At 47.8% G+C, this 1153433-nt stretch overlaps 11 protein-coding genes and 2 non-coding genes across 51 annotated transcripts in view; 5 read left to right on the forward strand and 8 right to left on the reverse strand.

Annotated features, from left to right (window-relative positions):
- Positions 1–14254: 14254 nt before the first annotated feature.
- TEX36 (testis expressed 36) lies at positions 14255–33089 on the reverse strand. 2 transcript variants are annotated; one of them, XR_007145386.1, is made up of 7 exons: positions 32914–33089; positions 28276–28407; positions 27485–27565; positions 21624–21872; positions 21045–21117; positions 19875–19913; positions 17350–17507 (listed from the first exon to the last, which is right to left on the reverse strand). XR_007145386.1 is itself a non-coding variant. In XM_047825639.1 (6 exons), the coding sequence occupies exons 1-5, from the start codon at positions 32962–32964 to the stop codon at positions 21082–21084; spliced, it is 549 nt and encodes a 182-aa protein (XP_047681595.1). In that variant the 5' UTR covers positions 32965–33089; the 3' UTR covers positions 14255–14342; positions 21045–21081. The 2 variants fall into 2 exon arrangements, 1 of the variants encoding a protein (XP_047681595.1); XM_047825639.1 differs by lacking the exons at positions 17350–17507; positions 19875–19913 and adding an exon at positions 14255–14342.
- A 32627-nt stretch (positions 33090–65716) lies between these two features.
- EDRF1 (erythroid differentiation regulatory factor 1) lies at positions 65717–105489 on the forward strand. Of its 2 annotated transcripts, XM_047825026.1 has the most exons (25): positions 65717–65955; positions 67016–67224; positions 69079–69145; positions 69799–69924; positions 71108–71232; positions 71477–71633; positions 75427–75528; positions 75782–75903; positions 76578–76689; positions 79450–79597; positions 79669–79777; positions 80067–80178; positions 81624–81884; positions 84030–84101; positions 84287–84437; positions 86455–86643; positions 86972–87172; positions 88598–88816; positions 90898–91121; positions 93059–93217; positions 93368–93517; positions 94829–94982; positions 96410–96525; positions 97623–97774; positions 104684–105489. In XM_047825026.1, the coding sequence occupies exons 1-25, from the start codon at positions 65848–65850 to the stop codon at positions 104838–104840; spliced, it is 3702 nt and encodes a 1233-aa protein (XP_047680982.1). In that variant the 5' UTR covers positions 65717–65847; the 3' UTR covers positions 104841–105489. The 2 variants fall into 2 exon arrangements, with proteins under 2 accessions (XP_047680982.1, XP_047680983.1); XM_047825027.1 differs by lacking the exon at positions 75427–75528 and having other exon boundaries at positions 65718–65955.
- A 1079-nt stretch (positions 105490–106568) lies between these two features.
- Positions 106569–114248, reverse strand: MMP21 (matrix metallopeptidase 21). Its single transcript, XM_047825028.1, has 7 exons — positions 114087–114248; positions 113091–113601; positions 112195–112334; positions 111853–111994; positions 110413–110670; positions 107815–107987; positions 106569–107559 (listed from the first exon to the last, which is right to left on the reverse strand). Exons 1-7 carry the CDS (start codon positions 114246–114248, stop codon positions 107260–107262), a joined length of 1686 nt encoding a protein of 561 aa, XP_047680984.1. The 3' UTR covers positions 106569–107259.
- Positions 114249–122554: 8306 nt separating this feature from the next.
- On the reverse strand, positions 122555–157702 carry UROS (uroporphyrinogen III synthase). 6 transcript variants are annotated; one of them, XM_047824724.1, is made up of 11 exons: positions 157459–157702; positions 152882–153031; positions 147439–147527; positions 147169–147252; positions 145426–145522; positions 142267–142341; positions 132611–132685; positions 127301–127381; positions 126290–126375; positions 125330–125428; positions 122555–122951 (listed from the first exon to the last, which is right to left on the reverse strand). In XM_047824724.1, the coding sequence occupies exons 3-11, from the start codon at positions 147499–147501 to the stop codon at positions 122817–122819; spliced, it is 795 nt and encodes a 264-aa protein (XP_047680680.1). In that variant the 5' UTR covers positions 147502–147527; positions 152882–153031; positions 157459–157702; the 3' UTR covers positions 122555–122816. The 6 variants fall into 6 exon arrangements, with proteins under 6 accessions (XP_047680680.1, XP_047680679.1, XP_047680681.1 ...); XM_047824723.1 differs by lacking the exons at positions 152882–153031; positions 157459–157702 and adding exons at positions 148384–148439; positions 152307–152812; XM_047824725.1 differs by lacking the exon at positions 152882–153031 and having other exon boundaries at positions 126320–126375.
- Positions 157703–157925: 223 nt separating this feature from the next.
- On the forward strand, positions 157926–171697 carry BCCIP (BRCA2 and CDKN1A interacting protein). Of its 5 annotated transcripts, none has more exons than XM_047824713.1 (8): positions 157948–158168; positions 162594–162668; positions 163555–163635; positions 164784–164891; positions 167615–167704; positions 168344–168531; positions 169832–170006; positions 171245–171697. In XM_047824713.1, the coding sequence occupies exons 1-8, from the start codon at positions 158001–158003 to the stop codon at positions 171410–171412; spliced, it is 1053 nt and encodes a 350-aa protein (XP_047680669.1). In that variant the 5' UTR covers positions 157948–158000; the 3' UTR covers positions 171413–171697. The 5 variants fall into 5 exon arrangements, with proteins under 5 accessions (XP_047680672.1, XP_047680669.1, XP_047680668.1 ...); XM_047824712.1 differs by having other exon boundaries at positions 157957–158168; positions 171242–171697; XM_047824716.1 differs by lacking the exon at positions 171245–171697 and having other exon boundaries at positions 157926–158168; positions 169810–169920.
- On the reverse strand, positions 171479–230311 carry DHX32 (DEAH-box helicase 32 (putative)). 7 transcript variants are annotated; one of them, XM_047824707.1, is made up of 15 exons: positions 230168–230305; positions 228396–228550; positions 215410–215496; positions 213177–213408; positions 209839–210362; positions 198557–198750; positions 194502–194874; positions 188392–188637; positions 186977–187076; positions 186731–186889; positions 177680–177871; positions 176854–177003; positions 175110–175297; positions 173099–173280; positions 171479–172025 (listed from the first exon to the last, which is right to left on the reverse strand). In XM_047824707.1, the coding sequence occupies exons 5-15, from the start codon at positions 210118–210120 to the stop codon at positions 171854–171856; spliced, it is 2238 nt and encodes a 745-aa protein (XP_047680663.1). In that variant the 5' UTR covers positions 210121–210362; positions 213177–213408; positions 215410–215496; positions 228396–228550; positions 230168–230305; the 3' UTR covers positions 171479–171853. The 7 variants fall into 7 exon arrangements, with proteins under 7 accessions (XP_047680663.1, XP_047680664.1, XP_047680662.1 ...); XM_047824708.1 differs by lacking the exons at positions 228396–228550; positions 230168–230305 and adding exons at positions 216281–216468; positions 224364–224667; XM_047824706.1 differs by lacking the exon at positions 228396–228550 and having other exon boundaries at positions 230168–230311.
- On the forward strand, positions 218053–318893 carry FANK1 (fibronectin type III and ankyrin repeat domains 1). Of its 6 annotated transcripts, none has more exons than XM_047824719.1 (11): positions 218053–218106; positions 292481–292645; positions 298854–298978; positions 306299–306380; positions 307384–307458; positions 308605–308670; positions 314673–314838; positions 317562–317705; positions 318232–318309; positions 318500–318544; positions 318647–318893. In XM_047824719.1, exons 2-11 carry the CDS (start codon positions 292596–292598, stop codon positions 318710–318712), a joined length of 897 nt encoding a protein of 298 aa, XP_047680675.1. In that variant the 5' UTR covers positions 218053–218106; positions 292481–292595; the 3' UTR covers positions 318713–318893. The 6 variants fall into 6 exon arrangements, 5 of the variants coding, with proteins under 5 accessions (XP_047680675.1, XP_047680676.1, XP_047680673.1 ...); XM_047824720.1 differs by lacking the exon at positions 218053–218106 and adding an exon at positions 224744–224845; XM_047824717.1 differs by lacking the exon at positions 218053–218106 and adding an exon at positions 224750–224845 and having other exon boundaries at positions 292481–292658.
- A 3072-nt stretch (positions 318894–321965) lies between these two features.
- Positions 321966–672110, reverse strand: ADAM12 (ADAM metallopeptidase domain 12). 2 transcript variants are annotated; one of them, XM_047824703.1, is made up of 23 exons: positions 671605–672110; positions 624828–624964; positions 580238–580311; positions 458680–458758; positions 441337–441413; positions 425832–426018; positions 418035–418100; positions 416898–416969; positions 411973–412142; positions 409131–409215; positions 402795–402943; positions 381925–382102; positions 377448–377537; positions 375284–375479; positions 359982–360090; positions 359677–359875; positions 356942–357019; positions 354157–354265; positions 351185–351320; positions 350447–350555; positions 348261–348440; positions 329083–329213; positions 321966–326911 (listed from the first exon to the last, which is right to left on the reverse strand). In XM_047824703.1, exons 1-23 carry the CDS (start codon positions 671690–671692, stop codon positions 326851–326853), a joined length of 2760 nt encoding a protein of 919 aa, XP_047680659.1. In that variant the 5' UTR covers positions 671693–672110; the 3' UTR covers positions 321966–326850. The 2 variants fall into 2 exon arrangements, with proteins under 2 accessions (XP_047680659.1, XP_047680660.1); XM_047824704.1 differs by lacking the exons at positions 441337–441413; positions 458680–458758; positions 580238–580311; positions 624828–624964; positions 671605–672110 and adding an exon at positions 431875–432166.
- A 2307-nt stretch (positions 672111–674417) lies between these two features.
- On the reverse strand, positions 674418–692187 carry LOC125147459 (uncharacterized). Of its 5 annotated transcripts, XM_047824425.1 has the most exons (6): positions 691765–692187; positions 691215–691679; positions 687281–687383; positions 678325–678457; positions 676365–676539; positions 674418–674960 (listed from the first exon to the last, which is right to left on the reverse strand). In XM_047824425.1, exons 1-4 carry the CDS (start codon positions 692157–692159, stop codon positions 678428–678430), a joined length of 993 nt encoding a protein of 330 aa, XP_047680381.1. In that variant the 5' UTR covers positions 692160–692187; the 3' UTR covers positions 674418–674960; positions 676365–676539; positions 678325–678427. The 5 variants fall into 5 exon arrangements, 4 of the variants coding, with proteins under 4 accessions (XP_047680381.1, XP_047680382.1, XP_047680384.1 ...); XM_047824426.1 differs by lacking the exon at positions 676365–676539; XM_047824428.1 differs by lacking the exons at positions 674418–674960; positions 676365–676539; positions 678325–678457; positions 687281–687383 and adding an exon at positions 690804–690942 and having other exon boundaries at positions 691765–692170.
- A 13600-nt stretch (positions 692188–705787) lies between these two features.
- On the reverse strand, positions 705788–968039 carry CD2H10orf90 (chromosome D2 C10orf90 homolog). 10 transcript variants are annotated; one of them, XM_047826460.1, is made up of 10 exons: positions 799143–799361; positions 787819–787885; positions 780359–780450; positions 770632–771754; positions 728750–729040; positions 725544–725728; positions 723110–723287; positions 709624–709687; positions 706219–706318; positions 705788–706130 (listed from the first exon to the last, which is right to left on the reverse strand). In XM_047826460.1, the coding sequence occupies exons 4-10, from the start codon at positions 771725–771727 to the stop codon at positions 706092–706094; spliced, it is 1953 nt and encodes a 650-aa protein (XP_047682416.1). In that variant the 5' UTR covers positions 771728–771754; positions 780359–780450; positions 787819–787885; positions 799143–799361; the 3' UTR covers positions 705788–706091. The 10 variants fall into 10 exon arrangements, with proteins under 10 accessions (XP_047682416.1, XP_047682415.1, XP_047682412.1 ...); XM_047826459.1 differs by having other exon boundaries at positions 787819–787910; XM_047826456.1 differs by lacking the exons at positions 780359–780450; positions 787819–787885; positions 799143–799361 and adding exons at positions 966828–966919; positions 967793–968039 and having other exon boundaries at positions 728750–729037.
- TRNAQ-UUG (transfer RNA glutamine (anticodon UUG)) lies at positions 895354–895438 on the reverse strand. Its single transcript has one exon. It is a non-coding gene; the product is annotated as a tRNA-Gln (tRNA).
- Positions 968040–1086695: 118656 nt separating the features above from the next.
- On the forward strand, positions 1086696–1086802 carry LOC125148499 (U6 spliceosomal RNA). The gene has a single exon (XR_007145582.1). It is a non-coding gene; the product is annotated as a U6 spliceosomal RNA (small nuclear RNA).
- Positions 1086803–1107035: 20233 nt separating this feature from the next.
- Positions 1107036–1153433, forward strand: part of DOCK1 (dedicator of cytokinesis 1) — a 531871-nt gene continuing 485473 nt past the window's right edge. For 2 of the 3 annotated variants that reach the window (XM_047826036.1, XM_047826038.1), the window contains exon 1: positions 1107036–1107301. In XM_047826036.1, the coding sequence (XP_047681992.1) occupies positions 1107256–1107301 (46 nt within the window). In that variant the 5' untranslated portion in view covers positions 1107036–1107255. The remainder of the gene's footprint in view (positions 1107302–1153433) is intronic. The other variant, XM_047826037.1, reaches the window with a different exon arrangement.

The following is a 1153433-nucleotide window of genomic DNA, read 5'->3' on the forward strand; positions in this document are numbered from 1 at the left end:
CACCGTCTACCTTGTTACTGGGGTGCTAATCTTAGTTGGAAGTTTTAAAGGAGCGGGATAGGGAATGAACTTCTGCGGGAGGACCTGATACTCAGGAGATGTGCAGTCCTGTGGTTAAATAAATAAATAAATAAATAAAGGGGCGCCTGGGTGGCTCAGTCAGTTAAGCGTCTGACTTCGGCTCAGGCCATGATCTCGCGGTTCGTGAGTTCGAGCCCCGCGTCGGGCTCTGTGCTGACAGCCCAGAGCCTGGAGCCTGCTTCGGATTCTGTGTCTCCCTCTCTCTCTGCCCCTCCTCTGCTCATGCTCTGTCTCTCTCTGTCTCAAAAATAAATAAACATTTTAAAAAATTTTAATAAAATAACAAAATAAAGAGGCAAGAAAGCAGTAACTGACACCGTATGAATTTAATGGAGCAGCCTCCAGGGGACCCAGGCAAACGGGGCTTTGTGACAGGAGGCTCAGGCTCAGAGGATGCTGGGAAAGCCTCTGTCCCTCCAACAGCAAGCTCAGGGATCTGAGAGCAAGCCACCTTGTTGCAGAGAAAGATAAGGCACCAGTATGAATACAGAAAGGCAAGAGCCTCAAACATAGGGGCCGTGCCACGAGAAGGCCGGGCTGGCCTGGCCTGTGGAAGGAAACGAACACAAGCAAAATGAGGTTTCCAGGCGATGCGCCGGGGCGGTTAGATGGCGATCTCTCCAAATCTGGCAAGGGGGCACCCGTTCCAGAAAGTTCATGCTGATCCTCGCCCTGTGCGTCCGGCTCAGCCACTGACTTCGCTCTTAAGTGTGCATCAGCCTCCCACCAGACTGAGTCCCCTCGTCAGCAGGGCCCGCGCCTCCTTCGACCCGGACACAGTCCCTGGCGGAGCAGGTGCACCATGAGGGCGCGCTGGGAGGGACTGAAAATGGTGCAGGCTCCGCCCCCCCCCATAAAAGTGTTTAAATGTTCCTTCGAGTGAAATGCAAGCTAATAATGGGCTAACGCGGAGAACGGAGAGGTGTCCACACGTAGAGTGAAGATCAGGTTCGTTCCAGAGAGAATTTTGATGTTCTGGCTCAGTTCATAGTTTCGTGTTAAAATAATTTGTTCCCATCTGGGGGCTGGCAGAATCGTGTCGTAAAACCCCACTGATGTTTTCTCTTCTGAAAGGAGAAACGGGAGGCAGACTGGAAGGTTAACCCTGACACATTTGTTACAAACATTTAAAATAATTTGAACAGCAGTATTGAGATGTAATTTACATAATGTATATAGAGAAGTCAGCGTGTCACAAGAGCGCAACCCAGGGTAACCCCTACACCCAGAGCAAGAGACAGAACGTTGCCAGCACCCCAGAGGCCCTGCCCCGGTGTTTGAGGGTCTTGGCATCTGGCCCAGTCTTTGCCGGCACTTTGGCGGCCGACTCTCGTGGATACGCTAGGCTGTGTTTTCCTAACTGAAGCCTGTCTTCGCTGCCGGCGAAGGATTTGGCAAGCCCAGCCTCCTCGGCTCTCAACAGGCTCCCTTGGGTCGTGGACCCCCTAAGAGCTGGTGTAGTGGACACTATGGTGGGCTGCCCAGACCCCAAAAGCACACACCTCCGCTCAAGTTCATGCCCCTTCCTGGGGCAACCCACACCCAACGTCTGACCAGGGCAGCGGATAAAGGCCAAGCTGTCGCGACCCAAGTCGGGACCGGTCCGAAGGGCCGTCCTAGCTCAGGGCTCCCCATAGGGACAGCCAAAACCGTCATCGGGCCCCCGCTTCGCAGCTCTCCTCCTCTGGCGGGTGCCACGTCCTCCCCAGGCCCTCGGGTTCTCCCTAGTCTAGCGTCTTGCGTTCTATAGTCCTCCTGAGTCTGCTTCCTGGGCACCCGGCCTGCAGCCATGGCTCCCCCAGCCTTCCAGCCTTCGTTTCTGGGCGCCGGCTGTGACCCGGGCTGAGGCGCTGAATCTGATGACTAAAAAGAAAATGGTCATCACCGATGACTGCACTTCACTGTTCGTCTGCCGCTCTGCTGATGACAAAGCTCTTCCGTGCACACTGCCCACGTGCTTTCTGCTCATCCATCCATTCATACATTCATTCACTCATTCAGCCCGCTGATCGGCGACGTCCCTGCCCCATGCCAGGAGCGACGATACAGTGAGGACTAAGGCCTCTCCCTCCCCATGAGAAGTCAAAGGCCAGCGCAGAAAGCAGATGTCCTGGTGGGATTCTCCGGGTGCTGAGGGCCACGACAGGACAAGCCACGGAGAGGGGAGAAGAGGGGCGACGGGGGAGGCAGGGCCTCCGGGGGAGTGAGGCTGCCGGGGCCCGGGGCCTGCGGCAACAGTGAGACCACAGAGTGCCAGGGGAGACTCACGGCCGGGCCCCGACAGCTACAGAGCCCGCACACCGACCCCGGGCGCCCTGGGGTCCCCACGGGCTGAACCCCGGTGGCCCGGAGCCCGAGAGACCCAGCAGGCTCTGGCTTCCCCCTCACGCGCACACCGCTGGTTGGGGCCCAGGCAGCCGCAGGACAGAGAGCGGAAGCAAGGAGTCTGGAGGCACCGAGCGCCAGGTGGTGGGATTCCAAATAAAAGAATCGTGTGATCTTGGCACGTTGTCCCCGGTCCGACATCAAGCACTAAATTAACTTCAGTCCTTCTTTGCTACTTTCCGGAGTCGACAGGGTTTGTTGAGTTTTGTATCTCTAGTAGGAGAAGAAGCTTGAGAGAACGAGACCAAAAAAAAAACAAACACAAAAACAAAAAAAAAACAAAGAAAACCAATGACAACAACAAAAAAACATGTAAGAGACGTTTTGCACTGATCTGAATTTGCAGCCTATTGACACTTGCCACAAAATTGAAATGCTTAATCGTGGGGCCAGACACGCGTCTTTGGAACATCACTGCTTAGAAGAACAACGAACATCAGATCGTGCTTTTAGATGTTACAAAGATGAAAATATAGCTTGCCTCTTTGTGTAATTAATCACCCTAAAATCCAAAGACAAATGGGATTCCTAGGGCAGTATGCAGCCAGTAATTTAATACCCAAGTTTTTCTGATCAATAAGCCATTGGCCTGTTAGAATATTTAAGTCATGCTTAAAGTCACTCAGGAAAGAAAAAAAGATCTATCAACTTAAGTTCTTTGAAAGCATGTCTTTAATTGAAAATGCCATTTTTTTAATTTATGCATTGCCTTTTGCATTATTATAAAACGGTAATAAAAAATGGTTAATAAAAATACTTAAAATTTTTTTGCATCAGAGATGTCACGATTTATCATGTCTTTTATTTCACCAGTGTTTGCGCGCCAAAATTGTGTGTCGCTGCGTCGTACAACTCCAGGGGGCGCCATCCTGTTGCGATCTCAGGAAATGGGAGGCTCTTGAGATACTGTTATGGACAGCATGTTTGTGTCCTCCCCAAATTCTTATGTTGAAACCCTAATCCCCAACGTGATACTGTTTGGAGATGAGACCTTTGGGAGGTCATGAGGGCGGAGCCCCATGATGGAGTCCGTGCCCTTAAAGAAGAGTCCAGACCTTCCTCATGCTGACCATGGGTTAAAGGTTATGCAAGTTATTGGTGCCTTAAAAAAAAAAACAACCACCTTGTACTACTATGTATTTCAGACCGTGTAATGGTAAGAAACATTTGGCACCTGGAAGGGAAAGAAGTTCAAGTGTGCCGTTGTAGAACTCTACCCGATGAAGACATCTGACCTGGGGTGTTTGACCTTGGAGGAAGCAGAGTTTGAAAGGACTTCATGTGGACTCAGAGTTGAAAGCGGAAGATGGGCCGCTTTAGAAACCGCCGCCTCTTGTAATAGACCGTCTCCGCCAACGCCGAGCGGGAAAACGGGAGGGAAGGCTTCCTTCATGTGGAATTTTTCCCGAATGATAGCTGGACCTTCAGATGCAGTAGAGACGCACGGAAAGGAGCACCTGTTCCGGAGGAAGCTTCTGGAAGCATTTAGGGAGGTCATGCGTGGCACACAGCTAGGAAGAGAGACATAGCACTTTTCTAGCATCTTTGTTTTCAAAGTCATCTGTAAAGGTTGTTATAGGGGCGCCCGGGTGGCTCAGTTGGTTGAGCGTCCGACTTCGGCTCAGGTCACGATCTCACCGTTGGTGGGTTCGAGCCCCGTGTCGGGCTCTGTGCTGACAGCTCGGAGCCTGCAGCCTGCTTCGGATTCTGTGTCTCCCTCTCGCTCTGTCTGTACCCCCAACTCACGCTCTGTTTCTTTCTCTCAAAAATAAACATTAAAAAAATTATAAATCAAATAATCAATCAATCAATAAAGGTTGTTACAGAACCAAAAGCAGGGCAGTAAAAAGTAATACTAGCTGGCTGTCTGCCCCGCGTCTGCTGTCCCAGGCAGCATGTACACGTCCCCAGGTGCAGAGCTGTGGCCCATTCTCTCAGTCCCTGCAGCGTCCCCTGGAGAGAAACAGAAGCATGCGTCCATCTTACAGAAGGGAAACCTGAGGTTCAGAGAGGCTGCTGAGGTGCCCGGGGTCACACGACTTTACGCATCCAAACTGGCAGCCTGTTGAGCTCCCTGGCCGCATCCGGTGGCTCCGCAGGGGCACACTGCGGGGGGCGAGGGGGTGCCGATGAGCCTTGGATGATTCAACACTATGGGCTCCGGAGGTGCGGTTGAACAGCCTGCAGAGACAGGTGCTGACCAGACTCCAAGAGCACTGTCCGCATAGCCGGTGAGATGCACTCTGAGGGGCGAGGCTACCTGCAGTTTATAAGAAGTGTTTTGAGGAGACGATTTGTAATCAGAAAAACCCCAGGGTCTGAGACGCCCGTTTCCTCATCTTTCCCGGAGAAATTGAGCCGACTTTAAATTACCCAACAAATTAGTTCATTTTAATGTCAGAATGCATGGAGGGGGGGAAGGGGTTCCGAGGTGAAGGAAAAGTAAGTGTAATTGCTTCTTTTTTTTTCGAGATCACAATATTACTTTGTTCATTATGAAATAATGAAGCATTATTTAATCCCATTATGAAATAAATGAGATTGAGTAAATAGCACATCTGCGTTCACGCAGTGATATAAAGTCAGGAAATGTTTATCCCACTGACATTTAAAAATAGCAGCTCAATTTTTCTTCGTAATGAAATCGTAGGTGTTGTCATTACAGAAATATATTTTATAAGAAATACAAATACGGCATTGTTAAATTAACTGTTAGGGAGCCTCTCCGACCACACTCCTTCCCGGATCAGGTTGGGTTCTGAAACGTAGATTCACTTCTTCAAAATGGAGCTGATCCGTGGGCAGCGATCGATATCAAACAAAATCATCAGTGAAATGCAAAAGGGGGGGAAACAAGGCAGTATGAGAGAAGGTGAAGTCCACGAAACCCTAGTTCAGCATCTACACCTGCCCTCTTGTGGTATTCGTCTGTATGGCCGCCCACCGTGCACGTTCAAGACTTTCGGAAATGGGGTGCGCCAGCCAGCGTCCTGAATGGCCGTGTATACTCACCACTGAGCCCTGTCCCCGGATCGTCCCGATTCCTTCCAACGAGCCCTTGCTGGACACCACGTCTGCTAGGGCGTAGAGCCCTCAAGGGGCGCTCACGTTTGGTGACGGCGACATTGGAGCTCAATCCATTTCACTGTCCTGCTGCAGCTGCTAGGACTGCCTCACGAGTGACCCCCCAAAATGTGATGATACAAAACAAGCGACCTGTGAGCCGGGAATTCAGACAGGGACTGCTTTGGCCGGGGCTTCGCGGGGACTATTGAAAGGCCGTGGGGTGGAAACATCTGAAGGCTCGTTCGCTGTCCGGGGGGTTGGGGCTGGCCGGACGCCGGGGAGTTTCTTCTGCGCGTGGCTCTTCGTGAGGGCCCGTGGGCTTCTTCAGAGTATGGTGGCTGTGTTCCAAGGGTGAGTGTCCCCAGGAGAAAGAATGCCAGGCAGAAGCTCTGCCCGTTTTTATGACCCAGCGTCAGAAGTCAGATAGGGTCGCCTCCACCAGATTCTGTTGACCACAAGGGACCAGCCCCGATGCGGTATGTTAGGGAACATGAACACAAGGAGGCGTAGATCACTGGGGTCATCTTGAAGACTGCCCACATTTTAATAATGAACCTATACTGTGCTTTATTTTTCAGTAAGGTGTGACTGCCTTCACTTCCATGCACTGGGCCCTGGCATGCTCTCCGTCCGGCCAGCATGTGGCACTGAAGTCCCCTCTCCTTCCTGCGTGAGTGTGTCCGGGAGAATGATTAAGGGAGATGTCCCAAATAGAGTGAATCATCCGAGGAAAGAGGCGAGATCTTCCGGGATCTAGCTCTGGAAGGAAAAAGGGAGGGCAGAGGAGGGATGCCAGCACAGATGGGTAGGAGGTGGTCAGGGTGGGGGGTGGGGGGTAGGGAGGAATGGGGACTTCTCTCTTCTCTTCTGAGGCGTCTCCCTCCCAGACCCCCATTCTCCACCCCCGCCTCCACCTGCAATTTAAGAGATTCCATCAAGGACTTCTGGGCGAAATAAGAATGACTAATAAACATTAAAGAAAAAAAAAACATCTCAAAGAAAAAAAAAAAACTAGTAACCCTGGAAACAGACATTGAAGCCATAATCAGATACCCTGAAGGAAGGGTGGGGTCAGAATGCTTTCTCAACGAATGGAACCTCCTTTAATCTGAAAATTGACTGCTGCCTATAATTATCTGAATGTCACTCAAGTCTTAATTCAGGTTTTCCATTTTTAAAAATATAAGTGTTTTGGTTCTGAAAAAAAAAAAAAATAGCCTCGTATTCAGGAAGACCACACGCTGGTATTGGCTCACTGTGGTAGTTGATGGGCATGGCAGGGAGGCTGAACTCGATCCATTGAGATGAGTCTTCAGCGTTTTCAAGCAAGGGCACCAGCACCTGGGTAAATTTTAGAAGAATCCCTCTGTGTTTGGTGGCCATCCAAGAAGCAAGAGGTATGCCAAAAGATGACAGCCGGAAGCTGAAAAGCAGGGGTGGCTGGGGCAGTGCCGGTGGGAACGGAAGGGAGGAAAGTACTGGAGAGACCTTTCCGAAGCAGGCTGGCATTCCAAGAGGGACGCGACTCTTCGTGTCGTATCTCTGATGCCTCGCGTGGGACCTCCGAATCCATGGCTGTCTGCGTAAGTGATTGGCCAACAAAACGCATGCAGGGGAGAGGGGAGGGAAGAGGCGGAAAAGGGGGAAGGGCCGGGGAGGCATGTTGAGGACCCCCATTTGAGAAACGGTTGAAAAAATTCAGGGTAAGAGAACCAGCCCCGCTGATGTTCTGTCCCCAGCTCTTCCCGCGTCAGCAGACCCCGCAGCAGCCCAGCGGTGAGACCCTCAGACGTGGTCCTGGGATGAGATCATGCTGGCTTGCTCAGCCCGACGGTGTGGGCTGAAACGGGTCAGAATCGGTTCTGTCCATTTTCGTGCACAGTCTGCTCTCTCTAGACAGTTCATGTGAATAGCCTGGCTAGTTTCTCCCCATTTTCTTCCTAGACCTGGAATCACACCCCCAGTTCACTGCCTCATCTTCCCATATCATACTTACAGAGGGGAAAGTTTCCCAAATATCATTAATTACCTTAAGGAATTCCGTAACTGGCTGGGGCGCCTGGGTGGCTCAGTTAGTTCAATGGCCAACTCTTGATTTTGGCTCAGGCCATGTCGTCACGGGTCATGAGATCGAGCCCCGTGTTGGGCTCGGCGCTGACAGTCCAGAGCCTGCTTGAGATTTTCTCTCTTCCCCCCTCTCTCTCAAAATAAATAAACATTAAAATAAAAAAAAAAAAAAGAATTCAATAAGAACAAAGACCTAAGTAGGGGCGCCTGGGTGGCTTGGTGGGTTAGGCGTCCGACTTTGGCTCAGGTCATGATCTCACGGCCCCTGAGTTCGAGCCCCGCATCGGGCTCTGTGCTGACCGCTCAGAGCCTGGAGCCTGCTTCCGATTCTGTGTCTCCCTCTCTCTCTGCCCCTCCCCTGTTCATGCTCTGTCTCTCTCTGTCTCAAAAATAAATAAACGTTGAAAAAAAAATTTTTTTTAAAGGAACAAAGACCTAAGGAAGGATTACTTTTTGTTAGTGATAGGAACTTCAGATACCTGTTCAGGAGTCAACAGCCCCCCAGACGAAAGCTAAGAAACGGAATCCGAGGATACCTGAATGGATTTCTCAGTTTTCCGTTGGTTTGCTTCACATCGGAGCCCTCATGTGATGAGCTGGTCCTGAGTACTAGCACCTGATAAACAACTCACTAATTATTTTGCTGATCACTTTCAATTTGGGGGCTTGCTGTAAAACTAAGCAGAAAATTTCGAAAACAGGGGAAGCCATCTCCCGGGATCCTGCACCCATCACGAAGGTCTGACAACGATTGTAGGGTAGGGTTCCAGTCCTTGGCCCAAAGCGGATAGTTTCTTAGCTGTAAACACAGTGCACTTCGTGTCCTGCTTTTTTTCACTTAGCGTTATCTGATTCCTTTTTATGAGCAATGAAATGTGAGACGAGGTGGCTGGTCACACGGTGTTTTGAGAGACATTGTTGGAAGGATTGGGGAGTACTTTCTAAGCCCCATCGACTTCAGGGAATCAGGAAATTAAACTTTTTATTTATTGGTCTTTGACTTGCCCATAAATGGACACAGTTCCACCTTGTTTGGCTGCATTGTTAAAGCAGACACTGGCGAAGCAAAGGAATGCCAGTGAATAATTAGGCATTAGGAGAAGGCCGGGCAGTGCTTTATGGGGCCATTAGCAGTCAGTCGCTCAGCTGCCTTTAAGGTTCGAGTCTGCTCCTTGGACATCAGTTACCATGAGTTTCTTTGATTTCCAAAAACTGGGGCGGGGGGAGGGAGGTGTGGTGCAGACGTTTAAAAACAATAAACTGGCTTTTGTCCAGTCTTTTAAGGAAAGGATAAAAGATGTCTGTTACATACGTGCTTTTTTTGAAAAAAACATTTTCTGAGTCTGATCAATGTTGTGTAGCACCTGAGGGCTTGGGGACTTAAACTATAGACGGTTCCAGCCACCGCGCAGATGGTTCCGGCCACTGCGCAGAGCCCGAGGAAGCCGGCTCCCTGCTCTCCCAGCCCAGCAGAGGAGGGGGCTTGTGAAATGCGTCTCTGCATATATTTAGTTCAGAGCAAAAGTTGTTATCACAGTGATTAAATAAATAACTAAAGAGTACCTATCTTCAGAGGGGAAGAACCGGAGCATTCTTTTCCCTAAATGTGGCCTCGGTGAAACGTTGTCCTCTTTGTAAAGCCGTTTTTTTTGTTTTTTTTTTTTAACGTTTATTTATTTTTGAGACAGAGAGAGACAGAGCATGAACGGGGAAAGGGCAGAGAGAGAGGGAGACACAGAATCGGAAACAGGCTCCAGGCTCCGAGCCATCAGCCCAGAGCCCGACGCGGGGCTCGAACTCACCGACCGCGAGATCGTGACCTGGCTGAAGTCGGACGCTCAACCGACTGAGCCCCCCAGGCGCCCCTCTAGAGCCATCTTTACTCACCTGCCACAGCTTTGTAAAGCAAAATGATCGCTGCCATTTCTAGAATGGAAAAAGCCCGTTTTGTTAAAAATCATTAGGTTCGGGGCACCAGCTCAGCTGGTTAAGCGTCGGACTTCGGCTCAGGTCATGATCTCGCACTTCGTGGGTTCGAGGCCCACGTCAGGCTCTGTGCCGACAGCTCAGAGCCTGGAGCTTGCTTCGGATTCGGGGTCTCCCTCTCTCTCTGCCCCTCCCTTGCTCTCACTCTGTCTCTCTCTCTCTCTCTCTCAAAAATGAATAAACATTTAAAAAATATTTAAAAATCATAAGGTTAAGGGGCACCTGGCTGGCTCAGTTGGTTAAGCAGCCAATGCCAGCTCAGGTCAGGATCTCGCAGTTCGTGGGTTCGCACCCCACGTCGGGCTCTGTGCTGGCAGGCCAGAGCCTAGAGTCTGCTTCCGATTCTGTGTCTCCTTCTCTCTCTGCCCCTCCCCTGCTCACGCTCGGTCTCTGTCTCTCAAAAATAAATAAACGCTAAAAAAAAATTTTGTTTTTAAATCGTAAGGCTAAAAAAAGCACCAGTTTTAACGGTTGGCTGTTTGGAGTCACTCCCTCATTCATTAGTGTCCTGAACGGTGAGTGAGCGTCAGAGGATGAGCTAAGCAAGTGCCAAGGTAAAGGTGAAAAGCAAGGGTGTGTGCCTGTCCACCAGGTGCCAGTAGCCTGGGAGGATGGGGGAGCAGATACTTAACGTACCCTCGCACTCAGGGCTGCGAGGAAGCTCAGAGGAGAAAGAAGAAACATTGCTTCCAGCCAGGGCAGTGCGGGGGGGGGGGGGGGGGCGGTGTTGGAATGGCCAGGTCTTCCCGTCACAAGGCAGGATGAGGGGTCAAGGCCACATCAGACCCATCGCCAACCCAATACTGTTTGGTTCTCTAGGAATCGATGCAATCCACTGTTGTTGCCGGAGAATCGTAACTAGGGACCCAGTTTTGTGAATGGCAAATGGCAAAGAGTCTTGACAGAAGGGGGCACCGTCCCAATGCTCCACTCATCCAAGAGAAGGGACCCAGAGGGGTCAGCCTGCAGGCCTCACTGGCCATCGGGGTCTTCCAGGGACGCGAGTGGGGAAGGGGCAGAGAGAGAGAGAGGGAGAGAGAGAATCCCAAGCAGGCTCTGGGCTCAGCGAGGAGCCCAATGCGGGGTTTCATCTCGTGACCGTGAGATCACGACCTGAGCCAAAATCAAGAGTCGAAAGCTCAAGCGACTGAGCCTCCCAGGCGCCCCGCCTCGCACTTTGAAGAACGCTTTGCGTGCACCTGTTCCTGTAATCCTTAATTCTAGGAGGTGGGGCCCCTAATTAGACCCCGTAAAAGGATATGAAAACCAAGAGTTAGGAGTGATGTGATCAGCCCACAAAGGTAACAATTGAGCTGGGTCCCAGAGCTACACTCTCACCCAGTAAGCTAGGACCACCCTTCACAAATGGCCCCTGCAGAGACTTTCCAGAATGTTCTTTTGGCAGTCTCCTTGCACCCATGTTCTGTATGCCAGGCAGATGTTGGGTCCTAGGGAATGGGGGTATGGCAGACAGGGGAAGTGCGCAGTCTTCTGCTGTCCCCAAACACTGCCATCATCCAGGCCTGAGAAGCTGGCAGCGTCCTGGTATCACCTTGTGCGCTCAAGGTCCTGCCAGGCCCCGCACGTTGGCTCCTGTTTTCCACACACACTGGCCATTGCTGCACCTTCACTGCGTGAACGAGCTTCCGGGCTGGGGGTTCCATCGCAGCCCAGACTGGACCCCAGTCCCCAGAGACTCTTCTCTCTCTCTCTCTCTCTCTCTCTCTCTCTCTCTGGTGACCGGGCAGCCTGAATTTCTAGGACACCTCAAATCTCAACACATCCTGTACTGCTCAACCATGTTATAAAGGTGACGCATTAAATGAATAACCAAATGAGACTCAGTTTTGATACCTTTGCAAAAGTTCTAAATAAGTTCACAGATATGACTCGTTGAAAGCCCGTGTTCCAGCTCTACAGATGTGCCCCACACCTGCGCCCCACCGTGGCACCGTGGCAGTGCCCACGCCTATGCCCCACGGCCTGCTCAGTGCCATTCCCTCATCCCCATACTCTTCCAGCTTCTCCAGAAGCCCGGGTGTATTGACAGTATGTGTCCTTCTGTCCCTCCAGCAGCTCTCAGCCTCACTGGCCCTGCAATCATCTGGGAGCTTTTTAAAAATACCAAACTCTGGGGCGCTTGGTGGCTCAGTCAGTTAAGCGTCCGACTTCGGCTCAGGTCATGATCTCATGGTTCGTGAGTTCGAGCCCCGCGACGGGCTCTGTGCTGACAGCTCAGAGCCTGGAGCCTGCTTCGGATTCTGTGTCTCCCTCTCTCTCTAACCCTCCCCTGCTCACATGTGCACGCGCTCTCTCTCTCTCTCTCTCAATAATAAATAAACATTAAAAAACTAATAAAAGTAAAAATACCAAACCCGACCCCAGCACAGGGACCCAATGTAACTGAGCTGGGTGGGGCCCCGGCCTCAGCTGGTTTCAGGTCCCAGGAGGTCAAGGGTGCAGCCAGCCTCAAAAGCCTTGCCCTAGGCCTTCTCCTGGCATCCACCTGCTGGGAAATCCCAAAGCAGGACCAAGCCCTGTGTCCATCCAGACCATCTCCCCGTGGCTGGCTTTCCGGCCATCACCCGAAAGGACAACTCTACCCACCCCCACCTTCCACAAGGTTCTGCTTCAGGCACCTGGTTCTGAGCTGCAGCCCTACCCTTCTTCTCCCTAGGACCATGGTCACTCCAGAGGGACCGAAGTCCTCCCTCGCCCGTGAAGGTTGCTCTCCTCTCTTCCTCCCCATGCCTGCCCCCTGAGCCTCGCCCGGAGGCCGGCCCCCGCTGGGTGCGCACCCACCCAGCACTGCTCTGGCCTCACCTACCTCCCCCTCCTCCCCAGGCTGTCTCAGTCCATCCACGTTCTTCCCTTCTTTGCCTCGTACACGCTACTCTTTCCTTGGTTTAAAAAAAGAAAAAGGCTGAGAGGGAATATGACGACAGAACCGGGCCACGTGGGTAGGACTTGGAGCCACTCTGCTTTTGAGAATGGAGGAAGAGGCTGCCAACCAAGGTGGCCCCAGAAACCGAAAAGGGAAAGGAATTGGACTCTCTCCATTAGAACCTCTGGGAAGGGATGTGGCCCTGCCCACACCTCGATTTCTGTCCTTTGAGACCTATTTTGACTCTGGGTTCCAAAACTGTAATGAATTTGGGTTGTTTTAAGCCAAAACAAACGAACAAACAAAAAAATCCTTCTGTCGACCCCCCCTTCCCCGCATCAAGCTGTCATCCTGTCTCCTCCTTGCAGATCTGGTGTTCTTCCTGAGCTGAACGCCGGCGCCCAGCTGCCCGCTGGAAGTTTCCTCTGCTGCCCCTGGCACCTCGAGCCCGACTCTGCTCCCTCCACTCTCTCATCACCTCTCGAACAACCCAGTGCGTCTGCTGTCTCCCCGCACAGCCCTCGCCGCGTGAACGGGGGAGGGGGGAGCACCTCGACTTCACATCCCAGCCATCGGTGGGAACACGGACCTCACCCCCTCAGCTGAGCAAACCCACAGTCCCTCCCCATTACCCCACTCGTAATTTCACCTGTCATTAGGCTTTCCGTGGGTAAATAAATGACACCCAGATAACTGCTTATATCCATAGGTAATCAAAATGTATTTAGTGCTGTAGCAAATAGTTTGTTTTTCTAATTTTCCTTTAATTAGCAGGGAAAGAATTAAAATCAATTTCTCATCCAGCAGATAAAAAATTAGGCTCTGCTTCCGCCCGCCCTTACACAAATCCAAATTTTCATGTACACCAGAAACACAAATTCATAACTGTTCTTTAATATCGTATGTATCCAATATTAAACACATTTCTATGACATTTATCTTATCTCCCTGATCACAGCTTAATAAAATTATAATTACGACCTTTGAAAGTATTATTGCCCGATCCACATTTAATCGGCATTCTTAGCTTGAAACCTGGACTCTCGCAAGGGGGTGGCTGCATTTCCTCGGCTGACAGGGAGTCTGGACGGCACGCTCTGAGAGGGAGGGCGAGTCTGTCCCTGCTCAGCCTTGTTCCCCAGTGCCCAAGGCAGAGGCTCGAAAAACAGTCGTTGAGTGATGAGTCAACACGTGAGGTGTTTGGGCATGTCTTACATTTATTCAGTTGGTGCCCGTGAGAATGTGGCTCACGAGGCCCAAAGGGAAGGGGGCGGAGCCCTGTTAGGAAGGAGCTAGAAATTAGGCCAGGTTGAGTTGGCAAACATATCTGCTTTGATCAGAACTGTCCTGAATGGCTAAAGACGCTGAGCTCTCCAGTGACTGTGGACGCACAGAGCCAAATCCCTCCTTTTAAAGATCCCGAATGTGACAGATGTCAGGCATTGGTTTGCTCAGGCCTGGGTGCCTGTCTGTTCTCAGGGGAACAATCTGATTTCTCCCATGGGGTGTTGTTGAGACTTGCCCGTCCTTTCTGGGGACCGCCATGGCGTGTGCGGGAGGACTGCACACGTCACTCGTGGCTGACGAGGGTCCTGGGTGCTTTGACCAAGGTTATAAACGGCGGGAGGATATTTACGACGGCTTCAACGTTTCTCCTTCAGGCCTAAGGAACAGCAATGTGTTCTAGGGCGGGGAAGGCCAGATGCTACCGCGGTCACTTACGATCCCGCGAACAACCCTGTGACCCTGGGTCGCGAGCACCCTCGTTCTTTCCCCTGGGAACCAGCTCCACGGCTCCAAGCGACGCGACCAGACCAGCGCCCAGGTGGAGCCGGAACAAAGCTTCTCGGATCTGACTTTCTGACGCTGCCTCCTGTTTGGGCGGGGGGAGGGAAAGAAGGGAAGAAAATGTGATGTGTGCTCTCGTGCCGGTATGGCCCAATTTGGAAACCTGCAGATCTGTTTGATTTCGACTGGGGGAGAGAAGACCGCGTTTGAAGTTATTTTGGTTCTTCTGTGCAGAAATCACACGCTACACCTCACAAATTCGACAATTTCATAGAGCCGTAGTCAAGCGTGTGAGTTACAATTTTATTCATTCCATTTATTCAGTGAGTCAGGCTCTGACAGGGGGTTGATTTGTTGTTTAATATTTGGGGGGGATTATTTTGGTATATTTGCAACGTGTTTACTTAAATACTGGGTGTTAAATGAGATGTTTTCGTTTGTTTTGATAGGTACTTATAAAGGCAACGTACAGCATTTCACACTTACACAGCGCTTTCCGAGTCCTCCGCACGGCACGGGCACTCGAGAATGACTACCCTGTGTGTTTGGGAAGTGCCAGCCTCACTCCGCCCAGAGAAAAGCAGGACTTGAGCCGTGGTGTTAAGCCACCAAGCCCAGACCCGAGCTAAAGGGGCTCGACCCACATCTTGGGCTCCGGATATCGCACTAGGACCCAAGATTGTGGGCAGCAGCAAAGAGCCCAGAGGAGGAAATGGATTCTTCTTGCTTGTTTTATGGTCCTCAGGGTGTTACCATAACAGCATGGATTCTTTCATGAACTCAGCGGAACATATGGGGAACCTATACTTAGCTTGTCATTTCAAGCCCTTCCTCCCCCACACACAGCTCCCCCCCCCCCCAGGAGTCCTCAATATGGTACCAGTTCTGTAGATTTAAAAAAAAAAAAAAATGCTCCATTGGGTGAAGCGTCCTTTTGTCTTGGCCCACGGGACAGCGGCGATGTGTCCTGAACTTTGATTCGAGTTGCAGTTGACCGCAAAAGTGCCAAGTGGACCCTGTTCCGGGGATGGCTAGCCTATCAGCCACGGCAGGAACAGCCAGCCACCGCGTCTGAACCTGGTGCGCAGCCACCAGAACAGGGATGGCTTTGGCCGAAGACGGCGACAAAATGTGCAAAACAAAGAGACGGCACAAGGCAGTCTTTAAAAATAGTCCTAAGTGTCAAAACAGACCAAACGAGAATGTGCTTCTCTGCCTAAAAATAGACCAGTGTTCAAGGGTGGGCTTCAAATAGGAGATCATCTCTCTGCTCTTTTAACTCTGATCTTTAAGGGCCTGAGATCTGATTTGTATAAACGAGAAAGCCAGTCGCTAGGCACATGCTTCCAACATGCACAGTAAGTGACGGAAGCTCCCCGGTGTGGCTCCGGGAGGGATATTAGGCAGCATCGCTCTGAAAGAGTATTGCCAAACCATCAGCTGTTCTTTTAGCATCTAAGTCATTTCTAGGATGGCACAAGTCCAAGTCTCATTCGTTAAGACAGCAGAAATCTATAAACACCTGCATGTAATTGATTAGTAAGTTGGGGTTTCTTTAACTGGCTGTTTATTCCTCTGTTCAAAACAACGCACTAAAACAAAGAACCAACAATGGCAAGTCATTGACATTGTGCCAAGTTATTAGAGACTTTTATTTCGGTAAAGTGGGTTATTGTACTTGGGGAGTTCACCTGAGTCCCTGAGGGCTCCCCTTCCATTAAAGTGCTGTGTCCTTTGTTCTTGGTTCACCGGATTGAGACCTTAAGGTGAGGTCGTGGGACGGTGGTATTTACATTTTGTGTAGAAAACAATTAAATGAGAAAAGACTGGGTTTAAGGGCCAGTTCTCTAATTTGTGTTTTTGTCGATGGTAAACATACCGCCCATTCTTCAATTCCCAAGAGCAGAGGCTGATCTTCCCCCATCGCTGTGTCCCTCCTTCACCCAATCGCAGATAGGGTTCTGCAAACCTTTTTCGTGAGTTTGTGAATTTCATCCCTAGCACACTGAGTTTGGGGTAACTCCTGTTGGCGATTGTTGGTGTTTGGGCAGAGAGAGGCGAGGCGAGGCAGGAGTGAGGCAAGTGAGGGTTTGTGGGGGCACCTGGGAGTAGGGGTGGGGGGAGAGGAAATGGGAGGAAATTCATCCCACATCAGGCTCCTTGTTGACAGCATGGAGCCTGCTTCGGATTCTCTGTCTCCCTCTCTCTGCTCTTCCCTCACCCCCTCAAACACTTAAAAAAAACCCACAACTTCGTACAGCTCTATACTGCTTTCAAAATAAAAATTTTAAGGGGCAGTTACACATCCTTTTCTTTTTTAAAAAAAATTTTTTTTTCAACGTTTTTTATTTATTTTTGGGACAGAGAGAGACAGAGCATGAACAGGGGAGGGGCAGAGAGAGAGGGAGACACAGAATCGGAAACAGGCTCCAGGCTCCGAGCCATCCGCCCAGAGCCTGACGCGGGGCTCGAACTCACGGACCGCGAGATCGTGACCTGGCTGAAGTCGGACGCTTAACCGACTGCGCCACCCAGGCGCCCCTACACATCCTTTTCAAACACATAAAACAGTTACAAAAACTGACCAATGTGTTAAGCCACAACACTTTCAACCTTTCCGTAAGCAAAAATTATACAGATCTTAATTACTGACCACAACGCAAAAATTAATCAGTTAATAAAATATAGACCATGAAAAATAACAAAAGAATTAACGGAAAAATATAGTCCTTTTTAAAAAGTTTTTATTTATTTATTTTGAGAGAGAGCATGCTTGTGCGTAAGCAAGCGGGAGAGGGGCAGGGAGAAAGAGAATCCCAAGCAGGCTCAAAGCCTGACTCCGGCCTTGAACTCACGAACTGTGACATCGTGATTGGAGCCAAAATCAAGAGTTGAATGCTCAACCAACTGAGCCACCCAGGCACCCCACAGAAAACATACTTCGTACTAATTCTTGGGCATAAAAAGAAAATGACAAGCTACTTGAAAATGGATGTACTTTCGTGCTTTGTCGAAGATTAATTGACCACAGAGTTGTGGGTTCATTTCTGGGTTTTCTATTCTGTTCCATTGATCTGTGTGTCTGAGAGGCAAACCAAGAAACAGACTCTTAACTCTAGAGAACAAAGTGGTGGTTACCAGGGGGAGGCGAGCAGGGGGAATGGTGGAATGGTGATGGGGTCTAAGGACCGCACTTGCTGTGATGAGCACCGGGTGTCGTACAGGAGCGTTGAACCACCACGCTGTACGTCTGAAACCAATATTACCCTGTATATTAACTGGAATGTAAATAAAAACTTTTTTAACAAGGAGGAAACAAGGTAAAAAAATAATAAAAATAAAATTAACAATAAGTAGAGGAGCATGATGCGTCCACCAAGTGGCATTGGAAAGAAATTGCCTTGCCTACATTTACAAGAAAACAGGAAAGGCTGCAAATAACTGAGTTATGCTTTCACCTGGAGAAGCTAGGAAAAATAAAAATAATCCCAAGAACAGAATACATAAACAGGAAAGCATAAATTAGTAAGATCAAAAGCAAACAGCAGCGGCGAAAATGTAGATTCGGTAAACAGAGCAAAGACATGTGACCAACATTTAACGTGTCAAAGGACAGGATGTAACTTTGAAGCATTAGAGAGGATAACTAGATTAAATACCCAAAATTCAAAAATCCATATGAAACAGATGATTTCCTCTACAAATAACAGCAACCAAATTTAGATGGGGACCCCTGGCTGGCTTAGTTGGAGGGGTGGGCAACTCTTGATCTCGGGGTCGTGAGTTTGAGTCCCATGTTGAGTGTGGAGATTACTAAAAACAAATAAATAAGCTTTTTAAAAAAGTGGCCACAATTAGAGAAAAAGAAAAAAAGGCAGAGAAGATACAGACTAATTTCTATAAAATAAGTTGCAAAGATGTTCAAGGATCAGGATCTGTACCTGAAAACTGCACCAGGTCTAGGAGATTTAGTAGCAAATTCTATAGACACTTGCAATTTGTACAAGCAGTGTCAGGGCATAGTAAAAATAGATTTTAAAATCCTTTTAAAAATGGCATATCAAATCCTCAATTCATCAAAAGAATAACACATCATATCAGAAACAACTAACTACAGTTTGTCTCTAGGAATGCTAGAGCGGTTCACCATTAGAAAATCCATGGATATACTTTATTACACTCACAGATTAATATAGAAAATGTATATGATCATCTCAATAGGTGCCAAAACGTCATTTGCTAAAACGTCACCCCATATATTAACAAGAAGAATCATAACAAAGTTGGGGCGCCTGGGTGGTTCAGTTGGTTAAGCATCCAACTCCTCATTTCTGCTCAGGTCATGATATCTCACGGTCGTGAGATCGAGCCCTGCGTGGGGCTCGGCGCTGAGCTTGCTCGGGATTCTCTCTCTTCCTCTCTCTCTCAAAATGAATGAATGAATGAATGAATGAACAGACATTAAAAAAAAAACTACAACAAGCTCTTAGAATTATTTCATAGTCTCAAAGGAGGTCCTAAGCAAGGCATGAAATCCAGAAGCCATTACATAGAGGTTCATACATCCTATCACATGAAAATATATGCAGAACTAAAAATATAGTGCATACCACACCTGTGCAAGATGTTAACCATAGGAGAAACCGTAGTAGGTGAGGAAGGGGGGAGGGTGGGTGTATGGGAACTGCATACTCCCCATCCGATTTTCCTGTAAAGCCTAAAACTGCTCAGACAAAGTCTATTAATTAAAAATACATACAGTAACCACGAGGGAATAACCAACACACTAGATAAAACACTCGCAACACATTTGATACAAAAGCCTCCATATCTTAATACATCACGAACCAGGAGTGCCTGGGTGGCTCAGGCGGTTAAGTGTCGCGGTCCGTGAGTTCAAGCCCTGCATCAGGGCTGCATGGAGCCTGTTTGGGATTCTCTCTCTCCTCTCTCTGCACCATCCCTGCCTGCTCTCTCTCTCTCTCTCTCTCTCTCTCTCTCTTTCAAAATAAATAAACTTAAAAAAAAAGAAATCATACAAATAATTAAAGAATAAGACAAAAGAACCAATAGGAAAACTAGTGAAAGATGCAGAAAAGCAGTTCACAGCAAAGGAAACACCAATGGCTTTTCAATAGCCACACACACACAACGAAAGAGATGCAAATCAAAATACAATGCCAGGTTTTTTTTTGTTGTTTTTTTTTTGTTTTTTTTTTTTAGCTAACAAATGGGTAAATATCGAAAAAAAACTTTGGCTGTGCAAGCGTGTGGGAAACAGAAGCGCCCGTATCTTGTATCTTGTTAGGGAAGTTGTAAGCTGGAGCATAGCCCCTTTTAGAAAATTTGATCTTAAGATTTTTTAAATGTAACGTAAACTAAAATTTAAAATCCATGTGTTCTTCGGTGGAAAGAGTTTATTTTTATGAATTTTACCATGTAGAAGTGCTTGGAGATGGCTGCAAATATCTACCTATCGAGGTGTTTATAGGAGGAAAAGACAGAAAACTGCATAAATGCCCATCAAAAGATTCCGGGAGCACGACGCACCCGTGTAATGAAACGCCAGGCGGCCGCGCTTAACAAAAGAAGTAGGTTTGTAGGTACTGATACTTACTTTGAAACTTCAAAGACACATTCGTAAGTGCAGTTGTTACTGGAACAGCAGAAACCAACAGTGGAACGGTGTGTGCCATTGATGTTTGTTAAAGGGTGTGAGAGAGAGAGAGAGAGGGAGAGGGAGGGGGAGAGAGGGAGAGGGAGGGAGAGAGAGGATCTATACAGGCTGCCTGGAAACATAGGCACCTAAAAAAAGTGTCAGTAGGGCTGACACTGGGAGGAAAAATGGAGACTGAAGTCAAGGATATCAGGGAAACCGTATTTCATTGTTTGATTCTCTTTTTCCCATGTACATACTTTACATGGACTTAAAAAAATATATCTTAGGGGGAAAAAAAACCAGGAAATAAAGAATAAGAGATCATTCTGGGTGGCTCCGTCAGTTAAGTGTTGGACTCTCGATTTGGGCTCAGGTCATGATCTCACCGTTCGTGAGATCAAGGCCCGCATCGGGCTCTGTGCTGACCCTGCAGAGCTTGCTTGGGATTCTCTCTCCCTCTCTCTCTCTGCCCTTCCCTCATTCACAGGCATGTGAATGCACTCTCTCTCTCTCTCTCTCTCAAAATAAATAATAAACTTAAGAAAAATGAGATGATTCTTAACTAGATAGAGATTATCTATCTAAAACCTACAGCAATAGTCAGACTTCAGAGTGGCACATTAGAAGCAGCCTGGTTAAGTTCAAAATAAGGACTATCTGTGCTAATATTCAAATTGTGCCTGATGCAAAACCAGGGGGCGGGGGGAAATGTATAAACGGTATCAATGACATAAATTACCATTTTCACGAGCGATATAATTGTCTGCATAGAAAATCCAAGAAAATAAAAAAAAAAAAAAAAAAAAAAAAGGGTGCCTGGGTGGCTCAGTCGGTTAAACGGCCGACTTCGGCTCAGGTCATGATCTCGTGGTCTGTGAGTTCGAGCTTTGGGCTCTGTGGTGACAGCTCAGAGCCCGGAGCCTGCTTCAGATTCTGTGTCTCCCTCTCTCTCTGCCCCTCCTCCCTCACGCTCTGTCTCTCTCTCCTTCAAAAATAAATAAACATCAGAAAAAATTAAAAAAAAAAGAAAGTTATAGAGCATTATGGGCTGTATAACAGTTTATGTTCAAAATGTATATGTAGTCATACATTATAAGTGCACAGAATAAAAACAAATGGTTAACTTACTTCTGGGGACAGGACAAGGATCGGAGATGTGATGAAATCAAGGGGGACTTCTGGTTCCTCTGTATTGTTTGAACTTTCAAAAGAAAAATAGAATCATATATTAATTACATAATTTTTAAAACTTCACCCAAAGGTAATGTGGCAATTTTAAAGTTCATTCAAATACATTTTTTGTTCAAAATCCTTCCATTTACAGTGTGTGTATCTTCGCATATCTTTATTTTATAAGGACTTGAATGTTTTTCAACCTTATTAAAAAACAGAAATATTTTCAAGGTGGGGAGTGATAACATAACAACATAATGATATGATGATAACGTAATCTGTAGCTTTTCTCGTTTCTCAACATAAGGACTTTAGTCTCTGTTTATCACTGCAAGAGTACTTCACCTCCGAGTACGGCATATATAGTCTCTAACCTCTAATGTAAATCCTATTTCAACTAGTGGTGCTGGACCGGAAAACACATGCTTTTAGGATGTCCAGGGCAATACCAATATTACAAAACTCATCCACAATCTTCTGGAAGGATTTAGGGCTCCCGTGAAGAACCAAAAATTTGTCAATAGTGAAACTTACTTTGGGATTCTTTTTCATAAACTCTGTATAGCTTCTCTGAGGAATAAATTTAAAAGAGTTCCATATCTCATTATAATGCTTTGGGAAGCGTCTGAAAATTGGGACCACCACGATTTCTTGACAGACATAAGATATTTGGTTATTTGAAAAGCCATCAAGATAAGATGGGACATAGTCACATGCCCACAGATTGAAATTTCTTGAAACGTGTTGCCTTTTCTCTGGGGAGATCTTCCTACGTCCCAGGCCCTGGAGAAGAATTATAAGAAGATTAGGAGAAAAATATTCAAAGTCAAAGAGTTCTGAAGTCTTTAATAAAACCAGCTACATGATAGCCTATGTCTTAATATACGACATGGCAACGGCTAAGAGAGGTATCCTTTACCAACCTATAAATCAACACCGAAAGCATGCTGGTGGTGTTTCGTTATTGTTCTTGTAACCTTCCACTTCCACCAATGGATTTACTTGCCAAGGGGATTGGTCTTCTAGAGACATAGAGGGCAGAACCAGAGAGACCACAGCTGGAAACAGCCTATTAGCCAGCCTAGACTCCCAGGCACCCCAGCCAGGTTCTCTGCACCCAGGTGGCACCTCAGTGAATCTGCCTCTGGCTGCATCCCAGCATTCAATGGGGTAGATGGTTCTCACTCCGAGGGAAGCTGAACTCTTTCCCACTCAGGAAGCAACACCCTTGGGGGTCTGCCCACAGGATTCCTCATTAACTCTCAGGACCTCACATGCGAACCTGAGAATTACTCTGTATTCAGAACTGTGCTTTCGATCTGACCCATAACTAGAAGAAAACACTATGCTTCGACAAAAGACTAGAAGGAAACGGACATGAGATCACCCAGACTTTATATTATAGATCGTCCTGGACTCATGATGGAGTGACATCCGATAAACCCACGGGAAGCTGAAAAAAATCACACAAGGACCCTCTGTAGCAAAGTGAGTTTGTTGTTTCATAAGGACCAGTGTCATTCAGAGTGACAGCAGGTGGCACCCTCAACTTAGGGTAATTGGAAGAGAGTTTAGTAACCGGACTATTTGTGGGGAACCTCACGGGGACAGTGTAGAGGCTCCAGATCCAAGGGGTTTGAGGAGGAATGTAGTCCCCATAGATGTGTCCCTGGTGCTGGGGCAGAGAGAACGGGAGAGGCTGGTTCCAGAGACACGAAGGGAAGACGCTGCCCGAGCACCTTTCTAACAAGGTACTTGCCGATAGTCCAGGAAAAAAAGTGAAGTAAAATAAAAGAAAGAGACAAAATGAATAGGGGAAAGAGGTACAAGGACAACAACAAGTAAACCTTGTAATTAAGTCTAACTACTTGCCGGGAATAACAACGGGAGCCCTAATCCTTCCAGAAGATTGTTGAGGTGTCGGTTAAGCATCTGACTCTTGATCTCGGCTCAGGTCATGATCTCACGGTCTGTGAGTTCAAGCCCCACGTCGGCCTCTGTGCTGACAGCACAGAGCCTGCTTGGGATTCTCTCTCACCCTCTCTCTCTCCGCCCCTCCCTGCTCTCTCTCTCTAAAAAATTAAAAAAAAAAAAATGAAAAAATGAAAAAAAAATGTAAACACGTCTAAATACTTGCTGATAATGTAACTATGAAAAATTGAAATATATTGAAACTTCAGGTAAGAATCCACAAAAAGGAAGGAATGGAGGGGGAAGGAAGGCGGGGAGAGAGAAACAAATCTGGAACTGAAATCTGCAGGATTTCAATTTGATAGCTGTGAAACCCAGGAGGTGCCACTTAACATTATCCCATGAAAATGGCACCTCCGTGAGTTGGGACAGCACAGTCTGGCCACTCAAGTGAGGAAGGTCAGTACGTTGAAGAACTTGCCATACCCTTGGGGGCTGGGAGTTAGGGGGTAACTATAGATATTACATTTTATATTCATAGGGTAATATAATATCAACGTATTTCTTAAACATTTATAGTTAAGGGTAGCCACTGGTAGACAATAGAAGCCAGTGAGCAAATAAATTCAATCTAGCTAAGTCAGGAGAGGGACAAATTAAAAGAAACAAAGTGCAAACATGGTAAATAGGAAACAGACAATGAAACAACAGAAATAAAACCCAAAACATAAATTATCATAACAATTGGAATGGATGGAATTCTTATACAAAGAAACAATGACTCTTAGATTTAAAAAAAATGCTCTATTCTATTTATAATTTAAAAAAATACAAGGGCGCCTGGGTGGCTCAGTCGGTTAAGCGTCCGACTTCGGCTCAGGTCATGATCTCACGGTTCGTGAGTTCGAGCCCCGCGTCGGGCTCTGTGCTGACAGCTCAGAGCCTGGAGCCTGCTTGGATTCTGTGTCTCCCTCTCTCTCTGCCCCTCCTCTGCTCTTGCTCTGTCTCTCTCTGTCCTTCAAAAATGAATAAACATAAAAAAAAACTTTTTTAAAAAATACAAATTGACTAAAAAGTAAAAGACAAAGAAATAAACCATAATGTAAGTAATGAATGTTAGCAATAGGAAAGTAATAGTGTTTGCTAGGAATTTACCCAAGGGATACAGGAGTTCTGATGCATAGGGGCACTTGTACCCCAATGTTTGTAGCAGCGCTTTCAACAATAACCAAATTATGGAAAGAGCCTAAATGTCCATCGACTGACGAATGGATAGAGAAGATGTGGTTTATATATACAATGGAATACTACTTGGCAATGAGAAAGAAGGAAATCTGGCCATTTGTAGCAACGTGGATGGAACTGGAGGGTGTTATGCCAAGTGAAATAAGTCAGGCAGAGAAAGACAGATACCATGTTTTCACTCATAAGTGGATCCCGAGAAACTCAACAGAAGACCAGGGGAGAGAGGAAGGGGGAAAAAAAGGTTACAGAGAGGGAAGGAGGCAAACCATAAGAGACTCTTAAATACTGAGAATAAACAGGATTGATGGGGGGGTGGGGAAGAGGGGAAACTGAGGATTGATGGGGGGTGGGCATGGAGGAGGGCACCTGTTGGGATGAGCACAGGGTGTTGTATGGAAACCAATTTGACAATAAATTATTTAAAAAAAAAAAAAGGAAAGTAATAGTGGCAAACCTAATATTACAATTCAGAATTCATGCCTAAAAACATTAAAGTATGTAAAAGATGCTTCGTATTGATAAATAATAAGAGCCACCAAGAACATAAAATATTCATGAATTATTATGCAGAAAAATATGATATTAAACTATATAAGGTTGAAAGAATTACATAAGCTTAAAAAAATTTAGAAACTCAAGAATAATCTTAGAAGGAAAAATTGACAAATGAAGACAAAAATTAAGAACAGGTTATGAAGGATTTGAATAACATAATTAATGGCCTTAATAAAATTAAGAATTTTGCAACCAACTTTGTAAACACCCATGAAATTTTTGTTAAAATCAATCATGTACAAGATAACAAAGATAATCTTTATAATTCAAAATTCATATTCTATAGAACTTATATAAACCATAGAACTAGATATTAGCAACAGAAGTTGATCTGAAAAAATTCTAGCTACATAGAAAATTCAAAACATTCTTCTAAATTATTTTTAGAGTTAAAAATTAAATCATAGACTATTTGGAAGCAAATAATAATGAAACTCTAGTTTAAAAACATGTTCAGATGTAGCCAAAGCAATAATCTAAGGAAAATTCCTAGTTTTAGTAGGTTTACTAACAAAAACAGTTGTAAGTATATGAATTAAACACGCAACCAAAACAGATATAAAAGAACAGCAAACTAAGAGTATTTTAGGAGATGTTACACCAACAGATTTGGAAACAAATACATTTTAGACACATGTCAACAAAATCTACTCAAGAAGAAATAGAAAGTTGGGGAGCACCTGGCTGAGTCGGTTGGTAGAGTGTGTGACTTTGACCTCGGGGTTGTGAGTTCAAGCCCTACATTGGGTGTAAAGATTACTTAAAAATAAAATCTTGGGGCGCCTGGGTGGCGCAGTCGGTTAAGCGTCCGACTTCAGCCAGGTCACGATCTCGCGGTCCGTGAGTTCGAGCCCCGCGTCGGGCTCTGGGCTGATGGCTCAGAGCCTGGAGCTTGTTTCCGATTCTGTGTCTCCCTCTCTCTCTGCCCCTCCCCCGTTCATGCTCTGTCTCTCTCTGTCCCAAAAATAAATAAATGTTGAAAAATAAAATCTTGACAATGCACCTGGGTGGCTCAGTCGGTTCAGTATTCGACTTTTGATTTTGGCTCAGGTCATGACCTCACAGTCATGAGAGGTTGTGAGATTGAATCAGGGATTCTCTCCCTCTCCCTCTGCCACTCCCCTACTCAAATGCTCTCTAAATAAATAAATAAATAAACCCTTAAAAATAAAAAAAAAAAAATAGACAGTTTTAATAGATTAATAATCAATGGAGAAATTAAAAAGGGAAAACAGTACAAAAAAACAAAAACTAAAAACGTTCTCAAACTCAAATAATTTTATGGGCAAATTCTACCTAAACCTCGTTAAACTGAAATTCCACACTTTATATAAACCATCCCAGAATGTAGAGGAAGTTGGAAAGCTTCCAGTGTTTTCTATGAGACTAACATAGCTCTGATAGAATATATGTGGTACAATCCTGTTTATATCATTAACAGCATATACGCTTATATGTGTATATTTGCATGTGAATTGCAAAAAATTCTCAAATTTTGCCCACCAAACCATTATCTGTGAGTCCTCAAGGTAGGATTGTGAGGAGGGAAAGTAAGAGTGCAAATTTTTAAGAACATTTATTTAATTCTGTGTTCTTTGAAAGTTGTAAAGGACATCTGTTACTTTGATAATTTAAAAAATGATGTTAAACATTCCATTTAGAGAGTCAGGCAGAGTGGGTATTCTCGCTCTGTGTTCAACACTCTGCCAGGGAAAACCAGATTCTTTTTTAGGTTAAACCACTTCAATTTAGCTTAAAGATGGTAGCCTGGAGGAAAGAGTAATTTCGGGCAAGCTTTTTAGCATCACTGTTCTCAGGTTCCTCATCTCTAAATCGGGGATGATAAGAGTAATTAGCCAGCAATGTGGTCGTGATGGTTCAATGAGATCGTAGGAGATGCTAGCACAGGGCAGATGCTTTACAAATGGTGGGTATTATTAACGTCGGCGTCGTCATCATCATGGACTTTCAGAGTTGGTAAAGAGTCTCAGAGATCACGTGATCCAACCCTCTCCTTCAGCTGTGTTAACCCTCCCCTGCCTACTTTGACAGCCCCGTGGCCACATGAGCACTGCAAATGTGGGTCTTCTAAACTCAGAGGTGCCACAAGAATAAAACACAAAGCTGGATTTTAAAGACTTCGCTTGGGGAATGTAAAATATCTCATGAGTAATGTTTACATTGATTACATGTCGAACGGATCACTTGGGGAATTATCGAGTTAAATAAAATACATTAGTAAAAGTAACGTCACCTCTTTTTTACTCCACGGGGCTACTAGAACCTTTCCAGTCGCGTGTGCCGCTCACAACATATAGGTTTCCACGGCACGGTGCTGTGTTAACCACCACTACGTGCTCTCAGACTTTATTTTCTCCGCTGAGGGCAACTCACCCCCTCTAGGGGAAAGACAACTCCAGTTATGGGAAGTCCTTTGTACTTTGTAAGCTCGCCTCCCCCTGACCTGTCCCGGGGGGGGGCTTGGTTCTGTCCACCAGAGACACACCTGGGAAACCCCTCTTTCCCGTTACAGACCTTCCCACGAAAGCTCGCGAATGGGCAGTTCATACTTTGAGAAGTGTGAGGTGCACACATGACCTTGTTCCCGAGTTGGGGAAAGTTGTCTAGCATCACGTGCTAGAGGTGCTCCCAGTTTTGCTAGTACTCCGGAGGGAAATACTCACAGAGTCAAGGTAGCATCCAGAGCTCTGAAAGCTGTAGCGGTTGTCGTGTACGGAGAAGGGGAAGTTGTTATCTACCGCTTGCTAGAAGAGATTGGGAAGGAGTTGGAAAAAAAACACATCAGAACCCCAGCGTGCTGGCAGAACCTGCAGACAGAACTAAATCCATCACCGGAGAGGAGCAGACGGCGAGGGACAGGAGGTCACGGGTGTGCCTGTCAACTCAAGGCTTTAAAAGTCAACCTCATTGGTGACCTTGCGGAAAATCATAAAAATTCTCTTTCAAAACACCCTCTTTGGAGGCAAAGAAGGAAAAGTGTATAAGCTCGTGGAATTGAAAGCTGGAAAGGGACTTTGGAGGCCGTCAAGACCAAAGTTCTTCCTCTGACCAATAAGGATCCTGGCCCAAGTTGGCTGCGTGAGTTAGCTAAGGGCGAAGTCCACACTGGCTTCTCCCTGAGGCCACTTCGTGCCCCTGAAGTCGCCGGTGAACTGGCCAGGGAGGCAGAACGGGCACGTTAACGATCTGCGAGCTGTAACCAAAGATGGTGTTTTCCTGTCCACAGAGGAGCCTAACTTGATTGTCTGAGCCAGGAGGCAGTTCGTTCTAGGAAGTATTTGGGGTGTCAGAGTGACCAGGATAGGAGGTGGGATGCTACCGGCATTTAAGGACCCAAAGATGACGAAAGAGTAGTTCCTTCCGAGGAAGAATTGACGGGCCAGGAGTGCCCGTGGGTGCCGCCCCCTTGGAGAGCCACAGGGACGCGTGGCCCGGGCCAGCACTCGGGACTCACCTTCTCTCGAACCTTGTAGATTGGGGGCAGCCTCCCCTCCACTTGCTGAGACACACGTGGGCTGTGGGGTTCTTTCAACATAGCACTTGTGATGGATTCTGGTGTCTTCTGCGCTAGTCCAATCTGAGGGAACTAGAAAACCAGCACAGGCCGTGATTAAAACCAGACACATCTGAACCTCAAAGCCAAGTATCGGGGCTTCCTCTGTAACGTGATCAAAATGCAATTTGGGTGCTTCTGGTGGGCGAAGGAAATGGCGTAATTTTCGTAATTTGCAAGTATTCTTTCCAAGACCAAAAAATATTGTAATGGCCCAAGGCCATCACTGCAGGCTGTTTCAAGTTACTGGGCCCACCCCTGCTGTGCTGGAGCCTGGAAATGTTTCTGTGGCCCGGTGAAGGGGGGTGTGACCTGTGAGCAAAAGCTGATGTGCTCTGAGAAGACAGAAATGGGTTGAGCTCTTTCTTCCTGTCAGCGCGCTCCCCGTACTGGGGCTGAGGACCCAGCCCACGTTCACAGGGGTGAGCCAACCTCCCCCGGTAGGAGGTGGAGGAGAAACATAGCTGACTCTGCCCTGAGAAGGTAGAACGGTAGAGGGGAGAGGGAAAAAATAGGGGATAGGATACAAAGCAAAAGAGTAATAATAAAGATTATCTGGGGAGGCTGTTGGCATCTCCCTATGAACAGGAAGGAAGGAAATAGGACGGGGCAGAGGGAAGGCGTCCCAAGAGAGGCCTTGATCCACCCCACAGAGAGTTCTGGGCGCGTGATGGCCTCTCAGAATCATCCTGAGTTAGGGCGACGGGACCGGGCTTTTCTGCACCCTCATCGATCAGTCACCAGGTGTGGGTTGATCTAGGAAGAGGGGGTGATTTTTGAGGAGGCAGCTCTCTTCAGCCAGGGGTTATCCCTAGGGTCAGAGCACCGAGGCCTTCCAACAAAGGGAGGAAGCAGAATTTGGTGGCTGGGTCACAGACTGTGGATTCAAAGTTCCCGAGTCCAATCCTGGCTCTCTCTCCTATGAGGTCAGCCCTATGCAAGAGACTTGACTTCTCCACGCCCCAGTTTCCTTGCCTGTAAATTGGAATAATAACACTTCTTTGACAGCGTGGGTGCGATTAAAAGAGAAAGTGCACGCACCAGAGAGTGCTCGATGACCGTTAGCAGGTTGTATCTTTGCTCACAGCTGTCCCCTCCTTGGTCCCCAAACCTACCGCCAGGCCTCAGGCCAGTCCTCCTTGCTTTCTGCCGGATTATAAGGAACTTGACCAACACTGCCATTCTCCCTCATGCCTTCTCACGTCACAGCGTACCTGTATACTCAGGTGGCTCCTGTTCCCTGCCTGCGCAAGTGCATTCAGTACGTGACTGTTTACGTCAAAAGGGGGGGAGATTACGTCCTACATGATGTGTACTTGGTGGGCTGTTCTCGGCAGCACTGGGCTAGGTGACACACGGCGGCCGAGCGGCCTTTGAAACACAGTGCTGAGTGGGAAAAAGAAAGAAGCAGAATGAGATCTATAGCCCAACGCCATCTATGTGAAAAAAATAATCCATGCACGCAAGACCACAAGGCCTAACTTAACAGAACACAACGCCTAACTTACAGAACACAATGCCTAGCTTACAGAACACATCCGAATCAAAGAACTCTCAGGAAACACTTTGGAATGACTGCACGTGGAGCGAGGAGAGATGGGATGGGGATCAGAGCAGTGCCCGGCCAGTGCCCGCCTTGCCAGCCGGGAGCTAGGGCCCGGCCAGCCAGCAGCCAGCAGCAAGGCTCTCTGAAGGAGGAGGAATGGAGGAAGGAACCAGGAAGGAGGATGACTTTTTTCCCCTATTATGTTCCACTATTTAAACATTTCTTAACCAAATGCATCCATTACATTCTCTTTTTTCCCACGACAAAGATAATCGTATTTGTTTCCGTTTACCGTTGTAACACATACTCATGGTTTAAGAAGATGTGAACACAAAAACGTAAAGCAATCAAATTCCCCTGAACTCAGAGGTGACCACCTTTTTTTTTTTTTTTAAATGTTTATTTATTTAAATGTTTATTTTCGAGAGAGACAGAGAGACAGAGCACGATCAGGGGAGGGGCAGAGAGAGAGAGAGACAGAATCTGAAGCAGGCTCCAGGCTCTGAGCTGTCAGCACAGAGCTTGACGTGGGGCTCGAACTCACGAACCGTGAGATCGTGACCTGAGCCGAAGTCGGACGCTTAGCCGACTGAGCCACCCAGGCGCCCCAGATGGTGACCTTCCTTGGCCTACATCCCCATTACATGCACGTGCAGCCACGGACGTGCAGATGTGTGTGTGTACCTGTGTATAATGTGGCATATCTAGGATCATAGTATACATGCGGTTTCTAAACACCACGAACGCCTCCTTATTGAACAGTCATTTTTGGTGACTTTCTCCCCACCTTTCTGTCACCCCGGATCACAATATTCAATATTCGCGGCTGCGCGCTCACAGACGCAGACACGGCCACCTGCAGAGGAGGTTTCCGTCACTCCACAAACATCAGACCGTGCGATACGTACTGTTCTGCTCTTTGCTTTCCCACTTAGCAAGATACCCTAGACATTTGCCAAAGTCAACCTATAGGCTTCTAACTCCTTGTTACATTTTTTTCATGTCTTAAAACAATTCTTTTTCCAAAGTAAATACAAATAATACAGAGGGCCTCCAGACTCGTAACCTTTCCTTTGTCTCTTCCTCCGGTCTGGCTGTGTCAACATTCCTGTCTGGGCAGCTATGGAAAATCAGGGGTGGGGCTGGGAGGGTGGGAGTTTCTGCAGCATCAGGAACCATCGCTCTCCCCAGCTAAGTGACAACTGATTTGAGTTCATTTGTATTCCGGAAGTCTACGGACTAAATCACTGAGGGGGGGAAAAGAAACACGGCTCTAGCATTTTAATTTTACTCTTTTAAAATATATATTGAATGGGGACAACATGATAGCTGTGACATAAACCCTTCTGTTAGATATTGTCACCGTGAAATACAGCTTTTTAACTAGTTGGCGGTGAAATTTGTGCTGCATTCAATCACGCAGCGATTGCAATATTAAACAGGAAGGTGAAAGTGTACGGAGAAAGCCTCTCCTACCCGGCGACAGCCACATTTCAACCAGCAAGGTCAACTGCAAAATGACGGTCACCTCTAACGTGGCAATTACTGTCCTCCCAAATGGGCCGCTGCTGACTCAAAGCCAACGATTTCTTTCATTTCTCCGACTTGTCTGCAAGTTACTTTGGGAAGCTTCAGGATCAGCACTATTCTGTTCATGCTCTTGGGTGCTGGCTGCAGAAGGGCCCCACAGCAAGTGCTCGAGTCAGACCTCGGGAGGCAATGCCTCTAGACCCGAGACCGGGCTCTGGGAAGCCGTGGGATCGCAAGAGGAAACGAAACGCTCTCTCTTGCTTTCCCCCATAGAGCAGAACCCTGACTTTGTTTGAGGTGGCGTATAAAAAATACCTCCCCAAACTCCCGTGCAGCAAGCTCGGCCACGTGACCCAAAGAGACGCTAGCGGGGGTCTGCGGGGCGGGGCCCCTGGGATAACTTTGTTTTCCCCCACCAAAGAGACAGACTTAGAGGACAGGTGCCAGGGGTCGTTTTGTTCCTTGACCGTCCCCCCTCATTTACCTGCCTGACTTGAACAGCCCCACTCCAAGGATAACAGAACAGAGGACCGAAAAAGTCCCGATGACCCCCACGGACGTGTGTACCAGCCCTGAGCTGCCTACTTCTGGATTTGTTGTTGCTCGAGAAATACAAACCCTTATTTATAAGGTGACGACGCTGTAGTCAGCTTTTTATGATAGCCAGGCCAACACAATCCTCATGGGTATTGTAGCTGATAGAAAGAAGGGAAGCTAGTCTGAGAAACTTGTATTCTTCTCTTGGAGACTGATTGGTGTTATGTAGTTCACGCTCTTTACCATTTTACTTTGGCTGCCAGGAATCTCAGTGTCAAATCTGATGATATCATATAAATAGCTGTCATGTAGGCCATATGGCCTGTATGTGTTCTGTATTTTCCCGGTCTCAGCCTCTTCTTCTAAAATATATTCAAACTGATTCTGAATTTTTATTTTTTTATACTTTCCTATTTTATTTTGAATATTTTCCATATATTACTGTAAATCTTCGAAGAATGAAGCAGGGTGTATAAGGAGTAAAAAATATATATGTATATGTATATACATTAATATATATAATAGTTAACAAGTAATGAATGGTTACTCTGTTTCCATGAATCCTACTAACCGCTCCATATGAATTGTGTCATTAATCCACACGATAACCCTCTAACCCTGGTGTATACTATGATCCCATTGAACAGACAGAGACTGGTTTAGAAGGACTAAGCACACAGCAGCGACTGCCTAATGGACGTTCACGAGTGTGCTGAGTGTTTTACACACCAGATTTATTTCATTTAGTCCCCCCGAGAACGCTATGAGAGTCCCATTCGACAGGTGAAGGAACCGAGGCTAGGTGAGGCGATTCCTCAAAAGGGATGCCAGGAGAAGCAGCAGAAGAGGGATCTAGACTCAGTTCTGCGAGCTTGGCCACACCCACGTGACCTGAGGAAGGCGAGAGGAGTCCCCATCTTTCTTACCCATCTTCCGTCCTTGTCTAAAGGTGGGTTGAAGCGTCGTCCTCTGACCATTTTCTGCGGGAAGCGGAAGGTGGCTGAGGTTGGCTCCCTTATGTCCCCATTGCCTCGTAAACTCTCTGCATCTGGAAGACGTCCCTCCTCCTGCTCCTGACCCTTGGCCTCTCCTAGAAGGGGAGGTCCAGGGGGACCCACTGTTGCCATAGAATTCCGATGCCCCCATCACAATGGGGGAGGGCTGTGGGTCTTCTAAGCCCTCTGAGGGTTCCTGCACAGGCTACCTGCGGCTGCTCCCCCCAGGCTCCCGGCTGAGGAAGCCCCATTGATGTGTCAGACAAGTGAGGACAACACAGCCTTAAGGAAAAGGCAGGAAGAGCTCGGACAAGGCGAGGCCTGCTGGTCAATGCTTGATGACCAGGTCTCTGGAAGACAGTCCGATTTGTAGTGCTGTTGGCCAATTTCCATGGTGTAAATACTTGTACCGTGATTTTTTAAGCTAACACTGACGAATATGTCGGAAGTCGGGAAGAGATGTGCGCACAGGCTCCAGGCCCCCTCCCTGGGTCAAAGGATTGATCTCCCAGGCTCCCTCCCTCCCAGGCCAGACTTTGGAAGGAGCTGTGTTGTCCTACCTACATCCACTGCTCCCATCAGTCTGGCGGCCCCTGGCCCACGGCTCCCGCCCCTGCTGTTAACAGCGACCTCTCCCAACCCTTTAGGCCTAGGGGTGGGCAAGGCTTTTGGCTCTCGCTGGGCCTTGTCAGCCCCCGAACCCTGCCCACATCTCTCCAAGGACACTCTTCGTTAGACCGTCTTCTGTCTTGGAATGGGCCACCTGGTTCCTCCTGGGAGGCAGACCAAGGCCAACACGGGCATTGGCCACCACCTCCACTTACAGAAGAGGAGACCGAGTCTCAGACAAGCAGAGGGACTCTGCACGGTCACACAGCCAATACTGAGCCTGAACTAGACCCCCCAGGTACTGAGACCAAGTTCAATGCCAGCAGGAAACAGAGCTCACTTCCTCGACCCTGCCGAATTATTGGGCAGGGCTGATTTGCATAAAACAGGGCCCATCTAAGTGCCTGTCTCTAGGCCACCTTCCCTCTGCCACGCACGTGACGGGGTGGGAGGTGGGGGGAGAGGGGGCACAAGCCCAGAACGTGCCCCTCTGACACCCCACAACCGAGAGGAAAGCAAGAAGGACAGAGGAAGCCAAAGACTTCGAGCTTAAAAGTGCCATTTCCAACAGGGTATTTCGTGTGCCTTCACTTGGTCTCCACCAACAGGGCCGAACAGTTTTTAGAACGGAAATCTCATGTTTAAATATGTTTTGCATCTCCTCTCCAGTTAGTCATTCGCTCTGTTAAACAAGGAATATGATCACTGGCTAAGGTGTGTCCCAATTTCACCCCTCTGAGTGATTGTTCAAAATTCTTAACAAATTTGTCCAAGGAAATCAAAACTGAATAAAGGACACCCGGCCAGGAAAAATAAAATACAATTTTTCTTCAGCTAGGATTTCTCGGCCCCAGATGGGGGTCGGGCTGTTCATTGTTGATGTTATTATTTGCAGAGGTTTGAATTACTGGGCTGAACTTGGCGACGCCTCAGTCTGCACACAAGTCCTGGAGCACTCAGAGCGCTTGAGTCCCTGGCGCTGAGGTCAGCGGAGATTCATGCTTCATCCTGCCTCGTGCTTTGCACACGAGGGGCCCCTGCTTGGAGTGCAGTGGCCCAAGACGGCTCGTTACAGACTGTCCATGAAGATAATGGTGTGAGCTTGTGTCAGAATCTATTCATTCGGTCAACAAATATTTACCCAACACCCACTGTAGGCCGGTACTGTTTTCAAACAGTACTAAGGCATCGCCAAAATTAGTCTTCATGAATAACGAATTATGACTTTACCAATACATCCAATGATCAGTACCCCAAATTACTGATGAACCAAAAATTATCTTCAGTGAACTATCTACATTTGCAGCAAATAGTTTTGCCCAATATACATATTTTTTAATGTTTATTTATTTGAAACAGCACGCGTGTGAGCACGCATGCATGGGAGCGAGTGTGGGAGGGCAGAGTGAGGGAGAATCTCAAGCAGACCCCATGCTATCAGCTCAGAGCCCAATGCGGGGCTCGATCTCACCAATTGTGAGACCATGACCTGAGCCAAAATCAAGAGTTGGATGCTTGGGGCGCCTGGGTGGCTCAGTCGGTTGAGCGTCTGACTTCGGCTCAGGTCATGATCTTGCAGTTGACGGGTTCGAGCCCTGCGTCGGGCTGTGTGCTGACAGCTCAGAGCTTGAAGCCTGCTTTGGATTCCGTGTGTCTCTCTCTCTGCCCCTCCCCCGCTCGTGATCTGTTTCTGTCTCAAAAATAAAATAAACATTATTTTTTTTTTAAAGAGTTGGATGCTTAACCAACCGAGCCACCCAGGCGCCCCACCCCATATATTTTTTTGACTTAACAGTTGTGTGTACTTCGACTTTTAGACCTTGCACATCTTAAGTGTTAAGGAGTTTATGAAGGATAGATGTGTCTGTCTCTTCTATGCGTTTCCAGTGTGGTCTGCCAGCCATTCCTTGTTTACTTAATGATGGGTATCTTTCCTAGGAGAGAAAGCGGTGGGACCATGGGCACTCTGGAGGAATGCTCTCACTCATGTGTGTGCCCATGCCCACCTGTGATGCCCCCACAAACACTCAGACCTGCACACATAGGCGTTATCCCATTTGTCATTCCACCAAATGAATGTTCCATCTTCACGTTCACGTTCATGCACCCTGGACAACTTAACCTGCACGTGGAGAAAGCCCATCCATCTGAGAAATTCTCAGGCATCTGAATTGTAAAACACATTTTATCTATCTGAACTCTTTCTGCAAATAGCAGCCGAATCAAGGTGACTCAGCTGCACTTTTTATTAGAATTCCTAATTCATATGGTACTAATGGAAAGTTTAATGGGTGCGCAACAGGTTTGCACACCCTCTTGGAAAGCACTCTGGCACCTGTAACGGGAGCACATTTCTCGTTGTATCTTACGTTGCAAACTGTTTGGAAAGTTAACTCCATCTTTTTCCTTTCCGCTCAAGAAAACAATTCAGTGGATCCAGACAAGTAAGACTAAAGTGAAAGAGAAGAAGCAGGGGCACCCAGGTGGCTCAGCAGGTTAAGCATCTGGCTCTTGATTTCAGCTCAGGTCATGATCCCAGGGTCACGGGATCGAGACTCATATCGGCCCAGCATGGAGCCTGCTTGGGATTCTCTCTCGCCCTCCGCCCTCTTGTATTCCCCCTCTCTCTCTGTCCCATTAAAAAAAAAAAAAGACAAAGGAAATCTATTGAATTGAAAGAAACTAACTCACCGGGACATTTACAAAAACCCTTGACTTTGCTGACGTACACATGATACTCCAAATTCAAATTACGTGCACTGTCATTGTAATGACTGAATTTTTGATAACCCTGCTGAAACATGAATTGCTCTAAGCCTTTCAAATTGTTTCCAGAGAAGCTTTTGGTAATTGATAATTTGGCGAATTGGTCACCCAAGTGAGGCAATCTGGCAAAATGTGCCGGGGACAGCGAAAGACACAGTAAATCCTGCCTCTGTCCTCGTGGTGCAGACCCTCCTGGCGACAGAGACATCGCCACACAAACAAAGGGTAGTAACAGAGAGGCACAGGTGCTCCAAGGCCACATGACAGAGGGACCTGAATGAATCAGAAAGGTGACCAGGGCGATAGGGAGAAGATGAAGCCAAGAAAGGCTGCACAGAGCCAGGGAGGGCATGCCAGGCAGCAGAGAGCCTGTCACAGGCCCTGGCAGTGGGCTCAGTGTGGCTCACTCAAGAAATGAAGGGTGGCCGGGGCGCCTGGGGGGCTCAGTCGGTTGAGCGTCCGACTTCGGCTCAGGTCATGATCTCACGGCTCGTGGGTTCTAGCCCTGCGTCAGGCTCTGTGCTGACAGCTCAGAGCCCGGAGCCTGCTTTGGATTCCATGTCTCCCTCTCTCTCTGCCCCCACCCCCAGCTTGCGCTCTGTCTCTCAAATATGAACATTAAAAAAATTTTTTTTAATAAAAAAAAAAAAAAGAAGGGTAGCCGACATGGCTTCAATGTGGTCCGAGGGGAGGAGCAGAAGGCAGGCCACTCGGGGCGTCCAGGCGGTCCAGAGAGTGCACAGGCACTTGCCCTCTGTGACCTCGACCCGACAGCCAATGCCCGAAGGAGGTAGGGACACAGGGAGCGGGCCGAAACCACAAGAAAGGCTCCTGAGAGCTTTGGCGTTTTAAAGAAAAGCACCTTAGAAATAAGACGCCCCCATGGGGCGCCTGGGTGGCGCAGTCGGTTAAGCGTCCGACTTCAGCCAGGTCACGATCTCGAGGTCCGTGAGTTCGAGCCCCGCGTCAGGCTCTGGGCTGATGGCTCGGAGCCTGGAGCCTGTTTCCGATTCTCTGTCTCCCTCTCTCTATGCCCCTCCCCCGTTCATGCTCTGTCTCTCTCTGTCCCAAAAATAAATAAAAACGTTGAAAAAAAATTAATAAAAAAAAAAAAAAGAAAGAAAGAAATAAGACGCCCCCAAGATGCACCACCTGGGTTGAGTCTGTCCTCTCTCCAAATGCTGAAAAAGACAAGCGGGAGCATTTAGTTGGGCGCCCGCTTCTCCGCTCGTTGGGATTTCGATTCCTGCTTCCACTTGTGTGTTTGCACGCTTGTAGAGGTTGTCGCGAAGGCTTGACGCTTTGTTTTCGCCCCCCTGGAACGACGGCTGCTCTGGTCCCCTCTCGCGGTTTGAATGGGAGCGTCCTCCAAAAACACAGAATAAAAGACAGTGGTAATTACATGTGTGGTTCAAAACGGAGAGCACTAAAATGGAAAATGCCGGCCTCCAGAATCGTAGAGCAAACCGGCAAAATAAATATATATTTTTCAGCTGAAGAGAAAATGAGCAGCGTCTCAGAATGTGACAGAAAGTTCATCTCTACGCCACCGGGCGGGAGCAGCGGCGGAGGCAGGGTCCTCAAACGAAGGAGAGAGCCATAGGCCCTTTAAAATCTCCTTTATCCTCTTATTTTGTACTATAAACCATAATGGAGATTTCATCAACTTGGCAGGAAATTGCAAGCTAATAAAAGAGCCTTGTTACAAAGATAAGAAGAGAACGTCGTAAAAGACAGACATGGGCTGAGTTCTGGCTTTAGGCCCTTCTTCAGCTCTACAGGGACCTGAGGTTCATCAACTCAGTTAATGGTGTGGATGACCACCAACTTGTCCTTTCCTCCTCCTGTCCTTTCTTCATATTCCAGGGCGTTTCTGCCCATCGGGGGTGCCTTGCAAAGGCCAATCGGAAATGCATACAGCATTAAGACTTGCAACGCTGCCTGTTCATTGGCTCCGTAAACGATACCCTGACGGAGGAATCAGACAGGACATGGCTTTAAAGCCAGCGTGGATATACCCCTTCACCCAAGGGAGGACCGGCTTGTTCCTCGTATCCTTCTGCCTCCCACTCTGGCTTCCAACTTACCTTATCACCGAAACATCGGCTCTATTTTTTTTTTTCCCCTCCTCCCCTCTCAACGTTTGAGTTGGCTGTAAAGTAAGGAACCCGCCCATCAGGGCCACGCTGTTCCAAGTGTGGTCCTTGGACCAGCAGCCCCCGGGGACCGCTTTTGAATTTATTAGAAACGCCGATTCTCGGGCCCCTGCCCAGACCTACGGAATCAGGATGTGCACTTTCACAAGACTCCCAGATGATTCACGTGCACGTAAAGTCCGACAGGTGCACCGTGGAGAATCGGGAAACACGCGAGACCTCTCTCGGCCATGCTGGCATTGGATGCTCAATCCTTCTGTGAAAGGAAAGTGGGGTCCGAAAGCCCCGTGGGCACGTTTGCTGTTGCACCTGCAGAGAGGCACTAATCCTTGGACCGTGATCACTGTCGTACTAGACTTTTAAAGATTCAGAAACCATATAGGAGGCTAGAAGGTCTTCCGTCAGGTGCTCAAACCCTTTCTAGACGGTACCACACAAACCTTCAGTGTGCTTGATATGGAAGTAGGGAAGTAAATAACGTTTCCCCCTAGAGGACCCCGAGACACACGCTGTTTCTTTGCACAGTTACATAAACATACTGCAGTGTGCTTGTCTTAATGTTTAATTTAGATTGCTGCCCCATTGATTCCACTGTGGCTCGGCAGATGAGAGCAAACCAGATTCATGGTGCTGCCGTGCCACGGTCCAGTCGTCTTGAGTGTAGGAGAATGGCCACATCAGGGTTGTGCGCCTAATTAAGCACTTAGTCAATAACCCACTCCCCCTGGACTGAGCCATTTGCTTTATCCATTGCGGGAACGAGATCAAGCTGGGCAGTGAACGTGGGTAATTCATGCAGCAAGAACTCGTTTTAGGTGAGGCTGGATTGATGGGAGTTGGTTGCTTCGGAGTCAGAGACGGCGGAGAGAAAGCGCTGTCTCTCCCCGGGCGATTCCAGCATTCCTCCACGAAGGCGAGGTGGGGACTGGGTCCACCCGCCAGGGGCGCGTGCGTGGGGCCCCCGGAGGGCCGGTGGGCACCTTGCCACGGTGGCCCCAGAGGTCTGGGAAGAGGCTCCATCGTTGGCGTGCACACAGCTCGCTGCCGGGTGATGCCTGTAATTGTTCTGCGGTGAGATAAGAACTCTGCGTTTTATCTGAGGTCTCAAGACAGCTTATTGACTGCACTGTCTTACTGCGCAGCACATAATAACGTTGTTAGGGGAAATGTCAGCGAAGGCACTGAAGGGTGGAAAAACATGAAATCAAATTTCTCCTATGACAATGGCTTGAATATTTGTTGGGTTTTCGCCTCCACCGAACGAGGCTGAGGATTCTTTTCAGGCTGATTGGCTCGGCCCCTGCACGGGGTTTGTCCAGCCAGCCTACCCAGCAGTCAACACGTTTTAACAAGCCCTCCACTCTTCCTGCCCTCAGAAAGGGGTCTGGAACAGGCGGATGCTGTCCCCGGCTCTTCACAGAGAAATCATTTCCATAACATCCCGAGCGTCCTAAGACTTCGTGTCGTATTTTTCCATCAGCCATCTGCTAGGGTGGATGTATCCACAAGACATCTTCCTTCGCTGGCGTAATTAAAAGAGATTCTCCTCTGCCGAACGTTGCGTTACATTTACATTCGAAGTTATTTTGCTCTTTCTTTGCCCTTGCCCTGCAGGAATTGTGGGACTTCAAGTTAATAGGCTTTTAATGGTTCTGTGATAACTGTGATTATAAACTGTGAATCAGATCCGGGGAGCATCCGAGTTTCAGCTGCAGCTCAGGCAAAGATACCTCTGTTGCTTCTGATCCTTGGTTGAAATTTGGTTTTCCCTGTTTAGACACCACCGTCCTTTAAAAAAAAATAAAGTAAAAAATACCTCGTTTGTTTCGCAATCGCAAAGCCTTTACCGACATCTTCCTTTTGATATATTAGCAGCATTCAGAAACACATCCTGTTGCTAAAAATTAAGTCTACACTTGCGTTTCCTGCTTCCTTTTTGAGGGGAGATGCTGGATTTATTTAAAACACATGCAACACGTTGGACACACACGCACGCACGCACGCACACACCGCCTTCAACTTTTCGCTGCCAAATATTTAGAAATAAATTTTTACTGTGTTCTCTGAACATATAATTACTGCTTTGAGGCTAGTTAATGAAAATATATTTTTCTTTGAAACGTGTTGGCTCTACTAAATGAGCCTTTCCTTGGGAGTCCACAGATGAATTGATTGTGAGCCTCCTTGAAAAAAAAAGGCATTCTGATCATTGTTGCCAGATGTCTCAAGCAAGCCTTCCAAGCTGGGGCTAGAGACACAGCCTTAAAATAGAAGGCACGGAGTTGCACCATCGGCCAATGAGCCCTTAGAGCAAATGAGCTCTCGCTTCTCATTGGCCGGAACATCTGTGACCTGTGCATGGACGGCCCAGGGTCGCGAGCACCTCTTGCTCTGGCCAATTACTGCTGGCATCTGAAAAGGCCACAAATAACAGCCCACAGTTTTTGCAACACTGCCTTGCAGAACACCTCAGCTCACTTCCTAGGAAAATCGCCCAGGGCATCACCCAGGCCAAATAATCCCTGTGGTGGGAATAGTTCCACCAGGCAAAACCCTGGCTAGAGTTGGGCTCTAGAGAGAAGGTCTTCTTCTCAGGCCAGGGGGCCCTTACCTACAGGCCCTCCCTGGGGGAGAAATCAACTGGATTTGCTTACTGGGAAATCCACAGGAAGGAAAGCTGAGTGATTGAGCAGCAGGCAGCACCTCACCGCCTTCCCAAATAACCACGATCTCAAGTTGGAGGTTACGATCACCATCAATTTTAAAAGAGGCATTTCGGGGGGCGCCTGGGTGGCGCAGTCGGTTAAGCGTCCGACTTCAGCCAGGTCACGATCTCGCGGTCTGTGAGTTCGAGCCCCGCGTCAGGCTCTGGGCTGATGGCTCAGAGCCTGGAGCCTGTTTCCCATTCTGTGTCTCCCTCTCTCTCTGCCCCTCCCCCGTTCATGCTCTGTCTCTCTCTGTCCCAAAAATAAATAAATAAAAAACGTTGAAAAAAATTAAAAATAAAATAAAATAAAAGAGGCATCTCGGGGCGCCTGGGTGGCTCAGTCGGTTAAGCGTCCGACTTCAGCTCAGGTCATGATCTCACGGTGTCAGTTCAAGCCCCACATCAGGCTCTATGCTGACAGCTCAGAGCCTGGAGCCTGTTTCGGATTCTGTGTCTCCCTCTCTCTCTGACCCTCCCCTGTTCATGCTCTGTCTCTCTCTGTCTCAAAAATAAATAAATGTTAAAAAAATTTTTTTTAATAAATAAAAGAGGCATTTCAACAAGAGGCCATGGGAAACGTGGAGCCCTAAAGGCCCGTTCATCTGTAAGGAACAAAGAAACGCCCTAGGCGGAAGTCTCATCGACAAAGGTCAGCTCATGGCAACATAGGCCGGACTGGGCAGCCAGGAGCACTTTAGACACTGCTCAACGGTGCTGCGGGACCGGCATCGGGACCAGAATTAAGAAATTACTATTGGCATCAAAGAGTAATTTGGTAGCAATAGCTCCCAAAGAGCCTTAAACATATCCATATTTTATGATCCTGCAATGTTACTGCCGAGAATTCACCCCAAGAAAATACCCATATATTTGCACAAAGATTTATCCCCAAGCATGCTTATTATACTATTTGTTAGAGAAAAAAAAAAATTGAATCATAAAGTTGAACCCAATGGAGTCATCGAAAAACATAGAACGACACAAAAATGTTCACGTTATATTGTTCATTAGAAAAGAAAGGTAGGGGCGCCTCGGTGGCTGAGTCGGTTAAGGGTCTAACTTCAACTCAGGTCATGATCTTGCGGTTCGTGGGTTTGAGCCCTGCATCGCGCTCTGTGCTGACAGCTGGGAGCCTGGAGCCTGCTTCGGATTCTGTGTCTCCCTCTCTCTCTCTGCCCTCCCCGGCTTGTGCTCTGTCTCTGTCTCTCTCTCAAAAATAAATAAACATTAAAAAAAAAAAGGTAAATGCATATATAGAATGATCTTCTTTTGTAAAAAAAAAATATATATTCATACTTATAGGAAAACAGAAGGTTACACGAAAAGTTTTAGGATTACTTGAATTTCTTTTTTTTTTTTTTTTTCCTTCACTGGGCTTTTCCAAATGCACATGTATCGCTATTGTGGTGAGAAACAAAATTAGAAGATTTTTTAAGAGAAGGCATGGGAAGGCAAGTAATTTATGATGAATGTCTTGGAACAGGTCAAGACCCAGCCAAGCAGAGGGCACAAAAATTAAGCTATAAAACACAGTGATGCATGTGATGGTCTACTAAGAACAAAGCTCGACTGGCTGTGGTCAAGTCATGAATTTGCATGTATTCCAGAAAGAGTGTTTTGCAGGCAACGCTCCATATCGCGCTAGGTGCTGAAGATACCACGGTGCATAATCGGTGGTCCCTACTCTGAGGGCTTCCAGCCTGTCTGAGGAACGCATCCACGTTTCCATGGAAGCATTTCCATCCCACCCTTGTAGCAGGTGGAGAAATTCCCCCATCGATCTCTGTGAAATCTGCCTCAGTAAGCCTTCGCATTATGGGAAGTAAAATCAAATAAAGCTTAAAGCCTGCTAAAGCATGACACTTGGCCTTAACCTAGACTCTTAAACCAAGAGTGAGACCTTGAAGTCAGACAATGAGGATTAACGAAGTTCCAAGCTCCAGCAGCAACCCTGCTGAGATCTTGAAGCAGGAAGGCTAGAACCTGCTAAAAGGTCTCCATGGGCCCCTCTGAACACAACCGTGAACGTTCAAAGCTTCCATTCTTGGGAATCAGACCCCAAAAGATAGACTGTGTTGATTTAAGATATTATCCTTCTGCTATGAAAAAGCTTTTGGCATATGAGTGCCTCAATACCAGTGTTCATTTTTACACTAAATAGACCACCTGATATATTCTTCCTCAAAGGGGTTAGGGAAGGCCCCAAGGGCACCAGCCAAGTGGTCAGGCCGCGGTTCAGTCCTAGGGAACAGATCTTAATTTAAAGGGGTAGTGATGGGAGACTTGGAGACAGGAGGAACTGGGGGGTAAAAAGGACATTTGTGGGGCATCTGGGTGGCTCAGTTGGTTAAGCATCTGACTCTTGATTTCAGCTCAGGTCATGATCTCATGGTTTGTGAGTTTGAGACCCACATCGGTGCTGAAGGGACAGAGCCTGTTGGGATTCTCTCTCTTTCCTTCTCTCTGCCCCTCCCCTGCTTGCTCTCTCTCTGTCTCTTAAAAAAAAAAAAAAGACATTTGGGGCTTCCCTCTCCAGCATCTATCATCGCCCTTCTTCCAGTAATAACCTCCATTGCTGCTTGTCACCACCATCGGTCCACCCAGGTTAGGTGGAGTTGATTCTGTCCTTCCCTCCAGCACTAGCCAATCAGAGCATCGTTCCCCTGGTGATACTCTTTGGGTCTGGGTGGGCACGTGAGGAAAGCAGGCCAATCAAAGTAAAGTAAATTCAGTTCTAAGACAGAGAAAGAATCTCCACGTTTCCTGACAAATTTGAACCCAAAAGCATGTGGGCGGGCATCTCTGCTGCCACCTTCCCACCTCCCGACCTCGACAATGAAGCCAACCACAGACAGGACCCGCCTGGAGGGGCCGTGGGACTGTGGCTCCTCATTACACCCGCTGAACCTGCACCTGAAGCCAGGAATACCCTTGAACGAGCCAGTGCCTGAGCCAATAAGTGTCCTTCTTTCGGTGCAAAAGGAGTGATGATTGAGGGAGAAGTGGAGAAAGAGAGAAGACTTGACCTTGTAGGCATAGGGGGAGGGGAGGGCCCATGGGAAAGAAAGGTGGTGGACAAAAAAAAAGCACAGAATGCACTTCCTCTGAGATGAGGGAACCCTACCTGGGACCCGGCTAATGCCTTCGAAGCCCCAGAGTCTGCTGCCCAGACAGGGGCCACTCCACCTGCTTCCTCCTCATCCAAGTTCCTGGCCAGTCCCCTGCTGTCACCACCGCTGAGCACGCCTCAGACACCTGTCACCCTTATCTCCTGCAGGTTGGACCTCTTGGTATGGATTTTGCCCAAGAATGACACTGTAGGAGCTGAGCCCCAACTGGGGAGGGGAGGGAAGGAAGAATTCCTACTCCCGGGTCCCCTTGGTACCTGGTCTCCGTGCGCTCGACTCCAATCCCGGCCACCGGACACACACGCTGGATTTGAACTCACCCCAAAACACCAACTGCCCCTCCCTGAAAAGGCCTTCTTTTGGCAAATTCCAGGACTTCCACAATGGCCCCACTGTTCAATCTATAATTTCTGCTCCCCCTGTGGCTGTCACAGATGGCCGCCGTAGACACAAATCTTAAGGTTGGGGTGATGTCTTCTGGCCCTAAGTGTGGCTTCCTTCTTGTTAACAAGACCTGCTCATTCGTTACCCACAGGGCCCAGTCTCTGTGTTTGGGGTTACGACAGGCAGGGTAACGAAGCTCAAACTTCTTTAAAAACTCTTTTAAAGAGCAAATGGCAGAAGGGCCGCCAATTCGACGTCATTGACAGAGTTGATTAAGTTCCATATTTATTTCCCTATTAGTCATCGTATCAATATCATCAGTGTAAAGTTATATCTTTTTCTGTTCAAAATAGACATTCTTGGGGTGCCTGGCGGGCTCAGTCAGAAGAGATTGTGACTCTCAAGAGATTGATCTCAGGGTTGCTGGGTTGGAAGTGCAAGCCCCACGTTCAGTGTAGAGACGACTTAAATAAATAAACTTAAAAAAAAAAAGGCATTCTCATCCTGCATCTTTGTTGACCGTGTTGTTGGGATTGTGGCGCAAGGGAACTCTTGGGTCTGAAAAAATTGCCAACCTCTCTTCTAACCTAGTCCAGTGGAGTAAAATAGAACTTGAAAAAGCACATCCAGAGTTACCTGTCGTCTGTTCCCTAAGTCATCCTGGAAAGCAAAAGCCGCCCGAATGGCAGTATTGCCTGTGGTAAGAACGCAGCTTAGGTGTGGGAGGCTGGCTTGCGCCCCAGCACTGCCGTTTCCCAGGTGTGTGATCTCAGGCACCTTACTTCACCCCTCTGTGCCTCAGCTTTCTCATCTGCAACATGGGGATAGCTTTTTAAAGTTTATTTATTTTGAGAGAGAGAGAGAGAGACAGCACGTACACACACGGTGGAGGGGCAGAGAGAGAGAGGGAGAGGGAGAGAATCCCGAGAAGGCTCTGTGCTATGAACACAGAGCCTGACATGGGGCTCAATCCCATAAACCTCAAGATCATGACCTGAGCCGAAAAGATGTAGGTATTTAGAAACTCACCTCCATTTGGGGGCACCTGGGCGGCTCATTCGGTTAAGTGTCTGACCCTTGATTTCGGCTCACATCATGACCTTACCGTCCATGGGTTCGAATTCTCAAAATAAATAAATAAACTTTAAAAAGTAATAAATAACTAATTTAACAAATAGCGAAGTACCTGCCTGTTTGGGCTGTTGTCAGGATTAAAGTCACGGATACGGGTGAAAAGCCCAGAAAAGCTCCTGATCCGTAATTAGGCGTAAATAAACGCTAGCACGTTTTACCATATATCGCTGATTGTTCAAAGTGCACGGATCCTGTCAAGAAACCCATGGGAACACAGCGGTGGCTGAGGACCGAAGGAAGAAGCGGCCTAGAAAGTCAGAGGTGGGCGGGGCCAGAGCTGGGGGCTCCGCCCCGGGTCTGGGTCTCCGGAAGACTGTCCACAGGGCCAGAGCTCTCAGATGTAAAGGAGGCTGTGGCAGACGCAGAGGCAGCGACTTTCCACGCCAATCTGGGGGTCCCCCCAAAAGATGTCCTGGTTCCCAAGGGCTCTCCCAGGCCCTGACCTTAGATACCGTCTCTTATTCTCCTCTCCGCTCTGACCCGAGATCTCCTACCGCTGTTTTGGCCATCCACCCTTTCTAAGACTTGAAGATGGTGGGGTGAAGCGGGTGGCACGTAAGCAGGGTAGGGGTGAGGAGGGGCGCTGTGCAAGAGAGGACCCCCAAGCACCGAATGGGAAGTCTGGAAGTTCCAAGGCAAATGGGGATTCTGTACAGACTTGCTGATGGAAAGCCTTGCTTCAGTCTGAATTCGGGTCTTCCAGAAAAATCACCAGCAATGACAGGCTCTTCGGTGTGGGTTCCAGCCACAGGCCAATGATTGAGCTTCGCGGAACCGGGGTAAGGGAAAGAATGACAGTCCAACATCTTCTTTTTCCGCATGCAGACTGTAATCAGCTCCCTTCAAGGTCATCCTGGAACACCAAGGACAGTCCAGACCCCTCCTGGCTCTCCTCAGTAATGGACAGAAGCAATGGTGCAAATAATCTGGCCAAATGGTGGGTAATCCAAAAGCCATTTCAATTTGGCCCTGGGAGAAGTCTCCACGTTCATTCTGAGCGTGGGTGCATGCGATCCTCCCTGCCAGATCTGGGGTGTGCAGTGGGGTCTGGGCATACGTATCCTGAGATCAGGCTGCACACAGAGGAAGGCGTCTTCAAGCCACAGTGGCACAGGCTGTGGTCACTGCAGAGTTCAGACGACAGTGTGGCACGCTCCAGAAGGGATCTGTGCAGGGGTTCTCCATGTGCCCCTGGCCCATTACCCGTGCTTCTCAGGCCCTGCTGACAGCATCCCCTTTGCTGTCTGGCTTCCTGGCAGGTTCTAGTGACAGGAGATGGGACCAAGGAAAGGAGAGGAAGCACAGGCATCCCCTCCTGCTTCCTTCCTGCTCTGGCAGTTTCTCCAGTAATCTTTGCTTCCCCCCACCTCCTCCCTGGCTCCAGTTCTCACTGGGCTCCAGGAACACCATTCTCTCTCTCTTCACTCTTTCAGCCCCGGGGAGGTGACAGAGTCTTGCCATCCCATGTGGGACCTTTGCCTGCCCATACCTCCCTGAGTGGTGCCTTCATTAAACTGTTTTCGTTAGGGGCTCCTGGATGGCTCAGTCGGTTAAGCATCTGACTTCGGCTCGGGTCAATGACCTTGTGGTTCAAGAGTTTGAGCCCTGCATCAGGCTTTGTGCTGACAGCTCAGAGCCTGGAGCCTGCTTTGGATTCTGTGTCTCCCTCTCTCTCGGTCCCTCCCCCATTCACTCTCTGTCTCCCTCTCTCTCTCCAAAATGAATAAACATTAAGAAAAAATAAAGTGTTTTCATTAAACCATCTGGGGCAAGCTGTTTCCCACCGACCCCTGATGGATAGACGGTGGTAGCAGAAAGGGCTGTAGTTGGGCTTGGGGACCTGGGAGGGTTTACTAGAGAGGCAGCTAAGTGCCCACCTGGAGCACAGCCCCTCACTAGACCTCACAGAAGCTCCCCACCCTTTTAGGTTCAGAGGCCACCTGACTCTGCTTGGCCCGCTCCTCATTTCAGTCAGTTGGTACCAGGTACAACCCACGTGGATCTCCATCCAGTGTCGGAGGCCAATTTGTCTCTTCCTTGCGGTCATCTGGGATGATGGGGTCCTCCAGAGATGACTGACCTCCCTTGGAAATGGATATATCAAATTACAAAAGGAGCAACTTAGCCAACCTCCTTGACTTTTCCTCCTCCTGAGACACTTCTCCAATTCTGTCTTCTCAAAACTGGGATTGGGATTTTATAAGAAGGATTTTTTTGGGGGGGGGGGGGTCAATCACTGGATCCATGATTTGACCCAGACCTTATTGTCTAGAATCATGGTCCAAATTCTTCCTTGTTAGCCTGTTCAGCTTTCTGGTTTTCTGTTGGTCAACACCATGGGCTGCTGCCACTTTGCCTCTGTAATGCTCTATTTGATTGTTATTTTGTTGATGGACAATCCGGTTGTTTCCAACAGTTCTTCTTCTTCTTTTTTTTAATGTTTATTTATTTTTGAGAGAGAGAGAGACAGAGTCTGAGCAGGGGAGGGGCAGAGAGAGAGGGAGACACAGACTCCGAAGCAGGCTCTGGGCTCCGAGCTGTCAGCACAGAGCCCGACGTGGGGCTCAAACTCACGAACTGTGAGATCATGACCGGAGCCAAGGTTGGCCACTTAACCAACTGAGTCACCCAGGCACCCCTGTTTCTGATAGTTCTTAAATCTAGTTATTTTCCAGAGTTCCCTGCCCCTGTGAATGGTATCACCATCCCTCTAGTTCCATACATCAAAGACTTAGGAGTCATCAACATACCTTTCTCTCCTCTGCTCCCCAAATCCAAGCCATCCCCAAGTCCTCGCATATCTCTCAAATCCATCCATCTCCTTCTTTCCAGTTGGTCTTCCAACAACCTGGTTGAAGCAATCACTGTTTCTCAAGTGGGTGCCTGCCTCATTCCAGGAATCCCTGTATCTACACTGCCCTCTGCACCCAAGCCATTCTGCACCCCATAGGTTGGAAATGTGAATCAGACCATGTCAACTGTTAAAATCACTTTGGTGATTGATAGATACATAGATGGATAGATAGATAAAATCCCATCAGTGGCCACCCTCACACAGCATAAAGACAATGTCCCTCGCAGGGTCCACAAACTCCTGACTGCTCTGGTCCCTGCTTTTGTCTTTGGCTGCATCTCATACCATCTTCCCCCTCCCTTTCTGCACCCCCCTCCACAAACCACATCCTGTGACACCACATGGCCTTTGTGCACTGCTCTGCCCCACACCCACCTCGCCCCTATGTCTACCCAATGCCTGTCCATCCTCCAGATCTTAAACATCACTTCCTCCAGGTCAAGTTAGTTCCCCCAGTTTCATGTAGAAACCTGAACTTTTCTGCAATGCACCTGTCACAGTTTGTAATATGTCATGTATTCATGCCTCCCCTGTAGACTATTTGCTCCATAAACCCAGGAATTATCCCTGGTTTTGCTCTTTCTACCACATCCCTAACTCCTCTAACATGACAGGTGCCCCATAGTTTGAATGAACCATGTTTTCTCTATTAAAAACGCTACAGGGGGAAGTTTTGAGTCAACGTGGCAAATTTATCACACGTTTCTTCTGGAGACCCTCCAATGAAGGGATTTTTCAAAAATGTAGACCCATAAGAACAGGAACAAAGAGAACTAAAGAGGAGACAATAAGAAAAGAAAGACCTCAGCAAGTTTTTGGTGTGTAGAAAGCAGGTGGAGAAGTAGTAGCTGCTGTAACAAAGAGCAGCCGCTATATCCCAGGTGCCGATGGAAAGGTAGCCAGGTGATAGAGAGCCTGGGACCCAGAGTCCTGGGGACACAAATATTGTGGAATATGGGGGGCAGGGCAAGGCAGGGGCTGAAAATACTCATTGAAAATCTGTAGCCAGAGGGCTAAAATCTCACCCCCTTCCCACCCTAGGTAGCCAAGCAAGGGCTTTTTCCATTTCTACTCAGATACCAGCACCTGCAGAAGAGCAGAGGCTTCTCCTCTGGAGAAAGCCAACGGAGGGTCTCCACAGGGGGGAGATGAGGCATGGGGGTAAGGGAGGCACAGGACTAAAACGGGGCAGTTCAGTGAACGTCTGATAATCTGCGGGTCCGTGGAAAAGCCCTCAGGCACAGAGGTTGCGGCTTTTCACAGCTGGAAGTCAGCCTGAGCACAATGATTGGTCCCAGGACATAGGCAGGGACAGACAGTAGGGACAGACGGTGTCCACTACAATAAACAAATGCCATGTGGGAGCCTCGATTCCATCCTGGGTCAGAGAAGGAAGAAAGGCATCTCTAAAGGGTGAGTGTAGAATGTTGGAGAAATTCAAATACAGACTCTGTATTGGGCTTTGTTACACCAATGTTACATATCTTTCGGTGATAAAAGTATTGTGCAAATATAGGCAAATGTCCTTGTTCCTGTAAGCCATGCTGAAGTATTTAGAAGAGCTGCACCTTTCAAATAGCCATCAAAGGAATTATACACATACAGATATATATGTGTGTGAATGTACCCATAGATGGATGGATGGATACTCCACACATACATACATACATACACACATAGACAGATGGGCAGAGAAAAGGAGGGAGAAGAAATCAGAGGGAGCCAGTGTGGCAAAATGTTAACAATAATGAGACTAGGTATGGGGTATTCACTATCCCATTCTTTAGTTTTTATACTAGGTTTGAAATTTTTCAAAATAAAACAATAGAAATAATCCCAGAATAAGATCCCTCAACAGCAACAGTAAAAGGGAAAACCAGTAACAAAGGTACTTTATAGGATATTGAGTACAAGTGCTTCCCAATCCAGATTTTTATTCCCAGCCAAACCATCTACCAAAGTAGTCGGGGCAGGAAAAAATATTTCTAACACGCTCTCTCAAAAATAAATAAACGTTTGGGGCGCCTGGGTGGCGCAGTCGGTTAAGCGTCCGACTTCAGCCAGGTCACGATCTCGCGGTCCGTGAGTTCGAGCCCCGCGTCGGGCTCTGGGCTGATGGCTCAGAGCCTGGAGCCTGTTTCCGATTCTGTGTCTCCCTCTCTCTCTCTGCCCCTCCCCCGTTCATGCTCTGTCTCTCTCTGTCCCAAAAATAAAATAAAATAAACATTAAAAAAATTTAAAAAAATAAAAAAATAAAAAATAAATAAATAAATAAACGTTTAAAAAAAATTTTTTTAAGTGGGGGTGCCTGGGTGGCTCAGTCAGTTAAGCGTCTGACTTCGCCTCAGGTCATGATCTCACAGTTCGTGGGTTTGAGCCCCGCATTGGGCTCTGTGCTGACGGCTCAGAGCCTGGAGCCTGCTTTGATTCCGTGTCTCCCTCTCTCTGCCCCTCTCCTGCTCATGCTCTCTCTCTGTCTCTCTTTCTCTCTCTCCCCTCTCAAAAATAAACATTAAAAATTTATATTTATATTTATATAAATATATTTATATATATTAAATATATATTATATATTTAAAATATTATATATTATATATATTATATATAATATATATATTTTTATATATTTATATATATAAATATATATATTTATATTATATATTTAATATCTATAAATATATATAAATATATATATTTATATTATATATTTAATATCTATAAATATATATATTTATATATATAAATATATATTTATATTATATATTTAATATCTATAAATATACATTATATATTTAATATATTTAATATTACATAATATTATAATATATATTTAAATAATATTTAAATATTATTTAATAATATTTACATAATAATATACATATAAATATATATTAAATATATATATTTATATAAATATATTATATTTATATATAATATATTTATATTTATATTTCTAACGTATGAAGGAGGTCAACATTTTTATCTCCCCATGTACCTTTTCTCAGAAAGTTAGCAGAAGATATGCTTCAGACAACAAAGATGGGATGCAGGAAGGAGGAAGGGAAAGAAAAGGAGGCCCAGGATGGTGGAAACGGGAAGCCACGGATGCAGAGGTGCAAGAAAACCCCCCACGCAGGCTTGAGCGGGAGGGCGCTGTGCTTTTGGGAAAAGACGGAAAACAGGAAAGACTGAAACAAAACAAAATAAAACTCTCCCCGGCCTGCTCAGATGGGACTCCTCATCGGGAAACACGTAGCAGAGCTTTAAGGGAAATGTAATGACGACCCATAGAAAACCCGGAAAATGTAAAATCGATGCTGTTGTTATTTCCAGAAGAAAATGACGAGTGTTCCAGAAGAGAGACGAGGAACAAGAACATGTCTGCCTCAGCAGTTAACAATATTTGTAATGTTATAATAAAGGAAACACTGGTTTTTTTTATTTATTTATTCAAAACTGTGTGGGCGTGGTGATGGGGAGTGTGTGCGTGGAAAGGTAGGGAGTTGTTTATAATTACGTCCTCACCTGTCCGATTTACCATGCCTGAAATTCAAAAGATCACGTAAAAAAGTGGCGAAATCAAGAAACGGCTGCCAAAATTAATTGCAAACAGAGGCTCAAACGGGAATGCGTGCATTAGTGTTCATAGCATTACTCACAGTGGCCAAGAGGTGGAAACGGCCCAAATGCCTGTAGATAGGTGCATGAGTAAGCAACATGTGGCATATACATGCAGTGGAATATTTTTCAGCCTCTAAAATGGAAGGACATTCTAACACCTGCTACATGGGTGAAACTTGAAGACACTATGCTAAGTGGCATAAGCCAGGGACAAAAGGACAGATAATGTGATTCCCCTTGTCGGACATACCTACGTTGGACAAATTCATAGCTTACCAGGTGCTAGGAGGGAAGAGGGGAGTGGGGAGTCACTGTTTGATGGGTACAGAATTGCCTTTTGGGGCAGGCAAAAACTTCTAGATGGTGGAGATGGTTGCACAACATTATGGGTGCGCTTAGTGCCACGAAAGAAAATGGTTACAGAGTAATAGCTGTGTGAGAATAGTATTCAAAGTTACGGTGGCAAAGAGCAGGAGAAACAGCCGAGTCGCGGGCGCTTTTGCCACTAGGAGGTGAGGCGCGGGGAAGAAGGGAGGGGTGTGGCAAGAGACAGCTGCTGGTCATGAAAGCCCTTGTGCTGTTTTACTTTTAAGTTGGTCGTGTTAACATTATACGGGGCTTACTGCCAGCCGCCTGTGTTTTAGATACTTTGTTTCTATGTTCTTTAACGCTCTACCACCAAGAGGCAGGTGTCTGCCGGGTCCCGCTCTCAGTCCTCGCTGCCTCTCCCTGCACATCTCTCACAGTGATCCAAGTCAAAACTAATTTGAAAAAGATGCTGCGGTGAATATCCTTGTATACATATTTTATGTGCTGGTATGAGAACATCAGATTCCTAGGAGTGAAGTATCCCTAATTTTTATAAAAGACAAAACAGGGTGTCCAGCCAGTGAATGGAGACATAAAAGTTAAGAATGTTGCTGATGCGGATGTTATGTTCCTTGTAGAACTGAGCACTGAAGCAGATGACTCGCCTCTGTATTCACGATTTTTAACAGGTCTCCCCAGTTTTTGTAGCGCCCCCCCCCATTTCCCCTCCACCTCTCCTATGACAGTGATCATTATAATGGTACCTGGGGAATGAAATAAATATAAAGACAATGAGCATCGAAAGGGTAAATCGAGCTTCCATTAGAAAGAGAGACAAATAATTTTGCAGTTGAGAAAACATGTTGAAATATTATTTCTATAGTGAAAATAGTTACATCACAATTCTAAATTACATTTCCATTTGAAACAGAGTCGGTTTGCACCACCTACTGGAATACATAGCTCTATATAGTCCAAGGTTTCAAAATTGGGAATCCGTTTTTGAGAATTTAGAGTTACGTTCTTGGTTATCTTTAAGAGACCAGTCCCTTTGATATGTTGGAAATGCCAAGTGCTAATTTACTTCAGGGACCATTTTCTAAAACAAACTCTCTTTAGAAGCCAAATTTAATCATCCGGCTAAATTAACAAATTGTACAACTGCTTATAAAAATAAAATGATTAAGCCAAATACATCCACCAAAGAGATAAAAATGTAAATTAGAAGCAACACTGAAATCGATACACATTATCAGTTGCTAACTCACTATTAAAAAACAAGATTCAAGCAGACAACTGGAAAATGACAGAAACAGAAGCAAACAGGATAATAAACAGAACATAACTCAACATTAATTAAAAAAGAACTCGCCCAATGAAAATTTGATAGTGTTTATACCCAAAGTAATAATCATTGTCAAGGCTTAATTATGGCTGAACGTCAACACACAAAGTATTCATCTTTAAGCTCTTTGACGCTGTAAAGGAAGCCCCAACAAGAAAAAATTCCTTTTTCATGACAAACTACTTCAAGCAAAACATTTCTGAATATACAGTAGCAAGATTCACTGTCGTGTAATTGACAGAGATTCAGGAAAAAAATACCTCTACAATATCTACTATCTAGATGAAATTGCTTTAGAATAGAAGGCTACGTTTATTACATTTTAATTTCTTAAAACTTATGATAGCATTTCACTTGTTTTATGGGTATTTTGTCTGAAAATTGATTTTGTTTTTAGATGTCAACTAACTGAAGCCTCAAACATGCTGGCAAGATACAGTTACAAATACATCCCCCCAAATGGTGTGCAAGTAACCACCTGATGTAAACCCTAAGCACAGAAAGACCTTGTGTGATAGCAACCGACTCATCCATAATCCTCTGCCATTGCAGGTGATGTGTGCGCGACCAGCCTGTTTGCGGTGATAAACGTCCTGTGCAAGGTTGCCGGAAGGTGTTTCTTTTCGTTTAGTTCACCGCCGGTGCGATTTCATTTCTGGAGGTTCTCATCTGCATTGGAAGGCTCGGTTGTCTAATTTCTGTAGCTAAGCTCAAAGCCGTTCACTGAGGATACAGAGAAAATTCTTACCAAGCCAACAGAGGCCTTTCCTGGTCAGAAAGCACCTGTCTCTCCAGTCCCACCTGCCATCTCGAGCTCCTGGGGCTTCTGCCCTAGCCTCAGCCCTGCCTTTCCTTCTGTGCCCAGCCCTGGCGCTTCTCCCCACTGCCACCAGGGCTTTGCCTCTGCTTTTCCCTGTGCCCGGAATTCTCTTCTCTCCCCTCATTGGCTTAGTTACTTCTTCCCTGACTTTCCCGACTGGGTCAGTTCATAGGGGCAAATGTGCATTTTGGGGATACTTACCTGCATTTTCTGCATGCCCCCACTAGACTGTTTTCACTTACCTGTGCATACCACCTGCACGTAGGAAATATGGAATGACTCACTCCGATCAGGGCCAGAGAGTCACCTGCTCTGGCCCTTCTCTGGCTACATACCTCACCAGAGAGAGATGAACCCACCCGGAGCTCCCGGCAGCCTGCTATAACAGCTCCAAGCCTGCTCTAGGGCCCATGCAGGCTGTTCCCCAAGCCTGTCCCCCAAAGGACCTGGTGTATCCACTCCTATGCCCAAGGGGTGGGTGAGGGGCATACTGTTAGGTCAGAGGATAGAAGGTAGTTTAATAGTTGCCAAGGGGTGGCTGTGATGAAGGTGTATTAGTCAAGGAAAGAGGGTAGAATCTGTTTTATTTAATAATTTGTTGGCTTAACACATAACTTGAGATATTTGGCTGTATGCTATGCAGACCTCCGTTTGTAATTTTCCCTACACCCTGTCAACCACCTCCCCCCCGCAAAAAAAAAAACCCAGACACAGGACTATTTCGTGCATATCTGAGAATAAACTTTACCTCTCACTTAATATCAGGATGATCCCCTTTATCCCATCTGAAATCTGAGTTCAAAGGAGAAGTGACTCTTAAAGTCAACAGAGAGATAAATATGTAATGCCAAAACTCCTTGATAAGCATAATGAATGGGGACGGGGGTGGAGGGGGGCAGGGATAAACAACTGAAATCATTCGGTTTGAAAACATGCTCCAAAATCATTATGTGATGCTAAAATATTAAAAACTATGTTCTTTGGGTCACAGGGCAATGCATTTTCTTGCCTTTTTGCATTTTACTGTTTGACTTTTCTAACGTAACAGTGCTTACATTTGTAATGAAAACCTTCTTTTGAAAAATCAAGTTACTACTCTATTGCATTTACAAAATGTGAACATTTCACCAAAGCTCACCATCTTCTTTGCTATCCTTCACATGGAGGAAACAGTAGGAATTTTCTGCCCACGTTATTAATTGCAGAGTCAAAACCCCTATCTTCTCAGAACTCGGTGGGAAAGGACTGTGGCTTATCTGATATTGGATGAAGCACAGAGTCACATACAAGCTTCGTTTCTAGGTTTAAAAAATGTGTCGCCTGGGGGCGTCTGGGTGGCTCAGGCGGCCGAGTGTCCGACTTAGGCGAGGGTCCCGGTCTCACGGGTTCGTGAGTTCGAGTCCCCTGCTGTCAGCACAGGGCCTGCTTCAGATCCTCTGTCCCCCTCTCTCTCTGTCCCTCCCTGCTCACACTCTCCCTCTCAAAAATAAAAACATTAAAAAAGAAGAATGGTTTAGTTAACAACCTAGGAAGAACTAATCACCTCCCTTCCCATGCCCCACCCCTCCCACCAAGTCCCTCGCACCGTGCATACCTGTCAGTGGGGTGACACTCCTGTCCCTGCCCCCTCGCCTGGGCTGCTCCCGCCTCCACCCTTTGGCAAGCATTTTTCCTTCACCGTCCCACGCTCTGCCCAACCTTCCAAATCCCCCCGAGCGCCTCAGGCTCCAGAGCCCTTCCTGACCACCCTCCACCCTCACCCCTCCCAGCCAAGTGGAATGATCACATCCTGGAAATTCTACCACACCTGGGAACTTCTCCTTTTTCAGGGCTCACAGTTTTGCCTGCGACTCCTGAGTACTTGCTACGGCCCTTATCCTCTCCCCAGAACTAGATCAGAGGCCCGTGTTGCGTTACTGTCTTCAGCCCAGCACTGTACCTAGGACTCAGTGAGTGTCTGAAATTAACGAAGCATGCCTTGTTTGATCAACCCCAGCGTTTCTTTCAGAACTGCTCAGGGTTCTCTTGAGAAATGTGTCTTTTCAGAGCCAACTCAGCAGACTGACTTAAGACAGTGACTGACGGGAGACAACGGCCAGAAAAATGCAACAGGGAAGATTAAATTAAAAATGGATTCTAAATAAAAATTAACTAAAAAAAATAAAAATTAAATTAAGAGTGAACCAATTTCAATAATAATTGGAGGCAGGGGAGGGTCGGGGGCAGGAGGCAGACGGGATGTGTGTTGACAACTGTTCAAGGCGGGTGATGGTGATGGGTGAAAAGGGAGAGCCTTCCCATTCTCTCTACTTCGGTGTATCTTTGAAATTTTTGTGATGGAAAGATCTGAAGAAGAAGGCAAAGGAGGAAAAGCAGCAGCAGCTGGCTTGCAGACTCAGAGGAGGCCCCAGGCACAGGTATGAGAGACAGGATTGGGATACAGGTCTCTCTTCCTCCGGGTACCATCCTTCGCTGTGGCTGCACTTCTGTCCTCCAAGCTCCTGTCCCCCCGCCGAATCTACACTCGCCTCCACTCATTTACATGGTCTTCACGCTCAGACCTTTGAGCCAAGTAACACCATCCCAGGCCCTGCCTCTTGAGTAATGTCCCATGTTCTAGAACATTCCCCGGGTGAGAATGGGGGCCCCTCAGAGCTGGGCTCAACTTCAACTAACCCGGTTGGCAAACCCTAACCCGTGTGTGTGATAAGCCGCACACTGAGCTCTTCAGGGACATAAAGTCCTTGATGTTTCTTAAATCACACCAAGTAGAGTCCCCTGTGAGGAAGGATTTGCCACAGGTCCCAGGAGACATCTCAGTGGAAATGTCTCTGCTCCGGAAGCCTTCCTGTGGCAGGTGGAGGCCAATGCAGATCACCCTCTGCCCAGAAAGATTGGTTCCATTCTAAATGACCCCTCTGAGGATTTTCCCCGTGGCTGCGATCCTCCCATGAGTCACTGCAATTGCATATAAACATTCATCGCACACAAAGCATTGTAGCACTTCCATACCCCAGTCTTTCCGAAACAATTCACAGCATCCACACTGGTGATGTGCACCCAGTTTTAGGCATAAACAAGCCTAGATCCTCCAACAGGAGACCTCAAGTTTCTCCGCCCCCTCCCTTCTTGTGCTGTCTCTTTCCTACTTGCAGACCATTAAAAGAATGATATTTGTAATGTAGATGAGGCCAGTCTTTTTGTACAATGTTGACAGACAAGAGGAAGATTCCAGAGAGAAATGCCACAGCAGCAAATGAATATAAATGATGCTTTTCCACTTTGTGCTTATAAAATGCCTTTTGTACCAGAATCTCAAAGCTCTCCAGGAAGCAAAGCTTTCACTGGCACTTTCACTCCGGGTAAACGTGAATGGTCAGAGCCACTCAAGTCATTTGTGATAAGAACAAAAGTCCAGACCCTCTTAAAATGCAATATCCTTGCCTTCTGGGTAGTAAACACATGTATGTAGATGGATAATGACATCTGTGGATTCTGGCTTCATTTCCTAGAGAGGAAAAATGTAAATAAATATGTAAAAAAATTGTCATATGTGGCTAACACCCATGGTTCATCTGGTGGTTTATCATTCAGCCCGACCTTTACATGCAGTGGATTCTATTACTGGGTGCCTGGTGACTGCACGACACCGAGAAAGTAAAATGCCCATGCGAAGACAAATACAGAAATGCTTAGTAAAAATGTCTGTCCCGTCGGTGGCTTTGACATCTGACACTTTGGCACCTTTTGTTGTCTCCACTGGAAGGCTCCTTGTAAATGCTTAATAGCTCAGCGATTCATTAATTAGGGTCTGCAAAGGCCAAGCCCTTAACTAGAAAGGCAGAGAGGGGGACCCACAGGCAGAGCCTGATTGAGGGATTGATTTGAAGATTCATTTGAGAATTCCTTCCTTCTCACTCTTAGCCGAGGGTACGTGCACAGCGGGGACCACCACTTGGGCTCCAGCCACCGAGTTGCCTGAACAGCAGATGTTCAGTGACTTCGAAACTGTTCCTGGGGTTCATTTAGGGTGACGATCAGCTTCGGAGGATAAAATTCACAAAGACTAAGAACGTTCTTGCTGTGAAGGTAATACCTAGCAGAGACAACCTGCCCCTACAATCACTTGCATTGTATTCTGAAAGTCAAAACTAATAGCTTACAAAAGAATTTGAGTTCTTCCAGTATCTAGAAAAGAACTCCTTCAAGTGCCATCAAAATGGTTTCCAAAGAGTTTCAAATAATTTGCTTAAATGTTATTAGTCTACAGAACAGCACTTAAATAATTATCACCTAAATTAAATAAGGTATCTTGTAGTTTTTTTTTTAATTTTTTTTTCAATGTTTGTTTATTTTTGGGACAGAGAGAGACAGAGCATGAACGGGGGAGGGGCAGAGAGACAGGGAGACACAGAATCGGAAACAGGCTCCAGGCTCTGAGCCATCAGCCCAGAGCCCGACACGGAGCTCAAACTCACGGACCGCGAGATCGTGACCTGGCTGAAGTCGGACGCTTAACCGACTGCGCCACCCAGGCGCCCCGGTATCGTGTAGTTTTAACCAAGAGGATCTTCTTATATTACGCTGGTAAATTGAACATCAAAGTTTGCATTGTCTTATACTTTAAAATTCTTCTACTCTTGTTAAAGCATAAAGGAAAATACTGCATAGATCATTAACTTGATAACTTTTTTGACGTAAAGAATAGCTGGCAAGTGGTGTTAGGTACCATGGTGTGCCTAAACAGTCTTTCTAAAAACAGCGGTCTATAAACTTTCTTATCACACATTATTATTGCTTCAAAAAATGTTCTGGACGTGCAGCCTCAATGTCTGTGTATTTACTTACTTGTAAATGACCCAGCCACAGTAGCACATTAACATGAAAACACAAAAGTAGAAAACAATATTTAAAATATTTGTGTTTTACGTGTTGGCTTCAAACTGGTTCTGTTCCACTAACGTTCTTTAAACGAGAGTGAAGTGGTCACACGATTTTATTTTTGTGGCTCTTGGTGGAAAACTTTGTGATAGAACAACTTGAGGTGTCCTTCTAAGTTCAGTTTATTTTAAAACTCATTTCAAATGGCTGCCGTTACTTAAAATATCTCAAAAGGCAAGTAAATAGGACTGAATCACGTGGTTTCAGAGCTTACCAAGTCCAACTGCTCATTTGACTTGTAGCCTTAGAGGATGCAAACATTGTAGCTAAAATTTGGTTACACTTCCTACTTCTTTGACCCCGTCAGTCTTTTGCAAACCAATTGCATGGTGTCAAGGAATAATTCAGATCTATTAAGTTAGTGGTTTTGCATGCAATTCGTTTACCCCCGAGGTGAGGAAGAAAGGTCAACAGACTGTTGTCAAGGAGCAAAATTTAAAACAGGATGTATAAGAGAAAGCAGAAAGGAAGACACCTGCTGGCAGCTGGGAATAGTGAACTTTGCAGGCGCATGTTTGGGGTAAACAAATCAGTTGGTGGCTGACAAAGAGGTCAGTCTGGGCATTCTAAGAATGCCAATGAGTGGTGCTGAAGAAAACAATTACCACGTGGATAGGGTTTTCACAAGCCTTCAGGGTGTGCAGGGCAGGCTTGCCGGTCTCTGTGGTCTCTGTGTGTCGTCCGCTCTGCTGTCTCCCTTCCCTCCCACACCACCTTAGGTAAAACAGATCCAAACCACTGTCCTCCTTAGAAGTCCTCAATACACTTGTTTCCTTTTTAAAAAAATTTTTAGCGTTTATTTTTTAGAGAGGGAGAGAGAGGGAGGGAAAGAGAGAGAGTCAGCGGGGAAGGGGCAGAGAGAGGGAGACAGAATCTGAAGCAGGCTCCAGGCTCTAAGCTGTCAGCACAGAGCGGGACGCAGGGCTGTACCTTGTGAATCACGAGATCATGACCTGAGCTGAAGTCGGACTGAGCCACCCAGGCGCCCCCCCTCAATAAATTTAAAACAAACTCCATTTGGAAGAGTTTTAAAGGAGGTGAGAAATTTCAGCTCTCAAGTTGACTGTGTGGAAATGAGTTTTTTTAGACACAGTATAGGTCAGTTTTAGCAACGAAATCACAGAATGTTGGAAAGATTTGTAAACATTTATTTTCCAAAATGCTCTCTAAGGTTTTTTTTTTTTTTTTTTTTTTTAAACCAATGACTTTTCTCACTCGCTGTTCAGACACCACCTTTATCTCGGAGGAATAGATTAAGTCTGTTTATTTTTGTGAAATTTTCTCCAAAAACATCCTAATGACAGCTATGTGCCATCACAGAAAAGGTGAGGAAATGTGGGACACTTTTTATAAAATATTGTAACTCATTCTTTAAGCTGGACAATTCTTTTTTTCTTTAATTTTTTTTTCTTAACGTTTATTTATTTTTTTGAGACAGAGAATGAGCGGGGGAGGGTCAGAGAGAGAGGGAGACACAGAATCCGAAACAGGCTCCCAGGTGTCGGCACAGAGCCCCACGCGGGGCTCCAACTCACGGACCCCGAGATCACGACCTGAGCCGGAGTCGGACGCTCAACCGACTGAGCCACCCAGGCGCCCCTCGACAATTCTTCTAAGTGTTGCAAGATGATCTGCGAACTGTGTTTGGTCCGTGAGATTTTCGAGATCACCCCTCATCACAGAATTCTGAAAAGATTCTCCTAATGGCCTTGTTTTGTCATGCTGCACCACTATTCAACTGGCAATGCCCCGGGTTGAGGTGGTCTCTCGCAGACTAAACGTTATGTGGATTAGTGCAAGGAGGTCTCAAACTGCACAGGACACACTTCCAATAAACATTCGGGACATTCTTACCCTTAAAAATGTTTTCACGGTTTACCGGAAATTCACATGTAACTTAGCATCCCGCATGTCGCTTGGGAACCCTGCTTGTAAGTCACTACGCTCGGGGATCATTGGTTTTGGCTGCAGGACCCAATCTTACCTGACTGATACGTGGCCCAAGGAAGGGTGCCTGTGTCAATCTGCATATTCACCATCAGCAAGGCTTAATTTTGCCCTTACTTTCAGATTAAAGGTGTACCAGTTCTTCCTGTGCCCCAGCAGGGTGTCTGTGGTCCTAGGCCACGGGGGTCAAGAGACCGTAATGGTGCTGAAAATGCAGATTCTTGGCACCAGCCTAGAATATGGATTTTGAATCTGGAGATGGCCGGAGACGTTTCACAATTTCCTCTGGAGATTCTGAGACAAATTAAAGGTCCAGGGGCCCGAGATTGCAATTCAACTTTCTCTAAGTTTTCGTGGGTCGGAGACTCATCCTGCCTTTGCTGTTAAACTGGCTTGGTCTGATGTGCAACAAGTCAATTCCATTCTCCTGTCCAGACTGCGCTGCTCACATCTGCAGAGGGATGGGGTGGCCTCAGATAATCTCAAATCTCTCTTCCAGCTCTGAGAGTCCAGGACCAGGAGTCAGTAACCCAGGGCCTTCCAAGGTCCAGCAAGCAAAGTAAACGAGCGAGGGCGGGTAGGTGGAAGACACTGGGTCATGGAGGGACTGTGGCAAATTGAAGTGGTCTCTGTATGTTCTCCTCTCTGCAGGTGGAACTCGGAGGGCCCTAGGCACATCGGCCATACCGAGAACTGTAAACGTTTCTGGCAAGGTTTCTAATTTTGCTTCGGAAAATACTGTGTGCCGTGAGTCACTAAGCAAATTTATGATTGGCATTTCTCTGAAGTCATCATGTGTGCCGGGAGGATATTTTAAGTGCAGCCTAACCTACAAATTGGAATTTGTCTTAGAATGGAACGGACTGCGTGTGAATATGAACTTTAACAATTAATGGCTGACGCAGCAATAGTCTGGAGATACTTCATTAAACATTTGTAGCTTTGGTTTTGCAGATTAAAAAACATAAAACTGGAGCCAACAACATTATTTCAATGTCTCAAACACTCTGATAAGCATTTTAAAAGCCTGTCATACTAGTGATTGTACCTCTGTGGCCTAAAAGCTAAAACAGTTTAGTGTGCTGGTGCTATGCCTGGTGTTGGTAAAAACAGATGATCAGATGGGACACTAGCCCCGGAGGAGCTCACAGGAGGCAGGAGGTGTCAGGAGAGACTTATTAGGGATGATACCTGAGATGAGTCTTGAGGAATAAGCCAAGTGAGGAAGGGAAAGGTATTCTAAGCAGAGGAAAAGCACCAGTAAACACAGGCTTCTGGAACAGCTTGTTGAACAACCGTAAGCGGTTCATTCATTCAACAAACACTTCCTAAGTGGGGAAAGCATCAGGTACTGGGGAGCCAAGTAAACACCCGAGAGCGCTGATTGGTTACAAGAACTGATACCGACAAGGCAGAGCAATCCATAGATGATGAAGTACACCCCGAGCTGGGCTGGGAGCTGGGGGATAGGGAAGGAGGAGGAAGGCCGACACTGATACAATACAAAACCAAATATAAATAAGCTTCTTAAAGTGTGAAATTCTGGAAGTAATGATCCATGTCACCCACAACATTAAATTTCAATCACTTACATCAGAAACACTAACACAAACACACACGAGATCACTTAAAAATGTCTGAACAGAGGAAAGAAAGCAATTAACAAGCACTCAGAGCTGGAAGAATGGATCCACCTTCTGTAACTCACATGGGCCCAATGTCTCCTGCCCTGAGGAGTCCCCCTCCCTGACTGCCCACTTCTCTAGGGTTCTAACCCTGGGAGTGGCCTCAGGAAATCCAGTCCCTCCTCCAGTTTCACTCCACAAACGGTGCTGAAAGTCACCGGTCCCCTCACAGCCTGAAGACCCCTTCTGCTCCCGGGACCCTTTTGGCAGCTGACCTCTCTATGCGGAATTTCTGGGTCTCTCTGTATCATTCCTCTCTACCTTTTCATAGGCCATTTCCAGCACATTTTTCTACTGAGCAACATCACCAAGGGTTCAGGAACCTACTTCTCAAGAAGACTACAATATATTTGAGTCCTGAAAAAAGAATTACTGCTGCCTCAGAAAAATCCCTTCTTATGAAGAATTATACAGACTTAAAGATTATACAGAATTTAAAGATTACTGGAAGCTAAACTCTAAATGTGTTTAAAAGCTTAATAAAAATGGTATTTTATAAAATAATGCATATTCAGAAAGAAAATTGGAAAATAAAACTTTAAAGAATAAATTTTAAATCTCTTCATCTGATCTCTCAGACGTGTGTTTATGGACACACAGAAAAAGACATGTTTTAAAAATTAGGATCATAATGTATATTTGCTTTTTAAAATGTTATCATTTACCATATCATGCACAATTTACATGTTCTTGAACATTCCTGAAAAAGAATAGTTAAGCATAAATTAGTGGTATTATATACCAAAAGAGTCACCAATCTTCCTAATGCTAGATAAGTTAAATTGTATCCAATTAAAAAATTTTTTTTAATTTTTTAATGTTTTTATTTGAGAGAGAGAGAGAAAGAGAGAGAGACAGAGAGAGAGAGAGAGAGAGAGAGAGAGAGAGATAGCATGAGTGGGAGAGGGACAGAGAGACAGGGAGACACAGAATCTGAGGCAGGTTCCAGGCTCTGAGCTGTTAGCACAGAGCCTGATGCAGGGCTCCAACTCATGAACTGCGAGATCATAACCTGAGCCGAAGTCAGACGCTTAACTGAGCCACCCAGGCGCCCCAATTGTGTCCAATTTTTTACTGTAACAAATAACATATTACCCTGCAAAATGGGACTACAAATACAAAAAACGATAGCGAAATCAATACAATGCCTACAAAATGTACTATAATATCTAATTCATTGTTAAATATAATTTGTAAGAATGTTTTCTTACATTTGAAAACTGTAAGTGGAGCTTCCTCAGTCAAGGACGTGTGAATATGCACATAACGGGTTATCAGAGCCTAATGTGAGCTACAAGTTAAGAGAGCCAAATAACCAGCAGGTGAAATTAATTTTTCAAAAAGCTCCCAATATTTTACAGCAATTGCGAAGGATGTGGCCATATTTAACTACGCTTGATAGGACATTAGATGCAGAGTTTGAGCGTAAAAGAGCCTAGCGTCTCCCAACCTTTCACACGGCCCTAGCTATTTCTCTACCTCCTTGCTACTCAAACCACTGGCATCGTCTCCTGTTAGTCCGTTAGAAATGCAGAATCTCGGGCCCATCCCAGACCTATTGAATCAGAACCTGCGTGTCTACAAGAACCCCAAGTTGTTTCCTATGCACGTTAACGCTGGACAAACCTTTGATCACCCCAGAACGCCCTTTGCTAGCTCCCTGGGGCCTGACAAATAGCATGCATTCCGCAGATGCTCCACGAGTCACTAAGCAAACGAGGGACCTTGCAAAACACTGGGGAGGTGCCATCGCCTTTGAAATGCATCCCTTTAGCAAAGGCGGAGTGTCGTCCTCCCCACGGAGCCCCGCCGCTGCTACACTTGGGGCTGCACCCACACCAGCATTGTGATGCTGGGGCAGGACGCCGAGCCCCTCACCTGGGCACCGGGTCTCTGCCTCACTGGGCCTGTCTGCCCCTCGCCTGGGCACCTGCTCTCTCCTTCCCTGGGGCTGTCAGCCAGTTTGTAAGCTGAGGGGTCACTGACGGCTGGAAAGGCGGGAGTGCTAACACTTGGCCACTTTATTTCACGGGAGCCGGGGTTAAACGGCCACCCTCACCTCCCCGCCCACGCAAGGACGACCTCGGCGAAACTGACATCCCAAAGCCCACGTCCCGAGAGCTGTTGGCCAACAAAGATGAAAAGCGTGCAAGGGGTGGAGCCTGAGAATCAGATACCGCGAGAAGTGGTCTCCTGAAGAGGCTCCGACAAGCGCAGGCGCACTACAGCTCCCGCCCGTGCCGCAAAGGTGGCTGCCACTGGAGAAGGCGGAGCCGGGCCGCTAGCATAAAGCTCGCGAGATTTGGACGCGTCACCGCACCTCCTTCCGGTCAGGAACCGGAAGTGCAGTGAGCGGGGCGTCTCTGGCGCTGGCTCGGCTGTGGCACCGCGCCGCTGGGCCCGGTTGCTGCCGCGGCTCCTCGGGTCCCGTTTTGCCTCGCCTACTCTGGGCCGAGGAGATGGGGGACTCCAAGGAGGCTGGGGCCGAGTCGCCGCCGGCCGGGGCCGCTGCTCGGGGAGGGCTCAGCCTCCTGTCCCAGGGAGAATCCGAGGAACCTTCAGCACAGGTGAGTCCGCCCTGGGGCGGGACCTGCCGGGCTCCGGGAGCTTCGGGCCCGCTTCGCCGGGGAGGGATGACACGGTTCCCGGCGGCTTCGGGTGCCTTCTCCGCGTCTCCCGGGCAGTCCCCCAAACGGAGTGGAAGCCCGCGTGTCTGTCGTCAGGTATTCGGGTTTTTGCGGGCAAGTTACTCCTATCGCAAGCAGTTCTGGCTTTCCACTCGGTTGTAACCGAGAAGTGAGTTAGAGACGATCTCCGCTCTCAAGGAGCGAACCCGTAAATACGTGGTTCCAGAATGTGACACAGTCATGCAAAGCTGGAGGGCAAAGAGAGGGTGTCGGGGGCTGGGGGGAGCTCGCCGACATGGGAAGGAGATAATCCTGGAAGGGTTGCAGAGTGTCTGCCGGGCCGAAAAGGGAGCGCGTGAAAGGTTAGTGAAATCGGACACTGAGCTTGCTTGGGGGTGTGCGAGTGAAGAGTGTGAGGAATCCCCAGCGCCTTCCCATGAAGTTAAAGGTTGAGAGAGTGTGTGTAATGAACTGACGACTCAGTTACCAAACGTTTGCTTGAAAACAAACAAAAAAAGCCCCAGAGATGCCTGGCTGGTTCAGTCCGTAGAGCATTTGACTCTTGATCTCTGGATCCTGAGTTCAAGCCCCACGTTGGGCGTAGAGCTTACTTAAAAAAAATGAAAACAAAAAAGCCCCAGATACCGTGTAACAAGCTACTTTCTAAATGATATTCAAGTGAAAGTAATACATCTTGAATAATGAGCAGAGATTTTATCCAATCTCACATTTCATTACTGTGACGCTATTGACTCTTCCTTGGTTCCTGCTTGACCACTGTCTTAGCTGATAACCGTAAACATTATACTCATTGATTCTTGTTTTTCTTTGAAATTATGTGAAAAACAGCTAAGTAAATGCTTGCGTTTCTTGCCGTTAGAAACATGTAGCACATAGTCTTGTGAAGCCTGACGTGGTGGGATTTCTTTTTCTTTTTTTTAAAGGTGGCATTTTAAATTCCTAGTAGTGTCATTAAAGTTTCGTCCAATGTGTTAATTAGGGATCAGCTTTATTTCTTGGAGGCAATGAAGTGAAGAGCCGAGCTGTGGTGAAATACTCTTCTGCCCCTCCTCGAACAGCATTTGCACGCCTTGAAGAGAAAACAGACTTGAAACTCCCACCTGCCAACTGGTTGCGAGAGAGTGCCAAACTAGGGCCGGCAGGAACTACCATTCTTGGCAATAGTAAGAAAAGCAAGCCATTTTCAAGGTAAATATTAATCAGTGGCGTTTTTACCTGTCTCCCAGCAGCACCACCCCCCCACCCCCCCGTCCCGAACTCTGATATTTGCTTTTTCAGTTTAATTTGTAACGCTCATCATCTTGGTGAGATTTCCCTTTAGGAAAAGGTTGTATTTGACTTTCAAAGTCCTCTTCCCCCTCCTAGAGGGCTTATGTTCCAGTCTGAAGATATCAGTTGCGAATACTTCTTTCGGGTCTGCATCATGTTCTCAACAGATCTCAGTTTTAGCCACTAAAATTCAATCAGCTGTTTTATTTTTAGCCAATCTGCCTACCTTTTGACTATGTGGATACCAAGCATCAGGGGTGGCACCTGAGGAGGAAAACCCTTAACACTACCTAATCTGTCCTGGGGAGTTTTCATTAAATGGTGCTGGATTATTTGGTCTGAAAAAGCCTGATGTAGAAACCCAGCATGTTGGGTGACCTACACTCTGACACTTGCTGAGTCAGTTGCTGGAAATTCTGCTGATGGTATTTAAGGGAGAGAGTGGCCTGGATTCTTACAGAGAAACCTCTACTAACATGTAGACTATTTAATGTGTAGGATTCTCTTATTTTTCCTCTCTGTGATTGAACCTAAAATATGTCCATATAACATACAGCAAGAGCCATAAATGCGTTAATACCTAATGAGTTCTGGAGCGCCTGGGTGCCTCGGTCAGTTAAGAATCTGACTTCTTGATTTTGGCTCAGGTTATGATTCCCTGGTTAATGGGATTGAGCCCTGGCTCCACACCCAGCCCAGGGGAGTGTAACATCCTGTCTCCCTCCCCCGCCCCCTTCTGGATTTCTTTCTCTCTCTCTCTCTCTCTCTCAAAAAAAAAAAAAAAAAAAAAAGAAAACCTAATGAGTTAGTAGTTTAGAAATCATCCTAATGCCTCAGAAGGTAAAAGTTACGTTCGCAAAGTGTTGCAGCATTATTTGTACTAGCAAAAATTTGGGAGTAGTCCAAATACCTTCCTCTAGGAGAACGACTTAATAAATTCTATGTCAACACAATTAAATATTATGAAGTAATTTAAATTTTAGTTACATCGATTGTGTGCAAACAGTGCGTTGAGTACTTTATATGTTTATCTCTTAATTCTCAAAACAGCCCTTTGAGTTAGGTTCTGTTAACTGATTTTTAAATGGAAAAACTGAAGCTTAGAAAGGTTAAGTACTTGCCAAGCCTGCATGGTAAATCATCAGCATGTGAAATGAGGTGGTCCTAGGTAAGTATTCTGAACCTCTGCCGCTTACTAACTGAAATGTGGCGACCTCAGCTGCTGTTCAGACTTAGAGATTATAGATGTGCCTCACGTGGTACCTGACACAACATTTTTTTTCTTTTCTCCTTCTGGCTGAATTAGTGTCAGGTTCTGGGTTTTTTTGTTGTTGTTTTGAAAAAGTAGTATTGATTGTATATCCCTAGCAACACAATCCTAGAGACTAAATCCTGATAAATGTTTCTGTTTATATTTTTCTTATCTCCCCACCTAAAAAAGAATGGTATCTTAAGGTGTTTTTGTTTGGAGGTTTTTTGGGGATTTGTAATTACAAAAAAAAAAAAATTGTTAATTTTTTTCTAGATGTTTCCTATTGCTTCTAACAATTATTACTATATTCTATCAAATCTGAGATGTGATTAAGTCACATCATTGTTCTGTGTACCACTAAGAAGGAAAGGCTACTCCACTCTAATGGCTGTAGGCAGACTGATTTCAGAGATGGTAAAATGTGGAAAATGTGTATCCTGGGAGTGATGAAATACTGTATTATAAACTCCTACTTATGTTGTCATGGACATGACGGTTGTGGCCTTTGTTCCCCCCATTAGCTTTGGAATGGCGTACGACTTTATTGATTCTGTGGGAAATGATGTGGACGTCGTTTCTGACTCTGAAGTAAGTGTCTTTATTGGGGACTGTAGTTGGGATGTTTTTGCCTGGGATTTGTAGCATGCTGTGTTCTGTAGCCTTGAAAAGTTACTGGTGAAATAAGGTACAGTTATCTGATTATCGAATATCTCTTTTGTTAATAAAGTCATGCTCGGCCACCTCTCCTTTCAAAAAGGAAGGAGCAGCGCCCAAAACACTGGTAGTGGCAATATAGTGATATTGGTGGTTGTATTTTTATAGTAGCAAGTATAGGTGATTATAACGTTTGGGATGATTTATATAATGTTACCAATTGAGAATTAAAAATGGTACTTAGAATCTCCCACTCCTTAGTTGGGCGGTTTTATTTGATATGCTGAAAGCCTAGGTCCTTGCGAAAGTGTGACCTACACCCTTAACTTTAGGAAATTCTTTTGTGTAAGAATAAATCTTTGACTGTCATTTACATTAACGTAGCATGACTGGTAAAGTGTAGGTGATTGTGTTTGTAAAGCTCTGTCTTCTGTATGTTTGTATTTAGCTCTTCGTGTCCAGTACAGTTTGTTTAACCTTAGGGGAATGAAGTTTATTGTGCTTTCAAACCATGAAGATTTGAAAGAGCTCAAGTCACACTCATAAGGTCTTTTTCTTAAACTATGTCTTCTCTTAATTTTTCAAAGAACATAAAAAAGCTCCTGAAGATTCCCTACAGCAAATCCCACGTGAGCATGGCCGTACATCGCATCGGAAGGACTCTCTTATTAGACGAGTTAGATATTCAAGAGCTCTTTATGAGATCGTCTCAGGTAATACTTTTTTGTGGAAAAACAACCATTAAAGCATTATTTTAATCCAAAGAAAGGCTTGGGTGGGCACGCAGTCCAGCACTTCGGCAGCTAAGAAGTAAGATGTTGCACAGAAGGTAAAGAAGCTTTACTAAAGAAAAAGATAGAAAAGAGAGTGAACGAAGAAGAAACTTCCTGGTAACCAACAGCCAGGAATCTTCCAAGGAAAAGGGAGGAAGCCAGTGAAGAAAGTTGTGGAAAAAAATGGAAATTTAAGGGAATGGTTAAAATTTTTGAAAGATCCTTTGATGTCTCCATTGAAGAGACTCTCATGAAACATGACTGCCAGGAAATGTGAAAAAGGTTAGAAGTTCTTCCAATGAAGACATAGTTATTGGAATTAATTGGCTTGCTGAAAGCAGAGCTTCTCAAACTGTACCTTGATAAATGCCTATTCCCAAACTCCCCATGTGTTGATGGTGGATACTTTTTTTTTTTTTTTTTAATTTTTTTTTTTTCAACGTTTATTTTATTTTTGGGACAGAGAGAGACAGAGCATGAACGGGGGAGGGGCAGAGAGAGAGGGAGACACAGAATCGGAAACAGGCTCCAGGCTCTAGGCTCTGAGCCGTCAGCCCAGAGCCTGACGCGGGGCTCGAACTCAGGGACCGCGAGATCGTGACCTGGCTGAAGTCGGGCGCTTAACCGACTGCGCCACCCAGGCGCCCCAGATGGTGGATACTTTTTATGTAAAGCGTAATAGCAGTGTTTCAGTTTCTCAAGGCTTGCGGTCCGTTTCTGTACTCGGACTGTTGGCCGTTCAGCCTGTACGTGTACGCTTGCCGCTGGTCAAGCTCTCGGGACATGACAGTAAATCACAGTGGTCGTTTGCTGGCAGCTTAGAGTTTTGGTGTTGCAGACATATACACAGATAATTTCAGTGTGGTATACACACTGGGGCTTATTCCAGGTACCGAGGAACGTGTTACAAAGAAGAATCACTTGTCTTAGCCTGGCTCACAGAGAAGAGAAAGACAGATATCCCAAAAGAGGTGATAGACGTTGAGTCTAGAGAGATAGTTGTTTGAGTATGTGTTTAGGAAGTAGCATTCAAGAAATAGAGTATTTCCTGCAAAAGAGTAGCGGGTGACAAGTTGTTCTGACTACAGGTTTGCTGTATTTATCGTTTTCTCTTGTCACTCAGACTGGTGACTGGACGTGGCTGAAGGAGTTTTATCAGAGACTTATCGATCAGAAGTGGCAGAGGAAGAAAAAGAGCAAAGAGCACTGGTATCAGAAGGCTATTCTTTCCAAGTTTTTATATTACAGGTACTTGGCGACTTGTTTGCATTTCCCTTAAGGAAGGGGAAACTGATCCGAAATTTAATTTTAAGCTCGTAAAAGTAATAATTGAAGTTTTGCAACTGGGGTATTGTTGACATTGCAATGTCTTGTCTTCCTTTTTGTAACGGGATTTATACTTGATCGTGGACTTTGGGTTTTAAAAGCTGGTAGACTGTTCCGTGAGGTTAACTTTAGTAACCGAGCGATACTTTTCTTTCTGACTGGCCAGTATCAATGGCGATGGAGCTGCTCAGCCCGTCCCCTCTGCTGCGGAACAGCAGGGACCGTCCAGTTCACATCAGGCCACTGACTCCGATGGGGCTTCCTGGCCCGCCCCCTTTGAAATGCCTTCTTCAGTCTCTGAGGATCCCAGTGCTTCCAGTCAGGTTAGTTAGTCCTTAGATGTTAATTCGGTAAACTCGTTTAAGAAGACAAAACCGGTGATCTTGTTAATAAAAATAGATGAATGGGAGTAAAAAAAAAAAAAAAAAAAATGCTCTAGTTTATGGCCTAAAATTAGGAAAAATACTTTTTTTAGACTCTCAAGACAGAATCTACAAAAAATACTATGAATGGCTAGATCAAATTTTTTAATTCAAAAGATTTAAAAATTTTTGCCAGCATTTAAAGTAGCTTGCCAGTATGTTTATCAGTACCAATTATCTCCTGGAAGTCCTGAGAGTAGTATGTAATCTGGTATATCTTACACTTTAGATATATCATAAATGCCTGTCAAATATTGAGACTCACAGGCCTGTTTGTAAGTGAATACTGACCTTCTTTCTTATCTTAACTTGTAGATTGTTTTTTTTAAAATTTTTTTTTTTTTTTCAACGTTTATTTATTTTTGGGACAGAGAGAGACAGAGCATGAACGGGGGAGGGGCAGAGAGAGAGGGAGACACAGAATCGGAAATAGGCTCCTGGCTCTGAGCCATCAGCCCAGAGCCTGACGCGGGGCTCGAACTCGTGGACCGCGAGATCGTGACCTGGCTGAAGTCGGACGCTTAACCGACTGCACCACCCAGGCGCCCCGTAACTTGTAGATTGTTAAGCGTCAAACTGCCCTTAGGATTTCCTGGATGAAGTTCCTGAGACTTAACCTGCGTTAACGTTGTAAAGCTTTTAGAAGGAAGAGAGAGTAGGGTGTCTGTTTTGTGTCTTATTTTCTGGGATTTTTCTTATTTCTTGTTTAGTCTTTTTTACTGTGTCTATCAAAGAATAAGGTAACTGCAGAGATGTAAACTGTGCATGTCTGTTTTTAGGAAACAGAAAACTAGCAAGGTTTATGTACTCACAAAGGAAAATGTACTCACAAAGTTGAAGAAGATAAAGTAGGATTTTTAACGTGGTAAATTGTGTTTTTTCTCTTGTTCTATACTGTCAGGTATTGAACGTTATTTGTCCAGATTGGTGCTATCCTCCCAAACTAGAGGGTACAGGAGGCAAATAGATTTAACTTGATGTGAGTTTTAGTAGGTTTTAAGATGGAGAAAGCTAATTAAGTTATGTAATGTATTTAAGTTTTTTCCAAAGGCAGGCAAGCTCTAATAAAAAGGAAGGAAATCATTACCGTGCAAGTTCACATGGTGCTGACCTCCAGGAGGTGAGGGTGTCGTGTACATGAGAAGGGGCTGGGTGCTTCGTGCCAGCAGGGTCCCATGTTCTGACCTGGATAATGATATTATCTGACATGGATATTTTGTCTGATAGTTAGTCCTACCATCGGATTTCGTTTATGCACTTTCTTGTACGTGACTGTATTACACTGACAGAGTCTTTAAAAACTCATCGAATGTTCCTTGACTTCAAACCCCACACGTTACAAAAGGACCATATAACGGAAATACCTAATCTGCCACCCATCTGCTCGTCTCCCAGCCGCCTCATTCTGTCCTTCCCTTGTTTAAGGCTCACTGTGAAAAGTCAGGGAAGCTTTTCAGAATCTATACACTTGTATGTGGAGGAGGCGAACTGGCATCTGCTTAATGCCTTTTACGCCACGTACTCTGTGCCGTGTGTATCCGTATGTGTGTACGTGCACATTTTTTTCATCCTTGGAGCTTTGTGTGTATTAAGCGTTGGTGGTATCGTCTTACAAATAAGTAAACCAAAGTTTGTACAAGAGGATGTTCGCCCGCGGTCACAGCTGGTGAAATCTGAGTGAGGATCTAAACCCTGAACTTTCTGGGGCGCCTGGGTGGCGCAGTCGGTTAAGCATCCGACTTCAGCCAGGTCACGATCTCGCGGTCCGTGAGTTCGAGCCCCGCGTCAGGCTCTGGGCTGATGGCTCGGAGCCTGGAGCCTGTTTCCGATGCTGTGTCTCCCTCTCTCTCTGCCCCTCCCCCGTTCATGCTCTGTCTCTCTCTGTCCCAAAAATAAATAAACGTTGAAAAAAAAAAAATTTTAAACCCTGAACTTTCTGAGTTCAACCTTGCAGCAGCACCCCACACAGCATCCGTGTGCTCCACGCGTGTTTAGAAGGGCCCTGGGAGCAGTAGGATTATCCAATTATCCTGGCAGTGGCGTGGTCCTGAGCACTGCTAGCCTGCCATAAAGATATTCTTTGACAGAATATTTGATACAATATTACACTGCCTAAATTTCAAATTTAGAGATTTTTGTTTGTGAATTCTTGTTCCCAAAACGAACCTTGCTAGTTTGAGGCCTGTGTTAAGCAAGGATGGAGTTAAATAGGTGTCTGGGTGGCCTTGGAGCCAAACTTTGATTGAGAACGTTATAACCTAGAGCCCGGACTCCCACTAAAGCTACTACCTGACGAGTACAATTTGGGGATTTGGTCCAGAGGTTGATAACTTGTATGGATAAACAATAAAGTTTTGAAGTTCTTTTGGGACTCTTGAAAGAGATTACAAGACACAGCAAAATCAGTGGAGGTTCTCCCCCACTCCCACCCCACCCCACCCCAACTTCACTGCGCTTGTAGTCGAGTATACGCACTTCACAGGCAGGTGCTGAGCCGATGAGCACACACGTAGGTCAAGAGGTAAATTCATAGAACAAGCAGTGCACGTGGCACGTAAGCTTTCCGATCTTGGGATCTGTTGCGGCATTGACGTTAATGCTTGAGGCAGTTGTCCCCAGTGGTTGAAATTTGAGTGGTGGACTGAGTTGCCAAAGATTCCTCTGCCTTAAATTTTTTTTTTTTTTAGAATATGTTCCACAGATTGTATTAAGAATAAAACATATTCAGAGATTAAAGAAGTTTGAGAACATTGGGTTTTATAGAGGGGAAGTTGATTTTTCTACTACAGAATCTCTTAGAGGCTTTTTTTTACATAATAGGCATTGTTATTCTCCAAAATCAAGCCTGTAGTGAGCGGCAGGCTTCAAAGCATCCTCTGGAAGTTCTTCACCGAGTATCCTAGGGACTCGTATTCTGTGAGGCACACATTAGACAGCAAAACTAGAGGCTGTTCTGATGACGATGTCTCCAGGATAATACGGCTGAGGGTCGCCTGGCTGGCTCAGTCAGTAGAGCATGCACCTCTTCATCACGGGGTTGTAAGTTCAATCCCCATGTTGGGTGGAAAGATTACTTAAAAATAAAAAAAAAAAATATATATATATATATATGGCTGAGGGTGTTTTTTGTTTTTTTTTTTTTTAATTTTTTTTTTAACATTTATTTTCGAGAGACAGAGTGAGAGCAAGGGTGGGGCAGAAAGAGAGGAAGACCCAGAATCCAAAGCAGGCTTTAGGCTCTGAGCTGTCAGCACCAAACCTGACACAGGACTCGAACTCACAAACCATGAGATTATGACCTGAGCTGAAGTCAGATGCTTAACCAACTGAGCCACCCAGGCGTCCCATATGGCTGAGGTTTCTTAAATACTTCAAATTCAGTAGAGATGGGGTGGGCTGAAAGAGCAGTGGTATTCAAATTTATCCAAAAAAGAGAAAAATGTTAAACCTTTGAAAGCTGCAAACAATCTTTAATCTTTGAGATCTAAGTGTGATTGGCTTATTAGAATAGCTGTAATACCTAAGAGCTGAAGCAAGCCACCCAGTGGTGAGAGTTAATGATTTGTAGTAGCTTTAATTCACAAAAATAGATTTGAGGTTTATGTTTTGAATGTTTAGGTAATACTCTTTAAAAGTAGGCCGTTTGTAAGAAATGATGGCAGCGGAGTCACTCCTATCCTTGCACTTTTCACAGGGAAGTGAGCCTCTTGAACCCTCATACATAGTGGGGCATGTGGCCTCAGCACCCAAAGAACAAAACCTGACTACTTTATTCAATGACGGGGAGAACAGTCAGGTATGCTTTCCATGGTGTCCGAATCGAGACACCTAATCCCCAGTCTACTTTGCCATTTAAAAACTAGTCTGAATTGGAATTTGTAGGGGGAAGAAATCCACTCGATCCTGAAAATTGCTTTCTAAACATCTCTGTGACTTTAATTTACTTTGTCTCCTTTATCTTTTTCTAGTCTTTCTGTGACTCATGGGGGGAAATTATGGATCTCTTGTTTACTATGTAATAGTCTTTCCCATTTTGTTTCAAATCAAAGGGTCTTAAAAACGATTTCGTTCGGAACATCTTATGGACATTTGAAGATATACATATGTTAGTTGGCTCCAACATGCCTATATTTGGAGGAGGCAGATACCCAGCAGTCAGCCTACGTCTCAGGTAAACCAAAATGATACTCCTTGAGAGTCTGTGTTTCATCTGCTTTCACTAAATCTCTTTGGGCATCATCACCTTTCTCTGGGTTTTTTACCTTCCTCCTGGGCCCCATGAATTGAGATGGGCACGGTAAGGAAGAGGGGTGCTATCATCAGCAAATGCTGAAAGCCCTGTAGCTGGGTTTTCATTTCAGTCCTTAATGAGTGGAGCCGGAGATCTGTTGCACAGGCTTAGTCTTCTGTCTGAATGTGTCACTTGTAAGAATAGGCTATCGTCAGTTAAGGGGATAGTTTACCAGCTTCCTACTAACTGATGGTGAACACTTGAGTTCGTACTCCGGAGATACTTTGGCCAGTGTGAATTATAACGTGAGCATTATTATACACGGGTGGTTGGTCTCTCACCTCAGGCTGTATGAGGAGCATGCTGTAGGCTCACAGTCATCTGCTATCGAATTTACTTCTACTCTTAATGAAAACGTGTATGGATTCCTGTTAGAAACTCAAGCGAAGCTTCTGGAAAGATGTTAATACGCCACGTGAGCTACATGTGTGTATCTCATCAGAAAAGAAAGCGTATGTGGCATTTTTCATCTGGGGAGAAATGGTGGAAGTCAGTCTCAGATGGTTTTATTATGGAACATCTCAAACTGAATAATTGGAATTGTGTATTTCTAGGGACAACAACAAGCCGATCAATGTGCTAACTGGAATTGACTATTGGTTGGACAACTTGATCTGCAACGTACCAGAGCTTGTGATGTGTTTCCATGTAAATGGAATTGTACAGGTAAGTAAGACACAGTGTGACTTTTCTAATTTTCTCTCAAATGCAAATGGGTGTGGAGAGTACCTCGCCAAATTTCCCGAGGCCCTTAAATACCAGGCTGTCTTTTCAGCAAGGAAGATGGCTGTAAATAAATGAATGAGCGTTTTCACATTTGAGTGGGTGATAACAGAATTCCAGATATTACAGGAGTATAATTTTACAGGTAATTTGTGGGAACCTACATCTGTAATCATAGATCTCTGATTTTAACGCCAGGCGCTCGTAGTAGTTAATTACCTAAAAGTGTCTGTACAGTGGAGATATTTGTACACTGAACAGCTATCTACTCCGTATACGTGGAGTTTTAAGGAAAGACTACAGCAATAGTGTGTAAAATCAATTGCTTCTATAGCAGATTGTTAGGGAGCTGGTGGTATTTATGAGGCACTTTATCCCCATTGCAAATGTTGGGGGAAAACCACTACCCAGAAAGGTAAAATACTAATGGGAAATAGCAGGGTGCAAAGGAAAAGATAGGAGACCATCGATTATGTGTTCGAAGTGCAGTACACACACAGAAGCCTGGGTGATCGGGGAAGGTGAGATTGCTTCTGTTTTGGTCTAAAAGAAGGACTTCCTGGAAGAAGTGGCCTCTCAACTGGGTCTTGAATGATAGCGTCTCGGAAAAGAAGAGATGAATGTTCTAAAAGACTAATGTAAGGTGTAAGTAAAGGAAGGGATTGATGATAAATACAGCTGGGGGACACAGGATTCACGTAGCAGAATGGCAAATAGATTAGAAAAGCTGGGGTCAAATGATGGAGAGTCCCGGATTCTGAGTTAAGTGTGGGCTTGGTTCACTTAATAATCTGGAATCTGTGAAGGCTTTGTGTCTGGGAGGTGAAATTCGTTGTGTTGGAATCATAATTTGGAGAAGGCACGAGAAACAGACACAGAGGACTTGGAGACAAGACTGGGGAGCCTCGCGTTATCGTGAGCACCAGGATGGACTTCTACTACAGAGGGAATACTCAGAAGTGACAGCAAGAATGGCTAGCATTTACTGAGTACTTGTTTTGTTCCAGATACCTTGTTAAATGCTTTACCTGCATTACTTAGGTGCTCGAATACCATTATTCCCTCTTGATGATCTTAGGTGCTCGAATACCATTATTCCCTCTTGATGAAGAGGGAGACTTGAGGATCAGGGCGCTCAAATGAGTCGCCCAGGGCCACATTGCTAGTAAGCGGTGGTGCCAGTATTTGAACCTGTGTCTGGCTGAGGCCATCCTTTTAACCATTGTGCTCCAACCCAGGGGCCTGTTAACACACTTGCTTGGGTCCCTTAGTGTATCGGGATAGGTGGGATCTGTGTATCTGTCAAAGAAAGGAGAAGAAAGGGGGCGCCTGGGTGGCCTAGTCGGTTCAGCGTCCGACTTCGGCTTAGGTCATGATCTCACGGTTCGTGAGTTCGAGCCCTGCCTCGGGCTCTATGCTGACAGCTTAGAGCCTGGAGCCTGCTTCAGATTCTGTGTCTCCCTCTCTCTGCCCCTTCCCCGCTCATGCTCTGTCTCTCTCTCTCTCTCTCAAAAATGAATAAACGTTAAAAAAAAAAAAAAAAAAGGAAAAGAAAAGAAAGCAAGCTTGTATATGATTCTGATCTGCACCCTGGGTTGGGAAACACTGTATCGTTACCCTAAATGGCAGCCTTTAAGGAGAGGCTGGGGCAGGAGGGGAGGTGCGTCAGAGGGAATCCCAGAGCCTGGGGACTAGAATAATGGTGGTATCCTTGCCTGAGATGGGACATTGAATTGGTTTAGGTGAGGAAGGGGGTCTCTCTGCGATCGTGTGTTCTTCTTGAGGAAAGCATCGAAATGTCTGTGAGCATTTTGAAGTCGCAGGCTTTAGAGAAGGTGGGGCTAGAAAGAGAATCTGAGGCGCCATCTGCTTGGATACTGTTGAACTTCATCACCATGGGAATCTTCACCTCCAGTGTTGGAGCCTTTCCCCATGTGGGTGAAAGGGAAGGGGGCATTCAGAGGGAACGAGATCCCCAGTAGCACGGTGTGCAATCCAGGAGAAGAGCATCTTAAGGAAGGAAATTACAACTTGGGGCTTTAGGTGAACGAGAGGGATGAAAACCAACCTTGGGAGACTGTTGGTCTTATTTTCCAATTGCTTTGGAGTTTCTTCAAGTGTGGTAAGAGGCATTTGGGGAAGTGGGAACAGAAGAGAAGCTAGAAAAATGGAGATCCTTTAAAAGTCGTGGTAGTCGTGTCCACGCAGCCTGTGCTCTCACTGCTGCCTCCCAGCCCTGTCTCCCTGTCTGCAAAGGGGTAGAGTCTGTAGCCTCAGGGAAGAGGACGGTCTACCGGGGAGACTTTCCAGGTGAGTCTAGTGTCTGGGGGGGAAGAGCTTGCTGGGTGAAGTCCGCCTTGTCTACCACCCTCCCAGGTGAAAACCACTAGGTGGAGAGAAGAAAGGGTGTGCTATGAGCTGCTGCACGTGAGGACCGGAATAGGATCACGCCTAAATCTGTGGTTCTAAATCGGTGGTGATTCTCGCTTGAGACTCACTCCTGTGGCAACCGACAGCATTGCCGACAGGTGGGTCCCATTTCCTTCAGAATGCTGGAGCCATAAAAAGATTGAGAACCAGCGGTTGAAATTCTTCCAGGCTGCAGAGATCTCTGACTGCAGGATCTATGTATTTGGTTCCTTTTTAGTAAGAGAAGTGTTGCCGTCTAGGTGTTTTTCTGAAAATGTATTCTGTGTTTTGCAGAAGTATGAAATGATAAAAACAGAAGAGATTCCCAATTTGGAAAACTCGAACTTCTCTACGAAGGTCATAAAAGACATTGCACAGAATATTTTATCGTTTCTGAAATCTAATTGTACCAAAGAAGGACATACCTATTGGCTGTTTAAAGGTAAACGAATTCTTGAATGACCAATAATGATTGAGCGACTCCAGTAAACTGAGGTTTGTTTTCCTTTTCAGCAAGTGGGAGTGATATAGTGAAGCTCTATGATCTCACTACTCTTTGTGAAGAAACTGAAGACAAGTACCAAAATCCGTTCACCATGCCGGTGGCTATTCTCTTATATAAGTGAGTGCTTGGAGAAGTAAACGTCATTGAATTTTAAGGTGTATGGCCACACTATCTAGGTTAAATCTTTTAAATACCCTTTCGGTTTTTGTGGCTTAAGAGACGAAGTATGTATATGTGTATACAGACTCTGTCAGTGTCCACTTGTAGGGGATGAATGCCGTATTCAAAAGATACGGTAATGGTTTCTTGTATTTCTCTTACTATTAGAAGGTAGGAGGAGTATGCTTATACTTGAGTCTTGCAGAGAATGAGGAATGGGTGTGAAATGATACAAATGTTTTTCTAGGGTTGCTTGCAACATGATGATGAAGAAGAATCAAAATAAGAAACACTACGGAACTATTAGAACATTGCTTCTTAATTGTGTTAAGTTGTTGGACAAAAGCAGACATCCTCAAGTAAGATTAACATTTACGTGTTCTTTGAAAACAGTCTAGCATTCTGATAGAGAATTGTTGCCTACACATTAAAGCTGCTTAACGCATAGTCTGAACTGCCCCATTACGGCAGCCAGTAACCACATGTGGCTGCTGAGCACTGAAAATGTGCTTCATCTGAATTGGGATGTGTTTTAAGTGTAAAATACACACTGAATTCCGCATGTTGTGTGTACGCGTTGCATGTTGAAATGATCATGCTTTGTGCAGTGGAACAAATACATTAAAATTAATTTCCCCAGATTTGATTTTTTTTATAATTTAGGCACTAGAAATTTAAAACTTCCTATGTGGCTGGCTTCCAGTACATTTCTCTTGGATAGCCCTGTTCTCTAAATTTAGGACTCCGGTAATTTTCACTGAGTAGTGCTGTTTTTTCCTTTTGTCTTACCGCGTCTAGAAGGTAGAGAAACTATTTTACGGTATTTACGGTATCTTTTAAAAGATCCATTTACACACGTGGGCCTTGTTATCACTTTGTTGTGTAAATTAGGTTCGCACTCCATACTTAAATGTACAAAGCCTCTCTCAAAACAATCCTTGAGCCGTGTGCCCCACGATTTCCCATTCTCCTTACCCTCCGGTGTCTGAATCCGACAGCGGCTTTGTGGTTTACTGCTAGTTGTATCCCATTTACATTAGAAAAAGTTGTGTCATGTGCACTTTTTTTAAAGGCCCAAGTTAATTTTAATTGTCGCCACATCCAGTTTGACTATAAAAGTTTATCCTAGAGACTAAACCAAGAGAAAACTTTTTTTTGAAGAAAAGTGGCAAAATAATTTCTGACTTAAATATTTAATTGATGGAGGTGGTGATATTTTGTGGAAATTGGATAGTTTATGTGAAAGTTGGAAACTGGTGTTAAAATTATTGAATGTGATCAAGAATTAATAACAAATAATAGAGTGGAATAATAACGGTAATACATAAACACTGATTTTACAAGATGCCCGGATGGACTTTTCCTTCATTAAGCTAGTGGAGGTTTTTTCCCCCTAGAACCAAGGATCCTGTAACATGTATTAGTTGCTTATTAAAACCCTTATTAATTCATAGCTTATAAAGAGAAATTCTGGTTTCTCAGTTAATATGGAATGTTCTCTTGCTAATACTTCAGTTAAAACACTACACACGTGAAAACTTTTGTCACCAGTTGCCCCCTTTTTTTAAGACGGTGGGCTGGGGATGGAATAATTTCAGGAAATAAACATACCAACCCAGGAAGATTTTATGGCATACCTTTGACTTGGGACCAGTTCTTTCTGAGTGTAACAGTCTGGTGGAAAAAGCCTGTTGCAGATCTCCAGAAATCTATTAGTACAGTAGTAACATTCATTCTGCTTTAGAATGCTCGGTTCTGATGACAGTCACACACATTTCCTTTTGTTTTTTTTTCTTTTTGTAAGATTATTGCTTCAGCCAATTACATGCTTTCAGAACTTTTTCAATTAGATGAACCTAAAAAAGAAGAAAGTTCAGAATCTCCTTTAAATGAAAATTCTGATGAAAGTTACAGTGAAGAGGAGGAAGAGCTGGCAGACAGCGATGAAAATGGATCCTATGGCACCGGTTCTGATCCATCAGATGATAACAAAGCAGTAGCTATCATTAAGTCTGTTGGAGAATTGTCAGTTCCGGAGAAATACAAATCCATTCATCAAATCCGAGTAAGCGTTTTTGTTAAAGTTTTACCAGTGGTTAATTGAATATAGCTAGCCTCTCAAAAGAAGGCATTACTTCGGGAGATCCTTTATGGTCCAGGGTCAAATTTGTAATTGCCCCAGGGTCACTGATCCAACATGCAGACCGATGGCGGGCAACGTGCAAATCGCACATCAGTGTACTAATTTTTACGTAGGAGACTTTCCTTTGCAGTGACCAGCAGGTAGTCATGTCTCCTCACTAGGGTCTTCCTTCTCCGTTTCTGGGTTGCTGGGAAACTGCATATATTGCTTGGTGAACGTAGAATAAGTAGACAGGAGGTGGCTCATTGGTCCATTTGCGAGGAACCCGGTACCTTATCCCAGGGCTACAGGACAGGACTTTTTCAGTGACTGGACCATGTCAGCTCGATTGAACGTATCTCTGTCCTGGTCAAGGTCTGGTAGACTCAGTGACTGGGCCATGTCAACTAGGTTGGACATATCTCTGTCCTGGTCAAGGTCAGATAGACCCTAACAACTTCCCACCCTTCGATTTCTGGTGATGTGGATTGCATTGACTATTCTTCTACCGTCAGTCTTTCTCCTGACATTAGAATGAAGTTTCTGTTTTCTGAATCATAACTACCTTCCAGTCCACCCTGTGATCAGATCCAAGTCAGCCTTAAAAGACACTGGCTATTCGCTGAACTGAGATATGGTCCTATTTACAGATCATCTCTTAATGGAAGCTCAGAGTTTAAACTTTCAGGTGGAAACTTTATATCCGGGGAAGCTTTTAGAGGACCTCGCTGTCCCCATAAAACATTGCCTAGCTTTTTGACTTCCTGCACTCTCCCTCTCCTTTACCTTCCCCTCTCCGCCTTTTTTCCTGCCTCAAGCTCGTCAGGATCATGCCCAGTGGAGGCATCTGCCGTTGCTTGTGCTCAGCACGTGGAAGTTTGCGTGGTTGCCTTTTTCTAAGCCTTAAATCCTGATGAAAGTGTCGCTCCTTTCAGAGACCTAGACCACTCTAGCTAAAACCATGCTGTATTTTTCTGTCCTTCATGGAGGTAGTGATCTGTCCCTGAGGTTTGTGTCTGTTTCCTCTCACTAAAACAGAAGCTCCCTGTAGGTATGGACATTCTTGTGTCTCCTGTGTCTAGAACACATAATAGGTGCTCCGTAAATACTTGATTAAATGACTGTGGGAAAAGTTACTGTCCATCCGAGTTTTCGTGCACTTTCAGCTTGAACTCCGCAGTAGAATTGAAAAAACTGTTTTCTCTGATTATGAACAGAACTTCTGCAATCAATAATTTTATGTATTTGGGGAACTGCATTGTAAAGACCCTGGATTTATGGGTCTTTTAATTAAAAGATTTTAAGTAGATGATAATTAAAGACGTAGTGATACGTTAGTTGACTTTTTTTTTTTTATACATAGACCGTGAATTTTATTGCTATCCGAGGCACTCAAAAATACAGTCATGGTATTCCTGTAAACGTGTCTTTAGTGAGCCTTGCCTTATAAAACGTACTGTTTGAAGTACAGTCAGCATGACTTCCACGCCTCCGTTTCAGCCTCCTGTGTCTGTGGACAGATTACTTCACATCTGTGCTCGCCGTAAAATGAGAACAGTGATTCCAGCCTTGCAGGAGTCCCCAAAAGTGACCTGCCTCGCAGAGGCCCCTACACGTACTATCACTTAGCAGATGTAGGTCATTAACTGCTTCTGCTCCTACTTAAGCACGTAAATTACACGCCGAGACCACTGGCGATCCTCGTTAACTTAACTGCCAAATTGGGGTACTGTTAACTGCGTGTTGCCAAGTAGCGGTGCTGACCAGGGGCCACATTGCCCTCTGAGATGGGGTACGCGTTTACCTAGAACATTACATTCTTGCTGTGTCATAACAGAATTATGTTTAAAACTTTAAGAATTGAAAGTCACGTACACTTGGAAAGATCTTTTCATCAGGCAAGATTTTTGTTGATGCTTGTATCAATTTAATGTGCAGTTAAGGCGGCACGTTACCTCACGAAGCTGAATGCGTAAGCAAATGTTGAAGTTATTGACGTGTGGAGTTTTAGTAATTCCCAGGAGCCGAGAGCTGTGGAATTTGTCATGGGGGCGGCCTACTAATCCCTTGAAATGTCTGTTTCTGAAGCCCAGTTGCACCTTTCCGGTTTGCCATGACACCGAGGAGCGCTGTAGACTTGTGCTCAGCTATGTTCTGGAGGTAGGCCTTCGTTTGGTCTTCACTGTTACGATGAACTTGCACTTGGTATGCACATAGCACTTGTTTGTTGGTGACTAAAGTCTATTTTCAGAGTGTAAATTTTCCTACATGTGTTCAGTGCCTTGTATCTCGTTTATAGTTGACCTTTCATTATGTGTGTGATAACTGTTTCTCCTTGCTTAAAGGGGCTAAAATCTGTGGATAGCAGCATTAAAAAAGAAAGCGACCTTCCTGCAGCTGACCCCAACACCCCGATCCCATTAAAATATGAAGATGAGTCCACAAGGGGGGGTCCTGAGGGTCTGGAGAAGCAGATGGCCTTGTTTTTGGACAAAAGTAAGTTGGATTGATGTGCAAATAAGGACTCTTCTATAGAATGGTGTACTAGTCCTTTATCAGTGGCAGACTTCTGTCAATTAAGGCATTCATTGAAAGGAGTTCAGGAAAAGGATGCCATGTGAATGGAAAGTAGGGGGAAATACCGTTTCATTGAAAGTATAAAACAGAGGATAATTTTGATCCTTAATAGCTACTCCTAATAAGTTCTGCTCCTTCCCCCTGCAGCAGAGAGCTGATGCCTTCGGCCCAGTAGGGATCTCCTAAGAAATGACTTCAGTGAAAGCAGCTGAGTGTTGAAGAGCAGACTTAGGAACCAAACTGCCTCGCTTCAAATCTTGGCTTTGCTAGAGCAAGTTCCACTTCTTTGAGCCTTGTTTTCTCTCCAACTGGAGACAATGGTGCCTGGTTTAGAGGGTTTTATAGGGATCAAATGAATTAATACATGTCAAGTGCTTAGAGCCGTGGCACATGTAAGCCCCATAGAGTTGTTGGCTGTTGTTACCCCGTGGTTCTTGAATAAACCAGAAAGGTCACTTACACGTTGTCTGGTTGGTTCCTCAGGAAAGTCACTTCATGAAGAGTATGTGGACTTTTGAAAAGTCTGTTTTGTTTAAAAAATGTTTTGGAAGCCTGTGTGTATGAAATACCAAATGCTTTCCTGACTTTTCTGCTCTTCACGAACATAAGTTGTAGGTGGGGAAGTAAATGCATTTCCCTAGCGTTGATGTAGTGCTTGCTGTGTGCCAGGCTTGAGCCCCTCTGCAGTGAGAACACCAGGACTTGAGACATCGCTGCCTTTTTTATGGTATTTTTTTTTTTTTTTTGAAATGCCTTTTCTTCCTTCCTTTCTCCCCAACTCGGCTGTTGAAAATCCTGTTGATGTACGTTCAAGATCTTTACGCTCCCGTCTCTAGTCAGAATTGATTCTCTTAACCACTTTGTCCTTGAGCACTTAATTTTGTCTTCTGCTATAGTTAGTTGTGCCGAATGGTTTTCTGCGCGCACACCAATATGGTTGTGAGCAAAAATTGTGTCTTCTTCATCTCTGGTGTTCTCACAATACCTCAGATGCAGAAAGTTCATGCAGTAGCAGAGGGAAAAGAAATCCATGCATTAAAAAAAACCATAATAGAGATTGTGCCTTCATTGCTTTGAAAGACTTGTGTCGTTGCTGATCGAAAAAAGAGAAATCTTGAGGCTGAGAGACTGGGGAGGGAGGGTTCCTGCAGCCATTTTGTTTTCATCTCTGTACTTGAACTTAATCGATTTTGCTGTGGTTTATGTTAGCACCCTGTCTGCACCTCTACTGTGGGAGATCTTCAAGGAAGGAGGCCATACAACAGCATGTCACTGTTTCTGGTGCCTAGGACAGTGCTTGGCACAAAAAATGACCATTTGTTAGATGAAGAAGATAGTAATAGGCTGGACTTTAAGTAAAGAATGTTCCTGGGAGAGGAAATAGTCCACTGCGGGGGGGGGGGAGGGGGGGTGTGGAAAAAATAGGCCTCTGTGTAGGCAACAAGCAGTAACTTGACTTTGGCCGATGGGTAGTAGGGGTGGAATACTGCGGAGGAAGACAAAAACGTCCTGTAGGAAGTGGGGCTAAGGTGCATAGACAGGATTTAGTAAGTGGTGAGAAACCATTTCAGTGTTCTAGAACAGGGGGTCCACCGCAATTAAAGTTTGTTTTAGAAGGGTAAACTTTCTGGCCGGTTGGCATGTAGACTGGAGAAAGGACAGGCCAGTCATGAGTTTAGTTACATGTGACCCTGAAAGAGAATGACAGAGTTAACGGCTGCAGGGAGCAGAAAGCCTTCAGAAATCCCAATGAGGGTCCATTGAAACACTGCCATTATACTCTATTGTTAAGTAGTAAAGCACAGTATTTACCGGTCTTGTTGTAGTTATGGTACCTAAGCCTGGACCGTTTCTGTCAAGAAACAAATTATTTTTTTATGGTGAGACTTAGGTTCAAATAAAACGTGCTGCCTTCTCTCCCCCTCTCCTGTCATAGTGGGCTCCCTTCAGAAGGGTAATTATTCCAGTCAATCTGGAATGATCCCTGGTTCTTGGCAACATAAAATGAAACTCCAGCTGATTCTCAAGTCATCAAAGGCCTATTATGTTTTGTCTGATGCTGCCATGAGTCTTCAGAAATACGGAAGAGCGTTACGATACATTAAATTAGCTTTGCAGAGCCACGGTAAGTCACTGTAAATTAATATGTTTAATAGGCATTGGGAGGGAGAACAGAAAAGGCATCTGAATCACAATGGAATTTCACTCCTGTTTCTGTTGTAAAACTTAATTTTGAAATAACTTTCTGTTCTTGAGTCTGTTACTCAGGATTTTATTTTCTGCTCTGAGTGGTTAATTATCCCTTCCTTTTGACACCCAGGAAGCCATATGTAACGTAAGAAACTTGGGTACAGTGGTGCAAAGCTTTCAGCTAGTAACAGATTTTCTTAATATTCATTATATTAATTTTTCACGCACCAGTGTCTTTTCTCTTTCCCGTCCTTTCTGCCTAGATACTTACTGCTGCCTCTGCACCAATATGCTTTCTGAAGTGCTGCTGTTTCTTTCTCAATATTTGACGCTCTGCGGTGATATCCAACTAATGCTGGCCCAGAACGCAAACAACAGAGCCGCACATCTTGAGGAGTTTAATTATCAAACAAAAGAAGACCAGGAGATCCTGCACAGCCTCCACAGGGAGTCCCCGTGTCAAGGTGCGCCGGCCAGGCCTGTGACGCGCACCGGGCTCTTTCTTGGGTCCAGCATAGGTGACCGGGGTGTGTCCGGAGAAGTGGCGGAAATGTTAGCGTTTCAATATTGCAGTTCTGTTGTTCTGCTCTCTTTAAAATCGAGTGTGATTCCGTGTGTATTTGTACGTAAAGTGTTTCGAAATCGTTCTAGTTGTAAAATTAGAAATTCTCAAATAACGATAAAATAAGCTCTAAGACAGTTGTGTTGACCTTTTACTCCTCTTTCCATCGAGGTTTTTCTAGGTGACCTTGCATTCCACTAACCAAGCCATGATTTTCTTTTGAAAAGGAATTAACAGTTGGTAAAAGTGAATGAATACCTTCTGAATGATTTCCAGGGGCTCAGATACAGAGATCATTTTTTAAACTCCGTTCATAGCTGACTATCTTAGTGAATATATATCTATTTCTTTGTTCTGGAGTTGTCACATACTAAAACTCTGAAATCGGAGTATTATTCCTAGCGGCTGTATCCCTGCCTCTTTCGGTACAGTCGTCAGCACACTGCAGTTAGGGCAGCAAGTGAGCCAAGAGAGCGGTCCTTTTACTTACCATGGGATTGTCTTCTTTTGCTCCTGAAATGTTTACTTGATATCCACCTCCCAAAAACTTTTGGACATGTAATATCTAGAGAAGTACATTGGGGAGAAATGTAGTGTTTCTTCATTTTTTTGCCCTCTCTCTTCCCCTTCTTTCCTTCTGAGTTTCTCAGATGATCATTTTATTTTCATAGACACAGTGAGAAAACCTTCAGTGTGTTTTTACCACTCCCATCAAATTAATTTCATTGAAAACACTTGTTTGTGAGCGTGGCATTCTCTCATGTTCCAGTGTTAATGGCAGTAGCACTCCCTTTTCCCCTCTTGAATTTTGAGCCCTGCACTTAAGTTTATTGCATTCCCACTCCATAGCAGGTTTAAGTCTTTGAGCTTAAGTCTTTGAGCTAGTAGCTTCTTCAATGAGTTAAACTTACATTGCAAGCCATCATGTACTTAAATAGCCTCTGGTAGCAATCAGAGCTTTATTTCAAGAACTATTTCCATTGATTAAAAAGAAAAAAAAAAGACTTACTCTGTATCCACAAACAACTTTAGGCTTGTACCAGTAAGCAGGTGTACTTGGTAAAATCCAGGTCTTGGGAAGTTTTTGGTATTTTTAGGAAAATATTTCTTTATTCAAACATTAATATCCCAGGAAAATATGGTTTTTTAAATAAAGGATCTTTACTTTGAAACTTAAAATTTTAGTTGCATTGATTGAATCTTAGGTTTATACAGTATTAGATTTATTTTGTGGTCTTAAAAATGTGAGATTATGTAGATACTAAGGAAGAAGGGTTCATGTGACTCACGGTGATTTTTTTTTTTTTTTTTTTTTTTTTTTTTTTAGGATTTGCATGGGCAACTGATTTGTCTACAGACTTAGAGAGTCAGCTTTCAGTTAGTTGTAAGTGTTATGAAGCTGCTAATGAAATCTTGCAATTTAGTGACTTAAAAAGCCAAAACCCAGAACACTATGTACAAGTATTGAAGAGAATGGGTAATATCAGAAATGAAATCGGTGTGTTTTACATGAATCAGGCAGCTGCACTGCAGAGTGAGAGAGTAGGTGAGTATCTCTTTGGAGTCCTCTCTTTATTGCCTATTCTGGTAGAAAATCATGCTGGTGTTGTGGTTTGGGCAAAGAATTATGGCATTTGATTTTATGTATAAAGGGGTGCTCTCTTAAAGAATCTTTTATTCTTAAGTTCTCGAGAAATAAACAAAAAGCCATTGCCCTTTGAGAGTCCTCATTTCCATGTCCTCCATTCTGCATCTGATCCGTTCAAAAGTGAAGCGCACAACCAGCCGGTGCTAGGCGCTCTGCTGGGTATGTAACTGAAACCTAGTTTCTCTTCCGTGTCAGGAAGCCAGATAGAAATGTAAATCTTGGGAAAATGCCACGAGCACAAGTGCAGTCCAGAAGAGTGGGGACAGAGGTTCACTGAAGGTGTGAGGTTCTTGGAGGGCTTTTGGGGAGAAGGTGTGGTTCGAGCAGGGTGGTACGTGATACACAGGATGTCGGCAGGCAGATCTGGGAAAGGGGGTGCTGTCCACACTGAGTAGGCAGCCTAGAGAAGGAGCCAGAGGTGGCACGGTCCAGTGGGTGGTGAGAGTAAGTAACGCAGGGGCCTTGTGTGATTCAGGCACAGGATAGTGGATTCAGCTGGGCCCATATCGAGTTGGAGATTCCAGCGGACATGTGAGCAGAAGGTCTCGCTCAGTTGTTGGTTAGAAACCTGGACTTAGAGCTATTTGGGATAGCAAGACGCAGGTTGGGGAAGCGCTCAGATGGAAGGTGGGGGGATAGTTGGAGCCATGAGAATGATGGAAATGTAAGGACTGGACCCGGCGTGAGGAGGCAAAGAGCTGAGAGGAATGAGGACAGCAGGTAATCCGAGAGCGAGAGGGAGTGTGAGTGTGTGTGTGCGCACGCTGTGCGGTGGTCTGTGGACTGTGCTTGGCACTAGAGGTACAAAGGGTTCATGCTTTTCACGGTGTTGCCGTATTGGGAGGTTTGGGTGGCTCAGTTGGTTAAGCGTCCAACTCTTGATTTCAGCTCAGGTCATGACCTCATGGTTCATGAGTTCAAGCCCTGTGTTGCTGTTAGTGCGGAGTCTGTTTGGGATTCCTTCCCCCCCCCCACATCCCCCAACTTGCACTTGTAAAAATAACTTTGAAATTTTTAAAAGAAAATGTTATTATATATATATTTTTTAATGTTTATTTTGAGAGAGAGCTAGCAGGGGGAGGGGCAGAGAGAGAGGGAAAGAGAATCCCAAGCAGGCTCCCAGCTGTCCGTGCAGAGCTGACACAGGGCTTATCCCAGGAGCCGTAGGATCATGACCTGAGCCGAAATCAGCAGTCTTAACTGATCGAGCCACCCAGGAACCCACATGCGTATTTTTGATTGAGAAGTAAGAACCTGTGCTTTTAAGGTGCGTTTGGAGGAGGAAGTTGGTGGTGAAGGAGCATCAAAGCGATAGAAACCTAGGAGGGTTGGATACAACACAGATTACACCTCTCATAACTCCATGGGACCATGTGTTTTGAATCTTCATAACATCGTGCTTTGTCAGATAATTTTATTGGCTTGTTTTATTAAGAGTGAAGAAGGGCCACGTTTTCATATTGTGTTAGTCTGCTCAGGCTGCCATAACAAAATAGCATAGATTGGGTGGCTTAAACAACAGAAATTGTATTTCTCACAAGCTGGAAGCTGGAAGTTCATTATCAAGGTGCCGGCAAGGTTGGGTTTTTCTGAGGCCCCTCTCTGTGGCCTGCAGATGGCCACCTTTTAGCCATGTGCTTAGTTGGTCTTCTCTCTGTGCAAGCCCTGGTGTCTGTCTCTCCTCGAAAACCACCAGTCATGTTGGATTAGGGCCCATCCTGTCCTCCTTGAGCTGTAGTTGCCTCTTTAAAGGCCCCGTCTCCCAATACAGCCACACTGGGGGGTAGGGCCTCGCCATGAATTTGAGGCGAGTGAGGACAACGATAGCAGCTCAGCAGCTCGCTGTGGTGACTCCACTTGGCTGCTTCCTTAGCCGTCCTGTCCCTGCCCTCCTCCCCTCCTCCCCTCATCCTTCCCTGGGACACACGGGGTTTACACTGATGTCCGCTTACGTGTGGTTTTTTCTTTTTTGTGTGAAGTGAGCAAGAGTGTGTCTACTGCGGAGCAGCAGCTGTGGAAAAAAAGCTTTTCTTGTTTTGAAAAAGGAATTCACAACTTCGAGTCAATCGATGATGCCACAAACGCTGCCCTTTTGTTGTGCAACACGGGGAGACTCATGCGAATTTGTGCGCAGGCGCACTGCGGTGCCGGTGATGAATTTAAGCGGGAGTTTTCACCGGAAGAAGGCTTGTATTATAATAAGGTAACACACCTGCTTCCATGTCGGACGTCATCCACTTCCACCGAATCGGCCCTCAGCTTTGCCGTGGCTCCAGGAAAATACCATACATCTAATGAGAGCTGTGGCGATGGTGTGTGACGAGACAGTTACAACGCTTAGAAACCGACCCTAGGATGTGGAGAATTTAGTATAGAAGCTGGCGTGTTGAAAAGACGATCGGTGGGTTGTGTTGGCATAAGCAGAGAAGACATCAGGTGGCAGGCGGGGTAAAGGCTGACATGAAGGGAAACTGGGAAAGTGCCAGGAGAAGATGAAGGAAGAGCCTTTGTGAGGAGACGGGACGGGACTTGCCTCCCACGATACAATAAGCAGGAAACACAGAGTAAACGATGGACACGTGTAAACGTGTAAAAAGAATGGTTTTTAAATGTATAACAGAAAGCAAAATTGAAAAGCACACCACAGTCTAGTAAAAATATTTGTAACCTACGACAGATCAGAGGTTAATAAATCCTTCATATATAGGGAAGAGTTAAGAACCGTTGAAAGGGGCGCCTGACCGGCTAAGTCGGTAAAGCACACTACTCTTGATGTTGGGGCTGTGAGTTCGAGCCCCACACTGGGCATGGTACTTACTTCAAAAATAAGATAATCCTTGAGAATGAACTGCCCCGATAGAAAAAAAGGCAAGTAATCTTGGCCAAAAAATTGGTGCACGTTAAAAAAAAATGGTTAAGATGTAAGAAATTTCAAATTTTACATTTTTATGAAATTTAAAAATTGAGTTTGTCTATCAAATTACCTGCAGCGTAGGAGAGGGGGAAGGAACAGGCGCGCTCCCTTAACAAGTACTTCAGAGCTCTCAGAGCATGCTAGTGAAACATGGTCATGGCATGCGAGGTTGTAAAGGGAAAGTGACTACTTCAGGGTTTTTTTTTCCCCACTTTACAGATACACAGAGAGTAGATAGTTACAAGACATGCAGAAATTATTGCTGGGCGGTGGAATTAAATGTGGTTTTATTTGCTTAAATGTAATGAGCATGCCTTTCAGGCAGGGAGTATGGGGAGTTGCTTTTTTATAGTCAGGTAGCAGTGATTTTTTATCCTTAGACTCTTCTAGTTAGTTTTTCTCGTTTACTAGTTAAACAAACAAATTTTCGTTTAAGAAGGAGAAAAACCAGGGGCACCTGGGTGGCTTAGCCGGTTGAGCGTCCGACTTCAGCTCAGGTCATAATCTCTTGGTTCGGGAGTTCGAGCCCCGTCGGGCTCTGTGCTGACACCTCAGAGCCTGGAGCCTGCTTCGGGTTTTGTGTCTCCCCCTCTCTCTGCCCCTCCCCTGCTGATGCTCTGTCTCTCTCTCTCTCTCTGTCTGTCTCGAAAATACACAAACGTTTAAAAAAAAAAAACTATAGAAAAAAAAAAAGAAAAACCAAAGGAAGAAAATGCATCCTCATGCATGAGCAGAAGTCAGAAAGCACCAAGGCTTAGGGACTTGCCATGGAAACGTGGACTGGCATGCGGCCAGCCACTTTAAGTGGCTTTTCTTCATTGAAACTGTTTCATAGATCGTTTTTTCCTTTCATAATATTGCCCTTTTGTAAATTGTCCCCAGATCAAATCAACATCTGGGTGACTTTAAAGGATGTTTTATTTGATTTTATTTTTTTAATTTTTTTTTTTTTAACGCTTATTTATTTTTGAGACAGAGACAGAGCATGAATGGGGGAGGGTCAGAGAGAGGGAGACAAAGAATCTGAAACAGGCTCCAGGCTCCAAGCTGTCAGCACAGAGCCCGACACGGGGCTCGAACTCCCGGACTGCGAGATCATGACCTGAGCCGAAGTCGGCCGCCCAACCGACTGAGCCACCCAGGCGCCCCAAGGATGTTTTATTTTTAATATGCTGTTGGCATAGATTTAAACTGAGTAAGAACTGTGTCTTTCCCTCCCTGCACAGGCTGTTGATTACTATTTGAAAGCTCTAAGGTCCCTGGGAACGCGAGACATACACCCAGCTGTTTGGGATTCAGTGAATTGGGAACTGTCCACTACTTACTTTACTATGGCAACTCTACAGCAAGACTACGCGCCATTATCTAGAAAAGCTCAAGAGCAGGTAATAATACTTGCTGGGCTATAAAAGAAGCCTGCAACTTTCAGCCTTTAACAGATACTGAACATATTTTCCTTAAAAAGCAGTATTTAAATACTTTTAAGATTACAGGCTTGTCATTGTTTTCTCCTCCCCCTTAAAAAAAAAACCCAGATCGAAAAAGAAGTCAGTGAGGCTATGATGAAGTCCCTGAAACACTGTGATGTGGACTCCGTTTCTGCTCGACAGCCTCTTTGTCAGTATCGAGCTGCGACCATCCATCACAGGCTGGCGTCCATGTACCACAGTTGTCTGAGAAATCAGGTACTGCCTTTCCAACCTCAGTTCGACGCCAAGTCCATTTAGAAGCGTTCTGGGTGTTGGTCTTACATTTCAGTGTGTGTGTGTAATGCCATGTGTTCTGTTAGCTGCTTTAAAATAATTTGGAGTGTAGGTAATTTTTCCCTCTTGCCTGCGCTGCATTTTTTCCTCTTATAAGTTGAGTGGGTATTAGTTGACCCAGTTAGGTCTCCTCTGTGTGCTCCCCCTCCCTGCTGAGTCTCCCTCCACACCCACCCAGAGTAACTGCCGTCCTGGACTTTTCCGTTATGTACCCTGTTGGACCACTTAAAACAGTGTGTTTACATTTTACCTGGTTGTGAACTTTATAGATCAAATCATACTGTACACAGTCTTCTGTGGTTTATTGCCTTTCCCTGGACACTGTGTTAGTGAGATTCCTTCTGGTCAGTGCCATTTTCTAGTTCAGTAGCGCTCATTTAATGACTGTACCTCAGTTTGTTTATCCTCTCTGTGATTCCTGAACTTTTGGGTCGTTTCAGTTTGAGGCTATTAGGAATAATCTGTGATTGTTAATTATTTATTATTTTTCATTAATTATTGATAGCTGTGAACAGCCTGGTACATGAATCCCGGTACTCAGATGCATGTGTGTCTTAAGAATCCGTTGCAGCCCAGGTTGATGGTGCATTCCTCCAGAGAGGTTGTGTGGCTTCTACCAGGAGTCTTGTGTTGGAAGTTTCTCAGGGATGTTTTTTGTTTGGTTGTTTCCCCTCCCCCCCCCCCCTTTTTTTAAATGTGTTTGTTTTGTGTTTTTTTTTTTTTGCTCAGGACCAAGATAATTTATCTTGCAGTCCCTTGGGCATAGGCTGCGTTCTGGGTACCCTCAGCCTGAGAATATTGTCCTTTTGAGGTCCAGCTTAACCACAGAGGATTTCTCTTCATGTTCCACTGTCCCTGGACTCTCTAGCCCTTGCCCCGGGAGGTCCTAATCAAAATTCAGGCGTGTCCAGGTGGCCTAATATCCCCAAGGCAGAAGCAAGCCTTAGCGTTCCAAGACCACGTGATGGGGAAAGAATTTTCTTTTCAGCACATGGTGCTGGCACAGCTGGATGTCCACATGCCAGAAGAATGAACTTGGACTCCTACCTCACATCGTGTACAAAAATTAACCAAAAGCGAATTAAACACCTAAACGTAAGAGCTAACACCGTTGAAGACTTCTAGAGAAACAACACTAACGTTTAGTGATCCAGAGACTTAGTTAAGTAGTTATTGTGAAATAACTGAAATACTGTGAAATAACTCAAGGCTTAGGATTGTTTTTGATTCTAGGTTGGTGATGAACATCTTAGGAAGCAGCACCGGGTGCTCGCAGATCTTCATTATAGCAAAGCTGTTAAGCTTTTTCAGCTTCTGAAAGATGCTCCTTGTGAACTACTTAGAGTGCAGTTAGAAAGAGTGGCGTTTGCAGAGTTTCAGATGACCAGTAAGTCTTACGTTTTCATTTCTCGTGTTTGTGGGCATCGACTTAGTGTGGGATCCTCTTAGAGTGAGGCAGACCCGGAGATCTCTCTTGATTATAAATAACGTTTTCTTTTTAATTTGCCATAGTTGATGACTTTGGGTAGGGGCCAGAAGTCTCTGCACTTTTTGAAGTTTAGAAAATGGATTTGATTACGTTCAGTGACCTATTTATTTCGTAGAAATAGGGAAACGTAGCCCCCGCTCCCTTATTTGAAAAAATGGGGCAAGTCAGTTGAGACCATCAGAGATTAAATCATCACGAATGACTTAGGAAGGGAGAAGCGGTGGTAACGGAGCAGTAAACCCCTTGAAACACGGTGGGTACGGGCAGCGGTGGATTGTGGCAGCAGAACCGTAGGCCCGCGCAGGGCACAGATCCGTGGGAAGGGAAGGGCTGGACGAAAGCGAGCGCACCCGCTCTGTCCGGGCTCAGCCACTGCAGGGAGGAAGCTGCTGCCGCACACAGAGGGTGTTTGCCGCGTTCTCTCACTCGCGCCCACCTGCTCCCTTGTGCAGAGGGGTCCCTGGAGACCTAGCTCTCGTGCGGTAGAGACACACGTTCATTTGAAGTACGGCTGCTCATTTGGTTTTCTTTCAGTTGTTTTCTTGTATAAAGTTAAAACAAACGTGCTACTTACCCACGTGGAGGACTCTTCCAGTGGCGTGTCCCCCGAAGGATGCACAAGGAAGTCGCGGCACTGCGGGCGGGGCGCGGGTGGCCGGGAGGAAGTCTCTCACCCGGCTCTGATTTAGACTTGGCGCATCTGTGAAAGCATGGCCTGTTCAAAGCCGGTTTTAAAAATCCTGTTTACTGAGAGTACGTCTGTTAACATTTTGCCATCCTACGGCAGGGTTAACCGCCACACTCTCTGGGAGTGGGTTTTGGGTGACCTTTCTTGATTTACATCTTTGAATTTTCTGCCATGTTTGAATTCCTTCGAGAGAGCAGGCATCAGTTTCATAAAAGCAGTAGGTAGTGGGAACAAATTTGCTGAGATAGGATAAGTATGGTTAATTTCCCTTTAAAAATTGAGTACCAAAAAATATATATATATAGAGAGAGAGAGAGAGCGCGCGCACGAGAGGGAGAGAGAGAGAGAGAATAGAATAGAAACATTTGCTTCCAGCTGGTTTCTTTGCCTTAACACTCAGGTCTTTCAGGGAGGTTGGGTTGTCACCCTCACAGAACCAAATGGTGCAGCAGGGAGACCGTTGTGATTTTTGCTTTGTCTAGGGATAATTACTAAAAGCTGAATTGAGAAAACCTGTTGAGATTCTCATGAGCTACCTTTACGGGATTCGAAAATCAACGTTCAGTAATACATTGACATTGGAATGGTTTCTAGATTTATATTGAAAGGGATGATCATTTTGTGCTTCATACTGTAGGTCAGAATAGCAACGTTGGAAAATTGAAAACACTATCTGGGGCTCTTGATATAATGGTGAGAACTAAACACGCATTCCAGCTCATCAGAAAGGAGCTTGTAGAGGAATTTGACCAGGTAAATGGAGAAGTATTTATCTTTGGTTTTTGTGTGCCTTAAGCTAAATGGTGAATGTATATAGTGGGCGTATGGTGGGGGTGAGGTATGTATATTGTGTGTGTATATGCATATATAAACGTATGCATACATATATGTGCTTTGCATAAAAACACATTAACAGTGATGTATTATATTTTCTTGGTGGAATTATTAAACTCTTTAAGTTGGAACTATAGCTTTGTGTTAAATACTTTTTTCTTTAACCACGTAGACCTTAGTAAGGCTCTGATAGTGTAACGTCTCTGTTTTCTTTTATGGTTTTTTTTTTTTGTGTGTGTGTGTTGTCTTTTTTATCATTGTTCTGGTTTTGTTTTGTTTTTTTAAAGGAAGTTACTGGTTGTTGGTTTTTTTAAAGTTTTTTTTGAGAGAGAGAACAAATGCCAGAGGGGCAGGGAGAGAGTGAATTCAGAGCATCCCGATGCGGGGCTCGAACTCACAAACCGTGAGATGGTGTGAGTCCAAGTCAAGAGTCCGACACTGAACCGACTGAGCCGCCCAGGCGCCCCTGTTGTGTTTGTTTTTTAAGAAAGAGGCACGTAGCTCTTTTATAACTTCCGGTAAACTGCCAGGGAGCAGTTGAACGATGAATGGGCTTCAGCAAGCTCCTTGGAAAGCATCTCTGGTTTGCCTGGCTTTCCAGCATTCATGCCACCTTCTGCTGGGGCGAAAAGCTTCCCCGAGTCCCCATCGCACGCCAGCCTGTCCAGCCCCGTTCTGTCACACCCCGTCGAGCATCCGTTTTCTTCCTGCTCCGTCAGTGTGCACTCGGGGGAAGTAGGTTTCCATTCAGGATTAATTCCTACATAAGTGCCTGTTAGGTGTGAGACATTTTTCTCCGCTTTTAGTCTGTCGGATGATCTCCAGGATGAGGGGCTCGTCAGGGCCCCTGCCACCGACGGGCTGTGCCTGGGGGAAAATGACCTCGGGTCTGCTTTTGGTTTGTTTTGTTTTTTGGCTAAAACGTTTACTGGGTGGACAGCACCGCAGCCCCATCCCTGGGTGCGGAGCCGTAATCGTCCGCTAGCTGAGGTGAAGTGACCTTTTGTCGTTGGTAGCCGAAGAGTGACGAGAGCGCTCCAGCCGCTGATCCTTCGCCTGGTCTCAGTCGAGAAGAAGTGATCAAGCTCCTCAGTATATTTGAATCTCGGTTGTCATTCCTTCTCCTTCAGTCCATCAAACTGCTGTCTTCAACTAAGAAGAAAATGAGGTAAATGGAATTGTTCTCTGGAAGTTTCTTCTCTAGCACCTTACTTTGTAGAGACGTAATTTCTACCGACCCCGGGAAAGGATAGGTTGTATTTGTTCTTGTTTTGTATGTGGGCGACTAGGGATTTAAGTGGTGCTGTGATCTGTTAAACCAGATGAGACTCCTCGCAGTGTGGCCTATGATACAGCGAAACTGTAGAAACAGATCTTGCTTCCAAGAGTAAATACCCTATTGGTTTTAATATTTGCCCTGAGAGAGATGAATGACCCTGGAATGAAGACCTCGACTGTTTCTAGTAACCCTTCTGAGCATTGTCTTTAAACGGGAAGTCAGGACTACAGTTTTGATACCCGGCACCAAATGCACCAGTAGAAAGGAAGCAGCAGATGACAGAATGTCAGAATCCTTGTAATGCCCACGAACTTGGTGAAAAGAGTGAACGTCTCGGCAAAAAATGTTCTTCTACACCTGTATCAGCTTATACAATTCCGTTGTTTTACCAGACTTCTTATATTGGCATTATTAATTTAACTTGGAATTCTAGCAGTGAGTACTGGATCAGGAAGGTAACATAAATAATGTCTTTTTTTATTAATTTTTTTTTTAATGTTCATTTATCTTTGAGTGAGAGAGACAGAGTACGAGCAGGGGAGGGGCAGAGAGAGAGGGAGACACAGAACCCGAAGCAGGCTCCAGGCTCTGAGCTGTCAGCACGGAGCCCCGACGCGGGGCTGAAATCCACAGACTGGACTGTGAGATCATGACCTGAGCCGATGTCGGACACTTAACCGACTGAGCCACTCAGGAGTCCCAATAATGTCTTTCCTTTTAAAATATACGTACAACCTGGCTATATTACAAAATTCGGAAAATAAGGGAAAAAAAATCATTCATCTTAACACATACATTGTCAGTTACCCATGCATATTTTACCAATTTATAATCTTCAGATACAGGTAATTTTTGTCTCTATATTTACTTTATCTTTTTTTATTATTATTTTTTTAATGTTTATTTATCTTTGAGAGAGAGGCAGCAGGTGAACAGGGGAGGGGCAGAGAGAAAGGGAGACAGGGAATCTGAAGCAGGCTCCAGGCTCTGAGCTGTCAGCACAGAGCCCGATCTATATTTGTTTTAATTTATACATAGTAAAATTTACTTTTTGTGGCATACAGTTCTTCAGGCTTTAACAAACACTTAGGGAACTGTGTCTCCTGCCAAAATCACCATCCGGAACGGCTCTGTCACTTCAAGAATTCTCTTTTGCTGCCTCTTTGTGGTCAGCCCCAGGATTTCAGGGAGAAAGCGTGCTGTCTTTTACCATTAAGTGTAGCATCACCTGTGGGTTTTTTATAAATGCCCTTAATCAGGTTGAGAATGTTCTGGGGTGCCTGGATGGTTCAATGAATTAAGCGTCTGACCCTTGGTTTCAGCTCAGGTCATGTGATCTCACAGTTTTGTGAGTTTGAGCCCCGTGTCGGGCTCTGCTCTAGCTGGTGGCACCGAGCCTGCTTGGGATTCTCTCTCACTGCCCCCCACCCCGCCCTTTGCCCCTCCCCCACTCACACTGTCTCTGTCTCAAATAAACTTAAAAAAATTTTTTTTAAGTTGAGAATGTTCCTCTCTGTTCCTAACTTTTATCATTAGTGGATGTTGAATTTTTGTTAGATGCTTCTGGTCTAAGCATTGAAATGACCACATTGTTTTCCTTCTTCAGTGTGTTAATGTGGGGCTCATTGAGAGTTTTTGTGTTTTTTTTTTTTTTTTTTTTTTTTTAAGGTTAAAGCAGCTTTGCATCCCTGATATACACCACACTTGGTTGGGATTCATCATTCTTCTTAATATCCCTGGGGTTTCGTGTACTAATACTTGATTTTTGTGTGTGTTTGTGGGATGATTCTCTCCTGTTAGTGGTTTTGTCTGCTTTTGGGAGTAGAGCCTGCTGGCCTCATGAAATCAGTGTGCCCGTGTTTCCTCATCTGATTTTTAGAAGTGTAGAACTATTTCTTCCCTAAAGCTTTGTTAGAATTTACCAGTGAAAGTATCTTAACCTAGAGTTGGCTTTATTGAAAATTTTTCACAAAGAGTTTAGCTTCTTTTCATAGGTAAAATTTTCTGAGGGAATGAAAGTCTTTTTGTCTATTGTCAGATGTATAGGTTCACAGTATTCACTTATTATCCTGCTAATGTCTAAAGGTGTTTGTAGTGCTAGCTTTTTTTCATTCCTGATATTGGCAACTTTGATCCCCGCCCCCCCCCCGCCCCCCCCCCTTGGTCAGTTTGGTTAGGAATTCATCGGTTGTATTGATTTTTTTTTTTTAATTTTTTTCTAATGTTTATTTATTTTTGATAGAGCATGAGCAGGGGAGGGGCAGAGAGAGAGGGAGACACAGAAACAGAAGCAGGCTCCAGACTCTGAGCTGTCAGCACACAGCCCAATGCCGGGCTCAAACTCACAGACGGTGAGATCATGACCTGAGCCGAAGTTGGACGCTCAACTGACTGAGCCACCCAGGCGCCCCTCCCCCAGCAGTTTGAACCTGTCGTTCCTGGGTGCCTTGTGATGGTTTCTTCCCTCTTCGGTGTTCTTATTTCTCCTGCTCCATTGTCTCCTGTTTCTCCGTGGTTCCAGCTGTTCCTGTGCTAGACTGATCTTCTGCATAGCTGTTATGTGTTCCCTTGCCTTTGCACCCTTTTTCAGGGCAGCAAGGGTTCAGTGTGATTTCTATTAACCTATCTTTCAGGTTCGCTGATTCTTGATTTTAGTCACTTACAGTTGAACTTGATGAAGGCATTCTGTTTACTGTGCTCATTTCTGCTATTCTTACTGGGTTCTTTGTGTGGGTTCCACCTCTCTGCTGAAGTTAGCCAGTCTCTTCTTACGTATTGTTTTCCATTTGAGCCTTTTGACATAGTGATCCCTGTCCTTCTAAATCCCCTGTCGGAGAGCTCCAGCATCCGTGTCGTCTGAGTCTGGTTCTGCTGTCTTACACGTGTGGTTTCCTTACCTTTCTCCATCTCTTAATTGTGGGAAACTGGACATCTCAGACTGAGGGGCATCATTTTCATCTCTCAGGAGTTTTTACACCTTTAGGAAGGGGGGTTGAGTTCAGTTTCCTAGTCTGGAGCTGAGCTGTGATTGAGATTTTTTTTTGTCACCACGGTTACTTTTTCACGAATCACAGGCTTCAAGTTCTCGAGCAGTGCCTGGGCTTAGTGTGGAGCGGGTCTCCTGACGTCTTTCTTACCGTCTACTCCACCTTTCGTTTTAGCGTTTTCATGAGGAAGGTGTGTGGTACTTCAGAGAGGCTCTGTCTGCACCCTCTTAGCTCTAGTCCGGAGTCCGTGTTCCGTTCCTACTTGGCCTTCGGTGCGTCTAGTCTGTTGCGGCGGGAAGGGCGTTGGCCAGGCCTTCTCCTTTAGTTTGGGTAAACCTCTCTTAGGCAGAAACTGGGTCTCTGAGTCTCAGCGTTGGGCCTCACACTGCCCCTGCCCCAGGGGAAGAGTGTGCCCACCTCCCCCCCACCATTCACTGCTCTGTCTGCATCGACTCTCCCCAGTGCCCGAAGGCTGACGTGCCTTGTTGCCCTCCTCGCCCTCCTACCCGCTCCGACTCCACCCTGCAGATTAAGGCTTGCTTTTTTTAAATTTTTTTTTTTTAACGTTTCTTTATTTTTGAGACAGAGACAGAGCATGAACGGGGGAGGGTCAGAGAGAGAGGGAGACACAGAATCTGAAACAGGCTCCAGGCTCTGAGCGGTCAGCACAGAGCCCGACGCGGGGCTCCAGCTCACGGACCGTGAGATCGTGACCTGAGCTGAAGTCGGCCGCTTAACCGACTGAGCCACCCAGGCGCCCCTATTTTTATTTTTTTAATACAGTTTATTGTCCGATTGGTTTCCATATAACACCCAGTGCTCATCCCAACAAGTGACCTCCTCAATGCCCATCACCCATTTTCCCCTCTCCCCCATCCCCCATCAACCCTGTTTGTTCTCTGTATTTAAGAGTCTCTTATGGTTTGCCTCCCTCCCTCTCTGTAACTTTTTTTTTCCCCTTTCCCTCCCCCATGGTCTTCTCTTAATTTTCTCAGGATCCATATATGAGTGAAAACATACGGTATCTGTCTTTCTCTGCCTGACTTATTTCACTTAGCCTAATACCCTCCAGGTCCCTCCACGTTGCTACAAATGGCCAGATTTCCTTCTTTCTCATTGCCAAGTAGTATTCCGTTGTGTATATAAACCACAGCTTCTCTCTCCATTCATCAGTTGATGGGCATTTGGGCTCTTTCCATAATTTGGCTATCGTTGGGAGTGCTGCTATAAACATTGACCATTCCCTGGAGAGGAGGATCTGGGTGGGGTTGCCTGCCCGTCTTGTAGCCGTAGCTGGTCCCGTTGCCCGGCCCACACGAAGGGCCTTTTTTTAGGACTCTCACCAGGTTTTTTATGTGAGCATCTGGTGGGGTCCTTGAAGAAAAGCCTACAAGGTCAGGTGACCTCATCCTATACCTGCAGCTCCCAGGGGCCCCACGCTCCCTCACTCGGCCTCTCCCGGCTCGTTCACTGTTGTAGCTAAATCCCTAGCAGTTTCGGCGTCTGCCGCAGGCCAGGAAGTACTTCTCCCTCTCCCTGCCTGTCCTTAGTCTGCAGCCTCGGTGGCCCAGCAGCCCCAACCCTTTGATAGATTCCAGCAGTCCCGAACTCCTGAAGTGGTAGTTTGTCCTGCTTTGTGCTGTTGGGTTTGTCCTAAGGGTGGGAATGATGCTCTAGCGGTCTCCGTCTGAGCAGAAACGCCTCCAGTAAATGCTTCCAAACAATCCTCTGTGGCCTTAAGGAGAGCGTTTGTGGGGCGGAGCACTCAGCGTCGGGCGCCCTCTCCGCCCTGTCCCTGCTTCTCAGCAGGGGGTGGTGGTCTGGGCAGCGGTTGGCAGACACCCCACCTTCTGAAGAACCAGAGGAGGAGAAGGCGGAGGGGACCGTGACACACGCAGTTGAAAAAGTTAGCGCTTTTCCTGTTTAATGGCAGTGGGTAAATTTTGAAATGTTTTATTGGTTTCCACAAGGTGGCGACATAAATATGTGTGAGAACCACCAGCTCTTTGTGGGTTTTTGCAAATTGGTGGTCTGAGTAATTGGCCAACGGGTGACAGTTCCGTCCTATGGTACCTTTTGTAAACATACCTGTCCTCTCTTCTGTGTGTGGCCTAAGTAGTTTTATTTTAATGGAGGGTCTTCTGACCCGTCTTCTCAGGTTATTAATATCCTGTCAAAAAAAACTGCTTAAAGTTTTTGGGTAGGATGCATGAAGTCCTCTTGCTCTAATTTGTGTTAATTTTTTCAAAATTTATTGAAGACTGTTAAATGTGGTATTTGTGTGCATACAGTTACTATGTTGATAGGGCTCCAAAACAGACTGGTTCCTAAGTCAGTGTGTCTCTTGTGTGTCACTGGCCGGCACAGGAGATACACGTGAGCTTATCGCTAGGAGGGAGACCTGTGCTGTGGCCCTGGTACCTCACCAGGAGTCCGGGAGCGTTTCTGTCTGCAGTAAAAGGAGATCAGAGCTAGACTTGAAAAGAAAGGAAATGCTAGTAGGTTTCTGTTTGTTGATTATTTTCTACCCACCCCACCTGTGCTTTAAAAAAAGAAAAAGAAAAACTGAGCTTAGTAGTTAAAAATCTTAATTTTTTCAGGTGTCTGGGTGGCTCAGTTGGTTAAGCGTCGACTCTTGGTTTCGGCTCAGGTCATGATCTCGTGGTTTCATGCCCCACATTGGTCCCACATTGGCTATACACGGGCAGCACGGAGCCTGCTCGAGATTCTCTCCCTCTCTCTCTGCCCCTCCCTCGCTTGCACTGTAGCTCTCTCTCAAAATAAATTTAAAACTCTTTTTAAATAAAAAATTTTAATTTTCTTTGAATCCTTTTATGACAATTTCCTCTTATGACAACCATGTGGTTCTGTTAGAAATGGTTTTTTGGCGGGGGGAGTGGGGCTGGGGCCTGGGTGGCTCAGTCGGTTAAGCGTCCGACTTTGGCTCAGGTCATGATCTCATCCCGACGAGGGGCTCGAACTCACGGACTGAGAGACCATGACCTGACCCGAAGTCGGACGCTTAACTGACTGAGCCACCCGGGAGCCCCCAGAAAGGAGTTTAAATTTCTTGTGAGATTATCAGAGGTTTTGCAAATGTCAACCCCAGCCCAGAACTAAAACCTAGCCATCTTAGGCCCAAACTGTACATAGTGAATGCATTTTAAACCATCACTTTACTGTGCCGTGGGTGGTTTTGAGAGGAAGAGAGATTTGCCTGATTAAAGAAGTTGGAATAAGAGGGAGAAGAGAAATGAGGTTCTACAGAGGGTTCTCCAGGGAAGACCTCCCCACAGTCACGTTACATGTGTGCTCGTTAACAGGGCTGAGGGGTGTCAGGCTCAGCACGGAGGAGGGAGGAAATCCTGGGTAGCTTTCCAGGCCCCAGGCTGCCCCAGGCTGGATTTTCATCGTAGCATATCATCGGACATGCCGTTTTCTTCTTGTTTAATGCACTCCCCCCTCCACCCCCCCCCCGCCCACTGCTACCTCAGTAGCCCGCAGATGCCGTGAGCACAGGGACTCTGCCTGGTGTGTTTTGTTCACGGCCACGAGCAGTTCCCAGTACATAGTAGGCACTCAGATATTTGTGAAGAGAACGAACCTTGGTTTTAATTGACATATTGAAGTAAGTATCTAAAAACGGGCCTGGGAACAGTGACTGCGAGAAGGTAAGCACGGAATAGGCCTTAACGGACCACCCGCTTCCCTGTGGGCAGAGACGGTCTGGGACTGCTTATTTGGGTTTCTTTCTGGGTCGTCGGTGGACCTCACTGTGCGCTTCTGTTTTGTTTTTGTTTTAACGCGGCAGTAATACTGAAGAGGATGTAGTCCTCAAAACCAACAAGCAGATTTACTCCCAGCTTTTGAGAGCTACCGCTAACAGAAACTCCACTCTTTTGGAAAGGATCGACGTCCTCATCCAGTTGCTGGATCAGCTTGCTCGCGGCGGCAGTGGCGGCCAGTGACTTGGGCCCGAAGCTCCGTCCGCAGAGACGCTGTCAGTGCCTTCTGCTCTTGGGGGCCGGTTTGTCCATTCGGTGCTTCGTGTCATTAAATAGGAGGGAAAGACTCTCCTGTCACTAAAGACAGGCACAGCAGTGGAAACACAGTTCTCTTTTCCCGTCACGGACACATCGTGGTTGAGTTCCTTGCTTCATTTGAAGTGAAGGCAGAACCAGACTGAAAGCCCCTGGCGTTGGTTTTTCAGAGACACACGTGGTGCCTCTGTGTTCACACCCTTGCTGTGATGCAGGTGCACTTGTAAACCGGTTTCAAGTCTGTTGGGCTCCATGGGTTTAAGATAGAATTATTTTGGATGATGTTACCGTGGTCAGGGGAACTTGGATCCAGATGCCTTTAGTGGTTCAGGTGGGTTCAAGAAACATCCCGCGTCTACGGCGCTTCCCGGTCGCACGGAAGGCGGCCCGCCCTCCCCCCGTGTCGCGGGCCCCGCGGTGTTGAGTTCGGGGCGCGCTCTGAGAGCGCCCGCTTCTCTCTGACTGGCTAGGACGGCTGATCGAGGATAGGTACTGCTCCCTCTTTCTTTCATTGTAAACTGGAAACTGTGAATAAGGTAAGAAAACTATTTTGAATAAATAAATTATTTATTTAAAATGTCTGTTATTTTTCCTGAATTTCACATTCTGCACTTTGAGTTTTGATTTGAACTGGTTTAATCAATCTTCCAAAGTGAAGATTAAAACATTAAAAATCTCTGCCATTCAACGGGACGCTGCTTGCAACTGTCACGCACGGCTCTCATCTGGGCACCCGCGCGAGCTCTGCTTTCTCCGTGCCCACCTCGCGCTGCCTACCTGCCCTGGCACCACAGCCTCCGTTTCACGGAAATGGAACAGAAATCGGGCATGCCGTCTCCCGTCGGGTTGACGGCTGGGACGTGTAGACGGGAGCCTGCTCTGCCGCCACGTCCGTCGGCCTGGCCCTGAGTGCGGGCTCACCCCCGACCTTCAGCGCCTCCCGCAGCCCCTGCGCCTGGGCCAGTAGCCCCTCCGCTCAGTGGCCGTGCCCTCTGGAGGAATCTGAACCGTACCGGAAAGTTGTCTGGAATAAAGCTGGCCCTTTACAAAGTGCTTTCTCGAAAGCGTGCCGAGATTTTCAGGTGTTTTCCTTGGCGGTGAGTTGACACCTGTCCCAGCTTGACGGGACTGTCGCTGGCCCTGTCCTTTGTCTACTTCTTTGTTATCTGGTTTGCGTTTCCTTGGGACAGATGTGCATCCGTTCTCAAAAACCACTGAGGCATTTAAAGTTTTAACTAAGTCGTGAAACAGATGTACAAAAGCAGACATCGTCCGTCGGGACAGCCGTCCCTCCGCTTCCCCTGCGGCGAGTGCTGTCCTCACTGGTCCAGCCCGCACACTTCCCCCGAGAAGATCCAGTTTTGAAGTAAGCTGGCATCAGGATGTCGCGTTCCTGGTCTTGTCTTCCGGCCTCTCCTTGGCTGAACAGCCTTTTGGTCGAGGAATACTCGTTTCTAAGCAAGAAGATGGCAATTCTAGCCGTCTTCACTTGTCGAAACAATAATATGAACGTTCCCTACAGGGGGAGAAAAAAAGTCTGTCTAAATGTTGTAATTTGCTGATTGTAAATGAGTGCTTCTTAAAGTGCTTGAGCTTTGGCTGGTAGGTGGGCAGAATTGTGCTATTCGTGGCCTGGTCATTGAGACGACTTGTTTTTCAGTTAATTTCAGGGCAGGGATGGAGAGAAGGTGCCAGGGCCCTGGGGCTGGAGTCAGAGGCAGGGGTCGCCAGCAGCCACCGCGTTGACCCTGCTGGGAAGGACACAACGGTGAACTTCAGTTTCTAGGACTAGAAATGTGCAAAGTAGTGTGGGCCTTGGCACTCCGACGGAGTTGTGAAGATGGAGAGAAATGCGTGGGGAAACCTTCCATATGCTGTCCGTGAGGGAAACGTAAGTTGCCACGCCAGCAAGTGTGGAGCGCCGTAGTGGAGCTTTTCCGATGAATCCCTATGTTTTCAGGGCAGTAACACCGCTTCTGTGTTCAGGGAGCCGTATCTCCTTCCGTGATTGGATCCTTTGGCCACGGCTACGTTCCCATCCAGCCATGAAATCGGTACAGGGGTGACGGGTGGCAGAAGGACAGGGATGTGTCAGGATTTTTTTTTTTAACCTTTCCTAAAAATGTCCTCAAATCATTTGGTAATTTTTTTTTTTTTCTTTTTTTTTTTTTTTGGCCTGTAAAACGGACTTCTAAACCACGTATTTGAAAAGTTCAGGTAATAGCTTTTTCCACTGGGTTTTAGCCCTATTTGTTTCGGTTACTAAAGATCTGGTTTATTTTCTTTGTAAAAGACCCGACTTTCTCTCAGAAGAGAAATCCCTTTCTCCACTTGCCTGTTTTTCTCCTTACATGTTCAGGGTGGAGGCATGGACGTCACAAATGTCAAACCACCTCCCTGAGATGGGCTGCTTTGGAAATAAGCCATTTGAAGGAAGCCAAGGCTGGTGCTGTTTGTCCTTGGCATTAACCACTTTCCAGTACGCATTGCCTTTGAGCAAGAAAATGGAGTTGTGTGCGTAGGAGTAATAGGCTGAATCTATATTTCTGAAAGGATGGTTTTGTGGCTCTATTCCTGGAAATACCTCAGTAATCTTCATTGGGTAAGAATCAAGTACTTGATTTCTGTTGACATCAAATGCAAACACCTGCAAAGCAAGTAAGAAAGTGAGACCGGCATTTCTGAAAACCATTGATTTTTAGATTAATTTTAGGAATGAGCTAAGTAAATCTGTAGCTTTGCACCAAATTCTCTGGGCTTGAATTTCTTAATTTTCCACATGATGGGACCCACCATGGTCATACAGGGCCGAGGCAATTGAGAACAGCTTTTAACAACTCGGCCCTCTGACAAACCTCAGGGGGTGATAGAAGCCACACCAAGCTGGAAAGCCTCTACTTACGAGGGACTCTTTGAAGAAGTAAATTAACTGTTTTCTTCGGTCATAAAAGGCAGTGTCCAGAGGACTTGGAATGCCAGGAAATCCTTCCGAAATCAATCTGGGGTAGCTTCTCCCTTGTTCATCTTCTGTGTAGGCCTGATCCTTGTCGCTGTCGTATCTCCAGTACTGATTTCCTGAGAGCCAAACAAAGCATGCTTATATGGCTTATTACCATTTAATTATGGACGACAAAGAGGCCCACTTTCATTCTAGGTCTCCGCCAACCGTGATGTTTCGCCATGACCCCAGAAGAAGGCAGGACCTCAGCATCTGAGTGAAGCCTCCACTCAAGTGAATGATTCTCCAGGTCTTGAATTACTTCTAGATCGGTTCTGACAATCATTGCCGCTATTAAGATGTTGGTTGCCTTTTGCAGGGCACGCCGGCCCCCTGGTGCTCATCAAAAGCAAAAACAAAATGACAAATCGTACGGTCTTTTTCACATAAGCATCTTCTGTTTTTTTCCCTTCTTCCTATGTAGTCTCATGATCTTCCTTTTACGTGTTAGGATCCCAGGGGTTGCCGTGAATCGTTTTCCCACCGTAATAAATATAAGCCCTCTTTTTACAGAAAACAATCATGATGCTTATGATCAGGTCTTTTAAAGATTTTGTTTAAGTAATCTCTACACCCAGGGGGGGATTAAACTCAACCCCGCGATCAAGAGTCACATGCTCTACCAACTAAGCCAGCCAGGCACCCCAGCTTTTTGTCAGGGTTGTAGAATTCTGCAGTTCGACTACCAACTCGGTTGTACAAATGAGGACACCAGAGAAGCGCTGAAGCACTTCATCCGGATTCGCGGCCCAGGTGGGACCGGTGCGGCCCGAGACTCCCTTATCCCACCCCAGCGACTCTACCCTCTGTCCTGTGAAGGCACAGCTTGTAATGTTGCTCTGTTTTCAGTTCACGATCCAGATGCCTATTTCGTGCTCTGAAACAGCACAGGACTCTTCTGGACTCTCCTTATTAGTTGCTCATCCCGAACCCTGGCATATGGTCAGCATAAAATAGAATAAATCCACTGAGCTAGAGGTTTTTGTGTTCACAACCTACGTCACATCACAATCAGTTCCGTTCCGTAGCAGCCGCCCACGCGAGCTCCCTCTCGCCCTCGGCCCCTGCTTCTACCCCCGTCCCCAAAAGGTTTGCCTTTGACAGAAAACAGTGACGTTTGTCCAGCCAGTGGCACAGTTCACTCTAACTGGAAAATCTGAATTTAAAGTATTCTCGGCCAGTTAAACTTAAGAGGTTTTTTACAGCTCCGAGACTAAAATACACGTGTTATTACAGCAGTCCCCCACGATGACCTAATTCTGTAACGAAGAGTCTTTGTTGCCCGTGGAAGCTCTCGTCCAGGACTTCTTAGGACCCTGAGAGATGTGCTTCCAACTCTGAGAGCCCTGAACTAGACAAGTCCGCCCTGGGCAATTTGTTTCTGTAACTGCACTCCATTCTTCCTTTGTGCGATGTAAAGAAAATTAAGGCCAGATTCATGCACTGGTTTCTTGCGGCAAAATCTGCACACAGCTTCCTTTGGGTTTGGCTCTTGCCTCTCTGACTCCTGAGCCATTTAAGGCCAGAGGGTCCTATTGCCAGGGCTCAGGCAGACCGAGGGCACACGGCTTACCTCTGGGGCAGTTCTGGGAAGGGAAAGAAAAAGCAACAGAATCTTGCTTGTGCTTAGACTCCGGGCATTTGGTTTGCAAACAGCCAGCCTCCGTGACACGGGCAGAGGCTCCGGGCAAGGCGGCCTGTGAGGGGAGCGGCAGGACGGTCCCGGCCTGTCTTCTCGGCGCGTCCGCCGACCCCAGACCCCCGCCTCGGTCTCTGCCTCCCAGCAACACGCTGATCCTCCCTGCTCAGAAACTGCCACCGACGCCTCACTGCCTGCTGGCTGAAGGCCAGCTCCGGGCCACGGTGCTCGAGGCTCTCGGGGCTCAGGCTGACCCTGTCTTTCCAACCTAATCTCGTCCCGTGTGAGTGCCCTGCCCCTGAACCCCGCGGGTTCAGCTGTCTCAGACATCTTTTCCCCTCCCTCTAAAGCCTTGCTTCCGCTTCCTGTGTCTTACACCCCACCCCCCACCCCCGTCCACACTTCCCCCGTCACATCCCCGCTGTCCCGGCGGGGCTCCCGGGGTCCCACACGGCCTCCGGGTCTGGGTCAAAAGCCCTGACTTCTGGGTGGCTCCAGCCTCTGGTTCCAGGTGGCCGTGGTCACCTTATCTGCTCTCCTTCACCACAGACTTCTAGCGGGGGGCTTCTAAGGCTCCTCCTCTCCAGAGGAAGAGTTAGCTAAAACTGCTGTCGGGGGGCCCCTTTCTTACAGGTCTCGGGCAACCACCTCTGCCTGGCACAGCCGGTTCACTCATTCATTTGTTCATGTGACGCATTCGGCGCCTTCATACCCTGTGCTCAGAACTTACAGTCCGGTGGGACAAGCCAGTCAGGTGAGTCACTGCAAGAGCACTAGAAGATTCCCTGGCACGGGGCTCAAAGCCCTCGTTCCGAGTGCGCCTGTGTGATACAAGAAATCGAGCCATCCGGGAGAACCTCTACCTTTAAAGAAGTAGCGTTCGTCTCTTCTCCACGTCCAGAGGTGGACAAAAGCGTCTATGTTTTGTGTTGGGATTCCGCGCCAGCCACTGAGGATCGGGATGGGGTCCCCGTAGCGTGTCCGGCTGTTGCGATTTTCGTAAAGCCAGTACCAGCCGTTGCGGAAGAAATACGTGCTAAACCTCATCATCACTGCTCCGTATTGGTTTCTCTCTTTGCGAATCCAGTCAAATGCGGTATCAAATGATCCTTCACATGAACCTTCGGAAAAAAAAAGTCCCCTGTCACCTGGGGCAAAAATCACCTGTTGCTACTTTCACGTGTGATTCATATAGAGACCATTGCAAAGCTGGGGTTTTCGATTAAACTTTTTTTTTTTTTAGTGTTTATTTTTGAGAGAGAGAGAGCGCGTGCAAGAGAGGGGGAGGAGCAGAGAGAGCGGAAGACGCAGAACGGGAAGCAGGCTCCAGGCTCCGAGCTGTCAGCACGGAGCCCGACACGGGGCTCGAACCCACGAACCGCGAGATCGTGATCTGAGCTGACGCTGGACGCTTGACTGACTGAGCCAACCAAGCGCCCGTCTCTTCAACGGTCTTAAAGCAAGACGCCACACAAGGCTGGAAGGAGGCCTGCCCGGAGGTGGAGGGGAGGGGGGCCTGCAGCACTGCGGGCTCACGTGGGCTGTCCCGGCTCATCTTGGTTCTCTCAGAGGTTCTCTTAGAGGTTCTCTTAGAGGCGCTCCCGGGCCTCTAAGTGTCTCCATGCGGATGCTGGTCATGTGATCACCTTCACCACAGCTGATGCCTCCTGACGGCTGGCCTGACCTCATTAGAGGCAAGAAGCTTGGTTCTGGGCACACACCAGAGTAAGACCGCCTCCGAGGGAAACACGTGCCGTCCTGGCACCGCTTACTCTCCCGAGAGGCCCAGGGCCAAGAACACAGGGCCCGAGTGGAACAGAAGGGGGGTGGTCTCTGTGTTCGGTGGAAAAGGGGAGGGCAGCTCGCTTTCCCTTCAGCCTCCAGGCTAAGCCATTAGTCACTTCAGTTAACTAACCACTCACACCTTAGCCTGAACAATTAGAGGTGAAAGTTGATCCTCCCTGCTCTTTGCTTTGGGACGGCAGGAACCTTCTCCCTGGGGCACCTTCTCCCTGGGGCCTCCGGGATCTATAGCTCCCAGGGGGAGGGGGGAGGCCACCCCTTGGGCGGCCCAGTGCTGTTTGGAAAACCGCCAAGCCCTGCTCCTTCCTCCCAGAGATGTGATGTAGCACGTGAAGCAGAGGCCACAGGAGGGAATATCCATGCCGGTGGCCACCTGCATCCCCGAGCTAGAAGGCAGCTACTGCTGGGTGCTCTTGGGGGGCCCGGCCTCCCGATAGGGAGCGGGGTCCTGTTGAGTGTCCTCTGGGAGCTCTGAGGAGGATCTCCCAGAACAGTCTTACCGTACAGCTTCTGAATGGCTTTTCTGTCCGACCAGTCCAGCTCAAACGCAGGCTCCTGGGGAGTATAATTCGGCCGCATTACGGATCCTGTCCTGTACGTGTGAGGCAGGCCGAGTACGTGGCCAATTTCATGGACGGCCACCTAGAAGGGGACACAAACCACGGGTGCAGTGCCGACCGTGGGCGTCCGAGCGCCTGCCAGCGGCGGGCCTCGCCAAGGGGAAGGGGGACGATGGTGAAAATCGGGGAACCTTCCCAGAAGGCTGTCCGCTCTTCCCTGAACTCCAGCCCACCCTGCACCGCCCTCTGCCCGGTCACTCCCCGCGGCCCGAGACCACTTACTTTGAGAAGGCTGATGCCCGCATCACTGCTGGGAGGTGTGAAGTGCTCATCATCGTCAAAGTGGATGTCGCCCAGGCGCCAGGCGTGTGCAAACTCCTGCCCGCTGCCATCAAAAACCCGGGGACAGCCCAGGTGCCGGCCTGGCAAGGGGACAGGGAGCACAGACACGTTCCCCAAAACGGTCACGGCCTCGAGGAGCTTGTAGTCCAGGAGCGGAAGCCACAACTCGCCTGCGCCACAGCGTTTTGAAGTCTAAACACTAAACACGCAGACTCTGTGGGAGCCCAGAGAAGGGTGCGGGGCATGGGGGTGCTATCAAAAGACGAGATCTGAGTTGGATCCTAACAGCGGACGGGTCAGGACAGGAAGAAGGTGCAGCCCAATGATCACGTCCCCTTGCAGGACTGCTGGGGACTTCTCACAGCAGGGAGTCAAGGGAGTCAGCAGGGCAGCCCCTAGCACTCCTCGATCCCAGCGGGGGCGCCTGCAGAGAAGTTACTTTGTCCAAACCCACCTGGCTAGGAGGGGTCAGTGCCCTGGCTCGTACCCTGCTGAGCTCGCTCCCTGCTGCAATGCTCACTGGGCTGACCTGCTCCAAGACCAGCAGTGAGGGGCCTTCACTGATATCCCTATGTGACTCCCCCTGCCCCCCGTCCTGTGCAGGGTGGCATGCCCGCACCCCTCCCGGTGAGCTGTACTGAAGCGCCTACACAGGGTTTACGACATGACCACGCCGCCGCCAGGGGCCATCTCGGGACACCCCGGGAGGCAGCGGTCCTGGGACCGTTGGACAGGTGACCAGGGCGGGGCTCCCTATGCTAACCGGGCCCTGCCTGCGGCCGTGGGAGCCGGTGACCGGGAGCCCAGGCTTGGCTCGCCGCCTTCTTCCTTCTCACCTCGTCCGAACCCCAGTTTTATGTCCACCGCGGCCCCGGGGGCGGCGAGGTCCTCCCGGAAGTCCAGCGGTGTCACCTCGCTCCACATCCTGAAGGCCAGTCTGAGGATGTGCCGCTGCTCGTCCACGGACAGCTGGCCGCTGGCGCCCTCCCCCAGCAGCCGCCACGTCAGCGTCCTCTTGGCGAAGGCCCGGGTGTCCCCGCGGGGCGCGGCGTCCTCGGGCCGCGGGCTCCGTGGCCGTAGCGGCCGCGCGAAGCGCTTGGGCCGCACCCGGGGCGGAGGGGACGCCGGCGGCCGCGTGTCGGGGACGCCGCAGCGCGGCCTGTTCATGGCCGCCAGCGTGGCCGCGTCCAGCCGCCCGCTCGCAGGCAGCGCGTTGACCTTCTGGAACCTGCGCATGGCCTCGGCCAGGGCGGCGGCCCGGGGGCCCGCGGGCGGCGCGGCGGGGCCGGGGGTCCGGGAGCCGGGCCCGGGGGGCGCGTCGGCCCAGCCGTACTTGGACAGGAAGCGCTGCGGAGAGAGGCGGCGATCGGTGGGGCGCGGGTGTGTGGGGTTTACGGAATGGGCGGGCGGGGGGCCTGTGTGTCGCTACGCGTGTCTGCAGCCACGGGGCGTGGTCACACGTGTCGTGCAGCACGGCCAGCCCATGGTTACGGGTCGTTTGCGGGAGGCCCCCCGCCCCCGACCTGAGGCGGCGTGGGTGTGCACGGACCTGCGTGTGCGCGTGCCCGCGCATGCATGTGCCCAGCTCTGCACGTGTCCTAGTGTGCACGTGCCTGCGTGTGCGCAGGTTTGCACGTGCACGGGTCCGCCGGCGCACGTGCCCCCGTGTGCACCTGCCGGCGTGTGCACGTGCCTGCGTGTGCCAGGGTTCACCTGTGCGCGTGCCCCCGTGCGCACCTGCCTGCGTGTGCTAGGGTTCACCGTGCACGTGTCCGCCCGCGCACGTGCCCCCGTGTGCACGTGCGTGCCCCTGGTGCCGGGGCTCCTCCTACCTGCGCGGCGAGGACGTCCGCGATGGGCTGGGCCCGGCGCAGCGGGGGCGGCTCCAGGTCCGAGCGGTCCCTGCTGTGGAACAGTGGCTCTGGCCCGGCGCCCCGGGGGGCAGCGAGCCAGCAGAGCAGCAGGCTCCGACGGAGGATGGAGGCGGCCAGCATGGCCCGATCTGCGCGCTGCCCTCCGGCTTCCCTCCCGTCTCCCTCCTGGGGCCCAGGCCCCCGGGGATGCTTTTATAAGCAGCACCCGCGCTCTGGGGAGCCGTGCGTTATCCGAGGCCTTCGCAGCCAGGTCTGAAGTGTGCCCGCCGGGAGGCCCTGGCCCAGCCGCCCTTTGAAGACCCCAGGAGTGCCCTTCTCATTGGGGTGAGAATGTTTGCCCCGTCCTCAGGTAATTACATCCTGCCCTGGCAGCCTCATGTGGATTCCGTTTCTGTGGTGACGCGCTCCCGGGCAGGCTGGCTGCCCCGGTGAGCAGTGGAATGTTCGCGAAGTCCGGGGGTCCTGTCGGTAGAAGTGCAAAACCTGGCCACCAACCACCTGCTGTCGCTCACTGCACCTGTGGCCTAACTACCTGATCATCAGTTTGCTCACAGCGTGGGTCCTTTCTTTTCTTGGCGGGCCCGGGTTGCAGAGCTTGTTTCTCGGATCTCTTCTTGTTCCTTTTTATACAAAGGATGCTTCATCCGTATGGGAAAACGTAAAATTAAAAAGTACTGAGAATCAAGGAGGAGATCCAGTGATTCAGAGGGTGACGTTTGATGAACATTCTTGCAGGTACACGTATTGTGTACGTTCACGGGGAAGTATGTGTGTATAGTTCTACGTAAACCGTGTTCTCCATTAGTTAAAACTCGGTGATTCGAATGTCACGGGCAGCTTCGGTGTTCGTGAACGTAGGCGTGTATCTTCCTAGTCAATGGCTGTGTGGTGTCCTAGCCTGTGGGTCAGGGATTTTTATACGAGGGTAAACTAGGATCCCTGGAGGTTCTAGAACTGGCCCCTCTTGGTTCACCCTCACAAAGGAGTCTTTTGAAGGAGGGGAAGGGGGGGGTGGAGAAGAAAATATTAAGTGGGGCCAGGCTCAGCTGCCTGGACCTTGTAACTAGTCACATCTGGAGAGGCTGGGAGAAGTGAGTAAGGCCCTCCAGGCACTTGGCTGCAGGTGAGAGCTTGGAATGTCAGTGTCAAAGGTCTGAAAACAGCAAGTGTGCAGGTGTGGGGCTGGCCCTTAGCTACTCATTCATCAAATCCTCATGACCGTTTTAGGGACAGGGAACCTGGAAATAAACGTGGTGGACCCATTCTTTGCCATCAGGGAACTTTTTTTTTAATATATATTTTTTAATACTCATTTATTCTTGAAAGCACGAGCAGGGGAGGGGCAGAGAGAGAGGGAGACACAGAATCCGAAGCAGGCTCCGGGCTCCGAGCTGTCGGCACAGAGCCCGACGCGGGGCTCAAACTCAGGAACCATGAGGTCATGACCTGAGCCGAAGTCGGACGTCAGACACTTAACCGACTGAGCCACCCAGGCACCCCCATGGAACTTCTATTCTAAGTGGAGGAGACAGACAATAAACCAAACAACGAATGAAAAATTCAAACAGTGACAGGGGCTAACGGCGTAAATCAGAAAAGCGAATGCTTTGGAGGTTGGGAGTCCATATTAAGATGGGCAGGAGAGACCTCTTGTAAAGATGAAATGGAAGCAGTGAAAGAAAAGAGAGACACTGTCACGTGTGACTAGGGATTCATGTGTGGTGTGGGCAAAGGAAAGAACAAGTGCAAAGGCCCTGAGGCAGGATCCGGTGGAGTAGCAGAGGGCTGGTGGAGGGTCAGTGAGGGGGAAGGGGGAGGGGGAGGTGTCTGATGGCCCTGTAGCCCAAGACCTGTCACGGGGCTCTAGGACATTGGCTTTCCGAGGCAGGGCACAGTACTAGGCTGTGACCCAGCGGGATCCGTTCCTAGTGAGGTCCCAGGAGCGGGTGTTTGGCCTCACACGGGGGCTGCGGCGGCGAGGCCAGCACCTGTGACATCAGGGTGTTGTGCTCAGTCAGCTCCGGTCAGCTCAGAGACCTCTGGGGCTGGCCACGCACCAGGTGGGGACACAAGAGCGAGCAGGGTTGAGGGGGGGACGTGATGAGAAACCCTCCCAGGGCTTCCCGGGTGTAATCGGAAACCCACCGAGGGAGGGTGACGGGGAGAGACGGAAGAAAGAGGCCCCTCCGGGTCGGGAGGTGGCAGTTTTAATAAGCGAAGGGAACGTACATTCCAGGTTCGTCCTGGGCAGCGGGCAGGACTAATGGATCCCTGCACCTGCCCGCTGGATCTTGAAAGCTTATCAAGAGGCTCTACCTGGGCCGAGTGCCGCGTAACCCTGCGGGTGTTTTCAACCCCACGTCACCTTTCAAGGCTGTGTCCTCGGAGCAGCTGCCAGGAGCGGGAAAGGCAAGAGGAACAGAACCCACGTTCCAGGGACTGGGAGGGGGTGAGGGGCCTCCGGGTGCCTGGTCCTGCTCGCGGGTCAGTCGGCAGTCACATCTTTTAGATGACCTTCTCCAGCAGGGCCCTTCTGGTCACTAAGGGTGGCTTACCCTCAGCTGTGTCCACAGATCCCCCCCCCCCCCGACTAAAGCCCTCTCCCCATCTCCTACCAACGTGATCTCCCAGCTCCCTGAACCGGCACCACTGGGGTGAGAGGACTCATGGTCACCCCTCTGGGAGGAGCCTGGCAGAGGGGAGGGAAGCCCGGGTCCGCAGTCAGGAGACAAGTGTGGTTCAGGGTGTGGAATTTCTCCTCATTACCCTCACCCCCACTTCGCACACTCAGAAGCAAGCCCCAGGCACCCTGTATAATTCTGTGCGTGAAGATCCTACTGTGGGTCTGCACAAGATAGACGCGTTGGGAAGCAAAGCAAAGCATCATCCTGCCTTAAGACGGAGCAGCAACCCTCTGTTATCACATTTCCCCGGGCAGCCTCCACGGTTTCAACGCTGGCCTCCTTCTCTGTTAACTTCTAAGTGGCCTTCCGAGCGGAAGGCCCATCCGAAGGCTTCTGTAAAAAGCGAGGAGGGTGAAAGGCAGGCTCGAAATGGCGCCAGGCGGCACGCAGGCCCTTTGCCCTTCCCACGTTGACTGCGGCGGGGGTGGGGGGGCGGGCGGAGCCGGGCGGCTGCGGGTCCCCACGGCCGCGCCCACGAGGTCCGCTCTGCTCCCGTGCGTGATTCCCACGACAGGCCCCGTGAAGCTCCTTTCAACTCGCCTAACTAGACCTGGCCTGGCAGGCGCTCCGTTTCTCGCCATCAGGACCCCTGCCGGAGCCGGCGCCCCACTCCGGTGGCTTCTCACTGCGCGGTGTCCCGCCTGCCAGAGTTTTTGTCAGTTACGTGCGGGTGTGTGTAGAACGTATATAAGCACATACAGTAAACCCTTGGGTCGCAAGGCACTTGTTCGGCACCTGCGTCCGCAAGACGAGCAGACGTTTCGAATCGATTTTACCTTGATGAACGAGCGAGGTCTTGCAGTAGGAGTCCCATGATCGCAACTGAGCCAGTGGTGGTTCTCTCTCGCTCGCTCGCTCGCTGTGGGATTATGGGTGATCATCTCCCACGCTCAGATGCTCGGTCTCAGGCTACAGCTTTTGGCAGAAATCGGTGATTTTTCGGAACGTTGGAAGGTGCCCACAACTGGCGTTAGTGTATCTTTTTGTCACTTCAAAGCACCTCTGGACAGTCCTTTGCTTTTCCAGACCAGAGTGAGCTTAGGCACGCTTTGCCTCACTCTAGGTCATTGGACAGGTTCCCTGTTAAAGTTGCACGAAAACAAAAAGAACCCATTGAGCCAACAGACGGCAGTGATTCCGTTAGAGTGAAAGTCGTCCTACACAATAACCTTGCTCTCTCTTGTCCCTCCCACACCAGCCACGAAGGTTTTCAAAGGGAAGTGCAGGTTAATTTACTTTGCTTTATATTTTGTGTCTTCTTTATTATTTTGTGTTACAGTATCGCAGTCCTTTTTACCTGAATATTTTTGGGTTGTGGAACGAATCATCCGAGTTGCCTTTATTTCTGCTGGGGAAATTCGCTTTGATGTACAAGTGCTTTGGATTACAAGCAGGTTTCCGGAACAAACGAGGCTCGCAAATCAAGGTTTCGCTGCGTGTAACTGTGACACGTCAATCACGTGTCCATTTACACGTGTCCCTCATATTTATCAAAATAGTTCACGTGTCCATATATGGTGGACGGTGAACACACATCTGAATAAATGGCTACACAGTGTTGCCCGTGTGGCCAAAACCAAGTGTAAGGGCACTGTTCACCTTCCCACGTGATTGGGGTTCTTTTCTTTTCTGTTTTTTTTTTTTTTTTTAATTGAAATCTCAAATTGTGTTTTCATTAGAAGATAAATCCTAAATGTTTTCTCTTGGGGAAACAAAAACCTGCGAAGGCACAAGACTTAGACCAAAATGTTTCTAAATATTACGCGTTTCCCGGGAGGCTGACATTCTGAACATGGAACAGAATGGAGAACTCTGTGGATGAGTGAGTGCGGGTGTCCCGAGAGCTGATGTCACACAGCCTGGGTTCTGCGGGGTCAGAGAGACCCGTCGGTGACCGTTCACCCAGCAAGCTGTGGCCGGAGACGGGGCATCGGAATGTCAGGTCTTAAAACGTGCACGACAGCTGTCCGTGAAGATGACAGTGGGATCGTTAGGGCTTTCTGACGCAAGGGTCTTGTTACGGAACATTGTTCTTTTCTGCTGTGGTATGCGGTTGGCCTCATACAGCTCAGGGCCTCGGGACTCAGGGATTGTTGCTTTTTCTCTGGGAGTGTTGGTCTCTCTGATCTTCAAAGCCTTTGAGTAGACTGACTGGCTTCGCGAGGCTCCCAGTGTTTGATGAGCTAAATCGCTTACTCTGGGTAAAGTGGATTTTGAGGAAATCAGTTAGCTTTAGCAGGGAAAATGGCAGAGAAGAGCGTGCGATCTATGGTACAGACAGGGGCGGCGGGCTCCCGGTCGGTGCAGGGCACTCCTTGTCTCTGAGCTGGGGGAAGGGTTTGGCTGGAGGCTTCCAGAATCTTCTGAAATGTTGAGATGTCGTGCTCCGGTTGTCAGTGGGAGGACCGGAAACGTTTTTCCCCCTCAAGTATATGTCATTTACGAAATGGGTTTGCATATTCTCAGCACCTCACCGTGTGGCATTTTGAAAAAAGACCTTCCCTTCATTATTCCCATGGGAGATTAAAAAAAATTTTTTTTCAATGTTTATTTTTGAGAAAGACAGTGCAAGTGGGGGAGGAGCAGAGAGAGAGAGGGAGACACAGAATCAGAAGCAGGCGCCGGCTCTGAGAGCACAGAGCCTGCCTCGGGGCTCGAACTCATGAACCGGGGAGATCACGACCTGAGCTGAGGTCGGACACTTAACTGGCTGAGCCGCCCAGGCGCTCCCTGGGAGATTTTTAAGCCTGATGTACGGTGAGGGGTCAGTTCTGGCTCTGAAAGTGCATACACCTGTCGTGGGCCTGGGTGTTTGGGAAACCAGTTGTGCGAGGATGGGCCTCTTGTGACTTAGCAGCCTGGGAAAAGGAAAGTTCTTCCTGCTCTCTGCACTGGGCATTTCAGTCGATTTCCATCACGAATAAACCTTCTACCCCCATGGCTGCCCCCCTGCCCACCGCCCCACCAAGTTCACGCACGTTTTAAACGCATGGAGGGCTCTGCGGCTTGGGGCTCGTGGTTCCCCGGCCGAAGGGGGCGTGCTGAGGTGGCCGCGTGGGAGGGAGGCCACGTTCACTGCTTGCCTGCGCTTCTCTGCCCAGGTGGGTGTGAGATGCTCCGAGATCATGATGGCTATTGATTTGGAGATGATGATCGCCATCGGCGTCTGCTTACTGATGGCCGCCTGGGTGCTGATGTGCTGTTTCCTCTGTCTTTGCTGCAAAGTGTCCAGATCGCTGGAGTGAGTGGGAGAGGCGGAAGGGCAGAGAGGTATGTGTACTGGATGGTGTGATGTGCCCTGCTGACGGCCTCCAGTTGTAAGAAACGGGCTTTAAAAAAAAAAGACATCTAATCTCACGTTTATCATAAAATCTCCGAAGGGAAATAGGACAGTGGCATCGGCACAAAAGGCAGGTGACTTGGAGAAGGCCATCCGGGGACCCGGCTGTCACCTGGCTCCCTACTGTCCGGTTCCCAGCGACAGAGCCTCAGAGAGCGGTCCTATGGCAGGGGTCCGGAGAGGTGGCCTGGCCCGCGTCTCCCGGCCCCAGCCCCGTTGTGTGAAATACAGGCTGTCTGTGTTGAGCTCGGGTGCCTCTGACTCTGTTCTTTCGAGGGGTCTGCAGGCAGCCGTGCCGTCTCTGATCCCCAGGCGCCTGGGACTCGGGACCAGACGATCACGTCTGCCATCCCGGCACCGCTTCCTACCAGAGACGCCTCTAAACTCAGACGTAGCAGTTAAGTGCTGAGCGGTATTATCTTATTTATGAGGATATGTGACACGCTGCTTATCCACCACCACCGTCAGCTCTCGAGGGAGCTCCGCGGGGTTCCAGAAGCAGTTTTCCGAGCTGCGGGGGACATGGCCGGGGAGGCGGGAGCTCACCCCCTCCCGACAGCTGGGGAATTGCAGCCCAGAAGGCACGAGTGAGTCTCAGGAGGTGGCAGGCAGTTCACGGGTGACGGGGAGATGGGGCTCCGAGAGGGTCACTCCGCCCCCCGGCGGGTGCCGTGCTGCCCCCACCCCGAGCTTCCTGGACCCTTGGGACTGTTAACTTGCTCCCTGTCCCCACAAAGAAGGCCAGGCACGGTCCATCATGGCAGGGCTGGTTCCTGTCCTCACCCGGACACCCTACCTGAGTGGGGGCAACTTTGCAGGAGTGTGGGGGGGACGGGCTCAGGGGCCGTGTGCACACGGGACAAGGGGGCAGGGCAGCAGGTGGGTCAGAGGCGGTGACGTCGTTTTCTGGTGTATCGTGCAGCAATCTGGCGGGCTGTGACCTCCAAGCTCACGGTCAGGGGGCCGCCTCGCCCAGCCCGCACGACAGCCCGGTGTGGCACAAGCCGTGCCCTCCAGTTAAGGCGGGTTTAGCCAGCTTGGTCCAGGGGGTGGCGTTCTGTCCGAGGCTGGCCTCAGGACGTTGCCCCCGCAAGCCCGGCGTGGTTGGCACAGCTTCCTGGCAGCTGCGGGCGCCTGCACGGCCAGGGCAGAGACCTCAGGGAGGCTCAGTAGGCGGGCCTCGGGGCTCCTTGGCCACAGGGGCTCCCGGAGGGCACCACCGCGCTGCCTGGGGCCGGGCTCTTCCCCAGCAGAGAAAAAGGCTCCTTGAGAATGGCAGGGATTCCGAACTCCTGACTCCAGATTTGACTTCCTCATCAGAGAGAAGCGGTGGGACGGATTCTGGCCTGTTTTCAGAGAAATGACTACAGAGGAGAACTACGGGGTCACCGCAGCACCTGCAGGATTCTTGTTCAGGTCACGCCAAGACTTAGAGAACTAGGTATTCCCGGGTTCATACTCTTCTGCTAAGGTGACTTTGACGTGAGGTGGCTTGTGAACACTGCTGGTCTGGGCCTGCGTGCTTACGTACACGAGTCCCCTTCGTCCGCCAGTCGCACGCCAGCCGTGTGACCCTGAGCAAGTCCTGTGATGCCCTGGGTCTCCGTTCCTTCCTCGGAGAAGTGGGAATCATAGTGGTGTCCGCTCCTCAGGGCATTAAGAGGAACGGGGACGAGGGGCAGAGCCCCGTGTGTGGGGCCGTGGCACGCGGGAACCGCTCACTGTCACACGCCTTCCAAAGAGACAGCGTGCGGGTAACGCAGTCCTCTTTCCTGCACCGGCTCCCATTACTGAAAGACAGACGGAGGTTTCATTCAACCCCGCCCAGGTTCCCGGCCAAGATTTTAAAAGCAGAAATAAAGTTGGGGGTAGATTTCTGAAGCCTCTCTGCGGGGCACTGTGCCTGCAGATGAACCCTTCTTAAATTTTTTTTTATATTTATTTTTGAGGTGGGGGGGGTGGGGAGGGGCAGAGAGAGAGGGAGACACAGGATCCCAAGCAGGCTCCAGGCTCCGAGCTGTCGGCACAGAGCCCGACGCGGGGCTCGAACCCACGACTGTGAGATCATGACCTGAGCCGAGGCCGGACGCTTCACCGACTGAGCCCCGCAGGCGCCCCTGGACAAACCCCTTCTAAGTAAACTGAACGCCCCCCGCCTGTCAGATGCCTGGCCTGACCTACGCTGCGTCTGGTTTCCGAGGGAAAGAACCTCTCCCCATACGCGGACTGCAAGTGTCCACGGCCCACACAGCAGGAGCCTGAGGGTCCTTTCTAGAAGATGAATGAAACTACTTCCTACGTGGCAGATTTCATCATTCCCACCAGGGCCGGCGGATCTCAGGACGTGGGCACATCGGTTTCCTTGGCGAACACAGCTTTGCGTGAAAACAACAGGCAGCAAGTGACAACGCAGTCAGCTCGGGGAGCCGGTGCTTTATTTGGTTTCCTTCCTGCTGCCGGAGGAGCCCCGGCCGGGCCTGGGAGCCGGGGGCGCCGGCCAAGCCCGACGCCGGCCCTGGGGCCCACCCCGCTCCCGGTGTCCCCGCGGGTCCGCGGAGGCACGAGGCAGAAGTCCGGGGAGCCCGCCGATGCCTGGCTTCCCCGCAGCAGTGGTGGTGCGATGCCCGGGTCCGGGACAGCCGCACGGCCGGAAGTGCCAGTGACTCAGCAGCCGGGGGCCTGAAGCGCCAACCTGAGGCCCTTGGCCAGGGCTGGTGGCGTGGGGCTCTCGGCCGTGCAGCTCACAGGCAGGCCCTGGGCGGCCAGCGCACGGGCGGTGCTGGGGCCGATGGCGGCGAACTGCAGGGGGAGAGAGAAGGGACTTCAGTGCACCTGCAGGCCGGGCCGGGAGCGGGAGGGCGGTGGGGCAGGGCCTGTGGCCTGTCCGGACGCCACTGCTCACGCGTGAGCTCCTAACGTGTGTGCTCACGCTTCCCGATGGGAATCCAGCCCCACACCCGTGCAATGCCTGGCCTGCACGACCTCCTTACGGCCTCCCCGCCAGCCTGCGGCTCCGGTGCGGGGCCGGGGTGCCAGACCCCGGCACTGGTGCCTGCCGCCTTGGCCACACCTCTGCACGCCTGGGTGGGGCCCAGTGGAGCACAAAGTCTGGAAGGCACCCGGGGCACGCGGGGGCCCCGACGGGACGCCCCCAGGAAAATGGAGCAGTCGAGAGACCAGGCCCTGGAGCCAGAGGGGCAGGTTCCCATCCCAGCTCCGCAGGATCGTGGCCGTAGCAAGTGACCCTCCCTCTCTGGGCCTCTGTCTCTTCGTTTGTGAAACAGCAAGGCGAACAGGCTTCCTCGGCTGCCGTGAGGGTCCCATGGGGCAGCGTGTGTAACCACTGGTGCCCGGCACCAGGAGTGCTCAGTGACCACCAGCGGCTGCTGGGAACCCTGGTGTTGTTCCCGACTAGAAACTCCAACGGCATGAGCCTGTCGGGATGCCGGGTGAGCTGTGAAGCCGCGACGCTAAGTGAAAGAAGGTGGCCCTGAAATCCCACAACAGGCAAGTCCGTAGAGACAGGAAGTCGGCTACTGGCTGCCAGGCCGCCCAGGCATGGCTACCGCGTCTGGGGGCGGGTTGGGGGGGGGGTGGTGGTGCAGGGGTATGAGAACCGGGGCGGCCCGGCACCCCTGCTTATCCCAGCCTCTAAAGCGGTACCCGCTCACTCCGTGCCAGCCGCTAACACTGAGCGCTTGAGGGTCTAATCTTTTTAATCTTCTGTCCCCAAGAGTCAGACGGTGTTCTCTTTCCCCAGCGACCTAAATGCAAGTCCTGGGCCTCCCCGTAACTCACCATACAACTTTGGCAAGTCATTTAACTTCTCTGGGCCTCAGTTTCCTCGCCTGTAATAAGGACAAAAGTCCTGATTCTGCTTGATTTCTACCCCTGGAACGGTGTGAAAATCCTACGAGATATTGCCTAGAAATGTTCCATCAACGGGCCATGGCTCATGTATCACCGAGGCTAACGACGTGGACTCGGGCTTCCTCAGTTCAAACTGCGGCTCTCCCTTCTTCCTGGGAGACCAAGGGCGAGGCGCACAACTCTGAGCCTAACTCCAGCTGCAAAATTGGGAAACGGTGCCGACCCCGCAGGTGTGCTACGAGACATCCTGTGATAAAAGGGAAGAGCCCTCACTCCGCGTGAGTTGGGACAGTGCTGGCGGCCTCTGTCCCGGGGCTCCAGGTCACCTCCGCCCTCTCCTCGGTCCCTCTGCAGCTGGCTCAAGAGCATTCCCATTACCGGCCCCCTAGGCCTGGTGATACGTGTAGACTCCTGACAAGAGTCTCTAAAAAGTGGGACTTTCATCCTTTGAGTTAAAAGACACGAAAAAGGGGAATGGCTTTTTGAATAGATTCCAGGATGAATTCCAAGATGCTTAGATGGGAAAATGGGAAAGGATGCTCACGGGCGTGCCAGGCTCTGGCTAAGGACTGACTTGAATTTTCTCATCGAATCCTGAGACTAATCCATCAGGAAAAGCCCTTACTCGGGGTTTTGCTTTCCGTGGTTTCAGTTACACACGGTCAGCCGCGGTCCAGGACCAGATGACCTTCCGTGTCCCGTGTGGTCAGGTCCGGAGTAACCTCACGCCTCCACCATTCACCCCCCTCTGCTCAGCACGTAGGCCTTTTCTCATCTCTCGTCGTCACAAGAAGGGTGTGGTAGAGGAAGATATTTTGAGAGACCACGCCGATGGAACTTCTGTTACACTGTATTGTTAAACTTTTATTGTTAGGTATTGTTGTTAATCTCTTACTGTGCCTAATTTATAAATTAAACTTTACCACAGGGATGTCTGTGATAGAACAAAACCTAGTACATTATTAGGGTTCGGTACTAACCGCAGTTTCAGACATCTGCTTGAGGGTCCTGGAACGTACCCCCCATGGGGGGGTGGGGACTATTGTATACACCTGTACAGGCCACAGAGGGATAAGCATCATGTTACAAATGAGGAAACAGGCTCTGAGAGGTTAAGTAACTTGTCCAGGAGCACCAGCCAGGAAGCGGTGCTTGGGAATTCTAGAACCCTGCCTTTCCAGTGCTCCAGAGCTGGCATCAGGGTGTCTCCTGGGTCAGGAGTGCTCTGACTTTACACGGAAGCTCTAGGATAATTAGTAAAAATTTTTAAAAATCTGAAAAGACCAAAAGCCCACTGAATACCTCACCTTGATTCGACCAATGTTGTCACCAGATAACTCTTGAATATGCTTGAGGCTGTGGGTGAGGCCAGAGGGGCTGAAAAACGTGATGCTCGCTGGGATGCCCTGCAGGGAGGAAAGATCAGTCTGTTGTCGTAGGCCAAGGGGAGAGAATGTTCCCCTAGTGCCGTAGCTGGGCCCTCGGGCCACATGAGGCAGACCCGAGGATCCACAGCAGGAGGGTCCCTGGGGGACGTGGCCTTCTCTGCTCCCTGGAGGCCGAGTTCACGGGAGGCGCTGTGTAGAGAGCAGGGTGCCATTGGGGAGGCTGGGCGCTGCTCCTCATGGTGCTGCCGGCCGGAGGACAGGGGCACTATGGACGCACATGCCCGGCCCAGTGGACAGTGTGCCTCTGCTCATGTGGCCAAAGTGGCACTGATCAATAAGGCAGCAGTCCAGCCCGGCTCCCTGTCCGCTCTGCACCCCTTCTGAGGACGCAGAAGACAGGCTGGCCGCGTGGCCTTTCGGCTTGCACTAAGGGGACATCCAGAACCAGCAAGGCATCTAGAAGCCTGTCCTAGGAGAGGGACGGGAGGTCTTACTGAAAACAGGAGTGGAAAACCTTGAGTCAAACAGGCGCCGCCCACTCTCCTGTCTGAAGCCTCCAAAGGTCCCTGTGACCTCCCAAATTCAACGTAGACCCCTCCAAGGGCTTTGTGGGCCTTCCCAGTATGGCCCCAGCCTCTGCCCCTATAGCTCCGCCAGCCCCCTGCATGACATCAAGGCCCCCAGCTGCCCAGGCTTTCTATGTCTGGGATGCCATGCATATGGCTTCGTGTAAATTATCTCCTTTAATCCTTACAAAAACCTTAAGAGAGCGGTCCGGTCCCATTTCACAGAGGTGGAGATGAAGTCACACTGCTCGGGATGGGGGAACGACGCGCAGGTGCCCGCCCCGCTGGAGGTCTCCCGGGGAGCACCACGCACCTGCTGAGAATAGTAGCTGTGGAGGTTCACCTGGATTCCCGGGTGTGGGACCTTCTGATAGACGATGATGCTTTCCATGGGAATCCCTGGACACGAGCAGAACCAGGAAACGGGCTTTATTACACGAGGAAGGCAGCGGGGTCCCTGCTCTGCAGGGCGGTCCGTGCAGACGGGACAGCGCAGCACAACTCTCCTGGACAAGCAGCCGGGAGCTGAGGTGCAGACCGCGCCTGGGCGCCCGGCCGGCCCTCGGCAGCCCGTGATCCTGACCCCGCGGCCTAACGTCCTCTGCCATTATTCCCGGTAGCGTTCAGGAGACAGAGGATGACACCAAAGACACACGATCTCTGCTTTAACGCAGGGGGGATCGTTACTGGGCCTAAGATCCTCCTGGGGAATATTCTTTATGTGGGTCATTGGAGATCGAGGACAGAGGGCGGGAAGAGGAGAGCTGTGGTGCCGCGTGTTTCTTGCCTTTGGAGAGCCGGGCCTGGTGCCACCTAGCGTCACAGCGGCCCTGGGTGGCAGGCTCTGTGGTTGTGCCCATTCCGCAGGCGGGGATGTGGACACGTGCACCGCGTGTGACCTGCCCTTGCTCACACAGCTAATGAACAGCAGAGGGAGAGTTCAAACCTGGCTGTCTCTCCTGAAGTCTGCACTCCAACCTGCCGATGACCCTCTGCTCTCAGACCCGCCCGTGACAGAAGGTGTGCGGGCCACACCCCCTCTCCCCTGCCCCCCCGCTGCCCCAGCACTTGAGTGGCTGGGGCTGACGTGCCGCCGGGGCAGAGAGCTGGTCTCTAGACCGTGACAGTGGAGTGGCGAAGGCTCAGTGACACTCCGTGGGCTCCTGAGGGGCAGCCCGCCACTGCCCCCCACCCCTGCCGCGGCCTCCTCTCCCCAGGGGGCTCTACGGGACTGACCACAAACACTGACCACGAAGGCTCCCGGTAGACCCGAGGAGGTGGACAAGGGAGGAGGTGACCACGAGCCCCAGTGCATTCTCATCACCTTTGTCCTTGAGCATCTTCGGCAGGATTTCCCCTTTGACGGTTCCACAGGGAAACAGGAGAGGCAATGCCGGTGACTCCCCTGCAGATAAATAACCGGACTTTGTGAACGCTTTTGAGAAGGGGGTGCGTCTGCACAGGGGTGGGGAGGAGCCGCTCCGGGCCACCCGGCATCTGAGTGGGAAGAAGCGCTGACCTTGCCGTAGGAAGATCACAGGAAGTTTGGCCGAGGCGCTCAGAGAACGGGTGTCCCCACAAGCCGGGAGCCCCCCCCCCCCAGGCCCCTCCGGCCCCCCCGGTGCTGACGGGGCGCCTGAGCAGCAGGCATGAGCTCTGCCTGTCACTGGAGTCAGAAGGCCAGAGGCTGGGTGGTGTCGGCACTGCAGACGCCCCCCAACTCGGGAGGAGCCGTGGAGGCGACAGAGGTGGCTGGAGCCAGGGCTCATGCCCCCGAGGTGGCAGGGTGAGGGCAGCCACCCACGGCCCGGCAAGCACCCCCAAACAGAGACAAGCTGCATGTCTACTGTCCCCGTCAGGACGGCGGCCACCCGGCCAGGGGCCCGAGGGGCTGCTGGGCGGCCATGTAGGGGCCCGGTCTGCTGAGAATGGCCGTGCCTCTCACCTCCGCTCCCCATCTCCGCTCTAGGAAGACCTAAGGGTGTGTTCAGTTCTAAGCTCTCTGCAGAATCGTGAAGATGGCGTGAAATCCAAACACCAACTCGAGATAATACCAGCCAAGAAACCAATAGGCCGTCACATGTTAGAATCCTTCCAAAATGTGAACGTTTTCGTAGAACTAACCATTTCCCCCCTATATCCATCCATCCAGCCATCGTCCATCCATCCAGCCATCAATTGGAAGAAGCTTTAATGGCTGTTGCTTACGCACACTTCTATATCCATAGACCTCCCTGAACACCTCTTTGGAGACTGCAAATACAGGAGGGAGCAAAGCAAGTACTTTCCATCTGGCACCATCTCCATGAACAGCCAGTTAAACAACAGGAATAACTGTAGACTTCTTTTGAGTTATTAAATAACTATATAGTGGTGAATGTTTTCTTTGAACTGTTCTGTAAATATCAGCACTGATATAAAAGAACATAAGGAATGGGGAAAATTTTAAATGTAGATGATAAATGCCCACTGGTTTCTTTGTTCCAGTGTGAAGAAATGTTACATGCATGACACGTCTGATCCATAAAGGCGTATTTTCAAAGCCACGTTCAGGTGCTATTTTCTTAACCAGAGACCAGGCATCCCCTTCAGCGTCGGTATCTCTGTGGGTGTTAGGTGCTGGGGCAGGATTCCAGGGGCCAAAGCTTTCCCACAGACCCCAACCCCCTGTTCTCGGCGGCCTCGAGAATCCGGCAGGGAAACCATGGGCCCGCCTTGTCAGCAAGCCCAGCCCTAGCAGTGTGCAAGGGGCCTTCGGAAGATTCCAGAATCTGCCCTTTGAAGCGTCTCTTCTGAAAGTAGCAGAGTATTGAGCTGCTCATAGGCTTATTCTCTGATTCTTGGCCACGAACAAGGGAGATGGGAGCTTAGCATGTGTGTCCTAGAAGAGGACAGACGCCTGTCTTTTCCTTTTCTCACTGCACCACCAGGGCCTGGAGGGCCAGGCTGCACAGGCCCAGTCAGCCCAGCTGCCTTCACGAAAACCCGAGGCACCATTATCCAGGGAGGAAGACCGCCACTGTCCTGGTCGAATCCTCTCCTGCTGCTGAGCGGAGATCTACCACAACTATCCTTCCTGGGACCTAACCCCCTTCGAACCAGCGGCAAAGAACTCATTCTTTTCGGGGGATAAGTTTATTGCCTGCAGAGTTTTAACACAAATAGGCCAACGCTAAATAGGTTAACGCCGAAGCTGTCTGATTTCGCAGAGGCATGATGCGTTTCCTGGGACGATAAGGAGAGATGGGGCCCGGCACGGGTCTCACCCGACACAGAAGACACAGAATGGGGACTCACACGGCTCCGAGGCTGTCCATCTCTTTAACAGGAAGGAGGCCGGACTGCGGGGCTGTGGGGGCTGAGGACAGCAAGGGTGCTGGAAATCCCAGGAGAGGGTTGTACGGTGGGATGGGGCGGGCGGGGACTCCGTAAGTAGTCGCTGTAGTGATCAAGGTAACAAGGCTGATTTTTTACAAATGCCATTTCACTGGAGGACACATGAGTGACTATAAAGCTCCAACAGTTGCCGGGTGAGCAGGGATTTCAGCCTCCTAGGCGCTGCTGTGAGAAGCAGGCCGTGCGGGCAGAGATGCTCATGGTGCGGAACCCGGACAGTGAGGCTGATGGCGAGGAAGGAAGAGCCGAGCAAGTCTGCGAGGCCGCGGGAGCCGTCTGCCTGCCAGCGCCGAATCCAGAGGACATTTCAAACAACTGCGCTCCCCTCTGACTCAGACGGACCCTCTCTCCTGCAGAATGTTGCAGCTGTCTTCCCCCTTTTGCCATTTTAATTGCTGCTCTCTCTTCCAGTAGAGGAGACACCCTGGGAGGGCAGAGTTTTCTGTCGTAACAGTGAGCTATCTGGTGCGCGTAGGTGGCTCAGTCGGTTGAGCGTCGGACCTGTGGTTTTGGCTCAGGGCATGATCTCACGGTTCCTGGGTTCAAGCCCCACATCAGGGCTCTCCACTCTCAGGGTGGGATTCTCTGCGCCCCCCTCTCCCTGCCCCTTCCTCTCCATCTCTCAAAAAAAACCACACACAACACATGAAATGAGTTCATGGCTTTAGTGCTCACAGTGGTGTCTGTCACAGAGTAGAAGTGTCAACTAAAGTAAATAAGCAATAACTATGAACTGGCCTGTTCACTCTAAATACTGGAAGTAGATTCTTAGCTTTTCAAATCAAGCTTCAGATCTTACTGGGGAAGGAAATCATTAATGCCTTGGTAAAACCAAGGTTAAAGTATTAGCAGTCAAGAAGGATTCTTATGTGGTATTCTAATTGCGAATTAAAAATTTATTAGGACACACAGGCATGCCGGTAATGAATGAGAAGTCACAAAGGCTTTGCAAAGAGTGTGGACCCGTGTCTGCCGAGATAAGGGCAGAGTAGGCTCCTATCTACCCTCACGCCGTGAGGCAGTTAATTGAAACACCAGTGTGATATCTCAGAAGCGACACGGATCCTTCCTGCCTGTGTATGCAGAGCAAGGAACACCAGCTTGATGGCTTTGCACCTGATGATGAAGAATGACTCAATTTCCCTCCGTCTCTTTCCAGAACTAGTGCATCAGCTGTGAGGACGGCCAGATCGTCTGCCCTGGGAGCAGGCGGCAGCCACCTGTTCCATTAAGGAGTAACTGTTGTGCCACCCACAGAACCCATCATGAGTCTTCTTAACCAAGGCACTTGATTCCACGGGGAATGCCAAGAGCTACCGTTCACGGTGATTTCTACATGAGGACATTAGAAGGGCTCGGTTACCACTTAATGGTGACCATTATCCCCTGAAAACATCAGAAATAAAAAGCCTGGAGTTGGATCCTTCTGGAACATATGCACCCACACTATGAGCGGCTGGGGGAAGAACCCAGTCGTGACATTCTTCTCGCCCCAGAAGAGATGAGGCTCAGTGACCCTCGAAACGGTGCCATGGGCCGGAGGACCCCGAGGTGCCCGGGACCGTGCTCACCCTTGGACCCCCGGCATAATTGCCGCTGCTGTCTCAACACCTGGCTGGCCAGCGGTGGGCAGCGGCACGCCCATGCTGATGCTAAAGGGCTTCTCCGCCCCGACAGGCCGGCCGGCACTGGCCAAGCCCTCCCCTGCCTCGCCCTCCACGTGCCCTCCTGTCAAGCTGGAACAGTCCGACAGCATTCGGCAAACGCCGCGTGGGAACGCCTGTGTGCCGGGCCCTTTGCAGGGCTGGGGGTGCACCAGGGAGGAGGCGACACAGACCAGCGACCCTCACAAGGCCGGAGCGGGTTAAACGACAGAGGAGATACGAACGGCCCGGAAGAGGGCCGGGGTCTTTGGGACAGTAATGTGTCGAAGGAGCACGCCTATGGCAGCCCTGTCGTGAGGGGCTGTGCTTAACGGGAACTACACGAGGGACGGGACGTCCGCGGGCAGCGCCGTCGGGGGAGGGGGGGACGGGCAGAGGTGGGAGTGTCGTGCAGGAGGCCGGACGGGACAACGTGCCGGGAGCAGCCGTGGGACCGGCCACTAGAGTCGTGGGCCCTCGACTGTCGTGTCTGAGAGCCCCCGAGGCACCGCGGTTCGGGTGGCGTGGTGGATCCCAGACCCGAGGCAGGAGGCCCCGCGGTGCTGCCCTGGGACCGGGACACAGTGCTGGGTGCCCGGTCCTCCTCCCCGGCCCAGGCCAGCACCTGCTTCGACCAGGCTTGGGCCCAAAGGGCCACTGGCTTAGGGTCATGTCCATTGTCCCCGGGGCTTTTGGAAGTGTCTGGGAAACACACTCCTTTAGTAAGAAGAGTGTTTCTCCAAACTTAGACCTCACCGAACTAAAGGGAAGAGCAGGGCTGGGGTGGCTGCGACCGGAGAGGAAGGGAGCACCCTCGGTCCTGCTGCCCTGCTCCCTGGCCCCCGGGGGGCCACCACGCTGGCATCTGGCACGTGTTGTCTCTGCGTACCTAATACGTCGTCGTGCTGGGCCCGTGACGTGGGGTGCTTATTCGACCCGCTTTTACCGATGGGGAGGGGGCGACAAGGGCGCGAGGGCAGTGTCTGCAGCTGGGTTAGGCTGGGGGGTGGGGGAGATGGCGACGAGGACTGCCCTGCGGGCACCCCTTAACCTTCCCGCCCCTCTCGCTCCAAGTTCCCCAGAAGCTTTACTTCCATCAAGGGTGAACCCCTCACGGAAACGCAACATGTCTGCAACCAGCGACACCTACAAACGGCAGCCACACGCCGTCCGGGGACGTGCTCATGGGGGTGGGGGCCGCTCTGAGGAGGGGAATTCAGAGCAGCCCCTAGGAGAGAGGAGGAGACACAGACACAGGGACGGTGCCCAGTGGCACCTGCCCGCCTCCACTCCCTCTAGAATCACCACAGATGGTCTCCCTGTGCTTGTCGCCAAACATTTTGTTTTGTGTAACGTTCGCATTGTCCCGAGTCCTTTGGTGGAGGGGGCGGAGAGACTCGAATCTCAGACAAGCAGAGACACACATCGGGACCAGGAGCCTGGGGTCCCAGGAGCGGCTTGCACACGGCACACCAACCCCCGTCACCACGGAGGATGCACAGGGGAGACGGGCCCTTCCCAGGGCGACGGTCGCGAGGCCAAGAAGCCAACGTAAATAAATGGCCTTCACTTGGGGGTGAGCTTTTTCTACTTACTGGAACAAATGTATTCTGCGAGCTTTTCTGCATTTCCACAGCTCTCTCCTTCTGTGTCCAGGCCGATTTTATTCACTGGAAAACAACCGAGAAATGCACGTTTTCACATGGTCATCGAAGACCTCTGTTCCCGTGTTGTTAATGTGCGAATACAAAGGCACGTGCTTTACGAATCACAGAGAAAGTCTCTCCTGAAGGCTGGTACCAGAGGCCCACGGGCACTGTCAGAGGTGAGGGTGCTGGGTCCTGGCCCCACCTTTCCTGGACGTGTGACTTTGGGTCACGCCCCCATTCCTCTGCACCCCACTGAGCTCATCTACCAGACAAGACGCCAGCCACGTGGGACCCGCTTTAAGGAATCCAGGAGGTGGTGGGAGCAGACCGCCGGCCACCTAAGGCCTTTCTCATCAGCCAGTAAGCAGGTGGTGAGCATTTGGGGTTTTTTTACTTCTCACAGGGCAGAGACAACCCTCCCGTTGTTAGGGAGACAAGGCCAGCCCCCATCCAGAAAGGTGTCGTGGGCTGACATGGCCAGACTGAAATGAAGGGACGGCGGGAGAGGTTTCATAGTGACCCGCCGACGGGGACCCACGGCACCGCGAATGCGGGTCATCTGGGGTGAGGGGCATCCCAGCTGCTTTGAGAGACCGCTGTCACGAAGGGAGCAGAAGCAGACACCCAGGCTCCCCCCGCCCTTTGCCACGCAGGGAACACTGGCCACCGCGGAGGATGCTGATGTAGGAAGGGCCAAGGGCACAGCTCCGTCAGCTCCCACTACCCGTTCACAGGGTGTGGGCCTTCCTGGACATGGGTGCTGTGGGCTTTCCACTTAGGCCACGAACTGCAGCTTTAACGTAAGCACCATTAGCTTTTAATTTACAGGTCATTTCAAGTGTCCTGAGTCCGGGGGACAAAAGTCACATGCAGCTGTGAACTCTGTTCAGGTAGAGCCCCTCTGCTGCACGGCCAGCCCAGGCTGGGCCACCTCCTCTGATTGAACTGGGGAGGTCTCGGTTCACCAAAAACCCTGAAAACCTCCCAGGAAGTGAACTGGGACATAAGTACTTAGTGTCCACATTCATACGCTTTCTTCCTGAGTTAACTAGACAAGAGGAACCAGACCCAGAACCTGGCCTCTCCCACTGCCGCCTGGCTGTGAGGAGTGAGGCCTGACGCATTTCGTCCCCGCACAACCCTGGGACGTCTGGTCCCGAGAGGAGGCAGCTGGGACCCTGAGCTGTCCAGCGCCTGTCCTCTCTGTCTCTGCGAGCACGGGGACTGGGCTGTGCGGCCTGCCTGCAGCCCGCAGGGGCTCTCAGTAAAGACTGGGTGGGGAGGCGCCTGGGTGGCTCAGTCGGTTAAGTGTCCAACTCCCGATTTCGACTCAGGTCATGATCCCATGGTTTGTGGGTTCGTGAGATTGAGCCCCACATCAGCCACCCTAACCCTACTTGGAATTGTCTCTCTCCCTCTCTCTCTCTGCCCCTCCTGTGCTCTCTTTCCCTCTCTCAAAATGAACTAAAAAAAAAAAAAAAAAAGATTAGGGGAATGAATGTTTGCCAGAAGGTGTCAACCCGAGGCGGCAGGGCTGGCTCAGCTGTCAGGGCTACGAGCGTTACAGCCAGCAGCCGGGCCAGGCAAGGCCACCTTCAGGGCCTCCCCAGGTGACAGGGACAGGGCAGCTTAAGCTTATTCACAGCGGGGGTGGAACAAGCCAGTTTGATCCCGGACAAACCTGCCATCATGTTGTTTACATTTAGGAGGTTGAGGCAAGGACTGCCACAGCGCATCCAGTTGGGGGGGGGGGGGGGGGGCTCTTGTAAACCAGGGGGTGAGCCCCCCCTGCTGGCAGAGGCCTATGGCGAAAGGTACCGTGTGGTTATGTGAAGGTAAGAATTCTTAGTGCGAAAGCACATCCGTAAGAGTCAGCAAATGGGCTTTGAAGACATTTTAACAAGGTTAGGGGTAAGAAGACCTCAGTATTCTCCCAGAATGAGTGGGAAAACAGAGCAATGAAAAATACTAAAAAAACCAGATAGGGTTTAAAAGTGGAAGGACACCTGCGTGCTTAGGCCAGTGGGTCATGGTGGCTTTGGAAAATGCAGTCAGGGATTTGAACGATGTCTGTACCACTTGCTTTTCTTTTTTTTTACACGTTTGTTTTTAAAGTTTATTTATTTTGAGAGAGAGAGAGAGAGCATGAGTGGAGAAGAGGCAGAGAGGGAGACAGAGAATCCCAAGCAGGCCCCGCACTGGTAGCAAAGGGCCCGATGCGGGGCTCAGTCCCACGAACCACGAGAACGTGACCTGAGCCGAGATCAAGAGTCAGATGCTTCATCAACCGGGCCACCCAGGCACCCCATCTGTACCACTTTCGAGGCGTGTGACTGGTAAATCACACCTCCTCTCTTAGGCTTGGTTTTTTTAAGTCAGGAAAATGGGCTTAATACGACCTTCCTTGTGAAAAGACATACATAAAGTGCACGGCACAGTGCCTGACGTGCGACGGGGACGCAGAAATGGCAGTAGGACTTACACGAGTAGGTGTAGACGGTAATTCATTCCGACGGTGCACATACACACCTCAGAGTGAAGTTACACAGCGTCTGTCCGAGTCCTGAGTTGTTCAGTGCTAAGCTGTGTTCCACGGAGGAATTGTTCCGGGTCGACAAGGCCAAGTAATGAGGGCCACTCAGTGGCTCCCAGGTACCAGACTGGCAGATGGGGGAGCTAGGGGACCCCACTTCTGGGCGGCCAGGGAGGCGGCTTCCCCCCAGGGAGGCCGGCTGAGCCGCAGGGGATCAGCCCGCAGCCAACCAACGCTGCTGTTTCGATACAAATGGAAATCTTATTAAGATAAGCAGAAACTTTCCAACCAAAATGACGTTCTCAGAGGTTTTATGCAGACCAACAACAGACTTACAAAATAGTCTCCATCCATTAGTAATTAATAATATCTACAGGACTGTGAGTCAAGTCAGTATTTATGAAGAGACACAGACATGTTTCCCTGATGGACCTTGACTACTTGCTGCTCACCAGACCCGGTTTCCATTTCCACTGTGAGACACATCCCTACCTTTCCGTCTCCTGCCCCGATCCACAGCTTCTGGGGGAGCCAGAGGGGCTCCTGTGAAAAGGCTCCCCGTCACCTCGGTGCTCACACCCCTGTGGCATCCCCTCCCCTTGGGTGTGGGCTGGACTGACTCCATTCACACCAAAGGAAGGTGGCAGAAGGGAGATAGTGTCACCTGCAAGCCTGATTATGGAAAGACTGCCTTCTGGCTTGGATGCTCTCTTTCGCTGGCTCTCGGACTGTCTCACAGCAGGGCCGGGAGGTAGCCCTTTAGAGAGGACCTCGTGAGGCCTGGGGGGTGGATCCACGTGCAGGGTCTTGGAAGCAGAGCCCCCGAGTCAAGCCTCGAGGTGTCTGCGGCCTGGTGACAGACACTGAGCCGGAGGGACCCAACTAAGCCATTCCCAGATTTCTGCCTCAAGGAAACTGTGAGCAATTAGATGCTTGTTGTTTCTAGCCACTACGTCTTGGGGCAATGAGTTACGCAGCAGATGATGACTAACACACGGGCCTGGATTCCTCCGGCTGTCAGTGTTTAACGTCCTCTAACTCTCCAGTCTCTTGGCTGAGCCTCAGGATCAACAGAAACGTCCAGGCGTTCAAGGAAGTCCTCTTCCCTGCACCTGCCAGAGAGAGCTCCTTGTGCACATGGTGTCTGCAAAGTGAACTAGGAAGGTTCCAAAATTGGGTGATTGACTTCCGTGTTAAGACCGATTGGTTTCTCCAAAGAGATTTTTTTTCCTTCTCTTTCAAAGTAATCTCTGCGCCCAGTGTGGGGCCCAACAGAGCCGGCCAGGGTCTCCTCTCCCAGGAGATTTTTTTACAGCTGCGAAATTCGAATTACATCTCTCCTCTGGTCATAATGTTTCTAGCATTTAGAACGCGCCCTTTTCCTTCACAGCTGAACGAACAGGGAGCAGGCTGGGGCCAGCGGGTCCCCATCGGACCAGGCCCTGCCGCCTGGGCCACACGGGATGCTGGCGCACGCCTGCCAGCTCCGTCTCGGCTTTCTCTTCCCGTGTCACCGCTTCCGCTGTGGGGTTTTCTTCTCACTTGACAGAACAGTGAGATGCAAAGCCCGAGACCAGACTGAAGGCAGCACAAGAATCAAAATGGAACAATTTACAAACACACTGTCTTTGATGGTCGGAAATTGCCTCTATGATTTGCTTCCCTCTTCTACTTCAGAAAACAGCGAAAGAAGGTGCAAGCAAAGTCTTAACTGATTTGGGGGGGGAAGTGGGGGCGGTTTCCTTGGCAACCAAGGCCTGACTCCCCCTCTGCTGATCTGCAGGGCTCCCAGGCGCAGGTCGCACTGTACTGAAAAGCTAAGCATCAGCTCTTAATTAGACAGGCAGCTCGCAGCTGGTGTCCGCCTTACGTCATTTTGTTCTCTGGAAAGAGGGCTTTTCATTTTTAAACTACTTTCACTCATGCCGCAACTTCCCCCGGTGTTTCAAAATTCATTTGGACAAACTGAACTGTTTTGCAACAAAGCTGTACATTGATTTACTCATAATTGCTAAGCATTGTTTAATGCTTACTTTAAAAAAAAATTTTTTTTAAACGTTTATTTATTATCGAGAGACAGAAAGACACAGAGCATGAGCAGGGGAGGGGCAGAGAGAGAGAGGGAGACGCAGAATCCGAAGCAGGCTCCAGGCTCTGAGCTGTCAGCACAGAGCCTGACACGGGGCTTGATCTCACGAACCGTGAGATCATGACCTGAGCCGAAGTCGGACGCTTAACCGACTGAGCTACCCGGGCACCCCTAATGCTTACTTGAAAAAAAATTTTTTTAACGTCTATTTATTTTTGAGAGAGAGAGAGAGGGACAGAGAGAGAGGGAGACACAGAATCCGAAGCAGGCTCTAGGCTCTGAGCTGTCAGCACAGAGCTTAATGTGGGGCTCAAACTCTCGACAATGAAATCATGACCTGAGCTGAAGATGTATGCTTAACTGACAGAGCCACCTGGGTGCCCCAAATGCTTAATTTTTATGTTCATTTGTAAGGTTGACTTTTAATGATTCACTGTTTACCTCTGTGCTCTAAAAATAACATATGGGGTACCCGGGCGGCTCAGTCATGATCTCAAGACTCGTGAGTTCGAGCCCTCCGTCGGGCTCCGTGCTGACAGCTTGCAGCCTGGAGCCGATTTCAGATTCTGCGTCTCCCTCTCTCTCTACCCCTCCCCCACTCACACTCTGTCTCTCTCCTTCAAAAATAAACATTAAAAAAATTTTTTAAATAACAATTTCAAGACTGGATAATGTTGAAAGTATTTTAAAAATGATAAAAAAAACATTGTAATACCACCATCTGGAGATAAACACTTTTAATGTTTGGCTATTTCCTTTCAGGTTTTGTTCTTACGGTAGTAAAAATACGTAACATAGAATTTACCATTTTGACCATTTGTAAGTGTATAACTCAGCGGCATTAAGTACATTCACAACCACCACCAGTATCCACTTACAGAACTTCTTCATCCTCCCAAATAGAAACTCTATACCAAATTAAACAATAATTTCCTACTTCCCCTGACTCAGGCCTTGCAAACCTCTACTGTACCTTCGGTCTCTTTGAGTTTGACTGCTCTATGAGCCTCATATAAGTGGAATCGTACGGCATCATTATCTTTTTGCATCTGGCTCATTTCACTTAGTGCAATGTTTTCAAGGTTCTTCCATATTGTAGCATATGTCAGAGTTTCCTTCCTTTTTTTTTTTTTTTTTAATGTTTATTTTTGAGAGAGAGAGAGAGGGCTCGAAAAAGGGAGGGACAGGAAGAGAGGGAGACAGAGGATCCAAAGCCACAGTGTGGGGCTCGAACTCATGAACCATGATCACAACCTGAGCCAATGCCAGACATTTAAACCAACAGAACCACCCAGGCACCCTTCCTTGCTTTTTATGTCTGCGTGATGTTCTATGGCCTGCATATGCCACATTTTATCTCTCCATTTATCTGTCAGTAGATATTTGGGTTGTTTCCACCTTTTGCCTGTTGTGACTGATTTGGTTACGAACATTACATACTCCGGCAAGTATCTCCGTGAGGCCCTGCTCCTTTCAGGCTCCTTGGAGGATAGAGAGGACTCTCTGGTAGAGTATAGTCCCTGCATTTTTTGATTAAAGTGAAATTATATCAGATATCTATCTGTATTGCCTCCTGCTTTTTTCTTAATGTTATATACTGTATCTTTCCTATGCTATAAAAATCCTTCAAAATCATTTAAAAAAGACCCCCTAGCCTCTCTGCTCCCCCCTCTCCTTTTGAACATTTCAGTCCGAAGGCTCTTAGGTGGGGCAGAGTAACGTGAGTGTCATTGTGGAGGAGTGACCGATGTGGGGTGTCAGAAACCCTGTGAGGGTGGGGCCAGGGGAGACTGATTCCTTACAGGGACACCGGTCAAATAGGTAAATGTATTAGGTTTTTCCCTGTCGGAGATGGGGGCCACAAATATAGAAGTGAAAAACCCAGAATAAGCCCTGTGGTGTCGGACTGTAATTGGAGGTGGTGGAATAAACTCATGGTTTCCAATATAAGTGAGTATATGTGAACATTGGGATGTGTGTGTGTGTAAAATTATGTATTCCCTGTCTCTGTGTGCTGAAAATGACTATGAGCAGTGAAGTCCAAGGGTGATGAATACACTGAGCAGCCACATGACAGCTTCTAAATACCCTCTCCACTAATAGGAACCCTGGTTCTTAGGGAAAATGCTTGATTTCAGGGCTGTGACAGGAAAGACAGAACATACCGGGAACATCTTTTTGCACCAGCAAAGGAGGAAGTATTCAAAGAATGATGGGACATGCCAAAAGGACACAGAAGTCACCTTAAAGGGGTTGCCAATGGCCACATCAGGGATAATGTGAGCAATAAAATAAATAGACTTAGTAATGGGTTGTAATCTTTAAACGAGGAAACCACGAATCCATACTGATATAAATAAGTAATTGAATAAATTGAAAGTGTGATGACAATTAATCAGGGGCACCTGACCGGCTCAATAGGTACAGCATGTGGCTCTTCATCTTGGAGTTGTGAGCCCAAGCCCCACATTGGGTGTAGAGACTACTCAAGAAAAAAAGAAAGAATACATTATCATATATTCTCAAAGTACCTCCCCACAAAGCACTTATTAATTTCAAGGGGAAAAACAGTAGCTTCACAGTGGAGAAGCCTCACATCACCTAAATCAAGGGATGACAAAGGACATTCCCAGTAAGAGAGCAAATTGGAATGATGGGTAAGCGTCAAGGAGAAAAACAGCATCGCTTGTGATATTCCTGCCAGACATATATAACCTGAATGAATGTAATGATGAGAAAAATATCAGACAAACCTGAATTGGGGGACCGTCTACAAAACAAATGGTCTGTACTCTGAAAGTGTCAAGGTCACAAAGCCAAAGACAGATGGAGGCATCGTTTCAACCTGCAGGAAACAAGACCTGACGAGATGTATGACGTGATTCTGAACTTAACCCTTCAGCTATGAGAGATGTTAGTGAGAATTAGGAGGTACCAATATATGTGTGTTAATTTCTTAAATTTGATGGTTGTGGCTACACAGAAATGTCTTTGTGGGGAATCTACACTCGAATATTTGCGGGTGATGGGGGCATCATGTTGGCAACTTACTCTCCAGGAGTCCAGGAAAGACTGAGTTCTTTGTATTGTAAGTTTTCTGTAAATTTCCTTCCAAATAAAAAGTATGTAAAAGAAGAAGCTACATAATCATCACATAGATGATTACTGTTTCCCTATTGGGGGCTTTCCTTTTTTCATGACTATAACTAATGCTAGGATATAGTCTCATATAAAAACCACTTCAAGGGTACCTGGGTGGCTCAGTCGGTTGAGCGTCCGACTTCAGCTCAGGTCATGATCTCACATCTCATGAGTTCGAGCTCCACGTTGGTTTCTGTGCTGACAGCTCGGAGCCTGGAGCCTGCTTCAGATTTTGTGTCTCCCTCTCTCTCTGCCCCTCCCACACTCATGCTCTGTCTCTCTCTCTGTCAAAAATAAACATTAAAAAAATAATAATAAAAATAAAAACACTTAATTTCTATTTTGGATTATTACCTTTGTCTAGGTTTATCAGAAAAGGGATTAGTGGGCCAAAGGGTACAAACCTTGTAATAGAGCTTTTAAAATTTTTTCTTATTTCTTAAAGATTTTATTTTATGGGTGGGGGGATGGGCTAAATGGGTGATGGGCATTAAACTTGCTGGGATGAGCACTGGGTGTTATATGTAAGTGATAAATCACTAAATTCTATTCCTGAAATCATTATTGCGTCGTATGTTAAGTAACTTGGGTTTAAATTAAAAAAAAGAAATTTAGTTAAATTGAAAAAAACATGAATTTCAATATGGGGACAAACCCAATGCAGAACGCTGTGTGAATTTATAGGGTCCTGCCCTGAACCCACTACATAAGCCTAGTCAGAGTTTTCTGGAGCCAGGGTACCATGCCTCTTAAGCCGATAACTTAGGCACCAATGAAAAATTCAAAATTTCCATTGTAATAGAACTTAAGAACTACAGTGAATAAATATTTAATAACTGGAAAAAAAAGATTTTACTTCATTTTTTTTAAGTAAGCTCTATGCCCAACATGGGGCTTGAACTTACAACCCTGAGATCAAGAGTCCCATGCTCTACCTACTGAGCCAGCCAGGTGCCAATATAATAGAGCTTTTGATACATACTGATCAAGTATTTCTGAAAACATATGAACCAATTCTTAATGCTACTTAGCAATATTTGAATATATTTGTTTCACTGTACCCTTACCAGTGGCATTCTATACTTAACTAGTTATTTGTAAATTTAATAAGCAAAAAATCGTATTTTGAACTATAGTGTTTTTTGTGTTTCTTCTTTTTTTTTTTTTTTAAAATAAGGCTAAGGCATTGCGGAATGAAAAACCCTTGGTTTTCTCTCCTGTACTCTCTGCTACTACCCTAGTCATGCTTCGGTACTCTGGTTAGCGAATGTGGGTTGGGTTGGATCATTTGCTCACAGAACTCAGGCAAATGGTTTGCTAACTATTGCCTACTTATTACAGAGGATATTTCAAAGGACACAAATGGAAGAGATGCGCAGAGCAAGGGGGGCGGGTGCAGAGTGCTTCCACACTCCCTCCAGGTGCACCACCCTCCCAGCACCTGTCTGGGGCACCATCCTTTTGGGTTTTATGAAGGTTCCATTACACAGGCACGATGAATTACATCACTGGTCGCTGATGATTAACTCAACCTCCAGCCCCACTCTCCTCCTTGGAGGTGGGGGAGACAGGAGACCACCCTCTCTAATCCCAAGGTTGGTTCCCCTGGCAACCAGCCCCCCCATCCTTTGCAGTTTTCCAAAAGCCATCTCATTAATATAAACTCAGGTGTAACTGAAAGAGGTCTGTTATGAATAACTTCATCTTTCTTATCACTTAGCAAATACCATGGGTTAAAACCTCCTAAAGGAGCTTTGTGCCAGGTACTGGGACAAAGACCAACAAATACATAATATCACAATAATTCTGTGGTGTTTCACCTTTACCTGGATTGCTTACCTAGAGAAGAGGTAGCACTTCCAACCACGTACACTGACTTAGCATTCCACTTTTCTTTCAGAGAGTGTTTCCAGACTGTAAAACATGGAATGATATGTGAGCTGCAGATATCATGGTGGCCATTTGCACTGTTGCCCGAGGCTGCCTGTTCATCCTAAGACGCTTGTGAACAAGGCAAACTATTAATGACCAAATATAAAGAGAAGCATCTCAAACTAAAATTCCATTTTTATTCTGTTCGTGTTCAGCAGGCAAATTTTTAGAAATCACCTTGGTAAATGTTTCAGTATGCCTTGAGTAAAATATTAACTCGTTTCCACAGTTGGCACTAGAAGCATTTTTAGTGTGTACCAGAGAACAAATATGACTTGGAGAATTGATTTGAAGGGTGACATTAAAAATTTAAAATCTAGGGGCGCCTGGGTAGCTGGGTAGGTTGGGTGTCTGACTCTTGATTTTGGCTCAGGTCATGATCCCAGGGTCGTGGGATGCTCTCTTTCCCTCCTTCTCCTCCCTTACTCACAGATTCTCTCTCTTTATCTCTCTCTAATAAAAAAATTTTTAATGTAAAAATCTAGACTTACAGTTAATAAAAAAAATTTTTTTTAAGTCACATCTACACCCAACTTGGGGCTCAAACTCATGACCTTGAGATCAAGAGTCGCATGCTCTTCTGAATGAACCAGCCCCTAAAAATTTAGACTTTTAAAGAAAAAGTCACTGGTCATTGAAAGGTGGCAACTTAATATCTAACAAAGCAATACAACTGGTTTTATTTGGGACCTAAATCTAGAAGCAGTCAAGAAGCTGTGATCTCCGAGGAGAGGACTCATGTTTCCATTAGGTCAAAGAAAGATAATAAATTTCAAGTTCATAGCAGACACGCTTTAATGGAGAACACTACCATTTTACGACAAAAACAAACATCTCTAAATGTAGATTAAAGAACTACAAAGAGAAAATGGGTTGTACGAATACATCAGGCCACTGGGGGCTCAATATTGAGCACTGTTCAGTATCGAACACTTTTTTAGAAGACAAGAAAATATGCGCTCTCCCTTCTTGGCATCCAGTTATGAGCAGAACTCTCCCTTATATTTAAGTGTGACACAACCCTTTGCACTCCCATTGGAAATCTCCTTTTATTTACCTTTTTAAAGATTTTTATTTTTTTAAAGTAATCTCTACACCCAGCATGGGGCTTGAATTTATACCCCACTGTCGAGTTGGATGTTCTACCGACTGAGCTGGCCAGGTGCCCTGGGGGTAATTTCTTTTGCAAAAGTAACCGGAGATTGAGTTTCACCTTCTTTCCTCCCCGACCCATGTAAATAATATTTATCTGAAAATTACCTATCGCATGTGAGCAAACCATTCTCCAAGCCTCGTAGCTGATATTTCTCTTTAGCAGGAGGTGAATGTGTATACACCATCAAGAAGGTGATTTTTTAGCTTATAACAGAAGCCTAATTAACTGTAGAGAGCCAATAACCATTCACCACTGCCACTTATTCCCCACTAGCCTGCCATGTGCCAGGGAACATCCTGAATGCTTCTTTTTGGGACTCAGACTGGTAGCTGGAATCACCAGTCTACAACTTACAGACCCTGTGGTCTTGGCAAGCTTCATACCCTCTGCTCTTCAAGCTCTGGTGAGTCATATCTACCTCAGGGGTAAAGCATTTAGTATGGGGTCTGGCACAGAGAAGGCACTTGGTAAGTTTAGCTAGCTAGTAGTTAGAAGTGATCCTGGGGGCACCTGGGTGGCTCAGTCAGTTGAGCATTTGACTTCAGCTCAGGTCATGATCTTGCATTCATGGGTTCAAACCCCACATCAAGCTCTGTGCAGACAGCTTGGAGCCTGGAGCCTACTTTGGATTCTGTGTCTCCCTCTCTCTCTGCCCCTACCCTGCTCGTGCTCTCTCTCTCTCTCTCTGTCTCTCAAAAAATAAAAATAAAACGTTAAAAAATTAAAAAAAATAAAAAAGAAGTGATGATCCTGGGATGGAAGGATTATTTATTATGCCCACTTTACAGACAAGGGAAGCAAGGCTCAGTGAGGTCAAGGAACTCGCCAAGGTCAGAGTGGCCATCTGAACCCAGGCCTAACTTGCCGCAAAGCCATTCTGTAATGACCCCTGACTGCTGCCTCCACTGCTTAGAATAACTAGGGCTGGTCACGCCTGGGTCTGAAGCCTGGCTGTGCACTGACTGGTTCCATGGCCTTGGACAAGCGCTTCCCAAGCCCCAGCTTTGTCATCTGTCAAACAGGACCACCGTACATATGCCTCTGGCCAGCAGTCTAGTGATAAATGAGGTAACAAATGGAAAGTATTTAACAGGGCCTGGTACGCATTAGGCACTCCACAAATGTTGGCCACAAAGTGGTCTGACTGCAAAGACTAATGTGGCTGTTCAGTTTGAAACCTGGGCCCTGTTCACATGTTCTGATGGCGAGAGAAGAAGGTAGGAAGAAGGGTTTAAGGGATGGTCCTGTCATTAAGTGCCTGGCATGCACGGACCATTTTCTCAAAGTTGTTGGGTCTTCTCATCATCCCCTTGAGGAAAGAGACTGCAACCAGTATATGCTGAGGACAGAGAGGTTCACCTGGCAGGTGAACTACCCAGGGACTGGGGACTTCAGGAGCCAGCCCTGTCACCTGTGTCCCAAAGCAGTGTCTGTGACACGGCGCCACTAGGCGTAGTGGTAGAAGGCTACCGGGTTAATGTGTCACTTTGTGTGGGACATTAAGAGTCAGCTTATAAGGAGAAAGGTCATTTTCTGCTTCCTCCAAAGTTTACACGAACGTGAAGTGACTTGGTACCTGAATACTTTTTGAACCAAAAGTCATGGAGATTTTTCAAACCTGAAGGGCAGCTATTTCTGGAATCTGATATCCCCAGTGGGAAGAATCGGAGTAAAGTCCAGTGGAATTCACAACAGTGTCTCCCCTACCTTCAGGTTTTGGGTTTGTTTCTGTTTTGAGAGCGAGAATGCTAGCAGGGGAGGGGGGATGGAGAAGGAAAGAATCCTAAGCAGACTCCACACTCAGCGCTGGAGGCCCATGCAGGACTCGATCCCATGACCTGAGCCAAAATCAAGAGTCAGGTGCTTAACTTAACCACCCAGGTACCCGCCCTCCCCCCACCCCCACTTACCTTCAGTTTTATTGTCTTTCTCCAAACACAGTTCCATTGCTTCCACTGCTCTGGGGCTGGTAAAAATGAGGCCCCCGTAGCCTTCAGGATGAGACAGCTGCACACCAAACAGTAACAAAGGCGTTTTACATAAAGATCAAGTTCAACATTTCCCAGAATTCCAATGTTTTACAAGAATAAATTCCATCCATCCATCCATCCATCCATCCATCCATCCATCCACCCACTGGTCCACTCAGCACCTATTGGGAGCTTACTAAATGCCTGGAACTGTGCACCATTCATGTGAATTCACCATTCATGCACTCAGGCGAATGCAGGTGAATTCACTGTTCGTGGCATTTCCCTTGAGCAGCTCACGGTCTAGGGGAGGGACAGGAAAGAGAACTGTAGGGTGGCAGGTATGACAGGTGCAGAGAGGGACAATCTGACCCAGCCTGGGCTTGGGTGGGGTGCAGGCAGGAGGGCAGATTGGACCTGCGTCTGTAATAAAACTGGAATCTTCAAGGGGCAATCTCCATGCCGAAGCACTGATTTTCAAAGATAATATGATAAAATCTACTAAACATTGCCGTTTTTACCTAGTCTCTCCCTAAAATCTGTGAAAGTACCATGTGAGATGGGTGTGGTTATTGTCATCTCATAGATGAAGACAAAGCCTAAGGAGCTGGCCCAAGGTGAGTGGCAGGGCCAGGGCTCAAGGACATGCCCGTGCCCCTCCTCGCTCTGTAGGGTGCTTCATGAGGGCTCTGGAAGGCCCCCAGGGAGCACGCTGGCTGGTGGAGATGGGCGATGACCGTGTGGAAACTCTGGTATCTGTATGAGCACGAGTCTAAGACGTGATCTCAAGCGATGAGGTCTTTGGTGCCTTTCAGGGCCGCTTATGGAAGAGCATGCCTCTTGGGGCCCCGCTTACATGGTTCCCTCAGCACTCAGCCCAGTGCCTTGGACGGAACAGATGCCAGATGGGTGTTTGCCGGGTAAATTTCTGAATGAATAATTCAGTATTCGGCCCAAATCAAAAGGAAGAAACGTGCTTCCGTACAGAGCTGCTGGCAGGGTTGTGCTGTGCACAGCAGGAGGGGTGACCCTGGCGCTCACACAGGTGTGGGGCCCGGGAGCAGGGCTGGGCACCCCAGTCCCATGGAACCACCCTGGCTGTGGGCCCGCGTGTCTAGAAAGGAGCTCCGGGGGAGGCGCCCCGAAGGCGCTCCGCCCCTGGGGCCGGTTGCACACTGATGAGGTGGCCTGAGCACTGAGTCTTTGATCTGAAATGTTTGCGAGTCTTTCCTGAGGCTTTGTCCAGCAGGATCTACGACGGCATCACCGGCAGCAGAGTGGACGCCCTGCGCAGCAGCCTTCTTACTTGCTGGGGGCCTCGGCCGAGTGGCCCAACCTGGGGCCTGGCTCTAAAACGGGATGGCAACACCCACGTGGCGCGTGGTCAGGGCGGGTGGGTGGGAGGGCAAACTGGAAGGGCCCCACTGCTGAGAGCCCCCTGCAGCCTGCTCTCCCGGCCCCCACAGGCCCCACCTCCGGGACAGGGGGGCTTTCTGGGGGAGCTGGTGGGGACTCACGGGCGGTCCAAGAGCCACCTCCCCTGGGGCCAGGTGAGGCTGGGCCACCCCCGTTTCAAGTTTGCCAGTGAAATGAGGGGATGGTGAAGAAATCCTTCCGGTTTGGGTGGGCAGCGATTCTACAGAGACTCGGAAATTATGGTACTCGGACACTGACAGACCTTACCTTCTCAGAAAAACTGGAAAGAGACAAAAACTCAAATGATAAAACAGGGATCAGAGTGGCTTCAAGTCCATATAATCCTAGTTCCTGCAAATACAAGAATATAGTTCTGCATTGGCCAGGGTTGTGTGGAAAATAAGGAAACGGTCACAGTCACGACTTACTTGGTGTCGGCCCCGTAGAGGGTTAGCAGATACCCTTCCCTCCCCCACCCCTCACCCTCGTAGTAAGACAGTGTTGGGCCTCGCAGGACCAGGAGCCTCAGGCACTTACCCTGATATATGGATCTTGGCCACAGTCATCCTCCTTAGGGTCTTTTAGTAAAAGAACCTTCATTATCGCCTGGCAATCCTTACCGGGTGCTGTGACAGAGCAGGGAGACAGATGGATCCTAATTAGAGCTCAAGGACTCTTCCTGAGCAGTTGTCGATGGGACAGAAGCAGGGGAAGAAGGTAATCAACTGCTGGCTGAGGGGACCTGTCCCTCGCCCACAATGACTTAGCGTTCATGTGCTTGTTCCTTCTGAAGACCCTGTCGCTGATAAGGCCAAGGGACAGCATGCTGGCACTTGATATCACTCGGAAAGGCAGATGAAAGCCATTAGGGAAAGCCAGTGTCCGGGCCACACATTTAAGGCTCATAAAGAGAAGCGATGCAAATTTGGGGTTGTATTGTCAATAATAGAGAAATTATTTTAAGGAAATAAACAATTACTTCTGTTTCAGGGTAAACATACTAAATAGTTCATAAGCTCTTTAGGAAATAATTATATTGACCTTTCTACTTTTCAAATGATGGGTTATAAATGTTGTCAAATATTATGAGACACCTTTCAAAAGTCATCTAATGACCTGGAAAGTAATTCATTGATATGTATCAAAAGCCTTGTATATTTCATACTCTTTCTTCCTATAATTTCGCTTCTAAGAACAAATACGAAGGCACTACTCATAAATGTGTGCAAAAACTAACATGAAGATGTCCATCCTGGTATTCTTTTTTTTTTTTTTTTGAGATATAATTGACATAGGACACTGTGTAAATTTGTAAATGTCCAGTAGTTAGCTGTTCATTTGATACATTTCTATACTGCAGTGCGATGACTACAGTAGTGGCTTTACCGTGCCTCCTAATTATCTTTTTGTGGTGAGAACAGTTGAGGTGAACTCTCCTGGGAACTCTGAGGTTTATAATACAGTATTGTTGACTATAATCACCATGTTGTGCATTAGGTCTCCAAGACTTACTCCTCTTCTAGTGGTAAGATTGTATCCTAGTATTAACAACAGGAAACAAAGTAAATGTCCAACGTTGAGAGAATGGTACATCATTAGATGAAATCATTAGAAGAGTCATTAATAACTTAATTACATGGATCACCAAGTAATGTTAAAAAAATAGGATGCATGAATAGTGTGACTTTATTGATCTCATATATACATATATATGAAAGAATATGCATCAAAATACTACTAATAATTATTCCTGGGGGGCAGGTTAGGGTGATGGTTTTCTTGCTCACCTCTTTCTGTATTATCCACATTTTTTTTTTTTTACAATAGACATTAAATTCTTTTGTATCAAGTCATAGGGTGGGGGTGGAATTTAATATGACCACCCCAAAGGCCTCAAAATAAATGCTGCTGGAGAACTGCGGAATAAATCCTGCCTGAAATGTGGATTACTATCCCGTGAGTAGCATGAGGCCCATCAGTTACTTACTAACTACTATACAAGTGGTTGGTAACAGTCAAACAGCACGTATTGTTTCGAGCAGAAATGTGTTAACTTTGAGAGCCATTACTTGTTATTACTGAATAGGTTCCGGAACATTATAATATCTGCGGGGCGTCTTAAGGAAAATCTGGCTCAAAATGAATTGCTTTGTATCTAAGCAACCAACCCTGGGTGAACAAATAATAATTATGAAATCAAGTTCTAATTACTGCTGCCACTGAGCTGTTAGCTACAGAGACTGAGGAAGTAGGCAGGATTGTTTCTATTGTTTCCTGAGGTCGTTTGGAATGTGTCTGTCTTTTGGGAAACCGGGAACCCGCCTTTCTGAGATGGTCATGCTCACGTGTCAGCCCGGCTAGGATCTAGTCCCCATTTGTTCACGAGCGCTGACCTAGGTATTTTGGAGACACAATAAAGTCTATCATCAGGTGGCTTTTAGCCAGGGAGATTATCCTAGATGATCTGGGAGGGCCTCCTCCAGTCGGTGGAAGGCCTTAAGGGGCACATCCCCACCACAGTTGTAGGCTCTGGGGTATGGAACCCCAAGTTTTCAAAGTGTTGCTTTCAGATTCCAGGAGCCAGTCTCTCACAAAAATGTTTCTATGTTGTTCTCAGGCAGTGACACCTGGAATCTGCCTCAGGGGCATTAGGTCTGCATTATTTACTGGGGAAGGGGGGACACAAGTTCAAGTACTACCAAGTGCTATAAGGTGATGTAGGAGAGTTGACCGGGTGCTGATAGCTGGTTGCCTCCCCAGGGCCACCTCTGAGATGGCGTCTTAGTTGAGATCAGAATGACAATGGCAGTGAGGAAACCTGTTCCAGTGTCAGGAAGGGGCCGGGCATGTCCCCAGGAGAGAAGGGTAAGCGTGGCTCCAGTGCGAAGGACAAGGTGGACTTGGGCCCCACGAGAAATGGGAATCCACAGACGGGTTGCAGCAGGACCAGAAGCGATGACACTGGTTCGCGCTTTAGAAGGGTCTCTGGCTTCCGTGGCGGGGATGACCACCCAGGACACTGGGCAGTGGCGCCGCTAGGAAGCAGCTGGATCGGGGATTCATAGTGAAGACAGAGTTAACAGGGTGCAGCGACGTAATTCAGGGTGAAACCATGTGTCTGTGGCTTGATGGTTGCCGCTAGGCGAAAATGTCTTTCTTCTTTGAATCCCACCTAAGCTTGAGGTGTGTCAGTGTAATTCTATCAATGAGGCAACAAATATTTCTAAACAGTTACTGTGTACTAAGCACTGGGGATACAGTATGATTCCTGCCTCATCTTTACCGGAGGATAAAACCAACATTTTACCCGTAAAGACGATGACAGAGTCGGTGTAATAAGCCCGACAAAGAAAAAGTCAAGATGCCATGGAGGCGCAACTGGCCAAGTCTTACTTGGAGTGGCAGGTGTGGCCAAGGTCGCCACTGGCTCCCAAATACCCAGTCTGCCCTTTTCTCTCATAGAAATGGACTCCCTTGTTAACAGGGCAGGGCACGTGGTTGCCCCAAATGAAAACGTGCCTGGATGTGGCCTGGTGACTAGGTTCTGGCCCTCAGGACACAAGCAGAGGGCGGAGGGCGGGGGGGGGGGGGTGGCGAGGTACACACTTTGTGGGTCCTGCCCTTAGCGGGAAGTGCCACCCCCCTACTCTCTCCCCCTGCCTCCCTGCCGGCTGGAATGTGGATGGGAATGTGCTGGACCTTTCCTTGGTCTGGGAGAAGTTGCAGTAATGCCATTCTCTAAACCCTGATGATTGGAGAAAGAAAGCCATTTGGACAGAAGCCATTCCAGGCACAGAAGTCATCCCCCACGTGTAGGGCAGCTGATGCCATGCACACGAGTGCCTGTGGAAACACCTGCACCTCAGCTGCCCCGTGAGCCAGGCCTCCCCCTGGTGACCATTTCCTGTGCTAAGGGCAGTGTCTGTCACCCAGTCCCCAGGCCTTTGCTGCAGATCCTTTGGCTCTGCAGGACCTTTTGGGACTCCCCCTGTCCACTCCCCTCCACCCCCATGCCCTGTAGACCTTTCTCCGAGCCCTGGGATTCTGCCCTGGGCCGAATGTGCTTAATATATAGTGAATGGTACTAGTCAATTAGTGGGGAATCTATTCTCGAAACATGATCACCTTTAATTCTTAAATGACTAAGAAAATGAGTGATGTGTTAGCAGGACTATCTCTGTGCACTTATCAGGTGATGGGTTTCTCACTGAACTTGATGACACGGGGCGCTAGCCGGGCACAGAATCATCAGCAGTGGTTTCTCCGAATGTTGCATTAGAGGTGCTGTGAGCACGGGCAGAGAAGGAATAAGGGTAATAATCTGATTTTTAGTTCTCAAGGCCAGCAGCACAGCTCACGGAATCTCTTAATGGTTATTATCCCGGAGCCATCAATTTTATTACCCAAGACGACCACAGAGAAGAACCCAGAAGAAATAGTTTCTCTATTTGCGGTGGGTAGATGGGCTTTGCTTTCGCGTGTCTGCGTTATTAATCTAAGCACTCTGTACCAGAGTGATACTTTTTATTTTCTGTTCTCCCAAACACTGGGTGGGGTCTGCGAAGGATAGGAGAGGCAGCACAGCCTAGGCGTTGGGAGCACAGCCTTGAGAGCCAGCCCGCCTGTCTGTGAATGCCACCCGGCTCTGCCACTTGTCAGCTCAGGGACTCTGGAGGAGTTCTGTCCTCTCTACGGCAGCTTCCTCACCCATCAAACGGGCCGACCTCATCGTTTACATACAACTGAAGCATTCAGTCAGTCTTTGGTGTATGGTAGGTGCTCAGTAAACGTGTTAGTGGCCATTGTTATGTCCTCTGAGTCACTTGGCACCCCGACAGCTTGGTAACGCCGAGGTCTGCCCCACTCAACAGAGGAGAAACAAGATCACATCGTGGGCGGTAAAGCTGGCGTCAGATCCCTTGCCCCCCAGTCCTGTGCCTGCTCTGTGCTACCACACTTCCCGCCTCCTGTTACCCTGCAGGAGGAAAGGGCGAGCAGAAATGAGAAAGGGCCAGGAGAAGTAAATCTGTCAATGAGAACCTTCCCACTCCTGTCGAGATCAGATCCAAACTCCCTGATACGACCCAACGAGGCCCGGCAGGGTCCAGCCCCGGGGTCTCCACTCCCGCCTCTGCACTCCGGCCGCCCCAGACTTCTGTCTCTCAGGCTCGCCCTCCTCAGGCCTTCTTGTGCCAACTCCTACCCGCAGGGCCTGGGTAGGCGTTGGCAGGCGAAGTGGGGAGGCGTCCCCTTGGATGCGTTCTGAAGGTGGGGCCAACAGCATTTACTGGGGCTGGTGCAGGGTGGAGGAGAGAGGAGTTGGGTTTATAACCCGAACAGCTGGAGGATGGGAGCCCTGTCGGGGCATGCGAAGGGATGCGGACAAAGATTCATTCGGGACGTACCGTGTTTGAGGATGCCTGTTCCACACCCGTGCGCCTCAGCCCGTTCGTTTGTGTGCTGTGAACGGCCTACAGGCATGCCTGCGGGCTTGGTCCTCTCGGCCCCTGGGGCAGTTGGTGGGGCCCAGGGCAGCCAGAACCACGGCAGCCCCAGCCAGGGCCGGCCGCCTTTACCTGGGAACTGTATACCTCATCTGTTTACCACGATGTGCTGTACGAACGTTAGCATTTACTAGGTCCGCTGCAGTGGTAAACGAGTCGGAGAGTCGTGGCACCAAATGCCCAAATGGAGAAACTGGGTAGGCAATCTGGGCTCAGGGGGGAGTCGGGTCAAAGGACAGGGATCTGGGCGGTGTCAGTGGGTAGAGGGAGTCTTCTGAAGTCCCGGGACCTGGGTGACGGGGGAAGGAGGCCCAGGTCAGAGCCCTCCAGCACCCAGGCAATGCCAGGTCAAGTTGGGCAGTGGGCAGGGGAGACCCTAGCAAAGGAGAAGGAAGACACCTCTGCAGAGTGGAATCCCATCGATACCGGAATTCCAAAGACTCGGGGGGCTAAACAGCAGACATTTATTTGCTCACAGTTCTGGAGGCTGGGAGTCCAAGATCAAGGTGTTCTCATGGTTGGTTCCTGGTGAGAGCTCTCTTCCCCGCTCAGGGGCGAGTGCCTCCTGGCCGTGCTCACGTGGTCTTTCCTCTGTGCACTGAGAGAGACCACTGATGTCTCCTTTTCTGTAAAGGACACCGGACCCACAGGATTAGGCCTCCACCTGGTGGCTATTGTATTAGGGCTTGACCTCCCAGTGACCTCATCTAATCATTACTGCTTTTTTTTTTTTCCTTTTTTGAATAGGCTCCATGCCCCAAATGGGGCTTGTACTCAAGACCCTGAGATCAAGAGTCACATGCTAGACTGACTGAGCCAGCCAGGTGCCCCTCTTCAATACCTCTTTAAAGGCCCTATATCCAAGTAAAGTCACATTGGGGATTAGGGCTGGAACATATGAATTGGCAGGGGCGGGGTGGGGGGGCACAATTCAGTCCATAATAGAGCAAGTGCCAGAATAAAGTGGAGGGAAAGATGTAGGTACAGGAAGGGAAGACGACTCAGTCTTGCTCTGAGGAGGAGAAACAAGGCCATCACTGGCAAGGCAGGCCGTGGGGTGGAGAGTCGTTGCAGGGGTACCTCCCCACCCCAACGCACACATACGGGAGATACCAGAGCCGAGGCAGGCACCGAGCGGGCAGTTTCGGATGATGGGCAAGTCAAAGAGAACCATGCGATGCGCTTGGGGAGCAGGTGCACCCGGTTCTTTGGCAGGACTTACTCTTTGGAGTTCCTGGTGTGCCGCATCCTGCCTTGCTCACCTTGCAGAAGCTCCTGGATTTTATCAACAAGGGGAACTAAGAAAGGACCGGCTGGCCTTCCAGGCCAGAAACGCGGCTCCCATCGAGACAGGGAGGGGCTCTGCAATCCTACTTTCGTTTACCCAAGATACACTGAATCTCTTCTGTGTGATGCTGGGAACTGGGTGCTGGTTAAGGGACAAATAACACTTAACACCCACTCTCAAGATGCTCCAAGGCTGGTGGGGGGAGACTGACAACCACAGAACTGTGAGCTAAGTGTCAACAGAGAGAGAGAGAGAGAGAGAGAGACTGACTTGAGAGAGAGAGACAGACACACACACAAGTACTGCCTACAGCAAACTGCCAGCACTCAGAAGAAAGGCTTTAAAAGTCTGCGTCTGGGCCCAGGGCTCCTCTGACTCAGAATTCATACTCTGCTGTGGCCGATGACCTAGGATGTTGTGTGCACATTCCAGCTACTTTGTATGGAAGGTCTGGTGACATTAAAACAGGAGTCCAGCAGCAGGTTGGTGCCGAACAGGTTGGAGACGGGTGAAGCCAGCTGAGATGCTTTTGTTGACTAGAGCCTGGAGTATTCTAGGGATTGGGGCGGCGGGGGGGGGGGGGGTGGTTCTCAAAAAATGAACGATGCCCTTCTTGGTGACGTGCATCTCCACACAGGCTCCTTCAGTTGTTCCCATCAAGAAGTTCACATACCCGTCATCCGGTCGCTTGCTGTGGAGAGCTAGCAGTGAAATGGTAGATCCCTGCCTGCACTTGGGCTGTTAGGCTTTGAATCCAAGATTTATGTGCCGAAGTCCTAACCCTCATCCCTCAGAATGTGACCTTATTTGGAAACAGGGTCCTTGCCATGTAGTCAAGTTAAAATGAGGTCATTAGGGTGGGCCCTAATCCAATAGGGCTGGTATCCGATGACAAGGGGAGAGGCGGACACACACACACACACACACACACACACACACACACACACGCACTGGAGGAAAGACCTGTGAAGATAAGGCTGAGATCGGGGCGAGGTATTGACAAGCCGAGGGATGTCAGATGGCCAGAAAGCCACCAGAACGGGGGGGAGAGGCACAGAGCAGATGTCTCCTGACAGCCCTCAGAAGGAACCAACCCTAATGACATCTTGGTCGTAGAATTCTAGTCTCTACCACTGACTGAGACAATATATTTCCACCGTATACACCGCCCAGTTTGTGGCACTTGGACACGGCAGCCTGGGGAGCCAGTACAGCCTCAGGAATTCTACTATCCCTGCATTTGTCCCGGACCAAGTTGAAAGCTCCCTGCTTGAAGAAACTCCTGCTAACCTGCCTCGCAGCAGGAATAGGAGGGAACCAGGAACAGGAAACAAGCGGGGCTATTCCCAGGCTTTTAAATAAGGAGGATTGTACCTGAGCCACTCTGGACTTTGGGAAGAGGCTCGGGGGAGGGGAAGGGGTTTGCGCTGGGGGGGCGGAGGCCTGTGTTCTGGTCTAGGCCGCTCTGCTCTTGGTCTCAGGCCCTGCGATCGTGCAGTGGACGGGCCCTCTGGACTGCTGGCTGTTTGACGGACTTCCTTCCCCACAGTGGATGCTCGGTAAATATTAGTTCACACTGAGGGAAAACAACACTTCAGATTTACCCAGCATCTCCGGAGCAGGGGAAATGATCTCTTTTCCTTACACAAACAGAGAAAACGACTTGATCAAGACCACTTCGCTGGTAAGAAAGAGCCAGGTTCTCGAACGCACACTTTCTAGCTGTGTCCTGCTGCTCTCTCAACAGTAACAACAGCTGCCCTTTTATTAAGCACTTACTCTGTGTTATTTACTCTGCATTTTACATGGCAGGATCTCCACCCCCATTTAGACCAGCAAGGTAGGTATTATTATCCGTATTTCACAGAAGAGGAAACCAACACTCTGAAGGACTGAGCAATGTACCCATAGTCACACAGCACAGCGAGTGGCAGTGGTAGAATTTAACCCAGGCCTACCATCTCGGCTCTTTTAAGATACTCTACTCTACACCCAGACCATGACCTCAACCTGGGAGCTAGTCTGAGGGTGCAAGTAAGGCTTTTCCCCCGATCTCTTGTCAAAGCCATGCCTGCTCACTGTGGAAACTTTGCAAAATACCAAAAAGTATAGGTCCTCAAAAAACAGTGAACGCAGAATTATCGTATGATCCCACAGTTCCACTTCTGGGTATATACACCCCAAACTTTAACAGCAGGGACTTCAACAGGTATTTTTATGTCCAAGTTCACAGCATTATTCACAAGAGTCAAAAGGTGGTGGCAACCCACGTGCCCACCAATGGTCAAATGCATAAACAAAATGCGACATATACGTACAGTGGAGTATTATTCAACCCTAAAAAAAAAAAAAGGAAATTCTGACACCTGCTACAACATGGATGAACCCTGAGGACTTTACACTCAGTGAAATGAGCTGCCACAGAAGAATACACATTATATGATTCCACTACAATAGCCCGAATTCATAAAGGCAGAGAACAAAGTGGGGGTTTCCGGAGCCTGTTGTGCGGAGGGTAGGAACTGAGGAATTACAGTTTAATGGACACAGAGTTTGGTTTTTACAAGATAAAGAAGGTCTGGGGATGGATGGTGGTGATTGTTGCACAATAACGCGGATATACCTGGTGCCACTCAACCGTATACTCAAAAATTACCCGTGCTGTCTGAGCGCAACTCTGTTCGTACACTGGCACCATGCCTTCCGAGTCTTTTTTCTAATTTGAGCCTTGTGATAGGTGTTTTTTTTCCCCCTACAGCTTCCTGTCTTGTACGTTACAGGAAGATGTTTTTACACAGTTGTGGGGCCCAAAGGGGTCATTTTAAGCTACCCCATCAGAGGTGAATTCCTGATATGCGGGTCTGCTAACATCCATATGGTGGCCTGGTAGCGGAGACTCTCAGGAAAGGCGAAACTTACAGAAAACAGTCATGGGGACTTGGGCTCTGGCAACCCTTACGTCACCCTGACTCCATTTCCTGCTGTCGAAAGATCACTGAGAAAAAAGGGTCTGCTTAACCCTCTGGGCAGTAGCCACCTCACTACTAGGGGCAGTGCCTTCCATTTTTAGGGTCACAGCTCTCCAACCCACTTTCCTCATTTTACAGAGGAGAGAATCTTAAACCATAGACCTTCTGCTCAGAAAGCTGATGTCTTCTTCAAGGACCTTCTTTCCGAGTCATCTTTACAATGGCTGCATACTGGTGGTCCAGGTGAGAAATCTGATTAGGAGCTGAATTTTGTTTGGCACAGGTGTTAACAATCAGGATGGACCTTGTAAAACTCCAGAACCCCGGGGGCTCTTGCCACGTAAAGATCTGACAGCACTGGGCGGTGAGGTCGACTGGGCCACAACCGGCTGCAGCAGCACCATAGTCCCCTCCACTCTCTATTCTCTCAAAGTAGGCTCTGGTCTGTAATTCAGATTTCCCCACTGGACCCGAAGCATTGAAGGTTAAAGACACTTTCGGGTCCAGAAATGCGCTTCAAGAGCGTTGGCTAGGGGCAGGGCTTAGCGGGGGGATTCGTTCAGTCGCTGACATGGTTATGCCACTGACGGTGTTGGGGTGCCCCCTCGGGGCCGGGCCTGAGCCTGGCGCGCGGGCATCTGTACGCATCCGGCGACCTTCCGTTCGGGGCGACCGCTGCCCCGGAGGCCAGGGACCCCCGCCCAAGCCAGCAGCGGCCTCGGAGCTCCGCTCGCTACTCGTCACGCTCCCGCTAGGCCTCGGTGTCATCGTCGGCACCGTGGGCGGCGACACCTACCTCGCCGGGCTGCAGAGGCCCGAAAGGCTAGGGGCTGGGGCACTCGGCGGGCGCCCCGTCGGGGGCGGTATCTCGCGGTGCCAAGGAGCCGGAGATGCAGCTGTGGGAGCTGGGAGCCGGGTGGGAGGCCCCCTCACCGCGTGGCCTCTGCTGCCATGGAAACGATCTGCGCGCGGCCGCGAGGCACCACCGGCGCGGCCGGGGTCTGGGAGCCAGAGCAGCGCACAGCTGGAGTTCGCGCATGCGCACCGACGCCCAGGCCCGGGGAGGTGGGGCCGAGAAGGGTCGAGCCACTGAGCGAAGGGGGTGGAGAGCGTTGTAGGGAGTAAGGGAGGATGGAGACGGGGGAAGGAAATGCCACAATAGGACCCCAGACTGGACTCGACTCCTAGGTATCAGGGCCGTGGAATCCAGCAGGGGCTCTGAGGTTGACACCGACTCAGCGCCGAGGTTCTTCGTGGTCTCTCACCCCCTCGACTTGCATGGGTGGGTCCGGTAGGGCGGGTTGGAGGGAGTTGCGCAGGCGCAGTGAGGCTGGTATCATGGCGTCCAGGGCCAAGCGGCGTGCCTTGGGTAGTGGGGCTCCGCGGGTTCCAGGTGTTCCGGTCCCGCGAGACGAGGAAGAAGAGGAAGATGAAGTGGAGGACGAGGACGAAGACGATGAAGACAGTGACGAAGAAGAGGATGAAGACGACGAGAGCGTCGACGAGGTGAGAACCACAGTCGACCCCAGCTTGGTTTACGGCTGGGTTCAAACTTTCTGGCCGCCAAAGCCTTGTGCCTGTGAGCTGCTCGGAGTAGCGACCTCCAGTACCTGAGGGTCTCTAAGCAGAAACTGGAGATGATAAACTAAGTCTTTTTGCACATGGCAGACACGGAAATTATTTTCAGAAGTCCTACTCCGCCGGGTCGCCCCCCCGCCCCCACCTCTCGGAGAAAACCCGCCGCGACACTTCTCAGTGGCTTTTTAAAATTTAGTTCCAAAGCTAAAGCCCCAAACCCGTTGTAGACCAACAAGGGCCCGCAGTTTTTTTTCTCTGCCCACCCTGCGGTCACTCCGCCCGGCTCTTGTTCCGTGGCTCACTCACAGCGGCCTTCTTTCCTTGAAGGCCTTGTGTCCGTTCTACCAAGACGCGAATCAGAGGCTGGTCTTCATCCTGCAGTGTTTTCCATCCTTGTTTAGATCTCCCCTAAACAGTGTTTCTGCCTCCGGGGCGCCTGACCTTGTCCCGTTCACCAAGTCCGGGTGATGGGTTCTCCTAGAACTGGGTTCCTGTGTTTCAGAATAGCTCCAACCGTGCTGCTGGACATTATAGGTACTTAATGTCTGTTGAATGAGTAGTTAGGATTGAATGATCCTTAAGAGCACTGAATGCCCGATGGGTACCTAAAACTTAGTAACGCCCAAAGCAGAATTTGCATTTCATGCTCCCGCGTCTAACCTTTGCCCTCTTTCTATAAATGGCCCCCATATTCGCCAGTTGCTCAAACCCAGTAGTTTAATTCCTCCCTTTTGTCATCCTGCGTCCAGTCTATCAGTAGATCCTCTTAGCTTTATCTTTGTATCCAGACGCTTTTCATCATTGATTCTCCAGCATCTTAGTGCACACTTCATCACCGCCTGCCTGGACTCCTTCAGTAGCTTTTTTCCATTCTTGTTCCTGAACCGTCTCTACACCTGAAGCAGGAGAGATCTTTTATTTATTTATTTTTTTACAAGATACTAGGAATGCTAAGTACCATATTTTGAAGTTTATCTTTTTTTTTTTTTTTTAGTAATCTCTAAGGCCACGGGGCTCGAACTTACCACCCTGGATTCAAAAGTCACACGCTTTTCCAATTGAGCCAGCCAGGCACACCCAGGCAGATCTTTTTAAAATGTAGGTCTGTTCCCTCTTCCTTGTTCAGAATATTCCAGTGACTTTCCATTTCATGAATAAGAAAATCAGAAAGGCAGCTTGAGTGGCCACAACAGAATAATCAAGAGTGATGGTAAATCAAGTCAGAGATAAACATGAGTCAGAAGGGTGGATTCAGGGTTAGGGCTGAGACTGGCGTGGGTATATGATAAATCTTGAGTGAACAGAGCTTTCTCTTACGAATTAGCTCTTTGGCCCCTTGCCTTGAATGTGGTCTCACCTTTTTTCACTTAGAGCTTTAATTGGCTATTTTGCTAACTTTGGGTTGTAGAAATCAGTGCTTCTTGCATTAACATGGATAATCTGTTGCACTCTGGTGGTTAAAATCATCAATGTGGTAATCGTCATTGACATAGTATAAGAAAATAGGCATTTTACACATACCGTTGGAGTGTAATTTGTTGCAGTGTCTTTGGAGGACAATTTGACGATATCTATCAAAGTTTAAAATTGTATGTATTCCCTGATTCAGTAATTCTACTTGTAAGAATTTATCTTCTGATAATAATGATAATACATGCTGTTCCAGGAAGTATACGTTGTATTAACTCATTTAACGTTTATGTCAACTCTGAAGTTGGGAATTGTCACCATTTAAGACTGAGGACACACAGAAAGTTTAAGACCGCACGTGTAGTGCAGTCTATGTAGGGGAAAGAAGAAACAGGAAATAAATTTGGTGATGTGTTGAAAACTTCCTGAAAGATTAACTTACTATTGGTAGTGACCTCTCAAGAGTAGGAGTTGGGGGGTGGGTAATAAAAGTTCAAGCCCTAATCTCTGTGGTCTTCGTAGTGTTTACCAATGACCTGTATCACTTTTTTGACTGAAGAAATTGTAAGGCTTTCAGGGCAGTTCTGCACACTTAGTGCATAGAGTCCTTTATTTGGAGGGGGGGTCTTTTAGTTTCTGAGATGTTCACTATCCACAGCTCATTACTGTGATGAAGAAATCCATGGGAATAATTTTGGAAATCCAAAATCTGCCTTAGATCTGTTTAAAAGGAAGGAAGTGTGTGTGTGTGTGTGTGTGTGTGTGTGTGTGTGTGTATGCGTGCACACACTCGTGGGCAATAAGCCCGATTTAAAAAGCAGAGTGATTGGCTTTGAGGCGGCTGGCAGAGATAGAAAGTGGGTATGTGAACTTCAGGAAACGGGTGGGGGTCCCGAAAAGATGAGAAGAGCGCTAGGCACGTTCAGTGCTCCCGGCCGTGTGGTTGGGGCTCTTGTTCGTGCTTATTCGAGACCCTCAGAGGATAGCTTCAGCAGAAAGGGGAGTTTGTGGTAAGGGTGCAAGGGCATCTTAGACCTCCAAGGGCAGGAAGTAGCTGGGCTTCTGGAACCGGCTGGGGAGCCTGGGATGCCGTGGAGAACACGAAAAGTCTTTCACGTTTGTCTTTGCGTTACTGCTCTTTGTTGCATTCAAGATGTTTGGTTCTTTTTCTGTTCCTACTCCATGTAGCAGAGAATAGAAAATCAACAGCGTCTGAGATTTGTCGTATTTCGTCTTAATTCTAAATCCTGTCACTTGGGAGTGAGTGGCAGGGCTCTGTTTTACAAAGATGGCCGTTTGCCCTGAAACCTGGCGGTTGGGGAGGCCGTTCCCAGGGAAAGCGGTGCTGGGCACATAATCCATCGGGTATCTGTAGCAGTGGGGCGGCCAGTAATAGCCTGGGACAGATGTCTGAGGCTTCTGTCCAGACGAGAAAATAGAAAACAACACCGGAAGGGTATTGTTTAGAGAAGTTCTTCCTTTATAAGGAATACCTGACTAGTGATGAATTGTTTCGTGGTTTTGTTTGGAACACCCTCCTTCCCTCCGGGTTTTGCCGCTCACATCTGGCCGAACCTACCTCCGAGGGTCAGGATTTGACGTTTATAAACTGACCTTGATATCCAGCCCTTGGCAAATTTGAACAGCCAAGGGAATGCTTAAATATACGTACAGGCAGGGTGACTAGGCAAAAGCACGTGTGATTTTCCTCCGCGGTCTTCTCCGGCTAAGACCCAAATTCCAGAACCTGCTAAACTTGGAAGTATGTGGGAAAACACTATTTCATCAGAGCCCCCAAGTAAGTGTGTCACTTAGCAGGCAAGGTATGACACAGGACTGACCTTGTGGCAGTTTTAAGTCTAAGCCTTCACACCAAAAACCAGGCCTGATGTTGTCATTGTTTTGCAGAGGATCAAGGAGCCCCGCCACACACAGCTTCCTTTAGTCTCTTGCACTCACTCACCGATTTCCTCCTGCCTTGGGGCCTTGGCGTGTGCGGTTCTTGGTGCCAGGAACTCTTATCCTCATGGTCAGCTCAAGCATCCCTTCTTTTTTTTTTTTAATTTTTTTTAGTGTTTATGTATTTTTGAGACAGAGACAGAGTGCGAGTAGGGGAGGGGCAGAGAGTGAGGGAGACACAGAATCCGAAACAGCCTCCGGGCTCTGAGCTGTCAGCACAGAGCCCGACGCGGGGCTCGAACCCACGAACCGTGAGATCGTGACCTGAGCCGAAGTCGGTCAAGCGTCCCTTCTCTAAGGGAAGACTTTGTTACCTGTTTTCCAAGCTGTTACGGCACTGTGCACCTGTGTTTCATAGTACGTATAGCCGCAACCTCACATTTATTTGCATTAATGTTTTCTTCAAGTCTGTGTTCCCCCGAAACCGTACCCTCCACGAGGGCGGGACCATTCCTGCCTGCTTTGCTTACCTCTCCATCGTGAGTGCCTGGCACGGCGCTTGGTACGTGTGGCACTCGGTCAGTCCCTGCCAAGGAAATGAAGTGTAGCCTCGGAGCCGTGGGCGGAACCAAACCGTAGGTCCTGCCAGGGACTTTTCAAGGGATGGTGCTCTTCCTTCGCCCTTGCAGTCGGGTACATAACTTCGCCTTTGCGGCTGCTGTGGTGGTTTTCTGTGGGGCCGACTTGCTCTACTTTGAAACTAGATCACTCGGTTTTTTGTTTCTCAGGCTTTTGTGTCAAATGAGGAGATAGTGTGAAGTTTGTGACCTGTGCAGATGGCAGTCGTGGCACTTTTCTTGCCTCCTTAAAGCTCAGGCAGTGATAACATTTTCTTTGCGTCCTTTTTCTGGCATGTTCTGTAGATAGACATAGAGCCCAAAAGAATGGAGGGAGCAGGAGAAGAAAAATCTGCCAAGTAGAAAATAATGCCTGAATTATCTTAGGAAGTTATGTGTGATGACCTATTTTGTGTGTTATTTACAGGAAGTGAACGTTGAATTTGAAGCGTATTCCATCTCAGATAATGATTATGACGGAATTAAGAAGTTACTGCAGCAGGTATGGTCTCTGACTCTACACAGAACTTTGCTCTTCTGAGAAAATCCAGGCCATTCAAGCAACGCCAACTAGGTCAAATTCCACCCTTTATTTTAGAATTCCCTTCCTATCCTCTGGACCCTGCAGAGAAGGAAGAATGGTTTCCCTTCTTTTCCAAGGCTAACATACCCTGCTTTTTGCCTCATTAATATGTTAATAAGTATCTGTTGTCGTAAAATCTTTTCCTTTTCGTGTGCTAATTACTTGAACAACTCTTCTGTTTTTCTCTAATTCACATCCAAACTTGGTGAGGTAGAAGTTACGTTTTGTTTTGTTTTTTAAGTTTGTTTATTTTTGAGAGAGACTAAGAAACTAGAGCAGGGGAGGGGCCCGGAGGGAGGGAGGGAGGGAATCCTAGCAGGCTCCACGCTGACAGCAGAGAGCCTGATGCGAGACTAAGACTCCTGAACCTCGAGATCGTGACCTGAGCTGAAGCAGGACGCTTAACCAGCTGACCCACCCAGGCTCCCCGGGGCAGAAGAATTCTTGCGGAAGAGTCTGCCCCGAGTGCACCAGCTGGTGCTACCAAATCCATGCTTGCTTCTGCTTCTAGTCTCCCTTACCCCGTTTAAGGCTCCGGTGTCCTAGTCACATTCTTTGGCCTCATGTCCTCCTCCTCCTCTCTCTTTTCCCCTCTTTTGTCGTCTTCTCTCCCACACCTCCTGTATTACCACTGCCTCTTCCATTTCAGTGCTTTTAGCTTGGATTCTCCTGGGCTTTTCCTTTCCTCCTGGGTTGTCTTTGTGGTCACATCGTGGATATTGCATTATTTGAATGTGGATATTAAAAGTTTTATTAAAATTTTTGCTTTGATTTTCATTTAAAGTAAGTATTTTTCTCCTTTTAGCTTTTCCTGAAGGCTCCTGTGAACATTGCAGAACTAACTGATCTCTTAATTCAACAAAACCACATCGGGAGTGTGATTAAGGTAAGCGGGACAGTTATGTTTGTTCTTATCAAATTAGTTCTTTGGCCTGTTAAGATCCTCCTGGGGTTTAGTTGGCAGGCCAGGGGCTCAAACTGGAAAGAGGTGTAACTTCAGGAAGAGAGACTGGTGAGAAGCCATTCTAGTAATTTCCAAGATTATTGAATGCAGGTACCCAGGAGTGGCAACAGACGGTGAGAGAAGGGGGTGATTCGGAGGGTGTTTGGGAGATGAGATGTGATGGGGTTTCGTGAGTGGTGGGAAAGGAGTCGAGGGTGGCTCCCAAGTGTCCGGCTCGAGTGACCGAGATTGCAAACATGGAGGAGGAGGAGGAGGAGGTCGGGAGGGAACGTGAGCTTGGGAGTGCACATGTCATGTTAGGTTTGCCTGTGACACACGCACATGAGGTGTGAGCCTGAGACTTGGCCCCTCTCAGCAGATGGGCACTTGCCCGGGAGGGCGCGGGCAGACCCTGCTGATGCCACCGTTACTCCCGAGCAACTGGCAGAGCCTGCGGAGGCGCCTCCGGTGGGGGCGGGGGTGGCCTGGGAGGGGGCATTTGGGGGACGCGCAGCGGGAGGGTGAATCCCGCCTGTGCGCCCAGCCCCTGGCGGTGCCTTCGGTTACCTGTAGCTGCCCGAGTGAAGTGTCCGCAGTTTAGCGTCTTAGAATAGTAGGTCGTCTGTGTAGCCCGTTTGGACAGAGTTCAGTGAGGACAGCACACACCTGCTCCGTGTCGCACTAGCCCGAGAGGGTCAGGGGGGCTGGAGGGTTCCCTTTCAGGATGGCCCCCTCACACGACTCGCGGGTTAGTGCCGGCTGTCCACTGGGAGCCCGGCTGGGACTGTGGGCCAGGGGCCTCCCTTCCTCTCCAGGGCGGGCCCTATGGGAGTGGAGATGTGGCCGTTGGTGGGAAACAGTCGCTACAGTGACCTTAGGCTGTTTCCATTTCCATCTCTGAAAACGAGGATGGTGCCGGTCCCTCCTTCGGACGGTGGTGAGAAAGGAGCAGTGGCGTGTGGCAAGTGCTGGAACGTCAGCCGTCACGGTCGCCGACTCTTTACCGTCCAGGTTATGGTGCAAAAGCGGCCACCTGAGTCTGATGTACCCCTAACCACCTCACCTTTCGACATCTCCCTTTGTTTTCAAAGCCAAGGCTCTCGAGAAAGTTGGCACCCACAGCCTCTACTTCCTCTCCTCCCAAGCACCCCCATCTGGCCTTTACCATCAGTGCTCCACTGACGTTCTGGAACTGTCGGGTAGGATCGCTGGCATCTCCATCACTAACCCTCACGGCACTGAACGTAAAGGAAGTGAAAGGAACAGAACCTCCAGTAGCTTCCTTTTCGTAGAGCAGTGGGAAAGGAGACTCCCCACCCACGTGTCCTCCAGCCGAGGGGCGTCTGTAGGCGTGCTGACAATGCTGCCTCCGTCTTTGGTCCTCCCCCTTGTTTGCACCTGCACAATGACCTTTGGGACTGCGTGGTCTAGGCCCCATGGAGGTTAACGTGCCCCCTGGCCGGAGTGCGTGAGGCCTTCTGATCTTCCATCAAGGGGTGCACGGAAGGCCCCGCTTTAGGTCACCACCGTGTGACCTCCCCTCTGTGCCCCGGGTGCCGGACAAGCTGTAGGGTAAGGTCCGGGCTTTGTGGAGAATAGCTTCACAGCGTGAGATTGTTTGTTCACCTGATCCCTCAGACAGGAAGTTACCCAGAGCAAGACTCTATAAGTGGTTTGGAGTGGCTTGCTTCGGTTTTCCGTCTCGTGTGCCTTTTCAGTCTGGGGGATACGTTACTGACCCTCCTCTACCTTTTGACCCTGTCCTGTGACCTTCCAACAAGCAGTCGCTTTTATCCTTGACACCGCTTACTGTCAGTGATGGGATTTAGCCCTCCCCTGGATGATTTCACAAATAGCCCCATGGCTTCCACGGAGATACTTGAGGTGTCCCAGGGACAGAGGTTTGTGTCCTGAGGAGAGGACTGCCCAGAACTTTCAGTGGAGCCTCTGGGACTGGGGAGGTGATTTAGACTTTTCTAGAAAAGACGGTCCATCTGTTGGGCTGTGGAGGGAAAAGGGCGGTGGCGGGGGAGGGCCATGAACTGCACTCGTGGGTTGTGTAGAGAGGCTCCACTTGTGGTGGAGTTGCTCAGGACTTAGGTGCTAAGAATTGTTTTGAACCAGGAGGCTTCAGGGGTGAAGGGAGGCATGGGGGGGGGGTGACTGTGAGCGGGCCAAGCAGATGGGGGGCTCTTGATGGGGGGGGGGGCATGTGGAGGAGACCGAATGGGATTGGGACTCCAGCCCCACGAGAGGCACCCCCGTGTGACGTTAATGGTTGACGGCCTGTCAAGGAGGAACATTGAGCGTGCTCCGGGGAATGCTGACTGCTTATGAGCCCAGTGACCATTTGGGGGTTGTTTTTTTTTTTAAAGTAATTTTTGTGCTCAATCTGGGGCTTGAACTCATGACCCCGAGATCAAGAGTTGCATCCTTCTCCAACTGTGCCAGCCAGGTGCCCCCGTTTTGGGGATTTCTTAGAATTTGACACTGAAGGTTCCTTTTTCGTCCCCTGGTGTTCCTCCGGTCGGTACTGCGTATTTTGCCATGGTAGCAGGGAGACCTTGAAAAACGGTCTCGGGTTGATCTTAAGGGACCAAGGCTGGCATACATACTCTTGCCCTGAGTTACCTTCTCAGTCTCCATTAGTGTATCCACGTGATTACCTGAAACATCTCTCACCTTGGCATATAGTTTTATTTCCTAGGCCTTCGCGGCCTTACCTGAGCCACCACTCCCTTCCTTGTTCCCGCAGGAAGAAACCGGTGGTCATTTACAGCCCGGTTCTGCAGATGTGTGGACCTTAAAGCCTGGTGGCCCCTTTGCCCGTCTCCTCCGCCCCGCTCAGCGTGGCCGGGCCCCTTTCAGTCACTGAGGTGTGACTTCCGGTGCCCACAGAGGCAGGTCCTGCTGTTCTCCACTCTCGCCCGGCGGCACCCTGCCACCGGCGGTGCATCTGCTCCCTCGGCCTCCCCTCCGTGAACCGGTCGTGCTGAAGCGGGTGGCAGAGCCCTGTAAGCCCCTTCCCACGGGACGGTTTCCAGGACAGCGGGCAGCTGTGGGTCCCTGCTGTCCTTCCGGGGGAGAGCAGCAGCCTCCTTCTCATTTTGTTCAGCACATGGTCCCCAAGGACTCAGTCCGTGCCGGACCCCGCGCTCGGTACTGGGGATGCGCGGAGAGTTCGCAGCTTGAACAAGCAAACAAGCAGCGTGAGGCGGTCCGTGTGGAGGGCGCGCTGAGGCCGGCAGGGGAAGGGCCGTCATCGAGCCGGGAAGTGCAGGGTAGAGGCCGGCATTTCATTCTTAGTTCTCGGTTCTTAATTCATTTCCGCTCTGGCCCTTCCTCTCCCGCGCGCGTGGTAGGTGTAAGTGGCACTCGGGCCTTGTCCTCCTTCACCGGGGCTCTGGAGTGTGGCTGTAGGTGAGCCAGTGTCGCTAGGGCTGGCTGCAGCCGGATTGCTTGGAAGACAGAGTGGCTTCTTTCAAGGGGCTTTAATTGTTCTGGGGTTTTTTTTTTTTTCTTTTTTTTAACGTTTATTTTGGGGGGGATGGGGAAGGGGCAGAGAGAGAGGGAGAGAGAGAGAATCCCAAGCAGGCCTCTGTGCCGTCAGCCCAGAGCCTGATGCGGGGCTTCATCTCACGAACTGTGAGACCGTGCCCTGAGCTGAAGTCAAAAGTCAGACGCTTAACCGACTGAGCCACCGTATCTGGCATGAAGAAACCTGGAGCAGGAAGGGATCACCCACAGTGTAAAACGGGAACAAAATCGAGGGAGGCGAGCTGGTAGGGCCGCGGCCGCACGGCGCTTAGCGTGCGATGCTTCCCTGCGGGGACGACAGCCGAGGAAAGTTTGTGAAAACCGAAAGAGGCCTTCGTATTCTGCGTCTTCCCAAACATACAACTCTCATTGCTTTTTCAAACAGCAAACGGATGTTTCAGAAGACAGTGATGACGATGTGGACGAAGATGAGATTTTTGGATTCATAAGTCTTTTAAATTTAACGGAAAGAAAGGTTAGTTTCACTGGATGACTGTTCATTAGACCGAAATCGCTTGTATTTAACACACGATGACAGTTTTTTATATCAGATAGCGATGCTATAAGGGTATGTGCCCTTGTGAAATCTCACTGTAATCTTTTTTTAATACGAAAGTGTCTGTGTTACGAGTAATCTATGCCGCTCAGGGCCTTGAGTCCCTGTGGCGTAGAGAACCATCGGGCACTGGTGGCCTGGTGTCGGTATTGACACGGGAGCCGATGGTGCTGCTGTCCCTGCGGCCCTCGCTTTGACTGTGAGGCTTCGTTGCTTCCTGCCGCGGAGGGCGCTTCGTCACCTTCGCTTGGGTTTCCGTCCGTCTCTTTGTTGACGGGAGTTCTGGCCAAAAAGGGAAAACCGGCTGTTTACGGAATCAGGTGCAGGTTACACTTCACCTTCAGGTTTTAGATGGACTGGAGTTGCCACGCCAGTGTGTGCGTGTCCGTGTGCCCCTCTCTCACTGCTGCTCACGGCCGGTACGCAACCCGGGTGGCGATGCTTCCGCAGTCAGCACTGAGGAAGTATGGGAAAGCGAGGACGTGGCGGGAAACCGCCTTTGCCGTGAGACAGAAGTCACAGCTCTCACTGTCACGTCGCCTCGTCTTTGCTTTGCAGGGTACGCGGTGTGCTGAACAAATTAAAGAGTTGATCCTGAGCTCCTGTGAGAAGAGCTGTGGGAAGAGCTCGGTTGAACAGCTGGACGCGCTTTTCAACGACGCCTCCAAGCCCGTGGGCTTTCTCCTCAGCGAGAGGTTCATTAACGTTCCTCCTCAGATCGCGCTGCCCATGCACCAGCAGCTCCGGTAAGAGACCGGGCCGCGCGCCTCCGCACGTTTTTTCCCCGGTGGGTTCGGCAGAGTGATGCCAACCGTGTGTGTGTGGGGCGGGGGGCAGCTGGAACAGCCAGAGGGGAGGCCGTGTCCCGCCAGCCCTTGATTACTTGTGGCCGTAGTCTGAACGGCCTTACGAGATTGACAGGAGTACAGGAGCAGCTCATGTGGCCTCCTTACCCGTTGGACTAAGGTTTCCCCCCCCTTCCCAGATTTCTGTAGCACGGGTGAGGTGCCAAGCGATACGCCAGTGACGAAAACTGGGTACAATTCCTAGATTCCACAGGGACGTTTTGTAACTAAGGAAGCGGTCCTGACACCGTGTGTCTAGCTTCTCAGGGTTTGTTGCTGTTGTGTTTTTATATTATGGGCAAGGCGGGGGGGCGGGTTATGTTTCCACCATTTTAACCGTAAGCAGGGCTCAGGCTCGGGATTGACCGGACCTTGAGGTAGAGCGGGACGGAAATACAGACCGGCCCCCGTGCCGCGCAGACGCCCCTGCTCCGGGGCCACGGCGCTCGTGCGCTCCCGGCGGTGCTTGGTGGGAAGGGAACTGCCGGCCACGAGGACCCCCGGCTGCCGTGCGACGGGCTTCTGCCGCGTGTCCTTTGTTGCGCTTCGCCTTTTTTCTGATCCGCTGGAGCCCGTGTTTGTTTGGTTTCACGGGAGGGCGATCTCCCTCCTGATCCTCTGTTAAGGAAAGCCAGAGGCTTTCCATCTTTGTTCAGCCAGATGCAGAGGGACATTGTGTAGTTTCCGGAAGGAAAAAAGATTTAGGCTGCGTTGCCACTCCACAGACTACTCTAGAATTTAGGGCACCTGTGTCCTACCGTGCCCTTTGTGCAGCAGGTCAGGAGTGAGTTCCAGACTCTAGTGCCGGGAGCCTAGTAGTCACCTGCTCCGAGGGCTTTGGTTATGGCTCTGTGCCTTTGTGGCTGTTTGTTAAATATCTGTCCTTAAAAACGCACCTTCTTACATGTTGATGTCGAGTGAATTTGAGACTCGTTATTTACCGTGTATCGACAACTCACCATCATCTGACTCATCAGACTACTTACTATAAAACGCTGCTGTAATTAATCGAGTGCAGTGGACTACAGAAATAACACTCGGTGCTTTAGAAGTGTCCAGACCTAATGTCGGTTCTTTAAGCCTGTGTCAGACACGACAGAACCCACCGAAGAGGCCTCACTGCTCTTCTCTGTGCTCTGGTTCGTGGATTTCATTGATTTCACCTGACTCAGCAGGCAGACCTCTGTGTTACACCTTTTAGGAAAGAACTGGCAGAGGCACACAGAACGAACAAGCCGTGTGGAGAGTGTTCCTTCTACCTTCTGATCAGCAAGACGTTTGTGGAAGCTGGAAAAAACAATCCCAAAAAGAAATGGAACAGCCAAGAGAAAGATGAGTTAATGTTTGCAAATGCAGAGGAAGAATTTTTCTATGAGGTAAGACTGGCCTGTTTTCACCTATTCGTTTAGATGTCAGTAAGGATCTTCTTGACAATCAGCAGGATTTGTTGCTCTCCCACTTATGTCAGAGTCCTCTGAGTATGGCCACTCTTCCTCCATACTGGCAGCAGCTGGCAGCTAACACAGGGCCTACACCTAGTAGGTTCTCAACAGGTTAAGTCGCCAGCTCCCCCTGGCCCCGTTGGTGACGAGCCTGGGGAGGAAAAAAGCTATGAACGCTCAGTGGTGGTCAGGCACTTACAATATGCTGACTAGAAGATGTTTAGTTCTAGAACCACTCCGTGAGGTAGACGTTAGTCCTGGTTTACAGATGGGGACGTGGAGTCCAAGGGAGATGGGAGCCATTATCTGAGTCACGCAGCTGGTGGATGTGGAAGCTAGGGCAGGCCCATTCTCCCCCATGATGGCTCACACGCTTCTCCCTGCCCTCAGTCCTGGATGTCCTCCCGCTTTTGGGCTTTCTGGCACTTTCTTCCTGTAAAGGTATATTGTGCTACGATGGACCACCAGACACCAGAGAACATGCTTTCTCACCCTGACCTCGTCTCAATGTTGAATCTGAGGGGTAACTTACTTTCCTGGATTAGAGGATATCTATCGCTATTAAAAAGACACCCACTAAATACTAAAACACTACCAGATTCAGCACTGCCCTGGTTTTTCAGGAATAAATAGTGAAAATGTTTAGGCCTAAGCAGCACCTTAGATAGATTGTTTCAGGGAAGTATGTATGTATGGTTGGTTTAAGATGGCCTGGTTACGCAGACTTCCCTGTCGTCACACGACAGCTTTATGCCAAGGGAGCAGCCAGGACAGTGAGGAAAGACCAGTGTCTGAAGACCATGCGCATTAATTGTCAGATGTTAGGAGTCTTTCTTTCTCTTTGCTGTTGCAAGATTATTTTGAGAATCAAATGAGATCATGAATACGAGCAGAATTATAAATACTGATAAATGATGGTGGCAGGACTCTTCACTTAGCTGCCGTTCCCCTCATCGCGATGGGGCACCACTCTCCTCGCTCCTCCTGTGAGTTAGGAATTTGGTAAGCGTTTTGTAACTTCTGCCTGACTGCCCCGTCTGGGCTATTTCTGTGTTCTGCTTCCATTCGCCGTCATTCTTAAACATGTACCAAATACTATTCCTGGCTGCCACGTAAATGAGTTTTGCCTTTAGGTTGGCTGAATTTTTAACTTAATATATTTGCTTTAGAAGGCAATCTTGAAGTTCAACTACTCGGTGCAGGAAGAGAGCGACACCTGTCTGGGAGGCAGGTGGTCCTTTGACGACGTCCCGATGAAGCCCTTGCGAACTGTGATGTTGATTCCAGGTGACAAGATGGACGAAATCATGGGTAAACTGAAAGAGCATCTCTCTCTCTGACCCGTTTCCCATGGGCAGCAGGGGGCTGGTTTTCGTTTTTGTAAAATTACCAGAAAACAGCTCAGATTTACTGAAAAACTCATCACTTTATTCAGATTAAGGTCCTCTACAAAAAAGTAGGGTTCTGTCACCTGTGTCTGTGACACATTTACAAAATAGCCTTTTTAAAAAAAAAAATTTTTGGTCAAATTACGAACGGTTGATGAAGAGCTTTTCCAGTAAGAAGGAAAATGTGGAGTAGTGATTTAAAGAACTCAATAAAAACTTCCATTTTTTATTTTTAAATAATGTACAAAGTGTAACTCTTTTCGAGACTCTCTTGTGTGGGGTATGATGTCCGTATTCAAGTTGAAGGTCCTCACCTTGCTCCAGTGGATCAGCCGTGCGGCCCGGCTGGGGTACTGGCTACACAGCACGCTCTAAGGGGAAGGCGCAGACGAGTCACTGCAAGGCGCACCTTTGCTCCGCGGTTTCCGGGCACTTCTCACACATGTTCTGTTCCTTCTTCATTGTTGACATGGGTGATAGGTGATCCACCACCTGGTGTAGAATATCCTTACTCTCACTGGGAGGCAGGTTACTGAAATAGTATTGTGGTGCCAGTTGCATAAATCTGTGGAAAACAGAGAAATGAGACTCCTTTCTTCTTTGGTGAGAGATACCAAACGTTACGAGTGGGTCCTCCCCACCCCCGCAGAATCTACTTGTGGAACTGCTATTTAATTGGAACTCCTCAGTCTCAGTCTGCTTTTGGAGAGTAGATACTTCCTGTGGTATGCAGGGAACCAGTCCAGCTGCATTTCTAGAATCTCTTCTCTAGGGTTGTGCCACACAGTGGAAGACGCCCACCGCTAACCACCAGGGGAAACCCGTACTCGCCCTAAGGCCCATCATCACAACACGTCACATCAGGTGTTTGGGGAGCACTCCGGGTGAGTAAGAGAGGCAGTATCTTTGCCTCTTCCTCTTATTAACTGATGCCACTCCGCACCCAGCCACTGGCTACTTTGGGTTCCTGCCTCGCACGTCACTGTGTCCGGGTCCAGGTGTACGTTCAGGTGGACCCAGCATCTGCAGTAGCACCCGGGAGAGGATGCACTCCTGCTTAAAACTCTCTAGTCGGTTCCTACTGCACTTAGGATAAATTCCAAACGCTCGTGTGGCCCGGAAGCCCTCCACCTCTGGGTACCTGCCCGTCTTCCACCTCCCCGCTTCACCCCTTCCTTCCCCACCAGCTCCAGCCTTGGCACATCCGTTCCGAGCGGTGGCTAAGCCGTTCCTCCTCAGGTTTCCGCCTGCAAACACTACTTCTCTGCAGCTTTTTGTTCCTCTTAAGATACTTTATACTTTGTTTTGTACTTCTACACTCTTCTTTTTTACATTTTTTTTCTTAAGTAATCTCCACACCTAACGTGGGGCTCAAACTCATGACCCCAAGATCAAGAGCTGCATACTCCCCCACGGAGCCAGCCAGGCGCCCCTCTGCGCTGCATAGTTTATGCTGTGTTCTCAAAGGCAGGAACGTTTAGATAATCATCCACAGAGACCTGCCATTAGTAAGTAGTCTCCATGGAAATGCAGATTGGTGCCAGCATAAACTTCTACCTGAAAATGTAATAAAAACTAAGTTTGTCATTTACTCAAGTAGGAGTTCAAAAGAACCCCTTTTTTGTCCGTTAAACTTACAGTTCAGGAGAGATTTCTGAGGTAATCCTGATGTAGTTGTTCTCTGCTATGCTGAACTTGTGGAAGAGAACCCACTCTGGCATCTTCTTGGTGATGGAGTAACCGGACCGGGGGTGCAGCTGGGCAACCTGCTTGTGGGTCAGCATCAGGTAGTTACCCGATCCGTCCACGTCCCGAGCAATCTACAAGGCAAAGGTTTTAAGAACGAAGACTTTGTGTTAATATGGAGATTGACAGACAAAAATGTTTTCTTTTAAAGATTCCCGACTATTTTGGGGCGCCTGGGTGACTCGGTCGGTTGAGCATCCGACTCTTGGTTTCAGCTCAGGTCATGGTCTCAGGGTTCATGAGTTCGAGTCCCACATTGGACTCTGTGCTGACAGCATGGAGCCTGCTTGGGATTCATTCATTCTCTCTCTCTCTCTGTCTCTGTCTCTGTCTCCCCGCCTTCCTCTTCTCTCCCTCTCTGCCCCTCCTCCACTTACTCTCTCCCCTTCAAAATAAACTTAAAAAAATCTTTATGGAAACAAATTCCAAAGTCTTTCATATAAAACAGTGAAAACTACAAATCTGCCACCCAAGTTTCCTATTTTCAGATCTAAAAAATAAGCCAAAACTGTGTTTTGCCCAAAATTTTGAGACAGTGACGATACTAACTTTAGTATGGGCAGGGCAGTAGGTGAAAGACAGCAGTGCTACAAATGTTACATGTTTGGGTCAAGGAGTAACCTTGCCACGTGACGGGCAATGTACTCAAACGTCAGGTGTTTTGTCCCGGATGTTCTAGCTCATCTGACACAGTAACGCTGATGTCGGGCCTTTTCCCACACAGGTGAGGAAATCCACATTGAAGTGCTGTGTTTTTTTTCTTTATAAAGAGTAGAGTTTGAGTGGAAATACACAGTATTTCTCTTACTATGATGGGAAGAGCATGCTTACACCTGTAATGTGCTGTAATTTAGGGGAGCTGCATTCGGCAGCCTTCATTTTGGAAAAGAAAGAAATGAGATGTTATCTTTATTTCTTTGTTGAGTATTAGTATCGCCCGTTAAATATGAACTAATTTGTGGGGCGCCTGGTGGCTCAGTCGGTGAAGGGTCTGACTTTGGCTCAGGTCATGATCTCATGGTTTGTGAGTTTTCAAGCCCCACGTCAGGCTCTGTGCTAACAGCTCTGTGCCTGGAGCTTGCTTCCCATTCTGTGTCTCCCTCGCTCTCTGCCCCTCCCCTGCTCACACTCTCAAAAAATGAATAAACGTCAAAAATAAAATATGAAATTTGCAAACCAGTGAAGTGAGGGACTGTGTCTGATGTTCAGCCAAAAAGTGTTTTAATAACTTCCCCTCTGTAATGAAGAAAGACCTTTTGTCCTTTTGGACCAAGTGAACATATTCTGTCTTGGTCCTTCAGTTCCCTCGAGAAAATGTATATTTAAATATTAAATCTTTAGTAACCTAGAGGCTTCTTGGTTTTATTTTACTTTTTTTTTTTTTTTAATGTTTATTATTTGTGAGACAGAGACACAGCATGAATGGGGGAGGGGCAGAGAGAGAGGGAGACACAGAATCCGAAGCAGGCTCCAGGCTCTGAGCTGTCAGCACAGAGCCCGATGCCGGGATTGAACTCACGAACTGTGAGATCATTACCTGAGCCGAAATCGGACGCTCAACCGACTGAGCCACCCAGGTGCCTCTATTTTACTTTTTTAAATAAAATTTTGAGAGAGAGAAAGAGCCTTCATGCATGTGTACGGGGGAGGGGCAAAGAGAGGGAGAGAATCCCAAGCAGGCTCTGTGCTGTTAGTGTAGACCCCAGCGCTGAACCCACGAATGGTGAGGTCATGACCTCCAAATCAAGACTAGTATGTTCAACTGACTGAGCCACCCAGGTGCCCTGGTTTTCGGTTTTAAAGTTAACATCAATCAAAGAATCATCCTAAGTGAGAGATTCCTAACAGAATCATGGGAGATTTTGTAAAGACCCACCCCGAAGACGGCCCTCCCCGTTCTCACCTGCATGAAGTAGCCGGACAGAAGAGCTTTCTTTATGTTCAGAGCGTTTTCCTTGGAGCCAAAAGCAGGTTCTGCGCAGGGAAGCTCGATTCGCTTGACAATTTCTAAGAGTTCAGCTCGGATGACATCCGCCATCCTGAGCGCGCAGCAGTTGAGGAAGTAATCGTGACACCACTTTTCAACACAGTCTGGGAGGGAAAGAGGAGTAGAAGAAATGACTTGTCATAAGCTGTAAGAGCCCAGGCCGGGAACGAGGCATGATCTCCGTGTCCTCTGGACTCCTCCCCTAAAGAGGTGGTCACCTAAGTGACTGGGAGGGAGGCTGCGGTGGTTCTGGGACCCCGGCGAGCTCCACGAATCGCATGCTGCTGGCACTGACCCGTGAGCGGGTCACCCTTCGTCTGCAGCTCTGAAGGGGCACAGGAGGCTGGCCCCGACTGACACCCGTCTTGTGTACACGGCAAGGATGTACGAGGCCCCAACGTTTGATCCAACTAAGGAGAAAAGCATACGGTAGAAGTCCCCTGAGCCGTGAAACTCTCTCTGCATGTTTATAAGGATAAACATGGATAGGATAAGGATAGGATAAGGATAAACTCTGCATGTTTATAAGGATAAGGATCACTACTGGGCCGAGTTGGAAATTGTGGGAAGCTCACCTTCCTGCCCTAGCTGCAAATTTGTATTACAGTTCAGTCACCTGTTCAGTGTGAAGTTCTTTCGTGCCACCTGCAGTCACTTAGGGTGGATCCGGCGTTCTGCCTTGCCCTGGTGGTGCCCCTGGCCTTGGCACAGTGGGCAGAAGAGCCCGGCCGTGCACTCGGGCCCACTCAGCGCGACAAGAGCACGTACTTGGGCAAACAACGGCCACCCACCCCCCTTGCTCTCAAAAGAGGCCACCAAACTGCCTGGATCTTTTCTGGCTCCACTGACAACTTCTTCTTGTCAGCTGTGAAAAATGAGTCCCCCACTCTACAGAATTCTGCCATTTGAGCGGCTGTCCTGTCTTTCAGTTCACTTCCCATCCTATCAGAGCAAAGGAGGGTTAAGATGCTTCATGGAAAACGAAGGTCCCCTTGCAGGAAGGGAACTCACCGGCTGCCTTCGGGGGCCCAGCCTTCACCACGCCGCCCTAGCCTGTCGGCCCCTCGGGCTCCTCTTCCTGTCTTTATTAATGCCGAGCGCTGGAGTCGCCCACGTACGTGCTTCCGGTCCCCTTTCCACTGGGTCCCTCTCCTGGAAACCCACGCACTCGCCCTTTCACATCAGGACTTCTGCCTCCGCTTTCACACGCGCCCTTCTGCTCTTGGCACAACTCCCCTCCCTCCTTGACCGACCTGTGGCCTGGTTCTCTTCTCCGGCCTCCTGCGGCACACCTGTCTACTCTTCCTGTTATCTGGAGCGGGGATCTGTTCGGCTTTGTTCTCCACGTCTGCGTTCTCTCTCCATCTAGTGAGTGTGCGAGTCAGGGAACGCACAAAGCACAGCTCTGACCCAAGGGCACTGAGAGATGGCAGTGCCCTTCTCTCCTCCCTGCACCCTGGAGGACGGGAGCTGTACCGTGCAAGACTCTGGGTCCCCATGTCATCGTGCCCAGGCACAGCAGCCAGTGCGTTTAGGGACTCGGGCGCCGTCTGCTAGGCGACCAGCAGGGCCGGAGAAGGGTGAGTTACCAGCTCGGTTTTATTTGGGGAGGGAAGGGTGGAAACGAATAGGTTTCTCAGAATCGCGAGCATTCACTTACGTTCGCTGGTGGAATTCAGAGCCGTGTCCTGGTAGGCCTTGTAAATGTTGATGAGGGTAAAGTGATCTCCTTCAGGATGTAAAAATGTCTTCCAACAAGTCAAGGCAGCCTCCTCAGCTCCACGCGGCAGATTAGAAAAGCAATTGGGAGCTTTAAGACACAAGAGGTCACGAGGTCAGCAACCCTGGAGCCCACTTCATGACCTTAGCACAACGCAGAGGGAAGGGCTCACCACTGTGTGCAGAACCGCTCCTGTCTGCTTCCCTGAATAAAGGTTATTCTTGCTTACTTAGAAGTCAAAGGGATGTAGGGTGAGTTCTCATGAATGTGTCTCTCCCTTTTCACGTTTGCTTCTCGCAGGTCTGGTTAGCAGAGTTAACAGCCTGCTGGTATTACCATCAGAGCAGGGGCACCCGAGACGCTTCGAGGGCAGTGGCTAGAACAGGATGGGAACTTTGAGGTCTAACGCGGCACGGCCTATGGCCTGTTCTGCCAGTAGAAGAACAAACTAAAACATATAAACCAAGAAGAATGAAGGTGGTAGGAAATAAACACCTAATTCTTTGGAGGAGAACACTCCCAGCAACGCATTTTTACTTCAATGTCTGATTAAGAAATTCACTGGGGTTTGAGGGATTTTTTCATATCAAGATAATCCTTATAACTTTGTACGTTTCAAATCTAGTAAAATACTTCATTATCACTTCAAAAGGTGAAATGGATTACTACCTCCGTTAGGTACTTCATAAAATACTTCAAATGGACCTCATTTAACTCTGTCCCCGGGAAAGCCTCACAACGTGGAAGAACAGCCCTTCAGGGGTACCTGTCACCATGGCGGCGATCGTCAGCATCTCCTCTACGCAGTCGAATTCACAGGACGCTAAGATCGACTTTGAGAGTTGGGGGTCAAGAGGAAACTCCGACATGATGATCCCAAACTCAGAGAGATTCCCGTCATTGTCCAGCGCCGCCAGGTAGTCCAAGTCTTCCAGAGCCTGCATCAGACTTTCCGGCGCTAGCAAAGAAAAAAGCAGCAGCAGCTTACGTCATCTACAGCCAAGAGGGCGTAACGTACTGGACCTCCCTTCCCGCACAAAACAACCCTACGGAGCAAAATATGTGAAACAACCATTTACGAGACAACGGACGTCAGGCCGTGAAGGACAGTGATTCTTGAGAGGGGGACACCAATGAAGTGAGCCCCGTGGCTGCCCAGCTTAAGGCCTGGGGAGAGTTTCCCGCCTGCAGTGCCAGCGGGGACCCAGGTGGGGCCTGCCAGACTCCCTGAGTTATAAAGATGGTGCTGAGCGTGTGGGGAGACTCAGGCGGCCAGGGCCTGCAGGTGGGGGAACACCTGACAGGAGAGAGCCATAGAGAGACAGGAATCAGAAGATCTCTGAAAGGTCCCCTCGATGCATCGGCAGAGCACGCGTAAGAAACTATGTCAGGCCGCAACAAGAACCATCCAGACAATTAGACGGACAGTGCCTGATGCTCACACGGGATCTAGGATACTGTCCACTTCTACCCACTGGGCTGGGAAACCTCACAACTCAGGGGCCCTGGGCAGGAGACACGGAAGGGACGAACTACCCCCTGGACGTGCACCGCTCCACTCCACTGAACAAACAAACCCAGGATCTGGAAGGATCATCCTGCAGCCAGGATAAAGGTCAGGCATATTTATAGGAATACAAAATATCCAATACCCAACACAGCAAAGTGCACAATGTCTAGCATACGATAAAAAATTATGAGGCATGAAGAACAGGAAGCTCCAGTCCCATAATAAAGAGAAAAATTAACCAAATGAAACTGACCCAGGACTCGGATGACAGAAATAGTAGACAAGGATGTTAAGAGCTATTTGCCAGTGCACAGAAGGGCAGAAGGCTGATTTTCTCTGTATCTATGTTTCCCCTTTAAATTTATATGATGTCAGTAATGGTGTGTTCATTATATATGCTTAATCTCCACCAAAAAAGATAATCCACCTATTCAAAACAAGGTATTCTTGCCCTTGTAGAATAAGATTATATTAATAAAAAATACACGTGTGTTTCACCTGTCTAGTAGGTGACAAAGCAATAAAAGCCACAGAAAGAAGCAAATCACACAGTATTAAGCTGCTATCACGTTCTGTCCCCGAAATGGAAGGATTTTTGAGCACGACTGGATAGCTTTCCTTTGTCTGAACTCCAGCATGTGCCCGCTGAGCAGGAGACAGACCGTGGGGACCTGAGAGGCAATTTTAACCTACTGGCATCAGGGAGTTCGAGGTAACAGTAAAAATTTCCTTATTTGTTGTTCAAACACTGCTAAGCTGCTTGTCAGAATTTCAGGCAACTCACGTGACTCAAAAGCCAGTCCGTCACCAACTCGGATTTGATAACGTCCCCTCTTTCCTAACAAGACAACGCTGAAAACACCGGGAGACACCACTGCGGGTTTTGGCAAACAGCTTGCTGTGGCTGCCCGCGATTCAGCGCGTCTCCAGTCCTTTCACTGCAGAGCAGAGCAGGTGACGGGCCTGCTCTCGGCCTGTGCCACCTGGGCTGCAGGCAAAAGCAGTGGCCCTAGTGAACGTGCCCGGACCTGACATAGGTTGGAGCACAGTTTTCATCCCCAGCTGGGAGAAGAGAAGTTGAACTTCCCTGTTGGTTTGGAACTCCGTCACTGAGACTGACTGCGGAGCACAGCAGGGCTGCCCAGGAGGTCCCCCACCCTCCCTGGGCCCTGACGCCTCGGTCCCGCCTGGGTGCCGCACGGAGCCCTGGCGTGCTCCTCATCCGTTCTTGGGGACCCCCAGGCAAAGAGGAGACCTCGAGAAGACGTTCCCGGGAAGGAAACAGATGGGCTGTTGAAGAAACAAGTCCGAGGGTTCTGTCAGTGAGCCGTGAGATGGAGGAACAGCTGACTTGCCGGAGAAGGTACGAGAAGCGGGAAGGGAAACAAGCCTCGCAGATTAAACGCAGCTGGAGGCGTGAGGAGCTCACCTAGTTACAGAAAACGGTGTAGGAACAGTTCCTATAAATCAGCGACACTGGTGCGTTGTACGTTACAGGACCTTCAGCAACTGTCCCTGTAAGCATCTGGCTTCACGACCAGGCTCTGTCCCCAAAAGGCACTGCTTGTCCCCGTTTTTATGCCCTGCGGTGGAGGCTGCACATGGGATTACCGGCAGAAATGACTTCTTAATTCTGCTCCCACCCTCACACCAGAAAAAGGGTGTTCCTGAGGCTTGATCATATTAGAAGCAACAAGTTAACGAATGTAGATTTTACAGGTGAAGGAACTAATAATGAACTGAATAGAATTTGCCGATATTGCATGCCACACTTTAAGACCTGTCCCTAGTGTGGCTCCTAAAATTGTTTTAGCTAAAGATCAGGCTTAGAAGAGGCTCTTTATGGCAGTGTCGCTTAAGTGTGACCCATGGGAAATACTGCTAACAGATGTCTCGGGCAGAACAGGGCAAGGAGCCTCTCCCGGTAAGCGGTCCCCAAAGCCAGGGCTGGTCCCTCTCCTCCCGCCATACTCCTTACCCTGCTTTCTATCCGGTAAGGATATAGCATCAAAGTTCAATCGGAAAGGATTTTCGAGGCAGGGTGGCCTCCACTGGTAAACGGAAGAGACCCATTTTCAATGCCACACCCACTCCTTTCTGGCAGGAGCCGAGGTCCTCTGTACCCAGCCTTGCTGTGGCCGGGGCTTTTGGGGAATGGCAGTGCCCGCCTGGCACCGTCTGCAGCACGAGGCGGGGGCGGCCCGGCCCCTCCAAGCTGACCTAGCTGTGTGTTCAGACTTCTCACACGCCCCCTCTGCCCCTGACCGTGCCGTGGAAGGAGACCCAGACGAGACAGCCACGGGCACCTCCGTCACTGCCACCCCGGCACAAGCCTAGTGAGGGACCACGAGGGGAAGAAAGGAGCCGAGGCTGCTCTGTTGGCTGTTTGCTGATTGACTTACTCCCTTATAAGGATGACACTCAACTCATTCACTCGCTTCCTCCTAAGCCACTCATGGCTTCTTGTGCGGCTGGCACTTGCAAGGCCCTGGGGGCAGGTACACACGTGGACGGGCTCAATCGTGGCCTTCCAGAACTGGCGGTCTGAGGAGGGACATCGACACAGAACCCAACACTCCCTTTCCAATGTGCTGGGAATGCGGTTTTACCTAGGAGCGTGCCTCCACTCCCAGAGAAGAAGCATGTGAGCTGTACCGTGTGACCGCCTCCTACACTGCCACCAACCCCCACACAGGGCTGACCGGTTCAGGGTGGGCCCTTTCTCAAACAGAGCCGATGACTCTATGGTGGGAGTCTTAGGAGTCTGGACCCAGAGAAACCGGGATTTCCAAGGGCTGACTCAGGACATCGTAAGGCTCGAGGCAGAACATGGCCAACTTTCTGCCATGTGGACTGAAAAGAGAGCAAAGGAGAAGAACCACGAGAGAAGGATATGGTTCGTGGGAGCCATGTTGGGCTCTCGCGGAAGTGTGGAGCCTGCTTGGGGTTCTCTCCCTCCTTCCTCCCTCTCTCTGTCCCTCCCTCTCTCGGCCCCTTCCCTGCTCGCACTGTTTCTCCCTCAAAATAAAAGAAACAAGTAAACGTTTTTTAAAACTGTAGCTTCTGGTCCCAAGTGGTTTTAGGACTGGGACTTGGGCATTGCGTATGCTGCAAAGTCCACAGAAGGAAGAGACTGAGGAATCAGATGGCTCTGGGTTGACACCATAGACTCTCAAGTCAGGACTTTTAGGGAATAGGTTAAGAGTTTGATTCTGAAAATAGGAAGGAAACACTTCTGCTTCCCTGAGTTTCAAAGGACATGCTCATAAAGCCTGGCATTTGCCTACTTCCTACCCCCCATACACTATACACGGCACTTTTGCATAATCTCATTTAAATCTCATTTCCCCAAGTTCATTTATTTTGAGACAGAGAGCGAGCGAGCGAGAGCACACAAATGGGGGGGGGGGAGAATCCCAAGCAGGCTCCACACCCCCAGGGTGGACACTGATGCAGGGCTCAGACCCGCGAACCGTGAGATCATGACCTCAGCCCAGATCAAGAGTCGGACACTTAACCGACTGAGCCACCCAGGCGCCCCCTCATTTGAACCTCTTTGTAACCCCCTGACACAAGAGGGCAGACACTGTATCCTCATGCTACAGATGAGGAAAAGGTAAGTGACCTGCCAAAGGCAGGGGCCTGAGCGGCCCAGCTCGGCCAAACGAGGATGTGAGCCCAGGCCTCTGCACCTGCAGCATGCCTCCTGGCTCCACGTCCAAGCTCTGCTGTGACCCACCGCGATTCCTCAGAGGCAGCCTGGTGCTGCCTCCCAACGCCTGTGCTCTGGTATCTGCTCTTCCCACCGTGGAAACTGCGTTGTGTGCGCCCGTCCGCAGCTCGGGGCCCACGTGCCTGTCGCAGAGTGTGGGTAGGAGTCGTGCAGGTGGTGACAGACATAGTATTTACCGTGTGCCTGTGCGTTTCTTTAAATTTTTTTTAATGCTTATTTTTGAGAGAGGCCGAACATGGGCAGAGAGGGAGGGAGACACAGAATCCGAAGCAGGTTCCGGGCTCTGAGCTGTCAGCACAGAGCCCGATGTGGGGCTTGAACCCACAACCCGTGAGATCGTGAGCTGAGCCCAAGTCGGACGCTTAACCGACTGAGCCACCCAGGTGCCCGTGTGCCCATATTTCTAAGTGCCCCACGCATGGTAACTAATTCATCTTGACAATTCTATGAACCAATTACTCTGATTACACTCCCATTCAGATGAAGAAACAGACCCTGAGAAAGTGACATAATGCTGGATGTGACACAGCGAGCCAGGGGGGCGGGACCGGAGCCCTGGCAGTCTGCTCAGGAGCCTGAGCTTTCAGTGTCCCCCCGCCCTGGCTCCCCAGGGACGGCCCGCTCCCTTGTCTCGTCCCAGCTTAATCGTGCACCCTCGAATGCCCCTTTCACCCTCGAACGCCCTGGCCTGGCTAACAAGTCACTTGCTCACAGGACCTATGAAGAGCCTAATGCGGATCAAGAGCTGAAAATGCTTCCTTCCATTCTGCGCCTTACAAAATCTCTCCCATTCTCAGCTTCGCTTTCTGAAAAATTACTTTGTTGCTTCCAGCATCTTCCAAGATCCTCATTCAGCCGCCCCTGGGTTGTCCTACTTTATCTGTACCTCTTTTTCCCATTCCCACCCGGCCACCTGAACACTGCAATAAACTCCGTGTGGCCTCAGACACTCATTCACAAACCCACGCTGGGCCTTCCTGCCGGGATGGCGCCAGACCACCTGCTCACCTCTGGGGCTGTCTGGGGGCGGCGGGCAGCGGACGGAAGCGTCCTTGGCGAGGCTGTGAGTGCCACTGTGAGCGTGGAGTCTGCAGCCCACACTCCCTCTGTTCTCCTCTCAGTACAGACTGTAATGTGTAAAGACCCTTCTGTGAACCCCGAAGCAAAATATCATGTTTCCAGTGACATAGAGACCTGCACGTGTGCTTCTCCAGTGTGCGCACAAACGGCTTTATCGTGGCGGCCAGAGTTCCAGAAGATCCTGATTTCTTGACGCCGGACTCCTCACCGCAGATCAACCCATTGCAGCATCTTTAATCCCTCTTTCTGCCCACACCGATGCTGGCCTCTGCAGCCCCGACTTTATTCTGTCCCTGCGTGCTCTCCCGTTTTCTTGAGCTCTCATCCTGCACATGATGTCTGGCAAGTCTGTGTGTAGGGGTTCATCTCCTAGATCATTCTGAAGCCAGTGGTCTGGCCACCCCCAAAATGGGTTCTGCCTCCTGATACACAGATGACCTCTGATGTAGCCCAGTGCACCGCAGCTAGTTTGTCTCCAGTTGCTGTGCGGGTGCCATCGCCTTCCCGGAGGAGGAGACGTGGTCAGTCCGTCCGACGCCTCCGACGCAGACTGCCAGTGATGGCGTCGCTCATGATGGAGGCCAACAGTCAGCACCAGGCAGGAAAAAACAACTGGTTCTTTTTTTTCTTTTTTAAGAGATCAGTATCAAGGGAGTTCAGTGAATAGCCTGTAGCCTAGTTATGCCAGATTCATTTTCACATGGCTCATGAACCCTGAAAAGGGTAACACGTTTGCTGCATTTGCGTATTTCAATTAGCAGCTGAATTAATGCAGCAGCTGCAAGCGTCATCTTTATTTCCTTCTAAAACGATGAGTCAGACTTCGTCCACAGTTCTCTTTTCCCCGAACACAGCAGAACACGGATGTGTGCACGCTGTCAGGAGACAAAAAGGAGCTGCCCCCCAACCCTCTGTCCCCGGTTCTCAGCTCCAGGCAGTGCAGCGGGAGGCTGGCGGGAAGAAGCGGGGTGTGCCCTGCTGCGGTTTGCCGTCTGCTCTTTGGAATCTTTGACGTTACAAAGCCTGCTTTTCTTCTCCCTTCCTGGCAAGGCCACCAGACACCTACCGTCTGGAATGGGAAGATACCCGGGGACCCGACACGTGGTGACTCTGGGGCCGGAGCGATGAGCGGGGCAACTGGAAGAGTGGGTTTCAGAAACGAAGCGCGTCTCTGCAGAGCTCGGTGCCCGGAAGCTCTCGGCAGGGCTCACTGTGGCCGCCGGCCTCTGACAGAAGCCGAGCCGTCTGAAGCTGAGGTCACCGTGAGAAACCTGAGAAACGGGGGCGCGTGGCCCAGGCCCTCGCTTGCTTCCTCAGCGACCAGAGGAAACGCCGGGAGAAGGATGGGTGGCCGTTTGACGGCCCCGGGGTGGAGGCTACCGGGATATTGTCCCCCGGCCCCGTCGGACTCCCCACGATTCCTGTGACCCCACACTGTCCAGTAAGACAAATGTGCCGAGCCGAGGTCGCCACACACGCTCTACAACCTTACGTCCCCAGAGCTCCTCCTGCCTAGGTCGGTGCACCCAGCAGACACGCATTCCTCGCTTCGGCCGGTGACCCAGAGGCCGGGCCCCAGGAACGCTCTTCTCAGGCAGGGAGGCCGGGAGCCAAGCAAAATCGGCTCACGTCCCCCGAAGCCCGCGGGAGGGTGGCGCCGCGTGGCCGCCACCCAGGTGCGAGCCCATTTTCCCAGGTACGTTTCCTCGACGCACATCCTACTCCGGCTTCTTCTCTGTCCTGTCTGCGTCTCGGCTCCTCTGCTGCTCACCCTGGAGGAGGTCTTCCCGCTGCCCTGTGCTCTGACACCTGCATCCTCTAGGCCCTTAGGGAAGCCAGTCTCCCTCCCAAGGACAGCCTCTCCGGGGGCTCCGTGCCCCCCACCCCAGGTCATGGTGGCTTCCAGGGGCCCCGCACATGGTCCTGCAGACTTGGCACAGTGGCCAGATGGGGCAGGGGCACGGACGCTGCAGAAGAGTTGTCTGCAGTCCTTCTGGAAGGACAGAGAGCTCCCGGGAGGAAATGGCTGCAGAGGAAGTAGACGGATTTCAGAAGGAGCAGCTCGGGTCCCTCTCCCTCCTAGAGATCCCCCTGCTCCTTAGGTGAGAAAGTCTGCACTGAAAATCTAAGACCCCAAAGGGTTCCCCAGAGTAATTGATTTTTCACGTGTTTACTGGGAGAGTTTTGTTGTAAACCTCTGAAAGGCTCCAGGGAAGGACGCAACACTGGTGCAGAGCAAGGTGCACCTGCCGGGCCCTCAGGGTGAGGAAACTTCTGGCGATGCTCCTGGGGCGCCCTGAGGCGGCAGGTGCCGCTGGTCCCACCCACGCCGACTTCTCGCACCCTCCTCACAGGGCCGCGCCACTTAGAAGGAGAAGCTGTCTCCACTGTCGACTTTGCACCTGTCACCTTTAGAGCACCTTCCTCTTAACCCACTCCAAATCCTACCAGTCATTTTCGGAAATATTTGAGAAAGAGTTACTCTAAAATAATGTACTTCTCGGGGCGCCTGGGTGGCTCAGTCAGTTGAGCATCTGACTTTGGCTCAGGTCATGATCTCATGGTTTGTGACATGGGTTTGAGCCCCATGTCGGGCTCTGTGCTGACAGCTCGGAGCCTGGAGCCTGCTTCGGATTCTGTGTCTCCCTCTCTCTCTCTGCCCCTCCCCTGCTCATGCTCTGTCTCTGTCTCTCAGTAATAAATAAACGTTAAAAAATAATTTTAAATAATGTACTTCTCAAGTGCTTGTAAATCCTACCAGCACTGCTGGGCAAAATGACAGAAAAACAGGAACAGAGAGAAAACATCCCAAACAAAGAAGAAATTCCACTGTTTCCAAGTATGCTCTCTGCTTACACGGTCTTTTGTGACTCTCTCGTGTGCATGTGATACAGAACCCAGATCAGTAGGTTGTCATCCACCGCCCACCACCCCGCCCCCCACCTGCCACCGTCTGATACACATACTGAAAATTTCAACCACTGGCCTAAAGTGTGAAAAAAATTAAGGACGTTCTTTTTATCAAAGCACAAGTGAACTAAGTTATCAGTGAAGAGCAACCAATCCTTTCAGTCAGGACCCTCCATGGGGGACTCACGTACCCACTCTGTTTCGGTGAGGTCAAGCTCCTGGTCCGAGAACAAAGCAGCGGTTCCCAAGGTAAAGACGCCTGGACGCGGGCAGGGGGCAGTAGGAAGGGGCTGCCTGTGGAAGAGGCCACTCTCGGGCCGGGACTGGCCACCCTTGCCCAGCCGCCCGGGCTCCAGGGTCCAGATCATTCTCCAGTGTCAGGGCAAGAAGTTCCTACAGGTTTGTCGAAAAATGACCTCAGAGGACAAGTGCCTCTAACGGGGATAATGCTTGTACGACCAAATCTCCGCGCGCCTGCCTGTGCCACCGAGTGCCACCTGCTCTCAGGCCCGGGCCCGGGCAGGGGCACACGTCTCCGCCACGTCTCCGCCACGCGCCCCGAGAACACTCGAGCACACAGCTACCTGGTCTGTTGATGAAGTCACAGTGGCCTAAGCCCGCGATGTCTATTCTCTTCACGAACAGCACCATGCTGGTCAGGTTCGCCTCCTGCATCTCGGCTGGCTTGAGCGGCCGCATGTCTTTGGAGGCGAACTCCTCAGAGTACAGACGGAAGAGTTTTCCTGGAAGAAACCAAGGGACATGGTTACGATGGCTCCCGGTCGCCTGCCTCCGGGGATTTGCAGCCGTGTTCGTGGCCGTGGTGCTACCTGGAGAAGACGAACCGACAATCTGCTTGCGAATCTCCGCTTGGCTTTGGCTGATGGGCTGCGTGACGAGTGAGTTCGCTCTGATTCTAGGGTTGTACACCTGTGAACGGAAAGAGAGCATCTTTTTAGTATCACATCGCTCAAGATTTCGCAGGCTCGCCGGACCGGAGGGGACTGCGTGGCCCAGGGCGCTTTGCGAAATGCCCAACTACAGACTCATTTTCTCGGGATGACATTTGTCATTGTTTCGCTTGCCCTGAGAGAGAAACGGCTAGTGGCTTGATAAATGGATTTAGAGACTGTCTGCTTTCAATGTAGGTTCAATAAACACAGGGCCTCCGCACCATCTCCCGAAATACTGGTGGTGTCGCTTCTCAAAGCACGACCCTGTGAACGATGACGGATCGTCACACGCCACACAGAGGAAAGGATGATCACCCGCCGGTGCTGTGTCTCTTCAAGGTTCTATTCAAGTTGTGATCTCAGCGGTCTGACCTTGACAACATATGCTGAGCCCTCCCAGTGCTAGGGGCTCAGACAAAAACGGCATAAGGCACCAAGCGGGATTTTTCCTACGGGTGGTTTGAGGGGGAAAGTGACAGCCCTGGGTTCTCTGAACGGTGGACGAATTCAGTTAAGAGCCCAAACCAGTTCCCAGGGAGCCTTCAGAACGGCTGGAATTGCTCTGTCACAGTAACATACTGCGGGGGACCCAGTTTCCTAAAGGGGTAAAAGCTACGTAAACCTCTAATGATGTGAAATGGATCAATACCCTGGTACGTTTCTTTTCGAGTTCTTAAATGCTATGATTCCTTAAGTTCCAGTGTCTTTGAGAGTTTGAGATAGCCTACTTCCATTTTCCTAATTTTTTTTTTACTTACAGGTAGTTATAAAAAAGTATTTTTAAAAATTTAGGATAGGATTTCATCCTGTCAACATTAAACCCAAAATCTGATAAAATTAATGCCAGTGTACTCGAAACTAAATTCTGGTAAATCACCAAGATGCTAATTACTTTGAGAAAGGGGGTCCCCCCAAGACACTCAGACGATGTACGTAGGAAAAGACTGGTTCAGGAGTCGGACCCTTTGCCTTGCTAGCACCTTAGCTGAAGAAAAACCACTGACAAGAGGAGCCATCACCTTTCTGCTCTAGTAGCTGTGTCTTTTCTCAAAACGTTTTCCTCTGGCACCTCAGTTAGCATGGGGATTACCGACAAGCTAACGAAAGGCAGTAGTGGGTAGGCAAGACTGGTCACTGGCCGCGATAATCCTCCTGTGTGCGCATGGGCAACTCAGAGACTCATCAGATCGCAGAGTTCATCCTCACTTCCTGCTCGATACGATGGCAGGAACCCGAGAAATGGATTCTCGATGCTCATCAGCAGGCTATTTACGCACGTGACAAGAATTTACCTTTCTCCTTTCCACACCCACGTCGATGACAAATTTGACTGTGTTACTCCAGATCAAAGACTCTCCAGAGCTAGTGGTTAGCACCACTCTCCTCTGATAAACTTGGCATCTTTTTTCTGTTTCCTCATTTGGCTTGAACAATGCACATTTCTCTTCTGGGTACAGAGGAACCACCATCAGCTCCCCTAGATCTGGGTTCAAGTTAGATCCTTCTTGACAGACAATTTCATAGGCCTTTTCAATATCCTAAAGTAAAAAAAATAACATCATCCATGAGAATAAAATATGTTACAACTTCATCACTTTAAAAAAAGATGTCTAAGTTAAACAAAACTACAGGCAAAAGGTACATAATATATGCAGGGAAAGAAATACCTGTGTTGTTGTCTCTGTGAATCATTACATGAAAAGAAGACCCGACTAGATGAGTACATTTCTTTGGGGAAGTTAAATGTAACTTATAAACAATTTCATTGCTTTTCGTCCAAAATGGTCTTCCTCTTGGGAAATGTACTGCCCGTGCCTTTTTATGCATTTATCTTATTTTTCTAGATTGATGCAATTTCTCATATCCATTAACAATGACAGGTAAACAGAAGCTATCCTCATATTGATGGTGACGCATCACTGTGCTTTAATGGTGGAAGAACTAAGAATTCTAAAACAATCTCTGGGTCTGTAATAAAAGCATATACACACCCATTCTGTAACCAGGGTCTCTGGGTCACTCTGACCCATTAGCCTTTAAGATCGTGTAAATGGAATGAAGTCGGCAGGAGACAGTCACTGCTGATTTACACACTGTGGCATGATTCAAGCATGTAGAAATATCCTTTTAAATTGTTTCACTGACAAATGTATTGGGGGAAGAAAAAGTAAGTTATTGCCCCAAAAACTATGCATTAAGTAAGGGGGCAAAATGCTCCAAAGGCATTTTAGATACTATTTTTCTTTTCTTTTTTAACATTTATTCATTTTTGAGAGTGAGAGAGACAGAGTATGAGCAGGGGAGGGGCAGAGAGAGAGACACAGAATCCAAAACAGACTCCAGGCTTCGAGCTGTCTGCACAGAACCCGACGCGGGGCTCAAACTCACGGAGTGCAAGATCATGACCCGAGCCAAAGTCGGATGCTCAACTGACTGAGCCACCCAGGCGCCCCTAGATAGTATTTTTCCATTTCTCAAATACAACTAGATTTTTAGGACCTCAAATAAAAGGGGTGTCATTTAATGTAACTCTTAAACCTTTGGAATTTACATTTCTGAAGTTTCTACTTTCTTCAGGGCCCAGCTAACAAACTACCGAATGGAAGAAGTCTCATTTCGTTCATCAGATTGCACTAAAAATCTACATGAAAAAGATGACTTCTCGTGACCACTAAGAGTTTTGAAGACCTAAGACCTATTCCATTTTCCAGTGTCCAGCTCGTTCTCCTTCCTTCCCTTCATCTGTAGAAGAGGGTTGAGTTGACTCAGGGTTTTGTAGGGGACACATCTGCCTAGAAAGATGGCATCACAGGTCTCTAAGGCCTGGGGAGAGCTGTTGGAAAGTGACTCCCGGGCCTCCAGGAGGCCCCAGGAAGCAGGGCAGAGGCTTCCACGGGAGCAGCTGTCAGGGACACCCTCCCGTGTAGACCCCCCTGTTCCGCACAGAGGTGGCATCCTTGGGGCAGATTTCTACCAAGCCAAGAGAGTACCTGCTGATCATAATAAATGAAAATTTGCCAGTTGGAACACTCAGAACAAAATGATTTCTCCGTATTTCTAATTCTGATCACATCACCATTCCACGTGCGGACAGCCTATTAGAAATTACCAGGAGGAGGACAGAGATGTGAGCTTTGTCTCCTGCCCCTGGCTGCTGCTCGGCCCCCCAGGACAGGCCCCATTCCATCCCTCCCGGATGACCCCCCCCCTCCCTGCCCCGCCGTCCCTGAACAGGCTGCCACAGGCGTTCCTGGAGCCGGAAAAGGAGGCTGATTCCAGCAGCCCACTTGTGGGCAATTATTTTTCAAAATAAACCTTCCAACTGCACTCAAACATTTCTTATTCTCTTTGGATACTCTTTAAAAAGTGATTTGGGCCACTCAGTTTTTATTTGCTTCCCATTGCTAAAGCTTTGTGGTTGTAGGTGGGTTCTAAGGTTGAGTTTTGTTCTGAATGGAGAACGAAAAAAAGAAAAAAAAGAACTCTTCAAAAGGAAAAAAAAAGCAGAGCAAAATAGACACTGACAGTGTGCATAGTGTAGGCGCTTCAGGCTCAGCTAACAAAGGATTTGAGGCCATAACCTTCAGAATTTGAAGGAAAAAGAAAGCTTAAAATACTGTTCACTTTTTTTTTAATTTTTATTTTTGAGAGAGAGAGAGAGACAGAGTGCAAGCAGGGGAGGGACAGAGAGACACAGAATCTGAAGCAGGCTCCAGGCTCTGATCTGTCAGCACAGAGCCCAAAGTGGGGTTCGAACCCATGAACCGCGAGATCATGACCTGAGCTGAAGTCGGACGCTCCACCGACTGAGCCACCCAGCGCCCCAAAATACTGTTTATTCACTTCCTTCTTACTCAATGTGTCTGTGCACTTACCCATGTGGGGCCTTCCTGAGTCACCTGCAAAGCCACGGAAAGCACGGTGACACACGCAGGGAGAGCCCCGGCCCCAAGACGAAAAGGCCCACAGCGACGCAAATACGCAGGGCATTTCCCAGAAAACCTTCCAGGCGACAGTGCCGTCCTGTTTAAAGCAGCACAGCAATCTGGCTCCTGGCACCATAAATCCCAACTTCATTTTCTACTTCACGTATTTCACTTTTTTTTTTTTCAGGCTAAAAGTTAAAGGATAAGGAACTATAAACACTGAGGGCTCAAAGTCTCAATTGAGTGTCAAAACACAGGACAGCCTGTGACGATGGGGATTAATTCACAGCAGGTTGAGGTGCTGAGCGAGCTGTTACAGACAACGGGAGGCACCCAATGGTCACCAACCCAAAATGTGTGAGGGCATTTCTACAATTTCCACTGTATCTCTTTAGGGGCGCCTGGGGGGCTCAGTCGGTGGAGCGTCCGACTTCAGTTAAGTGTCAGTTAAGTGTCCAACTTCGGCTCAGGTCATGATCTCACAGTTCGTGGGTTCAAGCCCCGCGTCAGGCTCTGTGATGACAGCTCGGAGCCTGGAGCTTGTTTTGGATTCTGTGCCTCCCTCTCTCTCTGACCCTCCCCCGTTCCCTCCCCCGTTCATGCTCTCTGTCTCAAAAATAAACATTAAAAAAAATTAAAAACAAAATAAAAATAAAAATAAAACAAAATAAAAATAAAATAAATAAAATAAAATAAAATAAAATAAAATAAAATAAAATAAAATAAAATAAATAAAATGTATCTCTCAAAGGGCACCTGGAGGGCTCAGTTGGTTAAGTGTCTGATTCTTGATTTTGGCTCAGGTCATGATCTCACAGTTTGTAGGATCGAGCCCTGTGTGGGGCGCTGTACTGACAGCACAGAGCCTGCTTGGGATTCTCTCTCTCTCTCTCTCTCTCTCTCTCTCTCTCTCTCTTCCCCCCCCCTCTCTTCCCCTCCCCTGCTTGCACTCTCTCTCAAAATAAACATTCAAAGATTCTTAAAATTAAAAAAAATGTATCTCTTAAAAAATGACAGTGCATTTCTGTTAATGTACTGAACTGCTTGGATTTGCTTTCACGGGACATTTAACTGCTGTGGCAGGTTTTAACGTTTTATATGGAAATCAAGAAAGTTTCAAATAGTATGGGGGGTGGGGGTGTGACCAACAGCGGCTAACATGGATTTCAGAGCAAGGCACATTTGTCGAAGAGAGAAACTGCGAGACCACAGGAGAGGGAGAGGCGTACCTTAATCCTGGCAGACGTGGTAAAGAAGAAAAGGGAAAAGTCCGGCAGGGGACTGAACTGCGTCCAGCCTGTTAGGTGGGACACGGGGACAAGCGAGCCCAATGCCAGCTGTGGAAGGTGGAGCTGGACTGGGAGAGAAAGCTGGTCCCCGCAGAGGTTTGCTGAAGCCAGCGGGACGCTGGCGACCCAGACCTGCCGTGAGCCGGTGCACCAGGAGGAGCCTGGCTCACGGGTTCCAGGGCTGGCCCCAGGTCAGACCCGCGGCACCTGCCCACCATCGTGGCCTCGCTCCCAGAGGCTCGGAACCGTAAGATCTGCACGCGACAAGTTTGTTTTCCTAAAATCCATTTTGGAATTTTTGTCTACTCTGACTTGAAAGACTACTCATTCTATCAGTCTTGATTATCCTTTCTCCCTCCCGCCCAGAAACTCATGTCTTCTTTTTCACCTGGTGACTGACCATTCATTCTGCCAATCTTCCCTTCCTCAGGCTTCGCCCGGTTACACTGAGAACCTGTAACCGTCCTCATGGATCCTTCCCCTGGCCGCCTGTTCATCTTACCACTCTCCTCGGGACTTTCTTGAATCATGCAGGCTTAGGAAATGATCACAGAATAAATCGCTATAATAGGGAGAAGACCTCCTATAGTCCATACATGAAAAATCACTAACTCTATGGTAGTTATATATTTGAGATTCTGAATTACTTTCTTTATGGAAGCAGGTAAAATCTACGTTGTGAGAAGGCTGTCTGAAGTTCCCGAAGCTGGGAGGGCCCGTCGTCCTTTATGCTTTGAACATCAAGCCGCATAAATACTTTACAAGTATTTTTGAAAGAAGTGAGTACTTAAGGCTCTGAGGGAGAGCTGAGACACTTGTCTTTGCTCAGCTGGTGCCTCGGCCAACATCAAACAATCTCCCTTTCCCTTTGTGGTTTCTGCTTAATCACTGGAATCACTACGTATTTGGGTCATGGTCTGCTAAAAAGTAGCACTTTTACTAAGATGATGAGCAGGAAAAAAAGACCAGGAAATTAGTCCTTAAGAAGAAAGAGATAATCCTTGAGATTCTGGGGGCTTCTAGGTTCAGCCAACAGAATACTACAGGGGAAGTAGGGTCGGGGCATAGCCACAAATAAAAACAAAACCCAAATCCACTGCAAGCCTGATGGCACCTTGACCACATAAAAGCAGTAGCAAAGACTCAGTTACACATTTCTTTCTTTTTCTTTTTTTTTTTTTATGGTTTATTTATTTGGGGCACCTGGGTGGCACAGTCGGTTAAGCGTCCGACTTCAGCTCAGGTCATGAGTTTGCAGTCTGTGAGTTCGAGCCCCGCGTCAGGCTCTGTGCCGACAGCTCAGAGCCTGGAGCCTGCTTCCGATTCTGTGTCTCCCTCTCTCTCTCTGCTCCTCCCCCGCTCAAGCTCTGTCTCTTTCTCAAAAATAAATAAACGTTAAAAAAATTTTTTTTAAGTAATAAAGTTTATTTGAGAGACAGGCAGCATGAGTAGGGGAGGGGCAGAGAGAGAAGGAGAGAGAGAGAATCCCAAGCAGCGCAGAGCCCCACGTGGGAGTCGAACTCAAAAAAACCGGGAGATCATAACTTGATCCGAAACGAAGAGTTGGACGCTTCACGGACTGAGCCACGCAGGCGCCCCTCGGTGATACATTTCTAACTACTCTTTTGAAACCACATTTTCCAGAATCCATGTGAGATCTTTGTCATCCTTTTTTAAAAGGACCCCAGTGCAGGGAGAGAGCCCTCTGGGTGGGCTAGACATTATACTTTCCCGCTAACACTGCGGTGACCACTGGAGGGACATCTGTGGGATGGGTAGAGGCCTCGTCTCCGGCACACGCCCCTGGTCACACGGGAGACAGTGAGAGCATGACGAGAGTCGGCGTGCATCTTCCCTCCCGAGACCATCTGGGGCAGACGGACACTCGGCCCGAGGCTGGTGTCAGCGGGTGAGCTCTGGGGACCACGGGCTGGAGATCCCCAAGCCGCCCCCCGGGCCCTCTGTCCTCACCGCCTGGGACTGCAGAAGCACTTCCGTGCTCTCCTTCCAGAACACGTTGTGTTTACCCTGCCTGCGTGTCTTCTCAAGTATTTAAAACAAGCAAGCGTTTCAACGGCGACTCAGCAAACTGAAACCCGTACGTTAATTATTAACAGCCTCGCCACAGGGTCAAAAGGCTCCCCCCTAAGTAACCCAGCTCCGCCCTTAGGTCAGAATATTACTTACTTGTTCACAGGCCAGAAAGACCACAATGTCTCCCTTCTCACCAGACTGGTGAATTTCAAAGATAAGGCGTAAAATGGACTCAAAAGACTCCTTCTGGGCCCCGCTCAGGTACACAACCTCCACGGGGTGCTGCTTCTTCACTTCTATGAGAGGCACGTTTCCGTAGTAAGAAATGAGTCTGCTGATCAGGTGAGGGGAGGAGTTAATTATAAGCTTCAGTTCGGGTCTCGCCATTAAAACGTCCTTAAGAAGGCCAAGTAACACATCCGTGGCAATGCTTCTTTCGTGGACGTCGTCTAAGATGATGACCCCGTAGCTACCCAGAAACGGACTGGACATCATCTCCCTCTGCAACATGCCGTCGGTGCAGTACCTACAAAGAAGAGGCGGTCAAGTTAGCGGCCCTTGGGAGACACCAGACGACTCCTGCCGCCACCACAAACGCCTTTGCCGTCCCCTAACTCACTCAGGAGTTAGTGTGATAGAATCACAAGTTACTACTGACTCTCGTCCAAAAGCAAGTTATTTAAATCTAGGCCTCTCTCATCATGTCAGATGAATTATCCCCTTCTCAGCAAACTCCCTCCTCTAAGCACCGATCTTCTAGGAAGAAATGTTCCCCGCCAGGAGGAGGCAGTGTGTGGGTTTTGTACATAACATCGAGGCTTAAATAAAAAGGGGAAGATGGGGATTTATTTAAAACTCCACTAGACTCAGCAAAGCCTGGCCTTCCAGATTATATAATGCTAAAGGAACACTAAGGCTCAATCCTAAAGCTATACGGACCTTTGATTTTCCCTATAGCACAGAGATCTACTTCCTACCTTGCGTTCATAAGATCGCATATACAGTGCTTAAAAAAGCACTGTTCTGATGACTATGTTAAAAAAAAAAAAAAAAATATATATATATATATATATATATATTTGGACACTGTTAAAGTTTCATCAAATGCAGTTTATATTTAAATTCCTAATACAAAACTCCTGAAGGCTAAAAATGAAATCTAGAAAAGTTTTATTAGTAGTTTCTGAAATTAAATATATTGAATTTGACCTTGAATGAAAATCTGAGTAATTCTTTTAAAACCTGTGTTCTAGAGGGTCCATATTTGAAATTTATGTGTCATTCTACAGAACATCTTCATACATAGTTCAGAAAGACTATTCTAGGTATATAATATTTAGGTATATCTACGGTTTCGAAAAGGGCCACCAAAAAAGCCTAAAGAAGAACTAAATTGTTACATATAACGTGGGGGAGGGGGGAAGACAGTGGTAGGCATAAAGATTGTATTTACTAAGTTGTCTATTACCTACCTAAAAGATTAGATACTAAGGGGTTACAAACAAAGTGGAAAAGACCATACCAAATACAGGACCTTGCCTTCCATAATCGGTAGTTAACCTTAAACCCTCTCATTCAAATAGCCATTCACTCTGAGCTTATTAAAAATTATGGCTATGGGGCGCCTGGGTGGCGCAGTCGGTTAAGCGTCCGACTTCAGCCAGGTCACGATCTCGCGGTCTGTGAGTTCGAGCCCCGCGTCAGGCTCTGGGCTGATGGCTCAGAGCCTGGAGCCTGTTTCTGATTCTGTGTCTCCCTCTCTCTCTGCCCCTCCCCCGTTCATGCTCTGTCTCTCTCTGTCCCAAAAATAAATAAACGTTGAAAAAAAAAAAAAATTATGGCTAGAATTAGATGTCCAAGGAAACGAATCTGGTTCCAATTTACCTTTGTAACGAGAAAGTCGCGAACACGGACAAGGGGCTTACGCGTGTCGGTCACACGCGTGAGCTCGTCTTGCCCCCGCAGCCCACCTGTGAACAGGGAGAGCGGGCACCCCATCTCACGGACGGGGAAGCTTAAGCACAGAGAGGTTCGGTGGCTTGTGCAGGGCTCAGGTAAGCAAGTGGCAGAGACACGCATTTGACAGCCACGTGGCCTCCTTTTCAGAGCGCGGAAAATCGAGGGGGAAGATGGGGGATTGCTTTCTTTGATCAGAGGGGGCTTTGCACTAGCTGTGGCCTCTTTGCTGCCACTCCCGCTCTGTTAGCCACAAATCAGAGTATCTGCTGACACCGCACCGGCTGGGGGCTGGGGGCCGGGGGAGGGGGTGGTCGTCAGGGTGGGAAAGAAAGAGCAGTCTCCCAGCAACAAGAAAAACTGCCAAGTGAGGATAAAAAGGCAATGTAAGGGCCGGGGCCCCCAGCAAAGGCAGCAAAAGGGGGCCAAAGCGGGACCCCAACTCCCATCCACCTCCGGGATACACCTGCAGTTCAGCCCCCCTGCAGCCGAGAGCTACTTTCCAGAAAGAATGCTACATGCACGTTAAGAACGAAACAAATGTCAACATAAGTTGTAGTTCTTCGTGCGGCCGCCAGGATTGAATGCTTGGGGGGCGGGGGCTCTGCCATAAAATAATCCCCTAGAAGCTACGTCCCAACACATAATAGACGTTTAAACGGGGAGATGGGTCTTCCACCTGCTCTGACAACATTGTTCGATTTCTCCAAAATTATTTATCTCCATGGCTTTCTTAAAAAAAAAAAACTTAATTAAATTTACACTTGATCCATAAAAGATAAAAATACTGTAATACTTCATTTTGGAAGTAACTGTCACCGAGAGTCCCTGCCAAAATGTTTCCAGAGTCCAGATGGCATTAAAGATATAAAAATACATACATTAACTTTAGAATATAGTCAGAGCTGTCCTTTAATTACTACTGCGAGCATGTGAAAGGCCACTTCAAAATGTGAAGGGTAAAGAATCAATCTGCCAAGGTCAGGGACCCTTTACTCTTTCGGGGACGTAGGTCCTGCCCTGTCTGCCACCGGCAGGGAGGTTTTTGCCTATTTCATCTGTATCGTTTACAGACCATTTGCATCATAGAGTTTATGCCTAGGTACTCATTTGAGGCCCTGGCTATCAAAGCAGAAGGTGACGAGCCTATCTTCGAGAAGTTCAAGTCATAGCACTGTTGACGGAAAGATCCGTCCTGGTTTAACACTAGCCTGACGCCCCGCGTCCTCTGTTTTTGAAGATAAACACTTGAGGGGAAGCGGCTCAGTACCACGCAAATGAGTCACACGGGCTTTCTGAACGGGAGAAGTCCCCAGACTCTTCCACTGGAGGCTCAGGGCCCTCTGGCTGGCTCGGGGAGGGCACCGCTCCTTCCTTCCACTGGCAAACTTGCTGATGTGAGATGCTGGGGGGTCCGAGGAGGAGCACGCCGGGACCGCTGTCCCATACCACGGCACGGCACAGAGCACCGCGTGTACCCCCTCCCTGCTGGGGCAGATCTTCCCCCACCGTGGGCCCCACAAAGGAGTTACAGGTGTGCAGATACACTGTTCCCAGCACACTGGTCTCCCCGGCCCTCGGAGCGTCCAGGCCGCGCCTGGCTCGGCCCAAGCCCACGGGATGGCCAAGCAGCCTTGACCATGTCCTTGAGGTGCTGCCAACTACTTTCCACGCGGGCTGTGATGCAAAACTCCTTGAGCAACACGGCCTCAGGGGAGGGCTCTCCCCCCACTTATCCTTTCTCTTGTCCCTTTTCCTCTGTGTGCCAAGCCCTTGGAGCCCCCGGGGCAGAGGGTATCTCCCGATAAGTAGAGATAAGGAGAGGTCCCCCTCCCGCAACTTGTGGTGGCTGCTGAGAAGACTCGCCGGGAGAACGCCGGTCGAACCTGCCACGAGGAAGGCTGGAATCGAGGAGAGTCCGGCAAGCACCGAGCTTTCTAACTGACAGTCCAGGAGCGGGAGGGAAGCCTTCCTGGAGGAGGTGACCCTTCGCGGCTGGAGGGAATCCGCCCCGCCCGGAAGAGGCGTGGGCATGCCAAGCGCAGGGCACACAGAGAACCACACGGACTGTGTCAACCCAGGTAACTGGTACCGACCCGTCCCGGGGAGGAGCTCGAGAAGCATACGCCGGATGGTCTCTGGGTCCGAACGAACAAGGTCGTGGCCGTCCCCCGCGGGTTACGGGGCGACGTGGGAGGAGTGGAGGCGGGGGCACAGCAGAGCGACCCCCCACCCCCCACCCCGACACCGACCTCAGGATGGTCTCGCTGGCGCAGCAGTTTTCAAAGGGGATCACGTAGCCGACTTCGTGCCCGATGTTAACGTCCATCTCGTCTGCCACCCGCAGGGCGAGCTGCACGGCGCTCTGGGGGCGGACCTGCGTGCACACCACGCCCCCGTGCTGGTAGCGGACGGACAGGCAGTACTCGGCGCACCACTGGGGAACCTTCAGCGGGGAAAGAGGACACGGGATCAGCCTCCTCCGGGAAGGAACTCGCGCTCTGCTCCGCCAGGGAACCCGCGGGGCGTGCGGCCGGGCTGCCACGCACCCGGGTTAGGGACACTGAGGCACAGGGTGATTCCTGGAAAATCACTGAATAAAGTTAGGACCAAACACGAGGTTGCAGGGGCTGTGAGAGTCTGACCACTTCCAGATGGGGGGAGAAGAGAAAAAAAAAAAAAAAACAACATAAAAATCAAAGGCAAAGTTAAAAAACAAACAAACACATTTTCAACCTCAGCTATGCTTCTGAAAAGACTAATTTTTCTTCCAGTTGCAAGAAAGCTCCATGAGACCTATGGCTTCTGGTATCGACTACTGCGTCTTAAGCAATGGAAATATTAAATAGCACCTCTGTGACCGCAAATTAAAGCATTTACATTTAAACCTAAATGGCCGTAACAAAATAACCAAATAAGCCTCAACATATCCCCGGTAAGAGACGCTAATGTACACTAGCGTTTATCATATACAATGTAAATGAGCCCGGGGGGCTAGTCAACCACTCCATCCAGGTTCGGAAAGAGTCGATTCCGACGCTGCTGCTGAGTCGTTTACACTAAAAATCCATTTACCGTATCAAGTTCGTTTGTGTGAGAATTAGTATACTAGAAAGTACCTGTTTCGGGGCGCCTGGGTGGCTCAGTCAGTTGAGCGTCCGACTTCGGCTCGGCTCATGATCTCGCGGTCTGTGAGTTCGAGCCCCGCGTCGGGCTCTGTGCTGACAGCTCAGAGCCTGGAGCCTGCTTCGGATTCTGTGTCTCCCTCTCTCTCTCTGCCCCTCCCCCGCTCATGCTCGCTCTCTCTCTCTCTCCGTCAAAAACAATAAGCGTTAAAAAAAAATTTTATAAAAAAGAAAGTACGGTTTCATCTGTACGCTATAACCTGAGGTGCTATCAATAAATAATACTTTGTTACGTGTTTTTTTCTTCTTTTTAATGTTTATCTCTTTGAGAGCAAGGGAGCACCAGCAGGGGGAAGGGCGGAGAGAGAATCCCAGGCAGATTCCCCACTGTCAGCACAGAAGTAACACAGGGCTCAAAACTTCTGAACCATGAGATCATGACCAGAGCTGAAAATCAAGAGTTGGATGCTTCACCGACTGAGCCACCCAGGTGCCCCGTGACATGTGTTTTTAAAACAGATCATTCTAAGAGTGTTTTTAAATTTTTTTTTTAACATTTATTTAGTTTTGAGACAGAGAGAGAGAGAGCATGAGCAGGGGAGGGGCAGAGAGAGGGAGACACAGAATCTGAAACAGGCTCCAGGCTCTGAGCCGTCAGCACAGAGCCCAAACGTGGGGCTTGAACTCACGGACCGCAAGATCATGACCCGAGCCGAAGTTGGACGCTCAACTGACTGTCACCCCGGCGCCACTCTGAGAGTGCTTTTAAATAGATCTAAGATCTTTAGAGGTTTTCACATGTTTAATTATTTTGAGGTTTGCTATTTACTAGACCCGTCATAGAACTCTTAGATTGTAATCCTCACTGTAATTTGACACTTAGCCAGAAATCATCAGTAACTCCAAAATGAGCCACTGCTGCGCACTGCAAATCCCTAACCGTCAACACTGCAAGTGTACTTCCCCCATTTAAGATAGGGGTCAGCCTTGTTAACAGGTCGAAAACTAATCAGTAGTTAATGGGTTCAGTGCCCACTCTGTCCTATGGAAGATGAATGTTTAAGGTACCAGCCTCAGGAAATCTAGAATCAAGGCACACGAGGAAACAACAAGGCACTACAGGGGCCAAAGGCCACCATTCCAGGTCTGGTTTGCTACTAGTTTGTTCTGTTTTTGTTTTGTAATCTCTACACCCAGCATGGGACTCAAACTCACGACCTCAAGATCGGGCATCGTGTACTCTTGCAACTGAGCCATCCAGGTGCCCCAGCTAGTTGGTTATTTGTAAATCACAATTTCTCTAAGCTTCAGTTTCCTCTCCATAAAATGGGTTTTGCACAGACGAATTACCCTTCAAGTCTAAGCTCCTGGGACGTTTTCTCCACGATGCTTCCTGTGCCCGTGCCCCCCAGAGGCAGAAGACCCTCTAGGGTGCTACCCAAGACCACACATGGCTCACATGTCCTGCAGCTCCTGGGCTGTTCCTGGTGTCCACCCACCCCGCTAGACCATGAGCCAGCCCTGGGAGACCACAGGCTGTCTCTCTTGGTCACCAAAGAATTGCAAGTCATTTTACTCAATAAATTTTTGATGAATAAACAAATTCCTTATACTTTCCAAAAATGTTTTATTTGTATTTATTAAAAAAAATTCGTGTTTTTTTTTTTTTTTTTTTGAAATAGAGAGAAGGCGAGGGGGGCAGAGGCAGAGAGAGACAAGGAGAGAGAATCCCAAGCTGGCTCCGCGCTGTCATCACAGAGCCCGAGGTGGGGCTCCATCCCATGAACCGTGAGATCGTGACCTGAGCTGAAATCACGAGTCGGATGCTTAACTGACTGAGCCACCCAGGTGCCCCCGAAATATTTCAAAAGCCCACGTTTCTGTATACTCTACCTTGAACTGCTTCACCATCCCAGGTCACCTAAAAGGGAATTCACATACAATTTTCTGTCTCCCTCATTCCCCAGCAAATAATTTTTAAGTCCTTACCAAACCCTTACTTTTTTAAACCTGATTGCCTTCATGTCGGGATCCACTCTCCAGGTCGCTAGCTGAGACTCTACACAGCATTCTTGTGAAAACTGTATTAAAACCAGTTGTTTGAATTTTTGTCTCTCCACCAGACTGGAGAATCCTTAAGCTGGACATGTGTGGTTCATAATTTCCCCAATACTTAGCAGAGGACCTGACACATAATAGACATAATAAATATTTGGATGGATGGCTAGTTAAGGGTATCATCATAATTGAAGGACGGGAAAAGTCCTGGACTCAGAACTCAGCGTGGGAGAGAAGTAATAAAACCAAGGACGTTAACTGCAAAGGAAGCTTGAGCAGTACTCACTAGCAGACGAACTGCATAAGAGGAAACAAATATCCGGGGCGCCTGGGTGGCTCAGTCGGTGAAGCGTCCGACTTCGGCTCAGGTCGTGATCTCACGGTTCGTGAGTTCGAGCCCCGCGTCGGGCTCTGTGCTGATAGCCTGGACTGCTTCGGATTCTGTGTCTCCCTCTCTCTCTGCCCCTCCCCTGCTCATGCTCTGTCTCTCCGTAATAAATATATGTTAAAAACAAACAAACAAACAAACAAAACAATAAAAAAGAGTGCAAGACTGACCACACACACACTGTGCATAATCTAAGGATGTTTGCAGAGACGGCCAAGTGACTAGATGAACACAAGTCGTGGCTAATTGCAGGGAACCCCTTCAAACGTGGCTCTGACCGCGGACCACGCACAGCCCCCTCGGGAACAGCCACACGCAGGGAGCAGCAGTGAGCGACAGACACGCCGAGGGAAAGGAAACAGGGAATCATCTGGCCCGTTGTGTACAATTTCTCTGGTCCTACACACCTTCTGGATCACTCCAAGCCAGCTAGGGCTCATCGATAGGTTTGGTGCCTTAGCAAATTGTGGGCATTTCATGATTTCAAGGGACGCCAAGAAGACCGCTTCACAGGTCACGCCTGCCCGCCGCCCGCACCTACAATAAACCCCGTGCCCTTCCTGCCCGGATTCTGATCCTCGGGAAGTGGCTTTGGCTTTGTCCTAATATACCTTAGCCTCTTACCAGCGAAGTATGCACCTGTTCGAGATTTCGTTTCTCTCTTCTATTGTTTCTCTGTGGGAGAGAGTCCCCCTACCCCCCCCGCCCCCCCCCCCCCCCCCCCCCAGTATTAAGAACGTATCTAAGTTGCAAGTGCCAGAACTCGGAGCACTTAAGTACCTGCACCCTTCCATCCATCATTTGGCTTTACTCCTTCCAGAGAGAAACACTGAGTTCTAGGCCACTGTGTGCCTTAAGTATCCTTTTAGAACTTGGCATAAGCTGTGCAACCTGGTGAACAAAATAGGAAACTGCCCCTCTGACACATGAGTAGAAGAAGAGAAAATAAACCCATCTACAGATTGATCTGGGAGTGCGGGCAGTAGACAACACCCAAATTCATATATTTGCTCTAGAAACTCGCCCTACTAGAAATTATGACTGCAGATAGTTTCATTCCGAACTCACCGCACAACAGTTTCAAACTCCCTCAACCCAGGTTTTGAATGCCATTGCCCGGACCGCGTGACGTGCCACACGTGTGAAAGCCCGAGCCGGGAAGCACGTCTCCGTTCTGTCCCAGAGCCCGGCTGGGCCGCCTCTGGGACGGGCGTGGTGGGCCATCAGTGCCGCAGTGCGCGGTGAGAACGTGCGTCCCCGGCTCTCGTCTCCTGCCCGCAAGGAGACCCCCGGGACGCTGGCCCGTGTGCGGCACGAGACTAGGCGAAAGGAGTCCTCTGGGTAACCAGAGTCTAATCTACCTCAAGGCTCCATCAACGCAAGTTAGTAGCTGGACTTCTATGCTGTACAAAGTCACAAAGGGAAGAAAAGGCACTCTGTTCTCCAGGCAGCAGGCGCGGAGGCCGGTGGCTGGACCTGGGAGAGCCGGGACCCGGGGTCCTCGGGGGGCCCGATCCGGCAGGCCCAGGACAGCAGCGGCAGCGGCATCCGTGTGCGGGCCCACGGCTGCCCCTGTGGCGAGAAGACAGCCACGTGAGTTACATCCGTGGAGCACTTGCTGTCCTTCCATCCACTGGCAGAGGTGGTCTCACCTCATCGAACGGACACATGCAGAAATGAAGTGAGCTGGACACGGCTCTACCCCTGTTAATATAGCCTAGTCCCGAAGGCCTCCGAGCCCTCAGGTTATGTCACTCACCTGTCAGCGACAGCCTGGTTCCCCTTCTGCTCCGCAGGACCACGGAAGGCGCAGCCAGAGCCATGGCTCCGATCGCTCATTCTTATTCCAGTGCCAGAATCATAGGGACCCAGAGTTGAAAGGCACCTAGAGGACCTCCGATTCACCCCAAGGTATGCATCCCTACAGAAACATTCCCGCAAAGTGACCACCCCTGAGCACGCTCCTAAGGCCGCCCCAGGGGACCCACCATGTCGGGACACACTACTGAGGAGTGGGTCCCCCGCTGAATTAAATGTCACACGTCCCTGGATACCATAATTTGTACGTATCTCAACGGTGAGTGAACACAGGTAGAATGTACCAGCAGAAAATGGTGGACAAGTTTGCTCAGTTACTGGGGTGGAGATGTTCTATACCATAGAGTTTCTGAATTTAGGTTAAATCTCAGGTACATCACGCTTACTCCCCTCACTAACTCGTCCACTTCCTGGGAAATTTCAGGACAAAAGCCAGAAAGCGAGAAGCAAAGAGAAGAGACAGTTCTAAAAATATTTCGTTCTCTGTCGGGCTTTCTCATAAAGCTGCCCCCAGAAAAGGCAATAGGAAAAGGTCCTATAAATGTATGAAAGGTCGTCCTATTTTCTCTCGGGCAGTCACAAAACGCCAGCCGCACCGGAGAGAGATGGAATTTTTTGGGCCCTGCAAAATGTCTGTGGTCCTCTTTAGAAGGCTTGGGTCTAAAGACAAACTCTTGTTTGAAAGGCTGAAACTCTGAGGAACCAGAAAATCATCTTGGAAGCTAACAAAAATAACCGGGCTGTTTCCAGAACCGAGAAAACAACCGATGCTCCCGATACGTAATTTGGTTTAGAACAGGCCCACTTTCCCATCTATTTAGATTTCTCTCACCCCAAGATACATAACGACTTCCCGATGAACAGAAAACAAGCATTATTTGTGAAAACGGTTGAGAAGTCGAAGACAGCACGAGAGACCATTGCTAGCTATCGACGTACCATATTCCACGGTGTAGGGTGACAAGTCTTGCCTTTAGCGGTCGCAAATTCTAAAAGAAAACTCAGCGGGTATATATTTGGTGTTTTCCTAACCAAAAGAGCGGGCTAAAGCAATTCTGAAACTACACGGAGCGTGCATTCCAGGACTGAACAAGTAACGATACCACGTATCGTGATCACGTGGCAGGTTCCTCAAGGTTAGAGAAGGGAGTTATTCAGAGGCAGCAAGACGGGCCACAGCGAGCCCTGTGCTTTTGGAACTGGCATCAGAGGCACCGGCACAAATTCATGGTTTTGGAGACTCAGAGAGACAGAAATAAAGACGGAAATAGAGAGAAATGCAGAGAAATAGAGCTACAGACAGAGAAACAGTTACAGGGGGAGACGGGGAGGTGGCACACATACCCACACACCTGCCTCCTAGCTCTGTTACCTGATGGGGCCTGGAAGCAACGACGAGCTGATGGCAATGCCACTTGGTGCTCAGATCTTGATTTCTAAGTACAGTTCTCCACCTAAAGGGACCAGGGCTCCCTGAGGAAAATGGCTGTTTCTTTTTTTTTTTTTTTAATGTTTATTTATTTTTGAGAGAGAGACAGAGCATGAGTGGGGGAGAGACAGAGAGAGAGGGAGACACAGAATCCGAAGCGGGCTCCGGGCTCCGAACCGTCGGCACAGAGCCCGACGCGGGGCTCGAACTCGTGGACCGCGAGATCGTGACCTGAGCCGAAGTCGGACGCTCAACCGACGGAGCCACCCAGGCGCCCCGAAAATGGCTATTTCTAAGACTGGAACAGAAAACACACTAGATGGGCCTGTCACGTGTTACGGGGCCAGAGAGCAAAGAAACGCGCCAAGAATGATGGGGACCGTCAGAAGGACGCAGAAGTCATCCCGCAGGCCATGTCGGGGACAATCTGCGCAACAAAATAAATGGGCTCGGTACTGAATAAGGAAAGAATATTTGAGCCCACATTGAAATGAATAAATGAGCAGATAAACAACGAAGAGGAAGTTTAGCTGTACAGAAGAATTCCGAATACTAAACGTAGAAGGAATGTCAGAATTAGAAAAGTCACCACTTTGGTTGGCACCTGGCACCAGTGTCCCACTGTCAAAGAGTGATCTGTGGATAGTAACACCAGCAGGTGCACGTGTGACAAGAAGCGTACTTTACGTGGTCTCAAATTGCCTCCTGTATCTTTTACTTCCATATTTTTAAATGTTTTTATTTATTTTTGAGACAGAGAGAGACAGAGCATGAGCAGGGGAGGGGCAGAGAGAGAGGGAGACACAGAATCCGAAGCGGGCTCCAGGCTCCGAGCTGTCCGCACAGAGCCTGACGCGGGGCTCGAACCCATGGACTGTGAGATCATGACCTGAGCCGAAGTTGGCCGCTCAACCAACTGAGCCACCCGGGCGCCCCACTTTCATTTTTTTAAGTGAAACACTGACTTTTTAAAAATTCCATTGTGTAAAAACTCTTGAAAATATCTCACAGAAGACTTATGCAAAATGCTCATCACAACACTTGGGAAAAGCAAAACCCCGGAAGCAACCCAAATGCCCATCATCAGGAGAAAGGATATATAAACTGCAGTAGATTCAGGCAAGGGGCAACCCTCAAAGGGAAAAACAAATGAAGCCCAGCCATAAAGCATCAGGATCATTTGTGGTTCTCAAAGCTCGGTTTCGAGACCGCCAACATCACCCGCAGGTTTGCTAACTGTGCCAGCTCCCCTCCCCCCACCTATTGGACTAGAAACTGAGGCGGGGCAGGAGGGTGGGAAATGGCAGGTGGGTTTTAGGGAGCCTCCAGATGAGTCTGATAGGCTCAAGTTAGAGAGCCACTGTTGTGGATGAATGTCAGTAACACCTGGGCAGGACGGGCTGGTGTCAGAGCACAATAATATGTCCCTTTACAAGTGAAACCTGGGGACACCTGGGTGGCTCAGTCGGTTAAGCGTCCGACTTCGGCTCAGGTCACGATCTCGCGGTCCGTGAGTTCGAGCCCCGCGTCGGGCTCTGTGCCGATGGCTCGGAGCCTGGAGCCCGCTTCGGATTCTGTGTCTCCCTCTCTCTCTGCCCCTCCCCCACCTGTGCTCTGTCTCTATCAAAAATAAATAAATCTAAAAAAAAGTGAAAACTGGCTAACCAGGATAACAGTGCTCATAACCAAAAAATATGGTAAGTCTATAAAAAGAAAAGCAAGAAATAATGAATCCAAGTTACTCCGTGGAGGAAAGAGGGTAAAATATGGGGAAGGCAGCCTCTGAGAACGATGGTGTTTTACTTCTTCAATTAGGCAGTGGGTACGAGAACCTCCTCACAGCTCTTTTTTTTTCTGTTTTATTTATTTTTGAGAGAGCGAGCAAGCAGGGGAGGGGCAGAGCGAGCAGAGGACAGAGGATCGGAAGCAGGCTCCGTGCTGACAGCAGAGAGCTCGATGCGGGGCTCAAACTCACCAACTGTGAGACCATCACCTGAGCTGCAGTCAGACGCTCAACCGACAGAGCCCCCCAGGCGCCCCGCATCTCCCCACCTCCTCAAGGATGGGGAATGATGGTGACTTTACAGCGAAGCACAAGACAGCCACCACCCTACCGAGGCACCAAACTTCATTAGCATCAGGGACAGAACCGTTATGCCTCCGCAGAGGCTGCATCGAGGAGGCTGCCACAGCACCTCCACGGTCTTCTTGCCGCAAACGCACAACTGGAATTTAATCCTAAGGAAACGTCAGACAGACGCCGGCTGCGGGATGTCCTACAAGACACTCTTCCAAAATGTCAAGGTCAGGAAGGACAAGGAAAACCTGAGCCCTTTCAGACTATAGGTGGTTAAAGAGAAACGACCATTGAGTGCAATGTACTTTGGATTCTAGACTGGAAAAATGTTTTTTTTTTTCTATAAAGGACATTAAAAAAAAAGGAGGTGAGAGAGGGAGGGAGCCAAACCATGAGAGACTCTTAAAAACTGAGAACAAACTGAGGGTTGATGGGGGGTGGGGGGAGGGGAGGGCGGGTGATGGGCATCGAGGAGGGCACCTGTTGGGATGAGCCCTGGGTGTTGTATGGAAACCAATTTGACAATAAATTTCATATTTAAAAAAACAAATAAATAAAAATAAAGGACATTAGTGGGAAAATCGATGAGATTTGAAAGTCTGTAAACTAGAGAATCATGAAATGTCAATTTTACATTCCTGACTTGGATCATTACAGTGCGGCTGTGCTCTGTTTTTGGTAAATATTTGCTGAAAGATTTGGAGGCAAAGGGCCTCGTATCATCAACGTTGGAAGCGTTCAGAATAAAAACTGCGTGTCTGTAGGTGTGTATGTGTGTGTGAGCGTGTGTGTAGGTGTGGGTGTGTATGGGGAGAGAGAGAATGGTAAAGCAAATGTGGTGAAATATTAACATCTGGGGAAGCTAGGTAAACAACATGTGGAAAATCCTTGTCCTATTTTTGCAAACTTATTCTAAAAATCTGAACTATTGAAAAATAACAACTTTAAATCATTTTTCAATTTTTTTAACGTTTATTTCTTTTGTGAGAGAGAGAGAGAGAGAGAAAGAGGGAGACAGAGGATCAGAAGCAGGCTCTGTGCAGAGCCCGATGCGGGGCTTGAACTCACCCTGAGAACTGTGAGATCATGACCTGAGCCGAAACCAAGAGTCAGCCGCTTAACCAACTGAGCCACCCAGGTGCCCCCAATTTTAAATAATGTTCAACTTGCCATTTGTCCACAGTAACCTGGAATATTACACCCACTCAGTTTTCAGCAGGAGCTTCTTGCCGACATGCCAAAAGCATTCATTGGAACAACAACTCACCCTAACGAGTAACAGTTCGTAGCAAACCCTTGACATTGGCAGCTAGGTTAAAGAAAAACCACCTATTGTCCAGCCTTCCTCCCTTCAAGTTAGAACAAGTAAGCCCCAAAGGTAACAAACAACCTGAATGTGGCAATGTACTGTAGAAAGTCCTCTTATAATTCCAACTCAGAAAAGTATGTGACATTAGTTAGACAAATTATCCAATCCCTCTGGGCCACTGTCAGATCGTCTTTATGGTCTATTTTAATTCTCATTTTTCATAAGAATCCATGCATGAATTTTATAACAGAAATACTGCTTGCTTTATAATTTAAAGGTAAAATATAGATACCACTAAAATCAAATCTAGAAGTTCAAGCAGAACAGCGGCCTGGACAATATACATTTTTCATGAACTATTTACCCTAATAGATCCCGAAATGTATGACCTCAGGCCAGGATGATATGTGACCACTTCCTTATTTCTCATAGTCTGGAAAATAAAAATTTTCTTGTGCTGTTGGATTTCTGGAGCTTAACCTGCTTCACCAATAAGCATGTCCAAATGCCTCGATCATCAGACTGCTGGACATGGAAACAGAGCAATTAACCCCCAAGTCTATGACAAGCAAATAACATTGATCACATCTTTTAAGATATGTAATGAAACAATTTGAATGGATTTTTATCTACCATTCTAGAGAAAATGTTGTGGTATGCTAAACACAATCAACACCTATATATAATTAACTGTTATTCAGCTGGCTTTAATAAATAAAACTAGGTAAGTCACAACTGCTGTGTCTGAATTGCTAATGCTTTGTTTTGTTTTGTTTTGTTCTGTTTTGTTTTGTTTTGTTTACATTGCAATCCAGGCCTATCTCAAGAAACAAGAAAAATCCCAAATACAAAATCTAACAGCACACCTACAGGAACTAGAAGCAGAACAACAAAGAAACCCCAAACCCGGCAGAAGAAGAGAAATAATGATGATCAGAGCAGAAATTAACAACACAGAATTCAAAAGAGCAGGAGATCAATGACACGAAGAGTTGGTTTGTTGAAAAAAGAAACAAAATTGATAAGCCTCTAGCCAGGCTTCTCAAAAAGAAAAGAGAGAGGAAACAGATAGAATAGAGAAATCACAAATAGATAAAATCTCAAACGAAAATGGACTTGTCACAACCAATCCCTCAGAACTACAAGCAATTATCAGAGGATACTGTGAAAAATTGTATGCCAACAAACTGGACAACCTGGAAGAAACGGACAAATTCCTAGACGACCAGATTATTATTAAAAGTGAACACCGTGCTGTGACACTATAATTACTTAAGTGACACAAAAGTACCCCACATAAGGCAAACGGTATTTCGTAGCGGCTACTCACCTGAGAGCTCTTGCCGCATTTAGCATCTCCTGAAACGATCACAATTTGATTTTGAAGCAGGTTCTCCATAAAGGAGTATTTTTCTTTCCATATTGGCAGATCCTCTCTTTCTTTTAGCAGTTTGTAATAACGTGACGAATAAGGCAATCCATCAAAAGGGTTAAGTTCCAAGTCCTCGCAGGCCAAAACCCCCTCCTCATCCCCATCGCTGGAATCAAGGGATTCTGGGAAATAGCGCTTCTCGGACGCAGAGTTGGGACCTTCCAGCTCTTTTTCTTCCATCTCGTCCGAGAGGGAGCTCAAGCAGCTGGCATCCTACATGGGCTTCCCCCGACGATCACCCACCGCCAACAGGGTTCAAAGTCCACGGACACAGACTCCGGTGTCCTAACTGCCAAGACTTCAGTCCGCGGTCTGGAAAGTTGCGTGCCTCAAGTCTGCATCCGGTCGCCTCCGCTGGGTCCCCTACGGTCCCGGCTCACGAAGCACTCTTGAGCACGTTAAATGACAGTCAGTAAACCACGCTACCGACAGACAAACAAAGAAGGAAAATCAGACACAAGGTGTTCAGGAGAAAAAGCACCGGTGTTCAAAACAAAAGCGTTAACTGGTTTTTTGTTCTTCTTTCCTGGGAACTGGCTACTGTCTGTCATTTCCGTGGCCTAGTTGAAAGCTGGGGAATAATTCAAGGCTCGCTCTTCAAGTTGGGGTAGCTGCGGTTTCCTCCCCGCCGGCCTGGAGACGGTGCCACGTGAGCTGGACCTCGTGCTCTCGGCCTGACCTCGATCGCAGGCCCTGACAGCAAAAGCAGCAACCAGGGGATGCGGTGGCCGTTAGGCCCCACCACAGGGTCTCTAACGCCACTACGAGAGACGCTGGGCCCTGCGACAGGGAAGACTGTCAGGGCCCAGGGGGTGTTCCCCTAACACTGGTTACCAGTCTCTATTTTTTTTTTTTTTTTAATTAAGAAACCTTCTAGTTTAGGGGCGCCTGGGTGGCTCAGTCGGTTGAGCGTCCGACTTCGGCTCAGGTCACGATCTCACGGTCCGTGAGTTCGAGCCCCGCGTCGGGCTCTGGGCTGATGGCTCGGAGCCTGGAGCCTGCTTCCGATTCTGTGTCTCCTCCTCTCTCTGCCCCTCCCCCATTCATGCTCTGTCTCTCTCTGTGTCAAAAATAAATAAAAATGTTAAAAAAAAAATTTAAAAAAAAGAAAAGAAACTTTCTAGTTTAAAAGAGAGTATTTTTTTAAAACTTCATTTTCCATTTGCCTGTGCCAGTTGACAATGTCAGGCGAGGGAGGTGGATTTCTTTTGTTTTTTTTTTCCATTTGAGGCTATCACTAGCTTTTATTAGTAAGGTCGTGTCTGTGGAAGCGAACCAGAAATCTCAAGCCTGTTTCCTGAGGTTCCAGGGTCTGCAGCCCAAAATGTCAGACTCAAGAGGCAATAAAAAGAAAACATTTATTTTAAACAAAGAAGAGAAACTCCCCCGGCCAGGACAAATCGACACCAGTAACGTATTCCCTACCTGTCAGGTAAGTGATCTTCCAGTCAGGAGTGATTTTTAAAAAAATCCAAATCAACATTGCTGCAAATAAGCGTCTTTTCACATTAAGCAGGTGAACACACGAAAAAGTCAGAAAAACTCAAGTAAAAAAAGAGCAGAGCATAAAATGCCGTTCATGATACTGTCAGTGAAATTACTCTATTTACAGCACTCCATTTATCCTCACTATTGCTTTAGACTGTTGGGGCTCAAAGGGCCAACTCCTCAACCTACATAATAAAAAAGGCTTCCCCACTGGTCAAGCCAGGCTCCAGGGAAACAGTCAAACACTCCACAAGCCCCTGCTGACTGCCTTCTCAGGGCCTCCATTAATAAACCAGCCATGAGACACACACATAAGGATACGTTTGGGGTCAGGACCAAGAGTTTTAAAACTCACACAAAAATAGGCCAAAAGAGGGAGAAACTAATAACCAGAGGTGGGGGGGGGAGGGGAAGGATGTTGGAGCTCCTCAAAGGTAGAGTTCTTCAAAATTCATTCTGGAAGCCATTGTTTCCAAATTAAACTGGAGTTACAACGATGTAATAACACAAATGTAACATGGATTAACGGCCCAGCTCTTTGCCACCCCCCCATGGGTGGCACAGAATAGATCCAAGAAACACGATGGCTTGAGATCACAGGACAAGCTAACGTTGAGAAGGTATCCAAGAATCAGAAAATCCCAATGCTTAAGGGAAGTTAACATTTAGTTTTATGTTCAACTTTTGCTTTATTCTGATTAGAATCCCTTCTAGGGGGTTCTCATTTGACAGGTAAGTTAAATTGTTGCCATGACCGATGATTGTTGGAGGTACTATTTCTGAACTGTTTCACTTCAAAAAAGAAAAAAAGCACAGCTATTATTTTTACCAGATATACACCCCTGAAATGCTTCTCTTAGTTTTACAATACTCCTTAAAGATGAAATTATCTTGCACTGAGAGTCACATTTATAAAGGATCGAGCGCTTCGAACCCCCAGGGAACAGTCCAGTTTTCTGAAGAGTCATCTTTCTAGAGATCTCAGGGTCCCCTCGCCCCTTCACCACACATACGCTGTACAGCTCTATCACCCACTTCTCTGTCACGGGGGATTCAAGATGGCGGCAGATGCTCTGCCCCTGCTCCCCTGGAGAGGTGGACTCGATTTCCTCTCCCTTTACTCTGAGCTGGCCCCGTGAATCTCTGCCGTCACAAGAAGGCAGTCAAGTGATGCTGAACCACTTCCAAGGTATTCACATGCCTGAATCACCCCCGTTGGAGCCGGCTGTTATTGGCTGAGACGCCCAAGCCACGTGAAAAGGCCACCGGGAAGAGACCAAAACTGGGCTTCTGCTGACAGAAAGCACAGGCATGTCATGTGGGTAAGCCACGGACAGTGCTCCAGCCCAGTCAGGTCTCCAGATGCCCACAGGCCCAGCCAACACAACAGCCAGCAAAAGCAGCACCCACAGGAACCCAGTCCACCCAAAGAATTGTGAGAGGGAACACAGGGTCACCGCTCCTGGAAGCTACTACGTTCCAGGGTAGTTTGTCGTCTTGCAGCAACAGATAACCAAAGCTCTGCCTACTAAAACGATCTAACTTTCTCTTCATGACTCAGGGTCACCATTACGTCAGTTCCTAAACAGAATGATGTCCTCAGACTTCCCTTAAGCGTCCACGGGTCAAAGGCCAGACTACTGGTCTGAAGAGCCACTTTTCTGCAGAGATTCAGTCCCCACGTCCCACTTTGGTCAGTGAGCTTGCCCCGTGAGCCCCCCCTCTGCTTTTCTAACCTGCTCTCCTACCTGGCATGTTAGAAACCAGTTAGTCTTGTTTGACAGGAAGACCTGTAAGGTCGAGTCCTCAAAGGGTTCTATGTTGACTCCAGTAAGTCTGAGCAAAGCTATGAAGTCTGTGACATCTATTTTCACTGCTCAGATGCACTTCTCGCCGCTCTGTAGTTCGGAGTTCGGGATTTCGACGGGGCAGTGGCTGAGTCTTCCAGAGGGAGGACACCTCTCTGCATTTATCCTGCAACTGACATGAGCCGTGTCAATATTTTCTGGGATATAATTAAATACACATACAAGAGATCCATGTTTTGGCCTTTGGCAAATTTAGTAATACCATCCTAAGTAAGGGAAAACAAATATGGTAGGTTACGTGCCACTCAAAATAAAATTTAGTAAAAATTGTTCTGTTGCCAGTAGCAACTATGTTGCACTCCAAAGAATCTGAAAGATTGGTAGTTTGCTCCTTTTCAAAGCTATCTTACCTATAAACTGGGGACTGCATAATCTGTCAAGGACCGCCCTTTGAAGTGAGTCTATTACAACTTTTAAACGAGTACTTATTAAAATACTACAGACCTAACGTAACACGAAACCACCTCAACAACAAAGAATCAGAAGTTGATGTAAGAGGAGCTACATCTTAGTCATTCAGATGCTTGGCTCTGGTGCAGTAATTCTAGAAATACAGTTCACAGAAACGGAAAGATAAAGTTTGCAAGGGGCTAAGTAAAACAAGGTCGTGAAACCTGTCCGGAGAAACTCTGGTTTAGGTCTCACAGTTCAATGCTCCTCTTCTGCATTTTTCTCCGTGTTCAATTTACTATAAATATATATTCCTCACACCGATCAAATTCTCAAATGTACAACTTTAGGACTTCACGGAGATCTAAAAGGGCCAGTGTGGTCTCATCCGGTCTCACGGCTTCAGTGCCATCCACACGTGGGGGACTCTCACTTATAGGTCCTGTTAATCCTGGCTCTTAAACTTCAGTCTCCTGTGCTCAACCACCGACTGGTCACCTCCACCTTGGATATCTGACAGGCATTTCAACACGTCCTAAACCGAGCTCCTGATGTTCACCCCAGAGCCACAAACCGGGTCCTGCCCTTCTCGATGACTTCCTCCCTTTCAATGGCTCAGACCCAAAATGCTGAAGTTATTCTCGATTTCTCTTTATCTCAAATTCCCCTGCCTGCAAAGATGTGCACATCCTAATCCCTAATCCCTGGAACCTGTAAATCCGTACTTTGCATGCCGTCTTCGTGAAGACGTCATGAAGTTACAGACTCGAGACAGGGAGCCCATCCTGGTGAATCCAGGGTCACCTTGAGTCCTGAAATCAGACGACCTCTCCCAGTTACAGTCAGAGGGAGACAGGACTATGGAAGAAGGGCCAGAGGGATGCCGTGTTGCTGGCTTTGAAGATGGAGGGAGGGCCACGAGCCAAGGAGTGACGTGGGTGGCCTCTGAAAGCTCACAAGGAAGTGGATTCTCTCCGAGAGTCTCCAGAAAGGAACACAGCCCTGCTGGTCCCTCGGCCTTAGCCCAGTGAGGACCTTGATGGACTTCTAACCCACACAACTGTCAGCTCGTAAGTTACCACTAACTGCGGCGACTTGCCCAACCGCCCGATCCCGTCAGTGCTACTTCCAAAACGCCTCAAGCACTGTGAGCGGCTGGTCACCTGGGCCTCTACAGCAGCCTCGTGACTGGCCTTCTGGCTGCACCCTTGGCCCCGCTGTCACTCCTCAACCCAGTCGCAGCGACCCCGTTCAAGTCAGCACGTGGTTCCTCTGCTCAAAGTCTCTACCGGCTTCCCAGCTCCTCTGACTCCAAGGAGAACCCCAAACACTTAACAGGACTGATGGGCCTGGTGGCTCCGGTGGCTCCGGATGGGCCTGGTGGCTCCGCCCTCATCTCCGACCATCCCCCTCGCTCCCCCCACTTCTAGCCCCGTGGCCCCCTCCGTGTTCCTCGGACACCCTGACGTGTGCGGGCCTGGGGACGTCGTGGCTGCTCCTCTCTCTGAAAGGCCCTTTCCGCAGGTGTCCCCACGGCTACCACCCTTTCTTCGTGAAGGTTTTCTCACACGCCCACCCGGCGAGGGCTCACCGGCCACCCTAAACTTTGACCCACCCCCCCCCCCCATGACCCAGACCCACTTCCTAGCCTCTCTTCCTGCTTTGTTTTTTGCCCCTTCATGCTCACCACCGTCTAACAAGGTATGTATTTGTACCTGTTTACCTCGTTTCTGGTGGAAGGCCAGCACCACTCAGCAGAGCTGTGTCTCTCTTGCTCACGGCCGTCTACAGCAGAGTCCGCATGCTAAGCCTGTGTAAATATTGGTTGAGTGAATCATGTTAGCACTTCAGAGATATTTTTGTTCAGCTTCCCAAGTTGCCCCACGTTGTGTCAGGGACAAAGTCCTTCAAAGCGCCTCAGGATCTGGTTCCTCCCATGTGCCTGGGCCTTCATTTCACGCCGAGATGCTGGTGACAAGCGATTGTCACTAGGCTTCCGGGTTTCTAAAAGCTCTGGCCCGAAATGCTGGTGAATTCCCAGGTTCCAAAACTGAAACGTTTGTACGGGCTCTTGGTTTTCCCTTGAATCACACACCCAAGCCACAGTTAACTCTTGTTTCCACACCGAAGGTGGGTTTCTCTCGAGCCTTTCCGAAGAGTCGCCAAGCTGCCCTGAGTGGTGATGGAGGTGCACACCATGCTTGGGGCAGGCCCCTGACCGTCAGAGCTCCCGGAGATGACCAGTACTGGGGAGCAACGTCCTTCTGGATTAGGAAACTACTCAACCATCTGTGCTTATTATCCTTTCCCCACGTTTTGAGTCTCTCTACTCAGACTGTTATCGGAGCGCTACCTACCCTCTCGGGTAATTTCCACAGTCTGAGCCCACATACAGTGGGTGCTCAGTTAGCGATTAGAGGCTGAGCAGATAATGACCGAATCGCTTTCTGTTCTTCAGGGATCTTCCACTTTTAAGACTAACATCTGTTTTATTACAGGTACTATTCATGATCTAAAAGGTTCGCCCTGTCCTCAGGTTTTCTCATCCTCCACGCCTAGATTTTTGGTCTTTCGTTCACTTATTCGGCCAGTACCTGGGGGCCCAAGTGTCTGTCCTGTAGACACAGTGGTGCCACAGAGACAACAGGCAGGTGTGGGTCCTGTCCTCAGGGAGCTCACCGTCCCTCGAGGCAGAGCACGGGGTGTGAAACACGGATGGTCTGGGACACGCGGACTTAGTCTTATGGTCAAGGAACTAAAACAAGGAGGATGTGGCTGGTACCTGAAAGGAGAGAGAAGGTTCTGGTACAGATGCGCTCACAGAGGAGACGTGGCCACGTCACCAGAGACCCGATGTGCTACAGAGATGGCGTTTTATTTTAAGTGCCACGGGCCAGACTCACCCGGTCATTTCTTAACCCAAACTTTTATGTTTTACACTTCTGGCTTTCTTTATAATTCTCCTCCTAAATTGGATATGTTACTCTATTTGTTAATACTAAAAATTATAATTTTCTTAAAGTCGTTAGTGAATCAAGTCGTAGGAGAGCTGGTGCCAGTTGAAGGCAAAGGGCAGAATGGAACGGAGAGTGGGGTTGTGATCTGGCTTAGCAAGCAGGGCAATAAATCATTTTCACGTAAAAAAAAATCTTAAGATTAAAAACTAAATAACATCTCTTGAGCATTTTAAATCATTTTCCCATAGTCTATGAAAATAGTCTGTTCTGTGTGATCTAATTTACAGCCAGTCCCTTTCACGTCCACTCTTTAGAAAAAGGGTTGTGGGGGAAAAGGGAATACACACACACACACACACACACACACACACACCCCTTACCTTTCAAAAAATTATTCTTTGTATAGGACTCCCAAATCTGTTGTGACCCTATTTGACCCATGAATTTTTCTTGAAGAATCACTGTTAGTTTGTATCGAAACCTTAAAAATAGTTGAGTATCTATTTAATGTCTCTTCGTATTCTGTACAGCAGTAAATGTTTTATTACTAATATATTTGCATATAGGATCAAACAGAACCAGTCATAAAAAGAAAAAAGAAAAAAACCCTAAGGATGAATCTTCTATAAATACTAAGCTTCATAAGTTGTGCTTTTGTCATTTGTATCCCCAAACTCAGATATTCCCCAGTGTCCCAGATTTCGGGATCTCCTAGGAGAAACACTACCCTTGATGAAGTGAGCTCTGATCTCTATTATGATAGTCTAAGGGCTGAAAAATAAAAAGTATGAATTCTGGCCATTGACGGGAGCAGCGTAGGAAAAGGAGACCTCTGTCTATGCGGAATCTTTGGAACCAAGCTGTAACACTAATGCAAACACTCAGAACACGCACTCAACACGTTTACTCGGATTTTCATTTTGCCCTCTTGCTCTAGGTTCACGGCAGACTTCCTAAAGTCAAGATCCATTTCCAAGCCCTCTCTACAATTCTATGAAATAAGACAGAAGGCTTTGTACAGACGTGATCAATAAATATCTGCCGAACTAATAAACAATATCCTTGTAACCCATAATTATAATGTTTAGAACACAGAAGGTTAATGAGGCATTACGAGTGACTAATAACTGTCTTCAGGATAAAAGGCTATTATTTTTTAGAGAACAGGATCACTGATCCAACATTCCATGCCAATTCTATTCAGAATGCTTATTTGTGGCAACATAAAGAGCTGGCACCGCATGTAAATCAACCCATTGCTTCCTTCATTGAAGAAGTCTTGCTATTAAAAATGTCAGCTCAGCAGAACAGTATGATTAGTGCCACAGTCTACTGACATCTGGCACAGGCCCCTTATCTCACTGCAGACCAGTAACAGTCTGTGGACGGACACCGGTTCGCAGACCACACTTTGAGAAGCACGGTTCGATACTGCTACTAAAGTTGGACCAGTAACAATAACGGTAATGACGATAATTCTATCAATTAGCCTTTATAGAGGGTGCTTATTGGGTGCCAGATGCTCTAGGTACTTAAACACTTTGTATGGATTATTTCATTTACACTCTTAAAGACCCCATGAGGGTTCACTTTATTATTTCCATTTTTCAAGTGGGGACATTTAAGCCATCAGAGCTTTTGTTAATTTCTCCGGCTTCTAAGAGCTCGTCTGTGGCAGAGCAGGTGTGTGAAGTCGGGAAGTCTGATCTCAGCTTAACCTCAGTTAAGTGTAGAGCGGGTGCCTGACCGCATTGTGCCACACTGCTTCCGGACTGCACACAAGAACACGGGCTCACGCCGGAACACTGTGGGCTGAAGAAACACTTGACGCTATGGGGGATGTCAGGCAGGGTGGTCTGGAAGAAATACCATACAACAGAAAATGTGTAGTTCCCTTATGGAAAGAAAAACGTTGAAGATGTTTGAAAACCATGGTTGTAATCACCCACGTGGAGTTACAAATATTTAATATGTAAACTTTATCTCCCAGGCCTGTTATACTTTAATTGACACAATGGGCTTATCATTACTAGGACTTTTAGAAGGTTACCCCGTTGTTTGCTTTTGTTTTAATTGGCTCGGAGCTCCCCAAAGCACATCCCTTTGGTTTCTAGCATCTACTTGAAACCTTTCTTGGACGAGATAAAAGCTAAACATTTATTAAAAAAAAAACAAACAAAAAAAACTTTACTGCCAGACTTCTAACAAGTTGACTTTGTTTTGATCTTAAGTAAGCAAATTAAATCAACTGACTTTAAAAACACGCCAATTTCAAAAATGATTCACTTCTAACTCAATATTGGTTCATTCCAAATACTGCTTGGGGGCGCCTGGGTGGCTCAGTCGGTGAAGCATCCGACTTCGGCTCAGGTTCATGATCTCGCTGTTCGTGAGTTTGAGCCCCGCCTCGGGCTCTGTGCTGACAGCTCGGAGCCTGGAGCCTGCTTTGGATTCTGTGTCTCCCTTTCTCTCTGCTCCTCCCCTGCTTGTACTCTGTCTCTGTCTCTCTCAAAACTAAGTAAACATTAAACAAAAATTTTTTTAAGTTAAAAAAAAATACACCTTGAATAACCAGTCCTGCGCAATTAATATAAGAATCCTATGTTCCACTGGTAATTTAAGTTTTTTTAGACTTATATACAGGAAGATCTCCCAAGCGCAATCAATACTTAACGTATCATAACAACCCATCACTTCTCATATGCAAATTCAGAAAGGGTTTCATTAGATTCTCAAATGACTGGGCCATTTCATGCTTTCAATATGGCTTTGTTTTGCTGAATAATACTCTAGAAACTAATATCTGAGTAAAGGTCTGCTAAAATATTAATTTGGCTTATTTATGCAGTCTAGTTAGATATCTGAGCAAACGGGTGAGATCTAGTAAAAGCTGAAATCTTAAGAACAGGTTACTGCAGCCTTCACTAGGAAGTTAACATTGTTATTTTACCACCAACAAATACAAAAGGAACTTACACCCACCTTTTTGTAAAGACGGGATTTGTTTGGGGCATCACCATAACTCCTGAAGCTACGTTTTGCTTGAATTATTCCAAATGGAGATTGTGAAAAACCACAAATATCAGGAAATTGTCTTTTCTTCACAAAGTAATGGATAGTCACTTTTCAGTAACTTGAATAAACCAATAATAGTTTGATAAACTGTGTCATGCATTCTATGGCAGGTGGAAGAGAAGAGAATTATTCCAGGCGATGCCAATGCACGAACCCCTCAAGAGTAGGGATTCTGTTTTATTCATCCTCCCACATTTTGAGCTTCCTTTTTGGCCACGCCTCTTTCGTCCCCTTGGGTTCTTCCACTGCACCCACCGCATGTCAAATAACCGTGCACCCCAGGGTTCCATCCTCCACTCTCTCTTCTCGTTCCACATCCTCTCCCGGGGGAAAAATCGTTCATATTTTTGCTTCGATGACTGAATGCTTCATCTCAAGTTCTACCTTAATCTCAGACTTCTTTCGTTAGGTCCTGACCTACATGTCCAACTACTAGTTAAGGGACATCCCCATTTAGAAGATGGGCATTCAAAGGAACTGAACTCATCCCGTCTGCACTTCTCACACTCCTTAAAAATAGGAAAGCCCTCTTTCCTTCTTTTGTGTTCTGGATTTCAACAATTAGCAGAACAGTTCCCCCCATCACCTGGGCATCATCCCTCTCCACATGGCTTCTGCCTCTTCGCATCCTACAGCCCCAAACTGGCTGTTCGGACCTCTCTCCCTATTCACGGCCCTCCCAACCGCCACTGTGATTTGATCATTTCTTCATGGGATTACTACAAAGCCTCCAACTTTGTTTTTTTCTGCCTCTAGTTCTGGCTCTCCACCAATCTGTCCTTCACATGCAGCCAGTGGCCCCTTTCAAATGGAGAAGTGATCACGTCACTGACCCAAATCCTTCTCATTACCTTCACGATAAAAATCTCACTCTTTGGGTTCTTTCTGATTTAATGCCTATCTGCCCCTCAGCTCCACTTCCTTCTGTGCTCTTCTAGTAAGTTCTCTCTGCTCCAGCCACAATGAACTCCTGCTTAGAGTTGCTTTCCTGTGCCTCTGTGCCTTTGCCCAAGCTGTTCCTCTGCTTAGGAAGCCCTCACACAATCCGTCAGTCATTTCCTAGTCCCTTTAAGAAGGGCGATCCCCAGGGGGTACCTAACACGTCACGGATGTTCCATAAACGTTTGCTACACTCCTGCAATGACAACCATTTATGTTTAAGGAGTTCTTTACAATATAGGAGATATTTTCACTCACATCTATAATCACATTTAATTGACTTTGATTTTCAAAACTGGACCGTGAAGACAATCACTGCAGGTCTCACTCTCCCCAGTTATCCACGAGGAAATAGGGCTCCTAACTTTCCAAAGTGGCATAGCTCAAAATTAACGCGATCATCCCTGACTAAAAGCTTGTCCTTTTTAATTATTATCCTAAATTATGAGCTGAAAACCCACGATGAGCTAAAAGGGGGTACTGGACTTAGCTCCCCAAATGTTTAATCAGAGGCACAGCCCCAGGCACATCAAATGACAGAAAACTCTACAAGGGCCTATAGTACAGGGCCGGGTGCCAAACTGGCTAGTGCCCCCAGTAGGCGAGAGAGAAGTGCATTTTGTGAGCATTAGCCTAATCCTGGAAGACTTTCCAGATGCGGGGGCAGCAGCATGGGCCTGATGCCCAATTACACTAAGAATGAGTCAATGCTGAAAGAGCATTCCTTGAATCCAACTATTTGAGTGCGGACCTCTACAGGTCTGAAGGACAAAGAGGAAACAAGCAGACTCGAATCTGTTTTCCTTGACTGAACTTGTGTTAAGTTTCAGAAACGAGTGGAGATGGGGGCACCTGCACAGCTCAGTCGGTTGAGCATCCAACTTGGGCTCAGGTCATAATCCCGACTGTGTGTTGATTTTAGGGGATAGTGTGCTTAGGGGAGAAATAACTGGCTGAGGGGGTGAAAGTGGGGGAGGGAAAGGTATAAACACATCTAAAGACGCTTCGTGGGTTGGAGCCCTGTGTCAGACTGTGTGCTGACAGCTCGGAGCCTGCTTCACATTCTGTGCCTCCCTCTCTCTCTGCCCCTCCCCAGCTCGCAGTCTGTGTGTGTGTGTCTCTCTCTCCCCCAAATAAATAGATGTTAAAACAACTAAGACAAAAAAAAAAAAAAGTGGAGAAAAAAGTACCCTCCCTCTGGCAAAACAAAAAACAAACAAAAATCCAGTAACAAAAAATGAAAACTTCCTCTGACTTATGATCCTAAGGCTAGGAAACAGCAGTAATTTGCTTTTCTTTCTTTTAAAAAAAAAATCATCCTATTTGCGTTAAATAACATTAACTTCCTATGACAATTATGCTTACTTTGAATTGCTGCAGCTAAGAGATTGGAGTAAGAAAAAGAGAGGCTATGTCTGCCCCTTCACTGCCACCTTATTCCCTGGTGACAGTGCTTTGGTTTGCTATGTTTAGTTAAGCCATCAGCAAAGAACATAATGTAACTATTCTATCTAATTTGATGAGCTTGGCAATTTCATTAAAAATCAGGACTTTATTGTTTTTCGCCTGGCCACCAATTACATCCTGAGCAGGCCAATGAAAGAAATAGAAAACATGTGGCCGGAAATCCCCAAAAGGGGCAACCAATACCTTTACCGTTCATCTCAACCCCTATCCCCTTAGCAACTTTCTGACCTCAGGATAATGAAACATATCCCTTTATCTAAAGCAATTTCTCTAAAACGCTCTTTTCACTCGTTGGACAAACACAAGGACACCGTACCAGGTGCTGGAGGGAGAAAGAGAAATGAATGTTGTCTTTAGATGTGTTTATACCTTTCCCTCCCCCACTTTCACCCCCTCAAACAGTTATTTCTTCCCTAAACACACTATCCCCTAAAATCAAATGTGGCTTTTCACAGTTGCCAACTATTACCTGAAATATTTCAACGCAAGATTTCCTCAATGTCAAGTTCGTAGCTACTGATAAAATCATCTTTTCCATACCGCCAAGCAAAAAGTACTTTCCCAACACACATTTCCATTTTTCCAACCTTAAAATCTGCACGCAACCACCAAACTCTTGAGTCCTTGTTACTTCAGCATGGAGATCTACAATATTGTTTCTTCGTTCTTTTTAAATGCAAATAGCAAATCCTTTCCTGTTTGAGAAAATACAACCCTACCTCTTTTATGTGTTCATAAAGACCAGGTTTTTATCACTCTCTTGTCACTTTGATTATGATATTACTAATGGACACCGCTATGTTGGTTTCTTGGATGAAAAGACCAATTCACAATGTTGCTAATGGTTTGAAAACTAGCGTTTGCAAACACGGGTACTCCAGAAGCGCTGTTGACCTTAGATGCCGTTCGTCTGAAAATGCATCCCCTGTCTCTAAGTTTCAGGGAACAGGTAATTAAGGTGCCATGAAGTGTTTACTTTCCAATCTGAATTTATTACTTCAATGTTTTAGTTCATGAGTTATGGGTTCTGTAGAGATCACACTGCTTGTCAATATCCACGCATAAACCTTCTTGCTTTGACAATTAATCTGAAGAAGGCCCAATACAGTCCGAGAGAGGAACAGCCTAGTTTGGTGGAACATAATAAACGTCCACTCCCATCATAGAATATATGCTTCTCAGGTTCAATTAACCTCTGAACGATTCTCTTTCTAAGAGGAAAGCAATTTACCTTGGCGTCCTTGTCATCTACGGAGTGGAAATCTCTCTAGTGGCAAAGAATGAGTAATGGCTTACACGACCCAAAAAGGGCTCTCTTCATTTCCCTCCGGTGCTGTCTAGAGCAGCGGTAGGAACTGGCAGAGGAGCCATAATCGGCAGATACGAGCACGAAATCAATCATGCAGTTTCCACCCGCCCGCACTTGCCTTCTCAATCTTTTTCCTGCCTCTCCTCCATTTTTCTTCCCTCTTTAAGGCTGCTCGTTTTTCTTAATCTTTGACTCTCCCTCCTGGTTGTTTGCATTTTTACAACCTACCAGACACAATCTCCTGTGATCCTCAAAGCTTCCTTAACAGCACAACGGGCACCAGGACTTCAAAACCCACTTATTAGGATACTATTGTGTGGGATAACGTTACGTTTGTTTAACAGCCCTCTAAAGTTTTGGTACAAAATATGTGGACTCCGCAGCTCAACCGAAAACGGGGAGGATTGAAATCACACACACACACACACACACACACACACACACACACACACACACACACACGATCCAACCGGAATGATCCAACCCCAGGCCCACTGCCTGAAATGTGATACTTGGGATGACAGTGCAATGTGGGGCACCGGAATTCTCCTGGGTTTCATGATTCCAGGGACACACTTGGCCCACCGCCGACCACAGAAAAGGCTCTCATTGGCTTTACGCTTCCCATAAATGCGGCCCCGGGGGACCACCCTCCCCGGGCCCGGCCGACGCCCCGGCTGCCCAAGGAGCCCCTGTTAGGAGGGCTGGGGTGCCAGGGTTCGCTCCTGCCGCTGACACGCGGGCTGCGGGAGGCAGCAGCGGGGACGCGGCCCCCACCCGGGCGGTTCCGGGAGTGGGGGCGGGGTCGTCCGGGGCCAACGGGCGGGCAGGGGGCCCCCGGGGCGGCGGGGGGCGCGCGGAGCCCCGGCGGCCGCAACAGGTGCGCCGCGGCCGCCCACCCGCCCCTCCCGCCGCCCGGCCGGCCTTTACCTGCAGCGGCGGCTCCCGAGTCCGGGGAGGGAGGCCCGGGCCCGGCCGCCCTTCCCAGCCGGGCAGGCCGAGCTCGCCGGACGCACGGACCGACGGACCGACGGACACCTCGGGAAGGAGACTGGGGGCCGGAGGCCCCCGCCCCGAAGGCCCGGGCACAGACCCCGCCGAGAGCGCGAGGGCTACTGGGGGCGGGGGGGGGCGCGACCGCCCGACCGGGCCTCAGGGGCAGAGTCTCCAGCCGACGACCGGGTCGTCACCCTCGCTCGGTGCCCCCGGCGACGCGCGGGCCCTCGCGCTCGCCCGCGTTTCTGGGCGGTTTTGGTCCCTCCCTCTCGCCGTCCTTCTGGCCCCTCCTCCCCGCCCTCCGGGTTGTCAAGGCAACCCGAGCGACGCCGGCCGCGGCGGAGAGGCGTTAGGAGGGGCGGCGCCGGGGGCTCGGCCCTTGGGGGCCCGGGAGCGGCTGACCATGGAGCCCCAGAGTAAGGGGGCCCGGCGGGGCGGGCCGGGGCCTCTCGGGGGCGAGGGTGGGCGCCCCGGGCGCGGTCCGCCGGCTTTTGACACGGAAACAACGGTTCTCCCCCGTCGCGCTTTTCTCTCCCGGAGGGAGCAGAGGGGCTAAAGCCGCGGCGGGAGGCCCGCGGGGTCGGGAGCGCCGAGGGAGGGCGCTGGGAGCCGGAGGGACGCGAGAGCTGGGGAGTGTGGCCCGGGGGAGGCAGCGCCCCCGCGGCGTGCTTTCCTGAAATTGCAACCGAGCAAATCCGTGCACTCTCAGGACCACGCTCATTGTTGTCATTTTAGTTTAGTCCGTTTCGCTGTAAAGAGCCGTCCTGCTTCTAAACGTCAGCAACTGAGCAGGCAGCGAGGCTGGGTCTTGCATTTACGACGGAGACCCCGTCCTCCCCCGCCCCCTCCATAGTCGCTGATTTAAAGGAGAAAAAAATGGGGCTTTTGTCCAAACTTATTCGATTCATCGCTAGGGGTCCTACGAGGTAGGACTCTCCAAAACCAAACAAAACAAGAATCCTTTTCCCGTTTCCCACATTGTTTGGCAAAAGGTGGGCAGTCTGGAGTGGCGAGATCTAATACGAGCTCCAACTTATCTGGGCTCCCCAGCCCCCAAACCTCTCTAGGGCCGTTGTGCTCTGTCCTCCTTTTCCAAGCTAATGCCTTGTTGCTCCTTTTGCTCTTAAAACAAGAACAGTGTTTTCTACGGACACTTGGAAGGCCTTAAACCTTTATAGAAGGATACATCCCGTTTGACTCTCAAAACCAAGTCGTCTTTTCTTGGACAATCTGAGAAATGGAAGTAATCAGACCAAATCCATTCTCTGGGAGAAAGGCTGGCATTTAAAAAAGTCATTAGTTTCCAGCAAGAAGGTTTTAAAGGTTGGTTTCCTTTCTTTTCACTCATTTGCTGGGGCAAAGCTTACAAGTTGTGAGTTACAGTTGCTTGAGTTGAATTCATACACTATTTCTGCCATTTGCATGTATCTCACTGGATGCTACGTCTTTAACGCAACTTGTTGAAAGATGCTGAATGTGCAACAGTGCTAAAATGTTTGCGGTCAAACTGATGCTGGGCTGTGTTCTCTGTTTAGGGAAGAGATGAAATGAAATCTATCTTTTAGAAACAGCCCCTCTATTCCTTCAGATATATGTTATTGTTTAAATGTGTGAAGTTTACATTTCACTTATTTCAGTGCTCACTGTCTTTATCCACTCACTCATTCATAGTATCTATTATGTTCCAGACACTGCTCTGGAGATCGGGAGTGGGACGATGAACAGGGCAGTGGTTGGGTCATCCCAGGAAAACCCGGGAGAGACCCGGGGAACAAACCTCGCCTCTCTGAGGTCTGAGACTGGGGGAGAGGAGATGGACAGAAAGCTTCTGGGAGGAAGTGATAGGAGGCCTGCAGAACGACCCAGTGAAGAGTAAGGGAAAAGGGTGGACGCAGAGGGAACCCCTGATATGTAGGCCCTGAGACTTGAAGGGCGGTGTGGGTTTGAAACTCAAGAGTAGGAAGATGAGTAAAGCTGTAGCTAGGAAGACTCGGGCGTTACAGTGGCGTAGAAAAAAGACAAGTCTGGAAAAGCCAACAGGAGCCAGATCATGAAGGCTTTATAAAACTATGTAGTAAATGTATTATGTGTATGAATTATACACTTATATCCCGTCGCATTGGGTTTTGAGGTGGGTGGAAAATTTTTGTTAACTAATTCGTGCCTGGGGAACAACTGTACGTTTATTCCTTTCCACATATTCTTAAATGCTTTTGTCAGTTTAATGCTTTTATCAATTTAATGTTATAATCCAAACAATCACCATTTACCTTAGGAAATTCTTTTTTTTTCTTTTAAGATTTTCTTTTGTTTTTTAATTTTTTTTAATGTTTATTCGTTTTTGAAAGACAGAGAGAGGCAGAGCACAAGCAGGGGTGGGGTAGAGAGAGAGGGGGACGCAGAATCTGAAGCAGGCTCCAGGCTCTGAGCTGTCAGCAGAGCCCGACGCACGGCTTGAACTCGGGAACCGCGAGATCATGACCTGAGCTGAAGTCAGATGCTCAACTGACTGAGCCACCCAGGCGCCCCAAGATTTTATTTTTAAGTAATCTCTACAAGTTGGGGCTCTGACTTATAACCCCAAAATCAAGAGTCACATGTTCCACTGACTGAGCCAGTCAGATGTCCCAGGAAATTCTTTCACAGTCTAATGAGCACCATTTTGGATAAATATTTACTAAATCATTTGCTGTTAGTTAATATTTAAAGGACACCATTAAATGAATTTTGTTTTTTAAGTTTATTTATTTTGAGAGAGAGAGAGAGGAAGGGGCAGAGAGACAGAACACAAATGGAGGAGGGGCAGAGACAGAGGGAAAGAGAGAATTCCTGACAGTGCAGAGCCTGATGCGGGGCTCGAACCCACGAACCTGTGAGATCATGACCTAAGCCGAAATCAAGAGTTGGACACTTCACTGATTAAGCCACCCAGGCACCCCACCATTAAATGATTTTTAAGGTTCCTTTTAACTTCAAAATTCATACCTAACTTTCAAAATTCAGATTTTACCTGAAACTCACAATATTTCATCCTCTCAAAGATATTGGAGAGCACTGAAGATACACTATTAAGTACTGTAATTATCTATAACTACAATTAAACTATTGTCAGTATGATATTAACAATATGGTGTCATTATCTAAGAAATTGTAAGCCTTGTGTTTACATGACACCTTTTGTTAGTGATGGGTTTCAAAGAACATTTTACAGCTACAGTTGAATGTACCATCAGTAAATTGATTGAAAGGAAGGATCCTTCTTAATTGCTTTAAGGATCAGACATATACCCAAGGACACCCCAAGGAACTACGAGAGTCAGTCTTATCCATTCTGTTTCCACACACTTAGGTTTCTATTACTCTTCAGAATGACCTTTATTAACTGAATCATTAAAATCCAATAAACATAAACTCTTCAGACCTCACAACTGGTTCATACTCTGGCCATGGGCAGAGGAGGACAGGGGCTACACTATTATACAGAATAATAATAAATCAATGAGCCGAGAAATGACTCCCCAGGGTAATGGCAAATTAAGTTCACAACCTTGGGCTGTTCAGAGTGGTTTTGGCTCTTGGCTTACACATTTATATCTTTAATTATTTTCTTCCTAAACTAACTACACTGTTGGAAAGATAACCCACATATGAAATAACATGGGAAATATACATCAAATTTTTTTCTTGATTTGTTTTTAGAAAATATTGAAGTTCAACAGTACTGTCTCTTTCCTAATTTCCTAGTGAGTGACAATACCAAAAGGTAGCTTTGGGGTCTTTACCCTGGCTTTCATGATTTTTCCTAACCCCACCCAATCACCCTAAGCAGACACACAATCGGTGTTTATCAAATGCAACATCAAGATAAGCCCCCAGCTCCCACTTAGGACCCTGTTGAACTGCCTACTCTCTGTATAAAAAAATCGGGGTCCAGTTTAGACCAGGCAGCAGCTGACTGACACATACCTGCCCTTTAAAAGAAGTGCTCAATGGGGATCTAGGTTCTTCCAATGACTAAGAGACTGAGGCATTCGCTGAAAGGACTGAAGCCTTCTCCAAACCTGTTTTTCCACTGGTCTATCATCTTTGATGGGATGACACCATCTTACCAGTCATTCCAGCTGGAAATGCAAGAGTCGTCCTTTACTCCTCCATTCCAATCACTACCCCTCGCACCGCCCCACCCACCAGCGTGCCTGTTTATTGCACCTTTAAAATACACCCAAACGTGCACCTTCCCCTCCCTGTTGGAATCACCGGGATTCCAAGCCACCGTCTTGCCAAAGCCATGAACGGAGGCTTCCCTGCTATCTGCAGCTCCTCTCCTCTGCCCCGTCTGTGCTCTACCTGGAAGCCAGAGTGACCGCTTCAAAATAACATATTACCTTGTGCCACTCTTCTGCCAAAAGCCCTCTAGAGTTGTTGTAACGATCTAGTTGCTTCTTCAAACTCACCAGGTGTATGATAGATAATTATGCTTCAAGCCTATGGGTGTTTTGCTCCCTTAAACATAACAAGCTCCTTTCAGGGCGGTGAGTCTTTGCACAAACTTTTCTCCCCTCCTGTTCTGAGGGTGTTCCGACAGGTCTGACTCAGCATCCTCTGGTCTAAGCTTAGCCATCTCCTCCTTTTCTTCTTCTTTCTTTTTTTTTTTTTTTTTAAGATTTCTTTTTAAGTAATCTTTATACCCAACGCAGGGCTCGAACTCAAAATCCTGAGCTCAAGAGTCACAGGCTTTACTGACTGAGCCAGCCAGACGCTCTATAGCCGTCCCCTCATTGAATCCCTCCCTTACACCCTAAAGTAGGTAGTGCCCCCTTCCTCATGTTATTCCTACCTTTGCGGTTTTTTTTCTCTTCCTGATCGCAATTGTAATTCTTGTGTTAATTTAAAAAAAAAAAAAATCTGTTTTCTCCACCAGATTGTAGGGTTGTGGAAAAGGGCCCTGCCTGCCATTCTGGCCCTGGTGCCTGACGGGAAGTAAGCCCCGAAGAAGCATTTATTGAATGGCTGGCACGGCTGTTAACAGCTGAATGCCTTATCTAACTTTATTTCCTCGAGAACGAGGTGTAGTTAAAACCAAAAGCCATTTTGCTCTGCCACAGAAAGGGCGGTGCTCCAGAGGAATCTGAAGTGGAGATTGTTTCAGGTCAAGTTCATTCAACTCAGGCGCTTGTAAATGTTAGCTTGGTTACACACACGGCCTTCCTTTTCACCAGCCTCAAGGAGACGTTTCGAGAATCTCATTTTATCCAATAAAATTAAGGAAATGGGCAAGCCATCTTATTTTTGAGACCAAAGGCTCCCCAGATCATCCACCCAGCAAAATCTGCTCACTGCCATGAGATACTGGTGTGTTCATTACCTAAGAGACTGGTACAAGTTTAACAGTAATTACATAAGCCCAGGATGGTTTTTTTTTAAAAATCTGTTTAGCAGGGTTTTTTTTTTCCTCAAGTAGTCTTGACCCCTAAAGAATATTAATTCTATCAATTAGGTTATAATTTAAATATTATCATTAAGAAATGCACATATCCCTCTCTCTCTGCCCCTCCCCCTCTCATGCTCTGTCTCTCCAAAAGAAATAAATGTTAAAAATTTTTTTTAAAAAAAGAAAGAAATGCTTATATAAACCAAGTTCAAAACTTAGGAAAAAAAAAACAATTTCAAAGCAACATCTTTTAAATAGCTGTAGTTTCAAATCCCCATCAAAAGGCTAAAATCATGGCAATCCTGACCTCCAGATGCTCACCCAGCCCCGGAAAGGGGGCAGATCGACTTGATGGTTGCCGCTGGGTCGCACCAGGAGCTCCGGTTCACCTCAGCATTATTCCTCGGCCAAGTCTATTCCTGCTAACTTGGATTTTACCTCCTCTGGACGGGAAAAGGGAGCGCTGTTTGGACGCGCCTCCTCACCTCCTCTCCGGAGGACCCGCCCGGTCACGCCCAGGAGCGGGGCGAGCCAATCAGGCTCCAGGAGGGGTTTGTGCACACCCGCATCAACCCGGAATGGCCTGAATGACTCATGGAGGACCCAAGGTGGTGCGAACTCCTCACCCAGTAAACAACTCACAACCCTGTTCTTGCATTTTTGTGCTCGCAGGGCTGGTGACGAGCCAGGGGCGTAGATGCTTATGGTTGGGAGCCTCCAGCTGCATTGGGGGGTTGGGGGGGGGGGGGGCATTTCTCTCCTGGGAGGTTGAAGGAAGGGAGGAGGCATTCCCTTCTCCTAGACCCCAGGTGCCAGTTCTTGTAGCTGTGCCCTGTCCCCTTTCAGGTTGTCAGGGACCCTTCTCTGGTCTTGTGTCTCAGGAACACGGTCTCTCGTTCTCCTCTCCTGCCTCCCAGTCTCAGTCTGGAAGGCACTCACTGCCCACCCACCTGTCTATTGGTTAAAAGCAAGTCTTGGGGCTCCTGGGTGGCTCAGTCCGTTGAGCGTGGGACTTAGCTCAGGTCATCCTCTCACGGGTTCGTGAGTTCGAGCCCCACGTTGGGCTCCGTGTTGACAGCTCAGAGCCTGGAGCAGGTTTCGGATTCTGTGTCTCCCTCTCTCTCTGCCTCTCCCCCACTCACGCTCCGTCTCTCTCTCTCTCTCTCAAAAATAAATGCTTAAAATTAAAAAAAAAACAACAGTGTTTATAAAAAAAAAACCAAACAAGTCTTGCAGGGGCCTGGGTGGCTCAGTTGGTTAAGCATCCAACTTGCAGCTCAGGTCATGATCTCATGGTTTGTGAGTTTGAGCCCCCCCACCCCCACCCCCACCCCCGCATTGGGCTCTCTGTTTCTTAGCACACAGCCCGCTTTGGATCCTTTGGCCCCCTCTCTCTACCCCTCCCCCCCCCCAAAATAAACATTAAAAAGAAAATTTTAAAAACGTAAAACAAGTCTTGCACTTCACTGTCTCTTGGAAACTTTGCCTATTTTCCATCTCCCAACCTAAATCAGAGTGACTTTCTCCCTCTTGGGTTCTGGGTCTGGATTTTATTAATACTTTTATTATTCTAACATGTTGTAACCGATATATATTTATCTGTTCAACTCTCCCATTAGAAGTTAACTTGAAATGGATCGAGAGATCAAACATAAGACCTGAAATTTTAAAATTCCTGGAAGAGTGGTGCTGGGTGGCTCGTTGGTTAAGTGTCCAACTTCGGCTCAGGTCATGATCTCATGGTTCGTGAATTTGAGCCCCGTGTCAGGTTCTGTGCTGACAGCTCAGAGCCTGGAGCCTGCTTCAGATCCTGTCTGTGTCTCTCTGCCCCTCTCCTGCTTGCTAACTTGCATGCGTGCTCTCTCTCTCTCAAATATAAATAAACATGTATTTATTTATTTTACATTTATTCATTTTTGAGAGACAGAGCACAAGTGGGGGACAGGCAGAGAGAGAGAGAGACACAGAAGCAGAAGCAGGCTCCAGGCTCCGAGCTGTCAGCACAGAGCCTGACGCGGGGCTCGGAATCACGAACCGTGAGATCATGACCTGAGCCGAAGTCGGACGCTTAACCGACTGAGCCACCCAGGTGCCCCAAGTTTTCTGTTCCTTTTTAAAAAGTTTTTGACGGGTGCCTGGGTGGGTCAGTCAGGTAAGTGTCTGGCTTCAGTTCACCTCATGATCTCATGGTTTCTGAGTTCAAGTCCTGCTCAGTGTAGAGCCTGCTTCAGATCCTCTGTCTCCCTCTCTCTACTCCTCCCCCACTCTCTCTCTCTCTCTCTCAAAAATAAACATTAAAAACATTTTTTGAGATAGATACTAACCTTATTGTTTTTCAGCCTACTTTTTCAAATATGTGCACTGAAGACTGTGAATTTCCCTCCAAGCCCAGATTTAACCAAAGTCCCCACGTTTTTATTTTTTGTGAAGTTGTATTAAAGCATGACACGTGTGCAAGAAAGTGCCCGGTATTAAATATACAGGTTGATGAATTATCCCAAAGTAAACACACCTGTAACCAGCTGATAACCACACTTGTAACCCAAATCAAGAAACAGCTATTAGTTATTTCAAAGCTTGAGTCTCATAATATTGCCTGTTCCTTTAAAGTTCATGCCAGATCATTCCAACACCTGAATCACTTATAGGTTCGTCTCTCTTTTCTGTTTTTCAGTTGTTTGGTCACATATCTTGGCATTCCTGTTTCTTTTTTTTTTTTTATTTATTGAACACTCAACACTCTTTGTGAAAATCGTAGAGGTCTTGGTAGTCGTTATCCATAGAGGATTTCATTTACTTTCGTCATCAGTTAATTTAGCTGAGGGTGGTCTATTTTCAGTTTGCATTTATTCTTAGGATGTAGCCATTTCAGGGATCTGAGCTGAAAACTCGGGGTCTTTACTAGTGCCCTTCCCTTTCAGCAGGACTTCTGATTCATTTTGGCTCCCAGCACCTAACACCGCCCAGACTTCTGCTCTTCTGTGGTCGGCAAGTTCCTCAAGTGGGTCTCAGGGGGCTCAATGTCTGTGCTCCCTTTTCTCTAGGGAGAAACCACCCCTTAAGCCTTGGTTGTTTGGGGGGAATTCAACCCAGTGTTTTTGTCTCCCAGCTCAGCGCGCCCGTTCAAAGCTCTATGATATTGCTTTGTGTTTGTCATCCACGACCCAGTGATGATTCAGCAAATGCCAAAGGTCCAATGTAGGGGGATGTACAGCCAACTTCACTATGAGTTAACAGTGCAGAGCCCGCTTGGGGTTCTCTCTCTCTCCCTCTCTCTCTGCCCCTCCCCTGCTCGAATGCCCCTCTCTGTCTCTCTGTCTCTCAAAATAAATCAACTTAAAAGATGGGGCGCCTGGGGACTCAGTGAGTTGGGTGTCCGACTTCGGCTCAGGTCATGATCTCATGGTCTGTGGGTTCGAGCCCCACGTCGGGCCCTGTGCTGACAGCTTGGAGCCTGGAGCCTGCTTCAGATTCTGTGTCTCCGTCTCTCTCTGCCCCTCCCCAATTCCCACTCTGCCTCTCTCTCAAAAATAAACTTCCAACAAAATTTAAAAAGAAATGAAAAGATCTACGTCCTGATTTCAGTGGCTCGGATAGTTGTAATGATAGGATATTTCAGGGTTAGCTTGTCCCCTCTGTGAATTGTGAGGTGGGCTTTTCAGATTGGATGTAGTCTCTTGGGCACTATAGCTACATGAATATGCACCTTGTCCTAACTTATGCATTCTGTTCTGTGTGTGTGTGTGTGTGTGTGTGTGTGTGTGTATTTTTTGAAAATGTTCAGAGCCAGAGAACAGTTCAAAGTCATACAATGAACACTTCCATACTCTTCACATGGATTTGACTGTTTACATTATGCCAGAGTTGATTTTTCTCTTTCTCTTCCTTCCCAGATACACACACACACACACACACATGCACACTTTTTGAACCATTTGAAAGATGCACACACCATAATACTTCAGTCCTCAACACTTTAGCATGTTTTTCCTAAGAACCAGGACATTTTCTTCCGTAACCACAATACCACAATAATACACCCCCAAATTTAACATTGATACAATAATATTATCTAATGTTCCGTCCCTATTAGTATTTTCCCAGTTGTCTTAATAATGTGCTTTATGGTTGCTGTTGGGTTTTTTCTTTTTAAATGATTGGGACCCTTTTCAGGATTACACTTGGCATTTAATTGTCTTAGTCCTTCAGTCTTCTTTAGTGTAGAGCAGTCTCCGTATTTTTTTGTTTCTTTCGCGACACTGATGTTTTTGAAGTGGCCGGGCCGGTTACCTTATAGAAGGTTCCATGCTGGATTTGTCTGATTGTCGCCTCGTGGTGTTTTGAGTCAAATATTTGTACCAGGAATGTAATGTTACACAGACGATGCTCTGTCTCTTTCGTTGCGTCTTATCAGGAGGTCCATGATGTCAGTTCTGTATCCTGATACAATGTCACTGCTGCCACTGAAACAGAAGAGACGAATGTTCTGGAATGAAATGTACTTAGGAGTTGGGGAATCCGTTGAGAAGACAAAGACTCGTTTCTCAAGGCTGCCAGGACTGATGCTACAGGAGCCGGTCAATTTGTATTGCTTAAGCCACAGCTTGGCTCTTCTTACGGGTAGAGGGTGGCAGATAGTATGAAAATGAAGGACATGCCCCTCCTCCCTAAGGCACCTCCTAGCACAAGAGAGACGCTAACACGTATGAAAGAATTTTCCAGTGTGATGGGAGAGAATATTTTTCAGCTTGGGACTAGAACCCAGATGTGAGCATGGCAAGAATAGTGACTCAGGGGGTTCGTAATTGGCACAGACCCCACTCTCCGTGTTTTTATTTTCACTGCTTCCCAGTATGTACTTACGATTCTAATTACGTCTGTTTCCTCCTTGCCTTCCACATTCACTGTAGTCATTCACATTTCTATTCCCTCCCTCATGTTGACTCACCGGAGCCCTACCCTGCACTGCCCCGCAGGACCTGTGGTAGCCTGCCTCCAAGATGGCTCCCTGTGAGCCTTCCTGCCTCCTGGTGTTCTCACCTGTACCTTGCCTCACTGTGCCAGAGCCGGTCTGTGTGACCAATGACATATGGCAGAAGTGGTGTGTCACTTCCAAGATTAGATTATAAAAGGCTGGGGCTTCTGTCTTGGGCTGGTCTTCAATCTCTCTCTTCCTCCCTCCCTGCCTCTCTCTCTCTCTCTCTCTCTCTCTCTCTGTCTGTCTCTCTTTCTTCTTCTTCTTCTTCTTCTTCTTCTTCTTCTTCTTCTTCTTCTTCGATCACCTACCAATTGCCATGTCATGAACACACTCAAGCATTCTATGGAGAGACCTACATGGCGAGGAACGGGGCCAAGTATCAGAGAGGACTGACTCCTGCCAAGAGCTCAGCGAGTGAGCTGGTGGGCAGATTCTCCAGTCTCAGCCAAGCCGGGAGAGGACAGCAGCCCCAGCTGTCAACTTCACCGTAATCTCTGAAGAGACTGAGCCAGACCCACCCAGCTGAGGCATCCCAGACTCCAGACCCTCAAACACTGTGAGACCGTTATTTATATATGTATATGTGTGTGTGTGTGTGTATAATATATATATAATATATCATATATATATAATCATATATACGAGCATATTATCTATACTACATTCCTCTCTGTTCTGTACTTTCCTTTTTTTCACCTAACGTTATATTTTGCCTTCTTTTTATTACCATGGTTTCTCATACTTGAAACAACTATATAATATTCCATTGTATAAATTTGCCATAATTTATTTAACCAGTCCACCACTGATAGGCAGTTTGTCTTTAGTCTTTTGCTACCGTGATAGGGTGAGTAAAAACATGTCAACAGCTTAATCCCCTGAACCTGTGAATGTGTCCCCTTTCATGGCCAAATGGGCTCTGCAGCTGTGATTAAGTTAAGGGTGGTGAAAAGGGGAGAGTAGCCTGTATTATCCAGGTGGCCCCCACGTAACCAATCACAAGAGTCCTTTTTTTTAAAAGGGAGGCAGGAGCTCTAGAGTCAGGATGAAGGTGTGAGCGCTTCGGGTGATAGAAGGTTGGAACCAGAGAATGTGGGTATCCCCCAGAAGCTGGAAAAGGCTCGGAGATGTACCCTCCCCTAGAACCTCCGGAAAGAATAAGCCTTTGATTTTAGCTGGGCGAGACCCATTGTGGACTAACTGTAAGGTAACGAACTTGTGTTGTTTTAAGCAGCTATGTTTATGGGAGACGGTTACAGCAGCCGCAGGAAATGCACAGCTACTATTACGATTATAAACAGAGTTGCATTGAATTATCTCGTACATTGCACATTTTGCATTTTGTGCAAGCATACTTGCAAAAGAAACGCCTAGATGTAGGATTGCCCAAAGGCAGTGTTAGTTTGGTTCAGTCCCACTTCCAACGGTAATTTTTGTGAGAACGTCTTCCACAGCCTCTCCAATGAGTGCATAAACTTTTGGATTTTTACCGTTCAGCAATTGAAAAACCCTAATTTCTTTGAACGAGCTAATTATTACTACGTACTCCTCATCTGCACACCATATTTAGAATCTCCGTCAGAGGTAGGACTAAGTCCTTGTTTCTATTTTATTCCATGCTGTTTGCCTGTGTCCCTCCTATTACCTTACGTAGAGCGGGCTCTCCTCATAGAGTGATAAAAAGATGTATATCCAAAGGTATCCATTCTACAATAGTGGGCAAGAAACGTTATATAGAATTCATTTTACCCATCTTTCTATCCAACAAATACCACGTATAAAAACATTTCCTCTGTTTTGGACAAAAACATCCTTCATGGCAACCGTTGCTGAGTGCAGAGTTAAGGAACGGTTGCCTGCCCTCATCGTGTCCCCCGCCCCCCTTTTTTTGTTGCTGTTTGACTGATGGATGGAAGGTGGGATCACCAACGGGTGGCCTCCCCCTGCCTCTGTGCCCCAGACGGCTACCGCAGACCTTTCCCCTTTAACAGCAACACGATTGCCGCTCCTGGAGGTAGCCCATCTTATTGATTATTTGCACAACAGCTAAAACTTGTTTGTGCCCTATTTAAGGATGCACAGCTGCGCCGCAGACTGTAACCTTCTGCTTTTCCGGTGAAGAATGAAACCTCTAGAAACTTCCACCTCCTTCCTTCTCTTAGCTTGGGAACGGTTCCTTAGGGTTCTCCCTGTCTATCTACACTGCCAGTGTCTTTCCTGTGTGTGAGATCTTAAAACTTCACAGAACAAAAAAGCTGTCCCTTTCCCTAAAAAACGTTGGAGACTTTTCGTTGTTTTAAATTAGTTTCTTTTGTTTATGATGTAACCCGGTTGGTTTGAAATTTAATTAAAAACGTTGTTTGGCAAAAGTTCTGACCCGAGAAATCTCCTGGGTCATCACCTAAGCTGTTAGCTAAAACTTAACTACATAGCGCTTAGCCTCAATGCGCATCAGTGTGCACATTCAGAATTTTCAAAACTTGCAAGAGACCACAAAGCTTAAGTATTTTTTTTTTAATGTTTATTTTTGAGAGAGCTAGGGGGACAGCGTGAGAGTGGGGGAGGGGCAGAGAGAGAGGGAGATAGAATCTGAGGCGGGTTCCAGGCTCTGAGCTGTCAGCACCGAGCCCCACGCGGGGCTCCAACTCCTGGACTGTGAGGTCATGACCTGAGCCGAAGCCAGACACTTAACGACTGGGCCACCCAGGTGCCCCACGACCTAAGTATAGTAAGTCCTGGAAAGACAAAACAAATCTATTGGCAATGAGCCTAATTATGAAACTTCTTTGGTTACGGACAGGGGTACAACAGGATGAAGCCTTTTAAGAGAAACCCATGACTTCTGTCCTCTTGTCATTCTGAATCGGTGGAGTTAATACCCCACGAAGACTCTGAAGATAGACTGGCGCTTCTCCATCCTTTTCTGATCGCGTGTGCCCACTTTCTGATGGTCTCTTATTCCACACAAGACCTAACCGTGAGTCGTTTCGTGGTCCCCCAACAGGAGGGCGCATTTGTGACGCACGCTGTCCGAGGGCCCGGCGCTTCATGTGCCGATTTGTTGATCATCGTGGGGTCGTGACTGGATGACCCACGACTGTAACCTGAGGGACACACGATGGGAACGTGGTTACGCAGGAGAACGTGATGACGCAGGAGCACTGAGGCTGTTAGCGCGAGAGTCGGGTCTGTTTGTCCCAGCTGTTTGTGCTAGAGCTTTCTCCCGGTGATCGTGCTGGCCACCGCTGCTTCCAAATGGCATCTCTTCAGCTTGAGTTAATTTTAGATAAAGATGAACTAATATCGGGATAAGCCCTGGGTGTTGTATGTAAGCCAGCTTGACCATCAATTATATTAAACAATAATAAAAAGGAAAAAAAAATGAACTAATGTACAGACATGTGGTCGTCCCAAGGACATTTAAATTAGCATTAGAACTAGTATTTCTAAACTCCCTACCTCTCCACTACAGTGTGGGACACTTCTCTTCTCCCTTAGGAAATCAGTTTCCTATGGACAGTATTTTTTTCCCCCAACACAGAATGTATAACAGCCCTCATTCTTCTGTGATGTAACAATCTAAATTTCCATTGCTTTTTCGTTGTCCAAAGCTCCACTGTGCCTATTTTTATGCCTTAAAAAAAAAAATCTCTGTAATCTCTTATGTGGTAATTTCCGCACCCCACTCCCTGCCTCAGCTAGGTGGTAAGCCCCAGGAGTACAGGAATCACACCTGTCTGTTTGCTGTGTCACCAGCATTTTCTCAGTGTGGACACTTGGTTAGGGCCTTAAGGATTGAATAAGTAAATGGAAGTGTGGGCAGGATTGAAAACGTCCAAGATTAGAGAAAACTTCTAGTGCTATGGATAAAGAAACATTGACCCAGGGCAGTGTTTCTTTACCATATTTTCATCATTTTTCCTCAGGGAGAAAAATTCTAAGAAAAATCAAATACATTGAAGGGAATTAAATATTCATAATGTTGAGATAATGTTGAGCTTTGAAAGGCCACTGTAATAGCTAAGATTCCCCCCCCCCCCCCCTCCAGGAATTAATTTGGGACCTATTGTTCAAGTGGAAGGTCTATGATTTGAGGTCTGGTCTCCTATTTCTCTGTGGGCTTCCTTTTACTTCCTGAAGATTTGATTGACCATAGAAGGGTAGGGGAGGAGGGTGGTTGTCCTCAGAAGTGTGGTTTGCGAGCTCCTGGGTTGGGTGAGGCATGGAGGTGAAATGAGAGAATTTCTGGCAATGCACTTGTATCCCATCTGCGGGAGGTTTGGTGAGTAGGAGCCAGGGAGACTGGAAGTGGTTGGCAGAACCTTGGGAAAGACTGGTGGATCCAGTTCTACCAGGAATCAATCCAGGAATATTAAACTTGACAACGATGCAAAAGTGGCTTTGCCCTGTGTGGGGAGAATTGCCCCTCTGGGGGACAGATCCATCTACATCCCCTGTTACCACTGGTTCTGTTCAACTTGGTGTGAACCAGGCTGTGCAAGACAAGACTGGAAGACCCGAAAGGGCGTGATGTGAACGTTGCATATTTTTTCCCACTGAAGCACAGATTTTTTTTTTTCCCCTATAATTTATAAGTGACTGGCATTTTCAAATTTTAGATTGCTCTCTATTAACTTCACAGTTTGTAATAACTGTGATTAGCTGTTCGCTTCTTTCCTCACGGTTATACTGTTTTGTTCCTCTGGGTATGAAAAAGGAATGAGAGGTTTTTAAATAGGATTTTTATCAACGGAAAGTAGGAGCTGTGTGCATTTCCCTCACCGAGGTTCGTGGAGAAGGTAGTCTAAAGGACAACCTTTATGGACCCGGGGCAAGCTATATTGACTGTGTAATGTGTATATTTGGGCGGGGGGGAATCTATAGTTAAAAAAAGCTTGCCACTTCATTATAACAGCCAAAAGATGAACAACTCCGGTGTCCATCATCAGATGAACAGATAAGCAAAGGGTTTATACATAACACGGGATACGTTTCAGCCTTAAAAAGGCAAGCAGGCTACGGCCTGGATGGACCTTGAAGACCATACGCCAAGTGAAATAAGCCAGTCACAAAAGGATAAATGCTGTCTGATTCTACTGTCAAAGGGCAAAAATAATTTAGGGATGCTTGTCCTTTGTTTAAGAGCAAATAAGCCACCGAGGGGGGACTATAGTGTCTCTCAAGCAGTGGGATACTCTTCCTGAGGGATTTTGGGCGAGAGTGAGTTTTATAGAGCTTTAGAGGAACCATGCAGAGCAGGGCGTGATTGGCTGGGGTGCATATGTGACCTTATTTAGAAAGCTCTAGGAGGAAATCCGTAGAGCCCAGAGCTGGCTCAGCATTTGGCATTTCTGGTCAAGTGGGAGCAGTTACTGGAACACAGAAGTTTGGTTTGCTGATCTGGCACCTGGGGCTGGAGTGCCTCTAACGTGGGCCTGGAAGTTTAGTTCTCCTCTTCCCTAGAGCAGGCAAATCCATAGACCTAGAATGTAGAGTAGAGCTTGCCAGCAGCTAGGGAAAAGGAGGGGGTGCTGTTTGGTGGCTAAGCATAGGATTTTAGCTCAAGATTAAAAAGGAAAGTTGTGGAGATGGGTAGAAGTGATAGTTGTACAGTAACGTGAGCGTCCAAAACACCGCTAAGCTGTATACATACAACGGTTACAGCGGGGGCGCTCGGCTGGCTGAGTCGGTTGAGCGTCCGGCTCTCGATTTCAGCCGAAGTCATGATCCCAGGGTCATGGGCTCGAGCCTCGGGTCAGGTTCCACACGGAGCACAGAACCTGCTTAAGATCCTCTCGCTCATGACATGAGCCGAAACCGAGAGTTGGATGACTAACCCACCAAGCCACCCAAGTGCCCCGACGGTGACTAGAGTTTAGATTTCTCAACCGATCCGGTCAACAGACAGAGGACGTTGAGACCATGTCTCAAAGTGCAGGGGAAGCATATAGACTCGGGCGGTAACTGCTGCCTCTTGCACAGAACTGTGCTTTAAAAAAAAAAAAAATTCCCTTTTTTTATAGAAAATCAGGAAAATATGCGTAAAAAACTTTTGCCACTTAATGGGAGAAACTTAAGCTAAATAATGTTTGGCATCTTCATCCTTAAATGAAAAGATGATTTAAAAATCTCTAAGATCACTACTTTGTAACTGACCAGCACAGAACCATTGAAACTTTGGATGTTCAAGAAAAACATTTTTAAACTTTTTTTTTTTTTTCAACGTTTATTTATTTTTGGGACAGAGAGAGACAGAGCATGAACAGGGGAGGGGCAGAGAGAGAAGGAGACACAGAATCGGAAACAGGCTCCAGGCTCTGAGCCATCAGGCCAGAGCCCGATGCGGGGCTCGAACTCACGGACCGCGAGATCGTGACCTGGCTGAAGTCGGACGCCCAACCGACTGCGCCACCCAGGCGCCCCAAGAAAAACATTTTTAACTCCCTGTGTTTTGTCCCCTTGCCGAGCGGCGCTGGCGAACATAACAAGTAATTTCAGACACTGAACAGACTCGGTACAGGATGCAGGAGAAGAAAGCCTTACATTTAGTCTGTACGTTTTGCCTTTTATTTTTCTGGAATTCAAGTGCAACCTGAACCTTGAAGTCTCTGGCCTCTGAGTCTCTCAGAACCGCGGTGGTACGTTAGCTCAGTGGTAAAAGTGAGATGTGACTTTGGTGAAAAAGTGAAATGTGTCCTGATAGCCATTTTCATGAGACACCTGGATGAATTGTTTTTCAGCCCTCCCTATTCGGTAGATTTATTAAGTAGAAAATTTCAGGAAGGTTTTGTTTGTTTTTTTCTGAAAATGTTTTCTGGGGTAAAACTTTGTAATCTTTTTTTCTGTCTCCTGGAGTAGTCCTAGTAATAAATGCAGATACTAGGGAATGATTGTTTTTGGGCAGAGGGCCATATAAATACTTCGGGTTTTCTATGTGACTTATGTACAGGGTCAACAGACACTGTGAAGACCATCATCCTAAATAGCAAATGTGTCCGAGTTGGGCTCGGCCACTGTGGTTGCTGTTGGCCCAGAGCGAGCCCTGGGAAGCAGGTACGCCAGGGAGCAGTGGAGCAAAGCTTCTAGCAATGGTTTTGCACACTGCTTTCCAGAACTCCAGTCTATCAGCAGATTAAGGCTTTGATATTAGATGAGGCTTTTTGGTTAAGGCTTGTATGGGTTTATATCCAATTAAAAATCAGCTTTCAAGGTATTAAAGAACCCTGTTTATTTCAAAGCAAACTTGGGGGATGCTTCCTTACATATGTCCACTTTTGTTCTTTCGTGGTGCTACGTACTAATTTCATGGCCCATCTGATTATTTCCTCCATGAATCAGAAAATCCTTGTGTCCATCTCCCTGCTTCCCCTCTCTTGATCTTGGCTGCCCTTGGCCTCTTGCACTTGACTGCGAAGTCGATTCTAAAATTTGTATTTTCACAAAAGTTGTTGAGATTTCCATTGGGATTAAATCGATAGGTCATTCTGCGGAGAGCTTTACGGTAGCGAATTTTCCAATCTCCGAGCTTCATTTAGTTCCTCATTTCTTATGTCTGTGGTACATTCTAAAATGCTATGATTTTCTCCATTAAGGCCTGACACGTTTCATAGATGGATTACTAGTTTCATTGCATTTTCAGTGCTATTGTAAATTGTTCGAATTGTTAACGTTTAATTTTTAAAAAACGTGCATTGGGGCGCCTGGGTGGCGCAGTCGGTTAAGCGTCCGACTTCAGCCAGGTCACGATCTCGCGGTCCGTGAGTTCGAGCCCCGCGTCGGGCTCTGGGCTGATGGCTCAGAGCCTGGAGCCTGTTTCCGATTCTGTCTCCCCCTCTCTCTCTGCCCCTCCCCCGTTCATGCTCTGTCTCTCTCTGTCCCAAAAATAAATAAACGTTGAAAAAAAAATAAAAAAAAAATTAAAAAAAAAAGTGCATTATTTTGAGAGTGAGCATGCGTGTGCACGCAAGCTAGGGAGGGGCAGAGAGAGAGAGGGAGAGAGAGAATCCCAAGCAGGCTTGCATGGTCAGCACAGAGACCGACATAGGGCTCAGTCTCGTGAACCATGAGGTCATGACCTGAGCCGAAATCAAGAGCCAGATGCTCAACTGACCGAGCCACCCAGGCGCGCCCAGTAATTTGTCTTTCAAGGGGCTGATCCATTTCATCTAGTCTGTAGGCTTTCTAAACAAAGTTCTTTTTAGTAGTATCTTTTATTAGTCTAATGTCTGTAGGGCCTGGAACATGCCCCCTTTCTTTATTCTGGGTGTTGGTAATCTGTGTTTCTCCCTTTTTCTTGGTCAGTCTGCCTAGAGCTTTAACCATTTTATTTCTTCAAACAACCAGCTTTGGATCTCGTTGACTTTTCCAATTTTCTGTTTTAAATTTTACTGATTTGTCTTCTATATAGTCTTCTGCTTGACTTGGGGTTTATTCTGCTTTTCTCTGCTTGAAGTAGATACTTAGATGATACTTTTCTGATGTAATAACTTAGTGCTATAAATTTTCCTCTTAGCACAAATTTGGATAAGTTGATTATGTTTGTTCAGTTCAAAATATTTTCTAGTTCTCCTTGAGATCTCCTCTTTGACCCACACAGCCTTTACAAGAACATTGTTTAGGTGTGCCTGGGTGGCTCAGTCGGTTAAGTGTCTGACTTTTCCCACCCCCCCCCCCAAATTTTAATTTAAATTCTAGTTAGTCAACATACAGTGCAATATTGGTTTCAGTAGTAGAATTTAGGGACTCATCACTTGCATACAACACCCAGGGGTCATCACAACAAGTGGCCTCCTTAATACCCATCGCCCATCTAGCCCATCCCCTGCCCACTTCCCTCCATCAACCCTCAGTTTATCTCCATGGTTCAGAGTCTCTTGTGGTCTGTTTCCATGCCCCCCCACCCCGCCCTTTTACACTATATACAAAATCCTAGAGGAGAACACAGGCAGCAACCTCTTTGACCTTGGCTGCAGAAACTTCTTACTAGACGTGTCTCTAGAGGTAAGGGAAACAAAAGCAAAAATGAACTACTAGGACCTCATCCAGGTAAAAAGCTTCTGAACAGAAAAGGGAACCATCAACTAAACTAAAAGGTGGCCTACAGAATGGGAGAAGATATTGCAAATGGCATATTGGATAAAGGGTTAGTTATCCAAAATCTATGAAGAACTTAACACACTCAATACCCCCAAAACGAATAATCCAGTTAAGAAATGGGCAGAAGACATGAATAGATGCTTTTCCAAAGAAGACTTCTGGGAGACACATGAAAAGATGTTCAACGTCAGTGATCATCAGGGAAATACAAAACCACAATGAGATACTACCTCAGACTTGTCATAACGACTAAAATTAACACGAGAGGCAACAGGTGTTGGTGAGGATGCAGAGAAAGGGGAACCCTCTCTTGCGCTGTTGGTGGGGATGCAAACTGGTGTAGCCGCTCTGGAAAACGGTATGGAGTTTGCCCAGAAAGTTAAAAATAGAGCTACCCTATGATTCAGCAATTGCACTAGTAGGTATTTATCCAAAGGATACAAAAATACAGATTTGAAGGGATACATGCACCCAGTGGTTATAGCAGTATCATGTACAATAGCCAAAGTATGGAAAGAGCCCAAACGTCTATCGACTGATGAATGGATAAAGAAGATGTTGTGTACACACACACACACACACGCTGGAATATTACTCAGCAATCAAAAAAATTTTTTTGCCATTTGCGATGATGTCGATGGAGCTAAAGCGTATTAGGCTAAGTGAAAGAAGTTAGAGAAAGACCAATCCCACATAATTTCACTCAAACGGAATTTAACCAACAGAAAAGATGAGCATATGTGAGGGGAGGAAGCGTCTGACTCTTGAATTCAGCTGAGGCCTTGATCTCAGGGTTGTGAGTTCAAGCCCTGTTTTGGGCTCCCTGCTGGGAGGGAAGCCTACCTTAAAAAAGAGAACAAAAAGGGGGCACCTGAGTGGTTTAGTCAGTTAGGCATCCGGCTCCTGATTGGTTAGATTGAGATCACATTGGGCTCTGTACGGACAGCATGGAGCCTGCTTGGGGTTCTCTCTCTCTACCCCTCTACCCTGCTTGTGTGTTTTCCCTCTCTCAAATGAACAAACATTAAAAAAATTTTAATGTTTCTTTTTTAAATTTCTTTCTTCTTTTTTTCTTTTTTTGAGAGAGGGTAAGTAGGAGTGAGTCAGACACAGAATCTGAAGCAGGTTCCAGGCCCTGATCTCTCAGTTGTCAGCACAGAGCCTGACATGGGGCTCGAACTCACGAACTGCAAGATCGTGACCCCAGCCGAAGTCGGACACTCAACCGACTGAGCCACCCAGGTGCCCCTGAATAGACACTTAAAAAAAAGAAAGAAAAGGTCCATTGTTTAATTTCCATGTACTTGGCAATGTTCCAGAAATATTTGTTGGTTTCTGGTTTAATTCTGTTATCAGAAAATGTACTTGGCTTGATTTCAATTGTTTAACATTGTTGGGGTTGGTTTTATGACCTAGAATAGAGTCTGTTGGTTGCATCCTGCCCCAGTGGTAATTCTTCCACGTTTTGACTTTGTCTCCGTTTGCTTGCTACTTAATTTGCTTGCTATTTCCTTTTTAGGTCCTTGAGCCATTGCCGCTCATATTTTGTCTAGAGTTTCTCATTGTAATCAGGGAGAAGGATGGGCTGTCACATGAATCCCGCATCTTGGCCAGCACCATAAACTCTCAACACACTTTATTTTTTTTTTTTAATTTTTTTAATGTTTTATTTATTTTTGAGACAGAGACAGAGCATGAGCAGGGGAGGGGCAGAGAGAGAGGGAGACACAGAATCGGAAGCAGGCTCCGGGCTCCGAGCTGTCGGCACAAAGCCCAAGGCAACACTGGAACCCACGAACTGTGAGATCGTGACCTGAGCCGAAGTCGGACACTCAACCGACTGAGTCACCCAAGCGCCCCAACGCATTTTAAAAATACCTTTTCATCCACACTGAATAACAGCAGGCCTATAAGTATCTTTTCTTACACTTCCCTTGTTGGGTTTTGGTATCAAGGTTATTTTTATTTTAACCTGATAAAATGAACTGGGGAGTGTTTCTTCTTTTTCTATTCTCTGAGAGTTTGTTCGTTCTTTTTTTTTTTTTTTTATACTTGTATGTTTCATGGACCATTTTGGTGAAGCCATAGGAATATGGAAATGTTAAGGGAAGATTTTGACTACGGATACAGTGTGTTTGCTATGTAGAAAATTTGTCAGTTTTTCTACCTTTGTATAGATGAAAAACAATTTCTCCAGAAAAAATCTATTGGCATAAGATTATAATTGCATATTATCTGTTGGAAGTCTTCAGATCTAGAGTATGATCCTCTTTGTGTGCTGTTAATTTTTTTTTCCTTGCTAACTCTTGCTAAAGGTTTGTGAATTTTATTCTTCTTAACCGATATTTAGCTTGGTTGGTTCTATTATGGGTTTCTTTTGTATTTTGTTCATTTCTGTTGTGTCTTTCCTGTTTCTTTGGGAGTTTATCTTGTACTCATTTACTGACTGATGCTTAGTTCATTGATTCTACTTTTCAGTGTTTTTCTAAAGTACATGTTTAAGACTATAAATTTACTTTTAAGAATGGGTTTGGCTGCGGGGCGCCTGGGTGGCGCAGTTGGTTAAGCGTCCAACTTCAGCCAGGTCACGATCTCGCGGTCCGTGAGTTCGAGCCCTGCGTCGGGCTCTGGGCTGATGGCTCAGAGCCTGGAGCCTGTTTCCGATTCTGTGTCTCCCTCTCTCTCTGCCCCTCCCCCGTTCATGCTCTGTCTCTGTCCCAAAAAAATAAATAAACGTTGAAAAAAAAATTTAAAAATGGATTTGGCTGTATCCCACAATTTTTAAATTTTTAAAAATGTTTTCATTTATTTTTGAGACAGAGACAGAGCATGAGCAGGGGAGGGGCAGAGAGAGAGGGAGACACAGAATCCAAAGCAGGCTCCAGGCTCTGAGCCGTCAGCACAGAGCCCGACGTGGGGCTCGAACTCACGGACTGTGAGATTATGACCTGAGCTGAAGTCGGATGCTTAACTGACTGAGCCACCCAGGTGCCCCTTGAATTTCTATTTAAATGTTTTCCTTATTGATGTATCCTGTCAACTGTCCAAATGATTAAAATAGCTACAGTGGCTTCAGCTAAGCTCTACTGTGTGTATGTTACATGTATATTACAATATTCTTCAATCCTCCTTTATCTTTATATTTTAATGTTTACTTATATTTGAGAGAGAGAGACACCAAACGCAAGTGGCAGGGGGGCAGAGAGAGAGGAAGACAGAATCCCAAGCAGGCTCCGGGCTCCGAGCTGTCCGCACAGAGCCCAACATGGGGCTCGAACTCCCAAGCTGTGAGATCATGACCTGTGCTGAAGTCAGACGCTTAACCAACTGAGCCACTCAGGCGCCCCATGTATCTCTACATTTTAGATCAGACTCTTGTAAACAGTATGGGATTGGATTTAACAATTTTTAACTGAATCAGTCAGTTTGCATTTATTACCTATCCTGCTGTTTTTGGATCCTGTCTATGTGGTTGTGTGTTTGATGTGTATGGTACGTGTTTGATCATCTTGTCTTATGTTTTCTACTTGTTTTCCCTCTCCCCTGATTTCCTACCCTCTTTGGACTGGGGGGATGTTTTTTCTTCTCTAGTCATTTGGAAGTCCTCTGTTTTTTAATTTTTCAGTGGTTATCCTACTAATCTTAAACATGCATATTTAAGTCCTGAAAGTCTCAAGTTTACCTCCTGGGTGATACAACAACTTTAGAATACTTTAATTCCTCTGGAGTTATGCTATTGTAGCCTATCTAAATTTATTTCTTCGCTTTCCTCTCATTTTGAGACAATGTAGATTCACATTCAATTGTAAACAAATAATACAAAGAGATTCCTGCACTCTTCACTCAGTTTCTCCCAATGGTAACATCTTTCAAAACTCAAATACAATATCAGAGCCAGGAAACAGACAGACATGAATGCGATCACTGATTTTGTTCAGGTTTTACCAGGTTTACATGCACAGGTGTGTGGGTGTACTTTGTTCTCTGCTCTATCACATATAGGGCTATCGTCCAGATCGAGAACCGTTTCATCAGAAAGATCCTTTGTGCTGTCCTTGTTTAGCCACAGACCCTTGCTTCTCTAACTCCTGACAACCACTAACCTATTCTTCACTTCTAATTTTGTGTTTTCAAGAACTTGATACAAATGAAACCATGTAGTATCTAATCTTTTGAAATTGACTGTTTTCATTCAGCCTAATTTTCTTGAGATTCCTTCAAGTTGTTTTGATCTATTTTAATTTTGCCATTGTTGTTTTTATATTTCGTGGGAAATTACTTTTATTGTTTTACACCCTTCATATTTACTTTTAGCCACACATTCACTGTTCTGTTACCCTGTTGCTCATTTCTTATATCACTCGGGGTCTCTTTCTTCCTGCGTGAAATACATCCCTTAGTATTTGGTTTCTTAATGGTCTCCTGGGGCAAACTGCATAAGCTTCTGTGCCTTGTAAGGGGTTTTTATTTCATTCGTGTAATTTTTTTTTAAAGGAACTTTTTAATTGAAATATAAGCTACATATAGGCAAGTGCATACAGTTATAAGAAACATACAATTAAGATGATGAAAGTACAACTGGGTGAATTTTTACATAGTTAATATAAAAGAAATGGAGTATTACCAGCACCCCCTCAAGCCTCTTTTATGTTCCCTTCCAGTTGCTACCTTCCTCTCTCCCCCGCCCCAAATTCCCATCCCATCCCTATAGAATAGTTCTGACCATTTTTGCTTTTTATAAATGGAACTGTACTTTTTTTTGTCTGTCTTCTTTCTGTCAGCATTAGCTTTGTGAGGCCCATTCATGGTGGTGTTCATAGCAATGGCTCGTTCATGTTGTATACATTCATGTTCATTGTTGTATAAATTCCATTTTAGTAATATTCCATAATTACTCTGCTGGTGGTAGAGATTTGGTTGTTTCCACTTTGGGTCTATTATAATCAATACTGCTGTGAACTTTCTTGTACATCTCTTTTGGTGCACACGTGTATACTTCTGTTGGCTACATGCCTGGGAGTGGAAGTGTTGTTTTGGAGAGTACATTTAGGAGATCTTGCTAAATTTTTCCCACACTGGTTATGTCAGTTTATACTTCCACACGTGGTGTATGAATGCATCAGTTGTTTCCCATACGTCCCAATAACTCCTATTGTGTCAGCTTTAAATATGGTTTTAATTTAGTCATTCTGTTGGGTATGTAGTAGTGTCTCATTGACTTAGAATTTCCATGATGCCTGTTTAGGTTGAGCATCTTTTCATATATTTTAATATTGGCCACTTGGATATTCTCTTTGAGGAAGAGTCTGCTCATGTGTCTTGTCTCAGTTTCTCTTGAGTTGCTGGTATTTTTAAGTTTTTTTTTTTAAATTAATTATTTATTTTAATTATTTAATTAATTATTTATTTTAATTAATAATTTATTTATTTATTTTTGAGCCAGAGAGAGAGCAAGCAGGGGAGGGGCAGAGAGACAGGGAGAGAGAGTCCCAACCAGGCTCTGTGCTGTCAGTGTAGAGGCCGACGTGGGACTCGAACCTACAAACTGTGAGATCGTGACCTGAGCCAAAACCAAGAGTGAGATGCTTAACCAACTGAGCCACCCAGGCACTCCTCTTTTTATTATTGATGTGTGGGAATTCTTAAATCTACCCTAAATCAAAGTCTGTTGGTTAGATTTTCTTAGTGCTTTTTCATTCTCCTAACAGGTACTTTTTCATAGAAATAGTTTTAATGTAGTCGAATTTATCAGTCGTTTCCTTTATGGTTAATGTTTTTGGCGTTCTTTATAAATTTCTTTTGCCTCCCTGTTTTTACATTATTTTTGTTTCCCTTCCCTTATGTTCATCTGTTTTGTCTCTTAAATTCCTCATATGAGTGAAGTCATACGATTTTTTTCTTTCTCTAATTTCACTTAGCATGATACCCTCCAGTTCCATCCATGTAGTTGCAAATGGAAAGATTTCATTCTTTTTGATTGCCTTGTACCCATGAATACAGAGAACAAACTAAGGGTTGCTGGAGGGTTTGTCAGAGGGGGATGGGCTAAATAGGTAAGGGGCACTAAGGAATCTACTCCTGAAATCATTGTTGCACTATATGCTAACTAATTTGGGTGTAAATTTAAAAAATAAAATTAAAAAAATTTATTTTGCCTAATCTAAAATTATGAATATATTCTGTTAGGCTTTAGAAGCTTTTTCACATTTACATATATAACCTGGATTTTCATATAGGGTACACATTTTTTTTTTTTTTCAATCTGGCCATTCAGTTGACTTAGCGCTGTTGTATTAAAATGACATCCTTTCTTTACCATTCTTCAATGTCCCCTTTATTATAAATCAGGCACCATAGACAGAGATGGGTGCTTTTATGGCCTCTGAGACCTTTACTTGATTTGTCTGTAATTTGTTGTTGTTGTTTGTTTTTGTCCTGGGAACAAGAAGCATAAAACACAGGCCCTGCTCTTAAACTGCTTACAGTCTAAGGTAGGAATCCCTTAAATTACTAATTTCAACATGATGTGGTGTGGAAGCAAACCATGTTAAAACTGTGCTCATGTTTATGTTTTTAGAATTAATCTGTTAAGATTCACTTGAGTGAAGAAATTCTATAGGAAGACTGTTCTCATAACTGAAAGGTATTTAGCATGTCATTACTTGGATTGTCTTTCTAGTGCACCGTACATGAATATATCCCTAAACATACATTGTTTAGTTTTACCTGCTTGGTTTTACTATGAAATGGCATTAGTCCACATGTATTCTGTACTGGTTTTGTTACGGTTCAATTTAAGCTTTTAAGACTAATTACATTTTAGTGATAGAATTTCCAGCAGTCGGAAACATTTTGTGCCAGATGGTTTCCATTAAATCGGTAGTTCCTAAGATCTCGTATACGGCATCATTTTAGATGGTATTAAGGCCAACATTTGAAAATGATCACTCTATATTTTAATAGTGTCTGTTGGTTAAAAGCATAGTGTTGGCTTTCCAATTACTTCTAGCCCCAAATTTCAAGTCAGTGTAAGAACATTTAGGTCAATTTTACAGGCGGTAGATACTTTGTTCTTCTTTGTAGCGTGGCAGAAATGTGAAGTGGTGTGGGATACGCTTGGATAACCGTGCCGCCTACAGTGCCTTTCCTGGCCCAGGGAATGAGGGAGAAGGATTCATCATTGCCTCCTTTTGGTCAGGGCCACTCTGCAGTCAAGGCGACGTTGCTTCCTAAAAGAAAGTTACCGTTGGCTGGGACAGCAGCAGCACCCTGGGCAACACCATGGAAGAGGTGAAGTCTGTCTCGGGTTTACTGCTCTTCTTCGGCTGCGAATGCCTAGTTGCCAACTCAGCATCTTGGGGATGCACGTAATTCAGTGTCAACAAATCTAGGATTTCTCGGATTATAAGGTGAAGTCCCACCCGTGTCTGGTGGTACCACCCATCTTCTCTGACAAATGGAAAGATAAAGGGTGGTATCAGGCGTGCTTGTCGGGGCTTTGGATTGAGAGGCTGGCGATCATACTATGCGCCGTGTCCTGAGAAGGGCTTCAGTTCCAGAAAGAGTATGTAGCCAGGAGGGTGGGTTTCCAAGGACAGAAGAGCAGCAAAAGGCAAGGCGTAGAGCCAGAGTTGGGGGTGGAGGGAGGCGAGTGAGCCTGGGGAATATTCCTCATCCAGAGCAAAAGCGCCAGGCCGTAGTACATTTTATGGTGGTAAGTGGGGCAGATTTTATCAAGTCACACAGTCCTCTGTCTCTGGGGAAGAAGCAGGAATCCACAAGACCTGGCCGTGCCTGTGGGAGAAGAAGAAGCACCGATAGTCCGGGAGAGTTCCACAGGAGTTCAAGTGTGGAGGGTATGAGGATGAACTATCCGTGACAGCCAAGGACCAGGCTAGAGGAGAGTTGATCTGGAGAAAAAGAAAAGTTCATTTTTTAACCTGTTAAGTTTGAGGCGACTGGGGCCCATGCAGGAGGCTGGGATGAACAACAACAGAAAAGCTAAGTGACCGTGCCAGGGGCATGGGGCCTTACCAGGCTGGGGACAACAGCCCAGAGCTGTCGGGGAGAGCGTGGGAGAGAGACAGAATGGCTGATTCTGCACATAGCTAAGGAGAAGGGCAGAGGCCACAGTTAGTGACGTTGTCTGGTACAATATGGTCTTGTACGTAGCATTTCGTAAATATCTGTTGAAATATTTTTGAAATACCGGTGCAGACACTGGATGGCAGAAATTTAAAAGGTGTAGTGACATTTGAACTTCAGGAGGTGGCGCTTCTGGTACACTTCACCTTGGAATAGGGTTTTATACGCGGAGGTAAAGGAAAAACTTGCAGCAGTCAGTCGACTTGAACTAGAGCCCAGCTCTTCACTTCTCAGCCTCCTACCTTGTATGGCTGCTGCTTAGTATATAATTTTTTTTTTAATTTTTTTTTTCAACGTTTTTTTTTTGGGGACAGAGAGAGACAGAGCATGAACGGGGGAGGGGCAGAGAGAGAGGGAGACACAGAATCGGAAGCAGGCTCCAGGCTCCGAGCCATCAGCCCAGAGCCCGACGCGGGGCTCGAACTCACGGACCGCGAGATCGTGACCTGGCTGAAGTCGGACGCTTAACCGACTGCGCCACCCAGGCGCCCCAGTATATAATTTTTAATAAGCATGGCTTGAGTTCCCGCTCCCACCGTAAATTAGAAATCAGCAATGGCTGTTTAAAGGCTTATCAGTGCAACTGGAGGCAATAGCTGGCAAGCTGGCTTGGAGGGAGGAGACTGGAAACAAACTAAGTTGGTGCTGGAGTACCGTATGTTGCGAAAGAAACAGGCATCTTTCAGACTGTGTGTGTGGCGGGGGGGGGCAGGTTATATGGTTATATGTCCAGTCGCAGGATGAACAGCGGGCCAGGTCATAGCTGGTGCCGCATCTTTCCCACAGTGTTGAGTAAAGGCTGAGAGAAACCTAGCCCTGAGGGAATCTAGCCATAGGCAGGAAGTATGGCGGTGGTGGGCAGGCAGCTGAAGGCCTCAGGGATGCCCGGCTGTTCATGGGGATGGAGTTGTGGGCAGAATTCTAGTCTCGGATGAATCAAGGCTGATCCTAGAACTCAGTGGATGGAACAAAACTGACTAGAGGAGAAGAGTGGGGGAAGGGCCACAGGAGGGCAGCTAGTATTGATTTAGCACTTGTGTACTGAGCTCCGTGCAGAGCACCCAGTAGCTGGAAGGTGGGAGAACCAGGATTCCATCCCAGTCTGTCTCCGGAACTCCGGCTCTTCACCCCCAGGCCACAACAGTGGCTGGAACTGCCCGCTGTTGCAGCTTGGGTACAGCTGATGCTGGCCCTGCAGACACACTGCCATGGGTCTTACTGAGCTGTGGATCCCAGCACCATGCAGCTTCCCCCTCTGGGGCAGCTCAGTGCTGGAGTCCAGCTGGGCCGAGACCATTTGCCCAGATCCCAGGGCTCCTCTGCATGGGCGTGTGTGGGCAGAGCTTCTCTCGTCTTGTTTCACCAAAGACCACTTCTCTTCTAATGGAGATAACCTGTCACGGGGCATCCCCCTTCCCCCACCCCCCACCCCCAATTCGTGCCTTTGCTAAAAGTCCTCCTACTTTGTGATTATCTTCTCTGTAATCTTCCTTTATTGCATATGTCCTCATTTTTAAGGGGGGGATTATCCAATTCTTCCCTCCCTGCCCCATAGAACTCTAAGCTTCATGAAGGCAGAGGCTGCAAATCCCAATTATACAAAGAATTGACACAATTCCACTGAAAGAAAAAAAACCTGATTAAAAAATGGGCATTGCAACTGACTAGGACTTTTCTTAAAGAAAATATACCAGTGGCCGACAGTTATAGGCCTACCTCGGAGATATTGTGGGTTTGGTTCCAGACCACCACAATGAAGCAAATATTGTAATAAAACAAATCAAAATAATTTGGGGGGTTTCCAGCGCATATAAAAGTTATTTTTACCCTATATTGGAGTCTATTAATTGCAATAGCATTGTGCCTAAAAAAAAAAAAAAAAAAACCAACAACGTACATAATTCAATTTAAAAAATACGATTGCTAAAAAACGCTAACCATCATCTGAGCTTTCAGTGAGTCTCAGTCTTTTTTTTTTTTTTTTTTTTCTGGTGCAGGTCTTGCCTCAGTGTTTCTGGCTGCTGACTGATCAGGGTGGTGGTTGCCTGGGGTGGCCGTCACAGTTTCTTAAAATAGGACGATGAAGTTGGCCGCATTGGTTGACTCCTCTTCCTTTTATAAACAATCTCTGTTGCATGCGGTGCTATTGGACGACATCTTACCCACAGGAGAACTTCTTTCAAAATTAGAGTCCGTCCTCTCCAACCCTGTTGCTGCTTTATCAATTAAGTTTATGTTCTATTCTAAATCTTCTGTTGTCCTTTCAACAGTCTTCACAGCATCTTCACCAGGATCAGACTCTACCTCAAAAAACCACTTTCTTTGCTCCTCCATGAGAAGCAACTCTTCACCTGTTAAAGTTGTGTCACGAGATGGGAGCCGTGTAGTCCTGTCTCCAGGCCCCACTTCTAGTTCTGGTTCTCTTGTTATTTCCACCACATCCTCAGTCACTTCCTCCGCTCAAGTCTTGAACCCCTCAAAGTCATCCAGAGGGTTTGAATCAACGCCTTCTAAACTCCTCTTGTGACATTTTGACCTCTTCCCATGAAGCGCCAATGTGTTTAATGTCCTCTAGATTGGCCATGCCTTTCCAGGAGGTTTTCAACTACCGTTGCCCAAATTCATCTGAAGAATCAATGTCTATGGCAGCTGTAGCCTCATGAAATGTATTTCTCAAATAACGAGACTCGAAAGTCAAAATTACTCCTTGACTGATGGGCTGCAGCATGGATGTTGTGTTCACAGGCATAAAAACATTAATATTGTCCATTTCCAGCAGAGCTCTTGGGTGACCTGGTGCATTGTCGAGGAGCAGTAATGTTAGGAAAGGAATCTATTGGTCTGTTTTTTTGAGCAGTAGGTCTCAATAGTGGGCTTAAAATATTCAGTAAACCGTGTGGTGAACATGTGCTATCATCCAGACCTTGTTCCATTTATAGAGCACAGGGAGGAGATGTAGCACCATTCTGAAGGGCCCTAAGATTTTTGGAATAGTCAATGGGCATTGGCTTCAACTGAAAGTCACCAGCTGCATCAGCCCTTAACAAGAGAGTCAGCCTTTCCTTTATTTTTTTTAATTTTAATTTTGTTAATGTTGATTAGAGAGAGAGAGAGAGAGAGAGAGAGACAGCGTGAGTTGGGGAGGGGCAGAGAGAGAGGGAGACACAAAATCTGAAGGAAGCAAGCTCCAGGCTCCGAGCCATCAGCACAGAGCCTGATGCAGGACTCGAACCCACAAACCGTGAGATCATGACCTGAACCAAAGTCGGACACCTAACTGACTGAGCTACCCAGGCACCTAGCGAGTCAGCCTTTCCTTTGAAGGCTTTCCATTGACTTCTCTCCAGCTCTAACACAAACAGTCCAAGATGGCATTTTTCTCCAATAGAATGCTGTTTTGTCTGCACTGAAATTTGTTCAGTGTGGCCACCTTCGTTATTGTAGCTAGACCGTCAGATGAGTTGCTACATCAGCACTCACTCTTCACCTTGTACTTTGATGTTATGGAGACCGCTTCTTTCTTAAACCTCATGAACCGACTTCTGCTAGCTTCGAACTTTTCTTCGGCTTCCTCAGCTCCTTGTTCTGGATTAGGCTTTGGCTTAGGGCGATGTTGTGGCTGGTTTGATCTTCTGTTACCACTAAAACTTTCTCCATGCGGGCAATGAGGCTGTTTTGCCTTCTTATTATTCATGTATTCATCAGAGTAGCACTTTTCATTTCCTTGAAGAACCTTACCTTTGCATGCACAACTTGGGCGTTAGGCTGAAAGCTAGCACTCTTGTGCCAATCTTGGCTTTCAACCTGCCTTCCTCATTAGGCTTAATAATTCTAGCTGTTTTTTTTTTTTTCAAGTTTTATTTGAGTAATCTTTACACCCAATGTGGGGCTCGAACTCACAACCCCAAGATCACACATTACATGCTCTACTCACTGAGCCAACCAGGTGCTCTGGTCATTTTAGTTTTTGATTAAAAGTGAGAGATGTGGGGCACCTGGGTGGCTCAGTCAGTTGGGTGTCTGACTCTTGATTTCAGCTCAGGTCATGATCTTGCTGTTCGTGGGTTTGAGCCCCCCGTCGGACTCCACACCGACAGTGCTGAGCCTGCTTGGGATTCTCTCCCTCTCTCTCTCTGCCCCTCCCCTGTGCATGCATATATGTTCTGTTTCTCAAACCGGTTTTTTTTTTTTTTTTAAATTTTTTTTTTCAACGTTTATTTATTTTTGGGACAGAGAGAGACAGAGCATGAACGGGGGAGGGGCAGAGAGAGAGGGAGACACAGAATCGGAAACAGGCTCCAGGCTCTGAGCCATCAGCCCAGAGCCCGACGCGGGGCTCGAACTCACGGACCGCGAGATCGTGACCTGGCTGAAGTCGGATGCTTAACCGACTGCGCCACCCAGGCGCCCCTCAAACCGGTTTTTAAAAGTGAGAGATCTGTGGCCCTTCCCTTCACTTGAACACTTATAGAGACTTTTGTAGAGTCGGGCATTAATTAGCCCAGTTTCAGTATTGCTGTGTCTCTGGGACTAGGGAGGCCCAAGGTGGGGGGGGGGGGTGGTAGAGAGAGAGAGAGACAGGAACAGCCAGTCATTGGAGCAGTCAGAACACACACAACATTCAGTTAACCTCAGTTAAGTTTGCAGTGTTAGATGGGCGTGGTTTGTCATGCCCCAAAATAAGTGTAATAGTAATACCAAAGATCACTGATCACAGATCGCCATAACCAATGTAATAATCATGAAAAAGCCTTAAGTATGGTAAGAATCCCCAAGAAGTGAGACACGGAGACGTGAAGTAAGCAAATGCTGTTGGAAGAATGGCGCTGATAGACTTGCCTGACACAGCCTTGCCACAAACCTTACATTTGGAAAGACCACCGCCTCCCCCACATCCCCCACCCAAACCCTCAGTATCTGCAAAGCACAATCAAATGAGATGCGCTTGTATGTGGAAAGGTGCTCAAAGTCACTACTCCTCAGGGACATGCAAATCGAAACCGCAGTGAGACAGCACCTCAGACCTGATAGATTGGCTGTTATCAAAAAAGACCAGAGCGAGCAAGCATTGGCGAGCATGTGGAGGAAAGGGAACCCTGTGCCCGGTTGGTGAGGACATAAACTGGTGCAGCGACGATGGGAAACAGGATGGAGGTTCCTCAGGTTAAAGGGGCCCCTGGGTGGTTCAGCTGGTTAAGCATCTGACTTCAGCTCAGGTCAGGATTGCACAGCTTGTGAGTTCGAGCCCCACGTCGGGCTCTGTGCTGACCGCTTAGCCTGGAGCCTGCTTTGGATTCTGTGCCTTCCCCTCTGCCCTTCCCCTGCTTGAGTGCTTGTGCTCGCTTGCTCTCTCTCTCTCAAATAAATGTTGAAAAAAAATTAAAGGAAAAAAAAAAAAGAAACAGCAGGGCACCTGGCTGGCTCAGTTAGTAGAGTGTGTGGCCCTCGGGGTTGTATGTTCAATCCCCACGTTTGGTGTAGAGATTACTTAAAAATAAAATCTTAAAAAAAAAAAAATCCAGCAATTTCACTGTTGTGTACATATCAGAAGGACACAATATCACTGTCTGGAAGAAATGTCTGCACCCCCATGTTCATTAGAACATTATGATAGCCAGACACGAAACGACATAAGCTTCCATTAACAGATGAGTGGATAAAGAAAATGTGCTATATTTAGACCTACAGTGGAATATTCAGCCATGATAAAGAAGGAAATCCTATCCTTTGTGACCCCATGACTAGACCTTGAGAGCATTTTGTGAAGTGGCATAAGATCCTGACCTGAGCTGAAGTCGGAGGTTTAACTGACTGAGCCACCCAGGCGCCCCTATCTGATGTCTGGTTTTGATTTCTCAGTTCATTTTGTTCAAGTTTTCCCTTATTTTGATTTTTCGTGAGCTGTTGTGGATAAATAAGTCAGTGTTGTCCTTTCATTCTGACAGTTTTCCAAGCACTCGTGTGAAAATGGATCAACTCTAGCAGTTTGAGGATTTCCCCTTATTCTGAAGGGCGTCACTTGTTACTGTCTCTGATGGGTAGTCCTCTTTGATGTAACAATTTAATACCCTCAACTACTCCTTTTAGTATGTCAGAGTAATATCATGTGTTCTTTCTTGTCTGTTCTTCAAGGCAATGGTAAAGCACATTTTAATTTATGTGTAATCCAAGGAAACATAGCCTCCTTGTGTTCTGTGACATCTGACTTCTGAGAGTTCTTAATATATGTAATTCTGACAACTTACCTGGTGTAGGTAATGGGTGTCTTTAAAAATATTTAATCTCAATTAAAAAACCCCTAATACATACATTCATCTGTTGTGGAACAGACTAGCCAAGATCTCATAACCATTTCATCTTTAAATTTGTTTTAGAATACCTATTTGAGAAGCATTTTAACAGATTTCTTGTTTTGATTCTCTGTAAATTGAGATCAGGATTTGGCAGGCGAAAAGCTGGCATGCAGAGTATATATAGCAGAGGCTGAGAGTTCACGCTGCTCAAGAAGTCAACACATTTATTCACGTGAGGCTGTGCTGACACATTGTTTTCTCTTTGGAAATTCTGTTTTGTGTTTGGTTCTCCTAATCTTATCTATTCTGTTGTTCTTTTTATTATCAGGATTTTCTGGACTATTATGATTCTTTTTGAAATAACTTAAATGGGAGAGGTTGTTTTTTCTAGCATTTTGAACATCCTGCCAATTTTTTGTTAATGTTTGTTTCCTTTTGATAGAGACAGAGCACGAGTAGGGGAGGGGCAGAGAGAGAGGGAGGCACAGAATCCGAGGCAGGCTCCAGGCTCCGAGCTGTCAGCACAGAGCCCGATGCAGGGCTCAAACTCACAAACCATGAGATCATGACCTGAGCCGAAGTCGGATGCTTAACTGACTGAGCCACCCAGGTGCCCCCAAGGTCCTGCCTATTTTTATTCTTTCAGTCCTGTCTTTAGTTTCCAGTAGGATCCTTACTCTCCAGTGTATTTGAATTTTGGAATGATCAATAATCGTAGAAAATAGAAAATGTATCTGAAATTAAGGCAAACACAGGAGCAATACAAATGCACTTAAAAATTGCCCACCGTGTTCAATCGAACCCCATAATTATGTAATCAAATTATTCTCCTGCAAATAGTGAATTATTGATGGGATGTGTGTAGGAGTTTTTCACTGGAACATTTGTTTCTTCAGGCTACTTTGCTGTATTGGTGGCAATTTTGCATGCTGTTTTATCTGGAACTGTCAGACTCTGCGGGCGAGATGCCTCGGATAAGTGGAGGTGTGCATAGCCATGCACGCAGCCTCCTGTTCATTTCTCCTTGCTATTTGAAGTAAGGCTTTGTGCTTGTGTCCCACAAGCCAAGAATGCTGACGTTTCGTTTCATGTGATCTACTGCAAAAAGAGAAAAGTATGGTGTGTTTATAATTTGTACACATGGCTTATTGGGTATATTTCTGCCAGGCGAAAACTTTGGTTTTAATTAGTTATCAACAAGATCCACATCCCCAGCTTCAGATTTTAAATGTGGGATGTTTGGGAGAGTTTTCTGCAGACTAGCTTCTGGCTCTCTCCACCTCACCCTCTTTCCCTGAAGGGCCCATTCATAGGGTAGCAGACCTGCTCACCCTGAACTGTGTGATGGGGGGTGAGTCCCGTAAGAGCATCCCCGGAAGTGACCGTTCTGGGGGGTGGGGGGCTAACATTACCACCTCACTGGTCCACAAGAGTGACTTTGAGCTGCATAAACACCTTCCCAAACCAAATGTGTTTCCAGCTCAAGGCCCCTTTGCTAGAAGGAATACCGGTCCCTGCAATACCACCAGACCTAGGGTAGGTGGGCGGAGGGGAAGTCAGAGTAGGAAGAGGGCGCTCTCCTAACAATTTGGAGTTCTGACGCCATTTGCAGATTTTACCAGAAAACGTCTTGCCATGTGAACACATTGCTAAGACCCCTTGCAAGGGGCACATGTGCGTACGAGACCCCAAAGATTTAGGCTTCGTGAGCTTTGTAGTAAACATCCCTCTGGGTCTAATTATTTCATGGCTTTGGGACCCCCTCCTAAGTATTTAATAAATATGGGTTCATTTGGACAATGTCTGTTGGGCCCACACCATGTGCAGAATCGCCAGTGCGAGCGTTTTGTGGGGGCCGCCTCTGTGCCAGGGAGGCTCTTTCCTTTATGCTGCCCAGGCCGCTGCAGTAGCCATCTGAGTCTGCCCCAGTGTTGGTGCGGTCAAGGTGCCTTAGCCCAGCCTGGGGAGCAAAGGAAAACCATTTTCTGTAGCCGGGGAAGCCCCTTCGATGACCAGATTCCTGGGTGCTGTGATTGTACTGGGTATAGCTGTGCCCCGCTCTTGCATCTTGGTGGAAATCTATCACCTCATGAGGACAAAGGTCCACATCAAGAGTATTGGAATTTGGGGGCAGACGTTCTTTGGTCCTTTTTCCCACTGGATCCAAACTACGGCTGATGACACACGCGTTTACGAAGGTCTTGCTCAGCTAAGAGCACTTTCCTGAAGCTTTCTGTACCAATCTAGGTAAACGGTCAGGCCCACTGGCCAGTGAGTAGGCCGAGAGTCGACCCTTCTGGCCCAAGGGCCCCACTGCTAACTCAAAAGCTGCTTTAAAAGAGGTTTGAGGGGCGCCTGGGTGGCTCGGTCAGTTAAGCATCCGACTTCGGCTCAGGTCATGATCTCACGGTCAGTGAGTTCGAGCCCCGCGTTGGGCTCTGTGCTGACAGATCAGAGCCTGGAACCTGCTTCAGATTCTGGGTCTCCCTCTCTCTCTGACCCTCTCCCCTTCATGCTCTGTCTCTCTCTGTCTCAAAAATAAATAAATGTTAAAAAAAATTAAAGAGGTTTGAAATGTTTATACTCTGTGAATACACTGAAAACCTCTGAACTGTATGCTTTAGATAAATGAATTTTATGGTATATCAATTCAATCTCAATAAAGCTGTTTAAAAAAAGTTTAACAAAAAGTTCAGTCAGGCTGCTGAGTCATGAGATAGTAACAGCAGAGACCAGAGGAGATGTCCACACGTCTCCAGAGTAAGTGCCTGATGAAGTGGACTTGGCAAAGGGTAGGGTGATGGCCCTGTGGGATATTGGGCAACTTTACCTCCACAGAGATGTCTGTAGAAAATGCCAGGTTCTCTTCTTCTCAGCTGCTGTTTCAGGGCGTATCTTACCATCTATTTCTAGGGTGGTTCTGAGACTTGGGTATATGCTGGAATCACCTGAAGTCTGTAAAACTCTTGAGGCCTCAAGAGTTTCTGCTTCAGTAGGTCTGGGTCAGAACGGAGAATCTGCATTTCTCACAAGTTTCCAGTGATGAGCTGGGAACCACACTGGGAACCACTTGGCCTATGGCTGCCAGAGCTCACTGTCCTGAGGTGGGGGGTGGGTGGCTGCTAAGTCTGGCCTCTGCTGGGGCAGCTCATGGTTTGCATCAGGCTCTTGGTTGAGGTGGAATCTCCAAGAGGCCCCCCGGATCCAGCGGACTGGTGGGAGCTGAGGGCTATCGAGTGATTTTCAAACGGCTCTTCATGCCCATTAGTAGAAAGGAGCTGCCTCGGGGCGCCTGGGAGATCTGGGAGGCTGTGTGAGTGGTCTTCAGACCCCTCCCTGCCTACTTTTCCACCAGATGAGCTCTGTTCTTATGCCAAATGTACTGGGATCCTATAGATGAATTTGTTTGAAGAATGAGTTCCATTGCATGGTAGCAATCTGGATTCTGGGCTCTGGAAGAGGAGGGCTCCGGAAGATTCCTCTGAGGGCTGGGTTCCAGGGAGCCAGCAGGACCGGGATGCCCCTTGGTTGCCGACTTGTACGCACTTTTCCGTTCCACGTAGAGTCACGCCTCCAGATCCAACACAGCTTTGTGATTAAGAGCTCGAGTCGGACAGAGGAGGGTCCAGCCACTCCCGGTCGAGTGTCCTCCTACCTCCGGGAGGTCTCTGTGCCGGATCTAGTCTTTCTTTTGGGCAAGGATTCTGCCATCATCCACGGGTGTTTGTGAGCCTGGGATGAGACTTGCTCTAAAGCATAGCATCTGGCTCAATGGCAACGCTCACACAAGTATGAGTATTGCCATACTGGTTTGGTTCTGTGGTGAAAAGTATAACGTTATTCTAGAATCAAATAGTTACACATAAAATCAATATGGATTCCACATCACAGAAGAATTTCAATAGTTAAGGGATTTTTTTTCTCCTGTAGTGGGAAAAAATGGGTTTTTAGTTTTAAAAAATAGGAAAACTAATTAGAGCAACGGGTAAAAAATAGTTGAAAAGGAATAATTGCTTGAAACGATAACATTAGCAGAAATCACTCTGGTACTTTTTGTCACTTGCTCTGCTTGACAAAGGATTTCTGTGAAACACTTGTAATACTCCTATTTGCTATAAGTATCTTATTTTTTTAATGATGTTTTAATAAAAACTCATGCTTCATCTCGAGTGATTATTCAGCTCCCAGACAAAATCAAGTTCATTCCAAGTAAGAAAGAATATATGTTCTACAGCAAGGCAACGCTGGGGCTTGGGGACAGTTACTCAAGGAATATTCAAGGAATTTAAGTCTTGAGTTTTTTATTTAAAGGAAGTATGATCAATTATCCTGTCTCTGGAAGAGTGCCATGTGAGGCCACATTCTTATTTCTTCACATTTGAAGTTCAAATCAGGAGGAAAATGGAGATACAGTAAAACCTTGGTTTGCGAGCATAATTCGTTCCAGAAACACGCTTGTAATCCATAGCACTCGTGTGTCAAAGTGAATTTCAAGAACCGTTGGCTCAGTTGTGATCATGTAGGGTTCAGTGTGACGTCCTAGTCATATTGTGAGACATCACCTATTAAGTTAAAATGTATATCAATTTTGGGGCGCCTGGGTGGCACAGTCGGTTAAGCGTCCAACTTCAGCCAGGTCACGATCTCGCGGTCCATGAGTTCGAGCCCCGCGTCAGGCTCTGGGCTGATGGCTCAGAGCCTGGAGCCTGTTTCCGATTCTGTGTCTCCCTCTCTCTCTGCCCCTCCCCCGTTCATGCTCTGTCTCTCTCTGTCCCCAAAAAAATAAATGTTGAAAAAAAAAAGTGTATCAATTTTATATTTATATATGTAATAAATATATATAAATATAAAATAAATATATATAAATATAAAATGTAAATATAAAATAAATATATAAATATAAAATATAAATATAAAAAATATATAAATATAATATATAAATATATATAAATATAAAAATATATATTATATACTGATATATATTGTATATATATATTATATATATATAAGTACTGGTTTTAAAATGTTTGTACTTTTTAAAAATGTTTATTTTTGACAGAAAAACACAAGCGGTGGAGGGGCAGAGAGAGAGAGAGACAGACACACACACACACACACACACACACACACACACACACACACAGAATCCGAAGTAGGCTCCAGGCTCTGAGCCATCAGCACAGAGCCTGATGCGGGGCTTGAACTCACGAACCTGTGAGATAGTGACCTGAGCTGAAGTCGAATGCTTCAGCAACTGAGCCACCCAGGTGCCCCTAAACCAGCAGTTCCATAGTACTTTTGTGGGTTTGGAGGAGGGACATCAGCCAGGGTGAGGATTGAATATATTTGAAAGGGGATTCAAAGTGTTATTCTGTTGAGGATTTCACTGTAGAAAAGTGAAAAAAAAAATCAGAGGCTTTCTTTAAGTTTGTACAGAAAAGAAGATTCTTTGGAGATTTCTCTCGCCTGCTCTACTGTTGAGCCATCATCTATAATGCAGGTTATACTAGCATAGAAAATGGGAACGAGTGGTCAGGTTGACTGTTATGTATGAGCATGAATAATCTTCAGTTTTCTTTCTTTCCCACTTCAGGTCAAGTTGAAATTTTTTACTCTAGACCGAAGGCCTTTGTTGGGTTTGCAGAAAATATAGCACAGGTGCATGGGCTGTGATATACTTACTGTATCTGCTTGTAATGGTCTGAAGTAATTATAGCAATTTTCGTGTTTCACACTTATGGTCAGGCCTTTTGAATAAATTTAAAGTGGTAATAATCACAAGGGCGAAATGATTGCTAACCTGTGGGTGTGTTCATTTAGCAATTTTTTTGTGCCAAAAAACTGGAGGGACTCGCTCAGGCTCCTTAAGAAAATGTATGGCACACTAGAGGGAAGATGGTTCTAGCAAACCATTATGAAGGAGAAACGGGAACGCATCGTGAACTTGTGTATCTGGGTGGCATAGAACTCCCCAAAATCTTCAGGTCGCGCTACGTGACATTATGGGTGGGAACCTTATGAGCTGTACTTCTGCCCCTGCCCTCTGTGCCGTCACAGCATAGCTTTGTTCTTCATGTACTGTCAACCCCACGAGACCCTGTTGCTCGCTTTAGGCAGATGGTACCTTTACCCACATGTGTGCCGTTTTTAGCACGCTTTATTCCTTTGCGTAGACCCAGATTTTTGTCTTGTATGATTTCTCTTCTGCCTGAGAAATTTCCTTTAGTGGTTTTTATAGTTCAGGGTTGCCGGTGATGAATTCTTTCAGCGTTTGTTAGTCTAAAATAACCTTGATTTTGCTCTTATTTGATAAAAAATTTATTTTTATGTTTATTTTTGAGAGAGAGAGAGCGAGTGAGTGAATGTGAGCGGGGGAGGGGCAGAAAGAAAGGGAGACATGGAATCCGAAGCCGGCTCCAGGCTCCGAGCTGTCAGCACAGAGCCCCACCCTGGGCTCAAACTCACGAACCACGAGATCATGACCTGGGCTGAAATTCGGATGCTCAACTGACTGAGCCACCCAGGCACCCCTTCCTTGGATACTTTCTATTTTGTGATTGCCTAGATCATTTCTGAGGAAAGGTCCTCTGTCCTTGTTTGTTCCTCTGGGTTGGTCCCCCACCCCCACCTCCACCTATGGCTGCTTTTAAGATTTTTCACTAAATTGCTGGGTACCTGGGTGGCTCAGTTGGTTAAGCGTCAGACTTCGGCTCAAGTCATGATCTCACAGCTCATGAGTTCGAGCCCTGTGTCCGCCCCTGTGCTGACAGCTCAGAGCCTGGAGCCTGTTTTGGAATCTGTGTCTCCCTCTCTCTCTTCCCCTCTCCCACTTGCGCTGTCTCAAAAATGAACAAACATTAAAAAAAAAAGATTTTTCACTGAATTTCAACCATTGGGTTAAAATCTACTTGGCACGGTTTTCTTAAGTTTATTCTTCTAGGGGCTCTTGAAATTCTGGATCTGTGGGTTTATGTGGGAGATCTTTGGCTATTATTTCTTCAAATAATTTTCTGCTTATTTTCTTTCCCTCTCCTTCTTGAACTGCAATTACCTGTAAGTTAGATGCTTGATGTTTTCCTTCAGTTCACTGATACCCTGTTAATTCTCAGGGTTTTTTCTGTCTATACTTCATTTTACCATTAAAAAAAAGTTTTTATTATTTAAGTAATCTCTATACCCAGCATGGGGCTCACAGCATGGGGTTCAAACTCGTGACCCCAAGATCAAGAGTCTCACACTCCATTGACTGAGCCAGCCAGGTTGCCCCATTTTCCAAATTGCTACGTCTCCTAATTTATTGATCTATTTTTCTGCCAAGTACAATCCGCTGTAAATTGTATTCAGTTTATTTTTCATTTCATATTGTATCTTGAATTTCAAACAAGTCCAGTTAGGCATTTTTTTTTGTCTTGTTTCTTCATCACGCTCGTGTTTTTATTTTCTTGAACACCTAGAGCATACTTCTAGGTCAATGTACTGCTTATGAATTCTATTATTTATGTCATTTCTGGGTTCATTCCTATTGATTCTTCTCCCTCATTATAAGTAATAATTTCTGCTTTTCATATTGGTGATGCGTTTTTCTAAAATAACTTATTTTTTATAATCTCGATTTACAAAAAAAAAATCACAAAGCTAGTACGTGGTTTCTACATAACCCACACCCAGTTTTCGCTATTAAAGTCTACACTTTATTTATCTTTCCTTAGTTTTTACCAGATGCCTTTTTTTCCTCCCATGGTTCCATCCAGGATACCACGTTATATTTAGTCGTCTGTCTCCTTGCCTCTTTAAGTGGTGGTGGTTTTTCCAGACTTCTCTTGTTGTGGATGACCTCGGCACTTTTGAGGAGCTCGGTGTTCTGTAGAATGTCCCTCGATGGGATTTATCCAACGTTTTTCTCAAGATTAGGTTGAGTTTATGGGTTTGGGGGCAGAAGACCAGGTAAAAATGCCATTTTTATTGCACTGATGTCTCACTGTTGATGTTAATTGTAACCACCTGGGTGGGGTAATGCTTCTCGGGTTTTTCCATTAGAGTCCCCTTCGCCCCTCCTGTCCCCCTGAACTTCACAGATCACCAGGAACGAGCAGTTATATTCACCTCCTCCAGGGCGGATCTTTCACATAAGTTATCTGGAGTCCTTCCGCATGGGAGAACTGTTGCTTCTTTCGCATTTGTTGATCCATTCGAGTCAGAATGGACTCATGGGTATCTCTACTTTGGGTTATGGACCGTACTTCCCTAGTGTTGCTCAAATGTTCCAGCTTGAGTCATTGGGAGGTTTTCAGTTGATGCCTAGGTCTCTATGGCATATCCTCACCATTGTGGGCTCTTTGTTGGTTTTTAACCCTTAATTTAATTTCTGGCGCTATAAGATGCTGCTGTAAGACTCATCTTGTATGCTTCCTGCCCCGTTTCTAGAACCAGCCCTTTCTCCAAGGGGTCCTGGTTTCCTTAATTGGAGAATGGCATTAGAAACCAACATCTAGGTAGTGCTCGTCTGTGGTTTCTTTTCTCTTTTGATTTGAGACTCTGCATATTTCCAAGTTACCTAGGGTGGAACCCTTTCCCCCTACCCATCAATGAGGTGGTTTCATACATTTGTAACAGAATTAAAGACTGTTTTGTCATATTCTGCATTCCACCTTGGGAATCTCCAACTATCTAAATGATTAAAAGTTCATACAGGTGCATGTGGGTGGCTGGGTGGGTTGAGCATCCGACTCTTGATTTTGGCTCAGGACATGAACCTAGGGTCATGGGATCGAGCCTCAGGTCTGCCTCTACCCTGAGTGAGCCTGCTTAAGATATTCTCTCTCTCTCTCTCTCTCTCTCTCTCTCTCTCTCTCTCTCTCTCTCTCTCTCCCCCCCCCCCGTCTCCCCCACTCGCACGTTCTCTCTCTCTCAAAAAAATTTTAAAAGTAGAATGTGCATACGTTAAGCTTTGCTGTTCAGTAAAGTCCTACAGTTTTTGACAAGTGCGTAATATCATCCATCCACCTTTACAGATTCACAAAGAATAGTTTCACTATCCTAAAAAATCCCCTGTGTTTTTACCTATTCATCCCTCCTTCCCTCCCCTGACCCCCCTGGCAACATCCTATGGGTGTATCCTTTTGGGACTGGCTTCTTTCTCTTAGCAATATACATTTGATATTCTTTCCATGGCTTGACGGGTCATTTCTTGCCTTGTTGAATAACATTCCCCCGTAGGGCTGTACCATAGTTCTTTATCCATTCCCCTATTGAAGGACCTATAGCTTCCAGTTTTGAGCACCAGTATACCTGTTATAAAGATTCTCACACACGTTTTTACGTTGACATAGGTTTTCAAATCAACTGGGCAATTACTTAGGCTCTTGATTGGTATGTCAGATGGTAAGACTATGTTCAATTTTGAAAAACCCAAGAAGCCCACCCACCCCCACCCCGGCCCCCAAAAGCGCTGCCAAATTGTTTTCCAAAATGGCTGTACCAACAGCAGTGAATGAGCATTTCTGTTGCTCTAGGCTTGTGTGTAGTATTGTCAGGGTTTTGGATTTCATCTATTCCTGTAGGTGTGTAGTGGTTCTTTTTAATTTTCAGTGTCCTATTGAGTGATGTGGAGCATCCTTCCGTATGCTTATTGCCATCTGTATGTCATTTTGGTGAGATATTTTTAGATCTTTTGCCAATTTCGGAATTGTTTTCTTAATGTTGAGCTTTAAGAAGTCTTACTATATTTTGGATACGAGTCCTTTATCTGATAGGTTTTGCAAATATTTCCAAATGCCTTCATTTTTTATTATTTAAAAAAAATTTTTTTTAACCTTTATTTATTTTTGAGACCAAGAGAGACAGAGCATGAACGGGGGAGGGTCAGAGAGAGAGGGAGACACAGAATCTGAAATAGGCTCCAGGCTCTGAGCCATCAGCACAGAGCCCCACGCGGGGTTTGAACTCACGAACCGCGAGATCATGACCTGAGCCGAAGTTGGATGCTCAACCGACTGAGCCACCCAGGCGCCCCCCAAATGCCTTCATTTTTTAAAAAAAATATGTAATTTATTGTCAGATTGGCTAACATACAGTGTGAGAAGTGTACTCTTGGTTTTGGGGGTAGATTCCCATGGTTCATCGCTTACCTACAACACCCAGTGCTCATCTCAACAAGTGCCCTCCTCAACGCCCATCCCCCATTTTCCCCTCCCTGCCGCACCCCCGCCCCTGCCATCAGCCCTCACTTTGTTCTCTGTATTTAAGAGTCTCTTACTGTTTGCCTTCCAACATCTCTGTTTGTAACTATTTTTTCCCCTTCCCTTCCCCCATGGTCTTCTGTTAAGTTTCTCAGGGTCCACATAAGAGTGAACACATATGGTATCTGTCTTTCTCTGTATGACTTATTTCACTTAGCATAACACTCTCCAGTTCTGTCCACGTTGCTGCAAATGGCCAGATTTCATTCTTATTGCCAAGTAGTAGTCCATTGTATACATAAACCTTTGTATGTATAAAGAAGATAAAATCTTCTTTATCCATTCATCAGTTGATGGGCATTTAGGCTCTTTCCACAATTTGCTATTGTTGAAAGCACTGCTGTAAACATTGGGGTACATGTGCCCCTGTGCATCAGCACTCCTGTATCCTTTGGATAAATTCCTAGTAGTGCTATTGCTGGGTTTTTGGGTAGTTCTATTTTTTTTTTAATTTTTTAAGAAATTTATTTTCAAGAGACAGACACAGTGTGAGTGGGGGAGGGGCAGATAACAAGGGAGACACAGAATCCGAAGCAGGCTCTAGGCTCTGAGCTGTCAGTACAGAGCCCGATGCGGGGCTCGAACCCACGGATGACGAGATCATGACCTGAGCCGAAGTCGGATGCCCGACCGACTGAGCCACCCAGGTGCCCCAGGGTAGTTCAATCTTTAATTTTTTGAGGAACCTCTGCACTGTTTTCCAGAGCGGCTGCACCAGTCGGCATTCCCACCAACAGTGCAAGAGGGTTTCCGTTTTTCCACATTCTTGCCAGCATCTGTTGTTTCCTGAGTTGTTTATTTTAGCCACTCTGACCGGTGTGAGGTGGTATCTCAGTGTGGTTTTGATTTGTATTTCCCTGATGATGAGTGACGTTGAACATCTTTTCATGTGCCTGTTGGCCATCTGGATATCTTCTTTGGAAAAGTGTCTATGCATGTCTTCTGACCAATTTCTTCACTGGATAATTTGTTTTTCGGGTGTTGAGTTTGGATACTAACTCTTTATTGGATATGTCATTTGCAAATATCTTTCCCCATTCTGTCAGTTGCCTGTTAGCTTTGTTGATTGTTTCCCTTGCAGTGCAGAAGCTTTTTACCTTGATGAGGTCCCAATAGTTCATGTTTGCTTTTAATTCCCTTGCCTTTGGAGATATGTCAAGCAAGAAATTACTGCAGCTGAGGTCAAAAGGGTTGTTGCCTGCTTTCTCCTCTAGGGTTTTGATGGTTTCCTGTCTCACAGGTCTTTTATCCATTTTGAGTTTATTTTTGTGTATGGTGTAAGAAAGTGGTCTAGTTTTACTCTTCTGCATGTTGCTGTCCAGTTCTCCCAGCACCATTTGCTAAAGAGACTGTCTTTTTTCCATTGTATGCTTTTTCCTGCTTTGTCAAAGATTAGTTGGCCATACATTTGTGGGTCCGAGTCTGGGTTCTCTATTCCATTGGGCTATGTGTCTGTTTTTGTGCTGATACCATAGTGTCTTGATGATTACAGCTTTGTAGTAGAGGCTAAAGTCTGGGATTGTGATGCCTCCCGTTTTGGTTTTCTTATTTCCATATTACTTTGGCTACTTGGGGTCTTTTGTGGTTCCATACAAATTTTAGGATTGTTTGTTCTAGCTTTGAGAAGAATACAGGTACAATTTTGATTGGGATTGCATTGAATGTGTAGATTGCTTTGGGTAGTATTGACATTTAACAATACTCTCCTAATCCATGAGCGTGGAATGTTTTTCCATTTCTTTGTGTCTTCTTCAAGTTCTTCCTAAGTTTTCTATAGTTTTTAGCATACAGGTATTTTACACCTTTGGCTAGGTTTATTCCTGGTATTTTATGGTTCTTGGTGCAATTGTAAATGGGATCAATTTCTTGATTTCTGTCTCTGTTGCTTCATTATTGGTGTATAGAAATGCAACTGATTTCTGTACATTGATTTTGTACCTTGCGATTTTGCTGAATTCATGTATCAGTTCTAGCAGCCTTTTGGTGGAGTCTGTTGGGTTTTCCATGTAGAGCATCATGTCATCTGTGAAAAGTGAAAGTGTGACTTCTTCTTTGCCTATTTTGATGCCTTTTATTTCATTTTGTTGTCTGATTGCTGATACGAGGACTTCCAGCACTATGTTAAACAACAGCGGTGAGAGTGGACATCCCTGTCGTGTTCCTGATCTCAGGGGGAAACCACTCAGTTTTTCCCCATTGAGGATGATATTAGCTGTGGGCTTTTCATAAATGGCTTTTATGATGTTTAAGTATGTTCCTTCTATCCTGCCTTTCTTGAGGGTTTTTATTAAGAAAGGATGCTGTATTTTGTTATGCTTTTTCTGCATATATTGACAGGATCATATGGTTCTTATCCTTTATTACTGTGATGTGTCACATTGATTGATTTGTGAATATCGAACCAGCCCTGCAGCCCAGGAGTGAATCTCACTTGATCATGGTGAATAATTCTTTTTATATGCTGTTGAATTTGATTTGCTAGTATCTTGTTGAGAATTTTTGTATCCATATTCATCAGGGATATTGGCCTGTAGTTCTCTTTTTTTGCTGTCTGTCTGTCTGGTTTTGGAATCAAAGTAATGCTGGCTTCATAGAATGAGTCTGGAAGTTTTCATTCTGTTTCTTTTTTTTTTTCTTTCTTTTTTTTTCTTTTTTTTTTTTTTTTTTTGGAACAGCTTGAGGAACTGCTTTAAATGTCTGGTGGAATTCTCCTGGGAAGCCATCTGGTCCAGGACTCTTATTTGTTGGGAGACTTTTGATAACTAATTCAATGTCTTCACTAGTTATGGGTCTGTTCAAATTTTCTCTTTCTTCCTGTTTGAGTTTTGGTAATGTGTGGGTGTCGAGGAATTTGTCCATTTCTTCCAGTTTGTCCAGTTTGTTGGCATATAATTTTTCATTGTATTCCCTGAAGATTGCTTCTATTTCTGAGGGATTGGTTGTGATAAGTCCATTTTCATTCCTGATTTTATCTGTTTGGGTCCTCTCTCTTTTATTTTTGAGAAGTCTGGCTAGGGGTTTTAAAATTTTATTTATTTTTTCAGAAAACACTCTTAGTTTCATTGATCTATTCCACTGTTTTTTTTTTTTTTTGGATTCTATATAATTTATTTCTGCTCTGATCTTTATTATTTCTCTTCTTCTACTACTGGCCTTGGGGTTTCTTTGTTTTTCTGCTTCTAGTTCCTTTAGGTGTGCTGTTGGATGTTGTATTGGGGATTTTTCTTGTTTCTTGAGATAGGCCTGGATTGCCATGTATTTTCCTTTTAGGACTACCTTTGCAGCATCCCAAAGGGTTTGGACTATCCTGTTTTCATTTTCATTTGTTTCCATATGTTTTTAAATTTCTTTTTTAGTTGCCTGGTTGACCCATTCATGCTTTAGTAGGATGTTCTTTAACCTCCATGCATTTGCAGGTTTTCCAAACTTTTTCCTGTGGCTGATTTTAAGTTTCATAGCATTGTGATCTGAAAATATGCATGGTATGATCTCAATTCTTTTCTATTTATTGAGGGCTGTTTTGTGACCCAGCATGTGATCTATCTTGGAGAATGTTCCATGTGCGCTTAAGAAGAATGTATATTCTGATTTAGGATAAAAGGTTCTGAATATATCATCAAGTCCTTCTGGTCCAGTGTATCATTCAGGGCCATTGTTTCTTTATTGATTTTCTGTCTGGATGATCTGACCGTTGATGTACATGGAGTATTAAAGTCTCCTGCTATTACCATATTCTTATCAATAAGGTTGCTTATGTTTGTGATTGTTGTACATTTGGGTGCTTCTGTATTGGGTGCATAAACATTTATAATTGTTAGCTCTTCTTGATGGACAAACCCAGTAATTATGAGATAATGTCCTTTTTCTTTTTTTTTTTTTTTTTAAATTTTTTTTTTCAACGTTTATTTATTTTTTGGGACAGAGAGAGACAGAGCATGAACAGGGGAGGGGCAGAGAGAGAGGGAGACACAGAATCGGAAACAGGCTCCAGGCTCTGAGCCATCAGCCCAGAGCCCGACGCGGGGCTCGAACTCACGGACCGCGAGATCGTGACCTGGCTGAAGTCGGACGCTTAACCGACTGCGCCACCCAGGCGCCCCGATAATGTCCTTTTTCATCTCTTGTTGTAGCCTTTAGTTTAAAGTCTAGTTTGTCTGATAAAAGTTGGGCTACTCCAGCTTTCTTGTGACTTCCAGTAGCATGATAGATAGTTCTCCATCCCTCACTTTCAATATGAAGGTGTCCTCAGGTCTAAAGTGAGTCTCTTGTAGACAGCAAATAGATGGGTCTTGTTTTTTTATCCATTCTGATACCCTATGTCTTTTGGTTGGAGCATTTAGTCCATTTACATTCAGTGTTATTATTGAAAGATATGGGTTTAGAGTCATTATGTTATCTGTAGGTTTCATGCTTGTAATGATGTCTCTGGTACTTTGTGGTCCTTGCGACATTTCACTCACAGAATCCCCTTAGGATCTCTTGTAGGGTTGGTTTCTTGGTGATGAATTCCTTCAGTTTTTATCTGGGAAAACCTCTATCTCTCCTATTCTGAATGACAGGCTTGCTGGGTAAAGGATGCTTGGCTGCATATTTTTCCTCTTCAGCACATTGAATATTTCCTGCCATTCCCTTCTGGCCTGCCAAGTTTCGGTAGATAGGTCTGCTACTACCCTTATGTATCTACCCTTGTAGATTAAGGCCCCTTTGCCCCTAGCTGCTTTCAGAATTCTCTCTTTATCTTTGTATTTTGCCAGTGTCACTATGATGTGTCGTGCAGAAGATCGATTCAAGTGGCATCTGAAGGGAGTTCTCTGTGCCTCCTGGATTTCAATGTCTGTTTCCTTCCTCAGATCGGGGAAGTTCTCCGCTATGATTTGTCCCAGTACACCTTCAGCCCCTTTCTCTCTTCTTCTTCTGGAACTCCTATGATATGGATATTACTAGGTTTCATTGAATCACTTACTTCTCTAACTCTCTCCTTGTGGTCCAGAATTTTTTTCTCTCTCCTTTTCTCAGCTTCATCTTTTTCCATAATTTTTATCTTCTAATTCACCTATTCTCTCCTCTGCCTCTTCAATCCGTGCTATTGCCACTTCCATTTTGTTTTACACCTCACTGATAGCGTTTTTGAGCTCCTCATGACTATTTCTTAGTCCCTTGATCTCTGTAGCAATAGATTCTCTGCTGTCCTCTATGCTTTTTTCAAGCCCAGGGATTAATTTTATGACTATGATTCTAAATTCTTGTTTAGTTACATTGCTTATATCTGTTTTGATCAATTCTTTAGCTGTCATTTCTTCTTGGAATTTCTTTTGCAGAGAATTCTTCTGTGTTGTCATTTTGGCGAGTTTTCTGTCCTTTATGTGTTTTAAAAGCTTGTTATGCACCCTGCACCTGTGAGCACTGCTATATTAAAGAGGGGTCCTACACTGTCCAGGGCCTGGCCCTTCAGGAGGTGTTTTTGGAATGTGTTACTTGCTCTCTGTTCTTGTGACTCTGATTGCTTTATCTCCCTACTTGTAGTGATGTTTTGGACCCTCCACCCCGTGTGCTTTGATTTGTTCCTTGAAGTAGCCCTGGAAAGGAAAACAAACCAACCAGAAAAAAAACCCAAAAACACCAGCTGCGGCAAAATAACAGGGTGGGGCGTTGTTGATGGAAGAGGCCTTATCCCAAACAAAAAGAGAAATGACAGGGGCAGGGGAAAACGAAAAGAAAATTGACCAGGCAGAGACACTACAGGACTTCATCCAGAGAGAGACAGAGAGAAGGGAAAATAAAGGAGATCTAGAACAGGTATAAAGAGAATAGATTAAATATGTCTGCTTACACAAACCAACAGCCAGAGTAACCAGGCTAGAGGAGGGAAGAGATAAGAAGAAGAAAAGGAAGGGAGAATACATACACATAATAAGAATTGTCTGAGAATTAAATCGGGCAATGCGGCGGCGCTGGTCTGGTGGAGGGGCCTCTGGTTTGTCAGCATCAATTCCGCTCCTGTAGATACGCAGTTAGCAGGTGCCCAGGGGTGTGGTTTGGTGTGGGCGGGGCCCGCCTCTGCTGTGGGCCCTGCTGTCGGTTCTCTGAAGTCCCCCCTTGTTGGTGATGGGGATTAAAATGGGGACACCCCAGTCTCTCCTCCACGGACTGGGTGTCCCAAACCACTCTGTTCAGGCCGTCCTCTCAGTGCCGCGGGGGCAAAGGAGGCGGTTTGTCCTGCTCCACTGACTCCTGTGCCCTCCTGGCGCTCAGCTGGGATTTAAACCCGGATGCCTTAAAGGGTCCCGCTCCATGCACCCCGGTTCCGGGGAAGTGCCACTCCGTGCCACAGATACGTGGCCTCTGGTTGGCGGGTGCAGGCAGTCTTTGTCCTTTGAACGGTTATATACCTTCTTCCCACAGCACTCCAGGGAGGGGACTGCCCTCTCCCACTGGGGACTGTGCCTCTGAACAAGTTACCCCCCTCCTCCGCAGGTACCCGAACTGGGCAGCTGGCCTGGTCCAGAGAAAGCCCCACAGTTAGAGATGGGATTTTTGTCCATCTCGGTCCGGGGTTTTTCCCTTGTCCAGATACAGTCCTATGCTTCCCTCTCTTTTTCTTCCCTTTGTCTCTGCAGAAGGGGATCCCTCCCATCCATGCCTACGAAGCTCGGTTTCTCTCTCCCAGTTCAGAAGTATGCACTTATGGCTCACCAGGTTCTCCCTGTGAGCCCCTGGAGATGTCTTTGTCGCTCTGCAGACTGGACTCTTGGAATTCAAAGTCCTTTGGTCTCAACACTGCTGTGTTTGAGGGACGAGGGAACTTTGCCCCCCCCCCCCAGTTCTCTGTCATGTTGGATCTTGTGCCTTCATTTTTTTTTTAATGTTTATTTATTTTTGAGAGACAGACAGAGTGCAAGCATGGGAGGGGAAGAGAGAGAGGGAGACACAGAATCCAAAGCAGGCTCCAGGCTCAGAGCTGTCAGCACAGACCCTGACACGGGGCTCGAACCCATGAACTGTGAGATCGTGACCTGAGCTGAAGTTGGACGCTTAACTGACTGAGCCACCGAGGTGTCCCACGGTATTTTTAATTATAGGTGGGGCACACAGGGAAGTGCCAGGTCAGTCAGGAGGCAGAGGGAGTGAGAAGGACCCTGGGAAAGAGCCTTTATTGTGGTCTCTGTGGAGGAGGCAAGACAAGGCAGAACCAATGGGTTAAGATGGCTGCTTTGAAGAATTCGCATGGACTCTGGGGCGTAGGGGCTGACCCTGGGTGGCTGGTATCTGACAGGTGGTTCGGGCAGGTGGATATTGGCCTAGAGGTTAAGAGTCTAGAGGAGGAGGGAGGAAGTGTGTGTTCTGGGATGACTAGTTTTCATATGAAAGGTGCCCTGGGAGGGACCGTCTCCCTGGGGTCAGTGAGGGCCCCCCCACCCCCCAAGTCAAAACCTCAGAATGAAATAGGCGTGCCTACTGCGAGGGTCCATATCCCCCCCTGGGTGGTGGCTTGCCTTCCTTTGAGTTTGCTGATCTTTGTTGGATCTTAAACTGCACGGCTAATAACTTGGGGAGTCTTTCCTTCAGAGAGCATTTGCTTCTGCCCTCAACATAGTTGAGGGGCTAAAAGGAACCAGGGCCCCTTGGGATCCCCTGGAGAGACTCCTTTAGAGCTGGAGAGTCCGGCCCCACCGCTGCTTTCTTGCTTCTCGCTGAGTCCAGTGCCCCAGCATATGGCGGCTGTATTCCTCTGGCCTGCAGGCGACTTCATGCGCCGCTGGCTGCAGATGAGGCCAACTCGGGTTCTGCCCAGTGCTCGGACTCCCTGCTTCTCTGCCTCTGTAGGTTCCTTCCTTCCTGATTCCTGGATATTTCTATGTTGGCTTTGGGACAATGAAGCACAGGTCTCTGTTCCTGTTGGTTCCTGATAGATCTGAGCCCTGTGCCCATTTTATGTTCTTTTTAAATTGGGCTGGGGCGAAGCAGGGGGCTGTCTCTGGATAACTCTACCTCTGGTGAGGCCAGCAGTGCCTCAAAGGGTGTGTCCCATCCTAGCTGCAATGATGGTGGAGTGGAGGGTCCTTCGGAGAGTCACGTGGGTTTTCTTGCTTCATGACCGGCCCCTTACCTCCCTGGCGCTCACCTCCATCACAGCCCCACCTGGATTTCTGCAGTTGTCTCCTGACGGGTCTCCCTGCTCCTTCCCTTACCCCACATTGGTCTGTTTCCAATATGGTAGCCAGAGGGATCCTGTGAAAACATAGATCAGATTGTGTCACGCCTATACTCAGAACTCTTGAGTCACTTCCCATCTCATGCAGAACAAAAGTCAAAGGTTTTGCAGTGACCCAAAGACCCTGGAGATACTCTCTCCTGTCGACCCCCTCACCCGCACCGACTTCTCTCCCCTCATGCCTCTTATTCTTGCCTGTGATCCTGTAACAGACTGGCTTCCTTGCAGGTGAGGAAGCAGGCTGGGCTTGCTCCTGACCGAAAGGTTTTGCATTCGTTATGCCTGCAGACTGGAGCACCCTTCTTCCAGATGTTTCCACGACTCTGCTCTCAGCCCTCTGGGTTCTTGATCCTTGCTCAAAAGTCACATACTTAGTGGAATCTTCCTTGGAAACCCCAATCCTTAGCTTTATTTTCTTCCTTAGCACTTAGGATCACCTTACATACCATATATATTTTTTTAAATATCAACTTTACTGAGATGTAGTATATATGTAATACAGTAAGTATACAGTTAGGTGTGTTTCAACAAATGTACTCACATGTGTAACCACCACATCAGTCAAGATCTAGAAGCCAATTTGACAATACATTATATTAAAAAAAAAAAACAAAACCAAAACCTCTAGAGCATTTCTGTCACCAGAAAATCCCCCCAGGTGCCTGTGTTTTCTTGCAGGCACGTTTCTAGGCCATCACTGATCTGAATACTGTCACTGTAGGTCTTTGCCTCTCCTAGAACTTCATACTCAATAGAACTTCACTCAATATGAACACATACATCCGGGTTCTTTGACTCAGAATAATGGTGTTGAGTTTCATCGGCTACTGCGTGTATCGATAGTACAATAACTATTCGGGGGCTCTTATGAATTAACTATTCCCTTTTATTGCTGAGTGATATTTCATTGTATGGACCTATCACAGTGTCTCCATTTACCCACTGGTTGGCATTTGGTATGTTTTTCAGTTTTGTTGGTTGTGAATAAGGGTTCCCTGCACGTTCATGTACACATCTGTGTGTGGACAGAAGTTTCATTCTCTTTGGATAGATACCTAAGGGTGGAACCGGCGTTTCATTGTGTAGTTTCTGTATTTCACTTGATCAGAAATTGCTGAACAGTTACACAAGGTGATCGTACGGTTTTAGATTTCCACCAGTAATGTAGGAGCGACAGTTCTGCATCCTCGTCAACACTTGGAAGCCTCAGGATCTTTTATTGTTTGTCATTCTGGGCATTTCGTCGTTTTACCGAATAGCCAAAACAATCTTGAAAAACCAGGGGCACCTGGGTGGCTCCAGTTGGTTGAGCGTCCGACTTCAGCTCAGGTCATGATCAGTTCGTGAGTTCGAGCCCCACGTTGGGCTCTGTGCTTACAGCTCAGAGCCTGGAGCCTGCTTTGGATTCCGTGTCTCCCTCTCTCTCTGCCCCTCCCCCTCTCATGCTCTGTCTCTCTCTCTCTCTCTCTGTCTCTCTGTCTCAAAAATAAAAAATAAAAAATAAAAAAACTGGAGGCATCACAATTCCAGACTATATATATATCTATATATATCTATACCATATCTATCTATCTATCTATCTATCTATCTATCTATCTATATATCTATCTATCTAAACAAAGCTGTAGTCATCAAAACAGTATAATACTATAGACACGTAGGTCAATAGAACAGAATAGAAACAGAATAGATAAACCCAGCAATAAACTCCCAATTATATGGTCTTTGACCAAGAAGGAAAGACTAACCTTTGGGAAAGAGAGAGTCTCTTCAACAAATGGTGTTGGGAAAACATGCAAAAGAGTAAATGTTTTTAAATCTTATATATCCATACTAAAGAAATCTTTGAATTGCTAGTGGTCATCTGTGGGGAGGAGATGATAGGAATAATTTTATTTCCTTTTTCAATATTTCCGTATTGCTTTTTTTTTTAAACAATGAGTAAGTATTGCTTTTATATCAGAAAGAAATGCTATCACCATTTTTGGAAAAAATGTGCTTAATCCAGAGAATTCTTTTCAAAAATTTCCAATATCTGAATAACTATCTTTTTCTTTTTGTTGTTTTGAAGGCAGTATGGCATACTTTATAAAACTCATTTGACTGGATGTTACTTTGCCTTTAAAAAAATGTTTTATTGGGGCACCTGGGTAGTTCAGTCGATTAAGTGTCTGACTTCAGCCCAGGTCATGATCTCGTCGAGGTCTATGGGTTTGAGCCCCGTGTCTGGCTCTGTGCTGATAGCTCAGAGAGCCCGCTTCGGATTCTGTGTCTCCCTTTCTCTCTGCCTCTCCCATGCCCATACTCTTTCTGTCTCTCAAAAATAAACATTGAAAAAAAGTTCATTCTTAAAAAAATGTTTTATTTATTAATTTTTGAAAAATGTTTATTAAAGAGAGAGTGCAGGTGGGGAGGGGCAGAGAGAGAGGGGGACAGAGGATCTGAAGTGGGCTTTGCACTGACAGGCTGATAGCAGCAAGCCGGATGTGGGGCTCGAACTCATGAACCCTGAGATCATGACCTGAGCGGAAGTGGGACACTCACCCAGCTGAGCCACTCAGGCGCTCCTTTATTTATATTTTAAAAGTCTGCTTATTTATTTAGAGAGAACACACAAGCAGGGGAGGGGCAGTGAGAGAGAGTCCTAAGCAGGCTCTGCGTTATCAGTGCAGAGCCCAGTGCAGGGCTCCAGCTCACAAACCGTGAGATCATGACCCGAGCAGAGATCAGGCGTCAGATGCTTAACCCACTGAGCCACGCAGGCGCCCCTATTTTGCCTTTGAATTGAGGTTATGCTTGAATGCTTACACGTACTAGTTTTCATTGGCAGGGTTAATTTTGTAATCTCTGTTTAGAAAGGGGATCTACATTTACATACTCTAGTAAGATGGTGTGAATGAAAGCAAAAGCTTGTGGTTGAAGGATAATTTCAAGTCAAGATCTTCTAAGCATTTTTTTTGAAATTTAAGGGAAGAGTCGGGGTGGGGTGGGGTGTGTGAAGAAGGAAAGATGTTGAGGAAGGGAGCTGGCGAGGGTAGAAGGGGGAAGCTACGCTGGAGGCTGGCCAAGAGGATGCAAGAAATTTATTTGCCTTCAAGCTGAGATCAAAGCTGTACATTTGTAACAAGTGAAGGGAGGGGAAGGAAATCTATTTCAAGCTGTTTCTTACACATCGGAGGAGAGAGACTCTTTGGAAGGACAACCATGGCAGCAGCTGCTTCTGAATTTTGTTTGCTGAACAGTGAACAGACTTAGTTACCGTTTACAGTGAAGTGTCTGATTATGAATCTTGGCCATGGGCACCTGGTGGGAGCCAAGAAACTGGTGATCTGAAGAACCAGAATCACAAATCAGGCATTAATTACAATAACGGTCACTGTTCCTTGCATTTGTCAGAATAACGTCCCGAGGTAGAAATCCCTTTCCCATTTCCCTCGTCTGCGATCAGCAGATTTCAATTTCCAATTTTCAGAAATTCGATTGCTGTGAAATCTTTTAATTGCTCTCTCTGTTTGTCGGGGGGGGGGGGGGTGGATAGACTTCATTGGCATTCTACGCCTGCTCTCTGAAAGCACGTAAGCTAAGCAGATGCGTGGGAACGATTTTTCTACTGCTACTATTAAAATATCCCGCCATTTGAAAAATATCCTGCCATCGCACTCTAAATGTATCTGAGACTTCAGGGGCATGCTCTGCGCCCAAAGAACGTAAACAGCAAGTTGACTTCTCATACTGGGTTTGGGAAGACTGTGATTTTACAAGGATTCATTATTCGTCTCCACCGGAAAGCTCTGGAGCGCCACACGGTCCCGCATGTGGGGAGGAGCACAGACTTCGGAGTTAGAGACCTGGGCTGAGACTCCTCCCCAGATCCCAGGTTCGTGGCTTTCAATAAGCTGCTTTACCTCTTAGATCCTGTCTTTTCCTCTCTGTTCCTCACCTGTGCAGAGGGAGCATCGGGTCGTGGTGACGTTTAGACCCACCGTAGCTCGGGCGTCTGGTTCAGTGCCTTGCGCAGAGCAAGCCTGCAGTAAACCGTAGTCATCATATCAGGCCAAAGAAATAGTTCTCCTATTTAGTCTATTACTTGTGACCCATCTGGGATCCAAGCAAGGTTTCCGCTTAGCAAAAAGTACAAAGTAAGTGAACGTTTTCAGAAGCGTTCCCTCTGTCTCACGTGGAAGCCCCTTCTACATTTTCAATCACTTTTCGGTATTTCATGTTGTTTTTCTCTTCGTAGGAAACCCGAGAGGGAGGCAGGTGGGCATCCGTCTCTAGCCCCCTTCTCCTGAGGAGGGACACCTGTGGTGGAGCCGGGACGCGAAGCCGTGGTTCCTGATTCTTACTCTGGGAGGTCTTGTTGTTTAGTTTTTTTTTTTTTTTTTTTTTTTAATTTTTTTTTCAACGATTATTTTATTTTTGGGACAGAGAGACAGAGCATGAACGGGGGAGGGGCAGAGAGAGAGGGAGACACAGAATCGGAAACAGGCTCCAGGCTCCGAGCCATCAGCCCAGAGCCCGACGCGGGGCTCGAACTCACGGACCGCGAGATCGTGACCTGGCTGAAGTCGGACGCTTAACCGACTGCGCCACCCAGGCGCCCCTCGTTGTTTAGTTTTGATTTTTGTTTGGTTTCTCTTTTGCCCTCTGAAAGCTTATGAGCAAAGTGGAGAGAAGCAGCTTTAAGCAGTTTGCATTTCGTATTATTGATCTTTTTTTTTTTTTTTTTTTTTTTGAGACCGCGAGCAGGGGAGGGGCAGAGAGAGAATCTCAAGCAGGCTCTGCACTGTCGGCACAGAGCCCAGTGTGAGGCTTGAACTCACGAACCATGACATCATGACCTGAGCCGAAGCCAAGAGTCACACACTTAACCGACGGGGCCACCCAGGTGCCCCTACATTATTTTCTCTTAGTACATGGTGTCTTCTCTGCCCACAGCCTCTGCTCTATTCCCCCCCCCCCCCCCGACCCTTCACACACCTCACTCGAGAGCATTTTACTCCCTCTCCCCCACCCCCCGGTTGCACCTGCCACCTATGGTTTGTGTGTGCTTGGCGTCCCTCCTCTCAGCGTCCTCCCCGCTCCGTCAGGGTTAGGCTTGTGCTATTGGGGTGTAGAAGGTGTCCCACAAGTATGCTGAATGAATGGATGTAAAGTAAACTTATTCCTTAGAAGTAAGTGCAATCCAGAAAATGTGCCGGGCTCTAAAATGGTCAATAAATTGAGCCGGAGTGTAATTGAAATGTCTCAGGCTGTGAAGCATCTGCATTGACTTACTGGCTTACTTTTATCAGGCTTGTTTCTTCATATACATGTAAGCTCACGGACAGAGAATCGAGGCTGATAGTTGATCTTAACTGAATTTTGTTTTCATTAAGAGTAAGTGAAAATGTGCAATAGCATTTTGTGGTTTTTTTTTCCACATTCAGTGCTGTAACGACAATAAAACTTACCCCCCAAATCAGCCATAATTCTGCTCTGGTTGCCTTTCATTTTTCTAAGTTTTTCTGTATATGTATCTGTATATTTTATATCATGAAAATCCTTGTCTTTGCAAATCTGTATTCTTCCCTGAGCGTAGCAAACATACTGACATTAGTCATATTCTCCCATGTGGCTTTTTAGTGGCTGAGTTTTCTTGCATGTAAATGATGTACCACGGCGTATACAACGCATTTCATATTCTTGAACATTTAGATAATGTTTGCGGTTCTTACGGCTATCGATGATGCTAAGGTGATTCTCTTGGTTTTTGTGTTCTCATTTGGGTATGTGTGTGTATATTTAAATGTAGGGAGGGGGCGCCTGGGTGGCTCAGTCGGTTAAGCGTCCGACTTCGGCTCAGGTCACGATCTCGCGGTTCGTGGGTTCAAGCCCCGCATCGGGCTCTGTGCTGACAGCTCGAGCCTGGAGCTGCTTCGGATTCTGTGTCCCCCTCTCTCTCCACCCCACCCCTGCTTGTGCTCTGTCTCTCTCTCTCTCTCAAAAATAAATAAACATGAAAAAAGTATTTAAAAAAATGTAGGGAGGTAGTAGATGGTTCTAGAGAGGTTAAGGGCGTGGCTCTGGTGTCGTGTGGCCTGGGTTCAAAACCTGCCTCTGCTGCTTCCTGGATGCCCTTCCTGGCAAGTTATGTGACCTCCAGCCACAGTCCATTTGTAAACTGGGGGAAATTCTAGGATTTCAAAGGGTTGTTATGAAGAATAAGTAATAGGCAGTATCCTCGATCCAGGAGATGAGATGCGATCTATAAACTGCTTAGAACACGGTCTGATACAGAGTGAGGGCTCATTAAATTGTAGCTGTTAAGTAATCCAGGTGTAGGGCAGGGATGGAGAGAGGTGGGAGCACACACGAAATAAGACCGGCCACGGTCGTGCTGATAATTGACGAAGCTGGGTGCCAGGTGCGAGGGCACTGGGCTCTCTTTCCACTCTTGTATGTGTTTGAATGTATTTTTTTATTATATTTTTACAACATAAAGCAAAAAGCACGCACGATACAAAAACACTTGAGGTTTCAAATAGATTTTTTGGTTTTGGATTATTTTCTTTGCACATGTTTCTAGGAGAGGGGTCACCGCGGGGGGTGGGGGTGTTTTATAATCCTTGTTGAATATGGCCAAATTGCTTTACTGAAAGCATCGTTTACAGGACCATCCACGATCTGTAAGTAAACCAATTTTGTCACAGTCTTAAAGACTGCAGGGGTATTAACACTTCATTTTTTTAAGTCAAATTTTATAAATAAAATGGTACCTTCGTTATTGTAACATCTCCCCCCCCCCCTTCTTTTTTTAATGGAAGGTATCGTTGACCCACAATGTTACCTTAGTTGCGGGCGGACAGCCTAGTGATGGGACAAGTTGATACATTATGCTGTGCTCATCAGGAGTGTAGCTCCCAGCTGTCACCACAAATGCCATTGCAGCGTCATTGGCTATATTCCCTCTGCTGTGCCTTTTATTCCTGTGACTTATCCTTTCCATAACTGGAAGCCTGGATCTCTCCCCTTCACCCACTCGGCCCGTCTACCCCCTCGCCTCCGGCAGCCGGCAGTTTGTCCTCTGGACCCATGGGTCTGTTTTTGCTTTTTTTAACCTTCCCTTTTTTGATTAGTAGTAACTTTTTGAACATTTTCATAACTGTGTTTGCTGGTGGTTATAATTTTTAAAATTTCTCTGCTTCTGTCCTTGGTCCTTTCATCTATTAGGGTTTTGTAAGATTCCATTTTATGAAAGTAATATGATAGTTTGGTAGAACTAAGCTCATTTGGGCCGTCACAGTTCATTTTTAAGTTAAAGGAGAAACAGTCATCACTACGTGGCTATGGTGATATTTGATTGAAAATTCCTTCTTTGGTACGTAGTCACGGCACACATTTTTGAAACTTCCAAAATCCAGGGTGTAGAAATGACTACGATCTCCTTGTCGTATTGATTTGGGATATGTTTTTGATTCATGGTTGCCATAAATATATGGTCAAGCCATGATGAATTGCTTCGAGGTGACAGCCTCCACAGTCGTTCTTTATATAGTGTCCCCCTCAGTGTGCTGTCATCTTCATTACAAGCCATCTGCCACCGGAGACCAGGCTGCAGATGTCCCTTGTCAATGAAACTTGACCTCCGTAAATTTGCAGGTGTCTTTGGAAGGACAGGGAAATGACCGTTCCGTTTTTATGGTATTCTGTATTTACCGTGAATATACTCCTGTCTGTTTTCTCCACCATTTTCTGCTGCCCATCCCACTAATCACAATTTGCCGATTCCAGTATGGACCCTGATCACTGGTTTTCTCTGCAGCCTTTTATTTATTCATTTTAATGTTCATTTATTTTCGAGAGAGAGAGTAAGAGCACGAACTGGGGGAGGGGCAGGGAGAGGATCCGAAGTAGATTCCGCACTGACAGCAGAGAGCCCGATGCAGGGCTTCAACTCCTGACCCACGAGACCATGACCTGAGCCGAAGCTAGACGCTTGGTTGACTGAGCCACCCAGGTGCACCCCCTCCCCCGCTACCTTTTAAAACACTACCGTGTGCCTCTCGTTGGGATACTAGATAATGTGATGTTTTTACTAATTCATCTTGTGAGTTTCTTTTTATAGGGCTGGCACATTTCTGTCGCATTATATGACTAAAAGCTTTTTTTAAATGTTTATTTTTGAGAGAGAGGGAGAAAGACCTTGAGGGGGGGAGGGGCAGAGAGAGAGGGAGACACAGCATCCGAAGCAGGCTCCAGGCTCCAGGCTCCGAGCTGTCAGCACAGAGTCTGACGCGGGGCTCCAACTCGTGAACCGTGAGATCGTGACCTGAGCCGAAATCGGGCGCTAAAGCACTTGAGCTACCCAGGCGCCTCATGTTGTGTTGTATTGTTACAACCCATATCTAAAAAAAATTAGGATCCCAAGGCCTAATACTGTGCAGCGGTTTACTTAAACTTGACAGTGTTCTGTGTTAAAACCTATAATTTGTAAATGATACCTTTTAAAAATGGATTTCTGGTGTGCTCGAGAGCCGTATTTTATGCCATCATTGTAACCATAGGGACTGAATGGTGACAGCATATGAAGGCCTCTATGTTTTATGTTCATATTATTTATTACTTGACAAATGGCAGGAGGGGCATAAAATTGTTTTATTTGTCAGATTTGCATAAGAACTTTCTTACGAAGAGCATTTATGGCACACGACGCATACCTAGATCCTCATACAATTGTCCTTTGGCGGTCTGCCTTGTTTTTTTCCCTTTTCATATTTCGGAAAACCTTTTTTTTTTCCTCTTTTGTTTTTTCATCGAGGTGTAATTGACCTATAACATTAGTTTCGGGTGTACAACATACTGATTTAATATTTGTGATCCCCACAGTGAGTCTAGTTAACATCCGTCCCCGTACGTAGGTAAAGATCATTTTTTTTTTTCCTCCTGGGATAAGGACTTTTAAGATCTACTCTTAGCAACTTGGAAGTTGCAGCACGGTCTTGCTTCCTGGGGTCGCGGTGTGGTGCGTTATATTTCCATGACTTCTAGCTGCAAGTTTGTCCTCTCCTCCCCTTTACCCCCCCCCCCCCCCCCCCCCCCATGACCTCTGGCAACCACCAGCCTGTTCCCTGTCGGGAAGCTTCTCAGGTGAGATAAGTTTGCCATGATGGAAAGAACCTACCAGCTGTTGAAGGGAACCTCGCAAAGTCGAAGGTAGGGTTTTTTCTTTCCTTCTTTGTTGGTATCTTTAGGAAAGTTAAAGTTTAAGCCTGAGCTTGTGACGTGAGATTACATGATCGGTTAGATTTTGACCCTGGCGGGTGCCTGGGTGGCTCAGTTGGTTAAGCGTCCGGCTTTGGCTCAGGTCATGATCTCATGGTTCGGGGGGTTCGAGCCCCACACTGGGCTCTGTGCTGACAGCTCGGAGCCTGGAGCCTGCTTCAGATTCTGTGTCTCCCTCTCTTTCTGCCCCTCCCGGGCTCACCTCTGTCTCTGTCTCTCTCTCTCAAAAGTAAATATTAAAAAAATGTAAAAAATGTTTGACACTCTTTATCAGACTTAAACAAGCAAAAACACCTTCTAAAAGATCTGATACTCTTAATCAGGAAAAAGAGTTCTCTCTCTTTTTTTTTAATGTTTACTTATTTTGAGAGAGAGTGCGAGCAGGGGAGGGGCAGAGATAGAGAATCCCAACCGTGCTCTATGCTGTCAGCGCAGTGCCTGATGTGGGGCTCGAACTCACAAACTGTGAGATCATGACCTGAGCTGGAACTGAGAGTTGGATGCTTAACCAACTGAGCCCCCCGCCAGGCGCCCCCGGAAAAAGAGAGTCCTAAAAGTTCTGTATAAAAAGTAGCATCTGACACTGTATCCCAACTATGCTGGAATTAAAATAATAAAAAAGTAGCATCTACCTTGTGTCTCTTAATGTGTGTGTGTTCGTTTTATAAAATTTATAAAGAACAGTTCCCCAAGTAGTGTTTCTTATGGTAGAAGAGAAATACAAATGTGGACAGGAACATCCCGGTTAAATAAACCGCAAAAAGGTGAGCTTTTGAGGTTTTCAAAAATGTTGATTTTAGTCACCTTCAGAAAGATGATTACTTATCATACCACCGGTAGGTTAATCCTGGAGTAGAGTGAGCCGGGCCTGTGGTCCTAGGTCTGCTTCCCTCCCTGTGCAATTCTCGGTTCCCTGTAAAGCGTGGGGTGACAAAATGTAAACCTAGAGGAACTTGTTCACGTACTGGTAGTGAACTCAGGTCAGCACGTTTCTCCAGCAGGATGTGTGCACCCTGCCCTGATATGAGCATTCATATAGGGTCGTCTCACTGTTTAACCTGTGTTCTATAACCTCTTCTTCACCTGTTACTGCCCTCCTCCCACCCCACCCCCACATCTCGTGCTGGACGGAAAGAGGCCCCTGGCCGGCTTCCTTCCCACACGTGTGGTGTCACGGTGGACCGCAGCCAAACCTCTCTCTCGTCTTGGTGCCCACTCCTGGTCCTGTGCTCTTCTTAGACCACGTTCTTTTTCGTGGACCGAGTTCCCGACCCCGGTGCCGCGAGGGGGTTGGCCTACTTCTCCCTCCTCCGTGCGTCCTCCCTGCGCCGCGTTGAGACAATGGTCGCCTGCCCTCGTCCACTCTTCTTACTAATCTTGAAATTTCCTGGGGGTTCAAGTTGGTTCACAAGTGAAACCTTATTTAAAAAGAATGGTTTGACCCAAACACACTTGTTTTTTTTGTAAAGTTGATTTATTTATTTTGAGAGAGAGATGCGGGAGGGGCAGAGAGAGAATCCCAAGCAGGCTGGGCACCATCAGCCCAGAGCCCGATGCGGGGCTTGAACTTGAGTCAGAAGCTAACCGACTGAGCTGCCCAGACGCGCCCAAAATAGACTCTTATCTAGAGAGAACAAAATGGTGGTCACCGGAGGGGAAGTGGGTGGGGGATGGGTGAGATAGGTGAAGGGGACTGAGAGCACACTTCTGATGAGCCCTGAATGATCTCTGGAATTGTTGAACCATTACGTTGTACGCCTGAAACTAATAGAACGCTGTTTGTCAATTACACTGGTGTTAACATAAAAATAAAAGAATGGTTTGAAGAAATCTGTAGCTCTAACGAATAGATTATTCACCCAGCTCTACATTTTATGTCTCTGCTCCCAAGTGGCAGTATGGTATAGGGTTGAGAGCTAGGGACCCTTGGGTGCCCGGGTGGCTCAGCCGATTAAGCAGCCTCTTGATTTCAGCTCAGGTCATGATCTCACAGCTCGTGAATTCAAGCCTCACATCAGGCTCTGCACTGACAGCTCCAATCCTGCTTGGTACTTTCTCTGCCCCTCCCCCGTATGCATTCTCTCTGTCTCTCAAAATAAATAAATAAAGTAAGTAAGTAAGGGACTCCTGAGCCAGACCGCCTGATTCTGCCGATTACTACTGTGGGAACGTGGGCAAGTTTTTTAACTTCTCTGTGCTCAGATACTTAAAAACAATTTTTTTAAATGTTTATTTATTTTTGAGAGAAAGAGAGAGAGGGAGGGAGGGGCAGAGAGACAGGGAGACACAGAATCCGAAGCAGGCTCCAGGCTCCGAGATGCCGGCACAGAGCCCGACGCGGGGCTCGAACTCACAAACCGCGACATCATGACCTGAGCCGAAGTCGGATGCTTAACTGAGCCACCCAGGCGCCCCTGTGCTCAGATACTTTATAATGAGAATACTAAAATTCCTTGCACCATGTATAGCTGTAGTGAAGTTTAAACAGATAAGTATGTGGAAAGCATCTATGAGAGTGCCTGGCACAGAATGAGCACTATATAATTTTTGCTGTTCTCCCGGCCACCAGGCCTGTCACTTGCCATTTCTGACAGTTCTCATGCAGGCTCAGTGCTGACCCAGGCCTCTGTTCCCTTGGCATGCTGATGGTTTGCACTTGGGCTAGTGACGTGTTCATATACATATTTTAGGATCCTAAAGCCAACATCCTAAAATATGTGTACGATCAGGTCACGACAAAAATACCAGAGTCTTTATCAAAGAGAAAATACAGGGGCGCCTGGGTGGCGCAGTCGGTTAAGCGTCCGACTTCAGCCAGGTCACGATCTCACGGTCCGTGAGTTCGAGCCCCGCGTCGGGCTCTGGGCTGATGGCTCGGAGCCTGGAACCTGTTTCCGATTCTGTGTCTCCTTGTCTCTCTGCCCCTCCCCCGTTCATGCTCTGTCTCTCTCTGTCCCAAAAATAAATTAAAAAACGTTGAAAAAAAATTAAAAAAAAAAAAGAAAATACAAACTACATAGTATGTATATTAATATATATGTATAAATGTGTAAGTATATATAATGTTGTAAGTCACTTGTCAAATGACTGTAGGTTGTTCAAAGACCAAAACGAGCTTGCTCTCATCCGCTGTTTATTTTTGGGTCGCCTGAAAAACCCTCAGGTTTTACCTGGCGAGAACACTCATTCGTACCCTGACCATCCGAGTTCTGTTTGGCATTAATCGCTTTCTGCCAAAAGCATCTCTTACCCAGGTTGAGATTTGCATCGTGGGAAGTTTTATTGTTAAGCGAGGAAGACGTAGAATATCCCCACTGGTCGGTGCACGGATCTTCCCTGTTCTGGTAACTAAAGCAGGTGTGAAGTGGCGTCTCTATCACAGCCCGTTGCTGCTACGACGGCCGTGCATTCGTGTGGGGGCAGTGAAGTCTGGATCGCTCCCCCCCCGCCCCCAAAAGGGGGGCAGCCCCTCAACTTTTCCAAACACCACACCTTTTCCGCTGAGCCAGATCAGGGGGAGGGCTGGCGAATAGTAGGGGGTCCTGTCTGTGCTGAGACTGTAGCCGGATGGGGACATGTTGCCAGGTCTGGTGGCCCTGGGGCCGAGCTCAGGGATAGAGGTCTGACCATCTGTGGCCAGCGCTAAGCTCTCGGATGGAGGTCTCTGGTTATTTGCCTGTGTCAACGATTCGCTTGCGTAACTGGGAATATTCTCTTTTTATTCCTCCTGTCGATTTGTGGCGAGCCATTTGGTTTTTCCATTTCGAAATTTGGTGTTCATTTAGGGTTTCTCACCCAAAAATCTTGATTTTTAGTGGGATTCTAAGCCGGGCTTCTTTGGAATAGAAGTATTATGTGGCTTCTACTTATTTGGGGGGTTATCCATAACAGCCTGTCAGTCCTGGTCTTTGGATGGTTTTAGAAGGTTCTGGAAAGAAAAAAAAAAGAGTTACTCAACAATGGTGTCCTAACCTCAGGTGTGAGTCTTCAGGATATGTCAGGCAGTGTTGCTGGGATTAAATGAGATGCTAATACGGAAGGGCCATTGGCTGGCATGTGGAGGGTGTGTGTTCCTTTCCCCACAGATACTAACATACTAGTTAGTATGTTAACATTGACATAGATTTTTCTAAGGAAGCCCGGAGCCCCGTAAGAGTAACGTTTATCGTTTTTATACTTCTTAATATTGCAAATATTTCAAAGTTATTGAAAATTGTACCCCCCATATACCATATAGGTTTAAAACGCAAGCATTTTGCCAAATATGTCTTAGATTCTCAAAGAACTGAAACCCTACAAATGTAGAGGTAAGTGTCCCCTCCCCATCACAGCTCTGTCCCTTCCCCAGCTTCGAGGTAACTCTACCCAGGTGGTAGGCATTCTTCCCATCCATGTATTTAACTTTTATGCACATGTGCGTATTCATAAATAATATCTAGTGTTGTGTTCCAAACACTAACATAAGCGGTACAACGTAGTGTGTCCTTTAAGCTTGTGTTTTCCACTCACTGAGGTTTACGTGTGTCACATGTAGCACTAGTTTCTTTCAGGTGCCATGTAGGATTTCATTGTACGAAGTACGCTGGAATTCATATAGCCACTTCCCTTTTTTAAAAAAATGTTTATTTTTGAGAGAGTAACCGAGCAAGCGGGGGAGGGGAAGAGGGCGTGGGGGACAGAGGGTCTGAAGCGGGCTCCGCACTGACAGCAGTGAGCCTGATGGGGGGCTCGAACTCACGAACAGTGAGATCATGACCTGGGCCAAAGTCGGATGCTTAACCGACTGAGCCACCCAGGTGCCCCTCTTGAGCTGCTTACTGTGTTATTTAGTCATCACAAAAACACTGTGTTTTTGACTGTTTCAGAGCATGAATTTAAACCCAGGTTTATCCCATTCCACCATGCCATGCTTTTAATAAATATTAGGAAAATGAAGTCGAGAAACGTGAGCTTGCAGGCTGCCCCGGAGAGTATCTCTGGGAAGTAAAGGAAAGTGGTGTTGTCTTCCTGGCCGGGAGCAGGCAAGGCCAGGGCAGCCCTGCCTTCCTCAGCGAGGGCCACGCTGCCAGGAGGCCCCCCGGGTCTGCGGAGCCGGTAGTGGGCCAGCTACCCCAGGACTGGCTTAAGGGAAGCAAAAATCCTTTCTTAATAACAAGTGGGCGAAATCAGTGATACTTTGGAGGCCCGAAAGGCCCTGCAGGATGGGCAGAGGTCTTAGAAGGAGTTTAAGAACCCAGCCCTCCAAGAATTTAACAGTCTCGCCCGAGTGGGTGAAGCTAACACGAAACACAACCACCAAGCCCTGGCCAACCTGGTGTGTGCTGGGCCCCTTGTCATCTTTCGTAGCAATGGGATAGTCTGTGTTTTTCTCTGCCTCTTGCTTTCTCATTCGGGAATACCTTCTGGAAATCGTCTCAAGGCGTGTAGTATAGAACTAGCTCCTTTTGTAAAGGCCATATTATATTCCACGCTATGGACACGTCATCATTTATTTGTTCCCTTAGTGATGGGTCATCTCTCTCTGTCTCTCTTTTGCTGTAAGCTGCTAAAAACTGTAGCCCTTAATGCCCTTGAATAGGTGTCCCTCTGTGCTTTGATTTCTGCAGGCGTGGGATGGCTGGAGAGAAGGCTTACATGTCTTTTTAATTTTAATACATGCTGCCATATTGCTTCCTAAAAAGACTAGAATTCCTATTTCTCAACCACCAATGTGTGAGAGTGTCCCCTCCCTGCATTGTCACCGCCAGTAGTTATGATAGGTCTTCTTGAGTGTCTGACTGGATCTAAAGTTATACACCATTGTCATGTGGCCAGTAGGGAATATGAATGTCTGTTTGGACATTATGCTGGCTGTTTGTTTTTGACATTTTTTTGGTGCACAGCTCATCTTTTGCCTGGTTCGTTATTAGCGGTTGGGTTTTCCCTTTGGCTCGTTTGTAAGAGCTGTTTGTATAGAATAGATACCAATCCTTTGTATCTGTGCTACAGATTCTTGAACCAGGTATATTTTTCTATCGGCTCTGTTAACCGGCCATTTCACCGATGGATTATAGCGGCATACTGAGTTTCATTCGCTCAAAAGCAACCTAATTAGTCTGGTATGTTAACCATCATCGTGGAAAGGTCCATAAGTGAAATATGGTGTTGATGGGTAACGGTACTATCTACTCGTTCAGGTGTGGGGTAGCTCACTAACATCACCTGAATTTTGTGTCGCTTAAGCTTTTCAGATGTTCTCCAAGCAGGGCAGGGGGGCGGGGTGGGGGGGAGATACTCACACGTGTGCTTGATGTGTGGGAAAACAGTCTGATCTCTGAGCAGCTATAACGCACTCAGAGGATCTCTGGTCCTTCCGGAAATGGAGTCCTGAAATTCTGTATCATTCTTTTTTTAGAAATCACACCATCCTCAAAGCCTCATCCACCTGTTGTGGGCAGAGTGACTCATCACAGCATTGAATTATACTGGGATCTGGAAAAGAGAGCAAAACGGCAGGGACCTCAAGAGCAATGGTTCAGGTTCTCGATCGAGGAAGAAGACCCCAAAACGCACGCTTACGGTATCATTTACACGTAGGTGCAGTGTTAAATTGCTTAACGTTTTGTTATGATTTCCGGATGAGCTGGAATGGTTTCTATCATTTCTAAAAGGACTTGTTTTGGGGCGCCTGGGTGGCTCAGTTGGTTAAGCGTCTGACTTAGGCTCGGGTCATGATCTCACGGTTCGTGAGTTCGAGCCCCACGTCGGGTTCTCTGCTGTCAGCACAGAGCCTGCTTTGGATCCTCTGTCTCCCTCTCTCTGCCCCTCCCCTGCTTGTGCGCCTCTGTCTTAAAAAAGTAAATAAAAACAGAGAGGCTTGATTCTACCCCTATTTTAAAAGGACTCATTTTCAAATGAAAGAAAAGAACGAGTCACACCATCTGCACGACTTTTGCGAATTACAGAAGCACGAATTTGTGCTTTTGCGAATTACAATTTTTGGAAGGTAAGTGTTAGCACCAACTTTGAAATTAAACCTCCTATACCTTTGAGAGCTTCTCCGGCCTCTGTAACATCCTAATGGTATATTTTAAAATTCTGAAATGTAGAGATGGAATCAAGAGAATCTGAGAGGAGTTTCCGTCAGGCTGCTGGGTTTGGAGATGGCGGCTGGGCCCCCAGGTCTGCCCCGGATGCCTTCTGGACCACCTGTCACACCGCTGTCCTTTGTTCGCTCTTTCCAGGCCATGCCAGTTCCCGGGTCAGGGCCTTTCTCGTTACCTTTTCTTTGAAGGCATTTCCTTCTGTTCTTGTATGGCTGGTTCCTTCACACCACGAAAACGTCAGGTCAAGTGTCCTCTCCCCAAAGGTCATCCAAAGTGGCGGTCCTTCCACCCAGGCATCCCCTCTGTCAGGACTTGATTGCTTGTGTCTTACGACATTTGGCTCTGCTGGCTTTGTCCAGTTTGCATGTTCATTTCGTCTCCCCACCAGTATTTAAACTCCATGAGAGGCAGGAAAGATTTCTGCTTGCTTAACACCCTGTCCCCCAGTTCCTAGGCAGTGGAGCCCTGACACACAGTGGGTGCTCTAAATATCTGTCGCACGAGTTAGTCAATGAACATCGCTTGGGGGCAATCAGGAAGTCCTTTTTTTCTTAGTCTGCATTTCAACTCTTATTCCTTTGACAGCTTTGCCACTTGCAAAATGACTATGTTAGGTATACCAAACATGAGATAATAATAGGGTTTGGAACGGAAATGAATTTTGAGGTCATTGTAGATTTCGTATCCGGTCGTAAGCAGTAACACAGGAAGATCCTGTGTATCTCTGGCCCGTTTCCCCGGGGCTAACGCTATGGGAAACTTTAGCACAGCCTCACAGCCAGGACAGACACACACAGGGACAGACTGGCTCCAGCGTGTTGCTAGCCTTTCCTCAAGGTGGCATCATGAGCAGGCGAGGTATTCACAGAGCCTTCCACTGCCCTGACTGATGACAGCCCTGAGATTTGATGAACAATTCTTTGTATCTAAAACAAAAATAAAACAACCCCCCCAAAAAACCAACCAAAAAAACATCCCAGAAAACAACCCCCAGACGCATTTTTCTGAAATGCAGTTAATCTGAAAATAATTCCTCTCCCGACTACTTAAAAATGTTCTTTTAATTACGTCAGGTCGTGTGTTATTCTCTATCAGGTAGTTTCCATCTAAAAGCATGAATTCTTTTTTTAATGTTTATTTTTGAGGGCAACACAGAGTGCGAGTCGGGGAGGGGCAGGGAGAGAGGGAGACACAGAATCCGAAGCAGGCTCCAGGCTCCGAGCTGTCATCACAGAGCCCAATGCAGGGCTCGAACTCACAAACCATGAGATCATGACCTGAGCTGAAGTCGGACGCGTCACCGACTGAGCTACCCAGGCGCCCCTAAAAGCATGAATTCTGATATTAGAAGTGATTTGTATGGAGAAGGGAAAAGACTTCATCCCCTCCCCCCCCCCCCCCCCCCCCCCCCGTTTCCCTCACACACACACTTGCACTTGGGCAAGTGGGGCCCTGCTGGATATGCCTCTACTTGCTCTGGTCTCCCTTGCGGGGTGGCCAGGTAGAGAATGTCCCCAGCGAGACCGCAGCCACGCGCCCTGGTTTCCAGGCGGAGCTGTCTGCTTCCCCCGGGGACCTGAGTGCTGTCTGGCTGCGGGATTCACCCGGACGAGGTCCTGACATTGCGGAGCTCACAGCGAGGCCTTCCAACCGCCACCCCCAAGAGCCTTCTGAAATGCTTGCCTTCCCTCGGAGAACTGATGCCAAAGCCTGACACTAGGTGGCAGAATCAGACTGTGTTAATCTTGACCTCTTTTGCTCCATTATACCTTCTCTCGGTGTCCTTAAAGCTGGCAAGGCCGGACTTTGAAAAAGCGGTTTCGAATATCTGACCTTGGAATGATGGATTTGAGAACTTCTTTTTGACTTGTCAGTGTCCGTTCCCGTTCACGGCCAGCCAATGCTGGTGTCCTCTTTGACGTGGGCTGTCCTCACAGCCAGTTACCCAGTTTTGTGAGATTTCCCTTTGCAGATGCTCCCCCCCCACCCCGCCCCTGCTTCCCCTGATGATACTGTGGCACTTCCCCGCCATGACGGTGCCAGCTCTATCTCCTGGACCATTCGTCTCCAGGTCCTACGACCATCTAGCACATTTGCTGACGGCATTGGCCTCTTGCCCTTTCTTCTGGCCTTTTATCCTTCCCTTCTGTCTTGCTAGGTTAGCTTTGTTAATCTTCCTTTTTTCAAATTCCCTTCCGTGGAGTGTCCATTTCTGGAAGGATGAAGGTCCAGCTCTTCAGACGATGCCTTTCGCAGTTGGCCCGAACCTGCCTTTCTGGTTGTCTCTCGTTTCTGAGCACGAATCTTCCAGTGAGATCTGTTTACTGTCCTTTGAATAGGCCTTGACTTCTCCTGCATGCGTGGTCAGCCGTTTTCCCTGATCGGACCAACCTCCCTGCCCCTTCCTTTCTTCCTCGCAGTCAGACTCAACCTGGACTGAACAACTCTTTACTAGCCTATTGTCTACCCCTCTAAATTCCTATGGCAACTGTGCATTTTGTTCATGAATCATTCATTCATGGTTATCATGCATTTCATTCAGTCAGTCAGCATGTATTAATGAGTATCTACTGTGGGCCAGACATCGTTCTGGATGCTGGGGATGTGCACCGAACAGAGACACCCTTTCCTCCCTCATGCTCAGAAAAACAATAAATAAGAGACAGAAGTGAAAATAGAGGGTAGGTCAGATGGTGATAAGTGCAAGGAGGAAAAGCATAGGGGAAGTTGGGGGTTTGGAGCAGAGGTAAAGAAGGCTTCCCTGAGAAGGTAACATCTGGGTAAGAAGGGAGGGATGTCCGGAGCCTTGCGAGGATCTGAAAGAACATTCCAGGCAAAGGAAACAGCAAATGAGATGGGCCTGTGCCTGGTATGCATGTTCCAGGAACCCTGAGGAGCGGAGTGAGTGAGGAGAGCCACGTAGCATGAGGTCAGCGAGACGATGGCAGGTAGTCACCGGGGTCCGTGGGCCGGACAGAGCTGTGGCTTTTACCCCGAGAGACGGGAAAGCCAGTGGAGACCATTAATCTGAGGAGGGGCGGCCTGGCAGATGCTTTCTGACGATCACCCTGGCTGCTGAGGCGGGAACAGGCTTCAGGGAGGTGCTCTTGCCCTAAGTGAGGTGGGGGGATGATGGAACAGAGTGTGAGAAGTGGTTGAACTCGGGATGGTTCTAAAGACAGACTGGAAGACTTTGCTGGTGGCTCAGATACGACACGGGAAGGAAGGAGCGGCTTCAAGGGGGCTGAAGCTGTGTCTGCGCCTCCGGGACAGGAGCGCTGTGCGGCGTGAAACCTCAGAACCTCTGTGCTTTGGACGACAGTTTATTTCCCCGCACGAAATCCCCACTGTGTCGGCCGTGGCTCCCTTCCACGCTGTCCTCCTCCCACATCCGCCTGGGCTGACGGAGCCGCCTCTGCCTGACTGTTGACAGTCACTGTGGCGGCGGGCAGAGGCCAGGGCACGCTGTTTCTGGAAGCTTCCATCCAGAATGACAGGTTTCACTCCTGCTTCTGCTTCATTGCTCGAAGCAGATCCTACAGCTATGTCTGGGTTCAGCAGGACAGGGTTACGGAACCCTCGGGAGGGCACCGAATACTGGGGAACGGTGATCCAGTCTTCTGGTGGTGGCACCGAAGCAGTTACGGAACCCTCGGGAGGGCACCGAATACTGGGGAACGGTGATCCAGTCTTCTGGTGGTGGCACTTGGGCCCGGGCAACTCAAATAACAAAGATGGGAAGACGGGGAGGAGCAGAGCTCCGTTGGGACATGGGCTGGAGGTGGAGACATCGGAGCAGCTGGGGAGATCGGGCTGCGGGAGGGTCAGGGCTACAGAAATGAATTTCAGAGTCGCCAACAGGAGGCTGGATTGGAGCTGGGGTGGGGTGGGGGGAGCATAGAGAAATGGCAAGTCTGGCAACTGAGTCCTTAGGTGTTCCAGTATTTGGTTTCTTTTCTTTTTTCTTTCCTTTTTTTCTTTTCCTCCCTCCCCTCTCCCTCCCTCCCTCCCTCCCTCCCTCCCTCCCTCCCTTCCTTCCTTCCTTCCTTCCTCCTTTTTTCTTTTCTGTTTTATTTTCCTTTCTCTTTTCTTTTCTTTCTAGACAGAGACAACACGAGTAGGGGAGGGGCAGAGAAAGAGAGGGAGAGGAATCCCAAGCGGGCTCCAGCTCAGTGCAGAGCCCAGCACAGGGCTTGAACCCACAAACCGTGAGATCATGACCTGAGCCGAAATCAAGTCAGATGCTTAACCGACTGAGCCGCCCAGACGCCCCTGGGATCTTGTTCCTCACGTTCCATGTTTGCTGAGCTGCTGTGTCAAATATTTGCTTATTGACTGATAACGAAAATACGGGCGTGCGTTATGCTTTCCTCTAGATTGTTTTGTCTGTTTAGGTACCGCGCCTGGGCCGTGGGAAGTTGTGCTTCTCCCACAGGCTTGCTGTGCGGCCTCTGCTAGTCCCCCCCCATGGCTGGGCTGCGGTCCTTGTGGAGTACGGCCACCGGCAGCGGTGTCCCTGGGCCCCTGTGTGTGTCAGGTGCTCTCCTTGGGGTCCTCTCGATGGAAGCGAGAGCCTCCAGCCTTCCATTAATGTGCTCAGTAACTTCTGCTTTCAGAACAGTTGTGCAATTTCTCTTTCCAGGGGTTACGAAGGAGCTGCTCGCTTCAGGGCGACCTTATGATATTTGGCAACATTGGGTTTTATCGGGGGCACTTTTGGCTTCATTTTGGCTCAACTATGTTGAGTCTTTGACCCTTGACATCGAATTCCACCGAAGCTGGGGTATTATATTCAATTTGAGCTCCTAAAGGTCTTTTCATGTGCCACAAAGCCAGGGTTCATTTTCTGATTCATGTACCTATAGATATGGCTTTACGCTCACCTAATGACAAAATCCACTTAACTCTTGAGACCATGTGCCAGCCTGATACATTTTAGGTGGTGACGACGATGATCTTTGGACCATGCGGTTTTTCTGAATATTTACCTTGGTTTTAGAGCTTTCACTTTGATGGCAAATATATTTATACCGACTTTCAACCCTTCTGTTTTCTTGGATTCTTAATTCAGATTTTTTTTATTAAACAAATTTTTTTTGACGTTTATTTATTTTTGAGAGAAACATGGAGCGTGAGCAGGGGAGGGGCAGAGAGAGGGAGACACAGAATCCAGAGCAGGATCCAGGCTCTGAGCTGTGAGCACAGAGCCCGACACGGGGCTCGAGCTCACGGACCACGAGATCACGACCTGAGCCGAAGTCGGATGTTTCACCGACTGAGCCACCCGGGTCCTCCCCTCCAATGTTTTTTTCTTAATGCTGTTGGTATCATTTCTTCACTGTCTTCCTTACCGTTTCTTCTTTGTTGATGTGTATCAGTTACCCCTTGCTGTGTAACAAACTTCCCCCAAACTTAGTAGTTGTGCTTAAAGCAAAAAAAAAAAATCATGTGTTTGCTCCCGATTCTACGATTTGGGCAGGGTGGGGAAGGATGGATGCGTGACCTGTCCTTTGCCCTCAGGGCCCTCGCGGTCTAGCCTCGGAGACTGACCACAACCAAGATGGGGTCGTAGTAGACGCAGCCCGCGTTCACAAAGCACTTCCGCTTGGTCTTTTAGGGACTCTCAGAGTGTGCCGATTCGATCACCTGGTATCATCATGACGCGTGTCTCCTCTCCTCTAGGGGATATGCGACAAAGCATGTTGTGGAGGGTCTGGAACCACGCACGCTGTACAGATTTCGGCTGAAGGTCACCAGCCCCTCTGGAGAATATGAGTACAGCCCGGTGGTCTCGGTATCTACGACCAGTGAGTACACGCACGCGGAACTCATTTACCTAAAAGTCAGCGAAGACGATAAGCGGTGCGGAGGTAAAAAGATCCTGCCTGTTGCCTGGCCTTCCTGGAAACAGACACGGGTCCACTTTTGAACACCGGGACGACATTGTTTATGGGCCAGGCCTGGCCGCCGCGTTGAGGGAAGTCTGCTTGTGCTTTAACAAACGGGGAGAACCGTGCTGGGGCCGGCACCACCCTGTGAGTGCACATTCAGTACCAAAGGGTGGGGTCCCCTGTCTTGGGAAATGGGCTGCAGGGGTGTGGGCTGAGGGCCGCAGGGGTGTGGGCTGAGAAACAGGCTGCCTGTTTGGGTGTCTTCAGTGGAGGAGGTCTCCAAAGCGGTTTGTCCGTTTTGGACAATTTCAGTTCTACGTCTTGACACACACATCTGATTTCCGGCGATGCCGTGAGTGAGGAAGACTGAAGAGCGTGGCTTCCATAGGTGGGGCGGGCTGTGCCGCCTCTGACCAGCGCGTCCTTTCCCCAGGTCACGTTTGAGGGTGTGAATATTTTTTGTGATCGGTGATTTTTTTTTATTATGAATGAATGAGTGAATGAATGATTTTTTAAATTTATTTTGAGAGAGAGCGAGTGGGGGAGGGGAAGAGTGAGAGGGAGGGAAAGAATCCCAAGCGGGCTCTGCTCTGCTCTGTTAGCGCAGAGCCCCCCACGGGGCCCGAACTCACAAACCACGAGATCGTGACCTGAGCCGAAGTCAAGGGTCGGAGGCTTAACCAACTGAGCCACCCAGGCGCCCCTCTGTGATTGCCACTTTAAAACGTTTTAAAGATGTGTGTGTGTGTGGTAAAGATTAAAATGGTCAGGAATGTTCTTCGTGGCCTGCTCGCTGAAAACACACATCTTTTTTGAGTTGCACAAAGAAAATCTTCCTCTTGTGAGTAAAAGTAATTTAAATGTATTCACTTTGAGAGAGAGAGCATGAGCAGGGAGGGGCAGAGAGAGAGGCGGAGAGAGAGAGAGAGAGAGAGAGAGAGAGAGAGAGAATGAACCCCAAGCAGGCTCCATGCTGTCAGCACAGAGCCTGATGTGGGGCTTGAACTCATGGGCTGGTGAGATCATGACCTGAACTGAAATCAAGAGTCAGATGCTTAACTGACCCACCCAGGTGCCCCTCGTAAAAGTTACTTTAAAGTTTTAGTGAATATTGCATTTGGCATGTTTGTGTGTACATGCACACACACGTACGTATATATTATATATATATCATATCATATATATATATATGATTCAGGTTGTGAGCCTCTAAGATCTTCATTTGCAAACAAGGCACTGGGGAGTTGGGTCTTAGCTCGGCAAACTGAGAATTCAGCGACAGCCGTGAGTCCTATACTTCCCCCAAGGTGCTCCTCTCACTGCGAAGGCCCAGAATTTCAGAGGAGAGTTTGGAAGGGAAATGGTCAGTTACAGAGACACAGGTCCGGAAAGAGGGCTCGTCCTTAACGTGGTGGCCACGGAAGCATTTTCTTCATATGGGGGTCAGGTTGCTCCTGGAGCTTTTAGGGGAAAGAAAGGAGGCAGAGCGTGGCCTCTGCTGTGTTGAGGCAGGCACCGGGAAGGGAGGAGCAGGGACGGGAGGAAGGTTAGCCAAGGAACCTGCTGTTTGAATAGAGTCTCTGTAGGGGATGCTGGGCCAGCATGCTCCCCGCCGTCCTCTCTCCCCAGCCGCCCACGGGCCACCCTCACACCCCACTGCCTTCGTCCCTTCTCTCTGGAGCGTTCCCACCTTGGAGCCCCCCGTTCCTGGCACCCCTTCCCCTCCTGCCTGCTGAGCCCGCTCCACAGGTGGAGCCTGGGTGGTTCCTCGTGCTCCCCACCGTCTGCCATGCGCCTCCCTCAGCACACAGCTTCGTCTCACCGCTTCTGATAACACTCTGCATCTTATCTTATGTATTTTTCATCCTCTTTGTCTCCCACCAACTTGTGTGCTTCTGAAAGGAGGCTGGGATGGGACGGTCATCTAGCGTGTAGAGGCCCATCTCGCATCGTGAATTTTTTTTTAATGTTTTTATTTATTTTGGAGACAGAGAAAGACAGAGCGTGAGCAGGGGAGGGGCAGAGAGGGAGGGAGACACAGACTCTGAAACAGGCCCCAGGCTCCGAGCCGTCAGCACAGAGCCCGACGCGGGGCTCGGACTCACGGACCGCGAGATCATGACCCGAGCTGAAGTTGGACGCTTAACCGACTGCGCCACCCAGGCGCCCCCCATCTAGCATATTAAAAGTACCATCTGGAATCTTAGAAGTCCCGTCTACCCATCCAGCATGTAGAAGTCCACAACAAATGGGTGGATGGGCGGTGGGTGGAAAGGCCCAGAGGCAGGATTAGGATGAGGAGAAACACTAATTGTCTCAGTTCACACTCACGTCTCTCGGGAGATGGGCGTGTTTCCCCCCTGGCTGGGGCGAGTCCACGTGAACCGGCAAGGTGAGGGTGAACGGGACGCAGGACCCGCCACGGTGAACCTCGGGTGGCACTGGCATCTTTTGTCATACCACGTCAGGGCAGGGGCTTCTGGGCCTTGTGGCCAGAATTGACGGGGTGTTTGGGTACCATTGGGAGCTCTTTAGGAAGGGCAGAAACCTTAGTCCCTTTCAGCTGACGGGGATTGTGCCGCCTTCTTGCCAAGCTGGCTCCCGAGAGGCGGCCACGGAGAGCTGGTCCAGTAGTCCAGGGCATCTGTCACTGCAGTCCATGGCTTCCATGGGTCATTAGACAAGACCTGCTGCGGGGACCAGGCGTGACGGAGATGTGGTTCCTGGTGATGACCGGGGTACTGGGGCTTGCGGAGCATTTCTCTGTCAGGTCACAGCGCAGTGCTGCAGCCCAGACGCGGCCTCGGGGGCTCTCCTGGGTGACGAGGGTCAGGTACCGCCTTCCTGCTGGCTGCTGCTCTCCTGTACTATTATTATATTTATAACACCCACAGCAGACTCCCTCAAGGAGGGCAGATCATGCTAAACAAAGAATTACAAATGTGAATATTCTACAAAACCAGTAAAAACGCTTCTGTGGGCTGATCATTTGCATTTAGTTTGAAAGTGTTTTAACGAGTCGCAAAAGCATGTACTTTGTTTGAATAAAGGATGCTCAGCTTTTTTTTTTTTTTTTTTGAATTCCAGGTAAAGTACACGAGACTCTTGCTTAAATGAGGCATGCAATTTTAATCAGTTGGGCCCTTAAAAAGAGAAAAACAGCTGCTGCTTGCTAATTGGCAAATATCTCCTCCAATGAGCTCATCATTTATTCACTGCTTCTAATAGAGACTTAAATTCCACCAAGAAAGGTGTTCCCCCGTTGTGATATCTGCTGGCATATGTGTGGCCGAACGACCCTTTTACAGAACAGGGCGATGGCTTTCTGCCTTCTCCTCCTGGGGGGCCCCTCATGTGGTCCTGCCTGATGAGTTCCATCCAGCGTAGGTGAGCATTCCCGGACATCCTCCCCACGGGCAGTATCCATTCTGTGTGTGTGTTTGTCATTGCAACACTCGGGGTAAACATTAGCTAAACAAGCCCACAGAGGCAAAGCCTGCCTTTATAGTCAATTGCACTTGACTGATGGCAGTCCCTTGGGCCAGGCCCACAATGTCTTAAAGGATTCAAGGGTAGGAGGAGTAGAACATTTGGCTCACCTGGAATTTCCTTTTTTTTCGGGGGGGGGGGGGAGGGACTCCCGTTTATGGGGGGAGATAGAAACGCTCTGCACTGCGAACATGAGCCTTTTCATTTCTGTTTCTCTGTCAAGTTCGCATAAACCGGGACTGTTCCATTCCTTGGTTGATTCACGTCTGGTGCGAACCCTCAGAACCTCTTTGCCTTCCTGGCAGTTTTCTGAGACGGGTTAATGAGTTAACGCTGCGGATGATAGTTTTTTATGTCCCGAATGATGGTTCTTGCTTCCTTTTGCTGAATGAAACTCAGCAAGGAATGATGAACAGTTTTGCTGTGTTCCTTCTCTTCCGTGAGACGTCCTTTTGTTTTCAGATCAAGTTACGAGGGCACTGGTTACCTCTTGCAGAAGCCGGACTAGGCGATACGTTCATTTAAATTATGTCCTACTCTCAAAGTACTCCAGTCTGGCTGCACGCAGCACTCAAGCTTCTAAGCCCAAAATGAGCTTCTTCCGTTTCCCGATATTTGCACGCTGCGGGGCTTTGTGGGTAGGACGCACCAGGGGGTGCCCCCTACTGGGACAGCTGTACAGGTCATGTCAGACAGATGATGCGGATTGGAGGCGGTCGGTGCATAAATATGCTGGGATACCACGAGTGCTTTTAGAGCTTTCTTTAAAATCTCAGAAGTTAGCACTTTTCTGGAGCGTTTTAGTCTCTGGCATTCCCTTTCCTCGAACACTTTGTGAGGGGGATCATAGTTGTTTATTTAAGAAGTCTGCTTATATTCAAGGTTTAATACGATTGGAAGCATGCGATGGCTTGGTCAGCTACCTCCCACCCGAGGAAGGAGTGTGGCCTTGTGAAAAGACTCGTTTTGAGGTCCGATGTTGCCCACTCCTACCTGCTGGACCTTGGACAACTCGCTCAGCCTTCCTGGCTCTCCATGTTGTGTTCTGAAGAAGAGTCTAGGAAGCCTTGTGTCGAGTCCTAGGTAGAGCTTACTCAGTAGGATTTAGTTAGGATGCCATATTCTAAAAGTCAGTAGGACTAGGATGAGCTTCCTGTGTTCTTCTGGATGAGTCTATGCAAATTGCTTGTTTTTGTATTTTTAGTGGGGATTGAAGTTTGAGAGTCAGGAGGGGGGCTATTTGGTGGGGTAGCAGACGCACAGTTGCCCTCCCCGCTTCTCCTCCTATCTGAAGAAGAAAGGGAAACCTTCCATGGGTTTGTCAAGTATGGATGGGTCACCTAATAGATCACTTGAAGTCCATATTACCCTAGCCCAGAGTTACTCAACATTGGCACTTTTGACATTTGGGGGCTGGATCATTCTCGTCCTGTGTGCTGTAGGATGTTTGTCGGCCTTCCTGGCCCCTAGCCAACGGATGTGACAACAAAAAAACGTCTCCAGACTTTGCCGAATGCCCTCTGGCGTGGGGAGGGTGTACAAAACCCTGCTCCTTCCCTAGCCCCCAGTGGAACCCCCAGCTAGCCATGATCTTCCTGGGAAGGCCCCTGGGAAGGCCCGGGGACAGTGGTGGGTCCTGTCCCTTGACATTTTATCATGATACTTTTATTTGAAGCTTTTGGCCTAAAAATATGTGGGGAATGATGAAAAGGAAGTACAATGTGGCTAAAAAAATCTTTAGGAGATTGGCAAGCTCTAGCAGACAAAATTGTTATTTCAAAACGGTTTTAACTTGGCTTAACTTTATTTTTACCAGAAGAAAGGGTATCAGTTAAAAGGTCACTCTGATAGCGATCCCTACATTCTTCTGTCCCCGGTTTCCCAGCGAAAATCCTCCAAGGAAACCGGTAGGAAAGTGGCTCCAGTGCCCAGGAGCTGACATCCCACAGAGTTTTTCTACCATAAGGAGCAGGAGCAGGGAGTTTTATTTCCCACCGGGCAGCGATGCGCAGGGGGCCTCTGCAGAGAGGGCGGTGAGGTGGTGGGTGGGCCCCAGGAAGCAGTCTGGGGTGCAGTGTAGGGGGTGGGTATTTTAGGGTTTAGGATACTAAAGGGAGGGGAACGTGCTTGTCTTGTTGTCTCTGGTCAGTGTCGAGACCGGACGTGTGAGTTACTTAATGAACGTTTGTTGAATGAATGAATGAATGAGACCTTTGAGCTGCCGGAACTGGGGATTATCAACTCGGTACCCATCTGGGTCAGGTGCTAAGTGCGTGTAGGGGGCTGGGCGTAGGCAGAAGAGCATGGTGGGGCTGTGCCGCATAAGGGCAGCCGCCACGCCCTAATGCCACCAGCTCGACCACAGACCCGTGTTGGATATTAACCGGGTGCCAGGTGCTGTTCTGAGTGCCTCCCTTGTGTCTCATTTAAGTGTAAGTGTTCACACAATTAGGACGTCCATGTGAAACAAGTCAAGTCGTGGAACAAACGCCTTGAAAGATGGGCTTCCCTCACCTGGTGCTTTTTCCTCCCACTCTGCTCATTTCTGAACTTCAAGCCTTTTCTCCTCTCTGAGGAGTTCCTGTTCTCCGGCACAGAGGGACGCCCTCCCTTCTGCCCCACTTCCCGTTGTGCCTTGAGTATTTTGCAGAACCCTCTTCCTCGCTCTTCTCCACTTGGCAGGCTCTCCCCCACAATCGGGCTTTCTCACGGCAGTCCCCCTCTGTGAATGAGCCCTTCCTGCCCCCGGAAGCTCTGGAGAGACCGGGCCAACCTGAATGTTACATTCTTGGGAAGAACTGAAATTTAGGATTTCAAGTATCAAAGCAATTTAAAGCAGATATTTTTAAAGGTTTTATTTTTTTTTTTAATTTTTTTTCAACGTTTTTATTTATTTTTGGGACAGAAAGAGACAGAGCATGAATGGGGGAGGGGCAGAGAGAGAGGGAGACACAGAGTCGGAAACAGGCTCCAGGGTCTGAGCCATCAGCCCAGAGCCCGACGCGGGGCTCGAACTCACAGACCGCGAGATCGTGACCTGGCTGAAGTCGGACGCTTAACCGACTGCGCCACCCAGGCGCCCCTAAAGGTTTTATTTTTTTAAATTTATTTTTGAGAGAGAGAGAGAGAGAGAGAGAGAGAGAGAGAGAGAACATGGGAGGGGCAGAGAGAGAGGGAGAGAGAATCCCAAGCAGGCTCCGCCCTGTTAGCATAGAGTCGGACGTGAGGCTTGAACTCCCGAATCGTGAGATCACGACCTGAGCTAAACCCAAGAGTCGAACGCTTAACCGACGCAGCCACCCAGGCGCCCCTATATCGAAGCAATTTATTTTTATGGTCTCTTCAAGCAGTTTAGTGACTCTTTGGCAAACAAAACCATATTGTGACGATAGTGGGGCTTTTCCTGGCTCATAGGAGGCGTGTATTAAGTCTTAGGAAATCTGAAAGGATTATTTTCACATACCAAACCACACTCACAAAGTAATACTCTTAGAACTCGAGACTATCCCAGGTCCTTAGGACCATCTAAATGCTCTTCATCTGTGGAAACAAGGTCTTTTTCAGTAAAAGAAGGTCAATAGGAAACCGAAGATCTACTTAACGGAATAGCCAAGTGCCTCCTTGGAGGTGAACGTGTGAGCATCCACTCCAGTCCACTGGGTGGGGGGGCGGGGGGGGGGGGGAGGTAGCCAGGATGAATCTTCTCTCTGTGATTTTGGATGACTGCTTTCCATCTTCTTTGTTCAGGAGAACCCATAAGTAATGAGCACTTTCATCGAGCTGTCAGTGTGAATGATGAAGATTTGCTGGTTCGAATACTTCAAGGAGGGTGAGAGAAATCTGCCTAAATTTTTTTTTTTTTTAATTTTTAATGCCCAGCAAGCACGTAAAATCACACTTAACTTCCCCCGGATTTTCCACGCCTTCGACATTGCTCCAAAATTGATCTCCGGTGACTAGTGTGAGTTCAGCATAGTCAATAAAGATGACCTTTATGCCCCGTGTAAATCCTATATCTTATAATTATCTAATGAAAATTGAAGATGAAAATGAGAAGTCTGGGTGTCCTGTGTTCTTTCCCAGAAATAGTTTCTGACTCTGGCTTCTCTGCCATAGCGTTTAGGCACCTTTCACCCCCAAGGTGCCCATATTTATCTCATTCCTGATGAAATTAAGGAATCATGACATCAGCTGTTTCTTGTTCAAAAGGTTGGTAAAACGCTCAAAGAAAGCTGGCAAATACAGTGGCTACCGGTGGGACGTTGAGGCTGCCTCCTAGTGTGAAGGGGACAATGTAACTTAGATTCTTTTTGAATATCGATAGTTTGGAGTGTGTGAGAAGACCGGTCATTTGCGAGTAGGGCTCGGTATCCCACAAAAAGCCAAGGCTTCTAAACTGGTGGAGTTTAAGAGCTCTGCTTTCCTCCTCCAGTGGCAGCGTTTCTTGTCCGTTAGGTGAGATGGGAGATGCATGTCTCCCCCAGTGTAGGCTCGTGGTGGACCAGCGTCTGAACCGAAGACCGTGTCCCCTGTTACAGGCGGGGGACGTACTCCTCATAGAGCGTTCCAGCTGGCGGCATCATGGTTCTGAGTTGAAGGGATTGCTTAGTCTAAGTGAAATCGCAACACTTTTCTCTCCTTGTGCCTTTGAATCCTTTTAAAATATTAGGCGGGGCAGTTGAAGACCACAGAAACTTAACGGCCCAGAAGAAATTGGAATTTTGGGGAAAGTGAATCATTGTAGCCGCGTGTGCCCTGCGCCAGACAGCAGCGGTGACTCTCCAGGGAGCCATGCCAAGACGTTAATCTCTTTTCTCCGTGTTTTTCCCAAGAAACGTTAAGGTGGATGTTCCCAATAAGTTTGGTTTTACCGCCCTGATGGTCGCTGCCCAGAAAGGATATACCAGGTGGGGCTCCTCCTCTCGTATCTCTGAGTGGTTGAACATTTGTCTTTCCCCAAAGGCTCCGGTCAGAATATGGGCGGGGAGGGAACAGAGCATGCAGGAACCCCACTTCTCCCTTTCCAAAACTGTGCCATGTAAGGGCGGAACAAAAACTAAGCTGTGTTTTTTTCCTTTTTTAACTTTTTATTTATTTATTTTTCTTTTTTTAATGTGTTTTTTTATGCCTTTATGTGTTTTTTCTTTTTGTTTATTTTTGAGAGAGGGAGCATGTGTGTGAGCGAGTGGGGGAGGGGCAGAGAGAGACAGAGAGAGAGAGGGACGGAGGGAGAGAGAGAGAGAGGTGGGGACAGAGGATCCGAAGCGGGCTCTGCGCTGACAACAGAGAGTCCGATGTGGGGCTCGAACTCACGAACCGTGAGATCATGACCTGAGCCGAAGTCAGATGCTCAACCGACTGAGTCACCCAGGTGCCCCTCAGCCGTCTTAATCACGAAGTTCTACAACAAGCAGGAGGCCATGTAAAAATGTATAAATCCTATGGTGAGGAAGAGAGGTAGCCACTTAATTGTACTTTGTAATATATTTTATTTGTCCCAGGAAAACCGGTTAATGGAATTTGAATTTCGTTAGAAAACAATAGAGCGGAAGGGATATCGATTCTGGAAAACCAACTTTCCTGACAGGTTGCTAAGATATAATTTTCACTGACACACTCCATTATCTCTATGCCATGCAGAAGCATAAATACGAATAGCTTATTTTTCAATCATGTTTATATTGAACTACTTAAGTGCCCATTTTGGAAAAAAAGACCTATATTTTATCAAATGCTGCCGTTCGAAAATCTATTTAAAAGGGTCATTAAAGTGACAGTGGATTAGTTTGATAGTACAATGCGTTTCATGTGATATACTTTGTTTCCAATGAATAATTCATGTGAGGGATAGACTCCCCCTCCCCCTTTTTTTGGTGTTGAAGGGGTAGTTTTCTGGTTTAAAAACCTCCTGCCTTCGAAGCCAGCTGGCCTCTGAAGATAAGAAAGTATGGAGATGGGTCTTAAATGTAGTGCTGTTTATGGTTAGTGCATCATCCTGGGTTCCTACCCATCAAAGCTACGGATCTAGTGACATTCAAATTTGTCTCCTTTAGGCTTGTGAAAATCCTCGTTTCTAATGGCACGGATGTGAATCTGAAGAACGGGAGTGGCAAGGACAGGTAGGTGGCTAACGTGCCCTGAAATGTCCCCCGATTTGTGTGACCAGGCTTGTGCCCAGCGGGTTTTTGATCCAACCCAAATATTTGATGCCGCTTCTTTCGACAGGACTGTGTCCCAACTGAAAGATGTCGATGACAAAGGCTGGCTTGTTCACTGGTATACTCATTCCTTCGTTCAGCAGGGTGTTTATGGGCCACAAATTATAATGCACGTACCCTCAGTCAAAGATACGACCCGAGAACTTTGTGCGGCAAAAGCTCGGGGTGCAGTGTGGGAGAAGTTTTCGAAAAGACCGTGCAACTTGGCAACCTATATTTAGAGAGATAAAAGAATGTTCTACAAGGACTTAAAAATAATCACTGTTCTAGCGATTAGGTTTAATTAACTAATTCTAAGCAACCAGTAGTTGTTGGGTAGAATGGCGTGGAAAACGCAAGGGCTTTGCTCAAGGAGCTTAGAGTCACATCAGAGTGCAGCTCAAAGGTGTGTGCCCTACAGACTAGTGTCTAAGGGTGGCTACAAAACACTGGTCACCTTTGGTGGGCCACAAGGGAAAAATAGCAATTCCTAAGCTCAGAAAGCCTAACCCACTACAGGCTATGAACACACACAGTAATGGATTTTAAGGAATGCTTAAAAAAATCCCTTAAAAATTTAACAAGTTTTCTGAGTAACCCTTGGGTTAATTTGGAATTAAGCCTTCAACTCAAGAAGTTTGAAAAAGAATACTACCAACTTAAAATACGGACCTTGAGAGGTAGGAAAGAGGAAAGAAAAGGAAGTTGATTAGAAAACTGAAGGATTGTTTGGGGCACCTGGGTGGCTCAGTCACTTGAGCGTCTGTCTGATTCTTGGTTTCGGCTCAGGTCGTGATCCCAGGGTTGTGAGGTTGAGCCCTGCATTGGGCTCTGCATTGAGTGTGGAGCCTGCTTAAGATTCTCTCTCTCTCTCTCTCTCTCTCTCTCTCTCTGCCCCTCTGTTTCTCTCTCTGCCCCTCCCCTGCTTGTGCCTTCTCTCTAAAAAATAAAGTTAAAAAAAAAGAAAATGGAAAGATTGTTGAATAACGTAAGAGCAAAAAAACGCAAGCTGCTGCATAAAAAAGCTACACAATAAAATGGACCAATTTATTACGAATCTGAGAAAAATTAGAATTTTGAAATGGTACATAGCCATAGTTAGAAGATCTTTTGGAAATTTAAGAAGAATAAATAGAATTTTGGAAGGGCCCGTAATAGTGGCGATAGAGGAAATCTCCATGTAAAAAGAAAATGGTGCACTTGTGTCTATGGTAGTAGAGTTAAAAATTTCATGGAAACTATCTTTTCGATGATACCTTTTCTGAGAAAATTTACAAGACCAAAACCAACCCAAGGCGCAGAAAATCTGCAACAACCAATATCCATGGAAGACATGAGAAAATTACTAAAGGATTACCTCCAGCACAGGTTCTGTGGCTTGACGGTTCTACCCATAAGCTTGCTCAGATTTTAGGTACCGATGACTTTGAACTTTTCCAGAGCAGAGAGGAAGTTGGAACGTTACAGAGGGTAACCCGACTGCTAAAGTCTGATACAAAGAAAGCTGCTCACGTGTTGATATGTACACAGGTATTGATGTGTCTTCCATCCCAACTCAGAGGATGATGCAGGAGGGTAAGGAGGTCTAGATTAGGAAATTTCTTAATATAATGCTTCCTGTTAGTAGACCAAAGGTGAAAACCTGTGTATGTGTAGACACAAAACAAAAATTTGGTGCAACTCGGCCCCTTTAGTAGTTAAAGTATCTTCGTCTTTAAAGTGCAGGATGCTGGGGCGCCTGGGTGGCGCAGTCGGTTAAGCGTCCGACTTCAGCTCAGGTCACGATCTCGCGGTCCGGAAGTTCGAGCCCCGCGTCGGGCTCTGGGCTGATGGCTCAGAGCCTGGAGCCTGCTTCCGATTCTGTGTCTCCCTCTCTCTCTGCCCCTCCCCCGTTCATGCTCTGTCTCTCTCTGTCTCAAAAATAAATAAACGTTAAAAAAATTTTTTAAAGTGCAGGACGCTTTCAGTCCTGTCATAGCGTCTGGTACATGAGAGGACCTGCCTCTGCTGATGAAGTGAGTCCTTTGATTCCATCACACCAAGTTGTGTATCGTGGAAGACGGTCAGCCGGTATCCTTCTCAGTGTTGACAGATTCCTTTTAAAACTTAGTAGTGAAGCCCACGAGAGTGGGTGAGAGCCAGATAGCTTGATGTCAAATCCAGATTCCTCTATGTTCCGGGCGTAGGACGTTGATCAGGTTACTTAACCTCTCTGACCTCAATTTCCCCGTCTACAAGATAAGGGTAACAGAAGTACTTCGAGAATTGTGAGCCCTTAACAAGTCAATATATGAAATGCATAGAACGGTGCTTTGGCATCTGGTAACTACACGTTGTATGTTATTTCGTGATCGGTATTCTGGAACACCGATCAGTCTGGCGAGATATGAAATGGAGTAAGAGTTCTGCACCTTCCTTGCAGTCCCCAAGAGAATCAGCTTTCAAATACTTGGACTTGATAAGGAGGTTCGGTAAAGGGGCCAGCTACAAGATAAAGGAAGAAATCGTCTTAAATAACAGCAATAACCAGTTAATAAATATAATGAGGGAAGCAAAATAGAATAGAAGTATCTAAGGAAAGTGAGAAATTTGTATTCAAAGCCTATAAAAAGTACTGAGAGATCTAAAAGTTTAAAAAACAGGGACATATTCCATATGCTAGGATGGCAAGACTGAATCCTGTAAAATTTTCAGTTTTTCCCAGATTAATAATATATTGACCCAGTATCGCCTCACAAGGAATTATTCTTGGGAGCCCATCAAAATGGTTTTGTGATTCACCTGGAAGAACGAAGGGACGACAACAGCTATTACCTTTGTTGGAGAGAAGTGTGGAAAGACTTTGGACAGTTATTAAAATGCCTTAGAAAGTTATAGTAATTAATGTAGTATGATCCTGGCATAAATACTTGGAAACAAAGATCTATAGTGTGAAATAGAAATAGGTCCCCATGGATGTAAGAAGTTTATGATGATGGGGGCAACACAGCCTAATGAGGAACATGTTAGAGAAAGCTATTTGAAGAAAAATTAAATTCTGGCCTTATATAGCCATGCACCCAAATAAATTCCAGATGAATTAAGAATTAAATGTAAAGGGCACCTGGGTGGCTCAGTCGCTTAAGCGTCCGACTTTGGCTCAGGTCATGATCTCACAGTTCGTGGACTCGAGCCCCGCGTCGGGCTCTGTGCTGACGGCTCAGAGCCTGGAGGCTGCTTTGGATTCTGTGTCTCCTTCTCTCTCTGCCCCTCCCCTGCTTGCACTCTGTCTCTCTCTCTTTCTCTCTCTCTCAAAAATGAATAAACGTTAAAAAAATAATTAAAAAAGAATTAAATGTAAAAAACAGAACCATAGAAAACACAGTATATATCTATCTGATCTTGCAATGGGAAAGGCAAAATCATAGATATGTCACTAAGGAGAAGATTAAAAGCACCTAACACATTTAAAAAAAAAAGCTTAATTACAAACTTAAGGGTAGTCTGGGGGAAAGATTTGCAAACACATTATAGAGGAATGACTGGCATCTTTAATCTAGAGAAAATCCACATACAACCCCCCCCCCCCCCACCAAAGACACACAGTAGAAAAGAGCAGTTTACACAAAACGACAATTCATAGCAGAAAAAATTAAAAAGCTAACATGCAGAACTGCTAGTAATAAAAATTACAAGCGTATTGTCATATTGTTAATTGAAAAATGATAGTAGGGGCACCTGGGTGGCTCAGTCGGTTGAGGTCAGGCCTCAGCTCAGGTCATGATCTCGTGGTCCGTGGGTTCGCGCCCCACATGGGGCTCACTGCCGTCAGCCTGTCAGTGCAGAGCCTGCTTTGGATCCTCTGTCCCCCCTCTCACTGCCCCTCCCTCGCTTATGTGCACATGTGTGCTCTCTCTCTGTCTCTCAAAAAATAAAACGTTAAAAAAATGTTAGTAGTGCTGATGTAGGTGAATAAAATGGGCTCGTGTTACTCAGATGCAGTTGACCAAAGTGTAAGTTGATGTACTCTCTGTGGAAAGCGATGCATCTTAAAGGGAGCCTGAAACAGCTGCATGAAGCATTGGCAGTCTACGTACTCAGCAAGCACCGCACGCCTTGGGCAGGTCAAGGGCCCGCTGGCCCTCTTCCGGGAGTCTCCAAGAAGTGAAGGCCTGCATCAGGATACAGAAGTGTGGACGTCTGGTTCCAGCCCAGCCTAGGCTTGGGTCTCAGAGCTGGACATTGTCTTTATCACTCAGAGACTTTGTAGAATTGCCCTCTTGGGAAGACCTTCCTCCCCCTCAGCCCCGCTCAACTCTTTATTTTGAACAGTCCAAACATTTAGCGAAGTTGCAAGAACAGTACAAATGAATTTCTATATACTCACCACCTAGGTTTGGCAGTTGTTGAATCTTAGCCGTATTTGCTTCTCTGTCTACATTTTTAGTAGCTTTTAACTATTTTAAGGCTGGTAGGCACCATAACCCTCTACCCCTCAATGTTTCAGTTGCCTAAAAACCAGGCCGTCAACCTGCATAACCTAAGACACTTCACACGGATTCCTCGACATCGCTGATGCTCCCGTCACTTATTCAGGTCTCCTGACTTGCCCTCCGAAAGGTCACCATGGCTTTATTAGGGAGGGGGCTATGGGGCAAGACCATGATCCAACTAAGGCTCATACATGACATCTGGTTGTCCTATCTGCTTAATCTCTTTTATTCTAGACTGGTCCTCTGTCCATGTTTTTTTTTTGGTTTAAATATTTAATTTTTCTCCTAGCAATGACATTTTGAGGAGACCAGACCAGTTATCCTATAGAATGCTCTTTGTTCTTGAGTTGCCTAGTTGTCTCCTACTTGCGGAGGCAGCGTTCACCTTGTTCATTTGTCCCTTTATTGCCAACGAAGTTAAAATTAGGTGTAAAGGCTTGACGAGGTGCAGGTTAACTTTCAGAGCTAGTGTTGTGACTATCCATCAGGAAGGCATGTTGGCCCACAGTTGGTGATTCTAGGTTTGCTCATTTGGTTCAAGTGTAATGACTAAACCTCTTCTTTGTAAAAATGTGGTTTCCCACTGAAATCAGCAAATTATCGACAGGCTGATCATTTGGCATGGCGTGAGTGTCCTGTGCTCCCTTAACCTTTTACCCAACAATTTTGCCATCCACTGATGGTCCTTGCCCAAATCAATTATTTAATTTGGAGTTGCAAAAGTGTGACTTCCTAATTCTGTAATTCCTTCCATGTTGATTAGCTGGCAGGCTTCTATGACAAAGGGCTTTCCCTCATCAGCTGAGGATAGTCTACATTTCATTCTACAAAGGCAGACTAAATGTTTAATTATTTTCTTTAAATACCAATATTTAGAGTATGGAATTGGCCAAATAGCCATCTTCAATAATGTCAAAGGAGTTATTTTCTCCCCTCTATTTTTTTTTTAATATCTTCATGGACTCATGGATATTTTTAAATCCAATGTCTTACTCAGTTACAGTGATACTTTATTTTTTTGTAATTGCAATATAATTCACACACTCCTGTAAAATTTGGCACTTAAAGAATGTATTAACAAAGTTGTGCAACCCCTGCCACTGTATAATTCCAGAACATTGTCAATCAGCCCAGAAAGAAGCCCTCTCTACTCCTTGGCAGTCCCTCCCCACTTCTTCTCCCCCAGCCCCTGGAAACAGCTAATGTTCCGGTTCTATCCCTGTGGGTTTGCCTGTTCTGGGCATTTCACGTAAATGGAATCCTAAAATATGCCTTTTGTGTCCAACTTATTTAGTGCAACGTCTGAAGGCTTTTTCAACATTTCACATGAATAACCTTTGGGGCTCTTCTACTCACGTTAGGATTTCTTGGTTTAAGCCATGGAGGGTGAGATGTGGACCTGAGTTTGGCAACTGCACTTACAGCTAATGCTGCTGCCTCTATATGTTGCAGTCTGATGCTTGCGTGCTATGCGGGACACCTGGATGTGGTGAAATATCTCCGAAGACACGGTGCTTCTTGGGAGACTAGAGACCTAGGAGGCTGTACGGCTCTGCACTGGGCCGCGGATGGAGGCCACTGCAACGTGATCGAGTGGATGATAAAAGATGGCTGTGAGGTACGGGATCTTCCTTGTCAACTACACCTGTGTCCTTAAGACCTTGAAACTCTGTTCCACAGGGTTGAGGAGAAGCAGAGTCTTATGTGGATGCCCTTGATTAGTTCAACTTAGAAATGCTGCAGAAAGTTCTCCGACTTCTCAGTGAGAAGGTTCCGGAAGCCTTGGGAAAAGAGATGACCGTAGAATTGATAGGATAGTGAAGCTTCAGATTGTCATGGAGGTTTGTCTTGTGTAGGAAAAAACAAAACAAAACAACTGATGAATCCAGAGCTGGACCTGACTATGCTTCCATTTTGGTTGTTCCTGTGTTCATTCGGTCATTATCTGTTCACTCGGTCTGTCAGCAAAACTTGACTGAGCACCTGCCACGTACCAGAGACTCTCTTAGGTGCCGTAGACACAGGATGTCAAGAACCCTCACAGCCGTAGGGCTCTTTGTTGCCCTTGGAATTAGACTCTCTTTATTCTTGGGTTGCTTTAAAGATTCTTCATCACAAAACCCTTCCAAAGAGCAAAGGGATCATGTCACAAACAGAGCATTTCAGCTCCTAGAGCCTTTATCTTGAAGCAGGCGGGTGGGTATCCTTCTGGTATTTTCATGTTATCAGAAAGTACAAATTTGGTTTAGCAAATAGGATCGGCATTGTTTGGACTTCTGTAGCTGTTTGAAGGTCAAGAAGGAGGATTAGCTCAATCACGGTGATTGCTGGTAACTTTGAGAACTTTAGCGCAAGACTGGAAAGAAGTTAAATAAAAATTTCAAAGCCCAGAAGTAAGGAATCGTGGCAAACAAAATGCTGTCCTCACTGAGATTGCCAGATGGCGGAGAGCACTGAGAACTGAAACCGTTGACCTGGAAAATAAACCCAAACTGGGAAAAGTCATGTCTCTTGGAAGATGTGGGCGGATTTGTTCTAGCTTGTCCCTGAAGCGTCTTTGAGGGAAGCCCAGGCCTAATTGTGGGGTCTCACTGGCCCCTGCTGATGCCTTCAGCGGCCTGAGGAAGGGGCCCCTTGAAGGAAAAACTTCAGTCGTTAAGGTAATTCCTTTTTATTACGTTTCTTGTTATCTTTGTTTTAGAAAGCTGCACAAGAGGTCGGAAGGATTAGCCTGTGGGCCTCGGTGGCAGGGCCGGGCCCCACCCGCCTTGTGTGGTAGTGAGAACCTCAGTCTCCTCGTTTGGTTTGTGATGAACTCTGCTCATGCTTTGGTCCCAGTAAAAGTCTGTAGTTAAAAATGGGGGTTGGGGCGCCTGGGTGGCGCAGTCGGTTGAGCGTCCGACTTCAGCCAGGTCACGATCTCGCAGTCCGTGAGTTCGAGCCCCTCGTCAGGCTCTGGGCTGATGGCTCGGAGCCTGGAGCCTGTTTCCGATTCTGTGTCTCCCTCTCTCTCTGCCCCTCCCCCGTTCATGCTCTGTCTCTCTCTGTCCCAAAAATAAATAAACGTTAAAAAAAAAAAAATTAAAAAAAAAAAAAAAATGGGGGTTGACCTTTGCTGAAAGAAGGGCGTGTCTCCGCCATGATCCTTTAAATACTGTAGTTTTGGAAACACAGACTTTCTGGGCTTCAGATACGAGCACACTTATCGGGGGTAAATTCTCTGTCCGTAGCGCGGGGGGCGGGTAGCTGATGTCAACATGAGTGCCTCCGTGTTTTTGCCAGAGGGGTCACCCATTGTTTGGGTGACTTGGCTATAGGAGGGATCTGGGAGCCAAGCAGGGCATTGGGGCCACCCTTCTGGAATATGATGATTTTATACCAACAGCGGCTGACTTGTGTGGGGAACCATCTCCGCATTTAATGAGCCATGTGACCTCGGGAAAGGCGTTTGACTTCTCGGGGGTTTGGTTTCATCATTTGTAAAGCATCAATAAAAGCACCTACCCCTAGTTAACCCTCAGAACCAAACGAGAAAACGTGGGTCAACGTTCACCGGAAGACGGCATAAAGCACGACGTAAAACAAGGCGGTTATTTTATTATTGAAACATAATGGAGTCTCTTGCTCCAAGGTTATTTGTTATTTGCATGACAAAGAGGTGCAAGTCCTAATGATGTTGCAGAGGATAATCTCATCCATACAAATAACCTGCAGCGTTCCCAGGACTTACTGGCAGTTTCTGGTTATGTTATTCCATTCTAGTGTTTTACTAACATCTTTGTGTAATCCTTCCGTAACACAGTTAGGGGTGTTTGTGCGTGTCTGTACACACACACATTTTTTTTTAATGTTTATTTTTGAGGGGGGGGGGGGAGAGGGTGGGGGAGGGGCAGAGAGAGAAGGAGACACAGAATCCGAAGCAGGCTCCAGGCTCGGAGCGGTCCGCACAGAGCCCCGTGTGGGACTCGAACTCACGGTGAGATCATGACCTGAGCCAAAAAGTCTGACGCTTCACCCACTGAGCCACCCAGGCGCCCCAAGGGCGCTTCATTTTTTCTATTCCGTCTTTCAACCATTTGAACGAAACGTAGATGAAGATACCAGTGGGAGGTCCCGGGGCCTCCCCGCACCCTGTACAGGTGCCTGAACACAGCACCTCACTGCATGTGAGTGTGCGGTCTGTGGGCACGGTCCCCTTGCTCCTCCCCGTGTCTCAGTCCTCACCAGCTCTCCAACTCGGGGGCAGGGGGGTTGGGTCAGTCACCATTCCTTTGTAAGTTTCCGATGAATACTTTTAGGAAAAGAGACTGGACTCAGGGCAGCTCTTCCTCTGGCATAAAGGTAGACGCTGCGGACACGGGCTCGGGATGGACCCCGCTCATGAGGGTGTCTGCGGTCTCAGGAAACCAGAGGGTAGCCTCTCTGCTGATCGAAGCGGGAGCGGACGTGAACATGAAGGATAAAGACGGAAAGACCCCTCTAATGGTATGCCACCCTTCAGAAAACAGCCCGGCTTTGTGTGTGCCATTGGGAGGAGAGCCGCTTCTGTACTTAGCCAATTCTGGTGAATTCGGCCGTGCGCGAGCCCTGGGCCTTGGCTGCCTGTATGTATTCCCCACCAGCCTGTAGTGAAGGCATGACAAGGTCACTACAGTAGTTTTGTTGTCTTCCTACAACTCTTTCCTTAAGGATTACCAGCCCCAGCCCCCTGGGCCTTTGCAGGGTCCCAACAGATCTGTTAAAGCAAAGGACGTGCTGCTTTCTGTGCTGGTCCCGCCTGGCGTTTCTCTCTCGTGTCATCTTCTTGGGGAGAAAGGCAGACTCTGCTTCCGTGTCCCTGGTGCTCACCTTCGCCCCAAAGCCGCGGTGGCCCTGGCTGGCTCTCTGCCTTCTGGAGAAATCGGCTGGCCGATTTTCTGGGCCCGCCTGCACGGGGTCCACCCTGACCACCGGCCGCGTCCTCCGCAGGGAGGGCGGCCTCTCTCACCCCCCGCTGACTTTTGTTTCTCAGGTGGCCGTGTTGAATAATCACGAGGAGTTAGTCCAGTTACTTCTTGATAAAGGGGCAGACGCAAGTGTAAAAAATGAGGTAAATAACTCCTTCTTTATCTAAAGTCTTTCCCTGGAGGAGAAATATATACATATATATGCATATATACCTATATACGTATATGCATATGCATATACGTGCACATATATATATATACGTATATATGTACACGTATATACACACACACACACACATGCATATGTATAATCTTTGTTGTTTTCACTTTCAGTTCGGCAAAGGTGTCCTAGAAATGGCCAGAGTTTTTGACAGACAGGTTGGGATGCTCTTGGTGATTTTCAAGGCTAATTTTGTGGTACTTTTAACATAAAAGAGCCCCGGACCCTTGGATTACCTTCATCTGTTTTTGTTTCTCTAGAACGTGGTCTCCTTATTAGAAGAAAGGAAAAGAAAACAAGTGGCGAAGAAGCCCTCTGTCTGCTGAGCCGGGCCCCACGTAGCCCGACAGCCCCGAGGAAACAACGTCCCACGTTTGACTATTTGATTTTATTTCTTTGATTGGTTTGATTTTTTTTATTTGATTATTTATTTTCGTTGAAGGTTCACCGTGACTTTTGTAACGTACGACTGTTTCCCACTTTGAAATACATCTTTTTACCTATGCACGCGGGCCTGTGGTGTCCTCACTGGGCGTCTCCGGCACGGGGATGTTTTCTTGCACTTGGGCCTTTTGGAGTGAGACACGAAACAAAATATTTATGCACTGGAGCTACACAAACATACATGGATCTCCCACTTTCCGCTCCCCCCCCCCCCCCCCCCCCAAGGCTGTCCTCTGAGCCGCTCCGGGACCTTGTGGAAATTCTTCCCCTCATGTGTTTTCAATTATGACCTCCCCTCCCGACTCCGGGCCTTCCAGGCTGCGTGGTCAGGCTGGTGTTCCCTCCTGGAGGGACAGCTCCTCCCGAAAGCCCAGGAGGCCACGTGCAAAGCTTTCTCCTCAGCTGTTGGCCTCACATCAAAGCACAAGATCCATATTTCAAGACTCCGATTCCGCTCTATTAGAGGTGTTTGGTGGAGGGTCAGTCTGTTTTAGAACAGACCTGTCTGAGAATGCGTTTGCATATACTTCGGCCCTGACAATGAAAGGCCCAGCCTGCTGGCACAGTGACGCCTCTGCCGAAGAGAAGCGTCTTACGTTCCGCCGTCAGAGCAGCAGAAGGGTTTTTGATGACGATCACGCGGTTGGGAGACCAGTAGGAATGAACCAGAGGTAGGTGTGCTGGTTGGGAGCTTAGGCACGCGTGCGTGGGAGCTTGAATGTGGCAGACACACACGCGAAGCGGGCCGAGTGGGCTAGCGGACCGCGTGCGTTTTGTGGCTCGGGGGACAAGCGGGTTAACAGCCCCGTGAGAAGGCCAGCTATGAAGGTCTGCCCAGGAGTGGAATTTTCTCTGTAAGGAAACACCGATGAAAAGGTAATTAAAGCTCTAAAGCTTTGGGGGGAAGGGCACAGAGAAAAAGCGCAGTTTTCTTGATGTTGGCAATGCTCAGCTTTATTCCACACAGTTTCTAGAATATCCACCTCAGGAATTGGATTCGTGGGTCATAGATCGTCCCTCTCCTTACTTCATCAGTGTTTTACCTTTTGTACAAAAGCACATTCCTTTAAATTTGCCAGGTTAACTTTTTATTTTTTAGAGAAATCGTGAGCTGGGGAGAGAGAGGGAGAGAGAAAGGGAGGGGGAGAATCTCACAGGCTTCATGCTCTGTGCAGAGCCTGATGAGGGACTTAGTCCCACGACCCCAGGATTATGACTTGAGCCAAAATTAAGGGTCAGACGCTCAACCGATAAAGCCACCCAGGCGCCCCTGGATTAACTTTTTAAATCTCTCTCAAAAATCAGAGCACAGAGTCACAACTCTCCAAGGCCCCTGCATTTCGCCCCCAGGATCGGTGTTGAAATTCATCTCCATTTCGTTTCTCAGTCTGCCGTAGATCATAGTCACAAGCCCCCTCTGGGGCAAGAGTACGCATCCCTTCTTACTGACAAAACCTTGGCAACATGGTCCCATCTTCCTCACAGAAGCCTTGGCCACATAATGGGGGGACCTTGGTCAATGCGATGTTAACGGAAATGGCTCCTGCCCCTCTGAGCAGAAGTTTAAAGAATCCCCACGTCTCTCTTCTGCCAGGAGACCAGCTGTGACTCACAGGGAGGCTGCACCATCAGCCCAGGGCCCCAAGGAGAGCAGAGCTGGCGCAGAGATGGGCGTGACCCGTGCATAAGCAATAATCCTTGGGGTAAGTCACTGAAACTGACGGGTGGTTTCTTATCCCAGTGTAACTTAGCCGAAAATGACTGCTTCCGGGATCCTGTCGTACACTTGTGAGTTTAATTTTCCACAAATGACATTCGCATCTCTCAAGCCCTATGGTTTCTGGCCTTACTCAGATTCTTAAAAATTCAGGAATAGAAACTAAATCTTCTCAAACGTCTTTTCAGTGTCTCTGGTAACCCTAATAAGGCGTATTTCCCTGAAGTCTGTCGATTTGGTGACTTGATTAGATCTTAAGGGATTGAACCATCCTTCTCTTAAAATAATCTCACTGGAGATTGCAGTGGACTGCTGGATTCTTCTTGCTGGTGCTTTGTGTCTTTGCTTCTTATTTTTTTCTTTAATGAGATTAGTGACTTATCTTGTGTTTTAATTTTCCCAAAGAAGCAACATATGGCTTGTGTTCTGCCATTTGGAATTTGTGGCTTAACGTACAAAATTTCATATATATATATATATATATATATATATGAAATTTAATATATATAACATATGTAATATTATATAATGTATACATAATAGTTTTATGTATGGTTCTGTGTACCTAGTTTTCCAGAAGCACTTTGAAAGAAGGCATATTCCATATGTTTGAAGTATCCCAATTTGATATCAGTTTGATGACATTATTAACTGAGGTCTTCTAGGTACTTATTTTTTGCCTACTGGCTTTGATGTGGGTGAAAGGTGGTAAGAAAGAGAGACCCCTTATTACCATTCTCTAGATCTATTTTTCTTTGTATTTTCTGCAGTTCTTTTTGAAGTTGGATTCTATTTTTCAAAAATTCATAAATTTCCATTAAACTTAGGTTTTCCTTCTGGGTAAGTCTGATGTCCACATTTCTACCCCCGCATGCTTGTGTTTTTGAATTTCTCCCCTTTGTAAATAAGGTGACTTGAAAAAATTATTTTGCTCGGTTATACACTTGACACTGTTCAAAACGAGTGTCTTGTCCTCCTCCCCTCTGTGTCTGTTTAAAGACACCTTTCTTGTGCCATCACCTGACTGGTTCGCGTAGACTGGCAGCACCTGTCCCCTGACCCCCCCCTCCCTCCGCCCACTCATTTTAGTGTCTTATTACTGTTCAGAATTTCCTTGTGCCTCTTTAAGTGGGTGAGATTATAGACACATTTTTTTAAACTTAAACTTTATTTTTGAGAGAGAACAAGAGCAGGGGAGGGGCGGAGAGGGAGAGGGAGAGAGGATCTGAAGCGGGTTCGGCACCGACAGCAGTGAGCCCGATGTGGGGCTCGAACTCACGACCCTTGAGATCAGGACCCGCCCTGACGCTGGACGCTCCCCCAGCTGACCCACGCAGGTGCCCCTAGTCACGTTTTTCCACACGAGGGTTTCCCTTTCCCCATTTTCACCACGTTGTCAGTAACGAATGAGACACATCTTTACGTTTACTGTATACCATTTATTGGATATAATATTCTTAACAAGAACTTTTTCTACGGAAATAGCAGGTTGTCACCTGTAGAGCCCCAGTATGAGAACTGTGTACAAAAGTAACAGACTGTAACATAAAAGGTATGTGAAAAAAGTCAGCAAACCGAAGCATTATAAATGGACGAAGCACTATGAAATTAATGGACTGGTTTGTTGAGAAGCGGTAACTTTGTACTGTGCCGAACAGCCTATAGCCACGAGTTAAAAAGACTTGGACTTAACGGTGTGCCACGGGCCTTCCTGATACCCTCCCATTCTGACCTAAGAGAAGGTCAGAGAACAATCTGCTCTGCCATCGCTTGTCCTGCTGGGACCGTTAGAGGGTTTTCTGTCTTTCTCATTTGATGCTTTTTTTTTCCCCCATCACTGCCCTACTTAAGTACTTGCTTATAGGCCATGAACATAGATGTTTTTCGGTTTCCTTGTAAAACTAAAAAGATCACAAGGTATTTATTATTTTGCCTGGATTTGAACTGTGCTTCAACTGAGGACTAAGTTATTTTATGGAAGGAGACCCACGGTGGGGGGGGGGGGAGCCTAGAAGACATGTGTTTTTGCAGATGATGTGGAAGGTCAGGGTGGGTTCCAGAATATTCAACCTGAAAGAGCTGAATCCACTGAGCATTCCTTTCAGTGTGTGGTAAATCTCCTGGCTGTCACTGCCCACGATGGACTGCTATCGCGATTTTATACGCACCGTTTCTTCTCCTAGGTTTTCCTCACATGCAACACTCTTATGGCTGGACTGGCTGCTGTCGCTGCTGTCCCAAGAGTAAAGAGGGGATTTTCATCCACGTGGAGGTAGATTGCTTCTGGAAGCATCCTCAGTGCCCGGAACTGGTTCTTAGCCCGGGGCTTACCACTCTTTCTTAGTGTTACTCATATCGCTATCAGAGGTTCCAAAGTAGGTTTTAAAGGGACAGATGTCAATAGGGACTGGAGAGGTGCCCAGGGAATTGTGCCATCCGAGACAGATGGATGTTCTGTGGCACGATGTTGCCTGGAAGGGGGACTCTTGCTGGGTTCAGAGCTGGGGGCATAGCTGGTGGGCTTGTGCCGTGCTGACACTCTGGAGAAGGCTGGGCTCGTGGGGGTAGTGACACAGTGTCACGGTCCCCGCTTTGGGCGACCTAAAGTAGCTATGACCACAGCAATCTGTCACCTTGGAGGGTCCTCTGGAAAAGAGGCTTGCCTCTAAGTGATGAGAAGCAAACAGATGGCGTAGCCTCCTCTGCCTTGTGTCCAGATGTGTTCACGGGCCTGCTCCTGAGTCGTGGGGGGAGGAAGTGTGGCAGCCTAGGGCTGGCCTCCGTGGGGTGGGGGGCGGGGGGCCATGAAACAATGGTACCTGCACTGTCCCCCGCCCGCCAGCCATAATGTATGAAGTCTGCAGCTTGAGAATCACGCCTGGGGGTCAGCAACGGGCTGCGTGAGACTTCTGGGGAGGGTCGGTATGACGTTTATCTGGGTCACTTGTGGTTAGCTGGGGTCCTACCGATAGCAGGAGGGATCTCCGCCCTGGGCCGGCTGCTCCCAGAACACCGGAGAGGGAGCCCCGCCCCCCCCAGCACACGTTTAACATGAAATCAGCCTCACGAGGAAAGTGTGCAAAGGGTCGGTTTGCACGAGAAGGCTGCGGCCGCCTGCCCAGGCATCTCGTCCTTTCCATTCTCAGGGTCTCATTGGCTCAGAATGCTAATTTAGTAAACATGAACGGAGAGACGACAGGAGGGGGCCGGGGCCTTCTCAGCTGGCCCAGCACCAGGGGGGATCACAGGCTCCTAAGGACAGCTTGTCACTGATCAGAGCATCAGCTGCTTTTCTTTTAGGGGATGCATTGATGTGTTGTATTGATTTGCCAGAGAACAAGGGCCTATGGGTTCAAGCCTGAGAACTCATACTAAAGTTAAGAAGGCATAAAAATGTCCCCTCGGAGACCAGTCAGGAGTATTTATTCTCATGTAGTTTAATTTGTTGCTTTTGTGGTTTCTGTGACGTCATCCCACATGTGTAAGCTGGAAAAATTCACACTGGGAAGTATAACCTCCGTATGCATATTTTGACAATGGAAAATGTTATGCATTGTTTCTCTTGGTTGCTACCCATCTGATTCCATGTGTCAGGAAAACAAACTGTTACCAAAAAACTCAGGAGATAAACTCTTAAACAGAATGCCTGGAAGATTAGCCATCTATTTTCCAGTAAGTGGGGTCAGAGAACTACACGTATAACGAGACAGGGGAAGAAAAGTGACCACCCTCAGGGCCTACTTCGTGTCTAGACACGTTGAATTTCTCAGTGACAGCCTTATAAACTCAAATCAACTCTCATTCATGCCTATAAAACTTTAAAAACATATTAAAAAAATAGACTGGCACTGAAATAGAAATATTGATTTTTGCTGCCATCATCTGTAAGGCTATAAAAAGGGGGGGGGGGTTCATCTTTCCCCCATCCCCAAAATACCTGGCTCTTTTCCTATGTTCTATTAAAATGGAAGTTATTGCTAAATATAATTCTGCATCTTGGGAATACTGTTCCTTTAATAATATCTGTATATTGTAAGGGGATGTTAGGTTTAAACTAGTATCCAGAAATAACGTGTATGGCTCTATAAAAGCAATTACTACTATAGAGATACAAATGTGTCATCAGCTGCAGCTCCTAAATGGCCATCGATGACATTGTGTAAGATCACAGCGTTAACCTTTTTTAATACCAGGCTATTCCTGGTTCTCTGAAATGGAAGCACAGGAATTACAGTTAAGGACAAAAAAAAAAAAAAAAAAAAAAACCAAAACAAAACCCAAAAAACAAAATTCACACCCTCTTCCTCCCATAGGAGGAGGGGCTAAAATGACAGATCCAAGGGTTTGGGCATCTGTGAAGACAATATAATGCACCATAAAAATTCTGTAAACTTTTCACTAGCATCGGGTTTGGCCTTGATACAATTACTAAGTGTAATATCAGTTACCGTAATTCTGTAGGTACTCATCAGCAGTAACATTTTCTAACATGGCTTTACCTTTTTCAGAAATTAATAATTGATACAGATGCATGCTGTAGGAGTTGGAATGTTTTCGCGCTGGGCTCCCTTTTGTGTTTGTGACATGGCTTTAGTTAGTTTATCCGCGATCGTGATTACCATGTTGCCTAGATACGGTGGGGGAACACGGGGAGAGTTCACCGCAGTCTTGTTTTCTGGAAGGCAAACTGATTCTTGGTATATTTGGTCTCTCTGCTTCAAGGCCTGGAAAAACTGTTGAAATGACCCCAGTTGAAGTCTTCATCACAAAACACTCAGAGTGAATTACAGAACTGTTGTCAATTGCCTTCCAGTGTCAAAACGAGTCACATATGACCCCACTAGAAGACAGAGGCATAATGGCATTTTTCCTTGTCTGAGTATTTTTGTCATTTTCATGCCATTAGACGCAGGCAGCTTCAAGATCGTGTGGAGAAATGACTCCCCAGTCAGACATTTGAAGAGTAAAAGGTTAAAGGGGACGCGGCCCAAGAATGCATTTCATGAATATTTAGGATTAGGAAATTGATTTCCTCATCACATTCTGTGCCGCTCAACAGGTAGGTTGCAAATGTTTATACTAAAAATATCTTTTCGAGATTCCTGCGGCCAAGCTGGGAAGATAGAATGCCCCCCTAAATAACTTACAAGTAACTTAGGATTCTTTGTCCTAGACGAACGGCGGGCGCAGGCTGCCTCATGGCATCCATTCGGTTGTAGTTTTGCAGGCATACGGAGTCTGCCCAATTTTTAATAAGTTTGAACCTTGCAATAAAAGATTTTTATCTACAGGATTGATTCGCTAGATCTCGTTACTGGTTCACAGCTGAAAATAGTTATGGTCCCATGGAAAGCCTCATCCATCCGTCTGAACACAGAATCACTGTATTACGGTTGAGAAGACAAGGTGGTAATTTGCTCAGCGCCAACCCGTACAGGGAGAGATTCATGTTTGTGGTGCCTGGGCAGGAGCCTCCTTGTAGAAACGCCACCTTTCCCCATCTAGATAAGACGCGGAGGCCAGCACCGTGCAGAGGGCAGTGTTTCTGCAAAGCCACCGTCATTGCCTGCTCTCCAAATGTGCTCACGGCTGGTGAGCTCACGGTCAAGTTTCTGCCTGGCCTCCTGTGTTCCGGGCTCTGTCCTGGGGCGGCCACACCTTAAAATTCCTTCCTGCAACTCGGGTTCTCTTCCAAGCTTCCTGGCCCCAAGCCAGATCCTTCCCTGCTCTCCTGGAAGTTCAAGGTGTAGCCGCTGGTGGGCGGGGCCAGACAGCCACACCCAGCCTGGACTGGAAGCCCCTGGCTCTAGCTCGAGATCAGGGGTTCCAGAGAATCACTCAGCATTCATTCTACCTGGGGTCTCCTGGGCTGTGTCTGTGCCATAACCACAGCCACGCATGGCTGGGGAATGGTTCTTCGATAAAGCCTCGATCGGAAAGTGAACCTCCTGTCCAGAAGCCCATAAAGCATGATATTTCAAGTTCACTAAACTACTGAAAGCACACAAGCCTTCCTTCCGTGGAAAACTCAGTGATGGTAAAAATGCCTCCCACAGCGCACCGCACTGTAACAAGCATTTGGCATAAATTAATAATTTACAAGTACCTGAGCAAGTATACAGAGCACCATAGCACAGCACAGCACCGACGGCAGTAGCTCGAAGTTCTCAAAATAATGGTGTTTTAAACATTAAAAAAAAAAAAATTCTAAAAGTTGGTACAAAAACACAGAACTCCCAACTGGAGTTGAAAGATAGTGCAAACTTCTGTCTTCACTGTTGAAAAAAGATGGCGACTTGCTTCTCACTTCACGTAGGCAGCGTGGGTAGGTCTGGGCACTTGACGTGGGTGTTTCGGAGCGGGTCTGCAGCGAGGGAAGAGGAAACGAGAGGGAGGGTGGGTGGAGGCCTTGGAAATGGCTTTTGTGGGTATACAGATGTCTGCAGTTGGGTGTCTTTTCCTGCCCTTCGCTGAGCCTTTGGGAGCAGACCTCCCCCCAGCTATTCCCCCCGCCAAAGAGGGCTGCAGGTCACATCCGGGACCTTGCTCAGGGCTGCAGGGTTGCTGGTGGTTTATGCCAGCTGGCCACCTACGGGAGCCCTCACCGAAGCCATCCCTCCTCTCTGCAAGCAGACTCTAGAACAGTGCGCGTTCAAGAAAAATGGGAGCCACGTACGTAATGGAAAGTTTTCCAGTAATCACACGAAAAAAGTAAAAAGCAAATGAAACAACAGGGCGCCTGGGTGGCTCAGTCGGTTAAGCGTCTGTTTCTCGGTTTCGGTTCAGGTCACGATCTCAGGGTTTCGTGAGTTCGAGCCCCGCATTAGGCTCTGAGCTGTATTAGGCTCTGTGCTGACAGCTCAGAGCCTACTTGGGATTCTGTCTCTCTCCCTCCCACTCTCTGCCCCTCCCCCACACATGCTGTCTCTCTCTAGGAAAAAAAAAAAAGTAGATGAAACAAATTTTAGCAATGAATTTCATTTAACTCCATACATTCCCAGTCGCAGTATTTTGATATGAAAAGGGACGGAGCACGAAGTCGTCCCCGTCCCGTGTCTGCCTGCGGGGACCTGACTGGCCCGTGCATTTCCAGGGAGCAAAGCCGGGCATGAGGGATCCCTCCCAAATGAATGTGCAGGACATTCTTCTCCTTCAAGAGCAAGACCAAGATGGGCTTGCCCTGGGCTCAGCGACTGGCAGAGGTGACGATGGGCCACTGCCGGATGGCCTTTACAAAGAGAGCCCTCCACTCGTCGTGTCCACGTAAAGCCGTGCTTTTCCCTGTTGAGCAAGTAACTTCAAGATGAGCACACGAAACCACAGCCAAATAACTAGGATGGTGTGCAGTCTTTCCGTATTTCTGCCCTCGAGAATTACACCACTGTTCTACCCCCTTTGACCAGAGTTATCTTTGGGATTTATTGGGCAGCTCTCTGAGGCCAACCATTTTTCCCAAGAGCGGTAATGACATCACGAACGTCTTCCCCTTTCGAGACACTGAATTATTGAGCCCAGGGCCTGGCCCACACACGACCTTTGGTTCCTTTGAGCTCATATAGCAAGCTTCCTGCCAAGGCGGGGCAGTGTATGTCCAAGGAGTGTTTTGGCTGTGGGTTCGATCTACCCACTGCAGGGAAAGAGGTCGGGGGGTGGGGGGTGGGGGGCGGCCCATGTGTAGCCTTTGTCTCTTCCCACGAGCACGGAGGAGCTGCCTGGTCGCCACCCTGCGTGGCATTTCCACCATCCAGAAACAGCTGCACGTAACCTCCAGAGCACAGTAAAACGTAAGAAAAAAATTGTGAGCATTTATTACATTTGTTTTCATCTAACTTCTATCATGAGAAGTTATGCATAGCTATTTAAATAGGGGCTCGGTTTAACACCCAGCTCGCAAAATTCCTGGAAATTGATTAGCTCTCAAAAAGCAGTGTGGGTCCGCCGCGGCCCACGGCCCCTTCAACCCCCCTGGGTCAGGAGGCTGCCTTCCCGTCCTCTGGGACAGGGTGAGCGGCGGCCACAGCTGGGGTTTTGTTAGTTGTGTGGAGAAGCTCCCCCTGGGTACCACGTCTTCCGGAGCTAACGCCTCACGCCCTCCTTATTCACCTGGGCCCCTCCAAGCTCACCTCCTTTCTCGGGACCGCAGGGGTCGGGCAGAGTTTGTGCGGGTTGAATACTGTTAGAGGCGTGCTCAGCCTTCGTGGGATCATGCCACTTGGAAGCCGCTAATGTGCATCCCTTTGGGGGACACGGCCTGGCCCCTATCCGGTTCCACTTGATCTTGGTTTAATCTCTTAGGGACACTGGGGCCCTTGCTAGAAGCCGCATGGGGATCCTGGGGAGTAGAAGCTCATGACGGCCTCTGGGTAACGCTCCTCTCTACCTTTGCATCGGTTTCATGCTGTTCCCAGGTACCAGAGGTAGAGAGAGCCCGGCCTATGCCATCAGACCCATGTCCTGACAGGGGGCGGAAAGCACCGGGGGGTGTGGGTGCCCCACACGGTTGTGGGGAGAAAGAGGCCCGGCTGTTACACCAACCTGAGCGGCACCAGGCAGAGCCCAGACTCCGGCTGCCCCAGGGCCCTGGCGGAGGGGCTGGTGAACCGGGAGGTCTTACTCAAAGGATCTGCAGGCAGAGGCTTCTGAGGAGGGTTTGGCTTCCGAGTTCCCTGCAATAAACCACAGAATTATGATATGATCACCCGTCTCTGTGAACTGGGACACGACCTTGACCTCAGAAGTGGGAAACAGAGCGTGTAAGCAGGTGCTAGGCCACACAGTTCTCACGTCCAGAATAAACTTTCTAAACACCTTCTCTCCCCGTACAAGTTGTTGATCTGTGTTAATCTCCTTGCCAACATCTGCTCTGACATTTCAAAGGTTTAGCCACAGCATCGCATAGTTGCACACACTCAAATGAGGGTCTTCGGATGCCACACCAGTCACAGGCCTCGGGGGTGCCGTTGACACTGGCGTTTCTGGGCCAGCGCTACCCGCAGGATGTAAGCTTTCCTGTGTCCTTAAGCTTCCTTTTGACTTGTAAAGGCCTAAAATCAGAGATGGGTGAAAAATCTCGTTTAACGCCATTTGTTTAAATTTCCCAGAATCTTGTAACAGAACTCCTTCAACTCTGGATGAAGTCGCCAACTTTTCATCCGTCACTATGGGGTCTGAATAGCAAATGTTGATCCAGATTGCTGAACGAAATGCACTGAAATTCTACCAAAATCCTTAGTTCAAAGAATCACAAGCTCACATGCAAAGGGATGCTGAGAAGGAAAATCTAAGACCAAGTGTTTTGAGGGACAAGTGTAACTCTATAAGGAAGAGAACAGAAAGGTGTCACATTGATCAGAGCCCAGCGAGGGAGCCAGCAATAGAAGAGCGAGCGTGAACTTGGGCATTACATTGGGTTTTATTCAGAGACAGGTGCTTTGGGACTGTGTCGGCCACTTGCCAACTCGAAACCTATCTCAGAGCATTGTCATGTAGACTAAAAAAAAAAAAAATGCAGGGCACCTGGGTGGCTCAATAGGCTAAGTGTCTGACTTTGGTTCAAGGTCATGATCTTCCAATGCATGAGTTTGAGCCCTGTGTCGGGCTCTGTGCTGACAGCTTGAAGCCTGGAGCCTGCTTCAGAGTCTGTGTCTCCCTTCTCTCTCCGTTCCTTCCCTGCTTGTATTGTACTCTGTCTCTCTCAAAAATACACATTAAAAATTTTTTTTAAACGTAATGCCTAGGAAGCTCCCAGAACATAATTATTAATAACATAATAATGAGCCTTCCCTCAGGCCACAAATTTTAAAATGCTTAAGGGAAATAATCAGAGAAACAAACAGTAAAACCAAGGGTTTTCAGGGGACTCTTTCCCTGGTTACCCTGAGGAAAGGGGGGACAGAGGGATACCTGGGGTGGGAAGTTATTTTACATGTTGACAGTTCCCTCCCCTTGGCCCATGGTGGACACAGGTGCCGAGACACCTTCTTCTCTGGTGTTTGTGGCCTAGAAGCAGTCACAAATGCACCGAAAGCTTACAGGAAACTTTGCTAGGACCCAAGGGAGACGGACATCCTAATAAGATGATCTACCTTACTGTCCTATGCCACCCTTCCAAGACCACTCCAGATGATTTAAAAACCCTCGACTTGAATTTCTCACAGCACCCATCCCATTAAAATGACGTTTCCTCAGCACACGGAGCTCAGTTGAATGCAAACGTATCACCGGCATGTAGCCCATCTTTGTAAGCGAAGGTAGCAACCCCAGAAGCGTGTGTGGAATCACAGCCGTATGGAAAATACGCCAAGTTGAAACAATGGGCAATGGGCCAGTGACCAAGGGAAAGACTTAAAAGTGCCACTTCTATACCAGCTCACGTGAAAAGAAACAAACTAAAGCAAATTCCTTGACTAGGCATAAAGACCGTCTAACGTGCCTGAGAACTGGAGCACTGGAGCCAGGCTGGTGGTTTATTTGGCCAGGCTCTGCAAACGCAGGTGTTACTTAGCCTCTGGAAGTTGTGGAGAGGGGATGCTAGGAGTGTCTTCCTCCTGACATTGATGTGAGGAGTGGGAGACGCTACCTATAAAGCAATTAGCACAGGTGCTACTGCTATAGCCTATTTATTACTGATGGAGTCAATTTACCATCTAAAAGTACCGTCATCTACCGCCAAACTTTGGGTAATGAACTATGGGAATAACGCAAGCCCCGCTTCCTGTAAGATGGCAGAAAACCACGGGCAAGATATTAGTGTGTGACGTACAAGTGAATGCATGCACCTATAAAACGGAAAGGCTCTGAGGTTTAAAGGATTCATTCCTAAGTGATACCAGTTTTGCTGCGAAGAATGAATGAGTATCTGGTCTTGGTAATAAAGATAACGTCGGGTTTTTACGGCAGTGCTGGAGAAAAAGTGAGATCCATGTTCTAATGCATCGTAATGCATTTGGCTCTATCATGGAAACTTAGGACATAATTAGCTTGGCCATTCATCCTGGTTTGTTTGGGACATTCGCAATTTACATTCATGGCCTTGTTTAATTATTAATCGCAACTCTCAGATAGGTCCTGGTTTAGAGGATAAATTGGTTGGTCGCCATAGTGACCAAAGCCCCAACAGTGGAAATGCTGATTGAAATGTTGATCAAACCCTGGGGTCCGCGAGGCTGCAGTCCGCTCTGAAATCGGTCCCGCTCACAGATGCTGTCTAGGTGAGATGCCCACTTGTTACCAGGGCCAAACTGGCACAGGGCAACAGTGGAGTCCGTGCAAGACGAAGGCAGCCTCCCTTTTTAAGGTATCGGAATATCTCTAATATTTGGGGGGAGGCATTAGCTGCACAGGTGGGACCTTGGAGGGAGGGGTAGAATTCCCATGCTGCCTTTTAGGCATTGCTCTTCATGCTGCCTTTACCTGAGCCTAGGCTTTCCAGAAAAGTCCAGTCTGGCCATGAAGCATCATCAGAATGGAGTGGAGAAAGGACTCCAGGCCAGGTTGTACACACTCAGTAAACATTAGGTTTACTAATTGTTTACTAATGTAAACAATAGGTCCCATAGACCTATTCTCATGTCATTTTTAGAATTTTATTTTTAAAAACATTTTAATATTTATTTTGAGAGAGAGAGAGCACGAGCGAGCATGAGCATGCAAGCAGGGGAGGGGAAGAAAGAGAGGGGGAGAGAGAATCCCAAGCAGGCTCCGTGCTGTTAGTGTGGAGCCTGATGCAGGGCTCGGACACACAAACTGTGAGATCGTGACCCGATCCAAAATCAAGAGCTGGATGCTTAACCAACTGAGCCACCCTAGCGCTCCAGGCCTATTTTCCTTTTAAACAAAATCAGGAATTCAGACCCCCATGTCTCTCCCTTTTCAACTTCCAGACACTGGAGGAAAATCTAGATATGCTATAAAGTAGAATCGTCTCATCTCTCCATGTTTGCTCGTGTGTTAGCAGCAGCTACACATTTCAAACTTTTTAGAGGGCTGAGAACAAATTTTTAAATCCAACGGGAGCCCTCTGCCTTGACCATCATCATAAAGAATTCTCAACTGTTATCAACCTCCGTGTAAGCAAGAGTAAATGCATCCTGCATATCCAGAGACCTCTCCACAGGAAGGTCAGATGTTATCACAGGAAGATGAGAGAGACGCCCCTGATGCTGACACGGGGCCAGGGGCAGCATCAACCCCACCATCCATACTCGGGCTCTCCGGCTCTGTGAGGAATATGCTTCAAGATGACTCCAAGGATAGCCGGTTCTCAGGAAAATGTGCAATACCTTTTCTTTCTTCAGAAAAAGCAGGGGTCTTGACAAATCTGCTTTCAACACTTACACCTGTCTGTAAGGTGACCCTTCTTTCTGAAGCTACCTGAGAACAGTCAAGTAAAGGCACATAGAGGGGCAATACTCCATCTCCGAGGAAACCTTACAACCCCAAACAAATACATATGAAAAGGGTGCCAAGTGTCCAGCAGCCTAGGGTGAGCAAAGGCCAAGAGAAAGGAGAGCATGGCCCCCGTGGCCAACCTGATGGAGCATTGAGAAGAAAACCAGCTCCCCCTTGCTTGAGACAGGCGTGGGGAGGAAGCAGACACTGTGAAGTGTCCAGGGTGAATATGCAGCAGTGTAGACAGGCCCAGCCATTGGTGCAAGCCTGCAGCAGGGCCGGGGCCCGCAGAGTCTATGCTGGAAGCAGGGAAGGCCAGACCGCTGTCATCCCGCAAAACCCTGAGCAGTGGCCTAGACTTCCCCTCAGTTGTCCTGCGACTGGTTTTCCAGGAAGAACCCCCCACCTTTCAGGAGTTTGGACACACTAGGAAAAGGAAGACAAGCTAAGTACCCACCCTGCCAAAATGTATCTGCACAGAAATGAAAAGGGAGGTGGTGAAACTCAAAAGAAAAGGGGAAGAGAAAAATAAAACAGTGAAACCCAAGGATGAAGATAGTACTGAGCAAAGGGCTGTGAAGGTCCTGAGGGAAATGAAGAAAAGTTCAAGGGGGTTCAAGAGTAAAATGCAGACCATAGCAAAGGCTACACAGCATATATATAAATGGTGTCACTTAAGGGATCTGAGTAGAGATAGAAAAAAAATACCTAGATTTTGTAAAAACCTTTCTGAAAGAAAGAGTGTCAAATCTATGGATTAGAAGGGCACACCATTTCTCTGGGGGAATTGAATCAGACTCTTCAATATTAAGACACAACCTATTGAAGTTACTGGACAGCCCTGTACAAAATCATATCACTTAAAAGGGCAGAAAAAAGCCAGCTTCTGATTTCTCCAGGGAAGACTGAAGAAGCCCATGTGTAAGAGTTTGGGAAAAACTAAGTGTGATCCATTAATTTTATATGCAAACTATTGCTGAAAAATGAAAGCAACAGTCAAATGTCTTTGAGCATTTGAGCAAAGCTTGAGCAAAGCTTGAGCAAAGCTTGAGCAAAGCTGCTGAGAATACACTTTTCTAGAGCTCTTGTAGAAGGATGTACAACAGACTGGACACCAGCTAGCCAGGAAAGGAATGGATAGGTGGCACAAAAGATCATCACTGAGCACTGAATCCTTTCAGTGTAGACCTGAGTCTAACAAAATCATGGCAATTATGGGTATAGAACAGAATGTCACAAACCAGGATAATGGAGACACTATAGAACTAACCACAGTTGGGAACTGAGTCTCCCATTTCTGGTAACATGGAAGGCTGGTTATTTTGACCTATTCTCTCTCTAAAACCACTGAAGTTGTTGGATGAAATATATTTAATTTTTTTTCTTTAAAGCAACAAAGAGCTACAAGATAGTAAGATATCAGCAGGTCAGCATCTAACTGGAAGCAGCAGCTAGTAGTGGTAAGTATCAGACAGATTCTGAGAAGGCATCTGCCAAGTTAGGAAAACCTAAGTTTTGATTTTGATACCCTTTTACGGTGAGGGATGCAGGAGTCAAAGGTCAGCACCAGCCCAAGTTTAATAGGAAACTATTCCCTTCCCAACCTTTCCACTCTAAAGCCAGGCTCTGCAAAGACTCTACCTCAGGTAAGAATGTTGGAAGGGATATTGCTTATCCCTGGCAGACTGTAAGGAGGGTTCCCTTGGTGCTAGGCAGATCAATGTAGGAAAATAAACCTCTAACCACAAATTGCGCTTGAGGACCCGAAGCTGAAATCACATTACCTGGGTGGTCACTAAGTCCCCAGCCATTTAAAGGGACCTCAAACTGAGAATGCCTCCAGGGCACCAGGCAGAGGCAAAATACATCCTCTCCAGTGGGTCACACCTTCATCCTAGATCTCAAAGAACTCTCAGAGAGTTTTCTGGATAATTTTCCAGAAAAATGAGCAGCTCATAGTAAAAAATTACCACGCACGTGAAGAAGCAAGGAATTGTAAAGGAAACCCCAGGAGTGACACACTCAGAGACTTCAGATTTTGGAGTTATTGGAACAAATTTTCTATGTTTAAGGAAATGAAAAACAAGCCTGAATATATGAATAATAAAGAAAATTTCTAGAAACAAAAAAGTAAAATATAATTGTACCAAAGATAATAAAATACCTAGGAATAAACTTTACCAAGGAGGTAAAAGACTTGTACTCTGAAGACTATAAAACACTGATGAAAGAAACTGAAGATGACACAGACAAATGGAAAGGTATACCATGCTCATGGATTGGGAAGAATACTGTTTATAAAATTTTTTTTCTATTTATTTTTGAGAGAGAGAGAGGCAGAGTGTGAGCAGGGGAGGAGCAGAGAGAGGGAGACACAGAATCCGAAGCAGGCTCCAGGCCCTGAGCTGTCAGCACAGAGCCCGACATGGGGCTCAAACCCACGAACCGCGAGATCACGGCCTGAGCCGAAGTCGGATGCTCAACCGACTGAGCCACCCAGCCGCCCCGAATTAATACTGTTAAAATGCCCATACTACCCCAAACAATCTGCAGATTCAATGCAATTCCTCTAAAATTATCAATAGCATTTTTCACAAACTAGAATAAATAATACTAAACTTTGTATGGAACCACAAAAGACCCTGAATAGCCAAAGCAACCTTGAGAAAGAAGAACAAACCTGGGGGTGCCACAATCAAAGATTTTAAGATATACTACATCAAGCTATAATAATCAAAACCGTGTGGTACTGGTACAAAAATGGACACATTGATCAATGGTATAGAACAGAGAACTCAGAAATAAACCCATGCTTATCTGGCCTATCTATTGACAAAGGAAGCCAGAATAATCAATGGGGAAATGAGTCTCTTTAATAAATGGTGCTAGGAAAACTGGACCACTTTCTTATACTATACACAAAAATAAACTAAAAATGGGTCATAGACCTAAATGTGAGACCTGAGATCATAAAACTCCTAGAAGAGAAAGGCAGTAATCTTTCTGACACTGGTCTTAGCAATATTTTTCTAGATATGTCTTCTCAGGCAAGGGAAGCAAAAGTCAACTATTGGGACTACACTCAAAAAGTTTTTGCACAGCAAAGGAAACCATCAACAAAATGAAAAGGCAACTTACTGAGTGGGGGAAGATATTTGCAAAAGACATATCCAATAAGGAGTTAATATCCAAAACATATAAAGAACTTATACAACTCAAAACCAAAAAAACCTACCAAAACTCGGGCAGACGAGTTATAGACATTTTCCTAAAGAAGACATACAGATGACAAACAGACACATGAAAAGATGTTCAACATCACTGATCACCAGGAAAATGCAAAACAAAACCACAGTGAAAAAAACCCACGATGAGATACCACTGCATGTCAGAATGACTAGTATCCAAAAGATAAGCAATAACAAACATTGGTGAGGATGTGGAGAAAAAGGAATCCTCCTGGACTACTGGTGGGAATGTAAATTGGTGCAGCCACTCTGGAACAGTATGGAGGTTTCTCAAGACATTAAAAATAGAAATACCATACAAGGGGTGCCTGGGTGGCTCCTTCGGTTAAGCATCTGACTCTTGGTTCTGGCTCAGGTCATGATCTCATGGTTCGTGGGATTGAGCCCTACATCAGGCTCTGTCCTGAGAGTGCAGAGCCTGCTTGGGATTCTCTCTCTGCCCCGCCCCTGCTCATGCTCTTTCTCTCAAAATAAATAAACTTAAAAAAACCCCATATGATTCAGTAATTCTACTACTGGGTATTTATTTACCCCCCCCGCCCCAAACCCCAAAACACTAATTTGTAAAGATATATTCACGCCTATGTTTATGGCAGCATTATTTACAATAGCCAAGATAGGGAAGCAACTCTGTGTTCATTGACAGATGAATGGATAAAGAAGATGTGGTATACGTGTACAATGGAATATTACTCAGCCATAAAAGAAGAATGAGATCCTGCCATTTGCAGCAACATGGATGGATCTAGAGGGTATGACGCTAAATGAGATAAGAGAGAGAAAGACATATACCCTGTGATTTCACTTGTGGAATCTAAATGTGTAATCTAAAAAACAAATGACCAAAATATGCAGAAACAGATCCATGAGTACAGAGAACAAAACTGGTGGTTGCCAGTGGGGGGAGGTGGGAAGGGGGTGGGCAAAAATGGGTGAAGGGGAGCGGGAGGTACAGCCTTCCAGTTATGGAATGAATGAATCATGTGGATGAAGGGCACCACACAGGGACTACAATCAATGGTGTAATGGCAGCGTATGGTGACAGATGGGGGCGGCACTAATGAACGTAGCCTAACACAGAGAGTTGTCAAATCACTCTGTGTGCACCTGAAACTAACGTAACATTCTGTCAACTCTACTTCAATGAAAAAGTTAAACACAGTTGAATGTAAGTACAAATTGTGCGAAGCTAACGGTACCGTTTTACCATTTGTGTAAATCAAAAAACATGGCATCCTATATGTTCATTGGATATCCAGGTATGTAAAAATACCTAAAAGGTTCTATAAAAAATCAAGACCAACCTACAAAAGTGATTGCATCTGAGGCCGTCATGGTAACTTTGTACTGCTTTGTTTTTACTTTTTTTAACAAAAGGAAACGGTATGCATGTCATATCTGAGACTTAAGTAGGCGCATGCATAGAAAAATGTAGCGATGACAATGGTTGTTTCTATGTACTATAAACATGGGTGACTCCTAGATTATTTTCACTTTTCTGTATTTTAGACATCTTGAAAATTAATGGCAACAAAAAGAAAAATACGTTCAGCCTCTGGGCCAAAGTAAAAAACGAAAAGCGGAAGGCGTAGGTTATGTGAAAAAGGCAAATATTGAGAATGGTACAAATCGGAACCGATGAGCACAGATAAAAATGCAGTGTTTGGAGGGAAATCCCTAGAATTCTGTGCTTACGTGACAGCGTACGAATAAAATAAACAATAAAGTACGAATAGAAATGGAGTAAGGGTCTAAAGAGTTAGAGAAATAAACCTGAAGAAAGAGGGAAATGATCGAGATAAATGGAGAAAATAATACATTCGAAAAATGGCTAGCTCTCATTTAGCAAAGACGTATTACACAGGCGCACTAATAACATTAGGTATTTTCATGTAACGATCCCAGAGCCCAGGGATCTCCCCTAGCATGTGCTGGGGAGCAGGAGGGAGCGCTACCATGGCCTTGCGGAAGGCACACTGGCCCCGGGAAAGGACGAAGCAGCGAACATATGGGGTTGAGGGTAACTCAGGTGGCCCTCTGGAAAACGGGAGTTGGTTCCTACTTCAGTTTATACACCAAAATCAGGGGCAAATGGATCAAATGTTTCAGTGAGGAAAAAAAAAAAAAAGATCACGAAAGAATAAGAAAGAGACAAAAATGTATTCTTTGGGAGGGCACGCCTTTCTAAACATGACCGTAAGAGATGGCAGAGGAGACGAAAAGACAGTTGACGAAGAAGGAAAATAAACACAAATGGATCTTAAACCAGCAAAAAGAGGCCCGGTCTCATTTATGGGGAGAGAACCGTGGATAGCACTTATTGTTATTATTTTTTTTACCTATCATTTTGGCAAAGAGAAGCAAAATCTCTGAACGCCGCGTTGGTGGGGACTTGGGGAGTAGGAATCAGCGTGACTCCTTTCGAGACTGGTCCACCTCTCAGGTCGCAGGGCCTTTGGACAGCAATCATGTTCCTCAGATGTCACCCCACAGACATCCTTGCTCACCGGGCCCCAGGTCCCGGGGCAAGAGCGTGCCTCTTTGATGCCGCAAATGACCGGAAACAACCCATGTGGACCTCAGCACAGGTTAAATAACTGGAGGGATGGCTCCACAACGAAATTCGCGGTAGCCACTGAAAAGAATGAGGCGGACCCCCGGGTCATCGCCCGGGAACAGGTGAGTGGAGGGAAGGCCAGGCTATGCCACCATTTGAGTTCCAAACAAGAATCTGCAATAAAACAAGACTGACATCAAGCTGGCAGGTGCTGAGGGTGGCTGTCGGGCAGACAAGGTTTCCCTGCGCTCTTTTCTCCCACCTTGCGTGTGTGAAAATTTCCGGATTTTCAATAATCCCTCTCTGCAGAGAGAGAGACAAAGTGGCGGCGAAGCTTTCCTCTGGATCCGAAGTTGTCTAGCGACGACGACTGCTTCTGAGAAAAGCAGCCTGGAGGCAGAGGTGGGAAGGAGACCAAGAGTTTTCCGAGTAACCCTTTGTACCGTTGGAATTTGTAATAATGGCTACACATTACCTATTAACAAATGCAAAGGGTAAAACAGGCATCCGTGGTTGTTTTTTTTTTTTTTTCAGTATAGCTCGCGCGCTTATGGGAACAGAAATGAGTGGGGAACAAACATCCCTTAGAATACTGTTACCGTGTGAATGGCTTCCCTCTCAAGTTACTTCTCTCCAGAGCGAAATGGCTGCTTCTGCGTGCAAGAGATGCTTTGAAAGACATCCAATGGGTTTGTCGCGCGAAGAATTGGCGCGTGATATGAAACCAAAGAAATTTCAGTTAAGATTTCTGGAAGTACTGGGCGGGTGGTGGCAGGGGAGAGGTGAGCAGGAGTCCAAGACCTTGGTAGCTACATTTTAGACTCGCGGGAGGAAGGGACTCAAAGTTTTATTAAGTCATGACTCGTGGAGGATGGCAGGCCCATGGGAATAACGGATACTGTGACGAGGCGTACTTTTTACTATTTAAAATTCGCATCCATTCTGCGTTCTTTCCGACGCACCTACTGTGTTCAGGGGACTGGACGTGGGTGTTTCTGCAGGTGCGTAACTCAGTCCGTGCCTTCTGAAATGGGCCACAGAGAGTATCGAGGGGACTCCAGGCCGAGGCAGCAGGTGAGCGAGGAGACTCCCGGGAAGACTGCAGGAAAGCTCAGGGCAGAGGCGGGGTTGGAGAACATCTGGGCCAAAGGGGGAAATCTGGAAAGCAGCGAGCAGGCATGGGAGGGCTCTTTCCAGCACGTTGGCTCAGCTATTAGCTTTTGGGTTGGGCCTGGTGTAATGAAGGCTTTTTATAAAGATCAGTTTCCTCGTATTTCAGCTCCCTTCCTTGGGAGAACATCTTGACAGACGGATTTCCTTTTCTCATTACACGTTGGCATTTCTGATGAGCAAGGACCTAAATCATCAGACTTCCAGGCCCCGTGAGTGCTGGTTTAAATCTCAGACACCCGCACAGGCCAGAAGGGTACAAGTCCTTATTCATTCGGATGCTGAGTTCATTCCATTGAAGGAGGACTTTGAAAGTCAGGGCTCAAGCTCTAAATTCATTTGTCTCGTGCACATCTGTATCCTGACAAAGCCCCCACGAATGAGTAGCTATTGTTCACCAGCCCGTGTGAACCGTTCAGCACTCTGTTGGTGGCGGTGGGGGGGGGGGGGGGCGGTGGCTGGGGCGGGAGCGCCATTCGGGGCTTCTCGAAACAGGCCTCTCCTCCCTCCGAGGCCACTGGAGCAGAGTTTGGTTGCTTGGCAGCCTTTTCTCCGTCCGGAGAGACTGCACGAGGTTGGCTGTTCGCGTTTTACAAAACACGGCTTGTCGTATGTTCTACGGACACCGACAAGGTGTTAGGGGAGGAGAAGCGTCCTGCCAGAAACACCGAACCAGCAATCTCCACCGCCACCGAAAACGCACGCGGCCTTCATGGTGTTCAACACGCAGCTCCGATGCCATCATGGTCCTGAACAAGGGCTGGTTCCGGGCAAGACCGGCGAGGACAAGAAGGACCGCGTTGGGCAAGCAAAAGGCAAGAGAAACGCGGGGTTCTCTTGTTGCAGACCGAAGCCTCTCCACGCTGCCAGAAGGGTTCCCCCTTCCCCCCCCCCCCCCCCCCATCACCTTGTATCTCCGTGGCAAAGCGGGAGGGATGCTGAATGAAAGATTCCGGAGGGGCTCAGTGTTCCAAACTATGCAAACCAGAGCGGCCCTCGCTGTGTAACCAGAACAGTCTCCGCTTCCTTCCCATCCAGCTACCCTCCGCTTTCAGACCGCAGGGGGCACACGTGTGGCTTGACAACGCACTGGCTTCCCCACCTCTGGGGGCCTCAGTCTGCCCCGTTTCATCCCCTGTAAAATGGGGCCAAGGAAGGCATCAGCTCCTCGGCTCGGAGAGAGGGTCAGAAACGCCCGCAAAATGCTTCACTGGGAGCACCAGCCATACGTTTGGTGTTCAATAGATGTTTGCTATTTTAGAACTTAAAATACAAAGAGAAAGCTCCTTATGCCAAAAAAAAAAGTTAGTAAAATAACACAGACACAGACATGCACACATAAATGCATTTCTACACTATTTGGTTATAGGAATAAAAACTGGGAATGAATGAATCCCGTCACTGCCGTGTGGACGAAATTTGTGTCGTGCCAGAAACAGGGTGGGCAAATATTCTCAGGGGCCTAACAGCCAAAGTCAGTCTGAGATATGGGTCCAAGCGTTCTTTTTTGGTTCCTATTGTTTTCCTAAAGAAGCTGATCTGGCTGGAAAAATAAACTCGACCCGTCAGTTCAGTTATCTAATTCACCGATGAGACTGCACGGAGGACAAGCACTGCCTAGCATTTTCCAGGAAACCAAGGACTTAAAAGAAGCCAAAGTGACCCGAAACCAAATAGGACCACACATCAGCATGTATAGTTCAAAGGCTACTTTAAGGGGCAAACCTTAAAATACAGACGATAACGCTAAGAGAGTGATGCTTTCGTGAAGTTCTCGCTCTCCTGAAAAATGGCCCATCCCTGAATTGAAGGTGCCGCTTCTGCTCTCTTAGAATCCTGGCACGTTTCAGTTTGACAGCAGAAAATTGTGTTTCAATCTGCTGCTACTTAGCACAGCCCTCTCTAGCTGTAATTTTCTGGGAGCAGAAATCTTTTTTTTTTTTTTTCAGAAATATCTATTTCTTAGATGTGACGTTGAACATGTTTTTCTTTAAATGAATTCATTAAACTGATTCATGGGAATAAAGCACAGAAAGGATGTCAGGTGGAAATGTCTAGAAACCTAAGGGAAACCCCGAGGGTTTAAACGTCCCTATTGGCCCATCTTCTCTTCCAGAAGCAAAATCATACACACTGGTGTTTGGCAATTAAGAACAGGCGTGTCCTCATATTTTCTGCTCTTTTGAGGGTCACACTTATCGTTACGTTCAGCTCGAATGGCTGGAGGCCCCGTCTTATGGGACAGCAGGATGCCCCGTCCGCGCCCAGACCCATCTTGGTTCCCGGCCTGGTGTCTCTGTTTCCGGCTGCTGCCTGCCTCCTCCCCCACTGGGCGTCTCCGACCTGACCCTTCAGGGTGCTACTCTCTCCCTGGACATCAGCTTCTCCTTCATTCTCCAGCCTACTGGGGACTGACTCTAGGTCACAGTGGTGATGGTGTGCGTGCTTCCCTGAAGGTTTGAGGACATCATAGGGACCAGCATGCGGAAGAGGAAAACGCAAAACTTGGTGTCAGACGTTTTCGCTCCAGGGGCCCCTAGCTCACCCCGTGTTTCTGGCATCTCCCTGTCTCCTTCCTGGAAGTCAGGTCAGTTGACTTCACGAACAAAGCCTGCAGTCGAGAAAGAGCTTCTCTGGGGCGCGTGGGTGGCTCAGTCGGTTACGCACCCGACTTTGGCTCAGGTCATGATCTCGCGGTTTGCGAGTTTGAGCCCCGCATTGGGCTCCACTGCTGTCAGCATGGAGCCGGCTTTGGATCCTCTGTGCCCTTCTCTCTTTCTGCCCCTCTCCTGCTTGTGTTCTTTCTCTCTCTCTCTCTCTCACAATATTAACGTTAAAAACAATTACCAAAAAAAAAAGAAACTGCTTCTTTCCCTGGATTATTCTGTGCACCCTTCTGCAGCCAAGCGCTGGTCTCTCCTCTCCCGCGGCTGGTGTCTGCTCACGCCTGCCGTCTCAAGCGGCTTCTTCCCCAGAAGGTACTTTCAGACTTCTGCTCAAGACCCACACTTGCTAGGTGCTTCTATCTTCTTCCCTTAGTACACATTACTCTTTGTCTTTAAAAAATTACCATAATGGTAGAATTGACTTTTTGCGGGGGGCCGGGGAAGGGGGCAAAGCGGATTGATTTTTCACACAATTGTAGTCAGAGAAAAACCACATAAAATATCTTCAGAACAACCATCACCAGAAGGTCTCTCAAAGCCTTCTGGGGTCCACCCACAGCCACCTCTGGAACTTCCCCTGTTTTTCTTTCCTCTTTCCTCCCTTCCAGAGTCTGAGATGAACCCTACTGGCAGCAGCAGGCGCAGGAAAAGTCCCTTGCTGCTTTGAAAGATACATGTAATATGCAAATGTATGCCTATTGGTCTGATCCCCTCAAGAATGTGTTTCCTTTAGGGCAGGGCAGACTCAATGCCACTAGAATGAGGGCATTCTAGGATGCTCCCGCCTACACATGCACACAAGGTGATCACACACCTCTGTGACCCCTTTGGTTTTCATTATTTTACCCTGTTCCCAAGCCCACTCTTCGCCTTTCGTGCTGTGGGGGATCGTGGCCGCAGTCAGCTAACAGCTAGATGAACGCCCTGGATTAGTTTCCTCTAAAATAGCTGACAGGAGGAAAAGGAAGCGGAAGTTTGTTTTCTTGATCAAGGCTGAGGAGTAAGGTAGAGAAGCCTGCGTGCCGAGGGCCATCACCCCGCGAAGGAAAGGGACACAGGAAGGGCACGTTCGTGGACAAGAGACGGAGCTGATCCCAGTGTCTTACATTTGTAGAAGTCAAATAGAACATTTGCTGGAGAGATCCAACGTTTTCTATAAAGAACTAATCCTTTCGATGGGACGTACATATTACGTTCGTGATGACGTTTTCCTTCCGGAAAGTTTGGAGGGTAAGTTTGGACACACGAGGCACGGCTAACCACAGTGTGTTGGTCAAGCTGCGTGGGGCAGGGCACGGGGACTCTAAGGTGCTACATGTCAGTCAGTGGATTCAATCTGTGATGCCAAGTAAGAGCCACCTCCAAATATTCGCCACACCTGCATGGAATTAATTTCAGTTTCCTATGTGTGACGGGAGAGAAAGCGTGAGCTTAATGTCTATCATATGTCTCGGAAAAGCTCCAGACACACACCAGCCTGGAGTGAGAAATGTGGATTTTTCAGTTCCTAATGTTTAAAGGATAACATTTCCTTAGTTTCACAAAAACAGAATGGCCTTTTTGGGGGGCCTGTCTTAAAGGAAATCTTGAGGGAGTGACTTCTGTAGGCATTCGCTGCTGTCAGGAAAAAGGGATTCCAGCAAGTAGAAATATCTTGCCTCAGATCCCATGGTCTGTTAAAGACAGTCCTGGTTTGACACGGTGGACTGATAAGTTGCTTGAAGTTACATAAAAAGGCTTTGTATAAGGGACTCTGTGGGGAAGAGGCTTACGGGCTCTGCAGAAATCTGAAATCCGCACACAAAATATTGAGGTGTGGTGCGTTTTCTGAAGGTTCAAAGCTTTCATCAGATCTCGAATAAGTCCATCGCCCAAAAGGTTTAGGACATGCCCACTGCCTTCCACCAACGTAAATCCACGTCAGGTTAGAAAAACAGATGTAAAAGGACTCTCAACAGCCATCGAAACAAACAGAAGAAACCGGAGGTAGATCTTGAGTGGTACTGAAACGGAAGGGGACTTTGCAAGCACAAAGAAATGGGAGAATTCACAAATACTGAATACATTTAATGTTCAAAGCTGGAAGTCCTTTTAGAACCCAAAGTATCATAAATAAAATTCAAAGATGAATTAGGGAAATGTTTATAATAAATTACCGGAAAAGGATACATAGTCCTCATTAAGAAAATAAACTCTTACAAATCAGGAAGAAAAACTCTCTCAAGTAGAAAAACACAGGCAAGGGGTAGGAACAGACAGTTCACAGAACAAATACAGGTGATAAATAGCAGCTGCATGTTGGAGCCGCGGGTACTAGCCCATGTCAGCCAATCCCTGCTCCTCATTTAGTGACATCACGTTGATTGCTTGAAATTAGCCATGGTGGGATTTTTCATTATGGCAGAGAAATCGCCGAAAAATCAAGGCTTTTCGTGTTTTGTTTTGTTGACAGCAATGTAATGGCACACCATTGGTTAAGAGATGTATCAAAAGCAGTTCAAGTGTAGCAGTAATCAGAGAAATACAAAAAGAAATGAGGTCTGGACAAGATGGAATAAGCACACTACAACCTACACCTCCTGCGAATTACCTCCTGTACCTCCTGTGAATTACAACAAACAAGTTTCGAGAAAATCCACAGAGCAACTTACAGAGACTCTGGAAGCTGGAAAAAAGTAAGCGGACTGCCTACAGACCTTAGAACCCACAGAACTACCCAATAGTGAGTTCTTGTTTTTGGTTTTGCCTTTTTTATATCCTGGCCTGGGCTCTGGAGAGACTCCCAATCTGGAAATGCCAATGGCACCAGACCAAAAAGAGGCTCAAGGAAAGCCTGCTGTCTCTAGCCTGAAGATGTGGGAACAGGGTGATCCAGTAAGAGTGAAATGTTTTGACCATACCTGACCTTACTCTCGCTCCAGGTGGGCACACAAAAGCCATCCCCTCTGCCCCCCAGCTGGGCGCCACATCTTGGAGATGGTAGAGCCCTGCCTTCCAATCCTGCTTACGATACGTGGCCACCTCTCTTCCCTGGAACAGAGACTGTGGGAGGAACTTTTCGGTGGACGTCTCATCGCCACAGAGGCCAGAAGGAGGTGGAACAGCGTTTTTCAATTGTGGAGAGAATAGTCAACCCAGAATTCTATATCCAGTGAAAATATCCTTCAGGATTAAAGGCGAGATAGACATTGGATGAAGGAAAAGCAAAAGAACTTGTCGGCAGCAGACCTGCTTTAACAGAATAGCTAAAGAGAAGTTTTTCAGATAGAGAGGAAATGATAGTAGAAAGAAACTCAGAATATCAGGAATGATGGAAGAAGAGAAAGGGTGGATATATAAGTAGACGTAGGAGACCTCTCTTAGGTTTCCAAACTTCTGCTTGACGGTCAAAAGCAAAATTACAGTATCTGAAGTGGTTCTCAATGTACAACACGCAAGACATCGATGTGATAAAGGGAGGAAGGAGGCTAAAGACACCTTGAAGGAGGTAACGTTTTTCCACTCCGCTTGAAGTGATAATGTACTAACACTAGTAGACTATGTTAAATTAGGCACATGTGGTGTAACCTTTAGAACAGCAGTTTTTCAGTGAGATGACTTTGTCCCCTTGGGGACGTCTGGCAATATTTGGAGATATGGTCGCACATGCTACTGCCATCTAGTCGATGGAAACCAAGATGCAGCTAAACATTCTACGACACACAGGACAGTCCCATTCAACAAAGAGGTATCCAACCCCAGATGCCAGCAATGCCGAGGTTGAGAATCCTGCTTTCCGGCAAGTGTAGAGAAAACTATACGAAGACAAATCTCAAAGAAAACTAGAGAAAAATCAGCACAGAATACTAAAAAATGTTCCACTAATCCATAGGAGTTCAGGGAAGTGGAGCACAATAAACAAAAATCAGAGGGAACAATATGAAAGTGGTAGACAAATTCTAACATCAATGATTGCATTAAAAGTAAATGATCTAGACATCTGTTAAAAGGCAGTGACTGATGGAATGGATGACCCAACTGCATGCGGTCTCTGAGAAACTCATTTCCAATAAGATGACACAGGTACATTAAGAGTAGAAAGGTAGGAAAAGATAAACCTTGCAAACACGAATCAAAAGAAAACTGAAGTGGATATATTAGTATGAGATAAAGGAGATTTTGGAACAAAGGTAATTGCCAGAACTAAAGAGGGACATGACATAATGATAAAAGGGTCCATTCACCAAGAAAACACAATTCTAATTGTGTCTACCACAAACACCAGAAGTTCAAAATACATGAAGGAAAAACTGATAGCCTGAGAAGAGACACGTTTATAGTTGAAAATGTTAATATCCCCTTTCAGTAAGTGATGGAACCACTAGACAGAAAAAAAAAGAGATTTTTTTTATATCAAATTGGCAAAGCTTTGAAATGGTAATACTTAGAACTAGCAAAGTCGTGGTCTCTGTAATAATGTGGAAACATAAATATACAAGAGTAGTCCTGAAAAAATATTTAGTTTCTGTATTAAGAGGCTTAAAAGGGTTATAGCATTTTTCCACCCAACATTTTCACTTTTAGGAATCTCTCCTAAAGGAATAATTACAGTTTCCCAAATTTATCTGTCTAGACCTTCACAACAGAGCGATTTATCACAGCAGAACTTAGAGATGTCCAAAATTGCCCACTAATCGGCAAGTGCTTAAAAAAAAAAAGTATTCTTTATACATGTAGAGTGCTATGGTCCAAATAACATTTCTAAGAATTTTTAATGCCATGGCAAATAGGAACGATTTTAAGGCAAAAAAGTAGTATATAAAGCACTGTGCACAGAGCACAATGTAAATTATGTCAAAATACACATCATAGTTCAGTACAGAAATCATAGCAGTATGATGATAGCAAAAACTTGCCAGGGATTATTTCTCTGTGTTTTTCATTTGCTTGTTTTTACTACCTGTTCCCCCTCGAGTTTTCTATTGTTAAATGATGTCTTATTCATGGTTCTAACAAACAGAAACTGTTACTTCCGAAACAGCATAAAAATGAGTTGATATATAGAGGGTCTAATACCATGCTGCATCTGGTATGGAGAAACTCAGTGGGTGAATTCTTGCAAATAGTTTTGAAAATGAAACATGGGGGGCACCTGGGTGGCTCCGTTGGTTAAATGACTGACTCTTGATTTCGACTTAGATTATGATCTCATGGTTCGTGAGATCGAGCCCCGTGCTGTCCATGCGGAGCCTGCTTGCGATTCTCTCTCCCCCTCTCTCTGTCCCTTCCCTGCTCACAATCTCCCACTCCTCTCTCTCTAAATGAATAAATAAACTTAAAAAACAAAAGAAAATGAAAAAGGGTAAGAAGGGATGCCCATTAATATTCCTAAAGTGACCATCTTCATTTCATTGTCCAGGCCTCGCTATTAGCAGTGGCCCCGCCATTCTCAAAAGCGTCACGGTGTAGGTGGTAAGTTGCACGGGGACCCTTACCGTTCTGAACAGAAAAATATTCTAAGGAAACAAGTACGTGTTGCATCATGTCTATGTATCAAGCACTAAATGCTTTATCTCTCAACCATCTGAGGAGCTGAATTATTTCTGATTCATAAGGGCCCCGGCAAGTTAAGCAACTAGACGTGGGCAAGTGGCAGGGTCTGGATTCGAATGGCATCCATCACAGCAGCGGCGGAAGGCATACCTGGGCCTGCCGAAGAGCAGGGTTGGCCGGCAGGGGTCTGGCGGGGACGAGGGGCGCACGGGGAGCCTTCTGGAGAGGCGGGAGCACTCGCTGAGGCGAACTGGGCGGAGGGGCGTCGAGGGCTCTGAGGGGTCCGCTGATGTCAAGATTCTGACACTGTGGCCACCTCCTGGCGTTGTCCTGCAGGGACGGAGCAAAAGCCATGGTGTCACGGGTCTCGCCTCCTTAGGAGACAGGGGGGCTGACTGGTCCGCTATAGCTGAAGGGGCCGGCGGTGCCGCTGCACGAGAGGGAGTCTATCATCATTTGTTTAAACTTCACAATTGTACCAGAAGCACTCCTCCTCCCCAGTGTGGACTAGCAGGATCGATTTCTGCGTGAACTGTAAAAACTGGTTTCATTCATTAACAGACAGGCACAAGGCAACTAACGAGGCGCCAATGAGTTTGAGGACACACACCAGATCTCTTGGAAGTGATGAAGGAGTTGTTCAGCGAGGCGTAAGGATGCCTTCAAAGCTCAGGGAGAACCGAGGAAGCCCCCGGCAAGGAGGATGGAAGCGTCTGGAAGCTGAGGCGAGGGGCCCACACCTGGAGCATCATGTCGTACACGGTGCCCCTGCTTTCAGGGCAGACCCGAGCAGATGCAGTGTGGGCCGTGTGCCTCAGGCCCCGCCTCTTTTCTTCCTTTCTCTCGTTTTAAAAAACGGCTTTTTAAAGGATCCATGGACATAGGGCTAACGGCACATACTGAAACCGGACAGCGTGGAAAACTGTGACACGTGTCCACACCGATGAAACCATCACGATGTGCAGAATAGTGAGCGTAAAGCCGTCCCCCGTCCCCCGCTGCCCTCCCTTGCAACTACTGATATGCTTTCTGTCCTCATAAAATAGTTTGCATTTTCTAGAATGTCTTACAAATGGAGTTAGAGGGTAGGTACTCTTTGTCAGGCTTCTTTTACTTGGCATAATTATCTTGAGATTCATGTTGTGTATATTAATAGTCTGCTCTTTCTTACTGCTGAATAGCATTCCATTGTGTAAATATACCAAAGTTTGTTTATCCTTTTACCTGTTGATGGAAATTTGGGTCGTTTCCTATTTTTGGCTCCTCAAAATTAAGCCGCTTTTTTGGCTCTCTCGGGTAAAGCTAACTGTTCTTGCTCAAGTCCCACATTTGGGGCTGAGAGGTGGTAAAGCCTGTTAGGAATGACAGCCTCCTCTTTGGAGCCCAATCCTCCACACTTGTAGATCAGGTAAGACGTGGGAGATAAGATAGTTTATTTATGGCTTACTGAATGCGTGACGTTAATTAAAAATAAATTTTTTTAACGTTTATTTTTGGCAGAGAGAGAGAGAGACAGACAGACAGAGCATGAGCAGGGGAGGGGCAGAGAGAGAGGGAGACACAGAATCCGAAGCAGGCTCCAGGCTCCGAGGCATCAGCACAGAGCCCAACGCGGGGCTCGAACTCACAGACTGCGAGATAGTGACCTGAGCCAAAGTCCGACGCTCAACCGAGCCACCCGGGTGCCCCACCGTGATGTTAATTTTTAAAATCATTTGTCATCAGAAATACTTGATGGGAAAACTAAATATTGGAATGAAGTCTGGTGGTAATTCATGAGGGAGCCGGCGGGTACTCTGGGTTAAGGAGCCGGTTCTTTGAAACCAGAGGGTCGACAGGGTGTCCACAGCCCAGAGCTGGAGCAAAAGGGGTCTGTCCACAGGCTCAGCATAACTCCTAGAAATGCACCGGGAGGTACAGGGCCAAAGAAGTTCACCCAAACCTCCCCAGCGGCATCTGAAACCGTAGGAAGAGGAGGACCCAGAAAGAGGAAGACTGGGAACCTCCTTGGGAGGCAGACCCGGTGGGCTCGTCTGGGCGATTGGACGGACCATGGCTCACAATGTGGCACACACATCACACAGGGGACCCTGCCCCTAAAGGATCGAGTGGGACATCCATGGGGCACAGCGGGCCTCCTTCCGGCCCTTGACCATCACCTCACCAAGCTTTTGTGGAACTCAGTGTGTGCACACTGCATTTCAGGGAACTGTTCCCGCTGCCGATCTATCTATAGATTCTCTGGGATTGATTCCCGCTCAAGCTCTTGTTGAAACACACTGAGATACAGGTCTCTCGCTGTGTACACCGACCTCTCATGTCTGTTTACAACTTACCTTCGACATGTTGGAATGTGGTGGCTTCCTCATCAGGCCTTTGCTGAGGTGGCTGAGGTGAGCCTGGCCAGGGTTCGAGCCGCGCGACGGCCGAGAAGGGCGCACACACCTGTGAGCAGTCCCGTTAAGCGTAAACCAGAGCTTTTCTCCCTGGGTTGACTTAACTATTTTTCTATTTGGTTCCCAGTCTCAAAAAACAACTTACTTACTTTAACTCAGTGTGGAAAACACGCAAAGGACAAATCATCTAAACGTTCTCGCAGGATTAAAAAATAAATATCGATCCCCGCCCCCCACCCCCCGTCCCCCAAAGCCACTATTCTGTTAAATTAGTTCTTGCAATCCGCACATACGTGGCTTTGTGACACCTGGGAGACATTTTATAGAAAGCTGGCATTTCAGCAATAATGCCTTTGAATATATTTGGGTCAAAAGCTACCCCGGCTGATGAAAATATTTTAACATCCCACGTCTTGTAAAAATTACTGAGGTAAGGGTGGGAAACAATACAGCGGGACTCATTAACACCCTGCTTATTTATATAAAAAGCAGCAAATCATGAAGGCAAAGGAAGGGAGGCAGCTGGTCTGGCAGAGATTTAAAAAAAAACCCTAAACAACAGTTTCACTATCTGAACATCTGACCTCTTCTTTGCTAAGGAAAACAGAGTGCAAAGAAGGTTGGTTCCATGTTCTTTCAAATGCCATTTCTGGAAAAGAGGACCCATTGCCAAGATACCTTAGCTTTTCGATGGTGGTTTTTTTATCTGTAAACAGCAGGCGTATTAGCGTCTTCCTTTTCAGATAAACTACAAATCCAGCAGCGAGAAGACACAGGATCGTCACCAGGACTCCTATGGTCAAACCTTGGTTGTCTGAAACAAAACGCATTGATTGCACTCAGGGAAAGAGGCAGGGAGAATGAGATATGGGAATTGTCAGATCGTGACATTTACGGCAACGCGAGCTTTGAAGGAAGGCACAGCATCGGAGTGAGTCCCTGAATGATGTGCTGATAAATTAGTCTTACTTCAAAGGTCATGCCTGAGGTTCTGTCCGTGTCGCCCTCGTTCATTTCTGACAACAGGAGCCTAGCCTGGCAGGTGGGACCGCAGCCCTGGTCACACAGCCCCGCCCGCCCCCGGCAGGGATGGGGGCCCCAGAGGGGTGGCAGGGAGCCCGCACGTCCCCAACCGTGACCTTCCCAGCCCCCATCACAAATGTGCCCCTCCGGGCTCTCTTCTTCTCTCATTCCTTAGTGCTGAAGTCTGTGTTTTTGTTTTGTTTCCTTTTATTTTTTGTTTTTACACCAAGACTTTATTTCAGGACGTTGTCAAGCTAGAAGGTGAAGACAAGAGGCGCCTGGGTGGCTCAGTCGGCCAAGCATCCGACTTCGGCTCAGGTCGCGATCTCACAGTTTGTGAGTTTGAGGCCCGCGTCGGGCTCTGTGCTGACAACGCAGAGCCCGCTTGGATCCTCTGTCCCCCTCTCTCGCTGTCTCTCTCTCTCACAACTAACTAAGTGACTAAATAAATAAGAAAACACAAACCTCACCCAAACTCCTCGCTGAAAGGAAACGCCCACAGGTTTGGTTTTGTTAGATTTTTGTTTGTGATGTTCGCTAGAGCCTCGAAATACAGCGTTTGGAGGCAACCCTCTCTCTCTCTCCGGGAGTGGCTGCTTATTTTCTCTAAGGAAACATCCCCCTTTCTGTGATTGGCTCCCATTTTGTTCAGTACAAAGACCCCGAGGTCCCTGGAGGGTGCGGGAGAGAAGGAAAAACCAGACTTTGAGGCTGGTTTCTGAGCACAGCCGTGTCGGGGGCTGCCTGGAGAGGGCTCGGCCTGCCAGTGTGGAGAGCAGTCGGGACCTGCGACAGTCGCTTGCCACTCCCACTGCTCTGTGGCTTCCTTGAGAGCCGCAGATGTGGGTTCGTTCGTCCCTGTGTCCCCACCAGCGACAGTCAGGATGTGCTTCCCACAGCAGGCCACAGTCGCCTGAGGCTGCTGGTGATGGCTGCACCGGTGACGTCCCCTGCCCAGGCCCTCCCCCGCCGCCCCCACCCCCTCCCCCCGCCCCAGTCCCCTCATCCAGTGCAAGCACTGTGTCCTCGCGGCCGCCTCCCGCGTCTCCCCGCGTCGGCCCTGAGTCCCACGGTCCCCCTGCCCCTCGCGGCGCTCGCCAGGCCACGCTGGACCCCGGAAGAGCGGCAGGTGCATGGCAGGTATCCCGGAAGCACTTGCCACGTGAACACCGGGCCACGGCAGGCTGGTGGGCCGTGGGGGCAGGGAGGCCTGGGACACAGCGCCCCGCACCTGCCTCTGGGCTGGGTGTTTAGGTGTCCTTTCATGAAGGGACGGCGGCAGTGGGCGGACTCACCGCCCCACCCGTGCCGATGGATCGTTGAGGTTTGCTTACTTGCCACGGGGAAGAGCGGACGGCCGTGAACCCCCAGCTTTCGTGAAACCCCCAGACCCGAGACCCACGGGTCGTGCGTGTTGACACTGCAGACAGACCCAGAACGTTCCGGCCCGTCCTCTGCAACCCCCTCCGGGTGCCATCCGCTGGCCTGCCGTGGGGTGGGGGGCAGTGTCCCGTCGGATGAGAAGACTGGCACCCCGCTGGTTTTGCACGACACACGTCAACGCCACGTTAGAACGTGGACGCGGGGCAGCCGGAACGCCGCGGTCAGGGCGGAGAGGTTCAGCGAGGGCCGGGGATGCGGGGCCGGGCCCCGGTTTCCTGCCCCTGGGAGGGATGCTCACTGGAGGCGAAGACTTTCCGGGCCTTTCTGTAGCTGCTGTAGGGCCGGAGACACACCCATTTTTAAGCCGAAGGAGGACAGGAACTCACGGCCCCTCCTTGCGACACCGTCCCCACAGATGTGCCGACGGCGAGCACCGCACTGGCTGCCCAGGCTGCAGCGCACGGTCCTGTCTGTCGTCCGGGGGACTACGGTGACACCACTGCCGGTCACAGCAGGACTTGAGGACATGTGACGTCCGCTTTCGCCGCATCGGCCACCATCTGGGGGGGCCTGGGGCTCAGACGAGCCCTGAGGTGTCAGCACAAGTGGGCTCGGGGGGTGCGGGCCCTGTGGACCCCCGGTTCCTTTCTCGTCACAAAGGACACCATTCAGACTTGCCTCTTCACTGCCTGACAAGTGCTCAGACAAACAGCAATGCCCCGAAGGCCATTTCCCAAGGTCATCCGGGGAGAAAAGAACTGGGGCGTCGAGCACGGCTGCGATGAACTTTTTAAGGGGGAGACGGACGTGGTCTCTGTGATAGCTGTGTGACGCTGGGTAAGTGACTGCGGGTGAGTGACTCCCCTGAGCCTCAAGTCCTTTATGTGAACTCTGCCCTCAGGGTCAGGCAGGGATTCGAGGAGGTCATGCATGTAAAACGCCCCGCTCCCGGGCTTGCCCCTGACAACTCAATAAATAGAAGCGGTTGCTTTTACTACTGCTGCTGCGGGGACTGGGGACCGGGGACCGTTAGCCTTCACTGAGAGGAGGCGTCTCTCTAGGAAGGGCTTTAAGGGACAGTCTTCTCCACACCGCTTGGCCCCTTCACATCTCTCTTGGGAGGGAGAGGCTGGCCTTGACCAAGCCCTTCCGTCTCAGTCGGGAGGATCCCCGCCTGGCTTTCCACTGCCCCCCCTCTCCACTGGCTCAGCGCCCACTCCCAGGGACGCCCTGGCCCCACTCACCTGCCTGCCGGATGGGGCCGCTGTCTGTGCTTCCCCCAAAGCCAAACTTGTCACAGAAGGGAGGCGCCCAGTGGGCCTCGCAGTGGCAGTTCTTCCTGTTGTTACACACCTGTCCGGGCAGCAGGGGAGAAGGACAGCAAGAGGGAAGCAGCATTAGGACCCACCCGGCACACGGGGCGGCGGTCAGTCTCTGAGCCCTGATCGGCTGCTGCACCGAAGCAAAGGCCCTGTGGTCAGAGTCCCCATCAGCCCCGATACAGCCGGGGGCAGAAATGTCGCTGCGAGCCTAAACCCCAAACGCAGCACAGGTGAGACCAGAGTCCGAGGCTGCAGATAAAACATGACCTGCCTGGTAGGGGGAGGATGGAGGTTATTGGGGTTCATCCGCTACGTCCACCCCTTTCCTTCTCAGTCAATTGCTGTGCCCCTCTTTTGCAGTGCAGCACTCCCCCCTCCTCCCCATCTGACCATGATGAGGAGCCCCCTCTGTGGTGAGGAGTGACCCTGCTGCAGGGGTGCGGAATCTGAGCTCTTGGGCACAGCCCCGCTGCCTTCGGACAGCAGGCTCAGAGAGGCTGGTGACCTGCTTGGACATCTCGTGCCCGAAACGCCCACCTCCCTCTCGCAGGCTCCCAGCGGCCCCTCCTTGGCGCCCGGCCGTGAATGAGCACTGGGCACGGTCTACCAAAAGCTGGTGTCCTCGTGACATGAGAGGGTGGCCCTCGCCCGTCGGGAAAGGGGTGCCCGAGAAAGCAGGAGGGCGGGCGTTGCTCTGGGTGGGGGGCCCCTGAACGAGTAGCCTAGCTTGGAGACCAGAGCACTCCAGGGAGGAGCCAGCTCCGGCTCTCCTGGTTAGCAAGGGTGACCGATGGAGGCTGGTCCCCAACCCACCCTGGCTGTTCGACTTGCTGCTATCACACATGGAACTCACCGAGCCACTGCATGAACCCGCGGAATAGGAGCACGAACCCAAGAGGATACTATTTCTAGAGACTTGGAGTGCATGCTTTGGGAACACGGGATACAGGCAAGGGGCTACAAAGAATTTCTGACCAGTTTGGAACGGGTGGGACAATTGGGAACGGCTGGGAATCACGGCGCAGGCCGGAAGGGTTCTGAGCTCAGATGGCCTCTGAGGGTCCGAGTTTCTCTTCCGCTTAGGGAAACAGACTTTACGTCGTAGATGATGCGCTTTGGGTGGTTTATAGAAGGAGGTCAGTGCGGAGCTACTGGGGTGCACACGCCCCGAAGGCCTCAGTCCTGCATCAAAACACTGCTGGAGGGGCCAAGTGCATACTTTAATATTTTAAGGCAAAAATAAAATGCTTGCAGTGTATGTCTTATTTTTAATGTTTTCCTGCTTTGCACTGATTTTTTTTTTTTTTTTGTGATGAATCAACCACCTGCCCCAATTGCTTAAAATAAGACCGACAGTCAAGATAACCCACGAGAAGCTGGAAAGTATATTCCTGATAAGCTGAAGCCACGCAGAATTAACCACTGAGGGGCACGGCCTGTGCCAGGTCCGAGCAGAGATTACCGAGTCTCGCCTGTTCCTCAGCGATGCCGCTGCTGACGGAACACCCACCAGGATTCAGGCACCGTCCTGGCCACACCGTTTCGCACAGTCTCCCAACGCACACCAGAGTCGTGTGCCCTGTTTGCAGCTTGTGGTAGAGAGACTGCAACCGGGACACCCCACTGGGAGGCGCTGCTGGTGAGCCTGGCCTCACTAGGGGAAGGACCGTAGTCAAGTTATTCGTCACCAAGTCATGGCGGCTACTCCGCCTACCCAGAAAATATGGGCCTTTCCTCTCCAGATGGATGGGCCCCCAGGGCTGTTGCGAAGCGAGGAGTCCAGGGACCCCACCCTGGCATTACTACGAACTGGTCATGTAAGCTTGTAAGTACATGGTCATGTAAGATAACAAGGCTGTACCAGATCATCTCTCACAGCCATTAGAAAGAAATCTCTGATCCCACGAAGACATAAAAGGACTTCCTTTTACACTGACAGTCAGCAAACCCATCTGAGATGGCATCACGATCCTTTCCGGTTCCAACGCAATAGTAATTTCACGAAAACCCCCATAATTCTGTGTTAGGATCACTGGCGAGTGTGTGCAAGTTTTAAAAATAGAACTGGGAGCATGATTTCTGCAGAAAAGGTTTCAGAAAAACAAATGAACCACTGGCGTGGCTAATCAAGATTAATAGGGTTCCCTGGGAAATAATTAAGCCCATCAGGAAAAATAAATTACGTTTGAAACAATTAGCGTCCTCTTCTCTCCTAAAAAACTCTCTGAGCTGAACTAACAGCCTTCTTGAGTTGAAATGCACACTGTACGTGATTTCAAGAACATGTGGTCAGTATGTTCTGTCTTCTTGGTCTTAATTCCTTCTGGAAGTATTTCAGTTCAGACACATATTCTGAATCGTGGTGGAAAGGAGGACAGCTCTGCTTGAAACGTTAAAGCAAAATCCTTCACGAAGGACGGTTAGTTTTAAAATCACTTTGAAGATGACAAAGTCTTTTTTTAAAAAAAAATCACAGGATGTTCATTTAAAAGATCATTACTGCTCAGTCTGATTCTCTTTGTTAAATAAAAGTCACATTTCTTATGCTATGTAAAGGGCAAAGAAAATTAGTATCTTTAGAAGACAAGATTGAGGTGACTGCTGTATTTCTTAGAAGTTAAAAAAATAGGGATTGCAGAGTCCTTTAAAATGAATGACTGAGTGCTTAATGTGGACTGGCTATAAAAAGGCAGTTCAGCCCACTCACCCCTCTGCTGTGGCACTGCTTGGCACATTCATGAACGCCGAAGACACTTATGTTTTGACATCGACGATTGAGGCAGATCTGCAGGAGGAGAAAAACACGGTAAATTTCTCAGCCCTTTTCCGATTACATGCACAGGCACGCATCAGTGATTTAAAAAGAGAAGAGAAGGAAAGCTCGCGGAAGACCCTCTCCTTTCAGTGAACACGGCTGTAGCACAAGGACGGGCTTTCCATTTGACTCTGACCTGGAGTCTGATGCCTGCCTCCAAACTCAGCACGTTTCAAGACTCAGGTCAACGTGACTCAGGGTCAGCGTGGCACTTTCATACGGTTTCAGTCAATTATGAGATTACGATAACTGATTTTCTCAGGGTTTTTGTTTAGGGCTTGCAGTGAGACGTGTGAATTACAGCGTCTGTCGCCTCCCCTCCCCCTCAATGGCCCCTTCCGTTGAAAGATACAGGACGGGAGAAATGCACCAGCCCTTAACCTAGGGCCTGTGCAGACTCAGAGACTCCAAGAAATCCAAGGTCCAAGGACCTTTTGAAGGCGATATCGAAATATGGGAACTTTTCCAAATTACTGACTGACAGGTACTATCATCGATGACATAAACCATCAACAGAAATGCTCAGCAGAGGAAAACAGGCAGTTCCCTTGTGTTTATTAAACTTTGCAGAGGCAGTAATTTGCTGAATGACACTGGGTTGGTTGCAAGAGTTTAGTCTCATTTTAAAGGTGCATAATATACACCAGACTCAAAGGAGCAGGCCCTTTATCTCCCATAAGATGTTACAAATTGGTGGAGTCAGAGGAAGAGAAGTCTAAGTTTTAGATTCCAGAAGCATATTTAATCAAGCACAGCCTTCCTATGGGAAGTTCACCATCTGACCCCAACAGCTTGTGGAAGGCACTCAAGCGACACCCTTTGACAAAAGTGCCAGCTTTAAGCAGCTCCAAAGGCTGGTGGGAAACCTGGCCAAGGGGACGGTCACATTCCAGCCGAGACAAGAAATCGTCTGAGGTTACAAAGGACACAGCAGGACCCTGGTCAAAATCTCCTCCCAACCCATGAGCAAAGGCAAGCGTGGCTTTCAAAGAACCCGTGTTCTGCAGAAATAAAGAGCAAAACACATTTATTCTTGTACATGGAGAAAAACACTCATTGAGGAATTGAGTCCTTGGAATTCCAGGGTTCAGATGCACCTGGCTCGGGCTGTTCAGGCTACAGTTTCAAAAATCAACTTGATCCTATCCAGGGTCAAGGCCAGAATATAAGCTAACGTGTGTGGTTAAGGAGACCCTGGAATGTACGTTGTGTTTCCTGGATCATCCCATTTCCTTAGAGATGAAGCACTTATGGGTCAGAGTAGATGGCGGAAAGGGGGTGAGTACACAGAATTCTTGCCCTAGGGACTCTGCTCAAGGGGCTGAATCCATATCTTTCTATTCTACTATGTGGCCTCTGTGTGAGTGAGTTCATTTCATCATCATTTTGAAGATGGGATCCTTTTTATTTCATATTTTTGTTATTTTCATTTTATTATTAAAAAAATTTTTTTAATATGAAATTTATTGTCAAATTGGTTTCCATACAACACCCAGTGCTCATCCCAACAGGTGCCCTCCTCAATGCCCATCACCCGCCCTCCCCTCCCTCCCACCCCCCCCCCCCCCATCAACCTTCAGTTTATTCTCAGTTTTTAAGAGACTCTTATGGTTTGGCTCTCTCCCTAACTTTTTTTTTTCCTTCCCCTTCCCCATGGTCCCTTAAAAAACTTGTGGGGGTTGGGGCGCCTGGGTGGCGCAGTCGGTTAAGCGTCCGACTTCAGCTCAGGTCACGATCTCACGGTCCGTGAGTTCGAGCCCCGCGTCAGGCTCTGGGCTGATGGCTCAGGGCCTGGAGCCTGCTTCCGATTCTGTGTCTCCTTCTCTCTCTGCCCCTCCCCCCTTCATGCTCTGTCTCTCTCTGTCTCAAAAATAAATAAAAACGTTAAAAAAATTAAAAAAAAATAACTTAAAAAAAAAAGAAAAAAAAAAAAAACAAAAAACAAAAAAAAACTTGTGGGGGTTGATTAATCTCCTTTCCTACCAGGCTGTATTAACTTGCTTTCATTTAGCCTGATGAGAAAGTTTGGTGAGAAAAATCAACATGGCAGCATGTTAAAATCTCAATTTCACTGTTTTTTTTCATTTTTGACTTTATTTCTAACCCCCCAGATATCTCAGTCTACCTTCCCCTTGGTCTCTGAAAGAACTCTCTTTGGCTTCAAGCTGATCCTATCTCTTCCCCTCTCCTAGTCTCTCGTTGGGGGTCTCTGAAAATACATGTGACTTCCCGTTCTGTCCAGGTGAGAACAAGCCCTCGCTGTGCCAGAAACCAAACCCACGTTTCCAAAAACAACGTAATACGCGACTGCATTTCCTTCCAAAGTAATTTCCTGGCTGGAAATACTCATGACACCCAGAGTGCAGAAATGACTTCTTCACACCTAAAGGCTGAGAAACCAGGCTTGATTTTCCCAAATCTGCATCTCCATGGTCTGGCCAGGATCCAGGATTTATTAACGTTTCCTTCTGGGTGCACAGAACTGGATGCCAGAGACAAAGTTGCAGGAAGGAGTGTGGATTTAGGAAAACAAACCAACCTCCTAAGTGGGTTCCTGGACAGGACACTTCTCAACAGGCCCCCCTCCAGACTTATATTTACGATGCAAGAGAGCCCCGGTGTCTTACTTTTCCGTCCGCACACTTTGTGCCTGCAAGCACAAGCCCGGGGTCCGGCATGTCATTGCCCAAGTACACGTGGGTCCCACGGCACAGAATCCGCCCTCCTTCCTGCAGCGGGATATTTGTTTCGATGGAAACGGCATTGGTACCGATGACGGGCCGGCTGGCGCCTCCTTGACACTGGATTTTCCCGCATTTAGCATCTCTGGAAGGGCAAGAACAGAGAGTCCCAAAGAGGGAAAGTTTGGGAGCAGCCCTTGGCGATGGAGGAAGTTCAGAGTGATGGCGTGGTCCGGCCGCAGCTTCCGTACCTCATCTCGCACTTGGCAAAGGAACTCTTGAAGTCTTTGCCACAGTTGCCGTAAGGGTCCCCTGCGGAGTTGACTCTCTCAAAGCAGATCCCAGGGGCCGGTTTAGCACCTGAAACAGAAGCAAAGAAGCAGAAGATGTTATTTCTAGAAACGTCTCTTTTATTTTTTGATTTTTACAAATTTATTTATTTTCAGAGAAACAGAGACAGCGTGAGTGGGGGAGGGGCAGAGAGAGACGGGGTGGGGGGAGAGAGAATCCCAAGCAGGCTCCCCGCTGTCAGCACAGAGCCTGACGCGGGGCTCAAACCCGCGAAACTGCGAGAACATGACCTGAGCCAAAACCGAGAGTCGGATGCTTACCTGACTGAGCCACCCAGGCGCCCCTAAACATGTCTCTTTCTTTAACCTGTAGCTGATTCCTTTTCATCAGCCAAGAGCAGACGTGATTAGCATCTCATTAAAACCCAACAAAACAAAGCAAAGAAACAACGACCCTCGCAATAGCTGCGATCAACACTGGGTTCAGACGTGGACCTCCACAGGAAGCTACCGGAGGAAACGCCCATTTTCCCATTCTCTGTTTTTCAAAAACCGTGTGGAGCGGCCTCTCCAAACTCCCTTTGAAAGGCATTATCCCGAACTGGACACACTTCTCTGTCATGGAACAAGGCAAGGTCTCTGGCTCAACAGTATCACGTTCCTGTTTTTTTTGTTGTTTTTTTTTTTAAAGTTTCTTCATTTTGAGAGAGAGGGGATGTGGGGGAGGGGCAGGAGTGGGGGGGGGTTGAGAGAGAGAGAGAGAGAGAGAGAGAGAGAGAGAGAGAGAGAGAGAGGAGAGAGAATCCCAAGCAGGCTCCATGCTGTTGGCGCAGAGCTGGACGTGGGGCTCAATCTCCTGAACGGTGAGATCATGACCTGAGCTGAAATCGAGTTGGACTTTTGACCGGCTGAGCCACCACATCACGTTGTTGTTCTTACAGCACCCACCCCAGTGGCCCCCTTCCACCCACAGTGTGGTTGCGCCACTGACATACCCAGCCTCTGCCCGCTACGCACCTTCTTCCTTCTTCCTCTTTTTCATCTACTTACTGGAGGTCGGGGGATGGTAAGGATGAGTCTCGGCATTGAGCCCATACTTCGCACTTAAATTAATCCTATTCTGATGGCGCTTTGATCAAAATACCTGGATCTAATTAATCAAAGCAGCTGGGAAAAACCGTCGTCTAAAATATCAACAACTCAACGGTTGTCTGCATATATGCAGTGGGCCCTATCTACTTACTACTTGGCTGTCTGGCTTTGTCTCTCCTTCATTCTTCCCTCCCATCCATCCTACCTGCCTACCAACCCAGCCGTCCGTCTGTCCGTCCAACCGTCCGTCCACCCACCCACCCATCCACCCATCTCCCGTCATGTGGCAGACTTCAATCGTACAGATTTATCCGGTACTTACTATCTGCCAGGCACTGGGGGTACAGTGTTGGCCCCATGAGGACAAGACTTCTGCTTGCTTTCAAATTGCAAGAAGAAAGAAAAGCAAACAAATGAATGCGCCTGAAGTCCAGGGGAGGGCAACGTGATGAAGGAAACGGGAGAGTGAGAGGGGCCAGGGGGCTGTTGTTCTAAGCAGACCGGTCCCTCCTCTGAGAGGGGGAACCAGGAGCCGAACTCCGTAACTCAATCCTACCAGGGATCCTAAGACGGAGGTCTCATTTTCCCATTTTATGGACAAGAAAACCAGGACTGAAGAGGTTACGTATGTTGCCTAAAGCCAGACGGTGGGGCCGTCTGAGGGCAGGGCTCAGCCTGCCCCCTCCGGTGCTCTCAGGTGTATCGAGGCCTCACAGGCACTGGGCCCTGCGTGGGCCTTGAGGACACAGGGCAGAAGAAGACCCCCTCTCCCCCACACTGCTGAGGGGAGTGACAGGCAGGTGCACACGGGTAACAGGGCAAGAGCCATGATACGCACTCACGTGCAGCCCAGGTGATCCCAGACGTAGGTAGATAAGGGGTTCAGTGCTACTGCCGTGTATGGAGAGGGCGATCAAATGAGGTTATGATACGATGGCTTTGTTCTTCTCTCCCTGCCTCAGAACACCAGGATACAGGAGACCAGCAGTTTGCAGCAGATGCTAAGCCCCTGGAACTGGGTAGGCAGGGTTGATATCACTCTGCCATGATGATGTTTTGATGCTATATAGGTTCTGTCGTTCTTACTATTATTAAGTAACTTATCTCCTAAGAAATGCGGCCACGTTAAAAACAAAAACAAAAACAAAAACAAAAAACCAAACACTGTTGCAATTTGAATGTGTAAATTGATGAGTTAGTTTTCCTTATAGGGCAAAAAGATTTCTACACATACTAAAATTTTTTTTAAATGTTTATTAGTTTTGAGAGAGAGAGAGAGACAGAGAGAGCGAGACAGAGAACAAGCAGGAGAGGGGCAGACAGAGAGGGAGACAGAGAACTGGTAGCAGGCTCCAGGCTCTGAGCTGTCAGGACAGAGCCCGAGATGGGGCTCAAACTCACGGACCACGAGATCATGACCTGAGCCGAAGTCGGCTGCTTAACCGACTGAGCCACCTAGGTGCCCCAAAGATTTCTATATGTATATATGGCTGTATGTGTGTGTGTATAAACAGATCTCTGAGCAGTTTCAGACACATGAGCTTGTAAACAGGGTCACAAGGATGAGGGTTAGCCTGGGGTGTACAGAAGGTTAAGAACAAAAAGGGAGGAAGAGAGAGAAAGAGACGGGTGTCCACAATGATTTAAAACAAAGAGGTAAGTTAGATATATGAATACCAAATAAAGTGGGTAAAATAGGACAGGGAATCAAGCAAAGGTATACAAATGGTATTTAAGCAAGTATGAAACATTTTCTAAGAGAGAACCGGATCACTGCTGGGGAATCTGGACCCAGAACACAAAACTGGGTCTTCTAGGGGAGGGTGGGTTTGGGATTTAACGTCCCAAATGCCAATGGGCTGCCTGGCTTAGAAAACCAGGTGTCTGGTCAGCGCAACGACCGTAAAATCACGAGAGGCTATAGAAGCCACCGCACACGTAAGGAGAGCTGCCACTTTCCCAAAGAGAAAATTGCACAGGAAAGGTGATGGCCAATTTGAGTGTGCACATTTGGAGCAACGTGGATGATGGGGTCAAGAGTCATAGAACATATTGTCGGTTAACTTGATGAGAAATATTGAAAAGTCACATTGTAATTAAGAGATATTACTTTTTTCTTTTACTCTCCTATATCGCGAAACAATACTCCCAGCTTGTTTACATTTCTCTTTGGCCTTAAGGTCTTTGGTCAACTGATCTTTGACCAAGGTGCCAAGAATACATAACGGGGTAAGGACAGTCTCTTTAATACATGGCGCTGGGAAAACTGGCCATACACATGCAAAAGAATAAACGGGACCCTTATCTAATAATAGCAGACACAAAAATGAACTCAAAACAGAGGAATGACTTCAGTGTAAGACTTGAAACTATAAAAAGGTAAGAAGAAAACATAGAGGAAAACCTTCCTGACGTGGGTCTTGGCAAAGATCTCTTGGGCAGGATGCCAAAAAGCACAGGCAACAAAAGCAAAAGGAAAGTGGGACCACATCAAACTGAGAGGCTTCTGAATGGTAAAGGAAAAAAAATCAACAAAATGTGAGACGACCTACAGAATGGGAGAAGATATCTGCAACCCATACATCTGACAAAAGGTGAATATATAAAACATATAGGGAACTTCTACAACTCAGTAGCAAAACAATCCCAAATGACCAGATTAAAAGATGGGCAAAGGAACTGAATAGACATTTCTTCAAAGAAGACGTGCAAATAGCCAACAGTTACAGGAAAAGACACTCAACATCACTGACTATCAGGAAAATACAAGTCAAAACCACAATGAGCTATCACCTCGCACCAGTTAGGATGGCTGTTACTAAAAACATGAAAGATAACAAGTGTTGACAAGGATGCTGAGAAAAGGGAACCTCCATACCCTTATACCCTACGTCGTAGGAATGTAAACAGACACAGCCTTTGCAGAAGACAGTGTGCAAATTCCGCAAACAACTAAAAATAGAACCACCATATCGCCAGTAGTCCTGCTCCTAGGTATACATCCAGAGGAGTCGAAATCAGGATCTTGAAGAACTATCTAAACTCCCATGTTCACTGCAACATTATTCACAATGGCCAAGACATGGAACCAACCTGTGTCCGCTGATGGATGAATGGATAAAGAAAATGTGGTATATGCATACAACTGAAGATTACTCAGCCTTAAAAAATAAGGAAATCCTGCCCTTTGAGACAGCCTGGATAAACCTGGAGGACATAATGCTAAGTGAAAGAAGTCAGACACAGAAAGACCAACACGGCGTGATCTCACTTACAGGTGGAATCTAATAAGTCAAACTGACAGAAGCAGAGCGTAGAATGGTGGTTGCCAGGGGCAGGGGGCAGGTGTGGGGAGACGTGAGGAGGTATTAGTCGAAGAGTACAAAGTTTTCGTTGTGAAAAATTAGTCCTAGAAATCTACTATACAGCAGAGTCTCTAGTTAATATAAAATTTTGCCAAGAGGGTAGATCCTAATGCTAAGTGTTCGTTCTCTCTCTCATACACACGCACGCACACACACACACACACACACACACACACACACACGCACACGCACGAAGAGAGGTATGACCTTTTAGAGGCGATGAATGTGTTTATGGCATCAATTGTGGTGACGGATGTACACTCATCTCCAAGCTCGTCAAGTTGTACACATTAAATACCTACAGCTTCGTGTATGTCAACCACACCTCAATAAAGTGATTACAAAAAGTCTGTTTTCTGCAGCCCATCCTCTGTATTTCTAGCTCATGTTGATGCTGACCTTTTTACTCTGTTGTGATGTTGTCACTGGAAATCTTATTCTTAGGTTCAAGTACCCATTCCTCCAACAGTGAGTCTTCTGATTTTACTTTTTTCTATTTGCTCAGAGGGTATATACTCAGGATCTCCAGAAGCTGATCATTTATCCTGTTGCTTGTCAAAGTGATCTTTTCAAGGATCCTTTACCAGAACAACAACAACAACAACAACAACAACAAAAGGTGGAGCCATGAAGTCACACCCTAGGAACAGTAATTAAACATACGACAAACGTCCCGGTCTTTTCATAAACCCAATCTCGTCCATCAGCCTCAACCAGGCTCCTAAACAGCACTGATAGAGGCTCCCGAGGCCCGATGTACCTTTCCGACAGGACTGTGAGAGTCAAAAGACATGATCGAGACATGAATAGGTCAGTAGTCAACCAAGCTTTCTGACGGATAATTTCTGGGGGGGAAACCATGCTTTAAATCTGGGCATGTATGGGATCCGAGAAAAACAGTGACCGTTTATCGAATTTCAATTGCTTTTGGAAGGCTGCCTGCCTTCTCTGGTCTCTCTAAGCAGCCATGCTGCAGAGTTGGAAGGGCAAGAGACTTGGGCCTGAGAATAACGTAGGCTGATCTGGTGTCAACCCTACATACCAAGAGACCCGGTAACATGGGGACAAGTACATCACCTGAGTCAGAGGTGCTGTGAGACTCAGTGAGGCCCCAACACACGGCAGGCTCTCAGTCAAACTGAATTATAATAAGGACAGCCATCGATCGCGGGGAAGGGGAAGTCTGGCTCCTGGACATTAAGAGTGGGAGAATGTGTGAGGGAGAAAGAGAGCTCCTCGTGCCTGGCCAGGTTTGCGACACTTATTTACTTGCAATAGTTCATGGTTCTAACAATAGGGACTTGACATCTGTCTCCTTCACCGAGGATTGTCCCCAGTGCCTCGCACATCAGAGGAAACCAATGAAAAGTGTTGAATGACGGGATAAGTAATTTCTGAACCTACCTTGGGACATGAGGGGGAAGAGAATCTCCGAATCTGAAACACTGGGAAGTTTTGTACATACTCTGTATATTAAATAACAACTCTAGTCGCAGCTCAAGGACTTCAACTTCCCTACACCTCTCCCCTCCTGACTCATTTTAGGGAGTGAAGCTCCCCATGGCTCCAAATCCTGTGGTCGTTCTGGGCACCCTCCCAACCTGCGCTGGGTGAGCCCCTAGAGCGTCACCTCACCACACAGGCACTAAGCACCACCTTGAAAGAGGTAGTAGGAGATCTCAAGTACAGACATTTGGGTCTGAGTCATTTTTATACTCTGGGAACCAAGGTCATCTTCCCTGTAATTCCTTTCCTCGCCCTTAAACAAACCAGCACACACATCTTAAATGAATGAACATATTTTAGATCACCAACATACCATCGGTTGAGTACCCCCACTATTGGGTATTGTGCTGGGTCCGGCACGCAGGATCTTTAATCCTTACAGCCACCCCTGTAAGGTCTACGTACCCCGTTTCACCGATTTAAACACCAAGGCTCAGTGTTCTGGCAACTCGCTGAAGATGATAATGTTGGGGAAGTGGTAAAGCTGGACTTGACTCATGGATCCAATGCCGAAGCCCACGGTCCTTCTATTCAGCTGCAATCTCCCTCTTAGAAACCACGTAACTGGCAACACACTCCTCTCCCTGCGGTTCCTTTCTCTCCAGAACCACCAGATGACTCCTATAATCTGTCCATCCTCAGGCGTGGCTGCATCTCCACCAAATCTTTTTCAGGGAATAACTTGACAGGCCGGGACACTGGCCACCCGTGCTTATTCTCAGGTAATGGTAATGAACGGAGTTGGGTGACATGCCCTTGAGTCTGAGCACACCAGTTGGGGCGGGGGTCTTCCTCCAAGAAGGGGGCAGTGGTGGGAGAGTCAGTAAACATTTTTATGTCTCTTTGGTGAATCTCTACTGACTCAGGAAAAGAAATGAAAATCCCTGACTCTGATAACTTGAAAACTGCTGCAGGCAGAAGTCAGTCCATAAAGAAGCAAAGCTGGGTAGGGCTTGCTCTACTCTGGTATTAATCTGCCCAGTGGCTTGAGAAATGCAGCTTTCTAAAAGTTAACTTTCTGTTTTTCCCAGGAAACCAATAACGGTCTAGATCCAAGACTTACTCATTTCAGTGCTCACCCAGAACTTGAGGGAGCAAGAAATGCCATGTCACACTTTACCACTGGTGTATCATCACTGGGACATGTCAGTGACATGGCTTGCTACAATGTGGCAAAGAAAACTCGCATGTGGAAGAAAATTAGGTCATGCTTTCATCAGCTATGTGAACTTGGGGATGGGATGGATCTCTCTCTGTGACATCAAAGACCAGAACCCATACTCAATCCCTTGTCACGTGGCCTCTTCATCTGTTTGTCTAGAGAATCAATAGAAAGCACATGATCATGTGTACTTCTTGGTCAACCTCCACGGATAAGATCTTTGGCATTCTCCTTCCTCAAGCACTTAGGGGCTGACAGCTTTCGTCAATGCTCAGAAATGGCTGTTCTAATTTGGGTGGGGACATGGTGCCTGGAGGATGGGGCAGAACCCTGCTTCCAGTGCTTGTTCTTGGGGCGCCTGGGTGGCTCAGTCGGTTAAGGGTCTGACTCTTGATTCCCGCTCAGGTCACCATCTCACGGTTGGTGGGTTCGAGCTCTGTATCGGGCTTTGTGCGGACAGCGTGGAGCCTTCTTGGGATTCTCTCTCTGCCCCTCCCCTGCTTGCTCTCTCTCTAGCTCTCTCTCAAAATAAATCAATAAAACAAACTTAAAAAAACAAAAACAAAAAAACAAAAACGACGCTTGTTCTCATCCAGTTGGGCTGGTCTTTCCTGCCCTGGGGTCTCTACCGTTGGGATGAGAAATCGTGGCACGAGAAACACGGAGGTTTAAAGGCCAAGAGGTTTAAAACGACCGAAACTTATTTCAGAAGTACAAAAGCAGTTGGGACTGGATTCAGATCATAACATGCCCGGCCGCCGCCCCACCTGCCATTTCAGGCTGTAGGCGGGGCCGCGCGGGGTTCTGCGTCACCTCCGGGGCCCCGCAAGCTTCCGGCTGGAGGCGGGGCACTGCTCGGCACCGCCCCTTCCAGCACAGCCCGCTGCACTGGGGCCAAACCCCTCCTGGGGAGGAATGTCTCCAGCGTGGGAGAGCCTGTGCCCACAGCACAGGAGGAGACTCCAGTCCGGCCACAGTGCTCCGTCCCCCAGGTCGGAAGATTGGGTCAATGATGGATGATGGACCAAAGCCAAGTAAATCAGCGTTTTCCTTGGAACCTGGCCGCTGGAGCCCGTTGCAGAAGGGTCCCGGGCTGCTGTGTTCCTCCGCATTGCTGACTGTGTCCTTCCAGGCCTTCTCCCACCACCACCTTCCCGTGAGGCTGGACCCGGCCCTCCTTCTCTCAACCGTGCTGTGGGGGCTGTCCCCTCCTTGCATTCACCGCGCTTGCTCTTTTGCCTCCTGTGATGTCCCAAGGCTCCTTCCTCCCACTGTAAAAACCCAGCAGACAGGGACAGTGCCTCAGGCCCGCACAGAGCAGGTGCGTGCCAAGAAGAAGGAGTGCAAAGCCACAGGGAAAGCAATCTGGGGAAGGCACATCATGTCTCAACTGCCTTCCCCAGAGGAAGTCAATTACGATTTCTGCCGAACAAGGCATCTCGGGTAAACGGATGCGGCCTCCTGGCTTATCTTTTCTGTGACTCTGGATTTTCACTTACTCATTTACATCAAAGGAAGTATTACTGTGCGGTCGGACGGGGAAAGAAGATCTAAGGTCATCAAAAGACAGACATCTTACAAATACAGGCGAAGTAAGAAAGCTTATCGGCGGGAAAACCGGAAAGGGGGCTCGGGGCTGACCTTGGGAACAGATACAGCTCTTGCATTAAAAGAAAACATTAAAAGCAGCAGAGTGGAAGACCCAAACCCCAGAGGCAACATCCCGCGCGCCCTGGCTGTGTGCAGACCCAGCAGAGACCAGTTCCGACAGCGGACCAGGACTCAGCCAAGTGACTCTCGTGGCTTTTGTGTGCGAGTGGCCGTCCGGCATTTCTCTCAGAGCCACAATGGTCAGTAATTTCAAAAGTGCAAATGACTTCTACCCACTGGTAAGAGGTTATAAAGGCACAGGTTTGGGTTCAAAGTTGCCACGCTTAAAAACATCTGTCTTCCCGTTTTCACGAAGAGACTTCACGTCTGTCTCTTGAGAAGCAAAATGACAACTGTTTTCTCATCGCCACTCTATCACATCCATCTACAGCCTTTGAATTCTTAATAATGGAACACTTAGAGGTTCTGCCATTATCAAGAGATAAAATTTAGCCTTTCAGAGGGAATTCTGACATCATGCTGTAGTTTACAATGACACAGAAAGTGATGGGTTTTAATTCCCAGTCTTATCTTCAGAGTGATAAAACTTATATTCGTGATTGTAGTTTGGAAGTTTGAATGTCATTATGCCTGTTGAAAGGGAGATGATGACATCTCGCATTAAGCCCACAATTTACTTGATCTAATCTCTTCCTTAAAATGACTTTATTATGCAAATGATCTTCTGCCATTTGGGCGGATGGGCTCCTCCCTCCCTGTCAACTAACTGTCCCAGCCCCCTGCTGCTCACTGCTCCACCCACAGACAAAGGCACTCTTATGAGCAACTGAAGGTCCTGTTGGTCCCCTCGTATTTCTCCCCCTCTCTTCTCCAAATTGACCTTTGCGTTCAATGGAAAATGGAGCCCAAATGAACAAATCTTATTGCTTTCTCACGCAGCGGGACAGAAGGGAGACCTTCCCGACCCTTGGACGCTAGGACTCTTGGCAAGAGCGTCTCTCGCTTCCCGTTGCTCGTCACCAGAGTGGTAGACGATTAGCAAATGTTCCGCTCCAGGTGTATCATCATAATGCAAACTCATTTAAACCAGCCTTGCAGATAAACACTGAATATTTACCAGCCCATAAAAATTGTCTGGCCAGCTCACACTGCATAAATCAAGCGACGCTATTTTCTGGTGAGTGATAAAATAGATAAAACTAACGTATTTCAGGACTCCCCTGATGCAAATTGTTTGTGGCTCTCGACGTGCAGTTATCTGTAAGATTAATTTCCAAGTCACGCTTTCAGTCACCATGGTTCAGATAAACAACACTGGCAAAAGTGAATTTTCGGCCTGAAGAAAAATATCCGGCTTATTTCAGAAGGAATAAAGGTCATCTCACATTGACAGAAAATCTTTGTGGCTATTAAGACCAAACTGGACTAAGTGAGCTAAATACAAGTTACAGTTTGAACTGCAGATAACATTTCTGTGTTTGACACCAACATATAAAGTCTTGAGATGTAACATTTGTGGAAGAAAAATTGGGGACAGGGAAGAATTTAAGCTCCTCGCCAACGAGAACATTACCGACGTTAATTAGGAAAGGAGACAAATGAACAAAGACCCCAAAAGGTATTCTAGAAGTATCTTACATTGGGGGCACCTGGGTGGCTCAGTCCGTTAAGCATCTGACCTCGGCTCAGGTCATGACCTCACAGTGGGGGAGTTCGAGCCCCCCATTGAGGCCCACGTCGGGGCTCTGCCATGACTGTTCGGATGCTGCCTGGGGTTCTCTCTCTCTGCCCCTCTCTCTCTCTCTCTCTCTCTGCCCCTCCCCCATCTTGCACTCTGTCTCTCTCAAAATAAATAAATAAACCTAAAAAAAAAAAAAACAGAAGAAGAAAAGTATCTTACTTTGCTAGTTGGGGTTTGGAGGCATATGTTTTGAATTTTCTATCATTCTATTTGTAGAAAGATTTGGAAGCAGGATGAATTTATTGAAATATGATGCTGCTTTAAGAAATGTCCATTTCAAAAGGGAATAGTTAGCTGGAAGGAAGGGCTTTCTCCGGTCAGCGTTTGGGTAGCCAGGTCTGGAGAGTAATGGACTTCCTGAGCGTAAATGGACACTCCCGGATGGCTCCACAGTTCAGTTGGGTCACTGGGGTATGCGTGGCACAGGCCAGGAGTAGACGCTCAATGAATCCTGGAGCTCTGGGCTACTGGGGCTCGTGGGGAGCCTAAAATGACCCTAATGCAAATATGCTTCAGCTCCCCAAGCATTTGCTAATCATGGTGAAACGAACTACGGCAAATGTGTCCTTGACAGTAAGTTTTACTTTTCTGAATGGTGAAAAGCTGATTCAAACCAACCACTGTTAACACGGCATTAGAATGTTCCCAGCCTGGTCCCTCTAGTTGGCCAGGGGCCTGGCTGAGGAAGTCACCCCCGCCCTGGGATTGTGACGGTCACATCCTGACTCCACTCCGGGTCCAGGAGATAGTGCAGAGGGACTGTGGGAAGTACGTCACTCTGGCAGACTCGGGCTCTTGAGTCAGCATCTTAGACTAGCAGGACATTGATGAATATTTAATAAATGAGAGAACGGGGTGAGAAATGAGGATCTCTGCTCTCCAGGTCACAGACCAAGCTCTGGACAAGCAGGACTGCCTGAAGTTCCCTGGGATGGCCCCTTTGCACCTTGACCGCTGCTATTTCGTATGCAGGAAATACCCTTCCCCTCCCACTCCTGCCAAACGACTTCTCCAAGGCAACCTCATCTAGGACGCCTTCCTGGCTGGCTCCATACCACACTCCGGGTTGAGCCCTCTCTTGACCATGCCTCACCACATCACGGCACTCAGAGAATCTTGCTCACTAGTCCGTGAGCGTCCTGTGAGCTCCATCCCATCTCATTTGCAGAGTTCGGACTTACTAGGAGCCACGCATCTAGCATGCTACTGCATGGGACACCTTACATACGATGGGTAACAGGCTGGGTTAGAGGACGACGACATACCCACAGGGTAGGCATCTGACAAGCCCCATGTTACGGATGAGGCACAAAGGTTGAGTAGACCTGTCAAAGGTCACCTGGCTAGTAAGGGGTCTGTTTAGCACCTGTGGCAGGCAGAAAAAGGGCCCCCCAAAGGGGCCCGCATTCTAATCCTCGGAACTCGTGAATATGTGACCTTACGTGGCAAAGGGACTGTGAAGATGTGATTAAGGATTTGGGGGGGTGGGGAGTCTCTTGAATGGTCTGAATAGGTGCAACGTAATCACGGGGCCCTTAAAAGAGGGAGGCAGGAGGGTCAAACTCGGAGAAGATGTGAGCGAGGAAGGAGAAGCCAGAGAGAGACAGAGCCTGGAAGATACGTGCGTGCTGCCGCCCTCGAAGATGAAGGAGGGGCCACGGGCCAAGGAACGCGGGGGCCTCAGGAAGCTGGCGGAGGCGCAGGGATACGCCTGCAAAAGTAACGTCCCCCTGCCAACGTCTCAGTTTTAGGGTTTCCAACTCGCAGGGCCAGAAGACGACAAATCTGTGTTGTCGTAAGCCGCTAAATTTGTGGTCATTTGTTACAGCAGCCGCAGGAAACTCATACAGCGCCCTTGAACTAGACCACAAGACAGCTGCACTGCCAGGGAAGGGAAGGAACCCGCTGCATTTACCCAGGAGGTGGCCAGAGGCCCTTCTGAGAAGGTCCCCGGTGTGGAGGGCCCCCGCTGGTACTGGCGCGCTCGTCCTCCGCCCTCCTGAGGAAGTTGGTGCAGCGACCTGAAGTCCTGAGAAGGAGTTGGCTGGAGTGCACTGAACCCCTAAAGCCCTGAGCCTGAGGCGGATCCCCAAGCTTGTCATTTCCAGGAACGCTGAGCCTCCCTGATGCCAGGAAGGCTCGGTCCACGTGCACTGACCCTCTCAGGGCGATCGCGCCACCGCCCCGGCACAGGCGTCCTCAGCCCTCAGGGGGGCGGCAGGGGAGAGGGGAGGCGAGCGAGGAGCTCCGGGGGAGCGGCCCTCTTCAGGAGCTGGTGTGGGTCCCCGGGGCCACCAGGCTGCCAGCCTCACCGTCAGCCACGAGGATGCTGAGAATCCACAGGAGGGAACTTCCTATTGCTCTCGCTTTTGAAAAGCTCAGTCTGTGAGTCAGGCTGTCGGTTTGCCTGCCTGTCTGGCTCGCTCGCGTGCGCGCTCGCGCTCTCTCTCTCTCTCTCTCTCTCTCTCTCTCTCTCTCTCTGGTCAGGCAGCTTGAGAAGGCCTGATCCGATGAGATAAATACCCGCCTCGGTCACCAGGAATCTAAGGCGCGCAGCCAGCTGAGTCACACGGTGGCGATGGCTCACAGAGAGCCGCGGAGTTCAAGCTGACCTCACTTTGGAAATGGGGCCAGACGCTGCAATACAGCGGGACATCGGAGAGCACATTGGCCTCCGAAGGCTCCAAGTGCTGTGTGTGCTCTGGCCACAGAAGGCCGTTTTGGAAGGGAGCGTCATGACTCCCCCTGTAACTCGAGAAGCGGGGAGACTGCTGAGTCCGGAGAAAGGCTGGGGAGGAGCGGCCACCAGGGATGCTTCAGGCCACGAGGATGTGGCCTGCAGTGGTAGCCGCTGTCCCAAAGTGACCTCGCTTGACTGAAAGGTGTTTGAAGTCACTGACCTGCTCAGAGCCCAGCCGGGCATCTGACGCGTGTATTGTTTTTTTTAAATTTGTTTTTAAATGTTTATTTATTTTTGAGACAGAGAGAGACAGAGCATGAACGGGGGAGAGTCAGAGAGAGAGAGGGAGACACAGAATCCGAAACAGGTTCCAGCCTCTGAGCCATCGGCACAGAGCCCGACGCGGGGCTCGAACTCACGGACCGCGAGATCGTGACCTGAGCCGAAGTCGGCCGCTTAACCGACTGAGCCACCCGGGCGCCCCTGACGCGTGTATTTTGAGGGCCTCCCGCTTTGTGCCCGAGTGGACCCGCAGAGCCTGAGGAGCCCCGGGAGAGCTCCTCCCAGACATGGTGAACGGGCTGCACCAGCCCCCGGCTGCACCACGCCGCTCCTTCTTGCCCCTCAGGGCCATCCAAGTACAGAGGGCCATCTTCGGCTGGTGGGGCCGCGGGCTCGACGACGGGACCCAACCCTCAGAAACAGCGGTCCTTGCTCTCCCTGCCTGGCCACTGCTTTCACACCCCGCTGAACACCCGAGCTTTGATGACCGGTCACCATTTTCTGTCCTCGTTTACTGCCCTCAGCACCCCTGAAACCGAAACCTCACACGTCAAAGTCTGACGAAGACCCAATATCGGATTTCCCTTCCTCTAGAGCTTGCCTGGCTCTCTGCCTGGCTGACCACGGTGGCCGTGCCACAGCTGGTGTCCCCGGCCAGCACTGAGGTCACCTCCGCAGGCGGCGGGGAGGAGGGAGAAGGACAAGACGGGGCGGGGGCCGCACTCTTGGAAAGCGCTCTCTGGGGGACTGGATTCGCTGCTGGAATCCCGGAGGGGGGGGGCAGAGGCAGCAAACGCTGGGGTGAGGAGTCCTCAGGGTCCCGGCTGCCCCACGGGGGCCCTGGACCCCCGGCCCCAGAAGATGGGCCAACAGAGAGCCACGTCCAGGGGCCCGAGTCTTCCTCCTGTGGCGTCCCAGCATCCACTCCACTGCGGAGCTTCCGTGGAAGTTTTGTTCTAGGCCTGGCTCTTGGGCACAGCCACACAGCGTGCATTACGTATGGCTCTTGGGCCCGTGGGCCTGGGCGCCAATCCCAGCCTTACACCATCAGGAAGCTGACTTCCGGTCTCTGAATTTGAGCTGCACCTTCTCTGAACCGTAGTCATGTCCCCTACCTCTCTCCTGTTGGAGGGCTGGAAGGGATGAGTCATACGGAGCGTCTGGCCCAGCATCCTGCACTCAGGAAGCACGGAGTGGACAGCCCCTAACTGCCCCAGCAGCTGCTTCCTGGCCACCTGCCCGTCTGGGTGCCTTTTTCGGGAACGCACACATCCACCACTCTGCTTTTAGAACCCGGATGCCTCGCGAGGCCCTCCAACACCTGTCTGCACGTTCTTCCTCTGCACCCTGGGGTCCCGGCCTCCCGCCCCGGCAGCCCTTTCCACATGCCAGCTCGCTGCTCCCTGCGTCAGGAGTGACCCCTCCTTGTCCTTCCTGGTCACAGGCTCCTCACGCGGCGAGTCTGCCAGGACTTTCTCTTGCCCGAGCACCAAGAAGCACTTACGTGATCAGAGTGGGTAGGAAGTTCTATCTGTCTGCCCAACGACTGTTAAGCCATCTGAGGGCAGGGGTCACGGCTGGTCCTCCCCGTCGCTCCACAGGGCGCACAGCAGGTGATCACACATCTGTCAGTGGGCCGCGCTCCGGGCAGTGCCCCTTTCTGCACGCCCAGCGCCCGGCACGGCCCCAGGTCTTCCAGGGAGCCAATCGCTCCAGCTGAAGGGAGGGAAGCTTTGCAGACGGCGCGGCGGGAGCGACGCTTACAGGAACCGAGCGAGCTCCCCGAGCCCCACGGCCCCGCGCCCACCGGGGGCGGCCACATACCTGGTCCCCAGAGCGTGACGCACTGCTGCTCGTGGGTCTGACAGATGCCGTTGTAGCAGTAGCCGTCGACTCCCTGACACGGGTGCCCGTCGTGCAGGTACACGTTGGCCGGGCACTGGGGGCTGGCCCCCGTGCAGAACTCGGGGAGGTCACAGGAATTGCTGGAGTCCCTGCATGCCGTTCCCGCAGGCTTTAGCTGGAAGGAGAGGCTGTTTATGGCCCGTGCACCGCAGGAAAGGGAAGCGGCTTCCCGGCAGCGCTCCTGGGCCAGAGCCGGGGCCGGGCCATCCTCCCGAAGCCTCACATCAAGGGGCAAGGATCCCAAGGGAAGAGAGAGACACGGAGAGTCGTTAAATACACAGAATCTTGCTCTGGGCTCTGGGGTTTACCTTTCCACTAGGGAGGGGGGCAATCAAGAGCTGCCTCTTTTTTTTTTCATTTTGTAATGTTTATGTATTTTTGAGAGAGCGTGAGCAAGGGTGGGGCAGAGAGGGAGACACAGAATCTGAAGGAGGCTCCAGGCTCTGAGCTGTCAACACAGAGCCCAATGCGGGGCTCGAACTCATGAGCCATGAGATGGTGACCTGTGCTGAAGTCGGACGCTTAACCAACTGAGCCACCCAGGAGCCCCAAGAGCTGCCTGTTTTTAATTTCGTGCGACATTAGGGTGTTCTGATGAGGAGACAGGCTGCTTGGTGGCACCTGTCACCTCAAAGGAGGCATGGGCAGGGAGTACCGGCCGATGGGCTCCTTAATTCTGAAGATCTCTAGTCGCCACGTGTTTTAAGATGAGGTTTGCTCCTACAGTGTTAGCACTTGTGGCCAAGAGGACAAAAATCATTCCGAGGGCTCGGTGACAATTGTATTTCACTTTGTCATCAAATCATGGACTTGGAAACCTGTCTGTAGGACTTCACGGGGCAGAAGTGAAGCAAGGGAGCCGTAAAAGATGTTAGGAACCATCGGCCAATGCCTCACCTTCCTGTGGTTGAAGAAACCGAGGCTCAGAGTGGCTTGTCAGAGGCTACACGGCCAGCGACCTGCCCCACCCCCGCCCACCCCCTTCCATGGCCAGCAGCTGTGTGCCCGGGGTGGGGGTGGTGGTGGTGTCAGCTTCCTTGAACGTCCCCCCAGAAGTTAATCACGGAGAGAAAGGGCAGGATGGATATTTTAGGCTGAACGTAAGATGCTGTAATGCACTTCTGAATCGCGGGGCTGGGTGGGGAGTGGAGAGGGAGTTTCCTGCAAGCAGAATGCCAAGATCAATCGCTTAATTGAAAAAGAAAGAAAGTCCACCCTTGGAACCTTTGAATCAAAAGCTCAGGCTTCTCCTCAGTCAGATCTCAGCTCTGAATGACGAGACAAACAATGCAATTGCCCAAACAAATGGCAATCTGTCATGGCAGCAGCAATGACCAAAGTATCAAAGGGCCGCCATTGTTCGGGCTGGGTGGGCCAATCCTTGTGTTGGGAGGACATCAAGATCAAGGTGGTTACGTATATTCCCCGGAACGACCCGCATGGCTTCTCAGCCCAGCAGGTAGATGTTCTTGGGATAGAGCGGAGGCTGAGTGACCGGGGTGGAGACTCTCTCTCTAGCTGCTCCCATCATGGTAATAGGACCACACATCTTACCAGCGTCCAGCAGCACAACTGGAGTGTGTCACAGTGAGCCAGAGTTTTGGGGAACAATTCCTTTCCAACCCGTAAATAAATGACTGATCACCGATGACTTAGCATTCAAGTGTGCATTTCACACGAAGATTGGAGGGGGCGCCTGGGGGGCTCAGCGGGCTAAGCATCTGACTCTTGGTTCCGGCTCAGGTCCTGATGGCACAGTTCGTGAGTTCGAGCTCCATGTCGGGCTCTGTGCTGACACTGCAGAACCTGCTTGGGATTCTGTCTCCCTCTCTCTGTGCCCCTCCCCTGCTCATGCTTTCTCTCTCCCCCCCTCTCTCTCTCAAAAAAAAAAAAAAATAGATACATAAATAAAGTGTGCATTTCACACGAAGACTGGACAACAGTGGGGGACACCGGCTTGCACGGTGAGGAGTTACGGTTTTCACAGTAGAGGGGCCGGGAAGCCATCCTGTTGCCTCGCTCGTCCTGTGTCATTGTGGAAGCACCTGAACCTGGGGGTGGCCTCGGGGCCGAGAGAGCTCACCCGACAGTCTTCACAGCACAGCCCATGTGCGCACACAGCGTCCGGCTTCAGGGTACAGGTGGTGGCATTGCAGCAGACGTTTGTACATTCCTGGGGAGGAGAGCGGGACTTGTTTGACAGGGTCTCGTGGGGTAACTACTCATGGAAGGCCCAGGCCATAAAGGGAAGGAGCTGAAAACCAGCCTGAGATTATTTTCACATCTAGCAAAGCCAAGCTTCTGTGAAGCTTGCCAAGGTCTGTGAGTCCCTGGGAAGAGTCAACAGCACTCATTCTGTGCCTTTCACAGAGGGTAAGGGGAGCGTGCATAGGAAGGCGGGCTGCCCGATTCAGTCAAGTGGGCTGTGGCTGGGGGTCTGTGGGAAGGCCTCTGATTCATGAATCATGCAGGTCTTATGGTAGTGAACGGTCTCAGGATCGCCGGAACACTCTGAACTCACTTTAAAAATATACACAGGCGTGTACAAACTCAACCCTTCAAATACTGACCCTTTTAATCTGGAGCACGCCGGCAGGGAATGGGGTCCAATCAATCGTGGAACCACAGTTCCCCGCCCTCCAGCCCAATGCGGTAGCCAAGACTCTTGCTCAGCACAGGTGGCTGCCTCACCCGGACAAGGCACCTCTCAGGTCCGAAACGCACAACAGAATGACCAAGAGGCCGGAAAGGAGGTCTGTGGGATGTGCCCATGGATTTGCAAGGGATTTCAACAGAGAGATCACATATTAGATGGACTGCTCTCTCGGAAAGGATGGAAAATGACCTCCTCTGTTAAGTTGTTCTTCACAAGTGCCCACGCTCTTCTAACAAAAGCCCTACAAGGGATTGGCACCTTTGCTCGGCTCTCCCCAAAAGGTCCATACATATTACCTACTGCATTTATGAAGTCCTTGTACTTTAGAACATCCCAATAACCTAGAGTTTACACATGTTAGAAGAAAATGAATTATCCGAAAGAAGAGTTCATGGGGTCATTAGTATTACCTCGTGTTAATTAATTAATTAATTAATGTCCTTTTGGTATTAACTAATGCCCTTTTATTTAGCATGTGACATGAGCAGAAGAAGATATATACCATTAGAGTGAAACCAATCATGTAGTATTTTAATAGTATAATATTTTACTCCTGAAAACCATGTTCTGTTAATGAAGTTATCATCAGTATTACAAACGCAATGAATAAAATTTTGTGGATAATCCAGAAGATTTAGGACGATCCTGGATCTCTGAACTGTGTCCTGTGTGAGACTCTATGAATCATGCTCTCATTTGGTGTTTACGATTTGCTCCCATTATACATCCATCCAAAGTTACGAAATTTTAAATTCGCTCAAGGACCTTATAAACATCCGGAGCATATAACATACACAGTAAGACGAAAGTGCCAACCAGAAGTCATAGCTGTAACTTTGATGACAGGAAGGGTTTCTAACTCATGGACTTATAGAAGTTTAGGAACTTGCTTTGTTTTTAGAAGGAGTCCACTGATTGATTGCATTCCTGATCAGTGCTGTCAAATACACAGCAGTGTTGTCCGGTTCACTGTGGTCTAAATGGCTCTACTAACGGCATACTAACCAAATTACACATTTCCTTGAGCATCTCTGTTAAATCAGCCATCTGAAAACTAGGTCCTAAGATTCTTTAAGAACTACCTCCTCACCCCCGACCAAATCACTAAAAAATATAAGCAGCAGTTCAAATGGAAATGCAGCCAAGTAGAATGGCTTTGACTTCAAAGGGGCTTGATAATGTGAGAAAGATAACTAAGTTTAAAAGATATTTGCAGGCTACTGTCATTCTATTGACTTTAAACAAGGAGATAAGGCTGCTTTCCCAACCCCGTTAGCTGGATGAATGAGTGAGTTGTCAGGATATCCTTATGGTTGATGTAAATCCAATGCCCTGTACAGAAGGCTCCAGAAATCACTTGCCTTTTTAACTACCCAGAATCTATTCCTTCTGCAGGACTATACGTATCGGAAGAGACAAATTCTTCATCTGTTGATACATATATTATGTTAGTACTCAATGGGAAAGTTCAACAGAGCCAATGAACACTAGTTCTCCAAAGAAAAAAGAATAATGAAGCCGTTAGCGAACTCTCTGCAAAGGCCATGTCATTCTTGGGTTGTGGGCGGTAGATACAAATTCTTAATCACAGTGCACTGAGATTAAGTCTACAATGCATCCTCCTGAAAACAGTGATTATTTCTGAGAGCAAGGGGGCAGAAGAGGAATCCGGTTATGAGCTGGGGAAGTTCTGGTCCCGTCCGCTCCCCGATGTGGTGACACATTGAGTCCCTCTGGGGGCCAGGGAACGCACGGGCTAACACGAAGCAAAGGCGTGAGGACTATTTCCAGGGCCTGAGCGCTGGGCAGGGGCCTAAAGAGCGCAGGTGAATTAAGCCCGGGGCCGACTAAAAGTTTTGGTCAAAGCAGTTTGGAAACTGGATATGGGTTGTTATACTCTTGGACACAATTTGAAAAGCAAAAACTAAAAAACTACAAATTGAGGTAAGAGGCTTGCCTAGAACTTTGAAAGATTGCTCAGACTTTGAAAGAAATGTCGATGGAAAGAATGAGAGTCATCTCTTCGGATATCAAGAACTTGTCCTGTGAAACAAGGACCCAACCACAGAAACATACAGTCGGGAACTATATGCAAGCGGAACATGGCTCTACCTAAGGAAGGAGTTTGACTGAGTCAGTGCTGCCCTGCCATGACGTCCTGCCTGGAGAGATCGCAAGCACCCCGTCAAAGCTGAATGACTCCTCGATGGAGGCGAAGTTGAGGACCATAACATCGGTGGCTGGCAAATTTCAGGTCCTCAAACATTCGTTGACAGGATGGTGGTGGTGTTGGAATATGGAGCCAATGACTGCGGATGATCATCCTACACCTGAGAGTCCGTGACTCTAGGAAGAGCTGTCAAACTTACTCAGAGTAAATAAACAATTACAAGGAGTTCCAATCAAAGAGAAACCATTTTAAGTCCACATGGCCTCTCCTGAGAAATGCGGGCAATGTATCCTAGTTTTGTTTTTCTTCTGCAGGTAATTAACAAAGTCCCCAAGGACTCTCCCCGTTGTACCCCCCATCCCATGACAGTTTCAAGTTTTCCTCCACTAATCTTCAGAAGAGTTTCTGTAACCCCGTGCATGAGGACTGGCTCCTGTACAGCAATCACCCCCAACACACCGTGAGCAAAATTATCGCTGCCGTGGACAGTGCTGGTATCGCTGTTGAATCCCGGATCTGGAAAGGACGCACAAGCATTTGCTGGGACCACCTCTACTAGCCCCATCCCCCAGTACTTATCCACTCCTGAAATGCTTGCAGAGCTGGCCAGACTGAGACCAAGATTGTTCCTGCTGGTATGGGAAAACGCAGAGCCTTGGGAATTACAAATATGAAGAAGGTTCTACAACCGGTTGCCTGTCTGACGAGCACAGGAATCTGACGGATATCCCAGGATCTCTGCACATTTCCTTCCACCCTAGAATCCCCTTTTCGGAGCAGCCCTCCAAAACATGCTCTTCCTAAGCCCTCACCAAGCCTGTCTGTGAATCTAGCCAAGCCCGCCTTGAACCCGTCTACCATTTCCGCTTGCATAAGCTCTCGGGGAGGGAATCCCACATGCAGACTGCTTGCCATACAAACTCCTTGCTTTGATTTATTCTAAACACTGCCTCCTCCAAGCTTCCAGGAGACCCCTGTTTCACCAGGAGATCTCACTGTGTGCTCTCTTTCTCCTTCCTTCTCAAGATCATTCGGAGATTAAAAAGTGGCTGTTAAATAAGTTTTTATGTTGCTGAAGTTTATCTTGGGCCCTACGGAAACAAGACATTTGCCTGACACTGGCTGGAAGACAGGGTTAAATAAGCCCTTTGCTGGATACAAATGTTCCCTGCTTCCGCTTACTGCTTCTGAAAGCTAACAAGAAAGAGGCAGGAGCCCGGAGCCTCGGGTTGTGCATACAGAGAAGGCTGCGGCATCAGGCAGTTTCTCTACTTGGTGGGAGCTCTTGGTTAAAAATGAATGTTGCTTATTCAAATTCCCCTCTGGTTGCTCGCTTTGCAAAGAGAAAGAAATGATGCTTATTAGCCATCTGAAGCTAGCATTCCCCAAGCTTTCTTCTCTGTTAAACTCAAAGCTAAATGCTTTATTTATTGTTCTTTTCCTCAGCTGGCCTCACCTAGACCGTGTCCTTCAATAGAGAAGATTCTTTCTTTTTAAAACCAGTGATACAACTTATTCTGAGATTCAAGAGAAGGCCGCCCTGGCTTGCACAGCTGTTCAAGGCGGGGTGGGGTGGGGGCTCTTTAGGACTTTCCAAGGCGGGGGGGGGGGGGCCTCTTTAGGACTGTCCGTCGTGAGTTTCTAGCACTCTCGTTCTGCCGCATAATTCTGCCAAGTCCCAACTCCTTTGCCAGCCACAGATGCAAGGCGGCGGTCCCAGGGGGTGTCTCTTACCTCCGGCCCTCCGCAGTCACACTCCTCTCCTTGCTCCACATATCCGTTCCCGCACTTCTGGCCCCCGAAAGACTGCTTCACTTCTGGCAGGTTGAAGAGGCACATTCCCATGCCTTTCTCCAGGCTGGCCTCTAGGTCCTCCTTGCTGCAGCTGCTGAACACCATGGGGAACGGGAACCTGCGGAGAAGAGCTGAAACGGTCAGCCGTCGAGGCACAGAGTGGCTTCTCGAGCCTTCTCTCGTACAGAGATTCACGCGGCTCGCGGACGAGCGCTGCCCACATGTCCACCCTCAGTCCCAGTGAACCGAGGCTTAGTTGCCCGGCATAAAACGAGGCGCACTCGGCTACATCCTGAGATCTATCCCCATACAGCACCCACGCTACCAAGGAAGAAGTGCTCTACCAAGAAACAAATCCTCTTCTGACCGTTTTCAAATCCACAAATTTGTACAGCATCTCATGATGGACAATCATGAACAGTTCCGCACGAAACGATACGACAAAAAAAAAAAAAAAAAAAAAAAAGAGTCCTTGGGACCTGCAGCTTGTAATACGAACGCACACCGGTGTCCTCATTGGAAAGCACAAGGAAGAGACAGGTACAAATGACTGTGCGTATCACTTCCTCGGTTCCATGGACACAACCCCACTGTAGGTGAGGGCCGGCTGAGGCTGGCATTCGGGTCTACGAAGGGCAGATCACTGCCTCTGAAAGCAGAGCTGTAAGAAACCGCAGGGGACTGGAAGTGTGGGCCCTGCTCTTGCCTTAAAACACCAGGGCTACAGTGGATGTGGCAAAGTTGGCCAACCTTCCCGGCATAGTTCATGTTCCGCCTTCCATGGTCCAGAGGGGCTGCCCCACCCCCTTGCTCCAGGATGGGCTAGAGGACTAATTCTCGGCAATGGAACGTGAACAGAGGTGAAGTGATGCGGAATGCTTCCAGCTGAAGGTAAAGGGACTGTGGTTCTTCAGGTCCTTTCGTTCCCCTCGGTCAGCTGAGCTCAGGGTATTGCAATGTCCTAGGAGGGGGCGTCTGGTCCTGACTCCCTGCTAGGAGGGAAGCCACCGGAAGCTTAGAGCCTCGGAGTGTCATCTGGGTGGGAAACCCACCTCTGTTATGATAAGCCACTGAAAATTAGGGGCTTGTTTCCTACAGCAGTTCGTGTTGCCCAACACACATAGAGTAGCTCACTCTTTCTTCAGATGCATTTTCTCATATCTTGAGGCAGCGATGGTTATGAGGGGCAAGGATGCCAGAAACTCAGAAGGTTCGGCTATTTAGTGAGGAAGTAGGGCCTGTTGACCGGCAAGCCTGAACACCCTCTTTCCATGTGGACGTTTATGGGGTGACATTATTACCGGATTCTAATCAACTGGCCAAGCCAATGCAAGCTGGATGTATCCCTAAAGATGTCAGACCAGCCACCATTCAATATAATTTGGCAAATTTTGAGATCAGGATCATTTCCTGCTAATAAACTGGTAACACTGTCTTATCCCCCCCTAATGTGTTTTATCCATCTCGGGTGATTAACTCTGGAGTAGAATTCGAATCTACAAATAAATGAGTAAGCGCAGGTCTTGCATTGGATGGAGAGGTAATAATAATAAAGCAAGGCTTACTTTTAGTGCTGTCACAAAGTCCCTTTCGAAATCTTTAGAACCTCCCTCGGCAGACAGATTACTCTTGATATCAAAATGATGCCGAATAGCTTCAAGTGATGATCACCTGAAAATTCTAATTTTATCCATTTAGAAGTGCTTTGTGTTGACAATGGTATGTTGTGCAGGGAATCGAGAGCTGTTCCCTTTGCAACGGAATACGTTTCATCAAGGCAAAGGATCAGACCTCCTTCCGTGTTGACAGTCCTAGGACACTTACGTAGCTCAGGGCCTGATCCAGACACTAAACCTTGTTCTCATGTGCTATGCAGCCAGGTGTTGTGATGAACTCTCATCAGTGCATTCTGGAAAGGAACGGATTTCTAGAATGTTTTCACAGTTAACTAGAAAAGACAGTAGGGTCACCGGTGAAGCTCAGGAAGGGTTGAGAGCAAGAACAACACTAGTTGAGAGAAGATCAGCGAACCACCCTGTTTCACAAATGGGTGGAGAACGTCCACCAGTGTTCGGAGGCTAAAGGCTTAGGGGCCGAGGCCAACCCCAGACCCTCCCGTCTCACTGTCTTGCAAAATGTCAGATGCATATTGGGCTTTGGAGAGATGAGACTAAAGAAGAGGGATAGACAGTAAGAAGATGGATGGGATTAGTGTAAGTCCAGGACTTAAACTTCAGAACGTTTGGGAGAGGAGAATAGATCCTTGTTGGCACAAATGCGTTTGTGTGTCTCCTAGATGCTCTCAGAAGTAGAGTTACCTGCATGATGGTAAGTTTCTATTTCTCTTAGAAATGGTGGGGGGAGGCAGTGAACAAAGCATTGAAAAATCCTGATTATCATGGAGCTTCCATTCCAGCCAGGCAGGTGGGTAATGCAAAAGGTAAGGGGGCCAATGAAGTGTGCTAGAAAGGGATGTTAAAGAGAAAAATTAAACAGGCAAGGAGGAGAGGGTGTGTGTGGGAAGAACTGAACTTTTAGGAAGGGTGGTAGAGAAAGACATCACTGGGTGTGTGGGGGGGTGGCATTTGAAGCTCTCATCTGAAGGAGGTGAGGGACCACACTGTGGGTGCATCTGGAGGAGGAACATTCCAGGCAGAGGGAAGAGCTGCTTCAAAGATAGATGGAGAGACAGGACTGGTCTAGAGGAACGTGCTAAATAGAAGACCTCTCGGCCACCCAAATTCATGCTGATGCTAAGCAGACTACCAAGGAGTATCATTAAATGGCGGGGAGCTTTGCTCTGCACGGACCAGACTGATAATGGCTGAAGGTATTTTTCATAAGAACTCTAAACTCTTATTATTTCCCCCCTTTTCAGGAAACTATTTTTGAATGACAAGCAAAGGTATGCTCATCATCTCCCTTCTGCTGAGGTCCTGTCAGTTGTAAGAATGAGAATATTTAAAAATTATATCTAGGGGCGCCTGGGTGACTCAGTCCCAAGGTTGGGCGTCCGGCTTCGGCACAGGTCACGATCTCCCAGTTGGTGGGTTCAAGCCTCGCGTTGGGCTCTGTGCTGACAGCTCAGAGCCTGGAGCCTCCTTTGGATTGTGTCTCCTTCGCTCTCTGCCCTTCCCCCACTCATACTCTGTCTCTCTCAAAAATAAACAAACATGAAAAATTTTAAAAAAATCGTATCTAACCCAATGGCCCTTCCCCCAATAAACAGAATTTAGTGATGGTAAAGGATTTTAAATCGCAAAAGGGAATTTGATGGCACCAAATATTAGACTCTCCTAATTACAATACAATCCTGATCTATGCATATTTGAAAACGTTTGACGTCCCGAGAACCACTGGTTGCCTAGCGAACCACTGATGTCTTGCTTTAAGAGCCAAAGAAATATATGCCAGTGAACCATGAACAACGTACGGAGTCTACTCCCCAGGACAACATCAAGAATCCATGGGCGGGATCGATCAGCACGGCGATTATTAAGATTGCTGTTTCCTCAATGGAGTCACACGTAAAAGAGGGTCACCAGAAAGTGAGTGTCACCCTCCTTTCTAACTTTGAAGGAGGTTAGGATGACAGAATTAAACCTTTTGTGTAGTGTGGTCACTACTCTTTCCCTTGTCACCCATGTACTTACTTAGGCAAGAAGCAACTTTCAAGCGTCTATTATATTCGAAGCTCTGAGGAGGATCCCAAGATGATTCAAATATGTCTTCCCACTGTTGCCTCATCCGACCTTTGCCCAAGGGACTACCAGACACGCCCATGCCCCACACTGCCTCTCCACCCATAGAAATAAAATATGGACACGTTTACGTATGCATAAAATATACCATGCATACTCATCCATATAAATAATGTAGAAATTATATAAAAATATAAATGATATTTAATTATAACGTATATATTTAGTTGACATATACAGATACATATTTAAAAAATAACTATGTATTGAGAACTAGCTAGGTGGTATGGTGGGTGCTTTCTCACAGTACTATTTTTTTTTAATGCTTTTTTGCTTTTAAATTTAAATGTATACAATGGAATATTACTCAGCGATGAAAAAGAATGAAATCTTGCCATTTGCAACAACGTGGATGGAACTAGAGGGTCTTACGCTAGTTGATTTAAGTCAGTCTGAGAAAGATAAGTACCATATGATTTGTGGAATTTGAGAAACTCAACAGATGAACATAGGGGAAGGGAAGGAAAAAGAAGATAGGAACAGAGGGAGTCAAACCATAAGAGACTCTTAAATACAGAGAATAAACTGAAGGCTGCTGGGGGCGGTGAAGGGGGATGGGTTAAATGGGTGATGGGCATGAGGGAGGGCACTTTTCAGGATGAGCACTTGGTGTCATACACAAGAGATGACACCCTGGGTTCCACTCCTGAAGCCAAGACTACACTGTATGTTAACGAACTTGAATTTAAATTAAAAAAAAATTCAAAGCAGTCTAGAGAGACAGGTATCGCTATGCTCATTGTGCAAACAAGACGAAGGATTGGACTGAGAGTGTACAGTTAGGGGGTGGCAGATGCTAGATTTGATTCCAAGTTCAGTCATTTAAAAACCCCATTTTCGTCATTACTGATGTCAGTTCAGCGTGGCACTACCTGTAGTGAATGGCCAGAACGTGGGCAGTGATCAAGAAACCCTTGATGCACGGATGTAAACACGGAGGACAAATCCCCCCACCCAACACATGCCTGGATGAGTGGTCCTCCGAGTGTGGCCCCTGCATTAGAATCACTTTGCAACTTACCAGAAATGCAAATGCCCAGGCCCCACCCAGACCTACGGAGTCAGAAAACCTCAGGGGTAGGGCCCAGTAATCTGTGTTTTCACAAGCCCTCCAGGTGACTTTTTACACCAAACTCCACACCCGAAAAACAAATGATCCAGGGAAGATATGGGCAGAAAACACGAATAGACGCTTCTCTAAAGAAGATATCCAGATGGCCAACAGGCACATGAAAAGATGTTCAACGTCGCTCTTCATCAGGGAAATACAAATCGAAACCACACTGAGATACCACCTCACGCCGGTCAGAGTGGCTAAAATGAACACATCAGGAGACTATAGATGCTGGAGAGGATGTGGAGAAACGGGAACCCTCTTGCACTGTTGGTGGGAATGCACACTGGTGCAGCCGCTCTGGAAAACAGTGTGGAGGTTCCTCAAAAAATTAAAAATAGATCTACCCTCTGACCCAGCAACAACACTGCTAGGAATCTACCCAAGGGATACAGGAGTGCTGATGCAGAGGGGAACTTGTACCCCAATGTTTATAGCAGCACTTTCAACAATAGCAAAATTATGGAAAGAGCCTAAATGTCCATCAACTGATAAATAGATAAAGAAGCTGTGGTTTATGTATACAATGGAATACTACTCGGCAATGAGAAAGAAGGAAATCTGGCCATGTGTAGCAACGTGGAGGGACCTGGAGGGTATTATGCTAAGTGAACTAAGTCAGGCAGAGAAAGACAGATATCATGTTTTCACTCCTATGTGGATCTTGAGAAACTTAACAGAAGACCATGGAGGAAGGTGGGGGGGGGGGAATCGTTACAGAGAGGGAGGGAGGCAAACCACAAGAGACTCTTACATACATAGAACAAACTGAGGGTGGATGGGGGTTGGGGGGGGAGAGGGGAAAATGGGTGATGGGCTTTGAGGAGGGCACTTGGATGTTGTGAGGAATGTGGATGTTGTGATCATTGAGGATGAGCGTTGGGTGTTGTATGTAAGCCAATATGACAATAAGTTTTATTAAAAAATAAAAATTAAAAAATAAAAAAATTGGGGTGAAACTCACATCATGTAAAATTCTCCATTTAAAAGTATACAGTGTAGCAGCTTTTAGTACATTCATAATGTTGTGCAGCCCTCACCACAATGGAATTCCAGAACATTCTCCTTACACCCCCCCCCCCCAAATGAACCCCATACCCATTAATTAAGTGGTCACTTCTCGTTCCCTCCTCCTTGCAGGACCTGTCAGCCACTCATCTGCTTTCTGTCTCTTTGGAGTTGCCTGTTCTGGGCATTTCATATAAATGCAGTCATACATTACGTGACCTCTTAGGTCTGGCTTTTTTCACTTAGCATAATGTTTCCAAGGGTCATCTGTGTTCTGACACTACCAAAATTAAGGTTTGGGAACAACTGACCTAGATTTAAAACTCAGATGTTGTAAAGATAATATAGGGACAAACCCACACCTACTCATGTTGAAAAATAAGAAACACAATCTAGGTGCCTCATTGGTCACCTGTCATGCACTGTTTTAAATTAGAAACAGTTCTGTTTGGGGCACCCGTGTGGCTCAGTTGGTTGAGCATCCAACTCTTGATTCCGGCTCAGGTCATGATCCCAGGGTTGTGGGATCGGGTCCCATATCAGGCTCCATGCTGAGCACAGAGCCTGCTTGAGATTCTCTCTCCCTCTGCCCCTCCCCCACTCTTGTATGTACTCTAATAAAAGACATTAAAAAAAGAGAAATGGTTCTGTTTTACCCCGTGGTTCCATTTTCCAAGAAAAGCCCTACGTATAGCATTTTGAAAACGTGATGTTAGGCATGTGCTAAAAATTCCATGAGTATCTGTCTTTAAAAAAAAAATTAAGTTTACTTATTTATTTTGAGAGAGACAGAGCCAGTGCAAGTGGGGGAGGGACAGAGAGAGAAAGGGAGAGAGAGAGAATCCCAAGCAGGCTCCGAGCTGCCAGTGCAGAGCCCGACGTGGGGCTGGAACTCACAAAACCATGAGATCACCATGTCAGCCGAAACCAAGAGTCGGAAACTTAACTGACTGAGCCACCAGGCACCCCTTTATTTTTTTAAGTAGGTTTCATGCCCAGTGCAGGGCTTGAACTCATGACCTGGAGATCAGGACCCAGGCTGAGATCAAGAGTTGGATGCCTAACCGACTGAGCCACCCTGGTGGCCCTATCTGTCTCTAAGAGCCAAACTCAAATCACGAATAAATTTTCAAGTACCTATCAGTGTTATCCCAGAAGGACCAACTACTCGTCATATTATATGCTAATTAAGGTGCCACGGAAGGTTCTGGTTGTGAAAAGTGAGGTTTCCGTCCTGAAGCCAGTTCCTTCCTCTTGCTTCAAACTCCAGTGTATGCCTTCCTTTGGTCTATGCTGTTTCCGTCTCATTTTATGGCTGTATTCCCCGGAAGACTGATGGAAAGAACACTAACTGGGCCATACAGTTGCCCACGACATCAAAGATCTTCTGCAGCCCAGGGTCGGTAGCTTTAAAAGACAAGCCTCTGTTTCTCCCATAGCTTTCAGGAAGTTCACCACAACATGCATTTTAATACATCTTGTACATTATCCCAAAAATGCCAGGCCAGCAGCTAATTGAATTGACATATAGCAATGATAGACTGGGGCAAAGCAATAAAACAGGAGAATGAGACGAGAAGCCCTTCTGCAAGATACCTCCCCTCCGCACGAGCACGCTTCCAAATGATTGTATGTAGGACCCAGAAAAAAAATCGCTGCTTCCCGCTCACGGGCAGATGCCACACCAGGGTGATGGGTCCTGCCCAGACGTGACCTCTTCCATTACATTTCCGCCTTTGCCTCTAATATTTAACAACCAAGGGCGCTTGGGGACAAATTTACCATGCAGAATGCAAGGTCAGAAATAAAACGTGGATGAAACGGACAGCTGGGCGATGCTGGAAAAAAACAAAACACAAAACCCCCTTTTCCAAAGAGGAACGCTTCTCACGGTAAATGCAGCCACGGCTTAATATTTTAGCCGTCACAAAGCTGCCAAGTAAAACATTATTAGGGGTTACTTTTATGTTGACAAATCTGTAGTCAGAAAATTCTTTGCTTGCAGAAGTCTATTGTGAGATTCAGTGCTATATTCTTGGGGTGAACCATACTAAGCCAATTTATCAGTCTTGACAGAAGTCGGGAGTTATCTGCCTTGCAAAAGCTCTCTGGGTATTATCTGGGGACAAAGGCCTTTCTTGTGGGAAAGGAGGCAGCCAGGGAAAGCAGGTGTAACCAGGCTGGATTCACGGGGACCACAAGTCACCACGCACCGGGTTTCCTGAGATGCTGTTGCCTCATTAATAAATGTGTGCCGGGTTCCCAGCTCCGCACTCTGGGGGTGACATCAGTCTGTGGTGCTGCCTGCAGGAACGACACTGAAGTGACCCGGGAAAAAGCAGGGGGAAATGGCCTGGGCAGCCGCTGAGAACACCTTGGAGTGGACATATCGGTGTGACAGAAAACAGCCAACGTCGCTGGAAACCAGGATGGATGGGAAGCCATCCAGATTTCTCTGTTTAAATCGATTGGAAAAGAAAAAAACCCCAACGAACAACAAACAGGAGCCTCGCTTCTCCCACAGCTGATAAATGATTAAGGCATAGCTGGTTTTGGAAAATATGTTGTCGACTTTCTGCTTCCCACCGATTTCTCTTTGCAGGTGACAGATTCCCCAGGCCGGCGGGGTGGGGGGTGGGTGAGCTCTTTACCTGGGCGCGTTGCACAGAGCAGGTGGAGAAGAATCGAACGGGGAAGCTGGAATCTGAGCACCCCGTCTATCAAAACTAAAGCCAAGATTTAAAACTAAGCCTCAGTGGTCACATCTACAGATCGGGGTGACAACAACGGCCTCACACTCCACGGGTCAGGATCAGTGAGCTTGTAACAAAAATGGGGAAGTCGCGAGTTAGCATCAAAGCATCGTGGGATGCTCGTTGCCGGTATTCCCAGAAACAAGCTGTGTATTTCTTTCTAAGAGCTGTGTCTTAGTGCCTTGAAATTACTGACTGTCAGTGCCTCGTACGTTCGAGGACTTAGAAGCATTGTCCACAGGGTGCAGAATTCATCATCGATTGGGGCCCGAACGTAGCAATCGTTAAACTGTGAAACCACAAGTACACGGAAGCTGGAGAGGAAAACGATTCAGGAGGCCCGGGAGGATCAGGCAGTTAAGTACAAGGCCTCATTTTGATACATACATGGTGTGAAAGGAGCAGAAAGATGCGCGTCAGGAATGCAAGGGCGGGGCCTCCTGTAGCTCAACCAGAACTTAGGAGCGAAAACAACTAACACAAACAAAAAAGGCATCTGGACGACTCTTACCTGCCACGCGGTCATGGTTGTGATCAGTTCCTGGAAGCTTGTTCCAAGTCTCTCCCAAAGCGCACATCCCGTGAGCACATTCTACGTACCTGTCCAACCTTGGACTCCACAGCCGAGGCCAGGCCCCGAGCTCAGGGTGGAAGAGGACCCCAAACAGAGCCGACCTGGCCTCGGTTCTCTGAGAACGCGATCGAATGGCTCATTCTCCCCATGAATTCCACAACGAGCCCGATGACCTTCTTTCAAAAACAACGCCTTGGGGCACCTGGGTGGCTCAGTCGGTTAGGCCTCCGACTTCAGCTCAGGTCATGATCTCACGGTTCGTGAGTTCGAGCCCCGTGTCGGGCTCTGTGCTGACAGCCAGGAACCTGGAGCCTGTTTCAGATTCTGTGTCTCCCTCTCTCTCTCTCTCTCTCTCTCTCTCTCTGACCCTCCCCCGTTCATGCTCTGGCTCTCTGTGTCTCAAAAATAAACGTTAAAAAAAATTATAAAAAAAACCCCAAAAACCAACAACAACGCCTCAAATTCACCCAGTTCAGAGCTGACGTTCCGTGTTCCTAGTCCCTCCAGGAGCACAAACCCCACACGATCGCCGTCTTCTCTTACCTCCTTGAGCATGAGGCCCATTTACGGCGAGAGAGGATGCCCGAGGTCACCTTGGGGATGGACTTTACTCGGTCAAGTTTCAAAGCCCAAATCCTAGGGCCATCTTTAAACAAACCTTTAGGTTTTCCACAGTTATGCCCAGGAATGAAAACTTTCGATCACCACGCGCAGAACTCAGGGGTGGGGAGGAGGGGGTGCTGTTGGGACCGGCCTGGTCCCCAGCAGCCTGGCAGGACGGAGGAACAGCTCAAGGAGGCCCATTTCGGAGGCTTGGGCTCCATTTTGCCTTGCATGTCGGCGATAATGAGCATAATTATTCACAGCGGTTACCACTGGTGGGTGAGTCCCTGCTGTGGGCCGGGCGCTCGGTGGGCACTCTCACTCACCCAGCCCCCCCCCCCCGCCCCCCGTGGGTCAGAGGACATCATCTCTATTGTGCAGATGAGGAAACGGAGGCTCAGAGAGGTTCGGTACCACGTCATAGTCGTTTCACGTGTGGAAACACTGCTCTCTGACCTGAAGTCCCACGTTCAGTGCAACCACGGTGCCTCCACGACAGTCACGAGGCCTTGAGAAGCGGCTTCCGGGAGGCACCCCCTGGGGAAGGGCCGCAGGGCAGTCTCAGGCTTGACCCGAGTCAAGGACGGGTGGCTGGAGTCAGGTGGAGGCAGAAGCCAACCCGGCCACACGGCACGCACGTTACTCCAAGGAGACCCTCCCGGCCCCTCCCCGAACATCTCCGGTGAGACGGGAAACAAAGGCCAGGTCTGGGGATTTATCCAGCACCTGAGGTCAAGCGAGGGCCAGAAGGCACCCACCTGGGGGAGGTTGTGAGCCTGTTGGGCCCCCAACAAGCTGAGGGCGGAAGACTCCTCGGGGCGGTCGGGCGGTGGGGGGGACCGAAGGAAGCCCGAGTCTGCATTCTGCCCACCCGCGCGTGCACGGGGCGTGACACCAGGAGCACTGGCTCGCGCAGCTTAGCAGGACCCGGGGCGACCGAAAGGAGTTCCTCCCGTCAACTCCGGGAACGGAAGGCGACCCGGCCTTGGGCCCCAGCGCTGACCCAGCGGGCCCCCCAGATGGGCTGCAGAAGGCAAAGGAAAGCGCCAGGCCAGGCCCAACTTGATCAAAACCGTCCTTAGTAGGGCAGTTCCAGCGTTAATAGCAAACACCTGGGATTCAGAAGGACGCCATCTGCGGCCCATTATAATTCATGTTGCTACATGTGAACTTTGACCTCTGTCCCTCCTCCCTGGAAACCAATTAAAGCCCAAATGTAATTTCCCCGAATTCTCAATAAAGAAAGATGCCCGCTGAGCTCTGGTCAGTTGAGGGGTGCGCGGGAGGTCTCTGGACCTTACCAGAGACGAGACCTTTCGCTCCTGTGCGCAGGCAGCTGTTTCCTCCTGAACCCAGTCCTGGAGGGCCCCGGGGAGCGAGGGCGGGGGGCCCCGGCCCATCAGGGGCCGGGTCTTGGTGGAGCTTCTCAGCTTCCTTATGAGAAAAGGCCTCTGGCTCTGCGTGGGGCTCGCCAGGGACCAGGCTCTGGCAGAGGCAGACAGATCCAGAGGTCAATGAGGGACAGGGTGCGCGTCCAAGATAACTCTGTTCTTTCCCCCGACCCTAGCAGACAGACCTGCGAAGATGATGCCAGTTGCTTCTGCTGACTCTGAGTCTGTAACAGGGAAGACACGTTTCATCAAATGTGATAGAGGAAGGTGGTCACGGCCAGCCACCTCCGAGCCACCCAACCAGGACTGAAGTTTGTACGAGCCCTGGTCTCGCCTCGCTGGGCTCCTTGACACGGGAGTCGCCATCAGGGCAAGCCAGAACTCAAGAGGGGTGAAGGACTGGCCCGTGGATGCCCCCCCCCTCCCCCCCGATTGGGAACCAAAGTCCCCTCCGCTCAGAGACACCTGGGGAGGTGTGAAGGAAGGGGCCAAGAACCGGAAGCTGTGGGCTGACATCTAGAGTCCGGTCCTGACCCGCTATGGGGCCACTAGGCTCCTCAAACTTCAGTTTTTTTCATCTGTAAAATGCAGGCGATTGTATTTGCCCTTTCCTCTCAGGCACAATCAAATGAGAAGGAGATATGAAAGTTCTCTGCAGACTGGAGAGTGGCCCATAAAGTCTACAAGGCATTACTCTCACTACTACTTCCATTCATTCATCATTCATTCATTCATATTTTGAGAGAGAGAGAGAGATAACAAGCCACGGAGAGGGGCAGAGAGAGAGAGAGAGGGAGGACCCCAAGCAGGCTCTGCACAGTCAGCGCAGGGCTGAACGTGGGGCTCGAACTCATGAACTGTGACATCATGACCTGAGCCGAAACCAAGAGTTGGACTCTTAACTGACTGAGCCACCTTATCGTGGAAGGCGTCCCTTACCACTACTTGTAGATTTTATATTTTTGTCCCGTCTCTTCTCACTTCTGCTAAATTAAGCAAAGGCTTTCAGGGGAGACGCTTCAGAAAGGACCCCACTGTTTGAAAGCAAATTGCTCTGGTCACTCTGATCTCCATGGAGCATGTACGAGAAAAGCAATGGACCCAGCCACCGATTTGCCACCCATTTCCCTGGGGGTTCTCAGCTCTCATTCTTTTCAATTTTCTTTTTCTTTTTCATTTTGTTTTTGCTTTTCTACTGATTATATCATATCTATTCTTGAACCTATTATAAATCCACTGTAGAATGATGTGGGATATACAACAAATGAAAACGGCAGTGCTGCGAAGGCTGGTTAGTGTAAGAGACCACAGGCTCAGCCTTCACCCCGGAGGTTTAGCCGTTACACGGAAGGTGGAAAGATGGCCTCACTCTGCATACATCTGATTGTGCTGCAACCACTATTCATCCATCCATCCGTCAGTCCACCTGCCGTTCTCCCTTCCCTCCCTCCCTCCTTCCCTTCTTTCCTTCCTTCCTTCCCATCCTTCTTCCCCTCCCTCCCTTCCTTCCATCATTCCATCCATCCATCCATCCATCCATCCATCCATCAGTCCACCCATTCTTCCTTCCTTCCTTCCTTCCTTCCTTCCTTCCTTCCTTCCTTCCCAGCCTTCTTCCCCTCCCTCCCTTCCTTCCATCATTCCATCCATCCATCCATCCATCCATCCATCCATCCATCCACCAGTCCTTCCTTCCTTCCTTCCTTCCTTCCTTCCTTCCTTCCCAGCCTTCTTCCCCTCCCTCCCTTCCTTCCATCATATCATCCATCCATCCATCCGTCAGTCCACCCACTGTTCTCCCTTCCTTCCCTCCCTCTCTTTTTTCCTTCCTTCCTTCCCATCCTCCTTTCCCTCCCTCCCTTCTATCATTCCACCCATCTATCTGTCCACCCACCATTCTTCCTTCCTTCCTTCTTTCCTTCCTTCCCATCCCTCTTCCCCTCCCTTCCTTCCTTCCATCATCCCATCCATCCATCAGTCCACCCACCTTCCTTTCTTCCTTCCTTCCTTCCTTCCTTCCTTCCTTCCTTCCTTCCTTCCTTCCCATCCATCCACCCACACACCCATCTATCATTCCACTCACCATTATCCATTTATCTACTGACCCATTCTTCTATCCATCCATGCTTTGATTCAAGAAGTATTTACTGCACTTCACTATGTGCCAGGCACTGTTTTAGGTGCTGGGGATGAGGATTTAGCAAGAACAAAACAAAATTTCTGACCTGGTGGAGCTTGAAGTGGGTCCTGCTGGATATTGCTGGGTGGCAGAGAGGCCCAAAATTTACCCTTGACCTCATGTCGTGGCCTCCGTGCCATACGCCCGGGGCAGAGGAGGAAGCCACGTGTGCGTGTGTGTGTGTGTGTGTGTGTGTGTGGTGTGTGGGAGGGGGGAGGGAAGCACTGGCAGAATTTCAGCTGTAATGTTTTCGCACATGTTCTACCACAAATAAAATGCTGGATTAACGAGCAATGACAGGAAATAATTCTCTGCTGTTGTAATATAAGTTGAAGGAAGTTTGTAGAACTAAACGGTTTAAAACTGGGGTGGTTTTCCTGCCTCCCAGAAGTCGTGCAGGGACACTGCTCTCTACTGAGAAGGCTTCAGGCCACAGACGAAACCCAAACACGACTGTGGCCACGTCCATGCGGCAAACACACCGGTAGGACTGAACTGCACAGCTCCCGCACTTGTCCTCAGCCTCGATGCGTGGAGCCCAGCTGCGCGGAGCTCCCTCGAAGCCTGCAGCTGGAAGGAAGCCCAGCACTCTTCTCTGACCACCACCTCAGGATAGACGCCCTTCTCCTCTTCCTGAGGCTTAGCTGCTGCAAAGCAGTGGCATTTTGATTTGAGGTAAGTAACAGGAAAGTGGAAAGGCAGGGGCTTGGGACCTGGGGACTCAGCCTTCTGTCCTAGGGCTTCCAGTTGGGTTGTTTTGAAAATGTAGGCAGTACATTTAACTCTCTGAGCCTCAGCTTTCTTATCCTTTAAAATGTGCAATACTCGACAAATGACACCCAGGTGACTGATGAACGAGGACGGTGGAATCCAATCCTTGAGGGTCAAAGTCAAGTTCTCCCATGTGCATTTCCCCCGAATGGGATATTTAAGGAGCAGTGGCCATGCTGACCCATCTCCCCAGCTTGACCTCTCTGTTTTGTGCCCAGCTTAAGAGAGGAGGGTGATTCTACTGGGCTCTTGGGCAGGGACTCTGAGTATTCCAACTAGGCATGAATTGCAGACAAACGTCTGTATTTTACAGTGAGCGACACCCAATTACACAGAGAGGAACGAGAACGTTCTCCATAGTGATGGGCCCTCTTGAACTCTTTTTGAGAATCTCTCCTGCCAGTTCATTTCCCTCTTATGATAATGTCGGGATGCAGCCAACTAAATTACTCTGGCTGGGTAATTAAACTGGTTCTGGGCAGTAGTGTTTTAATGTTACTAGAGTTCTTCATTTTGTCGCTGTTCCCCCTTTGTCCTCTCCTTGAATAAAAATGTCCATGTATCCCCCTATACTTTGAAGAATGACGTGAAGCCTTTCCCAAATTTTCATTGAGGAAACAATAATCACCTTTAAACGAAGACATAATATGGGGAAATGATTTCCCACAATCCCCTTCTTACAAAATCCCCTTCTGATAAATGTGTTTCATGATCTCAGTTCCTCAGGTTTCGGGGGCGGGGGTGAGTTTTAATTACACAGATCCTGCACTATTCTTCAAGAAAGCAACTTCTATACAGAGTAGAGACTTCCCAAATACATCCAATTTCTATCAGTTCCCACCACATCCCCAATTCTGAGGAATCTTTCACTGAGCAGTTCATTTTACTTCCTTGAAACACATTTTCAGAGAGAAGTCTCCTCAAACAGAAATCCAGTTTCCCAGCAATGTGAGCTAGAAATCCCCGGGGGGAGTCCTCCTGACCTCATTTGGTTCTTTAGGGTTCAGACTGGATTGTATCCCAGAATGTGTTCCCTGCCCACCATCCCTTCCAACTTTTTTTAAAAGAATGTTTATTTATTTTTGAGAGAGACAGAGACAGAGAGACAGAGAGAGAGAGAGAGAGAGAGAGAGCAAGTGAGCATGAGCATGGGAGAGAGGGAGACACAGAATCTGAAGCAGGCTCCAGGCTCTGAGCTGTCAGCACAGAGCCTGACGTGGGGCTTGAATTCATGAACTGCGAGATCATGACCTGAGCCAAAGTCGGATGCTCAACCGACTGAGCCACCCAGGCGCCCCAGTCCCTTCCAACTTCTGCTCCCAGTTCACAATGAATTAGTGTTGTTGGTGGTGGTTTTCTGAAAGTGTGAAATGGTCTTATAGTTATGTTTAGACATGCCTCCTTATTTTGTACAGGCATATGCTTCTAGAAGAGGTGCCACGAAACCCAGGACCTTATAAATAGATCAGATCAGGCACCTCTGCGGTGAGCCTTACGGCACCAAAAACGTCCCCCGTCAGAGTCCTGAGGTTCTGTTATGTAATCAGCAGTCTACTTGCCTGTCACGAGTTCTTAGAAGTCAAGGTTCCTTCTGGGTCTGTGCCCCTACTCTGCTCCCTAGGACCTGGCAGGCACACAGGGGCACAGTAAATCCTAGTTGAGTAAATGAGTGGTTTCGCCATGCTTGGTTGCCTCACCCCATTTCCTGGCAGCGGGCTTGTCCTGAGTCAGAGTCACGGGGGGAGGCCGAACCTGGGTGGAGGCCATCCAGATGTGCTACACGTCCAGACAGCTGTATAGCAAGCAGGTATGCGACGAACGCTTACTGAAGTGAATTAAATGGAATCGAAGGAGCCAATTATACAAACTTTTGAGGACACAGAACGGCAGGGCTTTGTGCTTAAACACGGTTATCTGATCCAGTTGTGGACGTTATTCCCGAACGTCCAACCTCAGCTTAATGCAAATCGTTTACACCGCTGGAGAGCAAGGGGTCATGCTCATTTGAGTTTCTTAGCCTGCAGTCTCCTGGGTGCACACCCTGCGGCTCTCCACTCTCTGCTGGCAGCCGGGGAGCATATCCTTTGCTTCGGAGCCATTTGCCAGTCTGGATTAAACAAAACCCAAAGAGCCCCAAACCTCACCCTTAGCATCGGCATGACAACTCTGCAGTAATTCCTTTTGGATACCCACCCACGGAGTGCGAAAGGGCCCTTCTGTGGCTCTTTGAAGTTGAGTCCTCAAAGGATGCTTGGTGTGAGGAAAGCAAAGCGACATCCTAGAGAGAACAGCATTGTGTACATCACGTATGCAAAGCTGGGAGGCGAGAGTGTGGGGCGCGCAGCCTGGGGTGCTGATGTAAGACGCTTCTCATTGAATCCCTCATGCCTATTAACTACAGCAAAATACACCAGACTTTACACCCTGTCGCGCTCACTTAGGTTCTCCAAGAAGCATGTCCTGCCTTTATAAAAATAGACACAAACCGCTTAATTTGGCAAGCCATAATAGCTTGAATGCTAGTGATCTTAAAAGTGAAGAAATCTCGGGCTGCCTGGGTATCTCAGTCAGCTGAGCGTCTGACTCTTGATTTCATTTTGGTTCATGAGCTCCCGGTTCGCGGGATCGAGCCCCACGTCAGGCTCCGTGCTGACAGCGCAGAGCCTGCTTGGGATTCTCTCTTTCCCACTCCCTCTGCCCTCCCCCTGTGCGCTCTCTCTCAAAATAAATAAATAACCTTAAAAAAAGAAGCGAAGAAATCTTAAAAGGGAAGTCAGGTCATAGTTTAGCTTTGCCTAAAACCCTCCAACGTCTTCTCACTGCCCTGGAGACAAAACCACGTCCCTGTCTGGTGGACTGGGCTTTGCTCGCTCGGCCGCCCCCCACCCCCTTCGTCTCCAGCAGGCACCAGCCCCCCAGGCCCCCAGGCCCCACCCCCATCCGGATCCAGCCCCACGAGCCCCTGGTCTCTGGTCCCCTCCACCCAACTGCACGACCTCCCCCCTCTCTGGGGACTCTCCATCCCTCTCTTCCTTTTGCTTTTTGCTTAACTGTCACCGCCAAGAGAGCTTTGCCCCAAGCCCCCTACCAAAAGGGGGGGCCCCTAGCCCACGCGTTTCCTTTCCACCCTCTTCCTGTGTGTCCTTCAAAGCACTCCTTTTAACTTGTGATTTTTAATTTATTGTTTTTCAAGTCTGTCTTCCCCAAGAGAGTGCAAGCTCCAGGAGGCAAGAAGGGGGGTCTGTCCCGTTCACGGTTGTCACCCTGACATCTGAGCATCAGGGCGTGTGATATCCCGCAGGAGCTGGGTCGGTATGAGCCTCAGACTCAGCTACCTTCCCGCCATGAGAGGCTCTCTGACTCCAACTCTTTTTAACAGAAAACTTCCTGCAAAAAATAAAGGAAGCTCTGAGAGTAGGTTTTGAATGCCAATACTGCTTTGGTTTTTTTTTTTTTTTTTTTGGTCCACTCTGGGAAGTGACGTTTACAACGACGCTAAGTAATCTTTTCCAAAAGTGTTCAAACTCTTCACATTTTTCTTCCTCCCATAAATGTGGCATGCTTTGTCCTCAAACCCTTTCAGACCAAATGCTCCACGGAGCTCATTAATGGATGGACTCAATTGAGTTTAAACTCCCACACGAATCCCCAGAGACTGCTTTTGCCAAAGAGTAATTTCCAAGTCAGGTCTTCACGTTAACTATCCACAGACATAAAACACATGCTCGCACACACGGCCGGCCTTGCAGTAATTAATGGTACAACCTGTACGGAACCCCCCCTCCAACTAGCCTGTAAGATGTGACCCAAGTCGTAACACCCCGTTGTGGCAGGACGGCATGCCAGCGTAGTTTTCCCAGGGCTTTGGGTCCCATTTGTCAATGACGGCAGGCGGCGAATGTTTCGGAGCTGGGATTCTGGAATGCCTCGATAAGGAATAAACACGGTACATCAAGGGTTGTGCTTTTCCCCCTCGAAACCATCCGCGATACTTGGTTCTTTGTGATCCGGGAAGACCTGAGTATCATTAAAGCAGTCACCGATTCGTCTGTGTTCGAGGCTCACCTTCGAGGCTACGACTCAAATAACATTTTTTAACGTTTGCTGCCGGTGCCTGAATCAGTGGTGCAGAGGAAGTCAGGAGGAGGGCTGGTGTTTGGACGTGGGCCGGTTGACAACGAGCCATTCACAGAGAAACCGTGGGCGAGTTGCTGAGGGACCTTTAGTGGGAACAAAAGTGCTTTCCAGCAGCTGAGCACAGGGCTTCTGGAAGAGGCCCTCAACGTCTCGATGGTTCCAACACCCCTGTGAGCTAAACAATAATAGCAGTACTACCACCGTGTATTTGTGGAGTGATTTACAATTTACAAAGACACGTGATCTCATTTAATCCACTCTGCTGCTCTCGAGGGGCCCCTGTGAGGTAAGAGAATGACCACTTTGAGATAATACTGCAGATTAAAAGCAGCCTGGAAGGTCTCCGATGGGTGATGGATGGCTGAGGGTTGCCTGGGCGGCTTGACCTCCCCCTCACCGTGGACTTTTGTGATTAATTCACCCACTTGCTTTAGGAAGTTTCTTTCCATCTGAGAAAATTAAAAACACCACTCTCTGGACAGGAATGTGGGATCATAAATGAGAACCAAATAGAAGAGATTTACGCAAAAGCACAAGCTCAGCAAAAGAGAAAACTGAGAAATTGCTAATAAGATATAAATCAAGTAAAGGCTATTAGCAAACCCCTCGTAAGGGGGGAAAAACCCTTTGAAATGATTTGCTGAGCTCTTAACAATAGCATTTCTACCTATGAATTTCGAGTATCTCCAGGGTCATTTGGCTCCTATCCTTAAACACCGCCATGAAGACTTTCTCAGTTGAAGGGGTTTACACAAAATTATAGGGAGTATCCGAAAGTAGGTCTTGCTGTTTGTGCCTCCGGAATCATATAATTTTTAGAGCTGTAGGGTTTCCCTCCTCTGTGTGTTCCCCAGGACAATAGGCCCAGGGGTCAAAAATATTTGTTGACTATGTGAACAAGTAAGTGGAAGGATGGGTGGAGGTATGGATGAGATGATGAAAAGATGGAGAGATGGATGAATATGGATGGATGGATGGATGGATGGAAGGAAGGAAGGAAGGAAGGAAAAAGACTAGCTCACTCATTTTCCTGATGAAGAATGGGAAGACAGAGGGGTTACCCATTTGCCTGTATTACCCAGAACAATTGGTATCAGAACAGGGGCTACTCGGTCTCTTCAATCTCAGTCCAGGGTTCCCAGTCTAGATTTTCCTCTCTTCCGTCTGCCAAGTTTATCAAGAGTTGTAAAACATACACAATATTAGTCACTGGAAACCACTTGTGGGGGGAATAGAGGCTAATGTTTGGTGCCTATTTGATCATCAGGGAAATTAAGGAAACAGAGAATGTTCTGTAGCCACTTGGAGTTCATCAGGAATGAGAAGGCCTGTATGTTAATTTCCTACCAGCTTCCTTGTCTGAGATTCACGCAGCAAGCTGGCCAGCAATGCTGGGGTCTGTCTGGCCAGTATTCCACGGGAAAAAGGAGATTCCTACAGGCCCCTGGCCCAACCTCACATCCTAAGAAGGAATTCTTTGCCCCAAATGCCCAGCAGATAGTTATCTTGCCTCTGCCTGGACTGTTTACATGACAAGAGTCCTACACACTTTCTCAGAGAAGCCTGTGTCCCTCTTGGGGAGCTCCCTTGTTAGTATCTAGGGTTTTGCAATATTTCATTTCCTGTTGCTGTTGGCCTAAGGTACTAGCACTTTGGGCTCAGGTTCTTGGCTTCTGTTATCACAGACTCCGAGCAAGTTCCTCTACAAGGTCTTGGTGACTCCCTTGAATCATGCTGAAGACAGAACCAGAGGCAAAAAGCATGCATCCCCGAAGGCTCCGTGCTAATGGCGGTGAAGAGAAGCAGTAACTTGCTAATAAGGTGACAAGGAGATGCCTCACGAATACTTCTCACGCAGGGACGATGTGCAGCGCCGCCCAGTCTTTGTTTCGGGGGGGAATGTGATGCCCTAGGAGCCAGCTGAGGAGCCCCCAAAGCTGCTGCTTGCCAAAGCATAACTGCATTTTGTAACAATCCATCCCTCTCCTGGGGCCTTTATGCCTCTGGCAGGTGTCCCCCCCTCACGCCAGGCCTCCCCTCCCCGCCCCCGTGCTATCGATGTATTTCAGAGACGTCATTGGGCCAACCCTGAGGGAAGAAACACTCCCCAACTAGCACGTTCTGAAGGACATGTGACCATCTAACCTCGACCCCTTTGCCCAGCGAGTTCCCAGGCCCTAGGATGGCCGGGGCACTGGAGCTGTGGGCTCAAATAGAAAACATGTGCTCAGATTGTAGGATAATGTCTCAATTTCTAAACAAAGACAGTGTCTACCCCTCCCCCACCCCCGCCACTTCTCAGAGAAGTCTATCCTTATGCCATGTGGCATTGCCATCTGGTTGCCTATGACCTTCTCAGAGGAGTGCAGTTCACTCTTGCTACTTAGGAAGGGACTTCTTTCTGGAAGTTTCCATGGGTGCTCTTGCCAGGAAACCAGGGAGATTTTCGCTCAGCAGTTTCCCAATATGCACTTCCACGTCAGGCCCAGCTCTACAAGTAGAGAAATGTCGGTACTTGCCCGGTCGAAGGGTTCATGATACAGCCTCCTTTGTCAGCAGCCACACTGCAGCCACAGCCTCTTTCCAGAGTGTCATGGTTCATCCCGAAATTGTGGCCCAGCTCATGTGCCAGGGTCACAGCTGCGCCAAGGGGGCTGTCTGAATGGTCCTCAAAGCAAACACAAGAACACAATGTATAGTTCACATCTCCTTGGCCTTTTCCCCAGCCCCTGTCTACTTCTCTCCCCTGCCATTGACCACTTGACTGAATTATGTCAACACTTGACTGAATCCAATCCCCTAAAAGGAACAAATATAGAGCCCCATTATTTAGTTCAAACTTAAAAAACAATCTGACCTATTTTATTTTTTTTTTATTTTTTATTTTTTTCTGAAATTTATTGACAAATTGGTTTCCATACAACACCCAGTGCTCATCCCAAAAGGTGCCCTCCTCAATACCCATCACCCACCCTCTCCTCCCTCCCACCCCCCATCAACCCTCAGTTTGTTCTCAGTTTTTAACAGTCTCTTATGCTTTGGCTCTCTCCCTTTCTAACCTCTTTTTTTTTTTTTTTTTCCTTCCCCTCCCCCATGGGTTCCTGTTAAGTTTCTCAGGATCCACATAAGAGTGAGACCATATGGTATCTGTCTTTCTCTGTATGGCTTATTTCACTTAGCATCACACTCTCCAGTTCCATCCACGTTGCTACAAAAGGCCATATTTCATTTTTTCTCATTGCCATGTAATATTCCATTGTGTATATAAACCACAATTTCTTTATCCATTCATCAGTTGATGGACATTTAGGCTCTTTCCATAATTTGGCTATTGTTGAGAGTGCTGCTATGAACATTGGGGTACAAGTGGCCCTATGCATCAGTGCTCCTGTATCCCTTGGATAAATTCCTAGCAGTGCTATTGCTGGGTCATAGGGTAGGTCTATTTTTAATTTTCTGAGGAACCTCCACACTGCTTTCCAGAGCGGCTGCACCAATTTGCATTCCCACCAACAGTGCAAGAGGGTTCCCGTTTCTCCACATCCTCTCCAGCATCTATAGTCTCCTGATTTGTTCATTTTGGCCACTCTGACTGGCGTGAGGTGATACCTGAGTGTGGTTTTGATTTGTATTTCCCTGATAAGGAGCGACGCTGAACATCTTTTCGTGTGTCTGTTGGCCATCCGGATGTCTTCTTTAGAGAAGTGTCTATTCATGTTTTCTGCCCATTTCTTCACTGGGTTATTTGTTTTTCGGGTGTGGAGTTTGGTGAGCTCTTTATAGATTTTGGATACTAGCCCTTTGTCCGATATGTCATTTGCAAATATCTTTTCCCATTCCGTTGGTTGCCTTTTAGTTTTGTTGGTTGTTTCCTTTGCTGTGCAGAAGCTTTTTATCTTCATAAGGTCCCAGTAATTCACTTTTGCTTTTAATTCCCTTGCCTTTGGGGATGTGTCGAGTAAGAGATTGCTACGGCTGAGGTCAGAGAGGTCTTTTCCTGCTTTCTCCTCTAAGGTTTTGATGGTTTCCTGTCTCACATTTAGGTCCTTTATCCATTTTGAGTTTATTTTTGTGAATGGTGTGAGAAAGTGGTCTAGTTTCAACCTTCTGCATGTTGCTGTCCAGTTCTCCCAGCACCATTTGTTAAAGAGGCTGTCTTTTTTCCATTGGATGTTCTTTCCTGCTTTGTCAAAGATGAGTTGGCCATACGTTTGTGGGTCTAGTTCTGGGGTTTCTATTCTATTCCATTGGTCTATGTGTCTGTTTTGGTGCCAATACCATGCTGTCTTGATGATGACAGCTTTGTAGTAGAGGCTAAAGTCTGGGATTGTGATGCCTCCTGCTTTGGTCTTCTTCAAAATTCCTTTGGCTATTCGGGGCCTTTTGTGGTTCCATATGAATTTTAGGATTGCTTGTTCTAGTTTCAAGAAGAATGCTGGTGCAATTTTGATTGGGATTGCATTGAATGTGTAGATAGCTTTGGGTAGTATTGACATTTTGACAATATTTATTTTTCCAATCCATGAGCAGGGAATGTCTTTCCATTTCTTTAAATCTTCTTCAATTTCCTTCAGAAGCTTTCTATAGTTTTCAGCATACAGATCCTTTACATCTTTGGTTAGATTTATTCCTAGGTATTTTATGCTTCTTGGTGCAATTGTGAATGGGATCAGTTTCTTTATTTGTCTTTCTGTTGCTTCATTGTTAGTGTATAAGAATGCAACTGATTTCTGTACATTGATTTTGTAGCCTGCAACTTTGCTGAATTCCTGTATCAGTTCTAGCAGACTTTTGGTGGAGTCTATCGGATTTTCCATGTATAATATCATGCCTGACCTATTTTATTAAACCAGTTTGGGGTCCCTTCTGCAGAGGAATGCCTACATCATGGACACATTTAGGACTCCTTATGTCTTTATGTGAAATACTCAAGGCAATCATCTCCATTCTGTTCCCCACAGTCTCTTATAAAACACCTTTCTTTCTTTTGAAAGTTTATGTATCCATTGGGGGGGGGGGTGCTGCAGGAGGGACCAAAAGGGAGGGAGAGAGGAAATCCCAAGCAGTCTCCGCACTGTCAACACAAGCTCCAACTCCGGGCTCGATCCCACGAACCGCGAGATCATGACCCGAGCTGAAGGCGGACGCTTAAGTGACTGAGCCACCCAGGCGCCCTTATACTTTGTGACATTCTAAATAAGACCTGAGCAGGTGTTACTGAGCACACCCCTCCTGTCTACTTGGTAGAGAAGGATACTTGAGGGGCGCCTGGGTGGTTCAGGTGGTTAAGGGTCCGACTTCAGCTCAGGTCACGATCTCGCAGTTTGTGAGTTCGAGCCCCACATCTGGCCCTGCGCTGGCTGTGAGGAGCCTGCTTGGGATTCTTTTTCTCTCCCTCTCTCTCTGCCCCTCCCGTACACTCTGTCTCTCTCAAAATAAATTAACTTAAAAAATTAAAAAAAAAAAAAAAAGAAGGATACTTGGAAAATTCACAAGAATTCACACAAAAAAAGCTAACCACATTGAATAACCTGAAGATTCACTGAATTAAGATGGTAGACCAGGTATGCCTCTTTCTTGCTGGTCTCTTGCAGACTTTGGAAATGGACCAAAGCAGCCTTATTCTCTCACTCTTGCTTCCAGGGGTTCGTTCCACCCTTTGATGGGTTTTGGAAGGTGGTCTCTCCGTCTAGCAAGCATTGTATGGCCACTCCTATCTTAACGGAGTACGTGGTTGGCTTGGCTAAACAGATACTGGAAATTATTGTTACTTACAGTATCATTACTAAATGATTCAACGCTAATTATTAAAATATTGTTCCTTAACTTGAACACACGAAAACTGTTCATTACTAAATGTGATTTGCAGAAATTGGGCCCATCGGTGGTGTTTCTGAAAAGGGCTGCACATCGCAGAGCAAAGAAGGTCCCTTATTCAAATACTGCTTTGTGCCTCCCAGGAAAGAGATAAGGGGTTTTCCAAGAAACTGCCAGGAAACAGTGACACCAAGCTTTGGAGAAAGCATCATTCCTGACACAGATAACCTTTGCAGGGCCCCCTGTAAAGGCGTGCTCCTAAAAGATTATTATAGGTTCTTGCTTATAGCTGAAGCTGCCCCTTTTCAGCCCTGAGTCTAAGAAGAGAGCAGCATATCACGGAACCAAGTAATTCTTAGAATGGATGAAAATTCCTAATAAATTACTTTGTTTAGATTTTACAGTTTCCTGTTGTAGGAAGCTTCACAAGTATGTTTCAGGAAATCAATTCTCAAGAATAACACAGGTTGGCAAAGGGAAAGTCGTCAACCTAGGAATGTGGAGGGCCACATTTCACATGCTCTGGCACAAAATTCAAGGAATTCGTCCTTTAAAAACGATTATTTGATTCTTTTGTATCACCAAATGGCCTGTTTGTTTTCAATTGCCAAATTGTTTTACACTGTCTCACGGATAGGTGATTATGAACAGAACTGTCTCTCAAGGGACCCTGACAAACAGTTTAGGTTTGTAATAAGAAAAAAAAAAAACTTACTTCTTTTTAAATTAATTATTTTTAAAATATATTTTAAAATATTTTTTCAAGTTTATTTATTTATTTTGAAAGAGAGAGTGAAAGAGTGAGCAGGGAAGGGGCAGAGACAGAGGGAGAGAGAATCCCAAGCAGGCTCCGCACCGTCAGCACAGAGCCCGATGCAGGGCTCGATCCCATGAACCGTGAGATCATGACCTGAGCCAAAATCCAGAGTCAGACGCTTAACTGACTGAACCAACCAGGTGCCCCACCTACCTCTTTATTTACGGCATCATCCCCAAACCTAGATTGTTTTAGTTCAGTTAGATACAAAGGCATGGCTTTAAGTTACTGAATTCATGATTTGCTCTATCTTTAAAAAATAGCGAAACAGGAGTGGAACTCATCTTTTCAATCTGATAGGGATTCTTGCTTCTTCGCTACCTGATTTCCTTCCTCTTAGATTTGTGAGTCCTTGAAGCAGGCATAGTCACATGGAACATCCATGAACTTAATTCCAGAGACATAATAGGAGAATGTGAGTCTAGAAGTTTCAGGTCTGGCCAAAACATTGAGCTCATTTATCTCAGGAATTTTATAGAATTAAAGGGGCTGTGGCCTTCCGTCCCACTTGACGCCTCTCTCCTAAGTGGGGCAGACAAAGGATGTGTCTAAGGATGACCTTCATCGCTGCCATGTAGGTCAAACATATTTCCTGTTGATGAACTTTGATCTCGACCTGATTGCCACTGCCGTCCACATATTTGCTTATATCTGCCACGTTCATTTTCATCCATTTGAAAAAAAAAAAAACCAGGCTTTTCTGTATGCTTTTTAAAGGAGGAATCTTGATCAAGCGCTTGTATGGAAACAGAGTAAGGGATGCAAACCTAAGAAGGCCACTTAAATATGATCAGAATGGTTATAAAAATGTTTAAACACCCCAAATGGCAGAGTCTGCTATGCTTATGAGGAATTCAGTTTCAGCTCTAAAAAATATTTATGCCCATTTTAAGTGGCAAAGTCAGGAGCAACTGACCGTGGAGCCATGAAACAGAAAATTATTCCCTCTTAAAATTTTACAGGCTCCTCTGTAAAAATATAGTCAGGATCTGACTTGAAATTAACCTGGCACCAACAAAAAGCAATCTTTCCAGGGACTTCCATGGTGGAGAGCACACACAGGGCTTGTAAGTTCAAAGAAAACCAGAGGGTAGCTTGTACAAGCCAGAAATCCAGAGTGACCACACTTTTCCCAAAGGCCTCTCCGGCTTATATGTTCAGTGCGTGTTTATAGGAATTAGCAACACTTATCAGAGAAGAGACAACATTTGTTATGTATGTTCGCTAAGAAGATTAGGTCGGGCAGTACGGAAGGAAAATAAGAGTCAGCAGAACATTACTCCTTCTGCTCCTTAATACAATGGAGTATTCAGAAAGATTCTGTTTGGAAAAAGAGTGTGGAGGAAACCATGGTTTCTTAGAAGGGCAAGGTTCTGTTCGTTCAACGGAGATGTCAGACTGGTCTCCGAGCATACGCCCTGGCTGAGGGCTGGTGCAAAGGGGCCGCTATATTTTCGGAAGAGGGACAGCACCAGCATGAGGTGAAACCTTTTCTCTAAGTAACGGATGGAGTGGAACAGGAGTCCCCTGTTGGGTAGCATATCACAGCTCTTTCCCTCTTAAATTCGTAAGAAACAAGCCCCAAATACTCTTCCTGTTTTGCTCCCTTGTATAAACGTATAGAGCCCACATATGACAAAAATATCCTTACAAATCAATAAACCTAAGTATCTTCCTTCCAAGATTAATGTTATTATAAAGACAAATTGGACACTGGCTAGGAGGTGGGTCAAGCATGCGCAGTGGTAAACAGTTAAAAACCTCAGACTTTTGGCTGTTGGGCCTTGGACGCAGAACCATCAGAAAACCGTTCTGGTAGTAATGTTTGGTGAGACCACAGTCTGTCTAAGAAACCGAATGAGGAGGGCAACCCCATGTCCTGGCTCATCCCAATGCTGGGAGGCATCCTGGACTGAAATGCTTGGACCCAGACCCCAGCTGAAACTTCTTCTCCAAAAAAGGGGCCGACGGGCTTCCACTGGGTTATTTTTACACACTCACCTCACGTGTGTGTGACTTGGTGTTTTTAATAAAGAGTCCCTGAAACATTATGGGGTAGGGAAGATCATCAACGGAGCTAGAAAATAAGGTGGAATTACATCTAAAGGCCATTTAAGCCAAAGGCCTCCTTTTGCCGAGTCTGATAAAAGCGGGGCTGTCCCGAGACAGCGGGGGAAGTGTCTGGGGCACCAACATCAGCTCCCCGGTGCCCTTGACTTACCATGACGATTCCTCCGGACTGCTCTGCTGTGCACATGCTCATGATGGGTGCCATGCCAATGGTGGTCCCTTGGAAATAAACCCCACTAGGAAACAGACAAAAAGCCATTCTTAAATTAATACGGGATGAAGTCATTTCCTAACGTTTGAGATTCTGTTGGACATTCCTGCATCCCAGTAAGAGAGCAAGAAGAGGTACCCAAATGAAAACGGCCACATGAGGGGGTGTTTGCAGGCGATTTGGAGCCTCGGTTCCTTTAAAATTGACTTTGCGTCGCCGTCTCATACTCCTTTCAGATTTCTGCTCGCGAGACTCGGCCAACGACCAGCTGTGACCTTTGTTCTTACAAGTCGTATCCTGCCTATTCCCCGTGGACTGGAAGGAGCTGCTCCTTTTTTTTGTTGTTGTTGTTGTTTTTCATGTTTACTTATTTATTTTTGAGACAGAGAGAGAGAGAGAGAAACCCAAGCAGGCTCTGCACAGTCAGCACAGAGCCCGATGTAGGGCTTGACCACAAACCATGAGATCGTGACCTGAGCTGAAACCAAGAGTCAGACTCTGAACCGACAGGGCCATCCAGGCGCCCCAGGAGCTACTCCTTTTGAACAATGCCTGCTAATGAAGCGCTGAGGCCGTCACAGAGAATCACTGGTAACTAAATGAAATGCATGTGGTGGTTCACTAGACTTCCTGCTGTAGCTGAAGTTTGCTTTCCTGTGTGACGTTATGATTAGGCCAGAAACCCGAACTCTTTAAAGCGTGATGCTAACGTAGTTGGCAAAAGGGGAATCAGCAGAGAAATGACTGCTCCTCTGGAGTCAATGTGGAATAAGCAGCCACAAAGCCTTACTACACCAGAAGGAAGTTTCCAGGAGGGGACGTTATGGCTCAGGTACCGGCTCCCCCCCCCCCCCGTGGATTCTTAACCTGATCAGTGAGTCCAATGACATCAAGGCTTGTTTCATGCAAGCGTTGTTCATTCGACCCTCTTGCGTTACAAATTAAACATTGTTTGTATTTGTCAGGGGTGCCTGCGTGGCTCAGTCAGTGAAGTGTCCAAGGTCATTCCCATCTGTTAGAGAGAAATGGCATTGTGGGGCACCTGGGCGGCTCAGCCGGTTAAGCGTCCGACTTCGGCTCAGGTCGTGATCTTGCGGTTTGTGGGTTCAAGCCCCGCGTTGGGCTCTGTGCTGACAGCTCAGAGCCTGGAGCCTGCTTGGGATTCTGGGTCTCTCCCTCTGTCCCTCCCCCACTCACACTCTGTCTCTCAAAAATAAATAAACATTAAAAATTTAAAAAAAACCCACATTGTTTGTATTTGTTGAATCTTCTTTAAGGGAATCTCTTTTAAATCTTTAAATGACTTACTCATGTTATCTTGGCCATGTACATACGTAGGTATACACATACTGTTTGAAAAGTTAGTTATTTTGACAGCATTCAACTGGACAAAAGGGAGTAAGTATATATAAAACCTCATCTGTGTATGTATGCATGTATGTATCCATCCATCTGTCCATCCGTCCGTCCTTCATACTCATATGTACAGCAGTTGGGGTTACAGGTTTTGTATTTACATCCATATAGACCATTTTAACAGATACCATTATATATGCATATAAATAATAAGGTTATATAAGAGGCTAATTTATTTCCAGATGTTCAAGTTGGACAGACTCCGTTTGGGGAAAAAAATCAAAACAAAATACTCTGACTCAGAATATCTAAAATGTACTTTTAGTAGTTCAGGATTAATCAATGCATAAAATATGAGGCGACCACAAATATCCAAGGCGGGAAAAAAAAAACAAACAACCCTGTGAAAATGGCCAAAGTAAATTATCAGGGAATGCCAACAGCCTCGGTTTGTATGCAGGCATTTTCTAAAGTGAGGACGGGGTAAGAATGCTTTTTAGCTTTCTATAAGTTTTTAAGAAACTAGATACAATTTGCCTAAGACAAGTGTCTCTGACCCTGAAGCTTTCAATTCAGGGAAGTGAGCTACATGAGAACGTAAGAATAAGGTTTAAGGGTCTTAAAAAAAGTTTGTCACTTTGGGAAAAACGCACTCCTTACTAATTCAGTTTATGATTACACTTTTTTCCCTTTAAATATAAAGGTGTCCGAATATCTTCCTAATATAGTATGTTACATTATAGCTGTGTTTTCCCTCATGTTATTATCTCCGTGACACTTAGAGCGCTCTGCAATTTCCTTGTTCGTTGTCACCTTCTACCAACGGACTGGGGACTCCTGAGAGCAGGGAGCCTTCCAGTACTGGTCACCGTTATGTTAAAAGCACCTCAAGGGTGCTGGCTTCCTGATGGATGCTCAGTCCACAGCGATCGAAAGAATGCAGACCGCTGGGGTCCTCTGATCTAGAAAACCAGAGTCCTAGAGAAACAGGAGGAGGAATGAACATTTCCTCTCTCCAGGCATCTGGCAATAATCATCCTAATACATCGTCCTCACATCTTGCATAAACATTTTTCAGTAATAATGAAAGAAAATGAGCTTTTTTTTTTTAATCGCCTACTCAGGACAATTTTATATCAAGACAAAGACTAGACAAATTTGCATAGAGGAAAACATCCAGGTGATGGAAAAAGAAAATAAGACGTCTCTTGGAGGGATAGGTTTCCTAGGGGGTTCAAAGGGAGACGTTCCCAACAGACCCACAGTTTGGTCAGGATGGCGTGTGCCCCGCTGCTGTGGGCTGGGAAACACCCTTGTACAAGCCAGCGAGCTCTGTAGAGAGGCGTGCAGCTTCAGCGACTGCCAGGACAGGGGGCTGCTGAGGTCACGCGTTCTTCAAGCAAAGAACAGACCACGAACACCCTACCTGATAAGCTGGGCGTTGTCATGTGATTTTCGAGGTAGAAGCTTCATCTTTCTCCAGTCCAGGAATTCGTGGAGGCTTGTGAACGGGTCCTGACTAATCGAGCATTTGTCGATGTCATTCCATACCTCGACGCCCACCAGCACTATCCGAATGTTCAGTGGTCTGTAAAACTGACCGAGACAGGCATCCTCTGGGGATCACATTCATAAGAACTTCAAACGAAGGCTAGGACATATTTGCATGTTGTGAACCTCACTGACCCGGGTGAGAAAAATCCCTTTCTGCTCCCTTGTTCCTGTGGCATTAGAATTTAAGAAATATTTGCAGTGCCTGATACAAAGTGATGTGTTAACTGGGTTTCCAATGTGGTTGGCCAGTTAGATGCCAAAGTTAATAGGCTTTTTGACGTCTGCCCTTATTGGTATGGAAGCACACGTTCCACACAGTTCACTGGTGATTTAAAATGTGCATATAGATGTGTTACTATTGCTAACATAGTCACATTATGCCTAAAGACAGCCAGTTAATAACTACGGCAAGAAAAACAATGAGGGAATTAGGCTTTTTCAGACACTCTGCCAAGGACAATAATTTGTTCCTTTTAAGCAAAACGTTCTACCTACGAGTTGATGAAAATGAATCTGTATTAATTTTTCAGCAAAGACTCAGACTTGGCTGACACAATCACATTCTGTCACTTGTAACCAACCTAGAAGGTTCTAATCAAATGAACAAATCAATATCTTTCGGAATAATAAAGGGATAAGCAGAACCCTTCTTCGGGAACTTCGTTGACCATTCTCCTCACAGCCAGAAGCTACCTCACCAGAGGTGTCACAGGAAAGATCTTCTAAAGGAAGTTCCTCTTTTACAGCCTTGTGATAGAAAGTCTCGGGTACCCCGCCCAAAGCAAGTATTGTCATCGCTATTCTGTCTCCCGTCTGTACACATCCCTGACTTCAACCTACAGCCCTCCCTCCACAAGCAGATCATCCTGGGTCAGAGGTAGGACGGGCAATTCTTCTAATGGCTAAGGGATAGTTTTATCCAGGGCGAGATGAGTGGCCAGGGCAGAGGGAAGAACTCCGTGTTGCCCCCAACTACTTTCCTGCCCCCTAAGTGCGTTATGCTAAGGAGGTGGCTCTGTGCCCAGGACCCGGGGGTTGAGGACACGGGATCACCTGGCTGGCTGTAAAATCTTCCAACGCCCATGAGGGGTGAGGTGGTACACAATGGGAAGGTCCTCATTTTCTGAGACGCCCGGTAACCAGGCAGAAACAGGTGACTGATGACAGCAGCCAAAGTTAAGCTCCAGGTGTGAGCTCGTCCCATTTTTCCTCTACCAGCATCCGGGCCAACAAGTAACACAAGTCACAGAAGCTCCGCATTTGATGGTTAAGCCCCATTCCAATGTGGTGAGCCAGAGGGCAATCAGCTCCCCAAGTGTGAGCCTCTGACCCTGGTGCTGAACCCGCAGAGGGCAGGCTCGCCGTTTCCCCTGCTCGTCTCCCCGCGGTCATCTGGTGAGCACAAGGGTATGACTGGGACACAAGCTACATCGCAGAACGTCAACTGGGTTTCAAGCAGATGACAATTATGGGCATTACATTAATAAGTTCATGAGACAATGCTTCGACCCAAATGCTGCCCAACAGCTTGTTTTTAATCAAGAATTGCTCGGTCTGTGATATGTGGAATTTAAGAAACAAAACAGATGAACATATGGGAGGGAAGAAAAAAAGAGAGAGGGAAAGAAACCATAAGAGACTCTGAACGACAGAGAACACACTGAGGGTGGATGGAGGGAGGTGGGTGGGAGATGGGCTAGGTGGGGGATGGGCAGGAAGGAGGCCACTTGTGATGAGCCCTAGGTGTTGTATGTTATTGATGAACCACTGAAGTCTACTCCTGAAACCAATACTGCAATTAACCAATAGTTCATTAAAGGAACTAATTAGAACTTAAATTAAGAGAGAGAGAGAGGGAAAAAAAAAAGCATTGCTTGGTCTTGTCTGTGGTATCCACTCGTAAGCTCCCAGCCCAGGCTTCCTGGGCTGAACGAAGTTCCCGGACTCCTCTGGAATCCTGACGGCATGCGTCTTGGCTGCTGCCTTTTGACAGAGGGACCACACTTCCCACTGTGTCAGGCACAAAGGTAACAGTGATCAGGAGGCAGATGGGTAAAGTGTCCAGTGCCGATGCCCACACCGCCTTGCTAAGCGACAACCTCAGAGCCAATGCCCTGTGTGGGCTTCAGGGTTGTCTCCTGTGAAGGGGACACTGTGTTTGCCTCCGGTGAGGGCTGTATGGAAGGGTCACTAAGGTCTGTATGGGACTATGTGTCATTGTTTCTCAGAGCTGACGTCGGTGCTGGCCAACCAAGGAGCTTTTCGGACCATGACGGGCTACCATTTCTGCTGGCTCTCTCGGGTCACATCCTTACAACAGACTTCACACGTCAGCATATCACACACGGTCCTTCCTCTCCAAATCGGCGTCACCGAGCAAGTGTCGTGCGTGCTACTCCTCCTGAGTCATCATACACAATCCTGCCTGCTGGGAGCATTCTTCCCAGGCTGCTGATGGCTGATACCCGTAACCACAGCGGACACTCAGCGAGCACTTACTACGTCCTCGGCGCAGCACTCAGGACTTTCCATGCCGCAGCTCTCTTAGTGCTCACGACAGCCCCATGGACCAAGAGTTAGCATTAACCCCATTTTACACTCAGAGACACCGAGACCTGGAGGGATCAGGCAACCGCTCAAGGCACGACTGACGTGGCCGGGATGTGGACACGAGCAGAGTGGGCCTGTGCGCCCAGATTTAAACCGCTATGTAGCACGGCCACTTCTGTGCGAGTGCTCAGGCTCCCTTCCAAGATGACCCACTGTGACTGCAGGCCTGGGGAGACGCTCGACGGGGGCCTGGCGGCTGTCGGCCTGGCCCACGCAGCCCAGGATGGGGGCGGACAGCATCCGAGAGCGGTGGCATCGATTCGCCCACGAACGCAGCAGCGACAAGGATTTGCTCGGCTCCTGCTGAGTGCCGGGCTCAGCAGGGGCACCAAGAACAAGGACGAGGGTTCCCTTGCCCTTGCTCAGAGGTCAGCAAGAGGCTCAAGGCTGGGGACTCCTGGCCATTAGGACAGTTCACTCCAACAGACTGAACCCCCAAGAGAGGGCAGAAACCAGGGATTCAGAGGGGGCTGTGCTTGAGGGATCAAGGGAGGCTTTCTGGAAGAAACGGATCTGAAAAAAATGGGTGGAATTAAAGGGAAGGCCCTGCGGGGTCTGACACGAGAACTCGCATCCTTCAGGCAACCGGCTCGGGAGAGGGGGAACAAAGACTCCCGTGAGAGGGGAGGTACCTGCAGAAATGAAACGCACGGAAGACCAGCCCTTCCAGAAGTAGGTCACAGAGGGTCAGCGCTAACAGACCTGCGGTTGGTGCTAACTTCTTGAGAAGACGTGGGACAGACTGGAGGTGAGAGGTTAAAGAGGCGAAGCTTGGGCGATCACACGCGTCAGGGCTCTGCCCTGCCCTGCCCTGCCCTGCGGGATCAGGACCTGGGGAACATCCCTCGGCTCCAGCGCCCAGGCCTCGCTCTCGCCTCTGAGCATCAGACCCGCCTCCTGTGTTTTACTTACGGGGGTGGGGGTGGGGGGAGTGGCCTGGAGGTTTCAGAAGGTCACCTTTGCACTAAATCACTGCCTGGTCTTTCGGCCTGGGCTGTCGTTCTCCCCGTTCCCTTCAGGCCAACGCAGCCGGCCGGGCAGCTGTTAACGTGAAGTTGCCCCTGGAGCGGCCGTCGTTTTGGGGCCGAGATGCTGTCACTTGCAACGATGCAAAACTGAACCTTGGAACACTGGGCCAGAGCCCAGCGCTCATCAGTGAGCAGGTTCGGAGGCACAGAGCATCTGGAGGGGCCCGCGGACCCCCAGCAGGGGCCTCGGGGTCTGCTGGGGGCGGCCCGCCTACGGGTGCTCAGCAATTGAACTCTCTCTCGGCCAGAAACACAAGAACAGCCAGGCTGGCAAATTCCATGCAGTCCGTCAGGTCTTTTCCGAGGTATGTTGTTCTCTAATTACCGGTGCAAGTTATTACCAGCCCCCCAGTTGCCAAGGTGCCTGGGCAGTGATGCCTTTGGAAGCTTCCAGGCAACTCCAACGTGCAGGAGGGTGTGAGAAGCCGTTTTAGACCGAGAGCCAGCACCAGACAGCTTGATGGCTCTGTTCTGCGGGGTGCATGGAGAAGGGCAGGTACTCACACAGCTTCGCCCTCTGCTTGTGGACAGGTAGTGTAGGGAGTGTTTCTGAGCACACACTCCCGGGATTAGACCAGGCTTCTGGGGTTTCCTCTAGGTCTGAACCACCTTTGCCAAGGTTGGTTGCCAAAGCTCCCAACCTCTTTGAATGGGGGGAGGGGGAGGGGAGATATTCCAACAGCCGAATGAACCGAAAGCCAATGGCCGTGTCTCCGGACCTTGGAGCCCGTGTGTCCCTTATATACGACAGCCTGCCCTTGGCGGGGGGGGGGGGGGGGGGGGGGGGGGGCCCTGGGAAGCAACTCGGGGAGACCTGGGAGGAGGCGCACTTAGGAGTTCCCCAGAGGGTCGGATGCGTCCTACAGGTTTTCCGGCTCTGATGGAGGAGGGTTCCCCTCACGCTGGGTCTCTGGCCAGAAGGGAGTCTGGAGGGAGATGTAGCCCCAGGCCACCGCGGTCCAGACAGCGTGCATCTCCTGTAGCCGTTCCAGGCCCGGGAATTCTGTGCTCAGAGGAAGGGGAAGTCCGAGTTCCAGCCCAGGACCAGAGGCAGAACCGATGTCACTGCCAAGTCAGACGAGGTGTGCTTCATTCCCTGCAGCTCGTTTCTAAACATTTACGTGATTTGAGTGATTTAATTACCCCAAGAAGAACTTACCTTGTCAACGTGATTAGCGATCTCTATTAATCGCTGCTTAACTTTTTCCAGATCTTTTCCTTGCCTCTGAAACTTAATAATTTTAAATGTCAGCATTAATAACGGCAAGAATATCCATAGAATCTCATCTTCCCAGCTCCTGGAACTGTGAAGTCTTAGGCTTCACACCCCCCCCGGGGCCCCCCCCAGTTTACGGTGAAATGAGTTCCCATCCTGATGAGTAAATTTCCCTGTCTGGGGACTTTCTGAAACTCCCTGAAATTTGCCCAAGCCAAGCGCTCAGGAGACAGCCACTTCTGCGATTTTTCCAGCCTCACAAATGGTGGAGGCTGTGACATGTGTTGGCGGAGAGAACAGACAGCGAGAAGGCAGTCCAAAGCCATTTTTCATATCATCAACTTGATTTTAACATCATCAGAAATTTCCTTTATATGTGTTTTTAAAAAAGAAACAGTAAAAGGAATAGAAGCTCATGGCCACCAGTCAAACAAGGCAGAGGAGGAGGGAGAAAAGTTAATGAGGCCCCCTTCTCCCCTCAAATCTGACCTTCCTGAACGGGAACAGTTTTCTGAGAAACGGTCAAGCCTGTTTCATTCGTAGGTGTCGAGTGAGTTCATGAGAGAAAGTCACCTCACTCAGACCATGTGGCAGAGGTGAGGAAGGAATTCAGAGAAGAGCATCTCAAAACAGCTCACCGGAAACCAATGAAAGGAAGAAAGCTAACGTAGCACCGAAGCACACGTCAGTTTTTCTGCCGTGTCCCTGCAGCCTGAATTCGTTAATTCATTTTGGTTTGGGATGCGTCGGACATTTTTAAGCCCAACTTTCCCCCCAAATGCTGTAGAATACCTTCTCAAGCCATCTGCCATTTCCCCCAAATACTTCTGTTTGGGGACCTTAGCCACAGGGCAGTCCTGCCTTTACTGCAGCCCTTGCCATTATTTTGGAATATCAGGTGCATTTTTAATATTTCATACGTGATAATACTAGGAAACCGCTTCAACGGGTTGTTTCCAATGCTTTTAAGGGCTCATAGAAAATGAGGTTAATCAGGGCGAGGGATAACTTGCTCAATATTTTCTTCTCCCTATTTCTGTTTTTAACCAACTGTACCGAGAAGTTTTATAAAGCTCTTACCTCTCGGTTGTCCGCAACAATAACCAGCTCTACGTACTTGGTCATCTTGAGGGTCTCTCTTTTATGCTGCCAAAAGTAAACATGGACTTTAATTTCCCATAACACCTCTCCGCGGCTTCCAGAACACTGCCTGTATCTCTGGACCCACACCCTTTAACTGAGGCGAGAGAATCCTCACCACCGCCACTGGCCCTACCCCTGTCCCCTCTGAAGTTCACCTCCAACCCCGACAACCTCTGGAAAACCTTCTCCACATGGGTGACCGGCCTCCATTTCTATCTGGGAAATCCTTCAAGAGGAATCCCACCTGCCCTCTGACTCATTGATGGCGGCGGGACGAGAACGAGTCAAGAACGTTATTACACGAAACATGCACGTAGATGAGTCAGACCAAAGCAACTCTCCGGAACCCCAGCCAGCCGATGGCCATTCATTCTGAGCCACCTGCGGCACATTTGAAGATCGCTACAGAAGACGATGCCATCCAGCGTCTCATGTGTGTCGCCTTCCCCTCTATGGCCTACTTTTGGGGGCAACACTGAATAGCACGTTTCAGGCAGCTTACTCCTCGGGGCCGATCATGCGAAAATCTAGTTAGAAGCAAAGGACGAGTGGTCCGGACAATGGGGGACGGCCAGGCTGGAACAGAGTCGGGCAAGAAGGAGGTGCTAAGGGTAAAACCAGAAAGGATCAAGAGCAGCAAGAAACAGTGTCAAGAAAGGAAGAACGGAAAGACTGAACTCCAGGCCCTGGAGAAGGGGTTTTGGGGAGGGTGAAGGAGCGGAGAGGAATAGAGAGACTGTGCACCAAGGGGCAGGCATGGAGGAGGGGGCGATGGCAGACGTATGACTAGTGAAGGCAGCCTCTGAAGTGGGTTACGTTTTAATCAAGCTTCCTCAAAACAACATTTGCACTCTTCCATGAATTACTGGGAGAATCCCAAAGGCACTTTTAGGAGAAAAAGAGCAATTCCTGGAGGGTGGTCTCAAAAGCACACATGAAAAACAAAAAAAAAAAACAAAGCCTTCTGCTTCTGCAATGAAAGGCAGTTGGAGGAAACGGGGGTCGAGCTGGGTTTGGTCCCCGCGACGGACGGGCTGGTGTCTGCGTTAACGATCTTGCTGCCCGGTTAAAGCTCTTGTGCTCTGGCCATGCTTTCAGACAACGGCACAAATGACCGAGGCATGCTTTGAATCAGCTTTCCAGTCACATAAGCCCGAGGGAAACATCTTTTATAAAACAAATCCCCATCAGTCCAGGATCTTCCAAACAGGATTTTTACAAGAAAAATGTTTGTATCATAGCAGTGTTCCTGCTCGCCGCCCAGCTGTGCTGATTCATGAATTTAGGTATCCCTCAAGAAATCTGGAAACCTTCTGGAAGAGGGAAAAGGTATCATTTCTCATATTTTTACCACGTTATAAGAAGTCAAGCTTCATGACCATGTGTTACAGGCAGGCTTTATGGTGATAGCTGTGGACTCAGACGGGAGAAAAGATTAGCCCCGGCCGTACCCGCTCGTGTACCCCCAAATGCGACACCTTTGGAAGGGGTGAAGATCTGGCCCTTTTCCCTTATCGCGGTGTGAAAGACGCAGAAGTCTCCTTTTCTCCCACGACTCTGCGATTAATCACCAACAGATTCAGCGAATCCTCCAGGAAAAAATACAGCTCTATCACAGAAAAAATGAATTAATCTCCTGTTGAAAAACTCGCAGGAAGGGCCTTGGTTGTTCAGGCACTTACACCTTTCAGACCACGAAGGGGTGAAATGAAGGACCAGGGGATTTTTCCAAGTGGCCTTGGATCATCATTTAGAAAATACACAATTCCAGATAATGAAAACAAACACATGAACGCAATTTTCCTGTCTCTGCAGTTTTCAGAGGAGTCCAGATTTTCTCATGAATTCAGAGAATTGCAAGCTCAGAGAGAAGCCTAACCACATAATAATAAAAAGCCATGGGGGAGGGGCCGGCTCATGGCCGCGAACATTCATTCCTCCGTCAGCGGCACACAGAGAGGCTTAAATTACCTCCGCATGATTTCGACCTATCTGGGCCGTCCAGTTCAAAAAAAAAAAAAAATCGTATATAAAATTTTTGATATGCAGAGCAACATTTGAAACTGGTTGCTTGATTGAATTTTCACTGTCGGGGTTATAAACAAAAGCCCTTCCCCAAACAGACAGGAACATAATAATCCCCTGAACGTGGCCCAGCAGTCTCGGTTCCAAGGTGGAGACCGAGGCGTTCTCGGAGTCTTGCTCAAGAGGGAACCAGTTCCTGGGCCTCTTGAAGTTGTCACAGCCAAGTTCCCGGAGACAGAATATCCCCCAACATGCTACAGCAAGAACTTTGGCCCTGGGGACTTAACCCAACCCAAGTCAGAAAAACAAGCTAAGATTAGGGTTTCGATAAACTCTCATCGAACCTCCTTCCCCATAGGGGCCAGACTATTTGTGTATCGTTACTCGCCCCACAAGTATTTACTGCAGCTCTGTGTTCGGCGTGATGTTAGGTGCTAGGGATATGGGGACGGACAAACAACCTAAGTTAAAGTGCTCACGAGGCTCACCTCCCAGGAGGGGCCGGGGGATGGGGTGACAATAAAAAGTTAGCAAAAATACAGCTAAGTCTGTGGAAGGTGCTGTCTCCATGAGGTTAAAGATGGGGGCGTGCGACTAAGGCGGCTGCGACCTAAGGAAGAGAAGTAGGTATGTGTGGAGGAACAGTGTTCAGACAGATGGAACAGCAACAGCAAAAGTCCTGAGGCTGGGAGACCAGGCGGTGTTAGAGCAACAGGCAGGAGGGCTCCATAGTCTAGGGCGGAGGGAGGGTTGCGGATGAGACGTGCATGGGGCAGGGGCCACGGCAAGGAGGCTGAAGGTGACCTGAGAGCAACAGGGAGTCCCTGCATGTGAGGTTCTAAAAATGTCACTCTGGCTGCTGGGAGGACGGATTATTGGAAGACGATGGTGGAAGCCAGGAGTGCAGGTGATGGCTGGCGACCGCTGGGACAGCAACCATGAAGATCAGCGAATGGCCTCCAGCTGACTGGGCTAAAACCACCATCAAGAGACAGTAACAACGGAGCCCGGGCCAGTGTCTCCAAGGGTGGCAAGATCGGCAAATTAAACAGATCAAAAGTTTGGTGTATCTGCCTCTGAGTAGAGAAGGGTCATTGTTGGCTCGCGCGAGGCTCTTGCCTTGACTCCGAGGTCACTTTGTGAGTATTTAGAAGCTGAGCCCTGGTTCCCGCTGTGTGAGGTCTTCTCTTGCATCCTGGCAGTGACTTGCGTGGGGGTGAAGCACACGGACAGCGTGGGGGGACAGCCTCCGGGGCCCGGCCAGGACGCGGGCTGCAGAAACGACCAGCCGAAGAGGCGAGAAGCCAGAAGAACGGGCTCAGTCCGGTGAACTGAATGTTAACGGGACAAGTGGAGTTGAGTTCAAAACGCCAGTGGCACCAGCGAGATCTGTTATGTATTTATCCAGGGTCTTCATCGATTTGGGTCTTAATAAGAATCCACACCTGGAGATTCTGGGGGTTCGGCTCACACTGATGGATGCTCAGGACTCAGGGCCAAAGAAGCAGCTGTGGAACCGCCCCCGTTACCTACCAGCAAGATCTAGGAACGAACGACCAAGGGAGGGATGGATATGCAGATGGTTATGTCAGAGAGGAATTACGTTACGCCTGCTGCAATCAATGAGGTCACGTGGTTCTGGCCACTTCCGGATACTCCACTATCCTTAGGCTCTGCGGAGGACGGGTAGGATTATTGCCACTCCTGTCACCACCGCAACTGTGTCTTCTACCAAACCAATAGGAGAGGCTGTCTAGAAATCAAAAGCGGTAGTCCTGGCCCGTTTCTGAATGGCTACTTTTTTCTTTTTCTTTTTTTAATGTTTATTTATTTTTGAGCGAGAGAAAGAGCGTGAGCAGGGGAGGGGCAGAGAGAGAGGGAGACACAGAGTCCGAAGCAGGCTCCAGGCCCTGAGCTGTCAGCACAGAGCCCGACGCGGGGCTCAAACCCACCAACCCCGAGGTCGTGACCTGAGCCGAAGTCGGACGCTCAACCGACCGAGCCACCCGGGTGCCCCCGAGTGGCTACGTTTGAGGAAACACGGCAGGGTCTCCCCGACCAGCTCAGCAGCCTGAGCAAACACTGTTTGCCAGAGGAACTATCGCCTTTTGCATCTGAGTCATAATTACCCACACTAATGGAGGGGAACCGCAGCACAGATAATCCCCAAAGAGAGGATAATTCAAACACAATTTACATGTGCCTTTGGGCCGTATTATGTGATTTTCCTCCTGTAGCAGATTTACCAAGCCTTCGCCTATAGCTTGCTCAGGCCGGTGTTCAAATGAGCTTGCATTCTCGAATGGCTGGTTGATGGGCAGGGAAGGAGGGCGGTGAGTCTACAGGACAGTCGAGCGGCAGGGGCTCCGTGGGTTGCGGGGGCGCGATCTGACTGCGAAGCTGGAGACGGCAGGCGCCCTGCCAGGAGCAACCTGGGTCCTCACTAACACCGAATGTAGAGCCTTGTAAAAATGACAAACAATACCTCAGGCTCACAGTATAGCCAGTGCAAACCCTGAGCGCTGATTTATTCCTGCTGCTCCGGGCAGGAAAACGCACGTATCTGCAGAAAAATCTCAGCCTGCAAACCAATCTTTGCAACAGTCACCAGAAAATGCTGGGCGAAGCCGAGGGCGGTCACCGTAGTGCATACACAAGAGGAACAAGCCGCAGTGACATTGATTTTGTGGAGCATAAAAGAAGGAGGCTGTAAGTGAGGCAGGTGAGCGGCACGTGACTCGAATGTGCCCCTTTCGTATTTACCCGAGAGGCCATCCCAGACCATCTCGCCTGCCGTTCCAGTTCCCAAGGATTCCCCTTCTTTGAAAATGACGCTTTTGTCTCATTTTCATTATGTAGATGGACTTGAAGTCACAGACATTTTCTCTTCCGTGAAAACAATCGCAGCGACTTCTAGAGCAAAACGTTGAGGACGGAGCCTTCGCTTTTCAATTTAAAGGTTCACTTACACCGCAATACGAACTGTTAACAAAAACGGCGCTGCTGGTCTGGTTTTCTGCCTTCCTCCTGAAGCCAGAAGGACTGGAGATTACGGTGCCAATCGTAGGTCGAGAGAGCCCTGAGCTTAAAGAATGAAAATGTGGCTGGCGGGTGGAGACCCAGGTCGTACTTCCGCACGGAATGGCAAACGTACTTGAGTGTCATTGACGCCGTCAGGTTGTAAATCTCGCAGCACGGGTGCTGGGGTCTCAAAGCAAAGCACCTCCAAAGCCAAATGCAAATGTTCTACTTGTTTATGACTGGAAGAGCTACCGATGCATCACCTCCTCTCTGAGGTCCAGAATGGAAGGCAAGAGTGTCGCAAGAGTGAAAGAAACGTGCCCTGGGGACCACAGAAGCCAGACTTTGTGACTCCAGCTCTTAAATTTGTCACTCTACCGTGCGCGTGGGGGGGGGGGGGAATGCAAAAAAGCAGGATGAAAACTCTCTGTAACTGCCGTAGGCAGGTGTGTGTAGGGGGCAGATTTTTCAAGCTTTGCTCCCTGCGGGGGGGGACGTTCGGTCTCCACCACTGAGTCTCAGTGTCAAGGTGGGCCACAGTCCCAGACGGGGGTTCTTACCCTTTTGCGTGATGCGCAAGAGAAGGAAGAAGAGTGGCAAGCACCTGTCATAGAAAATCTTGTGAGCAGGGGCTCCCGGGAGGCTCAGTCGGTTAAGCGTCCGACTTCAGCCTAGGTCATGATCTCGCCATTCCCGAGTTCGAGCCCCGTGTCGGGCTCTGTGCTGACAGCTCAGAGCCTGGAGCCTGCTTTGGATTCTGGGTCTCCCTCTCTCTCTCTACCCCTCCCCTGCTCATGCTCTGTCTCTCTCTGTCTCAAAAATAAATAAAAACATTAAAAAAATTAAAAAAAATAAACATTAAAAGAAAACCTTTTAAGCATATTAAAATTTTTTTTAATGTTTGTTTATTTTTGAGAGAGAGAGAGAGAGAGAGAGAGAGAGAGAGAGAGAGATGCAGAGAGAGAGGGAGACACAGAATCCGAAGCAGGCTCTGGGCTCCACACTGTTAGCACGGAGCCCAACTTGAGGCTCGAACCCACGAACTGTGAGATCATGATGTGAGCCAAAGTCAGACGCTTCACCAACTGAACCACCACAGCGCCCCTAAAATCTCGTAAGCATATTAAGAAATCGAGGATGTTAGGGTCACACAGGCAGAAGACCAGGATGGAGAGAATCAACGACATCAAAATGAAGGCGAGGGGAACACTCTCTAGTCACAGCTGCGAGGGATATTTTACGAAGAAGAAATCATTTAGGATAATGTTTACTGGTGGAACTCAGACAAATGACTAGGAATGAACGAAGGGGAATGATATGTATGGAATGTTGAATGTTAAGCAGTGTAACATTCAAAGTCAGGAAAGACAAAATGTGCTGTCTGTTAAGTGGGACCCTGAAGAACATGTCCCTGGGCCATCTAATTATCACACATTTGACATCATATTTATGAATTCCTGATTTCTTGTCAAAAGGGGGACAGGAAAGCCAGAGATGAAAAATCAGGAAGTTGTTGACAACTTCCTATCTGGTTGTGCTCATTGAAAGGCAGGGCCCCCAGCCAGATGTGGCTACCCTCCTCCTTTTTTAAGAGAGTTCGCGGGGTGCCTGGGTGGCTCAGTCAGTTAAGCATCTGACTTCAGCTCAGGTCATGATCTCGTGGTTCACGAGTTTGAGCCCCGCGTCGGGCTCTGTGCTGATGGCTCAGAGCCTGGAGCCTGCTTCGGATGCTGTGTCTCCCTCTCTCTCTCTGCCCCTTCCCTACTCACACTCTGTCTCTCTCAAAAAATAAACATTAAAAAAAATGACACCCCAGTAGAAAATGAATAAATTTGTGCATGTTTAAAAAAAAAAAAAGAGTGTCCGCTGTGGCCTGTGGGGCCCACATAATGCTGGACGTAAAAGGGTCAGGCAGTCATTTGGGGTGGAGGTTTCGTGGTATTGCACCACGGGCTGTTGAGGCCTCTGTGTTTCTGTCCACTTAGTAGGGAGGGAGGTTAGCGGCCCAGACTCCATCAGGCAACGACTCTTTCCACTTCTGTAGCAGAGGGAGAGACCTTTGATGAGCAGGCCCAGGAGCAGGTGGCCAGAAAACACAGAGAGCTTGGACGGTCTTGGGAAGGAAGGCCAGGCATTGGCATCACGGACCGGGCTAAGCAAGGCTCCTCAGCAGCCCTGCGTGGCCAGGACTCTGGTCACCTCTGCACGGGCACGCAGGCAAAGACCGGGAATGGTACGCAAATCACAATGAAGACCCTATTTGTAAACAGACTGGTGGATGAAGAAACCTCCAAATTGTCTTTCTCCTGTAGCAGCAGAACTGCTTGGCAAGGGCAGGGGAGGGCCTGTTCTCGCCTTGTTTACGGAGGCGGGTGCAATGGTGGGGGTGCGACCATGGGTCCGGGCCCCTGTCGGTTCAGACACGTAACGAAGGGTGATTTTGTCGGCCTCTGAGCCCGACTTTATCATCGGTTAATGACGCCGAGACTGACATTTGCAAAACAACGATGGAGGTTTCAGCATCTGGGTTCGCTCTGCACAGGTGATGGCAACCGCTCCGGATAAAGCGGGTAACTCCATCCCGCAGACACAACACCCAGACAGCAAAATTCCTCCAGATGCCCTCGCCCTGGGTGCCCCCAGCTGGAGTCCCCACACCCCCAGGAGCACGGCCTTGGTGTCCCCTACCCTTCTTGCCCACGTCTGGGAGGGCGGCGGGAGCCTGGTCTCTGCAGCCGGGGCAGACGTGCCGTGATGTGATCCGCAGGACCCCCAGGTGCCTCTCAGGTTCTCCACCGGGAAGAGCTTGTACTCATTGGTTTCATTTTTCATTGGTTCCAAGAGATACGTGTTATTTTCAAATGTAATAAGTCCCCTGTTGAAAAAGAAAGAAGGAAAAAAGTATATAATTTTTAAAGGTAGCTTCTTGTTTATGGCCAAGGCCCTGTTCTTAACAAGGGAAGGAATGGCAGGAGAAAGGCCAATTTATTTATATCCTCGGGTTTTAAGGCCATTTCTGTGCAACATGTTTGCATGGATTTTCTTCTTGCAAATATTTTGAAAACAATCTGGGAAATTTTTTTGTTCAAATATTTCATGGTAAAGAATAGACTGCATTTAGCCTCTCTCTATTTATTTTTTTTAATTTCAATTTACAATTTTTTTTTTTTTTTTTACTGGCAAAAAGGGTTGAGAGAAACGCTGTTTCCTCTGCCTTGGAAAATAACTCTATCTGAATTAGCAGGTGTGATTCAGGAGGGAAATCTTTTTCTTTAAAGGCAAATTCCTGCATGTGAATTATTCAGTCTGGTCTACTACGTTTCCTAAATATTTGAAAGGATTCTGTTGTAAGGTTGAGCACCCACTTCTACTTATTTGTGGGAGACGTGTCAACAAAGGAAGCAGTGTAAGGGCACAAAGCATTAGGACTGCTTCCTGAAGGCTGAGGTCTGTGACTTGGCTAAAGGTGGATCTCTCTTTATAGGAGAGAGGACTGCTGGGAAACATCCTGGGCCTGAGGTTGACAAGGCGGCCTTAGGGGTCTGGCAGTCTGGGTGTAAGGTCTAGCTCTGCTACTTACTAATAGTGTGAACTTGACTTCTTTGACCTTGGTTTCCTTACCTGGCAAATGGGATAGTAATACCTATTTCTCTGGGCTGCTATGTCATCTAATGGAAACTTTTAGTCCTGTGGACGCCATAGATCAGTGCTTAAATGGTAGCTGTCCTCTTTGTTATTAACAAGGGCAGGTCCAAGGATTAGGCTTCTTTCTATTATTCCAAATCTGGAATAATTCTATCTGTTATTCCAAAGACTGACAATTTCTGGAAGGTCCTGTGCTTTGATAACACATTTGCCCACATACTGGCCATCTGTGACTCCCTGATAGGAAATATAGCATTAATATGATAAATACATTTCTGCGAATGACAGTAACTCCTTAATTACTGAAGTAACTTCAATACTTCAATACAAAGGAACTCTGAAGTAACTTTTCGATCTGGGAATAAAGGTATAAATTCTTTTAAAAAACAGGCAACTTTGTTACACATTCTCTGCCTTGCAGAGAGAGAAGGTGGCATCATGCCAGGGACCACGATGCACGTCTGCCCTTCTGGAGCATGACAGAGCCGAGACAATGTTCCGCTTTCCAGAAATGAGCAGCGCTAGCCTAAGGCGGTCAGCTTCCTTCCGGTGTTAGGGGAACACTGCCCTACATGATGGTTTCTGTTTCTCTCTTTTCCAGTGTGGGACGATAAAGTAATTTAAAAGGCTCTTCTTGGTGTTGAAAGAAGGATTTTCTTTGGAGAAATGGCAATTTGAGTAATAGAAAATTGGCAGCTTTAAGACTCTTCCCACGCAATAACGGAAGCTTCTAGAGACTTCCATTATTTAGCAAGGTAACCACAACCTCTCCGCTAGAGAAATGCCTAACACGTCATGTGAGATTTATCACATTGTAAACAGACACGTCTGACAGAGTGAGCCTTAACCTTTTTGGAGACCTGAACCTGTTTATACCCTTCTCACAAAAATTCACACAGGCACATGTCTACGATATTTTGCAGGTCACGTCAGAAGATTCAGGACTATGGATGAGGTCCACAGGCTCAGGTTTCAGGCAGTAGTTCTAACACACGGTTCACACTGCCTCAACTCAAGGACGCCTCAGTGCTGAAGAAAGAGTTGAAAAAGCGCATTGCTCCATCCCTCTTCTCCAGAAAACCTGAGCCTGTTTCCACAAGAGGGACCTTAGAACATGTTCCTATGTCATTCGTTACTGCTTATTTCGACTCTTCGTTCGTGCTGTGCTTCTCGTTTCAAAATTTTAGCACATGCGCTGTTAAAGCAAGTGCCATCTTATGCTTATGGATGGCCCATTTATGGGTGAATAGTCACTCTTCGAGTTGAATAGAATGACAGTATTTCAGTACTCACATAGGATGGAAGGAAGAGGTCTGAATGAGTCACATACTTATGTTGAACACAACCGGTGAACAAATACACTCTACTCAGTTCATTATTATTCAACTGGTTTACTCTACCAGTCCAATGGAATGAAGTTATGGGCAGTGGGAAAGAGCAAGTTCATGTCTGGATGCTTGTGCCCCAATTAATGTCTTCATGTGTCTCCAGTAGACCGTACAGATAAGACTTTGGCCATCCTCTCTGTTGGGGCGGCTTGTATCTCTCTTCTTAAAAAGTTCCTCGTGAAATAAAACTTAGGTTTTGAAGTTTGGAACGGGTAATGGGGGATTTTTGTTTGTTAAAGTTGACTTTAAAGAACCTAAATTAAGACAGAGTACTTAAAAAATAGGCCAAGGGAATGCGGAAAACAAACACACTTGAAGGGAAAGCATAGATTTGCTAAAATACTGACTTTCTTGCCCCAAAACAAAGATGATCCCAACATTTCACTTCATACACCAACGTCTTCTATTTTGCATTAGATTTAAATGAGCTGAACCCTCACAGTAAAACATGTCACCAAGTTCTAATCACGAGAAACAAATTACTGAAAAAGTTTTTCTACTTTATGGAAAAATTTTAGAAATTGTCTACTTAGTCATAAAAATGTTCTCATATCTCCTTTTATCTTTTAAGTCATCCAAGGGCCAGATGTTGAGAAACTGGGGTGAAGGCTTTCCCTTTGCTCCAAACAACTCGCAGCCTGTAATGCAGCTTAATTAAATAATTGCTTTGGGCTGTCTTGAGTATAATTAATCATTTAGCCCTAGAGGTTGCTGGAAACAACAGTGGACACAAAACTCAAGGATTCAGGGTTTCTGAGATGTAAAATTTTGATGTTCTCACAGCCCTTGCTGGCCCCGAGCTAGATAAGCGAGTGTAATTTAAGCTGAATGTCATAGATATTTAGTTGTAAACTTGGAGCTGGAAGTATCTCGGAGTATGGAATTTAAATCCAGCACACTCTGAAATTGGGGCTTTTTTCCCTGGCCAGAGTCGGGGCAGGAAAATGAAGACCATGGGTACCTTTTCCAGGGAAAGACAGGAGGATCCTGGACCGGCCTCCATGGTGGGGAGCGAGGCTGAGATCTTGGGCAGTGAGTTGAGTATACGAACGGAGGAAAGCGGAACAGAAAGGCATGGTTGGGGGATGATGAGGGCCACCTGATGGCACTCTGGGCTGTGCTCATTGCCTTGATCACCCAATGGATCTGCACCCGGCTGTATCTCTGGCCGTGATCTTGACTGTCAAGGACACGCAGGTGGCTGGAGGCAGAGCTGGGACCCGTGGGCCCAAGCCCTGCGCCTCTCAACCCTCACGCCTTCTTGCTTCCCTCCAGCGCTGTTGTGAGAGGGAGGTGGGGCCTCTCGTGAGAAGCACGAGAAGGAAAAAGAGCCAGAGAAATGGAGTGGCTGCTTTGAATATAGGCAGCCTTCCTTAAAAGTTTAAAATCGTGGTGTTTTTCCTTCAACGGCAACAAAGAGGAATCTATTAAAATTTTAAATTGACTTTGTTAGCTCTCAAAGTGAAAACTCAGGAGGCCTATATTTCCTCCAGATAAGTTTTTGTTTTTCTCAAAATTCAGTTTTTAATCTCCAAAGCAGTGGCGCATCAGGCAATAACACAGCCTCCTGCTGTGGTTCTTAGTATGATCTTTCTTACGACTCCCGGGCAATTCGGAGAGTGGCGCATGGATTTTGACTACCTGTAATAAGGCAACGATTAGAATATGTGAATTATCCGGACCCGGTTCCATGTTCAACTGCTAATTGAATTTTCGTGGGGAAAAAAAGACTTCTGGTCTCAATATCAGGCTGTCAGTCATAAGTTAGAACCGCGGTTGGCATGAAATCTAATTTCAGTCCTTTCCTGGGGGAGCCCATGGGTAAAAGTAATATCCCACCTCACGCACGCTGGATACAGTGATTGCAGCGATGTTACTGAACACGCAAGCCCCGTTGGGCTTATTTCCAACGAGTAATTTCCATGAGAACGACTCATGTACAATCAAAACAAATAGGCAGTGCCCCCTACTGCATGCAAAGCCCGGGCTAGCTAAGGTAGAACACACAAGGATATCTCACCCATGGTTCCCGTTTCAAATGTAATTCACGTCCGGGTTTGGGAGGCATGACAGAAGAGGTAAAACGTTAAACTATTATAAAAGATTTTAATAACAGTTGTGACTGGCACATCGGTAATAATAATAGCAGCTTACGATTTATGAAGAGACCACCCCGTGAGTCAGGCTCCTTTTCAAAAACAACAGCTAAGGTCACTCTTTTAAAGCATGCAACTCGATGACTTTTAGTACGTTCAGTGCGTTGTGCAAACATCACCACTGATTCTAGAATGTTTTCATCACTCCCCAAAAAGCTATGTACCCATCAACAGTCACTCCTTATGCTCTCCCGCCCCATGAGCCAGGCTTTTGAATCCCTCTGTTTTCTCTAATATTTAGAGCAATCTTTTTAGAGCAGGTATCATGAGCCCCTTTCACTAAGAGGAAGCCAATGGTCCAAGGTCACTGTAGTGGGTTGAATAGTGTCCAAGGTCACTGTAGTGGGTTGAATAGTGTTGCCCAAAAAGATATGTCTAAGTTCCAACAAAGGTACCTAGGAATGGAACCCTTGGAAAAAGGGTCTTTTCGGGTGTGATTTTTGTTCACGATCTCAAGGTGAGCTCATCCTGGATTCACGGTGGGCCCTAAATTCAATGACATGTGCCCTTAGAGAAAAAGGAGAAGACAGGGACATGGCGGGGAGGCTACATCAAGGTGGAGGCAGAAACCAGAGTGACACAAGCCAGGACACGCCAAGGGTTGCCAGGAGCTGCCAGGAGCCAGGAGGGACCCACGGTGGATCCTCCCTCCAGCACTGCTGACTCCTTGACTTCAGACGTCCGGCCTCAAGGACTGTGACAGAAGAAATCTCTGTCGCTCTAAGCCCCCAAGTTCGGGGTCGCTCGTCATGGCAGCCAGGCAACTCACCCAGTCACACGGCTGGTCAGCGGCACAGCCAGGAAGACCCAGGTGGACGTGGCTCCCAAGTCCATCCCTCGTCCTTGGCCACACGGGGTGACCGGCCTTCTCGCCTCAGTCACCAAGGACTCGCGCCGGGGAGGCCACAGCGGAGCTCGAGGGCAAAGGCCGCCCACGGGATGGGTGGCCAGCCCGGTGCTGACAGAGGGAGGGGTCACAAATGGCCTGTGTGAGACACGGGGCCTTGAGGGGAGTCTGGGAGGATGGGGAGGGCTTGGAGGGCAGGTGAGTGGCCTCAAAGGAGCAAGAGTCGAGGAGAGAGAAAGGTCAGAGAGCACAGGTGAACACTGAGGACACGGGAGGGCGGGTGCAGACTCACAGTGGGGGCCGCGGAAGGAAGGCGGGACACACGATGCAGGCTTTGCCCTCTGCCTCCCTCCTTCTCCCTGGCTTTGGCCTTGGCTGCACCACGGCCTCGTCACGTACCGGTCCGCACCCTCCGTGCGCACTCCAGTGTGCCTCTGATACAGCTTCGGCCTCCTGGCCGCCAGGACTCTGCTCTTGCTGCGTGTCCCCTCTTTCCTCTGCCTGCCCCGCCCCCACCCCACGACGCGCTCTCAGATTCTGCAGTGTAACCGTTGGCGGCCACCCCTCTGACCTGCTGGGATGCCAGCTGCTTTAAGGCCCGGGCCATGTCCCGTTCCTCAGCGTCCCCACCTGAAGTCCTGTCACCGTTCCCGTGGCTGCCCTTGGCTGCAGTGACCTTCCGGGCTGGCGCTTACCCCTCACGGCCCAGCCCAGCCAGACCTTCAGGATCGCCCGGCATGCTGGTCCCTTCCGTGGTTTCCCCTGCGGTTTTGTGGACGCCCCCACCTCACAGCCCTCGCTGCGTGGCATGCAAATGCCATCTGGCTGCTTTCCACGCCCAGGGAGTATCTTCCTTGTTTGTTTTGGTTTCCCTGGCCCAGCGCGGGGACTGGCATGGCCAGTGGGCCACCAGTACGTGAGCCGGTGAGCAGCGGGCGTGTGCGGGAACCCTGGCACAAGCGCGGGAGGGGCGAGTGGGCCGCAGGGGAGCCGCGTGGCTTTGCGTGCAGCGGGGTGGCAGGACTCGCGTCAGGCTCAAGCCGCGTTTTTGAAACACGACCTTCTGGAATGTGCAAGATGGCTGTGAAGGAAAGGGCGGAGGCAGGAAGCATGGGTGGGAGGCACCGAGACATTTTTGGAGCAAGGGTTGATCCAGGGTGGGGACGGGGAAATGGGAACAGGAGACACTTTATGCGGAAGCGTGGGGGGGGCCGTGAGCACGACGGGGGCGGGGGGGGTCATCAAAGGTCGCCGGGGGCCAAGTTGAGGCGCCAGAGGCGGGCTGGACCTTTCATGGAAAAGAGGCAGGAGGAGAGCCCATCCAGGGACTGAGGAGTTTGGATTTGGAGGTTTTGGAGTTTCGAGGCAGAGTGGAGCAGGGGAGAGCCCACACTTGACCTTGGGTGACGTTCGGGAGGGACACCGGCGCCACCCTGCAGAGGGAGCGGAGGAGCTGTGACCCCAGCACTGGCTGCCACAGATGATCCTGCAGGACTGAGGACTCAATGTCCCCAGGGGAGGAGGAGGCAGGGACACGGAGAGCCCCGACCTGCGATGGTAGGCGTGGCCATGGGGCGGAGGGCAGGCCGCGGAGGCCAGCCCCTAGAAGAAGAGCGAGCAGAGGGTCCCAGTGCAGGGCTCAGGGCCAGGTTGGCTTCACCTCCACTCCCTGCCAATTTCTCCGTTAACATGGCCTACTGCGCTCCAGAGATTTTTTAAAACAATTTTGGACAGGCTAGGACTAAGTGTCACCGACCACTTGATGGCTTGGGGAGAGCACGTTTATGCCACCAAAGGTGACTGGACACCTACAACAGGGCAGGTTCTACGTTGAGCCCAGGGCCCTGCCTGCCTGGAACTCACGGTCCAGCAGACCTGAAAGTAAAGGCAAGATCATCTCCACGCACCTGACTTCCTGGCCCGTTAGACCATTTTGCCGCAGGCCATTTAGGTTGAGCCGTGAGATCTGTAAAAAGCCACATCTGCCCAGGTGAGTGACCAGAGTCAAGCGACGAGGCGCCGGGAAGGGCGGTGAGCACACGGCACCGGACGGGCTAGAGGCCGTGGCTCATTCCCAGGCTGCCTCGCTCCCTCCGTCTGCGTTTCCTCCTAAGATTCCTTTCCCTTCTCACCTCCTCAGCTGAGATTTCCGCTTCCTTTCTTCAAATGGGTCAATTGAACTTGTTTGTTAAGTTGCAAATAATAAAATAATGATTCCTCCATTAAAGCAGAGGGTTTGTTTGTTTTCGTTTTTTACAGTGTCTGTCTTTGCCTTAAATTGCAAATGCTTACTTTCCTTAGAATGGTTATTTCTGATTCCGTGGATCACGACACGGTCAGTGCTGCCCTTTGAAAACTAAGTTGACTTACTATCTTTCGATAGCATGTGGCAAGAAGTGTTTCTGCATTTCGTGCTATATTTGATTTCATTATATAAAATCTAGTGTGACGATTTTATATCACACGGTTTAAAGGAACACAACGATGTGTGCGTTTATTGGGGGTAACACATAGACTTGCATCTGAATATTTCTATGGAATTGGATTTTTGAAAGCATTTTGTACAGTCTCCCCCACTGACGGCCAGTGCTAAGAGCTTCAGGTGCTACAAGCAACGTACCAGAAATGTTCCCCATCCTGAAGGTCCTTACAAGGTATGCAAACGTATAGCGAGATATACCAGCCAACTATCAACGGAGCGAGGAAGGATGGGCGCTTTAACACACAGATGTGAGCAGATATTTATAGTGTCGGCTCGCCCCTGCTCCGCTCTCCCTCAAAAGTCCAAAATGTCCAAATCCAAACTCCTGGGTCCCCGGATGGGCTCTGGGGTCGGGGCGGGGCTTCGTGAAGGAGGCATCATTTGACTTGGTGAAACTTCCAGAGCCAAATGGGAGGTGGGGAGAGAAGCACGTCCCACGCAGAGGGGCAACCAGGGATAAAGATGGCAAGAACTGTGAGGCTTGTTCTGGAAACAGCTAGAAACTAGTGCGGCTGGGAAGGGGGAGCTTCCTCACGGTAGAGGACGACGGGGCTGCAAAAGAAGATAGGCTCCAAACTGTGCAAAAGGCTTAGCAGGACTAATATGGAACGAGGGGTTAGCCAGACTTGGGACTGAGGTGGTTTTGCTGGACGCAGCCGAGCGACCCCGGGACCCCACTTCTGCATCTGTCACCTGAGGAGTGTGACACCCACTGGCTGTGGTGAGCGTCGCACGAAGAATGCAGAGCCCTGCATAAATGCAGGAGATGCCTCCCTCCCTCTCTCCCTCTCCCTCTCTCAACAGAAGCTGGGAGGAGGAAAGCGGGGACAGTGTCGTTTGCTGTGGGATCGGCATCTCCCAGCCGGGCGTCAGGACGGGGCCCCGGATGACGGAGCCTCTCAGCTGCTCCGCACCGTGGTGGTGATAACTCTGGCCTCCCCGTCGTGAAAGCAGAAACTGTAATGATGGACGCAGTCTGGCGTCCCCCGAATGTCACCACCACCCCACGGGATATGTGTGCATGCACGTGTGTTAGTATGTGCGTGTGAGCACGCAAGTGTGAGTGTGCAAGGGCACGGGTATGACGGTGTAAGTGTGCGCGCGTGTGCACGTTGCGCCCCAGGATCCTAAACCCCATGTCGAAGTACAGTTATTCTCATAACCAATGCTCGTCTGCAACTCTAGACGGCAGTTTCCTCATCTGTCAACTGAACGGTGGGCTTGAGTTAGGTTTAAGCCAAATTTCAACCACCACACCTGCAGGCGATGGCAAAACTCTTGGCCGATCCCCAGAGCGTGAGCCCCCAAGACTTGTCGTGCCAGACGCGAGTCGGAACCGAGCGGGCGGAGCGAGGGAACCGGAAATGGTGCCAGACGGTCCCTACCCTCAAGGAGCTCCCGCTGCAGGCAGAGAGCAGGACTGGGATGGGAAGGTGGCATTTACGAATCAAATCAGGACACGGGGGAGTGTGCCAGGGCCGGGTGTCTGTCCCGGCAGCTTAGGGCCTCTCGGGCGGGAGCAGGGTTCTGTCCCCCGCAACGCGACGGCTGGGTCCCCGCGCTCTGCGGCCTGGAGGAGTCTCTGATGCTCACGGGCCCCCTCCCCCCCCCCCCCCCCCCCCGAGGCAGGTGAGGTGAGGGGTGGGGGGCGAGGCACCGAGCAGGGAGAGCAAATGACAGATCAGAACGTCAAAGGAGAATCCCGCATCTTCGCCCTGAAACTGCACCGACGAGGACGGGGCATTTCGGGGCCACGTGCGATGTAGTAGAAAATTAACTTATGCCTGAACTTTGCACTTGGCTTGGAGTCCTTTCGAAGCAGGGACAGACTCCGTGGCCACACTCACTTTTATGGCCCCTTTTCCGCCTTGCACTGCATTCCCCTCGATTAAAGAGCTCTTTTTTATCCTGCTTTCTACCCGGATCTTTAGGCTTCTCTCTCCTTATCGTCCTCCCCACTCAGCTTCAAATGAAGAAGGCTGACTTGGTGGCTTGTCCCCACTCTTCTCTCCTCAGGGACTGAGTTCTCCTGGCCGGCCCAGGTTTGATCGAGCCCTTTGGAAGCAGAGCAGGGTGTTCCTTCTCCGCAAAAGCAATCTGCTGGCCTCCAAGTCATGTGTCCCCTAGGACATTTGAGTTTCCCTCCACAGTCCTCGATCTGAATGTGTTTTGGGGTCACACCACACTGAATTTAATTTTGAATCCCTATTTTCTTTCTCAGAATCCACCGGCTGGGGCCGTGCTAGCTGCCTTTCTCCTTTAGCACCCGTCTCCATTGGTTCTTCCTCCAGTGACAGCAGTTGATGGAACACAGCCTTTTCTCTGGTCTGATTCTCCACTTACGGGATCTCAAGGTTGACTATGTGACTCCGGAATTTCTCTGTCGATGCACGGTCTGCTGCTTTTGTAACAATGGCACAACGATCTGGGAAGTCAAAATTCCCAGGCGCGCCATCTCCACTCGGGGCTCCCCACCGCCGCTCCCACCCCTCTTGGTGGTCGACCCCAGATGGCCCAGTACCTGCTCTTCTGACTTTTCCTGAAACCCCAGCCACAAGTATTTGACAGGGTTCCTCTTGGTCACATGAAGGTCTGTGCCAAGCGCCCGGGAGGGAACACTGTCCAAGTGCCGGAGACGAGGAGGGGTGCAGGCTGGGAATCGGACACCGCACAATCTGGGTAGAGAGGCTGACCTCTCTGTGTGGGAGGACAGTGACCTGCCCCTTTGGGGGGCAGCCCTGGGAAGAAGGATGGGAGTTGTGACCGAGGGGCGTGGCCAAGCACAGAGGGCAGATTTATCCCATTTGAATATCACTCTGGGAAATACTCTCCAATTTTTCCTTTTCGTTTAAGAAAATTAGTTAATGTCACTGGTTAGGAAATAATTTTTATCATAAAAAGGAGCTCTCAGGAATACCTTGGAGATACCCCTGTTTTCTTTACCCATCAAGAGTTTGAGGGACGCCTGGGTGGCTCAATCGGTTGAGCATCCGACTTCGGCTCGGGTCATGATCCCACAGTTCATGGGTTCGAGCCCCGCGTCGGGCTCTGTGCTGATGGCTCGAAGCCTGGAGCCTGCTTCGGGTTCTGTGTCTCCCTCGCTCGCCGCCCCTCCCCCACTCATGCTCTGTCTCTGTCTCTCAAAAATAAACAAACGTTGGGGAAAAAAAAAGATATCCTTAAAAAAAAAAAAGTTTGAGAAGCCTATGAAAAATCACCTGAAAATTATTATCAGACCGATCCAGATACGTCTGGACTTTGACGGTCTGAAACTTCTTCAGCAATGTGTGGAGGGGGCTCATTCATTTCCAAGGATCCTGGCCCTCATTCGTCCTTTCTCTGGCAAAAGCTCACTGGTTTCCCTTGATGCGCGCACTCTTCCCACTTTCCATTCCCAGGGTTGGGGATGGCTCACCCCCAGGTTGGCTCAGGGAGTTAAACCAGAGCGTCATACCTACCACTGGCCACTGTGGCTGCTTCAGGGATGGGCCTGGGACCCAGTTAGGGCCAATCAGCTGTGTTTGGGGGAACTCTGCTGAACTCAAAAGACAGCCCTCTGAGGATGTAAGCCCGCAGCTGCCTGCTGCCCGCAGCCTCTCTGTGACCACAAAGATCAGCTGTGCATGAAAATAAAACCAACACAGAAGACGGTGGAGGCCAGAGTAGAGACGGGGTGGACTCTGGTAGCATTAGTTAGACCCTGGATCCAGCCATGCCTGAAGCCACTCCTGGCCTTTTAAGTAGCATGAGACTACCTCCAACTTTTGCTTGTTTTTTTTTTTTTTTTTTTTTTTAAAGCCAGTTGGAATTAGCTTTCCTATTCTTCATTCACATTGGCCTTTATATTAACTTGAAGCCTTGAAGAAGCACCTGGCCCTCAATAAATGGCCTTTAAACAAACAGATTCATCTTTTAGGCTCCAGAGAGAAGCAACGGTAAGTTTTGGACTTTCCCTTTCCACGTGTGTACTAGAGATTCTCCTTTCAAGCCTACTGGGTACCCCACAGGGCAGGGTGTCTGTGAGTCCCACATGTGATCTTTGCCACTATGGCCTTGCGGGTGTCCAACCCCGTTCCCTCAGGAAGAGTACAGCTTTGCATAGAATGAGCCCAGAGGTACCGCGTGAGCATACCTCCCGCCTGGCCCGGTCCCAGAATCAAAGAACATGAGACAGTCTCGAGAGTCTGATGGTGTTTCCGCCGGCTGCTCGCTCATGGTCAGGCACAGGGCTGGCTCTCCTATAGGTCGCTGCATCTGCTTTCAAAGCCACCATTTCAGCCGGAGGCTGAATCTCTATTTTCACACAAGGAAACTGGGGCTCAGAGAGGCCCGGTGACCTGTCCACTGTTGCACAGCTGGTTCACTGCTCGGGCTGTTGTGTGTGAGGGCAGAGACATCTCGTGGCGGCCCCCGATCATCTGCCTTGAACTGGTCACCCCCCTTCGTTCCAGATGCCATCAGGTCTGACCCCATCCTGTCCTTCACCTCTGCTCACCTCTGTCTCCCCCAGGAGCCTGAGCTCTGGCTTTTGCATGAAGACTGGGCCCTGGCCCCACACAGCTCTTAAATCTCCTGACCCCCAGCCTCATTCTCTTTGCCCCTCGAACCTTCCCACTGTGCTCTTGGGACTCACGGTCCATCCCCAAAGTACCCTTCCCCCGACTCTCTCCTGAATATCCTTTCACCTCCCTGCCCCAGCTGACACCTGGCTGGCACCACTTCCCCCAACAGCCTTTCAAGACAGACTTCACTGTTTGAAGTCCTTCCCTCGGGGACCTCGGTGCCTCCCAGGTGAGCCATTGTCCTCGTTTCTGCATATCGTCACCTGCGACTGAGGTGCTTCGTCACCTCTACTGGTGCCCACCACGCCTGCTGGGCCCGCACGTGTATGGCTGCCCCTGCCTCGTCAGTGACTTCCCCACGGCTTCCTCCGTCATCACTCAGGAGCAGGGGCTTGGTCCTTTCGTGTAGCTGTGCCCCACGCCACCTCGGGGGAGCGAGACTCAGACACAGAGCACTTTCGGTGGAGAAGGCAATGGTCAGAAGTGTGCAGATGCTACAGTCACCAGCCTCTCCAAACCCCTGAAGACGTTTCTGGACGTTTCTGGACGTCTCTGGACCCTCGCACGTCTGCAGGTGCCGGCTCTGTCCAGGCCCCCGTCCAGGCCCCCACTGCTCGTCAGGATTACTGGGAAGGTATCTAGCTGAGCTCTGCTCTTGCATGTACCCCCTACAGCCTGTTTTCAGCGCGGTGGCCACACAGTGACCTGTGGAAACGGTAAGTCAGACCTCAGCACAAGGTTCCCGTGACACCGGTTATACAGAAGAGGGAGGCCAAGGCCCCTCCCGATCCCGCCCTTCCGTTCTTCCTCTGACTTCAGCGTCCGCTGCCTCCTTTTCCTGCTCCACTCCAGCCACACCGGCCCCCGACCTCGGGCATTTTCCGGCTTCGGGGGCTTCGCGCATACTGTTCCCTCTGTCAGCAATGTACTTCCTGCAGGCGTCCGCACGGCTCACCCCTCGCGTCCTTCGGCGCTGGCAAGGGGACGCGCTCAAGGAACGTGTGCCGAAGAACGAGTAACAGCAGAGCAGCAAATCCAACAACAGCAAGATAGCTCTGTTCTCGTATCAGATCGGCGGGCGTTTCTGAGCTCCATAGCGTTACTCGGACGGGATACCAAAAGCGCTTTCTAAAAGCAATCGTGCGCAGAAGTGTGCATGTGTGTATGCCCTCCATGGAGTGAACCAAAGAGAGATTCAAGTCTCTGCCTCCTGACTTGCGGAGACAGAAGGATCAGGGGACAGAGCAAGCCGGAGGGTGAACTGTGTGATGTGACTATTTTTATGAAGATAGACACACACACACACGCACGCGTAGGGCTTTGCATGCACAGGAGGAGGCCACAGCTGGCATTTTACCCAAGTGGGGGGGGGGAGGGTGAGCTTGTTTGTACATATTGTCGGAGTCCAGTGATAAACACTGAGTACAGCAGGTATTTCAGGGATGGGGGAAGATGTCAGGAGAGATGGCGCTCGCCTCCGATGGCCAGAGTGGAAAGTGAGGCGGCCACGTGGAGGAACAGGGTGGCGGGACTGTCACAACAGCACTCGCTCCTCCGGGGCCTGCGCACGGAGGCACAGAGCGTGCGAGGCCCCCCCGTGCAGCGCAGCAGCGTTTGCAACCGAGAAAAGCTGGAAAGCACCTCCGTGCACATCGGGGAGCGTGCGAAGGGACGAGGCGAATTCAAGCGTATTTGTCAAAGGAAGAAGCCAGCCCCACATCAGCCGGAAAGGATGGGTGTCAAAGGAGCCAAACCCAAAAACAAACTGCTGAGCGAGGCAGGATGCTCTCCGGCGACCTTTGTAAATTGTGCAGGTGGCCTGGGTCGAAAAGCGTGGGTGTCGGCTCGGAAGGACGCACGTTGTCCGTTAATGGAGGGCACGTGGGGGCGGGGACGGGACGGAAGAGGGAGGTGGGGTGGAAGGGGCCGCTGGGCTCTGTGCACCTGACACGCGAGTGAGAGTAAGGGGCGGGCAGAGGGGCACCAGGGCGCGCGGCTGGCACCGGGTGCCCCACCGGGCGGGGACAGGCACCTGCCAGCGTGCCCCTGGGCGCGCGCCAGGCCCCGGGTTCTGGGTCGCGCTGGAGAGCTCCTCACCGCTGCCAGTGTGGCCAGGAAGGCACAGGCCACCGCCGCCCTTTATTAGTCCAGGCGTGTTTGTTACATGTGTCGGGGTTAATGGGAGGCACCGCTTCTGAGAACGCGCCCATTTCCCATTAACGTTCACTGAGGCTCTGTCTTCATCTGCGGCTAACACCCTGACGAGGGCCAGTGTGGTCACCACCTCCCTCAGATTTGTGGGAGCTTGACTGACCTGTGTGTGTGTGTGTGTGTGTGTGTGTGTGTGTGTGTGTGTGCAGGCTCCCACATGGGACTCCCAGAGACGTGGCGTTACAGCTGACGCAGGACGCAGCCCTGGTCTCATGGAAGCTGGCACCCAGGCCGTCCTCTCTCTGTCCCCGAAGGCACCCCGGGGCCCAAGCAAAGCAGGGCTTGGGGGGTTCAAGCTGTCGGTTCACAAAGGCAGTGAATAAACACGGGAAAAAGGCTGAGGCAGCTGGAAATTTGTCAGACAGGCTGGTTTTGCCGGGGAGCGCACGAGAGCCAGCTGGTGGCCAGTGAGTGTGGTCTGGAAGGATGAGCTGTACGGGCTCGTCCAGCCACAGAAGAGAACGGTGTCCTGACACGGGCCACAGCCTCGTAGCAGAAGCCCCCACACCCCACGCCTGTATTCAGCTCACCTTGAACTCTGTTAAACTGGTTCCTCTGCTTTGTCTCTTAGCGACAGGAGGCCTGTGCCTGTGTACCAAGCAAGCAGCCCGAACGCCAATACCTGAGGTCCTACCTCTTAACACCGGGAATTACTGAGCACACGGGCCACATAAACGAAAGACAGTCACAAAATCCTAGGGTGGAGTAACTCCACCGGTTCAGTGGCTCTCGACTGACCAGGCCCGTAGAACCTTCTAGAAAGAGTCTGTGGTGGCAGAGAAACTGAAGCTCCTGGGGCACGGTGCTCTTGCGAGCTGTCAGGCAGGGCTTCTCTGCCTTTGCCATTTACTCTCGATGCTCGAGAAGAGGTCGCAGTTGTGGGGCAGACCAGAGCCGCTTACCTGAGGCCAGAGCAAGTGCTGAGGCTGGCTGTGGAACCGGAGGATCCTTGCACGTGTCCGTGGTAGTAACAGTGACCCTGGAAGGAGGAGACAGGAGGCTCAGTCTCGGTGTCTTCTCACCCGCTCACAACCGCCCCCAATCACCTTCACGCGTTGGCAGCTACAGGCGTCTCTTTGGCATGAAATATTGAACCAGCGGTCTCAATATTTATTTATTTTCAATTCTATTTATTTTAGAGAGAGCGAGCATGGGGGAGAGGGGCTGGGTGGGGGAGGGAAGGAGGGGGAGAGAGAGAGAGAGAGAGAGAGAGAGAGAGAGAGAGAGAGAGAGAGAATATCCCAAGCAGGCTCCACACTCAGCACAGAGCCCGATGTGGGGCTCGATCCCACAACCCTGGGATCATGACCCGGGCTGAAATCAAGAGTCGGACGCTCGACCAGTAAGTCACCCAGGTGCCCCTTAATATTTCACGCTGAACCCAGCGTGACCCAGCCAGGATCTCTGGCACGAAGGCCTGATTTACTTCAGGATGATCAGTGGGGTGATAGCTGTGCCCCAGTCCTGCTCTTGTCTCTCTGACACCCTTCGGGAAAGCCCTGACGCGGGGTGCCTCACGAAATCCGGCGGCAGAACAAATCTCACAGGCCCCGCCATTTTTACCCCCCTGTAAATTGTCTTTCGTGACCAGATGGGGAACCGCACGGGGGATTTAAGCACACTGCGAAATGTGATAAAAGGAGACCGAAGCCTAGGGCTTGTGAAAACAGAAAAGCAGATGACAGAGGAGGTGGAGGCCCCCCCCCCCCCCCCCGCACTGCCCAGGCGAGAGCTGGGAGCCTCTCTCAGCAGGAAAGACAAAATAGGAAGGTCTTCTCCATCCGTGACGAAAATCCCCGTGTGACATGCCTGCAGAACCCACGTCTCAAATAATGTCGCCGTTTGCAAAAAAGAGACCGCGGCACGGACGCTTCCTTACTGAGACGATATCCGTCCAGAATCAACAAGGCAAAGGTCATGTTGCAGCCTCAGCTAAGAGGCTGACGGGCAGGAAGTGCGGGGCATACTCAGCTGGCCTCATTCACGGCCTCCACATGCCAGCTGCGGGGCCTGGCAGCCAAGGGCAGTGTCGTGGGTGGAGGAGGAGAGGTGGGCTCGTGGGCTCCAGGCCGTCCCTGCTGAGCCCACCTGGGCACGCGGCCCCTCTCCTCCTGGCAGGTGGCCCGCTCGCTTTCCCCAGGGCACAGTTTGGTGGCCAGTCGTCCTGCCCAACAAAACCCAAAATTCCCAAGACCACCTTGACTTTGCTAAGAAACAGGACCGCAGGGGTTTGAGTGGCCAATGACATCCAATAACACTTCTTCAAAGGGGTCAAGTTTATCTGTCACTGAGGAGAGGACAAAATTCTGAGACTATCTGAAAGGCAATTTAAGACGGGAGATGACAAGGCCAGCCACTTGCTGTCTTGACGTTTGTTATCGATTCTGGAAGTTCTCCAAAATTTCAGGAGGTTCATACTTGGCCTACTATTACTAACTTACGATATCTTTTGTTGTAGGAAACAGAAGTCTCCAATTCTTACAACGTCAAATTTTCCATCTTTCTCTCTCTTTTTTTTTTTTTTAATTTTTTTTTCAACGTTTTTATTTATTTTTGGGACAGAGAGAGACAGAGCATGAACGGGGGAGGGGCAGAGAGAGAGGGAGACACAGAATCGGAAACAGGCTCCAGGCTCTGAGCCATCAGCCCAGAGCCCAACGCGGGGCTCGAACTCACGGACTGCAAGATCGTGACCTGGCTGAAGTTGGACGCTTAACCGACTGCGCCACCCAGGCGCCCCTCCATCTTTCTCTTTATGAAGTTTGTGTATTGCTTAAGGAGACTTTCCTCAAGGTCACGCAGACGTCCTTCTTTATCGTCTATTCCTGTAGTCTTATACTTGGCTCTTTAATCTATCTGGAATTTAGTTTTTGAGGGGTGTGAGGTAAGAATCTAACTTTCCCCCCTAAACTAAGACCCAGTGCTCCTCTCCCACCGTTGGCCCTTTTCTTAGGTTCTGAGCTGCTACCTGCTATATACGGGATGCCCACACATGTACGGAGCCCTGCTTTTGTGTGCCACGAGCTGCTCCACTTGTGACACACCTCCACTTGTCCCTTCCTGTGCCAATACCATGCTGTTTTAGTTCCTATTGTTCCATCAGACATTTCGATGTCAGGGAGAACGAGTTCTCTGTTTTTGAGTAAGATTAAATTCACATACCATAGAATTCACCTTTTAAAAGCATACGGTTGGTGTGTTAGCACATTCACAACGGGCACTCACTTCCCTGGGGCCTCCCTTCCTGTCTCAACTGCTGGCAACCACTAATCGACTTCCTGTCTCTACGGATTTGCTCACTCATTCGTTTTGTGGAAGTGGCTTCATACGACACGTGGCCCTTTGTGCCTGGCCTTCTTTCGCTCAGCATGATGTTTTCAAGGCTCCCTTAGCTGGGAAAGAAATGGGTCATTTCTTTTTATGGCTGAATAACATCACATGGTATGGAAATGCTGGATTTTGCTTATCCATTCATCGGTCAATGGGTATTTGGGTTGTTTCCACTTTTAAGCGAGTGTGAATAGTGCTGCCGTGAACATTTGTACACAACGTTCTGGGTGGACACACGCTTTTGGTTCTCTTGGGTACATGCTATGATCTATGATTTGTAGATATTTTCTCCCATTTTGTGGGCTGCCTTTTCATTTTCTCGAGCAGGTCTTTTTGATTTTTTTGATGAGGTCTGTTCTTCCCTTTGGTTGTTTACGTGTTCGTTGTCATACCTAAGAAACCATGGTCTGACTTAGGGTGCTGAAGGTTCCCACTTATGTTTTCTTTTAGGAGTTCTACAACTTTAGTTCTTAGATTCACAGCTTTGATCCGCTTTGTTTTTTAAAGCTTATTTATTTACTTTGAGAGACAGCAAGGTGGGGAGGGGCAGAGAGAGAGAGAGGGAGGGGGAGAATCCTGAGCAAGCTCTGCACTGTCAGCAGCATAGAGACTGACGTGGGGATTGAATTTGCAAACTGTCAGATCATGACCTGAGCCAGAGTCGAGAGTCAGATGCTTAACCAACCGAGCCCCCTCCAAGGCTGGTTTTTTGTTTTTTGTTTTTTTTGTATATGGCTTGAAGTAGGAGCCCAATTTCCTTTTTCTGCATGTGGAGATCCAGGTGTTCCGGAACCATTTATTCAAGGGCTGTCTCGACAACCTTGTTGAGGGCAGGTTTCCTTTGGTTCTGTTCTTCGCTTCGAATGATTCTAGGATATTATTGCCTATTTTCTCTTCCAAGTGAATTTCAGAATCAAATTTTAAGCTCTGTAGTAATCCATTGAGATGATATTGTTAGTATATTAATAATGTGGTTAAGAATCCATCGAGATCCATGTTTCCTGTTCATGTACATGGTATGTTTCCTTTAATAAGGCTGTTTTAATGTCCTTCAATCTAGTCCTAGATTTTCTTGCATATTGCTGTTGGAAAGTTTTCATTAGGCTTATTCCAAGGTAGTGGGTAGATACCACAAATGGGATCTTTTTTCTATTATGTCTTATACATCTTTCTATAACGTCTTTACATTATTTTTATGTCAAGGAAATGTATTTTTAATAAATAAATTTTTAATTTATTTTCCTTTAAAAATAAAGCAATTATTTTTATAGAAAGGAAAACTTTAGTTTTTTTTTTTAAGTTGTCTTGTGTCAGATCCTCTTACGAGCTTAGCTTACAGTTTGTATGAACCTGTAGCATATCTTGGATTTTTTAATGTTGTTGATGATATTGACTGCAAACAATGAAGGTTCTGTGGCTCTTTTTGGCCCCCAGACAATGTCGAGGGGTGGGGTGGCGAGGTGCCCAGGGGAGAAGGCAGGTGAGGGAGCTACTCACGGAGGGAAAGCACGTGCAAAGACAGGAGGCCATGGAGGAGGGGTTGGCAATTCAGGGACAAGGGTTAGTTCTCCCTGGCTGGAAGATTCCAGGGCAGGAGCACAGCACTCAAGGCTATGGCGAGGCTGACCTCTCCAGTGTGCCCGTGGCTTGGGAAGGAATGCCCAGGGCTGGTGGTGGGGGGACACCTGCCCAGCCTGCCACATCAGGTACCCACCCAGACCTGCTGCCAGCTTGCCTCTTTATTTCCACATGAAATAACTTTTGAAAGGCTCCATGGTCCCCTCTCTCTAGATACCTGGACCTGTTACATGCGGAAGGCATGAGAGCAATTCTGTAAACATGAGGGGGCTGTGTACCTGGATTATAATGCCCCAGGGCACCAGAGGGATCCCAGGGAAGGGATTTCAGTCCTGGGTGCCCAGTGTGCATGTCTGAGTGGAGAAGACTGGGAAGGCAAAAGGGCAGTATATGACGTCCAGTTTAGGTGCCCGGGGCCCCCGGAATCTTGGTTTTTGTCTGTTACCCATCATCCATTACAGAACTTACTTCGCTTTGGAGAATCGTGAAATGTTGCATTGGCAGCTGAGTCTTGGTTAAATAGTGAAAAACCCAATAGTGACAATAATCTTAATTACTGACCTCGGAAATTTCAAACTCATTTGTTCTCAGTCTCCATTTATTTTGTAATAGAGTATTTATCAAACGTACTTTCAAATTAAACACCCAGAAACACAAGCTCATTAAAGCATGAGCTGAGAACAAATTAGTATAAAATTAATTTCCAGTTCACCAATGAGGTTGGAGTACCACTGACAGAAGAGGCAGGGGTGGATCCTCGCTCTCAGAAACTGATCCCCAAACAATCCCGTCTCTCAGTCACTACCAGAGTTAAGAGCTTATTTCTTGGCGCTAAAACTGCTTTCGATTTACCTTGGGACAGCGATCAAGCCTGCTGTTCACTGCTGACTAATCTAAGAAGTAGTTACCTTCCTCGATTACCAGGCATAATTACTAGCACCCCAAGTTCCAGATTCTCTAGGACAATTATAATATCATGAAGTCTTAATTTTTTTCAGCAGGATTCATTACGTGCTCCGACAAATGGGGTATCGTTTTTATCACGCAGTCAGTCATGTGGATAGAATCACAGCTAAGAGAGACGTGCCCATCATACCACGTGCCACGTAATTGGCTGGGAATGTGATTACAAAGAGTAGGAGAGAGGTGCCCTCCTGCTCTCTGGGGGGTTTTGCCCTCGGTGGCCAAGGCTGGGGGGAGCTGGGCCTGCTCAGGTATCTCCAGGGGACTGTTTGCCCCCATATCCATATCCAAGGGCCATGTTGCCTCCCATCGACTGATGCTAAGAGACAGGAATCCCCCAGGTCTCGTGGACTCGCCAACACTTGGCCGGTTGGATGTGAGTGTGGCCACACCAGGGAGAGACCCAGCAGGCGTCCATCATGCCCAGGGAGGTCCTGGGTTCCTCCTGCAGCTACAGGATCCCAACACTTCCCCTTGCAAACATCCCCAAAGCAACCCCTTTCAACAGCCTCAAGAGTGTCAGCGACCGTCTCTTTTTATCACACTCTTGTCTGTAAAGGCGTCACCGAACAAGACATTGTCCCATTAGCACGTCGTCTCTGCCTGTTCTGCTGATCCAATGCATTCTCTTTCTACCGACAAAACATAACATAGAAAACAGTCCCAAACATGCATAACCACAAAATTACATCTTTTCCTTTACAAAACCTCTAACTATGTATTTTATATACTTATTACTTAACCTAATGCGTTTCCCCACTCCAGTAAAATAAATTTTCCTTCTGTTTAATCCTATCAATCAAACGTAATGGTGGGTAAGAGGAAGATCGAATAAGAACCCTTGAGCTCGAAAATAGTAGCCCTCAACTCTCTGCCATATGGGAAGTGAAATACAAATTCTGTTATCCAACTCTCAGTGGACCAGAAAGAAAGGAATTTTATCGGCTAAATTGCTAACAAAAATGGCCTGACCTTGTGATTAAAAAGGATTGTGAGCAGACAGTTAGGGAATATGCTGAGTGAAAATTATTTTCAATGCCTCTTTTCCCTGGGAATTTTATAGCATTCCCCCACCCCTACCCTGCACCATATGCAGTGGGCCAAACTATCTTGATTTAGTGTTTGAATCACACAATGTTCTAGTCGTAAGGGAGCTTCAGGCCGTCTAAGGCCAGTCTTCCTCTTTTAGGCAGCCCCTTTCCCGAGCAGATGTGGACACTGAGGCCCTGACTGGTTAAGTGACTGCCTCAGGCCACAGAGTCGGTCGGTGCCATGACAGGAACTGGAATATAGGCCTCTTAATTCCAGGCCAGACGGCTTCCCCCCCGTGTCCTGTTGCCATGAACATGTGCCCTCGTGAGTCTCTCTTTTGGAAAGGAAAACTACCACCTAAAGCCCAAATGTAGACTCACGGCCTTCTCAAGGTCAGCAGAGGCCACTGCAAAAGGCGTTCAGGGAATCCTAGGAAAGTGAAGTCATTTCCAAACCCGCAGACAGTCCTGCAGACGGAGGGGGTACGAGGGTGAGTGTGTGTGTGTGTGTGTGTGTGTCCAAGTGGAAGCACGTGCACACGTGTGTATGTGTGTGGGCATACGTGTGTGCGCACGTGTGTGTGTCTGCGTGAGTCGTTGGCTCGCATTTCCGCATGGCCGTGGTCTGGGCTTTGCTCTCTCGTGTGGAACATCAGGCCCCCACATACCACACGTTAGCTTGAGACTGAAACAAGGTGACAGTGCGTTCAAGCAAAGGAGAAAGTGATTTTGCAGCCCCGCGTGTTTCTCTGGCTGGGCTACGTTACGCTTAGCCTTGAGAGCGTGCGGGACGGGATCGCAGAGAAATAAGTCACCACACCCACACTCCCAGGGCTACTTCGGCTCTCAGCTCTAACAAGAACCATGTCTGGTTAAACGACTATAAAGGACGGACCTCAGGGGCCATTCACATTATTTTGCTGCGCTGGAATTCTGCATCAGAGAACAGCACATGCTTAAGAAATCATGTTCACGTTCCTCGGGACCTCCCAGCCAACTGGGCCTGGAAACAGCATGTCTGCAACAGAGAGAGCACGAGATGGCTCTTGAGTTGCAAGTCTGGGGATTTGAGACTTAAGAGGCTCAGTTTTTAATCTGCAAAATGGGAGTGACCCTTAACTGCCCAGGGTTTGGGGGGATCAAATACACATTACACAGGGAAGCAGTTTGAAATGGAAGGCACCGTGATAGATCTTGACTACGAAAATACGCATTTGAAACCCATTAGGCCATTAACTCGATTTTCCACTGTGCTAAGCCCGAGCTCTGCGTATTTTTGCTGAATGAACGTATGTGAGAACAACAGGCACAACGGACAGGAGGGGGCTGATTTTCCGCACGGGTTTCTAACTCTCAGCTCCAAATCCGCGTGCATGTTGTGTGGGACTTTACAGAACACATGAAAATGAGCAGAAGGGGCCTGGTGGGAGCCAGGGTGGGGAGATGGAGGGGCCGGTGGCCACTTTTCAGGGACACACGCACCTTAAGATCTGTGCTCAGCACAGCACAGCATGTCCCCCGCCCTTCCTGCCTGCAGCCCGCAGTTCACTTTCTCATCCCGCTATCACGATATAGAGGGACTTCCAAAGGGACATATGGTCCAGGGTGGTTACGAATTGTTGTGGATCCATCGAAACAGAGCAGTGGCTGCAGCTGGCTCGCTTTTCCAAAGGACTGTGTGCCAGGGTCAGTGTCTGTTAAGCGCTACAGCTGGGATTTGAACCTGGGCAGTCTGCCTCCCTGGCTTGTGGTCCTAACCTTGCATCTACCACCTCCAGACAGAAGGCCTGGCTCAGAGCCTTCCCCTTTGGACAGCTTTAGCAAAGGAAAGTCACCCAAACCTGGGATTCCTCTGGGAACTCATTCCAGATTCCACATGGATTTGGCTCTTCCGTTGTTTGGCTCCTGAAGTATCCTTGCCATGAGCCCATCGTGTCATCTGTGGTCAGACTCTGTGCTCCCTGAGGGCAGGGATTGTGTCCTCCTCCCTTCTATAAACTGCCACGAAGCACTGGACCTTCACTGATCTTGGTTCAGTCTGGGCTTTGAAGCGATGCACTTGGCCAACGCCCAGAGGGCTGTTTGGACCCGTCCTTCTCCCACATTCCAGGACTATGGGCCAGCAGGACATCCTCTGCTCTCCCCCAGAAGCCTTTGCTGGGTGTCTCCTTGCAAATGAATGCTAGTCCATTCCCTAATTCACTTGCTACAGCTTTACAGACTGATCCCATTGCAACAGACGTCAGAGCAGGAACGCATACAGAGACCCTCCAACGTTCCAAGTGAATCAGAGGCAGTTGTATCACAGAGGCTGGGAGCTCAGATGCTAGAGTCAGACCACGTGGGCTTGAATCCTTATTAGCCGTGGGCTTGGTCTAGTTACTGAACCCCTGTAGGTCTCAGATTCCTCATCTGGGTATAAAAATAGCCAAAATTGATTTATTGCGAGGATCAAACCACAAAACACATGAAAAGCACTTTATACCATGCCTTGTGTATTGCTGATGCTTCCTCAATGTTAGCTGGCATATCGGACACCCAACACACATTTGTTGTTGAGCAAGCATGTGAATGAATGAATGAATGAATGAATGAACTCACACATGCAGAAGAGGAAGGTATGTCACCATTGATGAATGTGAATACTGGTCTAAGAAGTTTGGCCTTGATTGAAGGAGGATTGGGGAAGCTATTGGCGATTTAGGGTCAAAGTAAGTGCAACAGGGAATGGCATACAGAGAAAGATATCCTAGAAGGACTGGCGAGGCAGGAAGAGGGGCCGGATTGAACCTAGGTGAGACTGGGAGTGAGGGGAAAATGTCGGGTGGCTCTGGTGTCTTCCGGCTGGGCAGAAGGCAGGACCTACATTGGAAGAGCAGGAATGTCCGTGGACAGGGAAAGGGTGGTATATGCAGTGGGGCAGGGTCACCATGGGATGTGGGCAGCACCTCCATCGGTGGGAGAACAGAGCAGCCCTCTGGGAGACAGGCAAGTCGGGAAGAGTGGATGGACGGGATGAGTATAGAGTTCAGTGAAAGCAGGGAAATTAAATCCATTTCAAAGCGTTTCTTGAGAGCCCGGTAACGAGCCTTGCTCACACCTGCTACTCTTACGGGATATGAATGACCTGGGACTTCCCTCCTACATCCAGAATCATCTCTTCATACATGTCTGCTGGCCTCTGTCATGGAATGAGGTTGACTCCTGACATGCTCAGTCCAAGCCAGAGATTCTACTCCTCTTTGAGAGGAAACATTTGCCATGGAAGTGGATGGGACGTCACCCAAATGATCCTTCTGACCAAAATATTGGATTCCACACCTATCTGATGCCCAGCCTCAGTTAACACTGACTGGTCTCCCGTTGGCATCTGCCAAGCAAATGTTTTCATACGTTTTTCCAATGAGAAACACATACAACAAATGGAATCTTTCTGGGTATGGCTCACGAGTATAAGGTCAGACATTTTCTCTTCTCCGTCTCCATGGTCCCGGCCCCAGCAGCCATCTCCTCTCCTCTGGGCTTTAGGCTTTTCCACAAGAACAGCTGCCTGATCTTCCTGGATCCCTGCTCCTGCTTTCTCTGAGGACCTCTTCATGTTGCGGCCAGTGGGTCTCTCAAAGCCTGCACTGGTCATGACACCCCAGGGTTGAGATCTCTTATGGCTTCCCAATGTTCCTCCGTGACAAACAAATATATCACCGTGGCCTCCAAGGCCTCCACAGTCTGGCCCCTGTCGCTTTCTAAACACTTCCCCGCCTGTAAGTAAAGCTCAGCATCACATTGGAATATCCTTCCCTCTCCGGTCCCCCCCTGGTTCGTTCCTCCTCAACCTTCAGATCTTAGTTCACACGCTCCTTCCTCTATGAAGACTTCCATGATCGCTTAAGACCAGATGGAGACCCTCAGCCTTCCCTTCAGCACACTTAGGGAAGATGTCGATTAGGTTTGATATGCTTAGAAAAATATCAGTCTCCTCCCTCCAGCCCCACGTGGGTCCCCTTGTCTATTCTGAACCCTTGCTGTACCCTCAGTGGTGGTCATAGTGCCTGGCCCAGCGGGGGTGCTCGGTTAGCACACGTGCAGCAGCTGGGTGCATTTCTACGGAACATTCAGGAGGCTTCTGGAGGGCTATTCTGGCCTTTCCCAGAGTCTTCTGGGACGCAAGGGCACAAATGTCGTGTGCACAGTCCCTCACAGCCCTTATGAAAAGTAACAATATAAAACATAATCTTCCCTCAGATGTGGTCAACAAAGGATAAAGCCACAAATATTTCATCCTGTCAGGGCAATAGAGAGATAAAAGACAAGCGATTAATTCCAAAATTAAAATCAGCCACTACTCTGCCTGTCAACCAGCTTACACTGATGGTTGAGAGATGAAATCTAAAAAAAAAAAAAAAAAAAAAAAAAAGACGGTACCATGGCTAAGAGTGGTTCTTATTTTATGTATAATCTTAAATTTAGGAAAATTCATTGTGTGCTGACTTTAGGGGATAAGAAGATGAGTCTGCACATTTCTTTTTTTGTTTTGCAGCCTGATTAAAACAACAACAACAACAAAAAAAACCCAAAGCTGTGTCTGTCTCCTCACCATGAAAGACAAGGCAAGGTCATGGACTCTCCTAAAGGGGTTTCTGCTGGAATGACCAGCTGTCTGGGGCTGTGGGTTCTCTTTAGTGGCTAAGGCTGTTCACTCCTTATCTCTACAGTGACGTGGCTGGAGGCTCAGGATGGGATCAAAGGAATGGGAGATAGGAGATGCTCGATTATAAGACAGGCCCCTCTTTTTCTTTTCAAAAAAAATTTTTTTAACATTTATTCATTTCTGAGAGACAGAGTACAAGTGGGGGTTGGGGCAGAGAGAGAGGGAGACACAGAATCCAAAGCAGGCTCTGGGCTCCGAGCTGTCAGCACAGAGCCCGACGAGGGGCTCGAACTCACAAACCACAAGATCATGACCTGAGCCGGAGTCGGACACCCAACCGACGGAGCCACCCAGAAGCCCCAAGTCCTTCTTTGTCTAACTGTAAAAGCAATACTTGCTTGTTGTTTCTGGAAGTCTGGGGTGGGGGTGGGGGGTTGCCAATTAACCTCCGGTTGTGAGATCCAAAGAATCAGATGAAGATCAAAATATACTTCCGGCTTCTTTACCTTCAGCAAAAGGGGTTTCTGGTATATTCTGTCAGAGGATACTGCTTAGGTCTCGGTAGAACTGAGGCATTGTGCGATTTCCAACCTTCATCCCTACCGCTCTGTCCTTGCTAGCCAAGCCTCGGGGCCCATCCTGAGGAGGGTCTGGGTTGCACAATACTGTTGCTGAGAACACTCCATGGAGGAGTGGGCAAGCCTCAGCCACCATGAGGGACTAAGGGAAGACAGCAAGACTAGTCTCATGGCCCTTCCAAGCACGGGCTCCCGTGCTCCCCAGTGAGCAGAGACCAGGGTTCTCAGGCCTGCTTGCTCCTACTGCCCTTTCCTTAAAAAGAGACTTCCAGGGGGGCTCAGTCAAGCGTCTGACTCTCGATTTCAGCTCAGGTCATGATCTCATGATTTGTGGGTCTCAGCGCCGTGTGAGGCTCTGTGCTGATAATGCAGAGCCTGCTTGGGATTCTCTCTCTGCTCCTCTCCCTAAGACCCTCTCCCTCCCACCCTTTCTCTTTCTCAAAATAATAATAAAAAAGGACACTTCCATGCAGAGGAGTGAGGGGTGGGTAGAGGGATGGGGCAGACATTTGCCCATCTATACAGTGACCTTGTAGACAAATGAGAAGAAAGAAAAATACAATCCCTCCCCCATATACACACAACAATCACGGAAAACCGAAAAATGCACTTTCCCCCTAGAGAGACGACTACTGTTAGCATTCTGATACACCACCATCCAGCTAGTCTCTACAATGCCTACATTCCAAGCCTTCTGCTCCCACCCTCCGAGTCCCTAACCAACCCGGCAGCTGTCAGGCCCTTGTTCTTGTTGTTGTTTTTAAATGTTTATTTATTTTTAAGAGACAGAAACAGATCACAAGTGGGGGAGGGACAGAGAGAGAAGGAGATACAGAATCCAAAGCAGGCTCCAGGCTCTGAGCTGTCAGCACAGAGCCCGATGCGGGGCTCGAACTCACAAAGCGCAAGATGATGACCTGAGCCAAGGTCGGACGCTTAACTGACTGAGCCACCCAGGTGTCCCTGTCAGGCCCTTGTTTACCTAGTCCTGTATCTCTCCTTCTCTCATAGCATATTTGCCTTCTCAAATGAGAAGAAAGGGCAAAAAACTGCCTAAGGATAGGAAAATTAGGAAGAGATTGAAACTAAAACCACAAAACTGGTAAAATGATGTTGGAAGCACATCTCACACACTCTGGGCGTGTCCATGTTAGCTGAGTACCGCTCGCCCTCATACACGACGGATGTGTGGAGAACTCAAGCCTATTGCCACGGTATTTCTAAGCTCTCTTCTTCCTGCTTCTATCTGGAACAGCAATTACACTGTGGGGATTGCCTCAGAGATAACTACAAAAGCATATTTTAAATGAGAGCATCCTAGGAGAAAAAAGAGAGAGAATAAAAGAGAAAGTCAAATGTGAAGTTATGGCACTAATTATTACTTATATCTGAGGTCAATCCTCAGGTCTTCTTCATTTTTGACCTCCAGCTTTCTCCTGGACTCCAGATTCATGAACACCTTTACTTGGCTGTCCCACAACCAACTCAACAGGGACAAACCCATCCTCATTGTCCCCTATGCCTTCCCAAGCCAACAAGTGCTCCTTAATGGTGCCAGAGAAAATACATGGTCCAGTGGAGAGCCCAAGCAGAAGGAACCAAGCCCTGGTGGCACCTCCCTTGTTCACTGTCACCGGATCTTGCCTCTTCAAGCTTTCTTGCCTTGACAGCTCCATCCCTCTGTCGGCAAAACCTTCATCAACCACCTTAGGCCCCTAACAGACTTTCTTGCCTTCAGCCTGCCAGTAATTCTGCCAATGTTTCTTCCATTCTGCCATCAGAGAGCCTTTCTAAAGCACAGAACCGAACAATGCCATTCCCCTGTATGAAAACTTCCCATAGCTTCCAATTTTCAGTAAGATAGAGTCAAACCTCTTTAGTACCAAAGGGTTTCACCCAACCTTTCTCTTCTATACTTGTTCTTAGAGAGTTAGATATCATTTCTTTAGTGAAATGGTCTCCAACGAGTTAAAACTAACCATGGCCTTGCCGAGGCTCCAGTGGTATTTTGTACATACCTCCTATGGTAGCAATTATATTAAGGCATAAGTATTTTCACATCTTGTAAACACCCTACCTTTTGAGTAGAATTTATATGCCGAAGAATATGTTTTATTCAACCTATATCCTCATACCCTAACAGTTTCTGCACACAGAAGGTGGTTATAAATGTTTGCTGAGTGAATGAATACATGAATGAATGAATTGTTTTTGGAAAGTCTAGTCTACGTAAGATGATGTGTGAAGCTCTGCGGGGTTAGAAAGGAGATACAAGAAACATTCCCCACCCACGAGAGCTCTTATAATCTACATAATAAATACCATGGACTATATCTGAAGAAATAATATCAAACATAATAATATTTTTCATCTAAAGATAATAATACATAAAACTGTATTATTAGATATACTGATATTGAACTATCTTTGCATTTCTCGGATAAGTACCATTTGGTCATAAAGTATTTTCAAAAATATGTGCTGGACATGATTTGTAAATATTTTACTTAGGATTTTTGCCACTATGTTCATAATTGAAGCTAGTCTATAATATTCATGTTGTGGATGTTCTCTTTCTGATTTTCGTAGTTACTCTCTTTTCCCTTAAATTTTTTTTTTTTTTAATTCTTAGTAACTATTTGTTCTTTATAGGTTTGGTAAAAGTTACCTGAGAAAATATTTGGGCTTGATGTTATTTTGGGGGGTGGGAAGATTTAAAAATCATTTTTCTCTTTTAGAGGGCCAGCGGGTAGGGGAGAAAGAAAAAGGGAGACGGGGAGAAAATCCCAAGCAGTCCCTATGTTCAGCGCGGAGCCCAATGTGGGGCTGGATCCCACAACCCTGGGATCAAGACCTGAGCTGAAATCAAGAGTCAGGTGCTCAACTGACTGAGCCGCCCAGGCACCCCCAGAATTTACATTTTTAAGAAATGGTTAGTATTGTCGATAACATTCTTGTGATTCTCAGAATCTCTGTACGGCAATAGTTACATCCATCCTTGTGTTAATACCGTTGCTTGGGAATTCTTCTTTCTTCTTGATTAGATTTGGGTTTTGTTCGTTTTATTAGTATTTTCAAAGAACCACCTTTTGGCTTAAATGACTCTCTCCATCCTTTCGGCCTTCCTTCTCATTAATTTCTGCTCATCTATTAAAATCTTCATTTCTGAGAGAGGCATATTTAAATCTCCCTCTCTGGTTGTGAATTTGTCAGTTTATTGTAATTGTTTTGATTATTGCTTCACATGTTTTGAGGCTATTTTACTGGTATATGTAGTTTCACAAGTATTTTACCATCCTTTCGAATTGCTCCTTTTATCGTTAAGCAATCAGTCCCTTTATCCATTATAATGTCTTTTTTTGGCCTTATGATCTAGGTTGCCTGATGTTAATACTACGACAGTAGCTTTCTTTGGGTTAATATCTGTCTACTATATATTTTCCATTCCTTTCAGGACCGTGTTGTATTTTGAGTGTGAATCTTGTAAAAATTATGTAGCTGGATTTCATTTTAGGTTCTAAGCAGATAATCTGTTTTTACTTTAACAAACAGATTCAGTCTATTTACATATAATTAGAGTAATATGTTGACTCATTTTTAGCTAATTATTTTGTGTTTTATATTTACTCTGCTTTCCAAATCCTTTTCCTTCTTTCCTGCCCTCCACTGAGCTGATATACTATTTTTGTGACCGTCTGTTGTTTGGAATCCTACATTCTGCTTTCCTATTCTTTTAGTGGCTATACTTAAATTAGCAAGATACATATTTATCAAAATCTCAAGTTGATCAGTGTCTCTATTATTCGCCAGTACAGTACAAATTCTTAAACTGTTTTAAATGTTTGCTCATCTTGTCTTAAAACATCCAAATTTAGTCATTGTTGTTGTAATTATTATCTTAAATAGCTTACTTAGATTTACTCACATGCAGTGGCTTTGTTTCCTATTGCCTCTAACGGCCTATCCGTGGCTCTTGTGTTCTATTTCTTTCTTACTGCAATATCCTTTGTCAGTTTTTCCTTGGTAGATACTCCTGGTGAGAATCTGAGAGCAGCACATTCTCTTTCTTTGTGTGCAAATGTATTTTCCTATGATTTTTGTAATTTTCCCGTGGCTCTCTGAATTCTAATTTTGTAGTTGCTAACGAGAAGTCTGTTGTCGGGGCAATTGTCATTTTGCACAAGTGTCTCTTTTCTCTCAGGTGGTGTTACGATTTCATCTTTAGGGGTCTGCCGTTTCACTGCAAGGCATCCTGGAGTGAGTCTGCTTTTTGTTCTTCCTACTTGGGGTGCATATCTTTCTCCAGTTCCAGAACATTCTCATCACACCGTTTAAACATTACTTCTTTCCCATTTTCTTTCTTTCTTTCTGTATTTTCACTCTGGAATTTCTATCAGGCCTATTCTGTTCTCTTTAAAATATTTACAATTTCCCCTGATTTTTGTATTGTCTTGCATTCCCTGAGGTGCTGATTCCCTTGTTCCCCTTGTCCACTGACGCTCACTCACCGTGGCTTTTCTCACTGTGTGTTTTGCAATTTTTATTTGGGGCTCATTGTTAATATTTTTATTATTCTTTGTTTTTGGCATGGATGTCTCATGTGATCGTGGCTGTAGGCATATCTCTATTTCTACTATTTTGGCTTGGCTTCAGCTTGGGCCCAGGGGATCCAGGATTACTGATTTGGGACCAGTTTGGATGTTAATGTATTGACCGAAATTGCATTTCTATGTAGGCGTCAGACATATAAACACCAGTCAACTCCACTGCAAACATACGCTTATAAGACTAGCTGGGCTCTCAATTCTCTTTTTCTTATGAACTATTTCTTCAATCCAGGATACCCTGAGACAGTTCTCTCTGTTGTCCCTTCTCCAGACTAGACATTCTTGTTCTTTCCCACAGAGGAAGCCGCTTCCTGGGGGCCCAGCTTTTGCAAAACCTCTCAGTTGTAGACACCCACTTCTCTTGTCCCCGGTCCCAAGCACCAGTCCCTCTCTCGGGACCTGAGTAGCCCTTTGAGGTCCCATGACCCCAACTCACCAGTTTACTGCTCTGAGCCTATACCCCTTCTTTGTCGTTGCTTCTTGGGGATTTCTTGGACTCTCCTCTAAACTTGAAGAGGTAGTAACACAAGTTCATACATGGTTATTTTATATCCAGGACTCCTATGTGCTTTCTGCAGGCTGGAAGGTCAGTGTCGGGTCATTCTACCAAATTTCTGGGGGTCTGAAGGCATCAGTTTGTAAGTGCCACATGCACACAAGTGATAAAGAGAGGGGGAAACCTGGCAGGTCGACAACGGCTGCTTGACGACACTTCAACTGCAAATGTAAAGCCTTCCTCTAAGCTAATTCTTGTTAAAACAAATATCCACAGCTTTTTGGAAAAAAAAAAAAACAAACTAGCTTTCCTAGTCCTCAGAGGGCAGCAACTCTTTTTAAATGCCCATGTTCACGTGGGCTGAGCACACAGAAAACACAGCAAACACTTGTTAAAGGAACAAATAAAATTAGCATCTTTTCCAAGATACACATAAAACTTCGAATACCGGGAAAGCTAAAAGTGATAAATGTCATATGATGGTAACCACCATAATATAGGATCATAAGTGTTTATGGTGGATTTATCATTCATATAGATAAACGGCTTATACATTTATTTCTGGTGGACACGCCTATAATAGGTAGGTTACATTTATAATAGGCAGGATACGTTTATAGGTTAAGCAGAGTCAGCTTTACTTCGAATTGTTTTTAAGGGACTTAAAGTATAACACAGCTACATTCAGCCCAGGGACAATTGCTTTCCAAGCCATCTTGAAACGTGGCTAGGTTTTCTAGAAAGGATTTGCCCAACCGAGCATCCCCTAGTGATTGGAAGGTGGTTTCGAGGTCGGCCACATCTCCAAGGACGATCCTGGCACAAAGCTGTCCAAGGCCAAGTTCTCCTGGAGTTATAATGGAATGCTTAAAGCCTAAGTGATGCATAGGTGCCTTATGGTCCCTAAGTAAAGCCTCTGGGCATGTGGCTTCACTTAGGATAAAACAGCTACAAAGTTTAAGCACAGACGTGATGGCGTGCGTGGTGTTGTGGTGGCCTTGCCGCCGGACTTACCGTGTAATTTCGAGTGAGGGAGACATCGGTGCCATCCAGCAGATAATGGGTTTCTGTGAAGCTGTTAGCGATGAGGCCTCTGTGGAAAAAGAAAGACAAACGAGATAAAAGGATGAGTGGAGAAGCGTACGGATATGTTGCGAACAAGGCAGCCAGCAGCTGACCCGCCCTTATGTGACAGGTGACCCCGTGAGGCTCCCAAAGGACCTTCCACCTATTCGGGAAGCAGTCAGGAGGAGACCCAGACAGGCAGGACTCAGACACGTGGGCCTTGAGCAACAGCTCCCACGGTACACGTGGAGCCCTCACCCATCCCCCCTCACCTCCTTCTAGCACATTCCAGGCGTGTGCGCCCAGGGACCCAGGCCCCCACGTGCACGTGCACGTGGGGACACACACACAGGCACACGCTCTTCTACGGACGGCATATGCCGATTTGCAAGCTGGGAGAGTTATCTGCCTGGCAGTCACAAAGGCCCCCGCCATCTAGAAGCAGTGGCGAAGCCACCTGTTGGGACAAGAATTCCGGATCCAGCTATCACCCCTGCGGTACACCCTCAGGTGAGAGAACCAGCTATCAATATTAACATGTCAAAGAAGCGTTTAGGACAACAGCAAACTGTTCAAAGCAGTGGTGCGGGAGGGGAGGAAGATGGGTGAATGGAATGCGGTAATGGAATGCTGTGGCCCCGTCTCCAGTCCAGAGATGAAGCAGGGACCCCAGCAGGCCAACCACAACTCTCCCCTATGGCACGCTGTGAGCTGGGGCTTCCGGGGAAGAAGTCTTGCCTCTCTGTTCTCAAAGCTCCAAGAACATGCTCACAGGGGTTCCCTCAGCCTGGTGCCTTGCTTTAGAGGACACTGCCCAGACACAGCCACCACTCAGCCCTGACAAAGGGGACAAAGGGGGAGACTTTCCATATGTGCTGGGGACCCACTCTGCCTCTCCCCTTCCTCAATAGCCCCCTCTCCTTTGCTTCAGTTGGCTTGAGTTAGGATTTGCATCCAGGGTGCTGACAAATGGGTAGAGTTGAAACGGAAGTGGGAGGCTATTGATGTAACAGGCGAGGAATACTTTCCTCATAATCGATTTCTTTAGCTCCTCTCCCAGCCAAGTCCAGAACTGAAAGCAATTTCCCCGTTTTACATGGACTTCAATATATTTCGGAAACGCCTGGCTTAAATCAGTTAGACCCTCACGGAGGTCTGACTTGTGCTCTCCTCACCAGCGAGGGTGGAAGAAGATTGTGCCAAAACATAAAACAGATGATCTCTCACACTCACTGATTAAGGTACCGGGATCCTCCCGCCCCGCCCCACCCCTCCCTCTGCTCAGGAATACACAGATCATGCTGGAGGGGGCCAGCCTCCGTGTTGCTTTTGGTCTCGAATCCCCATCCTCTGCGTGTCCCTCCTGTGAGCTTTCCCAGGATCCTCTGGGCAGGTTCACCCAGGTTCGCCCTGCCGGGATGGGCAAGGGCAAGGCAGGGAGGTGTGGGAGGCTGGCGGCCTTGACCGGGGCAGCTGCAGGGGAGGCCGAGGGGATGGGGACAGAAATGGTCAGTGCGTCTTTCCAGACGGTGGTTCTAAAGGGAAGCAGGGGGATGGGAGGTGAAATCATGAGGCAGGGGCTTGAGGAAGTGGAGGGGCTGGAGGAAAATGGGGCAGAGAGGGGGTGAGACAACGCGGTGGGGGGAGCAGGCAGAAGGACGCACAGAGCAGGCGAATGGGGAGGAGGAGTGGGAGCCCTGGCTACACGAGGAAGGGCCTGGAACAGCCTCAGTGCTCCTGGGGAGAGAGGGCTTGGTCAGCTTGGAGATCACAGAGGAGAAGAAGATTTAATACAATTCAAGTTATGTTGTTATTACTTATATTATTTACTGTTCATTCATAATTTTATTATTTTGCTTATATTTTGTTAACACTTTAGTAGTTCTGTGCTTAACGGTGCTGGATCCTTATATTTTTTAATGTTTATTTATTCATGAGAAAATGCAAGTGGGGGGAGGGGCAGAGAGAGGGAGAGACACGCAGGATCCGAAGCGGACTCCAGGCTCTGAGCTGTCAGCACAGAGCCGGACGCAGGGCTCAAACTCATGAACTGTGAGATCATGACCTGAGACGCTCCACCGACTGAGGCACCCAGGCGCCCCAGGGATCCTTACTTTGAATGAACCTAATACTAAGAGGAGTAACACACATAGGAATTTGTAGAAATATAATTTGTAACACAAAGCGTAGAGATATAATTTATACCACAAAGAGATAATACTTTAAGGCTTTCTAACTGAAAGCTAGTTTAGATGGATGTCCAAGGAGGAGACTTGCTTCATGTATGGGGGACATGGGAAATCCACTAGGAAAGCCAGGAATTGGACAATGAACTTTTGGTAGAGGACAGTCAGTAAACTTGTGGACAAGAGGAATAAGAGATGGACGAGTGGATGGATGGATGGATGGATGGATAGATGAAGGACTGAATTTCGGGCAAATGCTGTAGGCATATTCTTTTTGTCTAGGACTGTCCCCTCTCAGCTTGGGTAACCCGTGCCCCATGTCTTTCCCAGGGACCACGACTTGTTGAGAAGCCACGGCTGAAACTGAGGATGTGCTCACTTGAGACTTTCTCAGACGTGTGTCTGATTTATTTTTATTTTTTTATGTATATTTATTTTTGACAGAGAGAGAGAGAGAGAGAGAGAGAGACAGAACAGGAGGGGGGAAGGGGCAGAGAGACAGGGAGACACAGAATCCAAAGCAGGCTCCAGGCTCCAAGCTGTCAGCACAGAGCCCAGCACGGGGCTCGAACTCACAGACCGCAAGATCATGACTTGAGACGAAGTCGGACGCTCAACCGACTGAGCCACCCAGGTGCCCCAGACGTGCGTCTAATTTAAAAGGGGCTAGCAGTCAAAGGTCCTGTGAGAAAAGAGCGGAGGTGGACAATGGCCATATTGGAAATGGAACAGCAAGGGACCCATTTCCTTTAGATTTCCCCAAGGAGAAAAATCCAATTAGATGGATGCTCTGTGTCAGCAAATGAAAACAGAAGGTGAATGCATAATTTCATGAGAACATTCTTTTTCTCTGCTTATTAGATTAGCTGATCTAACAAGGAATTCTGTTCCTCCTTACACCAGAAAATGAAACGCCGGGAGTCGATTTTGCTCTTTTCCATATGTTTGGCTATTGTAAGTGACACCTCAGTATTCTCTCATTTAATATTTATTGTGCTGGACACTGGGAATAAGACACCCCCCAGGCTCATCATCTGGTGAAAGACAGACCCCAAGAGTGATGAGAGCGCCATGATACGGAGATGCTCGAAGCACTGCAGGAGTTCAAGGAGAGGCTTCTAATCCAGGAGGCAGCCTGAGGGAGGGGGTACCCAAATGGATTATGAAAGGTGGACAAGAAGAAGTCACGTGTGAAGGGGTGGTGAGGCAGGAGATGGAGAGGAATGAGGAAGAGACGATTCCAGATAGGGGTGCCTCCATTCTCAAAGGCATGGAGTGTACAGGAAGATCATGCTAGTGGGGGCTGGGCACCGGAAATGTGAAGCCCTGCCGAGTTCCAGGTGGTGGGTGCAAAGTTTGAAGCAGGGCGATGCACCGTTGCTCAGAGAGGCATGCCGAGGACTAATCCACCAAGTTGCAAGCATTGCTGACTTTACTCCGTGTAATGGGAGCCATTAGATGTGGCAGTGACCCGAGCAGACACAAGCTTTGGGGCCAAAGGCCGCTCTGACGGCCACGTAGATAAGACTTCGGGGGCAAGAAACAAGTGCGGCAGGAGGGCTAGTTAGAGGAAGCCGGTGTGAGCGTCCAAACAAACGGCCAGACCAAGATATAAGCCTTTGGGATGGGAAATACAGATGCGGGGGGACAGAATTAGGAACCTCAGTTGGCACCCGAGATGGGCGGTTCATCCAGGAGGGAATGGAGACGGTGAGTTCCACCTTGGCCACGTTGAGTGCCGGGTACCTGAGAGACATGCTCCTGGATGTCCGGCAAGCAGCTGACTCCACGAGTCTAAGGTCAAGGAAGTGGCTTGGGGTGAAGACAGAGATGGAAACAGACAGCACACGCTTTCTTTACGGGGGAGTAAGAACATTTACGTCCCCAACTTGGCAGAACCCGAGTATACACACCAAAAAATCACAAACATAAAGTCACTGATAATAACACAATAACAGAAGAAGACTTTAACACCCCACTTACCGCAGTGGGCAGGTCATCCAAGCGGAAAATCAACGAGGAAACAATGGCTTTGAATGACACGCTAGACCGGAGGGACTTAACAGATCTATTCAGAACATTTCGTCCTAAAGCAGCAGGATACGCATTCTTCCTGACTGCAGAACTGATCACATACGAGGTGGCAAATCAGCCCTCAACAAGTACCAAAGGATCAATATCACACTGTGCACATTTTCAGACCACGCTATGAAACGTGAAATCAACCACAGGAAAAAAATTTAGAAAGGCCACAAACACTTGGAGATTAAAGACCACTGTACTCAAGAATGAACGGGTTAACCAAGAAATCAAAAAGGGAATAAAAAAGTACACGGAAGCCAATAGAAATGAAAACACAACAGTCCAAAACCTTCGGGATGCAGCAAAGCGGTCATAAGAGGGAAGTAGACAGTGATCCAGGCCTTCCTAAAGAAGGAAGAAAGGTCTATAGGGCAATAGGGCTCATCCTTTCCAGCCGAGCACTGTATTTCTAATTGCAAAGTCTTTGGGTGTATATGACTAGAAATGATCATTTATGATTTATGTTAAAACACTAGGATGTAGGGGCGCCTGGGTGGCTCAGTCGGTTGAGCGTCCGACTTCGGCTCAGGTCATGATCTCGTGGTCTGTGGGTTCGAGTCCCGTGTCGGACTCTGTGTTGACAGCTCAGAGCCTGGAGCCTGCTTCAGATTCTGTGTCTCCCTCTCTCTCTGCCCCACCCCTGCTCGCTCTCTCTCTCTCTCTCTCTCTCTCTCTCTCTCTCTCTCAAATAAACATTAAAGGGGCGCCTGGGTGGTGCAGTCGGTTGAGCCTCCAACTTCGGCTCAGGTCATGATCTCGCGGTCTGTGGGTTCGAGTCCCGCGTCGGACTCTGTGTTGACAGCTCAGAGCCTGAAGCCTGCTTCGGATTCTGTGTCTCCCTCTCTCTCTGCCCCACCCCTGCTCTCTCTCTCTCTCTCTCTCTCTCTCTCTCTCTCTCTCTCTCAAATAAACATTAAAAAATGTTTTAAAATACTATGATGTAGATAACATTTTTCCTTATAAAATTTCTTACATTTCTGAAATGATTTGTGTTTGAAATAAAAAAATCACCCCCCAATTGCCCTTTTGAGTCAATATTGAAATGACCCCACTCCAAGTTTACTATTATATAATTTAGTTATATTGTTTGAGATGGATTCCATCAAAATGAATATTTTATTCCCCCAAACATAGGAGAGCAGAAAGAAACACCTACTCATTTTCACCTCTGGGACCCCTTTCTCCATCCTCCTTTCGTTAATGTTTCCCTGTGCTGTGCCAGGACTCTGTTACAGGACTTGCGTTCTGCTCTACCTTGTTTCTTGGTGTCTTGTCTTCTCCCACCCTGGGTTGAGCTAAGGGGCAGAAGCTACACCCCTAAGCTAGCAGAATGCCTCGCACACAGGAAGCGCTTAATAAATAAACAGACGACAAACACGGAATCATTATAGAAAAGCAACCCAGATGGGACCGAATGTGTTCCAACAAACTGGATCAATTAAAAATAAAAAAACATGGTTTCAAATTGTGGTCACTGATCCTGGAGGGGGTCTGGGGAGGGGACAGTCACATTCACTCCCTTGTCATTTCAAGAATTCTCAATGCTGTCAGGTCCTCGAGACCAACGCTGACAACTTGTCCTCAATTTCAGAACTGCGTAAAGGAGGGAAATAGGGAAAAGAAAGCTAAGAGTTTGGCATCAATTATTTAGAACATAAAAAACTCATTGATGATATGTCAACTTTTTCCTATTATTTCTTTGAAGAGTATACATGTGGTTTAAGGGTTTAATTCTTCTGTGCAACATATTCATGCAAACGCATCACAAGACGGCTCTTATGTGTCAGTTACACCAGAAGGCATCACGGATACTCTCTGCAATTAAATCACACACGCACTAGTGATCTCTCTAGGAAAGCCATTTGGTATTCAGAGCATCCAACCCAGTTTTCTGCTGAAGATTGACTTCGCTACAAGTTATTATTCCACAAATTACCAAGTCATTCATATATAAATTTGGGTAATGGTTTTCTTTACAAGAAGTTGGAAATACAGCTATGAACACGTTCATATGAGGGATAAACCATCTGGAGCTTCAACAAAACATAACACATAATAAAAAGTGTAATTAAAAATCATGATCAGGATTTTCCTAGTTACTAGAACGAAGATCCTTTATTGAAAATGGTCTATTCCTCAACCGGAGCTAAATAAATACAGAGAAAAAAATCGAGAGGAAAATCAATATGTACCCAGACTGGATGCCTCACACACTGAAAGAACTCCTTGTGGTTTTCAGTGAAAACTACACTGGCTGGAATCATGGGACTCTTCACCCTCGTATCATTGGCTCTTCTGGACTCTTCTACAGAGAGATCAGACAACTGAATAATTCTCTATAAAGACAGTGCACTGAGGTATGAAATGAGAGAAGGAAAATGAAAAATAAGAAAACGAATCCAAGATCTGGCATTTTCTACGGCTCAGCCTTGTTTGGACTACTTTTAGAGCTTAGCCCTTGTAAATATCTATGCTTTTTGTTTTCCCTATGGGGAAAGTTATCCTGGTAAACGGCTTATGCTCTGGGTTCGTGATTTGGGGAGTGAAAGCAACAGCCACTCCCTATCGCCACTACCATTTATGACTTGTCTTCGTGACCCGGATGCCACCTCCCTCCTATTATTTGCCAGGCCCTGGGACACCTGCCTTTCAAGTGCACTTTCAACCTTGATGCCGGTGGAGACCCTGTGGTGTAGGGACTGTTACCATCTATCTGCTTAGAAACGAAGAGGGAAACACTCAGAGAGGTTAAGGGATTTGTCCAGAGCTACACAGCTGAGCCAGTGGAGACTGAACTTGGCTCCATTTGGCTCTAAAATCTACCTCATCCCAACCACTTGGTCCACACTGCCTTGCCAGGAAGAAATGTCAGCACATGGCTCTTAAGGTTTGAAGATAAGTAGCAGCAAATCACATTCCAACTTTCCCCGAAATAACTTTTTCCACCCTGCAAGATGGGGCTTACGCTGTCTCCCATAGCACTCAATTCAACTTGGCTACGAAATTCAAATTATTTTTGGTCGTAATTTCGGTATTTGGGGATCCTAACTATTTAGAACTGCGCATCTGTAAGAACAATGAAGCATTTACATTCAATTTTCTTTTGTTCTCCTCTATTCGCTGAACTACTCGAAATGATTAAATAACTTCCCCCCTCCCTCAAAAAAAAAACAAGTTCCTTCTCCCCAGCTCTTTCTCATTTAGTTTCACAAACTGTAATACGTAAAACCGTTGAGACAGCATCTTGGGAACTATAGGGGACAATTAAGTTTCCCCGCAAAATAATATCTTAATGTACTGCTTTCAAATATGCAGAATTTTGGATCAAATCACGGGCCATTTCCACTGAAATATGTTACCACTGTCGTTTGGGGCTCTTCAGATGACCCCATCCCACCACAGAATGCGCGGATCACATGTGCCACCACAGACAGTTGTAAACTTGCTAGAAATCTGTGTGAACACAGCGGGGCCATGTTTGACAGCCGCATTTTCCAGGTGAGTCGTGAGAGCAGGTGGATAAGGTCGGGTTTCTGCCACTGACACCCCTCAGCTGTCATTCTACGTGGGCTTAAAGCTTTAGGCTACTCTCTCCCCTTTTAAATGACTACCTGTAGTTTCCAAGTCTTTTGAATGTGGGTTTCTAACCGTTTGAGGCGGTTCTCAATGGAATAGTACTGTCTTCCTAGGGATTTACCAAGTTTAATAAATGGAAATGGATTATATCCCGTAAGTAAATGGAAACTCAACACACCATTCATTCCAGAGGTAAATAAAGTCCCAGAGCCACTTTCTGTAGATGCAACTGCACGAATAGAGTTTACAGGTTAGCTAACGCTGTCCTTCCTCTTCGAACATTTCTGCCAACACAGGTAAAACGGCTATGTTTTCTAGGCTTCAGAATTTTCTTTCTTCTTTTTTTTCATCTCTAGGGTTATTTCACTACCTTTATTTTATTTTATTTATTTTTATTTATTATTATTATTTTTTTATTTATTTTTACTATGATTTATTGTCAAATTGGTCTCCGTAAGCAATAGTAGGAGCAGTCGCTAACATTCGTTTGAGCCCCTACTAAGCCAAAGCACTTTACGTGCATTATTTTATTTAACTTTTGCAGTAACCCTAGTGGGCTGGTGCCCATTTGGAGGTGGGGGCGCTGGCATCAGAGGGGTTCAGTACTTGTCTAGGGTCACACGGCCGGTACGGGGCAGACGGTCCGATTTCAGAGCCCAAGATCTCATCGCTAGGCTTACACTTGCCTTTTCTGCTCGTCTCTCCTGCAAGGGACGCTATATTTAGTATGCCAATTCCTGCCTCTGAAGACAATTAGAAAGCAATTGCAGTTTGGGTCGGGTGGGTCTGTTGCCCCTTTATTGCCAGAGGTTCAAAACGGAACGAAGCAATGAGGAGCAGAGTACGAATCAGGTTCTGTTCACCTCTAGTGTGAGGAATGATCACCCAGGAGTAGCTGTTTTACGTGTACTGGTGTAGAAAAGGTTGTCACTGCTCGGCACATAAAGGGGAAAAGGTGAGCAGTGTAAGCGAATGAGGAATGAAACCCACTGAGATGTTTTCACTGGCGCTACACATCACCCGAAAACCATCGGGTGCGTTTGACCCCAGAAGCCAAGTCAGCCTTTATTCATGTTCTAATTACCCACAGCGCCCCACACTGCAAGTGGTGTTTACGTCTGCAGCTCACTGAGCACCTCGAGGTCTACGATGTGGCAGGATGCGGGAGGACGCGTTATAATGGGTGGCTCTTCAAGTCTTCACGACGACCATTTCGTGCAGGTGAGAAACTGAGGCTCAGAGGTGCCAAGTGGCAATAGGGTGAGGTTGTTAGATGCTAAGATGCCTTATCCTCCGCCTTTGCTCATCACCTGTATACGGAAAAACATGCTTCTGTTTCCTCCAGCCCAACAGAATTCTTGGCTGATTGTTTTATTTATTTATTTTTTTAATTTTCATGTTTCTATTTATTTTTGAGAGACAGAGAGAGAAAGAGCATGAGCGGGGGAGGGGCAGAGAGAGAGGGAGACACAGAATCGGAAGCAGGCTCCAGGCTCCGAGCTGTTGGCACAGAGCCCGACGTGGGGCTCGAACCCACGAACCGCGAGACCAGGACCTGAGCCGAAGTCAGACGCTCAACCGACTCAGCCGCCCAGGCGCCCCTCTTGGTTGATTATTTTAACAGATGCAGGTCCTGAGGGACCAACTGAATACGGCGCACAAGGGGATTACAGCCAAGGGAAGTGCCTTCGAGGGCTGCGAGGGTTGGGGTGGGCCCTCCTTCTTCACTTTTGAGGCTCCTTCTCCTGGCCAGTTCCTGGCTCCCAAAAGGCTTCCAGGCAATACCTGCAGAATGCTTGGGCTGACATTTCCAAGTAATAAAAATTCAGACAAGAAGACAAATCTACCTTCGACATAGCTCTGTGGCGGGCAGCGCAGAAGCGGTTGAGAACAAACCCGGTTCCGCTATTTTCTTTTTTGTGACCTTGGGCATGCCATTTGACCTTGTGGGATGAGAGGTTCCCCAACCAAAACAGGGATAATAGTACCTACTTCAGAAAGTTCCTGTGAAGAGAAGATGCGCTAAATGCTGAACGTACGTGCCTGGCCCAGATTACGTGCTCAGTAAATGTGAGCAACCAGGACCGTTAATGAACCCCTCAGCTTCTGTCCCCCCTCGCCCCCCATCTCCCTTTTCCAAGACATCGTTTTCTCCGGCCCGACCTTCTGTGACAGCCTCCACATCCCCATCCAGTTTCTACACGACAGCCAGAGTCAAATTTCTACGACAACAGTCAGACCCTGTCATTCTTCCACTTAAAACCCTACACTCCCTTCCTACAGAGCCAGGAGGGAGAGCAGTTCAAATCCGGGAGTGTGGACCGGCCCCGCCTCCCCCTCCACAGGCCCAGCTAACCTCACTTAGGCTCTGGGGCCCTCTTTTGGTTTCTCTCCTTTCTTATCTCGGTCTGGAACGCTCTTCCCCCTTTTCCTGCCTGGCCAAACAGGGGTAACCCTCACGCTAAATGGCGTTTTCTAGAGCAGCCTTCTCTGCCTGCCCCTTTTTACATCTGGTTCTCCTCGTAGCCTCCGCTGCAGGGTCCCGCCCTGTTCTTGTCATTCTTGCTGCCATTGGTGGCTTATCTGCTCTGTGACTTGTTTGAGGCTACACATCCTCCACCAGGGCAGAGGCCTCATCCGTCTGATTCTCTCTGTATCTTCAGCCCTTCGACTACGGCCTGGGACCTAATAGGTATTCCATAAACACTTTTTGAAGGAATGTAATAATCGAGAACGAGAATAATACATCAAAGGCACTCAGACACAATACACCTTCATTACTGGTTTGCTGCACTTCGGCTGTGTGAGGAGGTTCCTCCTGCTCCAAAAAACAAAGCCCACCACCACCACCCAAAACACACAAAACCCGATAGACAAAAGATGCTTAAAACTTCCGTCACCTTGACCGGATCTGGCCTTTCGTCCACGCTGTGGAGCAAATAAAATGCTTTTTTTTTTTCCTTTCAGTCTTCAAAGAGCAGTTTCTCAATTTTTAGCATTAGAACAAGTCTAGCCAGACTTGGAACCACCAAATCAAAACACCTTTTAATCCTTGGACAAAGGGCTTTAAGTGAAAAATAAAATGACTCCGGTATGCACGTACCGTCCTCACAGCGGCGGATGTTTGAGAGGCTGCTGGTGTTAGCCAGCACTTTCTACGGAGCCCAAGGCTGGGGGTCCAGCAACCCTGCAGGTCTGATGACCTGGTAAAGCTGTTTCACAGAGAGCTGGATGCATTTCAGCCCATTTGCCTCACCCACACCGCTCGATGAAGAACTTTTATTAATTGGTGCTCTGAGGCAAAAGAGGGAATTTTCTTGGCCTCAGCGGAAGCCAGCCAGCTCCCAGGCAGACTTGCAGACTGGCCAGCTGGGCTCTCTTAAAAATTGACCTACATTGAACCAAGCTCGCAGAATGTGTGTTAGATCAAATTTGTTCCCTTCTGCTTACTCAGAGATAGCTCTGCTCTGCAAATTTCCACACCATTGCTGCCAGGAGACAGATGCCAGGAGTGACCTATGATGGCAGGGCAAAAAGACCCCGGCTTTCTCAAGTTTTCTCAGTCAGCCACCAGACTATCCAGACCTTCTTGCTGACACTAACAAGTGATGTGCTGAGGTTTTGAAATGAGTGTGTTGCTCCCTTTTTAAACAAACAAACAAAAACAAGGCCCACTGGCCGTGAACTTGGGTGTGCAGAACTGTGGTCAGCAGAAGCACACCCTCGTGCCCATGATGGCCCGCCGCCATTGCCTGCTCATGTCTCCGAGCCTGGGTCACAGACATCCTCCCCCAAAGCCACAGATTTCTGCCAGCACCAACAGGCACCAACGTCTGCGAGAGATCCGGTTTAAGAGAACGGATCTTTGGGGGGCAATGAAGGGTTGTAACATGTAAAACTGTAAAGTGAAACCATAAGTCCTATCTGAATTCGGGTTGCTGTGTTCTTCATAGGAAGTATTCTGCTTTCCCACTTTTTCTTTTTAAAGAAACCACAATATGAAGTACACGTAATACCCAAGGTGAATGTTTCTGATTCCCAGTAACTGTTCTTTCAACGCTTACCTGGGGCTTTTTTTTTTTTTTTTTTTTTTTTAAATATCTGGAAGGGTTTTGCATTTAAACCCAATGCTTTTGAGAACCCGCAGGGAAGAGCCAAAGAGCAGACACCAGGGACAATGGACCATTGATGGATTTCTCTCCTGGACAAAGGCCATCCTGATCAATATTCCCCCAGCTGGGCCTTTGAACTACCTGCCTCCTCCACATGGGTTCTCCAGGGGTAAATGAGCACTTTCCACGATGCCTTGATCTCTTATGCAATTCCAGCTCCCAGGTTTATGAAGAGCTTGGCTAATTCTAACCGCTAATTTTCCATGAGCACTTAAATGGTTTCGTCTGAACGTGGTTGGGAATATTGGTTACTTCCAGCATTCTTAGGGTGGGGTCATAGGAATTACCTCGCTGATTTCATTAACTGCTACAACACAGGACAAACTATCACCCGGGGTCATGAAAAATCGAGATCTTTGGTAAGCATCGCAGTCTCAAGTTGTAGAACGGGTTAAAAGCCACGGCGGGGGTGCTGAGTTGGTTTCGGATTTGACTGAAGCAGTGACCCACGACATTTATGGAAACTTCGGGGCTCACCTGCCATCAGTATCCCAGTGGATTACTTGCTTGGTGCTATTTGAAAAAGCTGCTGGCATCACAGCCATGACAACGCTTAGAGCACTCAGCTAAGAGAACTCTCCCCCCCCCCCCCCCCCCCGAGATGTACCTTCCGTGCTGCTATGCCATCGAGCTGTCCTGGGCATGGAGCAACAACGGATACCTTCTCTGTGCACCGGACCCAGAACATAACTTCCCCTCTCTGGACAGACTTTGGGCTGAAAAAAGACAAATATGCTTCCAACATTTCTGGCTTCCCAGCCACGAATCTGTTTCTCAGATGACAATATTGTGGTTTCTTAAAAAAAAAAAAAAAAAAAAAAAAAAAAAAAAAAAAAAAAAGGAAAACAGAAGAATACTTCCTATAAAGAACCCAGCAGCTAGAATTCAGATGGGATTTATGGTTTCATTTTTCCACAACAATCTTGCACGCAAAGTTGGGAATTGGGATTACATCATGTATGCTACTAAACTCATATTCTAAAAACATGCTCCAGAAAGGAGTTCTTCATTAAAAGCTGAAACCTTTCCATGTGTCTGGGGAAAAAAATAGCAAACTATATTGAGGAGGAGGAAGGCACAGCTTAATGATTAAAAAATGTCATTTACAGTGATCTGCTTCAGTAATCTTTCCCAAACAGTTTCATGGAAAAAAACAGTACTAGAATCACCTACAAGCTTATTGAATTAATCAACACTTCTCTGGGGTCAAAAAACAATTATGTATCCTGTATGGTAGAAGGCTGTGGAAACGGACCAAACTAGGAAATGGATAACATGTCAAGTCAGTGCTTTCTACTTTTCCCGTAAGGGTGGATATTCCTAAAGTGAAACAATCCCACTGCGGCTCACTGGTGGTCAGAGCATTGTCTGGCCCAGGACATGGGGATCGGGATGGGCTGTTATCTCCCCCAGGCCTGGGGGATTGTTATTCATTTTGCTGGGTGTGACAGTGGCACCGTGGTCACATAAAACCCCACATGTGGATGGGGGAAATGTCACGATATTGGGTGTCGGTTTAAAATGACCTCTGAGAAGGGGCAGTGATATAGAAGAAACAAGTGTGGCAATGTGTTGAAGCTGACTGAATCTGGGTCATGGCCACGAGGGCAAGACTCTCAAGTTTGGCCCTGTTGACAGGTGGCACGAGGTAACTCTGTGGTGAAGGCGGTCCTGTGCCTGTAGGATGTTCAGCAGCATCCCCGGCCCCTACATGCCAGTCACAATCCCGGGTTCTTTCAACCCAAACTGTCTCCAGCCACTGCCCCGCCTTCCCTGCGGGGCAGGGCCCCCTCAGTCGAGACCAACTGATATGTGGGGGGATAAATACGCTATTTTCTCTCCTCTTGAATACATTAAAACGGTTTTGGAATAAAAGGTTTATAAAGTTAATGGAAGAATAAAAGTGTGAAAAATCATGGTGCCGGGTCAGCCTCTTGGGCTGTTTGGAGAACATTCCTGAGAAATGTGACCACAGAAGTCTGGGGCCCAGACACCAGGGAACTTCTGACTCTGGTCCTGGGCCTCAGCCTCAGAACCCACCAGGGGCATGGGCCCATCTCAGGCCAGAGAGTCAGATGCTGGGGGTGGGGGGGAACCTGGGCCCAGGAATGTGCATGTTAAAAAAAGCAGCTTTAGTCTATTGTTACGTTTTATTCCATTTTCTTTATCCTTTGTGCATGTGCTTGCTGGGGCTCACTATCTCCACCCTCCAACCCCTTATGTATATATTTTTATACCATCCGAGGGAAAATCACACACATCATCACCTTTCACCCCGTGTACTTTCAGGGTGTATTTCCTGTGAACAGGCATGTCCCCCATGGATGACGATGCAGCTGTCTGCTGTGATGTCACCAATGCGATGCCCTCGTCCGCTCTTCCATTCATGTCCTCCCAGTCACAGCTCGCTCCGCGATGCTCTTTGCTCCGGGACGGGCTCCAGTCTAGGATCAGGTGTTGGACTAGGTGGTCATGTGTCTCTGCCTCTTCTTACTTCTTATTAACAACGCTGAGAAATAACTCACACACCGAACGACTTACCCACTCAAAGTGCGATTTTTAGCATACTTCCAGAGCTGGGCCACCACCTGCCACAATCTGATTTCGGGACGTTCTCCTTCTCCCTCTGTCCTTGGCCCTGTCCTCATCACCCCTAGCCTCTTTGGATTTAGAACACTTCTACTGCTTTCCTTTTAGTGTTGTGATGTTTTAATAAAATGCCCCTCGCTGGCGGTTTGTCTGATATTTCCTTGGGATTCCATGAGGTTCTCGCAATAAAATCCGTCCCACGTGATGCGATGTCTGTCTCAGGGTAGCCCATGTGGAGACCCGTGGTGGCCATCTGTCCCCCCCGTGCTGATCATCCGGTCAAGGTGCTGTGTGATGTCCACGCTGTATAGTTAACCAACGGGTGCTAATCTAGGGGGAGATTTGGAGGAGGAACAAGATAACCTGTGTGGTCTTTAAGCACCTCTACACGGACAGCTTCTGATGTGCAAGGAGAGAAAACCAAAGGCTCCAAAACTTCCCCGGAAGGCCCTTCACACGTGGGAATGAGGACCTAGCAGGCCGGCCTGGGCTCACGACCGATGTCCCTGAAATGCTCAGCTCACCTGTGTGGAGCCCGGGCCCCCCGCCTCCGGTGGCTTCCGCTTCTCGTTTGCTTTGCTTCAGGCCTTTCGCCACATTCCTGAAATGTCCACAGCAGAAGTGGAGGCCCGCGGCGGGACGACTGGCTGTCTTCTCTTCCAAAGTGAGAAGGTGGCCGCAGGGAAGGTGGTACCGAATCAGCCCTGGGTGGACTAACGGGGGGCAGGAAACCGGCTGTGGAGGAAGGGTCTCGGATGCTTCCTCTGTTACGGCTTTCTCTCGGGGCCGAGGCAAACCCAGTCCCCACTGTTTGTTGTGCTTGATGCAGACGAGCTCCACGGAAGGGGGGCCTGGCCCAGGCGGGCAGGGTACCTCTGCTCAAGAAGGGTGGTTGTGGGGGGACGGGGCAGGGCGGCAGGCAGGGGTGGGGGCCGCCTTCAGTGCCAGAGTCCTGTGAGAAGAGTCGGGAACATGATGGCATGGCCATCTCGTCACAAGGAACCACGCAAAGTAAACAGAATGGCACACACGAGGGACGGCGTGTTTACAAATGGGAAGGGACACCAACCAAATGGCAAACACGACCTTCGGGAGACCAGCTGACATAGAGGCCATCGGGCCACACAGCCAGGTGCCGAGCATTTCAACTCTCCTCGGCCCTGGCCTGCTGCTCGTGGGGCAGTGTTAAAGATATTACTATTATTTCATTGTAACGATAACAATTGCTCAGAAAATAAAAACCGAAACAGGCAAACCATTAGAACACCAAGAAGAGATTTCTAACGCTTTTTTATTTTATTTTATTTTTATTTTTTTTTTTTTTCAACGTTTATTTATTTTTGGGACAGAGAGAGACAGAGCATGAACGGGGGAGGGGCAGAGAGAGAGGGAGACACAGAATCGGAAACAGGCTCCAGGCTCTGAGCCATCAGCCCAGAGCCTGACGCGGGGCTCGAACTCCCGGACCGCGAGATCGTGACCTGGCTGAAGTCGGACGCTTAACCGACTGCGCCACCCAGGCGCCCCAGCTTTTTTATTTTAAACATATGTTCCTAAAGCCGTCGGCGGAGAGTGCCAAAAACACAGTATCGAGTCTATTTTCCTTTTTCTGTGTACAGGATTGGCTTTGGAAACCGCCTATAAGTGCCCTAAAACGTCTTCCCTCATCAAAAACAACTGAGGGACAGTACAAGGAGTTCTGAAGCATTATCTACTTACTTCGCTCGTGGGGAGTGAGGGAGAAGTGACGTTTGCGCGGCCTGGACCTAAGTTGTAGTGGGGAGACGTCGGGACACGGCTTTGCTCATCCCCTTGGATGGCACAGGTGAGGCACCTTGTACCGCGTCTTGGAAAACCAGCCCCACCCACTTGGCTACCCTGAAGGTTGGTTGTGGAGGGAGAGGAAAGGCTCTCCCTTCCCATCCCAGAATTCCACAGGGGCCATGGCTTCTTGCAAGGGACCCCAGCTGGCATTCCCCAGAGGCCGGCGGCAGATTCTAGTCCCTTCTTTTGGCATATGGGCCCTGGAAGGTCTCTCCCCAAAGCTGTGTGATGAGAATCCCCATGCCCTGTGTCAAGCTGATGGGAATCCACACACTCCCTGGGTCAAGCTAAGAAAATGAAACAGACCATGCACTGAGTTAACTCAGTGATGCCATCAAGCATTCGTAACCATTGCCGAACAATCCTGAGAAAGCAAAGAGTATTCTTGGGGACTCCGTCTGAAAGCATCATGAATTAATGTGCATTCAGGGCCTCCGTGGGCCCCCCCACCCTTTGCTTCAAAGATTCACAACCCAAGTGAGAAGGGTAGACAGTGCTCTCTGCCCAAAGCCACGATTCAAAATTTGGCTTTGTTATCCTTCAGTGTGGGATTAATTATCACAAGGCCTTGTAGGGGACTCATTTATATATGATATAAAGTAGAGTTTACTGTCATTTTAAATAAAGACACTAGATGAAGTTGAAGCTATATAGAGAGACTATAAAACCAGAAACAGCAAGGCAGCACAATTCTGAGGAGACCTGTGACTTGTGGTCTAGGACATATTATGTCTGGTGTTCAGAATAAGTAAATAGCTGTTAAGTACGTCCCATATTATTTTATTTCAGAGTAATACAGTTCTTTTGTTTCTGCCGTATAGGAAGCAGTTGTGTAACTAAAATACAATAATCATCTTTTGGTCTAAATAATGATGACCTTATAGACAATAAACTGGAATAAAAACTGAATTCATAAGGGCTTTTAACAAAATCTCTCACTGTCTCCTAAAGTATGGAGATTTACATGGGTACACATAGGTGGCTCGTCAGTGTGATGTCAACGGACCATAGAATCTTTCCTCCAAAGGTTTACCACCAAAGCCCCAGAGAGGAGAAAGTATAGAAAGAAATCTGCAGTTGTGGCTCCTAATATTTCAGAAAGGGGCTCCCTTCATTTAAGTAAGAGCCACCATATTTGTGTAATGCTATAGCGAGTCTGTCATTGTATCATAGTTTTAAAGTAGGGGTGTGCTAAGCCGAGAGAGAAAGAGAGGTACAGAGGTTGACGGGGGGAGAGGGGAGAGAGGAGAGAGAGAGAGAGAGAGAGTGAAGGAGGGAGGGAGGGGGAGAGAGAGAGAAGGTAGCTTGGTTGAACGCACAGATGCATTGGCTCTTCATTTAAGGCTGTACGTTTCTGCCATTGCATTATGGGAAATGTTTATGAGAGACTTTTATGAAAGGGCAGGACAGGTTGTTAAGAAACATGAAGAAACATGTAGAATTACTTTACCTGGGAGGAAAATTTTTAAATAACATTAGGTTTATTAGAAATTTCTTCTTAGAAAGAAAAGGATCAGAAGGTAGGAGATTTGATGCTAGTGAGGTGTGGAACATTGGTAATTACTGATTATTAAAATATTGTATAATGATACTGGACACTATTCACTGAACTCCTATTACGTGTTATGAAGGGTGCTAAGCACGCTCGTGTTTACTACTTAAAGGGCCTCATAAGGCCCCATAATTCTGCCCATTTTACAGAAGAGATAACCAATGTACAAAGAGTTACATAGTTTGTTTGTAGTGAACAGCAGACAGAGGATTGGGAACCAAATTAATCTTTAAATTTTTTTTATGTTTATTCATTTTTTGAAAGACAGAGAGAGACAGAGCACAAGCAGGGGTGGGGCGGGGAGAGGCGGGGCGGAAACACAGAATCTGAAGCAGGCTCCAGGCTCCAAGCTGTTAGCACAGAGCCTGACGCGGGGCTCGAACCCATGAACCGTGAGATCATGACCTGAGCTGAAGTCGGACGCTTAACCAACTGAGTCACCCGGACACCCCGGGAACCAAATTAATCTGACTCTAGACCCCATTTCAAGATTTTCTATGAAGATTTGAGACTCCAATAGGAATAGGGTTTCTTTTTTTTCCAACTGATTATTTAAAAGACAAAAGTAAATAACATTTTGGCTTAAGACTACAGGAAGGAAGTCTGGAGAGAACCTAGATACAAATCTATGAACAAACAAAGCGTAAATACAATACAACAAATGAAATAAAATCTCAAAACCAAGAGCTCCTCGTGCTGGATTATATTGCAACAGAGGGTGGGATTCCGTTGCTGCATTAATTCTTCTTCAGCACCAGGCTTTTGGCCAAGAAGGAAGGAATGTTTTGCACTTAGTGGGAGGTACTAGGCTTCAAGCAATGTGCCAATCAAGTCTTTGGTATTTTTTTTTAATTTTTAAAAATGTTTTTATTTATTTTTGAAGGAGAGAGAGACAGAGCATGAGCAGGGGAGGGGCAGAGAGAGAGGCAGACACAGAATCCGAAGCAGGCTCCAGGCTCTGAACTGTCAGCACAGAGCCCATCGTGGGGCTCGAACTCATGAACTGTGAGATCATGACCTGAGCCGAAGTTGGACGCTCAACCGACTGAGCCACCCAGGTGCCCCAAGTCTTTGGTATTTTAATTCAGATTCATTGAATAAGAATCTCTGTGTTCATTCAATTTATTAACCTTCATTTGAATAAAATTTTAGTCTTTAATTTTGGTAAGTGTTTTTGCTGACAATAATTGGGTAAACTTTTGTGCTCTATGGTTATCACTGAGATGAAAAATGGCTTTGTTAATATCTCAGCATCTATGCTAGACAAAGTCAAACATTACAGACATATCAAAAATCTTTTCTATATAAATGGGATCTACTCTCTTATGTAGAGAATAAGCATAGTTTCAAACATCAAGAAACTCCTTATCAGAGGGTTTTTGTTCATGATAAGATAGTACTGTTATCAATTCGTGTTTTCAAATTCAAATTAATCAAACAGTTTAGAAAACCTGAGAAATACTCCTTATGGTTCTCTTTTGGCTTCAGTCAGTCCTTATTGAAAGACAATTTTTTTCCCTCTATAAACATCTTCAAGATGTTTCTGTAAACAGCAATTGAAAACTTACACAAGTGTCAGAGTCTCTTTTATGTACCAGAACAATAAAAAAAAAAAAGCAACACATTTCTCTGTCTGCTCATAAAAGTAATTGTTTATTTCTTACTCTTTTTTTACGGCATCAAAAGTGCTGGAGCACAACAAAACCAGGGGACAGGCAGAAAAAAGAAATTAAAGGACATAAGAAGGTGAAGTCAGAAATTTTACAAAGCATGTTCCTTTAGGTACCTTGTAGAAAAGCAAAAGCAAAAATGTGTCCATTGCATGTGGACTGGAAAATGTGACCTGCGACTGTCCACATCCACTCAGGCGGCACCCAATCAACACGACTGGATATAAGTGGACTTATTTCATGGATGTAAGTGGAGTGTGTGGGAACCTTTCATTGTCCCCGCCAAAAATTCTCATAGATACCCATTAAAAATGTAGCAGTTCTGAGAGGGAAGTGTAGAGTGATAAATGCATATACTAAGAAAATACACCTAAAATAAACAATGGAACTTTACACCTCAAGGAACTAGAAAAAGAATAAACTAGCCCAAAGTCAGCAGAAGGAATGAAATAGCAAAAACCGGAGTGGAAATAGACAAAATAGAGACCAGAAAAACAATAGAAAAGATCAACAAAACCAGGAGCTTGTTTTCTTTTTTAAAAAAATTATTTTTAACATTTATTCATTTTTGAGAGACAGGGAGACAGAATGCAAGTGGGGAGAGGGAGAGAGAGGGAGACACAGAATCCAAAGCAGGCTCTGGACTCTGAGCCATCAGCACAGAGCCCGATGCGGGGCTCGAACTCATGTGAGATCATGACCAGAGCTGAGGCTGGGCGCTCTACTGACTGAGCCACTCAGGTGCCCCCCAAGAGCTCATTTTCACAGAGACAAACAGGCACCTGGGTGACTCAGTCGGCTGAGCGTCCAACTTTGGCTCAGGTCATGATCTCACGGCTCATGAGTTCCAGCCCCACATCAGGCTCTGTGCTGACGGCTCAGAGCCTGGAGCCTGCTTCGGATTCTGTGTCTCCCTCTCTCTCTGCCCCACCCCCGCTTGTGCTCTGTCTCTCTCTGTCTCTAAAAATGAATAAACATTAACAAAAATTTTAAAAAACGACATAGAAAATTGATAAAACTTGAACTAGACTAAGAAAAAAAGAGAGAAGCCTCAAATAAATAAAGTCAGATATGAAAGAGGAGACTTGACAACTAAAATACACAGAAATACACAGGAAATACACAGAAATACACAGGAAATACACAGAAATATACAGGAGCATAAGACACTGCTATGAACAATTATATGCCAACAAATTAGACAAGCCAGAAGAAAAAGATAGATTTCTAGAAACCTACAACCTACCAAGACTAACTCAGGAAGAACCAGAAATTCTGAATAGACCAAGAATGAATAAAAGAGATTAAGTCAGTAATAAAAAAATCTCCCAATACAGAAAAGCCTAGGACCAGATGGCTTCACTGGTGAATTCTCCCAAACGTTTAAGGAAAAATTAACACCAATCATTCTCAAGTTCTTCCAAAAAATTGAAGAGGAGGGTACACTTCCAAACTCATTTTACAAAACCAGCATTACCCTGATACCAGAGCTAAAGCCAAATACCAGCTAAGGACACTGCAAGACAACTATAGACCAAAATTCCTGATGAATATAGAAACAAAAATTTTTGACAGAATATTAGCAAGCTGAATTAAACAGCATATTAAAAGATTCTACCATAACCAAGTGGGACCTATCCCTGAAATGCAAGGGTTGTTCAACACATGCAAATCAATAAATGTGATATACCTCACTCACTACTAGAATAAAATGAAAAACCATATGGTCATCGCAATAGATGCAAAAAAGCATTGGACGAAACACAATGTCCTTTCATGATAAAAACCCTCAGCAAATTGGGTATAAAAGAACATACCTCAACATAGTAAAGGTCATATACAACAAGCCCACAGCTAATATCACACCTGGCAGTGAAAGTTTGAAAGCTTTTCCCCTAAGGAACAAGATAATGACGCCCAGTGTGACTACTCTTATTCAATGTGTCCTGGAAGTCCCAGTGAGAGCGATCAGACTAGACACAGAAACAAGGCATCCAAACCAGAAAGGAAGAAGTAAAACTTGTAGGTTATATGATCTCACATGTAGAAAATCCTAAAGATTTAACCAAAACATTGTTGGCTGAATCCAACAATTGTAAAGTTGCGGGATATAAAATCAACATTTGGAAACTAGTGATGTTCTATACACTACCAATGAAATATCTGAAAAACATTAAGAAAACTATCATATTTACAATCCCGTTAAAAACAATAAAATACCTAGCAACAAATTTAACCAGGAAGTAAAAGATCTATGCAATGAAAACTACAAGACTTTGATGAAGATATTTAAGAAGTCACAGACAAATGGAAAGATGTTCTGTGGTCATGGATTGAAAGAATTAGTATAGTTACAATATCCATACTTCCCAGAGCTATCTATAGATTCAGTGCAACCCCTGTCCAAATTTCAATGGCATTTTTCACAGAAGTAGAAAAAGTGATCCCCAAATTTGCATGGAACCACAATCAACTGAAACCTGATTGCCAAAGCAGTCCTGAGAAAGAACAAAGCCAAAGATATCTACCTTCTTGATTTCAAACTGTACTACAAAGCTATAGTAATCTAAACAATACAGTACTGGCATAAAAATAGACACATAGACCAATGGAACAGAAGACACAACCCAGAAATAACCCTCCACATATACAGCCAACTAGTATTTGACAAGGGATCCAAGAACGCTCAATGAGGAAAAGATAGTCTCTTTAACGAACTGTAGTGGGAACACTAGGCAACCATGTGCAGAAAAATGAAATTGGACTCTTACCTGATACCACTCACAAAAATTAACTAGAAATGGATTAGCAAGTTTAATGTAAGACTGGATACCATAAAACTCTTACGGGAAAACGGGGAAAAAACTCCTTGACATTGTGGCCTTGGTAATGAATTTTTTTTTTTTTTTTTTTTGCATAGGATACCAAAAGAACAAGCACCAAGCAAAAATCAACCTGGGGGCTGACATCAAACTAAAAAGCTTCTGCACAGCAAAGGAAACAATCACCAAATCAACCTTTAGAACGGGAGAAAGTATTTGCAAACTATGTATCAAAAAAGAGATTAATACCCCTGATACATAAAGAATTCATACAACTCAAAAACCAATCTAGTTTTAAAATGGCAGAGGACCTAAACACACAGTTTCCCAAAAAAGATATCCAAATGGCCAACAGGTACATGAAAAGATGCTCACCATCCCTAACCACCAGGGAAATGCAAATCAAAACCACAATGAGATATAACCTATTGGGATGTCAACCATTTAGAAGACAAGACATAATAAGTGTTAGCAAAGATGTGGAGAAGAGGGAGCCCCCAGGCATCGTTGGGGGGAACGTAAATTGGTGCAGCCACTATGGAAAATAGTATGGATGGTCCTCAAAACATTAAAAATAGAAATACCGTATGATCCAGCAATTCTTTCATTGCAGTATTATCCACAATAACTATAGAAACAATGTAAGTGTCTGTCAGTAAATGGATAAGGAAGATATGGTACACACACACACACACACACACACACACACACACACACACACTGGAACATCACTTAGCCATGAGAAAGCCACAAGAAGGAAATCCTGTCATTTGCGACAACATGCCTTGAGGGCATTATACTAAGCAAAATAAGTCAGAGAGAGAAATACAAATGCCATATGATCTCACTTATATGTGGAATCTAAAAAAGCTGAACTCCTAAAAACAGACCATAGAATGGAGGTTACCAGGTTACCAGGCGCTGGGGGTGGGGAGAATTGGGGAGATGCTGTTTAAGGGTATGACTTGCAGCTAGCAGATGAATAAATCCTAGAAATCTAATGCACGGCATAGTGATTAGAGTCAACAATACTGTGTTGTGAACTTCAAAGTGACTAAGAGACTAGATCTTAATGGTTCTCACTGCAAAAAAGAAATTATAATTATGTGACGTGTCGGACTATAAAAGTAATTGTACTGCGATATGTAAATATATCACATCAACAGGTTGCACACCTTAAACTTACACAATGGTCTATGTCAATTATATCTCAATAAAAAATGTAGTGGGCTTAACGCCGTTCTTCTTTCCTCTTTGCTGCTTTCTTTGGCACGACTGTAGTTATTATAAGGGCCACCGCAAGTCACTGTGCCATCCATCTGTCGTTGCCCAAGTTGTTTCTATTCTGGCCTTTTTGCTGTAATCAAGTCATTCCACAGGATACAATCAATCAGCACTGCCTTCTTTATCCACTAGACTCAAAATGAGCTGGTTGGTTGGGGCGCCTGGGTGGCTCACTTGGTTGAGCGTCCGACTTTGGCTCAGGTCATGATCTCACGTTCTGTGAGTTCGAGCCCCACATCAGGGTCTGTGCTGATGGCTCAGAGCCTGGAGCCTGCTTCGGACTCTGTGTCTCCCTCTCTCTCTGCCCCTCCCCTGCTCATGCTCGCTCTCTCTCTCTCTCTCTCTCTCTCTCAAAAACAAATAAACATTAAAAAAATTTAATAAAAAATGAGCTGGTTGAATTGGTCAGAATCAAATTAAATCTCTGAGTCTTCTATCTATCAAGAGTGGCAAGGACTATGTGATAGAAAAAGAGAAATCACTCCTAGAGAGAAAGCTGAAGTGAACGGGAAATATTTTGACCTTGTGGGAAAGAGTAGATCATAATTTGAACGAACGCTAAAAAACGTTGCGTTGCACGTACACACTCTGTCTTTTGACTACGTTCAACATTAGGTCTGAATTAATTCCACAGATATCAAGTGCCTTCGAACGCCAAGCTGGATGCTGGGGTTACAGAGATACAAAGATGAATCAGACTAGTTCATGTACTCAGGGATGCTTCTAGTCTAGTGGGGGTGACCTAGATGTATACAAATATAAATGAAACGTTGTGGAGGCTGGGCGAGCAATTAATGCATGGCACAGCAAGGCTGGAGGGAGGAAGCAGCATCATGTCACTGGGTAGGACGGGGGCAGGGATGTGAACTTGACAGTGATGCTCCTTCTAAGTCTGACTGTTTGCCTTCAGAGATACTCTTTCAAGATATTCTACAACCCACGTATACAAGTTCTTCTTCAAAGAGAAATATTCTTTAGGTTATAAGGTCCACATGATCTTATATCTATCCATCTAAATAATACAGATGTGATACAGAGAGTATTATTACATATAGGAGAAATTCTTTGGGCTGATTTCCATGTCCTGGGTGCTATATTAAGCATTTTTAAATCCTTACAATAACCCCAGGCACTATTCTTACCCTAATTTACACATGAAAACTCACGCTTGGAAAAGATGAAGAGTGTTCTAAAGGTCATATATCTAGTAAGCGGCTGAAATAAGATGAGAATCTGAGTGTACTGACCCTGGACTTTAAGATCTAAGCCGCAGCAAGGCTTGTGGTAAGGAGAACCTTCCTGAGTGTTCTGCAATCCAAGAACCAGGCTTTTTGAATCTGGAGGGACAAGCCAGCGATCAACCCCAGGCATCGTTACATGGATTTGGCATGTATAGACGTGTATGTATGACTGTACATGGGTGATGTGTAACACTGATCACCATACTCGGGAAAAAGCAAAGATAAATCAATGAAATGTTAAACGGGAAAAGTAGGGCAGATCTGAATATAAAAGGGAAGCTTGATAATTCCTACAATGTGTGTCTTAGTCTGTTTGGGCTGCGATAACACAATACCACAAACTGTGTGGTTTATAAATAGCAGAAATTGACCAAAATCATAGTTCTGAAGGTTCTACGTCCAAGATCAGGCTGCCAGCATGGTCGAGTGAGAGCCTCTTCCCGGGTCATAGCTGGTGATTTTTCATTGTGTCCTCACTTGGTGGAAGGGGCTAGGGAGCGCTCTGTGGTCTCCTTTATAAGGACACTCATCCTGGGGGCGCCTGGGTGGCTCAGTCGGGGAAGCATCCGACTTCGGCTTAGGTCATGATCTCACGGCATGTAAGTTCCAGCCCCCGTTGGGCTCTGTGCTGAGAGCTCAGAGTCTGCAGCCTGCTTCAGATTCTGTCTCTATCTCCCCTGCCCCTCCCTGGCTCATGCTCTGTCTCTCTCTGTCTCTAATATAAATAAACATTAAAAATTAAAAAAAAAAACACATGAATCCTGTTCATGAAGCTTCTACTCTTATAACCTAATCACCTTGTGAAGCCCCCTAACACCATCACCTTTGTGGGTTAGGATTTACACAAATTTGGTGAGGATGCAAATATCCATAGCAATATGTATCAATCTTTTTTTTTTCTTCAAAAAAAGATAAGCCCCAGTATCCATCTGTCTAGCACCTGGTCCAAGAGGATTTAAAACAAAGTAGCAAAGTTCCTCATAGTCTTCATATAAATATTTATGAAGTTTTAATTTGCTTTGGCATTGGAAGTTATCGATCCTTTTCCCTATTCGATTATAAAACCTTATCACGTACAAAGAAGCTTCTCAGAAAGAAAGTTAATGAAGAGTAAGTTTGTTATTTTGTTGGTTTCCATTTCCCAGTGTGGGGCTGAAGTTCTGGAGAGAGGGCCATTGTTACTGTAATCATATTAAGCATGCCTGCATTGCCCAACAATTAGCCAGACACATTCTGGAAGAGGAAGAAGTACAGACACAGTTTGAAGGAGGAAGTTTCAGATGTTACTTTCAGCCCCATTATTTAAATCATGGATGCTACTTTACGAACAAAGCTATGCTAGCTTATGAACATAAGAATAAACAAAGTACCCAATAAACACCAAAGCAGATGATGCCATGTTGGGATTGTAGTCATGGTCTTACTAATTCCTCAAAATAATTCCAGGAGTTATATTGATTTATGTACATGGCACCTATTCCTACTGTTTAATCAGTTTGTATGGTATTTGCATGCCTAGCCATCCATCCGCTTATTTATCCAAGAACCTTTAAATAAGTGCCACTGAGTATCAGGCGTTGCGCTGGAGAGTGAAAGACAAGTCGACTCAGAGAAGAAACAGTCGGAAGTAGAGGAGAGCCAGGAAAGAGATGTATTGTGGAATTTTTAATCCCTATTTCTTATTTGGTTAAAACTGCGGCTTTGTGTTCGTCTTAACTGACAGTTTACTAATTCACCTAGAAATTAGCCGGAAGCTTTTCACAGTCCATAGATATCAGGCCTTGAGCGGCAGTCCTTCCGGCTTCCTGAGTTGTAAGAACGTCTGCTGGTTTGGAAGGAGCTGAGGTCCGTGGGGGACCTTTAATTGCGTCGCCTGGCCAGTGACCATCAATCTGCTGCTCACAGAATGACTTTCTGGAGCAGCGGCAGAGCATAATCCTTCAGAAGGCATTTAGAGAACTTAATTAGGGAAAGAAATCAAGATTGAAATTCAGTCTCACAAGATGCTGACGATGCAATTCATCCCATGAAAGTGATGGCTGGCTGGATGGCACGCATAGGAAATGGCGGCCATATTGGGACTCACTAATCTGCCTGTTGGCTGACGAGTTTCCTTGGACGTGGCTTGTCAGGAACGTTTCCATTTCAAAAAATTGGAGGCAAAGTGCATGAGACAATCACAAATCTGACAGTTAAGTTTGAATTAATATCATAGCAGAGAGTACTTATCAAGCGTCTAGAACATAATAGACATCTAGTAAAAAAAAAAAAACAAAGTCAAAGAGACAGAACCCGCTTTCATATATTCTGGTAGAGACAGAAGATCTTTAAAGGGATTTCTCCAGTAAAATAACAAAAAATGCACTCTACAAATTATTCTCCCACATGTATTCACTAAGTTAATGAGGACTGACTGAACTCTTTGTCTTTCCAAAGTACACCTTTCATGTGGATGGGTAGGAAACAAAAGATGTAAAAAGATCAGATCTTGTCTATGGGAGGTTTAAAATGTCAATAGAGCCGTAAGACCTATCATCACACACATGAGACAAAGAGAGAACCTAAGCAATGAAGAGCCCAAACTTTATGCAAGTTGCGGAGGGGATTCGAGGTCAGTGTTAACCATGGAAGGGCAGAAACCCTCAGAGGCCTCCACAGGGGCTTGGACGAATGCACCAGAGGGATCTTGCCCACACAGCATCTCCTCTACCAGTCTGATTTCTCAGGACAGCGTGGATTTAGGTAATCTCGGGGCAATTCAATCCACTACCCAGTGCTCTAACCCTCATATCGCATGAACATGATGTTCTAGCCTCTGCTAGAACACCACCATATACAATCAGGGCTTTACATGTTCATTTCAGCTGTAACTGAGGTATAACTGACAAAGAAAATTACAAGATATTTAAAGTATATGATGATTTGATACACATATACACTGGGAAAGGCTTCCCCCATCAGTTTAATGAATGTATCCATCATGTCACAGATTTATAAACATCTACTCTCTTTGCAAATTTCAGTGCATGATACGGTGTTATCAACTAGAGTGAACGACGTGTTATACATTAGATCCTCAAATCTTATTTATTTTATAACTGCAAGTTTGGGCCCTTTTACCAACCTCTCCCTATTTCCCCCTCCTCCCCATCCCCAGCTCCTGGAAATCACTTTCCTACTCTCTGTGTCCGAATTTGACCTTTTTTTGTTTGTTTTCAGATTCCACATGTAAGTGATACCATGGCAGTATTTGTCTCTCTCTGGCTTATTTCATTTAGCGTAGTTTTCTCCAGGCTCATCTGTGTTGTTGCAAATGACAGGAATTCCTTCTTTTTAAGACTGAATAATATTTGCTGTTTATACACACCACATCGTCTTGGTCCATCCATCTCCCAAGGGATACTAAAGTTATTTCCGTACTTTGGTTATTATGAATAATGCTGTAATGAACATGGATGCTCAGAGATCTTGTTTGATTGAGAAGAGCCATCCTAACAGCTCTGAGGTGATACATCATCATGGTTTTGATTTGACTTTACATTTCAAAACACCTCACCCCAGTCCCGGGACGTGACTTCAGACAGGATAGTTTGGCTCCTTGCCTTGCCATTTAAACACGCTGTTAGCAAAGCAAAATAAAGGTGAAAAAGGCATTTGAGGGTAAATGCTAAAGCAAGGCTTTCTGAAGATGTATCCAACAAGTACGTGACATTCCCTACACTTACACATTCATTCCAGACTTTTAAGAAGTCTATTTTTATTAACTTACTCAACTATTTCTCGGGATGTCTCCTCTGTTCCCACATACTATCCCAAGTGCTGAGGATGTGACAAAGATAAAGAATAAGATGTGATTTCATCTTCCCTCAAGTGGTAGAAACAATAGTTGTTCTCCCAGAGCCTATAAGACAGGCATCCAGCAAAAGTTCAAAGAATGGATGGATAGGAAAATGAATAAATGATGGCATGTTTTGAAACGCAAATAGAGATGTTAGTTACATCTACAATTTACAGGTAACTGCAGAAGAATCTAGTACTGAGTCTTGTGGCTAACATTGAAACACTTGGCATTACAAAATGTCCCTAAATCCACATTTAAGAAATGACAGGATAACATAATGAATGATCTGATATTCGTTCCTTACATTATTGCTATCCTTATGTTACGCCTCCCTTTTCTCCAAAACGTCCGTGAAATCTTTTTTTTTTTTAATGTTTACCTATTTTTCAGAGAGAGAGAGAGAGAGAGAGAGCGAGCGAGCAGGGGAGGGGAAAAAAGGGAGGGAGACACAGAATCTGAAGCAGACTCCAGGCTCTGAGCTGTCTGCACAGAGCCCTATGCAAGACTCAAACTCAAAAACCATGAGATCACAACCTGAGCCGAAGTTGGACGCTTAACCAACTGAGCCACCCCGGCACCTCGGGGCCATGAAATCTTTATTGAACATCATAATCATGAGCCAGGGAATCTGGATTTAGTCCTACCAAATCTATCCCAGAACCAGAACTCTGTCCCACAGAAGGGACACGTTTCAGCTCTTTCCAAGATTTACCCTCCCCCAGCACTTCCTCAATACCCTCTTGATCCAGGAAGGGCAGACTCGAACTACCAGGTACAAGCAGAGTTGCTCACCTATACTTCCGGGCCATTAAACTGGTTTGTTACATCAGCAACTTTTAGATAGTACCAACAAATTAACCTACCGCAGGCTTTATTATTTTTCCCAAGTATTGAACGGATTCTCTACAGAAAACCCACAGCTCTTGAATGTTACACAAAAGTGGTCTCAAATTTTTAATATGACACAAAGCTTATTAATCCTGCTCGGATTTCATGCTTCAACATTCATCATTACATTAGCCTTCCAAATAGGATTTATTTAGACTTAAGTACACCCAGTTTTTATGAAGAGCTGGAAAATGCTGTATCATATTTCACAAATTACGAGTAGCATTTTCTGGATTAGAATGAACGGGTTCAGCATGGGACTTCAATTTTATAGCACGTGGTTTTGTCAAAAGTACGGTATTCAAAACCCAGTGACCTTTCTGTTGGTCACCGTGCATCAGTTTTGTCTCTCCAGTATCTGTGCCTTTGTTTCTGCAGGAGAAACAAACCCCAGGGCAGCGCTGGGCAGCACAAAGTACAGAAGATCCACCCAGGAAGACCAGAGTTCAAGTCCTGCCCAGCCATCTCCCCTTCCCTCTGCACAATGTACGACAAGGATAACAAGACAGCATCATCCTGGATCCCTCCAGGGCCACGTGAGGATCAAAAACTCCATGTCAGTGACCAACACCATCCTACCTGGTAGGGGGTAGGCAAGGAAAGAAGCCTCCCGAAAGATTTACAGACAAAAGCCAACAGGGCAGCCTGAACAGGATCTTCTATCGGCTTTGATCTCCCCTCATCTAATAAGGCACGACCTGGATTCTCATAGGTTCTCTCTGAGCCCTACATCTTACTCAGGACTGCCTTACACAATGGTCTGGATTTCACAATGCACGGCTGAGTCCCAGCTCACGTCTACGGGTGATGATGTAGGATTGCTTGGGGGTGCTGGTTTATCTGTCCTCTGTGTCATAAAATACCAAGTATTCTGGTGTCCATGAAGAAAGGTGTGACGGCCACACTGCGTTTTCAAACGTACTTCCTTTCTCAACAATGGTGCAAAACGAAAAAAGTCTGAACTTACTCTTGGCCTTTCATTTTTGGAATCTCGGTTTGCCAGACGGTGCTGGATATACCTTGGGGTGTAAATGAAATGGCTCTGATAGAGACGCAAATGATAGCACCCTTTTCTGCACACTCTGCTCCCATGTGGTGAGAGCCAAGGTTTGCTGGAGCATCTAGGTTCTATTCTGGTGTGTTTTGCAGGACAAAGGAAAGGAATTTTTAGAAAATATAGAATGGAGCCCACTGTGCTCTCTTATATGCTTAATGTGAGTACTGCAAGGGGAAATTATCGTGTGGGCCGTCCCAAAAGGTCAGACTGATGCACAGAACATGCTGGGGGGAGAGCGTCTGCTGTAGTGGAAGGATCAGACACCATCTCATGAAGGACAGTGAAAGAAACAGAGAGAATGTAAGTGACAAAGAGCAGAGTCCAAGAGGGTGGGAACTACACTGGCCCCATCAGTTCCCCTTAGGTGATCATTTTATCAGTGTTGCTACTGTCTCATGAAACAGGCCATCTCAAATGAGAGCAAGTTCCCTGTCTCTGGGATGAATGAACCCTTGGAGGGAATGTTTTAAAAGATATCCACAGAGTGACCAGGGGAGTGAACCAGGTCGCTGTCAACATCCCCTGTAATTCTGAAGTTCGATGATGACGTTTTGTTGGGATGCTCTGTCTGGATTTTGCCCCGTAATGGCGAGCCACTGACCTCTGTCTGGAAGGTCGCTGCTCTGGCCCCAGCAGGGAGGAGGAGCCTGGAGACGGCTGGTGTTTCTGCCCTGCCTTCCCACCGATCCCGGGAGGAATGACAGTCTGTTAGCGGACGCCAGCCAGGCCTCTATCGGGAAACTCATCTCTACAACACTGTCTTGTTGTCTACAACATCTCCCTTCCAATGGTCGGTGTGCAGCGTGTGGCTGGTGGATCTTCCTGCTGTAACCCTCTTGAGACCGCAAAATTCTACTCGTGTACTTAGCCACCAGCACCTTTGGGCAGTCATTGTGCCAGTAAGGAGCAAACCAACACCTATGGCTGGAGAGCAGTGACACAGTGCTTTGTCAATGGAGAAGTTAAGTGACGTGTCTGGCTGGGCAGTTAACCGAATGAAGGAGAATTGACTTCCCTAGAACTGGACCTCAAGCTCTTTAAATGGAATCTCGGTAAATGAGCTGACATTTTGATAGGAGTGACCACATCCACGCACTTTCTTCCACATATTATCTTCCTCTCATCTCCAAGACAGCTCCGAGACACAGGCGCCAACATCTTTGTTTTATGGATGGGGAAACTGAGGCTCAGTGGGTAAATATGTTTTCTGAAGGCCACAGTCACCGGGTCTGGGCAGATCAATGCCTGGCTTCGGATCCCAAACTGCATGGTCTTCCCATGGTGCCAATACCTTTTCAGTCATGGTGGCTTCTCCCTGTGCTGTTTTCCAGCTAATTATGTGAGTGATATAATAATCAATTACTTCATTCGTTCTAATGTGTAGGTGCTGTTGACATGTACAAATCTTTTGCATCATGGGAATTGATACATAGGCAAACTTTTTTTAATGTTTATTTTTGAGAGAGAGAGCGAGCAATTAGGGGAGAGGCAGAGAGGGAAGGAAACAAAGGATCTGAAGCAGGCTCTGCACCGAAAGCAGTGAGTTTGACATGGGGCTCAAACTCACAAACCACGAGATCATGACCTGAGCCAAAGTCGGACGCTTGACCGACTGAGCCACCCAGGCACCTGCTACTTAGGTAAACTTTTTGTATTTCATCTCAGTTTGCAGGTATAGCAAAGGGCAGGAATCCCCTGGTAAATGGTTATCTTTGGTGAGATAGTCTCTACATGACTTTATTGTTCTAATTCCTTCTCCTTTTTTTCAGCTCCCCCCAACTGAGAAGGAAATGAAATAAAAAATGAATTTAAGTCTGTAAATGAAATATCAAGTGTCTTTTCGCTGCTTGGGGGCACTTCTGTAAATGATCTTGACCTTCCTTCTAGCTCCTTTGAAAGCCAAGGAAACCAGAAGGCATTCAGGGGCTCAGCCAGTGGCTGTATACCCTTCTGTACACAGAGCCTGTGGCAGGTGCCTGAGGGATCTCCTGCAGGAAGGCCCTGGCCAGAGACTGTACCCCTGAGGCAACCCTCTTCTGGCTCTTGAGGGCAGTGGCAAAGCCACTAGCCCTCAGCCATTTCAAAGTGACTTCAAAGAGACCATCTGTAGGAGGGGAGCTGCTCCATGCACACAAATGAGGGCAGCAGGTGGGAATAAGCCAGATATCGCACACCTACCAGTGTCATGGGTTTTAAGTTCTTGCTGGAGCTAGTTAAAGGTGCTTTGAAAACCCCTCACTTCCTGTTCCTCTAGGCCAGAGTAAATGTTCATGCAGCAGTTGCACTGTACCTGGGTCCAGCTGATAGCGTCCTCAAAGCCTGTCACTCCCCGTAACAGCTGGGGCAGCCAGGTGAGCAGGGCAAGCATCCGAGGAGAAGCATCCATCTGATTTAACTCAGAGACTGCTCAGCTCTGCTTAGGCATCTAAGGAAGGTGGGTCAGGTCTCCACAGAGGAGTTTAAGGTTCTGAGACTGATGTCACTGGACACACCAGACTATGAAGGGGCCAGTGAGTAGAGCTTGGCTGGCCCTATGTAGCAAAAGCTATTAGATAAACACTGTGATCTGTTCTCAGTCTTCTCTGTCCTCTTCTTTCTCCTGACCCAAGTCCCCATATCATGTACCACTTGGTTTCTTTTCCCTGACCAATCTGGCTCATAAGGAAAAATATGTTGGAGTCAGATTCCAAGAGCCAAAAGTGGAATTCTAGTCTAAGTTTACAGCCCAAATCAAGGCCCTCTTCTGTGGACCTTTGTTAGACACCATATATATCACTAAGTGTGCCCAAATTTTCTTGGCTGCACCACTGCTGAAAAAGTCTTCAGGATTCAGGGTGATCTCATATTGCTGCACACAACAAAATGCATATTGAAACTCCTTCTCATCCAAACTTGCTGGGTGGGGCATCAACACGTCAGTATGTCCACCCGTCTGTCATTTAGGGTTACTTTAGATGTATTATGTGTCAGGAATTCTTCTGGGAAGAAGACTGCCCAGGCCTTGCCTGGGTGTGACCTTACAGTTTGGTACTAAAAAACATTCTTATTTTCCAACTTCTATTTCAGGGAGTTTAAGCAGTCATAAGCATCTTCTGTGTATGGAAGTACTTCTCTTATATTTGATCCCACAACATCTCTTTATATACCTTTTAACCTCTCATTCCATCTTTGGGTTCCTTTGTTCAATACTTGAGTTTTCATCTCTATTCCATCCACCACCCATCTATCACCCATCCATCATCTATCCATCCCTCATCTGCCCATCCATCATTCACCCATCCATCTCCTATCTTCCATCCATCCATCCATCCATCCATCCCTCATTCATCCATCCATCCATTCATCTACCCATCCATTCATCCACCCATCCATCCATCCATCTATCCGACCATCCATCCACCATCCAACTATCCATCCATCCATCCCTCATCCATCCATCCATCCCTCATTCATCCATCCATCCATTCATCTACCCATCCATTCATCCACCCATCCATCCATCCATCTATCATCCATCCATCCGTCCCTCATCCATCCATCCATCCATCCATTCAACCATCCATCCACCATCCAACTATCCATCCATCTATCCATCCATCCCTCACCCACCCATCCATCCATCCATCCATCCAACCATCCATCCAGCCATCCATCCAGCCATCCATTTATCTTCTATCCTCCATCCATCCATCCATCCATTCATCCCTCATCCATCCAACCATCCATCTACCATCCAAATATCCATCCACCCATCCCTCATCCATCCATCCAACCATCCATCCATCCATCCATCCATCCATCCCTCATCCAACCATCCATCATCTATCCATTTCTCATCACCCATTCGTACATGTACATGCTCTATGCACCAGGTGCAGCATGAGCCCAGGTTGCACAAAGGTCCCTGTCCTCAAGAAGCCTGCAGTCTACAGCAGGGAGACACACATGAAAATGCAGGGGGTGCTTTAGGAACACTAAGGAGGGAGCCCTGGACTTACTCCAGGAATTTGGGAAGGCTCCACAGACCAAATGCCACAGAGAAGAGTCATGATGGAGAACCCACTAGTGTAGAAGAGTGAGCGGGAATGGCACACACCAAGGAAATGAAGCAGGAAAGAGCACGGAGCATTCAAGGAACGGGGGGTGCTCGGTTGGGATGAAGCACAAGGTCCACAGTGGAAGGTGCAACTGAGGCCAGAAAGACAAGTTGGGGCAGAATCTGAGCAGCCTCAAGAGCCAGAGTCAGTCTGCACCCACGGTCTTCCTTATCCTTTCTGTGATCCTAATCTTCCCATTGTGACATCCACAGCCATAACCACGTCTGTCCTACTCTACTAATACCACCAAATATTATGACTATTTTTCCAGTGCTATGAGCCAGGCATGGGCTAAACATGCGTCACCCATTTGTTCCTCTCAACAGCCTGTGGGGTACACACTATACTCATTCCCCCTTTAGGGTTGACAAAGTGAGGACACATGGGGCTCTCCGTCCTAGGCCACCTGGCTAATGCCCAGTGGCACTGGAATCTACCCATGGCAGGCCTGCTGCAGAGCCCACTGGTTAGGCTGGCACAGCTGCAGAACCTTCCTGAAGGTGACACCATGGTGATTCCCCTCCTCTGACTGCCTACGCTGCGTGGTGGCTCGTTTCACTCTGTATTTCAGGCACATGCTCCCACTCAGCTCTGAGTATCCAAAGGCTTTCCTCTGTCTTCATCAGATGGCCGCTAAAGGCACGGCATTCTGAGTCGGGCTGCCAGCTCCAAAGGGCCTATGAGAGCAGCGGCCATGCCAGGCGGGCACTGAGGACCTGGGTCTCGCCTCCCCCCCCCCCCAGCTGACCCTCACTGGCATGGATGCTCTGCCCACTGAAATGTGGTGTGTCCACTTCCACGTCCTACCCAGCTCATTCACTTAGCAAAAACCACCCACGTGCCCGCTGTGTGATGTATGCTGGGGGAAGGGAGGTGGAGTGGAGGGGGTGGGGGAAGGGAGGTGGAGTGGAGGGGTGGGTGAGGAAGGAGAGGAAGCGCACAAGGGTTCCCGATGTTGATGCTCTGGTGTGAGCAACACTGGAGATAACCTGTTCCTGAGTCGGACAAGACTGAGCTGGGGGCAATGGGGGCCCGCTGCCTGGGTTTAAACCTTGGATCTGCTAACGACAAGCTGTGTGTCTCTGGGAAAGTTGAATAACCTCTCTGTGTCTTGCTTTTTTCATTTTAAAGAGAAAGATAATCTTTTTGTGGTCCCTATGAGGATTACATGAGTTGATATATGCAAGGGACTTAGAAAAGGGCCAGGTACACACGAGAAAGGGCAACCCAATAAATGACAGTTATTATTACTATTAACAGACACAGGATGAGCCCCACTCTGCACGAGGTACCCTGTTCTGGGCGGACACCAGTTTTACCTTCAAGGGGCTTACATCCTATTAAGGTAACAAACACATTTGTGCATCCGATATATCTTCCGTTACTACTTGGTAGAGCCAGTGGCCACTTATCAGAGGCAAAGAAGATTATCAGGATTCCAAGCAAAGCATGACAAGGGAGTCAATGATACTAATCAATAGCTGTCTATTCCCGTCTCATTCACTGGTTACTTTCCTGTCTCAAATCTCCATTTTGCACTTCAATAGATTTGCACTCCTTGGAGGAGTTTTTAAAATGCCCTCCTCCAGCTGTTGATCCTGTGACTTCTGACATGGTCGCGAAGCCTTAAAAAAAAAATCCGATTGAAGCAAGGAGTCCAGCGGCATTTTGCTCCATGTGACAAAGGCCCATTTCAGCACGTGACTATCCGGCCCTGCTCAAACAACGTTAACTTTACTGATCTAGAGCTATGGGTTTGCCCCACGTAGCTCTGCAAGAGGCAAGAACATTCAACCTACTTCCAAAAGGAAACAGTAGGCAAACTTTGCTGAAGGATTTACTGTAATAGTTTACTGTAAAAAAAAAACAAACAAACAAAAGAAAGAAAAGAAAACAAAAGGAAGGCAGAAGATACACTGTCTACATGATCCGGTAAATGATTCCAGGAGGCAAGGAACTCAGGTAACCAGTCTGACGATTTCCGTTCATTTGCAAAGTCGCTGTTACTCTGACAGCAATGAAGGACGTACCTACCTGATTCCTACCATGGCTTCATTTCAGCAGGAAAATGCACTCGCTACATCTATTTACCACGCACGATAAAACTAGATGCTCGGGACAAAACTCGGTCATGAAACCCAGAGAAGGGACAGATTCTTTCAAAAGACGAAGGCACGACAATGGCATTAACATGTCTTAGGCGTGTGGGAGATGCCAGAAATGGGAAGCCAGTGTGGAAGGACTGATCTGGAAGTGGGGGTGGGGTGGGGCATGGGGGGTGGATTCTGCTGTTGCACGGCCTGAGATGCCTTAAAATCAGTGCTCCTCGGGCGCCTGGGTGGCGCAGTCGGTTAAGCGTCCGACTTCAGCCAGGTCACGATCTCGCGGTCCGTGAGTTCGAGCCCCGCGTCGGGCTCTGGGCTGATGGCTCAGAGCCTGGAGCCTGTTTCCGATTCTGTGTCTCCCTCTCTCTCTGCCCCTCCCCCGTTCATGCTCTGTCTCTGTCCCAAAAATAAATAAACGTTGAAAAAAAAAATTAAAAAAAAATCAGTGCTCCTCTTCCTGGAGAATTTACATTTGTGAGAGGAGGAGAATACTATTTCATAAGTGCGCGAGGTCCTTATCAGAAGAAGATTAAAAAAAAAAAAAAGGCTGCGGATACAGAGTGCCATGGGAGCAAATGTTAAACGGGACCTCAGAGTGACCCAGTTTCAAACAAGGAAGAATCCTCTGCCAAAAGTTGCAGACACCTAATAAGAGGCTCGCACGCTCGAGAAAATGCTTTCCGGAGGCTGTCAGCCCATCCGTGTGAAGACTGGAAAGGAGTGCTTTAAGTTTTCAGGGACAAATCAAAGACAAAGGGGTGGGAAGGAGACATACACCTCGCCATTTATTGGGAAAGAGACTCAGGTCATTTTGCTGAGCCAGTGACAGATAAAACACATAGCTGACTGCAGTATTTCTCACACGTAGAGAAAGAGTCTCCAATTTTAAGAGATGAGCCCTGATGTTGACTCACGTTATTTTTACTCTAATGATATTTAAATGCATACAAGCATAAAACAAGGTATAAACGTTTGCTTATAGCTCTTAGCCCAACCAACACAGATTTATAGGTTGAGTAACTTATAAAGTTTCGCTATTACAGTAAATCTTTTGGCAAAGTTTGCCTACTCTTTCGTTTTGGAAGTAGGTTGAATGTTCTGGCCTCATGCAGACCGCCAACCCAAGAATACTCCATTGGACAGTATTGATTCAACCTAATGAATAATGGGGTTTTGTTGAAACAAAACTGCTCCCGCTAAGTTTCAGGAAAAAATCTGACCCTGGTTCTGGTTGTACACGTAACTTTCCGTGTTTGATTTGAGTAACACCCTTGCACACGGCAGTCATTTACATGCTTATGGGATACAGAACGATGTGAAAGTCTTGAGAGCTTCGTTTGTCTGAATAGGATATTCAGGCCTCATCTGTCTCTGAAATTCTGCCAGTAAGTAGTCCTTGAATACTTATGTCGTGGAGGTGGAATCTGATCCCTCTGTTATTTGAAGCTAAGGCTGCATGACTCTAGTGTGGAAAATCTGCATTAAATATGGACCCACCTTACATACTGTTGGACTCCTGGGAAATCCTTCTTCATTTTTTACTACTCTACTGACAACCGATAAACTTCTGGGAACTGGGATCTAAAAAATGGAGGTCCAGGAAAGTGTTAAGAACAATGACCCAAAACTTGGGAATAAGGCAAAAAGCCGGCTATGCGCACTTTCCAAGTCAGAGCAGAGCACCGCCTGGCAAGGCTGCTCGGGACTCATGTGGCTAACTAGGGCAGAGACCAGCAATCTGCCACTCAGGGGCCCGTTTCTGGTAAATAAAGCTTTACAGGGACACAGCCATTTACACGTTCCCGACGGCAGCTCTGTGCTATGCCAGTCGAGTAATAGTGACAGGGGCTGAACGGTCTGCAAAGCCTAAGGTATTTACTCTGTGGCCCTTCATGGAAGATGTCTGCTTGACCCTCATTCAAGGGGATGCTACTGGGTGGATTTACTATTTGCTCTTGATTAGGGACCGGATTCTGTCAAGTCAGATGCCAGCCTGTAGAGAGCTCATAAATTACAAGCAGTTTCATCAGGTACAAGAGATGACCCCCTGAAGTTAGGGGGGGCACTGACCTGCAGGGTAAACGCTGGTTTTGCGTCGAAGCCAGTCTCTCAACCGCCCGTCCCCATCCCTGCCCTGCGGCCTCCCTCCTGAAGGAGCCACACCCCCCTCGGACAGATGCTCGCTGCACATTTCTTTTGAGTCACGTCTTGAACCTCTGGAATGTGTACTTTGACCTCCCTTACGTGTTCACAATTGATCAGTGAGCACACACTTACTGACCAACTCAGGTTGGTTCAACAGCCACCGGAGCCCTTTCTAAGCAGGAGTGTGGTGTTGGGTGCCGTGCGGGATACAAAAGTGAGTGAGGACTGCAGTTGATAGAACAGTGTGAAAACGAACTCATCAATTTCAATAACTACTATACCTCAGACGTGCGTGCTCAGTAAAGACTGTGTGTGGCACAAGCCATGGCTAATTGTCATTGCTCGGTTATAATCAGTTACGAGAGGGTGAGTTATAGGTGCTTAAAGCTTTTCTCTGTGTACCTGTGAGTTTCTGTATGTTCTGGAAAGACCATCTGTTGCTCCTTACAAAGTGTTTTAAAGGGAGAGGGGGGAAGGGGATTTTAATTTTATAAAACTTTCGGTTCAAGGGAAAAACACAAGAAGAAAGTACTAGCAAAACCACAAAGAGTTGGCTTAGTTTCAGTGGGGGAGGGCGGGGAGGTGACTTGTGTTCTTAGACAATCATGGAAGGCTGAGGAGTTTCAGGGGGAGATTAGGAGGGCAGAGGAAAAAATCAGACAGAGCCTGGCAGCCAGACTGTAGAAACCTTGGAAGCCAGGCTGATGAGTTTGACTCAGCATCTTGGGTTAGATGAAACTATAGAAGCCTTAAGATCAGAAGGAAGAGACACGGGTAGAAATGTGTTGTGCTGTCCAGGCCTGAGGTGAAAAGGGCATATTTCTGGGCAGAGGCCCGGGTGCAGGACAGATAAGGATAGTTGAGGAGCTATTTCTTTCTCTTTTTAAAAAAAAAATTTTTTTTAATGTTTATTTATTTTTGAGAGAGAGAGCATGAGCAGGGGAGGGGCAGAGCGAGAGGGAGACAGGGAATCTGAAGCAGGTTCCAGTCTCTGAGCTGTCAGCACAGAGCCCAGCGTGGGGCTCGAACTCACAGACCGTGAGATCAGGACCTGAGCCGAAGTCTGACTCTGAACCGACTGAGCCACCCAGGTGCTCCCCCGAGGACCTATTTCTAAAGACAGACCTAAGAACGGCTGAAGATGCTCTGTTGATGGGCTGGTTGGGAAGGATGCGTATGGGGGATGGGAAGGGACAAGGCGACTCTTGGACACACCGAGTTAGAGATGAAGCCGACACATCCCAGCGGCGCGTCCTCGGGAAGCCAGCAGCATCTCATCCTTTCTCGAATCCCTGAGGCTTAGCTCGGGATCTGGAATGTGACACATGCTCAGGAAGCACGTGCCGGGCGTGGGCAGCAAGAAGGGAAGTAGAGGGTTTGGGTGATGCAGGCTACAGGCCATGTGCTGTGAGGAGGCTCAACACCGGGGAGCGGGGATCCTGGGGGCGATCGCGGTTTTCCTGCTGCTGTTGGGCGAGGGAGGGAAATCAGCCAGGGGTCTGAGGAGAAGCATCAGAAAGATCAGACGAGAACCAGCACAGCGTGGCAAGTGCCTTGCGAAAGGCTGGCCTGTTGAGCACCCGGGACAGAGGTGTCCTGGGTTGGCACGTAGGACCTGCCTGGCTGTATTTGGCATTTACACCCTCCTGGTGCCCAACGCAAGTTCGATCGGTGAGCTTGGACATTTGTTCCTTCATGTAAAAACCATGCGCCGAGCGTCTGCTATGTCCGAGGCACGGGGAATACAGCCGTGAACAAACAAGCGACTGACCGCTCGGTCTGCGTGTCGTTTCCGCTGCAGCTGGGGAGACAGATAATCAGAGGAAGCCTGTCTGTGTCACAAGGTGGTGCGTGTTACAGAGACGAAGAGAGCCAGAAGGGCGAAGGGATCGCGGGCTGGGGTGGGAGAGCGGCTCTTTCATGCAGTGGGATCGGGGACAGCCGCTCTCACGGAGGGACACTGCCCCAGGGACAGGAAGAGTGAGCTACGTGGACCTCCACGACAGGACTCGAGTTTGCTCTGGGCGAGGCGTGGCACCGGGAGTTGTAGATCTGTCTTTCTCAGGCTCGTGCTGGCTGCTGGGCTGGGCAGAGGCCACGGGGGATGGCATCGTGGGTGGTGGAGGGTGTGGTGCCGCAGAGGGGAAGGTTGTGGGTCCCAGTAATAGGATATTTAAGATCGGACTGATAGATTCGCCTTGTGAAGGGAACAGAAAGAACTCAGAGATGTTTCTGGAACGTCTGCTTTGATGACTAAATACATAGACTTGCTTTCCGCCGAGCTGCAGAAGACGCGAGAGATGAGGACTTCTGTTTGGGGCCTTTGAAGGTGGCGATGCCTTTTCCTGGTGCAAACGGGAAGGCCCGGTAGGTCCCTGGACATGAAGACTGAGAGCTACCCACCGGCTTCGAGCTGGGGGTACAAGCTGGTAGCTGAAGGAGGTCACGAGGCAGCCAGGGTACAAAATAGGAGGTTGGGGGCTGCAGACTGAGGTCGGGTGCCCGCGCCTCAGGGGTTCTGGAAGCCAGGAGAACAAGCAGGCATACTGAGGACAGTGACGAGGGCGGATGGTGAGCCAAGAAGCCAAGTGAAGAAAGCGTTTCTGAGTCGTGGTTAAAAAAGGTCAGGACTGAGCACTGACTTTTTCATTTAACTACTCAGAGGTCAGGAGCGACCCGGTTAAGAGCTGATTTGGTAGAATGATGGGGGCAGAAGAGAAGAGGAGGGAAGGAATCATCAAGGATTGAGACAAATCAGGCGTTAGGCTCTAAATGGGAGCCGTGGCTGAGACGGAGGTCAAGTGAAGGGAAGTTTCATTTCTAAGATGATGGGTTTCAGAGCACGAAGAGCTGCTTAGAACAGAACCGACGCCTGGTGACGCTGGAGGGAGTGGGGGGTGGGACGGTAGTCCTGCAGGAGGGAGAGGACAGGTCCCAGCACACGTAGCCTGGCCTTGGACTGTTGCGCAGGTGGCACACAAACCAAGGCAGCAGGGCTTCCAGACAGAGAGACAAGCAGGGCTGAACAAGGAGATGAAGCTTGTAGACACGTGGGGAGGAGACTGACTGGCCCAGGAAGGGGGGGGGGGGCACCTGGAAGGCCCCGACGTTCTCTGCCAAGCATGAGGTGACATCACCTTCCATGAGCTACCGGACGAGGAAGAGAAGACCCTGGGGCCTCGGGGTGCTGGTGCAGCTCACATGTGACCTCACTGGTTCATGAGAAATACAACGATGCAAATGAGATATCCCGGCCCGTGACCGGCCAGCCCTAAAGTAAGACGGAGAGCGGGACGAGGACAGTGGGTTCAGCTCCGGTGGGTCTGCAGCCCTCCCTGACGAGCCCCTGCTCACAGGGCCCACCCACCGGGGACCCGACAGGGCTGAGGCACTACCAGCACAGGCCCCACGATGCCCAGCGACAGACACGTTTCAGAGATTCTCTCTCAGCCCTGCCACAGCTGTGAAGTCACCCTCTCCGGAGCGAGGTCTAATGAAGTGTCAGATGAGAGTCTACACGACCAGGAGAAGGGCCGGAAGGGCCGCTGACTGTTCCCAGCGCCTGTGAGGGAGCCGCCGAGGGGCCAGATGTTCTGGATCTCACCGGCTCTCGCAGTGAAGTGCGTGCCATCTGGTTTGCTGCGGCGAAGTCTGCAGCCGGGACAAGCACAGCCTCTGGGCTGGACATGAATCCCCGTCGCTCGTGTTTCTGGGGCCTGAAGACCAGGGTCCCCCCCCCCCCCACCACACACACACACAGGGCTGCACGCACCTCCGCGTTAGGGCCGAGCGCCTGGCATCCGTCCTCGCAAAGCAAATGAACAACCCATTAGAAACAAACTCGTTTTCTGTCTCAAGGTACGTCTGGGCTTCAACCTGACAATATGCTCTTTCAATTCTATTTTTCTTTAAACCCCACCAAAATTCATGTGTGTTTGTGAATATACTGTGACTGCCAAATTCCTGGCGATTTATTCACATTCAAGACTCCCAGCTGTGGCGAGAAAAGAGGAGCATGTTTTTCAAGAGGGGGAGAAATGACTTTTCCCAGTATATCAAAAATATGTCCCACTTTATTGCCTGAGATCTGATATCAAAGAGCAAAGGAGGCAGGGTGGAGGAGACGGTCTGCAGGTTCCGGAGTTTTCCTTCAGGGGAGCCTGCCCCTTTGCACAGTGAGCTTTTGTCCTTTCCTGCCCGAAGAAGAAGTCTGATCCTGTCTCACCTACAAAACTACCTCCTTGCGGGGCGGAGGACCCCAACATGCTCAGACGGAGTGCAGGAAGGCTTGGTTTGGGGCGGTTAATCTGGACGATTCGATCCAATGTATGAAAATGTGACTTCAAGGACCCGGATGATGTCAGTAAAGTGAGGCAGTCCCATGACACTGGCAAAGCATCCCACTCACCACTGCCGTGCGGACAAGCAGAGAAAACTCTGCAGGTGGAAATGAGCCACGTCAGGGTGACGCCAACCAGCTGGTCTGCTCTCACGGCAGTCGTTTTAGGTGCGAGGGCAGTTGGCCAATCTCTTTAATGACTACAGGTGACTTAACGTACTGTCCGGTTCACAGCCTGTTCTGGCTTCCACTGGACACGTTGGCACACCACTGGATGCGGGGGAGGTGCATTTAAATCCTTTCTGCACCTACCCACCCCCCTTCCCCGCCATAGGGGCCCTTCCCTTCACCACAGGAAACCTCTGGCCCACAGGCTGTTAGCAGCGACACGCGTCACATGTATCATAAGACCCTCTGTCCATGGGAAGGTACCAGCACTTCATATAGTCCCAGCACACGGTACGTTGCATGTGTGTCCGGTAAATCTAAACCGACTCATTTCATTTTTGCACTTCGATGAGTTATTTTTCATTAAATCAGAGAAAACCCAGTATCTTAAATTATAAATGAAATACAAAAAAATTAACATGACGTGTCTCTCTACCTGCCACTAATATTTCCTGGTAACAAAATGATGGGGATGCATTCTTTTTTTTTTTAAGTTTATATTTATTTTAAAGAGAGACAGCACAAGCAGGTTGGGGGCAGAGAGAGTGAGAGGGGGAGAGAGAGAATCCCAAGCAGGCTCCGCACTGTCAGCGCAGACCCGATGCGCGGCTCAAACTCACAAACCGCGAGATGGTGACCTGAGCCGAAACCAAGAGTTGGACACGTAACCAACTGAGCCACCCGGGCACCCCAGGAATGCATCCTTTCAAAATAAAGTGTACTCCCCTTCTTCTAGCGAATGGAGATTGTACATGATATGGAAACAAGAATTAAGGCTTGTTCTGTCAACGAACATAGGCAGTGACCATCTAGGAATACTTTGTGGTCAAACAACTGACTAATAAAAACAGAAGTTCCGCTAACCCTATCCTAGCACTAAATGCAGGCACTTGATGGGGCCACATAGGATATATGGCTCAGGTCTTCACGCACATCACGATCCACACCATCTGCCAACAGCAGGACTTGTAATTGGAACACTGTTGCCTATGAGACACTCCTTAATATTCATTCTTCTATTAATTAAGATATTCTGCTAATTGGCACTTCCACGAGGGGGTCTAAGCTGAGTCACAGTGAGACGGGACAGGTGCAAGGTGTTGGCTGAAAGGAAGGCCAGCTCGCAGGGACTGGATGGGCTGGAGGGGCCGGGAGAGCCCGGACCTCCTGGGTCTTCAGTTAACCCAAAGCTTGTGTCTTTTGAAAAGTCCGAGCAACCTACTAAGAACCATCATGTTGATCCTCAAATAAGATTGGATCCCTTGTGAATCACCAAAGACTTCTGGTGCAGTATCACCACTAGAGAGCTCATGCTCTAATTACAGAAATTAAACCCAGCACATGGGAAGGTCACTGGCACCGGTGGGAGCCGGTGTGAAGGTCAAGAGTGAGGCTTTGGAGTCAGAAAAATTTGGTGGGCCTCCTGGCTCCACCTCTCATGAGTCTGTACGATCTTGGGCAACGTGTTCACCTCTCTAAGCTGCACTGTCTGACATAGACGTACTTTGTGGAACTGTTGCAGGACTCACATGAGATAAAGTGTGCAAAGTGCTCGGTCCATGCCAAGTGAGGTCTCCGAGAACATTAGCTACTTACAGTAAGAGCAACACCAGCATCAATGAAGCACTAAGTGAGAAGCTCTAAATGGTTCAGAAAATTCAGAGAGAAGGATCTCCCAGTGGGTGGCAGTCCTCAAGACCCCAGAGAAAGAGACCCCAGGGCGTGGCTTTGAGACAGACCTTGGAAAGCAGCTGGGACTTAGATGTGGTGGGATGGGGGAGGGGGGCGTTGGAGGTAGTTAATTCAAGGCAGCAGGGAAGGACGCTGTGAGCAAAGACACAGATACTACAAATGCCATGTGCAATGCTCTGGAGACAATCAATAGATCAGCCTGGGCAGGGCATAGGGCTCTCCAATGGGGATGATGGGAAGGAAGACTGGAAAAGTGGGCTTGGCCAGGTTGGGGAAGAGTATGATCACCCAGCTAAAGTAGTCAGAATTTCTCCCATAGGCAAGAAGGTTCTGAACAACAGAGTGATAGGAAGAGGGACATTTGAGAGAGGACAACATGGTAGATGCTGTGGGTTCGGTTGTGTCCCCTGAAAAAGATAGGTTGAAGCCCTAAACCCCAGTATTCGTGATTGTGATCTTATCTGAAAACAGGGTCTCTGTGGATGGGCTCGAGCGAAGATGAGGTCAGGTCAGAGTAGGGTGGTCCCTAACCCAGTGACTGGTGTCCTTCTAAGGAGACAGAGGCAAGCGAAGATGCTTCCCTAGAGCCTTCAGAGGGAGCGAAGCCCTACCAGAAATCAGAAGCCCTTGATTTTAGAGTTCTGGCCTCCAGAGCGATGAGAATAAATTTCTGTTATTTTAAGCAAAGTACCAATTTGTGGTACATGCTCACGCCATCCCTGGGGGATGAATAACCGTAGGGCTGTGCATGTTAGGGCAGACTGAGAGCCTGAGCATGATAACCAGGTATGATGGCGGCAGTAACAATGGACAAGAATGATGGCAAATCAGCAAGACGTCGAGACTTCACAGCCCCGTGCAGAAAAGGAGAGGGAAACAGTAAAGATCCAGAGGGCCAAGGGGACACCATTGATGGGAAGACCAGGAGTGAGGGCACTGCTTCTGTGAGCTGGACCAGCCTTGGACCAGGGCCTTGGGTCCAGCCCTGCCAGGTGGGTGGTGTTACACTGGTTTAGCGACTACGTAATTAACCTAAAGGCCATCTGGGAGAAGGGGTGGGGGGATGGTCCTCTGGATCTGTAAGGACAGAACTCATCCAGTCCAGTGGAAAAGCAAACAATCCGTCTGCTGTCTAAGCATCTCCTGGCCTCCCACATATGTCCCCTCTTGGAATGCGACATGGTAAATCACAACCTCCAAACTTCTTGGTTGAGCTCTTGTTTTGCGGTGGCTAGAGATCTACCCCATGTGGAGAAATCCAGCTCTAAAATGCACTCACGTGGGTTTCCAGTTATTAGTACCTGTGGAGAATTTTGCTTTATTTCAAGAGTTTTAGAAAAATAAACAAGGCCTACCATAATTGTTGGTTAATTTGTTTTCAGTTAATTGATTCCAGATTTGGGGCTTTCTGACTATTGGCACTTTTACCCCTTTTGGCCCACCCTTAAGTTCACTGAACTGTAATTTTGTGTAAATTTAATGACTATCAAATGACATTACGAAGTCTGCAAATCTTCCTTTTGCATTTTGAGGTGTCCCACCCTGTAATCCAAGGGCTTGAAAAAAACCCCAAGTGCTCTATTTCTTCTTCTCTCTTTCTCTTTTTTAACCAGGAGAAATAAAGGTCATTCCCCAGTCCGAATAATTACTAGTATGGAGAGAAGATATTTTTAAAAACTTTCTCTCAAAATTACAGATTTAAGACGACAAGGAGAGTGAAATTGCAGCTGAACTCCAAAGCAAAAGCTTCAACTAAAAACACAAGCCACTCACAACGGTGCAATTTGGCTGGGGCCAACAGGCAAGAAGTACTTTGCTTCCACAGAATTCTCATCATCTTGGAGTGTCTGCAGAATTCAAGTGACTTCAACTTGTATAAGGTCCCCAAATGACTGGGGGTTCGCATACCTGGGTGTCTCTGAAATGTCGTTCTAACGTTTTCCCGAAGGTCAAATTGACAATCTTCAAACCACCCTAAAGAAAAACATGTCTCTGCGCAAGACACTTTCATTCCACGCGCTGCAGATGGCAGAATGCAAGGGAATTATGGGTAAACTTTTGTCTAGGTTCCTTTTAAAGGTGCCATGGTAAATGGCAACTTGAAAACCTCTCAGCCGAACGGTTCTTGCCCTGTGACATCTTTCTTTAAAATTTTGTTCACGTTTATTGCTTTTTGTAAGACAGAGACAGAGCACGAGCAGGGGAGGGGCGGAGAGAGAGGGAGACACAGAATCCAAAGCAGGCTCCAGGCTCTGAGCTGTCAGCACAGAGCTCGACACCGGGCTCGAACTCACAGACCGTGAGATCATGACCTGAGCCGAAGTCAGATGCTCAACCGACTGAGCCACCCAGGCGCCCCAAGCCCTGTGACATCTTTAACTAGACATCTTTTGTGTTAACCGGTACCCAGTGATAATCAGGTAAGGGGTGAGCGAAGAGAATGGGTATATGGAGATAGAGACAGGCGTGCCATTAATGTAGCAAAGAAACCACGCGGAACATTCATTTCTAAGTGTAAAGTTCCTTACCTTAATACCTAACAGGAAAACGAATCTTATTTAATCTGTAGGAATCATAACAGTGGTTTCCTATAAGGAACAGGAAAGCATTCTTTGTTTGATACGTATATTAACGTTAGGTGTAATCCTCCAACATGTACTCAAAAGAATTACAGTTTGAGGGAGGAAAAATACCTCGGTTCAATTGTAACTAAAATCACATTTAAGGTAAATACTGCAACAGACGTTTTAACTTTACTTTATAAAAAGCAAGTATAGTAGAATTCCTGCGTGGAATGTAGACGCTCCGGCCAAGAAAAATTATGTTTTACAGATTTCAGACGTTCTTTTTTGAACAAATATAGAAACATAAACACGCGGAAACGCAGAAGTCAGTGAGAAAAAATGATTTAGGCATAAACTCTATCGAAGCATCAAATACCATTTTACTGAAGAGCCATTCCATTTTTCGATAAGAAATCATTTTTCACAAACATACCCTGAATATCCTTTACTTATCTGACAGGATCTGACCAAATATCTTTCCAGGTATAATTTTCCTTCCCACTCCCACAAATTCCTCAGAAACTATTCAGAAGCACTTACAAAAGTTGCATAATTTGGGCGGCGAGAGGCTCTGCCCCACTGTGCTATGCCCGGCCCCTCTCTTGGGAGCCTGGCCGATCCTGATGGGCCTTCCTGTCTGTGGTAGATGTGTTTCCAGAAAAACTGAGTAAATCAGATTATTTTTTTTTCCTTTGGTGACCCAAGTCATCTTCTCAATGCCCGTCGAGTTTGCTCAGGGACTGAAGGAATTCCAGAATGAGGTCTTTGCAACAGAAGCAGCGACTACACCTCGGCCTGTGATGGACGCCGGGCCGGGCTGTCAAGCTTCCAGCTGCTAGTGTCGGCCTGCCTTCCTCATGGTGGAGCTTCCTCCTGCTCTTGAGGCTGGAGATGGTGGTCTCCCCACCCCTCTGATCTAACCCTGGTCAGCGTTATGCTGTGAGGGGTTCCGGAAAGGCTTTCTCTCCCAATGGAAAGGGCAATGCAAGGGAGGAAACATGGCTTCCTTTTCTTCTCTAACCGTGAGACGCCGCTGGGTGAAGGTGTGATGCTTAGAGCAACAGCATCACCTGTAACTACGAGAAAAATCTCAAGAGAATCACCGAGTGGCCACCCCGGGTGGTGCTGGTGTTCAGTGATTACAAGTGCCCTGTCCGCCCGTTTACATGAGAAAATAAACTCCTCACCAATGGAGCCACTTTGGGTTGGGCCCTCTAGTACACTGGAAGGGACATCCCCACTTTGTGCTCTGTCTTCATGGACGAGGGCTCCCAGAAATCCCTCTCATCCCTCAGGGCTCAGCCAAGGATCCAGTCGAGGGAGCCTCCTCTGACCCTCTGAGGCCGGGCTACTCACTCCTTCCCTGGAAACCTGTGCACACACATGGCTTCGGCTCACGGTGCTGAGATGACATTTTGCTTCCCAGCAGGACTAGCTAGGAACTTGTGTTCTCAGCGCGAAGGGAAACGTGGTGCCCCTGGTTGACAACTTCGTAAGAATTTCAAGACAAGAACAGCAGAACATTAAACCAGGGTGCGGCCCTGGGGGACTGACTACTCGGTTTGCACACCCATGAACTTGGCATTGCTTCTGAGAAATTTTTTTTTTCTCTCTCTCTAAACGTCCAGGCAATAGGTATTTCAGGCTTTGCAGGCCACGCGGTCTTGTCACAACTGCCCAAGTCGGCCCGGGGAAGTGTCAAAGCAGCCACAGGTAATACACAAGCGAAGGGGCAGGGCTGTGTTCCAATAAAACTTTATTGAAAGTTGGCCCAGGGGTCCTTGCTGGCTAACCACCGTTCTAGACCAGAGCCTCCTAAACTTTGATGTGCTCCTGAAGACCACCTAATGTGTCACCTGAGGATCTTGTGAAGACAGATTCAGCAGTACAGAGGGGTTACTGTAGCCTGATTTGCCTTCACGAGCTCCCAGGCGGGGACGATGCTGTAGGCCCTGGCGCCACACCCTGGGATGCACATCAGTGTGTGAGAAACACTGGCTTAGCCCGGAGGGTGGGACCATGCGATTCTCTCTGTGATCAGTGCCCTTCACAGAACGCCTGCCCCCGTCTCAGCGTGGAGCCCAAGTTCCGTGACGGCAGGGACCGGACCTGTTTTGTTCATCACCGCCATGTAAGCAGCACCCAGAACAGCACCCGGCATGGTTAAATATATGTTCGGAAATGCAAATGAACTACAGGAGATCCATAAACATTTGCTGCGTAGATTTACTAGGATGCGAGTTCTCAAGGGGCAGGAATGATTTCTTATATTTCTAGTATCTTCTAGACTTCTATCTTCCTAGGAAAGAGCCTCCTGCATTTCAGATTTTAAATAAATGTTGAATATCTTCTAGCTGTATTTTATCCAGATTCCTTATTTATTTAAACATTTTTAAAATGTTTATTTTTGAGAGACAGAGAGAGAGGGAGAGGGAGAGGGAGAGGGAGAGAGAGAGAGGGAGAGGGGCGGGGCAGAGAGAGAGGGAGAGGGGCGGGGCAGAGAGAGAGGGAGACACAGAATCCGAAGCAGGCTCCAGGCTATGAGCTGCCCGCACAGAGCCCAACGCGGACCTCAAACTTGCAAACTGTGAGATCATGGCCTGAGCTGAAGTCGGACGCTTAACCAACTGAGCCACCCAGGTGCCCCTATCCTATCCAGATTCTATGTCTGCATTGCCACCACTGCTGTTCCTGTCATCCTTTCCCACATCCCCCACCCACCAATTCCTCCCCCTTTGGCTGGCACCATAACCCCCACTCCTGTGGATACTCTATGCTAAGTGGATTAGGTAGGACGCCACCCACAGTCACAGACATGGCATGAAAACCGAGTTCCCACAGAAACCCCCATTTTGAAGCCGCAGTGATTGCTCAGGGGACACGCACATGATGAAAACCAAGCCAAGTGGACACCACCTCAAGATTTTGCCACAGGTTCTTGAGAGCTAGTTTCATTTGCCTGCAGTTCCAAAGCTAAAAGTGTAGGAGTCTGGGGATCCTGGTGGCCTTCTGGACTGTCATAGCAAGAGAGCCTGACCAAGAGACAGTCGCAGAGACACAGCCCTCACGACATTCTGAGCCCTTGGCTCCAGCCATGCCCGAAGCAAGTTGTAGCTTGCTTTCCAGTTGTGCGCTGCAAAAGCTTCTTTACATTTTCAGTAAGCAAACTGACCGGTGTTCTGTCACTTAGAAGCAGAAGAATCCCAAGTATATAGGAAGAAACTCCCTCTGTACTTTGGACCAACTCCATTGCTCTTACGTGAGATTAGTTTAATCACAAGAACCCACTTTACACAGGGTAAAGATTCGATTCAATGTTAGTAATCACTAGACAACTAGAAATAAATGGGACCGCCCACATCCATTGACTTGTTACCGTTTCCCGAAACCCGACTCAATCCATACCGGTTCAGGATCAGTCTACTTGTTAAACATGATCTGGCCTTCATATAGAAAGTCCTTCTGAAAGAGACAGGCTTTCACGGGTCAGGTGGACACTGGCGTCTGATGGGTGAGAAGCACACTCACGCTGTACTTTCCAGAAGGGAAGACAAAGCCCGGGCTAAGACATCTTGTCTCAGACTTTGCAAACTCCTTGAATCTCTGCCCTCCTATCACTGTTGACTATGCATAAATGTTACTGCTTGGGAAATGGCTGTTCAGTATGTTGTGATTTATTTTTATTGTTGGTATTTAAAAAAAATCTGAAATATTCTGGTCACTAGATGATCAGGTTTATGAGTAAAAACATCACTGGTGTCTGGATAAATTCTGACAACACACATCAATACGTACACTCATCTACATTAAAAAAAACCCAGTGCATCATAGTCTAAAAATGTTGGTGGGATGGCTCTAATCTAGACTTCCCAGCAAGATTTCATGTGTCCAGAGAAATGCCCATTTTTTTCCCCCAGCAGCACCTAAACAAATGACCTTGAGTTCAGCCAAACAGGATCTAACTTGAACTCAAGTAACTAAACGTCAGACATCTCTGCCTCTGTGTTGTTGTTAAATTTTCTTTAATGGGGGGAAATAGAAGGCAAAACCAAGGTCATTCTGCAACTTAAGACCACTAGTCTGTAGAACAAGTACATGGACCTTGAATTTCTTTCTCGCCCTTTTGAAAAGTACTTGCCATACATCCTAGCAATGCTGACCTCAAGAGACATCAAGGCCCTAAATCCCAAAACAGCTACGTGCCATTAAATTACACTCAGCGGAGACACTCTCCTACTGGTTTGGGGAGGCAGGCTCATCCATTTTTAACAGTTTCAAATGCAAGCATTAAAGTAGAAGAGTTGACTCGTTAACACGCTGCCAGGGAATTAAGTTAATCGTAACATCTCGTGAACAAAGAGAAACACGGTCTCCTGCCTTCCAGAATGTGAGTATTCCTATCTAACGTTGGCAAACACACCAATTTGTCTGTTATCCAAAAAAAATGTATCTTTTCCTATTACAGGATGTTTGTCTGTATATGCTAAGACGGAATACTGGATAGTTATGAGGTTATCTGGCTAACGCCAACGTTTAAAGAAAGAAACAGCAAGAATCATGTTCTAACTGTGTTCAGTATGTGGGTTTCCTTTCTCCTGAAGGGTTTGCAATTCTCGGCAGACACAGAGGAAGGAAAACGGGGATGAAGAATACAAACCAAAAGTCATTGCAGATGGACATTTTGTGATCTTGGCTCAGAAATCCTGGGAAGGAGGAGGAACGGGGAGAAAGCACCCAGAAAAGGGAGAGGGTTTCTGATGCCTCTTTGTCCGCAGAAAGCTGTCGTGTGGTGCCACAGATCTGAGCGGAGTTGACAGACTTTTGGTTTCATAAGAAATAATGACGCATTAGGGTCTTACAGTCTATGCTGTGTTACAGCAGATTACGTGAATTACTGTAGCGCGGTTTGAGGTTAGATATTGAACATGAAACTACATGGAAATGATAATTTAAGAAATGGTTCTCGAAGAAGAGGTCAACGTGCGTCTGTGTACTTCAGGTACCGTTTTAGCAGATTAGAAATGCCGTCGGCATTTTAAAAAATCTTTAAATCGGTGGTTCTCAGTTGGGGCGATTTTGCCCCGCAGAGGACATTGATAATATGTGGAGACACGTTTGGTGGTCACCATTTAGGGGACAGATTTTGTCTAGGCTCTTGTCTACCAATAACAAACCCAGTATAAACCACGGTTGCTTCCACGCTAATTATACTGGCTCACATGGCAGCTGGTTACTAAAACATAATTTCTTCTGTGGTTCTCTCATATTTTTGTAAACCTCTCCAAGTTTACACTGCTCTAGATTATTTACTGATACTAAGAGGATGAGAGTTGTGGTTACTGAAATGGTTTCTCAGATACTGATATTCTTGTTCCACTCATCTTTTTATCACCGTCCCTCAAAATTTAGAGATTAAATTCCAGAATATGTTGCGAGATAAGGTTACAAAAATATACAAGACCCTTACATAGTTTGCCATGAATAACAGTAAAAGGAAAAACAGTGGACGCTGAGACTTCCATGTGAGTGACAGATTTCAATGACCTCTGCGAGCTTTTTTTTTCCTGGTAATGTATGTTTGATATAAAGACAGGCACAGATTTGCATCTTATGTGTGGGATTACGTGGACCTGCACGCTCTGTGTTTCTTGATGAGAAACACAGAGAAATACCTTCTAGCTGTGGACTGAGACCAGGGAAGAAAACCCATGGAGGCTTTGAAGACGCTGCCTTTAAATCCCTTATTTTACATCATCAGTTCTTGGGGCGCCAGTCAGTTGAGTGTCCGACTTTGGCTCAGGTCATGATCTCGCAGCTCGTGGGTTCGAGCTCCACATCGGGCTCTGTGCTGACAGATCAGAGCCTGGAGCCTGCTTCAGAATCCGTGTCTCCCTCTCTCTCTGCCCCTCCCCTGCTCACACTCTGTCTCCCCCTGCCCCCCCCCCCAAATAAACATTAAAATAATTGTTTTTAAAAATCTTTAAATCGGTGGTTCTCAGTTGGGGTGATTTTGCCCTGCAGAGGACATTGATAATATGTGGAGACATGTTTGGTTGTCATAATTTAGGGGGCAGATTGTGGGCAGAGACCAGGGATGCTGTTAAACATCCCACAATGCACAGGATGCCTCCCTCAACAAAGAGTTACCCCCCTCCTCTGCAAAAGTCATCAGTGCTGAGGTCCAGAAACCTGTCCTTGCATCATCAGGCTCTAGTCCCTGGTCGGCTGGATGGTTCTCAGAGCTTTCAAAGATTCATATGTGGGGGCATCTGGGTGGCTCAGTCAGTTAAGCACCCGACTTCCACTCAGGTCATGATCTTGAGTTTCTTAAGTTCGAGCCCCGTATCAGGCTTTGTGCTGACAGCTCAGAGCCTGGAGCCTGCTTGGGATTCTGTGTCCCTGTCTCTCTCTCTCTGCCCCTCCCTACCTCGCATTCCGTCTCTTTCTCTCTCAAAAATAAACAAACATTAAAAAAAATCAAAAGTGTCTGGTAACAACACACAAGATTAAGGTAACAGGAGAAAATCAAGAAGTAGAAACTGAGACCAAAAACTTGTACCTGGGGCACCTGGGTGGCTCAGTTGGTTAAGCATCCGACTTTGGCTCACGCCATGATCTCGTGGTTCGTAGGTTCGAGCCCTGCATCGGGCTCTGTGCTGACAGCTTGGAACCTGGAGCCTGCTTCAGATTCTGTGTCTCCCTCTCTGCCCCTCCCCTGCTCATACTCGCTCTCTGTCTCTCAAAAGTAAATAAATGTTAAAAAACAATTTAAAAGTGTTCCTTTGTTGCAAGAAAAGTCTACGAGGCCCAGTGGGATGGGTCAACTTCTCTGAATCTCATCCATCTATTAAGCTACACTGCAGCTTAGAAAGAGAAAAGGGAAGAGGTTCTTTTTTCCCTCTGCTCCCTCCCACAACTTTCTCGGCGATCACGTCTGCTAGCCCATACAAATAGAGCTTTTCCTCAATTACGAGCCAACTTTTTGTCATAAGACTATTCTCTGAGAAATGTCAAACGACAGAACGTTTCTTTTCAAGAATTAATGAAACTTTTCTATTACTCATTATGCTGCTGTCAAAAGTGAGAGCAGGGAGAGAGCAATGAAAGCTGGAATTCTGAAGGCAAGAACACTGTCAATCCGCACTCGGGAATTCTGGCACAGAACCCAACTGCTATCAACAGAGGAGGCGCATTTTTCATTCTTTAATTGCCTCTCATGGCTACTTCCAGAAAATGTAGACTGTTCTCACCTTGATGAAGAGAGTGAAAAACGAAGGCAGCTTCTGAAATCTTTATTACGGTAGCAACCCTGGGTGTAAATTTCTTTACACACCTCTATAAAATTCTGCTGGACGTGTGAGAATCGTTCCAAACGGATAGAAGTGAATAGAAATTACCTGATTGACGGTGCTGTTCCTTCCTGGTCTTGGCATAAAAGACAAAACTGTCTTAAGCTGTGACTATTCTTTAGAATACATAAGGACAACTGATGGTGATAAATACTGGGGTGTCCCATTTTCACCTAGAATTTATGAGGACTTGACGTCATGATATGATGATTTGTCACACCTTTGACTGTGACCAATGAAGCAGTCAGAATTTTACAGCTGTAGAGTTTCAGATAGTGGTCATATTATTATCAAAATCATCCAGATAGTTCAACTGTATTCTGTCACAAGCTATTCGAGAAGTTTTCGGGAAGAGGATGACGATACAAGGACGGTCTTGTCACACTAGGTGCAGGCTTTCAGCCAGAGAGGATCCAAAGCACAGATTTGATAAAACAAGAAGCTCTTTCCACTTGCCTTTACGATGGCTTCCAGGCTTCCAGTCCAGTTAGCATGGAGGTCGATAGCAGAACACACGCAATTCAACACATTTTGGGGGCTGGATCCATGACAGTTCAGAGTACAGTTAGTTAGCTATCCTACTGAGCACCCGATGTCACTGGTGGATATTCTAAAATAATGCACGTGTAACTTATTCCTTAATGCTTGTATTAATGCGTAACTACATCTTGGGATTCTCCGGACCCCGACATCATTCAGAGGCTCGATGCTCAGTCTTCCCTGGCTACGATAGAAACGCTTTGTCTTCTCCCCACCTGCCAGGGCTATCCATGCCTGCTGGCCTCCTCCCGGGCTGACCTGCTGTGGGGAAGGTCTTTCCCTTCATCTGTGCCTGGTGAACTCCATTTCATCCTTCCAGAAACAGCACATGACAGAGCTGACATGACAGCAACTGATGCTGACTGACGCTTTCCTCAGAATCAGGGCTGTGCTGGTGCTCTACAAACAATCTTGCCTTTTATCCTCCAGTCCTCGCCCAAGAAAGGGAGCCCGTTCCTTCCTCCCGCTCCTGGGTGCCAGCCCCACTGAGTCACCTCGCACCTGCCCCTGGCAGGTCCCTGTCTAATATTAAGGCAATGACCACACGGCATGCCACATGCTAGACGAGAAAGAGCGAAGTGTGACGGGGGAGGGAGGGGCATGAGGGAGAACATCCTGGAAGGTGTTCTGGTGACAGGATGTATAGGGCGGCTCTCTCTTAAAGGCTGAATAAATGAGTCCGGCGAAGAGGATGATGGAGGAGGTGCATATTAAAAATGACTGGTGTGGGAAACGATGGCTAGGACACGAAGGACACCAGGGACGACATGTGGACATTGGCACGAGGAAGAGAGATTTCTCTCCATTAGTTAACTCTGCGCTTTGGGAGGCGGGGTCGATCCAGAACTAGAGCTTTTCTGAACATCAGGGGTAGGTTGACAGGGAGGGAGGAAAGCCACGAGAGGTCAGACAGCCTGGGGGCTCACGGGAAGGTTACAGCGGGCGTTTGTGGATGACTTCCAGGCACAAGGTACTCTGGCCCCTGTTTTCCGCCAGTGGGTCACTACCGTTTTCCCACTCTCAGTCAGTATGGTTTTGTGGAATCCACTCCACCAACAGTGGATCTTGAGGCACTTTCTCCCCCTGTTGGGGGGCTGTGGTATCACAATGGGAGACATGAAACTGAGGCCGCCATTTGCAACCACATGGGGCTGCCCAAGGAGACGTTTGGACAGAATGGGAGTGGAGCGGATTCCCCAGAAGGCACCCTGGCCAGAGGGAGAGAGTCTACCCCCGTGACATCAGGTCACTGCATCCAAACCTTCAGGAAGTACGTTTCCTCCCAAGCTCCCTTCACAGATGAGGGGGAGGGGGACTCTCGCTGTGGTCTTACTTCCTCTCCACCCCTCTTCGCAGGGTGAGACGAATGGTTAGCTTATCTTCTAGGCAAGGGTTGAGGGACCATATAGGGGTACATGCACACCTAACCCAGGGAAAGTTCCCCAGGCTAGACGTGCAGAACACCCCACTGTCCTGGGCTCAGTGAGGGGTCCTCAAGGGGCGGGTTCTCCACCGATTGTCACAGAAACTGTGAAAGAGAGCTGATATTCTCAAAGGAGAAGGGATCTGAGACCACATGACCCCGGACCTGCCAGCAGCCTTCCGTGCTTTCTGTGGCCAGGTGCACGCTCATGATGAAGCTCCCAGAGAGGGAGGTACGGAGCCAGGGAGGCCATGTGAGCTGAGGAACACGCTTTGCACACAAGCTATTTTGAGTCAGGTTTTCTGTTATTTGAAACAAACTAACCCAAATAACACTCTCGGGCTGGAGCAGTTGTGAAGTCCAATGTGCAATGCAGAATTCAGGAGACAGAAAAGGAACAGGAGTTATCTGGGGCTTTGCCTGTGTCCCTAGGAGATGGACGTTGGCTCCCATGTGCTCCCAACCCCACCCTGACGCAGCTCAAGAGCCTGGCTACGTATCACGATGGCCGGCACCAGGCTGTTGATGAGGATTCAGGCTCGGATTCTTACCTTCCAAACGAGGATTCTCTCCTCCACAGACTTGAATTGTTTTTTTTTCACACACAGCTGTGAAAATTCAGTCTGAGAATATGGTGTCAGTATCAACGTAACACAGCTTTGGGCTCGTTAATTAGAATTTTGAAAAAGCGATTCCTTCTAATAATGGTCAGGATGCTGCATTTTCCGGGTGACTAAATTCTACCAGCCTCACCTTGAACTGAGGAATAAGAGGCGTGTTCTGGATGCACGTGTGCAAAATTAAGGTATACTTGTCTTGATCAAGCATTAGTTTATCTTTCGGTAACAATCCCCAAAAGAAAATAAAATTAATGATGGGAAGTTATGTGGCAGCTCTTCTCACTCTCTCTTTTTTGGGAGGCGGGGTTCGTTTGCTGTTTGGGCCAATATATTCGCTTCCCCTATATATGAAAAAACCTGGGTTTCCTTGGTGTCTTGCTCGGTCCCAGGCTAGTTTTGCTGATCTAACTGTATCCACCTCAGGGACTGATATACCGATCTCCAAAACAAGCATTGGGGGCCTTCTGAACTGAACTGTGGTCTTGATTACGGAGAGATTGATTCTTTTCAATTTTATTGCAATATTAGGCAACAGGCTTTTTTTCTTCGGTCATGACCAAATACTTACAAATGTATTTGGGTCTCTGAGGTCAGTCCTACCATCTGCTTCCTGTGTATTTTCCCTTAAGAACCCAGAGGGATTTTTTTTTTAAATAACAGCATTATTAAAATATAAACTCACACACCATAAAATCCACCTCTTTACAGTACACAGGTGAGTGGTATTTTAGTACAGGGAAGGATCTTTTTTTTTTTTTTTACAACCCATGCCAACTCTCATCCCCAAACTCAGAGCCCCTCAAAGCTCTACAAGATTTCAGGTCTTACCTTTTCCCCCCTGCAATTGTCTAGCACATTGGCAGATAATAGGTGCTCAATAAATACTTGTGGAAGGCATATATCCATTATTTTAGAGGCAGGCTAAGCTCAAAGATATACTACAAACAGAAACTCTTGTGTTCTGGTAATGGTATTATAAGTCAGAATTTTGTAAACAGTAAAATGCCATGGGTTATTCTTTGCCATTTGACAGTATCTTAGATTGGATATGATGTGATGTATACGTGCTTTGTCCTTGAAAAAGAACACACTCCTTTATCCAATTTCAGACTAGGGAATTTCAGAGATGATGCCCGGATGAGGTAGCCAGGGGGAATTAGTTGAATATCACAGATTCTTTTTTTTTTTTAAGATTTTTAATGTTTGTTTTTTTATTTTTGAGAGACAGAGAGACAGAGCGCGAGTGGAGGAAGAGCAGAGAGAGAGGGAGAGACAGAATCCGAAGCCGGTTCCAGGCTCTGAGCTGTCAGCACAGAGTCCTACGTGGGGCTTGAACTCACAAATCCTAAGACCATGACCTGAGCTGAAGTTGGACGCTTAACCGGCTGAGCCACCCAGGCGCCCCAAACATCACAGATTCTTAAGTGAGTGTTTCAGGCACACGGGCAGGAAGACAAAACAAAGCAAAACAACAGCCAATAATTGATGAAACATTTGCTTCAACAGGACTTTGTGGAATAATATGCTGCATGTTGCCAAATAAATAAATAAACTGCCTACTGATTACACTCAAACATTTTTCTCTGAGGGTTGAAAAATAATTGCTAAGTATAAAAATATGCATGGGCTAAATTACCCACCAACACAAAACTGAATATTTGTTCTTAATATTAAATCTCCATGTGACGAAAACTAATTATGGTTATGATTGGTAATCCATATTTTGAAAAGCTCCCAGGACACCAAAAGCACTCGGATGGAGGCAGAGCCCCACGAGGGCGTCTCGACAACGTTCTTAAAAGTTTCCCTGCCAAAACACCAGCAGGAACTCTTGCTGGCTTACCGCTCAAAGGAGAGACCATCTGTTGCCTCTACTTTCCGTGGATATAGTAAAAGCAATTTAGAGCAGGTTCCTTCTTCCAAAAACCAGCTTTCTGCACTGAGGTGACTGTTCGGTTCAGTGGTAAGCAGCTTAACAAACATCTCGTTACGACGCTTAAGAAAATAACGCAGCGACTACAAAAGTCCAAATTTATGACTTGACCCAATGAATCACTGCGAAAATATGATGAAATCAGAAGACTGGAAACAACCTACATGCCCATCAATAATAAAAGGAAGCTGGCTGGGGGAATTTGAGTTCATCCAGCCCGTGGCGTGCCACACAGCACTAAAAACACAAGCACAATCGCGTGGCTGATCACAGGGTGACCGCCAGCAGGTAAGTGCAGGGGGCCAGATGCCAAGGGACCAGCAGCGGGCAGTCCCTTCTCTGCTCTACCCTCCAGCAGCTGCGAAATTCAGGGAAGTCACTCCCTCCTCCGTTTCCCCATGTGTAAAAAGGGGGGACAGTAACAGTTCCTCTCTTAGGGTTGCTAAGAGCTGTTTCGAGAAGACGTTTGCAAAGCACTTAGAATGCCTCTGCCTGACGTAAACAACGCAAGTATTTCAAGCTCTTCTCGTCCCCACACACAGACGTGTTAACAGACGCACGGAGTCTCTCTGGAAATATTTACGAAGGGGTGCAAACAGGGGTTGCCTCTGAGAGAAGGTTCTGGAGGGTCTGGGAGGAGGTGGTCAGAAGAAGATACAGTTATTTCCAGCACCCTTTTTGGAACGAGTTTCTTTTTACTGTGGGCATTTGTGACTTAAATGAAAAGCCTTATGTTTTTAAAAAAGGAAGCAACAGGGCCCGTGACAGGAGCAAATATTTTTGAGATGAGTATCTGACGTTCACGATTCAACTTGGACTCCTACTTGAACGCAGGTGGCCATGCAGAGGCCCCTGGATCAGCCAACTCCCAGGACTGGTGCCCTCAGTCCCACCACGGGCTGTGAGCCACTTTCTGTGGCCACCGCATGGGTGAGGCCATCGCTCTTCAGCCGGCCCGCACTTTCCTACCCCATCCCCTCATCCTGCCAACTCCTGTCTGCCTGAGCGACTTCTCCTGAAACCCTCTACTGGGCCATTTTCCTGCTCAAAACCCTTGTCTCTATCTCCTGTCCCATGGTACCAGGTCCAAACTCCTGAATCCACCTGTGGAGGTCCCCTGGCTTGTCTGACTCCTCTCCATCTGTCTAGCCAGACATGCCTTGACCTTCTGAACAGGCCAGTGCAGGCCAGCCTCACGCGTCTCCTGACCTTACCTTTCCCACCAGCGCCTTCTGTGAGGGACCACGTGGCTCCCAGCTCGGGCACAGGCCACCTGCATCTGAACATTGCCTGGCTGCCGGCAGATGTGGCTGTCCGACCTGGGTAAGTGCCTTCCCCTTTCTGGGCCTCCGCCTCCCCAGAGGGACACAGGGATGCCACCAGCCATGGGCCCCGCTGGCTGGAGGGTGAAGGGCGCTTTTGAATCTCTGGCTTGGGGACAGTCCCGCAGTGTTCCTCTGGCTCCCTCCCTGGCTCTGATCGCCCCTCCTCTTCTCCTGTTGACTCTGGGTTTCAATCTATGCTACACACGTGGGGGAGATCTCAGGACAGGGTCTCCCCCTTGAGGGGTGTGCGGTTCAGTTCAGGTTTAGTGAAGTGATTGACTGAGGAGGCTTAGGTTTTGGGACTGCATGGCAATCACCAGGGAGAGAGGAAGACGAAGGCCCCGGGGTTGGGGAAGGACCGGCTCGTTGCCCACAGCAGCAGGTCGAGCAGGACGGAGCCAGCGGAAGGTCCCCCATCGGCAGGCACTGTGCCGTGCTGTCCCTGGCGGGGTTGGGACTCAACGGGCCAAAGAGAGGACTCAGCTCAGGCATGGAACTCAAGCGCATGACAAAGGTCCAAAGTGCTTGTGTAAACAGTACAGGTTGGGTGTGTCACCCAAGGGCCACGGCCTCCACGAACACACGCATCTTCTGACCGGTGAGGGCTCACGAGCTGCCCTGCTTTTCTGCCTAACGCCCTCCCTCTACTGGTCGTCAGAACACCAGTTCTGGGCAGCCTTGCCCAGAAGGGACCCCACCTGCAGGCGGCAGCAATGACCACATCTCCCAGGTCATTCTATTTCAGCCTTTTGTTGTCCCCTTCCCATGCTTGCTCTGCTGTTTGGTGCTAAAAATATTTGCTCACAGCCTGTTCTTTAAACAGTCTGGATGATTATGAGGGCTCCTGGGTGGCCCAGTCAGTTAAGTGTCTGACTTCGGCCCAGGTCATGATCACACGGTCCATGAGTTCGAACCCTGTGTCGGGCTCTGTGCTGATGCCTCAGAGCCTGGAGCCTGCTTCAAATTCTGTGTCTCCCTCTCTCTCTGCCCCTCTTCTGCTCACGCTCTGCCTCTCTCTCTTTCACAAATATTTTTTTTTAAAAATTTAAATAGTTTGGATGATTAGAGAGAACAGAGCGGCACCCCACCCCCAATCACACACTGATGACTCCTGGGCAGACATGTCTTCATCCGTCCCGCAGAAAATTCCAGTCCTCACTCCACCCCCCACGCCCCACCCCCACCAGTGTTCCAGCACCGATTCCGTGTGAAACATCGGGTGGGGCTGGGGAGCCGAGGCTTGTCTCCTCCCAACGAGGACAAGGCAGCCTTTCCTGAAGTGGCAAATCCCACTCAGAAGTTACAAGGATTCCCACGAAGATGAAAACGCAAACTCTACGCAAGCACAAGTCAGCTTGATGAGGCTGAACCACGGTGTCCCAGCTCTTACACAGCCTCGCCTCTGACAAGATGCGTTCCGTCAGCACTGGCTGCATAAATCACAGCTCGTGGTGGGCCTTTTGCTTCAGCCTCAAGAGCCCGTTAGGCCTGAGCGGCTCCAGGAAAAGGGCTCATCCGCCAGGATTAGAAATCTCCTGATTGTGAAATCTCCTAATGTGAAAGGTATCGCACCGCTGCAACTGTTACCTTCGGGCCCGTCCTTTGTTAACCAGGCCTTTCGTTTCGACCATTCGGAATGTTGAACGTGTAGCAAAAAACCAGAGGGCTCCGTGCGTTGGGGAGGCAGCCTCCCTCCCTTCCTGGAAGCCAGCCGGGCCGCCGGGACGACCCTGGCAGGAGGCCAGAGGGCACTGCCTTGGGCCAGAGAGAGAATTCCAGATTTTGAAAGATGAACCTCGAGATGCCCCCAGAGGAGTTCTGGGTCTCATCCACATCCATACCCTGCAGATTCGAGCCTGCCTTCTCCCTGTGAGTTCCCATGCACTGTGTTGGCACCTGAAATGCAGTGTAACATGAGGGAGAAGATTTGTGTTTCTCCTGTTCTCCTGGGGCTCTCTTTTCAGACTCTGAGCTCAAGAATCAGAGATGCTGGCAAACAAATCTTTGTACCTGAGGGGAGCTTAATTAATAAAATAATGACAGTTAAGTAACAGTATCTTTTACAACAGAGAAGAATGAAGAAGATTGCAGATTTCTGATAACGGCTATCAAAGGCTACATGTTACGTACCTAATCAATGTCCTAAATACATGGGATCTTTCTGGGTGGCTTTAGTAGGTTAAGTGTCCAACTCTTGATTTCAGCTCAGGTCACGATCCCAGGGTCCCACAACAGGCTCTGTGCTGAGTGTGGAGCCTGTTTAGGATTCATTCTCTCTCTCTCTCTCTCTCTCTCTCTCTCTCTCTCTCTCCCCCCCCCCCACCCCTCTGGCCCTCTCCCCTGCTCATGTGTGCATGCACGCACTCTCTCTCTCTAAAATAAATAAAAATCTAAAAATTAAATGCATGTGATCTTTGAAAAGACAGACTAAATTTTACCCAGAAGACTGCATAGCTTCCTAAGAAAAAATAATTAGTACCATTGCTTTCTACAGGAAGAAAACCCAATGCCCCCAATCTACAAAGCTATCCTAGGAAAATAGCAAAAGCTTACGTCTTTGACACATTTTTTGATCCACGCAAATCACCATATTTTCTAATAAGAAAAATTAGAAGCTTTTCATTGCATGGAAGCATAATACAAAAGGACCTTTTTGGGTTTAGCAACATTATTATGATCATAATCATCAGTCATTGCCAATAACCAAAGCAGAATCAATTGTTGGGGTATCCATATAGTTAGGGTAACCGCCATCCAATTTGAGACACCCACAAGAGCGCAAAGGACTATCATTAGGAAACATGACCTGACTATATGCATAAACCGGACCGTCGCAGGCAAACCTGGACATGTAGTCCCCCTGACTGTGTGATCCTCTGACACACTATGTGCATCTTGGTGCTTTGTTCTGCCAAGGCAGAGCACATGAGAAAACTTTCAGGCTTCATGAAAGGGTCCAGGAACACGGGCGATGGGCAGGGGGCACGAAGGCCACTGGGCAAATGGGGTGCCTTGCTGTAGACATCGTTCATTCACCCCATAGCCCTGGGTCTGGATCTGCTTGTTTGCCCTCTGTTCCAACAATACCCTTATCCGACGTTTGACTGGACATAAATCCAACCCCGGATATAAATCCTCTAAAGGGAGTATGTCCTGTTCTATCCTATTTCCCAGGTGTCACTAGGATGATGGCATCCGCCGAATGAGGATCAGCGGAGATGTGGGGGGTGATGAAGAAAAGCAAGTAATTGAGATATTCGCCGTAAATATTGCTATCAACACCTTCCATCAATTACATGCCTGCTCCAGGCCTGGCCTTGAGCCTCACGCTTTATAGACATCATATTCAACCCCCTCAATCGTGCATGGAAATGTTATCACAAATTTACAGGTGAGGAAAGTGAAATGTAGACGTCACAGGGCTAGGATGTGGTAGTGAGGTCTGGAAAATTCTAGAACCTGTGCACTTTCCTCCACAATTGTACCACCCAAAGGGCTCGGCCTGTTTGGGGTTGTCCCTGAATGAGAAAGAAAAAGACGAAAAGCAAACCCATTGCCGCAAGCCTCCAAAAGATTTATCAGTCCAGATGTGATGGCCGGGATGACATTGTCCACGTTTTATAGAGAAAAGGAGTGTCCATAAATCCAATTGTAAGTGGTACTATGGTATTATATTTTAACAACTCAGAGGAGTCTGGTGAAAAATCCTTACAGCCTTGGTCAAATACAAGAGCTTATGATAGAAACAGACACTTGAGATTTTCAGAGTCATCCTTTCTCACGCAGCTCTGGGTTCCAGGAGATAATCAGCAAATATCAGTTAAACCATCAATGTAACAGGCTCGATGTGTCAATTAACCCCACCTATTAACAAAACGTTTTTCGGTAGACTCTCCTTCCTGTCGCTATTACCAGACAGCTCTGGGTAACTGGAGCGTTCTTGTCAGTTTATAGGCAAATCAGAAATAGGGGTTTTGCGTTGACTTGGTTAATCGATGGGAACGGACCCGGATCATATCTGTCAGAACTGGGCCATGGGGAATTGGAGATAAGGTGAACAAATGGAGCGACAGGAGCTTGATAATTCTGGAATTTGCCATGGTAATAAACCATATCGAGCAGGAGGTCTGCAAGCCACGGTGGAGACCAAGCCGAAGACTAAAAGATAGGACGACGCAACACATTTCTATAGAAGCTCTGAAAGGGGCAGATAAAATAACAATTATTATGCTTAGGTTCTTGGCTCATGGGCGATTTTAACATGCACCCGTTTCCACTCTTTTTATAACGTTACCACATGTGGACAAGGTTAAAATACCTGAAATAAACTCTCGCCATCTGTCTTTTCTCTCTCACTGGCGGAAAAGGAATTTGGCTACGAGTGGCTGCTCATTGTTCATATCCAATGCGAGCAGAGAGACAGGTGCCAAAATCCATCGTGGGGGGCGGGGAAGGGGGGGCAGGTCTGAGATTCGAAGACCTGGAACCTCGCCCTTCGCCAGGGAGATCCCACCAAGCACGTGGGCTGAGCCAGGTGCTACGAAACCCTACCAGGTTAAAGAGGTACCCGATCACCGACACCGTCGCCAAGCAAATGTGAGAAGTGGTGGCATCTTTACTCTCCCCCCACGTCAGTGTTTATTTCTGAATTACCAAACACACAGAGATCCTCAGAGCCAGAAAGCCAGACCGGGTCTCAAGAGGTCATCTTGTCCTGGGTGACCCAGTGGACACCCCACCGTCCAGCAGATGTCCCCTCCTCTAAGAGAGGGCTCTCTCTCAAGATCCTTAGCAGCCGTGTTCAGCCTCTTTTGAGCTGGGATGCTGGCTAACCCAGCACCTGCACACAGCTGCATCACGCGGAGTTGTGGGCAGCGCTATTCTTTCAACTAAGTTGGGGGGGGCACTCAGTTACAGGGATGGCTCACAGGCTCCTAGCCCCCAGGATTACGGATTGTATATTCTGGGTTTCTGCACAAAGCTTTAGTTTGTAGAGAGGATGCCAGGTTTGGAAATCTCTGTAGCGCAGCAGTCTCCCTCTTAAAAAACAAAAAACAAAAAACAACACAACACAACAAAACAAAACAAAAAACACTGCATTCAGGATAATTTGCCAGCCAAGTCTTATAAGAAATTGAATTGGCCGGTTCATAAGGAGGGGCCCCAGGCCTGTGTGTCCTTGTGCAAATCCCATAAGCCTCTGTGAGTCTGTGTCCTCATTTGAAAATGCGGACAAGGCTAGCGTTTGTCCCACTGTGTTTTTAGGGGGAGAGCTGAGGACAGCCCCATTCACAGCAAATGCTCAGCACACAGGCTTATGAAGTCTCTTCCAGGCAAAGTGCCATTCCCAGGGTCCCGGCCACAGAATGGGCTGGTGTCCTACAGGCTACAGCCCTGCGGTGGGTCTGTCCCATGTGCTGACCTCGACACTCCCCTGAAGCTTCCATTTGGGAGCTCTCGGCTCGCACTTTTGGGTTGTTTTCTAACCATAAAGAAGACAGGCGTCATGGTAGCGACTTCAAGTTTCAGGAACAGTCATTGAAGGCAGAGGCTGTTGAGAAACTACAATTTCACACCTACAGTGTCGGAGGCAGAACTCTAGCCAGCCTAGTCTTCCCGTCTTCCCGCGTTCACCCTCACAAGGATTTCTGACTCTCCTGAGAGACCTCAGCCTTTATTCCATGCATACTCCAATTCCTTGGGAAATTAGACTGGGAATGGGAAATTTTCCATCATTTCACACAGGGACAAGGGAGAAAAGCCCTTGTCAGCCGATTCATCATGCTTGCTACTTGTCCCTCTGCTTCCTAGGGATTCAGAAACAAACGCTACCAAATCGACCACAAATGCTTTACTCAAATAAAAAACAGCTTTCGTGTTGCCTGTCATTTCTTTACCAATTCACAGTTTATACATTTTCACGAGCCCGTTTATCTATCTCATTTTTTTTGAGGGGTCATTGGCATTAGTTTCAGGCATACAACATAATGATTTCATATTTGCATGCATTGTGAAATGATCACCGCTAAGTCTCCAGAGTTCATATTATTGATTATATTCCCCATTCTGTACATTCTGCCTCCATGACTTATTTATTTTATAACCGGACGTCTGTATTTCTTGATCCCCTTCATTCACTTTGCGCCCTCCCCCAAACCCCATTTCTCCTCTGGCAACCACCAATCTGTTCTCTGTGTCTATGAGTCTGGGCTTTGTTTTGTTTTTTTAGATTCCTCATACAAGGGAAAGCATGCATTATTTGTCTTTCTCTGGGTGATTTATTTCACTTAACTCAAGGCCTGTCCATGCTGTCACAAAATGGCAAGATTTTCATTTATTTTTTTTATAGATGAATAATATTCCATTGAATATGTATGCCACATCTTCTTTATCCATTCATCTGTTGATGGGCACTTAGGTTGTTTCCATATCGTGGCCATTGTAAATAATGCTGCAATGAACGTAAGGCTGAGTATTTCTTTTCACATTAATGTACCCATGTTCTTCAGGTAGATACCCAGTAGTGGAATTACTGGATCGTATGATAATTCTATTTTTAATTTTTTGAGGAATTCATATGGTTTTCCACAGTGACTGAACCAATATCCATTCCCACCATCAGTGCACAAGGGTTCTCTTTTTTTCCACATCCTTGCCAACACTTATTATTTCTTGTCTTTTTGATAATAGTCACTGACTTGATCATATGATTTTTATCATTCATTTTGTTTATGTGGCATATCCCACTGATTGATTTGTAGCTGTTGAGCCATCCTTGCATCCCTGGGACAAATCCCTCTTGGTTATGATGTACCGTCCTTTTAATGCATTATTGAATTTGGTTTGATGATATTTTATTGAGTACTTTTGTATCTATGTTCATCCAGTGTACTGGCCTATAATTTTTTTTTTTTTTTTTTTTGATGGTGGTGTCCTCAGGTTTTGGTTTCAGGGTAATGCTGGGCTCATACGGTGAGTTTGGGAGCATTGCCTCCTCTTTGATTGGAAAAGTTTGAGAAGGATAGGTATTAAATCTTTAAAGGTTTCATAAAATTCACCCACTGAAGCCATCTGGTCCTGGACATTAGTTTGTTGGGAGATTTTTGATTACTGATTCAATCTCCTTACTAGTAATTGGTCTACTCGTATTTTCTATTTCTTCATGATTCAGTCTTGGAAGATTATTTAAGTTTATAGGAATCTATCCATTTCTTCTAGGTTGTTCAGTGTTGGCATATAATTATAGAATGGTCTCTTTTGATCCTTTGTGTTTCTGTGGTATCGGCTGTAACTTTTCTCTTTCATTTCTTATTTTATTTATTTGAGCCCTGTCTCCTTTTTCTTGGTGAGTCCAGCTAACGATTTGTCCATTTTCTTAATCTTTCCAAAGAACCAGGTCTAGTTGCATTGATCTTTTTGATTGTCTTTTAGTTTTTTCATTTATTTCCACTCTGACCTTAATTATTTACTTCCTTCTACTAACGTTGGGCTTCATTTGTTCTTCTTTTTCTAGCTCCTTCAGATGTAAAGTTAAATAGTTTATTTGGGATTTTCTTGTTTCCTATGGTAGGATGTATTGCTATGAACTTCCCTCTACTTTTGCTACATCCCATGGATTTTGATACGTCATATTTCTGTTGTCATTTACCACTAGGAACTTTTTAATTTTTTCTATGACCAAGTAGTTTTCTCGGTATCATGTTGTTTAATCTCTACATATTTTTAGTTTTTAGTTTTCCTCTTGTATTTGACCTCTAGTTTCATACCACTGTGGTTGGAAAAGATGCTTGACACGATTTCAAACTTCTTGAACTTTCTGAGATTTGTTTGGTGGTCTAACATGTGATCTGTTCTGGAGAATGCTCCATGTGCATTTGAGAAGAATGTGTATTCTGCTGCTTCTGGATAGAATATTCTGCATTTAACTTTCAAGTCCATCAGGTCTAATGTGTCATTTAGGGTCAATGTTTTCTTACTGACTTTCTGTCTGGGTGATCTATCCATTGATGTAAGTAGGGTGTTAAAGTCCCCAATTATTATTGTATTACTGTCAACTTTTACCTTTAGATCTGTTAATATTTGCTTTGTTTATATTGGTGCTTCTATGTTGGATGCATATTTATGTATAAATATTATATCTTATTGCTGGATTGATCCCTTTATTATTATGTAATGCTTATCTTTGTCTTTTATTATAGTCTTTGGCTTAAAGTCTATTTCATCTAAGTATAGCTATAATAGCTTTCTGTTTCCATTTGCATGGAATATCTTTTTCCAGCCCTTCCCTTTTAGTGTTTGTGTGTCCTTACTCTGAGATGAGTCTCTTGTAAGCTGTATACAGATGTGTCTTGTTCTTTTATCCATTCAGCCACTCTGTCTTTTGATTGAAGAATTTAGTCCATTTACACTTAAAGTAATTATTTAAAGGTATGTATTTTTTTGGCATCTTGTTAATTGTTTTCTGGGTGCTTTTGCAATTCCTGTTTCTTCCTTCTTTTTCTCCGTTCTCTTGTGGTTGGATGATTTTCTTTAGTACTACATTTACATCCATTTCTCATTTTCTTTTGTGTATTTACTAGAAGTTTTTACTTTGTGGTTATTGTGAGGTTCACATATGTCACCTTTTGTATACAATGGCCTGTTTTAAGTTAATAACAACTTAAATTTGAACACTTTCCAAAACTCTACATTTTTCTCCCCCCTCCTATTTTATGTTTTTGATGTCACATTTCACATCTTTTTATTTTATGTATCCCTCAACTAATTATGGTTTCAGTTAATTTTAGTACTTTTGTCTTTTAACCATAATAATTGCTTTATAAGTGATTAATCCACTACCTTTACTATGTATTTACCTTTACCAGAGAGGTTTTTACTTTTGCGTTTTCTTGCCAATTCTTTTAAGCTTAACCAAGTACCTTTAATATTTCTTTTAAGGCTGGTTTGGTAGTGATGAATTCCTTTACATCCTTTAGCTTTTGCTGGTCTAGAAAACTCTTGATCTTTCCTTTGATTTTGAACAATAACCTACAAAGTTTCTGCTGAGAAATCTGCTGATAGCCTTATGGGGTTTCCCTTGTACATAACAATTTGTGTTTTTCTTTCTACTTTTGAGATTTTTTAACTTCAGACATCTTTAATTATAATGTGTCTTGGTGTGGACCTCATTGAATTCATCTTCTTTGGAACTCTCTGGGCTTCCTGGACATGGATATCTGTTTCTTTCCCTAGGTTAGGGAAGTGTGCAGCCATTAATTCTTCAAATAAGTTTTCTGCTTCTTTCTCTCTCTCTTCTCTTTCTGGGATCCCTATAATGAAAATTATGTTCTCTTCTCCTTCTGGGATTGCTATAATGCAAATGTTATACTGCTTGGTGTTGTCCCATAGTTCTCTTAAGTTATATTCATTTTTTTTAATTCTTTTTTTCTTTTTGTTACTCTGTTTGGGTGAATTCCATTGCTTTGTCTTCCAGCTCATTGGTCTGTTCTTTCACTTCATCCAGTCTGCTGTTGACCCCCTGTAGAGTATTTTTCAGTTCATTATTGTATTCTTCAGCTCCGTGACTTCTGTTTGGCAGTTTCTTATGTCTTTTATGTCTTTGTTGAAGTTCTCACTGTGTTCATCTGTTCTCCTAAATTCAATGAGCATCTTTAGAAACATTATTTGAATTCTTTATCAAGTAGATTACCTATCTCCATACCTCCATTTCTGAGGTCTTGTCTTGTTCTTTCACTGGGAACATATTTCTGTTTCTTTATTTTGCTTGACTCTCTGTGTTTTGTTTCTTTTTTTAAATGTTTATTTATTTTTGAGAGAGAGAGAGAGAATGGGGGAGGGGATGAGAGAGAGGGAGACACAGAATCTGAAGCAGCCTCCAGGATCTGAGCTGTCAGCACAGAGCTCTATGTGGGGCTTGAACTCGTGAGCCCATGAGATAATGACCTGAGCTGAAGTTGGATGCTCAACTGGCTGAGCCACCCAGGTGCCCCTCTGTGTTTTATTTCTGATAGGTGAAACAGCCACCTCTCTCACTCTTGAAACAGTGGCCCTGTGTAGGTGATGAACCTTCTCATTAGACCTCCCCTAGTTCTTGGTTGTCTCTCTAACCTTTGTGATTGTCTGCACTTATTCTTAGTAGGTCCCCACTATTGACGATGTGCCCAGACCTGTCCATGTTCCAAGGGGAGGAATCTCATTTAGCACCTAGTTTCAGGTGGACTGGAAGCCAGACCCTAGAGCAGCAGCTTTTAATACATGCAAATATATACACCCAGTGAGATCATAATCCCTGCTGGCCTCCATACTGGGAGATCTAGAGGTGTACACTGAGCGACAGTTATAAAAACCGGGACTCCACATGAGTGTATAAACTCCTTTCTGGGAGGTCTTGTCAAGCTGTATTCAGGCCAAGGCAGTGAGAAAGGATGGTGTCTCTTGCTTATGTTCTCTGCCTCCTTAGCCTGAAGATACGTGGGAAACCTGAAGCCTGTCCCTCAGGAAGCTCCTGGCTAAGTAAATATACTTTTTTTTCACAGGAAGACCAGGGTTGTGTTTCAGTCTGTTGTCTGTGCAGTGTCCTGGCGGTGGAGATCTGTTGAGCACTATCTTTCTAATTGTTACTTTCCCAGGGGAGCTCAGGAATGCCAGCCTTCTTGGTCACCAGGGCCAGGAGATCAAGGGGCATCCTCTGTGTGGACTGCACGTACATGGAGGCTTTAGCTGGGCAGCAGGAGAATGTAGAAGGTGGGGCACACTCCCTGGCTTCAGAAAGGTGGTGGGAAAATAAATTCCCTGATGGCACGTGTGCCCATAGGCTTTAGGAATGCAGTGGGAGAGTGGTTTGTCTGTGAGATGAGACAGAAGGATGCTACCACCACTGCTTATACCCGTCAGCCTAAGCCCAGGGATCGAGGGAAGTGTCACACGTACCCAAACTGGCCGACTTTAGCTAGCTGACGGGAGGTTGCACCAACCCTTGGTACTAACCTGGCTTTGGAAAGGCAGTGGGACGGTACCACAGCCACCTGCCCATGCTTCACTCAGCAAGGTGGCGGGAGGGTGCCACTTCCAAGCTCGCCAGCCTCTCCATCTCCAGGGAAAGTTTCAACTATTCCCTGACCCTGCAGCGGATGCTTTTGGATTAGCAAATGACTTTTCCTTCACACATAATCCAGGTGCTCTCCCATCTGCAATTTTTTCCGCTGGGTCTTTGGGCAAGTGAGACCACCGGCAAGCACTTTAAAAGGGGAATCTCAGTGTCCTGTAGCACTTTGGGTCTCTTGGACAACAGCCCCATTGGTTTTCTTTTTTTGTTTTTTAATGTTTATTTATTTTTGAGACAGAGACACAACATGAACAGGGAAGGGGCAGAGAGAGAGGGAGACACAGAGTCTGAAGCAGGCTCCAGGCTCTGAGCTGTCAGCACAGAGCTCAATGCGGGGCTCAAACCCACGACCTGTGAGATCATGACTTGAGCCGAAGTTGGACACCCAACCGACTGAGCCACCCAGGCTGGGGCCCAGCCCCGTTGGTGTTCTAAGCCAGATGTTTTGGGGGCTCATCTGTCTGGTGCAGGTCCCAGGGGTTGGAGATGTGGGGTACCCACCCCTCGCTCTGCTCCTCCGGGAGAGGCACCTGTTCTACCTCCTGGTCTGTGACATCCCTTCTCATTGTACATCTCTATGCTGGGGGTGAGGTTTTGCTGAGACCACATCTCTGCCCTTTCTACCTGTCTTGATGTAGTCTTTTTATCCTTTGTTGTAGAAAAAGAGCTCATCCACTTTTCAGCTCTCTTTCAGAAGGAAATGATCCTTGTGTAGCTGCAGGAATGGTGTGTCCATGGGAGACGGTGAGTTCAGAACCTTCGTAGGCTGCCATCTTGTGGAAATCCCCCAAGTCCCTCCCTTTAGGTAGGATACAGTTTACGGGGGAGGTACTCTGTCTATAATAAGCACAACTCGAAATAACCTCGTATAATTCAATCCAAGTAGTTCTTGCTTCCCTAGTCTAAACTATAACCCTCTGACAGAGTGAAATTTGATTTCAACGAAGTCTTTCTCACCTTTCAGCTTCTGCCTGCCACATTCTTCTGTTCTCCCAAATCAGTCAAGGTTACAAGTACCAGGAATCTGAACACTAATCGAGGATGGGTGTTATTCCTCCACGGAAACCACTCCTCCCTTGTCTACCTTTGCCATACACACCGCGTCCAACAGAATCAAGGACGGCCTTCCATTTTAAACGTCCTCGAATGTTGGAGTTGAGAACCTCTTAGGTAGCTATATAAGATTTTTAAAGGGACGCAACTCAAATCTGAGAAAGAACAATAAAAGCGATTTTAGAAGGGTTTCTCCAGCAGCACCAGAAGACCTGTACCCCACACATACAGAAAAGCAGCCCACAGGTTCCCTTCTTAACTCCGTTACGGTGTCGGCGAGTGGCCATGTCAGGCCCAGGCACAGGTGCTCGCCGGGCAGAAGCAAGGTGGCCTCGCACACGTCCCAGGCAGGCCGCTGCAGCAGGAGAGAGGGAAGCAGCTGTCGGGGAAACTGGGCATCAGGGATGTACCAGAGGCAAGCCAGCCCCCGCCAGCCTCCCTCTTCGCAAGGCTGGCTTTTGTTTCGGGCACAGGTTGGCTTTCCACACCTGTAAGGCAGGCATGGGGGTAAAGAGCAGTCCTTTATAAAGGAAGCACCCCCCGGACGACGTGGGGAGGCATCTCATCTCTCTTCGTTCCCACTGGCTGAGGCAGAAGCTTCTCTGTGGACCAGCAAGCTCCCGGCCGTTCCCATCTCACGCTATCGGCCTCAACCCCCCGGGTAAGGGAGGAAGAGAGCCGGCTGCATTTGGTAAAGCACAACTCCCTTGTTACGTGCCACATCCCGAGGTTACAAAGCATGGGAGTGGAGGTGGAAATAATCGGAATGACTTAAAAATATGTCACATGCTCAAGGACTCCACTCGGGCAGTCACAGAGTTTCAAAGCTGAATTGGTCTCTGCACGGTTTTCCAGTTAAGTGCTTTCGTTTTACAGGTGAGGACGCCCAGAGAGGCAAAGAAACCCATGTAAGGTCACACAGCAAATTCACGTAAGGTCAGCACAAGAGCTTCCTGGGTCCTTGGGTTATCTTGCCTGATGATACGGAGAAGCAGCGGGCTTTTCCTTTTTTCACCTGGGAGCCGGACTTCTCCAAATAACCGGGGGAGGCACGCGTGTTTCACACATGGGGTTGCAAAATGAGCTTGCATTCGGGATGCGGAGTGGGGGTGGGGGAGCCCCCTTCACAGAGCAGGCTGGTCTTGTCTGCCGGCCTGATAACCAGCTGAAACCTCAGGACACGCCATTCTCAGCTTTTAGCACCCAAACGAGCAAAGGCTTTAAGAGGAGCCACGGTTTGTGGAAACGCGGCTGGAAACACCACTCCTCTCTGAGCTCTCTGGAATTGCAGCTGGGAATTCCCAGGGTCCCAGAGCGACTGTTACCATAACCTCCCAACAGGGTGTAAGAGTCCACTGCACGATAATTCTGGCTGCCTCCCAAATGGAACGATATCGAAGCTTTTCCTAACTTTAACAGAAACGGGGGTGTGGAGCGAAGTTCCCCTCGAAACCTGAAATGGTCATCTCGGGTGTGGCCCGAGCACCTTCAGACGAGGGCAGCAGGGATGAGCATCCTGTTGCGTACCAGCCATCGAGCCAGGACCCCGGCACAGACAGTCCCTGCAAGCCAGGATCACCCTCTGCGCACATGCACAGAGGAGTTAGAGATGACGGCTGGATAAGGGAACAATAATCTGTGTGATTCCCGGGGGTCTGAGTCTGAGGCTGTTCTTTCAGCCCCTGGATGTCTGCCTGAACACATCTCTCCAGGACAGAACCAGAACCATGTGGGAAGGAAGGATGAGTTCAGGGACAGGAGCAAAGGGAGGGCAAGGGTGCACGCGGGTGTCGCCGATGAGAACTCTGGTCGGAAGATGCCACGTGAAAGAGGAAAGTCTTCCCGCCTGCTGACCACACGGGCAAAGGTTTTGAGGGTCCCTTGGGCAAGGCTGATGCACACTTGGTGGCAGCCCTCCTCCCAAATCCTTCCGTTATCACGGCAGGACCAGGAGGGCCCGGGGGGAAAGGGTTTGGGCCACAGAATCCGATGGGCCCGAGTTTGAATTCGGCCTTTGCCCCAGCCCATTGAGTGACCTTGGCCAAGACTTAGTTTCCACATCTGTAAAAGGGAATTCACAATCACACCCTCCCAAGCCTGCTGTGAAGGTAAAAGGAGAAAAATGCATGGGGAGTGCTTGGCATAGAGTAAGTGCTCAGCAAATGAAGACAGGAGCCAGCATTTATCGAGAGATTACTATGTGCCAGGCACTTTGGCCAAGGTGCCAGGACACGGGGATAACAAAGACTGGCTCAGCATCTGCCTCTGGAACTTACAGTCTAAAGAACTTGGGCTGGCTTGCAAGCCGTGCTACATTCCTGGGCATCACTATGAACACATCTTTACTGGTCAATATGAATGAATTCCTGCGCTCTGTTTTCCTTGATGCTTGCTCTCGGAAAATAACCCCTTATCCTGTGGCAGAACCGACAATGTTATTTCTATTGAGATAACCGTTTTGTGCTATTAGCCTCATCACCATCATCGCCACAGCTCATCATTAAGCACTTACTACCCACCAGGTCTTTTGCTCAGCCCCTTACATGGATTCGTTCATCCACTTGCAAGAGCATCCTTTGCAAGCAGCACCATAGCTCTTCAAAACATGGGCCAACCAGCACCTGTGCCTCACCTGGGAGCCCGCCAGAAACACAAGTTCTCAGGCCCCACCCCAGCCCTACTGATTCAGTATCTGCATTTCACCTATAATACCCCCAGTGGTTCCTAGTCATGTCCAGGTTTGAAGAAGCACGGATTCATGAAGGAGACCATCTCTTGGCAAAAAGCGGGCTGGTTTGGAGAGATGTCCAATCATCTCTCTCAACTCCTCCTTCCCAGGACGCCACCGTATAATCCTGACATGCTCACAAGGCTAAGAAAAAACCAAAGGGACCGGAAAACAAACATCACAATACTTTTGGGAGACCAAAAGAGAGCTGGAAGCAGGGAAGAGGGTGAGAGGGAAAAGGCCCAGACAGAGGGCTGACAGCCCCCACACGGCCCCACCCTCAGCACGTCCCCGAAGCCTCGAGGTCCCTGGAGGAGGTGTGGGTGGGCGCCTTCCCGTGGTGACATCCCTGAGTCAGGGCTTGTGGTCTGGGAGGAGAAGAGCTTCCACAAGCCAGGGGAGGGAGGCCAAGTCCTCACTCGAAATATAGACAGAAGGATGCCTACCAGGGACTGCCCGCCAGCTGGCCACTTGGGGGCCCCACATGCCCCGACGCTGCCCAAGTCCTCTTGGCAGATCAACATTTACCGCAAGCTCACAACGTCTTGGGAATGCCCCCAGTGCACCAGCAAATAATTGCTGTTAATAAAAGCTTAACACTTAGAATGGGAGAGTTCTTGATACATGAAAGTGTGCCCTAGGGTTTCTCCTCCATTCAGCTTCTATTAAAGGCATGATTCCCAGAGATCATTTCATTGAAGCCCAAGATCTGGCAGCTGTAGGAACAGAAGCGAAACAGATTTTCTGAAAGTAACTTCAAATGTACAATGTTGGGCTCAGATAGAAGGATTTAATTTTTCTAAAACCCTGAGAAGGTTTAGTTATATTTTTTAAACACATGTGTTTTGGAAATACTTAAATGGAAACCATCCTACTCCTAAGTCTATTTCATACTAGATGATTAGAAGTCATGTTTCTGGTAGGTATTTTTACACTCTAGAAATGCAGGACAATTTCATACTAAATGAAATACTTAGTTACACATATTTGTCCTTCCCCAGAGCACTGTCAAGTTCTCATTATCAAGAGGAAGGGTGAACTTTATATTTGTTTTTCCGTCCATAAATAACGATCTACAGTAAAGACAGGTCCCACCCGCACACCATCTACTCTGCTGTGTCCAAGCCTCCTCTGTTCCTTAAATGAAAAAGGCTGCTTTCCTTTCAAGTACATAGTAAATCTATTTGTAAATCCAGTGATTATGTGAAGTGAGATTTTATGGGATATTTTTAGGATACAAAATCTTATTGGCAATGCACACAGGAGTTGTCAGAGGCAATAGAAAAGTGATGGGTGTAGGAGGAAAGAAAATGCAATAACTTTTGGTGATTATCCTGTTTGCCCAGGAAAAAAAAAACAATCGAGGGTGACCACATGCATGGAAACACGGGGCCCAGAGGTTTCCTTATTCAAGTGATTGCACATGTGGATGTCTTTGGCTCATCCCCCTTCCCTGGACGCAGGTAGAGATGGGGTGGAAAGAAAAGTGTGGTGGGCGGGGGGGCAAAAACTATTAACTGATCCATAGGCTCTTAACTTTCCTTTTGAGAAAAGCCTGTGGAAATCAAATCCAAGTCGTTTTTGGTCTCTGTGCCTTCGTGGCCTCAGTTTTGGGTTTGTTAGGTGCTTCTTCATGGCGTAGCAGGCTGAAGAATAAGTTACGTTAGATGCATTAAAGCTTTTACTCATTTTAATGAAGTCCTAAGTAGTACTCGTTAAAAAAATTTTTAAGAGTATAAAATTAATATATACTAAATACAGAAAATTATAAAAGAGACATTTCAAGTTCCTAATAATGTACTCTGGAGAACATTATTTAGCATTTTCATGCCTGTCTTTCCTTCCATTCTTTTTCTATATACGTGCATCTTCTACTTTCCTCCTTCCTCTCCCCCCTCCTCGCTGAACTTCCCTCCCCCCCCCTCACTCTCTCTCCTTCCAGTTGCAAAGCTCACCTTTTCCTTTGGGAGCTACACCCCTTCTCACGCCCAAAACTCTGGGTGAGGTGGAGCTCTACCTTCTGGTCTAGTAAATGTGCTGAGATGCGACTTCTAATCTCTCGCAGGTTTCTTTCTTTTGCTCTAATTACTGAAGGGCAAAAGCAGGCCTTCCACAGCCTTCAGTGTCTGGTTCCCACAATCCCAAGATGCACGGCGCCCCACGGCTTATGGTTCCCCAGCATCGTTTTTACTCCCAACATGGCAGTCTACATCCTTGCCCCTGGCTAATCCCTACCTGTCCTTTATATGCGGCTAATTCTTACTGACCCTTCTCATCTTGACTGAGATGCAACCTCTTCCAGCCTTCTCTGGATGCTCCCTGCTCCTGCTCCACCAAGCCCAGGGCAGGTGTGTGTGAGCTCTGGGTGAGCCTCCAGTCCTCCAAGCGCCTGTGGCACTGGGCTGTCATGGCTGACTGACCTATTGGTACTCAGACACCAGGTGCAGAGGGAGGGAGGGCAAGGGCTGGGTCTGTTTCACCCCCCCCCCCCCATTATCTCCCCTGGACCTAACACTGCTCCCAGCTCTGAGTTGATATGCAATAAATATATCTTCAGTGAATATCATAACCTGACTGCAATGGATATACTTTTGAATACACTTTGGAATACACGAGCCACTCTCCTTAGAATAAACCCCTGCTGTGAAATTGCTCAACGGGTATAAAGATGCTTAATATTGATTGCCAATCTCCCGAAGGGTGAACAAAGTTTCATTCTGCCAAACTGGGTGTTCAGAGTCTACCCGCGTTCCTGTGGCCTCATCAACACCCAAGAGGAGTCTTTTTTATGTTTGCCAATGTGATACATGAAACACCGTCCCTCATTGGAATGCTCATTTTAATACGAATCAGCTTCAGTGTCCACCCTCCTCTTCATTAGTCATTTGTACTCTGTGATCATCTTAAGCCAGTCTTTATTTTAGCGTGAACGTCTTTTGCTTCTGGGTTTAGAAAAGTTCTTTCTACATTGTCTATATTTATGCTGACAATAATTTTTCCAGTGCGTCATCTGCTCTTTGTCCTTGGCTTTTATATGTTAACAGCTCTGAGTATCAAAACTTTATTGAATTCAATGTTACACTCTTACCCTTTAGCGTTGTTTTTTTCCCTTTACTGTTACGTTGAGGAAGGACATCCGTACAATGTTAGTGGATTCTGTCCTATGTAAGTTGCAAAAGATTACATTTTAAAAGACTGCAAGTTGGATTTTAGCAACCAAAATCATTGTATTAAGAACGTAAGGCATCAATTTAAGAGGGATTGTTGGGTGTATTGTTCTGTAAATGGAAGCATTCTTCTGTGAGTCCCTTGTGACTTTTGCCTGCCATATACAGTACATCTGCATATTCTTCTATCTTCATAGCTTTAGCTTAAAAAAATGATTTCTTCCACCTACTAGGGGTTGAGTTTTGCTACGAGAGCACAGTCTCTCCACTAAACTGTGGCCACTGAATGTCTGCAGGACACTTAAGTCACCCCACCTGCTTCCCCCTCTTAGAAAATTTGACCTCCTTCTCTCTGCATTTTATAATAGTGAGGCTTTTTCAGAAACTTAAAAAATCTTTGGAAGGAGGAAAGAGGGGAACAGAAACAGGAGGTCAGTAGTAAAAGGCAACTCGGGGCGCCTGGGTGGCTCAGTCGGTGAAGCGTCAGACGTCGGCTCAGGTCACGATCTCACAGCTCATGAGCTCAAGTCCAGCATCGGGCTCTGTGATGTCAGTGCACAGCGTGCCTTGGATCCTCTGTCTCTCTCTCTCTCTGCTCTTCCCTCGCTCTCTCTCAAACATAAACATTAAAAAAACGAGAGAGAGAAAACTCAACTCCAGCTAATAGGTCCTTCCCCTCATGCACTTGTGCCTTCAAAATACCCACGTTCTAGACGAAAGTCCTCTCCTCCAGCTCTAGCTCCCACTCCATTCACAGGGACTCTGCCCCATTTGCTATACCTGCTTCCTCACCTTTCATTCTCTCCACGCCTGCTGCAATGGGGCGTGGGGGGGAGAGGGGTGCTGCTGCTTCCACTAAAAGGGCACCAAGGTCACCAATTCGCTGCCCAGCCAAATCTGGGGAGCACTTCTCCTTCACCTCCTTGCAACACTGCCTTCCGTCCCGATCTCCTTCCTACTCACTAGCTGCTTCTTTTCCTCCTTTGTGGGACCTTCGTCCTCCTGCCAACCTCATCAGGGTGGGGACACAGAGGGATCTGGGGACTCAGGCCTTGGCCTGCTTCTCTTCCATATCATCTCTCCTTCAGTGCCTTAGTCTAGCCTTCATTTATATTCTTTGGATCCCCAACTGTTTTTGTCCAGCTCTGAATTCCAGATTTACAACCAATTGCCTTTTGACATCTCCACTTGAATGTCTAACAAACACTGGAGACTTCATAGGGGCAAAGGAGCCTCTTGGTATTGGTACCCCTCACCCCCTCACCCCACTATGCCCCGTCATAGGCTGAATCAAGGCCTCTCAAAGATGCCCATGTCCTGATTCCTGGAAACTGTGGATATATTACTTTTCCTGACACAGGGTCTCTGTTGATATGATTAAATTAAGGGCTTTGGGATGGGAGAACCCATCCTGCATCCCCTGGCTGGGCCCAGCATAATCACAAAGGGTCCTTGTAAAAGACTTGCAGGAGAGTCAGAGCCAGAGAGACTGGAAGGTTCTACACTGCTGGCTTTGAAGAAGGAGAAGGGGCCAAGAGCCAAGGAATGTAGGCAGCCTGCACAAGCTGGAAAAAGCAAGGAAAAGGATTCTCCCTTGTAGCCTCCAGAATTAGAAGATAATAAACCTGTGATGTTTCGAGACACTAAATTTAATTCGTTTAAGCTGCAGTAGGAAACTCATATGTCCACCTCCCCCACAAGCAAAACAAAACAAAAATCTGCCCCCTCCTTGGTCCCAACTAGCACCTGCATATTCCCTCGGCCACACAGGCCAACAGCTCAGGTATCAGCTCTCCGCTGCTGATGCACGGCAAAACAGGCTGATCACGTGAGAACCACCTGCACTGTGGTTAGGCAGCTATCAGTGTGGTCCCAGGGAAATCTGCTGAAGGTCACAACTAGGGAAATTGCAGCAGGAGTGAGAAGGAGGGAAAAAATACTTATGATGTAAAATCCATGGGATGTCAGGAAATGAGAGGGTCAGAGGGTCAAGTGGGTGGGTGGGTGCCGGGATCCTTGGTGGAGACACAGAACACAGAGGAGGGTGTCTGCGGGGCAAAGCCGTGGAGTCCAGATATCTTCATGCTGCATTTGCGGTGCATGTGGGAAGCACCGAGGCAGCGACCTCAATGTTCTATTCCAGAGGCCTGGGGCTGAGCTTCCGGGCTGAGCTTCTGGGGGCCCAGAGATGTAGATTTGGGCTCCATCAGCAAAGCGGTGGGGGTTCACATCATGCCAGAGGATGTGTCTCCCCCAGGGGTCATTTCAGACCTGAGAGGAGAAGGAGCAGCCGAGGAAGAGGCAGGAAAGGAGTCCTGTGGGCGACCAGAGGGAACTAGGAAAGCCCAGGGCCATGGAATCAGGTGAGGAGGGCACTGAAGAAGGAGAAAGTGAGGGGCTGTGCCAAACACAGATCACAGAGGTCAGCACCAGAAAATTTCATGGGGGTCGAGTGAACAGAAGTAGCAGAAATAGAGAATAAGGGCCGGTGTGGGTGAGGAGGGAAGAGAGAGGGACGGTAGGACGGAGGAAGGTGAGCTTGCGAGGGGGCACTGCAGGATCCGTGGGTGGGTAGATGGGGGAAGGAGGCATGTTTTCAAGGCTGGTGTATTTTATGGGCTACATAGGAGCTGGCGAGGAGAGAGAGGGTGGAGACACAGGAGGCAGACCCACCACGTGATGAGAGATATCAGAACGTGAAGCTCCACGAGCGTCTAGAAGTCTAGCAGAAAGGAGAGCATCCTGTAGTTACTGAACATTTGTGAGTTCAAGGTTCCCAGCAGGGGGAATCCCTTCACTAGCCTGTTGCACGGTGTACCCCACCTGCATCGGAACTACATGAACGCTGCGGTAAAGCTTTCTTGGATTTACGATCACAGATAAAGTGGCAGCGGCATTCATACATTGTACTTGGTATTCCGTGTCCTTTGTACACACAATTCTGTATCCCAAAGGTTCCATAAAGGAAAACGAGAAGAGATTAAGCCGGGGGCAATATATCATTGTTGTCTTTGCATGCATCAGAAGAGAAAATAAATACACCAACTCTATGGTAAAGAAAGTGTAAGCTGCCGTAGCTATCCCTCCTGCGGGAAATAGTGACGGGGTTGATAACACACAGCAGGCTGAACACAGCAGAAATTCCTCAGCTAATCGGGACGTGCACTAATCCTACCCAAGGAAAACCGCGAGTCAAAAACTCATGCATGTCACGGAAAAAAGACTGGAAGGAAACACACCAAAAAGTGATGAGATTATGTGCCATTTTTTTTTCTTTTTTGCTTATCTGTGTTTTCTGTATTTTATATAGTTCTCATGAGTCGCATTTATAATAACAGCAGTTATGATAAAATGTGCATGTCAGTAGAAACTGAAAACTACTCTTTAAGCAGACGGAAAGCACCTGAGCGATGTTTGTTTCTTTGAAGGCAGTTAGACGGCTGTTGCCAATTCTCAAATATACAAATGCAGAGAACACTTCGTGAAGGCAATCATCTTGACAGATATTTGCATGTATGAAGGAAAAATGCACGCCTGTTTCTCTTTTACTCTCCCACAACTACCACACTCACAACACTCCTGATATGTGGGTTTTTTCCCCCATAGATCAAGCAACCCGCTGGGTGTCCTTCAATTCAATTCAATTCAATTCAATTCAATTCAATTCAATTCTGACAGTAACCACAGTTAATGCAGACCCCACAGGTGATGAGCTCAGGCCCATAAGACTGCCACCCACCTCCGATGCCAATCACGAGCCACAGGTCCCCAGCTTAACCCACAACTTGGGTCCAACTCAGCTACAAATCACAAGTTTCCACAAGCCCCTACCTTTGGATTCATTTGCTAGAACAGGTCACAAAACTCAGGGAAATGCTTACTTATGCTTACCAGTTTACCGTAATAAAGGATGTGATAAAGGGTACTGATGAACAGCCAAATGAAGAGATACACAGGGTGAGGTCCATAGGGTGCCAAGTTCAGGAGCTTCTTCCGTGTAGTTGGGGTGCATCACCCTCCCAGTACATGGATGTGATCACCAACCCAGAAGCTCATACAGTTGAACCCTATACTGTCGGGTTTTTTTTGCAGGGTTCATCATGTACTCATGATCGATCAATAACTCCATTTCTAGCCCCTCTGCCCTGAGGGGTACGGCTAAAAGTTCCAAGCTTCTAATTGTGATTTGGTCTTTCTACTGGCCAGCCCCCATCCCTGAGTCAACACACAGGCCCCTCATTAGAACAAAAGACATTCTGGGACACCTGAGTGGCTCAGTCAGTTAAGCGTCCGACTCTTGGTTTCGACTCAGGTCATGATCTCACGGCTTTGTGGGCTCAAGCCCCACAACGGACTCAGCACTGATTGTGTAGAGCCTGCTTGGGATGCTTTCTCCCTTTCTCTGCCCCTCCCATACTCATGCTGTCTCTGTCTCTCTCAAAATAAATAAATAAACTTAAAAAATAAAAAAAGAACAAAAGATATTCTATCACCCGGGAAATTCAAAGAGATTTGGGAGCTCTGCATCAGGAACCAGAGTCAAAGACCAAGTATTATAACAAACGATGTGTCTAGCACTCTTATCACTTAGGAAATTATAAAGGATTTAAGAGCCCTGTGTAAGGAACTGGGGCAAAGACCAATGTAAATATTTTCTATTATTACACAGCATGTAAGCCACATGATCCAACACACAAACACAGGCTTAGACAACACATCAAATTGCAACATTTATAGTTCAACAATATGATTCTTTCGTTGCTTATGGAATAGCTTAGTCAGTGCCAAATAATGAGCTGAGTGCCACGAAGGATATAAAAACACGCGACAGTATCGAAACTCAAGATGTGCCTGGTCTCGGGGAAACAGAAACACACATAGGTATCTACGCTTCTGTTGGCCCACTTGGGTGGTTAGTCTTCAAAGTATAGATTTGTACGTGCCTCCATCCATGTAAATAAGAAGAGAGATCCAAGATTGGTGGTGAGTCAGCTAGTTCTGGAAAACAGGAATAATCCCCCAAAGAGGAAGGGTTGATGACATCAATGTTCATACCAGGAAACAAGCAGGGATAGTCTGACCACGGGTTACCCGGGAGGAAGGCCCCCGACTCAGGGGTGCAGAGCCGTGTGTCTGGCCCGCTAACTGTAGCGGGACATTAATAAGGCATCATGCTGTGGGTGGGAAATTCAGGCAGGGCTCCTGTGACTGAGGCCAGAAGGACATGGGAGGAGGGGGAAAGGGTCACCAAGGAGTTGGGGGAGGGGGATGGGAAGAGCCAGAGGCTCCATCCATGCTCCATGGGACCACTGAGTCCAGACTAGGCCGCCATTGGTCAGTGGTCACAGACCAAGGGCGAGCCTGAGGAGACTGTCACCGCGAGGGAGCAACATAATGGCAGTGCAAATGCGGTCAAAGGCAAGAGAAAACACACCTGGAGGGAGACAGGACAAGCTCAAGAAGCGAGAAGCATCGGACGAGGGCGAGGAGACCCAACCCAGGGCGAGGGGGTGCCGTGGCTCTGCTCTCCCTACCTCTCCCCTTCCTCAGGTCATCTACGCCCCCCACACAGTGTAGTGTGGTCCTTGTCTGTGAGATGATATCTGCCACCTCACGGGGCTGCGGGGTCCCAGGGGAGCCGAGGTCCAGAGCCCGAGTGGCATAGCGACAAGCTCGGCTCAGGCTCAATAAACATGCAACTGTTTACGAGTTACCTCCTCCCTCTCCTCCTCCAGCGTCTTCCTCAGTTCCTGCTCCCTCCCCACTTTATGCTCTGGGTTTCCCTTGAAGGAAGGGACTCCACTGGTTTAAAAACGTTTAAAAACAACAGGCTCGCATGAAAAGTAATGGAGATGTTCGACCAGGGCGGTGGCACCAGGAATGAGGGAGTGGGATCCTAGGACCCGGATGCTTGCGGGATGGGAGGAGGTACAATGTGGAGGCACGGAGGTTCGCGGGAGCTGAGCGATGCGAGGAGGTGACAGCCACCCTGCATGGTGGCGGGACTTGGCCAGATGAGGGGCCATGGGGAGTGTGGTACAAGCAGGGGCTGCCCAGGGGATGGCCCGAGTTCAGGGTCAGGTAGGGAGGGGAGGGCTGGGGCGCAGGGGCTCAGGCAGGCTCTGAGTGCTGCACCAGAGGAATCAGTGTCATCCTGGGGTGGCACATGGCCTCCCTCAGGGAGGAGGAAGAACACTTTGTGTTCAGGAGAGAACACTTTTGTCCAGGGTGGAGATAACCTGCAGGGTTAACCTGTCCAGCCCCCAGAGGAGGGGGGCGGGTGGGACCAGGCGAGCAGCAGCAGAGGCGAGAAAATCAAAGGAATCGGGAAGGTGTGCCGAAGCCGGCATCGGCACGCCCTGTGCATGCAGGTAGCACACCGGGCGATTCCAGAAACTCTCCAGGGTCTGACTCTGAGCTGCTGGGTGAGTGGCAATGCTGGAGCCTGAGATGTGGAGCCCCAGGGACAATGGGGGTTGAGGAGAGCAAAACTACAGCTTAGTGTTAGATTTACGGAGGCTGAGATCCTGTGGGACAGCTGGGTATGGGCAATCCGGTTTCCAGAAAATACCAGACTGATCTGGAACTCCAGAGAAATCAGAGCTGGAAAAACACCAGTCTGTCTGTAGGGTGGAAGGGTATGTGTGTGTGTGTGTGGGGGAGCACCGGCAAGGAGGAGCCCTGGGAAGGGTCTCAGGAGCGATCAGATCACTGAGGACGGACAAGAGCCCTGGAGGTGGCATCACCCAGGCTGAGGGACGGCCCCTAGAGACAACGGTGGCGGGGGCAGGCAACACGGGGCCTCCTCTGCAGAGAATCTAAAACAATGCAAAACTGAGCACAGCCCGTCTGCATTTTATCACCCATGCGTGTGGGCAACTGCACACGGCATGAGGGACAGCACATGGCCCCCACCTGCGGCTGCATTTATTAACACATTTCCCAGCACTCTTTAAACAAGTACCCTCTTGGGCTATTTAATTTGGAGATTTTCGGGACGCCTGGGTGGCTCAGTCGGTTAAGCGTCTGACTTCGGCTCAGGTCATGATCTCGCAGTTCGTGGGTTCGGGCCCCACATCAGGCTCTGTGCTGACAGCTCGGAACCTGGAGCCTGCTTCAAATTGTGTCTCGCTCTCTCTCTGCCCTTCCCCCACTTGTGCTCAGTCTCTCAAAAATAAAGAAATGTAAAAAAAAAATTTTGGAGATTTTCTTTAAAGCCACTATGCCTCCTTTTCTGGATGATGAGAGATGTGGAACCCACTACCCTATTCCTCGTTCTAGTAAGAACACTAATAGAGAAGTTTTCCCCAGGGTTGTTTGCTGGTCTGCAAGGATGGCCATTGGCCACACAAAAAAATCATCCAAAACAGTCCTCTGAAAAAGTCATTAAAAGGGTTTTCTTTGTAAGAATTCAACTTTCGTTCTTTTTGACGAGCACATAAGTTGTGGAAAACGAGGTCCCCCGAACTCTTGCCACCATGGTATTTTAAGTTAACTCCTGAGAGTTTAAGCGATAAGTCTAAAAATTGGTAGAACGTTCTAGAAATTAACACAACATGGAATATAATCTCTACAATAGGAATTGGTGTGGTGTGATGCTTAAATATCTATGTCAATACTACTTCCAGTCAATAGATCCTAAAAGAAATCCATAGTTATGTGCTAAGAAGCCTCGAGAACCAAAAACTCATTTTCTCTCTCAAAATCTTAGCTTAGCTTCCAAGGGCAAACCTGAAATTTTACCGGCATTTATTCTGGTCTATTACGTACCCTCCCCCCTTTTTCTTTTATAAAGAAGATCTGCTTCAGAGGCTATGCAGACAAATGAATTATTCATTGACAAGGAGATAAAGGAGAAGGTTTCAGGGACTTAAATATTTAGGCCTCAGGTTCTATGAGTTTGATCACATTGACTAAGTGGGCACCTTGGGAGCTGAAATAAACCAAAATTAAGAAGTGAAAACTGTGTCAACATTTTATTCTTTTGTTGTGGGAGTAAGGGAGAACCATTTCCAGCAAAGATGTCAGGGTTAAAGATTAACTTTTGAGGCTGAACTAATTCAAAGAGCCCTGCATGTATCTATCATTTGTCAATGTTTTCTAACTGGAGGTATGAAAATTGCGGAAATAAAAGGTGTATGGGAAAAAAGAAAAACACATCGTTTCCCTGGACCTCTGACGTAATCAGCGGTGCCCTATTGAGAAGGTAGGTGCGGATCCAGCCCTTTCTGTGAGACACGACCTAACAGGGAATCTGCTGGAAATGTCACCAGTGCAAGGTCAGCAGACTTCCCCTCACTGCTTTTGCAAAAATCTCTTTGGACTTCTAACCACCAACCTTCTGAGTAATTGGGGACGTCTAGCCCAAAGCTTTGGTGCACTGAGAACGAATCCTACTTTTCTAAAATAAATGACTGTATGCAATGACATGCACTTTTTAGAAATCAATTTAAAGCGTAGAGTATTTATTCAGCTTTGTATTTCCAACAGGTATGATCTGATTCTGGATTAATGATTCTCTTTTTTTATTTTTTATTTAAAAAAAATTTTTTTTCAACGTTTTATTTATTTTTGGGACAGAGAGAGAGAGAGAGCATGAACGGGGGAGGGGCAGAGAGAGAGGGAGACACAGAATCGGAAACAGGCTCCAGGCTCCGAGCCATCAGCCCAGAGCCCAACGCGGGGCTCGAACTCACGGACCGCGAGATCGTGACCTGGCTGAAGTCGGACGCTTAACCGACTGCGCCACCCAGGCGCCCCTGGACTAATGATTCTCTTATGGGAATGGGTACCAGGGACGTAATGTGCAACAGGATCGACATGACTAACTCTGCTGGATGACATGTAGCAGCGGTGCTCTCTCAGGGGGTCTGGTCGTTTCGTTTCTCAAAGAGGTGTGTCCTTTGTGCCTGAGAGTCCCCACGAGCTCTGTTCTCTGCCTGGAAGGTTCTGCCTGCCAGGACCGTCTGCCTGGCTGCCACCTGTTCGGCCTGAATGTGGAGAGTGCACAGCTGACCAGCCACCCCTCCCTCTTTCCTACCGCTTCCTTCCCTTGTGTTAAAAGTACATTTCTCACTGATAACTGTGTGTTTATTGTAAATGTGTGTGTCCACTCATTTCCTGTGGGTCTCCTCCTCCATCCCGAACCACCATGGACACAGCAAACACACAGCAAGAGGCTGACAGTGGGAAGGTCTCTGTCAGGAGTTTCCATGTTATTTCTCGAACCACAAGAAGCCACTGGAGATCTGGCTGCCGCAGGTGTTGCTAGACGGACGACGGCCCATGTTTGCTAGGGGCGGACTCAAGCTTGCTGGTTTGCTAACCAAACTAACCCTTTGGAACAAAATTTATCGTGGCATCAAAATCATTCAGAAACTGATGAATGGAGGGGCGCCTGGGTGGCTCAGTTGGTTAAGCGTCTTGACTTTGCCTCAGGTCATGACTTCACGGTCCATGGGTTCAACCCAAGGACCCTGCCTCGGAACCCTGGGTTCAAGGCTCAGAGCCCAGAGCCTGCTTTGGATTCTGTGTCTCCCTCTTTCTCTGCCCCTCACCTGCTTGCGCTCGCTCTCTCTCTCTCTCAAAAATAAACATTTAAAAGAAATAATTAAAAAAAAAGAAACTGATGAATGGATAGGCAAAGTGTGGCGTTTCCATACAAGTGGAATATTATTAAGCCAGAAAACGGAACAGGGCACTGGCACCTGCTAAGACGTGGACGGACCCTGAAAACAGGACACTAAGTGAACAAAACCGACACAAAAGGCCACATATTGCATACTTCCATTTATAGGAAATGTCCAGAATAATCGGTAAGTCCGTAGAGACAGAAGGATTAGTGCCTCCCAGGGGGTGGGGGCAGGGAAAACGGGGGCTAGGACGAGACCTTATCAGGTATGGGGTTTCTGGGGATGAAGGAAATGGTCCAAAACTGCAGAGCAGCGATGGCCGCACGACACTGTGAATCTACTCAAAACCACAGCAATTATACACCGTAAAATGGTGAGTTTTAGGGGCGCCTGGGTGGTTCAGTTGGTTAAGCGGCCGACTTCAGCTCAGGTCATGATCTCACGCGGTCCGTGAGTTCGAGCCCCGCGTCAGGCTCTGTGCTGACAGCTCAGAGACTGGAGCCTGTTTCCGATTCTGTGTCTCCCTCTCTCTGACCCTCCCCCGTTCATGCTCTGTCTCTCTCTGTCTCAAAAATAAATAAATGTTAAAAAAAAAATTAAAAAAAAAAACGGTGAGTTTTAGACCAGGTGAATTATACCTCAATTAAAAAAAAAAAAATCACAGCTAGGAAATAACAGCGACTTCTAAAAAAATGTCATTCAGTAAATTGTTTCCTCCAGTCTCTTAGAAAATGTGTCTTTGCTCCGAATCTCTGTCTCGGGCAACAGCTCTCCCTCCTGAAAAGCATAACATGTATGTTGGGCCAAGGTTCCGTCTGCTGTTTGAGGCCGTGGCCAGAACTTGGTCCCTGTGGCCTCTTGCTTGCCTGGGGGACGCTGGGAAGGTGTGGGAGAGCAGGTAGGTTTAAGGCCAGGATAAACTGAGTGACCTCTGCCGCTGTCCCCCATCGGCCGCGGGGCCTGGGCTGAGCTGTGGAAACACTCTGAGAATGCCCCCGTGTATCAAACGGGGGGAAGAACGCTTGTAAGATTACCGTAAGGAGTGGAGACAATATGTGCGCAGGATAAATATAAGCGGCAGATACCTAGTAAATTGTGTTATTAACAGTCTTACTGATACTCTCTACAGCGTCTTGGCAGTCAGTGCATTTTATAAACGCTCACTGGAATCCCCCATGGCAAAGAGAGCCGGTGGGGTATACTTTGTAAAACGCGGTATTTTTTTTTTTTTCAAATCCAATAATCATCTCCTGACATACATGTTTGGAATCTTAGACTGATTTCCCCCCCCCTTACATGAGTCAGTCTGCTTGCCTCGGTTTATGCTTGCAAGGCTATGTTTCTGAGAAGTTGCATGCAAATCAGATTTTTACAATTCTGATAATATTTTCCCATTGTTCCACGTTATACGCTCAGGGGTGATTTATCTTCATTTGTGATTCATTTTCAATTGGCGGCAGCAACGAGCACTTCAGTTTTAAGTCTCTTTTCTCCCCAGACTCTGTCAAGTTGTAAAAACATACTTTAAAATACCCTTGACATTGTAAGGAACCCCCCCACTCACCTATTTTATAAAATCAGACTTGTAGTGCTAAGGCTTTTCTACAAGCAGGGGATAGAGTTGTAGCTCTGGTTCAGCAGTAAATACTGAACAGCCTTGCTCATTCTCCATGGAATCCCCCAAGGGCTTTCAAAATCAAGGCCAAATGATGCAGAATTAAGCACGATGTAAGCAGCCTGGCATTGCATGGGGGACGGGGGAGGGTGAGACCCTGGGAACGCAGCAGTTCACAAGTCATGGGCTCCTCCCCCACCAGCCCACAGCGGGTCCCCACCAACCCTCCGATAACATGCCGAGCAAACCCGTTTGGGGGGATCGGCCCTGCTTCACTTGAGTGGGAATCCGTGCAAAAATTCCCGCTCGCGGTTTTCCACGCACACAACAAAGAAAACCATGGCTGGGGTCCCAGGTGCCTCAGGACGCCTACGTTTGGGAAGAAACAAGTAGATGCAGATCGTCCCAGCTCTGGCCTTAGACACGCGGAGAAGGAGCCTCGCTTTGACATCGGTCACAAAGTGTCGTGGACTGGTATGATCTCACGGAAGGGCCCCTTCCTCTGCTCTCCACATGGAGGCTGCCCACCCCCACCCCCAACCCCCCAGCGAAAGGGGTGGGACCCAGGCCACCCATCCTCCCATGTGGAGCAGGCCATGACGTCATCCTTTTCTTTCTCCCGGTTGACTTTCGTCCCGTCTCCACACTGCAGAATGTCGCAGGAGGAGGCCAGCGTGACCGCGTCACTCAGCCCGCAGCTGCTGAACAGGCAGCATCCTGGCCACCCTCTGTCGCAGAGGAGCCCGGGCCTGAGGTCCCTGCTCCAAGGAACTGCCACCGACAGCCACCAAGTCCTTGTCAGCAGACTTGGGCCCAGCTCTTAGATGTTCAAGCGACATAGAAGGACAACTGGTGACAGTTTCGAACTGCAATCCCGAGTGTGTGATTATAACCCAGCTGAACCTTTATGGATTGTTTTTAACGACTTCTTTTTAGGGGGGATAAAAGAGATACTTTTACAGATACCGGCTTTATGAATAGAAGAATACTAATTTTATTTTATTTAAAAAAATTTTTTTTTCAATGTTTATTTTTTGGGGGACAGAGAGAGACAGAGCATGAACGGGGGAGGGGCAGAGAGAGAGGGAGACACAGAATCGGAAGCAGGCTCCAGGCTCCGAGCCATCAGCCCAGAGCCCGACGCGGGGCTCGAACTCACGGACCGCGAGATCGTGACCTGGCTGAAGTCGGACGCTTAACCGACTGCGCCACCCAGGCGCCCCGAAGAATACTAATTTTAAAAACACTCTGCCTCTTAGACAAACATCTAGGCATTTCTGAGAAGTGGTGAAATGAAAGCAGACTCCAACATCTTTTGTCCTGGCATCAGACTCTCGCTACTCTGCAGAGCTCGGAGGGCTTCTGACGGGCCCAGGACACTGCAGACGTGACATTGCATACATAATTCAAGGCTCAGCGTCAGTGACGGTCCCCTACATGTGAGCTCTTTTCAATTCTAGAGCAAACTGGTTTAGAAGAGATTTGTGGCTCTATTAAAGTCTAGTGAAGGGAACACTACCAACTGAATCAGACTGGGGGCAGGAAGTTTCTCTATTGCTGAAATTCTAGTCATTTCCAGACTCCTACTCATGTTTTGGCAACTCCGATTAGAGCATCAGGGTTCAGCCTTTAAACTGTGACGCTGATGGTCTTGAATACTTGGAAATGAACTATGAGATATCTAAACAACTCATCAAGTATTTGATGTACAGCTATGTGCACGCCATGAATCCAGATTCGGTGGTGTTCAAAAAACCGTCTAGTGTGGCCTCTGCCTTCATTCCGCTCACACACGATTCTGGGAGATAAGACAAATTTAGCGAAAGACAGCTGGAGAACACGTTCAAGTACTTGACCGTGCAGGGTACCGGCCGTATGTGAACGGTAACTGTAGACCGCACGGAGGAGAGGAGGGCAACAGACGGCGAGGGAGACGGACAGGCTCTGGAGGCAGAGAAAAGGGAGGGCACACGCCTCCAGGGTTTTCTGGAGAGCTTGAGCCGACTGTGTGTTGGAAACTCAGGGTAAGTATGGTGCAATGCCTGCCCTTGGATGAGCCAAGTCACAGGGACCCAACCCCGTTTTCTCAGCAGGAAAGTGTCACTTAACGTTTCATTCAGTCGGTATTTATCGGCATCTATTAACTTCTAGGTCTCGTGCTGGGGATTCAGAGAGAAGATGCCATATGTCAGATCCCAAATAGCTCCCACTCCATAAGTATAAGCAGACCGATGGATGGATTTAATGGAACACACACGTGATGACAGAGTTGTAAGGGAATAAAGAGGAAAACTCGCTGAGGCGGGGCAGGGGTTGGGGAGCAGTAGATTGTGAACAGGAAAAGCTTGGAGAAGATGACGCTGGGGTTGTACGTTAGAACACGAGTGGCTGCGAATTCGCTGTACGAGCAGGGACGTGGGGAGGTCAGTGTCCAGGGGTGTCTGAAATGAGGGATAACTACATGTCGGTGAAACCGAGGGTGCGTGATCTGGGAGGGGGCTGCATGGAGGAGGAGGGCGGTAAGCAGCAACAGATACAGACAGGAAGCTGCCGTCATGACATAGGGACTTATGAGCTACCCTGAGGCCCCAGGACTTCCGCTGCTCAGAAGGTGAGTGAACAACAGGGACACGCTCCAGGCTGCTCCGGCAGACACAGCGAGGGACACGACAAGTCCGGTACCTGAGTCTGGCATCTTCATAAGGTGAACTGGTGGCGGGAAATTTCTAGAAGCTCACCTAGGAGACTTGGAACGCCCTACATGTGCACAGATGCGAAATTGGAGCCGGGCAGGGACACGCCCAAGAGAGTCTCTGAAGGAAGACACAAGGACGCAGACCGGATGTGGACAGTGAAGGGAGAACGGGGTCCTGTCACCCCGAGACGGCATGCTGTTGGGAATGGAAGCCGCGGAGGGCAAGGGGGAACCAGGAACTCACATTTGGAGAGGCTGGCGTTAGGGGGACATCCCTGGAGGACTGGACAGTGGGTGAAAGGTCAGGGCCAGAGGCATGCATTTTGGAACCCACAGCAGTGGGAGGTAGGCCTCAGAGAAAGCCTAAAGAAGTAAGGCCCTGGGGCCGAGGACTGCATGCCCTCGCACCCACCCACACTGAGAGGCTCGAGGAGGAAGGGGATGAACAGTGAGATAGTTTGGGACACTAGGGAAACGGGCACCATGGAAGCCAGAGAAGGGCGTCCCTCAAGGTCAGGATGATAACAGTGCCAGAGGGCAAGGAAGATGTGGACTGAGAAAAGAGGCTTTGGATTGGACAAGAAAGTGGCCCTGCCTTGGAGGTCTCTGGAAGAAGAGGGCGGGGAGGCGGGCGTTGGAAGCAGAAGAGGGTGGGCGACAGGACCCCAGTTATACACAGCGTGGCTGCGAGAGGAGAGAGAAAAATGCGACGGGGTGGATGGACAGGTGCATGAGTAGATGGGTGGATGGATATAGACTCTTTAACAATGGAGGGGTCAGGGCGCATTTAGAGGGAAGGGAAGGAGCAAGTGGGGGAGGGCCCAGGAAAGACGGTAAAGGCAAAGAGAATAAACCAGGACACAAAAATCCTGGAGTCCTGGAGGAAAAAGTGATAAATATGATAGGCAAAAAATAAAGTAAAAGAAAACAGAAATAAAATGGCCCCAGGGACAAAATGGTACCTGTTTCTCAGACAGTGGGAGACGGATGAAAAGACATCCACGGGCTGTTGATCTATCAGTGCAAAGTTGAGAGTGATTGCTTATTCGTCGCTTTATATTTTTCTTTAAATTTTTTTGAGAGATAGAAAGAGAAGGGGGGTGCAGAGAGAGAGAGGGAGAGAGAGAATTCCAAGCAGACTTTGCACTGTCAGCTCAGAGCCTGATGTGGAACACGAACCCACGAACTGGGAGATCAGGACCTGAGCCGAAATCAGGAGTCAGCGGCTTGACTTACTGAGCTACCCAGGTGCCCCAACTCCTTGCTTTATCTTGAAGGTATCATAAAATATCCCAGATTTAACCTTTCAGAACGTCCTCAAGAAAATGCCCATGGACAACCCCAGCGTAAACTCTGCTAATATCCGGCCATCCAGGCGGGTACATGTTTAAGATTTTACTTTCCTATGGCAAAGAAGTTTTGCACTTAATATTCCAGGGCAAATCCTTTCAAAAGTGTATAAAATCATTTCTCTTTGGAAAATAACTCCGATCATCCTTTAAAAGATCTGAAAGTGATTCCTAAGAAAGCCCTTTCTGTGTTTAGCCTCAAACTGTCCCTCTCAAACCACACCATGCTGCATACGGAGTCAGAACGGAAGGATGCTTAAGGAGAATCTGGTGTGTGCTCTATCTAAGCATTACCGTCTTTGGAGACGGTTCTAAAATATCACCATCTAAAACGCTTGTGTATAATATTAACTCTTCTCACCCTTTCTCCTAGACAAAATGGCTTTGATTCCACTCAAGTACGATGTCAGCAAAGCCAGCAATGAGAATAATTTCACAGCAACAGAGTTGGCTATCTGAATTTCACTCACGTATCGACAGCAGAAACAGGGACTCGGAAGCCCTCGTCCCCTTGACAGATACTGCGAGATATTCAGGGGAGAGCCTGCCGTCTGTGACACATGGGCAATCCCAGGGTCTGGATCGGTCCTGAGAAACTCACGAGCTTCCTGGCCCTGAGTCATGGTGTTCCATAGCCAAAGAAGAAAGCGAATTACTTAAGACAAAGCCTGGGTGCCGACCTTGAGAATAAGTCACCAAGCAGGAATTCTTTGTGACTATCTAGTTATTGGCACCAATAAAAACGTCAACCATAAATAACGAACGCGTGACTCTAAAAATCCCTCTCAAATCAGTATGGTGGCAACGAAGAGACAAAAGAGTCAGCACACAGTGGCCATAACTTCACCTCCTTTTCTGTCTGGCCATTCAGGAAAATTCCCAGAAATACAAATGGGGCCTGCTTCCGGAGCGCCCACAGTGATCCAGTGACTCAGCGACGGGCTCTTGGAACTCGGTAATCTCTTCAAACCAGAGACTTGAGAATCGGAAGTGTCTCTGAGGGCTGTGAGGTCGGCAGGCCCTGGGAGAGCACGGCAGGAGAAAGCGTCTGACGTGGGTTTGAGTCCCATGCCCTTACCCTCTGCTGGCCCCAGAGTGCATCACTGACGTTACTTGGGCAATGTACCGTGCTCCTTCAGGCTTCATCTCCTCATCTTCAAAATGTGGATGGCAATCACAGATCCTACATGTCATCGGGTTATGGAAAGAATCAAAGCCCAAAATTCAGGCATTCTTTTCGAAATAAGGCCTATTCTATGTGCCAGGTTCTCCTACACACTGGGACTCACACAGATGGGACAAGCCAAGTTCCCCACGCGAGAGCACTCACACAGAGGCCGGCACGCGGTAAGTGATCACTTCTGTCCTTCCTTGTGCTTCTGACTCTCACCTAGCACACACATGCCACTGCATCACCATGGGGCCCTCCCAGATGCCTGCCTTGGCTTCCCCAACTGTACTCCATACCTTCCACCCGCTGGCCCATCGCTGCCCTCTGGGGCCAACTGGCAGACATCTCTGCCCTCTGACCGGCTTGCCAGCATGCAAAGACATGTGAGTGTTTGGGGACGTCATTCAGCACGTTCCACAAGCTAGGTCGTTCCAGGAGTGCTTCTCAGGTGTTCACCTATTTCACTCCCAGAACCACCCACTGAGTACAATTAACTACCACTCCATTTACGGTTTAAGGAAACTGAGACACAGAGCAGTTAAGTAATCTGCCTGAGATCACTCAGCTTCTGTGTCTCCTGAGTCCTGACTCCTGGCCTCCTCTCTTTCCAGTTGGCTCTGGAAGACATTTCTAAATCCTGTCTAAATCCCATTCCTCCTAAAATCTCGCCACGTCTGATGGTTAATAGAGTCAAATGCAAACACCCAGGTCTCTACTGCCTCTAAACCACAAAGTGGGTGTGCCAGCTAGTGGTGGTGGTTGGGGGCACAGCGTGTTTAACTCTACAAGGGGAAACAGAGGTTACGAGTCTGTAGAGGTGCTTGGGAAAACCCACCCCAGTATGTAGCCTTTGCCTACAACATAAGTCAAACTGCAGGAGCTGGAGGTATTTAAATGGCTGCATTAGCTTTTTTCCTCCTGAATTCATCCAGCACTTAGTTGTATGCCCAGGACACACAGACCCACTGCCTTGACTGGTCATACTAGAGCACTTATCGTGACCCTCTATCCGGCTGTAAATTTCTTCAAGTTGGGATCTGGATCTTGGTGTCCATTCTGCTTAGCACAAGGACTCCTGCCCAGTAGATCGCTGATAAATGTCAGCTGGAGGAACCAGAAAGAGAAAGAACGAATGAGCGAGAATCTGGTGCGGGGCCAGATTCCACCGCCACCAGGGCAGGGGCTCCAGTCCATCCAGGAGGACCACAGAAAGCAGGAAGCCAAGCATACGGACCACAGGGCTCTTCAAAGGGCCTGGAGGACGTTCCTTCTTGCAGTATCATTGCAGAATGTGTAAACAGGAATTCAAGGACTCAAGAGACCTAACAGGACCCTCACGAGCCGACACTCGCTGTAAGTGAAGGGGCCCACCTTTACTTAAATAAACTGACATTTTGGAGAAAAGATGGCGGACAAACAGCTCTAAGATAAACCAGTGGGGACAAGCCAGGCTGATGTTTTGTTCACATGTTTATTGGGAGGGCGGTGCGTATGTGTGTGCTCCTCAAATGTCCAACAAGGAGGATTTTTAGCAAGGGAACATTCTGCCCTGGCCTTGCACTTTTGTTATATCCCATGTTTTTCTCAAATGCTTAAAAATAATTTTTAATCCTGTCAAGTGTCTTACATGTAAACAGCTTTTTTCTTCTGGGGGGGGGGGGGTTCTTTTGGTGGGGAAGGAGGGTGTGGATGGGGAATTGAAGAAAAAACTCCAATGGGGACAAAAAACTTCTTAGGATTTGGGAGTAGTTAGCTTTCTTCTTCTTGGTGTTTTTGTTTGTTTTCTTGCTAACTGAAATTTTTATCGAGATCCTTGTAGAAATACACGCAGGTGTCAAAAAGTAAGACGGAGAGGTCCCTCTGTACAACTTGCCCAGTTTCCCCAATTGGTAACATTTTTGCAGACCTCTGGGATGATAAACATCACCACCAGGCTGTTGACATCGATGCAGTCCGCCGGTCTCATTCCGATTTCCAATTTCAATTGTACTCATTTGTGTGTGTGCATCATTAGCTTCTTACTTGGAGTAGCTTGTATTATTGACCTGCTATCCATCATTCCATGCATAATGGTTAATACACAACATCTGATTTTTCAGCTCTTGCCATGTGGCAGGCACAGTGCCAAGGACTTTACATGCATGATGTCCATTAATCCCCATAACATTCCTGCCTCCTTCTTCTGGTAATTGAAGCCCTGCCTCCCCCACCGGCCAAAGTAAGTGCCTTGTTTTCCTCCAGCCAAGAGGTGAAGGCGTGTCTAAATGGACCTACTGGATACTCTCTCCAGGATTTGACCCTGAAAGAGGACACAAGGACTGGCCTTATCAGACCTTGATGAGCTCGTCCGCTGGGCCTTCCAACAAGACTTGAGCGGCCCTCATCCCATCTGAGACCCGGTGCTTCACACTTTCTTCTCTTATCGACTCCACATCCTTCCTGTAGATCCCCTTTCCGAGGTCAGCAGGGTCTGTTCCTGCTGCCTGCGGCCAAGCCCACCCAATGAGTGGGTGCTGGGATCACGAGTCTCTGTTTAGAGCAGGAAGCAGGCTGAAGGAGTCGGGGGACTTGCCCAGGCCATCTGGCTGCAAAGTGGCAGAGCAGGGACACAGAGCAGCTTGCCTGTGTCCAGAGCTGATGGCTTAGCCATTGGGCCACTGCCTCCTGCTGCTCGTAGGGCTGGAGAGAGCTGGCATCTGTCACCCCACGGTCCCTTCTTTGGGACATGTCAAGGTGGTGGGTTCGTCCATGTGCTGAAATGCGTTCTCAGGCCTCAGAGCAGACATTCTGCCCGGGGGCTATTTTCTCAGGACAGGACACGCCTCCCTAGGACTGATCCCCGTTTCTGATGCCATTACCTAAGTACCGTGCCAAAAGGCATCTAGCACTCGCTGATGAAACGCATCCCTCCGGATCCGTCCTTCCCTGAACCTCTCTCCCAAGGGTCCGAGCACAGGAAATGTTGTTTTACCACTCGTGACATTTACTGCAGCAATGTCTTGAAAATAAAAAGGGAGAGAGACAGAGCAAGGGGGAAATGCATACATTAAACTTTTGGGTCACCACCACGCATTTCTTTGGCATTACTCGCGCTTTCACAACTGGTCTTCATCAAAGGGTTTTCATCTGCTCGCCAGTGTGTCATCCGTCCTAATGACTCACGATGAGGGCTCGTTCCTTTCAGCATGATTTATACTAGCTTATCATTCCCTTGTTCTCCAGGGGGAGGCTGCTCACAAGCGAGCTTAGCCCACGTAGGAACAACCAGCCAACTTCTCATGTTAAGGAAACCAGCGAATATGCTGTCCACAAATGAACCCACTGGAAGGCTAGGAGGAGACACCTGTTTGCTGTCACACAGTAGACTGGATAAGCGGGGGACCTCCCGCCCCCAAGACAGAACTCTGGGTCCCCCGAGAGCCCTTGGACTCACTTTCCATTGGAACATCTTTGGAGGAGGGGCGCCTGGGTGGCTCAGTCAGTTAAGCCTCCGACTTCAGCTCAGGACAGGATCTCGCAGTTCGTGGGTTCAAGCCCCACATCAGGTTTTCTGCAGTCAGCCCAGAGCCTGCTATGGATCCTCTGTCCCCCTCTCTCTGTCCCTCCCCCACTCTCTCATTCTCACGCGCTCTCTCTCTCTGCCCCTTCCCCGCTTGTGCACGCCCTCTCTCTCAAAAATAAACATTAAAGAGATTTTTTTAAAAAAGAACACCTTTGAGGGAAGGATGATGGGGGCCTTCACATCCCACCCAGGTCACCCTTGTGGAGGCGCTCCCGGGCATCGGGCACTAGATGGGGGCTGGGCTAAGCCTCAGCCTCCCCCGTTTCTTTCCCCAGCAGGTCCACAAGCCCGCCCCCCCCCCCCATCCTGCCCTTGGAGGTAAGCCATCACAGGGCACAGCCAGAGCTGAGGCCAGTCCCACGGGGGTGAGCCCGACCCAGGGCTCTGCTCAGGGGGAGCTGGGGGGCTGCTTGCCCACGGCTCCCTGGGTCCCTCTGCCACCCTGTCCTGTCTGCAGAAGCGCCGTTCATCGTGTTAGTGTTGTCCCTTCCCCTGGGAGACTCCCGAGGGATGGCCAGGCCTCAGCCATGAACACAAGAGCGGCCAGGGCCCTGCAGGCTGCTGGCCTGGGTCTGGGCACCGGCTCTCTCACTTAATCAGCTGTGTGACCTGGCAGGAGTCATTCAATATTGCTGTGCCTCAGTTTCCACCTCTGTGCAATAGGGACGGTGCCAGCACATGCCTCACGGGGGTGAAGTAAGCACTAAATGAAGGCGAAAGTGCTCAGCGGAAACGACGTGTTCCGGCCATGTTGGCTGCTTCTGTTTTCTTTAAGCCCCAAGGCTGGCCTGCAGGGCCCCCAGCCGTGACCCAGCCACAGCCCCCCACTCCTGACAGTGGCTCCTTCCCTAGATGGGCTCTCAGCCCCTACCCTCCCCTTGCCTGGGGGTCCGCCTTCGAGGGCCCGCTGCCCAGTGTCCATCTCAGACTCGCCCGGGCCCTTCCTGGACTGCTGTCATTCCTTCCCTGGGCTGCAGCCACGCCCCAGGCCACTTGCAGCCACATTCCCAGGCCACCTCTGAGCCGCTGGGTGCACAGTCATCTCAAGGGAGCTGCCCTTCCCTCGCGCATGTTTCCGGACACCGACAGAAAACTGTGTCAACGCAAAAATGTCCCCACTGGGTAAAACCATAATTAGATGCAGCCTCTCCTCCCTGGCTTGGGTCCCCTCTCACAAGGCACAGAGGGCACGCATCTGGCCAAGACTCACCCTGTCCGCCGGCCCTCATGGCGTTTGGAGAGGTGGCTGCCGTATGGGCATTCTTTGGCCACCAGAAGTGGGGATCATCTTGGGCAGCTTCGGGTGCTCCCTCTCTGAGCTCATCTGGGAGCTTCTCCGGCAACACTTCCCTCCGTGGGGCTCCCACCTCGGAGTCCAGGCTCAGAGCGCTTGGCCAGAGGCAACATGGAGGGCAGCGGGTGTGGTTCGTGGTTCACTCCCCGTGGTTCCTTCGTTGGGCTCAGCAAGGGTTTCAGAGGCCCGATACTCGAACAGACTTGGTTCTCACTCGCAAGGAAGTTAGATGTTGCTCGTTTGTATCCCAGGAAGTAACCTCAGGTACGTGACCACTTTGGATGGGGTCTTGAATGCTCTCATCTGCATTCGGTCCCAGTTCCCTGACTCCTACCCTGACCCTCAAATCACACACACCTGCCCTCGAACCTCAGTCCCTTTATGACAGAGGACCCAGAAGGTCCAAAAAGGCTCTTGAAACTTTGATAAGGTGTGGATGGCCATTCGATTCACTTTAAGAAAACAAATAGCAAAGGTGTCCGGGAAAACCGGTTTGGGTACTGTTGGTATTAACAAATACCCAGACGTGGCTTCCCTTGCGTAGTAAGAGCCCCTCAAGATCAGGGCTTCATCTTATCCTTCTCTGGGTCCCCAGCAGCACCTGGCTCCGGAAGGGCTGTGTCTGGGGACAAGGGAGAGACACAGTCTGGAGAAGGATGAAGCTAACTGCCCCCACCTGAAGCTCAGTGAGTGGTCTGCACAAAGGCAGAGCTGAGCTCAGACGGGGCTGAGCACGGTGGCATTGTCTCTGCCACCTCCACCAGGAGCCAAACCCGCACAGCGCGGACTGTCCAAGGGTGTCCTGAGTCAAGGGCACGGTGGGGGGCAGGGTGGGCACTGGCAGGCTCCATCGGCTCTGCCGCCTCATCAAGTCGCCTGAATACTTAAAGAAAACCAAAAACCCACTGATACACAGAGAGAGGTAAACCGAATCAAGCATCTGACCTAGGGATTCTTTTTTTTTTTTTTTAAGGCTTTCCAGGTGATTCTAATGGGCAAGCAAAGTAGAACACCACTGGTCTGGCATAGAGCAATCATATTTTCCAAATGAATGAAGGGAGAGGCATTGAGCACTGAGTCCCACGACCCCGTTAGAGTGGAATCACAATTCCAATGTATTAGTAAACAACAACTCTGGATTTGTCCTCTGGAGCTCTGTGTCAATTTCCAACTTGACCCTCCCCACCCCACCATGTGACCTCGGTGAACTTGGGCGTGTGCCTCTCTGCTCTTCGGGGCTCCATCTGTAAAATGGACGACTTGGACCAGATGACCCTTGAGGTCCTTGCCGCGAATGTGCACTCAAGCATCCAAAGCCATGAGCACCCACTGTGGTACTGGGTGCCGGGGATTCAGCCAGGGAGCCAGGGACCGGGCCGGCACCTTGTCCTCCAGGAGCTTATATTCCAGGAGACATTCTCCCTTCCACCCACTTCCATTTTGGAAACGCTTCAAATCTACGACTCGACTTCATTTATCCGGAGAATAGCCCGGTTCACAGAAGCAGAGATTATACCAAATTAAAAAACAAAAACAAACAAACAAAAAGACTAACTGGAAGCAAGTGTCCCCTTGAGTCCCTGGAAGGCTGACGGAGATGAGGGTAAGTAGGAGCTGCCGGGCATGGGCAGAATGGATTTACCCAGAAGCCTCGTTCCTACTGATACCAACACTGCAAAGGCCAGTTCAGCCTAGCAAGCCCTGCTCCTGTGGCTCTGAGGTTGGAAGGACAACGGGCATAAAGACACTTGTGTGGCTTTGCCCCTTCTGTTTTGCAGAGCCCTCACCGGCTGGCTGTCGGCCGCCGTCCACCGGCTGTCCCGTGGCTCCCAAACTGCTTCCCATCCCTGTCCAACCCCCGGCCCACGGCTCCCATGCTGCCCCTTCTCCCCCCAGCCCGCCCACCTCCCGCGCATGCGTGGCCAGAAGGGATTCTCCTGCACTCGACGGCAGCCACCTAACCCCACAACGTGTCTGCAAAATGCAATGACCCACGACCTGATGGCAGCCTCCGCAGACAGACCAGGAAGGACTAACGTGAGACAGGGTGTCCCTTGCGCCCGCTGCAATGTTCCCACCACCACCTCCTGAGTAAGAAAGCCCGGAGCGTCCTCATCATCCGCGGTTCGGGGATCAAAGCGGACCGTTTTAGGGGCGCCTGGGGGGCTCAGCCGGTTGAGCGTCCGGCTTTGGCTCAGGTCATGATCTCACGGTTTGTGGGTTTGAGCCCCGTGTGGGGCTCCGTGCCGACAGCTCGGAGCCTGGAGCCTGCTTCCGATTCTGTGTCTCCCTCTCTCTGTGCCTCCCTCACTCGCTCTCTCTCTCTCTCTCTCTCAGAAATAAACATTAAAAAAATTATTTTAAAAAAAAGGGCCCTGTGAATTGAGGTGGCCTCTTCGCCGCTGAGAGAAAGCAAGAACCACACCGACATCAGCAGCGGTAACGCTTTCGGACCCAAATAAACCCGGAACCCAGAAGACCTTCATTACGCACACGAGAATCCGTGATTTGAAACCAAGTTTCTCAGGTGCACAGAAGTGGTAACGTACTTCTGTGCTGCATAAAAAGAAATTTTTTTTATCGACTCTTCAAATAAAACTCTATGCACAATAATAAAAGAAAAATGGGGAAATACGGTCTGTCATGGCAATTGCGAAAGAATTTACATCCCGTATAAAATACTAGAACTGCTTCAACGAAATAACTTTCATCCATCCACTGTGGAGATGGGCGGGGAAATAGCACTGTCCTCATTTTATGGAGCTGAGAACAAAGATAAAAAGATGTGAATGCGTAGGTTAGAATAAAAAGGAATCAGTCCTGCCAAGGATTCAGGCAAGACTCAGCTGAGCAAATGATGCCGGACATGGATGAGCAGGCGATTTTTTTTAGCCAAAAGTCATGGATTTCTGGTCAAAGGGAAGTGTCCTTAGGAGTGCCGTGCCTGGGATAGCTAGGAAGTGAGGTATCTGTCATATTTGCTAAAGATAAAGGCAGTCCCAAAGAGAATGGCTTCTCAATTGTCACAGTGAGAAGATACCAGAAGGATCTTTGGCCATATGTCTATACACAACTTATGTAAATATACACACACATTGTGGACGTAGTCAACTGTTGACTTATGATATTTGTTAGTTCGGTTACATATTTAAGATGCATTACAGGGGCGCCTCAGTGGCTCAGTCAGCTAAGCATCCGATTTTTGGTTGCAGCTCAGGTCATGATCTCACGGTTTCATGAGTTCGAACCCCGCATCGGGCTCTGGGCTGACAGTGTGGAGCCTGCATAGGATTCTGTTTCTCTCTCCGCCCCTCCCCCACTTACACTGTTTCTGTCTCAAAATAAACCTAAAATTTTTTTTAAAAAGATGTATTATCAAATTCATTTTTTAATGTACTTCTTTTCATTTTTTTTACGTTTACTTATTTTTGAGGGAGAGAGAGAGACAGTGAGAGCGGGGCGGGGGGGGGGGGTGGTGGGCAGAGACGGGGAGACACAGAATCCAAAGCAGGCTCCAGGCTCTGAGCCATCAGCACAGAGCCCGACGCAGGGCTCGAACTCACAGACCGTGAGATCATGACCTGGGCCGAAGTCGGACGCTCAACCGACTGAGCCACCCGGGCACCCCTCAGGGAGTCATTTTTAAAGCACACATTTCATTCCGTCGGCACCCCACTTCCAGCCTCCCGTGGCTCTGCATGGCGTGCGCGACAGAGCTGGGACCCGTCCGAGGCTTGGTGGGTGTGCTCTCTGTGTGTCCTCAGCTGGTGCCAGGTCAGCCTCCAAGCCTCCTCCTGGCCCTGTAAGCCACCTGGTGCCCCCTGAACCCTTCCCTCCTCTGCACCTGGCTCCTCTCACAGGTGGCCGTGATTCGGGCCTGTCGGCCTCTCCTGGCGGACACCCACTCCCTCCTTCCCCTTGTTCGCACTCTCTTAGGTGCGCCCAACGCTCATCACCGCCTAATTCACTGTTGGTAACCTCCCCTCTTTGACATCTCACGACCCCACTAGGCTGCAAGCTTTCCGGGGCCAGGACTGCATCTCCTCTGTCCCCCACTGGCCCCCAGTGTTTGTACAATGCTCGCTACGTGGTAGGAGGTCAGAGATACCGAATCAATACCAGCAGCACCAGCTGGTGTTTAAGGGACACTCCTTGCGCCCCAGGCTCTACACTGACTCCTTTCGCGGATTATTCATTTAATTCCTAAAACAACAGGATAATCTTGAGGACCCCCATTTTACAGACATCAAGCCAAGGCTTTGAGAGGTTAATTCCTCAATTCATGCTGCACAGCCTGGGCTTCATCAGGATGATCACATCCCAGCCCGAGGCTTCCAATTTATCTAGTAAAATAAATAACCTTCTTGGATATCTGAGCATATGTGACACAGAAGAAAAATACTTTTCACCAAAGCTCGCAGAGGATCTAAGCGGACAAACCAAGCTCTGCAGAGTCGAACAGTAAGTCGTTAAAATGAGCTGAGGTCCATTAGTGGCTGCAAAATCCCTGTTTTCGAGAGTTTTGTAAAGTTTGTTTACTGAGAGAGGTAGCCTGTGCTTTCCTTCACCACAATAGCACTAAGTCGCATATATATATATACATTTTTTTTTTTTGGTGCTGTTCACTTAAAAGTTCTCAGGCACATGATCTGCTCGGAAATAGCTAAATATTGTGCTGTGGGAAAACGCTATTCTAATACTTGACTTTTACAAGCGACTGTGACATCCTGATTTCTTCTCTTGTCCACTGCAGTGGCCCTGAGTGCTCGCTGGGTACCTTCTACACAGAGGTAAGAGGTTGGCGCCTCTTCCCCGGCTCCTGCGGAAATAAAGTCGCCCTCTGAGAAGTGAGCCGGTACAAGTAACCCAGCTGGCTGACGTCTACTTGTAGAAAAGGTTTGGAAACCCTCATAGTATGGCTTGATGGGCCAAACACCTAACTTAAATATTTTTTTTTAATTTTTTTTCAACGTTTTTTATTTATTTTTGGGACAGAGAGAGACAGAGCATGAACAGGGGAGGGGCAGAGAGAGAGGGAGACACAGAATCGGAAACAGGCTCCAGGCTCCGAGCCATCAGCCCAGAGCCTGACACGGGGCTCGAACTCATGGACCGCGAGATCATGACCTGGCTGAAGTTGGACGCTTAACCGACTGCGCCACCCAGGCGTCCCCTAACTTAAATATTTTTTAAAAAATAAAAGTGAGTGTGGGGCGCCCGGGTGGCTCAGTTGGTGAAGCATCCAACTTCGGCTTAGGTCGTGATCTCGTGGTTGGTGCGTTCGGGCCCTACATCAGGCTTTGGCGCTGACAGCTCGGAGTCTGGAGCCTGCTTCGGATTCTGTGTCTCCCCCTCTCTCTGTCCCCCCACCCCTTGCTTGTGCTCTGTATCTCTTTCTCTCGCTCCCTCTCTCAAAAACAAATAAGCATTAAAAACATCAAAAAATAATAATAAAAAAATAAAAGTGAAGGATATAGAGCTGGCCCATTAGCAATGGCAGCAAGTGGGGACATGCCACAGGGAAGGGTCCCCTTAAGAACACAGGTATAAAGGAAATAGACATTCACTCTGCAGGTCAAACTAGCAAACTCTATGGCAAATGTAGACAGTTTGGTGTCTGCTGCATTCCCCCCTAAACAACGAGCTGTCTCCTGGGTCTGAACTGGAAGGTGAGGGTGGAGACCTCAGAAGCTTGGCTAAAATCAAAGGCCAGCAGAAGTCTGGTGGGCATGACCACTGTGGCCCGAGGAGGAGCCTGTGAATAGAAAGGGCTTCTCTAGGGGCGCCTGGGTGCCTCAGTCAGTTAAGCATCCAACCCTGGCTCAGGTCATGATCTCACTGTTCGGGAGTTCGAGTCCCGCATCGGGCTCTGTGCAAACAGCTCGGAGCCTGGAGCCTGCTTCGGATTCTGTGTCTCCCTCTCCCTCTGCCCCTCCCCTGCTCGCACTCTATCTCTGTCTCTCTCGAAAATAAATAAACATTTAAAAGGAAAAAAAAAAGGGCTTCTCTACCCGGAATGCAGAAATGGGATGTCCAGTGAAACAAACAAGGAGTAAGGGGGTTTATCCAACATGGCCGAGAAGAGAAGAACACTGGATGTGGAGGCCACCAAGGTTCTGGTCCCTAGAACAGATGTATTTCTTTTCATTATTTTTTTAAAATAATTATTTCATTTTATAAAAATAATTTTTTTTATATTTAAGCATCGAGACCAATTAGATAATTCCTGTGAGAGCCAAGCTTTCATATTTAGCTGTATTTTAGTGAACCAGGAAACCCTGAGTGAGTAGCTCCTTCCGTGGGGCTCTGAGCTCTGCTCCCTGGAGAACTAAGCATTCTGTTCTGTTGGGAGATTTAAATAGGTAAGGTTAACGTATCTGAGGGAGATAAGTGTGCTCAGGGGAAGCCGATGGCCAACCCAAGAGAACAAGCATGGAATACCACACTGGGATGAAGACACGGCAGGAAGCATCACGGTGGGGCGGGAATGGTTTGTTGGCCTTCTTCCGCCCTGAATTGAGTAAAACTAATACACTGAGCATTGTCGCAGGCCCAGCACTGGGAAAAATCCAATCTACTCAACTTAAGAAGGTATTATCCCCATTTTGTAGGCGAGGAAACTGAGGTGTGGAAAAAGTCAGCGTTTGACTAGCATCTCACAAAGCATAAGTACTGTGGAACCTCAAATCTGATCTTCTCACCTCATGGCTCCTGGACCAGTCAGTGACTGTCCCTCCTAGGCCTCTCTGAACAGGTCACCCTTGCCCTTCCTTCTAGTCTGATTGTGGACATGGCTGTCCACAGCTGTTGAGAATAAAGTTCTGGATGCGATGTCCACCACAGGTGAGTTTGGCCATTGTGATTCAGGCCTCCTGGGTTCCGTCAAGAATAATTTCTGGATATGCAATTACTGGATGACCTCCCTGAGGTCAAGGCCCTGACTTTGGGGCCAGCTGCCACCCTAGGTGACCAGGTGACACCTGGGTCCCACCGTCTACAACAGCACCAGCAGTTCGGAGGTATGCATGTTGTCTCCACACCCCTCTCCAGATCTGTCCTGGGAATGCAGGCCAGATTCCCGGGAGCCAGCGCTCCGAGCTGACTACTCAACCGTCTGCACTCACAGGCAAACCTGGATGCAAATTTGCATTTGAAAAGTTGATCTCTGTTCCTGCCTGGGATTCTCATAAATCAAAAGTGGTCAGTATTTACAGCAGAGTCCAAAGGGAGAACTGCTGGGAGAGCCCCAAACACTTAAAAATTCTATATGGGAACCAAGAAAACTTCATCTGAAGACAGGAGATTGGAAGAACTAACGGGCCTGCTTTTCATCTGCTTCTCATTTAGAAAAATTGGACTACTGGGGAAAGGGGTAAAAATAAAAATTGGAAGCAAAAAAAAAAAAAAAATCTTAAAAGGCAAGCAGATCACCCATTCCAAAACATGTAGAGTTTGATACAACCCTACCCTTTCCCAAAGGCCAGTTAATTGTTCGGGTAACTTATCAGGCCGTGGGAGGATGTGACGCAACACGGGAAGCTGACAGAGGGTTAGTGATGACGGCCACACTGCCCGTGGGAAGCGGTGCCATTCAAAAGCAGAGGCCGTCAGTCTTAAGACAGATTGAGTTTGCTGTTGCAGCACGACAGGGACAATATTTGCCTCTGTCATGGCACCACGGCAGCAACAGACCACCCATAGGCTGCCCTGGGAAATATATAATTACATGACACGTAATGGGAATTTAGTTATATGTTTATGTAGATATAGACACACATGCATATACACATGTATACACAAACGTACTGGTGAGTGTAAACCAATTGGATTATACTTAGAAAAAGGCAAAACAAACAAACAAACAAAGAACCTCAATTCCTTGGAGAAGAAGGCAGGGCAGAGATGGAAAGAGGAAGAAAAGTGTATCACTTACCTAATTTTTCCCATTACGTTAATTGGAGATCTTAATTTACCAATACCCCTTAGGGACTATTTGTCTTAAATCAATTCAGACGAGCCGATCCCTTGCTAATCTATAAAATGGAGGTGGGGGTGAGCACTGTCAAGAATAGGAAACCCGTATGACCTATCTTTGCATCTCGCTTCCCGGCACAGTGTCTGAAACACAGTTTGTTGAATGGATGAACAAATGAACAGACGTGAGCAAGACAGCAGAATGTTTGATGTGGAAATCAAGTCCCTTGATGTCAGGGCGCCCGGGTGGCTCAGTCGGTGGAACGTCCGACTCTTGATTTTGGCTCAGGTCATGATCTCATGGTCGGTGAGTTCAAGCCCCATATCTGGCTCCGCGCTGACAGTGCGGAACCTGCTTCCGATTCTCCCTCTCCCTCTCTGTGCCCCTCCCTTGCTCATGTGCACACCCTCTCTCTTTCTCAAAATAAATAAGTAAAGTTTTTAAAGGGTTTCATATCAAAATGTGAAAAACAAAAATGGCAAGACACATCGCGGATCAAAAGTTCTTTTGTCCAATAAAAAGGACTGGTATTTTTAAATACTCCTCATGGAAACGCTTGAAGGAATTGACATTCAACTGTGACCTTCTAAGGAGCCCTAATTTCTGTGTTTAAATCAAGACCTACAGATTATTTTCAGGGCATCAATCAAGCTTGCACTGCTATAGAATATTTTTTGATAAGTCACTGAACTAATAGTCTGAACTAATAGGTTTTTCTAAACATAGTATATTGGTTACTAGTTCAACCTAACGAAGTCAACTATTGTGTACTATGATGACTGAAACTTACAAAATATTATAACTACATAATACATTAGGAGACATATTTCCATATGTTCATGTCCATATAGAAATTGAATTACAAATACATTCTGGGAAATCCCACTGTTTATACAATATTTGTTTTGGCTTTCACTGTTTCCACTGCTAGGAATACCATGCCAATGATTATTTTAAAATACGATATTGATTCACTGAAATATTTATCCAGCTCCAGTCATTGGCAACAAAAGGTACTCACTTTCCAATGTCATTCCAATGACACAGTCCTCTGCTAATCAATCAGAATTTCTATCCAAGGAGGTCAGAGGGAAGAAGAAAACAAACAATGAGGTTCAAAAGGACTAGTACAATCGCTCTTTGTGGACAAAAGGAAATGGTGTTAGGTTCTGCCACAAAAAAAACAGTGTTTTATTTTTGTGACCTATAGTGCATATACGAAAGGTTGTGAAAAAGGAACACTCACGCCCCCATCCTTTGGTTTAAGAAACAGAACATAACTGCATCTAGAGGTACCTCGGTGCCTTTCTTCTGTCACCACGTTTGTTTTAAAAACTATTTTCAAAGACATGAAGGGGTTAAGGTGATGATCATGCGTCATTGTGTGACAAAGGTTCTCCCACTTCTAACAAACATGGTCTATACCTCAGGCCCAAGGTTGATGCTTCCTGCCGTGTCTTCATCCCAGTGTGGTATTCCATGCTTGTTCTCTTGGGTTGGCCATCGGCTTCCCCTGAGCACACTTATCTCCCTCAGATACATTAACCTTACCTATTTAAATCTCCCAACAGAACAGAATGCTTAGTTCTCCAGGGAGCAGAGCTCAGAGCCCCACGGAAGGAGCTACTCACTCAGGGTTTCCTGGTTCACTAAAATACAGCTAAATATGAAAGCTTGGCTCTCACAGGAATTATCTAATTGGTCTTGATGCTTAAATATAACATGCCGTACATGATTCCTCATCTAGTATCATGAGTACAATTTCTCCCAGTATGGCCAGTTCAAGAATCCCTCTGGGACAAGTAAGAATGCATTCTAATTTAGGAAATTATGGAGGCCATGGATCTTAGAGGGGAAATGTGCCCCTTGGCAACTACCCAACCCAGTTCCCAAGCTGATAAGCCATTATTATTATTATTATTATTATTATTATTATTATTATTTTTAATTTTGGGATATAAGATTTTAAATTTTTAAATTGAAGTACAGTTGACATATAAATTCAAGCGTAGAGCACAGCGATAAAACAATCATATACATTATGAAATGTTCACCATATGTTACAATACTATCAACTCTATTCCCTATGCTGTACTTTACATTCCCGTGAATTACTTAGTTTACAACTAGAAGTTTGACACTACACAACTGGAAGTGTGTATCCCCTTCGCTCGTTTCAGATTACAGATAAGAGAAATCAGGACTAGTGCGGTCAATTCATTTGCTGAAAGTCACGAAGCTTAGAGATCCAGACATTTCATGTTTCCTTCTTGATTCAATGCTTCGCCCCTATACCATACTACACCTCTTTGCTCTTGGCGGGGGGTGTGCAGGGAGAAAAGGAGAACAATGATAGACATACATCCTACTACCCTAAACGCTCATCCTCGTGACTTCTATTGATATGGATTAGAATTGCTGCTCTGGAAATAGAGTGAAACGCAGAAGCATTAGTTGGTTGGTGGTGGGGATATCCTATATATCTAGAGGAAATCAACTGATTAATTTGTCAGCTTTTTTTTTTTTTTTTTTTAGCAAACTTGAATCTTTTCTGGGATACAACAGAGCATAAACTGATTAATTAGCTAATTAATAATATATGGCCATCTACATCGGTGATTGCATTTAAATTTTACATGCAAAGGTTACTTTGGAGAAAGCATCAGTTCTGAATAAGTAACTTTGCAAGCAAAAAGAGGTTTGTGGAATGTCTATGCAGGTAATTTATGGTCCACTGTAAAAATACGGACTTCTGATTGAAGAAGTAATCAGAGCATAAGAAGTAATGTAATCAAGCCATCAACATGGCCCTATTTGGTATGGTAATAAATTCGATCCAAAATTTCAGTGTATTTCATTTTTTACTATGAAATTTATTGTCAGTTTGGTTTCCATGCAACACCCAGTGCTCATCCCAACAGGTGCCCTCCTCAATGCCCATTATCCACTCTCCCCTGAAAATTTAAGTGTATTTCAAATGTATTTCTTAAAGTATAGGGATAATGCTATTAGTAAGTTTCCAAAATCATTTTTTTCATATATACATAAGATGTTTAATATCTATTTTTTCATTTAACCAACTTCATAATATTCTATGTATTTGGTCAATATGAATGTACAATACCATCAGGACTTTACTAAAAATGTAACTAATTCATTACCTTGTGAAAACCATGCATGAAGACCATATCCCACAACTCCTGAGGGAATTTCTGTGGTATTGAGATTTGTCACCTGGGCACTGCTTGGTCACTAACATAGCACAGAGGGAATCTCCATTGGAGAATGTCAGATTTTTAAAGAAAACCAAGAAACTGACCAACAAAACCCTCGGGCCAGTGGAGACTGAAGGGGTAGCCTTAGAAGTGTCATGCAATTAATATGATGCGTAAATAAATTGTCTCCCAGAATAAGTCTCCCGCTGCGAGGGTTGCTCTTACATCATCTTCTACCTGCCCACATATTTTTCGTAAGGAAGAAAATCTTAAAGAAAGAAAGAAAGAAAGAAAGAAAGAAAGAAAGAAAGAAAGAAAGGAAGGAAGGAAGGAAATACATAAATTAATTCTGTTCTCCACTTATGTTTAGCCCACTTCAACCCACAACGAAATCCACCAGTACACTGATGGGAAAGAAGTGCCTGTTTCATAACATATTTAGATAAAAGCCCTTCTTCTATTTCTGTCAGCTGTACTTGCACAAGTGTGGCTGGCGTGTCTTTTTGGGGCTGTGGGTCTTTGAAGAATTTACTGCCACTTCCTTTTTGTCTGACTCAGTCTGCTTGCCGGTGACACAGTTGCCTTAATTTGCCATTGTCGTTGGCATGGAAACCGCCCTTGAGGGACAGGTGAGGTCTGGACTCCAGTTCAGAGCCCTCGTTTTCATGCCAGCAAGGCTCAGACCAGTTCCTGCTCTCCTATTCTGACCCCCAAGTATCTACTGCCATGGAGGATGTAGGGACATGTTCGCTTTAAAAGAAAAGAACATTAAGGTCTCCACAGAGGGGTTTCAGAGTCAGGCTTACAGCCTGTATCCCATCAGCTGCTTTAGGGACAGGTTCTGATATACCTCTGCATCCCCAGGGATCCTGGCATGAATGCAGGTGACCATGGAGTGAAGCCCCAAGTGTGAGGTGCTATACTTGAGGAATACAGTCGCCACCAAGAGGCAAAGGCCAAGCCTTTCCCTCAACTTCAGGGTAACCAACAGTTGATAAGGGAAAGTTCTTCTCTGTAGAAGAATCCCAGGTAACAAATGAAGAAGGAATGATAGAATTAGAACATCACCTAAAGAAAAAACTGATCTAAGAAGTTGTTGGTGATGGCCACTGACCCTGGAGGGTAAAGGCTCAAATTGAGCTTTATGACAGAAGCCTCAGGATGAGCCCTGAACCCAACGTTCAATCCAACATCACAAAATTCCTGATGTGATGCCAGAGAAGGACACGGAACCACCCATGATGTAGTCCTACCAAACCAAACAAAACCAAACACAGAACCTGAGTGTGCTCAAGGCTTTGTGTAACTCCTGGTTAACACAAAACCCAGGGGCCAGAGGAACAGGCTAGATGACACCATGGGGATGAAGTCAGCAAGCTAGCATACGAAAAATTCTACTGGGCAAGCAACCTGCTTTCATTCACAAGGATTGCAAGACTTCAAAGGTAAAAATTAAAAAGAAGGACCAGGAAAAAAGACTGACCATCAAAAAAGCTGCACAAATGCAATGTGGGGGGTGTGTTTATACACTGATTCAAACAATCCAACTGCCAAAAAAGGTTCCGAGCTTTCTGGAGAGTTAGTCTTTTTGCCTTACCCGATCAATGAAGAGTCATTATGTCACGTAAACAGAAGCACTGTGGCCTTCCTATTGAGGATGTGTCAACTAGAAAAGGCAAGGGACCAGCCATGAATACACCAGCCTGCATAGCATCCACGTGTCACCACACCGGCCACACTGCAGGGGAGGGGCGGTCAGATGACAACCACGACAACAACCCTGGGTCACCCCCTAGGCACCAGAGACCACCTGGACATAGCCAAGGCAACTATCCATTTGGGATGTGGTGTTCTGGAAAGGAGCCCTGAAGATGTGCAAGATTCTCGTCAGAAAATCATAAACCTGAGGCACAAGAAGCAAAGGACTGGAAGTGATGTAATTAGACTTGGAAATCCACTTCCATCTCAAATGACCTTGTCAAACCCTTCAAACTTTAAAGAAGTCCATTCAAGGACGCCATACTCTCAAGCTGGAATTGTAGAGGGGCGCCGCTTTGGAAAGGTTGAACTTAACCAGCTCAGGCCCATTAAAGGTTAAGTCAGGCTGGGGAGCCAAAAATTCTAAAAACGGTGGGCTGACCTCTTCCAATGTCTCTATAACTTCAAAGACTGAGATGAGGAAGGAAGTTCAAGGGGATGCAGCTCTTACCCAGCAAACAAAATTTAGCCCAATTAGAAAGAACTCTTAAATGTTAAGAGACTTTAACTTAATTCAGAAGGGGTTGGGTCTAGTTAGAAGACCCCTGAAGTCCATCAACTGCAGGGGTCTACAGTCATGGGCAGAGGATTTTCCACTGTCCTTTCTCCAACTCATCCAAATGCAGAGGCGCCCCATCGGGTACAGCCCGAAGCTGCAAAGCAGGGGATGGAACATGCTGTACCGCAGGAATCAGGTAGCCTGGAGAGGGGTGGTCACTCCCTGTAGGAAAGACCATTCTCATGGGCAATGCATCAGCTAAGACAGGGACCCCAAACTAGGAGGATCTAGTGGGCTGGCATTTCCCTGCCCACCCCAGCACCTCCAGCACAACTTTCAGCCATAACGGAAGTGTTCACACAGCTCTAAGTGGCAATGAGCATGTGAACTGTGGCTGGTGTTACCAACTAACTGAAGTTTGAGTTTTATTTAAATTAATGTCAATAGCTTCCTGTGGCCAGTTATGAAGAGAACTCCTTGTGGAATGTATCCCAAATACAATCCCCAGGCCCTATAACTGGCGATTCTCGTTCAATAGAGAGCCACGGGGCCCGGCATCTGCCTTGGGAACAAGCTCCCCAGGTGATCCTCGTGCTGGTGTTCCCACGAAAATGCCCCAGACAGAGTTGAAGGAGGGTAAGGTTGTCTGTAGGCGCTCCTGGCAGAGGGAGCACCCGCTAGATGGAGACAGACTATAGGAAGGATGTGGAATAGGTCCCGGAGCAGGCCTCGAAGCTACAGGTTCGCCCCACTGTGCTCCCACCCAGATATCACAGGAAACACTGACAGTGCCTTGGGTTGTGACAGCCACTCAGACACTCTCAGGGTCATGGCCAAGGCCTCACGATGTCCCATCCACCGCAGGCTGGTGCACTTCAGCTCACAGCCCCCGGACATTGCTATACTTAGGCCAGCCACAAACATCCACAGATCCCAAAGAAATGTCATGCCCCATTCCACATGATAACCTTCCACAGGTCACCTCCCGAGGGGATTCTGTTAGGCGCAAAAGTCCATGCTTCTGCAAGACTTTAAGGACCGTGCCCACCACGATCCACGTCTTGGTGTCCCCGGCCATTGCCCAAAGGGCAAGTTTTGGGTTCTTTCCTAGGGTTCTCTATTCTGATCACAGATCATCAATGTTCTAGCATTTCCTGTAGAAGAGTCGCCCTTTCCATTCCCCCAGGCAGCCAACTGCTCATCACTTTCTGCCCACTCTCGCCGGTGAACGTCTCTCATCTACTCCTTTCTGCGGACTCTCCGTTGCTTGGAGCCATTACCTGCTCCTTCCTGTGCACCGGCGATAAACAGCCTCCCGTCCAACCCCACTCTTCAGCTTCTCCAACCTCATCTTCACATGTAGCCAGAATGCTATTTTAAAAACTGAATTTTATCACGTCATTGCCCTACTTACAGGCCTTGATTCCACGAGGCACCACTGTCCCTACGAGAAAACACTGAGGTCCTTAACACGGAGCACGAGGTCCCGCACGGGCTGACGTCCACTTCTCTCACCGTCTCCCTCTTGCCCAGTAGCACACCGACTCTTAGTTTCTGAAACGCTTCAAAGCTCCTTCGCCCCTGCCCCACGACGTTTATGCCAGCCCCTCCTTCTCTGGGAACCCTCTACCCTCTGCCCTCCTTTGCCTGGCTTCGTCCGATTCATGTGTAGTTCAAAATGTGCTTCCTCACATGCCTTCCCTCCCTAGGCCATGCTGGGGCCCACACTGTCTTCCTCGGCTCTCAGCCCCACTCGCTGTCTTCCATTACTGTTTTGTGATGACCTGTGTAGCGTTGGGCTCCTTGACTGGCCTCCAAGAGGACAAGGCCTTGACCTTGTTCACTCTATCTCCAGTGCCAACCCCAAGTGTCTGGTACTAAATAAACATTTGTGAACAAACGACTAAGTGAACAAAGAAACGATTTCATTGATTTATTATTAACTCATTATCAATCATTTGAGTTAATAAAGATTTGTGGATGGTGGAAGGGAAGCAGCCGAGAGACAAAACCAGGCAAGTAGACAGAAGACTTTCTGAGATATGGTTTTGTCCCTGGTACTTGAGTCAGTAATTGGACACCCGCCCCCCCCCCGACCCTGGCAAATTAAAGCTGGGGGTTCTAATAGGCAGGCTGGGCTTCCTCTGCAAGAGTAGAAATTTTTTAAAAAAACAGCACTCAGTGTACCAAAACTTAAAAATTTTTAATTCCTAAAGATGTCAAGATTGTGAAATTAAGAGCCAAAAGCTTAGCACGCTAATCCTTTCCAGCTCTTGTCAGAATCAGGCTATTTGGCTATCATCAACTCTCACAGGCAAGATTAGGCATGATCGAATCTCCACTAATTTAAGAAGTATGAAGTAGATCATAGTTTCGGTGAACCCAAAATATACTTAGGTGAAGTAACAAATATCGCTGGGTGCACAGGAATGGGCCACTGAGTCATCCAAACCTGATCTCGAAAACCAACACGAGCTCGAATCTTTTAGCACTGAGCGGGCACAGACTCGTCTTCCTTCTCGCAGATGAGAAAACAGAGAAGGCAAGCTTATGGCTGGAAGCAGAGCTGGGTTTCAAAGCCTGGTTTCTTGACTCCAAGCCCTGTGTCTCCTTGAATAATTCGTTTCTTACACCACCCAAGACAGACCCTTAACCTCCTGGTGACTCACTTCTGGCTTGGTCCAGACTGTCCGCATTCCATCCTTTGCTCACACGGTAAGTGCTTAACAGGTGCCCACTGCCAGCCAGACCCTGGGGACTCAGGTGGAGGGGGCAGCTGAGACCCTGGCCTTAAGGACATCATGGAGCAGCACAGGGGGGGTGTTCGGAGGGTTCAGTGATCCGACAGGGTCACCGTGCGGCAGGACAACAGCCACTCTGGTTTAGGGCCACGGCACCCCTGCACACACACGGGTGGCAATCACCTTAGAGCAGCCACACGGCCTCAGGGGCTCATGTTGAGTTTGTGGGTCTCATTCATGAGAACTACGAGTAAATTTCCTTCTGAACTTACGTTTGTTTTCTGCTAACCCAAGCATAGGACTTTACATTTATCCTCATTAAATCTCACCGTGTTGGTTTTGGCCCATTGAGCCACACTGCTGAAATCTCTATAATCCGGATTCTGTGATGCAGAGCAGTTAGCCCTCCAGCCTGGCGTTGTTAAGAAGTGTGGTCAGTGCACCTCTGATGTCTTCACAGAGATGGCTCAGGAAATTGCAGGCCAGGATGAGGCCTCGGACACAGCCCCGGGGCCACTGACCGCATCTCAGTCCGGCTGTCCAACATGGTTTGGGTCAACATGAACCATGGATTCGTATCCTCTGGGTGACTATTCAGCCCACCCCTAACCTATCCGACGCTATCTCTGCACCGGCCACGTTTCTCCCTCCTGCATCAGGATGCTCCAAGAGATGCTATCAAATAAACACCTGCCCAAATATTTACTCCCATGTCTGACAAATTTAAAATGCCCTTTCTTCTACCGTTTGAGTGAATATTAATTAGATTTGCCCCTTAAGAGAGGTCTGGAATTATTCCAGACGGAATAAAAGCCAATGCCGGAGTTCCCCTAGCGCGAAGACCGGCAGATATAAATTCAGCAGGCCGTGGACCTTCCCGCAGCACCTGCCTCTAGTCAGTGATGGGCCAAGGCCTAAAAAACAGAATGCTCGGTGGATCTGAGAGACGGGGGGAGTGTGATCTCCCGCCATCACTTCTAATTATCCTAAACTGGAAAAACGGATGTCTAAGCTGGCCAGCCTGTCCAATAAAGCATTTTGATCAAAGATGCAGTTGCACAGAGCACCTGTTTGAGGGATGGCCTGAGAGCCCACGGGGACCCAGGAGAGTTATGATAAGTCATAAAGCGGTCCCCGCAGCTCTGTAGGCAGACAGCATCACTGTGAAAAATGCTTCTCCAGGGAAGCTTTGAGTTTCTTTAAACATTCAATTATGGCTATACAAACACAGATTTTAAGTGAACAGCATCCAATCTTTGCACAAATTAGGGATGCTAGGAGGCAAATAAAAGAGACTCCCTGAAACAACTATTGAATACAGATTCCGCCCTGGTTCATGTAGAATTGGTGTACGTGCTGAGTTTTTGAGGAGGGTTAATTGGGTGACCCTCTTTTAGTATTAGCTTTGGGTTATATGGCTCTTATGAGTTGAGACACTGAGGCTACCTTTATTTTAGTTATGATTTCCAAGTCGGTTTTTAATTAAAATAGATTTCTGAATACTTAAAGACCCAGGATTCGATGAACAGAGCTTTGTAACCATTTGAGAGTTGCTGGAGGCCTTTCTAAAACACAGCATTTCCTTTTTATGACTAATAAATACTCCAATATTCTTCTTTTCAACCTTTAAGCTTTTACAAATGTTTTTCCTTCAATATAAAAAGTTTTCCTAATTTTAACGGTAATATTTTCTTGTTGTAAAACATGAATAAAGTAAATTTCTTCCATAATCTTACTGCTCAGAGCTACCTGTGCATGTGTATAATTTTTAAATCAAAACTGAATAATACCATGTAAAAAATTACCTAACATGCTGTTCACATTGATTACATCGTGAGTGCTTTTTACAGTAAGAAAGATCCCCATCACCACCTTTAATTGCTGCACAGTTCTCTATTTCATGGCTGGGTCCTAATTTATTGCATCAATCTTCTCCTATCAATTTAGGTAAAATATTCTGCAGTGAACATCCCTGCACGCAAGGCTGACTCCCAGCCTGCAGGCATGATACAGGGTACTGACAGGTTACCTTCTGGTTAGCCAGGCTCTCTACTGTGCTGGTTAAATATTCACATTTATCTTGCGTGAACATTTACCTTTGAGTTCTTATAGCTTCATGTGGATAAACTCTCTAATTGGATCTATTGGGCCAAAGGCTATGTGAATGAAAAATTCTACTTTATCCTGGACAATGGATTATATTTTGTGTCTAACAGCATCAAGGGCTAGAAAGATGCAAGCATTTCGCTCTGCCTAAAAAATGGCAGATTTTTGGTATTATCTCAAAAATGAAGTCGACATGGAACAGACATGTAATTTTTCTCAAAAAAAAATATTACTCGGAAGTATTTCAGGGAAATGCAACTTTCAAATAGTGATACTGGCATGCTCTAATTATAAAAATGTTATTTTTAGGAGAACAGAATCTCTACGATTGTAGTATTGATAAGTGGTATAATTAAAATAAAGCTGTAGAATGTTGTGGAAACATACCCAACACTCTCCATGTACTTTCTAAAATGCCAGTTGACAGGGAGGGTGGGAAGAGAGATATCAATCAAGAAGCAATCGTTTTGTTTTCAACTTTTCTAATCTTGAGATTATTTTGTGAAGGGCCCAGAATTGGAAGTGAACAAATGAAGGCTCCCTTCAAAATGATCTTTCATACAAACTAGCCACTGTGCCACAGTCACTGCGTATCATACTATCCGCCTTAATAGCCAGTGAATCATTTTCGAAAAGAACCACGAATGAGGCTAGTGAGCCACTTACGGACTCAGAGAACCAGATGGGCACTAAGGACTGCATGTCTATACGGAAACGCCCATCATAAAGCTAAAGGAAGAAGTACACAGACTACGATATCCACCAAGAAGACAAAAAACAAAAAAACCCTAAAGCCTTATTTATAAGGAAAAAAACGTATTTGAACAACCCCTGAAATATTAATCAGGATTGTGTTTGGTAGTAGAAGTATTTTGTTTTTGGCTCTTTGTTCTTTTTTTTCTCCTACAATTTTCAATTTTCTACCGTGGACATGTATCCCTTTTAGAGTAAAAACAAATAAATTAAGGTTTTTATTAAGTGGATTTCCGTTCTCCTATCTGGAGTCCTACCACCATCTGAAGGTCTGGGATGGGCGCCACTCACACTGTTCCCCGCGTCTCCCAAAATTCTGACAAAAGGAGAAGCCACCCAAAGCCAGCAGAAATCCTAAAACCCCACTGAGGACACAATCACCACCAGAAGCCTTACTCTCTTTTGCTCTTTCAGAGAATGCCTAGTTTCGTCCATTGAGATAGTTGGAAACCACCTACGAAGAGCAATTTACAAAACTTAAAATGTCTCATGGCATTCTTACGTGGAAAAAAAAAAAAGACAGGTAACATATTTACTTCGCTAAGAGAAACATAGCAAAGGCAGCACAGTTTTCTGCCCGGCAACCTGCTCATCCAAGACGCGTGCCCGAACCTCTGCTTTAAGGTCACCAAGTCACAAGGAAGGCTAAAAGCACATTATCTACTGCTAACCAAAGCTTTACCTTTCTTAAGTCTATTTCTTTCAATGTTTAATTACTTTTGAGAGAGAGAGAGAGAGAGAGAGAGAGCGTGAATGGAAGAGGGGCAGAGAGAGAGGGAGACAGAGGATCCGAAGCAGGCTCTGCACTGACTGCAAAGAGCCCGATGTGGGGCTCGAACTCACCAACTGTGAGATCATGACCTGAGTGAAGACGCTCAACCAACTGAGCCACCCAGACGCCCCTTTACAAAAGCTTTCACCCCATTTAACGGTGAGGGGTAAACACACAGGAAACATGAAGAGGCAGGGTGCAGGTCCCCACGAACAGCTCATGCTATCCTATTTGCTTGGGACCCTCAAATCAAAGCACGGAGACAGTAAGCGATCTGACCTGCTCACGTGGAGACACAGAGTCAGATTTTTGCGACACGTGTCTCTGGCAGAACTAGTTCCAGGGAGGCTCTCTTATCTACTCTGTCACTGCAGCAAAAAGTCAGCACTTCACTGATACGTGACAAATAGGACCCAGTAATTCTAGAAGACAGAAACTCCTTTTTGAATCGTGCGGCACTTGGTAACTTGATTTACAGCGTTAGCTACAGATTGCTTATTAGGAACACACAGATCTTTCCTGATACTAATCAAATAGCATAGTAAGGGGTCCTTTGGGTCTGAGGAGCCCATGGGGAGAGCCAGGGTATAAAGGATGACAGGAACAGGGCTTGTGTTACTTTATGCCTTGAAGTAGACACAGTTTTCTACTGGGAAGCCATACAAAATATGTAATAATATTCATCTGCTCCAGGAAAAGAAATAGAATACCATTTTTGGAAATTCATATAATTTTGCAAAGAAAAAAAAAGGTCAAATTTTTAAACAAAAAGATAAAATAAATACTTTGTACCACTGGAGACAAGCTCTGAAAGATAAATAAACCCTTGGTATTTCTCAGGGGGAAAAAAAAGAGATTCTATTCATTTGAAGCAATTTCTCCTTATATAAGCCAGGGATTGCCAAAAGCCAACTAATTATGGAATGCTGTTATTTGAACAGAAGATGCTTAAATTCTACCCTTGACAAATCAGGCTCTGAAAAAAAAAAGGAACATCAGAACTCGGAGAAAAACCTGCTGATTCACAGACTTCTTTCTTAGAGTGATACAATTCTTTTGTTTTTCCATTGGAATCATGTCTTCAAGTTAATTCCAGCCTCGGATCCAAACTGGATTATGAACCCATGCATTTCATTCTGTTTCTCTAAATGCCAAGGTGGGTGACGCAGCACGTTGAGCCCACGGCTCCTCACTTTCTCCTGCGGCGCGGCAAACAAGAATTAACGTGACTTACTCGTTTCTTTCCAGGTTTACGATCAGCTCTTTGCTTTCCAGTTGTATTCGAATATTCAACACGTCCGGATGATTCTGAAAGATAAATAAGAGAAGTCAGCCAAGACACGTTTCACATTCACTTGTCAACGTTTGACTGCTCTGAAGGCATATGCCACGGAGGCAGAGAAAAAACACATTTTCTTCTTGGGACCGGTCTGAGACCCCCAAGTGGAGGAGACCAGGTCAACCAGGACCAGAGTCTGGAAGACGCAGTGCCTTCCGGGACAGCGTGAACATGGCCTGCACCCCTTTCCTTTGGCCACATACCCTTGAGACCCTTCTTCACTCTCCCCACCTCCCACGATTAACTCCTTCCTCAGTTTCCCTGTCTCCATAAAGGGCATCTTCATTTCCCCAACTGCTCGTGTCAGAAAGGTGAAGACCCGTCTGAAACCTTCTTCTCTCTCTCTAGTTCCTCCTACTCCATGAAGATCTCCTTCGGGGCTGCCCTCCAAACTGCAACTCCTGTAACACCTTATACACCTCTCCACCCCTCTCCAGGTCAATGTGCAGTCACTCTCACCGGGATTCCTGCAAAGCCGTCCTAACCTGGGTCCGTCCACCTCTGCTTTCTTCCCGTTCATTCTCCAATGGCAACACGAGCGTGTTTTGAAAAACACCTCCTCATCAACCCACCCCCTTTTGCAATGAGCCCGCACTGGCGCTGGGACTTCAGGGTCTGTATGGCTCTCCTCAGCCACCTGGCTGTCACCGCACTGGCCTTGCCAGCTCCTCAGACACACCGAGCTTCTCTGCAGGGCTCATCTTCGTCCATGCTGTTCCCGCCGCTTGGAACGCTTCCCCTTAGCTATTCTACTCAGTTCCGGCTTAAACGTTGGCAAGTTGAGGAAATCTTACCTCACTCCTCAATCTCATTGCAAGCCCATCTTCCCCGGTAGGCTTTCTTCTAGCCTCCTGCCCTTTCCCTCCCCGTAAGGAAGAACTTCCTTCCTCCTTGCGATGACTCAGTATGTTGACTTCCTCTTACTTATTATGTCCACAAAAGCACCAGAGAAATTAAAGAAGCCCAATTAATAGTTGGTGAAGGAAGGAATCAATGAATAGGGCACACATCTCTGCCAACCTCTTCTTCTTATGAGGCAGACACTCTCCTCCTCTAGGCTCCAGGAAACCCAGTTCACGTGTGCCCATCTATCAGTGGGGGACAGGCACCTATGTTCTCTGTTGTGTCCCAGAAATCCCAATGAGTTTCTTGCCCTGCCCTGAGAACGCACCTGTATGACAGTGTCCCTTAACCCATGCCCTGCCAACCCAGGGCGGTCACGTGTGCCACACTCCTACTTTTGAGCCCAACCATTCAAAGCCCTTACCCAAATCAAAATTTATTTGCTAACTCAAAGGTATTCTATGAAGCCCCTCTGTGCTCCGTTTCCTGCTGTGCACCCTTAGAGATTCTGGTACAGTCACTTCCAACTCCCCTTTATCTAGGCCAGCATGTCTCAAATGGGGGGTTTACATAGCCATGGGGCATTTCTCACTGGGAGAATTTAAAATTCTTTAATTTAATTTTATAGAGACAGAGCGAATGGGGAGAGGGGCTGGGGGCGTGAGGGGGAGAGAGAGAGACAGAGAGAGAATGAATGAATGAATGAATCTTAAGCAGGTTCCATGTTCAGCATGGAGCCCTATATAGGTCCCAATCCCACGGCCCTGAGATCATGACTTGAGCCAAAATCAAGAGTCAGACACCCAACCAACTGAGCCAACCAGGTGGCCCATCAATGTTGATTTAAAACTTTTTTTAACATTTATTTATTTTTGAAAGACAGAGAGAGACCGAGCTCACATGGCTGGGGGGGAGGGGGGGGGGGAGGGGCAGAGAGAGAAGGAGACACAGAATCCGAAGCAGGCTCCGGGCTCTGAGCTGTCAGCACAGAGCCCGACGCGGGGCTCAAACCCACAAACCGTGAGACCTGAGCACGAGTTGGACGCTTAACCGACTGAGCCACCCAGGCGCCCTGTCTAATATTCCAGTTTTAAAAGGCCCTATCATAACTCCAGATTTCAAAAGGCTGTTCTTACAACACAGCATTTCATCTACACTGTGGATTAACTAACCACATGTTACTATGTTACAGGAGAAAATGGATTCTAAATTCCAACATCCAACATTAGTCAAAATGAAACAAAACACTCGAGTTTTGGGAAAAGGTTAAAACACGCATTCACCAGTGCCATGTGACTAGGATAGCACCATAAAGGGTGAAACAATACGTAACTTTATTTTCAGGGCTGCCCTTGGCACATGTGGGTAGTTTCCTACTTCGAATATGGTCACCATTAGCCACATATATATTTAAATGTAAATTAATTGAAATAAAATTTAAAAATCAGTTTATCAGTCTCACTGGACTCATTTACATTTTTTAAAAAAAATTTAATGTTTATTTTTGAGCGAGCGAGTGAGAGAGAGAGAGAGAGAGAGAGAGAGAGACAGAACGTGAGCAGGGGAGGGGCGCAGAGAGAGAGGGAGACACAGAACCCGAAGCGGGCTCCAGGCTCCGAGCTGTCAGCACAGAGCCCGACGCGGGGTTCGAACTCGTGAACCACGAGATCATGACCTGAGCTGAAGCCGGACGCTTGATGGACTGAACCACCCAGGCGCCCCTTCACTGGACACGTTTTAGACTTAACAGCAAGATGGCTAATCACTGCCACCACTGGACAGCAGAGCAAGAGAACGTTCCTACCTTGACAAAAAGTCCACGGACATTTCCGTCTTCATTGAGCATCTCTGAGTCAGTAATAAAGACCTAAAATTTGCATCATTCAATTGCTGCCCAAGCAATAGACGATTGTAAATATTGGTGCCTCAGGGGATATAATTAGGTGCAACCCCAAGTGTTTTTGTTTGTTTCAGTGCACATTAAGAAAGCTCTTCTCGATTTTAATTGATGAGTGATACCATTTTTGAAGAAGTTACTTAGGCTTGAGAGTTAAAGTGGTAAATTTCCATGTAAATGAAATGCTTATATATATTTTCTGGGTTTAAACAGACCTTGTTTTGTACAGATTCATTCCAGCCAATGATGAAACAAACATCTAGCGATGTTGTAAAAATTACACGTCTTAACTGATGTGTTTTGACACTATCTGCTGTTCATAAGAATCGTATGGATTTCTGAGTGTTTGCTGGACTTTTAATTTTTTTTAAAATTTATTTTTGAGAGAGAGAGCGAGCGAGCGAGAGAGAGCGCGCACGAGACTAGGGGAGGGGCAGAGAGAGAAGGAGACACAGACTCAGAAGCAGGCTCCAGGCTCCGAGCTGTCAGCCCAGAGCCTGATGCGGAGCTTGAACCTACAAACCCGTGAGGTCAGACCTGAGCTGAAGTCAGACGCTTAACTGACTGAGCCACCCAGGCGCCCCTGTTTGCTGAACTTTTAAAATTAGTATTCCTATTCCAAACTTATGCAACATTAAACACACATCACTTCTTTAGATTTTAATACAGTGTGTAAAAGTGCTTGTAAGTCCTGGATTTGCTTTTGAGTCTGTCATGGGGATTTTTGCCTAAATGCTCCTATATTTTCTGACACTGAGATTTAATTACAAATATGCATAGAATGTGCTCTCCAGGGCTTGCAATGTGTACTTATCTCAGAAAATGGAATTATTAGTTATGTTTACAATAAAATATTAGAACAAAAATACGTCTCAATATTTTGTCAACGTGTCCCCAGCATATGTATGTATGTCTATTGGCATGTATTTAATATATGTGTATGTGTCAATAACTCAGTTACTTTAATTATAAATTGTCTTTGCCTAAGACATTGACACATGCATCATATTTTAAAGGTCAATTCTGACAATTGTATTTGTGAATAAAAAGAATATGTTTGCAGTCCCACTTTTTTCCTTCTCCCAAATTTAACTAGCTTCAACATTAACATTTATACTAATTCCACATGAAGGCTCTACAGGGGCTGTGATAACATTCCTATGTCAACATCTTTCAGATGAATACATTTTTCCCTAGGGAGGCAAAAAAAAAAGATCTTTATGTGTACATTTTAGTTGAGATGATGATACAGGAGAAATCAATGGGGAAAAAGAACAGAGAGCTATATTCATGCAACACCACTAAATGCATTAGATTGCTTAGCTTAAAAGCATGTATTCATTCCATTTTCTTTTGATTTTTATGCACTGGAGATAATGAACTTAGTGCTGGTTACATACAGCATCCCTTTTCTGAAAAATGATATATTGATTACCCTAATGGAACTGTGTCTTTTATTGAATGCTTCGAGAACTGCATTTGCTGAATAAATCAGTTCGATGCTAATCAGTAGGGGCCAGAAATGTTTTGACCGTCCCCGTAATTCTATTTTTCTAATTGGGAAGAGCATATCCAAATGGGTATATAAAATGCACCACTACAATGTTAAAAGAATAAAATAGTTGTTCAGGTGCCTACCCCACAGCTGCAAAGTCAAAATACTGCCAATATCTTAGAAGCCCCCTGTATCAGTTTGTGAAAGTGGCCGTAACAAAGTACCACAGACTGTGTGGCTTAACCGACAGAAATTTATTTTCGCACAGTCCTGGAAGCTTGAGGTCCAAGGTCGAGGTCAAGGTGTCTGCGGGTTTGGTTTCTCTGAGGCCCTTCTTCTTGTAAATTCCTCGCGGAAATTGGGCGGCTTCCCCACACGCTGTGCTCGGGTAGTTCTGCAAAGTAAGGCGCCAGCCAGAACAACACCGCCCTGGTTTTACGTATCCACGGGCATTTCTCACCAGGAGAATTTAAAATGTTCTCGTGGTCCGTGAGTTCGAGCCCCGCGTCGGGCTCTGTGCTGACTGCTCGGAGCCTGGAGCCTGTTTCAGATTCTGTGTCTCCCTCTCTCTGACCCCTCCCCCCTTCACGCTCTCTCTCTGTCTCAAAAATAAATAAACGTTAAAAAAATTTTTTTTAAATAAATAAAATGTTTTTATTTTATTTTTTATTTTATAGAGAGTGGGCGGGGGACGGTTGGGGAGAGGCAGAGGGAGAGAGAGGGAGACAGAGAGAGAGAGAGAGAGAGAGAGAGAGAGAGAGAGAGAGAGAGAAGTCATCTCTTGAACCCTCACTGTTGCCCTATTCTCTGAGGTCAACCACAGTGCGCCTGCCCAGCACACTGTACTTAACTGTTAATATGAACAGATGTCTAAAAGTGACTTGCTGATTAGCTACAGTTTCTTCCTCGTTGGCATTATCCAAGCTGTGCTGCCTTTCTTTTACCTGCGTGATTGGGAGCTCACCCAAACTTGAATTTAAATTATTTCACCCGTGGTGGATACAAAATATCTCAGCAATAAATGTAGCTTTCCATGGATGCAGGGAAGCCACCGACTGCTTTTTCTCTGATGGACGGGGTGATACACAGCATCATCTCCTTGGTGTGTCTATGTCCTTAAAAAATAGCCAATTTTTGGGGCGCCTGGGTGGCGCAGTGGGTTAAGCGTCCGACTTCAGCCAGGTCACGATCTCATGGTCCGTGAGTTCGAGCCCCGCGTCAGGCTCTGGGCTGATGGCTCAGAGCCTGGAGCCTGTTTCCAATTCTGTGTCTCCCTCTCTCTCTGCCCCTCCCCCGTTCATGCTCTGTCTCTCTCTGTCCCAAAAATAAATAAACGTTGAAAAAAAATTAAAAAAAATAGCCAATTTTTAGTGATAAAAAAAAAATAAGATGGCAGTGAGACACTGGAAGGAAGAGAATCGCATGAAAGAAAGTATCCAACGTAGGGTCAATAGCCAAGTCCTCTCCCGTCCTGGTTTCTAGGTTACCCTTTCAAAGAGGATGGTCAGTTCTTTTTTGTTTTTTTAATTGTTTTTTTTTTTTTTTACATTTATTCATTTTTGAGAGACAGAGCGCGAGCAGGGAAGGGGCAGAGACAGATTGGGAGACACGGAATCCGAAGCAGGCTCCAGGCTCCGAGCTGTCAGCACACAGCCCGATGCGGGGCTCAAATCCACACACCGTGAGATCATGACCTGAGCTGAAGTCGGACGCTTCACCCACTGAGCCGCCCAGGTGCCCCGAGGATGGTCGGTTCTGACCCAAACTCACTCATCTCAACCGTTGTTACTGGAGGCACAGAGGGATCTAATTTTTCAAGCAGGATGACAGTATTAAAATACTGCATTTGAGGGACTGTGAAATAACTCAATCCCTCTCCAGCACTAAACAAATGCTTCAGACGACAGCCCTGGCATTCATGGGGCACGAGGGAGTCATTTATTGCTATGAATATTTAGAGGCAATCTTGATTACCACTTTAATATTAGTGGGCTGGTTCCACAGCTGGGAAGATACGCACACCGTGGCCTGCGAGAGGACGGAATCGAATTAACCGCAGAATCGCAGAGGAAGGAGTGAAGGCATTACAGTGCCATAATGGGGCGGGGGGGGGGGTGGTGGTGAGTGGCTTGGGCCTTTTACTTATTACATAAATGATGATAATGTTTACTCATGAGTCATTGATCTTTTTTTTCCCCCTGATGGAAACTGACCTTAGCAAACACCTTGTTAAAATGTGCTGAATGTCGCATATTAATCTCAGGTAAAATCCGCTTTGGAAATACATGTAATGTCATTTTTAAGGTTTTCGTGGGTTAAAATGTTGGATTATTTTTAGCACAGATTCTTCTTAATGTGCGTCTGTGATGTGACGGGGTTTGCAGGTTTGCAGCCTCCTCCTCCCTTCCCGCCACAAAAAGTCACAACCTCACGTGCCTCTGGCGTGGGTGATGCTCAGAGTTCAAGCTCTTTATCCTGTTGCTGTTGGACTGATCACTAATGCTTAAGTTTGCAGCAAACGGTTTCGATTTTCATTTTAGATGACGTCAGCGATACACCCAAACCATCTTACGAGCCTTATTGATCCACTGAAATGATGCCGGTCCCCGCTCCGGGCATCCATACACAAGGGGTCTGTAGTCCCCTGTGCCCGGCGTCTGGCTGAGGACAAGGGCCGATTCTGAAGCAGACGCAATCATCTGCCCCCTCCTGGACCTCACCATTGGGTTGTAAGAGGACAGTGACAACATGACTTGACAGAAAGCAATCTGGAAAACGCCACGATGCAGGTTTCTCGAACTTACCACATCTCAAATTCAATTTTTGTTTTATGGCGCCTCCTTCCATTCCAAAGAGGAAGGTGGGAAAGATCAACGCTCCCTCTCCACCAGGACCAGCCCAGTGACCACACTCTCTCTTAAAACCCTCCAATGGTGGCCCGTTGTACCGAGAATAAAACCATGGCCTTTGCACCATGCGGGATCTGGACTCTGCTCACCACCATTGGGCTGGCCAGCCTCCAGCCAGCTTCCAGGCCTCTCCACCTGCTGACCCTCTTCCTACAGGTCCTCCCTGGGCTCCACTTCCAGGTCTCAGCCTGGACGTCACTGCCTCAGAGATGCCCCCCGCCCCCCATGTCAGTGGGGCTCTGAACTCACAATCCCAGGTCCTGGCCTGCCTCGTGGACTTCCTGTGTTGTGATCACTTATGGGCGTGTTTATTTCACTTGTTGACTGTCTATCATCTCCTAGTAAAACAGAAACTTGGCGGGGCGGGTGGGGAATTTTTCTGCCTTGTTCCCCATTCTATTCCCAGCACCAGAACAGAAGCACCTAGAAACATCTGTGGGATGATGGAATCAGGTACAAAGCCCGTCACAGATGGCAGAAGGAAGGCTGTCTGAGGGGGTAGTGAAGAAACCCCGGAGCCATAAGTGTCAACTCAGGCGGCATGAAAGGGACATCGGGACTCTCCTCCCCAGTTGGATCTGTCCCCGGGCAGAAGGCGACAGTCTGTCCTTCTGCCCTCGACGGGCTGTCTGCCTCAACCCTGGAAGCTGATGTCCACCGTGGACACAAGTGACCACACAGAGGACCCCCTTGACACCGAATTAGGATAATAACTTGTGTTCTGTTCCTTTAAAGAGGGTGGGAAGGGCTTGCCGGAAGCTGAATTCTTCACATCTATTCTTGGGACTGATAAAAACTTCCAGGGACTCCCCGCTCCCAGCCTGGCTCCCAGCATCCCCTGTCCCTCCTGCTCAGTTTCTTTGGACCTCAGTGATAAAGAATCTAAAACAGGGCAGAGAGGTGCAGAGTGGGTGGCAGGAGGAGGAGGGCATGTGGGGGAGGGTAAATCAATGTGAAACACGGGGCAGACCGGCAGGGTGGGGGGTGGTAGGGAGGACCAGAGATCAGAGCCACCTCCGGATGCAGAAGGTCAGGGTAGGAGAAAATTGAGGAAGGCCCATTTTACCGCTTACTGGTTATTAACTGCCCCTGGCTTGGGGAACCATACCCTGGACACATGGTGACATGGTGGCCTGGGGACGGGACTGTATGTTGACACGGTGGCCTGGGGACAAGACGGTGTGGTGGCATGGAGGCCTGGGAGCAGGTGCCATGCTGGTGAGATCACGTTGCTGCAACTGGCCTGTGACCAGGGCCCAGGGGACACCAGGCCCCACCTGGGTGTGGCGCCGCGTCCTCAGGTCTCCGCTGTCTCCCAGCCTCTCTGCCTTCAGACATCGTTATTGGAAGGAAGGAGAGAGAACCTTATCTTTGCGCCTGGCTGCCTGCTGGAGGCTCAGGAGCATCAGGGCGCGGAAGGCAGGAAGCCAATGGCTACGAAGGGACTCTGCCATCAGCCATGTACCCGAACGACTCGCACGACTGTCCCCCACCCCGTGCACAAGGAAATGGCTTCCGGTGAATGTTCAGCGTCGGTGCGGGCTGCACCTCCATAAAACAGGTCTTGGGATGAGGGATGCTGTCGTGTGGACAAGGCCTTGGCTGGGTACCAGGGCCCAGAGTCACGTTAGCATTGTCACACAAGCTCTGGCACCCTGGAAGGACGTCATAGAGCCCTTCTCTGAAGGGCATCCTAAATTGGAAGTTTGTGCACCTGCAACAGTTTCTCCTCTTCTGATTGCAAAGAGATCATTTTAAATAAAAAAAATGAACTACTTAATTTCATCTTGGAAATAAGTGTTTTTCCATTGAGGAGGCTGTGCCCTGGAAGGGGTGTGGGGAACTCAGGCTGGGCATCTGTCCACAGACTGGCTGGATGCCGCCACTCAGATCGCAAAACTGTGGGCCGGAGGCCACTTAACTCTGCTGGGCCTCAGTTTCCTCACCGGGAAAACAGGGCTAACTGCGCTTTTCCTGTCTCTCAGTGTGGTCAGCAGAATAACGTAATGGGTCCTCAAAGATGTCCTTGTACCGATGCCTGGAATCGGTGAACACGCGGCTTTAGTTGGAAGAGGGGACTTTACACGTGTGATTAAAGGCAGGGCTTTGAAACAGGAAGATGATCTTGGATTCTTCAAATGGACTCAATGTAATGATGAGGGTCCTTAAAGCAGAAAATATTTCATCGCTGGGGTCAGAGAGATGTGACACGCAGCGGCCTCTAGAAGCTGGGAATGGCCATCAACTCACAGCCAGCAAGAACACTGCTACCTGGCCCTCCGACCTCAAAGGGCAGAATTCCGTCAACATCTCAAACGAAATGGAAACAGATCCCCCAAAAAAGGCAGCCCTGTGAACACCTTGATTTTACCCTGGTGAGGTCTGAAGCACAGGACACAACCAGAGGCTGTTGGTCACGGCAGCAACACAACACTGATACAATCAGGAGCGATTGCCAGGAGGTTCAAATGGGATAACGTCTGTTTGGAAACCGTCATGCGTGATGAAATGAACACGCATTTCAGTGCTAGAAATCCAATCACAGGTGAAGCCGCCACTTCGCAGCATGACATTGACAAAATAGCAGTCGCTTATTATTTATTGCCACGTACCCAAACAGCTATTCTTTGAGGTTTTCTGTATTTAGATCGAAATAAGCATAATAGTTTTCAAGTTACCAAGTTTCAAAAAAGAAACATCATACATTCATTAACTGGAGGCCTATCTCGGGGAGATGGCTGAAGGCGCCTAGCTCTTCCCTTCCATACGGAAGAAGATCTTACCCCTGTCTGATCAGTACCATAGAAGGAAGGGAAGAGTCTGTGAGACCCACGTGGCTACCGTACAAGATGGCGAATGCGCTTCATTGTGACGTGACATATACTGAAGGAAATACTTCCTGAGGTTTGCTTACTGCTATAATCAGCGGCCGGATATTAGAAAACAGCACAGAGCATTGCTTTTTGGGGAATGACTTGCCTCGTCTTAAAAGACACAGCCGTAAAAAAACACGCACTGTGTTTCTTAACTGGAAAGCTTGGCTTTTCAGTTCAAAGTTCATTTGTCTAACTAATTTGATGTCTGGAAACATTCGTGTACCATATTTGCCTACAACACCATTTCAGAACCGTCAGTCGGAAGAAGCTAATGGCGTGAGTTGCTAGTTTGTTTGCATCCAAGCTGTCTTCCAGAGAGAATATCCCGCTCATATGTTCACTAAGGGCCATTTATAAAGCATCACTGTAATCTCTTCGAAATAAACATTAACAGGATATAATAAGCCCTTTAAAAAGTAATCCTGCTATCGATCGGAGCCACTGTCAAGTCACTGTGTATTAACTGAAGCCCAGCGCAAACACGTTTTTCTAATACAAACAGAATTACAGCTAATTGCCAACTTTTTATGAAACACGCTCTAAATCCTCCATGAAAACTCATGCTAGAAGCTTCACAGAGACGTCAGAGAATTCGTGTTTTGAGCGTGACTGTCATCAGCGCTTCCTGTCATTTGGCCTCTCATGTGGTTTCTTGGGGTGTCTGAGCCTCAGAATCGGGAGGAAAGGGGAGCACCGGAAGGAGCAAGGCTGGAGCAGGAGCTCCTCCCAGTCAGGAGAAGGAAGGCGGGGACAGGCTAGGGGCCCGGATGGTGCAGCCCAGTGACCGAGGACTCAAGGAGAGCGAACCAGGGACTCAGGTGGCCTCCCAGGGCCACCACACAGACCCTCACTTCCCGAGGCAGGCAGGACTTGATACCCCTTGAGGATATCGTTTTCTATCTTCAGCCTGGCTCCGTCTGGGACAAAGAGGGCCTCGACTCGTACCCTTGGCTGAAGGAAAGTTCGAGTCCAACTCTCTTCCTGTTAAAATATTAGGGAAACCGACCAGTCATACATCTAGTGACACGGCAGACTTTGTCCTCTGCGCTGAAGATTCCCGATTACAAATCCCTAACTCCGCTCCCTCTCTTGAGCCTCACATGGGTTGCAAATGCCCCCCAGGTCACGTCCGTCGAATATCTTATCGGCAACCCTAACGTGCAGGTTAAAACTCAACTTACGCCTCGCATCTCCCCTGCCAAGAACACTCCCTCAAGTGACCCCCCCACCCCCCGCTTCGTATCTCTAGTGTCATCGTCAGCCTCAAAAGTCACACCGTCATCTGCCTCCTTCCTTCCTCTCGGCCCCATGTTGAGTTAGTGGTCCATCTCTGGATTCTTCCCCTAGAGCAGCTCTGCGGCTCTGCCTGTGTCTGCTGCGTGGTCCCCACCTGCTCTGCAGGCTCTCACGACAGCCGGTCCCCCTCACTGCTCCCTGGCTGCGGGGCTCAATTATACTTCTCTCCTCCGGCCTGGGCATGACACGGAGGTTCCCCGGCGTCCCCAACTCCCGAGTCTGCCCAGTCCCCCTTCACCCCCCACTCACAGTGTCAGAGCAGGCTGAAATTTTCTGCCAAGGGCCAGATGATAAACAATATATATTTTAGAGAACAAATAGTGTCAGCTATGGCCCCTGTCCTGATGCTCCCACTTTGCCCGTGCAATGCAAGGACAGCCAGAAAGAAAAGGTAAATGAACCAGCACGGCTATGGCCAGGAAAACCTTATTTATGGAAACTGAAATGCGAATCTCATATCATTTTACGTATCATCAAATATCATTCTTCTCTTTTTTTCTCCCCAGCCAATAAAAAATGTAAACAAAACAACATGCTCGAACCTGACTGAGCCCCAAAACCACCTGGAGGGCTTGCTGAAACCCGGACTGTAGGGCCCATCACAGAGTTTCTTACTCAGCAGACCTGGGATGAAGCCCAGGCATCTGTGATTCTAGCAAGTTCCCGGGTGGTGATGATGCAGCTGGTGCGGGGACCACGTTTTCAGCACCGCTGTGCTAGGACGCAGTGTGGTTTCCCAGGGTGGCAATTCGTGAGGCCCCCTCGGCCTGCAACCATCGACGGTTTGGCCCCAAGTGCACGCACCTAGTGCCGTCAGGCTGATTTAGTTGCTAACATGAAGAATCAGGAGAATCCTCAGACAAATCTGGACGCGGAGTTCTCAGCGGGGAAAAACAGGAGGAAACCGGCAACCCTGGGCTTGCCCATCGGGTGGTAACGATCGGCCAAGATGGAACAGAAGCTGCCAGCTCTCCCGGCCCCCACCTAGTGGGTCTGCCCATAGCGGCTGCAGGGCAGAGGTAACGGACCATCTTACGCCCGGCCAGCCTCACTCGTTCATAACACCAGCCTGGCTCCCGGTGGCATTCAAGTTCACCGGAATCTCTTGTCTAAAGTTAAAAAGGATGAGGACAGAAATAGGATGACTGTAAACATACACAGAAGGATGGGATGAGCACACCTTTCCTTCTCTCACCTTCCCTGTTACTTTGTGAGCTGCGCCCCCATCCCTTAGGGTCCCTGAGACGCTCCCCGCTTGGTGGCTTAGGTAGAACTCTCCTCTCTACGCTTGAAGCCATACATCCACATTCTGCCGGGGTAGAGTTGGTCCTGTCCCCTGGCTTTATGATCACAGAACTATAAGCTCCTTGAAGCCTGAGCCAACTTTGAAACCCCATCAAGATGCCTCAGGCACCGCCTTCTTGTAGGTACGAAGCACAAAACCAATGCTTATTGCTTTGATTACCTTGATCGGTACATTTAAAAAATATTGCTCACACATTCCTTCACCAATTATTTACATGACTTAAGTACAGGCCGTCTGTCCTGCTAACCAAATTTTGCCCTTGGCTACAAAGCTCAAATTCATTACCATATCTTGTTTTGCTGAACAAATGAATATATTGGCTATTTTGCCATTGATGCCGTGTTGACAGAGTTAGGCATTTAATCTCATCCTTGATACAGAAAACAGTCTTTGCGGAAGCATCACCAAATCCTTAGCCTGTTTTGGGCCTCCCTGGACTAGCCTGTCTTAAACTAAACCATGGAAGACGGCACTGAAAAGGGCCACTGTGGAAACTGTAGGCTTTCTACAAGGACAATACTGGCTGTCTTCAAGTGGATATGAAACCGAACTTCACAGTCAGTCCTGTGCCTTCACTTCCACCACTGACACTGGCCATGGCTTTGCCTTTGGGATGACAGCCAAGAGCGCACAAGGGACTCGTTCCCGGTCCTGCGGGAAGTGTAAGGAGTGGCTACATTTCTTTGAACAACAACTGTGCAAAACTGGACAAAGAGTCAATTTACCTGGACTGTAAAACTAAGTAGTGTTGACTTGACAAAAAGTAAAAGAGAAAAAAAGAAGACAACTCAGCTAACAGACCAAGCACACGGAGTATGAATAATTTATGATTGACCTACAAGATTTTTAACCAAGGAAAGCCAAAATCCCATTATTTTCTAGAGACAGGATGTCATACAGGGATACCTGAAACCCTGCTGAAAAATCTCTTATTGGTACCCCAGAAAATAGTTCGGAAAAGATTTCAGATGAGTTACTGGTTAGAAGAAATTTGGTACAAACAAAATTGTGTGTGTGTGTGTGTGTGTGTGTGTGTGTGTGTGTGTATTTTTCTTAAGTATAAACCAGTGTCTTACCTTAAGGTGCACTGAAATAAGGAAATATATAACTCGCTGCACGGTCATAAGGTTTAAATTAAGGTTTTCCTGCTAATTCTGATAAATAGGAAATCTACTTAGTGGAAGATAAAGGGAAGCGATCAGTTAAGCCCACCAGCAGCTTCACACTGAACTAGAACTCACTTTTTCATTACAGCCTCCTCAGCTCCCCCAGTAAGCCAGGCTCACACAGACCTGAGGTCAAACCCAAGCCCCATGACTAACTACCTCTGTGACTTAGTCCTAGTTAGCCTCTCCGAGCTCCAGTTTCCTTGCCTGTAAATCATAGTAATACCAGCCGGGAGGATCAAGAGGTATGGTTTATGTCCATATCTGGGCAGGGCTAGCACATGGGAGGCACTTAGCGTGACTGACAGGAGTACACTACACAGACATTCGTACTGAGCCTACCTCCATCTCTTTGGTCTACAAATATATTTTTGCCCTCCAATCCAGCAAAAAATCCCCATTCTTACAATCCAGTTTCCATCTTGTTAACAAAACAGAACATCAAAATACACGGACACACATATATACTGCCATTCTTCTGTTGGAACTGTTAGGAAAAAAAAGAATTATTCACAAGAACCTCATCCAAATGGTCCACCATAGTTTTCCAAGAAAAGAAGGGCTAATAAATCCCTTTGCAAGAATTCTAAAGGAGTCTCTCCCTACTCACAAAAGCATACACATACTCCTGCCCTCATTCCACGTGTACTTTTTTTTTTTTTTTTGCCTATCCAAGAAGGGTGCTGCTTGTAAAGAAAAAATGGGGGCATCTGGATGGCTCAGTCAGTTGAGTGTCCTACTCTCAATTTCAGCTCAGGTCATGATCCCAGGGTCGTGGGATCAAGCTCATGCTGAGCATGGAGCCTGATTACAATTCTTTCTCTCTGCCCCTCTCCCCTGCTCATGCTTTCTCTCTGGAAGGGAGGGAGGGAGGGAGGGAGGGAGGGAGGGAGGGAGGGAGGAAGGAAGGAAGGAAGGAAAGAAAACAAAACGAAAACATGGACTGTGGAGAAGACAGAAGGCAAGCCAATCTCTCTTCGTCTGACAATAAAAGGTAAAAATAAATCACTGTGATGACGCACTGAACAATAGGGACACGTGCACGTGCTCTGTGGAGAAATCAGGCATCTACACACCGTGTCTGCGAGAAACAATTCAAAGTGCTGGCAGGCAGGTTTCACGAGAGGCAGTGGCTGGAGAGAACAGCAGGCTCATATCCATTCCTGTTGATGGGATCTCTCAGGAAATGTGCACCAGAATATTTTTTTAAAATAAAATGCTTGGTAGGTAACCTCTTTCTCCTTGATTTTGAATATGCTGTTGAAAAGAACTACATTTTCAAAGTCATGCAAAGTCATCAGTCCCTCCCCCAAATACATCTTTTGTGGGAACTACACACCCCTGTCCCTTCCACTCCTTTCTTTTTTTTTTTAATTTTTTTTTTAACGTTTATTTATTTTTGAGACAGAGAGAGACAGCATGAACAGGGGAGGGGCAGAGAGAGAGGGAGACACAGAATCTGAAACAGGCTCCAGGCTCCGAGCTGTCAGCACAGAGCCCGACGCGGGGCTCGAACTCACGGACCTTGAGATCATGACCTGAGCCGAAGTCGGATGCTTAACCGACCAAGCCACCCAGGCGCCCCCTTCCACTCCTTTCTACCTGTACGGTTATAGACCATTCACCATTCTGGGACCCTATTCTGGAACCATGTCAAGTGGATCAGGTTCTTAAAACCCAGCTGTGGTTGCATTATTTCAGATACAAGACACCTAATTTAGAGTTCAGTGAGACTCCTTCTCCTCCTTGATCTGTACCTTCAAGGACTATAAATTTGGCCCAGGATTCCATTGGTTTTTCATCTACCAAGATCCCGCCCCCTTTATCCTATCAATGGCTATTATCCTAGACCTGCTTATTATTTTTTTTTGAAACGCAGGCCTTGTTATTTTACTTACCGATTTATTTTTATGACTTTTGACCCATTGTTTCAAATTACTGAGAACTTTAAGAGCCATAACTCTTTGCCTAACCTAGTAGCTATTTGGGGCTGTGCCAGGCTTATTAAAGTAGGATATTCCAGTGTTGGTGAAGTGCCAAGAAATGGGCACTTTCATGCACAGCTGGTACAAGTGTAAATTGGTACAGCCTTCCCTGGAGCAATCTGTAAATAGTTATAATACTTCTCTAAATTATACATATATTTGATTCAATAATTCCTCTCCTAAGAATTAATCTAAATGAAATAACCAGCAAAGTAGGCACAAATAGAAACTGAAAGACACTTCGCATAGTTCATGTCAAAAAGTCGGAAAACACCTACATGTTTACCCCAGGGGAATAGCTACAGAAATGACACCGGAACCACAGGAAATGATATTACAAAGTTATTAAGTTGCTAGAATGAGAATAGGGAGGTTCTGATTCTGATGACGATGCTCTGAATAATTTGGACTCATCCCCCCACTGAAAACAACTAGAAAAGGTGGGCAAAATATATGTAAATTCTATTTAAAGACAACATAGAGTTTCCAAAGTAATGAAGAATTATGGGACCATTACCCAGGTAGAAAAAGGAAACCCATGGTGTGATACCAGAATTGGAGGTTGACTCTTCCACCTTGGGCGTCTGAAGAAGCAGTTGAGAGGTTGAAACCTGAGCAGAATTTCCACCAGATTCACCAGGGTGAAGGGGACAAAGAAAGGATATCAGAGTCTGCTACAAGGTGGTACTGATAAACCCCTTGACTGTGGACTTTGGGTTGGGATTCTGAAATGCTACACTCTAGGAGAAAGGGTGAGTCAGAAGTAGACTAATCCTCACAGAGATCGAAACCAGCTCAGTTCCTGATCACGAGTGCCCCAGCTTAGACATAAGTCATATCCAGTGTCTCAAACTATTTTACACATTCATACACGATTTCTGACACATAAAATAACCAGGCCTAAGTGGACACCAAGAAGAAGACAGCAAAAAGCAGAAGAAACAACAGGAAAGAGAAACTGATGTATAGGAGATTCAGCTAATGGAACCAACAGAAACAGACATTAAAGCTATGATGCTTAATAGGTTCAGAGAATTAAAAAACAAGCCTTTCAGGAAAGAACTAGAGCCCCCTGAATATTCTACAGTTGGAAAGTATAACTCAATGAAAAGGTTCCGCAGCAGTTTCAACACAGCTGTAGAGAGAAATGGTAGAGTGGAAAACAGGTCAGAAGAAAATATGCAGGACTAACGTATAAAGGGACAAAGGGATGAAGCTCTTGAGAAAGGAGCTAAGGAGACACACAAGATCCGGTGAAAGGTCTGTGCGTGTGCAATCAGAGACACAGAAAATGAGACAGGAGGAAACACAGTGGAAGCAATATTTGAATAACATATAATGAGGAATTTCCCAAAATTGGCAAAAGACATCAAGACCCACATTTTAAAAGCACCATGCATCCAAAGCACTACAAATAAAAAGAAACACTGCATCTTAACCTAGTAAAATTTCTGAAAAACTGAGTTGAAGAAAAAATATAGTATTTTAAAAGGAGCAACGATAATTGGCAGATGATATCACAGAAAACAACGGAATATATAATAATGCTTAAAGAAAATAGTTTCCACCCAAAGTTCTATATCTCATGAAATAGCCTTCAAAACTGAAAGTGAAATAAAGATATTTTTAGACAGATAAAAAGTGAGAAAATTCAAACGCAACAGAGTGCATTAAAGGAATACTTGGGGCTTTTCTTCAGGTGAAAGGAAAATTTACCCTTGACGGTTACTTGGAGATGCAGGAAGAAATGAAGAGGTAAGAGTTAAATAAGATTTAGATAAGAGTTAAAGGTGGGAACCTTTAAATGAAAATTAAAGGCAGTTTGCAACAACAAGAGAGAGGGGAAGTATCTATAACCCGGTCAATGAGCACATAGGAGTTTACACGTTGCTCATGTCCACTTCCGATCGCTGTCACTTCTAGTGACATATTATTCAAGTGGAAGAAGCCCCATGACCCCAGCCCTGGGTGTTACTGTTTAGAACAGCATCACTAGAGATAGAGTCCAGACGTCTTTTCGCTGCACCTGTTTCTTTGTTTTCATGTGTTCATTCAACAAATCTACAGAGAGTCTATTATATGCTATGCACTGTGCAGGCACAAGGACCACAGAGATAAAGACGCCCCCTTTATGGATGAAGAAGAAACCCTCCGGGAAATTCGGCAACTTGCTCAAGGTCACCAGGCTCGTTACTGGCAGAGCTGAACTCTGGTTCTATTTCTTTGGCACAAATATATATATATTTTTACAAAACAACCCTGACTATTAATAAAAAATAGCACATAGATGAATGCTACCTGGAATTTATGCATGCTCTTCTTTCTAATATTTTATTGCCGTTAACACACGGCTTTTTTCTCTCCTATCCTTCCATCACTATTACTCTCTTTACCAACTTCAGATTATTCCCTTTAACTCTGTTTCCTATTCTCCAGCCCTCTGTTGTATAAAATATTCTGAATTTATTCGTGAAACATGCAATCTTCTATTTCAGACATCAGCATGCCACATTCCGGGACTGGAGGAATTTTGCTAGGATCTCTAACCATTGAATGCTATGCACCATCTACAGCTGCTGTCCCCTCGCTCTGGCCGAGAGCTGAGGTCAGGTCCAAGGTGGCCTAGAGAAGAAAGAAGGAGACTGCTGCTTCCCTCCGCCTGCCTGACCCCATCCCACCCCATTAACCTTGGCACGGTGTTGTGGAGATACAGCCGAGAAGGTCAGTGCTTCTGCTGTCACTGGGGCCCCTTCCTGCTCCCCGTTACCACTTCAGTAGCTCTGAGCTAAGAGTTACCCCAGTTATTGACCCAGGCAATAACTTCTGCACATATCTGTAGCACAACTTGGAGGGGAAGATCATCTTTATAGAGCAATGATCGATCACATGTTTATATACAATATTTGGTCGACACACACGTTTAGAACACTGAAGTTCCGCTTCAGTGGTTCTACTAATAACATAGACTCTCATTTTAGTTACTACAGAACGTATTAATAAAGCTCCTCACATTTCATTAATAGGAAACACAAAAAAAAATCTGACCTGACTAGAGAATCGAACTCTAAACAGACAAATAAAAATAACTTTTTAAAGCCCTGACCTAACAGTCTCTGCAGGTTGCGCGAACAATTCTTCTCACACATCTGCAGAGGAGGTGCTTGCTGCTCACATACAGAGGCTGCTGGCATATTTCATGAGGGTCCACAACCTCAGCGTGACGAAAAGGGCCAACTTCTGAGGGGGCCCAAAGGTTTCCTGTCAACAAGTCTTTCCCTCTCCATCTGCTGGATAAAAACCCAGTATTCAAAAACAAGCAACTGCTTCAGCAGGTAGGTTGAAATCTGTGGTTACGGACCCGGGGTGATTCTGTCCCCAGAGGACATGTGGCAATGTCTCAGGACAATTTTGGTTGTCATGACTAGGTGAGGGGTGGTAGAAACCAGAGATGCTGCTGAACATCCCAGAAAGCACAGGACAGCACAGCCCCTGCCTCCCATCAAAGACTTCCCCTGTCCAAAATGTTAACGGTGCCACAGTTGAGAAGCCCGGGTATTATATTTTTCTTCAGAAATAGCAGTATTTAACCAGACAGTCTATACCTTAGTAAGTACTAACAAACTCCTCGACTACATAGCACTCTTTCTCATTATTTTATTTAAATATGTAGACAGATGTGTTACGTATTTTTATTAAAAAAAATTTTTTTTTAACGTTTATTTATTTTTGAGACAGAGAGAGACAGAGCATGAACGGGGGAGGGGCAGAGAGAGAGGGAGACACAGAATCGGAAGCAGGCTCCAGGCTCTGAGCCATTAGCCCAGAGCCCGACGCGGGGCTCGAACTCACGGGCCGTGAGATCGTGACCTGAGCTGAAGTCGGAGGCTTAACCGACTGAGCCACCCAGGCGTCCCGTGTGTTACATATTTTTAAGATCACCTTTGAATGGGAGAAAGCTGACCAAAATATAGCTACATTCAATCTACATCAGTGTGAATGTAGTTTCACACGGCCCTAGAAATGACGGTACGTTGGAAAAGAGACTGATACGTATTTAATCCGGGGAGGTTTAGACAGTCTTCAGTTCTCATGAGGGCGTGCTGGGGAGGGAGGAAGGAAAACTTTCATGTTTCTGAGTCAAATGTGCAAATCCTTGGAGACAGTCAAAAGGAAGGGGGGGGGGGTGAGGAGTCGGGTGGTTGATATGGCTGGAACAGTGGATTTTGGGAGGGGAGGTATATTTTTTCCAGATCAAGACTTGTAGGGTGTGACCATTTGGCAGGAAGATTTGAGGGCAATCATCAAAAGTTTGTATTTAATCCTGAGCAACAGAAAGCCGGGGGCCGCCATGGGTTCACTGAGAAACCCTCAGAAGAGGAAAACACATTGGTCGGGTCTCTTCTCATCCAAGTAGATGACATCGCCCTTTGCAAACACCGTGGTCTTTCCTAATTTCAAGGAATAGTTAATACTCTGCCGCTTTAATCCTCGTTCATACTCTGTGACCCGGGCCTAATCACTTAATCTAGTTCAAAATTAAGGAACATACGTGGATGCCACGTATCATGACCATGGGACAGCTTGAGCCACTTAAGAAAAATTTCAAGTACAAATTGTGTGCAAAAACATCCTGGCCTTATCTAAAATTTCAACATTCTCCGGAGAAGCAACAATCTGTAGTGTGTCCTCCAGAGGGATTCTCAGGGTCATCCAATACTGATGCTTAAATCAAATAATCATTTGGCTTAATTCTTTTATTGTTCTTCAAACCCGACCCCCACATGCTTTCATCTTTCCAAACTCTTCATGCTGCCTCACCAGGTTTGTTTCTGTGCCAAACTCGGCAAGCACAGCCTCCAGCCTACGGACTATCTTTCTATAAGATGGGGGCTCAGATGAAATCCTCACTAACTTGTTATTGTGATCACAGATGTGCTTCTGGACCCATCTTCCTTTTGCATGCAATCTCATGGACTTTGGGCTGAAGATAGAAAGTCAGCATTTTTTTAGAAAATAATTGGCCTTTTATGATATTTTGAGGATGACGAATGAGTTTTAGCACAAACAGAAATTATTTTAATGAAAAAGAACACAGATAGATGGGAAGAATTTACCCCTTGCATGAGGACACTTAGGACAATAAGTAGAGAGGCCTGAGGTACAGGAGGGCAGAAGAGGTCTTAAGAGTTTGAAATGATCTCTACCAGTGTAAGTAAAAGCACAGTTGTCTCCTGTCTAAAGTCAGTTTGTATTCAGTTGTTTTTAAAAAGGAAACTACCAATGAAGAGAATCCTGTTATACTCAATTATAAATCACCAATGAAAAGTGACTTTTAGGGGTGCCTGGGTGGCTCGATCGGTTGAGTGTCCGACTTCCACTCGGGTCGTGATCTCGCCATCCGGGAGTTTGGGGCCCCGCGTCGGGCTCTGTGCTGACAGCTCGGAGCCTGGAGCCTGCTTTGGATTCTGTGTCTCCCTCTCTTTCTGCCCCTCCCCCACTCATGCTCTGTCTCTGAAAAATGAATAAACCTTAAAAAATTTTTTTAAAGTGACTTTTAGAAGCAAAGAGAAAGGTTTTTAAATAGGCAACACACACCATTACCAAGGAACAATCTTTCCAGAATTGTAAACGTCTGAACTGTATTTTTGAGTCTCAATGCAGTGAAATCCTCATAACTTCCTAATTCTACTAGTTGAATGCACTGGCTGTGATGCTAGGAAAAGAGTGATCGATACAAGAGAGGAGGGAGGGAGGGGGGGACACACCTGTGGAGCAGGCTGGCGCTTAAGAATAAATGGAGAATATAAGCCAACGACAGGGCAGAGTAGAAAAACTGAGGGCCCGGTTGGGCACTGATGTGTGGCAGACATAGGGGTGTGGGAAGGGGGGCTGATTTGATAATTTCTTGTATTTGATGTGCGAAGCACTTTTACATACGTGAAATTAATGGTTAAGCACAAGGGGACCACTGCTGCATCAGGCAACATAGATACTCCTTTTCACATGTTGCTTGATCAAATCCCCATTCATCACGGTGTGCTTTTCATCCTTTTGGTCTTTCCAGTTGCTCATACTAACCTATATATGTCCCTGACAGAAGAGAAGCTGTTGTCATTGTTTTTGGAAAAGGGCAAACATCTTTGGGCAGCTTTTCTAAGCAAAACTCTCATTTTCCCCCTTATTATATTAGTCTTGATTAGTGGCAACAGTTACATAACTGTAGAAATCTGATTAGAAAGAGTAATGTGACAGCTGATACAAGGGTCCCAGGTCATTTCCCAAGACAGGTCATTAAATTCTTCCCTAAGATGAGAAAATCCACATACAGAACCTTCTGCTTAAGATACTCAGGACAATTAAGAAGGTCTTACCCTATTCGTAGTTTTTGGGAACGTTCTGAGGTAAGGTATAATGGTTTGAGCAAAACCAGGGAACATGGGAAAGGGAGATTATTTCTATCCAGCATGACAAGGAAACAAGAAGTTTGAGTACTGGCCTCTACACACACACACACACTTTGAGACAGACTCATGGTGCTCAGCAAAGCATCTTTACCCGTGGTGGCTGGTGTTCCTTAATTAACTGCAACATAATGCCTCACCTTGCTTCTCCTAACTAGGCGATCACCATTACATATACTTCAAATTGGCTTGTTCACAGGAGGGTGAAGACCCTAGACCAAAGATAGACTTCATTCTCTCACCATGGTATAATATTAGACAACAGACTATAAATACATTAAAGATGTATATTAGTAATTCCACAGGTTTTCTCAATCACACTTCCTCCAGAGATTAAGCTGTAATGCCATCAGATATCCATTATCCGGGATGAATTCACTTCTCTCCCCTACACTGAGAGTGGTGCTGGTTATGCACCATTCTTGGGAGAATTGAGAAAACAGACACTGAACTCATTTTTTGTCTTCTGTGGTTCAGAACTGTGAGAAAGACTCTGTTTCACATAAACGCCAAAAATGAATAAATAAGACAATAAACAAATGAAGACAAAGAACTAAGAAACCAACCGTGTAGAAACATGGAACACACACACACACAAAAACATGCCAAAACTCTACATTAATCTAAAACAAAGTAGGAAAAATAAGCATAAAACCAAATGGAGAAGTAGAAAATAAATAGCAACTGTTACAATAAGAGGCAGAGGTGGTCAGACTGAAAGAAGCAGGACTTAACTAGATGCTGTCAGCAAGAAGTCGACTTTAAATATAAAGATAAAGACAGGTTAAAAGCGAAAGGATGGAAAATGACAGACCATGGAAAGTGAAATACTATTATTTGATAAATTGGGTTTCAATTTTTAACAATTCTTCTCCTTGAAAGACATCATTAAGAAAACAGATTTTCTCACAGGGTGTGAGAAAATACTTGCAATGCAAAGATTTTGTATCCAGGACACATAAAGAACTGTTACCACCCTAGAGGAGTATAAACAACCCAGTTAAAAATGGGCAAAACACTCTGAACAAACATCTACCTAGCATTCCCTCAAAAATATACTTGAACGGCCAACAAGTGTATACAAAAATGGTCAGTTCCATTAGATATTAAGGAACGAAAACCACAATGAGGTACAAATATTCATCCATTAGAATGACTGCAATTAAAAAGACTGAGAATACCAAGTGTTGGTGAGAACTGGATCAACAGAACGCACGCACACCGCTGGTGGGAAAGCAAAATGGTGCAACCACTTTGGAATCCAGTGTGACGACTTCTTAGAAATCGGAATTTCCATTTGAAATGAGAATTTCACTCCTAAATGTTTTCCCAAGAAAATATGTCCACACAACAATTTACATGGGGATAATCATAACAGCTTTTTCCTGATAGCTCACATCTGCCCTTTCAAGATGTCTTCTCATTTTCTTCTTGCTAGCATATTTCCATTCAAAGTCAAATGAAAGTCTTAATTTTGCTCCTTTGAAAGTCTTTTTTTTCCCCTCTGGGTGTTTGAAAGATTTTCTTGCACTTTAATTTCCAACAGTTCTATGGGCTTTACTTTGTATTTATCTTCATTGGAACTAAGCTTGATTGAGCTTCTGGCAAGTATGGGCTGATTCTCATCACTTCTGAAAAATTCTCAGCCATTATTTCTTTAGAGGATGCTTCTGCCCCAACCTCTCTCTCCTTTCCTTGTGGGAAACTTCATACATGCAAGTTGGACTTTTGGCTGTTCCATATGCTAAGGTATTTTCTTTCCATTTGTCTTTATCTGTGTTTTATTTTCTTGTATTGCTCTGTCTTCAAGTCTGTTATTCTTAACTTCTTCTGTTTGCATTCTGCTGTTAAACTTTCCAATGAATACTTTAGATAGTGCTTTATTCAGTCAAAGGATGTCCATTTTTTTTGTATACTCCGAACTGTTGAATCTCTACATATTTTTCTCCATTTTTAGCTCTTCCTTTTTTAAACCATACCAATCCTAATTATTTTTAAGTCCTTCTCAACTAATTCTAGTATCTGGATCATTCATTACACTGCTTTTATTATTTGTTTTTGTTTCCTGATTGTCAGTCGCAATTTATGGCTTCTTTTTGCATGTCTAGTCAATTTTTATTTCATGACAGCTATTGTATATGAAAGTACCACCGAGTCTCCAGATGATATTTTTCACCAGGGAGAGGGCAGGTTGGACCAGTGAAATCAGTCCCTCACCTGCTTGGAAGTTGAGCTGAGTCAAGGCTGGGTTGCACTCTTAATAAGACCCAGCCCACCTCCAGTGAGTGCCTATGCCTTGAGAGTGACTCTCCTAGGCTTCTGATGGAGAGTCTGGAGGTCCTTATAGACCCTGAAAGACTGTAGAAGAGGTTCCTTTCTATCTTTTGGAGTTTTGAAGCTTACTCTTTAGCTTCCCTATGTGTGCAAATTTAAAATCTGGCATGAGAGGGGAAACCAGTCACGTGATCGTTGCAAGCCTCATTCCTCTTGCTGGATCTCATCCCTGAAGCATGGAGGATTTTACCCCACCTTCCCAACCCCTTTTAAACCCTTCCTAAATTTACGTGTAAATTTATATACTGAAGTCAAGGAAACTTGACAGCAACACAGACTTTTTCCTTGACTACTTTAAACACCCCCAGTAGTGAAATCTTACTTTCACTACTGATTGACTTAGCATTTTTAACGGAGAGTATAAAAGTGAGCTTGTATACAGTCATGGTTTAAAATTAATTTGGGTGTTGAGTAAGCGCTATTTTGACTACTTTTTCCAAATGTTAACTTTCTGTGTGAGGAAATGCCCTCAAACTACAGCCTAGAAGTTCAAAAATACCCTCTGCAAAGTGACTGATGCCTGGTGTACTTTATAATGGGGGACACTGGAACATCTCTTCTCAGATAAAAAGAATTGTCATCTCATAGTTAGCAACTGAAAATAACAGCTGTGACATGTTGATGTCCTTTTAACATTATATCCATAGCTGAAGGTCAGACCTCATCACTTATCAGCCCAAGAATGATGCACATCAGCTGTCATGAAGCCTCATCTGGGACAATCGCAGAGATGCATTTCTACAGTTGAGTAGACGCTTGCCATTTTTTCCTGCTTCTCTTCCATTCTCCTCTCACACAGTCCCAGAACCCAGGGTTCTTTTGGGGAATCACCACGCTCCCGTTCAGTCTTTGGGATTATGGTTGACGATCTCCTCCTCCCCATGCCAAAGGTGAACATACGGCCCAGGCTTTATTCGTCACTTATTCCCTGCTTCTGGTTACACTGATCATTCCCAATGTAGACACATAACCCAAATTAGTTCGCAGAGACTCAATCTGAGGACTCATACTTTGCAAAGGATGAGAATGTCTGCAGCTGGCGTTGCAGAGAAGGGGATACAAGACTGGAGTTGTTGGCAGTCATCTTACCACTATGAACTTAAGGTCTCTCTCAAAACAAAGCTAACAGGAAGGCGCTAAGAGATGTAGAGAACAAATGCCAACCTTGAGGACATTGGTCGAGTCCCTGGATGGAGCCTATCATGGCTGAAGCCAGGACATGCCCAAGACTTTTCAGTTAGGGAAATAGAAAAAAAAAAATCGCTGTTCAACATAAGCAGGTTTTAGTTGGTTTTCTGTCACTCATAACCAAGAGTCAGTTTGTTCATCAGGTAATTTGCGACAATGGATTGTCCTTCTCAGCTACAGTCCATTCTAAGCTAGAGGCTAGATGGTGAGCTGGGTTCAGAGGGTGGAGACATAGTTAAAGGGCTCCTACTGTATTACATGAGGTGGGAATCCGTGCTTAGGAATTGGCTGTGTCACAAGCCAAATATGGGCTTCAGCAAGCCACTCAGCTTTCAAGAGGAAACAAACAAACAATTCACTTCTGAGGACTAGCAGCTGGAGAGAATGGCATAATGTCCAGACTGAAATGATCTAAGACAATTGGAAATACGGACCTGAATCTTGCAGAAGATCAGGGCTGGTGGTGAGGACTTTGTCACAATAAAGGTGAGGGTAGCACCCCTCGAGAAGGTGAAGGGTTCTAGAGAGAGAACGTCATGAGAGGAAGTAGGCAAAAGACGGGACCTCGTGAACTGCATAGATTCAGAAGGCTGGTGGGGGGGAGAACAGGAACAGCGAAGGAGGTAGGATGAGAATAAGGGAAAACCAAGAGCCAAGAAATCCAGGGGGCAGCAGTTGGAAGAGACAGAGATCAGCAACTACAAATACCCAAGAAGCTAAAAATCCTACAGACTACGAGAAGGGCAAGGAATTCACCAACACCATTGCCTACCTTGCCAAAAGCTCTTCCAGGCAAGTGGTAGGGTCAAACCAGGCTGCCACAGTTACCCAGAAAATCCAAGGTGAAAAAGCATATTTCAGGAGCCACGAGCTGCTTCTGAAATGGCTGGTGGCTGAGGCCGGGGCAGAAAGGCAGGAACGTAGGGTTAACTCCAAAAAATAGAAATGCCTTGACATTGCCTTTGATTGTAAATCACCACTGGGGATGCCCTGTCTCATTTTCAACAGGAAGCTATAAAAAACTGACTCCATTAATAAACGTGTAAGGCTATAATGCAAAGTAGCACATGCCCAGGAAATTTATCAAGAGCTGAACTATGTCTGTTTGGGAGAAGCGATCAAATATGAAACTGTGGGCTATGACCAGAAGAGCTACTACAATTTTGCTCAGCAGCTACTGTGTATCCTAAAAAGATGAGGTTCCTGCCTTTAGGGGGTGTCCATCCACACTGAGGTTCACTAAAAGAGAAAAAACTGCAGGAAGCCTTCTCCGAGCTGTATCCCTGAAATATTACAATCCCATGTGCACTGGATTTTGGGGTCCTTCTCGTTCTCGCCATGCTGGGTGTGGTTCCAGCACAGTTGTAGAAGTGTTTTCTTTAGGCAGGTTGTCTCTTCCACTGGGCTGACAACCCATGGGGGAGGGATGACATTTTACTCATCTTTATATCACACGGTGTGGCACAGAGTGGACGATAAGGGTTGCCAGATTTAGGGAAAAAAGACAAAATAAACACAATCTAGTTATATATGGATGGCAAATTCAAATACCTCATGGGACATACGTTTAACTCAAAAGCTATTTGTGGCTTATCTGAAATTCACTGGGCACCCTGTGTTTTATGGGGCAAACTTACACATTGTATCCATGTTTGCTGAATGAAGGTAGCAGCGTAACTGGGGAAGGAGAGACGGAGAGAAGGCAGTTCACTCCTTCTGAACCCATTCTCCAAAGACGCTGATTCAAAAAACAGCACAATGCAAGAGGTAATACGCTGGCAGTACAGTTAAGACCACAAGGAGAACTGGGGAGATTGGGTGGCTCAGCCGGTTAAGAGTCCCACTCTTGGGGCATCTGGGTGGCTCGGTAGGTTAAGCATCCGACTCCAGCTCAGGTCATGATCTTGCGGTCCGTGGGTTCAAGCCCTGCGTCGGGCTCTGTGCTGACAGCTCGGAGCCTAGAGCCTGCTTCACATTCTGTGTCTCCTCCTCTCTCTGCCCCTCCACTGCTCATGCTCTGCCTCTCTCTGTCTCTCAATAATAAATAAATGTTAAAAAAAAAAAAAGAGGGGCGCCTGGTGGCTCAGTCGGTTAAGCGTCCAACTTCGGCTCAGGTCATGATCTCACCGTCCGTGAGTTCAGGCCCCACGTCGGGCTCTGTGCTGACTGCTCAGAGCCTGGAGCCTGTTTCGGATTCTGTGTCTTCCTCTCTCTCTGACCCTCCCCCATTCAAGCTCTGTTTCAAAAATAAATAAACGTTAAAAAAAATTAAAAAAAAAAAGAGTCCAACTCTTGATTTTGGCTCAGGTCATGATTTCACCGTTGGTGGGATCGAGCCCCAAGTGGGGTTCTGCACTGACAGTGTGCAGCCTGCTTGAGATTCTCTCTCTCCCTTTCTCTCCGCCCCTCCCACACTCTCTTTCTCAAAATAAATAAATAAACATTAAAAAAAAAAATACCATAGGAAGAAGATGTGAGAGAAGGACCAAGAAACCTGTAGCAGGAACACCAGCTGGGGGACCCCAAGATGCGGGGAAGATGGGTACTTGGGTAGACCTGCCCCCCACCCCTCCACCCCCAGGAGATCACAACTCCTGATGTTAGAACCCGACTGTGCCTCTGATGAATGTGGCCGAATTTAGATCACAGTCTCCCCTCAACACACAAACACTAAAGGAGAAGCACTATGTGCAGCCAGGTGGTCTTGACCACGTGGTTGAGGGATTCAGAGACTGTGGGGTCAGCAGAGCCTGGGTGGTCAGGGAAGGCTTCAGGGAGGAGGCGTGCCTGTGGTGAGGCCCGCGAGAAGGAGGGAAACACACACACACAGAAACCTCTTCTTAGGTTCTAACTCTGAATCCTTTGTAATTAAATCTAAAAAATAAGCCAAACATGAGACCAAGATCGCGGCCGCCTTCCTTAAACACTAGGTTTGTTTGTTACTTTAGCCTTTCCTCTGCCTCAAGAACAAGCGGCTTTCCTGTCTTCTCCCAGGAGACGATAGTTTCGTCCACCCTGTTGGGATCAGCGCGACTTAGTTTCTCACAAACCACGAACCGCGCCCTCTCATTGCCGGCCACGTTCACCCGCACCTGCACCTGCGTGGACGCACCGTCGGGAACGGCGATTTGCAGTCGAGGCTTTGGACTTGGTGTTGGCTTTTTTCCTTTCAGTGGACGCTTTTCCCCCAGTTCCCCACCTCCCTTCTATGTGGGAGGCGACCGCTTTCGTTCAGTTGAAGTCAGCATTCTAGCTTGCTACTTGGCTTACAGTTTCTGTGGGTAGAAACTTGGCTCAGCTCAGCTGAGAGGTTCTATCTTGCGGTGTCTCAGGAGGGTGCAGCCGGAGGCCAGCAGGGGCCGCCGTCACCCGAGGGGCTGGACCGGGGCTGGAGGACCTCCCGCAAGGTGACACGCTCACACACCCGGCTGTTGGTGGTGCCCGTCGGCCGGACGACCCACCCCTCCACAGGGCCGCTTAAGTATCTTCAGGGCGTGGCAGCCGTTCCCCGCCAAGTGAGAGGTCCACGAGACCAAGGTGGAAAGCGTAAAATCATATGCTGTCACTAGCACCTCATTCTATCGGTGACACAGACTAGCGCCGACTCCGTGGGGGAGGGGGCTTCAGAAGGGCAAGGATCATATGGGAGGTTGGCTCTCACAAAACCAGTTCCGGAAATTCAATTTGGAGAATTCAGAAGATGCTAACTGGGGTCAATGTCTCCCTCCCTGGAAATAGGAGGACATTAGGACCTTGTAAGGAAGGGCCAGATGCCCAAGAAGACGATGTAAAAGGGAGGCAGAGAACACAGGGGTCTCATCAACACCATCTGCTTCAAGGGTTGGCCCTAGTCACCCCCACCTATTCACCCTCCACCCGTCTACCCCACCATCCCTCATCTACCCACCCAGATGGCATTGGTACTACTCACACAAGCTTCTGTGGTAGACTCTGGGCAACAGTGGTGAGCAAAAGAGAGAGGTCTCCACCCTCTTGGAAGAGACAGTCTTGTTGGGGAGGCAGACATACAAGCATATGAATAAAATGGCGAGGCACGGTGTGAAAGAAACAGAGAACAAGGACAGCAACTAACTGAGTTTGTACCTACTTACATGAGATGGTCGGGGAAGCCTTCCCTAAGGAGGTAGTTTTGAGGCAGGGCCGAGGAAAGGCTCTCCCGGCAGGGATCAGATGGGTGATGGAGGGCCTCATGCATGGAGGTCAGGAACGGGCACTCACAGAAGGGCTCCTGCGGCTCTTACGGATGGAATCCCAGAGGAGAAGCCAAGTGTGGAAGAGGAGACCATCAACTCTGTCTTAAACAACTTCAAACAGAAGGGCTGGCATTTGTAGCACCTCCTTGGGGCCACTAGAGGAGATGTGGGTAGGGAGGGAGCCACGCTTGGAAGGAGGGGGGGGAACAGAAGTGCCAGGAATATGGAGGGGGGCAAGCTCGTCTGATTGCTGGAGAGGAGGCCGGATGTCCGAGTGGAGGCAAAGCAGAAACCAGGCAAGGGTGGGGTGAGGACAGGATACGGCAGGAGGCGGGCACTCTAAAGGGAGTTTTCAGGCAGACAGAATAGAGCAGGGATAAGCATGAGGGCTGCAGGCCAAAGCCTGGCTCCTGTTTAGAGCATCATCTCAATGAGGCCACACGGGAAAGGGCTCTGCTCTTCATCCTGGACAAACTGGGAGCACCATCCACTTACAAACCGGGGCACGCCTGAATCAACCAAGAGATACGACATACAGATTTCTGGGAAAAGCAGACCTGCCTAAGAGCCCATCGTTTATACCAACATTTTCAAGCATTTGAAAATGCAAGTACCTGAGGGAGATCCTTGACTGTGAACCTATCTACGGAAATGATTTTTTTTTTTAATCTTTTGTAGCCTTCGTCAAACCTAAATGAAAAAGCACTAGACCAAAACAAAAGTCAAGGTAAAAGTGAAATGGAATAATTGAAAAATGAGAGACTCTTATAAATATGAATTCAAACATCTCTGGGAACCTACTATGTGTCAAGTACCAACAGACTCTGAAGATACTGATGTGAGCTGTGCACAGTATCTGCTCTTAAAGGTTTCACACTTTGCCTAGGAAACCAACAAGAAAATCAACTGTTATGTGTGGATAGCGCACACCACGATGGGCATACTGCCCGGGTGCTTGGGTAACATAATCCATGATGGGGGTACTGACTGAGTGCTTGGGTAACATGCACCATGATGGGGGTACTGACTGGGTATCTGGCAGCTAACCAGAGGGTGACAAGGGGTTGTGTATGTGAGTTCAGGAAAACCACTGTCTTGGTCTGCTTTATAGACAGGGGTGCTTAAACAACAGATACCTATTCCCCATTGTTCTGGAGGCTGGAAGTCCAAGATAAGGGTGTCAGCATGGTTGGGGTCTTGGCGAGGGCTCTCCTCCTGGCTTGCGCATGGTCACATTATCACCGCATCCTCACAGGGTGGAGAGAAAGCTCTGGTCTCTTCCTCTTCTTATAAGGACACTAATCCCATCCTTGGGGCCCCAGCTGCATGACCTCATCTAAACCTAATCACCTCCCGCAAAGGCCTACCTCCAAAGACCATCACACTGGGGGTTAGGGCTTTAACATGTAAATTTTGGAGAAACAAACATTCAGTCTGTGACACCAACCAAAAAAGATAACTTCTGAGATCAGTCCAGGAAAATGGAGACAAGACGTGGTAGGGGAGGCAGGGTCCTAGGGCAGGGAAGGAAGGAGGGTGTAGAAATACTGTGCAGAGCAGAGGCGGGAAGCCGAGCCTCTGGGAAGCCGTCAGGGAGTTGGAGGCGAAGCGCAGTGTGAGGAAGACGGAAGGGGCTCAGATCATGGACAGACGCATAGGCCCCCCATTAAAGGTTTGGGTCTTCTGCCGAGAGAAGTGGGGGGTCACTGACGTTTTTTAAACAGTTCGGAGACACAGTCAGATTTGTGTTGAAGAAACACTCATTCTGCAGAGTAAGGGTGGATTTGAGGGGCCAGAGAGTGAAGGATCCACTGATGATGCTACCCTGGCACGTGCCATTAGAAACCAGGTTTCTGAGAACATTTCATGGCACGGGCAGTATAAACAACAAAATGGCCAACACAGCGAGTCTCGGCATGTAGCACATACACACTTAAACACCACCTTTGCAATAGCTGTCTCAACTAGGTAGTTTTTAGGGTTCCTGTTTTTAATGGGGAAGCGGAGGTTCAGAGAGGTCACGTAACTTGCCAAAGTCACAGAGCGAGGACGACCATCCTGTGAGCCGCCAGCTCTGACAGCCTCAGTGCTGTGGACACGGCATGCAGAAGACAAGAGCCCCTAAACCAGCTCTCGCTCTGGTCTCCTCACAGGCCTGGCACACGCTGTCTCTAGCAGAATCTATCTATGGCCTTGCCACCACTTGGCTCCCTAAAACGGATCTTCTATCTCAAATCGCTTCTAAAACGACTGCCCCAAGTGTCACCTGACCACTCAAGATCATAGGCGGCTTCCCACTGCCTTTGGAATGGAGTTCCCACCTTCTTAGCACGGCATTCAAGGCCCTGCTTCATCTGGAAACCCCAATCCAGATAGTGCCTTAACTGTTACAGGTGTTTAGGAGTCATTTGTAGGGCACCTGGGGGGCTCAGTCGGTTAAGCGTCCGACTCCAGCTCAGGTCATGATCTCATGTTTAGTGAGTTCAAGCCCCACATCGGGCTCCCTGCTGTCAGCACGGAGCCCACTTCTGATCCTCTGTCCCCCTCTCTCTCTGCCCTTCCCCTGCTCTCTCTTTCAAAAATAAATAAATATTATTTAAAAAAAATTTTTTTTAAGGAGTAGTTTGCAAAAACAAACAGAAAACTACAATTTGCCACTCAACACGGACGATGCAGAGCAGGTTTCCAAATCGCAACCAGGATCTTCTGGACAGAAGGACGCAGAGTCGCGGAGGGTTTCCACGGGCTGCCTCAGTTTGCACAGAAGCTAGAGCCTGTCACTTCCTGTGTCTTCCCATGTGATTCGGAAATACCAGCAAGGAAATCGCAAGGCAAGCTCCTCCAGCCTCGGCAGCTTCAAATAAAAGAGCTAAATCCATTCGCCGTCCCAGCTGTAGGAATTTCTTGAGAGGCGGTGCCTCCGAGGTTAATGCGTGTGTAACGTCTCCGCGTTCCCGTCCATTGTAACCGACAAAAATACACTCGATGTTCTGTGTGTGACTTCGGGACGCTGTTTCTGTCCTTCTCCACCGACAACCGATGCTGCTTGGGCAACTGGGAGCGAGATGGGAATCTTGGTGTTGCCCTCAGGCCTCAGAGGGCGACGGCCCATTTGTGGTATATGCCCATTGCAGGCATTTTCCCGTGGCAGCTGCCTTCCCAGAAACGCGTCCAGACTGAACGAGACGAGGCCCTGATACCTGCTCATGAAACAGCAGGCTGGAAACACTCGGCTCCGGGACTCCCCCCAAGGCTGCTCTGGAGGTGAATCTTAAAAAGCTCCCTTCTGCCCTTACTTAGGCCGGGAGGCAAGGGGGTCTACGGACCCGGAAAACCTCACTCTCCCCGAACAGCCCAGACGTGAAATCTGCAAGCCCACCAACGCCTGCTCTCCGGGCTCCAGATGAGCAGGGGCACGTACGGAGGCGGCCAGTGCCAGGCCAGCCAACAAGTGCCAGGCCAGCCAACAGGTCCCAGGCCAGCCAACAGGTCCTGGGGATCCGACGGCTTCCCACATAGCCCGCCTAAGACCAAAACCAGCGAGAAATTCTGGCCATGCACACACATTCCCGTCAGCCAAACAGGCACGACCAGAGATCATACATATGCTCAGTGGTCTTGTTCTGAACTCTGAAAGAAGGGACTCGATTTCAAAGGAGCCACGAGAGAATTCTCTACCCCTTCGTGGGCTCTCGACTCTTAACTTATGCTTCACCTCCCAGAGCTCTGCTTGAGCAAGCTTCCCAGTAACTCTGCCAGGAAATTGCCAGTTTTTAACGCATTTTATTTTTTTAAGTATCTCCAGCACCCAGCATGGGGGCCTGGAACGTGAGGGGTTCTCAGTAACTCCTTGCTGATTAAATGAGTATACGGAAAGAACTCAGGAGAAGATGATGTTTAGTCGGTAAAATTTTTCCCCTCAGAAGTGAGATGTCAACAAGTCTTAGATGGAATTCTACTGGATGGTGCTTGCTCCTGGCTGGGCCACCGGGCTCAGCCACCAAGCAGATGGACTTTCACTCCTCAACTCTGGGGATCCGATGGCCCCAGCCCCCCTGCAAGTGAGACAGGGCTTAATTTGCACAGCTGTGCACAGCACCCCTGATGAGGTGCTCAAGGATCATCTATCGGAGGGAGAAAAGGAAGAAACTGTGAGAGGTCTTCAACTGTTTTCAAATGATATAACATCTTCTCCGATGATAGACAGATGCATTTAGAGAGGTACACAGCACACTTTTCATTCACATGCCTTTTATGTGGCTGTGAAAACAATCAGTATATCAAGCATGAATAAACTGTGAAGTGTGGCTGTTTCTACAATTAGGCTGAGATCTTTCATGTAGATCGTGGGTGACTGATGTTTGGGAAACACAGGTGTGAAACATGTCACCTGCATATACAAACGTAGCCCTGGAAACCCAGCAGTGATGGGACACAGCACATGCGTAACATTTTCGAATTTGTGCTGTCTGCCCTCATACCTTCAGGGGTGTCCCCTGTGAGATGCCATGGGGACACACATGCCAGGAAGGCCACGGAATGGAGCCCAGCTAATGGCTCCCATGGGAAGAGGGAATCCTAACAGACATAATCTACAACCCTGGGCTCATTAGCTGTGCTCTCACCAACTCCGTTTGGGTTTATGACCATGTCTTTAAATTACATACTCGGAACATCAGTGGGTTCAAGCAAAAAAAGACCCTTACTACCTTCAGTGAGTAAAACTTGCAAATGAAAACGGTTACGCCTGTTGAATAAAATCTTTTTGTGTGCCACTTTTAGGAAAAGGTCAAATAAATTTCCGATAATTAGCAGAAAGACGGCCTTTGAGGCAGGGATCAACTCAGGGAATCTGAAAAGCCAGAATTAGGTCAACTGCTGGAGAGTCGGGCATTAATTTCTTAAAATAACATTTTAGGGAAAAGAACTTAATGATTAGGTTTGATTCTCAAGAACTGATTGAGGTTACTGAAAACAGTCATTCATCATTTTTGGCTGCATAGGTATAGCCACAAAAAGCCAAACTCCTGGTGTATTTTCTCTTATGTAACTTTTAGAATTAAAACTCGAGCACCTGGGTGGCTCAGTCGGTTGAGCATCTGACTTCAGCTCAGGTCACGATCTCACCATGTGTGAGTTCAAGCCCCACATTGGGCTTGCAGCTGTCAGCCTATCAGCACAGAGCCTGCTTCAGATCCTCTGTCCCCCTCTATCTGCCCCTCTTTCACTTGTGCTCTCCCCCAAAATAAAGAAATATTAAAATATATATATGTGTGTGTGTGTTTGTATATATATATATATACACACATATACGTATGTATATATATATATATACACATATACGTATGTGTATATATATATATATACACACATATACGTATGTATATATATATATATATATACACATATACGTATGTATATATATACATACATATACATACGTATATGTGTATATATATATATATATAGTGTGAAAAGGTATGGTGTGTCCCAGTCTTGACCCAGAATTTGAAGTCTGTTTCCTTAAAATCTAGCAGGAACACACACAACTATTTCCTTACTCTGTCAGCTGAGAAGACCAACAAGTGACACAGCAGTGCGGCTGAGCACACCCAGTGCCCAGATTTTGATGTCTAACACCATTCTCCACGGAGCCAGGGCTCTGTGGGGAAATGGCTGATTTTAGGACTGGGTAGGAAATACAGACCCGGTGCTTCTTGTAGTGACAGAAAGTTGGGGAGTGATAACACACACACACACACACACACACACACACACACACACACTCCACAGGGAGCATGTCAAAGGGACACAGGAGCCAACTGAAAGTGCTCCCAATGGCCAAAGCAGGGATAATTTGAACAATAACATAAAACAGTTTTGGATTACAAACCAGACTATAAATATCCATGAGTCCATCCTGATACAGAAAAATAACTGAATAAATAAGTAAATAGGGAGAGGAGATAAATCTCCCCTGCAGGAGAATTAGAGCTAATTAATGCAGCCACTTCACCCTCTAGGGGGTGGAGCAGAACTGCTTTGAGCATGAGATGTGCACAGTGACGTCCTTCCAAAGAATCCGGTACGTAAAGGAAACACACCTGACAAACATGACCTCAGCCAGACGATCAAGGTCAATAGCAACAGTCATAAGGCCCGTCGATAGCACTTGCTATGGTGTAACAAGAATAGTACTTGACTTCTGGAGTCTCCTCCCCAACCTAGGTAAGCCCAGCTCAATCGTGAGAAAAAGATCAGACAAACCCCAAGTGAGGAATGTTCTACAAAATCCCTGACCAGTACTTCTCAAAGCTATCAATATCGTCAAAAACGTAAAGTCTAAGAGACTGTCAGAACCAAGTGGAAAGATGATGAGTAAACGTAATGTGGTCTCACAGTAAAAGGACATTAGGTAAACAACTAAGACAATGTGAATAGGGTACAGACTTCAGTTAGTAATAATGTACCAATATTGGTTCTTTAATTGTGACAGATGCACTGTAACATGAGATAATAGTGGGGGGAACATCGGGTGACGTATGTGGGACCTCCGTACTCCCTTGGTGATTTTTCTGTAAATCCAAGATTGTTCTCACATGAAACACTTACTTTAGAAAGTCTAGCAAGAACAAGACTTTGAGAGAGGGAGAAATCAACTTTTCTTCTTACCTGCCCCAAATCTCCAATGGGCAGATTGCTGTAAATACATGTAGTCTGGGGAGACACACATTTCCTTTTGCCCATTTACGGATGGTGCCCATCACCTCTTCTCAGTAGGTGGCTATTGCCCTCAAGGGGGCAAAACTTGGTCCTTGGGGTAGGGGGTGAAAATTCGTAGATATTACAACAATTTGCTCCTTCTAAAGCTTACCTCTAGCTAACAGATCTTGTTTCTTAGCATTTCATTTCTCCCAAAAGAGAAATATAATTTAAGGTAAGTTAAACTCAATTAAGATTAATTCAAATTAATTTTTCTCTTTAGTCAGGCAATAACAAAACAGTTATAAAATACTGGTGTATACCACTCAAAAACACATACCTGACCCTTACAAGGAAGCGTGCAAGAAATAGGGGAGTCCAGAGCACGTTAAATCAATACAAGAGGAAAATTTCACACAAGGTCTCTACACAGTTATTATGTTACAATCACATAACAGCACTGTATTCAGTTGTTTTTCACATGATTTTACATACTTGGTTGTAGGCATTCTTGTGATAGGTTTAAAAAAACCTCTCACTTTTTAAAGACAAATGGAATTAAAAAAAAAAATCTGTACTTTATGGGCCGCCTGGGTGGCTCAGTCGGTTAAGCATCTGACTCTTGATTTCGGCTCAGGTCATGATCTCATGGCTTGTGAGTTCGAGCCCCATGTCGGGCTCTGTGCTGATAGTGCAGAGCCTGCTTGGGATTCTCTCTCTTTGTCCCTCCCCCAACGTGCGTGTGCACGCATGTGCACACACACACTCTCTTTCTCTCTCTCTCTCTCTCTCAAAATATATAAGTAAACTTTAAAAAAAAAATCTGAACTTTAAACTTTGGTTGAATGAATCATCATCACCAACATGACTGTTTCCTGAACAATTAGGAAGGAACCACCATCTCATTGGTTAGGTTCTGACTTCTGAGAAATTCCAGAGTAAACGCATAGGTGAGGGCATCTTCAGTCGTCGCATGATGTAAGACCATTAAACACAACATTAAGTCTCTCTCAGGGAGATATGCTCTTTAGTCTAAACTGTGATTTAAACATCATCAGCCTTCCTCTGGGCACCTGGGTGGCTCAGTTGGTTGAGCGTCTGACATTGGCTCAGGTCATGATCTCGTGGTTTGTGAGTTCGAGCCCCGTTATCGGGTTCTCTACCGCCAGCGCAAAGCCTGCTTCAGATCCTCTGTTACCCTCTCTCTCTGCCGCTCTCCCGCTCACGCTTTCTTTCTTTCTATCTCAATCTCTCAAAAATAAACATTATAAACAAACAAGCCATTAAATAAAAATAAATCATTAGCCTTTCTAGACATTTTCTTTTCTTCTAAATGTCCTCCAGCCCCAGAAACTTTCCTTTTAGTGAAAGAGTTCAGGTTAAAAAACTAAAAAGGCCATACATCATGAATTGTTACAGATGTGTCATACCAATATAAATGTGAATCACAGGGAAAGTGGGGTGTGGGGTATATGGGGGTGTCTGTACTATCTTTGCAATGCTTCAGTAAATCTAAAATGACTCTAAAGTCACTTATTTTAAAAAGCACGTATCTCTTATTAGGTACTTATTTAAATTTATTATAACTGGTCACTCATCTGTGAGTTTCTTAAGGGCGGACAGAGGCTCACCCATCCTTTACCACAGGAAGTTGACCTAGGACCTGGAACACAGCAGACACTCACATGTGCTTGGATGAATGCAGAAAAACTGAAAACAGAACTCGTCAGACTCCTTTCCTCCTCATACCAAGCAGCTATCTATATACCCCACCTGTCACTCAAACATGGAGAGTCTTACCCAAGAACCATAAAGCAAAAAGAAATTTGTAACTCTGTTTAAACAATGCAAAGCACTCCATCCCCTAAATTTACCTAAGTTTGTCATTTTCTTTTAAGATTTATTTATTTCTGAGAGAGAGGGAGAGACAGAAAGAGCACGAGCGGGGGTGGGGAAGAGAGAGAAGGTAACACAGAATCGGAAGCAGGCTCCAGGCTCTGAGCTGTCAGCACAGAGCCTGACGTGGGGCTCGAACGCACGAACTGTGAGATCGTGACCTGAGCCGAAGTCAGACGCCTAACCAACTGCGCCACCCAGGCGCCCCATAAATTTGTTATTTTAAAAAAATATTTTCAAACATCCCAGGTCTGTGATGATGCTAGAGGTCTGAGGTGGGGAAGGTGGCGGCGGGGTGGGGGTGGGGGATCGTAGTAACTGTAGGGATACCTGATTCAACAAGCCAATTTTAAAACAAATGACATCAGGGCCTTGCTAAGAGGGCACAGGAAATAAACGAGCTGGCAGTGAGCCACGTGGAAATGTCATCCCAGAGCCCCTCCTTGACTGAGAGGTGTGCTCCCAAAGGTGGTGGTGGGGACATAGGTGAACCAAGCACAATACCCCAGTTTGCTTCGTCCTTGTTCTGTGTCAGCTGCAGGATAAGAGTGCATAAAAATGCCCTGGAGGGTTGGGAATAGCACTCACATCTCGAGAAGGTCAGAGCTTCCTTGGTGGCAAGACAGCCGGGGAGAACACCTGCCCTCCAAGCCATGCTTTCGGAGTCTGGATTTATGAGCCAGTCCCGATACGAAGCACAAGAGGAAAAAAAGCTAAAGATATTCCTGGGCGGGGGGGGGGGGGGGGGGGCAGCAGGGCGCTAAGGAAAGAACACAAGACTTCAGAATCTGACCGACTGGGCTTGGTCGCCAGACGGGCTACTTCCCGTTCCAAGTGCTTCTGCACCCTGGTCTGCAAGCTTACACAACACCCACCCTGCTGGGCCGCTGGAGCACCCGGTGGGAAATATCTATAGTATGGACATCTAGCTCAGGGGTTGCAAGCTACAGCCTGTGGGCCAAATCCAGCCTACTGCCTGTGAGCTAAGAATGGTTTTACGTTTCTAAATGACTTTTTCTTTTTTAAAAAAAGGAGACTATTTCCTGACACGTAAAAATTCTATTAAATCCACATTTCAATGTCCACAGATAAGTTTTATTAGAACTGGCCATGCCCAATTGTTTAGGCATTGTCTAGGGCTGCTTTGAAGCTTCAAGGGCAGAGCTGAGCAGCTGAGACAGACGGCGTGGGACCCACACAGCTAAGTTACTGACCGTCTAGGTCTTCCCAGACAAGGTTTACTAGCCTTTGGTCTAGCTCCATCCGAAGTCAAGGGAAGGTTCTTAGTAACTGTCCTTATCCTTCCTAGTCTTTCCCCCAGTGCAGTGGCTCTTAAGGGGCAGGTGTTCACCACCTCCCCCCCACCCCGCCCCTTCAGGGGACATTTGGAGTCGACATGAATGGAGGGGAAGGCACTACCGGCATCTAGTGGGTAAAGGCCAGGGACGCGAACACCCTATGGCACGCAGGATGGCCCCCTGCCTGTACACACACAACAAAGAGCGACCCAGCCCCACTGGCGACAGTGCCGACTTCGAGAAGCCCTTCCGGAAAGCCCAGAATGAGTTACGAGAAAGGAAAGAGGCAGACACTCAGCGTGCCGAGCGTGCTGGGTCAGGCAGCAAGGGACACGTTCACATCTCGCTTGTAGATAAGGAAACAGAGGCTCAGCCAGGGCTAGTCACTGGTCCATCATGATACGGCAACACAGGAGCCGGAATCCATTGTCCCTCCTCTGCTTGCTCTCTGTCTCTCTCCCTCTCAAAAATACATAAAGATCAAAGAGAGAGAGAGAGAGAGAGAAGGTATAATTCAAGCTGGGGTTTCAGGTGTCAGGGACACAGCATATACCAAGGATGGCACATTTAGGCAGCAGGCTGCCCCGCCCGGATGACCTCGATGGCTGGGAGGTAGAGTGGGGCCTTCGGCATCGGGACAGCCCCGCCTATAAAGCATCTTGGGCATCATCAAGAAACCTGGATTTGGAGTCAGAGATCATGGGGAGCTTCTGAAGGGGCTGGGAAGCAGGAAAGTGACAGGCTAGCTCTGTGTCTTAGACAAATCACTCTGCTTTCATTGTGTATGTCTGTAGCAGTAAAGGACTAATAAGCCATGGTGGGGAAGGGGCATGTGTTAGACATACTGGGCCAGGGGACTCGACAGATGTCTCCAACCTCATGATCTGAGGGGGGCGGGGGGAAGGGGATGACAATGTTATCCTCTAGGGGCTATTAAATAAAATAGAGAAGATTGACAGGGGCTGTGTCCACTTTGGGGCACAGCGCAGTTAAAATAATTGGGAACTTCCAACTGGAGGCTCCTGGAATCCACTGGATGTCAGGCCCACATCTCAGAAATGAAGGCAAGGGGAGTGATGTGGGTTTTAAGTCCATATATGTTAGAGAATACGTACTGGGGTCATCATGTGAAATGTTTTCGGCGGGGCACTTCCCACACAGCAGGAGTTGAGGGGCGGTGGCTAACGTCACTAGAGTCATTCCTGTGAACAGCCCCCCACGCCGCTCTAGGCGGACAGTGAGGCCACAGAAGTGAACGGCACAGCCAGCGGGAGCCCTCAGTCAGAAGAAAGTCAGCGGAAACCAACCGTTAAAGGACAAAGCCAAAAAGAGGAATGAAAAGCAAGAATTAAAGACATATGGGGAGAAACAAGAGAGAACAGGGTCTTGGGAGCCAAAGGAAAGTGAGAATTTCAAAGGAGGGTGAATCACTGTCAAGATAAGTAAGACACAGAGTGAAAGGAAGGGCTGGCTTTGGAAGTTGGGAGGCTACCTATGACCTTGGCAAGAACCGTAGTTGTGAGGAAGTGCTGGGAGGGGGGGCTGCTACTGGGGTGGGGGGTGGGAATGCGGGGGGTGGGGTGAACACCCTGCCCCCCCCCACGTGAGGAGAAGTCTCCCCAGAAGGGCTGACACAGATGGTTATTTGAAGGAGAAGCAAGGCTCCTTTCAATGTATGGAGCGGAATCTACTTCTGCCGTTTTAATTAGTTGCCATTTGATATTTGATATTTGAGACCCACAATATGCAAAGGGAAGCTTCGGTTGCACGTTCTAATCTGCTTGCCTTTCTATTTTCCATTCCACACACTATTTCCATACATTCGTTCTCATGTGAGCAGGCTGGTGGTTGGACATTTCCTGGAGCATTCAAAGGCTGGGCTCAACGCAGGTCATCTCCCGATCTGTCACATCTTGACATGCCTTCCCCGGGCTTCGTTTCTTTCAAGACATGAAATTGGAGATGGGTCCCTAAAACACTTTGTACTTGTAGTATCACCTTCCATTGGTGTAGCGGGTTTTAGTTCCCCATGTGATTTTACAGCCATTGTTTCATCACGCTCATTCCTGTAACAGCCCTGAGACGGAGGGAAAGCAGACAGGCTTATCCTCATGTTATAGACCAAAATAACAGCGAGCAGACAAATAAAATGCCAGAAGCTCTCCAACGCAGGCAAGGTCACGTTCTTTCCCAGCCTCGTCTCTGTCAAGTAAATTATCAGTGGCAATGATGGCTTGGTGCTTCATTTGAAAAGGACCTAATAATATCCCATCCAGATATATTTCAATCACAGCGGGGAGAAGGAGGTGTGGAATGTGACAGTACTTCTGCCTAAATCAGCTCAGTCGGGTTGACCAGCACTCCAGCGCTTTCCAACAGTGCAAGGGTTCTAATCTTGTGTGCTCATGAGAATCCCCTAGGAGCACTTTATAAAAAGGAAGATGCCTGGGCCTTCCCCAAACTAAGCACACTCTCAGGAAAGACACTGGCTGAACAGAAAGATATGGGAGAGCAAAGAATAAAAGAGCAGGGCAGAAAAGCAAGAATCTAAACCCACAACTCCATATTCTCAGGTACGGCAGGCAGAGTTGTGTGGCAAAAATATTCATGAATGTAAGTTTTGCATACCTGAGGATATACTCTGTTAATGTGAAATGAAATGAGAATGAAAATGTCTAACATGAAGATGTGGGCAGTCATATCTGATAACAAGGAAAGACACACACATACACACCATTAGTCAGAATCCCTATTCTCCCAACAGGTACACGCATCTCCCTCGTGGAGAATTATGGCACGCATGTACGAGCGTGTCATAGGCGCCCTTTTTCATGCAGGCCCTTAGTGGTTAACTACCACATATGGGCACACATCGTAATGACAGAGCCATAAGGCTGATTTCACGAGTCCCATGGCATTATGACAAAATGCGGTTCCCCAAATCTCTTAAGTCCCTATTGCCTTAAATAATGTCGGTAAGGCGGAGTCCTTTGAGTGTCCTACGCATGTGTCTACCACCTGCTTGGTTCTAATCTGGAGGTACAATTGCAGAGGAGCTGAGACAGTCATCAAATAATAATGGTTTTCTCCGTTTTCTCTAAAGATGGTGCGGGTGCCCCATAGTCATCGGGTTGTAAGCTTGGCCAGAAGCAGAAGACGCGCTGCCGTGCCTCGGGATGTCCGCCAGATGGCTGGCTGGCAGGAAGGATGAAGCTGGAGGTCAGAAACCAGACCCCACCTGAACTGGTCCATTCCAGTGGCGTGCCAAGAACACTCATCAGGTTTGGCTCTGATACGCGCCCCAGGTAGGGTTGCCAGACAAAGGGCAGGGCACCAGCTAAATGTGTATCTCAATAAACAACAATACCCCAAATACTGCATGGGACAGATTGAAAAAAAAATTCTCTGTTTATCTGAAGTCCAAGTTCACGGGGATATTCTCTACTTTTATTTGCTACATTTGGCCACCCCCACCCCCCAATCAGGGAAAGCTTCCATAACGGCTTCTACCCCCCAAGAAACTTCAGATGGTTCCATATTTTTGTATTATTAATTAGCACCTATAAATATTTTAAAGGCATACTTTCTGGTATAGTGTGCTTCTCTTTTCTGCATCTATCATAACATCTCTAATTTTTCAGATTAATGACACAATGAAATGTTCTTTAACGTCTTAAGTTTTTCTTCCAGGAAACACCATCAATACCACCGCAAGTGACTTATCCGTTGCCTGTTAAATTTGCAACAGTTTCCATGAAACAGAAAAATCCAAAAGACTAGATTTGGCATCTGGATCCTTTAACCAAACCTCCTACCTTTCCGATTGCTCACTTTCAACCAAAAGCTTCTTTAGAAAATAAATTAGTGATGTAAATCATATTATCATTACTCACATTAAGGGGGCCCACTGCAGCCCTTTCAGAAAGCCACAGAGGATTTTCACAATCTCAACTGTTCTTAAAAAAAAATCTGTTTTCTATTATGAAAAATAATCTAAAAATAGTTCCACATAACACAAGGACAAAGCCATCTGTGTGATCTCTCCAAAGAGCTCATATTTCTATAGATTTTTATCACTCTCCAACTGTTCCAACAAGTTCTGAAATTTAAGAAAGTCGCGGAGATTTGGCACCTAAAACTCACTGAAATATCAAACTTAATCACTAATGGTTCAATTTTGTATTATTCTTTTACATCATAGAAGGCTCAAATCAAATATGTATCAAAGTCAACAAAGCACAAAACTGCATTTAAACTCATTACAAACTTTTTAAAAAAGTCACATTAACATGTTTCTACCAATAATCGATAGCATCAAAATGTTGATGAAATGGACATGAATATAGAAAAATACCCAGCCCTCGAGCAACACACACACCGAAACTGTATACCTGGACACGTTATCGCCTGTGTGTGTTTGAAAAGTAACTTTTAGCAGACGTAAATGACGCTGGGCCACTGATCAAGACTGTCCCTCTACAAAATTTCACTCTGTAAGGATAAAGTCAACATTAAAACAAAGGCAAAGCTTGGACCAAAGAAGATGAGTGCAGTTGACGTGATTTTCAAACTTCAGCCATCACACAGTCAAGAAAACGAGAAGAGACAAGACAACTGACCTTAGAGTGGATGCTCTCCGAGGGTTCCCAGAGGGCTCCGTTCAAGACAGAGACCTGAACGATTTCGTAAGCTCCTCCCCGGCCCCTTCTTCCGGCCTGCTGGATGGAAGGTGCTGATTTGCTTCCTGGGTTCACCCCTGCGTCAGAAAGAAAACAGCCCCATTCTTCATTCTTGTCAGGAAGACTTTGGCATCAGAAACTCATGACATAAACAACTCCACGAAAATATCCAGAAGTTGAAGGAGACCAAAGAAACAGCATTCTCTATTAAGTCACGGTCAGTGTTGCAGGTGATGAATTCTCTGTCAATCTGACCAAACGACGTTGTGACTCAAACGAAAGCTCATTTTCCCCTCCAAGTCCTATGGCATGTGCTGGGTGATAATCAAAGTCAAAGTATATATAATTCTGTCCTTCCACAAGCAGCCAAAACACAGCAAGTAGTGACTTTTTAAATGATGAATGAATGCTTTGCTTAAGACCAGCTCTCCATTAAACATCTCAAGGCTTTAGCTGTATTAAGACTAAAGCCATTTACTTAAGTCCCAGTGAATCAGCTCAACCCAATGCCGAGTCTCCTCTCTGTACTTACGGAGGCTAATTTTATATGCTTCAGTGAGTGATTCTATAGACAAAATTAATTTGCCAGTTCAGACTGACGAGACTGGTTTATGTAAAAAAAAAAAATTAAGTCATTCAATAAACTATTATATGATCTTGTTTCTTGGGGTCCTGTCGAACCAGTTAATGTCCCGACACAGGTTCAATTTAGCGCCATATCCATAAACAATCCTAATGGAAAGTATAACATTTTTTCTCTTCTGGAGTGTGTATCACTTTCTTAACAAGTACGGTAATTTCTCTGGGCTCGCTCTCCGATGAGGTCACATTCCTGCTATGTGGTGCAACCACAGTATATCCCTCACGGTAAAGGATGGGAGCAGATTCCCTCACATGTTATTCCCATTTCTTCAACCAGGACTCATAATTTTCAGACCTGAGTCATAATAGCACTGTTTTAAGTTACTAAGGAGTTCACATTTATTGGGCACAAATGGTATTGAAATTTTAATCCTAGACATTTTACAGTTCCCCAAATACTTTTAAATCCACACCATTTTATCATTCTCAATGTGGAAGCCTGCAGTTATATTCAGGTTACAAAAGGATTACTACTTGAGTATTAACTGTCTGACACAGCCGATCGGGAAAATTCTCAAGCTGCTCACAAGGCATTTAAAACTCCCACTGGTTGAGGGACCACAGGAACAGGGATGATTCAAAAGTTGGGGAGATGGCCAGCGGCAGAGGAAGTGAGTGGGCCTCGTGGCCACAAGTGGTGTGTGGAGGGGAGAGGACCATGAGCCACGTGAACAAGGAGAGGAAATCATGTGGTGCTCAGGGCTGAGATGAGCTGAGTTTTTGGGGATGAACCCGCCTTCAAGTGATGAGGGTTCTGGCCATGCACCCAGAGGGGCCCACTCCAGGTGGTGACATCTGTGGACACTGGTGGAGGGCTGGATGGAAGTGGAAAGAATTGCTACCCAAAGGGAAGATTCCAGAATCCCTTCTCCTGACTGCAGAGGGGACAGCCATTGGCAGCATAGAGATCGTGCATAAATGACCCTCGTCCACCAGCTTGATTTCATGCCTTTCGATGTACTCCCTGGTAGTGTCACATCACTACAAGTAGGGGCTTGGGGATGAGACATACCCAAGCACCTGTACTGACCCTTCCATGTTATCAGCTGTGGGTCTCTGGTCCAGTTGTTTGCCCACTTGTTGGCTCGTTCACTCACTCGCTCATTCAACAAGTATTTAATCCCTGCCTACCTTCTGATGGGCACTCTGATGTCTCCCATTCAAAAAGCCCATTGTTTCTGATTTGGCCCAATATGCCCTAATGTCACCTAGAGTCAGTCCCTCTGCCTATCCTGGCGGGACCTTCATTTCATAAATGTAGCTTCACCCCAGAAGACTCAGTTCTCTATCCCGTGCATCTAAGAGAGGGACATGAATACGTGTTCTTGTATTGAAAGCAAGGTGAACAGACAAGACCATTTCAGAGAGCAGGCAGGTCAAAGAAGGCACAGGGCTACAGGGGCTCTGTGTAATCCCTGTGCCACTCCTGCAAATCTGCAATGGTTTCCAAATAGAAGGGAATAAGAAAACACTAGGTGATGGTAGAGCGGTGGGGAGGCCTACTCTTGACGGATAGGCCAGGAAAGATTGTTATTTGTTGGATGCATATAAGCCCAGCCGTGAAGATGAGAATATTCCAGGCCCACACAGAGCCATGGGAAGAACAAGTCCACAGAGGCACAGCAAGTTCTCTCCCTTTCCATAAAATGAGGCAGAGCGTGGCGAGGCTAGAAGGAGAAAATACACGTGAAGCATAGAGAACGTCATCCACTGGTGACATCGACATCACTCTCTAAGCCTTGCCAGGACCCAGGTCTCTTGCTCTGGACCCTCGGTGGGATTCCTGAGTTGGAATTTACTTGAAAGTGTGTGTTAATCTAGTTATACAGCTCCTGCTGAACCAGGCTACAGAGTGCAATTAGCTGAATTTATCTTAAGAGAGAGGTGTATTAATTTGAATTGGACTCAGAAAGCTTTGAAATACCAGCAATTATGGAATAATAATGGGAAATCTGTCTGAACTTTCCCCTAAACTGATGAAAGTCATGCCACATGCCAAGAGTCACTGTGGCCGTTACATTAATCTTTTGAAAACTCAGGCAAAACTGTTAAGAAAGTGATTGCAAGCATCGAAACATTTTCTCTACAAAAGCAAAACAATTTGATTAGAAGCTACTCCAGGCAGTTAAATTTCCAACCCAAGTGAGTGGTTCACTTGAGTAGTCAGTCACAAATCTGGTTGTCCAAGGGCTCGTTAAATCCAAAACAGGAGTTCTGCCTCACCCGACACCCACCACCCAGCCACAGTGGGGAAGACCGGATGCTTTCCAGGGTATTCCAGCCACACTGTACAAAGACCTGGAAGAGATCTTCGCCCAGCCCCAGACACTTGGATGGCAGTCTTTGTGTGTGATAGAACGCACTTGAGAAGCCATACGTCTGGGAAGGAAGGAGACGGCGCCACACAGCCCAGGTCTCCTGGGTGAATCATTCGCGAAAGTTGGCCAGCAGGGGAGCAGGAGGGGACCAAGTCCACACCCTTGATTTGGGGGAAGCTGGGGAACCTTGTGGGGCCTCCTAGTTGGTAATCACGCTGAAGCTGCACAAACCAAACACGGGAACATTCTCAGTCCTCTGCACCTCTTTCCTCTGAGACCCTTGGTAGCAGAGAAAGAGTTATCTACTCTCCTGAAGGCAAAATGTTCCAACCACCAAACATTTCCCTTTTCACCTACATATTCCATCATCTTAATCCAAAAGAAGTCCTTTTTGGCTGAACCGTTTTCGTCTACGACGCTCTATTTCTAAATATTCCGAGGAGAATTTAGAGGCAGGCTCTGCCGGCACTAGGAGAATGTTGTGCAACCTTTTTAAGAAATTGAGTAACGACACTGTTTGCTGTGCACGGTATTTATTGTCTATGCACATGGATAATGAAGCCCTCCCTCCGCTTTTTAATTGGTTGCACAATATCCCCCCAGCAGTATCTGTAGGCAGAAGACCGTTTCTTATGAGCTTTGCTTATGTATTTATACACTGCTCTTTCTTTTAGACGATGCAAATAAAAATTTTATTTGTGCTGCATGGATAGACAGAATAAATTATACACAGCTGTGAGATATCAGAATGTATTTTATGGAGGGATCTTGTTGACAAACCATAAAAGCAGGTCCTGAACGATGCGTACATTCGAGTCCTAGAAACCCAGGGGAAAAAAATAGGACCTTATAAAATAGACAGTTTGCATACATTTTGTTTTTCCTAATATTTAGGCATCAACAAAACTCGGTTGCCTAGATAAAAAAATAGGAATAGCTTACAGTGAGGAGGGACTTCTGGCTTTTTGTCTGTTGGGTGACCAGACACACTGCTGGCCAGGTTGATAAAATGGCCAGTTTTCCTCGGTCTCGTGGTGGAAAAAAGGATATTAGATAGTTTGGTTCCTCACACAATTATCTTCTGCAATAACACGTGTGTTTGCTTTGCTTGTGTCCTCGTCTGAGGTTTTCATCTTCAGACAGGTCAAGAGGGGCCGGAGAAGACCCGATTCGGCCGGCAAGAAAGAAGCTTCACAGGGATGGGTTCTAAGGTCTTGGAAAAAAAACCAGTAATGAAGACCACCTCCCCCTACCCCCCGCCTGCAAAGTGACTTTGGATCCCTCCCCACCATGTGAGTCACCCAGAGCCTGGCTGCCTGTGGCCCAGCCTCCTTTGCCTGCTTTGCTAAGGCAACAACTTTCCGATGGCCAACCAAGGGCTTCAGCTCCGCAGAGGTGGAGACAGAGGCGGAGCTGTGAGACAGAGAACAACAGCCATCTTGGAGCAGCAAAATCCGGCCCTGCGCTTGAGTTCTCACACCTCTGCTCTCCAGGCCTGCCCCTGAAGTCCTGTCTTCCCTCTACAGGATGGGAAGCACATTCTCTCCCTTCTGGATTCTCACAGGGTTGAGGAAGCTCAATGCAGTCAAAGAGCTTTCAAAAAAGCTTATTGCATGAAGTCAGTTTAGGATGTCCAAATCCACGTTTCTAGACTCCCAGATGGTGTCTGACCAAACCACACTGACAGCAGGAAAATGACCATGGGCTATCGATCGTTAGAAAACGCTGGTTTTAGGGACTGGTGGGGATCTGCCCAGGCCGCCCCTGGGCCACTGGGGAAGCAAACTCAGATGAGATTACTAGTCAAGGTAAACCTTAAACATCACACCTGGAGTTCTGCCTTTCCCCTACGTGGACCTAAGAGAGAAGAATGGATCTGAGGCACTAAAAATAGGATTAAGATAAATATTCTTTTGAAAATCTACCCGGGGGTGGGTGGGGTGGGCAGAGAAAGGTCGAGGTGGCCATTGTGAGCTGCATAACAATCTGGGGACATGGGCTTAGGAAACTCATAATGCATTTTCCTTAGCCCCAAATATGTGAGAGTTAAAAAAAATTTATAGACCTGACTGAAGTGCTCCTTGCTGCAGGCAAATACAGTGGCAACATTCTCATAAAGCACAAATATATTTCCTTGGTTCAGATCCCTATCTGCAGCCTTACCGAATAATACTGTCACTCTTGCGTTTCATCTACAGACTCCCTGGATGGAAATTAGGAATGCGATTTTAAACCTTTTTTTCCCTAAGCTTATTTTATTTTTATTTGGGGGGAGGAAGAGAGAGAAGAGAGGGAGAGAGAGGGAATCCCAAGCAGGCTCGATGCTGTCAGCGTGGAGCCCGATGCAGGGCTCAAACCCACAAACCGGGAGATCATGACCCGAGCTAAAACCGAAAGTTGGATGCTTAACTGATTAAGCCATCCAGGTGCCCCAGGAATGTGATTTTAAAACGACAGCCCAGGGATGCTCAAAAGAACCATGGCAAAAGTCAATCTGAAAAGAGTAATTTTAGATTTTAAGAATTTCAGGAAAAACCTGAAAAAGCTACTTTAGCCAGAGGATCAAGGGCAAATAAACAGTCCCGTCATGTTGGTGGCATGTACCTTTCATAAGATGTGATAAAAATGACACTTTACCTCTGTAGTCTTGCTCTCCCAGACCCATGACCCCAGTCTGACCTGAGACACATGCCAAAAAAGGTGCATCCTACAATATATGTAACCAGCACACCCCGAAACTGTTCAGGTCATCAAAGACAAGCACTCTAAGAAACCTTCAGAGCCAAGAGGAGCCCAAGGAGGCAGGACGACTAAATGTCATCTGGGGCCACATGCTGGGTGGGATGGAGAAACAGAAAAGGACGTGAGATAAAAAGTAAGGAAATCTGAAGGAAGTATGAAGTTCAGCTGAAAAGCTATCAATTTTGGTTCATTAGTTGTAACAAAGGTACAATTTTAACATAAGATGTTTATAACAGGGGAACGTGGAGGTGGGGAAGGTGTAAACAATCTACATGATCTTCTCCATTTTCCTACAAATCTAAAACTGTCCTTTAAAATAAAGTCTACTGGGGCGCCTGGGTGGCTCAGTAGGTTGAGCATCCATCCGACTCCTGATTTTGGCTCAGGTCACGATCCTCAGGGTCATGGGATCGAGCCCTTCGTCAGGCTCTGCAGTGAGCGTGGAGCCTGCTTGGGATTCTCTCTCTCTCTCTCTCTCTCTCTCTCTCTCTCTCTCTCTTTTTCTCTCTCTCCCCTTCCGCCCCTCCTCTCCGCTTGCTCTCTCTCTAAACATTAAAAAAAAAATTAGATATGTAAAATAAAATCAAGTCTACTATGTATCATTTTTAAAACTTAATCGGAATCTCGCAGGACTAATGTCCTTCTGGAGAAATTCAGTATCAGAAGTTCAGAGACGCCTGGTCACCACGGAGGGCTCCAAACACCACTGACCAGAGTGCTTGCCCTTGACTGTTACATTGCTCTTCGCTCAGGCGGAAGACGAGGCAGCCACAGTCAAGTGAAAAGCGTCAAGTAATTGACAAGGTCTCCCGGAGTATGAAAAGGCAGAGGGCTGTGCAGAAGTAGTTGATCCTCAAGCAATTGAAAGGCCATCACAGGCCACACACGCATGACCTTGGGCAAGTGTCCCCTGCTCGACACTCAGATTCTTTGTGTGTCCGGGAGGCGATGGGACCATCGCCCACCACAGAAGGCTGGCAAAAGGACCAAGTGAGATCACAGATGCAAAGTGTACATGGGTGTCATTTAGCTTAGTTTTTGTTTGTGTTAAAATCAGTGTTTGGAAAGAAATAAACCAAAATGCTCTTTCAGGTTTTTTTCTGGGTGTTGGGGCTATGAATTTGCTGTTTTTCTTCTTTATGTTTTTGTATGTATCTCTGATTTTTCTGTAGTCAGCACATATTACTTTTATGATGGATAAACTTTTATGATGAATAAAAAATCAACTTAAAAACATCAATCATTCAGACTCATGACAACAAACCGACTGTTTGCACATTTTACTTTCTTACCAGCTTTCCTGGCATCACAGATACACAGACTTAGGCATGCCAGCCTTAGGCAGCAGCCCATTTGGAAATAAAAGCAACCAAGCACTAGGGAACAATTACAATTTTGAAAAGATGTTTTATACGTCATTTCAAAACCCAAAGAAAGCTGGTTATAGCTTCCCATAAATGCTTCAAATGGATTCATACCCAAAGCATCCGTTGTCTCTACTACACAGAAAAATGATTCTTCATGCCCATAGTGTCTCCCTTCTGTGGGGAGCAAAATCATTTACAACATTAACTTCTTTTTATACCCTTTGCTGGTCAGTGGAAGCTAATGGAAGGACCATTTTACAAACGGTCAGGCCGAACGACACGATTATTCTTAATGCTGCCTCACAACAAATGGCAGAATTAATGGCAAAACCCAAGCCCTTTGCATTTCCAATACATTCATTCACTTTGCCCTTCACCCCAGGGACAGATGTGTGCTGCAGGAATTCATTTGATTACTTTTGGGGGCTGGGATGGAGTCAGAATTTTCCCAAATTTACTTTGCAAGAAATGATCTAAACGGAAACAAATGGAACCAAGGGTTACAATCCATACTCTAGAAGCCATTTTTGAAAGTTAACAGCAAAACGGACAAAAGTGAAAATGAGTTTATTCCACCCACTATCGTAAACTTAGCAAACGGAAGTGCGCCACAGTGAGGGAGCGGTCACCTTACATCTCTGCTAAAAGTTCTGTCCCATCTGAGGGCTCTTTCTCATATCCTTGCTGCACCATCGGTCACCGCGGACCATCTTCTGCCAGCATAGACACTGACTCGGCAGCCCCCGAGTGCTCTCTGACCAGGTCTTGCCTTGCTGCACTCATCCCCCATTTCTCCAGCCTTCCTCTCTCCCTGGGGGCCTTGGACAGCCCCCAAGTCACAGCTCTGGGCCATCTTCCCTCTCTACTCTGTCCCCCACAGCACTCATTAATGTTAAGCTGATGTTGCCCAAATCAATATTTTCCCATCCGACCAACTCAGCCAAGTGCAGTCTGTAATTTTAATTCCTGTGTCTGATCGCCATCACCTTCTCAAATTTGGCACGTTTCAAAAGCAAAGCTTTCCTACCCTACGACCCAGCATTTGCTCTACTAGGAACTTACCCACAGGATACAAAAATACTGATTCAAAGGGGCACGTGCACCCCAATGTTTATAGCAGCGCTATCAAAAATAGCCAAATTATGGAAAGAGACCAAATGTCCACCGACTGATAAATGGATAAAGAAGATGTGGTGTATATACATCAGAGTACTACTCGGCTATGAAAAAGAATGAAATCTTGACATCTGCAACAACGTGGATGGAACTAGAACGTGTTATGCTAAGTGAAGTAAGTCATGCAAGAGAGAGACAGTTACCATATGACTTCACTCCTACGTGGAACTGAGAAACTCAACAGATGAACATGGGGAAGGGAAGGAAAAATCAGATAAAAACGGGGGGGGGGGCAAACCCTAAGAGACTCTTAAATATAGAGAACAGACTGAGGGTTGCTGGAGGGGAGGTGGGGAGGGGGATGGGCTAGATGGGGGATGGGCATTAAGGAGGGCACCTGCTGGGATGAGCATTGGGTGTCATATGTAAGAGATGAATTACTGGGTTCTACCACTGAAGCCACAATTACACTGTATGTTAACTAACTTGAATTTAAACTAAAAAAAAAAAAAAAAATCAAAGGTTTAATTCCATTCCCCAGTCAGAAAACAAGGCATTCTGTGTCACACGTCTTGCCAATGCTACCACCATTCAGTGACCCTTAAGTCTCATGGTCACATGGCCGGGTGATCTGACACAGCCCTTTCTTATGACCCTCAGTCAACAACAAATCCAAGGAGCTTCTTTGTGCTTTTTCTCTCTTTGTCTTCTAAAAAACTTTCCCACTTCTTAATTGAATCCTTCTTGGTAGCCTCATCACCTGCAGGTCTCCCTCTTCCAGTCTTAAAGGAGGGGGACACTTGAGAAGAGCAAAAATCTACAGCATGGTCATCCACCAAGAGATATCTGAGCCCAATGGGAAGGCATTTTAGAGTTTTTAAGCAGAGTAAATAATTCGCATCGGAAACATTCGCGACGCGAGAACGGAGAGTATGAGGGCTGGAGAAGAACAGACGACCGAGAACCATTCACAGGACAAAGAGGTGCGTTGAGCTGCAGGTGACAATAAGTACTTATCGATCACAAGGGTGAATGCTAACTGAGCTGCTACGCACCAAGCCCCACACGAACCCTTTAAAGTTTGGCTTGTTTAAACGGCACAACACCCTCTGATGCTTACTGTTGTTTAATACATGAGAAAACAGGCAGAGAGAAATTAAGCCCCACGGTCAAACACATCGTGAAGCCAGGAGGTCACCCGCACAGCCACGTTCTAGGATCTGTGTTCCACACATTAACAATCGCTCCGGCCTAGAAACACTCAGAATGAGTTCAACTCCTTCCTGGGTCCTAAAGCCCCACCCCTGATCCCTGTTGCGACCCTGATCACTCTGTTGCGACCACACTGACCACCTTTCTACCACCCCCATGCGCCCGGCTAAGTGGTACCTTGTGTGTTTTCCATTCGCTGCTCCCTCTGCTGAACACGCCAGCCCTGAAGCCTGTGCATGACCCCAGATCTCATTACTCATGTCTCAGCTCAAACGTTACCACTTCAGAGAGGCTTCCTGCCGACCCAAGATCTTCTCCAGACCATCATTCTATGTTTTCCTTTCCCACAACTGTTAAGTACCTAAACTTGTTTTATTTATTTATCCTTTTGTTCTGCCCTCACCTCCTTGACCCCCAATCTAAAACCTCGAGAGGCTGGGCGCCTGGGTGGCTCAGTCTTAGGTTAAGTGTCTGGCTCTTGGCTTTGGCTCGGGTCACCATCTCACGGTTCACGGGTTCGAGCCCTGCGTCAGGCTCGGTGCTGACAGCAAGGAGGCTGCTTGGAATCCTCTGTTTCCCCCTCCCTCTGCCCTTCCCCTGCTTGTATTCTATCCCTCTCAAAATAAATAAGTAAATATTAAAAAAAAAAACCCTCAAGAGGTAGGTGCCTGGTTTGTCAAATTCACTCCTACATCCATGTGCAGACAGGTATTTATTTCATGGATTATCATCAAACAAATGAAAAGTTCCCACAGCCTTACTGTGATCCTAATGACAAAGGGGAGGGGGCCAGGTCCTGGTTCTAATCTCGGAGGTTCTGACAGGCGGTGTTGAGCTCACCCAGCAATGTCCAGGCCATTGCAGGTCAATGCACAGAACCAAACCCACATATGTCTTATTTATAAGCCAGAATTCCAATTTACTTATTTATAAGGAGAAAGAACTGGCAAGTCAACGCGAATCCCCATCTAAGGCATTTTGCTCATGATCCTCCCAGCAGGAGATCTTCCTTGAAAAGCAAAATTAAGATCAGAACAGAGAACTGAGGGAGGGACCGTAACAGAAACTGTGATCACGAGAGCCTGATGTTTCCTTCTCTCCTCAAGAGTGTGTACCTGCCATCGAGCCAGGGGAGAGCTGTCCCTCAGCAAGCGTGCCGAACACCAAAAATAAGCAAGCACAGGCTGATTATCCGAATGGGACGCTATCGACTCTAGCCGTTCTCGAAGGCTGGCTCTCGAACACTTGCTAACTCATAATGTAGTTGACTCTTCTCCCACCGTTTGAAACACTCCATCTTTTTTCATGAGAAAAAAATAAAAGCACTTTGAGTTTTAACTCAGGTAATGGTTTATAGACCTGAAACCCCACGTGTGTTCATGAGAAAATACGTTCAGAATTCCAAAATGCGACACCGGGGGCACAGCCTATGCCTCGTGCCCCTACTACAGGAACTCTTCCTCCCCCTCCTCTGTCTGCTGGACACTCAACCGTAGGGACTCCTGTGGCTCAGGCAGTTTGGGGGTGGGGAACGCACAAGACTGGGAGTCCTGTGCCTGGAGGAAGTAAGGACAGGAGATGGGTGGGAATCAGCCAAGGAATTCCTGCCCACATCCCAATGACCAAGGCAAAAGTGTGGCTATCGGGAGGCAGGCGCAGACAGTATTTTTACAACTTTTCATCTTCCAGCTGTTGATTTTGCCCGTTGAATTTGAGGGACCCAAATGGGAATCCTAATCTAAATGGTCAAACAGGATAAACAAAACTATTGTAAGACAGGGTCAGAGCCCTGAGTTCGGGCAAGTTTTAATTCCATGCAACTTGATAAATATTTAGTAGGCATACAGAAATGACTTAGGAGCATTTTTAACCGTTTCAATTAGAAACCCTTCTGTTCTCAGTTTTTGAAACTGAACCATGTGCTTAGTTATCTTTAAATCCTGGCCTCATCTTACACAGAGAAAGCCAAAAAAGCAAAGAGAATTGTCCAGTTTAGGAACTTTTAAACAATTTCCTCCCAGTAATACCCATCTTTAGTCTGATCTATTCCCACAAGACGACAGAACCGGCCAGTCTCTCGTAAGGGCCAACAAGTATCTTACCGGAGCAAGTGCCTTTGTGGGTGAGTGCCATTGCGCTGGTTTAAAATTCATACTGATGTTGCATTAATTGTTCTAAATGGACTTTTGCCCTTCTATAAAATCAGCACTTATCCGCCATCCACGTGGCGTATCCTTTCACCACGGGCGTTACTGGAAGCTTGCCTCGTCTTTCCCCCTCCAGGATATCAACAGTGGCATCGACAAGAGGAGACACAATGTTCCGTGGCCTCCCTGCTCAAAGGAATCCTGGAGACAGGGGAGAGCATGTGGGGAGTGGACAAAGGCCCCCCTGGCCTTTGTTGGACATGAAGCATGACTGTTTTCTGTTTATCCAGCAACGACCGGGCACTGGCAGGTTGACAAGTCAGTAGCCAACCATAGCCAAAAATGCTCAGGAGCCAAAAGTTCCGAAAAAGCCCTCTAAAAACCATGCAAGCATTTGAAAACCAACCAACCAACCAACCAACCAAACAAACAAACAAACAAAAACACCTCATAATCTCTTGGTTGTTTTAATGTGCACTTGTCACTGAAGTTAAGCTTTTTCATATTTTTATCAGTTATTTTTCATTTCTTAATTTGGGGATTATGTTTTCACATCTCTTGCCCATTTTTAATTGTTCTAATTTATTTACATGAAACTTTATGTGTTAAGAATATTAAACAGGCTGGGGAGCCTGGGTGGCTCCGTCGGTTGAGTGTCTGACTTCGGCTCAGGTCATGTTCTCACGGTCCGTGGGTTCGAGCCCCACGTCGGGCTCTGTGCTGACAGCTCGGAGCCTGGAGCCTGGTTTGGATTCCGTGTCTCCCTCTCTCTGGCCCTCCTCCACTCACGCTCTGTCTCACTCTCTCTCTCAAAAATAAACATTAAAAATTTTTTAAAGAATATTAAACAGGCTTCTTTCTAAAGCGAACAAGCAAACAACTACCGAGCCAACCAGAATCCTCCCCAGTCACCTCTAGTGAGTGGTGATCTCCTGTCTGTGGCGGGGAGGCGGTGCAGCGTAGCAGCCGAGAGCACTGCATCGGTCCATGTGAGTCCAGACCAAGTTCAACCTCTGCCTCTCTGGGACTTTTCTGATGTACATAACAGAATACACGATGCTTAACCCTTGTCAGAACGGAGAAAATTGTAGAAGAGGCTTCGTGGAGAGAAAGGCTTAACACCTAATCCATGGCAGCGCTCAATCTGAAGCAGCCGTTTTGGAGGGAAGAAAAAAAGTTCTTCTGTCAGTTTCTTGCCAGCTTCCATGCTGTGTGTCCTTCCTCCTATCAGACTTGATTCTGCCTTCATGGAGCACAAGGTCTGCCGAAGACAACTGGAAAGGAAAGCAGCTGTAAGAGTGCTCAGAGTTGAAGGAGGAAACTGACCACAGTAGAGATGGCCCAGGAGTCTTCGCGAAAAGGGTGCCAATTATCCCAGGCTTCGAACAGGTACGATCTGGGCATTCGCATGTGGGGGGAAGCGGGGGTGTAGAGGGAGGAAGGGTGGGAGGGAGAAGGCAGCTTCTCAGACCACATCCCAGGTATGCCTGCACAGCAAGGCACAAACCACAAGGACAGCAACTGTGAGGAAGGGGACGCCCAGAAGGAGACAAAGGTGTTGTCTCGAGTCCAATCGGAAGCGCATCCGACACGCTCTATCGGTCCGCTCTTAGACTTTGTTCTAACAGACATTCGTGTTTATCCTGTGGACCGACACCATCTCCGTCGTCTCCATTCCCCACGGGCTTCCAAACTCACAAAACCTTCATCACTGAGGAATTTTCTTTGACAGCCACTGTTTATGAGAACCGACAATAAATCGAGATCTATGCAAAGTTGCCAGAAGTAGCAAACAAAAACGTGCCGTCCAGTTCGATCTGAATTTTAGATCAACAACCAATGACTTTTTTTTTTGAAATAGAAGTATGTGCCCTGAAATATTGGGGCCATACTTACACTAAAAAATTATGCGACGCTGATCTGAAATTTAGACTGAACGAGGAGTCCTCTGTTTTATCTGGCAGCCCTGAGATCCAGCCTTCTTGAATAGCTAGCTCACTGGCCCCAAAAGCCAAAACATGTCAATCAATTCTTAGGCACACATCCTAGCTTCAGAATTTGAAGTTAACGCAAGAACGCCAGACGTTAATTATTGTCAATCAGTTCAGACTGAATGACTGCATTTACTGGGGCACAAAGTTTGAGACCAAACAACCCAGCGGCATATTTCGAAGGGGAAAGAGGGATTGTAAGCTCCCTCGAAAACACACCTCTTAAGTAACTGGATCTTCTTCATCTCACAGCCTGCCTACCCCAGCTGCTGGAAGACAAAATCTATACACAATAAAGAGTTTCATTCAGGGGTCCACATGACTCCATCCGTCACTGAAGCACATGTTTGGCACGGATTGAAAGCCAAAAGCAGCCTAACAAATATTTCAAAACTGAATTTATATCTTTCTAACACATGGTTTATATACGGATGTAATACCTAGAGAGCTTTCAGTTCTCAAATAATATCCTGGCTAAACTACAAATGATGTCTGTAGCAGACCACAATACCAAAATTATTTGCTCTTTAAATATGTTAAAGAAAGCTAAGTTTATGGGGGGTGGGGGGGGGGCGGCTGCCAGAGATGCCTGCTTTAGTATGCAAGTGTTATAAGGGAGCAGGATCCAGATATATCCACCGTAAGCTAAATATTTGCATCATTCCTTATACAAAGAGGGAGCTCCTCTCTGAAGCCCCAGCTTTAGGATGAAACTAGATGCCTAACTCATATTTTAAAAGTTCTGGGGGCGCCCAGGTAGCTCAGCGGGTTGAGCGTCCGACTCTTGATTTTGGCCCAAGTCATGATCTCACGGTTCATGGGATCGAGCCCCGCATCGGGCTCTGCGCTGACAGCAAGGCGCCTGCTTGGGATTCTCTGTCTCCCTCCCTCCCTCTCTTTCTCTGTCCCTCCCTTGCTCGCGCATTCGCTCTCCTTCTCTCTCAAAATAAACAAACAAACTGAAAAGTTCCGGATATGTCCTCCATCCAGGAAAGCCACCTGACCATCACCGCTGTGACAATGCGCATATGCTGTCTCCTCCTTCTATATCCCAAGGCAGAAAAAGTTAGCATAATGGCTTTCTCTACCTGTGAGTGAGCTCAGGTATACTGGCCCATTCGAAGTGGTTTTCCCTGGAGACACATTTCCAGATGCAAACCAAAAACTACTGAAAGACAAATATTTGGTTTTCAGCCTCAAGAAGCCACATGACCACAGACTTTCTGGTCTTCGTCTTTTTCTTCCCTCACCTACCTGATGGCTGCAGACGCAGACTCAGCCCATCAGAGAGCAGAAGGTACGTGCCACTGGCTGGCCAGCACATCCCTGTAAAGACTTCAGTACCCTCTGTGCTCCCAAGAAGAAAATAGAAAAACTGAGACTAACAGGAAGCAGGGTCCCCACGCTGGCACATGCTGGAATTCTACTAACTTTTCCCGTGTGTCCCCGAAGATTACTTTCCGAGAGGAGGGCTGGGTGGGGAGCAAAGAAATCATCGCATCGATTTTCTGTGGAGATAAAGGAATTTATATTTTTTAACTCGAGAGTATCAGCATAAATCGGAGCCACATGGAGCGAAACTCTCCTCCTGAAAATACACGTGCGCACGTACGCACACACGTGCGCACTTTAGAGCTCTAGAAGGCAGACTTTGAGAAAGGGAGGGGGAGAAGGGACAGGAATTCAGGCCCAAGACAGGGATAGCTGCCTGTGGTGTTGCCCCCCCAGGTGACCGGCACGTGAGGAAGTTCCCGCCACGAGGCCTGACTGTGCACATTTCTTGAAGAACTGTGTATAGTGGCCTCGGTGTAGGAGTGTGTGTGTGTGTGTGTGTGTGTGTGTGTGTGTGTGATAGATGGCGGTCTTGTATCTGATGTCTCCCAGCAGTCGGCACTTTACGGTTCACAAAGTGCCTTCTGTGGGTTACCCTACCCAACTCAAACTGCCGCGGCCAGTTGTGTGCACCCCATTCTCCCGTCATGCACGCGTGGGATGGATGGATGGGAAACGAGCCTTGGGGAGGCCAGGTACCTTGCCAGAGCTCACACCCCTGGCAGGTGGCAGAGGACTGGCTCAAATCCACCTGCCGCGGTCACCTCGGCACCTGAGTCCCTCAGGGCCACAATCCCGCTCCGCAGTGGCATGATCCAATCAGGGGTTCGGTTAGACGGAGCGGGGCTGGAGTCAGGCAGCGGTCAGGCTCTCAGCAGAAGCTGGGCTGTGACAGGTCACATCCTGGGCCCAGCCCCCACTCTCAGCCAAAGTTGGCACCAGGCGACCTGGGCCCACTGACCCTTCGCTCTGCCCCCGGGTCTCCCCTCTAGCTTCAGGTTTCCCATGTGACCTGGACCCCACCAGATGTGGCCCGGTGGTGACCGGAGCTCCCGGCAGCCCTGCCCCACCCAACTCAACAGGGCCTCCAACTGGCTGCACAGCCAGTTCTCTGTGTCACTGGAAGTCCCTCTGCACCCTCCAGGTACAACAGGTCCCTGTCCCACCTGGAGTGCTGCCCAAAACCTCCCACAAGGCCCTCCGGGCACCGTGTGCACTCTTCCTGACGTGGAGCCTTGTGCCATGGCATGTGGTCACTACCTGGCCACCGGGGGCTGGCCTCTTGACAGAGGGGCTGTGTGCTACCCTGAGGCCCCAGCCCTAGCACTGGGGACCTACTACATGCCAAATAATTGTGTTGAATGGATGTGATAGAGGGGATAAAGTCCAGAAGGTGTCACGTGAGATGCGTGAAAATGCCCTCGCTGAACTATCAACAATAGCCAACTTACGGAAGGAGCCCAATGTCCATCGACTGACAGACACATAAAGAAGATGTGGTATATATATGCAATGGAATACTACTCGGTGATCAAAAAGAATGAAATCTTGCCATTGGCAACAACGTGGATGGAACTAGAACGTTTTATGCTAAGCGAGATAAGTCAGTCAGAGAAACATAAATATCATATGGGTTCAGTTGTATGTGGAACTTAAGAAAGAAAAGAGATGAACATAGGAGAAGGGAAGGAAAACTATAAAAACTGGGAGGGAAGCAAACTGTAAGAGACTCTCAAATGCAGAGAACAAACTGAGCATTGCTGGAGAGGAAGTGGGTGGGGGGATGGGTTAAATGGGTGGCGGGCCTTAAGGAGGGCACTTTTCGGGATGAGCACTGGGTGTTGTATGTAAGGGATGAATCACTAAATTCTACTCCTGAAATCATTATTACACTACATGCTCACTAACTTGGATTTAAATAAAATTTTAAAAATATAAAAAAGAAAGAAAACGCCCTGGCTAAAAGTGTGGGTCAAGGGAGAAAATGCCAACCTCCTCATCAACAAGACAACGCCTGCATCTGCACACTGCTTTCCCAGCAGCTTCCCCTCCCCTCCGGGCACTAAACCCCCCAGGGCTGCTACCTGGTTCAGGTATCATTTATGTATCCCCCGATTCAGGCCTTAACCCTCACCTGGCCTTTGGACTCACATCCAGGAGTGCACAGTCAAAAGCACTTCTTGGTCACTGGAAGGCTCTGGGCCTCCTCCCCTCTCCTTGAGATAAAGGGTCACCAAAGCATTCTGGGATCTTCACTGAAGGAATCCAGAGCTTGAGTTTCTCAGGACCCACACACATCAACACCCCTTGACGTCAGACCCAATGCTGGCTGGGAGTGAGATGCTCTAGGACAGGACACTGGTCAGAGGGGACAAGTTATTTCTTAGACCCCTTCCAAGACCTTGAATTAGGGTGATGGGCAATGTCTGTTTGGTGTAATATACCTAACACCTCCTCAGCCACTGGCCACCCTTTTCCACAAAGGGGGCAGGGCTCTAGCTCAGGGACATCAACAGGCACTACTGTCTGGCTGGAATTTAATCACACCGCTTTGGTTTCCTTCCATTTATTTGTATACTGTTTGTGACAAGTGATATTGGCTTTCTACTTATAATATGGAAGCACAATTGCCTCCTTAAATGTAAGTAAAATGTGTATGCATTGACTTAAAGGAAACTTTAAGATAAAGTAAGAAAAGATGCTATTTAAGTAAATGATAGCACAGGTGATACACGTACATAAAAATGTCATGAAGTTCTCAACGCCAAGTTGGGAGACTTGGGAGTTTCCTGGGCTGCTCGGACCACAGCTGGTCTACACTGCTACGTGCTGAATTACTGAAGCTGCTGGATAAATAAGCAGGTCCCCATCCCAGCAGAGATAAGATCCTGATTCGGAGCACAGCAACAGGTGGGGTATGAATCTGTACTCGCAACGAGCCCCATGGATGATTCTAATGCAGGCCACCTGGTAAACCAAGGGGTCTCAGAGACCCTGGCCTTCGAACCAACAATCCCTGAAATCAAAGCACAAAGCCTGCTCCTACCGCAGGCATATCCCTGATGGCTGACTTCTATTGGAGTCAAAGCAGGCTTCACTCTCCTGCTCCGGAACATCCATCGTTTCATCCATGGGACAATCGGGCATCTCCCACATACCACGTACAGCCCACAGATTGGAAGGGAACCACAACTCACTCTCCACGTTCAAACGGATGCAACACCTAACGAGCAGAAACGTATGAGACATAAACTGGTAACAGTAAGCTCACACCATCACGAGGCCATCATCGAACCCACCAGCCTTTACTGAGCACCTGCAATGTTGGCAGGCCCCTTGGGGTTCGAGAGTCAAAGGTCACAAGTTCAATTATGAAAGATTTCAGAGTATAAAGGGGAGAAGACAATGGCGTCAGGACCAAGATGGCCTCCCATTCTCCCAGGGAGAATGCCTCCCACAACTTGGAGAAAGGAACAGAGGGTGGAGGTAAGAGGACAGTGGCCAAGGAGGTGTCCCAAGGGACAGGGGTTCACAGGCACAAAGGGGAGGCACGCAGAACAGCAGCCAGGACTGAGAAAGCGACATATGTAGGAAGTAGCCACATGGGTAAAACCCGGTGGGGGGGGGGGGGAGTGGGGGGGGGGGGGACACTGTGGTTACATTAGCATATCATTGTTTCCATTTCACGTGCAGAAGGTCTCAACCTGTTTATGAAAGAGCTGAAAGTTCTAGGAGGGCCTCTGGTAAGCTAAATGAAGTAAATAAGAGATTGATGAGGTCTAAGCTAACCGCTGCTTGTCAGTGGACAAAGGCAATGGCATCCAGGTCTAGCCTGGCCCTGCTCGTATACCTTTTGAGACATTTCATAAGGAGCCTGGAGTCCCTAAAAAGAATGGGAACCTGCCTTCTGTAACCAACTGACTGCTCTGACACAAACAGCCAGCCCTAGGCTGCCGACCGCTCTGCTTTGGGAAACACACCCCCCTCCCCCAGGGGTAATGTTCCTTTTCAAGCCTACAGAATCTTGACCCCAGCCAGGGGAATCATGCTCACGGCACACTCTGCGTGCCTACACGTAACACCAAAAAAAGGTAGTGCATTTAAATTTAAGTTGACACATTTTAAATACTTCTGATACTGATTCAAAAAAAAAAAAAAGCTGTTTTCAAAGAAAAATATATTTAGGGCACCTGGCTGGCTCAGTTGGTGGAGCATGCGACTCTCGATCTTGGGATTGTGAGTTTGAGCCCCACGTTGTGGGTAGAGATTACTGAACAGACGTTTTAAGAACAAAAGAAAAAAGATATTCACGTGTATTTACTTATTTTTCCATCAATACCCCATCTGTGCCTCCATGAAATCCCTGCCCTTTCACTAGGTTGGTATCTCTCTTTGGACAAGTCACTTGACCTTCTCAGGCCTACCTTCCTTGTCTGAAAAATGACAGACTGATGGGTCGTCACGCTGGCTTTTTGGTGTTCCAGGAATGTAGTATTATGGTTTTAGGAGCAACATCCCCAGAATGTGTCCCATCAGAATGCTGGTATATTGCGCTGGACTCCTACCCTCCATCAACCCTTGGCTTTTAAGTAACTGGCGGCCCTGTGTTCTGGGAGGAGGGTCGAGGGAAGATTCAGGAGTGACCACGCACACACACGTGGTATCAGGCACGCGGTAGGCACTCCGTGAACATCTATCAAGGGGAGGGGGAAGAGGGCAGTAGCCGCACAACTGGGCGGGCTTCTGCATTCTCACGTACCTCTAAAATCCTGTAATCCTTTACTCCCTGTATAACTTACTAGCAATTATACGTGCAAATAACATGTAAGTTTAGCTTGATTTTTTTAAAAAAATTCCTTAATGGAAAAGACGTGTAATGCCGAAAACAAAATTGGTTATTTAAAAAGAAAGCTTTGAGGGAGGAGTCTTTGGGGAGAAAAAGTACTCAGGAATACCTACCCAAGTCTCCCAACACGTCCATTTGCAATGCGAGCACCACGGGACAGTGACAAGATCTCAGGTAACTACTGCTGAGGCATCCTGTTGCTTTTTTTTTTTGAAAAAGGAATACTTAAAAAAGATGATCAGGGATACCTGAGTGACTCAGTCAGTTGAACATCCAGTTCTTGATTTTGGCTCAGGTCACGATCTCACTGTTCGTGAGTTCGAGCCCCACACTGGGCTCTGCGCTGACCACACGGAGCCTGCTTGGGATTCTCTTTCTCTCCCGCTCTCTGCCTCCCCACCACTCACGCCCTCTCTCTCAAAATAAATAAATTAAAAAAAAAAAAAGATGTTGTATCATTGAAATTCTAAAATACCTTTTTAAACTGTATTTATTTATTTTGAGAGGGGGCACAAGAGGGTGAAGGGCAGAGAGAGGGAGAGAGAGAATCTCCAGCAGGCTCCACACTGTCAGCACAGAGCCCAGTGTAGGGCTCAAAGTCATGGATGATGCCCTGAGCCGAAATCAAGAGTCAAATGCCCTGCCCGCTGAGCCACCCAGGCGCCACCCCCCTCCCCCCAAGCAGCTGTATTTCTAAATCTACACTCTTCATTTTGGAATGGTGGCACCATAAGGAGATAGAAGTTTTTCACATATTTATAATAAAACTTGCACTGGTCTTGGAATTCACAGTCTTTCACAGAAAACGTGCACCACAAGAGGTCATATGTCAATCTTCAAACAGCAATCTTCCCCAGACAAAAGAAACATTTTTAAAGTAGAAAATGTTTTAAATTTTGTCTATAGAATACTACCCAACAAAATATATGGGAGGGAGGCAAAAATGTAGTAACAGGAAAATGTACGGTTTTAGATGTGTTTATTACCAAAATATATGAATATAAATGAACTAGAAGAAAAACCAAAGCCAATAATGAAGAGAGGAAGATGTTAAAAAATAAAAAAAATAAAAGGAAAAATTACTACCTTAGAAGCCATAAATACAAGCAATAGATTCGATTAATAAATCCAAGGCTTAATTCTTCAGACAGACCAAATCCATATCTAAAGTTCTGAGAAGTTCCAACAAGGAGAAAGATCAGTTGCAGAGAATGAGAATGGGGCATAATTATGGGTCCAAAATTTAAATTATAATCAAGTACTACACATTCTTTTTACTAATAAATCTGAAAACACGGATAAAAGATTTTCCAGGAAAAGATGTTACTAAAATTGGCTCAGTAAAGAAATAGCAAAACCAATAGCCATGTAAGTCGTTGGAAAATCTGTAAGAGATTTATGTTCCATAGAGATTCTGGGCCCAGATAGTATTAAGGGAAAGTTTTGAAAGCCCCAAAGCTAGATTATTCTCATATTATTTTTACTGTCCCCAAACACACACACACACACACACACACACACACACACAGTCAAAATCAGGACAAAGGGAACTTGAGGACTATGGCTGCTTGCTGAAAGGGCCCTAATATTTCACTCTCCCCCTGTTGGGGCCCCAATCAGCCCCTTTGCTCTAGGGCTGGGATTTAGTATTGCAGCTCCTCTCTCCAATCCCACAAGCCTTGATTCCGGGTTTGGCTACCTGACGTGGTAATGAACACTAGCTGGTCAGACCCAAGCAGAGGCTAGAAATGGGCTTGATTGAGCATTAGGGCTTCTTGGTTCTTGTTATCTTCCCTCCCTACGAGAAGGAGCCTGGGCTAGCCTGCTGGAGAGACAGGAGAGACTCGTGGAGCAAAGTCCAGTCACTAGATCGACACTCAGTGGGCCCGCAAACATATGAGCAGGCCTCACTGAGTTCAGAACTGTCCAGTGTATACCCCTGACTCAAGACTCAATAAATGCTTTATGGTTTTAAGCCACTAAATTTGGGGCCAATTTATTGAGCAGTATAGTGTCAATAAACAACTGAAGACCACTTTGCCTTCTTAATAGGGATGTGAGAAATTGTAGTTACAACACTAGAAAATTAAATTCAGCAGCATATTAAAAATATACACCTTGACAGATGTCCCCCAAATGTAAGGATGTTTTGATACTGGGAAACCCATCAATGAATATTAGGTCCTACCCTCAGCAATCAGACAACACAAAGAAATAAAAGGCATTCAAATCCAGCAAGGAAGAAGTCAAACTTTCACCCTTGGCAGAAGACATGACACTCTACGTAGAAAACCCAAAAGACTCCACCAACAAACTGTTAGAACGGATACACGGATTCAGCAAAGTCACAGGATATAAAATCCAGGTACAGAAATCTGTGGCATTCCCATGCACCAATAATGAAGCAGCAGAAAGGGAAACCAAGCAATCGATCCCATTTACAATTGCACCGAAAACCATAAAATACCTCGGAGTCAACTTAACCAAAGAGATCTATACACTGACAACTACAGAAAGCTTATGAGAGAAACTGAAGAAGACACAAAGAAATGGAGAAAGCTTCCATGCTCATGGATTGGGAGAACAAACACTGTTAAAATGTTGATAGTACCCAAAGCAATCTACATATTCAATGCACTCCCTATGTGAAAACCAGAAATAGACTCTCCCTTAAAAGAACAAACTCGCATCGTAAATCTACAGTCAATATCACGATCAATGATGAAAACACCAGGGGCCTTTCCGCTAAAGTCCACAACATAAAGAGAGATTCCTTCGATTTGCACAAGTTTTTAAAACTTCTTTATGTTTGAGAGACTGCAAGAAAGGAATAAAAAATTTCAGAGAAATAAATGTAAGAGAAATTATTTATAGGTGATGACTAGTTACCTAGGAAACCCAAGAAATCAACTGAACATCTACTAAAACCAGCAAGACATTTTAATAAACAGGCCAGTCCCAGGATGTATATATATAAATCAATACAAAAATACTATTACTAAAATAAAATTGAAAATTGGATCCCATTTATAACGACAAGAAAAGAGAAATAACTAAGGGAAAAATAACATCCAAAAAAGTCCTTAGTAAGAAATGATAATGCTGTTCATCCAAAATTATGGCTCACAACAGGACAGTGTCATAATATATATAAGCAGCTGTTAACAAATCATTAAGAGAAGACAGATACCTCAGTAACAAAGTGACCCAAGGATATGAATGGGCCACACACACACACACACACACACACACACACACACACAGAGAGATTCATAAATTGTTGATAAATATAAGGGGAAAAAATTCAACTGCATTAGTAGGTACTTAAAGAGAGTCTCCTTCCCCAATTCTTCCGCCCCAGTCTCGCCCTTGCTTGTGTGGGGGGGAACTTACTCCTGGCCTCCCTCCGTGCTCAGCTCCCCTAGGGAAGGGAAAGTGACTTCTATGATCCAAGAAACTAGAAAGAGGAACCTGGCTGGTAGGGCTCATTTCCCTCCAGGCTCTCCCTCTCTTCCTGGATCTGACTACGGCACGTGCCTTCTGGCCTGCCCTATGTGCCGTGTCAAGGGTAGTGGCCCCTCGAGGAAGCAGAATCACAGCAAGCCCACTCAGCCACAGGCCAAAAGCTCAATTCTCCCACCAACTTCCCAGTCATAACTGATTGATCCCTAATGTTCACCTTCCTGGGCAATCAATTAGTGAATCTAAGAGGGGAAGAGCGTGTTGCTTATTAGACTTCTAAACCCAGCAATGCGTGAAAATGTGAAAAGCCACCGCCTGGGTGGCTCAGTTGGTTAAGCGTCCAACTCTTGGCTTTGGCTCAGATCATGACCTCGTGGCTCGTGAGTCTGAGCCCCACGTCGGGCTCTGAGCTGCTTGGGATTCTCTCTCTCCCTGGCTCTCTGCCCCTACCCTGCTCATGCTTGCTCGCTCGCTCTCTCTTCCTCTAAAAAATAAATAACTAACTTAAAAAAAGAAAATGTGAAAAGATTGTAATCTAGAAAATTGGCCAAGAAAAGGCGATGGTGGTTGACGACAAGAATGCTGCTGCTCTGGAAAAGGAAGCAGGACACAGCCTTCAGGAAGGCAAACCGCAAAGCTCAGCACCAACTTCGTAAAGTGTCTGCTCCCCTGTGAATGCACCTGCAATTTCGATGCAGTCCAGTTCACATGTACTGTGATACAGAAAGAGTCGGAAAGAATTGCGTAAGGGGCTCCAGATCTACCACACATCAGGATCATCAGGCGGCGGTCACTCAGCACACGGCACTGGTACATGGAAAAGACGGGTCAATAGGAGCGAATACAAGTGAGGAGATCAAACCAAATACACACAGACATTCGGGACATCATCAAGGTAGCGTTTCAAGTCCATTGAAACAAAGTAGCGGCCACCCTGGGCGTCCATCTGAAAAGGAAATGGATCCCTTTTCTCGCTCTCCATCAAAATAAATGCTAGATGGACCAGTGACTTCCATGTAAGAAAAGCAAACCTGCGAAGCTCCCGGATGAAAACACTGGCACGGCGCTAACCTCATGAAGCCTTTCTGGGTCTCAAAGCAGGGGCTATGCTCCTTTCTAGGACCCCCGTGGTAAGTGCAGGAAGTGAAACAGGTATGCTGTTCCTGTAGCAACCTTTAACAACATAACCATAATCCAATTAAGAAATACAGCCTTAAAAATGGACTATGAAAACTACTCCGTCCAAAAGAAAACAGGAAAAGTATGTATGTGTTGGGCCTGTATAAAAGAAATAGAAGGATAATGAATTTAACTCCCATGTGAATAATTAGATTAAAGGTAATTAGATTAAGTGTTCCATTTTAATGGAAGAGGCCTTCCTCCGAATGGATTAAAATGCAACTAGTTACTGTTTACGAGAAATGCACTTTCAATATAAATACTATAGGGGCGCCTGGGTGGCTCAGTCAGTTAAGCGTCTGACTTCAGCTTAGGTCATGACCTTGCAGTTCGTGGGTTTAAGCCCCACGCTGGGCTCTGTGCTGACAGCTCGGAGCCTGAAGCCTGCTTCGGATTCTGTGTCTCCCCCTGTCTCTGCTCCTCCCCCGCTCATGCTCTCTCTCTCAAAGATAAACATTTACTTTAATTTTTTATTTTTTTAAATTCACATCCAAATTAATCAGCATATAGTGGAACAATGATTTCAGGAGTGGATTCCTTAATGCCCCTGACCCATTTAGCCCATCCCTTCTCCCACAACCCCTCCAGTAACCCTCAGTTTGTTCTCCATATTTATGAGTCTCTTCTGTTTTGCCTTCCTCCCTGTTTTTATGTTATTTTTGTTTCTCTTCCCTTATGTTCATCTGTTTTGTCTCTTAAAGTCCTCATATGAGTGAAGTCATATGATTTTTATCTTTCTCTAATTTCACTTAGCATAATAAAATAAAAATTAAAAAAATTTTAATGTAAATACTATAGACAGGTTGAAAGTAATAATAACAATAACAATAATAATAACGGAAAAAGGTAGTCCATGCATACCTATGTATCATTAAGCCTAAGAAAGCTGAGGTGGCTGGCTGAATATCAGAGTGGACCTAAAAGAATTTCTACACAAGATACAGAGGAGATTTTGTAATGATAAAAGGATCTAAGCAGACACAACAAGGTGTAAAACCTACTGAGAGTTTCAACATACATGAAAAAAAAAAAACCCAGATGGAACAAAAGGGAGAAATAGACAAATTGACGACACTAGCTAAGGTCACACTACTCTCGCAGCAACCAACAGAAAGGACGAACAACAAGCCAGTGATCTTCTAGAAGATTCGATCGCACTGTCCACCAACTCTGCCATGTGCAAGAATACTGCTCCATCCAACAGCTGCAGAAAACGCTTTCCTTCCCACCCTGCTTGTGGAACACTGGCTGATACAGACCACGCACAGGGGTACAAAACTCGTCTCAACTGATGTAAAGATCAAAACTGTAAACAATGTGTTATCTGATCACAAAAGGAAACTAGAAACTAAAAACAAAACGATACCTTCTCCGGTTCTCAAACAGATAGAAATTAAGCAATGCATTTCTACATAAGCCATGGGTCAAAGAATTAAATTACAGGGGGAAATGTAAAATATTTTTAGCTAAATGATAATACAAACATAGCCCTTAAAAATTTGTAATATGCAGCTAAAGATGTGCTTCCGGGGATATTTATATTTCTAGACGGTTCTGTGGGAAAAGAAGAAAGGTTTTGTGTCAGTAACCTAAGGATCTGCCACAAGAAGCTAACAAAACAGTAAAATCAAAAACAAAGTAGAAATACAAAAGGGTAGATAGAAGGCTGCCACAGAAGACAAAAGATAGGGGCGCCTGGGTGGCGCAGTCGGTTAAGCGTCCGACTTCAGCCAGGTCACGATCTCGCGGTCCGTGAGTTCGAGCCCCGCGTCGGGCTCTGGGCTGACAGCTCAGAGCCTGGAGCCTGTTTCCGATTCTGTGTCTCCCTCTCTCTCTGCCCCTCTCCCGTTCATGCTCTGTCTCTCTCTGTCCCAAAAATAAATAAACGTTGAAAAAAAAAAAAAAGAAGAAGACAAAAGATCTTTGAAACCAAAGTTGCTTGCAACACGGATAAAATTATTAAACCCTTAGCGAGGTCGAAGAAAAAGCGAAAGAAAACACGACTTAACCAATTTCAGGCATGAAAGAGACTGGCATTACTATAGAGAACAAGGGTGTTATAGTAAGAAAATACTATGAAAAACTGTATGCCAATAAATTGAGCTCAGATGACATGGACAGTTCTTTGGAAGACACAGATGATCCACCTGTCACAGAATGAGAAGTATCTGTTGGGTCCTGTATTTATTATGGAAACAGACTTCACCATGAATGCCCTCCTCCCAACACGCCCACACACCCGCACTCTCCAGGCCCAGAGGACCATGCCAATGGATGCTATCAGACATTTCAAAGGGACATGAAAATAATAATCCTACCTTCTTTCACAAACTACAGGAGGAAAGAAAACCTCCCTAACCCTTATTATAAGGCCAACATAACCCCTACACCAAAAGCAGACAAGAATATAATGAGAAAAATATTATAAACCAATATTCCCTGAACATAGCCTTAAAATCCTTAATAAAGTATTAGGAAATCACAGCCAGTACTTTCTCTACACCTACCCTCACACTCACTCACACACACACACACACACACACACACACACACACACACACAGGAAAAGAATGGGCAGCTCATTTGTGGACCTAAATTGTCCATATTCCCAGGACTATACCTAATTAGGCCACCCTGTTCTTATTTATTTAAAACTCTTCAGCCCACATGGATTTCACTATTCCTTTGATAACCTACTTCAATATTTCGCGGGCTTAGCTCTTAAGCTATTTCTACAAAAGACTGGTGGTGAACCACCAAGAGAAACATGCATTACAAAAATAAATAGGGCACAACCTTAAGAAATGTACTTTTAAAATTACTGTGAGTTTATCACCAGCGAACTTTGATGTTCTCAAACAGTTGTATATAAAACTGCCTTTACCCAAACCGCTGAAATCATCCAGTGTGCACATAAATAAAAGAATACCCAAGGTCAACGTAAGGAGACGATATGCAACAGAGTAAGATCAGCAAATTAGCCTGATGTGAGGCTTTAGGTTTTTTGTTGTTGCTGCTTTTACAGTTGCTGTGGTTACCCTCTGTTTCAGAGTCATTTTATCCTCCAATTGAATTTTCTCTTCAAATCAAAGGTTTAACATGGGGTAGGAGAGCATGAAAAGAGAAATGTGAATATACAGCTGAGATGATCTTCACGAGCTAGTCACTAGGTGCTAGCTAGAAAAAAACCCCAAACCCAATGCAGCACACAGTCATTCTCACCCACCCTTCGATCTGGCTGCTTTCCTAGGGGGTCACAGGAACAAGCTAAAGCAGTAGAGACCTCTTCTGAATTTTACTAACTGATCGGCTCATGTCTTCGTCTTCTGCCCAATACAGAAATAACATTCCAAGTCGAAGTTCATATAGTCTCCAGAGATCTTTCTTTTGCACCAACTATTAGGACACATGGTCTTTTTTTTTTTTTTTTTAAGAGACAGAGCACAAACAGGGGAGGGGGAGGGGGAGACGCAGAATCCGTAGCGGGCTCCAGGCTCTGAGCTGTTAGCGCAGAGCCTGACGCGGGGCTCGAACCCACAGACCGTGAGATCATGGCCTAAGCCGAAGTCGGACGCTCAACTGACTGAGCCACCCGGGCACCCCAGGACACATGTTTTTTTTTAAAAAAGATTTTCCAATTGGGGCGCCTGGGTGGCGCAGTCGGTTAAGCGTCCAACTTCAGCCAGGTCACGATCTCGCGGTCCGGGAGTTCGAGCCCCGCGTCAGGCTCTGGGCTGATGGCTCAGAGCCTGGAGCCTGTTTCTGATTCTGTGTCTCCCTCTCTCTCTGCCCCTCCCCCGTTCATGCTCTGTCTCTCTCTGTCCCAAAAATAAATAAACGTTGAAAAAAAAATTAAAAAAATAAAAAAATAAAATAAAATAAAAAAAAGATTTTCCAAATGTGCTGATTCATTTACATGCAAAGTTGGGCACAGACAAAAAGTCTAAGGAGAGGGTAGAGCTTTAGGGAACCACGTTTGCTGAAAAGAAAAAGCAGCACGTGAAGCGGGGCCATTGGCTCCCTGTGTCAGTATTTACCGAGCAGCTGTGACACATTCGGCACGGGGGACAGTGGCGGGTAAGGTGGACGCGGTCTCTGTCACCCTGGAGCTTAAACACTGACCAGGAAGACAAACAGGTGACACAACGTGATGAGCCCTTGGAAGAAGTGGCACTTGGAGCACACTCGGCAGGGGCGTCGCCCCGACCGCAGGCGGGTGGCAAGGACCGAGGACCGGACATCCTGAGAAGCGATGTTACGGCTGGGTCCCACGGTGCGGAAAGAGCTGTCCGGCAGAGACGGACGGGCGTGGAAGGTCAGAGAACGAAAGGGCAGCAACACAGAACCACTTCCCTAAGGACACGCGGCTACTGATGCTGATGCCCAACATCTCTGCACACAAGCTGCCAGCTGTCAAAGCCACACCAGATTTGAACGATGCTCATTACCATCTAATGACTGTGTCGCAGTCGACAGATGGTTAAGACGGCTCCCCGGACTCACATCCTGGTGCCAGCCCTCCCCTGGAGAGGGGCCTGACCAGGCCTACTTGCTTCTGACCAACAGAATATGGCAACACTTCCACGATTAGATTGCACAACCTGTGGCTTCTGTCTAGCAGTCTCTCTCTCTCGCCTTCTGAGCCCGCTGGCTTGGGTGACGCTAGTTTTCATGCCGGACAGGGAAGGGAGGGAGGCCTCCTGCCAAGGGCCAGCGAGGAACTGACCCCCTCTGTCCAATGGCTCTCGGGGAACCGAAGTCTGCCTGTAGCCATGTGAGCTTGGAGGCCAACGCTCTCCCAGGGCGACCTTCAGATGGGCGCCTGGCCCTTGAGTACGGCCTGTGACAGAAGCAGAAGCGGAGGGCCATGCTGTGTGCCCACGTTCCCGACCCACAGAAACTGTGAGGTCATAAACGCGTGCGACTTGAAACCACTGACCTGTGGCCACTTGTTATGCGGCAACAGGTAACTGATGCAGGTGCACCTATAGTTCAAATAATTTTTACAGCCATCGTGGATAAAAGTGATTAGGGTGAGTCCTACATTTGATTTGTGACAGAGAACAGAGGACAGATAATTATTTTTTTTTACGTTCATTTATTTTGCGAGAGAGCACGAGCAGGAGAGGGGCACAAAGAGTTGGGGGGAGAGAGAGAATCCCAAGCAGGCTCCGCGCGGTCGGTGCAGAGCCCGACGTGGGGCTCGAACTTACAAACCGTGAGCTCATGACCTGAGCCAAAACCAAGAGCCAGACGCTTAACTGACTGAGCCATCCCGGTGCCCCAAGAACAGCTAAATATTAAACAGCAAGCTTCCCTGGCAGAGAAAACATATTTGGGCTGAGTCTACACATGTCCTTTTACTGCAGATATAAAGTGTCAAAAATGCCAGACCCAGAAAATGGGTCCCTAGCCCTATTTCCCTGCCAGTCCCTGAGGGTCAGGACCCACCCCAGGGGCAGTCCCCAGGATCGACACAGTGAACGTCTCAAGCATCACTCTACTCGGCATCTTTCTGGAAAGATGAGCTGCTATCTCCTCAAACTCTGATCCCCCCGGGAGAGCTCTGAAGGGTTCCAAACCTGGAAGGGCACTTGGGAGTCATGGCTCTTTCCAGGGTGGCCACATAGTAAACCACCGTGGGCTCTGAAATCAACCATGTAGTATGGTTGGGGCTGAGCCTCCCAGGAGACAGAGGAGAGGCAAATCGCAGGCGCTCTGTGCTTCAGTCCCTTCCTCTGTAAAATGGAAGTAATTAGAGCACACCCCTCCCAGGACTGTCTCGAGACTTCAATGAGAGAATTCCCATGAAGGGCTTAGCCCAGCAGGTGCTGAATGTTAGGCTCCGTGCCAGGGTCATCACAAGGGCTGGAATTAGCGTGTCAATTTCTTTATTGCCTATTTGGGCAGTATTTCCTGGGTATAATCTTCCTGTGCCACCTGCTAGCTGTGTGACCTTGTACAACTTGAACTTCCTGACCTTGGCTTTCATATGAGGAAAAGAGAGCGGTCAGAGTATCTCCTGCCCAGACCCATGGTGATACACAGAGGATGCGTATACGCTTTTGGCTCAGTGCTGGCACACGGAAGTTACAAAAGCAAATACGCCTCTAAGAAATTCCTTAATTCTGTCTGTCTTCAAAGGTAGAGCAAGGACCCTCAGGAAACAGGACTGCTGTCCAGGTACGCAGGTAAAAGTGGTCCCGTAATGTGTTGAACTAAGACTAAATGAACATATATATATATATTTTTTTTAATTTTTTTTCAACGTTTATTTATTTTTGGGACAGAGAGAGACAGAGCATGAACGGGGGAGGGGCAGAGAGAGGGAGACACAGAATCGGAAACAGGCTCCAGGCTCTGAGCCATCAGCCCAGAGCCTGACGCGGGGCTCGAACTCACGGACCGCGAGATCGTGACCTGAGCCGAAGTCGGACGCTTAACCGACTGCGCCACCCAGGCGCCCCTATATATTTTTTTTTTTGAAAATTCATTTGCTTCTTTGCGACTCAACGGAAAAGGTAGCCAGAACCAACAGTTTAAGATGCAGGAGATAAACAGTCTTGGCAGTGAGGGAAAACATGTCTTTCCATTTACTGAATTTTCTTCTACAAATTGGGGCAATACCGGCCACATTCAGTCTTAGGGTGGAACATTTTTGTCAGAGTCTGGAATGTTCCAAGTTTTAGTGACTAGAAACGCAAGGATGCAGGGCCTCTAACTGGCTGTACTACTGCAATCACATAGTCGAATTGGTAATTAGCACAAAAGTTAAGAGCTTATATGTACGCTTCACCCACAAAATGAGAAAGATTTCTATTTCTACAGAAACGCTACAAGCACCTACCCAAGCACCTTGATAAGCGTTTTGTATTTTGCCTTTATTTTCCTTGTAATTCCACTCTCAGTCCTCCTCCCCAACCCCCTTCTCCACAAGCCAGTGGAAGGTGAGGGCTGGGAACATCATGCCCCTGACCTGGGTCCCTGACATCACTCATGCTTTCTCCAGCTCTGTTGCTGAGCCTGCAGCATGTCCCATGCAGTGGAGAAAGAAACGGGGATGATCGTTTTGTTTGCTATAACCAAATGATATCTGACATTATTAGGACACTCTCAAACGGTCCTCGTTAGCAAAGAGATGCCCCAGCCCAAGACCGGGAAAAACAAAGACTGAACCGGTGCGCCTGGGTGGCTCAGTGCGTTAAGCATCCAACTTGACTTCAGTTCAGGTCATGATCTCGTGTTCGTGGGTTTGAGCCCCCGTCGGACTCTGTGCTGATGGTGCAGAGCCTGCTTGGGATTCTGTCTCCCTCCATCTCTGCCCCTCCCCCACTTGCTCACGCTCGCTCTCTCCCTCTCAAAATAAATAAACATAGGGGCACCTGGGTGGCTCAGTCTGACCTCTGCTCAGTCACGACCTTGTGGTTCATGAGTTCCAGTCTGGCATTGGGCTCTGTGCTGACAGCTCAGAGCCTGGAGCCTGCTTCGGATTCTGTGTCTCCCTCTCTCTCTCTGCCCCTCCCGACTCGTGCTCTGTCTCTCTCTCTCTCAAAAAAAATAAAATAAATAAAAATAAACTTTACTAAAAAAAAAAAAAAGACTGAACCATGAGATTTAAGACTGGAGAAAAAGAAACAGAAGCATCCTGCCCTCCCAAACCTCCGCTGCCCCTGTGTTGACCTCTGGGATTAACCTGCACACACATCTTCCAACAGAGGGAGGGAAGGGGGTGGGGGCCACAGAAGCTGAGCACTTTGTGCCTCCCAAGGCGCGACCCCAAACCTCCATCGCTGAACTGACAGTGGTACCCTGTGCCCCCCAATCTAGAAAAGAACTCAAGTCACAAAACTTTCTGCCCAACCTGCCCATAATCCGATGCTCACAACAACCCAGCAAGGTAGGCTGTGTCCTGATTCTCCCTGGACAAATCAGGAAACTGAGGTTCAGAAAGATTCCCTAGTTTCCCCAGGTCACATGGCTGTAAAGAGGCCAAGCCAGACCTGTGCAGTCCAAGTCCCAGGTCTGGCATGGCCCCGGATACCTGTCAATGTCATCACTGCAGTGTGAGAACACACAGCACCCTCAACGCACTAACCCCGCATGCAAGTGACATCAGGGGAGGGAAGTTAAGATCTCTCTTTACCTGATGGCATTTATGCCCATAAGAGGAGCAGAAGCGTCTATTAGGGATTTTTTTCATGCTACAAGACAGTTGTCTTGACTTGGCCTTTCAAACTCTGTCCTGTCTAGTCCCTCCTGCCACTCCTTTGAAACCACTTTCCTACTCTGTCACCAATGCTGTGGCCCTCAGCTGTGCTAAGAAAGAAGGTTGAAAAGCACTTTTTCGGGGTGGGCAGAGATAAGGAAAAAGAGAGACGCTGAGCCACGTGTCAGGTGACAGGAAGTTTCAGGAGGACACCTACTGCCGCTGAGTAAACTATATGCTCGAAGGAACCGGCTCTCCCTGCTAAGAAACCGGAAGTAAAACTTCATGAATTGAGTACACTAAATCCAAATTTTAGTGACAAACCAGGCATCTGATTTCTCGAGCTAAATCAGTAGAGAAGTCATTCTGCATGGGATCACGTTATTCATTGCAAGAGTTACAAAGACACACAGATGAATGTTTCAATCACTGGCTTACCCCATTATACGATCCGCTCTCGATATGAGAACTTTAAAGTATGGAACAAATTCAATATACGCTCCTGGACGGCTCACATGAATGGAATTCTGTTGACACCTCTTCTGGCAGAGGAGCAGCTTCTGGGAGTGTATTGCGGCCTTGTTTCCCAGCTGTTCGCATTCTGCCTCAGCCAGAGGGAGATGGGAACAGCTGACGGCTTCACCCCCAAAGCTCAGCCTGGCCCCATCATTAGCACATCTCACCCCTGCAGCTGCCAAGGCAAAGACTAACATGCCAGCAGGAAAGCAGCTGACTTGCTTTTCTGACCAAGCTTTGGAGTCTTGGAAGCTGAGAAGCAGGGCGCCAGGTGGGCTCAACTCATTTTCTGCACATCTGTAGGATCCGCTCGCTCTGTGTGCCAGGAGGTGAGCAGCTGTGTCTGTTTTTCTCGCCGCATATCCCCAGTTCCTGGCACAAATCTGAGATCGCTGTAGGCAAATAAATGTGATGACTAAGAAAACCAAAGCCTCAACGTTGGGGATTCCCAGTTCTGAAAGCATGGTGGACTGAGCAGATTCAGAGAGAAAACTTTCTCACTACAAACACAAAACTGTGAAATAAAATGTGGCATGTCTGTAGTATAGACATATCTAAACTGGAATGAAAGGAAAGGAAATTGCCAGGATCCATAAATTAAAAAAAGAATTAAAAAAGAATACCCAGAGCATTCAAACACTGCCAACGCCATTGATGCCACGAAGACTCAGCAGATACAGGTCTTTAGTCTAGGACCTGTCAGGTTAAAGACAGGCAGTATGATTGCATACATAGGACATGGGGAACCAGAGCTGGGACTCCTGTGTAAAGCCAGGATCCTTCGGGACTGCTCTTCCCAAGTTCAAGGGCCTAGAAGAACTCTACCAAGTGCCCTAGGGAAACTACAAAGCGGCACGTCCACCCAGAGAACTCGTGAAGGTTAGGGGGTGTCCCAGGAAAAATCAAAATCTCAAGCCTTCACCGCATGGGTGTAAAAACCAAAAAGACAATCATCGTATGGTACACAATGCCCCAAATGAGAAATTAACATAAAAACTGAGCTCAGATGAGTGAAATCTTGAAATAGCCATCGTAAGTAAATAAACCAGTCCACTAGACCCTTCATAATCCCAGGTGCATTGGACTCTCATGGAAGCAATAGTAGTGGATGTGAAAGACTGAAAAGGAGCTCAAAATCTGAAATTGAAAGGCACTGGAAGAGATAACTCATGACAATACAGATTCAGCACCCTAAGACACAGAAATAATAGAATAATCTAAAAGGGAAGATGGATAAATAAATACGTGTATATACTTTGTACATTTTATAAACACACACACACACACACACACACACACACACACACACACACACACCTAAAATCTCCACCTCTCCAAAACTTTTAAAGACACAGAATACACAGAAACCATAATAGCATAATAGAGATAATGAAAGGACATTATTGAGAAATTATCTGGCAATTAAAAAAAAAACAAAATAAATCTATAAATGAAAAATTAAAGGCATTGGAAAATAAAAGTCAATCCATAGACAGTTTCAACAGTAATATAGACATTGCTTGAAAGAGAACTGGGAAATGAACTTTAGCCCTGGAAACATCACCCGGAGTATAAAGCAGAGCGATAGAAACAAAGAGAAATTAAAAGCAGTATGACTGAATAATAAGGTCCCATTACATATACTAGAAGTCCAAAGAAGGTAATGGAGAAAATAGAGACAAGGCAGTAATTGAAGAGACAATGGTGAAGAATTTTTAATAATTGACTGGATTCAAGACACACATCAAGGGCAGATATACACAAATTAAAAATAAATCTGTATCAAAAATCCTGATCATAAAAACTAAGGAACCACAATACAGACAACCAACCAAACAAACAAAAAACCAAAGAACGATCTTAAGAGCAACCAGAGAAAACCTTAGTGCAAAGGAAAACAATCATTAAAGACTTCTCAACAGTAATAGAGACCAGGATACAATAGGTAATATCTGTTAAAGGACAATAACCATAACCTAGAATTCTATATGTAGCTAACATTCATGAAAAAGAGAAAAAAAAAACATTTTTCAGGCAAACACTCATGGATCTTCAATGAAACACTACTTTCATAAGAAGCAAACTAAATCCGGGAGGCAGAGGAACTCTTAACACTGGACTAATCAAAATAAGTCAGGACTATTAAAAAACAAACAGAAAGCCTACCACCACCCTATGACATTTTTTGATAGTGTGTTTCAATATAGTAGAAAAAATGCTAGGTAAAAACCATCAGTGGGAGAAGAGATGAAAGGCATTAAGCATTCTTAGCCTGTAGTACTATGTGAGAAAAGGCTAGAGTTATTGACCACCTTTACACTTTGGTACCTGAGGTGCAAATGTTAAAAATTTAACAGTACTACTAAAATTGTGGAAATGGAATATATAACCTCTAAATTAACAGAACCAAACAGAAGTAGGTGTAAATAACCCTTCAGTAATATAATATGATACAGGAAAAGAAAAGTATCTAAAAATAGCGATAGTAAATAGAAAAAAAATGGAGGAAGAGTTCAAAATTATCAAAGCTACAATAAATGTAAATGGATAAAATTACTTGGTTAATAGGCAGCCAACTACAAAGTTTTAAAAATCCAGGCATATTTTGTTTATGATAGATACTTGTGAAATATAACATGGAAAATTTTAAAGTAAAGGGATAGAAAAAAATATATCAGAAAAATTTTAACCAAAAGAAAACTGATATAGTAATTTTCTCTTAGACAAATCTGAGGGTGTACACAGTGGAATGGACCAAAAAAAAAAAAAAAAAAAAAACTAACCTCCAAAAGGAATAATGCAAAAATTGACAGAATTACAAGGAGAAAAAAAGAAAACTCATGATTCTATTGGAGTTTCAAAACCTTTCTTGAAAACAGAAATACTGAGCAAAAAAAACCCCTATTTGTCATAGTATGACTTGACATCAGTTAATAAGCTTAATTTAATTGACATTTCTAGAACCCTATACCCAATACATTATTTTCAAACACATATGTAATTTTTCCAGAAATTAACCATGCATGAGCTCATAAAGAAAACTTCAAATGGATGAGAATCGATAAGACACAGATGACTTTTTCTGACACTAGTGTGATAAAATCAGATAAATAACAAAGAAACTACCATTCCTCAAGCATTTGGAAAGTAAAAGACAAACACACCAATCAAAACATATGTCTAAATAACTTAGTAATAAAAAAAATGCAAAAAAAAACCCCATAATGCAAGTTATAGACCATTTTGGGTAGGATGATATCACAAAACTAAAAGCAAAATGTGTGCAGTGGCAAATGCAGCAATCAGAAAGAAAATTTTACCCTTTGTGAATACAACAGAAGAGACAGATGACTGAAAGTGGAAGAGCTAATCTTTCACAGAACAGTGTAAGTTCCAAGAAAGTAGAAGAAAGGGATGAGAATTTAATGAAATGGGAAAAAAGTAAATCTATAAAAGAAAAACACAACAAAGTTATTTAAGACGGAGAAAATGCGAATAGCACTTCATCCATTGAGATTAAACTGTGAAATTTCTCGTAAAAAAAGCACCACACCCTGATATGAAGTGCCAACAACGTTCAAGGAAAAACTAACCTTGTATACCTAACCTCTCCTAGGAATTGAAAAAGAAGCAAGGAAGGCATGCTAATTCCCTTTCTAAGGCCAATGGCAAAATTTTGAAATGAAAATTAAACATATTTACAGAAAGGAAAATTAGAGACTAAAGTTGGTTATGAACATTGCTCTATAAGGAGCTAAAGCCTTAAATAAAATATTAGTAAACAGAATCCAACACTGTATTTTAAAAATGCATCCAAATCATAGAGGACTTATCCTAACCATTCAAGGATGGTTTAACAACATAAAATCTATTAATATAATGCATTACACTAACAATAGAGGAGAGGAGGGAGGAAAAATCAACAACACATAAACAAGTGATCAACAAATGCTGAGGAAAAGTTTGAATAAATTAAGCAACGATTTATATATGTTAAAAGGAAAACATTGTAGCAAACTAGCAGTATAGGGAAATGTACTTAACCTGATAAAATCGTATCTAATAAAAATTCACAATAAATATATTAATGGTAAAAAGCTACAGTTACTTTCACTGAAGTTGAGAAAAAAAAACCCAAGGACATTTGCAATCACCATGTTTGTTTATCATTGTAATGGGCAATGCTAGTCAATGAAAGAAGAAAAATAAAAGAGGTAGAATGTGTAAGAACTGTAAAGAAAAAACAAAATTTACCATCATTTTCAGATAGTAGTTCTTTTAGAATTTTTATGAAATCAACTTACAAACTATTGGAATAAAAATCAAGCAAAGTCTCTGAATTCAAAACCAAAACACAAAAATCAGTAACATTAATTTATACTGAAAAGAAAACATCAATGAGAACTTTTCTGGTGAAGGGGGGAGGGGCAGAGAGAGAGGGAGAGAGAGAATCTTAAGCAGGCTCCACAACCAGTATGGCTCAATTTTACCACCTTGAGACCATGACCTGAGCCAAAATCAAAAGTCAGATGATCAACCAATTTAAGCCACACAGCAACCCATGAACTTTTTAAAAAGAAGTAATTCCACAAACAAAATAAGAATAGTCATAAGCTGGTATTTGTAGAAGCTAAATAATAGAATTAGACATACGTGTGCTCACTATACCAGTCTGTCTACTTTTGTATGTGTTTAACATTTTTCATATCAAAAAGCTAAAACATAAAAATAAAAATAGTGATACCATTCAGAATAACAAATCTATTATGTACCTCAAAATATATCTCACAAAGATATGCAAGAGCTTTAAAGATAAATTAATTAAAACTTACTGAATAACATTAAAAAACACATGAATGAAGAAATGACCACATTCATGAAGTGAAACTTTGATGTCATGAGGTAGTCAATTCTCCCTCAAATTAAGCTGTAAGTCCCCATAGAGCATTTTGCAGAACTTATCAAGAAGATTCTAAAGTTCATATGAAATATTAATGTTTCAAGAATAATCAAAATAATTTTAAAGTAGAGTAGGGAGAGGAGGAGGGGAAATTAATGTTTTCTGAGCACTTAGCAAGAGCTGTCCAAAGCACTTTCCATGTATTATTATCTCATTTACTCCTCTTCACACCCCTTTAAAAGTAGAACATGCTATTATTGTCACCATTTCATAGAGGGAAAGACTGGGGGAAAAAAACTGCACAACTTGTGTGGGGTTTAGGGTGACCAATCTTCATGGTTTGCCCAGCACGAAGGGCTTCCTGCAACACAGGATTCTCAACGTGAAAACTGGGAAACTCCCGACAATACAGGATATTAACCACCTTTCCAAGGTCACAGGTCAGTAACTGGGTGACAGAACTGATATGTAAACACTGGTAAGCTGACCTCTGTGTCTGTCCTCTATACACTCTATGCCAACCAACCTAAACACTTAGGACTGATTACAAAGTACAGAAAATTGAATCCAGGAGGATGCTGGAAATAGGATAAATAAATGTGCAACAGAACAAGGAACTCAGAAGCACATCTGTCTATACTTGGTATTTCACCAAAAGAGAGAAAGGATTCAGTAAATGTTAACTAGGATGATCAGTTATCTATATGGGAAAAAAACAGATGTTGGCTTCATACAATAAATAAAAAATAAAGTCAAGTTATACTAAAAGTGAACAGCAAAAAGTTGAAATTTAGAAGAACTTATTTTTAAATCTCTATAGGAGCTTAGTAAAGAGAAAAAGATTTACTGAACTCAACCTAGAAAAATGGGCAAATGATAAGAATAAATAATTCAAAGAAGAAACACAGAAAACAATATAAAAAGGCTCTCAGAGGGGCACCTGGGTGGCTCAGACGGTTAAGCGTCTGACTTCGGCTCAGGTCATGATCTCGCAGTCCTTGAGTTTGAGCCCCGCGTCGGGCTCTGTGCTGACTGCTCAGAGCCTGGAGCCTGTTTCAGATTCTGTGTCTCCCTCTCTCTCTGACCCTCCCCCGTTCATGCTCTGTCTCTGTCTCAAAAATAAATAAACGTTAAAAAAAATTAAAAAAAAAAAGACTCTCAGAGTCTCTAGTAACCAGGAAATTGACAATTAAAATAATGAGATATTTCACCTCCAGCTTAGCAACATTTAAAAGTCTGAAACTGCCACTTGCAAAACCATAGGTAACCAGAACTTTCTAACAAATAAGCATCTAAACTGGTACAACCAATTTAGAAAGTGACAGAGCAAAACATAGGAAAGTGGAAAATGGGCATACTCTACTACTCAATTCATTTGTAATAGAGTCCCTAGAGCTCATACCTATATAAGGAGATAGGTACAAGTATCTTTGCACCATTGCAATATCAAGAACTGGGAAAAACAGATATTTATCAACAGGAACGCACAATTTATGGCTCATTCAATTAAAAGGAATGAAGCAAGCATATGTACCAACATGAATAAATCTTTAAAATATTGCTTTAAAAAAAGTAAGTTGCAGAAGCCTGTTGTATATAGTTGGGTACTGTTTATGTGATGTTTCAATATAAAAAGTGTGTGTGTATGTGTGTGTGTGTGTATATAAAGTTTTCAGAGTAACAGTTGTTTCTGCAGAAGAAGGAAGAAGTGGATGGGTAGGGAGAACAGGGGACTGATATAAGTAGATCTTGAACATTTTACATCTTTAAATTTTCAAAATTCTGAAGCACATATAGTAAAACCTGTTGGGATGAGCACTGGGTGTTGTATGGAAACCAATGTGACAATAAATTATATTTAATATAAAAAATTAATAAAATAAAATAAAATAAAATAAAATAAATAAGAAAAAACCTGGTTGATAAGAATATGGGTGTATAACTTACTCTGGAACCTTTTCTCAACTTTTGAAACATTTTACATTTTATAAGCGAATGGATGATGGGGACGAAAAGTCTTTTTCAATCATCTTTTTCATGATCACAACTTATACTGAAATTGGCTGAAAAAATGATTTCAGTTTAGAAATTTTACTTAGTAGGTCACACTTCTGGAATGCATCTATCCCATCAACCTGAGTACAGTTGCACTTTAAGATATAACACAGACTCTAAATTCTAATGCAGGATAGGCTCTCACGAACACTACCAAAAAATCCAGGATTTAGAATCAAAAACAAAAAGCCAGAACCAGGTTCTCAGAGACTATTCAGATTCATGTGAACACAGAGTTCATGAGAAACGCTTAAATCCTATTCTGGCTTTAATTACAAACATAGCAAAACAGAAAACAAGGAATCTATTGGTCAAACTACAAGCCAGTGCTCACCGTACCCTGCTGAGCAACCTCAGTAGTTCTAAGAATGGATCCTCCGAACGGATGGGAGAAGCCAAAGCTTCCAGGAGCAGGTGAATGGATGGAAGGTCCAGGGTTGGTCCAATGAGACTGCCCAATTTTTTAAGTAGTTGTCTAGAGCCTGAGCTCTTAACGTAGCCTTGGGAGGACATAAAAGCTTAAAAGATGAAAGATATCAATATGACGCTGAATTATTCAGGTTCTCCATTCCATCATCTGTCAGCTGGAGGCCAGGCATACTGGACGTTAGATAAAGCACAAGGATGCAGAGTGAAAAATGAGCTGGAGGAAGTATGAAGATTGAAATGGCAGCCTGTTGGAGAGCATGACGTTCGATCCAGTTCAAATAAAGTTGATTTGAACTGCATTACCATTCTGCTTAAAACTAAGCTAAATTGCAATCTCATTGCTATAGATGTTATTATTATTCCAAAGACAGAGTACGTAGACTACCAAACGTTCGCCAGGGCTAGGGGAAGACCTCGTCTCCATCACGACACAGCCTAGAGACTGCCCTTGCACCCGCAACTTCGCAGATACTCACCATCGGAAGCCACGGTCTCCTTCTCTGCCGAGTGAGGGTAGCAGCAGGAACGACTGAGAGATTCTCACACGAGAAGGGTATGAGATGGGACATGTAAAGATCTTAGAACTGCTCCCGGCACCAAAGCCCTCAATAAATGCCTTTTTAGGCAACTACGTGCTGGTATAAAAACTTCTGGTTTAATAAAATACTAAATAAACACAGAAAGACATAGCTGCTAAAAATGCACAGTAACGATTTCTTGAAACGTTCGGTCCAGATTATATCAACTTCACTTTCTCAATCCCAGGGAGCTGATAATTGAAGAATTGTACATACTACAGAGTTGTCTAAAACAGCTCCCAGTGGGGACACGGCTAAAGGGCTACAGGGCTAGCCATGTGGTACGGAAGAAACATCTGAAAATGTTTCTCATACCTGTCTTTGTAAATCATAGACGCTGCAGGAACAGTTCAGCTTAAAAAGGCTTCTGGAATGCAAAACAAAAAATTTGTTTTGCAGTTGTAATGAGTTCATTACAGCATCATCCACACCCGGAAGAAATCTGTTTAGCATCTTTACATGATGCAGTTGCATTGCTTGAAAAAAAAAAAATCTTCAGTTTCCACAGCTGTAACATCTACCTAATTAGGTATATACTGACTTCAAGCATTTGTAGACTTTAAAAAGAAAGTTTTAAAACATTTAAAAATGGATGTAATTTTTGTTTCCACAAGGAAGGAACAGAAAGAGCCAAATGACAGTTAAGAGAAAGAAAGCGTGTCTATATGTAGGGTGCAGTAACAGAACCCATGGATGTACATGGCAAACCCACAGGTGTTTATCTGCACTCTCTCCAAAACCCCACAATAAGGAATAATAATACCAGTAATTTAAAAAAAACAATGCATTGGAGACAACAGGTAAGAGAGAGCAACAAAGCTTTGGAAGATGGAAGAGGATAGATGAGTGGTTCTCTACTTGGCAGAGAAGAGAAGGTGGGAAGCCAGCTGCTTAGAGAGGAGGGAAGCCGCTGAGAAGGTGAGATGAATGAGAAAAACCTGTAAGTGCTTGGGAACAGGAGTCATGGGCACCTCTGACAGCCAATACAGGCTGGGCTGAAATACTGTCCAAGGAAAGAGCCCCAGATCCCTTGAGAAGCCGCCGTGGGGAAGGGACGGCCCCTTCCTCTCTGATAGGTGAGGAGATGTATCTTCTGGAGACACCGAAGCAGGGAAGTTCTGTGCTCAATGACCCCAGGCATAGCTGAGGGAGGGAGGGGAAGCAAGGTGTCAAACTGAAAACAAAAGAGTTAAAAAAAAAAAAAAAAAGCAAATCACACTTAAACACCTTAACCCTATCCCCCTTGCTCAGTTCACAGACCCTCTAATCAGGCTTCAATCTCCTCAACAGGAGGGTGCATGGTTCTCCTTCGGAGAAACGGACCAACCTAAGAAAGAAGCATAGTCAGGGATGTGTGAAGGTCCCTGCAATAAAGTTGTGCTTTGGAAGCATGCAGAACTGTCAATCAGCCTCTTAGTGTCTCATTATGAAATGGAAACAACCAAAACTCAGACATTTGAAGAAAGTCAGAGACTGTAACAAATGGGGGTGGGGAAGAATCTCAGAGCTAATGAGGAGAATGAAGTGAGCAAAAGAATGCTCAAAAAATAAAAATTAATACACTCCAAGAGTTTGCCGAAATCTTACATATTTTACAAAATAAAAAGGGACAGAGCACGAAATAACTTGAATAGCGAGGTAAAGAAACTCTCCCAGAAAGCAGAACACAAATGCAGAGATGAAAAATAAATAACAAAATTACAGAATGTTTTTGGGAGGTTGGGAGAGCCAGCTGATAGCAGTTTCATTAAAAGCATGACAAAAACCAGTGATGAAGAAAATAATTGAAGAACACAAGGAAGTCGACTAGAATTTTATAGCTTGAGTGTTCAAACTGAAAGGGTATACAGAGTCCCCAGCACAATTGCTGATAAGAACTTAGTTAAAGCAAGTCACCATGAAATGTAATAATACTAGGGATAAAAACGATGGTAATAGGTTCCAGGAAAAAAAAAAAGTCTACATTTAAAGGATCAACAGAGTGCCATCAAATTCTCAAGCAGCAATGGGCACACAGACAATTAAGATCTGTCTTGTAAAATACCAAGGAAAGAGGATTTTCATCTTGGAATTTTATACCTAAACCAACTAGCAGTCAAGGGTGGAATATACGTACATATTTGTACACAAGGTATGGCAGGCACACATTTCAACCTTCTTTCTTATTCACATGTTTGTGATACCAATGTGTACAGATAAAAATACGTACTTACCTATTTTCCCAGGCAGTTAGCCATGGCCCTGTGTCCTACATCGACAAGAGAAAATCTGCTACGAAGGCGTCTGAAAGTATCCTTATTTTCCTGATAAAAGAGACTTGGCTGGCTCTGCTTTTTCCCTCTTCTGCCCTATCACTGCCTAGAATTCAGATATAATATAAGAGGTAGAGCAGCTATCATGAGACCATGAAGCAGGAAAGGCAAAAATCAACATGTAAGGATGCCAGTGACAAACAAAAGTAAAAGCTTGGGTCACTGGTAGTCTCGCAGACCCACTGTGCCAGCTACTATACTGCTTACTTCAAAAGTGTGTATCATATAAAGAAAAAAAAAAACTAAAGAAAAAAAATTCTGTAGTCAGGTTTTCCGTTATTTCATGCCGAAAATATTCCTAACAAGTTATCAAATGGTTTTGCCTCCCACACACCCTTCCTCAGAAGGTTACTGGAAGGTGTGCTCCACAAAAATAAGGAATAGATTAAGAAAGATGAAGTTATGGTGCTCATAAAACAGGTGATCCAACAGAGGAAGGGTGCAGAAAGAAATGAAAGTATCTTAGTATTACGGGTAGTCTTGCGACACCAGCCGCACTGTAGGCTTAAAAGTAACCAGTTCATATTGGAACAAAAGAATAAAGGGCTCCAAGAGAGAGAACATCAAATAAAAATAAAGAATGGATAGGGTACCTGTACCATCTTGTTGCAAGAAATTTAATAGTTCTTCCAGAAAGTTTGGGAGGTAGAGGTTGGTACACCAGAAATAAAGCAAAAGAACAGGTTTGGGTTTTTTTTTTTTTTTCAAAAAAGCAATTATTAACTCTAGGAAAAACAAAAAGTTGCAAGAGGTATGAAATGCAGTCATAGGACACCGCGTGGCTCAACTGTGAACAGTATTTGCAAAACCTTCAGAGTGCAAATGCTGAATTTTGTTTTTTAAAAAAAATTATGGCAACACTATACTGGAAAGTTGGAAAGAAGGGATGCCAGTGTGGCTGGAATAGAATGAGTAAGGGGGGAATGGGGGTATGGTAAGAAAGGATATCATAGAGGAAAACAGGGATTAGGTTATCCAGAGGTTCGAATTTTCTTTGCTAAGAGCTGTAGAAAGCCACTGGAGAGTTTTAAACAGGAAACCAGCATGATCCAACTCATGATTGAAAATGATGACTTTGGCTGTAGCACTGGGAAGAATACACTGTGCAGGGGCAGGAAGGAGAGCCAGCAGACCCGTCAGGAGGCTACTCTAGCAGGGATAAGAGGCTCCTGCAGAAGACAGAGAAGAAGAAAAGGAGGGCTGGGTTGCGGAAAGCACACCTAGAAAGTGAGGGCAGAGGGTAGACGGAAATACATGTTGGAGGTCGGTGGATTTTAGGGAGAGAGGGATGGCTTTCTATGTGTTAGTGTGAGACATCTGGAAAAGGCAGAAGGTGTTATCACTGAGTCTGGAAGAGTGGGGGACGAGTGGATTCAGGAGTTGGGGGTCTGGGGTCTAGGGTTCTGTGTTGGACGTGTTGGGGGCTAAGATGCCACTAAACAGCACCCAATAGGCAACTCTTCGGGGGCATGGGGTCCACACACAGGGAGACAGCCCCCAGGATATACTCTGCCTTCAACAAGCAGTAATTTCTCCTTTTCTCTTGCCAACGCAAATGAATGTTTTATTACATGCTTGGATTTTTAAGCAACCTCAGTGCTATGATTTGGGGCACGGATTGATTTAAGAATTGATACTGAGAATCCAAAGATAAACAAGCAGTTAACCCTGGGATATCACAACATATAACCCATTCAAAATGTTTAGGTCTAACTGGTTTTCTATCTGAGGCATCTCTATCCCAAGGAAAAATCCCGTATTTGTCTCTAACAAGCCGGCCGTCAGAAAATAATAAAAGTCCCCCATTTCGCGAAATAATTTCCCATTGTTATTTGATTTAGTAAACATTGTCTTCTAAAAAAATGTAATATTATCCACGCTCAGTGGATTTCTGTCTATGCGTATAGAGCATATGCAAGTTAAAGACCACCTCGGGCACACTTTGAGATTCTGTAGGAGTTCTAAAAAGTTCTTTCCCAATAAACATTCAAAGGGACCAATTTGTACAAAAGTCTTTCAAAAACGCTTTTGACTACCATGATTTTGATCTGCAGGTCATAGAGCTCCTTCAACAGTCGGCAGAATTCTGCCTTGGCTTCCACACTGCTTTGTGCAATCCTTCGATTTAATCATTACTTCCCAGATTGGTCTTCATTACTGTGTGGATTTTAACGAGAGCTGGGTTTTAGCCACATTATAGTAGACGTGGTGGGGGTGGAGGATAGCAGTGGCAACTGCAAAATAAAACGTACCATAAAGTGGTAACGGCTCATGATTGAGGCCAGTTGTTGAAAAATAAATGCCTGTTACAGTAGAGAACCATAGACACGGAGAGTTGGAGGCCAAGGCAAGTCTTTCATTGGTAGGCCGACAGCGCCTCTAGCGGCAGAAAGACCAGGGTGGCGGCGTCCAGGGGAAGCTTCCGAATTTGTAACAAGGCACCTGCTGGGTGAGCCCTCATTAGGCAAAAACAAGGGACTCACAGGTGCCCCGCGTTAAGGGGATGCGACTCGAGGACACGCAGGCCTATGAAACAGCCATAATGCCTACGTCTCGGTTTAACTTCGAAGTGAGTTGTCACTTTACACAGGTTGATTGAAGGATTATTTACAGCCCAGAAAGTCATGGAGTGGCGGGAGGAGGAAACATTCTGCTAAAGTTTGGCCGCCACCGACAACTAAGGGAGCGATCCGGAATAAAAAAGAAGGAAAGGAAACTACAGAAGTAGGTGAAGAGGCAATTAAAAAAAAAAAAAAAAAAGAACGCTGTGGCACGCAGCACACCTGCGGAGAAGGGAATGGCTCACCTGTGTGGTTACTGCCACCCTCTAAGTTAAGGGGGGGGGGGCAGGGCTGGAAAGGAAACTTCACGGAGGGTTGACCCAGAACCTGGGAAGGGTGGGGAGTGGATTCGGTAAAGGAAGAGGGTCCGTAAGAGGACGCGACGCATGCACATCATCCCCAGCGACACGTGTAACTGTCAAGACCCACACCTTGGCAAATGACACCCGAAAGAGGAGGGAGGGGAGCGGGCAGCGGCCCCGAGGCTGTGCCGTCCGGGCTAAGCGCTGGCGTCTTCCGGGCCCCGAGCCAAGTGCTCCCTCCCCCCCCCCCCAACCTCCCGGGAATTGGCACCTCGGGCGGCGCGGGAGGGGGGGGTCCCCTCCGCGCCGGGAGCCGGAGCCCCAGGGCTCTGCACAAGCGCCCCCGCGCACCGCCCGGCCGCCAGGCGTCCCACCCCCCCGAACCCCAGTGCCGCGCGAGGTACCCTCCGGGGGCGGGGGCGATCCCCAGCCCGCGGAGGGGAGCGGAGGGCGGGAGCGGAGGGCCGGGGCCCGGCAGGGGGCCGCCCGGGCTCGGCGACTTACCTCGGGCCGCGGGGGGCGCCAGCAGAGCCCCGACCAGGGCGAGCAGGAGGGCGCGGGCGGGGGGCGCGGGCGGCGGGCGCGCTGCCATGGTCGCCGGCCTTCGGTGCAGCAGCTCTCGGGGCCCGGCGGCGAGCGCTGCACCATCCCACGCGGGCGCCGAGCGGGGACCCGGGCGGCGCGACCCGAGGGACTTCCTGCCGCCGGGAGTCAGCGCCGGAGCCCTCGCGCAGCGCCCGCGCCGCCGAGGAGCCGGTCTAGGCTTTCATTTTTTTTTTTTTTTTTCTGAAAGTTTTGCCCCCCCCACCCTCGGTGTGTGCGTGTGTGCGCGCGCGCGCGCTGCGCTGGCACGAGTCAGCCTTGACCGTTGCAGTGAGTGAGCAAACTGTCCGAGTTGGCCCGGGGACGAGGAAGGTCGTTAGGGAGAGGAGGCCGGCCTGTGAAATGGACCCGCGGCCAACAGTCACCGTTCTCATTACCTCGGAACAAATTATCGTCTCCCCCGCACCCCCGCCCGCCGGCGGCGTCCCGCGGGTCCTAGAGACCGCTCAGCGCCCCCCCCCACCCCCCCCACCCCACGCCGGGGTCCCGCCCAGAGCCCGCGCTCGCCCACCCCCGGGGGCGGCTCGGGGCCCGGCGCCTCGCGGGCCGCGCGCCCCGGCGGCACAGACGTGGCTCGGTGGCGGCGCGGGCGCCCGGAGCGCACACGTCCCCGCCCCGGGATGATGTGGCCGCGGGGCCCCGGGCGCCCGGCTGCCAAGAGCACACGCGGCTGCACGGTCCAGCTTTCCAGTCTGAGGCTGGAAATGATGACTCCGCCGCTCGCTTCCCGGCTCGCCGGGAACCCGCGGACCGCCGGTAGCAGGTCTGAAAGGCTGTCTGTCCCGCGCCCGGACGGGCGTCCCCCGGGCCTGTCCCCTAGACCCCCACGCGGACACCTCGTGCCTGGGAAAGTCATCTCGGACTCGTGGGCGCGCCACGTCTGGACAAACATTATTACGCTTTGGGTGTATCACTTTAGGTTTTATGTTGATAGAGGTTGGCTCCCGTGTCTTTTCCTACGGCATGGACCCAGAAAAGGGGGCACTGTGTCGTCTCCCAAACTTTCCTGGGCGTGAGAAGCCTCTGGGTTTGTCTCTTAGAAATGCAGATTCCCCGGCGCCCTTCCATGCCTTTGGCACGAGACTCTCTGGGCCGCAGGAGAGCGCCTGGGGCCCGCGTGCCAAACACCGGTGAAGTCAATGGACGGCCTTACCTCGGGTCCTGGTTCTTGGCGGCCTCACCCCTTCCGCCAGAGAGACGCACAGAGCCTTGATGTCCCTTTTGGTGACCCGGCGTGTTGCCCTCTCAGAGAGGGTGGGGATCCACCTGCGGTGAGCTACACTCGCTGAAGGAGCCGGTGTAGCAAGCATGGTTGCCACCGCTAGGAGAATTCTGTCCTGTGACTCCCCACCAATGCCTGACAGTGTCCGCGTTCCAAGAGGCCTGTGGCTCATGTCGGAGGAAACTCCCTTGACCCTCTTTTGCTACGGGGAAAAGAGGGTGACGGGAGTCTCGCAGCGTTCTCCAGAACCAGGTCAACCCTCTCAACAAAGTACAGGCCTTTTTAAAAAAAACTGAAAGGGAGCGGCAAGGGCCCCTTCTCTGCCCCCGGGGATGGCTCAACGCTCCACCTGGAAACAAGGCCCCTGTGGAAGCCCCAGTTGAAATCCAGCTCCCTTTACTGCTTACCCCTCTGCAGAACCTCTCTGTTCATTCATTCGCTCAAAACGCAATTGGCAACGCTGTGTTAGGGACCTGGGAAGCCAAACTAGTGAGAAATGCCTTTTGCCTTCAAAGACTTTTCTGACTGGTAGGACAAACGGATAACTCGGGACTGTTGAACAGTGTTGACTGGTTACTTAACCTATTTTAACCATCACTGGGTTGTTTGTGAACTACTCCGTTATTTACAGATGCACTTGATGTGATCACAGTATTGTGCGAACGTAATGCGGCCATTCAATTTAAAGTCCCGAATCTATGGAGGAGGAAACTGTCGTGTGTAAAGGTTAAGTGACTTCCGCATGGTCACAGGGCAAGAGGTGGGTCAGAGCCCACACCAGATCTGTTGGCGAATATAGCCTGTGGCTTTAACTCTGACTCCTAAGCTTTGGGTTCAGCATCTGTTAAGTGAAAGTAAAGTACAAATCTCCCAGGTGATAGTGAGCACTAAATAAGCTAATAACAGGGCTTCCCTCGCCCATGGGATTCCTGGTGTTTGTTAAGATTTCAAATCCCCTGGTATTTGCACGGGACGTTGTTATTTGGAAGGTCTGGGAAGTTTTCTCAAGTACTCAAGTGGTTCTGAGTTTCCAGAACTTTCAGAAAACGCTGTGTAAGAGAATTAAAAATTGATTCCTTTGAAGTCAGTGGGACAGCCTAGTTTTAGGATGACTCCAGCTGCTGGCCTCTCGAATCTTTCTGACTGGGCAAATTTTTTATTTATAACGGACCTCATCTGTGCTCTGCACTGGGCTAGGGGCTTTTTTCTCTTCTCATGATTCATTTCTTTTTTGTTCTTTTATATTCAGCTGTTACTCTTGACTGTAGAAATCCTGTGTGTGTGTGTGTGTGTGTGTGTGTGTGTGTGTGTGTTTTAACCTGGAAGTTGCAAAACTCTTTCCAAAGGGCTAAGTGTACCCCCAAGACTGTCCTTGCTTTGTTTTTGACTGAATGAAAGAAAACAGCCAATGCGGGGGGCGGGGGGGGGGGGAGAAAGACAGGAAGGAAAATCCTAGCCACAGCCCTGGTTTCTTAACCATTTAATTTCCCATGTCTGTGAAGCAAGGAGTCTGGACTGACACTCTATCCATAAAGACTCCGTGCCCATCCATAACAGCCAGCTAGGCAGACAGAATCTTACGTCCGGCAGATGGTTGGCCTTTGGATGGGAACTCTGCCTCCTCGTTCACAGGAAATGGAAACCGACGTGGCATCCAGTATTGGATTGTTAGGTCAGGGTACGGGGTCAGAGGCCAGGATCTGCTCATTAAAATTTCAGATAGATGGTTTCTTGTCCCTTCCTTTCCAGAAGAACTGACCTTTGCAATACCGTTTCCTGTGTGCTATTTTTGTTTAACAGCCTGGGCATTCATGAACAGGGCACTTATTCCTTACCCAAGCTCACATTTAGTTCAAACCGCTCTGAGTAAAGCCGATGAGCAATGGAGGCAGATTTTCCTAAGCCAGGATTTTACAGGTCGCCACTCTGACTTCTGTGAAGGGTCAGCCTCCTCGCAGCTCGACCTGTTGATGGAGCTTCAGACACAGGCTTACAGAACAGCTTTTATCTATCCAAGCACAGCTCCCCAGGCTTGCTGCAAAAGTAAACAAACACAGTCACCCCACGATTAAGATTCTTGGAAACCTTTTTAATTCCATCTCGTGGCGGGGGCTTGAAACTCATGACTCTCTGTCTGCGATAACGTGGAGTCTGTTCGCTTTTCATAGGTCTTGCTTCCAGAACCCATGCCCCACCTCAAGAGGCTGCTCCAGTTCTCACTCAAGAGCACTGAACAAAGAATGCTTTGGTGGAGGGGGGGGGGGGATCAGGGACTCGAGAGGGCTCCGGGTCAGAAGGGACATGGAAGGTCATTTGGACCAGCTCTCTCCACCCCCATCTACACTCAACTGCAGTGCCCAACCGACCATCCACGACTTCCTTGTATACCTACTGTGACAGCGAACTCACTCCTCATTACTCAAGAGAGACCATTTTAAGTACCCCAAGTGACTGACAATATCCAGGAGGAACAGAGAGCCACCCCATGGCCAGAATGCCAGCTGCTGAGACGTCCCCCTCCACCCCCACCGCTGTCCCTTCCCACTGTCACTGGGCCAGGGTGAATAAAAAGACGGCACTCAAGAAAAGGTAAACAGAGAATCTCAAAAATAAACACAAACTCACGAGAATGACCAAATATTTGAAGGTCCTCCTTCATTCAAGAAATAAAGCTTAATCTCCTTCTCTTTTCATGTGGGCTGGGCTTGGAGATTCGTTCTAATGAATAAAATACGGCCCAAGTGCCCGTGCAGGACTGAGACTATAGCATGAAAGGCTGGAGTGACTCAGGTCGCTCACTCCGAAGAAAACCAGCTGTCACGAAGACTTTCCAGCAGTCCAACAGGGAAGAACTGAGATAGGAAAGGGAGGTCTCCTGTCATCAGCCACGTGCATGAGCCTTCATGGAAGCCATCTTCCAGCCCAGTCAAATTTTTCAATGATGGCAGGCCCAGGGCAGTATCTGAAGGACCCCACGGCCCAGCCACCCTCAGCCACAGACACTGCACGAGATAATGGACGTTTATTGTTTTGAGCCACTTATTGGGGAGGGGGGCGGGGGGGAGGGTGATTTGCTGAGCAGTAATAGTTAATCGGCGTTTCGCAAAGCAAACATTCCATTTCTACTAGAAAGGATTTCACTATGAAGGGCACCTCCCTTGTTTGAGCTTTGAGTACAAGTTACAGACAGATGGCCCTAGGCCTCAGCTAAATAGCAGCATGACTGTCGAAGTACCTTCCATTTACTGTCACAGGCGACCCGGTTTGTGAACAAATTGTACCGTCATCCCGTCTGTAGATTGACACGCCTTTTATGTGGCGAGAGGGTGCAGGAGGGGGAGGCGAGCGCACAAGCTCGGTTCTACAGCTTGACTCAGTTCCTTCTATGAAGGACGGTTGAACATGTGATTGAAGCCACAGTGACGGACGGTATACCCACCAGGACAGCCATGACCAGCAGAGCACGCCATCCAGGGGTATGGAGTTTCGCCAGCTTCTCGGGGTATTTGCGAATCAGATGGCAGTGATCTGATCTAAACAGCCACTTTCCGGAAGTTGTGATACATTTTTTTACCAGCCGCCTAAGAACCTGCAGGCGTTTGCTGTCGACGTGTCTTGAACACATCAAAGAGAAAATGAGATGAAAAGGTCATGCTTGCTCTTGGATGGAGGGACCCATCAGGAGAAGCACAAAAGGCTCCCACCCGTCAAGGCGGGCCACTCCCTCCTCAGGTTTCTGCTCTGGAAAGATGCATGGGTTCCCAGAAGCCAGGCGAGCTGGGATTGGTGGGGCCTCTGGAGACAAGCCAGGCCCTCCATAATCAGTCTGGCCTAGTCCCCAGTAGGCTTCCTCCCAGGGAGGGGCCGGCCCTTTTTTACAATAACCCCAGGGAAGGCCATTCCAAGACGTGCATATGTTTCTGAAACTCCTCCTTTACCTAATCTCTCTTGTGGCAAATTAGGCCGTTTGCCTCTTAGTCTGTGCTCTTGAAATTGGAAAATAACTGGGCACCGGCCCCCCTCTATGTATTGGAATACAGTCCCCCTTTCGTCTTTACTGTTTTAGGCAAATCAACCCCAATTTCTTTAACTCGCCCCATGGGTCCTATCCTTGCTCTCTTTAATCATGTTTTTTGCTCTGCTTTGGAGCCTCTCCAGTTTCCTGATTTCTCTTAAACTGTGGAGGCAAAATGTGGCCACGGAGCTCCAAGACGGGTCTGCACGAGGCCGCGGGGAGCGGAGGCTGGTTTATTGTGTCGGCTTTATCGGTGGTGGGGTCTCTCCTCTTCGGAGCCGGACTATTTTCTACTTTGGGGGTGAGGAACTATTCCGGGCAGCACCGGGGAGGCCGGCTGCTCTGATGTGGGTGAGGCCGGCCCTCCATCGCATCCACGGCATCCCTTGCTGTGGCAATGCAGCCCTCCTTTTCACTGTATCTACTTCAGCCGGCGCCCTGGATCTCAGTTTTCTATGCTTCTTTGATGGGCCTCCTTCTATGTGGGCCTTTCTCCCATTAACTACTCCTCACCGGACTCATGCAGAAAAGCCAACTCAGACTTCTAGGGCCTGGGGTCCATTGTTCTTCCTCCCGCACTGAGCTCTGGTCTAGGATCTGATGGAGCTTTAATTTTGTAGCAGTTACCCAGCACTTGACATTTGTCATTACCACCGTGTCCTGGTCCAGGAGCAGCCAGCCCCACTGCCCCAAGCGTGCCAACTTAGGTCCGTATCAGTGAGAAAGTGCGCCCCGGCCTCCCTGTATAAACACTGCCAGGGTTCCTTTCCCTGAGTAGGAATATCGCCTAATATTCTTAGGCAATATTCCCGAGGGGGTATTCAGCTGTCTTTGTCCTAGGCTGAGCTGAAGAATAAAAAGTAGTTAAGCAAACATCCCCAGAGCTCCTTCTGTGTCCTGTGCTGGGGGCGAGGGACACAGACAACAGCCCCCACTCTCCTGCCCCACCTAACTGTGTGACAGAATGGCTCTGAGCCTACCTAACATAGTCATAATGGACAGCCTCTGTCCTGCATCTGTCTGCTCTGCCCCCTGGCCCCCAGGATCTCATCAACCCCAGAGTCCTATTCATTACCCTTCTTTTGAAGGAGGAGAGGGAGGCTCTGAGGAGTGACTTGGTCAGATTTAAAAGCAGTGCAGCTGGGATAGGAAGCCGGGTGTGTCAGACTCCAAGGATACTCCATCTCATTTCCTCTCTGCTGAACCCTTTCTTTCTTCCTCTCTCCCTCAACCACACCCTCCCAATTAGTCATAAAGTCCCATCCACTCAGCCCCAGGTATCACTCCTGAGTCTGTCACCACCCCCCCCCCCTCCAGCCCCAGGGCCAGATAACCATGGCGCCTCCCCTGGATGACCCCAGGGCCAGGTAACCATGGCGCTTACCTCTGATGAGGCTCACAGTGCTTCCCCTGGATGACCCCAGGGCCGGGTAACCACAGTGCCTCCCCTGGATGACAGTCTCAGGCCCCTCGAGCTTGATTTGCTCTCATTCCAGCTCCTGCTGTTGCAAAAGCACCTTTAAAATGAAAATCAGACAAAACTTCGCTGAGTCCTCATGGCCTTTAGTAACACATCAAATCTCCTTCGCGGGATACTCAAGGCCATTTGGGATTTGAGAACCGCCAGAGTTCCCGACCTCATCTCTCTCCTCCCCCCATGCCCTCCCCGGCCCCATCCTTTAGCCACGTGGGACCACTGGACGTTTTCAAAGTGTTTAACACTTCATGGCTGTCCATGCTTCTCTTAATGTCTGAATGCCCTTCTGCTCCTTTCTGATCCGCCCTCCAAAGCCCAGAGTGGCGCCATTTCCTCCGCACTGTTTTTTTCTACTACTCCAAGCAAAACGGAGACTTAACTCTCGTTCTGTGTCTCCACTGCTGACATCAGGCTTACCACCTTGTACCATAATTATTGTTATGCGAACCTGCCTGCCTTACTGGATGGGGAGCCCCTCAGAGGTAGGGCCCCTTGACCTGTTACTATTATATCTGATATGCCCATGCCTCGCCCAGGGCCTGGCAAAAAAAAAAAAAAAAAAAAAAGAAGGCCCAGCAATTTCTGGTTCAGTGGATAAATGAACCAATGTGTGACTGTGTTCCCACTTGGGTCTTTAAGACTTTTGCTCTCCATACAGCCTGCCAGGCCAGGCTCAAGGATAGTGATTCCATGTAAGCATATTTATTGCTGAGGTCCAAGAAGATAAGTAGGCAATATTTCATTTCTTTTCCAAGCCATTCCCCCAATAACCTCTGTAATTAGTCCAGTTAAGGCCCATTACCATTGCAAATCAAGTTAGGACTGATTTCCACAGTGCTAGCAGTCTGTATCAGGACATGTTTTATTTTCTCAAATCTTCCACTTTTAACTCAGTCTGTTACTTCTGGTGCTGTTTTTAAATGTAAGAGAAAATCAAACCGTTTTAAAACTCCAAACAACCTCAAACTGTTTTGTGCTAGTAATCAGACAATGGATAAAGATTGTGGTTACGTAGAGCTATTGCCAACAATGGAAAAAATAAATAACAGCATGAGTCAGAATAATTCGAAACCAGAAATGTGTGTTGGTAAGAACTCAGAAAGTCACATGGAAGGGCCGTGGTCACAAAATCAAAGTTGATGTGTTTGTTTTTTGTTTTTCTTCATTATAATCCATTAGAGAGCCCCTTCTACCTGGTAGAGTGCCAAGAAACCTTACGACATCTAGTATTGGGAAATCAAACCCCGGCACCTTCAGGAAAATGCTGTCTGTCTTGGGGGCAGGATGCAGACAGTCTTGTGTGCCATATGGAAAAATGACCCACAGTGATGAGGAAGCAATGTATCATTGAAGAGGGGACCGTTAAAGTCAGGGAAAAGCCATTGCCGCAGCCTAATCCTTCTAGGCACATTTCCAGCAGCACAGGGGGAACGGCAGCCTCACTCTGGGTGGGGGCGATGTGGAACCGGATCCCACGACCAACTGCACTGCATGGGAATACCAGAAGCATTACCAATAGTGCGGTTTTGCTACTCAAAGCCAGCTGCTTATCCACCTTCACGGAGGCAAGAAAGTACCCCGCTTCATCATCCCCCGAAAGAATGTTGTCCCCCGTCCTGTGTTAGGCATCCCGATGACATCAGGCTTCCATCTGCCGGCTTGGTCCCCATGACCCGCGACCACGATCTCCATCCTAGAGGTGGCCATCCCGGAGAAAGAAAGCAATGGGACAACAGAGTGTCAGTGTCACCCTCCCACCCCCTAAAGGGCTGTCCTTCGGGCCTTAAGAGAAACAGGCATCAAGGGTCTAAACATGCACCCTCTCTAGAGCTGAACCCCACCCCCTTCTTCCGCTTCGATTTACGGCAACTGACCTATTTCACTGCTCCTTTACCGACCTACTTTGGAGTTCTATTTTGGAGAGTGACACAAAAGTCCCGTGCATCCCTGCAGAAGAAGAAACGGGCGCACGGGCACACGCGTGCACACAGCCCAGAAATCAAGGCCGGAGCGGTCTGCCACACAGGAGCCTCTGCTTCCTGTCACAAAAACGCTTGCCAGCACTTTAAAAAGGGTCAACGGTGCTTTCAGAAGTGAAAATACATACACGATCATTTATTAGATGCTTACGTTCTGGGAAAATACCTTCGGGGCCATGTCAGTGCGTGTTGGTGGAAAGCCTCCTGGCCCGAACAGAAGCCAGCAACGGATACCTGAGTCATGGCAGATCTGGATGCGAATGCCCTCCCCGAATGCGCCCTGCTGAGTGTCACTTGAATCGGAGGCTGTATATCTGAGCTGTCACCCCGCCGTAACTGGTGGACTAAAATTACGTATCTGTTCTACGAGGGAGAATTATAGTCTGGGTAGCAGATGACCAACATGTGGTTCCCCAAGTGCTAGTTGTGGGTCCGCTGACAACCATCTATGGTAACAGCCATTACCATTTGCTGAGCACTTCTTGTGGTCCACACACCTCACCTGTATTATATATAAACCTCTCTACTACTCTGTGAGGTGTGTTTTAGTGTCCCATTTTTACAGATGAAAGACTAACGCCCAGTGACACTAAATAAGTCATTCCAGACCTCCTAACCACTAAGCAGCAAACCCAAAGAAGGACCCACACCCAGGTCTGCCCCGTACGAACATCTGCATCTTCTTCCCCTAAACCAGATTGCCTCTTCTAAAAGCAGATTCCACCCAGATTTAGAGTTAAATCCTGTGATCATCCCGCGGCCAGTGAGCCATTTGGTTTCTGTCCCTTACCACCTATAAAAATGGGAGGGCTCTTTAACATTGATAGATTTTTAGGTCAATTAAAAATGGAAAGATATTAAATGCCATGTGGTGTCCTGGATCACATTCTGGAAGAGAAAAAGGACATTAGTGGAAAAAACTAGCGAAATCCAAATAAAGGCTGGAGTTTAGTTGATAGTGATGTACCAGTGTTGGTTTCCTGGTTTTGACAAATGTACCATGTTATTTTAGGTGTTTATAACAGGGAAAACTGTGTAAAGAGGACGTGAGAACACTCTGTACTATCTTTGCAGCTTTTCTGTAAGTCTGAAATGATTCCAAAATTTAAACGTTGACTTTTGTAAAAAGGGACATCTAAATAAATAAAAGGAAAAGAAGGGAGAAAATAGTAGTTCTCTTCCGGTGGTTTCTGACTGTCAAGATTTGAACCAAGTATTTATTGCAGGCTGGACAGACGTGTGGAGTGACACTTTCAGCTACACATCAGTACTCTCGGATTAACACAGTTATTTAAATAAATTCATTTAAAAGTGCCACCAAATGCATTGTAGTTTCTTTGCCCTTGTAGATTTTCTTAACAAGTTCCTAAGGTGGAACCGTTTAATATAAAGATTTTTAACATTACAAAGTGATCTCAAAGGCTAAGTGGAACAAAATGTGCATAGCATGTTACCATTTATCCAGGAAGATGTGATATGAAAATATGAGTATGTGTAAAATGTTATGCTATTGTTATATTGTTTTGTAAACAAAAGGATAAACCATAAAATTGTTTAAAACTATTCCACATAAGGGGACAAAGGATCATGACAGAGAAGGAGTAGGTTAGACTTCTCCGAATATACTTTGGTTTGTACATCTGATTTTGAAATCGTGAAAATACTTACACAGTTATAGAACAAATTAAAATATTAAAAATATCAGTCCTCAAAAGTCAAAAGCAAAGTGAAACAAACTTAGCTATATACTGATTTGTGGCCTGACCACAAAGACAGAAACTATTCCACGTGACTTCAAACATGAACTTGACCGCACACCCTTCGTTAGACACAGACTAAGAACAAAAGGATGTACGGAAAGGAAAAACAAAGGGTTTTTACTGATCATGTCGTGGACTATAGGGTTAGGGTTGTTATTCTGAGATTTCCAATTGATGGGATCAAGTGAAATGCCCCTTAAATTCTAATTCAGAGTATTCTTAGAAACTCATTATACATTGTGTTTTAAAAAAACATATCGGGGCGCCTGGGTGGCGTAGTCGGTTAAGCGTCCGACTTCAGCCAGGTCACGATCTCGCGGTCCGTGAGTTCGAGCCCCGCGTCAGGCTCTGGGCTGATGGCTCAGAGCCTGGAGCCTGTTTCCGTTTCTGTGTCTCCCTCTCTCTCTGCCCCTCGTCCGTTCATGCTCTGTCTCTCTCTGTCCCAAAAATAAATAAACGTTGAAAAAAAAAAAACATATCTTCCAGGGGTGCCTGGGTGGCTCAGTCCGTTAAGCGTCGGACTTCAGCTCAGGTCAAGATCTCACAGCCTCTGAGTTCAAGCCCCTCGGGCTCTGTGCTGACAGCACAGCGCCTGGAGCCTGTTTTGGATTCTGTGTCTCCCCGTCTCTCTACCCCTCCCCTGCTTGCTCTCTCTCTCGCTCAAAGATAAAGATTTAAAAAAATTTTTTAAACATACCTTCCAGCTTTATGCACTGAAAAGGTCTGGAAACAATGACCGTCCAATCACTAAAGAACGTGTCCAGTGCCTAGACTACGGTCTCCAAGGGCCACGTGTATTAAATGCCACCAGGGCTCCTTGGAGAAATGGTGGACTCCAGACCTGGGAGAAGGATTATAGGAGGTGAACCTGGAAAATCTTGTCCTATCATAAAAGGAAGCTATCAAACACCACTGGAGTCAAGCCAAAAGGCACCAGGAGCTAACCTGACCAGGCCCCCATTAGTCAAAGATAAAATAATTTGAACATCAAAAATAAAAACTTAGTGGAATGCCTGGGTGGCTCAGATGGTTAAGTGGCTGACTCTTGGTTTTGGCTCAGGTTATGATCTCACAGCCATGGGATCGAGCCCCGCATCGGGTTCTGGGCTAGGTGTGGAGCCTGCTTAAGGTCCTCTCTCTCCCTCTCTCTCTGTCCCTCTCCTCAATGTGTGCATGTGCGTGAGTGTGTGCTCCTGTAGTCTCTCAAAATAAATACATAAACTTTAAAAATAATAATAATTGGGGCACCTGGGTGGCTCAGTTGGTTAAGCAGCCGAGTCTTGATTTTGACTCAGGTCATGATCTCACAGTTGGTGAGTTCAAGCCCCACTTAGGGACCTTCACTGTCAGCACGGAGCCTCCTTGGGATTCTCTCTCCCCCTCTCTTTCTGCCTCTCTACCTCTCTCTCTCTCAAATAAATAAATGTCAAAAAATTAAAAATAAAAGTAATAAAAACTTAGTAAATTGAACATAAAAAACACATTTGTGTTCATGAATTCATTAGAATAGATAAAAACAAACAAAAACCACCTCTTTGTTTGCTCAGGACGCTAGGGAACCAACTCACTATTTTGAAAATAGGTGAATGAAGACAAAGATTATCCTGATTGCTGTATGAACTCTCCCTTTGGGTGTTGAAATAGTTGATGAAGGGAAGTTTGTGTCTAGAGAAGTAGACAAGGTAATCAATGAAAAGGGGACAATACAATTAGAGCGTCACTGGTTTTGCAACCCCCAATGAAATAACAAATCTAGGAACGATCATGGCTGCTAATGTTTCTGAGATGACCAGACATTGTGCCTCCTGATGAAAGGACACAGTACTTTGTCCGAATCCAGCATGGATTTTAAAAAATATAATGAGCAGAATGGCGCCTGGTGGCTCAGTCGGTTAAGGTCCGACTTTGGCTCAGGTTATGATCTCATGGTTCATGGATTCAAGCCCCGCATCGGGCTCTGTGCTGATGGCTCAGAGCCTGGAGCCTGCTTCGGGTTCTGTGTCTCCCTCTCTCTCTGCCCCTTCCCCACTCACGTTCTGTCTCTCTCTGTCTCTCAAAAATAAATAAACATTAAAAAGTTTTTTAAAAATATAATGAGCAGAGAAAAATACTCAAAGACACCCTGGGGATGCAGCTAGCTAAGTCTGTACAGTGGGCAACCAGGGCAGTGTCATCCAGCAAGGGTTCCCAGGCTGGCAATCGGCATCACTGGGGAGCTTGTGAGAAATGCAAATTCTCAGGCCCTACCCCAGAACTACTCAATTAGGAATCTCTGAGGCTGGGCCCAGAGATCTGTATTTTAACAAGCTCTTCATGTTTGTTAATTCTTTTGCATGCTAAAGTGTGAGAAGCACTGATATCCAGGGGAAGCAATCTGATTACTTCAATAAATGAACCGCAAAAAACAAAAACAAACAAACAAAAACAAAAACAAAAACAAAAAAAAAACCAAGAAGGAAACTTCTGGATTTGTAAAGATTTTTTAAAAAATCAGTATGTGAACTTTGTTTGGCTCCTGATTTGTAAACACCGACTTGATATTTGATATTAAGAAGTTATTGTTCATTTTTGAAGGTACGATAGCGGTCTTGTGGTTACATTTCAAAGAGTCCTTTCTTTAAGCAAAAATGTACTCGTATGTTGTGCATGAAATGACGTCAGTATTTGAGATTTGTTTGTAAGTTGATTCTGGGGTGGGAGGAGGGGAAACAGGCAGCGATAGGCCAGAAACAATATTAGCTACGTCTTCGGAACTACTGAGGCTGGGGGTTGGAGGCATGGGAGCTCCCTATACGACTCTCTCTCTCTCCCTTTTTCAATATTTTTCAAGCTTTCTATAATAAGATGGTTTTTCAAAAAAGGACTGGCTCAGGAAAATAATATAGCAAATATAACAAAATGTTACCAATTGTTACCTGGATTGATGGATGTATTAGGGTGGTTATTACATTTTTTTCTGTACTTTTCGACGTGCTTGAAAATGCTCATAAGTCAATAAAAAAAACTTCCCTGGAAAAAAATCTGAAGTAGGTGCTCATGCTTAAAAAGCGGGCATCACTGTAGAAAATTCACATCACCGTGCTGTGTGCGAGACGAGCTCCACTCGGTCTCTGCCCAGTTCTGGGCCCTTCCTGCTCCTCTGCCTTCTGGAACCAGAGCATCTGGGAAGAAAATCTCTGCCCCAGCCGATCTGCTCCTAATTCCAACAAACGTGAGGGTCCTTTACGCGTCCTGGGACGTTAAGTGATAACGTTCTGTTCCGTGTATTTGTTAGTTCGTTTGGTAGCTTTGTCTTTTTTGCTGCATACGATTCCATCGTAGGGATATGCCTCAAATTATTTAATGGAAACTTGGGTTGTGTCCAGTTTTTAAGTGTTGTGAGTAGACCGTCAACAAGCATTCTCGTGAGTGCCACGTGCCGGGCATGTGCACACACCTACCTGGGGTGTCCACCCAGGAGTGGGGTTCCTGCCTCGTGGGAACATCGTGACCCTATATTTACCTTTAGCAGGTACCTGGCAAAGCAGTGCCGAGGTCGTGGCCGCCGCGCCTCCCACCAGCAACGCATGGAAGTCCCAGCTGCTTCCTCTTCGCAGTGACACAACTGCCACCGTATTTTGCCATTCTGTTATCACCCTGGTTTAGAAGCCCCCCTCGAAAGTGTCCCCTGTTCTTCTGCAGAACTGGCGCCCCTCCTCTGGCTCCTCCCTCTGTTGCAGCTCCTAACGTCTCCGCGGAAGCATCTGGTTGCTGAGTGTCACCTGTCATTAGAGTCCAGACCCCTCAAGCGCAGGGCACCGTCTTATTCCTCTCGGCATCCCGGGGAGGTGTCGGCCCGGCGCACAGTCACTGCTCAGTTGTTTGATTCAGTGAGGAAATGAATGGATTCATCGGCCAATCCGTCAACATTCTTAAAGACCTAAAAGCCTATTTACCTGGCAGGACTTGGTACGCATTTCATATAAACAACTAAACTCTTGGGGCCATGTGAACCTGTTTTCCATAGCTATAACACACAGGAAAATTTGGCCTGAAATTCAGAGGAGTCTCAGGGATCGGAAATGTTTTCCCTCTCCAAGGCCTCCCGTGCACCAGGACGGGAGGCACGGAGAAACAGGGCTCACCTGCCAGAAAGGTGCTGCCTTGCTTGGCCCCAAGCTTCGATAGCGTGGATCCCCCTGGCCACCATCCTGCCACGAACACAGAAAACAGCATCCGCACACTCACGTCTTCAGTCCTTGCACCGACCAGCAATCCTCTCTTCGTGGAGGTTTAACGATGCACCAACGCTATCCCGCGCTGACCCCGTCTCTGAGTCCAGGAATTCTCGGAAGCGACCTCATGGTCCAGACGCGCACGCCAGGAGGAGAATGATCGCAGAGACGCCATGTGGGTCATGTCCGACAGACACGTGCACGTAACGGTTGCCATCGGGCGGAGGGGGGTGGAAAATCCACTGCCGGGGGAATACCCCCTGTAGATCGTTGTAACCACCAGCAACGAAATGACAGAGCCCTTCTCCAGGCCACTATCTGGCTTTCGTTGAACTTCTGCAAAACGATTACACCAGTGGGCTGACCCCTGCCACTTGGGTTGTGAGCGTTTCTGTATGTAGAGGGTGCTGCAGAATGGGAAAAACATCACGGAGACCGAGTGCTGACAAAAGCAGAGCCAGGAGAAAGGTTGCGGAGGTCAGAACGTGTTACCTGCATCCCCTCAAGTCACACCAGCCTGGAGGGGAGGGGGGAGGCTGCATCGTTGCATTTATCTGCGTTTCCACTGCATTTGCAATGCCGGCTCTCGCGCCCCTGAAGGCACAAGACTCAGCCCTTTACTTCCAGGTGGCTCCTAAGACTGTCACGTGTGTGATCCGAGCAAATGCCCTTGGCCTCACTGGCCCCCTCCCCTCCCTGGTGTGGTCCCCAGCCCCATCTTCCTGCAGCTGCGCACAAGGAAACACCAGAAGGGCCAGATGCCCGGTGCCGGCATCAGCAGCATGCGTTGCGACAGGTGACCTGTCAGCCCACCTCGTTTGCAAATGTCCCCTGGGGATTGTAGTGTCAGTTCAGGCTGAAAAAAAAAAAAAAAAAAAAAAGATGGCGGTGGGAGTCTCCCCATACTTACCTGCCCTGTTCCCCCAAGGAAAGCAGGCCCTGCATGGCTGGCCCTCGTTTCTCCGGCTTGCTGGGGTAGCTTACTTCTGCCAGGCAGACTCCTGGGCTTCGTGCTACAGGAGGAGAGAATGGGCAGAGGAGAACTGGAGAAAGGCCAGCAAGAGAGGTGACGACTTCACCTGAAGCCTGGGACAGGGACGCTGGGGAACATCTATGTAAGAAAGCTGGGGAGTGGGCGGAGCTAAGGGGTTGGGAGGGTGGAGCAAAGGTGCCTGATTTGGGAGGCAGAGGACAGCTGAATTGGGGGAGGCAAACATGGGGACTCCAGATAACGGGGTGAAAGTTCCTGTTATGATTTAGAGCCCCCAGAAGGACTGGACTTCCTACGGATTCGTTCGTGGCTTTGAAACCATACTCCTTGAGAGTGACGCCAGCTGTGGCCTGAGTAGGGCCCATCCACAAGGCACGTCTCTTCCTAGGACTCAGATGTGAACAAATCTAACCACGGGGCGGCCTGCGTACTCAGCCTGGCCCGTCCTCTCAGATCTAAGCCAAGGCTTCCTAGGAGAGCTGCAGGCTGAAGGACCCTGTCCCCCCACCAAGGATGATTCTGGGCAGGAGGGCTGCCCCTACCCCCGTCTGCCTGCCCAGGTCAGTGTCCCCTCAGTGAGTAAGGCTGGGGGTTAGGCCGGAACAGAAATAAACATCCAAGAAGGGTTTCATCCAGCAGCTTTTCTCGCCCACCTGGGCTGGGCCCTGCAGCCCTGGAAAGAGCCCTTTCCCAGGAAGGCCAGGGTCACAAGAACTGTTCTCTGTCTAGTGACAAATTTGGCCAAAGCTCAAGCCCTAGTCAATTATTCAGATAAATTCGAACAACATCACATGGGCAGTTAGGTTTAGTTTAGTTTTTTTTTTTTTTAATGTTTATTTATTTTTGAGAGAGACAGACAGACAGAGTGTGAGTTCGGGAGGGGCAGAGAGAGAGGGAGACACAGAATCCGAAGCAGGCTCCATCCAGGCTCTGAGCTGTCAGCACACAGCCCTATGCGGGGCTCGAAACCACAAACCGCGGGATCACGACCTGAGCCGAAGTTGGACACTCAACCAACTGAGCCACCCAGGCGCCCCAGAATTAGTTCATTTTAACCCAATTAGGCTGAATATTTATGCTGCTTGGATTCACAGGCACACACACCGATGAAGGAATGTGAATACGTGACTGAAGGGAGACTGTGGTGTTTGAAAGGTGTTTCCAAGTCCACGAATATCTTATTCAATCGCCAGTGACACAAAATGATGCTAGCTAGTAGTGATGGGGGGGAAAAGCAAGACTTAAATTACATATCCATAAATTCTGTGTTTCTATTATTGTCCTATTTCCCTCTTTTTCTTTCTCTCTCTGGAGCCATGTAACTAACTGAATATGAAAACTGAGAGAAAATACACCAAAATATTCACACTGGTTACCTGGGGTTGATGGAATCGTGGGTGACTTTTGCTTCCCTATTAGAATTTTTTACTCTTTCAATTTTTTCTTAAATTATATTCAGTTAGCCTTTGCTATATACCAAACTACTCCAAAATGTAGCTGTTTTAAAACAAGGAACAAGAGGGGCACCTGGGTGGCTCAGTCGGTTGAGCATCTGACTTCGGCTCAGGTCATGATCTCACGTGACGTGAGTTCGAGCCCCGCGTCAGGCTCTGTGCTGACAGCTCAGAGCCCGGAGCCTGCTTTAGATTCTGTGTCCCCCTGTTTCTCCGTCCCACCCCTGCTTGTGCTCTCTTTCAAAAATGAATAAACAATAAAAACATATTTAAAAATAAATAAATAAAACAAGGAATAAGAAATGTTATTCCTCATGATTCTGCGGGCCGGCGGGCTGGTCATTGGGTGCGGGCCAGCTTGGTATGTTTCTGTAGTCACCCATCAATGAGGCTGGGTCAGGGTGGCCTCGTGTGAACAAATTCGAATTTCTGGTGATCGGCAGGTTGGTTGTTTTCAGGGCTTGAGGTGGGTCGGGCATCTCTACATGGAGTCATTGCTCATTTTCCATGGACCAGCCGGGGCTCGTCGTGGGATGGTCTCAGGGGTCCAAAGAGCAGGAGGAAAGGCCAAGTCCTACTGCCAACACTCTTTCCAAGCTTCCGCCTGAGTCACACTTGCTCCTGTCCATTGGCCAAGGTAAGTGACATGCCCACCTAGGATGGCAGGATGAAACAGACCCTGCCCCAGGCAGCAAAGGCCAGGCACACAGCGGGGGGAGGGAAGCCATGGCTGTGTGGCAAGACATGCATGACCTTTGAAATCAGGAAGAAAGAAGCTCATTCTTACAGAAAGGATAGAAGAAATTTTTATCAAGAGATTTGGAATTTTGGTTGAGAGTTCAAGAAGCCAGGGCTTTCTAAGGAAATGAGATGCTCACAGAAGTAGTGAGTCATTTGTAGGCAAGATCAATTACCATTTATTTTCAAATGACATGGCGGATACTCCTTCACCTCGTTTAAAAGGATTCCTTTTTCAAGGACTTCTTCTTCATCAGTTAAAAAGAAATGTTTTTGGGGGGCACCTGTGCGCCTCAGTCGGTTGACTCTTGATTTCGGCTTGGGTCATGATCTTGTGGTTCGTGAGGTTGAGCCCTCGGGCTCTGTGCTGACAGCAGAGAGCCTGCTTGCGGTTCTCTCTCCCTCTCCCTCTGTCTCTGCCCCTTCCCCACTCACTCTCTCTCTCAAAATAAATATACACTTAAAAATAAATAAATAAATTAATTAATTAATTTTAAAAAAATGTTTGTGGGAGGCAGGATTTTGGTCCCCCGTGTTTATGCCTGTGAATAAGTTAAGTCACAAAAGGAGAGAAGTAAGCTTGCAGAAGGAAGTAAGGTTGCTAATTAGCTGACCATGAAATAGTGAGGTTATCCTGAATTTTTTGGGTGGGCAAAAGAGTCCGAGAGATGCGAGGGGAGACGAGGCAGGGGGGATTTGAGGTTTCACGGAGCTCCGACTCACCGTTGCTGGATCTGAAGACAGAGGAGTGGCCATGGGTCAAGGAGAGTGAGTGAGCTCGAGAGCTGTCAGCTGTCAGCTGACAGCCAGCAGGGACGCGGGGACCCCAAGGGAACTCACACGCAAGAAACTGACTTCTGCCAACAGATTGGATGAGCTTGGAAGTGGGTTCATCCCCAGAGCCCCCAGAAAGGAATCCAACCTCGCGGACGCCTTTGTGTTCTCCTGCTGGGACCCATATATCACACTTCCGACTTACGGAACTGCCAAATAATAAATTTGTGTTGCTTTCAGTTTGTGGTAATTTGTCGTAACGGCAGTTCAAAACCAGAGCAAGGTTCAGGATAAAAATTTTAGAAACTATCTAAAAAAGCACAAAGAAAAGGAAAAAAGCAAGACCCCCCAGCTATACTATTGTTACAGTGATCACATTTGACTTGAGATATATTTTTATCTGTTTAGCTATCTTAACCCAGTTTGAGAGCATACTGGACATACATCTTATAGTTGATTTTTTTTTGTTTTTATTTAACAGATATCAATAGTATCCTGTGTCAATAAGTTGCTTTTTCCATCCCTGAAGACAGGATTGTCATCAGATACTAGAAGCATCCATGTGGAGGTCACACAGGATGTGGGAACTTAGCAGTGGCGGCCAGGAGCTGCTTTCTGGAAGAGAGGGGGGTCTTGAAGAGTGAGTAGGAGTTTGGTAGGTGAAGACATTTAGGGTGACTTTCCCAGTAGGAGGAATAGTGTGGACAAAGATTTGGAGGAATGAGCCCAGAGCACGTTGCCTGCAGCTTGCCCTTCTAGTCTAGAGGGTAGAGAAGGGGCTGGGAGGGGCAGGAGGAAGGCTGGGGTCAGACCACCGCCCCCCAGGCCCCTTGACACTGCTGTGCTTAAGCTCTGGGAAAGCAACACCTGAAAGACCATCCTCTTACCTGGGTCCTGTCGCTGTTTCCTTCGGGAGATGCCTTGTGGACAAGTGACTTCGGACTTGCCTGTGTACAAGGGCTGTAGGTGGGGCGTCTGGGAGGCTGTCGGTCAAGCGTCCGACTCTTGACTTCAGCTCAGCTCGTGATCTCACCGTTTGTGGGTTCGAGTTCCCCGCACTGGGGCTCTGTGCTGACAGCATGGAGTCTGCTTGGGAATCTCTCTCTCTCTCTCTCTCTCTCTCTCTCTCTCTCTCTCTCAAAATAAAAATAAACCTTAAAAAACGAAAAAGACCTGCGGCTGTTACTCCAGGGACGATCTGGGCAAACCGGGTTTTCCTAGAACGACAGTCAGACACCAGCAAACTGCATTCAGTGACAGCGGCTTCAATACGGTTCTTACCTTGCAGCCTCTTTGGAAAAAGGGAGAAGATTCGAATCCCTTCGCACCAAGTGACTGCAGAACAGGGATCGCTGCCAGGGACAAAAGCACGTGTGATTACCACCAACTTACAAGCGAGCTTTGGCAGACAGACTTCATCGGGTGCAATGTGCCCACCTGACGCGTTCCGGAAGCGCTGTGGCGGGGTGTGTTTTCTGGTCTGGGGTTTGCTTGTAAAAACTCTCGGCTTCCAAGCAGCTGCTGAAATGGGCAGCAGACGGTTGTGTGGGGAGCCCCCGCGCCCTCCTCGGGGACACAGGGAAGACGGGCAGGGACCCTCCGCAAATGTCCCCTCCCTCCCAGGCCGCCCCTGCCCAGAGCTTGAGCGCTGGAGTTTCACTTCTTGCTTGTTCGCAAGCAGAAGATGGGAAGAACAGGGACCGCTCCCGAAAGTTCCGAGACTTTCTATCCTGGAAGAATGAAGTAATTCCCACTCTTGTCTCCAGCCGGGGCGGGGAGGGGAGGGGAGAGTCATGTGAGCCGCCCCCTCCTGCGTTCCCCCAGCACGGCATCTTCCCAAGCCGGGGAGATGGCTGAGGGTTGCCATGGCCCTGGCTTTCTCAGGGCCCCCAGCGTGTCATCCACGTCCGCGTGTCACAACGTCTGCAGACCCAAGCCTGAAACACAGAACGCGCTCTCCCGGCCTCTTCCCCAAACTCGCCTCCCTCCTAATCCAGCCCTAATTCCACCTGGGCACTCCGTCTGCTGCCCTTGAAAACATCAAAGAACAGCTGCTCGCTGGGACATAATGGTTGTCTTTGTTACCCCTTGAAGGACTGGAACCTTTAAAATGTCACTTCCCCGCAGATTTCACTCGGCCAAAGTGAAACCGATTTTAAAGTTACAACTTGCACTTGGAGGTTTACTTGCTGGGGGTCGCGTCCCTTTCTGCCTTTCAGCTGGCTCACCCCTTGGGGCTGACACAGACGTACGGGGCTCTCTTGGAAACCCTAAAACGCTTGCAGTTTCTAAATCTTTCCTCCCGGAGCTTAAAGAAGGAGGCACCCCCAAGGATGTCCTAGAGCTATGACCGAGCACTTTGGCATTAAGGACATTTGGTATTCTTCCTGACTTCCTTGTCTCTCCAAGCGGCAATTCTGGTTGTGTTCGTCTTAGAAATGACTGCTTTTGTAAGACTGGACGGATCATCGGAGAGAGTAGCCAATTCCTTTCCTGTCCTGGCCTGGCATCTGCTGGCGAGTAGGCCTGCTCTTCGGGGCAATGAGCTCAGGCCGTCGTCTGCTCAGGACATAGAGCCTGCGTTTATTCTGGATGCCGGCAAGAAGGCTGGCAAAGAATCGCATCCTGCTTTTCCAAGTCGAGGCTAGGTCCTGCCCCGCACCACCCCCCCCACCCCAGGCTTAAAAGCCCATGAGCTTCCATCTGCATTTTTTGCCTCCAAGGCTTGGCTCAGGGGGGCCCCTAGGTTTCTTCATAAGGTCACTTCCAGATGGTGCAGTGGCTTCCAGAACGATTCCGAGGGTGCACGTGGGCTTCGTAGGAGAGAAGGCAGCCGTTGGTTACGGAATGGCCTTGGGCATGCATTGGGGAGAAAGTTAAGTCCTCTTTGCAGGCCCCCGAGGAGGCTGTGCTCCCTGTCCCTATTAGAGGCGTCCTCTGGCAAGGAGTGGTTGAGACTCCCGGGGTCTGGGCTCCCTCTTCTCAGCAGGAGAGTGAGCTTGGCCCGCAGACCAGACGGCTTCCCCATTTAGTGGGGCTTCTTTCTCAGGGGATTCATTGACGACCTCCCCCCACCGACACCCCCATACACACATCCCACCCACCTGAACCCTTAGTCTACAACATTGTTGTTCTTTCCCAGCGGTAATGAGTACTTCACACACGACCCCTTGACAGGCGTGTTAAGATTTCTTCAAACGGATGTACGGGTTTCCATAGCCATTTCTCTGTTGTTGGACATTTGACTCATTCACATTTTTTTTCCTCTTAAAAAGAAGACTGTAGTTAAATTTCTTTCATAATGCCCTTTCAAAACTTTCGAAGGTTCTAGAATTCTAGCATAGGATTGTTAGTTCAAAAGCAGCTTAGATATACACGTCTAAGTTGATTTCAAAAGAGTTGTAGCAATGTATTGTCCAGACAGCAATTTTTTTTTATTTGAGAGAGAGAGAGAGAGAGAAAGAGAGAGAGAGAGCGAGCCCGTGTGCGCACACAAGTGGGGGAAGAGCAGAGGCAGAGGGAGAGAGAATCTTAAGCAGGCTCCGTGCTGAGCGTGGGTTCCATCCCCCCATCCTGGGATTACAACCTGATCCGAAATCAAGAGTCTGATGCTCAACCAACTGAGCCACCCAGGCACCCCCAGACAGTAATTTTTAAAATTACTTTCAGAATTTGAGAGGTAAATAGTTGTGATTTAGATCTTAAGATAACATAATTTGTTGTTTTCATCTAATTACAAAGGTAGAAAAATTGGAAAATATAAAAAAAAACCCATAAAAATGTACGAAGGTCACTATTTCCTGGGAGAAGATGAGTTCTGCAACATACTATCAAATCGTTCAGAAAAAATAATATTTAAAGCTTTACATGACGTGTGTGATGCGACAGGTGTACACGTCATGTTATAAATGTGTGTTGTGTGTATAACAGGTATGTTATATAGGTCATACATGTGAAATAGAAGTGTTGCACATTATATATATATCATGTACAATTATATCTAAATTACATAATTCATGTGTATATACTTATTGTGCATAATATAAAATATTTTATAGAGAGAGTCACAATTTGTAGTGTGTGTGTGTGTGTGTGTGTGTGTGTGTGCGTGCGCGTGTGCGTGTGGAGAGGGAGGGAGGGAGAGAACAATAAAGAAAATGTGGCAAGATGTTAACACAGTTGGTGAGTCTGGGTGAAGGTATGTGAGCACCCTTCGTACTATGCTTGGAATTTACCTCTAATTGTGATTCTATTTTAAAATATAATTTATAGCTTTTGGATAATATACTTCCTGGGTTTTTTCCCCTCTGCTTAAGAACACTGTTTTTCTGCCAATTTAGGGTTCATGTTATTTAGCTTTTTTAGCAGCAGCTTCCTCGCCTCACACTCTACCATAAGTATGTTGCCATGACCTCGGTACATCATCTTATGGATGTAAGCAATTTCCTTCCTGTGGAACTTTTAAGTTGTTTCCAATTTTTCACTATTAAAAATAATATTTCAGCAAGTGTCCCTGGACACAAATCTTTAATCACGTCTTTGGTAAACTTCCATGCTGGGAAGGGCTGCTAACACAAATTGCCAAGCGCCGCTGGACGGGTTGCGCTCGTCCGCTCGGCCACTGGACATGCAGGGGCACAGCTTTGTCAGGTGCCAGAAACAGAACCCTGTTCTGAGAAGCTCAGCGGGGAAGCGGGCTCTCCTGTGGGCCTGTGGAGGGTTGCAGGGGCTCCAGATGCAGGAAGCAAAGCCTGGCATTGCGGACCTGCCTGGAGTGTCTCCGTTTTGCAGCCATTTCCCCTGCTTCATCCACTCTCAGCGGGCTGGTGGCTTCTTTGCAAAGCTCTGAGTTCTCACCCTCCTTCCCTTCCACCAAGGGAGACTTTGATTCCTGGGGGCATCGGCTCTGGCTTCAGACCGCGCACTTGAGGGGCTCTCCCCGGTTTAGGCAGGTGGGCTAACGTGTGGTGGGCGCCGTGTGGACAGAGGACAGATGTCCTACAACCGACCGGGACCAGAGAGGCAACGCCCACACTTCGAACTCACACTGTTCCCTGTGCATCTTACTACAGTTTGCTTTCACTCGTACTCTTCAAAAGAAAAAAGAAAAAATGGAAAATTGGATAGATCGAAATGTTTCATGATTTTAAGTGCATTTATTTGAATGCTTGTGCATGTTTGTTCACCATTTATCTTTCTTCTGTGAAACGCTTGCTCATGTCCCGCCGCCCTATTTCTACTGAATTCCTTTCTTCCTTCACTGACCTGTATCGAGCCTTTATAAAAGACGTTTTCCTTTGTCATAGAGTTCAAGTATCTGTCCCACTTTGCTATTCAGCTTTGTACCGTGTTTAGGGTATCTTTTGACATTCAGCAATTTCTCATTTTTGCGTAATCGAATCTAAGTGGGTTTGCTTTGCTTTGTTTTTTGCTACAGCTCAACATTTCTAGAGATGCTTCCTCCTTTGCTTTCGCTAGAAAGGTTTGCCTTCCGCGTGTTATGCGCTGGTGTTCCGCACCACATCTCCTCTCGCTCCAGCCACACGGTACCAAGCACAGCACCCCAAGCAGGTGCCCAATCGATATGTGGTTGCTGTTGACGTGAGTGAAGGGTAACGAAAACTCTTCATGCTCTAACGATTTTGAACATTATTTGCAAGGCTGCAAATGGGAATTCAAGAAGCAATGTCCTAAATGGTACCCTCGTGCCTCTTGGAGGATCTGGCAAATTGAATTCAAACCATATGTGGGGGCTGCCTTTCCCAGGACAATATATTGCTCAGAAGGCAGCAGAGATGAGCTCCCTTTCCATGGCCTGGGAGTCCCATAACAGGACCAAATGAAGGTTGAAATCGACATCTTCCTTCTCTCCCTTCAGAGATTTGGAGGATGATGTGTACCTTCTAACGTGAATGATTTCTGAAAATTCATAGAGCCGGAACACAGGGCTCATCTGCGAAGAGTAACACAAGTGCCTTGTTTTAAAGTGGGAAGCGGTGTCCACAAGCCCGAGGCAACAAACTGACTGTTACCGCAAATCTGTTCATGATGTCTTTAAGCACATACATGGAGACAACAGTAAAATCAATGCGCGGGGCCTCCCGACGGCTCCAGGACTTTGGATCTCATTTTAGAAAGTGCCCACGGAAAACAAAACAAAACAAAACACCACGTAGTACACATTTCTAAAAACAAACCCGCTCCCACAGCGCCCCTGTGCTTTTTCAATTTTGGGGGGCAATCTCTAGTCTGAAATCTTGCGTTTTTGACAGAATTATTGATTCCGTGTTGACCCCTGGACTACAAGATCATGAACTCTCTGGGTCGTAACAAATCAACATCTGTAGAATTGTCTCTTTCACCAACGTCAAGAGAAAGGGAGCCTGGGTTTTCTAAGTAAAGTGTCCGGAGAAAAACGGATATGATTGCACAGATTAGGTCGTTAATAATGCATTTTTAGACGAAGTTAATATTTTATGGGCTGTTAATAATATATGCGTTTGGGGAAATGCAGATATTCTATAGAAGGAAGAGAAAGTAATAAACTTTGAATCTCACATCTTTGTATCACACTGTAGTTGTGACCTATATTTGATGAAAACTTGTCGTGATTTTGTATCGAGAATGAAGTTTGATGTAACCTGGAAGGTCCAGAATGCAGGTTCGTTTCTGCTTCTGGCTGAGATTGCTGTCGACAGCACCCCCCCCTTCCTTACCCATCATGCACTTCAGTCACAGCACTGAGCACAATTGCCAAAACGTGGGCTTTGAGGCATCAAGCTGGGGCACGTGAATGGCACCTACCATGTATATACATAAGAAGTCTTTCTCGCCTCTTAGCATACGATTTACACTTAACGGCAATTCTTGCTCAAAACTGGAAAGGGTCTGTGTCTCCCATTACCTTTGGGTTTGGAGAAGAGATGACTTAGGCGATGTTCGCTTTCCCAGATGGAGCGAGGCACAGGAGGAGGACAAGTAAGGGAAACCTGGTGAGGCCCAGATGTAATGAAAACCTGGCTGGTGACACTGAGATGAGGACATCCTGACACCCGTGGGTGCCAGGCGCCCTGCCAGTTGCTGAGGAGGAGAAGCAGAGCACGGCTGCTGCCCCCCGGGGGTCCTCGGTCTAGCTGGAACATCACATTATCCCATCATTCTCACGTCAGGAGAAACCTACTTCGTTCCTCCTTATTCTGCAGCACCTGACGTCTCGCTGCGAAGGGTGCGAGTATCCACGGCAGTTGTCTTCTGATTTTGTTTCCCTGAAGCTCGGAGCTATCCTGTTCCGTAAGTTAAGTCTGATGGAGCTGAGAACACGCAGTCCCCAAATACGGCGTCCGACCATATTTTAAGCGTACGTTAAGCGGAAGGAATGTGAGAAAAGCAGGTACAGGAAACACTCCCCGACACCCGCCCCCTTCTCCCTGAAACCGTCGTAAGACCCTGGTGGGAGAGGTGCTTCCCGGGACCTGGAAGAAGGAAGCAGCCTTATCTCAGGGGAGGAAGGACACCAGGAGGATTCTGGGTGAGCAGGTCTTGCTAAGTTTCCCGCCCTTTAGTACCCTGAGCTCACACTACCCTTGGTGCCACCATGCTTTCCCATGACAGCGCATCAGAGCTAGGAGAAACACACTCAGGCAACCATTTCTTCAAGCGGTCCTTCCCTGATGACGGCCCCCGTGTCACAGCACATGTATATCAAGTAAATGAGCCTGCTTGTCTCCTGTGAATCCGTTCGTATTGGTTTCCAGGCCCGGCCAAGGGACCCCAAGAGGGTGGAGGACAAAATTTTCCCCCAGGGGGCACAAGTCTCTTTGGTGTCAGTGAAACGACACACAACGTTAGTGAGATTTCATCCGAACGCACGTCTTTGCTCTTTGGTGCATTCACGCACGTGCGGCACGGGCAGCATAGAGGCTTGGGGTGGTTCTGGAAGGCGACAGGTATGGTTTCCACCTCAGCCCCAACCACCCACCCTCCCTGGGACTGCGTTCCCTCACACCAAATGGAGCTTAGTCCGTGGGTCCCGGCACACTGGCACGCTTCTCCCAGTATAGAGAGCGGCTCCAAGACAGGAGCGGCGGGAGGAGAGTCACCAGCATTTGGGGGTGCTCGCCTTTCTGCTCTGAGCACCTGCCCTGCAGGAGGACAAGATGGGAGATGGGAGCCACGATCCCTTGCCTCGCAAAGTACAGCCTTCTCTCTGTGCTGAGCGGGACTCTGGGATTATAAAAGAGCATCCAGGCCCCCAAACAGGCCAGTTTCTTCATCTGATGAAACAGTCGATCTGTTTCAGAGCTGCAGGAAACCGACCTTCACCGAGAGAGGCTAGTCTGCCTCAAGGTGGTACCGAAGGGCTTTCCTCAAGAGTGATTCTGACGTGACAATATTCCATTCTTATCTGACCTAGAAGCTCTTTCTTCTCCTTACACCCACACACTGCAGCCCTAGCTCCCATTAAGAGGAAGCCAGTCCAGAGCCTATCTACCTCCTACCTCCTAGGGCTATTCTGAGGGTAAAGAATGTGAAATGGGCAGGATTTCAAATGGGTAGATTTTTTTTGCCTCAGGAAGAAAAAAAGACAGGGGGAGCTCAGAAAATGAAAAGAGACCACTGAACAGCTTGGAATCGTAAAGCCCGCTCTCTGAACATCTTTCATGAGACAATGGTCTTGAAGCCACGCTTTGTGGGGGAGAAGGAAGTAACTTTCTAAGTTCCTCGAGTCTCACGAGCACATTAAGTCCTCTGCCTAAGGGCCTAGATCCCGCAGATTACATGCCAGGGACAGAGAGAATCCAGGATATGAAATCCACTTCCTCTAGGTTAGACAGAGGAAGGGTTTTCATTTGCTTCTCCGCTATGTTTCTGGGCCTGTCCAGGAGGCATGAGGAAGTGTGAGGAAGTCCTGGTACCCTGTGCCTGAGAACAGGAAAGCAGAGCCCAGGCAGCAGGGAGAACCAGCAGACTCAAGTTCAGAGAGCGCACCTGCTGTAGACCGGGGTAGCTGGTGCCAGCAGCGTGGGCAAGGAATGGTGTGGCTGCAGAGGACGGCAAGGGTCCCGTCTTCGTCTACTTGGGCTGCCACAAATACCACGGGCTGGGAGCCTTACACAACAGAAACGCTGCACAGTCCAGAGGCTGGGAAGTCTAAGATTGAGGGGCCAACAAGCCATGTTTCATTCTGAGGTCTCTGCTCCTGGCTTAGAGGCAGCCACCTCCTGGTTGTGTGCTCAAATGACCTCTTTGTGCACTCTGTGGGATGGAGTGCAAGCTTTCTGGCGTCTCTTCTTACAAGGACGCTAACCCTGCTGGATCGGGGGCCCATCCTCATGACTTCGCTTAGCTCTAATTACTTCCTTAGGTGCTCTATCTACAAATGCAGCCACACAGGAGGTTAGGGCTTCAACATGTGAACCTGGGGGAACACAAACATTCAGTCCGTAACAGGTCCTTTGCGGTCTGAGGACCCGGGAAGCTGATCTGAGACTGGGTCTTACTGCTCCCAGAGCTTGTCTCATGGGCATAGATGAGACATGAGATACACAGATCGATAAACTTCCGTTTGTCTTTCTCTTATTGTCTTACAAGCCTTAGATGAGAACCTAGGACAGAGTGAGGGACTCCTCCCCTACGATATAAAGCACACGGCACGCGTGTGCCATGTGGTTAGCACTCAGAAGAAAAACATTCCAAGCCATTATTTTTAGAGACATTTGAACTGGGTCCCACGCTCAGCAGGTTTCTGTCCAGGTTTCCTTCTGTTCGGAGGCTGCTCATGACCGACCAATCAGAAACCGCTTCGTGTGCCAGGGGGCTGGAAAGTGGGGGAAATCTCACCCAGCCGCTGAGGATAAGGGCTGAAACACCCCACTCTGAAACAAAGACTTCATCACGTTTCACAGATCTGAATCAGTTCCGCCATCTAGAAGTCCCGAGGCCCACACATCCCGGTTTCATCTACGCAAAAATATTTGTTATCGATTGGAGAGGCGCAGGCTCAGCCTTGCTAACGAAATGTCACGGGCTACCAAAATCCCAGCAAGCTATCCTGAAGCATTTTGTCATTTTGATTTCACAAATGCTCCAGCTGAGAGAGCAACACTTGGAATTATAATTATGTCAGCATAGAATAATTAAACCCGCCTAACCAGCCTTCACCGTATACTTTTCAACAAAAACAAGCACAAAACTTCTCTACAGGCACTCAATAGATTTCAGCGTTCAGGACAGATTTGGCAACGCGGAATCGTTCAGTGGACCATCGCCGCACATTCCTTCGGTATCCGTGTAATAACATCGGTCACAAGGAACCACAGTGGATACGACACATACTGTGGTTTTATTTCCTTATAAATCGGCAGCAGTGAAAAGATTTATAATTTCCCTCTCACTGACATCAGTGGGCAAGGAGGCAGGCAGCCTCGTTGGCTTTGATGAAAGGGTATTACACATCGTATGTACTTAACATGGGTGACGGTTGTAATATGTTTTCCCTGATGTCAGTTACAGCTGCTGTCCCATTTCAGGCAGGTCAGGAAAGCCCAGACACCCAGCAAGGGAAGCGTGCTCTGAAAGTCAACCACAGGATGCTTTTTTCCCCTACGTCTTTTACTCTTGGTGCCGTTTCATAAAACAAAAGATTTAAAGAAACGCATGACGGTTTTTCTCAGCTGCAGTTTGGACCATAAACTTCGCTCTCTTCCATTGTAGGCTTGGGTAAGACTAAGCCAGCATTTTTGAAGATCCCAGAGGCAAGAAGGGGCTCTCTCTCTCTCTCTCTGTCTCTCTCTGTCTCTCTCTCTCTCCCCCTCCCCTCCTCCGAGCTCCCGACGTGCTGAGATCTGAGAGAAAGGCCACGGTTAGGCTGCAGCCTGGCAGGTGACAGCAGCATCCAGAATGTGGACGTGAAAACCTTCTGAGGGAAGCGAGAAAAAAAAAATGGCACTTTTTCAACGCCTCCCCCTCTAAGACCCACACCCCAGACAACTACCTCAGACAGTCTCTTGGGGTCTCAGGATCAGAACTGTGCCTGAGGCAGCCGACTGGCTTGAAAAAAAAAAAAACAACCCTTGATTCTAGGGGAGACTTGCCAAAGTTGTTGCTAGGTTCCATGTGGAGAAAACATTTGCGTGAAGGAGCCCGCCGCTCCCGGACGAGCAGCCCGACGGCGAGGAGAAAGGAGGGGGGCCCCCGTGGAATCCCGGGGAATTTTCGGACAGCCTGGCTCTCCCGATGAGCAGGGAGACGTCCTGGCAGCCCGGGACAGACAGAGAAGGAGAGCAATCCGGACGGATTGCCAGAGTGTTTCAGTCCTTGGTGCGCTTCCCAAAGGCTCCCGTTCGTTCGGAGAGACACCGCGGGCAACTCTCAAGCAGCCGCGAAAGTGCGCGCAACATACAAGCGCTGCTGATAGACTCGTTTGAATCACTTCACAGATCATTTCCTTTGCTTTCAAACGGGCACGCCAACGCTCCCACACGAAGCCACCGTGAGTCACTTCTGTGCCGCGTTCTCACTTCCTTAACCCACGACGCCTGTGTCCCCGCCGCCGGGCATCTTCCTGCTCATCTTGTCCTTCTGCATCCGACCTGCCTCCTACGCAGACCGTTGGTCATTTGATACAGTCGGAGACCGGGTCCGCTGCCTGCGATTTTTACCCCTAGCGTCGAAATTGGAGAACTGCCTAAGGAATGGGGTTTTCAACCGCTCTTCAGCAACTGGCGTTTCACAAATAGTTCTTTCAAAGAGCCTCGTTTCATCTGAGCAAGCATTTGCTGACTCACTCGGGGAGCACACAGCTTCCAGGAAGTTTGGTTGGCAATAGATGCTGGCTAAAAAAACCAAGGCAATTGTTTTTCCATTATTCCATTACCAGCTGGCAGAGAGGATAAATACCGAAATAGGAATTTCTCCTTCGACATGAAGTCATGGAGACCACAGTGAGACGGGCTGGTCCTGTTACCGTCTGTCCCTCTCAAGTTATTTCCAATGCAGCTTGGTTCGAGCTCACGGATATCGGCTACGAGTCTTCAGCTCCTGCTCCCTGCTGTATCACTGGAAAGCAGTTCCACGCCAGAACCCAAAGTACGCTCAGCGGTAGAGACATCAGCTCCAGGGGCACCTGGGTGGCTTACTCGGTTGAGCGTCCAATGTTGGCTCAGGTCATGATCTCCCGATTCGTGAGTTCGAGCCCCAGCTCGGAGCCTGGAGCCTGCTTCGGATTCTGTGTCTCCCTCTCTCTCTGGCCCTCCCCTGCCTGCACTCTCTCTCTCTCTCTCCAAAAAATAAATAAACATTAAAAAAAAGAGAAAGAAATCAGCTCCAGAACAGATTTGATCACTGAAGATACAAAGGTAGATGCTACTTAGAATTTCAAAATCATTAAAGTCTTTCCTGAGGTCTGATTTTAATAAGAGAACCCAGAAAGTGAGCAACCCATTCTGAGAGAAATAGAAGGGATGGCTGTTATGATTCAAGCCTTTACGCCCATATTTATTATAACATGATTGTGTTTCCATTATAACCTTATTAGAACAGAAAGGAAATGCTGGATATCTGACATTTACTCATCAGCGTTACAAGACAAACAAAAACAAAAGGAAAAAAAAATTCAGTTCAGCAGAAACCGGGACGTTTTTATGTAGCCTTGTCCTGAGCTGGCTGTCCAGAGAAAAGATCAGCTCCAGCCAGACATTACAAATTCCTCAGAATTACCCAGAACTCCACCTCAGGCTGCTTAGTTAAGAAGTGTCCTCAGAAATACCTCATTCAATGGCATTCGATCCCAAGTTGACTTTTACTTATTGTGTGTATGTATGTGTGTGTGTGTGTGTGTGTGTGTGTGTGTTTATATACATTATATGTTTAAATATATACATATATATTTATTTTTATTTATTTTGAGAGAGAGAGAGAGAGAGAGAGAGAGAGCAAGCAGGGGAGGGGCAGAGAGAGAGAGGGAGACAGAATCCCAAGGAGGCTCTGCACCATCAGCTCAGCGTCGGAGGTGGGGCTCAAGCTTACAAACGTAAGATCATAACCTGAGCCCAAGTCAAGAGCTGGACACTTAACCGACTGAGCCTCCCAGGTGCCCCGAACTTACTGTTTACATTTTAAGACTTGGCATCAGGTTTGCAGAGGAGGTAAGCTCTTTATGGGCAACTTTTGGAAGGTGGATCCATCTAGGAACTCTGAGATACTTGGTTGTTAGGTGACATAAACCCAGTTCTTAGAAAGTGTCGGAGAACAGTCTAGAAGTGGTTGGACCCTGAATTTAAATTTTTGGCTAGGAAAAGCTTGGGAGACTCTCTGAAGATATTAAAGGAAAATAAGAAAAGGTGTGGCAGGATCTTTACCTGAGAAAGACTGTCCTGAACTAATGTAGATTTGACCTAAACTATTTAAAAGAGCACTAAATGTGAATCGAAATTCAGTGTACCATCTTGGAAGTTCAAGGAAGCCGGAATTAACCTCAAGGGTAAGCATCAAACACACTGTTGAAATTGTTTCTAAGGGGGAGAAGAGCTTGAGAGAAAAAGTAAGCTTGCGAAGCATCCTCTTTGTAGGACTGACTGTTGCTGCGGCAACCCACAAAGTTAACGGTCTTTCCGACACACCTTAGCGCCAAGCTGAGGCATGATGGGAAAGAACAACTCACGGCCCCTGCGCCCAAGGTCTCCACTTCTGCATCCGCGTGACAGGACACACTCGGGGTATGCTTGCTTCGGGTCGGGCACGCTTCGCTTCCGAGCACCTTATTCCCACAGATGACTCCGTTCCCATAACGACCGCGAGGAGGTGACGTTTTCTCCGTTTTATAGGTGAGGAAACTGAGGCTGGGCTAAGGAACGTGCTGGGCCAGCGTTCGCCTCTGTCCTCTTGCCCTCGCGAAGCTGCCCTTCTTGCCTGCTCCGTTGAAGTGAATCTGGGCCCTGTGTTTTCCCTCCGCTCGCGGGCACAACGCTAAGCTTTGTCGGTAAAGGAGACTGAGACACTGTGGGAGAGAAGGGTGCCGCCTTCTAGGCCTGGGGCGGTTTGCTCAGCGGGCTCCTGTGGGTCAGGCTGTGGCTGCTTCCCCAGCATCCCCCCCAGGCAGTACCAGAGCAAAGTAACATGGCTCCCTGTGCATCTTAGAGATCCGGCTTCTGGAAAGTTCCAGAGGGAGGATTTTCAACCAGATCCATCAGCAGGGCATCGCAGGAACGCCTGTCACCTGCGGAGCCACAATCATCCCTCTGCATCCTATCTGCTCCTTCCAGGACACTGTCGCTGCCACCTGCACACTTCCGAGTTCCCTTGACGTCTCACTCACCAATCCCTCGTTACTCCAGTCCCGTTATGGTAAACGGTTGTGGACATCATGCTTCCCCATCCGAGTTGCCATGTGGTTTCTCTCTCCTGACTGGATCCAGACCGACACCCTTGCCTAAGGGCACAGACCGGGGAGCAGTGCAGCCAAGACCTGAATCCGGAGTCTTCTCCTGACCATGTTGTTCGATCGTCTCTGGCTGGTGGGTTCTGACACAATGCGCCCAAAGGACAAAGAACCAATTCATCCCGGAGGGCAGGGCAGAGGGGACGGTGTCAGGAGAGAATCTGGGGTTTTTAAGCAGTTTTCTGGCAGATACAGAAATGAAAGGCGTTCCAGAAAAGGGGATAGTCTATGCAATATTGGAGGAGGGATGGGGACAGGGGTGCTGGCAGGGCCTGGCTTCTCCCAAGCCTGCTTTCTGGGGACGACCTTCCTCCCCCGGGCATCAGGAAGCACGGGGCTCCTGACCTGGGTGCTGGGGCGGTTAGAGGAGCAGGTCAGAGGCCATTTCTCACCAAGTGTCATTCATAGAGGCTACTCGGTTTATAAAGCAGGATACACAACAGCAATACTTTAATTTTTGTAATAACTGCATTTATTTCCATCTTTGATAAAAACTAGTTAGGTTCTTAACTCCCCGAACACACATTTATAAATATTGAACAATGTCAATCGTTGGAAGGACAGACAGCAGAGCTGGAGCCATCGGGCCATTTTTGGCGACCCGGCCGGCTTTTGTTTTGGGAGGAGGGGGGCGTTGTGGTAAACACTGAGGTCACCTATAATTTTTTTCCCACCAATTCTGCTCTCCTGGCTTCTGTGGAAACAGAGTCTTTTTCTAGAGGAGGACTCAGAGGGGGTGGGGTAGTGAGGGTGCCCTGGCCACCCCAGGTCACAGAGGAGCAGGCTGCGTGCCCCCTGGCCTCTGGCAGAGTGCCCACTACCTTCCAAGGTCAGCTTCTAGCATTTGTGGCCCACACAGCCAGGGAATTTTGAAGAATAATGGGTGCTAACCTGGAGTTTGCAGAACTGGCAAAAGTTGGGATTGATACTTAAAAAGTGATAGATTTAGGTCCCCAAATTTGATTAAAAAAAAAAAAACAAAACCAATAACCCCCCGGGCCTCCCCTCCCCCCCCACCCCCCCGGTGGGATGTGGCTGAAACTCCAAATCTAAAAGTAAGTCCCAAAGTGGAAAAATGAAGGGGCTGTGTCTAGAGGTTTGCATCCCACCGGTCACCCCTCTAGAGTCTGGGGACCCATTTCCTCAAGGGTTACTGTTCTTGTGTGGTTTGGGTAAGCAATTCAGGAAGCTAGCTTTTCCTTTCTGAAAAAAAAAATCCAAAATAAAATAAGTTTTCATTTCATGAAGATGATGCTACGTTTAATGGTTGATCCAGCGTTTGAAGGCATCTCGGGTCCAGGTAGGGGGTCAGCAGGGCGGCCTGTGTTTAGACCGCGTTCCTTTGAAGCAGCTGGTCCAGTAATTGCTAGGGAAGCAGGAGACAAACACGTTAAGTTCAGGTTCAGCATCTGTGAGCCACGCACACATCACACCTGCTGGGGCCAGGCCATTACCTTTTTGAAGACTTCAGCACGGAGTCTGTTACTCTGTAAGATCACTCTTTTCTTTTGTTCTTCTTTTTTCCTTTTAACTTCCGGCAAGTTATTATAGATTCTGAAACAGATTCAGAAAACCTGTGGAATGGTAGCAAGACAACGTGTGCCTGTGGGGGAGCTGTGTCCTGTCTTGTCGGCAGGCTCTCCCTCGACAAAGAGGAGCCCAGCTGCAGAGGGGCCGTCTCGGAGCTGGGAGGCGCCCGGACCCAGCGCTGCCCTACCGGCTCTGTCTCCAGAGCAGGCGGTGGAAGCTGGGACATCACCAGTGGGCAGCCCCCCGGCCCCCCGACCCGGGGTCAAAGCTGAGAAGCCAGCTGTGGGAGTGACCGTCCCTTCTTTGCCACCTCCCCCTCCCGCTGTCTAAGACATGCTTGTTTAAAGCGAGAGATTCCAAACCTACTGCTTTGCCCCTCCGTGTAAACTTGCCCCAGGTACCATTTTCCTACAATTTTTTTTACCTTCCTGTGGCTTAGAAACAGAGCGCTGAATACATGGAAGTAACAGGAATTGTGCTCGAATAACACACACATAAATGTGTATTTACCTCTTAACCTGATGCCTTCCTAATCAAACTGCTTCCAAATACGTCTCAGGCATACATATTATGCTCTTGTCCTGGTATAAAATGAAGAGTTTTCAAGGGAAGTGGGGCCCAAGAGACCTTCTTCTGGACCCTTCCTTCCTACCTCCTAACGGGAGCTGTTTGCATACTGACACCAAACAATATTTCTGCGAGAATCCACAGACACAGTAGAGCGGCTGCGCCTGGGCTTTTGGGTTTTGCTAGATACATGGCACGTAGGTCAACACCTTTTTGTCACGTTCTTTCATGTCTGAAGCCAGACACAATTTGTTTAATCGGTTCCACTGTTAAAATAGTAATTAACGAAGTATAAAAATATTAATGATGACAAAATTAGCAGGTGACGTTATCTTGGTTTCTGAGCACCGGGCTGACCACCTGACGTGAATGTTCTCAATCGTCACAACAGTCGAGAGAGGCACGCAGTGTCCTGCTTCCACAGGAATGAGGAACTCGAGCCCCAGCGAGGCCGGGAGACTCGTGTAAAGTCCGTCAGCTGGAGGATGGGCTGGGCTTCGAACCTTGGTCTGTCCATCCCCACACAGCACTGTCCCCCGACCAGGTAGCAGAAAACGTCTGGGAAAAGCTTATGCCGTTGACACGGTTTGAATGAATAAATGAACACACAGTTGCCATATCCAGGAACTATTCTAGAAAGGGCCAGGGAGAGGACTGTAAGGAATCAGTAGGCAAGCTGAATGTCCCAAAGTTCCATGGTGGAAATCCCTTCAGATGCACAGAGACCGTCTTCCTGACACCGACCATCTGAATCATGTGGGCAATTTCAGATAAAAATTCCGGGTCTCACTCCTAGGGGCCTGGATGCAGTATTCTGTTAAAAGGACTTTCTAAATAACCCACGGTATATCCATACGATGCACCCCGTGGCAGATATTTAAGTGAATGAGGAAAATCATCCATAACTGTATCTTTTGACACAGAAAGACCCCGCAGACATAAAGTGAAAAAAGGCTATGGAAAAAATATATATAATATGATGCCATTTATGGTTAAAAATTGGACAGCTGTAGGGGCGCCTGGGTGGCTCGGTCAGGTAAGCGTCCGACTTCGGCTCAGGTCATGATCTCGCGGTCTGTGAGTTCCAGCCCCGCGTCGGGCTCTGTGCTGACAGCTCGGAGCCTGGAGCCCGCTTCGGATTCTGGGTCTCCCCCTCTCTCTGCCCCTCCCCCACTTGTGCTCTGTCTCTATCAAAACTAAATAAAATGTAAAAAAAAATTGTAAAAGATGGGTAATTGTAGAGGTACAAATAAAAGTCTATTTTCAGGCACAGAAAGGACACACAGACAGCTGATAAGCGTGGGTCTCTGGAGAAAGGCCTGGGTGCAGGGACGTGATGTGGGGGGAAGACAGTTGGTCATGGGGGACTGTAGTTTCATCTCCACTGTTTGAGTTTTTAAGATAAAAACTACTAACAAAGAAAACAAAAGAAAAGAAAGCTCTGGTGAGACTGAGGACTGAGGGCCAGGGTCAGAGCCCATTCAGGGCACAGAGTGAAAACCCCAGCACTGACTCCTCCCAGGGGAGGCACCTTAACCTGGCTTGTGTGCCCTCTCCGAACCTCAGTTTCCTTTTTAGCAAAACGATAGGACGATCCTGTCCACCATGAGAGCTGCCTTGAGCTCTATTATTTTAATTGCAAGGCTCCATAATAGCAGTTTGGGGTTTGGAGACTGGGAGGGAGAGAGTTGGCTGAATTTTTTCACTGAATTGAAAAAGGAATACTTTTGGCCTGAGGTATACACAGCCCTACACTTCTAAAACGGCAAGTCTGAAAACCCAGTGGCCCTGTAAACCCCCAGCTAGAAGGCGGTGAACGAGGTTGCTAATGGGATGGCCCCCTTTCTCCTCCCTTGCACTTTTTCACTTACAAAGGGGTTCCCTGCAGATGACCGAAGTTGGCGAATTATCACAGAAGCGATACAGTCATGGTAAAAGCAGAAATGCTGTGCCCGGGCCGTGGAGAAACACATTCTTCCTGTTTCCGTAGTTTCTCTCAGCACACTATCAGTTTGGTTTAATTATTACAGCTCCTCCCAGCGCTAGATACTTTATGATAAACTGATGGCATTTTACTGGCACGAACTTGGCCGACACTGCCGAGTTATAACATTTTGGTGACGAGGCCGGGGCTCAGAAAGAACGGCCCCCTTTGTGTGCAGCAGGTGGGTGAGAATTAGTAGGGGTCTAGGGCAGCAACCAGCCACACAGAACAGGGAGAGCTAGCTTGTGGACAGCGAGGCCTCCAAGCCCGCCGGGGATGGAACAGCGGGAACGCCCAGCGCGTGGCCCTCCGTGGCTTTGCGGGCTCCCACACGCCAGCGGCCTCCAAGTTTGGACTCCCTTCGGCAGGCTCCGCCACCGTCCAGGCCCTCAGGAGAAACCACCTCTGTCCTCCTCCCGAAATTACCTTCAAAGGTGCACCGCGACCGACGGCTCCTGCCCACAGAGACGACGAGAGCGTGCAGAAGCGCTCCCATTACGAGCCTGGGGATCTCTCAGAGACCAGTTACCGGATCAGTTCAGAAGCCAAGACCCACCGCTTTCCCAAGGCGTTTCCAAGAACGGCATTAACGTTCCGAGGTGCGATTGGACAAACGCACTTCTTTCAGCCAGCTTCTCAAAATCACGGCCAAGAAGACCTCAGACCTTAGAGGCAGAGCTGACAACAATGGCTGCTCTGGACGGCACTTGGATGCGTCGGCCCCCCCCCTCCGCCATCTTCCCCCACAACTTCTTGACCTCCAACCACCACCAAGTACCTTTTAGATCGCAGGTGCATCTCCTTCTCCGAAATGTACCTTTCTTTGGGTTTGAACAAGTTATCTGGAAAGAAACCGAAAGATTAGTTTCAGAAGCTATGGCTATTGCACATTTCTAGAGAAACATTACAGTGGGCCCAGGACGCACTTGGTTATTGAGCCTCAGTCTAAGCCCCCACCTGTCACAAACACTGCAGGGCTCAGTGGACACTCACATACCACAAAGAGACTGAAACTGACAACCAGCAGGTTGGTCTTGATGACAGTTAAACGCGGGCGTGAAGTGCAAGGTCAGCGTCTAACATACCTTGTAGACAGTGACTCCTTCGTGTGCTTCATCTAGCAACATTCCTAGGGTGCGGGGGGAAGTGCTACGGTGGCCCCAAAACGTGCTTCAGGGTCACCTTGGGTACGGGTGTCTGGTCATTTCACCCACAAAAGATCTCCACACTAGGTTTTTGGTACCTCTGAGGACAAGGAAGTCTCCCAGCTATCACTGGAGCATTTTGAGAGCAGGGGTTGATACTCATAAGTGGGCCCCCACCCCTCAGGGACATTCAGCCTCTGAATCCATTCTCACGGCGGGAATACCCTTTTTCAGAGTCGGAAAGGCAACGGACAACAACATAGTAGGAACGTCCTTTGAGAAAGTGCACAGTGACTGAGAATCACTATGAGTCTGGAATGTTTTCAGTGTAAATACATATTACTAATTACAGTGAGGTTTGTACATTAAAAGTGGTATGTATTTTACAGTTTATTTTATTTTGAGAGAGAGAGAGAGCGCGTGCGCACGCAGGCAGGGCAGAAAAAGAGGGCGAGAGGGAGATCCCCAAGCAGGCTCTGCACTGTCAGCACACAGCCCAACGCAAGGCTCGAACTCACAAACCGTGAGATCGTGACCCGAGCTGAAAGCAAGAGTTGGACGCTTAACTGACTGAGCCACCCAGGCACCCCAAAAGCAGTATGTATGTTTTCAACACAGTGTATATGTACCTTTTTGCAATAACTTAAATCCCCACGATGCTCTCCACCCTATGGATGAACCAAGAGTCGGTCACGCAATAATACTCTTGGGGTACGTGTTACATGGAGTTACAGCTGAGAAGCTGCCATGCTTTCTGAAACACCTAGACAGTGACCAGTTTACCCCTTCCATTGAGCAAAGCAGGCACATGACGCAGCATCCTAGCTAAGTGTCACACAGTTGAAAGGGGCTCCTTGGGATCCCCAGCAAAGACCCCATGTGTCTCTATTAATCTCCATGTGGATCTATCCCCTCACTCAGTAGAGCCACGCAAGACTTCTCGGACTTACAGAATTTTCCATGAATATACACGAAGGGGGGTGGGTAAAGAGAGGGATGCTAACAAATTTGTCCCCTCTGGAGAAAGAAAACACTGGTACTGATTTACAAGTTGGAAACAACACAGTGGCTGAGCTTGTAGTCTGTCTGGTTATTCAACGCAGAAGAAAAAATGGCACCATTGCTAAACTTCAAAGGGAAGACTCAGAGAAGAAATACAAGAGGGGTCAAAACAATCAGAAGAATGTTCCCAGCTAGAGGGAAATGTCCCCAGTGTTTGGAAAGGTATGAGAAAGGAGCAGCCAACATCACCGCGAAGATCTCCAGGGTGCCTCCCAGCAGCCCACACTTGGCCTTCGCTCCAGGTAGGACCAGGCCAGAGTGGAGAGCCTCAGACACAACCTAATCACTTTCCCAAGGAAATGGGGTGGCACCTCAAGGTGGGCACTTATGCGCTTGGGTGAGCACTTGTATGACTGGTTGAAGACTCCCACTCAGGCGAGGAGAAGGAACCTCTACAAAAAATTAGCCTCAAACCTGGATTAGCACTCACTCAGGAGCCGCTCAAGAGTAGAGGGAGGTCAACCCAGACAGACAGACGGACAGACAGACAGTGTTCCAAGGGAATACGAATACAAATTGGAGTTGTGACTTTTTTTTTTTACAATCTTAATCCAATTGTACGCCATCTCCTCTGGGAAATCAGATTTTTTTTTTTTTTAAAGTTTGTTTCTTTAGAGCACCTGATACCACAATGGAGCTTCGGTTTTGTTTCCAAGAGGAAACAAAAGCAAATGCGAGCTCCTTGGCACCTCCACTGTTTTGTTTTCTGGACTCTTCGTGGCCTGCTGTGCCTCAGCGGAAATTTGAATTCGGGGCCCAGCAGCCCCGTTAGGTACAAAAAACAAGCAGGGCTCCGTCCAAGAGGGCGCGCCCCAGCTGGTGGGCTCCACCCACGCTTTGGGAAAGTGTCTGCTCCTCGGCTGCTGACTTGAGTTTTCCTAACAGCACCAAACACCTCGGATGAACGGTGAGACCTTTTGTTCTGGTGGGGAGGGAAGAGAGAGGCGGCAGGTCTATGCCCCGGGAGGAAGTTGTGTGAAATAAAACAAGGGTGTCGCTAATGGCTCCCAACCTCACCGGGGCGAACAGAGCCCGGCCTGGCACTTTGAGAGCCATGTGTCACATCCGAGGGGTCCACGTTGTTATTTATAGCAGGACCGCTAGGGTTCACTGGACGCCTTCCAACCTGATCTCCCCTGACCTGCACACCAACCCTGTGACATGCGCGTGATTTTTTTGTGCTTTAGCGTCCGGGTAATCGGACTTCAAAGAGCTGGGTTTCAGCCCGAATCAGTCCAGCCCCGTCCACACAGGCTCTTGACCTCAGAACACTGCTGCTAATTCGTACTGCAGAATCCATATTTTGGGGCATCCTGATGAGTGCCAGCTCCCTTCCCATGAGATGCACCCAAACTTCGTTTCTCTTATCCTCCTTCCTCCTACATCTAATGAGCAATTCCTACGTCACCAGGGGAGGCTCAGAAGAAAACAAAAGTAGGTAGGATCCTGCCACCATGAATTTCATTTGTGGAGGGGGGAGGCCAGATAATTTACAAACTGGCCACAAAGAATCAGGCAAGTGCTCTGATGGCCACATGGTAGAGGGGGGCCGGGGCGGTCGGGAGGGCCCCTCGGGGGAGGAGGTATTTAAACCACAACCCAAATGACCACAAGACCAGCAGTGGGGAGGCCTGGTGGGAACCAAAGAGGGAGGGAGGAGGGCACGAGGCACGAGGTGATGTCAGGCCAGTGGCTGGCCCAAGATCAAAGACAGCAACATTCTCCCCCCAGGTCACCCTTGACAACCACCAGGGGGCTTTGACCACGATGCCCGTGCATGGGCATTGGAAACGTGAACCCCAAGCTCCAGGTGATGCTAACGTGCACGCAAACTGGGAGGCATCCGTACCGTGCTCTGCAGGCCTGTTTTCAGGAGCTTTTTCTCTACAGTGAGAGAGACAGAGAGCCACGTGGGGTTCACACAGGAGATCCGACGTGTGTTGTTAGGAGACGACCGGTGGCTGTTCATACACAAACCGGGTGGAGGAGGTACAAACAGGCCGAAGGGAGGCAGATCAGGCACCTGGGGGGGTATCCTGGAGACGGCGGTGCTCCCGGGGCCGGGAAGCAGGTGGTCTCCAGCCTCAGGGACACTGCCCATGTGCAAAGTGAGGCGCACAGAGAGGAATCAGGGTGACGCCCAGGCTGTGCGCTGCACTGGCCATTCATATGATGACTGTTAATGCTTTCACCTCTTCGGTGCTCTGGTGAGACACCCGGGGAACTAAGCCCAGGGTGAGAGCCAGATAAATGAGGCCTTTAGGGGCCAGAACCGAGGGTCTGTGTGGGGTCCAGGGCTCTGGGGGAGACTTCCGAGCAGCAGACAGCTAAGCCGAATCTTGAAAAAGGAAGAGCTGCCCCCAACGGTGGAGAGGAATGAGGCAGCCCCACTGGGACCCGCCTGCAGCCAGAGATGGTTTTACAAGGATAGGTGCAGGGGACCTGTCTGGGACCTCATTTCAGGGAATAGAAACCATCCTGCATGAGCTTTGCTCAAAAATACAGCGAAATCGCATCTATCCGTTCTCTTGGAATGAAAATTCTGCCTTTATGAAATTAAAGTGACGGGCGAGAACAATTTTCAGCCTGCTTACTGGTCTTTTATAGATTTTCCTTGAAGCTTTGTTGTTGTAACTCACTGATACAGAGGAAAGAAAACCATGGCTGTAGTCACTTCTCATTAACATTCAAATCGAGGAAGTTTGGGGTTTGTTTTCAGTTTTTTCAATAAAATGACTAAGGTAAATTGCCCATTTCTGTATTTCTAGAAAGTCGCGCCTGCGTCCCCCCCCCCCCCCCCACTCCCAATCTCTTGTGTCTGGCTCATTACCGTAACTGAGCCATAGGGCCTGTGTTGATCATTTAATTTGCAAGGCCAGACATGCTTCAGCCCTTGCCTGTTTCAAAGTCAGCCAATAACCAGCTACCAAGATTTTGGTGCTTCGGAGGCTGCTCTGGGAGAGCAGCTGAGTAAAAGCTGAGTCCCGATACCCCATCAATCTCTATAAATACCTGTGGGTGTTTATTACAGCCCTCACCTCCTACATGTGAACACACACATACACACACACATATACACACACATACACACAGATGGGTGGACTCCACATTCAGGGGGCTGACAGTATTGCCAGGAGGCAGCAAGGATCACCCAGACGCCAGCAGATTGGTTGTTTATGAGGCTGAGGTTCTTTTTCCTGCGCGCACAGAGCCCTTATCTACCGCTCTGATTGCAAAGCTTCATTTTCCCTATTGAACAAGTAATCTAAATGATAATCAAGTTCACACTGGATTTATTACTACAATGCCCTCCCAGAAGCTCATTTTCTGCAGTCACCCTGAGCACTTTGAAGAATCCTTCAGGCACTTGCTTCCCCTATCTTAGAAACACCAAAACCAAGGGATGCCTGTTGGAGAGAATCCAGCAGGGAGCCAACAAACCACTTTGGAGTGTAGACACCAAGTCTACACCTCTCAGAATCTTCTATTAGAGACAGGGCCTCCCAAAAGGAATGAAAATGGGGTGTGTTTGGGGGGAACATCTCTGAGGATGTTCTCTAAAAAAAAGGCCCCCCGAATCTCGTGTTCTGAGATCACAGGGCTGCTCATTTTGCCAGTGAGCTGTTCAGAGCCAATGAGCAGCTGAGCATCCGGCCGCTGGAATAATCACATGGTGGTTTTCAAGAGTTGAATCTCGTTACTTGCGCCTCCTTTCTATTCAGCTCCCTTCAATGGGACCTCTAATCTGCTTGACAGAGGCAACAGCAAAGGGGTCTCGCTTGGACTAATTAGCCCTCCAGAAATTAAATGATACACATCACACCGGACAAAGGCAAGTGGAAAGACTCTTAGGCCGCTTGCTTCCGAAGTGCCCTTGAGATGATGAAGTCTTGGGCTGGATAACCGTTTCCCATTTTTCTCAGATCTGTTCTAGCCTTCGGTGGAATCCTGCTCTGAATGACAGCTCCACACCGTGAACAGCCTGCTCCGGGGGCCCGGAAGGTGGTGGACGCGGCCCAGATGCTGGCACTTAAATGAAAGCGATGCTCGTCCCAATCACCACCCGGCCACACAACAGAGAGGCTGCTATCAAAGTGTGCGAGTGTAGTGAGGCTCTCAGATCCTTCTGGCGAAGGCATACAACGTTCAGAAATGAAAAATAAACCAGAGGTCTCCGGGGATCATCCGTTTCTCTTTGCAGGCTCAGTGTGAGAAGCAGAGTACGAAGCCTCCTGGTTAGAGAAGACTCACTCGTTCTCTTCATGGAGAGCTCAGCTCCTGCACAGAGATTCACCCCCGAGTTCAGAGCCTGAGTGCGGGGATGGCGCGGTGATGGGAAGGGCTCACCAAGAACGCAGGCGGATCTTCGTAACTGAACTCTTTTTTTTTAAGTTTCTTTTCTTTTCTTTCTTTCTTTTTTTTGAAAGAGAGGTAGAAAGTGAGTGGGGGAAAGGACAGAGAGAGAGGGAGACAGAATCCCAAGCAGGATCTGCACAGTGCACAGCCTGATGTGGGGCTCGAACTCACCAACCGGGAGATCGTGACCTGAGTCGAAACCAAGAGTCGGGCACGTAACTGACTGAGCCGCCCAGGCGCCCCGTGATGGGAGAACTCTTGACCCAGCATGGTGCAGACGGGGCCCGGGGACCACAGCTCCAGCTGAAGGAAACAGATCCCCAGGTCAAACATGTCTATTAGGAACAGTTTTGGAGATAAATGGAGTCTTTACGCAATTCCCTGGTTAGATCCTGAACTCGGACCAAAAGCAGCAGCACAAGCCCTCAGGAGCTTTTCCGACGTGGCTCTACACTTGGTTTCCAGCTGTCTGCCAGACCAGCTCTTTCCCCAAGTGGCACGAAACCCCTTGAGGACAAGGGGGGTGGATTTCTTGTACTCTGTTTGCTTTCTCACCCCCCCTCCCCAAACCCCTGCTCCTTTCCATCCACACTCCATCCCTGCGGCCAAAGACAAATTTCCATTTATTACTTAATCACTCCTCAAAGACCCAGCAAAGGATAAAGGGGCCCAAGGCTCTCTGTTGGCTCCCACAAAAGCCACGGGGACCACAGAGGAAGGCGAGCCTGTGTCCGCGAGGTCTCTGCCCTGTATCACTCCTGTCTGAGCTCTTGGTATAGACGAGCCCCCTCCTTCTCCCATTATGTCACACGGTCACGCTTGTGACATACTTTCCAAAGGGACTACCTGGATCCTCTTGTCTGATGGACATCGTGCTGGGTACCAGCATGATGGCATCGGTGCGGATGCCAGGGGAACCCTCACGGTCTAGGCGGGGCCTGTCAACGCACAAGCACCCAGTGGGGCAAAGCCGAACACAGACTGCGAAGCCAGCACCACAGTCTGCTGCCCAGAGGTCCCCACGGCCCTCCACCCTTGCTTCCTGGCATTGCTAGACCAAAAGAATACAAGCAAGGAGGGTAAGGCCTCCTTCCCGCCGTCCCAGGTGGCTGTGGGAAACGGCAGACATACACTCTGGTTGGGGTTTCCTTAGCAAACCATGGTAGATCTTTCTATAAGCAAAGATTCCTAGAACAACATTTCCAAAGTGAACTCTCAAGAAGTAGATCAAAGCATTTCAAGGTAAAAACAAAACAAAAAAAAGTTTAGGGAAAACAAGGTTAAACAAATGTAAGCAGTCTTCATTGTTGCACAACTTCTCAGCGCCTTTAACAGTTGTAATGCTGTTTTCAAAGTTATTATTTGTAGCTAGAGGATTTAAACTCTATTAGAAAGAAAATCTGGTGTACTTGCCCCCATGTTTTCTTTAAAAGGTGTGTGTATTCAAAGGCAAGTTTAAATTACTCATTTATTTATTCTTATTTTTTTAAACATTTATTTATTTTTGAGACAGAGAGAGATAGAGCATGAATGGGGGAGGGTCAGAGAGAGGGAGACACAGAATCTGAAACAGGCTCCAGGCTCTGAGCTGTCAGCACACAGCCCGACGCGGGGCTCGAACTCACGGACCGCGAGATCATGACCTGAGCCGAAGTCGGCCGCTCCACCGACTGAGCCACCCAGGCGCCCCTAAATTACTCATTTAAAGGAACTTTAACAATGGCTCAAATCACACTCTTCCCCATAAAACAGCAACAGTTGGTGAAAGTCCGAAAGATTAACTGTTGATACGAGAGTCATTGTTTGCTCCAATTCCAGGGTTTCCCAGGATTTTTTCGAGAACCACAAAATATGGTGATTTACAGATGATGAATAAACTTTCCTTCTCATTGCCAAGTAGATTTATGTCCTCAGTGTCACTGCAAGGTTTACTACTGCACTGCATTGTGGGATAAGAGGGAAATCATTTGGAAAATAAAATCCAGGCAATCGAGAAAAGGAGTATCTCTGAACCAGGGAGTCTTTTAGCTAATTCAAGCTCCTTGTTTTCTTTGCAGGCTGATGAAGTAACAATTACTTTTATCTGATAAGCGCATTTAAAAACTCCTTTGTGAGTAATGGCGGGAGAACTACCCCCAAATATTTATTCAGATGTCTTATGGAGAAACATTCACGAGATCAGACCAGGCAAGGACGTGGGACAACGGGGCTGGTGCTCAGCTAGCTGCGTGATGAACAGCACATTTTTATTACCGCGGTGACTTCCCCAGCCATCTCGTATCTGCTGGGTCACTTCTCCAGCTCGATGCTCTGGGAATGAAAATTAATTTTAATGCTCGCTCCAGCCAAGAATCATCACTGAAGGCAGATCTGCTGGAGAAGGAATTCTGCAGCGCCTTCCGGAGAATTCTGTCCCTCTGCTGGTCCGTGATTTGAATGGCTCTGACTTGGATCACCTTGGGAAGTGTGGATAATGCAATTCAGATTAATTCGGGTGCGGGAGGGCTGCCCAGAGTGACTCAGGGCGGCAGGCGCGCGCCCACCGGCATTTACAATCTAGGGCGATTTGACTAGCACGCCCGCAGGACCGTAATCCAAAGGGAAGACAGTCAGGAGGGTGGGGATCCCGAGAGGTGCAAGAGCCACGAGGGCTCAAATGGAAGAGGGAGGGGGCGGGGGGGAGTGGATGGGAGTATCAGGGAGAGCTTCATGGAAGAAGGGGCTACTCCTCGTGGGTCTTCTACACATTCACAGGTTGCGGGGACAAGCTGGGAGGGCCACAGCCATAGCGATTCACAAAGAGCTAAGTGTGCATCACCACACAGTCCAGGGAGGGCACGGCAGGAGGCAGAAGGAAGAGCCCTGGGGGCAAGAGATTAAGGAAGAGGCTGGATTTTGTAGGGCAGAGACAAGTAGAGACAGATAAGCCTTCTACCAGCGGGTTTAGGGACCCTGAAGTAAGGAAGGACAGCCAATGAGACCAGCTGAGCAGGGTTGGGTGCAGGGGGACAGAGTCAGGCTAGGAGGGGTCTCGGTCGCAGGGGTGAAATCCAGGAGGCTCTGGGCTGGGTCCACAGAGGATAGTGAGGGTTGCCGCTGACTGAGCACCTACGAGCTACAGGTTCTGTGCTGTCTATGCCTGTGGGTGCCAACCCACCTACCCCACCCTATGTCTGAGGTCGCCATACCTGATGCTTTCGGTTCATCCCGCCCCAGATTCATTCTGCAAGGGGGAAGCAGGGACTAATTCTGAAACATTCCAATTCCCCGGTGAAGGTCGGCCTGTGAACATGACCAACCCCCGGGACCCAGGGAGCTGCATGGGGATGATGGTCCACAGCCTGGGTAACCATGGTGACGTGGGCAAAAGAGCCCTGACGGGGGAAGGGTGGGGGGAGGCCCTTAGACGGGAGAGTCTGTACCCTCAGAGGCTGAGTGCAAAGCCTGATTCCTGCCTTCCTCCTTCGGCTGCTTCTCTCACCTTCTCTCCTCCACACTTCAACAGGCACCGCAGTGTATCCATTCTGCCCAGTTGCCATCATCCCACATCCCACTGCCCTGCCCTGGGACTGCCTACCATGACCCGCCTGGGGCTTCCGACCTCGAAATGAGGTTCAATTTGGAAGCGGCATCTATGGTCACCCCCCTCGATCCGCACCCCCACTTGGCAGTCTAGCCCTAGCCAAACTGACACCCTGACAATTCTTCCTGCTGACGTTATACCCTCACCCACCCCCACCCCGCACCACCGTGCGCGGTCTCTACCTATCCCAGCGCGGCTCCGAGGTCTCCCCATCAGAAGGCACCCCCAGCCCCAAGTATCGCCTGCACCCTTTCTCTACGAGGTGGGGAGGCCCGTGAGACCTGGGACTGTACTGGGCACAAAGCGGGTTCTCGAGAAAGGCTTACTAACAGGTGGATGAAAAGGCTTTTCATGTCACTTGCCACAGCCCGCCCAGAGGTGGCCCAGGAGGCTCCCGGCGAGCAAGCAGACGCGTCCTCACTTTGAGAATTCAAACTCCAGCTGGCGAGACAGTAAAGACAGGCCGGGCTGTAGGCAGGGCCCTTATAATGCCACGTCCTTGTCGCTCTCTAGTCTCAGCTGTCCACGAAAATCCCCGTCTACAAAGAGGGAGCCCCGACAACGCTCACACTTGTGTGCACACACACGCACGTACATGCTTGTCTCCGCCCCGAGGCTGCACAACTGCTCAGAATCCAAGGGTCAACAGGAAGCCGCATTGCCCCCCAGCCCCCCGGCCTTCGCCATAATAGTCCCTGCAGGTCAGGCGCTTCCTGGGGCGGCCCCTGCCGGAGCAGGTGTCTTTCTGCCGGCAGAGCGCCCGCCCACCCGCGCCTCTCCGGCCTGTCCTGGGCAGACCCCGCCGGAGGCAGCGACCCCAGCTCAGAAAGCAAACCCGAGTCATCCTTCTAACCGCCGTCTTGAAGCCGTAGCTGGAGTTCGTGCACGCATATGACCTGTTAACTAATTTCGCCCGGAAGAAAGCCATCTTCGCCTCACTTTTAGCATCTTGCCAGCGGACAGGCGGAAGGCAAGATGTGCAACGGAGACTCGTTTCATGGGGCTTAAACACTTCCTCTCACTTGCCCCAGCTCACACGAGGCTCTGGTTTCAGAAGTTGTCTGATTTCACTGACCCAACACAAACAAACAGGAGCCTGAAGCTCTCATCGACACATAAATACCACAGGGACGGGCAGAACGGCCATAAAATCCATGCCCCAAAGTCCTGCCCACGGCATCATAGCTGCTGGGGCGAGCTCAGAACTGGGGGACTACAAAGGGTGCTTCGGTGATTTAAAGCTGCGGACTGGGTCTGATTACCTTTTATTACACATGATTTTAAAATGTTCATGCGAATATTTAAATATATTCATAAATGTATAGATTTAAAATTATAAATATAGTTTGAATATTTGAATATTTAAGTGATCTAAATATCCTTTAAAGATTTCATTTAGGGGCGCCTGGGTGGCTCAGTAGGCTGAGCGTCCAACTCTTGATTTCTGCTGAGGTCATGATCCCGGGGAATCTCGGGATCAAGCCCCACATTGGGCTCTGAGCTAAGCATAGAGCCTGCTTAAGACACATTCTCTCTCTCTCTCTCTCTCTCTCTCTCTCTCTCTCTCTCTCTCTCCCCCCCCCTTCTGCCCCCTCCCTCACTCGATCTCTCTCTCTCTCTCTAAATGAAAAAGTACGTATATTTCATTTAATGTGACCTTGTAAGGAGACCTGCTCGGGGGAAAACACCACAGTTGGATACCGTAGTGGGTAGAATTACGTCTCCCCAAAAATATATGTTCAAATCTCACCCCCCGCCCAGTCTGTGATTGTGACTTAACTCAGAAATAGGGTCTTTGCAGAAGTATGCAAGTGAAAATGAGGTCATACTGGATTAGGGTGGATCCTGATCCAGTGACTCATGTCTTTCTAAGATGAGGAAATGTGCATGCAAAGACACATAGACAAGGGGAGAAAGCCATGTGAAAATGGAGGCAGAGAAAGCAGTGATGTATCTATAAGCCAAGGATTGCCAGAGGCCGCCAGAAGCCACCAGAAGCCACCAGAAGCGAGAACAGGGGCATAGCCATGAATTCTCCCTCTGAGCCTCCAAAAAAAACCCTAATCATTTTAGACACCTTAATTTCGGACTTTTGGCTTCCAGACTCTGAGAGATTAAATTCCTATTATTTTAGCCAACCAGCCTGTGGTCACTTTTTTAAAGGTTTTTTTTTTTTTAATGTTTATTTATTTTTGACAGAGAGAGCACAAGCAGGGGAGGGGCAGAGAGAAGGGAGACGCAGAATCCCAAGCAGGCTCCAGGCTCTGAGCCATCAGCACGGAGCCCGACGCGGGGCTCGAACTCACGAACCCCGAGATCATGACCTGAGCGGAAGTCGGATGCTTCACCGACTGAGCCGCCCAGGCGCCCCCGGCCTGTGGTCACTTCTTAAAGCAGCCCTAGGGATGACCGACGGGCATCTCCCTAATATTTGAGATGATGGTGGTTCTAGACCATTCGGCACCCACAGTGTGGCACAGCCAGTAGGTAGCTGGCCCCGAGGATGAGAATCCCAGCTCTACTGCTGCTGAACGGCCCCGCCCAGAAGGAGCTCCTGAGCGTCTCTGGCCTTCTATCTCTTCCTACGCAAAGGACGGGACTGATTAAAAAGGAAGCTGATCGGATGGCATCTTTTGTAGGTGGCTCTGTTGGGCTCTACAGTGGCATTGCTCTATGTCTGTCGGCAACATATTTGTTAACTTAACCATTTTGAACAAGCAGGATCTTCAAAACTATCAAGGCCAGCCGGCTCGCACATCATGAGCACCCCTGTAGCCCTTCTCCAGACAAGGGGAGACGTCAAAGTCCCCGGGGCGGGGGGGGGGCTCCCACTGGTGGCTGGTTCCTTGTAGCAACTTGAGAAGTCTGCACTGAACCTAGGTTTCTCTGTCGAGCCAGAGATTCTGGTCCCTGGGGGAACACGCCCAAACGCAGCCTGGATCTGCCAGGCAGCTTGAAAATGTGAGACACATGTTCAAAGAGGGGAACTTTCCGCACATTCATTTTGTCCACTTTTTTTTTCTCTCTTTTTTTAAGCACACTGGGAAACAGCAGCAGGTGTTTTCCTGAATCCTCTGCCACAAGGAGGATGCATCCTTGCCTGGGTCTTAGGACCCGCAGGGCCCCGGGTGGATGAAGGAGATAGCCTGTCCACGGGGACTGCGGAGGTGAGCAGGAATTCTGGGATAACACCCTGTGTCCTCCGTCGCCCAGGCTCCCCCGAAGGATCTCGGTAATGTTTGCGAAGCTGCATTTTATTGAATATGGTTATTTCCCTAGAGGACTTTTATCCAGATTTATATGCATGATTTCACCTCCTGGGGGCCAGAACATTTTCCTAGGAAGAAAGATCTTGTTCCTCTATCCAAAGGAATAAAATGGAGGTTTCCCCAGGCCTCCAGATTTTAAGATTTGAGTTGGCAGGCCATCAGTATGGGCTCCGATGTCTCCACTGTTGCCCTCAAGCCTTCCTGTTATTCTTGCTGGTTTAATAGTCTGTTTATAAGCTCCATGAAGGAAGGACCAAGTCTAGTCTGGCTCACTGTGCTATCCCCACCTCCCAGCATGGTGCCTGGCCCAGAGGAGATTCCGGAGAACCCCCCGTCTAATGAGCGTTCGAGTGCCGCCCCTCACGGGGCCAGCCTGACACTGGCTACACCGTGGGGGGGAAAGCTGGCCATCCGCGCTCTGCGCTCACAGCAGGAAAGGGGGTTTCAGGATGACAAATGTTGATGTAGACAAGCTGGAGTCAACCTCTCACCCCGAGATCTGTTTTGCAATCTACAAAGGGCAAAGGGGGTCTCTCGCAAATGTCTGTTAGGAGCCAAGAATTTGAACTTGCTACCCTGGCTGCTAGAGTTATGTGGCTTCTTTCCCAGCTGTATGGTAAATCTGTGTCCCAAGCTGGCTCTGCTGAATTCAGCACCCTGTATCAGCTCCCGCCACGGGCTGGCTCCCAGGGCAGGCTTCAGGACAACACGGAGGTTTGGATGTGCGGCACAAACCCGCGTCCTGTGTGTGTCAGGGGTATCACGTGCATCATCACCTTGGATGAAGGTCCTGGTCCTCCCAGACACCCCGTCCCACCTGCCCCCCCCCCCAAGCCACCTGCAGCTTACCGCTGAGAGGGTGGGGAACCGTGAACTGCTTCTTGTCGGAGCGGACAGGAAAGACACTCTGCTTCTGCGCTAGGTTCTCCTTCCGCTGGGCTTTTCTCTGCTGTATCATGTGTTCAAGCTTCTTCAGCCGTTCTTGTGAGCGAGAGATGAACTGGGGTTTACGGACCTCCAGCGCTTCCTAATTGCAGCGAGAGAACATCTTATTGTTAAGAGAAGGGACCCAGAACGGCAATATATCCTTCTGATTTGGTCAAGAACCTGATCAAAAGTACAACACTCGGGGCGCGCCTGGGTGGCTCAGTCGGTTAAAGCACCTGACTTCGGCTCGGGTCATGATCTCACGGTTCATAAGCCCAAGCCCCGCATCAGGCTCTGTGCTGACAGTGCAGAGCCCCCTTGGGATTCTTTCTCTCTCTCCCTCTCTCTCTCTGCCCCTTCCCTGCTCTTACTCTCTCGCTCAAAAATAAAGGTAATAAATAAACTTCTTTAAAAAAAAAAAAAGTACAATGCTCAAAGACCGATAGCCCCAGCGTGCGAGCACACCACAACTTTTTTCCGTGGCCTTGCGTAAAGACCATCACAGACGTGTTGATGGTATAGGGCCTGGTGGTCAGTCCTGGCCAGCGTCAAGCATGACTACCAACCGGCAGTGAGGTTGTGAGTGCAAAGGCATTCCTTCTCCCTGTCAACTCATTTGCTTTCCAACAGACCCAGACCTGAGGGCCCTAAACTCCATATTCCATGGGTGGGGAAGGAATGAAGGCATTATGAGTCACTTGCTTCTGCTGGGGGTTGGAAACCTCAGGCACAGACCTAGATCATCCACCCAGCGTGAAATATGTGCCTGTTGAGCAGAAACAGTAATCTTGGCTAACGGGAACGGCGTCTCCTTCCAGGAAGAAAATGTTGGCAAGGTATCTTTGCCTATGCAAAACGGCCCCGCAAGCTCCAGAGACGGGGTCAGCATGCCCACGTTTCCAGCTCAGCCACATCCCTCACTGTCCTCCCACCTCCACGCGTGCACTAAGCCACCTCCCCAGGTCTGCTGGAAAAGAGTGACCACCGCCGCTGCATTCTGATGGTTTATGTGGCTTCACTGTGTCGGGGAATCCCCACATTGCCTCTGAAAGGCAGGGAATATATTCCCATTTGACCGATAGAAAGCCTGAGGCTCACCGGCGGATCCCACGGTGACCCTCAGCTGAGAGACCCCCACGTTTTTCCCACGCTGCCTTTCGTGCTCTTAACTTGCTACCCCTTGATCACCTCGGTTCAGGTGGTTCCTGGGCCTGGAGTAACACGCCAGCCACGCCCGTCAGTCAGAGTTCCAGCCGCTGGGGCTCCCCGTTCACCCTGAGCATCGTGACACTTCACAGACCGCCTCGTACAAGTGATTTGCACACACTGCTGGCCATGCTGGGCCGTGAGCTCCTGGAGGGCGGGGGCCGTGTCTTACCCCCACCCTATCCCTCGCAGCTGCTACCCTGAGCTTTGTACATAGTAGGTTCTCAGCAAAGGCCCTTGGGACGTGCTGCCGTGTCTGACCCGTTCCTCTGCCCGACTCCTCCTCTGCCCGGGTTCCCGGGGGAGGGCAGCTCAGGTTCCATCTGTGTCACGGATGTGGCCCTGGCAGCTGTGCCTGGGAAGGAGTCTTCTCGGCTGGTCGTTCTCTATGACGCACTGGGGCCTGCAGAGATAGCCCCTGGGGACAGCTTAGGGGCCCAGCGTGGCTGCTTTGGGGGCATCCAGAGTCTCCAGCCATGGACGTGCCGAGGGCCCCAGGGGTGCAGGGACCAGCCGATGGCACCATGTCCACATCTGCAGGGAGGTTTATAACGTATCAAGTGCCTGCCTAGAAGGTGTGCCTCACTATGTGACACGCCGTTAACAGAGGCTTTGTCTTATTTGTGTGCCCTTCTCGTGTTCATATCTCTAATTCTGAACTTTAAAAAAAGCATACATATTACGTCGACGACCACAACCCGAAAGAGACACCAAAGGAAAGCTTTCATATCCTTGAGCCTGTGGCCGTGTGATTTAGAGCAACCTCTTTAATCTTTCCAAAGCCGAATGTCCTTACATGCAGACGGGATTGTAGGGACCCCTGCTTCATTAGGGGTGCTGGGAAGATGCCCGCTCAGCGTCACTCAGAACCGCTCAATAAACGCAGTCATTGCTGTGACCATTGTCACTATGGATATTATGCAATCCTCACTCTAGCTCAGCGGAATAGGTATCGTTTCTCCATTACTCACACCGTGAAACGGAGGCCCAGAACGGTTAGGGGACCTGGCCAGAGTCACAGAGCCATTATGAAGGGGTGGGGTCAAGGCTCCAGGGTCACAAGCGGAAGCAAGATCGGGCCCCCCACGCACTCCCCGGGGAAAGGTCTGCCCTTGGTGGGGATCAAGCCGGGGTGCACAGAAGGCCTTACCTGCAAGGTCAAGGAACCTGCAGGTGTTTGCTGATACTCAGAACAGTCTTCTGACAGGTCAGGGGTCTCTGGTCGCACGGGGGGCGCTGGCTCGGGGGGCGCTGGCTCGGGGGGCGCTGGCTCAGGCTCCTCCCTCTTCCTGCACTCCTTTATTTTTACAACCAAGTCACAGCACTTGTAATCTCCTGGGAGAGAAGATTGAGAATTCCATTTAGAGGGGCAGCAGGATTTTTGCCTGGCTTCTCGGTGCCATTAGACACAGAAGACAATTTCGAGAAGAGAGACACCAGTAGGTCACTAATGGGCCTCGTGAAGCTGACGAGATCGTGCATCCCTAGACTCCCCAGCTGCCCTGGTCACAGGGAGGAAGGTCTCTAGGCAGCCAGACTTCACGACCGGTTAATTACCCCATGGAGGTAGTCCCCTGGCTTCCAGGGTTCAAAATGCCTTTGTTCATAAGAAAAAGAAACTTTTCCACTCTGTGCTTCACATTAAGTGTGTACAATTATCACAGCTCAGTCGTTTGGGGGCAGCGTATTAATTTATCTTCTGTTTGCTACACTAATGATGTAAGACGGAAAAGCGGTATTCAATTATTTATCCCTCCCCCTTCATTTGCCAGGGACTACCACTGGCTTCCCATTTATAATTGGAATTATCTCTCTCTCAGTGCTGGATCTGGCCACCTCCTCCGGCCCTTTCGACATCCTCCCTGTGGAAGAGGTCAGGGGAGGCCTTGATTCACAGGGCAGCCTCTGGCGTGGGGAAGGAGGGATTAACGTATGTTCACCGAGCTCTCACTGACCAAGGCCGCTGCCAGGGACACAACGCCCCTTCAGTCTCGTGCTAGCCCGCGCTTCCTGTGTGAGCTCCCCCACCCCCACCACACTGTCCCCATACACAGCCCTCCCCCAGACCTCCCCAATTCTGAAGCTCTGCAGCGTCTTACTCGCTCCTCACCTGCACCCCCTCCTATGGCCACAGAGCCCCTTTGATTCTGCACCCAGTGACCTCCGACCTCCAGGCTGAGCCCCAAGCCTTTCTTTACGAAGGCCTCCTCTTCCCAAGGCAGGTTCCATCCCGCCAACTCTTGTGTTCCCGCGGCAAGAACATACTTCACACAGGGGGGCAGCATGGGTGGCGGGATGGGGTCATGACAGCATGTTTTAACCCCACGAGCCTCTGACTTCCTCAAGGGCTAGACCAGGTCGTCTTCACCCTGTATCTCTCCCCGGGGGCAGCCCAGGTGCCCAGGAGGAGCTGGTTCTGTTGGGAGTGGAGAGGCAGCCATTGGGAGGCTCCCCGTGGCCACAGGAGGCATCTCCATGGGCCCTGGAATCTCTCATCGGAAGCCCCTGTGGCGTCCACCGTTCACGCCTGGATCCTCTCTGGCCTGGACCCGCTGTCCTCCCTCTGCGCGAAATCCACCCGTTCCCTAAAACCCGCACGTCCTGCAGCAGATCAGACTTCAGTAGCTGGCTCCTGGCGGGCATTCCACTTCCAACGATTGCCTTTGATTCTCGACCAACAACACACTACTTAGCGGCCCTCAAATCGTTCTCTCTCTTGATCTTTCTGGAGGATTTCCTTGTTGCAGCCCCCTTCCTGCTTTAGGCCTCGCCGACCAGCCTGGATACCCACCCCACCCCGTGGGAGGTAATTATGCCTTCCACCACGCCGTTCCTATTTCTGGCTGTGAACTTTCTTCTGGCTCACCCCGTCCAGAGGGAAGCCACAGGGCCTTATGCCCGTCCCCACCTGCACCCCACCCACCGGAGCCGGCAACCCGAGGGTGGGCTGGGCAGGCCCATCTTTCTTCCAGAGAGCTCACCAGAGCGTTCTGTCCACTGTATCTTGAAAACCTTCTCCTCCCCAGGGACAGTCTCTGCTCCTCCCTGGTAGGGCCTCAGCGGCCCCAGCCTGGCCCTCTCCCTTCTGCCCCCCAACCCACTGTCCAGGAGAGGGTCTCCTTCAGAGCAAATCTAATTAGATCTCTGCCCCTTCAAGGGCTTGGCCCCGCCCTCAGATCGCACTCCCTGGGTGGGCTTCGAGGACTTTCCAACTTGGGACTCACACTCGGCCCCTCCCCCCTCCCCTGTACTCCGGGCCCCTGGACCCCAAATCGACCATGCTCTTTCCGGCAATCCTTGGCTTGTACGTGACTTGCCCTCAGTCTGCAATGCTCTTTACCCTTAGGTCTGATCTGTAAGCCTCTAATCAGCTTTCACGCCCCTGCTCAGAATCATCTTCCTTGAGGAAGAGGGCTCTGTCCAGGCCCTCCCGGGAGCACCTGTGCCCACCTGCAGCTTCCTGGAAGTTCTGCCACACGTAGGTCTCCAGCACTGGACTGACGGTGCTGGGAGGGCAGGGAGCACCGGGCACAGTGACTGGCACACAGTAGGTGCTTTAATAGATGCTTCTTTAATGTATCAATGAAGAGCTAGGGATTAACTTGGCTCCCAAGTGATATTATTTTCTATCAATTACGAAACCCATTTTAGCCTTCATATCCCAAAGCGATATAACCCAGTGGGTTTCCCTCCGCCCTCCTCCATAGCTGTTCTGGAAAATCTCTAGTGATAGGAAATCTAAATTTTCCCACTGAAAACCGGGCACCACGGATCTCTTTTCTATTCTATTCTATACTTATGTTCTTTTATATTTCAGTGCTCACGGCCACATGAGTAGGGGTCAGCCGCTTGGCCTTTAGAGAAGGGATGGCCTGGTTGGGATTCTAGGTTCCCTCATCTTCGCGAGGCTCACATTGGGAGTTACCTGGTCTCGTGCTTGTTGGGTGCCGGGCACATGGGGGGCCCGCACCCCTCAGACATCATCCTTGTTAGTCAGTCACAGGGGACCACAGGCAGCCTGGGGGACCTCACAGCAGCCACATCAGCATCTCAACCCTTCCTTAGCTAAGCCTGGGAGGCTGCCCCACACCCGGGAGTGGCTCTCTTCCTTACTGACCTCACGCACAGTAGGGCTGGAATGCCTGACCCACACAGGGCTGTCTTCTCCATGCTTAGGAGGGAGAACGCACCCACTGCAGAAACCTGCTGGTTCTGCTTGTTCTCAACTCACATAGTGGAGAAGGGACAGCTTTGTACGGTGAGCTCGCATGAGCCAAGGCTCAGGAAGACGTCATACCATTTTCCATATGCATATCAAGGAGGCATCGTCTCAACCCTACCTCCCTTGCTCCTTACCTTTGGGGAACTCTCTTTCTACCTGAACACCATTGTCTTCCTGTGGAGAGGTGCATACATCTTGTAAGGGGCAAAAAAACCCGGGAAAAAGGATTCTGGATTTCAGGACGATTTGCTGTCGACTCCCTGAGGGCTCAGAGAAGTTGCTAGATTGACAGGTGTTGCTTGGAGAGCTACACCCCTCGGGAAGGAAATCTTTAACCAGCTTCTGTGCCTCCGGGGGAGCAGACAAGGTTGTACGTGCTTCTCCTTGTTGCTTCTTGCTGCTTCCAGAAAATACTTTTGTTTCTACTAAAAATAAAATGAGAGCTGTGTTCAAAACATCTGACGAGGGGCACCTGGGTGGCTCAGTCGGTTGAGCTTCTGACTCTTGGTCTGAGGTCATGATCTCACGGTTTGTGGGATCGAGCCCCGCATCGGGCTCTACGCTAACAGCCCGGAGCCTGCTTGGGATTCTCTCTCCCTCGCTCTCTGCCCCTCCCCCACTTGCAAGCGCGCATGCTCTCTCTCTCTCTCTTAAAATAAATGAATAAACTTAAAAAAAAAATTAAACAACCCACATCTGACAAGTGCACATCAAATGTATTGGCTTCTGCACACCTTCCTCTTCTGGAGACAGGGACATAGGCTGCAGTACTGCCTCGGGAGCCCTGGAGCTGCCGGTGGCCAAACGTGCGTGTGCTTTTGCGGGCACCTAGCACGTGACCACCATTGCGGGTAGGACTACCCCCCAGCTCACTGAAAAGCTCAAGTATATACACCAGCCTCACGCATTTGGTCTAAAGAGACTGCTCGCTAGTGTCCTTCGAAACTCAGATGTCTTTCTCCACAACAGGCACAAGAGTGGGTGTCAGTCCCCTGACTGTGGGGCCAGAGCACCTGGGTTCAAATCCTACCTCTCCTCCGGATAAGGTAGGTGGCCCCATCTATAAAATCGAGGTAATGCTATCATAAGGTATAACACTAAATATGATTTCATCTGTTTTCATAGTAAGTTCATCTATGTATGTTATGAACCACGCATTTATACAATTTACATAATTTTTATAAAATATCATATGAATTAAAATCGAAATTAATTAAAATTAAATAAAATTCATTAAAATTAATTAAAATTGAGGTAATACAAAAAAATAATGATCCATGTAAGGTGTTTAGTGCGATACCTGATTACAGCCAGCACTTAACAAATGGCAGCTCCCATTATGACTATAGAAACACTTATGTAGGTTGTATACTATGGCAGGTACACAGATAGGAGGTAATTGATGAGGTCCCGGGGATACTTCTAATAAGGCAGCGGATGGAAAATGTGTACAACATGGTGCTTGTTGCCACACCGTAACTCCAAAAGTCTGGAAATCACCTCATGCCCCTCAACAGGGGACCGCTGAATCCCCGTGCATCCGGCCTTCGTAGCAAGGGAAAAGAACAGGGTAAATGCTCTTGTCTAGATGTGGAATGGTCTCAGAGATACACAATCAAGTGAGCGAAGCAGAACGCAGGACGGTGCATCAGGCTGCCGCTCGTAAGAGCGTACATACTCAGGACATCCCTGGAAGGACCCAGGTGCTGGAAACCTTGGGAGAAGGCAGTGCAGGACCAGGAACAGTGAGTGGGGGGAGAGACTTTCTTTCCACCGTTTGCCCGGTTTGTCCTCTTGGTTTTTAGTTTACTTTTTTGCTTTTGGAATACCCTATACATTTTTCAAAGGTATTCATCTTACATAAGGCAGTGACTCTTCCGTCAGGCACCAGCTCCTTGCTATGTGAATGCAAGGGGCCTCTGCTGCCAGTAACATGTGTCCAAACCTCCTTATGCACCAGGGAGGGAAAAAAAAAGTTCTAGAAACCACTGGAGTAATAAGGACTCTTAGAAGGTTCTAGCAATATTTTCTCCAACGTCATACACAAAAAGGAAATAAGGCCATGACTACCCGGAACTCATTAGAACGGGGACCTCTCTTAAAATATCTCAGTTGTCTGTAATTTGTTCCAGCCCCTCGGTCCCTGAGTCCTGGTGTCCCTGGCAACGAGAAGAGGTTGAGCGTGGTGATGCGGTGCAGGGCGGCGGGAAGAACACAGGGCACAGAGGGTCCCCTGCGTGTGCTCCCTGGCTCTGGCATCTGAGGCAAGCGAATCAATGGGGGATGAGGCCGGTTTTCCGTGTTCTCACAAACGGAAGGAAGTGAAGCACCCTCCTGGGTCCCAGCACATTGGACATACTAAGAAAATGGCAGTTATCATCGGTCCTGTCGTTTGGAGAAGACATATGGCCTCCTCTGGCAAAGGCTGGGCCTTTTGTAATTTGTGCAGAAAGTATCTTTCTGAATGTTGCCCATTTTGTTTAAGTATGAAATGTCATGAGCAAAGAGTCTCAAAATAGTTACTCCTTTCCACATTGCTTCCTTCCATGCGAAGCTCTCTTAAAGAACCAAGAACTAAATCAACGCTCAGCAGTGTGCTTCCCAATCTGCTCCTTTCATTCTGGCGTCCGGCTCTTTATGGGGGAACGACCTACCTACCCACCTATCAGTTACCTGTCTGTCTGGCTTAACGTAAATTCTTTTTATTTGTGTTTGAGAGACAGTGTGAATGGGGGCAGGGCAGAGAGAGAGGGAGACACAGAATCTGAAGCAGGCGCCAGGCTCCGAGCTGTCAGCACAGAGTCTGATGCGGGGCTCGAACCCATGAGGCTGGAGATCGTGACCTGAGCCAAAGTCGGGCACTTAACAGACTGAGCCCCCCAGTCGCCGCTAATGTAAATTCTTATGTGAACCATTCTGTGCAAGTCAGGTGGTCCACTCGTGACCTGAAAGAGTTAACGCAACTCCCAGAAAATAGAATGTAGTTGGTTTACTGGAGAAGAGAAAACTACGCAGCCAGAGAAGGACCCTCCTGACAACTTACTGATCAGATCTCTTTTTGTGGATTCTGAAAAGTACAATCAATCAGCAGCCATGAAATTGTCCTCCGGTGGGCCTTCACAAAGCAAGGAAGCACACGCCGTCTTTTTTCTGTCTTATGCCCAGAATGTGGGTTGGACTGAGAGCTCTCGATTCACGCCCCAAATTTTAAACTCTATCACCCCAGTGACGACCCACGCACTGCAGACTCTGCCTGTCTGAAGAGTCTTAAGAGAAGCATGAAGAAAGCAGCAGCCTCTGACAGGCATTTCTATTTCTTGGACCCAAACTCAAAGCCTCCTTCCTGAGCCTGAATTTGGAAGAGCTGGGGTATCGCAGGTTCCCTTGAAATAGTAACGTTCCCTCTGTTCCCTTCCCTAAAATGCATTAGCCTGTGGGTTGATCTTCTATAGCTCAAGTATCCCACAAACTCAGCTATCCGGAACCGTGCCATGCTCTAGGAGGTGAACGGAAAGTAACCAAAGATCCCGCCCAGCAGTCACCAAGTCTTGTCTAGGATTTGTCCACCCGTGTCAGTATCCATAAACAGTACATCTCCGATACCAATAGCAGGCTCAAGGCTGGCTGTTTTCAGGTTGTCATAGCACCTGTTACTCAAAAGCTTCCAGGAACAGAGACATCAGCCGGCTGGCTTGGCCACAGCTTCCCTGAGAGCTAATGGGGCAGGATTCTGGGGAAGACAGAGCTAAGCCACGAATGAGTACGGAAGACAAGGGGCTGACCACAGTCTGGGCAGTAGGCAGGGCTGGCCGGCAGGAAGAGGGCCAGGGGAGTGAGCTACTCTGGACTTTGTTTCTGCCCGCCCCCTGTGTCACTGTGGGCCTCAGGGGGAGTTACAGCAGGATGCCTCTCGGATGTGGGCTCTGAGCTGACCCAAGCACAGGGCAGGCAGGGGAGTGGGGGAGCCTCACGGACACACACGGCGTCACGGCCAACCGAGAGACGTGAATTTGGGCCACGGTAAGGGTGCCACCTGCCCACGCAGGTACACTAGCCCATCCTTAGTACAAAGTGAAGAAAAGGTGTCCCTTCCCCAAGACACTTTACCTCCACTGTCCAGAAAATATCACAATGAAGCAATTTGATAGAACAAGACACTCCACTGTTTCTTTCCAAATATTTAGGCAGTACATACTCTTTTATGCTCTTAGATGAGGCCCCATTGAGCCACTGGCCCCCTGTTGCATACAATCCTGTGACAACTGGGCTCACGACAGAAGCTAGAAAGTGGACAGTGGTGGCCAAGGAGAAGAACCAGTATAGCAGCCAGTTTCTATCAGTGAAATTGCAAAGGAAGAGTGAAAAGACACGAAAACACACACATGAGCCAGGGAAGATAGCTGTCCAGGGACCCCGAAGAGCCCAAGGCTGGTAAGTCACACACAGAATACGATTTAGAGTCCTTCATCTCCAAATTAGTTTAGATTTTGTCTGAGGTGTTTTGGGGTGGCTGGTGGAACCCAGCTCCCAGCAAGGTCCTCTTGAAGGGTTACCTCTGCACCCATTTCTGCCTTCTTCAAACAGACTGAACCCGCCAATGAACCAAGGAGACATTTCTGGACAAAGCCGGCTTCCTTGAATCCGAGGCATGCATTTCCTCCCCTGTTTTGACGTTCCTGGTGGTGATATTTCTCCTCTCAAAAGTTGGACCGTATTACAAATGACTCGGTCCTAGAAATGGAGTAACTGAAGCTTGTGTGGATGTTTCTGGGTCACTGACATAAACATGAGTCTCTAAACTCAACGGCCGGGCGGGCCTGAGGGTCTCGTAAAGGACAATGTCATTTGCACTGTAGCCTGGGCCGCCCTCCCCCATCACCACCTTTTTAGAGCCCTTATGTCTGCATTTTAGGTACACTGAGCCAAGCTCACCTTCCTGCCTCACCTGGGGGCTCTCCTCCGGCAAACCCGTGAGGCCGCGTCTCACTGGAAATCAAAGAAGTGAGCTCAACAGGTCTGTGCGTCAAGCAACTGGAAAGCCACCCTGAGTGGCACCGTGGGGTCCATCTCAGACTCTCCTCACTTCAAGGTAGGACACTGCTGTCCCCAGTGTTGGCACGGGGACCCAGGGGGCTGCTGCTGAGGGGAACGACAAGGCATCCTCTGCACTGACGCATGCTAATTTTGGGACACAGAGACTGTTACAGAGAGAGGGAGGCAGTCCCACAGGCACCCAATGGCACACAACTTCTCCAGCGAGTGCTTTGTTCCTTTCACTGGAGAGAGGAAACCTCCCCCTACGTCCAATTACAATGCGCAGAAAGGGAAATGAATGAAAGTCAAGTCACTTGCTGGCCCACAGAGACACTACCAAGGGAGAAAATAAAGAACGTTCTGCAGTGAGCAAGGCTGGTGGATATTTTCTCATTTTTACAGGTCAAGGCTTCACCTTTTGGCTGCAGGTTCAAGTGGCCATGGGTCTCTACGTGGTACCCCGCATCCCACCCAATCCAGACTCGGGTTTCAAAATCAGCGAATCATTGTTTCCGCGAATTTCTGGTAAGTTTCTGTGGGGAGCCCTTGCAGCCCAGGAAGGAAGTCAGGAGGGGGAGGGGGAGGGCAGCAAATGCGATAAACAGCTCCCCCAGCGAGGGCGGGGTGGAGACAGTCCACACCGCAGGAGCCCAGCCAGCGCTGCTGCCTTGGGGAAGAGAAAAGGGAAGGAAAAGGAGAGCCCCGGAGAACAGACAGCAACCTAAGACTCAGGGGGCAAGGGTGAAGGGCGTCCTGAGACAGCTGGGCCAGAGGAAACACACGAGGAGGAACGAGCCCTGTCCTTTGCCGGAAATGAGACTTCCTGCCAAGGCCAGCCCTTCCTAGACAGTCAACAGTCCCCTCTGCTGTACGCATCAAACATCAGAACCCTGTCTCTCCCTAAAGAGGTAGACAGAACGGGGCAGAGGGCTGCAACGGAGAAATGCAACTGACTCCTAAGCCGGAGGCAACAGCTCCCAACTATGACAAGAGCCTCCCCTTTTTGGAACATCCGCCCACAGAGGGGGAGGGGAGAGCTGCTGTTACCTTACGATGTCCATATGATGTCAGAACAAAATATGCCCGCGCAGGCATCTCTGAAGACCTCTGTATTCAGAAAAAAAGGGCAAAACACAGTATATTCATTACGATTGTTCTAAGGTCAAGTTCCAAAATACCACGTGGGGAACTCTGCAGGCAACTCTCACCTGCAGTGAAGGCTCAGATAATCGCTGCAGAGAGAAATGACTGATAGCCCCCCTCTCTCAGAGACTAGCTAGAAAGGACACCGGATAAATAGAGCTGTTTTTCCAATTCTGTCATAATCCTAGAGGTCTTAAGGCTGATGACCAAACGTCTCTCAGTACCTACAAAAAGTATCTGGAAGGCAGAAAGAAAACAGACGTGTGCACACGTGCCTGCACACACGTACGTGTCTGTTATCTGTAACACACAGGTAACACATCGCAAGTGATGACCAAGAGACACAAGTCCCAGGTGATGATTCGACCACACCTTTCTACCCTACACTCAGGAAAGACAGCCCCAGGTTATTGGATTGTCCTTACTCCTTTATCCCAAAGCATGACTCTGGTTCCTGAAACACAGGTAAAGCACATTTTAAGCTTTTTCTTAAAACTTGATGCTAAAGTTCCCCAAAGCAACCGTCTGGGAAGGTAATTTTCTCACCAAGGCCCATTTCCTTTAAACAAGGCTTTTGCCAATTTACAAAAGCAACAAATGATCAAATTTGAAATATAGGAAAGCATATAAAAAATGAAAGTCACTGACAAGCTGTCACTCAAAAATGTTCACAGTGATTTTCTCTGGGAAGTGTGGCACATTTCTAGGGGAGAAATACACTTTTCCCTTTATTTCTTTCATTTCTATTATGGTTCTCACTCATAACCAGACAGGATCACCCACTTCCACACCGGTGCTACATAAAAGCACAGGTTCATTCACACAGTGTCGTTTGGGGGTGCGTGTGGCTGTCGATGCCCACTGTTTCTGTTTCGCTTGTTAATTCTGGCAGCCTTTCATCTCACTTCCTCCTCTTGCTTTTCTCAGGGGCTCTGACAATTACCAAGCAGGTAATGCTGCGTGTTAAAAAATTGATTAGAAACAAAAAAATCTGGCTGATCTGCCAGGTGCCAAAGGGAACCACAGAGGAGAATCTCAGCCAAGGCTCCTGCAGAGAAAATGCCTGCTGGGCGCGTGTGCGCTTGCGTGGGTGGGCACACGTGTGCACGTGCGCGGCGGGGCTGGGGGCTTCTAGGTCAGAGTCTCACCGCATCACCTTCATCCGGGTCTCGAGTACTCCAGGGAGGAGAAAGCAAGGTTTGTTTACAGTCTCTCCTGCTCTCCAGGAAAACGCCCGACCTCTCTCTCTTCAACAACCCTTCACTGAGCACCTGCTACATGCCAGGCACTGTTACAGGGCACTTGGGATGCGGCAGGGAAAACAACAAAATTCCTGCCCTCATGCCAAGGACCATCCGTGTCAGCCCCCCTCCTATAACCAATGACCGTCACCGTCCTCTTCCATAACCAGTGACATCACGTCCATCATAGCCCATCACTTCTGTAACCAATGACCGTCACCCTCCTCTTCCATAACCAGTGACATCACGTCCACTGCAGCCACCCCTGTTACAACCACATTCCAAACCTGGAACGTATCTGCACCCAGAGTGCCCTGCTCTCTGACTGCATCCACTAACTCTCCCAGCTCACGGAGCACTGCTCCCTCCACGCCTTTTATTCTTCGTTACCGAGACCTCAAGTCCCCACCATCTCTGTGGCAGACATGGCTGGCTTCCTACCCAATCTCCATTTGGGTCTTTCTTCTTAGAGAACCCTCATTTTGTTCAAGATGGCAATGAGCCCAGCGAACACCACGATTTTGGTGTCATAGGCTACTGCTCTGGCCAGTGAGATACAAGCCGAGCTCCTTTGTGAGAACTCCTGTAAGGTCTCAAGAGGGGATGCTCAGCTGGCATTTACTGGGGATGTGGATGTGATGCCTGGAGCCTTGGCAACTATCCTGTGAGCGTAATAATGAGGGTCAGAGCTGAAAGAAGGTAGAGCAGAGAACCAGAGGCCTGGGCTTCCGATGACATGGTCAGCCTGCCATACCTGCCCCAGACTGCCCACCTCTGGACTTCCTTTACCACAAAAATAAACCCTTACACTTTAAGCCACAGCTTTATGGACATCTAATTCCTCAAAGCTACACATGAGTCCCAAATGATACCACCCCCATCTCTCAAGTATGGGTCTGGAGTGGCTGGTGACATGCACATGAGCCACGTGGAAGTCTTGCTAAAACCCAGAATCTGGGGCCCGGCTCCAGGGTTTCCAACCCACCAAGCGCAGAAATGTGCATTTCCGAGTTCGCAGGTCATACTCAGGCGGCTCTCCACGAACCACACTTTGAGAGCAACCAGATTAGGTTATACGGAAGTGAAACAAAAAAACACAAAAATTCGTATGGCTCAGCACCTTGCTGCTGCAAATGTGGTCGAGGAACTCCATCACTGCTGACACAGAACCTCCCACCCTGCCTCTAAACCTACTGAATCAGCATCTGCATTTGAATCGATTCTCAGGTGGGTGCAGCACAGTCACAAGCCCAGGGCCAGCCCCGCGGGCGCAGCCCATGGCTGTCTTCTGGAAGGCTGCGGGACCCCTCACCTTGACATCTGCTTCATGGCCACCGAGGCTGGGAGAAAGGAGGGCGGGCGGTCTGCCCTGGCCCATCAGGAATTCTATTCACAAGCCCTCAAATCACTCAGATTTTCAGCCAAAGCATAACGTCCAAGTGGAGGGGCACGTGGTCCTGCCACGTGCCCATAAGAACAAGAATGTGAGAGGGGCGCCTGGGTGGCTCCGTCGGTGGGGCTTCCGACTTCGGCTCAGGTCACGATCTGAGTTCCAACCCCGCGTCGGGCTCTGTGCTGACGGCTCAGAGCCTGGAGCCTGTTTCCAATTCTGTGTCTCCCTCTCTCTCTCTGCCCCTCCCCTGCTCACACTCTGTCTCTCTCCGTCTCAAAAATAAATAAAACATTAAAAAAAAAAAAAGAACAAGAATGTGAAAGCACAGTCTTAAAAGACTCCCACAGTCGGCCTCCTGGTTTCCCGGCCTTTCCTACCCGCCTTCAACTATTCTCAGACCAGGGACTAAGGACATTTTAAAAGGCACAAGTGCAGACGTAACCACCAGGACAAAGATATAAACCTTCTTAAATACTCTCCAAATATTATAAACAAAAGAGCCAAGAGTGTATCTGAGAAAGAAATACCGCAAATATAACAAAATGCAAATTATAAGATTAGGAAATTATGACGGAGAGCCCATCAAACAGCAGTCATATCAATAAATGCAGAAGGGTTCAACTCCTCTATTAAAGGAAAAAGACTTCCAACACAAAGACTTGAAAGATGGGGACTTTAGCAACGCCCAACAGAAGCACGTGCGAACTCAACCTGCGGCCTAGAAATCCCCCAATTGGAAACCGCTCTAGGGGGCTCATGAGACGGGTGTGCAGACTTCTCCTGTGTCGTTGACCCCTTCGCTCTTGTCTGATCGCGGCAAGCAGCCCAGGGCAGGCGGGACAGATCTCAGGGAATAACGGCCCTGCCATGGTAAGGACAGAGACATCGCTTGGATTCGCATTTGGGCGGACCGTGGGCAGATGCCCCGAACAACCAGATCCGATGCGAGCGCTGAGCTGAGGGTGCGATCACCTGTTCTGAGAAGCCCAAACGGACGAACAGCGCACGAGTTCTATATGTGGCAGCTGGGTGAAAGAGCCCCCAGCAGGGTCTTCTAGCGAATGAACATGGTCAAAGTGCTGTGGGAAAAAAGACACTGAAAGCCAAAGGCAGCAACACTCAAAACATCTCTAATGATACTAACACGTCTTAGGCAGTTCGGGGTGGGGGGTCAGATGCCAGTGAGTGAGTGATCTGATGTCAGCCCCTGGCCAGTCCATACACAGGCCGATCTCAACAATCCTACGTTGAAAAATAATTTTTTATAACATTTATTTATGTTTGAGAGACTGAGAGAGACGGAGCACAAGCGGGGGAGGCGGAGAGAGAGGAGACACAGAATCCGAAGCGGGCTCCAGGCTCCGAGCTGTCAGCACAGAGCCCGAAGCGGGGCTTGAACCCACCAACCGTGAGATGATGACCTGAGCCAGAGTCAGATGCTCAACCGACTGAGCCACCCAGGCGCCCCACGATCCTACGCTCTAGAGCCCCCCGTCACAGCTTCCATACTTCGATGCCTAATGCTGGCAAGCAGAAGACCCACATAACCTCCACAATGTGAGGCTGCCATCAGCATTCACAGAACGGTCCATTCCTGTTTGGACTTGCTGTTTTCTGGCCATAATCTGAATACATACCACATTTTCCCCTTCTTTACGAAAAGGCGTAGAAAAGGAACCTGCTTAGGACTCATTTAATACAACGATCATGAATATGGACGCCATCAGGTCCTGGAAGCAGCAAATCTTTAACCCTCACTCTGTGGTCACTGGACTAAAGCCAGCAACGGATTGATTTCGCGCTGAGTTGTAAAGGAAATAAACACAATTAAAGTGCCAATTTGAAGCGCTCCATATATATGATGAAGGACCGGGACGAAAGTGTGGGATCCAGTTAGAGGTCTGCCTGCAGAATCCCCTTCCTCGAGATGCTTTCCAGTTTCTAGACAACTGGCACAGGAACTCTCGGGACACTGGCTGTAAGGAATCCCTGCTTTGCTGCTCCGTGGGGTTGGGGCCAGGAAGGAGCCAGGCTTGCGTGATACACGACACCTCCACTCCCTGCCTCTCCCTGCCAGTCCTGTCCCTCCCTCCAACCCCAGACACTCGTTTCCATTACAAGGTCTGGAAACATCATTTGGGGAAGATATAAATACCTCCAAGGATTCCATGTCAGGAAAGGAAGTGAATTCCAAGACTGCAGGATTCCCATGGAAAAGGCTCTGGGTTCTACTTCTCAGTGCTGGAGGCACTTCCTTGCCTGGCTGACATCATTTTTCTGGTTTTCTCAGACACTCTGTACAAACCTCAATCATGTCAAACCAAGCTCAGTTGGAAACACATGGTCCCGTATGCATCTTCTTCTAAGAATGCTGTGCCCTTTGAAGAACTATTTTTGAAAATCAGAATTGGAGAGACTCCCCAGGGCCTCTGAAGAGAAGCACATGGCACCCGAAAATAGTAACGAAGGATAAATCAAGCAACACAGAGAGCCTGAATCAGAGCCGGCCAGACCGCAGTCAATGCGCAGAGAGGGAGACCCTGATGGCGGCTGGCTCTCTCTGCCTTCCTCTCCCGGGTTCAAGGCTGACGCACTTCACTTTCGGTCCCAGTTCCCTCCCGAATGACCACCATCGCCCAATGAAATAAACAGGTGGTGTCACACCAGACAAATGCTCTGTTTTCCCATTCCTCCCATTTAATGTGGATTTCCTGAGTTATTTATTTCTTGACTCAGAGAGTAATTCATAAGAAACAAAACACAGTTAGCTTATGGGCTTGCCCCAAGAGATCACTTAGGTACAGAAAAATGGAAATATGTTTAACTGTTTCTCAAAGGCTACAGTGAGTATTGGCAGCTAGTAAAAACACATTTTCTTTAGGCCCAAAAAGGGGAGGGATTTTTTTTTTTTTTGGTAAAAAATAAACTTAGCATTGTCTTATTAAAAATTGTCATTTTGGAGCCATCTAGGCAAAATCGCTAAAAATATGCACGCTCTTCTGAGCAATGTCTGACATACGAGCCTGGAGAAAGCAGAGAGACCCCATGGAGTTTCATTCTTTCGGTCTCATGTTGGTGAGGAGAGAAAATAACTTCCTTCTGACCATTTCAAATGTTCAGCTAACACGGCTGGGCATTGATTGTTTCATATAAACTTGCACTGTTGGCAGTGAATTATACTGAATTCGAGTGGGATGCACGCTTCCCCCCCCCCCCCATACCACCTCCTTGCCCTCTCTTTTTGGTCAGGATATTCAACTTATTTTTTATTTCAAAATATGAAGGGAGGAAAAAAAAGATGCACCGATTGGTTCTTGTTGGACTTTTAAACTCCTAAGCATGCAACCAGGCTTTCCAAAGCTTCTCATAGGAAGGGAAGTCTCATTTCCCACGGGTTCCATGCAGTTCCTACAAGCTCTGAGCCATCTTTCTTCTCATCCTGATGCCTTTCGAGGAAATCTTTTGGGTCACGCTTTAAAGTAACTAGTAGCCTTTAAAAAGTGAGTCTTCAGGGCGCCTGGGTAGCTCAGTTCGTTGAGCATCTGACTTAGGTTCAGGTCATGATCTCGCGATTCGTGAGTTCGAACCCCGCGTCGGGCTCTGTGCTGACAGCTCAGAGCCTGGAGCCTGCTTCCGATTTTGTGTCTCCCTCTTTCTCTGCCCCTCCACCACTCACGCTCTGTCTCTCTCTCTCTCTGTCTCTGTGTCTCTCTCTCTCTCTCTCAAAGATAAATAAACATCAAAACAATGATAAAAATTAGAAAATAAAAATAAATTATTTTTAAATAAAAATTTAAAAAATCGTTTTCTAAAATGGTCCTTGTTAACATCTTACCTGTTAGCAGTAGGGGAATCAGGGTGAGCTGTGCAAGGAAACTCTATTCTATCTGTACCGTTCCTGTAAGTCCAAAGTTAGCTTCAACTTAAAATGCTTTCAAAAATGGTCATTTGTGATAGGTTGCAAAACCCTCCAGAGCCGCAGTTTTTCATAGAGTTTAAAGTCATTTCTCACTCCCTCTGTAATGTGACTCCCTATCTATTTGTTGATATACCAGAAGCGGCAGAAGTGTGTTTGTAAAATCCTGTTCTGTATTTATTAAAACATCCTGATGTGTCTCAGCACAGTTTACAGTTGCCAGCGATCTGTTGGTGAGCGGAGACGAGACATCAGCTACTGAGAATCCCCCAAAGGTCAGCTCTGTTAACAGGGCAACTGCACGGTCCCTCGGAGAGAGCATGGCATAAACTCTCCCAGGATGGCCAAGTTGGCAACATGACATCATTTCAGAGAAACAGAAGGCATTTGGAATACAAATGACGGGAACAGGGGTGCCTGGGTGGCTTAGTTGGTTAAGTGTCCAACTTCAGCTCAAGTCATGATCTCACGGCTCATGAGTTTGAGCCCCACATCGGGCTCTATGCTGACAGCTCACAGCCTAAAGCCCGCTTTAGATTCTGTGTCTCCTTCTCTCTCTATGCCTCTCCCCACTTGCGCTGTCTCTCAAAAAATAAACTTGAAAAAAATTAACAAGGGGCGCCTGGGTGGCTCAGTCAGTTGGAAGTCCGACGTCAGCTCAGGTCATGATCTCGCAGTTTGTGGGTTCGAGCCCCGTGTCGGGCTCGGCGCTGACAGCTCAGCCTGTTCCGGATTCTGTGTTTCCCTCTCTCTCTGCCCCTCCCCTACTTGTGCTCTGTCTCTCAAAAATAAATAAATGTAAAAAAAAAAAAAAGTTTTTTCAATATTAACAAATGACAGGAATAATACGGACCATGCACCAAGGATCTGTGATCTATTTTAGCTTGGTTTTGCCTCCCATTAACTGGGTGAATATGCAACAGATCACCCAGTCCTTCTGGCCTCAGGTCGCTCATCTATACAATGGGATAATAACCATCCTGCACCATGAGGAGGAAATGGGACAGTGTGCAAACTCTAAGAGAACAGTGCACTGTGCAAGGGTGAGCTTTGGTTACGGTGTGCCCAGCCCTAAGGTGGCCCATGTCTAAGGCACAAACTTAGCAGTGACATGGATGCACTTTGTCCTTTATCTCAAATCTAGGGGGGGAAATATACACCCAAGAAGACAGAGAGAGGCAGGAAGACAGCTCAATCTTTGACCCATGTCCCACCCTCTTGCCCAGACTGCTATTTCCTGCCCATTGTGCCAAATTCACTAGAAGGCAGCCAGCGAAGGTCAACGTGCATTATGTTTTGTGGTCACTCTATATGCTGGGATAAGAGTTGACCTTGGGTGGGGCAAACTCAGCCATTTTCTTGGGCCTGGAGGGGCTCTGGAGGAAGGGGCTGTGCTCTCCAGCCCCCACTGACCTCGGTCTGTCCCTTGAATGTGCCATTCCCTCTCCTATGCCACATCGGGAGCTTTTCTGCTGGTGAGCAGGTGAGAAGAAAGGATGTGAAGCCACCCGCAGGGGCTGGAGAAGATCTGAGACTCGCAGGCGAGCTTCACATGAAAAGCAGGTGGAAGGAAGGACACCAGCCCCTGTCCCTTCTACACCTTTCCCTTTAATCTTCTCACCTGCATAGATGCCCTGACCACTTCAGTCGGATTCAGCTGGAAACAAACACCTGCACAGAATGGGGAAAGGGGAGAGGAACATGCAGGGTTCGTGCTGAAACCTCTACCCGACCCAGGCACTGAGAAGCAACACACACAGTCTTTCAAGGTCAACCCGTGCATAAAAATATTTGGAATTTTTCAGAAAAGTCTAGGCACAATGGGACTCGCCCTAGGGTCACACAGGTATGCCCTGGAGTTGAGGAAGAGAAAGCAGTGAAAATCAGCAAGGCATGGGCTTTCCCGAAAGATATGGCAGATCCCACCCTGCCCCGATCTGGAGGCTTCAAGGGGGCCCCAGAGGAGGCGTCTCTGAATGCTGAGCTCCCAACAGACCCTGACGGTTCAATCCCAGCTCATCCCAAGTAGGGTCGGACTTGGACAGGACCAGCCCCCAAGGACACAGCCGATGATGTGTGCTGTAGTGAGGCCTTTCCGTGGCCCTGGGCTGGCTGTTATTTATGCACTGTGTGATGATTCTTTTCCTTCATGAAGATGTCTTTCTCCCATCAAAGCTAATGGGAGTCATGTGGCTGAACTGAAGGCATTTCATTCTCCAGATTTTCTAAAAATAAAATGTGGAAAAGGGAAACATATGTATTGTTTCTATTTGGGCTTACAAAAACACAAACAAAAAGGAACCAGAGAGATTCACTGTCCAAGAGATTCAGTTCTTTCTTGATTACAATAGCGAAGAGGTTGTCATCAAATAGGTTTAGATGTGAAATAATCTGAAATCCTGCTCAATTTATTAGATGAGCACAGTGTAACGAATGCCCTTTTTATCGCTTGAAGACTACATCCTGTCTCATCTTGGATGCCCTGAAAGGCCCTTCTTAGCTAGTAGACTACGGAATGGTCCTGTACTATGGTTCAAAGTAAGTTTGCTGTAAAGAAAATTACTAAAAAGGGAATTTTCCTTTCCTAATGAGTTTCATTATTTACTTGTAATTACTTACGGTTAAGGGTGAAAAAAAATACCTCTTGGATATAATAAAATCACACGTAAAAACACAAATATCCTTTTAAAGTTATAGGTTTAAGAAAAAAAAAAGATGGTAATGCTCACAAAACAGCAACACTGAAAATGAACTTCCGGTCTGCCTGGTCTCACTAAGGGTAGGAGTATCTAAAATTGGCTACATTTGCTCAGGCTTCTGTTGGCATGAACATTTCTAATTTTCCATCTAGGACCCCTTCTGTTTGTTTTGCTTTCCCATCACTTGTTTGCAGGCATCTTTAAACATGGCCGCACCTCCACGCACAATTTGGTCCAGTGCTTGGAAACCCCAATGTCTGCCTGGCAATGAAGGTTTTCCCCAAGGGGTGGTGAACGGACAGCAGTTTGCTCACTGTCTCATGTATCTGAAAAGAATCAAGTGGGACCTGAGCCAGCCATCCTGCCACTTAAGTCAGTGAGTTATTTACTCCCAAATCTAGGCATTTCCTTCTTTCCTCCTTCTTCCCTCCCTCCCTTTCTCCCTTCCTTCTTTCTTCCTCCACAAGGAGTCCATCAGCGAGTCCTCTTAACTTTACCTAAAACACCTCGAACCATCCATTCTACTCCACCTGTGCTGGTGCCACTCACTCATTGACTCTTGCTCTATGACTTTCCTGCTTTCACCTGAGATTCTGGGAAAATGTAAGTCACATCATGACGATCCTCCACTTAAATCTCTCCAATGGCTTTCCTCCCATCTAAAATAAACCACAAACTTCCTCCCAACATAATATGTCTTTGGCCTGCCTCCTTGAGCCCATATGGCCCTCTCCCACACCCTCGGCACCCCCACGGGCCTTGGCCTTGTCCCTCACCAGCTCCCCCACTGGCCTTGGTCTTGTCCCTCACCAGCTCCATTCTTTATCACATCAGGGGCTTTTCATCAGCTGTTCCTTCTGTCTCAAGTGCTCATCTTCTCCACCTTCACAAAGTAGGCTCCTTCTTATGCAGATCTTGGCTGAAATGTCACTGACTCAGAGATGCCTTCCGCGACCACCCCACCTGAAGGAGCCAAAAAGCAGCCAACCCCATCACATCACCTGATTCCAGTGCTCTGCAAAAGCTCTTAGTGCCCTTTGAACTTTCTCATGTTGAACTATTTGTCGTGCATCCCTAACCACTCAGTAGGGTGAGCTCCATGAAGGCAGGGGTGTTGCATCGCTTACTGCAATGTTGAACATACCTACATGGTACCTGGCACCCTCAATAAACCTTCATCAAGTGACTCACATCATATAAGTGATGGCTCATGTCCACGAGGAGCCCAGTAAAATCCTGAAGACTCACTTCCCTACCAGATAATAGGAGATGATGGAAGAGATACAGAATCTTCACCCAAAAGTATCATCAGGGGAATTTTGACAGTTTCTTAGGGGGGGACATTAATTCAGTAACTTGATAGTATCTCGTAGGTACCCACTATGGTCTGGATTCCTATTATGAATGACAGATAGAACATGAACAGAGACATAGCTACTGGCCCCACAGCGTGGCCAAGGTGGGGTATATGTGACAAAAGGATAAATGCCTTCAACCTGAGGACAGTTCCTTCCATCCACACTCTCATGGCAACGAAAACATGTAACGCTAGAGGACCCTGGGTCCTCTCAATTTCAGTGACCTCAAGGAAAGGAAAAATTGTTTTGAGACTAAGCTGAATATGTGAATGATAGAGCCATTTCTTTTTTTTTTTTCAAGTTTTTTTTTTTTTTTTTTTTTTTTTTTTTTTGGGGGGGACAGAGAGAGACAGAGCATGAAAGGGGAGAGGCAGAGAGAGAGGGAGACACAGAATCGGAAACAGGCTCCAGGCTCTGAGCCATCAGCCCAGAGCCTGACGCGGGGCTCGAACTCCCGGACGGCGAGATCGTGACCTGGCTGAAGTCGGACGCTTAACCGACTGCGCCACCCAGGCGCCCCGATAGAGCCATTTCTGCACACTTACAACCTTTTTTTCTTTTTCCTAGAATCATTCGCTCTACTCAGGAGGGTGCTGGAAGCCTTGTTTCACTGGACCACCCTATTGGCAGGTACCGCAAATCCCCAGGGTTGAAAACGAAGAACGGAGAACATGGTGGGTGTGCCTCCCAGGCCAATAGGACCTGGACATTAGCAAACATGCGAATGTCCAGATCTCACTGTCACCACGTCATCATGGCCAACAATTCCTGCCCCTCCCTACTCCACAATTTAAAAGATAAACTCAGCGGCAAACTTGACCGAATCCAACCTCACAGTCTCTCTCTGCACATGATCCTAGCGGAAGCACAGATGATAGAGAATTAGACCAAAGCCAGGTGGGGAGAAGAGTGGAGACAGAGAAGCAAAGAGCTCAATTACACTCTGACTGCAATCATGTACTTCCTAAATAGCGAGGAGTTGTCGCTACGGCTTTCCCCAGGATGTGAAATGACACATTTTCCATTTCTGACATGACCGCCAGTTTAGCCACGTGAGGGTCATTTTCAGGAAGGAAGCAGCAGATGGGCTTGACAGGCCACGTAGACCAGACAGCAAAGCCTGGTGTGTCCCCAGGGAGAACAAGATGGTGAGACTTTGTCTGAGACTAGCAGGGGGGAGGGCATCTCCTTGCAGGAAAAGGAGTTCCAATTTTAAGGGGAAGTTTCTCTTCTGGAACAGGAGTTACGGAACAACTTTGGTTTGGGCGACCCCTTAATTTTAAGCTTCCTGCACCTGTTACATTAGGCACTCTTGCCGAATAACCTGTAGCAACACGCGACGGTCAGAAACTCACTGCATTTTTAAGTTACCGTCTGGAAGATTGTGCTAGCTGAAATGACACAGGACAAGACAGTTACGGTATGTGGATTATATCCCAGTGAAGCCGTTACTAAGTAACTCTTTTTTAAAAAGGCAGGACTGTTCACCGCCATGCTGATAGGCACGTGGCTGGCGGGTTTCGAACAAGGTGGGGACAGCTGGGAGTTGCCCCATATTAAAGTAAGAGCATTTCATGCTTCGCAGGTGGGGCCCAAGCGAAATAGGCTGTGGTACGCTTAGCATTCTGGTCTTTGCTAGTCTTTTGACTTGTAGTCTAATTTCTTTGGGTTGAAGAACTAATTCAACTCAGCTGCAGCGACTCGGCTTTTTGTGCTTCGAGTTTCGTGATGTAATTAACAATTCACATCCAATTACATCATGTTAAAAACCCCCTTCCAATCCTTTCTCTACTAATCCGGGACTCTGTGTCTGTGTATTGACTTGATCAAGGCTCAGGAGGAGAGCAGGAGGCTCATTTGCAAGCACCGAGCTGAGTCTGCGATGATCTCAAGTGATATTTTGGTCAAAGTTGTCTGAAAATACACGCGCGCTCTCGGTTTGTGAGTTGAGATCATCGGACGTATGTTTATAAGAAAATCCTCAGGAAACAGGCTATCTTCAGAATAAGGCTTTACATCAGCCCCATAACCACGGCTTCCATACCAACTGGATGCAGGTGTTTGCCATGTCACTCCTTGTGGCCTTGGAGAGCCTCGCGGTGCCTCGGGAGTGAGGCCTGCGATTTCTGCCGTTGACTGCCCTCCGTGCTGGGGCCTGGACTTCTTTTCCATTCCCATAGGCTGCTTGCAACCCATCAGGCCCCCAGGGATCCGAGCACATGTTCTATTTGTCATTATGCAAGGCCTGAATTTCTGTGTCTGCTGTGTGCCGCTTTCCAGCCTCTGGGAGGTCCTTCCCCACCCCACCGATGCCAGGTTCCCCCCGAAACTCTGCTAGTCCTCTCGCCGGAAGCCAATCCCCCTTACTCCGCAGGCTCAGCACAGACTGACTCGTCTTGCATTTTTTGTACGTCTCTCTTTCCCACCAGCCCGTGAGTATCTTGAGGCAGAGAAAGTTCTCTCTCTCCCCGCCGTGTCACCGACAGCACCGAGCACAGTCATTCACCTGTACTCCGTTGTCAGCAAAACTTTAAAATGTGTTATTTCCGGTCTCTTCGTGCACGTGCCGGTTGTCTGAAAACCCATCATTATTTGTACCGTTACAGCCATTTCAATTCTCTAAAGACAAAGAAGTCAGAGTACAATAACGGGACCGTTAGAAGTTCAGAATGACTGAGGGGTCACAATACGCTGGCCCAAAGGGTACAGGCTAGCCATCGTGGTCTGCGTGACGTAAAAGACTTTGTACATTAAAGGCTCCTAAGGGGAAGCCCGGGTGGCTCAGTCAGTGGAGCGTCTGACTCTTGGTCCCACGGTCCTGGGATGGAGCCCCGAGTGGGGCTCTGTGCTGAGCCTGGAGCCCGCTTGGGATTCTCTCTCTCCCTCTTTCTCTCTGCCCCTCCTCTGCTTGCTCGCTCTCTCTCTCTCTCCCTCTCTTTCTCACTCCCCCTCCTTCTCTCTGCCCCTCCTCTGCTTGCACTCCTCTCTCTCTCTCTCTCTCTCTCTCTCAACAAAAGAAAAAAAAAAAAAGAAATGAAAGACTCCTAGGAAACTCTAATGCTCAAGGAGCTGATGGGGAGACAGAATACAAGTCAGTTTCCAAAGCAGGAAATATACATGGCCAATAAATAATTCTACCTAACTTGAAATTAAGCAATTTGAAATTAAACATGATTAAGATACTATCTTTCACCTATGAAATTAGCAAAGCATAGGGGCGCCTGGGTGGCTCAGTCGGTTGAGCATCCGACTTCAGCTCAAGTCATGATCTCACGGCTCGTGAGTTCGAGGCCCGCGTCGGGCTCTGTGCTGACGGCTCGGAGCCTGGAGCCTGCTTCAAATTCTATGTCTCCCTTTCTCTCTGCTCCTCCCTGGCTCATGCTCTGTCCCTCTCTCCTTCAAAAATAAATAAAAACATTTACAAAAATTAGCAAAGCATAAAAATACATGCACTCAACTCTAGAGAGAATATAAGGAGCCTCGTTCTCCCACAATGCTAACAGCAGCACAATGCAACATTTTTGTGAAGTAATTGGTAATACGGACTCAAAAGTCTTAAAAATGTTCAACTATTTTTTCCAACAATCCTCCCAGGAATATAGTTAAAGAACACAAGCAGAAGTGTGGCCAAAGAGGCACACACACAGACGAACAGTAGGTATTAAGTATTATTTATAGAGGTGAAAAATTAAGAATCTGTGAAATGCCCAACATTACAAATACAGTTAAAAAATGTATGTCACTATATGACCTGAATATTAGACTAATATGTTCCCAGAGAATTTTTAATAACATGGAAAACAAGTCACTGTGATTCATAGCTTGAGAAAAACTGTAACATTAGAAAAAGCCTAATAAGGTCATAAAAAAACTCAAACACGACGGAAGTCTACTTGTGTAAATGAAGAGGCCCACGATATACATGCGTTAAAAGTTAGTATTGTAATGATGACCGTTAAATTAGTCCATAAATTTAATTTTTAAAAATACCCCAAAATCCCTACATGTTTTTTTTATGGATGCCCAACTTAAGAAAATTCTGAAAAAAAAAAAAAATGAAGACGGTCCTTTATTTCCACGACATGGCGAACTAGATACCCAAAACACCCTTATGCTAAAAAGCGACTAAAAACCTCAGAAATAGGGGTGTCTGAGTGGCTCACTCAGTTGATTTTGGCTCAATTCAGGTCATGATCCCAGCCAGGGTCATGGGATCAAGCCCTGTGTTGGGCTCCACACTGATCATGGAGCCTGCTTAAGATTCTCTCTCTCTTTCTCTCTCTCTCTCTCTCTCTCTCTCTCTCTCTCTCTCTTCCTCCCTCGCCCTCCCCCTCTCCCTCTCTCCCCCTTTTCTTCTGCCCCTCCCCCACACTTGCATGCACACACACTCTCTCTCTAAAGCAACATACACCTTGGAAATAAACATAAACACATATTCTATATATATGGGTCAGCTTGCAGGTGAGTAAGAAAACCCTTCGGAGACAAAAAACAAAAAAACAAAACAAACTGGAGACCAATCCACCTTCCCTAAGGCCAACTGCTGGTCTCTGGTCACCTAGAGCTTTGGATTTCAGGACAAAGAGAGGTAGCAGACAGACCCTGGCAGCTGGGAATGTGGGAAGTCAGGCTGGAAACCCCTGCGTGATCCCCTCTCGGGCTGAAATCCACCCAGCCTGCTTGGTGCAAAGAGCCCCGAGTTATTATCTTAGCATAATGTGAGCCCACGTGATAGAAGCAGGAATATCTCTGGAGGCACTTCTGCCCAACTCAGGACTTGGAATGTCCCCAATGCACATGTGCTCAGAATCAGAGTAACCCCATAGGAACCCTATGTGGTAACTATGGTTACCATAGTACCCGTGTATGAACCAAAAATCACAACACATGCAAGAAACCACCACCATTAGCAGAAGTCAGCGGATAAGCCAGGCTAGAATCTGACTCACATATACCTCAGATATTAGAAATATCAGACACAGAATATAAAAAAGAAACTGAAATGTCTGAGGGAATAAAAGAATTAGTGAAAATTATCAGCAGGGAATACATAAGAGACTATAAAACAGACCAGAGCAATTAAAAACAAACAAAAAACAAACAAACAAACAAAAAACACTAAGAAGCACTCCCCACAATGAAAAACGCATTAATTGAAATTTAAGACTCAGACGAATTTAGATAGTGCTAAAAATGGAAGAAGTAAAGTGGAATACAAGCCTAAAAAAAGTTTAATGACTGCATCACAGAGTCAGATAAACGGCAATGGGGAAAAGCAGGCTGGGCGGAAAGAGGATGGGATGAGACAATATAAAATCCATTTGATCAGAACTGAAAGATGTTAATACGGGAAATGAAAGACAAGAAATAAAGAAATGGCTGAACGAATAAATAGAACAAATAAAAAGAATCGTCAGATTCATGAAGCACAACAAATCATGAAAATAACAAAACGGAAATCCACATCTAATAACACCATGGTAAAGCATAATCCCAAAGACAAACAGAAGATCTTAAAAAACAGCTCAAAAAAAGGACACAGAGGTCAGCTATCCGACTTCCAGCTGCCTTCTCCAACTGGAAGCCCAAAGCACTGGGATAACATATTCAAAGGGCGGAGAGAAAGTAATCATAAACATAGAAGCCTGTACCTTGCAAAGTGTTCTTTCAAGAATATAACAAAATAAAGATGTTTTTAGAATTCCCACCTTCCCTGCCCACAAACAGATTTGCAGTTTACCGCCACAAGTCCCTCCAGTTTGATGTGCCCCCAAAAAGGACATCTAAACACATATTTTAGGAAGACGGAAATTGATATCAGCAGCAAAGACCTGACATACATAAAGGAAAGGGGAGCCCAGGAAGCGGAAAACAGGAGATAAATTGAACACTGACTGTTTAAAAGTAACATTTGATTGCAGGAGTCACAAAAGAAGACAGAACTATAACATATAACAGAACTAAGACATAATAGCCAATCTGAGAGGGTGATGGGAGGTAAGATTCTAAATTGTTTCAGAGAGGATTAAAAACATTAACTTTCAGCTCTATTAAGTTCATGTTACAATTTCCAGCAGGTCAAAGAAAGAATAAAAATAAAAAGTACAACTTCCAAACAGCAGAGAAAAAAATAGGATAGGAAGAAATTAATTCATTGCAAGGCTACGAAAGACATAAGAAGAAAGGGCAGGACAAAGAGAAAGCCTAAACAGCACGACAGAAATAAATGCACAGACACCAGTAATCAACATAAGTGTGAATGGAGCGCCTGGGTGGCTCAGTTCGTTAAGCATCGAACTCTTGTTTTGGCTCAGGTCATGATCTCACGGTTCGTGGGTTTAAGCCCCGCCTCAGGCTCTGTGCTGACAGTGCGGAGCCTGCTTGGGATTCTCTCTCTCTCTCTCTCTCTCTCTCTCTCTCTCTCTCTCTATCTCTCTCTCTCTCTCTCTGCCCCTCCCCTGCTCACATGTGCACTTGCTCTCTCTCTCTCTCAAAATAAATATTTAAAAAATAAGTGTAAATGGTCCAAATTTTCTAGTTAAAATAAGAATAGCTAATAACATTTTGCCAAAAAAAAAAAAAAAAAAAGGAGTAGGGACTGTACTCTTGCCCTATCAGATATTGAATATCATGAAGATACATGAAACAAAGTGATATTGGTATGCAGAAAATATTTTGAACTGAAGTACAGTAAAAAATGTGTATCAGGATTAGAAGGCAATTCATATCTTGAAATAATTATATGAAAATATTTGATAGGAGAATTTGATCTAAGCCTCCCCCTCAGGCTAAAAAATGAAAAAGGAGAAGGAGCAAATTCAGGACAGAGTAAAAAGACACATGGAAATAATAAAGCTAAAAGCAGAAATCAGTGTAACAGAAAATTCACAAACAATAAAAAAACATCAATGGAACAAAACCTAGATCCTCGGAAAAATGGGAATAAAATGGATAAACCTCTAGAGCTAGATCGATAAGGAAAAGCAAGACACAAATTACGAAAATCAGAAATAAGTAAGGACACATCATTACAGATCCTAAGGCAGTAACAAAATATTATGAACTTTATGGCAATGATTTCAACAACTTTGATGAAATTGCAAACTTCTTCAAGGATACAAATTACCAAATAGACTCCAGAAGTAGTAGAAACACTGACTAGTCATATAATGATTAAAGAAATTGAATTTGTAATTAAAGCTGTCCCACAAAGAAAACTTCAGGCCAAGATGACTTCACTGGTGATTTCTACCAAACATTTAAACGAAGAAATGGTATCAGCCCTCCAAGTCTCTTCCAGAAATAAAGAGAATAGTTTCCAGTTCTTTGTACAAAGCTAGTATTTTCCTGATACCAAAAGCAAAACATTTCTTTTTTTAGAAGTTTATTTATTGGGGTGCCTGGGTGGCTCAGTCAGTTAAGTGTCCAACTTCAGCTCAGGTCATGATCTCACAGTTTGTGAGTTCGAGCCCCGCGTCAGGCTCTGTGCTGACAGAGCCTGGAGTCTGCTTGGGATTCTGTGTCTTCTCCTGTCTCCGCCCTTCCCATGCTCATGCTCTCTCTGTCTCTCAATAATAAATAAACACTAAAAAAAATAAAAGTTGATTTATTTATTGGGGGGGGGGGGGAAGGGCAGAGAGGGAGAAAGAGAGAATCCCAAGCAGGCTCTGTGCTGACAGCGGACTTGGACATTTAACCAACTGAGCCACCGAGGCAACCCCCCACAACCAAACCATTTCAAAAAAGAAAAGGACATATCACTGTTCCTTAAGAACATAAATGAAAAAAAAAATCCTAAAAACATTAGCAGATAGAATCTAGCAATATATTTATGATATACATTTAGGATAAACATCGTAAATATATATTTATGTTTAAAAGTATAGGGGTATCTGGGTGGCTCAGTTGGTTGAGCATCTGACTTCGGCTCAGGTCATGATCTCACGGTTCGTGAGTTCGAGCCCCAGCTCGGAGGCTGGAGCCTGCTTCGGATTCTGTGTCTCCCTCTCTCTCTGTCCCTCCCCTGCTCACACTCTAGCTCTCTCTCTAAAAAATAAACATTAAAAAAAGTAAAATAAAAGTATAATGCATCATGACTAAGTAGAGTTTAACCTGGAAATAGTTAATTGATCATGAAAATTAATGTAATTCCCCATATTACAAAATAAAGAAGAAAAACCCTATTATGATCCCAATAGGTACATACAAAGTATGTCAGTATTGAACAATAATAAAAAAATTGTATCAACTTAGGAATGGCAATGATGAAACAACCCCTAAAAAATGGGCAAAGGAAGAGACATTTCTCCAGAGAAGACATACAGATGGCCAATAGGTGTATGAAAGGATGCTCTACATCACTAGGGAAATATTAAGAAGACGCACATCAAAACCAGAATGAGATACCGCTGCATACCCACCAGGATGGCTATTACCAAAAAAATCAGACAATGACAAATATGGACAAGGATACAGACAAAGTAGAGGCCTTGTGCTTTGCTAGTAGAAATGCCAAACAGTACGGCTGCTGTGGAAAATGGTACGGTGGTTTCTTAGAAACCAGCAATTCTAGTTCTCGGTAGACACCCCAAAGAATTAGAGGCAAGAGACTCGAAGGATGGTTTGTACACCCATGTTCACAGCAGCATAATTAACAATAGTCAAAAGGTGCTGTCCATCGACAAGATGAATCGGTACACAAACTGGTCCATCCATACAATGGACTATTATTCGGCATGAACAAGGAAGGAAGTTCTGACTCAGGCTGCAATATAGGTGAACCTTGAAGACATTATACTATGGGATAGAAGCCAGCCACAAAAGAACAAACACCGTACAATTCCACTTACACGAGGTGCCCAGAGCAGTCGAATTCCTACAGAAAGTAGGATGCTGGTTTCCAGAGACTGGGGGAGAGGGAATGGAGAATTAGTGTTTTACCGGGCAGAGTTTCAGTTCTGCAAGATGAGGAAATCTTTGTGGATACACAGTAGTGATGGGTGCAAAACAATGTGAATGTTCTTAATGCCACAGAATTGAACACACAAAAATGGTAAAGGCAGTAAATTTTATGTTATATATGTTTTAGCAGAATAAAAAAAATAAGGGAAAAATATGAATAGAATGAATCTTTCTCAACCTGGTAGACAGAAACTACCTACCTACCTACCTTCCTATCCATCTACATTTTTAAAACCCTACAGCTAACAAGGGAATGATATAAGTCAAGGATACTCACCCTCATTACTGCTATGCCACATTTTAATGTTAAGTCTTATCTCGTGCAATAAGGCAAAAAAAAAAAAAAGGAAAGGCATCAAGATGGGGAAAAAAGTAAAATTTTAATCCTACATAATACTATTGTGTACACAGAAGATCCTAGGGAATCTACAGAAAGCACTTCTAATTATTAAGTGCTTCTAACAACATTGCAGGATTCGAGGTCACTACACAGAGATCAATTATATGCCTATGTGTAAGCAAGAAAGAAAAAAGGAAATGAAATGTTTAAAAGTCACGATCATCCATATAAAGTAGCATTTAGGGGCGCCTGGGTGGCGCAGTCGGTGAAGCGTCCGACTTCAGCCAGGCCACGATCTCGCGGTCCGTGAGTTCGAGCCCCGCGTCGGGCTCTGGGCTGATGGCTCGGAGCCTGGAGCCTGTTTCCGATTCTGTGTCTCCCTCTCTCTCTGCCCCTCCCCCGTTCATGCTCTGTCTCTCTCTGTCCCAAAAAAATAAATAAAAACGTTGGGAAAAAAAAATTAAAAAAAATAAAAAAATAAAAAAAAATAAAGTAGCATTCAGCCTGTGAAATAAGGAGGGATGCATTTAACAAAATACAGGAAAGATCTTTTTGTGAAATGTACAAAACATCATGGAGAGAAATTCAAGATCGATGTCGTGATGTAGAATTTTAAAAGCATTAGTCTAAGTGGAAGAAACCTTCCACAGAGAAAGCCTAATCCGCTTCAATTACATAGAGTCTAGAACAGGGACAGAAGGAAGGTGGGAGGTTTTCTGGTCCCAGGGGCAAGGGGAAGACTGGAAAGAAGCCAAATATTCTTCTGTGGTGAAATATTCTATATCCCGCTGCGGTGTGGGTTACGCGGGCACATACGTTAAACGTGTGCACTTTAAGGTAAGGAAGTCAAACCTCCACATAGCTGATGAAAAGCAAACAACAGAGTGTGGGATCAGACTGAGAGGGCTTTCTTAAAATATAAACTGAAAACTGGAAAAAGTATGACGGCAGCCAGAGCCTCTCCACACCTGACCCCTGCAATAATGAGATATCTCACGTGCCAACGGGACTTTATACTTCGGACTATCTGAAAGGTCCCCCATCTTTCAAATCCCTAGGTGTTAAGAGGGCAGCTTCTGTGAATCACATACTATCCCAACAGCATGGAAATTTCTACAAGGAAACTGCAGGAGTCAGGGAAATCCTCGTATAAACACAAATTCGATTATAGGATTGGCATTTCCAGACCGTAGAGGAATGGATTATGTCATCAATAGTCCATAGACAATTGGCAACCGATTTAGGGAAAACAGATCCCAAGCTTATAACCATCCGAGGAAACGCATCCACAGGGATTACAGACTTAAAGAAAGGCGCAGGAGAAGAGTGTAAGGTAAAGGAGGCTTTCGAAGCCTGTCGGTGACACAAAGGGAAAGGGCTTAGGAAGATAATAAAAACGAGTGAATGTCAAAAATTACCATAAACAGACATGATGGTCACAGGCAATGTGGTATCCTGGATGGAATCCTGGAACAGAAAAAGGGCATGAGTGGAAAAACTGGTGAAATCAGAATAAAGTCTGGAGTTCAGTTACCAGCCCTGGACCAATATTGATTTCACAGTTCAGGTCAGTGATTCTCCACTGGGGGTGACTTTGCTCCCCCAGGAACACGTGGCAACATCCGGAGACATTTTTGGTGGTACAGCTAGGGAGACAGGGGGAGGCCAGGGATGCTGCTCAAATCCTGTAATGTACAGGACGCCCCACAACCAGGAATCTCCCAGCCCCAGTGCCAACAGTGCCCAGGTTGAGAAACTCTGTCTTAGAGAAAGGTGCTGTGATCACGTGAGGTGGTAACATAGGGAGAAGCTATGTATATGGGATATACAGGAACTCTCTGTACTACCTTTGAAACTCTTCTGTTAATTTCAACCATTTCAAGATTCAGAGTTTAAAAAGTTATGATAAATAGCATTAAAAATACAAGAGGATGTTTTAACATAAGTAAAAATTCAAAAGAGAAAAGACCAAAGTGGCCAAAGAAAATATATAGGTAATTCACAAAAGAATAGAGGTATATCGCATGGCAAAATTTCACCACCAAAAAATATGCATTAATAGGGGGCACCTGGGTGGCCCAGCCGGCTAAGTGTCCAACTCTGGCTCAGGTCATGATCTCACAGTTGATGGGTTCAAGCCCCACATTGGGCTCTGTGCTGACAGCTCAGAGTCTGGAGCCTGCTTCCAATTCTGTGTCTTCCTCTCTCTCTGCCCCTCCCCTGAGCTCACTCGCTCTCTCTCTCTTTCTCTCTCTCAAGAAATGAATAAGCACTAAAAAACTTTTTAATATGCATTAAATATGTTGTAAATATCATTTTCCATTTATCAAAATGGCAGGGAAATTTTTGTAACGCCAATACGGAATGCCTGTGTGTGTTCGGGAAGCTGGTGTTCATGTATTGATACTATAACTTGGGATAACTGTTGCAGTGGAGCTCTTGGAAATCTACATTTAAAAGCTTTAAAATTGTGCCTATCCTTTGACCCAGAAATTCTTAGGAAACTGGGTTAAGGAAATCATACGAAATGCCCACAAAGATTTCTGTACCGGGACTCTTACCGACACATTGTTACAAAAATGTAAAAATGTTAATAATCTATTTAACAAGAAGGTTTAAGAAAACAAACAAACAAACAGGTAAATCCAGGCAATGAAAGCCTGGGCAGCCATCACGTGATTAACGGGGATACTGTAGGCACATGACAAGGAACTTCACAGTCTAATGCTGAGAACGAGAAGCCTCCTAGAATGATGATTTCCAGGGTTCCCCTTTCTGCTAAAAGGGCCACCTGTGGGTAGTAGGGTTATGGTTGCTCTTTATTTTTCCTCTTTCTGCTTGTCTACATTTTAACTTTCACAATGTGCATTTTTTTTTAACAGGAGGGAAAGAAAACATTACACAAGCAGAAGAATTGAAGGAGAAACGTTACATTTACAGCCTTTTCTAAGTATTTACGTGGGAGACGTAGTCAGACCTGGGGAGGAGTCACAGGGCTCCCAGTAGTGCCCGCAGCCAAGGAGGGCTTGGGGCTCAGACAATGCCAAGGGGCGTCTTCACAGTGATCATATCAACACACATTCTCCCTGACGTCTGGGTAAGCCACACCTCCCAAACGTACAAACCTGGGACCGTCCAGGCGTTCTGAGGACCACCTCTCCCCAACTCTGCTGGCTGGGGTCTGACACACTGTGGTCTTCCGTGCACATGTGTGTCGACAGGGATTCGGGACAGGATGCTTCTGGAATCCAGCGACAGTCTTCACCATCTACAAGACCATCCAATCAAAATCACCTCCACGCAGTCCACGTTGACGCAAAAATGGATAAGCCTCTGTCTTCGTAAAATACCGCAGTCTTTCATTTGCTGCGTATACACCCATCTTACGACGCAAGCCCGGGTCTTCCGTCTAATATCCCGCCCAGGGAGGGAGCAGATTTTAAGTAAAACTATTATTTTACTATATGGTTCTCCTCATTTCAGCCAATTTAGATATCTGTCCGTGGGAAAGATAGGACAAGAAGCCAGAACACCAAATGCTTCCATAAGGTTCTGCGTACTTAGGAGCGATGGGCCTCGAAGTTATCAGGATTTTCTGGTACTGTGGGAGGAGAAACATCAGGTCCTACGTGGACCAAAGGCCCAGAGAGGTAAGAGTTGCTCAGAAGACACACAGCCCTGGGAACAGGGAAAATGGGGGTGTTATTCTTTGTGGGGCCCACATAAATGGCATTGTCTGATATGAATGATCCACCCCCCTTAACGGGGGCTCATGACCCAACACACGAAATGCATAATGAGGACAAAGGCAGCTTTCCAGAAGAATCAAAATGATGCAGTCCTTGCATCCAAACGTTTCAACTCAGAAAACCTGGATTTTTGTAACTTCTGGTTCTACAGACAACCGTCACCTAATGGGCCAATTTATACACTCCTCGCCCAGGAGTTTTACTGAGTTTTACCGTTCCTACAGGGCATCTATCCCAAGAATGGGAGTGGGCAAGGGCAGGCATTTGGGGGGGGGGCAGCTTCTAATTGTACTTGTTCTGTAAAAGATAATACTTGTTCTGGGCACCTGCCCTTCAGACAGGTGAATCTCCGCCTTGAAGAGTTTGGCCAGTACCCCCTAAAGAGCAGAGGGTCAAGATGCACAGTCGAAGGGACATGGTGTCCTCTAGACAGAACTGTCCCTGAAAGGTAGCAGCATAGGCCACCCCCAAAGATGCTACTTTGCATTAGAATTATTTTGAGCTGAAAGCCACTGAGAAAAAAGCAGAGAGAAGCAAAGCTCTCTGCCTTCTCCCTACTTGCCCAAAAGCAGGACATATATTTACAAAGATGTCCCTCCTCCCCTCTCCACCAGGAAGGACAGAACTTAATCACCAGAGAGAAGTGTAGACCGATCAGCCTGGAGACAGCACCAGGGGAACGGACATAACAGATGTCGGCCTTTATCTCTATCTGCGACTGGTTTCCCCTCATGTATCTACCTTCCTGCTTTGCCGACCTTGGAAGCCTGAAATTGCTTTCTTTTGTCCTGTCATTTCTTCACAGAGTCATCGTTCTTGGTGAAGATCTGTACAAGGTGGGATTCTAAGCCACCGTCCAGAGTCAGATTTCCCTGCGGACTTCCCGACAACCATTTTCCCGTGGACACATGTTAATAAACTGATTTGCTTTTTTCTTGCTAGTCTGCCTTTTTGTTATAGGGGCCCCAGAGAGCACTTAGGAGGGGGGAAGGAAAATTATTTTCCCTCCCCTGCATCCTCCAGCAAAGGGCTCTTAACCAGGGAGACACCGGATTCCAGCACAGAATCCAGGGTGGGCATTTTGGAAAAGCATCCCTGGTGTGTGTGATGCCCTCCCCTGCCTAAGAACACAATTTTCACACTCCAATGGCAGTCCTTAAGCCACGTACGATCACCGGAAGCCCCCACCCCGTGTGAACTGTGTGCTTCATCCAGAGTAACGCCCTCACGGGGCTGTGACCTGACCTAGGAAGTAAATGAGCCCGTGTCACAATGTGGGGACAATTTCTGCACGACTGGCGCAACGTGGCTTAAGATGGCTTTCCACGCTGGCCCCACCATCTTCATTCATCTCTCCTTTTCCCAAACTTAGTCGGTAACACCGAAAATAAAGTCACAGTTTTTAGAAAGATCTGAGCTTCTGTGTTCAGACAATGGGGAAAATAGCAAACCTCATCCAGCCAAAGGAATTAAACATGCCCCCCTATTTCTCATATTCCTTCTTCCCCTTTTCTCTGGGTCATCTATACCTGGACCATTTTTCCTTACAGAACTCACGGCTGTGACCATTTCTTCTTGCGAGATCACGTCTACGTGGGTTTCCTACCGACAGCTCAGGGGGGTGCCGAGGACGACAGATGGTAACAAAATGGACTGAGATCCCCCTGCACCCACACAATGCTCAGTGTCCTCGGGACACGAGGCCAGCACCTAGCAGAGCCAGGACTGAAACCCAGATAGGTCTCACCCCCAAGCCCACGGTCTTCTGCTAGGTCTCCCTGACGATCACCGTTTCTCATGCAGGCGTAGACGGTGGCTTTGCAGCCTTATAATTTTAACAGATGAGACCACAATCTCCTCATCATGCCACAGCCCTTCATCCATGTCTCTTAATTGATCCCTGGCCAACCTGAGCAAACGGCCCCTGAGAAGGACCATTTCCTAAACAACACGGGGATGGGGACACAACCCACTCCTACCACTGAGGGAGTTACTCAGAAAAAAAAAAAAAAGCCCTTTTTTCCATAAAGACAGCTGGGGTTGCTGACATGAACAGCTTTTAGAGATCGTGTAGACTCTGGGGGATGATCTGAACATCGTATTCCAAGATTATGGGGAAAATGATACAATCTCGTCAAGACTTAACCAACAACTAAATGAACAGACACACACACACACACACACACACACACACACACACAAAACCCTTGAAAATGTTTTTGCAACACTGTCCATATGTTTTCTCTTTTAACATTAAATTTGGCCATCTGAAGGATAATAAAGTTGTTCCATGACAATACTCACTGAGTTCTTGGAGGGAAACAATAGCTGGAAACTTTTTCCCCCTAAATTCTGAAAGCCAGTGGGAATGCTATAGCTTTCACTTCACTCTTTCACAACCTACCTCTGGACAGCGAATCTCACATGGCTCCCCACCCTTTCCTGGCCAGAGAGGTGTCTGACAGGACCACAGGGAGAGGTGGTTTGTGGAAAGACAAGACAGCCGGCTCCTAAGTGACCCTGACATCAGCAAGGCTTTGTTGGGTCATCCGACAAAGGACCTAGCACACAGGCCCTGAGCCAGGGCTCTGTACTCTGTGGCTCTCTGCCGGTCGTGGAGAGGTCAACGCCAAGACTCAGGCTTGGATCCTGACTTCAAGGATCATACAATCTAGAGGAAGAAAACGGTCCTCACAATGTAGCAAATGCATCACGTGAAAACGACCTAGAAGTCCTGGGAGCTGAGACTTGAGAGAATGAGGCCGGAAGATGCACGGAGACCATGGCATGGCCTCGTGAGCAGGGAGGGTTGCTGAGAAGGGTGGTCCACAATCACAGTGGGCTGTAGCGAGGTTTGGGCATGGTCTGGGCCAACGGTTCTCAACCAAGGGTGATTCTGTTGTGCGCCGCCCCCCCTCCCACCACCAGGCAACGTCTGGAGATACTTGTTTGGTCACAAACAAATGGGTTATTTGCAGAACCCAGGGACGCTGCTGAACACCGTACAATGCACAGACAGCCCCCACAACAGAGAATGATCTGGCCCCAAACGTCTGGCTGCTGAGGCCTACCGAAGGCAACAGGGGGAGGGGCTCTGAGACAGCTCCAGCCGAGGTCAAGGTGAGAAGCAAGAACAATGAACACCTACCAGCAATCACAGAAATACCAGCTCAGACCACAAGGCTGGTTTTTTTTCATCTTGGAATTTGCAGAACTCAGCAGATGGACACCTCATCTTGGCCAAGCACCTACAGCAAAGGCCTCTGCAACGCTGAGGAAAGAAGTTTTCACCTCGGCCTCTCCCGGAGTCTAATTTGGTCCCGTGCCTCAAGAACCTCACAAGGATTGATAATCTCTGACCCAGACGTTCCAGTTAAAGGATTTTTTCCAAAAGACAATAATATAGCAAAGCCTATACACCAAGCGCTCACAATATTATTCCAAAAAGTGAAAACGGAGTAACAACTTGAAGGGCCAAGAATGAAGAAATAAATAAAACTATGATATGGCTGTAAGACACACCCTTTCAGTCAATAAAATTTCCTTTGTAAAGTACTGTTAATATCAGGAAATATTTATGATATAGTTCTAAGTGGCAGAGACCCAGAGGGAAATTATATCTATAGCAGAATCTCAACTATTTCAAAGAAAAAATAAGTATGCATAAAAAACAATGGAACAAATACACCAAAGTATTAGCCATGATTATTAAGCTTTTTATTCTGCTTTTTGTTATTCTCAGTTCCCTATAATGTATTCGTCTCATGGTCAGAAAAATAAATCTGGATATAGAAATTCATGGAGGCAGCATGGCTCAGTCGGATGGGTATCTGAGTTCGGCTCAGGTCCTGATCCCGTGGTCCTTGAGTTCAAGCCCCGTGTCAAGCTCTGTGCTGACAGCTCAGAGCCTGGAGCCTGTTTCAGATTCTGTGTCTCCCTCTCTCTCTGCCCCTTCCCTGCTCATGCACTGTTTCTCTCTCTCAAAAATAAACATTAAAAAAAATTTTTTTTAACGGGCCAAGATCTTAACAGACACCTCACCAAAGGAGATACACAGACGGCAAATAAGCATACGAAAGGGGCTCCATATCCTTTGTCATCAGGAAAGTGCAAATTAAAAACCACAACACCTATGACTAAACACACCTGCCAGAATGGCCAAAATCCAGAACACTGACAACACCAAATGCTGGTCAGCCCGGGGAGTCACAGAAACTCTCAGTCGTGGCTGGTGGGACCGCGACATAGCACAGCTACTTTGGAAGACGTTTCGGCAGCTTTGTACGAAACGAAACATACTCTGGGAAGGCTTCTAGCAAAGGCAAACAAACCAACAAAAACTAAACATGCTCTTGTCATGGGATCCAGCAATCACTGTCCTCTGGTATTTATCCAGCTGGGTGGACAGCTGAAAACTCCTGTCTACCCAGAAACCTGTGCCCAGATGTTTATAGGAGCTCTGTTCACAACTGCCAAAACTTCGAAGCCTCCAAGATGTCCTTCAGTAGGTGGTAGAGAAACTGTGGCCCATCCACACAAGGGACTCTGATTCAGTGCTCTAAAGAAATGCGCCATGAAGCCATGAAAAGACACAGAGGAATCTTCAATGTGTATTACTAAATGAAAGAAGCCAATCTGAAAAGACTACATACTATGTGATTCCAACTATAGAACATTCCAGAAATGGCGAAACCGTGGAGACGGTCAAATCAACGGTTGCCAAGGGTTAGGGGGAGGGAAGATGCACGGGTGGAGCACAGAGGATTTTTAGGGCAGCGAGACTATTCTCTAGGATACTATAATGGTGGATACATGCCATTATACGTTCGTTGCAACCCATAGAACATACAGCCCCAGGAATAAACCCTAGAAGAAAGCCTTTGAGTGATTATATCAATGTAGGTTCGTCGATTGTGACAAACGTACCACTCAGGTGGGGATGTTGATAGCAGGTGAGGCTGGGCATAGGTGGGATGCAGGATACGTGGGAAATCTCTATACTTTCCTCTCGAATTTGCTCTGAGCCTAAAGCTGCTTTAAAAAATAGTCTCTATAGGGGCACCTGGGTGGCTCAACTGGTTAAGCGTCTGACTCTTGGTTTCGGCTCAGGTCATGATCTCACGATTCTGTGAGTTTGAGCCCCGCATCGGGCTCCGCGCCGACAGTGCGGAGCCTGCTTGGGATTCTCTCTCTCCCCCCTCTCTGTCCCTCTCCCACTCCCACTGTCTCTCTCTCTCTCTCTGTCAAAACAAGTAAATAAATAAAAGCAATAGTCTATATTAAAAAAAGAAAACAATATCATCTCTAGATGCTCAAGCCAGAAATCTGGACGCCCACCTTGCCACCTCTCTGGCTCCCTCCTCCTGAGCTCACCAGTACTCAAGGCTTGTGAGCTCCACCGCCAGACTTCTCCCACCTCCCCAGCCTCCACGATGGCTCTCACCTACTCCCCAGTGATGGTCTCACCTGCTTCCACCTCTCAGCCTCTGAGAAGCAAGACAATCTTCCGAAAGCGTACGTCACATCATCGCTTCTCGCTGCACTTAGGATAAAATTGTAAATCCTTATTCTGGTCTCTAAGCCCCTCACCCTGACTGTGACTCTGGCTCCAGCTCACGTCTCCAGCCTCACATGGCACCACTTGGTATGTTGCAGGGGCACCAGCCTTCTCAGCAACTCACCATTCAAAGCTTTGGCACACGCTGGTCCCTCGACTCGGGCCTCAAGAATCGACTTAAAAGCCTCTCCAGCAGAAAGTCCTTGCTCCTGCCCTCTTCTGAACAAAGCCAACCCTGTTAAAGTCTCTTGTGGTCCTCACCACCCCCTAGAGCACTGACCACAAGCTACAATTACACACGTATTTTAGGGGTATCAATCGGATGCCTGTCTTCCCACCAGATGGAACCTGCATGTCGGGAGACCACACCTAGGTTCCGTTTCAGCAGTGTGGAATGATAGCCTCACCCAGGGCCTGATACCACGGGGGTGAGGGAGGGACACTGGTCTGGCACTAGCAGGGGATGCCAGCACTGGACGCATACCCAAACCACTCACTGACACGGGCAGGTGGCACAGAAGTACCTGATGCCAAGGTTGAACCTCAGTGGCACTTGTATCTCTGGGGGGGGGGGGCGGATGGGGGGCGGGGGTTGGAAGAGTTAAAGAAAGCCTGGAAGGTCCTGGTCAGAAAAGGTGGCAGAGAACCCAGAGTCATGAGGGCGTTGGAGGTCCAGGATGAGAGAGCTCCTCCCTTTGACTCTGAGCACCCTTTCTACACTCTGGGAATTACCCTGAAAGCTGGACTTCTCCAACCAGCTTCCGCGACAGAAAACTACAGCCAGAACAATACACAAATTAACAGGCTGGCAGAGAAGAGTTCAGGACGCGATCTGTCCACCTCCCTCCTTCCACAGGTGAGAAATGGGAGGCTTTGGGGGCAAAGGACCCGCCAGCGTCCCCCAAAGAGCTGGTCCCTGAGCAGGGAACGACATACTCTTCCTGTGAAAGCCCAGAGAGCTAATACTGTAGGCTTGGTGGGACACGGGTCTCTGTCCCCACCATCCAACTCTGCTGTCCAGTGAGGAAGGAGCCACGGAACGGCGTGCGGGTGAAAAAGCAGGGCTGTGTCCCAGGGAGACCTGATCTGCAGACACAGGCGGAGGTTTGAGTTTGCCCCCCACCCCTCCCCGGGCCGCAGTTTGCTAATTCCTTCTCTCCATCTGCTGCTAGATACCACAGGTCCCAGTTTCGCTGCTCATTCGCCAGCTGACTCGATCACTGGCTGCTTTAGTTTACTGTTAACAATAAAACAAAACACAAGGGGCTCCGGGGTGGCTCAGTGGGCTGAGCGTCCGACTCAGGCTCACGTCATGATCTTACGGTGCACGGGTTCACGCCCCACGTCGGGCTCCGTGCCGACAGCTCAGAGCCTGGAGCCTGCTTCAGACTCTGTCCCCTTCTCTCTCTGCCCCTTCCCCGCTTGTGCTCTCTCTCTCTCTCTCTCAGGAATAATAAATGAATAAACTTAAACACACACACACACACACACACACACACACACACACACACACACAAGCTCACTCCACCCGATTCTTCTTTTATAGCTTCACAAAACGTAGGAAGACATGGTCCGAAGACTGTTTACATGGTCCTCAACCACGTTCCTTCAGCACGAGAGAGTGCGTTCACAGTAGAAATGTGGGCCAGCCACTGGGAGACAAACTTCCCATCCAGATGGCGGAAGAAGCCCCTGGAGACCGCAGAGGGCTGGGCAGGCACTTCCGGCCACGGCGACACCACCAGCACACCTGACCATCAGCCACCCTGTGGGCTCTTCCTCCCAAACAGCCCCACCCCTGACCAGCTCTCAGCACACCCACCACCGCCGCCTGGTTCAAGGCGCCGCTCCCAGACCCCCAGTGCCCAGCCTGCATCTGCTGAATGAGTAGACGTCAAGGGTGGGGGGAAACAAGTTCTCCCCGGTCCTCTTTGGACAGGGGCTGAGGGCCACGCCCAAGCCTACGCCCCCACCTCACTGCCCCCGGGCCAGCTGTGCGAGATCCCCGAGTTGTTCTGGAGAAGTATGAGGTCACAGAGGGGCAAGGGAGATTGAGCGACATGCACCGTGATGCCCTCCACCCACCCCGGCTGCTGGGAGTCCACCACGACTGTAGCAGTTGGTGGGTACAGAGTTGCCTCGCCCACGGTCACATCCCCTCCCCAGGGCCCCCTCGCCTCGACTCGGAATAGCTATGATGGGCCATCCCAAATTCAGAGTTCCCTAAGGCCTTCATTACAACTGCACCCCAGAGTGACTTCTCCCTCTGCCCATTCCTGCTTTTTTCCCTTCCCATCCACGGATGCCAAGACCACTCCCTAATGAACGGCCACCATTCTCCATCTCGGAGTTGGGTCTCCCGAGGATCCAACACGCAAGACTGGCAACCAGGGTGAAGTCTGTTTGGGAGGATGAGTGATTCGGCATCAGCAAATGACAGCCAGTAGGGCCAAATCTGGTCCACTGCCTGTTCTGGTAAATAAAGTTTTATGAGGACACGGCCACACTCATGTATGTAGGCCTTGTCTGTGGCTGCTTCTGATCTACAACAGCAGAGCTGAGTAGCTGCTGTGGAGACCATCTGGCCCTTTGCCAAAAAAAGTCTGTAGACCCCCAGCTCTAGATCGTTAAAGGAAAATCACATATGCAACATAAGGGCTCCTCAAAGGTCTTCTGGCCCCTCGAGGAAGCAGCACTTACGGGACTGAAGAGGCTGAGCCTGATGCAGATTTCTCTGGCAGGTCTGGCCTCTCGGCATACAGCCTGTCATTTTCCCTGAGTGACGGAAGAGCTTTCGTCATGCCCTAAACCCCACTCACTACCCACGTGTTAGATTACAGCAACAGAACAGTGGGAGGCACAGCCCTCACTCTGTGACCCGGCAGGGATCCGGTCGCTCCTCTCCAGTGAATCCCCTCCAGACAGTCACACCTTTGATCACCAGCGGTGCCAAGCAACACCGGAGACGTCTCAGACCAAGGCCACCGGCAGCCTGAGCACGGACTGGGGCACGCTGAGACGGAAACTCCACCACAGAGCATCAACCTTTGGGACACGTGAAGAAAAGGACCTTCGTAAGTCTCTTCTCCAAGAACATCTAACAAACTTCGACGGATATCTTGGGAACAGGGGAAAGCTTCAGATCTAGGCCACACGCGCAAAATGAAACCGGCAATAAGTTATGGATCAAAGTCAATCCTGTTTGAGGCAGGCAACACCCAGCAAAGAGACAACTACTCAGATCGGCACTGTAGACCCCAAGGAACACCACGAGGAAGGGGGTTTCAGGCTGGGAAGGACTTCTGAGCCAATAAATTTTCACTGTACCAAATCACGTGGTTTATTACATTTGATTAGAAATTAACTGCGTAATCCCCTCTCCTGTTAGGTTCTGGCCACCAGATACTACTACTCTGTATGTCCGTGAGTGGTCTTCAAACATCCCCTTCGCGGTGACAACGGAAGATGGCGACTGCCACCGAGAGGGTTCCCCACCCATCCGACTCCTCTGCCTCAGGCTGCTGCTGGGAGGGTGCAGAGGGGGGGAAGCCAAGTACCCAGGACTGTTCTCGGCTCTGACATTTCATGGCCACGTGGACTTGGGCCATCATTTTATTTTCAAGACTCAGTGGTCCTACCTAACAGGGATAGCGACAGGGAAAGTGATACTGTCTTTACAGAATGGTTTGAAAGATTCCACGGCAGATGTCGGCCAGGGCCTGGCACCCAGGGTCTGCGTGGTACCTGCCGTGGTTGTTGGTAGGATGGCCTGCTGGTGGCAGTGAAGCCTTCCTTACGGCGGGGCAGGGAGCTGTGCCACGTCCATCTAGCGGGCGCCGGCAGGAGACGCCCCGACAGCAGAGATACAGGGAATAAACCCACAGGGACTGAGGAGAGAGGCAAAGCAGGAACCCATTCCTAAGCCCCCAGCCGCTAGAAAGAGAACAGGTCCCCCTCTGTCTGTTAGAACGTGATGCCCCAGTAGACATGGCCTATCTGTACGGTATCAAATGTCTGCAAGTCTCACAGTTTCTCTCATCTTGGCCGTCTTTCTGGGTGCGTCCGGGAGGCTCACTCTAGAATACAATTTGGAGCACTTCCTGTCTGATGACCTAACCACTGGAACCGAAGCCGCCTTGCTTCTGTTTGCGGAATCTCCCAGGCCGTGCCTCCCTTGAGGCTGAATGTCACTAAGGCGGCTCGAGAGGACGCTGCTCACCTGGGATTTGGGGATCCTTCAGATAAAAAGAATCAGATTCAGTAACTATGAAAACATGAAGACCGCTCATGGCAAGTGGAGCCACAGGGGGCCGTCAAGAACGCCCCGGACAAGATCCCAGTTGGGGACAGGAAATACAAACAGCTCCTCAGAGTTTTAATGAGCGTTGCCCCTGTCAGAAAACACTTGCCATAAGCCTCGAAAAGCTCTGTCAAGACGAAGGTCAGCGAGCTCCCCCTCGAAGTGCTGGGTAGCTTAGCACACGACAGACTGTGATGGTTACAGCCCATGAGTCGTGCTTATAAATCTCGGGCAAAACTTCAACAGCCTGGACAAGAAGCACATTCTTGGCACCTGGGAAGGCATACGCTCCATCGCAAACTAGGTTCTGAGTGCGAAAGTATGAAAGTACGGGGCGGGTCGTGTGTGTGAATGAACGCGTGTGCCTGTGTACACATCTGAGGCGTGTGCCCAGCATGGCGAGCTCAAGGTTCTGTGGCTTTGAGCTTGATGACTGAGGGATCCAGAGTCACAAGGACACTCTCACTCACAGATTTCACCTCAGGAAAATAGAGCAGAGGGTTTTTTTTCCAAGCTAGAGGGGACCTTCCAGAACACCAAATGCCCCTCTTCTCTAGCTCCCCAGACGCAGAAACAGGCTCGGAGAGCCAGGGCGGCTTGTCTACATTCCCTGTGCTAGAAAATACGAGATCAGTAACTCTAAAAAAGGTGATCTGGCCTCCGTGAAGATCTTTCCTCAAATGATCTAATGAGACCACGTGATTCAGAGCCACTCAAATCCTGCATGTGGATTCTCTGGGATATGGAGTTGTTCTGAGGGAAGTCGGCCTACAGGAAGTAGAATTCATTCATGCTGTTGGCCTAAGAACATCAGTTACACGAGCAGCCATTCCACAAAGTCAAAATCAAATATCTTCTCTGCACCAAAGCCAAAAATAAGTTGGGGCGGGGGGTGGATTTTCTCTGTTCATGCTCCTCTATTCTGAAATCAATGTTTGAGACCTTGTTCTAGTGATTTTTAAAGACCCTTTCGCGAAGGTGCCATAAATCCGAATGATTCTTTCACACCATGAGACACAAGAGACACAACCTAAACACCAGGATATGCTCTGGCGTGGGGGTGGCAGGCATATAACAATGTGGATTGTACATTTCCAGTAATCTGTATCAACAAGGAAAAGGAAGTGGTTGACTTGAACAATTTCTTAAAACACTAAATTGAGGCCCAGTTTTGCAACACTGAGAGAGGCTTACATTTACTTTTTGCAGTAAGCCTGTCAGACTCAGAGGCATTTCAATGGTCTAATCAACCTGAAAGCCATGTCAAATTGCCTTAAAAATCTCTGAGCATTCAATATATACACTCTTGTTAAAATTAATTACATCATTTACCATTTCTACGCGCATTATTGCTTAAAATGTTTTACAGCCATTTTTATTAATTAATAAAGCCTTAATGGACAAAAATTACACTATAAAATTATGGTGCGTATGCTGCATTGCCAATTTTACTACTATTATCTTTAAATATTTCCCCCAAGTGGAAAGTCACTAATTCATAAATCAGAGTCTCTCGCAAAAAGTAAAACTGAAAATTGGAAGTTTGAACAGAGAACGAAACCTGGCCTGGGGCTAAGACCTGCTCTCCTCTTCCCTGATCTCCTAAGAGAGGTGAAAGGTATCCAGGGCGGCTGTCCTTGGGAATTCTCCCTGGCCTTCGCAGTGGTAGAAACAGCAACAAATTCTAGCCGAGTTGCCCCAGAAAACACAACCAAGGAAGCAGAAAACTGTGGTTTTTGCTGTTTCGCAGGTAGAATCCCCAGTGTGCTTCTTTTTGAAAATGCCCCAGAATTACTAATCTCCCCCTCACCACACACACACACACACACACACACACAAGAATTCTAAGACCAATCCATAAATACCAACTATCTGATTGAAAGACAAGAAGTACAGCCCTCTAGACGCCTCCAAACCCTCAGATGTTCAGACCAGAGAGACAAAAGCCTCGGGGAGCAGACAGCACTTTGCCCTCTTCACCCTGTTTTGGAACATCACGGACCTAAATTAACTTCATTTGGGGGCTATCGCCTCCTGCTCGTTACATGGCAGGGCGCAGCGCTACCGTTGGAAACAACTCTGAGGGAAGGTCTCTTACAATCTAGAAAAGTATCGGTGCGTATCTAAGGAGGACATCAACACCGAGCCATCAATCGCCAGTTGAGAGCCGAGCAGACAAAGCAATGCTCCTGAGAAGCGCTTTTTGGAATAAGTTACGTAGAAGAAACTCACTATCCGCCTTGGCAGGGCACTTGCATAGATTACCCGACGGATGGGGATCTGTCCTTGGCGGCCCCACCTCCCGAGGAGGGGAGCGTCCCTCACCTGGTGTGTAGCTCCAGCCAGGAATGTGAATGGACAGCTGGTTGGCACCGTCACCGGCGTGTCGAGCTGCGCAATCCTCTTTCCCTTTTCTTCCAGTGACCTGGTTGGCTCCCACCTCCGAGAAGGCTGTATTTTCCAACAGAGGTGAGCCACTCCAGGCACAGGCGCTGGGCCGCAAATGCACCTGCTCCGGCGACGGGTTCTCCTTCAAGAGACTTTTGTGCAAAGCTGGGTTCCAGCGGGGGCCTAGGAGGGTCTGGTTCCCCTCCGCGAGCTCCGGCTTCAAGGCTCTGCTCATTGGCCCTCCGTTCTCTGTGCCATCTACTCCATCTGGTGTCAATCTGTGTGAACTACAATTTAGGTGGAGCGACAGGACCGACCTGTGCATTTTAGGGCCAGCAAGTTGAGGTTGCTCGATGGGGACAGAGAGGGACCGGTCTAGATAGTAAATGGAATTCGGACACTGCTGAGACACCCTGAGATGGATGCAGGAGCTGAACACCAGTGGCCTCTTTCCCGCCTGCGGGGCCCCTGGAGGAAAACCGTTCTCTCGGTTGTCCACATTGGTGACCCAGCACTCGTGACCCCCGCACGGCCGGGGATGGGTCTCGGGAAGCTTCAGCGTCACCACAGAGCAGTTTCTGGAGAACTCCGTGCAAGCGAATGGTCCATGGTGCGGGCGGGGATAAGTACCTCCGGCCGGAGCAGAGGGGTCCCCGAGCAGAGCGCCTTGGGCCGCGCACTTGGTGCACAGAGGGTCCCCCACGGCCTCCCACGCCAGGGCGCTGGCTGGGGGGCCCACACGCCTGGCCGTGATGGTGATGGATGCAAAGCCCCTTTGGGGGCCGCTGCACGGCTTCTCCTCATTGGACGGCAGCTCGGGGTCAGGTCCCGGCTTCCGCGCAGGTGTCTGGATGGCCCGCTTGCCGGGAAGGAGGGCGAAAGCCCGGCTGATGGAGACCCCGCTGCGGGTCGCCCGAGATGGCTTCGCGGGACGTGCGTGCAGAGCGGGCACGCAGGGCGCGGGCAGTGCCGCCCGGTTTGCCTTTGATTTATTCTCGTCAATCAGCTGTGAAATGACTACGGATGAGATCATTTTTGGGTTTTGCGATGCCAGAATCTCCTGCAAATGGGAAAAGACAGCAATTATTCAAGCAGTCCATTGTAACGCAGGCAGCGCACTCTCTTTCAAGGCCCAAGAGGACGTCCGGAACCGTGTTCTCGTCCCAGGCCGTCTGCCCCACACACCTGACACCACCTCTGCGTGCTCAGGAAGGCAGAACACCCAGATCCGTTTACGAAATGGTTATACCCTCTGGAAATCATTCTTCTGACTGGGGAATGGGTTTTCTCTGCTGGGTACCTAACCATGTTTGTGTCCCCGGGTATCCTCGAATTTCAATAATTGCCTCCACCAGGCCCAGGAGCACCTGAAAAGAGGCTCACAGCCTCATGGGGGAGGCAGGACCCAGTTCTAGAGCAGGGCTGGGACTTGGGGGCACCGGTTTGTGTGAGAGAGTCCCCCTCCCTCCTCCACGGGGAGCCCTCTCCCTGCCCGGGTCCCTAACCCCCTAACACAATCTCCCGCCTTTATTAGTGTAGACTGCATTTCAGTGGTTCCCCATGCATGCCATCATGGGGGTCAAATCCCAGACAGCAGAACAAGAGAAATCAGACACCCAAGCTGGGCAGTTACCTAGACTAACACAGCGACCGTGATAATCACTTATCAGCAAGGGGAGGGGCACTGAAACAGACAGGTGGAGCTTTGTCACATGTCACTGCCCAGGGGCATGTCAGTGCCCAGGCATGGTTTCTGTCCGGTAGAGGGATCAAGGTGTTCCATGCTTCCTTACCAGCAGATCTACGTCCAAAACAACACGCTGAGATTTTTTAAGAAAGCATCTGACCAGGTCAACACCAGGCGGAGGAAGCTCTTCCGTCCCGGTTTTGTTTTTAACATGCGTATGCGTAAACCATCGCAGAAAGCTACGTGGGCGACTGCCTGCAGGGTCACGGGCCCCCATTTTGATGCTCATTATCCCACACGATTAGAACGAACCCTTGCCTGGAACTGCACAGGACCCCAAATAATACGGTAACGACTCAACTCCCACCGCGTGCGGAGCCTGGAGGCTTAATTGGTGCTCAGCAGGTAGGCGGCAATTTCCAAGCTCCGAGGGGCCTGAGAATCACCTGGCCTGTTACAACTGCACGTTCCCCAGGCTCTGGAGGTTCGGACGGTGCGGGTCTGTGGGCGGGGCCCAGGCATCTGCGGCTTAACCAACACCCCCATGAGCCTGGGGTAATTGATCCGGGGAGCACGCTTTGAAAAACACGAACAGAGGGGCACCTGGGCGGTTCGGTGGGCTAAGCGTGTGACTCTCGGCTTAGGCTCAGGTCATGACCTCACGGTTCGTGAGTTTGAGCCCCGTGTCGGCCTCTGTGCTGACCTTGGGGAGCCTCCTTGGGATTCTCTCCCTCCCTCTCTCTCTGCCCCTCCCCCCCTCAGATTACCCATTTAAAGAACAAAAAAGAAAAACACGAACAGACCGTGAGACTGCCAGGCTTTTCAAGGATGGGAAGCCCTTGTGTTTGATGACAGAAAATGTTTCTCTTTCCCTACGATGTGATAAGAAAGCACAAAACTTCCTTTTCTGCAGAGCAGGATTAACACTCATTTATGCAACTAATGTGATGCTTTCCTCCACCCGGACTTCTGACGAGGGGCCCAGCACATGTGATCTTAGCACCCCGGGCTCATTGCATTCCTACTGTTCGACGCGGGAGGACGGTCCGCTTCTCTTTCTTGGTTTTTTTCTTTTGTTTTTCCTGTTTCCCGGGGCAATCTCTAGCACCTTACCCATGATTCGATGTGAAAGATACATGGGAAGTTGGACATTCAAAAGACCACAGGAGACAGGTGACGAACACACAGAGCCGCCTTAAAATTTACTTCGGTTCCTTAAAAATCAAAATATCACGGCTACCTTTTCCCAGACGGCTAATGGGAGCTCTGCCTGCGGCCTCGTCCTCAGCGCTTCTCAGCCCACGTTGCCCACAACAACCCGGGAGCTTGTAAAAACCCTCAAGCGCAGGCCGCATCCCCGCACCATGACGTCAGAATCCCTGGGGGTGGGGCCCAGGCATCAGCGTTCTTGAAGTTTCCAGTGTGATTCCAGCGGGCAGGGGATGCTGAGAACCATTGCCAGATGCTTCTACGACCCCTCTGTCTCTGCTTCCAACGGTGCCCCCTCCATGGCTGTAGTTTGCATACAAGAAAATTGCAAGACCCCCGGTGCCTGCTGCATGCGGTTTGACACGGTACGAAGCCCCTCCCACTTGACACTTAGTTCTGATAATAACTGAGCCTGTGCACCCCACCCAGTGTATAATCATCCCTACTAGGAATTCCTCTGACAACAGTCTCTGGAGGGAAAAAACCAAATACTCAACTCGGAAAGCGTGCTGTATTGGTCTGATTTTATACTTTATTGCAATGTCTCCCAAAGTTTGGGCCAGTAACCACTTGCATAAAAAACACCTGGTATTGGTGGGGGGGGGGAGGGGATTTTAAAAATGCAGACTTCTGGGGGCACCTGGGTGGCTTAGTCGGTTAAGCATCTGACTTCGGCTCAGGTCATGATCTCATGGTTTGTGAGTTCGAGCCCCATTCCGGCTCTGTGCTGACTGCTCAGAGCCTGGAGCCTGCTTCGGATTCTGTCTCTGTCTCTCTGCCCCTCCCCTACTCGCTGTCTCTCTCTCTCCCAAATATAAAAAATAAAACATAAAACATTTTTTTATAAAAATGCAGACTTCTGGACCCTTCCCTCCCCCTCTCTAGACATAGGTGAATCAGGATCTCTGGGGTAAGACCCAGAAGCTATGTATTTTTTTTGTTTGTTTTAAAGCTATTATTTTTTTTTTAATTTTTTTTAACACTTATTTATTTTTGAGAGAGAGACAGAGCATGAGCAGGGGAGAGGGGGAGAGAGAGAGAGAGGGAGACAGAATCCGAAGCAGGATCCAGGCTCTGAGCTATTTGTTAGCACAGAGCCCAACGTGGGGCTCGAACTCACGAACTGTGAGACCGTGAGCTGAGCCGAAGTTGGACGCTCCACCGACTGAGCCACCCAGTTGCCCCTATTTACTTATTTTTTTAAGAGCAGGGGAGGGGCAGAGAGAGAAAGAGAGAGAGAGAGAGAGAGAGAGAGAGAGAGAGAGAGAGAGAGAATCCCAAGCAGGCTCCTGTCAGTACAGAGCTGAACTCAGGGCTCAATCTCACAAACTGGGAGATCATGACCTGAGCTGAAATCCAGAGTCGGATGCTTAACCCACTGAGCCACCCAGGTGCCCCCAGAAGCTGTGTTTTTAACCACAGATACGGTGAAAGGAATGCCAGGACTCAGACCTCCTGGGGCCCATCCTGAGCACACACTGGAGGGACACCCTGGGGCTACCCTGGGGGTGGCAGGTGCCACTGTAGGAGGTCCTAGAAGCCCAGGAGGATGGGATAGAACCAGCCGCCATCTCGTTACCTCGGGCCCGGCAGACACAACCGCGACTCTGGGTCCACCCAATCCAAACGGACGAAGGAAGAACAACAATGACTGGTGTGAATTTGAACTTAATTCTGAAGCTGGGGCATCGCTCGGTATGTCAGAGCGATGCCTGACATACCGCTGTTCCTGAGGGAGAAATGCTAACAGAAGTCCAGTCCAAACAAAAGTCTGTTTGCCTTCTCTACCTTACCGGGAAGTTTGGGACATCAAAAACAATGACAGATGTGAAAGTATACACCTGAAAATATGAACATGTTCTCTAACTCCAGGGTATGACTTTCTCTGTGATTTAGCAGAAATCAGAGGATACCTGAGGTACTCAAACCTATGGAAGAATGAGGGGGGCATGGGGGTATTTATGAGGAAGGCGTTTGCATTTATTGGAATTACATAAACGGAATGAACCCATTACGTACCCAGTACACTGCAGTTCTGTCAATGGGAATGTAGAATAAATGAAACCTTTTTAGATGTAAAGTCTGTCATTATAACATAGGGTCGCGATCGAACCCTTTATTAACTCATCAGAAATATCTACTGATCATCTACTACCTGCCAGGCTGAGGACACCTCTTGGCCCCATGGCGTTGACAGACTGGCGATAACACCAAGCAGATAATCCAATTGTCAGGACTGCGATTATTGGTTAAGTCTTACTGTGTTTTTTCAGATGTTTACACTCAGCTTTGACAAAAGCCCCATTGGATAGACTGAGAAACATTAAAAACGAAACACTATACTCTTTGCCAATTAATACGCATCCTAGACTCATATGGGAAGTTCTCTCTGTCAGATCCTATTTTCTCATGAAGATCCATTAAATAATTAAAGTTGAGGTCCAACCCCTTAAAAATTCGGGCTGTTGGGGGTGCCTAGGTGGCTCATTCGGGTGGACGTCCGACTTCGGCTCAGGTCATGTCTCACAGTTTGTGAGTTCGAGCCCCGCCGTCGGGCTCTGCTCTGACGGTGCGGAGCCTGGAGCTTGCTTCAGATTCTGTCTCCCTCTCTCTTTGCCCCTCCCCTGCTCACGCTCTGTCTCTCCCTCTCTCAAAAATAAAATAAAAACATAATGAATAAATAAATACCCGGACTGCCGTAACAAAGCACCACAGTCTGAGTGGCTCCAACAACAGAAATACTATTTCCTCCCAGTTCTGGAGGCTGGAAGTCGGAGGACAAGGGGTCAGCAGGGATGGTTCCTTCTGACTCTTCCCCCCGCGCCCCCACCCACCACATCTTTGCATTTTCTCCTTTCAGTGTCCTAAATAGCCTCCTCTTACAAGGGCATCAATCATATTGGATAAGGCCCACCCTCATGACCTCATTGAACCTAAATTACCTCCTGAAAGATTCTGTCTCCAAACACAGTCAGACCCTGAGGCACTGAGAGTTAGGGCTTTGGCACATGCATTTGGAGCTGGGGGGAGACACAATCCAGTTCATAACAGACTACAATACACCACTTTGTGTCCAGATCTTCTTCCGGGGCTGGGAAACCAAGAAAGACAGGACACACAGGTGCTAGTCGATGCTCCTAACTTGGCCCACTGCTTTTAAATCAGGGCAACTTCTCAGAAAAGCAATCCCTTCTTTCACATCAAATATCTTTCCCAGTGAAGCTATCCCAGGGTGCCACTCCACTGTCCTTTATATTGGGTTAACTGAACGTGGCTTTGGGGGGGAAAAAAGGTATCTTTTATCTAAAATAAGATTAACTGATGTAAGATTTGATTTGAAAAGAAAATAATCTTGCATTTAAAGTAGAATGTTCAAGGTCAGAGCAAGGTCGAATGAATAGCTGCGTATCGTGTCTTGCTCTGGCAATAAATCACCCGTTTCCTGACCATCCTCACACAATATGGGCATCTGTACATTTTCTTTCTCATAAATGCTGCTTTAAGACATTGATTGCTTTTAAATGTTTCAAACATGATCTTGGAGGGCTGGTAACTGCTTTCCCAGTTTTATTCATCTTATTGACTGCTTTTAACTTTATGCCTTAAGGCATATTGCTAAGAAAGGCACCATCTCATAAACCAAAGGAAGAAAGAGATAAGTGGCGGATGGTCAGAGACATCGGATCCTGAGCCGCTGGAATGGGGATGCTTCCATTCTTGTAGCAATTTCTTTCTCCAAAGGATAAGCATCTAATCCAACCTGTGGCTTTGAAATCTATATTTTCCTCCACTTGACAATTCTTCCCTTTTCCAGGGTTGCTCTGCAGCCTACCGCTATGCTCTCCAGATGGATTCTTTGGCCCCGTATCTGCACGGATACACTCCACAGTCACCTCCGTGCTAGCCGCAAGCATGCTTACTCCTATTCGGTGGATCCAGAATCATCACCACCAAGTCCTCTGTCAACCTAGTGGTGTTTCATCAGGGACGTAAGAGTGTTTTCAAACATATGAGTTCTCTCTGGCATGTAGCAGTAGGGAAAGGCCGTTTTAAGATAAATGGAAGAAATGGAGTCTTCTCCATTTCCGTCCTGAAACTTTTGTCTTTCCACGCACTTGCAAGAAACCAAAGGACTTGGTACAGTGTAATATACAGCAGTGAAAAGCTGGAAGGAATCCAAATGTCTTGCTTAAAAGGGGATCGGGTAAGTAAATCATGGCAGGCACAACTGCATCGTATTCTGTAGAAATTAAAAATAAAGATTACAAAGAATTTAAATGCCATGGGAAATTGCCTGTGATAGAATGTTATGTAATAAAAGAGAGCTATAAAAGTTGATATACACTATAGTTGTATGTAACAAAAAATTGCATGGGAAAAAGAAGGGAGCGAAATATATATAAATATTTTCTTATGTATTTCTATATTTTCCTAAGTGTCTACACGGAGCTGCCATTACTTTTGTTATCGGGAAAATTTACACGTTGTTTTTTTAAAAGAAGAAAACTCTGTTCCATATTTCATTCCTTTTAAATAATCACTTGGTTGAAGAAGTGCCTGCATATCATTTCTACAGCTTCGACGAATTTTGAAAGGGAAAGTGATCAATCTAGTGCAGGCTCGGGAGGAGAGGCGGAGATTTATGGCAGTTACCAAGGAAGGGCATCCGTCGGGAGTATTCCATCATCGCACACCGCCCTTATAACAAACACACGGGGACAAGCTTTAAAAGCTCAAAGTTGGGAGGGAAATTTGAAAGTCACGCCACTGATCTGATCAAAGTAGATGGTCCAGATCATTCCAAAGCAGAGGCTTAGAAGGTGTGATTTCTGAGAGTTATTGAATTCTGTCACAGATAATGACCGTGTGTGTGTGTGTGTGTGTGTGTGTGTGTGTGTGTGTGTGTGTGTTATAGGGATCCAACCACATAGCGCCAACGATCTATATCACTAATAACCAAACTGATTAATTTTAGCATCAGATGCTGGAATTTGCCAGCTCAGTGTGACCATCAGGTGGGAAAGATCTTCAGCTGGTACCTTTCTTCAAAAGAGTAGCAATCGACTTGATCATTATCTTGCCCTTCTTAACTGGGTACCTCCTTTCAGGGATGGTTCTCAATGATCCACTGTTCCTCCTACTCAGTTCCCTCCCTGCAACCTGAGGTTCCTGCTCTTGCTTTCCGGGAACAAATTAATTATAGCCCGGCAGCTTTACATCCTCAGACAGCGAGCTCGGCGCTTCCACAGAGAAAGGGCTTTCAATATTGATGACTAGATCTCAGCAGCCAGAATAGCATCCTTTCTCCATTGTGTGGGAGTTCAGGCTTGGGGTCTCTGAAGGAAATGTCAAGTTTCGTTACAGGCAGAATGACATCAAAGGATAATACCAAAGACAAGCATTTTCGGGGGAAAGATATTTTTCACAGATACCCTTGTTACTTTAATGTGTCACGAGACGTCGATTCTTATAATTCCACAACCTCTTAGAATTACAAAAGTTCATGGCAGAATATCCACTCATGAAAGAGAGCAGATGCCTTATAAACTAACGCTTTGGATGACGATTCTTTCAGGCAGGAAAGTCCATATTTTAAGATGTGTTAATTGGAGGGGCGCCTGGGTGGCTCAGTCGGTTGAGCGTCCGACTTCGGCTCAGGTCATGATCTCGCGGTCTGTGAGTTGGAGCCCCGCGTCGGGCTCTGTGCTGACAGCTCGGAACCTAGAGCCTGCTTCGATTCTGGGTCTCTCTCTCTTTCTCTCTCTGCCCCTCCCCTGCTCATTTTCTGTCTCTCTCTAGCTCTCAAAAATAAACAAACATTTAAAAAAAAAAGTGTTAACTCGAACGAGTCTTCCTTTATGGCCAGCCCTTTAGAGCAAGGGAAGAACAGAAGCCTGGAGCCAGACAGCATATGAGCTAGGAGATTCAGGGCAAGTCAACTACTGGAGCTATAGAACTTTAGTTTCCTCATCTGCAAAATGGGTATAATAGTAATACCTCCCTCCCAGGATTATGGGAAGGATGGAATGAGTCCATGAATTAGCCAGAACCTGGTCTGCGATACATTGGTCACATTAACCCTTGTGTACAGAGTTCTTTGTTCTCTAGAATCAGAAACATACCATTTTATAAATATGACCTCTGATTTGCTCCCTATTTCAGATTCCTGACGCTTTTTGCAGTTATAATGATGTGTACTAGAGCTTGTTAGATTTCCAATTATCTCTTCTCCACCTTCAAAATGCTGCACAACATCATTCTCTCTCTCTCACTCTCTCTCTCCAGCAGATAAATTTTGGTTTAAAATTGAGATTCAATCACCGTACTCTCCTATGATACTGCAAATTTACCAATTGTTGGTGAAGATTATAAAAGACTGATTAAATAGACACGGCATACTTGAAAAATTTTTTAATGTTTTTACTTATTTATTTATTTTTGAGAGAGACAGAGTGCGAGTGGGGGAGGAGCAGAGAGAGAGAGAGAGAGAGAGAGAGAGAGAGAGAGACGGAATCCAAAGCAGGCTCCAGGCTCCGAGCTGGCAGCACAGAGCCCGACGCGGGGCTCAAACTCACGAACCGTGAGATCATGACCTGAGCCTAAGTCGGACGCTTAACCAACGGAGCCACCCAGGTGCCCCTGCCTTAATTCAGTTTTGACTAAACTAAGTAAAATGCAAACACATCACAAGTAGGCAAGTAGGCCCATGATCACATTTTATAGTTGGCTGCATTTTACTGGCTGGTCTAGAAGTTAGAAACATGTTACCTCGGTGAAGTCAGATTTCTTCTCTATAACATCAGACTGAAGATTTTTAAGGGCAATTTGATCATTTGAACTGTACTGGCTGTCCCGTAATCCTAGGCAAAAGGAGATAATACGGCTACTTTTTAGTAAATGAGAGGATATGATGGAATCTAGAACTCTATGGTTTCATGGCACCCCGTCAGGTATTATATACTAGCCAAGGGTGTATCCAGTATATTCTGACTCGTGATAAAACCTTGTACATTTCCTTCTTTTATTCCATCCCCCCCACTTAGGCTCTCTGGCTTTATTATAATTTAGTTTATAATTAGGCTGCAAGATTCCTTCTTCCATGCTGTTGTTTAGAGTCCTAGATTCAGTAATAATTGAACAAGTTCGGACCGCTCACATTCTCCCTCATCCTGAGTTTACACCCAGCAGGAGAGAAAAACACACGTAAGGGGTTCCCAGCACCACCAGAGTTAAGAAAAGGCTGAAACTGTACGACGAACTTTTATCCAATCTCTTAACACCACAGTGCTCGAAGGAGCTGTGAGTGGCCCAGACGCTGACAGTGAAACTGCTTCGGACCGGCTGAGGATAATACCTGTGATACCACTGTGGGGATAAGTAAGACACTGTGGATAGCCCTCCACAGAGACACCTGCCACACTGAGAGCAGAGCATATCATCAGAGCCAAGGGCACACGGCAGGGGGCCGAGAATCGTGAACCTGGGTTCCAGCTGCCCCACCAGCAACGAGCTTGGTAGCTGTGGACAAGTCTGTGGAACCGCTCTGTGGGATTTTCCTGTCCACCAAAGCCGCCCTGCACTCCTCCGCAGCACCGAACAGGATCACAACCCAGCACCGAACAGGATCCACAACCCAGCACCAAACAGGATCCACAACCCAGCACCGAACAGGATCACAACCCAGCAGCATTATGATGCCCGCCTGGGTGCCTGTTGCTAAGTCAGGAATGTATACCAAACACAGGAAGGAGGGTGAAGAGAAGAAGAGCCTGCGTGGTCCAGTCTCTGCAGCCCAGGGAACAACGTCACCCTCACAATACAGATACTCTGGGGAGAGTGATTTTTCCAAACCCTACGAAGAACAGCTCCCCAACGGCTAGTGCTGGTGATGAGGTTCTCTAAGTTAGAGAAGAGGGAGAAGCGGCTGTCTTCGTCAACTCACGAGAAGGGCTTATTAAAAATTTACAATGTAATTGAAATAACTCGCAGAATTTCAAGCATTTTACGGAGAAAATGGTACACTATAGCACTTTTAATCTTGGCAGGTTTGCAAGAGGATCATGGGAATTTCAAGGGCCACCAATGACCCATCCAAAGCCTGCTCGCATCCCCTCTCATCCTTGAGTGACGACGGAGCCCCCATCAGCTCCAACGCAGATGCGTGGCTACACCTCCATCTCCTTCCGTTACTGAGGGACACAGATAGTCATCCAAGGTGACGTGCACAGACCACTTTCCATGAAGCACAAATGTAAGACCTGAAAGATCCCACGGATTTCTCTGCAGGGTCGATATGCATCATGATGAGCTGACAATAAAGCTGATGAAGAAGGAAACCTCCTGGTTCTACTCATGTGGCCTCGTGTTAAGAAGTCTCAAGTCAGCACAGGCTTTGGGGCCAGCTAGACCCAGAGCTGCAGCCCAGCTCAGCCCCCAGCTCACCTGCAGCAGGTGAGTTACTTGGCCTCTCTGAGTTTCTCCAGCCATAAAATGCAGAGACGAACATCTCTCGCCCAGCCTTGCCATCAAGGCCCTGAGGGCAGTGTATGTAAAGGACTTGGGCCGGGGTGGGATCTGGGGTTGATGTCTGATAACCCGCACTGGTTATGACTCTTAATGAGTCTGACCAAGACAGCGCCACCTCCCATCCCAGCCTAGATGGTCGCTAGAGTCAGACCACAAGGTCCCAGGGTCTCTAGCTACATGTGTGGCTTTGGGAAAGTAACTCCGCATCCCTTGGCTCCTTGTTGTGAAAAGGGACATAATAATGGAGGCTACTTTAGAGAGGTCCTGAAAGAGATTGAGTGGCCTACCTAACCTGCCCTCAGCACAATGCCCAGAACATAATGACATGCGATAAACATGAGCTATGGGGGAGGGGCATCACCCCCAGCAGGGAGGAGGGCCAGAACTGGGCCCAGACAAGCAGGGACTGAGTCTCAGCACTCCATGGCTGCTGCAATATTGCCCACCAACTTCGGGGCTCAAACAGCACAGATGTGTTATCTTCCAGCTCTGGAGGTCGGACGTCCAGTGCAAGTCTCACGGAGCTACAGTCAGGGGACTGGCTGGCCGCACTCCTTTGGGAGGCTCCAGGGAGAATGTGGTTCCTTGCCTTTTCCGGCTTCTAGATGCTGCCAGCTTTCCTTGGCGTGTGGAAACTCAAGCTCTGTGTCCATCGCACTGGCGCACGCCACTCAAGCTCTGTGTCCATCATCACTTCTTCTGTCTCTGACCCTCCCGCCTCCCTCTTATGGGGACCCTTGTGCTTAGATTGGACCCACAGATAATCCAGGATCACGGTCCCGTCTCAAGGTTCTTAACCACATCTGCAAAGTCCCTTTTGCCATGAAAGGTAGGATGTCCACCAATTCCGGGGACTAGGATGCAGACATCCTAGTTGGGGAGACTGAGGCAGATGCATTGGATGAAATGTAGGGCCTTTAAAACAACAAATATAAGGTCTATGTAGCAACATGGGTAAGTATTCACAATGCACTGTTTATGGAAAGAAAGGGCTCAAAAACTCACGAACCACACGACGATCAAACGTGAAGACATACGTACGAGAGTTCACAAAACTGGTAAAGTTGGAACTTACAGCCACGAGCCTATTTTGGAGTGAAAATGAGGTAAGACTAAAGCCACAAAAGAGGATGTCTGATACGATGACCTCAAAGGACACGAGGAGGTGAGTTACGAGAGTGGTTAAAAGCATAGAATTTGGGAAAGACCCTGAATCAAATCTGTGTCTGCCACTCACCACTTGGTCAATTTAAGTAATTTGGGGGTAGGTTGGTTAAATTGTCAGTCTTGTTTTCCCAAGTGTCAGAGGAAATGAGACCCTGTAAGAAATAATGGGATGATGAATAGCAAGGCTGTTAGCAGAGTGCCTGGCGTGCAGTGAGGACACATCCCCTGTGCCTTCCCGCTTGACCACGGATGGAGGCCCCCGCCATCGGGTGACCCCGCGCTGGCATCTCCAAGAAAGACAAAGCCGGGGGACACGTGGGGCAGGTTAGCAAGAACTACGGTAAATAGGAGTTTTGGCTTTTCCAGTAGCTGGCATCCATGAGTTTCACGGGAAAGGGGTTCACGTCTCCCATACAGAAGATGCATTAACCAGACCAGATTGCACGTGGCCTTGGTCTTGCTCCTGGTGCGAGGACAGGAAGGGGCCAGGCCAGTCTGCTCCTCTCCACAGTGGGAGCTGGCCTGGCCCAGACCTCCCCCAGGGGCCGGTTGAGTCCACTCCGCATCAAGAAATCGTCCTGGTTAAGAGGAAACTGGCAGACGGCAGGCAGGCCGTGTGCACCTGCGGGGCATATACACCAGCCCAGGTGCCATCCCAGAAATCTCGCAGCCCAGAGCCAAATTCCGGCTGTGCCGCTTTGTGTAGTGTACGTGACCTCCCTGACTCCAGTTTCCCCTCTGTGACATTAGACCCGGAGCTGTCTCCGTTCACGCCCTGCTGTGGGGCGCCATCCCATCCCCCGGCTGTTGGGAGGGTAGCTGTCAATGACTCACAGCTTCACTCTTCTCTGACAACAGTCCTCTGGATGCTGCACCTTTCTGTATGTTGGCCCACAGCCAGGGGTGGGACACAAAAGAGGTACAAAAGCCAGGAAAGGTCTATTGTGCATGCTCCAGAGGGTAAGCCAAGGGCCAGACTGTACCCTGTCAGGCCTCCCTAACTCTCTCACAGTCCTTTCCTGGGGCACACTCTCGCCCACATGTCTCCCAATCCCTACCTCAGGCTCTGCTTCTTGGAAACCCAATGGGGTCCTACTGCACAGCGCTGTTTAAGACTGAGAGCTTTCAGAGTGGCGCTCCCGGACCACAACCTTCCGCATCATGGGCGAACTTGCTGGAAGTGCCCATTCTCGAGTCCCACCTGCCCTCCCGCAGATCTACTAAATCAGAGAGTTGGGTGGGACGTAGCGGAGAGATTTTAGCAAGCCCTCCAAAACATTCAATGCAGCTCGGGTCCAAGAACACTGCCGGTCTTAAGCCAACAAGCTCTTCTACAAATGGTAAGTTTAGGGCCCTGGGAGGAAACCACATACTTTTGATCACAAAACCACACCATGGCTTTTGGAAAACTGTATCTAGGGGGATCTAAATGGGACCCTTAACCACTTACTTCCACTAAAATAAAGCCATCAACACCACCAGAATCCTGACTTTTATTTTGATATTAATTTAAAAATCAGCCTGACTAGGGGTGGGGTCCGACTTCGGCTCAGGTCATGATCTCGCAGTTCATGGGTTCAAGCCCTGCGTCGGGCTCTGTGCTGACAGCTCAGAGCCTGGAGCCTGCTTCGGATTCTGTGTCTCCCTCTGTCTCTGCCCCTCCTCCATTCTCTCCCTCCCTCCCTCTCTCTCTCTCTCTCTCTCTCTCTCTCAAAATTAAATAAATAAACATTAAACATTTTTTTTAAAAAAATCAGCCTGATTTTAGCCAACAATCCATTGTGGGTTTACGGATCAGTTGTGTGGTGCCCCACGCTCTGGTCCTCTGGGCCCCAGGGAGGGTGTCAACGCACTGGCCTGTCTGAAGAAGTTTCCTCTCCCGAGATGGTTGAAAGGTCTGTATATGCTTCTGTCTCCATCAGCCTTAGCCACTCATCCAAGGCCATTCACCCTCAACTTTGAGCCCCTTTCCAGAGCCCACAAGCATCATGAGTGACGTTAAGTGAACACATCAAGAGACCCTAAGCCAGACACTCCTGAAGTTCAGATTTCCTCTCTGGAGGAAGGTATGCTTCAGGCACAGAGTCCAGAGCAGGAATTTATGTAGCACTCAGGGTGTTGGGAGCCCTGGACTGAGGCAAAGGCAATGAGAAGCTCTCCCGCCCATGGCTCTGCTATCCCGGCCTCCGCGAGCCACGGACAGAGCCCTGCCAGCGAAAGGGACCCCAGCAGGGTTTGGGATGAAATGGCCCTATAGGATGGGGTGAGTTTAGACAAATATAGAAGTGGGGCAGACAGAAGGTGGCACAGCCTGAACAGAGGTGTAAGAGAAGGTGGAAATGGCTTAGAGTAGAAAAAGCAGAAAAATCCAGCATATTTGGAGACCGGCAGGTAAGCACAATGGGTGAAGCACAGGGTAGGAGCAAGGAATCACCCACAATTCCCATACAGCGCCCAACAATGCTCGCGGCGTCGCTACAAAAACAGCGGACGAGCACCGCCTGATGAATCACTCCATCCAAGTCATGTGGAAATGACGTGCCCAGCCTTCAGTTAGTTTGGCGAGCACGCGTGTTTGCATTCCTCCATCATCCACATCAGGGACAAGAAGGCGCATCCAGATTCCCACTTCTGGGTCCATAAACGCCTCTCCTCACCTACAGCCTTAACAGGAGCTTCTGCCACGTTGAACCATACCTTACGAAAGCATTTCACAATGGATGTTTCTCAGAACTACTTCTCCAATTTAAGTTAAACTAATCATCTCTGTGGGGTTTGACCCCGTTAGCTACCCAGTGTCTCTGGGAGATCTTTCCATCTTTGACTTCTGGAACAACGGGTCTTCTGTCTTCCTCCCTTCCGGCTACGGTGTCTTACTTTCCTTTGTGGGTTCTCTCTTTGACCATCCTGTTCTCCCTCTGGGCCCTCGTGCCGAATCTCAGACACACGTGGCCTCTGCTCACTTTATAAACCAATGCCAAGGAAAGACCCAGATCTCCTCGGCGAGCACCAACCTCTAGAACCACCTAGCCTCCAAATCACCTAGTATGAAAGGGAACCAACCAACTCTCCCCAAGCTGTCTCCTCTCTTCCTCCTCCTCCTCTCCCTCCTCCTCTTCTCCCTCCTCTTCCTCCTCCTCCTCTCCCTCCTCCTCTTCTCCCTCCTCCTCCTCCTATCTTCCTCCTCCTCCTCTCCTCCTCCTCCTCCTCCTGCTCCTCTCCTCCTTCTCCTGCCAAACCGCACCCATTGTTTTGGCAAGTGGCCACCATCCACCTATCGCCCACAATAGAAACTGAGGCGTCCCTTCCCTTCCTACCCCCCTCTTCCCCTCCAATGTCCAGTGGAAAGCCAAGGCCTGTTTTCCCTTACGAGACACGCTCTGTCCCGTCCCATCTGGTTAACCCTACCAGTACTGCCTGCTCCTGGAGAGGTCACAGTCAAGCCGGTGACCCCACACCAGCCTCGTCTCCTGTCTGGCTCCCCACCCCCAATCTCCTTGACATCACCAGTTTGTGACCTTGTGGCTCCCTTGAAAAATCTAACGAACGGATCCTCAATTTGCCCTCCCCTCCTCAAACGGGGCGTGAGAAACATACACATAAAAACCTGAGCTCCTGTGTTGGGGCCCTAGGGCTCTAGGAGACTAGGCTAAATGCCCTTAAAAGAAGCCTGCTGCTACTTCCCCGAGGTGGCAGCTCCTGTGTCTCTACGACCCCGGGTGCCACCTTTCTTATCTTCCCGTGCGGCTACCTCCTCGTGCTCTGAAACAGCTCACGACTGTCTCCTCTGGGGAGGGCTCCGTGGCTGACCCTACCCTGCATGCCCCCCCGGTCCAGCATGGCACCCACGTACATTTCCTGGGGCTGCCGTGACAAGTTATCACAAATGAGGTGGCGACAGGAATTTATTCTGGAGGCCAGCAATCTGAAATCAAGGTGCTGGCCGGCCATGCCGTGTCTGAAGGACCCAGGGGAGCATCCTCCCTCGCCACTTGCTGAGTGCTCGCGGTTGCCGGCCGTCCTCATGTTCCTTAGCATGTAGCAGTGTGACGCTCATGTCTGTGTCCATCGTCACATGGCCATCCTTCCTCTGTCTCTGTGTCTGCAAATCCCTCTCTTTACAAGGGCACCAGCCACTGGTTTTAAGCCTCTCCCCCTCCAGTCCAGTCTGACCTCATCTCGACTGTATCTGCAAGGACTCTATTTCCAAATACAGTCACATGAATTCGCAGGTACTGGGGGTTAGGACTCCAACGAATCATTTTGAGGAACACAATTCAGCCCGCATCTATGCCCCTGACAGGCTGTCACTACCTTCTGTCCTCACTACACTCTTCTGTAATGATCTGTTCCCGCGTCTGCCTCCCCAAGCGGACTGAGGTCTTCAGAAGACATTCTCCTATTCATCTCCCTCCTCCCGTGCCTCGTCCAGCACCTGGCCAGCTGGGGACACTCACTGCATGGTGGCTGAATGAACAAATTATTTTATATTTGGACAAGAGTTACACCTGTGGGGCAAAAAAATCACAACGTACCTTCCTCGGGCACTTTTATCGTATATTCCACTGGCGTTTCAAAGACATTTTACTCCGTTTCAAAGGTCTGTTAATGACAAGGAGGTGTTTGGCTAAGAAAAAAGAAAAGAAAGAAAGAAAAACCCAGCACAGTTTCCATCGGGAACTACTCTTGGAATGAGGCAGGTTCCCGCCTTCCGCCTTAGGCTGAAGAACCTCTAAAGGTTGTACTTGTGATGGAGTCACTGGAATGTGTACACGGCAACCAGGGGCGGGGCAGGGATTCCACCTTGGCTTCGACAAGTAAGGAAAGTTCTCACGACCACTATGTAGAAGCTTTCCAAGGAGCACTGTGAGGTGTGAGACAAGGAGCTGTTTCATCTACCGCCGACGGTCAGATACCCACTTCTCCACCTCCTCCCCAGCTTCTCAGTACTTTATTTTTCGCCTGTTTTTGACGATGCTGGTCCTCTCGCCAAGCACCATTTTTACCGTTTAAAAGCGCCCTGACTAGGAACGTGCATTCAGAAAACATCACAATGTTCATGTGAATAACCCGCTTTTAATACGTAACCAAATTCTGCGAGCCAGTGTATCTAAAATATTGGGCAATGTAACAGTCGGTTTACCATGCAAGCTATTATAAGAACAATCGGTTTTCATACAATTTAATAGAACACCTTTGACACTAAATTATAATGAACGTTGGTTTATCATTTATGCCCAACCACATCTGAGGTAGCTTATAATTAGCAACAAGGATTTTTGCCAAAAGATAGAACATGCAGGGGCACCAGGATGGCTCAGTCGGTTAAGGCATCTGACTCTTGATTTCAGCTCAGGCCGGGATCTCACGGTTCGTGGGATCGAGCCCCACGTGGGGCTCTGCGTGCAACGACGGTGCAGAGCCCGCCTGAGATTCTCCCTCCCCCACCTCTCTCTGCTCCTACCCCACTCTCTCTTTTGCTCTCTCAAAATAGTTAAACTCCAGAAAGGGAGAACTGTGATAAGCGAAGCAAGCGGGGACCTGGAGAAATCGCCGAACCGTATCGCCTGGACTGAAGGTGACGCTCGTGCAGATGAATCGCAACCTAAGGGCGAGTGTGCAACAGCCAGGTCCACGGGGGGACACGATCCACCAACTGCAGAACTCCTTACTTTTCAAATGAAATATGCCGTTTCGTAAGGAAAGTGGTTTCATCCCTGGGGACAAGGCATTGGCAGCACGGGTCTCTATGTAAATGGACAGCACCTTGGTAAGCCTTTTCACAAACACCAAACCAATGTCGATTTCACTGGCTGATCCCAAGGGGCGTGGAGTCCCGTCAATGTCACTGGTATATCTGCACGCCCAAAATTTATTTTCCCCTCTTTACCAGACAACCCGTGCCGGTCACAGTGTTACCTCCTTTAATGCTCAAAATGGCCTTACGAGGAGGGCATGGTTATTACCCAAGTTTTACAGGTGAGGAAGCTGAGCCTCATTGAAGAAACCCACCAGGGCCACCCAACCAGTAAACCTCAAGCTAAGACTTTGCAATAATTAATGATCACTGTCCCTGCAGAAAGGGTAGAAATGGGACAGGCTCTGTAGACCTGGTAACATCTCTGAAGCGTGAGAAAGCGCCTGGGCTTTGGTGGCAGGGCCCTGGGTGACACCCCGGAGCCACCGTGTTCTAATGCTAGAACCTTGGACGAGCCACACAACCTCCAAGCCCGTGTCTGCTCCTCGGTCAGAGAGGCATACTGACACAGGCATTGTCGGGCTGGGACGTATGAAATGAGCCGAAGGAAGGTTTTTGTGGGCTCGGCACAGCGTCTGGGACACAGTGGGCCCTCGAGAAAATGGACCATGTTATCAGCCCCAGTTTTACGTCTAACTTTCATCTCAGAAAATCAAGGCCATAGAGATGTTTTGAAAGCCTATCCGCGGAGCTCCCAGCCATTTCACAGCTGATTTCCGACAGGCCTGGAACCTGACGCACCGTGTCTCTGGCCCTCGGTGTCCGGGCTGGCTCCCCTGGGGGAGAGCGCAAGGGCTGGGCGACCAGGTGTGATCGGGTGCACACACCAGAGTTCCGTAAGCCGCGATGCCCACTCGAGCACACGGTATTCAGTAATCACACCGCGACCTCAGTGCAACAAACGTTTAATGAGGACCTAACAGTTTGAGGACCCGAGTTAGGTGACAGGGTAACGAAGATGAATAGGGCATAGGAGTCCCTGCCTTTGAAAAGATGGTAGCCTGACGGGGGGTGGGGGGGGGTTGAGGTACAAAACAAGGTCTCTTTGAATGCAGTGTGGATTTGATCATTTGCCCTCATGGGCTGTCTTCTTTTGACCCCCTCAATTGCGGTAAAACACACATCAAGGTACCATCGTCGTCATTTTTCAGTGTCCAGTTCTGTGGCATTCAGTATGTTCCCCTTTGTGAAACCATCAGGAAAGCACCACCCCTCTCCAGAACCCTTTACCTTGTACACCTGAAGCTGTGCCCACAAAAGCTAACTCCCCCATTCCACACCCCCGGGCTCTGGGTGACACTATTCGACTCTCTGCCTCCCTAAATGTGACTGCTCCAGAGAGCTAACATAAGCGGACTCACACAGCATTTGTCATTTCGTGACTGCCTTGTTTCACCGAACGCGTCCTCAAAAGTCACGCGTGCCATAGCCGGTATCGGCATTTCCTTCCTCTTTGTTTTTTTAAAACCCTATTTCTTTTTTTTTTTTAATTTTTTTTTAACATTTATTTAGTTTTGAGAGAGAGTGACATAGTGTGAGTGGGGGAGGGGCAGAGAGGGAGGGAGACAGAGAATCCGAAGCAGGCTCCAGGCTCCGGAGCTGTCAGCACAGAGCCCGATGCGGGGCTCGAACCCATGAGCCGTGAGATCAGGACCTGAGCTGAAGTTGGACACTTAACGACTGAGCCATCAAGACATCCCATCCTTCCTCTTTAAAGCTGAGTAATATTCCGCTGTGTGTATAGACCACATTTTGTGTATCCATTCACCTGTCGGTGGATGTTTGGGTCGCTTGTACCCTTAGCTATCGTGAATAATGCTGCCGTGAACCCAGCCGTACAAACACTCCTTCAAGTTCCTGCTTTCAGTTCTTTCTGCAGGTTATCTTGTGCCTTTCGTTCTGAACTCCTATTGGTCTTGTTAGCTAATATTTTCTTAGCAAACGCTTGAGTTCTTTTTTGAGGAGTAGACAGGGCAAAGAGACACGTGGATAGATCATTTTAGTAGCCCTCTTAAAAGCATCTCTGAAAAGTAATCGTTCCCTCCACCTTTTGTTCCCCCATGTACGGGGAGAGGGGAGAGGGACGGGGGTCATTTTAAGTCCCTCATTTTAGGTCCATGACAGAGGTAAGCAAGTAAGCAGAAGTGGCCTCTGTCGTGTAATCCAAATCCCTTCAACGGGGGCTCCAGTGTGAAAGGGAGAGAACGCACCTCCCCTCTCAAAAGAGAGTCTTGTGAGCTGGAGGGCAGCCCAGGTCAGTGGGAAACTGGGGCCTGGGGCTGGGGGGACAGGGGTTCTGCTAGGTTCCCAAGGAATGTGCAGCCTCCCCTAAGCAGGGGGCCTGGGTCTCAGCTGCAGGGAGGAGGAGTAGGAGAGGTTGAAAGAGGGCACTGTTTCCTCCTTTCTTTTGGCTTCAAAAGGGACACAGCATGGGGCACCTGGGTGGCTAAGTCAGTGGAGCGTCCGACTTCGGCTCAGATCATGATCTCACAGTCCTTGAGTTCGAGCCCCGCATCAGGCTCTGTGCTGACAGCTCAGAGCCTGGAGCCTGCTTCGGATTCTGTGTCTCTGTCTCTCTCTGCCCCCTCCCCGCTCACGTTCTGTCTCTCTCTGCCTCTCAAAAATAAAGAAAACTAACTAACTAACTAACTAACTAAATAAATAAATAAATAAATAAAAGGGACACAGCATGATGTGGCCTGCAAAGCCCAGATGGGCAGCAAGGACGTTGGGCCCAGATCCCACCTGGCCACTCAGCTGTGACCTTGAGCCGGTCAGCCCCTCTTTCCGGCTCAGCTTCCCCATCTGTGACGTGTGGACTGTGCAGGGGCCTGCGTGGCCTCAGGGACACCATCTAGGTCTGCCATGCGGCCCTGCCCCGAGACATCAAGGGGATGTCAAGGTCACCAAGGAACATCAAGGTCACCAAAAGAGCCGTTATTATCTTGTGTTGAGAGTCACAGGGTGGTTTGATTTCAGAGGGGCCATTTCTGCCTTCACAGGTGGTGCCAGCAACCTGGGACCCTACTCTGGACACCAGTGAGCAGAAAGAGACCCCTACGTGGGCGTCCCCCACACCCCATGTGCCCCAGGCTGCAACGGAACGCACTCAGCCGACTTGCAGCCAAGGCAGCGTCCTGCAGGATCAGCAAGGGGGAGTTGTTTGTTTGCTTTTAGTTCAGGCCTGGAGAGCAAGCACCACGCAGGGCAGAAAACCAGGCGGTCTTCGAAACCTCCTGCAAAAGAACCCGGAGTGACGTCCCACCCAGCTGTAGAGCCACACGCTCCACGAGACCAAGACAACCTGTAGTCTCAGGGTGCGTTACGCAAACAAGCCGCAGGAATATTTTCATGAGACGTCAGCGTGGATTTCTTCTCCTTCCCGAGGAGCAACCTGATTCCAGTCTGTGGGTCTGTGCGGCTTCTCGTTTCTCGCCCTGCGTCCGCCTGACCTGGCAGGAGCCCGCGGAGAGGGAAACAGGCTCCCCCGTGAGCTGGACAGACGAGGGTGGCGCGGCACCCAAGGGTGCCCGGTCGTCAATCTCTCATTTAGGTAAATGGCGTGTAGGAGCCATTGGGCGCACACTGTATCTCGGGGCCCTGTCGGGGGAGAGAGCTGCCGTCCCTGACCCAGGTCCGAGAGCCCAGGCTCGGGGATGCTCACACACACTCGGCCCTGCTCCCGGGTGTCTGTGCAGGAAACCGAGTGGCCCCTCGTCTACACATCTCCCTGAAAGCTTAGCAGCTGCGCGGGCCAGATAGACAAGGTTGCTGTGTTCGCTGGGCACTGTTGGTTTTGAATGGTGTGGTTTTCCCATTTTTGTTACCACTGATGCTCCTGTTTAATGGGGCACAGATCCAGAGCCCCATGTTCCCTGCCAGTCCCTCCTGCTCAAACAGAACCTATACGAGACCCAGGAAACACACCCCCTTCAACGTGGAGGCACATAAGGAGAAAGGCTGCTGCAAATGTCAGCTCGTCCACACCGGCCGCTTTGCAAGGAAAGGACACTGAGGCTCTGAGAGGGGCAGGGCTTGCCAGAGCAGCTCCAGTTGGGGAGCAGCAGAGTCAGTCGGGCTCCTGGGAGAGAGCCCTGCTCTCCAGCTCTCCTTGTCTTCTAACTCACCCCTCCCGGCTAGACTGCCCTCTCTGCAGCTGACTTTTTCTACTTTATTTTTAATTTTTTTAACATTTATTTATTTTTGAGAGAGAGAGAGCGAGCGAGCTCACGAGCAGGGAGGGGCAGAGACAGAGAGAGAGACACCCACACAGAATCCAAAGCAGGATCCACGTTCTGAGCTGTCAGCACAGAGCCCGATGCAGGGCCGGAGATCACGACCTGAGCCAAGGTCGGACACCTGACCAACTGAGCCACCCGGGTGCCCCATTACTGTCCATCTTTCTGACTATAGGGTGGGTAGTGCCATCTCATTGTGGTTTCGATTTGCATTCTCTTAATGACTAAAATATTGTCTACTCTTTCATGTGATTGTTGGCTGTCGGTGTATGTCTCTGAAGAAACGTCTATTCAGACCCTTTGCTCATTTTTAAATTGGGTTACTTGTCTATTTATAGCAACTGTAAGAAAAAGACGTGTAATGATGCCTCCCTTTCCCCCACCCCCCTAAATGTGTGAACTGAACAACAGTGATTCTCAGACTCCCATAGACAGGGTTTCACATTAATGGACCTTCAGTGAGAGAGACATTATTTCATGGAAGCTAAGAGAAGGTCCTTGGGCATTCCATAAATAAGAACTTGAGTTTAGTTTGACCACTTAAAATGTGTAACTTCGAGAGAAAAACGAAAACATGGGGCGCCTGGGTGGCTCAGTCGGTGAAGCATCCGACTTCGGCTCAGGTCATGATCTCGCGGTTTGTGAATTCGAGCCCCGCGTCGGGCTCTGTGCTGACAGCTCAGGGCCTGGAGCCTGCTTGGGATTCTGTGTCTCCCTCTCTCTGTCCCTCCCTTGCTCATGCTGTCTGTCTTTCAAAAATAAATAAATGTTAAAAAAATAAAAAAAAAGAAAAACAAAAACAAAAACCCAGACTCTTAAATACATAAAACGAGTGGTTGGCAGAGAGGGAATGGGGGGATAGGGGGTAGGTGAAATAGACAAAGGGGATTAAGACCTCACTTAGCGTGAAGAGCACTGAGTAATGTATAGAATTGTTGAATCACCTGAAACTGAAATTACACTGTATATTAATTATACTTCAATAAAAAATAAATAACAAAAAAGTTTGTGACTTGGACAAGTTCCCGAACTCTCTGTGCCTCAGTTTCCCCATCTGCAAAACAGGGATGATGGTATCTGTTTCACTGGGTATTAGGATGTGGCTTGGTATATAGAAAGCACTCGATAAAATTCATTTATTTCTCCAGGGAATATTTATGTATCACCAACCCTGTGCCAGGCACTAGTGTAGACCCTGAAGTCACAGAAATGAGCAAAATAGACAGAACATCTCTGCCTGTGTGGAGTTTATATGCAGCTTAACATTTTAGCAAAAGTTAATGATTCTAGTTATTATTATAATTCAACATTTTCACTCTTGATTGCAAAATAAGTACCAGCTCATCAGAAACCAGAAACTAGAATGACAAGATAAAGTTTCACTAATGAACTTGAACTTTAGAGAGAGCTGAAGCATTAGCTTCAGTAATTACCGCTCTCCTGCCGGCTCCCCAGAATAGCCTTTCCTTTCTCTCTACTTGCACAGAGACACAAAGGAGCGGTGCCTAAGGAGGCACCCGGCCGTGGGTCCACCGGCTCTTAGGAAGGTGAAAAAAAAGGAGTAAACACCAAGATTTAGCACTTTTAGGTGTCTGAGCAAAGAGAGGGAGAACACGCCAATATAAGGGAATTTTAGAAGCGTAAGAGCAGATATTTTTTTCTAAATAGGCTAGAGATGTAACTGAGAAGGGTAGTTGGGCAGAAAGAGCAAAAGCAGAGCAGCTCCAGCTTCTTGAAAAACAGGTCAGGTGGGGCCGGGTGGGGCTGAACCTGAGACCGAATGAAGGGTAACACTGAGGAGCTCATCTGGGCATGAGATGCACAACTTACCCGACTAAGTTGGGGCTGCATGATCACAGGAAACCCTGCTTTGTGCAGAGGGCAGTGGAAACCCATGAAACTGACCTGCACTGAAGGCCAGATTCACCATGGACTAGCCATGTGAACCGAAAAAGTCATTTGCCTTTTCTTAACTTCCTCATCTGAAAAATGGGCTCATCAATCCCAACCTCATCCATCAGGTTAGACTCTCAAGTCCTTCTAAGAGAATATTCCCACCATCTGGGATGGGAGGCTTCTAGAAGCGCCTAGTTGTCGATGCCCCGCTTCCTGTGGGACTCTCTAAGATGCCCAGATGCCCCCAGCCTCTTTGTGCGTGTGAGGGGAGATGTCAAACCTAAGAGGACAGGGTTATCGATAGGCTGCCTTTGGAAGACAGACAGACACACAAATAGTCAGGGCGGGGGAATTTTCCCTATCAGATATCAAAATTTAAAAATGTAGAGAAAATGTCAGTGTATCGCTACAGGAATAAACAAAAAAATGACTAGTGGAAAAGAATAAGGAACCCAGAAAGAGACGCTCCCATATATGAAATGTGCAAAATAATGAGGTGGCATGGATAAAAACAAACCATAATAAATGATGCTGGGACAATTAGTTGTCAGTAGTTTAAAAACCAAAATCCATTCCCTACACCCTCCCATGCCCACAAATCAACTCCAGATAATCTAAAAACTTAAATTGGAAAGGCAAGGCTTTGAAACTGTTAAGAGATAAAACAGTCATGACCTTGGGAAAGACACGATACCTTTAAAATGTCCCCAAAGCAAACATCACCAAATAAAAGTTTGATAAATTCAAGTATTTTTAAGAACTTCTGACCACTGATAGATGTGATAAAAAGAGGAAGCTATAAATTAGAATAAGGTATTTGCAACCCCCCAGAGAGTTAGTATAACAATAAGAAAAAAACTTCCATAAATTAATTTGAGGAAGACTGGCAACCCAATGGAAAAAATAGGCAAAGACAGAACATACATTTCTCAGAACAGGAATGTCCACTAAACAACTGAACTGAATAGATAGATATGGATACATATATCTGTTCATTGAATAACCTCATCAGTAAATAGAGAAATGGAAATAAAATCATAATAAGAGACTGGTTCATATCTACCCAACTGGTAAAAAATAACAATGCTAAATATTGGTAAAGACACAGGGCAACAGCCACTCCCATATTTGGCAGGTAAGCATCCGCTGACACAATCGCTGTGACCGTGACCTAGGGAAGGTGAAGATGAGCTCGTTCTGATTTACAGTATTTCATCAAAATTCAGCACTTCGTTGAGGATAAGATGTACCATTCTCTTATGCATCACCACGAAAGAAAAAGCTTCCAATTATGCTCTGAGATGCCAGGAATTTTAAGACACATTCCGATTTCAGACACATTAAGATATAAGAAATTATGTGTCTTAGAATAAATGACATATGGTGTACATGTCTAAGAAACCTGCTCGTTGACACCAGAATTTCCAAGACTGTCCACAGCACCATTGCTCTTAATGACAAAATCCTGAAAACAACCACAGTGTACTCTGATAGGAGAACTTATAAATAGTGAGAGAGTCAACAACCCAGCAGTGAATATAAATAAACGACAGCTGCACACATTAACATGGATGACAAAAAGCAAATGAAAATAAGAGAAGAAATGAATGAAAGCACAGGGGAAAAAAATGAAAGAAAAATTAGCAAAACCAAAACTGGGGTTTTTGAGGGAAAGAAAAACCAACAAAACCAATGAAGAAAGCCATGAAAAACACATACAAATAGCCACTTCCAGGAATGGAAGAGGTGTTAAGACGACAGGCGTGAAAAGGACAATGAACATGTTTTATGGGAATAAATTCAACACAGAAAAGATGCACAAATTGCTTTTAAAAAATACGACTTTACCAAAACTGACGCAAGATAAAACAGAAAATCTAAGGAGTCCTATAGCTCTTAGAGGAATTCAGGCATTGTTAAAAACACCTTTTTAGAAAGAAAACTCCAGGCACCGATGGCTTCACTGGAAACAATGAACAGGATGAGACAGCAGAAAATCAAATCTTAGCTCAGGCAGCCTGTAGGCATATATGGCAAAGGTGAACTTCAAGAAGAAAGATAAGGCCAATACTACAAGACTCTTGGGAAATTAGAGGCGGCCAGCACAACCTACCACAGACTAACAGTAATATCTGATAAAGACGTTACAAAACATAGAGAGGGAATACTACGAAAACTACACATCAGTGTCCCTCCTAAACAGAGACCAGTGGTTCTCAGCTGGGCTAATTGCCTCCTGAGGAATATTTGGCACTATCTGGAGACATTTCTGGTTGTCACCACTGGGGGAGCAGGTGCTGCTAGTGACTGCAGATGTTCCCTTCCAAGAAGTCACAGAGCTGGGCTCCGAGGCCCCCCTCCCAGGGGCTGGCATCACGGCTCCATCTTTGTCCCATTCATCAGCACTTGCCTTGGCCCCAGGAACTCTCAGACCCTGAGGCTGGAGCCTTTACTGGGTTCCATCCAAGCTGGGTCACCCTGGGTCAGCCCCCAATAAGTGGAGTCAGGACTCATATACAGAGTGAGCACAAAGCAAGCATTCTGGAAAGGAAGGGGAAGGGGAAGGGGAAGGGGAAGGGGAAGGGGGAGGGGGAGGGAAGGGGAAGGGGGAGGGAAGGGGAAAGGAAAGGGAAGGGGAAGGGGAAGGGGAAGGGGAAGGGAAGGGAAGGGAAGGGAAGGGGAAGGGAAGGGACAGGGAAAGGGAAGAGAAAGGGAAGGGAGGGGAAGAGAAGGGAAGAGGGGAAAGGAAGGGAAGGGAAGGGAAGGGAAGAAGGGAAGGGGAGGGAAGGGAAGAAGAGAAGGAAAGGGAAGGGAAGGGGACAGGAGGGAAGAAGGGAAGGGAAGGGAAGGGAAGGGAAGGGAAGGGAAGAAGGGAAGGGGAGAGAAGGGAAAAAGGGAAGGGAAGGGAAGGGAAGGGAAGGGAAGGGAAGGGAAGGGAAGGAAGGAAGGAAGGAAGGAAGGAAGGAAGGAAGGAAGGAAACGCTTGCCACTGTATTGCCAAACCCCATTCATATAAACCCAGAACCCAACAGTGTGATTCTGGAGTAAGTCCCTTTCAACTCAGGGCAAACCTGTCTTATCATGTAAGGCCCAGCTCGAACTATTTCCCTCTGGAAGCTTCTGCCCCCAAAAAACAAACCAGCTGCTCTGGTAGCGGTCAGCGGTTGCTGGCCCGGATGGATGGGCTTCCCAGGGGCAAGAGCCTGATCTGGCTCCTGGGGAGACAAAGCCACGAGAAATGAGCTCGGACGTCGGAGCACCTGAGAGCGACTCTGAGTTCAGCAAAGTCAACCTGTCACCGTGTAAGAGCGAATGAAAAGTTTGCTCACCTGGGCCCCATTACAAGCACCGGTTTCTCCAGGGGTGGGCCCAAATCAGTGTGTCCACATGGGACCTCTCCTGAGAGGCCAGGATCCCCAGAAGAGCTGGGACCAGATTAGACCAGAACCCCCAAGGGTGGTTCTGCATCTAAAGAAGAGGGAGGAAGGAGCACCTGGGGGGGTGGGGTCAGTCGGTTAAGCGCCCAACTTCAGCTCAGATCATGATCTCGTGGTCCGTGAGTTCGAGCCCCGCGTCGGGCCATGCGCTGACAGTCGGTCAGCGCAGAGCTGACTTTAGACGCTCTGTCCCCGTCTCTCTCTGCCCCTCCCCCGCTCACACTCTCTCTCTCAAAACGGAAAATAAAACATGTTTTAAAAAGAAAAAAGAAGAGGGAGGGAGAAACGCAACGATTCTCTGTGAGCAGGCAGCCTCTGCCCTTTCTCCCTCCTCACACCCTCGCGTAGAGCTTCGAGCCACGGTGCCCCCTCCTGCCGAGGGGTTTCCTTCTTGCGCCCACGAGATCCGCTTCCCTGGGGAAGACCTGTGCACTGTACCTCCAGGGTGCAAGTCCTGTCCCACCAGCCCTCCTGCCCCCATGGGACTCCCAGGTCTACCTGCTTGTGCAAAATCCACTTCTGTGTGGTACCTGATCACCTGTGTTTCCAGCGCAGGCCTCCCTTCAGCACTTCTCTGGTCTTGTCGCTGGAGAGTTTCCCTGTCATTTCCTTTTCTTTGGTGTCACATTTGCCATTCTCCACGGCGCCTGCCCCTACAGTTGTCACGAGGCATGTTCCCTTCCGATTCTCCCAGTCCTCTGGGTCTGGCCGGAAGGCGTCCTCCCCAACAGAGGCTGCTGCCGTGTTTGGGATACGGTGCCTCCTTTCATGGGTGTGTCTGTCACTGGTGTCATAAACCAGGACCCAGGAGACATAGGCAGCCCTTTTATGATGTCTACAGAGATGGCTTTCCTGGGCCCCTCATTCGCCCCCAAGGGAACAAAACATGATAATCCCACAGGATCCCTACAACCTTCATTTTCCTACTGAGAAAGATCGAAACCCCTAGAATGAATTCCAGGTCTGTTTGTTCCCGTCACGTTCTCATTCGGCTTCCCTCCTCCCCCAGCAAACTGACAGAATCGGGGACATTCCTGGAGAAGCTGGAGCCTCTCAGCGAGCTCCCGTCCACCTGCCACACACACGGTGGGAACACGGTGCTGCCTCTCGACACCTGGCAGGGTCTGCACGGGGCTGTTGGCCGTGGGGAGTCTCTGTGGACTCACCACCGCCCCCCCCCCTGCCGCGCATTGGCTCCCTGGGAGCAGAAACCGCCCCCCCCCCACCTGGCCCAGGAACGGGTGCCCAGGTGGCTTGCTCGCAGCACCTGAGGTCACGCTCCCACGAAGAGCTACGTATTTTCACATCGGACCCAGGAAGCTTTGAAACAGATCTCCAAACCTCTCAGACGTTCCTCATAGATTCCTGCGGCCAGATTGCGAAACGTGAAGCTGTGCTCAGACCTTTACACATCTAGTCGTATTGTTCGAAATCCGTGGATGTAAAGGAAACGGTGAGAAAAATATTTACAATTGAAACCCACAGCAGCAGGGCTTCAGATTCTCTCTCTCTCTCCATATATATATATATATATATATATATATATATATATATATATCCAGGGCCTGGACCACCATGAGCCATACAAACCCCCGTGGGTGGCATACCTGCCCTCGAACCTCCAGCGTGCACCGACTCAAGCCCACATGAGGTACGGACGCTGTAATCCCTGCTAGGGGCTCCTCTTCTCCAAGAACAATCTGAGCTGTCACTGCAGGGACCACGAGTAAGTGACAGGTGGAACAGAATCTTGACTCCCACTCTTGCTCCCATTGGTGTGGAACGAAGCTGCAAGCCCTAAAGAGCCATCTGGGCCACTGGAGGCACATGGGTACGAGAGAAGCTCACCCTTTGCGTGTCAAGGGTTCCCCAAGGGGCCCCTTCAGGGGTGCGGCCCTGGGAGTCGGTGGGCACTGACCTAGGAACCCGGTCCTTGGTCTGGAACAAGCGGTCCCACTGTGGGACACAGAACATCCTCCATCGATGGATGCGGGCGGGGGGGTGGGGTGATGCAACCTCGAACCTGGGAAAGGGGCGGCTGGGGCGGTAGTGGTTTGAGGCAGTGTTCACTAAACGCTCTTGGGCAAAGACTTGGATGCAAAGCCCGTCCTGCCCGACGTCACCCCAAAGCTCCCCCACCAGGCTGCACCGGCTTCCACCTGTGCCCTCCACACTCAGCCCGCCCACCACAAAACGACGCATGAAGCTATATTTGTGTTCTTACAGACAAAAATGCCCTTGAATTCTTTCAGCGCCCTGCCCGAGTCTGATAAAAATGTCTGCTGCTCAAAGGTAGCCCCGAAAATCCTGCAGCAAGAAGTCTGGCCAGGTGAGGAAACTTGGGGTCCTGGATCACCAGCCTCGTGTTTCCCCTGAAACAAAGCTTCCAAGGGCTGGATCGGGCAAGTCACCCATTCTCCTGCCGAGTCCTCAGAATAAAAACACCTGACATTCAACAAACAGAGGGACGTAAAAATAAAGAGAAATGTAAGTGGGTTTGGTGCTTATCTGTCTTTCCAACAAAAGATAACAGGTAATTGCTTTTTTATCACCAGCACTTGAAATTTGAAAGTAAAGAAGGAGCCAGGCTTGATATCACACCTAAACTTGGCAGTCCATTGATCCTTAACTTCCACTTCTGCTGAGGACCAAATAGTCAAACAACCCAGATGCTCGTAGACGATTCAATAAGAAAAATAGCCAAGAAGCAGCAGAGGCAATGTCAGCCATGTCGTTTCCAACGGGAGGGCTTTCTGTTTAGATTTTGTTAACTGATTACATATACGCATGCCCCCCCACCGCCCTTCACCGCCACCCCTCCCACTGAAAGTTCTAAAATGTCACCGATTCTCTAAATCCAGCCTTTACCAAAGAAGAGACATCTGAACAAGGGGAACAGGATGCTTCATACCTTCCCCAGGAAAGGAGAAAGCTGTTGCCTAGCAACCCGGCCCCCCAAAATGCCCTCCAGTTACCTGGCTCTTGTGAAAACTGAGCATCTTTAACAGACACAGCCACTGCCTCAGTTGCCACAGCAAAGCGCTTTGCAGGGAGCACCGCTCTCTCCTCTCTTTCCGCCCCCGGGGCTTTCCCAGGTAGTGCCACAGAGGGAGCCGACAAACCTCGTGTCCAGGCTTCCAGGGTTGTCTCCCTCTGAGATGAAGATCCCCCGATTCCTCCCCACCTAAATCTCCTGCAACTCAACGCAACAGAAATGCACTTTTTTTCTGTCTGAAGAATTCTCTGGATGCTCAAGAAATTGCATGGCTCAGCAGAGAATCGTGGTCTCTTTCATCTGGAGGTAATTCTCCAGGTTTCAACTGGTTATTCTTTATTGAACATTTTTTTTTGAATTCGAAAAGATTTATTGAATATTGTCATGGGTTAAATGGTGCCTCCCCCCCCCCCCAAATACCTATGTTGAAGTCCTAAGGTGATTGGGTTGAAATGAGATCAGTAGGGTGGCCCTGATCCAATATGACTGGTATCCTTATAAAAAGGGGAAGTTTGGACACAGACAACACACACACACACACACACACACACACACACACACACACAGACCATGTGAAGATAAAGGCAGAGAGCAGGGTGATGCATGAATGAGCCAAGAAATGAGTGGGGAACAAGAAGGACGGAACGGATCGTCCATGCGTCACAGTCTCAGAAGGACCCAACTGTGCCAGTGACACGTTGATTTTGGATGTCAGGCCTCCGGAGCTGGAAAGTAATACGTTCCTGCTGTCTAAACCACTCTATGTGTAGTCCTTTGTTTGAGTGTCCCAGGAGACCCTTACTACGATTCCCCACATGCCATATGCTGCTACGGGTGTCACTCCCTTTCTCATGAGCCCCCACGGCTCCCCACGTCTGATTCACCACGGTTAGCACACAAGCAAGCCGGGGCTTGGTGAAATGGTGCCAACTTGCCCAACGCCCCACAGCTCCCAAGTGCAGGAACTGGAATTCCCGCTCAAGTCAGATGCCTCGGGAGACCACGCTCTGAACCTCCTTGCTGTTCTCCCTCTGCTCCTTCTGGACGTAGCTTCCTTCACCCCGCAGACCGGGGCTTCCCCCAGAAGTAACTAACAGCGAGGCTAACTGCAAACCAGGACAGGGAAACCCGAGAAGACCAAGGTGGCTGTGAAATATTTAACATGTCGATGGGAGGCACATTGCCAGCTGAGCTCCAGCCAGGAATGGTCCTTGGCTGACGGGCAAGAGATTTCTGCTGTAGCAAGATGAGCCGGGAGCAAAGTCAGCCTTGAACTTCATTAAACCTCTGTGTCTCTCGGGCCACGGGGAGAAAGAGCCCGGAGCAGGCCCTGCAGTCCCAGCACTGAGCAAGGCGGTGCAGAGGGACCTTCCCACCGCGGTGGCAGAGTCGGGCACTTCCGGAAGTATTTTCTCACATTTGCAACACTCCACAATTCTACTGTAGCTTGGATTCGTGCATTTACCACGGATAGCAAAACATCTACCAGGGAAAGCAAACTTTGGTGAATAGAGGAAAACCCCACAGTAGGGCTCTGTTCCACGACAGAGAGGGGCTAAATTTACCACAGGCAAGTGATGGCGAATTGGTATCCCCAACAAGGTCACCACGTTCAGAAAGCTAACCGCGTGGGCAGGTGTGTGTGTGTGTGTGTGTGTGTGTGTGTGTGTGTGTGTGTGTCTGCATGTGCGTGGAAGGATTCTTTGTTGTTTGTGGAGTCTCTGCAGTAGCATTTCATGACCTGGTGAAGGTTTCCCATCAAAGAAGTTGCCTCCGTCTACAACATTATTTAAAGGGTCAAATCATATAAATAAATGCATTTAAAATTTTTTTTAATCTTTATTTATTTTTGAAAGAGAGAGACAGACGACAAAGACAGAGACAGAGTGTGAGTGAGGAGGAACAGAGAGAGAAGGAGACACAGAATCCGAAGCGGGATCCAGGCTCCGAGCTGTCAGCACAGAGCCCGACGCGGGGCTCAAACTCACGAACCGCAAGATCATGACCTGAGCTGAAGTCGGACGCTTCACCGGCTGAACCACCCAGGCGCCCCTGAATAAACACATTTTAGTGATTCTTCCAGTCACACAGACCTTCAGCCAAACTGCTACAGAAATAAATTTGTTCAGTAAATAGAGCACCCAGGAAATGATCAAATATTAAAATTTGATTAAAATGTTTTAGTGAAGCAGAAGAAATATAATGCTTACTTTGTGATTTTTATAAAATGGGCAAAATCTCTAAGACCACTATATTTGGAAAAGCTTACAAATTAAATTTCTCCAGCATGGACTTATTAAATAAGTACATAAATTTTTTTTTTAAAAAAAGAGATTTCTTATGATAGAATATGAAGTTCCAGACAAGGAAACCTTAGGAGCTGGGAACAAGGCAAGCATTCCCAAGATCGCGGGGGCGCTGCCGACACAGTAAGGAGGGAAGAGACAAAACTCTCACGACTTCAGACGATGTGATTGTCCACCTGGGAACCCAAGGGTCTAAGCTGAAAACCATTAGAACCAATGGCAGAGCTGAGTGGTTACAGCATCATCAAAAACTACTTCCAAGCATCACAAAGAACAGCAATAACCAATTACAAATCATCAGGAGAAAAAAATTAACACTGTCAAGAAAAGGAATGCATCTAACATGAAATCTGCTACACCTAGGTTGAGAAAATCCTAAAATTGTACTCGAGGAGATAAAGGAAAGGCTAGGTGCGTGAGGAAGCACACGTTTCCGGATGAAGAGGTCAAAATTGTAAAGTCAACACTGTCCAAGTTAATTTATATATTCCAAACTTAATTAAAAATGGACAATAAATAAATATTAAATGGAAGTTCAAAGTATGGTTCATAAATGTATGTGGAAAAGAGAATACATAAGAATACACAAGTCAATTTTGATAATACATAGTAAAAGTGCGATATTGCTATAATACGTATCAAAACTTATTCAAATGCTGTGTCAATAATTCAAACAGTGTGGTCTCAGCAAAGGAAAAGATGGACAGATCAGTGAAATAAAACAGAAAGTCAGACACCCTTGTACTATCAACAAGATGTTACAAATCAAAGGGACTAGGACTGGTATTGATAATCCATTTAGGGATAAAATAATGCTATGGTCCATATTTAAACCCATTCATGGGGCGCCTGGCTGGCTCAGTTGGTGGAGCGTGTGACTCTTGATCTCAGGTTTTTGAGTTCGAGCCCCACGTTGGGGGTAGAGATTAGTTAAAAATCCTTTAAAAAAAATCAAGCCATTCACAAAACTAAATTTAAAATAGACCAAAAGTGTAAACATAAAAAGTGGAATTTAAAAAAAATAAAAGAATATTTTTTTTAAAATTTTTTAACGTTTTTTTTAAATTTATTTTTGAGACAGAGAGAGACAGAGCATGAACGGGGGAGGGTCAGAGAGAGGGAGACACAGAATCTGAAACAGGTTCCAGGCTCGGAGCTGTCAGCACAGAGCCCGACGCGGGGCTCGAACTCACGGACCGCGAGATCGTGACCTGAGCCGAAGTCGGCCGCTCAACCGAATGAGCCACCCGGGCGCTCCAAGAATTTTTTTTATAATATTGGAAGTCCTCTTAAAGAAGACAAAATATCCAGAGCCCATAAAAGATAGATAGTCAAAGCGTAAAATAATGAACAACTTGTATACGACGAATATTATTACGTACAGAATTAAATGACAAGCAAAAAAAAAAATAAATGACAAGTAACAGACTGGAAGAAAACATTAAAAGGATACATACACAGGACATAATATTAACTTCTATGATTATATTAGAAGAACATACTTTATAAAAGTGAGTTAGTGATTTGAACACGGATTTCACAGAGAAACAAACACAATGGGACGATATTCAATTAAAAGGTGCCGGAGGTTTTTAGCAATTGAGAAAAAATAAATTAAAACAATGTTTAAAGAAAATAAAATAATACCTTCGGCAGTAAAGGATATCATCAAGAAAGTGAAAAGACAATCTACAGAATGGAACAAAATGTTTGCAGATCATATACCTGATAAGGATCCAGAGTCCTGCATGTATAAAGAACTCTACAACTCAACAGCAAAAAGGCAAGCAACCCCATGGCCCAAGAACTTGAACAGATATTTCTTCAAAGAAATTCTCCAATGGCCAATGAGCACATGAAAAGAATCTCAACATCCTCAGTCATGAGGGAAATGCAAATCAAAACCGCCGTAAGACACTGCTTTATATCCACTACTGTGGCTATAATTAAATCTAAAACAAAACAAACATACAAAAAAAAAAAAAACCAGAAAAAAATTGGTAGTAGTAAGGATGGGAAGGAATGAAGCTTCCCATACATTGCTGGTGGGACTATAAATAGTATGGCTGCTATGGAAAACTGTTTAGAAGTTCTTCAAAGAGTTAAACATAATTACCATATGACCATGTTATCATATATATGTATACACATGCATGCATGTATGTATGCGTATATAGATACACACACACACACAAAAGAACTGAAAACAGGTACTCAGATAAACACTTGTACGCAAACCTTTGTATCAGTACTATTCACAATAGCCGACAGGTGGAAACAACCCAAATATCCACCGACGAGTGGATAAACAAATTTGTACATTACATGAGTGATTTTATATATATAGGTATATATATATATATATATATATATATATATATATATATATATATATACCTAGATACCTAGATACAACGGAAATATTCAGCTGTGAGAAGAAATGAGGTGCTGACTCACACTACAACATGGATGACTCTCGAAAACATCGTGCTGAGTAAAGGAGCCAGACACAGAGGATCACATAGCATATGATTCCCTTTACATGAAATGTCCAGATAGGTCAGGCCACGATGATGAAAAGGAGATTAGTAGTTGCTAAGAACTGGGGGGACGTATGAGTAGGAAGGGCTTTCATTGGGAGTGGTGAAATGTTTTGGAACTGGAGAGAGGTGGTGGTTGTATAACATCGTGAATGTTCATGCGGTGCACGCTTTAAAATGGATACATTTTTTTGTTATGAGAATTTCACCCCAATGAAAACAACAGCGAGATACCTTACCTTTTTCTTAGTTTGGAAAATGCGCGCGCGCGCGCGCACACACACACACACACACACACACACACAACTATAAAAATCCAGTATTAGGGGGTGCCTGGGTGGCTCAGTCGGTTAAGTGTCCGACTCTTGATTTCGGCTTAGGTCATGATCTCCCACTTTGTGAGATTGAGCCCCATGTTGGGCTCTGTGCTGACAGCACAGGGCCTGCTTGGGATTCTCTCTCTCCCTCTCTCTCTACCCCTCCTCTCTCTCTCTCAAAATAAATGTATTTTTTCAAAACATCCAGTCTTAGGGTGTGGGAAAGTGGGTTCTCTCCACACTTGGCTCAAATATAAACCAGTAGAGCACTTTTGGGAGGGAAATTTGGTGATATGTATCCAATTTCAAATGTATATACCTGGGACGCCTGGGTGGCTCAGTCGGTTAAGCATCTGACTCTTGGTTTCAGCTCAGGTCAAGATCTCACGGTTCCTGAGTTTGAACCCCGAGTCAGGCTCTGTGCTGCTGCAGAATCTGCTTGACATTTCTCTCCCTCTCTCTCTGCCCCTCCCTGACTTGTGCACAGTCTCACTCTCTCTCTCAAAAAAATAAATAAAATAACCAAAAAACCCAAAAGTATATACCTTGTGACCCATCAATTTCACTTCTAAAATTCAATTCCACACATGCCCCAAGATAGATGTATATGTTTGCTGGTGCTTAGTTGTTTAAAAAATAAAACAAAAAAATCTGGCAAATGGGTGTCATTGGTTTTGTTGAGAGCCTCAAAGAAGAAACTGAAGGACCGTTTCGTCTCAAATTGCCCTTAAACATCCCTTAAATCACCCATAAATTACATATATGTGATTCGTGTAAACAACTCTGTACGGCAATAAAAATGTACAAATATACAGTTTACACTGTAACGTATAATCTCTAGTTCCATAAAGTGGTCGTAATAAAAATTAAGTCGTTCAAGTGCTACACTGCTTAGACACACTTCAACAAATCTGTAAGTATTCAAACTTGCCGGCTCTGTCTGTTGGTGCATAATGAAGTGTCCCTGCATTTTGGTCTTCTCATCTGCAAAGTAGGGATGACACATGCCTACCTCAAAGGGCCGCTGGGAGGACACGCGGAGCTAATTCAGATAAAGTGCCCGGCACCGTATGCGGTGCACCTTCAGACTGCGGTAAATGCGAGATGTTATTAGGCAGTCAAGGGGTTGACTTTCTAGAAGGGAGGTAGGTAAGTCACAGATAATTTTATAGACTACAAGGTGAAGAGGGTTCGGACAGCTGCGGGCACAGAGCAGGGGCACTTGGGGCAGGCTGCCCACACAGAGGGGCCTTACCCACCACCTCTCAGTCCATTTGGAAGTTGGTTATGAACCCATTTTCCGAGACTGGAACCAATGGCGCCTAAGACCAACACTACTATGCTCTTCCCTGGCGATCACAGAGGGTACTTCTGCATGCCTGTGCTATCGGCCATTAGCACCTGTGTTTAAGAATTCCCTGTGTTTGTTCTCAGGAAAATAAACTGTTAGAAAGGAAAATCAATTTTCATTAGCAGTGCTATTCCTTTCGAGAAAGTCCTTTCTCAAATAAAAGTGGTGGAGGACACTCCGAAAGCTGGTGTCACCTTGACATTCTCTACAGGACTGAGTGAGCTGCCGACTCCGGCCTCGGGGCTGTCTGCTCCCCTCGGCCCTAGGTCAGCATCCTGGATGACCTGTCCACAGAAGCCACAGCAGGTGCCGTGGAAGCAGAGAGCGGGCTGGGTGGGGCTGGGGTGCACCGAGAGCCTCCCCTTGGGCCCCTTACTTCAGCTCATGGGAACAGGAGTAGTGTTGCCCAACCCGGTTTTTTAAGAGAAACTCGATGCCTGAATTTTTAGTTAAAATCTCCCAATTTTTTTAATACTCAAAGTATGCAAAGACACTCTTGGCCCCAACCAAATACTTCTGTGCGAAGAATCTGGCCCAACGGCCCTAATTGGTGGCTTCTGTGACACACATTTGGCCTTGCAGGGTTGAAACTGTGCATCCAAAGGAGCTCACAAGACCATGGCTATGATGTCATAGGAAGATGATCTGCCGTGTTCTTTGGATCCGGCCAAGCCCATCGTTGGATGGGAGTCAATTTCCCACCCCCAGCCTGTCAATCAGCTGCCTCCAGGATTTGGCCCCATTCTCCCCTCCACACCGCGTCCCCCTGCGGGGGGTCATCCTTTGAAATAATACCTGTCACTCTGTGCAGTGCTTCAGATACACCTCACTTAACAAAAGTAAATCACAAGACACATTCTCTGCCAAGAAAGCAAGCACACCGAGTTTTATTCTTCGTTTCCACTTAAAGAGTCAACAGGATTTGTGCTGTTCAGCACCTCCCCTTTGTCAGTGGAGCTTTTAGAAAGATTATCTTAAATGAAGGTAAAGAGAAGGACGGAATCAGGGAAGGGAAGGTACAGAGCCACCAGGCAATGCTAGAGCAGAATCGATTTTCCCTAAGTGAGGGGAGTGAGCGCAAAGCATGGCCTGGCAGAGTTACTCGGAAACCCGCTCTTTCCCAGATGGTGGGATGCCCCGCCTTGCGCTATTGATCTCACCGCATGCACGGCCAGAGGACAGGAAGACCTCTGATTATCTGGTGATTTTAGTATCTTTCCCTCCTTCCTGATCAGCAGGGTGATGGGTTCTGAAGACAATTTCTTTATTTTTTAAAATTTTTAATGCTTATTTATTTCGGGAGAGAGGGAGAGACAGAGCATGAGTGGGGAGGGGCAGAGAGAGAGGGAAACACAGAGTCCGAAGCGGGCTCCGGGCTCCGAGCTGTCAGCACAGAGCCCGGCGCGGGGCTCGAACTCACGAACGGTGAGATCACGACCTGAGCCGAAGTCGGGCGCTTCACTGACTGAGCCACCCAGGCGCGCTTAAAGACAATTTCTAGGCTTGATTTCCCGTATCTGGCGTGGGCAAAATGACTTCTAAACAACACACTCATCTTTAGAAGAGATAAATGCTGACCCACTATGTAAAACACGTGGCCCCTGCCATCCTGTGTCTGAAAGTGACTCAGAGCCTCGCTGAGGTCACGCACAACGCACCTTCACCTCCACCTTCCTCCGACATCATGGAGGGTGTGACTACACTCCTAACACCCTCCTTCATCCACCTAGTCACTCCTGGCCCTCCTCTGATCTCTCTCACCCAGAGCCAGGTCCCAGCCCCCCAGGGACCCACAGTAACTGACATGACACTGAGCGTAGTAAAAATCTCCCATAAATTACCATTTGGGTACAAAGTGTACAAGCTATGGTTGGTTTTCCAATATCCTAACTCTTAGTTAAGGGGGGGGGGGGGGTCTCTGCGGCCTTAATTAATTCCTTGTCCCTTCCCTTTTATTATGTCAAGGAAGGTATCATGACCTGTACACCTGGCCAAGTGAATGACACCAAGGCCTCACTCTTTTTCGGTCACTGATAAAGCAACCTTTAAAATTACTCTCATCAATATGCTATGACTTTTTCCTGCTGAATTCTCCCCATTGCCTATGATCTCAAGATGGCTGAGAAACGTGGAGGCAGAAATTTCTCACAATATTTACATAGCACTCTCTCTTTTTCTCCCTTTGGTAAATACATTTACTGGAATCCCTAAAACCACGGAGAGGAAGTGACACGCTATTTTTCACGTGCCCCCCCCCCAAAAAAAAGAACTTTCAACCCAGAATCCTATATGCCTCGGGAAAACATCATTCTGAAACGAAGGGGAAAATCAAGACATTCTCAGATAGAAAAAGGAAAAAAACTAAGAAAATCTGTGGCCAGCAGACTTACCCTAAGAGAACGTTAAAGGTAGTTCTCTCTAAACAGAAAGGAAAAGATGAACGAAACTTGGAACATCAGGAAGGAAGGAAGAGCACAGTGAGCAAAAGTATGAATAAATACAATAGGTCTTCTTCCCCTCTTGAGTTTCCTGGGTTATGTTTAACGGTTGCAGCAAAACTCACAACACTATCTAACGTGGTTCTAAATGCACATAAAGGAAGTATTTTAAATCCTTGCATTATAAATGGGGGAGGGTAAAGGGTTGTACAGGGAGGTGAAGTTTCTGTACGTCACTTGAACTGGCAAAATGATGACAAGAGACTATGACTTTATACGCGTAGCTACTTAATATAGCTAGCTGCTCTCCTTCAATTAATGTTTGCATGATCTATCTGTTTCCACCCTTTTACATTCAACCTGCCTAGATGGCTATATTTAAAGTGAGTTTCATGTAGATAGCAAGTGTTTGGGTCTGGTTTCATAGTCTCGTTCGTAAGTTTTGCCTTTGAATTTATGCATTTGCATTACATACATACATGAGACATATAAATACATAAATACACACATAAATATATGTTATAGATCACATATATATCATGTATATATAGATATATATCTCAGGTAATTTTAGGTAAATAGTATGTATACATGATATAGTTCATGCACGATACAAATTCATATTATGTGTGTATATATATCATGTATGTATATACGTGATGTATGGAAGATTACGTCTAATACCTCATCCCTAGAGTAACCATCAAAAAAGCTATACAAAGACATTCTGAAAAAAATTATAGTTAAATCACAATGAAATTATAAGAAATGTTCGAGCAACCCACAGGAAGGCAGGAAAAGAAAACAGAGAAATGAAAAACATAAGAAAAAGTGGAAACACAACAAATAAAATGGTTGACTCAAGCCTTAACTTCTCTATGATTATATTAAATGCAAGTGGTCCAAATACACAAAGTAAAAGACAGAAGTTTGTGGAGTGGTTTATAAAATATGACCCGACCATTTGCTATCCACAAAAAACTCACTTTAAAGATAGCAAGTAGGGGTGCCTGGGTGGCTCAGCCAGTTAAGCATCTGACTCTTGATTTCGGCTCAGGTCACGATCTCACGTTTCAAGGGGTCAAGCCCCGCGTCGGGCTCTGTGCGGGCAGCATGGAGCCTGTGTGGGATTCTTTCTCTCCCTCTTTCTCTGGCCCTCCCCTGCTCGTCCTCGCTCATACACTCCTTCTCTCTCTCTCTCAAAATAAATAAAAACTTTAATAAATAAATAAATAAAGCAATAGAGGCAGGCTAAAAGTAAAAGAATGGAAACATTCATCAAAGGAAAGGAAGAGCAGCTATGGGAATATCAGACAAATAGACTTCAGAGCAAAGAAAATCGCCAGAGTAAGGGAAGGACAATGTATGATGATAAAAGAGCCAATCTACCCAGGAGACAGGAGAATCATAACTGCGTATGTCTCACACAACAGAGCTGTGAAATACGTGCGGCCAAAGTGGATAGAACTGAAAGACAAACCCGAAATTATCCTAGGAGATCTTAACACCCCTCTCCCAACTGTGGACAGACGGGACAGACACAAAACCAGCAAGGACACAGAAGAACTGAACAATACCCAACAACCACGAGGAGCGCATCGACATTTATAAACCACTGGGTCCACCGACAGCAGAACATACATCGCTTCCAAGTGGCCACAGAACATGTACCAAAATACACCACGTCCTGAGCCATAAAACAAACAGCAACACATTTTAAAAAGTCATAGTCATACCTAGTGTGTTTTCTGACTATAGTGGGATCAAACTAGAAACCAGTAACAGGAAAATCCCCAAACACTTAGAAACTAAGCAACGTACTGGGGCGCCTGGGTGGCGCAGTCGGTAAAGCGTCCGACTTCAGCCAGGTCACGATCTCGCGGTCCGTGAGTTCGAGCCCTGCGTCGGGCTCTGGGCTGACGGCTCAGAGCCTGGAGCCTGTTTCCGATTCTGTGTCTCCCTCTCTCTCTGCCCCTCCCCCGTTCATGCTCTGTCTCTCTCTGTTCCAAAAATAAATAAACGTTGAAAAAAAAAATTTAAAAAGAAACTAAGCAACGTACTTCTAAATAACCAATGAGTCAAAGAGGACACCTCAAAGAAAAGAAAAAGGGAAGGGAAGGGAAGGGAATGAAAATAAAACTACAACATATCAACGTTTGTGACACAGCTGTGGCAGTGCATTTATAGCACTAAACGCCAACAATAGAAAAGAGGAAAAGTTTCAAATCAACACTCTAAGCTCCCACCTCAAGCAGCTAGGAACATAAGGGCAAACTAATCCCAAAGGAGGCAGCAGGAGGGAATTATAAAGGTAAAACAGAAATCAGCGAAGTCAAAACCAGAGAAACAATAGCGAAAATCAATAGAACAGAGCTGGTGTAAATAAAGTTGACAAACTTCGAATAAGAGAAAGAAAGAGAAGAAACAGATTACCAATATCAGGAATGAAATAGAAAGATATCACTACAGACCTTACAGATATTAAAAGGATGATAAGTAAATACTATGAACAAGTCTATACATGTAAATCTGACAACTGAGATGAAATGAACCAATCCCCTGAAAACGCAAACTACTGCAACTCACCCAATATGAAACACACAATTTGACTAGCTCTGTAACGATCAAGAAAACTGAATTTATCATTAAATCCTCTGCCCCCCCCCCAATTTCCAGGCCCAGCTGGTTTCACTTGAGAATGCTACCAAACATTTAATGGAGAATTAAACATCAATTCTACAGAAATTCCTTCCAGAGAAAAAGAATACCCCCCAGTTTATTTTATAAAGCTAGTATTTCCCTCCTACAAAAACAGACTGGGAAGAAAGAAATAAAATTGTCCTTATTTATATATGACATGCTTGTCTACCTGGAATATCCCCCAAAATATCTAAAAAAAAAAGCTCCTAGAACTAGTAAGTTCAACAAGGCTGCAGGAGACAACATAAACATACAAAAATCAATTGTTTTTATTTATTTGTTTATTATTTTATTTTATTATTTTTTAATATGAAGTTTATTGTCAAAGTGGTTTCCACACAACACCCAGGGCTCATCCCAACAGGTGCCCTCCTCAATGCCCAACGCCCACTTTCCCCTCCCTCCCACCCCCCCAATCAACCCTCAGTTTATTCTCAGTTTTTAAGAGTCTCTTATGGTTTGTTTCTATATAACAATGAACACATGGATACCATAAGCTCAATTGCAATCCCCTGTTATAATTGCTCAAAAAAAATCAAATACTAGGTGTGGCTCTAACAAAACATGCACGGGACTTGGGTGCTGAAAATGGCACAACATTAACGAAAGGAGTCAAAGAAGACATAAATAAATGGGGAGACATTCTCTGTTCATGGATTAAAAGAGTCAACATAGTAAAAGATGTCAGTTCTCTCTAAATGGATATATGGGTTGAACACAATTTCTATCAAAATCCCAGCAAGATTTTTATACAGACAAAATTATCCTAAAATCATACAGAAATAGAGAGAATCTAGAGTAGCTAAAACAATTTTTTAAAAGAACAAACTGGGAGAAACCAAGCTACCGGATTTCAAGAATAATTATATACCTTCGGTAATCAAGACCATGAGGCACTGGCAGATCGTTGGACACCTTATCAGCGCAACAGAATGAAGATCTCAGAAACAGATACACACAAATATGTCCAACTGATCTTCCATAAAAGTGCAAAAGCAATTCAGTGGAGGAAAGATATCGTTTAAACAAATGGTGCTGAAGCGATTGAATACTTACAGGTCGAAAAATTACCCTTGAACTCAGTCTCACGGCTTATATAAAAAGTAATGCAAAACGGGACATCACTAAATGTAAAATGCAAACCTATAAATGCTTTAGCAAAAACAAAGTAGGAGGATATCTGTGGGATCTAGGGCTAGAGAAAAGAGTTCTCAGACTTGATACTAAAATAATGACCCAGTAAAGATACCTCGATAAACTGGACTCCATCACAATTTAAGTATTTTGCTCTGTGAAGACCTTGTCCAGAAGACGAAAAGGCAAGTTACAGAATGAGAGAAAATATTTGCCACCCACGTAGCCAACAGAGGGCCAGTATCTAGAACACATAAAGAACTGTCCAAACTCAGTAGTAAGAAAAACAAACAATCCGATTAGAAATCCGTCAAAAGGTGTGGAGCTGCATTTCACCAATGAGCACCTACAGATGGCAAACGAGTGTGTAAAAAGGTGCTTCACAGCATTAGCCATCGGGGACGTGCCAGTTGAAACCACGATGAGATACCGCTATGACGCTATTGGAGTGGCTAAGATAAAAAACAGTGACAACACCAAATGCTGGCCAGGAAGCAGAAAACTCCATCACTCATACGACGCTGGGGAGAATGTGAAATGGTGCGGCCACTCTGGAGAATCGTTTGGCAGAGTGTTTTGAATTAAACATGCGGCTACCATACAACACACCATTGCACTCCCGGGCACTTATCCCAGAAAAAGGAAGACTTGTGTTCAGGCGTGCACACAAGCTGTGCATGAGTGGTTCCAGCAGCTTTATTCATTAGAGCCAAAAACTGTGGTACATCCATATCATGGGATACTACTCAGCATGAAAAAGGAATGAACCGTTCACACATGAAACAACCTGAATGAATCTCCAAAGAATTCTGGGTGCAAAAGCCCACCCCACGCTGTTCGATTTCATTTATGTAACATTCTTGGCAGACGAGAGGAGAGAAACGAAGAACAGATACGTGGTTGTCAGAAATGAAGGAGGGGTGGGAGGAGGAGGGAAGTGGGCGATGCTATAACAGGTCAACGGCAGGGACCCTTTATGGGATGGAAATTCTGTGTTTTGACTTGTACCAAAGCCTGCACGCTAGTTGTGATGCTGCACTGTCTGTTTTGTAAGATGTTACCGTTGGGGTAAAAGGTCCATGGTAGGTCGGTATTATTTCTTAAAACTATATGTGAACCAGGGCACCCGGGTGGCTCTGTCGGCGAAGCGTCCGACTCTTGATTTCGGCTCAGGTCGTGATCTCCCAGTTCATGGGATCAAGCCCGCATCAGGCTCTGTGCTGAGTGTGGCGCCTACGTAAGATTCTCTCTCTCCCTCTCTCTGCCCCTCTCCCCCTGTCCCTCTCTCTCTCTCAAAAGAAATAAATAAACGTTAAAAAAAAAAAAAAACTACAGGGGCACCTAGGTGGCTCAGTCGGTTAAGCGTCTTTTGATTTCAGCTCAGGTCGTGCTCTCACAGTTCATGAGTTCAAATCCCGCGTCGGGCTCCACACTGATGGTGCCAAGCCTACTGAGGATTCTCTTTCTCTCCCTCTCTCTCTGCGCCTCCTGCTCATGCTCTCTCTGTGTCTCTCAAAATAAATAAACTTTAAAAAAATAAAATGAAATGAAATATTAAAAAAAAAAACTACACGTGAACCTCCAATTATTTCAGAGTAAAGAAGTTTAATTAAAAACACCTCCCATGTCACCGCCTTTCTCTAAATTAGAATTCATCTGGCCCCCCTCTGTTTTCTCCCTCTTGGGTTAAGGGGCGGGGAGGGGAAGGCAGAGCCAGCCTTGCAGCCAGGTGGTCCTGGATTTAAGTCTTTGATCTTCATATGCCAGCCCTCCAAGCCTCAATTCTGTGAAAGAGGGATAATTAAATCTACTTTGAAGGGCTTCCCTGAAGTTAAAGGGAACATTTGCAACATGCAAATGGGGTGCCTAGTGCATAGTAAATGCTTACTAACTAGTCACTGCTTCTACGGCGGCCACCACCTCTATGTGGATTGATTCCATTTTGCTTAGTGTGATAGTTGATGGTATATGGGTTCCTCCAAGAGTAGGTTGGAAACTCTGCACAAAGTACTGAGTGCTAGTCATTCATTTTCCCCCAGTACATATCATAGTCTGTCATGTGGTAAATACCTCATAAAGGCATGCTGAATTGAAATCATGGAATAAAGTATTAGAGGGGAGACCTGGGCAAAAAAAAAGGGGGGGGGGGGCAGAAAAACCGAATATCAATAAGAGAATGGAAACAACCTTGTTCAATACAACCTGCTGTATCTCAACAGATCCCAGGGGCATAAGATTCCTACACCAGGCCCAATTTCTCCAAATTCATGTCTCAGGCCACAGGCTGCATTTGAAATCATTTATATAATGCCTACAGGAAAAAGGCCCAGGAGAAGAGAAACCAGTGCTTTGCAGGATTAAGTCCAAAACTGATTTCCTTATTGATAAGAAGGGACTTGGATCGTTGCCGAAGGCAATTTTGAAAAGGTCCGCTGAATGCTGATGAGGACAGCCGTGTGTGTCTGTTGGTGGTGTAAGCACAAACAATAATGCCTAAATTGACTTCATCCACTAGAAAAGATAGGACCCACTGCCTTTCCAAGGCACATCAAGCTGCTCCTTCCACTTTTTAATCTTTGGAGATAAAGTGGAAGTTACTAGAAAATGGAAACATTGGAAGACTGCCTGTGGTTACAGTCTGGAAGGACTGGGTTCTCAAAACGGCCGTGTGGGTGCAGACGCTTCGCAGAGGAGGGAAGGAATGTGCTGGAGTTCAACAGATCTTTAAACAGAAAAAGCTTCTCGGGGCGCCTGGGTGGCGCAGTCGGTAAGCGTCCGACTTCAGCCAGGTCACGATCTTGCGGTCCGTGAGTTCGAGCCCCGCGTCGGGCTCTGGGCTGATGGCTCGGAGCCTGGAGCCTGTTTCCAATTCTGTGTCTCCCTCTCTCTCTGCCCCTCCCCCGTTCATGCTCTGTCTCTCTCTGTCCCCCCAAAAAATAAATAAAAAATAAATAAATAAAATAAACAGAAAAAGCTTCTGGCTCATCGGCCAGAGGCACCTTTACGACAATATTCTCCTCTGAATGTAACCTCCTTGGGAATAGCGGTCCCCGTCTCTTTTGCTCACTGCCATTTTGCCAGTGCCTGGGACCACACAGTATACACTCAATAAATACAGTTGAATGAAGGGTTCACCTTTATTACCCCCCAGGTGTCTCAGGGTACTGATGGTATGGCGCTAAACAGAGTCTGCCTTTGTCTTTGCTAAATCCAGTCCCAGAACAGAAGCGTCCATCCTGACATCTCTACACGGGCTTTGTTTCCACAAAACTGGAGGAAACACAATGGCAATGAAACTGACCATGCTCAGTCAGGGAAGTCTTTGCGGCGTGTAGGGGGAGACTGGACGAGTGGTCCTTATCCAGATGTCTCTCTGCAAGGGTGGAGCCCAGCTATACCTTCAGGCTGCTGAACCCGAAGAAGATGCTTCCTCAGGATGCACATTTACCAGAGTTCACTTCTCCAATGTTGAGAAATCACCAGGTCGGCTTTGACCTGAGTCTGGGCTGAGCCCTGCCAAGAGACACTGTCCGTAAAGGACACTCACCTGAGACGTGCTGATGCAATCCATTCACCCTGCACCCTGATTATGTAGCGTTCTCTGCTCATTTTTTCATACCATTTACCCAGCATGGAAAGAAATGCAGGACCAGCATGGGTTTGCAAAGGCAGAGAAGGAAGTTCTAAACCCTGAGCCCTTGCTGCATGATCAGGGTAAGTTATCTAACCTCTCTGTGTCTCCCGTTTCTCATAGGTGTGGCAGGGATAGAACCAGGAGACCTATTTGGGGGTTATTACAAGAATTAAGTTACAGAGAACATGTGAAACAGTATGCCACTGAACTGTAGTAGTGGGAAGAAACTATTTCCGATAAATGGTTCTGCTCAAATGGATACCAGTTTGGGGGTGGGAGGAGGGGAACAAGCAAAACTTGATCCCTGCCTCACACCATAAATACAAATCAATTCCAGATAAATTGTAAGTCTAAAAAAGAAAGGTCAAACTATAATACTTCAAGAAGAAAGCATAGGATAATACCTTCATGACTTTGGGGCAGGCAAAAATTTCTTTCAAAGGGTACAAAAAGCTCTAATTTTAAAAGAAAAGATGGACATGCTGGACTTAAAAAAATCAAGAACTTATTCACCAGAAGATACCATTAATAAAAAGCCAAGCCAAATATGGAGAAAAGATATCTATAATACACATATCTGTGTCCTGGATATATAAAGAGCTCCTACAAATCAATAAGAAAAAGATAGAAAACACTATTTTGAAAATCGGGCAAAGGATTAGCAACAACATGGATGGAACTCGAATGTATCATGCTAACGAAATAGGTCAGTCAGAGAAAGACAAATCTCATATGATTTCACTCCTATGTGAAATTTAAGAAGCACAACAGATGAACATAGGGGAAGGGAAGGAAAAATAAGATAAAAACAGAGAAGGACGCAAACCATAACAGACTCTTAAATACAGAGAACTGAGGGTTGCTGGAGGAGAGGTGGATAGGGGGTAGGCTAAATAGGCGATGGGCATTGAGGAGGGCACTTGTTGGGATGAGCCCTGGGTGTTGTATGTAAGTGACGAATCGCTGGGTTCTACTCCATGAAGCCAATACTACAAGAAATGAAAAGAAAATAAATAAAATTGGGCAAAGGACTTGAAAAGGTAGGATATCCAGTGTCTCGCAAGCATATTAATAGGTACTCAGCACCGTTAGTCATCAAAATAACTAAACTAAGAAAATATTTTTGAAAAATTGAAAATTTAAATATTTGATGGTACCGGGACACCCAGGTGACTCAGTGAGTTAAGCGTCCAACTCAATTCTTCTTCAGGTCATGATCCCACGGTTCATGGGATCGAGCCCCACATGGGATCAAGCCATTAGCACAGAGCCTGCTTGGGATTCATTCTCTCCCGCCCCCCCACCTCACTCGCTCGCTCTGTCTCATTCTCTCAAAAATAAACATTTAAAAATAAACAAATAAATCAATGTTTGACAGGACCAAGGGTTAAAGATCATGCAGAGTGACCACAACTCCTATATATTACTAGTGTGTAGGTAAATTGATACAAGCACTTCGGAAAATCGGTGGATATTACCCACAAACCTAAACAAACAGACAAAATCCTATGCTGACCCTATGATGCGGTCATTCCACTTCTAGGGTATACATAGAAAAGAAACGGATGCGGGCGCCTGGGTGGCTCGGTCGGCGAAGCGTCCGACTTCAGCTCAGGTCACGATCTCGCGGTTGGTGAGTTCGAGCCCCGCATCGGGCTCTGTGCTGACCGCTCGGAGCCTGGAGCTTGCTTGGGATTCTGTGTCTCCCCCTCTTTCTGCCCTTCCCCTGTTCATGCTCTGTCTCCCTCTGTCTCTCAATAATGAATAAACTTTTTCAAAAAATTAAAAAAAAAGAAATGGATGAACGTGCCCACTGAAGACACAAACGAGAATATTTATGGCGGATTTCTTCATAGTAGCAAACACTGGAAACAACCCAAATGTCTACCAACAATAGAACAGATAGTCAAGAGTGGTCGAGTCATACAACAGAACACTGTGGGGCTATGAAAGAGAGCACTACTAAGACACTGAAACACGGCAGGACATGGCTACATCTCCAACATGATGTCAAGCAAAAGAAGACAGACACCAACGTATAGGTTGCCTGATTCCATCTCCATCAAGTTGAGGGGGCAACGGAAGTCAGAATAGCGGTTACCTTGGTGAGGCAGGCACAGAGGGGGTAGGTATGGATGCAGAGGGGACGTGAAGGAGCCTTCTGATTTACAGGACATACATGTTCTATCTTGATGTCGGTGGTGGTCATAGGGGCACATGCACGTGTAAAAATGTCGCACACCTAGCATCTGTGTCCTTCACTGCATGTGCGTGATATCCCACTAAACATAGAATAAAAATCCACTCAGTACAGCGCAAGACGCAAAGTAATCACTCAAAAATTTAGTGACGTACATTTATTGTTAATTTTCCTATCATAACAATAGATCCCTTCCCAACCCCGTTCCCTGCTACGAGATTTCTTCAGAAACACTGCAGGAGCATAGGGTAGATCTATTTTTAATTTTTTGAGGAACCTCCACACTGTTTTCCAGAGCGGCTGCACCAGTTTGCATTCCCACCCACCAACAGTGCAAGAATTCACCCAAGGGACACAGGAGTGCTGATGCATAGGGGCACGTATACCCCAACGTTTACAGCAGCACTTTCAACAATAGCCAAATTTTGGAAAGAGCCTAAATGTCCATCAACTGACGAATGGATAAAGAAGTTGTGGTTTATATACACCATGGAACACTACGTGGCAATGAGAAAGAATGAAATATGGCCTTTTGTAGCAACGTGGATGGAACTGGAGGGTATTATGCTAAGTGAAATAAGTCAGGCAGAGAAAGACAGATACCATATGTTTTCACTCTTATGTGGATCCTGAGAAACTTAACAGAAGACCATGGGGGAGAGGAGGGAGCCAAAACATAAGAGACTCCTAAAAACTGTGAACAAACTGAGGGTTGATGGGGGGTGGGAGGGTGGGGAAGGTGGGTGATGGGCATTGAGGACGGCACCTGTTGGGATGAGCCTTGGGTGTTGTATGGAAACCAATTTGACAATAAATTTCATATTAAAAAAAAAGAAAGACACTGCAGGAGCAATTACAGTACCATTTAAGCTTTTACCTAGTGGTTTTTGAACTACTTCCCTTTTCCCTTTTGTCTCACAAAACATGTATGAATGTCAAAGACGCCTTTATTTTCAAATGACTGCTCCTGCTGATTACACCTCGCTGAGATACTCTGCAAAGCGAGCAGCACAATCAAGGCAGCACGAAGACTGGGAAGGAAGGCTGCGGAGGACGCTGGTTACCAGGGGCATCGAGGAACCCAGGACTGGCAGAAGCTCTGAGCTGCTTGCTTAGCTCTCATGGAGCTTGCCTTCCTTGGCAGTTTTATTTTTTAATATTAAAAAAAAAATTATGTTTATTTATTTTTGAGAGAAAGAGAGTGTGAGCAAGAGGAGGGGCAGGGAGAGAGGGAGACACAAAATCCGAAGCAGGTTCCAGGCTCTGAGCCGTCAGCACAGAGCCCGACGTGGGGCTGGAACCCACGAACCGCGAGATCATGACCTGAGCCGACGACGGATGTTTAACCAACTGAGCCACCCAGGTGCCCCCTTTGGGAGTCTTAAAATTTTGGAAACTCACCCGCTGAATATCCCTTTTATTCAGGAAAGACAATCTGACTGTGATCCGCACAAAAGAAGCAACCTCGTCTGCCCCGAGACGTGTCATCTGCACATTATCGTAGGACTCCACCTTAGAACCAGGAAATCAAATAGGGCAGGTTGAGGTGGTGATAAGCCAGTCCGACCGATTCATCAGCTTTTCATTTCTTATCAATTCACAGCCTGACTTTGAGTTAACCTTGAATGTGTACAGGATAAATGGATTGGGCTTTGCGGGGGAGAGGAGGTGGAGAGTGGTAAATAAAACATAAAATACAGCAACATCCAAGCACCAGCTTCCCAGAAACGGGATGGCAGAGGTTGACACATTAGCTTACGTGTCTCGTCATACGCTGTTGAAAGTAAGCTAATCCAACCCTTCAGATTCACACTTGGGTCAACGCAAAAGCAATCAGCATCACGTAGAAATGCCAACGGGAACAGGCACACAAGTCTCTCTCCACGTGAACGGTTAGCTCCCTTCGGAAGTTGCTCCCTCTTAGAAATGGAGAGAAAGGATTCCATTCCACAAAGATATCACTCTGTCTATGCCTGAGTCAATTTCACATTTTAACCTGCCATAAAACTTCTGTGGAATTATACAATTTTGGTGAATGCCTGTAAATCTGTGAAGTGAGTCGTCCTCAGGTTAACGCAAATCGGTTGAAAACGTCTGGCTCAGCCTGCCTCGGATCAGAAGTGAATCTTTGCTTTCTGATATTATCGAAACCAGCTGGTTACCTGGCACTTAGTCAAAGCAATGCATGGGCCAAAATGACAATACGAATAATTTCGGGTCCCCTGTCACGATAAAGAAATGACACCTGACTTGCAACACATGCTAGGTGGCAAAAATCGACAGCAGGTAGCAAAGAGGTACTGAAATGGACAGAGAGGGGAGAGTCTGCAAGGTGTCGGCAAAGGGAACCAGGTGACCTCATCTTCCTTTACCCTCAAAGGAGAGCACGGATGGTTTCTCCTCATGGTGTTCACACCTTGATGTTTTTCTAGCCGCAAACTCATGAAATGATCCTTGAAATTGTATTACCAAGAGAAATTTTCCTTCATTGCTTATTTTGATATAATTTCGATAAATGTACAGCAGGTGAAATTATGTCGTCATTTCATCCTGGTTCTGGAAATGAAATCCAATTTAGGAGCCGGTCTGCGGAACACCAGCTGAGCACAACACAGCAATAGCACCCTGCTACCAGCAGGACTGGGTCCCGAGGCAGTGCGTTTTCTTGCCTAGGGCAGAACAGCCCTTTAGGGGCAAGGTGGTCTTCAAGGTCATTCTCAGTGGGTTGACTCATGGATCATGGATTCTTTTTTTTTTTTTTTTTAATTTTTTTTTAACGTTTATTTTTTTTTGAGACAGAGAGAGACAGAGCATGAACGGGGGAGGGTCAGAGAGAGGGAGACACAGAATCTGAAATAGGCTCCAGGCTCTGAGCTGTCAGCACAGAGCCCGACGCGGGGCTCGAACCCACAGACCACGAGATCTGGACCTGAGCCGAAGTCGGCCGCCCAACCGACTGAGCCACCCAGGTGCCCCATGGATCGTGGATTCTTAATCTCTAGTGGCAACTCAAACACTCTATTTCTTCAATCTGTTTTGTGATCTCTGAAAAGAGGACCATGAGAGATCCCACAGAAGACAAGAGGGTCCAACGCCAAGGACGCTTCCGTGCACCCCTCAGCTGTGACCCCGGACCAGCAACCTGTGTGCAAGCGTTAAACTCTGACCTTGAGGTGGGCAGGCTGGGCTGTAGGGCTTGAGTATCTCTGCTTAGGCTCTGGATTAGAAAGGAGTGCAGGGTTGTTCCAAGGGATATGTCAAAATGGTGGTCTGGGGTAATGGGGTTTCTGATGACATTAAAAAATTATGACACAAGGCATGCAGAGGTATAATGAATAACAAATTGTACAATGGCATAATCACTACTGCTGAAGAAATAAAACGCTATCGAAACAGTTGATGTTTTTTTCCCGAAAGATGTCTTTCCCCAGTTACACCCCCTTCTCCGATAACACCTGAATTCGGTGTTAATCTTTCCCATGACCTCTGTTCATACAAATGTATGATTCCTTCGGCAGCACGTGGCATCGTCTGGAATGTCGTCGAGTGAATATAGATAGTACATCACGCCAGAACTTGCATGTTTGCTCAACGTTTTAACTGAGATTCATCGATGTTAACACACGCAGTTCCAACTGGTTTCTTCCCCTTACTGTGTGGCACGAACCGGCAACCTCTTTCTGCTCCCCTTGCGTTTTGTGTTCTCTTTCCAGATTTCCGATGTCAGACAGGCATGACTCTTGCCCTCAGAAGAGAATGAAGTTTGACAAGGGAAGACAGCTTCCCCAGGACAGCCTCCTACCCCCCTCCTCCTTCCAATTTCTCCCTCGGGGAACAAGAACAGTGTTGGAGTCTAGAATCCTCCTCCTCGCCCCCAGCACCCCTCGGATGCCTCTCCTATCCTGCCTTTTCCTTTTCTTTTTTTTTTTACAGCAGGAGCCCACCCCTCTCACCTGGATTGAGGTGATGTATCTGCCCAGCCTCCTCCTTGCTCTGCCCTGGTTCAGTCCACTTCTATTTACAAGTTTCCTTCGTCTCCTGCTTGTGTTACTTTACCAGCTTCATTACCGGGCTCCTGCCTCTGGTTCCATCGCCAGAAGTACCTTTTTGTAAAACAGAAACTTGAACCCTATCAAACCATCCCCTCCACCTTAAAGATCGTTCAGGGACTTCTCATTGTCTTTGGGATGAGGTCCAAACACCGAAGCATGACGTAGGAGACTCCTTGTAATGCAATCTTTGCCCATCTGGCCGGTCTCCTCTCATCCACCCCAAGGAGCTGTTGAAATTCTCCAGACAGGGTGCACGCTCTCTCACTTTTCCTGTGGTTTCTTCCGTCTGTGCTCTCTCCTCTCTTTTCCAGTGCTGGCTGCCAGCACTCCAAGCAACGTCAGGACATCTTTTCTCAGCCCCTACTCCATCCGCGTGGGGTCGCCCCACCCTGTGACCCTGGAGTCTTTCCCATCGTCTCTCCCACGGCATACCCGCGATGGTCAGGACGCACACGGAGCTGGGGTCCGGGGCTGTGCCATCAACCCTGAATCCCCAAGACTCAGCTCAGCCCACACCTGGGGACGGGTGATGGACACGTGCCTGCAGGGACCCTGAAGGAATTATTGGCACATGTGGCACTCTGAAAAAGAGAACTTCCTATATTCCTGAAATTCACCCCTTAGAACCAGAAATACTTTTACTTGGGCATTTATTTAGAAATTGTTCTAGGGGCGCCCGGGTGGCTCAGTTGGTCAAGTGTCTGACTCTTGGTTTCGGCTCAGGTCACAATCTCATGGTTTCAATGAGTTTGAGCCCCTCATCAGGTTCTGCGCTGACAGCTCAGAGCCCGGAGCCTACTTTAGATTCTCTCTCTCCCTGCCCCTCTGCCACTCACACTCTGTCTCTGTCTCTCAAAAAAATAAACAAACATTTAAAAAATAAAATTTTCAAAAATGAAATAGGCCCCTGATACTTGGCCCATACTCTCTGGTACACTTGGACCAAGTTGTCTCTAAACACCTTTATTCTCATACGTCAGTGCCTGTGCCCAATAGTCATTAAATATTTTGAATACTCACTCCTGATTTATTTCCTTTCTTGAATTTTTTTTTAAGTAGCCAATAAAGAGATTTCCAACATTTCCTGATGCTCCATTAAAATGAGCCTCCAGGGGCACCTGGGTGGCTCGGTCGGTTAAGCGTCCCACTTCGGCTCAGGTCATGATCTCGCAGTTTGTGGGTTCGAGCCCCGCAGTGGGCTCTGTGCTGACAGCTTGCTCAGAGTCTGGAGCCTGCTTTGGATTCTGGGTCTCCTCCTCTCTCTGCCCCTCCCCCGCTCACGCTCTGTCTCTCAAAAATAAATAAATGTAAAAATTTTCAAAAAATTTTAAATAAATAAATAAACAGATAGATAAATAAATAGATAAATAAATAAAATGAGCATTCATTCTAAAATGGTGAAACCCACACAAGGCCTTGTCCCTACATCAGTGGGCCCCATATGGCTGAGCTTTGATATGGACAGTTGATATCCCTTCTGCCAATGGCCATCGCTGTCCGCTGTCACTTCTCAGTCAAGAAGACAATGTCCTGTGCTTGCATCATGCCTGTCACTGTGCTGCTCAGAACTGCCCTGGGAGCAACCAAAGGGCAGCAAGGAAAAGCCATCCACCCTGGCATAGGTGCGGGTCCTCTCCACCATCCCAGAACCCTCCCTTCCTCTCCTTCTGCCTTCTGCCCAGAACCTGGCAGCTTTGTAACTGCCATACCGGGCCAGTGCCCAGTGGGACCGATCTAAAGGTGGGTCCCAGGGGGAGGTGGACCATCTCCGCCGCATCTAAGCACCAGCCTGTTGGCTGAAAATCCCAAGCAACCAACCAACGAGCCTTACCTCATTCCTCCATGACACCAACTTGGCAAAGTGGGGATACGTGAGCTAACGGCATAATCCAGACTTGATTTCCTGGAGCAAGCAGGTCAGGAATATTTTTCTTGGAGCTTATTAACAACTCCTGGTCATACTTTAAATACATGGTGGGAATTCTACTGAAACTCGACCCTCAACAGTTTCAGGGGAAGTAAAGCCTTATGTTACCCGCACTCGATTAACCATGTGAAATTAGAACCGCGTGATGTTTGGATCGTTAAAGTTCTTGGTCCTTGTCATGCCTTCTCACGACAGCAGCTTATATGAAGTTAGGTTGTCTGAAGGTTAAGTTGATAGTATTTGCTGTTAACAATCCATGTCATACGTCTCTACGACCAGTTCATTTGATTCCCCCCAGACAATCTCAAGTTTGTCCTTTGAGCAAAGCCACACATAAAAGAGAATCTTCCCCTTCTCATTGGACAGTTCTCATTGGCCAGCAAAAACCACTTTCAGCATGAAATAAGCAAAGCCCTCCCCGCCCCAGACAAAGTGGGTAAGACGCAGCCTAAGATGAAACATACCAGTGAGTAGAGCCTTCATTTTTAATTTCTGCATTTACTCGCAACAGGAGGAAAACCGAAATTAATTTTCCACTTTAGTTCATTGGCAAACTATTTTTCACTTTGCTGAACGTTCAAGGCGCTGTGATAAATGGCAAATAATAAGCCTCCAGCGCTCTCAACGCACGGTTGGAGGCCGCTCAACTTAGCCTTAATGGACACAGTCACGTGGCCTTCCGTCTGGGATGAGACCTTGCTTCCATGTTTGGCTCTGCCTTGCAATGGCCTTTGGTGACACCAGAGGACCAAGGTCTCGAGCCAGAGTTGCTTCGTGGATAACCCGCCAAATACAGCTCATCACTGAGTAAGAGACACCAGCCCAGCCGGTGTTTGGCGACAGCTGAGGGACCAAGGCCATGCCCACCTAGGCACCTGCCCTTCCATACTGGGGCAAGCAAACGATTTCTGCCAAGGGTCAGAGGGTAAACATCGTAGGCTTTGCAGGCCACACGGCCCCTGCTGTAACTACAGCTCTGTCACTATGGCACAGACGTGGCCGTGGACAGTGTGAAAACCGATGGACCTAGCTGGGTTCCGCTAAAACTTTATGGACACTGAAATGTGAATTTCATATAATTTTCACATGTCACAAAACACTTGTCTTTTATTGTTTTTCAACCACTTAAGAATGTAAAAAAGAAAAAGTTCTTAGCTCAGAGAGCTTACAAAAACAGGCAGTATAATTTTCTAGGACAGGAGCTACAAAGCCTGTGTACAAAGTGCATCCCTCAAGCCCTCTGGAGTAAACTGAACTCTGGCAGATAATTTAGGACACGCGCATGATGTACTGGCTTTTACTCCGGCTGCTCTCGAAAAAGTGTTCAGAGTGGACAAAAAAAAAAAAAAAATGAGTCAACATGTATAGTCAAAGATATCAGATCTGCCGGGGAAAAAAAATCGGGAGATGTGGAGGGAAGAATCTGAAAAGTACACTGAGAATATAATTCATAGCCTGCCGCCGGTTCCAAAGGGTGGGCCTCGCCCTCTAATTAATCTTAACGGCAGCACCGCCTGCTTCTGCTCACAGAACCGCGAAGAAAATTCACCGTGCATTTCACCGAAGCCTACGTGAGGCTCCAACACCCGAGGAAAGGGTGCTCTGCGGGGAGGCCAAATTGCCAGTGGCCAGCTTGCCAGGAGGGACTCCGCAGCGAGCGCGGGGAGCATGGTCGGGGACCCTGCAGGCGATTGCCCTCTGTCACCGCTGTGCATGCCGCTGCCGGGTTCATTAAGGTCTGCGCTCCGGATGGGGCGGTTGGGACTGCGGCATTTCCGTGGTCCCGATGAAAACCGTAAAAGCAAACATTCCCCCTCTGTGCTACGGAGAAAGCGGCGGTGTCCGCAGTGCGACGAGGCTTGGATGTGACTGGCAGATGTCACCTCCTGGAGCCTCCCTCCACCCCACCCCCCCGCCGCCCCCGCTGGGCATTAAACACTCCGAGAATCAACGCCTGGTTGCAAGCGGGAGAGAAGGGCAGAAGGGCGCAGACCCAGGCCAGGCAAGCAGCAGGCAGAGAGGTCTCTGGATACAGATGGGAAGCCAGGCCCCTCCCCCGGCTCCCGCTGTGGCCCCGCTAAGCACCCATCAACACCTCCAGATAGGATGCCAGGGAGCCCTGAGAGGTGTAAATTTGGAAGTTAAGTGAGAAGGAAACCCCTACCGAGAGCTGAATTAGGAGGGTAAAAGCTGTGACTAGGAAGGTCCCTGCAATTAGGAAAAGCCCTCAGGCCTGGGATGAAGCATTAATTCCTGGCAGCGAGGAGCCAGAGGGCCACCCCCCACCCCCAGCGGAGGTGCTGGCAGGCTAAGTTGCAGGCGGGTGGTGGGTGCCTTCCCAACAGTGCTGTGCAGAGCACAGCCCAGAGGGGCCCTGAAGGCGGGAGGGGAAGGAGGCCCTTCTCCCCACGGGATGCTCTGCCCGCACCCACAGCTTCCTGGACCCAAAGGGGTTTGCCCGGCGGCCAGCCTCCTCTCCCCCGGCACAGTGACCGCGAAGCCCAAAGGCCTGGCACACCCAGGATGGACAGCTGCCGGGGACAGACATCTTTAACGGACGCTCCCTGCATTCTTCTTCCAGAAGCTCCAAAGGGCTAGCCCAGGACCCGAGCCCCTGGAGACATTCTTCTAAACAGAACCCTCCTGGGTCTCTGCATGCCGCCGCAGACCCGCCAGATGGGAATTCTGGCTCCATTAATTGCTACCTGTGCCACCCCGGGTAGACTGGGCGACCTTGCTGACGTGCAGAGTGGTCTACCTGTCAAATGGGCGGGCACAAAGCAACCTGCAGACAGGGACTACTTCAGGTTCAGAAGTCACCTCCAGTGCTAACGGGCATCAGTTGCATGGTTACAGCCAATAGGCTGAGAGCCTGGCGCAAGGAGCCCTATAACCCATCTGAGAGCCAGCACCATCCAAGGAACAAAGCTGCCAGAGGTCCCCAGTGAAACCACCAGGAGCTTCCCTCCTTTGGTAATTTACCAAATGCACGTGACGCCATCGCCAACCTGGGGCTGCGGTTTCCTCACTTTGCAGAAACGGAGATTCCCGGGGACTAGGACGTCTAACTCGGCTCCCTCCTCAAGGCCACTGGCAGGGTGTCCCACGGACGGACGAGCAGCTTGCGAGACACAAGCTGCTGCAGCTCTCCCCCCCGCCCCCAACTCCGCGCTCAGTGGCATCGTGTGGACGTTTTGGAACCTGCCACGGTGGGAGCGTTTGCACCACAGAAAGGGCAAATACTACGATTCAGGGTGACTCCTCCTCGCTGGTTGCTGTTACGGATGGACCAGCCCGCCACCGGACCTGCCCGGGCACTGCGGCATACTCCATGGAGACGGCACATCCAGTAGCGTGGCTGTATGGGGCCAAACACAGCAGACCCTGGCCCACAGCACGCGTGCCACATATCTCCCATCTACCATATGACAGGATTGGCCCCGAGGCCCCAGCTCCCACTCCAAATGGACAAGTGGATCCAGGGCAGCGCAAGTAGCGATCTGCTTTGGCTTCACTAGGGTTTTACCAGGAGCCACAAGTGGCCAAACGCAAGTACTCACTAGATGTACAGCTGTGGACAGGAGAGCTGTGACCTCCCGAGCCCACTTCCCCATCTACAAGAGGGGGACACTCACGGTCCCTTCCTCAGAGGGCAGTTGTGAGGGTTAAATGCGACCACTTAAGTTGCAGCTGTGCGGCTGGCACGGGGCCCTGTGCCCAGTGCACACTGATGGGTGTGGCAGAGGGGGGCTGTGGTGACAGGGTGCCTTGCCAGCCTGCACTGGCATCGGCGAGCTTGGAACAGGAGGAACTCAGCCCAGGCCGTCCTGCTGAACCGGGTCTCTGCTCGTTCGCCTCCAGTGACCCTGCTTGGTCCCGAGACCAGAACAGCTGGCCGCAACAGCTGATCCACTGAGATGCACACTATCAGTCATGCCGCTGACACTTGCCAAGGGTCAGCGAGATACAGTCCCTGCCTTCAAGTGACTCACCATCCAGCACAGGGGCCAGAATGCTGAAGTCAAGGACAGGAGAGCTCAGAACAGGCCTTCTCCACCGCACCACTGCTGACCTCTGGGCCAGAGCGTTCTCTGTGCAGGGCCATCCTGTGCACTGTGGGGACTCAGCACCATTCCCGGCCTCCACCCACTGGATGCCCGTGGCGGCCCCCATCCACCCCAGTTGTGGCAGCCGAAACTGTCTCCAGACAAGGGGAAACTTGCTCCAATGGAGAGCCGTGGTTTAGACAGACAGCTGTCTGCTCCAGGGGCGGTGGGGGCAGGGGTCTAAAGCGCCAAGCTCCACAGAGCCCTGTGCTCAGGAGAAATCTGGAAATACATCATCAAGTGTTGGTGGTGACATCCTTCCCACACGGAGCATTTTATTTATTTATTTATTTATTTATTTATTTATTTATTTATTTATTTTTAACATTTATTCACTTCTTGAGAGACAGAGACAGAGTGTGAGCAGGGCAGGGGCAGAGAGAGAGGGAGACACAGAATCCGAAGCAGGCTCCAGGCTCTGAGTCGTCAGCACAGAGCCCGACGCAGGGCTTGAACCCATGAACCCATGCGCGCGCGTGCATGAAAGATGTATATATCTTTCAGACTAAGTGCATCAATCAACCGCGAGATCATGACCTGAGCCGAAGTCGGACGCTTAACCGACTGAGCCACCCAGGCGCCCCTCAAACTGAGCATTTTAGTATCATTGGGCCCCTGGAAACATCCGTGTGAGTAACAAGGTTGAAACCCCTACCAGACTGCGGTAAGCATAGGAAGATGGTCCAGAGGTGATGTGGGTTCTAAAGGTCAAGACCTACAGGCAGCAAGGGTGGCCTCCACTGAGGTAGCAGCAGGGACAAAGTCCCCTCCACAGGGGCCATTCCCCTCCCTCCATCCCAAACACAAGCCAATGATCAAGCCTCAAAACTGTCAGTGAGCAAGAGGCCTGGCTGTCGGAGGGGACAGGCCTGTCCCAGCAGCAGAAGGGCTGGGTCCCGTCAGGTTTTGCATCCCAGGCGCCCGCCAATGCCTGCCTTGCTGTTGGCACACCAGCAGTGTTTGCTAAATGAATCCTGCCACCCTTCCTTGCTCAGCAGACAAGGAAACCACGGTTCCCAAAGTGACTCTCCCAAGTTCTCAGAACATGTCAGCAGCAAACAAGGGTAGGAAGGGGGACAAGAACAGTGACACCCAATGGCCACCTCCACCAAGCACTCACCAAGGGCTGGGGCTGGGCTAAGGGTATTGAAAATGTCATTGTATCTTGTCTCCAAGGCCCCCTATGAGTTAGGCGTGGGGTTATTCCCACTACGGTCTGTGGTATAAGTGAGCTATCAACGTCCCACAGACAGACAGAGCCACAGCTGGAAATGAGACGTCAGCAAAGCCCCCATTCCTGACTCCAAACCATATATACCTTCCCGCTACGGAATGAGGCGATGGACCCGTGGTGCCGGATGAAGAGGAAGGCTCCCAACCAGCCCTCACCCTCACCTCTGCCGGAAAGGCCTTCTTCCTACACACACTCGGAGCTCTCGTCTCCAACAGGAAAGGAAGGGTCTGCCTTTTGCAGCCTGGAGGAGTCGGCTGGTGGAAACCATAGCAAACCTCCCCCATCTCACGTAGGAATGGCCAGGCCTGTTCCACATCCACTCTGGCACACGACTGGCGTTGTTCTCGCTTTCCTCTGCTTCCCACTCGTGTGTGGCGTGACTGCTAAGTGGTCTCCCCAAGTCATCCAGTTCAAAGTGAAGATAACTGTGTATTGTCTCAATTATAAATTTAGGAATAAGAGTCTAGACCCAAGGTTTAAAAATACACACACACACACACACACACGCACACGCGCGCGTGCATGAAAGATGTATATATCTTTCAGACTAAGTGCATCAATCAATGTACTGTCACTCCCCCTAAAAACAGGGCCCGTGTAAGCAGCCCCAAGCTCTGCTTTAAAAAATGTCCTTCTGCATCAGCATCTGGAAAACTGGCATGTTTCCAGGGAAACGGGAAACTTCTCACCACTCAGCGCTCCCAGGCCCTGCACTGGGCTGCTTTAAGGCACTTCAAAGCTCCTTGTCATTTGAACAAATTGGAAACAGAAAACAAAGAGATGAGGAAAGAGCCATCCCCGTGCAAGCAGTCTCCATTCCGGGGAGGAAGCAGAGTCCCGGCAGCCTTTGATGTGGCCCTGTGGCCACATTCCTCCCTGAAAGCTCCAGACGCGGGTCCCAGCAGCCTCCCCCCACCCCCCACCCCGTCCTTTGAGCCCGGCCAGCCTGGCAGACACTGGCCTCAGCGGTGCAAGCGGTACTGCGGCCACGAAGGAGGCTCTGGTTAAAACACGCCTCGCCCCTCCAGGCCTCCCCACCACCTCACGCCATCTCAGCACCCGCGTCGAAGGCCATTTCCCTTTCTGCGTCTCTACGCGTCTTCATACTCCTCAGGAGTCATTGTCACTAATTCCCCTCAATAGCCTGCGCGTGGATGAGCCGGCCAGCCAGATGCAGGCCTGAGAGACGGCCCAGAGCCAGAACGCCTGCCTTCGGGTCCTGATGCCGGCTCCGGAACTCAAGCAGGCGTGACCTCGGGGAGATTATTTCGCCCATTCCGGTCTGGTTTCTTCACCTTTTAAATATTCATGATCATAATACCGACGTGATGGGCTTACTGAGCGGCTCAGGTGGAATAACTGTGCTTGAAAGACAGCAAGGCAACAATGGATGTTCTTCGTTACTTTTTTTAAGTTCAACTACTATTAATTGAGGGCCCCTATGGGTCAGGCATCGTGCTGGGTGCTGAGACAGAATCGCGAAGGGATTGGAGTGAATCCATGCCCTTCAGGAGGCAAGAGGAAAGGGGTGGGGGGGGGGGAACGGGAAAACGTGAGAATTACTGTTAAGACTCAGAAAGTTCTATGACGGAAATCCCAAGGGGCTGAAAGAAAGGCGACGAGGCAGCCTCGCAGGACCAGAATGGGCCTGGCCTCTCTGAAGAGCTAGCTGAAAGGCGGGAAGGGCTCAGCTGGAATAGAAAGGGAGCACATGCAGGGAGGAGCGGAGGGGAGGAGGGACGGATGACCTCCAGGTTCCCTACTGAGGCAGGAGGCTGGACAGAAGACTGCAGGCAGGGCAGAGGGTGTGGAAAACGCCACTCGGACATATGCAGACCGAGAGGCGTATTACCCAACCTAAGGTGGCACCGAGTGCAAGCAACTGCAGCCCAGAGGAGAGCCCGGGGGGACAGAAGTACCTGGGAGTCTCGGCAGACAGGGGACACGACAGCCACGGGAGTGTGTGAGAGACACAGAGGAGAACAGAGTCAGGGCTGGGTCAAGGAAAGGAGGTTGACCAGCAAAGCAGACCCCAAAAGCCGTGGCGCCAGCGAAGTGAGGAAACCAACCAGGAGAAAGTTTTTTGAGCCGAAGGGAGACTGTCCTCTGCAGCTAGGAGGTCAGGTAACCCCAGGGCGGAGTGGTGCTGCATCGCCGACCTCGCCAGGGGCAAACGCCAGACCACAGCAGGAGGCGTGTGCGATGTGCACTTCTGCCCAAGGGGAAGGCAGAGCACCGGAGTGGTTTCTTGGGAGAGATGTGTGGTCAAGACAGAATCTTCCTCTAAATGGGACGTGGCCGTATGCCGATGGGGACAGCCCCGGAGAGAAAAGATGAGTGGTGTATGAGCCATTGTACGAGCAGGGGCAGGAGAGACCCTCCTCACAAGGTGGCGGCGAAGCCAGGTGGAGGCTTAGGTCCCAGAGGAGAGACGGGCAAACTGCCCCGGCCATAGAGAGAACGTGCTAGTTTTCTGTCGCTGTGTGACAAATAAACACAAGCCCAGGCCTCAGAAGGACGGTGTGTTCCCTCACAGTCACCTCAGTGCAAAGTTGGGCAGAACCAACCGGGCCCTCGGCTCGGTCTCCCAAGGCTGAAGTCGTGGTCAGCCAGAGCTCTGGAGCCCAACGGCTCTTCCATGCCGAAGAGAAAGGGCTTCAGTTCCACTCTTCCATGCAGCAGGAGGACTGAGGTCACCGTTGGCCGGGGATCACTCTCAGCTCCTGAGAGATTCTCTCGGGGCCTCGCCACGATGCCCCTTCATCTCCAAAGTCAGCGAGGAGGTGCTCCCTCACATCAGAATGTCTCTGACCTGAGGGAGGGCCTGAGCTTTTTAAGGGTTCACCTGATTAGGTCAGGCCCATCGAGACACTCTTCCTTTTGATTCACTCGAATTCAGCTGATCAGGATCCTAATCATGGGCAAGACATTCCGTCTTGTTCACAGGCTTGGCCCACACCCACGGGGATCATCCAGAGCATGTGTCCAGGGGGCCGGCAGTCTTGGTATTCTGCCCCCAGAAACAGGGAAAAGATGGGGAAGGGTAGCAGCGTATTTGGGGGCTTGGAGTGGGGAAGAGGGAGATTTTGCAGCTCCCAGTGTCTCTTTCCCAGTGCAACATGAAGCACGTTTGTCTGTGAGGAAGGTGGGAGGATGAAGCGGCCCCACTGGCAGGACGGGGGCTGGGGCTGGTGCCGACTTGAGGGTGTAACAGGTGCCGTGGGTGCTGGCAGCTGGAGAAAGGGACGCGTGGCCAAGCCAGCGACAAGCACTTCACTCTGGTCAGGCTTTGCAAAGAGGGAGGAAAAAACCATCTGGGAGGAATAGCGGGGCACAGAGGGGTCCCCAGTGTGGGCGACGGTACACGGGAAAAGTCACGGTTATGGGGGAGCAGAAGGACAGGGCAGCCACGGGAAGGAACAGGGTTCTGGAATTGGTAGTGCACTCGATGCAAACAACAACAACAACAACAACAACAACAACAACAACAACAAAAACAGCTCTTCCTGGCGTTCACTGAGATTCCTGCCGCCTTTATGACAACACGAATTCTGACAATAAACCGTTTTTGTGTGAAGGAACCTGAGTGCGTTTCTGTTTGTTCCTTATCACCGGAAAGCCCACCCACCCTGGCCCACGCCAGGCTTTGCGTCGGGCACAGAGGGAACGGAGCCCCGGGTCCTTCCTCCGAGGATCCCACAGCCTGATGCAAACTGACCTCAGATAATCATTGCGCTGGTCAGACCAAGACAGAGCACGACGGGGGTATGAACCAAGTATGTATCCTGGCAAAAAGCTGTGGGAAAGGGCATGAACATAAGAAGTTAGGGTGAGCGGAGAGAAGGGTGTGTCTTGGGAAAATGACAGGCGAGGGGAGTTTAGTGGAGGCTTGGCGTCCCCTGCTGCAGGACAAGCTATGGCCCACCCATGCTAGTGGCTGACCGTGACAGACACGGCACCAAGACATGACAATAGACGATCTTGTCATTGTCCCCACGAAAATCAACCCTTGGCACATGAAATCCAACTTAAGAAGGAGCCCCAAAACTCCTGAAGTATTTCTGAACCACACAAAAAAGCAGGTACGTGCCATTTCCACACTGGAGGAGGAGGAGGAGGAGGAGGAGGAGGAGGAGGAGGAGGAGGAGAAAGAAGAAAGAAGAAAGAAGAAAGAAGAAGAAGAAAGGAAAGGGATGTTTCCTTCTAGGTGGTAACCCAGTCCATCGATGGTGGCCGTACTCAAAGATTCACTGTAATCCTTGTGAACCAGAGGCAACAGCATGCATCTAAAGAAATATTTCTTTAAAAATTAAATAAAGCAAGAGCTCTCCGCGAGTATTGGTGTTACCCTGCGTGCCGAGCTCGGCACTAATCATATTCTACTTCATTGCAGACCCTGGTTTATGCTGCATTATCTCCCTTCTTTTAATTCCTGGGCACAGCATACTTCATGCCCGCAGACTCAGAAACTCCTCAGGGCAGGGACTTCATTAAGGTTTGTGTCAATCAAGGGAGAGTTATGTGCATTTTCAATAGCACCGTGAACTGCCTGCCTTTCCTCCTGTAACTTCCCACCATGCCCGCTTGTCCTTTAAGATCCAGAAATCAGATGCATTGAAATGGACCCCCAGAAGTTCATATATTATTACCCAGTTAGCACAATTTCATGGTACTATAATATAAGGCTCAATGATTTTTAGGCCATAAAAGGAGTTACTTTAAAACTTAATTAGGAAAATTTAGAGAGTATGTAGGATTCTTACTGAATTTCTGAAAACTTGGAAGCATGCACTGATATTCCTGAGATTTATCAAACGGAAATCCCGGAAAGGGTTTTGTGAGCTGTTGCAAGATCATTCTCAAGCGTACTATTTCTTACGGCTGCACCAAAGGCATCTTGCTGAAAAGAAATAAGAACCTGAACAAGAAGCCCCGTTCTCCCGAGAAGCGAATCCTTATTACTGTCTCACTCCTGCGGTCTTCGGGGAGGTCCCTGCGCATCGTCTATGTTTCATTACGCCGGACACAGCTGTGTTCTCCTCCACCCTTCCATTTCTCTCTTTCAAACGAACGTGATCTCATTTAAAAGGAAAGAAAAGCAAAACTATTTGAGCCATAGAGGAATCTTTACCAGGACCCCAGAAACGTCGTGGTCCCACTGGATCTTGTGCAGGGAAGCCAGAGACCGCAGCTCCAATGCCATTTCCATCACTTTCCGCTACATACACAAACCCAATCCCGGCCCACAGCTTTGTCCACTTGCATTAAAATAGACGTGCCTGGGGGCGCCTGGGTGGCTCAGTGGGTTGAGCCTCCGACTTCAGCTCAGGTCACGATCTCACGGTTCGTGAGTTCGAGCCCCGCGTCAGGCTCTGGGCTGATGGCTCAGAGCCCGGAGCCTGCTTCCGATTCTGTGTCTCCCTCTCTCTCTGCCCCTCCCCCATTCATGCTCTGTCTCTCTCTGTCTCAAAAATAAATAAACATTAAAAAAAATTTTTTTAAATAGACGTGCCTGCCTGCAGGAGATTGTCAGGGGAATATGTGTTGGGTTTGGCTCCAGTCCCTCTGAAGGAAGTCGGATCAGAAATGGAATGGCAATTTGAAGATGCAACCCTCAGTGCACCGGGCCCCAGACCCGCAACGTCCTTCTGGGGACACTGAGACTTAGGAGCAAGGGTGAGTGATCGCTTTTCAGAGACAAATCCTTCATTTCACCCTGAAGGGGCTCCCACAACCTCACTGCAAACCAGGGAGCGGATGAGACTCACCAGGCCGAGGGCTCTCTCAGGAGCGCTGGGACCCAAGGCACCCGGGACCGGGCCGGACCGGATGCTCCTGCTGCAAAGACCCTGGGCAGTGGGGCAGGGAATCACCTGTGACTCAGCTCAGAGGAGGCCCAGGTGGGAGGCAGCACATGAATAATGAACAAGCTCCGCCTCCCAGGATTAGCATGCTCTTCAAGCCATGCAAATGAAGTATCCTTTTCTCTTCTGGGCTTGAAAGGAGAAGGGCAGCCTCTGCCCTCGGACTGGAGATGAGCCAAGGCACCTGGGATGGCAGGAGCCCACACCTGGGTTCACCCTCCACCCACCACACCGGTGGTTCACCAACAGCCACTTAAAAGGAACACCGCCACGGGGGTGGAGGTGGGGACTTGGGACCCCGGGCACGAATAACCCCCACACTTGAAGCTTCTGTCTCCCAGAACAAAGGGGTACTAAGCACATCCATCAGGACAAGTAGTCAGGCTTATGTGCCAGCACTTAGAAGCTGTGTCACCTCAGAGAAAGACCTGTCTTAAGATGGTGGACAGGTCAACCTCAACTGGCCACGGAAGTAGTGCCCTGATCTGGCCTCTTTTGTCAGTAGCCTCAGCTCCAGAAATACCCCACAGGACCTACATTCACACTACGTGTTTGCCCACCTCTGAGCACACAGGGGACTTCCATAGTCCTAGTTGGCCCTTGCCTTCATCTCTCTTCCATGGGCATCTTCTGTGCAGATTCCTGCTCCCCTTTCCTGGCTCTGAGGAGTCTCAGGGAGAACGACTCCGTCCAGAACTCCCCATAGCTTGGCCCAGTAACCTCTGCTGTTTGCCCGCCTGTCGTCAGCACCCAACACCAAGTTTACACAGAAGCACTCAGAAAGAATCTCACGAGTAGGGTTACCTGGGGGGCTCAGTAGGCTAGCGTCCGACTTCGGCTCAGGTCATGATCTCACGGTTTGTGAGTTCGAGCCCAGCGTCGGGCTCTGTGCTGACAGCTTGGAGCCTGGAGCCTGCTTCGGATTCTGTGTCTTTCTCTCTCTCTCTCTCTGCCCCTCCCCTGCTCGTGCTCTATGTGTGTGTCTCTCTCTCTCAAAAATAAATATTAAAAAAATTTTTTAAAAAGAAAGTATTTCATAAGCAGAAGGATGTTTAAATGTTGCCTTTCTAACCCTTAATAAACAGTGGTTGCCATTTTGAAAAATGTGTTCAAATTCTACCTGTCGGAAGCAGTGTGTGTGAGGATGGTGTCATGAAGAAAACAAATTCAGTCCTGTCCTAGGAGAACTTATTTCATTTTAGTTTAGTTTTTTAGTTTTTTTAGGTCCAAGTATACCGTAGGTCACTTTGTTTTAGCCAAAATGCATTATGTTCCTTGTTCCATACAAATGCTACTGATCAAAGACTTCAACAGTAAGAAATGAAGCCTTACAGGTATGAAAAGAGGAATATTTTAATAATCTGAGAAAGAACACCCTTCAAAGCTAGACCCCAAATCTGAAAGTCATGAAAAACTGAAAACTTGGACTATATGAAAAATTAGAATGTTCTGCTGCATGGTGACAAAAACACATACTATAAACAAAGTCAAAGGATAAATGACAAACTGGCAGAAAGATATTGAACATTCATATGTTAGGCAAAAGATTAATTTCCTTAATGCATAAAGAGGTCCTACAATCAATAAGACAGGGATCAAAACCAAAGAGGAAAATGGACAAAAGACATAAATGGGTAGGACATAAGTGGGTAGTTCACAGGGAAGAAAAAAATTAGAAGTGGCTCTTAAACATATGGAAATATGTTTAACCTCACTATAAAAAAGGAATACACGTTATGACAGCCTGAAAAGCATATGACAGGACAAGAAAATTAGAGACCAGTCTTTCTCTTGAACATAAAATCAAAAATCGTAAATAAAATATTAGTAAATCAAAGCCAGTGATATGTAAAAAAATATATAAAAATACATCAAGATCAAGTGAGGTCTATTGCAGGAACATAAGTGTGGTTGAACATTTAATAAATCAATCTACACTTAAAAATAAAAAATAAATCTACATAATATACAGCATTTGCAAAGGAAAATAAAGAAAAATAACACAAAAACCTTGAAGATGTAAAAATAATGTGACAAGTGGTATAAAAACATCCAGACCAAATTTCATTCTTGATGGCAAAATAGCAGAAGCTTTCTTTCTCTCTGAGTATCAGAATGAGATAAATGTGCCTCCTACAGCCACCTTTATTCAACATGGTACTGGAGGCCCAACTCCATAAAAGAAGTCAAGTAAAAGAAATAAAATGCAGAAAGATTAGAAAGAAAGAAAACTCCACTTAGAGATAACATGGCTATATATATAGAAACCTAAAAGAATTAAAAAAACTGTTGGAATTAATAAGTGAAACTAATAAGGTATCTGATTGTAAGAGAGCAGGATACAAAACTTGATTGCATTTCTATTTACTTTCAATAAAGAAATAGAGAACAAATTTTTTAAATCATGTTATTTATCATAGCATACTTTTTAACCCTAGGAATAAATCTAACAAAATCCGTGGAAGACGTCTGGGCTAAAAACTTTTAAATACTATTGAGATAGTGTAGATTCTAATAAATGGAGAGATATACTATGTTCATGGAAGAGAAGACCCTATATTTAAAGATGTCTATTCTCCCCAAATGGACCCCCAAATTCATCACAATCCCAACAACATTCCAGCAAAATTCCAGCAAGATTTTTTTTGTTTTTGTTTTTTTTGGAAATTGACACACTGATTCTAAAATTCATAAGGAAACTCCAGGTAATCTTGAAGGACAAAACTCTATCAGACTTAAAAACTCATCATAAAGTAACAAAAATTAAGACAGTGTGATACTAATGAAAGAATGGGCAAACCAGTGGAGATGAACAGTCTGGAACCTGACCATCACCTGATTTATGACAAATGTGATACCTAATGCAGTGGGGGAAAAGATGGTCTTTCAGAAAAAGGGACCAGGTCAAATGGGTATCCAAGCAGGTTGAGTGAATGTATCTGGACCCCTATTTCACACCACACAATCAATTATATCACAACTATATCAATTCCAGATGGTCAGGACCTTAATGTGAAAGGTAAAAATAAATAGAGCTCCCACACAGGCAATAACATCTTGGTGACATCAGAGTAGGTGAAAAATGTCACAAACAAAAAATAACTCCATCATTTGTAATGCATCCATAATGCATAAGACGTTAATAAACTGAGCTAAGAAGTATTAAACTAAGTATTAAACTAAGAAGTATTCATGAGAAGACATCAGTAAGAGGGTAGAAATACAATCTGCAGAATGGGAAAGGGTATTTATAATGCATATATCCAACAAAGAATTCGTGTCCAGAGTATATAAAGAAGTCCAACAAATTAGTAAGAAAAAGACAAACGACCCAATTTAAAATGCGCAAAGGACTTAAGCAGGCTTTTCACAAAACCAAATATCCTAATGGCTTGTAAACAAAGGGAAATGTGCTCACCTTCATTAATCATCAAGGAAAGGCTAATCAAAACCACCAGACACCCATCAGAATGGTTAAAGGAACACAACTGCAGAATGCCACATGTCCATGGGGCTATGGAGCCCTTGGGATTCTTGCACAGTGATGCTGGTTGTGTATATGAGTAAAATCACTTTGTGGAATTCTCTGGCATGCCCTATGAGCCTCCAAGTCACTCCCAAGTATTTGCTCAATAGAAAGCCTTACGTCTGTTTAACCAAAGACCTGTATACATGTATAAGTGTGTCCAAAACAGCCCCAAACGGGAAACTATTCAAATGCCCAGCAACAACAGAATGGATAAATTGTACATTTGCACAAAGAAATCCTACTCAGCAATGAGAAGAAAGGGACCACAACAACATACAATAATATGGATTATTCAAACACGGTGTGGGAAGGAGGCCAGACGTGAAACGTACACACGGCGAAATTCCATTGGCACAAAGTAAAAACAAGCCAACCATCCGGCCAGTGTGTTGATCCCAGGAAGGGGACACAAGGGAGCTTCAGGGAGGCTGGTCAGGTTCTACGTCTTGATCTGAGTCCTGGTTCCATAGGTGTGTTCATTTTGTGAAAATTCATGGAACCGGATGCTTATGATACGTGCATTTTTATATAGAGATAGTGCACTTCAATTAAAAGTTTTTAACAAGAGTCAGTTCTGCTCTTACGGGCAGGTGTTTAGTGCCAGCTGCCCGGGTAGCGACCACACACCTTGCGTTCTTTTCTCTAAGGAGGCAGTGCCACTGGGTCAGATTTATCAACCGCTCACATACAGGTGTTTCAGTGAGATTTCATTCGGAAAGGGTTTCACAAACCTGTATTTCACGATGCAATTTTACACTAAGCAAATTTCACTGAACTCCGTTCAAAGCAAAGACTGTTTGAAACTTGGGACAAGTTTAGCATGTGTATTATTCACCGCCAGGAATGACAAAAACAACATAAAGTTTTTTCAGGAGTGGTCTCTTATTGAAATCTACCATCAATTGATTGCAAACTCTTTCACATACAAGTATATGTCGGTGAAGTAAGGGGGAAAAGAGCCAATTCTTACCAAGCACTCATACGGAAGGTGTGGTTACAGGTACTCGCATGTGTGAACCCACAGTTGTCCTCAAGACAACCCCATAGTGTAGGGTTATCATTAGCTCCATTTTACAGATGGGGAAGCTGAGTGGTTACGGTTTGTTTACACTCACAGATCTCTTACAGGAAGCCGGTGAGAACCAAACTCAGGCACCTGGCCCCTGTACTCATGATTCTACCTGGGAATAATCTTTACCCACAAAAGTGAGTCTGTGGGTCTTGGCATGCCATCAACACGCCCCTCCTGGACCATGGCAGATTTCCTAGGAGGGGACACCTGATCAGTGGGAATTGATCCATTCGCTGGCCAGCGTCCATAATCTGATGTCAAAGCTAGCAAGTAAGAGGAGAGGGGGTGAGATGTGTTAAAGTGAACGCCTACCTGAATTCTTACTGCTGGGGTCCCAGGATGCCCTAGCTCTCTTCCCAGGACCTGGATTTGCAACTTTTCTTTAGATCCTAAGAGATTTGTCTTTTCTAATAAACCTCTTTGTCCAAAATCTAACTCAAGTTGGTTTCTTTCACTGCAGTGGAAAGAAAGAAAGAAGGAAGGGAAGAAAGAAAGAAAGAAAGAAAGAGAAAAAGAAAAAAGAAAGAAAAAGAAAGAAAGAAAGAAAAGAACAAAAGAAGGAAAGAAAGAAAGAAAGAAAGAAAGAAAGAAAGGAGGGAAGAAAGAAAGAAAGAAAGAAAGAAAGAAAGAAAGAAAAAAAGACAAAGACTATTAAGACGAGAGGCTAATCCTCTACTTGCCCGTGGTAGAAACAAGAGGTGGGTGTGTGAGTGTGCACACATGAGTGTGTGTCCGGGCACGAGTACTTCCGGACAGATTTCCGCCCTCCCTCCATCCCATCCATTAGGAGCCAGTTCCACTGTCTATCTTCTCCCCCATTCTCCATCCTGTTTTTCCGACAGTCATGAGTGGCATTTACCGTTGTTACAGGAGGCACTGATGGCGAAACTACAGGTGTCCGGCCAAAGAACTCACTCACAGCTTGGCTGAGAAATAACCCGAGTTGCACGGCACAGTGAAAACTCTGAGAACATGCTGAATCTTCTGCTCTTGCTTAACTAGGACCATCCCAGCTCAGCTTCCCTCCTCCCTCCTCCGCCTCACTTAGCTCCTTTGGCAAAATGAAAAGGGGCAGGAATATTCACGTGGGTCATTTTTTCCCCCGGAAGAACTCAAAGGAACTGAAAGGAAAAAGCCCTATTATACTGGTGGGAGCTCCAACCCCAGAGTTCGTTTGACCAGCAGGGGTGCACCAGGGGAGAACAGACAGACCCACTGGCCGTTTTCCCGGGAGCACATCCTTCCGTTGGCATTTCCAGGAGAGAGAGGGCTGTAGAGGTCTGTCCCGGGGTGCGGAATCCCAGGCCAGCCGGGCTGGCCCCAGAGCCTTCCGTCTGCACCGGGTAGCCCTGTGGGTGGTCTGGGGTGCTCTCCTCAGGTGCTCCTTTATCGTGTCACTCATATTTCCCCTCCCCTCCCTCCTTACAGGCAGATCTTTGCCCTGTGTTCTTTCACAGGATGGTTTGATGATCCTCTTCACGGGCACAAAACTGACGGCCAGGGTCAAAAACGAACAGGAGCTCACATCTGCCAGTGTCACACACGGACTGGTGGACAGCTAGCCCATGTGGCAGCATAACATAGGATCAACACCTCCTTCAAGTTTTGAAAATTCCCCACGTGGTCAATCCTAGACTCATTGCATGGAACCTTACTACAGAAACAGATGAAACTACATTTCCCAGCATACTTTGCTGCTAGGACGCAGGCATGGGACTCGGAGGGCCACCAATCAGATCCATCCCTGCAGGACCTCGGTTCAGAAACCACTACAGATGGAAGCTCACGGGGCCTCTTACTGGGACACGGGGGCAGCATCCCAGTCTCAGAGGGCAGCGTGATCTTGAGGTTGGCAGACGTTGACAGCCAATGTCTGTCTGTAGCAGGGACAGTGAGCTCCGGGAGGGAGGGAGCCGGGGGGGACACAGCAGCTTCCTGGCTCAGCTGCGTCTCTTCTCCCAGGTCGTTCTTCAGTGTCTCGGGAACTTGTTCCTGGAGTCGGCTGCAGCCTGCTGTCGGGGCTCCTCCGGGGATGTCCCTTAATAAGTCCCCTGAACTGGCCGCGGGGGACTTTGTGGTCTGCAACTGAGAACCCTGGCCGATGCCCCAGGTGTGTGCTGAGTGTGTGCTAAGGTGCTTTGAAAGGATGGGGCTTCTTCCCTATTCCCACGTCCTCACCAGCTTCTACCCTTTTGACTCGAAGCATGCCGCTGACTACCTCACTCTGCTTCCCTAACTGATCGCTTGTGATTTTCCTTTATCCTTTTCAGTAATTCTGATGAAATCTAAGGACACCTACTAGGGCTTCCATAGAAGGTGTGCACAACAACAGGGTGTAGACGTGCACGTCTGCAACCTCGTGCAAGACACCAGCACTCACTGTGCAAAGTATCTGCTGCGGAATAGCAAGGGGGGGGGGGGTACTCCTTTCCAGAATTAAAAGTGAGACAAAGCCCTTCAACTCACGTGAGAGAGGGGAGGACACATGTATAACAACGTACCTATGGAAATGAATGAGGAGATGTGCACCTTCTGATCTGCTACTCTGTTTTCTTCTCATGGCTGTATGTCTTTCCTATTTTCTATACATCAGAAAAATGCCATAATCAAGGGTATCCCATGGTACCTCCCGTGATCTCCTGGAGTGAGCCAAAAGTCTTGACTTAACAGGTGCACTGGACCACTTAAAACTTGAAAATATGTACCATGTACGACCCTTAGGGAGAGGGGCTGATACCACAAAATCACAGATCAAGAGACCGTTCCCTCAAACAGCTCAATGTCATTCTACAGGAAGGTTTCCCAACCTTGGTTGACATTACTGACATTTTGGGCCGGATAACCCTCTATTGTGGGGGCTGTCCCGGGCACTTGTAGAACATTCAGCAGCATCTCAGGCAGGACTCTACCTACTGGGACCCCACCCACCCCCTAATTGCAAAAAACAAAGACGTCTCCAGACATCACTGCCCCAAAGCCCCTGGGGACAAAATCACCCCTAGTTGGGAACTACTGACTGCTCTAGAGGCAGAAACAATAGGCCACTTTGCCAAACCAAAGTATGGAAATGTGTGTGTGTGTGTGTGTGTGTGTGTGTCTGTAGTAACACAAGTGTTTGAGCTCAAGCAATAATGTTTTTCATCCCCAAACCCAAGAGTTGCACATTAAATCTCAAGGTAATTTTCTTTTATCCCTGAAACATTTAGAGAGGAAAAATCGTTATGAATTCTAATACAAAGAGCTCAAAAAATCTCTCCACCTCAAAGTCATCTCCCTCTAGTCGAGACTTTATGTCGAAAAGAGATTCTGGGTTGTTAAAAAGACCCCTTATCCAACTTTACATTTCAGGCTTAAAAGCATCGAATTTCTATTCTTAGATTTCGTTCTGTTTCATATTTATAAGGCTAGGCATTATCAGTTCTGTCCTTTTAAATAATCACTTCTTGGCATTATGCTGCTCAGACCGGAGCCTGGCACGGCGGGCAGTCTCGCTCGGCGTCTGCAGGGAGCGGTGGCCTGTCAAAGCGTGAGGCCTGTAAGGACAGAGGACTCGGGCTGGCTCCGCATCTGAACGTGCCCCAGCTGGCCAGACTCCCGCACGAGGTCCCCCCCGGCTCTTGCAGCCACGATACCCTCTCAGGAAAGACGGTCCAGGTGCATGCCTCCCTGGTGCCCCACGGGCTGGAGGAAGCGATCAACCACACGGAAAACCACTCAGTGCTCTGCCCCAGAAGGGAACCCACCCCCACCCCCCAGCAACTACAGCCTCCCTTCTCTAGATCTGTCCACCATACCTGGTGAATGTCTCCACCTGCCAGGTGAGGCCCAGGACCAAGAATGGAGTCACGTGCCCGCCGTGGCCGTGCTCGGCGCCCTGTGAGAAATGCCACACGAAGCTGCCTGGACCTGTCTGCCCGTAGCAGCCGTTCACTGCTTTTGTTTGCCCCGAGTTTTGACCCTCTCCTGGTGGTAACAGTAGAAGAGACCCCTGCAGCCTGCTCTCAGAATCCAGCTGACCTGGGGGTCGCGGACACTCCCGGAACCCAGGGATGACGGTCGAGGGTTATTACTGCTTTTCAGAAATCTAGAATTTTAAGGGCACGTGGGCGGCTCAGTCGGTTGAGCATGGGACTCCTAGTTTCGGCTCGGGTCGCGATCTCGTGGTTCACGGGTGTGAGCCCCACGTCGGGCTCTGTGCTGACAGTGTGGAGCCTGCCTGGGATTCTCTCTCTCCTTGTCTCTCTGTCCCTCCCCTGCTTTCTCTCTCTCTCAAAATAAATAAATACAAACAAAAAAATTTTTTAAGAAATCTAGAATGTTATTTTATTTTTGGATTTTAGAAGAGTATTACTTTTTTAAGAATTTTTTTAAAGAATTCTCTTAAATGTTTGTTTATTTTTGAGAGAGAAAGAGACAGAGCACAGCAGGGGAGGGGCAGAGAGAGAGGGAGACACAGAATCGGAAGTAGGTTCCAGGCTCCAAGCCGTCAGCACAGAGCCCGACATGGGGCTCGAACTCATGAACTGTGAGATCATGACCTGAGTCAAAGTCAGACGCTTAGCTGACTGAACCACCCAGGTGCCTCCTTTCTTTGAATTTTTTATAATTCTCATGACCATTCATCTCAATCCCTGAGAGACACTGTATGATGTTTGTGCATTTGGGTCCAACAAGACGTCCCTTACCCCTCCCATCCTGTACGGGTATGTGCGCACGCGCGCACACACACACACACACACACACACACACACACACACACAGTCGCCCCCAGGATGGCAAACACTGCCTATGGCCAAGGCAGCCCCTGGAGGAGCCTGAGCAGAGGAGCACATGTGGTGCTGGATTTCCACCCAGAGGTGCTCCTCCCAGCAGAGGGAGGGAGGTGGGGCACCAGACTGGAGGCAGGACTGCTGCTGGGATGCTAGACTCCAGCGGCTCAGGACAAGGATAACAAAGATAGGCATCAGGGTGATGTTTCAGTCTTTGAAGGTGGGATTTGAGCACAGGAAGGAAGGAAGGAAGGAAGGAAGGTGGGGAGAAGGGAAGGGAGACAAGGAAGGAAGGAAGAAGAAAAGAAGGTGAAAGACAGGGAGAGGGAGCAAGAGAGGGAGGGAGGGGGGAGGGAGGAGGAAGGGAGCGAGGGGGAGGGAGAGAGGAAGGAAGGGATGGAGGAGGGTGGGAGGGAGGGAGGGAGGAAGAAAGGAAGGGAGGGAGGAAGGAAGGGAGGAGGGAGGGGGAGGGAAGAGGAGGGGAGGGAGGGAGGGAGGAAGGGGGAAGGCAGAGAGGAGGAAGGGAGGGAAGGAGGAAGGGACAAAGGAAGGGAGGGAGGGAGGGGGAGGGAGGAGAAAGGGAGGGAGAGAGGAAGGAAGGGAGGGAGGAGGGAGGGAGGGGGAAGGAAGAGAGGAAGGGAGGGAGGAAGGAAGGGAGGAGGGAGGGAGGGGGAAGGAAGAGAGGAGGAAGGGAGGGAAGGAGGAAGGGACAAAGGGAGGAGGGAGGGAGAGGGAAGAGGAGGGGAGGGAGGAAGGGGGAAGGGAGAGAGGAGGAAGGGAGGGAAGGAGGAAGGGACAAAGGGAGGGAGGGAGGGAGGGAGAGAGGGAGGGTGGAAGAAAGGAAGGGAGGGAGGAAGGAAGGGAGGAAGGAGGGAGGGGGAAGGGAGAGAGGAGGGAGGGAGGAAGGAAGGCAGGCCGGCCGGCCAGAATCAACACGTATGGGGCAAGTACAAAGGCCAGGGAGCACTCCATTTGACTGAAATGAAGGATTCATGAGTTGGAGACCATCTGGTTTGGAAAAGCAAATGGGGGCCAGATAAGGGGGAGAGTTCAGCACGGGGTAAGGCACTGGAACCTTCCGCCAGAAGCCAGCGTTTCTCCAAGCCGGGTCCCCAGACCGGAGCATCAGCGGCAGCTTCGGCAGCCTACCCCAGCAAGCAGATAAAAATGCCAATCCTCCAGGGACCTCCTCCTGTCTCCAGACACCCCGGCCATGAGGCCCCGCCATCTGAGCCTCAAGAAAGCCCCCGGGGAACTCTGAGGCCCAATAGAGCTGGAGACCCGCTGCCTCAAGCCATAGGGAATCAACTGAAGGGTACTGAGCACATGAGCAGCTTGACTCCGCCCTAAAAACGGAGGCAACTTCCTTCTCTTCGGCCTCTCAAAACATGAGTGGCAGGTTCAGAGCGCAAGGGCGACCGTGCCCTGATCCCCCAGCTTTGCCTGCGGCACATCCGGCTTTCACGGGGTCAGGGCCGGTGGTTCTGCTACCACAGTGTTTTCAGCGTGGACACCACCCTTCGGGAGCATGATCCGGGTACGACGGTGGAGAGCCACGGGAAACCAGGTCGAGGAGACCAGATGTGAGGATACCGTCTCGAAACCCAAGCCCTTGGCATCCCCCCGGCTCCTGCAGCCTGCGAGACCTTGGCTTTAATTAAGCAAAAGAGGGCTTTTGTGGAGCGGGGCTGGGGCGGCCCCGCGAGGCGCTGACATGCGAGGTCAGGCACGCGAGAAAATCGGGCAGAAGGTGCCCCAAGCAAACGGGACCAAACTCAGCGTTTGCGCAGCCGTGTGTCTTTGCCTCACGTTCTGCTCACAGAATAACAGGGCAAAACACCAGGTCAGGAGTTACTGCCCAGTAGCTGCAAAATGGCCATGTGCATCTGTTTCTTTCCTGCAGGGCTTAAGTTTCACAGGCTGCCTGGAAACTGCCCCTAGAACATTCTCTTAACTGGGTCGCCTAATCACCAAGTTAGGAGGAGGAAGCACCAGATGCGGAGGGTGAGACTCTGGAGACCGCGTTCCTGGGTACAAGTGGGGAGAGGGTAAAACATCAAGACAGAGCCAGAAACGCTGGCTCAGGGGGGAAGGCTCTTCGATTTAAAAGATGTCCTGCTTTGGGGGCTTCTGCTCCTCAGCGATGTCCCATTACCACCCCTGTCGCCCCACACCTCGGGGATCTGACTCCAGACAAAAGTCCAAGAGGAAGGGGTTCTCAGAGGCCAGTAGGAAGGGACCCACACGGCTCCTTGTCTATCAACAGAGGAGGCATCCGGGCTTCAGTAGCATCAGAACAACAGGACCGATCCGAAGGTGAGTCTATAATTATCCCCTCTATATTCACACCGCCGTAATGGCTAAAGAAGGGTTGGTTAGCCGTGAGCTTTCGTGCCTACCGATGATGGAAACCACCCGTCTAGGACCGCTGTGATGTCACAGCCCAATGACAACAGCAGTGACATCAGGGAGGCCTCACTCTTCCTGGCTCTGTTTATGTTTTATTGGATAATTAGCGTTTTAGGGCATGGAGGGGATCCAGGATGTGTTAACACCTGCGTGAGTCACATCCTAGGAAACAAGAAAATGCCCCCACCGAACCTTAAGAGTTACGTGGAGATGTGGTTAATCAGTTGACACGATGTGATATTTTGCAGACATTTCATTAGCCATTAATTATTTTAGACTTCTTCTTTTCACATTTTGGAGCCACTAAAATGTGGGTTCCTTTAAAGGTTTTCATTTTCTTTTCGAGAGAGAGAGAATGCAAGCAGAGGAGGGGCAGAGAGAGGGGGACAGAGGATCCAAAGCGGGCTCTGCACTGACAGCAGAGAGTCTGATGCGGGGGCTCGAACTCACGAACCGGGAAATCACGACCTGAGCCGAAGTCAGACGCTCAACTGACTGAGCCCCCCGGGTGCCCCCAAACCGTGGGTTCTTTTAGGCCCCAACCATTTCACAGAGCTCTGAAAAGCAGTCGGCTGAATCGACGGAGGCTACAGAATGTAAGGAGAGGCCCTCATGAGCTGCGATTGTAAGATGCATGTTACACACCCCAGTCCCCAGTCTACGCAGGAAATGAGTTACCAAGAGGACGGACAGAGGATTTCCAGGGAGGAACAAGTGACAGCAAGAGAAGAGCTATGTGCTTCCTACCCAGGGACCCGGAAGGGGCTGAAGAAATCACAGGGTAGGGGGAGCTCAAAATCATCAGGAATATGGTATTTTCTGAGCTCTATGTCGGGTTTACTCATTTCCTGCTGTACATGGCATTCTCTGCTACTTTGTAGTCTGAAAAAAATCCTTTTCTGTTTAAAAACACTGTGTTGGGGGCTGGGGGGTGGCGGTTATAAGATCTAAGTTCTAGAAGTAGCCTCCTTGTCATTCCGGGCCAGATAGCGTCCACCTTGATTCTGCGTGGGGAGGGTAGGAATGACCAGAGTGGGGCTGGACTATGAATGAGCTTCCACAGGGAAAGGTGAAACCAAGCCAGGGAAGGAAGCGCTGGGGAAGTTCGGGAACCCCAGGTGCAGAAACAGCCCGGGCGCCCTTGGTAGACGGATAGCAACCCAATCGCGGGAGACCAGGCAGACGTTACCAAGGACGAGGTAGGTCTCTAGGTGCTCACGTGGATGTAATTCTCTGAGGCACATTCCTCGCGTCCAGCTACAGGGCAGTTTGGATGGAAAGGTCGCATTTACATAAAAAACAAGAAAAGAAGCCCCAAACACACAAATCGTGTGTGTGTCCAGTAAGAAGTATGTATATACGTATGTAAATGTCCACAAAAGGATTAGGAGGTAACGCATGAAAACGTGAGCGAGGATCACGGCTGGGGAGGGGGTTTGGATTGGGAAAACGAGGGCTGCGAGTGGGTTGTTGGCTCCTCTACAGCAGTCGGCACACGTCAGCACCTCGCCTGTGCTGGCTACCGTTGTCGCTGCTGGGTACGGAGGCCAGCCCGAGGGAGAGGCACCACCCTCCGGACAGTGATGTTCACATGGGAGGAGACAACAAACAAACACACAAATGGGTAAAATCGGGCGCCGGTCAAGGCTACGGAGAGAACAGAGTAGGTGACGAAGAATGGCAGGTAATATGCGGAAGTCCTCTCTGAGCAGCTGCAGGCCAGTGAGGCCCATGGCAGGTTCAGAGTAAGAGCATTTCAAGCAAGAGGGTCAACCAGAGCAAAGTCCTGGCACAAGAAGAGCTCACCATGTTCAAGAGATAGAAAACAGACCCAAGGGCAGGGAGTAGTGGACAGAGAGGTGGGCAGAAAACCCCACAAGGTAGACAGGAGGCTTGCAGCACGGTCAAGGGCTTGGACTGTAGTCTCAGTGACACGGGAAGACTCTGGAGAGTTCTCAGGGGGCGAAGAAGAGACACGATCAGGTTGGTGCTGAGGAAGTTCACACTGGAGGCTTCCGAGGCTGGGGGACAGTCCCGTGAGGAGAACACTCCAGTAGCCAAGGCAAAGGAGTGACGTGGTTTGCCGAGGGGACTGGCAGTGGACATAGTATAAAGTGGTCTTCAGAACCTATTTCTGAAGGACAGCCTGGCAGGACTTACACATGCACTCAATGTGGGACGCGGCAAAAGAGAAAGATGGACTGGGCTCTTGAACGACGGCCTGATCAACTTGGTGCAAGACACTTTCATGGTTGAAACTGGTCAGACTGGGGAGGGAGGGGCAGAGAGTGTGGGTGAGATTCGGAGGGAAAATGGACAGAGGTGCCATCTGAGAGGAGATGCTGGGTGAGGTCCTGTCGACGGGGGTGGGATACGAGAAAAGGCTCAGACAGAAGCCATGAACGAGGGAGGCCATCATCAGCCCCAAAGGGTGTCCCAACTATGGGCTGAGATGATGTCACCTGGCGGGACAAAGCAGGTGGATAAGAGAATGGGGCTCAGGGCTCAGGGGCATGCCAAGACCTAGAGTCTGAGGAAAGAGAAGAAGCCTTCAAGGAAGGCAGAGAAAGAAAAGGAGCCTCAGATGACAGAGTAGCCTTGAGGGCTAGAGCAGAAACGAGCCCAGGAAGAAGGAAGTGACCTGTCCCTGATGCTCCTGAGCCTGGGAGCATGGTGAGGCAGCGATGTGACACCACGGCTGTCACTGGTGCCCGGGACAATGGTGGGTTCGGTGGTGGGAGGGGAACGATCTGGATTGGAATGGGTTGCAAAGCGAGCGCATCATGTTCTCATCGGCCATTGAAAAGCCCTCATTAAGGGCTCCCAGAATTCTCTGGCCTTGAACTACTGTGCTTCTGCCTGCACTTATGGTTATTAGTTAGGCTGCAAGAATACAGAGTCTTTGGAAACCCAAGCGGATCATTAGGATGTCAGGCTGCATTTCACAGAGTGGACCAAAAAATTCTAATTGATACCCACGAAGCTGACCTCTGCTCCACATTGATTGATAGATTGGGCACTTCCACTAAGATCCAGAATGTGCTTGCATAGCCTCTGGACGGCCGCCACCCTTCCTGACAAACCCATCGGTTATCTGCCCCACAAGTGACAGCATCAGAAAGAGAGGATCTAAATTATTTAGCTTTACGGGCTGCCCGTTTCCAATGTTTGAAATGCTGAAAAGGCAATCTGAAAATAAGGGATTTTGTGGAATCTCTAGCAGCTCAGAACTGGGCGCAGCACGGAGGCGGGGCAGGGGAAGGTGCCCAGTAGGCGGCAGGAGGCGGCTAGCCTCCAGGTCCGGTTCTGGCACAGACTCACTGGGGCAAAGCACAGCCTTTCCCCATCTTCTAACTCAGGGAGTAGACAGAACTCTCACAGCATTAGATGTGGAACACTTGGTTCAAATGAAACCCTATGCAGAAGAGCAGAAGGCAGGGACAAAGGTGGAGGGATCACAGTTGGGATTGGAGAACAATCCAGGATCCCCCAGACCTAGCCCAGTACCCCTGTCCACGGACACCTATCCCAGCATGGTTCCCAATCTGGAGCCCTGGGAGCCCTCAAGCTCACTGGATGGTTCCATTTAGAAAAGAACCCACTGGACTAGCCATTTAGGAAAAGAAAAATGAGCCTTACCCCTTACTTCACACCGTACACAAAAATTCATTTGAAATGGATTATAGATCTGAATATAAAAGCCCAAACTGTAAAACTTACAGAATAAAACATAAGAGAAAATCTGAATGCCTTGGAGTGGCAAAGATTTCTTAGAACTCCAGAAATACTGGCCATAAAAGGAAAAAAAAATGATAATTGGACTTCATCAAAATCAAAATCTGTTCTTTGAGAGACACCATTAAGAAAATGGAGAGGCAAGCTGCAGATTGGAAGAGAATATCTACCTTACTGATATCTGGCCAAAGACTTGCACCTACATTATGTAAGGAACTTGTATAACCAACTCAAGAAGAAGACGACTCAATTTTAAACTCTTCGTGAACGAAGAGATAAAAACGACGAGCACATGGAAAGATGCTCAACATCTTTCGTCATCAGGGAAGTGCATGTGATATCCCTAAACATCTATAAGAAAATGGCTTCAACTAAAAATAGTGACAATGGCAAGTGTGGATGAGGATGTGGAGACATGAGAACGTTCATACGTTGCTGTGGGGAATGTAAAATGGTACAGTTCACTCGGGAACGCAAGGATAAACGACAAAGGTTCCCTACACAACCCGGAAGCTTCAATCCCAGGGATTTATCCCCCTCCCCAAATGAAGACATTTGGGGTCCACACAACGACTTGCGTCAAAATGTTTACGACTGCGTTAACCACCCCAGTGGCCCATCCACACATGGAATATGACTCAGCAACAAAAGAGGAGCAGATGGGCGTTTGAGCTGGCAGCGTGGGGGTGCTCAGGAGCGGGAGGTGGGAGAACACGGCGGGTTGTGGAACCGCAGGGCTGGGGCCGAGAGGCAGAGGACAGCCTGGAGTCCAGGAGGAGGCTGGTACCAGAGGCCGCACAGCCTTGGGAAGAGCGCTAATTACCCGGATTTGTTCTACGGGCGGGAAAAGGGCTACGGCGAACCAGCAGACTGGCATTTTTAAAAGACAGTTGGCTGAAAAGGAGAGAAAGGGGAAGGGGACAGGAGTAGAGGAGCAGAGACCCGCTAAGCAGACACCCGATGACCAGGGCTGGGCTTAAGTGGCCATCCAGCACGTCACTCAGCACATAAGCAATGCCTCGCAAATCTGATCGGGGACCGTGTCATTGGAGTCACTGCCACGACGCTGAAACAAGACAAGGCAGGTCACAGCACGAGAGACCCCCCGGGCCTCCTCCAAGTGGGGCTGGAACAAGGCTCTTTGCTCCTCCGTGAATCCACCCAGACCCCATTTCCTTGCTTGTCCTCAATATCGCCAAAGACCCGGTCAGAGGCCTCAGGAGCATCGAGATGTTTCCCTTTCGGGCCATTCCTGTGAGCTGCTGCTCTCGTGGAAGCATATCGGAGAAAGAGGAAGGGTAGGCTAACGTGACTTGCTCTTTTGCAAACTGGCCCAGCACTTCCAAGGACTTGCCTGCGGTCTTGGAGCATCGTTACCGACCAGAGGCAGGGCCCGTCCCGCACACAGGACGCCGGGCGCCACTTGCCCCTGCCCCTTCTCCAGCACAGAGATGACAGATCGGGCAGAACCGGCCTTTGACCCTTCTGTGCGCTGAGCTAGAAACTCGGGTGAGCAATTACGCCCAGGGTGCTCTTCTTGGAAGAGAAACAGACACCAAATATCCCAAATATCACCAAATGCTTCTTTCCCGAGCATCCCATAATCTGACCGTATGGGAACCAGTATCTCCAAACCCGAGTCCACTGGAAGCAGGTATTTAGACCAAAACCGACCCGGTCCTCCAGGTCTGCCATCCAACAGGTTATGATTTAAACATCCATCACGCCTGCACGACTTCATACCCCTGGCCTGCACTCTCTGGGTTCTTCCATGTTTTCTGTGTCCTCCCCTGCCAGACCTGGAATTAAGCCACTGTTTTAGCACACCATTTTCATTTGCAGCTGGCATGTGAGCTGGTCTTTAGGACGGAAGCCGTTATCAGCTCATGGACGGGCTTATTCAGTGGTGGCATTTCTGAACGGATTGAAGCAGGCTGTCAAAACTGAACGAAATTAATGAGTTTACCAGGGAGCATTCCCAGCTCTGGCACCGGGGGTGGAGGAGGGGGGATGAAACTAGGGCCTACTGTTTCTCCTTTTTCCTTTCCTCTATCCCTCCCTCCTTCCTTGCCTCCCCCTACTCCTCCTCCTCCTACCCCCCCCTTTCCCTCCCTCTCTCTCGCTCTCTCTCTTCCTTCTCATTAAATGATGAAGGATTTGCTTGTCGTGGCTGTCTATAAATTCAGTTGTGCTCTATCTTGGAAACCAACCTTCACGTGTATCTACTGGAAAACTCCAAGTCCCTACTTTGTTGGCCATTAGCTTCGACACACCAAGACATCTCTGTTGGGGTCAGTGGGCCTCTGCTTAAGCCTGTTTCACAGGTCCCCGGCCTCTGCTCTTTCTGGTAAAAGACCCCTGCGTGAGAAGCAGAACTGTGTGCACAAAGAGATAGGATGCTGGGGCCCACTGGAGCTCCACTGTTGGGAAGCCATGGCTCAGAGCAGCTCCTGGAGCCGCTCAGTAGACGGAAAGGCAGCCTCCCGGAAAGACCAGGAGACAGAGGCTGGCCGGCACCCATGCACACTCCTCTGAGCCACCGGGGAGAAGCACCACCCTGGTTGTCCCCTCTGCTTTGTAGGGTTTCGAGTGCTTCCCTGAGAGCTGCGTGCACAATTAGAGTTGGATTCGAAAAGCTGGTAATAGGGGATTTGGCACTAATCCCCTTGCAATTGTTAATATTAATTAAAGTGCTTTTTTTTCCCCTTCATTATGCAACAAACACTCATACTCCTTTAAAAGGACGAGCCAGAGAATGCGGTCTGGGAGGGTAACACTGGCTAGGTTTTTCCATCCAGGAAAGCATTATGCACTGGTTTTCATTCTCAGAACAAAGCCAGGGACGGATGTGAAATACAGGAGGAGGAAGAGAATACCGCTCTCTTTTCACCGTTTCGTAGATGAGATATTTTTAAAGTTCCAAGACGTAACTGCCTATCACCTCCCCTAAGAAATGGCCACTGCAGTCAAGTTATTTGGATTAAAGCACAGGGAGGGCTCAGCTAATGGGAGGCAGGGTGTGTGTTGGGGGGCGGGGTGTGCAGGTGGGCGACTTTCCTCGCGGCCGAGGGGGCCAGCAGGTATACAGCTGGCGTGCCGAGTACAGGCGTTCGGAGCCGTGTGGGTCTTCGCTCCCCCAGGAAGATGCTGTGCAAAATCCCAAGGGCACTATTGTCCTCTCCTCTTGTGGCCAGACGAATACACCCACCGAGCCCTGGCGCGTGCAGAAACCTGTGCTGTGTGCGGGGAAGACATACTCAGGGAACAAAAGACAGGTGCAGTGAGAAGCTCATGGGCGAACTCACAGCAACCAAAGCAAAGCCAAGCAGCACCCAGACTCAGGAGGCACCAGGAGAGGCGAGAAACACCCCCTCCCCCCAGCTAGGGAAAAATGCATCTCACTCACAGAATTTCAAACCAAGAGAACAAAAACAAACAGAAGAGATACCTACATCCTCCCTTCTGTTCAAATCAGAAAATCTATAAGATGCAGGCCCAGCGAGACACTAAGAGAGACAGTATATGTGCGTGTCTGTGCTTAAATGCAATGTCTTACATTTATTAAGGGACACTGACGTTAGGAGCTGTGTTAGTATTTCTCTGCATTTCTTTCCCGACGCATCATATATAACGTCTGACCTCGAGCAACCAGTTTCTTGCCATTTTGGTGCATTTATGCACTAACTATCTCGTTTGATTCAAATGACTAATTTTTTATGGCCGCCTGGGTGACTCAGTCGGTTAAACGTCCGACTCCTGATCTCTGCTCAGGGCATGATCTCACGGGTTGATGAGTTCGAGCCCCGCATCGGGCTCTGTGCTGACAGCATGGAGCCTGCTTGGGTTTCTCTCTCTCTCTCTCTCTCTCTCTCTCTCTCATTCTCTCTCTCTCTCCCTCCCTCTTGCTCTCTCTGCCCCTCCCCTGATCATGCTGTCTCTGTCTCTCTCAAAAACAAATACACTTAAAAAAATTTTTAAACAACTAATTTTTAAAATTTTAATAAAATAAGGACTTTTCTAGTTACACCCTAGAATTCAGAGGTTGAATAAAGTTCCATGCCCTAAGGCCCCTACCACACATTTGAGGGGGGGGCACCCAGAATAAGCAGCAAGCTGCCCTCCTCAGGAACCACGAGGACATGTGACAATGCCAAGGGGGGGGGCATCTCACCCACCAGGCAGGGGAGCAGCCTCAGCGAGCTTTGGAAAACACACTCCACTTTCCCACACCCCAGCTCTCCCTCGTGTGTAACCACTCTCAACTCCACAGGCCGCAAAGTATTCTACAGGACAGATAGACAGGGAACACGCACCTCACAGAAGCAAAATGCCAAAATGCATCGCTAAACAGCCATTTTTCATGTTGCTAGCAAATGTCCTCTCCACGGTCAGCTTCCTCCAAACTGGAGAGCAGATGTGTTCTTCTCAATGAGGCCCACAGACCGAGCTCCAGGAAAAACGTCCCCTGGACTGTCTGCTCACCTTCCAGGACGAGCCCTTTTGATGAATCACATCTCTGGCAGAGGTAGAAGCTGTGTTACTAGTCGCCCTTTCCTGGGTGTTGAGCTGCAGCAAGAGTGCTGAATGCACCTGCTGGGAAACCCTTCCCTTAACCCCTGAGCGTCCACCGTGGTGAGCAAACTGCTGTGAGCACTAGCATAAAACAGTAATGAAAACGAACGTTTAGGGAGCAGTTCCTCTGCTCCCAGCGCTGTGCTTTTCTCAGAATGTCTCACCTCCTACCCACAAGGGGGAGCCGGGCAAGGGCAAGACCCCTGGGCTCAGTGGGCTGCGAGATGGCTCACCTGGATCTCAACGGGGGTGGGGGTCTGGCTGCAGACCCCTGCTCCTACATGCCTCCCGAGGGCACACAGCGGGGTCCCAGGAGCACACAGCCCCTTAGGGGCCTAGCCAATCACTGCTTCCCCGGTGTGTCAGGCACTGTCCACACAAGGGCTTGGGGCATTAGGTGTAAGCACATTAGCCCAAATTGCTGGAAGCAACTGAACCTCTCGCAAGTCCGAGGGATGGTGTGTCAGAGTTGACATGCTTTTGGTTTTCTTTTCTGGTCTTTCTCAGCTGCGCATACAGTAACAGTGCATCTTACCATCAACGGACCTTGGATTTGAGGAAACACGGCAATGTCTAAATCCATGCACTCTCAACGGGCAGTTTTCAAGATTCAGAATAACAATCGCTCGGTGATACGAATGCTACAGCACTCACAGAGCAACAACTCTGGGAGAGGGCCACAGCGGGGGCACCAAAGAGAGGAAGCAGAAGACGGGAGAGGGGTGGTGTTTTGTATCAATCACGTCCCGTCGGAGAAACAGAGGAGAGCTCCAGCCTGGAGGCGGAAGGCAGGGCATCGGCTGTGTCCTACGTCTTGCCTAAGACATTATGCCAGAGTTTGCCTCCTGGCTGCCCCCCCCCCCTTGCTGACCTTAGATGAGCTGCGTAAGCCCTCTCTGCCTCACTTTCCCTTATGTGTAAAAGGGGCCTAACAGTTGTACCTGCTTCCTAGGCTAGCAGTGAAGGTTAAGTAAGTGCTGAAAACAGCCCTCAGCAATCATTCCTAGATGGTATTCATCTGTATTTACCTTTGGAAAAAATCTTATACTAGGAAGGAAGGAAGGAAGGAAGGAGAAAGGAGAAAGGAAGGAAAAGAAAGAAAGAAAGAAAGAAAGAAAGAAAGAGAAAAGAAAAAAGAAAAGAAAAGAAAAGAAAAGAAAAGAAAAGAAAAGAAAAGAAAAGAAAAGAAAAAATAAAAAAAAATCTTATACTGCTTCCAGACCTAAAAGGCAGTCACAGAAGTGTGGTTGGATCCATACATTATTAGGATTTGGGGGAAGCTTCTGCTGAACGCCAGAAAGAACTGGAGGCAGAGGAAGATGCCAGAAGGACAAGAAGGCCACCCATGAAAGCCTGACATCAGAGGCTGTTCATGGCTGTCCTCTCCTTTGGATTCAAAGTCAGGCAGCGGGGCGGGGAGACACAGGTTTGTCAAGGGCAGGTGAGTACAAAGACTGAGATAAAATTAGATCGGATAAGCTTGAGAAGAAATGCTTGTGTTCACTTTCCCTGAACATGGCTCTCCACGGCACTCAATTCCTTCATGATGTTTTTATCTCCACCCTTGCCCCTGAAGCCAGCCCAGGCTCCTTCCAGAAATGCAGATTCGGAGAAGACATCTGGCCTGTCTCAGCTCTCCTGGTGGCAGCCTGGTCCTGACCTTCTGCCTGACTATCCCTTGATATCTAAGTAAAATTGAGCCACGAGGGAACCATGAACCTTCTGTGTCACCCGGAGCCCTCGCCTGTGCCACATTTTCATAATGGGAATAAAAAAAAAAAAGCCTTCAAGTAACGTATCCAATGTTTCTTGCCTGGGTGTTCGGCTGTCTTGATCCTTTATTTTCTTTCTCAGACTTGATCTTTAGTGGGGGGGGGGGGGGGGGCGGGAAACCCTGTATATATGCATGTTTTTTAAAGAGAAAATCGCTTGAAGAAAAAGTCTCTAGTCTTCAGGGAGAACCTCATCTCTCCTATTCAAGTCAAGAACGATACTCTATAAAACACAGAAATGCAGATGAACATGTGGTATCTTCCCCTTTCCCCAGACTACTAGCCAAGTTCGTTTAGGGCGTTTTAAGATTTTCCTCAGGAGCCACAGAGTGAGACAACTGGCTTTTGCCACCCAGCTCTACTTCCTAAGGGTCAGGAAGGCTGGAGTTCTGATAATAGACCCAGATTTTGCTGCGGTGACAATTTATCTACACTTCTCTGCAAGCACCACCAAGCTTGAGTTTCTCTGGATCCATGAATCCATTTTAATAAGAGCTGACAGTTTAATCAGGTAAGATAAAGCACATTTTCATAATAGGGCACAAGAGGTAGGCATACTTTTCCATTAATGGATCTTGGGATTTGCTCACATAGACTCTGCATAAAACGTACGCATTTCACTCCAGCGTAGCCTTTTGATCTGGTGCCACACCAGGAAACCTCAGGAAAAAAAGGAAAAACTGGCTGTAAGGACACTTGATAATAAAATGGATTGCACACATTAAAGGGAACTCGACTTTCAAATGAATGTTGTTCCCTGACTTGAGTCACGCTGATCACTTAATGGCCATTTTTAACCTTATAACCAAGACATGGGGGAAAGAAACCCTTCATCCTGAAAAACGGCTTCATATTTATTCTAGGTAGAATTATTCTAAGAATTTGGGCCAACAAGTCATGAATATGGATGAGTGTAAACACCCCCAAAGAAACACGCACCCTGAGGGGCCAAACCAGAGGCAATGCAGAGGAGGGAAGGCATTTCTTGGACTCCAGCCCTCTCCCCTCCAACTCCGGGACAAGCGCGGCACCCTCCGCTCAAAGGCCCCACTGCTGGGCCTGGGGGGAGGGGCAGGGCCAGCCCGGCAGGGTACAAGGGGAGGTTGATTGTGGGAGACCCTGGAAAGGTCCCAGGGTTTCTGTAGTCATGACGTTCCTGCTCCTTGGCGATCCCTGGGTCCCTGATGGGAGTAGCCTGTGTAAGTGGCCCTGGGAAGACATCCAGAAGGGAGAAGATGGGCTGTGTCCCCCCAGATCCCAGCCCTACCCTAGCTTCTGTAGCCAAGGAGAAGCAGGCTCCCAGGTCTCCTCGTGTCCTGCCGGCGCCTTAACAACACCTGCCCTTATTGCTGGAACCCACTGAGCATCCTGCCACCTCTGGGGCTCTGAGCCTAAAAATGATTAGGACCTGGAACGGGAGGACCCAACAACCCAAGAAAAGAGGAACCGCCTTAAGAAACAGAGCTGCAAGACGATACAAAGGGAAACTTAAAATAATAAAGTTCAATCGCAGTATGTATTTTAAAAAGACTTTAACTAAATGCGATCTTTGAATTTAAAAAGCCCATCTATAAATTGAAGTACAGTGGCCCCTTCTGAGACCCAAATTAGTAGCCTTGAAATTAAGTGGAAGAAATAGCCCCAACTACAGAGTAGCAATTCAGGGGCAACGCAGTTCCAGGTTAGAGTATGTGAACACTGGGCCCAGGGGGACCCACGGATTCCTAAGAGTTCTGCCTGCAGGTGCATAAAGCAGCTTCCAAGACAGGAGAACACTCACCAGGGATCGTATCGATGTCATGATTAAAAGAATGTCCTTTGAGACATGAAATGAAATTAAGAAATGAATAATGCCACTCTTGCAGGTTATAATCAGTATGAGAAATGGTTTTGGATTTTCAGACACGTAGGGGAGAAAACAAGTGTAGCCCATTACCATAACATCATCGGGCAGGCTGGTTCGTATTAGTGGCTGCGGCTGCCTCGTGTTGGTTGCGACCTGGGACTATCTCATCTGTCTCTTTGAGCAACACGATACTACAGGCCATCCAGGTCATTTCCGAAGGTTATTCTGGAGCGGGCTATCCAATATCAACTTTCTTGGCAAGTAACATCCAGAGACCTACCACTACCAGGAAAATAAAAACGTCTAGGCATTCCACCTGCTATAAAGTTTACCCCCAAGAACATTGAGAGGCCCTAAGGATTTGCTGTTAGGATGCAGATTAGCAACATGATATCCTTTTAGAATCTGGGAGTGAGGGGAGAGAGAGAAGCAGAACGACAGTTTGCATAATTCCTAGCTGAGTCGGGTTCAAAAATTTCAGTGACGTCACTGTTCTGGTCGGGGAGTGTATCTTGGACTCTTTGTGCACATCCTGGAGAACATCCCTGCGTTTCCGCGATGAACCCACAAGAACCGGAGAAGCCACACAGCTCCTGGATTTCATTTTCCAAATCTCATCTTCAGTGACATGATGAAGCACATAATCCGGGGAGAGAGCCATCAGAATAGTCAAGGCAATGACCTAAGTGCTCCAAGAGGAACTGCTTGAAAGGAGGTCTCCCTTAAAACTGTGGTTCTCAAAACTATGCAGCTCCTCATGATCCCTTTAGAGTTCCACGAGTTTAAATTATTTAAATTGTTTCTATAATATTACCCAGATGTAGATGCTATTTGCCTTCCCCACTGAGTAGACATTTGCACCGACGGTCAGAAGTAATGGCGGCAACCACCGTATCCTTCAGCACCTCTCGACACAGACTCCTAGCACGAAGCCAAACGCAAAATGCCAATGACCTTTGGCATGTTTTTGATGAAACCAGAACATTACTGATTTTGTTATGTAGCTACCCTTGGGGACCCACTTCTTAGTATCCTGTGTGACAAAATGAGCTTGCTTGAGCTACAGTGCATTGGTCGTCCGAGGGAATGCACGTGGGCAATTGTTAACTGTCATATTGCAAATGGAACCAGCCATCATTTTCGGGAGACGCCATTTTAATTTGAATGCACTACTGACTGACAAACTATGGCTTTTCAGACACAAGTATTTATAAGTTTACTTACTCGAGAGAGTCAGAGAGCACAAGCAGTTAACGGGCAGAGAGGATAGAGAATCCCAAGCAGGCTCTGAGCCATCAGCACAGAGCCTGATGTGGACCTTGAACTCACGAACAGCGAGATCGTAACCTGAGCTGAAACCAAGAGTCGGACACTTAACCAACTGAGCCACCCAGGCGCCCCCATCTTTTTTTTTTTTTTAATGAACAAAGTTAACCTGTTACTTTAAAGAAAACCACGGATAATCTTAGTTGCCAATGACAAAATTTGAACTCGCAAGTGAAATTAGAATGTTGAAAACTTGTATATGCCTTCTTGACCTCGACAGCTTCTCAATAATTAAAGTTTTCTGATGAAATCCGTGGTGTTATCGATGAATTCATTTTTTCTATTGTAAAACAAAATGTGCCAACATTTAAAAGATCTGTATACTCGCAATCAGTATTTTCCAAATCACCCATGCATGATGTTATACAAAATCATATGGGGATAAAACAGCCATTCAAGTATAAGACCAACACATGTGTTCTAAGTAACAAAGTGGGGCGTTTCAAAGACGGTTATTTCTTAAAAAAATTTTTTTAATGTTTATTTATTTTTTGAGAGAGACAGAGACAGAATGCGAGTGGGTTAGGGGCACAGAGAGAGGGACACACAGAATCCAAAGCAGGCTCCAGGCTCTGAGCTGTCAGCACAGAGCCTGACGCAGGGCTCAAATCCACGAGCTGTGAGATCATGACCTGAGCCGGAGTCAGACGTTCAACCGACTGAGCCACCCAGGCGCCCCTCGAAGACAGTTCTTTTTCATAAAAAATGTTATTAGGTCAACATGTAATAGATGTATTACTGTTCTGTTAAATGAATCAGTGAATTAATGTTTTAATTTTTTCTTAGTTTTCATTTCTAATTCAATAAATATAGATGGATATAGCCTCCACAAACAAAAGGGGCCCTCGATAGTTTTGAAGAGGGCAGTATTAGCAGTCCTAACCCGAAACTTCCAGAACTACTAGCTTAAAAGGTTCTGTCTCTGCCACTATACAGACGGAGTCACTTTGGGCAAGACACTTAATCCTCTGTGCCTCAGTTTCCTCATTTGTGAAATGGGGGTAATAATAACACAATGCATGTAAATCGTTTAGTGCAGCACCTGGCCCATAGTAAGCCCTCAGCGGATGTTAGCTGTTACTGTTTCCTCAGTAACTATTCGTCAAGCATCTACCAAGTTCCAGGACTGTTCTGGGCACTGGGAAAACAAGAGCAAACAAAAGAGACAAGCATCCCCAGCCTTATAGTTGTCACATTCCGCCGAGAGCAGCAGACAGTGAACCAAATAAATAGGGGAAAATGTTGAGTATGTGTGATAAGGGAGGGAGGAAGGATAGGGAATGCCACACAGAGCAGTGGTGCAGGGCAGGGGGTCAGGGAGCGTGTGGCTGAGAAGTAGGTGTGATTGAAGACACAGAAGGCAAGAGATCAAACCAGATGGCTCCTGATGGCCCATGTGGCTACAGCATGGGCAAGGGAGCCAAGAGCAGGGGACCAGACCCGAGTGGGAGGGTATGAGGCAGACCACGGAGGGCACCGTAGGCACTGGCAAGACTTTGGGTACATTCTGAGCAAGACATAAAGCTTTGGAGACGCTGAGGTATGATGTGAGCTGATTACCCATTTAACAAGCTCACAGTGTGATGCGTGCCCCAGAATTGCCCTCTTTGCCTAGGAAAACCTTTCAAGGACTGCTCACCTTGGACCTTGACTTGGGGTCTTCTCAGAAGCCAAGAAATATGTGAACTCTTCATCTCCATGAGCCTTAAAGATCTCAGGTGTGTGGGTGAGAAGCGCGGCCTTCTCAGCCTTGTGTCCCCGATGCTGGACGTCACCCATCCACCTCTCCAGATCCACTCCATCATTCTCTGCCTGTGCTGTGCCCTGGCAGGCTGACTCATGTGGACTGTGCTGACGGGATTCCCTTCCCTCTGGCTTCCAGGTGGGTTCACCCATAAGGGACCACAGGTGGGATGTAGAAAGGAGAGAATCTGGGGTATTGACCCCCCCTGGCTCCTCCCTGGGGGCCCTTTATGGGCTAGCTGGGTTCAGTTCCTGTAGGTGGTCCCGTCTCTCCACCATCTAGAACCTGGCCTTGCCTCACCACTTTCGGCAGGAAGAAGCTGCTGACACAGGTCCTAGGGTTTTCTGCACCCTCCCCTGTTCACATGTTAGAAATGGCCCTTTTTAAAACTCTCCTAAAATTACCCAAATGGAATGTGCTGTCCGTCTCCTTCCAGGGCTCTGACCAATGGACTCCCATGTGCAGTGCATGGGTCCAACCCTGCAACTTGAGTTTGGATGGCCCTCAGCGAGGGCAGGGATCTCCTCTGTCCTGTTCATGGCTGTTCTCCAGGGTTGAGAAGAGTTTCAGGCACAGAGGATGCACTTACTAAATATTTGCTGGATGAGTGAATGACAAATGAATTTTCATTTTCATTTTGTCCACATATTAAATCAAGGGCCTCAAAAACACTTTAGATTAGGAATTAATTGCCTCTCCTAGACATTATTTTAATCCATAGCTATAATCAAACCTCTACCCACCCACAGTTAATAAATGAAACCCGACACATAACAAGTTAGCAGACAGAAAGCAGTTAGAGAGCTCAAATGAAGCGTCATCTGGAAATCTCTCCGAGGATTCTGCACACGCTCTTGCATCTGGGGGAGTGGGGGGAGTCTCCATACTTTTTCTGTTTTTCTTTGCTTGATTCCATTTGCCCTTTAATTTCACTTATGATATATTTAAACTGTGTTTTAAGTTTACTTATTTGAGAGTGTGTGTGTGTGACTGGGGGGGGGGGGGGCAGAGACAGAGAGAGAATCCCAAGGAGGAGGCTCCGTGCTGTCAGCGCAGAGCCCGATGTGGGGCTCGATCCCATGAACCATGAGCTCATGAGAACGATGAGCTGAAATCAAGGGTCAGAGACTTAACCAACTGAGCCACGGGCACCCCTTCATTTACGATATTTTTAAGTATAATAACTTGATTAGGATATAATCCACATACATTCACATACAATACAATCCACCCATTTAAGCCTACACATCAATTGTTGTTAGTATAGTCACAGAGGCGCTCAACCATACCCACAGTTTTAGAACTTCTTTATCATTCCCAGGACAAACTCCACACCCATTAACAGTTTCTCCCTACTTACCTCTCACCCCCCCCTCCCCCACCCAGGCTCTAGGCAACCACTGCCTATAACTGGACATTTTATATAAATGGAATCATACAACATGTGGTCCTTTGTAATGGCTTCTTTCACTTAGCATAATATTTTCAAGAAGCATCCATGCTATAGTATGTATTGGTACTCCGTTCTTTTTTATTACCAGATAATATTCCACTGTATGGATACACCACATTTGAGTGATCCATTCATCAGTTGATGGACATTTGAGTTGTTCGAACTTTTTGGCTATTACAAATAATGCTGATAATCAACAGTGTACAAGGTTTATGTGGTTTACGTGGGTTTCCTTCTCTCTTGGGTAGGATTGCTAGGTCATATGGTAACTCTATGTCTAACCTTCTGAGAAAGTGAGGGACTGTTTTCTAAAGCAGCTGCACTATTTTTCATTCCCACCAACAGTGTATGAGGTTTCTAATTTCTCCACACTCTACATATTGTTATCTTTTTTTTTTTTTAACGATAGCTCTATATTTATTCTTAAACACTTCCAGGAGAGGGGATTTTTGTGAAATGTGGCTTCAATCAGCTCTCTAGGTCCCCTCACTGAAATGATCCTGTTTAAGGTGCTGTTCTAGAATTGCTTCCCCAGCACAATTTCTGGAGTCCTATCCAGGCTTCAAGAGCAGTAAGTAGATGTGGCCCCAGGTAGCACACTGAGAGTCCAGACAAACTCCACAATGGCATGAATTCTCCATGCTCTAAAGCTGTCCTGTCCAATATGGTAACCACTAACCATATGTGGCTATTCACATTTAAATTAATTAAAATGAAATGCAATGAAACATTCAGTGCTAAGTCACACTGATCACATTTCAAGTGCTCAAGAGCTGTACTGGACAGTGCAGATACAGCACATTTCCATCACTGTAGGAAGTTCTATTGGATAGCACTAAAGGGGAAAGACAAAACACACTGCACATCACTACTCTGTGAGAAATGTTAACCGCAGTGGCTTTGTCTCCAGACCCCCTTCACTGAAACACCTCGTGACATATACTCCCATTTCGCCAGTCAACCAAAGAAGTTCAGAATTCTTAGAACAGGGATATGGATGTGTACTTTGATGTAGAAATGCAGAAATTTTGACCTTGAGACCTTATAGGTGGACTACCATGTTTCCCAATCAGCTCAACAACTTCAAGCTATTCTCTTCTTTCCTTACGGTCCAACTATCCAAACCTCAATGACTCAGATGAGAAATATTTAACAGCTGAAATGATCTCTTTCTGAAAACTCTTCTATAAAGGATCGCCGACGTCCATGCATTTCTAAAACAAAGAATTTGCTGCGTATGTGCTATTAATAATTTGCAGTCAATTAACACTTTTCAGCTTCCAGCGTGTTGAAAATGTTAACCAAGTGGTTCATAGGAGAAAAACTTGCCCTCGAAGCAGCAATGGCGTGTTACATACTAAAGCAGAGTCGGCCTTGAATTGTGGGGGCTGGTATGTGGTGGGGCATACCAAATGCTGGATTTCACCCATCTTTACTATTAGTAGTATTCAAAGAGTATATTCATTATACCTTGGAAGGCAGGCAAATACTCCTTACTCTTTGGATATATCAGTATCTCCACAGTCATAATCCTGCACTTTGCCACAAGTTCATTGATGCCCAAGGACCAAAGCTATAGGTGAACATTTAAATCCACTTATACAAAAGCTTGCTATTACTAATTCAATTCTGAAAAACTCCACAAAGCAATTTAAAAGTCAAGTTCTTCACAGAGCTTTCCTCCCCTTTAAATCACTGAAGACAGACTAGCTCTTACCAGGTCTTGCTTTAAGGAAGCAACCAGTAACTTCTCAATCAGGATAAATCGGATTCACAACGATGTGACCTTCAAGTAGAGACTGAAGGGCATCCGGGGAACTTTTTCTCTCTGGATATGAGCCTCCGGTTTACACATGAGCCAAGGTTTTCAACGTTTTACATCTGAACAGAATACGTGGTACCCCATGAGAGGCTGCTGATTGTCACAGCCTGACATCCATGTTCACTTGTTCAGTAAAAGTGAACAGAAAGCCTAGCGCTGCGCTCTCTTGAAGGCAGTCAGGAGATCATGGACTCCACTGAAGCCGGTGCCATCGTCCTTCCTTGAAAGCCTAAGTTTTATATTGTACACGGGCGGGTCCTGTGGTCCCATCACACATCTATGCTCTTTGTGCTGTGGGTCCCCACAGCAGCTGCAAGCTGCAAGCAGGCTCAATGTAGTTGTGAAGCGGGCTCAAGAGTGGGTGCAGTCTAAAGTCTTTTAGGGACAGAGAGAAAGCTGTGAGACTGTAGAGGTCATTTCACTGGACGCCCATGGCTCCACCTGCCCACTGTTGAGGAGGCAGGGTCTAACCATCCCCACTTTATGCAGAAGGCCACAGAAACTGAATGACCTACTTAAAGTCACTGGGGTGGGATGGGAAGTGAGGCATCTGGTCACCATAAAGGGAATAAAAACATTCACAAAATGTGGCGAGCACCTCCAAAAATATTACAAGGGCAAGGGCAGGCATAGCTTGTGTTTGATGACTGGATCCAGGGCCAGAGAAAGGGACCTGAAGGCTGTAGAGCCTTGTAACACCTTCTGCTCAATCCCGAGGCTAGAGTCTCAACTCCTTCCCATGTTGGGATTGAGGTTATCATGTGGGAGTGGACATGGGGCACTGGGGATTTGGATAGAACACCAGTTGTCCCATTCTTCAGGTGGGTCCCAGCCTGGTGCCCCTCCACAGTTTCCTACCCTCCGCTCAGCCTTCTAACATCAGTGAAGGTTCACACTTGATGACTATCAGTCAGCAGGAAGGAGCATTGCTCAGTGACATGCAGTCCCTCATTCCTCTAGAAGGCGTGACATAGAACCAGAAAGAGACACAGCATTAGCCCCTATTTAATATATTTACATGCTTTGACAGTATCTGAAATCATCTGTGAAACAGAACAGCAGGAATACTGTTTTTTCTACACCAACTATTGGGCTTGACTCTGTATGGCACTTATGGCACCACAAAGTGCTACAAAACTCAGTGTCCTGAAACGATGGTGTATTTATGATTTCTCAGATTTTGTGTATTGACAGGATATGCTTCTGTTCTTGGCTGGCTTGGCAGAGGTTCGATGGTCTAGACTGGCCTCACTTTCTTGTCTGCATTCTCAGATGGGATCCCGGGGCTCTCTCTACAAGCGTTTTTCTCTAGGAGGCCACACTGAGCTTCTTCACACAAAGGCACAGAAGTTCCCAGAAACTAGAGGGCATGAGCACCGCTTCACAAGGACTTTGCAAGTACTGTTTGCATTACAGCTGTTAATGTCCTCTAGGACAAAGCAAGTCACATGGTCCATTTCACAGTCAGATGGGAGGAGCTACCTAAGAGCGTGGCTGAAAGTGTGGAGCCTGCTTGGGATCCTCTCTCTTCCTTCTCTCTCTGTCCCTCTACCACTTGCACTGCTCTCTCTCTCTCGCTCTCTCTCAAAATAAATAAACTTTAAGAAAAAAACTAAATACAAAGACCTGATTTGACTCACACTTTTAATTTCCTTCTATTTTATTCTCTAACCAAATCTCCTTAATATTTCAGTTTTCTGCAAATACCTCTTTTTCCAGTACCTATGATGTATAAGGCATGGTGAAGATCCAAAGATTAGTGGAATATGATCTCTTCCCCACTGGGAGAGAGAGAGTCTCTACCCAGATCACTGTAATATTTATCATAAGAGAGAAGGAAAACATCTCAAGAGTAGAGAGGCAGAGGCAAGTCCACATGGAGTCAAGCTCAGGTTCGATGTATACCTCGTTGTTGTAACTTCATGAAATTCCTGACGATCTTCATCTAATTCCAACTTGGACGTGTGCTGGGGACCGCCCATCAGGGCACTACCATCTTTACTGGCTTCAGCGATAGGGGACTTCCAAGTGTTCCAGACCACTGGACAGAGGGTTGTCCTCTGGGATGGCAGATGTGGGGCTGAGCAGTGTCTCAGGGCACAAAAGAGCACTGAACAATTGAATCACAGGCGCCCCACTGTGGATGCTTGTGGTCCGCCAGAAGCTGATAGTCCCTTGGTTTTGTGCTCTTGTCTGAATGTGCCCTCCTTCAAAGCCTGGAACCCTTTTATCTAATCTGGGAGTGGAATAAACCAGCTCTGTAAATATGCACCCAAATCTATCTGCTTCACACTTAAACCAAGGACTACGGAACCTAATAATCAAGTATTTGCCACCGTCTACATTACTATTTCTGCAGTGGCCCTCTTCCAACAAGCGGTGGGTGACCCATGTCTAGCTGTCCTCAGGGAAAGGTTTTCGGGGCTCACCTGAAGGTCTTGGATGAGCACAGGGGTAGGAAGTGGGGGGAGACACACACCATGTAATGCTTCCAATATGATCCCCCCAACCCACAGAATCTACCAGAAAGTCTTCCACGCAGCCGTCATTTGTTCAGGTAGGAGGCGAATTGTGAGCTGGGCCTTGGGATGGTTTCAAGAGGCAGGAAGGCACTGTAGATGGCAAAAAGGCACAGAGGTGGTCACCCAGTACGAATTCTCCGGCAGTTTCTAGGAACCCCTTGGGAGGCAACATGGCAGCTCTTTGTCCGCTAACTTCACTCTGGAGGTCAGGACAGGGCTTTTAGATATCTGAGCCTTGTCTTCCTGGTCTGTCCAATCCATCTCCTTAATTAACAGCCACTCATGACTAAAGCCAAGCTTGGGGCACTCCGTGCCACCGGAAGAGCAAAACCTTTGATCTTTGCTCTTTGCTTGTCTCCTCCTAACCGAATCTCAGGCAGAAAGAAAAATAACTGCATGCCTCCCCTTCTAGTACAGTGACCTTCGGTGCCCCGGCAGCGTAGGGCCTGCAACACTGACGTGACTCAGCCTCTTGCTTTCTGCACCTCCCTTTCCTAACCAGAGCTATGTAAGCGAACTCAAAAGACAATGGGAGACGTAGATCCCTGATGGTGTTCCTGCTAAATCTGTCACGTACATTTGCTGTCAGAAAACTGAACTGACTTCATTCCTACCCATAGAAACTTCCTCTTGTTTCTCATAACCTAAAGAGGGAGAAAGTTAAAGACACACCGCGTAATTAAATAGTACAAATCTCTCTGTGTACAGACCTCTGCCAGGCTAATGTCCTTTCAGCTACCTCCTCTTTGACGTCTCCCAAATTACTCTATACGTCTACACCCAACACCAAATGAGAAAACTTGGGGTGTTCCTTCCAATTTGATCTCCAACCAGGGAGTGACATAAGGTCTCCACTCCGTTCCCCAGGGTGCCAGAGAAAACAATGTTCTGCTTGCTGATGGGCAAAAACAAGCACCCCAGCAAGACAATACCACCAGGTCCAGACACCGGCACACAGACGCCGTGCCTTCCACTCACAACGACTGGTTTGGATTCTTCTGCCATCATGATAGGCTTGGGTTCTTGCACTTCTCCAGCTCAAAGGCAGTCTTCTTAGCAGGTGCAACATTCAGTCTTTGAGTATGAACACGCATTGATACACAAGCCCTTGCATTCATTCTCTGCGGGAGAAACATTCCCCAACACTGCGCCTCCTCTGCGTGAATGGCTTCTGAGATCTTTGCTAGACAACAAGCTCTGATATGAAGACTTGTCCTCCTTGCTCTGTCCTGGGCACCTCTCTGTCTTCCGGGCTGACCCCCCTCATCCCACCCTCTACCAATGCACAGGAAAGCATCATCCACCATGGGCTCTCCCTCTGTTCTACCTTGGTGGGGTTTGCCATTATGAATGTGGATTACACAGAGGAGGAGAGAGAGAGAGAGAGCGCGATCGTTAAGTCACAAAATCCATGAGCAATAAATGTTAACGTATGCCAATTTTTATTCAGAGCTGGCTGTGGGCCACGGCCGATGCTTAATATTTATTGAGTGCCTATAATGGATGAGGCCCCTTCTGACCCTCATGGGGAACAACCCTCGGGATGAATAGAAAATGCTTTCCTAAGGGAATAAGCCTCCCTCACTGTGAGGCTCACAAGGGAATCTTAAAGCTCGAAGGGGTTTTATTACCATATTTCATCAAATTGAAGGTGCCTTTCAATCTTACCATCTTACATTGATGTGCCATTATTTCCTGGCCCTAAGAAAGACAGACACTACCATTAATTGCAAAGTGCTGTGGACTCCACGATGCATCTAGGTGTCAGACATGTTAAAACGTGCATCTGAGAATCAAATAAATAGTTATTTTACCTGGCTTTGTTCATGACTTTGACATGGAATCTCCTTGGTGCCGTGACACCATTTGTTTTACCCTTGAAGACTCTAGGACAGAGGACCCCCATCTGCCCACAAACCATTACTGTATTTGATCAGCTTTATTCTCAACAAGTCCTTCTTGTTGCCTGGCAAGATCTTCTTTCACTTATACTTGTTTGATTTCCCACTTACCTGGCTAGAAGCTCGACTTCCCCTCCCTGATTTTAAATACAACCCTGTATTTGCTTAAAGACAAGAATCAAGCACCCCAGTCTTCCCTCCTGTAAGTCAAACAGTTTCAATTTCTTTTTATAGGAGTATCACACTCACACACACACACACACACACACACACACACACACACACACAGCACAAATCGCAAATGTATAGCTTGATAATTTTTACAAAATGAACGCGCCTTGTAGAATCACCGTTCTGATTTTTCAAAAGGATGAGCTTCCTTTTATGCCTTGCCCTTTCATCCACCCCCAAGTTAATCATTCTGACTTCAGTCAGAACCAGAGATTTGTTTGGTCTGTTTTGAATTGCATATAAATGGAAGCATTCGGTAGACAACCCTTTGCGTTTTGTTTTGTTTTCTTTTCTTTTGGCTTAACATGATGCGAACCATCTTGCCAAGGGCAGCAGTAGCTTCTTCCTTTTCATTTCTGCAACATCTTTAACCATTTTACTCTTGATGGACATTTGGGTCGTTTCCCACTAATGCCTGTTACAAATAATGCTGTCATGGATATTCTTACCAACACGTGAGCATTCCCACTGCTCCAAACCCTCACCAACACTTGGTCACGTCTACTTTGTCAGCCATGCTGGTGGGTGATATCTCATTGCACTTTTAATTTGCATTCCCCTCAAATTGGTGCAGCCACTCTGGAAAGCAGTGTGGAGGTTCCTCAGAAAATTAAAAATAGACCTACCCTATGACCCAGCAATAGCACTGCTAGGAATTTATCCAAGGGATACAGGAGTACTGATGCATAGGGCCACTTGTACCCCAATGTTTATAGCAGCACTCTCAACAATAGCCAAATTATGGAAAGAGCCTAAATGTCCATCAACTGATGAATGGATAAAGAAATTGTGGTTTATATACACAATGGAGTACTACAGGGCAATGAGAAAGAATGAAATATGGCCATTTGTAGCAACGTGGATGGAACTGGAGAGTGTGATGCTAAGTGAAATAAGCCATACAGAGAAAGACAGATACCATATGTTTTCACTCTTATGTGGATCCTGAGAAACTTAACAGACACCCATGGGGGAGGGGAAGGAAGAAAAGAGGTTAGAGTGGGAGAGAGCCAAAGCATAAGAGTCTCTTAAAAACTGAGAACAAACTGAGGGTTGATGGGGGTGGGAGGGAGGGGAGGGTGGGTGATGGGTATTGAGGAGGGCACCTTTTGGGATGAGCACTGGGTGTTGTATGGAAACCAATTTGACAATAAATTTCATATATGAAAAAAAATTTTGCATTCCCCTGATGATTAATGATCTTGAGAACCTTTTCATATATTTTTCGCCCACTTGACATTCTCTTTTGTGAAGGATCTTTTCAAGTCTTTGGCCCGTTTAAAAATTGTGTTGTGGGGCACCTGGGTGGCTCAGTGGGTTAAGCGTCCGACTCTTGGTTTCAGTTCACGTCAGGATTTCAAATATTATCTTCTAAAACCTACTTGTGTTGTCTGTTACATTTAGGTAAAACACCGTACGATCCACCTGGAACCGAATTGGTATATTTCCTCACATCACTGCTGTAGCCCCTTTGTCACTCCTCAGGCGACCGTGGGATTATGTCTGCACTCTGCATTCTGTCCTTTTACCAATTCCAAACTGTCTTAACTACTTCAGCTTTATCGCTTTAATGAATAAAAAAAAATTAAACCACATTAAAAATGTACGTTATAAAATTGTCACCCATGTGATTCATCCCCAGGACAGTATCTTGATCAAATGAACACCGTCCGCTGAAACTAAAAGAATTTTAAAATAAGGCAACAACATGATTTGTATTTCTGGAGCACCTTCCTCCTCTCCACCTCAGGCCACTCTCCTATTTCCCATTATAGAAGTCAGAAAAGAGAAAAGACCCTCCCCGGAGGACGGAGGGGGCAGAAGGGAGAAACATTCGGCCAATCTATAGTCTTTTGACTGGTTGTGGGAGGAGGAAAAAGCTAGCGAGACTCACTGTTAATCATTTGTTTTAATTTTCTTTGGTTTTAAACTTACAGAAGCCATATAAATATTTTATAAACTTCAGTAAATGAAAGGAGGGGAATAATCTATATCCCCAGCGAACTCAACAATTACAAATTCTTTCCAGTTTTATAGGGAAGTAATTGACATACATCACTGTGTAAGTTTAAAGTCTATGCCATAATGACTTGATTTACATACGCTATGAAATGATCACCATGATAGATTCAGCTGACATCCATCGACTCATATAGATACAATAAAAAGAAACGAAAGAAGAAAAAAAATTTTTTCGTGTGATGAGAACTCTTAGGATTTGCCCTCTTCGCAACATCCCTATACATCATCTTGCAGGGGTTAGCCACGGGCACCATGCACGTTACAGAGCTGTCCCTTATTTATCTTGCAACTGGAAGTCTTTACCTTTTGACCTGCTTCCTCCAGTTCGCCCATCCCCTACCCACCCCCGCACCTTTGGTACCCACAAGTCTGATCTCATCTTCTAGGACTTTGGTGGTGGTGGTTGTTTTATTCACATACAAACAAGATCATACGGTATTTGTCTTTCTCTGTCAAGGTCCATCCATGTTGTCACAAACAACTATAAATGTAATGTATCCCTGCCTGGTTTTTATTTCATGTGCTTAATTAGTCATTGCTTTTTGTTGTTGTTGTTATTGTTAATTTTTTTTTTTTAAGAGAGACAGACATAGAGCATGAACAGGGGAGGGGCATAGAGAGAAGGAGACACAGAATCGGAAGCAGGCTCCAGGCTCTGAGCTGTCAGCACAGAGCCCAACATGGGGCTCGAACTCACAGACCACGAGATCATGACCTAAATCGAAGTCGGATGCTTAACCGACTGAGCCACCCAAGTGCCCCTTAGTCATTGCTTTTTAATTTGACCTAGGCATTCTGTTTAATATTTATCGAGTGTCCATAATGGATGAGGCCCCTTCCGACCCTCGTGGGGGAACAACCCTCAGCAGGGATAGAAAATATTTTGCATGTTTTACACTACTGCAACTCATTCATAACTTCTATTGTAAATTACCGAAACCTACACGATCTTTTCCCTCCTCTCAAGGCTACTTCTGGTTTTTCTTAGAATAGATAATACTACGATGAACATCTTCAAGTATATGGTTGTTTCCTTTCTGTTGAATTACGCCTTCCCAGCTGGGTTTACTACTTTATGTGACCACAGGCAATGTTCAGTTTTACTATACACGTTGTGCATTAATTTACGTTTTAATGGGGTGGAATATTTTTCTATGTATTTTTTAGCTTCATCTCCCTTTTTGTCCTTTTTGCATTGTCCTAGTGAGATCTTAACATGCTCCCTTTCAATCTGTGCGACACATCTCTAGACGACAAAAACAGTAGCTGCCTTTTGTGTAAACCTTGTGCTCCTGTCAGGTCAGGGACAGCGTGGAGTTTATCTACGTATGTTCAGTGGGTGGCACATTCAGGCACATGGCATGTGCTTGATCAATATTTGCTGAGTGAATGAAGTCATATTTGTTTCAAGCATTCTTCCCTATCTATTGTTGCCATCTGTGCTTTGTGCATGGAAGGAATTAATAAATGTTGATGGTTTATCATGATAATGATGACATATGGTGTATTTCTTTTTAGTGGCATCTGTCATGAATAAGAGTCCCCCATTTAGTTACTTCAGAATGGCAATCTTAGGGATTGTTTTCTCTGAGACCATTTCACTCATTCTTGATATTGATAAAAATCCCTGCATATGATTAATGTAGTAAAAACAGGAAAAGCTAGAGAGAATTCTCTGACTTCACTTTAACTCATCAAGACCCATCTTTTCATACTCTACAATTATTGGGCACTTCAGTGATACTGAACTACCTACAGTCCTCTGAATGAACTACACTCTCGCTCCTTGGCCTTAAATGTGCTGTTCTCCACCATTTCGGCCACCCTGTCCCATCTCCATCCCCTAATTGGCTTATGCTCAGTTCCTTCAGATTCCCAGTTTAGCAAACACCCTCCCCGTCTCTGCCCAATGGGCTCACTGGGGTGTGTCTCCCCATTTCCTCCTAGAACTCTCTAGTTTCCCCCTATGATATCATAGGGGGGATTATGTCCGGTTCATTCTTATACTCACTGCAGGACTGTGTCTGGTTCATTCTTACACTCACTCCCAATTCACCCCTGAACCCACATAGTCCCTGGGACACAGTAGCAATCGGCTTTATTGTTGAGTGAACGAAAACCATTGAAATAAACTCCATGGATGTCAACTTTCTCTAGCTCAGCTGATAAATGATTTTATGAAGGAGACCCAGAGCCTACTTTCCACTCTTTATGGAAAAACAAATCCCAGATCTCTCTTTCTATTAGTGTTTTTTTTTATTTTTTGAATGTTTATTTATTTTTGAGAGAGAGAGCACGCGCTAGCATGAGTGGGGGAGGGGCAGAGAGAGAGGGAGACACAGAATCCGAAGCAGGTTCCAGGTTCTGAGCTGTCAGCACAGAGCCAGACATGGGGCTCGAACCCACGAACTGGGAGATTATGACCCAGGCTGAAGTTGGATGCTTAACCAACGGAGCCACCCAGGCGCCCCCTATTGAGTGTTGTTTTTAAGTCTTAACCCCCTATAACAGTGGTTTACAGCTGGGGCCATCTTACTTCTAGGAGACAGTTGTCAATGCCTGGGGACATTTCTAGTTTTCATAATTGGGGGAGGAGGTGCTGCTAACATCTGGGGGGCAGAAGCCAGGGATGCAGCTAGCATCCTCCAATGCCAGGATGGCCCCCACCACAGAGACTTATCTGCAACAACGTTAGTGGTGCCGAGGCTGACAAGCCCCGCTCTTGAGAAATCCTTCCCAATGATTTCAGCACCCCAATGTGCCACCACTCAGCAGTCTCCATTTCCCCGAAGCCTGAATGACAGACAGGATTTCACTAGGGGTGGCGAGAATGCCCCGGCATGCAGCTATGGTCCCTGGCACCGACAATGCTAACCATGCTCTTCGAAAGGTGCACACACTCCCATTATGCAAAGAAACATCAACAACCCTTCAGATAGCTACTTGACATAAAATTATTTAATTTCCATGTGCGAGCACATATTTTCATGCACACTTATCATTGCCACAAATTAAGTAGCAATATTGGAAAGGCTCACATGAAACATTAACAACATAATTTGATTTCAAAATTCACTCTGCAATTGTCCTCCATGGGAGACACAGAAGTTAGAGCCGACAGCACAGCCCAAGGCCTCGGGCCCTATCCCTGCCTGACCAGCAAGTCCAAGGGCTGTTGGATGAGAGCTCACAGCCGGATGTCACTGCAGACCTTAGAGTAATACTTTTAAAACCCAAGTCGAAGCACGCCCTCCCCTACTTAAAACCTCCCCTGGGCTCCTGACTTCGACTTGAGTCACCACGTGGTTCCATCAGTGACACCCACCCCCACTCTCCCCTCATTCGTCAGCTCCTCGGTGCCATTCTCAAACTCTCTATACGTGTCCCAGACTCAGGATTTCGTCCTTTGCCAAATTTCTTACAGCTCTCTTCTTTCTTTCCTTCATGTCTCTCAACTGTCCCTTTATCCCAGAAGTCTTCTCTGACCATCTGTACAAGGTAGTGCACCTCCGCTCTTCTCTACCCCCCTCCTTCACTTTATACGTCTTTGAAGAGCACACCACCACCGGGCAATTTTCTCTCTTTGTCTGTCCCCAAGGAGGACAAGGGCTTCCTGTGGCAAGGTCTTTGATTGTTCGTGGCTATAGTCCCAGCCCCCAGGATGGTTTCTAAAACAGTGTTCATCTAATAAATGTTTGTTGAATGAATAACTCCATAATTGCACTTTTAGGTCTACCCCCATAACACAAAGAGGTGAGGAACTTCCCTGGTCAATTCTGCAAGTAGCTATAAAATCTTACTAGGTGTTTCGCCAGCGCAAGCCCTGGAGGATGATTACAGGATGAATGAAGCTGGATCCTTTTTTTTTTTTTTTCCATCCAGAGTTCTCACCAGGAATTGCCTCTGGCTAACCTAAGCCAATGGCATTTGGGGAGCTCACAGAATTGCTGAGCGAACGTGGACCGTGGCAGGAACTAAGTGGCTCCTGGGGACTAAACAGCAGGGAGAGTCCGGGATGATTTCATAGCTGGACACACATCGAGATAAGAACTTAGAGCCATGTGACCTGTGAGGGTTTCTCTTCTACGTATGTTTCTCATTCCAGGGTCAAATTTTTAGGAAAGAGCATCGGGTGGGTCACCTTTAGGATTTATGCTAAAAGTACGGAGCAGGAAGAGGAAGTGTCTGGCAGGCAATCTGCCTATAGGGACCACTTGAGCTTCCACGGTGGGAAACAGGCATCCACAGTTATTCCCAACGAGGCTGAGTGCAACGGCTTATGGCTATCCCCAGAAAGAACATAGCATGCTGGTAAGAGACCAAGAAATGGACCTTGGGCAGCCAAAGATGGACAAACACCCAAACACTTACACTGACTTTGCCCTCAAGGAGCTTACAGTTGTTTGTTATTCAATCACAGGTGACAGATGCATCAAGGTCAGTGGCCCAATGGCCATGCTGACGCAGAGGGCGTCAGGGATTCCCAGGAGGGTGCCCGATGGGACCCTAGAGTCTCCCACCCACACTCTTCCTTACTGGAAGTAAAGACATTATATCTAAACAGACCCCAGTCTATCCTTTCCCACGGGGCCTCAGGGCCTAGCCTTCTAGGGCAGGCATTCAGTCAATGTCTCGGGAGCCCTTGAGCCGACCAGCACTTCCTAATGCACGTTCCACAGGACACTTGTCCTGCAAGATGCTCACCATGCAAAGGTCAAGCAGGTTTCCAGAGCGTGCACAGATATGCCTTTGGCATACTGGGTGCCGTAAAAGCCCTCATGAAAGAAAACAGCTCACCTTAGTCACCCAGTGTTTCCCAAGTGAAGTTGACCTAGTGGTGTTCTTATAAAATACAACAAGTATTTAGCATCCTACTTAACTGGTAACCAATGGAACACCACTTGGGACACTTGACCCAGAATACGACGGTCTTGTAGGCCATGTCTCCCCTATCACTCATCTCACATATAATTGGTTCCAACGTATTCTGAGAAATAAGAGAAATTCAGAGGGCAGGATTGGGGGGGGAGGAGAGAGTATTGGGGGGGGTATTGGAGAGAGCTAGAGCTGGTACACATTCTTTTTCAGTAGGCTACCCTTGTCCGGGGACATCTTTAATTTCTCTGAATGTATCAAGGACTCAAATGAAGTAGGGTGCTCAAAGTAGACATTAACTTGAGGATGGAAATTCAATCACTTAATGTCTTTGCTTTGTTGGCCAGAATTTTTATTGCAATCTTTAATTCCTACACCAAATGGTTTTGAGATTGGCGACTTCCCACGGAATGGTGGATTACTTCTCAAAGTGTGGGAAGGCCTCAGACGCCTTTCTCTTCCTGCTATACAACCCACTCTTCTCTACCCTTCTCCTCTGTAAAGACAGGTTACCATGGAAGGTGGATCATTCCCTCAACCTCCCTGTCTGTTCCACCCCCCTGCCTGGCCCAGGCGAATCCTGCTGAGAGCATCGGCCTCCCAGAAACCCCAGCTGTCCCAGCAAGGAGGGAGGGACCGAGGTCACCTGGCTGGCTGAATTGCTGATTGTGGCAGCTTTGGGTAAGCTCAGGGGTGTGGCTGCTTGGGTTCAGTTCAGGAACGGATGAGCCTCCTACCTTGCCTTGCCTGGGAAAGGCTCATTACTATGATAATAAAACCTCTTCCTGGCTTTAGATAGGTTCTTCCAATTTAAGAAAGGATTACTGCATCTTTGATATCACAATTAAAATGGATCAGGAGGAAGAAGTAATGATTGATCCTTGAACTATTGTGCTGATGTGTTAAAAGCGCTAAAATATGCCTTGAGCGGAAACACTGAATCACCAGGATCAATAAACTGAGTTATACTGGTGCCACTGCCAGGCTTCCCAGATAGACAGGTGCTGGCAATTAAAGAATCCGGGCTGACTTTAAAACCACTTCGCCAGGAGTATGTAACCTTGATTTGTAGGTGAAGGTGTAATTGTTCTTGGGGTGGTCAACACCTCCAAACTTTTCTCTGGCTGTCTGCAAGGACATCTCCATCTAGCAAGCGATCTCGGCTGCCATGACAAAGGCCACCTTGCTAAACCGAAATCAAGGTCAGTGAAAGTAGGTTGGCCCTGCAAAAGCAGTGATTTTTTTTTAAATAATGGAGATACACCAGTTATATTCATTCCTAAGGAGTAGTTCCACTCTGTTATACCTTGTAGATGATCAGGAAAACCTCACGGCGGTCCACATTGGTGAAATGTCAACACCAAAGCATCTCATTTGCTCAGGGTGCTGCCTAGAGCAGAACAATGTCTCTATGTGGTTCATGCCTCCAGTCCTGAAGCCAGACTTAAACTCCAGAATTTTGGCTGCTCCGAGAGAAAAAGAAAGGGTAGAGGGAGATCCACTATTAGAGAAAAATCACTGCTAGTTCATTTCTGTGTTTGGCAGTTACGGGTAAGAAGGGGGAAGTCTGACAGGCTCAGGTCATGCACTCTTCTTATCTCTTGGGACCCCCAGCAAAGAGAAAGCTCAGATCCCAGCTGCTTGGCAGAGCATGGTTTCATGTCAACATGAAAATATCTGGTTTATTTCTGAGCATGCTGGGCCAGTTCTCTCTGAATAGGGGGGCCCGCTCATTCTCCTCGTTCAAACAAGCAGTGGTCTCTCAGAAAAATGTATGGAATTTTATCCAACCTACAAAGCACAGGTTGGTTCTTATCATGAAGACGGGCTCCTCATTGTGGTGCACGAAGACGCCTTCAGCCGGCAGTTACAAAGCCTGAAGCCCAGCCCAACCTGATTGCTCAGTCACTCATCTATTCTCTGATCAGTTTTCTCATTGGTCAAACAGGGCAAGGAGGTCCCCAAAATATCTCTTTGGCTTTCATGTTCTTGGGGTCTCCAAATGTCCATCTGTTGTAGTAAATTCAAAATACCAAGGTCTGTGTCTTATTTATGTATTTTCAGGAACTTTCACAAACTTGGCGCCTATTAGATGTTGGGGGGGTGGGGGTGGATGGAAGGATGGAAGAATCAAAGTTTGGATGGATGGATGGAAGGAAGAAATGAAGGAAGGAGGGAGGGAGGGAAAGAAGGAGGGAAGGAGGGAGGGAGGGAGGGAAGAAAGGAAGGGGGAAAGGGAGGGAGGGTTGGTGGAAAGAACAGTGTTGGGTGACTAGATGCTTTGTCACTATTTCACTTGTTCCTTATTTGTGAAGAATTCCAGCACTCACAAGGAGCCCTTTCCTTGAGTTTCAACTGTCACTGGGAACACTGAGCCAAGCCAAGGGCTGTTGATCTTGCTAGAGGTCAGCCTTCAGGATGAGGTTCATTGGCTCCTGCCTCTCAGCATTGAGAACCGTTCAATAATAAGTAATTTGCGACCGATCTGCCGAGTGGATAGTTCTGAATACTTGGCAGTCACCACGTCTACACTGGGTGTGTCCTTGGCCATGCAGCATCACCTTCCTGTCCCCCCTCTGGCCCCTGGGGCTTCTCCAAGACCAGGCTTCCCCACCCAGCCCTCACTCTCCACTTCCCCCACAGGAGGGCTGGGCTGTGGCCGGACGGGGCCTTACAAACACTGAGTTCCTTCCATGTCCCCCCACCACGACCTTACAGGTAGCAACACCCACCATTCACCCTTCGCTGCACCCTATGCCGCACCCGGGCCTCTGAAGAGACCTGCAGTTGGCCCCTGTGTAGGAAGCCGGGGCCTACACAGGACTCTCTGCGACACCGCCGATACAGAAATTAAGATTCCCAACACAAGCCGGTGTTCCGTAGAGTTACATCCTCACTGAGATCGGAAGACAGAGGCAGCCTTCTGAGGTGGCATTTAGGGCCCTAACTGCTCATGAACGATGAAGGCTGATTTCCGCAGCATTAATTTACCATCATTGACCTCTTCCTGCATTAATTGCGAAGGGTGAGAACTTTCATGACGACAGCTTCTTAAATGCTAATGCTGTCTTTTCAGGGCGGGAAGAGGAGCCCAGCTTATCCCGGCTAATAGGACGGTGGAGGCAGACACCCTCCGGCAGAGATGTCTGATGGACACATTCTAATGAAGGGAAAACATCTGGCCGGAGACCATCTTCGGCATCCTCAAACGAGACCCCTGCTCTGTGCACGACACATCTCAATTATCAGGGAAAGCCAGCCCAGAGACAAATGGCAGGTGGTGACAGCAAGACCAGGAGACACGGCTTCCAGCTGCCCGACAGATGCAGACATCTGAGGGGATCTATTCTGGATGCGATGGCTTGAAAGGGGGGGAAGTTTTCAAAGTAATTTGAAATTCCACATACTTAAAACTTTTAGTTAAACTTCATCAGAAAAACTGATGCCCACAAGGCATGAGAAGCCATTTGTAGAAAAATGGGCTTATAAATAATAGGGCTCTGCAAGCTTTGTATTCTTGGCAGATAGGACATCCTTCCCCATTAGTAAACCCACATACTTTGTATTCAGGAAAGAGAAGAGACACCAGCCTTGCAAGGCTCTGTCCAGGGACGGGGCAGGCAGTGCAGGGTTTGATGAATGCCAGGTGCAAGGAGACGTGAGTGGGGGGAGGGTCTCAGACCCAAAGACTGTCTATGAACTTCACTGCTAGAGGGCCTTCCTTTTGCATTCACCAACTTCTCTTTTTATCTAAAAAAAATTTTTTTAATTTTTTTTTTATTGCTGAGAGACAGAGTGCATGCAGGGGACGGGCAGAGAGAGAGGGAGACACAGAACCCGAAGCAGGGCTCTGACCTGTCAGCACAGAGCCTGACGCGGGGCTCGAACTCACGGACTGCGAGATCATGACCTGAGCCGAAGCCGGACGCTCAAGCCACTGAGCCCCCCAGGCGCCCCATGATCTTGAGACTCTATTTCCAACACCTATCTGCCCACCACCCTCGTCACACACTCCCTCCTCTGGACAGCTGCTGTGGGCCTTCAACGTGTCTCCCTGCAATCACACCTGCCCCCCAGCCCACGCCACCAGGGGGCCCCAGCTGCAGGCTCGCGGCCCAGCCGGACACCCTCCCGCGTCTCCAGCGGGGGCCCCGGCAGAACAGGTACTTGCCGCTGTGTACCCCATTTCCCAGACAGGTTTGCCCTGCGCAGGTGGCCTTCTCACAAAGCCAAACGAATCAGGATTCGTAAGTTTCAACCCCTCAGCTGCTTCCGCCTTACACAGAAGGCCACCCTTGTCCGGCCGGCCCTCGGGGTTCTGCCTGATCAGTCTTCCCGGTACCTTCCAATCACGCCTCCTACCCCTGCCCCTTCCTCGAGCCACGCCCACTTTCCTTTTCCCTCCGTCCCTCAGGAACTTTGCACATCCAGCTCCCTCGGCCTGACACAGCTCCCCCTACCCCCACCACCACCCTGGTGGGCCCCTGGTGGGCAGATTCCTTTTCAACTTTCCTGACCTGAAGCAGGTGCCCTGTTTTCTCTCTCTCTCATCTCCTTGTTACAATAATTTTTCTCCTTTGTTTACTTGCTATTTGTCCGTCCTGAACCTCTAGAATACGATCTCAGGACGGCACGTTCCCTCGATGTCGTGTTCAACAATGCGTACCCCGGGGCACACAGCAAGGGCTCCGTAAAAGAGGGGACTGCCATCCTGATTTACCCGATCTCTCTCTTCCAGGGCTCTGAGATCTCCGACCTTCCTGGATGGCAGGGATCTGAACAAGGAATGATTGAAATGGAGGACAGGCAGCGTAAATACCAAGGCCCAGGATGTATAAACAGGAGCACGAAGGCTTTGAAACCGTCTTGAAGGAACCTCGCGAGGTACAGCTTCCTCTGCAGACCAAGGACTGAGCCACTGCCTCGGGGCAAGAGCAGCTGGGGCAGGCATCCTTGGGGACCACTCACTGTCCGTGTAGCTGCAGGTGCCCCAGGAGAGCTGGAATCTCCAAGGACTCTAGGGAGCAGCATCCCCAGGCACGTAAACTGACAAAATGCAAAGCCGAGGATAAGAACCAGCAGCCTAGATCATCAACCCGTGCTTCAAGAGCTAAACAAACGCTGATGGTTCTATGAGCCGCTGAGTCTGGGACATGGTGTGGTTTTTGGTGTCACTCTGGCAATGGCCATATGAGTCCCATCGCCGGTCTTCATACCTTATCCCCTCCAGGTCCCCTGACAAAACGGCATTTCTGCATCTACCGGAGCCTGGTCTCACGCCAGGACCTGCTGCAAACGTCCAGATGTGGCCCCCACCTCTGCCGCCCACATGAGGGCACCTGCCCAGAGGGCTCAGCACCCAAGCTCCACAGGCATCTATCATCTCTCCAATAACTGCCCAGAGACTCACGAGACCCGTGAGGACCCACGAGGAATTCTGCTGATTGGGCAGGAAATGCAGAAGTGGGGACGCAGGACATTCCCCAAGTTGCTAGGAGATTCCCCAGGGAAGGCCCGGCAGTGTCTGCCTGTCATGCAGCGGCACAGGGCAGGGAGGTCAGCAGACACCTGCCCAAGTGCTTAGAGCACAGGCCAGAGGGGTAGCCTGATCCAACCTGGGGGTGGCCTTCCAAGGTGGCCAAGGGCAGGGACAGAGTCGGCCACTGCAGGGCTCCCGACCAGGGAAGGTGTGGGATAGAAGGCTCTGTGGTAAGCTGGGAGGAGAGCACCCCTTGCCCGGGATAAAGCTGTGGGGAGAAAGAGGAAGGAAGGCAAGGGGACAGGCTGACGGGGGACCAACTGTGTGTGTCACACATGGAGAGCAGCCGCCCACTGGCCAGTTGTGAGCCCACAGGGCGTCTGGCAGGTTGTCCCTTTGTCCTCATACTCCGCCTCAATCCCGACCCCCTTGCTGTCCCCAACCTCACCTCCTCTGTCCTCAAGCAGCTCGAATAGAAAGCTCCAGAAAGAAAGTAAGAGCCTAACCTGTAAGCATCGGTGTATTTGTGGCAGTGGGGGTGGGGAGGGGGCATTGATAGCATACAATGCTGATTTAAACATCGAAGACTGAGATTAGTCCCTCCTCATCAGGGAAATGCAAATCTAAACCCTAACGAGAGATCCCCTCACACCTGTCAGGTTGGCTGTTCCCCAAAAAAGTAAAGTAACATGTGTTGGCAAGGACGGGGAGAAATTGGAAAGCTTGTATCCTATTGGTGGGAACACAAAATTGCGTAGGCACTATGGGAAACGGTGGGGTTTTTTGTTTGTTTGTTTTTCAAAAAATTAAACGTCAGAATTACCATGGGATCCAGAAATCCCACTTCTGGGTATTTATCTGGAGAACTGAAATCAGGATCTCGAAGTGATATCGGCATCTCCCCCCCCCACCCCCCACCCAGTCCCGGCCACGCCACTCACTGTAGCCGAGATGTGGAAACAGCCCAAACCCTGCATGACCCCACTGACATGAGGTGTGTACAAAAGGGTCAGCTTCCTAGAATCAGAGATCGGGATGGTGATGGCCAGGGGCTCCCGGGAGGGGGTGCTGGTGAAATACTCATCAACGGACATGACTTTTCAGTTAAGCAATTGCTCTAGAGATTTGCTGTACAACATAGTATCCACAATCAGCCACAACAGCACAAGAAAACAAAGTTTTAAAAAACGGTTGGGACTAGCGTCCTCTAGCTGTTATAACCACTCCTTGGAACAACGATGCAAGGTAGGTGTTACCATTCTCAGTTTACAAATATGGTGAAACTAAGTCTCACGGCGCTCAGTTATCCAACGTCCCAGGGTGAAGGGTGGAGGATGAGGGATTGCCCAGAGCCCTCCAGTTTCGCCCCGTAACACTGACTCCAATCTCGTCTCCGAAGGCGGGAAGATTATCCTCTGATCCAAACTTGAATTCACGCTCAAGCAGCCCGTGCTCTGAACCCCAGCGCCCCAGCCTTATCACCTGTGGCAGGTTCTGGAAGAAAGGCCCCTTGACCCCCCAGCCCTGCCTGTTTCCAGAGGGAACAAGGCTCGCCCCCTCCCCAGGCTGACGTTCTCGGTGTTGAACCACCCTCAGAGACGGTCTCCTAAGTCCCCTAAAAAGAACAAATCAAACCAAAGTGCACACAAGGCATTAGAGAAAGCCACGTTCGGAGCTGAGTGAGTAGCTGGAGTCCCGCCAGGGCCCGTAGGAAGGATCTGAAAGAAACTAGGAGCTGAGGGTCATTAAAGCAAAGCCATTTAATACCGGAAAGGGAAGGGGATTTTAAAAGCACAGACCTATTATAGACTCTGTTCCATCCCATCTTCCAGTTGAAATCCAGGACACGTTCCCACCGCTTCTCCCTCGGCGGGACCAGCAACCGCCCCCCCCCCCCCCCCCCCCCGCCCTCCGGAGAACCCGTCGGCCCCCAGCTCAAAGGCGCCTAGAGAACCTTCAGGAGAGCCCTAAATTAAGCAGGATTTAGGAACTCGAAGGCTGATCAATGCGGAAGCGGGGCGTTGGGGGGGGTTTCTCGGTGCAAATGGACTCTGCCCACAGGGCATTCCACGGGGCTCCAGGTTAACTATGTGAAGTCTCCACGTTCAAAGGGAAAGAATCAATGTGTATTCAAACACTCTGGGCTCTCCCTCCAGTCCTGCCTGGTTTTCAAATCCTGCTCAGTGGCCCGACTGGACCCCCAAAGCCCCCCGGGGGGACGGGGTTCCCAGAACCTGAGCACCCAGGGCCCCTTTCCAGCCAGAGCACCTCTGCTGTCTCCCAAAAGGGCTTCCCAGACAATTCCATCTTACGCAAGAGTTCCATTTAAAAATAACATGAGCTGCTCTAAGGAAACGCAGCTCTCTGTGGTCCAGGAGAAACTTCTCGGCTGAAGCTCCGAAAATGAGATGCAAGAGCTGTATCCTCAGCACAGAGGTCAGGGAGCAGCGACGTCATATGCCAGCCTAAGGGGAAAACGTTCCAGAAGGCTGTACAAACGTGAGGAGTCTTCCTGTGCCCAAGGCAGGTGTATGACAGGAAGCTCAGTCTCTTTAGGAACAATGGCATCTTTGAATGCAGAAGCCAGATCTCACCTGTCAAATTGCTCAAACGCAGAAATGCAGTTTTTACCGGGAAAGGAGAGGTCTTTGCGCTCCCCTGGGAGCTGGAAAAGGGTGTTGGCCCTAATTTTCTTTTTAAGGTTTATTTATTTATTTATAGACAGAGGGAGGGGGAGAGAGAGAATTCCCAGCAGGCTCCGCAATGTCAACGCAGAGCCCAACGCGGGGCTCGAACCCACGAACCAAACTGTGACATCATGACCTGAGCCGAAACCAAGAGTCGGACGCTCGACTGACTGAGCCACCCAGGGGCCCCTGGACTTAGGTTTCTTAATGGCATTCCACCAACAGGAGCTCCTTTCCAGCAAACACACCCAGGAAGGGAGAGAGAGACCACTCTTGGGAAACAAGAGAGGAGGAAGCAAGTCAGGAGATAATCTGTTCAAAAGAAGATGCTTTATGGGAAGATCTCATGGCCAGCACTGGGGTTTCCACCAAGATGTGAAATAAGCGATGGGGGTGTACAGTTTTGCTTTGTGCAGGGAACGTTTTACTCTGTGTTCCTGTCCCCTCGGCTCAGCCCCTTTACAGCTGCCGGAGGGATTTTCCTCTCGTGCTGGCAAGCCGGACGTTAACGCGACCATCATATTAAATAACACGATAAGCTTCAAAACTACGTTTAAGTCCACGTGTCACTTTCAATTTGTGTTTCCTTTGTTTATATACTTTTCCCTTCTAGAGAATCTTATCTTCACACGGCCAGCTGGGCACAAAGCTACTCAAAAATAGAACACTTCAGCTCTCAAGCAAGTTTATTCTCTCTATGCCCTATTGACAATATTTCACCCAAAAGGCAACGCTCTGCGCGGTAGGGCTCACGGAGTTTGGGGTTTGCCTTCCATTTGCAGCCTTTCCCCAATGACACCAACCTTTGCAAGGAGTGTGTGACTTCAACAATTACCGGTAAGCGTTCTTTTCCTCTCGGGGGGCTCTGGACGCACAACTAACAATAAGGAAGTAGAAACCAATGAGCCTCTTTAACTAAGCCAGCTTAAAATCACACCAAGAATAGTGTGTAAGCTCTGGGGTCATGGCTCTGGGGCAGGCCATGCAACTAGGAGAGGGGTTCATGAACCCCTAGGTGAGAGGCCCGAGGTTGGAAGGGAGGGTCACAGCCACTCAGAGAGGAGAAAGAAGACAGGGCAGAAAGGGGAGTGCACCCAGCGTCCCAGGGTACCATTCAAAGTCCTTTTGAAGTCACGGGGCGCCTGGGTGGCGCAGTCGGTTAAGCGTCCGACTTCGGCTCAGGTCGTGATCTCGCGGTCCGTGGGTTCGAGCCCCACGTCGGGCTCTGTGCTGACAGCCCAGAGCCTGGAGCCTGTTTCAGATTCTGTGTCTCCCTCTTTCTCTGACCCTCCCCTGTTCATGCTCTCTCTCTGTCTCAAAAATAAATGAAGGTTTAAAAAAAAAATTAAAAAACAAACAAAAAAAAACAACAAAGAAACAAAGTCCTTCGGAAGTCAGCCACAGTGACGAGCCCGATCCCGTCCCCATGGTTCTCCAGGCTCCACGGGTGACTTAGCTCCTCCCTGTACCCATCCGGCTCATCCCCCCAGCAGCTGTTTCCGGAGCACCTGGCTTGGTACAGGGGCTGGCAAGCAAAATCCAAGCTCTCATGCAGCTTTCAGTCTGGACCGGAATGCAGATGTTTATCAAGTGCAGATAAATGTCACGTTATCGTGACAAGTGCAGCAAAGAAAAGGAAGGTGGACTCCAGGTGCCTGAAGTGGGGATTGGTCTCGAGATCAGGGATGTATGGCAGAGGATCTGCGGGGCAAGTCAAGGTTACTTAGGGGCACAGGTTCAAGCAAGGAGTTCAGCTTGTACAGGGACCCTATAGCAGGAAGCACATGGAGAGCATTGGTAGAGCAGAGAGAGGGAGAGAGAGAGAGAGAGCTCAAAGACCAGTGCCCCCAGAGCCTCTCAGACCATAGTAAGAATGGTCTTTAGGAGCACCTGAAAAGTATGGAAGGGTTTTAAAGTAGGGAATGGCCTGGCCCACACAGACCAAACAGAGAAAACACGGACTATCGCAGTAGTCAACACCAACATGGCAGCAGGGGTGGATCCCAGAGATGATTAGGAGGAAAATCAGAGGGACGCGGTCATGGATTGGAAACGGGGGTGTGGGAGAGGCAGAAAGACGTCTAGGTTCCCAGCTTGGCCGGCCACGGGGATGGTGGTGCCACTCCTGGGATGGGGACGGCCATCCTGAGCTTAGAGAGATGCTTCTCATGCCCATCTAGAACCCAATCTAGAACGTGGGTTTCTGCCCTGCTGGGGAGTGAGTTCCCGGCTTGCGCTGCATTCCTGTACCTGAGGCTGGACCTCAGGCACTCTGGGCAGGACCTATCCTGAGTCAGATCCAGCCACACCACACTGTCCCTCCCTGCGTGGCCCCCACTCTACATTCCCGGGCACCCAGACGTACCTCCTCCATCTGAGGACACGGCGTCCTCTAGCCACGTGTCCCTGACACTGAGCTCATGCCCGGTGTCCACACCTGGCTCTCACCGCGCCTTCGGAAGCCGGGCCCCAAGCTCTCTCTCTGTTCTCCCCGCCCCAGCGGGCGTGTTAACCCCCCAGGCGCCCGACCACCTCATCTTCTCATTCCTCCACGTCTCCGCTCCGTCCAGGCCAGGCCCTCACGGTGTAAGTCCTACAGATAAGACCCCATCTCACGTGCTGATGTGACACCTGGCGCGATCCAGAGGGCTTCATCTGGCCAAACTGCGAATTCCCCTCCTATCCCCGCCGATAAGATCCCCTGGCCAAATGACCCTCCTCCTGATGGGGTCCAGGAGCAGCGCCCGCGTCTCCCTGAGCGGTGGGCTTCGCTTCCCTTCCAACCCGTGGAATTACCCAAACAATCTTGTTACATCCTCATGCAGGAGCCAGGGGTCGCCCCACCCTCCCGATATTACAAAGCCTGCCTCCACTGCTCCCACTTACGCTGTTCTTGAGTGCAATCCTCACGTGGCCCTGCAGGGGATACGTGGCAGACGGTGTGCTGCTCCCCAGCGCTGTAAGTGTCTGTGACTCACAAACCGCTAGGGACTCATCTGTCCGGGGTCAGGTGTTGTGCACGGCCACCCCCATCACCCTGGGGCGGGGACCCCTCCATCACCAACAGGATAAAGAGGAGGCAATTACAAGAGCCCTCTGAGTTAGGGCTCTATGCTGCGAAACTCCTGGGGGTGAAGGAATGACCATCGTGTTTATTTCGTAAAAACCCAGCCGACTCCAAAAAAGACCCACAGCGGCGGCTCCAACAAGGGATGCCCAGGACAACTTCTTGGGCTCCACACCCACAGACTCTGATGCTGTGGTCTGGGTGGAGCCTGGAGACGCTTTCCATTCTAGGATCCTTGGGTGATTCAGATGCCCTCTTCTACCTGGGGACTTCTGCTAGAGCAGAGCCATTTTCCTTACACTGTGACTTCAGCAAAATCTTGTCTCCAGGCGGGATGGGCTAGGATTGCTGCTCAGCCATTGGACTTGGGCTTCTTTTTTTTATTTTTTATTTTATTTTTTGAGAGAGAGAGAGAGAATGAGGAGGGATGAAGGGCAGAGGGACAGAGAGAGGGAGAACCCCAAGCAGGCTCCATGCTCAGCATGGAGTCCAACACTGGGTTCGACCCCACAAGCCTGGGATCATGACCCGAGCCACAATCAAGAGTTGGATGCTCAACTGACTGAGCCACGCGGGTGCCCTGGACGTAGGCTTCTTAAAGCCATTTCGTCAACAGGTGCTCCTTTCTAGCAAACGCATAATGTTGGGTGTCTGTCTCTCAGACTCATGCCCTTTGTTCAGGTCAAAATACCGACCCCCAAAGATGCCCACCCTGGCACCCATGGACGGGAGAAGGGCTCATAGGCTTCAAGGGAAAATGAACGGGAATTGTGGGTAGTCCTCCCTACTCCACCTCTGAGAACGAGATGCCGTGGCCCTCACGGACTGCCGACCTCATGTCCGCCCCGGCATCTGATTTCTTCACTTCGAAGACAAGAGGCAATGACTAAGCTGCCATGCCTTTGAGAGGAGGCAGCTAAATCCGGCTGGATGCATTTCTTTCCGATTCAAAGCTACACCGACTGGGGAATCTTCAGCTGTGCTCTTTGCCTAGCACATTATTCTACCAATCATTTTTAAAATTAGATTACGTACCAGGTGATGGGCAAAGACCAAGCTAGAAGCAGAAACTCAGAGAAGGGGGAACGTTGCTTATTGCACTGTTTACAGGTGATTGCAACAAACCTGAAGGTCAAGACCCAGGCAGCCACTACACAGAACTCAGAAAGGGCCGTGCGCATAAGGGTCATCCGTTAGACAGCAAACAGGGAACTGTCACATGCCCCCGTGACAAAGCGACGTGGTCTGTGTTCTTCCAGTAATGTTCTACGCCAGGAGGCCCGACAGACCGAAACACGTCTCTTTACATCTTGCGCAGAAAGCGGGAATAAGTGTTCTCTCTTCTGGGGGGGGGGGGGGGTCAGAGAAGTTATGCTGCCTTTTCCCACCTCCCCTCTTGCAGAGCGAGGTGGACACTGGGCAGAGCGAGCACCCAGCAGGCTCACTGGAGCCCCCTGGGAGGAGGCCTCTGTCCCCTCAACAAAGGAAGCTGAGTAACAGGACAGGTGTGTGTCACGCAAAGCAGTTGGAAGGGTCTTAGAAAGACCCAAAGGGAGGTGCTTCCCCCACAGGCTCTCGAGTGCCGTCACGCGATCCGGTTCCCAGCCTGCTCTGCGGGCTTGCCTGGGAGAGTCAAGTAAGATCCCCGGATGTACACTTGGTTCCACATGGTTCCTTCGGACGGACAGATAATCCTGGGCAGTCTGGTGAATACTTCTGCACACCGGCGTCTAACCTTGGGAACACAGCGATGAGCGGAACAAGGTCCCTGCCCTCCGAGCCAACGGTCTTGAAGACCACAACCCAAGACAAGCCCACGAGGGAAACCAGGCAACGCAGGAAGGACCGTCCTGTGAAACCATCAAAATCTGAAGCACCAAGGGTGGGCAGGTTGAATCAGGGAATGTGTCTGACAAATGGGAGGATCTTCCCAACTGAAACACACAGAAGGTGGCTGCAGGAGGGTCCTCGGGGGCCGGGAGAGGGACAGGTAAGGGTAGAGTCAGATGCGGACTGGCCCCAGATGCTGTGCCGTGGAGTTCACACTCTGCCCTCTCTGAGAACTGGTGGGAACGCAGAGAAGTTGCGTTGACCAAAGACACTCTTTCACACTGTCCAATAGATGAGCCTCCTCACGGGCAGGGAGGAGTCTGTGAGAATGAGGCAGGTGGCAACGTGGCACAATGAAAACGGCTTCTGTATAAAAAAGGATCGTGTGTCTCTGCTTCAACAATTAGAGCCTGAATAAAACAGGGCTTTTGCCGTGCCCGCTATCTCTGGCTCATAGAGAAACTACAATTACAAATGACTTCTTCCAGCAGAGAAAAGAAACACAACTCACATCAGTCTCAGGGTGGTTTTTAAGGGACGACAGACCAATCCTTCCGTGAAGGATGGTCAGGCGTATGTGTCGTGTTGGGGCCACTGTCTCGGCACAAATGAAACCAAAACGAGGGTTATCGAGGAAGTGAATCGCCGCTCTTGTAAAAGCTGGAATGGAGACACGGTGACCCTCAAGTTTTAAGTGAAATATAATAACTTCATCCCCCTCATCCATCAAAGACCCACCCTTTAAAAAGTGCCAGTTGTAAAGGTCAGGCTTAATTGATCAGGAGGGAGAAAATTTCGTGCCGCCCCACCTTCCTTCCTAAGCCAAGTGAATTAGCAATTAAAAATTCCAGGTGACCCTTCATCAATTACCTTTCCATACATTTCCCATAACTGATGGCCCCAGAAATGGCTTAACTAAGCACCAAATCCTCCTAATCATTGCTAAATCCTCAGATTAAGCAGTCTCATCAGCAGACAGGTAGCACAGCGATGGGGGGTTGGGCAAAGGAATCTTTTAACAACACAAAGAATGGAAATTTGAAACGGACTTCCTACCGTCCACCGACTTTGAAAACGGATGCGAGTTTGGGCAGATACAGTCACCGTTCCCGCGTTTTTTTCTCTCTTAGTGTTTGGATCCTATGTCACTGTAAACTGAAGTTTTACACAGGCCCACCGATTTCAAAGGGCTTCCCAATGGGACGATTTTGCCGTGCGATATCCGCCCCCGGTCTTCCCCAGTCCTGGGATTTCCAGGACTGAGGCAGTGAACAGTTGCTGTGTGCACGTGGAAGAAGCAAAAATAGACATCCGGAGATGATGTGCATTTCCAATTTCGTGCATGAGCACAGGGTCCACTCTGCCTGGGCCAACCACTCCCCTGATCTAGCTTCTGCAACAGAGGCTTACCGCCCACAGCGCTGAGTTCTAGAGCAGCCGGTGGACCACCATTGTCCTAAACCACCATCGTCTGAGAGCAAAATAAGACCTGGGCAAGTGGAAAGACTTATCCAAAGATAAAGAGCTAAGTGAGGTCAGAGTCAACCCTGGCACTAAATACCTCACCAGAGAAAACAAAACCCCGATGCCAGGTCTGTGGTTCCCTTTACCACCCCCAGCCAGCACCCCATACATGTGGGTCTTGCAGCCCACCCTCGTCCCAGCTCACACATTTGCTGCTGCAATGATCTCAGCTGTTCTCATGGTTTCTCACACACTGCCTGTAAATGAGAGTCATATTGATAAACGTGTAAATATTGTAAACGATGGTCATATCTATGACCCTAACCTGTCTCCCGACGTCAACACCACCCTGCCGCATGCTTCCTGGACATTGAAGGCAGGCGGCCTCTCACAAGTAGAGGGTCCAAACCCCACAAATTCAGGGTCCTCCGACTAGCACCGCCCCCCTCACTCCCTGAGCCTCCCGAACCTCGAATTCCCTACCCGACTACTGGTAGCCCCGCCTGCCCAGAAACGTCTTTAAACATCCCCCTTATTGCAACCCCTGCAAATAACTGGGTCATCACCCAGCGTCCCAGTGACCAGCACGCCCACCCCTGCCCCGGAGGAAAGCGCGCCATCACCTGCCTGAGTAGCACAATGGAGTCGCCTTCCTAGAACCCGGGAAGAGATGACACATTCTAACGAGTCAATATGTAACTGTAACAACTCTTTGCCTTCTCACTACAGACCAAAAGCAAATGAATAAGTTACTTTATTTTGGCTCAACAGGATCTGAGGGATTTCTAACAATTCCGGCTGTGTGAGCAGGTCATGAGCCCCCTGCCCTTGGGGCTTCTGTGTGGTCAGCTTACCCTGCAGAGGCTTTCCCGCTGCTGCGTGGAAATGGGTAGGAGGGTTTCAGACAGGAGACATTGGGAAGAAACTGGACAAAGTGACCCTCTGGCCCCTCCCAAACCTGAGATTCCGTGAGCTCCGTCTGCCTGGCCCCCTGGACTCCTTCTGGAAGAGCTGTCCCGCAAGCCGGGTACCCACAGGATTCGATCCTCTGAAGCCACGTCTCTAATACCTGACCTTGCTTCCTGACCTGAGATGACTGAATCAGGATGGAGCCTGAGAGGTTAATTGGCAGACACAAGAAAGTGTCTCCTGCACTTTCTGTAAGCTGGTGGCTCTTCCTTCTGTGAAATTGACTGGTTTCCTTACAATGGTTTCCCTTTTGTGCGTTTTTGGTCCTTCCGACACCAAGTTGGAACTAAAACTCTGCTCTCTGGGTCTGCTGCCAAGGCCAGGGACGGGATTGATGAAGATTTCATCGTGTGTGGACCCTTCCCCTTCTTGGGAGTGGGGGGGCGGGGGAGGGGGGGGGGGGAGTCAGATCCCTGATCCAAAATGCTGTTCTTCCCTGAGGCAGTGAACCAGGACCACAGAGGTCCCTGAGGGCACAGGTGGCCTCCCGGCCCGGTTTTCAGAGAAAAGATGTGTCTGTAGGCCCTCCTTGGCCTAACTTCAGTCAGGCTCCTCTGAGCGCTTTTCCTAACTAGGCCTCATCCTGGGCCTGCCTTTGGTGGCCTGTCAGGCCCAGTTTTAGCAAAGAATCCTATCGGGTCTGGATTTAGAGAGAATCCTGCTGGGCTGGATTAACAAGACTTTCCCCAACCCTTGACCTCTAAGCACATTCTTTTTTTTTTTTTTTTTTTTGAAGTTTATTTATTTATTTTGAGAGAGACGGACAAAGTGAGCATGGGAGGGGCAGAGAGAGAGAGGGAAACACAGAATCCTCCAGCAGGATCTGGGCTCTGAGCTGCCAGCACAGAGCCCGACGTGGGGCTCGAACCCACAGACTGTGAGATCGTGACCCGAGCCAAAGTCGGACGCTCAACCGACTGAGCCACCCAGGCAACCCTCTAATCAAGTTCTTGGTAATTTTTCCTGCCCCTAATCCCTCCCCCTGCCATTGGTTATGAACCCCAGCTTCCCTGACATAGTTCTGGATTAGGGGGCCCCCTTCTACCACAGGAACTCACATGTCCTGCCATTTTTAACCAGTTGATAGTGCCTTTTCTCCTATTTCTTTTTTTTTTTTTAATATTTATTTATTTTTGAGAGAGAGAGAGAGAGAGAGAGAGAGAGAGAACAAGCGGGGGAGGGGCAGAGAGAAAGGGAGACACAGAATCCGAAGCAGGCTCCAGGCTCTGAGCCATTAGCACAGAGCCCGACGCGGGGCTTGAACTCACGAACTGCGAGATCATGACCTGAGCCAAAGTCGGACGCTCAACCGACTGAGCCACCCAGGCGCCCCAACAATGCCATTTCTCTCTAACAGATGGGAATGACCTTGCAGCAAGACGCACAAAGCCAGGTGATGCCTTCGAGAAGCAGCCATCAGGGAAGTATTATGCTCCTCGGCCGTGAATTCCTCCTTTCCCTTATATTCGGAGTCGAGCCCAGACTCTCTTTCCTACTCTAAGACCTCACGTAGTAGTCTCCCTGAATAAAATCTGCCTTATTCTCTTTAACAAGTGTCATGAGTGATTTTTTCTTCAACAACTGCTTGCCTTCTGTGTGAATACCCAAGGTTTCAGACTATGTCTAAAATATCCTTCCATAATTAGAACTTGGAAAATAGGGAAAGAAAGGAAAGGAAAGGAAAGGAAAGGAAAGGAAAGGAAAGGAAAGAAGGAAGGAAGGAAGGAAGGAAGGAAGGAAGGAAAGAAAGAAAGAAAGAAAGAAAGAAAGAAAGAGAAAGAAAGCCAGAATACATGCGTCTCCCTCCTCGCCCAGGCTTGCTTGGGCACATTCCCTGCAGCCTGGACCATTAACCTCTGGCCTCTGGGCCAGCATGTACAGGTTTCTAAGTCATTAAACCACTAATATGAGCTCCACTGCACAAGGGCCCGATCAGGCCCATTTCAAGCTAAGCTAGTCCTGGAGAAAATCAGACTGGTGGGTCCACATCTAGGTCACCCAGGCCAGACTGCGCTCACTGCTACCTCCGAGCGCTCTGAGAAAAACCTGGCATTCTCCTCCACGTCCCCAACCTCCCCGCGGGGTGCAGGTGGCCAGACGTGTTGCATGAGACCTGCCATTCAGGCCTCCAGAAGCGACTGTCAGAGGATGCACGTTCTTACCACAAGCAATTTCTGGGCTAGGTTTTTAAAGGATCCAGTCAAATATCTGCCACTATGAAAGAATAAGCCGTAAGCCATGCTTTGGGGCTCCAGAAAGGACGAACTAGGAGAGCTTCTTCCAAATAATATATTTGTCCTAGGCTGACAGTGTCCGTTATGGAGATGAACTCAGGTCCCTGATGCCTTTGGTGGAGGTGAGCGGCAAGGGGAAAGGAAGAAAGAAGCTACAAAAGCATCTGTGTATAATCACACGCAGACGCACGGACACACATATATTTTTCTCCATAGATACCAACTCATCTACCCCATTTACAAACTGAAATTGAGATGAGGATTCAAAACTAAAATTTGCCGGGGCGCCTGGGTGGCTCGGTCGGTTAAGCATCCGACTCTCGATCCGACTCAGGTCGTGATCTCACGGTTCGTGGGATCGAGCCCCGCGTCAGGTTCTGTGCTGACAATGCGGAGCCTGCTTGGGAATCTCTCTCTCCCTCACTCCCTGCACACCACCCCTCCACTTGTGTGTTCTCTCTCTCTCTCTCTCTCAAAATAAATGAACATTTAAAAAAATAAAATAAATTTTGCTACATGACAACATGCTTTAAAAAAAAAAATTCCGTTAATTGAAAGTCAGTTAAGTCGGACACTGAGCCAACCAGACACCCTGAAAACACGCTTTTAGAGCTTATTCTCTGCTAGAGTCTCTGAGTGAAATATGCTAGCCTCGGAGTCTTATTACAGAACCATCAGAAAAGGTGACCGAAACCCATACAACTTCTCTCGCCAAGGGAGAAAAACAAACTGGTTCCCACACCACTTATGTTAACAAACTTCATAAAAGTTACGAACTGTAACCACCACGCCTGGTGTTATTGTTACAATGCAGGGGCCGGGAACTGAAGCTTCACGAGGAATGATTTATGTTTGCACAGATACCAGGCCTGTATTTAAATCGCGCCTGCTCCGTTGCGAGAATATTCCACATGTGTCCCATTACTCATTCCTGGCGGAACCCCGCACCACGCCGGCCTGAACCCCTGCCATCTGCGGGACCCTCGGCTTCCAAATGCACTACCTGAGGCAACCAATATTTCTGGAGCATCGTTTCCTTCATCAGGGACTGCTAACCTAAAAGCCTGTGTGTTTAGAAATTCTAATCAGCTTCAAATCTTGTCAGAGCCACTGAGCTAGCATCATGGGTCGGGGACAGGGTGGGGGGAGACGAGGCTCCAAAGCACATCTCATTATTAATAAAAATAAAGGAGAGAGATAGTAAAAAAAAAAAAAAAAAAAAAAAAAAAAAAAAGGCTTGAACGGGACCGTCACCCGATCAGCACCCAGCTCTTTACCTGCTTTGAAAGACCTTCATTTCTTTCCCAAGCAGAATGATCTTTGGGGGACGAGAAGAGCCGACTGTGAATCTAGAAGATAAAGAGAAACCTTCCCAGTCTTTTATTTTTATTTGCCAGATATATAATCTTCAATAGTGTACATTATTATTTTTAAAGAACCGAGAAATGTCCCTAGAATCTCTCCAATCTCCCAAGAAAGAGCTACGGATTTTAACGAATACACATCTCCATTTTCTCCTGTGCTACCTCTGCACATGAATAAAGAGTAGGTTTCCGATGATTTCAAAATACAAGAGGCGGCGGAGGAGGGGAGGGAGAAAAACCAATCGGCTAACATGGATTTTGCCAGTAGAGCAAAGAACCACATCTCATGTTTCCTTTCTATCCCATCACAGTGCCGAATGGGTGTTGGGCTGAAATCGGACATTCAATAAATATTGATAAATTGATTAACCACAAGCAACCAGATTTCAGGAATCAGCCTGCAAGGCCCAACGAAAATAAGATTAATAGATACAAAAGTGTTGTGCCGTCTGCGAGGATGATTATGGTGCCGGCTCTCTCTGCCAGAAGGCAAGGGTTGGTTTCGTAAGTTTATTCTGAAAGCCGTTTGCTGTGGGCGAGACTTTGGGTTTGGATTTGTACATTTAGAATCAGACTCCGGAGCACCTCGTTCCACACTGGGTCTGCCCTGTGGCCCCTTGCTGACCCCAGGGACTCTCCCCCCAAACTGAAGAGTGACTTTTTGGACACGCGTGCTGGAAACACAGCGGGATCGGAAGAGGCAATGGCCTCACCGTGGACAGGTCACAGGGGATGCTGGGTAAGACACGAAAGCTTTTCAGGAAGGAAGAAAAAAGTGCAGCGACATGAGACACGGGCATGGGACGTCATTTAAATCCCAAATTCCGCAGAAGGAGCAAGCTACCTCCCTGCCACTCCAAACACAACCAAGCAGGGGGGTCTGGAACCTGCCTTGGGGGTGGGAAGGGGGCGCAGACGTGCAGGGAGCCGGCCGAACAAGGATTCTCAGCTTCCCGTTTCCTGGGCTGTTGTCTTGTGTGACTCTTCCAAGAAAGATATTTCCGCCTGCTTTTCAAAGTAACTCCACCGAATGTAGCCAGATAATTAACCTGGGACGTGACAGCACAGGAGTCATTCTGACCCAACAGATCCCTCCCCACACCCTGTGCCGTCCTAGTCGAGAGCCCCAGCCCCATGGCGAAATGACAAACACCCAAGTGCACTGCTCTGGACACGGGACCGTTCCCCTCTCTTGCGGGTCCCAGCATTTGGCAGCGAATGGCAGGCCGAGTAGGCTCCAGAGCCGCCTGCTTCTTCAAAGCCTGGAACCATCACGAACAGGCTCTGGGCACTACGGGTCCGAGAATTCCCAGTGGTGACTCGGGAATCTCTATCGTCAACCCAGGTCTCAATCCGATAGGGACATCCTGGGAAGGCTTGGCTGTGACTCAACTTGCTGCTGGTTGCTCACTGTACTTCCTTTCTATAGAACAGCAACACTTTTCCTTGCCCTGAGAACAAAGCGTCAAGAAAGCCCTGTGTGGTCTGCTCTGTGGCATCCCCAGACGCCTCTCTCCAGGCCACATCCTCTGTATGAGCTCCTCTCATGCCCTTGAACACAAATTCTCTTCCCCACCGCAGGGCCTTTGCACATGCTGTTTCACCCACAGAGCATGTTGTTTCTTTGGTCCTCCTCTGGATCTTGGCTCACATGACCCGTTCGTGGGAGTGTCCCTGCAGACGCCAGCCTCAAAACCAGGTTTCTGATTTATAAGCTCTTACAGAAGCACTACTTTTCAGCACACTCACTTTGAATTATAAATCCACAGGGACTCGTGTGAATCCACAGGTGATGGCTGCTCCTCCCCTAGAGTCTAACTGCTCTGAGAAGAAAATTATTTTGCCTTGCTTGCCAATATATATTCCTAGCTGCTAGTATGGGGCCAGACATAGAGGAGGCTTTCAATAAATATTTACTGGGGAAAAAAGGATGGAATGAATGAATGAATGAATGAATGAATGAAAGCAAAGCCTCTTCTCCAGGATAAATTACGCACAGTGCCCTTTGGTATCTACTCTCCTGTCTCCTCAAGGTCCCTGCTCTCTCCTCAGTCTTCACCTCTGCCTTCCTCACATTGCTAAGTCCAAACCTTTCTTACAAACAAAACCAAAAACCTGCCCCCCCACACACACATTACCTTCCTCCCTTCACCTCATCACTTGCCGCAAACCTTCTTGGAGGAGACGGCCACGCTCTCTCTGTCCCATTTCCTCACCTCCCATCAGCCCTCTGATTACCACATTCCAGACTGAACCACTGTGATCTGTGCCTCTGAAGCTTGTCAGTGTGCGATCCAGTGGCCACCCCGGGGCCAGCCCCAGCGGCTGTGTCTATAACAACCCCTGTTGGTTACGCTTCCTAAATATCCGCCTCTCCCCACCGCCTTAGTGGAAGCCCCCGCTCTACTTGCCGAGCCCACAGCAGCCCTCCTCATCCTCAGCCCCGCAGCCCCCGGACCCCACCTCATCGCCAGCCAATGTTCCCAGAAAGCAAATCTGGTCATGTCCCTCCCCAGCTTGATACAATCCTTGGGTTTTTAACTCATCCAAAATGCAACTAAAGCTATATTCACAAAGACGTTTTTGCAGCATGGTTCATAATGGCAAAACATCGGAGGGTTCTGCAATATCCAACGCCAGGGACTAGCTCTGGAGGTCAGAGCACATGTGTTAATACATCCATTAACATTATAACCATGTTCGTGGTCCAAGTTACCGTCTCCACAGCTACAGACTATCACAGAGGATCATGGGCAGCCTTGAATGCTATGCTAATGTGGATATTATTTCCTAGGTGACGGGGAAGCTCTGGTGATTTCTGAACAAGGAGAGCGAGTGCTTAATGTTCAGTTATGTGTTAAAGCACAGACCTGTGTACGTGTTTGATTAGAGCCTTACCTCTGCAGCCTTTACTCACGGGCTGGAACCGGTTGCTGCCCGTATGCGATGCAACGTTTTGCAACTCGATTTTACCAAGCCTAGTGTGGGACGCAGATTTCTTTTTTTAATTTTAACTTTCTTACTGGGATAAAATATACTTAACATAAAACTTATCAACGTGACCATTTTCAAGCATGTGGTAGGTGGTGTTCAGCACATGCATCATGTTGTGTAACCATCAGCACTGCCCTCCGTAATTCTTGTCATCTTGCAAAACTGAAAACTTCCTCCTTCCCATCTTCCCCCAGCCCGTGGCAACCATCATTCTATTTTCTATCTCCATGATTTTGACTACTCTCAGTATTTCGTGTAAGTGGAATCATGCAGTATTTGTCTTTTTGTGACTGGCTTATTTCCCTTAGCACAGTATTCTCTAGGGCCATCCCCATTGTAGCCGGTGTCAGAATTTCCTTCCTTTTTAATACCGAAGATTCTAGTGCGTGGGTATGCCACATGTTGCCTATCTGTTCATCCTTCGATGGACACAGGTCAGTTGCTCCCACGTTTTAGCTATCGTGAATAATGTTGCTATGAAATGATTGTACGAATATCTATCTCTTTGGCCTCCTGCTTTCAATGATTGGAATTATTATTCAATTATTTCAATTATTCAATTACACCAAATAATTGAATTGGTGGATGGATGGCTGGACCACATGGCAAGTCTACTTTTAATTTTTTGGAGAAGCACTACACTGTTTTCCTCAGAAGATTTACCATTTTGCATTTCCACCAACAGTGCACAAGTGTGTCCATTTTTCCACATCCTCACCAACCCTTGTTATTTTTTGGGTTTTTTTTTGTATAGTAGCCATCCCAACGGATGTGAGGCAGCATCTCACTGTAGTTTGATTCGCAGTTCCCTACTGATGCGTGATGTCGAATATCTTTTCACATGCTTATTGTACGTCTTCTTTGAAGAAATGTTTCTTCAAGTCCTTTGCCTTTTTTTGTTGTTGTTCTTAAGCTTTGATTCTCTGTATATTCTAGTTACTAATCCCTTAGCAGATACTATTTGCAAATATTTCCTTCAACTCTGTGGGCTGCCTTTTCTCTCTGTTGGGATGGTCTTTTGGTGTTGGTGCACAATTTTTTTTTAAATTTTCATTAGTTCCAGCTTACCTATTTTTTCTTTTGTTGCCTGTCTCTTTGGTGTCATATCCAAGAAGTCATTGCTAAATTCACCGTCATGAAGCTTTTGCCCTGGGTATTCTCCAATGAGTTCTGGAGTTTTAGGTCTTACATTTAGGTCTTTGATTCGTGAGAGTTAATTTTTGAATATGGTAGTGGACAAGGATCCAACTTAATTCCTCGGCACATGGATATCCAGTGCCCCCCCCCTTTTTTTATGGTGCCAAACCCAGCATCGTTTGTTGACAAGACTATCCTTTCCCCATTGATGGGTTTTAGCACCCTTGAAAAAAGTCACGTGACATATATGAGAGGGCTTATTCTAGTTAACTGGTCTAAATATTTGTCTTTATGCGAATACCACACTGCTTTGATTACTGTAGCTCTGTAGTATGTTTGCAAGTCAGGAAGTCTGAATCTTCACCTTGTTCTTCTTTTTCCAGATTGTTTTGGATATTTGGGATCCCTTGAGATTACATATGAATTTTAGAATTTTTTTTTTTAATTTCTGAAAAAAAGAAGTCATTGGGATTTTCACTGGGATTGCATTGACCCCATAGATCATTTTGGATGGTATTGATATCCTAACACTAAGTTTTTTGAGCCGTGAATATGGGATATGTTTCCATTTGTTTACATCTTCTTTATTTTCCTTTAATTTAATTAGTTTTCGTTGTGCACGTCTTTCACCTCCTTGGTTAATTCCCAAGTATTTTATTCTTTTTGATGCTATTGTAAATTGTTTTCATAATACACTTTTCAGATTGTTCGCTGTTAGTGTATAGAAACACAACTGACTTTTGTGCATTGCCTTTTTATCCTGCTATTTTGCGGAGTTCATTTATTAGTTCTAACAGGTTGTTTGTGGGACCTTTAGGGTTTTCTACACACCAGATCATATCATCTACAAACAGACATGACTTCACTTCTTCCTTTACAGTTTGGATACCTTTTATTTCTTCTTCGTGCCTAGCTGGTCTGGCCAGGACTTGTACCGCTATGTTGAACAGAGACGGGAAAAGCAGTCACCGCTGTCTTGTTCCCAACTTTAGAGGAAAAACTCTCTTTCACCAGCAAGTATGATGCTCATGGTAAGTTTTCAGACACAGCTTTTATGCTTTTGAGGTAGTTTCTTTCTAATCCTTGTTTGTCGGGTGTGACACATATTTATTGATTTGTTTTCCCCCTAAAACGTGAGTGGCACATAGCAAGTTCTTTGCTCGTTGCTTTGACAGCGACCCTCAGAACCACACTGGGCCCACAAGATGTCTTTGAAAACATGTGCTGAATGACCGGGTGGGTGAAGGGCTATGAAATCACATGAGTAAACGCACGTGCTGGATGTTAATGCACCACATGACCTTGGTGGGTGTCCACTAGGATTTATGGGAGTTACGGAATTATGGAAAGAAAGAACGGAAAAAGCATATGCAAATCAATACATGCGGCCCTCCTTCCACATGCAAAAATGCATTCCCTAATAAACAAAAGGTACTCTTGAAGTTCTTCGGATTTACCACCCACTGGGAGACACTGATCGGCCCCCAGCTATTTCTTTTGTGATCATCAGGTGGCTCCTGCCTCAGCCCTTCCAAACCTTTGTCTCTCTTAGGTCTCTGAAGCCATTAGTATGCTATTCACTGAGTGGTGACAGTAACTGACCTAAGCCATACAATGGGGCTTAGACTCAGACCCTGTTTTCCAGCTCTGTTCCCAGAGGCTCCTGGGTCTGGTTCAAGCCTGGGATCACACAAGGAGCTACCACTGAGGCCTCACTGCATGCAGGCAATTACCTCGCTGGATCCTACGATGACTCTGTGGGAGAAAGAGATTTAATATTTCCATTTTACAGGGAGGGACACTGAGGCACAGAGAGGTGAAGTAACTTTCCCCAAATCACACAAACCTAGTGAAACATGTAAAGGAGCCCAGACTGGAATCGAGGCGATTAAGATCACTTATTGAGGGGTGCCCGGGTGGCTCAGTCGGTTGAGCGTCCGACTCTTGATTTCAACTCGGGTCATGATCCCAGGGTCCTGGGGTTGGGCCCCGCTTTGGGCTCCATGCCGAGCGTGAAGCCTACTTGGGATTCTCTCCCTCTCCCTCTGCCCCCTCTCCTGCTCACAACCTCTCTTTCTCTAAAATAAAAAAGTAAATCAATCAAAAAATAAAAAGAGTAGTCCTTGAAGATGGAAAACTGTGATTAGGATCAAGGACATTCAAAGAAACATGACATCTCACAATCCTAGGAAACGCTCCGGTTTGCAAAATTCTCTCATACACACTCCATCATTTCCGTCTTCTAAAGCCCGAGAGGTGTCTGGAACACATACAGTTCTTAGCTTAGAAAGAAACAAAGGTCCAGAGAGAGACATAAGTGCCCGTGGACAAAACCATGGGCCTCCGGCACCGGCACCAGCCCTCCTGACCCCAGTCTGGCACACCATCCACACCATCTCACCACGGGCTACCTCACGGGGTCCACCCAGCCTTACCAGCCACGCTACCGGCAGGAACTCTGTGGTCAAGCCTGCCACCAGCTAGGCCACTGACAACACGGACGAGAAAATCATCTGTGGATTCCACTCGGCAGCCAGGAGCTGTGAACCAGCGAGAGCTGAACTGATAATATTAGAACCGCCCATTTGGAGAAGACTGAACGCTTCACAAACCACGCTTGACCTCCCAAGTCCTGCCGTGAGAGTTGGGCCCTGACGAGCACATACGCTGTTGTTTTTGCCGGGTTTGTTGTTTACCGACTCTCCCTTCAAGATACCTGAGTGCTCACCCTGGATCCATAATCCCTTATCTGCAATTCTAAAATCCATAAAAGCTCTGAAATTTGAGAGTTTTTTCTTTCCTCTGAGTTTGTAGGAAACGAACCTGACAGGCAAACCTTACCTCAACTAACCTGAGGCTATTTATAATATTAATTTATTCCATTTAGTGTGAATATTCATACGTTTTATTACAAAAACATCAGTGAGCTTAATTACAGGGTGCTACCTCAGATCCCACTAGAAATGTTGTAAAGTATTACTTTCCTGAAATAAAATTAAGAAATCATCATTGCAGGGCGCCTGGGTGGCGCAGTCGGTTAAGCGTCCGACATCAGCCAGGTCACCATCTCGCGGTCCGTGAGTTCGAGCCCCGTGTCAGGCTCTGGGCTGATGGCTCGGAGCCTGGAGCCTGTTTCCGATTCTGTGTCTCCCTCTCTCTCTGCCCCTCCCCCGTTCATGCTCTGTCTCTCTCTGTCCCAAAAATAAATTAAAAAATGTTGAAAAAAAATTAAAAAAAAAAAAAGAAAGAAATCATCATTGAATCGCATTTGGCCCCAAGAGTTCTGGATGGAGAATCGCGGATCGGTGCGACAGACATTTAATAAGCTTACCAGTCCCTGGGATTGGGTTTTCCGTATACCCCCCTCGTCCAGTCCCCACAAGACAGGCAGTATCTCTGCATTTGATGGACACGGACGCTGGGGCATGGAGAGATCTAGTAATTTGCTCTAGGTCACAGAGCTACTAAATGCCAGAGCCAGGACCCTCTCCAACTGGAACATAGTGTTCTCGGCATCCGCCATATTACCGTGTCTGTGTGCATGTTTGTGCATGTGCACACACACGTGTGTGGCGGCGGGGTGCTTTGTAAAGCACTGAGCAAGTAAAAGAGGAACCCAGCAAAAGTAGAGAAGAGAGAGAGCAAACATCTGGGAACTCCTAGGCCTACGCAAACCCTCCCTGCCTCCAGAACCTCTCCACTCTGCCTCTTCTGAACACATGCGTGTGGTTTACAGAGAAAACAGAGGGGAGATTCCAAATCCACTTATATCCTATGGATCAAAGACCAAGGGTGGATTTTTTGGCTGCGTCTTCTCCTTACGATGATGGCAGGCATTGTCAGAGTCCAAAAAAAGAGAAAGCCATTTCTTTTCAGCATCCAGGGTCTTCTCCTGGGGATGTCAGAGGTCTCGCCAGAAGGCTGGAGTTGCATCTCAAGGAGGATTCCAGCACGGACTGACGAGGGGTTAACGCAACCTATTTGGGCGCTCGGATACACTCTCCGTGGTTAATCTGGGTGCGTGATTGATCTTTGCCAGAATCGCATGTTCGCATTCAATCTTCCGAATTCTCTTCTGCAACAATAATTAATGTCAGAGCCGTTTCTGGATCAACAGTGTATTTTCTGGCGAACGCAACCCTGTACCTCTAATGACTCAAAACGGAGATTTACCAGTCTGCCAAGATTCCTTCTTCAGGCTTCATCTCTTCATGTTTACATCTGGTTTAACTTTTTCTAATCTAAAATAAATCAGCATGAAAAGCATTAGATTTTTCATTTAGATTCTCAATTGCCTTTGATTATGGAGATAATATCCCTTATCTGATTGCAAATGGCGGGATGGTTCCCTTGTTAGGAGCTGAACGGAGATGCCTCGGTCTCTCCTTGCTTCTCCTTCACTTTTGTTAAGGGTGGAGCCTGGCGGGGTTCTGGTTTGAAAAGGAGGCAAATCAGGATGTAAGGGGGAAGCATGATTTCAATCATTCCTCTTCTTGTGAGACTCACAGAGGAAGGCAGCCTCTCCTGGCTGCCTGATGAGAAGTGGTCTACAGAGATTTCACACTCTGTTTTCCCACCATGGTGACTGCAGACCCTGTCTGTTTGCAGGGATAAATGAGAACAGCAATGACGAAGCACTTGGCTGGAGATTTCCATGCAAACATCAGGCGTGGGGGGAAACTAACACCGTCATACGGGGATGTTAATTACCCAGTTACAAAGTCAAATTTAGCCGAACTATTTTGTATATCAAAGAGGTAGATTTCCCCTGATTCCTTAAGTATTCCTTTCAGCATGTTCTATTATGTTTCCTATCGTTTGCAACAATTCCTCTTCACTATAAATGGGAGCGGAAGATTCCAGAAACTGAATCCATTTCTCGTACCAGGTGGAAACTTCTCTCCCCAGCAATTGTTTACTGTCATTGTCTACTTTCCCTCAATTAGAGTCCTGGACGATCCCAAGTACTTCAGAATCGAATACAATGGAGCCACCCCAACGGCGGAACATCTCAGAAAGTTCTGAGGATTCAATCTCCCACTCAACCCTACAGCTTTTAACTCCATTGCTCGTTTTTCTTCTTTCAAAAGAACAGAGACAAAAAAAAAAAAAGACTAGGGTATTTCCTGTTCTTTGGCTCACCTGTTCACACGGAACTCCCCCCCTGCCCTCTCCCAGGGCCCTTGGGAGAAAAGCCTCACTATCTCACACTAGTGGCTGCTTTCTGTGGTTGGGTTTTTTGTTTTTTGTTTTTCCCACCTAGACTGGCAGCAAGCAGTCTAAATGGAGCCCTTTCATGCCTTCTCAGAATTAGAGAAGATGATGACTTTTACTTAGTGAGGAATAGCAAACTAGGGTCCTCGACGGCTGGAGAACAGAATAATAACAACAACAACAACAAGAACCATAATAATACACAACAGAGTGCTTATCAAGTGCCAGGCGCCACGCTCAATGCTTCATGGGCATTGTGGGATCTCCATGGCAACAGCAGAAGAAAGGTACCACTGCCATTCTAGGGGTGAGGAAACGCCATTCTTAGAATTCTGCTTAATGATGGCACCAATAATCGTAAGATAAACAACGAAGCGTTACTGAGCCATCTCGATGAGCCAATCTCTGCCCTCAGCACTTTTTGTATACCGCTTTATTCCACCCCGACAAAGGCACCAGATGAAGGGACTATTATCAACTTCATTTTGTCTCAGAAGGAATCCTGGAGCAGGTAAGAGTTCATGCAAAGTCAGAATTAAGAAATGGCAGTCAGGATAAAAAAAAATCTACATTTACCTGAGTCAGGGCCTCAGCCCTCACCTCCCTGCTGCCCCAAGAGAATATCATCCATTTAATGAAGATGCCAAAAGTTGTAATGGAAACTTATTACGGACACACACACACACGCTGACTGATTTCAGTTACAGACGTACCAGACTCAGCAAAAGTAAAGTGGCAGAAAGCAGATCAGTGGTTGCCCAGGGTGGAGCTGGGGGAAGGTGTTAAGTGCAAAGGGCACGAGGGAAATTTCTGGGTCGTGGACGTGCCCTCCATCATGATTTGGTGCTGGATACATGACTGGATGCATTTGTCAAAACAAAATGAACTGTACACGTATAGAATGTATGAATATTAATGTATGTAAATTGTACGTAAGGCTGATTTTTTTTTTTAAGTATCATGAATAACCTCCAATTTAGCTTAGAGTTTCAACTCAACACAGAGTGAGTGAGAGAAAAAGACAGGGACCCTGACCTCAGAGATCTCATCTAGTGACAGAGAATCATCTTAATGCATTTATAAATACAAGTTAGGGCAGGGGCAGCTTCACAGGCGTGAGACCCAGGCAGCAGGCACAGGGACCTACACTCAGAAGGGCCACATGTGGCTTTGATGTCACCATCTTGAATTTCTTTTAATTGTGGTAAGATATACATAGCATAGCAAGCGCCTAATTCAGCAGAACTAAGTACATTCATCAGGCTCTGCGATCATCACCACTGTCTGTCTCTCCAGAACTTTTTTTTTTTCATCCCCACAAACTGAAACTCCGTGCCGCTAAACAGTGATTTCCCACTCTCCCCTCCCCACGGCCCTGGCAGACAGCCGTCCACTTTCTCTCTCGGCGAATGTAACTATTGCGGGTACCTCGTGAAAGGGGAGTCCATTGATACTTGTCCTTTGGCGGCTGGCTTATTTCACTTAGCGGAACATCACCCAGGCCCATCCGTGTCGAAGGCGGGGCTGCCTCTCGCTGTGTTGATGATGTCCTTTCATGTACACAAGTTTTTCATGTTTGATGAAGTCCAATTTATCGGGCTTTGTCCTCTGTAGCCAGTGCTCTGGTATCGACACCTTGAGTTTTTAAATAATTTTGTCTTTGAACTTGTGTTTTGTAAATGAAATCCCAAGGGACGGGGGGAGCACACGCAGGAGCAGAAGACAAGTCAAAGGTGTGTGTTTCCTGATTTCCTTGCTGCCCCGGGCACAGATGGCACTCGGGCGTCCCTCACGCACAAAACTCTGGTGACCCCCCTCACTCCGGTCTGAGTGGCTAAAGTGAAAAATCAGGAGACTATAGATGCTGGAGAGGATGTGGAGAAACGGGAACCCTCCTGCACTGTTGGTGGGAATGCAGATTGGTGCAGCCGCTCTGGAAAGCAGTGTGGAGGTTCCTCAAAAAATTAAAAATAGATCTACCCTATGACCCCGAAATAGCACTGCTAGGAATTTACCCAAGGGATACAGGAGTACTGATGCATCGGGGCACTTGTACCCCAATGTGTATAGCAGCACTGTCAACAATAGCCAAATTATGGAAAGAGCCTAAAGAGTCCATCAACTGACGACTGGATAAAGAAGTTGTGGTTTATATACACAATGGAATACTACTTGGCAATGAGAAAGAAGGAAATCTCGCCATTTGTAGCAACGTGGAGGGACCTGGAGGGTATTATGCTAAGTGAAATAAGTCAGGCAGAGAAAGACAGATACCATATGGTTTCACTCTTATGTGGATCCTGAGGAACTTAACAGAAGACCATGGGGGAGGGGAAGGAAAACAAAAAGTTAGAGAGGGAGGGAGCCAAACCATAAGAGACTCTTAAAAACTGAGACTAAACTGAGGGTTGATGGGGGGGTGGGAGGGAGGGGAAAGTGGGTGATAGGCATTGAGGAGGGCACCTGTTGGGATGAGCCCTGGGTGTTGTATGGAAACCAATTTGACAATAAATTTCATATTAAAAAAAAAAACTCTGGTGACCCTACCATGCATGGAAGTTCAGCTGACCGCCCCAAGAGGCCACGCTTCCCACTGCATTCTCCAAATGTGGAAAGAAGGCAGTGGGTTTCTGGGAAACACGAATGACCAGGCAACCTTTTCATATCCTTTTTTTTTTTTTTAATGTTTATTTATTTTTGAACCAGAGAGAGAACTAGCGGGAAAGGGACAGAGAGAGAGAGAGAGAGAGAGAGAGAGAGAGAGAAGATCTGAAGTGGGCTCTGCACTGACAGCAGAGAGCCCCATGTGGGGTTCAAACCCACAAACCACAAGATCATGACCTGAGCCAAAGTCAGACGCTTAACTGACTGAGCCACCGAGGCGCCCCTGTATCATATCCTTTCTTACTCATGTTACGTCCCCGCGTTAGCCACCTGCTTATGCTGGATGGAGATGATGGCTCCCAAGGAGAGGGAGAGACAGGGCTCCGATATGTCCCTTTTCTCTCAGCCCCTCCTCACTCAGCAGACAACTGGAGGAGTGTTGGTTGAGTGAGATTATATCACAGAATGAGACAAAAATTTGAGTTGATTTTTGCAGTGTTTCCATTGTTCTAGTGAACGTGAGATAGATACATACATGCATGTGTGAAATTAACACAATAAAAACCGTGTCATTTCAGTGATTCCACATATGAGTGAAGGGCTTTTCTATTTGTGTTAGAAATGGCATTAGGCAGGGACAACTGGGTGGCTCACTCAGTTAGGCGTCCAACTCTTGGTTTTGGCTCAGGTCATGATCTCAGTGGTTCCATAAGCTTGAGCCCCGCATCGGGTTCTGGGCTGACAGCACAGAGCCTGCTTGGGATTCTCTCTCTCCCTCTCTCTCTGCCCCTCCCCTACGCTTGCTGTCTCTGTGTCTCTCAAAATAATAAACTTTAAAAAAAAGATAGAGAGAGAGATAAAAATGGCATTAGGCCATATAAAGATGAACATTAAAATTCATGGAAATAATTTAAAATCTTAATTTTTCTTCACTTACGCCAACATTCAAAAGCACGTTAAAAACCATCAGGGAGAATCAAGAGAGAGACAATGGAAGGAAGGAAACAGACATACTTTTGCACCCTATTTCCCCCCGCTGTTCTAACATGAGGACCATGTGTTCATTTTACCGTGGCCCCCACAAAGTACATAGTCACACCTGAGAGACTGGCCATATACCATGGAACTATTTCATGCAAAGTCTTCATATTTTTGTTTCCATTTGCTCCTAGGCCCCTCTTTGCACATCCATCAACCGAGACCCCTTCCCTTCAGCACACGTGGCCCACGTACCACCCCCTATAACAGGTGTCCTCCACTTGTATCCCAGAACCAAGGGCTGAGAAGCCAGCAGTGGCCAGAACTCATTAGTGAGGAGTTGAGCACATTTGTAGCTAAAATGATGGGTGTCGTGAACTTTCTGTGACCAGAGGGCTGGATCAGAGGCATCTGACCCCCATCAGAGAGCAGCCGCTTAGCACTAACCCACTCGCCGCTGGAGGCAGGCTGCTTGGCTGGGAAGATGCTTCTTGTCTTCAACAGAAAACGGCAAGCGATCTGTTGTCTGCTTGAAGGAAATCATTCCCCCATCTGTCTTCAGCCCTATTTGTTCCTCCAGCAAATTATTATCCCTAAATTCTACATGCTTTCCAAGGTACTTATTTTTGGAGCTGTCTTAAAGTCCGTTCTGGATGGAGAAGGAGATGAATTAGAACCCCCGAGAGAAAAAGAATTTCTCTATTTGGAAAAGGGTGATGAAACAAAGGACCTCCACTTTGGACCTTCACTCGGGCTACCTAAAGCCGAGGTCTGTCGGTCTCTGCAAAATGAGCCCATCTGTAAGGAGCCCAACAAAGGAGATTTTCTGCATCAGAGAAAGACCCTTGCATGCACAAAGCCCTCAACTGTCACCTACTCTGGCCCCAGCTTTTCATCTCAAACGCACCTCCTGCATTTTTGTTTATCCATTCACCCTTGTGCCCATTCAGTCACACAGGTGTCCCACAATGTTCTACGTGACCTGGTGCTGGGGACACAGGGCTGACCCAGAGCAGATCAGAGACACCTTTCCTCGTGGACCTCCTCCTAGACAGAGGCTCCAACCTGTGTGCCTTCAATTCCAAGGCTTCCTTCAATTTCCTTTTCTCCACAGCTACAAACATTTAAAATATAGTGTAGCCAGAATGCTAAGACAGCCCCCAAGATTCCCACACACGTCCCACACATTCTCTTTCCTTTCAGGGTGAGTGGAGTCCGTGATCACAATGGGTTCTCACTTCCACAGTGAAGTTATATTATATGGCACAAAGGGCTTTGCAGGTAGAATTAAGGTTGCTGATCAGTTGACGTTGAGTTAATCAAAAGGGAGATTATACCAGGTGGGCCTGACCTAATCAGGTGTGTCTCTAAAAGCAGTCGGAGAGATTCAAAGCAGCAGACTGTCCTTGTATCCACGAGAAAGCAAACATGTTGCGAACTGCCTGTGGCTGGAGCCACGTGGCAAGGACCTGAGGACAGTTTCCAGGAGCTGAGAGTGCCAGCTGACAGCCACCAAGAAAATGGGGACTCAGCCCTACCACCACAGGGAACTGAAATCTGACAAGAATCAGTGATATTGGAAGAGACCTCCGAGCCACAGATGAGATCACAGCCTCGTGTGACATCTTGACTCAGCCTGGAAAGACCTCGGTGGAGGGGCTGGCCAACCCACCCCAGCACATCTGATCGACAAAACTGTGAAATAATAAATAGGTGTCATTTTAAGCCACTTGTGTGATCATTTGTTTTGCAGGAATAGCAAAAATAATACAGATAGCATCTGTCAGATAGTTTTTCCCTTTCCTGATAGCCCATCGGAGCTGAAGCGATCCTACACTAAGTTGACATGATCTCACCCATAAGTAAATAAGCAAACTGCCTCAGTTAATTACACATGATGACCACAAGGAAACAAACACACCCCTTGCACTGGAGAACCCTGATTGATAATGCTGTGACCACCACTGGGAAACAATGAAATATATAATATTTATCAAGGCATGGGCCAATCTTGATGATCTGGCCTCTGCTAATACGTATACCTGACAAGCAATGTGTTGACATGCGTCCCGTTAAAATTGGAAAATTTTCAGCCACTATTTCTCCAAATCATTTTCCTGCTCTCACCCCCTCCCCACTCTGAGATTCTAATTGTATGTGTGTTGGATCTCTTGATATGGATGTTATCCTGTAGGTCACTCAGGCTCTGTTCTCTCTCTTTCTCTCTCCCTCCCTCCATTCCTCACTCCCTCCTTCTCTTCACTCATTTTCTTCTCTATAAGTTCTGTTTGGTTCATTTTTAATCATCTATTTCTCTCCCCATAAGTTCTGTTTGGTTCATTTTTAGTCATCTATTTCTCTCCCCATAAGTTCTGTTTGGTTCATTTTTAATCATCTATTTCTCTCCCCATAAGTTCTGTTTGGTTCATTTTTTATTATCTATTTTTCTCCCCATGATGTGACATGTTTCCATAAACCCCTGAATTTAAAATCAAAACAACAGACCATGATTGAACCGCACATCAGGCTCCTCACTGAGCGTGGAGCCTGCTTGGGATTCTCTCTCTCTCCCTGTGTCCCTCTCCCCAGCTCATGCTCTCTCTTATTCTCTCTCTCTCTCTCTCTCTCTCTCTCTCTCTCTCTAAGTAAAAAAATAAATAAAAATAAAGGGAAAACAACAGTCTTATAACAGCTTTTTAAAAAATCCTTGTCTGTTTATTCCATCACCTCTGTCATTTATAAATGTTTCTATGAATCATGATGTCTCCTGGTTACGTATCATGCTCCCCTGCTCCTTTGAATGTCTAGTAAGCTTTGTCTGGATGCTAGATATTTTTAGTGTTATATTATCACTTGCTGAATTTTGTCATAATCCTTTAAAGAGTGCTGAACTTTGTTCTGGCAGGCACTTAGACTGCTCGTGGAGGAGCTCAAGAAGTGCTTCTAACACTGTTATAGGATGGATCTAGACTAGCCTTTACTCCAGGGCTAATTTGGCATACTTCCAAGGCCTGACCCTTTTAGGATCTCTACCGAATTTACCCTGTGCTCCGTGAGGTCTCTCCATACTGGATGGTGAGGAACTTAATGATCCATTGCCCTGAGTGAGCTCCAAGAAGCATTCATCTTCTAGCTTCCCAGTAGCTGTTCTTTCCTTGTGAGCTGTTCTTTGTCTGGCCTCATGATTTCTCACAGCACAGGTTAGTTTTTAGCCACAGACCCAACTTCCCCAACTTCTGAACCTCTTTCTCTGCCTGGCTCCCTCCTCTCAGGAACTGTGCCCTGAAAATTCTAGCTGCAATTCTAGACCACTGGGCTCTGCTTAGGTGTGGTCCTCCTGTGCCACTATCCAGGAACTGCCCATCTTTCAGCCTGAAATGTCTTCTCCACCTGTGCCCCACATTCTCACTCTCCCTACCGGTCATAGGAGACACCCAACCTTCCGTGAAGAACATGCCCAAATGTCTCCTTCCCTGTGCATCCTTGCTGAGTTCTCCGGACCCACAGCTCAGTGTAGACACCCTGACTCGGCACTCACTGGGGTGGCTGCCTCCCTCACCAGCATGGGCAGGAAACCTGCCTTCTGGACCGCTGTGTCACCAGCACCTAGCACAGCTCCTGGCAAAGAGTAGGTCCTCGATAAATATTTTTTAAAGCAGATCAGCCCAATATTTCCTCTTAACCCACCGGAAAGGGACCTGACATGGGACAGCACAGAGAGGAGTGAGCACCCGTGAGGGACCGAAGGACCAGAAGAAAGTGCTTGGCGAAGAGCTGTAGGAGGGGAAGACTCCTATAGCAGAGGGAGAGGTGTATAACTGCCTCTTACTGCCCAATCCCAGCACAGTTGGTTTTGTCCACAGTCAACCCTGAAGACCCCTGGGCTCCCACCCTCTGCTGTCGGGACAAGCGCAGCTCCCCCCTATCCCCACTCCCCAACACCACGCCGGAAGCACAACCTCAGAGTGGGACATAACTGAGGTGGACCCTCCTTCCGCCTCTGTGTCCCCGTGCAGCCTGCATCAGCTATCAGGGCTCACAGAACTTTCTCTTTGGAAAAACAGGGCTCATGTGCCTTACACAGCTGTGGTTGAGGATCAATGAGGCAATTCAGGGACCAAACAACGGCCCCTTTTGTTCCATCTCTGTCTCTCGGTGATCCTGGCACACAGCGGCCCAGCCGCTCTCCTCTCGGACCGTGCCTCCCCTCCCCCACTCCGTGCCCCTTCGCTCCTGCCTTCTCAACACAGGCGAGTCCCTTGGACTTCTTGGTTGTTTCCTTGGTTCATGCAGTTAGAAAATAACAGTCTGGACATTCCAGATCACAATTTTAGACCTGAATTGGAATCACCTGGATTTCATGTTAAAAACAGAGGCGTTTCTGGACCCCACCGTTCCCAGAGCCCAGGGATATACCTTCCTAGAACATTCTCCTGAGGATCCTGGGGGACACTAAAATGTGAAGGCCATTCAGTCCTTCCTGGGGTGGCAAACTCCTTTCCCGCCTTGCAGATCTTCTAAGGGAGGGTGCAACTTACATGGAAAATGCCCTGTTAATCCTTCTTGCCTCAGCCCCGGCTCGATAGGGCAGGAAGCAGATGTGTATGGACCCACATTCTCAGTAGTCTCTGGTCAAAGGGGGAATTTTCAGCTGACCACAGAACTAGGTGGGCTCTGAGTAGAAACTGTACATTCAGCTCAGGGTCAATTTGCTGACTGATGTCTGAGTTGCTGGGGGGAGTGGAGGGTACCCTGAGCCAAGAGCACAGAAGGTCCCAAGTCCCTGTCACCTGGCACTCTGAGCGTAGGGAAGAAGGATTGCGGGTATTCACCCCAATGTAAACAGGACTGCTTGGCAGGAGCAGCATCCTCAAAGCACCAGTTACAGTTAGGTTGGTCCCAGGGGCCATATCTTGGTGCCGTGGCCTTGGCGCAGGGTTGGGGATGGCAGAAAAAGGCATGTTGGAACTTGAACAGCCACAACTCGCTTGTATGGAATGCTGCCTCTCTGCTAGACCGGAGGCTTAGCCCTTTATATAACCTCTTGTAATCCCTACAGCAAACCTAGGAGGTAGATCTCCTCATGGTTCCACGAACATAGATGGGGAAACCAAGGCTCAAAGATGTCAACAAAATTTCCAAGGTCACTCATCTAGCAAGACCCCAGAAAGACTCAACCCAACGCCCTCACACTTAGCCACACCACCCCGTTCATCTTCCATCAGCCCGCCTTTGCTTTGGCTGAGACGTGGACGTGGGGCCCCACCCATGCCCCATTTCCTGAAGGACGTTGGCCACAACAGTGTCAGATCTCAAGAGACTGCAGGTGTTCTGGATCCAGCTGCACATCACCGACAACAAAACATTCAGAGCGCAGCTAGTTTGGAGACCTCATCAGCACATGTGCTTCCTGATGCAACAAAACTGATTTCAGCCCTCGGACCCCTTGTACCTCCCAAGAACCTTGCCCTCTGACGTCCAGCCTCCCATTGACATATGCAGGGAGGGGCTGGAAGGGTAGGCAGCACTGAGACCCAAGGGTGGTCGCTTCATCATTTCCCTCTTCCTGCATTTGAACGGAGACTACCAGCCACTGTCAGTGGAGGTGAGTCGTTGAGGCTTCCGGGAGGAGCACCAAGGATGCGCTCAGGCAGGAAGCGGGTCCCGGAGATGAGGCAGGGGGTCCTGATCTGTCGATGGGGTGGCAGAGCTAATTGAAATGTTTATTGTCCTGGGGCGCCTGGGTGGCTCAGTCGGTTAAGCATCCAACATCGGCTCAGGTCATGATCTCGCGGTTCATGAGTTGGAGCCCCACGTCAGGCTCTGTGCGGACAGCTTGGAGCCTGGAGCCTGCTTCGGATTCTGTGTCTCCCTCTCTCTCTGCCCCTCCCCTGCTTGCGGTCTCTCTCTCTCTCTCGTTCTCTCTCTCTCAAAAATAAATATACACAAAAAGTTTATTGTCCTTTGTCAAATGGCCTTTTCTCAACCCTTTTTACATGAAGAGCTCAGTGCCTTCACTATAGCCAGAGCCACCAGCAGATTAATCTGGCAAAAATCTCATGTGGAGGCTAGGACTACAGGAAGAAAAATGAGATTCTGAAGACTCCAGTCCGTCTACACCTCTCCAGCTTGGTTGGGAAAAGGTAAATCATTCTGCCCCCTCTGATAACTGTGAGAAGAAAGGGAATGTTTGTTTTACTTCCTGTCTTATCTCGCTGACTGCTTCATTCCCTAAAGAAAGTGATCTTGAAGCCCAGGCACCGAAAACTTGAGTATTTTCATCTCCTATGACCTACGGGCTCACCCCAACCACTGGAAAACATTCAGCAAAGCCCAGAGTGGCATTTCTCAAAGCCAGTGGGACACCAAAACCACCCAGGGAGACTCTGCTTCCAGCCACGATGGAGTAAACAGACAAAGGCTATGAGGCAACAGCATTCAGACACTGGATACAAAGCAATGGGGGTCTGCAACCCTGGGTGGAGGGGACGTGAGAGCAGGGAGCCCTACGACTGTCCCCACCCAGAGGAAGCTTCCAGGCTGCAGAGCAGAAAGGGGAAACTTAAGAGAGCCCAGGAGCCTCACTGAGTGGAGGAGGCAGAGATCAGGACTCAGAGAAGCTGAGGCAGCCAGAATTGGGGGGCTAAATACTGAAAAGGAGTGACCTGCAAGGAAAGAAGAGTTCTGACAACTAGCAATGGGTCCCCCTAGCCTTTGGCCGAATACCGGTCTTCGCATGCTTGAGGGAAAACTTCACGAATCCCAGAAAAAGAATTACCAGGAAGTAGTAGGTCAGACACTTCCAGGACTTATCCCAGAGCTGGAAACAGTTCACATTCCTACTGGCCCTGGTGGAAAGATGTCGCATACACAGGGCATTAAGTAGAGTCCTTGACAGTGGGGCTAAATTAGCCATAGACCAGGGCCGGGCAATTCCCGTTGGTGTTGGCAGAAGACTGTCCTGGATGCTGTAGTACATTCAGCAGCATCCCTGGGCTCTACCCAGAAGGTACCCGTAGCATCTGCCCGAAGCTGTCCAAACCAAAGCATCTCTAGACTTTACCAAATATCACCCAGGGGAAAATCATTACTGACTGAGGACCAATACTTTAGACTAAAGTCTGCTGAAAGTAAGCCTCAAAAGGATCTGACCGTTTTCAAGTAACTTGACCTCATGCCAGAGCAAAGTTCAATGCTCTTTAAAGGAATACAACAAGGTCAGACACCTGCGCTGGGTCACAATGGCCTTGGCTGGGCTATAGACATATGTAGTTTCTTAAAGTTTACCAAAAAGATAAGCTAAAGAAGACGTGGTATGTACACACAATGGACTATTACTCAGCGATCAAAAAGAATAAAATCTCGCCATTTGCAACAACGTGGATGAAACTCGAGTGTGTTATGCTAAGTGAAATAAGTCAGTTGGAGAAAGACAACTCACATATGATTTCATTCATTTGTGGAATTTAAAAAACAAAACAGATGAACACAGGGGAAGGAAAAATAAGATAAAAACTGAGAGGGAGGCAAACTATAAGAGACTCTTAAGTACAGAGAACAAACCGGGGGTTGATGGAGGGAGCTGGTTGGGGTGATGGGCTAAATGGGGGGTGGGCATGGAGAAGGGCACTTGTTGGGATGAGCACTGGGTGTTGTATGTAAGAGATGAATCACTGGCTTCTACTCCTGAACCAATATTACACTGTATGTTAACTTGAAGATAGATAGATAGATAGATAGATAGATAGATAGATATAGATAGATAAAATTAAATTAAATTAAAATTTTAAAAGTTCACCATAAAAAAATAACCCAAACGTCTATTGACAGATGAACGGATAAAAATATGTGGTATCTACATGCAATGGAATATTATTCAGGCGTAAAAAATGAAGACAATCCTACCATTTGTGACAACATGGATGAAACTCGAAGACATTATGCTGAAATAGGCCCGTCACAGAAGGACAAATGCTGCATGATTCCACCCACATGAGGTATCTAAACTAGTCAAACTCACAGAAGCAAAAAAACAGGATTGTGGTTGCCAGAGGCTGAGGAAGGGGCAACGGAGAGGCTGGCTGAGAGGGTAGAAAGCTCCAGTTATGCTGGACGGTCCGTCCAGATGAGTAAGTGCAGAACTCTGCCATGCCACGCTACGCCCGTGGTTAACGGCGTGGCATTACACACTTCATGGTAAAAGAACAGATCTCACGTTAAGTATTCTTACCAACAAAAAACAACAAACAAAAAATTAACATGCAGAAGAACACAAGGAAATATTTCGAGGTGATGGATATGTCTATTACCTTGATTGTGGTAATGGCGTCATGGGTGTAAATGTATGCCCCAACTCATCAAAATGTAGACATCAAGTGTGGGCAGTTTTTGCATACAAAAAAAATCAGTTTGCCATGATTCTTATATGCAGCCAGAATTGAGCATCACTGCCAAACCCCCCCCCCCAAAAAAAAAAAAGATAAGTAGGAAGATAAAAATAATAGAGGTTTGGGAAAATCTTGAAAAGTATGGCCAAAAGGCGATTACCAAATACGGAAACTTTCTCTGGCTCCTCTAATGATTAAATGTAAGAAATACATTTACAGGATGAGACTTGGCTTGGATGCCCCAGCGTGTGTCTGTCATCAGAAAGTTCTCCACAACCAATTAGAAGATACAAGCACATCTCCGAATTCCATATGGTTCCCTTCCCGAATCAAGTGGAAACCATCCATGCTCTGCTTTTGCAAGGACTCTCAGTCAGAATGTGGCCGTGCCTGCCACACTGACAGCAACCAGAGCTCAAATTACTGAGTTCTGGCTATTTTTATGTCTGAAACTTACCAGGTATCTAAGCAGGGAGAGAAGGACCTTCTGTGTTTTTAATAGTTTGGGGCATTCTGGAGTCAGCAGGGACCAAGGCTTTGCAAACCAGGATCTCCAGCACCCTCACTGCCATCTGCTTCGCACCCTAGTTACCTTTCAGACAACGGATCGGGTGTTTGTTCCTATTACAAGGCAGATTAAGTAAGGGGATGAGTGGCTAGACCATCGCTGGGACAGAGCTAGGCTGATTCACCGCTTATCTCGGAGGAGAGGCAGCGTCTCCAAGCATTAACACAGCCAAGACCAAGGCCACGGTTTTAAGGAAATGCCAGTTTCAGATGTTAAACTCAGCTCCAGCAGATTCGTGAGTCATCACGGGAGGGACTTGAAATCCACGAGGTTTTTGCAGAAACAAAATTTCCAAAACTCATTTTTACTGGAGAAGCAGCTAGTTTCCTTAACCTAGTGTACCTGTGTGCATGGAGAGCTCATTTTAGTGACCCTGTTCATCTCCCCCCGCCCCCACGAGGTACTTTATGGTCACAGTCCAGGCAGATTAACTGATGGCCTTGGAGTTGGCAAGAGAGAACGAATGGGTGACTGGGGCCAAGTCTGACAGGGCCCAGAGGCTGTAAATTGGGCTCTCTCACCAGTTCAGCTTGGAAATTGAGCAAGGAAGTTGACTTCTTCCTGGATCTCCTAAACTAAATGATATTGACATGCCCTAGTGGGAATAATATGAATAGTTCAATGGATATGGAATATTTTAAATCGTGAAATGTTTGCTTCTAACAGAGCAGATCTCGGAAGTAAGAAGGGCAGGAGGCATGGATCCTATGTTGGTTTTCAAACTTGGCCTGCCCTTGAACAAAGAGGGCCCTGCCCAGACGGCTTCCCAAATCATTCTAGACACAGTGAGGACCACCCAGCTGAACAGCCTGCTGGCTGTGGGAAGGTCTCAGACTGAGTTTAATGTAAGATTTCAGACTCCAGGTTACTCCCGAGCAGTGGGCCCACAACTTCCAACTGTTGGCTGTCCCTGGTAGTTGCAGGAGGGGAAGGCGGGGGTTGTTGGGGCCACAAAAAAGTGGCGGCTGTGACTGTCAGTATACTTAAAGCGTTCTACAATCTCCTGCAAAGATGTACTTTTCCACATTGTTACCTTCAGCGTTGCTATAGGAATAAATGAAGTTCTATGCATAAGAAAATAGGGACACAAGAGTTGCTCTTTGTCATTTACGGTTTAAACTAGAGCCAGGAACACTTCTGTAAAATGCATGAGGATATAATTCAACAAGTTTTCCTCTCTCTGGAGGACCGAAAAATAACCTCAATGAAAATTATACAATGATAAAATTCTGTCCCCATCCGATTAATTACTTGTGAATAATAATATCTCTGGTTTCTTTCAATTATATTCTAATTGCACACCTTTTGCTCTGGTTGATTGGGCGATGAACTAATGAACAACTATTACCGAATTTAATTAACACCATTATTTCTGTGGCCTTTATATCTCTGTTGTGAACATGGAAATTCACAATCCCAGGGCTGGAACTGGAAGAAGCCAGCCTTTCACCCTGCAGAACAGGTTCTCACGTTGCCCTGGAATAAGGAAGCCCAGGGTGGGGAACAAAGGATCAGGGGTGTTTGCCAGCATTCATGGGCAGGCCTTCCTAACAACAGCATCAACATTCAGAAAGGCTACCGTTTGGTAAAACATTAGTAATTTGCATACTGCGTTTATCAAAAGAGGTAAGTAAGCTCTATAGGAGTCAATTACAATGGCATTCGTGATGTATTCCATGTACAATAAAGAGCTGCCAGATTTCATGCGTGTTTACTTTCTGAAAAGATAACCGCTCGTGGCTTATACTAGCTTCGGAATGCAATTATGTCTCAGAGCGATGGGTCTGTCTCACTTTGACATTCTAAACTCCAAACTTCTCCTTTTTCTCCCCCCCCACAGAGTAGCTTCTGCTTGAAAATTAGATCTCACCCTGGGAAAAGAAAAGACCATTCTTACAGGCCTAGCTTAAATCATTCTATTTTAATTCGACCAAGGCAGGTCAAAAGATGTTTTTCTGCATAACACACAGAAAACAAACAGGAATCTGTTTTTAAAGACAGGGGATTACTAACTCACAGAAATGTACCGCAGTTTCTAGACGTGGATACAAATGAACTCGGTCACTATTAAATGTTGGCAAATGCGGATGTGTGTCCTGTGTAAATCACACTCATCCGATACGCGTCCCCCTTACCCAAACTCAAAGGGATGACCGCCTCTTCTCCAAATTTGCTGGGGAACACTACAGACAGATGATGAATTTATTAGACCAGATACAGCACCTGAACTGTCCGCTGGGGAGCACCTCCAGGTCCTCCAAATTAGGTTGTGTGCCCACCTTCCCGCCCAGGTTCAGCCATACCTCATATCTGCCAGCTGTCTGCTCAGCTGTCTTCAGGCCTTGGTACATACGGATGACGCAAACTTTGGCTCTTCTCTGGGAGGGGAACCACTTACTCTTCACAAAATCCACGACCATCACATGGTTTTTCAACTCTGTACTAAACGCTTTTATCTGGAAGGTCCGATGCACGGCCTCTTCCCCGTGGCGGGTGGCAAACCCCTTCTGATGACTTTTGGTAGGAATTCCAGAGTGCTGCATGACACCCGGAATCTTGTGACTTCAGCTGGCGAGCCTGGCAAACACAATTTTCTTTGTTTGATCCAGGTATCGAGAGCAGCAGGAGGGAGACTCGGGAAGGGCGCTCGCTGGGACCTCTCCCGGTGCTTCCAACTCCAGAGCTGGTTGTGCCCAGATCCCAGCTGCCAAGCGTGCGGGATGTGTATGTGGAAACCTTGAGGGTGACCTTTACGTGCCTTAAAAATACTCCATCTGGCTGCTGTCCATCTGTCTCCGGTGCCTCTACCTGTGTTCTCAGGTCACTCAAAGTCGTCTCTGATTTCAAAGACCCATTTCTCTTTCCCGCTGGATTCAAGTTCTGCGCGCAGAGCTCGCCGGTTCCTGCGAGGTTCAGTGTGTTCTCAGCGTCAGACCCCTCAAGTCCAGATGAATTATTTACAGGACTGTACAAAGGACCCAGGAGTGATCGCTGCTGCTTTTTAGAATGCCTGCCTTGTCTTACCGGGACCAAAAGGAATGAGTACAGACTCCTGCCGACACAATGAGTGACCTCAGCCCTGGAGAAGATAAGAAACACGTCCCGGTGAAGAAGAGAGCCGGGCACAGAAGGAGCGACGGCTGCAAGCAGGCATTGGAAGGCAGTGCTCTTGTTAGGAAGCACTGTGTCCCTGGGGAGGGAGGGGGGGTGGTGCACTAGCTTAGTGACGGCTCTGGTCCCAAGCCAACCACGCAAAGTCCCGTCACCACCCTGAGCCTCAGTCTCCGGTGAGGAAAATTGGGATAATCGTACATGCCACTCACAGGGATGCTGGGAGGCTCAGGTGGGCAAGATCGGGGGGGGGGGGGGGGACAGAGCAGTGGGTCACAGAGTCACATAGGCTTCATCTCCAAAGTGTGGTTGCGTGTTTTCTGCACAGTTCTCTCTGTACATAGAACGCAGTGAAGGTTTACACGACGCTGAGAATCATTGGCTCGTGGATCATTTGGCAATGCAGGTGTACGATGTAGTCCTTTTTCACCTCACTTCATGTTTTGGGACCACTTCTGTTAACGCAATAATTCAGAGGTGAAAACCACAAGCCTCGGATCAAGCGTTGGGCCAGGAGAAAACTGATGACAAGCACGGTGGCCGTGCTCCATGCACAGCACCCTCCTCTGCAGGGGACTGACTCCCTCTTGGTTTTCAGCACAGATGCCCCTTGAACAACCCTCCAGCCCCACCTGAAAGCTGTGGGGGAGGCCGAATGAAGAAGTGACTCCAAATGCCTTTCCTGAGACAGAGCATCAGTCCCTGGCCCGGGACCACACCCCCTCCTGCTGCAGGCAGGGACTAGCACTTAGGCTGGGAATGCTAAACATCCACCTTTTGAGGCAATGGGAATGTGGAAGCCGAGAACGAAAGCAAAGAAGGAGAGGGAAAGACTTTAGAGATAATGGAGTCCAACCTTCCCCTTTGAGTGTGAACATACCAGACCTGCAGACATTCACTATGATCCACACAGTGAAGTGGGGTTTACTGTGCCTTAAGCAGAACACTGTGGGTTCTCCCTGTGGTCCTCCCAGGGACATCGATAAGATTGTCCAGTCCCAACTGATGGCAGCGTGGTTCCCACGCGAAGTGCCACACGCCAAGATTCAAGCCTGAGAGTCATGCTGGACAGTCCCCAGTGAGTCACGCCATGGGGCGCCATCTTAGATTTGGAAGTTCCATGATAAAGCCAGCCAGGGAAGAAGTTTGAGCAATAACGAAAGAAAACTAAACAAGGGCAGCAGGGGAAGAGGGCATCTGCTTGGTTCTCTGGGGGCTGTGAAGGCCATTCCTGGGTCCAGACAGTCACCATTTGAACCTGCTCGTGCTGATGCCTATCTGCTCCACCCAGCCATTCTCTCAAGCCTGGAAGTAAGGAAGTGAGGAGGTGAGGAAGGAAGGAAGGGAAGGAAGGGAAGAAGAGAAGGAAGGGAAGAAGGGGAGGAAGGGAAGGAAGGGAAGGATAAAAGGAAGGAAGGAAGGAAGGAAGGAAGGAAGGAAGGAAAGGAAGGGAAGGAAGGAAGGATAAAAGGAAGGAAAGGAAAGGAAAGGAAAGGATAAAAGGAAGGAAGAAAGGGAAGGAAGGGAAGAAGGATAAAAGGAAGGAAGGAAGGAAGGAAGGAAGGAAAGAAGGAAAGAAGGAAAGAAGGAAGGAAGAAAGGGAGGGAGGGAGGGAGGGAGGAAGGGAAAGAGGGAGAGGGCAGGGGGGTGGAAAAAGGGGGAGGGAGGGAGGAGGGAACGAGAAAGAGTCTTTCCTGGGAGCATAGCATTCCAAAGGACCCTGTGTGATGCAGAGGCCACTGAACTGCCCATCTCACGGCCTTGAGACCAGCAACGAGAGGTTTGCTGTCTTCCCTGGGTCCAGAGCTGTCTGGCTCTAGTGACAGCCGCTTGCCACAGGCAACGCTCCCTGGGGCCCTAGAGATTCCCAAGATCTCCGAGGCTGGCAGTGGCTCTTACGTCCCCCAAGGCCACAGGCAGGATCTGGGCTTCAACCTGCCACTGCAGCCACAAGAGAAAGCGGTAGCGTGACCTCGTGCAGGTCTCCAGAATTCCTGGCCCACCGCCCTGGCAGGAAACCTCAGGACCGTCAGATCGGATCCCTCCTTAGGCGGGGCAGGAAGCAGAGGCCCAGAGGGAAGGAACGAGCACGGCTGGGGGATGGGCCCCCAAACTAGCATGGGATTACAGACAAGCCCCCTCCCAACAGCCTTCGGTCCCTTTGTCACCAAGCTTCCCGGCTGCTGTGGCTTCGCTGCAGGTGAGGGCCCGGGGATCCAGACTGTCTGTGGACAGAGCGGAGAGCCGCCCCCAGCCCGGGACGGGCCTCCCCAGGAAAGGTAGCGGGCGCTCTGCAGAGGGAGGGCTCCTCCCGTCTGGGCGTTGAGCAGGGTTGGGGGGCGGGGCTCACACCCCCCTGGAGCCTTGGAAGCAGCATTCCTCATCCTCACCGGGTCCCTCCCCGAAGTCGTTACCGCACTGCCCAGAACACGGTCTCTGCATCAGAACCCCCCCCCCCCCCGCCCTGGGTCACTGGCACATCACCTCTGCCTCGGTGTCCCCATCTGTTTAGTGGGGTCACAACCGGCCCTTCCTCTTCGGGCTTCTGTGAAGACGGAAGGGGCTGGAACACACCAAGTGCTCGGGACAGACTGGCGCTGGACGTGTGCTCGACAAATACCAGCCGTGATCGCTGTGAGAGGGCAAGTGCTTTCAAAGTGGCCAAGAGCCAGGCACCGTCGGGAAGACCGCTCGGGGGAAGACCGCTCGGGGGAAACAGGACGCCAGCCGGACACGGGAAGACCCACACTCCAGGACTCGTTCCACCAGGCGGCCCCGATTCGCCCAAGCGGGGAAAGGAGAGAGCATCCCCGGGGCAGACCCGTGTGACAACACCGCGCGGGGCAGTCAGAGGTGTGTGAACGCTGTGGGAAGTGTGCGTACTTGGAAGCCATTCAGATGCAAGTGTGTCGTGAAGGACGAAAAAACAGCGGAAGGAGGAAGTGCCAGGCACAGGTGCACATGGAGCCCAAAGGACAGAGAGCCAGTCACATCTAGCATCACAAGAGAACGACATCCGACAGTGTGACGCTGTCTCACGCGCCCGTGTGGCCCAGAGACACCGGACACTTTGGTCTGCCCAGAGCCCCGCGCCACGAGCTCTCCCCCCAGCCCCCACCCCGCAGGAGCCGGCCCGTCTAAGAACAGCGTGTGTCTGACCCCAGTTGACTCGCTCAGGGGTGTGCACCAGGCCAGACGGAGCCAGTCAGAGTCTGTCCTGGAGAGTCTTGGGTCCCAGAACCGAATAAGAGTGGTGGCTGAGGCCACAAGATGGCACGCATCAGCCACTGCTGGAGGAGACGGCAGGTGTCCAGATGGCTCTGGAGCCCTGGTTCCCGCCTATGGGTTCACTGAGAATCTCCAGTATCTTTTTGCTTTTTAAGTTTATTTATTTGCGAGCGAGACAGAGAGAGCACCAGCGGGGGAGGGGCGGAGAGGGAGGGAGAGACAGAGAATCCCAAGCAGGCTCCGCACCGCCAGCGCGGGGCCCGACGCAGGGCTCGAACTCATGCAACTGTGAGACCATGATCCGAGCGGAAACCAAGAGTCGACTTTAACCAGCTGGGCCACCCAGGCGCCCCGAGACTCTAGTGCCACTGCACTACCTTCTCCGTTAGGCCTAAGCTATTCGAAGTGAGTTTCTGTCACTTGCAACCAACAGAGTTTGGGTTAAGTCTCGGAAGTTAATTCATTTATTGAACAAACGCATGCGATGTGCTTGCATGTGCCAGGCTCCAGACACAGGCACACAAAACGAACGCTGCTGTTTCGAGGAGCTTGCTGCTCGGCACCCAGACAGACACCTCCACAAGCAGTTCCTCGTGGCCCCGTGAGCGCTTGCCAGGAGGGGAGGTTTGCACCACGCTGATGGAGACCCAGAGAAGCCCTCCCATAGGGAAAGATACGGCACGAAGTCTTGAAGGAGCAGGGATGTACCGCTAAACCCCCGTGGCTGGCCTTACGTGGGCCAAAGTCAACTGCAGGACATCACTTTTCACTTTTAGTTCATACGTTTTGTCATAAAGCACATGGCCAAAAATGGGGAAGCACTAACTGAAACCATATTTACTGCAAATAATCCCCCCGCTCTGGAAAAAATGACTTTCTGAGTCTTTAGCTGTGTTTTTTTTTCCTCAACCAAATAACTCAGTCAACTATAAAAGTTAGATCTCTGACCTTATTAATGTCCTGCAGAAATTCTATTTAATTTCCCTAAATTGGTCCCTGGGGTGACTGACTAAAACTGAAACATTGTTAGCAATTGCTATCCAATGACACCAAATCAACATAAACGAGCCTTGAATGTGTTTAGTGTTGAAATATATGTGAAATTAATCTCTTATTTCTCCCTTGCCCCTGATACAGCATATGCAGGGCTGCAGAGGATGTGCAGTGAAGTATTTAAATAATGAATTATTCAAAAAGAAAAGGAACCGCAGGTACCTGATGCCAGAAATTCATGCCTGTGAATTCTTAATCTGTTCTCCAATGGGATTAGCATTTACGACTATGAAAGATGTCCTAATTATGCAGAGTTTCAGAGTTGATTTTCTGCAGGGCCTGCGCAGATCTAAAAAGCATTAGGCAACAATAAAAACAGATGACTATGAATTTCTGAATTCATAATTTGGTTTCCCTTTTGGGGGAAATGGCATTTTTATTTATGGGTGCTTCACTCATCAGGTGGGAGCTGAAGTTTTCTCTCTTCTCAAAGGCGCCGCGCCTGCTCTAAGCGCATCTAAACCACCGTCTTTTCAAAACAGATGTGTGCAATTCACAGGGCTGCCGTACATATGGCTGATGCAGGGTATGTCTCCTCTGACTTCCCATCCACTGGGTTCTAGGACAAAACAGAAGGTCTGAGAACAGCTGATCATGGGATCTTGCGCCTTTTAACCCTGTTAGGAAGGGACGGCACGTTGGCCTGACGAATGTCATCCCCTTGCCACATCACTCAGCTGGCTGGGCTGGTCACAGCACTGCGGATAGCGGTGGAAAAAGTGTACTCATCTCAGTGATCAGTGATCGGTGACCGATAAATATTTGCTCAATGGATGAATGAAATGACAAGGTGCCAGCTACCTTTTCTTATATGCATCCCTTTTCCTTGTCCATAAATGGAAGACATTTTTTTTTCTTCTTCTGTAGACGATGCTGGAAACCGTGGTAATTCGATAGGTCTGCCAGCTTTCCAAGGTACGGTGGCAAAACCAGGGAGGAAACTGGAGCAGTGGCCCAAACCATATTGCCAGTTCCCCCACAAGGCTCGCCTCCTCCCCCTTCGGCAAGCGATCGGTAATCATTCACTTGGTTCAGCTCTGCGGCAACTGCCCTGATTACGCATTCAAAGCCACTTCTAAAACCAAAGCAACCCACCTTCAGGGAGAAATCATATATCCCTCCTTCAAGCTCACTGAAAGGGGTACATTATTTGAGGACAATGAATGGCACTGTCACGTTTTGTCTCCGATGTCTGAGCAGATTTTGAATAAAGGAAATCAATGACTTTGTTGGAAACTATGCTTGATTTCAAAGCGATATTTTGGCAAGCAAGAGTGGGGGTGAAGATTATGGTTGAGATTTTAAGGAAGCAGCAGACTCAATTTGCTATTTACATCCTGGGGCGATTTTACCCAAAAGGAAAACCTGGAGTGTTGGCCACCTGTCACTGCCCTCCCACGAGAAATGGAAGCCAGCTGGGGCTGTGGGCAGCAAATGGCCGAGACTTCGGCTGTGACCTGAGCGTAGACACTCGACTTTCTCCATGGGTACTAGTTGCCAATGCACTCGCTGTTATTCTTGGCCATGTTTCTTTCCTTGCATGAATTAATTTTTCAGTGAATGTGTTGAACAAATTCTTGAAATGCAGTATTTATCAGTAAAATCCCCAAGCCCCAGAGGAAACCACAGGACTAACACCCACCGATAGTACAGTTTCGGCCAAACCCCCAGACTTGCCCAGATCCCTCCCTGCCACTGGGGCAGCGGGTAAGTGGCTGCTTGGGTGGCATCCAGACTCTCACCCTTAATGGAGAGTGGCAGGCACCTGTGGGCACGAGGCCTCAGTTGGCACTCGTTGAAAGAGAACGGCCTTCTACCTGCATACCCACCTGTCAGTCAGGCTCATGTCCTGTGCTAGGCAGTCCTGTCCTGGGCAGAGGAGGGGCTCTCTTTGAGCCCCCAGAGAATCCACTCACTTGGGACCAAGGTGGTTCCCTGCCTGCATTATGGAGGGAATACATGTGGCCAGTTGGGTCATCCTCAAACACCAAGACCAACAACCAGGATGGGCAGGTTACGGATTTCCCCAAACATTATAAAAATTGGTTCTATCTAAATGATAGTTTGTGCATGCGTGTGCACGCATGCACACACACAAACGAAGATGTGTACTATTCCGTGTGTTTTCTGAAAATAAAATAGGCCCAGTACAATTTACCTTTTAGGTCATTTCATATAAATAGAAGAATTTTCCAGCCACCTTACCTGTCAATAAATGCATATGAGGTCAGCAAACTACAGCCTGGGAGCCAAATGTGGCCCACAGCTAACAGGTCCGCCATGGCCAATGGTGGTTGGGGGCTGGCAGATCCGTCACTTCACAAGGCTCCATCTGCAGGGCCCACAATGGGACATTCCATGCCAGTGGCGGCCGGCCTCATAGTGTCCTGGCCCGGCCTTTCCACCTTCCCAGTTTCATTCACTCCGGTGCCTGGGGTTCACTTTCTAGGTCAGCTGCTGCCGCGAGTGGTTTCTCAAATTCTGCTCTCAGGAGAACCGAGGCTGAGCCCAATTCCAGCCCTGCTGTGGTACCCCCTCACGATTGCTCTTCATCGAGTTCCAGTTCCTCCCTTGACGTTGAATGCTAATGCCCCAGATGCTTTGGTGGTGCCCATTCTGCTCTCAACGGGTAAGTATCAGAATCTCCACTAGGTTCTTCCACGGTCCAACTCAGTGCCTTGCTCGTAACAGAATCCCAATAAATGTTTGCTGCGTCCAACAGCAAAATCACAAATGCAGCCACATATAGGACTAAGAACTAAAGCCTATGTATCAGGATCCTGCCAAGGGCCACGAAATAACCCAGGACGTTGAGTTAAGCACCATTTAAAGCAGCTGGTGTGACTCAGAAGTCAAGGAACTCTTTCCATGGACCCACCTGAGGGTCTGTGTCACTCTCCTGGAGGCATCCCAGTGAAGGACTGTCAAAGACTCGGGCAGATTACAAAGAGGCTAAATGCCACGCTATAGGCTTTCCTCTGATTCCAACCTGTCTTCAAGGGCACATAAGCCTGATGAAGTTTCACAAGGTGTTATGTTTAAACACATGCCAAAGGAGTATAAGGCTATCTTCTGTTGTATTCAAAAGCAGGTGAAGAGAAAGGGTGAATATAGACCAAGCAGCATTTGCCCCACTGGGCATCACTGTTGGGCATCACTGTGGGCCATCAGCCAAAAAAAATGGGCTTGTGGGGCACCTGGGTGGCCCATCCAGTTGAGCATCTGACTCTTGGTTTCGGCTCTGGTCATGATCTCACAGTTTGTGGGTTCAAGTCCCGCGAAGCCTGCTTGGGATTCTCTCTCGCTCACTCTCTCTCTCTCTCTCTCTCTCTCTGCCCCTCCCTGGTGTGCTCTCTCTCTCAAATAAATAAACTTAAAAAAAATGGGTTTCCTCATGGTGAGCTCCTCTCCCCCACCATTTCTCCAAAGCCTGCAAGCCCAGGTGCCTCGAGCCTTTTCGAGGCTCACCCCTACTAGAAGGTGGGCACAGAAAGTGTCTGTTGAATAAATGATGCTCCCCCGTTACAGCAGTCTCCTTATTGGGGCAACAGGTTTCTGTTAAGAGGTTTGGATACGACTCGGCAAAGCGCACACCTCTTCGGTAGAGGATTCCATTTCTGTGTTGTCTTTGAAAGGATCTCACTGCGAGGATGCCCACAAGGACTCCTGAGTCATCTCCTCAAGTGTGCTCTCTGTCTCTCTCAATCACCTGGTGGGCCAAACTCCCCCAGCCACTGCCAGCAACTGTCTTCGAGGCCTCCAGAGAGGCAGCCGCACCCAAAGAGCACAAAAGAATTGTGGCCCCCCACCTCAACAGGAGAGTGAAACCAGCCGGACGAGTCTGTCCAGGATCTGCGTATGGCACACACTATCCACCTTCCCCACTTCTGTGCCCAGACACCCCGCCATGGGCGAAGCCACCTGCCTATGCAGATGTGCTCTCCCCCCCACCCCGGCGGCCCCCCCAGGTTCTCAGCCCTGTGGCTGTTCATTCTTAGCCGCTCTGCCCGGCCCGTGTCCCCAGCCAGCCGCTTCACCAAGGGGAAACAGACCTCGGATTCCATTTCTCCTCCCTGAGGGCTGACCACAAAGTGCACCCTCTCAGGTTTCCCGCACACTTTCTCTCCCTCGGCTTTGGTTTCCCTCCGCATTTGCTAAGGTTTCTCTGGGTTCCTCACCCTGCAGTTAAAATTCGAATCGGATAACAGCCCTATTTTTAAGCAAAGGAAAGAGCCTTCTGTTGGGGAACCAAAGTGAACAAGGAATACAGGGCCTGACCAGTCCGGTGCCCTCTTTGAAAGGAAGAAAATAAAAATTCCGAGAGTTTTTTTTTTTTTTTTTAACGTGAAGAATTCATCCTGTCTGCCCACTGAAAGAGCTAAAATAGTTTTAGAAGTTATAGACGGAGGCCTCTGACAAAGGGACACTCTCGGTGTCTGAGCTGGAAAATGAGTAATTCGGCGTCCAAGACCGGGTCCCTCTGGGCAGCCGTTGGTCGAGCTTCCTGTTGACCATGGAGCCCAGACTCTCCCGCTCCTGCCCCTGTCTTGTTCCTGCTGAAGCCGACACAGCTCACCCCCTCGAGCCCACCGGATTCTCAGCGAGGCCTTTCTTGCTCGTGCATTCGCTCCATAGACACTTTCTGAGCACTCCATGTCCAGACGACAGGTACAGTTCCAGGCGGTAGGAATACAAAGTTAAGTAAACACAGATTCTTGATTTGCACACTGTAGGCGGGAAGGTAAATGGTGCAGCCACTGTGGAAAACAACATGGTGGGTCCTCAAAAAATGAAGCACGCAATTACCCTGTGATCCCAAGAGCAATTCCACGTCCAGGTATGTATCTAAGAGAACTGAAAGCAGGATCTTGAAGACATCGTACACGACGTTCACAGCAGCATCATCCGCAAGAGCCAAAAAGTAGAAATAACCCAAGTGTACTTTAGTGGATGAAGAAATAAAACGTGGGTGGAGTATTACCCAGCTACGAAAAGGAATGTGGTTCTGACATATGCTTCAATAAGGATGAATCGTGAGGACATTATGCCAAATGGAGTAAGGCTGACACACTATGAAAGATACGCTATAATTTCACTCATCTGAGGTACCTGCAGTGGTCAAATTCATAGAGACGGAAAGTAGAGTGGAACAGAATGGAGCTGGGGAAGGTGGGGGAGGGGAGTTACTACTAACAGGGAGTTTCAGTTTTGCAAGATGAGAGAAGGGCTCTGGAGATGGATGGACATGACGGCCGTACCACGATGGGAGCATACTTACGGCTGCTGGTCTGTACACCTGAAAAGGGTGCAAATTGTAAGTCTGATACTATGTGTATCATACCACAATTAAAAATAATTAAAAAGGGGCCCCTGGGTGGCTCAGTCAGTTAAGCATCCGACTCCCGATTGCGGCTGAGGTCACGATTTCACCATCTACGGGATCGAGCCCCACATGGGGCTCTGCACGGACAGCGCAGAGCCTGCTTGGGATTGTCTTTCCCTCACTTTCTGCCCTCCCCATTCATGCTCTCTCTCTAAATAAATAAATAAACATTAAAAAAATATTTAAAAAAAATTTTTTTTTAAAGTTTTTTAAATGTGGTCCCTGCTCTCAAGGCTCTTAACATCTGCTGGTTCTGGGATGGTGGTCTCCAAAGCTGGTCTAGGCATTTGCACAGATATTCTGCTGTCCACAGGGGAAGGGAGGTAGCAGGTGAGATTGCAACTTGATGTGTGCTGACTTTTGTCTCATCTTTTAAAATATCTTTATAGAACTCATTCTATAAAGAACTATATTAGTACAATATAGTTCACGGTCACGGTTTATAGATAAAAACTGGGCCTATCTGGAATGCCCTAAAAATTCCTTACTGGTGAGGATGATTGACTGGACGCTGTCTGGAACCCACTGTCTTAAAAGCTGGGTCTGGGGAGCCTGGGTTGCTCTGTCAGGTGAGCATCTGACTCTTGATTTCAGCTCAGATCATGATCCCAGGGTGGTGGGAACGAGCCCTGTGTTGGATTCTGCGCTGAGCATGCAGCCTGCTTGGGATTCTCTGTTCCCCACCCCCCCGCCCCTCTCCCCCCACTCTCGCTCTCTCTACAAACAAATGAATAATTAACTCACTGAGAAATAGGTCCTTGCACCTCAGCAGGGGGCAGGTAGACCCTTCCCATAATTGGAATTGTTTCTTCCTCAGGGCGGGGTAAGGGTGGTAAGCAGGGTAAGAGTGTCATAATCCAAGTTCTGACGACAACCACAAGTGGCAGTGGGATGTGGCCCCCGCTCACCAGGCCACCAAACCCAATTGAAAAGGGCAGTCAAGGTTTCAGTGCAGTGACCCTCTTCTCCCTTTTCTCCAGGGGAGTCCCGGAGAGCTCGTGCACTGTTCTTTCTGGGGGCTTTTTCTGCTGCTCCTGGGACTGTCACCCTGCAAGACTGTGGGCAGCTGAGCCTGGAAGACCCATTGCTACATCACCGCCAGCTCTGTCCCTGGGGCCAAGCTCTCCCATTTGCCCCAAGGTGATGGGGTGCGCTCTCAAGAGACCAGGATCAAAGCCTGCCATTAGGTGTTCTGCTGTGGTTGGTCTTCTTACGGCCCCTACTCTCAGGGAACGTGCACCATGCTCCTCTGGGACCAGGGGGATGGCACTCCCTGGGGCTGCCTTCAAAACGTGCCTCCTGCCAGCCCCAACAGCATCTTAGACCCAGCCACTGACCATCTCCTGTCTTGGGTAAATCCCAGGTCCACCCTGAAGGCAGAACTTTCTGAGACTTTCAAGAAAGATGCTCATCCCTGATCTGGGCATGCCCGGAGACACTTGTTCCCGGTGCATGGAACAGGAGGGGGACGTGAAGTTTGGAACTTCTAGTGCCTTCTCTCCCCTGGGGTCAAAGCTGACAGCAAGGGAGCCGTTGTAGACACACAGAAAGCAATCAGATCTGGACGACGGGGAGCAGCCAAATGAAAGTATCCCTGATGACCACCACACTCTGGACTTGCCAGGCCCATAGGCAGACACTGTTTAACCTCAGTCTGAATTCACGACTGCCACCCAAAAGCATTCTAATTACGTGATCTTTGATTTGGTCCTATCTCATTTTTATTGCTGGCTTTCATAGACCAGGGGACTCTTCTTGGACGTTACTCTGCCTGTTACCACTTCCAGTAAGCAACAGTGGGGCAGGGAGAGAGACGTCGGCTTGGGTGCCCCACCATCTCTCAGGAGACACCCTTGGTCGTGCGGTCATTACTGGCCCTTCTGATTCCACCACCATTTCTCCCCACACGCGGACCCAAGCCCAGTCGCAAAAGACAACAGGAGGGAGGGACAAACAGGACCCTGTGTATTTACTTGGTGTGGAGGTAGGGCAGATCACCATGACTTCAAGCGTCTCTATTTCTGTCACTCAGTTCCCCCACAGTTGTCTCATTTTCTTCCTATCTCACTTGTCTATTAAGGGACACAGGGACATTTTTATGTTTTCTTATATCTCAGCCAATTGTGTTCACAGGACGCTTCCTACCCTGTGATCTTTAATCTGATTAATAGGCTTAAGCCCCATTTTTATGTTATCTTGTCTTGTCCTGCCTCTGTTCTATCAATCACATCACTGTGTAGAAAGCAACCAAACTAACACAATAGAAGCTTATTCTTCTTACCCAACTCGTTTATCCTGGTCTCATTCGTCTTGCTGTTCTCTTTCACCTGACTTCTCTCAGGGATTACATGAACACTCACATGTGTTAAATTAGAAAAGTCTACAACCTCGTAAGAGGGAGTTACGTTTGCACAAAATACTGCCACCTGACAGCCCCACAAGCTGCTGTAGATAAGGCAGGGCTTACACGTGAAATTCAAGGGCAATGAGGAGGGCACCTGTTGGGATGAGCACTGCATGTTGTATGGAAACCAACTTGACAATAAACAATATTTAATATAAAAAAAAAGAAAGAAAGAAATTCAAGGCTACCGTGCCATACACAGCAGATGTCCTTCCAAGAAAACTCACTGTGCACCAAGAATACTGTACCAATCTTTTTTTAAATAAACTGGTGATGAGTTCTTTTCTACAGTTATGACTGTTTATGGTAATGCTAATTACTTGCAAAGTTTGTTCCAAGTTTGTCCTTGCAACATTCTCTCAAGAAGGTTCTAGCCAATGGATAATTTCTCTCTCTAAAGAGAGCTCTTTAAATCACATGACCCTACTGTCCACAGATGATGGGGTAAGGGGTGGAGCCTCGATTCAAGCTTAGCCAATCAGATTGCCTCAGAGAAGCTTAATGATCAAAGACAAGGAGACAGAGCCAAGTGGACAGGAGTAACCGACTAGAAGAGTGATAACACTGAGGGCCGCCATTTTGGATGAGACATAACCATGGGCATGGGGATGACCAGAGAAGTAGGGATGCACAGAGCCTAAAAAAGCAGACTGGCAGCAAAGATGAAAGGGGAGAAAAAGATGCCAGGACACCCTACTCAGGCTTGCCTGTCCTTACTTAGGATCTAAGGAATACACTTTTATTCTAACCATAAATCCCACTTTTTTGCTCTTTCATAAGTAGACGCTTGTACCTTGCAGTCAGGCAATCACACTGGCTAGGATGTGGCACGAACATCTGGGGGCCTCTCATCAACCCCTCTTTCTCAACACCAGGGGTTTCTCCCAGGCAGGTGGCTTCACACACTCTGCCTTCTTTTTTCTTTCTTTCTAATTTACCAACTGTTCATGAATGGCCTCTGGAGAGGGCTTCAGGGACACACTGCCAATTATCTTCTAAGAAGAAGCCCAAGTCCTCATGATGGGAACTTCCAAGGCTTAGTGCACTCATGCTTTGGTTATAACTAATAGAATTTTCAAGTTGAAAGGAACTGTATATTAAAGAACCATATGGCCCAAATTTGCAAGATAATCCTGATTCCAAATATTCTGTTCAACGTTCAGCCAACCTATTCTTATTTTAGAAAATGTTCTCCTTCCTTCTTCTGTTGGAGTCAGAGAATAAGTATGGCCCCAGTAGCCAATCTCAAGGAGTCACAGTCTAGTGGAAGGTTAAAAACGCTGTGTGTTAGGATTCCTTGGGGCTGCAAATGGCACAAACCTCCCCCTACCCTCCTACACCAGGCTGGACAAAGTGAGAAACCCAATGGCTCAAGGAATCCTAGGATAGATTAAAAAAATCAAACTGCCAGAAGGATAAGGATTTATTAGAAATCAGGAACAAATGGATCCTCAGCATGGACGCTCCTACTGCCTACTTACTTATCAATAAAGCAGAAGGATAACATCTCTCATAAAGGACTGGGACAAAAGATTAAATTTTAAATATGTCAGAAAAATGCCTAGAACAAGGTAAGAAAGTTGGGGCACCCGGGTGGCTCAGTCAGTTGAGCGTCCGACTCTTGATTTCAGCTGAAGTCATGACCTCAGTTCGTGAGTTCAAGCCCCGCATTGTGGAGCCTGCTTGGGATTCTCTCTCTCTCCCTCTCTCTGCCCCCCCCACTCTTGCTCTCTGTTTCTCTCTCTAAATTAAAAAATAAAAACTTAAAAAAAGAACAATGTCAAGAAGGAGCTCAATCAATTTCCCTATTTCCCCTTACAGATGTCTCATGGCAATTACGAAACAGTGGGGACCAAAATGGAGGAAAGCCCACCAACATACAGCTTGTTACCTGACCTGCCTTGGATGGGGTGTAATGGAAAATGGAAGACCGAGGGAAACAGGGGGAAGCAAACAGAGATAAAGCAGCTTTTGAACGACACAGGGGCGAATCTCCCAGGCATCTCCGAGTCCAAGACATATACTCTTTTCTCAGCAAACCAGAGAGTTCTCCCCCTCCCAGGACAGTTGCAGAAATTATCTTGAAGAAAGTGTTATCACTAAGGAAGTCACACCTCCTAATTTTCCAGCAAACACACAGATACATAGTGTTAACATGGAACATCTAAAGATAGAAAAATAAAAACATAATGTGCGTGGAGCTGATTCAGAAGATCTCTGTAGATTCAAGGATGAATTCGGACTCACTCAGAGAAACTGATACCTCTCTGGAATTAGCATGTAACTATTGATTTTAAAAATAAGTGGGCATTCTCAAATCAACTGGCATGGATGGATGCTGATTAGATTTAAAGTACAAAAACTCAAGGAGACAACAGAAGATACAAATGGACCCCCAGATGGAACTGCCCTCGCCCTGCTAGTTAAGGCTGTAGCAAGACCATGCTGAGGAGAGATCCAAAGGAAATAATCTGAAATGAGGAAAAAGAGTTATATTTTCAAGGGAAAAAGTACTAACGATGACATGAAAAAAGAAACAACTGGGATGTCTAAGTAACAACAACCAAATTGTAAATCACATACCAACACCATACACACACACAGAAAACCATACGAAGGGAATACGATAAAATATTAACCGTGGTCTGCTTGTGACCACTGTTCTTACTACTTTTCTTTTCAGCAACAAATACGCAGTGTTCTTCAGTAAAGCCAATTTTAGGAAAATTTTTCAAAATAACTTCTCTTATTGAAGAGAGGTACCTCAAAGATCGAACTGAAGTTTGAAGAATAGCCAGAGCAGAAGTTGGATGGTGTCAGGCCAATAGTGTGGCTGACACTCACCGGGCGTAACGGTGTGTCCAGCACCACGCAGAGAACTTAATGCAGAGTAGTTGCTCACAACCAACCCAGCTGGACACCACAGTCCACCCCCCGCCCCCGACCTTGACAGCAAGGTACAGTGAGTCAAGAAAGAGAACAACACATTCACGGTCACTCGCCAGGGCAGGGGCCCAGCCCGGAGGTAGACTGGAGTCTGACTCTGAGCCCACCCTGTAAACCTCTAGGGAGGCAGGCCACCTCATCAAAGCCCCTGCTCTTCAGATAAGATGCTCCACAAAAGCTGACACAGAAGTTGCTCATGTAGTTTTCATAAGGGTCCTGCCCGAGGTGTAGAAATCAGGTCTCAAAAGAAGGCACGCAACTAGACCACAGCCACACAGCTGGTAGGAGGCACAGGGCAGAGGCAGCCCTGCTTTCCTGACACCACGGTCACACTCCTCAGCGCCGGGAGGGCTGGGACCCCAGCTCTGCTCTTCTCACCTCTGGTCTGGGTTTTTCCAGGAAATTGAATAGTACGTTCAACAGGTGTTCATGAAGCACTTCCTGAGGCTCAGAGACAATGCCCCTCCCTCAGGGAACACACATCCCACTGGGATGTGGGCATGTGTATGCTCACAACCTGTGACAATGACTACAATGGTGGTAGGTGTAAGATTCAGAATCTCCCGTGGAAGAGCCAGGGGGATTGTCTGCTACAGGCCTGCACGTGGAGATTAATTCCCCTGTTGAACTGAGGCCAGTCACTCTTGACTCTGGGACTGGGGCACCGGTGAGAGATTCAGCTGAACACAGAATCCAGAGGTGTGTCCTACCTTATCTACCTCCTATCATCCCCTGAAATCTGGTTAGCAGCTGTTGATGTGAAGTTCTCTCATCAGTAAATGCATTATAGGCTGCATGTCATGTCCAATGCTAAGCCGGGGCACAAGCTGGGGAGCCAACCTTTCTGCTAATGATCAAACTCCCCTGATGTTGCTGAACCTGGCATCATAGAAGGGCCCACCACAGCCATCACTCAGGCTATGGAGTCAGATCGACTGACGGCCCACAGTGAGCTGCCGCGGGCAGGCAGAGAGGAAAGAACAATCCAAAGAGGGAGCTGAGCCCTGATTCCAAATTCTGTCCATAATTGGATTCTCTCCCCTCCCTGTATCTTGTCCCCTCTTTTCCGCAGTCGGTGGTCTTGAATACTAGACTCACTGAATTTTATAACTGGAATTAGCCTTAGTGCTGGCTACCTCCAAGAAAAGGCCAAAGCACAAAGGAGCTAAGCAACTCGCTCAAGGTCACATCGCCAACTAATGATGCCCTTTCTCTTTATGATAAATGGAAGCCATTAGGGATCATCTTAAATACAAGTTAAAGGCTCCACCCTGAAGATTAATTCCGGGAGCAGAAGCAGAAACTGGCTGAAACTGGCTAAATCAGCAGCTTATGGAAGCCTGTCACTAGGGACACCCGGAGATCAAAGAAAGATTTGTTTTCTCCTTCTCTCCCCTCCCTACCCTTTCTGGGATGGGTGCCTTTCCCCCTGCACAACTCTAATGGGGTTTCCCGGACACACAGAGAAAAGTCAAGTAAGGAAATTCAGACCTCTGACTTGAAGGGATAAGGGTAAATTGTGTGGTCTGCAAAGCCAGAAGTCAGGGTCCTCTGGCTCTAGACCCAGTACTGTCACGTGCTCAGTGGAGCTGAACACCTGGGGCCTCGGTTTCTCTTTCAGTAAAACAGTTTCTCTTTGCCTTACTCACCTTAGGCAGTAGCAGTTAAAGCAAAACTGCTCTGACACTTGTTACAACAGTAAGGAAGACTTTGTTCAAGGCTACTGCAATAGAAGAGATCAAGTTCACCTCCAAGTACAACAAGGCCAAGTGGAGGATTACAGTGACGGAGCAGAGAGAGGGGCTCAGTGGATGGAAACTTCCTAAGACAAGACCTCAAGAGTCCGGGGGATTCTTGCCAAAGGCAGCCCAAGGTGATCAGATATCAAGGGGTGGGAGATTCTTGCTAAGACGGGCTGGGCAGGCCAAAGATAGGGAAGGGGCCAAGGCAAGACCTAGAGGAAAGGAGGCATCAGAGGAGCTTGAAGGGAGGCCAAGGAGAGTCTTTTCAAGCCACAAGAATCAAATGAGACACTATAACCTATGCATTTGGGAACCGTAAAGAATGATTCACACCACTTTATGTTTCTATGCTTTATAGTCATTTGCTATAAGACTTATTTAGGAAAAACTTGTGTTTAATAGATGATAAAAAAAAAAACACAGTTGGCACTGGAAGTCTACTCAAACAAAGCACATAATCTTTAGGCTTCAGAAACCCTGAGAAACTAAAAAAAAAAAAAATTCACACAAAAGTCACCACCTGGATACTCTTTGGTCACCATCAGCATAGGTAATGGCCAAGTAGCCAGTGAGTCACGGGGGATGGGGGGCTGTTCTACCAGGCGTCTGAGGGATGGGCCCAGCCAGTCACCTGTAAGACTCCTGGATGGCCCTAAGAGCCCTGTACAGTTGGGATGTGGCTCACAGTTCAGTCCAGGGAGGGCCATGCTGGTCAATCCTGTACTTCTAGCCCAGGAGAAAACACAAGCAGAAATAACTCTGAGAGGAACTTGTTCATTGTAAATCAAGTCTTTCTGGTCATTTTAAAGACTGCTACTTACTATCTGCCAGGATTGGGGGAGGGGACTTCAAACTGATCCACAGATTTGAAAATGTCAGTAGGCAAGATGTTTGGATGGCTTCTTCTGCAATGCGCAATTTACATGGACTTGTACCTATCCAGGAAGCTTTGGTATGTCCCCAGAAGCACAGTAGCAGATGAACTTGGGAGGGCCCAGAACCAAGGACCCGGCGAAGCAAATTAATTCTGACCAAGGGCAGACCAGTGGAGGCAACATTCTAATACAACCCAACATAGACCACGCGGATGTGAGTGTGGGCCACAGCTGAGCCCTGGGCCATTCTTCCTCTGCCCGGTAAACCACATGGTTTCTTCCCTCCAAGGCTTCTAGCTTATGCTTCCTCAAACATGAACGCCTGGTAGAAACAGAGCTGCCTGTCGGTACATCACTGGGGAATGAAACATCATCACGGACTCTGGACGCACTAACTCGCATTGCAAATTACCTTTACAAACACATGAGGTAGAAAGTAAGGCGTTACCCTAAACGAAGCCCTCAGTGATTCCCAAACTCAGCGCTTGCTCTCTCTCACTCAAGCCTCTGATTCTGCAAGCTCTCTTTAAACGCATTTTATTTGTTTTGTTCTGTGGCTATTTCGGTCCCACCTGCCGTATTCTACCACCTCCCTTGAGGACCTTTTGAGACCTTTTGAGTCAATCAAGGCATAGGTCCTACTGACCTTGGACACAGCCTCACAATGCCCAATGGCGTCCCCAGGCAGACACAGCTGGTGGGCCAGAAATGGGAAGTTTAAATCATTTAAATGGGAAGTTCAATCTATTTGTTGCCATTCCGAGTCTAGACGGAAGGGCAGAAAACTCTCTTATTCACCCTGGTTTCTTCCTCCTGTGCTGAGTGAATGTTTCAGCACTTAATTTCCCTGCGTTCACCTTTTGTTCTCACCCACATTCAAATAAAGTGAGAAGCCAAACCCTCTCACCCAAAGCAAATGGAGGTTGGCGATGCCCCAATCCTGTGCCCTAACCTTTCAGAGAAGAGAGAACATAGATGTCGAGGGGCCCACATGCCACGTACCTTTTTCTCACTCCATCCCCGCATGACCCGAGCAACTGCTCTCAAGAGGGTGTGGATATCACACCAGCCACTCCAATCAACCCGTCAAGTGTGGTCAGCCTTTGGGAGGCCCCTGCCAGAATCCCGCCCTTGGCAGACATCTGGTCCTTTGAGTTACAGTCTCTCGAAGCCTTCAGAGATCGGAGCAGGGAGGCTCCCGCTTATCCTCCAGAGTAACACTGGAGGTGATCAAAGCCAAGCTTCAGAGGTACCTGAGGTCTTGCCCCCCTCACTCCTGCAAGGATGAAGCCCGGGGCATTCCCTCTTGGGAAAAGCCTTCTTCCTTCCGGATGTGAAATTTCCAAAAGAGAAAATGTGCTCCCGCCCTGATGGGCAAGACTGAAACCCTCTACCCAGTCCGTTGAAGGATACATACTCTCTGTGCTGAATCAACTGGCGGGGGCCAGGGGCCACTGGTCCAGCAGTATCAGAGTCACTGGGGGAGGTAGAGACCAGGACAAATCAGGGATATGGTCTTTGGAATTGTTTTGAGCACGAAAGATCTTATTCCAGTACTCTGCTGAGTCTAATAAAAGGGACCCCTCTTCAAAAAGAGGCAACACCAATATTTATACAAAGAGAGAAAAACCCGTCCCTGGGGGGAAGCAGGCAGTAAATGGGAGATGTGGTAAGTGAACGTAAAAGACCCTGTGCCACGCTCAACCGTGGGGGTGGTTGGTGGACTCCTCCGGGCCCCCGCGTCTGGGTTTCTAGTGTCCTCCGAGTTCCAGAAGCCTCAGGCTTAAAGTCCACCCACAGACTGTTGAGGCCATCAGGCTGTCCCTTACAGTCACAGAGGACCTGGTCAGAGAGCACCCGGGGCTGCTGCCGAGACCACATTAAGAGTCAAACAGGCAGAGGTGGAGTCTGAGCGGGGTGGGCTTGACGACAGAAGCGGGGGCCGCTCCAAGCGCAGAGCCAGCAGGGCCAGGCTGGGAGGGGGCCAGAGACAGAGAAGAGCTTACTGGCAGGGCCACCGAAGCTGCTGGGCTGGTACTTGGCTAAATCCCTGTGACCTCTGTCTCCTAAGACCAGCGGTTCATGACTGGGGACCATTCTGTCCTTCCTGCTCCTGGGGAACAGGTGGCCATGTGTGGGGACATTTGCGGCTGTCACAATGGGAGGACGTGACGTGGCATCTGGCGGGTGGAGGCCACGGATACAACTACACCTCCAGCCATGCGCAGAACAGCCCCCGTGACCGAGGATTATCCCACCCCACGTGTCGGCTGTGCTGGGGCTGGGAAAGCCTCCCCGAGACCAGCAAGGAGGACATTTGAACTGTCAACTGCAAAGCGGTACCACGCTTCTCTGTGGTTTGCACACTGCTGGAGGTGTCTGCCTTCCTAGGATCCCTACTCGGAACCTCAGATCTGCCGACAAAGCTTGCAAAGCTCTTCGTCCTCAGTTACACCATGAACGAAGCGCTCTAAGGTCCACGGGGGCCCGAGAAGGGCTGTCACCGTTCTACCCAACCAGGCGGTTTTCTCAGAAGTACTCCTTTGTGGGGGGGAAGATACCCTGAAGAAAACCAAGTTAGGAGAAATGAATTGTTCCCTCCTCTTGCAATGAAACTGGAAAGCTGCCATTTGAATAAACAGGGGTCATTACCCTTTGAAAGATGTCTTTCCTTTTGTCTGATTCAAAGTAGCCATTTTTCATGTAAAATATAAGCTAACTGGGAAATTACATTTCTACTCCTTTATAATACAGATTAGAAAGATGAAGAAAAATCTGCCATAAACAATAGAAAAAGCCATTATTCACATGAAGAGTAGCCTGCAGGAGGCCCTAAAATCTGCACACGGCTCCAGCAGCACTCTCAATCTTGGCTGCACACTGGAATCACCTGAGAAGTTTTGAAAAACTCCCAACGATCAGGCCACGGCCCCGACCAATTACATCAGACACTCTACCATGGTTCTCAACAGTGTGCTCCAGCATCCCCTGGAGACCTTCTTCAAATCCAGGCCCCCACCCCCAGAGTTTCCAAAGTCTGCAGGTCTGGGGGGGGGGGGGGGCTAAGAATCTGCATTTCTAACAAGATCCCAGGTGGCACCGCGGCTCCCCCTGGAACCACCCTTTGAGAACCACTGCTCTCACAAAGGACCCAGGTATCCCCAGGTGTGCAGCCAGCCAGTGCTGAGAATCAATGCCAGGTGCCTGCCCAGGGACTGACTTCGCCAAGGAGGGGGAAGCGAGGAGGAAGTTAGGTGGGTCCTTAGCCAATCAGTGCAAGCCTGAAGATGAGAATCCTTTACCAACAGAACACGAAAAGGGAAAATGGTGACTGTAGAGTGGCCCCACTGGGAGACACCAACTCAACCAAAGATCAAGGTCAACATGGCCAGTGATGAGTCATGTTGTGTCAGGTGCCCCCTAACATGATGTGACAAGGAGAGCACATCACCTTTGTGGTGTTTGCACCCCAAACCCGTAACTTCAACCGAATAGGGAAAGAACATCAGAGAAACTCCAGCGAAGGGACATTCCACAATATGAAGGATCGTTACTCCTCAAAAGTATCAAGATTGTGAAAGTCAAGGGAAGACTGAGGAAGTGTCACAGATTGGAGGAGGCTGAGACATAAGGGCTCAATGGCACCTGAGATCCTTGATTAGATCCTAGAACAGAAAGGACATTAGTGGAAAATCCAAGGAAACCCAGATAAGCCCATAGTTTGGTTAACAGCACTGGACCAATGCTAACATCTTAGTTTCAACAAACGTTCTGTGGTTTTATAAGATGGTAACACCAGGCGAAGCTGGGTCACAGGGACCCTCTACTATCTTTGCAACCCTTCTGTATGCTCAAAAATATTCAAAATAATAAGTTAAAAAATGAGAATCCTAGGACCATACGATTTTTTGACTCATTTCATAATTTGGAATTTATGAATAGATCCATGCAGGAGATTGAGGGAGTTACAGACACATCATTCCCTAACTCAGTCCCCACTGGCTGCTGGTGACATGAACAAGGTGGGGGGAGGGGGGCCTCACAGAAATGGGGGAAGTCCATGAGCAAATGTTTTCATTTTAGTGCAAGGTACTTGACTATTAGGGAAAGTGATTACCAGGACGTAGGATTCTGAAAATACTGGGAAAAGAATGTGGGAGTGGCACAATTTGTGGAATTCAGACATAGTGCAGAAAGCCGTGCACTCCTGAGTGGGTGCCTCAGTTTACCCAGCCACACAATCACACAATCAGGGCCTGAGACAAGATGTCCTTGAAGGTCCTTTCTCCTCTCAAGTTCACCAATTCACATGTATGTGGGGATTTTTTAATAACCAGCTTTTTCAGAAAGTGAGGCATGCCTATTTCAAACACCCTGGGAAATTTGAAGGAACATCTTGTGGTTATCTTTAAGTGACACTATTGGTGATTTAAGTTTCTTATTTTTTATTTTTTTTTTAATTTTTAAAAAATACTTACTTATTTGTGAGAGACAGAGGGAACAGGGGAGAGGCAGAGAGAGAGGGAGACACAGAATCCAAAGCAGGCTCCAGGCTCCGAGCTGTCAGCACAGAGCCTGATGAGGGGCTTGAACTCACAGACCGTGAGATCGTGACCTGAGCTGAAGTCAGATGCTTAGCCGACTGAGCCACCCAGGCGCCCCTTAAGTTTCTTCTTTATACTTTCATGTCATTTCCCCAATTTTCTGAAAAGTGGTATGTTGTGCTTTTGTAAATCAGGGAAAAACAAACGAAAACACACAAACAAATATAAGAATATCAGTGTTTTCAAGACCCACCGAAAACAAATCACATATGAGAAGGCCACTGATGATTTGGAAATGCTAATGACGCTCTTGGCTGGGAGATATCACAAGTTGATAAAATGCGTGAATATGAACGCCTGAAGGCTCCACGAGATGCTAAAAGAAATGAGTTTATTCTGTTTTCCACAATACAGAATTGATTTTTCTCTTGCCTTGAAGTCCCAAATTATGCTGTTTTGAATCTATTCCACCCACATGTTGCCAGGCTGTGGATGTGACCAAGAGTTAAAATGCACAACAGTCCCATCGGAATGCAGTGCTTCCGAGTGTTAAATAAAAACTAAATTGAGACCTCCATGCTTGGCCATGATACAGCAACTGCCCTCAGATCCCCCCGTCTTGCTGTGAGGAGCCGTTACAGACTGATATTTGTGGCCCCCCAAAACTCACATGCTGAAGCCACCCCAACGTGATGGTCTTTGCGGGTGTGGTCTTTGAGAGGGAATTAGGTCTAGATGAGGTCCCGGGAGGAGAGCCTCCGTGGTGGGATCAGAATCCTTATAGGAAGATGAAGGGACAGCGGAGCCTCCTCTGTCCACACGTGCAAAGAAGAGGTCACGCGTGAGCACCCCAGTGCCCCTGAAGCCGGGTACGGCCAGCCGCCAGGAGAGGGCGATGAAGGTCTGGAGAGCAAGCAGAGAAGCCGTGGAGGGTGCCGCCTCCGTTATGGGTGGCTATTTGCCAGCAGGGCCAGCAGTCGTGGGGGGCGGAAAGAGCTGGAATAGGGCGGGGAAAGCAAGGAGCAGCCGGCACCCGCCGCGCCTCCCAGCTGCGACTCCTGGCTGTCACCGAGCAGAGACTTCACTTCTCCCTGCTACGGTCACCTGCAGAGGCAGATGGGCCCCGCCCCCAGGTTTGGTTCAGATGTCAAGACTGATGATGCCACATTCACCCCAAGGGGACACGGAAAGCCCGATGACTGACACCACAGAGGTCTCTCTAGGGGAGGTGGCCGACATGGTTTGGGAGAACCGGGAAGGGAGGCTGGCCCGGGGCTTGGGGTGGGACCAACCTGAGGGTTCCTGAGCATAGGCAAGGGCTTTTGTGGCTCTGATCTCCCACCAGCACCACGAGGAGGGAGCACCTGACTTTCTCATCAGCTCGCCCTGACGTGGAGCACAGAAGGGCAGGGGCGAGGCTCACAAACTGTCAGCGGTCAAATATCAAAACACGGAGTTAGCTTCCTCGTCGCCACCTTCCGATCTTGTGCGAATGTTCCTCGACCAACCCTGACTTAGGATCACGCGGGAGAGTGTGGAAAGCCACGCCCAGCTAACACCATGCAGCAGCACCAGCAACATCACGTGGCATCTTTAGGATTCACTAGACCCAATTTTGTGAGATGAGCAACATTTCTGTGGCCCGCGAAACTAAAACCCGCCCTGGCGACGAGAATGACAGGGACAGGGAGAACAGTATCCTGGGGCGTGGCTCTTGAAACGCGAGCTCTTCCTTTCATCTGCCACACAGAATTCTACGGTCCACTTCCTAGCTGGGAGGCACTCTGGCCTCTCCCCTCTCTGCTTCTTACAAGGAGCCCCGTTTTCGGTAACCGAGATTTGTGGGGGATGCCGGAAAGAGAGGACGAGGCAGCCCATCCACGCCTCAAGTTTTTCCAAATTTTACTCCCATGTCAAGTCAAGCTGATCGGGGACCTGCACACCTGGCCATTGTCTGGGCCCCTGCAGTGGATTAAAAATGGCCACATATTTGTTGCGAGTTCTCCCGTCAAGAGGGGAAGTCAATTTCCCGTTCCCTTGGAACTGGGCTGGCCTTAGGATCTGTTTTGACAAATAGGACGTGATGGAAGTGACCTTATCTAACTTCCGAGGCTGGGCTTTGAGCGGTCCCCACATTCCAAGATGTCTACAGCTTTCCCTTCCCTCTTAGAATGGTTCTCCTGGGAGCCAGCTGCCGTGTTATGAGAACCGAGCCATCCTAACCAAGAGCCCAGCTGAGCCCCCAGCTGACAGCCAGCGCCACCAGCAGCCGCGTGAGGAAGCCACGTTGGAGGCTCTGGCCCCAGCCAAGCTCCCGGATGACGCAGCCCCAGCGGACACGACATCGCCACTGCCCAGCTGCACCCGATCAACCCGGAGAGATAACAAATTGTGGTTGTCGTGCCAAGTCACGAAGCTTGGGGTGTCTTTTGTTTATTATTTTTTTAATGTTTATTTATTTTTGAGAGAGAGAGAGGCAGAGAGACAAGAACACAAGTGGGGAAGGAGGAGGGGGACACACACACACACACACACACACAGACACCGACGCAGGCTCCAGGCACCGAGCTGCCAGCACAGAGCCGGACGCAGGGCTCGAACCCATGAACCGTGAGATCATGACCTGAGCTGAAGTCGGATGCTTAACAATCTGAGCCACCCAGGCACCCCAAGTCTGGGGTGTTTTAATGCAGCAAGAGATAAGTGAAACACTCCCACCCCCACCCCCTTCGTGGTATCTCTCGCAGAAAGATGCTTTGGTATTCGTCATCTGCTCGCGTTAAGGGACGCTGTGCGAAACTGGTGTTCATACAAAGGTCATTATAGTGTCCACGAGCACTTTTTCCCAAGGACAAAGTTTGCAACAACCAACGCTGTTGCTTGTGAGGACCCCTGCAACAGAAAGTCTTCTCGTATGTCAGCCCCAGAAGAGGCTGGGCATCGGCTACAGGTGGTAAATGTCACCTGTATTTATCTTACTGACAGGCTGTGTCACGAACCCTGCTTCTCTCTCTGCTCTGTGGGCCAGGATGCTTGCGGCCAAGTTCATGAACCACCTCAGTCAGCAATGAACTAACTCTCTAGCTTCATGCTTCTCACACTTACAATGTCCCCTTGTATTTCCCGCAACTACTGATTCCAACATCATGCATTACTTGCGTTTCTGGAAGTTACATCAAATCCTCTGCGGACTGGGGTGCCTGAGTGGCTCAGTCGGTTAAGCGGCCGACTTCGGCTCAGGTCATGATCTCGTGGTCCGGGAGTTCGAGCCCCGCGTCGGGCTCTGTGCTGACCGCTCAGAGCCTGGAGCCTGTTTCAGATTCTGTGTCTCCCTCTCTCTCCGACCCTCCCCCCTTCATGCTCTGTCTCTCTCTGTCTCAAAAATAAATAAACATTAAAAAAAATCCTCTGCAGACTGAAGCAAAATATGAATCCTATGGGCAGAGCACAGGTAAGTAAACATCACAACGTACACTTCTAAATTTGCCATTCCGCATTTTTCTGTAGATATCATAAGGTGGCATTAAAATAAGACTGTAAAATAAAAACGAATCGTTGTCTTGTCCAGCATGAGGGGCGGAAAAAGCAAGTCCACGATTCTCTTTGCAAACTTGCATCCACGATCATCTTTCTCAAATGCTGACATGTTACTCCTCAGCTTAAGAACCTTCGGTGATGATAAGACACAGTGGAACGAGGGCCCCCAACCATGTTCACACTGGGGTCCCCAGCACCTGTGACTATGTTAAGGTCCATGGCAGAGGGAGTTAAAGCTGCTGACGGAATCAGTGTTGCTCATCAGCTAATCTTAAAACAGGGACGTTGTCCTGGATTATCGGGCGCACCCAACATAATCACAACAGTCCTTAAAAGTGGAAGAAAGGATGAGAGAAGCAGTCCGAAGAGGACCCACCGCTCCTGCTGGCTTTGAACATGGCGGAAGGTGTCAGGAGGCTAGGAACGCAGGGCAGCCTCTAGAAGCTGGGAGAAGAAACAGACCCTCCCCTGGGGCCTCCAGAAGGCAGGCAGCAGCCCTGTGCACACCTGATTTCAGCCCAGTGAAACCCATTCTGGATTCCGACACCTAGAACTCATAAGATAAAAAAACCGTATTGCTTAAGCCACCAAATGTTGGTAACTCGTTATGGAGGTCCTTGAAAAGGAATACACAGGCTGAGGAACATTGCCTAGGAATGTGGCCACGGTTGGCCTAACTTTTCCATCTCGTCTCCAGCATCCAAGCCCTTCTTCCATCTCCAACCCTCCCCACCCCGCTTCCCACCTCCCTCTCCCCAGGCAACATCCCCTGGCCCACAGGGCCTGGAGTACTCACGATTCAGGCACCGGCACTCCTCCTCCAACCCGTCCACCTGCTGATCTCCCACGCATCAGTCAAGGCCCAGCTCAATGGTCACCTCCTCCCTAGGGCCCTCCTTGATTCCACGCCCGTCCCCCACTGCTCTACAACACACAGAAAGGGCCCCTGACTGAAAACACTCATGCGTTGCGTTATCTCTTCAGCACAGGTTTGTTTTCCTACAGCCCTTTCCAGAACCGACGCCTTGAAGGCAAAGACAGCGTCTTGGCCACCTTTGCCTCCCTAGGGCCCAGCTCTTAGCAAATGCTGTCCTAATAGCATGGAATTGGATGCAACCACACTGACACAACCGCATCGCCCACACCAGCAGATCCTTCACCATCTGTAAAAATTCTGTGTCAACAAATTGGAGGCAGCATGGGGTCAAGAGGCTGGCTCTGCCACCGGGTTCCCTGGACTCCCTCCAGCTCTGCTGCCACCAGCCGCCTGACCGCGGGCAGGTTCCTGGAGGTCTCTGGGCCTCCCTTTCCTGACCTATACATCCCGGAGCAGGGGAGCAAGCGTCTACATTTCAGAGATGCCAGGACAAAATGTAAGCTTACTCACCCGATAAATGCTATATATTATTTATTCGTTACCCATGAAAAGAAGCCTCCACGTTTACTGAAGCCCAAAAATGACACCGGAGTTGCAGCCTTTGCCAGGAATGGAGAACAACGCGTTTGCACCCTACAGGCCCGCCTGGCTGCTTGCCCAAGTGCAAGGGCCCTGACTAGGCTCTCACCTCCCCCATCCCACCTTCCGGCCTCCATAGCCCCTTGTGTCTGGACGCAGTTCCCCTCGACGTGGGCATCCCTGGGACATGATCCTTCCGACCAGAGAGGAGCCCTCACGTTGCTCTTGGAATCAAAGAGCTTGAAGGGCACGCTGGGTCCGAGACGAAGTTTGCAGAAAATGCCCAGGGAGATGGTCTGGCTTGCACTCCGAGCCCACTCAGCCCCTGAGATTCTGCCCCCATGGGAACGAGCTCCTGGAGCATCCTGATGCCTGCATCCAGGGAGCACCTTAGGAGACGCCCTGGATCAGGATCCTTAAGTCCTTTCTCACCGAGTGTCTTGACAGAAGTCGTACAGGAGGGCTGCACGCGTCCTGACTAAACGCCGAAGGATTTCTGGGTAACACACATGTAGAAGACGGCAGGGGTGTTTGCCTGCCTGCGCCCTTCCCCGCCTGCTGCAGGAAGAGCTGCACTTGGCCTTCGGGCAGCCCTCCGACGTAGGGTGCAGCGACGGTGGGATTGCCGGTCAAGGCCCCCAGCCCCACCACCCTGCAGCTAGCACTGGTGTCCTTGCAGACACCGCCCATTCGCTTCTGCTCTCCAGGCGGGCACGGCAGCCCCTCTGAGGTGGGATCTTCAGCCTTTCAATTGTCTGGGAGCCACCCTGCCCCCTTCCAGCAAATTCCTTTCTTGGTTTTATGCCAGCTGATGTTAGTTTCTGTTGCTTGCAAACAGACACCTGAACCACTGCTCTGGCCGTGACCTGGTCTCCACCTCAGGCACCACGGGCAAGAGCGTGACAGGTGTTTCCTAGTAAGGGCTGCCTCCAAAACAGGAACGGAAGAAAGACACCTGCGTCACGTTCTAGGTTTCTACAATAACAGCTATCGATATTCATGCTGCTTCCAGATGATTTAACATGAAAAGAGCAGCCCTCGAAGGCAAAGAGCTGCCCCTCGTGAGCAGCATTTTAAGAGGATGAAAAGCACCCAGAGAGCCCGAGTGAGGACGACAGGCACTGTGACACACAGCTCGGGCAGCAATAAGAGAAACCCAAGGAAACAAAGGGCAGCTTTCTGGGCCAGCTCTTCAGCAGGCATAGGCACATTAGAGACCACAGGACCTTTGCAGCATTGAGATTTCACATTCAGCAGGTCGATGCCCGCTTGGCGACTGCAGGACGGGACCCCGGATGGAGGAGACACCCAGGCTGGAGACCCCAGGGAAGAGCTACCCTTGCTCACAGGAAGGGATGGGCCTCTGCAACTCTGTGGGAAAGGGTGGAGGAGGGTGACCGTCCTGAGTCACCCATGAAACTCAGAGAGTCTGATGGAGTGCAAGGTGGCCTTTCGTGGACCAAGTTGAGGGGAATGATGATTTGTTCCTTGGGAAGATCCTTCCTGAGGTCCTCGTGCCTGCTTGACAGTATCCTGAGACCTGGAGGTCCAACTGTGCACCTGCCCATCACACCCCCTAGGTTACCTATAATTTTTTTGAGCATGTGGATAGTAAGGGCAGATGGGGATGTTGAGGATAGAACCCTTGTCTACTGCTGACAGGAATGTTAAGACAGTGTAGCCGCTGCGGACAACAGTCTGAGGATTCCTCCAAAAGCAAGACACAGAATCACCCTCGGCCACAGCAATTCTGCTCCAGCGTCTATACCCAAAGGAACTGAAACAGGTGCTCAAACACAAACTTGTACACGAACAAGCACTAATCACCAGAGCCAAAAGGTGGAAACACTCCAGATGCCTACGAGCAGATGAACAGATAAATAAAACATATTCCTACAATGGAATATTATTTGGCCATAAAAAAGAAATAAAATACTAATGCAGGCAGCAACAACATGGGTGAACCCTGGTAAAGTGCTAAGTGAAAGAGGCCAGTCACGGAAGGCCACACAGTGTATGACTCCATTTATACGAAATGTCTAGAATACACAAACGCATAGGGATGCTTGGGTGGCTCAATCGGTTGAGCATCCGACTTTGACTCAGGTCATGATCTCACACTCATGGATTCGAGCCCCACGTTGGGCTCTGTGCTGACAGCTCGGAGCCTGGAGCCCGCTTCAGATCCTGTGTCTCCCCATCTCTCAGCCCCTCCCCTGCTCATGCTCTGTCTCTCTCTGTCTCTCAATGATAAACGTTAAAAAAAAATTAAAAAAAACAGATCCCTACCAGCCAGAGTTTATGGTTTAAGGAGAGCAACAAAAGAGAAGCTAGCAATGACGACCTATGTGATAAAGGCATCAGAGGGGGAAGGTCAGATACTATGGCCACAGAAAAGGGGTTTTGGAATGTGGATGAGGAGAGGGTGTCAATATGGAAGGCTTCCTGGAGGCAGTGATATCTCAACTGGGAAAGGACATGTTGGCATTAGCCAGACCTGGACTTGGGGATACAGGGTGGAGGTGTGAGAGGCCTGTGGGCATAGAGGGCAGGGAGATCCCAGCAGGTGCAGAGGCCCAGAGGCACAAGAGTCTTGGTTTCTTTGAGGGGGTTGGAAGGGCAGAGGGTGAGGTGGGGAATGGTGAGGAATAAGTCTGGGGAACAGAGGCCAGGCAGAGCACAGCTCTCAGGGCGTAAATGCCCTCTAGAAGGGATTATACCCGTCCACGTTTGGCCATCCTGTCCCCGCCAACCTCCAAGCAGAGAACGAGGCTGGGGGGGGACCCGCTGACTCCGTCTTCAGCAAGAGCCCAGAAGAAAGGTGTGCAGAAACCCAGAGAACATTCTGATCTTCCCAGTACCTCTGTAGCCCCCATCGACACCCGCCCACCTCCTGTCCCCATGCCTGGGCCCTTGTCTGAGGGGACAGAAGGCAGAAACAGGAGTAGTGGAGCCCTCTCCAAGGAGCAAATTACAAGGACATTCAAACCTTGGTTGGTGCTGACTCTCCTATGATACCATCTCTGCTTTAGAGAGAAGGAAACTGAGGCTCAGGGATGTTACACAGTTTTCTCAGAGTGGATGGTGCGGGGACAAACCCAAACAGCCTGATCTCAGTCCTGTGCCTAACTCCACGGCCAGTGGGCAAGGGGGATGGGAGACAAGACAGCCTCAGAAGTGGACAGTGTCTGGGACCGAGCGGGCACCTGGGACTTCCCGTGTGTTCTTCCTAAGGGCCTCTGCTCTGTGCTCAGTCTATCCCTGTTATCACCACCCCAGACTCACAGAGCAGATGGCAGAGACCCTCCCCTTTGATCCCACCCCTCCAGAAATCATCCAGAACCAGTCCAAATTCCAACTTCCCCTGTGCCACCTGCCGGCTGCCTCACCCGGCCAACGTTCAGCGTCTGGCAGGGCCTGGCCCACGGCGGTCATCTCCCCTCCTCTCCCTCAAGCTCCCGCCAGGCTGGCCCACCCCCATGCCTGCTAGCAGGCCTGTCTCTCCACGCACTTGTCAAGGGAGTGCACCCTCCCCCCACCCCCAGAGTCGCAGGGTGCTGGAGTGAAGGCCCTTGCTTCTGGGATCAGGCAGGAATTTTCCAGGTCCCCCATGATTTCCTGCTGCTCTGGGCACAATCTGCTTAGTTAAAAGCAGCCAAACTACTCCACTTTGCAAGAATCTGCTGCTGTTGAGATCCCTGAGACAACGCATTATGCATCACTGTTCCGGGGCATCACACCGGATGGCCTCAAAATGTTAACAGTTTCTGAAGGTCACGGAGAACTTCCCTCTCTCCTGCCTGAGGCAACGCCTGACCTCCTCTGCCTCCCCACAGACAGACACTCTGGGCTCAGCCTGGATGCGTTATCTTTATAAGACAGGAGATTGTTGTGAATCTGCAGAGGTGTGAATGGAGTCAAAATAATGAGAGCTGCCATCATGCCATAATTATTTAATTAGAGAAACTGAAAGTTAAGAACCTTTATCTAACACTTGAAAACCAGAACCAGAAATCCACCCCCAAGTATCAGGCAACTCAGATCCCCACGCTCGTGGGAGGGGCTCCAGCTGCCCTGACCGCCCCGTGCTTCTGGAACAAAGCACCTCCGTCCCCTTGCACGCGCTGTTCTTTCCTCCAATTCTCCACCTCCACCTGCCCCTGGATCCGGCTGGGAAAATTCCATTCAATTACCAAGGGCCAGCCCAAACAGCCTCTCCTCTAGGAAGCCTACTTGGGTTTCCCCTAGCGGAACTGGTGGTTCCCTCCCCCGAGCTGCCTCAGGACCATGAACACGTCCTGTTACCACGTTTCCTGAGTTTTCTTATTGCCAGCTACCTCTCTGGCTCCCCATGAAAGTAAGCCCTTTTTGGGATGAGCACCGGGTGTTATATGGAAACCGATATGACAATAAATTTCATATTAAAAAAATTAAGTTAAATTAAATTAAATTAAAGGAAGGAAGGAAGGAAGGAAGGGAGGAAGGGAGGGAGGGAGGGAAAGGAAGCCCTTTTGCAGCAGAGACCTGTTCATCTTTCACTTCTCCTGTGCCCGGGCACAGCCTAGGAGAAGGTCCCACGCGTGACTCTTGGGGCGAACAAAGCCAGGTCTCCTGAAAAAGAGAGCAAAGATCTTCCGGCTCCTAAGGAAGCAATTTTGGAGCCAAACACTGAGCCCAACTGTGTAATTCTAGTTCAAAGCTCTGGCTTGACTGTCCTAGGCAGAATGGCCAGACTTGCTGGGGAAGGCTGAGGAGTGCCACGGGACTAGCTAAGCAGGGGCAAAGCAGGTTCCCGTCTGTAAGGAGCTTCCGTTCCCTTGGACGTCAGGCAGGAAAACACACATGAGAATTTCCACAAGAGAAAAAGCGGCTACGTGCGCCAGGTCCCACGTAAGACACAAGGATAGAGAAGTAACAGCCACGCCCTTACCCAGATGTTATCATCAAAGCCGGTTACAAGAATTACATGATCCCCAGAACCAAACTTTTCAAGCGACAAACTCAGGCACTGCATGAAGGTAACACTGGTTTGTTTGTTTTTTTTCACACTTGAACTGAATTTCTAAAATTCTATTCACCAGCGGCGGGAACTTGACTTCAGATCACGCAGGGTAAGCCCAGTCCACGAAGGCTCCTCCTTCTCCCTGCTTTGTAGGGTAGGCTCTAAATTGGGGGAGGGGAGCTTATCTTGTGTCCAGCAGAGAAGTAGGGAGAGATCCCTGGTGCCACGTGTCTGACTGTGAGGGTAGGGCTGTGGGCGAGGATTAAACAAGGGAATGACACAATGGATCTGCGCGCTTTGAAAAATGGCTTTGGCTGCCGTGCGATGACTCGATGGGAACACGGGAGAGGGGAAGAGTTCGGGAATAAGAAAAGGAGCTTACAGACCATTGCAGAAGTCTTGGCAAAAGATAAAAGTAACCTTACGGGGGAGAGAATGAGAAAGAGTCCAAAGGGGAATGCATTCTGAAGTTAAAGCTGACAGGAAATGCTAATGGGTCAGGTCAGGATTCGGCGGTAAATGGAAAATCAAGAAAGACTCCAAATGATCAACAGGTCTATGAAAAGGTGCTCAGATCACTAACCATCAGGGGAAATGCAAATCACAACCACCTGTTAGAATAATTCTCCTCAAAAAGACCAGAGATGGGGCACCCGGGTGGCTCAGTGGGTTAAACATCTGACTTTGGCTCAGGTATGATCTCACAGCTCGTGAGTTCGAGCCCCACGTCGGGCTCTGTGCTGACGGCTCGGAGCCTGGAGCCTGCTTTGGATTCTGTCTCTGTCTCTCTCTGCCCCTCCCCGCCTCATGCTCTGTCTCTCCCAAAAATAAACGTTAAAAAAAATTAAAAATCACTAAAAACAGGGCGCCTGGATGGCTCAATTGGTTAAGCGTCTGACTTTGGCTCAGCTCATGATCTCGCCATCTGTGAGTTCGAGCCCCGCGTCGGGCTCTGTGCTGACAGCTCGGAGCCTGGAGCCTGCTCTGGATTCTGTGTGTCCCTCTCTCTCTCTGTCCCTCCCCCACTCATGCTCTGTCCCTGTCTCTCAAAAATAAATAAACATTTAAAAAATTAAAAAAAAAAAAAAGACCAGAGATAAGAAGGGTTAGCAAGGATGTAGAGAGAAAGGGAGCCCTAATGGGAATGTAAACTGGTTCGGCCACTTCAGAGAAACGTACAGAGGCCCCTCAGAAAATTAAAAAATAGAGCTGCCATATGGTCCAACAATTCCACTTCTCAGTTATATGTTTAAAAGGAGTGAAAACAAGGTATTGAAAAGCTACCTGCACTCCCATGTTCCCTGCAGCATTCGTCACAATAGCCAAGACACAGAAACAACCCAAGCACCTGACAACGGATGAACAGATAAAGAAGAGTGAGACACACATACGGGCACACGAACTGTGGAATATTATTCAGCCACGAGAAAAGAACAAAATCCTGCGATTGCAAAACATGGATGAAACGTGAGGGCATTACGCAAGTAAAATAAGCCAGACAAAGAGCGACAAAGGATGCATGTTATCACGTATATGGGGAATCACAAAAACAGGAGAAACAGCGGTCACCAGGGGCTGGGAAGAGGGGGAGGTGGGAGAATTTGTCTAAGGATACAACTTGCAACTAGAAGATGAATTAGCTTGAGATTTAATGTACAACATAGTGATTAGAGTCAACACTACACTACGATACACTTCCAAGTTGCTAAGAGACCCGATCTCAAATGTGCCCATCACAAAAAAGAAGTGACAATTATGTGACGTGACAGAGGTATTAGCTACTGATACGGGAGGAATCATACTGTAATATGTCAGTGTATCAAATCGGCGGGTTGTACACCTTAAACTTACACAATGTTACATGTTAATTATATCTTTAAAAAAAAAAAGAGGGGGCGCCTGGGCAGCTCAGTCGGTTAAGTGTCCTGTCTGACTTTGGCTCAGATCGTGATCTCACGGTTTGTGGGTTCGAGCCCCGCGTCGGGCTCTGTGCTGACAGCTCGGAGCCTGGAAGCCTGCTTCGGATTCTGTGTCTCTCTCTGTCTCTCAAAAATAAATAAATGTAAAAAAAAAATTAAAAACAACTGAATGACTCCACCATGCATTTGATCTGAGCAAAAGGAAGACGAATCATACCATCTTCCGATATTTAAATAAGATGCACAAAAAGCACTTAGCACAGCGGCTGCCATATAAGCAATGAACGTGCTATTACTGTTGTTCATCATCACTATCATTCACGCTTTATTTTTTGAGAGAGTGTGTGCACACACACATGTGCGAGCAGGGGAGGGGCACAAGGGGAAGAGGAGGGGGAGGGAGGGAGGAGGAGGGGTGGGTGGGGAGAGAGAGTGAATCCCAAGCAGACTGCACGCCCAGCATGGAGCCTGACGCGGAGTTTTTACCTCACGACCGTGAGATCGTGACCTGAGCCGAAATCAAGAGTCGGACTTAACTGTGGCTTCACCGACGGAGCCACCCAGGCGCCCCTACTTTTATTACAACCAAACAGGGAGCTTATGACAGGCTCTTGGGCAGCCTAGGACAGGGCTGCTGGGCTCTAGAGTCCTGCACCCACACCCCCCAGCCCTGCCCTGGCCCACTGGGGTCGCTGACCTCACTCCCCAGCTGCTTGGCCGACCCATTTTGCTGTCCACAGCAGGGCATCTTTGTCACTTGAATCCACCGGCGGCAGGAAGGCGGGCTCCATGGCCACACCTGGAGGCCATCACCTATTGGCATCCGTCACACTAGCCCGCCCCGGTTGCCCATGAGCTTGGCTGCAGCCCAGGTGCGCCTGAGCGAGGCGTTAACTGCCTCAGCTCAGAATGCTCCCTCCTGGTTCCACGTTAGAGTCGCCTGGAGAACTTTTAGAACGCACTGATGCCTGGGCCATTTCTGGGATGAGTTAAATCAGACTCTCTGGGGAACGGGACCTACTCACCCACGCTGCAGCTCGTGAGCCTTCTGGGTTGAGAAGCACCCAGACAGGACTGTAGCTCTGCCTTTGAGACGCCGGGGTTCTAAGCGTCCCCTGAAAGTGAGGCAGAATTCCCACCAGGGAAACAGAGTGCTTCCGGAGGGTCCCGAAGTGGACCTGCCCATTCAACTCAGCACTGGCAGTGGTAGTGTGAGCGATGAGAACAAAAGCCAAGCGGCTGAATTTTAGGTGACTCTTTTTAGCACAGTCAGCTAAACTACAAAGATGCTGGGGAGAACACAAAAGTTGAAAGACATCAAGCCCTCATCAGGGCCATCCAGACGAATCCTCAGCAGACGATGGCACTCGGTGAGCGTTAGTGACCACGTCCACATACCCTTGTAGACACGCAAGAACTTGTGGCAGATGTTTTAGAAGTTTCCAGGTCATGGGGCTTCGAGGTCCCTGTTTACAAGGACCTTGTCCCTTTTACGTTTCTAGAGGTCCCTAGAAAGCAGGAGCCATGGGCTTCCCGGGGATGCCTACACCAAGCACATGCCAGGCTTGCTGAATGGAGGGAGGAAGCCCTTACCCGCCACTCCTCTGACTCTCTACCAAGTGTTTACTATTTCCACAGTTGTGACAACTCAGCCGGCTGCCTGTTATTCTTCTGAGGGACATCTACTAAGAAACGACTGGTGTTCAGGGGCACAAACCTGGGGGGCTCAGTCGGTTAACCATCCAACTTCAGCTCAGGTCACGATCTTGCAGTTCGTGAGTTCGAGCCCCGCGTCCCACTCTTTGCTGACAGCTCGGAGCCTGGAGCCTGCTTCGGGTTCTGTGTCTCCCTCGCTCTCTGCCCCTCCCTCGCTCACACTCTGTCTCTCTGTCTCTCAAAAATAAATAAGTGCTTAAAAACTTTTTTAAAGAATAATTGGTGTCCTAGATGAGCTCTACAGGTAAGAGAATACGGTCCAATGAACTCACAGGGAGATTTTCAGAACCTGGCGAGCTGGTGCACACCTGGGGAACCTCTTCAGGCTTATTCTTCACCTATGAAGTCAAGGGCCTCTTTCTTCTGCGGAATGCAGGCGAGGCCTCTTCCAGAGAGAAAGGGAGAAACTTTCTCTTTATGAAAAGTCTTTCCACATGCTTCTCACAAGCCATCGGGGCAGTTAAAAATGATGTCACCCAACCACCCTTCAATTCAAAGTCTCAGCAGCAGGAAGGGGTCACCCACGTGCACCCAGCAGGGGTAAGGTGCCAGCAGGGGTAAGGTGCTTGGGACAGAAGTCAGGGCTCCCTCAATGCCACAGGCATTTTAAAAAATCATTCATGGAACACCTGGGTGGCTCAGTTGGTTGAGCATCTGACTCTTGATTTTGGCTCAGGTCATGATCCCAGGGTGGTGGGATCAAGTCCCACACTGGGCTCCACACTGAGCATGGAGCCTGCTTAAGATTCTCTCTCTCTCTCTCTCTCTCTCTCTCTCTCTCTCTCTGTCTCTCTCCCTCTGTCCCTCACCCCACTGGCACACACACACCCTCTCTCTCTCAAAAATAAAATAAAATAAAAAATAAAATACAGTAAAATAAAAGATTCACAAAATGTTTCTCAAAGAAATGTCATCTGCCCTCTCCTTGCCCATGTCCTTCCATCCTTGCTTTTTGCTTTAGCCTCTAGTTCTAGTCCGCTTTTCCAACAGTGAAATACTTGGCCCCAATATCCACTGAACTGTCTACTTTTCTTGTTTTTCTTTACAGCTCCTGCACTGGGTTGAACAGGATCCCCCTTCCCCCCCCATTCATGTCCTTCCTGGAACCTCAGAATGCGAGCTTCTTTGGAAACAGGGCTGTTGCAGATACAATTAGTTAAGGTAGGATCATACTGGAGTAAGTTGGACCCTTAATCCGATAGGACTGATGTCCTTACAAGAAGAGAAGAGTCACAGACACAAACACACAGAAGGCCGCCACGGAAAGAGGGAGGTAGAGATTGGAATGATGTATCTACAAGCCAACGAAACCCAAGGGTCTCCAGCAACCACCAGAAGCTGGGAGGAGCAAAGAAAGATCCTTCCTTTGAGCATTTGGAGACTGCACGGCCCTCCTGTCATCTTGATTTCAGACTTCTGACCCTAGAAATGTGAGAGAATAAATTTCTGTTGTCTTAACCCACCCTGATTGTGGCAATTGGTCGTGGCAGCCTAGGAAACTAATATCAAATGGCCAAACGAATGACAAGGTCTGATTCATTCACTCATTCATTCATTCATTCATTCATTCATTCAATCACAGTCCTTACCTAAGAAGCTCACAAGCCTGAGGGTAAAACAGGCATTTAGGAAGTAAATACACACTGGGAAATCTAGTTAATTCCCATCATAATGAGCACAAGAAAAAAAAAAAAGCACAAGGTTTCGCACAACTACGAACAGGGACACCTGAGATATTTGCTGACTTCTGCGTTAAATATCAGGCATCGAGTAGCTCCCACGCTCCTTTGAGGCTATCCAAACCCAAGCATGTGCTTGCTTCCTTTAGGGCCATTTCTGAAGCATGAGTGGATGGCAGAGTAGCAAAAAGCAGACATTCTAAACTTTCTGTATCTTAGACTGCAACATTCACTCCATCAAAAAACCAAGAATTCCCACAATGAGGCTACTGGCACGAAAACCACAGTCATCCACTACATCTGGAAGCAGGGGAAACAATAATATTATAGAGGGAAATTCCCCCTGGAAGTCTCCTTGCCCCGCTCCCCCCCCCCCCCCGCCCCAGACATAAGCACGGCTAACAACTGCTGGGTATCTCTCTACTTGGCACTTGGAAACCTCAATCTCTACATATGGAAATACACAGAATTCTTTCTTACATAAACACTGTATTGTTTGCCTACAAGGTGCCTTTTCTTTTCCTCTTCACAATATGCCTGCGAGACCTTCCCCCGTCGGTAGATATGGGATAAGACCCAAGAAGCAACCCCATGGTCACAGGTGGTGCATATCTTAATTCTGAAAGACCATGGCAACTTGACCTCCCAAAATCCCAAAGGACAGAAGTAACAAAACAGCACTGAACTCTGGCAAGCCGCTCAAACTTCCCGTGCCTCAGTTTGCTGACTTGTTAAAGGGTACTTAGTAAGCCATCCCCTGCCCACCTCCGAGGATGCTGGTGAGAATCAACTCAGACCGAGTGAGGGTTCACACTGCAAACCACAGGGCAGGGAGCCCAAGGCTGGGGATTAACGCAACAAGGGACTTCAAAGGAAGCAGAGCCCACTTCCTCCCACTGCCTGCCTTTGAAAGTCACAGGGCCATTTGTCACTGGTATTGTTAAATGAGCACCAACCAATCCTCCTCAACTGCAGAAAGCAGGAGAGAGATCGTAGGCTGAGCCAGGCATACAAATTACAGGGCTTCCTTAATATATTCAGAGCATGTACACTTGGCATTAATTTAAAATCATTCATTGCTCTTCTTATCAGGGTAAAGGACATTGGTGCATTTTAGTGTTATCTTGAAGTTAATTTGAGGCTTTAAATATTTAAGTGTTTGATAGCTTGTAGGCTGGAAGGATGAAACACAGAGAACCACAGATTGTATTTATTTATCTGCAGGTGAGATACAGGACACTTTCCCCTCTTGAAAGAACACTGACTTTTTTAAATGTCTTTTTAAAAATTCATTTTCAGGCTATTGATTCGTTCAGCATGAAGATGCTCGATCCAAGAGGAAAAGAAATAATTTCTGAGTAGCTTCTCATTCCACAGAATATTTGGGTTGGAATACTCAGTGATCTACACAAGTGGGCAAGGATGTACATTTGTAACACGAGCTGTTGGCATCTGAGAACCCAGCCCCGGGACTTCTGTCCCTTCGGCAGAGCATCACCCACCACAGCATTACCGTCACGAAAACAGAGTGCACCAGGGAGCCGCTCCTTCTGTTAGAAGGCATATCTTCCGCTGTTTCCTAGGATGAGTGGTGATTTGAACAAAACACTCGCCACTTCCCAGTCAGATACCCTTTGCACGATTCATTCATTCATTCATTCATTCATTCACTCACTCACGAAGTCTACAACCAACAGCTGACAGCACAGCCTGGTGGATAAAATCTCCCCACCCAGGTTCAATCCCAGCTCTGCTCCTCACCAACTGTTTGACCTTGGGCAAGCCTCTCCTCCACTCACAGCAAAATAGGGATTTCTAAAAAGCACCTTCTTCACACACTCTTTGAAGACTAATACGATGTACCGAAGCACTGAGCACCCGGCCAGACACCTGGAAGTGTCCCATGCACCCTGGGCACTGCTGTTAATACTCTGAGCTGAGTGCGAGGTCGAGCAAGGGGGTGGGGGCTCCAAGAGGAAGAACAAAACTGCACCTCATCCTGAGGCCCAGGTAACTACTGAAATGTGAGAAAGCCGTGACATCCCTCAGAGGAGTTTCAGAATGTAGACTAGGAGGCGGCACTGGGAGACCCCAACAGCCAAGGCTGCACCGTGTGCAGAGAAGTAACACCAGCCGCTGAGACCCTGGAGGACACATCCCTGAGGCTTTCTGGGAACAGAAATTAAGTTTAGAGGAACTGGAACCAGGGATCCATGGAAGGGAATATGTGGTTTTGAAACGTGAACGGGCACTGTGCGGGACACTTTCACAGATGCTGCCCCATTCCACGGAAAGATCAGTTGGGACCAGAGTGGGTAGCACCATAAAGATCCAGCAAGGCATGAGGGCGTGATTGGGTTAGAAGTGGGACCGTTAATGGCTTTTGAGCAAAGCAGGGCAGCGATGTAATCAGAGCTGGGCTCCAGGAAGGGTAATCTGGCAGCAGTGTGAATAACAGGTGAGAAAGCAAAAATGGGGAAGCAGGGAGACCAGGTGGGGCCTCACAGGTCGCTCACAGCTATGTGATGAGAATGGGGCTGGTTACATAAATCACAATCTGATGCTCCTCTGTCTGCGGGACCATTTCCAGCAGCCCTCACACATGCTATCCAGGTCTCCATGGATGGGGGTGGGAAGAGAAAGGAAAGGAAAACAAGGAGCCCCCTCGTGAAGCACCACATTTGTAAAGAGGGTCCAAGCCACATACCTGGGAAGGCAGCCAGAGCTCAGAGTTGGACTCTATGTGTTTGAAGCCCTTACTCACCAGGACTCACTGCTTACACTTAGCATTGACAAAGCGACCGCCATATTGAATCCCAATTTAGGGTACAAGACTATTAACCTGGAAATGCCCATCTTCTCAGCCCAGTAATGGAGCATGAGAAATGGACGGAATTAGATCTGGACAGTGACGTCTTTCTTCTCGGGAAATCAAACTTGTCCTGGGTCCCTGATGATACCCTATTACACACACCATTATCTACACATTCAATCTAAGAGACATTTCTCTTCTATTTTAAGGAATCATGAGAACTCATTATGGAAAAGAAAGAAAAAAGATCAGGCACACTTCATTATGTGTTCTCCCTCAATTAGGTAAGGATCTCAGGGGATTAATATTCAGAAAGATGTAGGTCTTTCTTCTGACCTAGATTTTTCTCAATACTAGGCAGGAGATAGCAAGATAAAATCAATGATACACAATAAACAACCACATGAATTACTGCATTTTCAAGTTTCCCCAAGACAATTGTTTTTAGCCATAGTAACTTGATCAAAATAAAGAACTTCCCTGTACTGGTTTTTAATGATTTTCTTCCTAGACATGTGATGGGTAGGATAGAAACAGTCTCAAGATTGGTATAACCAGCTTGCTTCTGAAACTAGCAAGTCATTTGATCCCTATTACTCATTCTCTCATCTGCAAAAATGGTTAGAATGATAATCACTTCCCATGCTGTCATGGAGGTTAATAATGTACTCTACAAAATCATTATGACATATTCCAGCAAGAGCAATTATTACTTGTATTCATGTGTTAAGTAAAAGAGTTTTAGTTGTATAAATGTATTATTAAAAATAATTGTCTTAAGCTTGTTGTAACTACTAATTACACACATTTTCCTGAAATTCCTGCTAAACAACCTGCTTATTAAAAAAAATCCAATATGCAAATCATATTTATTTTCCTAAATGGCCTTAGCCAATCATTATTACCACTGCTCCCAAAATTTTGTAAGTGCCTCCATCCACTGTAGGAACATCCCTGATATGAAGCTCACATGTACCACATGCCTGGTCAATTTTTAAGTATTTTATATTCTTTGGTGGGAAAGAATACATAAATAAAATGGAAAAGCAAGAACCTATCCAGCCAAAGCACAGACATCTACTCATGAACAAAGTCTCCCTGGGTTAAGCTGAAGCTGGTCTAAGAACTCGGATTCTAAGGAAGTGGATTTTCTTTCATCCTGAGCAAAGGGTTTCCATGCATCCAATTTTGTCTTAAAGCAGAGCAGCCCAACGTAGACAAAGCAGGCAATAAAGCCGAGTGAAGACGTCTGGGACAGTATCATCTCATCAGTACACAGGGCCAGAAGGACGATGGCCTGAGGATGGAAGGACTTTGGTTTTTTTCCACCACATAACTCCCACTCACTTTTCTGGAGGAATGAGCTTTGTGCCCTGCGGATACCTGCCTCTTTTTCTCCGCCTTAACTCCTCCCACACTTCCTTCCTTCCATCTTGTACTACCCTTCCCGCTTCCAAAATTTATCCTCCAAAATGCCAGTGTTTCAGGTAAGAATTAAGGGTTGGTAGGGAACGGGGGTGGGTGTGGGGGTAGAATTTTGAGTTGTTCCCATCATTCTGACATTTTTATTCATTGTTGTGGATATCTTCAGATTTTATCCATTTTCCCACTGAAGTCCCAGCTTCTACCTGAGTTTCTCTTCTCAAAAGGTTGCCATGCATTTGCATTCAAATTATCTACACCTTAGCAAAATGTTCATCTTTTATAGTGACCCTCTTGTCCTTGGCCTTCATACTAAATGCAGGTGAGGATTAAAATTCACCTCTTTCCGCCACTGCTTTCTTTAATGAGAAAAACAAAATTGGGTTTGAAGTAGATTAAACAACCCGTTCGATGTCATTCGAGGTGAAGCTGAAACATGAGGCATTCACTAGAAACAAATACGTGTTTTTCACCATTTAAATGTCCTCAGGGTTTGAATCATTTAGCCTTTGGTGACACGCTGACCCTGTGACTCTGTCCATCAGACTGGATGCTGAATACTCCAAACTTGCTATTATCTCTTGTCTCATTCCCACAATCTATAGCACCACACACCATGTGGGGCCTTTGGAAATATCCAGATTCCTAAACTTTAACGTACTTGAGAATCATCTGGGAGGTTTGCTACAAGATGCCCACTCCCCGGTTCTCCCCCAGAAACCCTCTTTCATTAGTCCTGGGGGCAGGAGGTGGCCACCAGAATCTACTTACTTAACGAGTTCTGTATGTAATGCTGATATGGATGGCCCACAGAAAATACTTGGGAAAATACTGAGTAATGGAGGGAGGCATTTTCTAGTTAGGGGTTCTCTTCACCCACCCTGCATGATCAGTGCCTTAGAAACATTTCATGGGGCCTCCGGGTGGCTCAGTCAGTTGAGCATCTGACTCTTGATATCAGCTCAGGTCATGATCCCAGGGTCATGGGATGGGGCCCTGCATCAGGCTCCATGCTGAGTGTGGAGCCTGCTTAAGATTCTCTCTCTCTCTCTCTCTCTCTGCCCCTCTCCCTCACTTGCTCTCTATTAAAAAAAAAAAGTATTTTGGGGGGGGGGGGCGCCTGGGTGGCTCAGTCGGTTGAGCGTCTGACTTCAGCTCAGGTCATGATCTCACACTCTATGAGTTTGAGCCCTGCATTGGGCTCTGTGCTGACTGCTCAGAGCCTGGAGCCTGTTTCAGATTCTGTGTCTCCCCCTCTCTCTGCCCCTCCCCTGCTCATGCTCTGTCTCAAAAATAAATAAAAACATTTAAAAAAATGTTTAAGTATTTTTTTCAAAAGAAACGTTTCATACTTATGATCGATTTATAAAGAAAACAAACCCAACACAAAGAGAACTCAAGAGCATCAGCTCTTTCCAGGTTTTGAACATTGCTATTATCTTCCTTGCCCCATACTTCATTACACAGGACTTGACGTATTAGATTAATATCATACACATCTATTTATTTCATCCCCATACAAATTCCTTATCAGCACTTCAGAACAGAAGTGAACTAATTTTAGTAAATCACTCACTGTGTGGCTAAACCATAATGTTTGCCTCCCAGTCTGGCTTGAGAACATATGAAGGAGAGTGACAATTAGCAGGTCCAAAGCACATCCAAGGTGAAGCTGAATTTGGGCACCAGTCACATCTACCACTCTGGGGAGGGTGGGGGGGTCATGGCTCAAAAGTGGGGAAATTTCGGGTTGGAAAATTTCCCAAGCAGATGTGATCAGCCACTGTCTCAAATATTAAATCAGCAATATAATTTATAATTGCAGAAAAGTGTACTTGAAGTATACTGAGTTTGACAAATCCTTTGGTTGTGCTTTGTCGTTTGTTAGTATTTCCCGAGCACGTTAATGTAATACATTTCTGTTGGGGGCCCAGAGACACTTGCGCTCAAATCTTTGCTTTGTCGGTGACTCACTGTTGGGACGCCCAAGGCTGTGGGTTCCCATCATTAACCTTTAGATGTCTTCCCCACAGTGGCTCTTGTCCTTGGCACGTTTTTAAATGAAACTGATGTCCATGTGGAGTGGTTGGTTGCAATACAGTTACTAAAAGAAGAGCGTGCAGTTTTGAAAAGCCCATCAAAGTTGCCTCTAGTCTGAAACTTTCTTGGTGTTGTTGACAGACGATTTAAGAGGAAAAATTAACCTACCAGCTCCTAAGCTGCTACCTCTCTAGATGGAGATTCACACACACTGAACTGGCTTCTTCTACAACTGCTTTTTTGTGCACTCTGTCTTTCTCGCTGTCTTAACCAAAAGGAATCCCTACTGCTCTCTTTGGATGTCAGGACCACCTTCATCTAGGGCCCCATGAGTTCTTGTTCCTCTTGCGAGAATGACAATCATCCTTTAAACAACACACCAGAAGATCAAAGATCTGTGTAGCACTCCACTAAAACCAGAGTGTCGACTCCTGGGGGCATGAATCACACTTTTCATAATTCCTACTGACAACATTCCAACTAGACGATTTCGTCCTTGTCATCCTGGTGGATTTGCTGTAGGAGAAGCTCCTGAAAGCAGAACGGATGGGCCACCTGCCATCTGCTCAGTGGAGACAACCCCCATTAAGGGTATTGGGCTTGAATGCATTTGCCTGCAAGATGAGTCTCTCAAAGTGGGATTTCACTAAATCAGCATTAATCCCACTTATGTAATCCGCTACCGGGGCTTTCTGGAAACAGCTCGATTTAGCAAGCTGTTCTGGGATACGGAATGGGACCCCTGTGTGTGGGGGGGGGGATCTACTGGTGTCAGACTCAGCAGTGGCACCTAAGAACCTGTCCCTAATGAACCTTCCACACACTTACTCCTGGGCAGGTTGACAGCTGAGCAGGGTATAGAGGAGATTCACTCGACTACAAGGCACATACTCAAGGCCTACAAGGCACAGAAGTAAAATAAATGAAGAAAGCTGACCTGTTTGGGGCAATAGAAAACTCAGAAGGACAACTCTTATCCAAAAGGATGCCCAGCTATGGAGCTTCATCCAAAGCTCCCAGGCACGGTGACAGCCCTGAGCTGGTATTTCGAAAGAAGTCAGATGTCCGTGTTTTAGGTGAAAGCCACTGCATTTTTCTTAATCAACTTAATGCATGCCTATAGTTGGAAAATCAAAGACTTAAAAACTACAGAGGCAATGAAAAGATTAGTTCCCAGGGGAGAGGAGTGGGAGTTGAACAGGCAGAGCCCAGCGGATTGGCAGGGCAGGGAAGCTACTCTCTATGACATCATAATGGTGGATACATGTCACCACACATTTGTCCAAACCCTTAGAATGCACAACACCAAGAGTGAACCCTAATGTCAACCACGGACTGCAGGTGACTATGACGGGTCCATGCAGGATCATCAGGTGTTACGTATATACCACCTGGTGGGGGACGTAGATTGTGGAGGAATATGTGAGGGTGGAGGGTATGTAGGAAATCTCTGAACCTTCTGCTCAGATTTGCTGTGAACCTAAAACTATTCTAAAAAAATCAAAAGTGGGGTGCCTGCATGGCTCAGTCAGTTGAGCCTCCGACTCTTGATTTCAGCTCATGACATGATCCCAGGGTCGTGGGATGATCGAGCCCCATGTCGGGCTCCACACTGAGCGTGCAGCCTGCTTAAGATCCTCTCTCCCTCTCTCTTTGCCCCTTCCCCACTTGCACACGCTGTCTCTCTCTTTAAAATAAAATCTCTTTTAAAGAATAAAAAATAAATTAAAAAATCAAAAGTAAAGAAAAACTCAAAAAAATCAAAGGCTTATAACAACAGCGGCCCCTGTCGTGGCCCCCCCCAACCACCATTCCCATTCCATGACCACCACTTTTAACTATTTCTTCTGGTAGGTTCTTCCATATTACTGAAAAGTATGCTATTTTCTAGTTTCATTATTTCCTGCATTCACAGAGGTTGAGGATTTTTTTTTTTTTTAGCTCTCACAGCACCCAACCTCTCCCCACATGGCCACATCCTTTTTCAATGACCTCAGTCTCCCCCCATGGCACCCCCAAGCCTCCTCCTGGGCTGGGTTCCCTGTTTTGGGGTTCCATGTTTTTCTCAGTTGTTGTTCTACTGAAGCATATTTCTGGTTGTTTCCTAGAAAGGGTGCTTGAGAGGTAAACTGTTTGAGCCTCACATGCTTGAAATGTCTCTCTTCTATTGTCACACTCAATTGGGAATTTGGCTGGTATAGATTTCTGCCTTGAAAACCATATTCCCTCAGAATTTTGAAGGCATCTCTCCATCATCTTCCCATTTCTAAGACTGTGTCAGATAAATCCGATACTCTCCAATTCACATGCCTTTGGCTGTGTCCTACTTCTCTGTCTCTTCCTGCAAACGTTAGGGTCTTCTCTTCAGGCACGGTGTCCTGACATGTTATGGTGACACAGGCAGATGTTGTTTAGAACACTGGGGCCCAAAACCCCACAATGCCATTTATGAACCATGTGATCCTGGGCACGTAACTTAATAGTGTGTCTCTTAAAACAGGCATGAGTGTCCTTCTTGCAAGGCGGTTGTGCAGATTAATGAGATAATACATCAGAGCCCTCAGAACAGCACTTGGCACATAGTGCAAAATCAATAAATATTGGGTTTTATGACTATGGATAGTATCGTCGTCACTCCTGATTCTGCTTTGGCTTTTTAGTAGAGCGGTTCATGTCCTTCAAATCTGTTTCTTGAGTTCTATCTTCAGTAATTCCCTCCCTCCGTTTTCTCTCTTCTTTTTTCCTGGAATTCCTATGAATCAGATATTGGACTCCTAGAGCCACTCTCTCCTGCCCCCACTCTTACATATTTTCCATTACTTTTTTAAAAATTTTTTTAACATTTATTTTTGAGAGACAGAGTGTGAGTGGAGGAGGGGCAGAGAGGGAGGGAGACAGAATCTGAAGCAGGCTCCAGGCTGTGAGCTGTCAGCGCAGAACCCAATGCAGGGCTCGAACCCACAGACCACAAGATCATGACCTGAGCTGAAGTTGGACACTTAACCAACTGAGCCACCCAGACGCCCCTCCATTACTCTTTTCTTAGTAGTATTTTACCTTGGGAGATATTTCCTGGATTCTTTATTGTCCACTTCCTCTGAGCTCACTGATGGCTACCATATTTTCAGTTTCCAAGAGCTCATTCTATCTCCCTGAGTGTTCCTTTCCCATTAGCCCCTGCTCCTGGTTTCTGGATGCAGTGTGTCTCCGATCTGAGAATAATAAGTAAATTGTGAAATTGTTTGCTGATTCCTACAATCATGTTTCCTTGGGATCTCTTTCTTCTACTTGTTTGCTGGTTTCTCTCACTTTCATGGTGCAGGATTTCTTCCTCAAGTTCTGGTCGTCCTCTGCTGTTTGTTCATATCCAAGAGGAAGGCCTGAAAAGGCTATACCTAAGGCTTGTGATTCTTGACCGGTGGGCTTCAGCCCAGGGGATCAGGGTCTTTTCTCTGGAGCTCTTCCTACACCCCTACAGTAGAATCCTCTAGTGTCCTCTCTGGGGACACAGCCTGGCTGCAATATTCCAGAGAAAGCTCCAGACATAGACTTTCACATAATCCCTGATGGCCAGCTCTGTGCCTCAGCCCTGCTGTCTGCAGCCTAGATATTTTCCATCCCAGCTTCTTTAGAGAATGAATTTCCTAGCTCTCCATGGATCCAACTGCTCTCAGTCAATCCCAATATCCCACCCTGCCCCTCTCAGAGCCTCAGCTCTTCCAGTCCTGAGCATCAAAGGGTCCTTAGGAGCACTTTGGCTATTTCTCTAAGTCACTTTACACCCTCATCCACTTTAAGACTCAGGAAAACAAAATCCTGATCTTTAAAAGTTGGTAACTAACTCAAATTTTATTATATTCTTTGGAAGGTAAGGGGGAAAGAACATGTCAGGAGGTCACAAGCAGCCCCTTGGCCAGTCGTCAACCTGGGACGTCCCCACCCCAGCCCACTGGTAATAAGAATGACCTGACATGTTAAAGACACGGATTCCTAGACTCCATCCCAGAACCACTAATGGTTGGGGCCCAGGAGCCCTCATGTTTAACAAGTTTCCCTGGGAGATTCAGATGCAAGAATCCTGCAGTTTGTCAAATTTGGATGAACACTATGCAGAGGGGTCAAGTCTGGAGGCCCCACCAGAGGCCACAGGGGTCAAGCACAGAGGCCCCACCAGAGGCCAGAGACTGCTCACCTGTATGCACAACTTGGCTTCCCAGTTAGTCACTGCTAGTCTGTGGCCAGTCAGCCATGATGTACTGAGTGTCCACTTGACATTGACCTCACTGGGTGGTTCTCGTGCACTTTATTAACTTTAAGGCCCAGCCCAGGGATGCACTGATTCCACTGGAGCAGCCAGTGGGGGTCTCATCAATGTTCTGCACTAGGAGATATTCTCAGCAGATGCAAAGATAAATGCCATCTTCAATGGTGGTCTCCATATAGGTGAGTGCACCTATGGGCAGGGAGAGCTGGATGGACCTCACCTAGCTACAGGACCACATTGCTCCAATGGCGTATTTTTCAGCTCTGAGAACACAGACTGTCTTCACCATCTCTGTATACTGAGCACTTCACCCTGTGGCCCTTAGTAGGCACCCTATAAATGGTTTCATCGACACATCAATTAATTAAGCTTTGCCAGATACCATTGAAACTGACTGCTCTGCCTTCAGCTTTTCCTGTTGGTGTCATGCCATTAGAAGGTGCCATCTTGGAAAGCCATTTTAGTTCACGGGAAATGTGGCATCAGGTCTTCCAATTACAAAAATGTGCAAGTGTGAGATTATTCAGGCCTTTTATGAGGTGTAAGATAGGATGTTTGATGTCACAACCCCAAGATCAAGAGTCACATGCTCTACCAACTGAGCCAACCAGGCACCCCCTAGTGAATCCTTTGCAATCAAGTGGGTGGAAGATGGGTCCGTGGACGTGTAATGTTTCCCAACATAAGCAAAGGGAGCACACTGCAGATTCCACCGTTATGGCTGAACAGACACCCTTACTTACCCTAGCAGGCCAAGAGGCCACCATTTTCCTCTTTGCCAGTAGGACCAGCCTCCCCTAGCCTGGCACTCAGCAAGCCCAACCCACTGCTTCACAGTCACTTTTCTTGGCATTAAAACTTCTCCTCTTCAAAATTCCTCTACTGAGAATACATTGGGACTGTTTTGGTAAGGCCTCGTACCAGTAACAAAGCACAGCAACTCCATGCAGCCAAAAGTATTTGTTTTGTTTACAATGGCAAAAAAAACTGGAGACCTCCTAAAAGCCCACCCATAAAAACTGGTCCATAAATTATGATTACCCCCCCATGCTATGGAACTCCATGCAGCAGTTAAAACAAACAAGGTAGCTGTTTCTCTCACTTGGATGGGCACCCATGCCTGGTTATTGGGCGAGGGGGGAACCACTATAGAGAATTTATACACAACTTTGTTAAAAAACAAAAATTAAAAGAATATGTACCAATGCATAATAGATGTTTCTATGTGCACAGAAAATGTTCTGGAGGAATACACACTAAACTATGAATAGTGATTATACCTGGAGAATATAATTGACAGGTAGGGGATAATAAAGGAGATTTACAATTTTATTAGAAGGGACTAATTTTACAATTTTTAAAATTCCTAAATCTCCTATTAAAATGCAGATCTCTATGGAAAGGGTCATCCCATGCTGAAGTCCAGTACCTTGACTGGAAACTTGGTGAGCCATGGGAGGGAGCATTTATTATATAATCTGCTAAGAATTAGCCCAAGGGTTTTGACAAGAAAGGGAGTGGTGCAGCCCAGGCAGAATCCACATGGTGAGGGTGCCCTATTCAGGGCAATTCCCCACCGACAGACCAGAGCATCATGTGTCAAACAGCAGGACTGGTGGAGTGTTGCCCAACGGCATTGCCTCTATTCTTGGATGGACAATGACATACCATTGGCCAGTGCCAGTCATCTTGTGTGATGTCTTTGCCAAGATTTTCCTTCCTCAAAGATGTTGCCCATGAACAGAGTGTGAAAAACAATGGACCGAATTTTGGCTGAACTGGCCCGTTACCCATCCCCTGTCTTCCTTTCCATAACGTTCAAATCACATTATAATTTTAAACATCAGAGTCTCTAATCCCTTCTTGGTCAGAAGAATTTAAGCCAGTTACATAGGGGCTGCTTGATACGAGAGGTGATGGTAGTTCCCATTACATAAAGGAATCTTTGCTTTCCCCGTCTTGGGCTCTAACTCCCCTTCTAGTCGACTGAGCTTCTGACACTTGAACACTATATTTAATTAAAATCAACAAAGGCCAGGATAGCCTAAGGTTTTGCTTCTGATCCCAAGCAATCTTGGGACCTTTCTCTGAGACCACTTATTATATTTTAGTGTTGGAATCAGTTGAACGGCGGATTCTAAAGAGAGCCCCTGAATGCATTTGTGCTTTGGGAAAAGGCAGCCTCAGCCATCCTCATCCATCATTGGTAGGTGGAAGGGGAAAATGCGTCAACGTGGCTCGTATCCTTTCAACTGCAATATACCAGCAGAGCGCATAAGGATTCTATAACATGCAGCAACCACTGTGATTTATCCTCATAAGGCAACGTCTGGGCCAAAAGAGAATGTAAATCTCAGAGAAATCACCTTTCTCTCTTGTGAAAGTGGCTGGGGCCATTTGTCCTTCAGGTACCAACCACTAAGGGTCACAGTGCCCTCTGGTGGTGGCTGCTTTTTCCTGCGCTGCGCACTGGCCGACTTCTCTGGTTGGCCCCACCCAAGAACAAGGTAACTCTGATCACTGATGGCACTGGAAAACGGGAGGCCCAGTGGAAGAGTACGTGACATTGAAAGTAAAGCAACCAACATGTCGAAATGGGAATGGTAGGTCCAAGTCTGGCTCCTGGGTGCCATACTGAGTGCTGGCACCTTAGGCGAGTCAATAGGCTCTATAAGTTCTGCTGGCCTCTCCAGATTTGCTGGGAAACTGTTCCCAACACTGCCCAATGGAAGAACACAAACTTGGGGGTCAAAGAAGCTGGGTGTGGGACGCTGCCTGGTCACTTACAGGATGAGGTAACATAGGGCAAGTCATTTAGCTTCTACAGTTTGATCATCAGTTTGCTATCTATGAAATAGGGAGAAGACATCCTGCCTCACGAGGTTAGCGTCCAAGCCAACAAGACAGTATGCATCATGGCTTACGTCACAGTGTGGTCCCACCATGGCAAGTGTTACTAAAGCGTGTTTGTTTTAGGTTCTTCATGCAATCTGATGAGATTGCAGGAGACAAGGGACATCTTTAAGTCACAAATGTTATAAGTTGTGGCCTCTCTTCTCCAAAGATGGAGTCAAAAACTATGAAGAATCTGAGCCGAACAATCACGGATGTTATGCACTTTTCCTTCCTCAGTTTCCCCACTGCTTCTTGTCCCTCAAAACGAGCAGACCTCAGTAAGTCTTTAAAATCTCTCACAAATTACTTCCAAGTCAGAGAGTTCTTAAACAGCCGTACTTGCTCAAGGTGATCCAAAGTCTTTCAAGGAATCGAGATCATCAACAACGTGCCCACCAATTTTATTTTAAATTACAAACAGGTAACTGGCCTCTCTGGCCGCAATATTCTCATCAACTGATCATTATGTAACCTTGCTTTATGTGCGTTTCCGTTTAAAGATACCTATTTTAATATATATATATAGTTAACTCACTAACATTTAACTCCTGGGCAAAGTACTTTATTTCATGCCTGAACAAAACTTACCTAACATACATATTTTTCTCCAAAAAGCACATCACAGCCTACTTGTGCTCGGAAACACAAGACCATACTTTAGCACGACACTTGGGGGCCATTTTAAACAGTGAAACTAACAACAAAGAGCACAAAACTAAAAGAATAGAACTAAATTAATTGCATAGGGGATCCCTGTTTATGGTATAAGCCCCAAAACAAGAAGGCAGAGTGTCACCTTGTCCCGCCTCAGCTGGGAATGTGCACATCGAGCCACTCATATTGAAGCCACTATGGGCACGTGCTTGTCCACAAACAGCCACAAACATGCCGTGAGTACTGGCTGGGAGTTAAATCTCAGTATGTAGATGAACTCACAAATACTGAAGCCATGAATAACAAAGACCAACTCCACCAGCACCTCACCCAGTGGGGTCTGTGGACCCCCAGGTGTGCTGAGGTTCTTTCAGAGAGTCTGTGAGAGTAAAACAATTTTCAAAGTACTACCAAGATACCATTTACGCCTTCCTCTCTGTTGACATTCGCGCTGATGGTGCAAACAGTGGGAGTAAAACTATTGGTGAGTCAGCAACCAGTGGTCATGGCACCAAACACCACCACTCGGCACTGTGTTGGTCACCAGCAGCACTCAAAGAAAAAAATTAGCCAGTTTCACCCAAAAATGTTCTTGAAACAGTAAAGATGATTAATTTCGTCTCTCCCTGTAAATATCTTTAAATATCCCTTGGGGAAAATGTGGGAACTACATATCCCCAAGGATAATAGTTGTCTTGAATAAAAGTTCTCAAATAATTATTTGAGTTGCATGCTCAACTAGCCATTTTTTTTTTCATGGAACACTGTTTCTACTTGAAAGAGCTTCTAACAGACTATGGTCGTTCAGACTTGGGTAACTGGCAGATATTTTCTCTGGGGTGAATGAAATGCACTTGTCACTTCAAGGAAAACAACTGATACTCTTTGTTGCCAATAATAACATTCAAGCTTTCAAGTGAAAATTACATTTTGGAAAACGTGCATATGCCACCATGAGATGGAGAGCCTTCCAATATATTTAAACACTCTTCTGATGTGATTGGTGCTGATATTAATAAATGTAATTCTTGATAGTGTCTAATGAAATATATCAACATCCAGAAGAATCGTCTAACTAGGTGAGCCAACATTTTCCAAGTGACCAGTGCACCGTGTTACAAAATCATGTATGGGTAAAAGATCCATTTAAAGTACAAGATAGAAAAATGGATTTTAATATAACAGAGAATGAACAGTTCATTGATATCATTCCACGTCCCACACTGCAACTAGCTTTTGAGAAACTACCTTCAAGTTTTGATATAGAAGAATTGCCCCAATTACTTGTAAAGACTATTAGAATAGTCATCTTTTTTCCAGCTATTTACCTGTGTAAGTCAGGTTTTCCTCATAGGCGTCAGCCAAGTCTATCACATGAGGCTCTAGCTCTCACTCCTCAACAGCAAAAGGGAGCAGAAGTAAGCTGGGTGCTTGACGAACTTGGGACCCTGAAAACAAGGTGGTAGCCTTTACAGATTTCATGCCACGTGGGCTTTGCTTTTTCTGAGTCAGTGCAGAACACGAGAAGATACACATCAAAGCACTTCGATCAAGCCACGGAGAGAACAAGGATCTTCCCGAAGATGCAGCCTCCGCAGAGTCACTGACAGCAGGTCCTCAAGGATTGGTGGCTGGAGCATTTGCCGAGCATGAGATCCCTAGGCTGTGTCCTCACCTGGAGCCGTGTCGTCAACTCACGGACATCCAACCACCGTCCACAGCAGAATGTCTCACCCTATCTCTGAGAGGCTGTGAGATCTCTTCCAGTTACCCCAGTAGAGATGTAACAGCAACAAAACGACAGCCAAAACTTGAAAAGCCATTTTGGTGGTTAGTGAAGGCTCCCAAGTGCGGTGCAAATAAGGGAACCACATTGCCTAGCTCTGACTGCGAGGATTTGAATTCCTTCCAAGTCCCGCCCCTCTGGGTGGCTACATCCTCTAAATCTCTCCCCTTTCTCTAATATGTCCTGTGCATCCTGCCACCCCCCACCTTCCCCCTAAAAACCCTTCCAGCCCATCTTGGCTTTAGGCATCCACCTTTCCTCCTTTCCTCCACAAATCTCTCTCCCATTTTCTTATATAATCAATCTAGCTTTCCTCCCTCCTTCTCCACTCACAACACAGACGAACACAGCAAAGACCCACGAACAAAACATCAGGATCCCCCTTGGAAGGGGACAGGACAGGTTGAAAATACTTTTGTGCAAATGGTTTTGTACAAATCACTTTCTTTTCTAACAGGCAAATGGCAGGCAGTTCCAAAGTCTTTTATTTTTATAGGACAAAGAGGTACCCATGAAATGTGTTTCTAAATTTGGAGTTCTTAAACTAAATCAGCCCTGTATTAGAATTTACTGAGGATTTTGCCTAACAGTATTGCTTCTTTCCCTCTTCCTGTGCAAATGAGTCCTTGGAATTTTCAGGGACAATGCTTTGGCATTAATGTATTGTCAACACTGCCTTGAGTTGTTGTGGTCGGTAGTTGCTATTATTCCATTTTAATTAGAAATCTTTATTAGTTTGAGTTCATCATTATCACTTTAATTTCTTACAAGCTATTTGGTTTGCTATATAATGAGATGCCTATTAGCACCCATAGCATTTTTGGCCCATAATTTTCCAGTGCTCAGATTTAGGACAACGTGTAATGGTACAAATATGAACCCTTCAGACGCCTATCGCTAAGTTTTGTGAGATATTATAGATAATTATATAATCATAAATATGTGTATTTTGTTATTAGATAAATAATCTCAGAATGTCTTTAGGCAGTGAAATTTTGTGATTATTACAAGTGTTTCGTCTACTGGAAAGGTGGAATGGGGCAGCTTGTGGCCCCTGTGTCTGTGTCTCAAATAACTGCTGTCAAAACTGTTAAAGATGCAACAGTTTGTAACATCTGCTGATAATTTCCAAATCAGAATCTCTAGCCCATATTTTTTCCCAAGCTCCAGTTCCATGTACTCAACCAGGTTTCACAAACAAACTCATCGCTTCCAAAATAGAAACCACCCCTCCTCTCGCGCACCACGCTTGCTCCTTGTAGCTCCTCCAGCCTCGGGAAACGGCGTCGCTGTTTACTTACACAGTCTACAAACCTGGCTCCTCTGTCTTTCCCAGGACAATTTCTAAGTTCCATCAATTCTGCTTCCCAGCTACTTCTTAAATCTGTCCTTCTCTCCCCATCCCCTGCTCCCACCCCAAGGCACTACCATCTTTCATCTGGATTTTTCACTGCTTTATTCTCAGCCTCTAAAACCATTCCTGGCACATAGTAGGTACTTGTGTCTGATATCTTGTGTCTGCCTCTTTGGATCCACCTTCCTCCTGCTCCCAGTCCCTTTGTCCTGGGCCCAGGAAGCTGTCATAATGGACAATCTCAGCAGAACGGCCTGCTCTCTGCCTTTTTCGGCAGTGCTGTTCCACAGAAATAAGTCAAGCCACCAACGTGGGCCAGGTGTCATTTAAAGTTTTCTAGTAGCCATATTTTTAAAAATAAAACTCACAAATAAGACACAATTTTTAAAAAGTGAAAATAAATGGGTGACCTTCATTTTAAGAATATATTTTACTTAAGACAATATACCTAAAACATTACCATGTCAACTTGCAATCAATATTTTTAAAAAATGCTGATGACGTATTTTACAATCTTTTTTCCCTAAGACTTCACAACCCAGGGTGTATGTTACACTCACAGTGCATGTCAGTCCGCACTAAACACATTTCAAGTGCACGTTAGCTGCACGTGGCAATGGCCACCATACTAGACAGCTCAAAGCGAGCAGGGGAAGGGAACAGGATCAAAGTATTTATGCCCCTGACTCCCTGCCTCCCAAGGTCCCCACAGGCTGGCAGGTCCCAGCTCTTGTGGAGTAGCCTTTCTGTCTTCAACACCCTGTGTATTCCTGTGCTGAGGCCACTGTAACGAAACCGTCACACAGCAAGTGGCTTATAATGACTGACAGCCTCCCCAAGTTCTGGAAGCAACAAACCTAAAGTCAAAGAGTTGGCAGGGCCACCTTCTCTCTGAAGGCTCTAAAGGAAGAAGCCTTCCTTGCCTCTTCCATCCTCTGGGGGTTGCTGGCCATCCTTGGTGTCCCTGGTTTGCAGACACATCACCCAACTTCTGCCTCCATTGTCACATGGCCCTGTCTCCCATGTGTCTCTGCATTCCTTCACACAAGGATACTGGTCATGTTCACTTAAGGGCCTACCGTAATCCATAGGCTCTCATCTCAACGAATTACATCTGCAATGACCCTATCTCCAAACAACATCACACTCTGAGGTTTGGGGAAGGGCATGAAATTTGGGGGAACAGTATCCAATCTGAAACACCCTGTAATCACAAACTCCTCTGACCAAAGAACTAACAAGTTCTGAGGACTCTGGCGTGAAAGCCCATCTTTCTCAAGCACTAAATTTTCATATGCTAGTGGGCCTATTTCCAGATTTTTCTACTCTGTTCCATTCATCTATGAATGTGCCAACCCCACTCTGTTTTGGGTATAGAAGCTTTATATCATGTCTAAGTCTTTTAATTCTAGAAGCTTCATAGCGTGTTTAACCTCTGGTCCTCACCCCTAGAACTCACCTTCCACCAGTTCTAGTGAATGTTCCTCATTTGTTGCTCTAAATAAACTTCATACATGACCTGTCTCGGTCCAGTTCAAAAAATCATCACTGAGTTTTCTGAGATTACGTTTGCCTTACAAATTGACCTGTGAGGAACTGACATATTAGTGGAAATGAGTCTTCCCATCCAAATCATGGGACATTTTCTCATTTGCTCATGGCCCCTTTAGTATCCGCCAACAGGGTTTATACCCTCCATACAGGTTTTGGACATTTCTCGCTAGGTGTACATCTACACATTTCATTGTCTTTCTCGCCGTTGTAAATGCAGTCTTATCTTCCGTTATGCCCTCAAGTTGGTTTTTGTTTACATACGAGACATCTGTTGATTTGTGTGATTTTATCCCTTGTTCATTTACTAAATTTTCTTACAATTTTATAGCAGCTTCTCATTGGCTCTTCGGGTTGTCACATAACCATATTATTTATAAATGAAAATATTTTTCTATTCCTAATATCCATGCTGCGAGTGCTTTGCTTTGTCTGATCGCATTGGCTAATAACAATATTAGACAGTAAAGACAATGGACGTTATTTCTTGTTTCAACCTTTGGCAGCAAAGCCCCAAGTGTTTTCCCATTAAGTAGGAAGCTAACTTTGGTCTGAGGCATATATGTCTTACCTGTGATGAAAGCATCCATCAGTGCCTATATGACCATAGGGATAATTGCTGATAAAGCAAAGGAGTATTTTATGTGCTGAATCATGGCCCCCCAAAGTCATATGTTGAAGCCGTAACTCAGTACATTGGAATGGGACCATATTTGGAGGGAAAAAAAAACTTTTAAAGGGGTGACTAAGTTAAAATGAAGCCATGAGGGTGGATCCTAACGCAATCTGACTGTTGTCCTTACAAGAGGAAGAAATTTGGACACACCAAGAGGCACCAGAAGTGTATGCACACGTAGGGGAGGTGATACGAGGCAACAAGGAGGACAACATGTACCAGCTAAGGGAGGAGGCTTCAGAAGAGACCCCCTCTGCCAACACCTTGACCTTGAACTTCCAGCATCTGTAAGTATGAGGAGGTAACTACCCAGACCATGGTCCTTTGTTGTGACACCTGTAGAAGCTACCACAGGTATTGAGTTTTGTCCAGTGCCTCCTCCGTATCTACGGAGATGGTCATATGCTTTAGCCCCTTAGCTCTATGGTCAGTACAGCATATCAATATATTTCCCAATACCGGACCTTCCTTGCATTCTGGAATGAATCTCCTCTGTTCTTAACACATCGTTCCTTTAACACATCGTTATTGGGTTCTTTTGGATACCTTTTATTTAAAAACTTTATCATCACTATTTATAAGCAAGATCAGGGGCGCCTGGGTGGCTCAGTCGGTTAAGCGTCCAACTTCGGCTCAGGTCACGATCTCGCGGTCTGTGAGTTCGAGCCCCACGTTGGGCTCTGGGCTGACAGCTCAGAGCCTGGAGCCCGCTTCGGAGTCTGTGTCTCCCTCTCTCCCTGACCCTCCCCCCATTCATGCTCTCTGTCTCAAAAATAAACGTTAAAAAAAAGTTATAAGCAAGATCAAATCAGAAGTTTTATTTTTCAACGAAATCTTTTCACATTTGAGGATTAATGACAGGCTCACTTTACAGCAAGGTTTTCTTCATTTTTTACCCCCTAGAACCATTAGGGAGGTATTGGGATTATGTGAACTTGCAAGGTGCTTCTTACACCTGGTGCTTCTTGGGGAAGATAATTCTTTATTTTTCTATTTCTTCTGTGGTAATCATTCTGTTGAGATTTAGTGTCTTTCCTAGGTTCAATTTCAAGAAGTTGCATTTTTCTACAGATTTTCACATTTTATTTACGTTTTCATATTTATTCCCCTCGAGTTGTAAGAAGTATTCTCGATTTTTTTATTTTTGAGTTTCACCCTTTGTCACTCCTAGGTTGTAAATTTCTGTTTTCTCCATCCTTTTCTTAAGTTGGTAAGTGGGTGGTTTGTCCATTTTGTTGGTTTTTACTTAATGAAACCCACTTTTGGATTCCCTCATGATTTCTATTGCTTTGCCACTTCCTGATGTACTGACTTCTTTATGTTTATCAAACCCTACCTTCCCCTCTCTTTTAGTCTGTTTCTTTTTCTAGCTTTTTGCATTGGTGCCTAACTTATTTATTTATTGCCATGCTCAGTTGTTTAAGCATCTGACTCTTGATTCCAGCTGAGGTCATGATCCCAGGGTCTTGAGATCAAGCCCTGCATTGGGCTCCATGCTGAGCAAGAAGCCTACTGGGGATCCTAGCTCTTGCTCCCTCTGCCCCTTCCCTACTGGCATGCGCATGTGCGCACGTGTTCTCTGTCTCTCAATAAATAAACATTTTTTTGATAAAAGATTTTTTTTATTACTACTGCCATATGGACTTAACGCAACAAGTTTCCACTGGTAACTATTTTTGCTATGTCCCATAGACTTGAACAGGTCATAATTTACCTGTACTCACCTTTAAGAACATCTCCGATTTCATTTTGCATTTTCCCTTTGACCGAAGAGTTGTTTAACAGAGGACCTTTTGATTGTTGTTTTGGTGACGATGGTGGGGTTTTTGTTGATGTTGTTGTTTCAGTTATTTTGTTTATTAACCCATTATCAGAGAATATGGTTTGCAAGTATTTTCTCCCTTTCTGGAGGATGCTGTTTCAATTTGTTTCCTTTGCTGTGCAGAAGGTCTTTAGTTCAGTGCAGTCTCACGTGTTGACTGTAGCTTTTCCTGCCAGTGCTTGTCATGGAAGGATGTTTTGGTTCGTTAATGCTGTCAACTTCTGGCTTTTTGTGGTCAGAGAATCTCACATTATTTCTATTCCTCTAAATTCATTGAGATCTTCTTTGTGGGCTAAGAGTCAATTCTCTTAATTTTCCATGTGTACTTTCATTTTTTTTTAATGTTTACTCTTGAGAGAGAGAGACAGCGACAGAAAGACAGAGTGTGGGCAGGGGAGGGGCAGAGAGAGAGGGAGACACAGAATCGGAAGCAGGCTCCAGGGTCTGAGCTGTCAGCACAGAGCCTGACGTGGGGCTCCAACTCAGGAACCACGACATCATGACCTGAGCTAAAGTCCGATGTTCAACCGACTAAGCCACCCAGGTGCCTCTTCCATGTGTACTTTAAAGGAAGGCATCTTCTTTTACCTTGTTCTTTAGGTCATACGTAAGATTTACCTCAATGATCATGCTGATTGGGTCTTCTACAGTCTTACTGAGTTTTTGTCTACATGGAATTCCTTCAGTGGAGAGAAGTGTGTTAAGTCTAATGTTAACATCTTTGATGACTTCTCTTACAATCTTTCATAGATTCTACGTTATAAGATTGTTGCTGTGCAGCGCCTGGGTGGCTCAGTCGGCTAAGCGTCCAACTCTTGATTTTGGCTCAGGTCCTGATCTCACAGTTCACGACACTGAGCCCCATGTTGGGCTCTGCGCTGACAGCGTGGAGCTTGCTTTGGATTCTCTCTCCCTCTCCGTCTACCTCTCTCTCTCTCTCAATACATAAACTTAAAAAGAAAATTCTAAAGATAGTTGCCATGTTACTTGAGACCTAAATACTAGTAACTATAGTATCTTCGTCGTGAACTGCAGCCTTGACATCATAACCTGTCTTCTTGGTCGTTTATCATGCTTTCTGATCTGGATGCTACCTTCCCAGACACCCAGGTTTCTTTCTTGCATTTTTATCCTTTTTATTTTCCTTAATCATGATTTTGCATACTAAACGTTTGTCCCTTCTTTAATTGCTCACCTCCCTAGATCTCTTCTCTATTTTAGGAGTGTCTCTTATAGGGGCACAGTGTTAGATTCTCCTTTGGCAGCCAGAACTATAAAGCCTTCTTTTAATAGGCTAAACCCATTTACATTATAATCAACATATTTTGCCTCTTCTTCATATTGTGTATTTGTGCATTTACCCACGTGTATATATACCCCTATATACACGTAGACACGTATATTGAAATATATATAATGGTCTTTCAATATGTGGTCTCTCCGTTTTTTTTTTTAATCTTTCTATTCTTTATCTTTTGGAAATTAGGAAGGTTTGTGTTCTTGCAAAAGTAGTTACTTTTATACCAATATCGTTATATAATTTTTTTTTTTTTTAATTTTTTTTTTTTCAACGTTTATTTATTTTTGGGACAGAGAGAGACAGAGCATGAACGGGGGAGGGGCAGAGAGAGAGGGAGACACAGAATCGGAAACAGGCTCCAGGCTCTGAGCCATCAGCCCAGAGCCCGACGCGGGGCTCGAACCCACAGACCGCGAGACCGTGACCTGGCTGAAGTCGGACGCTTAACCGACTGCGCCACCCAGGCGCCCCTCGTTATATAATTTTTAATTCCTCCTCACTTAGACCTCTTGTCTATTGACCCCCTGCTACACACAATATCAAAATTAGCTAGCAGGCCCTTCTTCCCACTCCCATGCTTCTCCTAAGCATCTAATTTGAAATTGTATCATTTTACTCCCAGTTAATACCAAGAAGGTAACTAACTTTGGAATTATCAACTAAGGTCATCAAAGTTAATAATTCTAATTTCTGTTCAGTGAGCTACTTTAAAAAAATGTTTATTTTTTTGAGAGAGAGCGAGTATGAGTGAGGGAGAGGCAGAGAAAGAGAGGGAGAGAGAGAATCCCAAGCAGGCTCCGCACGATCATCTCAGAGCCTGACGTGGGGCTCGATCTCACCAACCATGAGATCACAACCTGAGCTGGATGGAAATCAAGAGGCAGACGCTCAGGAGCCACCCAGGAGCCCCAGTAAGCTGGTATTAACTGAAAAGTCCTGTCCTGCAGGATTTATCCAAATCCCCTGCATCCTGAATTATTCAAGGCATGATGGTCAAGGGCTGTCTCTTAGGAGCTTCAAACATTTTAAATTTTTTTTTCAACGTTTATTTATTTTTGGGACAGAGAGAGACAGAGCATGAACGCGGGAGGGGCAGAGAGAGAGGGAGACACAGAATCGGAAATAGGCTCCAGGCTCTGAGCCATCAGCCCAGAGCCTGACGCGGGGCTCGAACTCCCGGACCACGAGATCGTGACCTGGCTGAAGTTGGACGCTTAACCGACTGCGCCACCCAGGCGCCCCAGGAGCTTCAAACATTTTAAATGGGAGATGGGGCTCCCGGGTAGCTCAGCCAGTTAAGTAAATGGCTCTTAATTTTGGCTCAGGTGATGATGGCATGGTCGAGAGATCAAGCCCCACATGGGGCTCTGAGCTGGGTTCTGCTTAGGATTCTCTGTCTCCCACTCTCTCTCTCTGCCCCTCCCCTGTTCATTCTCTCTCTCTCAAAAAAAATTAAACATTTAAAAAAAACATATAATACACTCCAGGAATGATTCCCTATATGCCTGATGGCCACTCAGTCCTTGGGGCTGTGTCTTTGAGCATCTTCAAACCGTGGCAAAATCGGTGGATTTTATCGAGTGGTCAATGTCGGCCCAGCTGGGGACTGTGCTGGGTACATACAAAAAATTAGTTCTGTGTGAGTAAAGGGCACGGGACAATGTCTAGCACAGAAAATCATCATCATCACCACCACCACCCTGAACAGACATCAAAGCCGACCTCAAGACATCCCGAGTGAGCCTAACTTCCCTCTGGGAAACCACCTCTACCAAGCTCTCGCTCCTTGTTGTTGGACAAGACCCGGCCTCCTCCCAGAGGATAAGCTTCGATGGTGAAGCACGTGAACAAGATCTGAGGCAATCAGTGCATAAGTCACATTCCCTTTGATGCACTGGATGGTCCAAGGATATGCACGTGACCGGTCAGAGGCAATGAGATGCGATGAGACCTTTTGGGAATATCCCAGGAAGGACACACTATGTTCTGCTGCAAAATGTGAGATCTGGAGACGTTGCGGCCCTTCTGTAATCATGAAAAGAAGGCCTGTCTGGGAGGAAGCCCGTAAATGAAGCCAAGTGACAACATGTAGAGAAATAGGGTTGGGCCATATTTTTGAGCTGTGTCTAAAATTTTTTTTTTTAACATTTATTTATTTTTGAGACAGAGAGAGACAGAGCATGAATGGGGGAGGGGCAGAGAGAGAGGGAGACACAGAATCGGAAGCAGGCTCCAGGCTCTGAGCCATCAGCCCAGGGCCTGATGCGGGGCTCAAACTCACAGACCGTGAGATCATGACCTGAGCTGAAGTCGGACGCTCAACCGACTGAGCCACCCAGGCGCCCCTTTTGAGCTGTGTCTAAAGGTACCCTGACTTTTCTCTTGAGTGAAACAATAGGTCTCTCTTATCCTTAGCTGACTGTTGGACTTTGCCACTTCCAACCAAGAGTCTTAAGTGACACACGATCTGATCTTTTCATTGTATTGTCATTTATTTGTGCTTCATAATTTTCCGAGTACTTGGTTTTGTCCAAATGAATCCCTTTCTCTGGGAGTCCCTTTTGCCCACTCCAGATATCCAAAGTGTTTTCATTTCTTAAGATACAGGTCAATGCTGCCTTCTCTATAAAGAATTCCCCTAAGTATTCAGGGAAAATGAGCATCAACTCAACAATTTCTTCTCAAATGGTCCAGGAAACCAATGTTCTTTGTATTCTTGCAACTTCTGCACAACTTTGTAATTATTTAAAAATTTTTTAAGTTAAACATTTAAAAAACTCTAAGCTCTTTGGTGGGCTTGTCATCCGTAGAGGCAACTTGACAATGGTATTATTAGTAACACTCTTCTTGTTGGGGTTGATCGCCCTGTGTCCAATCTCTTCAACGAGGTAGTTGCACCCCTTGCCAGACGGGCCAACATACCCAGGATTTACCCTGGTTCCTGGCATGTGGTAGGTGCTCTGCAGAAGTTTTTGGAATGAGTGAGTGGACACGGATGGACCCTGCACACTGGCATCAACATGCTGATGGTACAGAAAATCCACAGAAGATTTTCAATATTTTATGTGATGTTAGAAAAGATTATTAGTGTTCTAGGGTCTTATTCCTATCTAAATAGGAGAGTAAAAAGGAGATTTGCCATCGGCTGAAATAACTTTGCTTCCCACAGACTGTATAGCGGGATAATTGAAGATTCACGCAAGACTAATGGATTCCTTACCAAAGGAATGGAGGCATGAAGGGGACCTGATGTCGCACAATGACAACAGTAGCAGCTATTTATCAGAAAAATAGATTGGATTGACTCGCTCGTGGCACTGCCCCCATTGTAATGCTAAGTACACGTTTGGCACAATTTACCTCCCTCTGCTCTGCCTTCCCCTTATTTGTGGGCACTTCTTCATCAGATGGTGGATTTGCGTGACCCTGTATATGAGTCTGATCACGTACACGGTCGCAAAACCTGCCCAACGCCGTCGTGAGCATAACACCTGACAAAACAAAAGTCCCACTCTTCAGAGTAATTAGTGAGAGAACATACTCAGCCTGGCTGCTGCAGGCCTGACCCCAAATCCTAACCTCAACCTGAAGGCCTGGACTCTCCTGTCTCAACTTGAGCGCCAGAAAGATATCGAGTGTGACATCTAATCGCGCGACTCATGTTACAGAAAGAGAATTACATCAAGACTCCATTCCTGGCCCCAGCTCAGTCCCTGTGTGACTGTGGTCAATCACTCAATGTCCCAGGTTCAGGCCACTGGTCAGACCAGTAGAGACAGTAACTGCCCTGACCTCCTCATACAGTCATAGCGAGGAGCAAATAAATAACATGTGGAAGAACTATGAACGCAAATCAGTTTCCAACACACAAAAAAATATCAATATTTAGATGCTAAGGCAGTAGTTAAAAAGATACGAGGCATCAGAGCAAAAAAGAACGTAAAATGGGGGACGCCTGGTTGGCTCAGTTGGTTAAGCGTCCATCTCTTGATTTCAGCTCAGGTCATGATCTCAACAAGGTTCCTGAGTTCGAGCCCCGCCTTGGGCTCTGCGCTTATGGTGTGGAGCCTGCATGGGATTCTCTCTGTCCCTCTCTCTCCCAGAATAAAGTAAATAGGCATTTAAAAAAATAAATAGTAAGAAGGTAAAATGGATGAAGGGAATGTGTCCAGTCTCCAGGTGGAATGCAATGCCCGACTTTCCCCTCAATGATGAGGGCCTTCCACTCTACCTGGGGCTGACGGCCATCACCAGGTAGGTCTATTGGTTAGACACAGCCACACACCGCAAAGCCTTATCATCTTAGCACACATTAATTCAACCCACGTCTCCAGGAGATGACATCTGTGGCATGTGTACGGCAAAGAAAAGAGTGTTTATTCAGTCACTCAGATAGATGTGGCCTTCTCACCGGCATCTTCTCCCTCCTGCTTTTGCTTTCTGCTCCACCATGGATCTCCCACTCACACGCGTATGTTCTTTCCTCCTAGCTCCCAGCCGCAGAAGCACTTAGACCTCCCAGAGCAGAAAATACTTCCTCCTACTGTGTGGTCTTCCAAGCAGAGGGTTTTCTTCTCTCTGTCTCCCCCAGCCCCATACCTCCAAGCGGAAGGGTCTTCTCTCTGTCTCCTAGTGAAGATCCAGCTCCTGACCCATGTCTTTCCCATCTGCCCATACCCTCTCTCCTTTATTTGCTGCATGACCTGGGTGCAGCTAACCCCTCCCTGTGACTCCAGAGGCCCCCCTCTCCCGGGTACCGGGCCCATGTTGTCACTTTCTATGGGATATCCTCACCTGAATGTCCCAGCAGACCGTCCTGTTCACTCCAGACCCAACAAAATCTTCACCTCCCTTCTCAAACCACCTTCTACTTCAAAGTCCTGAAACTCAACCAGTCCAGTCATCCAGACTGGAAACCTTGGCATCACCCTTGAATGCTTCCTCCTCTTCCTTGCCAGCCCCTATAAGCCCTCTCCATCCTTTCTGCTGCCACCTTCTCTCAAGTCATTATTGCGTTTCTCCCAGACATGAGCCTCCCCCCTGCCCGGCCCCCCACCAAACATCTCCTCTCCCTAGCACAAGTGCCCAGTGGTCTCCCTAAGTTACAGCATGCAACCCCAAATGTAAAAGGCTCCAGCTCCCAAGCCCACCTCTCACATCGCTTTCCATAGAGTTCAGTCCCCTCAATGTGGCCTTTGAGTCCCTTTCTGGCTTCGTCCTGGCCAGCATTGGCAGCTCTGTTTCCCAGTCCTCCCTCACTTGTACTTCATATCCCCCCATAACCAGAGTATCTGCCACTACCCAAGCACGGCCTGGGCTTTCTCCACTCTGGGCCTTTGCTCACACTGGCTCTCCTTCCTGGAACACCTTCCCCACCTCCCATCTCCCCTTGGAAAAATCACTTGAGCCCCAGCTGCAATCCACCTGCCAGGAAACTTTCCCAGATCCCTGATTTTCTGCCGCCTTTATTAGAACCATGGGCTTACATACCAATCCTCTCTGCTAGATCATAAATTCCTTTGGAGAGCAGACTCGCTCATTGATGAATGCCACACAGCATCTATCCACAGTAGCAGGCGATACTTATTTGCTGTGATAAATCCATTTGTTAAAATAAATTCCCCAGCAGTGGATTCAATACCTCCTTTGAAAGGAACCTGGTTGCCTTCTGATGTCTTCATCCTCTTGAAATGTTCAGAAACCTTTTCTTCGACTTGAGGTTTCTCTTTTGAATCATCGAGATAGATTTGCTCAGCCGGCAACCACAACGCTCATCTCGAAACTTGTGAAAGAGCAGTCATCCAATTCTCACGGAATAACGGAAGAACGCTACATAAGGGTCTGTGTCTACGAAGTACAAAACTGCCCAAAGAAGAAAGAAGTATTGCTTGAATATTTAATTAGCAGCGACGTAAGAAAACTGAGGCCAATAGAAGGAAAGTCACTCCTGATTTCTCAATTCCTGGAAAGCTTGAGCGGGGGCTGCTTTCCACAGCCAGGAGGGGAGACACATTTTGTTTCCGCGGCTGAAACAGAAGATTTTTGGAAGTGGATTTGGCAAGCCTGGAAAGGTTGACAGGGCAGAGGGAGCCAAAACGGGGTCTGAACTGTTCTGACTTCAGGGGGGTGCACTCCAGCAGCCACGCAGAGCCCCGCGCCCAGAACCCTGGGCTGGCGCATAAATAAGCACTACTCTAGCCATCTTGCCATTCCTTGTTTTTCAACACCGAGCCCCACAAATTATGAGGCTGGTCCTGGCCGGGAGCCTCTGAGGTCAGAGGAGCAGCGGACAAAGAAGCACCAGGAAGGTGGTGACATCAGCGAGGCACCACATGTCCAAGGTCACTTGATTGGCAGGGAGGAGAATGCATGTTCTAGCAGAAAAAGTCCCATCTTTGCAGGAAAAGATGACACAGCATACTTTTCTCTCCTGCAAGCCAGCCTCTGAAGGCATTTTTGGACATTTTTTTCGGTCTAAAAGAATGGGAAGTAGAACCTCCCGTGAAAATTTTCAACTAAAGGTTTCCATGCGGAATCACCAGACCAATTAAAAATTCTAATATGCAAATGTCTCTGGCATATATGCTAATGAGTAGGCTTGCAAATACTCCAGGGTGGCACGTCTTAACTGCAAATTATGCAGCTGCTGGTTTTCTGAAGTATGTTTCTAATTCCCTTTTAGAAGATGGTATTACATGACCATAAATAGTTTATAACCACAACTTGAGAGTTTTCTTAAATGGAGTACCTTGGTAAGGGATCATATTTCTATCACACCTAAGAAAGAACTCCTCTGTTAATTAGAAGAACGAAGAAACCTATATTTTGTAGGCAAATGCCTACACTGGAGGAACTATAGGGTTTAACTACAATATTTATCTTGTGGCTCATTTCGGCTTTGACGATTTGACTACAGTAATTATCGCTTTCTCAGGAAATATTTAACGAAGATAATAAGATTATCACATGCACTGCTGCACTTTCTCATTGAATCTTCTCAATCGATTATTTTAATTATAGAAAAATATTAATTTGTTACTAGCCTAAGCTTGAATTTTCAGACATGTTACCAAAAAAATGTACTTTATCATAAATAATTTTAAAGCGCAGATATCTGCATTTATTTATACAGTGAGGTTTGAAAAACTGTCTTAATGGAAACACCAACATTCTTTTAGGGAGAGCGGTTGTTCCGTTTATTTAGGAAGATACCCTGATAATACACTGATGAGGCTCAAAGGCAGAACTCTCCCCCCCGGGCTGGAAACAAGTCAACGAAAGTTGCGGTGAAACTGCTCTGCATTTGGGGGTCAAGGAGAGGAGACAGAAAGACTGAAGCAGAGGCTCCCAGAGGCTTTTAAGAACACAGCAGGTGACACTTAATTGTGACCCGCAAATCTGTGCCGGCCCCTCAACTTGCCTTCAAGCCCACCGCCCACACAAATGCCTCATGTGCAGAAACCAAGGGAAGGGGCAGCTATCCACTCGGGGTGGCAGACAGACCGTGGGTCTGACAGAAGCAGAAGCTGAATGTTCCCAGGAGAATTTACCCAAATCACGGGTGCACTATAAGAGGGAGCATGGTGGACCCCTCGGTGGCACCTGGGGATGCACTTCATTTCGAGTCTCTATTTTGGGGGCGCCTGAGTGGCTGAGTCAGTTAAGTGTCCGACGTCAGCTCAGGTCATGATCTCACGGTTCGTGAGTTCAAGCCCCGCATGTGGCTCTGTGCTGACAGCTTGGAGCCTGGAGCCTGCTTCCGATTCTGTGTCTCCCTCTCTGCCCTGCCCCACTCACGCTCTGTCTCTCTTCTTTCCCAAAAGTAAATAAACATGAAAAAATTTACGTCTCTTTTTTGGCATGACCATTAGTTTTCTTTTTCTTGTTTTTTTTTTTAAATGTTTGTTTCTTAGAAAGAGAGCCAGTGAGCACAAGTGGGGGAGGGGCAGAAAGAGAGGGGAGAGGCAGAAAGAGATGTGGGGGGCAGAACAGAGGGTCCAAAGCAGGTTCTGGGCTGACAGCAGAGAACCTGATGCCAGGCTCAAATGCATGAACCATGAGATCATGACCTGAGCTGAAGCTGGACGCTTAACCAATTGAGCCACTCAAGTGCCCCACCATTAATTTTCAAAAAGAAACTGCTTTTCCCTAGGAGGTTTTTCCCATACGAATATTTTCCTGATTTGGGAGATCTGCCATGACTCTCAACAGAGCATCTCGCTAGCGCCCCCCCCCCCCAAACGATCCCTACCCTGTCCCCTGAAAGGCTTTGCTTTGGGCAAGGCACATAAAGAACGAACAATGAAGTCCCTGCTTCTTCTGTCGGGTGTTTCTCTCACTTCCTCAGTATGAACTACAAGGTGTCAGGTGTCCCAGCCCTATGGAATCCTATGGAATATTCTCTTTTTTTTTTTTTTTTTATATTTATTCATTTTTGAGAGAGAGACAGAGTGTGAGCAGGGGAGGGGCAGAGAGAGAGGTAGACACAAAACCTGAAGGTCAGAGAAGCAGATGTGATGCAGCCAAGGAGCCTTCTAGAAGGTAGAAAAGGTGATGAAACAGATTCCCCCCCCCCACCCCCACCCTCGAGCCTCCGGAAGAAGCACCAGCCTGGATTTTAGTTCCCTAAGACCCACTGGGGACTTCCCTTGTGAGTACACTAAGCCCACCGGTTTCTCCAGGGGAAGCTCCCCATGGTTGAGTCTTTCTTGTGTTTTTATTTAGTTTTGAGAGAGAGCACAAGCAGGGGAGGGGCAGAGAGTAATGCAGACAGGGGATCCCAAGTGGACACTGCCTGATGCAGGGCTCAAACCCACCGACGGTGAGATCGTGACCTGAGCTGCGGTCCCTTGCTTGACCAACCGAGCCAACGGGTGCCCCCACGGAAAGCAACTTAATCACATCAGCAAAGTCCCTTTTGCCACATAAGAGAACATGTTCCCAGGTTCCAGGGACGAAGGCAGCACGAGCCTCAGGGGCACCATTCAGCCGACCACAGCCTTCTTCCCGGGACCTGAGTAAACAGCAGCAGCTCTCTGCCCAGCTTAGGAGCCCACTCGCGGGTACAGCACCACCAGGGGTGGGGGCAGCGGGGGCCCAAGTTGCAGGAGACCAGGGGTGGAAGGTCAGGGAGGGCTCCCCAACATTCTTTCTTTCAGATTAACAACAAATCATTTTTAGTAAAGGCAAAACCCAAATGTTTCATGGAACACACTTACACTAAAAATTATTCATTGTTTATCTGATATTCACATTTAACTGGGCAGCCTGTATTTTCATTCGCTAAATCTAAAAACCCTTGAGGAACTCACAGAAGTAGTTTCACGGCATCTGGAAGGGAAAGTACTTTGAGGGAGCTAATGTCCTACAATGATGCCCTCAGAGAGGTTTGCTATTGCAATTACAGTCCGTACAGAACTCATTGATTTTATAAATTACAATCAGAACCCCCTTAACGCTTTCTTATTTCCACATTAATACTTCCCTGATCTTAATTTTATTATCTTTTCTAATGTAGATTTTCTACATTTTTGAAACTTGGCCAGTTTTTCCCAGGTAATAAATATGTATTTAAAAATGTTATTCTGGGGTGCCTGGATGGCTCAGTCAGTTAAGCATCTGACTCCGGCTCAGGTCATGATGGGACAGTTCATGAGTTCAAGCCCCGCGTGGGGCTCTCTGCTGTCAGCACAGAGCCCTCTTTGGATCCTCTGTCCCCCTCTTTCTCTGCCCCTCCCCTGCTCGCGCATGCACACGCTCACTGTCTCTCAAAAATAAATAAACGTTGGGGCGCCTGGGTGGCTCAGTCGGTTAAGCGGCCGACTTCGGCTCAGGTCATGATTTCACAGTCCGTGAGTTCGAGCCCCGCGTCGGGCTCTGTGCTGACAGCTCAGAGCCTGGAGCCTGCTTCTGATTCTGTGTCTCCCTCTCTCTCTGCCCCTCCCCGACTCATGCTCTGTCTCTCTCTGTCTCAGAAATAAATAAACATTAAAAAAAATAAAAAATAAAAATAAAAAATAAATAAACGTTAAACAAAAGTTATTCCAACCAACATATCAAATTACAGTTTTTGTTTTCATAAAGCAGAGACTCTACCTGTCACCTTCAATACGCAGATGTGTGGCTCACTGAGTCAAACTCACGACTATCAAAGTTCCTTCAAGACATGAAGTCAAGCTAACACCATAAGCAGTTATATTCTTTATGCATCAGAAAATTCCCAGAGGTCAGTGGTACCCAGACCTCAGGCATTAAGCGTGTTTAGTGGCATCTGGAGCTCAGTTGTTTAAGCGTCCAACCTCAGCTCAGGTCAAGACCTCACAGCTCATGAGTTCGAGCCCCGCGTTGAGCTCCGTGCTGACAGCTCAGAGCCTGGGGCCTCCTTAGGATTCTGCATCTCCCTCCCTCTCTGCTCCTCCCCGGCTGGTGCTTTGTGTGTGTGTGTGTGTGTGTGTGTGTGTGTGTGTGTCTCTCTCTCTCTTTCTCAAAAATAAACAAACATTAAAAAAAAATTCCCAGAGGTCTTTTGTAAAATGCTAGAACTCTTCAAACAGCATTACAGGCCAGGCATTAAAAAGAGTTTCAAGTAAATTGCTGCAGCATGGAAGCTTCCCTACATGGTGGACAACCAGAAGTGTGAGCAAGCCCCAGGATGATTTGACATCAGTTCTGAAGAGTGTAGAGTGTTGCTTGAATTGAACAATGACCTGAATAGTCTAGACCATCCCTGTCCAACAGAAGTAATCTCAGTCACACAGTTATAAATTTTCAGGTAGCCACACTTAACAATAAAAAGAAACAGGGCAAGTTAATTTTAATGATATACTGTTTTTCACCCATCATATCCAAAGTGTTATTCTTAAAGCATATAATCAACATAAGCAATCTTAATGACATATTTTTAAATTATTTTCCTACTAAGTCTTTTAAATCTGGAGTACATTTTATACTTACAGCACAGCACAGCTATGGGGAGGGGAGTAGCCTCATTTCCAGTGCTGACAGCCACACATGACCTGCTGGGTTCCATATTGGATAGGACATCCCCACAGTATCCTAGACAACCAATCACATTAGGTTTCCTAAACATAGAACCCCAGCGACTCAGTGATGGTCCACGCTGATGGACAGCGATAGGGTATTTCTGGACCCCCACGGCACCAAGGAGTGTTTTTTTTAAATACCAAACAGCCACCCCATTTGTTTCCACCATCAATCTTTCAAACATAAAAGACCCTGCTCAGACACCCAAAGGGTATTAGCTGGAATCAAGCAATTAGTAGAGAGCTGTATGCTAATGTATTCCTTGACACCTACAGGAAAGGAGAAACGGTAAATTTAACAGCTCAGGGCTGAGGACAAGAAGGGTCGTCAGCTTTCTAAAACAGAGCAAGTTTCTGAACCTGACTCAAACATAAAATGCTTTTCAATCCCATGAAGAAGAGCTGTGACATTTTAAATCTTCTAGAATAAACTGAAGCCTGGGGTCCTAGGGCCCCTGGACTCCAGGGAAGAGGCATTCAGGTGAATCGTGATCTTTCTAGGCAAAAGCATTTGGAACTGGGAGTCCCATGGGCTCTTGGGAAAGATGAAGGGACTTTCAGACCCTGTGTGGTGGTGAGCCTGTGGCCCTCCCAAATAGGAATGAGACCATCACCCCCTGCCAGACACCCGGGGGGACTCCAGGCTGCAGCTGGAGAGGAGAATCTGGGACAGGTGAGCTGCATGGAAACTCCTCTATCACAGAAGACCAGTGGCCCCAGTCGGCCCCACCCTTGGAATTCTCTGCACAGCCTGTATTAATGGTGTCCACCCACCTGTACAGGATGGGGAGGAAGCTGGCGCCCAGCTAAAATATCAGGTTTCATTCCTCTTTGGGACCATATATAAGAACTCAGCGATGTGCCCAATAAATGCCCGGAGTCTACAAGTTCACATGCTCTATTTCTGAGGTTAACAAAATATACGTTAGGAGCTGCAATTCTTTCTTTGGAGCATAAGATCTTAGGGCGTGAAGGTTTTCACCACTTACAAGACCACCGTGAACAGACGGAGAATTGCATCTGTCCGAACATTCATTCGATGACAATGGGAGCAAAAGTCTCACGGTTCACATTGGATGCAATGGCCACGTTTGACAGAAGGGAGGCTGGTCTAATTTTCCAAATGCATTTTCAGCCCCAGTGACTTGTGCTCCCGATCGGAATTCCTCTCGCCAACACGTGTGACGCTTTGGCCTCTCACCCAGGGAAGAAAATGGATGCAGCCAGCAGCATCGTTCTGAATATTAAGTCTTCCGAGCACCAACTGTGATTGTGCCAGGGGCAAAGAGCTGAGGATAACTAATGCTACAGCCCCTGGCTCACATCCTGCTCTAAAAAGATCTACAGGTATCAGCATCTGATGATAATGGCTGCGTTCTATTCAAATAATAACTTACGGGAAGCGGAACTTCTCACCCAGAAGACTCTCTAGCACCAAATGCCATTTCCAGGTCCCTGTCTGTACCAGGAAGAGAGGCTGATACCGAACCTCTGAGACTAATAATCTAAAATAGACATCTTCCTTTTGGAAGATTTGTGTTGAGGGGGATTTTCGAAAGAAGAAGTGCGAAAATATGATGCCCTGACTCCAGGCTGCTTCTTAGGACAACGTAGGTTCCAAAGTCCACAGAGTGACTGTCCCTTTGCTGGTCCTTCTGGGGCGTGGAGAGAGTCACAGCCTCACAGATGTCCTCATCTGGCTTTACATCATCCTGACCTTGGGGAGACCTGACTCACAGTGGAAGCCCCCTCAGGGGTGCCAGTCACTTACACACGTGGTTTTAACAACCCCTGGGGGGAGCCTAAGGGAGCCACTGTGGCCCAAAGGGGATACATGCCTTGTCCTCCTGCCACTCCAGCTGCAACGCACCTGTACCTGGAAAAGCTTACTCACCAGACACCAGGCTGCTGCTTCACCCAGGAAACCAACCGGTTCTTAAGGGCATTAAATACAAAGCTGGAGAACGGGTGTAGTCAGAGCCATGCCAAGTGCAGGCCAGCATCAGTATCGCCTGGGCGGTAGTTGGAAACACAGGGTCTCAGGGGCACCTGGGTGGCTCAGTCAGTTGAGCATCCAACGTCTTGATTCCAGCTCAGCTCATGATCTCACAGTTTTGTGAGTTCGAGCCCCACGTCGAGCTCTGCACTGACAGCACAGAGCCTGCTTGGGATTCTCCGTCTCCCCCTCTCTCCGCACCTCCCCCACTCGCGCTGTCTCTGTCCCTCGCAAAATAAATAAACTTAAAAAAATAAAATAAATAAATAAATGTAGAGTCTCCGAATCCAGTCCAGACAGGCACAGTCAGTTTTCACAACTCCAAGGACTCCGATGCTCACTGACGTTCGAGATGCCCTAGGCTAAGTAACAAGGCTCACGGCGCTAGTCCGGAAAAAGTTAAAGCCAAATGCAGCCTCCTCCAACAAAGAAAAGCAAACCAGGTGTGCTTCTCTCCATTTATTCACTCAAGACTCAGTTGGCTACCACTCTGTTGGACTCTGCTGGGCCCTGAGATGCGGTGTGGAGCCCACCAGGCTCGCTCCTGCCTTGTTTATGTCACCTTTGTCCAGTATCCTGCAAATGCCACCCTGTTCGTACCCAGTGACGGCCGCACAACATCATGAACGCATGTCCTGCCACTGAATTATACGCTTTAAAATGGTTACACTTGAAAAAAAATTACAAGGCAAAGACAACACCAAGAAAAAAACACAGCCTGAAGAGAAAAAGCAAGTATCAGAAACAGATTCAGGTGTAACCCAGAAGCTGGAGTTAGCAGAGAATGTAAAGCAGTTACCATTAATATTTAAGGGTTCTAAGGGGAAAAGTGGACAACATACAAGCACAGATGGGAAATGTAAGCAGCGAAATAGAAATTCTGAGAAAAATTGAAAGGTGATATAAGAAATCAAAACTTGTAACAGAAATGAAGAATGTCTTTGATGGGTTCATCAGCAGAATGGACGTGGCCAAGAAAAGAATCAGTGAGCTGAGAAATAGGTCAGTAATGGGGTGCCTGGGTGGCTCAGTTGGTTAAGCATTCAACTCTTGGTTTCCACTCAGGTCATGATCTCACTGTTCATGAGTTCAAGCCCCACATCCAGCTCTGCACTGACAGTGTGGAGCCTGCTTGGGATTCTCTCTCTCTCTCCCTCTCTCTCTCGCTCTCTCTCTCTGCCCTTCCCCTGCTCTCTCTCTCTCTCTCTCAAAATAAATAAACTTAAAAACAATCTTAAAAAAAAAAACAGGTCAGTAGCTTTCCAAACTAAAATGCAGAATGAGATACACACAACATCCAAGAGTGACAGCACAATTTCAAAAGGTGTAACACATGTGTAATTAAAACATCCTCAGAAAGAGGGGACGGAATAGAACATTTGAATAATGATGGCGAAGAACTTACCAAAATTAATAACAGATACCAAATCACGGTTCCAGAATTTCAGAGAACATTACGTAGAATAAACACCAAAAAATCTACACATAAATAGTCATGTCATATTCAAACTGGAGAAAACCAATGAAAGAGAAAACTCTCGGAAGAATCCAGAGGAAGAGAAACAACCACCTCACCAACAGATGGCCGAAACCAAGAATTTGAGCAGCCATTTCATCAGAATCCATGCAAGAATGAGACAATGAAGCGAAACATTTTCTGTTAAACGAACAAAAAACACCGATCTGGAATTCTGTATTCAGAGAAATTACTCCTCAAAAGTAAAGTGAAAGGTCTTCTCGGATCAACATAAACTGAGGAAATTCATCACCTGTCCAGTAAAACACGTTAAGAGATTTCTCACACAGAAGAAGATGACGTAGGTCAAAAACATGTATCTACATACAGAAGTGCACTGGAGAAGGAATAAATGAAGGCAAAGCAAAATCTTTTTTATTATTCTTAATTGATCTAAGAGACAACTATTTGCTTGAAGTAGGGTGATTACCACAAATGGATAAGTAAAACGGGTGACAGCGATGTCACCGGATGAGAGGGAGATACTGGGAATTCCCTTTTATAAAATAACCTCAATATACATAAAGTGGAATCATGTTACTTGCAGGTAGACTTCAATTGTTTAACAACAAATACTGTATTAAAAAAAGAGAGAATACTGTAACCTCTTAAAGCAACCATTAAAAAAAATTTAATGTTCATTTTTGAGACAGAGAGCACAAGTTGGGGAGGGGCAGAGAGAGGGGGACAGAGGATCTGAAGTGGACTCTGTGCTGACAGCAATGAGCCTGATGCGGGGCTCGAACCCACAAACCACGAGATCATGACCTGAGCCAAAGTTGGACGCTCAACCAACTGAGCCACCCAGGTGCCCCAACCATTAAAATTTTTCAGAGAACTATAATTGATACACTAAGAGAATAGATAAAATAAAATCACTTGACATGCTCAGATAAGAAAAAAAGGCTGTGACAATGAGTGGGAAACAGTTACAAACACAGCAGATATTAATATTAACCCAAATACATCAATAATCACATCAAATACGAATTGTTTAAATACTATGATTGAAGACAGAGATTGTCAGAGGAAAATTAGACCCAAATACATGTGAAACTAACTATAAAGTTCAATGGAAAAGAATGGATAAAAAGACCACATTAATCACTATTCTAGGGGTGCCTGGTGGCTCAGTCCATTGAGTGTCCAACTCCTGATGTCAGCTCAGGTCATAATCCCAGGATCATGGGATTGAGCCCCACTTTGGGCTCTGTGGTGAGTGTGGAACCTACTTAAGATTATCTCTCTCTCCCCCTTGGCCCCTCTCCTCCACTGTGCTCTCTCTAAAACAAAATATTAAAAAAAAAAAAAAGAAACAACTATTCTAAAAAAAAGCTGTATTAATTCAAGTTAATAGCTATATTAATTTCAAACAAAGCAGATTTTAAAACAAGGAAAATTACCAGGGGAACTACATAATGACATAGGAGTTAATTCTCTAAGAAGACACAACAGTCCTAAAGATTTATGCACTTAACTGCATCAAAATACATGAGGCAACATTTGAAACAACTGAACGGAGAAACACACAAATCCACTGTTAAAGTTAGAGCTAAACACTTCCCTGTCAGTAACTGATAGACCAAAGTGGACATAAAATCAATAAGGATATAATAGACCTGACTAATACCATCAATCAACTTGATCTAATTGCCATTTATATCCCACAACAGCAGTATGGACAGTCTTCCCAAGGTTGTGTAGAATATTCAGCAAGGTGGACCACATTCCGGGCCACCAAACACATCTTAATAAACTTAAAAGAATAAAAATCACAGGCCACAAAGGAATTTAACTGGAAATCAATAACAAATATAACTGGAAATTCTCAAAAATTTGAAATTTAAGCAACACACTTTTAAATAATAAATGCATCCCAGAAGAAATGTCAAGAGAAATGTAAAAATATTTTTTTAATGTTTTTATTGTTTCTTATTTTTGAGAGAGAGAGAGAGAGAGACAGAGAGACAGAGAGCAAGCAGGGAAGGGGCAGAGAGAGAGAGAGAGAGAGGGAAGACACAGAATCGGAAGCAGGCTCCAGGCTCTGAGCGCTCAGGACAGAGCCTGACGCAGGGTTCGAACTCACAGACCGTGAAATCATGACTTCAGCTGTAGTCGGCTGCCCGACTGACTGAGCCACCCAGGCGCCCCGAAATGTAAAAATATTTTGAATTGAATTGACAATACAACTTATCGAGATTTGTGGGATATAGCGAAATCAGTGCTCAGAGAAAAATACACAGCCCTGAACTGTACTTATTGGAAAAGAAAACCATAATAGCAATAATCTAGCCATTCATCTTAAAACAAACAAACAAACAAACCTACTAGAGGGGGCGCCTGGGTGGCTCAGTCAGTTGAGCATTCAACTCCTGACTTCGGCTCAGGTCGTGATCCCAGGGTCATAGGATCAAGCCCCATTTAGGCCTCCGCGCTGAGCATGGAGTCTATTTGGGATTCTCTCTCTCTCCCTCTGCCCCTCTCCCCTGCTCACATGCTCTCTCTCTAAAATAAAAAATAATAATAAAGTAAAAAAAACCAAAAACCCAGAAAATGAAGAGCTAGTTAATCCTAAAGCAGGAAAAGAAAAGAAATAATAAAAATTAGGGCAGAAATCCATAAAATTGAAAACAGAAAAATAAGAGAAAAAAATCTATAAACCAAAAGACCAATAAAATTGCTCAAGCTTTCCTGGCCCCCTCCTCCAGGGGTGTGGGGAAAATGGCAAAGGTCAACTGGCTACTTAGGATGTGAGTGCACTCACTAGGGGGCAGGGTGCTGCTGGTTGGTTGGGGGGAGGGGTTGGGTGGGAATGGTGGTGGGAGGAGATAGAGACGCAAATGTGTGAGACGCCAGCCCCTCCTCCGGGGGCCACCCCAGGGGGTGGGGGAGGAACCCCCAGCGTCCTGCCACAACCTGCCTTGTACAAGCATGTACGATTTTTCATAACGTTTTGAACAAGGTTCATATTGACTCAAGTTTAAAAACAAAAAGTGTGACAGAAACATTTTTACAGGGTCTAGTGCACCAGTGTTGATGTGAGGGGTTGTGTATGCGAGTGAGAAAAAAGTGTGTATTCTGGTGGCCTGAAGCTTTACTGGAGGAGGATGTGTGAACGTGCAGAGATACAGTCAGTGACATAGTGTAGAGAGGCGAAAAAAAGGCAAAGATTCCAAATGTATGTTTTTTCTTAGTGCCCTTTCCTTGCCCCCAAAATTATCACTTCCTGTTACTGTATTACCCTTGTTATCAGGAACTCTAAGCCATGTGGAGCACCATCCTTCCTCTTCAAGCGTAGATGCTGCCCTAGGTCCGGTGGCCTCTTGCAGTGACAGACAACTCCAGCTAAAAGTGTTTGGTGTTCTTAGCTTCATCCTTTTTCCCACTTTGCTCATCCTCACCCTCAGACAGATGCCTCTTGCTTTTATAAGTCGGATGTAACTCTACGATTTAGGGTTCTCGGTCTCTGTAAAGGTAGAGACCAGGGAGAAGGAACTGAGCCAGTTGCTCTCCTGTTGAGCGATTTGGATGAGTCCACCAGAGGCCTGATTGTATGGCCCATAACTTTGAGTCTTCGCCAGCCCTTGAGGCAGTGTGTGTGGATGTGTGCACGTGGATATTTATATATGTAGCCTGCACTCGTGAATGTATGAACTGGAGGAAGTTACTACAGTGGAGGGGTTCTTAATAACAAGGTCCGCCTCGCATGAAGTATTTAACAATCTCTCACCCTTTAAAAATATACATTTTTAGGTGGCCCCTGGGTGGCTCAGTCGGTTAAGCGTCCGTCTTCGGCTCAGGTCATGATCTCGCGGTTTGTGAGTTCGAGCCCTGCGTCGGGCTCTGTGCTGATGGCTCGGAGCCTGGAGCCTGCTTCATAGTCTGTGTCTCCCTCTCTCTCTGCCCTTCCCCTGCTCATGCTATCTCTCTCTGTCTCTCAAAAATAAATAAACATTAAAAATTAAGAAAAAAAATTTTTAAAAATAAAAAAATAAATAAAAATATACATTTTTATAAAATAAAAACCATAATAAATGTTTTGAATATGAAAAAAATTAACCTACAGAAGAAAATTAATGGAGAAAGCTATTTGTCTTGTACTGTTTCCACAATTGCTGCTGCTGCTGCTGCTGCAAGTTGTATGCATCTCTAGTTCAGCTCTTGCCCATGGGACACACATCAATTAGGTTTTATCTTTGTTTCTCTCCTCTACCCCCAGAAACAAGCCTGTTAGTTTTTTTTTCCTTCTCCTCTGGCGACTGTGTGGTGAATCCTTTCTTGCGTGATCAGGTTGCGGATAGACTTGTAAGGGTGTTTGCTGCATACAGTGTAAGCATTGTGACCCCCAACAAACTTCAATGGTTTCTACTGAAAAAAAATAAATTAAATAAATAAAATAAATAAAATAAAATAAAATAAAATAAAATTGCTCAAGCTCTAGGCAAGCTAATCAAGGAACAAAGAGAAAATACAAATTATCAGTATAGGGGCGCCTGGGTGGCTCAGTCGGTTGAGCGTCCGACTTCGGCTCAGGTCATGATCTCACGGTCCGTGAGTTTGAGCCCCGCGTCGGGCTCTGTGCTGACTGCTCAGAGCCTGGAGCCTGTTTCAGATTCTGTGTCTCCCTCTCTCTCTGACCCTCCCCCGTTCATGCTCTGTCTCTCTCGGTCTCAAAAATAAATAAACGTTAAAAAAAAAAATAAAAAAAAAACAAATTATCAGTATAATGTATTCAAAAGATTTATCACTACTGATCCCATAGACATTAAAAGAAGAAATAAAAGACTCTATATGCCTACAAATTTGATAATTTAGATAAAATGTGGCAATCCCTTGAAAGACACAAACTCACACAAGGAGATATAAACAACCCGAATAGCCTTATATCTTTTAAAGAAATTGAATTAATAATTAATACCCTTCCAAAAAAGAAGCATCAGATCCACATAGCTTTATGGGTGAACTTTACTAAATATTTAAGTAAGAACTGATGCCACTTCTGCACAGTATTTTCCAGAAAATAAAGGTGGTGGAAACATCCCCAAATTCATTTTATCAGACCAGCATTACCCTAACAGCAAAATCAAATAAAGACATTACAAAGAAAGGGGAATTACAGACTAATATATTTCTTAAACATAGACTCAAAAATCCTCAAAAAACACTAGAAAATCAGACCCAACAAGGCATAAAAGTATTCTATTCCACCACCCAGTGGTATTTATTGCAGGAATGCAAAGCTGGTTCAACATCTGAAACTCAATCAATGTAATCCACCACATTAATAAACTAAAGAAGAAAAATCATATCATTTTATCAATTGACACCAATAATGCATTTAACAAAATCCAAAACACATTCATGATTCAACGACAACAACAACAACAACCTCTCGGCAAACAAGGAATAGTAGGAAAGTTCCTCAGTCTGGTAAAGAACATCTACAAAAACCCTACAGTTAATATCATACTTAATGTTGTGAAACTGACCAATTTCTCTCTAAACCAGGAATAAGACAAGGATGTTCTCTCTCACCATTCCTATTCAACATCACACTGGAAGTACAAACTAGCAAAATGAAATAAGAGAAGGAAGTAAATGGTATGCAGATTAGAAAGGAAGAAATAAAACTCTCTGTTCTCAGTAGAAAATGCCAAACAAGTAAACAAACAAAACAAAACAAAAAAAACCAAACAACTCTTGGCATGAATAAGAGAGTACAGCAACATTACAAGACACAAGGTTAATATACCAAAGTCAATTCCTCTCCTTATACCAGCAACAAACAATTGGAATTTGAGATGAAAAGCAAGATAATTTACAATAGCATCCCCAGAATGGAATACTTGGGTATAAATCTAACAAAATATGGGTAGGATCGATACGTGGAAACCTACAGATTTTGTGATGAAAATCAAAGATCTATCCAATTAGAGAGATTCCACATTCGTGAAATGGAAGACCTAGCATTGTTACAACGTAAATTCTTCCCAACGGGATCTACAGATTCTGCTTAATCCCAATCAAAATATCAGCAAGCAAGTTTGTAGATATCAACAAAATAATCGTACAGTTTATAGAAAAAAGCAAAAGACCTAGAATAGCATACACAATACTGAAGGAGAACAAAGTTGGAAGAGTCACACTACCTGATTTCAAGAGCTACTTTACGGCTACAGTAATCAAGACAGCGTGGTATTGGTGAACGAATAGGCATATATGATCAGTAGAACAAAATTAAAAGCCCAGCAGGGCACCGGGGTGGCTCAGTCAGTTGAGCGTCCAACTTCGGCTCAGGTCACGGTCTCATGGCTTGTGAGTTCGAGTCCCATATTGGGATCTGTGCTGACAGCTCAGAGCCTGGACCCTACTTGAGATTCTGTATCTCCCTCTTTCTCTCTGCCCCTCCCCCACTCATTCTCATTCCCCCCACCCCTCTCTCTCTCTCTCTCTCTCAAAAATAAACATTAAAAACGAAAAGCCCAGGGGCGCCTGGGTGGCGCAGTCGGTTAAGCGTCCGATTTCAGCCAGGTCACAATCTCGCGGTCCGTGAGTTCGAGCCCCACGTCAGGCTCTGGGCTGATGGCTCAGAGCCTGGAGCCTGTTTCCGATGCTGTGTCTCCCTCTCTCTCTGCCCCTCCCCCGTTCATGCTCTGTCTCTCTCTGTCCCAAAAATAAATAAACATTGAAAAAAAAATTTTTTTTTAAAAACGAAAAGCCCAGAGACAGACCCACGCAAATAGAGTCAAACAGATCTTTGACAAAGAAGCAGAGACAATTTAGTGGAAAAACGTGATATTTTCAATACTGTGTGTAAAAATAATAACCCAGACACAGACCTTACACTTTACACAAAAATGGACTAAAAATGCATCATGGACCTAAACACAAAATGCAGAACTAATTCAACTTCTTGAGAACACATAGGAGAACATCTACATGACTTTGGGTCTGGCGCCGAGTTTTGAAATACAACACCAGGGGAATGATCTGTGCAAGAGAAAAAGTGGTAAGTTGGACTTTATTTTAATTAAAACATGCTCTGCAGAAGACACTGTTAAGAGAGTGAAAAGATCAAGCCACCAACTGGGAGGAATTATTTTCAAAACACACATCTGATAGAGGATTTGTATCCAAATATGCAAAGAACTGGTGAAACCCAACACTAAGAAAACAAACAACCCAATTAAAATTGGGCCAAATAGGGGCACCTGGGTGGCTCAGTCGGTTAAGCATCTGACTTCAGCTCAGGTCATGATCTCATGGTTTATGAGTTCAAGCCCCGCGTTGGGCTCTGTGCTGACAGCTCAGAGCCTGGAGCCCTCCCCTGCTCATGCTCTGTCTCTCTCAGTCTCAAAAATAAATAAAACATTAAAAAAATAAAATAAAATAAAATAAAATAAAATAAAATAAAATAAAATAAAATAAAATAAAATTGGGCCAAAGATCTGAACTGACACCTCAACAAAAATGATGTACAGATAGCAGATGAGTGTATAAATAGGTGCTCAATATCATCTGTCCTCAGGGAATTGCAAGGTAAAACAATAACCTATGTGCATACCTATTTGAGTGGCTAAAGTCCCCAAAAAAATGACAAGACCAACTACTGGAAACAATTCAGGACAACAGGAACTGTCACTCCTTGCTGTTGGAAGTGTAGAATGGTACCACCCTCCGGAAGGCAGTTTCTTACAAACTAAACATTGTCTTGCCAGAACACCTAACAACTGCACTCATAAGTATTTACCCAAATGTTCTGAAAACTTGTGTTCGAACAAAAAAACTGCCGACATGTGCTTACGGCAGGTTCACTCACAATTGCCAAAACCAGAAAGTAACCAAAAAGTCCACTAATAGGTACATGGATAAACAAACTGTGGTACGTCCATGCAATGGAATATTATTCAGACCTATCGAATCATGAAAAGACATGAATTAATTCTAAATGCATACTGCTAAGTGAAAGATGCTAATCTGAAAAGGCTACATTCTATATGATTCTATCTATATATGATATTCTGGAAAAGGCATATAATATCCATATGATATTCTGGAAAAGGCAAACTATAGACACACTAAAGAGATCTATGGTTGCCAGGGGTGCCGGGTGGGGGTGTGAGGGTTGAGAAGATAGAACACGCAGGATTTTTATGGCAGCAAAACTATGTTGTCTGACACTGTCATGGGGAGTACAAGACAATAAACACTTGCCAAACCCATAAACTGGACAGCACAAAGAGTAAACCTTAATGTATGCAATTGGGCAAAATTATAAAAAAAAAAATCACAGGATGTTGGGGTATCCAGGATGGAAGGCAGAATGTGACTGAAGAATCTAAATGTATTAAAAATATATGAAATGTGGGGCACCTGGGTGGCTCAGTCGGTTGAGCATCCGACTCTTGATTTCAGCTCAGGTTGTGATCTCACAGTTCGTGAGGTTGAGCTCCGCGTCGGGCTCTGTGCTGACAGTTCAGAGCCTGCTTGGTGGGATTCTCCCTCTCTCTCTGCCCCTCCCCTCTCAAAATAAATAAATAAGCATTTAAAAATATACACGAAGCAAGCTCACCGAATGGGGTGAGCAATAAGGTATGGATCTAGAAAAGCCTGGAAATGAGTAGAGGCTGAAGACCAAAGACAAAGGCAACCATACATAAGCACCTAAGCTGATAAAGCTGTTTGCCATGAAGGTGTGTGTGAACAATCCCATTACACATTTGTATAAGCAGTTAACAAGTGGCAGGAGTCAGGTTTCTCAAGTGGGAGTGGAGGTGGGGGCTACAGGTGAGCAAGGAAAGGCGGCCACTGTCCCTGTGGGAATAATTAAGGCTGGAGACAGGCATTCAGCTTGATGCAGACGGTTACACAGAGAGATATTTATTGCTGTGTGTGTGGGCATGGGTTAGCATACACACTTATATCTGCTGCTCTGTCCGCTGGGAGGATCTAAAAGAAAGCCCAGTAGCCACGAGCACACCTAGCACCCAGATGTTGGTTTCTAAAACCATTCTCCAATACAAGAACACAGGGCTCCTTAGAGAGATGGCTGATTCTTGGACTAGGACAGGAAATCGACCATCTCCTGGAAATGCGAACTGGTGTGGCCCCTCTGGAAGCCAGGAATTGTATTACCAGGTAGTTACCCAAAGGATACAGGTGTGCTGTTTTGAAGAGACACGCGCACGCCGATGTTTACAGCAGCCGTATCGACAACAGCCAAAGTACGGAAGAGCCCAAGTGTCATTGACAGATGAATGGATAAAGAAGATGTGGTAGGGGCGCCTGGGTGGCTCAGCCGGTTAAGCGTCCGACTTCACTCAGGTCGTAATCTCACAGTTCGTGAGTTCGAGCCCCGCGTCGGGCTCTGTGCTGGCGGCTCGGAGCCTGGAGCCTGCTTCGGATTCTGTGTCTCCCTCTCTCTCGGTCCCTCACCCACTCACACTCTGTCTCTCAAACATAAATAAACATTAAAAAAAGAAGATGTGGTATATATACACAATGGAGTATTACCTGGCAATCAGAAAGAATAAAATCTCCGCCATGTGGAACAATGTGGATGGAATTAGAGGGTGTTACGCTAAGCGAAATTAGTCAGAGAAAGACAAATATATGACTTCATTCATGTGGAATTTAAGATACAAAACAGATGAACATAAGGGAAGGGAAGCAAAAATAATATAAAAACGGGGGGCGGGGGGGACAAAACATAAGAGACTCTTAAACCTAGAGAACAAATTGAGGGTTGCTGGAGGGGTTGTGGCTGGGGGAATGGACTAAATGGGCGAGGGGCATTAAGGAGGACGCTTGTTGGGATGAGCACTGGGCATTACACTTAGGGGATGAATCACCGGATTCTACTGCTGAAATCATCATGGCACTCACTCTATGCAAACTAACTTGGATGTAAGTCAACAAATAACAATTTTTAAAATTAAAAAAAATGCTTTTTAATTGAAACAAAATAAAGAAATGATGGAGCACGTCAAAGGGATACAGGAGCCAACTGAAAGAATTCCCAAAGGCCAAAACTGGAAAAATCTGAGTAACGAAATAAAGTAGTAGTAGATTATAACCAGAAGTAGAAGATAAACATGTGGAGTCCATCTGGATAAAAATAAATTAGTAAATGAGTAAATAACAAAAAGTAGACAAATCTTCCATGCAAAAGAATTGCAAATAATTCATGTAACTATTCCACCTTTAAGAAGGGGGAGCACAGCCCCCCACCCCAAATGTGGGCTGCATATGGTGACTTTCTTCCAAAGAGCACAGTAGGGAAAGGGAGAAATAGAACCTAACTTTACAGTGCAGAGACAGCCAGCGCGACCTCAGCCAGGTGGTCAAGGTCAACATCCACAGCGACGAGTCCTGTGGAGAGCGTGTACCCTCGATATGACATGATGAGAACAGCACTTCACCTCTGCAGTCTTCCTCCCACAAACCCGTGGCCCCGGCCTGATCATCAGAAAAATATCATACAAATCCCAATCGAAGAACATTCTGAGAAACATACAGACAGTATTCCTCAAAGCCGTGAAGGTCATCGAAAACAACGAAAGTCTGAGAAACCGCCACAGCCAAGAGGCACCCGAAGACGGAGAATGACCAGACGTGACATGGGGTCACGGATGGAATCCTGGAGCAAGGGAAGGGCATTAGGTAAACACGAAGGAAATCTAATAAACTATGACCTTTAACCAATAATAATGTAGCAGCATTGGTGCGTGAATTGTGACAAATATACCGTACTAAGATGCCACATTATCAACAACAGGGGGTACTGCCATGGGTATTTGGGAATTCTCTGCACTATTCTGGCAATAATTCTATAAATCTAAAACTTACTATAAAAGTTGATTTCTAAAAGAATCAAAGGGATAGGAAGCAGAGATCAAAGTTGAAAACACTCTTAAAACTCTGAAATCCAGGCACCTATTTGGAAAATAATAATTTAAAGTCTACCAAAATGTCCACCATAACAATATCATTGGTTAATCTAACTCGGTTCTGGGCTAAGCTAATTGAATTATATCCAATTATAGGCAAGATGCAGATACCTACCAAACTATTCAAGAGTCGGATGGGCTGGGGATAATATCTTAATAGAATGAGTGGCTTATTTTTTAAAATGCTAAATCAGGGCATGAAAAACCAGACCTGCATGCTGGCTAAATCCACACAGAGATGGGCAAATGGAATCTCAAACACTGTGCTGCTCATTTGTGGCATCCTTATAACTAAATTGGGCAGTTTGAAGAGCACCAGGGAAGAAAGACAAATAATAAAAATGGCCCTAAGGAGATTATAAACAGAGCCAAGAAATAAGAAAATGAGATTCCAGCTGGATAAATGCCAGGTAAAGCACCTGGGAAAAATAATCCCAAACCCAGATAAAGTCGCAGGGAACGAGATGCTTAAAAATGCCAAAAGAAATCAAGCAGTGAAAGATCAAATGCAATATGAACATGGTGTGTCAAACGGAGAGCATGCGCCTCTTCTGGGTATACAGGTGCGACGAGTCAGTGGCTCTCCTCCTCTGGAAGGTCAACTCTCTGGTCCTCCGGGAAGCTGGGGAGGCATGGATGTGGGGCCGGCTTTTCCCAAAGAACAGGGAGCAGAGGGATTCCAGTCTCTTAAAATTCTTGCCAAATGAGAAGGTGGTTTTCATAACTGTGCACGCACAAAGCCAGCCACAGAACACAAGAGTTGGAAAGGTCTCGTGAACCCCAATGTCGGAAAATTTTATGACTCATGATGACTGGAGCACCAGAGGTCACTGGTAGGTGACATAGCTTAACACCATTACTTTCTTTTTCAATTTTCTTAGGTTTTATTTTTATTTTTGAGAGAGAGAGAGAGAGAGAGAGAGAGCGAGCGCGCATGAGCAGGGGAGGGGCAGAGAGCGAGGGAGACATAGAGTCCGACGCAGGCTCCAGGCTCCGAGCCGTCGGCACAGAGCCCCGACGCGGGGCTCGAACCCACCAGCCAGTGAGATCATGACCTGAGCCAACATCGAACGCTCAACCGACTAAGCCACCCAGGTGCCCCTTAACACCATTATTTTCAAAAAATAAAAATAACCAACAGCATTTCTTGAGTGCTTACCATGCACCCAGCTTCTTTGATGCATGGTCTCATTTAGTCCCCACGACACCCTCCAAGGGAGGAATCGGTATTACCCCCACTTTACAGATGAGGAAGGGGATGATCAAAGAACTTAAGGCACTTTCTTGAGGCCCCCAGGCAGCTGATGGCAAAGCCAGCACCCTACCCCGAGCTGCACGGTTCCCGAGCCTGTGCTCCCAACCACCCAAAGAGGTTGTCCCCTGTTGAGTAAGTGTTCCAAAGTGAGCCCCACCACATACAAAGCCCCTCGGGGAGGGGTCTAAAGACCTGAGTTATTATTGGGCTGCAGACAGCGTGTTCCAGGATCAGGAAGTCCCTGGGGCAGAGCAGGGGAGGGGCAGTCTTCCGGTCTCCTTTGCTCTGCTCTCTCAAGAAATAAGTGTGACAGGGCAGGGCTTGGCCTGGGGTGGGGAGAAGACCGGAGGATGTCCGTACAGCAGACGTGGGGAGCTCCGTGTGGCCGCACGCCTGAGCCTGTCCTCTTACTCTTTATCGTCGGGAAACATGACATTTTGATTTCCATGTGTCTGACTCTTCCAGTGAAGAGTCTTTCCCTTCTCTCCCAGATTCCGTCAGGTACCAGGCTTGGCACACAGCCAAATGAGTGCCGCCGCTCCCCCAATCCGGTTGGCTGCTCTCTGCTCCAGAGAGGGGGCTCCACCAGTCAGGGGACATTCCTGGGGCTCTGCCCCAAACACACAAGGCTCACTCTTTCCTTGAGCCTTATGACCAGCACCACCTACCAGCCAGAGGCCATTTCGGCTCATCTTTCTTGGACATCAGTCCAGTGCTCGAAGGGGTCCTGGGAACAGCCTCCTTGCTGGGAGGGTCTCCACTGAAGGTGGCAAGTCCCTGCACCCCACCAGAAACATTGATTCAAGCATCTTCTATGTGCCCAGCGCTAGTCTGACACCTGCACAATCAAGAAAAGCGATATATTGCACCCGCTGCAAGAAAATCAGTCTGGCAGGGGCCGCCTTGTCAACAAATAGTGGGAGGGCGCTCTCTGTACAGAAGTAGGGAAGTAGGGGATGGCCTCACCAAGACGAGAGGATTTTGTGTCCACGTAAACATGGAGAGACACGATAGAAAATAGGATCAGGAGAAGGAGGCGAAAGTAATTGGGTCCAGACAGTAAGAGAAAAACAAGGAAGGAAATGAAAACACAAGAGGTCATGTGAGCTAGAGGGTTGGTGAGAAGGCCGCAAGCAGCAGCGAGACTTGGCCACCTGAGCTCTAGGTAGGCCTGGATCAAAGGTATGGATGGGGTTCCACTTGGGGAACGTCAGGGAGCAGCCCAGAGCCTGAATCAGAACCGCCGCGGGGAGGTTTGGGAGAGGGTGGAGGACAGGAGGTCACAGACGGCACCGTCCAGGCCAAAGGAGCATCAGAAAAGCGGGGAGAGGCCAGGTCTGAGCAGGCACACCTGTCTACTCCGAGCTAAGGACCCTTGCCAGGTACCCAGGTGGGTTCTGCTCCTGAGCCGCCTTGCAGTGAGACAAGGGCAGTCAGGATGTGCCAGAAACGTCAGGTCAGTTCGAGGGAAAGGTAGGACGTGCCTTCCCCGGCCTCCGGGGCCCGCTGTGCAAAAGAGCCTCTGCAAAAATCAGAGCAAAAATAATTCCACCTTAGATGTGATTCTTCACGGGGCCCTAGAATCCACCTGGAGGGGGGCCTTGACACCTATCTAATGCAGCCACATAGCTACTCCCGCAGAAGGTGGAAACGTTCCTGACAGTTCTATAAAGTGACAAACAGAAAGCCAAGGCACTGCCGGCTCTAAACTATGGCTCCGTTCTCAGGCACATTACCCAGTGCCAGCAGGTATCTGGGGTGCGAAGGATCTGAAAGTGAATAACACAGACAAAACCCCCTGCCCTCACCGAGTTTTTATTCCAGTGGCGTCTATAAACTGTGGATAAGACCAGTGCCTCCCTTACAGAATTACAGGAAGTCAGAATAAAGTTCTATATTGAATTCAATGATTGTCCCACGGTAAAAAGAAACATTCCCCCGAGCCTGGAGCTTGACAAATAGAGAGCAGGGCATTGGAGCCTCCCTGCCCTGTCCCTGGATGTCCCCCCAGGGCTGAACAGGCAAGAACTAGCCCAGCCCCGGAAGCAGGTGCACCCACAACTATCACCACCACTACCAGCCACGAGCCTCCCAGGGCTCCTCTCCAAAGGCACCCCAAGGCATTCCGGGAACCTCGCAACCACATTCTCAGCCGGCCTGCATCCAAGAGCACCCGTGAAATATCTCTTGGTCAACCAAAAAAGGAAGGAAATTCGTTTTTTGCCCAAAACGTGTTATTTTTTTTTAGTAGTCTTCCTCTACAGATGCTTCTATTTACACCCTGTAGGTTTTAAGCAAAGATAATTAAGCGGATCTTTCAAGGCAAAGACCAACCGGTGAGTCAGAAAATTATACTTAAGCACATGCTTCTAATTGAAACCTGCAACTTAACCAAACAGACCGGGCATTTCCACCTGATCTGTGCCAAAGCCCGCAGCTGGAGGTTCGACTGTCACCATGAAATGCGGTAACCGGACAGCTGAAGGACCCCTAAGCGAGCCACAAGGTGATCCTATCTGCCTAACTTTGGGGCTTTCCTTCGAGTGCCACGCCTTCTTGCTTTGTTCTCGGACGATACTGGGCTCCAGACAGCAGAGGTCCGGTCACCGAAGCCACGTGCACAGGTGACAGGACAGCAAGACCACAACACCCACCGACGACCTGCCGCTTACCTGGTGCGCGGCTGGCTAAGTCCTCCAGCCCAGGTTCACGGCCGGCCCTTCCCTTCTGCAGCGCTTTCCCTGTGTCTGCTCGTGGCGGAATGTTCCTGAGCCCTGCGTTCTGCAAGACAGCGATGGTTCCATCCGGCTCCCGCCACCCTTCAGTGTTGGCAGAGTGGCTTCCTGCAGAGAACCACCAGAGAATTCCGACCAGAGAACCCCCAGAGGGGCTTAAATAACCTTCAGAATAAAACTGCAGCTCTTTTACCAGCAAAAATGGTATTTTCATTCCGGAATATGGGTTTATTCGGGAATAGCAGAGAATTGCAATCTGGAACAGGCAAAACCATAGGCAGGTTCCTACAACAGAGAGGCAGGCTCCCTTCTAGAGGAAAACGGGATGTTGGGAGGGTTGGGTGGGCTGTCCCTAAACAACGAGTCCCCCGGGGTAAACTGGGAGTTCTAAGTATGGTGGCTTTTCATTGGCTGAGTTGCGAAGTCTCTCATTGGCTGGGCAGTTGGGAGGCGGGGAGAAAGCCTTCCTTTGCTGCTGCGGAGGTAAACTTGTCACCAAGTGCAAGGCCCCTCTCTTCCTCTTGGATTTGCAATTGAGGACGGTGAGGGCGCCCCTTATTAATATTCACAACTCCCAGAAGACCCCTTGTTACCTACAACAAGGCCAGCTGCTGACCCCTCTCCTCCCCCTCAATTCCCCTTCTTTGCCTCCTACATGACTGGCCCAACTGTTCCTCGCAGGGACCAATCTGGACAAAAACACCTGCTGGGGCGCCTGGGTGGCGCAGTCGGTTAAGCGTCCTACTTCGGCTGGGGTCACGATCTCGCGGTCCGTGAGTTCGAGCCCCGCGTCAGGCTCTGGGCTGATGGCTCAGAGCCTGGAGCCTGTTTCCGATTCTGTGTCTCCCTCTCTCTCTGCCCCTCCCCCGTTCATGCTCTGTCTCTCTCTGTCTCAAAAATAAATAAACGTTAAAAAAAAAAACAAAAAACAAACAAACAAAAACACCTGCTAACCTGACTTGACCAAACTCCCGTCAGGCTCTCCCCTTCCCTAGGCTCCTGCATTTGTCCCTGAGCATTGGGACAATGCACGGCTACTCGGGGGCCCCTCCTGAGCATCAGCCGACCTCAAGGGAAAAAAACTATCCCCTGATCCACTGTCTGGACCCCCTCTCCTCTGAGTCCTCTTGTTTCCAGCCTGTTTCCTCGTCCCTCCGAAAAGAAAATCTTTTCACAGGGACCTTGGAAAGCTTGCAGATCTCAGGGTCCAGAGTTCTCCTTTACAGCCATGGCCCCCTCCCCGCCCCCATCGCAGTAATCCTTTCAAGCAAAGCTTCCCCAAACCTAAATCCAGATCCATTTTTATCCGACGCTGCCAACTCCGGGCTCAGGCACGCCTGCTCAGTCTCCCCGCTCTCTCCTTGGTTACTTGGGAAAGTCCCAGGCGCCTCTCACACCTCCTCCATGGAGCCTTCCCTGACTCTGCCCGACATCCACCGGAAAGCGGATGGCGTCTGCCAGCCCGGCTTCAGATCCTTGCATTTCTGCAGTAGCCACACAGCCTCAGGCAGATTCCTTCGCCTCCCTGAGCTGAGTTTGCAACTCTGGCAAAGCTGTTGAAGATTCTTCCCTCCCCAAGGAGGGGCTGGCGGGTGCAGCGCAGGTAGGGCGCCCAGGCGGTGGAAGCCAAAGCCAGCATACACGCAGCACGTGCGCCCCGACCCCGCTCCAGCATCCGAGGTCCGCCTCACCGGCAGGGCGCAGCCGCCTAGCCCTGCTGAGCGGTGGACGGGGCAGAACCACTGCGGGGCTAGTTACTGCTGGAGAGAGGAAACCAGCCAGGGCAGCTCCCAGAAGCCAGGCTCCCTCTTGTCACCAAATAAATGCAAACCCGCAGACACCTCTGCGCTCCCGGCGCTTCCCACCTAGTGGTTCCCGCTGGGCCGGAGTCGGACAAGGTGGTAACAGAGGTCTGGTCTGTTTCCAGCGTGCTTCTCTGGTTAAGGCTACAGTCACTCATTAAAATATTCATTTTTAAAATGGCTTTGGTTGGTTTCCTAACAACTCCTTGTGGTGGTATTGACCTGCTATTTAATAAATGTGCTTTGTCCGCAAAGTCTTTCCCAAAGTGGGGAGGAAAAGTCCTGGAAGATGTCCTGTGGCTGAGGCCCTGGAATGTTGGGGGGGGGGGAGGGGGGGCGAGTGCCACGTCGAGGGGCAAGAACCATGGGTCACGTCATTTTCTTGGCCCTCCACACAAATCTTGGTTTTGGTTTGCTTTCAGTTGGGGGAGCTGGCCATTCAAAAATACATTGTCTGGGGGCCTCTGGGTGGCTCAGTCGGTTAAGCCTCCAACTTCAGCTCGGGTCATGATCTCCCGGTCTGTGAGTTCAAGCCCCGGGTCAGGCTCTGTGCTGACAGCTCAGAGCCTGGAGCTGCTTCGGATTCTGTGTCTCCCTCTCTCTCTCTGCCCCTCCCCCCACTCATGCTCGCGCGCTCTCTCTCTCTCTCTCAAAACTGAATAAACATTAAAATTTTTTCAAAAATGCGTTGTCCGCCTTTTGATCACCACCCACTGACTCATCCCCGCCAGATTCCCTCAGGGGTCAGCTGGATCCCATGGACACTTTACTCTGTGACTTCAATCAGGTCTCCTGCCTCTTTGACCAGTGACTTCTCTGTGACACAGTGTCAGTGGCCAACTGGAGACTTCAGCCAATTTGGGGGGGCAGGGCTTGACCCTAAGTCTGCTTCCCAGACCAAGAGAACCCTTCAGGTGATCAAGAGACACGTTCAAGAGCCCAAGACTCAGAAACCTCATTTATGTAACTTTGAAAGCACAATTTTCCTCTGACCTCACTTTTCTATTTCTAGAAACGTATCCCAAGGAAACGTGGTCCAAAAAAAAAAAATTGTATAATATTCATCATAGCACTGATTTAATAGCAAAAACTTGGTAACAATATAAATGTCTAGCAATACAGCATTAATATATAATTAATAGTGAGAAACTATATAGTCTTTAAAAATTGTGTGTATGCTCTAAGCAGATATTTGTTTACAAACCTATTAATGGCATAAAGTTTGGTGAGAAAATTAAACATCAGCTTGCAATGGACCCCGTTTACTTGGTCCCCTGATCTCCCTTCACCCTTGGGACTTTGGCTGCTACCACTATGACTTCTTCTCCTGACCCTGCCTGCCTCAGTCTCCCCAGGCCAGAGCTGGGCATGGGCTTGGGCTATGGCCCCGTTGCTCTAGCCTCTGGGTCCAAATCAAAAACCCACGTGGGCCATCGCATCTCCCGCCACTGCCAGGCCCTGAGCTGTGGGGTGGGACTTGCTTTCTCCAATGGCTACCTGTAGAGCCTGGTAACAAAGCACAGAGATGCCGGGAAGTTGATGTCCCATGGGGCATAATTTCCCCAGTGGGGGGCAAGAGACTAGAAGGAGCCCTCAATTAAACACCTCTCCTTTCCAAACCTAACAGATTCTTCTGCGACACGGCAGACAGCCAGCTCTGTTTTCTTAGGAAGCTCTTGATAGCTCAGTAAGGGGCGCCTGGGTGGCTCACTTGGTTGAGTGTCCAACTTTGACTCAGGTCATGATCTCATGGTTTGTGAGTTCAAGGCCTGTGTCAGGCTCTGTGCTGACAGCTCAGAGCCTGGAGCCTGCTTGGGATTCTGTGTCTCCCTCTCTCTCTGCCCCTCCCCTGCTCATGCTTTCTCTCTCTCTCTCTCAAAAATAAATAAACATTTTTAAAAAGTTTAAAAATGCACTACTTGACGTTTGGTTTTTCTCCTTCTCTGTCTCCTTCCCTTTCCTTTATTGGTGCTTCCCTGTGGTTGCCATTCCCAGGAAAGCCTTAGGAAATAAGCTAGGTACCTGGGCTAGAAGAAAAAATAACAACTCTGTGCGTGTGCTTGTGCGTGCTTGCTATGAGAGAGAACGGTGGTCATGGGTGATTTTCACTTTCATACATTTTAAATTCTCTGTGATTTTAACAATGAATACTATTACATTTATAACCACTCAACTTTCTTTTTGAGAGTGTTGTCCAATGAAAATTTTAACCACTCCTGGAAGGACTAGCCAGCTGCCAAATTGGAGGGCGCACTGTCCGCCCTCGCTTCTGACACCGACTGCAAGTTCAGTGGGGCGAGTTCCCCAAACCACCTTCAGGTCTGATTACTCACTAGGATGATTCACAGGACTCACTGAAAACTCATGCTCGAGGTTACGGTTTATTACAAGGAAAGGATGCAAATTGACATCAGCCACGGGAAGAGGCTTGTGAGCAGAATCCAGGAAGATACCAAATGGAGAGTTTCCGTGGTCCTCCCCCTGCAGACAGCATGGCTTGCCCCGCATCAGTGTGTGATGATAAGCACGGTGTTGCCAACAAGGGACGCCCACCAGAGTCTCAGTGTCCAAGCTTGTGCTGGGGCGCCACGAGGTAGCCGTGATTGACAGCAGTTGGAGCTGACTGGTCACCAGCCCCTCCGGAGGCCAACTGATACCGTGTGACCCTGAGTCCCCACCTTCCATCGCATTGTTACCATCCTGCTTGGCCCCAGGCGCCCCCTCCCCGGGAAAACAAAGACACTCCCATCAGGCAGGACATCCCCAGGGCTTAGAGATTACCTCCCGGAAGTTGAGAACAAAGGCCAGACCTCCTTTGAGGCAGGGTTGAATTCAAAAAAAAAATTTTTTTAACGCTTATTTATTTTTGAGACAGAGAGAGACAGAGCATGAACGGGGGAGGGTCAGAGAGAGAGGGAGACACAGAATCTGAAACAGGCTCCAGGCTCTGAGCTGACCGCACAGAGCCCGACGCGGGGCTTGAACTTATGAACCGCGAGATCATGACCTGAGCCAATGTTGGACGTTTAACTGACTGAGCCACCCAGGCGCCCCATGGGCAGGGTTAAATTCTATACTACACGGCCCTACCGAATTCCTCACTGGTCCTCCACGGCCCTCATGGCACCACCAAACCTCTGCGAACCTCTTTAAGATCTGGAAGCTGTTTATCTCCTTGGCTGCGTTCGTACTTCTGTCCTGCCATGACAGGCATACGTGCCTGCTGTCTTTCACCCCAGGCCCTCGCGCCGTCTATCTCCTCTGCCCGGAGCATCCGGCCAAAACCACCCGGAGCTTGGACACGCTGAGCACCTTCACCCTGAGCCTAGGACTCTTACACCCACAGAGCTTTCCTCTTCCCTACGGGCCATCTCTCAGGCAACGGCTCTCCAAAAGTTATCCTTTTTAAATATTGTTTCTTTGGGGGGAAATAACACCAGAAGGAACATCAACACTGGTGATGGAAGTAAAGCATCTAAGCAATGATGGTTCTTGGCCAGAAATTGGAGGTTTGGGGTGGATTAGAGAGTGAAATGTCAAAAAATGGCAGAGCTTTGTATCTCTGCCTGTCATGATTTCAGCCTCATGGTTTCAGTCTGTCTGGAAAAGCAATTCTGGAGTCAATTCCATGAGCATCCCTGCCACTGCAGAGGTTATACACTGAGCTAAAGAGAAAACTCCAGTGATGTTTGGAAGGACAGTGAGACATGCTGTGTCAACATGCAGAGAAAGTATGTAGCCATCAGTTAAGTAATTTATTTACTTGATATCTTCCTGGGTCGAGTATGTCCCAAGCCTTCACAAATAACTATTGAATCCTCTTAACAATCCTATGAGGTCAGCTCTATTATCATCCTCCATTTACCTGGGAGGAAACAGATACCCAGAGAGGCTAAGTAACTTGCTCAGACTCACATAGCTCGCAAGTGATGGGGCCAGGATGGGCATCTGAGTTCTGATTCTACAGTAATGCTGTAATACACTAAGGTATAAGCTCCAAGACACCAGCAACTGAGATCGATTTGCTCGCTGCTATATTCCCTGTTATTAGCACAGTTCTCAATGCCTAATAGATATGCAACAAAGGTTTATTGTTAATTGATTAATTAAGAAGACTAAATATGTTTAAGTGTCCATTAATTAATTAGTCACAATGAGTGTCTAATATGTGGAACATTTAATGGACGTTTGAAGATATTAAATGATCTGCCCTGGCAGAAGGACTATACTTTGGGGAATGTTTTGTGGACTTGTGAGTGAGCAAATGAGTTAGAGACTCCGGGAGGGGATCCATGGAAAGAAAAAGCTTAAGAGCCGTCTCCCAGCAGATGACAGCTGGCAGATGATTTTCTGGAGTGAATGTAGCTAAGATACAATTAAATACATTTCTTGTCGAATTCTTCAGTATACTGTCAGGTTCGTGAATCAGTGCCCATGAGGCTTAGGTCAAGAGAATCACAGAATTTCAAAGATAGAAGCGACCTTAGAGGTCATCAAATTTAACTTTCTCATTTGCCCGCGGTTTTCCTAAAAAGGAACCAAGGGACAACGTATTCAAGTGGCTCGCTTATGGTCATCGTTCCCCTTCCGTGGAAATCCCCTCCCTCCCCACCTCGAATGCCCTGGTCTGATACCTTCTCCAGGGGTCTGCTCAACCCCCACCCACGCCACACAGTCTTTCGGGAGCCTTCAAAGTCATCGGAAGCCATTGTGTCTCCTCCTGACTCCTGTAACACCCAGTTTGTTGTATTCCCGAATGCTTAGATTTTTCAGCAGCTGACTGTGTGTTTAGTGTCCCAGATAGTCATGGAGCCCAACAATTACCTGTTGAGTGAGTGAAACCACCCAGCTCCACAGTGGCGGACACAGTGGCACACACCTGGTTTCACATGTCATGACACAGCCAGCCCAGGGGCCTCCCCAGGGAGGGGGCCCGGGGAACACCTGTGTGTCCAGGCACTTGCACCGTCTAGGAGGTCGGTTATCAGAGTGGCTGGGGTCGTAAGCTTCAGAACCTGGGTTCGCTTCCTTTCCCCATCACTAACAAGCTGAATTGCGTAGGCATTTACCTAACTCCTCTGTCCTCTTTGTCTGTAAAAAGAGGATAAAAATAAGCCATCCTTCACAGGGCTTTCGTGAGGATCAAAGGGATAATGTTATGTAAAGCATTCAGAATAGCGTGTAGCACAAAGCACGTATTCAGTAGATGCTAACAAATGTTGATTTCTTATTATCGTGCCTATAATGAAGCCCGGCATACAGTAAGCGCATGATAAATGGTAGCTGTCATTCGTACCGTTGGCATCTGGAACCTTTGTCGCTGCCTCTAACTACACTTCGGAATAGAAAGTTTCAAATTAAGCGAAGAACAAAGAATTCGGAGTAGACTGACGCTCTACCCCAAGCAGCCGTCAAATAACCAGGGAATGGTAATGGCAGAAAATGGTAGACAAGCTTATCTGTGCAGCAAGGAATGTGTATAACTACTACCGACTCTTAAAAATTCCATAAAGTTGCATGAGCAATTAAAACACATCAGGGACCAATTCCATATTTGCTTCCAGAACCAAATAGGGTAATTGTGTCACTGTACTAATATCCTCATTTCCATTTAGCTGAAAGAGTTCTCAGGCCATAAAGACAAGGGTTTGCTTTCTACCATAGCTGATTTCTACGAGCGTCATAGAGACCTCACGACCCAGCCAGCTTAATCAAGACAAGGAATCTCCTCTCTAGAAGCTCTTGTCCCTCACACTGTGGGATCTAAACCTAAAATTCATGGCACAGCCGTGACCCAAGACAATATGTGTTCACCTTTACGGAGCTCGTAGCTTGGAAGATTTCAAATATATTGGGCCAAATACTTTGAATTCGGGGAGAAAAGGGTCTCCTCAGAGTTCAGTCACAGGGTGGTAATAATTACGAGGCATTATTAATTAACCTTCCCTGCCCTAGAACCACATTGCACGGATGGTAAGGAAGGATGGCGTTTTCTGCCCTTGACATCAGCGTCTCTGCTCTCATTTTAAATATTTAGTCTCAGGTTCTTGTAACCTGGGGTAAAATGACAAGGTGCCCGAATGGCATCATGCATTTTCATCATTCTTGTATGTCCGACATCTGGGCAAGTAGTCGAAATATCCGGCCACAGCAATTCACGGCCATCATGGGTGCGGCCCCTCCCTGAGCTCCGACAGGCTGCCACCGTCCTTTACTTTCCTGCTCTGCATCAGCTGGGACAGAACAGGTAAATCTGCGACTTTAAGAAGGTCTCCGTGTCCACGTTTATAGGTCTGCTTGACATGTGAGCAGCACTCACAGCCAGAAGATAGAAACAGAAGCCCTTGTCGGAAATAGCTTCAAGCAGGGCGCTCTGTGAAAAGAAATGAGGCCATTTAATCCCATTGTTAGTTAGGCTGCACTGTAAGAGTTACTGCCTTCCTGCTCTTGGGGTGGGGGGGAGGTGGTGGGGGAGAGGGGAGAAGGGGGAGAGGTGGCGGGGGGGGGGCTTCATTGTGAGAGACATTCTTGATGTATTTCCGTCTAAATTTTCTTTGGAGATAATTCTTTTGCACTTGCAGGATGTTTCTTTGTTCTTCATTGAAAGAAGAGCAGGCCAGAAGCCTGGCCATGGCGTGCCGTTCTTTCTACACATGGGAGATGCCATCTCTCGCTTTGGACTTTCCTAGGGACCAGAAAGTCTGCGGAATAAGATAATTAGAAGGACACAACCGAAGAGCGAATGAATCGAGACCTCAAAGGGATGTATCAGCGTGAACTGGCTACACAAATGATGGCATTTGCCACAAAGCTATCTAAAAGAAGGAGGCAGTTCCGAGATTGATCCAGAACGTTCTCCAATACAACTGTTATTAACTGAAAGATGCAGGACCATGAAGAGTGGGTAGAGGGCGCTGCAGTGTGTGGAGGCTTTTGTGAAAGGAGACACATAGCCTTGTACTTACAGGTGCACACAATTTCACAGGAAGAACCCACTAGAAATATGTAACAGGTGTTTTCTCTAGGGAGGTAACTAGAGAACTAGGGTACTATGGTGAAAGAGATCTGCTTTTTTACTGTACATTTTTGCAGAACCATGATATTCTTTTTAGAGAGAGAGATTTGCATTTTTTAAAAGAGAAGGATGTTCCTATAAATGATGTTAGAACAATTTTGCATCCGTACGCAAAAAAATAAAACTTGACCTATATAAAGATTAATGCAAAATGAACCAGAGAGGTAAATATAAAATACAGATGATAACACTTTTTAGAGGAAAACCATCAAAGCCTGCATTAGACAGACAGTTTCTAGAAATAACCCAAAGCATGATCTGTTAAAAAACTAATTGATAGGACATCAGCAGATGCTGGAATTGGAGGTCTCACGCCCTTATCACCCTGAGCAACAATAATTTGGCAGGAATCCACAGAGAAAAATTTTTAAAAATTAGCAAGTTGGATTTCACTAAAACTTAAGGCTGTTGCTCATCCAAGGATGCTATCAAGAGAATAAAGAGACAAGCTACAAATTAGAAGAAAATATTTACAAATCACGTATTTGATAAAGGACTTGTATCCAGGGGCGCCTGGGTGGCGCAGTCGGTTAAGCGTCCGACTTCAGCCAGGTCACGATCTCGCGGTCCGTGAGTTCGAGGCCCGCGTCGGGCTCTGGGCTGATGGCTCAGAGCCTGGAGCCTGCTTCCGATTCTGTGTCTCCCTCTCTCTCTGCCCCTCCCCCGTTCATGCTCTGTCTCTCTCTGTCCCAAAAATAAATAAAAGTTGAAAAAAAAAATTTTAAAAAAAAGGACTTGTATCCAGAATATATAAAGAACTCTCAAAACTCAACAATAAGAAAGCAAGGACCCAAGTTGTCCAATGAGAAAAGCATTTGAAGAGATGCTTCACCAGAGACTATAGGAGGATGGTAAATAAGCCATGAACAGATATTTAACATCATTAGCCTTTGGGGGAAATGCAAATTAAAAACATGATAAAATACCACTATAAGCCTATTAGTATAACTGAAAAATTTTTAAATGCTGACCATACCAAAAGCTGGCCAAGATGTAGAACAACTCAAACTCTCATATATTGACAATAGGAATACAGATAGGTATGGGCACTTTGGAAACCAGTTAGGCAGTTTGTTATCAAGTTAAATATTCACTTATCATATGACCCAGCAATCCCATTCCTGGGTATTTGTCCGAGGGAAAAAAAAGAGAGAAAGCAAACTTAGAGTCACATAAAAGCTTGTACACAAGGGGCACTGGGTGGCTCAGTCTGTTGGGCACCCGACTCTTGACTCCTGCTCAGGCCATGATCCCAGGGTCGTGGGATCGAGCCCCTGCTTGGGATTCTCTCTCCCCCTCTTTCTCTGCCCCTCACCGACTCGTGCTCTCTCTCAAAATAAATACAAATTAAAAAAAAAATAACCTGTGCACAAATATTTATAATAGCTTTTTATGTGACAGCCAAATGCTGGAAACAGTCCAAATATCGTTCGGTAAGTGAACTGATAAATAAAGTGTGGTACATCCATACAAGGGACTATCACTCATCAGTAAAAAAGAAAAGGAAGAACTTACTTATACATGGAACAGCTTGGATGGATTGCGACACGCTGAGCAAAGGAAGCCACCCCCAAAGGCTAACATACAATTCCATTTCTTCAACATTCTCAAAAAGATGATACTATAGTTGTGGAAAACAGATGAGTGGTTGCCAGGAAAGACAGATGAGGGGACGGTGTCACCGTGGAAGGACGGCATGAGGGCACTTGGCGGGTAATGGGACTGTTCCATATCCCGATTGTGCCAGTGGTCACTAGAAGATATGCACACGTCAAAACTCATAAAAGCCGACACCAAAGAAAAACAACCAATTTTACTGTCTGATTTAAAAGAGAAAAAAGGAAAGGTAAGTTACAGCTTGCAGCCATAGAACAGTAGATTCATGGAACTAGAATGCTGTTATAACGTTCCTGTGTTATACGTAAGGTAGTAAAATGTTAAGTCGAAGTTGACTATGGTAAGTTAAAGACACATAATGTAATCCCTACAGGAACCACTAACAAAATAACTCAAATAGATTACAAAAAAAGCCGAAGGAAGCACCAGAGGAAATACTGAACTAACTCACAAGAAGGCAAGAAAGGAGAAACCGAGAAACCAAAAGCAGATGAGACACAGAGAAAACAACAGCAAAATGGCACAGCTAAATCCAAACGTGTCAATAACTATTACACTGATACAAACGTGATTATTAAATGAACTAAAGACTCTAATCAATGGGGCGCCTGGGTGGCGCAGTTGGTTGAGCGGCCGACTTCGGCCAGGTCACGATCTCGCGGTCCGGGAGTTGGAGCCCCGCGTCGGGCTCTGGGCTGATGGCTCGGAGCCTGGAGCCTGTTTCCGATGCTGTGTCTCCCTCTCTCTCTCTGCCCCTCCCCCGTTCATGCTCTGTCTCTCTCTGTCCCAAAAATAAATAAACGTTGAAAGAAAATTAAAAAAAAAAAAAGATACCAATCTTGTTGGGGCACCTGGGTGGCTCAGTCAGTTAAGCATCTGACTTCAGCTCAGGTCATGATCTCACGGCTCGTGGGTTCAAGCCCCTTGTGAGGCTCTGTGCTGACAGCTCAGAGTCTGGAGTCTGCTTTGGATTCTGTGTCTCTCTTTCTCTCCCACATCCCCCCCCCCAAAAAAAAATAAACATTAAAATTGTTTTCAAAAAAAAAGATATCAATCTTGTTACTAAGAGGCTGAAATTCAAAACAGAGTGATGTGATTGCCTGGAATACATTTGACTTGGTTAAAAATGATCAATACCGGGGCGCCTGGGTGGCGCAGTCGGTTAAGCGTCCGACTTCAGCCAGGTCACGATCTCGCGGTCTGTGAGTTCGAGCCCCGCGTCGGGCTCTGGGCTGATGGCTCAGAGCCTGGAGCCTGTTTCCGATTCTGTGTCTCCCTCTCTCTCTGCCCCTCCCCCGTTCATGCTCTGTCTCTCTCTGTCCCCAAAATAAATAAACGTTGAAAAAAAAAAATTAAAAAAAAAAAAAAAAAAGCTGAGACCCAAGTATATGCTGTCTACAAAGAGTAAATTTAATATTTTAAGAAGACACAAATAGGTCGAAAATAAAAAGATGACAGGGCACCTGGGTGGCCCCGTCAGTTAAGCATCTGACTCTCGGTTTGGGATCAGATCATGATCTCATGGTTGGTGGAACCGAGCCCTGCATCGGACTCTGTGTTGACAGCAAGGAGCCTGCTTGGGACTCTCTCTCTTCTCTCTTTGCCCCTCCCCTGCTCGCTCTCTCTCCCTCAAAATAAATAAATAAACATTAAAAAAAAAGAGAAAAGAAAAAAATGAAAAAGGATATACCATGCAAACACTAATCATAACAAAACTAGAGTGGCCACATTAAAATCCAACAAAATAGATCTTAGGACAAAAAGTATTACCAAAGATAGAACGAGACATTTTATGACGATAAAACAAAGTCAACATGCAGGGAGGCATGACATATTTATAACCGTGTCCCTAATAATAGAGCTTCAAAATCCATGAGGCAAAAACTGATAGAAATAAAGGGGAAATACACAAAGCCACAGAGCTGGAGATTTTAATACCCTTCTCGAAATAATGGATGGAACACTTAGAAAAAAATTAGCAATGATACAGAAGAATTGAATGACACCATAAAACCCCTAACCTAATGGATGTTTACAGAATACAGCAGCTAATAGCTACAGAACACGTATCCTTTTTAGAGGTACATGGAATGTTCATGCTGTAGACCATATGCTGGCTATAAAACAAGTCTCCCTAAATGGTAAAAAAAAAACAAAAAAAAAAAGTGGTAATCTTAGAGAGTATGTGTCCCGGCCAAATTGAAGTAAATTATAAATCAGTAAGATACGTACATAAGTTCCAAGTGTAGGAAATTAAACAATAAACTTCTAAACAAACTACTAATCTGATAATAAACCAGAATGCTTATATTAATTACTTAAGTTTTCACTTAAGATGAGTAAACCCAAAGTAAGTAGACAAAGGACATAGCAAAGAAAAGTAAAATCCAATAAAAGAGAAAAAACAGGGGCACCTGGGTGGCTCAGTTGGTTAAGCATCCAACTTCGGCTCAGGTCATGATCTCTCGGTTTGTGAGTTCGAGCCCCACATCGGGCTCTGCACTGACGGCTCGGAGCCTGGAGCCTGCTTTGGATTCTGTGTCTCCCTCTCTCTCTGCCCCTTCCCCATTCACACTCCGTCTCTGTCTCTCTCAAAAATAAATAAACATTAAAAAAAAGAGAGAGAAAACAACGGGGAAAATTTTAAAGTCAAAACTTGGTTCTTTGAAAAGACATATCAGGTTGATAAATCCCTAGTAAGACTACAGAGAGAAAAAAGAGAGAAAGCCAATCGCGGGCAACAGAAATAGAAGAAATGATACCACTGTGACTCCTAAGGACATCAAAAGGGCAATAAGAAGGTGTGAACAAATTATATCAATAAATTTAACAGCTTAGAAGAAATGGGAAAATTCCTTAAAAAACAGAATTGATTAAAACTGAAATTACATGAAATATAAAATGTGATTAGCTTTTTTTTCATTCAATAATCATTTACTGAATATCTACCATAGGCCAAATATGACACTAAAAGTTTATCTCTACTATGGAAAACAGATAGAACAACAAATAATAACAGCATCCACTTTCTCTGTTTCAAAACAGTGATTAGCTTTCATCTAGTCAATAAAATTACATTTGTTTCTTTAAAAACTCACCAAAAAGAAAATGTTTGCCCAGATGTTTTCACTGGTGAATTCCACCAAACATTAAAGATGAAATAATACCAATTTCACATGCGCTCTTTCAGAAAATACAAAAATAAGGTACACTTTCTTTTTTTTTTCTTTTTCAAAGAGAGAGACAGGGTACAAACAGGGGAGGGGCAAAGAGAGAGAGACACAGAATCCGAAGCAGGCTCCAGGCCCTGAGCTGTCAGCACAGAACCTGACTCAGGGCTCGAACTCATGAACTGTGAGATCGATACCTGAGCCAAAGTCAGATGCTCAACCAACGGAGCCACCCAGGTGGCCCACTTTCCAATTCACTTAGTAAGATAAGCATAACTTTGATTCTGAACCCTAACGAAGACATCGTAAGAAAAGAAATTTATAGCACAATTTTCCTCACAAACATAGAGGCAAGAGTTCTTAATAAAATATTAGCAAATCAAAGTAAACATAGAAATCATTGTATATAGCTATATAAGATAGCATGTAATATAATGATGATATGTAATTACAAATATAAATATAGAATATGTAGATATTATCATAATATATCATATGTTGGAATTCATATGTGTAATATAATTATGGTATATGTAATATTGTGGGGGGTTTTTATCTTTATTTTTTAGAGAGAGAGAGAGACACACACAGAATGTGAGCGGGGAAGGAACAGAGAGAGAGGGAGACAAAGAATCCGAAGCAGGCTCCAGGCTCTGAGCTGTCAGCACAGAGCCCGATGCGGGGCTCAAACTCATGAACTGTGAGATCACGTCCTTGGCTGAAGTCAGGCACTTAACCGACTGGCCACCCAGGTGCCCCAATATTGTTATATATAATCATATAGCATAGTAATTTCGTTACTATATTATATGACAATTGTAAATATAATCATTTAGCAAATAATAAAATCATTGGGGATATAATACTAATTATAATTATAAATTGTATATTATACTATGGTGGTTTAGTCGCATAATGGAACACTATTCGGCAATAAGAAAGAACAAACTGACATAAAACAAGGTATGTGAATCTGTCCTACATTATGTTGACAGAAAGAAACTAGGTACAAAAGATTACATACACGAGTCCATCTTTAGGAAGTTATACAAGAGGCAAAAGTAATTTAAGGTGGGGAAATAAATCAGAACACAGCTGTCTCTGGGGGGGCAGGGGAGGAACTGACTGGGAAGGGGCCCAGGGGAATTTTCCAGGCAGACAAAAATATTCGACATCGTGTTAGGCACGCTGCCATTATTGGTCTATCCCTTGGCCAAATCACACAGTGAAGATTTGTGTGCTGCAAAGTTTATAAATTTTACCTCAGAAGAAAATTGTAAAAATAAGAGGAGAGTGGGGTGATGGAGAGTGAGTGGAACTACTAATGAGAACAATTATGGATGAATGTTCACAATCGTTGAAACCAGGTGATGGATGGGTATCTGGCTGGTTCACGCCACAGTTCTGTGTACTCTGTACGCATTTAAAATTTAGCATAGTAGGGGCGCCTGGGTGGCGCAGTCGGTTAAGCGTCCGACTTCAGCCAGGTCACGATCTCGCGGTCCATGAGTTCGAGCCCCGCGTCGGGCTCTGGGCTGATGGCTCAGAGCCTGGAGCCTGTTTCCGATTCTGGGTCTCCCTCTCTCTCTGCCCCTCCCCTGTTCATGCTCTGTCTCTCTCTGTCCCAAAAATAAATAAACGTTGAAAAAAAAATTTTTTTTAATAAATAAATAAAAATAAAATTTAGCATAGTAAAAGCTAAAATGTAAGTTTAGGTCGGGATATATGGTCTTTCATGGACAATGAAAAAGAATTTTTTAATGTTTATTTATTTTTTAGAGAGAGAGAGAGAGAGAGCAGAGAAAGGGCAGAGAGAGAGGGAGACACAGAATCCGAAGCAGGCTCCAGGCTCCAAGCTATGAGTGCAGAGCCTGACCCGGGGCTCAGACTCACAGACCGTGAGGTTATGACCTGAGCTGAAGTCGGAAGCTTATCCAACTGAGCCACCCAGGCACTCCTATGGACAATTTTTTTAACTTCACACACACACACACACACACACACACACACACTGTCTCTGATGGTGGTTCCACAGCAATAGCACGTCCAGGGAACGGTGGCACATGCCTTTATTGTTCTGTGTGTCTCTTCAGACCTTCTCACCCTCTAGGCACACCAGGCACAAGGTCACTTCCATAGGGTTCTCCGTATCTTTCCCCCAATCTCCCCTTCTCCTCCACGTGGTTGAAGGCCGCCACGACTGATGCAATCATACTTCCCCCCAGGGACTTCTCCACCCACTCAGCCCACTTCACCCTGAGGGGTTGTTGCCCCTAACTTTCCGTGACACTCACCTGACAGCATATATTATCCAGCACACTTAACTTTCTTCATCAAATCTAATAGTTCAAACATTAAATGTAGTGGTTCAAAAAATGGACACAAACTAAAGATTGTCAGAATCTCCACATTCTGGGTAGAAAGGTGGAGTTTTGTTTTGGCAAACACACCGGGGAAGGCACACCCTTAGGCCAAGATAGCTCCCTTCCATCGACACTGCAGGGGGGAGGTTGCCATGTAGGGGTTAACGAGGAACAGGAAGCTACTGCTTCCCCTAGGTTAGCCCTCCCGCTGTAGTGAAAGTGCCCACGCCACAGCTAGGGAATGGAGGGGGGTGCCCTCAATGGTTGTGGGGGGTGGGGGGAAAGAGCAGGAAGGAGATGGCCAGGACATGTCTCAGAGTTCCCATCCTTCTCGCTTTCCATTTCCGAGTTTCCCCTTCTACTTTCTGGGGCAGCTAAGCTTTGGTCGAAACAGTTTGAAGCCTCCATTTCTTTTCTGATAATATAAAACGTTCCACATGGGATCATAAAATACTGATCCCTCTAACTTCTGAAACTGACCTACGCATCAGGCTTTTCCAAACACGTTTGGAGAGCGCCCTTCGTTCATGGATGATCTTCAGCCTCCGCTTAGCTTTTGGAAGCAGCAATAATAGTACCCAGAGAAAGAAAGAAACATTTTTTAAAAATTTCTTTGAGTTTATTTATTTATTTATTTATTTTGATAAAGGGAGAAAGTGTTCACCCAAGTGGGGGAGGGAGAGAGAGAAAAGAAGAGAGAGAATCCCAAGCAGGCTCTGTGCAGTCAGCCCAGGGCCTGACGTGGGGCTCGATTCCATGAACCGTGAGATCGTGACCTGAGCCAAAATCGAGAGCCAGACACTTAACCTACTGAGCCACCCAGGCGCCGCAGAAATATTGTTTTTTTTTAAGGAGGCTTCACGCCCAGCGCGGAGCTCAGCGTGGGGCTTGAACTCACAAACCTGAGAGCAAGACCTGAGCTGAGGTCAAGAGTTGGATGCTCAACCCACTGAGCCACCGAGGCACCCCAGAAAGAGGCATTTTTACTGTGATCCCTTCATGCCTTAAAAAAAGATACAAAATGTAAGGGGAAATACGGAATACACTTACCGTTTTCATTTTAAAAACTTCCCAGAACGTACGGGCAGTCCTCCCTTCGTGTGGTGCCGTGTAATTGAAGTACATGCAGGTGGGGCCACGCAAAATCAAGGACGTCTGCTTTCCTGCTTACGGATTTAGGGCTCCGTGGAATTGGGAGCCGTTGCTTTCTGTCCGATTGAAGGCAGGTGAGTAAGCCTACTTCTGTTGCTCTTTCAAAGCTACCCCAATCACAGGAAAATGGAAGGAAAACCTCACCCTCAAAGGGACAGAAAAAGAGCCATAACTCCAAAGTATCTGTGAAACGTGGTGCAGAAGAGGGAAACTGCCAAGAGATAATAAGACCTATCTTTAGATGTGGAGCTAGTCACAGATGTCCATAATGGTTAGTGTCACGGGCCTGAAAGGCCGCTCCGGTCATCAGCCTTTGATTAGATCTGTGAATAGGACAGGCCGTGTGAGAAGCAAGCTGATCAATGATCAGAAGAGGTCAATTGCCAGAGAAAAAGGGGAAGGGGAGGAAGCCATGGCCAGGTCACAAAACAGAGGCGAGGGCTGAGGACTTTATAAAAGCTCTGCTGATTTTTTGGTTGCTGACAATTTAGACATTATTCTTCCTTCATCTCAAATATGTCACAGCTGCAATGAACCGAGTGTTTCCGTCCCCCCCTTCCCCCAGCCGAATTCAGGTGTCGACGTCTAATCCCTAAGGTAGTGGTATCAGCAGGTGGGGCCTTTGGGAGATGCTGGGGACGTAAGGGTGGAACCCTCACAAGGCGGATTAATGTTTTTATAAAAGAGGCCCCAGGGAGCCCGCAAGTTCCTTTCACCACATGAGGACACGGGAGAAGTCACCATCAGTGACCCAGAAAGTGGGTTTGCCCCCTCACTGAACTGCCCCACCATGATCTTGGACTCCCGGCCTCCAAAACTGTCAGAAATAGATGTTTGTTGCCTATAAGCCACCCAGTCTATGGTATTTTTGTAATGGCAGCCCAAATGGACCAGAACAATAGGCAACCTGAAAAGAGTTCCAAAAAGAGGCACAAAGATTCAAAACAGATACACTAAGGCATCAGAAAAAGATAAGCAAATTGCAAGATCTAAGAAAAATCCTTTTAAAAGCATGTAATCATTCAAATGTACCGGAAACAACCAAAATTATTGTTCAGAAACATAGCAGGGGCAAAACAAAATGCAAAAAGTCGAGCTGTAAACTTGTCAAACCAAGCCTCATGCTGGTTATAGGAATTATGAACTCTGGACAAAATCTTTAAGAAATAATGTTCGAGGGCATTGGAGCACAACCAAATTCAAGCAGAAACTGGAGGTAATTCAACCCTTGAAAGAAAGGAATCGCCAGGTGTAATCCTTGCTTAATTGCTTTTCCTTCTAGAACACTTGGCTAGGCATGGTGAGGGTCACGTAGATCTCGAGGAGAGGCGGTCCTGTTGGCAGAAGGAATCAGAGGAGAAATTGGGGGCTGCCAGGGTGACTAGAAATTAAGGAGGAAATTCAATAAAGGAGGGAGGCACAAGGAAGGAGCCCTGGCATCTGTGACTAATCTCCCCTCCAAATCACTGACTGGCCCTGAACAACCAGTAACGCGCCAAGGAAGTTGAGGGGGACAACAGGGCTCCAAAGAGCAGAGATTTCTGCTGCCACCATCCCTCAGGGAGACAGCTTGGAACTGGAGTCACCAAGTTAGGAAGACTGTAACCACCTGGCTTTCCACTGAAACCCCAGAAAGACTCCCCCTCCCCCCGGGAGGGTAAAGTCCTTATCCCAGGACTAAGAGATTTGCTCTTAGACTAAGGGTAAAACTGAAATGATTTGCTCTAACAAAATCTAAAATCAAGCCTGTACAAGTTCCAGGTGGTCTGTCAGAAATCTAACTGCCTGCTGTCGCAAAAGCCAGCACCCTTCAGAGAAAGATAGGAGAACCCAGCCTCTCTATCACATGCAAATCACGGTGTCCAATGTGAATAAACATTCAGTAGACGTGCATAGGTACAAGAAATGTGATTCACAGTTAGAAGAGAAAAAATCAGTGAATGGAATCTGCACATGGGGCATCCGAGCGGCACAGGTGGTTGAGCGTCCGACCCTTGATATTGGCTCAGAGCATGATCTCACAGTCGTGAATTCGAGCCCCAAGTCCAGCTCCGTGCTAAGTGTGGAGGTTGCTTGGGATTCCCTCTCCCCTTCTCTGTCTGCTTCTCCCCGGCTCATACGTTCTCTCACTTGCGCTCCCTGTCCCTCTCTCTCTCAAATTAAATAAATAAACATTAAAAAAAAAAACTGCACAAAAGCTCAAAGGTTGGAATTAGCAGAAAAGGGGCTCAAAAAAGCTATGTGATAAGTATGTTTCTATATAATTTATATTTTACATACCTAGAAACAGGGGTTTTTATATATAAACAGGATATGACAGTATATACTTAAAAGTATCCGTAAATTTAGATATGGAGACTAAGATCACCTAACCTAAAACACAAAGAGAGAACAAAATTGCAAAAAATGACCAGAGCTTCAGTGATCTGTGGGTTAGGACCATACTCACTGAAATTTTTCGAGGTCTGATCAAAAACAGCAATTTGCCAATCCAGGAAATTCAGTGAATCCCAAACACGGTGAATACAAAGAAAACTACTCTTTTTTTTTATAATTTTTTTTTCAACGTTTATTTATTTTTGGGACAGAGAGAGACAGAGCATGAACGGGGGAGGGGCAGAGAGAGAGGGAGACACAGAATCAGAAACAGGCCCCAGGCTCCGAGCCATCAGCCCAGAGCCCCACGTGGAACTCGAACTCACGGACCGCGAGATCGTGACCTGGCTGAAGTCGGACGCTTAACCGACTGTGCCACCCAGGCGCCCCAAAGAAAACTACTCTTAAGCAAAGTCACAAACTACTGAAAACCATAAATAAAAATGTTTTTAATCTCAAAGGGTTTTTTTTCAAAGTTTATTTATTTATTTATTTTTGAGAGAGACGGGGGGAGGGAGTGTAGGTAGAGAGAGAGGGAGGGAGGGCAGGGCAGAGAGAGGGAGAGAAAATATCCCAGGCAGGGGATTCGACTCAGGCTTGAATCACAAACCTCAAGATCACAACCTGAGCCAAAATCAAGAGTTGGATAGTCAACCAACCGAGCCACCCAGGCACCCCTAATTTTTTTTTTAATCTTAAGAGAAGGTAAAGAAAAAAGACCTATTATATGCAGGGGGAAAATGATAACAATGACAGCTTTTCAGAATTAATGGAGGCCAGAATACATTGGAATGACATCTTTAAAGAGCTGATAGGAAAAACAATCTCTCAAACTAGAATTCTATGTCCAGTGGAAATATCCTTCTGAAATGAAGGTTAAGGGGTGCCTCGGTGGCTCAGTCAGTTGAGCGTCTGACTTCAGCTCATGATCTCATGGTTTGTGAGTTCAAGCCCTGCGTTGAGCTCTGTGCTGATGGCTCAGAGCCTGGAGCCTGCTTCGGATTCTGTGTCTCCCTCTCTCTCTGCCCCTCCCCTGCTCATATTCTGTCTCTCCCTCTCTCTGTCAAAAATAAATAAACATTAAAAAAATTTTTTAAATGAAGGTTAATATAAAAACTTTTCAGATGAGGAAAAATTGAGGAAACTTGTCAATAGCATTCCTCCCAGAAATACTAAATAAAGAGACTAAAAGGAAATGAAACCAGAGAGAAATTCAGAACTTTAGTCAGGAATACAGACTACTGGAGGCAGTATTACATAGGCAACTATAAAAAACTCTTTTTGTATTTTCCTTCAATTATTTAAAAGTTAATTTAGTATTTATAACAAAAATTAAAATAATGCATTGGGGGATTTTTAACATAGGTAGAAGTAAAATAAATGACCATATTATCTCAGTATACAAAAGATTAATACTGTTATATAATTATACTGTTTTGAGATTCTTCCATTATATCTGAAGTGGTATGGTCAGTTAACATTGCCTATGGTATTCCCTAGAACAACCACACAAAACCACACTTTTCTAGATAGAGGAATAGCTGAAAAGCTGATAGAAGGAGGTAGAATTTTAATGAACGCTCTATAAATACCAAAAAAAAAAAAAAAAAAAAAAAGGATGGTAAAGAGGAACTAAAGTGGAAAGAACAGAATCAACAAATAGAAAATAAGTAGATAATTTGTAGATTTAAACTCAATCATATCAATTAACACATTAAACACTAATTAAGTGTTCTAAGTAAAAAGCAGATTATTAGACTGATCACAAAGCAAGACTCCACAATATAAGAGACCAACTCTATTTTTTTTTTAGACAATTTATTGTCAAGTTAGCTAACAGACAGCAAATACAGTGTGGTCTTGGCTTTGGGAGTAGATTCCCATGATTCATCGCTTACATACAACACCCAGTGCTCATCCCAACAGGTGCCCTCCTCAATGCCCATCCCCCATTTTCCGCTCTTCCTCGCCCCCGCCCCCATCAACCCTGAGTTTGTTCTTTATATTTAATAGTCTCTTATGGTTTGCCTCCCTCTCTGAAACTATTTTTCCTCCCATCTTTAAACATAAAAACACAGAGATTGAAAGTAAGAGGGTGGGAAAACATCCAGGCATACGTTACCTATATGAAAGACGGCAGAGCTCTATTAATGGAAGACCTCAAACCAAGAAGGATAACCAGAGACAGAGAGAGACATTTCAAAATCATAAAGAAGCCAATTCATCAAAAAGCCATGACAATCTGAAAAACTGTATGCCCTTAAAAACGAAGCTTAAGGGGCGCCTGGGTGGTTCATTCAGTTGAGCGTCCAATTCTTGATTTTGGCTCAGGTCGTGATCCCAGGATTGTAGGATTGAGCCCTGTGTCAGGCTCTGAGCTGAGTGCGGAGCCTGCTTAAGATTCCCTCTCTCTCCCCCACTCTGTCCCTCTCACCTGCTCGCAAGCACAATCTCTCTCTCTCTCTCTCTCTCTCTCTCGCTCGCTCGCTCTCTCTCTCAAATAAAAAAAAAGAAAAAGAAAAAGAAAAACAAAGCTTACATCATATGAAGCAAACATCGATAGATTTAAATGGAGAAAGGACAAACCCACTCTGATGTTTTCCTTTCTCAGCCCATCACTTTAAGCCACATCCCATAACAAGCAGTAGGGAATGGTACTGAAATCTTTCTTTGTCCAAAGGGTCTTTTGCACATTTTCTCCTCCGTTTTGCTAGAGTGCTCATTGGGCAGTAACCCTTCTAACAACCCTTATAATATTACCCAGTTCAGGCCGTTTGTGCACATAGGTATTGGCTAAATACAATGCATTGGACCTCATGATGTAACTTTTCCCTTAAATGGATTCTATTTCCCCTACTAGTACATGAGCCAAGATTCCTGAATATGAAGACCTATGTCCCCCCCAAATCATTCACCTTTTTATCCATCATATAATTTAATGCGCCACCTGGCACATCTTAGACCCCTGAGGGAATTTCTTTTTTTAAAGGAATCTCTACACGCAACGTGGGGCTCGAACTCAAGAGTCACACACTTTACCGACTCAGCCAGCCAGTTGCCACGAGACCCTTAAGGGTACTTGACCCATTGAGTATCACTGCGTCCAACCAACCTCCAGGGAGGAATCTAATTCCAGCCCAATTTAAGGAAGAAGGGAGGCCAGTAGCTTTTGGATTATAAATTATCACTCGCTGGGCCTGACCAGCAAGGGGCGCTGTAGAACACAGTAGATGACAGGCTGACTTTGGTCTCAGGAGGTCAAGCTGCTGAGGAGGGCTTTCCTGAGATGGACCTTCACCATCCCTCCCTACTCAGGCACAGGTTCGTGGAACCCGAAGCACTGAGCACTGTGTCCAAAGGCTCTGCCGAGCCTCCGTGGAGATGACAGCGAGGACAGCCACACGTCCAGAATCGGCTCCTGACGCTGTCCTGCTGATATTCCCACAGCTGCAGAGTGAATGCGGACGGAGAGTCACTGAAGCGCGGAACTAATTAAAACACAACTAGAAATCACTTTACCGATAGGAGAATGGTTAAATAAATTACGAAACAGACGTAAAATGGAACGCTATGCAAAGATCCCCCAAATATATTATTAACTGAAGAAAAGCAAAGTAGAGGCCGTTTTTAGAATATAATCATTCTTGAATAAAAAAGAAAAGATATACATGTATATGATTAAGATATATATATATGATTATATAAAATATCTCATGTTTGCATATTCTGGAATATATAAAATGATTTCATACACACGCACACACACACACACACTATATATATATATATATATATATATATGTATATATATATATATATATATATATTCCACCAGGATATATAGAAAAGTATACCTGTAACAAAATGGTTACTTTGGGGGAATGGGGGCTACGATCGATGTACAATAGAGACTTCTCATTGCAAACTCTTAATTGTTTTTCTTATGTTCTATTTTCACAAGTTTTAAAAGTTGAGTGAATTTTGTCACAAACAGTTTAGCTGGAAGAACTTACAGAATATTCTAGAACAAACCCATTGACTTGAGGTAAAGAATAAGGCAACTGGAACTCAGGAATTTCAGTCATCTGTCCAAAGTCTCGGAGGTAGTTAGAACAGAGCTGGGCTGAGAACCCACATCTGCTGCAGCACAGTTCAATGTTTCAATATCTGCTCCTCTGAAGATAACATTCATTAAGTGTAGGCAATGCCCACGGGGGTTTCTTTAAACAAACAAAATAGCGGTGTGAACTTAAAATGGTACAGCTACTTTGTTTTCATTTCTTTAAGTTTTTATTTAAGTAACCTCCGCGTCCAAAGTGGGGCTCGAACTCACAACCCCCAAGATCAAGAATTGCACGTTCTTCTGACTGAGCCAGCCAGGCGCCCCAAAATGTAGTATGGCCGCTTTGGAAAACAGCAGCAGGTTAAATATGCAGCTCCAATTTGACCCAGCAATTCCACTCCTACGTTACACCAGCGAGAAATGAAAACTTTTGTTCACACAAAAACTTGCACATGAGTTAGCAGCCTTATCGTGGTCAGAAAGCGGAAACAGTGCAGATACACCAAATGTGGTATCTCCATATATTGGAATATTATGTGGCCATAGAATGCAACAAAATGCTGATACGTGCTTCAACACGGGTGAACCGTGAAAACAGCAAGATAGAAAGCAGACTAGTGGTTTCCAGGGGCTGAGGGAACGAGGGGACTACAGGGGAGAGTGATGGCAAAGGGTGTGGAAGTTTCTTTGTGGGGTGATGGGAGCGTTCTAAATTGACTCTGGTGACGGCAGCACAACTCAGAAACATGCTAACAGCCACTGAATTATACAAGGGCTTTGGATGGGGGAATGTGAAATGTGCTATGTGACATCTGTGACAATAAAGCTATTAAAATAAAAGTCTTGGGGGCACCCGGGTGGCTCAGTCAGTTCAGTGACCGACTCTTGCTTTCAGATCAGGTCATGATCTCATGGTCATGAGATTGAGCCCTGAGTCAGGCTCTGTGCTTGGCATGGAGCCTGCTTAAGATTCTCTCTCCCTCTCCCTCTGCCCCTCTCTCCTGCTTGCATGCTCTCTCTCGCTCCCTCTAAAATAAAAATAAAAATAAAATAAAATAAAATAAAATAAAATAAAATAAAAAACAAACAGAAGTCTTGGATCTGTAACTTCCCATGGGCCTGGGAGAAAGGGCTGAACGTGGTGATTCTACCAGAAGGGGGTGATTGGCTCAGAGCAAGGCCCTGAGACTTTCAGGAGTGGCTCCACCATACTGCTTTCTGCTCTGGGGCATGGGAAAGGGAGTGAGCAGGAGGGGAGCAGGAGATCCACTGACCAACCACTGGAAAGCTGGTCCACCGAGGGTTCTAGTTCCAGGCCATCTACTCAGCGACAGAGGTCAAAGAACAAGGCTGAAGCCAGCTCAGAAGGTTGACATGCAGCCTCCCGCCATGGCAGGTGCCAGCTGCCTGGGCTTCTGTCACTGACGGGTCTAGGTGGACCATGTAGCCCCACTTTTATTCTGGAACCTTCCTCCTCCGGATGCAGGGGCTTCCCTTTACTGTAATACAGTCTCATTATCCAATCTCTAAAACCCAACCACTTTGCTCATCACCTCTTCCAAGAGCTATTGAGCAGCTTCCTGCTCCAGGCCTCATGCTGACTGCTGGGTTTCTTCCAGCTAGTTCTCTTTAGCTCCAAGCTTTGCTTTTGGATCCCCACACATGCCCCGCCCCCCCCCCCCGCCTCCAACCCGCTTCTGACAAGACATGGTCCTCCCTTGGCCACTCAATGATATGTCCTTAAACGCAGCCTGAATTCTTGACAAGGGCAAAGCCAGACTTTAGAACATGTGGTTAAGGTTTGCAAGACGTGTTGCCTGGTGGCATGTGTAAATCCAAGTCGAGACAAGTACTGTTACATAATGGATGGGTCTGCTCTTCCATGGGGCTTTGCCAGAATTGTTATTTGCTCCCACAGATACATCTTTCCCATTAAATACCAATCGACTGGGGATCTTTCCATGAATTGTAACACTATTTTTGAAATGTCTTTTTCTGTAATGAGTACAAAGAGTAGAGGATGCTCTGGAGCTTTCTGAAATCCAGCTGATCTCATGACTTTCAAATATGTCTACATGGCTTCACTTCTAAGAATCAGAAAAATATATTTTTCTGAGACAACCCTGACTCATTCGTTAACTCAAATATCTGTGCTCTGTTCACAAGAGATTGATCTAAAATGATACAAGCCACACTGGTCAGAGTGGCTAAAATTAACAACTCAGGAAACAACGGATGTCGGTGGGGATGTGGAGAAAGGGGAACCCTCTTGCACTGCTGGTGGGAATGCAAACTGGTTCAGCCACTCTGGAAAACAGTGTGGAGGTTCCTCAAAAAATTAAAAATAGATCTACCCTATGACCCAGCAATAGCACTGCTAGGAATTTATCCAAAGGTTACAGGAGTGCTGATGCATAGGGGCACATGCACCCCAATGTTTATAGCAGCGCTTTCAACAATAGCCAAATTATGGAAAGAGCCTAAATGTCCATCAACTGATGAATGGATAAAGAAGATGTGGTTTATATATACGATGGAATACTACTTGGCAATGAGAAAGGATGAACCCTGCCATTTGCAACAACATGGATGGAACTGGAGGGTATTAGGCTAAGTGAACTAAGTCAGTCAGAGAAAGACACATATCATGTTTTCACTCCTATGTGGATTTTGAAAAACTTAACAGAGGACCATGGGGGAAGGGAAGGAGAAAATATAGTTTCAAACACAGAGAGAGGCAAACCATAAGAGACTCTGAAATATAGAGAACAAACTGAGGGTTGATGGGGGGGGTGGGGGAGAGGGGAAAATGGGGGATGGGCATTGAGGAGGGCACTTGTTGGGATGAGCACTGGGTGTTGTAGGTAAGCGCTGAATTACGGGAATCTACCCCCAAAACCAAGAGCACACTGTATACACTGTCTGTTAGCTAACTTGCCAATAAATTATATTTTTAAAATATTCATAAAGAAAGAAAGAAAGAAAATGCTACAAGACAAATATTAACTTAGCCGTGTGACCTTGGACAAGCCCCAGTTTCTTCTACGAAATGCGAATAATAATGTCACACACTTATTAGAGGTGTTAAAAACAAAATGGAGAATGTGTATGAGCATTTTGCCCATGGCTGGCGCAGCAGAACCACTCAGTGAAAGCTAGCGCTCTCCTTACGTGTATTGTCGTCCATCTCCCTGCATAAGGCTTAGGGCAGTAAAGGGTGGAGATGTGATCACAAGAAGGCCCAACCTCAGGGCTCGGAATTTTGCTGCACCTTCTGTAGCACCTAAAGCCCTCAGCCCAAGGCCTAGTGCCCAGGAAACAACCTAAAAATACTGCTTTAGAATAATGAATGATGGCCCCTTCCATCCCCCTTCCCTTAATTTTGTAAAATTAAATAAACACATTATCAACAATAGCCAAGCTATGGAGAGAGTCCAAATGTCCATCATCTGATGAATGGGTAAAGAAGATGTGGTCTATATATCTATACACACACAGATACATGGAATATTACTCAGCCATCAAAAAGAATGAAATCTTGTCATTTGCAACGAAGTGGATGGAACAAGAGTGTATTATGCTAAGTGAAATAAGTCAGAGAAAGACAAACACCATATGATTTCACTCATATGTGCCATTTAAAGAAACAAAACAGATGAACATATTGGGGGGGGGAAGAGAGAGAGAAACAAACCATGAGAGGCTCTTTTTTTTTTAATGTTTATTTATTGCTGAGACAGAGAGAGACAGAGCACGAGTGGGGGAGGGGCAGAGAGAGAGGGAGACCCAGAATCCGAAGTAGACTCCAGGCTCTGAGCTATCAGCACAGAGCCCGACGGGGGGCTCGAACTCACAAACCATGAGATCATGACCTGAGCTGCAGTCGGTCGCTCAACTGACTGAGCCACCCAGGCGCCCCACCATGAGAGACTCTTAAAGACAGAGAACAAACTGAGGGTTGCTGGGGGGAGGCGGGTGGGGGATGGGCTAAATGGGGGATGGCCATTGAGGAGGGCACTTGTTGGGATGAGCACTGGGTGCTGTATGCAAGTGATGAATCACTGAATTCTACTCCAGAAACCAATAATGCACTGTATGTTAACTAACTCGAATTTAAATAAAAATCTGAAAAAGAAAATAAATAAAATTAAAGTAAATAAACACTTGGAAAGAAGGAAAGCGAGGTAATTGCTGGTTATAATCATTGTTAGTACAAATGGGGCATTTTGGAAGGCGTGAACATTCTTGGAGACAGTAACAAAATGGTGATACCCCAACGGAAGCCAAGGGGAAAGTCTGGTATTTGGTTCAAGTCCACGACCATCATGATTGTAACAGGCGACCTCCCTTTAGATAAGTTAACATCTAAAACAATGAAAAAAGAAAACCCAACAATTTCTGCCCACTTTTTTTTTTTTTTGAAAGATCGAAAAGTGCACCAGTTTGGAGGCAACAATCCTAAAGAATTAAAGATCATTTTCCATGTTTTTTCACGGAGTCACTATGGCCAGCTCTCACTCACAGTGGAGAGAAGGAGGCCTTGTAAGCAAAAATAAAATGGATTAATACTTAAAAAAAAAATAGGTTAGCTCCCTCAAGGCTCAGAACCAACAGGTTCCTGAAACTGAGGACCCCAACAGCATAGGTCATGCCCCTCCTTGTCTCCAAAACCCCCAAACGCTTCCCATTTCTTGACACGTGTCTAGCACCACACGGTTACTGTTCACTGAGAGCTTGTTGGGTGCTAGGTAGCCACAGTGCTAAGTGCTTCCCTGGCATGGCTCCTCCCACCCGGTCACAGTCATTACTAGTGCCAGAGCCAGCAGTCAGACCCAAGCTGCTCTGATTCCAACATGGGGACCTTCACCTCCACCCAAGAGCCGCCGCTTAGCCCCACTTCCTGTTATTACATCTCACTTCCTAGCAGCATCCCACACTTCCCTGCCTTTATCTTGTTGTTTCTGTGGTTCTCTCAGCAAAAATGCCACGCCCCCTCAGTCTGTGGACAGCCAATCCTCCTTCAAAATAACACTCACAGGCCACATATCTCTCCCCCAAGACACTGCTGCACTCCCGCCCCATCCCCACACCCCTCAGTCTCCCTAAACTGTGCCCGTATCTGCCTTTCCAGACATATTATACCTGGCACCTCTCCTAATGACACCAGAAGGGTATATGGAGGCCCATGGTGTCCTAGAAAGTGCTTGGACTTTCCCACCAGACTTTGAATCCCAGCTCTGCTTTCCATTCGCTACATGACCTTGGATAAGCTCCTTAATTTCCCTTCTGTGAAATAGAGACAGCCACCCCCACTTGGAGGAGTTCCCATGAGGGTTTGGTTGGATGACCTGTGATAATCCCGATTCCTCTCCCTCTCTCCATACAGCAGCCCTCTTAGCTGGCCCCCACCCCCGATGGTGAGCTGGCATTTCTCTTGCTACCTGGTTAAGGTGAATGAGACATGCCATGGACCATGTGTTATTGATCATGTGCTTCCTGCTCAGCCCAACACACAGTAGGGTCTCTACGACGACCTGTCAAACTGTAACGCACATCTCCCCCAGAGCACAGAGTAAATACTTATATTTCCCTGGTCTATTCAGCCTGGATCTCCTAATACACAGTTTTAATGCAATAAGAATTATTCAGAGTTATTAACTTTTAGTAACAGCCTTTGCAAAGAACATCTAAATCTTTAGTAGGAGCTGTGTTTACGTAAATATGTATTGGTTGTAAGGATTCAAGTGTATATTGTAAGCAACACTTCCAGGCATAGTTCCTATTGTTATTTGCTAGTTTTCCTACGCTGTTCTTAGTTACTAAGGACACGTCACCCTGCCCTGGCGTCTCTGGAGCTACCAGCATGAAGAAGCAAGCAGAGAAAGGAGGAGAGGATGATTCCAGGATTCTTGGTCAGCATTATCATTCACCAGCTGTGGGATCGTAGAGGACCCAATCAATTCGTCCCAGCCTCTATTTCTCATCTGTAAAGTGGGGGTAATGCTAGCATTGCCCTTGCCGCAATGTTAAAAGAACCCAGTTGGAAACTGAATGCACAAGGTGCCTGCTATAAACATGAAAGAAACACGATGTTAGTCACAATTCTTGGCACTTCACCATCGCTGCAGTCCACCAGGCATAGCTCTGAGCTTCCTGGATATCTAGTCACAAGGGAGAACCACAATTTATATATTTAATAAGAGAAAGCTTAACGTTTCTTTCGGAAAGAAAACTCTGTCCTCGGGGGAATATGCCATGCTGATACACACAGGAGACCAACAATTTCCTAATGAATGGTATGTTTGGGGCTATCTTGGAAGGAACAGAGACCTTCTTTTGGGGAACGATTCTCACAGTGACGCTTGAAAAAAGTTGAGAACATAATATCAGCTTGTCACTAAGTGAAGGATTTCCTGGCAGCTGAATTTCCTGCTCCTTACAAAGCCTTTCTTGGACTTGAGAATTTCTCAATATCAGAGCATGACTTCATTATCTGTCGGCCCTCCGCATGGCACAAAACAGAGAGAGAAAGAGAGAAAGAGAACATTCTTCATCAGGTGTCAGTTTCACCTACTCAAAGGGCAGAGAATCCAGGATACATGATTTCTTATAATTGTCTCATTTGACAAGCTAGAAAGAGATGAACATCTTTACTAAGACATAGTAGTTCACAAAGAGAAAAATCCCTAACTAAAACAGTTCCTCGTCCCAAAGGAAATTATTAAGCCACAATTTATCACAATTAGCACAATCCTCATTTGAGAATGCTCAAATATTCAGCAAATGTGTACTGGGCACCTATAATAGGTCTAATAACTTTATCATTGATAAAAGCATGTAATAAACATAACAGCAAACATTTACCGAGTGCTTTCTACAAGCCAAGGAACAATTCTGGACAGTCATGGTCTTAATTTTTCTTCTAATTTTAGAGAGAGAAAGAGAGAGAGTTTGAGCAGGGGAGAGGAGCAGAGGGAAAGAGGGAGAATCTTAAGAAGGTTCCATGCTCAGCATGGAACCCAACGCGGGGTTTGATCCCAAGACCCTGGGATCATGACCTGAGTCAAAATCGAGAGTCGGATGCTTAGCCGACTGAGCCACTCAGGCGCCCTGACATTCAGGGTCTTGAAGAAAACTGGGCCACGGCCCTGGAGAAGCCAGACCTTTCCATCCCAGGACCTGGAAAGCAGGGGCCCTGGTCTGCATCCCAGGGGAGGGAATAAGGAGAATGCTGGAGGCTGGGTAGGTTACCTTGAGGACGTGAAACTACATCTTACAGCAAAGGATGGGGAGACCCAGTCTGCAGGATGGAAAATCCCTGCACATGAGGCAAAACACGTCCAACTACTTCCTTTGAGACGAATACAGCCCTCATATTTTCCATGTAGGTACACTGTGTATTTCAGAGGCTCCTTCCTCATGAGGTCTGAAATAACCACCCGTAGGACAATATAATACATATTCTGGGCCCCCAGGATTTGAGGTTGGTTTTGGCTTTTGCTTTTTGGCCACATTTATGAAACCAAGTGACTTTCCCTTCAGTGGCTTATATTTCAGTACAGTCTTTCTCACTGAGACCGCAAAACATGGACCTCTCAGAATTTTGATGTGGAGCATTCACCACAAGTGAAAACGATGCAAAGGCCACAGCTTTACCTGCAATCCCCTGAACCTACCTCCCCTTCTCCACACGCCCACCACGTGCTCCAGGGATCTGAGCCTCCGGAGCGGGACTCAATGCCAAGTTTGCTGAACTGACAAAATTTACTGGGGATCTCAAGGGAAATGGAGAGACTCGCGCTCTGAATATGGTCAAAAAGTCTGAACAGAAAACACCAACGATGCCTTGTTTCCACACAAAACGTAGCCCCTCGGGAAATTACACTTGGGTGATTTATAGAACGTGGGTCTTTAGCTGTCTTACACTTTGCAGTGCCGACAAAGGCAACAATAATGTATAATTGATTCCACTTGGATCTCAGTGAGTCAATAAAGAACTTTGTTTATACATAATTTTGTTGGGCAAATCTCCCAGATGGTACTGAAATGTTGCATTTTTAAGAAGTTGCGTTTGGTCCAGGAGGATCATAAATTATAAAGATAATGTGTCTTTTGTATCATTACAGTCATATAATTGTAATCACCATTAGAGTTACTGTGAAATCTAACTACATTCTATTTGAGTATCACTCTCAACATTTTTAAAGCTTCATTTATTTAAAAGCCAAAAAGTCAAAATAAGGTCCCCAGAATCCCAGAGTTCTGCCTGCTAATGCAAGGGCAGTTTTATAAACTAAAACCCTCATGAAAATAAAAATTTACTATTCTTATAATAGGAATCAACAGCACAAATATATAAACTTCAGTGGGTTTAGGTTAACTTTCTCACTCTATGGAAAGAGGCTTTTCAGCTAGGTTCCTAGAAAACTAACACTTTATCTCTGTGATAATTTTCTACTCATCAAAACATGTAATTTGTGATTTTATTAAAGATTAAATTATATTTCTCTCTCTGATTGCTGCATCACACAAAAACGCTTGAACAGATTATTACAAAATTGGGAGGAGAGGTTTGGGACCGCAGAAGATAAAATACAAGGGTCCGGCTTATGCAATGCTTCTGGGGGCTCCTGGTGGGTGCACCTCAAAGAACCTGGCAGGCGTCCCGGTGCAGCTGAGACTGGCCCCCCAGCACGTCCCACGTGATCCTCACCCAAGGGAGCCACAAGCCCCGCATACAGAGGCACTGTAGACAGGGAGAGCAAGCGGTAGTTTCAAAAATGAGCCCCCGAATGGAAACGTACCCAGGCAGACGCTCCAGATTGTGGACACTCACTCCTAACCAAGCCGCTTCTCCCGAGGGCAACGTGAGTGACATCACCTGCTTTGGGTGACAGGCCTCAGGGATTTAGGTATCAGAGGATAGTTAATGATTCTCTCAAGTCATGGCAGGAAGCCCGGCTGCCCTCTGCGCAGATGGGAAGAGATCGGGACAGGGGAAGAAGCCTTGGAGAAGGGACTAGAACCTCAGTTCTCAGACTTAAGGGAACATCCCAATCAGCGGTGAGACAGTCTGATCACAGACGGCAGGCCTGCACCCCCCAGCGACCCTGACCTGAGGATGTGCCAGGGGGCCTGAGTATCTGCGGTTCTAATGAGTCCCCAGGTGCTGCTGCCGGCCCAGGACCCACCCTCGGAGAGCCCAGGACCCACCCTCGGAGAGCACCGTGCTGGAGCCAAGCCGCACAGGTGGGTCCACTTGGGGCCCTGTTAGAAAGGCAGACTCTCAGACCCGCCCCAGACATGTTGGTTCAGGATCCACAATTTAACGAGATTCTCCAGGTCGTTCGTGTGCTGGTGAAAGTTTGAAAAGCACCATGCTGCGTGATATTTAAGGCACTTTTGGTCCCTGGGGTGCGTGTGCTCGCGCCTGCTGGGGCACAGGTGTTTGTTGTGGGAAAGGGAGGCTGTGGTTTACTTTTAGCCCCTGGCTGACTTCCCACTCCCTCTCCCCTTGGAAACATACTGAATAATGTAAGGTTTTTCATCCGCCCTCCCAGGTAACCAGCGGGTGCAAGTATAGAGCTCGTAATTTAGCCCTGAGCTGGCTGCACCAATCATAACACCATGACAACGGCTGTCTGACCTTGAGATGCACCCTGACCCTGTGCCTGAGGGCAAGGTGACAACTGTCCTGCCTCCTTGGTCCCGCCACAGTGTGGTCTAGGCCAATAGATGCTGGTGGGTTGACAGAAGGGTCGCTGGCCAAGACATGAAGCACCTGTTTGTGCTGTAATAACCCTAAGCCCTCCCCAATCCTACCCCCTCCACCTCCACACCTAGCCTCCCTCACCCCCAATGGCCATGCTGAGCACAGCCCTCTTGCCCCAGACTCTCCTGACCCCCCACTTCTCTCTGGAAATGCCTTGGTGCTGATGCTTAGCCCCTGGAACCTGGATGTTGGGGTCACAGTGTAGAGAAGGAATGGACAAGCTTTTTCAGTAAAGGGCCACATGGTTAATATTTTAGACTCTGTGGGCCACACAGTCTCGGTTGTGCAACTTCTTAACCCGAGTTGCTTAAAACCAGCCGTAGACAACATGTAAGCCAATAGGCATGGCCACATTCCAACCAAACTTTATTTCTGGGCACTGAAATTTGAATTTCATATAGTTTTCATGTATTACAAAATATTGTTCCTCTTTTGATTTTTTCCAACCATCTCAAAATGTGGAAGTTCTTATCGCATAGGCCATACAAAAAAAAACAGGAAACAGGCAGCAAGCTGGATTTGGCCCAGGGGCCGTTGTCTGACCTCACCTAGAGGTCAAGCACAAGGTTGAGGTCAAGTCCTGGCTGTGTGTCTGACTGTGTGGTATTAACCGACCCATTTAACCTCTCCCTGCCTGCCTCAAAGGGCGGCTGCCAAGGGGAGACGAAAGGACACAAAGTCTCTGCCTAGAGACCAATTAGTAAGTGACCGATAAATGGCGGTGGTTATTGTTGTCGTCACATCTAATGGAGGGGCACCTGGCTGGCTGAGTCGGTAGAGCACGCGACTCATGGTCTCAGGGTCATGAGTTCGAGCCCCACATTGGGCGTGAGGCCTGCCTAGTTAATTAATTAAGCCAATGGAAGCCAAGTTCAGGTAAGACCAAGATGCTGCAGTCAGGAAATAGGCCCCCATTTATTAAACACCAATGAGAATATGGACTCTTCAGAGGAGAGTGGGGTCTCTCTGTGGTGCCCCAAAGGCAGGGGCTTTGTGGCCGGTGAGATGCCTACACAGGGGTCACCAGGAAGCCACACTAAAGCATCCAGCAGCTACCTGGGACACGCCGGAAAGTAGGGCAAGGGAAGAGAGGGCCTAGAGTGGCCAGGACAAGCCCTAACCCAAACTTGACCCAGAGGTGAGAGAGCCAAGGAGTCTCCAGAGAAGTTGGCAACAGGGTTTGGCTCTCCCCTCTGTGAGCCCTATAGCAACCCAGTAACTCAGTCCCTTTGGGCCTTGGCTGCATCATGTATCCTATATTTGTTAGTTGGTTTGACAAATATTTATTGAATATCCACTAGGTACGAAGTACGGTTCTAAGTGCTATAGAAACAAATGTAGTAGAGGCAAAAAACATATATGGATGATGGATTTGTAGATAGGTAGATAGCTAGCTAGATGGATAGATAGACAGATATATACACAGATAATAGTTGGATGGCGAGATAATAAATAGATTGAGGGATGGATAGATAGATAATATTTGGATGACTAATAAATAGAGGGATAGATAGATAATAGTGGACGGCTAGATAATAAATAGATTGAGGGATAGATAGATGATAGATAGATAGATAGATAGATAGATAGATAGATAGATGATAGACACTGACAGCTGCCATCAGAACCACCCTGTCTTAAGAGGATAATTGGATTAGCCTGTTGGGTTGTGCAAGGTGAGTCCCAAAGGCCACAGGGTCAGCCTGCAGCGGATTCTCTAGCTGGCTCCTGCAAGGTGGCAGGGTGACAGCACTCTAGCCAACTGAACAGCAAGGACCCCCTTCAAGGGACAAACTGCTTTACCCAGGAAGGGGTCCCCATTTTGCCTGATTGTCCAAGTTGTCAAAAGAAACTAAAATTTTGGCAGTGTGCCACACGTTGAATATTGGACTCTTAATCAAAAATTTTAAATGCTGTGGTCCACTGAACATGTCCGCTGAACATGTCTGGCCTGCAGGCCACCAGCCTGTGATGTCTGGTTTAGGAAGAGGCAGCAGAACAGAGAAGTTGCCAACCACGCTCTAGAAAAGCAGATCGGTCGGGCAGAGGGGGCGCGGCAGGGGAGGGCGAGCTGGGAGGACAGACAGTGGAGGCTAATGGGGCGCGTCCAGGGCACCGTGGCCAGCAGGCTCTGAAGGACAAAGATGTCTCAACACGTCAACGCTGTGCCGTTCCCCTTGTGCCACCGACTCCCTCGTCCCTGGACAGACCTCGAGTAGATCTGTCTCTTGTGAGTGTTTCCGGAAGAGATGCAGGAAGGGGGTGGGGCGCCCGGCAAGGCCAGGGACCCAGAGGCCGCTGGGAAACGGCGAAAACAGCCTGGATGTAGGATAGGGGATTGGGGTCCACTTAGGTCTCGAGGCCAGGGTCACACCAGCCCGCGGCTGAGTTAGGCAGAGGAATGCACAGCCTGGCCCCGTCCTCAAGGGGTCCACCCGGAGAAACAGACAACTAACTCTGCTGACCTCATGGGGCGCAGGAGCTGATTTGTACGGAAGGAGGTGCTTCCCCGGCACCTGCACCTCAGAACATTTGGTCGTCCGGGTTCTCGGGAGGCAGGGGAAGAGCTTTAATTTCCACATGGAAAGCAAGGCGCAGACGAGTGGACCGTGTGCCCACAGTCGCAGAGTAAAGAGCACCTTCTGGAATCCTGCCCCGGTCTGCCTGCCACTCCCTCGAGCATGACGCTGTGTGTCTTGTCGGGTTGTGGTGCTCCTGTTGAAGCCCAGCACCGTGTAGAGAAGGGAGACACCGGCACAGGGACCCAGAAGTTGGGGGAGACCTCACAATGGCTTCCGTGCGAGCATCTCCCAGCCACGCCGGCCTTTTCTCTGCCCCCTGTCACTGTTGCCGAAGGCCGGCTGGCAGGCCGGGGCGGGACCCGGAGGCTGAAGCCCCCTTCCACTGGCACCTGTTCAGACAAGTCTTTATTTGAACCTCTCAGGGCCTCCGGGTCCCCATATATGAAACAGGAGTGACAGCATCCCTATCTCGTCTGGGAAGGATTGGATGGATGATCGAGAGCATTCCGGCCCTATGCAAAAGACATTCTGTGCTCGGGCTGGGTTGGGTTTCACTAACGGTGCCGGGTGAACTCTTGCAGCATCCCGCACCCCCGGCCACGGAAAGGGAGCCCTGACTCTGCCATCGTCATGAACCACCTCGTGCGGCCCGACTCGGAATCTGTCGTGTGACTTGTCATCACAACATCGGGTCCCCTCCCGGGGGGACCCATCGTTGTCCTTTCGGATCCACCCGAAAGTCTCCTGGGCTGTAGTGCCCCGCTGCCGTAGGCAGGGGCTCCCAGGGCCCAAGAAAACCGGAACCATTTGGAGGACGAGACATCCAACATTCGGGTCACTCAGTGTTTCTGCTTCTGCTGAACCCCCCATCTTATCCCACTTTGCTTCCAGGTGGGCCTCTGCTCTCCTGGCCAAAATGCCCTACACCTCCCCCATCACCCTCTGCCCATCTGGGGTCCTGGTTTTCACACGTAGGAGCACCAGCATGACCCCGCGGAGCCCTGTGTCGCTTCCGTAGGCCTCCCGGTGGGCACATTTACACTTCTTCACCCGGCGGGGCCTCTGCTGTCTGAATTTGGACGATAACTAGCGGTGGAATCTGAGACACAGGCCTGGGGGCCACTGGGCTTGTTCTTTAGGGGCTCCGCTTATAGGTAGGGTTCCGTCCAAGAGCACGGTTTCTGCAGACCAGGTTCTGACTCTGAGCAGGATTCTTACCGCAGCTCCTGGTAGGCTGCACACGTAGATAGATGCTCACCATCATAATTCCACGTGGACTGATGGAGAGAGACAGAGAGAGAACACGAGCAGAGAGGGACAGAGACGAGGGACACACAGAATCCGAAGCAGGCTCCAGGCTGCGAGCTGTCAGCACAGAGCCCGACGACGGGCTCGAACCCATGAACTGTGAGATTATGACCGGAGCTGAAGTTGGACGCTTAACTGACGAAGCCACCCACACACCCCTAAATATACCTGGGGTTGTTTTTTTTTTTTTTTTTTTTGACTTCTCACTTTGTTTTTACTTGAGTAGATTCACTGGCCCTGGACTTCGTGGCACATTGCAGCCCTGTCCATCCCGTGTTGAGTCCTGGACAGTAGGGGGGTGACCGGTCCCAAGCTCAGCGACTCTCACGCTGGGAATTTCTCTCAACTCCAAAACCTTGGGAACAGGGGCCAAAGTGTCTGGGCCCCGGTTCTCATCCTGTTCATAGTCTGTGACGCCAGGAGCGGCCAGCTCTCCTCACACGTGCGTTACCGCCACCAACGTGAGGAATAAAAGGTACTCGTCTTCAGGCAACCTAAAAGCATTGCTTCTTCTGCTAATTTTGTAATTTAATAAAAAAAAAAGTAATCAACTTTGCTTGGTACGATCCATCCTTTATAAACCAAAGGGATAGACATTACTGCTTTAAATTAAATATAATTTTGAAATGTGCCACCTGGATGCCACCCTCCCCTAAGCCCTTTAAACTATATTGTCTTGGAAACAACATGACATTTGAGATGCACACAGTGCCTTTTTTTTTTTCCAATTGTGAATGAGCATTTTATGTCCTGAAAAAATCAAAAGGATATTTTTGCTGTTATGATTTTATTATGCCACTTTATAGTGTCGTTTGCTTTTGTGAAGTTAAAGAAAGCAGCGAAGTGGAAACCAGTAACAAATAGGGCATATTGAAATCGGGCTCCATAGTTTAAAGTTTCCATTCATTTAATTGGGGAGAAAAGTGTGTGTTTGTTTGGATATCTAATTATTGGGAAAGGAGAGGTTCATTTGTCTGAGTTAATATCCCTTAACCAAGTTAAAAATTAGCATACATCTCTTTAATTACACCTTGGAGTGACAGCATTATGCATCAGCCACACGCACGGGTCCATTTGCCACAGTTCCTGTTCGTCTAATCCCCGAACAAGGCTGGGGAGGGGGATGTGCTGACCACCTGTCCCCCATCCTGCAGGACCTGGGGACCTCCCCAGGACATCAGGCCCCCTACCCAGGATCTTCCAGCTGCCCGTTGGCCATCACCAGCTCGAAAGCCAGCATGGCCCTGGGTGACCGGCCTCCCTCAGTGTGCTGGGCCAGCGTATCCTCAAAGCTGCACACTGCTCAGTGCAAAGATGTTCACAATCACTGTGGAATGAATGAATGAGTGACAATTTAACAAATGCTTGTAGGCCCTCCTCGGCCTCACGAGGCACGTGGATTAATATTGACCCATGACACCAGGCTGTGATCCGCCACGTGGAAACCATCCTGGCTCCCGAGCCGCTCCCCCTGGAGGCTGAGAAGAGAAGGGCCTTTCCTGTTGCGGGCCGTGTGTTAATTTCTTAAGCGCATCATCTGGGGGTTCTGTTCATTGACTCGCTTGTTATTGCCAAAAACAAATGACCTGTAGCTTAAATGTCCAGCAATTGAGAGACAGTTGAGGAAATAATAGAACTGCAGGGCACGAAGTTACTATTTAAAATGAGGTTTATACGGCACTTACAATAACACGAGAAATGGTTTGTGATCTGATATTAATAGGAAACAAAATAGTCTGTGCCATATAATGTTATACGATGACTATTATGGCAAATGCATTTTTTTTAAATCAGAGAATTCTAATATGATACCAGACAAAAATGGAAGGAATGGGTGATGAGTTTACGATGCTTCCTCCCCCTTTCTGCTTCTCCATACTCACCAGGTTTTCTTGTTTTTTAATCAACATTTTTTTTCAGGAATAAAATTTAGTGATTCATCACTTCCATAGAACATCCAGTGCTCATTCTGACCAGGGCTCTCCTTAATGCCCCTCACCCCTTCAGCCCATCCCCCACCCAACACCTCTCCAGCAACCCTCACTTTGTTCTCTATATTTAGGAGTCTCTTATGGTTTGTCTCCCTCTCCCTTTCTATATTATTTTTGTTTTCCTTCCCTTATGTTCATCTGTTTTTTGTCTTAAATTCCGCATATGAGTGAAATCGTATGATAGTTGTCTTTCTCTCACTGACTTAGTTCACTTAGCATAGTACACTCTAGGTCTATCCACGTTGCTGCAAATGGCAAGATTTCATTCTTTTTCATCGTCGAGTAATACTCCATCGTACACAGAGAGCACATCTTCTTTATCCGTCCATCAGTCGATGGACATTTGGGCTCTTTCCATACTCTGGCTATTGTTGATTGTGCTGCTATAAACATGGGGGTGCATGTGTCCCTTCTCATTAGCACTCCTGTATCCTTTGGATAAATGCCTAGTAGTGCAATTGCTGGGCCATAGGGTGGTTCTATTTTTAATTTTTTGAGGAACCTCCACACTGTTTTCCAGAGTGGCTGCACCCGTTTGCATTCCCGTCCATACTTACGAGATTTTCTATAGTGAGCATATAATAACACTTTTATTGTATAAAGAAATCATAAAGCTTTTTTACTCTAAGAGAAGGGGATCTCCAGTCACCTCTCTGCCCACAGCCAGCTTAGATTGCTATATCTGGTTTTCCTGAAAAGAGGGTTCTGGGGACATCTGTGTGGCCAGGAGGCTTTCCCAAACCTGAAGGGCCTTGGGGTCTGTGCCTCAGAGGACTCCAAGGCCCCACGCCTCCCTGCAGCCTCCCTTTCTGGGGATTAAGGACTGAGTTTCCAGATAACAGGGTTGGTAGAGGAATGGAACCAGAGCTCCCACCTCTTCTTTTCTTGTTAATTATTCAGGCCCGTATGCCGCACTGCCTCCCGCATTACATTTCCAAGGTGCTTTAAAATCAATAACTAATTTATACACAGTCCTCTAAGAAATTGTTAGGTGGTATTTTTCATCTCATTAAAATGCAACCTGGTTTAAGCCAGGACTGACTGATGCTGGATTCGGCTCTGGGTCGGGGCTCCCGGGAGGAAATGACCAGGGCTTGAGGGTGAGTAAGGTCTCTAGATACCACTGGTGCAGGGAAAGAGGAAGGCAGTTGGGCAGAAAGTCCTAGGTCCCAAGAGCTAAGCCACTGCAGTCACAGGGGAGGGAGGAACCGGCTGGGGTCTCACTAGGAAATTTCTCATTCTACCATGTATGAATTCACTTTAGGGATTCTCGTGACCGTTGATAATTGTGTGTGAAAGTGTGCGTAGGAAGGATTTTTCAGGGGACCTGTTAGAAGTGGCAATGGTATGTGGACATTATCGTGTCCCCCCCCCCCCCAGCATTGACATATATTGTCTGCCCAGGGAAACCAGCATATATTCATATACTTCCTCTAATGTTTCATTTGCATATAAAAATCTTAAAGGTTTTATTTAAAAGCATCTAAAACATTGCTGTCATGGGGACACAATCCCTTTTTAAATTGCTTATTGAAACATTTGTCATTTGAGTTCACAAAGATATGATAACAATTTTTATCACAGTACCGTTTAGCTATGAAGGCACTGGAATCCATCAACCCCCAAATTTTCACTACACATTTCCTTTGGTTCATTGGTATTTCTCTCTCTTTTTTTTAAGTTTATTCATTTATTTTGAGAGAGAGAGAGAGAGAGCATGAGAGCGGGGGAGTCAGAGAGAGAGGGAAAGAGAGGATCCCAAGCAGATTCCATGCTCAGTGCCGAGCCCGACGCGGGACTCCATCCCACGAACCGCGAGATCATGACCTGAGCTGAAATCAAGAGTGGGACGCTTAACCAACTGAGCCACCCAGGCGCCCTGATTCATTGATATTTCTGAAAGCCTGCAATCAAACTTGCTTGAATAAGTGGCCACACACATGGTCTGGGTCGTTGAGTCTCCTCTCCACCTAAATCCCACCATCCTGTACACACTCTGCTCTGATGGCACCTCCTCTTGTGTCCCCAGATGATGCTGGGGGCCGTGTCCTCTGGACGTCTTGGTTCTCTGTCTTCTTGGACCCATTGGCTCCCAAGATTCCCCGTGCGGACCCAGTACGTCATCCCTCCCCTACTGGTGTTTCACGACAAGGGTGTCCCCACGCCAGTTTCTGGGAAGAGGAGAGGAAGAGAACACTAACGTTCAGGAAATGGACAGTGAGACCACGAGGTCGGGGAGGAAACTGTAGGAGGGAGAGGGTGTGACGTCATTCTACAAAGAGAATGGGGTCACTTCTGAACACCCTCGGATGCATCGCCAAGGCGCAAGTACTGCATTCTGCAGGCAATAGGGAGCCATTGATGGTTTCCAAGCATAGGCATGAGATGGTCAGAGATTTGGTCTCTGAAGGTCTTGCAAGAAAGATTAGAGCTGGAAAAAAAACCCACGCCACCGTCCAGCTGGAAGTCAGATTACCCCCTTCCAGACCCCTCCTCGTTTCTTCCATTCTCTGTTTAGGAAGATTCCTTTCAACCTTGTGGCTCAGCGTCTCTGTCCTCCTGAGTCTCCCCTTCCCGCCATCTGTCGGCATCTTGCAGACCAGGTTTGTGCCAGATGTACGTTCCCCAGGTGCTGTTGGGATGCATACTACCTCCGCTGCCTGTCTCTCTGCCTGATTTCAAACCTGCCTTATTTCAAAAAAGATTCTGGACAAGTTGTTGGTGGCAAAGCAATTAGATGAATGTACGGATAATGAACAAATGAAGGCATGAACAAATGCTTGAGGGAAGGCCAGCTTTCACCGTCCTGCTGCTCCCGCAGCCCATAGGGAGCACAGCTGGCCACGGCCCTGGAAACCTCCAGCACTCAAAGAAAATGATATGAAGGTGACTCTGGGACTCCTGCCCACATGTCACTGGGCATCTGCCTCTTGCAGCCGGCCTTCTGGCATTCTCCCTCCACACCCTCTTCATCCTCCTCATCATATTCCTTTTAAAAGGTTTTTTGTTTTGAAGTTTATTTATTTATTTTGAAAGGCAGAGAGAGCAAGTGAGGGAGGGGCGCAGGCCGAGGGAGAGAGAAAATCCCAAGTAGGCTCCATACTGTCAGCGTGGGGCCCCATGCGGGGCTCAAACTCACGAACTGTGAGATCATGACCTGAGTCTAAACCAAGAGTCGGACCTTTGACTGAGCCACCCAGGCTCCCCCCATCTTATTCCTAAGGATAGAGGCCTTCTCTAACACCAACTTTCGCAAAGATTATTAGAACAGAAGACCCTAGTCATGTCAAACCTTCCTCATTCACTCCTCCTTGACCACACTCCTTTAGATAAGTAGAAACCCATATTGCTTTGGCTCATCAAAGCGGGGTCCACGGAGATGCACACAGTTCTCTGCCAGCTAAGCCTCTGTACTGTGAGTTCACCCCAGATCTGCCCACCTTTTCCAGGCGAACTAGACCCTTGGGTGAGACAGCATTTGGTTAATTTCATCTTCATACAAATATCATTGAAGAAACCAAATGACGTGCATTGGAAAGATAAGTAGATACGGGGTCTCTAAGTTACACATATTTTTTTAAAAGCCCGTACCCAAGGATCTTTATTTACGATATTGAAAAGCAAACTGTTTGGAAAGCTATAATAACTTTAACTACAGCATAAAGGAAGGTACTATGTAGCATGATTTGCTTGCCATTATGTTATTTGTACTGTATAGATACAAATTTTCAGAATCAGATGTTTTATGGGAAATCATTACAATTCGGAAAATGTGACTGAACTTTTCCTAAATATATCAAAACCGGAACAGCTTGTGAGCATACATAATTGAAAACAAAGTTTATGAGGCAGTAGATGTCTACAAATACCAACAGAAATTGAACAGAACTCTGTCAAAATTTGTATTTTGTATATTACACTCAGAGAAGCACTCCCCTGCATATACCCACTGTTTGTGTAGTGGGTGGCATTGAGCCCACTCACAGATGGGTAAAATGATTTGATGAGAGGGTCTATGGGACTTGAGACTGCTGGGGCTGCCATGGACAGCCATGTAGGTTGTGTACTGAACAATTGCAGGAGACCCCCCCTCCGACATAAGCAGTGACATAAAAGGTACTCCGGGAGCTTCATAGTGCACAGCCCATACAACTGCAAGTTCATGACATGTCACCTTGAGGGAGAAGGAGAATCCACCCGTGTGCCCCTGAAGAACACAGCCAAGAAGGAAAGCAAACTTGAATTCCTATTTCAAACAAAAATAAAAATCTCTAAATTCTTGTGCACTCTTGGTGGGACTATAAATTGGTGCAGCCTCTATGGAAAACAGTATGGACATTCCTCAAAAAATTAAAAAATAAGACTGTCATATGATCCAGCAATCCTATTTCTGGGTATAATTCTGAGGAAAACAAAAACACTGACACTAAAAGGCACACACCCCCCATGTTCACTGCAGCATTATTTACAATGCCAAGAAAGTGAAACAGCCTGAGTGTCCATTGATGGATGAATAGATACAGAAGTTGTATATATACATATGTGTACACACACACACACACACACACACACACACTGGAATATTATTCAGCTATGAAAAAGAATAAACTCTTGCTATTTGCAACAACATGAATGGGCCTTGAGGGCATTATGCTGCATGAAATAAGGCAGACAGAGAAAGACAAATACCATATGATCTCACTTGTGTGTAGAGTTTTACAAAAAAAAAAAAAACCAAAACACAGGGTGCCTGGGTGGCTCAGTCGGTTAAGCGGCTGACTTTGGACCAGGTCATGATCTGTGGTCTGTGAGTTCGAGCCCCACATCGGGCTCGGTGCTGACAGCTCAAGGCCTGGAGCCTGCTTCGGATTCTGTGTCTCCCTCTCTCTCTCTGTCCCTCCCCCAGTCATGCTCTGTCTCTCTCTGTCTCAAAAATAAACGTTAAAAAATAACTTAAAAAAAAAACTCATAGAGAGAGAGAACAATTGGTGTTGTCAGAGGCAGGAAGCAGGGTGTGAAATGAGTGAAGGAAGTTACTTCCAGGGCACCTGTGTGGTTCAGGTTGAGCGTCTGACTCTTGATTTTGGCTCAGGTCATGATCCCAGGGTCGTGGGATTGAGCATCACATTGGCTTCCCACTGGGCATGGAGTCTGCTTAAGATTCTCTCTCTCTCTCTCTCTCTCTCTCTCTCTCTCTCTCCCTCTCTCTCTCTCTCTCTCTCTCTCTCTCTCTCTCTCTCCCTGTGCTCCCTCCCCCACTTGCATACTCTCTCTCTCAAAAAAAAAAAAAAAAAGGAAAGAAGGTACAAACTTCCAATTATTAAAAAAAAGAAAAGGACTCTTTAGCAATCAGAACCACCTTCGATTCATTCATTCACTCATTCACTTGTTTATTCATTCAGCTCTTAAAGTTGTGCATCCCCCAGGGATTCGGGTACATTCCAGCATCTATCAGAGATCACAATCCCTAGGTCTGCTCTCACTCAGGGATCCGTGACCTCCCCAGCAAGCCAAAGGTTTTTCATCCCGTGTTCCTGCCCCTGGGTACATCTTTCTTTGACCCCAGGGTTTGTGAGTTGGAACCTGTGTTGCCTTCTAACAACCAGGAAGGTTATTTTTGCCAGTTTGGGATTTGTATTTGAGAAAAGGCTCAACCAGCCCCTCCCCTATCATGTGCGATGGGTTACTAACTCTACCCAGGAGAACATGAAATGGTTTCTTGAGAGCTGTTTAGGCTAATAAGCTAGAACAGCTCCATGAAGCGTGCTCCCATTTTAGGCCCAGCAAAACCAATTTCATTCCAACAAATGATTAGAGCTGACAAAAAAATCTCTCACAAATAAAATAGAAATGAATAAGCAATGAGTTGGCACCTGTTATGGCTTTTAAACTGTCCACTTGGGTATGGATAGACTCTGGAGCTACCAAAGTTTGCAATACTTAGAATATCTCCTTGAAGAAGATATTTGCAAATGACATATCAGATAAAGAGTTATTATCCAAAATCTATAAAGAACTTAGAAACTCAATACCCAAAAACCCCAAATAATCCAGAGAAGACATGGGCAAAAGACATGAATAGACACTTTTCCAAAGAAGACATCCAGATGCCAACAGACACATGAAAAGATTCTCAACATCACTCATCATCAGGGAAATGCAAATCAAAACCACAATGAGATACCACCTCACACCTGTCAGAGTGGCTAAAATTGACAACTTTGAAAACAGATGTTGGCAAGGATGCAAAGAAAGAGGAACTCTTTTGTACAGTTGGCGGGAATGCCAACTGGTGCAGCCACTCTGGAGAACAGTATCGAGGTTCCTCAAAAAGTTAAAAACGGAGGGGGGTCCTGGGTGGCTCAGTCAGTTGAGCATCCGACTTTGACTCAGGTCATGATCTCCCGGTTGGTGAGTTCAAGTCCCACGTTGGGCTCTGTGCTGACAGCTCAGAGCCTGGAGCCTGCTTCGGATTCTGTGTCTCCCCTTCTCTCTGCCCCTCCTCCACTAGCTCTCTCTCTCTCTCTCTCTCAAAAATAAATAAAAAACATTTAAAAAAAAAGTCAAAAGTAAAATGACCCGGGGTGCCTGGGTGGCTCAGTCGGTTGAGCATCCTCTGACTTCGGCTCAGATCATAATCTCACGGTTCATGGGTTCAATCCCTGCATCGGGCTCTGTGCTGACAGCTCAGAGCCTGGAGCCTGCGTTGGATTCTGTGTCTGCTCTCTCTGCCCCTCTCCCACTCATGCTCTGCCTCTCTCTGTGTCTCAAAAATAAATAAACATTAAAAAAAATTTTTTAAAATAAAAGTAGAATGACCTTATGACCCAACAGTTATACTACTAAATATTTATCTAAAGGATACAAAAATGCTGATTCAAAGGAGCACATGTACCCCAATGTGTATAACAGCACTACCAACAATAGCTAAATTATGGAAAGAGCCCAAATGTTCATCAACTGATGACTGGATAAAGAAGATGTGGAACATACAATACAATGGAGTATTACTTGGTGACCCAAAAGAAGGAAATCTCACCATTTGCAATGATGTGGATGGATCTAGAGAGTATAATGGTAAGCGAAATAAGTCAGAGAAAGACGGCTATCGTATGATCCCACTCATGTGGAATTTAAGAAACACAACAGATGAACATAGGGGAAGGGAAGGAAAAATAAAATAAGGTAAAAACTGAGAGGGAGGCAAACTATAAGAGACTCTTAAGTACAGAGAACAAACAGAGGGTTGATGGAGGGAGTTGGCTGGGGTGATGGGCTAAATGGGGGGTGGGCATGGAGGAGGGCACTTGTTGGGATGAGCACTGGGTGATGTATGTAAGTGATGAATCACTGAATTCCACTCCTGAAACCAATACTACACTAGATGTTAACTAAGTTGAATTTAAGTTTAAAAATTAAAATCTTTTAAATTTAAAAACCCAACTCTGGTGTTGGGTTCTTTTAGCCCTGGAAATTTCTTTGCCGATTCTTTCCTGCCTAACTAGTATTTAATACTATCCCCCACATTAGCACACATTGAATAAATGCAAAACTTGAGTCTCTTCTGGAGAAAAGAAGCTCGGGTAATTTCAGAGCTAGAAAATACGACCTAAGAGGAAAACAGTTGATGGGATTAGGACAATTTAACCCAGGAAAGAAACAGACTACATGATGGGTCACTAATTCCGGCAAGTTTATTAGAAGTTATTTCATATGGGATACTGACCATCTGGTTTCCCTTTCCTGAGCACGGAGAGGAAATGACTTTCAATTGCATCAGGAAGGATTTAGGTTGGAAAATAAGGAAGGATTTCCAGATGCATAAGGCTATTAAATACTGGCTGTGGAGAGACCATAGCATCACCTTTTGGAAATGATTCAGGGACGCCAGCTGCTAAGGGTCCAGGCCAGTTTCGAAGCAGTCCAAACGGCGGATGCAGGACGAGGGAGGTGATCTCTCTGAAATGCCTTCCAGAGTGATCTGTTGTACTAAAAGTGCCTCTTGCAAAAGCACGCATAATTTCTAGGCATCCAAAACATTCTTACTGTCTGGATTGCAGAGACCCCTCCTAGAGGCAGAAAGGTGGGGGGCGGGGGGGGGGTATCTGGCCCTGGCCCCACGTCTATGGTGGGTGAATCATGGCACCTGCAACACGTCCAGGTCTCTAAGCCCCAGTTTCTTGTCCAGAGCTGTCTCTGTGGAGGCAAGCGCTTTAGTGAGCTGCCTGGTGTGTATCAGCTGTCACTTTCATCCCAGTGACATTCCCTCCCCTGTGCCTGGATGTGGAATCTGCTTCCCTAATTGCAGGGGAGGGCACCCAGCCCAGGTTGCCATCCCCTATCCCCTGTCTACCGTGACTGGTCTGGAGTTGCGTGTGTAGCCCGAGGCAGGTCAGTCAGAGCTTTGCCCAGAGTGTTCTACCTGAAGGTGTTGGGGAAAGGCCCTTGTTCCCTTTGTGGTGGCAAAGACGGGGCTCCATGATACCTGAAGCCCTGTCTTCACTACCTAAAGGAAGCAGTTTTCGTGAAAATCCCAGAAGCTGGGAGGCTGAGAGGAAGAACGTGGAGAGAACTTTGCTCCAAGCCTCCAGAGAAGCCTCCCCTGCTATTTCCACCTGAGTTCTTTGAGTCAAGAGAATACTCTCTTTTTTTCCCCTTAAGCTAATTTAAGTTGGGTTTCTGATGTTTGCAACCCAAAAGTCCTAATGAATATGGAATAGGAATGAGGTCCCCAGGATGTGGATGCTAGCAAGAGCCAAGGGCACCAAAGACAGGGCCAAGTTGTTCTATACTAGAAATACTCATTAGCAGTACCTATTCACACCTCTAAGGAAGAGAAGAGAAGAGGAGAGGAGAGAAGAGAAAGGAAAGGAAAGAAAAGAAAAGAAAAGGAAAGAAAAGAAAAGAAAAGAAAAGAAAAGAAAAGAAAGAAAAGAAAAGAAAGGAGCCAGGAAGAGGGCAGAAGGCGGAGTAATACCCTGGGTGAACCTGCAGAGGGTCCAGTGTGCTCTCAAGAACAGAAGGACGTGATGGAGATTTCCGAACGTTTGCTGCAGTCTGGGAAAGTGAAGCCTCCCTGTGACCCAAATACATTCGGAGGAAGCTCTACCTCATTGAAGCCGCCTATATTCATGGTAGTTGGAAGATGGGTGATGGATCCAGAAGAGGGGGTGTCACAGTTGGGCTCAGCACATGGAGCAGATAAAGAAAAACCACAAGAGGAAGAATCTGGAAGGAGGATTCTTTAAGGCAGGAAATCAAGAATTCTGGTCTGACTTCCTTAGGAGAAAGCAAGCCATGGACCATTTGCAGAAATCTAAGGGCAGGCGTTTGATTTCCGGGGCGCCCAAAATGGGTATTTGAGTCACTATTATCCAAATGTCATGGGGTCTAGAGGCCGTGAGTTGCAAAGGAATAGGTCTTGTTATTGGTGGAGACATTAAAATGTGGACCGGATACCCTCTTCAGGTGTTAGGATTTACTCTAAGAAAGGTGAGTGGAGGCAAGAGAATAAAATGTTTTCCTCTCATAATAATGTTGCAGCAATCCAGGGTCTATACATGAGCACCCAGTAAGCCAGACCCTTTGTTCCCATTTGCCCGGAGCATTTTATAAGCAAAGGATGGGGGCAATGAAGGAAGGTTTTCCCAAGCCTTTGGGGGAGCTGAGCAGAAGCCAGCATCAGACAGAAATTGTGAACAAGATAGCGTCAGTAAAGCCAACACAATTATTGCCCTTAAATTGTGAAATGGAAGGAAGTAACTTTCAGAATGAAATTGATCTGGGCTACAATTACCGAGCCACACTGTTTTAAGGAACAAGCCACCTTTTTTAAAATGCTAAGCTTATTCCGAAACTACTTTACCATTACATTTTAACAAAGAAGATTTGATGTGAGAGAAGCTAAACTTCCATTAAGTCATTTCAAACACCCCCGATTCATATTTACTAATAATGATGATTTCCAAAAGCTCATTCCTGCAGCCGAGAGCAGGAGACTCAGCAGGCATCACTGTGTGTGCAGCAGTCTCCGTGAATAATTGCCTGTCAGCATCGCATATTAAAGAGAAACAGCAAGCTTACGAGACAATGCTTTGGTCTGATTTCTAACTTGAAGACACAAAGCAGAAAACTAGGCTGGAGGAAAATGCTTTTAGATTTTCCTGTTTACATTGAATTTGGGAGTCTTAACCCCAAGAAAGGGGCTTAGAGGGATCAATGGATGCCCCAAAAATGTGTACCAGACTTTTTCTGTATGTCTATATTGTATGCCTTTTCTAGGATGAGGGTTGATAGAAGGAATATGATCCCCAAACATGTAAGAACCACTGAGTAAATGTACCTTTACTGGTGCTGATAGAACTTTCTGGAATGATGGGAATGTTTTCTATCTGCACTGTCCAGAATGTTAGCCATTAGCCATGACATACCGCTACTGAGTGCATGAAATGTGGCTAGTGCAACTGACAAATGAATTTTGTATTTTGTTTAATTTTAATTGATTTAAATTCTAAAAGGCAAAATTAGAGAAATACAAAACAGATCAGTGGTTACCAGGGACTAGGTGTTGGGAGAAGATTGACCATGAAGGAGCAATGTGGGGGGATATCTTGTTTTATTTATTTTTTAATGTTCATGTATTTATTTTGACAGAGAGAGAGAGAGAGAGAGAGAGACCGTGAACTGGGGTGGGGAAGTGAGAGAGGGAGAGAATCCCAAACAGGCTCCACGCTCAGCACAGAGACCAACATGGGGCTCGATCCCACCACCCTGAGATCATGACCTGAGCTAAAATCAAGAATTGGATGCTTAACCAACTGAGCCACCCGGGTGCCGCCCAAGGGGACATTTTTAAATGAATGAACTCTTCTGGGTCTTGACTGTGGTGGTGGTCTCTTGACTTTATGCAGTTGTCAAAGCAAAGGAAGCATACACCAAAAACATTGCATTGTATTTAGTATGTTTATTGTATGCAAAATTAAAATTAAAATTTTAAGGATTTAATTGCTACAGTGGTTATTGGCTACCAAGCTGGACGCTGAGCTCTTGACTGTCACTTAAAAAGGCCTACGTGATGAACATAGGGGAAGGGAAGGAAAAATAAGATAAAAACAGAGATAGAGTCGAACCATAAGAGACTCTTTTTTTTTTTCAATATGAAATTCATTGTCAAATTGTTTTCCATACAACACCCAGTGCTCATCCCAACAGGTGCCCTCCTCAGTGCCCATCACCCACCCACCCCTCCCTCCCACCCCCATCAACCCTCAGTTTATTCTCAGTTTTTAAGAGTCTCTTATGGTTTGCCTCCCTCCCTCTCTGTAACTTTTTTCCCCCTTCCCTTCCCCCCTTGTCTTCTGTTAAGTTTCTCAGGATCCACATAAGAGTGAAAACATATGGTATCTTTCTCTGAATGACTTATTTCACTTAGCATAATACCCTCCAGTTCCATCCACGTTGCTACAAAAGGCCATAGTTCATTCTTTCTCATTGCCACGTAGTATTCCATTGTGTATATAAACCACAATTTACTTATCCATTCATCAGCTGATGGACATTTAGGCTCTTTCCATAATTTGGCTATTGTTGAAGTGCTGCTAGAAACGTTGGGGTACCTGTGCCCCTATGCGTCAGCCCTCCTGTATCCCTTGGGTAAATTTGTAGCAGTGCCATTGCTGGGTCATAGGGTAGATCTATTTTTAATTGTTTGAGGAACCTTCACACTGTTTTCCAGAGTGGCTGCACCAGTCTGCGTTCCCACCAACGGTGCAAAGAGCGTTCCCGTTTCTCTACATAAAAGACTCTTAAACACAGAGAACAGGGACGCCTGGGTGGCTCAGTCAGTTGAGTGTCTGACTTAGGCTCGGGTCATGATCTCAAGGTTCATGAATTTGAGCCCCTCATCGGGCTCTCTGCTGTCAGCACAAAGCCTATTTCAGATCCCCTGTCTCTCTCTCTCTCTCTCTCTCTCCCTCTTTCTCTTTCTGCTCCTTGCATGCGGGGCTCTCTCTCTCTCTCTCAAAAAGAAATAAATCTTAAAAGCATAAAGCAGAAAGCAAACTGAGGGTTGCTGGAGGGGAGGTGGGTGGGGGGATGGGCTAGATGGGTGGTGGGCATGAAGGGCACTTGTTGGCAGGAGCCCTGGGTGTTGGATGTACGAGATGAATCACTGGGTTCTACTCCTGGAGCCAAGACTATACTGTACGTTAACTAACTTGAATTTAAATGAAAAAAAGGGGGGGGGGGGCTACATGCATATGCATCAGCAATGATGTGACTGAGTTTACCTGCCCGGCAGATTCGTTAGCTTAGAAACTGTTCCCCAAACCATCGCTATAATAAACTGCATTCCTGCCTCACTGATAAGGGCCATAGGCTAAGAGCAGGGTGTGGACTCCTGTCCCATTCCCTCCATCCCTGCTGAGCGGGCCCGACCCCCCTTGGCCACCACACAGTCAGGCAAAGCAATTGTCACAAGCGTCCTGCCACTGTCCCAGCATCCAGTCTCCAGTCTGGGGGCTGAGCTCCTCTTCTGCACCACCCACAGATCCCCGCAGGCAGAGAACAGGTGCGGTGGCCTGAATGCACAGCGAGGGCCTGGGGAGCCGCCACTGGCATCACCACGCATCTTACTCAGAAGCCATCCCAAGCGCGAGGGCTCGTGCCCACCCCGACAGACATGGCCCAGCTCTTGCCCTCACGTCCCCGCGCCGCCCTGACAAAGCGCCACAAACTGGGTGGCTTAAAACAGCAGAAACTGATTCTCTCGAGGAGGCCAGCAGTTTGAAATCAAGGTGCCGGCAAGGTTGGCATCTTGAGCGCTCAGAGGGAGACTCTGTTCCGCGCCTCCCTTCCAGCCTCCGGCAGCTTCTGCACATCCTCCGTGTTCCCTGGCTTGTGGCCGAAGCGCTCCGATCGCTGCTCCCACCTCCCGCCTTCACGTGGCATTCTCCTGCCTGTGTCTCTCTGTGTCTCTGTGTCCAAACTTCTCTTTTCACATACAGACATGAGAAATTGGTTTGGGGCCCACCCTAACTTGTATACTCTCATCTTAATTTCACCTGCAAAGATCTTTTGTACCCAAGAAAGGTCTCATTCCCAGGTAACAGGACTTCAGCGTATCTTTTGGAGGGGGACACGATTGAACCCATAAGAGATTCCAACCACCATTGGGACAGAATCCCTTCCCCACAGTAGAACATTCCAGACCAGGTATGGCTTCACCTCTGACTATCTTTGACCTCATTTGCATGTGTGCGCACGTGTGTTTTCCACTGCAGTGTTTTTCCCATCGTGTGAGTGTCCTGTTTGTGGCAAAGGGGGTGGTGCCAGGCCAGTGTCTGCCCTTAACGTTCAGGAGAAACTTCCCTTCGTTAACCAAAGGGCAGGCCCCCGACACAGAGACGTGGCACATCCCAGGTGGGTGGCCCTTGAGCTAGTTGGCCGAACTCTGGGCGCGTCAGCAGACGTGACACAGTAGAACAGAGAACCAGAACTGATTGTACAGCATGCTTCTTACAGGTGACCTTGAGTTACTTCACTTTTGAGCCTTAATTTCCTCATTAATCATGTGTAAACATAATGCCTACTCCTTGGGTTGTTTCGAGTGTTAGATAATATACATATTGGGCACGTCGGGGCTAACAGATAAACGTTACCTCCCGAGTCCTTCCCTTTCTGTCTGCCTTTCATTCTTCCCACACACATAACGCCTTACAATATAAAAATAATTGTCGTTTAATATAAAAATGAAGACAAATAAAAGGAGCAAATTAAAATATCTGTAATTTCCTCACCCAGATATAATTATTATTTAAATGTTGATGTATTTCCCTTACAGTCTTTGTTAACACATATATTTACACACATATTTCTGCAAAATTGGTTTCATTCTGTACATATTTGTTTTGTAACCACTCTCACTTAACAAGATAGCACATTTCACATTTAATTAAATGGTCTTCTAAAGCCTGGTTTATGATGACTGCAGAGCAATCCATCATGGATAGAACATCTTTCTTCAATTAATCACCTTTCGCCAACCGTGTTGGCTGTTCCCAATTCTTTACTATTTTAAAAAATATCGTCGGGGACATTCTTAAGGGTCAAACGTCACGCGCCTCTGTTCATTCCTTTTAGAAAAGTTGTAAGAAGTAGAACTATATCTTAAATCCACTCGGTAAGTGATCGTTTGCTAATTTCTCCTTTCTTCTTCCTCTTCTTCATCTCAGCCGGTACCCTGCCCTCGGTGTTTCACTGAACCAGCAGAAGCCATCAGAACAAAGTTCCGCCCTTCCCCTCGGGAGCTGACCTCTCTGCTCCTCGGGGATGTTGCTCCTAGAACCCCCTTGCCCTCCTGAACCCCCGGGTCTCTACTGGATCCAGGTCACCCCAACCCCATGCAAACATGCTGCTTCCTTCCTGTACCCATCTTCTATGCCTGCTCTGACAAGTTACCGCGAACTTGGTGGCTTAAAGCAACGCCAACTTATTATCTTACAATTCCCGGATCAGAAGTCCAAAATGGGTTTTACTGGGTAAAGATTAAAGTGTCAGGAGTTGCATTCCTTGGGAGGCTCCCAGGAAGCATCCGTTTCCTTCCCCTTTTCAGCTTCAACAGGCTGCTTATATTCCTTGGTTCATGGTCTTTTCTTCCATCTTCAAAGCCAGCAATGTATCGTGTTCAAATCTCTCTCTGACTGACCTTTTGTCTTTCCCTATAAAGACCTGTGATTACTGTGGGCCCACCCAGATAAGCCAGGACAAGATCCCCATCTCAAAATCCTTAACTTGGGTTCCTGGGTGGCTCAGTCGGTGAAGCATCCGATTCTGGATTTCGGCTCAGGTCATGTTCTTACAGTTTGTAAGTCTGAGCCCCGCCTCGGGCTCCTCGCTGACAGTGTGGAGACTGCTTGGGATTCTCTCTCTCTCTCTCTCTCTCTCTCTCTCTCTCTTCCCCGCTCCGGCTCACGTCCTCTCTCTGTAAATAAATTTAAAAAAACAAAAACAAAAACTGTTCACTTAATCACATCCGCAGTGGCACCTTTTGCCCTGTAGGGTAACATACTCACAGGCTCCAGGGATTCCTGTGTGGACATCTTTGGAAGATCATTATCCTGCCAACCCCATCTTGCATCTTTCTTCCAGAACCCACTCCAGTTGGACCTTTATCTCCAAGTGTCCTGCTCCTGCTAAGTCATCTGTGATCATGGTGCCACATCTAGTGCTCAAGTCTCAGCCCTCCCGTGCCCTGATGTCTCTGGTACATTTGACCAACTGATCATTCTTTCCTTTGTGGAACTTCTTCTTTAGCTTTTAGGATGCCAGGATTTCTTGGTTTTCCCCTTATTTTATTGGTGGCTCCTTCTCAATCCCTCTAACTAAATCTTATCCTTCCCCTTGACCACTGTGTACCTCAGGACACAAATCTTTATCTGCACGGACTCCCCAGTTGACCTCATTTAGTCCTGTGTGGTAGGATGTTACCTATTTACTGATGATGCCCAAACCTATATTCCCAGTCCTACCTCTCCTCTGAGCTTGTGGACTCAGAAAATTCCCTTTGAGTTCTTTTTTTTTTTTAATGTTTATTTTTGAGAGAGAGAGAGAGAGAGAGAGAGAGAGCAGGGGAGGGGCAGGAGAGAGGGAGACACAGAATCCAAAACAGGCTCCAGGCTTCTGACACAGGGCTCAAAGCCACAAACTGTGAGATCATGACCTGGGCCAAAGTCAGACGCTTGCCCGACTGAGCCATCCAGGCGCCCCAATTCCCTTTGGGTTCTAATAAGACTCTTGAATTTGACAAGTTCACGACTGTACTCAAGTTCCCTCCACCTCCTCGTGCCCAATGTGTTATTCTCAAGTCAACTAATGGCACAGTATACCCAGGTGCTCAGACAAAAAAGCTTGTCTTCGTCTTGATTCTATTCTTTCCCTCAAAACCAACGTGTGGTCCATCGGCCAGTCCTGAACGGGCTACCTTTCCCACGTACCCCTGGATGACCCCTTCCATCCCTGCAAGGCTCCTCATACTTCCCCTCTGTCCTCGGTCACTGCAGGTACCTCCAAGTTACCGGGATTACTGGTCTCCCTGCTGCGAATCCTGCCTTACAATCTGTATCCCATGCAGACTCTGGAATCAGATTTAAAGTTTTACATCAAATCGTGTCATGCCTGTGCTCAAACTCTCCAACAAGGGGGTGCACAAGATGGGGATGGTAACAGCGGTCCGTGAATCTCAGCCATGGAACAAGGGGCGCAAGCGAACTGCAGATGACCAGAGAGCAGGCAGAGGACCTAGGCATCACTAGTCCTGGGCGGGAAGTGAGCTACAAACAGGTGAGGAAGGAATGAGAGCACTCTCCAGAAGAGCTGCACATCCCAGTTTAACATTTCTGAAAAACACGATACCCATGGGCAAAATTAAGAGATGAGACAGATTGGATGTTTGCAAATCTATAACTGGCCAGGGGGTTAAAAATATATATACATTTAGAAGAGTTCCAGCAAGTGGCCAGGAACCTGGGTGTGCGGTGAAAACAGCCCAGGAGAGTTTTGATAATATCGACGCCTGGGTCCTCCCCAGATGACTGATCAGAACCTCTGGGTGCCAGCATCAGTACATTTTAAAAGCTCTCCAAACAATTCTATCAGGACTGAGAACGTGGCAGGGGTGGATACGGTGAGAAGGAGGAGGTAAAGAGCCATGAGAATGAGCTGTCGGGGTGATCATTGAGGTGGCTGCTGAAGTCTCCACAGAGCTACAGAGCAAAGAAATCCAATTCTAATTACAGATGCTTTCTTGGGCTAGTCTCCCGGGGATTTGGTGGAGCTAAGATGCACAGCTTATAGAAATCGTAGCCGGGAGTGTGGGCTTAGCAGGGGCACGTGAGCCTCTTAGGGTTTCCCTCAAATTCCTCTGTGGGTGGTGTTGAGGCCCGGCAGTGGGATGATCTAAGTGGCCTTCGATCTTAGATCTAAGTCACCTCGGACTTTGGGGGCCTCTGTCGTATCTGTGGCAGGCAGAATAACGGCCCCCGGAGTGAGTTAAAACCCCCGCAAAACCCATGCCTACCCTGAAACTCAGAATGAGACTATTTGGAAATAGGGTCTCAGCAGATGAAGTTAAGATAAGATCACACAGGGGCGAGGTGATCCTTAATGCCAATGACTGGTGTCTTTTTTATTTTAAATGTTTATTTATTTATTTTTGAGAGAGAGGGAGCACAAGCGGAGGACGGGCAGAGAGAGAGAGAGATTCCCAAGCAGGCTCCACACTGCCAGTGCAGAGCCCAATGGAGGGCTTGATCCCACGAACCGTGAGATCATGACCTGAGCCAAAAATCAAAAGTTGGATGGACGCTTAACTGACTGAGCCACCCAGGTGCCCCAGTGACCGGAGTCTTTATAAGAAGAAAGGACACAGGAGAGACACGTCTTCACACACGTGAAGACACTGGCAAAAATTGAAGGGATAAAGCTACAAGCAAGGAACAGCAAAGATCGCTGGAGCTTCCCCAAACTGGAAGAAACAGGAAAGGATTCTTCCCTAGAAACTTTGGAGGGAGCATAGCCCTAGGGACACCCTCTAGTCTCTGGAACTGTGAGAGAATAAATTTCTCTTGTTCTAAACCACCCAATTTTTGGTACTTTGTGAGAGCCACTCTAGGAAATTAATAGACCCCCCCCAAAGATGTCCGTGTCTGTGTCCCCAGATCCTACAAAGGCATTATGTTTCATGGCAAGGGGGAATTAAGGTTGCAGGTGGAATTAAAGCTGCTAATCAGCTGATTTTAAATTAGGGAGATGAGGGGCGCCTGGGTGGCGCAGTCGGTTAAGCGTCTGACTTCAGCCAGGTCACGATCTCGCGGTCCGCGAGTTCGAGCCCCGTGTCGGGCTCTGGGCTGATGGCTCGGAGCCTGGAGCCTGTTTCCGATTCTGTGTCTCCCTCTCTCTCTGCCCCTCCCCCATTCATGCTCTGTCTCTCTCTGTCCCAAAAATAAATAAACGTTGAAAAAAAAATAAATTAGGGAGATGATTCTGGATTATCCAGGTGATCCCATTAGAGTCATAAGTGCCCTTATAAGTGAGTCAGTGTCAGAAAGTTGGAAAGACTCAACCGGCCATTGACATCAAAGGTGAAGATCCCATGAGAGGCATGGATGCCCCTACGCCCAAAGAACATAAACACGTATGCATAAAAATTTGCCATCATTAGGAACCTGCCATGATGTCAAGCCTGCTGCCGTTTCCTCCAGTGTATAGCAGGAAGCAAAGACCCGATTTCAAGAAGGGTTTTTTGTCCCACTAACGTGTCCCATAAGCAAAAATTGCAAATATAAAATGGAAGGCTTGTATTCCCTCAGGCCAAAGTTTTCACCTCTGGAAAAGAAGGGAAGAAATCTCTTTTTCTAAAACGGATCCAGGGGCGCCTGGGCGGCTCAGGTGGTTGAGTGCCCGACTCTTGATTTCAGCTCAGGTCATGATCTCTCTGTTCCTGAGATCAAGCCCCGCATCGGACTCTGTGCCGACAGCTCAGAGCCTGCTAGGGTTCTCTCTCTCCCTCTCTGCCCCTCCCAAGCTCATCTCTCTCTTTCTAAAAAATTAATAAAAATATGGGGCGCCTGGGTGGCTCAGTCAGTTAAGCGTCCCACTTCGGCTCAGGTCATGATCTCACAGTTGGTGGGTTCGAGCCCCACATCGGACTCTTTGCTGACAGCTCAGAGCCTGGAGCCTGCTTTGGATTCTCTGTCTCCCTCTCTGTCTCTGCCCCTCCCCTGCTTGTGCTCTGTCTCCCTCTGTCTTTCAAAAATAAATAAAAATGTTAAAAAATTGTTTTTAATTAATAAAAAAAACTTTTTAAAAAGTGTGTCTAGGTATCTGCCTTAAACAATTAAAAGCAAAGACTCAACCTTGTCCACCAGGGTTCACAGCATTATTCACAATAGCCAAAAGGTTACAAGTGAGCAATCGAAATGTCCGTCGATAGATGAACGGATGAACAAAATGTGGTCTATCCACACAATGGAATATTATTCAGCCTTAACCAGGAATGAAATTGTGACACAGGCTATAACATGGTTGGTTGACCCTTCAAACTGTGATGCCAGGTGAAATATAAACCAGACACAGAAGAACAAATATTACACGATTCCACTTGTATGCTGTGCCTGAAATAAGCAAATTTATAGAAACAAAAAGTAGAATACAGGTCCCCGGGACCTGGGGGGAAAGAGAAAAGGAAGAGTAATGGTTTAATGGGCTCAGAGATTTAACTGGGGATGGAAAAGTTCTGAACGTGAACGTGGTGATGGCTGAAAAACCATATGAACGTGACTGAAGCTACTGAACTACACACTTAACATAATTAAAGGAGTATTTTATGTTGTGCGTTCTCCATCGTAGTCATGAAGAAAAAACATAGTACTCCTCCCAGGACTGTCCCAGGAAGCCCTAGGTGGAGAGGCTAGCAAAGACCTAGAATAACTTTCCGCATTAGTACACAATATTCTTTAAGAAGGGAACAAAAACGTTGGGACTAAGAAATTATTGGCAAATAAAAGCGCAGAATGACCCAGTTGCTCTGCCCTGCTCCTGTGTTGATTTATTCACTCCTTTAACAGCTATTTACTGAGGGTGCGCCACCTGCCGGAGGCAGCCCGCAGGCAAACACGCAGGCGTAGACGTGCTCCCTCCCTCCTCGCAGGTGAGAGGCTGGAGGCTGGAGGCCGGAGGCCAGATACACCGCCCGGCCCCCTCTGGAACCACGTCACCCTTTCTCCCAACTACTGGAGATGGTGGCTCTCAGCGGAGTCCCTCCAAGCATCACAAGAGCTGTCGCCAGGCATCAAGATCATGCATCCCACCCGGAGACAGATGCATCCAACGACCAGTCCGTGATGGGTGATGGTGTGTGAAGGTCCAGCTGAGGGCGTCACCCAGCTCCAGCGCCCCATGTGACGGGCTGAGGCTGGGGTGGAGACTGTATCCCAGATCAGCACCTTCCTTTGCCAAATCTTGCTTCCTCCCCTCTGCCCTCCCCCCCGACCCTGCAGGAGGTTGATCTGAAGGATTCAAAACTTGCCGCACACAAATCTCCTTCATAGGATCTGTTTCTCAGAGCTCGACCTAAGACGGAGGAGAAGCAACGCCACTTCGTAGATCACGAGAAGACGAAGCACGAGTGATCCTCAAGCAAAGGAGAGAGAAAAGTGCCTTCCTGCTGGATGGTCAGGTTGGTCTCGTCCGTGGGGGGGTGGGGGGTAAATTTTATCTGCAGTGTGAAGGATGGAAAGGATAACTGGTGGCCGCAGACAGGAGGGCATTCCAGCTGAAGGGACAGACACAGGCAAAGACAAGAAGGCAGGGAATGCCTAAAGGCGAGGGAGAGTCTGCTGAGGCTGAGCCACGATGTGCCCCCCCAAAAAAAAGAAAAACAAAAAGAGCTCAGGGAAATTATACGTACTGACTATGGATGTCTGAGAGGTGGGAAAACTTACCTGATGAGATAAACTGTGTAAACAACACTAACATCTAATTCTCATGCTTCCCTTTGTAAGTTCCATGTGGATACATACAATGACCTGCAAGAAAAAATGGCAGGCATTATTTCTTTTTAACTTTTTTCTTTTGGGGAGAGACAGAGTGCACAAGCTGGGGAGGGGCAGAGAGAGAGGGAGACAAAGGATTTCAAGCAGGCTCCTTGCTGTCAGCACAGAGCCCGACGCAGGGCTTGAACTCACAAACCCTGAGACCATGACCTGAGCCGAAGTCAGATGCTTAACTGACTGAGCCATCCAGGTGCCCCAGAAGCTATGATGTCTAAGGCTTCTTTTTAGAGATGGGGACTCAAAGACATAGAGATTAAGCAGTTTGTCTAAGGTAACGATTTGTAGAATCTATTCTTCGAGGGCCGTTAGGGGAGTTAGAACAGCATATTTAACACTAACATTAGTAGAATTTATGAATGCATAGACTTCTGGGACCTTTAAGGATTCTCAGAATGTAGCAAACAAGAGCGCTGAGATCCAGGGGGAGTCAAATAACTCACCCAAGACCACAGAGCTTTAGACTGGATCCCAGTTTGCAGGAATCCTTAGGACTGACCAGCTGTGGAAAGTTTTGCCAACAACACAGTGGAATTTGGTGTTGAATCCTCCTTTGGCTTCAGATCAGCTTTTTTTTTTAATTTATTTATTTTTAGAGAGAGGGCACAAGCAGGGGAAGGGCAGAGAGAGAGAGAGAGAGAGAGAGAGGGCCCGATGCAGAGCTCGAACTCATGAACCCTGAGATCATGATCTGAGCAGAGATCAAGAGTTGGACACTCAGCTGACTGAGCCACCCAGGAGCCCCTGACCAGATTTGTAAGCAGCCCAACAGAGAGTGCACTTGGCTAGGTCCCTATGACTGGTGAGCAGGAACTCTAGAAATTTCTTACTTCTGTATGCTCTACTGAGATCTAAAAAAACTTTTAATGTGTTCCACTCTTGAATGAGATGGCAGCAAAGTACAACCTTCACAATGTGACGTCTTGGGGCTGGGGGCCCTTTCTATAGCATATGGGCCTGTCATTAACCCAGGTCACTCAGCTATCCAGCCTCATCACACCGTACTTTGTATGGCCTGCCTGGGTCCCAGCAACATAGACCCCCACACACACCATCCCTAAGCCCCCCACATGGTCATAGTGTCTCTGCACAGGCCAGGCATGTTTCCTGGTCTCTGCTTTCCTCTGCTATACCAGTGAAATCTTACTTCTTCCAGACTCATCTTTATTTTTTTAATTAATTTATTTATTTTGAGAGAGAGAGAGAAAGCACAAATGGGGGACGGGCAGAGACAGAGAATCCCAAGCTGGCTCCACACTGTCAATGCACAGCCTGGCATGGGGCTCAATCCCACGAACCATGAGATCATGACCTGAGCTGAAATCAAGAGTCAGATGCTTAACCAACTGAGCCAACCAGGCACCCCAAGACTCATTTAAAAAAAAATCAACACTCACGTCTGTAGCAGTAATATTCACTATGGCCAAATGGTGGAAACAATGCACACGCCCATCCAAGGATGAGTGGATAAACAAAGCGTGGTACTTACATACAATGGAATAATATTCTGCCTTAAGAAGGAAGAAAATTCTGACATCTGCTACAACACGGATGAAGGTTGAAGACATTACACTAAGTGAAATAAGCCAGACATTAAGGACAAATCTTGTACGATTCCATGTCCATGAGGTCCCTAGAGGAGTCAAGTCCACCGAGACAGAGGTAGAATGGTTGCCAGGCACCGGGGAGGAGGAGAGAATGGCGAGTTATTGTTCAATGGGTACAATGTAGGAAGATGAAAAAGTTCTGCAGATTGATTGCACAACAATGTGAATATACTTAATACTGAACTGTATACTGAGAAATGTTTAAGATGCCAGTTTTTCTGTTATGTGTATTTTACCACAATTTGGAAACAAACAAACAAACAAACAAACCCATCCTCTGCAAAATCTTCCTTGAGTCCCCGCATGGGTGATCCACTTCCACTCGTATCTGCCCAAGGTCCTCTGGACACACTTCCGTTGATGCACAGGCACTGTCGCCATGTAATTACTTTCTGAGGTGCTTCCTTCAGCAAATGAGGGACCTTTTAGGAAGAGGATGGCCTGATTCCTTTGGTCTCTGTAGCCACAGCCCCTACGCAGTTGGCCACACACGGCCGGGGCTGGGCAAGTGTTTGCTGATCAATTAGGACCCTAAGTAGGATGTTACCGTGATGGTCAAGTCTTCCCAGCCCTTTGATGTGATCACGGGCCCGTGGAGACTCAATCTGATGCCTCTACAACTGACAAGTCATTTATAAAGAAGTGGCCTGACAGATTGAACACTTTCCCCTTGAAAAATGGAGATGAATAAGAAAATATTGAGCATCCTGAAGCAATTGGATGATTTACAGAGACATTAACGAGGGCTGAGCCCTGCCCAGCTCAACTTTGCATTGTTGTCATCCAATGCACCTCCATGGCCTTCCTCCCCTTATCGAGATCTGCAATCCACAAGCCTATAAATATTGCAGGAGCATATGACCAGGGGTGACAGAGATGTCAGCCGCGGTGATAAAAGCGTCTATTGAAGAAGCTTGAGGGTGCATCCCGGTGAAGGATGGACTGGAGACAGGCCGTGGCGAATGTTAATTACAGGGTTGGGTTTGGGATCTGGGCACAAAGGCAGGAGGAAGGAGGGGGCTCAGGGTCTGCTAGGCCAGCGGTTGTCCCTGGGCCATTCCTCCTCCTCCTGAGTAGTTGGCTGCTCTCAGTGCTAGTGTTTTGGGCCCAATCTTGGGGTGTTATTGGGTGCAACATGGGCCCCAGGATGTTTTCATAGTTCCCCAATCCTTATGCTGCCTCCACCCCGTCCCAAGGCTAGGGATGTGAGGAGGAACTAGCTGGATGGGGGCAGGTGTGCCTTGGAGGCGTGAGAAGTACACCCAGAGATTTGAGAGGAGAACAGTGGGAACTGGGTAAAGGGGTTGGGGCTGATCGGAAATGAGTATCTCGGAGCCAAGGTTGCTCAGAGGGTCCAGCAGGATTCATACAAGACCTCTGGGGAATAAGGCTTTGAAAGGGGTCTGAATGCAAACAGTAGTACCCACACACAGGTACGATGTGTGATGTCTGGATAGGGACAAACAGGGGGAGACTGGACGGGACCCATCATAAATCAAGATAAAGAGCTGCAACCCGGAGGCTGGGTCACTGCAAAAACACATGCTGGGGATGTGCCAGCAATTGTAGGCAGATGGTCAGAAGCTGGGACCGAAATACCATCCAGGTGCCAAGCATTCGTGTTAATGAGAGGCTAGATTGATGGTTCGATAAAGGGGCCGTAGAGAAAGTGGGAGCAAGATGGGCTGACTGCTGCTACCTCAAGACAGTGAGTTCCGAGCAGGGAGACCCCGGGCCGCACACAGGATGCCCTAATGACACACAGCAACTATGCAGGCTCCTGCCCCCGGGGGTTCACTCACACACACTCCGCAAAACCTTGGCGACACATGGCGGGTGTCCCGACCCGGCGGTTTGTTGACATCCACATCCCCGGAGACAAGGAGAAGGCAGTCCCTTGGCCAGAATCCCCAACTTGCCCCTCCTTCAAGGTCTGTAATGAGACCTGCCTGAACTTACAGACTTCATTTTTCATGATCACTCAGTAGGACTTGCAGTGAAAAAGACCAGTCACATTCCGCAGCAGATACGAGGGGAAAGACACTCCCTCAGATTATTCTAGCGGTGGGCATGTGCCACGTGAGTGAAACCCACACCGTGTTTCCCACTCTGCACACCTTTAGTTGATCTGGTTTGCGCCAGGTGCTGTGCTGGGCTCTGGGGTTACACGGGCCAATAAGACGTGAGCTCCGCCTACAAGGTGCCCGCTTCGCCCTTTCAGGGGCAATGACGGGTCAGTCGGGCTGCAAGGTCACGAGAAGCCCCCTGATGGGAAGTGATAGGCATGCACTTGGGGCTCTGTCGGAGCACAGCAGGGCGTTGCCACTTGGTTTGGATGCATCTGGAAGCCGACCGTGAGGCTGAATTAGCAAGGAGCCGCTTGGGAGGTGCAAAGTATGCCGCTAGGAGAGCAGGGGACAGGTCAGGGGAGGGGAAGCACCCGGGAGTGTGCGTTCTCCAGCCAGCCACCACCCCCCCACCCCCCCCACCTCCCCCCCCGTGGGATGAAGGTGCTTCGTGGTGCTGGGGAACAGGAGCCAGTGTAGAAGGCCCGTCCGGGGAGGACGAGGCAGCCGGGGTATGTAGGCATCTGCTCTCAAGGGCTTTCACTCACTGGCACTTGGGACCTGCCACACCTGTCAGGTGACAGACAGCCGCACTGGCGAGCAGAACCCCTCGGGGGCTGCCAGGCAAGAGCTCATGCTGGCCCTGGGACTCTAGCCAGGCTGCACTGGAGGCAGAAAGGTGACGGGACATGGTGGGGACACTCACAGTGCCCAACCGAGGCCACGCGCCTCCCAGTGGCTACTTATAAGGGGTCTGTCTTGCCTCTCACGGTAAAACATAAACCCATCGGGGGGACCCGGGTGGCTCAGTCAGCTGAGCATCCACCTCTTGATTTTGACTCAGTCATGATCTCATAGTTATGGGTTCGAGCTCCGAGTCAGGCTCTCTGCTGACAGTGCGGAGTCTGCTTGGGATTCTGTCTCCCTCTCTCTCTGCCCCTCCCCCCACCAATAAACTTAAAAAAATAGGGTCGCCTGGGGGACTCCGTCAGTTAAGTGTCAACTTCAGCTCGGATCATGATCTTGCGGTTCTTGAGTTCTGTGCTGTGCCGACAGCTCGGAGCCTGGAGCCTGCGTCGGATCCTGTGTCTCCCTCTCTCTCTGCCCCTCTCCTGATCATGCTCTGTCTCTCTCTCTCTCAAATAAATGAACACTTAAAAAATTAAAATAAATAAATAAATAAATACAATATAAGCCCACCCAAAGACAAAGGCCACTCCTCCACCTCTGGGTATCCAATCACACAATATTGCCACGCCTGTGCCCTGCATCAGACCAGGAGGGTATAATTCGTAATTCCCCCAGACGACTGTGCTGGGAGATCATCAGCTGTTTTACAGAGAAGGAAACAGACTCAGGGCTGCTGCCTATGGGCTGTGGGTGTTGTGCAAGCACACAAGGGGTTGCTATTCGTGCAGACTTCTATATGAACGGAGCCTTCTAGAGTTGTGCAGTGTGCAGCCTGTGCAACATATTCAGGAGGCCTATCTGGGCAAGGTTAAGCTACTTGCCAAGCATTCTACTACTAGGCGTAGGCAGCATGGAACCCCCACGTGTCTGTTCCAAAGCCCCAGCTCCTAGTCCCTGCCTCTTTCCCTCCGCAGCCTGGGGAAGGCACTTCCTAAGTGCCTCCAACAGCACATCTTAAGTCTTTCATTCCCTCCGGATGCTGCTGAGTCAGCCAGCTTCAGGGCCTGAAGAATTTGAGCATGGCAACAAGAAACCGGACCCGGCCAAGGGGTGGCATGAGTCGTGATAGGCAAAAGGAAAGAAACAGAAGCAAGAAACTAGAGAGGGGGACAAGGCAGAATCAGCAGAGCTCTTCAGAAGACAATGAAGCAGCCTAAAGAGGCAAATGGAAGTAGGAAGAAATGAGAGAGCTTTAGACCAGGGCCTCGGAGCCCCGCTAATCCCAGGGGTCTGCGATCCGGCTCCCAGGGCTTATTCCTCCTGAGGGGCCAGGGCCAGGATGGGTGCTGTGGTCAGGGGCTTCACCCCATGCTGCTCATGAGGAACATCTTCCAGATGAACGTCGGGGCCCCTGGGACACATTCCGACCAACACGCTTTCCTCCTTCTTAAACCCACGGTAAACTTCCCAAGTGATTCACTTCCTAACCGTCATCGGCTGGGAGCATGTTGCTCTGGAAGGAGCTGGGTCCCCCGAAGTACCATGGAGACAAGTCATGGAGGCTCTGAAACAGGACCCTGCCAGAGAGTGTGTGCCCAGACTAGGAGAGGGACACCCCGCCCCCTACAGATGTACCGGATTCCCGAAGGCTCCACCTTAAACCATCCAATCCTGCATCCCAGCCCACGGCCACCACCCCCTCCTGCTCACACTGCCCCTAGGACGCCACCTTCTGGGGGGGTCTCTCCCAACTCAGTGACAGCCCCCCTGCTCTGGACCCCAGCCCCCTGGTTACGGTAAGGGCTGGGCTCCTGTACCCCTTCTCCTACTCCATCACTTTCTTCCCCACCAGGCTGCAAACCTGCACTTAAAATAAAAGTCTACGCCCTCTCTCCTGTTCCTGACCTCACTCCAAACAGGCCCCGAGAGTTCAGTACAGCTGTTTGTTTCAAGGTCATGCAGAGCTCCACATGGCCGCGCAAATGGGCTCTCCTTTATTCCATTACCAGCTTCTCAGTGACCTTCACAGTGGGCTGCTCCTTCCTGCTGAAACACCACCTTCCTCTGCCTCCTAGGGCCCCACTCTTTCTGGGGTGCCCTTTGGATCTTTCTGGTGCTCCTTCCCAGCTCCTGGCTGCTCCTCCCTCTTACCCTGACAGCATACCCAGGGTCTGCTCTGGGCTCCCTTCTCTTTCTCTCTGCACGTTGTCCCAGGTAACAGCACCTTGTCTCTAGGCTCTGAGTGCTGTGTGTTTGATGCCCCGCTACCGCCTGCTCTCATCTCCTCGAGGAATTCCAGACCCCTTGATCCGACTACTTAGTGACACGGCTCCTTGGATGCCTAGGAGCTATCTCAGACTTAACAGGGAAGACAGAATTTTCTATTTGCTTCCCATGAGAGGGTTCCCTTCTGCCATCCCACCCATCTTTATAACCCAGCCCACCTCCCCCAGACTTTCGAGCCAAAAAATCTAGGAGTCCTCATGGGAGTCCCCTCTGTTCCTCACTCACTCCCCACTGGCAGCCCATTACTGGGTCCTGCCGTACCGCCACTACCAGCGTAGACCGGGACACCTGGTCCCCAGAGATCTTTAGCTCCTCCTAGTGGGTCTTCCTGCCTTGACTCTTGGACCCTCTTCAATCTACTCCCAGCAGAGCAGCTGGCAGATTAAACAAACAAACAAACAAACAGCCACACTAGATTTGTTGCTAGTCTCAGCCTAAACGCACAAGGTGTGCCACCATGTTCACAATAAAACCCATCCCGTCGCCCTTTCAGCCCTGATTTACTCCATCCTCCATTGATGATGCTTCGCCAGCCACAGGGTGCTGCCTGTTCCTTGAACACACCAAGCCCACCCTTCCCGCTGGCTCATGGCCCTCCCCAGTCCCTGTCCTCAGAATGTGCTCCCCCCGTGTAGGCATCAGGGGGTCCCATCTTAAAGGTCTTCCAGTCTCTCTTACCTCCCCACCTTGTCATTGTCCTCAGGGTCTGAACCCATCTGCTTGTTTTCTTGTTTCTGTCTGTTCATGGTCTATCTCTGCCCTCGCTGATCATGGTGGTCCTGAGAAGCACTCGAGTGGTTAAAACGGAGTGAACGTTTGAATTGATCCGAAGAAGAGGAACCAGGCTGTGAAGTCTCTTTCAAAAATGGGCATCCTCAAGAAGTCTCCTGAGAACTAAGCGTCCTACAAGAACAATGAGATTACCGTTCTTCAGATCCCCAAAGACCAGCAATAAATGAAATTCATGCCCAGAAGTCCGGACAAACAAGGACACTTCTTTCTAATTCTCCTCTAAATCAATCTCATCATTGCAATTAGCACATTTTATGTTAGAGTCAACCTGAGCTTGATGGTAAGTCAATGACACCAAGAACAACAGAGAAGAAATGGGCCCCTTGTACGGCCCTCAGGCTCAGAACTTCAAAAGAATGTTACTTCTACATTCACCCTTGACTCTTGGAGCTGGCCTCTCGGTGCTGTGCAGTGAGTAATAGCTTTATAATCCTGCCACGGATCAACCTCCTGTGTTCTCTTTCACTGGGATTTGGATTCTGATCTGTCATTTCTCTATAATTATATGTCAGGATTATATTTCAGGAAAGAAACCTGTTTGAAGCCAAAAGTATAGATCTTAAGTTTAGACATTTAAAAAATGCACCCACACAAGAAAGGTTTTGTGAGCCTCTATCAGATAAAAATCTAGAAGCCAGAGCAGCCCACAGCTAGGCAGAGTCAAAACTTAATGCTATGGGGGTATGGGGGGAGGGGAAAGTGGGTGATGGGCACTGAGGAGGGTACTTGTTGGATGAGCACTGGGTGTTGTATGGAAGCCAAGTGGACAGTAAATTATATGAAAAATGTTAAGCAAAAAAATCTTATCCCCCCCCAAAGAAACCTTAATGCTATCATTGCTCAAATGTGCAAATTCTTTTTTTTAATGTCTGTTTATTTATTTATTTATTTATTTTTGAGAGTGAGAGAGAGAGAGAGAGAGAGAGAGAGACAGCACAAGCAGAAGAGGGCCAGAGAGAGAGAGAGGGAGAGAAAGAATCCCAAGCAGGCTCCACTCTGTGAGCCCAGAGACCAACACTGGGATCAAACTCCTGAACCGTGAGGTCATGACCTGACCTGAAATCCAGAGTTGGACGCTCAGTTAGAATGAGCCAAAAGGTGCCCCAAATGGACAAATTCTTTAGATGTGGTTCTGTGAAAGGAAGGTATATGCAAAAAGATCTCAGAAGACCAAAAGAGCCATGTGACTGAAGGAAAAGGCCAAGAAGTCCAGCTTGATAAAAGATGGTTTATGAAGGGGACACACAGACAACAGAGGGTGTTGTGGACAGGTCAAAACAGTAAATCTCCGTGACCCCACCTTGTGTGAAACCTGTCTTTATGGCCCTAGAGGCTGGCGAGTACAGGGTCTTAGTCATATCTCCAGAGTAGATCAAGGATGTTATGCCCAAGGGTGTACTTGAGGGTGTGGTTAGACAAAAAGAGGAGGGGAGGTGGGGAGTCCGGGCTCTGGAAGGCTTCAGGTCACAGAGCAGTCATCATGGCAGATTTGTCCCAGGTGTCCCCAGCCTTGTCCACACAGATATGAAAGGAAGGCAGTATCATGAGGAAAGAAGGCCTGGGCTTATTACGTGAGATATGCAGGGCTCTGTTCCCCAGAGGTGAGTCTTGCTCTTTGGAACAGTTGGCACTCACAGACCCCATATAACATATTGTTAGACTTTCACATTAAAATTCTGATTTTAAAATCTGAATGCATTTTATAATGTGTTGGCTTAAAGCCTGAGGAAAATAACATTATCTGTGTTATATTAAGTTCTACTAATCAATCTCTCAATACCATTGCCTTCTAGAGGTTGGTTCTGTGAAGTAGAGGTGAGGGGTGAATGGAGCCACCCTCCCTCCCCCGCCTGTGTGAGTCCTGCCTAAGGGCCTTCATTGGTCAACAGTGGGAGATCTGTGGACACACCTCAGCTCTTTTGTGGTCTCCTATCTCACCTCCCATATGTTCTACTTCTACCCTTCCCTGCCCGGAGTCAGGTCTTCAGCACTTCTCCCCTGGTGAGACTCCACTGCTTTACTGCCCAGACTCCTCATCCTCCAGACAGGCATCTTGGGTCCAGCCTTCCCCTTGCAGCCCCTGCCTCTGTTCTAAAGGACAAATCGAGTCACAGCGATACTCACTCAACACGGAGAGGTGCATCCAGGGGAAGCCATTAGCGTGAAGTACCGAATCCGCCATAATGGTCACCTCGCCCACCTGACCTTTACCCTTCCACCTTTCTAGTTCATGCCCCCCCCCCCACCCTTGTGGCTCACTCCACACTCCACCTCTGCTAGATCCCAAGTGGCTTCAGGGTTAAGCGGCTTTATTCACATTCATGTTTTCTCTTCTTGAAGGGTGTTTCCTCCCCTATCCAGCTCACTTTTACTTTTCCCCCAAAGGGTCGTGTCACCTCTGCTGGTGAGCCTTTGGGTCTTCAGACTTGGCTCCTGGCCTCTCCTTGGTCTGCCCACCATCCCCAGTGCATACAATGTGTTTCCAATAAACCATTTACTGGTCCACTGGCCCCACTTGACTGTGATCTCCTGGAGGGCAGGGTCAGGGAGCTTTTAGGGGAGGCTGCGTGGTTCAGTCGGTTAAGTGTCCAACTCTTGATTTTGGTTCAGGTCATGATCTCGAAGTTCATGGGATGGAGTCCTGCTCTGTGCTGACAGTACACAGCCTACTTGGGATTCTCTCTTTCTGCCCCTCCCCTGAACACATGCTCATGCACTCTCTCTCTCTCTCTCAAAAAAAAAAAAGGGGGGGGGATGCTTTCTGTCATATAGCAATCATTCAATAATGTTAATTGAATGAATGTTGAGTAGATGAATGGACTGAATGGATGGACTGGGCCTGTTCTTTTAGTTTCACCCAAAGTTTTTTTAAAAATGCCAGCACCTGTCCCCTGGGCCAAGAGGAACCAGAAGAGAAGCCAGTGTCCCAGCCTGAGACAGAACATTAAAGGGAAGGTAGATTAGCTCGTAAGGGCCATCATGGGGGTGGCCACATGAATTGATGGGAGAAACTGTCCTTGTGATGCAAACATGGGAGGCTCTAACTTGGATTTTCACGAGGTAGACAATTTTCCCGATATGGACATTTGCTCAAAGGCACCATGAACAGAAACAAACAAAAGGATTGGAAAAGGAATTTGAGAACCAAATCTGGTATTTAAACACAATAACTGAAGGGGCACCTGGGTGGCTCACTTGTTAGGTGTCCGACTCCTGATCTCAGCTAGGATCTTGATCTTAGGGTTGTGAATTCAAGCCCCGCGTTGGGCTCTCTGCTGGGCACGAAGCCTACTTAAATAATAATAATCATAATAATAACTGAATGAAAGGAGGGGGCCTGAGGTAACTAAACAATGTGTTCCCTCAACACATGACTGCTGAGGAGACATGCAGAGACACTTCAGTGCAGTTGCTTTGAGCAGGCATCCATCTCTGGGAGCTGGGGGCACGGGCTTCCCCCTGGAGGAGTGACAGGAGGAATCTCCATCCATCTAGTTTGCCTTCATGCCATCCTGGGGATCAACAAATCACTGATGTCTCCAAGTCCCTGCCGCACTAGCAAAGACAGGCCAGAACTATCACCCAGGAGGCCACCACATGCACCCACTGTACCTTGAAGGGACATGAGCCAGATATGTTCTGGCTGAGCTCCCCACGTGCCAAGTACAGGACATCAACCTTGCAGGTCCAGAAACTGAATCTAGGGTTGATCAGACATAAGAACAAAATTCACGTTAACAAAAATTTCCAAGAAGTGAATGTATAGTTGGGAGCAGTGCAAGAAATAAAATGCTGAGTAGCGTCTGATGCTCATGTCTGTAGATCTGTTTCCCTCGAGGGAGAGCACTCAAGGGAAGCTCCAATGTCAAGTGAAGGGCCCTGGGGAACACAGAGTCCAGCAAAGGCTGCTGGTTTGGTGACCCTAAGCCTATGGCCAGGGGACTCTACCAACGAATGCCCCTGTCTCCACTGTAAGGTAGGGTCTCACCTACCCATCAGAAACTTGTATTTGAATGGACTTTTTTTTTCTTTCTTTTTTTTTTTTTTTTTTTTTTTTTTTTTGCTTTCTGCCTGCACTTCTTCTGGCCCCTCTCCCTTCCTCAGAACAGGCATAGGGGATTATAATTCCCAAATTGGTTGATGTCATAGTCTGGAGCTCCCAAAAGCAGAGACCATAACAAAGCCTTGGGTGAGGATAGTGTTTTGGAAGGCGATGCCCAGAAGCATGTCTTCATAGACATGAAGAAAGTGAGCCAAGGAAGGGAGAAAAGTCAATGAAGTTTCCTCAACGATAAGGCAGTTCCTTGGTCCCCACTAGAGTCCATCTGAGACAGTGGGTGAAGCATGCCCAGTAGAGCATGTACCCACCAATTCCTTTCTCCTTTGGTTGCAGTTTATCCCTGGAAGCATTGGCTATCCCCTGCACCTCCAAGCTGTGCCTGTGGGCATCCATGCATGTCTCAAGTGCCAAAGAAAGCCTTCGAACAGAGGGGAGGAGAGAGAAACCAGAGTCCAAGTAGGAAGTTGTCAGGTGCTGGGAATTGTCTGCAGGTGCCCGTGAGTTCACACGTGCCCATGGAAGAGGTCTCATATCCCTCGAGGCCACATTCACAATCAGCTAAATTGGTCCACAAATGGCTAATTGTCCGAGACTTGATTCTTTTTTATTCCCCTTGAGGAGTAATCTGCCAATGACCTTTGTTCAATCACTGCCCTGGGCTCCCGGTCCCACAGTGTTCAGCCCAGGAACTGAAGCTGGAGAATAAAAATGACACTCCATGAAAAGATTGTTCTTTTTTGTCCCCAGTGTTTTCATTTACCACGATCTGTAAGTGATTCATAACTTGGATTTTCCCCACTTGTCACAAAACATGAATTTTCAGTTCATTTTAAAGATAAATTTTTAGGGTCACCTGGGTAGCTCCGTTGGTTAGGTGTCCGACTTGATTTTGGCTCAGGTCGTCATCTCCCGGTCCTGAGATTGAGCCCTGGGTCAGGCTTTGCACTGGGCTTGGAGCCTGCTTAAGATTCTCTATCTCCTTCTGCTACTCTCCCACTCGCATGTGCATGTAGATACTCTCTCTCTCTCTCAAAAAAAAAAAAAAAAAAGATTAATTGTTAAAGTTAAACCAGCCCCTGAAAAAGTAGTGATATTTAAAATCATCTTTCAGTTAATTTCTGTTGTAATACAGAGACTAACAGACCAATTCAAGATTTAAGATTTTGTCTTTTTACTCAATTATTATCTTAGAATTAAATATTTATTATTGATATTGAGAAAAACTAAAAAAAAAATATTAGTTGCACCTAAATTATAATCAAGTCAAAAATTTCCAAATTAAGATGTAATACTAAAACACTTATTCCCTTCAACTCATGATATAATTACAAAGTCAACCTACTATTTATCTAGAGTATTTATTCAACCACATTATAAACCATTAATTTATAGGAAAAGTTCAGTTGCCAAACACCCTTGGCTTATGCCACCTAGAGTATGATCTTCATTTTTCCTCCAACTGTGATCACAAGTGGCAGTGCAGTGACAAAATTTCTGAGACCTGCCATGTCTAGCTGAAGGGCTACAATGAAAGAAGTGGGCCATAATTAAAAGCCATCAAAAAGCAAAGGTATAGGGGAATTTTGAGAAGGGCATTTGAAACCAGAGTGGTTTTGCCCCTTCCAACAGCTAATGATTGCAAGGGGCTCTGGGGAAGAAGGTCAAAAGGGGCTGTAGCAGCGCGGGCCCTGTGAACTCTCAAAATGGCCCTGCCAAGGCTTGCTTCTAGAACAGGGCACACGCAGAAGAGAAACCTCAGGAAATGAATCAAAACTGACCAGGACAGGGGCAATAGAGACAAAGGTAAGAGAAGATCCAGACCACAGTGGGGAAGGGGACTGGATCCAAGAAAGTTTGCTCAGAAAGCAACGTGAGAAATAAGCCCACGAACCCAACCAAAGGAGGGACGCAGATACTGCGAGCACGGGGAAGGGAGGCTTTAATCAACGTTCTTGCAAGAGTGGGCGTCCTATGGGCAGGCACACTGGGGGCAATTACAGCAGACAACTTATCTCCTAGCATGCTAGTCCTTCTCCTGGTTCCTCATTGGTTGAGCACTACAGAGGTAAGTCCCTCCCCTGGTCCCTCATTGGCTGAGTGCTACAGAGGTTACAGCCTTCCCCGGAAGTCCTCCGTGCCCAGGTAAGGCAAAAAGCAGCCTGACTGGAACAAATGTGCATTCCCTGAGGTGACTCAGACACTTCAGGTATTTGACGCATGCTCCTTGCAAAGTCCACAAAAAATAGGCCCCCAAAATGGAGAGGGGAAGAAGAATCAGGAAGTGAAGTGTCCAAGGGTTTGGGACTCCATTGTGGGTGGGAGTTCCTACATATTTCCAATAGGTTGTAAACCTGTTGTTAAGTAGACGGTACAGCTTTTGTTTGGTATTTCTGGAAATGAATCATCTCACTTCTCACAGCAAGGTGCTGTATGTTTTAACAATACACAAAAACAACATAGTGGGGAGCTCTATGGGGTTAGAAAAGCTTTTCTTTTTTTTAAAATTTTTTAATGTTTTATTTTATTTTTGAGACAGAGACAGAGCATGAGTGGGGGAGGGTTAGAGAGAGAGGGAGACGCAGAATCCAAAGCAGGCTCCAGGCTCTTGAGCTGTCAGCACAGAGCCTGGCGCGGGGCTCGAACTCACAGACGGTGAGATCATGACCTGAGCCAAAGTCGGAAGCTCAACCGACTGAGCCACCCAGGTGCCCCAGAAAAGCTTTTCTGAACACTGCCTGAATTGGAAAGTTTAGAAAAACGAATTCCACTTAAAAACAAGTGACAGACATGCTCATTTTAGCAGCACATATACTAAAAGTGGAATGATACAGAGAAGATTAGCATTGCCTCTGTGCAAGGAAGACACGCAAATCTGTGATGTGTGCCATAAGAAAACAAAAGAAGAGTTAACAGACAAATGTTGAGGTCAAATCGCATACAAAATGACTGTAAAGAAAAGAGTAAGAAGCAGAATAAACATTCCTAAAGACTATCAAAGCATGCCAGAAAAATGTGACAACAGAACAGATCAGAATTAACCTATTATCTCAAAATAAGCTAAAATGATATAACATATGGGTAAAGAACATTTAGGAAAACTCAGAAATGGGATAACAGACTTCACAAAACAATTAGAAGTCAAAGAAAAGTTTCTATCAAAATTAAGTCTAAATTAGAAGGAACACAGTAGTGAATAGACAAAAATATTGCCTGAAAAGAAATATCTGATTAAAGAAAAAAGAACTTTAAATTAAAAAAAGTTCAAAAAAAAGGTTTGAGAAAAAAATAGCAAACATTGAAAATAGGCAAAGAAGATTAAACATGCAGATAGGAAGAGTCCATTAAGAAGACAAAAGAAGCAAGGGAAGAAAAATATTAAAAACATAATTCAACAAAATTTTCTGGAAATTAAAAAAAGGAGACGAGAATCCATACTGAAAGAGCATACCGCACACCTGAGACTTCTGACCTACAATAACCAACACCAAGATACTGCTTAGTAAAATTACTGAGCTTAAAAAATAAAAACAAAAGAAAAAAAAACCAATTTGGGCATGTAGAAAAAAGGACATGGCATTTGTAAGGAAAAGAAAATTAGATTACCTTCAGACTTTTCAACTGGAATACTTCCTGCCAGAAGAAAATGGAGCATATGTTTAAGAAACTCAAGGAAAGGGATGGTAAGCTGAGGATTTTATAGCCAGCTAAACTGACTCTCAAATATAAACACAAATTATCATGGACACAGAAGGAATCAAGGAATAATGTTCTTATGAGCTCTTCCTGAGGAATTTAATAGAGAATGAACTTCAGACCACCAAATATTGAGTCATCAGCATAAGGACAGGTGGTGAGCTTGGAATATACTGTTACCTGTAGAACTAAGTGAGGAGGAAGGGCAGGAGGTCAGACAAAGTAATGAGGATGGGCTGTAACAACACAGATAAAGGCAACTGCTTTTATTTTTCCTTTATTATTATTTTTTCTTTTGGGGGGTGGGGGCAGAGAGAGAGAGGGAAAGAAAGAGGGAGAGAGAGTGAATCCCAAGCAGGCTCCACGCTGTCAGCACAAAAGGATGGAAAAGGAACCCAGAGATTAAAAGAGACCTTAAAGATAAACCTTTTTTAAAGTAAGCTCTACACCCAACATGGGGCTCAAAGTCATGACCCCAAAATCAAGAGTTGTACACTCTACCTGCCGAGCTAGCCAAGTGCTCTAAACGTTTTTTTAAAAAAAAATTTAAAGTGTTTATTTATTTGAGAGAGAGAGAGAGAGAGAGAGAGAGAGAAAGAGAGAGAGAGGGAGAAGGAGAGACAGAGACAAAGACAGAAAGCAGGAGAGGGGCAGAGAGAGAGGGAGACACAGAATCTGAAGCAGGCTCCAGGCTCTGAGCTGTCAGCATGGAGCCCGACGTGGGCTCAAACTCATGAACCATGAGATCATGACCAGAGCTGAAGCTGGATGCTTAGCCAACTAAGCCACCCAGGCGCCCCTAATGTAAGACTACAGTTGTGGCATAACTAGAAATATGTTATCTGCTCTGTGCCCATTCCTGGCATAGAGCTAAGAGTCTTGGAACCTCCCGAGTGCTAGGAGTGTGTGGGGGCTGGTTGCCAGATTAGAGGGTAGGAATTTCAAACCCCCACCTCCTTCCCACCCCGACCACTCCACCAAATCTCCAGGGAAGGCAGGAGGGTTAGGGAGTGAGTCAATCACTGTGGCCAGTGATTGAATCAATCGTGCCTACATAGCAGAACCTTCATGAAACCCCTAAATGATGGGGTTTGGAGAGCTTCTGGCTTGGTGACCCATCCACGTGCCAGGAGGATGGTACATCCCAAATTCCAAGGGCACAGCAGCTCCCGTGTTTGGGACCCTCCCAGACATCACTCTCTGTACCTCTGGCTGTTCATTTGTACCTCTCATTAAACCCTTTATAATAAGCAGGTAACAGTGTACGAAGCGTGTCTTTGAGCTCCGTGAGTGGATAAAGGAAATTACTCAAATTGGAGACAATCAGGCAGAAGGGTGGGTAACCTGGGGACCCGCTGCCTGCAATTGGCATGTGAAGTTAGGAGTAACTTTAGTGGGACCGAGCTCTCAACCTGTGAGGTTGGCACTAACACTGGGTCATTAGGGTCAGAACTGAATCAAATTGTAGGCCACTCAGGTGGAGTCGGAGAATTGGAGAATAGCTTGATGTGGAGAATCTGCGCATTTGATGTCAGAAGTATTATGAAAACCAGTTTTCCTTTAATAGTGGATAGGGATGCATGTTTGGGTGATAAAGATCCATTTAAAAAAGCACAAGAAGGGCGCCTGGGTGGCTCAGTTGGTTAAGCGTCCGACTTCGGCTCAGGTCATGGTCTCATGGTTTGTGGGTTCGAGCCCCATGTCGGGCTCTGTGCTGACAGCTCAGAGCCTGGAGCCTGCTTTGGATTCTGTCTCCCTCTCTCTGCCCCTGTCCTGCTCATGCTCTGTCTCTCAAAGATAAATAAACACACACACACATACAAAGTTCTCTAAAAAAAGCATAAGAAAGTTACTACCATAACAGTCCACATAATGGTCACTTTAGGGGCCACAGGAAGGGTTGTGGTGAGGACAGGGGCTGGTAATTGGATGGGGCTTCCGGGGTTACTGGCAAAGTCCTGTTTCTTTCTTTCTTTTTTTTAAAGTTAATTTATTTATTTTGAGAGTGAGCACAGGAGGGGCAGAGAGAGGGAGAGAGAGAATCCCAAGCAGGCTCCACCGTCAGCCAGACTCAGGGCTGAATCTCACAAACCGTGAGATCATGACCTGAGCCAAAATTAAGAGTCAAACGCTTAACCAGCTGAGCCACCCAGGTGCCCCCAAAGTTCTATTTCTTAACCTGATGGCATCTGCCTTGAAATAATTTGCTAAGCCAAGGATTTGATTTGTGAAGTTTTCTGTGTTTGTGATTTATTTTACAATAAATGGATTTTTAAAAGCAAAGACAGAAGCTTAGCCCATAAAGACACGTTCCTTTTTGAAAGCTAAAATCTGACTTGTCTCTTCTCTATACACTAAGAGCTAACTATTTTGATAAAGCGAAGACATGTATAAACCCTCTCCAGGAACTTGCACTGAGTACCTGAATGAACACAGAATTTTCCTCTTGCTTAGTTTCACGAGGGCTCAGAGTGGCTTTTCTAGCCTGCAGAATAGAGAAACTGACCCACACAACTCCTGCTTCCAGTACAAGATTAAGTCACGCTTCCCCATTAGAACAAACACGTACTTCTCTATTACCTGCTCGACAGTAACCGAGAGACAGTCTGAGATTCTAAAATTCCCTTAGAAAACTATCGCCTGGTTTGGGCACTTATGGCCACCCATGCCCCTTTGAACTTGAGCTAGCCAAGGACTCCCTGCCTCTAATGAATAAACACCTAGGCAGCTACCAGCAGAGACTGCATTCCGGGGATGTCTTGGCTGTGCCTGAGCCTCCCTCTCATGCCCTTAGACTGGGTACTTTCATTGGCACCTTGTTCATATTCCAGAGTCAGTCACTTAGCAAACAAAGCCAGCCACGGGGGCTCTTGGGATATTGGGCTTGAACTTTGACTCCGTAACCCCACTGCAGAAGTCGAACACTTCCCCGTGCCTTTCTCAAGGAAAGGGAACCAGCAGAAGGGCATGATAAAGGTTTGCCTGGTCCATAGCCCCTTCTGCATTTGTGCTGAGCCAAACTCATCCAGGCAGACGCGGTGGTACCTATTCAGGTGACCTTACCTGCCGGGGCAGTCACTTCCCAGCTGCTGTGGGTGTGGACGTCAACTTTAAATACGACATCTATAAAGATTTCTAGAAAGTGGTACTGTACCTTTAAGATGCCCCTCAACAAGGCTGGGGAGCCAGGTTCTAGGAGCTTCCGGATAGCAGAAAAACCCAGGTTTCCTGCACTCCCAGGCCCCCCAGCTTGCAGCACAAGCCCCGCGTGGCAGAGGGCCTCGTGAATGACAATGCACAAAAATATTTGTATTGTATTAGGTATATAACGTACGCTAATGTAGTCATATAAGTAAATGATCATACCTACCACTTAGTAATTTTAGGGCTTCTGCCCTGGGCAGGGGGTGCATGTTGGGTTGACGAGACTCGCACACGTAAAAGAAACAACTAAAAGCTGAACTATGCCCCCTGCCCCTCCCCCGCCATCTCTGCCCCGCCTTCTACCATCCGGTCTCAATCTCATACTCCGTGGTTTTTTGGATCCTAGCAGCCAGCCGGCGCGTTCCCGCCTCAAGACCTTCGTACTTGCTGTCTCCCCAATTCTACCTACTCTGCCCCCAGATTTCTGCCAAAAAAAAAAAAAGAATTCAGGTCTTGGCTCAAACGGCAACCTGTCCCACAGGCTTTCCCAAAAGCCTGTCACCTACCTGATTTGTTTGCTTACTGGTTTATGTGCTGTCCCTCCCTAATTATAAGCCCCTTCGGAGCACAAATCCTTGTCAGTCGAGTATCCTGAACATCCAGAACACTACCTGACTCCAAGAGAATTCAGGGGCCCAGATGTTGAGGGTGGTGCCCATCCTTCGGTGTCCCCATCACCATGTCAGGGGCCACCATGCTGTCCAGGTCAGCGCTCCTCACCCGGCAGGGCCTGCAATGTGTCCCAGAACAGGCAGCCTCATGCCCGTAACTCTGTGCCCCTAAGTCTCTTCTCAGTCTAGAGGACCACCCTTCTGTCCCTGATCCTTCCTATCCAGGACACTGGCCTCCTTTTTTTGTGTGTTTTTGGTTTTTTTTCTTCAACGTTTATTTACTTTTGAGAGAGAGAGAGAGAAAGCAAGGGCTGGAGAGGGGTAGAGAAAGAGAGAGAATCCAAAGCAGGTGCCAGGCTTTGAGCTGTCAGCACGGAGCACGACGCAGGGCTCGAACCCACGAACGCCAGATCAGCTGGGTGTGGGTGCGGCTCCTGAGCTCCCACGAGGGCGGGGAGGGGGCAGCAATGCTCCCAAGGGACAGCCAACACTCACAGCCACTGCAGTTGGGTCACCTAGCTCTTGAAAGCAGCCTCTGCTTCCTGCCCCGGAGCCCCCCGGGGCAGCGCACTGTGGAGAGGGCCTGAGCGCTGCCCCCTAAATGGACACTGCGAGAACCGCGCAGGGAAGAACCCGCGGCCGCATCTCTATGGTCAGGCGGTGGGAGCCAGCGCGCACCGCGGTCGCTCTCGGGTAGTTGTGCCCGCTGCCATCCTGCGCTCCCGCGGGGCCCCACGCCCGCAGAAGCTGGCCGCGCAGAGTCGGTGGCCGTGACCGCGGGGTGGCATGGAGAGCGGGGTGGGGGAGACCTCTTCCCCTGCTGGGCCTCTGCCTGTGTCACCTCCTTCACCGGTTCCTTTCACAAGTGGCGGGGGAGCCCCAGCTATAGATTTTACAGCCTTAGGAGGCCCCCCTTCAAGTGGTGCTGGACCGCGGGATTTCTCCATGACTACGTGTGCTCGAGGAAAGAAAAGAAGACTAGCGCACGCCTAAGATGTGCTAAGAACACTTGTTTCTTTTTTTAATAGCAAGTTATTTTATTTTTAAAAATTGTTGGACGTTTATTTATTTATTTTGCGAGACAGGGAGTGAGCGGGGGAGGGGCAGGGAGAGAGAGAGAGAGAGAGAGAGAGAGAATCTCAAGCAGGCTCTGCACTGTCAGCGTGGTGCCCGATGTGGGGCTTGCACCCACGAATCACGAGATCACGACCTGAGCCAAAACCAAGAGTCAGAAGAGGAACCAGCTGAGCCACACAGGCACCCTTTAACAACTTATTGTTTTAAGTTATTTATTTAGTTACTTATTTACTTGTTTATTTTGAGAGACAGAGCAAGAGCGAGAGGGCGGGGCAGGGGCAGGGGCAGACGCAGAGAGAGAATCCCAAGCAGGCTTCACGCTGTCAGCGCAGAGCCCCGTGCGGGACTTGAACCCACAGACCGTGAGATCATGACCCGCGGTGCAGTCAGACGCCTAACTGACTGAGCCCCCCAGGTGCCCCCAGGAACACTTGTTTCTTAAAACGGGTTTATCCTGCTGATTACAAATGAATCGTCTTCTTCAGAAAACGAAGATGCCTTTGAAAGCTGCGTTCATCCGGAATATGAAGTTCATGCATATTGTAGCTATGATACAATTAAAATAGCCTGAAGCTTTAATTTTACACGGCATGATAAAAACCAGGCAGATCGACCCCGGAAGACTTCATATATCCACCAGTGGTCGGGAGGTGGCCGGGGTCAGGGGGGTGTGTGTTTTGCATCTTGGAGTTCAAGTGGAGTGTGGTGGGTGCCAGAACCCTTCCCAAAGGCCTGCTGTGAGCCTACCTTACCTGGTCTCCCTCCTATCTGGGACACTGGCCTCTTGCCGGGGCCCCTGCAGCCAGGTCAGAGGGGAAGCTGGGGGCCAGGAGAGCCCAGCAACTGTTTCTTCAGGGTGTCTTCTCCCCATATCCAGAGATGCCGGGTTGTGCGGGGTGCAGCATGGTGCTGGCTGTCTTCTGTGTACTGAGAAGGACGGGAGAGCTGGGCATGGCAGGCCCAGCAGCTGGCAGCCCAGCCTCGGCCTCGGGCAAACCCCACTCCTCCAGATGCAGTCTGCCCCACTTTCTGGTCCTGCCCCCCAGGGAAGCAGAACGGCTCTCTAACTCCCACCTTATCATGCACACCACCCCCCATTGAAAACTCTCCCCGGCTCCACCTGTTCGTAAGACAGAATCCCCGAGTTCCAGGCGGGCTCCTGACGTCCTCGAGGTAAGCACGACTCCACACAGCCCCCACCCTGTGAACATTCCTGATAGGGCCTGAATGTTTGTGCCCCCCCCCCATTTAACTGTTAAATCCTAGTGCCCAACATGATAGCATTAGGAGATGGGGCCTCTAGGAGGTCATTAGTGGGATTAGTGTCCCTACGAAGAGACCCCAGAGAGCTCCCGCACCTCTTCTGCCCTGTGAGGACACAGCCAGACCATGCTACGGACCAGGAAGCAGGCCCTCCCCGGATAGGTCTGCCAACACCTTGATCTTGGACTGCCGGCCTCCAGAACTTTGAGAAATAGTGTCTGCTGTTTACAAGCCACTCCGTCTATGGTATTCTGTTATAGCAGGCCGAATAGACTAAGACAGTTCCCCTTGGGGAGTCCTAGGTTGTTTTTTAGCTCACACAGACGCCCGTCCTCGCCCCCAGAGGCTTCCCACCGCCCCTGCGCCCTCTGCTGCTGGCAGACTCCTCTCTTCCTACCACAGCTGCTCTCTCTCTCTAGCTCATCTGTTACCTCCACCGCCCCCATTTCCGCTGCAGGGGGGTCCCCCTCCTGCCCCTGGAAACCCTTCCCCTGTCCCCTGTGCCCATCAGCCCTGCCCCCTCTCTGTGGGGGGCAGGAGCTGAAGCTCCCCTGAAGTTCTCCTGAAGGGAACACCGGGTGTCCCAGAGTGTGGGACAGGAGGGGGTTTGAAGTGGACACACGAATGAACACTTCTTTCTCAAGGTGGTTAGGCTTTCGTTTTTAGGTACTTTTTCTTTTTCTAACGTTTATTTATTATTGAGAGACAGACACAGAGCGTGAGCAGGGGAGGGGTAGAGAGAGGGGGAGACACAGAATGCAAAACAGGCTCCAGGCTCCGAGCTGTCAGGACAGATCCCAATTAGGGGCTCGAACCCACAAACTGCGAGATCATGACTTGAGCCGAAGTCGGACACTCAACTACCCAGGTGCCCCAATTTTTAGTTACTTTCTACTTATGGCAAATAATACTGGTTCTCCTCTTCGAAAACGTCTTACTTTTTTTTTCTTACATTTTTTGATTAAAAAAAATATTAAGGGGGCAACTGGGTGGTTCAGTCGGTTAAGTGTCTGACTTCAGCTCAGGTCACAATCTCATGGTTTGTGAGTTCGAGCCCTGCATCGGGCTCTGTGCTGATGGCTCGGAGCCTGGAGCCTATTTTGGATTCTGTCTCTGTCTCTGTCTCTCTCTCTCTCTCTCTCTCTCTCTGCCCCTCCTCTGCTCATGCTGTCTCTCACTCTCAAAAATTAATAAACATTAGGGGCACCTGGGTGGCTCAGTCGGTTGAGCATCCGACTTCGACTCAGGTCATGATCTCACAGTTTGTGAGTTCGAGCCCCGCGTCGGGCTCCGTGCTGACAGCTTGGAGCCTGGAGCCTGCTTGGGATTCTGTGTCTCCCTGTCTCTCTGCCCCTGCCCCATGCACACTCTGTCTCTCTGTATCTAAAAAAATAAAATATAATAAACATTAAATTTTTTTTTTTAATATTAAGAAAATAACAGCACAAGTGGTGGTGGGTATGGACAAAGTCGTCAGGGTGGCAGGAGAGGGTGTGATTTTGGGACCCACGGCCCCAGTTTACGTCGTCTCTTGACTCTGTTTCCTAGTCTGTCAGCCTCCAGACTGTGTGGTTGTGATGAGTGGGGACATCTCTCTTGGCCTTCGCTGTGTCCCCAGAACCTGCACTGTGTCTGGCAGGCACAGGGTGCACTGTGCACACTTCCTGCCCCGAGCTGAGCCCTGCGTGCTCCCAGACCCCCATGGGCCTAGGATACAGCTGGCGGGGCCCAGAGCCACTTCCTCATTGTGGTCCAGGTCCTTGGGTGATGGCCAAAGTTCCTTGGGTGTGCCTGCCGGCATCTGGCTGTGGCCCTGTCCCAGAGGCTCTTACCCACCCTACCGCTGAATTCTGCTCTCCTGGGGGCTCCACAGAGACTGTTCTAGGGCCCAGGAGGGAAGAGTACTTAGTGCTGAATGTGTTTGCAGGCTCAGGCTTGTCTGCTTCTGGGGAGAAGTCTGGGACCGGGCCTTCCGTGACGCTGAGCTTCAAGTGTCGTGTGCAGGTTCAAGAAAAGGTTAATTGGGATTGGTCCTGTCCCCACTGTCACTCAGCTGTACCCTTGCAAAAGCCAGATCGGTTGGTGCACAGGCCAGGGACCTGAGCTTGTATTGCTCTGACAGTCCGTGATGTAGGTGACTGTTGCAGAAGGGAGGCTGAGTCACCCACGTATTCACTCATTCGTTCATTCATTCATTCACTCATTCAACAAACGGCGATTAATAATAGTAGCTAACATTTACTGCATACTATCTCCAGGCAACGCACAACATGCTTCCCACACAGTTCTCCGCAAACGAGAGGCTGTAATTAAGTGAGATAATGCATGAGCTCAATAAGGGCTGTCTGTTTGTATTATTATTACTCTCCTCTCACTATTATTAGCCCCAAGTGCCGGGCTTTGCAGATAGGATGCATAAGGCTCCCTCTCAGCCTGCGGGGTGGTCACTGATAATTATAGGATCGGGTCAGTCCAAGTAAATGCTGTCTCAGAGGGAAGGGCTTCTGGGTGCCCTCCGGAGGGAGTGACCAACTGCCCAGAGGGTGGAAACCCTCACCTGGCTGACCTCTGACCTGGGTTGGGATGGCATTAGCTGTGGCCAGAAAAGGAAACGCGGAGAGGTGCGGTACTGGCCTAGGAAGGCTTCAGTTTAGGGGGACTCTATCAGTGCTGGAGGGCAGAGCAGGCTGTGTATGTCCAGGGACCCGGAGACAGCAGGTGTGGTTGGAGCCAGGTGGACATTAGGGTGGACGCTGAGAGCACCTGGTTAGCGCTGTGCGTATGTGGGGGTAGGCGGGCTGGGGGTGTGCCCGTGGGGTGGGTGGTGAACTGGGAGGTACAATCTGGGTGTGGAGGTGGCCCCAGCAGGGCTGTCCCCGGCCCAGGCCACACCGCGCCGAGAAGAGCCAGCTAGCTGCCCCGGCAGGGCCTGGATCACCATCCAGTCATGGCATCGGGACGCTGATGATTGCATCTTCGGGCAGTTTGAATCTCACTCGAAAGACACACGCAACTGTGTCTAACCCTTTCTAAGAGGACGGGGATGTCCACTGGGTCTAGCGGTCCAGGCGGCCCTTATGTGGTCTGGGTGATGGGGGTCCATCGGCTTCACTGTGTGCCTTTGGGCTGCTAGGGCCTGGGGGCAGGGAGATCCAAGGGGCACTGGTCCCTGAGGACTAGAAGTCTGGGGGCCTGGCTGCAGCCCCAGCACCCCTGTCAACCTCCTGGTCTGCACGGCAGGCATAAGAACGAGACCTGCCATAGCCACACAGCTTTGCTGCCGTAGGTGGTCACGGAGTTGGGTAGAAGCCTGGGGTCTGATGTTCAAATGATTGGGTTTAGTCTTGACTCTACGGCCATTCAGCGGTGAACACCAGGCAAGTTACCAAGGAGCTTTAGGAGCGCCAACTTCTTCGTCTGTAAGATGGGGGTAACCAGAGCACATGACGCACAGGTTATGGCGGGGACTAAATGCTCTCTGTGCATCAGTGGGAACATTCTCAGTGAATTGGCTGTGACTGTGCATGTGTTTAATTTGTGAGTGTCAGAAGTCTGAGAGTCTTCCCAAATTCATCAACTTTCCCCCTCCACCAACTTTCCTAGATCCAGGTTCTCCCTTCCCCAGTCTGTGTCCCCTCTGCCACCAGAGTGAGCTCCCTAAGGCACAGGTTTGGATTGTGCTGGCCCCTTGGCTTGGCCGTCACAGCCCTTCCCAGCTGACCCCATATCCTGCCACCACTCTCCCCACAACCCTCACCCTCCTGTCCTTGGTGCTGAGCACCTGCCCGGCCTGGGTTCCTTCTCACACTGATTCTTTTGCCTGGAAGGATGTGTCACTGTCCTATCTCACTCTCTCCCTGGATTGTTACTTCTTTGCTTTCTCTGATTCTTCCAGGTACTACAAATCTCTCTCCCTTCCAGACACCGCTAAGCCTCTGGAGGCAGGAGTGTGGCATTTTGTGTGTGTGTCTGAGCCCTGGAATGATGTCCCTGGAGCCCGCCCATGGTGGGCCTTCTGCAGGTTGGCGCTCACCTAGATTCCTCCAGGGCAGCTGGGAAGGGACCTCTGGGCCGAGGGATCCTGCTGTGAGGCTCCTAAGACAGAGTGCCGTGCTGCCTCTGCAGATTGAAGGTCAGATGGCAACAACAAGACCTTGGAGCAGGGCCGGCCCTCAGGGCTGCGGCCCACATCCTGTCCCTGGCTTTCCGGGTGACTCTGGGTGAGGATGTAAGTCAGTAGGAAGCTTCAGCCACTGCTGTGCAGGGAACTGCTATAAGCCAAGGATGAGACATTTATTCTCATGGTCCTGCAGCCTGCAAATCTGAGATCAAGCTGTCGGCAGGTTGGTTTTTCTCCATGGGCACTTTCCTGGCCTTCCCTCTGTGCACACACATCCCTGATGTCTGTCTGTGTGTCCAGATCTCCTCCTCCTGGGAGGACTCCAGTCAGGTTGGATCGGGGCCATCCCTAATGACCTCATTTAACTTAATCATAGAGAGGTTGATCGATTGGAGTATAATTAACATACAGTGTTATATTAGATTCAGGTGAACAATATAGTGATTCAACAATTCTATACATTTCTCAGTGTTAATCATGAGAGTATACTCTTTTTATTGTAATTTGTTTAATGTTTATTTATTTTTGAGAGACAAAGAGAGACAGAGCATGAGCAGGGGAGGGAAAGAGAGAGGGAGATACAGAATCTGAAGCAGGCTCCAGGCTCTGAGCTATCAGCACAGAGCCCGATGCGGGGCTCAAACCCGTGAACTGTGAGATCATGACCTGAGCCAAAGTCACAAGCCCAACTGACTGAGCCACCCAGGTGTCCCGAGAAGTATAGTCTTAATCCCTTTTATGTATTTCACCCATTCCTCTACCCATCTTCCCTCTGACAATCACCAGTTTGTTGTCTGTATTTTTTTTTTTAATTTTTTTTTTTCAACGTTTATTTATTTTTGGGACAGAGAGAGACAGAGCATGAACGGGGGAGGGGCAGAGAGAGAGGGAGACACAGAATCGGAAACAGGCTCCGGGCTCTGAGCCATCAGCCCAGAGCCTGACGCGGGGCTCGAACTCACGGGCCGCGAGATCGTGACCTGGCTGAAGTCGGACGCTTAACCGACTGCGCCACCCAGGCGCCCCTGTTGTCTGTATTTAAGAGTATTTTGGGGGCGCCTGGGTGGCGCAGTCGGTTGAGCGTCCGACTTCAGCTCAGGCCACGATCTCACGGTTCGTGAGTTCGAGCCCCGCGTCGGGCTCTGGGCTGATGGCTCAGAGCCCGGAGCCTGCTTCCGATTCTGTGTCTCCCTCTCTCTCTGCCCCTCCCCCGTTCATGCTCTGTCTCCCTCTGTCTCAAAAATAAATAAACATTAAAAAAAAAAAGAGTATTTTGTTAGTCTCTTTTTTAATTTGTGTGTGTGTGTGTGTGTGTGTGTGTGTGTGTGTTTTAAGATTTTTATGTTTAGGTAATCTATACCCAATGTAGGAGCTCAAACTCACAACCCCCAAGATCAAGAGTCGCATGCTCTGGGGCACGTGGGTGGCTCAGTCCACTGAGTGTCTGACTCTCGGTTTCTGCCCAGGTATGATCTCACAGTTTTGTGAGTTCAAGACCCATGTAGGGCTCTGTGCTGGCAGTACAGAGCCTGCTTGGGATTCTCTCTCCCTCTGTCTCTGCTCCTTCCCTGGTTGGGCTATCTCTGTCCCTCTCAAATAAATGAATTAACTTAAAAAAAAAGAGTCGCATACTCCACCAGCTGCACTAGACAGGTTCCCTTGTTTTGTTTCTTAAATTCCACGTATGGATGAAATCATATGGTATTTGTCTTTCTCTGATTTATTTTGCTTAGCATTAGATCCTCTAGATCCGTCCATGTTGCAAATGGTTATGGCTGAAGAATATTCCATTGGATATATATGCCATATCTTCTTTAGCCCTTCATCAGTCAATGGACATTTGGGTTGCTTCCATATCTTGGCTATTGTAAATAATGCTGCAATACACATATGGGTGCATGTATCTTTTCGAATTGGTGTTTTCACTTTCTTTGGGTAAATACCCGTAGTAGAATTGTTGGATCGTGTGGTAGTTCTATTTTTAATTTTTTTGAGGAAACTCCACACTGTTTTCCACAGTGGCTGAACCAGTTTGCATTCCCACCAACAGTGCACGAGGGTTTCTTTTTCTCCACGTCCTCACCAACACTTGTTATTTCTTGGCTTTTTGATTTTAGCCATTCTGACAGGTGTGAGATGATATCTCATCGTGGTTTTGATTTGCATTTCCCTAAGGATGAGTGATACTGAGCATCCTTTCATGTGTTTGCTGTCCTCTGTGTGTCTTCTTTGGAAAAAAGTCTATTCAGGTCCTTTCTCTGACCATTTGTAATGGAAGTGTTTTGTTTTTGTTTTTCACTCTTTTTTTTATTTGCTGTTGAGTTGCAGAAGTTCCTTATATATTTTGGATATTAACTCCTTATTGGATGTGTCATTTGCAAATATCTTTTTCCACTCAGTAAGTTGTCTTTTTGTGTTGTTGATGGCTTCCTTTGCTGAGCAAAAGCTTTTTATTTCGGTGTAGTCCCAATAGTTTAATTTTGCTTTTGTTTCCCTTGCCTCAGGAGATATATCTAGAAAAATGTTGCTAGGGCCGATGTCAGAGAAATTACTGCCTGTGTTCTCTTCTAGGATTTTTATGGTTTCAAGTCTCACATTTAGGTCTTTAATCCATTTTGAGTTTATTTTTGTGTATGGTATAATAAAGTGGTCCAGTTTCATTCTTGTTTTTAAATTTTTTTAATGTTTATTTATTTTTGAGAGAGGGAGAGAGAGAGAACAAGCAGGGGAGGGACAGAGAGAGAGGGAGACACAGAATCCCAAGCAGGCTCCAGGCTCTGAGCTGTCAGCACAGAGCCCGACACAGGGTTCCAACCCATGAACTGCGGGATCATGACCTGAGCCGAAGTCAGACGCTCAACCAACTGAGCCACCCAGGCGCCCCCAGTTTCATTCTTTGCCATTAGTTGTTTGGTTTTTCTCAGCACCATTTGTTGAGGATTCAATCACCTCTTTAAAGACTATCTTTCAAACAGGGGCGACTGGGTGGTTCAGTGGGTTAAGCATCCAACTTGGGCTTAGGTCATGATCTCTCGGTTTGTGGGTTCGATAGCTCAGAGCCTGGGAGCCTGCTTCAGATTCTGTGTGTCCGTCTCTCTCTGCCCCTCCCCTGCTCACACTCTGTCTCTCTCTGTCAAAATAAATAAAAAGACATTAAAAAATGTTTAAACACTATCTCCAAATACAGTCACATTCTTAGGTACTGGGGGTTAGGGCTTCAACATATGAATTTTGGAGACACAATTCAGCCAAAACAGTGAGTCTCCAAAAGATAACCAGCACGGTGCTGTCCAGAAAAGGAAGGGGGGCAGACAAACCCAACTGATGCCCACTGTGATTCCCGACCACCTCTTCACGTGGCCGAGACGCCCCGTGCCCCATGCCCACAGCAATGAGCATGTGTAGAACCAGAGACAGGAAGGATCTCATTTGAATAAGTTTAAAAGGAAGAGTCTGTAAGGATCCCAGAATTTCCCAGCTAGAATAAGGTACCTTAGAGACATCTGCCACCATGATACTAACAGATCCCATTTCTGAGTACCTACTCTGACTTTATGGTCTCAGTTGTTTTCTTATTTAAAAAAATTTTTTTTTAAATGTTTATTTATTTTTGGGAGGGGGAGAGAGAGAGAGAGAGAGAGAGAGAGAGAGAGAGAGCTTGAGCATGGGCAGGGCGGAGAGAGAAGGAGACACAGAATCTGAAGCAGGCTCCAGGCTCTGAGCTGTCAGCACAGAGCCTGATATGGGGTTTGAACTCGCGAACCGCGAGATCACGACCTGAGCCAGAGTCAGACACTTAACTGACTCAGCCACCCAGGCGCCCCCAAATCAGACTATTTTGAAGATGAGGAAACTTAGAACGGCCGGGTAACTTTCCCAGAGTCAGACAGCTGCCAAGGTCTTGGCCGCCATGTCTGGTGACCACTATCCCAAAGTGCTGGAGGAACTTGAGGGTCATGGGGTGGGGGGACTGTGAGGGCATCCAGCCTCCCAGGCAAGGCCTTGACTGCCTTGCCATCCAGACCCAGGGCTACTTCGAGTTCAGGACATGTCGCCTCCTGCAGGTGTCCTGGGACTCAGCTCCAGAGCTCATTTCCTTGTGTGCTCAGGGCGGGAAGGACTGCTTGCTGTGCATTTATATTCACAGTCACATTTGCCCACAAGGCCCACTGGTTCGGCAGGCAGCGTCCTCTCCCAAACAACATATTTGCTCTATGGAGCTGGTTGAAGTTTAACACCCAGGGTCTGCCTTCATAATCTCCGGGCAGAATGCTGAGCAGTGCACCTGGGAGACTGAGCAACCAGTCTGAGCTGTCAGAGCAAGGCCAGTCCAGGCTACTGTTTCTCAAGGAGGGTTTTAAATCTCAAGTCTGTCCTTTCCCCCATTTTGAATTTATTTTAGAAAGATTTCAAACTTATGTACAATTTTTTAAAATGTGTTATTATTTATTTTTGAGAGAGAAAGAGAGACAGAGCACGAGCGGGAGAGAGGGCAGAAACAAAGGGAGACACAGAATCTGAAGCAGGTTCCAGGCTCTGAGCTGTCAGCACAGAGCCCGACGTGGGGCTTGAACCCATGAACCATGAGATCAGAACCTGAGCTGAAGTTGGATGCTTAACTGAGCCACCCAGACGCCCCAAAGATTTCATATGTATATATATGTGTGTGTGTGTGTATACATATATATATATATAAAAGTAGAGATGAAACACTCAGAGACCTATCACTGAGATTGAACAATTTCATCTTTTTTTTTTGTTTTTGTTGCAGTATTTTAAAGTCAATGACTAACACCATGACAGTTCCCTTTTATTTTTTTTTAATTTTAGAGAGAGAGAGAAAATCTTAAGCAGGCTTCACATTTAGCACAGAGCCCAAAGCAGGGCTTGATCCCATGACCCTGGGATCATGACCTGAGCTGAAATCAAGAGTCAGACACCCGAGTCCACCAGGGGCCCCAATGACAGTTCACTTCTTTTTTTTTTTTAATTATTTTTTAATGTTTATTTATTTTTGACAGAGAGAGACAGAGCATGAGCAGGGGAGGGACAGAGGGAGAGGGAGACACAGAATCCAAAGCAGGCTCCAGGCTCTGAGCTGTCAGCACAGAGCCCGACGCGGGGCTCGAACTCAAAGCCCGCGAGATCATGACCTGAGCAGAAGTCGGCCGCTCAACCGACTGAGCCACCCAGGAGCCCCTGACAGTTCACTTCTAAACACTTCAGCATACATCTCAAAAATACAAGGGCAGTTTCCAACACAACCACAATATTACTATGATCACATCTAACAAAATAAATAAAAATTTAAAACTATTATCTAAGACCGGATCATAGTTACAATCCTGTCTTTTCCTTAACATCTTTTAGAGTTGTTTTTTTTTTTTAATGTTTATTTATTTTTGAGACAGAGAGAGACAGAGCATGAACGGGGAGGGTCAGAGAGAGGGAGACACAGACTCTGAAACAGGCTTCAGGCTCTGAGCCATCAGCCCAGAGCCCAACGCGGGGCTCGAACTCACAGACCACGAGATCACAACCTGAGCTGTAGAGTTGTTTTTTTTAAAGTAGTATGCAGTTGACGACTGTGCCTTGCATGTGAGTGTCACGTTTCTGTTTTGTTTTGAAGACCTAATCGACTTTATTCAACAATTCATGAATCAGGCAGCAGCCTACCTACGGGGCTAGAGGGGAGCTCCCTTGGACATTACATTTAAGTCTTCCAGAATCTTCAACGGTTCTTTCCCATCTACCCATTCTTTTCCCATATAGTTTCTTGTTGATGACACCTGACCAGTGTCCTATAAAAGGTCCCACCTTCTTTTATTTATTTTGTTTGAGAGAGCACAAGCAGGGGAGGGGTAGAGAGAGGGGGACGGAGGATCCAAAGCAGGCTCTGCATTGATAGCAGGGAGCCCAACGCGGGGCTGGAACTCACAAACTGTGGGACCGTGACCTGAGCTTACCCAGGTGCCCCGAAGGTCTCACCTTCTATCTTTGCCTGACTGTCTTTCATGTAGTGTCATTTAACTTGTTTCTTGTCTTCTCTGTGAACTGAACGTTCCATGTGAAGTCTTGAGTAGACCTTTTTTGTGCACCGTGACCAAATGCCTGGCCATCCACTACGATGCGGAGATCTGCCACTGGGTCAAAGGGGCAGCAACTAGACGCCTCACTGCAAGACCACGTTCCTCCCCTTTCAAGTGACAAGCAGTCTGTGGTCCAGCCCCTTGTGGAAGTGTGTAAACCCCCCAACATCCAGGTCCTGCTCTCCTCTGTATTGCCTGCCACAAATAAACATCCCCCCTCCCCCCCCCCATCCCTGAGCCTTCTGGAGTCTCCACCAGGCATCATTTTGCTGAGTAACTTCCTGCGTTTGTACTGTAAATATGGAAACGTTTTTCAAATTAAGAAAGTTGCAATTTAATTTGCAAAATGTAAAACTGCAACACAGATTACGCTTTTTTATGACTCCATCTCAAGTTTCTGCCGTATCTTAGGAGGAGGTCACTAATCTGAACTTCCACTGATGCTTAGGACTGGGGCGCTAGGAGTTCCAGTGTTCTTGGGTAGATTACACCGACAAGCATGACCTAAGTCCGCACGAGGCCTGGCAGGTGTGGCTGAGATCTGTGGCCCAGACATGTAGACTCAGGAGTTAAAAATGCCAACTGGCCACAGCACGCAGGGCTCCTGGTTCTGGCCATGTAGCCAGTCCCGAGCTCACGTAACCACGGGGCAGGGAGCCAGGGCCACGGACTTGATCTAGAACCACAAGATGAGACCACTACTGGGGTCAGCCAGGCAATGCTGACAAACCTTCTGAGAGCTCGCCACATGCACAACATCGCGGCCAAGCTCGGGCACACTTTGCGATAATGGGACCAAAACCTCTGTGTCTCAAACAGGTGGTTCCATGGTCCATCTGGAGTTTAAAAGGTCTGATTTAGAAATTCATTTATATGACAGTTTCACAAAAGCATGTAAACATCAATCTCTTTATATATTCCGTGGGTCACCTTTATCAGAGTGAAAGTGGCAATTGTTCTAGAAATTGTGAACCATGAGGTTATCAAAGAGCCTGGAGGCAGCATCGGAGGAGGAAGCCAACCATGGTTCCAGCGTCTTATGTGTGCGGCCACATATTCTCCTGTGATCCTCAGAAGGCCCACGAGGCTGGTGTTATTGCCCCTAATTTATATGTACGAAGATCAGAACCCTAAGGTTCAGAACTTCTAGAACAATGACCAGAAATAGGAGAACGGCCACACAGCTGGCAGTGGCTAGGCCAGGCCCCCTGACTCTGCGTGACTGAAGCCCCTGGCGTTTCACTACAACACCCATCTTCCCCAATGAGTAGCCACAGGAGCAGAACTGAAATTGGGCCTAAAACAGAAGGTAAGAATCATTAGCATTTGTTTGCCAGGTTTTCTTTGGAGAATGTGAATTCCTAATGCAACCCTTTGTCTGCAGGCTCATGTTGTGCCCCTTTGTCGTTTTCTCTATGCTTCAGTCTTTCAGTTCCTTGAAGGATTTGTGTTCCACCCCAGGGCCTTTGTACATGCTGTTCCCTCACATGTGATTAGAGCCCAGGCCCTTTTCCTCTGCGGGATTTAACTTCCTTGTCAGTTAGAGTAAGGACTGTAACTTTCTATGAGTCTGGTCATGTTATCTTCTTATTCACGCAAACCAAAAAGCTCCCAGGACGTTCCCAAGTGTATTTAATCCGCATTCTGGGTGGGATGCTGAGATTCCCCCCCCCCCCCCCCCCCCCCCGCCCCCCAGAGTGGCCCCAAGGGCAGGCAAGGGCATTCCCTACAGCAGGATGGTGGCCCACTGGGCTTTCCCCAGGCCTCCCTGCCCAGCTCTGCCTCCCAGGTCTCTTCCTACCCCTGAGAAGGAAGCTTTGCATCCATTTCACCTCCCTTCCTCCAATCCTTGAAGGCTCCAGGCCCACTGCCATTGTCACTGGTTCTTGGGGGCAGGAGACAGGAAGGCAGCTGGTTAATATTCCAAATTAACTCCACTTACGGAGCTGTCTGCATTCTGAGGATTTCTCCTTCCTCTTTTTCTTGGTTTTCATCTTTTCTGAAATTATGGTAAAAATAAATGGATGTGTGTTGTGTGATTATGTACTTAATTAATTTAAGAGATAGTGCGAGCAGGGGAGGGGCAGAGGGAGCAGAGGGAGAGAGAGACTCTGAAGCAGGCCCCATACTCGGAGCAGAGCCGCACATCCCACAACCGGGGGGGACCGCGAGCCTGACCTACGCTGAAATCGGGAGTCCGATGCTTAATCCACGGAGCCACCCAGGCGCCCCATGTGTGTGTTGTTTTAAGCTTTTCCTTGGAGAAACCCGAAGCCCCGGCTTTTACTGGTGTGGAAAAACCCGAAAGCCTGAGAACTCACCTGCGGGGTGCAGACCACAGTCCTAACAGCCCCTGCACACCTGCTCAGGGCCCGAACCGAGCCCTCCTTCCCCGGCACGCCCCTCTCCTCACTTCCTCTCTTCCCCTCCTTCACAGAGTCCTACCGAACTAGAAGTTTCTGGGAGCCCCAGGAGGATGAGGTCTCTGGGCCTCCCTGGGTAACCGCACTCCTTGAACACTCCAGGCAAGAGGCCACCTCCCCGGGAAGCACTCCCTGACCCCGCAGCGCGCACACGTCTCGCCGGCCGCCTTGGGAGCCCCAGCCCCAGCGAGGCCAGCCACCCCTGGTGACTTTCCTCCCCCCCCCCCCCCACCCCGGTTCTGGCTGGTTTGGCCAGGCCGCCCTAGGTGCTCAGTTAATGTTTGGCGCCCGAATGAAAGGACCACGTGCTCTGGAAGGCGCCTCCCAGGGAACCTCCGGGTTTGCTCTGCTCCAGGACGCCCCGGGGGCGGCACCGAGCCCGCGGTCTAACTGCCGCGCTGCGCCAACCCCGAGCTTCGTAAATCGCGTGGGGTCCCCCTCGCCCCCTCCTCGTCCCCCTCCGCCCAGGGCGGCCCACGTGCCCTCCCCCGCCCCCCCAAGTCGTGTGACAGCCGGGCCCCCGCGAGGGTTCCCGGGATCCGGGGTCCCCCGCGGAGAGGGCGCGGCGCCGCCCCCGGGGGGGGGCAGGTGGGGGGGGTCCGCGGGAGTCGGGCTGCGGCGCGCGGTGGCGGAGCCGGGTCCCCCGCGCAGGGGCAGTGCTCTCGGGCCCGGGGCCCGCCCGCCTCCCGCCGGCGCTCCCGGCCTTTCCCATCCGGCCCGCGACGCTCCGCCCGCCCCGTCCCACATGACACCGCCTCCGCCGCAAACTTTTTCCTCCCCATCCTGTCGCGGCTCGAAAGGAATGGAAAATGGCGGCCTAGGCGCGGAGTTTCCTGGCCCGGCGGCGGCGGCTCTCGCGGCGGCGCCATGACGCGCTGGGTGCCCACCAAGAGAGAGGAGAAATACGGCGTGGGTGAGCTCCGGCGCCCCACTTCGCGCCGCGCCCGTCCCGGCCTGCCCGCGCCGCGCGCTCCGGAGGTTGGGGGGGGGGGGGACGGCGGGCCCGGCGGGGCGCGGCGGGCGGGGGCGCCGGAGCCTGTTGCCGCCGGCCCGAGCGCCCGGCGTCCCTCCCCCCCGCCCCCACTCCGGAGCGCGGGGCCGAGCAGGGCCGGGGACACGCGGGCGAGCGGGGTCGCACCCCCCCCCCCCCACCCGAGCCCCGCCATCCAGGTCCCGGGCGGGCACCCCGTGGCGGAGCCTGCCAGCCTCCCGGGCCGCCGGAGCTCGGAGCGCGTCCCGCCCGCGGCCCGAAGCCCCGGGGGTGGGCGGGCCGGGCCGCCCCGGGGGTCATTGTTCTGCGGCGCCTTCCCGCCGCTGGGGTGAAGTTGCGTGCGCGGTGCGGGGTCTCAAGCCGCGGGCGGCCGGGCGGTTGCGAGTTGCAGTGAGCGATCCCGGCGAAGAGTTGTGCTCTCCCGGTGGGAAGTGGCGCGCGCGCGCGCGACCCGGCCGGGCCGGGCGCCCTGCCCGCCGCTTGGTGGTCCTGTGGCCCGGGGCGTGCGGGACCCTCGGAGCGGAGCGGCCGGCCGAGCGCTTCGGCGTCCCCGGGCTCGGGGAGCGGGAGGCGAAAGGCGGGACTGTCTTGGCTCCGCCGCTCTTTGTCGTTTCCTGAGGGGAGTGTGGTGGTGATGGGGGGGTGGGGTGGGGAGAGTCGGGTTGCAAGTTTACGTTTCGGACCGAGTGAGTACACATTCCAGACTGCGAGGCTTTCCTTAAAGGCAGAACCAACGGACCCCAGCCCCCGCTGCGCTCTGCTGCCCTGCTCCCCGGGGATTTGCAGCCTGGCTGCCGGGCTCTTGCCCACCTCTGGCTGGAGTCTGGGCCCAGGCTGCTCGCCGCGATCCCAGACCCCGGAGCTTCCCGGTTTTTCAGTGTGATTTTCCTCCTGCGCCTTTACCGCCTCCGTCACCCAGGCTAGGCTCTGCCTGCCTTGTAAGGCCTTTTGTGACCTTGGCCTCGTCTCCGCGGCCAGGTTGTGCCCTCCTGGGGCTCCTCCCGCAGCCCGCAGGCCCCCTTGTTGCCCCTGAGCCTTCGCAGTGCGGTGCCCGCTCCCAAGGCTGGTCTGCTCCAGACCTCCCCCTTTGGCTTTGGGAAGACCAGCGGGTGGCCCTAGCCCTCACCGTTCTTTCTTTTTTGTGATTCCAGTGGCTCACCTTTGCTAGATGTCAGTGGTGTGGCAGGGGAGCTCTTTGGGGACCGCTGCGGTGGGAACAGCCCTGAGACAGTCCAAGGTCCGCTTGGCCCACACTGGTCTTGTTCCACATGTAGGGCTGGGGGGTCCTCCTTGCCTCAGGACCACTGTGGCTGAGCTGTCTTCCCACCCCATTTTCAGAGAAGAGGAAGCTGGGGCTCAGCCGTGGGCACAGAAGAGGTCAACGACAGAGGTGGGCTAAAGGGCCCTGGGACCTGAGCGTGGAGACCGCACCCTGGGTGCCTCCCTGTGGTTTCCTCGCAGGTGTCCTGATAGAAAAGTCCCTGTCTGCCTGCAGTTCTCGAGGGAGGTGTGGGGTGCACTTTCTGGCTGGGACTGCTTCAGGGGTGGTGGTCGTGGGGGTCCTGGCTGTGGAGAGCCGGCCGGGGATGTGTGCGTGAGGAGTGCACTGAGGACTGGACCGCACCGGGGACAGATCGAGGAGGGGCTGGAGCCCTGGGGACAGGCCGGAGGCCAGCAGGGGAGCAGGACCACCGGCGGCCCTGTGGAGGCAGGGAACAGCTCCACCCGTGATCCACCCCCAGTCCTGGCAGGGGTTCTGCTCTCACTCCCACCTGACTGAGGCAGAGAGAACATGCATGCTCGCACTATTAGTAAGTGCCGTATCTGGGTTGGAACCTGGCTCTGGAGTTCACGCCGTGGTCCCACCGAGCGCAAGGAGATGGGGAGGAGCTTCTCTTCGGAACACTACTTTTTGAGATCCCTGGACACCTCTTGTTGGCTCCCAGGGTGACCTCACGGTGTCCGGGAGGACACCGTACGTGTGGCACCTGTTGAGTTGCTAGGCTCTCTAGTTTGGAGAAGATCAAAGGGAGCATCCAGCGACCGAGTGAGCAGGGTCTCCTCGCTGGGGTGGTGGCCAGAAGGTGGCTGTGTCCCTTCCCATTAACTCACACACTTTCCAGAAGCTTAGCTAGCCCTCACTGTGGTGACTTCTATCCGCACGCCTTTGGCTCATACTGTGATTTTAAGAAAAGTCTGTGTTGGAAAGTTGCCAGGGAAGGAAGGTGTCCTGGACGGTTTTGCCAGGCAATTCTAGGAACAGTGGGAATGGCCGTTAGGCGGAGGAGAAAGCGGCCGTGCTCCTTAGTTTCAGCGGGTGAAGCCTGTTCAGCGTTACAAGGAGCTTTAAATAACTAGAGCCCCTCCAGGCAAACTCCGGATGCTGGGCAGAAGGAAGGGTGTGCATGCGCACAGCCAGGTCAGCCCGGGCTGTCCGCTGTTCCAGGGGTTGGCAGTGGAGGGTCCCACTGGTTCCCAGGGGAAGGGAAGATTATGTGCTGTGGGGCAGGGATTCATTCCCATTAGCTAATTGGCTGTTTCCTCCCAAGGGAAAATTACTGGCCGTCCCCCTTACCAACCACAGTGTTTTTTGGGGGAGCCTAACAACAGGGCTGTGTTTCCTTGGAGGGCTCTGGCGGGTCGTGGGTGGGCCTCGCTTTCACTCCAGCCACTGCCTTGGCGGGATGAATGAATCACGAGGGGAAAGAAAATGATAAAACTCCATCTCATTTGGAAACATGAATCACAGCTCATTGTTTGCAAGTACTTGGAATCTGTTAGAAGCATTGTTTGCAAATGAGCCACTTCGGTTATTTATTTATTTTATAAAAATGGGGAAAAGAGTAAACAGCTGATCTGCTGCTTGCTCAGCGAGGCGGGCTATGCTGGTTTGTCCCCACCTCCCCCTTTTATTCCAGTGGGGCTTGGGGTTGCCTCCAGGAAATTTACCAGCCTGTTAAGGTCTCCTCCTAGGCTTGAATTTGGTGGGTCAGTGCTCACGGATCTGGTTTATTAACACAGGCGTGAAACCCAACCTAGTCACACTGAGGGGTTGGGCCGGATCAACTTTTCCATCTTTCCCCAGCTAGGCAGAGTCTTAGGCTTAGTGCTGGTCAAGCTGTTCCTAGGGATCCTGTTCCTGAGATGAGGCGAAAAGATGCAGCATGTTCTAGAATCACACCCGAGGGTGGTGTGTTCACCTTTCTCGAAGACGGTGTGAGAGGCAGACTAATGGCCCCCCAAAATGTCCATGCCCTAATCCCCAGAACCTGTAAATGTGTGACATGGCAGAAAGGGCTTTGCAGCGGTGGGCCCCCAAAGCAGAGAACTTTCCCTGGCTGGTCACAGAAGAGCGGGGTCAGAGGTTCCCAGGCTGGGAAGGGTTCCGTGCACAGTTGCTGGCCCTGAGAGGTAGGGCCCCACTTGCAAGGGCCAGAGAAAGCCGGGAGCTCAGCCTCAGCGCCTCTCCCCCCCGTCCCCCCACGTGGCCACCAGCAAGGAGCCGGGGACCTCAGGCCTGTAGGCACACCTGGATTCTGCCAGCACCCTGAACGAGCCTGGAAACAGATCCCTCCTTGAGCTTCCCGGGAGAGCCCCACTGGCCAACAGCTGGACTTTGAGACCACGAGTCGCTGGGTTGATCCTGGAAAGCTGCGAGATTATCCCCGTGGACCATTCTGAGGGTGGGGTGGTTCCCTAGGGCAGCGACAGAAAACTAGCGGAAGTGGGGCGGAGAGCTCTTGGGGAGAGTACGGTTCTCGTTCAAGCCTTCAGCTGTGTTATGTTTGGGAGACTAAACACCAGTGGACCCAAGTGTGGGCACTTCATTCTGGCCTTTTGTACGGACAGCTCACACGGGGGATGTGGGGATTCGGGCTGCAAACACCTCTAACTCCTGGCTCTTGTTAAATAAGTGGCCCTTAAGCAAATTACTCACCTTCCTTAGCCTCTGTTTCCCCACCTGGAAGGTGGGCCGGGAGCTAAGCCTGCCTACCACAAAGACCAGGAACGTTCTTTTTAGATGAGGTTAGCAGAGCAGGGGGCAGCACCATGTATGAGATAAGCCAAGCACTCAATGGGGTGTTGCTTTTATATTTTATTTAATAAAGTGCAGTTCAGAAATGTAGTGGTTTTCTGTTTGGATTTGACAGACACGGTGGCTAGAAGAATACTTTTCTGCCAAAGTTGATTTCTTAATGGTGTGTTTTGCCCCTGTATTGGGGGAAAGCAACATTCGCTTGGTGTTGGGGAACATGACTTGTGTGTATTTAGATTGTTCTGAGTGATGATAATTGCTAGGAATAGTGTAACATTAAATAAATTTGGGAGCCGGGGTTGCAGCGAGATCTCCTTTGTTATCTAGAGGAGTAAGCAAGCTGCTACTTGGGGGAAGAAAAATTAGATTTGATTGTAAGTAAATAGAAATGCAGACATTTTCATTCACTGGAGTTGCAGAAAAACCAAATTAGGGCATATTATATTTCTACAAATCTTATTTTACTTTGGAAACATAAAAATTTTAAATTTATTGTTGTGCCAGTGTTTGCTAGGATATCATGTCTTATCAGATTGTCTTAGGGTTTGTGAATAATTCCTTCACATGTTACCTTCCTTCCTTCCCTCCTTCAGCCCTTCCTTCCTCCTCTTTTTTCTTTTTTTAATTTAATTTAATTTTTTGATTTTAATTTTTATTTTTTCCTCCTCTTTATTTCCTTTTTAAAATTTTTTTTTTTTTAGGTTTATTTATTTTTGACAGAGACAGACTGTGAGCACGAGCTGGGGAGGGGCAGAGAGAGAGAGGGAGACACAGAATCCGAAGCGGGCTCTAGGCTCCAAGCTGTCAGCACAGAGCCCGACGCGGGGCTCGAACCCACCAACCGTGAGATCGTGACCTGAGTCGAAGTCAGACATTTAACCGACTGAGCCACCCAGGCGTCCCTTTATTTCCTTTTTTAATTTCTTTTATTTTTTTATTTTTATTTTTATTTTTTCCTCCTCTTTATTTCTGCATTAAACTTTGTATTTTCAGGTAATTATAAGCACATACAGTTGGAAGAAACAATACAGAGATGGTGTACCTGAGTGGCTCTGTCGGTTAAGCATCCGACTCTTAATTTCAACTCGGGTCATGATCTCACGGTCTGTGGGATTGAACCCCACAGTGGGCAGTGCAGAGCCTGCTTGGGACTCTCTCTCTCCCTCTCTCTCTGCCCTGTCCCTGCCCTGCTTGTCTGTATGCCCACCCCCCCCCCCCACCTCTCCTTCCCCGCAAAATAAATAAACTTTTTTTTTTTTTCAACGTTTATTTATTTTTGGGACAGAGAGAGACAGAGCATGAACGGGGTAGGGGCAGAGAGAGAGGGAGACACAGAATCAGAAACAGGCTCCAGGCTCTGAGCCATCAGCCCAGAGCCTGACGCGGGGCTCGAACTCACGGACCGCGAGATCGTGACCTGGCTGAAGTGGGACGCTTAACCGACTGCGCCACCCAGGCACCCCGCAAAGTAAATAAATTAAAAAAAAAATCATATAGAGAGACCCCACATACTCATTACCAGTTTCCCTCAAGGTGACATCCGGCCACACTACAGTGTCCTACCAGAGCCAGGATGTTGACACGGATGCAGGTCAGAGCATTGCCATCACCCCAAGGACCTCTCCTCTGTTCCTTTTAGAGCCACACCCACCTCACCCCTCCCTTCTGCATAAACCCTGGCAGCCAGTAACCTGTTCTCTATTTCTGTAGTTGTATCATTTCAAGAATGTTACATAAATGGAATCGTATGAAATCTTTTTGGATTATTTTTTTCCCCCCCCACACCTCACTGGCTGACCCACTGGCCACCACGTTCAGACTCTTCCTCAGGTCATCTGGGAGGTAAGCCCTGAGGATGGGACCAGGTGAAGGGTCAGAACTTGGAGTCTTAGCCGTGGTGCGGCCACTCATCTTTGATGTGATCCGGAGCAAGTCTTTGAGCCTCTCTCAGTCGGTTCCACGTTTTCAAAGTGGATGATAATGGTTGGCCTTGTCTACAAGGTCAGGCTGATTTGGGAGGTTCACAGGAACTGAAGACTTAAGGCACTTTCGTAACATGGCTTATGCAAATAGCAGTAGCTGTTGTACCTAAGTTTGCTTTGATTTTTTTTTTTCCAATATATGAAATTTATTGTCAAACTGGTTTCCATACAACACCCAGTGCTCATCCCAAAAGATGCCCTCCTCGATACCCATCACCTCCCCTCCCCTCCCTCCCACCCCCCCCATCAACCCTCACTTTGTTCTCAGTTTTTAAGAGTCTCTTATGCTTTGGCTCTCTCCCACTCTAACCTCTTTTTTTTTTTTTTCTTCCCCTCCCCCATGGGTTTCTGTTAAGTTTCTCAGGATCCACATAAGAGTGAAAACATATGGTATCTGATTAATGAGGTGGGAAGTGCTTTGGGACCGTCCCTCAAATCACCATGTAACGTATGTGGGGTAGTTTGCTGCCTTAACAGAGTAGCACCCCGAGTGGCTGAGACTTGCAGGAGTTTCCTTCCTCAGTTCTGGAGGCTGGAAGTCCAGGATCAAGGTGTCGGCCGGCCAGGTTCCGTCTGAGGCCTCTCGTTGGTGTGTGGATGGATGGCTGTCCTCTCACTGTGTCCTCGCCCTCCATTATGTTTGTGTCTTCATCTTCTCATTGGATTAGGGCCCACCCTCATGACTTCATTCCCTTAGTCATCTCTTTATTATTTTTGAGCGTTTTTTTTATTTTTGAGAGAGAGAGACAGAGACAGAGACAGTGTGAGCAGAGGAGGGGCAGAGAGAGACGGAGACCCAGAATCCTAAGCAGGTGCCAGCCTCTGAGCTGTTAGCACAGAGCCCAATGCGGGGCTTGAACTCCTGGACTGTGAGATCATGACCTAAGCCAAAGTCGGACGCTTAACCCACTGAGCTACCCAGGTGCCCCTTAATCATCTCTTTAAAGACCCCATCTCCAGGGGCAGGCTGGTGGCTCAGTCGATTTTGGCTCAGGTCATGATCTCAGGGTTGGTGGGATCTTGTGGGATTGAACCCCCACACATGGAGCCTGCTTGGGATTCTCTCCCCTTTCTCTCTACCCCTCCCCCACCTCAAAATAAATAAACTTTAAGGACCCTATCTCCAAATGCATCCAAGTACATTCTGAGTTATGGGGGGGGGGTAGAACTTCAGTGTGTGCATTTTGGGGGATATAACCTATAACGTGATTATCACAAGTAAGGCTTTTCCTATGAATTTTCGTGATGTTTTGGTCACCACCCCCTGAATGTTTTTTTTCTGTAAGGTCGTGGGTCCCAGTTCCTCGAGGGATGCCTGGAAGGAGGGAGGTGGGTGTTGGGAGCTCACAATATGACACCCCCCACCCTGGGCTCCCAGAATCTAATTGAAGGAATTGAATCGGTTTCGGTTCAGCTCTGGAAATTTCTTGTAATCGAATTAGTGACAGGATGATGCAATCAGGTAATCTGAGACCTGAACGGGAAGTTGAACAGGTTTCAAGTGTCGTCATTCACATGAGTGCACCTGGGGAACAGGGGGACAGCTCTTCCTCGGGGGCTGTCTCCTCCCACTCTCCCCGCTTGCGCTCACCTACCCTCAGCATTCGAGGCGGAGACATAGGCTTGGACGGATTTCTAGTTTCTCATTGTTTGTCGTTTTGGAATGTGGGTAGGTGGGGCACCCGGGTGGCGCAGTCGGTTAAGCGTCCGACTTCAACCAGGTCACGATCTCGCGGTCCGTGAGTTCGAGCCCCGCGTCGGGCTCTGGGCTGATGGCTCAGAGCCTGGAGCCTGTTTCCGATTCTGTGTCTCCCTCTCTCTCTGCCCCTCCCCCGTTCATGCTCTGTCTCTCTCTGTCCCGAAAATAAATAAATGTTGGAATGTGGGTAGGATGGCCAGGCTCCCTGTGGGTCTGGCATGCCAGTTGTCCAGTGATGGCAAGGAGCACCTTTCGTACCGGCATTGCGTAGTCACTGTTGGCCCAGGGGAACAACTCCAGGGGGAGCGCTTCGCTTTGTAGGCCACGCAGGTGGCTCTCCCGACCCAGGCACGCCATGCGCAGTCTGCAGAGGCCCTGGGCAGTCACGGGGCTGCTTTGACTGCCGAGGGAGGAGGGGGACAAATAAAAGACGCCACGCTTCTTGAAGATCGGCCGTGAGCACGGTGTTCGTGGGGCGCTCGGCAGCCGTCGGCTCACCTGCACGCAGGTGAGATGCCGAAACACCTATACACGGGCACTCTCTCCTTTTTTAATTGTTTTTTTTTAATGTTTATTTTTGAGAGAGACCGAGACAGAATGCGAATGGGTTGGGGCAGAGAGAGAGAGAGAGAGAGAGAGAGAGAGAGAGAGACAGAATCCGAAACAGGCTCCAGGCTCCGAGCTGTCAGCACAGGGCCCGACACGGGGCTCGAACTCACAAACCGCGAGATCATGGCCTGAGCCGAAGTCGGACGCTTCACCCACTGAGCCACCCAGGCGCCCCATAGCAGGTCATTTTTTTAAAAAAAAAAAATATTTATTTTGAGAGAGAGGGACAAAGTGTGAGCTGGGGAGGAGCAGAGAGAGAGAGGGAGAGAGAGAATCCGAAACAGGCTCCAGGCTCCGAGCTGTCAGCACAGGGCCTGACACGGGGCTCGAACTCACAAACCGCGAGATCATGGCCTGAGCCGAAGTCAGATGCTCAACCCACTGAGCCACCCAGGCGCCCCATCTTCTTTTTTAAAAACCAGATGGTTTCTCCCCAGACGGATATCTGTCAGCTTGTGAAATGTGGGTGCCTCCAGGAAAATGAGGTGTTTTCTTTCAGCGTGTGGCATGTGCCCAAAACATCACAGACTGGGGGTCATAGAGATCCATCTCTGAATCTCAGCTCCCTATCTTGCTAGCCAAGTGACCTTGGGTGAGTTATTTACCGTAAGCCTAAGTTTCTCCCTTGTGAATTGGGGATGATACCATCCTCCTGGGGCGGTTCTGGGGATAAAGAGAGATAGCCCTGCACAGACGTGGCCCCTGGTCTGTGCCCGGTAATGGTTTCTTTCACCCTTTATTGACTGTGTTGCCTGAGACTGAATCTCTGCTTTATTCAGGCTCCCCCGCAGCCCCCGAGTCTGACTGCCACTAAAGCCACACGGGCTATATTGCTTCTGCAGACCCTGCTTGTTGTAAGGGAGGGGTGAAGATGGGGAGAGGTGCTGAGTGGCTTCCCTGGAATGTTAGTGTCTGCTCTGAGGTCGTATCAGGGGTCCGAGTCCCGCCTGATCCCCAGAGGGACCAGATGAAGGGAGCCCGCTGAGGCTTACACGGGTCAGTCTCTCACCAAAAACGTCTCTGGGAGTCCTTATCCTGGTGGGGTTTTCTGTTTCTGGTCCTGAGTGTGCTCAGGAGTGCGATGCCCAATCCGCGTGCCGTCTTGAGTGATTCTGTTTAACTTCCTTGCACATGTGAGGTGCACACACTGTTAGGTGTGAGTGTAAGTGTTGTTTCTTTTCCGAATTAGGGTTGGCTGGCTGCTGTAACAAACAACCCCAGCGTTTCCTTGGCTTCATACAACGAGAGTTTGTTATTCGTTTGTGTCACGGTCCAAGTGGCCGAAGGGGAGGGCTCAGGGGCTCTGCTGCCTCTGGTCGTCCAAGGACTCGGGCTCCTTCTGTCCTGGGGCTCTGCCCTCCACGAGGCTCCTGGTCTCCTCGCCTTTCAGCTCGTGGGTGGGGACAGGAGCATGGAGGACAGCTCACAGGAGCTTTTCCTGCCTGCTCGGGCCGGAGGGCGGCACCCTTCCCGGCACTTACATTCCTGTGCCTGGAGCTCGGTGCCTGGCCAGACCCAACAACACACGGGGCGTGGAAATGCAGTCCGTGTCCCTGCAAGAAGAGGTTGTGCATGTCAGGGATCTCCTCTACATGCTGCTGTCAACACCCCTGTCCTAGCAGTCAGGAGTTAGGATGAGCCCTTTCGCATTATTGCCATTGAAGACAAAGGTTGTAAGTTGTCACATTGTTTTGTCCCAGAGCAGATGTCCAGACCCCTACAAAGACCCGAAGAGACACGAAGACGACAGGTGCTGCCTTTTTCCTTGGCCTGTTTTCTGCTATTTACGTCCTGTAGCGTTCAGGAGGTCCTTCACTGTGGACCGAGCCCAGAGAGCACTCTTGACGGGGAGGGGGAGGTTGACCCGTGAGGATAAGTGAGGCTGCCTTCCAGACGAGTTCTCTTCACACCTGTTCACCATCCTAAAACATACGCAGCCCCCCAGACCCCATTCCCGTATCTTCTGAATTCTTTTGGCCTCAGAAGGCGGGGTTACTAAAGCCTGCTAATAATAAGAACCGCGTCTTTGTTTCTAAGTGTTGGGTTTTTGTTTATTAGAATGGAATGTTTATAATTTGAAATAACCCTTGTCCTTATGACTAAGCAGGTACTGAAAAAAGCTATAAAGGCATGCATAGCTGCAGTAACTTGAAGTTGGGTGGGGGGCCATTATGGTGTAGGGCAAAAGGGCACTGGGCTAGGAGTCAGAATGCCTGGAATCCAGGCCCGGGCGCCACTCTTAGGCCTTATCTGCCATCCCCAGCCTCAGGCCCCTGGAGATGGGGAAATAGGAGTGCTCTGTTCCCCTCTTAGCTGGGCCTGGAGGAGCTAGCAAGGAGATGTCTGCCCCAGAACTTTCAGGAGGACCAAGTGCTACTTTCTGTCATCTTCTCTTTCAGGAGGAGAAAGTTGCACTTGGTACTTGTTATTGATGTCAACTTGCTAACAGAGAAAAAAACGCAATTTCTGGTGATGGTTTTAATCGCTTTCTCCTTGGAAAAGGGCAGGGTGGCGTCGTGAGCTTTACTTTTCCTCAAGTTTTCTAGTTTTTATTTTACTGCTAGACAGGCTGTCTAGTTATTAATTAACATTGTGAGCCGCTGAGGGTTCTGTGTGAGCTCTAGGCTGGGCGGTTGAACGGATGTGCGAGGTGGATAGTGATGAAGGTGAGAGTGTCCCAGCATCGGGGAGCAGTGTGGTCTTATGAGCCACCAGGAAGTTAGAGGTAAAAGAGAACAATGCCTTCAAATAACAAACCAGTCTCCCTCCCTCCCTCCCTCCCTCCCTCCCTCCTTTCCTTCCTTCCCTCCCTCCTCCCTTCCTCCCTTCCTTCCCTCCTTCCTCCCTTCTTTTCCTCCTCCCTTCCTTCCCTCCTCCCTTTCTTCCTCCCTTCCTTCCTTCCTTCCTCCCTTCCTCCCTTCCTTCCCTCCTCCCTTCCTTCCCTCCTTCCTTCCTCCCTTCCTTCCCTCCTTCCTCCCTTCCCTTCTCCCTCCCTTCCTTCCCTCCTTCCTCCCTTGCTTCCCTCCTTCCTTCCCTCCTTCCTCCCTTCCCTCCTCCCTCCCAGTTTGCTTGCCAGCTTTGCTCCTGGACCCTGGGGACGTGGAGCCGTCTTCCTGGGGCACATGTTGTGGTACAGTCAGCAGTCCCTTACGTGAAGTTCTTGGGGCTGGCGGTGTTTGGAAAATTTAGGTTTGTCTCGGTGTGGAGAGGAAGACCGTCCCCTGCGCAGGGCTCCACGTGTGTGCGGAACGCGCCCTGGCAGATCTGGCGACACCCCGCAGTCAGACCTGTTGACGAGGGTGCAGGGAGTATGTGGGCATCACGGCGTGAGGGAGGCGACCTGTGGTTAGCCTCCTCTCTCCACCCAGGCTCCGTTTTTGCCATTACGTGACTTACTGAAAACTCTGTGTTTTGGAGCTTTGGGAGATGCAGGGACACGGATGTGTTTGATTTTTTCGTGGCTAAATCAACATGTGGAATGTTTGTCCTCCCAGAGCGTGTTATCAGTCCTGGGCTCTTGGGTTCTCTGGTCAGAGTTCTCAGGCTGTGGTGACCACTGCCTGCTCAGAAACCCCTTAAAAAGATGTCCTTCGTCGCCTTCTGGCCTCGTTTCCTATCCAGCTGGGTGCCTGGCTGGTCTCAGGTCACAGTCTGCGATTTGCCCATTCCTGCTTTAGCTCGTTAGGATTTATGCCCCTGCATTGCGGGTCTGACCCTCCATCATCTCTGCCTCCGGAACCTTTCTAGAAGACATGGCCCCTCTGTTCCCAAGCCGGGCTGTGGGGACAAGTGTGTGTGAGGGCTGAGGGCCCAGCGGGAATGGCCCTGCGTCCCCAGGGCCGGGGAGTCCTGAGGCAGAAGGGGGCGTAAGGGAGGGGGGTGGAGAGAGCACGGGCGGGGGGCAGGTGCAGCCCAGGGTCGGGGAGTCGGGGTTGAGGGGAGCTGACGGCGCTGTGGTTGTGCCTTCCTGATGGCATTAGCCCGGCGTCCCGAGGCAGATTCTGGGCCGATGTAGTGCGCGAGGGTCCCAAGCTGCCGTCCCTGAATCCGGATGAGCCCTGCCCGGCTCTGCCCAGTGGCGCTGGCGGTGCCCAGGAAGTGACCTGTCTGAGGCTCAGGACCTTCTTCCTGTGACTGTTCCGTGACGTCACTGCCAGGAGGTGACCTCCTGTGGCGGCTGCCCCGCCGCAGCCGGGACTAGCGCCAGGTTGGGGTGCATGCCTGGGGGACTCTGCAGCCCCTCTGGGCCCCGGTTGGCTCGCCGGTCGGCCGTGGGGAGCGCTGGTTGTTGCCTCGCGGAGCTGCTCGAGGATTAGATGAGCTGATTCACGTAAAGCTGGGCTTCTGGCCCCGTGTACTGCTGACTTCCTGGGTCGGAGAGCTTCCTGTCGCGGGGGGCCGTCCTGGGCAGCGTTGGGGTGTTTGGCAGAATCCCTGGCCGCCGCCCGCCAGATCGCTCGGTTCTGAAAACCCAGAGAGCTGCTGACTCTTCTGTGGGAGCCACTGGTTCGAGTGCAGGGGTGAAGCCTGACCCTCAGGCAACACCCACTGGCTGTTTGCTGTGGCGTCACGACAGTGTTACCCGGGAGGGCAGGCTGGAAACTTGCAGGACTGATGCCTGAAGGGTGTGCGTTGGGGAAGGGTGGGGGGGTGGGCTGAGGAAACCTAAGGTAGGGGTGCATGGGGGTCAGTTGTGTTTCTGCTCCTTTCTTTTTTTTTAATTGTTACTTTTTAAAAAGTGTATTTACTTACTTTGAGAGAGAGAGACAGGGAGAGAGAGGGGGAATCCCAAGCAGACTCTACACCACCAGTGCAGAGCCCAACGTGGGGCTCGAACTCACGAACCGCTTGATCATGACCTGAGCCAAAGTCGGGCGCTCAACGGACTGACCACGCAGGCGCCCTCTTCTCCTTTCTGAGAGACAAACAGCAGTTTTGGGGTCAGGTCTTGGGACAGACGTGCAGACTACGGGGGAGTTACGGACTCTCCCCACCTTTTTTCTAAGGAATACCATTCAGGCTTCCCTGAAGCCTCCAGAAATCTGGGAACTCAGGCATTTGTTCTCAGAGTTCTGTTTGCTGGAATGAAGGCACTTATCAAGACTCCTTTTCCCCCCTGAAAATAATAACTTATTTTCTTTAATATAATTGACTTTTCCAGGGGCAAATCATGATTTAGCAGGAGGGAAATGTGATTATTTTTCTTCCAAATTGCTGTGCTCCTATTAACTTCACAAGATTTATTTTCAAGTCCTTCTAACGTCATGTGTGTTCCACTGCCCATTTTTCAAAGGCACCAAAGCATCTTGGTCCTCCAGGCACCGTGGCCAGGCTGCCACGGTTCTTCAGATTGTCCTTAGGGAGTGTTGCTTTGAGGGTCAGCCTGGAGAGGCCAAAGGAGGGAGAGGTGGGGATGGGGACCCATGCCGGGGACTCCCACCCACAGAAGGGATGGGACGTAGTTCGGCTGACCAGGTGATGTCCGGTATTTACCCAAGCTCTGATACAGTCAGCCCTGTGCGTTCTGGCAGGTGCCACGGTGCCTTTGCATATGTTCTTGTCTCTGCCTGCAAATAACCTTTGTTTACCTTCCACCTGCCAAGCTTTCCTAGGCTCAGCTCAACTTGTGAACCTTTCTTGACTCACCCAGGCCGAATGAGGGCCCTCCCCCACGCCGCTGTCTGCAGTCCTGCCACATACAGTGACGGGAGCAGTGGGTGCACCTTACCCATGTCCCCTCCTGGACGGAGGGCCCCTGAGGACAAGGGCTGAGTTGTGTTCCTTTCTCTGTTCCCTGCACCTGCTGTGGTCCCTTTTGAATGAAGGCAGGACAGAGGGATTCCGTCTCAGCCAAGCGTTGGGAGCTAACGTGACAGCTGCAAATCTGTCGGTGGAGAGTCCCATCCCCGGGTGTGCGGCCCCTTCCAGGATGCGTGGCAGAGCCACTCAGGGATCCGGTGTGCGATTGGGTTAAATGGCCTTACGGCCCCCTCACCCCTGACTGTGGGTGGCTCCCCAAAAAGGGGCTCTGAACTGAACAAAAGTGGATGTCCGGTGCCGTGCTGCGGACAAGCTTGGTGACCAGATAGCTTATGCACACCTGTGGTCATGTATTTTCAGGTCACTGTGGTCATTGCTGGCATGTTTGTGACTCTGTTGTTCCTAGAACCTGCCCCCCCGTGCTTCCCTCCTCTCAGCATTGATACAAAGCTGCTTCTCGAGTCTTTCCTTTTTTGTTATTGTTTACTTATTTTTAGAGAGAGGGAGAGAGAGAGAGAGTGCGTGCGCGCGTGTGCACGAGCAGGGGAGGGGCAGAGAGAGAGAGGGAGAGAGAGAATCGCACGCGGGCTCCACGCTCCGTGCAGAGCCCGATGCAGGGCTCAGTCTCACAACCCTGGGATCACGACCTGAGCCAAAATCCCGAGTCAGAAGCTTAATCGACCAAGCCACCCAGCTGCCCCTCAAGTCCTTCTTGATGTGATGCTCAGTCTGGCCGTTGGGGTTTTGTGCAGGGACTGGGGTAAACAGGAGGCAAGAGAAAGGAAAGCCCAGTTTGAAAAGGGAGATGGCAGGGCCAGTCCTGGTTCCAAGCTGGTGGTTGTGGAACCCCAGGCAGCCTCTGATCATTGCTGTCAGTCTCTGCTGCCCTGCGACATGGTGATGAAATGCCAGTGAAGTCAAAGTAGATCATATATACTGAAGTACTTTGTAATTACAGAGCAGTGAACAGCCAAAAGGAACAGTGAGACATTTTTGTTTAGAACAGAGATCTGTAGCTTTTTTCTGCAGGGGTCCAGATACAAATACCTTAGGCTTTGCAGGCCAGGAGGCAGAATAGAGGAAACTACATAGGTATTTATTTATATAACCATTAAAACAATGGAACCACCCAAAAGGGTAAAAATTAGAAGACAGTTTGACAGTTCCTCAAGGTTTTTTTTTTTTTTTTTTTTTTTTTTTAACATTTGCTTATTTAATTTGAGAGAGACCGAGAGAATCCCAAGCAGGCTCCATGCTGTCAGCACCGAGCTCGACTTGAGGCTTGATCTCAGGAATTGCAAGGTCATGATCTGAGCCGAAATCAAGAGTCGGGGATGCTTAATTGACTGAGCCACCCAGGTGCACCCCCCTTTTTTTTTTTTAGAGAGAGCACAAGTGGGGGAGAGGGGCAGAGGGAAAGAGAGAGAGAATCTCAAGCAGGCTGCATGCTCAGCACAGAGCCCAATGTGGGGTTCGAACATGGGATCATGACCTGAGCCAGAATTGAGAGTCGAACGCTCAAATGGCTGCTCCACCCGGGCACCTTACCCTGAAAAGTTTTTTTTTTAAAAAAAAAAAAATTTTTTTTTAACATTTATTTATTTTTGAGATAGAGCATGAATGGGGGAGGGTCAGAGAGAAGGAGACACAGAATCCGAAACAGGCTCCAGGCTCTGAGCTGTCAACACAGAGCCCGACGCGGGGCTTGAACTCACGGACCGCGAGATCATGACCTGAGCCGAAGTCGGCCGCTTAACCGACTGAGCCACCCAGGCGCCCCGCCCCCCAAAAGTTTTAAACACACAACTACCGTATCACTCAGGGATTCCACTCCCATGTCTGTTCCCCAAAGAACTGAAAACAGGCATTCTGACGAGTCCTTGTAAGTAAATGTTCACAATGGTATTATTTACAGTACCTGAAAGATGGAGACCGTCCACCTGTCCGTCAGCAGACAGGTGCATAAATAAAATATAGCTCCTCCATACAATGGAAGGCTGTTCAGCCATGAACATGAACAAAGTGCTGACACACAGTACGGTATGGATGAACCTAGAAAACTTGATGCAGAGTGAAAGAAGCTAGTCACAGACGGACATACATCCCTTGATGCCCCGTATAGGGAACATCCAGAAGAGGCAAATCCGTAGACACAGAGAGCAGATTTACTGTACTGGCTGTTGGGGGCTGGGGGAAGGTGGGTGGGGGTTAATGGGGATGGGGTTTCCTTTTGGGGGCTGATGAAAATATTTTAGCACTGGAATCCATGGAATGGGTGGTTGCACGGCGTTGCAAATGTACTAAATGCTACCAAATTGTACATTTACTTCCTTTATTTATATATTCATTTATTTTGTTCCTACAACATTTCTATGAAGCGAGCACTAGTTTTGAGCTCTATTTTACGGAGACTGAAGCATAGCATTTTTTTTTTTTTAACTCATTGCTTTCACCAAATCGTAGACTTTAAAATGGTTAATTTTACGTTACGTGGGTTTTACCTCATTAAAACAAATGGTGGAAACCATTCTTCGTTTACGGGCAGCGCGATGCCAGACTGTGGTGGGATTTGGTCTGCGGGCCGTGGTTTGCCAGCCCCTGGCTTAGAGTCTGATGATCTTTTCATTTTAGAGTAATGACTATTCTGTCCTAGTATTATGTACCAATTAGAAAGGAAGGGAAGCTGTGTGAAAGGGAGGAAGACGTCAGGGTCTCTTAGGTTTCTCTAAATAATGTACCATTCAGAAATATCCACCCTTCCAAGCATATTTCTATGCCTGTGTCAAGTGTGGACAGAAAAATGGGAGATTCGTAGACTCTTAAAGCTGAAAAGGCATTCAGCCGCCTGGCTTTTCTGATTGAGGTGTTGGGGGCGGTGGGAGCCGGGACCCTCTCTGGCACCCAGTCCAGAGTGTTCGTGAACTTGGGAGGCCTTTGAAGTGCTCGGAGTGGGGGAGGGGCAGCGAACGTCCAGTGAAAGGTTAAAAAAAAAAAAGTGATTTAACAGAAATCCAATTCTTTAAGAGTCCTGCCTCTTCAACCGTGTTGCCTCCAGTTGAACAGAAAATAAAATTTCCATTTTTCAGTTTATCTGACCAGCAGTGGGGACCAGATGTGGTCAAGGGCTCTAACATTTGTCTGCACGATTTCCCTCTTTTGATCTCTATGAATTATAGGCAGGCACTTAAAGGTGGGATTAGGGCGGAATGAGCCTTCAGAGTGAAAAATCTAAGTCCCTGGACGTGAAGGATTGGATGAAAGTGTTTCTTAAGGACAAACTTTTAATAACCGTGGCATACACAGTATTGCCTTAGCACCCCCTATTTTTCGAGTCGCTGTTTTGTTTACCCGGCAGAGTTTGCTGCTTACCCGCAGGTGCGCGGTGTAGCTTCCCGGATTTTCTTTCAACGTGTCAGCCTACAACAGTTTTTCTTTCTTTTTCAGCGCGTATAGAATTTTCCCTGGGCTTCCGTTTTTATCACTGACCTGGTAATGATTCAGGTCGTGGTTGGGAGGGTAGCCCCGGCCCGAAGAAATGGGATAGTGGTGTGGAGCCTTGTTTATTCACGTTTCTCGTTCCGTACAGCCCGCCTTGCTGGGCAGCAGGCCTAATTCGCCTTCTGCTCATGTCCGAAAGTGCTTTTAATTCTGTGTACGGGTGTGCACGTGTAGTTAGAGGTGGGTGAGATCCTGGCATTGCTTACTCCCGTCTCTTCACTTCAGCCACTGGATTTCTTGATGTCTCTTCTCACCTCTCGGGGGATGGCTGGGGATGTTTCTAAAATACACACGTTGCAGGGGCTCCTGGCTGGCTCAGTTGGTAGAGCACGCGACTCTTGATCTCAGAGTTGTGAGTTCAAGCCCCACGTTGGGTGTGAAGCCTGCTTAAAAAAAAAATGGTTAAAAAAAAAATACAGTAAAACTTAGGTTGAAGGAACTTGTTCTGTGAGTGTTCCGTAAGATGAACAAACATTTCTACTAAATTTTAACTTGACGGACAAGCGATGTCTTGCAATACGAGCAGGATGTGAGGCCGAAGGTCGCACGATCACAACTGGACCCAAGGTTCTTGAAATTCGCTTTGGCATACGAGCTCTTTGGATTACAAGCGTGTTTCTGGAACGAATTATGCTGGCAAACGGAGGTCTCACTGTACACACGTTGCTGAGTGCACAGGTGCCTCCGTGTGGACAAATTCCTAACCTTGGGGGACAGCTGAGACCCAGATGGAATCACGCTATTAGAAAGCCTTTCTTGTGACGCCTCTAGAGCATGGAAGCTTCCGGTTGCTTCTTTCTCTGAGAAGACAGGAAGGCAGGGGGATACCTGGAACGTCAAGTAAAGATGATCCGTGACGATGGAATCGGCCTCCTTAACTGGCACTCTTGGGGAGTGAAACGAACATCTCTTCAGCAAGGCAGGCAGGGTGCCCGAGGAGCGTGGCCTGGCCACCCGCAGGTGGAGATTTCGCCCTCGAGTGGTGACTGTGCCACAGGCCGGCTGATGGCACCCGTGGGGAGTTCTGTGACCGACATAAAATACTGTGGCTGTTTCATCAGTGACCGGTGGCATCCAGGGGACTGTGAAGGGCTGCTGAGGAACCAGCCCGGCCGAGGCTGGTGTGGTGGCCGAGGTGTGTCAGCTCAGGGCTGGTGCGATGACTGCCCTGTGTCAGCAGACTAAACAACATGATAGGAGGCGCCTGCTTGGGTGGCTCAGCAGGTTAAGTGCCTTGGCTCTTGATTTCGGCTCAGGTCACGATCTCACGTTTTCACAGGTTCGAGCCCTGCGTCTGTCCGGCTCTGTGCTGACAGTGTGGAGCCTGCTGGGGATTCTGTCTCTCCCTCTGTCTCTGTCCCTCCCCCCCACCCCGAATCTCTCTCAAAATAAATAATAAAAAAAAAATAAATAAACTATATGCTGTATGCCGTGTTTATTGTGACGTCTGACGCCCGGTCACCCCTTGAATACCACCACTGGCCACAGCAGGGACCTGAAAAGCCACCCCTGGTGCCAGAACAACCCACGTGGTATACATCCGTCTCCCGTGAAAAAATCTGAAGATTAGAGCGCTTTTGAGTAGAAATCATTGGATTTCCGCATAAATTACTTGACATTTGTTCTCAAGGTTCAAAATTACTCACAAGCCTCAGTCTGAATCTAGATATCCAGGAAAAGTCTTGACAAGAGAAAAAAACAATGAAACTTTGAAAAAACATTTTTGCATTAAGTATTTGCATACATTTACACATGAACTTGAAGGGAAACACGGTTCCTTATGACGACCTAATCTTGACTGGATCACTTAATAAGTACTTTGTGATGGAGAATGGAGATGTTTTGGATTCAATTACAATCCCCCCCCCCCCCCCCCCCCCAGGAAAGATAGCTTGCAACCCTGTGCCTCAGAATGTGACCTTATTAGATAGTTAGGGACACTGCAGATAGACTAGTTAAGATGAGGTCATACTGGATCGGAATAGGCCTTTACTTCAGTATGACTGTTGTCCTTATAAGAAGGAAGGAGGCACCTGAGAAGGAGGCCATGTGAGGACACAGGCAGCAGGTGGAAGTTAAGACTCTGCCATGAGTCACGGAGGCCCGGGGGCACCTGTGGCTACCGGGAGCCGGAAGAGGTTAGGAAAGATCTCCTAGAGGATCTTTCTGGGGAGCATGGCCTTGCCTGTGCCCTGGTTTTGGACTTCTGGCCTCCAGCACTGGGAGGGAATAAGTTTCTGTTGTCATAAGCCACCACTTCAGCAGTCATTTGTCATGGCAGCCTGAGGACAGAGGATTAGGACAGAAATGCGTTTGAGGGACAGGTGACGAGGGCCAGTGGACAGAGAAGATTGTGAGGTTTTAGTGGCCCAGGAGACCCTGCATCCTACCCCTGTGCTGCGTCTCCATTCAGTGAGGAGGTCTCCTGACGCTCAGGTTGTGTTCCAGTATCTTTAGTTTTTTTAGAAGATATTATTATTTTTATTGTTTTAAGTTTATTTATTTTGAGAGAGAGAGAGAAAGTGTGTGAGTCGGGGAGTGGCAGAGAGGGAGAGGGAGAGAGAGACAATGCCAAGCAGGGTCTGTGAGGCCAGTGGAGAGAGAGCCTGATGTGGGCTCCGACCCACGAACTGAGATCATGACCTGAGCTGAAGTCAGGTGCTTAACCGACTGAGCCACCCAGGTGCCCCATTATTATTTTTTAAATTAAAGTGTATTTATTTATTTTGAGAGAGAGAGTGTGCATGTGCACAAGCAGGGGGAGGGCCAGAGGGAGAGAGAGAGAGAGAGAGAGAGAGAGAGAATCTCCATGCATGTAGGGCTCTAACTCATGAACCACAAGATAATGACCTGAGCCGAGATCATGAGTCGGACCCTTAACTGACTGAGCCACCCAGGCACCTGTGTTGTCTTCTTAGAGGACTGTCTGGAGACTGAGGTGGTTAATCATGTGCCAGAAATGTGGTAATCTTAGTTGATGTTGGTCTTTCTTTGATCTATGCTTTTCCTTCAGTTTGGATTCGATATGAAGTTTATGGACCAGAACCAGGGGTAGACAGGAAATGCTTAACTAACTGCTTAATTAACATCCCTCCAAAGGGGTCAGGCAGTGGGATGTTCATTGGAGATTCTTGGTGCAGTTAACTTTGTGGTTCGTAGATGACTAGATGGTCTCTTTCTTTCCCTCCAAAGAGTATATCGGTGAGTTACTTCTTTCCCTCCTTCATGCATTCACTGGCAGACACAGTCAGAGAGGCCTGCGTGGCTGATGTCCTAGGTGCGTCACTGGGTCCCATTCTGCCTGTCACTGGGGCCCCAGTGAAGAACAAGGCAGACTTGGTATGTGCCCTTGGGTTGCCAACAGTCCAGTGGGAAAGACAGGCATGCGACTGGGTAGTTACGTTGCTCGGAGTGAGTGTTCTCTTAGAGTGAGTGCACCTGCCATACAGGTGAGGGTTATCTGCCCATGGGCCGGACAGTCTGGGAACGCCGTTCGGAGCAAGGATCATTTATAGACACCTGCGGGGCTCCCAGAAAATAGCCTGGGGAGTGTGTGTGGGGGGGCAGGGGGACTCTCAGCAGAGGGAACTGTGCCTCTGAGGTTTGGAGTTCAGATGAATGGCTTATTGGAGGAGGCCCTGAAAGAATAAAACATGCATAGAGTGAAGAGTCCCTGGATTCTGAATATAAAACCAGAGTGAAATGAAGGATTGAGAGCCCTCCAGGTTTCCTTGGGGCGGGGGGGGGGGGGGGGTGTGCTGAGGGAGAGCGAGGGAGCATCAGACCCATTTCTCTGGTGCGCCCTACTCTGTGGCAGGCTTCGCCCTGGCTCTCAGCCCTGATTAATTCTGGAGAGCTGTGTCCTTGCTTGATGGCTGGGCCCTGTCCCCTGAGGGCCTCAGCAGAGCCCGCAGCCTGACTTGTAAACTTGGCCGGCATTATTAAGTCTCCGACTCCCAATTTAGCAGAAACTAAGGAGAAATGGGCTTTCTTGCTTCCATTTGTACGTGTTATTTCACGCAATTGCCGCACAGGCAGTGTTGCCCTGAGCCAGAGGCCTGATGTATTGAGTCTAGACTGGAATTACGGTTAAGTATTTAATCAGGTCACTTTCAGAAGCTTGGCCATGGGCATTTAATCTCTTGAGGCATTTTCATATGTCTTATTTGAGGACAGCATCTCTGTCCAGGAGGACTGCAGCAAAGAAAATGTGCTAACCGCGAAAGGGGACATTGCCTGGGGAGGCGGAGGGAACTGGGGCTCGCAGCCACATACAGATCTATCAGGTACAGATGAAAATCCATGCAAGTTTATATGCATCCGCATTGATTCTGCAGCTCGTTATCAGGTCCTGTTAGGGGCTGGATAGTCCCTGGCCTGGATCCCGGAGGGCTCAGGGACGGTTTGCAGATGCACTGAACTTGGCCGGGGAGTCCTGACGGTATCCCTCGCACGTTGTGAAGTAGTTAGAATCAGCCTCATCCTCCATGCTGTGGTTTGCTCGTCCGTAAACTGTGGAGGATACTAGTTGTTGCGGCTTTGTGCTGCCGTGAATGGGAAGTCGACACCCAGGGCATGTTATTCATTATATGCCTCTGTCAAGAGTCTTGTGGCGAAGAGTACCCTCCAGGGTGACAGTTGCAGGCTTGGGGACGCACAGTGCATGTGTGGGGACTGAGCAGGCATCCTGGCTCAGTTGTCCATGCTGGGTTGTCTGGGAGGGTTCCCCAGGGAGTCCCTGGAGAGCCTGGGAGGATGCTAAGGATGGGGAGGGAAGCAGAGAGGCAAGGAGCCCCCAGGGGGCTCTGCCTGGGCTGCTGCGGGGAGAGAGGACAGTCCCCACTGCCAGGAGCTCGGAGCTCGCAGGCCCAGTTAGGGAGCGGGACCTTTGTCCAGAGAGCCCCAGGAGGGAGGAGCCACTGCAGGGTGGAGCAGGGGACATTTTCTGGCACATTGGTAAGTTAACGAACCAGTTTGTATGATTTGCTAAAAAAAGTAAAGCGTTGAGGCGACATGCACGCAACGCACAATCGCGCGTTCTACGGTGGACGATTCGGTGGCATTTGGTACATGCACGGCCGGGCGCGGCTGCCGCCCCCATCTGGTTCCAGAGCACTGACGTCACTGCAAAGGAAAAGTCCCCGCCCATCGAGTGGTTTGTCCCTGCTCCCTCTCGGGAGGCCCTGGCAACTGCCAGTCTGTGTTCTGTCTCCATGGATTTATCCCTTCTGGATATTTCACATAAATGGAATCAGACAACATATGGCCTTTTTTGTCTGGCTTCTTTCGCTTCAGCATAATGTTTTCCAGGTTCTTCCGTGACGCGTAGCATGTGTTCAGTGTTTCACTCCTTTTTGTGGCCGAATAATATTCCATCGTGTGTACATACACACAACTTATTATTATTTTTTTTTTACCGTTTTTATTTATTTTTGAGACAGAGAGAGATAGAGCATGAACGGGGGAGTGGCAGAGAGAGAGGGAGACACAGAATCGGAAGCAGGCTCCAGGCTCCGAGCCATCAGCCCAGAGCCCGACACGGGGCTCGAACTCACGGACCGCGAGATCGGGACCTGAGCTGAAGTCGGACGCTTAACCGACTGAGCCACCCAGGCGTCCCTACACACAACTTACTTATCCGCTCAGCTGTCGATGGAAATTTGGATTGTTTCCACATGTGGGGTATTGTGGGTAGTGGTGCTGGGAACGTTCACGGACGAGTATTTGTTTGAACCCCTGTTGCTGGAGCCCTGCACGTGCAGGTGGTCCAGGAGCCCTGCTCTGCCGGGTGCTCTGGGAGTCAGCGTCTGTGGCATCCCCTGCGAGGCAGGAGTGGCCGTGGCTTCCGGTTAGTTGAAGGGGGAAAATGACTTGGGAGAAGGATGAGGGCAGTTTTCACACCGCTGCGTAGAGTGGGTATGTCAGCCGGGTTCTGTGCACCTTCCGGTAGGAGGCAGGTGTCTCCCAGGCAGGTGTCCCTAGCACTCAGACTGTAAGAGAGAGAAGATGATGCCAGCAAAGGGGAGGAAGGCTGCGCCCCACCTGCCCCATACTCTAGCTAGGTAACTGTGGGCGAGGTACAAGCCTCGGTGTCCTCATCTCTAGGCGGTGTGATTAGGAACCTGCCTCATAGGGTCACGGTAGGGACCATGTAAGCTAATGGATGTAAAGTACAGGGACATCGCCTGCCACACGGTAAGCGTGATTGATTAATGGAGGCTCTTGTCTTAGCTTCCTGCCATAGTAGCAAATTGGGTGGCTTAAAACAACCGGAGTGTGTTTCCTCGGTCCTGGAGGCTGGAGGCCTGCCATCGAAGTGTTGCGGGTTCGTTCCTTCTGGAGGCTCAGAGGGAGTGTCTGTTCTTTGCCTCTCTCTGGGCCTCAGGTGGCTTCTGGGAATCCTTGACTTGTGGCCACCACACTCTAATCTCTGCCTCCTCCCTGGCTTGGTGTGCTTTCTGTGTCTCTGAGTCTGTGTCCAGATTTCCCTCTTCTTGTAAGGACACTAGTCATTGGATTAGGGACTACCCTAATCTTGATGACACCCGCAAAGACCCTTTATAAGGTCACATTCACAGGGACCAGGCGTTAGATAGTTGAATGTACCTTTTGGGGGATAAAATTTCACCTACAGCAGCTTCTAATTATGAATACCTGAAAATAAACAGATCTGACCAAGGGCTGCAGAGCGTGTGGAAGGCTGCAGAGCGTGTGGAAGGCTGCAGACCTGGGCGAGCCCCGATGCCTTGGGGGGAATAATGTGCTTCCTGGTGACCGCGCTTTCCTAACGCATACCAGGGGACAAGCCTGGGCAGCATAGAGCAGTGACAAGTGACTTCCTTTATCTGGACGTCTGCTGGAAGCCTTTTCTGAGCCGAGCTGCCTTCCCTCACTCTTGACTTGCTGGGCTGACAGTTAAAGCTCCTCGACGTTAGGGGAACCGGTGAGGGAGAACAGCTATTTGGATCCTAATAGAGCAAAAGTGGGTGTGCCTGGGACCTGGGGAGATCGTTGCGCTTCACGTTAGAGGTCGTACGAGCTCAAGAAGCCAACCAGGGTTTCCAGGAAAGGGATTTCAATAACTTCAAGGATGAGACAGGCGTGAACTGATAGTAAGGGCCCTGGAAGGTCCCGGGATCCCAGAGGGATTGGAGCTGCTCAGAAATAAGATCTAGAGAGTGTATTTCCAGATGACCCTTGGGGGAAGGACGGTGGTATGTCTTCACGGGAAGCCTCTGCTGGGCTCCAACCTGGAAAGCCATGGATAGGAGTTGAAGGGAGAAGAAGCCCTTGTCCCAGAATGGGGCATTCCTGTTTCTGGTTCCTCATCCGTTGAATGGGATTATCTGCAGTTTTCTTGGGCTGTATTTTTCTGTGTGTGTGTGTGTGTGTGTGTGTGTGTGTGTGTGTGTGTGTGTGTGTTTTGTGGACACCAACCTGAAGTGGGAGGTGGTACAGCACAGAATTCATGCATTCAGGCCATGGAGTAAAGACTCTCCTTTCCTCTCCAGGAACCGAAGTGTGTTCATCTCTCAGGTCATGACGGACATGGACCCTGCCTCCCCTAGCCAGTGGGGGCCTCAGGGAGAGAACGAATGGAAAGTACTCCGTTTGGTGCCCGATACGTAACCGTTGTTATTCCTGTTGGTGAAGGCAGCTCAGACTGCATGCGCCTTTTCAGAAAGTTATGACAAGTTAACAAGGGATTGTCAGATCTTAAAATGGCATTAAGAATTTTGCTAACAAGATAGAGGAAAAGTGTGGGCACATTCTCAGGGGCTGGAATGACCAGTTTTAAAGTATTGATGGATAGATGGTGATTCTCTGGGGATGCTCCCTGTTGGCTTCTAGAAGGTCCAGTGTAGTTCAAGCTGAATGACAGATCAGTATTCACAGAGGTCTTGATTGTCTAAGGCCACAGGCCTAAAGACATTGGGTGGGCGTCCACCGGGCCAAATGTGGAGTCTTACACTTAGGGCACAAATTGGCGGATGAACTGCAAGATAGCAGAGTGGTGTCTTCAAAAGTAGCCTCCCAGGGAGACCTGGAGATTGCTTCTCAGTGAACTCAACCAACAGGGGGACAAGCCTGTTAGCACAGCAAAATTCCCTGCGTTCCATGCAGTCCTGGAGAAGCAGATGAACAATCCACTGCTAGAAGGAAGGTTTGGAAGAGAGAAGATGTGAGGATCTGTGGCCAATTCCTTGCATGGAGTCTGTCCGGGAGCAGCAGATGGGGCCTGGGTCTGTGGTACCACAGGAGACACAAGGCCCAGGGATGCGGGTTGAAGGAGCAAGAGCTGGGCCGAACACCAGGAAACTGTTCTGGCAGATAAGGGGTGGACTGTCCCCTGGGGTACCACGAACCCGCCATGGATGTGCTCACACTTTGATGCATGGGGTGGGTGTGAACCCAGAAGGCCCCTGGGGAGATGGAATCAGATCTTTTTTTTTTTTTAATTGTTTAAAAACTTTTATTTATTTTTGATAGAGACAGAGCACAGTGGGGGAGGGGCAGAGAGAGAAGGAGACACAGAATCCGAAGCCACCTCCAGGCTCTAAGCTGTCAGCACAGAGCCCGATGAGGGGCTCGAACTCACAAACTGTGAGATCATGACCTGAGCCGAACTCGGGTGCTTAACCGACTGAGCCACCCAGGCGTGCCCCATCGTATCTGTTTCTTCCTCATGGGACTACATTTCAGTTACTGCCGGTCTTGGGGGACCTTTTTATAACAGCGGGTGCCTAGGAGTGAGGTCGCTCTACAATATCATCGTTCTTTCGTGGGCAACCCTCATTTCTCCTTTAGTGTACCTAACACCTGTCCTGTCGTCTGTTTTCCATAGGTTGACCAGGCAGGATACTGAGGGAGCCTGTAGGCATTTTTTTTGGCTGGTGGAGGCAGACAGTGAGGACTTTGCCTTTGGACCGATGGAGGACTGGAATGCCCAGGGGCCAGGGGCTTGGCAACATAGCACTGATGGGTGGCAGCATAGACCTCTGGGAGGTTGCCCTGTGTGCCAGGTGCTTGCTGTTGGTGTCCACTTCCCCCAGTTGGGGTGGATACTGGGGTGGGGCTTGGCGTTGAGATTTGTGGCTCTTGAAGGTATGTCAAAGCGGGAGAGTGACTTTATTTGGGGGAAGCAAATGTAGCTGATGAAAGTGGTTCATGTTGGTGCTGTGATGCCGTAGACCCCAGCACCAACACCGTCTCACGGCCAAGGCCTTACCTGTTGGGCGAAACTATTCCCGTAGGCATTGCTAAGCCGCAGAAGTGACAGTATTCTTTAAAGATTTGTCTTTTGCCTTGTCAGAAGGGCAGGCAAGAGGACTGTCAGCGTCCCCCGGAGCAGTGTTGCTTCTGCCTATTTTGAGTTAAATGTTTCAAGGATTGAATTATATACAGTGCTCGCTCTGGGAAGACTGTTGGACCTCCTAAGTTTTACATGTGGCGTTTCCTAGGGCTCCCTGTCCTGGCGCTGGCCTGGGGTTGGGCATTAAAGGGCTGGAGCAGGCACCCCTCCCTACCGGGATGTCCTGCATTGGTGTGGGGGAGCAGGGAGCCGGAAATGCAGGGAGATGTGTGATATTATCCAGCTATAAGTGAGGGTGTGCTTACTCGCTACGCTTCCTTCTGAGACTTCACAGCGTCTTGTGCCAGACATTTGCTGTGGAGCAACCTGAACGTCTAGGACGCGAGTTCTCCAGCAGTCTTCGGATACGTGACTTTGAAGTTGTTTCCTCTTAACACGTGGCATTCATTATTTTATAGGTAGCATTTCCATTATCTTTTAGTCTTCATGAAAGTTAGCTTTTCCCTGCCAAGAACCCAACACTAACAGCCTGGTACTGGCCTTGTCACGTGCACTCCTCATTGGAGGTCAGGGTAATGGCTTTGTGTGACAACTGCGGATCCTTAGTGTGACCTCTGGCCTCCTGTGTGTTCTGACTCACCGGCCACACCGAGGTGGCTCTGTGGCCCACCCCCACCCTCTCCAGGAAGCCATACACTACTTAATTCACTTTTTTCTAATCGTTTCCTTTGTGCTTAGGTTCCGAGCGGGATAAATTCTGCAGATCCTCAAAGATGAGTTTCAATTTTATCTTAAAAAAAAAATCACTATTACCTGAGCTGTTGCAATAAATTGGAGCAAGCCTGGGCAACCACTTTAAACCCACTTTGCATGTTTTTAGGTGTTTTTTTTAAACTTTTTTAAATGTTTATTATTATTTTTTTAATTTTTATTTTTTAACGTTTATTTATTATTGAGAGACAGAGACAGAGCATGAGCAGGGGAGGGGCAGAGAGAGGAGGAGACACAGAATCTGAAGCAGGCTCCAGGCTCCGAGCTGTCAGCACAGAGCCCGACGCGGGGCTTGAACTCACAAACTGTGGGATCATGACCTGAGTTGAAGTCGGACGCTTAACTGACTGAGCCACCCTAATGTTTATTTATTTCTGAGAGAGAGAGAGAGAGAGAGAGAGAGCATGAGCAGAGAAGGGCAGAGAGAGACACAGACTCTGAAGCGGACCCCAGGCTCTGATCTGTCAGCACAGAGCCCAGCGTGGGGCTTGAACCCACAAACTGTGAGATCATGACCTGAGCCAAAGTTGGACACTTAACCAACTGAGCCACCCGGGCACCCCAGTTTTTAGGGGTTTATTCCCTTAAAAGATGGGTGTCAAGTTTATTTTCCCACCTGCTGTGAAACCATGTATGTGGTGCAATACCATGGCTAGCCGTGGCCTATTTGGAATTTATGAGTTTTTATTTTTATTTATTTATTTATTTTAAAGTTTATATATTTTTGAGAGAGGCAGAGACAGCACGAGTGGGGGAGGAGCAGAGAGGGAGAGAGGGACAGAGAATCCCAAGCAGGCTCTGCACTGCCAGCCCAGAGCCCAACAAAACTGCGAGATCATGACCTCAGCCAAAACCAAGAGTCGGACGCTCAACTGACCGAGCCACTCAGGCGCCCCTGTGGGTTTTTATTTTTGGTTTCTGTCTTGTCTACTTGGTGGAGCTCTTACAGGCCTAGGATGACAGTAAGGATTATGAAAAGCACGAACCTTTTCCTTTGAAATGTGGACTGTTACACCGTGGCCACGGAAAAAGTTGCGAGGTTTCTGATTGTGATCTAGAATTTTCTACTGAGAACGTCATGACGTTTGAAGAGTGTTGTCATATTAATACATTTCATTGGACTGCAATTAGTGATCATGTGGTCTTATCTAGAAAATTCTCAGTGTGTGGTGGGCTGGTGCGGCCCACCGGAGTAGGGCAGGAAGCTGGAGCTCGTGATCGCTTTACTGCAGATGGGGACGGGGTGGCCCCGGGGGAGTTCTGGCTGCCTTGTAGACGAAGGACCTGCCGGGAGATGCAGGCTGGTGGCAGGCTTTTTAAAGGGCCAACCGGGCTTCTCCGGGCTCGGCCTGGCCTCTTGGCTGCTGGCACACCTTCCCCTTGCTTTCCGGCCAGGCCGAGCCCTGCCCTTGCGGCCATCAGTGAGCAAAGGTATTCTGTTCTCTCAACCTCCTCCTTCCTTATGCCCTCTCCACTCCTCTCTCTGCCTGATTTCTCTCTGGTCTTCTTTCAGGCTGAGGGGCCCCCTGGACACTGACCTTCAGTCCGGTTAAGGTGCCCCCATCGTGTGCTGCCCACAACAGCCAGTGCACCTGAGTCCAAGGTTGCAGGCTGTGTTGTGACCCTCTGGTTACTGAGGGGCCGTCAAACCAGAAACTCCACGAGAGCAGGGACTTCGTCTCTCAGCCCTTCTTTGTGTCCCTGGGGTCTGCTGCTGTCCTTGGCACAAGGCTGGTGCTCGGTCAATATTTGTCGAACGAATGGAGTTGAAATGTTTAAAGTTCTGGAAACCTTTTGATAATTTGTGGGAGTGGTCTTGCAGAACGTTTTGAATCGGCGCCGTTTGAGAAAAGAATTGGCGAACTTTTCTTTTTTTTTTTTTTTTTTTGCCGAAAGCCAGAAAGCACTCATTTTAGGCTTTGTGGACTACACGGGCTCCGTTGCAGCTTCTCATCTGTCCTGTTGTAGCCCCCAAGCAGCCACAGATGAGCCATCGACGTGTGAGCGTGTGGTATTTCAGTGAAGCTCTATTTTCTGGACCCTGAAATTTGAACTCTGTATCACCTTTGCGTGCCATGAAATATTCTTATTTTGATTTTTCCCCAATTGTTTAAAAATGCTCAGCGCGGAGCCCAATGTGGGGCTTGATCCCATGACCCTGAGACCATGACCTGAGCCAAAATCAAGAGTGGGGACACTTAACCGACTGAGTCAGCCAGGCACCCCCTACAACTATTCTGGAGTCATAGCCATAGAAAACCTGCTGGTGGGTGAGATTTGGCTGGGGGGTGTGAACAGTTTGCAGACCTCGGGTGTATGTGGTTACTATAGATTAGGATTGCATTCAGATCGTCTCCTGACAAAGGCAGAATTCCCACTTAAAAAGGCTAAAAACCAGTAGTGTAAAATCAAAGTAAACCTACCAGGTCAGGTGAATTCCCCAAACTTTCCTTGGCATACCTGTTTACTTACTTTGATTTATGTGTGTTTTATCCCAGTAAATGGAACTTTGATTCATTTTGAGTTAGCTTTTGTATGTGGTGTTAGGTAAGGATCCAACCTTATTATTTTGTGTGCGGACATCCACTTTTTCCGGCAGCATTTGTTGAAAAGACTGTCTTTTCCCCATTGAATAGTTTGGTTGCCTTCATCATTTGACTGTAGGTGTGAGGGTTTATTTTCGAACTCTCTGTTCTGTTGGGATTATATCTGTGTTTTTATGGTGGGATCATTCACACTGTTTTTGTTTTTAATTATTATCACAGTATTACTATTAAAAAATTTTGTTTTAGTAATCTTTATGCCTAATGTGGGGCTTGAACTCATGACCCCGAGATCAGGAGTTGCACACTCTCCTGACTAAGCCAGTTGGCATCCCATCCACACTGTTTTGATTTTTGTAGCTTTGTAGTAAGTTTTCAGATCAGGAGACGTGAGTCCTATAGCCTTGTACTTTTTCAAGACTGTTTTGGCTGTCTTGGGTGCCTCGAGATTCCTTATGAATTTGTGGATAAAGTTTTCTATTTCTGCACATACCTGATGACTTTCATTGTGACTCCTACACTGATAGTTTAAAGGACGTCAATGTTTTTATTTATTGCAAATTAAAAAAAAAATTTTAACGTTTATTCATTTTTGAGAGAGAGACACAGAGTGTGAGTGGGGGAGGGGCAGAGAGAGAGGGAGACACAGAATCCCAAGCAGGCTCCAGGCTCTGAGCTGTCAACACAGGGCCCCACGTGGGGCTCGAACCCACGAACTGTGAGATCATGACCTGAGCCGAAGTCAGACGCTCAGCCGACTGAGCCACCCAAGGCTCCCCTATTTATTGTAAATTTTAAAATTTATTTATTTTATTTTGAGAGAGAGAGAGAGAAGGAGTGTGGGAGGGACAAGAGAGAGAGGGAGAGAGAGAGAATCCCAAGCAGGCTCTGCAATGTCAACACAGAGCCTGATGTGTGGTTTGAACTCACAAACCGTGAGGTCATGACCTCAGCCTAAGTGGGATGCTTAGCCGACTGAGCCACCCAGGTGCCTCTATTTATTGTAATTTAAATGTGTTTTTCTTTTAATTTTTCCTCACGGGTAGTGGCTTGATTCAGTAATAATTTGCCCTTAATCTAGATTAGTGTTCTGTGATAGTTGAACTCAGGGACCTGGATTTGGCTTAGCTGCTGTCCTTCTTCCTGGATGCTTTGGTTTGGCATCTCATAAACCCAAAATTCATAGTATTAGGCTGCTCCGTATTTAGATCCCTCTCCTGGTGGCGCAGTGCTCCTGAGTGAAGGGGATGGCCTTATTGGAACCCTGTGTCTCCTGGGGGTTATGTCTAGCAGGGGGTCAGGGCTGGAGTGACAGTGTCTTCCGGGTGAAGACAGATTTGGAGGAGGGGCAAGAGAGAGAAGAACATAGGCACAATTTATATTTCCTCCCAAATGCCTTTCTAACCTTTGCAAAGTCTGCTCGTCTAAATTAGAGGCAATAATATCATACATTTCCGTGTAGTTTCAGTAACCAACGAGAAATTGATGCAGCGTATTAAGCATGGCTTATATGAATGGTGGCAGACCACGGGGCATCTGAGGACTCAGCAAATAAAGTCTTGCTTTGCTTTATAATTTTGGTTAATTTGTTGGGAGTTGCTTGAGAATGATTTGGAATAAACCCGACCTAGGAGGAGGAGACCCATGCAACCATTCTGCTTCTTCTTTCAAACCAGGGTGATTTTCCAAATTAGATAACAGAGGGAATCTGGGGCATTTCATATTCAATATAATTTTTCAAAGTACCTATTTCAGTAAACAAACTCATCACTCCAAATAATTCAGAGTGCCAACTTTTGTAGTTGGCCAGGGTTTGTTTAATTAGCGTGTCAAGTAAAATTTGAATCGTATTGACAAGAACTGGAGTTTTGATAACAAACAGTAATTGCTGACTCTTTATCTTATCAGGGAGATCAAAAGTGTCCATTGAATTATGGTGACTCTATTATGTTGCTCTGTGAACTCACCAAGATAATCCTTTTGCGGGTGATTAAATATAATCATGAAACCATAGATATGAGAAAGCAAACAGATGGATAAGCAACCAAAGTAATTATCAGTTGTACATTTACATTTTTCCATCACAATATTTCAGGACCCACTGGCCCAGAGTAGTCTGCTGGGTCATTGTCTGGAAGGATAGTCTTTATAATATTGCTTGATTGATTTATCTGCCCAGAGATTTAATAAAAGGGCGTGTTAGCAGTCCAACCTCCCAGAAACCGTGTGGAGCTTCATGTTTGTATAGGTGTTCAGTGGGCAGAGAGGAAGAGAAAGTTTGATGGTGTGCATTCTGTGGTTATGAAAAGAGATGCTGTATGGCTTAGAGAAGTCCTCCCAAAAGAAAGAGAAGAGGTGGCATTTAATGGATATATTGTATATACTTAAGTCCTGATGAATTTTTTCACTCTCTGGCGTCAGTTTTGATTCTAGTCCTCCTTTAAAACATAAACACAAAGCAAATCAATCAGCCAACAGCAATGCAACAACAAAAACCTGGTAAAGTCATAGTTAAATAGAATTTGTGCATTTTACCTGAGTCACACATAAATACCCTTTCCTGGGAGCGTTCTCCTTTGTCACCCAGCCTTTGCAGGTGGGGTGCTAAGAGTTCAAAATCCCTTGTGAAGATATTGTTGCCCGTGGTTCTCTGTACATCCTTTTTCATTTTTAATTGAAGTGTAGTTGACATACACTATTATGTTAGCCTCAGGTGTGCAACGTAGTGATTCAACATTTGTATACATGGGCAAGTGATCACCCCATAAATCATCTGTCACTCTATAAAGTTGTTAGGTGTTATTAACTATATTCCCTATGCTATGCATTGTATCTCTGTGATTTATTTATTTTGTAACTGGAATTTTATATCTTTTAATCCCCTTCCCTTCTTTTGCTCATCTCCCCCCTCCCCCACCCCTCTGGCAACTACTGTGTTGTTCTGTGTATCTGTGAATCTCGGTTTTGTTTGTTCATTTGTTTTGTTTTTAGAGTCTGCGTGTAAGTGAGGTCATACGGTACTTGTCTTTCTCTGTCTGACTTATCTCACTCCGTGTAATACCCTCTAGGTCCATCCATGTTGTTGCAAATGGCAAGATCTCATTCCTTTTTTAGGCTGACTAATATTCCATTCTGTATGTGTATGTGTATATGATTATATACATAAAATGTGTAATCTACACATCTAATTTATTCCTTCGCCAGTCGATAGACACTGGGATTGCTTCCATATCCTGGCTGCTGTAAATAACGCTGCAGTGAACATAGGGTACATCTATCTTTTTGAATTAGTGTTTTCATTTTCTTTGGATAAATACCCATAAGTGGAACTGCTGGATTCTATCAGTAGTTCTATTTAAAATTTTTGAGGAACCTTCACACTCTTTTCCGTCTTAATGGCACCACTTTGCATTCCCACCTGTAGTGCAGGAGGGTTCCCTTTTCTCCACATTCTTGCCGACACCTGTTCTTTCCTGCCTGCCTGTCTTTTAAGCTGCTTTGCTTGGAGTATTCTAGGATGTGGATGGGGAGCCCACATGGTGGGGAGCTGAGGGCCAGGAGGTCCCTGGGTGCACGCTAGCCCTCTGTGGTGGTTGCTCATTAGCCTAGTTTCTCCTGCTTCCTAAGCAATGGGTGCAGCGAGAGGTGGGCTCAGCCCCACTCCGTAGCTTCTCAGTGGAGCAAAGATCACTTTTTGTTTCCACTTGGACCTGCGCACTGGATTCACTGGGGAGCAGATCTCCTGATGTTACGGTAGAAATAAATCTTGAAAGCCCCACGAACATTAGAATCAGAGGGTAATAGATGAATCTCCTCCTCCTCTCTGATTTTCAGGAAGCTGCCTTAATGGAATGAACCGGCCTCCAGGGATCAGCGAGCTCTGGGAACCTGGGACCTATGATGAAGCAGAGAAATATCATCCTGGTTGTCTTTACTGTAAATACACTCAGCATTACAGAAATTCATGAAGAGATAACCATGATCTGTCCTTTTGGGAAGCTTGTAATGGAAAGGAGGGGCCAGCTGATGATTCCTCTGGCTGGGCATTTATTTACAAGGCGTTTCTTTCCAGAAAATACTTAAAGAGGTTACATGTTTCACAACCTCGATATAGGCTCTTTTACTTTTCACGAGCACTTGTGATTTTAATTACTATCCTAAAAAATATTGATTTTCCTTCCTTTTCCATCTGGACATGATCATTAAAACGAACCAACAAAAGTGTAGGACCTCCTTTGAACCTTACTGCCTCATTTTCTTTGAGAAGCTCTTGATTTTGTGGTCAGACTGTCCAGGATCCCATCCCGGCTCTGCCACCACTAGCTGGGTGACCTCAGGCGAGTCTGCCTGTGTGTGCCTCAGTTTCTTTCTCTGTAGAATGGAGGTGATAATAGCGGTCTTGGCATAGGGTTGAGGCTATGGTTAGGTGAGTTGGCATAGGTAGGCTCCTACTAAAGGTTGTTGACGTTTGCAGTCATTGAGTGGGTTTTGGCTGAAGTCCTACATTCAGGAAATAGTTACCAAGTGCCTACAAAATGCCAGTCACTGGGCCAGGCTGTGGGATAGTGTGGACCGAGGTAGGTGTGGAGGGTTGGCAAGTAAGTAGACAAGCATACGACAGAGTGGTGAGTGGGAGGAGGGAGAAAGGATGGTCACCGAAGGCTTCCTGGGAGAAAGTGACGTCCGAGTGACTCAGTAACGTCTGAGTGGGTGATTTGAAGACTAGTATGAATTAATGAGATGAATAAAGGCAGGTGGGAGTAACGTAAATGTATCTGAAGGCCCAGAGGCATGAGAGTACCTGGGACGTTGAAGTTCAGTGTGGATCCTCCTGAGGGTGGGTGGAGAATGGAGCCAAGTGCAAGGTGGGTAGGATAGCTAATCTGGTTCGTGTGCTTTACTGAGGGATCTGACTTTATCCTCAGATCAGGGAGTAGTTACTAAAGGGTTTCAAGCCGGAGAGTAACATCATCAGATTCTGTTCTAGAAAGATCCCACGGGCAGTTTGGGGAGCGGGAAGGAGGAAGGACAGGGTGTGGGGGGTTAGGCAGCTCTGGCAGCACTCTGGGGAAGAGATGGCCGGGGGCCTGGGCGAGAGCAATGGCCTTGGAGTTGGAGAAGCCAGTGCATCTGAGGAACGTTGGGAGGCTGAATGGTGCAGTGCTGTGACAGGGGAGCAGCAAGGGTGGCGTTCAGACAGGGTGGAAGGTGCCGCTGGAGTCTGGGGTGGGGAGTCCTGGAGAAGGGTGGTCTCCGTGAGGGCACAGGGCCTTGCCCCGTGGCAGACATTCGGGAAGACTGGACTGCAGTTAACGACGAGCCGTCACCCTCTTTGGAGAGGCAGAGAGTGACGTGCTTCCACACTCTGAGTGTCTGTTGGCCAGGGACGTCTGTGATCCTGTGTGGCAGTTTCAGTGGCGAGGGGGGCTGGAGCCGGAGCGGGCGGGTTGGGGTCAGAGGTCCGGCTGTGGGGGGAGAGAGAGAGAGCGTGCTGAGCACAGGAGGGAGGCGTGTGTGTGGAGGAAGCCTTGGGACTCCAGGTGGAAGGCTGCTGGGCTGACAAAATCCCAGAATGAATCCCAGCTGTGCCCGTCTGTTTGTATTAGTTATCACCTGCTGCGTCACTAATGTCACCAAACTTACGGTGTTTGTCACCTCACAGTTTCGGTGGGTCAGGAATGTGGGCATGGCTCTCTGGGGCTTCCGGCTCAGCGTTTAAGGCAAGGTCATGTCAACGTGCAACTGGGACAGTGGCCGCTTGTTGGCTTGTTGGCAGGATTCCTCGGTGGCCGTTAGCTGAGGGCCACCTGCACTTCCTTGCCATGTGCGCCTCTCCTTAGGGCCGCTCCTGACAGGGCGGTTGGTTTTATCAAAATGGGTAAGCTCCTAGAGGGACGCGCACACACACACACACACACACACACACACACACACACACACATACAGACGAGTCCGTCCTTCACGTAACCTAATCATGGACGTGACATCCCATTCCCTGTGGTATTCTTTTGGCTGAAAATGAGTCAGTAGGTCTAGCCCACACTCGAAGAGAGGGGACCACACAGGTCCTGGGCGCCAGGAGGCGGGGATCATAGTCGCCATTTTGGAAGTCTGTCCCTCCAGTCTTTGAGTTTTGTGTCCTCCCTCTTGAGATGTCCTGGCGACCCCACCCTGTCTGGCTGTCACGGGTGCTCCCGGTACATGCCCTTCACGCATCATGGTGATTGTACAGGAAGCGTTAGTTCCCTGCTGGGGACCCTCACCGAAGAGGTGCAGGCAAACACTGACCTGAACTTCATAGGTGCTGTGATTGAAAGATGCCCCTTTGGAACAAGAAAATACTGCATCATGGAGTTCAGGCTGTCTTTTATAAGCTGGCATGTGTTGAGTGGGGTTAACATTTGGGAGCGGGAAATGCTAATCCTTCATGAGGCGATGGTGAAGGCCATCCTCGCTCCAGGTTGAGTTGGGCGTGTGTATCTGGAGCACGTGGTCTGTCCTGACTTGTGGGCAGGTCCCTGAAGGGGGTGGGGTGGGGTGGGGGAGGAGTGGAGACGCTCCCTGGACTCCTTGTCACCTGAGGATGGAGGTGTGGGATGTTCCCAGGGCCTGTCAGCTCTTCTAGGAGTCCTGGAGCGTATTCCCAAAATCATGGTTTGAGGACCTTGGGGCAACTACTCAGCTGTTCTGTTACATTGTAACTAAATAAAACTTTATTTGTAAAAAATAGGCATCGGGCCAGATTGGCCCGTAGGCTGTGGCTGCTGACTCCCGACCTGTGGAATGAGCCAATAAAATGCCTTGAATGTTTTTCACGGACAGTCATTGATACCCATTTATAGTTTCATGTTGTGTTCTATTATCCACGTTACAGTTTGCTCACCGCGCGTGTAGAGATTTTGGGGGGAACTTCCAGAGTCACGGGGGGACGGGTGGTGGTCAGTGCTTTGCTTTCCGGACATGGCTGCTTCTAAGCTCTGGGGCCTCAGACAAGTGGCTTAACCTGTGTGGACTTGCTTCTGTCCATCCGCCGTCTCCTTCTTCCCCTCTCTCCATCCCTCTCCTTCCCCTCCGTCCATAGCTGATGTTTCTCCTGCCCTGGGAATCTGTACAAGTTGGATTTTCCTTGCTGATGTTCGTTGACCTTCCTCTTTGGCAGGAGTACTCCCGCGTGTAAGCTGGTAGCTTAAGGAGCAGAGCCGGAGACGGGGCCCTTGTCCAAGTGATGGACCGAGGGGGCTCTCAGGAGAAGCTCTGGGGCAGTGACAAGCCACAGGACGGGAAAGAGGCCCTCAGCCTGACCGCACCGCGAGATCTGCAGCAGAAGGAGCGTCTGGGATTTGGCTCCCATCCCCAGGAACGGAGTCTGACCTTCCGTGTCCTTGTATCAGTGGGTCACTGGCTGTGGGTCGTGCTAGGCGTGACCCCTGGGTATCTCATGGCAACATGGTACCTGGGGGAAGGGTGCCCCGCACAGCTGGGGATGTGGTGTCTCACCAGGTACATGGCTGTGTACGTCCCCCTCCCCGGCACTGCTCTGCCCGCTATATGTCGTGCCGAGCCCTAGGGTCGGGACCACATGGCCATGTGCGGGCCCTTTGCCCCTGCCCAGCATGCCAGGGAACCCTTTGTACTTCACAAGAAGATGAGGCAGAAGGTCCTGTGACCTGGAAGGTCCCTCTTGCCTCCGTGCAGAGAGGTAGGCCAACCCCGAGGACGTTCCTCCCAGGATGGGTCAAAGAAATGATCAGAAATGAAAAGAACTCTTTAATTTTGAAGGCAATAATTTTTCCGTTCTTTTTTTCTTTTGGCTGCACTCTCACATAGCAAATCGATCATATTTAGATTATGGTATCTTTTTGGGTCCTCTAGGAAAATGAACGTAGCGGGGTAAAACACTCTGTAGACCCGGCCTTCCTGAGCTGTGCACTGGGTCCTTTGCGCTTGAACTTTTTTTCCGGTCCTTAGACGCCTGTGTTTGTCAGATCCTCCCGGATGCGGACTGGGGCTCCGTTGCTGGTGGTGGTTTGTTTTCTGTTGGCTGTGGGAGGCAGTTTGTTGGAAGCAGTAGTGGCTTGCTGGTGTGGGCAGCCCAGAGTCGGTGTGGTTGAGCACAAAGGAGTCCTCAGGCACTCCCTGCAGCGTCTCTTGATCGCCTGGGTATTTTGTCAAGTGCGTGGACTTGGGAGCTTGGCTGCGGTGTTCAGTGCTGATAAAGCTTTGCGTGGAGGGCCAGGCCGCCTGCTGGACGGGGCCGCCACGTACACGCTCTCTGTTGTTTTCAAGGAGCTTCATTGAGGCATTATTTCGTATACCATGCCTTTGACTCATTGGAAGTGTGCAGTTGCAAAGTTTTGGTATATTACATTATTAATTCTTAAGAACTATGGGGAGATCTATAGACTGAACCTTTCCTTCTTGTGGTGGGGTCCAGGATGAGCACCGAGGGAGCCTTTGCCCCTGGGGCCCTGGGCACCCGTCTGGATCCTGCCCATCTTTACCGTGTGGTGGTGTAGGTCCTGATGGGGAGGGAGGGCTTTCCCAACCCAGGGGTCCACCTGAGTGGGTCCTTCCCTGTGGTTGTTTGCTGACCAATCCCAGTGGAACCCCGAGTCATGGTCACATGCGCCCCGTGTGCTGGGCCCTAGGGACACAGGGTTAACAGCCCCTCCCTCCTAGGCTCAGGTAGGCCTGTCCCCAGACAGGGAGGTGGGAGCTTCAGGAAGGCCCTAAGCCATGCAGTACTTCTGTAAATTGCAGAAAGGTGCCCCCTTGGGGTGGGCATACTGCTTGGCAAGCACAGGGATGGGTGGGGGCTGGATTTCAGCTCCTACTTGCCCCTTTGACCCTGAGTGTTTTTTATACAGTCAGCAACCTACCACGTGCCCATGACAGTCCTGAGCATAGGTGGGCGGGGGTTGTTTCCATGATGGGATCCACCCTTGCAAACCCCTTCTCTCCCAGGGCATAAGTATTTCCCTGTTTTGTTCCAGAGGAGCAGGGCAGAGCTGGGACATGGATGGATTTCTCTGTGTGATCATGCTCCGGGAGCATGGGGTATTGAATGCCCTTTTCATGCAGTAACGATAAATTCACGTTAGACAGGAAAATGTGGGAGTTTGACAGATGCAGGAAGGATCTGCAGGGGAAAAGTATTAGTAGAGAATATTTCACATAAAAAGGACTTGGTGACAAGGTTTGCTCGTGACAGTCCTTGTGTGATATCAGATGATATTTTGTGTGACTTTTGTTTTGACATCTTTCCGCCTGGTTTTATGGGAGCCATTTAGGGAGCGCCAGAGGGAGAGGAGCCAGGGAGGAAGAGCCCCGTCCAGTCCAGCTGCCGGTGGAGGGCGGTGCTCCTTTTGAATTTGGGGCTGGGTGTTTTGGAGCAACTCCTCTTAGGACACCTGGCTCCCAGATGTGAGAGTCCCTGCCTTCCAGACCTGTGACTTCGAGCAGGCAGCTTACCATTCTTCACCTGTGCAACAGGAATGCTCCGAGGTCATCCGTCCCCGGGAACGTTTTGTGACACTTACATTGGCTGGTCCTCAAGAAGCACGCAGCTGTCGCTGGTCCATGGTTTTTTACTGGTGTCCTTTGGAGACCTGGCTTCCAGTTAGAGTCCTTTTGCCACGTATCTGTATCAGATCTGTCTCTCTCATTTAAAAAAATTTTTTTAATGTTTATCTACTTTTGAGAGAGAGACAGACAGAGACAGAGCGCACGTGGGCAAGGGGTAGAAAGAGAGGGCGACACAGAATCTGAAACAGGCTCCAGGCTCCGAGGTGTCAGCACAGAGCCCGACGTGGGGCTCGAACTCGTGAACCGTGAGAAGAGCGTGGCCTGAGCTGAAGTCGGACGCTTAACTGACCGAGCCACCCAGGTGCGTGGCCCACCCCTCACTTTTAGCCCGAGGCAGGTTGTTTGAGACTGTGAGCTGTCTTGGGTGTAGGAATCTTGCCTCACGAGTCTCCACCTGCTCTCCCGAGCTCACCTGGGATCTTGGGAGGCACACGTTCCTCGTTTGCTGGGCTGGATTGGCCGATGGTCTTAGAGGCTCTGGCGAACGCTTGCTTGTGGGGTCAGCTTGGCCAGATGTGACACGGAAAGGCAATTTCTCCTCTAGACCCGGGGTTCCTTTCATGGGATTAATGGAATTGTTACTTCGTGCACTATTGTTACGGCCCTTGTGAAGCACAGGACGCTGGTTCTGGAGGAGGCTCTCTGAAGCCCTCGTTTGTGAAGCACAGCATAGTTGCTCTTTGTCTGGGAGGGGCAGAGCAGCCTGGGGGGGCTCTTCCCCCAGCCGGAGGTCACATGATGCCTGTGGCTGGTCAGCCAGCTCAGCCTCCGTGTCTGGTCTTAGTAGGCGCAGAATGAAAGTTAGCCGTGATCATTACCGTGATGATGGTGACGGTGTTGGTGGTGATGACGAGGGCGACGGTGTGGAGGTGCCGTCGGTCTTGTTGGTGACGCTGGGTGGTGATGGCGAGCCCCCGCTCCTCCTCACTGAATGCCTTTGTGGCAAAGGCCTCACTGGAACAGTGTGAGAAGAACATCCCTCGCTTGTGCTTAGGCTTTTTCCCAGGAAACTGGTTTGGCGGAGGAAACCCCTTCGACATGTGCTGGGGTTGGAGGCTCTTGTGGCTTCTCGGTGGTCACCTGCAGTAACATCTAGGGCGTGCTGTGTGCAAGTCAGATGGAGCAACGGGGAATTACAGGGAAACCAGTGTTTTCTGCTGTCAGGCTCCTAAAAGTGAAAAATGGAACAAACAGATAGTTGAGAAATATTCCAGTATTTGCTTAGCGCGTTAAAAAAAAATCCCGAGTGGATCTTGTCTATTGAGTTGTCATGGCGGACGCACCGTTGCATGCATTTTCTAGGATGGATTCTCTCCTGCCTTCCCTTTATCCTCTTCTGCTTTTGTCCTGTTCAGCAGCAGCTCTATAAGCAAGCAAATAGGTTTTTATAGCCTCTTGCTAAGTATTTCTCATCTCTTGCTAAGTATTTCTACCACGGTGCAAAAGCAATTTTGTTATGTGATGCTGTATTTTTATAGTCAATTGAAATGACTATTAAAATATAACATAGCTCGTCAGGCTCACAGTAGCTCTGCTGGGGAAGCATTGCCCTTGCAAGATGGGGCGGCAGCCTGCGAAGAGAGACCTTCTGGGAGCCAGAGCCGGGGTTATGGGCCTGAGACCTGTGTGGTCACACAGGACCCTGCACTTTTTTTTTTTTTTTAATGATTATTTATTTATTTTGAGAGAGAGAGTGAGAGAGAGAGATCGTGCACGTGAGCAGGCCAAGGGCAGAGAGCGAGCGAGAGAGAGAGAGAGAGAGAGAGAGAAAGAGAGGGAGAGAGCAAATCCCAAGTAGCACAGCGCCTGGTGCGGGGCTCAAGCCCATAAACCATAAGATCGTGAGCTGAGCTGAAATTAGGAGTCAGATGCTTAACCCACTGAGCCACCCAGGCACCCCTCTTTTTTTCTTTTTTTTAACTATGGTAAAGTGTATAGAACGTGAACTTTGCCATTTTAGCCATTTTCGGCGTGCATCCAGTGGCATTAAGTACATCACACTGCTGTGCAGCCGTCACCAGCTTGTTTCATCGTGCAAAACTGACACTTTGTCCCCCTGAAGCGCGAACTCCCTGGGCCCCGCCCCGGCCTCTGGCCACCACGATTCCACGTTCATCTCTGTGAGTTTGGCTGTTCTAGGTACTTCATATAAGTGGAATCATCCAGTGTGTCTTTTTGTGGTTGGCTTAGCTCCCTTCACATGAGGTCCTCAAGGCTGATCCATGTTACAGCAGGCATCAAAATTTCCTTCCTTTTTCAGGCCGAATAATATTCCATTGTACGGCTGGAACCTGTTTGGTTTTTATCCTTTCATCTACCCATGGGCACTGGGATTTCTCCCCGCTTTTGCTTCTGTGAATACTCCTGCTGTGAACGTGACTATACAAATATCTGTTTGAGTTCCTGCTATCCATTCTTTCGGGTGTATCTACCCAGAAGTGGGATCGCTGGGTTGTGTGTTCGTTATATGTTTAATACTTTTTGAGGGGCCACCGGACTGTTTTCCACAGCAGCTGTAGCATTCCACATTCCCATCAGCAGGGCACGAGGGTTCACTTCTTCCACCTCCTTATCAGCCTTGTTTTTTCCACTGTTTTTTTTTTTTAAATAATGGCCGTTCTGATTATCCTGAAATTTTTAATAATTTTTGAATGGAGGATTTTGCACTTGTATTTGCACTGGGCCCTAAAAATGATGTAGCCAGTCCTACTGGGGACTGATGCTACCTTGGTGTCGCCGGGTATTCTCTGGATGCCCAGCCACATTCAGGAGCGTGAAGGTCTGGCCAGGCATGGGTTTAGCAACCGGATGGGGAAGAGAGAGGTTCCTGCTGTTCAGGCCTAAAGGCGTTCCCGGCTGGCCTGTGCCAGGGCAGACTAGCGTTGTGAGCAGGGGACTGGCAGGCAAGGTGGGACCTTCAGCATTTGTCGGATTGTTCGACACTTCGTCTTGGATCCGTGCTCAGGCCTGGGTGTCCATGGCCCGTGGTGTTTGTGAGCGGAGCTCCGCGATGGGCAGTCCACCTGCAAATGCGCTTCTCAGCAAATACCTGCCGTCCTCTCCATCTCTGGGCCCTGCCCACGGAAGCTGCGTTTGTCAAGAGCTTAACTGAGGAAAGGTTTGTCTGTGTCCTCCGGGAACTTACGCAGTGTGCTAGATGGTTCAGACAGGGATGCCAGGCGAGACCCTTGGATCACACTTGTCCACACGCCTTGTGAGGTGGCCCAGGTCTGGCCGGGTCAGGATTGTGGCTCCATCCTTGAAGGCCATGCTGGGACCGGCTCCCTTCCCGTTTCCCTGCTTCCCCTTGCCAGTGTGTCCGGGCCAAGCTGCCCAGTGTTGCTTCTCGTCTCTGGGAACAAGAGGGCTGTGTCTGGGCGGCCTGGCCGAGGGACTGCTCATTAGCAGTTAGCATCCGGGGTGTACAAACACATCTGAGCAGGCTTCTCCCTTCCTTCCGGAGTGCAGCCCTTGACAGGGATTTCTGGAAGGTTGGGACTGCCCCGCGAGAGGAGTTAGGTGCTGATCCTGCACTTTACGCCCCGCCAGCAGCTTGTGCTGAGGCCTGCCGGCCACGCGCATCTCTCCCCTCTGTGTGCTCTTGCAGAGCTGACTGGACCCTGTCCTGGCCCAGCTCATCCAGTGAGAGGAGCGAGGCTCGGGAGAGGAGCGGGAGAGCAGGGAGGAGGGGACAGCAAAGGCCTCTCCTGGAGGATGGCCGGAGAGCCTTTGTTTTGTTCTCCACGTGCATTGCAGCCAGAGGAAAGTGGATACTCGCTTTGCACCTGAACCCTTTTGAAAGTTAAGCTGGTATTTATTGTGCACATGCTAGGGGCTCACCCGGGACTGGGTAGTTTTCCAGCGCACGATCTCACGCACACCTATGTGGTGCTGCCTTCTCTGTCGTCACCCCCTTTCAGAGAGAGAGAGAGAGAGAAACAGGGACTCCGAGAACTTGGGTTACTTGCCCAAGGGTTTGAGCTTGGGTTTGGAGTTGAGCCTGTGTTTCCACCCTGGAGTCTGCCTGCCCTGCTCGGAGGGAATGCCTGACTGGTCTGCAGAGGTCGAGAGAGCGCGACCTGATGCACAGATGGACCAACCAGCCTCGAAGACGGGCCTATGCAACAGGGCAGTGGGGGCGAGGCGCCCCGGGGCTGGAGTCCTGGGTCGGGAGGTGTGGAGGGGTCCCCCCCCCCCCCCACTTCTCAGGTACGTCACACAGGTACAGCTCTCAACCGTGAGATGGGGCAGTTGCACCGCTTGGCTGTGCCATCCTCGTGGGAGGGGCAGGTCAGAGCGCACAGTGAGGACAGAGTGCTTTGTCACCTGGAATGCCCCTACATGGGAGGGGCGGATGGTGGTTCTTCCCTAGAGCACATGCCTGGGAATGCGGGGCTGTGGGGGCTCTCCCCCCCCCCCCAATGCAGAGGTGCCTGGGAGGTTCCTTCGTGAACACCCTGTGTGTGCTCAGCTTTATTGTTTTTCCTCCAAGAGCGCTTGATTGTTTTTTAATCTTCAATTTTATATTTTATCAAAGCTAAGTAATGTAACACTCAGGAGGAGGAAATAAACAAACTCCTAAGGAACCGAATGTCTCCTTGGTGCTGAATGCATTTGTCCTGGGAGTTCCAGCACAGATGGGGCCCCTGCCTCCACGGTAGCTGGCCGCTCGGAGGCACTGGATGCTTCTGCCTTGTGCAGCTTCTCACGAAGTGCGGACACCTGTAATCAAGGCTGAAATTCCCCCCTGATGGAAAACGTGGTCACCAAAAGGTTCACGGGGGAAGGTTCCTTGCAGCCTTTTTTGCAAATAGCTCCAAGTGGGAAATAGAAAACCCAGACGTCCATCGTCGGGAGGACGGATCGATACGTTGTGATGCGTTGACGCAGTGGAAGACTATACGCCAATAAAAAGAACAAAGCTCAGATAGGGTGCTGTGGCTGAGTCTCAGAATGGTGAGCCCAAGAAGGCGAGCAGAAAGAAGTACCTGTCGTGTAATTGCACTTACATCCAAGAACTGACCAAAGTCGTTGGTAATTTTGGCTTCCGTTAAATCCAGGAGTTGACAGAATTCATTCATGGCGAGACACATCAGGAGATGGTTTTGTGGAAGGAAAATCGGCTTGGGAGGGGCTCAAGAGTACTTTCTGGAAATGCTATTGTGGGTTTTTATGGGGTATAGAATGAGCGATGCTCATCGAACTGATTACCTAATGTTGTGCATTTTATCACCTTCGTTTCCGTGTAGATGAACATGAGGGTATATGTGCAGATGTAGGCGAGCATACGTACGGTTCTCGGCTGTCCTATGGCTTTTGCTACGTTCATTTTTTCCTGTGTTTAGAGACAGGAGGTACCACTGTGTTCCTGCAATGCACAGGGATGTTGCTGCTTTTACCAGTGGCTTTAAACCCCTGTGGCTTCAGAAGAGCAGGTTGAAGGCAATTACAGGTTGTTACTCTGGGGCTTTGTTTTTTGACATTTTGGCACAGTGTGTCTGTCTTTCTTCGTCTCTGCGGAAACTGATCACGGTGACGAGGATGTCTTGACTTACAAGACAGGAAGATGGGGCGTGGGCCGATGAGGCTGGAAATTCAGGGCCCTGGTAGAAAACGCTGGTAGTTAGTAGTTGTCTAGAAGGCTGGAGTGATTTGGGTACCAGAGTGTTAGTGCCCTGGAGTATGTGCCACACGATGCCAGTGACTTCCTCCTGATTTTAGTAGTTTTCCATTCTCGGGGGGCAGGGAGGCTCAGCTCCTGTGGTCTCCTCCAACCAGATCTCTTCGCCTGCAGGGTCGCCTGTGAGTGGGCGGGGAAAGGGAGACCATGGGCTGGGGGCCAGGTAGCGTCTCTCCCAGCCAGAACCCTGCTCAGAGCCCAGGTGACCTCTTGTCTCTGCTGCCCCTCAGGGCCCATCGCGCTTGGGTGGTTTGCCGATGGGGCTGAGCGTGTGCCGGTGCCCCGCGTGGGATCACCGACACCATTTTCCCAAGTGAATCTGCTTCATTCCGGGTGTATGTCTGGGCCTCCAGGACGTGCCTTCCGGGTTGATTCTGCTGAGACCCTGGTCTGGGCTTCAGTTTCTAATGGGAAGTAGGTGAAAACACGTTTTCTTTTCTTTTCTTTCTTTAAAGTTTATTTATTTATTTTGAGTGAGAGAGGATGAGCAGGGGAGGGACAGAGAGAGAGAGAGAGAGAGACAGAGAGAGAGAGAGAGAGATTGAATCCCAAGCAGGCTCCACAACCCTAGGCCTACC

The sequence above is a fragment of the Prionailurus viverrinus genome, chromosome D2, assembly GCF_022837055.1.
Source record: "Prionailurus viverrinus isolate Anna chromosome D2, UM_Priviv_1.0, whole genome shotgun sequence".
Classification (NCBI taxonomy): Eukaryota; Metazoa; Chordata; class Mammalia; order Carnivora; family Felidae; genus Prionailurus; species Prionailurus viverrinus.

Excerpts from the sequence above, each read along its gene's own strand:
- TEX36 (XM_047825639.1), bottom strand. The coding sequence starts at position 32,964 with ATGGTCAGAGGACGACGCTTCAACCCACCTTTAGACAAGGACGGAAGA. Across the intron at positions 28,408-32,913 it reads TAGACAAGGACGGAAGATGG|TTCCCTCAGATTGGACTAGC; the intron begins GTAAGAAAGATG and ends CTGGTTTTCTAG. Across the intron at positions 21,873-27,484 it reads CTGGATGCTACCTTGACTCT|GGCCTGGGACGTAGGAAGAT; the intron begins GTGAGTATTTCC and ends ATTCTTCTCCAG.
- EDRF1 (XM_047825026.1), top strand. The coding sequence starts at position 65,848 with ATGGGGGACTCCAAGGAGGCTGGGGCCGAGTCGCCGCCGGCCGGGGCC. Across the intron at positions 79,778-80,066 it reads GTGGCTATTCTCTTATATAA|GGTTGCTTGCAACATGATGA; the intron begins GTGAGTGCTTGG and ends ATGTTTTTCTAG. Across the intron at positions 84,438-86,454 it reads GGCCTTGTTTTTGGACAAAA|TGGGCTCCCTTCAGAAGGGT; the intron begins GTAAGTTGGATT and ends CTCCTGTCATAG.
- MMP21 (XM_047825028.1), bottom strand. The coding sequence starts at position 114,248 with ATGCTGGCCGCCTCCATCCTCCGTCGGAGCCTGCTGCTCTGCTGGCTC. Across the intron at positions 111,995-112,194 it reads CGGGCATCAGCCTTCTCAAA|GTGGCCGTCCATGAAATTGG; the intron begins GTAAGTGGTCTC and ends GTCCCCTTCTAG. Across the intron at positions 110,671-111,852 it reads AGCCATTCAGAAGCTGTACG|GTTCATGTGAAGGATCATTT; the intron begins GTAAGACTGTTC and ends TTTTTTCCGAAG.
- UROS (XM_047824722.1), bottom strand. The coding sequence starts at position 147,501 with ATGAAGGTTCTTTTACTAAAAGACCCTAAGGAGGATGACTGTGGCCAA. Across the intron at positions 127,382-132,610 it reads CGCAGAATACATTTGTTCCA|GGGAGTCACCGGCATTGCCT; the intron begins GTAAGTAGAAAA and ends ATTTATCTGCAG. Across the intron at positions 126,376-127,300 it reads GAAGATGCTCAAGGACAAAG|GGATTCCCATGGAAAGCATC; the intron begins GTGATGAGAATG and ends GCTCGTGTCCAG.
- BCCIP (XM_047824712.1), top strand. The coding sequence starts at position 158,001 with ATGGCGTCCAGGGCCAAGCGGCGTGCCTTGGGTAGTGGGGCTCCGCGG. Across the intron at positions 158,169-162,593 it reads ACGACGAGAGCGTCGACGAG|GAAGTGAACGTTGAATTTGA; the intron begins GTGAGAACCACA and ends TGTTATTTACAG. Across the intron at positions 162,669-163,554 it reads TTAAGAAGTTACTGCAGCAG|CTTTTCCTGAAGGCTCCTGT; the intron begins GTATGGTCTCTG and ends TTCTCCTTTTAG.
- DHX32 (XM_047824706.1), bottom strand. The coding sequence starts at position 210,120 with ATGGAAGAAAAAGAGCTGGAAGGTCCCAACTCTGCGTCCGAGAAGCGC. Across the intron at positions 177,004-177,679 it reads GATCGCCGCCATGGTGACAG|CTCCCAATTGCTTTTCTAAT; the intron begins GTACCCCTGAAG and ends TGTGTCTTAAAG. Across the intron at positions 172,026-173,098 it reads TCAGAAATCTCTCCTGAACT|ATTTATGCAACTGGCACCAC; the intron begins GTAAGTTTAACG and ends TGTTTTCCACAG.
- FANK1 (XM_047824717.1), top strand. Across the intron at positions 306,381-307,383 it reads GTTCGAATACTTCAAGGAGG|AAACGTTAAGGTGGATGTTC; the intron begins GTGAGAGAAATC and ends GTTTTTCCCAAG. Across the intron at positions 314,839-317,561 it reads TGATAAAAGATGGCTGTGAG|GTAGACGCTGCGGACACGGG; the intron begins GTACGGGATCTT and ends TCTGGCATAAAG.
- ADAM12 (XM_047824703.1), bottom strand. The coding sequence starts at position 671,692 with ATGGCAGCGCGCCCGCCGCCCGCGCCCCCCGCCCGCGCCCTCCTGCTC. Across the intron at positions 351,321-354,156 it reads CGGCCCCATCCGGCAGGCAG|ACAACCAAGGTTTGACCATA; the intron begins GTGAGTGGGGCC and ends GTTTTGTTTCAG. Across the intron at positions 326,912-329,082 it reads CTCTGCCTGGTGCCGCTCAG|ACCCGCTCCGAAACACCCAC; the intron begins GTTGGTGTAACA and ends CCCTCGCTGCAG.
- LOC125147459 (XM_047824426.1), bottom strand. The coding sequence starts at position 692,159 with ATGCCGTGCTGGGGGAACGCAGGAGGGGGCGGCTCACATGACTCTCCC. Across the intron at positions 687,384-691,214 it reads GAAACAGCGACAGGACCCAG|CACGAAGCCCAGGAGTCTGC; the intron begins GTAAGAGGATGG and ends CTCCTCCTGTAG. Across the intron at positions 678,458-687,280 it reads TCCTTGGGGGAACAGGGCAG|GTGCTTTTGCAACAGCAGGA; the intron begins GTAAGTATGGGG and ends TTCATTTTAAAG.
- CD2H10orf90 (XM_047826454.1), bottom strand. The coding sequence starts at position 967,862 with ATGAAGCTCCATAGCTGGGCATCCTTTTGGATAAGAGTTGTCCTTCTG. Across the intron at positions 966,920-967,792 it reads TTTTCTATTGCCCCAAACAG|TAACTGTATTGCAACCAACC; the intron begins GTCAGCTTTCTT and ends CTCTTCTTTTAG. Across the intron at positions 706,319-709,623 it reads ATGCACCTGCGATCTAAAAG|AATCTATAATAACTTGCCGG; the intron begins GTACTTGGTGGT and ends AATCTGTTTCAG.